The sequence below is a fragment of the Lissotriton helveticus genome, chromosome 8, assembly GCF_964261635.1.
Source record: "Lissotriton helveticus chromosome 8, aLisHel1.1, whole genome shotgun sequence".
NCBI classification, from domain to species: domain Eukaryota; kingdom Metazoa; phylum Chordata; class Amphibia; order Caudata; family Salamandridae; genus Lissotriton; species Lissotriton helveticus.
Window position 1 is genome coordinate 103,409,500 of NC_136069.1, and position 1,092,460 is coordinate 104,501,959.

The 1,092,460-nt window shown below is 46.2% G+C and overlaps 3 protein-coding genes across 9 annotated transcripts; 1 reads left to right on the plus strand and 2 right to left on the minus strand.

Moving 5' to 3' along the window:
• Positions 1–14,356: 14,356 nt before the first annotated feature.
• Positions 14,357–69,320, minus strand: LOC144772406 (uncharacterized). The gene is made up of 5 exons (XM_078656692.1): positions 69,185–69,320; positions 57,901–58,709; positions 38,295–38,747; positions 17,061–17,504; positions 14,357–14,818 (listed from the first exon to the last, which is right to left on the minus strand). Exons 2-5 carry the CDS (start codon positions 58,699–58,701, stop codon positions 14,795–14,797), a joined length of 1,722 nt encoding a protein of 573 aa, XP_078512818.1. The 5' UTR covers positions 58,702–58,709; positions 69,185–69,320; the 3' UTR covers positions 14,357–14,794.
• Positions 69,321–69,364: 44 nt separating this feature from the next.
• Positions 69,365–684,947, plus strand: POU2F1 (POU class 2 homeobox 1). Of its 6 annotated transcripts, none has more exons than XM_078656693.1 (19): positions 69,365–69,486; positions 167,301–167,364; positions 188,132–188,163; positions 321,411–321,473; positions 330,557–330,657; positions 368,784–368,837; positions 394,595–394,714; positions 402,367–402,549; positions 431,066–431,192; positions 461,811–461,905; positions 462,324–462,350; positions 517,421–517,594; positions 542,506–542,647; positions 583,484–583,629; positions 601,351–601,530; positions 620,550–620,658; positions 640,384–640,735; positions 642,918–643,006; positions 684,382–684,947. In XM_078656693.1, exons 3-19 carry the CDS (start codon positions 188,142–188,144, stop codon positions 684,681–684,683), a joined length of 2,286 nt encoding a protein of 761 aa, XP_078512819.1. In that variant the 5' UTR covers positions 69,365–69,486; positions 167,301–167,364; positions 188,132–188,141; the 3' UTR covers positions 684,684–684,947. The 6 variants fall into 6 exon arrangements, with proteins under 6 accessions (XP_078512819.1, XP_078512820.1, XP_078512821.1 ...); XM_078656694.1 differs by having other exon boundaries at positions 167,301–167,360; XM_078656695.1 differs by lacking the exon at positions 462,324–462,350.
• Positions 684,948–856,166: 171,219 nt separating this feature from the next.
• CD247 (CD247 molecule) lies at positions 856,167–1,062,115 on the minus strand. 2 transcript variants are annotated; one of them, XM_078656700.1, is made up of 8 exons: positions 1,061,919–1,062,115; positions 939,240–939,343; positions 935,426–935,479; positions 929,231–929,311; positions 904,280–904,315; positions 899,388–899,444; positions 863,377–863,418; positions 856,167–857,957 (listed from the first exon to the last, which is right to left on the minus strand). In XM_078656700.1, the coding sequence occupies exons 1-8, from the start codon at positions 1,061,974–1,061,976 to the stop codon at positions 857,892–857,894; spliced, it is 498 nt and encodes a 165-aa protein (XP_078512826.1). In that variant the 5' UTR covers positions 1,061,977–1,062,115; the 3' UTR covers positions 856,167–857,891. The 2 variants fall into 2 exon arrangements, with proteins under 2 accessions (XP_078512826.1, XP_078512825.1); XM_078656699.1 differs by having other exon boundaries at positions 904,280–904,318; positions 1,061,919–1,062,100.
• Between the last annotated feature and the right edge of the window lie 30,345 nt (positions 1,062,116–1,092,460).

The window sequence follows — 1,092,460 nt, forward strand, 5'->3', positions numbered from 1 at the left end:
CATTTGGCCATTGGCATGTCCCCTTTTTTCTGTCTCCAGGGTCGGCACCCCCGCACCACTGCCTGGGAGGAACCTCTGGACAGCCAGTTACCAACGGTGCAGGCGTATCATGGTACCCTGTGCAGCCTATGGCAACAGGCCCGGTTCGAACTGGCCAAGGCGAAGGACTCCTACAAGACACATGCTGATGCTCACAGACAGAAGGAACCCGAGTATCGCATGGGTGATATGGCTTTCCATTCGGCACCTCAATGTACATGGTCCCAAGAAACTGCTGCCCCGTTGTGGGCCCTTTTGTCATCGAGAAGGTGGTTCACCCTGTTGAAATGCGGCTCACTCTTCCTCCGCATATGAAGATCCATCCGGTCTTCCACGTCTCCCTGTTGCATGCAGTACATCCTGACAGCTCAGTCTCGTCTCCTCCTTCCCCGGTGGTGGTGGAGGACCATGTTGAGTACGAGGTCAGGGCGATTCTGGGTTCCCGTCGTACTAGGGGGAAGCTCTACTACCTAGTGGACTGGAAGTGGTACGGTCCCGATGAGCGGTCCTGGGAACCCCTGTCCCATGTGCGCCATGCTCCTCATTTGGACCGTGCTTTCCATCTGAGTCATCCGCTTAGCCCTCGCCCTGCCTCTCCTTTCTGAGTCCGGCTGGTTAGGGGGTCTGTTTTTAAGGGGGGGTACTTTCGTGTTGCGGCGTTTTGCCATTTCGTTAGAGGCTGCTGGGCACATACGATAGACCGGGATACTCACTTCCGGCGGAAGTCGATTCCCGGTCCAGTCTTTCGCTGCACAGACTAGGAAAGCGCTTCCGGGGGAAAACGCTTAATACCGCGTTTTCCCGCAGGGTCTGTGCTTTGGATTCTTGCGAGTTCCCGAACGCCAGTCCCCGCCTGCTGTATCTTTGCAGCATCAGAGCGCAGGAGCGCTAAGACTTGGTTCCTTGTTTCGCCCGCATTCCAGCCGCGCCGGAGCGCTGCTGGTTCTCTCCACATTCCCTGGCTGGGAGTGCCGTTGCTTTTAACACCAACGCCGCGCAGGAGCGCTGTTGGTGTGATCCTCGTTTGCCGTACTGAAGGAGCGGCAGTTTCCTTATGGTAACTCGCGCTGCAGCGCAATTGACTATCCTTACCTTTGTTCCTCAAACCTATCACAGCGCAGGAGCGCTTTATCTGATTTACTTTGCCAGTGGGAATGCCACGTGTTGGATGCTCTTCACCAGGGGCGTATTAACGCGCAGAAGCGCTATATTTGGGTTTTGTACACGTGCAGGAGCACATTGCTTAGGGGTTGTTCTATGCGCAGGAGCGCAGTACCTTGTGTTTGTACATTACGCGCAGGAGCGCTTTTATTTGGTTTTCTTTCCTTTGGAGCATCAAACCATCCTTGGGTACGGCAGACTGCGCTACGCTGGTGAGTTTGTGAGTGAACGGGCTCTCTGTGTGTGCCTAGAGGTCTATCTGTCCTCTACCGCCTGTAGCGCCGCTAAGGGGCCCTTATCGGTGCACCTGCTGCTGTTGGCGCTTGCCTCCCCCTTCCCGCGTCCGTTCCTTACAATTTTCATCCCGGCAGATTAACGTGTCGGGGGTGAATACTGTCAGTATATACAGCCTAAATGTCAGATCTCTGGTCAAACATCAGGCGGAGATCTTTGATATTGTTACCAATGACTCCCCGGACGTGTTTTTCATGACCGAGACATGGCTACAAGATGCTGACACTGCGATTTTAAACCTTGCCTTCCCCCCTGACTATACCGTGGCCACTCTCAACCGCGGCTCGAGAGGTGGTGGTATTGCAATGGCTGTGAAACGTCGCTTTCCTTGCGAATGGAAAGAATTAAAACTTCCGGGCTGCGAATGTGCCCGCTTTAGAATCTCCTTTTCCCACTGCTACAGCCTCTCAGGTCTCCTAATATATCGGCCTCCGGGCTGCGACGCTGCCTTTAGGGCCGCTCTCCCGGACGTCATTAGCATAGAAGCTCTTGGCTGTGCGAATTTTAATGTGGTAGGTGACCTCAACCTGCACTTTGACTGCTCTTCCCAACCCTCCATTAAGAGTTGCCTAGCAGATCTAGAAGCCTTGCAGCTTCTACAGAGAGTGTTGTCCCCCACCCATTCTGGCGGGCACATATTGGACCCGTTCTTCACCTTCTTAGAGGACATTACTATATGCCCACCTGTCCAGCTGACATGGACAGACCATATGCTGGTGAAGGCAGTTATTCCCGTGGTAGATTCTCTTTTCGTGGCACAGATTAAAACCTCTCTTTCTCGCCAGTGGAGTAAATTAAAACTAGAAGACTTCTACCTTATCCTAGAAAAGACACCCCTACCTCCTCTCTCTGATGCTGGGTATGACTCATTCTGCAATTGGATTGGCACGGCCTTGGACTCTCTTATTCCCCTTGTACGTTCCAAGTGCCGGACCAAGGCCCATAGCCCGTGGTATGATGAGACCTTGTCGTCTCTCAAGAGAGAGTGTAGGCAAGCAGAAAGGCGATGGAGGAAAGCCTATGACCCCGCGCTCAAAACCTGCTACCTTACTCTATCCAAGGCATATCATAGAGCGGTCTGTCGAACACGTGCCGCATATTATGCGCAGGAGTTTCGGAACAGCCCTAACCCCTCTAAACTAATCTTCAAGGTCCTAAAGGACCTTACAACTAAGAGGGCTTCTGCGGCAGAAATTTGCACAGACTCTCACTGCGAGAGTCTGGCCCTGTTCTTTGTTCAAAAGGTGCAAGTAATCTATCGCACCTTTCCAACTATTCTGGACCGCTCGGACTCAATCGATTGTCCAAAGATCAATGATATGACCTTGGATATGCTGGCCCCTCTATCTGAGGAGGGTTTTGATTTATTGAGCCAAAAAATTAAATCTGGCTCCCCTGCAGACCCCCTCAAACCGGCCCTGTTTAAAAACATGCAGGCCACCTGTCGTTCACCCTTGTTGGCCCTTATTAACATGTCACTAGGCTCAGGGATTGTGCCCACCAAGTGGAAGCAAGCGGTAGTTACACCCATCCTAAAAAAGCCTACCCTAGATCCTATAAAACCTGAGAACTATCGACCCATCTCACTGCTGCCGTGGGCTGCTAAAGTCACCGAAGCCCACGTGAATGGGATCCTGGCCGACCATCTTGCAAAAGCTAGCATCTTGGATCCCACGCAAAATGGTTTTCGTGCAGGCCACAGCACGGAGACTGCCTTGTTATACATGGTTGAACATCTGCGCTCCGTGCTGGACACCGGACAAACAGCGGCACTCCTGTTGTTAGATCCGAGTGCCGCCTTTGATACGGTGTCCCACGAAATCCTGTTGCGGCGGTTAGAGGAAGCTGGGGTCAGGGGTTTGGCACTAGGATGGTTCCGCTCCTTCCTCTCCAATAGATCTTTTCAGGTTGCGATACCACCCGGTAAATCCACCGCTCACCCTGGGGGTCCCACAGGGATCATCTCTGAGCCCCACTCTTTTCAATCTTTATGTGAGACCGCTGGCTGCGGTAGTCAAACGCTGGGGCATGACTATGGTGTCCTATGCGGATGACACGCAGCTGGCGGTCACACTAAGTGGGGACTCAGCCATGGACGCCCTCAACTTCTGTGAGGGGCTTCGTGCGGTGGCCAATTGGATGAGTCAGAACTGTCTCCAATTGAACACAAAGAAGACAGAGGTGATGGTGGTTGGGAAGCAACCTGGATGGTGGAATGACAACTGGTGGCCCCCCGAGCTAGGAATGATCCCTTCTCCTGCTATGGAGTTAAAAAACCTCGGGGTCTGGCTGGACCCTACACTTAGCTTTACTTGCCAGACTAAGAGGGTGGCGGCCTCCTGCTTTGGCATCATCAGGGGTATCAGGCCGGTGCTTAAATTCTTCGATGCCCCCACTAGACAGCTTGTGGTCCAGGCCTCTGTACTATCCAGGATAGATTATGCCAGTGCTCTGCTAGCAGGCACGAACAAGGCTGAACTTCTGCGGCTACAACGAGTGCAGAATGCCGCCGCAAGAGCGATATTTGGGTTGCCCAAACGTTGCTCAGCGTCCAGAGCATTGCAAACACTCCATTGGTTGCCTGTTGCTCGGCGGATTGAGTTTAAGGTGCTCTGCCTGGCTTTTAAAATTTTGAAGGGCACGGCCCCACCTATTCTCATGAACCTTTTGACCCCATATGTCCCCGCTCGCTCTTTGAGATCGATGGGCCAGAATTTGGCTGTTGTTCCTCGCTTTTTGCTGAGCAGGATTGGAGGCCGCTCCTTCCGAGTAGTAGCCGCTAAGCTTTGGAACGCTCTCCCTAATGAAATCCGTGATCTGGAAGATTTATCACGGTTCAGACGTGTCATCAAAACTTTTCTTTTTAATAAAACTAACTGATTTCGCTGCATTCTGTGATGTTGTGTATACCTTTCTTGGCGCCAGGACGCCCCTTTGCTGGGGCAGCTGCGCGCGGTATAAAAAACCATTAACATAACATAACATAATGGAAGGGGGGAGGTGAGGTCTTTCCCTAATTTAGTCTACTTTGTCTTACAGCTGTCTGCCAGTTGGCGTCAAGACCCTACCTGAACTCCACACAGCCCAGGCCTTTTGCTCCTTTCTGGCTCTCTTCCCTATTCCCACCTCATCCTTACCGTGTTTTACATTCTGTGCGGGTCAGCTGGGTACAGGGGCAGTGGCTCCTGTCGTCTCCGCGGAATCGCTTCACAAGCAGAGGCAAGACTTTTGGGGCCCTGACAGGAACTGAGCATCTGCACACCATGCACGCTATCCAGATGAAACTACATATCCCAAAAGCTCTCCGGGACCAGACCACCGCCTGCGGCAGACAACCTATGGGCGGGACGCAGGAGCATGCTGCTCATTGACAAATAATAAACTCTGTCCTTTTGTTAGTGTGCTGTCATCACGGATGCTCGCCTCCCCTTCTGCAGACTGGTCTCTTTTCCACTAAGGGGCAGATCCTTTTATTGTGAAGTAGGAAAAGCATTTCCACTCATTCATCCCATGTGCCGTCCAGTAGGGGATTCCTTTCGCTTTGCTTTTTTTTTGTGTAAATTTGTGTATTGATTTTAAAATAGGGTGGATAATCAATGGTACAAGACTTTGAAAGCGAAAAAAAAACATTCAGATAGAACCCACCAACACCCTCCTGCCCACCACCCACCCAAACATTGGCAAGATTACAGTACACTTCGGACAATAAGACATCAGTTGATAATCTGCAATATTAGAGACTTTTCGCAGACAGAGGCCCTACAGGTCCACACAGTTGTTGGCAGTAAGTCCACGCCTTAGTCAAAAGCATTGTTTTTGCAGCTTGCTAATGGGAGGAGAAAGAGGTAAGGCCTACATGGAAACTACGCATATCACTCATATCAGGTCAGGGTAGGATCTCAGATACTCTGTCAAGGGGGCCCAAAAATCTTTGGGGCGAGAGGATTCCGGCAGCTCCTCCTCATATATTTTAAGATGATTTTCACAATACATCAGGTCACGGAGCTACTTTTTGATAGCGGGGGACGTTTTAGCTCCCCAGCATTGTGCCACTGCCCTTTTTGCAAATAAAGTGAAAATCGCTATAATTCGCCTGTTGTAGGGCTTAAGGCACTTAACATACCCCAGCAGGCATAGCTCAGGGGAGCAGCTCACAGGTTCTGACACAACATCAGCCAGAATGGCCACCACTGCCGTCCAGAATGCAAACACACTCCCACACATCCAGGCAACATGAAGGAAATCCACATCCGCTGAACCACATCTCAATCAATCAATCAATCAGGAGTTTGTTAAAGCGCGACTACTCACCCGTAAGGGTCTCAAGGCGCTAGGGGTGGGGGGGTGCAGGTTCCATTCCATCAAGGAGGGGGTCTGTCGAAGAGCCAGGTTTTGAGGTTTCTTGCGAAGATGGGAAGCGATGTTGTCTGTCTGAGGTGGAGCGGAAGGGCGTTCCATGCTTTGGCCGCGAGGAAGGAGAAGGAGCGGCCTCCCGATCTGGTCTTTCTGGTGCGGGGGACCACAGCGTAGGAAAGCTGGGCTGATCGTAGGGTCCTTTGGGGTGCGTGAAATTTGAGTCGGCTGTTCAGGTATGCTGGTCCGGTGCCGTGGAGGGCCTTGTGTGCGTGGGTGAGCATCTTAAAGGTGATTCTCGCCTCGACGGGGAGCCAGTGGAGTGTGCGCAGGTGCTGGGAGATGTGGCAGTGTTTTGGCAGGTTGAGGACCAGTCTTGCGGCAGCGTTCTGGATGTTCTGTAGCTTGCGGATGAGGTTTTTGTTTATTCCGGCGTAGAGTGCGTTGCCGTAGTCGAGTCTGCTGGTGACCAGGGCGTGAGTGACTGTCTTTCGGTGTTCGAGGGGGATCCATTTGAAGGTCTTACGAAGGAGGCGGAGGGTGTGGAAGCAGGAAGATGAGACAGAGTTGATCTGGCGGTCCATTTTGAGCTCGGAGTCCAGGATGATTCCCAGGTTGCGTGCGTGGTCTGTGGGGGTTGGCGGGTTTCTGAGGGCGGTGGGCCACCAGGTGTCACTCCAGGCGTCCGGGTTTGGGCCCATGATGAGTACTTCTGTTTTGTTGGTGTTTAGTTGTAGGCAGCTGTTTTTCATCCATTTGGCGACGGCTTCCATGCCTTCTCGAAAGTTGTGTCTGGCGGTGTTGGGCTCGTTGGATAGGGAGAGGATGAGCTGGGTGTCGTCTGCATATGACACGATGTTGAGTCCGTAGGTTCTGACGATGGGGGCAAGTGGAGCCATGTAGACGTTGAAGAGCGTCGGGCTGAGGGAGGAGCCCTGGGGGACTCCGCAGGTGATAGGTGTGGGGTCCGAGAGGAAAGGGGGGAGTCTGACCCGCTGTGTCCTGCTGGAGAGGAAGGAGCAGATCCAGTCGAGGGCCTTGTCCTGGATTCCTGCATCGTAGAGTCTGCGTATTAGGGTGCGGTGGGAGACTGTGTCGAACGCCGCTGATAGGTCGAGGAGGATGAGGGCTACTGTTTCTCCTTTGTCCAGTAAGGTGCGGATGTCGTCTGTTGCGGCGAGGAGGGCGGTTTCCGTACTGTGGTTTTTTCTGAAGCCGGATTGGGAGGAGTCGAGGATGTTGTGTTCTTCAATGAATGTGGCGAGTTGGCTGTTGATGGCTTTCTCGATGACTTTCGCTGGGAACGGGAGCAGGGAGATGGGTCTGTAGTTTTTGAGGTCGGTGGGGTCCGCTGAGGGTTTCTTTAGGAGGGGGTTGACCTCGGCGTGTTTCCAGTCGTCGGGGAATGAGGCGGTCGCCAGGGAGCGGTTGATGGTTTGGCGGAGCATGGGTGCGATGGTGTTGGCGGCTCTGTTGAAGATGTGGTGGGGGCAGGGGTCCGTGGGGGCCCCTGAGTGGATTGACTTCATTGTCTTCGGTGGTGAGGGCTGTCCAGTCATCAATCGCTGGTTTCCGGGTGTCGGGGGTGGTTGGTGAGGGTTCAGTGTGTTGGTTGTCTTCGTCGAAGTTGTCGTAGATGCTCTTGATTTTGTGGTGGAAAAAGATGCTGAGTTTGTCGCAGAGGTCTTGTGAGGGAGGGATGTCGGTAGACTCGCTGGTGGGTTGGGCGAACTCCTTGATGATGCTGAAGAGTTCCTTGCTGTTGTGTGCGTGGGTGGAGAATCTCACACAATTGGAAGTTTCTTTGAGACCATATCTATATAGCTGCAAGGGGGAATAATATACCTGATGCAAGAATTTAAAATGAATAATTCGAAGATTGCAGCTGGCCTTGAGTCGGCCAGTAAGCTGGCAGCACACAGTCCAGACCTCCGGTGCGATTGGGGCACCCAGCGCCGTCTGCCAACGCAAGCAAGAGGAGTGTACCTCTGGGTCTCGCTCGCGCAGAGAGGCATTATCAAGTCTTGTGATTAGTTTCTTTCGGCTTTCTCCCATCAGCAGCACCTGCAGGGCCCGTAGAGTAGTGGGCTCAGCAGGGTATCCCGGGTACGCTGCGCGGATAGCCTGACGCACCCGACCATACGTGAAGCCACGCTCAGAGCTGTTCTGCGCCTCTTGTAACGTTTTGAATCTACCCCCGTGTATAGATCACCCATCCCGTAGATGCCAGCCGCAGCCAATTCTCGCAGGGCGGGAGCCTCCCGGCCCCCAAGATGTCAGGGTGAGAAAGCAACGGCGGCAGCGGCGCATACATATAGGAGAGTTGCGCTTTCGCCGCGAGTATTTGCCAAACCCATGCCGTGGACTGCGTGGGGTAAATCTCGGTCCGTGAGCCGCACGAACCCCCCGCGAGCGTCACTGTTTGCAGTGGGACAGGGAGAACATAATCCACCTCTATTGCCACATGGGGCTGATAAGTCGGTGGGAAATGCCAATAATGGGCGAACTGCGCCTGGGCACACAGGTAGTAAAGGCGAAGATTAGGGGCCTCAAAACTTCCTCTTTCAAAAGGCTGCACCAGCAGGTCCCATCTGCACCATGGTTTCTTACCTCCCCATACAAACGACAGCAGCGCAGACTGAAGGGTACGGAACAGCGCTAGATTCAGTTTGATAGGGATGTTAATGAATAAATGTAATAATTTAGGCAGAAACATCATTTTTACCACAGCGATCCTGTCCGCCAGAGAGAGGGGCAAGTGTGTCCACCTTGCAGCCTGTTCAGTGATACGGATCACCGTGCAGCCATAGTTTTCCGAGATTACGATGTCAGGGTCCCTGTGCACCCACACCCCCAGATATTTCACAGGGTCAGTTGTCCACGTCAGTGGGAAATTCAGTTCCACTTCTTTGGTGCATACGGTTAGGGGAAATACCACAGACTTTGACCAGTTTATCGCCAGGCCAGAAAAGCGTTCAAATTATACATATTCCCTAAGTAGTGTGGATAGGTGGACCTCGGGCTCCCGAACATACAGCAGCATGTCATCTGCATAAAGAGATACTATTAAGGGCCCTCGTCGGAACCGCATGGCCGCATCTAATAATACGGCCACCACCTGAAAGTCGGCTTCAAAGTAATGTAGGGTGGAAAACAGGGTGCACAAATTGTGAGTGGTGGATCGCTCCATGACAAATCCAGACTGGTCCGGGAACTCTATGAGAGGAATCAGGAGTTGCATTCTGAGAGCGATCATTTTCTCTAGGATCTTCGCATCTATATTAATCATAGAGAGCGGCCGGTATGATCCGCACTGATTTGGTGGCTTGTCCGGTTTCAGGAGCGTGACCAATAGGGCCTCACGGAGTGAAGGGGGTAGTTTCCCACTCTCGCAAGCTTCCGCATATACTGCTAATAGACGTGGGGGAAGGCCTGCCACATATGCCTTATCAAATTCGCTAGACAGGCCGTCGGGCCAGCAGCTTTGCCGGTCGGGAGCAACATGATGGCTTCTCGTACATCATCATCTTCATCAAACGGCTGCATGAGATACGCCCGTTGTCCATCGGAAAGCCACCCAAGTGCCACATCGTCCAGATACTCTTGTATCTCCCCAGTCGGTGGTGTCGTTTTGGCAGCGTAAAGGCGAGTATAGAATTGCAGCATTACGTCACAGAGCTCAGCAGTCAAATGACGGGCCTCCCCAGCATCATCGAGAAGTTCAGTTATTTGTTCCTGGCGTCGTGGCTGTGCTATTCGGCAACGAGAGCAGTGCAATAACTCCTGGTCAACAGTCTCGTTATGGTCCGTTACCAGTTGCCGTTTTGTCGCCAACTTTTCAGTGGATGGGTCAGAGTCATATTCCCGTTCTAATTTTGATATGTCGGATGCCAATTTTTTAATCCGTCGGCGTATATCGTGCAGAACACACGACTGGGCCCAGATGCAAGCTACCCACACAGTAACTTTAAACGCTTCCCGGGGCGTTCCCACCCTGTCCGCTGTACCCTCGTTTTATCCAAAATAGTTTTTTTATGGCTTCTGCTATGCTCGGTTTAAAAACTGGGTCTTTGAGGCTGCAACCGCCACATAAATGGCGGCGGCCGATATGTAGGGATCTGTAGTGTCAGGAGCACCGCAGAGGGGTCCGATAGGGTTCGGGCCTCATGCGACACCGCTACTGTCCAAGTGCAAACCGACGCAGAGACTAGCCAGAAGTCTATGCGGTACGATGAGGCATGCACGGCGGAGGCGAACGTACTCTGGCGATCAGCAGGATACGCCATATGTCGTGCAAGTGACCAGCATCTAGGAGCCCCAGTAAAATATCCGCTGCACTTTTAGGTCAGGCCTTGCTGCTGCGTTTGGTCCATAGTGATGTCTAGGCATAAATTAACCCCCCCCCCCCATATAATAGACGCCGGTGTGAACAGTGATATCCAACGCCACACATCCGAATAGAACGAGGGGTCATCCACATTCGGACTGTACACATTCACAATTAACATGCTCTCTCCAGACAAGCGGCCATGCACTATTGCAACCCGACTATCATCATCCACTTCAGTCCTGATCACATTAAAGGGCACCCCCTTCTTCACTAGAGTTATTACCCCTCTGGAGTAGGTGGAAAGGGAGGAAGACACTTGCGCTCCCGCCCATTTAGTGCCCACTTTGCTGGCCGAATCAGCAGTAGGATGAGTTTCTTGTAGAAGGGCAACCAGCACTCCCATACGGTCAAGACATGCAAACACTGATCTAATCTATTTAGGCGTGTTGAGGCCCAGGGACCTTCCAGATAAGGAACTTGACCACACTATTCATCATGGAAGACCCGTCACATGTGTTCGCCCAACCAGATGTCAAACATGCGAAAATCATACATGAAATACCAACAATCATGGTGGCTGCCCGAAAGGGTACAATCTACATTTTGTCCATCCCACGACAACCCCGCCCCACCCTACCACCCACTTCAGCTACCCCAACAAGCAAAAGCCATCCCAAAGTCCATCCCTCCCCCAAAATTCAAACCCAATGCCGCATCCTGGCGCCCACCCAATCCCCAACAAAAACAGTAGATAATCGGGGTACACCCATATGCAGGGGGGGCACAGAGTATTACTAACCTCCCATACGGCAGCAGGTGGCCGTGTAGATCTATTGCGCGCCATTATACCAAAAGGAAAAATACAAATCAAAGAATCCTCCTGGATAAAATACAGTAGACCCCTGAATGGCAAAGGTAGGCAAGAGAACTGTAGTGTGCAAGACCCAATCGGAGTGCGGAACATGAACCCATAATAAGGGCCAGCCTCTTCCACTAGAAACACTCTATAACTCAAATAATTATAAGAAACATAAGAAGCATCAGTACTTGTAGGGCAACATCTTCAGTAACTAGTATAAGCACTGTTCGTGTTGGAAGCCGCCTGCATCGCAACCCCGACCAATGCAGCTCTGATAACTATACAGCACCATGAAAACAGTCCGAGTAGTCATAAAGGTGTGTAGTTGTAAGTCTGTTAGTGGGTCCCACCCTCACACCTCTTCATCAGGTACAGTGCTAGACTCGCGCCTCCTGCGCTTCAGTTGTTGGCGTGCTCCATTGCAGCTTTCGGGGATGAAAAAATCTTACCGTCTCCGTCTTTACCAATGCGCAGACGAGCCGGGTACAGCATAGCATAGGGGGGGATCTCCTCGGTCTCTAAGAATTTCTTCACCGAACTGATCTCCCGTCGTGCCGCCTGAACAGCTACTGTAAAATCAGGGAAAAAGGCCAACGTGTTACCTTGATGACTTATCGTGCCTTTCTCGTGAGCCAACCTCAATATGGTGTCCCGATCCCTGTAATTCAATACTCTAGCTATAATCGGGCGAGGTGGCACCCCCGGAACTGGCTTGGCAGCAAGGGATCGGTGAGCGCGCTCCACAATGAACATACTAGAGAGCTGATCCGTGCCAAAGATATTAGAGATATGGCGTTCTATTAAAGTTTCCATTTTTACCCACATTTGTGGACTCCGGCAGCCCCGTAATGCGAATATTATTGCGCCTAGAGCGCGCCTCCAAATCCTCATTCTTTGCCTGAATGAGGGATAACACTTTTTCCATATTTAGTGTCTTATATGCAACCGAGCTCAGGCCATCTTCCGTAGCCGACACCCTATGCTCCACCTCACCCATGCACGCATTGTGTATTTCAAATTGGGACGACATATGGTCAAGACGATGATTAACAGCTGCCATTGTGCCCTCAATTGACTGCAAGGTGCGCTGAATAGCCAGGAGTGTGGATTCCAGCGTGAGGGGGCCGGCAGCTGAAGCATCCACCTCAGAGTCCGATGCAGCCCGCAGCGTGGCCTTAGTGGGCTTGCGAGACTCAAAATTAAGACGCGATTGCGACTTATCAGTTCTCCCCATTGCACCCAACCAGATGCCCAGATAATAGCTCCCCAGCCGCGGTATGGAACACAAAAAATAACTAACAGCCCCCAGAAGCGTGCTGCACTGACCCAGGACCCACAACTGCCCTCTGATTCCTTGTGTAGTGCGCCAAAAAGATCTGACCAACACAGTAGTCCCTGGCAGTCACAGGTGCAGGCTGGGGGGGTGCCATCGAGGCCCTAGAGTCAGTTATGCTAGAGCACCCAGTATAGGACGCTTCGAGCAGACCAGAGCAGTCACAGCAATGTGCAGGAGTTAACATGAGGAAAAGACTGTGCCTACACTCCACAGCACAGCAGGTGTAATCAGTCATAGTATCATGTGAAATCACCACCACAATATCTTAGCAGTGTCCGATGCCTGGGATATTAATAGGCAGAACCCTTCATGCAGAACTCTATATGGAGCGCTATATCCCTCAGCGCTTATTGCAGAGAAGCTGGGCCCAGGGGACGTGCACTGAGAACTGGAAGATTCCCACCATACTCCAGGCGCTCTCCGGTTAAGTGTCCCCAGCGGCAGCTTCGAAATTCAGCAGGTGTCAATGATACAGGCATCAGCGGGTCAGCGGACGTCTTCCCCCGCTCCCGGCGCAGCCCAGAGACTGTCAGTTCTCCCACAGCCCGCTCCGCGCCAGCCACAGCTCACAGGCGGCTGCCCCAGTCCAGGCCCGAGCCCGCACCCCCAGCTTTAGGCCCGGGCGAGGCTGCAATTCCGCTCACCGCAGCCGAGGCCGACAGGCACTCGGGATCCCCAAGGCGGTGATCCGCTACCTCACCGCAGGGACCGCCGCAGCCTCCCAGGTCTCGCTCTCACTGCCTGGGCAGGCACCGCGGCCTGGTCCCCTGAAGCAAACAATAATCTGCAGTGCCACCACTGAGCACGAAGAGAACCCGCAGAGCAGACAGCAGGTCACTCAAAGTCACAAGTGGACATGCAGAGGCCTCGCAGTTTCAGAGGGGCCTACAGCGCCACAGCAGCCAGCATTTTCCCGCTCCACAGCACTAACGTGGTAAGCACTTGCTGACACTTCACCAGCCGTTTTTCTGGGCCGCAGTTTCTAACGCCAGAAGCAGCAGGGGGTTACAAACCCATACATGTGTCCAATGAGGTTAGATGAGCAGCATGGCAGCAGATAATTGGCGGATTGTAGCACGGCCAGGCAGAGCCTCACTCCAGTGCGGCCATCTTGCCGTGCGCCCTCTAGCGCCCCCTTAGCTTTGCTATTATTAAAGCTGCATATTGTTACCTCTCCAGAAGTTTACCTTTATATAGGAGGCAGATACTTTTGGACGTAACAGACTCCTCTTTGTCAAGTTCCATCTGCTCTCCATTAACACTGCATTGCAACAAGGGCAGTGGCAGGACCCCAATGCAAGTAGCAATAAAATGTGCACATAGCCACTGCTTTAGCAGTACAAACTACTATAATTGAGGTGCAAAGTGTCCCACAGACTCCTGGGCTTCAATACCAGAGGACTTGTTTGACTTCGGCTGTTTTTTATAGCACAAGGTATCCAAGCATACAGTGAGCACCAGTTACATTACATAAGGACAAATTCATTTTTAGGTCTCACCTTTAACCTCGGCTAGATAGCGCATGAGCGGTCTCTTTCAGACATTTTGTTTACACACAGTGGGCTTACAGCCCCACCCATAGCTTTATCACTGGTTTGCTACAGCGTCACTCTTATTTCTTTCGTTTTGGATGCTCAAGACATGCCTATCATGCTGATTTACTACATTGCTAAAAAAAACATTGACAAGTCAACAGCCCTCACATTGTCGAGAGCTAGTGCTTTTGACAATGCTTGCAACTATGGAGAAAAGAAAAAAAAATGTTCTGCCTTTAAAAACATCATTTTGAGACTCATTGGTTTCCTCTTAAAAAATGTATTTGAATGATCATTAAAAATACTTTTCACTGCAGGTAGTTAGAGCTCTTTTCCCCCACTATGAAATTGTTGGATCTCTTCAGGGCTCAGGGGTGGAGGGCCTCTCTCCTCCCCTGAATAATATATGTTTACAGTTTCTCCCTGTTCAAGTAAGGAAACAGCTGGCAAGAAGCACTCAGATTTATACAGAAGTCAGGGCATTAAATTAAAGGTATCCGTTGTCAAATCATTTCAGCACTGTTTTTATGCACAAGGTAAACAGATATTTGTGGTATATAGCTCAGGAGCAGACCATTCAAGACTTAAAACAAAACTGGGATGGTGATAACAAGAGACAAATAGAACACTAGAAAAAGTACAAGATTTTCCACTTCAAGCAAGAAGTTCATCATTTTGTATTCCTAGGTATCCAAATATTTATTGTACATCACAAATATTTACAATAAAGGTGTAGATTATACTCCGAGGTCCCATAGTGGATGTTTCAGTTACTGTAGACAATTAGCACAGAAGACATATTTCAAAGTGGCACTGCACAATCTTCTCGTTTCATCAAAACACGATTTCCAAAATGATCAAGAATCTTATTTCGCGTTAATGCTCTTTTAAACATCAACAATGATCTTCATCTGGAAAAGTAAAGTGAAAAATATTAAAAGCCAAACAGATATCATACAATCAAACAATTACACATATAATGACGGTGGAATCATAGGAAAACCTTACATCGACAATGAGTATCCTGTCCTGCTAGATGACAGGCATTTTTAGTGTTGCCACCAACACTAGCCCGATGCTACTTAACAGTAACATTCAATTAACACTTGATGGATTCTTTGGAAATACCATAACCTAAGGCCACACTGTACTGAATTTTCAATATCCACAACAGTGACAGACTTTTACACTAGTGTGATATGCAAGTCGGCACAGGGCTCGACATTCCGATAGTGCGTATGGTCGAATTAAGGAGACATGAAGAAAGAGTGTCTCTATATGAAGACAACAGCTGTAAAGGGCTTCTAAGATATCCCCTGGATGAGTTAATGGTGTTTGGGGAGAGAGGATTTGAGCCAGTGTAGGATTTATCAGAGCTAGAAGCTCAGCTGTGTAAAACACCTGAAAAATCAAACGGGATAGTCTAAAGATCTTATTCACAGAAAAAAATTAAATACACCAAGCAAGTTACAAGCATACGGTGCATCCCACTACACAATTTTTCAAAATGAATCACCTGCAGAATGCTTATAGAAACAGACAATCTCAAACCACATAAAATTGTTGTAGACAACACCTGTCTTGCCAGACTATAGCAACTTTCTGGTCCCAGTTTGATTTTTCAGATGTTTTACACAGCTGATCCTCTAGCTCTGATCATTCCTACACTGGCTCACATCCTCTCTTTCCAATCACCATTAACTCATCCAGCTGGATGACACCGAACAGAGTGGCCACCGTCACCCCGCCACAGAAAAGGTTGCTAAATTTGAAGAGGAGACCGTCAAATAGGGATTTCATCCAGAGGTACTGTACTATAAAGATGAGCAATTTCTTTTTTTAATAACTGTTTGGGAATGTTATGGCAGGCTTGAGGCGTTTCAGCTTTGACAGACAGTGAAGGCTAATTGAAAACTTTGACTACAGTTGAAGGAAAAACAATTTAATTGATGGGAAAGTCTGTGTTGGGTTCTACTATAAGCTTTTTGTTGGCGCGTAGATTATTATTACATGCCAAGCAGGTCCTTTGGAGCACGGATGGCACACAAGCATTCCAAGTGAAAGGTGGTCGGTTTTTCTAGGAATCTGGATGCAGAGAACCAGGTATTTTTCAGTACTATTGACCAGAGAGCACGAGTGGATTGTACACCAGGCATAAGCAGACTACTAAACAGTCCTAGGAGCAAATTAGAGTCTTTACAGATGCTGGACCAGAAATGATCCTTTATGTTAGCCTGGTTGGCTAAATCAACGTGCCCTTGCCTCCGTCTTCCGTCTCCCACGTGCTCCATCTCCGGCTCCCTCTCGCTCCCTTTACCCGCATGCCCTTTCTGTCCCGCACTCCCTATTCCTACCTCCCTCATGAGCTCCTCTCCCTTCAGCTTCCCTCCCTTGCTTCACCTTCTTCACTACCTCCTAAGCTATCTTGCTCTCAACCCTGCACTCCCCTTCCTTCCTCCCTCCTGCACGCTCTCCTCCTCTGGCGCTCTCTCCTGTTCGTCCTTTCTCACTCCCACCCTCCTTCTTGCACAACCGTGCTCTCCTTCTCTCTCTGTGCATCAGGAGTCAAGTCTCTTGAATACTGACAGCCTCATTACAAGTGCAGTGGTAACTTCAAAACGGGATACTGTTTGTATCAAATTTCAAATTGGTTACCTCATGAACTGCGTTCAGCCCCCTTTTTTGCATGCACAATTTCCCACAAGCAAAGCATGAGTTTGAGAGTTATACATAGGAAATGGAGCATAAATGGGAATACTGTGTGGTATACCCAACCACTCACATAATCACAACACTTTATTCCAATTTCTCGTAAACGAATCTGGTGGAAAATATGCAAACTTTTATTTCCACAGACCATTTGTGCAACCAATTCAACTTTCAAGCCGTAAAATGGAAATGAGTGTTGTTTCCAGCAAGTCGTTTGTGCTATTAGCCTTGCAATCTTCAGTGGAAAACTAGAGCAAGCGGGAACCATGTTGCAGCACCTCACCTCTCTCCTTATTAAGGGTAGGAATGCTGACATGATTGCATAACAATAGATAAAGCCTATCTATGCAACCAAATGCATTTACCACATATTACAACTAAATGGCTGTCCCACATAACCATAATAATTTTAATTCGCTACATGAAATTATTTGGCATACTTACGATTTCTGGACAGTCTTTAGGAGAAGTCAAACTTGGTTCAGTGCATGTTAAGTCCTGCGGATGAAGACTACTTAGGTTTACACATGAGGGCATTCTGACCGACTCAATGCAGTGCTGGTGATGATTGCTCTTCTCATGTTCCTCTATCCTTTGGTAAACATGTTTCCAGCTTCTCATCCCACTGATAAATGGACCGCTTTCTTTACTTGTACTAAATGCCAAGCAAAATGAGCAGAAAAGGGCTTTGCGGATGATAGAATAACTCAACCAATCTCGTCTTGTCCCATCTTTTCTCCAAAATGCTAACCGTTCATTAAATGGCAAGTTTTCGGAAGGCTGAATTGGATGATGCTGAAAGAACTGCGAGAGTTGATCCAAATTTGGACGTTCAAATAAAGTTTCAAGTTTAAGTGGATCGCCCACAAATTGACTATCTTTCAGATCCTATGATGGAAACAAGGAGAAATAACAAGTAAACATCATGCAAATTGGAAACACAAACAAGATGGTGATCACGTCACATATGGAGTGCTTTTACTGAGGAAATCAAGGTTATCGTGACCTAGTACTGTCCATATATCGGAGCACGCATAGGCCAAGTATATTTAAGAGAAGTATGTGGCAATATATTGTCAAAAACTAAATTAGAGGTATCGCAAGACAATAACTTGGTCATTTTTCAGTGGAAACAATTATTAGATATACTAATTGGCTCAAGGGGCTTTGGGGGAATTTCAATAGTGTTATCAAAAAATACAAATACAGGAGCTCCATTGTGATGTCTTGTTAAAAATAATGTTTTGCCTACAGGGCAATCAGGATTCCATCCAAATTCGTCCTGTCTGGATAATATGACGGCATTAAATGTGATCCTAAATAAATACGTTCCATGGGAGTTCGGGGAGGAGGGGGCAATCAGCTCGTGCCAAATTTATGATCAGGCCTTGTAGTGCAAACTAGTTGCCTGTTGAATACATGGAAAAGTAAACAGTCTACAGATCTAATGAGGTTTTTTTTTATGAAGACTAAAGTACCAATGGGCGATAAGGGCCCGTATCAACTAATACCCCCGAGAATAGATTTGTGCAGAGGTACACTGTGGCCCTGTATGGTTTTCCCAGTGCAGCATGATTTTTATTTGATTCCTATCTTAGTCAATAGGAACATTTTCCTCAACATTTGGTACTGTTATTATTTACACCCAGCTGTTGCACCAATGACATTGTATTGGATGGGAGAACAGGTGTACATCAGGAGAAGATCTTGAGCTGTTATCGAAATATGTCCAAGCATACTACCTTAATATTAATACCTCCAATAGCAATGCAATAGTATTTGCTAAGAGATACATGCAAGTCAAATTTAGTTGGAGGATTGGATCACTCTCTTAGTAAAGAGTAACAAGTTATGATTTATGTAGCGGTTGTCGCTTCACAAAGAATGTCAAGGACATTTCACATAAACCATCAAAAATAATAGAGCACTTTCATTACCTCCCCCAGTCTATGAAACTGAATACTCCTACTTTCCAGAGAGATTGATGCTTAACTATTTAAATAAAACTAAAGATAAAATATAGACGCTTTTACTTACAGTTTGAATCTACCTTTAGGCTCAAGCAGCGTAACTTGAGTTGGGGGTGTGTGGCACTTATTGTAGAGCACTATGTGCAATTCTCAGACGGTGTTAGACCGGACATCCTTAGTGTGGTATTCCCCCTAAACCTTTGCCTTCCCCTCTCCAGTTTGCTGAATTTGTTTTTGTTGGCTTTAGGACTCTACTGATGCTAACCAGTGCTAACGTGCTTGTGCTCTCTCCTTCAATCATGGTCATGTTGGACAACACCCAGCTGGCACATGTACTTTACTTGTAAGACTAGTAAATGGCGCTACCTGTACCCATGGTACGCAAATTAAATGCTTCTAGTGGGCCTGCAGCACTGATTGTGCCACCCACTAAAGTAGCACCTTAACACATATCTCAAGTCAGTCATAGCAGCCTGTGTGGCCAGTTTTAAACTGCCATTTCTAAATGGCTAAATAAACCTTTTGAAAGGCTTAAACCTTCCTTTTGAATACTTATAAGCCATCCTTAAGGCGGCCCTATAGACTCATGGGGCAGGGTGCATTGCATTTAAAATCGTAGGATCTATGTACTTCAGTTTAACATGTGCCGACTGAAAACAAGCAAACGTTGTTTTTCACTGTTGTATTTTTCATATCGACTAACACTGGAGGTACCTACCTTATTACATTTAATAAGTGCTAACTTTAGATTGGGAGCAGACAGAAATATGCAGGTTACTCTCAAATTACCTGCAATTTTAAATTCTCTTTAATAGCAAAGTAGCATTTTAAGTTACAATTTTGAAAATGCCTCTTTTAAAAATTTGCCATTTTCTTGTATCGACTGTGTCTTTGTGGCAGTGTCTTGGGTTACATATGGCTGAGTGGCTTTGCTGTTGAAATCCTTGTATTGCTTCGAGACACTGAGACAAAGGGGGCTTGGTTGTGAGCAAGATTGGCTATGCTGGCAGGATGGTTGGGTAGGGGCAGTACCCAGCGTCACTTACACTTAAAAGGGATTTGCCTACAGAACACACAAATAAACCAGACACCAGACCTGCCCTACTTTTTGCCATCCCAGATCTTTTGGAGCCCTGACCATGGAAAGGAAGGACTTACCTGAACCAGTGTTGGCGGTAGGGCAAGAAGCCCCCCAGCCCCCACGCAAAGGCTGGCATTAGGTATAAAAGATTACCTTTAGACTAACTAATCAGGTCACTCCTGGACCTGTAGAAGGTTCAGAAGAAGGAATGCCCTCCTGCCAAAGGACTTCCCGGCTACTTTAAGGACTGCTTTGCTATCCAAAGAAGCAAGATGGAACTGGCTGCCTTGAGCTCAGAGTGACTACAAGGGTCAGTTGGCTGACCTATGTGAGCTATAGGGACACAACAAGCTTTAGAGGCTTCCATGCTGCAACTGGACCTGCCTGAGCCCTGCTGCCGGCCTCTGCTGGAGTGAAGCCAGATCCTAAAGAGGTCCCATCAGTACCTGGACCCTTGGAATTTAGCAGTGATATCTCCTTGCAACCGTGAAAGGGGCCTTTTCGCACCGAAACTCTGCTGTGCACGGCGACCACCAACGTGAAGCTCCGAGATCAGCTCTTCACACCAGCAGCAACCACCCGAAACGACAGGCAATGTGATATCTGCACTTAGCATAAACAGCGACCGTCCACGACAATCAACCACTGTGAAGCTCCAGCGACGACTGAATCTTCGCATTACAGTGATGAATGTCCACATACTAGACTCCTCTATGTGTCAAAAGCCTCCTTCAATGCGAACAGAACTCTATGCACCAGACTTGGAAAGGTAACTTTTGAGCGGGACTAACCTAGTTCTTTTATCCGACCCACGCTCCAGCGGGGTTGGCCTGATCTTGTGACTTTCCCCTGGTCTAGCACGACCAGATGACAGCGTGTGTTGCATTCTGCCTTTTGGTGCTACTTGCACTAAAAACGTTAAAACTGAATATTTCTGGTTCTACTGATTAGATTTTTGTCGTTCTGCTAGCACATTTATGAAAATGTGCTCCTTTATTCTAAATTGGTTTGGGGTTTTTCTTGTGCTGTGTTCTCACTTGATTTTTTGTGTAAATCTGTTTATTAACATTTTGTAAATAGACTGTATACAGTGCAACAAATCAGCATTAATGCAACAGCATTAATTAATTGCATTAACGCTTTAGCCACTGTGTAATGCATGCCAGTTAAGTAGAAACAAATAAGCAGGAGAATATATTTGACAAGCATATATCATGGGTTCACTATTAGAATCAATATGCAAGGATAGAACAATGGGTAACGTAAAACATACATCATCTGGCAAGATCTTTGCTAAGAGCTATGGCATTCCATAGAAAACTGTACGTTGTGTTACACCAAGGAAAGCAAAAATCTAGCCTTAGCATGCCCGCAGAAACAACTTAAGTGACCGTAGCTGGAAGAGGTGGTCCGGATCTACGAGGACCTACAGTGCGGCATGTAAAGTAGACAATGAAATTGTATATTCAAGCCCAATGTTGACTGCAATTTGGGTGGAAGTGCCATTTCGTTATTCCTGAAAGCGAATGCAAGGGTATCATAAAACTGATGCAGAACAGGGGAGTGGGGTCCAACAAAAGGAGGAAAAATTAATCAAACAAAGGGAGGGAAAGTAACCACTAGTGATGTGTTGCCATGAAGCGCCCCGCCCAGTGACCCCAGCTTGTGCACCGCCAGTACATAATTATAAAGCAGGTAAGTGAAGTGTGCACAGGTAGGAGCTCGCTGATTGAGTAAGGGAGAAGTCTACTAAGGTGCACCCCCTTAACCAATAACCCAAATTCTTACAATGGCTGTTAGACGGACCGGGAGGGTCGGCCGAGGATAAGGGGAGAGGTCTCCGGGGAGAGCCGTCTCCAGTGAATCGTACAGACAAGTAACTTCCCCCCCACAGACGGACACCACACAAGGATAAAGTTCAACGATACTTTATAGGCAGTTCTTCAAGTACGGTAGAATGGTACAAGGAGGTCTGGACTCAGGGGTCCCCTCTATTCTGGTCTCTGTTTGGGAAAAGGGTAGCGGGACAGTCTTGGTACCAAAAAGATGGAAATAGCTCTCAATCCTCGAGCTCGGTGGTGTAGATGAACGGGCCGCGGCGGAGCCAGCAGGTCCCGAGATGGATGAAGGAAGACGACGGTCCGCGGCAGAGCCAGCAAGTCCCGATGAAGGTGGTGGTTACAAACGGTCCGCGGCCACGCCAGCAGGTCCCGACGACGATGAAGGATAGGGTGGTTCCCCAAAGCCGCGGCAGCGCCAGCAGGCAAGACGAGGGTGCACAAGACAGAGCTACGGCAGCGCCAGTAGTCCGTCAAGGATGAGTTCTTCTTTGCGTCTCTCGACTCCAAGATACAACTCCCGTCCTGCTCTGGAGCTGCCCCAGTTATAGGGCTGGTGTGCTTTGATGTCCGGACCCTCGCACTTGGAGGTCGGGAGGTCCGGGATGAGGGAGCCCAGACACCCAGCAGGGGGGTGGAGCCAGCGCCCGGGGAGGCGATGGGCGAGCGGCACTTGGCGGGGGAGAGCCATCGACACCTCTTGCTCCCATTGACTGACCAAGTAGCCCGCTCACCTCCTGGGTGGATGTTGGTGCCGGAATGTCTGAGGCCTGGCCAGGCCCAGGGTTGAGGTCGATCGGGGGCCAGGCGGCCTCGTGGTGGAGTGTCCAAGATGGCGCCCAGGATGGGCGCGCAGGCCGGTAGTGGGTCGGCCTACGCGGTCAACAGGTTCGAGTGTAGGGGTCCCTGCGGGGACGGTGGACGTGCAATGGTGGTGTGTGGTACTTGCGTGGCTGGGCTCGGGCCTGGTTGGACCGGGGGAGAGCGGCCCTTCATGTGGCCTGTCCAACATGCGTCCCCCCCAGCTGAAGGCGGGGAGAGTTACCCATCCTCTTGGGGACTCTTCTCGTCGAGGCGGAAGAACCGGGACAGGCCATCTGCGTTGGCGTGATCTGGCCCAGGCCGGTGTTCAACTGTGAAGTCCATCCCTTGTAGGGAGATGGACCAGCGTAGTAACTTCGGGTTTTCCCCCCGCATCTGCATCAGCCACTGCAGGGGTCGGTGGTCGGTCTGTACCCGAAAGTGTGTGCCAAAAAGGTAGGGCCGGAGCTTCTTGAGGGCCCATACCACCGCGAAGGCCTCCCTCTCTATGGTGCTCCAGCGTTGTTCCCGTGGTAGGAGCCGCCGGCTGATGAAGGCCACCGGTTGATCACGGCCTTCGGTGTTCACTTGAGACAGGACTGCCCCAATGCCATGGTCGGAGGCATCCGTCTGGACGATGAACTCCCGGCTGTAGTCGGGGGCCTGGAGCACAGGGGCGGAGCACATGGCGGCTTTCAATCGTTCAAATGCAGCTTGACACTCTGGGGTCCAGTTGACTTTCTGGGGCTGATTTTTTGACGTGAGTTCTGTGAGGGGCCTCACGATAGTACCATAGTCTTTCACGAACCTTCGGTAATAGCCCGTGAGGCCCAGGAAGGCTCGTACCTCGGTCTGGGTGATGGGGGGCTGCCAGGACTGGATGGCGGCGATTTTTAGCTGCAGAGGGGCCACCAGGCCGCTTCCCACCTGGTGCCCGAGGTAGGTTACAGACCCTTGCCCAATTTGACACTTGCTGGCCTTGATCGTGAGGCCAGCTCGCTGAAGGGCTTGCAGCACTGCTCGGAGGTGGTGGAGGTGCTCGGACCAATGGTTGCTGTATACAGCGATGTCGTCTAGGTAGGCGGCGCTGAATCCTTCGAGCCCCGCCAGGACCTGATTGACGAGCCGTTGGAATGTTGCTGGGGCATTCTTCATGCCGAAGGGCATGACTGTGAAATGGTAATGGCCATCGGGAGTGGAAAAGGCAGAACGTTCTTGTGCCCGGGGTGTGAGGCCGATTTGCCAGTAGCCCGCCGTCAGGTCGAAGATACTGAGGTAGCGGGCCGCTCCCATGCGGTCGATTAGTTCATCTGCCCGGGGGATGGGATGTGCGTCTGTCCTGGTGACCGCATTCAAGCCCCGGTAGTCGACGCAGAACCGGAGTTCTGGTGTGGTGCCGGGGGCAGCGGCTTTGGGGACCAGTACTACAGGGCTGGCCCAGGGGCTGTCTGAGGGCTCGATGACCCCGAGCGTGAGCATTTTGGCTACTTCTTCCTGGATGCAGGCCCGTACCCGATCTGGCACGCGGTAGGCCCGGTGGCGGATAGGGGGGCTGTCCCCCGTGTCCACATCGTGCGTACACCAGGAAGTGACACCTGGGGTGAGGGAGAACAGGCTGGCGAATTGTGACAGGAGAACTCGGCACTCCTGGCGTTGCTCTCGGGTGAGGGCCTCTGAGAGTCGGACCCCATCTACGGAGCCGTCTTTCTCCCGAGTCCGTAGGAGGTCAGGGAGGGGCTCGGAGTCCTCTTCAGCCCCATTGTCTGTGGCCATCAGGAGGCTGAGTTCTGTCCGTACAAAGTGCGGTTTCAGTCTGTTAGCGTGGAGGACCCGGAGGGGGTTCCGGGAAGATTCCAAGTCGATGAGATAGGTAGCCGGACCCTTGCGCTCGACCACTTTGAAGGGCCCTGTCCACTTGTCTTGTAGGGCGCAGGGTTCGGTGGGGGACATCACCCATACCTGTTGCCCAGGTTCAAATTCGATGGAGGAGGCATTCCGGTCATACCACCTTTTCATGTCCTCTTGACTGGCCTCTAGGTTGGCTTTTGCTAGTTCTCGGAATCGCCGGGTCTGGTTGCGGAGGGTTAGGAGGTAGCGGAAAACATCTGGTGGGTTCTTTAGAGGGGGCATCTCCCAGCCTTCCTTGACTAGGCTGAGCGGCCCCCGCACGGGGTGTCCATATAGTAGTTCAAATGGGCTGAAGCCCAGGGACTTCTGGGGAACCTCTCGATAGGCGAAGAGGAGGCACGGCAGCAGCACATCCCACTGGCGACGGAGGGGCTCTTCCAACCCCCCGATCATCCCTTTGAGCGTGCGGTTGAACCGCTCAACGAGTCCGTTTCCTTGAGGGTGATAGGGGGTCGTGAACCGGTAGGTAACCCCGCACTGTTGCCAGAGAGACTTCATATATTTCGAAATAAAGTTCGTGCCTCTGTCACTGACGACCTCCCGGGGGAAGCCCACCCGGGAGAAGATCCCCATCAGAGCCCGGCCGACTACCGGGGCTGTCACAGTCCGCAGGGGAACAGCCTCCGGGTAGCGGGTGGCGTGGTCCACTAGCACCAGGATGAATCGATGGCCTTGTTTTGTGCGCGGGTCCAGGGGCCCTACGATATCGATTCCGACCCTCTCGAACGGGGTGGTGACCACGGGAAAAGGTTGCAGGGGGGCTTTCAGTTTGCGGCCGCTCTTTCCACTGGCTTGGCACGTGGGGCAAGATCGGCAATGCTGGTGTACATTGTCCCTCATTTTGGGCCAGAAGAAGTGGGTCACCAGGCGGCTATAGGTTTTGTCTTGACCCAGGTGTCCTGCCAGGGGGACATCGTGGGCCAGGTTTAGCAGAAAGTCTCTAAAACGGAGGGGTACCACTAGTACTCGGCTGGCCCCCAACTCCGCGATTCTTTGCTCACTGTACAGCAGATCATTGTCCCAGTAGACCCAGTGAGTTCCGGAGGTATCCCCTGCGCTTTGGGCTACCGCTTGCTGGCGGAGTCCCTCGAGGGAGGGACAGGTCTTTTGTTCTTGGCGAAATTGTTCTTGCGTGGGCCCCCCCTCTTGAGGCCACTGGTCGGGGTTAGCGAGGTCTGGAGGTTGAGCTGGTTCGGGGGGGACGTCACGGTCGGTGGTTTCGGCGGGGGCGACCGGAGGCGGTGGCGCCGGCCATTCGGGTTCCTCTGGGCGGGGGTTGGCACGGGCGGTCATGGACCGGGTGGTGACGCACGCCCAGTCCGGGACGCCCAACATCCCCAGGTGCTCTTTTCGTTCGACTGCTGCCCATGGAGAGCTTTCCAGGTCATTACCCAGGAGGCAGTCTACGGGGGCATCATCTCGGACCGTCACCTTCAACATGCCGGAGACCCCTCCCCATTCGAAGGGGACGCAGGCCATCCGACACAGACTTTCTGAGTTATCGGCTGAACGTACAGGGCAGAGAATGTTTGGTAAGTATTGTTCGGGGGTCACCAGGTGACAGCGGACGGCTGTTACACTGGCCCCAGTGTCACGAAGGGCTTCAGCCCGGCGTCCATTGATGCCCACCCATTGGCTGTACTTCTGGGTATTAGCGGGTAGGGGGACCCGCGGGACCATGTCTCTCCCCCCTAGGCAGGCGAGAGCCATGGCGGCTGGCTCCCATTCTTGGTGTTCCTGTTCATATTCTTCTTGTTCCTCTGAGATCTGTTCCTCCCCCAGAGCAGCAGCGGCTACTTGGCGGGGTCTTGGGCTCTGGTACTGGGGGCAGTTTGGGTCGTTTGCATAGTGTCCGACTCGTTGGCATCGATGGCAGGTAACATTGGTTCGATATCCCGGTCGCGCTGGGGTGCTGCCCCGGTTGGCCGGGGGGGTGGTGCTGGTAGTGGGGGTGACCGGAGCGTTGCTTCTTCCGCGTCCTTGGCCTCCTCCTCCTCGGGGACGGTGCTGACCATTGTTGTTCCGGTTCTGTTCGTAGGACCCATTTCGACCCACTCTGGTGATCTCCCACCGGTCAGCTTCGGCTGCGAGCTGCCGGGGATCCGTTAACTTGCTGTCGAGGAGGTGCTGGCGAAGTTCAATGAAGCAATTGTTCGACAGATGCTCCCATACCATAAGATTGAACAGTTGTTCGTAGGTTGTGACCTTGCTTCCTTTGATCCAGCCCTCGAAGGCTCGGCTAAAGTAATTGACATAGTCCACCCAAGTTGTACCCGGGATGCGGGTGCAGTCTCGGAACCTCTGACGGTACATCTCGGGTGTGAGGCCATAGCGGGTGAGGAGTGCAGCTTTCATATGGTCATAGGAGGTCATCTGGTGGTCCGGGAGTTGCAGCAGGGCGTCGCGGCCCTCATTGAGGAATCTCCCCCACAGACCGGCCCCCCAATCGCTTCTATCGATCCGGTGTGCAGTCATAGCGATTTCATAGGCCTTAAACCATTGCTGGATGTCGTCCTCTCGGAAGTATTCTCGAACGACATCCTTGGGGATGTGTACCTTCTTCTCTGTTGCCCCTGGAGTGTGGGGTTGCTCGGACACCCCTGCTTCTTTATTCTGTTTGCGTAGGTCGATTTCAGCTAGTTTCCGCTCATGTTCATATGCCAGTTTCTTTTCCTCGAGCTCCCTTTGTCTCTGTTTCTCCTCTCTTTCTTCTCGGAGACGCAGGTGCTCTAAGTTGATTTTCTGTTCGGCCAACTTCAGTTCAACGTCCATTTTGAGCCGGGCCATTTCTAGCTCGTGTAGTCGGGTTCTCTCTCGTTCCTGGATCTCGTCTGGCGAGAGACCCGTTCTTTGCTCTTCAGGGGCCATGGGGGTTTGTGCTGCGATGTTTTGATCGGGGGTTCCGGCAGCCCCGGTTTCTGCCCAAGATTCTAGGGCCTGCTTAAAGTCATCTTTGGTATTTAGTCCGGTGGTAGCGATACCTAATTCGATACAGAACTGTTTAAGTTCACGATGGCTGTACTCGTCCAATTTCTCCATCTGGAATTTCTCCGTTGATCCGCTGTCTTTAGTTGACATCGTGATTCGCCGTGGGGTGAGCTACTCTCTGTACGGTTTATGCGGTGATTCGGATCGCGCCGCTGGCCACCAATGTTAGACGGACCGGGAGGGTCGGCCGAGGATAAGGGGAGAGGTCTCCGGGGAGAGCCGTCTCCAGTGAATCGTACAGACAAGTAACTTCCCCCCCACAGACGGACACCACACAAGGATAAAGTTCAACGATACTTTATAGGCAGTTCTTCAAGTACGGTAGAATGGTACAAGGAGGTCTGGACTCAGGGGTCCCCTCTATTCTGGTCTCTGTTTGGGAAAAGGGTAGCGGGACAGTCTTGGTACCAAAAAGATGGAAATAGCTCTCAATCCTCGAGCTCGGTGGTGTAGATGAACGGGCCGCGGCGGAGCCAGCAGGTCCCGAGATGGATGAAGGAAGACGACGGTCCGCGGCAGAGCCAGCAAGTCCCGATGAAGGTGGTGGTTACAAACGGTCCGCGGCCACGCCAGCAGGTCCCGACGACGATGAAGGATAGGGTGGTTCCCCAAAGCCGCGGCAGCGCCAGCAGGCAAGACGAGGGTGCACAAGACAGAGCTACGGCAGCGCCAGTAGTCAGTCAAGGATGAGTTCTTCTTTGCGTCTCTCGACTCCAAGATACAACTCCCGTCCTGCTCTGGAGCTGCCCCAGTTATAGGGCTGGTGTGCTTTGATGTCCGGACCCTCGCACTTGGAGGTCGGGAGGTCCGGGATGAGGGAGCCCAGACACCCAGCAGGGGGGTGGAGCCAGCGCCCGGGGAGGCGATGGGCGAGCGGCACTTGGCGGGGGAGAGCCATCGACACCTCTTGCTCCCATTGACTGACCAAGTAGCCCGCTCACCTCCTGGGTGGATGTTGGTGCCGGAATGTCTGAGGCCTGGCCAGGCCCAGGGTTGAGGTCGATCGGGGGCCAGGCGGCCTCGTGGTGGAGTGTCCAAGATGGCGCCCAGGATGGGCGCGCAGGCCGGTAGTGGGTCGGCCTACGCGGTCAACAGGTTCGAGTGTAGGGGTCCCTGCGGGGACGGTGGACGTGCAATGGTGGTGTGTGGTACTTGCGTGGCTGGGCTCGGGCCTGGTTGGACCGGGGGAGAGCGGCCCTTCATGTGGCCTGTCCAACAATGGCCTTATTATATTTTTAAGCTCTGGAAAATTCTACATGCGAGTAAGTTCAGTGGGAAGCCAGCTGTAATGTTACATATGAATTTGATTTAAAATAAAATGAAACTTGGGTGAAGTATTATTGTTTCTTAATTACAAAATTGTGATTTACATTCATGCTAGGAGTAGATACGCTATGTTCCGAAACAGCATAGTTACTTGTTAGTTACTATGTGAGTATCAAATGCTCCAGATCATATTGGGAAATCTACACCAACTAACACAATTCAATCATATTTGGTCTTATTAGGATATCATAATTTGCAGATTTTGGGCCTTCACTTGTTTGAGCTAACGCTAAGGAGTACCTAAGGAGCTGGCATGGACTCGCATAGACAATGTGTAAACTTGGTGTACAATATTTGGAGCATATATGCATGGTATTTCTATAGAGCGAACCAAGCCAAAAAGCAGTGGAGTGCTGTACAGGTTCAAAGACGAACAAAGTCAACAAGTGAGAGGAGATGCAACTGGTTTATGGGTGGATAGTGCATTGTGATTTAGTATTTAAAGAGTAGACTATTCATATTCTTCCTAAACTGGACACAGTTGTTTCGGTCCGTATGGATAAAGGAATGTTGTTCCAGAATAATTGATAGATGGAAAAGGCCCGCTGCTTTGGTATTCTTTCTTACAGTTCATAGTCTGCAGTCTGACAGTGTCCTACAGGACTAGAGCTTGTGAACTTGTCTGCGACGTAGGCAGGGATGCTGGTTGTGATGGTTTTGTAAATGATGTCTTGGTCTGAAAATAGTGCAGCCCGGCAAGGGGAGCCAATGGATTACCATCAGGATAGGGGTGATGTTATATTTCTTCAGGCCTGAATCAGACATCCTGTGACATGTAGGATGCCCTTTCACACAGTCAGTGAGGAGACTGGAAGGCCGTGGAGCAGGATATTACCACCATCCAGATGCAAGAGTACAAGGGTTTTAACAGCATTTCTGAGGTTAATTTCCGGTAGAAACTGTTTCACTTTCTTAAGAAGAGAAAGTTGGTATTAGGCCATCTTTGCTTTTTGGCACTGTGTTCCTTGAGGTGTTGTCTAAGGAAAAATCCAAGTGACTCAACATACAGTGAAAGTTGAGAATCAAAGATGTCATGGTTCATGTAACTGAGCCTGATTTACACGATTTCTAGTTTGTGGTTAGTGGCAAATAACAGGAATTGTGTCTTGGTTGAGTTTCAGGTAGGCACAGAGCCTCCAGGTCTGGGTTACCTTCAGGCAGTGTTTGAAGCGGTGGGTGTTTGAAGTAGAGGAGACCTTCAAGCAGAGTTGTGTATCATCAGAACATTGTTGAATCGTGATGCAATTTGTGTGCAGAGCACCAAAAGGCTCCATGTGCTGATTGTTTTCTCTATGCTACGTGTATCGAACAAGGTACTTAAGAATAACAGTAATTAAAAAGGCACTGGAAACACCTTCAGTCAAGATTTATTTTTTAGTCTTTTTCCCACCTACCATACTGACAGCTACATAGTTTCGATTTTTTTTTAAATGAACTAGAATGTACTAACGGTTGAATACTTCTGAAGATTTATTTTGTAAATATATTTTTAATGTGGTTGTACTTTTTAATATCTGTATTTTTTGTTGATGTTTTAGGGAGGTCATTAGCACAATTTGAGCATTTCTTCTTATTTCCACTTAACTGGTGATTGGAAGGCCCTTTACTATTAGTATCTTAGGGCCACAGTCTTGTTGCATCTGAACTAAGTAGCCAAGATATTCCCCTCTTTCCCCAAACACACATTTAACTGCTTACCCTCACTCTCCGGAGAGTGATTTGCTTTATACTTGGAGGAGGAGGACCTAAGCTTGGAGACACTGACCCACAGTGACATCATAGATAACACTCAATAACATAAATGGGCACTCATTCCTTTACTTTAGAAAGAGCAAAGGAATTTTATTAACAGGCAACCAAAAGGCCCTCACACCTTCTGTACAACCATGCGTTTCTACATAGTTCCCCTGTGCCAGCGCAAGAACTTGCTTTAACACTGAACCCTTTTGGGAATTATTAACCTATGGGGGATGCTTCCACCTAGCTCAGAAATGTTTGGAAGTGATCTGGTGTCATAGTTCAACCAAGGTTTTTGACTCGCAGGATAAAGTCAGGATACTAGTACTCCGAAGTAGCAGCCTGCTTTCTCTAAGGTAGCTCTTTAACAAAAGGGGACTTCCTAAAAGTAGTTCAACCCCATGCTTGCTTTAAAAAATGTCCATTCCAAAACATTTGACCCAAATAAGATATTGCCATTAATAAGGGTGAGGTTTCATGAAGATCCCAGTGTCTCCCACTTGCCCTGTGTCAAAAGGTTAAGCCTACCCATCGTTTCTTTATCCAGAGAGTAGGCAAGCGATCATTCTGATTCCTCTAATCTTTTCCGTGCCTTAGTTGTCAAGGGTGAAAGGTGTGGTTCTTTATTTTCTAATATGATCAAGGATGAGTTTTAATGCACAGTGAAAGATTTTTTAGGCAGAAGTTGAGGTCCCGAGAAAAGGCACTTTTTTAACCTGGATGTCTCAATCCTCAGAATGCTCCTGCTTCATATGTTTAGTCAGCTCTCAGAAATGAAAGAGGACAGATAAGGTACATTTTTCAGCTACATTAATCTACAGATAATGCTTCAAAAAGGTAATTTTAGCAATAGATGGTAGCCAGTAGAGTTCTCAGAGTAGGGGGGAGGAGGGATGGCGAGAGAAGGCTGTATCTTTTTGATACTATAATCATTTGGTCTACAGGGTGAAGACCGCTTTAAGCTAGGTTGGAGAAGATTAAAGAGCTAAGGCCGAGTGGCTTATATTGTATTTCCGGGGCGTGAACTGCTTTTTCCACCGGACATTAGAGAAAGTAGGGTTTATTTTTGTGGAGAAGGATGAAGAAATCCGCAGATTGTGCCGCCTTGAGTAGTCTACTCAACTCCTGGCAAGCAAAATTCAGCTCCTCTTGCAGACAAAGTGATCACTCTTCTGAGCTGTTAGGAGATACTGCAGACTTCCCAGACTTGGGAACAGTCTGGTGGAGATGGCAACCCACCAGAGGTTCCACAACTGGTCCAAAGGTCTTCTTTCCTTACACAGGTGGGTAAGCCTTCAGTGTCCATTTAATGATCTGCATCCAATGCAGGCATCGGGGTGGGGTACAAATAGTTTAATGGATAATAGTAGCCTTATCTTACTCTGGCAGCCAAGGCAGACTGTCATGGACAACTGTAGCACCTGCAACTTCCAAAATATCCCAAGACACAAGCCTGGAGAACGATGGTTTCCACTGTTGTGGGACTGTCTTATGACTGCTTCACCGGTGTCAGCACAAGAAAGGTTTTGGGGCATGTTCTGATGCAATGTGTAAGGGCCTTTATCTGGGGTGGTATTGTCTGAGGAGAGGGCTACAACACAGAAAAAAAGGGGATGGAGGGGAATTCTACTCTAGAGAAAATGGGAATGGGCTGGCTATCCCCAGTATCAATTTGGTACACCAGCTTCTATGGGGCAAAAGTGCACATGTAGTTTGGAAGTTCAAGATAGATATCACAAATTCAGCACAAAGGAGACCACCATCTTGTGGAGCGCTCTCTCTCTCTCTCTCCCCTCCTCTCAACCTACGCAACGGACCCCAGTAAATACAAACCAACACACGCCACAGGCATCTCTCATGCATGTTCTACATGATGAATGTAAGGACTCCATTTATGCAGCAGGAGAGCAATTGGCAGTATCTCCACTGGGTTGCAGGTTAACGCACATGGGATCCTGAATATAATTAATCTTCTGCCAATAGCGGATGCAGCACAGCCATGTAATAGAGGACAGTAACCACATTCACACAAAGTAGGTACTCTTTGGGGGTCAAGCGGACAGAAGAGTCTGCTCTGATTTTGGAACAAAAAAAGCATTTAAATGCAAATAGTTCAAGCTTTTATGGACTTTTGTATGGTAACGTAAAGCATTAAAAGTAAATAGCCTGGGAATTAATATATATTTGGTGGGGGTCAAAGAACGGTAGAATAATGTTAGCTTAGGCTAAAAAGTTAGGCGACGGTTGCACTGTCCCATCTGTGCTGCTGCCAGAGCAAGACAACCAAAATAAAGTATCTAGTTATCCAAGACACTTTTACAGCATTAAAATGTCAGGTGTGTGCCCCAGAAATGTCAACCTCAGCCAGCTGGATACATAAAATAATCCCAGTTGCATACAACTTGCCCAAACAAAAGCAGTATTTGTGGCTCACAACATGCGAGTGGAGCCAAGGTGCCTCCCTAAAGATGCTCACATATAATTGTCTGGCGACAACTGCGCTACCAAGCCACACCATAAAAAGTAAACAAAGGGGTCACTCCAGTCCTCGTGCATGATCACCAAGCTCACGAGGAAAAACATGCATGGCTATCCGGGAATGGGAGAGCAGCACAGTTGTCTAAAGTCACAGATAGGACCCAACGTTATGTGTTGGTAATGTTTTGTGAGGTTATTAATGTTGTTAACTGTCCTAGTTTTATAGACATGTGTGGGAGGCTGCAAATATGTTAAAAGGAACATGCTTTTATAGGCTGGTGGTTTAATGCTCCATTTTGTACTCATTTCTCTTCGACACACCTTCCTTTCTTTGGTCACCCTGGTAGCCATAGGATAGATCTTTTTGACACTCAAGTAGAATAACGGGCATCTGCCAATTTTTCAAGCCAACGTCATTTTTAGTTTGCATTCATTTATTTTTCTTTGGTGATGTGGCTAAGCATATTTAACAAAATAATTAACTGCTAAAAATTATAAATTAAAAGGGATTCATGACAAGAAAAAATTGACAAACATCTCAGATTTTTTTGTGCGTGAATAGGAACTTGTTATCATTGTGCAAATAGCTTTCAGGTCACTACTTAAGGATTCAGTCAAAGCACCTCATTCTAAAATCTGCATTTCAAATATTATTAATCAAAAGGAGGGTAAATAGACTAGCAGACTACATATTCATAGCTACAAGTGTAAGCGATCTTCTTTCACCACTCTTTTACCCCTCTATAGTGAAATTAGAGAGTAACAGTTTAGTGTTTTGTAAAAGAGATTACATTAAGACCTCGTGAGTGGGAGGTGTAGGGTATTTGGAGAACATGAAGAGAAGATTTTAGACCACCATGTAGATGGACTCCCACGGCACTTTGTTCCCAAACGATCACTTTATAGAGGATCTGAAAGACTAGAAGGTTACATCAAATAAGCAGATTTATTACTGTGTAACTAAGCTTGCTTTGGCAGTGACTGCACACTGACATGGGGAATAGGTCTGTGCCTAATGAGCTCCAAGTTAAAAAGCTGCATCATCGGCCTCTACCCAAACAAAATCAGTGAGTAGACGGGAACCAAAAATAGGCCTCAGACTAATTAAAAACCAATATTGTAAAGAACACCACTGGCCTGAATCACAGAGTCACCAAAGCAAAGCACTCTCCAAATTCTTTTGCGGTTATACTGTGTAGACTAAAAGGAATACAATGTGCTAAAGTTTAAAAAATCTTTAACTGAAAATATGTAATTTATTGTTACTGTGCCTGTGGCAGGTTGTAGCACTGGTACAGGCATGGGCCTGGTCTCACGGGCAGAAAGAACTGTGATCCAAAACATTTGAACTAAAGTTGGAATATGCTTCAGTGAGAAGCTGCTAGGATTATTAGCTGATGACATGAGCAGAGCACAGATCAGATGATATTTGAGTGGATGAATATCCAGTCTCATCCAAATACTGAAGACAAGGAATATGAATTCTTGCTCTTCTAATGCATTTGCTTTGTACAAGCCTAGAACTATTTTTAAACAAGCTGTGAACCGTATGTCACAACACCGGGAAGAGCCCTGCTCTCCATGGAAAACTAAATTAAAGTTTTTCTTATAGTATTTCGTATGAATATTGAAACAAAAATTCACAATATACAGGACTTAGAGCTGGATACACTAACGTTGTCAGGAAACTTCTTAATTAATAGACCAGGTGATGAAAATAATTAAAAACCTCCAATTTACTGACTGGATAAAAAATTGTAAATGTGACTTACGGCACAGCTAGAACATGGATGGAATCCTATTTGCCCTGATCTAATTTTGAGAAGCTGTTATTAGAGTGGAATTTTGATTACTTATTTTTTATTAGGGGGCGTGGCCAAGCGGTCGACCAAGATGGCCAAATGAAAAAGCCCGAGCATTGGGCCACTACACTGGAAGCACACTGCGGTGACCAGCAGCAATGTTATTGAGGTAGGAACCACCTGACGTACTGGCAAACGAGCGGGCCCCTCTGGGCTGCGGTTATCGTGGCCAGCAGGGCGTATCCTGGGGTTATGGCCTTCACCAACACGGACAGAGCGGCTGCCTGACCATGTAGCTGTGTACCCGACAGACAACGAACCTGGTGGAAAGAGAACACTGGAGTCAGGACCCCATGTCGAGAGCTCACGCTCTGTCGCAGGAAGACCATCGGATGGTGGCCTGGAGGGGCTATTAGCAGCTGCCGAGGTGGAGACTCGGGGCTGGCGAAGGGCTGCACCAGGAACAGGCGCATCCAGCAACAAGGCAATCCGGCCCAAGTTTTACCAGAGGACCCGTGGGGACAGGGTCCACGGGCGAGCCTGGGGGTCGGCAATCAGGATGAGCTGGGTCAGCCCGGGGCTGAGTGCGGCCCTGCCTCCCCCTACTTTCTTACTCCCCAACGACTGCACTCCTGGTCGGGGCCTGCTCGCGTAAGGCCGGGAGAGAGAGAGAGAGAGAGAGAGAGAGAGAGAGAGAGGCAGCCTGTGGTGCCCAGCTCGTGGGCCAGGGCGGACGACACGCTGGCAGACAGCAGGGCCTGCATTGTTTTTTGGATCCTACATTTTGTGGCTACTGGGGCCTGGTACATCTGTGGGAACAGTACTGTAGGGGCAATTATCAGTGAGGAGCTAGCGGCCTTACTCTGCCAGGTTGCTGGACCTACCCCCGCAACATAATCACCCCTGCTGGACCTACCCCCGCTACATAATCACCCCTGTATCAGTTGCTGCACGGTGGGCAGCGGCATCACCACGCAGGGGGCACAGCAGACCCATCTGTAACACTCGCCCCGCTGGAGGCGGACTGCTGACTGACCGGACTCCTGGTCTGCTGGTTCTGTGCCACCTCCCTGATCAGCGAGGGACCACTGCTGGTTAGCAACTGTACGTGCATTCTGAACCTGGGCCCTGCACTCAATACTTCTTGATTGTGGCGGGTGGGTCCTCCTCCAGCCATTGCTGATACCGAGCCGGGGGAGAGTGGAGCTTCCCGTAGAACACACACACAGAGACCTGAACTATCTGCTACCATGGTCTCACTAAAATACGGGATATGGTAGAGGGGCATGGGGGGGGCGGGTGATCAGCGGCCTTTGCTGCAGCACCAGCGGAAACAGTCGCCCTCATGTTGGAGCTTACGACGGGCTTCAAAGCCCTAGACAGCAGCTTTGATACATTAGACAAGCTTCGGGGCGCGCTGGGGATGTGCTTGGACCACCACGAAAAAAGACTGGACACTGTGGAGGGAAGGATCTCAGATCTGGAGGACAGGGCTGCCCAATTGACCAAAAAATATGCTGTATGGGAAAGCTTCTAAAGACAGTTGCAATGTAGAACGAGGATTTGGAGGCAAATAGCAGGCGCAACAACATCTGCATCCTGGGGATCCCAGAATTCACGAACAATGGCCGCCTTGATCAGTTCGTGGAGCAGCTCCTGGCCGACCTGTTTGGCAGACTCCTTCATAGCCACATTCGTGGTTGAGAGAGATCACCGCTCCCTTGGGCCATGCCCAATCCCTGGCTGTCTGCCAAGACCACTCATTGCCCGCCTGTTAAATTTCAGAGACTGAGACACTTCCTTGCGAAAGGCTAGAGAAAAAAAGACCACTCAACTGGCAAGGCTCATCCGTCTCTTTCTATCTGCATTTCACTGCGATGGTCCAGGAAGCCCACCGCAAGTTCACAGGTTTCAAGGCCACACTATGCAATCTGGGCCTTCACTATGGGATGGTGTACACGGCCCACCTGCAGGTCGTGGGCAAACTGTGGCTTTTTGAAACGCCAACTGCAGTTCAGGAATTTTGCTGCAAGTTTTCTGAATCCTAAGTGGCACAACGGAAAGACTCACCTCGAAGATCGCTATCTGAAGCAAATTCGGGTGCCAGTGTTGACCTTTTTTCCGCAGGCAATCATCTTTGATCTCAACCAGACTATAGCTGGGTCACGTACCTGCTTTGGATCTAGTTCTGTTGTTGCATATCTCATTATGATCCAGCTAACATTTAATGTCTTAGAATATGGCAAATTGCTAAATTTATCAGCAAATATATTCCAGCAGGAGGTGGGGGACTGGCAGTAATGCACAAACAGTAATGTGTGAAACACACTTGCAGGCTAGCAACGCCTCTACCTACGTTTCAGCAATTAATATCAATCATGACATTATTTAATATCCTATTTAGTCCTAGCGCAGCGCCCTGAGATTACAGAGTTCAAAACTGCGCATTTTATCCATTCAAGGATAAATAACAGGCCCAAATCTGCACACATTTACCACCATCTTAGGAAGGTTAATTGTACGTGGGGGCTACCAGGAGGCACTTTCTGCAAGTGGTGTGTTGGCAGGTTGAGGCCATGCAGTGTTAGAGAGCAGCCACACAGGGCACAGCAGCTGCATACAGACCCTGAAGCTTTACTGTAGAGCTCTGGCTTGGTATATCGGCCCATAATTATTAGGTTCAAAGTTTGCAAAAACACCCGATCCTTGCCCAGAACCACTGGAAAACTTATAATGGCCTAGAGCAGTAACCTCCCCATCCCTCCCCAGTGATAATGCTCAAAGACACTCGCAATAAGGGTTTAGTATATAAAAAGAATTCTAGCCACCCCCCCCTATCTACAATACTACTGCGAATTGGGAGCGTATGGGGATTTTAGGTGAAGTGGGTCAATCCTTTGTCCTGCTTTTTTCTTAACTGAATGCCAGCCAGCTGCGGCTCTGCATCCTTTCACCCCATTTTTGTGTGCCCTGCTTTGAGGGATTCCACAAAGATTAGCACTTATTGACATGAACTGTACCACTCTAGCTGCTCTGATCGTTTGATTATTGGATTGATTGCTACACAGCACAGTTTAAAATTAGACGCATCACGAAGGCCTCATTTACTTGCCCCCCTCCTGCACCGATCAGTCAAGCAATGAACTATGGCATTCTATTTGATACTTCCTTCAAGCACCAAATAGCTAAGGCGGAAGAGGAGGGAACACCCCAACATGAAATTGGTGGGGGAGAAGATGGTAGGCAGGTAGGCAGGTAGGCAGACAGACAGACAGACAGACAGACAGACAGACAGACAGACAGACAGACAGACAGACAGACAGACAGACAGACCCCCCCCCGCAGGCGCAAACACACAAAGTTCAAATGCAATCATACTTTTCTTTTCATGGTAGAAATATACACACGGCATACCACTGAATGTGGCAATTATTATGCACACCCGAACTTTGTTGTTAAATCCAAGAACATAGGAAAATTGCTGAAAACTTAGATGTAAGCCTACTTGTGAACTGGGTCCAATCCCTATTAAGGTAAAGCTGTTAATACTTCAGTTCTATAGTCTGGTCAGTGTCTGTTCGGCAAAAGAAACCTGGGGACAGTACATTGTGAAATTTTTAACGTCAGCACGACCCATTAATGTGTCTATAATTAAGTTAGATAGAAGGTATATTTAGTAAAACAAACTGGCCCAGGATCCAACTTATTAAGTATAATAAATTAGACGATTAACATAATTGCATACTTACAATGAGTAGAGAATCTTCTGGCTCAGCCTTGATTGCTTCAGTGCAAATTAAGCTCTGCTGAGGAAAGTGCGGACTGCTTTTGTCAACTACCGAGACCACCTTCTTGTGAAAGTCGGTGCAGCGAAGGTGATGTTTGCTGTTCTCGTGTTCCTCTATTCGCTGGTGAACATGTTTCCATCTTTTCATCCCATAGATGAACGGGCACTTTCTTCCAATTTTGCTGAATACCAAGCAAACCGAACAAAACATAGCTTTTTGGACTTGAGAATAACTTAACCAGCTGCGCCTACTCCCATCTTTTCGCCAAAAGGCTAATCTTCCATTAAATGGCAGGCCTGTGGAAGGCTGAATTGGATGATGCTGAAAAAACTGGCAGTGTTGATCAGCTCTTGGACGTTCGAAAAACTTTTCAAGGGTCTCTGGGTCATTCTTTACTTGGCTACCGTCCAGATCCTGTGTTAGAGGCATAGGGAGCAGAAAAGTAGGAGTGTTACAACAGGCAAATTGTAATGCAGACATAAATCCAATGTGAACACTTCAATGAGGTCATGGTGATGCCATATGTGTGTAATAAGAGAAAGGGACTAGGGGTGTTTAGGATCTAAGGACTTAACAATAAACACATTTTTGGATGCCTGGGTTTACATCATTGCTTACTTCTTTGTTAGGTTAATAAAAAATTCCTTTGGTGCCACTGGGATTGTGTGGTAAGGAAAATTCAAATTCTGCTGTTCTTTGTGAAAGTAAGATCTAATTAGGAGTCAAAATCTAGCTATAACATTTTAAGATGTACATGCATGAACATACAATATTTTTAACATATTTCTTTATAGAGTTTTTCTAATGCATATGCATTCCTCAAGCAAGAATACAAGAACTATTACATAAACTAACATGACTGTGTTCATGAGCTCCATCCCGTCCTGACAATATACCTTCATGTTGTAGACTTATCCATGGTTTTCCCCTCCCATTGGGAATTATGTGCATTAGAATTGATAATTCGTAAAAGCAAATACCATATGTATACCTTACAGTATCCATGGATTTTCTATTTTGTAGGGCCTAGGTGTTTTTCCATCCTATTTCTAACTCAGTATTTTGCTAACACTTCCAGTCTGTGGATGTTAACAAGTGATCTCCTTTTTCATTCCATCCTCTAAAACACAGTAAGAAGTGCTGCCCGCGTTTCCAGATCATCTATTACCTTACCTAGTCTCTTTGGGACACCCGAATGTGAATCTCCTCAGCTACTGCCCATTCCATCATGTCCTGTATCCGAAGTGCTATTAGTGGCCCTCGTTCCCAACCATCCAATTGCAATCCGTCATTTTGGTAACACCGGAGCTAAATGCCTGAATTTTAAGTGCATCTTCCCCCGTTTCGTCTTTTTGAGTATACCCAATACACAATGCAGCTGAGTGTGCTCTAGAAGAAGCTTTGTCACTCCTTGGAGTCGAAGCACCACCTGCAGCGGAAACAACTGTACTATAGGACAATTCCAAGCCCGATGTAGGAAGCCCGCATCCTCCTGTCCACGCGGTGCAACCAGGATGTCCGCTGATGAGCTTAATGGGGTGCGAGGTTAACATGATGGACATGGTTAAAATGTATTAATTTAAATCCAGTGTTGACAGACGTCCTCCTGACCAGATTGCATGTTGCACTCCAATCTGAGCCAGTGAGTTCTACTCCAAGATCAATGCTCCAGGCGTCTCTCACCGCCATATCCCTCCTAGGCTTGTCAGCCTTTAGGGTCCTATACAGTAGGGATATCAGGTGTCTACCTTCTCCTATACTGAGCATTGTCTTCAGCCTTTCATAACAGGGTTGTGAATTGGGGAACCCCATCCACAATGGCTGTTTTAGGTATTTTTTTATATTGCATATAAAGCCCCTCTCCCACCAAGAACATCTCTCTGGTCTCCTGAAACAATATGAAGTGTTCCGCGAGACATAGGTTGCCCAACAGTCTGCATCCTTCCATCTGCCATTGTATCATGGACATGCTACTTGTGATATCACGGAATGGCTTCAAGACCCACATCTCCAGCTCTCAGGAGAAGGGGGCCCTGTCGCATGACCCTTACAACCACCTGTTCCCACATGTGAGCGGTGTGTCACACCAAGTATAGGTATTCACCTCAGACTTGGGTACCATGTTGCTGTGTGTTGTAAGTGTGCAGCATAGTACTGTTATTCTATGTGTGGAAGTCCCAGTCCCTCATCCTCCGGATCCCATTTCAAAGTAACCCGAGCTGCTCTACTTCTCTGTCCTGCCCATATCAGCGCTATCAGTAAGTCTGAAAAGACTCTTGGGACAGTTTGCATAGGGAGCTTTGAACTAAAGACAAAGATATCTGGAGAAAAGAATAAATCATCTTTGTGAGTATTAACATAAAAAGGATAGCACTTTTTTAAAACAAAACATTGGAAGTATCAAACTTTCTGCCTTGGCAAGCCTGAAATGTTTTTTTCAGAGCATATGAAATAGTTATTAAAAGCAAAAAACAGTACAAATGCCACAGCCTACAGGCAGAATACATAAGCTTACACAAGAAAAGTTCTAAAACTATCCAGCTCAAAAATAAAAATATGAAATTCAAGCAAAGTCTGGCCCACCAACACTGGACTACAATTTAAGTGAATTTGCACACAGTAACAAGCAAAAGGTAGTCACCCACAAGAAGTAGTGGCAGAGGTATGCGGACCCATACCTCCATGACAGTAGGCAAAAGAAAAATGTGAATACCTGAACAGAACAATGGAAGAAGAGGACCAACACAAAGTCCCTGCATGTTTAGATACATGTATATATTTTTATAATTACACTTTTGGAAAACAGGCGGCTGGTCACACACACCAAAGCGGGCTCTAGCCAGATCTAAATAGAGCAGAGATTCAATCCAAAATGTTATTCAGAATGTAACCTTAAAGAGGAACATCATTTTAATATTTCGGTCTTTCCACAGTAAGGTTTTTGTAAACCACTTACAATGCTGCATGCAGCAGAAAACAAACAATCTTTTACACATCTCTAGTAAAGGAGAGAAAGAAGTTACCCCTCTTTTATGCTGTGCATCAAAGCTTAGTTAAAACTTGTCTACTGGAGATTAAAGTTCGGTTTATTCTTTGTTTATACAGCAGGGGTTGTAAAAATCTACATTTTTCAACAAAAGAACTAAATGTAACCCAGAACGGGTATGGGACATTTAATTATGCAAAGTTTCGCTATGGAACTTTTAATCACTAAGACCTCAGACATTCGAGAAATCAAATAATTTGAGATTCTTCTCAGTAGAGAATACCTTTGTTAAACAAATACTGCTATGTGAATATCACAAAGTAAATATGAACGGACAACAAACTTTAGGCATGTTTTTGCCAGGAATGATTAGTTCTTTTTTAACTGTACTGGATTTTAGGGTAGTACATAGGTATATCAATGTTTATGATCAAACAGCTTTCAAGGTATAACTATTCTGGATACATGAGGAAATATTTACATTTGTCAAATACTCCAATCAATTAAGGCTTCAAATTCAGTGCTACATTTGCAATTAAGTTTAGAAAGGGCTGTGGTCTTAATATTAACTGTAAATGGAGCCCAAACTGAATTAAACTATTCAATATTATCCTTACCTATCGCTGAAGTCTGTTCCACATTGCATACACATTTTAACATTCACCCCATTAGGTAGTGATGAAGGTCAACTCCAGCACCCTCCATACCTGAGCAAGGGCCATAGTCACAAAGTGAGCATCTATAGACCAATATGTAGATCCCATCCTGGTAAATGGACTGGGGGATCATTTGGTAGTTTAATCGTTTTAACTTAGACCACAATTTTCTTCTATCCCCAGCATGTTCCACGTCTGCCACACATGAATCTTTTTCAGATTGGGAAGAGAAGCACTTTTGCCAATCCATAAGGATCCACAGACCAACAAGGTATCAATCCCATCTAGGTTACATTTTAGATGCCTGCAAACAGCAGTAGTCAACCAGGTAATGGTGACTAGTTGGCTTCTGCAAACTATCAGGAGATGCACCACACTGCAAAGCAATGTTCTTAGTAACTTTTAATATGTTTTAGCTGCAAAGATTTTTTTTGTTAAAATCAGCAGAACTCCTGTTCTTACCTGATCAGCTCTTCAATAAACTGATCAGCAAGAAACACACATACTAACACAAGTAATATCAAGGGATAAGAGTGCAGAGTACCAGTTCAGTCCCTGTGCCTCTTAGTGACTCAATACAAGTGTTGCACTTACTCTTGAAGGTATTTTATTCTGGCCCTTATTTTTTCAACTAATCCATTGCTATACTGTACTTAGCTTTTCTGTGTGGCATTCAGTTATTGATTGAACTGCTCAAACTGCTAGTTTGAGGTTGCTGTCTGACATCTATTCAGTTACTCCCTTAGGGCAAGCATTTAAATCGTTGGAGGTCTGTCGGGATTTTGGGGTAAGTGCAAGGATCAGTGTATGAGACGAGATCCAAGCCGTGTGCCTGCACAATTCTAAAGTTATTGAAAATTGTGCTGCAGTACAAACTTAAATAACACTTTTCCGATAATATTTTCAATATCTTTAATTGGGAGCAGACTGGACTCCAGGAGAGAAACTGCATTGCATGGAGCATGTTGCATTCTTCATTCCTGCAGTTATGGTCTTGTGCTTCAACTTGGCTGTTGCATTCAATACAGTGATTGTTCTATGTTTACTAGGATTCTGGGGGCACAATTGTCACATGTTTCATCTATTATACATTTGCATCATTGTAGTAAATCAAATTTTGCTCCACAAGGTTTCAAGCGGACTCAAACTTTACCAAGCTTCTTTGTGTCCTAATCAAAAGCTGGATGATCCTCTGCCATCAGAGTCTTGAAAATGCACAGGTTTATCTTAAGATTTCCTCAACCAATAACGACTTACAGTTTAACCAAACTATGGAAATCTGGATGATTTCACATTATATGAACTCGATCCTTTAAGAAGGGGAGTTTCTCCATAGCCCAGCTTAATACTCAATGTTATTAGTTTAATCTTAATTTAGCTCTTTTATCGTTTAGAAAAATCAGAGCTAAATCCTTAAGTTTCAACTTTGATAAAGTACTTAATCTTCAAACAGAAATTACTGCGACAGTTAACAGTGCGTGCTTCAAATGGAGACTTCTTTGGTGATCAGTCAGTTTATCCAAGATCAAGACTGCAAGACTCTTGTTCCATTTTATGTGGTCTTGGATGGACTTTGGTAACTCTTTTTGACCGGACTTCTCCAAATGCATCTAGTCACCTGAATGCAATGTTCTATGCAACAGCATGCTTCGTCAAAAAGACAAAAAAACAAAATGTGATCAAAAAGGTGCGACCATACTATATACTTATTAACACTCCAATGGCTTCCCTTGGAAGCCCAACCACTCTCCAAAGTTTAACACACCATCATGCTAGGGAACTTCGATTAAGAAGCTTAAAGCATAAGGCGGACTCCGATCTGTACATAGTACGGAAACACTTCTCTTAGACTCTCCAGCTTTCAAAAAGTACTTTTCTGGCTCTTTGACGACAGTCTGGAATTCTCTCCACTCAAACCTTTGCACCATCGCCTCCCTATTAACTTTCAAGAAGGAGCTGAGACTTCTCTTCCAAAGGTATCTCCTGCCTGCCACCAGCTAAATTAATGTCTTAGACACTCGCTCAATCATGAATACCATATCCCCTTTTATTTTCCCCAAATTACGGACCTCAACTATTACCTTTCCCGATTTCTTCTTTGCTGACAATCTGGCCTCCCATCACAGTTTTCATTTGATTTATGCCTTATAAGTGGTTTCTGTTATTTGTATTCTTTCCCTTCTGCTGTTTAACCAATCGCTTTGCATATACTGTTTTCACCATGACTGTATTTGCCCTGTTCATTTTGTAACTTTTGTTCTTTCTCTTATGGATCACCTTAATGCCTTTCTGGCAAGTTTGTCATATGAAACTGCATAAATAAATAAAATAAAGAAATCAGCATGAACTGGCCCCATTTCTCCCACATTTGTAATCAGTAGGTGGACTTTTTTTTTAATAAAAGTAAATATTTGATAAAATGGCACAACCAGGCCTGTTCAGACAACCATGTTTCAGTCTTCTTCAAGCTTTGACATTTAAAAAAAAAAAAAAAAGCCTTCCATCAAAATAACTTCTAGGCTAGGTCTGCGGAGAGACCCCTTTTATGGTGAAAGCTGTGTTCTATTAAAAAAACACAAGTTTAACATAACATTCTCTTTCATCTACCTAACTCTTTTTGTATAAATATCAATAATCTTCAGAACTCATTCCATGTAGGTCCTCAGAACTACCCTAGACAGCCTCATTATCTGTGTGAGACCATGGCCTAGCCATGTGATATACAAATACTCTCCACTACCTGCCAGGCCCTCTGCTCACCTGCTTCCCACTGTTGGGGTTTCTTTAAATGGTTTATTCCAGAATTGATGAGGTTTTCACATTATCAAAGCAAACAGTTAGGTGGAAATGTACACTTGTTGTCCTCTCGACAACTTTTTTTAATACGCTCAATCAACATTTGTAAAATGCAGGACTGTAACCTCTGTGGGGTATCTGGCACTGGGGATGCCGTGTCTGTCGACCAGCCATGTCTTGAGTCTCTTCCTGAAGTGTGCTAGAAAGGGTGATGTTCGGAGGTGGACGGGCAGGTTGTTCCAGGTCAGCAATGTAGGAGAAGAAGCGGCCCCCGCTGCAACAGATACGCAGGCTGTGGGTGAAGGAGTGTGAGGAGGAATGCAGGTGTCTGGATGGCCGATGGAATTTCAGTCCATGGTCGATGTAGGCTGGTCCTGGATCACAGAGGGCTTTGTAGGCATGCGTGAGGACTTTGAGCTGGCATCTCTTCTGGATGGGGAGCCAGTTGAGGTTTCTGAGGTGAGGGGTGATGTGTGACTGTTTGGTGAGGGTCAGGATGAGTCTGGCTGCCGTGTTCTGCATGGTTTGGAGCCTTCGGAGGAGATGGGTGGAGATGTCGGCGTAGAGTGTGTTGCTGAAGTTGAGGCGGCATGTGACGAGTGCCAGGATGATGGTATTTCTGGTGTTGATAGGGATCCATTAGAAGAATCTGCAGAGCATGCGGAGAGTGTGGAAGCGACTGATTTCACTTCTCCTCAGGGTCAGCCTGCTTTCGAGGATGAGCCTTAGATTGTGTGAATGGTTGGTGAAGGAGTTGGTCCAAGTTCCTCTGGCCACCAGCTATGATCCCAGGCGGTGGTGTTGTTCCTGAAGATCAGTCTTGCTGAAGTTCAGTCTGAAGCAGTTGGCTCCCATCCAGTTGGCTATGTTGGTTATGGTGTTGGATAAGCTGGTTTTGGCGCTGGTGGGGTCCTCGGTGAGTGAGAGGATGAGTTGAGGGTCTGCGCAGAGATTATGTTGAGGCTGTGGTATCTGACTGCATCTGCGAGGGGGTCAAGTAGGCTTTGAATAAAGTCGGGCTGAGTGATGATCTTTGTGGTACGCCACAAATGATATGGGTGATTGGGTGCGGAGGTGAAAGGAGGTAGCTGGATACAATGGTATGTGTCCTGTAAGAAAGGAGGCGATCCTCTTGATGGCATCTTGCTCTATGCCCAGGTTCAGAGAATGTAGAATCCTCTCTCTGATGGGATATACATGTCAGTAAAGACCAACACTCACTTTATTATTTCAGAGCATATTTTTGACTGCCTTTAACATTAATCCTAACAGACTCACACACGTCTTTCAAAACTTGAGACCAATGTATTATTATACATGGAAGAAATATTACAAAACAGATTAAGGAATGTGCACAGTATCTACACCACAGTTTCTCTCAGTGAACAATCTTTATTTCCATGAATACAACTACAGTGGGCCAACTAGCTCAGTGGTAGGGCCTAAATCATTATCAGAAAATCAATGAACAAGATCATATTTGAACAAATCTGCAAATAAATTAGAACAAACAGACACCTACTGGAAGAAAAAAAAAATAGCAGTCAGAAAAAGTCTTAGTCATGTAATAAAATAAATACGGCCGAGAAATAATAAATCTGATCATCAAAACGATGACACACAGTGAGGAAACCATGTTAAGATTAAGAAAGATAGGAAACCAATAAAGGACTTTGAAAAGTTAACAAGAAAAATAATATTTTACAAAATAATTCTGATGCTTTTAACCCTATAGGTGAGGATGTCGGCCAATGGCTGACAACTGACACCAGGGAGGGCTGAAAAGGATCCCCTGGAGCAAGCATCCGAGTCTCCCTCATTTTTGAAAAGGGCGGGTGGGGGCAGAATTGCTTCTGTGTGGGATGGGTATGCTCAGACGTGAGTCCTATGCTCTCCACACCACAGGAGTCAAGTTATCCTGGCTGAAGACGGCTGATAGCCAGGAACCGCTCCTGTAAAGACATGGCTTGGCAGTTCGGGCTGGACTGTTCCCATGAGGCACAGGGTCAAGGCTGATTTGCATATGGCCATGTCTGAACTGGGGCGGTGTGGAATACAAAAAAACTTTGGATTTAGGCCCAGACCTCTGTACTGGGGTGAATGTATGACATTGTTCTGCATTCTGTCCATCAACTGTTGTTTTAGCCAAGACCCCTCCTCCTGCCCATCTGTGACGTCAGCGCACAGCGAGGCATGTGGATGTCAGTTTCCCCACCGGAGCGGACTAGAGGAGCAGGTAAGCTCCCTCCCCCACTCTGGTGGGGAAAACAGTCAGAAAGGCCTCCCCAGGTTTCAGGGAAACCTCATTTGAAAGGGGAAAGTATACCCTTTAAAACAAAGACTCATGTAACGGTTTCCTGGCTGTGGATGGCGATTGTGCCGCACTCCACAGCCAGGAAGCCCACTAGGCTTCCTGGGCGTTCAGTCCTCATGGCATCAGACAAGAAAAACATGGTCTTTCTTTTTTAAAAGATGTTTTTCCCCTTGAGGAATGTAGAAATGCTGTGTCCCTGGGTCATGATAAACCCCTAGGGGAACCACACAATTCACCAAAAAAGTAAAGCAATGTGGGAGGTGGGTAGACCTCCTTTGGGGAGGGGAAAGACAGATAGAAAGATACATTTTCAAATGTGTGTTCTCCCCTACGGGGCAGATTCTGACCCCCAGGGGAAAACAAAGTTTAAAAGAAAATATATATGCCACATGTCTACCATCTGCAGATTATGCAGTAGATGGTAGATTTGTGTGGCATATGCAGTAAATAGTAATGGATTTGGCAACATGTTTGCACGCAGTGGAAGGACCTGTTCAAAGGTTTATCAGTTGCTTATAAACTAATGAAGTCATACTATTAAAAAAATATGCATCTTTTGCTGCATAATGTGGCATTTCATTCTGCATTGTTTAGTCAACCCAGTTTCATAATTTGGTGCTTTTGTGCTGCATAATTCCATTGACCCAAGTGATAGAACTGCGAGTTTCACAAGGAGCACACCTGCGCAAAAAGTTGCAGGGGCTACTATGTAACTGTGAGCTTCTGGAGATCAAAGGTAGAGAAGTAGCTTTATAAAAGTACATTACTTTTATCCTGGCAAATGCCCAGCTGATCCACCAAAAATAAAGTTTTGTGTAAGCCATGATAACAGTATGCTGTGATATTGAGTATGTGCCAAGGTGAAGTAATACGGTGTCTTTTTTTTAATGTCTTTGGAGAACCTGTAGATTAACGAAAGAAGATACCCACCGACTGATTTGGAACAATACTTCTACCTTCTAAATAGGACAGTGTTTAGAAGGATGGTTTGGCCAGTAGAAGAGATGTCGTCTCAGTGAATGACTGCTGCCCAGCCCTTTGCTTGGGTAGAGGAGGAAACCTCCGAGGCAGGGTCAGAGACAGCAGATACTGAGACAGCAGCTGAGAGAGCGGAAAATGGAGCAGAATCGGGAAGTGATTTTTCAGTTAGAGTTCCATCCAACGACTCCTCTTCCCGCAATTCTGAGGGACATGATGGCAGCCTTGCTGTTCCTTCGCAAGCACAGACTGTGCAGTAGGGCGACCGTGCGGTGGCAAGAACAGAGTGAGTGCTCTCTTGGGAGCCCCCTATTTAGTTCAACCCCAAATTCTGCCCTTTACTGGTGTTGCTGGAAGTAAAGTTGATGCCACCAGTGTTTTGCCAATTGACTACCTCCTTTTCTTTTTGGATGTGGACTTCCTTTAAAAAAAACACATTTTAAACAATTTTTATTTGTAAAAACAAAGAACACAACCAAAACCTCATGTCAGCACTTTCTATCAAGCAGTTTACCACAACAGTATACCCAATAGCCTCTCTAGATTAACCCCTACATCCATACAAACTGTCCCTCACAGATAAAGGATAAGCACATTGGCCGCATGGCCTTCTGCGCTGGTCCGGCACAGTCCCAACTGGTCAGCACACCTCAACCTCGACAGTGGACTGCGGGAAGGGTTATCGGCATGTTTCAAGGCTCAGGGTAGCTGTTCTATGATATAGCCATACCATATACTCTTAAGTGCATTATAATCCTTGCGGTTAATGCTAACTTTGGTTTGGCTTTATCAAAACATGTTGTGTTTGGTGTCAAACATTTTGGAATACTACCCTCCCCAAGTTCTGCCAGCGGGGGTAGCATTCCACCCTTCTAGAGGGAAAAGACCTGCACAGACTGGTACACCCCGTTAAAGTTAAACAGAGCCCCTTCATCACAAAATGGATGCTGCTGCCACAGACACAAGTCTGCCCTCCTGCTGCTGGACGAAACTCTGGCAGGGGAGGCTTGGACAATAGGTTTCCTGTCCAGGGAGGTGCTAGCACCTCCCCAGACAGGCTTTAGAGTATTGGGGCAGGGTGGGTTGCATTCAGTGAATGCTTTTCAGACACTGCCTGGGGCACACAAGGTGCTCCATGCATTTCTCAGTTCAAACCGGTTGGTGGGGCACTCTGCCCCAGCTCTGGCGCGAAACTGGACAAAGGGGAAGAGGTGTAACCATCCCCGCCCCAGGTCCTCCCATAGGTAGGACCCTAGAGTTAGTCCAACCTCTAAACTTACTATAAGAATAGGAGCCCAGTCCCTAGGACTTTAGATTACCCTGGATGAAACTCTGCAACATATATCATGGACTTTCAACATTCCATATCGACTGGAAGACGGAAGAAATCTCCCTGGTGGTCAAGGAGTGACCACCCTGTCCAAACAGGCACCAAAAGCATCTTTGCTGGTCTGCATTTTTGAGGCTCCTGCCGGATCCCGAAGAATCTGCGACACAGGACACGGTGTTCCAGACATCTCTGAAGCTGACCCGAGATCTCAGCAAAGCTGAGACCCGTAGCAGACACAAGTCATGGGACCGGAACTCCTGGACATCCTGCATTTTTGCTACTGCACCTACTTCCCCGAGGTATCCCGAAGTTGTGCACTGGGATATTTGAAGCCCCTGCCCGAGCACCTTTTGCACTGAAGCTTAGAGGCCTACACTCCACGAGTGTTCTGCGGGCCCGCTTTGTGCATTTCAGCTCGAGGTGCCTTCACGATTCCTAGTCCGTTGGCTAGTGAGCCCGCACGAAGGCCAATCCTTGATTTCCTGAACTTTCCTAGTTGCTCCAAACGTGCTCTGACTCTCCTCCAAAGAAGGAGTCCCCCAGACCTTGCAAGTCTGAACCGAAGCCAATCTTGTCATCTTGTGTGGGTTGCTGTTGCCAAGGCTTGTGTTGGGTCCAATCCGGATTCTGACACTACAGCACTCAACATCCTTCGTGGGACAGCTCGAATCCAGCTCCTGGTCATCGTCGCCGCCTCCTGGCCCTCGTGGCTGAAGAGTCAAGCTTAACCTCTTTCACCTGAAATCACCAGACATAGGCTGGCATCTTCTCCTCACCATCCTGGTCACTGGCTAGTGACCCAGACTCTGTCCCCTCTGCTTTCAGGTTCTTCACATCTCCAATCCACCCTTGGATCTACCCGGACACTTTTCCTCTGGTCGCCTGCAGCAAAACGTATACTGTGCAACTTATCGAATGCTAATTAAGTTCCTTGTATTGTACTTTTACCTCTGACCTCATAAAGAGTCCAGAGGGGTTGTGTTTAGGTTAAATACATATATATTTGATATATAGCTTGTGTGGTGTGCTTTCATTTGATCATTTAAGAGATTATAACTGGTAAAACAGATTGCTTAACTCGCCTCCAAGTCTTAGCCTGACGGCTGCTCTCCACAGCCACCACTAGGATAGCTTTCTATAAGGTTGACTTTACAACCCACCATCAATAAGGGTCGTTTGGACTGGTGCAAGGTGCCCACTAGAATAGTGGACATCATATACCAGGCCAAATTCTCACACCTGTCAACATGTCCGGACATAAATGGGGATTCAGTCCTGTGGAGCATGAATGGGCTGGGCACATGCATGGAAGTGATATGTTGATGTGAGTGCACTGATCTGTTAGATTGGGCCCCTTGCCGGCGATATGAAAGTCTTGTGTGCGGTGCATGAATGCCGTGTGACTGGACCATAAAGCAACTGGTGCCTTGACTCTGCTTATGGTTCACCTTGAGTAGTCTTAGTTTCAATATTCAGATAATATAAGTATTTATGCTGTGAGGCTAGCATTTCTGGGAGGTGCTAAAACCAACCAGTATAGGTAGTGGATTAACTTAAAAAAACACTAGTACCACATTTATATCAGTGTCGCAATAGCAATAGAGCATCCTTCCTCTGAAGATCATGGTCTGGATGCCCGGCATATATGTGGACGGAGCATTGGTGTAACCATGAGGAAGAATACTTCATCTGTGGCATGGTTGCACTCCTCCCATGTCCTGGCTGAGTAAGAGTCATCTGCGGCTGACCTCTGTGTCCGCTCACCTAATTTAGATGTGCAGACATACAGGTCAGTTTTCATCGCCCATCACCACCTAGAAAACCATGGTGGTAAAGGGTAGTGATAACTGTCTAATGCCCCTCTCGCCGTGGGAGATAACTTCCATGGTCAGAGGGGCATTTGTTTTTCTCTACAAAGAAAACCCGCCTTAGATATTTTGTCTTAAAAAAAAAAGTCCATGTTTTTGACTAGACTGCCAGCTTGACGGTCATTTTGAAATTTGGCAGGGTGGACTGCTCTCAGAATGGCAGAGGTTAAGTCCTCCATCAAGCCGACGGAGACCTTAGTCAGCAAAAATGTAAATATGGCCTTTAATAAGAACTCCTTACCGTTGTTCCCCCTATGTGGGTAGCTATAGATTTTGGACATCAGCCAGGACCTAGCCACACCTGCACATTTTTGAAAACTAGACAACCAGCTGATTCCAGGAGTGCATGACTGGAGTCATTCTTACCAGGTAATTTTACCTAGAAGCCCTTGAAAACGTCAAACTTTGGTAAGAAGTACACATTAGAGGCGGCAGACCCGAGAGCAGAGGACGGCCCGGGACCAGGGTTCGATTCCCGACGCGGCAGGTTTCTGGACCAGGGTCAGCGGACTCGATAATTCTCTCGCCTCGGTGCCCACTCTGATCAGCGATCACACTCGGCAACTCTGGGCACTAGCTTGCCTCATCTTCACTAACGGCCCCACCAGACCGCCGGGGATGCCTGGTCTCACCCTGGAGATACCCATTAAGGGGCCATCTCTCAGGGAAGCCAGGAAGGGTTTCGCAGCGGTCGAAGCGCGGAGGTACCCCTTCGGGAGTGATTCCAGCGCTATATAAGCACATAATTAATTAATTAATTAATTCATCACATTTATGCGGCAGAAAGACATGGGATTTGAGGGGAGCCACAGGTTTCCTAACACCTTGAGTTCCAACATGTCTCCAAGAAGAACGATGCCCCACTTGTGTGGGTTGGCCAAAAGAAAAAGACCCAAAAGGCCCTAAATAGCTATGTTGAGAGATAAGCAATAGGGGTACGTGCTGAATTTAGGGTCATGCTGTGGTGCCAAGCATGCAAACCACTGACAGTTTTGAAAACTAGCCTTGTGTGGATCCAACAAGGTTTTCTTAACCACAGTGGTCTGCAAAGCTCAAACTGTGCCTGAAATCATAAATTTTTTTTCCATTACGGGGATTGAACCTTCCAAAATCCACAAGAATAGACTAAATTCCTATCACTCTGCATTACCCCACATGTGCCGATAAAAACTCTGCCCCACTTGTGTGGCTGGGCCTAGTGCCCGCAACAGGAACAGCTCGAACCAAGGTCAATAGGAACCCTCGTCAGGGAATTCCCATACACCCTGGTTAGATCCAATTCTGTCATGGGCAAAAGGCCTAGCCACACAAGTAAGGTACTATTTTTATTGGGAGACTTTAGGGGGGAAATGCCAGGTGGATGAAAGTTTGCAGCTCCCTGCAGATTCCAGAACTTTCTATCACAGAAATATGAGGAAAGTGTGTTTTTTGTCAAAATTTGAGGTTTGCAAGGTATTCAGAGTAAAAAAAAAAAACCTTGTGAGAGTCACACAAGTCACTCCACCTTGGATACCCCTAGGTGTCTAGTTTTATAAAATGTACAGGTTTGCTAGGTTTCCCTGGTTGTTAGTTAAGCTAGGGTCCAAAATCTACAGCTACCAACAGTGGCGGAAAGGGGGATCAGATCTGAGGGGGAGGGAGGTAATGTGAATCGTCCATGGTGCATTTTGGGCTGGTTCCTGTTGTGGGCACTAGGCCTACCCACAAAAGTGAAGTGCCATCAGGAGACATGGGCTAATGCTTGGTGGGAATGTGAGGGCAATGTGTTTTTCGTCAAACATTGAGGATTGCAAGGAATTTGAGGTTAAAAAACACAAAAACTTGTGAGAGGCACACAAGTCTCCTCACCCTAGATACCCCTAGGTGTCCAGTTTTCAAAATTGTAGAGGTTTGCTTGGTTTCCTTAGGTGCAGACTGAGCGATGGTCCAAAAACTAGAGCTACCCACATTGGAAACAAGAGTAACTTTTCAGTGGAAAGTGTGAGGAGTCATGCGTTTTGACCCATTTCCTGTCTAAGGCACCAACCCTACCCACACAAGTGAAGAACCATTTTTAATCGGAAGATTTATAGCAGCATAGAAAAGCAGAACATTTGTCATTACCAATTGGATTTCGCTGCACTTGTGGCTATCAAATGTAAGCCAGTGTAGAAGACATTTTGAAAAATACCCTCTAAATCATACAGTAGTACGGGTAACCACAAATTTATGGTTTAAATCTTTTATTGGATTTTAAAAACAGGAAAAATAAACAGACCACATTTCCCCATCAGATGCAGAGTTGTTGGCTATCACATTAAAACCCCATGACGTAAGGTGGCAAATATATTGACAATGTCGGGAATGTAGAGGTCTTGCAGCGGGGAAATCCAGACCGTAACCCCCCCCCCCCTCCCTGTCCACAAAGCAAAGGCATAAAGAAAGGAAAAATCACCACATTCCTAGCGGGAGTCCATAGGTCGAACATCAGCTCTTAGTCTTACGCCTGTGCGGCTGAGCCTTAGGTTCCTCAAGTGGTGTGTCTGCAAGGCGAAGCAAGCGTAAGTAGCGTGGGCAGCTCAATTCCCTAAACCCCCCCTTGAGCAGAGTCAAGAATGGTCACCAAAGTGCTGCGAATTACTCTCCCTCCCCTCCTTTGCAAGAGTTAACTTCTCCATCCCCAAAATCATCCATAATCTGTGGAGCCAGCCGGTGTGTGGGGGAGGTTGAGTGGTCCTCCAGTGCGCTACAATGTTCTGGACGGCGGCCCCCAGCGCAATCGCTATAAGCCTCCCTCTTCTGGACTTCAGAGGGTACATCAATGCATTGGGGAGTCCAAGCAAAATATAGGCGGGGAATCTGGGAAGTTGGGAGTCTAAATGGGAGTCCACTTCATCTATGATCGAGTTCCAGTAGGGTTGTAAGCGGTCACAGCTCCACAGTAAATGCTCTAGCGTGCCAAGTTCCCCGCAACCCCTCCAGCAGCGATCACTAATGCGGGGATCCCATCGGTGTAAGCGTTCCGGAGTGTGGTACCAGTAGGTGGCCACTTTGGTCAGGGTTTGTGTGAGACCAGTGTGATAGGCCGAGTGCCGGGCTCTATGGTATATGCCTTCCCATTCCTTGTGCGAGAGTTGTCTCCCCAGATCCCTCTCCCATCTGACCCTCCCTGCGTTGTATGTGTATATGTTGGCGAGGAGGAGGTGTTGGTACAGGTCGGTAATCAGTTTTTTATCTGAGGTACGCGTCAACAGCCACTTTTCATACGAGGTGAGGGAGCGATGTGCACCGGGTTTGATCGTCGGCTGTAGGGCCCAGTGACGGACCTGCAGGTAGGGCAGGCGGTCCGCTTCTGGTATACCATAGTCCTCCTTCACCTTCTGGAATGGAAGGATGCCGTTGAGATCGAACAGGTGTCCCATTTCTCTACAGGGCGAGCGTCTCCAGGCAGTAAACGCCTTGGGATCCAGACCCGGGGAGAAGTCAGGGTTATCGAAAAGTGGGGTCATCGGGGAGGGGAACAAGGTGAGGTCGTGTTTGACCGCCACTCTGTCCCACACGTCCATCACGGTGCTCGTGATCTGTGACGCATAGAGATTGGGGAGTCTATGACATCGCGGTAGGAACGGAACCCCCTGCAGGGGCCTGCTTGGTCTTGGAAGAGCCAATGCTTACCCGACTCCAGCTGGTACCACTCCACTAGGGTGCGGAGTTGTGTCGCTTGGTAGTATAGGGTGAGGTCAGGCACCCCCACTCCGCGTGAGCGGGGGCGGGCAATCTGTCAGGGAGAGCAGGATGTCGTCCGCATACAGACTGATCTTATGCACGTCACCGCCGAAGGGAATGCCTTTGATAAGGTTATGGTGCCTGATCCGCTGAGCCAACGGCTCCATATAGAGGGCAAGCAGGATTGGGGTGAGCGGGCACCCTTGCCTGGTGCCCCTGCCAATATGAAAGCGTGGGGAGGTATGCCCATTGACCCGGACCGTGGCGTTAGGTTGACGGTAGCAGTTCAGTATGCGGTTACGGAGCATCTCTCCCATCCCTGCTCGCCGCAGCACCAACTCCAGATATGGCCAGTGCACTCTATCGAATGCTTTTTCGTCATCGACAGTAAGCAACATGCAGTCCGGCCGCGTCCGTGACCCGGCCTCAATGAGGTGGAGGACTCGTTTTGTGTTATCGCTGGTCTGTCTTTGGGGGATGAAGCCTGCCTGGTCAGGTTCCACTAACTGCTGCATATAGGCGCCAGCCTAGTCGCGAGAATGCCCGTGTAGAGCTTAAGGTCGATGTTTAACAGGGAGATCGGCCTGTAGGAGCCACACTGGGTGGGGTCCCGGCCGGGCTTGGGTATAACAGATATCGCCGCCTCCAACAGGTCCGCGGAGATGGCCCCAGGTTGGTCGAATGTATTGCAGAGGTCTCGCAATAGTGGGGCCACCTGATGACAGAGGGTTTTATAAAAGGCCGCCGTGTAGCCGTCAGGGCCTGGCGATTTCCCCAGTTTGAGGCGAGATATCGCGGAGATCACCTCCTCCAGGCCAATGGGTCGATCAAGGAGCTCTGCTTGTGCTTCGTTCAAGGACGGTAGGGGCGCCCCTCTTAGGTAGGCTTGGCCCGCTTGCGTGCCGAGCGAGTCAGCCGCATATAAGCCGCCGTAGAAGTCCCCAAAGGCCGCGGCGATGGCGTCGTCGTCAGTAACAAGGTCCCCCGGACTAGATCGGACAGTTCAAATGCCCTGTCTTTGGCGTTGCTCTCGCAGCTTACTCGCCAGAAGTCTCTCGCAGCGATCCCCACCAGAGTAATACGCTTGTCGTAGGTGTAGTGCTGCGTATTCGGCTACATCCTGGTCCAGGGCTGCCAGCATCTTTCTCTCCTTACAGAGTTGGCGCCACGCTCGGGACGCCCCGGTGCGCTGGTGCATCTGCTCCAGTTCCGCCACACGCTGGGTGATTTCCGCCCGTTTCTGGGCGCGTTCTCTATTGTTAGCCGTGGCGATAGAGATGAATTCTCCCCGGAGGACCGCCTTGAGCGCGGCCCACTGGGTGGCCTTGGTGGTGTCCGAATTGGCATTATGGGTAAGAAATTGGGCGATGGCAGCTCCACTATAGCAGGGCGTCTCTTAGGCGCCAGTGTCGCTGCGGGCCAGGTGTGGATGGGAAGTGAAAGGAGGCCAGCACCGGAACCACAAATTTAAAGATGTACATATAACCACTGCACCTAAACTCCATATCTGGCGCCCACTTTATAAATACATAGGTTTCCTTGATACCCATTTTACACTTTACCTATTTTACTATATGAACTAGTCTATACTCAATGAAAAAACATTGTACGGTGCAGCTCAGTTAGCTCTGGGTACCATGGTTTCTTGGAGAACATATATACACACATAATATATATATATATATATATATATATATATACACACACACACACAACCACCCCCCCCCCCCCCCCCCCGCAACCAGAAGGGTCTAGCGGACGTAATGGTATACTGATTTTGTAAATTGGCCATCGTGACAAAGAGTTAGATGAAAAAGTGGTCACAAATGGCAGTTTTTTTCCTACTCATTTTCAATGTTTTTTTTTTATTTCCGCAGTCATTTTCCTTGGGGAAACCTTGAGGGATCTACATATATGACCCCTTGCTGAATTCGTAATATTGTCTACTTTCCAGAAATCTATAGCTTTCCTGGATCACCCCTGGGTTTCACACTGGTTTCCACCACAGACCCACACACTGGAAGTAGGTTGAGAGCACACAAAAAATATAGGACAAATGGGCTACCTCTTTGAAAAAGCCAAACTGAGGTACAAACTTAGTTTTCTTTATTCAGCTCTGCATGTTCTTGAAAACTGAGAAGGTGGCGACTATAGTACAACAAACCATTCATCAATGTCATTTGTAAGACAAAAAAAACGGACAATTTCACTGGTGCACTTTTTCCCTATGTTTCCTCAAAAAAGTCAATATGTTGTTTTATTGCCTATTTTCTCAGTCCCCTCCAGGGGAGTCGATAAACCCAGAGTTCCATTAGAATCCTCAAGGTGCTGGAAAAAAGGATGCAGCTTTTGATACCTTATGTGGAAAAAAGGTTTTGGAGATCTAAGCGCAAATTGCCCCAAACAGCCAGAAATTAGCTCCGAGCTGGAGGGGAGGAGAAAGGAGAGGCCCAGCAGCTAATGGTTTAAAGAAGCAGTATGATGGAGGTAGACACACTGATCTGGTTTTGACCTAATAAGAGATTGCCAACACAACATAGGATTATTAGAGATGTATAACGAAAATAGCAGGGAAACAAGCAGCACCACAATTTAAGCCATGTCTACACTTGATATTGCCATACGGCGAGTTTCTTTGGGGGTAAAGATTCTCAGTCCGTTAAATTTTTAGTCTAAGCACCTTTTTAAATGTTGGTTCAGGAGAACACTGAAGTTCATTTATGATATTAAAAAAACACCAACACAATCGTGTATTTGTTAATTTTCACCATCAGGCCAAAGGCATACGTGCCTAATATGGCACCTTGGAAGAAGACTGCATTTATAAAGTAGTACACCTAGATGAAAAGTCCATGATAAAGCAAAGACATACTGAAATTAAAATGGACTCCCTTAATTCACCACAGTTAAAATTGAATTACTAATCATACTTACGTCCTGTGGGGCCTCTTTTGGGGCAATCGTGTTCAACTCAGCAGAAGGTACTGTCTGCTGATTAAAAAAGACACTGTTTATGTTGATACGAGAGAATGCCATCGAATAAGTCTGTGTGCAGCGATGATGATGTTTGCTCTTCTCATGTTCTTCTATGCGCTGATAAACATGTTTCCAGTTTTTCATACCAGTAAGGAATGGGCCACTTTCTCCACTTCTGCTAAATGCCAAACAAACTGAGCAAAAAAGGGCTTTTCGGATTTTCGAATAACTCAACCAGTGTCGTCTAACCTCATCTTTTCTCCAAAACGCCAATCTTCCATCAAATGGCAAGTTTTGAGTAGGCTGGATTGGGTGATGTTGGAAAAACTGAGAAAGCAGGTGAGATTTTGGACGTTCAAAATAAGTGTCAACCCTTGGTGGATCATCGTCTTTCAGACTTTTATCCACATTCAAGTGCCTTGAGTCTGAACGGCTAAATTTCTTCAGCAAAACTGCAGATACAGCGGCGGCTTCCACTGCCTGAACAATTACCTGCCTTTCAGCCATTTCGTCTATGTCTACTTTCTGTAAGGCGTCATGTAAGGTTACAGAGTCAGTCTTTTCTGTTGTTTCTGTGACTTCACTCGAGCTCATAGATCCCTGGGATTGACAGAAACCAACATGCATTCGGGACCTTTTCGCTAGCATTGCAGTAAACATATCCAATATTTTTCTGTTTTCTTTTGCATCCTCTTCAGCTAGTTTTCTCTTCTTGTCCCGCAATTTTTCAGCACCTCCTTTCCACTTCTTTTGATCCATGATGTTGCCTATAAAAGAAAGGAACTATTAAATCGTGTGCTTGCTTGTTCCAATGTTATTCACCATCAATAAATATGTGTTCTGGCAAAAAGAGAAGCTGATAGTTTTGCGAAAAGATCTTAATGGCCACATCCCTTCAAATCTCACCAAAAAGAGAGGGGCCCTAACATCAATGGGACAGGGTACCAGTTAACAGTCAATTCAATAAAGTTCCCATTGGGATAAACATCAAAAGGTTCGCATAATACTCAATACTTGCCACACATACAAGCTATATGAAAAACCACTTACTCACCATAAATGGGCACCACAAAGATTGAGCAAAAGAATATTACTTTAATAATACATATATAAACAATTATAAAAATATATATATATATCTTTTGTGCTAAGAATCCAAATATTACAGATACGTTAAAACACATACACTGCATAATCAAGAATGATCCAATAAATCAAAAACAAACCACCTTTTCAAAAACAAAACAATAACTCAAGGGAGAACAATTAAAACATCAAATAGGCAATTAAAAATCTGATTCTGCTGTTGGTATCAACAGGGATCCATGACCGTATCATGTAAGGTCTCCCAGTGTAAAGCAGATTCTACATATTTATACGTCAACGCATTTCGATGGACATATTAGTTAAAACTACCTTCTTCAGGACTATACAAATGGTTTTATCTTCCCCAGATTTTCAAAAAACATCTAGCGGAAAGGATAATTACATAATATTAACATAAAACATGAATAATTCACAATACATGTATTAAAAGTACAATAAAAATTACATCATTAAAACCATATGTATTGCCCAAACACTGTGGTACTTATAAATTCACAATAGAACCAAACTTCTAATACATCAAAACCATACCATACATTCATCATTTTGCAATTCGGTGCCAATCAATCAGTGGTTTGTAAAGCGCGGCTACCCATCTAGGAGGGTTTCAGTCGAAGAGCCAGGTCTTGAGGATCTTCCTGAACTGTGTCAACTATGAAGATTGGCGGAGTTGGAGGGGCAGGGTGTTTCGGGTCTTGGCGGCGAGGTAAGAGAAGGATCTTCCTCTGGTACTACTTGTCTTGTGGATGCATGGGAGGGAGGCCAGGGCGAGTTGGGAAGAGCAGAGTGGCCTGGTGGGTGTTGGAAGGTGAGGAGGTGGTTCAGATACTTAGGACCTGATTCATGGCGAGCTTAGTAGGCATGTGTGTGTGTGTATCTCCAGGGTAATAAATCTCCTATTACTTCATTTCTTTAATGACAATTTATTTGTCACTATTAAAATGGAGACACGGAAAGTGCATTACATAATCCACGGCAGGGAAGGGAGAAACCGCAGTTAAACAATCCCTTTCTCACTGCCATTGACCTATATGAACCAATACATTAGGAGGTCTCATCCGATTACTACAACGCTAAGTCTGTAAGTTTATTTAAATCCTTCATTTTCAGTTCAGGACTGGCCCACAGGTCAGGAGCTCAGTATCTTATTTTGCTGAGGAGTTCTACTAACCGAACAATAACAGATAAAACATTTTTTATAAAAAACAACAAATCCTTATTTTGGCAGTCTGCCATAAAAGCACAGTTAAAATACATATCCAGATCAAATAAAATAATAAAATAAAAATACATCCAGTAAAATACAAAGCACATCAAAAACGACTGTTAAAATGTATTTCAAACTTGTTGTTACAGTGTAAATCACATCCATAAAATCAGTGCACTCTAACCTCCTCTAACAAAGAAAGTGTTAAATGCTTTGAGGGGGTATGACTTAAGGGGCGGGGGAGGGGGGTGGGGACAGTGTCTCATGAGTATCTGGGGAGATTGGCCACAGGAACTATTCTAATTAAAATCTTCCTACCTCAGAAGGAAGGAATCGGTCAGAGTGCCAAAAGTAGGTCGGGCCTGCAATTGACTCATTTTGCACTACTCATAATTTCCCTTTAAGATGGATTCATTAATTTAGGCAGATGCCTATGGATGCCCCACAGTTTCCCACACACCATCTTTCCCATGGTCTCTCTAACATACTTGATCCATTGTATACTTCCTCAACTAGAGATACCTAGGACTTCCTTCAACCCCTCATGATGAGAGTGGAGCGCAGGGGTGGCACAGATAAGTCTTCAGTTTAAGACTGGTCTCCATCTAATCCAGTCAGAGATAGGCCTGAGCCCCGTATCTAGCCTAAGGGGAAGCAGAGGGGTGCTGGTAGGTTGACCCGTCAACTGATGTAGGAATCACTTTCCCACAATTACCATTTTGGCCATGTCTTTATGACCCCAGAGCTCTGCGCCATAAAGGCCTGCTCCTAGGGCCTGCTGTTCGTATATTTGGATCACTGGTAAAACTGGGTGAAAGCGAGAACCTCTATTGCAGTCTAGGGAACCGCTGATGTGTTGCTCTAGTTTAAGCTTATACCTTTCAATGCGGCACCGCTAATCTAGCAGTTCTGTGAGTGTAAGCCCAAGGTGTTGGAAGGTGTGTATATGTTCCTAGGGGGCAGGGTTGGGAGGGGTGGGGGCCTTTAAGCTTGCGGTTAGATCTTGTGTAGGGACAAGTGTTTAGGACCATGTATTTGTTTTTCACCACATTGATTTCCCGGCCCCTCTGGCTGCAAAAGTTCTCAAAACAGTCTAGAATTGTTTGTAGCTCCATAGGCGATTTAGATAGTAGAAATATTTAAAAGGCAAACATTAAGGCAGGAGCCCTAATACTTGCCAAACATGGGGCATCACCATTGTATTAGTTCAAATAGGAGATCAGGTCGTTGACAGAGCGTATGGGCTAGAACACAGCCCAGTCTTACCCCTCTTTTTACATGGAATGGGTCCATCAGCTCGCCCAGTTGTCCACATAGAGACGACTGTCCACCAGAATCACTGTTTTCCAGAATATTAATTGAAGTTGAAAAAGCTGGTCCACTGTGCTGGTACATTCCTAGAAACCTCCATCCATCCATCCATTCCTATAACCTTACAAGAAATATTTTACTAAACAGCTTCTGAGAGCTGTCAATTAGTCTTATCAGCCTATAACTGGATGGCTGCAATGGGGGGCCTTTCTTATGGATTGGTATTATCTGAGCCCCTGCCCAAGTTGGTGCAATTAGTGCCCCCCCAACATGACGGAATTAAAAAATAATGCAAAATAGGGGTTCCAGACATCAATCTCACTTAGATACAGATCTACCGGGATCTTATCTAGCCCTGGAGCTTTGTTTGGGACAGCCTGTTTGTCTTACAGGAAGACAAGCACTGGCAAAACCAATAGGTCTTGGCTATGCAGGTGCTATTAGCTTTGCCAACTTGTTTTAGGCAAGTTGTACACCAGCGTGGCTTATGTTCTGTTTGTGGAGGATAGTGGTGTTGAGTATTGCTGTGGCATAGAGTGGAGTGGCAAAGAGTGTTGTACACTGGCGTAGAGTCATGGATTAGAGCAGAGTGTCATACGGTAGAGTGAAGTAGAATGTAGGCTCAGAGTGGAGTAGAGGGGCATAGCATGGACTGGAGTAAAGTGTCAGAGTGAAGTGTTGTAGAGTGGCTCAGATTGGCATGGAGAAGAGTGCTGTGTCAGATTGGAGGGGCACAGAGTGGAGTTAAGGGTCAAAGAGTGGCACAGGATAGAGTTGCGTAGCACAGAGAGGAGTAAAGTGTCAGAGTGGAATAAAATGTCAGAGTGTGGTGTCCTAGAGTGGAGTGCTGTAAAGTAAAGAGTTAGAGTGGAATGGCGAAGAATGGAGTAAAGTGGCATTGATTGGCACAGGGTGTTGTGAAGTGTCTTAAAATAGATTGTCGTACCGGATAGAGTGTCAGAGTGGAAAGGGGTGGAGTATTGTTGGGGTAGAGTCTTGTGTTGTAGGGTGGGGTGGAGAAAAGTGTCAGAGTGGAGTGGCGTAGAGGGGAGTAAAGCGGCACAGAGTGTCAAAGAGTGGAGTTCAGTAGAGTGAGTGGAGTGTCGTAGAGAAAAGTAGCATAAAGTGGAGTAGAGTGAATTGGCATAGAGTGACATAGAGTGTCAAGAGTGGAGTGACATAGTAGAGTGTCGTAGAGTTGAGTGGCGAAGAGTGTCATGGAGTGATGTAGAGTGGAGTAGCTCAGAGGGGAATAGAGGGCCATAGTGTGGCGTTGGGTGTTGTGGTGTAGGTATAGTGGAGATGCGTAGAGTGGAGCATGCATGGTGTGATAGCGCACTGGCATTACAGATAACATATTTTCAACTGAAATGGACATTACGTTTGCACTGGCATAATTTTTTTCTGATAAATCTATACAGTGCACAATGTATGGAAATGGCATCACCAAGTGTACTGATTTGTTTTGATCGTATTGAAATACTTGTTTCCAGCACACTTCAGAATAACAGGAAAGTGCTTAATTTGTCTTATTATAATTCTTATTTGTTCTGAAATATTTGCACAGTTTCTTTACAGACATCTACATTTTGTAATGTGCTAGAAAAAGTAAGATACTACAGCCTTTCGTCTCACATGGATACCCAGCAGGATTGCCACATAAATCCTCTCACTTTGAAGTCAGAGAAAGAAAAGTAAAGACCAAGCAACCTCGGAATACAGAGTCTGACATTTGACCTCAGTCTTTGACTGCACCACAGCAAACATGACAAGATATGAACAAAATTTAAAGGCGTATTTACAGAAAACAAGCACTTGTATAAGCTTTCAAGGAAGAACACAAGGAGCCCTGGTAAACAGGCTATGCTCTATGGAAATGGTTCTTAACCTGTGGTCCGGGGACTCCAGGGGCTCCACAAAGCCTATGCAAGGGGTCTGTGACTGCATAGAAAAATTAATAATAATAACAAATTAATAAAGTGTATATAAATAAAGATTTTCTGTAAATGTGAAAGAATTTGAAATTGGAGGCAAAAAATTAAGTTAGTATCCTTAAAATCGCCATCCTTCATTTCCATATTAGTAAAGCACAAACTAATCACCCCTAGGGGTCTCAAGGCGCTGAGAGCCGTCGGGGAGATTAAGTGAGCTATTGCCAGAGTCACAGAGTGCTGAGCTGATGCCGGTGATCGAACCATGAGCCCTGTGCTCCAGAGTTAGCCACTCTGGCCGCTACACCACACCTCTCCCTTCGCTATGTGAAAGGGGTGCCCTAAATATGCCCCATGTAACCTTGGTTACCCAATTACTGATAATCCAGTCTGCACTGGTCTTCCAAAATCTAATGGGTGTATGGGGGCTCTATGATCGATCCATTGTTATTACCCTTAGAGCTTGACTGTATGTTGCCAAACACAAATAATGGACACACACCTAAGTTATAGTCAATAGTGATTTTAATATAATTGTTAAAAGATTGATGGACAATTCAGACACAAAAATGTAATAAATTTGCAATTCCTATTCGCACATACAGCAATTAATCTTAAAAAGTTTGACTTTCTAAATTGACTTGAAGAGTTATATCTGATATTATAAATATGTGTGCCTGTGATGAATTCTGGTACAAGAGACTTACCATCCAGTCTCACTTCATTTAATATGCTATAGTTGGAGGGTGGGGTGGGGGATTTTTGAGGCAGGCAATTGCTATGGAAATACGCTGTTTTCGTCAGATAATGAAATGAAAAACAGATAGAGATTTTTAGTTGCTGATATCAGTTCAGACTACAAAATGGCAAGTATGAAAATACTTAACTACATAATCGAGTGTGAGCTCTTAAAAGGGAATAATTCCGAGCAGAGGCAACCTCTGAATTATACATCAATTTTAATGGGGTAAGATGTGAACATATTGTAGTATACGAAAAAGCAGAAAACTAAACTTTCAAAAAATAGAAGGGATGGCAACACAAGGATAAAATATGCAAGTTGACACAATACAAAAACTTCATAGGGTGTTTGTTTTGTAAAAGAATCTCATTATAAAATTTAGATTAATATTGGCACATGAAGATCAAATAATAAATAAAGAGGTGTTGTGATATGTAGGGGGCTACGGATGCCCTGCAATATGATTGGATATTTATGGTTAGTCTACAAAGATAATCTACATCTCCTACAAAAAAAACAGATAACCCATAGAGGATTGTTTACCAATGCTTTGGGTGTGTGATCTCTTACATACCTGCACTGCATCACTCTGCATACTTACATTTAGACCATGCAAAAGCATACCTCCCCTAAACGAACATGGTTTCAATTATAGATCATACCCTTGTTTCAATCCCCCTTTACTATCCGGTTTGCGACTATAGTATATGCCTTTGTGTGGAAAGCGATAATCTTCAGGTCATCAGGGTGAACGCATCACTGTGCTAACTTGAGACATTTCATACGTTGGCGGGAGAAACACGCTCAGAAAACCTGAAACGCCTGAAGTGGAGCCCTGGCCCCATTAACTCATTAGCAGAGGATGCAGTCTCACGTCTGCAGGACCTAGCTCAACAAGATCTCAATCCAATATTGCTATGGGAGAGACTTACTAATAATGTGACTAAAATCCACAGTGAGAGGAGCCTCAAAAAGTGAACTCGACTGGAGCATGGCAACTCGTTAAGTATGCCTGTTCACATTCGTAACATAAGAAAGGAAACCCGGTAGACCTTTCAGGCAATCACCTAGATCTTCTACAACAACTCGGCAATGAAAGACAGCAGCTAAAAAAAGAGATCTAGAGGCATAAACTTGCAGGCATAAACTTGCAAAACAAGAAACATTATGGGCTCAGTTACGATACGCCTCTAAAACTCATGATTTGAAAAGATTTTGGCAGATACTTAATAGGAACGAGAAAGGCCCTGCAGCTGCAAACAACGCTAATATCAGTGAGACAGAATGGGTACATTACCTAAAGTGACACTTCAAGAGCGGTTTGAACCCTTCAGTTAGTACATTTTGTCCTAATAAAACCTTTGTGGCACAGCAGGAAAATTACAGCAACCGAAGTAGAGAAGGTCATTAAAAAGTCCTGGACCGACTGTGGCCCCGGCCCAAATGGACTACCACAGGCATTATTCGAACATTTATCTTCACAATGTGCGGTCATCCTAGCGTCAAGGTTTAATTTCATTTTGGAAAACAACGTTATTCGTGATAGCTGGAGGGGCTCTATACTTCATCCCATTTTTAAAAAAAGCTTGGCATGTTCACCTAGCAATTATAGGTTAAAAGCATTGATGGATGTGGAGTTAAAATATTTTTCAACGTTTCTACTCCACTATCTGGAATCCTGGTCGCACGACAATGGAAGAATCCCTCTAAATCAAACTGGCTTCCAAAGGGGCCACGGTACTTCAACCAATCTTATGCCTCTGGGCCTAATCAGGAACAGAGTAAAAGCAACTAGGACACACCTTTACCTGTGCTTTGTAGATTTCAAAGCAGCTTTTGATGGTGTCCCCTTGAACAAATTATGGGTCAAGCTTCAGTGATGGGGTATCCCACTGAACATCCTACAAGCAATTGGGCTGGTATATTCGGACACTTGGGTCAAGATAAAAATTGGAGATGGCTCGTGTGTATCAAGGAAGATGCAAAAAACTCTAGGCATAAAACAGGGCTGTGTCCTAGGCCCCTTCCTCTTTAGCTTATTTTTGGCAGACCACTTCACTGAGCTAGATGAACAGAAGACTCATGCTCTGACTGTTGGGGGTAAAAGAAATGTCACATATCCTCTACGCTGACGACCTGGTGCTGTTCAGCAATACTCGAATAGGACTGCAAAGGCTGCTTAACATTCTTGGAGCTTACACCGAAAAGAATGGCCTGGAAATACATTTTTCATAAACAAGTGTGATGCTGTGCAATTGTCCTTCTAAGATTAATCAAAAATGTTATGTCTAAGGAAACAAAATTGACGAGGTCAGACTATGTTTACCTAGGAGTGAAAATGGACTCAAATGGCTCCTTTATTTCCCAAAAGGCGTTAAGGTCGAAAGCACAGGCCCTCAATTATGGCTTTTCGTCATTGGCTAGATCTAACCAAGGCCATGAGCTAAAGCCTATGGGATCAGTTATGAAAGCCAAACCTTGCTTACAAGATGGAGATTATGCTGGGCGAGGATGCGCTTTTGCTAGAAAAACTGATAAGAACCTATAAACAAATCTTTAAGCTCCCCAAGTCTGCCGCTCCTGCACAAATCCGGCTAGAATTCTTGCCTACAAAACAGACACTTGCTGGACATACAGCATTTGTAAAGCTTTGTCATAACCTGCGGGCAGCAGCTGAAAACACCCTGGCTGATCTAGACTGAAATTAACTGTTACTGTAAACCAGGGTCACAGGCTCTCAGGCTTACCTATGCCTAGTCTCTTTTCCAATATAATGCCCCCTTATTCAGAACACAAAAAACATTCTCCATTGCTCAGTCTCATTTCAACAATTGCATGCCGATCTCACCTAGTGCACTTTTCTATGGCTTGACCAGTTTACCTAAAAACACTGGTCCATTCGCTAGTTCTCTCTAGACTGGATTACTGCAATTCTCGTCTGACTGGCTTACCCAAATCTCACCTCTCCCCCCTCAAATCCGTCCTCCGCTCAGCAGCTCGCTTTATTTCAGGAGCCAAACGAAATACCACATTACTCCTATCCTGTCTTCTCTTCCATGGCTTCCCATCGAGGCAAGATCCATTTATAAAACTGCCTGCATCACCCATAAAGCCGTGCACACTTCCTCCCCTCGTTACCTGGCGAATAAACTGAAAATGTCAGGAGGTTCGAGACCTTCTCGGAATGCGGAAAAGTTTCTGCTTGAGCCCCCCTCCTTTAAAAAGGAAAGATCGAAGGCTCAATCGCTCTCGGGTAATGCGGTGAGAATCTGGAACTCGCTTCCGCCATTGCTCTGTGCCACCACCTCCATCCAGATTTTCAAACTTGACCTCAAATCTTTTCTCTTCCAAAGACACTTTCAGAACTAATACCCTCATTCTCAGACCCCTCCAGGAAGTTAGTTCATCATTGTAAAATTTGTCACATCTTCTTGTTCATTCTCCACCCTTGATTGATGGGTCTGATATGGTGTTAGAAGTTAGATATTAGTGGAGAAGTGTGGCTCAATTGTTATGTTATGTTATGTTACTTTATTTCTTTTATAGCGCACGGCGACTCCAGAGGAGCATCCCGGCGCTTTGGCAAAGAAAAACAGCATAGAAAGCAACCACACAACAGAAAAGAGCAGAAATAAAAAGACTATTTCCTAAAAAGCCATGTCTTCAAATCCTTTCTGAAAGTAAGAAGACAGGGGGCCGATCTCAGGGACAATGGTAATTCGTTCCATGCCTTGGGTGTCAGGTAGCGAAAAGATCGACCTCCCAATCGTGCACGGCGAATTGCAGGGACAGTAAGCAGCGACAGACCAGATGATCTGAGAGTCCTGCTTGGCACATACCGGGAAAGACGTTTCCCAATATATTTGGGGCCAATACCATGTAAGGCCTTAAAGGCCACAGTCAGGCATTTAAAAAGGATTCGCTTGGAGATAGGTAGCCAATGAAGGGTGTTCAATAAGGCAGTGGCACCAGCTCTCCTCGGGAGTCCAAAGATGGAACGGGCTGCCGAATTCTGGACAACTTGCAAACGGGTCATAAGATATTTCGGTAGACCCAAGAAAAGAGCGTTTGCGTAATCCAGTCGCGACCCGATCAGTGCCTGAACGACTGTTTTCCTGTGGTTGAGTGATAGTAGAGGAAGAAATTTCCTCAACATCCGTAAGATGCCGAAGCATTTCCCAACAGTGGACAGGATGTGAGGTCCAAAAGATAAATCACAATCTACTATCACTCCCAAATTCTTGGCCTTAACAGCGACTCAATGGTTAGAGCGGCAGACCCTGATGCAGAGGTCTAGTCCGGGACCAGCGTTCAATTCCTGCCTCGGCAGGTCTTGGGCTCAATTTACTCGGACCTGATAATTCTCGCCTCAGTGCCTATTCTAATTCATGGGTCCCACTCTGCAACTCTGGGCAATAGCTTGCTTAATCTCCACAACGGCCCCAAAAACGCTAGGATGCCTGGCTTCACCTTGGGGGTTCCCAGGAGTGGGCACTTCACAGGGAAAAAGCTAGGAAGGGTTCCACAGCGGTATGAGTACAAGCGCCGAGATGCCTCATGGGTGATTCGTGCGCTATACAAGTACTAATACATTTACATTTTTTTTTTTACATTTATTGCCTATATGGTTTTACTCTACCTCTCCTGTTTTTTTTTGTGACGTTCCATTCTGTACCATTTCTCTCATGTAATGTAACTGGTTCGATTGTTAAAGCGCTCTGACACCTTCGGGTAAAGTCCGCGCTATATAAAAATGCATTAAATAAATAAAATTAAAAATAAACCTAGACATGTGCCCATGACTTTCAGGGGTCCCTCAACTCTGCAGGACTCCTTATGTCATTTTTTAGGCCATCTTCGCCCTTTCAAGACAAACAGCCATTGCCCGTCAAACTCCCAGCCTCGCTCTCTGCCACGGCTAGCAGGAAGGAACGTATTCACTACCTTTCGCCGATCCCACGGCTGGGATCCCCGGATAACCGAGTCCTTAGGGCACCCCGAGTCCAGGCTGCTAAGAGCGCGTTCTGTTTTTCCGCCTTCTAAGATCCAGCCGGGACTTCGCGGCAACCGCCAGCCAATAAGAAGGCAGGGCTTGTGGCACCCGCGGACCACTCACGGAAAGGGGGCGGGGTAACGACCCGGCGCATGCGCGTGCCCCGGGGCGACGTGCTGGTCACGTGACGTGGCGCCGTCACTACGTCGTTTCCTGTGATGGGGACTATTCGCTAGTGCGGCGGCGGCGGCAGGTAATCATTACCGCGCTTTACATATTCATATTCATACCGCGCGCCGCGCAACTTAGCATAATGTATTAGTACTCGGGATTATTATAATCACGGGCGGGTGGCGGAGCCCAGGCAGGGCCTGAGCAGCGCAAGGCGGGGGGGTCGGAGCGGCGCCCGGGGGGGGGCATTATCTGCCGAGTCCACAAGACAGCAGAGGGGGGTGGAGGGGGGGCGCGGCTGCATATTCATAGCAGAGGCCGCAGAGGGGGGAGCCTGGCCCGGGGAGAGCAGGAGAGGGAGGGAGCCCGTGAAGGGAGCCCGGCCGGGGAGGGAGATGGTGCCCGATCTCGGAGGGAGGCAGAGAAGGGATCCCAGGGTGGCAGGCATCCCGGTCACGGAGGGGCGCTGCCCGGCCGAGGAGGGAGGGGACTTGTGTGGTGGAGAGAAGGGGAGGGAGTGCATTGGGGAAGGGTGCCCGGTGAGGGAGGGAGGGAGCTGCGGGGTGGGTCGGATGAGCCAGGCACTAGGCTGCACCAGAGCGGCTGCCGCCGAAGGTGGGGCCTGTTGCGGGGGCCCATCCATCAGCACCCAGTGAGGGTCAGCGATCCCCTTCTCTTGCTTTGTTCTGATAATGACTGTCTCTGGGCAAGGCTCTGGCCTGGTCACCAGCCCCTTCAACGCCCCACGCTCGAGACACCAGCGGACGGTCTGTTTCATGGTCGAATTGTTTTGCAAACCTGAGGGGAGCGCAGCCCTGCAATACACAATCTGGCTCCCAGGGTTTGTTTACGTTCGGCTCCCGCTGTAGTTCCATTTAACAGTCACCTTTTATACAGCAGGCGTCACATGCTTGAGGGCAGGTTATGACCTGCTGAATCGTAGACTACGTTTAGTTTGTATCTCTTAAACAAAACAACCCGACCAGATAGAGCTTTGATCGTTTCATAGTCCAGATCACTTCGCCCGGAAGTTTGTGCATATTAATAAGCCACCTGTATATCCAAAAGATCGTTTACCTATCTCTGACGTGGGTCAGACGTAAACTACATAAATCACGTTTTATCGTATGCAAAATAGTAATAAACAATATATTTGTGCATGTTCATCCAGATTTTCACAAACTATATTTAAAGTATCGTCTAAGCGGTTCACTGAATCACACAATTTACCCAGTGGCTTATATGGATGGTCATCATGTGTGTGATTTGGATACTGCTCCCATCTGTGTTTTAGGTGCACCACTGCGTCGTTTTGAAGTGGCGTGGGTGACTACACGTCAAACGTGCTTGTTCGTTTTAATTAGGAGTCCAGTTATAGTCCTTTTGGTGTTTCTTTTCCTTTCTATTAGAATTATTTTGGGTATGTATGTGTATATATATATAGAGAAAAAAATCTCAGACCCTGTCAGAAAAGAGCGAATATTAAACATTGTATTATTAACAAAATGTAATTGTTGGAGAGTGCTTTTGTTTTGGATTTGAAACCTCAGAAAATGAATAAAAAAGTTGATCCTTTGTAAATGATAGCTGGTCAGATTTAAAACTGGGCTTCCCTTTACTTGGATAAAGAAGTGGTGTTTTGAGTGTACTAGTGCCGTTCAGTTGTTAACAACTTCTCGTCGCATGCTTTCATTTTACGTTTTGGCCAAAAAGGGCCCTTCCCCTAACTTGTGTGAATATACAGAATTTTTGTTATTTTCGTTATTCCTCAATGTCCATGCGTTTCCTTCTTATTTGTACATTTTTTTATTTTAGTGTGGGGTGGAAATAACTCCCTTTTTAGGTCCTTGTTAGTTTTGTCAGTGATGCCCTTAAGTCTGTATTTTCTAAACTTTTTTTATGGAGCAGTTACTAAGTGGCAATAACTGAAAGCTTCTATTTTTCTGTATCATTGATAAAAATAAATGTTTCCCTTTTAGACTTTCTGTGCATTGTTGTTGAAGCGTGAGGTACATAAAGACGAAATACTCTGTAAAGCATGTCGGCGTGCTTTCGATGGGGGGGCTTGTTTTAAAGCAATAGAAATTGTGTGAATAAATTGTCATTCACATATGTATCCCTAAACTACTAGTTGTGTTTGTGCATATGCGAGCAATTACACACCTATATATAGGCCAGTCAGGTTTCGCCAACATCCTAACATTTCTTCGGTTGTGTTCTACATCTTATTTTTTGGGGTCTTTAGCCTCTTTGTTGTTGGTGATAGTATTGGAAAGTACCTTGTCTCACCCTGGGAGAAATTCAGTCATATTCTATGCTCATAATAGCTTAATTTATAGCACATCATAAACTGACACGGCTGTTTCCTGAGTGGTTGAGTAAGAGGTTGCTGTCATTTTGTGAGGCTTAACGGGGGTGCACCTCACACATTGCAGTGGACTTGCTGATGTGCTTAAGCATGTATGGAAGCAGAGAGGTGTAAGTTAAAGGGTTTTGTTTCTGTATTCTTAGCATCATTGGATAGGAAGATGTACTGATTCTTGTGCGAGATGAGAATATCCTGAGTTTGTAATCTGATCTGTGTGAGAAGTGAAAGATGCATAAGTTGCTCCAACCATTAAGCGGTCCATTGAGGGATGTCCTCTTGGAAGGGTGCAGCTTCCAAACTTGAACAAGAGTAAGTAATGAGTTCCCTTCTCTTTGGAACAGAAGTGGCTTAGTCAGAGCATTTGTCCATACATATGCTTCATAGTTATCCATTATTTCTTGATACACGCAGACTATAATCTGAACCTGTTTTATGTGTTTTTTTTGTAACACCGTAAACAGCACCGATTGTGAATGCCTGATAAAATAAAATTTCACCTGTTGCGATAGAAGTGCAAGTTGTATACAGTTGTAGAAGTGGGAAATAAATTACATGTTTTGTTTTTGTTAATCACATTTTGACCATGTATCTCCTGTGTAGTGAAGAATGTATGAACACTAATGCCTGTTACATTGGTACCTCATGTATTTTCCTTTTTCAAGAACCTCTTAGTGGGCTAGTCATTTTGATGCATTCAAGTTCTCAACTGCACAGGTTTTTTTTTCCTCTTATGATCATTTAACATCGTCCTTAATAAATGTGAGTTTAAGAACTGCACATGAACCATTCCTGGTTAAGTGTATTTTTGTGTGCTTGAGAAAAGCTTTTCTTTCTGTAACAGGACTCCCACATATTAAATGTCAACGTTTTTGATTTTCACTGGGGATTTAAAAAAATGAAATAGGAAAACTATTTTACATCAGAAACTGTTTCTTTGCTATTTACTACGACTATGGTGAATGCTACTTGTCTGTCGATTATCCGAGAATGTATGTTTGTGAAAATGCTTACTTTCTGTACAGTTAACACAAAAATACTAAACATCAGTTTATCCACCTTTTCTGGTTAGCTTTTTTCAAACTGGTTTTCCCTAAACACCCGTTTACCCAGCTTTTCTGGTTATCTTTTTTTCAAACCGGTTTTCCCACTCCATACATGGAAAGTTTGAAAAATCACAAAAAACAAGCTGTTCAAAGTTCTGAACAAACCTCATTTTAAACACTAGCAGCCACAATTTGTCCAATTTCAGAACTAACCAAATTGTTAAATAGTGTTCAAATAAACAGTTTATATTTATACAAAATAAACATTATTATAAACAATAACCACAGACCTGTTGTGCTTCATTTTTTATTAACTCTGATTGTTCCACACCCATTGCACAACCCATGCTGTCGTGATGATAGCTTACTCTGTCACCTTAGTGTTTATTTGGTTTTAATTTAATACTAATGTATTTTGAATTGTGATAAATTAGGTAGTTATTGCATTGGCTAGGCATAGGTTTTACTTGCTCACTGATTAAAATGTCTCTGTGCTTGCTAGTCTGCTGATGACAATTTAATAGTTTCAAAATAAGTTTCGTTTTCAAAGCTACTTTCATTATACCCACACAGACAGGTGTAATTTAAGTTGAATTCCACTGGTTTGTGAGGAACGACAAGGCAGTCGAAATTACGCGGATTCTATTTGGTACTTGGAGGATGTTTTCAAGCTATAATACTGCTCTTGCTAATATGACCATAAATCCTTTCTGTTCTTATTCAAGTAAGGGTTTAAGTGGGGGGGGGAAAGACTAATTTGGTGCTATATCTGTTAGGTACACGGGTCCTTGGGTGCGATTGGTTGGTGGACATGCACACATGTGATAGTTGATATGTTCTTTGAATTTATTTCACAGGGACTCCTTCTTTGACAAATTAACTTTGTCCTCATCTAGGTTGAAGTATTTGGAATTTTCTGTTTCTAGTAGAAGACTAATTTACAAAATTAATTTACTTTTGTGTTCACTGTAATCTACTTTACGGAACTCTACTATTGCCATCTTCTCACAAATCTGTTGTGACGTTTGTATAATATGAGTAGAGAGTTTAAGTAGTTTTAGGTCTCTGAGCTAGTCATTTTGATGGGCTTCTTCTTTTCTCTGCGCGTCTGTTTTTTTTTTTTACTAATCTTTTGCATGTCATAAGTAAATAGTTGAAAGACAGAATTTTAAAACTATTGAATCTACCTGAGAGCCAGATCTTTAGAGTATGGGGGCATTTCTCTTCAAAAGAATGAATGCTACCTCCGCCACAGTTTTACATGTTATTCAAACAGTGCAGAAATCATCATATAGAAACAAGTTTTGTACACTCGCCAGAATAACAAAAGTACCATGGACTCTTAGCAAGAACTCACGCCCTTGCCAGAGTTTATACAAAATCTGCCCACCAAACACGCCCCATTCCCAAAAGCAACTTTTACGTGCAGTGCAGTAACGCTAGGGCAGACAATGTATCATTCTGAAATGCATCTAATGCAATCAACCATAGAAACGTATATGGAGATGCCACTGGATCAAATGTAAACATGTTTTTTTTGTTAAAACGGTATCATGTACCCTATCCAGGTTATTGAGTTTGTTGGAAAAAATGCATTGAAATATAAAAGCCTCGTCCACCAGGATTAGTACCTCTATTTTATGCCAATTTATTATACTGCCTTCTTTTGGGATGCAATTAGAATTTTTTGCTAGATACACTATGAACTTTTCAAATAGCAACTTCACATAGGAGGCTTAGTACCCAGTACGACTGTGGGGGGTGGGGTGTGACTACATAGAACAAAGACTGTATTTTCCACATGGTTATAGCGGACTTAAAGGTGATTCAGAAAAGGGGGTGGTGATGAACAGAGTGCCTGAATTAAACAGACCACTCTTACCCAGTCCAAAGATCAGGGCTTGATCCATCACCGTTTTTTAGCTCACTGCACCATCCCAGCTCAGAACTTGGCTATATGCAAATTAGTCTGTTCCTGTCCCAGTGCATGATGGGAACAGGGCAAACCAAACTACCAAGCCAATTCTTGTACTGGGAAGGAAACAAGCTTCCGGGGACCGGTTTCTGCCATTTCAGGCGTCGTCGGCCCGGCTTGCTTGAATCCTGATGGTGCAATGAGCAAGGGACTCACATCTGAGTATACCCTTCCACGCTTATGGTGGACAAAATGATTCAGAAAAGGGGGTGGTGATGAACAGAGTGCCTGAATTAAGCAGACCACTCTTACCCAGTCCAAAGATCAGAGCTTGATCCATCACCGTTTTTTAGCTCACTGCACCACCCCAGCTCAGAACTTGGCTATATGCAAATTAGTCTGTTCCTGTCCCAGTGCATGATGGGAACAGGGCAAACCAAACTACCAAGCCAATTCTTGTACTGGGAAGGAAACAAGCTTCCGGGGACCGGTTTCTGCCATTTCAGGCGTCGTCGGCCCGGCTTGCTTGAATCCTGATGGTGCAATGAGCAAGGGACTCACATCTGAGTATACCCTTCCACGCTTATGGTGGACAAAATGATTCAGAAAAGGGGGTGGTGATGAACAGAGTGCCTGAATTAAGCAGACCACTCTTACCCAGTCCAAAGATCAGGGCTTGATCCATCACCGTTTTTTAGCTCACTGCACCATCCCAGCTCAGAACTTGGCTATATGCAAATTAGTCTGTTCCTGTCCCAGTGCATGATGGGAACAGGGCAAACCAAACTACCAAGCCAATTCTTGTACTGGGAAGGAAACAAGCTTCCGGGGACCGGTTTCTGCCATTTCAGGCGTCGTCGGCCCGGCTTGCTTGAATCCTGATGGTGCAATGAGCAAGGGACTCACATCTGAGTATACCCTTCCACGCTTATGGTGGACAAAATGATTCAGAAAAGGGGGTGGTGATGAACAGAGTGCCTGAATTAAGCAGACCACTCTTACCCAGTCCAAAGATCAGGGCTTGATCCATCACCGTTTTTTAGCTCACTGCACCATCCCAGCGCAGAACTTGGCTATATGCAAATTAGTCTGTTCCTGTCCCAGTGCATGATGGGAACAGGGCAAACCAAACTACCAAGCCAATTCTTGTACTGGGAAGGAAACAAGCTTCCGGGGACCGGTTTCTGCCATTTCAGGCGTCGTCGGCCCCGCTTGCTTGAATCCTGATGGTGCAATGAGCAAGGGACTCACATCTGAGTATACCCTTCCACGCTTAAAGGTGGCAGATTTTACAAAGTATTGACTATAATAATAGATAATGAATGATTAGACATAGATAATTAATGAATGTACAATAGAAGTATAAACAAATCTATACCTTTCCTTACATAATTGTGTTTGTGCAATATTATGAGGCCATGTGTTATATCAGTTAATTTTAATTCACTTGGGGCTATTTCTATCATCACGTAAACACAAGTAGGTGTTAAATTGTTCTTATTGTGACCAGTTTATGCAAGATTTTGCCAGTTTACAACTGGCTTCATTGGTGTATTAATCTGTCTTGCTGATTGCTTTACCTGCTGATGCATTTATATACTTGGCAATCATAGATTTAATAATGCTTAAGAACCATAATTTATTTATTGGATCTGGTTTTCCAATAAGCCGAATTTGTGCAAAGTGACAACTTCAGAGAGAACTACATTTATGGTATGATATTAATTACATTTTGTGGCCCCTTTTGAATTGTAGAACATGTAAATGCTGTGTCATGTCATGAACTATAAGTAGATGGTTGTTTGCTTTTCTCCAGAATGAAAATAAGCCTTTAAAGTCCAAACTATAACCAATAGTTATAATGGTGTCAAACTGATATTACCAAACGAGACACAATGAGGTCCTTTCATTAATTGATATAATAGTGTATTGCAGTTTTGGTTAAGTAGGAAGAGCATTTTAGTGTGAGGACTGAAGATTACACCCCCTGCTGGATCTCAGAAAATGGATGTGGGACAACTAGGAGACTGATCTTGTTCGGGGAGCTTTGATGAAGATATCTATGCAAGAGCATCTTCGTGAAGGAAGGTGCAGTGTGGTAAAACGTATTGGGACATAAGCATACTGCCTTAATTTGAACCAATTTAGAGACTGGGAGCCAATGCAACATGTGCTGTGCCTCTAAAATTCTATTAGATTCCCCTATATTGTAAATCTGCACAGCTCTGTTCTGTATCTGCTGTAGGGCAATAGCGGACGCAGGGGAGGCCAATATAGCATGTATTTGCATAGCCTAACCTGAAGATGGCCACGGCATTTACTACAGCAGTGTTAAGATGTTCCAGAATAAAAGGCAAGACTTCCTTTAACATCTTAATTTGAAAATCGCAGAGACATCCAAGTTCATCTGTTAGGATAGAGTAAGGTCCTTGGTGTTTGACTTGGTCCACATGAGTTGGAGCATGCCCTGTAGTCTATGCCCAAAAGGTGGGCATCCAAAAGGGAATGTGCCCTAGTACTGCAGTTTTAGGGGTATTGCGTTTCAGGAAGTTGATTTCCCATGCAGAACTGATGAAAAATATCATGTAGTGCTCATAGGTGACTTTATCAGGCTATAACATAAGTTGGGTGTCTTCTGCAAGGGATATCACCAAAACCTGATCATATTAGCAAGGGGGTGTAAATGAATATTAAATTGGATGAAAGTCAAGCGACCTCTGGACCTCTACATTCAATAGGAAATGGCTCTAACCTTAAAGGTGAAAGATTGGGTTTGTCTCCTGCCATAGAGAAATGAAGCATAATATTGTGAATCACTGCTGTGTATTCCCACCTCCTCAATGGGCTTGCCGTGAATGGGACGGTCTGCAGTCTCAAACTCAGAAGATCTATCCGGCATAATGAGGCGCAGTGTGCACAGCTATTAAAGCTGCTTCAGTCCCAAGAACAGATTTAAAGCCTCATGGATTGGAATCATATTATATAAAAGAAATCTTCAAGTATCTGGCCATCCAACGATCGAGAAAGCTCACCCCGAGTTTCTTAACCTCAGGACGAAAGGTAACGTGCTTGTAGCTGGTATCATTTAACGGATTCAGGCTAGGCTTTTTGACGAGGGGTTAACAGCAGCTCTTTTCCAACCAGTGGGTTCTACGCCTGATGTAAAGGATGAATTAATAATGGTTGTTAAAGGAAATTAATGGGAAAGAAGGGGGAAGTAGCTTTGTTTCCGGTGTGCTTGGGCTGAAATGCTTTGTCCCACCTGCACAGAGCTGAAGGTGAGATCCCTCTTCTACCCCTCTATCCGTCTTCTACTCCTCTATCCCTCTTCTACCCCTCTGCCCCTCTTCTACCCCGTCTTCACCTTTACTACCCCTTTTCTACGCTTCTACTACCCTTCTGTCCCCCTATCCTTCTACCCCCTTCTACGCTACTACCCCTCTTCTACCCACTGTAACTAGCAAAGACACTGCGCCAGCGCAGCATCACTCTGCACCAGCGCAGCGTCACTCTGCGCCAACGCAGCGTCACTCTGTGCCAATGCAGCAACACCAACGCAGCATCACTCAGCAACACCAACGCAGCATCACTCAGCAACACCAACGCAGCATCACTCAGCAACACCAACGCAGCATCACGCAACACAGTCACATCAGTATCACTCAGCATCGCCTTTGCAATAGTACACCACCACATCATTATCACTCAGCAAGACGTCAGTATCATTCCGCATCACCTCAGCATCGTCTCAGCACCACCTCAACATCACTCAACACCACCTCAGCCTGCTCTCGGAATCTGCCATCTGTTGATTCTCCCCTAGCCGCTGCTAGTGTTATAATACTGGTACTAGTTCACAACCTTCAACCGTTTATGCCCCCTCAAAAACAACATTGCAAGAACAAAAGAAAAATGTGCAAATTTTTTATTGTACATACATTTTTTAATATGGTCGTTCTGTTGGACATAATGCCTTCTTGGTCATATATAAGGTAACAAAATAGCTTATGGCACTTTTTTATTACAACTTTTCAGCATGCTGCACACCAGCCACACTTCTCTACAGCACAGCTTAAACACATTGGCAAAGTCAATAGCTCTGCCTAAACACTTATAAGACCCCAAAGGTGAGACCTATTGGCTGTGCCAATGCTTGTTTTCCCTTCCTTTAAACCAAAAGGGTCTGTTTTACAGACAGGGCTGCGATGCAGTGTTTGCTGTACACGCTAAATGAACCAGAGAATGTATACATTGTATTCATGTGTACACCAAATATACATCTACTTGTCGAAAATGTTTACTGCTTAGCATTCACAGACAATCGAGTGTACAGTAGAAACGTATGGCCTGACTGTCATAAAGCAACAAATAAGTGTAACCACAAAGCAATTGGAAAATAGCATTTTTGATTTCAGTGTTTATTTTTTATAAATCACGTATATGTATTCCTCCACATCGAAGTGTCCTTTTGGTTTGAAATGGTTTGTCTAAGCAGACCGTACAGTTGCGCCCACCCCGTGTGCCATGTGTTTTGTTTTTATGAGTTTTATACAGCGCAAACTGGACCCGAAGTTATCAGAGTGCTTTACACGGGCAGCAGTTGCGTTTCAGACGGACACATTCATTTCGTTAGGCACGGGGAGATTAAGTGATTTCCCCAGAATCACAGGATGAGATTAAATGATTTGCCAAGAATCACATGATTTTGAGCGTCCCTGCCAAGAGTCGAACCCGGTTCCCAGCTTCTGTGCGCCTGCTCTAGTCGCCAGGCTACATCCTCTCCCAGTTCATCAGAGGCAAACCGCCACAACTGATTTGGGGTTGCAAAGAAGAGCCCTGTAAGCAGTGTGTGGCGAAAACTTTACTGGGATGTTTCATGCTGGAGGAATAAAGTAATTGGTTAGACAATGGTGTTTTATTTCTTTTTAACTTTTAAGTGTGCAAAGATGCGCAAAGGCCAGTCTGATTTGATGTCTGCACAGACCCATGTCCCTTTCTTTAAATGGCAGGCCTTCAGTTTTAGGTACTCACTGCCTACCTACCCTGCACTGCAGTCAAGGAGTGTCTCCTTGCGGGCTGCAGTCATTGGGAGCTTGCTGTAGCCACGGGTCCCGGCAGTGGTTATGGAACATTTATCAGAATAGGGGTGCTGAGTAGTCTCGTTACCTAACTAAAATCATAAAGGGTTTGTGGCAGTCTCTTTGAAAATGCAACAAGAGCTTCCAGTGTCACTGCGGGCCCCGCCCCCCTCCAGGCGCCCTCGGAGAGCCCAGACAAGGAGCCCGCGGCCTGTCTTATCTAGACCTTGTTGGTGGCCCCTGACGCGAAGGGCCTCGCGAGGCCTGAGTGGTCTCCTGGTTCCGAGTCCCTTCCGGGCCTGGTTGCTGTGCATCGAGCCCCCTCTGCCTTCCTTCGTATCCGGGGCCTTCTGGGCTCCGGCGGCGGGCCGGGCCTCGTTGCCCCCTCTGCGGAGGGCCACCTGGGCACTACGCGGACTCCGGTCCCAGCCCTATCGTAGCAGCTCCTACAGGCGGAGGAGGGCCTCTGCAGGCTGCACTGTCAGCCGCCTCATCGGAGAAAGTAAAGTCCACATTTGTAAAGCGCACAATCACCCGTAAGGGTCTCTAGGCGCTGGGAAGCGAGCTATTGCCCAGAGTCACATGGTGCTGGGCTAACCTGCCGCCGGAGCCGGGGATCGAACCGTGATTCCAGCGTCAGTCGCCCTGGCCGCGGCGCCACCTCCGCCGGGCCCTAGCATAGAGTTCCCCAACTCCCACATCTGAGAGGCCCCTTCCGGGCCCTAGCCCCCTCACCCCCGTGCCAGAGAGGCCTCTGCCGGGCCCTATCCTCGAGCCCCCACAACCCCTGTGTCTGAGAGGCCTCTGCCGGTCTCTAGCCTTGAGCCCCCAACCCCCGTGTCTGAGAGGCCCCTTCCGGGCTCTAGCCCCCTTGCCCCCGCGAGGCCCCTTCTGGGCCCGAGCCCCCACAACCCCTGCGTCTGAGAGGCCTCCGCCGAGCCCTAGCCCCCCAACCCCCGCGTCTGAGAGGCCCCTTCCGGGCCCTAGCCTCGAGCCTCCCAATCCCCTAGCCTCGAGCCTCCCAATCCCCGCGTCTGAGACCCCTTCCGGGCCTAGCCTCGAGCCCCCCAACGCCTGCGTCTGAGAAGCCCCTTCCGGGCCCTAGCCTCGAGGCCCCTGTATAATACAGATCAGCATTATATGTAAATATAACAGCCCCCCAACCCCCGCGTCTGAGAGGCCTCCACTGGGCCCTAGCCTCGAGCCCCCTCACCCCCGCTCCTGAGAGGCCCCTTCCGGGCCCTAGCCTGGAGCCCCCCAACCCCGGCGCCTGAGAGGCCCCTTCCGGGCCCTAGCCTCGACCCCCTCACCCCCACGTCTGAGAGGCTTCCGCCGGGCCCTAGCCCCCAACTCCCGCGTCTGAGAGGCCCCTTCCGGGCCCGAGCCCCCCAACCCCTGCGTCTGAGAGGCCTCCGCCGGGCTCTAGCCCCCAACCCCCGCGCCTGAGAGTCCCCTTCCGGGCCTTAGCCTCGAGCCCCCCCCCAACCCCCGTGTCTGAGAGGCCTCCGCCGGGCCCTGGCCTTGTGAGCCCAGTCAGCCCGCTCCGGGCCCTGGCCTTGTGAGCCGCTCGTCGTGAGGCCTCTCCGGGCCGCGCCTCCGAGTCCTAGCCGCACTGAGCCCTGCAGAGCTCGGCTCTCATTAGAATAATGGCCGGCTCGGGGAGGTTTCGAGTATTGAAATGGCGCCGCCCGCCCTCCTCTCATGTTTACTAATTCGGGATTTAATCATAGCCAGTCAGCGCCGCAGAGGAGCCGTCGGAGGCAGGCGGCGCTGTGTTTATGTTCGTGTCCTCCCATGTGCTGCTGCCGCCGAGTAGGGAGCGGCCGTGGGCCGACGGCGAGCAGGCCGCTCGCACCCGAACGGAGGTCTGAGCTCCAGCATACCCGGGGCATTCTTGCGGCGTGAGATCATGGGCAGCGAGCAGCCACGGCTCGGGGTATCGGGGCTTCTGTCATACAACCACTGCCTGCAGCTTCATCATAGCCTCCCCTGGGAAACGGGCATATACACTTAAAAACATTCGCACTGCGTCCATCTACTGTTCTTCCAAGCAGAGAAGGCATGGCAGTTTGTTCCATCGTTTTAAGAAACTGGCCGATATTTACTTCTTCCTTTGGTATTAGGTGTTTAAATACATTTTTTTCTAATCAGTGGAAGACGTTAATCTTTAGTTAAGGTCGCGAAGGTTGTTTTCTTATGACAGGCACCATTTGAATTCAGAGTGTCCATATGTTAAAGAAAATAGGATCACTATTCGCTTGTATTAACTTATAATAGGTGATCGGAAGCCACCCATTTGGACTGTTGTGTACGGCTGCGGAGAGGTTATGTATTCCATCCCATTCATTTGCGTCAGCCACTTATGCATGGGAGGCAGCACACACTGGGTGTAATAGCTGAAGCTAGCAAAGACATTGGAGCAAATACATAAGTAGTTGCTGTTTGTCAGGCAGGAAGCATAGTGGAGGTTAGAGAAATAAACTGCACCCTCTTTGCCAGGAAAGTTGGATGGTGCCCACCTAAAAGGGACTACCTAATCTCCGGTAATAGGGATATGGCAACTCACCCCAGAATTCGATTCGTGCAGTTGTGAGCCACTAACCTTTTCAAACACACGGCGTCTCGCTTTTTTGCGTAGCCAAATATGAGTGCACTCCCGGGTCTTTAATAAAGCGTTAATTTATTGACAGGTAGCCAGCACTGACAGACGCATTTCGGCACTGTCACCTTCCTCACTGTCAAAAAAAGAAGGCTTTATTAAAGACCCAGAAGTGCACTCATATTTGGCTACGAAATAGCGAGACGCCGTGTGTTTTCATATAATATATCCAGAAATTTGTTTCCCAATGGAACTTCCTTCCACCACCGATATTTAATGATCCTCAACTTCACAAAGTACCGGTTGAAGACTCAGACACATGGAATTTAATATCTATATGTTAAATTCCATGTGTTGGAGACCATTAAATATCGGTGGTGGAAGGAAGTTCCATTGGGAACAATTCTTCTGGTTAGTCCTTGCTCAAATTTTTTATTCACTGAAGGAACGATTTATTTTGGAAGTCATCAATGGACATTTTGTGCAGTAAAATTGTAATAACTTTTGTTGTACCAGAGCGCTTAACTTTGTGTTGTGATGCACCAAGCTGACTATTGTAAAATTCGGCAACCAGGTGATGGATGGAGTGCTTAAAGTTAAAGTAAACTCAATCACTGGTAATATGTTCAGGGCCACATTCCTGTTTTGTACACTACAATTTGTTGCCCTAAGAGGGATGGGTATGCCCAGACGTGGGTCCTTGTGCCACTAGAACCAAGTTATACCTGGCAGATAAACCCTAATAAGTGTGAAACGGTCCTGGGTTGCTTGTGTTGCGGGTCAAGGAGGACATGGCAGTTTGGGCTACACTATCCCCATTGGAGCAGGATCAGACTGGTTTGCGGACGACTGGGTACAAACTGAGGTTGCATGGTGTGCAAAATAACAATGGATTGTCGCAAAGCAGTTCCAACCTTTCACATTGGCTACCCTATCAAATCCAGCCCATGATGCAAGGTATACAAAATGGAGCCAGAGGAGACGTGGTGAACAGGACATATTCATCCCTGTCTGGTCATGTTTCTATGTGTGAAGATCTCTGGATGGGTGGGTGATAGTTCCTCAACTAAAAAGAGACTTACAGGTAAGTAGAGCACAACAGGCATGTAATATATAATATTTAATATATCAATGAAGACATTTACCATACCAGCTTCTGATAGCGATTTGGCCTTGATGAACCCTAAACAATAGCAGGGAACTGGTGTGGTCCAGGACAGGATAAACTGCAACCATAGCAAATGCAGAGCATTTTTAATTATAGTACCAGCTTGAATGTATTGCCACTTCAGTGTTGTTTAAAATAGTATCAGTAGTTCTTGATGATTGAGAGTGCTCTTACTAGCTGAAAACGCAGTCAAAGGAGAGATATTATGGCAGCGGCCAGATCAGCTTCCAACTCTGAGTGGGAACTACATGCATAGAGTTTAAGCGGAAACTGGGGCAGGGGGCAAAGTTCGACATCTTACCCGGTTGGTGGGGAAGTCTTCTTTAAAAAAGGGTTGTTTTAAAATGTTTTTTGAAAGGTGTAGGATTAGGTTGATTCACAACATAAGAGTAGAGGTAATTTTAGAGCTGATCTCCTATGACCGATTAATTTCCCCCTTTTAGACGTTCTGTTAAGTCTGGCCCAGACAAGTAGGTTTGAATTGTTGGTTCTCCGATTGCAGCAAGGAGTATAGATCAGAAGTACCAATTCAAATATTTTGGTAAATCTATCTACGGCATTCAATATCTTACAGAAAATGTTGAACTTTATTCTCTGCTACGAGCAGCCAATGCAGTACTTGGAAGGCCAAAATTATGTAGGAGGATTTATTAAAGTTGAAACAGTTTGGCAGTTTTATTTTGGAGTCTCTGGAGTTTCAGTATCTCTTTCGTTGGAGTAGCGACATGCACACATTACAGTAATCCAATCTGGATAGCACCTGTGTTCTACTCAGTTGATTGCGACGGGGCAACTGTTTCGGCATCTTACAGTAAAATATATGTTTTTGGTTACTGCCATGATAAAATGTTGAAGTAGAGGTCTCGCGTAATCCATAATCTGTCAATTGTTGCTGCTTTTTGGAGAGTTTGTGGATCTCCCAGTTCCTTTGGCCAGATGGAGGGGGGCATGTCAGAGTTACCTTGATTCTAAGGCTTTCTGTGGCTTTTGAACCAACTAGGCTTTAGTATCTAATCTCCACCCACTGAACTTGTTTTAGGCAGATATCAATGTTTTCCCAGAGGCCATTTTCTCTCCTGACACATATATGCAGCTGGATATCATCAGTGTGCATTTGCAGCTGACGATGGTACAGTGCCAGCTGTGTTATGCATATGTCAAATAAAAGGGTGATAAAAAAATAGACAACTATTGTGTCCGATGTGAGATTGGTGTCCTAGTTGACGACTAACTAATTGTGATTTGTTGGCTCACATTTAACCAAGGGAAAGGACATGGTTGGAGAGCTTGTCTAGTGATTCCTACCCATTTCTCCAGTTTATCCAATAAAGGTCTTACATCCACTTTGTAAGACGTAGCAGAAAGGGCTAAGGATTACAATTTCAGATTGTATGGTATCCAAAGTTGCGGTCTCTATCTCTCTCCTGTATCTGAAATGAGACATTGGGCACTGTCATTTGTGGGCATACTGTTGACAATTTGCTAAAGTGCTGTCTCTGCTGTTTCTGTTCCAGGAGTGTGATGTAATTTACAGATGTACTTTACGGAAATCAAATGCCCCTCCCCTCGGTCTTTTAGAGAAGTACATGCAATTAAAAATACCCAAAACTTGTTATGACTGCAACATTTATGGGAGGTAGCAACGATCTTGCAAGTTGATAGAGCATAATTTGAGACAACACTAAGTATTGCTTACCACCTGTCTGGGGAGTAGGGATGGGAGCTTCTACTCTAGTTGTGTCAAGGCAAGTGGAAAATCAAAGGAGACCGGAGCACAAAAAGAATCAAACAGGAACTCTCCAAAGAAGGGAACCAACAGTGAAACGGACTTAAGCATATGGAGAAGGACCTGGGAGGGGGTACAAAAATGCAGATGAGGGACAACACCCATTTTTAGGTCGAGCCTAGCGGCAGTGCGCATGAGCTGCTCGCTCTGCGAGGCATGCAGTATTCCAGTATCCTGTGGCAGCCTCACCTTCTCTCTGCCCATGTTTTTGATTGACTGATGTCATTGTCCTGGGTAAATGCTGGCTTCCAATTGATAATGAGGGTTGTTACCGCCCTGTTGCCTTTTTGTTACCTCCCACGAGGACTGGTTCTTTTACTTGTGGCGTTACACGGTCTCCTTCATAAGTCGGTAGGCACTATTTTTTTTACATTTTCAGCGCGGTCCGCTTTCACTTTAGCGGCTGCGCTTGTTTATTTCATTGATATGCCTCGCGGGCTGAAAGGAGCGTTTCTGCTCTCTAATCTAATAAGCATTTGCAAAGCAATAGGTCTCGCATTTACGTGAGTTTGAGCTATTGACATTGCAAATAACAATACCTTTTATTTTTGTTTTCGTTTTTTAAAATCTAAATAAGACATTGGTATTTACAATATCAATAGCTTAAACTTACGTAAATGCGAGACCTATTGCATTGCAAATGCTTGTTTTAAATGAACCATCTAGAAATAATCATGCACTTTTGTGCTCCTGCTACAGTTAGATTTGAAACCCCAACTGACCTGCGGCCCTGTCTAGGAATGGGACCACAGCCAAACAGGTGACTTAGAAGTTGTGTGCTGGATTATTTTCCAGCTGATCTCCTCAACCACCATGTTGCCCTTGGATACCATAGATGCCAGAAGACTCTGCTGGACTCGATCTGCAATCCCTATATCTTCTAAATAATGACATTGTGTGATCCGAGTTGCTGGCTAACCTGAGTGATGCTGCCATGGTTGGTCTTGCATTTACCAAAAAAGCAAGTTGATCAATGCTTTTGCTGCATGGAAAGGAGTGAATGGGCAAATGTTTCTTAATATCACAATGCAGTACCGTTTGTGATTCCAACAGATGTGTAGCACAACAAAATGTAAACTAATAGTCACAATTTAATGTGATTGAAAGAATAAAGCCTTTTTTACATGTAACATGGTTTTATGGAGAACATGGCAAGGCAAATTTTACAACAAGAATGTAGTTAGTGTTCAATATACAACACATAGACATTACATGCGTATTGAAACAACATACAGTGGAGACTAAACACGTCCCTGATGTAGTACAAATAATGTCAAAATATAGCCACAAGGAGCAATTTGTCCAAACACAGCCAGCCCGTGTATGATTTAAGACTTCCTCAGGGCTTCTGATTGAAAACATCAAGAGATTACTGGGATGTAATCCAGTCATCCCTAAGTTATATTGAATAGAAGTTGAATAAAGTCATAAATACTTTCTGGGATATCAATCACCCTGATGACAGATGCGTAATCAAACAGTGGTCCACAACGGCATATGAATAGAGTGCAATCAATAAGAAAAATATATGGTCACCCCCGCTAATCAATCAATCATAGCATTTGTATAGCGCACTACTCACCCGGAGGGTCTCAAGGCGCTTGGGGAGGGGGGGTCCGCTACTGCTCGAACAGCCAGGTCTTGAGCTGCTTCCTGAAGGCGAGGTGGTCTTGGGTCAGGTGGAGGTGGGTCGGGAGGGAGTTCCAAGTCTTGGCGGCCAGGTGGGAGAAGGATCTTCCTCCTGTTGTGGCTCTTCGGATGCGGGGGACGGCGGCGAGGGCGTGGCTGGTCGATCGAAGGTGGCGTGTGGGAGCGTAGAAGTTGAGGCGGCTGTTGAGGTAACTCGGGCCTTGGTTGTGCAGGGCTTTGTGTGCGTGGGTGAGGAGGCGGAAGGTGATTCTCTTGTTGACCGGGAGCCAGTGCAGGTCTCTCAGGTGTCTGGAGATGTGGCTTCGTCTGGGGATGTCGAGGATGAGTCTTGCTGAGGCGTTCTGGATTCGCTGGAGTCTCTTCTGGAGCTTGGCGGTGGTTCCGGCGTAGAGGGCGTTGCCGTAGTCCAAACGGCTGGTGACGAGGGCCTGGGTGACCGTCTTCCTGGTCTCGGTGGGGATCCACCGGAAGATCTTACGTAGCATGCGCAGGATGTTGAAACAAAACGAGGAGACGGTGGAGTTCTGGACTTTTTGGTTCCGTCCAGAGGTGTCAGGGACAACACCCGAAGACCCCGGAGTTCAACCTGTCTCGGTGCACAAACAAACAGAAACACGGGCTTCTCGATGGTGGCGTCAAAGACCAAAGGTTTATTACTGCAGGGACACAGAAGTCACAGAAACTACACATGGGCAGTATCTAGGAGCCTGTTCAATTTGTACAAAGAGGGTTGCTCCTTATATACTAAATATTGGGCTTCAGGCAAATTCTTTACATGTTACCACAGTTCTAAACATTCGTGTCTTAAACAATAAATATTTGGCGTTTGCACAGGAATCGTCAACAGTATCTGATGTCAAAACATTACGAATGAGGGGTTCCCACTAGTCCATCATAATCCCATGTCAATTCTTCATTCAAGACCCGGACCGCCTCATCGTAAATTTCGTTACCTCCCCCTAATAAAGGCCCAGAAGGAAAGGAGCAGAGCCAGGTGCAGAAGATAGAAAGACAGGATAAGAAATGTTTGTGGGTCGTAAATGGGCACGGTTACCAGCTTCGGCCGCCTAATCATGATCAGGCCAACGAACACAAGAACCAGTATAGCAGGACTGGCCTCAGGCTGGGGAGGCAGCTCTTGCCGAGTCATGCTGCCACAGCGTTGCTGGCCTAAGGTGCACGTGTCACTAGCAAGGTGAATCGCCGGTTAAAGCCTACGTGTCCTTAAATAAGAAGAAGTCATTGCGTGTCCATTGACTATGTGAGGGCAAGGAATACAAAATGGCTTCCGTGTTCTAAGATGGATGCCATGGGTAAATCACAAATGTGTTGGTAACAGGAGTGCTCTTGCTCGTAGCATAGCGAAAACACCAGGATATACTAAATGGATCATTTGCGGTTCACTGATACCAAAATTAAGTATTTACGACAATGATTACAAACACGAGTAAAATCGTCCCGGAACCTCAGACCCTCCTTTTGCCCTTACATAGGCAATTACTCAGTCTATATCAGAGTCTAATTCTATGCTCATTAGGTCAGCAACATGTTGTTGCGTCATCATCCTGTCTCGTGCCTTTTCTCCTAATGTAGGTGGTTTTCTGAAACAGGTTGCAGCACAGAGACTACACAAAGCGGGACCACATTGGATAATAAGGCAGCACGAGAACAGAAATATAAGGATGACACCAATGACCATCAGAACCTTCCATCCCCACGCTGATACCAGAGTCCAAAACCACTCCATGAAGGACCAGTTTCCCTTATCTACGTGTATAGAGTCGGAAATCTTATGTAGCTTAGAGATTGCTTCATAGACTGTTGGAGCATTATTTGGAATAAAGACACAGCAGCTCGATTGGATCATTCTGCATACCCCACCTCGATCTGCAAGTATTACGTCTAGAACCATACGGTTCTGCAACGTCATGAGACGATCCGCCTGAAGCTCAGCTGTTAAGTTACTAAGGGCACCAGCAGTTTCTGTAATAGTAGATTCAACTACCCGTGTTAGTTGACGTAGACTTCTACTGTTGGCCATAGGCCCCCAAAACGGAAGGAAACCTTTGAAGAAGTCTCCAGCTTCTTGACCAGCGGTATCTTCCTTGCTGAAGACACCTCTTGCTACTCTGGTTTTGTGATAATCTGAAGAAGCAGTGTATGTCGGGGGTAACAATCGAGCAATATAACATGAACCTGAAAAGTCAGCAGGCAGCCATGTATATGCTCTGTCCTGACAGATGAAGTAGGTACCCCTAGCAGTCAGAAAGGCAGGGGAGGAGTTAGACGGAAATACGTAAGTCTCAACGCACTCACTCCTCCCTAGCTGAGCTCTCGCATTTCTCCCATTTCCTTGCAAACAGACCTGACCTCGGTGAGGCACGACCCAAACTGAAGTGGAGCTTTTACGCTTGCTTTCTCCCAAACTAAGGCGATACTCTGTAGAGTTCCAACTCAAATACACCCGTAATTCATCTCTAGGGTAAGATGGAGTATTATTGACGTCTTTAATCATATCAATAATTCCCTGGACTAAAGCTTTGTTGGCTGAGTTGTATTTAGTGGACCGTGGTGGACGTGGAGGATAGGTCTCAAGGGCATATGAAAAAATGGTCTGAAAGGCCTGAAATGATCCATTGCAGCTAAAAGGCAAGACTAGATAGGGAATGCCTTTATCCATAGTGTGAGGTATCAAGCCACACACCCAGCAGTCTGTAGTATTGACTACCAGTTGGTGTTGATGCAAGAGCTGTACAAATGTATTGTTAATAAATTCTGAGCGTCGAGCTTGTTCGTGTTCAGGGAATGAGTGAAAAGAATGCATAGAAGAAACAGTTGAAGTAGTAGGATCAAGGGGAGGTACTGTAGTTACTGGCATAAAAATCAAATGTACACCAAAGACGATTCCACCCACCAACGTTATCAAAACAATTAAAAATGTAACTGCACATTGCATTAGAAAGCATTTGCTGTGAAGTATTCTGTACAGTCTATTTCTGCGAACATAAATTACATTTTCTCGTTGCAGCTCAGGAAGCTCCATCTTCTACGACCGTTCGCGACCACTGATGATGTGTACGTAGATGAAAATGCCTCTATCAGCCCTGGGAGTTCCCAGAACTAACAGAAAGATCGACCTTGTGTCTGACCCCCGCAGATTCAACTAGGTACACAGCCACGACCCTACGGCTACCCAGACGGCAAGGCAATTTTAAAACAAAAAGAAACAATACAAAGTATTAGCAAACTTCCTGGCTGGAGGCAATGTATAGCAAATTCAAATTTGAAAAATAGGCAGTTTCCTGCTTTATTTGTCCATATTGCGAGAACGTAAGTTGTATCTCAGTTTTGCAGGAGCTGTCTGATCTGGAAACAATGTATTTTCAGCTGACGTTGCAATGTTCACGTTCGCAGATGGCAAATGTTCTTTTGGTGCAGATGGCAAATGTTCGTTGGGTGTGGATGACAAATGTTCAGGGTTCAAAAGAGCAGTTTCAGGAGGAGAGTCAGAATTTGGTGAATCCGTGATTAGTTCTGCATCGCTGAAAGGTATGAACCTGGGGATTTGTTCCGTTTCAGAGGTACCGATTCCTTTCTTTACCCAGTTGTCGTAAGGAAGTGGCAGAGGCACACGTTTAGCATGTGTCGTATGGATCCAGTTCTTTCTTCCGGCCACACGAATAGCAGTTCTCGTTGCTAGCAGGACTTGGAAAGGGCCAATAAATCTGGGCTGAAGATTTTTTGTTCTTGCAAAATTTTTGATGACCACCTGATCACCCGGTTTCAGCTGATGGCCTGGACTCTCCGGTGGCTTTGGCAATGCATCGAAAACCTGTTGGTGAATAAGACTCAATTTAGCAGTCAAGTCGAAAAGGTAATCAATTAACATTGGGTATTCCAGCTGCTTAAATTCTTTCGGTCTAGGTACCCCCCAAACATTTGCAGGGCGGCCAAAAACTATTTCATAAGGACTAAGCCCTACTCTAGAATGTACGGTTGCTCTTGTTGATGGCAAAGCCAAAGGCAATGCGTCTGGCCAGGACAAACCCGTGGATGCTTGTATCTTAGCAAGTTTCAGTTTAAGGGTGCCATTGTAACCCTCGACTAAACCCGCGGACTGGGGATGATTCGCACTATGAAACTTCTGTCTAATCCCTAGGCCGGCACACACACTCTGCATAACTTTCCCTACGAACTCACTTCCGTTGTCTGACCATACAATCCGTGGCATTCCGTATCTGGGGAAGTATTCTTTAAGAAGAATTTTGGCAGTGGATAAGGCAGTATTGTCCTTCAGTGGGTATGCTTCGATCCATCTGGAGAAAGCACAAACTACCACTAGGACGTATTTCTGATTATTGCAACGATCCATGTGAATGAAGTCTAGCTGGATCACTTCAAAGGGGCAGGAAGGAGGAGCGAAGTGACCTGCAGGTGTGGGGATTCCCTTGCCAGGATTATGCATCAAGCATACCATACAATTTCTCACCACTCTCTCTGCACACTTACTAATCCCATCATTCTTCCAGACCGGAGCCAACATCTTACAAATCCCTTTTGAACTGATGTGCGCTGTTCCATGTGCCATCGTTACTACTGCAAGCACATACGCATCAGGCAACATCCAACGCTGTTGTTCCGACAAGTCAATCCAACACCCACTCGAGTCCAATTTACCCGTGCTCTCTCTCCATGCAAGTTTTTCCTCCTCAGTCGCCTCTTTCTGAATTTCTTTCACGCTTTCCACTGTGTCCTCACACATTCCAGACTCAGAAATCCATCTTGCAGACGTTGCAACATACATTCTACTCATCATATTTCTAGCTGTCTGTTTTGCAGTCTCATCAGCAAAAGCATTCCCACGACCAACATCATCCGTGATTGCTTTATGAGCACTGCATTTCACAATCGCAACTTCAGTCGGTAAGGTTAGAGATTCCAACAAGTCATTAACTAGCTGACCATGTTGAATCTTAGTCCCATGGGACGTAATGAAACCTCTCTCTTTCCACAAGCGGCCAAAACTATGGGCCACGCCGAACGCGTACTGACTATCTGTGAACACATTCACTCTCTTTCCCTTAGCTAAAACGCACGCTCTTGTTAGCGCGATCAATTCTGCAGCCTGGGCAGAATTCTGACTCACTCTTGCAGTCTCCACAATCGTACTCAAGGTCGTTACTGCATAAGCAGCAGTCACATCACCATTCTCCAATTTGAAGCAAGACCCATCAACATACAACGTGCCATCTGGATCTGACAACGGAGTATTTTTTAGATCAATTCGTCCTTTTGTTTCTTCCTCAGTTTTGAAACAACAGTCGTGTGGTTCGGAATCACTCGACTCTTGGCTAGTCGGCAACAATGTTGCTGGATTCAATACATTGCATCTCTTGATCTGAATATGACTAGCTAACAGTGTCAGTTCATAACCTGATAATCTAGCACTGGTAAGGTGTTGCGTCTTGGTTCGGTTCATGAGTGTATCCACAGCATGAGGAACCATAACTACTAGCATGTTATTCATTACTAAACCAGCAGATTGTCGAATGGAAGCTGCAGCTGCGGCTGTAGCTCTCAAGCAACTAGGCAACGCTCTAGCTACTGGATCTAATGTTGATGAAAAATACGCACAAGGGCGTTGTTTATCACCAAATTTCTGCGTCAACACACTCAATGCACAACCTTCTCTCTCGTGGACATAGAGCGAGAATGGCTTACTGTAGTCGGGTGTACCCAATACAGGTGCTGAACACAGTGCATTTCGTAACTCAGAAAAACTCTGCTGACATTCAGCAGACCATGGTACCGGACTCGGAACACCTTTCCCAGTCAAGGCTACCAATGGTTTTGCTAGAAGAGAAAAATTTGGGATCCATTGCCTACAATATGAGGTAATACCTAAAAAGGCACGTACTTCTCTCTGCGTGCTAGGAACATTCATCTGTGTAATTGCTTTTATTCTCTCTGGGGTCAACTTCCTTCCCTCCTTTGACAAGAGATGACCTAGGTAGGTCACTTCTTGGCAGCAGTATTGCATTTTTTGAAGGTGACACCTTGTGATTTAAATCTGACAAGTGATGCAATAAAGAAATCGTAGCTGTTTTGCAAGTTTCCTTGTCATCGGCAGCCACTAGAAGATCATCGACATACTGTACTAAAGCAGAACCACGAGGAAGTACGAAGGAATCTAACTGGCTTTTTAATGCTTGACTGTAAATGGATGGGCTTTCACAATAACCTTGTGGAGCGCGTTTAAATCTGAAACTTCGTCCTCCTAGAGAGAAACCGAAGATATCTCTGCTTTCCTCGGCTATCGGAATGCTGAAAAAGGCATTTTTCAAGTCGACAACTGAAAACCATACTGCTGTAGCAGGAATCAACGTTAACAATGCAGTAATGTCTGGAACCACAGGAAACTGTGGGATCACAATTTTATTAACCTCTCTAAGATCAATTACGAACCTATATACTGGAGGCTTTGTTGGGTCAGTTCGTTTCAAAATAGGCAGTACAGGACTATTACAGACATTTCCTCTAGTCTCTTCTACAACATCTTTCTTGATCAGGTCTTGTACTATCAGTAGGAGCGCACGCTCACCTTCACTAGAGATTCTGTATTGTGGAATTCGTGGAAGTTTGACATTTGCTTTCAAAGTTACTACATAGGGTGGAATTTCCAAGAGACCTACATCATTAGGGCCAGTCGCCCAAAGAGTATCAGGGAGTGAACGCAGCTCTGGTGGGAGCGCATCCATCGACAAGTACATCGGGGAGATTATTCTTTTACCCAACGTAAGCTGTACTCCTGCTGGAGAACAGTACAATGTCGCGTACAGGCGTTTTAACAAGTCTAAACCAAGCAGATTTTCGTTACAACCTGTCGTCAAAATCAGGGGTGCTTTCAATTGACGGGGTCCAACAGAAATAGACAAAGGACCAGAAACAGGGTTGTGAACAGGGGCGCCCGAAAAACCTACTGAAACGTTTGTTGAGCCAGACAAAGGTGCGCCAGGGAGTTTCGCATGTATGATAGAACTTTTTGCTGCACCAGTATCCAACAGAAACGGTTCGACTATACCTGATGTTGCTACCGCGACATAAGGCCCACTCTGATCTACTGGTACTGATACTACTCCCTCTCTTTGTCCATGGCTGTCCTAGTATTCACTTTGCTGAACTTCCTCACTAGTTTCATAATAGTCTTCCACATGATATTGTGGAGACCTATTCTGTTGGGCAGATTGTCCATTTCGCTGGTCGAAATAATTAGAGGGGCGATCACTTGTCTGTGGAGGCATAGCACCTCTTCCTCGACCTCTAGAATTTTGCATAGAACTACCACGACCTCTCTGAGCTGCCGCAGCATTATTTTGTGCCCGAACTGGACACTCATTTTTGTAATGACCTTCCACTTTGCAATAAGCACATTGATTCCATTGGTATTGTGGTCTTTGAAAATTATATTCCGTTCTTTGATATGACCCTTGCTGCATATTAGTCTGATTCGTGCGAGGCGGATAAGCTTGCTGTAAAAGTACTTTAGTTTTTAAATCTTTCGTCTTTTTATCTGATTTTTCCTTCTATTCTTTATCTCTATTTTCATAGTACTGAGCAGTCGCAAGTATTTGCGCAGTCGTAGAGACAGCCCACGCACTTTCAGAATTCTTCAATTTACCACTAAGTTCTGGCAACAGATTGTGCACAAATTTATCAACAAATAATCTCTGGCCTCCTTCTGTGCTCATATCCTGACCACTATGATCCACAAAAGTCTCTTCGAATCTTGTGAAAAAGTCGGAGACGCTTTCGTCTTTCTTTTGTTTGCATGCGGACAATTTGTCCCAGTTAACGCGCAATGCTGGCATCAAGGTTTTCATTAAGTCGATTATTCTACCAGGCAAATTAGCAATTAAAAGTTCAGGTTTGGAACCACCTATTTGTTGACCATCCGCTGCAATTATAGCTGCCCAGTCACCACCTAGGGCAACTGGATGATTCTCTTTACGAATTTTAGCCCAAATTGGTTGCGGTACTACATTACCAAATAGCAGATCTATGTCAGCGAGATTCAATACACAAGCGTCAACTGTTTGAGCCAACTCTTTGTAGTACCCTGCAGGATTTTTACGCGGATCTGGCAAGGCCTGTTTCACTGCTAATACTTCAGCTCGCTTCCATGGAATATGTATCCATACTCTCTGGAATTGGGCCGGAGCGGCTGCAATACCAAGGTTTACATTAGCTTGCACAGCTTCACGCCAAATTGGTGGAACCTCTCTCATTGGATATTGACGATTTTGTTTCGTACTACGTTTCCCTAACTCTCTTGGTGAACGAAGGGATGGGTCATTCCTATAACTTAAAATCAGTTCCATCGTTTCTTTTATATTTTGACCAACTATCATACCTGCAGCAAATTCTTTCTGAACATTAATTAATTCTCCTAGATTTGATTCAGGGTCATCCTCTTCCAATTCCTCACGTAGAAGGAAACACATTTCATCGAACACATATCGTTGTGTCGGTTCGTTCCATTGCATAAATGTATCTAATACATCTTGTACATTATATCTTCCAACTTTCGAAACCCATCTAAGAGCAGTGGAATCTAAGATTCCTCTTTCTTCAGTACTGGGAAGCTGACTACGTCTCTGCACAGAGTCAGAGGTAGGAGTCTTAATCAGAGTTTTATAGAAGGGAGATAGAATATTAGAGACAGAATCAGTGATTCTCCGACGAACAGAAAGCGGAGTCATAATATTAGCAGAGGCAGTGAATAGAGTAGCAGTTGGAACAGATAGATCAGGAACAGTAGGAGTAGCAGGCAAAATAGCTTGTGAAGTAGCAGGTGTGAGCGACACAGGCATAGGTAAAGAAGCCGGCAACCCTAGAAGAGGGGTTGTCGAAGGAACATTAATATTGACCACAGGAGGTACAGGAACTTGATTCAGGGGAGCGGGAACAGGGACACCAGGTTGTCCAGCAACCGGTAATTGAACATTCGGTATAGGTGGAGCCGTAGCACCCTGTGCATATGGTGGGGGTGATCGTAACAAGTAAGACAACAGGGGATCCTTTTCAGGGTCCTCTACTATCTTAGCCGTACTCGATGGCAAAGCAGGATAGCACTTGTCTATCGCTAAATTACGCTCTCTATCGGCCACCTCCATCGCTTTCTCAGACTCGTTGAGTTGCAGCTGCCTAGCAGACTGTTCTAAAGTCAACTCTTGCTCTTTCTGTTCTTTCTTCAACTTTTTAATTTCTCTCTGTTTAGATTCTTTTCGCCAATAACGAAAAGAATCAAACATTGCCGGCCGGGCTTTCTTCTTAAACAACCTTCTTTCTAGATTATCGAGAACCTCGGGTTCAAAACTACCATGTAGTGGCCAACTAAGGACACCATCTTTCTCTGTGTAGTGGATCCATATCTCGTTATAAGAGATAGGGCCCACACCAAATTTGCAATATAGATCATAAAGGGGAGTTCCAATCGGAGGAACCAAACACGAGTCCTCCAACTGGGAATCACTGTTGCAACTAAAACAAGACAACATACAATTTTTCCGACTTACCATTTTATAATCCGGAACACAAGACAAACCAAGACACAAACAGAAAAGATGCGCACTCGAACCAAGAACTTAGGCCTACCAGAACTGACAATTGTATCGATACCTGAACTGAACAGAATGATTATCGTAACCAGAATAACCAGTGATAACCTTACAGAACTGAACTGAACTGAGAACTAAAAGGATTATCCAAACAGGAGCAACCCTTACAAAATAACCAACTAGCAACCACTGAATACTTAACTGAGGCACTGAAGACGTCACCAAGGAGAAACCCGTCACGTCTCGCCGTACTAAGGACTGCACCTCGGGTCCAAGACAGGGCGACGGTCAAGGCAACGGACCACTGCAGCCGTCTGAACGGGAACCCTCGTGGAAGAGGACGTTGGGGCCACTTTTGCGATATGCCGGGATCGATGAAGTGGGGCGCCTCCCTCTGAAATCTTCACACGAAGCTCCTCGAACTCTTCAGGCTTTTGGACCGGTACCGAATGACGTCGCCCCACGTTGGGCGCCAATTGGAGTTCTGGACTTTTTGGTTCCGTCCAGAGGTGTCAGGGACAACACCCGAAGACCCCGGAGTTCAACCTGTCTCGGTGCACAAACAAACAGAAACACGGGCTTCTCGATGGTGGCGTCAAAGACCAAAGGTTTATTACTGCAGGGACACAGAAGTCACAGAAACTACACATGGGCAGTATCTAGGAGCCTGTTCAATTTGTACAAAGAGGGTTGCTCCTTATATACTAAATATTGGGCTTCAGGCAAATTCTTTACATGTTACCACAGTTCTAAACATTCGTGTCTTAAACAATAAATATTTCGCGTTTGCACAGGAATCGTCAACAGTATCTGATGTCAAAACATTACGAATGAGGGGTTCCCACTAGTCCATCATAATCCCATGTCAATTCTTCATTCAAGACCCGGACCGCCTCATCGTAAATTTCGTTACCTCCCCCTAATAAAGGCCCAGAAGGAAAGGAGCAGAGCCAGGTGCAGAAGATAGAAAGACAGGATAAGAAATGTTTGTGGGTCGTAAATGGGCACGGTTACCAGCTTCGGCCGCCTAATCATGATCAGGCCAACGAACACAAGAACCAGTATAGCAGGACTGGCCTCAGGCTGGGGAGGCAGCTCTTGCCGAGTCATGCTGCCACAGCGTTGCTGGCCTAAGGTGCACGTGTCACTAGCAAGGTGAATCGCCGGTTAAAGCCTACGTGTCCTTAAATAAGAAGAAGTCATTGCGTGTCCATTGACTATGTGAGGGCAAGGAATACAAAATGGCTTCCGTGTTCTAAGATGGATGCCATGGGTAAATCACAAATGTGTTGGTAACAGGAGTGCTCTTGCTCGTAGCATAGCGAAAACACCAGGATATACTAAATGGATCATTTGCGGTTCACTGATACCAAAATTAAGTATTTACGACAATGATTACAAACACGAGTAAAATCGTCCCGGAACCTCAACGGCGTTGACTTGTCTGGTCATGGAGAGGGAGGAGTCCAGGATGAAGCCCAGGTTGCGTGCGTGGTCTGTTGGTTTGGGTGCGGAGCCCAGGGCGGGTGGCCACCAGGAGTCGTCCCAGGCGGAGGGCGAGGAGCCCAGGATGAGAACTTCCGTCTTGTCTGAGTTCAGTTTCAGGCGGCTAGTCATCATCCATTCGGCTACGTGTTTCATCCCTTCGTGTAGGTCGGCTCTGGCGGGGTCGTTGGTCAGGGAGAGGATCAGCTGTGTGTCGTCGGCGTAGGAGATGATGTTGAGGTTGTGTTGGCGTGCGATGGCCGCAAGGGGGTTCATGTAGACATTGAAGAGGGTGGGGCTGAGCGAGGAGCCTTGAGGAACGCCGCAGATGAGTTCGGTGGCCTCTGACCTGAACGGGGGTAGGCGGACTCTCTGTGTTCTTCCAGCGAGGAAGGAGATGATCCATTCCAGTGCCTTCTCCTGGATTCCGACGTTCCTGAGGCGTTGCACTAGGGTGCGGTGGCAGACAGTGTCGAATGCCGCGGAGAGGTCTAGGAGGATGAGGGCCGCTGTTTCTCCGTTGTCAAGCAGGGCACGGATGTCATCGGTGGCAGCGATGAGGGCGGTCTCGGTGCTGTGGTTGGCCCTGAAGCCCGACTGTGAGGGGTCGAGGGATCCATTCGTCTCGAGGAAGGTGGCCAGCTGCTGGTTGACTGTCTTCTCGATGACTTTGGCTGGAAACGGGAGGAGCGACATGGGGCGGTAGTTCTTGAGTTCGGTGGGGTCTGCTGTTGGTTTCTTTAGTAGAGCGCTGAGTTCGGAGTAATGGGGGGCTATCTCCCCGAAGTCTGGATCCACGTTCAGCCACACAAGTAGATCAAAGAACAATGAACTATTGATTGCATTCCATACATATGTTGCTGTGGACCACTGTTTGACTACGCATCTCTTATCATGGGTGATTGATATCCCAGAAAGTAAGTATTACTTTATACAACTTTTAGGCCGTGTTCAATCTACTCTGTTGTTCCAATGACCATGTAATGTCTGTGTTGTATATTGAACAGTAACTACGTTCATTTTGCAAAATTTGCCATGCCATGTTCTCAAAACATTGTTACGATTAAAAAAGTTTTTCTACTTTCAATCACATCAAATTATGACAGTATTAGTTTACATTGTGTTGTGCTCCAAACATCTGTTGGAAACTTAATGGGGCACTGCCTTTGGCAAATGTACTTCAAGTGCACGACCTTGCAGCAGGAATGCTGTCCGTGGGAGTACACTATACGATCTGTATCTTACTGACCATTTGGGATGAGGAGGAGGGGGGGGGGGTCAAAGTGCTGGTTTTATTTTCCAACTGCTGTTGATTTTGTAATTGATATAGCGTTGATGGTGATGTAGGATTCCACGTGGTTAAAGGAACTAACCAGAACGCTAAGGTTTCTACCAGAGGAGGCAAAAGTCAGTGTTTTAAAAGGGAAGCGGATCGAGCTGGATACAGGTGAAGTGGAAAAGGGAAAATGCAGGCTCTCGATCTTGCATATCTAATTTTGGTTTCCATGTGTAAAGTTAATATAGTAAACCTCCAAGTAGAGGCTTGTGGGCGATATAAACCTAATAAACTATACACTTAAAGAACTTGGAAAACGTGGCTGAATCAGACGTGTGTACAAAATAAAATGGGTACGTTAAGCTACAGGGAAGCACTAAATGAAATCTTATCAAAGCATGAATACATTCTCAGTGCTGAGTACAGGTGCGGTTTCGACATCTTCTTTTTGTCTTTCCTTATCTACCTGAACCTTCAGTTCTTGGAAACAAAGTGAAGCTAACATAAATAAACAGTTCATAGACTTTTACCCTCCTCGGCCTAAGTGCAAAATCCTGGGTTTGTAAAGCTGCAAGGCTCATGGAGTCACAACGAAAACACAACATGATGAACACTTGCTCAACATTGCATTTATGCTCCTACAAACCCCCCTTTGAACAACATGTTATTTTAACTTTGTTATTGAATACGTTTTTTTGCAGTAGTGCAGCATGGAACATTACTTGGTGGGGCATGCACAATTTAGTACATGCCTGACAGTAAATAGAATGCATAATTACACATAATCAACTAATATAGCAATATCTATATCTATTACCTTTAATATGGTCCAACCCCAGACTCCAAATAGTGCCTAATTCCCAAACTCCTGAGCAGAGGTATCCATCTGATCGATTTCCCTTCTCCCTCTAGCTACACTGTTTTTTAGCAGATGTTTTCGAACGTTCCTTAAAACGGCATCTCATACTGGGAAACAAAAGGCCCAAATAAAAAGAATCATTAAGCGTTGAACTCAGACAACAAAGGTATCCTGTGTTTTTACAGAAGGAAGTTTTAGACTAGGTGTCTCTAACCAGTCGACCACGAGCTACCATAAGCTACCAAACACCTTCAGAGTAGCTCACAGCCTTGAGTTAATTTTTAACCCCTTGGCCGCGGCAGTAGGGGGCAGGGGGGGCCGCGCGGCGCCGCCATGCTCATGACTTAACCACTCCGTCACGAGCCGTGGTGGCGCTGTGCTTGTGAAGGATTGGTTCCGTCACGGTCCCACCCGCTCAATAGAACGCGCCGTGCAGGCACGGCGGCCGGGCCGTGGCGGAACCATTCCGTCACCAGCACAGCCCCACCGTGTCTCGTGACGGAATGGTTCCGTCACGAGCGCGCAAGGCGTTAAATAAGCACACAGTCCTCTTTTCCTTTTAAAGTACAGGGAAGGCTATGCTCATTTTACCTTATCAGACTGCAGATAGTAGGACCTGCTAATGAGCAGTGCTCAGTCCGATATATTACCCTGGCCTGAGCCACAGAAGGTAGCAGCTGAAGCTCTTAAATAAAAGTCCTAGGCAACTCTATATAAGAGCTGTGAACAAAATGATGACTATGAATACTTTTAAATGGAAGAAAATACAAATGGGAAGCTACCTCAATAATTCAAGTCAAGAGGTACCTAAATCTTCTTCAATTTCAAAGAGTTATATTTACAAACCACATGCCCCTTACTGCCAGTGGACAGTAGACACTGTTACATAAGTATAACAGAAGAACACAGCTATTTTTTAGGTCTCGCGTGGCCACATGCGCAGTCGAGCTCGCAAGATTTTATGTTTTCGAGTGTACTTCACTAGCGAGGGTTAAGCCCCGCCCCTCTTCTCCATTGGCTGGCCTCCTAAACGGTGGCCAGCCATTGAAGAAGAGGTCACCATGACGTATTTCTTTCTTTTTAAGCCCCGTCCTTTTCAGACTGGGTTCCTTGCCTTACGTTTGTGGTAAAAGCTTTCTTATCTTCTTTATGGGTCCAGATGGCCCCATAAAGAAGATAAGAAACCTTTGAAGTCAGCAGGAAGTCCGGGAGCCCAGACTGAAAAGGATGGGGCTAAAAGAGAAATGTGTACGTCGTCCGATGGTATATTTCCTTCTGTGTTGAATGTAACCAGGCTCCTCTTCTCAACCACATCTGCAAATCTGCAGAGGCTCTCCCAGAATTTTAAAACCCCAGCTCCGTGCAAGGAGGTTTACGGTAACGCTGGTGATGTCAGCTCGGGGCGCAGTGATTCGCCTTCACAGCTGTACTTAGCATGCTACTGGTAAATTATAGGCAATAACCAAGTCAAACACTGTAATTCTTGGTGCAGATAAATTGCTTATGGAGATGATGAAGAGGTCAACGTTTCGGTCTTGGTTGCAGATGTCTAAAAGACCATCATCAGGACAGAAATGTTTTTGCAATGAGTGCCCCTCTGTGATATGGCGAAAGATACTCGAATGGATGAGTCACTGAAGATGGATCGCAATAACGCTCTGGTCTGTGGCATACAGTTGCCCAGGTGCAATGTTGGAATCTGTGACCGGCAAAATTGTCAGGTCAGAGGAAGGTGTGATCTATGATTCGGCAAGCGCTTGTACGGGGCAGCGTGTTCCGTGTAAGAGCTCGATAACAACGTATCCGCTGCGGACCGATGTTATCGAGCTCTTACACAGAGGGGCACTCATTGCAGAAACATTTCTGTCCTGATGATGATCTTTTCAGGAGCTGATGAACTGTTATGAACTGACTTGTTGATTTGTGCATACTTCTGTCCATAACACTTTTTGCTGTTACTTGATTTGTTTATTATATCCCCGCATATATAGTTATTTGTTGATTGATTCAATACAATATTTTCCAGATAAAATTACTTTTCCGTGTGCTTTTTCCCTTATTTCTCACTTATCATTGATTGTTTTCATCAAAGAAAAGCTTCGTTGTTATCCTATGGATATATTAGTTAGATTTCTGCTAACTAACTCACAAATCGATCACAAGTCAATAGACAAACTAAATCCCTTGTAGCCACCCTTTAACTCAATTGCTCACTGCCCAAGCCTACAAGGGTATATTGGGTTACCCATTTCCTTTCACGTTTCAGGCTGTGGGTGGAGGCTCGTCCAGAGGGCACCAGAGCAGGCTCACCTGGTGTGTTGAATAATGCACAGGGCATGCACAGCGCACAGGCCCCAGCCGCCCTGGCGTTCCCTTCAGCGGATTTGCATGTATGCGGGAGGGAGGATCCGGCCTTCGCAACGCACACTTCATACCCCTATATTCGTCTAAGAGAACACACTTGTCGCCGTATTGTAATTTCAGTCGGTGTGGCTTGTCCCGAAATTATTACACGTGATGCTCAAGTTTATTGGGGGGGTGTATGTGTGTCTGTCTGTGTGTCCTGACCGGGCGCCTCCCCTGCTCCCGAGCCATGCGACCCTCCCACTTCCCTCACTCATCCAAATTGGAGCCCCAAACCCGCTCGCTGAAACCTCCGCTTCCCTCCCAACTCTCCACAAACAGCCTCCGCTAGCCGATGGAGCCCGGCAAAACCTCCATCAACACTGCATGGCGCGCAAACCGTACCCCATCCAATGGTGTGGAATTTTATAAAATATCTGCTAGTTAAAGGGTCACAATGCTTCAGAACTCTATGTCCTTATAAAAGAAATCCACTTGTACCTTTCATACAATCTACCGAGGTGACAAATTACCACTGCGCTCATATTGTATCAGAGCTCTGATAATACCTCTCGGATTACACTAGGGCTCATTGTATCAGGGGTTAGATGTTAGCTAGTTTTGCCATCTTTTCAGAAATCTACGTACAGAGGTTGGAAAGCAATATTTCCTTGGTTGGAACGCACTTTGAATCTGTAAATATCTACAAATGCATGTTTGATGGTATTTGATAGCTCCACAGTGTTCTCTTTCCACGCTGGAAAAGGTTGTACTCGCTGGAAACCCACAACCCACACCTGCAGTGTGAGAGAGAGCAGTGTGTGTGTGAGAAAGACAGCAGTGTGTGTGTGAGTGTGAGAGACAGCAGTGTGTGTGTGTGAGAAAGACAGAAGTGTGTGTGTGTGAGAAAGACAGCAGTGTGTGTGTGTGTGTGTGTGTGTGAGAAAGACAGCAGTGTGTGTGTGTGTGAGAAAGACAGCAGTGTGTGTGTGTGAGAAAGACAGCAGTGTGTGTGAGAAAGACAGCAGTGTGAGAGACAGCAGTGTGTGTGTGTGAGAGACAGCAGTGTGTGTGTGTGTGAGAAAGACACCAGTGTGTGTGTGTGTGTGAGAAAGACAGCAGTGTGTGTGTGTGTGTGTGTGTGAGAAAGACAGCAGTGTGTGTGTGTGAGAGACAGCAGTGTGTGTGTGTGAGACAGCAGTGTGTGTGTGTGAGAAAGACAGCAGTGTATGTGTTCTAGGGAGAGCATGGTGTGTGAGACAGCAGTGTGAGAGAGACAGCAGTGTGAGAGCGACAACCCCGTGGGTTCCCCTCATCCAGCGAACATGTCACCCTGCGGCTGCCGCCCTTCATTGTGAGTTCTCTTCCTCGCCCCATCTTCACTCCCGATGGCTACCTCAGACCCGCTTCGGCATCGCACTTCCCTCTAACAGTCTCCCGGTCTCTCTTCTCAAAGAGAGCCTTTCCCGGGCACAAGGCCACAGACTTCAGAAATCTGAAAACATCTCCCATGCAGCTGGTGGGAGCAGCTGCCTTCCTGCAGGTTTGAGGCAGTGGAAAGGTCTCTGCTCCCCCTTTACCGCCGGAGGAGGGTGCCCGAGAGTGCACGTGCTCCCTGGACAAGGAGGTCACAGCTAAGGGAGGCCCTGGCAGAGAAGGTCTGACAACCCCCACCCCAGCTCATGAACCACCCCTCCCAGTTCCCACCTGTTGGTCGAAAGAACAACATGCCATGGCGGAGGGGGGGTCTCAGACCCCCAACAGCTGAATAAGACGGTCACGGCCCAGGCAGGCTTTGACATTTAACCGCATGCGTGCGGCGGTTATTTTTACGCTGTGCGGCTTTTTTCTAAAAGCCGCGTTACATGACGAGCTGAGCTCGTCATGAGCATGCGAGCGGCGCAACTCATGACGAGCTCAGCTCGTCATAAGGTGGAAGAGGTTAACATCTAGGCCTCCTTTAGAATGGCATATATCCCAGAGAGTCCAGAAATGGATAACTGCACAATTACCCCCCCTCCCCACTCCCGTGTAGGATACCCGCACCTCTTCCTCTACCACCTCACACTTAGTGAAGTCAAACCCCAGCACTATAGCGTTTAATGTTAGAGGAATATGCATGCATCCTGTTGTATCTCGTCCTGCACCCCACACTTTTCTTGCACAGGCAGCGAAATGCAATGGAATAGGTCTCGCATTTCTGAGAGATTAAGCTATTGGCATTGTAAATGACAATGCCATTTATTTATCGGTTTTCAAAACCAACATATAAATAATACGTTTGACATTTACAATGCCAATAGTTCTAACTTTTGCAAAGGCGAGACCGTTGCATTGTAAATGCTTGTTTAAATGAGAAATTTAAAGTGCAGAAAAATGTTCCACATCTTTAAATTTTTTGCAGAATATTTTTCTACAATTTAAGTTTCTCCCATTTAATAAAAAGATTGCATGTTTGTATTATTCATGTAATGGTGCCACATATGGCGAAAGATATGTCCTGTGCTGCAAATACATATGATACCGGGTCAGTCACCCATACAAATATATGGCATTCATAGGCACTTATAGTCCTACATCCCCAAAGCCTGCACTCTCACTGACACACGTCAGCCCTTTCATAGTGTCTTTATTCATAGTATTTAGCTCAGACCATAGTCTCTGGCTCTGTGGACATTAGACTTAGTCAATGAAGCTGTGCGTTGGGATGTCTAGTAACAATGCGCAACATGTTTAGCTTTCTGTAATTCACAATGATTTTCACTGATAAGAAATTGCTCTCATTTCAGAAAATGTTGGAGAGCCCTGTGTTAGACAAACCCAACAATATGAGACATTTAATTCCTTGTGATAGCTGTTCATCATCTCTATGGCAACATTTTCATGGTACTCTTTGAAATGGTGGTCATGTAGATCTTCAGTAAGCCTGGTGTTTGAGCCCAGTAATTTCGGGAAAACATAGAAGTAGATGACAACGGTTGTTAGGGTAGTAATGATAATCAGGGCAAATGGTGTGCACAATTTCTTTACCATCATTGTTCCTTTCCATCCTAATTCCTCCCGAGCAGTTGGGCCCTTTTTTCAGAGGTCACCAGTACTTCGCAGCTCTGGAACCGATGGTAAACTATTGTTGGTTGGGCCATGGACATGTACTTGCAGTAAGTTGTGGGTGTAGGTTTTATAGATGGCCAGCATCCTTGATGGGCTTGGGGGGGGCACAGTTGTTTGGGCAATCTTTTGTGCTGCAGTCAGTGGCATGGTCTAAGGCAGGGGAACTCTTTTCACATTTGAGGCCTGAATCCTATTCTGATATCTTGCATATTTCACACCTGTGGGGGTTTCCAGCAGATCTTGTACGAGACCCTTTCAGCATGGTTGTAGGCTATTAGATCTCTTAAATTTGTTGATCATCAACCATTTGCCAGGTTGAATATTGTGGCCACTGCAGAGGCATTGGCAAGGCGTCTTGCACCTGTTTATTAATAGCAGAAATAAATTCTGTCCATTCACCACAATACTCTAGGAGCAGTGTGCCAGATATTTGTGGTGTTGGCAATGTTTTTCGCCCACCCCACCCAATAGGTGAGGATCCATCCAGTCACTATTTCATGTGAGCTGAGACGTGTTACAGTATCTGGGGTAGTTAGCATACTCCTAAGGAGAAGTGGCTCGGCACCCATCCAAGTCAATATGTATTCTGTCCATATTTCAGTTATATTGGACTTCAGGATGCCATTTCTCCTTTCAATAACAAACAGCAGCTTCGGGGTGATCTACACAATGAAACTTATGTTGAATCCCCATTGCCTTACAGAAAAATTCAATTACCCAATTGACAAAGTACCCCGTTGTCACTTGAAATAATCCAGGACAAACCAAAGCATGGAAATAATTCTGTCAGCAAGCATTTAGCTGCGGTCATAGAATTACATCCCTTAGTAGGATAGCCTTTGATCCAAATCTTTGTATACCAGCGTTTTCTCAAAACAGTTTCATGCTGTTTTACAATGTCATCTTTTCCCAAATGAGAACGGCTGTGCATCATCAATGTCATAGAATAGTTTGTCAGGTAGCATGAATCGATAACCATGTTGATCCTTCTAACAGCCATTCACGAGAGTACCCTATCGTTGGCATTTTTGTACGTCCTCTTAAGTTGCTTGTTTTTGCATATCTGCTATGCCTCTTTCACTGAAGTAAGTTGCACTTACTTTCTCTTCGATAAACATTTGTTGGGAAACATTGTTAATGACATGATATTCTATTCTCTGGCTATCTTGTCCGTAAAATAATTCCCTTTGACCATTTCATCTACTATATTTTCGTGTACATTACATTTGATGATACCTACTCCTTTTGGCAAGGATAAGAATGCAATAATTTAATAATCAGTGAACTATGTTATATTTTTATTCCTTGAAGTGAGAAAACCTCTCTGCCCAAAACCTGCTAATATTATGCCCAACTGCAAATGCATATTGATATATATATATATATCAATGCTCGAAGGTGTCCACCTTTGAGTAGCACGCGAACAGCAGCTTGGTTTATGTATAGGTGAGGACGGGGATCCACTCGTAGACGCCGCTCCGTACGGGATCTGCCCGACGCTTTTCGAATCTCCATTTGCTTCTCTTCAGGGGCTTTAACGGAAGCGGTGTGCGCAACCGCCGACCCACTTCCCCATTTTATATATAACACACCCACCGATGGGAGGCTCAAATGAGACTGTGCATTCTGGGAAGTGTGGTCCGGGAAGCACACAATCAAGTCCTGTATGGACTCCACAAGTGGGCCCGTCTTCGATTCCAAGTACGACTGCTGCTTCACTTTAGTGACCCCCAGGGTGCCGGGGTGGTGCATACTCCGCAGCTGGACGGCCGCGTATAAATCAATGCTCGAAGGTGTCCACCTTTGAGTAGCACGCGAACAGCAGCTTGGTTTATGTATAGGTGAGGACGGGGATCCACTCGTAGACGCCGCTCCGTACGGATATATATATATATTCAGTTCATCCGGCGCGCAGCTCACACGCTTTTGTTAATGCTATTAACTTGCTGCTTGTGCTGATAATTCTAAGAGCCTACAGGTTTCAGTGACATTGCATAAGGCGGTAGCAGTATTGGCTCCAGTAGTTTATAGCAAGAGCCCTCAACCCATTAGTCACCATCTCTTTCTTCCATTGGTGTCAACTGTAACTCTAATCTCCCTTTGGTCTGTTCTTCTGTCATCAGTACACAATCATGGGGCGTGTCAGTTTCATTCTAAGGAAGGGGCAATAGGGTCTCTGGATTGTGTGTTACATCAATGTATGATAATATGAGGACTGAACAAACGTAACACATCATTTTAGTCTGGTATTTGTCAAATATTGAGTTAGCAATTTTTTCCCAACAATATATCTACAGAGTGAAGTACATACAGATGTACTTTGTGTCCTGGAATCAGTATTTCTGCTTGTTTTAGGGAAACAGCTGTTGCACGTTTATGCAGGCATGCTGGTAAGGCTTGAGCAACCATGTCTAAGGTGGTGAAAAAAAAGAACAGGGTCTTTTTCTGTGGTTCTGTTGTGTAAGAACAGCAAGTGTGCACCCATCTTGTTCATGTACAAAACAATTAAATGTTTTAGTATAGTCAGGCACTCCAAGAAAAGGAGCAGAACAAAGTGCCTGTTCAATTTGCAGAAAAATATTCCAATGTTCAGTTAACCATGGTAAAAGATGTGGGGTATCTTTTTTAGTCTTGAGGTTTAGCAAGGGTTTGGCAAAAATGGAAAAGTTAAGGATTGATTATCTGCAATAACGTGCTAAATCCAGGAAGGCTCATACTTGTGTTGTAGGGGGTTGAATATTCAATATATCTTTCACTCTTTGAGAGTCCAGTCTCCTTTCCCCCTTCAACCAGAGGTTTCCTAAATAGGCAACCTAATTTTGAACAAATTGCAATTTAGTGAGAGATACGTTGTCGCCATGTGTACCAAGAAAATTTAATAGGGCAATGGTGTCAGAAGCGCAATCTGTTTCACTGGTGCTGGCCAATAATATTTCATCTAGTGGTTGGTGTCAACTGAAAGGTGTCTATTTGTGCTTATAGTGCCTGCGAATAAAAAACACAAACCTCCAAAACATCTTCCTTCAAAGGGTTATATATTTTATTTAATTAAATAATACAGGGAGGATCAAGCTACTGCATGGGGAGCCCTGTATTTCTCTTATCACTCTGTTCTTAAGTCCTGTATCACTTTTTCCATTCCCTCTTTTCTTTCTGGTGATACTTTATACTGTGGCACGCGTGGAAGAGGAATGTTTTGGACAACTGGTATTTGTACAGGGGCTATTGTCATATCGCCCACATTGTTCTTACCAGAGGCCCAAACATTGTTGTCTGCTTTGTCAAACACCCATTGAGCTACTGTAGTTTAGGGTTGGGTGAAGTAGACCTTAGTGGGAAAAGGAGTGTTTGGTACATTCAAGATATGTCACCTGTGGTGCATTTTATTGTGTGTAATCTTTGAAGTAAATCTATGCCCAACAAGTTACCCATTTGTCCGTCAATACAAAACATTGTTGATCATTTATTAGGCTAATGGTATATTTCAGTTCGATGGAGAAGGGATTGTGCACACGTTCACTAGAAATTCCCACAGATATATTATATTCTCCCCAGAGGTTTGCATTTGGGATTTTGTTTTGAGAAATGGAGGAATTAGTTGCCTCAGTGTCCAGGAGTTTGTTCCCCTTCTGTCCTTGTACCATTGCTTCGGCATATGGCCATCTTGAAGCCACTTGAATTTCCACCCGTTCCTCTCTCCCTCCGGGGCCACTCAGTTGGGCAACATCATAATCAGGCAAAGGTACAGTTACCATCTGAGATCCGTTAGCATGTCTGTCAAAGTTGTTTTGTTGGTGTCTCCGATAAGTGGTGTTATTAGCATAATATTTGGCACAGGGGCCAATATTTGACATATCATTATGTTGTTGGGTCCCTCTGTTAAATGAATTTCTGTATCACACTTGGGCATGTCCTTGTGACTTGGAGAGCCCTCTGGTAGTTTTCTGTAGTAACTAGTAAGCCAGATATTAGGGTCTTAACAATTGTGGCACCTAATATCTATTCGGGCATCCTGGGTTCTGTATGTTGGTGCAGAGTATCTCCTTGTTCCACACCCACCCTCATTGCCACCAGAATGTGGACCTGCCTCTCACTTGCTGAAGCAACACTTCACTCTTTAACTCCTTGTGTTTCTTATCCTTGTTCTGTTCTTTCTCTGCCTGTCACTCAGCGTAGTATTGGGCAATGGCTAATACGTTTGTTAGTGGCTTTTACTCCCTATGTTGGCTCATAGGTATGGATGGATAATCTTATATTTTCTTTGAGACCATTTACAAAACAACTGGAGAGGACTTGTTGGTCCCCTCATCAGCAGCATCTACTCTACTAAGGGCGGAGAACACATTTTATTTTCGGGAGAAGAATGCTGTTACATTTTCATCCTTTTCTTGTTTACATTTGTCCAATCTAGTCTCTTAAGAGACATTAACTTTTGCAGACTAAGCATTAATTTTCCTGGCAGGGCTGCTATTTCATCAGTTACTTGACCATCAGCTTTCCGGGCATCCCCTGTAGTATTAATTTTGCTCCAGTTGACATCTTCAAAAATTTTTTTCGTGCACTTCTACCATATATTACATGGGGAATGCAGGAAAACATTTGGTCGATGTCATTCAATGGTAGCGGGCTGCCGACCCTGTAAAACCTGATATCTTCAGGAAGTTCCAAGACTGCCTCTTGACAGAGGGGAGGGCACTGATTAATAGATCACTTCAGTCAGCAGTGCTTCCTAAATCCTGGAAACACGCCAAGGTTATTCCAATTCTGAAAAAGCCCACATTTGATGCATCGGCCCCTGAGAATTTCCAGCCCACCTCATTGCTCCCTTACCTGGCAAAGGTCATGGAATTCCATGTTAACCCCATCCTTACCAAGTATTTGGAGGAAAATGAGATTCTAGACAAGTCACAAAACGGGTTCCGGCCTAAACATAGCACAGAATCCGCTTTGTTGGCAGTCACAGAGCAGCTGAGGGCGGCACTGGATGAGGGCAGCACCACAGTGCTGGTGCTGCTTGATCTGAGCGGGGCCTTCGACACAGTCTCTCGTGAGATTCTGCTCCATCAACTCCGGGAGATCGGGGTCAGTGGAAAGGCCTGGGTCTGGTTTGCTTCTTTTCTATCAGAAAGTTCTTTCCAGATCCATGCCATACCAGTCCAATAACCATCCCCTCAGCTGCGGTGTCCCTCAGGGCTCTGCGCTGAGCCCCACACTCTTTAACGTGTACGTCCGCCCTCTGGCCCTCCGGGCCAAGGCCCTGGAGATCAATATGTTATCCTACGTGGACGACACGCAGTTGATATTCACCTTCTACAAAAACCCCGGCCAAGACCAACTGAGGTTCCAGGAGGATATCCTGGAAATCTCAGAATGGCTGGCGGAAAACTACCTCTAACTCAATTCCTCTAAAACGGAGGTGCTTCTGTTTGGGAGAGACTCCCATAAATGGGATTACCAATGGTGGCCCGCTGCGCTGAAAAAACTCCCTCTCCTTTGAACTGCACGCCAAAAAAGTGGCAGGCACTTGCTTTGGCCACTTACGTGGGCTGAAACCCAAGTTAGGATTCTTTGCTGCACCCATCCGCCAAGTGATCATTCAATCAGTAGTCTTGTCTCTACTTGATTACTGTAACGGACTTTTATTGGGTGCAAACAAAACGGTCACAAAGAGACTGCAATGGGCCCAGAATGCCGCCGCCCGCACTCTTTGCCCTCCATAAACACTGCCACACTTCCCATCTCCTGCGTCGCCTACACTGGCTCCCGATCGAACGGAGAATCCATTTTAAAACTCTCTGTATCATTCATAAGATTCTGTACAATCAGGGCCCCCAGATTCTGCAGGGGCTCTGTTCACTGTCTGTACCATCACGTGCTCTGCGTTCTGCAGATTTGCACCTGGCCTGCACTCCCAGGGTGCGCAGGAGCAGAGCAGGCGGGCGCTTATTCAGGTCCCTAGCCCCTGCCCTCTGGAACTCTATCCCTATCTCGGCCCGCCGCACCCAAAGTCACTTGGCTTTCAGAAAGCAGATTAAAACCTGGCTATTCTCCCCCATCTAGCCGGGGATGCCTGTGTTGGGCACTTCTGCCCCCTGGCGCCTACACCTTGGACATTTCTGGGCTGTCCCTCTTTTAGCCTTTCACCTTCCATCTCTGTCGCCATGTTCCGCTAGTGCTGGGACGCCCCGTTGCTGGGGTAGCCATGCGCTATATAAGCCTTTTTAACATAACATAACCTAACATGTACAATATCTTTTCTGTTTAGGCATACCATTCATCATTGTTTTCCCTCATATCAGGGTAGTCTTTGGAAAAGGCAGCAAGGTACTCTTTAGTCCAGGGTACGTACATAACAAGGATAATTGGCTCAAAAGCTGTTACCTCACGCTTAGGGTCCATCGTAGAGGCACATAATTATTGGTACTTATCAAACCATTGAAGAAATAGGGCAAACACAGTATTGCATTCAGTGTCCATCAGGCCAAATGTCTCAGATTCGCTATCCTGATGTGTGAAATTATTGGGCAGCATCAGGTCCTGCCGCTGACCCTGTTTCAACGTTATTGAATTATAACTAAAGCATGAAGGATGTATAACATTTGTGTATCTCACACAAGGGGTCGGAGGAAGCATACACTACTAAATTAGACCACAGGTCCAATACTACTTCCAATTATTATTAAGCTCACACAGAGTATAGAGTAGCAAGATGCAGGAGGAACGGAGGAAAAGAACTGGGAGAACAGGTGGGGGCACTACAAGTGTTTGGACGAGAACCCTCACTCACCCGAAGGTGACATGCTTCATCTTTGGGTCCCTCCACACACCAGGACTTCAAGGTACCCAGTGTGGGCTACTACTTTCCACAGGAAAAGAGCGGGAGTGTTTTGGTAGCATGTCTGTGGTAATTCCGAACCACAGGGGCAGAGTGCAACTGAAAAGGTGATTTAAAACTATCTCAATAAGGATAAAACAACTTTATTTCTGTGTCTTCATGGATAGGGGTTAAAAGCATAGTGATATGGATATATATGGATATTTACCCTGTATACGGTCAACATGTTTCTGCCATATGTGACTTAGATGTTCAAGGCATTCTTCAGGACCATAATGTAATGTCACTCTGCTGTATAAATGTGTACAAATTATAATAATAAAAATACCAAAAATATACTCAGGCCTACGTCTTGACCAACAGTGCACGGTGGCCACAAATTGATGAATCGGTCAGGTGGCTCTACAAAAATTTGTAAATAAGGACATATCAATCAAAGTACATTAAAATACTAGAGTGCACCAACACCTCATAATGTGTGTACATACTCTCAAACATATAGGGACCTTACCCAAGGGCAGTATATAAGGTCCAACTCTACCATCTACAGTCTCTCTTCACACATAGAACTCTCTATTGAGGTTTAACAACTTAAGGAAAACACAACATAAACACACATTTCTATAAGCTATAAACCTGTAATGAACAGATATGTATACACCTAATCCCACATGGTTCACTGAGTGTAAGTATATGTAAATACAGTAGTGGAGAGACGGAGTATAGGGAGCACTTTGCTTGTTATTCTCGTTATTCTTGTAGGGTGCCTATTATTCTCTCATACAACTCAGACTACATTGAAATCATAATTATATCTCCCTTGGGGTAATGGTCTTAGTTGGTCAATCAGAACCACTACTATTATTATAGTGGCTAAGCCACATACATGTCTCGTAGGACTCTGCCACCCTTAAACCGTAAGCTAAACTATATGTATCATCTCACCTCACATGTAAAATAGGTGTTCAGTGAGGGCTCTTGCAGGAATGATTAAACCGCAAATCAGGTGTCTGAGATAAGCGCCGCACCCATAAATAAACACTCCGGCTACCTGGGAAATATGATACATATTCACAACAGGAGTTCAGAATAAATCAACCAACCTGACATCACATTGATTTGTCATGTGAAAGAGGTAGTTAAAGGTAGTTACCCTCCTGCAACCAATGCATGAATAAAAAGCATCAGCAGATCAAATAAACTAAAGGGACATGTTTTTTTTTTTCACTTTATAAAGGGACATCATTTGTCAGCTGATATTAGTAGCCGTTTGTCTGAGGTAGTTAGCCTTCTGGAGCAAATGAGTAAGTACACACGCACCACCAGGTCAAATAAACCGGATATATAACCTCTACCATGTCTTGTATTATCGTTCTTATTTTTTAGCTTTTTCACAGGTATTCAAATTCCTATCCTCCTTATCCACATAGTGCATAGTCCATGTTTCATGCAGTTCTAAACAAATATTTTAATTTGATCTCACATTTCTGGTGTTATTGTAATCCTTAGCCCTTAAAGTGCACCCGTTGGCCAACGGCCGTCGTGGCCCCGCCCACTCAATGGAACACCTCCACCGCCGCGGAATTGCAGCTGCGGTTAAGGCGTTAATTTAATATTGGGAGCAAGTCCCCCTGTAGGCAGCAAATTGGGAGGGGGACGAAGTAAAGGAGTCATCTGCTCTTGGGTCTCCATGTTCTAATGCTGGCATGTCTGATCCAGAGTTTTCTGATGTGACCTGTTTGCCATAACTGATCAATGGCCATGTGATAGGGTGGCGAATATGGTCTATTAGGGAAAATGTGTTCAATTATAGGGTCCTCCGAAATGGAATGAGCAGAGCCATCTCTTCTGGTTTATAGATCACAAATGTCTTCTCCTTCATATAATGTTCCCCCATCTCTTCAGCAAATCCTTCAGCCCTTTTCTTTTTGTCATATTCCCTTGCTTTCTCTTTGTCTTCATTGCTTCCTTAATATGTTTTTGCCTGGTGTATTTTTCCCACCTATTCAACACCTCAAACTGCAACAGTCTCACTTTCCACTTCCTTTCTCAAACCTACATTCCCTTAGATAATTCAATTTATCGTAATCAAAAGTGCCATTCAATGGAAACTGTAATGAGGGATCCTTTTCAGTATATTCATGCCATGAATGCAAACACCGTCCAGTCTCCATGTTTAGTCCTAATCTTCCATGCTGTAGTTCCTTCTCCTGGACATGGCTGTACTTCATCTACATAATGTTTATCTACACCACATAATTTGCTACAACTACCCATTTCTCATTACTTCTATTAGATAATTATTTGAGTGCGATAATGGCGAATCTTCTTTGTCACAATGCATATGCTTCCCATCACACCACTAGCCACTAAAAATCACCAACATGTGGGACTTTCACATTACAAAGTGCAGCGCAGAAAGTAGCGGGAAGATGGTGGCGGTGTGAGAGACCGCTGAGCTGTGCGTCCCTGACCGGAGCTTACATGAAAGAAAATGCGAGGAAACTGATCTCAGAGATGCCATAACGCTGCTAAAACATCTGCCCTATTGTGTGCTCATGAAAAGGAAATTTTAAGATAAATGGCAATCATAGCGACTGTTGCAGAAGATGAGGATGTTCGGAGCATGGACCGGCTCGGAGCTTTTAATTAAGGAAGGACAAGTACGGGACCGGCTAGTAATCCTCACCTCTCTCTTCGGGATAGCCGTCTCTCACCTGCTTGGTGTGCTGAGGCAGAGAAGCTCGAGCGGAGGCTCTGGCAGGTCGGGAAGTGCTGTTGACTTTGGGGAGAGAGGCACGAACTGCTTGATCCCGCTGTGTGACGAGAGCAGTACCATGGCCCCTAAGAACTCGGCGGCCCTGGTCTGCAGCCGCTGCTAAGACCAGAGCAGCAAAGCAAGCACAGCGGGACCGCGAGCTTGCTCTGAAACGAGGTGAAATCAGCGCTGGAACAGAGACGAGAAGCCCCGTGCTCCGAGACCCGGAGGAAACCCTGAACCACAGGACGCCGAAACGAGGAGGAGGAAGAGGCACCGCTGCAAGGGAGAATGTCTGCCCCTCAGTGGTTGAGCTCCTCCGCCGAGCTCCAACAGCCTCAAAGTCTCTTCCGGGTGACGAGGGGAAGAGACAGCAGAGACCGCAACAAAAACAACCAAAACAGCTTAACCAACACGAGCAAGAAAAGCAAGCTAATAATGAGGTCCCGACCGAAGGGCAACTCACGAGTGGGACGGCTAGTAGCATCAAGACTCCAGCCAGCTGTAGGTGTAGAATGCCCCTCTTTGGCAGAGGAGAATGGCGAGCTAACAACTGGCAATATTGGCAATACTACTGGTAGCAACACCAATGGTGAGATCAACAGCCATGCAGATACATATTCTACCCTGGCAATACAACATAATGAAGGTATGATTCTATTACCATCCCCTGTACAGGTTATAGACACATTTATCTCGCCATCTATTGAAACTGGTAATGTTGCAAACACTCCCCTGTTGACTGGTGATGATAGCTCTAATAAGGTAGAACAGCCCCGGTCACTTATTAAGTCAGATACTATTCTCCAACTGATAAACAATGACAATGACAAGGGCGGGCCAGTCCTTCAGGGGCAGAATGGTTCCATCTCCATCTCTCCCAGCATAGTACATCTTGATAATCTGGAGTCTTCCGACACAATTACTGATCCGCCTGAGGCGGAAACAGGGGGGGGCTACTTGTGAGGTGGATAAGGATCCGAGTGACTTTTACTCATTCTCCGACGATGGAGAATGGTCAGAGGAGAATGGGGATGAGGATGGGGCGAGTGAGAGATCAGAAATCTCTACAGAGAGTGTGAGTGATGAAGCATCAAGGTACACTCCTAGTGATGCTCAGAAGACTGTTTGCAGAAAGAAAAAGGGACATCATGGAGCAGCAGAACTCACCTAGGATTACTCGCCCTCTACGCAGCTTGTGAATTCACTGAACCCAGCGACCATAGTAAATACTGGAGCTGTTGAGACTGCTAAGGACGTTGTTCGATCTCCTCACCCGTCTCATCCCCCTCAAGCTATACATCCAGAGCAACCTACAATCACGTTGGACTCTGTCATGACCACAGTTTTGCAAGCAATTGCGTCTCATCGAGAGGAGACGTCCCACGATGGTCGTAAAGCACAGGCAGCTATCCGCAAAGTACAGGGGGTGGTACGAAAACTGACTAGAACTGTCGGAACTTTTAACGACCGAATGACTGAGATCCAAACCCGAATAGTTTCCAATGAGGCCGAGGTTGCAGTGACACAAGAACGAGTTGAGTCCCATGAAGCAGAGCTGGCCGACGTCAGATGGAAGCTGGAGGACTGTGAAAATCGATTACGCAGAAACAACTTGCGCGTACTGGGTGTCCTGGAGGCAGTGGAGGGGGATGATATGCGCTCATACATGATCCAACTCTTGGGATACCCTGCCTGAATTAGCTCATTGGAACTGGGACTTGGAGGTTCAGCGGGTACACCGTGTCCCACTGACCTTGAAGCCTGCAGCAAAATCAGCGAGATATCCTCGTGCCATTCTGATCTACCTCGGTAACTTTCTTTTGAGGCAGCCTATATTTGAAAAGGCCAGACCAGAAGCCCGTCGCACTAGGGACTCCGTCTCCTATTTTGTCCGCCCGGACTTTTGTCATGTTACGGTGGAGAGGAGATGGCGCCTTCACCAAATGATAAAGCCTTTTCAGAAAAAGAAAGCACAGGCCTACCTCAATAACCCTGCTAAGCTTAAGATAATTTATGAGGGTCAAACGAGATTTTTTACCTCAGAAATTAAAGCTAAGGAATTTTTAGATAGTTTGAAATAGCTGGTAAATAGATCTGATGGGAATCAGATGAGAAGCGTCACTATTATTGGCCAGGTATTCATGAGGGGAGGTGGGACTTGTAGGAAGTAATGGGGAAATGGGGCAGGTGACAGGAGCTGAAAAATAAGGAATTCTGTGGTGTTGTGTATCTTCGTATTTTATTGCTAGATGTTAGAATGGGTTCCTTTTGCAAGCTTCCCCGCAGAAATCTGGGAAAAAAAAATAGAGAGGTTTCTTGATTTAAGTAAACTCCGGTCAGGTGGCACGATTCCATCACAATAGACTCTCATGGAGTCTATCAACCCTTTTTTTGGGTGCAAGGGGGGAGGGTTGGGTAGGGGGGGGACCCACCGACAGGGGGTGGACGGGGGGGAAAAAAAACAAAAAAAGAGTGAAATCAGATATATGAGGTGTGTAACAAGGAAAATAACAAATAAAGAGACAAGAAATTTTTGTAAGAAACATATCAATGTTAAAAATCAGTCTTTGGGATCAGTTGTTGAAGGTAAAAAAAGCAATAAAAGTAATTCGTGCAATGTTTTTTGGAGTTGGTTGGCTAAAATTGGAATAAAAACGCAATGGGGAAGTTAAGACTATGCTCATGGAATATCGCTGGGTTAAATGACAGAGGGAAAAGAGCCCGGTTGTTTGAATTGATCCGTCAGAATTCATATGATGTCTTCTGTCTCCAAGAGACCCACCTCCCTGTTGGGGAGAAGAATTTTTTTTAAATCCCTGGCTATAACCTACTCGCAGTGACAACCCAAACTTCCAAAATACGTGGGGTAGCAATTTTAGCAAAAACCTTTCTTGGACAGGCTAAACGAAGGTTAGTTGACCCGCTAGGTAGATGGGTTATAGTCGAATTAGAGATAGGCATTACAATCTGCTCCTTATATGGCTCAAATCAGGATGAACCGGATATCTTTAAACATTTAGAACTCGAACTAGCTTCCTGGGGTAGCGCACAAATTATATGCGGGGACTTTAATGTCTCACTAGGCTCAATGGGTGGCAACCATACACATCGGAACTATATAGGTCGTAAACCAAAAGTTTTCAGGGCAATAAAGCAACTTATGGAGAGTCATAATCTAATTGACATTTGGGACTTCAATCACCGAAATGACCCTGGCTATACCTATTACTCCTATCCCCATAATAAATATGTCCGGATTGACTATATAATGGCATCAAAAGAACACTCTGGAGGTATGGAGATAAGTAAGCCTCCGAAAATAATTTCAGACCATAACCCCCTCGTACTCACCTTTAATTTGCCAGCATGTGATAGGCCACATTCTCAATGGTCATTTGACAGAAAATTACTTGTCAACAGAGAGTACATAGAGTATATTACTTTGTGGACACAGGAATTTTTTGATCATAATCAATATAGTGCACCAAGATTAATTGTTTGGGATTGTTTTAAGGCTGCGCTGAGGGGGGAGACTATTGCTTTTGTAGCCAAGCGTAAAAAAAACAGGAAAAACTCAATAACCAACGCCTGAGCGAGCTGGCCAAATTAGAGGAACAACACGCCACCCAGATAACCCTAAGGGAGGATGGGGGAAGTAGTATGCGTAGGATGATTATCCTGAAAACGGAGATTAATAGTAGTCTTACCCAAAGAGCAGCAGAAATTTTCCAAACAAACCAAACTAAAATCTATGAGGATGGGGAGAGGGTAGGTAAACAGCTGGCACTTCGCACCCGGCAAAAATCCTCACGTAATTTGATAGACTCTATTGAGTTTGAAGGACAAAAATATACAACGCCGGTAGATATTCCAGGAGATCGAGCAAATTACTAATAACTACGGCCTATATTCAGGCTATTCCCTGAACAGAGATAAAACGATGGTTCTATGTACTGATAACATCTTGTACGAGAGCCCCTTATAAGGTCGATAAGGCCATCTACCTTGGAGTTTGTATTTCTCCCAAGGTTGAGACTATTAACCAACTTAATTATGAGCCCCTTGTTAGAAATATTAAAAAAGATCTCTCCAGGGTAAACAACCTCCACTTATCTATTATTGGGAGGGGAAACTTTATTAAAATGAATATCTTTCCAAAGATGATATACCTATTCCGTGCAATTCCATTGATAGTGGATGATAACATCATTAAAACAATAGATTCCTGCCTATCTAATTTCCTCTGGAGCTATGGGAAGATTAGGAGGTCTCTCTCATACCTGTCCCTTTCCTCTGATATGGGAGGACTAGCTATACCAAATATCACGCTATACCTATGGGCAACCCTCCTTCAACAAATGACACCTCTATTCATTATTCCTAAAATAGCGCCAGGACCAACACCAGTTTCAGGATATACCCTCAATTTACGAACTAGCAATTGGCAATAAAGCCAGAGGATTATTACTTAGGCAGGTAGAGCCATCTTATTTAAAAAAAACTAAATTTAAGATTATACATAGTGCATGGAACATTTGGAAAAGAGTTTCTAAATTTTTATTGATACCAAAATATACTAAATATACTCCTCTGAGTTCAATCCTACCACGTCAATGCAAGGATGAACTCTCTAGAAAATGGGAAAGTTTGGGAATCAATACAGTGGGGGACTTTCTTTTCTATGATCCTAATTTGGGATTTCAAAATATTCAATCAAATTTTGCTGTCTCTAGAAATGACTTTCTTAAATACATCCAAGTATATACTGCCCTTAATCAGAAATCCCCCAAAATTAAGTTGGATAATATTCCCTTGCTGGATATGATAGGGAAACGAAACACCAGGATAGGAACCATCTATGAACTGTTGACTCAGAATCAAAAAGACGACCTAGAGCGCACCGAGAGAGGCTGGTCTAGTAAATTAGGGAATCCCAACGTTGATATTGATTTGACTTTGTCACTCTCGTCTAAATTATTTTTAGCGTCTAACCTTAAGGCCCAACTTTATAAAACCATTTATAACCTATATTTTACACCAGCAAAATTATTTGCGTGGGGCAAAAGAACAAATGACAACTGCCCACGGTGTGGGCATGGTCCGGCAGACTTAATACACATGTTTGCAGAATGCCCCAAATTAGATCTATGCAAAAAAATGATTTCCGATTATTGGGAAGAGGTTTTTGGGCATAAAGTGAAAACATCAACTACACTTTATTTATTGGGTCATGATAGCACTCTCGGGCACAGTAAAGAAGAGGAATACTCTTTATTTTTGGGGTTGGCGGTATACCGGATCATCTTGGCAGCACGGTGGAAAGATGTTGATCCCCCAACCTTCCAATTGTGGTTAACCCGCTTTCTAGGAGTTTATAAGCAAGAGGTGGCAATTTATGAAACACGGGGGAAAAAGTCAAGAATACGAGGGGCTCAAATTTGGTCTCCAATTACTGCCTGGTATTATGATATAAGAAACATGTAACCCCCAGCTATGCTGTCTTTGTTTATGCTAATTATTTGTGGAAAAACCTCTTAATTTCTTGTTTTTTCTTTTCCCTCTATGCGTTAGTTAGCTTCTTATAAATTGTTAACTGCAATCTTGCTTTTTAAGTACATAAGTGTATGCTATGCTTACGTATTTTGTATTATCTGATTTTCGCTAAATAAAAAAAAAATAAAAAAACAAAGTGCAGCGCATAGTGCTGTTCCTATGGCCATATTTACCATTAGATGTCTCTCATAACATTCCATACTCCTTATCTGGTCTCGTCGACTGTGTTGCCTCCGTTTGTTGGATCCAGCCGATTCAACCTTGTGTTTGGGGTTTGTGGTAAATAAATAAATAATACCTCTATTTTTGACTAGACATACAATAACAGATAGCTCAATAAATAAGAGTCAAGATTCGAGGTAGCTGGAGTTTGCAGGTTTAATACAGCATAAAGGACAGGAACAGGACAACCTGCACGGGAATAGGATGGCAGCGCTGCACGGGGGCAGGATCGGGACAAAAGCAGCTAACAGCTAACTTTTAATAACAGTGCACAAGTATATATAGTTAAACAAAATACATGATGTTCAATACAATAGGCGTAGCAGTGGGCAGGGCCTGTAGCAGTCGCGAAAGATAAGGCAGAAAGTAGGTGTAACAAGAGGCGTGAACAGGGCGTATACATAGACATGTGATGTAAACGTAACGGAATATGTCATAAATGGGGCGGAAACATGGAGGGGGCTACCGAAGGAGCCGGGACCTCTAACCTAGTGGTGCGCGCAGGCTGGCAATGACGTGTTACTAGGGAGAAGCTGGGGGCTATGACTTCTGCGCTAGAAGGAGAGACTAAAGTCTGGAGAGTCAGAGCGACATGTACCTAAACACTATCTAGTATCTGATGTTTAGAGAACATGTTGATAGAATCCAAAAGTTATCAGGGCAAAGGCTAACAGACACTAAGACTGGTGCATGCATTATTCTACATGTAGTGCGTGTTGAGGAATATTAAATGACCATAAATACAGTATTTCTCTTACATGGAGACGTAAAGGCTAGACGATGACTGAAACTATTGATGTGATTCAGTAGCTTAGGAATGCAGAGAAGGAGAGCTGGACTGATAACTAGAATCATAACATACTCTTGGCAGACTGGCAGGCAGAGCCAGGCCGAGCCGGGCACTGTGAGGCAGGAAGTGAGTGAAGGGTCAGGGATACAGGTGGGGGCTGTATCGCTCCTCAGCGAGGGTTCAGGAGATAGGAGCTGAATCTGGTGTCCGGGCCCTTTTGAGGCCTAGAAACTGAGACTTTTCAATGAATTAACGTGCACACTGTAAAACGTGGCAACATAACTTTACATAGGCCTAGTACTCGTAGCTTTAACGAGAACTGAAAACTGGCATACTAGAGATGGACACAACTGTAATTGCGTCTTTAATCGATCATAGGGAATACATATGCATATTAATCATGCACATATAACATAAGATGGGGAACACGTAGGGACACAGAACATGGCAAAATTTACTTTTCCACATTCCCTCCTTGTCACTACGTTTCCATCAGGAAACATCAATATTCATGATACCATCTATCATTTCATACAGTATCATTTGCTCGTCTCGAATTGCCTTGGAACGGGACTTAGGACGGGACTTGGGACTAGGAATACAAGAGGTAGCACAAATGCCGCAAATCGCAGGGCCACATTGTATACAGAGGCAGCAACTGAATATGATCGCTACTGCAATACCTAGAAATGACAATACTTTCCATCCCCAGGCAGAAATTATACTCCAAAACCAACCGGACCATGTCCAGGTGCCTGGATTCTGGTGTAACTGATGGGCAATTTTATGAAGTCTGGTTATAGCTGAATAAACAGACGGCGCGTTATTAGGAATGAAAATGCAGCAACTAGATCCGATGACTCTACATGCTCCTCCTCTATCGGCCAGTATGACGTCAAGAACGAGACGATTTTGGAGCACGACAAATCTCATAGCAGATTGCTCTTCGGTTAAGTTACCTAGGGCAGAGGCAGTCTCATTCACTACTGCTTCAAGAGTTCTTGTTAACCTACGGATTAACTTACTATTCTGGATAGGTCCTATAAAAAAGAAGAATCCTTTATTGAAATCTGTATACTGTTCTAGAGCAGTTTCAGTTTGATCGACAATCGGGGACTCAATCTCCCTTCTATGTCTAATGTGTACTAGATGTGTGTTTCTATGATAATCAGATGGGGCTAGGAAAACTGGTGGCAGTAGGAAGGCAATGTAACAGGTTCCATCCCAATCGAGGGGCAGACGAACATATGCGGTCTGACCACAAACAAAATAAGAATGACGTGAAGCTTTGAAAATAGATTTCCCACTGTCACTATACTTAATAATAGTAGTACAATCACTATGTCCTACATGTGCGGAACCATTATTTCTGACACATAATTCGCCTTTGACTGGTAGTACTGAAATAGCAGGTAAGTCTGGAGTAGGATCAGACTGAACATTCAGAACCATGAAATTCGAAGAATAATTACCCAAATTATAAACTTCATTTTCTAGATCTAACCCTGTTCTGTGGGGAAGACCTTGCTTGTCTGGAAAACATGTACTGTTCAGAAGGGACATATCATTTGAAGATGACGTTAACGTGGACCAGGCTCCACACGAACCATTATGTGAAAACGGATAAGGAAACAGTGGCAGAACTCCCTTCGGTGTCTGGAAAGGGGGGAGTCGACCACACACCCAACAATTAGTGGCATTGCTGGTCTGGTGTGAATAATGTAACATACGGATAAAGGTATTGTTGCGCATAGCAAGACGATAGGATAGTTCGTGAGGAGGCAGATCACTAAACGTATGCTCTACTGTAGCATTAGAAAACTTATTTACATGAGAAATTGGAAAACATAAATGAAATGCATAACTTGTACAGGTAATCATTAAACTCAAAAACAATATAAAACTTAGAAAAATGATACATCGGATAGAGTTTTGACTAACTCTCTCACTATGGGGGTCTATCTCATACATGTCAGATACCTGTCTAACCGTTTCACCCAGGGGGACTTTAACAATTAAACTGGCTGACTTATTTTACTAGACCGGAGCTTACTTTTATACTCCTGCTGTGGAGTTTTCTCTAACAGGGAATCCTTTGAATCAAAGTCATTAGCGGGACAGTCCTTAAGAATAGTATCTTGGCAGTCTTTAAAATCTTGACAATCCTTGGAAATGTTCTTGGAAACAGTTTTTAGTCGGAGTCCGTGAAATTTCTTGACATGCGACAGGTGCACCCACCCCTTCCTGCCTTCCAACTTGACGGCAGTACGGGTGGTCAGAAGGACTAACTTCGGTTCCTTCCAGCGAGGCTCCAGCGGACTTGAACGATCGAAATTCCGGATTAAAACCAGGGTGCCGGGAAGGACCTCGTGTGGCTTGACTTCAGTATTGTCGGGAAATGCAGCGGCAACCTGTGAACGACAAGAGTGTAGGGCAGACATCAAGGAAGCTAGGTAATCTGTCAGCATATTACTGGAAACATCTGTAATACTTCGGGGTCTAGGTGTACCCCACATATTCGGGGGGCGGCCGAATACGACCTCATAAGGGGACAGACCTGATCTGGAGTGTGCGACCATGCGCATATAGAATAGAGCGACTGGCAGGGCTACTAGCCAGTCTACACCTTTCTCTTTGCATACTTTGGCAATACGGATTTTCAAGGTTTGATTATGTCTCTCTACAAGACCTGCTGCTTCAGGATGGCGTACACAATGGAACTTCCACTGGTACCCTAGTAAAAGGGAAACGTGCTTCATTAGTTCGGATGAGAATGGCTGGCCGTTATCAGAATACACGACCCTAGGGAGTCCATAGCGGGGGAAAAATTCACGAACCAACTGCTTGGCAGTGGTCGCGGCTGTGTAATCTGGGACTGGATATGCTTCTGTCCACCTGGACAAAGCGCATACAACTACAAGGACATACTTGAAACCTCGACATCGCTCCATCTGAATATAATCCATCTGGAGGACTTCAAAAGGGTGGTCAGGAGGCTGGAATCCCCCTTGTTCCACCGGGACACTTTTACCTGGATTGAACTGGCAACATATCATACAGGTACGGACTTTCTGCTTGGCTGCAGCTCGTAAATGCTTGTTAAACCAAATGTTCTGGATACTGTCTATCATGGCTTTTTCTCCTAGGTGTGCAGGACTATGTGCGGTATTAATAATGACTTGAACCATAGAGTCGGGGAGAAACCATGTGGCTTTTCCCTTCGTCACCCATCCCTGATCTGTCTGGACCCCTCCTTGTTCGGACCATTTCTTAATTTCTTCGGGAGTAGCATGTAACTGGATATCTATGACATCTTGAGTAGGGTCCTTGACTGTCATACAAGTAGTCTGTTCTAGAGTGGATGTCGGTGTCTTGTTAACGGGTATGTCTGGTGTCTGTGCTGTAAGCTTGGCTGTTCGATCCGCTAGATCATTACCTTGGGAAATAATGTCAGTAACTTTAGTATGTGCTTTGCACTTCATGATAGCGATAGATGTCGGTAAATGTATTGCATCTAACAGAGCTTGAATAAGGAAACCATGCTGAATCTTGGTTCCATGAGAAGTCATGAAACCTCTCTCTTGCCAGAGCACTCCAAAGTCGTGTACGACTCCGAATGCGTAGCGTGAATCTGTGTAGATATTAACTTTCAGGTTCTTGGCATGTATGCAGGCTTGTGTCAGAGCAACTAGCTCTGCTGCTTGAGCAGACAGGGTGTCAATACGGTGTGTTTCAATAACTTCAGTGTCAGTAGTCACTGCATACGTGGCTACTAGTTCTCCTGTACTTGTTCTCATACATGAACCATCCACATAAAGTGTCAGGTCGGGATCTGGTAATGGAATATCTGTCAGATCTTGTCTTGGCTTTGTCATAGTGTTAACAACTTCCACACAGTCATGTGTGGCAGGATTTGAAGTAACTGACGGTAACAGTGTAGCAGGATTTAGAATGTTGCAGCGTCTGATTTCTATGTGTGGCTGGAACAGTGTCAGTTCATAACCTGTCAAACGTGCAATAGTCAAGTGCTGAGTCTGTGTTCGGTTTAAAAGAACTTCCACGGAGTGTGGAACTTGTACTGTCAGGGAATGTCCTAATACTATAGAATCACTTTGTCTGATAGCTAGTGCTGTGGCTGCAACTGACTTGAGGCACGCAGGCAGCGCCTGGGCTACTGGATCTAATGTGCTAGAAAAATAAGCACAGGGCTTGTATTGTCCTGCTTGATCTTGTGTGAGAACAGATAACGCTGTACCATCACGTTCTGTGACAAAAAGTGTAAAAGGCTTACTGTAGTTCGGTGTAGCTAAAACAGGTGCTTGGCATAAAGCTTTCTTTAATTCATTAAAACTAAGTGTATGTTCAGATGTCCAAGGGAGGACAGTCGATACGGCTGCCTCCTGTGTCGTTAACTGTATCAGTGGCTTGGCTAGAAATGCATACTGAGGAATCCATTGTCTGCAATAAGAAGTGAGGCCGATAAAAGCACGTACCTCCTTCTGGGTCTTGGGCTGAGGAAGACTCGCTATTAACTGGATACGGTCGGGTGTCAACTGCCTACCCCACTTGGACAGTAAGTGGCCTAAGTAGATCACTTGCTGGACACAGAATTGAAGCTTTGAAGGGGACACCTTGTGCCCCATCTCGGCTAGGAAGTACAGAACTGTAAGTGATGCTCGCTCGCAAGCACGTTCAGAACGGGCTGTGATCAGTAGATCATCGACATACTGGAGCAGGGCAGTGTCAGTTGGCATGTGAATATTGTGTAGTTGTCTCTTAAGTGCTTGACTGTAAATACTAGGACTTTCTGTGAAACCTTGAGGAGCTCGTGTGAATTTATAGCTCCTTCCATTTAAACAAAAACCGAAAAGGTACTGACTGTCTGGATGAATTGGAACACTGAAAAATGCATTCTTGAGGTCGATTACGGTAAAGAATATTGCCTCAGGATCAATAGCTGTCAATAGAGATGAAATATCTGGGACAACTGGGTACTGGGGAATGATACATTTATTGAGTTCTCGAAGGTCAATCCCTAATCGATATACTGGGGGTGCATTTGGATCAGTACGTTTCATGACTGGAATGATAGGAGAATTACATACATTGGAGTCAGTTTCTACAACTACTCCTTGAGCAATGAGCTCGTCAATAATTTTGGATAAGGCTGCTACAGCCTCAGGTGGCAATCTGTACTGTCTGATTCGTGGTAACACTACACCTTGCTTGAGAGTCACACGATGGGGTGTGATTTGCATAAAACCAACATCAGTTGGACCTTGCGCCCATAGATGCTGCGGAACATTAGACAATCTTGGATCAAAATCTCGTAAAACATAGTGACCCTTGAAGTCACGTAAAAACAAACGTATTCCCTCTGGGGAACAACAAATAACTGCACCTAATTCTTTCAATGTCTTAATGCCTAACAAATTTTCTGGACATGACTTCGTAAGTAATAGATCAGTAGTTCGGGACAATGGACCAACTTCTAGAGTAACTGGTTTGGAAATCTCGTTAAGTATTGGCTTTCCTGAAAATCCAAGGGAAACATTTCTAGAGCCTGAGAGCGGAGCCCCTGGAACCTCGTCATGACTAATAGTAGTCCTACTTGCCCCTGTATCAATCAAAAACTTTCTGTCTTTCCCTAATACTTGACTGTGAACATAGGGACCCTCTTGATCTACAGGAATCTCGATGAGAGGCAAGCCTACCTCCCTCTCTAGGCTGTTTCATGAATACGCTTGATACTCTGGATACTCGGACTGTGCATACTGGTACATCTGCTGTGTAACATGCTGTGTTGCAGCGATAGGCTGCGGTGCTGTAACCGTCTGTTGTGCATTCTGTGGCTGAGAAGTCTGTGAAACTTGTTCTTGTCTAGGCGGACGTGGTCTTTCTTTAGTTTTACCAGTGGCTATATTGTGTTTCAGAACTGCACACTCGTTTATAAAATGACCTGGCTGTTTACAATAATTGCATGTCCCTTTAACGGGAGCTGCAGGATGACTGGCTTGATTCGGACCCCTCTTCTGACTGTCTTGTGGAACAGATTGTGCAACTAGTACTTTCATTTTCGTGTCTTTCATACGTCTTCTCTCGTGTTCTTGCTCTTCTCTGATTCTATTCTGGTGATACTGGAGCATCTGTAACATCTGGGACGGTGTACTAGCTTGCCATGTACTTTCGACTTTCAAAACTCGATTTTTAACTTGTGGACTTGAATTCTCGACTAGTTTAGTAACAAAAAGATGAGGGTATGACTCGCTACTCGTCTTTAAACCACTGTTTATTATAAAACATTTCTCAAATCTAGAATAAAAATCACTAGTGTCTTCGTCTTGTTTCTGTTTACAGGCTGAGATTGCATCCCAGTCTTCTTTTTTAGTGGCTAGTAATCTTGGCAAAACTTGTATTAACAGTTCAGGTAATTCTTTACATTTATCTCCTTGACCGGTACCTGGTACTCGTATCTTATCTTCAGCTTCTAGAGCTGTCCAATCGATCTTTTTCTCTCCCACCTCCCAATCCTTTTCCTTGAGTTTTTCGTATATGCCCGCAGGCAACAGGACTTTTAACATTTTAATTATATCTGGATACGTGTATTCTCCCATACGGAGCATGTCTTTTAATTCACGGTGGAACCCTGCTGGATCTTTGTCGTGACAGGGAATTAACTTCTTCATCTCTAAGAGTTCCATCTTTGTAATCGGGGTGTAAACAAATACTCGTTGCATCTCACCACCCGCTGTCCTAACTGGGTGTACTTCTCGTAACGGATGCTGTCTGTCTATGTAAAACGGTTTACTTTCTGGAGGTGAGACGTGAACAAAATGCGGGTTCAGAAACGTTCTATATTTGTGGCGCTGTTCTAGAATGATACTAATTAAGTCGGTACCTAGACCTCTCCATTTATACTGGAGTAACTCGTTCAGAACATCATGTAACGGACCTGGATCGGAATGCTGACCCTCATACAATGTAATGAGGTGTTGGATCATATACATACCCACCAGTCGCTGCTCGGCTGGGGGCAGTTTCAGAAACATTTGTGCCACTATCTCGTCTGGAAAAGTGGTAGAATCAGTAGTCCATCGAACTGCTGATCGGGCTAGTTCTTGTTCATGCATGGTACTTAATTCACTATAACCGATTCGTGATTTCAGAATGTGATCGGTAGCTTGAAATACTTGCTCTAGAGAACCTTGTTCTGGTGCTGGAAGAGGAAAAACTTTCTTGTGTTCTAGGCGTGAATGTCGGTCTGGAAATCTAGATTTACCTACATACGCTATTCTGGCGGTATTCTCGTCTTCCACCTCTTCAGTAGAAGAGTCATTTTCTTTCTCGCTTCCTAGAGCTTCTTTGCGTTGTTCGTGTAACCTTATTATTTCTTTACGTATTTTCTTGTACATACTCTCTATACTATTGAGTGTCTTGTGCTTACCCTCGGCTATATTATCACTCCACTTTGTCAGAATTTTCATTTCGGTCGGATCTTTAGTCGGGGAATCTTGTTCCCTAATTAAACAATTGATCAGAAACTTTAATAGCATGAACTGGATCTCAGATTTTCTGAGAGACATGACTTCACCGATACTTTCTGGATCGTCTCCAGTACGAATGAAACGATACATTCTGTCTAGATCTTCTTTCATATTCGGTAGGGTGACCAAATACTCGGACACCTGCCTTATACGTACGGAATATATAACCATACTATCCTCGCCTGGGACCGGATCATAACGGCATTCGGTAAGAGCTCGTCTGATATCTGCAACAGACTGATGTTTGGGCGTGTGCTGTAACGCACGTTCATGTAACTCGACTGACGTTACACGTTTGTGTGGCGGCGGGGTTCCCGGAGGACCTCCTCCAGCGGCCCCTAAACTGGAATCGTCGACTGATACTCTTCGTGCTGGCAGAGTGACCAGTGTAGCGGGTACTTGTAATGTAGGCTGGACCGGGGGTACCGTAACAGGTGCTGTAACAGGTGCTGTAACAGGTGCCCCGGTGACTGGAGGAGCAGGATTTACATTATTTACAAGAGCTGGCGGAACAGGATTTGCATATTCTGGGACTGTGTCGTCCAAATAGGACGAGAGAAAAATATCAGCTGCGGTCGGTTTGTGACGTAGCTTGGTCGGAACTAAAGGTGGCGGGAAATTACTGGATGCCTCCGGGGTTGCTTTTGGCAAGCCCTCGGCAAGAAGAGGATACATACCCTTAATAAGGGCATTCTTCTGTCTGTCTGACTGTTCGGTTTTAACTCGTTCACCTATTTCGATTAATTCCCTTTCTTGGGCTCTTTCTGAGGATTCTCTACTTAATTTTGACTTTCTGATTTCTTTTTCGGTTCTTTTATGAGATTCTTTGCGCCATAACTCGATGGCATCTTTCTGTGACTGTCTGGCTTTCTTTTTCCATAATGCTTCTTCTACTCGCATGATGCACTCGGCATCCCATGTACCCGATACGGGCCATCTATACTTTTCTTCTAACTGTTTGGTGTACTCCACCCACAAATCTAGATACAATATGGCACTTATGCCATGCTTTTGATACATAAAATGACCTGGACTGTCCCTAGGCGGGACAGGAACTGCTTCTTCTAACAGACCTTTTCTAGTTTTTAACTGACGCAACTTGGAAAACAATGGCATGACTGGGCTGGAGTCTAGACACAATACAATACACAATGAACACGATAATTACTGAAGAAACACCACTTTCATACCACGACATTGAAATACATGAATGACATTTAGGATAACAGTTCGGACAAAATACTACCTGGAATACTGAAAACAGAATACATGAATTTCTCGAGAACAGAACGGGCTAGAACAGAAACTAGATGCACTGCTAAAACAGTACGAAACTTACCGGTCTCATAAAGAGACACGTCAGGACCCGCATCCACCTAAGTGGACACTTCGTGTTGGATCTGTGTACCCAAACCCACGGACCAGAGACAATGCAATTGACCCTGTCTAGATACTACCCCAGCAACGGTACTCACCGGGCAGCAAGAACGGAAGGCCTCGGACTGGACTGGACTGCTACGACGACGGACGGACGAACTTCGGACTTCAGTTACGGGTGGGCCTCCGGATACCTCGGACCTTGGACTCTCGGCTTGGGCTCTGGTCGGGACTCGCCGCGTTCCTCCACCGCCTCGTCTGGATGCTGGACCGCAACCTCTGTCTCCTCCGTGGGCCTGAGGGATACTTGAAGCAGAAATATCTGCACGTGCACGGTATGGTTCCGTCACGGCTGCAGAGGATCAGGGGGCTTGCGTGGCTTCACCGGCGCGTGGGGAAAGGGCAAGTCCCTGTTCGGGCGCCATTATGTGGTAAATAAATAAATAATACCTCTATTTTTGACTAGACATACAATAACAGATAGCTCAATAAATAAGAGTCAAGATTCGAGGTAGCTGGAGTTTGCAGGTTTAATACAGCATAAAGGACAGGAACAGGACAACCTGCACGGGAATAGGATGGCAGCGCTGCACGGGGGCAGGATCGGGACAACAGCAGCTAACAGCTAACTTTTAATAACAGTGCACAAGTATATATAGTTAAACAAAATACATGATGTTCAATACAATAGGCGTAGCAGTGGGCAGGGCCTGTAGCAGTCGCGAAAGATAAGGCAGAAAGTAGGTGTAACAAGAGGCGTGAACAGGGCGTATACATAGACATGTGATGTAAACGTAACGGAATATGTCATAAATGGGGCGGAAACATGGAAGGGGCTACCGAAGGAGCCGGGACCTCTAACCTAGTGGTGCGCGCAGGCTGGCAATGACGTGTTACTAGGGAGAAGCTGGGGGCTATGACTTCTGCGCTAGAAGGAGAGACTAAAGTCTGGAGAGTCAGAGCGACATGTACCTAAACACTATCTAGTATCTGATGTTTAGAGAACATGTTGATAGAATCCAAAAGTTATCAGGGCAAAGGCTAACAGACACTAAGACTGGTGCATGCATTATTCTACATGTAGTGCGTGTTGAGGAATATTAAATGACCATAAATACAGTATTTCTCTTACATGGAGACGTAAAGGCTAGACGATGACTGAAACTATTGATGCGATTCAGTAGCTTAGGAATGCAGAGAGGAGAGCTGGACTGATAACTAGAATCATAACATACTCTTGGCAGACTGGCAGGCAGAGCCAGGCCGAGCCGGGCACTGTGAGGCAGGAAGTAAGTGAAGGGTCAGGGATACAGGTGGGGGCTGTATCGCTCCTCAGCGAGGGTTCAGGAGATAGGAGCTGAATCTGGTGTCCGGGCCCTTTTGAGGCCTAGAAACGGAGACTTTTCAATGAATTAACGTGCACACTGTAAAACGTGGCAACATAACTTTACATAGGCCTAGTACTCGTAGCTTTAACGAGAACTGAAAACTGGCATACTAGAGATGGACACAACTGTAATTGCGTCTTTAATCGATCATAGGGAATACATATGCATATTAATCATGCACATATAACATAAGATGGGGAACACGTAGGGACACAGAACATGGCAAAATTTACTTTTCCACAGGTTACCGGTGATCCCCACAGACTACTACCGCGGTAAACAAAATCCCCTCTGCAGGAACGTACTCCCAAGTCAGTCAGTTCAACAACCGGCCCCTTGACCGTGGCTCCTTCTGGTAAATCATGATTGACTTGGTGGATCCTGGATGAGCCCCAGTTTGTGAAGGCACAAATCAGGTACACTTGTCTGTTAATGAGAGGCCGTAATCAAACCGTCGTGGAGCCTGAGAGCCATTTGGCTTCTAAGTGTACTCTGCCAGGTGCAGCTATCGCAGTCCTATTATATTGTTTTAGCATTTTTTTTTATATAACTTCATTTTTATTTTCCTGTATCAATAAAAAACAAAACATAGAGAAATCATCAACACAAAAGATATGACCAATAATGTGAATGAAGTTACAGTAATGGACACTGAATACTGCTGAGGAATAATCAAGAAAAAATATACATTTACATCAACATTGGCAGTCCAATAAGTACACAAGGCAAGGCCTTCTAAAATTCCAATCTCAAATAGATGGTGGGAAAACATTTCTCACGGGCCAGGTGCAGATTCGGCATGGGATAGTGTAGGGGCTCCTCCTTCTGCAGCAAGATCTAGCTTATAGTATTTCAAACATGGGGACCAAATGTTTCGAAATTTACGCGGGCAGCCCCTCGCCTTATAAACCACTTTCTCTGCCTCCATGTTGCGATCCATATTGGACTTCTACTCCGTTAGTGTAGGAAGTTGCTGTGCACCCCAGTATTTGGCTATATTCCTTTTAGCCACCACTAGCCCAAGGTTGGCCAGTAGGATCCCCTATGGTGGCAGGTCAATATCTGTAGGAATCTCAAGGAGTAAGAATTTCACGTCCATCCCCATGTTTGCCCCGAGTATTTTGTTTAATACCTCCACTATTGTGTGCCAGTAGGGCTGGATGTGACTGCATTCCCAGAGCGTGTGAATGTACGCGCCATGCTCCGCCCGGCATCTGAGGCATGCAGGGGCTTCCACCCTCCCCATCCTGTGTAGCAGTACCCTATCATAATAGACCCTGTGAAGGATTTTGTATTGAATAAGGCGCAGTCTTAATTTGATTTCTGCCTCTCGTGGGTGCATGAGGGCAGCTTCCAAGTATATATCCTCGAGTGGCCCCGTGGTGAGTTCCCATTTTGCGCGAAGTGGGCCAAGGTTGTCCGGCATATTATTAATCTGCGTTTTATATGTCAGAAATATCGCCTGCTGTTTAATCGTTATTGACCTATAATGAGTCAGACGTGCCCGCAAAATAAAATTTGTAAGTAAAGCTAAACAAAAACACTGACTAGAATCTTATCAAAGCATGAATACATTCTCACAGTGCTGGGGTCAGGTGCTGTTTCGACATCCTACTCTTTGTCGTCCTTTCTTATGTACTTGATCCTTCAGTTTTTGGGAATAAAGGGGAAGCTAACCTATATAGTTCATGGATTTTTACCCTCCTTGGCCTAAGTGCCAAAGCCAGGCTTTGTACAGCTGCATGGCTCATGAAATCACGTCGAAAACACAGCATGATGAAGAGTTGCTCAAAATGACATTAATGCCCCTACAGTGGCTGCAAGGAAGACTTCTAACCAGAAACGTTAGTCTACCAGATCTTTAGCTCCGTCTTTCTAGGTTTATTTTGGCACTGTGAGTTGTTCATAGATACCACTGGAATATGTTTTCCTGTATCCCCAAGGCTTCACAGACATAGTGAACAATGTCTGTCCTACTCGTGAAACCTTGCTTGCAAGTGGATGGCAGAGATGCGGGCTGTACTAGCATGCTTGAACAATCACTCAGTACGTATCAGACAAGCCTGCCAAGACCAAAGATCTGTCACAAATTGTTGGTCAATGGAGGATGGTGGCCTACCGTGTAGGTCCCAAATAGTCAAATATTGTGAGCATTGACATTGAGAGGAAGTTGTGGCAACTATTCTGAGTTTACCCAGTAGTAAGGTGCCAGACACAGATGAAAGCCAGACGAGTTTTATGAGCATTAAGCATCCCTTTTTGCCCACATCTGTCTGTATTTGAAGAGGCAAGGGAGAAGTGTGTTCTCCCTTACAATACATGAAGTCCTGAACTGGCTATGCTTTCTTTCACTTTTGTGTAACGTCCGCTCTCCCTTAATATGTATACAAAAAATACTACCAAGATTGTGGCCAATTTGCTTCTCCTTCTTTTTTCAGATCTTGTATGGCTTGATTAATCTGGCTTCATCCCCGAAAGCTCTACATCTCTGTCTGAAGACCTAAAATCTCTTACACCAACTGGACCTGAAATTGTCAACTGTGGCTGCTATTAGATGGTTTGTGGTAATAGTAGGGAATTCAACAGTCAAATCCGGCCCACGTTGCCATAACTGGCCCACAAACTGCTAAAAAACAGTCCACACACTCATCTGAGATCAGCCCATCATGGCTGCTTGATTGCCTTATGGGCCAGTCCGATCTTGCGTATGACAATAAACAATGACCGGCCATAATATAGCATAACATACTGTATTATTCAATACCATATTATACAATGACAAGTCATTCCATTCCACACCAAATTATGCAATACTAGACAACGGGCCACACCATACTATACAGTGACAGGCCATACCAAACTGCATCATTCAATATAATGACACGTAATTCCATACCATACAATGCAATGACAGCCCATACCATACTGTACAGTGACAGACCCTACCATGCCATGACAGACCATACCATACCATACCATACTATACAGAAGTTATCGTACAAGCAGAATATTTCATCATATTACATATAATCCTTCTGTACTAAAGATGCTCAATATATCTAAGAAAGTCATTGACAAAGCTAAAAAGATCTTGTATAAGTGGGAGCTTTTGGCTTTGCCAACGCGTGTTCCTTTAAAAGCACCATATGTTTGGTGTCTGTGGCTTGCCTTCTTGCCCCCTATAAGTCGCCCTGGCTTTGTTTGAAAGATGTCCTTGTTTGGGACTTGTTGCTCAAAAGATCGAGTGTTCTGTAAGGAATGCAGTGTAGTTTTATAGGCCGAAGCTTACCAGATTCCGCGTTCTGTCTGGTCTACTAACGGCATCTTGGGACATTTGGAGAGCTTCTCTCGGAATGCATTCCGCCTATTGTTTACAATTGGCTTTGTGGTTTGTAACTCATATTTGCTTGCATTCTGTTTGCTGGCTTTATTTATTTTAGGCTGTCCAGCTTGAGTTTGTCCCTTCCAGTGCCCAAATCCTATTTACTGTATTCTTTATCAGCACTGAATTTTTGTAAATAGGCCTTTAAATCTTGTTCTTTATCTTGTTGCGTTTGCTGTGCATTCAAACACCATTGTCTAATGTCAGTTTCCGTCTTCTAAGGAGCTGGGTGTTAACTTTTCTTTCTCTGACTTCTAAGTGAGAGGATGTAGCTGAAAATCCTGCTGGTTACCCATGTGAGACAGAAAGGCTGTAGGATGTTCTATATTTTTTCTGACTACTCTGGTGTGCTGTACGATGTTATTTTGTCTAGCACAAAACAAAATGCAAATGTCTGTTAATGAACTTTGCAGATATTTCAGAATATGGAAAGCACAAATGAAGCACATTTTTTAGTTAATTCTATAGTGTGGTGGAAGCAAGTATTGTAATACGATCAGAACAAATAAATACACTGGGTGATTATGCCACACATTGTTTGTGCGTGGTATACTTTTATCAGTAAAACTGTAGGTCTGTTCAAATGTAATGGTCATTTCAGTTAGAGATGTTGTATATTATGGCAGTTGGGTACCACACCATGCATTATCCACTTTACCCCAACTCCACTGTACTCTACTCTGCACCACTCGACACTGCTTCACTGCACAATACTCTGCACCTCTCCACACTATGCCATTCCACATCACTGCACGCTACACTGAACCACTCCCCTCCACTTAACTCAATGCCTCAGTACTCTACATCTTTCTACTTTGTGCTAAATAAACCAAAGGCACAGCCACCACTGTATGAGTGTGCTGTGAAAAAATAATTTAAGCGATGGGGAGAGCGTGTCTGAAACCATTTAAGCAAATAGGCCTCGGAGGCTGTAATTAAAGCCTACCGAGTAACAACACATGTAACAGGGGGTATTCTCATGGGAGGTTACAAAATGAGACCAGGCGGTACTAAGGCTGAACTACTGAGCCTATTGACCAATGAAAAGCCGCAGTTTCTAAAGGACAATGGCATAAGCCAATGAAAAATATGGGCGAAGCTTCAAGTCTATATGTGAATACAGCATGCCTCGCAGAGCAGTGCATGCGCTGGCCAGGCTCGACCTAAAAACTGGAACACATTTTGTTTGTTCTTTTTTTAATACGGTTGTTCAGTTGTAAAAAATGTAGTCTTGGAAATATAAAAAATACCTGCCAACTCACACTGTGCCATCGTGTGTCACACTATTTCGGCTCGCTCCACAACGTCATCCAGTGAGGAGCCGAAATCACATGGTGGTCGGAAAAACGAGCTGAAAAGCACTTCAAATAGTGTATTCTCAGCTCGTTTTCAGAGGCGGTAAACAGCTGATGTCCATTAAGAGGTGCAAAAACACCCCAGGGCATCGGCAACAGTTTCAATGACCCTTTTGTTGTTTTTCTGGAAGAGGCGCGGAGGGGCGCTTGGTGAGGGACAAATTGCCTCTTAGGTAGCTCTCTGCAGAAGGACGTGCCCCCTACAAAGCTCTTCCCCCTCCTCACATGGGGGCATCAATGTGTAAGTTGGCAGGTATGATATAACAAAAATGCTTGTAACACTTTTTTTATTATAACTTTTCTACATGGAGCACAGCAGCCACAATCGTCTACAACATAGTTTAAAGACATTGGCAAATCCAATAGCACTGGCTAAACACTTGTAAGGTCCCAAAGGCGAGACCTTTTGGCTATGTCGAAGCTTGTTTTATCAGGGAGTTTTGCTGTAATATGAAATGCAATGTTAGCGGGCCAAATGTGGCAGTTCCTGTAGCATTGCATCTTTAAGGATGCCCTTCTTATTTCAGTAATCCTCCATGAAGAAAATATATTCTCTTTAGTGCAAGGTGCTTTCTCGTGTTCTACATAAATCAGTGTATTTAGGCGAGTGCTTGAAATGGGCTAACAGTTAGCTACTATTTTATCCATGAAATAATTTGAAATGCTGTCCATATCAAATTTGCATTCTTTATGCAACACGTTGAATTGTAAAACCTGGAGCATAACATTTTAATTTAATTTAATTGGGCTTGAAACTGCCTGTGCCCAGCCTGCGAAGAAAGTGAATGGAAAGAGGCTAATCCGTTTGAATAGATCTGCTGAAGGGGTGATCAGAATGACTCGATGGGACCTGTGCGCGAACAATTCTGCAGCACGTGCCTGGGTGTAAACGAGGGAACAGGGATCATTCAGAAATTTCCCATGGGGGGGTTTCCTAATAGTGCGCCAGCTTGAATACATCCGGACTTGTCTGTTATCCATTGACATAAGCGTTTGGGGGGTTTATACGTCTGTCATGTTTTTTTAAATGCCACTTATATTTTAAAATGTGTATATGCCCGTCGTGTGCTGTTTTCTGATCACTATAGGGAATGTTTTGGGATGCTTGATTTGTTGTTACTTGTTATCTCCCATCATCCTATATTGAGTTTATCAGCAGGTATGTTTTGGACTTGGCCTCGCACAATCACCCATGTTTTTGTCTTTTATTGGGCGCTATTGCAAGGCCTCGTGTCATGCAGTGTGACTTCCTTACAGACATAAGAGATACTCAGCCATGCTTGATTTTTATTTATTTTTTTTGTCTGTGATTTTTATGGGCTAGTCAACCTGTTGCTAATATGCAAAGCCGATATTATTAATTTGCTTTACAGACGATTCTGGTGCTTGGTTTGTACTTTATGAAACTTAAGTGAGGAATGAAATCTGTGTTACCAACTCGATTCTTGTGGGTTTGTAGGTTCTGTGGAACCAAAAATGTGCAGTGTGCCCCGCGGCTCATTGATGCTGTGCAGCGGTGTGTAGGTAATCTCATTCTGGGTTGGACCGGCAGCCATTGGGATTGTCTGCTATGAGGCTGCTCAAACCCAATTTGTTGGAGAACACCACACTTCCCTGAGGTAATTTCTGTAATTTTTTTTAATCCTAGCATGCCAGACAGTTTTTAGCTGTCTCCTTGCGAAATACCTCTTTTGTACCATACACAAATCTTACAGTGGGCTTAAACCCCCCTCTTCCCCAACATTGCTTTCTATTGGTTCCCTTAGTAGTTAGTCTCATTTGCTTGCGTCCTACTTTAATGGGCTGCCTTCCTCTTCTTGTGTTTGTCCCTCCCGAGCAGCCTCTTTACTATCCTTTTAATTGGATCACTTGTACTCTTAAATTTCTCACATTCAAGAAACTTTTCAATCAGTACTTATTTCGCATTAATTTTCAATGCATAAAAGTTCATACACGGCAGAAAGAATATCAAACAAATAAATTACAATAAAATCATGAGATATTCATTTTATAATAATTAAAAAGAATAAAAATTATTGCATTGGCCAAATTACATCATATTCGTCAAATCGCATGGATACTAAAGTAATTATACAAAGATAGCTATATTCCCCCTTTCAGCCTGCTATACATCTGATCATAAGGAGCCATGACCTTTTCAATTCTTCATCTTAGTGCTTGGCCTCTCATATCTTCGTGCAAACGTCTGCATCTCAATACTCACCACAAAACGGATGCAAGAGCATAGCATACATATGGGCCTTCTAGTTTTTGGATAAAAACTAGAGCCAATGATGATCACTAAAATTATACTTTCTTAAAAGAGGTACAATAAAACATTTTCTTTGAGGACCATAAAAGGAGCAGAAAATAAAAGATGTGAATTGGATTGTGCCACCCTCCCGTCACATGGGCAAGGAGGTAACCTCTTCATGGAATATACATTTATAGGAAAGCCAAGCATGAGTGGAATATAGTTTAAGCGAAATCTTGTCAGTATATATCTATGCTGAGAGTTCTGTAGAAATATCAAATAACCCTCAATTCCCATGTTCTTGAGGGGCAGCGTGTGGCAACTAGGTACCGTACTTTTATCTTTATTTTTCTCAAATCTGTATTCTGCAGCTTTAAAAAAAAAAAAAAAAAAATTAGCCTTCAAAAAGCATGCACACGACGATGGGGAATCAAACTTTGAAGACCTAATGCTAAAAAAGTGGTTTTCACATGACATAGCCACGATATCTTATAAACATGGTCCATTGTTAAACAGTCTCTAAGCACCTCTTAATTTAAAGGTTTGCTTTCTCTTTTCAAAACCGAGAGCCATAATAGTAATGGGACCAGTTTAATACGATCCTCGAGGTATGAAAGGCCTAGTTCGCTGTGGGAGATGTAATTAGTGCAGGTAAGTAGCAATCTTTTGCTAAATGCATCCTCCACCTGCTTCAGTAGTCCCACGTCCACCATGGCCCAGACCGCAGCACCATGTGTAGCTATAGCTTTTGCTTTGGCCAAATAGATATTCAGGATCTCAGGAATTGGCTTAGCGCCCAATTTGTTTTTGAAAATGTAAAAATGGCTGCAGTACTATTTTCCAGAAGGGTTGTTCTGTTTAAAACCATATTTTTCCATGATGATTTCATATCGAAAAGCACACACCCAAATACGGAAATGTGTATATCTCTTCCACCCTCCTTTTATTTATATGAAAGCATGGATTTATTTTGATGTTGTCCCTGCAATAATCACATAAGATTTTGTTTCGTTTACACGCAGATCCAGGGTGGCCATGAATCTGGGCTACTCCACTGAGCTTCTGCAGTGCTAAAGGCGTTCTGGCCAGGAGCACTGCATCATCTGCAGAGAGGAGAATCGTGAGTGGGGATGTCTTGACATATGGGGCGCCCTTGGCTGAATCTCTCAGTAACCCATCCAGCTTATTTGTATAGAGAGAGAACAAAATAAGAGAAGGGGGCACCCCTGCCTCACTCCTCTTTCAATATTGCAGGGTTTTGCCACTCCCCCTCTATGCCATAACGGACACACCAGTTGCACAAAGATATAGCTGCCTTATGAAGGTAATAATGGTAGGGTAAACTCCCATGCTCTCCATGATGGCCCATAGTCTGCTTTGAACCACACAGTCAAACGCAGCTGATAGATCGATAAAGGACACGCAGAGCTGACCCTATATTACCATCGTGTATTTGGAGATTATCATGGAGAGATTTAAACACTGATCAATTGTTCCCTTGCCCTTCCTCAAGCCGTACTGGGCCTCCGAAAGGACCTTTTTTTCCTTGCCCATTCCTCTTACCTGTTTAATAATTCTCTTCCCATCAGTTTTGCTGTACCATCAATTAGGGATATGGGCCTGTAAATGTTTTGCTTCCAATTGATCTCCGTTTTTGTATATCGGGACAATGATAGTGTTTCCATGATCTAAGCGGTCCTAGTTTTGCTACCACTTTAAATACATTTGTCAGTATCGGTCCCCACAGGTCTTTAGTCTCTAGGAAGATGTCTGTTGGGACCCCATCAGGACCAGGGGCCTTCAACAGACATGTCTGATCCAAGGCTTTCACTACTTCCCATAGTTCAAAGTCTAACAACAAATTGTGTCCTGCATTTTAGGGTTCTTAGTCTTTAACTTGTTTACATATTAAAGGATTTTCCCAAAATGTTTGACCTATCCTTCCTCCTCTATATGTTCATCTAGCGAGGGATCACCGTCTTCTTTTATAAACAAGGCGCTCACCACTTTCCAAAACTCACAGGTTTCTTTATTCTCTGTTGCCAACCTTAGATCATCCCAAGCTTTTTCTTTCAAAGTTCTTAGTCGTACTCGCCTCGCCTCTTTATGACTGGCGCTAAAGGTCTGAATTTGTTGAGCATCCCTGGGGACTTCGCGCAATGCTCTTCTGGGGTGAGAATAGGTTTTGGCACACATTGCGTCTAACCAGTTCACTATCAGAGTCTCTACTTCTGCATGGTCGCGTTAGTTGTTTTTTAATCTCTTTAGGACCTCTTTAAAGGCTTCCACCACTCCCTCCTTGCTGGCATTTGATCAATGCATGTCATGACCTCTCGATATTTATCTGCGATTACTGTTGTCAAGATAGCGTGTTTGTTCACCCTATCCCGTTTTAATGTATAACCAATTTTCTTTGTAAGTACCAGTTTTGGGGGTTTCAGTACATTCTTATTAGAGTTAAGCACCCATTTCATATTACAAGCGATATAAGCATGATCGCTAAATTCTGTCAAATGTATCTGCGGGCTAATAACTTTCTGTCAAGATTTCAGAACGAATTATAAAATGAATTGTAGATACCCGGCCAGCACTCTCAAATATTTTATCCATAACATCTGTCACTACGTTTATATTACTTATCCTCAGATTCCGAATAGTTAAAATTCTATTTAGTGCATTTCCACATGTACTATAAATAAAGTGAGCAATTGGGTCACCTTCACAATTCATAACCCCCCACACTGGTTCCCCCGAAATGGCGGCAGTTTCTAACATTAAAATCTCCCAAAAGGATAAAGATAAAACTCACTGGTTTGTTGTGTTGGGAACTAGCCTCATTAATCTCCAGCTGCATATCATCAACCACAGAATCAATTTTCCCCTCAAAATTAGAATAATAATTTATGATGAACAGATACCAATCCCCTCTCCCTTCACATATCAAAAAATGAAAATAGTGACTCATTTTAAAATGTTAAAACCTTGAAGCTAAGAGTATTTGCCAATAATGTTAAAATGCTTTCTCTTGCCCTTCCAGCTCTGGATGGCACTGCTGGGGTATGGTAAGCCCTCTACCCATCCAGGTAGGTTGGGGCTACCTCCCATGTTTCCTGAAGGCATATGTAGTATCATAATTGGTGATCAGCCAATCCAATTTATATTGTCTCTCGAGATTGAGGCCAGCTATATTCCATCGTATTAACTTAATATTTCCTTGCCCCACTATCTCCTTATGGTGCACCTCTTCCGGTGGCGAGCACTAAGCCCCAGTACTCCCCATCCCAAAATCCCCCTCAAAGGAGTCAATTGCAGCCATCCAAGCTTTCTAGTGGAGCGTACCTGTTGAGGGTGGGCAGATCTATAATTCCTTCAAGGGGATAATGATTAAGACTAGAATTGGGACTTAAACGCAAAATTATGTGGTTCACACCTCCTGCGATTCGAAAGATATCACAAGGTTTATTAAACAGAACAAAACTTAAAGGTAGGGCATATGAGAGCCCTCTGATTGTACATTGGGTAATTGAACCCAAAAGTTCCTTACTATCCCTTGGCTATCAAAATTTAGGACAAAACAGTCTCCATCAATGGTTTTTAAGGCTGGTCCTACCCAAGAAAATCTACTTGCCATCAGAATGTGACTGCGTGACAGCCCGCCCATTCCCGGAGTTTTTAATAACCAATGGCATGATTTGTCAATAAGCTGCTCGGTAGTTTCGAACTGTGCGCCTTCCTTAGCACTGCTACATTAACCAAAATTAGCGCACATGGACATGCTGCAGGCGAGAAGTATAGTGTCTGACCCATTACACACTTCCTCTTAGGATATTCTTACCTCTTCCCCTGTGGGCATTCTGTTTCTGCCCTCATCCATTGTGTGTAAATTTAGTGTTATTTGCAAAACCCTGGCTCGTGGTATCTGGTTTGAGGGTTGAACTGCCTTTGAACTGAAGAAACCTGGTTGCTGGGTGGCAGGCTGGTTCCCACCCTTATCAGGATGGTGTGGTTCTCTTTGGTGGGCTGGAAATTGCATGGATTTTTGCTCCGGGGTTTGCTGTTTTTCACCCGATTTGCTCCTATTGCACCCTCTCTTGTTGCCCTGGATAGGTCCAAATGCCCAATGGTAAGCACGAAATCACAGAATTTGCCGTGCTAGTAAGCAATACGCTTTAGTCACACATTTAAGGGTTAGATCTGGGTTACCAAGGTACTTTCCAACCTTACATATAAGTAATTCAAATTTAAAATGTTCATTCCCTGTGGATGTAGCTGTGGCTTTAGTTGTGGTGCGGTGATAGTTCAGTTATCGGGCCCGTTCTTGATTTCCTCACTTTAGCTCCCTGCTGGAGTATGGGGCCACTTTTTTGTTTTTTTGACTGGGGGTTCCTCTGGTGAAATTGCAACGTTTCCATTTTGCCCACCTTAAAGCAGTAGGCCCGGGGGATGATATTAGGTAATGTTCTCAAACAGCTTTCACCTGTAGCTTCACTCACTTTAGTGTCTCCCAAGGAGAACCTACGCTCTGTACGTTCAAGTTTTTTAGATAGAACGTTCGCCTCCCTTACCAGAAATTGAGTCCAAGATTGTAATCCTTTCTCCTCCTGCCTCTGCTTCAGTTTCCCTTTTCCAGTTGTTGGATGACCACTATCCACGTTCCTGGCTGTTAAAGGGGTGGCCCAGCCCACCCTCTTCCGGGCTCTGACGGGCGCAGACGGGCCCGCTCGTGGCCCAGTCTTCGCCTGGGCACGACCGCATGAGTCCTGTGCTGCGGGACACTTCTTGGTGATTTAAAGCGCTCCAATGCCTGGCGGTAACGTCATGGCCTCCCTACCGTAAGAGGAATGCTGGGGAATGAAGTCTTCTCCCCTGGGCAGCACAATACGGCACCAACAAGGGTTCTGCGCTGCGGGACACCTCTTAGTGATTTAAGGTGCTCCGGCTTCTGTAACGTGGGACCACTCTGCCGCGAGAGGAATTCTGGGGAATTAAGTCTCCTCCACTGGGCAGCAGAACACGGCAGCAACGAGGGTTCTGCTGTTATTTTCGTGCATTCCACGAGATTTCAGTTTTTCTAGATCTCTTGTGCCACTGTTTGGTGTTGATAGCCTGTACATATGAATCTGAAATCTGGCAACTTGCTAAATAGTGGCATCCCTCTTAATTATGAGCTTGATGGCCGTGCCACTCAACAGGGTGTGGCAATGGACGATTACTTATAACAAGCATTGGCATAGCCAATAGTTCTCGCTTTTGGAACCTTATATGTGTTATATGTGCCATGCAACAGTTGATGTTGTTGCACCAAGGATATTGTGATGCATTACTAAATACTTATAAGGTCCCAAAAGCGAGACCTATTGACTATGCCAATGCTTGTTCTTTTTTACACGTTTTATTCTGCAGTCCGATGGCGACCTGGCCCATGGTATGCCGAGAGCCAGCAGAGCTGTTGAGCTTGTTTGTAAGATAAGGGACGAAGCTGGTGGTGATGGGTTTATATAGGATGCAGCTAGCTTTGAAGATATGCGAGCAGGAAAGGGGCGCTTGGAGTTCAATCAGGGTGGGAGTAATGTGATCCTAATCACATTGAACAGCCACCCCTGAAAAAGGCCACAAAGGAAAATACTGGAAAGGCCAACTCAGCCACCCATCCTTCAGAGTTCGGCAAATGTAGTCCTATGTTATAGCGCCAAGGAGCAGCAGAACATCACTGTAATTTACAGTGCTTAGAAACTGCAGAACTGCATGGAATATGGAGTTATTATTAGAATAAAAGGCAATCAAGGTTTGTGAAAAGCTGAACTCTTCCCAAGTTTGTCTGCTCATTTATAATGAACAATACAGAAGAAACTGCGACACCAGTGAGGGGGGGCGGGAGGCGTTATTCCTCTCCTGAGTAGGACATATCACAGCAGGCTTCAGGGCCCAGTTCCAACCGGTCTGTTGCACAACTTAAAGCTGGCTATTGTGTCTGGGGTTTGCAGGGGGCAGGACGCATGCTGTACCCTTCACAGGCTACGGACCTCCAGTGAACCCTTCTGAACACAGCAGGAGACAAACTTACCCCCTCTGTGCTCTGTTACCGCAGGCTCCGCGCTCCCACAAATGCCAGCATTTCTACGCAGTCCTGTTCACTCTGGAAAGTGTTTTGTGCCACAAACTGTATTTTTAGACTGTTAATGACATTCTCAATCTGCACAGAATTTGGGTGTCGTTAGCACGTCCATTTCGATTAATTTCCAATTGGTTATCTATCCGTGTCAAGAGCAGGCATATGCAGTATGTTAATATTTACATCCACTAGAACCTTTATTTGAAAAAAAAATATTTTACATAGTGCTTCATTCCTCATATCTGTCGTTTCTTAGTGCTGTAAAGAACAGGCGCAGCTATCAGACCATTTATGCTGTTCTATTTACTGGCCTCGGAAGAATGTTAGGTTGAGAGGAGAGAGCCCGAATTCGAATTAGTAGCCTGCAGGAACCGCACCTGTTCTCAGGCAGCGTTCAACTCATTGAGCCACATTGGCGCTATAAACGCAATATATTTCACTACTGCTATCTGGAAATAATAATAATGCGGGCCGCGAGGGCAAGGTCGGATGGCGCTGGAACTGGGAGCAAGGAGGGCATAGGAGGGAAAGACGGGAGAAGCCGAAGGTGAGGCATAGAGGGGAGGAGTCAAGGTGCAGGAGAAAGGAGAGCACGAGTGTCACAGAGGAACTGTGGGAGGGGAACGAGGAGACAGATGGACAGAAGCGAAGAAGAGAAACAGGCGGGAGGAGTAAAGAAGGTAAAGGGCGGGTTGTGGGTGGGGCGAGGGAGGAGCGCAAAGAAGACGAACAGGGACAGAAAGGCACATGGAGGGGTGGAGCGAGGCGCTTGTGCGCGGAATCGCAAGCTGGTGGCAGGGGAAAAGCCTTTGGTTTGGTAGCACTTCGAAAGGCCACTGTCTAAATGTCTCGGCCAGTGCAGCGCATGTGCTGGATCAGGCGAGACCTAAAAACGTGTGTCTTCTGTGATAGTAATTTAAGAACGACCTTGTATTGTCTGTGTTTCTTCTTCCTGGATAGGTAGAAGAAATATTTGCACAGAAAACATACAGATTAGTTAGGATTGGTGATAAACTGGAACCAATATGCAAGAGTACGTTAGGGAAGTCATGTGGATAACATTTAGCTGTCTGCTAAGCTTTTGTGATAAAACCATCACAAAGCATACATGCATAGTTAAATGTACATCCTTTATGGGCCTTGGGTGAACCTTCAACAACCATAGATCGATTCCAGTGTCATTAACATTTGCTTCCGCCCTCTACTGCATCCAACATGGAGTGCAAGGAAGCCCACCTAAGCCATGTGCATTCTTGCTGAGTCAGTGTTTTGCCTAAACACATGTGCACAACTGCGTGAAACGTGATTCCCTTCACCGCCAGGGCTGCTGGTTGAGTCCTTTTATTTTACATTTTCTTACAGGTTTCCTTTAATTTACTTCTTTCTCCTTGTATTTATTTATTTTTGCCTCATTCTTCAGCATCTACTGCTGGGTGCACATCTCCCCCCCCCTCAAATGTCTTTATCGACATTTGGATATAAACAACGATTCAACAATATCCCCAGTGCTGGGGTTACGGACAGCCGGAAGAGGGGGAGGAGTTGAAGAGAGAAGCGGGAGGAGCACAGCACAAAGCAGTAAAGTTCACAACAGTTGTGTGCTCAGTTCTCGTCCACCTATGGCCTCCAGTATCACAACTGGGACAATGTTCTCCCCATGGTAAGAGCGTCCCTCTAGTCAGACCACTAATATCTGGGCGGGGAGTGCCATGATTCTAAGTGGTTGCATCGTAGGTGCCAGGGCACTGGAACTCCTCCACTGTTACCTACACTGGGCGTGCAATACTATTGTGAACTGCCTCGCCTTTCGAGTATACATTACAACGTTAAACAAGCGCTGAGGCGGGGGCATTCAAGGTTAGCTCGTGGTGCCTATAAGGCAGGGCATCGGGAGATCTGCTTTTTTCCATCATTGTAGCGACTCTGTTTCATAAATCATTGATTATTGCTGACATATGAGGGAGCTTTCTCCTATATATTTCACTGCGACCCATCATAGAGGTAGAGAAGCACATTGTATACTCATGGCACTACATTGCAGTGCTTCTTGATCAACCCTGCAGCATGACACCCGTCTTCACAGCTAGACTGCTAACCAGGGGGAAATAATGGCACTGAAGAGATCTGGTAGCCTGATGTGCCCCTGTATGCTGCACCACGATATTTCCCCCTTTGGCTGCAGTAAGTGTTTATGATGGTGGTACGTTTTTATAGTCCTGTTGTGGTGAATATGGTTGGGTACTTGTGTGTTCAGTGCCCCTTATACCATGTATTGGAGGCAATATTTGTATCTTCTACTAAACATTTTGGAATGAAAAAGTAATCTATAATCCACTGTTCATGATGGCTATATTTAATTAATACCTCTTATATTTGTGCATAGTTGCCATGTCTTAAAGAACTTGTAAGCAGCTGAAAGGCAGAAGGTTGACTTCTTCATTGGGGAAAAAAAGGCAAGAGCACTCGTAAAAGGTCCAATATTCGTGAGGCTGTTCTTAGAACTAAAGATAATGGCAAGACTCGAGAGTGGCAACTTAGGAGTGACAAAGGACGATATTTTCTATTTGAAGGCGAATTGATGCTTTGGATAAAGTTTGGTTTAAACAGCCAGAAACATTAAGTTAATTCTAACGCCCTCAAAATTCTCTTATGTGGTTAACCTTGTGCACTTTTGCATTTACGTGTGTGGTAAAGGTGTATTTTGAGTTGGCTAGTAGTCTGGTTCAATGTTTCTTGGCCATTACCAGTGCATCTATTTTATCTGTGAATAAAAATAATCCAAGAGGCGAGAGAGAAAGAGAGAGGAAATCTATCATTTAGAGTACATTCTCAAAAAGAAGCCTTGCTCTGTAAGAACGGAGGTGACATTATGTATGATCAAAAAAAATTAAAGGATTCCGTTTTGTGTTGTTAGTGAGTGTTATTCTATCATTCAATAGACAGACTCTACCTGCAGGGTCAAAATCCCTTCCTCTTACTGACCTTTATTGATCAAGGTCCTGAATAATGCCTTTTGACCCCCCGAATGGGCACACTCAGGTGGCTGAAACATGTTGCCATCCACTTCGTGTTAACAAACTACCCTGTTTTCAGTTAACATTGTGTGACCCCCAATAAAGTAACCACTGGGCCTACCATGGGGTAATTTTACTTCTCTTTTATTGATCCTGCTACTTCCCCTTCACGGCCAATAGTAGACATTGTGTCCAGTACCACAAGTCACCTTGATAGATGCCCTTTTTTGTTTTTCATAAGGTGTCTCATCACCTAATACTTCTTGACATATCAACATTACACTGGACTTTTTTTAACCATTTTTTTATTAGCATTTCATCTTAAGGACAATTGCCAAAATACATATACAGTACGTATCCTGGGCATTTGTTTGCCTGGGGGAAGATGGCACATTTGTGGTATGTGTCATCACTTCCTGAGCAGTTACAAAAGTGTTGCAATGACAGTGCGTCAGATTGATATATCAGTTATAAATAATACCTACTAAATATCACATATTGACATGAATAATCTCACCCATAAACAACCGAGCGCATGTCATTGGTCACTATCAAAGTAGACCCTACTGTATCTCGGACGTATTTTGTTGAGTCATGGCTCAACTGACTATTTTAACATAAACAGAATAATACAGAAACTTTGTCAGCCATTGGTGGTGGCAGTACAATACAGTATCTCTTCGACAGTTAGACGGACCTGTACATATAGTAGTATCAGCCCCCCATCCTTTTCCAGATAGCTGTGACCACCCCCCTAGTTTCGGAGGGGGTCGATTTCGTAAGAGCCTCTATTAAATATCCATTACCAGGCTACATAGGTCTGATATATCACATTTGATTAGGCATGGCATAATAGTGGAATCTTGACACTCAGTCATCTAGGATCTACCCCTGTTCTCCTGCATAATGTGTGTTTTAAAGATACCCCCTCTGGTGTCATTCATTCTAAAAAGTGTACACTGAAGGAGTGCAGAGCTACCCTTGGCTTTTTCTGCAGTCCCCAGTCGCTGTCAGTCTCTATACCTGACAGTAGTAGATGTTTGTCTTCCTTATGGACTTACTCCAGGTGTGAGATGCGCTACTTCTCTATCACGAAGCCTCTGACTTTGATCGATGGACTCAAGGCTGCACAGGGAGCCTTTTTGCAGCTTTGCAACTTAAGAAGACCGCACCAGAGAACCCAAAGGAGAAGATTCAGAGTTGCCCGTGTCACTTATGCAGTTGTTGAAAAGCCCTTTAGTAATTCTATCCTGATCAATGCTCCTATCTAAGAAGACCCTCTCCCATGATATCCTTTCCACAACATTTAAAACCTCATGCAACAACTACTGAAGGTTAGAAAAAACAGATGTTAAACACCAGAAAATTGAAGCACCTATTTAAAAAAAAAACTGATCAGCGTTTTTTTTCTTGCAACACAGCGCAAGTCAGCATTAAAAAGCACAAAATTGCATTCCACATGTTGAACTGTCTTGTGAAGAAAGGGATATATGGATGGTTGTAACGTAACATGGAATTTCACCCACATCCGGGTAAGGCCCAATTAGTCTACAAAATTGGTATTGGAGGTTCCCACTTTTATATGGAACCTTTAATGCATTGTTTCACTAGAAGGTTGAAAGTGTACTTTGTCTAAAACAATTTCTTAGCTTTGCGTTTATCCTGGGCCATTATGTTCTCTCTGTGAGATTGCGCTCACTTCTATTTATCAATAAAGTCTGTGTACACACCTTTTGTGTATATGCATATTTGTAAAAGAAACAATTGATGTACGGAATGCTGGACAATGCAAACATTCACCCCCAGTCACAAGGATCTGGGTTTAATCCATCATTCTTTTGCTCACCACACAACCACAGTTTGGACCCAGCCATATGCATATCAGTCTTGACCCTGTTCCGTGCTCAAGCCTACCAAGTAATTTGAATATTTACTATTACTCTTGCTAAAGCCATTGAACATCCCAATGTCTCTGAAACAGTGCGGATTGCTGAACTGCAGTGCAGATTTGTCATTATTAGTTTGTTGTGGAACATAGGTAAAACCTGTATGTACAGCCAGCCATGGGCTTGGATCACTTCTCTGTCTTGGTGGCTACCAGAATGTGCCATAATTTGATCTGTTTTCTTGAGTTTCAGCATAGTGGTTCTCTGACCATTCCCTAACAAATTAGATTCTCCCCTCAAGCCTCCTCGAAACTGCAAGTCTGTAAGCGGCAGTGTCAGCTGTGAAGGAGGCTCCTCGTGGGTTATGTGAGAAATCATGGGGTTGGGTCTTGACGGAGGTGATCATGATGTCCTAAAACCCACCTGGGCGTGCATGGATTAAGTGTGATATGTTAACCCCCTGTTCTTCCGTTCAACACACCATCTCCTGGTGGGTATCCAGAAGCAGGTGTACAGCTTTAAGCCTGGACCTCCATTAGGGAGGACTCTCCAGTAGGTATACCCTTACTGCTCTTGAAAGTGCTTTGGATCGTTGTTTTGATCTACTTTTTTGAAGTATAGTGCCAGGAAGGTAGTTCTGGGAGGGAAATGCTTGCCCCTGGCAGCTACAGGTGGGTGGTTTGCAGGCGACAAGACGGAATCAGGTCAAGGCTGCTTGGCATTGCATCCTTCTGAGTTTAGTAAATGGGATTACCATTAAATTAGGTAATCGTAATACAGGTTATTTAGAAGCCATAAAACTGCAAAAGTATGGGATAAAGTGCTATATTAGATAAACGTTATTAGCAGCATTGTGTACTGTGATTATCTGGGCCAATCAGAATGCTTCATGTACTGTTAACTGCTATCGTTTATTAGGTCTCGCCTGTCGATGCGCATCGAGCAAGCGAGACTATAGGGGCTCATCGACTCTTTATCTAACTTGCAAGGAATCGTGGCGATTCCTTGCAGTGCCCGTGACTTTTAAGCTCAATGCGCATGTGCATTGAGCTTAAAAGCGCGTGCACAGCCGCCCGCATTCCTCCGACACCTTTGAAGTGAAGCTTAGCTTCACTTCAAAGGCCCGGCTTCTTCACACCCACATGCCGCTCTGCCCCGCTCCGCCCCCTCCCCTGAGTCATCCTGCCTGCCCAGACTTCTCCTCCCCCCTACTTACATCCCGCTTTCACTTGTTTTTTTGACTCGACGTTCCCCCCGCCCCCTCCCGCCACGCAATGCCGAGAGCTTGTTGACAATGAAAACAGTTTTAGTGATAGTCCCGTGGCATTGTCGTGTGTAATCTGACACTGAACTTTACCGGACCAGAAAGTATGCTTGTCTTTCATTGCAGCTTTGCTTTTTCTGACTGCCTCGGCAAGCTCCCATCCTATCGTGGCTCCTATCTTTCTAACATGATTTGGCCATGCCAATCTGCCTCATTTGTTTGTAATAGGAAGGAGGGGTTTGGTGTATATACTGTGATATATAACGAAGGCATTTCTATTCCCGGCCGTACTTTTTTTTCTACTCCCCCCTAATTATTCACGGCCGCGTTGCCCAGAGCTGCCACTTCTCTTTTTTTGTGCACACCTTTTTTCTTTTTTTTTTTCTTCTTTTTGCTTGCATTTTTTATCACCTCTCTCTTTCCACTCACCATCTACCTCCCTCCGCGATCTTTCTCGCTCTCTCCCTCCCTGTCTCACCCCCTCTCTTCTTCTCCACCGAGTCCTCCCCTGCCCCCACCTGCCCTCCCCACTGCCTCTTTTCACGCCGCTCTCTCTTCTCTTTCTCCCCTCCGTTATGTCACAGGTTGTTACCCGCGGAGTGAGACCGGCCGGGTGAGACCCGGTTGAATCAGCGTCTCTCGCCTGTCAGCCTCTCACCCCATCCCTCCCACCCCTCCGGTCCCTTCCCAGCTTCTCCCCGTCTCTCCCTTTCATCGTCCCCGCAGCATCTTCCCCATGGACCCCACACTTCCGGTCCGATTCCGCTCCACATCTACCTTTCCTCCCCTTCCTGCCCCCCTATTCCCTTTCAGTATTTCTCTTTTCATCCCCTCTCTTGCGTTCCCTCGTGCCGCCCTTCCACCCCCTCTCTCTCTCCCCACCTCTCCAATTATGCTTCTGCCACTGTTCTCCCTTCCTGTCTCGTCTTCTCTCCCTTCGCTTCTTCCCAGTCTTTCCCACCCTCTTTCCCTCCAGCTCCCATTTTACCATTATCTTTCTTCCTATCTTCCCCTCTCGCTCTCTTTCACTGCCCTTCCACTCTCTCTCATTTTCCTCTCTTACCATCTCTCTCTTCTCCGTTCCCGTGGACTCTTTATTTTTCCCCCCTCTTTATTCACTTTCCTTTTCCCATCCACCCCTGCTCTCTGCCACTCCTCTCTCCCATGCCACCAGCCTTGTGGAGTGCTGGTACGCTCCCATTCAATGTAATATTACACCTCTACTGAGAAATTAAGGTACTCTCCCTCATGAGTTCTAGAGTCGCAGGCACTGAGTACCGGACAGTACCTGTCCACTCATGTCACTATGCTCAACCGGAAGCTATATGGAAATGCACGTGCGTGTGTTCTTTCACATATGAAGAAGAGCTTTGGTGACTGTAGCGCCTCGCCTTCTTCTCGGTATCAACTTTAAAATGGGTGCAATATTGTGATTTCGCCTCTCTCTCTCTCCCCACCTCTCCACTGACGCTGCTTCTGCCACTGTTCTCCCTCCCTGTCTCGTCTTCTCTCCCTTCGCTTCTTCCCAGTCTTTCCCGCCCTCTTTCCCTCCAGCTCCAATTTTACCATTATCTTTCTTCCTATCTTCCCCTCTCGCTCTCTTTCACTGCCCTTCCACTCTCTCTCATTTTCCTCTCTTACCATCTCTCTCTTCTCTGTTCCCGTGCACTCTTTATTTTTCCCCCTCTTTATTCACTTTCCTTTTCCCATCCACCCCTGCATTCTGCCACTCCTCTCTCCCATGCCACCAGCCATGTTGAGTGCTGGTAAGCTTCCATTCAAAGTATTATTACACCTCTACTGAGAAATTAAGGTACTCTCCCTTATGAGTTCTAGAGTCGCAGGCACTGAGTACCGGACAGTACCTGTCCACTCATGTCACTATGCTCAACCGGAAGCTATATGGAAATGCACGTGCGTGTGTTCTTTCACATATGAAGCAGAGCTTTGGTGACTGTAGCGCCTCGCCTTCTTCTCGGTATCAACTTTAAAATGGGTGCAATATTGTGATTTCGTTATTTTGTGTTTAATGGCTGAAACAGAAATGTCGAAAACGTCAATGGATTAATGTGTACTACAGCGCACTTCGCCAACATAGTGGCATATATATTTTTTCGGTTTACACATTGTCATGTCCGTTGACAAGAATTTGACCGAAATTACAAAAACATACAGAGGGATTTGCATGCAGACCGCTTTCAAATTAACTCTTTCAACAGAGTGTTTATGATTTTCTACACATTTTTTTTAGCGTGAACTTGACCCGAATGCACTGGAGCAGTGTACAGGAGCACCAGTTACATTACACAAGGGCACACATTCATGTGTTTTTTTTGTTAAGTATCGAGACTTTAAGTGATTTGCCCAGAATCACAGGATGTTGAGCTGCGGAGAATCGAGCCTATCTCACCACTTCTAAAATCAGCACCGCTGGCCGTAAGCCCACATTTTCTGGCCATTTTCTACAAACTTTTTTTTGGGCCAGTGCACTATATCGAAATATTCCATTTCAGCAGACTTTGCACTTATCCTCCCATAGTAATCAAAAACGTAAATAAGTGTGATTAAAAACTCACTTCTACACTTTATATCAATGGTTTCCAGCCACCATAAATGATTGTCAATAAATGGCCGACATTGAGAATACAAAGATATTGTGTCTGGTGAACAAAGGGACTTTTTTGCCCCGTTTTTTCTAGGTGCCCTCACTCTATCTATCTATCTATCTATCTATCTATCTATCTATCTATCTATCTATCTATCTATCTATCTCCCTCACTCTATCTCTCTATCGCCCTCACTCTATCTATCTATCGCCCTCACTCGCCCTCACTCACCCTCACTCACCCTCACTCACCCTCACTCACCCTCACTCACCCTCACTCACCCTCACTCACCCTCACTCACCCTCACTCACCCTCACTCACCCTCACTCACCCTCACTCACCCTCACTCACCCTCACTCACCCTCACTCACCCTCACTCACCCTCACTCACCCTCACTCACCCTCACTCACCCTCACTCTCACTCTCACTCACTCTCACTCTCACTCTCACTCTCACTCTCACTCTCACTCACTCTCACTCACTCTCACTCACCCTCAACCCCTCACCCTCACTCACCCTCAACCCCTCACTCACCCACCCTCAACCCCTCACTCACCCTCAACCCCTCACCCTCACACAGTGCAATAGGTCTCGGAGCATTTGAGTTAGAGCTTTTAGAAATGTTTATGGCTTTTTTTTTTTTAATTCTTTAGCATTGGCTACAGGAAACAAAAATGCTAAAGATTTACAAAAAAACCCATAAACAATTCTAAAAGCACTAACTCTAATGCTGCGAGACCTATTGCATTTCCAATGCTTGTTCAGTTAGGCTGTGCTGTGATATGTTAGTTATCCTTGCATATCATGCTTCCACCACAGGCTTGGCCATGTGTTCTTTCATGGCTGGTTGCATGCTGGAGCATTGAAGCCTACTCTGAATGGCTGGAGGCCAGAAGCTGCAAGGCCTGTTCATCCCGTTGGGAGCTAAGCCTGCATGAGTGTGTGGTTGAACGGTAGTTTATACTCTGCTGGGAGCCAGGCTTTGTTCAGCCAGCCCTGGGAGCACATTCCACTGCCCAGTCTTTCTGGGGCCAGCCTTTGTGTGCAGCTTCCATTGCATGAGCAGACTCGCTCGGGCTTGCTCTGTGCTAGCTTCCTACTCGTTGAGTGTTAACAAGAAGCAATCTTTAAAAAAAATCAAAACGGCACAGTTGGTACTGCTTCAAACTGGGACTTCGTCGCTCCTTGCTAAAAGTGTTCTGCGCCGCTGTGAAAGGTATAGAGGGATTAATTAATGTGCTCTGCGCATTTTCGAGTGTACTTCAGGAGTCCATCCAACGTGATTTGTGTTTTCAGGGTTTTTTCTGGTGTTTGAGAGCGCTAAGGTGTGACCTTTACAGCCACTTCATGGCGCTAAGCTGCCGCTGAAGAGGTACGGGTTGTGAATTCGTGACACAGTTTTATAGTATTCACCCTCCAGGGTGAGGACATTGATCCCAGTGTGTGCACGCTTTGTCGGTCCTAATAAGTAGAAGTATTTAGGGACATAAGCTGCCGGCTTGTAGCGCTATTGAGAAATAAGGCGCTTTGTAGCGGTGTGAAGCCCCTCCGGGCATGTGCTGCTCCATGTGTCTTTTTTTGTTCCAGCCCGGTCAGATCGCTGCGGCTCTCCATGAGGGGCGAGAGGGGTGACCGCTCTGCCCACCGGCAATCACTGCCCTGCTCAGTCATCGCACTGCCCTGAAAGCACACGCTCCGCAGGCAGGTGTGTGAAGCGAACTTTCTAACAAGGTTGCCCTGAATTACACATTTCTTTCATTGGCTAGTTATTGGTGGGAAATTCACTAGTCTTTTGAATGTTCCACAGTGTTGGCTCCTATGAACTTCTCTAACGTGCAACACTAGCCAGTGACAATATTTTAAAACGTATCGGACGTTATCCTTGATGGTATCCGCAGGAGAGCTCAGTCAGACACTGCTACTTCGTGATGGGGAGGGCAGCGTAGGATCAACTAATCATGCAACGAGTAGTGTTATAGAGCAACAAAAAAAACGCTGACAGACATGGAATCCTGTAAGATCAGGATGGTCCCCCGCCCCATCTTAAATGCCCTCGTTCACTTTTTCCATCGTCCTCCCTTCCTCCCACCAGTGGTCCCTGGGCAGTACGAGGTACTACACAAAGCGACCACACACAGACTGGTTACACTCGGAGATTAGTATAAAAAGTGTTGCCTACAGATGGGATGCCTAAAATATAACTGCCAGATGCTTAAGTAAAACGCCCAAGCGCACACAACTTGCAAACACATACGCTTTGTGCAAACGGCTCGGGATGAAATCCTTCGCAAACCACATTTGGGCTTTTTGACTTAAAGTTCCTGCACACAGCGCCACAGACTGCCCCTTGTGTGCCCAGAGGAGGCCCAATGGCGTCGATAGAGGGTTAACAGAAGCGAGAAGGGTCAGCGCACTTCCAAGTTAAAAGGACACAAGTACAAGAAGGCCCAGGAGCAAGACGTCTGTCCACGGATCTGTCTAAAGAGAGCTGGAAGTTGAACGGCAGATTACGACTACACATGAAGGCGAACAATGAGGAGACATACAGCATAGATGAGAGAAGCCAGCAGTGTACAGCAACCACAGAACTAATCAAGAGCGAGAAGGACTTAAGAGCTGGAAATCTTCAAGTGTGTGCGCTATGCAGAAATGTGAGAGCAACTACAGAGGAACATAACAAACGCCTGATCATTTCAGTGATATCTACCGTAAGAATCGAGGCCCAATTACTGTGGCAAATAGTAGGCCATCAGCTCTCACAGCCCTCTTAACATCTAAATGCAGCAATGCACAAAACAAAATGAACGGGCCAGCTCACGGACTAAAAGGTAGAACTAAATGCTGGCATGGATGCAGAACAACATGAATGAGTGCATCCACTGGAACAGCTCTACCAGGCACACTCCACGGACCTACAAGACTAAATCAGGTGTACAAAGTAGTTCCAGGACGGCTGAATACTATTCAGATTTACAGGATATCCGCAGAATACTTTTTTTAAATTTACATTTACTAGATGGTGGTTGATCTTGGACTAGCAAATTAAATAAAAGGTGCACAACATCAGTTTTTTTTTTTATAGAAACAAGCATTCTATTAGCAAATTGCAGCTGTCGGGACCATCGGAATAAGTTAAAAACTGGGGGCTGGAGGAACGGGAAGGGTAGAGTTGAGCTTGTGAAGTCCGCTGGGAGGAAGCAATGGAGGTGAAGTAGTTGTAAAAAGACAAAAAAGCCAAGCAGGAGGAGGGGTGAAGGAAGCATCGGTCAAGCTGGATGGAAAGCAACTACCTTTCGGGGTGGGGGGGGGGGCGCAACAGGTAAAGGTGGAAGCAGCACATTGGGGGGGACCACTGGTGGGAGGACGATGGAAAAAGTGAGCGAGGGCATTGAAGATGGGGCGGGGGACCATCGTGATCTTACAGGATTCCATGTCTGTCAGCGTTTTTTTTGCTCTATAACACTACTCGTTGCAGGATTAGTTGATCCTACGCTGCCCTCCCCATCACGAAGTAGCAGTGGCTGACTCTGAGCTCTCCTGCGGATACCCGTCAAGGATAACGTCCGATACGTTTCTGCCATTGATGAGTACACCGTTCTGTTGTACAGAAGTGCTGTTTGTGCAGCAAGAAGCTCTAGCTACCACAGAGCACTGTAAAGGTCAAAGGCAATGATAGTCAACAAAGGATTGGAGGGGTAGCTGGCTTATGCAAGTATTGTATTGCAGCATTTATATAGTGTTTACCACTCCTATGTGGGGTGCTGAAGCACCTGCCTTCATAAGTATTACACTGTGGATTAGATTAGACTAAATTTATTGCACAGTTAATTAAAACTCACAATTTAAAATATATTGTTTGAAGAAAAAGTGGTTAATAACAGAGATAAAAGAATAATTGTCAATAGTTAAAATGTTTCAATGTAGGGTGTGTGCTTGGAAGGATATGGTCTATTTTGATCCTATGTGGGAAGTGTTTTCCTGTCTTGCGTGACGACCACTGAGGTGCGGTTATCATGTTATGGGATACAGCGCTTTGGGTGATGAAGTGAGAAAGACAGATGCTCGTTTTATGGTCTTCAGTACGCTGGTAGCTTAGAAAAGCTCTGCAGGTCCCTTTATGGTATTTAATATATACTCTGCTTAGCTGGTTACTGTACGGGGTTGTTCAGTATGAGATTTTGGGTATAGTTGTGGTCCTGAGCTGGCAAGAGTGGAGGGAGAGAGAGAAGTGGAGAGATCTGTTTTGATGGGTATTTTTTATCATCATCCCATATCTGACTGTCGTAGTGTGATGTAAAGAAGCAGTGAGATTGTATAGATATTTGGACCTACAATGGTGGACTATATTAAAGTCCTCTGAATTGTCCAGCAGAGTGTGACAGATCTCTCCATTTATTTCGTGCCTGTTCATATGGTGATGGCTGTTCTTTTAGGGCTGTACAATGCTGGTGAATGGACAACCCTCAGGAGATATGTTTTGAAGAGGTATGAATTATAACTTGTTGCTGACCGCTGCGAATTACGGTTTTAGTGTTACTGAGGGCTATAATTATTACATAATACATAGGATGCTGCAATCTCTGTATAAACACGGTGTCTAATTTCTTTGTACTAGATTGGATTTTGTAATCCCTGTATAAACGGCAGTGTCTAGTTTCTTTATAATCTGCGACTAGTGACGCACCAAGACACCTATTATAAAGAAAAGGTGTTTGAGCTCTTCTATTAGAAGATACAACATTTGAGATCTGATGTCATAGTGCGTACTGTACGAGCCAGCAGCCTGGGTGAAAGGCTAGCCCAGTCATGGAGTATAATTGAAGCATCTGTTTAAAGCAACATAAATGGAACGTTGCTTTTCTTTCTTCTGCTCTATTTTAATAGCAGAGAGAATGTTTGTTTTACACTTCTTAAATGGAGAAAAGCCAGAATATTTCTGCATGTTTCTGCACAATCCGCGCTTTTGCAGTTTTTTAAAAACGGACTTTTAATTAACTGTTTCTAATATACATTTGCAATAAATGTAATATAACGAAGTCCAGTAGTTCAAGGTAGATTAGGAAAGATGTTTATTAGGTAGTTGTCATGAAGAACCCCACCAGGAGCAGCTTTTCTGCTGCTCAGCCCACTGACTCTCTCAAACATCGAACATTCCACAGCATCACCCCACACCAACATTCCACCCCTGGTCACACTGCCTGAGCAGCAGGTATAACAATATCTAACATGTTTTTGATGTGTTTAATTTGGCACTGGAGGTTTTATTGTCATTCTTCATGTTGGCAAATATGCTTGCTCTAAAATATGAAAGCGCTATGCTTTGAGGTTTTATGTGGTTTGTTTGAAAGGTGATGGTGTGTCCATGTTATATGGGATAACGTGCTCCCTGGAGTACATGATGATAATATTGCAAATCATATGAGTTCCATAATATATAAAGGATCTCCTCAGTGACTTGCAATATCCACTAATGTACGGCAGGGGGTACTTTATCACTTAAATATGAACGAACATAAGAACCGTAGGTCTGCCCTTAGCTTGCCTGCTTATTGAAAGCAGTTGGCTGAAATGTGTGGGTTGTAAGCTGAGGATTGTGCCTGAGGGTGTGACTATTTTCTGGACTCTGCCGGGTAGTAGGTGTTGCAGTTACATATGAAATTGCCATATTTTCAACTTTCTTCGGAAGTGAATATGCTCCTGTGTGCTTCTAACGCTGGCTGGTAGTGAGTTCCAGAGCTTGGTGGCTTGTACTGAGAAAGCAGTGCCTCCTATGGATTTCTTATGAGTGGTACAAGCTGGGAGCACAGTGCTCTGTTTAGTTTGTATTGCTTGATTTTTACTTGTAGATATAAGCAGCGTTTTTCCTTGGGAGGCTCTTAGAAGTGAAGTGGATTGTTTATTCATACACCAGGGCCTTTATAAATGCAAGTTCTCTGTCTCACTCCTTTCTCTTCATAACATGCCAAGCTGCAGCAACAAACACACCGTACGAGCACAGCTCTGGTAATTATGTACAACTTGGAAGTACCCCTATATTTGCTACACCAGAGTACCACATTCTTCTGTCCAGGCACACCCATAGAGTAGTGTGTCTGTAAATGAGCCCGGAGCCTTGTTAGTGCATTAAAACGCTATATAAATGCACCATGCTTACTTTTTTAAAAGTTAATTATGTGTTCTTATTTGAACGAGAACAGTACGAGGATATGTTTATTTAATTAAACGAGGCTAGAACAGAGGGTTTTGCGAGCACAAGGTACGTGGGGGGATGAGGGCATGTGCGATGGTTGAAAGGGTCCGCCGAAGCACTCCGATTCAACAGGTAAATTGCTCTAGCTGCGAAGCGCTCATCTTTTAGGATTTTGCCGAATCTTTGAACATTGTGTTCACACACTAATACGATCAGATGATGCAGGAGGTCTTATGAACTATGAAACCTGATGCGCCAATAGCCGGTCGGGATTCATTCTAAGGCAGCAGTTGTCAGGGCAGGCCTGGGCCCGCGAGGGTCTTCCCGGCTCAGCCCAGGGCCGTGCAGTGGTGCTGGCCAGAGTGTGAGGTGCCCCGTCTATCCTGGGACCTCACTGCACTGCCCCCGGAAGCACGGCCGTGATCCAAGCGCACGCTTCCGCGCCCAGGCCTCGCCGAAAATTGCTGTGAAATTAAATCGCTGTTAGTTTAAATGTTTCCTTTGTGTCGGCCCCGTGTGCGGATGCGCCTCTGCCCGCAGCGACAGAGGAAGAAAAGCGTGATTTTTCCTTTTCTTTCAGAGGCACCCGTTTGAAGCCTTTCTTCTGCCTTTGTGTCGCCTTCCCTCCCCCTCCTCCCCACTCCTTCTCTCCGCCTGTCAAGTTCAAGAGCGACTCGGAAGCCGTGAATTAAGCCGAGCACAAGGGGGCGAAAGGTGACTCTGTCAGGGAACAAAGCGCCGTCCGTTAGCAGCCCGGGGCCTTTCTGCGCCGCGCGCTCCCCGCGTGCGCGCCCTCGTGGACTGCGTGCCCGTGCGTACGGTAAACACCGCGCGCCCTCGATACCGCTGCCCCCCTCCCTTGGCGGCAGCGCCCCTCAGCGGCCGGTCTGCGCCGCCCCAATGCTAAACTGCCGCTGCAAGATGCCAGCGGGCAGAAGCGGGAGCAGCTAGCTATTCGTTCTTGAATACACTGCTTTTATAAATGCTTCCTATGTGGGATCATCACATTTCCGATCAGTCAACGCAAATGGTTTGTTTTACATGGTATGGTAGATTCATATTCTCTCCCACCCCCAACAGCATGAGGCAGTGGGTCAGGCCAATTCAACCATTGGCTACCTTCACTGAGTGACGTCAGTCTATGCTCTGTCCTCTGTCACAAGGAGCACTCTGTCACAAGGAGCACATCCACACCCAAAGTAGTTCCTTTCAGTTCCTGAGACTGCCAAGCAAGTCTGGTCTTTGAAACCAAGAAATACACTTTTTTTTCATATATTTTTATATTGGTGACAGCCCAGCACCTCTCCCCCCTACAATACAAATTTTTACAAAATCATGACAAAACAAATCTTGACAAAGGCAAAAGACTGGAAGCTAGCTCCGGACCGCATGACTTTGTCAGTACTTGTAATAATGTATTTACATTATATCAACTAACTTTGCATTTTGAAAAGATTATTACGCTTAAACTATCGCATTACCCAAAACAGACAACATACATACACTTGCACACATTCATTCCAGCCCTCTTCATTCATTGGTCTGCTGTAAGGCCATTTGCATTTTGCTTATACCCATCACAGCATACTGTAGGGTCACCCGACTTTAGCAATTTATATATCTCAGTGTCAGTGACGGCATTCTACCTTTGTACAGTGTGCGCAACCAAAGAAAAATGGTAACTTTATGTTCAGGGGACTACTAGGCCAATGTTTGCTTTTTCTTTACTTTTTATTTTTTAATTTTTTAAGTGTGCCTCGTTTCCTACTTTTTAGAGGGTCCCTCCTTCTTTCTCTGCACTGATGCAAGAACACCTGGACTCCATATATATTCTGAAACAAAGCAGAGTTCTACAGGAACCTATCATTCATACAATGGTGCTTATTTCCATCTCAGGCAACATGTATAGTTAATAGAAGATTTGCAGAAAAGCTTACCAGATATTTGAAAAACATATCAAGGGTACCTCATGTTTTTAATTGCTGTTCTCTCCATACTTCCTGTTTCACTGTTTCTTCCCTCCGACGCTTAATTTGCTGCAACAGAACCAGATTTAATTTGCTGGACCTGAACCAGATTGTAGTTTTTATTTTTCCCTTTAAATGCCAATACTTCTCCGCACCAAGGCTTTGGCGCCCACGTTCTAATAATTACATGTTGAAAAGTTCCAAGCTATTAGAAAGTCAAGGTGTCCTTGCAGTTCCATTAAGAAGGTCTACAAAAGATATCCTTCCAAAATTGTATAACTTGTGGCAGCTCCATGGTGAACGCTTCAAATCTAAGAGTATTGGCTCTCAATGCAGCACATTGTTACCCCATACCCTTCAGAATGGTTTCAGGTGTCCAGAACCGTGTCTAAAGTGTTCATGGTGAATTGTGGCCAACTTGGGATCCAAGGACAGACGGCTCAGTGATGCCCCTAACTTCCATCACTTCGCCTCACTGTGGCCAGTCTTCAGCTCCTCTTTCCATTTCTGTTATTTTAAGCACAGGAGCCCCATTAAACAAGTGAGGGGATTTGTCATAACTGCTAATTAAGAACCTTGCACTCCTTTTAGCATATACGTGTGTGCATTTCGTGAACCCTTTTAAATCCATGCTGACTTTCTTCTTTCTTTGAATACAGAGTAGATTAGAGCAGCTCACACTGCTTTTCTGATTCTGGTACACTATAATTTTGTATTACTGTTTCCAAGTGAACAATTCCCTTAACATGGGTATATTGCAGGTTCAATATTCCTGCTTAAAGTTTTATTAATCTTTTACAGTGTTATTCAAATACATGGCACAAGCATGACCAGTCCTAATATTTGCAGCAGCAAACTCCCCGAAAGATGATTGTGGCACTCGAGGAGCTACGTTTAATACACAAAGCATGCAACAAATGCAGATGTGTATAATATGAGTGGACAAAACAAAATGGTGATATGTATTGTGACCTCCTACAATACTGCAATGGAAATGTCAACCTGTTAATTTGAAGGTGTGAAGAGGTGATACTAATGAGTGATTAATGTACATACATTTACAATATACGCATAGCAAAACGATTAGTGGAAGCTGCAACATGGTTTTGTGAAAGACATTTTCACAGCCAAAAACAGTTGGACAGAAAATAGATCTACAAAATGGGCTTGAAATAGAAATTACATTGTTTGAAAAATTGTACGAAAAGAGACTTAAAGGTTTCTGAGAGGCTTAAGGATGTTCAAGATGTTTACAACAATGGGGCACAAACGATTTGGAATGTGCCAAGCTCATGAACGGGATTGTTTATGTAGAAATTGAATATGAAAGTCTCAAAACTGATATCAAATGTTATGTTATGTTATTTTGGCTCTTTTATAGCGCACGGCTACTCCATGGAGTGTCCCAGCGCTTAGACAAAGACCCGAAGGACAGACAATCCAGGGCAGATGCAGAGCAGCACAGAAAATTACTGGGTAAAAAGCCATGTCTTCAGTTCCTTCCTGAAAACCAGTAGATTGCTGATTTTCCTAAGGGAGACGGGCAAGGAGTTCCAGCAACGTGGTGCCAAGTATCGAAAAGAGCGGCCTCCAATTCTAGCCCGTCTGATGGGAGGAACAGAAGCCATGGCCAAAGAAGCCGATCTCAGAGTTCTGGAGGGCCGATAAAAGGCAAGACACATTCTGATGTATCTAGCCCCTGCAAGATGAAGTGCCTTAAAGGCGAGAGTCAGCGCCTTAAAAGCAATCCGTCTCGTGACAGGGAGCCAGTGAAGCCTTTTAAGCAACTCCGATGCACTTGCTCTTCGATGAAGTCCGAAAATGGCCCTTGCAGCAGAGTTCTGCACTAGCTGAAGGCGCGCAAGAATACATTTTGGCAATCGCAGATAGAGCACATTCGCATAATCTAGGCGGGAGCCTATCAAAGCCTGTACTGTGGTCTTTCTGTGCTCCAGGGACAAGATTGGAAGGAATTTCCTTAGCATTTTTAAAATGCCAAAGCATTTCCCTGTGAGCTCGCGAATCTGAGGCCCAAAGGAAAGGCCATCATCAATCTGGAAGCCAAGATTCTTCGCCTTGGAAGAGGCATCTGCCGGAGGGTACATGTCAGGAGGCCACCAGGCCTTCCATCTCAGATCAGGAGAGCAGCCAAAGAAAAGCAATTCCGATTTATCGGAATTACATTTCGGACTGTGCTGTTTAAACCAGTCAAAGACCGCTCCCAGACAGTCCCTGATCCGCATACCATCAAAGTCGGAGCCCTTAGTGCAGGTGAAAAGGAGCTGGGTGTCATCAGCGTAGGATACGATCTGGGCACCAAACGACTCCGCCACTGCCGCCAGAGGGGCCATGTAGATATTAAAAAGGGTGGGGCTCAAGATAGAGCCCTGAGGCACCCCCACCTCCAAGGGCTGCATGTCGGCGGAGAAAGGTGGCGCCCAGACCGTTTGCCGGCGGCCGGCCAAGAATGACTCGAACCACTTCAACACCACTCCACGCAATCCGATCTCCCAGAGTCTTAAAAGGAGACCGTCATGGGGAACGGTGTCGAAGGCCGCCGACAAATCCAGCATAACTAATATGGCCTTTCCACCTAAATCCAGAACTTCCCGGATGGCATCAGTAACTTCAAGGAGAGCAGTCTCTGTACTCATGTTGGTGCGAAAACCCGACTGAGTACCGTGAAGGATGTCGTTACTCTCAATGTAGTCGGAGAGGGAGATGTGAACATGCTTCTCAACCACCTTTCCCAGAGCCGGGAGAAGGGAGATCGGCCTATAGTTAGCATGGATTAGATGGTCCAAATTGAAGATCAGTTACTTGGGAAAAGAAAACGAAGAGGTGATATTCAAAAAGGAAATGGAAATGAGCGAGAAGTATAAAAATGAATTGAAGCAAAGAAAACAAAAGCAATTTTCAAAGAGAAGAAAGGTACTATTTGGAAGGGACTGGGTTCACCTTTGTGTAATGATTTGATGCGTTAAAGAGGAACCATGCTTTGCAAAAGGCAATTATTGAGCTTACCTCTGAAGAAATTAGTGGATCAGATGTGAAACTAAGCACTTCTGAAGGCCAAGAAATGCGTAGCGTCTTTTTTTTGTTAAATTTGTTTTACACGAAATGCATATAATGTACATAGACAAACATACAAAGAATCAAGGCAAAAAACGAACCACGGGCAAACCAAAAGGAGAATGATGAGTCACTGTAAAGACATTATCAAAAGAAATTCTGGAATTAAACTTCAAAGAAAACGCATCAAATTTAGTGGTGAACCAGGCAGATTATAAACTAACAAAAGTAGAAATCGTAGTCCTAAATACATTTTTATTTTTCTGCCCTGAAAAAGAGTACCCAGACACGACACTGATGCACACAGATTTATTAGCTAATTTAAAACCAGCAAAGCTCCATGCGACTGGTTAAGAAATTGAGAAACCTGGTGTCAAGTGTCACATTGGAAACATATCAAACAATACAATTTACTAATTGAAAATATTAAAGTTTGAGGAAGTTTAATGAGTTGGAAAACAATGATGACATGATTGGATCAAATAAGCAATTATTGGACGAACGTGATGTCAGTACAATAGCACATGAACGTAGGAATTTTAAACAGGAATCAAAAGATAGTCCTATGTTTTTGCTATTAAACAAAATGGTCTTAATGAATCAGTCATTCAAGAGTTGTACTGAATTAAGAAAGTTAAAGGGACATGGAAATATCACAAATGCAGAGAGAATGGGTATGAGAACCCTACACGATTACAAGAAAATAATAGTGAACCCAGCTGAGAATGGAGGAAATGGTGTAATGATTGAAACAACTCAAATAAATGGCTGAAGCCAGACCGTACCTGGACAATATAGAAAAAAGAATCTGGATATGAACCCAACTGGAGAAATAAATCATTAGTATGATGACTTGTCCATACAATTGAACCAATTGTTGGATGAGTAGCAGTTTATGAAGACAGACCATCCTTTAACACTAACAATTTCTTTCTTAAATGCAGCACACATCTTCATAATCTAGAAGATAATCCATTAGTATCTAACTTTTTGGTCGAAATGACTTCACAATATGTTTATTACTATTTGGTGCCGATTGTTAAGAATCTAAGCTCCTATATAAGAGAAACAGAAGAACCCAATTATAATTTCTGTAGTGGTGCTCAGTACATCCATACAACAGGGAATTGCGTTATAAGCATGCAAATGTTAACCCAAACAGTGCATTATTGGGTAATTGGAACATTAAAGAGTGCTGTTCGAGATGATCGACATCTGTTTGAGTACAATGTTTCCTGGGTTTAAGCAAGAGGATACTTTGACGCAGGTTAATTACAAGGTTGCATCAGGTGAAACACTGATGATTAATAATCACCTTTTGTTGACTCTATGGTCTCTGATTAAGAAATGTCTGATTTTATAATCTAATTATTTGTGAGGGGGAAAAACGGTTGCTGCCTTTCGTAAAAAGCCAAGGTTACATTTCTAGCCCTTTTTGAATTCCTTCCTACCCATTGGGAATTTCTGGTAGATGCTACTAGTCCCAAAACCACCATACACTAATCAACGGCTATGTCGTTGGTAGTCCAGCATACGTGCCCCCTTAATTTTATGAATTAGTCTGCAGCCTTCGTTCTCTTCTCCAGGAGAATTGGACTATCAGTAATTCGGCCACAAGTAAGACCGTGCCTGGCGTGCATGCTGTATTATATTGTACTATATTTTATACCTTCAAATTAATAGCGCCTCAAACCTGTGACAGTGTGCAAAGTGCTTTCAGGATGGATAGCATTTTTTTTTTTTTTTTGCGCGATCAGTGGTGGGAGAAACATTTGCTGAAACACCATGTACGAAATCCACCTGAGATTAAATTTTGCATGCTGAGCGGATTTTCCTTCTGTTGGACACCATCTTAAACCATCCTTTTTGTCTAATAAACCTTTATCTACTTATTGGGGTTGGTTTGCCACACCAAGTTGTACATTAACACTAAATCAAATAGCAATTCACCACTACCGTTAAAACCCTCTTTCCTCGTAATGTTAACTGAACGCAATCCTGCGTTTTTTTTCTCTCTCTCTTTAGGACCTGGTTCCACATGTGTAGAAAGAATATTGCGGTATAACCAGCATAAGACTGCTCAAAGTAGGTAAGTGATCCCTAATAAATACTAGTGTTGTCTTTGTTACCCTTTTCCATGTCTGACAAATAAAGGCGTGCATGCGAAAATGTAGGGTTTGAATGCCGTTCAGAACTGTAGCGTGTGTTGAGAGAGGGAAGCAGCTTGCTGAGTTCTAAACACTATATCGGATGTTATGATAGAATCATCGTCTCAGCCTTTCCTAATCCCTAGGTTGATAAAATGAGTACCCTTAAGTCCATGTAGAGAAATACATAGGCGCGATACAGTAAGAGGAGAACTTTGTTCAAAAAAATAAATAGGCGCTCCCACTAGCCCACCCTGGGAATATTTCTTCAAGTACTCATCCCACACTCGTGCGTTCTCATGCAAGGAAGGTGGAGGAGTGTGGCACAATTGATGTCTGCAGCCATTTTGGGAGTCCAGCCTTAACTAATGGTGGCTTTTAGGTGAAGTTCACCAGTAACTTGTAAGGTGCCTTAAGCTTGAGAAACTAGCTGTGAGCGACAAAGGAGGGTGAGGTTGAGGCACGAGTAAAGATAGAGAAAGAAATGTAGTTTTTGCTTTAATGTGTGCGTTTCCTGTTTAGGTTCCACTGCGTTCTATACATATGGGAATTTGTATTATCTGAATTGATCCTTTCATTGACAACAGTAAAAAAAAAAAAAGAATTTGCAATGCAATAGGTCTCGCAATTGTTAAAGTTGGAGCTGTTGGCGTTGAAAATGACAATGTTTTTTACTTCAGTTTTTTTGTTTGCACTGGAGTAACTATATTTGTATAGCTCTATTGCCAATGGTATAACAAAGCAAAAGTAAAAAACATTGTAATATTCAGGGCCAACAGCTCTAACTTTAACACATTAGAGACCTATTCTGAGGTTGACACAATGGGGTCTGCTTGGTAGCAATGAACTCCTAAAATGCTAAATAAACAGTGTGTATTATGTGCTGTTACTGGATTGCGTTAATGCGTTTACACAATGAAGGCTTATGCTGTATTTCTACACAGTATGTAGAGATATTCTTATTTTAGAGAGACCCAGAGTCTTGAAAGCTAAAAAAAAACTCTTTAACATCTCTGATTATGTCTAAAGCAACGCTTAGAGTTACACTGCAGGGTGCTTTAGCTTTTCCTGATCGGTTGAAAGGTGTGCGTGTCAAGTTAAATGTTTGGGCCAGGTTCCTTTTTGACTGTAGTTAGAAGGCCACTTGCACATGATTGTCAGTTAAGTGAGGCATTATGCAGCAGGTTGTGGCGAAAAGGAAATTAGGCGCCCTCTGAACTGCACCTGCCTCAGGGGGAAGTACGCTGAATGTGGAGGCACTGCTACCTACGCCCAGGCTGTGGACACACTGTATGGGGACACAGTTCGCTGGTGATGCGACATACCACATTTCTTTCTCCAGCATAGCTACGGAAATCAGATTTCTTGTGCTGTCTACTCTAGTCTATCACTGGATGTTACAACAAGGTGTAGGCTGCAAGCAGCCCCCTATTACCTTTTGTGTGTTTGACTAAAAGTTTCCTCATTCCCCCTTACTGGCATCACTAAAGACTTGTGGTTGGATAGCCACCTTCTGTGCTTCACGTCTTCCCTCCCATTCTCCAAAATATTTCCCTTCACAAGCCCCTCAGCACCGATTCTGGTTGTAATATGCAAGGCTGCACGAGGGAGTCCCATTCCAGGCCTATTGAAGAGAGGGGAGGGGTGTCCGTGTGTCTGCCTCAGACTGGGGAGCTCTATTATGAAAGAATGCATGTGTGAGAGTGAGCTTGAAACACAAAGCAAGTGTATGTGAGAGTGAAAAAGGGAATGTGAGCGTTATAAGGAGTGGGGTGTGTGAGCGAGAGACAGCAATGCAGAACTCTGTCATCTGTGGAGATGTGTGTGAGACAGATCGTGCACAACTTTTGGGGATTCACTGGCTGTGTGCATGTGAGGGTAAGATCGCGTATGCAATAGTTTTTGTATATGAAAGCATGTGAAACTGTGAGTGAGGCAGAATACGAGAGCCGGTGTGAAAGAAAGTGTGTGTGTGTGTGTGTGTGGGAGGGGATGGTGGGACAGATTGTGAGTGTCAGAGGCAGTTTGAGTGTGTTAAACAAAAGTTAAAAATAGAGAATATATGTGAGAGGATGTGTGTGTGACCGCATGTCTGAGAGGGAGCGAGAGAAAGAGCGAATGCGTAACCATTTTCTTCCCGTTTGATTTTAATACACTTTTCTCTTGAAACGAGCTTGCGCGCTCTTCCCCCTGGCTTGCAAGATAAAAGCAAATGGTTAAAGCAGTGGAAAGCAATCCCGGGGCTCTGAGGCAGACCAGCATTAAAATGCACCTTCCATGAGATGATTTAAAGCATTATTTTCCATTAAGCCTCTTAGCAGCGGCAGGAAGATACAGAAACAAAGAAAAGCAAAAGCACTTTGTGCTGAAATGCCGCGACCCGTCAGCACGCGTGCATATTTTAACGAACATCCCACGGGATCTTACCTGCTCCCTCACCCGGAAATACTGGCCTCCCCCAGACTCTCTGCACAGCAGACTCGGCGTACAGCCGCACTCGGCGGACGGAAGAGGTATCAAGGGGCCTACGCGGCTGGGAAGCAGCTCCATGTCTCCGGCTCCGATCTCTACTTCAGCTGCGACACTTTGACAAGCTGAAAGAGACGCTGTGAGCCTGCCCATGTGCTGTCCGGGAGCAAGCTGAGAGACATGCCGTGAGCGTGCACATCGGCTGTCTAGGAACGTGCACATCTCCTGTCCCCCTTCCAAACTCAAGTCGACGACAATAGATCTCTCTAGCGAGCAGTTGCGCTGCTTCGCTAGGCGAGACTTAAAAAATATAGATCTATGTATCATCTCGTTTAATGTCAGCTATCTTCTGTCTCTTACTTAACTGCGACCCTAGATCGATCTCGGAAATAATTGTATTTAAAGATGCCTTTTTATTAATAAAAAATCTTTTTAAACTGCAGTTCTTATTTTTCATAATTATTACTGCATTTTCCACAGAGTTCTTTGCTTTTACTGTGTAGAGATATATCTATACTGAAACAGCCTTCTTCGTCCAACTCTTTTATTGCAATCAAGTTTGAAAATCCACAAATTTGTAGCTGGTGCCTGAATCAATGTGCAGTGGTATTGTCGGACAGTGTAGCCCTCATGTCTTTTTGCACCTTCCCTCACCCAAACAATATCTATTTTTGCATTAGAAATTACGTATAAGGGGATTGCCTGCATTTTTTTTCATTGAATGGATGAATCGATGTCAAAACATATTTATTTTATTTTGTGGAAGTTGACTGCTTTTGCCAAATCACCCAGATGTTACAATACACACACACTTTATTAATTTGTGTTTCCGGAAAGTGACCTTTGGTGAAGGTAGTGAGTTTGGTTAGGTATATGTGCCCCACCTACAGGTGTATTATCCCTCCAAACCAAGCTTTGCTCATGGATGAGAACCTGCTGTTACTCCAGTATTGGAACTTTCATAGATTCCCATAGCTTGTATCATTCCCCGTCATAGGAATGGGAGTCCCCGGTAAAAAAAAAATATCATAGTAGAAGGTACAAAAGAGAAAAAAAGGCTTATGCCTCATCTCATTTTGTAGCATATCCACCTCTTTTTGTAAAAGAGACCAAAAATACTGAACAACCAATCGGAGTAACCTCACCCCATAGAATATTCATGAGAGAGCCTCTGCTTTTCTCCCACACGTTGTGCAAGGGAGTCTCCACTGAGCTCTGCTCAGTTTTTTCTTCAACTTCTTGATTTCAACTTTACATTTTCAACTTTCAATCTTCAAGATGTCTGACAAGGAGAAGACCTTATTTAAGGCTTGTGTCACCTGCTCTAAAAAGAGGCTTTATGTAGAGGACAAACATAAAGACTGTAGTTATTGTTTGTACCTGGACCACAAGGCTACGGAATGTAAAATCTGCAGGACCTTTCTATAAAGCCCTTGAGAGACTGTGAGGGACGTCTGCTCACCTGGTAGCAGAAATTGAAGTCATCGAAAGAACCTATTTCAAGTGACAGTGATGCCTCCTCTTCAACATCTTCGAGGAGATCATTGAAAAGGGGTAGGTCTTCACTTTCAACTTCGTCTGACCCCCCTGCCAAGGCCTCACAAAAGACCTCTGATAGGTCTGACAGGCGTAGTCCCATCAAATCTCCTCATTGAGGTGTAAAGGAGAGGGAAGGACTGGTTTCTGAGGTGTCGTCTGCTAAAAAGATGAGTCATGGAGTTTCTGTCTCACCTCCACCCTCTGAGAAAAGCCAGCTTCTGTCCCACCTGAGGGAAAAGCTGAGAGGAAAAATTGTCAGTCGACAACATCATCAGTCCCGTCGATGATCGCATCAAAAATGCAACCGGCGTCGACTATGGGTTTCATCGTCTCCATTGACTTTGTCGCCGCCGCAGACTGAGGTACCTATTCATATGTCGTCGACGCTTACGATGACGACTTCAAAGTTGACGAGGATGACGACGATGGGGGTGTCTACGTCGACGGCTTCGGGCTGTATGGTGACGACGGTCTCGACGACGGTCCCGTCGAGGTTCGCCATTTCGTCGTCGTCGGTCCAGACTTCGTCGAGGGTGATCGTCGACAACCTCGTCGACGATACAAAAGGTGGCAATCTCGATAAGAAGACGTCCGATTACCCCGGACATGACTTCTCTGCGGAGAGTGACACCATTGCCTCCTGCACTTCTTTTGGAAGAGGATTTTCCAGAGGATGATGACGGTCTTTACGGGGATGCGGACAGACCATCCCAGTTGCATGTAAAGTATCAGGACTCAGACTCTGATGACTATTATATAGACCAACAGCAATATTTGACGCAGTGTAGGTCCTAAGATCAGTCGTAACAGGGCAAGGTTGCCCTGCCGTCTTCACTTATTGCTGACCTCCAATTCATGCTGTTAGATTACAGGAAGAGATTTCCAGGAAGAGAATCTTCCGGCTAAGAGGGCAAGTGGTTCCTCCTCCACCTCCGCTTCCCCAAGCTCCAATTCCAGAGACAACGGAACCACAACAGAATATGGTCACTGTTCAAGATGACTCATCGGATGATGACCAGGGTACAGTCTCAGTTCGCGATTGAGAATGGGATGAGTACATTATTTCGGATCCAGCTTCTCCATCTCCAGATCCGGCTGATTCTCCTCCATCAGATATCGTGGGTTTCCACAATTTAATGAAAAGAGCTTCCAAGCGTTTTGATTTGCCCATTCCATCGGTACAATCGGAATGTTTTTTTTTATGGCTTTAAAGAACTGTATAAGAAATCTGTTTGTTCTATTCCAATTATGGGCCATGTCTGGGATGAGGGGATCAAAGTCATGAAGTCTCCACAACTGTCATGCCTGTTCTTCCTTGGCTGAAATACAGAGCTCCAGAAGATAGCCCTGCTTGTTTGGTCAGCCAGCCGAAACCGGACTCTGTCATTTCACAGGCGGCCCAACGACAGTCAAAAAATCCGTCGGCGCCTCTTACTACACCACCGGATAAAGAGGTAGACAACTTGATAATGTCGGGAATAGGTTTTCTTCTATGTCTAGCCTCCTGGTCAGAGCTGCCAATGCCTTGGCGATTCTTGGACGATATGATCGCCAAACGTGGTACGACTTATCCCCGTATTTAGAACAGTTGCCTGAGGATTGGAAGGCTGATGCCAAAAAGATCTTGGAGGAGGGAGAACGTTCCTCCTCTGAAATTGATTGCGCAATGGACATTGCTACTACAGCTTTCCACTCTCTCGCTGAGGCGGCAGTCCTTAGACGGCAGGGCTGGTTTCAGGCCACCTGGTTTCATACTGAAGTCCAAAACAAGATCTGCTGTTTGATGGGGAGATGCTTTTTGGAAAGCACGTTGATGATGCGCTGCAGGATATAAAGAAGGACACAGAGACTGCTACGTCCCTTGGGAGTTTGCAATACCGCAAAGTTACTTTCCGTGGAGTGAGAGGACAAGGTTTTTTTCATACAGGGGAGGATACCAACTACAGCGCTATTCCTCCTATTCGCAGCCATCTCAGTCCTACAGGCCTCCATATTCACAGCGTCGAGGCCAATCGTCTGTCTCTCGACAATCCTCTAGAGGACGACCAGGGCGCCAGGGGAGAGATTCTTCTAAGCGCCAATAGCGGCTTCCCGGCTCTTTCTTCTGTTCCTTCGTCCCCTGTAACACCAGTGGGGGGCAGGATATCACAATGCTTCCACAACTGGCAACTCATAACATCAGACCGGTGGGTCCTCAATATCATCCTGTTAGGCCATACACTGGAGTTTCAACATCACCCACCCTCCTGAGCTCCTTGCGCCACAGAATGCAAACATCTACACCTTCTATGTCTAGAAGCCCACCAACTACTTCTCAAAGGAGCGATAGAGCCGGTGCTTCTATCTCAGAGAGGCAAGGGATTCTATTCCTGTTTCTTCCTCGTTCGCAAAACCGTGGAAAAATGACGCCCGATTTTAGACCTGAGAGAGCTCAACACCTATGTCATAAAACTCTCTTTTCAGGAGGTATCCCATCAGGACATTTTGCAGCTCCTCAATCCAGGAGATTACATGGCCACCCTGGATCTCGAGGATGCATACTTCCATGTTCCCATCCACCCGGCCCACAGGAAGTTTTTAAGCTTTACAGTAGCCAAGTCAATTCAAAGTCCTGCCGTTCGGACTCAGATCCGCGCCGCGGATATTCACAAAGGTTTTAGCCCCAGTCGCAGCGTTTCTCATAAAACAAACGCTAGAGGTTTTTCCCCTATCTGGACGACTGGTTGGTGAAAGCACTGCCTTCTCAGGCTGCATCAAGAGCAGTCGAAAGATGCATTCAACTCTTCAGTCATCTGGGACTACAACTCAACCAGGAAAATTCGGTCCTCTGTCCTTCCAGGTCGGCCAAGTTTCTAGGGGCTATTCTGGACACAACTTGTTGCAAAGCGTTTCCATCACAGGAAAGACAGCAAAAACTGATAACCTCAGCCCGTCGGTTAGAAGCAAGACGGTCTCGGTTTGTTCGCCTCTACTAGGATCTATCTCATCCTGCATTCCCTTAATTCTGCATTGCAGGCTACGAATGCGCCCACTCCAAGAGCAATTGGATTTGCAATGGCACCAAGCCGAAGGATCTTTCGATGACAAAATAGTGGTAACTCCACTTATGAAAGAGGCGGCCAGCTGGTGGTTGATCAGAGACCATATCTCTCAGGGTCTCACCTTCGCAGTCGCTCCAGCTCCTCTAATACTTACAACACACACCTCTCTAGAAGGCTGGGGATCAGTCTTACAAGACCTTCAAGTGAGCTGCCGCTGGCGGCCCGAGCAAGGCGTCCTCCACATCAACCTGCTGGAACTCAAAGCGATTCGTCTGGCTTTACAGGCTTTCCTTCCAAGAATCCGACGTTCCACCATCCTGGTCCGTACGGACAACACGACGGCCATGCATTATGTAAACAAGCAGGGTGGAACAAGGTCTCGACTGCTATCCAAAGTAGCCCAGGAGCTTTGGAAATGGATTATCCATCACCAGATCTCTTTCTCGGCAGAGCAGCTTCCGGGTGCCCTCAACACGACAGCGGATACGCTGAGTCGTCTCAAATCTGTGAGCCACGAGTGGGAACTGGACCAGCGCACTCTGGAAAGAGTTTTCAATCTCTGGGCCACTCCGTCCATAGACCTGTTTGCCACTCCAGAGAACAGGAAATGCTGGTTCTACGCAAGCAAGGAACACCATCAGGGATCATCGGGGAATGCGCTTTCGATTGCCTGGTCAGGCTTAGGTTACTCCTTTCCTCCAATTCCACTGATTCCAAGACTGCTCAGAAAGCTCAAAGCAGAACCCTGCCGGATGATTCTGGTGGCACCGGCGTGGCCACGCCAGTTTTGGTTTACAGAGCTTCTCCTGCTCTCCCTGGATCATCCAATTCACCTGCGTCCAATTCCTTCTCTATTGACGATGTCCCAGGGCCAAGTGGTACATCCGGATCCGAGCTCGCTTCAGTTGACAGCGTGACTCCTGAGCACAGAGAATTTCAACACTTACCTATCCCTCAAGAATGTAGAGAGGTGCTAGCTCAGGCCCGCGTATCAAGTACGAATAAGACCTGTCGCTTGAAATGGAAGCGTTTCTGCCTGTGGTGCCGGCAGGAGAACATTCATATTTACTCTTCTGCTATTCATCAAATCTGGTCATACATTTTAGCTTTGGCCAAATCAGGATTTGCTCAGTCTTCTATCAAAGTTCACCTGGCAGCTATCTCTAGATTCAGACAAACGTCTTCTGGCCCTTCCCTTTGGTCTGCAAGAATCGTGAAACACTTTTTAAAAGGCCTTTTTGGAGTTTTCCCACCAGTTAGACCTACACCACCTATGTGGCAGCTCAACTTGGTCCTTGCTCAACTCATAAGGCCTCCTTTTGAGACGATTCATAGGGCGGACCTTAAGTTCCTCTCATGGAAATTGGCCCTCCTTCTCGCTTTAACATCTGCCAGGAGGGTAGGTGAACTTCATCCTCTCACTATCAAGGATCCATTCTTGCAGTTTTAAAAGGACACTCTGATTCTGAGAACAAATCCTAAATTCATCCCTAAAGTCCCTTCGGACTTTCATTTGAATGAACCGGTCATCCTTAAATCCTTTTTTCCTCGACCTACAACTCCAGCGGAACGGTCTCTTCGTTCTTTGGATGTTCAAAGGTATTTACAATTTTATCTTCAACGCACCAAGGCATTCAGAAGATCTACTCAGCTCTTTGTCGCGTTCAGTGCTCCTCGCAAAGGTTTTCCCCTTTCGAAGCAAGAGGTTGCAAGATGGATTGCCAGCGCGATCCACTACTGTCACCAAGCAGCCGGTAAGCCCCTAGAAGGGTGGGTCTGGGCGCACTCTACAAGATCTGTTTCTTCTTTTGCGGCTCTTTTCGCTGGAGTGCCGATCAAGGACATTTGCAGGGCAGCTACATGGAGCAATGCCCATACTTTCACGAGGCATTACTGCCTGAACTCTTCCACACGGAGTGATGCGTCAGTGGGTCAGGCGGTCCTGAGGAATCTCTTGAAGTGAGCGGTGAGTTTTCCCTTCTAACTCTCCTTCCTGTTATTTGTTCGCACATTTTGTATCTGATGTTTACTGACTGATGTTTTGGTAACTTATATTTCTTATGATGATATAGACACAATGTTATACAATGTATTATGCAAAATGTGCGTTTGTTTTTCCTAACTGCTAGCTATTCTGATACAAGCTATGGTCATCTATGAAAGTTCCAATACTGGAGTAAGAAAACAAGTTGCTTACCTGTAACTTTGGTTCTCCAGTATTGGTAACTTTCATAGATTCCCATGCGCCCACCCTCCTCCGCTGGGAAAGCTCCGTCTTCAGCATATTCTGTGTTACTGTTGCACAACAGCTACGAAAATCTGAGGCGCTCTAAGGAAGGTACTTTGGGGTGAGGCTACCCTGATTGGTGGTTCAGTGTTTTTGGTCTCTTTTACAAAAAGAAGTGGATATGCTACAAAATGAGATGAGGCCTAAGCCTTTTTTCTCTTTTGTACCTACTGCTATGATATTTTTTATTTACCGGGGACTCCCATTCCGATGACGGGGAATGATACAAACTTTGGGAATCTATGAAAGTTACCAATACTGTAGAACCAAAGTTACAAGTAAGTAACTTGTTTTCTTAGCCTTCTTTGGGGGTATCAATGGTTAGGGACCTTTAAAAAAGCATCTAGTACGTTAATATAAAATAAAAAGGGGCCAAAATACAACGTTGTCTGACCCCCATTCCCCCGAATAACTGGAAACGGAGTCGTCTAATCCCCACCCTGTGTAAACCGAATTCTCATAGTAGTATCTTGATGTAACCTTCTCAATATTGTTAAAAGGGGGGAGAATCGACCCCTGCATGACCCATAATCTCCCATAGTTTATCGCTTTCCACTCAAAGCCTGAGGAGAGGTCTATAAAAGCCATATGCATGGCACATCTCCTGGCCTTGACATACATATTTAATATAAGGGACAGATTGAGTGCTTGTTCTGTGGTACTTAAGCGTGGTGGAAACTTGTATTGGACATCCGTGAAGACGACTCTCTTTTGCCCAGGTTTTCAGTTTCCTCAGTATCACTCTTCCCAAAGATCTTAGTGGTAGAATCGATGAGAGATATGGGCCGGTAATTTGATGGCGTGTTAGCTTCCCTCTTATAAATGGGGATTGTCACCGATTCCTTCCTCTAGTCAACCAGGCCTCTAATGACCAGAACTCTAAAGACATTTGTTATCAATGAGGTCTAGAGTATACTCAACAGGAACCCCACCTGGGCCAGAGGCTTTGCCTGAAGCTGAGCTGACAATGGATTTTCCAGCTTCTTCAACTGTAATTGAATTACTGAGATACACCAAATCCTCACATTTAAATTGGTCGCTACCTTTAGGGCTGCTACCTTGCCTTCCGCCTCTTGTTCTGTCCGCTGTTCTTTCCCCGCAGCCGGGCTTGGCTCCGCCCCCCCTGCACAGCGAACGACCGTCCGGGCTTTGCTCCGCCGGTCCACCTTCCACCTCCTGCCTACAAGCCCCAGGATCCCTTGGGGCACGCCGACGTGATCAGAGACCGCGCCAGGAGGCGCATAAAGACTCGTTGGGGGCCGAGTCCCCTGGTGCTTGCTGGACGCTACCTTTGGGGCTGCTACCTTGCCTTCCGCCTCTTGTTCTGTCCGCTGTTCTTTCCCCGTGGCCGGGCTTCGCTCCGCCCCCCCCCTGCACAGTGAACGGCCGACCGGGCTTTGCTCCGCCGGTCCACCTTCCACCTCCTGCCTACAAGCCCCAGGATCCCTTTGGGCACGCCGACGTGATCAGAGACCGTGCCAGGAGGCGCATAAAGACTCGTTGGGGACCGGGTCCCCCTGTGCTTGCTGGACGCTACCTTTGGGGCTGCTACCTTGCCTTCCGCCTCTTGTTCTGTCCGCTGTTCTTTCCCTGTGGCCGGGCTTGGCTCTGCCCCCCCTGCAGCACGAACGACTGGCCGGGCTTTGCTCCGCCGGTCCACCTTCCACCTCCTGCCTACAAACCCCAGGATCCCTTGGGGCACGCCGACGTGATCAGAGACCGCGCCAGGAGGCGCATAAAGACTCGGTAGATCCCGCGAGGATGCGCGCGGGACGCGCCGGGAGAAGCCCGGGACAAGGGCGGGACCGTTTGTGGCCGTTTGTGGCCGTTTGTGGCCGTTTGTGGCCGGGAGAGGTCGGGTCGGGCCACCCCTCTAAGCTATGTGAACTGGTGCGTCTATAGTCTGTCGTGCCTGCTATTTCTGCCAGGTTCTTTGTGACTTAGTATGAGTGTAAAAAGAGCTATTTAATATACATAACTATCGTCATACATAGGAAAGCGAGTTTTATCTTTTTAGTAATTTTTATTGAGCAATTATTAACAGAGCTGTATTTGCTAGCCCTTGTCTACACCACAGCACGTGCGCTAACAATATTAATTTCTGTATACGTAGTGGTTAAAAATGGGGAAAAATAGTCTTGTTACCTGTCCCCATCCCAAAGCAAAAACCAGTCCCAAACCCTCCACTACCCAGTCTGACAGCAATAGACCGTATGCTGCAGAAAACCATCGTGGTGGTGGCTAACGCCATTGAAAATACAGAACACTGCCTTTCGCTCCCTGCTGGTTCCCTTCCACCTTTGCCATCTAATAATCTATCGATGTTCACTATTAACTCTCAGGACTCGATATTGGCGCCATCTTTTGTCGCCCTCCCAAGGGCCCATCACACCTCAATAACCCAGGATACTGCCCCTACAATGGTTAACGTGTCACCTGAGTCCACACCCTTACCAATAAGACTATCCATGACTCCCACTCCTTTCCTACACGAGTCTTCTCCTGATTCCTCTCTCCAGGCAGAAGACCCTATTGGCATCGGATCCTGTGATACACCACTAAGCTCAATCTCGCTTTCTGCCTCGTCCCGAGTATGAATAATGACAACTCGCGGGTAACAACTAGAGGACAGAAGGCTAGGCGAAAGCTAAACCACATAAACAGTGAAAGTCTAACTGTAACAAAGGTTAAGGGGAACAGAGGTGGAAATAAGCAGAAAAAAGTTACTACTAAACATGTCACAAAAAGGAAAAATCCCAATAACAAAGTTCCTGACATTGCATCCGCATAAACCATTGACAGGGGCCCTTTTGTCTCAACCATAGAAAAGCCAGTTACTTTTCCACCTTTTCCCTTATCTAATGAGGGACTTCTCGATAAAATCGAAATTCTTATGAAATCCTTATTGGCTCCACTTCTGGAAAGGGTAAAGCGTATAGGCGAAAAAATAGATGGTCTGGAGCAAGTGATAAAAAACAGTCCTACTACCTCAGGGCAACAAACGGATAGTACACATGTAAAGGCTACGGATCCTCAGTCAAGCCCTAGAGCCCAAAAAAGTGGAACTAATAACACTACCCAGCCATGACCTGATTGTAGGCCCCTAGTTGTTCAAGCAACCAGGAGTACTGAAAGCACGGGTAGACCCTTACAGGGGGCTCTGAGGGTGGGTGAAGTTAAGGACCTGGAATTAGGGGAAGTTCCCCAGCGCAATGCTGTGGATTCTCCGGGACTGTCAAATAATAACACCCGTGCAGCCAAAGACTCTTCCCTGACTACTAAACCAAAGAGGTTATTTCCACACATTGACTTACCCCCACAATCAGCACCATACACTGTAGTCCTAGTTGGTGTCCCGGAGTTGCCCCAAGAAAAATCAGAATCCTACCCTGAGCTAAGAAATAAAGCAGCATACTGGCTAAACAAGAATAGGCCCCTCCCTTTTGATATACCAGGGGAAATACTTTTTGCTAGAAGGTTAAGCTGGCTGGGACATAGAAGAAAGGATTTCCCTGGAGACTGCATTGTCATCAACTTTAGGGACAAGCGGGTGGTCCAACATATATGTAATTGGCCTGCCCAGTTTGGTGGGAGTGAAATTTGCATTAGGGATCTGTTTTTTTTTATCCCCTATCCCCCCCTTTGCCGACAAACATCCTCTACAGGGGTTGAGCAAATGCGGAACCGATAGGAGGGACAAGAATTAGATACAACATACCAACGTTTAATTATTTTGATAAGCTCTCCGAACTAGAAATGGTGGACTGACTTCAGTCGGAGGGTCAGTTTTTTAATGCCAGGACCAGCATGTCCAGCCCCCGTGTACGTTTAGATAATTCGGATAAACTTGGTGCTGCACATAACGTAGATCTCGTTAATACCACCCAGATCAGCCCTTATAAGCAACTCACGGGAATGGATCCCGAACCTGTAATAAAGAAGGACGACCCATCCCTGAATATACTATTCTGGAATGTTGCTGGTCTCCGTGCAAAGGTTGTGAATGACATCTGGCTGGATTTCGTTCGCAACTTTAGCATTCTATGTCTACAGGAAACATGGGCACCATCCGAATTACACATTGAGGGTTACAAGACATATTTTTCTCCTGCACTACCTTCGAAATCTGGTAGAGCAAAAGGAGGACTTAACATATTTGTATCTAATATCCTTCAATTTACAAGCATAGTTCCCATTAGATTGGAGTCAAATTTCCAAATGCTAATTCTCCATCAGAATAACACCAATGCCCTAGTAATCGTGAGTTTTTATAATAACCTCCCTGTGGACGTTTTAATAAAAGTTGTAAAGGAAATATATTCCTGCGTCCAGGACGTATCCAATAAGGTACATAAAGAGCTGGCTATAATATGGGGTGGGGATTTTAACCAAACTCTTTGCACGCAGAGCACAAAATCATTACTGATGAAAATCGCGACCCGGCTACCCACTTTCCCCATACTTCAGTCGGGCTTTCCCTGAACGAAACAATGTGTGTCCTAGATCTTGCCCTTGTTAACGATTTGCTATACCCTCCTATACCCGTTACACCTACTTTCAATGGTAGAGGCAGGCCAAGTGCAATCGATTTCATTTTTATTTCTGTGACAGCGGGAAAAGAAATACTTAACTGTAAAACCCATGATATAACGATCAGCGACCACTACCCAAATAGTATCACCTTAAAAACTATTCAGAAACATGAGAGGTTTAACATCAAGTCGATCCTCGGCCAAAATAACTTAACATTAGACACATTTATTGGCTATTCATTAAGGTGGGAAAAAGTGGATCCGATGAGCATCACAGCAAGATTGATCTTTAACCTAAGACCAGCAATCGATAAATGTCTTGACCCAGCCACCACCAACAAGGGTATTTTGGCAAATGTTTCCAAATTGTTGGTAGCAATAAAGGAAATCCTATTCGTTAAAACAAAAACTGGCAAAGCTAGAAATAAGGGCTGGTTTTATAGCTCTTGCACCAAAGCCTATCAGAACCTAAAAGTAGCTTTGAATAAAAAGGACAGAAACACCGAGGAAATTGCAGCTCTCAGGAAGAACCATAACCAGGCCTTAAAATGTAGGAAGAACACCCTGAAAAAAGACCTCTGGGATCAGTTGCATAGATCATGTACTCTTAGGGACAGCGCCGCCTTCTGGGAGGTTGTGAAGTCCCCTTTTCTATCTGATACAGCGGCTAATCCCAGTATTAACGTTGCGATTGAAGAACAGCTCTGGGTTGACTGTTTGGAGCGGATATTCAGCCTTCCACCAACCGCAAGACAGTCAATTGCAATGGGGTCAAATTCAACACCTTTTCCGTTGTCTCTTTATATTTCCCATGAGGAGGTGGAGCTTGCCCTGATGGCCAGTAAAAATGGTAAAGCGCCAGGGCCCGACGGGGTTCCAGTCGATCTTTTTACATTTAATAAGGATCTATGGTCGCCAATTCTAACCAGGGTCCTTCAAGCGTCCTGTGCCTTGGGACTTAATCACTCGTGGTCTCAATCAATTCTTGTGCCCATCTTCAAAAAAGGGGACCGCCAATCACCATCTTGCTACCGGCCTATTTCCCTGTTGGATTCACTGGGGAAAGTTGGCTGGCCGCGTTATTTTAGAGCGCCTCCAAGAGTGGGCATTAGATAACAAAGTTCTATCCAATCTGCTATTTGGGTTTCATGAGGGCTTGGGTACAACAGAGCAAGCCCTTAATTTATCCCTAATAATAGGCAAATATGTAAATGCTAAATGAGGGGCACTGTATATGGCATCTGTTGATCTCTCAGCAGCCTTTGACTGCGTCAACCACAACAAGCTGTGGAGTACCTTAGCGGACATGGGAATAGAGAAGTCACTTATAACCTTCTTACGTGAACTCTACTCAAGCTCCACAGCTAGAGTCAGATACGGCCTGGGGGGGGGGGGAGCTCACAAAGTCGTTCAGAGTGGAACGCGGGGTAAGGCAGGGCTGCGTCCTGGCTCCTTTTCTATTCAATCTATATACTAACGGCCTGGAAAAAGCCATGATAGAAGGGTCCCAGGATCTGCCCAAGATAAACAATCGCCCTATACCGGTTTTACTCTATGCGGACGACGCTGTAATCCTAGCCCGTACCCCCATGGAACTACAGCGTGCTCTCGTGAAATATTACACCTTCATGGCCAACCTCGACCTGAGGATTAACTTTAAAAAAAACGTTTGTTATGTCCGCAGGTTCGAGGATTAACAATAAGAATACCAAGGCCATGTACATTGAAAATCAAAAATTAGAGAGCACAACCACGTATCCTTACTTAGGCATTGTATTTGACCATAAATGTTCTTGGAAGTATGCTGTTGAATCCAGAAAACTCACATTTTCGCGGACAACAGCTGCCTTAGCTAACTTTGCTAATACATTGGGTAGACGTCCAACGTTAGAACTTTTGGAAATCTACAGGGCAAAATGTTTATCCAGTGTGACGTACGGGGCTGGCGTTTGGGGATACGCCAAGGTCGAGGAGGTGCAAAGGGTAGAAAACATCTTCCTGAGATTTCTATTGGCCCTCCCGCAGGCACTTCGACCTATGCATGTCATCTGGAAGTGGGTCTGCCTTACATAACAGACTTGATCAGGAACCAACCCTTTCTCCTATGGCATCGCATTTGGTCGTCAAGTGAAACTACTCTGTGTTAGGGGTTCATAGAGGATTGTATTTCCCTAGATAAGGCCCAAAAGATTGCCTGGATCGCTTATGTTAAGAAATTCCTTGGCGACCTTGGCATGTCACAATATTATCATTCCCCTATTTTAATCACCGTAATACCGAGAAAACAGTTTAAAAAGATCTGCCTGGCTCACTTAGAATCTCTTAGACTGTCCAGCGAGGTTAACAAAGTTACAGTGCAACACTCGCTACAAATTCAAACAACTTTGGCGGTCCAGCCCTATCTAACTTACAACCTATCAGGTTACGATAGATTCTTGCTAACTATGTTCAGACTAAACATCTTTCACCACCTGGTCACTTTCCCAAAAATTACCACCTGGGAAAAATCGTTAAAATTGTGTCCTTGTGATGAAGTTTCCTCTCCAACAACGATCCACACAACATTGTTTTGGTTATTACCACTTTTAAAACTCTTTGGCCTGCGCAGGTGCCATCCGGCACTCCTTGCCCTCCAATTTTTAGATGCTGAATCTTTTGCCAAACAGATAGCAAAATTCCTGATGCTGGTTGTTAAACACAGGCAGAACCTGGATTAATTGACAATTAGCATGGGCTGTTTCTCTTCTATCTGGAGATTCTTTATAACTGATAAATGTAAGTCCTGGTTGTGTTTTCTACTAATAACGGTGTACGGAATTTTAACTTGTATTTAACTTGCTGTTTTTTAAGAACTATCTTATTTTTCTGTGTACGCACTTAGCACTTTATACATCTTATATTGCAGCTCTCTTGTTAGTAGTCATACCCTAAGAAAATTAATTGTTTGCTCTTCAAATGATGGAAGCTCAAGAGAACTGTATGCTGCTAATCTTGAATTTCTTATCTCTGTGATATTTTACCACGTTGACCATATCTTTTTAATCACTCTTTTTTATGTATTTGTTAATATATTGTGCTTTTATGGCTGTCTTTTTACAACCGAATAAAGCTCTTTTGAATTGAATTGAAATTGGTCAATGATCACTAAAAGGAGTGGCCAAAATCTCATATTTGCTTAAAAAAGGAATCCGTGTCAGAGACTAGAATGTGGTCAATAGCACTCCCCTCCCCCTTTCCCACGTAAGTTGGAGTGTAGTCATCAGAATCATCACAGATATCAGATGCAAAATGCAGGATATTAGTCAGAATCATCTTTCTCAAAGCTTCTCTGTAGGGGGAATAAGTGTGCCACCTCAACATCCTGTCCATCTATTATCCCACACACCCGACACCCACTAAAGGTACATTTAACAATATTAAAATCATCTGTGCATAGTATTGGAAAGACCATAGCCCTCATTATAAATTAGGCGTAGGATAAGACCCCAGCTCATCTACAATGTTCACCAGTTGAGATGTGCTAGGAGGAGATTGAGCTCTGAAGTAGAAGACAGCTTCAGGATCTGATAAGTGCTTGTGGTGAACTACAACAGATAGATTCTTAAGCCTAGTATAGACTAGGACTTCCAAGCCTCTCTTACCTCTGCCCGCATTAGTACTTTACCGCTGGAGAATAGAAAGCGCTTAACCCATCTAAAATCACATTGTTGAAAACCCAAGTTTTGTGTCAACTAATGACATCAAAGGGATTTATTAAAGACAACCATTCAGGATCACATATCTTTAGACGAAGACCCGCACATTCCAAGAAATAAAGGCTGCGGTGTCATTTAGTTTTATGTTGGCACTGTCCATTGCATTGAGACTTTGGGACAATCAGAGCTTCCATGCTAGGAATTTCGCAACATGGTTCCCAGACAGGGGGCTATAGATTGTGTCAGTAAGTCCAAGGACATCCTTCTGGACTTAGTTGCCAGCCAACAGTACCTCAGCACAAGTGAAAACAGGGACCAATGGATTTATCGATGTGGCCGTTTCTGAATTACTCTCATTTAGGTGATCTTGGAAATAATCAATAGTTTGCATCCAGATCAGAAAGTAGCTGAAATCTAGTAACTGTTGGAATTCTGCACATGTCCCGTCCTATAGCCGAGGGGTAGGTAAGGACCCCGACCCAGATCCCCAGATGTTAGCAGCACCCAGGTGATAAAAAAAATCAGCGAGATAATCGTAGCGGTATCAGGGATGTTATTCGTACGTTTCTTGACCAGTGGCAAGCTTCATTTTCCAAGGCTGGGAAATTAATTCTCTGGCACCAGTGGTACCCCACTATTACTGCCACATACGAGCAGCATGCTGACTGTAGATTGAGTCTGCTAAGAAAGTAGTGCACCAGTGGGCTATCTATTCACTATTGGGGTGTTCAATGGCCTTCTTAAACTGAGAGGGGTCAATCTATGGGTCCCTTGCTCTCCCAACTGAGATCTATCAGGTGGAACTATAATATTTGAGGCCCTCTCAGGCAGGACGGAGGTCGGTGCCATTTACCCTTTTAGAGTTCTGGTGTATAGGGCTTCACCCTGGGTTTCACCGCTATTCCGGGGTATGCTGGGAAGTCTTACTTAAAAAAAAAAAAAAGAATGAGTCTGCGGAACTAGATTCGTCCCCAACTGAGATTTTAAAACTGATCCTACATCCAGGATTGTTTTCTCGAATGCACTGAGTCTATCCAAGATGGGCGTTATGGCTGAAGTAAACATCAGTCTTATCTAATCCAAGAACCCACTCGCACTCGTTAAGGAATTTAAATCTTTGATGTTTGGGCCAGGCTACCCCCAATTTATTTTGGTACCCGTGCTCCCTGATGGTGAAGCATAATGAAAGATCAGAGACCACTGTGGAAGGACCTGCCTGAGCCCCTCTCCTCTTGAATCTAAACTTAAGAGGACCCCTGTAGGGTCAGTGTATTTTCCCCAACGGCCAAGGAAGCACTGCGAGTATCGCATGCAAGGTGTTGATTATCTCCCAGATCCAGTGATAACCATCTCTCAACTTGCTTGATGTCCTTCGAGACCACACAAACAGCCCGATTAAGAAAGACATCCAGAGTGGTATCCTTTTGTGACTGGGTGCGGTCAGGCTCTTTCTCCTTCCCAGCCTGTAATTTGTGTTTTACCATTTTGGGGCTGAAAATAACAGGGATAGGAAATCTGGCTTTCTTGTGGAATTATGGAGGATTGGAGTATCTCTGAGGCAAACCAAGGGAGCGGCAAACTCGCACTTTGTTAACCCTCTGATCTTGCGTTGGATCCTCCAGGCGCGGTGACCCGAATCCCTTACGGTGCTGTCACCTCACAGCAGATACAGCAGTGACTATGTCCAGCCTATGGGGCTTGTATGCTTCTCACCCAGTTTAAATCATCCAGGAAATGGAATAAATAAGCAGTGAGGGGAAAGAGAAAAACACCTTAATCATGCTCTGTTCGTGCCCTGTTACTGCGTCTCCCCTCCACATCTGTAATTGAAGGTTCACACAGTAGAACAGCACACAATATCAGATACTCAGCAGATGTCCACTTACCTCCTCCCCTTGGACTTGCCGCTGCCTCCACCCACACGTAGAAGTAGAGTGTAGATGATGATTTGTTTAAAAGCAATAGGCGATGACTGGAGCTCAGCTGTAAGAGTCTCAAGCCTGTAATATGTCTCCAGCCACTGGTCTCCAGAAGAACTTTGAAGACCTTTCGCAACACCACACCCTACCCCTCACCCTAATGTAGTAACCACTTCTCCTGGTCAATCGCACTGTTCACCCGCAAACAGATCAGACGTTCCAGCACCAGAATCTGCAGAAACTGCACGCTCCCAACCACCTCGCCATGCTGTACACCCGCCTCTGCTAGCAGACCGGGCGCAGTGACAGTGCGGCTGGTGCAGCAACACAGGACACTGGCTGACTTGTGGTACCTTAGGCGTACAAAACCGGGAAGCGGAGGTGTTTTTGTCAGAGCACTAATACTCTGGGGTTGCGCTGAATTGTTACTTCTTGGATTTTCAGCACAGTAACAGCTCAACAGACGAGAGGAACATTTCTGTGTATGAAGTTTTAAAGTTCCTGTTGTCTATTTTACACAATATCACAAACAAGCTCGCCAGTTTTGTTGATTCAGAAACTACTCCGTTTTTCATATTTGCTCTTTCCAAGAGCTGTTTTTTTAATAAAAGTACCACTTGCAGCCAAAGTTCGAACGTGCAAGGAGGTTGTATTTAATATCTTGCATAATTGGAAAGTCCCTGATTTTTTACTGGACGGCTAGTTAGGTTTTTCCACTTCTGAAGATCCTCCTTAATGTGTTTTGCTTGGTATGTAATCCCTGTATTGGGCTACGCATCGGCAACTGATTTTTTCTTTTTAGATTCTGTTGAAAACGTTGTTTTTAGATTTAATATTTCTTTTACTTTTGGATGTTTTGAGCCAGCTTTAGCTATTGTTTTTTTTTTTTAGGTTAAACAATTTTAATTGACCGTTAAACTGTACTCCATAAAGTTAATTTTCCGCCTGAATTGTTAATTGGAGCTGTGTTTAAAGTTTTCGAAATATCAGTAGAACTAAAGGTTTAATTATACCCTTAAAACAGAACAAAGAGCGAGTTTATAAACCTATTCATCTTGGCTTAGCCGCCATGATAAACGTGCAATATGTTTTTCGTTATTTCCTTTAGGTTTGTAGATAAATGTTGACCTACTTTGTTGTATTAAACTCTGCTGTAAATATTAAGTGTATTAGGACAATATTGTTTTGAACATAATAATTACATTGAATTTCTATTTCATCTTTTAGTAGAGCTGTCATGCCTGTGAGCCTGTGTGGTGGTAAGTGGATTTTCATTTCATATTTGTTTGTTTTGCCTGTCTTCTATTTTAGCAGTTTATTGTTAGTTGGGGAAAGCAACAGTTACGCTTTTTTGTGCCCAAATTCATTGGAGACACATTTAAAAAAAAAAAAAGTTTTTATTAAGTTTTACAAATATAAACAGGAGCCACAAAGATTGCCGTCCAATAGTACAATGCAAACAATCGTGCAACTGTTATGCCCAATTTACAGTGTTGTCTGACAGAGCTATGGAACCAATATCAGTTTTTATCATAGAAAACAAGGTCAATTTGTTAGGAACAAATAAAAGCAGTCTCTTTGGATGCTGCATCAGCCAACCTTCATTTAAAAGGGTTGTTGTCACAGTATTTCTTCAGAATTTAAAGTAATGAAATATGTACCAGATCTTCAACTTAAGGACCATTAAAGTAACAGATAGCAATGCAACACCACAAAATGACAAATTACCACATTATTCTTTCTGCTTTGTTTCTATTTAAATTTAAAATATTTTTATTGAAAATTTGTGAGCAAAACAAAGATTATAAGCCCATATAATTGAAGCCCATATAGTTCAAGACGCTAACAACTATAATTTCTTTTCAGGCTTCACTTTTTACTTATCTTTTGCTACTGGTTGACAATATTGATTCAGGTAGACTCTTACTTCACCGGCAAATTTGTTGTTAGTCCCTGTAGTATGGATGCATAGAATGTAGTTGGACCAAGTTCCTGGTGGATACATACAAAGTAAGCAAATACTCCATGTTCAAAATATGTTCTGTCCATTAAATGGACCTGAAACCTAACTTATGACGTAGCATTAGATGCAGAAGTGTGCAACTTTATTAGAAAATAGTGTCAAACTTGTTTAGCACACATACATCAGAAATAGCATATTTAAAAAAACAATTCTAGATATGTACCTATCTCAATCAGTATTGAGAAGCATTCTGTGTACAGTCTGTGCGATGTGCTGTTTTATCCATTGACTGTGGAGTATGAGATTCATAAAAGCAATCGATTTATTCTGTGGTTGTAGAGATGGACTACTCGTACATTTGACATTTCTGCATGTTATTTGTGCACTGATCACTTGAAGAGAATTTGGTTATTAAATCCATGATAACCTTCTATTTGAGTGCAGTATGCAGGAGTTTCTCCCACTATGATTCATAATGTTGCTGTGAACAATCTGATGAATGTGTGACCATGAAGTGAATGTGTGCGACTGTGGATTTGGTCACTGTATTGGGCTAAAAATCATGTTTGTGACCGAATTGTATAAAAGACTATTAGGTGCTGTGCTTTACTTTATAGCGTTTTCCAAGAACATCAATAAGAGGACATAACACTTGTGTAGTTGCTTACTTGAAGCCTGTGGCACCCTTTGAGGGAAGCATGGTGTGAAAAGAGTAAACACTGTACTATGCTTAAAATGATCAGAAAAATGAACCCCTACTTTTGTCTATCAAGGTTACATTAACCATTAATTGATGGATTCTTCTCCTTCCATGTGGTGCTCAGTTTTATGTTTGAAGCCTGGGTTAAAGAAAAAAAAAAGTTGGCAGGGTATGCTCAGACGTGAGTCCCTTGCTCACTTTGCCACTGGAGTCAAGCAAGCCCGGCTGAAGACAGCTGTAATGCCAGAAACCGGTCCTGGGAAGCTTGATTCCGGTCCAGGGAAGACATGGCTTGGCACTTCGGGCAGGACTGTTCCCATGAGGCACAGGGTCAGACTGATTTGCATATGGCCATGTCTGAACTGGGGTGGCGGAGTGAGCTAAAGAACGGTGATGGATTAAACCCAGATCAGTTGTCTGGGGGTGAGCGTTTGTATTGTCAACGCTCCGTCCATCACCACTTTTGGTTTTTCTTTGTTCGCCCTAAGTTGGCAGGGTATGCTCAGACGTGAGTCCCTTGCTCACTTTGCCACTGGAGTCAAGCAAGCCCGGCTGAAGACAGCTGTAATGCCAGAAACCGGTCCTGGGAAGCTTGATTCCGGTCCAGGGAAGACATGGCTTGGCACTTCGGGCAGGACTGTTCCCATGAGGCACAGGGTCAGACTGATTTGCATATGGCCATGTCTGAACTGGGGTGGCGGAGTGAGCTAAAGAACGGTGATGGATTAAACCCAGATCAGTTGACTGAGGGTGAGTGTTTGTATTGTCAACGCTCCGTCCATCACCACCTTTGGTTTTTCTTTGTTCGCCCTAAGTTGGCAGGATATGCTCAGACGTGAGTCCCTTGCTCACTTTGCCACTGGAGTCAAGCAAGCCCGGCTGAAGACAGCTGTAATGCCAGAAACCGGTCCTGGGAAGCTTGATTCCGGTCCAGGGAAGACATGGCTTGGCAGTTCGGGCTGGACTGTTCCCATGAGGCACAGGGGTCAGACTGATTTGCATATGGCCATGTCTGAACTGGGGTGGCGGAGTGAGCTAAAGAACGGTGATGGATTAAACCCAGATCAGTTGACTGGGGGGTGAGTGTTTGTGTTGTCAACGCTCCGTCCATCACCACCTTTGTTTTTTCTTTGAAGTCTGGGTTAAACCATGTTGGATAACCATTTCTTTTGAAAGTGGATTCATGGCTTTGAGTATTTTTTACTCACCTGTGCGCCTGATAGAACATAGTGCTCAAATTGTTTGGCAGATTTAGTCTGCCAGAGTCAAAGAATTCAATGCCTATCAGATGTCCCTTACATTTGTGAAGATTGAAAAGTGGGAATGTGATGCTCTTTGGGTTTGTGGGGGTAGTTTTCTTGTGCTAATTGGGTGTGAAGTTGATTCAGGAGATGGACAACAAGAGTTGTTTGCCCGAGAAGCTCAACCTATGGTGTACTCAATAGGCTCTTGGTGATGGAATGATATGACTGAGGCTTGAGAACCTGAGCACCTATCAAATGGACGTTAAAACCATTTTGGCCAATACTCAGAAAAAGTGTTAAAGTACGTTAGGAGATCTACCCCTCCATTTGAATAAGCTATTGCAGTTTTTTTAATTCATATACATTCATACATTTCTAGGTATGCACCTGGAAAAGCTATACCAGTTTCGGGTTCCCAATCATGGGAAATTCTTATAACTTTTTTAAACATTAACATTGTCAGTCTGAAATGCGTGCAGTGTAAAGTTTCACTCTGGAAATGCAAGTGTTGATGTGCATTTGTTCACCAACTTTGCCATATTTTGTTTCCCCGCCTGTGGAAGATGATTTACTGCGACCATTTTCAGGAGCAAAGCTTTGACCATTGCCATGATGGGAAATGGACAGAGCAGTTTAATACACACATACTGGCGTGTGTGTGAGCGGTCACAAACTCGCAAGGGAGACTATGCCTCGTTATACTCGCGTTCCATTCCTTACATTAAGCCTACACCTTCATATTAGTATGCAGTTGTGGCATACAATTACACAGGTGTAAAAGGATTCACATCTAGTGTATGTCCAATTATGTCATCATGCGTGGGAATGTTCCAGTTGGGTGATATCTTACTGAGACAAGCACACCCCAGCTCTGTCATGGCCCGCTATAAGCTTTGTCACTGATATGTCACCAAGACATCCTGCCCTTGAACGATGCACAACAATCATTTGCAATGCAATAGGCCTCGCCTTTTAAACACTTTGATCTATTGCTATTGTAAAGGACAATGCCTTGTATTATAGCAGGTATTTTAAACGCATAAATAAAAGGCATCGTCATTTACAAATCCAATAGCTCAAAATCTCGCAATTGCGCGACCTATTGCGTTGCAAATGCTTGCAATCCTTGCTACTTGCACGAGTGATGGTAAAGTTGAAATCTGACAAAGGTATGCCACCCAGGATGCAAGATCAGTTTGCAAACACATGGAATTATTTAAGCCATGCCTCTAATTGTGTTAACCATTCTCCTTCAGCAGGTTTACCATGCCCCTTTTAGAGGCCCCCAGTTTTTTCATCCCACTTAAAATCCTGGTTATACCTAAAATAATTCACTGCAAGTAATAGAACAGTGGCGAGATGCTGGTTGGGCTAGTCTCGATCTAATGAAAACTCACAGCGTAATTGCAAATATGTAGTGTTCTGTGCAAAAAAGCAAGATGGAAGAACACAGAATTAAACAGGGTCCTAAAGACAAAGATAGTCCGTTCAGAGTAACTCTGCGACCGTGATAAGGGTACGCCGCTCCCTTTCTCTGGTATGAATTGTACTGGCCATTACTGTACGGAGAGGAGCGTCTTATGCCCTAAGTAATCCTTGTCCGCTGCTCTTCAATGAGTTTTTAACACATTTACTGCATTGCAGAAAGCAAGCAAGCCCCTGATCTTCTAATACCACTTCCTGATCAACCTGGAACCAGAAAAGTTTCTTTTTCCCCCAACAACTACTACTAGAATACCTGGAGTGTCACGCGCCCAAAGCCACCATGTTAAGACTATTGACGGTAAAAAACCCGTTTAGGTAGAAGCCTTTATGTACCTACCCACATGTAAAACTTTCACTTTCTGCCCAACCATCACCAGGCTGCTTCGGCGACCTGTGCCTAATTAAAGTGAAAGCGCACATTGTGCTCTCCGTATATAAGTAGCACCCGCAATTGTCCCGAGAGTGGTTTATGTGTGTGTGTGTTAGGGGTGGGGGGCAGCCACTATTTAAGTGAAAGCGCACATTGCGCTCTCCGTATACAAGTAGCACCTGCCATTGTACCACGAGTGCTGTGTGGGTGCGCTTCAAATTCAAGCGCCGCCATTGTCCCACATTCATTGAAAAAATAAATAGTACTCAGACTAAATGAGGCGTCCTGCGTAACAACCGAAGTAAAAGGGCCAGTCGTTATAGGCGGTAACAAATGCAGGCAAGGAGGGACTAGCAAGTCTACTTATGAATGAATCGGAAGCAAGAATTCATGAAGGTCTATGACACAATCTAATGACAAATATGGGTGGAGAGTGGGAGGGGCTTCCAGTGCATACCCTAATACAGCATGCCTCGCAGAGCAAGCAGCGTATGCGCGCTTCCCTTAGACTTGACCTAAAAAGGGTATAAATGCTCAGTCTAGGTAAAGAAGCTACTGAACAGTGGTTGCATGACATAACTATTATTGCCACAAAGACCATAAATTCCATGCTGACCATGAATCAACAGTTTAACTCAAGTTCTTGGACTGCCAATAGAAAGATGGACAAGATCTTTCTGAAGTAGTCGACCTGGATCGTGTAAAGCATTTCTTCTCCGTTTCTTCCAGCTGTTAAAGATCTTCTGGTAATTCCAACCCATAAGTCCTAATACTCGAATACCCTGGCTGTGACCTGCACCGAATCGGGAAACAACCCAATTCAAGTTGTTTCAAAAGAAATATCACCCCGATACCAGACCTCGCCAGAATCCAGGAATTCTCAGACCTCTCAGAGATCATCTGTCCTTTGCAGAACCTTCTCCAAAGGCACACTCCACTCCTTGTGTGTGTGGGAGGGGGAGGGCAGCTTTCTCTACACTACCACCATTTGACCAAGGTAAAAAGCCATCTCTAAGTAGTGTATAATGCCTATGCTCTACATTTTCCATGGCTACCACAAAGGACTTCTGTGCCCAAGTGTGCACCCCAAGACTTGTGCAGGAGGTACAAAAGCACCTCTTTGTAAGATCAATTGAACCGATACAGATCCCCCGGAAAGCATGGAGGCATATTGTATGCGCTATTTCTTTACACTGTATTTCTTTCGAAAAAGTAAGGTGGTTACTGCCCCACCCTAGACCTTAGTTTCTCACCCAGCAGATGTGAAAAATCAAAACTTGGTTCAGATTCTGACAGCTGTCTAATGCAACAGTCTGTGGTCAGTGCAGGACTTTTCTCAGATTCATGCTGGGAAGGCAACACTAATCATACTAGAAAACATATTTTGGTCTTGGTACTGCCATCTTCATGGTACTCCATTACCTCCACTTGTCAGATCGCACCATTTCCTAACCAGCTGTATCATTTGTAAGCCATCACAATCCGCATCTGTGGTTATCTTGCAGACCAGCTCACCATCTCTTGTGGTTCTCGACCAGCCAGGACACAGTTTCAGTCTGTGGACCCTGGATCTGGAACAACCTCCTAATATCCTTCAGGACTGCCCTTTACTGCTCCAATTTAGGAAAGAGTTGAATATCCACCTCTTTACAGAACAGTACATAACAAAACATTACTGGCCGGATACCAGCTACCAGCTACCTTTTCTATCATCTGTTTACCGTATGCTTGTTGCTGTATGACTGACTGTATGCACCATGTACTGTGCTCTGCTACCTTTTGGCTAAGTTTGTGCTACAGAAATACCCCGTGGAACCATGTATTAAGCTGAAGCTCATACTCTTGGCTCTGAAAGCCACCCTACTAGTGGTGAGCCCTAGAGGTGTTATTTACAAGGTAAAATAAGTTGTGTTCTGTGTCCAGAAACAAAAGTATGTGGGAGTGGTCTTTGCAAAAATGTTCCTTTAAGTCTCCCACATTATGGGGCTCAATCAGACTGCTAAAGCAGGCCTCTCTGCTTGATATACAGGGATGAACTCTCCCAAGAACTCCTAGTTTCCTTCTTCAGGCCCGAGCCGTCCACATGTATGTTCCTTTTTAGGTCGAGCTCTGGAGACCTATTGTCGCCGAGTTAGCTCTGAAGGGAGACAGACTGGGGCACGCGCGGCGATTCGGACCGTGGATGCGCACGTACAGGCACGCACGCACATCTCTTGCTCCACATTCACACTCAGGGAAGTGCACGCACACGCAGTCACACAGTCACACAGACACACCTCCCCACCCCCACGACTAAGCCCCACTTACCGCATCAGCAGCCTCAGCCGCCACTCCTGACTTCTGCTGACACCACTCCTCTGGGCCGGCCATCCACTCCGTGGGCGCATAAGACGGAAACCCGCCCCACGACAGCCGTGAGCGTGCACATCCCGACACCGGAAGTTCGGGAGAGTGCACGCTCACAGCTCTTTTTTCCAGTAAGGTAGTGAAACTATTGAAATAATAAAAAGGCACATGTTAGCGTGGACTTTCCAGAGGGTGGAAGCTGGTTCCCCTCTGTGAAACAAAGCACTGATGGTATGTGCGGTAACCCAAGAAGGCAGAAACCCGAGAGCCGCCACCAGCCTACCGGGAGAGTTAAACGAAAGAGTTGTATTATTTATTGACGCAGCCCTTCGGATGGGGCTGCAGCAGCGGCCGGTGAGTCCCCTCTGATGTCTGTAGAATGTAGAGTTTGGACTCCGGGCCGGAGCGGCGTGTCCTGCGAAGGTCGCTGGGTGCAGGTAATGTGACAGGCGTCCTCGGTCCTGGACGCGGCAGCGCCGAGGGAAGGGCCCGGGCCTCCTCTCTGCCCCACCACACACCTTGTTACGCCTGTCAAAAGCAGGTCGAGGGCTCATGCGCAGCCGCGTGATGCGCGCCCGCAGTGGCTATCCGGAGCGGGGGCGCGCGGTGTGGCTGTCAGGGGGCGGGGGCGCGCAGAGGGAGGCTCCATCAGTGCGAGCAGGAGTGCGCCCGCAGCAGCTGTCACTATGGTGCTGGAGTCGGTGATCGCCGACCTCCTGAACCGGTACCTAGGAGATTACGTGCAGAACTTGGACCGGTCTGAGCTCAAGCTTGGGATCTGGGGGGGTAAGAAAGGGCAAGCGCCTAATCATTCTATTAGGTTGACCCCGCCACCGTGCGAGGGAGTTCCAGGCAGCTAGGACACAGGCAGTGTTTGAGGGTGACACGGGATAGGCTGGCATATATATGAACCAAGAAAAACTAAGATATCCTTAGACCTCCACGCACGTAAATAACATGAGCATGGGCTTTTACATACAGTTGCAGACTGACGGGGATGTACACACACACACACACACACACGTGCACAGAGGTTTCCCTTCACATGCTCGGTAACATGACCTTCCGGAAACTCGCAAACCACAATGACACAAACTTTTTCCATTCATTCACAACTATACGGTGGTCCACGCACACATGCCCAATAACCGCTATCTGCCACCCGAGTTTAGATATAAACTCCTATATGCAGGGCTACAAGGAGCGTCCAGTTTTTTTAGAGTATTCCCGTACATTCCCTCAGAATTAGGGACTTCAACTCCCATGCCATATCCCAACCTTCAACTCACACTCGTGTGTAGATATTTAGTTTACAGCGTGCAAATCTACCTAGTACGATGCACATATAGAAAATAGTACGATGAGAGACTGCGATAGGAGAAGGAAAGTCATCTTGGGTTTATTATTAAGCATATTGACTGGAGGAGGTTGACAGGGTACTTGGGAGAGGTGGTACACATGCACTAGGCACTGGCATGCAAGATAATAACCCACAAGTACCAAGAATTCCCGTTACTCGTCACCGTGGGTTCAGTTGAGGAATTACAACAGGGATATAAGTGTTTTTACTAGGACCCAGTCGTTTTTCTGCTTGTGCAATGGAAAGTTGAAGCGTTAAAAAAACTGCAACAGTAACAACTATAATTTTGTTTTAAGTGTTTCTGTGTGTATTTGGAACGTTTCCCAGTTGAACTTCAACAAATGTAACACGTAGGCCGCCACTTTTGCCTTGTCGTCTCTCTCTTTGTGCCTTATTTTCTCAGTCCACTGTCTGTCGTTGTTCATCGCACATCTTCAAGGGGAGTCCAAGTTACTTCCCCTATGTATCTCGTGTTTCCTCCTGTTTGTCTCGCGTGTAAGCGGACACCAATGTACATGGTTTCATTTATTTTCCTAACCTTTCGTTTAGCAAACAAATGTATTCTTGCGCTGGGCCGAAGTTCCGGATGACAGTTGTTTGCAAAAGGAAAGTCTGGCTGCAGAAACATGGTGTAGTACTGGTGACAATTACTCAACAACTCTACTGGTTTGCTTTCTCGCAAATTCTGAAGCCAAATATCTTTTAATAATGTAGAAATCCCGATGCACTCCTAAACCACCTTCTGGTAAACGTTTTTTTAAGATTGAAATTAAATGTGCTGTGTAGCATATTTATTGAACATTGGAACATTTATCAGCAGTAAAAACATTATCATTCCATACTTAAGGCACACGTGGGAATTCACTTTATACTAATATGGCTACAAACAAGCCTTAAGTAATCACAATGCCAGATAACTCATGTAAAGTAATGATTGAAAAACGCTGGGAAATAAATGGCAGTCGACAGTTCCGTGTAATGAAACTTAATTATGTCTGTTGCAATGAGCTAGCTGTTCGTAGCGGCTTGTCTGTAGTCAGCCTGCCCGAGGACACCGCCCATTGTCAATAATGCCATGTGGTAGATAGCTTTAGTTTACTATGAACCACGTGACTCTGTATAAGGTTTCGGTCTTTGCCGAATATTTCAGGCCACTCCTACATAAGTTAATGCTCCATGGCCCTGCGACATTTTTGAATGCATCGTGCGTTTATAGATTGTGGACATATAGTGTTGTCACGTAGATTACTAGTTGCCCAAAAGTCTACCAAATATGACTCATTTGGCACATCCATTTTTGCACTGTGGAGGTTGTAGTCTAGAGTTTTGTTTTAGAGCTGGTGACAAAGAATCATCTATAATACTCTGAGTTCTTCTAAGCAACCTTCTCATTGAATTCTTAGGAAATCTCTCCTCTGCTTAGCATTTATCAACTTCTCACAAAATATCGCTGAAATTGACATTACCAGAATCGTCAATAAAAGGTTCGTTTTCGAGCTCATATTTGTAGATTCTGTGGTGAAGCTCGATCATGAAAGGCAGGCCAGAGAGGGTTGGGATAAATAATCATGCTGAATATTTCTTTTTTCGCTCAGTAAATCTTCATGAATGTACATCAGTATTGTGAATGAGGTGCCCTTCCTAGGTCACTTGTGGCCAGATTCCGAGTGAATGCTTCCTTTTTAGGTCGAGCAGACGTACTCTCAATGCGTGAGCATTGAGAGAGTCTGCTTCAGACCTAATGTTGCCCGTTATTGGGAGAGTGGACACCAATCTGACACGAGCGTTTCCTTCGCGGTTTTCACCGCGGGAGCGCGCGTCTCACCCGCGCATGCGCAGAGTAACTCAGCATTTTTTTTAAATTTTTTTTTTTATTTCCCAGCCCCGAACCGAATCAGGTATCAGAGCGCTTCACATATAGGCAGCCCCCACCCCCCACCCCCCACCCCTCTGCATGCGCACACACAGGCGAGCGCATGCACACGCAGGCACACGGCAGACACTCGCTCACACACACCCCCCTCCCCCACAGTCACACACACGCACTCCAGACACATACACACGCGCGTGACCCCCATCCCCACCACTTACCGGGCTCTTTCGGCGTGTTCAGTGTCTCATCGCTCCACTTCTTCCTCGGCGGCGGCGGCTGTGGCGGCGGGCGGGACTTCCTGCTGGATTGCAGGCCCCGCCCCCGTCTCAGGCAAAAGTGCCTGACTTCCGTTTTTTTTAAACTGTGGCTCTCTATAACGGAAGGATAAACCCTGTGCCATATAGCATGCGCGTGAATGGACACTCACTGATCAACAGCACATGCGCTTTGATTGCAGAGAAACATGGGTAATATTGATCCCTGAGGGACAACGCAGCTAGATTTTTTAATGAGGGCGTCAAATGAGAAGGTTTTACGTTTTCGGCGATATACCGGTTTCCAGTCAACACAGAGCACACACTCGAGTACTCACTGTGTTGTCTGTGTTGATATCGGCATACCGCCGAGAATGTCAAACCTTTTAAACTATTTGAAGCCCTCGTCTAAAAAGGTCTCTTACATTTAGTGCCTTTAAGAGAATCGCCTGATTATCCATCAGTTGGCTCGAAGTATTCATTTTGTGCGTGTGTGAATATTCGTCAGAGCACACGCGCCTTCTAAGTATGTTTCGAGGGCGCCCAGTATTTCCATATTCTGCACGTCGGTGACGTCATGCTCTGGCGAGTGTAAAGGGAGAACCCCTTCGATGCACCGACTGGTGTCTGCTCATGTCACAGCTGTGGCACTTATCGGGCACGGCGTTCGTGTGGAACAGCTGGCGACCCAGATAAAGGCCCGGGGGAGACCCTTTCCACTCTCCTGCATCTGCAGAGATAACTCCCGCTTTCCATTGCGCTGGTGGAAGACTCGAGAAAACTGCGGGCCGCACGAACACGGTGGCACTAGGATTTGAGAGATTTGAGTACAACACTACACACTCTGATGTTTAGTGCCTGTTTGGGGTGAGGCACTTCAAGACGCGCAGTATACCTAATCTGAATGCATGCACTTGGCTTGGTGAATTTTATCCAGCACAGCCAAACTTTCCTTGTATGTTCTAAACGACTGCACTCTTGTCGACCACTTCTGGCTTATATAGCACTTGAGTTTGCAACACGTTTAATTTTCAGAAAGTTTAAACAAAAGGATATTTTGGATCTGAAAGACTACCTAACCTCGCGTCGAAAAACAGGTTGTTTTTTTAAGACAAGGCAGGACGGTGTGTGCACGAGTTGCAAGTGAGTCGCAGTGGAATCTTCTGAAATAGGCTTAAAAATGTACTTACAATTTAGCGTTCACTCCCGTCCAAAATTGCCTCCGCTTTTAAATAAATCAATGGAGAAAATACATTTCCCGATTTTTTTTAATCCCATTTTCATGTTCTAATCTAAAACGTTGCTTGTATGAAACCCATGAAGTCACTGTTTCGTGTCTGCTCTCAATTACTTGCTCACTAATAAATATACCCTTGGGCGCTCGCTGCATATATCTCCTACCGGCACCACCTAATAGCATCCCGGGGCGATATCTGGTTCTCTCGCTAAGCCGTTGCTGCTGCTCTTTTCACTTTACTAACAAAATACATCCGGCGCCACGCACGTCACTGCTGACAGCGTGATGAACTCAAAGAAACATTATTGCTAAGGAAACCCTTGCTCTTCTGCTCACATTGACCTGCTTGTCATCCACCCTTTTGCCACGTTGCCCTTTTCTCCTGATTCAGCATTTCCGTTCAACCACACACACACACCCCACACACACCCCCACCCACCCACACACACAACCCCCCACACACAGCCCCCCCACACACAACCCCCCCACACACAACCCCCCACACAAACAACCCCCCCACACACAACCCCCCACACAAACAACCCCTCACCCACACCCCACACCCCCCCACCCCACACACACCCCAACCACACCCTCACCACACCCCCCCACACACACAACCCACAACCACACACATAACCCCAAACACACACACTCCCATACAGATACAACCCCCCCACACACAACCCCCCCACACACACACACAAACAACTACACCAACACACAACTACACACACACAACCACACACACAAACACACACCCACACACACACAACCACACAACCACAAGCACACACACACAACCACACTCTACCACACACAACCACACTCAACCACACACAACACAAACACAACACACAACCACACACAACCCCAAACACAACCCCAAACATAACACACACAACCCCACACACAACCACACACACACAACCACACACACACAACCACAACACCACACACAACACACACAACCACAACCACACAACCACACACAACCATCTATCTATTTATCTATCGCACTCACTGTATCTATCACCCTCACTCTATCTATCTATCCTATCTATCTATTGCCCTCACTCTATCTATCGCCCTCACTCGATCTATCTATCTATTGCCCCCACTCTATCTATCTATCTATCGCCCTCACTCTATCGCCCTCACCCTATCTATCTATCGCCCTCACTCTATCTCTCTATCTATCTATCGCCCTCACTCTATCGATCTATTGCCCTCACTCTATCTATCTATCTATTGCCCTCACACTATATCTATCCATCTATCTATCCATCCATCTATCTATCCATCTATCTATCTCTTTAACCATCTATCCATCTATCTATCCATCTATCTATCCATCGCCCTCACTCTATCTATCGCCCCTTACTCTATCGCCCCTTACTCTATCGCCCCTCACTCTATCCCCCCTCACTCTATCTATCGCCCCTCACTCTATCTATCACCCCTCACTCTATCTATCACCCCTCACTCTATCCCCCCTCACTCTATCTATCGCCCCTCACTCTATCTATCACCCCTCACTCTATCTATCACCCCTCACTCTATCAATCTATCTATCTATCACCCTCACTCTATCTATCGCCCCTCACTCTATCACCACAGCACCACTCAGCACCACCACTGCACCACTCAGCACCACCACAGCACCACTCAGCACCACCACAGCACCACTCAGCACCACCACAGCACCACTCAACACCACCACAGCACCACTCAGCAGCACCACTCAGCAGCACCACAGCACCACTCAGCACCATCACAGCATCACTCAGCACCACCACAGCACCACTCAGCACCACCACAGCATCACTCAGCAGCACCACAGCACCACTCCGTACCACCACAGCATCACGGTTATAGGTGTCACATTTGCGAAAGTTAACTATTGGCATTGTAAATGACAAAGCTATTAATTTAGCTATTTTCAAAACCAACACAGACACTGTTTCGTGTCTGCTCTCAATTACTTGCTCACTAATAAATATACCCTTGGGCGCTCGCTGCATATATCTCCTACCGGCACCACCTAATAGCATCCCGGGGCGATATCTGGTTCTCTCGCTAAGCCGTTGCTGCTGCTCTTTTCACTTTACTAACAAAATACATCCGGCGCCACGCACGTCACTGCTGACAGCGTGATGAACTCAAAGAAACATTATTGCTAAGGAAACCCTTGCTCTTCTGCTCACATTGACCTGCTTGTCATCCACCCTTTTGCCACGTTGCCCTTTTCTCCTGATTCAGCATTTCCGTTCAACCACACACACACACCCCACACACACCCCCACCCACCCACACACACAACCCCCCACACACAGCCCCCCCACACACAACCCCCCCACACACAACCCCCCACACAAACAACCCCCCCACACACAACCCCCCACACAAACAACCCCTCACCCACACCCCACACCCCCCCACCCCACACACACCCCAACCACACCCTCACCACACCCCCCCCACACACACAACCCACAACCACACACATAACCCCAAACACACACACTCCCATACAGATACAACCCCCCCACACACAACCCCCCCACACACACACACAAACAACTACACCAACACACAACTACACACACACAACCACACACACAAACACACACCCACACACACACAACCACACAACCACAAGCACACACACACAACCACACTCTACCACACACAACCACACTCAACCACACACAACACAAACACAACACACAACCACACACAACCCCAAACACAACCCCAAACATAACACACACAACCCCACACACAACCACACACACACAACCACACACACACAACCACAACACCACACACAACACACACAACCACAACCACACAACCACACACAACCATCTATCTATTTATCTATCGCACTCACTGTATCTATCACCCTCACTCTATCTATCTATCCTATCTATCTATTGCCCTCACTCTATCTATCGCCCTCACTCGATCTATCTATCTATTGCCCCCACTCTATCTATCTATCTATCGCCCTCACTCTATCGCCCTCACCCTATCTATCTATCGCCCTCACTCTATCTCTCTATCTATCTATCGCCCTCACTCTATCGATCTATTGCCCTCACTCTATCTATCTATCTATTGCCCTCACACTATATCTATCCATCTATCTATCCATCCATCTATCTATCCATCTATCTCTTTAACCATCTATCCATCTATCTATCCATCTATCTATCCATCGCCCTCACTCTATCTATCGCCCCTTACTCTATCGCCCCTTACTCTATCGCCCCTCACTCTATCCCCCCTCACTCTATCTATCGCCCCTCACTCTATCTATCACCCCTCACTCTATCTATCACCCCTCACTCTATCCCCCCTCACTCTATCTATCGCCCCTCACTCTATCTATCACCCCTCACTCTATCTATCACCCCTCACTCTATCAATCTATCTATCTATCACCCTCACTCTATCTATCGCCCCTCACTCTATCACCACAGCACCACTCAGCACCACCACTGCACCACTCAGCACCACCACAGCACCACTCAGCACCACCACAGCACCACTCAGCACCACCACAGCACCACTCAGCACCACCACAGCACCACTCAGCAGCACCACAGCACCACTCAGCACCATCACAGCATCACTCAGCACCACCACAGCACCACTCAGCACCACCACAGCATCACTCAGCAGCACCACAGCACCACTCCGTACCACCACAGCATCACGGTTATAGGTGTCACATTTGCGAAAGTTAACTATTGGCATTGTAAATGACAAAGCTATTAATTTAGCTATTTTCAAAACCAACACATAAATAAAAAAATTGTCATTTACAAGACCAATAGCTCAACCTTTCCTAATGCGAGACCTATTGCATTGCAAATGCTTGTTTTTATAGGCTTTCTGTCCAAAGCTTAGCATAATGTCATAATCGAAAGACAATCTTTCTTTGTGTGATGCCGTCAAGCCATATACATTGAGGTGCATACCTCGAATAAGAGCCACACAGGTGTTCATTTACATGTTCTAGTAGTCAATTTATTTTCTACTGCATATTTCAATGGGTGCTTTTCTAATTAAAATGTTTTTTACTTTTCCGTAAACGTTGTTTCATTGCTGCCGCCACTCAAGCTACACTGCTATTAATATATGTGAACTGTATCACTGTACAAATCCCAAACGTAAAAAGATAACACAGGTCTGTGGTTGTTAAATTGCTTTGAGATTTGGCTCTGTTTGGTTTACAGTCACTCGTACAGTGAAGAATGTGTTTGGCATCATTTTGGAATCAGTGAGCTTAAAATTTGTTGGGACCAAGGTGAAAATTTGGAATTTACGTAAGTGTCGCTTCTGGGCAAAACCACCTGGAACTGGAATACAGAGAGGAGCAAGCACATAAATGCCTCTGGATGTTTCAGAACAGCATATAGTTTGCCACATAATGAAAATGATTTGGGACAGTAGGTGATAATACTTTGCTAATGTTTCCCAGAAATTAATTTTCAGAACTAAGGGGTCGATTAGGATGGCGGACGGACTTGCGTCCGTCCGCCACCCCTGAGTAGGAGGGACCGTCCGCATGGGCAGCGGCGGTCCCTCCATGGCAATTAGGATGTGACCGCCAGGGTGGCGGTCACATCCTGTATTTTTTACATTGGGGCGGGTGCAGCTTCAAGCTGCACCCGCCGCAATGTTAAAAATGCATGTGTTGCATTTACATGCACAAAGCGGCAGGCACCGCACGGTGCCTGCTGCTTTGTGTACGCAAATGCAGGGGGGTACCATAGGTACCCCCCATGTGCACCTCCCACCCCCCATTCACCCAGGGGGCCCGCAACGGGCCCCCAAAGTGTATGTCCGTATGTTTTTCCATGGCGGAAAAGCCGCCGTGGAAAAGCATATTTACACAAACATCATAATATGGCGGACGGTGTCTCATAGAAGCCGACCATAGAAGCCGACCGCGGCGGAAAAGCGGCGGACGGAATTCCAGACCCACCAGCCATCCTAATTTGGCGGTGGGTCTTTGGAGTCTCCGCCGCGGTTTTTCCGCATCCTCCAGGCCGGCGGACACTTCCGCCGGCCCGGAGGATGCGGAAAAACCGCCATCCTAATCGGCCCCTAAATCTAGTTGAGCCCTCGATTTAAGGGTTTTGATAAGTGTAGCAAACTGTTTGTTACATTTGTGTAGTTTCTCATACCCCTGATGAAGCCGCAAAGTGCTTTTGGACGAGGCTACTCCATTTATTATTGTTGTTTATTTGTGGAGCCTGAGTTTGTGGAGTGGTGTATGTGGTAAGAGTTTTGGTGTCAGAAAATTAATTTTGAAGGGCTGTTCCAAACGTGGAGAAGTGAACCACTCGCTGCCTTAATTATTGTAGCCACCGTTTGTTACAATCTTCATTTCTAGAAACCCAACTCGATTTCCAGAGTAGAACAGCACCATTTTTGCACTGTGAATACTGGAGTTTGATTAGAGAACCCTGTTGGTGTTTCACAAGTGTCTGAATAATAATCACATTTTACCCTTTATTATCATGTGTCTTTACTCAATCACTTAATTTTTACACGATAAATGATGCATTTATTATTTTTAGCAGTTACTGACACACCAACCAGCACTTAACAGTATAAATACTGAAGGGTTTTTATTACATTCGTAGTGGCATGGCCAGTTCCAATAAATTACTGTTTACTCTAGTAACTGTTTAGAAGGAACAACATTTTTATAAAAGGGAATTTTAACTGTACACGCAATCTTATTACATTTGATCTCCAACACATCAGGGACATAGGCGTTTGTTTCTATTCAAATCATGTTTAGGTTTTGCCTGCATCAGTCCATGCCCTCTCACTTGCAAGAGATATTTTGTTCAACAAGGGACTTGGTGCCCACCCATTGCCTACCATTCACAGGCTTCATTGTCACTAGCATTTGCTGCCTTCTAATTGGGCAGCTCGAGTCAGCTTCACTGTTGTTTTGGCTGGAGCAAGTACCGATTGCGCCATTAGGATTAAGATTTCTCTACCACTGGTGATGTGATTGAAGTACTTTTTTAGGTCTCGCCAAGGCAATGCGCAAGCAGCGAGGTTATAGTAAGGGGAAAAGAAAAGTCTACCAAAGACCTTTGGAGTGCGGTGTATGGCCAGTGCATGTGAGGCATTCAAGCGCGAATCTGGCATCTGGCGCATGCACGTTGCCAGCCACATCCCACACCATTTTTTGTCTGAGCCTCGGCATCAGACTTCAAAGGAAGACGCTCCCCCGCCACGCAATGCCGAGAGCTTGTTTTCTCACTTTCAGCACGGCGCACGGAAGACTTGCCTGCTTTGCCAAAGCTTGTCTCTGATTTTGTATCACTCTCCGTATTTGCACCTCTGTTCATCTTATTATAAATAGATGATTCTTCTCTCTGGCTAGGTGGTTATCGGCGGCGTCACCTCACGCCTTTGCGTGTTTCCCACTTCACCAAGTGTGTGTCTATTTGTTTTGTGCTTGTCTCTCTCTTCGTCTCCCCCTCCTCCACTGCAGGCTCAGCATAGGATAATGCGCCACACTGCTCTGCTGCGCTGTGCCGGTCTCAGCGGCCCCTCTCACCCCAACCCCCTTACAGCAGCCGCTCTAAAGCCATTGAAAGGCAAGACTTGCCTGCTTTGCCAAAGTTTGTTGAGTGTTATGTTGAGTTCTCTTGCGCTCCGTTTACAGATCTATATTTACCGCTTACATTCTTGATCATGCATTAAATGTTGAGATTCCCACATAAATTTCCCGAGCAGTTCATTTAACTAACACATATGGCAGTTCACACGCACACACACACAGGCATGCGCTTTCTATTCAGCAAGCTGTTACTCTGTGTCATTATTTCAGGTAGATCCTCCCAAACGTTTTCTCACTTTTCCACCGATTAGCCGGGCTTTTGTCAGAGGTACCTCTTTGTACTCACAGATCAAAGGGAAGGAAATGGACGCGCTTCACTCATTATTCCATTTCAGAATCCCTTTTTTAGGTCTCGCTCTCGAGACCTATTGTCGACGAGATTCCTCTCAAGGGAGACAGACCGGGGCACGCGCGGCGATTCTGGTTTGTGGACACGCACGTGAGACGTGCCTGCCACAAAGCGTGCACAGCTGGCTCGAGTCAACAGTGTGAACACGCGAAATTGCAGTGCAGCATGAAACCAAACAAGCCTTCGCGTTTAGAGCTTTGTGGCCTACCTGGTGCTGTGTTGTGTAACACGCCCCAGCCACACATCATGTGTCAGGCTGTGTGGACAGTTTAGTCACATTATATAATCACACCACCCAGACCACCACCAAACCCATCCTTCACTCTCCCTTACAGCTATGCACGTTTATATTGACAACAATAAACTATAACGCCCGTCTGACTGCCCCATCCTCACCCTTTAACTGGCTGGTACTGAAAAAAATGACTGTACATACAAATTAGACATTTTTAGATGATTGTATTTTTCTCTCCTTTTTAAGTTACTATGCATTTTATATACTCGTCGCTTAACCCGTGAGATATACAAATTCTTTCCTGTGTAAAGCACTTAAACATGCCTTGGGATGATGTCCACTGTATGCAAAACAATTGACTAAATACTGCTCTGTTATTCTGTGCATGACACCTGTCATACGTGTCGTGTGTCCCTATACACTTTAACACAATTACCGAATATTTACTCCAACCCCAGCAGCTTGATAATAGGCAGCCCTCCACCCCTGCCCCAGTCCCCCACCCCCAGCCATGGCCCTCCCCGGGCAGTGCTGCCCCTGCCCCAGGCGTGCACTCAACTGCGTAGGTCTGCGCCACGCCGTTGGCCCGGGGCGCAGCCGCACCTGCTCCTGCACACGGGCGTTCTTCAGCTGCTCGTGGTCCCGCTGGTCCAGCTGGTGGTCGGAGGGCAGCGCCAGGGAAGAGGTGTCCATGTTAGGCTGCAGAGCCGACATGAGGAAGGTGCCGCCGAGCTGCGCAGCACCCACCTACCGGAGCACGGTGAAGCCTGCAGGCGCCGCCACGGGGCTCGAGCCGCAGACCACGGCAATGCGCACGCCCACAATGCGTGCGGGTCTCTCCCACCCCTCCCCATTCAAGCAGCAAGCTGCCCATTGTATTTTTTTTTTTATGCGTTTTAATATAGCGCGGACTGTACCCGAAGGTGTCAGAGCGTTTTACAAAAGGAACAGAACTGATATAAGAGAACAATACAAGTTAACAAATTGCAAAAGTTACATTACATGAGGCAAAAGTGACAATCGTGAGTGAACAAAGTACAAGTGGTAGCAAACGGTGCATTACAGGAGGAAAAAGTGAGATGTGTGCAGGTTACAAAAGCGTACAAAGTAGAAGTAGAGGTATAATACTGCAATAAATGGAAGACACTCAAACACAAGGACAAACGTAACATAGGCAATGGTGGCACTTGTACAAGTATCGAGAGCAAACAAAAAGTAAGAGGTAGCAAACTGTGTGAGCCGGTACGAACAAAAAGGCACACCACTTCACCTGCATGGAAGGGTACACACAAATATGGCTTGTTGTGATACCTTCCAAGTAATGCAGACCAGTGCGCGAGCAGACTTTGGTCTGTGAACGCGCTTTCCACGAGCAGGTATGTGAACGTTCTTCACATGAACAGCTTTTGCGCGTTCATTCAATTTGAGTGCTCCTCTCCGGAAGACCTGCTGCGTTAATTATAGGTCCTTTCCGGGAGAGGTGCTATTATTTAGCAGCGTGGGGCGCCTGTCGGCATGCTGTTTTAATGACTTTATTTTTATTGGAATGCAGCCTGTATCTCTTGCTCTTTTTTAAGATAAATGGAATGCTCCGAAATTGTTCTTAAATCGTTCCTTTTCCTTTAAATGGCATCACAGAAGACCTTTCCGTTTCATCAACGCCAGGGTTTTTTTAAAAGGACAATGCTTTCTTTTTCACAGAAATGTCTTTGTTCTCACTGCATTAGGTGTCTACTACGTAAAGTCACATGGTGTTACCATATGCTTCCTAAAATGTAGCTCAAATTGCCTCCAACCAACTTCCTGTTCTGATGTGTGTTTTTTTCGCCCCTTGCTGCGCTCGTCCGCTTGGGAAACTTCCTCCCTGCACCAACAAATAAACAGGACTGGCAAGTAACTACCTCAAAGGGTGCACCCACATCGGAACTTTTTATTTAAACAAAAACTTTATTGAAAATATCTTCGATGGTCAAAACCATGGAAAGAAGGACTCATGCATACACTAGTTTATCGCAATAATAGACAAACATGAAGGTCCCTTGCAGTCTGCCAACTAGTGCTCAGCACACACCGTGGATGTGCTGTCAGAACTTCACCTACCGCCGACTGATTTGTCGTCATTTTTTTTTCCCCCTCTGGCTTGTTCCAGCACGTCAGCCATATAAGCCCCGCCTTCTTGCTTGCCGGCGTCTCTTTTGACTTACTCAGTCATCATCTCGATGCTTCTGGTGAGTCTATTTCCAACCTCGATTGCCCTTTTGATTTGTGCAGTTAATTTTTCCTGCTAAGCCTCCATAGTGCTTATGGTTTTGGCAATCTGCTACGTCCCCTGACCTCAAGGTATTTTGCCCAGCTGTTCTCGAGCTCCGCACTCCCACCTTAATTTGCCAGGGGTCACACCGCGAGATTACAAACACAACACTGCATTAGTACTTACATTCACACGGCCCATTGACTAAGTTTTGATTTTTTTAAACTGCTCTCTTCCCTGCTCTTTCTGCTATGCTTAATTGTGTCATGCGTACCAATTGGTATTGGTTTTGGCCTTGAAGGCTCATTATTCCTGTAACCCCACATGCATTCAGTGCTTTTCTCTTTTCACAACGCACAGACCCAATGTTGCATGGTCGTGGTACACGCCGTACTTACGTGGGCTTATGATGTTTTGTACCTCTTCACAAAATTAATGTCTCTTATTCACGGAAATCCACCTGTACACGGTTGTGCTTCACACAGTGTTTATACAGGATTCCTTTAAATGACCCTATTCACTAGCGTTTCCCTGGTATTTTATCACCTTCATGGGGTCTGACATTCAGGGCGCAGGGTTTTGATAACATTAATAATGCGTTTTCCAACCCAGTTACCGAAGCCTCCCCTTTGTTTTAAGGTTTCCGTCCATTCTGGTTATTTCTCCTCTCACTCACAAGGGCCTGTACGTTTGCTCAATCCTCCAAATAATACTCTGCACCCATCTGCTGTTTTCGTGTGCCTCTGTTGCCTGCTTGTGATCGGGTTTTCGTGCGCCTCTGTTGCCTGCTTGTGATCGGGTTTTCGTGTGCCACTGTTGCCTGCTTGTGATCGGGTTTTCGTGTGCCTCTGTTGCCTGCTTGTGATCGGGTTTCCGTGCGCCTCTGTTGCCTGCTTGTGATCGGGATTTCGTGTGCCTCTGTTGCCTGCTTGTGATCGGGTTTTCGTGCGTCTCTGTTGCCTGCTTGTGATCGGGTTTTCGTGCGCCTCTGTTGCCTGCTTGTGATCAGGTTTTAGTGCGCCACTGTTGCCTGCTTGTGATCGGGTGTTCGTATGCCTCTGTTGCCTGCTTGTGATCGGGTTTTCGTGTGCCTCTGTTGCCTGCTTGTGACCCGCTTTTCGTGTGCCTCTGTTGCCTGCTTGTGACCCGCTTTTCGTGTGCCTCTGTTGCCTGCTTGTGATCTGCTTTTCGTGTGCCTCTGTTGCCTGCTTGTGATCCGCTTTTCGTGTGCCTCCGTTGCCTGCTTGTGATCCGCTTTTCGTGTGCCTCCGTTGCCTGCTTGTGATCCGCTTTTGTGTGGCTCCAAATGCAATAGGTGTCGCATTTGCGAGAGATTAGGCTATTGGCATTGTAAATGACAATGCCATTTATTTATCTGTTTTCAAAGCCAACACATAAATAAAAATGTTGTCATTTACAATGCCAATAGCTCTAACTTTTGCAAAGGCGAGACCGTTGCATTGCAAATGCTTGTTCAACTTGAGTGATCATTTGGGTACTTGGATGGGCACGGGGTCCTTGGTCCCTATGGGTAGTCTGACCCCAGACATACCGCAAAGTTTACAATCATTATCTATGTGGTTCCGTGCACAGATCTTTGGGTGAAGGATAAATTTATGGTTTTCAAAACCTGCTTGTTTTCGTATTGAAATGGGAATAACCGGGCCCGAGAGATGGGTTTTATGCAGCCTTCCGTTTTTATTGCTCATTTGCTGTTCTCTAATTGACTTACCAGCACATTTTATATTTCAGTTACCCAGCAGTCGTGCACCATTAACTGTGTGCATGTCTCTCTTTGGTCACTTTGATATCACCAGCTGCATATTAGCAATTGAAAGAGGTTGCAAGTGAAGGAGAGGGCAGAAAGCTTTACTTAAGCAAATGAGATGCAAGGAAGAGTCAGGCAGATAAATCATGTGACTGCTGCCACAGGTGGGAAGGAGACGTTTCAACAGGCTCTTTAAACACATGATATACAAAAAAGTATATGAGGCATTTACTGTCAAATTTTGTGTTACAAGCTTTTTTTTCTTTTTTATAGCTACACATGCGTCAGGTAGAGGGCGCTCTGGTGATTTCTGGTACAATAAAAATTCCTTTAAAATCAGTGCTGTCGTTTCTAGATTTGCAGTGGAGGAGGGTGTGAAGTGTAAGGCTTTCACCCGGATTTCATACACTAGAACATGTAAGGCTGCATTGACAAACACATTGCCACTTGCCACTCGTCACCCCAGAATGTACCATTGGTGCAGTTGCCATCTCTTCGGGATCTTTTCTTCCAGGAACGAAGGATCACTTTGCTCTATCTGGTCCTTGGTTTAATATCTTTCTGTTCCACTGTGCTCTTTGTATACATTGCTATTACTTAGTTCTCTTTGTGTGCTTCTTAAACCTACTTCGACTGTTTTCCAATTTTTGAGTTGGTGTGCATGCCCCATTCTTCGCGCTTAGTGAGTCACCTGCCACACACAAACAGATTCAGAGTAATACCCGTCAGCCTTAAATTCGTCTGCCACTTTATTTATTCATACTCCAACTGCAATATGATTGTCATTTAGATGCTGCCATGGGTTGCAGTTTCAGCCTTTAAAGTTTCCTTAACTATTCCAAAATCTGGTACTCCTAATGGAGTGTACATTTTCGCTCCTTTAATGGCACTAATTTCTCACAAGAAGCATTAATGAACGGATGTGCAAGCTAAGATGCCCTCTGGATAATACTGAGGTCATTTCTTGACCACCAGAAATTGTACTTTTCGGACATTTTCTGTGTCCTGTACTTAATTCAGCGTCAAGGCATGTGTGGTGTTACACTCCTAAAATGTCTGCGAAAGAGTTGTGGGATATGAGATAGCTGGGTGTTCTGCTGACTTATTGAAAAGAAAGAGGTGTATGTCCACTCTTGCATCTCCATAATGTTCTCAGCCAAAAATGTGTTCTCAAAGGTACATCTGTCTCAATTGAGTGCTCTCAGGGCAATCTTTTGGAGTAATTTATATCCTCTGTTGGCCATGCTCCTTGGAGATGAGGGCTTTCTTGTGCCTGCTTGCATTAACTGTGAGGGGTAGGGGAGGAGGGAAGAAATAGGCAAAACTGCATGAATTCTTGGAATTGTCAGTTGAAGTTGGCCAGGAGAGAAGGTTACTGGCTCCTCGGTGGAACCTATTGTGGATTGAGACTATGACCGTTACAAAGTTGTAATGAAAGTTTCTCATGATACTTCGTGTAAGGACTCTATATTCCCTCTACCCCCCTTTGCTAGCATCTGTACTTGCAGACATTGGAGGATACCTAATGGGAAGTGCATGAGCTGCTCCTCCATTCGTTGTCCTATTCCATTACATAACGGGCTTGTGGTGAACTCATATTCGAGGTACTTCGTTTCCGTTACTGCCACTTTTTAAAACCTTCCGTTTTCATTTGTTCAAATTTCAAATGAATGGGCCATATGTAGGTAATCTCTATTTTCCGATTCTTAAATACAGAATTTTACCGATTCGGTATTTAAGAATCAGTAATTAGTATGTAGGTAAAAATGCGGTAAATTTTACCGAATCGGTAATATTCGTTATTTAAAAATCGGTATTTACCGATTCGGTAATTCCCATTCATTCCTATGGGCCTGAAGGTCCATAGGAATGAATGGGAAGACATTCACCATTACCGATTCGGTAAATACTGAATCCGGTAATAAGGGGAACATATTCAAGGGTGGCAGGGTGTCACATTGACACCCTGTTGCACCCCTGAATCGTGCATGTGTGCACATGTGGCACACACACATGCCCTAAGGGCATGTATGTCTGTCACATAGCACTTTTAAAAAAGCACAAAATTGCTTTTTTAAAGGTTTTCGATTTTTACCACCAACTTGTAGTTGGTGGCAAATAACTAATCCTTAAATCAAAAATGCATTCACTTGAGTGCTCCCTACATAGGATTTTAGAATTCTGTAATTTACTGATTCGGTATTTTAAGAAATCCTTAAATTACCGAATCCTTAAATTACTGAATCTGCCTACATATGACCCCTAGTACTTTAAAAGGATAAATGCAATAAGGGGCCACTGCCAGTGCTCTATTAATGATGGACTTGATTCCACTAATGTATTCCCCATAGGCAATACAAATATTCATTGTGGTAAAGACCGCTATAAAACCTAGGTGTCGAGCTGTTGCAGTGCACCTGGATATAAAGGGACAAATGCATTTTGTGACCCATAATATGGATGCACTGAGCCTTTTTCAGTTGTGCTACCAGAGTAGGAGTATTTTTTTCAAGTTAAATATTAAAGGTCCACCTGCACGTTTATTGTATTTTCTCTGCAGCCCATACCTCTGCAACATTTCCAGAGCTATATTTTTAGGGCAAGTGTCATTTTGCAGCGTGAATCTTTTCTGGATTCAAATGCTGTGCATTATTCCGCCATCTAGTGGTTGGGATCGTAATGGTCTCTAAAACTTTTTGTCCTTCTACTATTTTTGTTTGTTGGTGGGTGTCGACGTACCTCCATTTGGTGCACCTTGTAACGTCGTCGTGCTTCCTCCGGAAGCTCCCACCTTTGGTCGCCATCATGAGATTTTTTTTCTGCCGTTGGGTCTGGATGTGTGCAGTAGTATCTCCATCGATGGGAAGAGTCATTGAAGAATCAAAGAAGAAAGACCAAAATCTATGTCGAAGAGAAGGAGTTATCAAGTAAAGATACCAAGGGAAGTTCTGGGAGCAGAGCAAGGTATTTCACCAATTAACATGGAAAATGCGCATACAGGGCACCCCCTATACTCGGTGATGGAGAAGACCATTCCATTTCTGCAAGAACTGCCATCACAAGTTTGCAAAGAAGGACCAACACCCAATCTGTAATCTGCCTTCTGGTGGAGTATCGCAGTGAAGATGGTAACGCCTGTGTAGTTTTTTTACTGAAGAACCCGAGGGTAAGACGACAGAGTAGCCCACCATACTATGCAGGGCCAACATATAATGCCATCCCTGTGAGATTTGGGCCAGTATAGCGAAGAGGTGGAGAACGCCGCTGAAAGCCAGACGGGGATTTCAAGGCAGAGGTCCAAATCATAGATAAGGACCGAAAAGAAGTCCAAGAAGACATTAAAAACTGTGATAAGGGAATAGCATCCTTAAAGCCCGTAGCCGAAACCTGAAAAACAGAAGCTAAAATCCTCAGCGCAAGCAAATCCAAAGATAGAGACACCCGTAGATCCTTCAAAAAGGACACGGCACCGGTCCATACCCCCGAGAGATCCAAGACGTCCAAGGTTGGTTGAGGACAGGACGCCTTGGCGTCAAAGCAGGAGAGGTTGAAATTAGAAAGACACAGCTCTTCGAGGGTGATGTCGGGGAATGAGTCATCAGTGAAACAATCATGCGAAGAGCTCGACAGCCAACAGTGTGGGGCGGAGGTCAAGAAAAAGAGGAAAAGGTTCGAGGCTGGAATGGCTAATCGACGTCGACAGAGCAAAAAAGCTAAGACCTCAAGGAAATTGAGCCTCCTCTGATGCCAGAGCCTCAGGAAGAGCAGGCGGAGGAAACCTTTGAAGGAAAGGAACAAGTACAGCATAACTCTGAGGCTTCAGAGTACCAGGAATTTGACTGGCAGGAGCTTGAGGCAGGCTCACCAGAGGAAGGGGTAGATGCCTACCGTACAAGACAGTCATCACCTGATGGCATTGGCATATATAACCAAGTTATCAAAAAGCAGCTGACAAATATGGGGTGCGACTGGAAGAGGAAAAACCTCAATCCTGCTTCCTGTTATACATTTTTACCCACTCAGTCAATGAGCCAATTCTTGCAAATTCTCCCAAGTGTCTTGGACCATGGGAAATAAGTCTTCACAGAATGAGCTACATGTAAGGCAGTGGCACCCAGGGCAGAGAAGAAAAACAAATATTCCTCAAAAAATCCAAATTACATAAAAGGAACCATCCATCAGACTCCATAATAACCTCTACTGCCAGGAAGCGAGACAACATCCCAAGCACCTCAGGACCTCCTCCAGACAGGGAGAGCAAGAGGATGGACCCCATGGGACGGAAAGTAGAAAGGAGTGCAGCAATCCTGTGGAGAATAGCTAACTCCAACGCATTGCTAAATCGTCATGCCTATCAACACTAGGAGGAGCTAGGTGAACTGATGAAACACTTGCCAGAACAATATCAAAGAACGGCATCTCATTTCGTGTGTGATGGCAAAAAGATTGCTAACACATGCCTAAAATCAGGACTGGATGCAGCAGACACTTCAGGAACACACATAATGATTGTGCTCACAGAAAGAAGCTATCCCTGGCTAACAATATCATGATTCAAACCAGAGGCGCAAGCCAAACTGCTCATTGCATCCTTTAACGGAGAACAACTCTTTGGAAGCGCAGTTAATGACACCCTGAACCAACTAAAAAAAAGATAACAAAACTGCAAAATCAATTGAAGCCCTGTAGTTCAGAGGAAACATGCGAAGGGCCACAGTCCCATCAAGAAGACCAACAGGAAGGGGATCTTTTCAGTCAGCAACATCCCACCAAACATACCAACTGTCCTTTCAGGGAGGTAATGAATCAGGACAACAACAGCAAGGCCACAACTGGCCGTATCAGCAAGGCCTCCTCACAGAAGAGGACAAACACGGTCTGGGTTTGATTTCCCAAAGTACCAAGTGACTTCACACAAATCACAAAGAACACAAGGAAAATCCAAAACAAGGTAACTGCAACGGTGTGAACAAAATAATTCCTACACTTAACACCAGTAGGGGGCAGAGTTCAAATTTTTCTGAAAGAATAGGAAGAAATCATCACAGACAAGTGGGTGCTAAAACTAATGCAAGTCGGATATTGCATAGAATTAATAAATTACTCCAAGCGGGATACCAAAGAAAAAAGTACACTTATAGCAAGAGGCAACACTCCTACTCAAGGAGGTGGAAGAGTTGAAGTCAAAATGAGCATAGAGCTAGTTCCACACTGAGGAAAGAACGAGGGTGTCTACTCAACATACCTCTTAATTCCAAAGGTAGATGGGTCACTCATACCAATCATGGACCTCCGATTTCTAAACCAGTTCATAGAGACTAAAGTTCAAAATGACTACACTGCAAGAGGTAATACCACAAATCCAAGTGAGGGATTTTATGGGCACCAAATATCTAAAAGATGCCTACCTTCACTTACCAAAGCATGCAAGCTGCAAACGATTCCTCAGACTCATCGTGAACAAGGAACATTACCAGTTCAAAGTCTTGGCCTTTGGCATAAAATCCGTACCAAGAGTATTTACAAAAGGTCTAGCAACAGTGCAGCACTCTAAAGGAGACCGGGAATACGATCTACCTCTAGCTGCACAACTGACTGGGAAGAGCAAATAAATTCCAAAAATGCAAGCAGCACATGCAACAACAATTCCAACTAGGATTCTCCATTCACATGGAAAACTCCTCACCAGAACAAGAAAAGATCTTCCTGGGAGCAAAACTAGTTACTATAAAGAAGTAAGCCTTCCCAAGAGGCAGCACTATTCCAGAAGGGGCAGGCTCTGACAGTGAGGACGGCAGAGAAACTGATAGGAATGATGGCATCCTGCATCCCCATTAATACGGCATGCAAGGCTGCATATGAGACCACTTCAGGAATGGTTGCAGAATCAGTGGTCACAGTCAACAGGGAGTTTGGAAGAGCTAGTGGTTTTCACACAAAATAGAGAAGGAAATAGTGTGGTGAAACAAAACACATATATTACAAAGAAGGATATGTATATAGCCAACTCAGTGACCATATCCGACGACTCACAGAAAGGTTTGGTGGTGCACACAAGCAGCCTCAAGGTCAGGGGGTCTGGAAGGAACAAGATGCCGTACAACACATCAACTTCCTGGAACTAAAGCCTAGCCTTAAAAGCCTTTTAAAGAGAGCTCTGAGGGAAATCCATATTGATCCAGACAGACCACACAACCACCATGTTTTATATCAACAAACAAGGAGGGACACAGTCAGTACCACTGTCAAAACTAGCACAAGAAATATGAATCTGGGTCATCCAAAGAAAGATACACTTGGTAGCGGTCCACCTACCAGTGAAAGATAATACAGAGACAGACTGAGCAGACAAGCCTCCTGGTCTCACGAGTGGGAACGGAACCAATCTGTACTTGCAAAGGCCATCCACAAATGGGGGACCCCCAGAAAGAGATCTTTTTGCGGCTCCCCAGAACGCAAAATGCCAACACTTTGCCTCCAGACAACTGTGCCACCATTCACTTGGGAATGCACTGTTGATAAACTGGTCAGGGAGATTTGCATTCACTTATCCCCCGATACCACAACTCCACAAGGTGATCTGCAAATGCATGAACAGCAGCTTGACACTTATACTAATTGCACCACAATGGACAAGCCAGATGTGGTTCTCTGAACTCCTGAACCTGGCTCAGGGGAGGTTTTACAGCAAATCACCTAGAATGTATACTAACATATTCACCACTGAAGGTACACATGGCAGCAATAGTGGCATACACTAAAGGCCACATGGGAAGAAGTTTTTTTCACTTCACTAGTCATCAAGATGTTGTTGGAGAGAGCAAAGAGAATCACACCACCAAGGAAGGTTCCTGCTCCAGCATGAAATCTAAATATAGTGCTCACACATTTAATGAAAGCACCCTTTAAGCCATTACATAAGAGCTCCCTAGAAATGCTCATTCTAAAGATGGCGTTTCTAGTGTCCATTACTACTTTACGCAGAGCCAGTGAGTTGCAAGCACTTGTGTTACAGGAACCGTACTATAGGTACAGAAGGATAGTCATGAGAACAGACACACAGTTCTTGCTAAAAGTAATCTCACAGTTTCTCATCAGTCAAACTATTCAAATACCAAGCTTCTTTAAAAATCCAGGGACACATTCAGAAAGAACATTACACACAGGGAGAGGTGTGGCGCCGCGGCCAGGGCGACTGACGCTGGAATCTGGGGACCACGGTTCGATCCCCGGCTACGGCGGCAGGTTAGCCCAGCACCATGTGACTCTGGACAATAGCTTGCTTAATCTTCCCGACGGCCCCCAGCGCCTAGAGACCCTTACGGGTGATTGTGCGCTTTACAAATGTGGACTTTACTTTACTTTTACCCTAGACGCAAGGAGAGCAGTAATGTACTATATTGGGAGGACAAAGCATCATAGGAAGACAAAGCAACTCTTAGTGCCATTTGCGAAGTTTCCTGGAAGACCGTTCACAAAGAACTCTGCTGCACGATGGATTGCATAAACAGGCAGATGTGCCACTACAAAGCAGTCCTGGGGAACACTCTGCAAGGAAGAAAGGAGCCACTGTAGCTTTCCTAGCTAATACCCCGGTGCAAGACATCTGTATGGTAGCGTCCTGGTAATCAGAGCATACATTTACATAACAGTAGTGTGTGGACAGTCAGATGAACAAATGAGCACAGATAGGACAGAGGGTCTCACAACATTTATTTGCTAATCAAAGCTCATCTTCAACCCAGCCACCACTATAGTAAACATTGCTACAAAGTCAATGCACAGCATGTGAATCTAGAAAAGATTTGCGCTGCAAAACATATTGTTTCTTACCTGCTGGTGTAGTTTTGTAGGTTGAAGAATTTCTGGATTCACAATCAAACCCACCCTCCCAAGGAGAGATTTAGAGAGGGAGAGAGAAATAGAGAATATATATATATGTTCGAGGCATATGGGCTGCAGATGGTACATTTATGAATAGATCGCCATCTGGTGTTGGGCTCGGATGATTGCACTTGTTTTTCTTCTGGAGAAGTCTTTGTCGTCATCGATGACTCCTCCTCTAGGTGTCAGTGCGCATGGGCATCGGCTCCATCCTTAGATTGTTTTTTTCTGCCATCGGGTTCGGATGAGGATCGAAGCGCTCCGGATCGACTTCGATAAAGAAAGTTATATTCGGCGCGTAACCCTTTCCAATTCGACGGTATTGTTTTCGAACGCGACTACACTTCCATCTCGACGCGTTTCGAAGAACGACGACTACGAGAAGACCAGCTCGACGTAGTCCAGCCCGGAGTCCATGGAAAGGACTCCATTCAAAAAATGTCCAACGTGTGGTGCTAAGTTCCCACACAAGGACCTACACGAGGTGTGCAACCTCTGCTTGTCCCCTGAACACGAATCCAGGGACTGTGAGGCCTGTGCAGCATTTTCCACAAAATCGACGATTAGAAACCGTCGAGCCCGAAGACACGAGGTATCGAGAATGCAGTCACAAGCAATCCCGGAGCTGTTCGAGGACCAGCACCCAGAAGAGGAAGAAGAAGAGGGCGACGAGGCGGGGTCAGAAGCGGACGAGTCCGACATCGAGGAAATCGACGTCCAACAAACCGTGAATGACGACGTCCCTTTACCAAAGAACAGACCCCGCACGGTGTCGACTCCGCCCTCGAGCCCGGTCAGACAACCGAAAAAAGTTTCCGACGCCCCGCCTTCGGGCCCGGCAACGAAACCGAAACACTCGGTCTCCCATCATGGTGGTTCCGATAAACGACCCACCCCGACATCGACACCGAAGCTCCATATAAAGGAAAGCTCGAAGTCGAAACAGTCCATGTCGACACCTAAACACGCTTCGACGTCGAAAACAACCTCGATACCGAAGACACCCTCGACACCGAAGACATCGGATCCGAATAAAATCTCGGTGCCGAGAATACAAATGGACAGTCAAAAGAAAAACACCTTTTGGACCCGAAAACTGTGGTACCGACACAGGAATATAAAACCGATCCAAAACAAAAGACTCTGTTTATTGATCCACAAACTGGCAAGGTAGTCACAGAACTACCCAAAAAGTGGAAAAGTGAACAATCGGACGACAAAACTCCTCCTCCGAAGAGAACAATGGGGACAAATACAACTCCTCCCCCTTCTCCAAATCCTAGAGACACACCCTCTTCTCCTATTCCTCACAATAGGCCAATTATTCCTCCCACACGACCATCTACACCTACAACAGATGTAGAAAGTGACACAGGGGAGGGAGAACATCCTGGGGATGATGAAGACACAATCCCAGAGGAGGCAGACCCATGGGAACAGTACAATGTAGGGTCAGATAACGATAACGACCCTGAATTGTATCCGTCAAAACCTTCACCTCCTGATGATAATACTGGTTTTGCGCAACTCATTAATAGAGCAGCAAAATACCACAAGGTAGAACTACATGCAGAACCTCAAATAGAGGATTTCCTATTAGTAACTACCTGCTACACAAAGAACATCAGGAACACTACCAATGCTTAAGGGCCTTCTCAATCACACATCAGAGATATTCAAAGACCCGGTGAGGGCTAGGGTATTGAACCCAAGAATTGATAAGAAATATAGGGCAGCTCCAAAAGACCCAATATTCATCAAGGGACAAATTCCTCTAGACTCACTAGTGGTCACAAACGCTCGTAAGAGAGCAAACTCTTTATCTACAGGAGAAGCTCCACCTCCTGACAAAGAGTCTAAGCTAATAGATGCCTCTGGCAAGAGAGTAGCATCTCAAGCGGCAAACAGCTGGCGCATAGCTAATACACAAGCACTACTTGCAAGGTATGACAGAGCGCATTATGACGAGTTAGAAAAACTCATCACACATCTCCCTAAAGAACATCAAAAGAGGGCAGATCAACTCATACAGGAAGGGAAGTTAATTACGAACACTTCAATCAAGTGCGCCCTAGACGCAGCAGACACTGCAGCAAGATCCATAAACACAAGCATCATGTTAAGGAGACATGCATGGCTCAGGGTTTCAGGGTTCAAACAAGAGGTGCAAACTTCATTACTGAACCAACCTTTTGATGAGAAAACACTTTTCGGCACAGGAACAGATGAGGCCTTAGAAAAGATGAAAAAGGATACGGAAACGGCTAAATCAATGGGAGCATTGCAACAGCCGACCCAAAGAGGTTCCTTTCGTAGGTCCACCTATAGAGGAGGATCCAAAAATACAGGCACAAGCCAGCAACAAACCTCTTTTACACCGACATCACCCAGAGGTAATTCTAGAGGTAGTTACAGAGGTAACAACAGCAAGGGTAGAGGTCGCGGAAACAACAACAACCGCAACTCTCCAACCCCAAAGCAGTGACTTCATACAGCTCCCCCCAGACCATATTCAAACAGTATTGTTAGATTTCGAGTTAGTGAAGCCTTTACCTGCTGAAGTCCAAAGTTGTGGATTGAGCCTGTCTGTCTCCTAGGAGATTATGAACAGCAGCAAGCAGCTTCCAACTCCCTGGCCAGCAAACCTTGTCTGAGGTTGCTGGGACCTTATATGGTGCGCTGGTGGTTGGCACATGTGTTCACTGATTGGTGGTTGTATCTGGTGTATCCTCATTGGTTGGGTATTTGAGGGTTATGACTGGTTTCTCGGTCTGTGATTCAATCATTGCAGGGTTGGGACTAGGGCTAGGGTTCGGATTTCTATTGGGAAGTAGGGACTAGGGCTTCCTATGTTATTGGTTGTTGAGAGTAGGGTGGGACTAGGGCTAGGGTTAGAACTTCAATTGGAAGTAGCTATTTAGTGCTTCTGGTGTGATTGGTTGTTGGACCAGGTGTGGGACTAAGAGTAGGGTTAGGCTTGCTATTGGAAGTAGGGACTAGGGCTACCTGTACCATTGGCTGCTTGGACTTGGATTGGGACTAGTGGTAGGGCTAGGGCTTTTACTGGACGTAGAGATCAGGGTTTTTGAACTGATTGGGTGCTTGGACTAGGGTTAAGATTGGCTGCAAGGTCCTGGTCTCCTATTGGTTCTAGAAGTTAGGGCTAATGTTGTGATTGGATAATGTTAGGGCTTGGGTTCCCATTGGCTGAAGGGGTCACCTGATTACTAGGGCTACAAAAAAGGCCAGGCTTAGGGCGTCTCAGCCCGGGCGTCGAGGCTAAGGGTGGAGAGGACAAGGGTAGTTGCCTGTTTGGGCCTGTAAGGGTGGAGAGGACAAGGGTAGTTGCCTGTTTGGGCCTGTAAGGGTGGAGAGGACAAGGGTAGTTGCCTGTTTGGGCCTGTTCGAGACTGATCGGGACTAGGGACAGAAATGCTGCCCTTTTTCTCATAAAAAAAAAAACCTTCACTCTTTCATCCCTCCACTATCCTTTTTTCTATAAAAATTAACAGCCTAACATGTTCACTTCTCAAATTCCATGTTCCATATTCAACTATACTAATATACTGCCCAAATAACTGAATAACATGTTCGAGGCATATGGGCTGCAGATGGTACATTTATGAATAGATCGCCATCTGGTGTTGGGCTCGGATGATTGCACTTTGTTTTTCTTCTGGAGAAGTCTTTGTCGTCATAGATGACTCCTCCTCTCGGTGTTAGTGCGCATGGGCATCGGCTCCATCCTTAGATTGTTTTTTTCCGCCATCGGGTTCGGATGAGGATCGAAGCGCTCCGGACCGACTTCAACAAAGAAGGTTATAACCGGCGCGTATTCCTTTCCAAATCGACGGTATTGTTATCGAACGCGACTTCACTCCATACCGACGCGGTTCGAAGGACGACGACTACGAGAAACTCGACGTAGTCCAGCCTGGGGTCCATGGAAAGGACTCCATTCAAAAAATGTCCAACGTGTGGTGCTAAGTTCCCACACAAGGACCTACACGAGGTGTGCAACCTCTGCTTGTCCCCTGAACACGAATCCAGGGACTGTGAGGCCTGTGCAGCGTTCTCTTCAAAATCGACGATTAGAAACCGTCGAGCCCGAAGACACGAGGTATCGAGAATGCAGTCACAAGCAATCCCGGAGCTGTTTGAGGACCAGCACCCAGAAGAGGAGGAAGAAGAGGCCGACGAGGCGGGGTCTGAAGCGGACGAGTCCGACGTCGAGGAAATCGACGTCCAACAAACCGTGAGTGGCGACGTCCCTTTACCAAAGAACAGACCCCGCACGGTGTCGACCCCGCCTTCCAGCCCGGTCAGACAACCGAAAAAAGTTTCCAACGCCCCGCCTTCGAGCCCGGCAACGAAACAGAAACCGAAACACTCGGTCTCCCATCATAGTGGTTCCGGTTCCGATAAACGGACCACATCGACACCGAAGCTCCAAGTCAAGGAAAGCTCGAAGTCGAAGCAGTCCATGTCGACACCGAAGCACGTTTCGGCGTCGAAAACACCCTCGACACCGGGGACATCTTCGATACCGAAGAAATCGGATCCGAATAAAATCTCGGTACCGAAAATACAAATGGACATTCAAAAGAAAAAACACCTTCCGGACCCGAAAACTGTGGTACCGACACAGGAACACGGGACTGATCCTAAACAAAAGACTGTTTATTGACCCAAAGACTGGCAAGGTAGTCACAGAACTACCTAAAAAGAGGAAGAATGAACATTCGGACGACAAGACTCCTCCGAAGAAGAGAACAATGGGGACGAATACAACTCTTCCCTCTTCTCCCAAACCTAGACACACACCATCTTCTCCTCTTCCTCACAATAGGCCAAATATTCCTCCCACACGACCATCTACACCTACAACAGATGTAGAGAGTGACACAGGGGAGGGGGAACATCCTGGGGATGATGAAGACACAATCCCAGAGGAGGCAGACCCATGGGAAGAGTATAATGTAGGGTCAGATAATGATAACGACCCTGATTTGTATCCCTCAAAACCTTCACCTCCTGATGACAATACTGGTTTTGCACAACTCATTAACAGAGCAGCAACATATCATAAGGTAGAACTACATGCAGAACCTCAAATAGAGGACTTCTTATTAGAAACACTACCTACTGCACAAAGAACATCAGGAACACTACCAATGCTTAAGGGCCTTCTCAGTCATACATGAGAGATTTTCAAAGACCCAGTAAGGGCTAGGGTATTGAACCCAAGAATCGATAAAAAATATAGGGCAGCTCCAAAAGACCCAATATACATTAAAGGGCAAATTCCTCTAGACTCACTAGTGGTCACAAACGCTCGTAAGAGAGCAAACTCTTTATCTACAGGAGAAGCTCCACCTCCTGACAAAGAGTCTAAACTAATAGATGCCTCGGGCAAGAGTGGCATCTCAGGCGGCAAACAGCTGGCGCATAGCTAATACGCAAGCACTACTTGCAAGGTATGACAGAGCGCATTATGATGAGTTAGAAAAACTCATCACACATCTCCCTAAAGAACATCAAAAGAGGGCAGATCAACTCCTACAAGAAGGGAAGTTAATTACTAACACTTCAATAAAGTGCGCCCTAGACGCGGCAGACACTGCAGCAAGGTCTACAAACACAAGCATCATGTTAAGGAGACATGCATGGCTCAGAGTATCAGGGTTCAAACAAGAAGTACAAACATCGTTACTGAACCAACCTTTTGATGGGAAAACACTTTTCGGCACAGGGACAGATGAGGCCCTAGAAAAGATGAAGAAGGTAACCGAAACGGCTAAATCAATGGGAGCATTGCAACAGCCGACACAAAGAGGTTCCTTTCGTAGATCCACATATAGAGGAGGATCCAAAAATACAGGTGCAAGCCAGCAGCAAACCTCTTTTACACCTACATCACCCAGAGGTAATTCTAGAGGTGGCTACAGGGGTAACAACAACAAGGGTAGAGGTCGCGGAAACAACAACAACCGCAACTCTCCAACCCCAAAACAGTGACTTCATACAGCTCCCCCCAGACCATATAACACCGGTCGGGGGACGCCTATCACAGTTCCTACCTGTCTGGGAAAACATCACATCAGACAGGTGGGTGAGACAAATTATCCAACATGGTTATTGCCTAGAACTCACAGCTACCCCACCAAACATCCCCCCCAAACAGCGTCCAATGAAACAAGATCACCTGACACTGTTAAAACAAGAAGTACTATCCCTGCTAGAAAAGCATGCCATAGAGAAAGTTCCACAGCACCAACAAGGAACAGGAGTATACTCCCTATACTTCCTAATTCCCAAAAAGGACGGGTCTCTAAGGCCAATACTGGACCTAAGACCTCTCAACGCATACATAAATTCGGAACATTTCCACATGGTCACGCTCCAACAAGTACTGCCTTTACTGAAGAAAGGGGACTTTCTTTCTACACTGGATCTAAAAGACGCTTACTTTCATATCCCGATTCACAAAGCCCACAGGAAATACCTCAGGTTTGTGGTAGAAGGACAACATTATCAGTTCAAAGTCCTTCCGTTTGGTGTCACAACGGCACCAAGGGTGTTCACAAAATGCCTGGCAGTGGTGGCAGCTCACCTAAGAAGACAACAAATTCATGTCTTCCCATACTTGGACGACTGGCTAATAAAGGCCAGGTCACAAGAGGAATGTCTTCAAAACACACAAAAGACAATTCGGCTACTACACCAGCTAGGGTTCACGGTGAACTACACAAAGTCACACCTACAACCAAACAAGGTTCAACAATATCTGGGGGCTACTATAGACACAGAAAAAGCCAAAGCGTACCCCAACCCAGTCAGGATCCAAACAATGCTTACAGTCATTCAAAGATTTCAGCCACAACACTCACTACCAGCAAGAGTGTTCATGCAACTATTAGGGATGATGTCATCCTGCATACTGCTAATACCATATGCCAAACTACAAATGCGTCCGCTACAAGAATGCTTAGCGACACAGTGGAATCAGGCTCAAGGGCAGATTACAGATCTGGTGTTGGTAGACGACCGCACACACCGCTCTCTGAAGTGGTGGAACATAACAAACATTGCCAAGGGGCGGTCGTTCCTAGAACCAATTCCACAGGTGACAATAACAGCGGACGCATCGCTCACCGGATGGGGAGCACATATGGACAAATACACAGTACAAGGAAGGTGGAGTGTGCAGGAAAGAAGACTGCACATCAATCATCTAGAACTACTAGCAGTGTTTCTAGCATTGAAAGCCTTCCAAATACATCTTACCAACAAAGCAGTCCTGATCAGAACAGACAACATGACAGCAATGTATTATATTCAAAAACAGGGGGGGACGCACTCTCTCCCAACTATCCAGACTAGCACAGGAAATTTGGAGATGGGCCATTCCTCAAAACATCTATCTGTTAGCCGAACACCTACCAGGAGTCCAAAACCAGATAGCAGACATCTTAAGCAGACAGTCGGAACAAATACACGAATGGGAACTGCACCACCAAATACTGCAGCCATTCTTCCAAAGATGGGGACAACCAGAGATAGACCTCTTTGCCACTCATCAGAACGCAAAATGCCAAAGCTTCGCGTCCAGGTATCCACATCACCTGTCGCAGGGCAATGCGTTATGGATAAATTGGTCCAACAAATTTGCATACGCTTTTCCCCCTCTCCCACTAATCCCATTAGTGGTCAGGAAGCTGCAACAACATTCAATGACCATGATACTAGTAGCACCCACGTGGGCAAGACAGCCGTGGTTCACCACGCTCCTGCAACTCTCACAAGTGCCACATCAAAAGCTACGAATTCTACCCATGCACCTTACACAGAACCATGGAGAAATAATGCACCCAGACCCAACTCAATTGAACTTAGCGATCTGGCTCCTGAAATCCTAGAATTTGGGTACTTCGATCTACCCCCAAATTGCATGGAGATAATTAAACAAGCGAGACGTCCAACCACCAGAGCATGCTATGCAGCTAAGTGGAAGAGTTTTGCTATACACTGTACTAATAACAATATCAACCCTCTGGACGTATCAACAAGGGAGATTATTTGCTACTTATTACACTTACAGCAATGTAATCTAGCGTACACATCTATCAGAGTACATCTAGCAGCTATAGCAGCGTACCTACAAAACAGGCAACACATATCACTGTTCAGAGTACCAGCGATAAAAGCATTCATGGAAGGCCTTAAAAGAGTAATTCCACCAAGATTACCACCTTCCCCAGTCTGGAACCTCAACGTAGTACTCACCAGACTAATGGGGCCACCCTTCGAACCTATGCATAGGTGCGAAATACAATTCCTTACATGGAAGGTGGCTTTCCTTATAGCCATTACCTCACTCAGGAGAGTAAGTGAATTACAGGCATTGACAATACAAGAACCATTCCTACAGTTACACCAGAATAAAGTGGTTCTTAGAACAAACCCAAAGTTCTTGCCTAAAGTAATTTCAGCATTCCACATCAATCAGCCAGTGGAATTACCAGTCTTCTTTCCAAAGCCACAGACGGTGGCAGAAAGGGCTCTACATACACTAGATGTCAAAAGAGCCATTTTGTACTACATAGAAAGAACACAAAACTTCAGGAAAACTAAACAACTATTTGTAGCATTTTCCCCAACACATAAGGGCAATCCTATATCTAAAGCAGGCATCGCTAGATGGATTGTAAGATGTATACAAATATGTTACATTAAAGCAAAGAGAACATTAACTGTTCCTCCTAGAGCTCATTCTACACGAAAACTAGGAGCATCTATGGCATTCTTAGGGAACATTCCCCTAGATGACATATGTAGAGCAGCAACTTGGTCTACACCACATACCTTTACAAAGCACTACTGTGTTGATGTACAGGCTGCACAACAAGCCAGAGTGGGACAAGCTGTATTAAAAACTCTATTTCAAACAGTTGCGACAGACACTGGTGACCACAGCTAGGGAGGTAACTGCTTTACAATCTATTCATAAATGTACCATCTGCAGCCCATATGCCTCGAACGGAATATGCTACTTACCAGTATGCATCTGTTCTTGGCATAGAGGGCTGCAGAGTGGTACATGCCCTCCCTGCCTCCCCGGAAACCTGTGTCTGTCCCAACATTATCTTATTTAGATACTTACATGGGCATATCTTTATGTACTATACTACACTACTCCATCTAACCCTACTATGGCAAAACAATCTAAGGATGGAGCCGATGCCCATGCGCACTAACACCGAGAGGAGGAGTCATCTATGACGACAAAGACTTCTCCAGAAGAAAAACAAAGTGCAATCATCCGAGCCCAGCACCAGATGGCGATCTATTCATAAATGTACCACTCTGCAGCCCTCTATGCCAAGAACAGATGCATACTGGTAAGTAGCATATTCCATCTACTACTCAAATTACTTCATATTTATACTATACTAATTTTCAACACTAATCCTTTTATGGGTTCCGGAGTGGCGTGCTACTCGCCAAAAAGCGCTTCAACACCCATCAGGGGTAACAAGTGCTATATGAATGCAAATCTTTCTTCTCCTTTTATCCATCCGCTATCCTTCTCACTCCAAGTAACAGACTAATATACACCACTGAAATTACCTCATATTTCATCTATCCTTCTGCTATAATTCCTAATCCAAATAACTGACTAACCTATCCACCACTTAAAATGTACTTGCATGTTTCACTATACTAATTCAACACTAATCCTCTGTGGGTCCCGGAGTAGCGTGCTACCCGCCGAAAAAGCGCTTCGACGCCTCGTCAGGGGTAGTAAGCGCTATATAAATGCAATTACAATACAATACAATACAATATAACACCGGTCAGGGGACGCCTATCACAGTTCCTACCTGTCTGGGAAAACATCACATCAGACAGGTGGGTGAGACAAATTATCCAACATGGTTATTGCCTGGAACTCACATCTACCCCACCAAACATTCCCCCCAAACAGCGTCCAATGAAACAAGATGACTTAACACTGTTAAAACAAGAAGTACTATCTCTGCTACAAAAGCATGCCATAGAGAAGGTTCCAAAGCAACAACAAGGAACAGGAGTATACTCCCTATACTTCCTAATTCCCAAAAAGGATGGGTCTCTAAGGCCAATACTAGACCTAAGACCTCTCAACGCATACATAAATTCGGAACATTTCCACATGGTCACGCTCCAACAAGTACTTCCTTTACTGAAGAAAGGGGACTTTCTTTCTACACTGGATCTAAAAGACGCTTACTTTCATATCCCGATTCACAAAGCCCACAGGAAATATCTAAGGTTTGTGGTAGAAGGACAACATTATCAGTTCAAAGTCCTTCCGTTTGGTGTCACGACGGCACCAAGGGTGTTCACAAAATGCCTAGCAGTGGTCGCAGCCCACCTAAGAAGACAACAAATACATGTCTTCCCATACTTGGACGACTGGCTAATAAAGGCCAAGTCACAAGAAGAATGTCTTCAGAACACACAGAAGACAATTCACATGCTGCCCCAACTAGGGTTCACTGTGAACTACACAAAGTCACACCTGCAACCAAGCAAGGATCAACAATATTTAGGGGCTACTATAGACACAGAAAAAGCCAAAGTATACCCCAATCCAGTCAGGATCCAGACAATGCTTACAATCATTCAAAAATTCCAGCCACAACACTCACTAACAGCAAGAGTGTTCATGCAGCTATTAGGGATGATGTCATCCTGCATACTGCTAATACCACATGCCAAACTACAAATGCGTCCGCTACAAGAATGTTTAGCGACACAGTGGAATCAGGCTCAAGGACAGATTACAGATCTGGTGTTGGTAGACAACCGCACACACCACTCTCTGAAGTGGTGGAACACAACAAACATTGCCAAGGGGCGGTCGTTCCTAGAACCAATTCCACAGGTGACAATAACAGCGAACGCATCGCTCACGGGATGGGGAGCGCATATGGAGAAATATACAGTACAAGGAAGATGGAGTGTGCAGGAAAGAAGGCTGCACATCAATCATCTAGAACTACTAGCAGTGTTTCTAGCATTAAAAGCCTTTCAAATGCATGTTACCAACAAAGCAGTCCTGATCAGAACAGACAACATGACAGCAATGTATTATATTCAAAAACAGGGGGGGACGCGCACTCTCCAACTATCCAGACTAGCGCAGGAAATTTGGAGATGGGCCATTCCTCAAAACATCTATCTGTTAGCAGAACACCTACCAGGAGTTCAAAACCAGATAGCAGACATCTTAAGCAGACAGTCGGAACAAATACACGAATGGGAACTGCACCAACAAATACTGCAACCATTCTTCCAAAGATGGGGACAACCAGAGATAGACCTCTTTGCCACTCATCAGAACGCAAAATGCCAAAGCTTTGCGTCCAGGTACCCACACCACCTGTCGCAGGGCAATGCGTTATGGATAAATTGGTCCAACAAATTTGCATACGCTTTTCCCCCTCTCCCACTAATCCCATTAGTGGTCAGAAAGCTGCAACAACACTCAATGACCATGATACTAGTAGCACCCACGTGGGCACGACAACCGTGGTTCACCACGCTCTTGCAACTCTCACAAGTGCCACACCAAAAGCTAAGAATTCTACCCATGCACCATACACAGAACCATGGAGAAATAATGCACCCAGATCCCACACAACTGAACCTAGCGATCTGGCTCCTGAAATCCTAGAATTTGGGTACTTAGATCTACCCCCAAATTGCATGGAGATAATTAAGCAAGCGCGACGTCCCACCACCAGAGCATGCTACGCAGCTAAGTGGAAGAGGTTTGCTATATACTGTACCACTAATAATATCAACCCTCTGGACGTATCAACAAAGGAGATTATTTGCTACTTACTACACTTACAGCAATGTAATCTCGCGTATACATCTATCAGAGTACATCTAGCAGCTATAGCAGCGTACCTACAAAACAGGCAGCACATATCCCTGTTTAGAGTGCCAGCGATAAAAGCCTTCATGGAAGGCCTTAAAAGCGTCATCCCACCAAGATTACCACCTTCCCCGGTCTGGAACCTCAACGTAGTACTCACCAGACTAATGGGACCACCTTTCGAACCTATGCATAGGTGTGAAATACAATTCCTTACATGGAAGGTGGCCTTTCTTATAGCCATTACCTCACTCAGGAGAGTAAGTGAATTACAGGCACTGACAATACAAGAACCATTCCTACAATTACATCAGAATAAAGTGGTTCTTAGAACAAACCCAAAGTTCTTGCCTAAAGTAATTTCAGCATTTCACATCAATCAACCGGTGGAACTACCAGTCTTTTTCCCAAAGCCACAGACGGTAGCAGAAAGGGCCCTACATACACTAGATGTCAAAAGGGCCATTTTGTACTACATAGAAAGGACACAAAATTTCAGGAAAACTAAACAACTATTTGTAGCATTTTCCCCAACACATAAGGGCAATCCTATCTCTAAAGCAGGCATCGCTAGATGGATTGTAAGATGTATACAAATATGTTACATAAAAGCAAAGAGAACATTAACTGTTCCTCCTAGAGCTCATTCTACACGTAAGCTAGGAGCATCTATGGCATTCTTAGGAAACATTCCCCTAGATGACATATGTAGAGCAGCAACTTGGTCTACACCACATACCTTTACAAAGCACTACTGTGTTGATGTGCAGGCTACACAACAAGCCAGAGTGGGCCAAGCTGTATTAAAAACTCTATTTCAAACAGTTGCGACAGACACGGGTGACCACCGCTAGGGAGGTAACTGCTGTATAATCTATTCATAAATGTACCATCTGCAGCCCATATGCCTCGAACGGAATATGCTACTTACCAGTATGCATCTGTTCTTGGCATAGAGGGCTGCAGAGTGGTACATGCCCTCCCTGCCTCCCCGGAAACCTGTGTCTGTCCCAACATTATCTTATTTAGATACACTTACATGGGCATATCTTAATGTATTCTACTACACTACTCCATCTAACCCTACTATGGCAAAACAATCTAAGGATGGAGCCGATGCCCATGCGCACTGACACCTAGAGGAGGAGTCATCGATGACGACAAAGACTTCTCCAGAAGAAAAACAAGTGCAATCATCCGAGCCCAACACCAGATGGCGATCTATTCATAAATGTACCACTCTGCAGCCCTCTATGCCAAGAACAGATGCATACTGGTAAGTAGCATATTCCATATATTTTTCCAAACGAGGCATCAAATGCCTTCCCCAGTTGTCGGAGCTCATGGCCCTTCAGGGTGGTCTCACGAACATGGGCACGGGGCAGCCCATAAATTCAAACAAAACACAGGTGAGACCCAATACGGCTGCACAGGCTTTATTTCGGAATCACACAAGCGCCTGCTCCTGATGTCCAACGTTTCGGCGTCTTGCCTTGCTCACGGACAGGAAATGGCGCCCAGGTGCGCTAGAGTCTCTTATTCAAACGGCGCATCACGTGACTGTGGTAGTAAACTACTAGACCCACAATGCAGGTGCGAGTGGAACACAATGTTATGCAAAATACGGTTTTTGCGCACGTGCATGATGTTGCAATGGGGAATTCATAAACAGTCATGCAAATGCAAATCACCGCTGCTCTAATTCTAAATGTCTTAGACTCCCAAAGAGACCTTAGTAGCTGCAAGATCACGACAGGATGTAGCCCTGTCTCAAGCCTGTGCAGCCGTATTGGGTCTCACCTGTGTTTTGTTTTATATATATATATGTGTATATATGTGTATATATCTCGAACAAAGGTGGGAGCTTCCACAGAAAGCACGACTGTGTCACAAGGTGCGCCAAATGTAATGGAGGTACGTTGATGCCCACAATCAACAAAAATAGTAGAATGACAAAGTTTTACAGACAATTCAGGACCCACCTGCTAGATGGCGGAATAATGCACAGCATGTGAATACGGAAATTCTTCAAGCCGCAAAACGACACAAAGAGGCAAACTATACTTTATTGACCATCATAAGGGCCACCGGAATTATGCAATTCTGTGGTCACAGCGTTTTCTGCATTATTATAGATGTGTTGCATTTGCCACATAATTTGTCATCTTTATTTTTTAAAAATGTTTCTAGCTTAAACTGGTCAAAAGTTACAAAAAACATGGTAACGTTTTCCTCCGCTGTGGAAGGCCTTTCGCAAAAGTGCGTTTGTCATCGTACAGGAGCTTATTGGAAAATTTGGTTCTCAAATGGATACAAATCTGGGGAAATCTTTGCCCAGACAGTGTTGCAATGAGTAAAAAATGTCAAAATAAAGATTAAAAAGCTGTTTCAAAATGTGCCACATAACGACCCATTATTTATCTTTTCTTGGCGCATAATTTGTTCCTCCCATGCCACATAATTCGAGTGGGCCTGACTATCGCATGTTCTTCTGACCTTGGTTGTCTTTTTCCACTAACCCAGGAGCACATGACTTTGTGACAAGCCCAGTTTTGTGTGTCGGGGTGCATATGCCCTTTGAACGTTTTTGGTTTTTTACACTGCAATGCAAGCTTTTGAGCCATGTGCCTTCCAATCTGTTATCTATATAATCTACCTGGAGTCCGTACACAGTCCTGGCATAAGGAGTGCTGATCTAACACATTGTGTGCAAGTATGTTACACCCTTGGAGCTTTGTACGAGCTGCCCTGATAACTTGCTGCTGTTCTCTGCTTTTAAGTTTTGTTCAAACATTATAACTTTAGAATCAAATACCGTGTTTAAGGGAATGTTTGATCTTTTGACTGTTTCCTTCAACACAGACCTGTTGTGGTGACACAAGCATATTGTTCGAGGCATGTGGGCTGCTGAATTCATATCTATAGCATAGATCGCCGCCTAGTGTTGGGTCCGGATGATTGCACATTGTTGTCCTGGAAGAGTCTTCGAAGTATCACGAGATAGGTGGCTCCTCCTCTGGACTACAGTGCGCATGGGCATCGACTCCATCCCCAGATTGTTTTTTTCCGCCATTGGGCTTGGATGTACTTTCGTTCTCTCCAGTTCGGAATCGACAATACACTTTATCGAGGCCAAAAGGCCTTTTCTCGTATCGTCGGTATTGTTTGCGTTCGGTGCCCGGTTCTGTTCAGACTCGACTCCCGAGTTTGACATTCAGGGAGTCGCGTGACTCTTTGGTGCTCGAGGCCCAGTCGGCGCAGCAAGACCCTCGACAACGCGACATGGAACGGAGCCCGTTCAAGAAGTGTCCCGTGTGCGGATCGAAGTACCCACACATCGACGTCCACCCGGTGTGCAACAAGTGCCTGTCGCCGGACCACGATGAAGCCAACTGTATGGCTTGTTCACGGTTTCGTTCGAAGAAAACGATTCGGCTTCGGCGCGTGGCGCGCATGGAGGCCCGGCAGTCTGCCCCGGCACCAGTGGACATCTTCGACAGCGAAGAAGCAGACAAACGCGATGTTCAGCTGCAGATTTCACCTCCAGCGGAAGAAATCGACTACGACTATCAAGTGGATGTCGAAGGCCTAGACGTAGAAGTCCTCGACGAGGTAGGAGACGACGATGAGGCCTATGGGGCCATGGAAGATAGCTCAGAGGAAGAGCTATGCCCCGTTCGAACACTTACGAAGGCTCAGGTCGAGGGATCGCCAATCGGCCTTATCCAAGACCTTCAACCGACATCCACGGCCCCGCCTCCCGGCCCGGCTACGGACTCTTCGGCGGAGCCGCCATTACCAAAAACGAAACCGAAAGTGAAACCTTCGGTGTCCACCCTACCAAAAGTGGTTCAGGCGCCTTCGAAACCGAAACCATCTGCTCCACCGTCGACACCCTCGTCTTCCGAGGTGTCGGAACAAACCAGGCCGAAGAAACCTGTTGACCCGGCGAAGTCGGTGAAATGCGTCCAGCCAAAGCAGACCAAGGGCGTCGAGCAGAAGTCCAATAAGGGCGTCGAGCCACAGTCGAGCAAGGGCGTCGAGCCGAAGTCCAGAACGGCGTCGAGCCAAGGGCCACAAAAGGCATCGAGCCGAAGACCGGCAAGGGCTTCGAGCCGAAGACTGGGGCCCCAAAAGAAATACCGCAGGACGCCGACGCGATCAAGCCTCGGACCGAACAGCCCAAGTCATCGACGCTCGAGTCTTCACACGTTGGTGGACCAAGATCGTCTGTCGTGTTGACGAAGCCGTCCGCTTCCTTCACGAAGCAGGTCTCGGACTCCCTGAAGCGTATTAGGGACAAGGCTTCAACGGAAGACCCCAACGCACCTTCCGCACCGAAGCAGTCGGTCCCCACCTCCAAGTCATCGACTCCAATCCTCTTCACGTTGCCGCCAAAGGTGGCACCGAAGGCCTTCGCATCACGGGCGGCGCCCGAGGCGAACTTGCAAAGTGCTGCGGGGTCGAAGCCTACTCTCCCGGCTGGGGGCTTGAAGCATCGACCACCATTAATAGAGGAACAGTCGGAGCGTTTCATCGATGCCGACACAGGAAAGCTTACGCTTTACAAACGGAAAATTACTGCCACGACGCCTTTGGAGTCATACACCATTCCTCTAAAGCGCAAAAAGCCTGCTTCAGATTCACCGGTCTTGGTCGAACCACTGGCTCCTCAGACTGTTGCCACACCCTCGCCAACTTATTCGTATGCCGAGGATGCTGAGGATCAGGACGAGGAATACAACTTCCCGGCCCACACAGATCCTGCTGAACATCAGGATGCATGGGTGGACACTGGAGACCAGGGGGATCAGCAACCCGCCCTTGATCCTCAGATATACAATGTCAAGACCTCTCCCACTGAGGATTCTGCGGCATTCAATGCCTTGATTGAGAGGGCGGCAAAGAACCACGACGCTGAACTGCATGCTGACCCTGTGGAGGTGGACTTCCTCTTTGACACTTTTTCAACAGCTGAAAAGACTGTGAAAACCATCCCAATGCTAAAAGGGGTCCTCAAACATGCTGCGGACATCTTCAAAGAGCCCACACGGGCGAGGGTGGTCAACCCTAGAATTGAGAAAAAATACCGACCGGCACCTGGCGATCCCACCTACATCAAGGTACAGTTGCCATTGGACTCCCTGGTCGTTTCTAATGCCCGCAAAAGGGCGAATTCGCAGACCACTGGTGAAGCTCCTTCCCCGGACAAAGAGTCCAAAGTGCTGGAAGCATCGGGAAAGAGAGTAGCAGCTCAGGCGGCCAATATCTGGCGTATCTCTAACACGCAGGCACTCTTGGCTCGGTACGACAGGGCACACTCCGACACACTAGAGACCCTGTTGCAACATCTCCCAAACCAATATAAGGAGGCTGCGGAGATGCTTATCCAGGAAGGGAAGCTCATCTCCAACTCTTCAATGAAGTGTGCACTAGACGTTGCGGACACAGCAGCCAGGGCGATTAACACCAGTGTGATGTTAAGACGTCGGGCATCGCTCAGAATCTCCGGATTTAAGCCTGAGATCCAAACTACCATCCTCAACCAGCCAGTGAACCCTGACAGATTATTTGGTCCTGAGGTGGATACCACCTTGAAAAAATGAAAGGATACCGAGACTGCGAAGTCAATGGGGGCTCTCCAATCCCAACAGTTTCGGGGGAGCACTTTTCGTCGCTCAGGCAATAGGGGTGTTTCCAGAGGCCAAATGTCACAGCAAACACAATTCAATAAAAGTGGGGCGTAATCCTCTTACCCCAAACAAAGTAGAGGAGGTAATCGAGGCAACAACGCCAAGGGCAGAGGCAGGGGCAACAACAACTCCCGTTCCTCCGCCTCCAACAAACAGTGACTCCCTGTCACTGCCCCCGACCATTCCACACCTGTCGGGGGGAGACTCCAGCAGTTCCTGCCAGTCTGGAAATCCATCACCACAGACAGGTGGGTCAGGAAACTTGTCCAGTTTGGTTATTGTTTGGAGCTCACATCCACTCCACCCAACATACCGCCAAAACACCGTCCTATGTCCACAGAGCATTTGCACTTATTGCAGCAGGAGGTTCTTGTCATGCTGCAAAAGGGCGCTATAGAGCTCGTGCCAGTGGAGGAAGAAGGCACAGGAGTTTACTCCCTGTACTTCTTAATCCCGAAGAAAGACGGGCCCCTCAGGCCTATTCTCGACCTCCGGCCCCTAAACCAATACATTCTCTCAGAACACTTCCACATGCTAACGCTGCAGCAAGTTCTTCCGTTACTCACTCAGGGGGACTTCCTCGCAACCTTGGACACTCCATCCATCACACAAAAAATACCTCAGATTCACCATTCAAAATCGGCATTATCAATTCAAGGTCCTTCCTTTCGGAGTGACCACAGCCCCAAGAGTGTTCACCAAATGTCTGGCGACAGTGGCGGCGCACCTCAGGAGACAAAACGTACATGTCTACCCTTATCTGGACGACTGGCTGGTTCAGGCAAAGTCGGCCCAGCAGTGCGCCGCCGACATCTCCCACACCATTCACCTTCTTCACGGTCTGGGCTTCTCCCTAAACTATACAAAGTCGCACCTTCAGCCGGCACATGTGTGGCAATATCTAGGTGCAACAATCAATACTCTGGCAGCCACGGCTCAGCCAACTTCAGCGCGGATCAACAACATCCAGTCGCTAATCCAACAGTTCAGACCGCAACACTCGCTTCCTGCGAGAGTGTTCATGCAGTTGATAGGCATGATGGCCTCCTGCATTTTCATAGTCCCGCACGCGAGGTTACATATGCGTCCGCTCCAGGAATGCTTGGCGCATCAGTGGAATCAGGCTCAGGGGCAGTTGAAAGACCTAGTGTTGGTCACCGGTCGGGCATACCACTCTCTGCATTGGTGGAATCCACACAACCTTTGCAAGGGCCGACTGTTCCAAGAGCCTGTCCCACAGATCATCCTGACGGCGGACGCGTCTCTCCAGGGATGGGGAGCTCATGTACTCCACTACACGGTGCAGGGACTATGGACAATGCAGCAAAAGAAGATGCACATCAACTACCTAGAACTGATGGCAATCTTCATGGCACTGAAAGCATTCAAAGTACATCTGTGCAACAAGGTCGTGTTGATCCGGACAGACAACATGACGGCCATGTACTACATCCAGAAGCAGGGAGGTACACACTCTCCGCAGTTGTCTCATCTGGCTCAGAGCATGTGGAAGTGGGCCATTCAGAGGAACATCTTCCTCATGGCGGAACACCTCCCGGGCACAGACAATCAAATGGCGGACCTGCTCAGCAGGTACAGCCACCAAATGCACGTGTGGGAGATACATCTTTCGGTACTCCGCCCGTACTTCCAGCAGTGGGGTCATCCACAGATAGACCTGTTCGCCACAAGGTAAAACGTAAAATACCAAAGCTTTGCCGCCAGGTTCCCTCACCCACAGTCGCAAGGCAATGCGATATGGATGAACTGGTCAGGCAGATTTGCGTACGCTTTTCCCCCAGCACCTCTCATACCGCTGGTGGCAAGAAAGCTAAAGCAACACTCGATGACACTCATCCTAGTTGCTCCAACGTGGGCACGCCAACCATGGTACACCACGTTTCTAGAATTCTCCGTGGTACCTGCATCAAAGGCTTCACCTCACACCCAGCCTTTTGACGCAGAGCCATGGCGACATTCAGCATCCAGATCCGCAACAGCTCAACCTGGCGATCTGGCTCCTGAAGTCTTAGAGTTTGGCTACCTTAACTTGCCTCCTGAATGCATGGATATCATACGGGAGGCAAGGAAGCCGACTACCAGAGCATGCTATGCTGCGAAATGGAAGCGGTTTGTCATTTACTGTGCTAAACACAACATCAATCCGCTAGATGCGTCCACTCCCAACATCATCTGCTATTTGTTACATCTTTACAAATGCAATCTAGCATACGCTTTCATCAGGATACACTTATCCGCCATAGCGGCTTATCTCCAGAACAGGCAGCATCTCTCCGTTTTCAGAGTGCCTGCCATTAAAGCCTTCCTGGAAGGCCTAAAGCGGGTCATCCCTCTCAGGACCCCGCCAGCTCCTGTATGGAACCTCAATGTGGTCCTCACCAGGTTGATGGGCCCACCTTTTGAGCCTCTACATTCATGTGAGATTCAGTTCTTAACATGGAAAGTGGCGTTTCTCATTGCCATTACGTCTCTGCGACGTGTTAGTGAGCTACAGGCGCTCACTGTACAAGAGCCATTCATTCAAATTCACTCCAACAGGGTGGTGCTGCGCACTAACCCTAAATTTCTTCCTAAAGTGGTTTCGCAGTTCCATGTCAATCAGACCATTGAACTGCCCGCATTCTTTCAAAACCCTGAAACGGTAGCCGAAAGAATGCTCCACACTCTTGATGTCAAACGAGCTTTGATGTACTACATCGATAGGACCAAAGACTTTAGGAAAACACAACAACTCTTTGAACTCTTTGTTGCCTTCTCAGCCCAGCACAAAGGCAACCCCATTTCCAAAGCAGGTATAGCCAGGTGGATCGTTAAGTGCATTCAAATTTGCTATCACGAGGCTAAACACACTTTAACGGTCCCTCCAAGAGCCCACTCTTAATGATCTTATTCTTGAACTAGACTTGGACTGCCTTCTCATAACTGAAACATGGCTAACCAATAGTAGTAATCCAGATTTAGCCTCAGCCCTACCAGATGGCTATTCCATTTTTAGGCAGGATAGACTAAAGGGGAGAGGAGGAGGAGTAGCCATAGTGTTGAGAAACCATATAAAATGCCATACCTTCAACTTAGAGCCTCTGAAAGGAATAGAAGGGTTTGGTTTTTCTATTAAGTTAACAGACACCACCTCCTTTTCAGGAGGTTTAATTTACCGCCCTCCCGGCAGTGCAATTAAGTTCTTAGAATCCCTGGGCGATTCCTTAGGTCAACTCCTTCTCCGTTACCCCCATTTCACCCTACTCGGAGATTTCAATCTACAATTGGAATCTAAACTTGATGCTCAGACACTTAACTTCTATCAGACTTTGGAAATCTTTGATCTACAACAAAGGGTAACACAACCCACACACCAAGCAGGACATACCCTTGATGGGATATGTACTAACTTTCTCCTCCTAAACATCCAAATACCTGTCCCACAAATTTGGACAGATCACAGTCTGATTCCCTTTAATATCAGAGCAACCTGCCCCCAAAACTCCTTAAAATTTAACAAACATGCAGGAAATAATACTAATTGGACTAAGGTCGAAGACAGCTTTAGGTTCCAACTTATATCCCAGAATCAGATTCCTATTATGTCGGGTAATGTGGAACAAGACTCCAAATGCTTTCATAATTGGATGCAGATAGAGATCAAATAACGTGCCCCTCCCAAACACCCTCCAAAAAAGGAAAGAAGAGGAAAGAGAAATGCCCCTTGGTTCACACCTGAATTGGCCAAACTCCACCTTCTATGCAAAAAGGGTGAACGCAATTGGCGTAAAACGTATGACCCCGCAAATAGAACCCTTTATATCCAGCAGAGGAAAATATATCTTGGTGCTATTAAAATCGCCAAGAAAGAGTTTTATATTAACGCCATTAAGGAAGCAAAACAAAAACAAAAAACGTTATTCGCCATTGTCAAGACTTTTATACACCCTAAAGCATTGCAACCCGAAATTCCTCCCTCCATAGAACTCTGCAACCAAATTGCGGACTTCTTTGCGGAAAAGATTGACCTCATACAAAAGGATTTTCAAGCCTCTCAAGTCCATCAGTCTCCTGTCTCTCAAGTTCAGGAAGAAAACGTGATCAGTTGTCTAAAAACCTTTACACCAGTCTCGCTAGCCCTAACTCTGGAAGTGATTCTTGCATGTAAATCGGGTTCCCCTTCGGATTCTTGTCCCCCACGTATTCTTCATCAGCTGATCGAAGTGGTTAATCCCCTTATAAACGAGATTGTAAATACGTCACTTAGTACAGGCATAGTGCCAGGCCAGTGGAAACAAGCAAATGTAAAAGCCTTGATGAAAAAGCCCAATAAATCCCCCACAGAGCTTGCAAACCTACGCCCTATTTCACTCCTCCCAGTATTAGGTAAGATCACTGAACAGATGGTATATAAAGAGTTAAAAAGACATGTTGAAATCAATAATGTCCTCCATCCCCAGCAATCGGGCTTCCGATCTCACCACTCCACGGAAACAGCCCTGATTGAACTCTCCGATTCCATAAAAAATCTGCAGGATCAAGGAAAGAATGCCGTTCTAATTTTATTAGATCTCACCGCGGCATTCGATACCATCTCTCATTCTAAACTGATAGGTAGACTAAGAGATATTGGAATTTCGGATGTAGCATTGGCATGGATTGTCTCGTTTCTGACAGAAAGAACACAATCAATTGCATTGGGCCCCTTCCTTTCCAAAGGAAAAAAAGTGCTTTCGGGAGTCCCTCAGGGCTCTATTTTGAGCCCACTCTTGTTTAATATTTACATGGTTCCTCTTATCTCTCTTATTGAATCATACGGCATACTAGTAACATCGTATGCCGACGATACTCAGCTTATCGTCCCCCTTGACAAGAACTCCACCAATGCGGAACAAAACCTCAAGAATTGTCTTGAAGATGTTTTCCGCTGGATGGAAGAGAACCACCTTAAATGCAATGTAAATAAAACAGATTCTCCCTATGGGAAAGACCCACCATTTTTGTCCTACTAAATGGTGGCCAGATGACTCTCCTGCCCCCCCACAAACTGTGACGTCAGCACGAAATCTAGGTGTTTTATTTGACACTGAATTATCATTTGACCAACATACGAGGAACATGGCAGGAAGCTGCTTCAGTATAATAAAATCTTTAAAGAAGTTTTTCGACTTCCTGCCTACCGACTCGAGAAAGGCTGTCGTAGTTGCCTTAATCCTCGCTCGCCTAGATTACTGTAATGGCTTGATGGCAGGTATTAAAAAGATCACACTGAAAAAACTTCAAAGCGTGCAACACGCAGCCGCCAGACTTGTTCTTAAACTGCCAAGGTTATCCTCAGCGTCTGCCGCCTTAAAGACCCTTCACTGGCTGCCTCTGCATAAGAGGATACTATTTAAAATTCTGATTGTCGCCTTTCGAGCATTCATTGGTACAGGCCCAAAGTACCCGATTAGGCGCTTTCCCCACTACAACCCTTCCAGAACATTACGATCCGCAGGAGCCAACCTAATAAAATTGGCCAAATTTAACTACAAAACCAAGGGAGGGAAGACCGTAACCTTCCTGGCATCCAAAGCTTGGAATTCTATGCCTAAGAACCTTAGACTTCTAACTCAGGAAAACCAGTTCTGGAAACATCTGAAAACCTGGATTTTAAATCTTCCAGATGACTACGTAATGTCCACCATCTAAGACTGCTCTTGTAATTGTATGCACACTGCTTTATTAGCGCCAAGATGCTCCTTTCGGAGCGATAGTGCGCTCTACAAATAAACCATGCAAATACACTCCACCCGCAAGTTGGGGACCTCTATGGCTTTCCTTGGAAGATATTTGTAGAGCAGCCACATGGTCTACACCACACACATTTACTAAACATTACTGTGTAGATGTGCACTCCAAGCAGCAGGCAGCTGTAGGGCAGGCTGTTCTTAAAACTCTTTTTCAGACTTCTGCAGCTGGCACAGGTGGCCGCCGTTAATGGAGGGACTGCTATGTATTCTATGCTATAGATATGAATTCAGCAGCCCACATGCCTCGAACTGAATATGCTACTTACCAGTATGCATCTGTTCTTGGCATGTAGGGCTGCTGACATTCATATCGCCCGCCCTCCTCCCCGGCGCCTGTAGCGGCTGCAGACTTTTTAACAATTACTCTTAGCATGGCCATCGCTTACACTATTACACTCCATCTTTGCCACAATGGCTAAAAACAATCTGGGGATGGAGTCGATGCCCATGCGCACTGTAGTCCGGAGGAGGAGCCACCTATCTCTTGATACTTCGAAGACTCTTCCAGGACTACAATGTGCAATCATCCGGACCCAACACTAGGCGGCGATCTATGCTATAGATATGAATGTCAGCAGCCCTACATGCCAAGCACAGATGCATACTGGTAAGTAGCATATTCAATCAGCACCGTTAAGGACTGTTGATTGCTAGGACCACGGCCATCAAATAAATAGCAAAACCATCCACTTGGTTCTTGACAGTGCTTTACTTCACTGAAGTTCTCTATTTAGCAGTACTAGGAGGTCCCAACAGTATCATTGCGATTCATGCCCTTAGCATGCATACATCAAGGGTAGTTTTCAGGCTTCCGTATCTCATTTCTGAGCTATGTGTAAGGAGGCCAAACAGTAGGTATTTTTCCACTGGCGTAACACAGGACCCCGCAGTGTGAGAGAAAACCCCAAGCTCCAGGGTACGCCCTCAGCACAATACTCTGGCCGGAGAGCTTCTGATTGAGTCCAAATGGGGCCTTTCCACTTTTGCAGGGGGGCCCAATCAAGTTTCGTTATGCCAGTGTATTTCACCAAACCTTAGTTCTCTGATTTATACATGCCACTGAAATATTGGAGTAACATATCCTTGCCCGCCAACTACTGGCCCGAATTCACCTTGTAGGTTAAATTTAGAGCGAATTTCTTGATCCAGGACTCCAGGAACAGCTGCTTTACTCAAAATCTTCGGCCAGGAGAAAAGTTAGTCGCGGTCTGAGGACTATCTCAAAGTACAGTCGATCTGATTACCATTATATACATTTCTTGGAGCATCATAAAAAAAATCCAGAGTTCCTTTTTAGGTCTCGCCTGTCGATGCGCATGCGCATCGAGCAAGCGAGACTATGGGGGCTTATCCACTCTTTGTCCAACTTGCAAGGAATCGTGGCGATTCCTTGCCGTGCCCGTGACTTTTTAGCTCAATGCGCATGCGCATTGAGCTTAAAAGCGCGTGCACATGCCCCCAGCCGCCTGCCTTGCCTACTCTCCCGCCCCCTCACTTCTTGATTGCACGGCCGCTAGGCCGTGCCTCCCCTACTCTCCTCCTCCTACTCTCCTCCCCTCGCCGTCTGTTCCCGCACTCCTCCCACAGCCCCGCTCCGCCCCCTCCCCTGCCTGGTCGCGTCGCATTTCTCCTCCCCCCAGCCGCCTGCCTTGTTTATATTTGTATTTAGTCATTTGCATCCTCAGTTTCTTGAAGAGTAACAACTTGCTAGTATGTAAAAAAACAAAAAAACGCTGCATACAATATTACAAGCGAAAACATAAGTATTATTTTTGACCCAGGATCTGTGACTGCGTTATCTTGCTGACGGGACTGCAAAACATGCAGTCTCTTGCGTCACTTCTTAGCCTCCATATGTCCAGGTCTTCTTGAGGAATATCGTCCTATAAGCACACCAACTGCGAAACGTACTAAACATTAGGTTCGACAGTCCCACTTGTGAACAAGTGCTTCGAAAACCAGTCAAAGGAGCAGCTCGTCCCCACCAGTGCAAAGACTGGTAACCGGCGCAGGTCCACCCAAATGCACACAATATAGCCAGTCAGGGCTCCGAGTGCCACTGCCTTACCCACTACAAATTAACATGGAAGCCAAGCCGTTCCAAACGAACGCATACAAAAGCAGTATTTTCTTTCTGCCGCTCGCCAGTCAGACTGCAGGAGTACAGACCAGCCCCCTCCACCAAAGGCCACCCGAGAGGTATACATCTCATTAAGCGCCCGCAATCACTTTGGCGGCAACACTTTGATGACCTCAGTGAGCCTCTTGGTGTAAACATCCAGCCCTTCCATGAGCCCTCACAGAGTCCAGGTCTGCCCGCACATGCCTTTGAGATGTCTCTCAAGGACATACAACTGCCTACTGGGGTGAGCTAACCCTTTCAATGCCTCTTGGATAAACACCTTTACCTCATCCTGCAGGGGCTCCTCGAGACCCCCTGACATTTCCGCCACTCTTTTAAAGGCAGCTACACAGACTGTTTGGCTTCTGTGTCTGCCTGCTCACTTCCTCTCCTCTTTCCCACATTGCTTTCAACCCCAAATTAAACACAGCAAATTAAGCTTTCAACATCGCCATGCAGACCCAGCCCACAAACATGGTTTATTCTGATCTTTTTTTAATCACACACGTAGGCCCCCGCTCCGCCCCCTCCCCTGCCCGCCGTGTCGCATTTCTCCTCCCCCCTCCCCTTATCTGCCTTCCCTCCGTCTGTTCCCTCTCCCCGCTCCGCCCCCTCCCCTGCCCGCCGTGTCGCATTTCTCCTCCCCCCTCCCCTTATCTGCCTTCGCTCCGTCTGTTCCCTCTCCCCGCTCCGCCCCCTCCCCTGCCCACTCTCCCTTTCTATTCTCCTTTACCACTCCACTCTGGACTCCTTCATTTTGTGCTGTTTGACATATTTCTTCTCTCATCCAACTCTTCTGCGGGCTCCCCTCCTTCCCACTGTAGTTTGCAACAAATCCATCCTCCTTAAACCGTGTACACCATTTGCCTTTCACCCCTCCATTCCCTCTCCTGTCGCTCCCTTTAAATTCCCCCCTCCTTCCTTTTACTACCACTTTCCCTCTTTGTCACAAAAAAACCCTTTTATTCACTCGCTTTTCGTCTCTTTCTCCCCTCCTCTCCTCCTATTCTTTTCCCTTACCCTGTCTTTTCTCCCCCTTTTGTCTTTCGAATCCCACTCTCTCTCCCTCCCCTCACCCCCTCTCATTCCCCAACCCATTTCAGAGCTCAGTTCCGGAAGTGCCTCTTGGCAGCCGTGAGCTGCTGGGTAATTGCGCGTTTTGTAGCATTCCCAAAATGCATCTTTGACAGCTTGTCCAATGCTTCAATCTCTCCCCCAAACCTAGTGGGGCAAGTGCTTCGCTGCGCGCCGCAGCGGCGCTCCAGCGCGCCGGTAATGTTTCCAACCCACTGATATATCATAAGCGCCATGTGCTGTTTTGTGGCTGAATTTTTTTTTAAAAAGGGGAGCGGATATTAAACATCATACGGTATGTTAATGTCAAGTACGCCTGGATAAACATTGAAGACTTTGCTCTGACTCCAGCGTGTGGGCTACGAGATAATTAACCTTTTCCAACCATCCCTGTATTTTTTCTGGATGTCCACTTCTACAATGTTAACGGCGGTGCACTGTTCCGTTTGTTGATTCGACTCTGCTGAGATAACACAGCCCCCTCCCCTGCCCGCCGTGTCGCATTTCTCCTCCCCCTTCCCCTTCTCTCTCTTCTCTGACATGCAGTGTGCGGCCCTAACTGAAGTAGTGTAAACCCCGGCGCACAATAGCCAACACCCTCACTCACCCTCAACCCCTCACCCTCACTCACCCTCAACCCCTCACCCTCACTCACCCTCAACCCCTCACCCTCACCCTCACTCACCCTCAACCCCTCACCCTCAATCCCTCACCCTCACTCACCCTCACTCACCCTCACCCTCACTCACCCTCAACCCTTCACCCTCACCCTCACTCACCCACCCTCACCCACCCTCACCCACCCTCACTCACCCTCACTCACCCTCACTCACCCTCACTCACCCTCACTCACCCTCACCCTCACTCACCCTCAACCCCTCACCCTCAACCCCTCACCCTCACCCTCACTCACCCTCAACCCCTCACCCTCACTCACCCTCAACCCCTCACCCTCACTCACCCTCAACCCCTCACCCTCACTCACCCTCAACCCCTCACCCTCACTCACCCTCAACCCCTCACCCTCACTCACCCTCAACCCCTCACTCACCCTCAACCCCTCAGCCTCACCCTCACTCACCCTCAACCCCTCAGCCTCACTCTCACTCACCCTCACTCACCCTCAACCCCTCAGCCTCACCCTCACTCACCCTCTCACCCTCACCCTCACTCACCCTCAACCCCTCACCCTCACTCACCCTCACTCACCCTCACTCACCCTCAACCCCTCACCCTCCCTCACCCTCACCCACCCTCACCCCCTCACCCTCACCCCCTCACCCTCACCCTCACTCACCCTCAACCCCTCACCCTCACTCACCCTCAACACCTCACCCTCACTCACCCTCACTCACCCTCAACACCTCACCCTCACTCACCCTCACTCACCCTCAACACCTCACCCTCACTCACCCTCAACCCCTCACCCTCACCCTCACTCACCCTCAACACCTCACCCTCACTCACCCTCAACCCCTCACCCTCACTCACCCTCAACCCCTCACCCCCTCACCCTCACTCACCCTCACAACCCCTCACCCCCTCACCCTCACTCACTCACCCTCACTCACCCTCACTCACCCTCACTCACCCTCACTCACCCTCACTCACCCTCACTCACCCTCACTCACCCTCACTCACCCTCACTCACCCTCACTCACCCTCACTCACCCTCACTCACCCTCAACCCCTCAACCCCTCACTCACCCTCAACCCCTCACTCACCCTCACTCACCCTCACCCTCACTCACCCTCACTCAGCGCAACCACAGCATCTTCACTAAATATATTTAATAAACTTTAAGCTATTGGCAATATAAAATAAAATCCATTTTATTTACGTATTAATTATTAATTGTTTTTTAAAGCCATTGATTTTTTTTATATCAATACATATAAGTCACATATAAGTCCCGTTAATACAAAACATGTTGCTTTACAAATGCTAGAGGTGTCACATTTACAAAAATTATAACTATTGGCTTTGTAAAGAAGAAAGCTATTAATTTAGCTATTTAGAAAAAACAACACATAAATAAAAAACAAAAAAATAAATAACACCTATAGCTCAAACTTTCCTACTGCGAGACCTATTGCATTTCCAATGCTTGTTAGGAAAAGTAATGTGTGCCTAGTCATGGAGTCATAAATTACTCCCACCTGATAACAAATACAGTTGGGTCTCAACCTTGCGTGGACACAATGAGGGCCAGTGGTTAACGTGTTTGGCATGGGGAGCACGTGATCACTGCGTGTGCTGTGTTCTGATTGTTTGAGTGTTCCTAACTTCATCTGGCATCTAACTTTATGGTGGTTTGGGCCAATCTCACCGGCTCATTGTGGAGTCACTGTCTATCTGTGGGACTGATCTGGGGTTTTCCTGTTCTTGTGTTTGTTCTGTTGGCCACACCACCTGTGATCTGTCAATCAGTTGTCTCAGGCAAAGGTCGCAAGGCCTACCTGACCACATATTTCTGACTCTGGTTTGGAGAGGTCATATCAGGTGATTTGGACAACAGTGATGCGATCTTGTTTTTATATACACATATATTATTGCATACATCAACATCGACTTTTTCAATATTAATATTAGGTTAAAAGGTAATATCTTTAATTCTCCAGCAAATCATCCCTTCCTTCAGAGGTGATATTGGTAGATGAGAACTTAGTACCAGAATTGGTCACAAGATCTTACCTACTTTTCTAAACATTGTGAATCCCTCGAGACTGAATCCCCTTCCTGAAACTTATCATGAATGTGACGCTTGGTTAGGTTCTGTAATTAGTAATTGCAAGCTTTTTCGTGAGACCGACTCAATCATTTTTCTCTTTTTACCCACCGAAAGAGGTTTTCTCAAGGGCAGATAATGTAATTATGCCCACTATAGTTTTAAAACAAAAACCTGTAACATATACTTTTCTGTAAGAGACTTTTTAACGCAGATTCCTTACCATAGAATATTCCTTGGGCGTGAGATTGGATCAGCAAAATCTTGAGCAGTACCTCTGAGCACCAGTATTTGGTGTAGGTGGCACTGCGTGAATGTAGTCTACGTCGATGGGATGTGTGCAGAGTTTATAGAGGCACCGGTCCCATGTGCTGAAGTTCAGTTCCTTTGTTTTCGTGTTGACATTTGTGGATCCACAGAGCTACCTCACAAATTTTTTGACCACCTTTTTCTCGACTTCTGTTTTCATATTTATCAATGTATTGGAACAAGTTCCCTCCAAAACCTAAGGATTTTAAACCTTCCTGGAAATGTCAGATGTCTGACTGGTCCCCGTTGGATCCGTCTTTGGTGCTTGGGGTCAGGTCACCACTGTCTTGCTCCGTCTGTTTGTCGATGCACTCATAGGCGATTCAGAAGCGAGAATTGAACCTCCTCATGACAACAGAAGACCCAGCATCACTCCCAGTCTCTGGGTTGCTCCCAGGCTCTGGTACGTCTTAGTCCCACAGACTACCTCCGGTCCACTCCTAAAGCCTTTCCTGCAATCAGTCCTCCTCAAAGTCTGTCGTCGCTGGGTAAGTCCACAAGAAGAAGAAAAAAGTTAGTCAGTTGACTTTCCAGTCCCCCTCCAAGTACCCAGAAGGGATGTGAGGATGTCCTGTGCCTCCAGGCCCTGCTCCCCCACTCCACCTACAGCTGACCCCCTACTCTGCGCCTCCCAAAGTTGAACACTCTAGATCCTTTTCCAGATCCTGACTTCGGTCCTGAGCCCTATTCTGGTTCTTTAGCCCTTGCTGCAGATCTTGTTAAGTCAGGAAGTGCAGGCTCTTTTGGCCAAAGGAGCCATTGAAAGATTGTCAACGGCGGAAGGGATGCCATCCAGGCATCTCTAGGTTGGCAGCTCCATTATGGTACTTCTGAAATATGTCCTGTTTGGTATCAAACATCATGCTTTCTCACCCCTGACACAAGTCTCACGTCTTGGGTGATGTGGCATGCACCCAGGTAGTTACCTTAGAAGTTGTCCACCTGATTGCCCCAGCTTTTGTGCTCTGACTGGCCAGTCAGCGCTTCCTGCATTTGCTGCCTCCCACACAGGATTCTGACCTTCTTCCAGGCTGTGTGAACACTCCCAAGAGTTAGGAACAAAGACATGGGTAGAAAGGAGGTCACACCTCCCTCCTCCTAATAAGGTTAGTGAAGTGGCACACCAAGGCGTTGAACTTCAAAGACCGCACCACCTGTGATATGCATCAGGGCAGACTCCCAGTGGTGGAAACAGCTCTACCCCCTGCCCCAGGCACTTTCGCACCCGAGCTGGCAGGAAATTAGTTAATTAAGGAGGTGTACACCCCCAGAAGGCTAGCCACCCCGCTAGGGTAAGCAGCTTGGTCTGCACACTAAACTTAGTAGTCGTCCAGCAATTCTTGCTCTGGAGCTTTATTTTGTATTTAATTTGACTACAGCAGACCGTGATTTCGTAAACCAACTGTTCAGAGAAATGTAGTTAAGAAAGGCAGCCCGGCCATTGGTGAAACCCAGCTGGAGGATAGAAAGCCTCCTCCCAACGCCCTATTCTCGCTTTCACATGAGTTTCAGAAGCACGGTAACCATGCTAGCGGCAGACACCTCTTTCAGCAGTACACCGCTGCTTGAGTTTCGTTTATTTATCCAAAAGAGTTGGTGACTAAGCTCTGTGCGTTTTGCATAAATGGGTACTGTGTTGCTTTTTCCAAGAAGCCTCTCTTCAATAAATCTTGCCCCTTCCTTAGCACCGAGAAGGGGTTTTATGGGAAGGCTGAAGGCTTAGTAGAGCTGCCCCGCAGATTTCTCCTGCAGGACACAAGAAGACCGAGGCTGCTTGTGTGATGATCATGGCTGGCCTCCCTTCACCCCTTCTGCCAATTTTCTGATTTTCTCTTCGAGCCTCCAAATGCTCCTAGTCCAATCCTGAAGTTAATCAGTCGTTTTGGGGGTAGATCCTTCTCTTGTTTTATTCATAAACACGAATAATCATCCAATATGTTTACGAAGGCGGTATGTAGCCTACAGCCCTTAAGCACCCAACAAAAAATGTGGCTTAGTAAACTGCAGCTAAAGTTCCAGCCGTGTGATCTGCGGCTCCTTCACTGGTGCCAAGGCACCTGTTTTGGAAATGAGCGTCTCTGGAAGCTTCTCACCAGTGAGCGGGGTTGCCTGGCATCCATGGCAGAACTGTACAGAAGGTTTAATCTTCCAATGCATTGGATTCAAAGCACGCATTCCACATATACTCCCTTCCAAAGAGGCCGTTGCCTGGCACTGCAGTGCAGAAGAGATCTGTCCACTTTGGCAGCCATCCACCGAAGCGTCGGATGGGTACTCTGCTGTGCCAGGGCCCTGCTGGGGGCGGCTGGGTCTGAAGTTTCCTTCATTGAAGAAGCGCTCTGAGGGAAAAGTAATACAACGGCCGCCCTTCTCAGCGGGTTTATAATGCGCGCTATTTCACCTGAGCGGCCCATTCTCTTGCCACCCTTTTGTCCCAGTTCTCTTTGGGTCAGAAAGGCCAGTTCTGCTGGAAGGGGGAAAAAAGCGCCTTAATTCGTATGCAGGCACTCTGGAGATAATTTTCCGTTCCTGCACTTTTCTCCCTGGCTGCTGTGCTGCGTGGAATGTTTGCGCTAAGCAATTAATATGCAAATGAGCTGATAAATATTTATACCCGGATTTAAATTATGCAGGGTGCGCTTTCAGCGCGCTCTGCAAATGAATTGCTCATGGACTTCAAAGTGCTGCCTGCCTTGCTAACGAGGGCCGATTTGCATAAAGCCCTAATCAGCCGCATACTGATTAAGCTTCATTATGGAAACTGCCAGCTGCAATCTTTGTTTCTATTTTATGACAAAAAGGGGAACTTTTCACGCTTCAGTTGCCTTGACAATGTCAGCCTGAAGCTGCCGGGAGGCGAGGGCTCTGCTCGCAGCCGAAGTTTCCTCCTCTGGTGGCGGATTGCGATGGTGTAGTTGGAGGGGCCGCTTCACCCGCTCCCTCGGTTCCTGGACACTCGTGGACGCGAACGCCATGTGGGACTGCGGCGACTACCTTGCAGGTGCGGGGCTTCCGCCTTTTGAATATGGAAACAGGGGGTGGCCGTGGGAGGGGAGGCCGCGCCGTATGCAGAGCGGAAGACGGGGCTTTGAAGGGACTCCGCGTGCCTGCGCCCTCACCCTCACGGCCGCTCGGAGCGCGCCCTGCTCATCCCGGCGAAGGCGGGAAAACGCACTCTCCCAGAATCCGCCCCGTATGTGTGTTGTGGGCATCGCACTGACAGTCGCCTGCCTAGTGATGATAATGACCAATGCCAGCGTCGCCCACCGTCATGCGTTCTAGGTCGCCCTTTACTAGTGTTCAAGAGTTGGTATTTCAGGTCCCTTTGCCCGTATACGACCCCTTCCAACAAATTTGAGCTCTCCAGTGCATGCACCTTTAAAAAAGTGTCACCAGTTCCAATGCAGCGCACAGGTATTAAGTTGCTACCATATGTTTTGAACTCGGGGGAATCTGATCACTACACCGTAATTTCGATACAATACACCTTTCTTGCATAGTTAGGAAGAGCTGATTGACAGGTGTCTTCTGTTGCATTTTTTGTATATATTTGCATGTATATCAATCTGGGACCCTATTTTAGCAGACCTTAAAGTTCGTTTTTGGTGTTTTTCGTGCAAGTGATAATTTTGCCGTTTGGGCAGTCTGTCTCAGAACTGCTTTGTGCTCATATACTTCGTATGTTCGAACTGCCAGAAACTTGTTTTAGTTGTAGAGATGGCTAAACTTCTCATTACATATCCCTGAAATATGGATCTTTATAGCTTATCGTAGTTGGGAGGTGTATGCCTGTAATTGGCTTTTTGATGCTCTGTCAGGACAACTGGGAGTTCTTAATCTGATTTTGGAAGGGGGCTTTTGGACAGCTGTTCCTTGTCACAGAAGTGGTATAGGAACCACTTCTGCAGCACCTAGACAATTTCTTCATGTAGTGCGCTTTATAAAGTTGTGTCCGAATCAGCTCTGTAAACTACTTGACCCTGTGCATGGAACTGTGCGTCTTTTGCTTGTGCTCCATTGGCTGTCTGTGATGCACTGGACATTAAGATCAATTAATCAGCATATTTAACAGTTGGATGATAGCTTTTTAATAATTTCGTATGGCCCAGTTTAATTTCATCTTTGGTCATTGTCTCGCTTTTCATTGCGGTTCCATTTGTTTCCCTGCTGTCTCTTACCTCATGCTCCATACTCGGAAATGGCAAGTAACATTTTTGATGTGTTTTGCTAGAGAAGGAAACCTTCTAATGAAGACCGAAACCTGCAAGTGCTTCATTGAAGCAGACACGTGCGGCACATATAACCATATGCATATGCCATTTACTGTGTTAGTAAACCGAGCAGGGGGCCCTCAGGTGTCACGGTTTGAAACCCACAGGCATGCACTGCGAGCACCCTGTGAACTGGGACGCGATGCCTGTTGCAGGCAGAAGCTAAAACCTCAAATACCAAGCAGAGTGAAACCTCACCATGTAATGAACCAGAGTCTCGTTGAAGATTGAGACCCTCAACAGCTAGTTTCTATCAGTAGTATGTTGTCTCCAATGATGTGCTAGTAGCCGGTAGGTTCATCTTAGGTTCTTTCCTCCACTAGGAGGAAAAGTCTTTGGATGGGGAGATATGGTGTTATCCCAGAAAGGTGCAATTTATTAAAAACTGGGATGGGGTAAAGTTAAAAACAGTGTGATGTGGTGTGGATATTCTATGTCGAGGAGGACACAGATCAGAGTATGGGCTCATAGGCACACAAACTGAGCTGGATAATGACCTGCCTCCTCGCCGTGTCCTATTGGACTTAGGCATTCCCCTTCTGAGGGAATAGCATCAACGTCCCCAATTAAGCAAATTATAGCATTTACACAAAAGGTTCCAGTGGGTATTGTCACATTGTTGGGATCTGGCATACAGAGGTCCTGAGGAAATCAGACGACCTAACCAGGGGCAAGTAGGCTAAAACATGTCGACTATTTGATGTGAAGGACGTATTACTCGTCCCCATTGTAGTCTGTCTTGTTCTCGTGAGTGGTTTCTGCCTTTTTAATGTCCTGTTAGTGTTTAACGAACATGCCCATTGGAGCATGTGTGCAGGGCTGCTGTTACTTGGCACATAACTATTCTCTTTTCATTTTCCACTTGTGTGGGTATTAGATGTGTGCATGTTTACACCATATGTGGTTGTTCGGCAATGGTGTTTATAGCTGGAAAATACAACCAAGTAAATCAGGTATGCGTTATCACAGGGCATGTCAGAGCTTCTAAAGTACATTTGTCTTCTGCTGTAACTGCATAGCCATGTTGCTCCTGTGCGAAATTATTGAACTGTTCGTGTCTCACTTTGTTGCTTCTCATATCTTAAAATTTCTCCCATCTGGACACTTTCTGACTTTTTCCGCATTCACGGGTGAAGCGTTTCTGCCCGCCATTGTGGCTAACATGAATTCTCTTCAAAGGAGCCAGGCAGAGTCTTGATGTCATCAAGATCTGTCTGCCCCTCAACAGAGCCGGCTCCTCCATTAGGGCAGAGGAGCATTGTCCCACTGCCATTTTATGTTTGGTTCTCACACTGCGAGAAAGCAGAAGGGTATGCCTGGTACTTGTATGCTTCTGCTTAGGGACTTTTTTCTGTTCAACTGCCTCAATTTAACTGTCTTTATAGAAACGACCAGTTGAGGTCAGTATAATACCAGAATTGCTTTCTGCTTGTTCAACTGTTTCTATTTAACTGCCTTGACAGAAAACGATCAGAAAACGACCAGTAGAGGTCAGTAAAATATCAGAATTGCTTTCTGCTTGTTCAACCGCTTCTATTTAACTGCCTTGACAGAAAACGACCAGTAGAGGTCCGTAAAATACCAGAATTGCTTTCTGCTGACTGACTTTCTTTTTTTTAAAAATTTCTGGCAACTGCCTCTATTTAATTTTCTTGATAGAAAACGACAAGCAGAGGGAAGTAAAATACCAGAATCACTTTGGCATTTTCTAGATTCCAATCCATTGAAATTGTCTTCCACGAGCACCGTAGACGATATTTTTTTCAAATCTTGTATTTTTAGTGATATGACCACTGAAGACCCTGATTTTATATTAAAAACTGAGCTTTGGACTTTAACATTTCCAGCTGAAAGGCAATGTTTCTCTCCATGTGCTCCCATACCTGGTGTGTCACGCAGTTTGGTGCTTACTTTCCCTCCATGTTAAAGAACAGTAGATGTTTCAGCACCCAGGCTAATGTGCTACATAGCTAAATACATATAAGGTCCTAAAGGCGAGTCCAAATGCATTGCAAAATGCTTGTTTTTTTTTTGCATTCTTATATTGTGCCAACACCACCCGAATGTATTGGAGCACTTTACATTAGCACCAGTTCCTTTACACAAGGACACGTTCATTTATGTAGCCAAGAGAAGATGAAGTGATTTGTCCAGAAAAAAGTATGATAAGCCGACGCCGACTCTCGAAACTGATTTCCTAGCTCCATAGTTGGTAGCTTTGGCCCTTACTCCATATAGTCTCCCTAGCCTCTGCCTCAGTTCCACATTTTGGTGATAGTTGTTAATAATTTCGTATGGCCCAGTTTAATTTCATCTTTGGTCATAGTCTCGCTTTTCATTGCGGTTCCATTTTATTGCCTGCTTTTTTGCCAGATCATTTAATCTCCCCGTTGCAGCCCACATTTGCTGTTGGTTGCCTGTCCACCACCCGCCCGTTGCTGCTTGGCCCCCTGAACTCCGTTGTACAGATCCCCTCCTCCCCAACTTTGCTCTTCAAATTTTTTTGGGCGCAGTTTCATATAGTGCTAACACCACCCAGAGGTATTAGAGCATGTTACATTGGTTCCAGTTACTTTTTTAGTGTAGTGTTATATAGTGCCAGTACCACCCGAAGGTATTGGAGCTCTTTACATTAACTCCAGTTACTTTTCTTATTTTATTACCAAAACGCATACAATCCACACTTATATACACCAACACTACTCTAAAACAAAGAAGAAAAAAAAACTCAAGCAAAGGTGATATCTATTGGCTTTGCCAATGCATGTTTGTATTTGTTCCTTTGCTTTTTGCATTGCTTTTTTACCTTCTTTTTGAATGGCTGACTCGAATCCTTCCATTACTTTACTTCAACACGCAGGGAGAGAAGTTTAAAAATTCTGGTGGAGGAAACTCAATCTTAAAGTGGATGGGCTCTTGGAAGATTTCAATGACCGTATTCAATTTGACAGTAATTCAAAATGCAAAAGCATTGGTCTTACATAATTTTGGGGTGGTGTTGATATTTTGGCGTGACTTTACCCCTGTTTATTAACCCTGTACTTTATTAGCCCCTGTTCTTTTAGAGAATTGGACCTCTGACCCCTAATCTCTTTTAAATACCATTGGCATGATTTTGTTTTATCAGGAGTAGTTAAAGGGCCCACAGTCAGGGGTTTAAAGTTATCTTCAATTCCTTCTGTCCTGTTATTAATTGCCTCTGTAATACTTAAGATTTTGCAGCGTGAATCTTTCTGGATTCACTATGCTGTGCATTATTCCGCGGTCGAGTGGTTGGGTCCAGAATCGTAATCTTTTCTTTCTTTCTTTTTTTTTTCGTAGCCCAGTTGGGCGTCAACGTCCCACCTTTTGGTGTACTTCCTGTGATGTCGGCACGCTTCCTGCGGAAGCTCCCACCTTTGGGCGCCATCTTCAGATTATTTTTTCCGCCGTTGGGTCTAGATCGTCACCGAGCTTTTTGGAGAAAAGAAGGAGAAAAGACAAAACTTTCACAGAAAAGTTTAGAGAAGATACCGAAGAACAAGATCACCAAGCCGGGACGACGAAGAAGGAGGAGAACTTCGAGATCTCCGACGTCCAACGGAGAATGCGCACACAGGGGGCCCCCTGAGCGCAGGAATGGACAAAACACCCTTTAAATTCTGCTGTAACTGCCACCACAAATACGCGCAGAAGGACCAGCACCCGGTCTGCAACCTCTGCTTACCGGTCGACCACGAGAGCAAGGATTGCACCGCCTTCTCCGCCTTCACCCCGAAGACACCCCGGGTTAGAGAGAGACAAAGAAGAGCCAACTACAACATGCAAGGAAAAGGCCAACCTCTGTCGCTTCTGGACCTGGGCCTCTCCAGCGACGAAGAGGACAATATCGCCGAGGAAGCAGATGACTACACGGTCGTAGAGACCTATAAGAAGGCATCTAAAGAGGTAGGAGAGACGTCGCCCCCTAAACCCCGACAGACTCTCGAAAGCCCGAACAGGACTCTCAAAAAAAAGAGTCCAAGTCCTCGAAGGGAGCACTGGCGCCGAAAACTCCAACGGCCGCAGTTGCATCCAAGGACAAACAGCCCAGCAGATCCTTTGAGAAGGACTCCCAGGCGGTAAGACCGGCGAAAAGCCAAGGTCGTCGAAGCACGTCCCCGAAAAGGACCGCTCGACTTCGAAGGAGAAGGAACCGAAGGTCGCTTCGACGTAGACGACTAAGTTGAAGAGATCGGCCGAGCATGCCGCCAAGATGGGGAGAAAAAAGAGAAGGCTCAAGGCCGAAATGGAGAACATCCTGCAAAGGAAGAAAGAGTTTGACGAGAAAATGAAAAAGTTCACGATTCCGTCGAAGGCGCCGACGACGAACGTCGAGATAGAAGAGGAAGAGGAGTTTGACGCCGAAGGGTCGCCGAAAACTCCCGAGCCCCAGGAACACCTCGATGAAGAGGGCCTATACTATGAGGAAGACGGCGATGATGATCAGCAAACTACTTTCGGCTCTGCATCCTCTGACACAAGACCTCGAATGGCAGGACATCGACTCCGAAAATCCGGAAGAGCCCGTGGAGACTTATCCTTCGAGGCCTTCGCCACCAGATGACATTGGGGCCTATAACATGGTCATCAAGAACGCGGCACCGGCCTATGGAGTAAAATTGGAAGAGGAAAAGCCAAAGGCATGTTTCCTTTTGGAGACCCTGCTCCCCACTCAAACAAAGAGTCAGTTCCTCCCCATGCTTCAGAGTGTTGTGGACCAAGGGAGGGAGGCGTTCAAGGACCCGGCAACATGCAGGTCGGTAACACCGAGGACAGAGAAAAATACAAACATTTTTCTCAGGACCCTCCCTACATCCAGGGATCCGTCCCAGCGGACTCCATTATTGCGGCAACATGCAGAAAGAGGGCTAACATCCCAACAACATCAGGTCCACCACCAGACAAAGAAAGTAGGAGAATGGACCTGACTGGGAGAAAAATAGAGCAAAATGCAGCAGTACACTGGCGCATGACAAACTCAAATGCTCTACTGAACAACACCAGTACCAGCACTGGGACGAGATGGGCAACTGCTCAAGCACCTCCCAGAGGAATACCAGCAAAGGGCATCACATCTGGTGGAAGAGGGGAAAAACATAGCAAACGCTTGCCTGAAAACAGCCTTGGATGGGGCTAACACATCCAGCAGACTTATGATGATAGGAATCACAGAAAGAAGGCAGGCCTGGCTTAGGATCTCAGGCTTCAAGCCAGAAGTGCTAAACAACATTCTAAGCACCCCCTTCAATGGAGAGACACTCTTCGGGGCACGGGTGGATGAGAAACTCACCCAGCTCAAGAAAGAAAATGAAACGGCAAGGTCCATGGGGGCTTTACAATTCAGAGGGATGAGAAGGGGTACACCGGCACAGAGACCAAACGGAAGGGGAGGAAACCAGCCGGGAACGTCACACCAGACATTCCAGCAGACGCACCAGGGCGACAACCAATCCCAGCAGGGGCAATAACAGCAAACATGGCAATACCAGCCTCTGGGCCAGTCGGGGCCAGCAGCCCACCTCTAAGTGACTCTGTCACGCAAAGCATGCCCACCCACACGACCCCTCCGAGGGTGGAGCACAAAAACACCAACAAGGGGGAGTTACACGGACCAAACACTGACGAACATGTAACACCAGTAGCAGGCAGACTAAGACACTTATTCCAGGAGTGGAAGAAGATAACTACAGACAAATGGATTCTCAACAGACAAATGGATTCTCAACATCATACAGTTCGGGTACTGCATAGAGCTGGAAAAGAAACCACCAAGCAGGAAACCGAAAAGGAAGGCGCATTCAGGAAAATAACTAGCGCTACTCCTCAAGGAATCATAAGAGCTCCTCCGGGAGGAGGCCATCGAACCAGTTCGGTTCAGAGAAAAGAACAAGGGAGTGTACTCAAACTATTTCCTAGTTCCAAAAGTGGACGATACGCTAAGACCCATCCTGGGCCTAAGGTTCCTAAACAAATACATAAGGGCACAAAAATCCCTACAAGAGGTCATTCCTCAGATAAGGGACGGAGACTTCATGTCCACCATAGACCTCAAAGATGCCTACCTGCACATCCCAATGAACAAGCAGCACAAACATTAACTAAGATTTACTATCAACAAAGAACACTACCAGTTCAGAGCCCTAGCCTTCGGACTATAGTCTGCACCAAGGGTGTTCACCAAATGCCTCGCAGCCGTGTACCTGCGCAGACAAGGGATTCACGTATACCCTTACCTCGACGACTGGCTAATAAAAGCAAGTTCACACAGGACATGCAAGGAACACGCACAGCGGGTCACAGAGACCCTGACAGACCTAGGATTCTCCATACACTGGGGAAAATCCTCAATGGAACCAGAGCAAGTGAAATTCTTCCTAGGAGCACAGATTAACACCATACAGAGCAAGGTGTTCCCCAGCGACAAGAGAACACTGGCACTGCTGAAGGAGACACGCCGCTACCAGAAGGGGCGAGCTCTGACAGGACAGCGAGCAAACTCATGGAGATGATGGCGTCCTGCATACACCTGTTCTCCAATATACGGCTCCACATGAGACCATTCAGGAATTGCTGCAACAGCACTGGTCACAGGGACCCCTGGACCATGGGAGTGAACATTTTAAGAAGAGGTGGGACATGCACCGCCTTTGGCCAATTGCGTGCTTCCATTTCTTGAAAGCCACACACAAAGGCCAGTTGATATGACAACCACACAGAAAGCTTTCTGCGTGTCTGGAGTGATTACAAGAGGCTTTCTCCCAGAGCAGTGCATTCGCGCTGTGCTCTAGGTGAGACCTAAAAAGGTCTGTTTTTGACTCTAAAATGCTGCTGCTTATTCGCATAATGTGGATTGATTTAATAGTTTTTTTTAAGAAATACTATTTAGTTGAATATTGCTTAGCTAATATAGTTTAATTTATAGTTCTGATTTGAATATCAGAGAGTAAATAAAGTTAGTTAACACTGTCTTCACTTAGGCTTATTTAAACAAATTGTAGGTATTCTACATTATCTGCAAGCCTCTGTTAAACAATGGGAATTGTCCTCGCACCCCTGTTGCTTATGTTCCTCTTTCTTTCTGCAGTACTCCGCGGTCCTTCACATCCACCACCATTCCTGCTTTTATATAAAAAAAAAAGTATCCTCTACATGAAACTCCAGCACAATGTTTCATGTGGATGTCCTGATGGCTCTTCTTTCACACCCCTGCCTTCCTTCAGTCAGTTATGGCCAGCAGTTAGTATTTACTGCATTAATTTCCCTCACTATTTGAATAATTCTCTGTTCTAGAATAAAACAGTCACCAGTTCTCTAACTCGCAGGTTCTTAGATGTCTTGGGGAAATCTAGACTATTGACTCCTGTGGTTTAAGGTTTCCTGAAGACATTAAATTGCACATTGCTATCTATTCAGAGAAGGAAATTAGTTGGAATCTTCTTTTTATGAATACTTTCTATATAGCTATTGGGTCTTAATGTTGTGAAATGTATTTGGGAACTATGTTCTTTAGTTAATTGCGCATAAACAATTAAATTCTGTGTTACAGAGTAGTTAACAATTCAAGCTTCTTTAGAGATTTATAAGCATTTCATGTAGTTAAATAATGTTTTTACGATGTGAAGTCAAGTGTTGTTGTTCAGGACATCATGCTGGCGTGCATATGTGAGTGTGCAAGATACATCGGTTCTGATTTAATGAATGATTTCCTTTTTCAGGGGAAAAACACATGTTGCTGCGTTATGCAGGTTGTTACTTAGCTACTGTTGCTTCTCTCTTCCACTCTTGCTTCCAGTCACTGGTGTTATCAAAATTTCAATATTAGTCCGTGGTGCCTCACTCTTTCCCCTTCCCATACCCATGTCCCTGAGCTTTCTTTTTTCCATTTGACTTGCATCCCTGTGCCCGCCTCGTCCCTGCTTTTTGTGTGTCAGTATGTTTTATCTGCTCCTCCTCCTTGAGTCCCTGTACCGTTGCTTACTCTAACCACTTATGTTGCATTCTCTATCCTTTAGAAATTGAGCTTTCACAATTAGTTCAGCTTCTGTTCTTGGCTTGGTTCCAATCACGTCTTTTCTTGGTATCTACAAACTCCTCCTATAGATTCGAGATTTACCAAGACAGGTAAAGCTACAGATGCGCCTAGCACTTATAACATATTGTGCAACGTTGTAACCAAACCATGCAATGTTAGTGGTTATCTAGATGGGAGTCTCAGTGAATGCGGGTAGTACCTGGATGGCAAACATGGTTGCCTCAGTACAGAGGGTACTGACTCTTGTTGTGGTGGACTGGTCATGAAGAATATCGAGCCCCTCGTCTACGGAATTGATTACAGATTTCTCCTACCGCTTAACAATGTAATGTAATGTGTTAATGTAATGTGTTGGATTTGTAAAGCGCACAGCTGCCCGTAAGCGTCCCGGCGCTGGAGACCGCTGGGGAACCCGTCCTGGCTTTCCCTGTGAGATGGTCCCTTCTGGGTATCTCCAAGGTGAAACCAGGCATCCCTGGCGTCTGTGGGGGGCCGTTGTAGAGATGAGGCAAGCTTAATGCCCAGAGTTGCCGAGTGTGATCCCTGATTAGAGTAGGTGCCGAGGCGAGAATTGTTGAGTCCGCTGACCCTGGTCCACAACCCTGCCGCGTCGGGAATTGAACCCTGGTCCTGGGCTGTTCTCTGCTTCTGGGTCTGCCGCCTCTAACCAGTGAGCCACACCACTCCACGCTACGAACAATAGTATTCTCTTCCTATGCATTGTATTTACCTCTCATCACGAACTGGTTATGGTGCGCCATATTAATCTTACAGGATATTACAAAAAGGATGGTTACAGAACAGGCGGTAACATGATTAGCACATCGACCCTCGAATGAGCGCCCTTGAAGCAATAGTGTTGATTTTACTTTTTTGTGAAAACAAACTGAAAACAGCACTGACTGAATACTGTCACTTTGGTTAAATGGTCTATCCAGTGAAAAAAGAAGTCATTTCTTTTTGCCCACATCACTATCTATTGGTAAAAGTAGTAGGCATTCTGACATTTTTTGTTTGATTCCTGTTTGAATTTTACAACATATTGTGACATCATTCATCCGATGGACCTTTTAAATCGCGTGAAAAGATTTGAAGTAAAGAAATAGACTCTGATGTATTCTTCCAAAATATATTACCAGAGTATATGTGTGTGCTTTACAGAGTGAACTTCTTCCATAGCCACAGATTTATTGACGGGCATTAAATGAACGGTGAGAATCAATAATCCTTGGTGATTTACCTTGAGAACACACCTTGTTGCCCTCTCTATCTTCATACAACCTCCTGGGTATGTAGTGTTGGAACACTGATTTTACCCATTTGTCCATAGGTATGATACGATGAAGACCTCTAACCGAGAGATCTAATTAAGGTTTCTGCCACATCTAAGAAAGTCACATGAGTGAAAATATATTTCTGAGCTTTGCAGATGCTTATGAATATTCAGAAACGTGTTTGCATATGTTAACATTCAGTGCTGCTCTTTGAATATTCATTGAATATATTTATTTGCCTACAATTTGCATTTATTTAATTAGCTTAATCCCAGCCCTTATGCATTGTTTATTTAGTATTGTGCCACATTGCCATGAATTACTATTTAACATGATCGTAGCTATCTGGTGTTAAATTGGGTGGGAAATTCGCAGAATATATGGTTTTGTCAGTCCTTGCTTTAATGTGCATAATTATTTACCAGTGTTTCCTAAGGGTTAGTAGAATTACCAATTTGTGTTTGCGACGATTTTTATTTTCAATTTGTAAAGCAGTGTAGGTCCGGGAGCGAAAGCATCTCTGCACTCGAGAAATCTGTACATGTCTGCAAATCAAAATAATTATGATGTACAGTTTACATATTGCTGAATAGGCATAGTACCTCCAAATTTTCCTGAAAGAATTAAAATTGCTATGAATGTCTCGAACATTGTTGAGAGGTAGAAATGTTCTCGTCTCATTATGTTATGAGTATTTTCTTTTATTAAAATAGCCCAGACTGCAAAGCAGATTTAAATGAGTCTATCTATTGCCCTCCTTGTTATTAATCAACTCCTCCTGTCCTTACCATTTTGTAAGTTGACTCTTGCATCCATGTCTGACTGAAATGATAGATAAACACCTCAAGCTTGTGACCACAGGTCACATGACTGACAATTCCATCTTGGTCTCTATAACGTCAGCCAGGCATGTCAGTGAGCTTCAGTCCATAGTCCTTTTATCAAACCGGATATCTTGGCCCGTAAGGTGCAAAAAGAGCTGAGAACTAACCCAGCTTTCGTCCTTGGTCTGACTGTTTTACATTAACAAGGCGATTTCTCTACCTACATTTCTATTCACCTGCTTGTTTCCGCGGCTAATAATACGCTGCTTGAGCTTGAATTTGTGAGTGCCTTGCTTTTTACTGGGATAAGAACAGATTTATATGTCTTACAGATCAATTATTTTGGGTGCAATGCTGCTGGTATGCCTTAGCTAAGGTCTCTATTGCTAGGTGGATTATATGTCAACTCTTCCCCTGGTATACCATGTCCATTACAGACACCGCACCCTGCATTCAAACAGTCCAGTAGAGCTAAGGCATCCATGGTGTGAAATTCCACAGTCCTCTAATACTTAAGCTATATCACATACATTCTTTGTTATTACACTCTTGGGGCTATCTCCCATTCTGATGCACAGGTGGAAATGTTTAGTTGGAAGCTGTTTGAGTCGGAATTGCCTGATGTTGCATTCTCCGTAATGTGCTTGAGAAAGGAAAATAGATAAAATGTAAGTGACTCAATTCCTGCTAGTCCATTGTCTCTTTCCCTTCTGAGCACCTCCCTGCCACTCTGTCAGCCATTCGTCTAACATGCAAGGACTGATGACTTTTAAGATCGGGCCTGACAGTTTTTGCTGTTTTCTAGGGTTTTGTATTAAAGAACAATAATGTATTAATAAAAACCATGAATCCTTAAAGGGGTTGTAGTTAAGCTTCGTTAGAGTGTACTTCATGTTTCTGTTTAGCCCACAGCTTATAGAGCGAGGGAAATCGTTCAGCCTCTTTCAGCATTTTTGTTGACCGTGTCAGTCATCATTTAGCACAGCTGAAAAATGCTTGGAGTGCCAGTAAAGTTGATATACATTACATTGTCTTTTCACGTCTCACTCTTCATTGGGAGGGGGGGGAGAGAGGCAAAAGAGTCACACTCAACATCCCTCCAGGTGGTCGAGACACAGAAGTGTCTCGGGGATAGTAAAGGTTGAATCATTTCCTAAATGTATGTATTTAAAACAGCACTGTGAATCCCATTCCTCTGTATGATGCTCTCCCAAATGAGACTACAGCAGCCATAGTGCATCTCTACTCTCGTGTGACAATAGAACCAATCACCAGTTAATTGTAAGCTGTAATTGTACTTTACACAGTGCGTATAGGCATATTGGTACCCATGAAATCATATATAACCCCCCTCCCTCCACCCCCTTTATGAGGACCGGCTGCAATGAAGTGTGTATTTTCTATTCTATCTCCACACACACTTTGATAGTAGGGTAGGTTATAAAGTGGACCGAGGCAAATAAAACTGCACTTTCATTTTTTTTATACACACTCTCGAAATTACCTAAACATACTAATGGGTCCAGTCCTCCTAATGCACCGGTCCTCACAAAGATAGTGCTTGTTTCTTTCAGGGTATACCCAAGCTGTGAGCACCGATCTGATTCCCAGAGTGGATTATACATGTCCACACACACCAAAAACAGTTGTACATTCATGAAGGTGTTCTAGACACTGGGCCTTGGAAACTGCTACTTGAGGCGGGTTCAAGCCCCCTCTTTCAGTTGCACCACAAGGTGTGCAACACGCTGACATTGACCACAGCCATTACCATCTGCGTAAGGGCCCAACCAGGTTTGTCATCAGACCACATGAGTGCTACTTCTATGCCGGATACATGTTTCTGGCGGGTGAGATGCCACCACCTGCAGTTGCTCTTGGTTGTAGAAACGAAGCGGAGGTTCTTGTGACGCCACTGCCTGCATTGTGGCTCTGGTGTAAGATAAATTGCATTTGGATCTGTTGTCATTTCAGTTGGCTGCTAAAAAGCATCACAAAAGCATGTACCTTTGCATTTTGTTTTAAAAATAACGTTTTATTGAAGGTTTATTGAAAATACATACAAGGTTAGCACATAAACTCTCATTAGAGTATATTGAAGCCACTTCAGCTCGCAGATCAATTTCTCAAGATATCTCTTACAGAACCAGTAAACTCTGCCCTTGATTCTCAGTGTTGTGTGGCCTCAAAGGAGCATTTCTCACTGTTTGTGTACCATGGCCTAGGTGGTCATGGTTCAATATGTATCCGTCGGAATCCAGCCAAGTCCTTCCACATTTTTTTTAGTACTTTTGTGTACAACCCTGGGCCTGTTAAACTAGGCACGCTGGGCTCATACAGTAGTCCATACCTTTGTCCACATGTCCAGGAAAGGGGCCTCTGTATTCATTCAATCAATCCATCAGCATTTGCATACTGCAGCATTGTCAGCCCTAGGAATATCTAGGCGCTGTGGATGCGACGTCAGAATAAGGACCGAAACAAGCAGAAAGAGGCAAAATGAAGGTTAGAAATGAGCAAAAAGAGGCAAAATAAAGGTCAGAAGTGAGCAGAAAGAGGCAGAAAATTAGGTAAAACCCGAAAAGGAGGCAAAATAAAGGTCAGACGCAAACAAAGAGGCAAAAGAAAGGTCAGAAACGAGCAGGAAAAGGCTATATAACGGGCAGAATGAGCCAAAAGAAGCAACATAGAGGGCAGGGCAGAGAAGAGGCAGAAAAACGTGCAGAAAAGGAGCAGAGGAGGCACTAAGCCGAAGGCAGCAGATGTTAGGGGACTGAAAGCAATCTGGACAGGAGGACAGTCGCAGGGGGAGCTGGTACAAGGACATGCACAAGGTTCTTGCGATATTACATTTTGCATTTGGCATACCCAGTCAGAGCAGCACACTTTCATATTTGTTTCCTCCTGTTGCATCTGCAGTATGCAGTAAAATCTGTCTTAGCTCCATGGGGATCCTCCAAACTATCACCCCCCCAGATTCTCCAACACCCCCTCGCAAAAATATGACTGCGCCAAACAATTCCACAAAGTATGTAGTAAATCCTGTGATTTTATTGCATCGTAGGCAACTCCTAGAGCCAATCGGGCCCCATTCTGAGCAGCCGTGCTGTCTTGAGGTATGTGCGCTGTAATAATTTAATTCGTATGAGGCGGAACTGAGAAGCCACCACAGCCTCTCTAGAAGCGGCCACAGCCTCTGTAAAATCCTTGTCCTCCTGTGGTCCCAGGTTACTAGTCCACTCCTCCCTCAGTTTCCCCAGTGGTTCTGGCTGGTTGCGAAGCAATATCTGGTATAGAACAGATAGTTTGTGAGCTTTAATGTGTGTGAGTAATGTTTTCACCTCTGGAGGTGAGAATGCAGGGATTTCAGGCATTCAGGCAGGGTTTCGGCCGGCCCATTCCACCGAAACTGTCATCCTTCTGTCTTGGATAGTCTCCGGGACCATGCTGATAGAGATTCCCCTCAGGCACTGGTACTATTGGATTTATCTGCCGCTTTGGACACGGTCGACCATGCTATTCTGGCACAGCTGCTTGCTGGCTCACTTCAATTCTGGATGATCGGTCCCAGGCTGTCCGTCAAGGGCACTTCCTGGCTCCCCCACATAAAATTACCTGTGGAGTCCCATAGGGTTCGGCACTCTCCCCCCATTTGTTTAATATATACATTTCTCCTCTGATCCAATCCCTGAAAGGAATAAAGGTGACATTTCTCAACTATGCAGACGACCTACAACTGGTCTTCAAGATTGATGGCTCCCACAGCTCTGTCGCAGATTTTCAGGCTACTATGTCACATGTACAACAGTGGATGGACCATAACCACCTTAAATTAAACCCTGGCAAGACAGAGCTTGTTCTGAGCGGGGATAGTCATAAGTTCTGGGGCCCACACTACTGGCCACCAGAGCTAGGTCCCTCTCCCTCCCCTGTCGGCCAAAACATTGGGAGTCTCCCTCAACAATAATCTCTCATTGAAAACTCAGGTTGGCACGGTGATCTCTAAGTGCTTCTTCCAGCTGCGTAAGATTAGGAAGATACATCGCTTTTTCACTCAGGGTGCACTGATCCAGATTATAATTGCCACCGTCCTGTCACACCTGGATTATGCCAACTCTATGTATCTGGGAATGCCACTCTACCTGTTTAAATGGCTGCAGCTGGTCCAAAATTATGCTGCCGGATTGGTCTTCCGACAACCGAGATGGCAACCAGTTACGCCCCTGTTGAGGAAACTGCATGGCTCCCTATCTTCCAGCGATGTGACTTCAAAACGGGCTGCCTCATTTTTAAAGCCCTGCATTGCAACAGCCCTGCATTTATTAACAGCCTGATACTCCGGCACACTCCTTCACACAATCTTCGATCTGCCCACCTTTCACTCCTCACCACCCCAGTATTCAAGCGAGTACGTCAATGAGGCTGCAGATTTGCTGTCCTTGCTCCTTAACTGTGGAACTCCCTCCCATTGGAAATACGGTCCTGCACTGACCTCCTGCAATTTAGGAAGTCTCTTCAGACCCGGCTATTCCTGCAAGCTTACAATTAAGTAATTCTTTGATAGCATACTGAGCCTGACAGCGCCATGAAGCCACCTGGTGTACGTGCGCTTTATAAATTAACATTAACATTTCGGCATTCAGTAGTAAAAATGGTATAAGTGCATGCTGTAGCTTAATGTACAAAAATCAATTGGCTATGATGCATTTGATATCCTGCGGCTCCGTAAAGGACTTAATAGACTATATTTTGACCACAGAGCCCTCTAGTATCCCATTTTCGAACGCCACAGAGCATTGATACCTGTGGGAGTCTTTTCCCCTTCCAAATCAGGGTCTGTAGCAAAAAGTCTTTTTGCCCAACCAGCCACTTTCATAGCTTCCCTTCAGGTCTTTAGCACTATCCGAGTGGAAGTGGGTAAAGTCTGCCGCAAGTCACAACCAATTAGTATATCAGAGGGGTGATCTTGTTCCATTATTCATCTTTCCGCTGCATAGTCTGGATCTTCAAACCCCTCCAACCACCAATGTTTGAGCACCAATAAATGTTCCGCTTTGTAATATAACGTCAGATGTGAAGTGGCTATGCCACTTTCAAACGTAGCCCTACAACATTTTTCGAGGGTGATTTGGGGTACTCCTCCGTTCCATAAGAAGTCTCTTGAGAGTGCATTAATATTAATTTCTTTAAAGTGTTCTATGTCATGAGATGTTTTGGCCCTGCCAAGTCATGGAGCTTACAGTGCTATAAGTGAGAAAAAGAAGCATTAATGGAATCTGTGCTGAGATTAGATTGCAAAAAAGCCAAGATTTTAAGTTTTCTTGAAACTTAGCAGGGTGATCTGAGAATTTAAATAAAGTGAGGGGAGGCTGTTCCAAAGCTTAGCAGTACCACCAATGAAATTTCTGCCTCCTCAGTTGGCTAGTTTTAACCGGGGAATCATGAAGTTTTTAGCTGAAACAGAACAAAGCGTTCTGGCGGGGGTATACCATTGAATGCTCTTTCTGAAATAGTAGGACTTGAGCCATGTAGGGCCTTGTGGTTGAATAAGAGGGCTTTGAAAATAATTTTTGGGTGGGCTGCCAGTGACGTTTATGTAGGGCTTAAGAGACTGACTGGAACTTTGGAATCCCTAGTAGCATCTGAGCAGCTGCATTCTGCAGAGTCTGAAGCTTTCTTAGCAGTCGTCCGAGTGTTACAGCAATACATTTTTGACAGGACCAGTGTAACTAACGTTCACTGTTTTCTGAAGTTCATGGGAAAACAAACAGAAGAATTTTTTAAAGCTTGCTTTAAGATGATGTGGGTGAAAGCTGTGAGCTCATTCACCTGTACTCCGAATGTCAGTTTGCCATCAAATAAGACACCCTGGTTTCTGACCTTCATAACCGGGGTGGGAATTGTCCCCAGATTGTGGCCACCAAGTGGGGTAACAGAAGGAGGGGTCTTTACCTCTGTCTTACCCAAGTTTAATTTCAGGCAGTTTTGCTTCATCTGTCTCGCCGCTTCTTTAGTGCAGTCATGCAATCTATTAGACGTTTCATGAAAATTACTAGAAATTTTAACTAGGATTTGTGTGTCAAGGAGAAGTTGAAGGATCTGCTTAGGCTTTCCAGGGGTGTAACGTATATGTTAAAAAGCATCGGGTTTATGATGATCTCTGCAGGACACAACAAGGCAAGGAGAAAGGGGTGGAGATGAATTAATTAGAGGATACAGATCGTTCTCTGACTGGGAGAAATTAGCTGAGTGTGGCCAATGCAGTATCCTTTATTCCTATGCTGTTAAGGCGGTGTAGTAAGACCTTGTGGTTGACCATATCGAAAGCTGCCAATAAGTCGAAGTATTAGCGCTGCTTTCCCTCCCTGATCAATAACATAACATGTGTATTTGTAAAGCGCACGTTCACCACTACGGGTATCTTGGCACTGAATAACAGATGTTCATTGTTACACCCACTCAATGGTACTCAATACTAGCTCTAATTTCTTCTGTGACAACAATTTCCTGTTTCCGTACTATGCACGCTTCTAAAACCAAATTGGGTACAGTCTAGAAGAAAGTTATTCTCCCGCAAAAGAGCGAAGTTCGATGTTTATTGCTTCTTCTACCACTTTTGTTGGAAATGAGAGGCGAGATATTGGGCAAACGCTGTTGGTTTTGATGGGGTTACGTGTGATTTTTTTAAGAGGTAGATGCTGTTTTCCATCTCATTAAAGATCCTCATAAGTTGAGGCACTACAGTCTTCGAACGCATATCTAGTGATACTGGGGGACATGGATTGGATGGTGATCCAGATTTATCCAAGTCCAGTAGCCTGCTAGCCTGTTATGATGGTAGAGGGCAAACATTGGTTAGGGCCGAAAAAACTTCAGTAGACGTTCAACTGCCTTCTCATTTAACACAAACTCATTGTAGACTCGGCTGCTTTTTTGAAAATTCTGACACTTCATTACAGATGTATTGATTGCTGATCGACAAATTGGTATTATTGAGTTTGTTTGAAGAGTCAATTGTTTGGAAGAGAGTTCTAGCTGAATTTTTGGCGGATGTAATTTTGTCAGTAAAATATTACGATTTTTCTTCATGAATCCTATTTTTGTCGTTCAGAATATAGTGTTTGTATTTGTGTCTCTCGTAAGGATCACACTGTTCGTGCCATATGCGCTCTTGTTTGCGACAGTTGCTTTTTCTGTCTGAGTTTTTCTTAAAACCAGGGGGCTGACTATTTGTTTCTGTGGCAGTTAAACGATTTTTGGGTCCCCAATTGGTCCACTGCGGTGCGCAGCCAATTGGTGTAGTTGGTGGTGGCGTCATCTAAGTGCTCCAAGACATCCGGTAGTGTGTCGAAGAGGACCTGATTGAGCTGTGACGATTACAGCTTGTGCCAGGCTCGGGCTATTTCCGTGCAAGTTGTTTTTTGGTTTGTCGATACAGTTTAAGCAGTGAGCATTCTTAGGTAATAGCTGTGACCAGGTCTGGTCCAGATGTAAAGTCTGTCCATGTTTCTGTGACATATGCTAGGCCTATTCTATAAATGTCCAGAAAATCTGTGAATTCAACTTTTTAAATTAAGAACCTTGCATTGATCAGAGTGCTGCAAATGCTGTCATTTATAGAGTTTATTCCAGGACCACTGGTATTTGTCAGAAGGCGAGGTACCTTGTTAAGAATTAGCGAGTTCTTACAACCTTTACAAAAAGTGGTTTGTAAATCAGTAATGTTGGCAGGGTATAAGGATTTGCATTTATTGTTCCTACTTTGAGATTTGGAAGTCAACAGCTCCTCTCGTGCTTATACCTTCCGAAGAGTGGTGAGGGGGTGAGAGGGCCAGGGTTCCTGGCGCTATGCACGGTCCAGGTGCAGACTGGCTTGCCAGCGGCATAGTGTTATTTAAGCAGTGATCCCAATTAGTGAGAAGGAGGGTCACTGGTAATCTCCCCGTTAGAGCTCTGATCTCTAAAAATGGGGTCTCTGTGGTAGTACCAGGAAGGAAAAAATGACACTCTGAAACCTCCATTCCGAAGAATGCTGCATTTAGTATTCTAAAACCCTTCCCAATCCCCACCAGGTGGTTCTTTAGTTCCTTAACTTGAAATGCCCAGTTCCTAAACAGTTATTCAATGTATTGCACATTTGGCAATAATGCACAGTTTTTCACAAATTCAATTCAAGTTCTTTCAGGCATTAGCATTTTTAAACCTATTCAAAACTAAAACATTGTGGCAAGAATCGATGTAACATGTGAGTTAACAGCTGCCTCCGCTGAGGCCTAGCGTAAAAAACCCTACTCATTGGGAATTTTGAAGTTGAATATAAAAGTCTTGGGAGACGTCATTTTATAGATGGCGAAGCAGTTCAACAGGGACAATGGGAGGGAGGACCAAAACTTGAGATCCCTGGCCGATCCATCCAATTGAGTGTGGAGGTTAGCCTCCAGCGCCATGACCCTGTTTTCGGTTATATACACTCCCAGATATTTGAATTCGGTCAAGAGGACCTGTAATTCCGGGGCCCAGATCATGACCGCGGGGCATTGGGCAAATACTGCAGATAGAAGACTTGGCTTTATTCATGTGATGGCCCGAGTAGATCTAAAAAGTTTTTGGTATTTGTTGAGCACGAGGGCCGACTCAGCGTGTTTATCTAGGAACAACAGTACATCATCCGCATACAGGGAGATTCTGTCACCAACCTTTGGGGACCACTGAAAGCCAAGGAACAGCTCATCGACCCTCACCCCTGCCGTCAAAGGCTCGATCGCAAAGAAAAGAGCGGTCATACCTGTCGAATACTCCCCCCACCTCTCTCTCCCAATCTCAAATCACTAGGACACATTACAGACCCATACCCTTGCCTTGAGGTGAGTGTATGACAGTTTGATATAGCTAATGAATTTGGGCCCAAAGTTTAAGCATTGTAGTAGATTGAAGAGAGTCCCAATCCACTGAGTCAAACGCCTTTTGAAAATCCACAACCTGGGGTAAACTAAAACTTAGCTCTGTGGCATTGTTTACCCTTCTGATAGTATGTTGGGTGGTTCTTTTGGGCATAAACGCAGATGGATTGGGATGAACTAGTTTCCCCATCGCTTCCACCAGTCTGTTTTCTAACACTTGAATACAGACCAATATCGCTGCTAAATATAGAGGTTAAGGTGTGGGTTCATCTCCGTATTCCCCGCAGATCCAGCTTTGGGATCACAGCGGTATCGGCTGCTCTGAGGTACTTTTGCAACTCACCCTAGGGCCTCCAACATCTGCAGCAGGTGTGGACCCACATGGGGCATTATGAGCCCCCAGATTCCACTGGAAACCCATTTTGGCCTGGTGTTTAGCCTTATTGAAGCTGCGTGAGGGCTTCACCTCACTCCTCGAGGGTGCCGGCATCCTCCAGAAGGTCCCTGGGGTCAAGGCAGGTCACTGGGAGGTTTGTACCAAACTCTCAGGTCTGCATGCTTCAAGTGGTCGGACAATCCCCTTGCCAAAATTTGTATGGATTATACTCTGTCTCTCTCGCCTGGGAGAAGGAAGTAGTTGAGACGGGAGAATTACCTATGCAAGTTCGAAAAGGTGTAACAATGCTCCACCGGGCGGCGTGCACGCCACTCTGATGTTAGGGACATATTATTCAAAAAGGGTGGCTGGAATTGTCAGGTGTGCTTCGGCCGTTGCTGTGGTGGAGGAATGGTCCAACACAGGGTTGTTAACTCCATTAGATCTCCACCCAGGATCCATGGGGCCACCGTAAGCTCTAGGAGAATGTGGCTGTGTTATTACAAACTCCGACGTTAAGGGAGGAGGAGCATACACACATTACAGAGAAGGGAGACCCCTGCAGGATTTCGGTCACTGCCACATAGCAGTGGTTGCCCATTAAGTGTCTCTCCTGTATCAGTGGTATGTCTGGGTTTGGTTTATGTGCCGTCCTCAGTACTGCCCCTTGCTTAGTTTTGTTAAAAATATTATTAACGTTCTGTGCAAGAATAGTAAACTTCCCTATGAAATTGGGTTGTGGTGCATAACCATTTTCCAAGTGAGTGTCATAAATGTCAACAGTGTCGGTTAGCTATATTAGCACTTCACTTGTGGCAGCAAGTTAAGTGATAATGGATGTGCCAGAACTAAATCAGAACAAGAAAACCCCTTCCCCCAACACCCACCCCATACTTTGCCAACTAGAAGTACCTGTTGTGATGCAACTAGAGACAGTAGCCAACTGGGCTAGCCGGAGATTTAGATCTCTCCTGTTGAGCACCCCACCCCCAACATATCTCAGATTCTCTGCCTTCCACCTCCATAACGCTATCCACTGTATTCCGCAAATCTTGCCACAATTTAGTTTGCCTACTTTTAGTTCACCCATTTCATCTTCCAGTTTTTTTTTCTCTTGAATTGCTTGTAGGATAGAGACCTTTTGCAACCCCTCTGTCCTAACTTCTCCCCCTCCCACAGCACCAGCCTCATCCAGCGACGGCCATTGCTTAATGTATTTGTCTATTTGCTGGGCCGTGGAGGCAGAGGGTTTGTCTCGTGCCATAATAGTAATTTGATTTGTTGCATTTCACAGTCTGTCTTGAACGTTGAAGGTGTCGAGCATATCCGTCAATCTCCCTTATGGTGCTGTCCACTGTAAGGCCGTGGGGGGTGACTTGAGCAGATGAGTCCGCCACTCTGCACCCTTTTCACTTCAGCAGTTCAGGGGCCCATGTTCTCTCAGGGTCACAGCAAGGGGTGGCTGGGCTAGGAGGTGGAGCTGGAGCCTCACACTGATATGGGCACTCCTTTATGATGAGGGGCTAAGAATCGTACTCGTCGTCTCAAGACAGTAATAAAGTTTGTTTCTTCGGCACTTGACTCACAGGGCCCGGTTTACAGATGTCGCACAACTTATGTTGCAGACTGGGGGTGCTCCTCTGGGAATAACAAGGTGTAGTAGTCGTCTCGCAATAGAGGCATGCAGGGTGAGGGCCGGGGGAAGAGTGTCAAGATCACCTGCACAATAATAATGTCTTTGTGGGTAATGTGGTACGTGTTGTCCTTATTTGAGCCATGTATTTTGCTAAGAGCAGAAGTTGTCATGCGGTTTCTTTTGGATAAGCGTAATGGATTCTCCACCCTTCCCAATTAGCAGTGATGATACATTTAAACACAGGATTCCTGAGGAGGTCCTTTGTCGAGCCTTCTGGTTTTCTGTAATCTGCCCAGGGAGGTATGCCCCACCCGCAATGACCGCCTCTTACTCTAGATGGTTAAGGGAGTTCATCTATACCCCTCAATGTGCCAAGTCCTCCTCTTGCACCTGACCTGACCATAATTCCTAGAGGGTGAAGGGACAGTCTCTCTGGCCTTCTGGACTATTGCAGGAATCCACCACTTCCCAACTGTAATCCGTTCGGTGCTGACCTCGCTTGGATCTAGGGTGGCGTCAATAGACAGTGTGCTAATAAAAGCACGAATCACTAGGCAAAACTGGAGTGTTCTTTCTAGTTTGTGGCAGGTCTGCGATATCGGTTGGGCATTGCCTGGTCCTCTTTTCCACTGGGAAAGAGGGGGCTCCGCCCAACAGTGACTGCCTTGAGGTGCACACTGCTCAAGCGACTCCGGTCTCTGTCTGGGCCGATCTGGCTCCTCTCCTCGGAGCATGCCTCTGGAGAGAAAAATTAAGGTGTACTCATGTCCCCGCATCTCACGGTGAGAGCCTACTGTTGTGCTAAGCATGCTTGGTAATTTGTAAATTCCAAGGTACACATAGCCAGCAAAATGTGGTCTAAATTTGGTAGGCTTTCCAGCCGTTGGGCATCCTCTCAATGAATGTTTCTCTTTAAAGAAAAAATAAATCATGTTAGAATGTTGGATCTCAGTACCTTGCTACTAACTGAAAGGGATTGCAGTCCACTTAATAAAGGGAGATGATGATCTCCCTCAGTGCTTTGTTTCGAAAACCTGACCACACTAATGCTTTTTAAGTGATATTTTGCCATTAACATTGGTACAACTTGTAGTTTAAATAGCTTTATAGAATGTGTTCTCCTGTAAATGTTTGGACATTTTAGTGGCAAATGGGAAGCTTTTAGAGAACATTTATTTTTGGTGGGATTTCATCGTTAGCGTGTGTGTCAGTATGTATATGGCGCAAATGTAGCTGCTTAAAAAAAAGTTTGTTCATTTCAAAATATTACGTGCCACATTTTTAATTCACACATGTTTACCGTTTTAGGCACAGGCATTAATTTGCTATGTCACCCGATTTTCAGTCGAACACTGTAGCTGGAATATGAACACAGAGCCCCAAGTTCCAAAATCAGCGGCTTAGCAGCAGGACCACAGGCAGCTACTGTAGCAAGCACCACCAACCCAAGATTTGTTTCAAAGAGTACATAAGTTTACAAGTTTTAACAATACAAACCGTCAACTCAAGGTCAACAGGAAATCAGTAAACTGAGTATTGGAATTAGATCTGTAAAGATAACAAAAGGATGGTATTTCCTGTATATAGTTGGTTCATTTTTAAGGTTGAAGCATTACACAAATAGGCCAAGTACTTCTAAACTGCTAGTTGCCTGGGGGCAAAGCTTTTGATAACACTATCAAGGCACTGATTTTCATAAATCATGTGTTAGCATACTCAACTTTGTAAACAGCCAAAATCTTCCAAGAAAGTGCTCGTGTCAAACCTAGCTGCCCAGGTAGTGCCCTTTATTGAATTGTAATTACATCTGTATTAGTAACATTTAGCAAGTTTCCAAAGGACTTTGCAAGCACATATTGGAGATTTTCAGAATTCCCCTGCTAGTAAACGTTGAAGTTTTCTGTAATACTCAATTTCCATATGCTCCAAATAGAAACCGGAAAGGTAATTAATGACATAGTCTTATTGTCTCCCATGACTAGCTGACTATATTGGATGCTTCATTAGGAAGCTGCAACCTCTAAAAAAGGAATCACATGCTAACTCTTTACAGCCCTGAGATCTTGGAACGAATTAGGGGGGTTGTAACTCGCAGAGTTTCATAAAAACTCCACTAAATCCCACTGAGCTCCAGCAATAGGTGGAAAATATGTAGCTTGCACTGCAATTTAGCAACGGTAGCGTGAGCAGTGTTGAAAAATCAGCACTAACGTCCCCATGCGTTTGCGCAAAAACGCTCAACCATTTGAGCTGATTTTGCTGCCTACTAGAGCAACAGCCCTCTGACCTCGACCACCGGTATTAGACAATTGCACCAGGGTATTCCAAATCTCGCTAGTGTTTTCTGTAGCCTTGTGGGAGAAAAATTCCACCACACAGCGATTGCGGAATGTGGCAGAAACTCCGTGTTAGAGTAGCGCAAAGTGACCAAAATTCAGCGTGCAGAAGAAACATTCTGCCCACCCGTAGAAAAATTATGTTTCTGCTTCTACATGCTAAATGGGAACAGTTTCTAAAGAAGTCACTGGAAGGCAGTATACACTCTTCCTGAACAAATGTTTGTGCTGTGTAAAACGAACAAAATAAAACCGGTAAAAAAACATTGCAGAGAAAAAATTAAGGATGCAGAGAGCAACCTGTTGCTCATGAGAAACACCTTTTGGGGGTGGGGGATCTCTATCCTAGTCTGATTGTCAAGCAGACAAAAATAGCTTAATTACTTGGAACTCTTCGGACCAAACAGCTTTTCCAGTCCCTAAAAAGGAAGCCACAGGAACCACTTTGTTTCCATGGATGGGATAGCCTACATACACCAAGGATCCCCTTGGTTCTATGAGTTCTCTTGAATATCAGACAGGAAACTGAACATTGACCTGTGCATAATTACACAGAGTGGTACAGGTCCTGGAGGGAACTGCAAAAGATCTGCAGTGGTGGTTAGTGAACTGCGAATGGTTCAGCGGCAGACCCCTCTCCCTTCCCCAACCGGATCTGATGGTGGTAACAGATGGGTCACTCCTGGGATGGGGCAGCCATCTGGAAGACGTGGAGATCAGGCAAAATCCAGGCTCCACATCAACCTTCTGGAGCTCCGTGGTGATCCAAATGGCATTAAAAGCCTTTCTGTCCTTTGTCAAGGAAAGGCTAATGCAGGTGTTCAAGAAAACACCACCAACATGTGGGACTGCAACAAGCAGGGCCGAATAGGGCCGTGGACTGTTTGTCAATAGGCCCTGAGTCTCTGAAAATGGCTGTAACTTTCATGGCATATCCCTGGTGGTTCAACACCTGATGGGCTCTCTGAACGCCATGGCCGGCGAACTCAGCCAAAAATGCCTATCTATTTACAAATGGCATCTCCATCTGGAGGTGGTGCATAGTCTTTCAGCAGTGGCGTGAGTCTTGGTTAGATCTATTCACCGCTCTTAAATGTTTTTCATCTCGAGTGGAGCTCATGTCTCCTGTTCGCCTTTCGGCCAATACCACTCCTACCGAGAGTTCTCAAGAAGATCTGGAATGATTGTACCCTAGTCATCCTTAAAGCTAAATACTGGGCTCAGAGTTTAGTATCACGAGCAGTTGAACATGGCCAGCTGTCCTCTGATCAGGCTGCCCCTTCGGGAGCGTCTTCCTTCGCAGCAGCAGGGGAAGTTTCTTCACCTGAACCTGCCAGCACTTTGCCTTTTTGTGTGGAGTTTGACCTGTGGCTTTTGACCGCTTTCGACCTTTCGCCCAAAGTATGTAATGTTATCTTGGCAGCCAGGCTTCCCTTTACCAAGACTGTGTACACCTGCTGTTGGGGTAAATTTGTGGCATAGTGTGTGTGCAGAGACACAGGTTGACCCCCTTTCTGCTCCCCTCTCTGAGGTCCTTCTCTTTATCATTTCCCTTCCCCAGAAGGGCACTGTTTGGGCACCTTAAAGGGCTGCCTGTCTACTATCTCAACCTTTCTGCGGTTGCCACATCAGTCATTCCTCTTCAAATACACTGTTGTAAATAGGTTCCTGAAAGGTTTGGAACACGTTTCCACCTTCACCCTTCATCAAACCTCAGTGTGACAGTAATCTAGGCCGGACTTTTCTGATGTGTGCTCCCTTTGAGCTATTGCCCAACTGTCCTCCCAGGATCCTTACCATCAAGACTACCTTCTTAGTGGCAATAACATCTGTCTGGAGTGTCCGTGAGCTTCAAGCTTTGTCATCCAAGCATCCATCCCAGAACATTTACCCAGACAAGCTGGCTGAACGCATTGGAGCTTCCTTTGTGCTGAAAGTCACTACTCCCTTTCATTTAGGCCAATCCGGTAACCTGCTTACTTTTTACGCTCTGCCATATCCCTCTAAGGACACGATCAACTCTTCATGGGTGTGTTGGAACGAAGAAGAGAAAGGCAGCGCCGAAACAGACCATCTACCGACGGATCATGTTTTGCATTAAGATCTGCTACACCTTGGCCAATAAGCACCCTCCTGAGGGGTTTGCATGTTCATTCTACCAGAACTAAGGCTGCGACCACTGCTTTAGCACATGGACTTCTAGTACAGGCTATCTGCCAGGTAGCAACGTAGACTTCGCTACACACGTTCACAAAGCATTACTGCCTGGATTGTCGGGCCCGTCTGTACGAGCACTTTGTTTGTTCAGTCCTGCAGGACTTTCTAGTGTGAAACAGGTTTGCAGACCCACCTCTAGTAAAGTATTGTGTATCTAAGGTCTGGAATATGTGGCTAAAGTTCTCTATCAGATGAACAATGCAGTGCCCTACTTTTCAAGACTAGTAGGAAGTGTACTTAGTGACACCGCGCTCCTGGTGTGGAAAGTCGCAAAAAGAAACGACGTCTGTGTGCTGCAGCGGTGCCTATATAGACACTGCTCAAGTCATTGTCGGTGCGGATGACGCCACGCGCAGCTGAATGTCTCCACCTACTGGCACGCATTGGTGCTCTTCGTGAACGTTTTTCCTGATCCAGCCTTACGCCTGGTAATAATTCTAAAATAAGGAATCTGCGGCTAGATGGTCTCTACCAGATAATGTTTTGCCAAAGGAAAGTAACTTGTAATTTAAGTGTATTGGGCTTTTTTTTAAGCATCTTCCTTGTTACATTCAGTCTATTTCATTGTCTAGGTTAAGTAACAGGCATTGGAGCGATTGATGTTTGTGTATTAAGAAAAACATTTTAAGGCAGATGGTGTCAAAAGACCAAATCAGTCATAAGTGATGTGTAGATATATGTATTGATCTTACATCTGTGACCGAAAGATGAGGAGAGCATCTTAATAGTCTTCCATGGTGTTTTGTAATCTAGGCTTGAGAAGGCCTAAAGTAAGGGTTGGTGAGAGGTGAAGGGGATCCACTGTTAATTTGTGAGATGACCAGTGATTGACTCAGTGCAAGCAATCACATACATTGGTTGTTGACATTGTGTGTTGTGTCTAGTAGGCTTACTAAAATTCAGAGGTATTTGTTAACACTATTTATGCATCACTTTTTTATTTGTGTATGCATAGTATCTTTGCAGGTGAATTCCTGAGATCTGTTGACATGAAAATGAACAAACTAGTATTTCTTTGTTTAGCTATAGTCTGAGCCACTCGAACTACGCGGCAGGGTAGTACCAAATTGTGTATCTGTGACTAAGTTATCTGTCAAGAAAAGGTAAATTATGCTGCACTTTTTTATGGGATTCATTATTTTGTTATTTTTACACTTGGTAATACTGTCTGGGCAAAGACTTTCTCATTAGTGTCAGTTTAACAACTTGGGGGCAGATTATGATGTCGGTCAGAGTTGCCTCTGACAGACCTCCAGTTGGCGGTCGCGACCGTAGAATTACGATGCTACTGCACATGGTGCGGTTGCATATTCCCATTTCCCTATGGGAGCTTGTGCTGCGGTGGTAAACCTGCTGTAGCGCATGCTCCCACAGAGAAATGGAGATTGTGTTCAACCCTGCACCGCGTGGCAGGCACCTCACGGTGCCTGCCACACGGTGCACAATGGTAGGCCGCAAAGAGAAGGGGGCCCTGCTAGGGGCTCCCAAACTCGCTTTCTGACAGGATTTCCATGTCGGAAAGCCAGGCATGAAATGCTTGTGGGAAACCGAGCATTGTAATCCCAATGGCGGAAACGCTGTCCATTGGGATTACGGGCCGGTCTTCGACTGGCTGACTGGCTCCTTGAGCCCGTCTGAATCCAGCCGGAATGACCGGCCTATTTCAATCCCCACCACCTAATTACAATCTAGGCGGTCCGAATTGTAACCGACTATCGTGGTCGGAAAGCCTCCGATCTCAGGTTGTAGGCTTTCCAACTGAGATCGGTATATCAGTAAGCAAATGAAATATGACCAGTTAATCTTTGTGATGGGCCTTTCATTGCACACACACACTGCTGCATTTTAATAACATTTGATCCGTTTGAGCTAGAAACAATTTTTTTTTAATGTGCTGATTATGCAGCAGGTGTTGGATTAAGTGGCACATGCAGTAAATCGATAATTATGTGAAAAAAGCAGCGACCGCAGAATTACGTAATTCCAGTGGTCCTGGCTATAATTTTCCATACATATGACTTTGGCACAGTGTAGTGATGAAAGGAAATCCAGGTTGGTGCCAAATGGAGCAAAGTTGTAGGCTGATGAGTAGAGTCAACTATTTGCTCTCCATGTCCTATAGAAGGTATAATTAGTAAGAGACTATTTCCTACAGTGGAGTCCTTTCATACACCTTAACAAGCAAAAAAGAGTGCTCACTGTTCAAAGGGATTGCACAGATAAAAAGCAACTTCATATGATTTTAAAATAAAGCAAACGATGGTCTGCACATTCAAGCTTTGTGATTACTCGGAACACCAAGCATTTCATCTGGTTTCACCTTTATTTCTGTCATTTATTATTATTTTTATATATATTTAGATAATAAATGGCCATTTTCATGTGTAGAGGATAAGACTGAGTCTTTTGACCAAAATGCTTCATATTCAGTATTCCGTAGAAACATAACAGTGGCATTTCAATTAGCCAATATTAATTCTGAACTTTTGTTGACTTGGACACCTCCACAACTCAAACTTTTTCTAAAATGTTTTACCCCCAAACTGAGTTTTGATCTTGATTTTTCTCACTGTAGTAAACTATCATTGTACAAACCTTACACCGAATCATTGGAATACAAGCAAGAACAGCCATACTTGGGGTATTCCCTTACACATGGTGCTAGGAGAGCAATCGTAATGTTGCGTTTGGGTATTTTGCCAGTGTCAACTTTCACCTGTAGGTGGTCTCCAGGCAGATCACCGTCATGTTCCCTCTGTCATGGTGGAAACCAGACCATAGAGCACCTTTTATTCATATGCCCATCCGCAAATGTAGTTACTGCACGGTCAAGATATCTAGACCCTATATATCGCAATTGTAAAATAGTTACTGCAAAAGAACTGGTACTTGCATGTAAACACCCTCCCAACGAATTTGTTTGTTATAATTTTTATAAATTTTTAAAACCTTTTTTGTTACTATATTGACTTGTACAGAAAATTGCCGTTATATAAATTGTGGTCCTCAGTTGAGTACCAAATCAATAAAAAAAATTTGACTTTGACTTTTTGGATAAGGCAGTGTGTTTACAGAGAATTTCTCTGGAAGGATAAGTTCAAGATGCTTACTCTGGCTCAGGTCCTGGCTGCGAAAATCAGGCGCGACTGGGCCCAAGTCATTCTTGTGGCTCCGGCCTGTGCTCTTAAGAGTTTGGTATCCCGAGCTTCTCAGTATAAGCATCGATCCCCCGATCCGTCTGCCTCTTCGAGAGGATCTTCTGTCTCAGCAGCAGGGGACGGTCCTCCACACGAACCTGTCCAGCCTCCACCTCCATGCGTGGAGATTGAGCGGCGACAGTTGACACCTTTCGAAACTTTCTCCCGAAGTCTGATGTCATTCTGGCAGCCAGGCGTTCCTCCACCAAAATGGTGTACGCCTGTAGGTGGAACAGATTTGTGGCATGGTGCACAACAAAGGCTGTGGATCCCCTTTCTGACCCTCTTTCTGAGGTTCTTCTTTTCCTTCTCTCTTTTGGCCCAGCAGGGCTATGCTCTGGGCACTATCAAAGGTTATCTTTTGGCCATTTCTGCCCTTCTACGGCTTCCAGATCAGCCATCTTTTTTTAAGTCTCGATTGTTAACCGTTTTCTTAAAGGCATTACGCATACGTTTCCACTAGTACCCTTCATAATGCCTCAGTGGGGTTTGAATCTTGTCTTGTCTTTTCTGATGTGCGCTCCATTTGAGCCTCTTCATAACTGTCCCTTCCATCTTCTTACTCTTAAGACGGCTTTCCTGGTAGCTATCACCTCTGCCAGAAGAGTGAGTGAGCTCCAGGCTCTTTCTTTCAAACCTCCTTTCCTTTCTGTTCATCTGGACAAGGTGGTTCTAAGGACACGTCCTTCTTTCTTGCTAAAGGTTGTCACGCCCTTCCACATCGGGCAGACGATCACTTTACCCACCTTTTTTCCGCATCCTTCCAGGGAGGAAGAGAGGCTCCACCGTCTGGACCCAAAACGTGTGCTCGCTTTCTATCTGCAGCGTAGACAGCAGTTCCGGGTGGATGATCGCCTCTTTGTTGGCTACGTGGGCGCCAAAAAAGGTCGGTCGTGCACAAACGGTGAGTCGTTCTGTGCATCAAAGCATGTTACTCCGTGGCCAAGAAGGAGCCTCCTGTGGGGATGTCTGCCCATTCGACCAGGGCAACTGCAGCTACTACTGCCTTGGGATGCGGTGTCCCCTTGCAGGATATTTGTAAGGCAGCTACGTGGGCCTCATTGTACACATATACCAAGTACTACTGCCTTGACAGTCCGGAGAGACGGTTTCTTTGGCCGTTCTGTGCTCCGTGACTTTCTGGTGTAATCCTGTTCGCAGATCCACCACCGGGGTTGATATTGCTGGGGTATCTATTCTAAGGTAAGGAATCTATCACTAACGTGTCTCTTTCAGATTCACAAGTTACTACTTGTGTAACGATACATCTGTAAGAGACATTAGTTAGTGATAGATTCCTTACCGACCCACCCATCCTCCCTGTTCTGCGAACTGATTACTAGGGTTAAGGTCATCCCCTTTTAGGGCCATAGTTTTATGCATTATTTGTCAGTATCTTGCATGGCTCTGTGTTTCGGTGCAGAATAGTTGTGTACAGAACTGACATCAGCACACATGGGTGGCGCCTAAGTACTCACTGACGTCATCTCTGCGCCTGCGACGCCAGTGACTGACGTGGAGCCGCAGGACGCCACCTGCTGGTGCAGGGGTACTGCTAAGCAGAAAAACTTTTCGGATCCAGTCTGACGCCTGGGGATATTCTAAGGTAAGCAATCTATCACTAACTAATGTCTCTTACAGATATATTGTTACACAAGTAGTAACTTGTGCTTTAAAAGGCTATGCTGCATTACTCATTTTCTTGAGTTGTTAGCATATACACTTTGTTTTGATGAAGGTTCGATTTCAGACTGTGTTTTCATTTCACATTACCATTTTTTACCAATTCTAGACTAACATTTATTACAACAGTACATTCATTGACTTGGACTTTTGGTTTATTGGATCAATGAAATTGCTTTTTCGTGGCTTACACTTTTGGTTTATGGAAAAGTACAGTCCAAATTTGTAAATTGTGTGAAATGTTAATATGATAACCCTAGTTGTAGTAATTAATGTGTTTATTGAATACAGCGTTTCCTGCTACAGCAGGGCTCGAAAGTTCCGCTCGCATAGTCGAGCTAAATTTAACAAGGTCGCGCTGTTTTTAGGTCCTACTCGCCCTTTCTGGCGAGTAGGAAAACAAACCAACTTTTGTCCTCTGTCTGTGAAAACGGAGCAAATGTTACAAGATAACAAGATTTAAAGGCATTTTTAATGCTCACAAATTTAATGAGCGATAAAGATGCCTTTAAATCTTGATATCTTGTCATATTTGCTCTGCTTTCACAGACGGAGGTCAAGTAGGTTGCAGTTAGGTCGAGGACATTTTTTAAGGTTCTAGTCCTGCAGGACTAGTACCATTTTTTTGATTTTTCGAGCCCTGTACAGAGTTGCTCAGCTTGCAGTTTGAGCCTGACGAGCATGGGTAGTACTTTTGCCCCCAGTTAGCCAGCCCGTGGGTGCACATCTTGATACACCAAAGATTCCTTGCCCCAACAACCCTTTCCTGAGCAATATCAAACTCTGGAAGAAATGCATTGTGGATGTCTTAGTCTTGTGGGAAGCGAATGAGGGGAGAGGAATCAGTTTTGTGAAATCGCTTAAAACATAGAATTAATTTTTAAAATGCTCCAAATGTGAGCTGCAGAGAACTGGTATTCCTGGATCTCATCATTGCAGATCAGGGCAAACTAAAAACCACCACACACAAAAAGCCTACAGCTCCCAATTCCAGCACTGCTTTCACTCCCGGCACCGGTGGGAAAATCTTCCTTATGGCCAGTTTTTAAGAATGTAGCAAAACAACTCAGATATACAGGATTATACAGCACAGGCCGCAAGATTAGCCATTAAACTTAGGACAAGAAAATATCCTTACCATATTCAATGTAGCATCCGACAGAATAAGCAAAATCATGAACAAACACTGGCGATTTTCTAATAGTGACCCCTTCAACCTAACTAAACCCATGTTTTCGCACAGATGGGGTAAAAGTTTGAGGGACTCTTTAGTACACACATGCCCGCTAAAACAGACAGCCGGCACCAGATGACCACATGGGCAGTCCCTAAGGTGGTGGGTCACTATCACTGTGATGGGTGCAGCGTATGCCACATGACAAAGATTACAAAATCAATTAACCTGCACACAATACCAAATGGGAACTAAGGTACTTCACAAACTGAAATATCCATAGAGTAGTGTATATGATTACCTGCCCATGCCACCAATGCTACATAGAGATCACTACACGAACGGTGAAAACCAGGATTGATGAACACCACAGCAACTTACAACGTGGCTAAGCCACAACCAGAATGTCTGTTCATTTCATTGAAAAGAGACAGACAGTATGGGACTACCAGCTGGTGGTCCTTGAACATGGATATGACACAGCAAACTGTGAAAGGAGGCTCTTGGAGAAAAAGCAATGCCGGGTCTTGACACACGCAGCGTGTGTTTAAATGAAAATATAAACACGCTGTTCACAGCCTTTTATCACAATTTATTAGTCTGTACGTCATCAAATGAAGAGTTGCCGACAAGATAACAATATGCTTGTGTGGGATAATATGGAGGGAGCTTCTGCATACACCTTCCCCTCATTTACCCACATGTTTTTATGTCCACTTGTTTTGATTCACTTTTCTGTCACGTTGTCAGTGGATCTTTCTATAATCATGAAACAATCCTCAAGAAAAGAACTTCCTTTTTTCCATCATCCAATTTCCCTAATTCACCCTGAATTTCTTTTTAGCTGAAAATAGTTTTGCTTAGTTGTGTAGTTTATTTTCTGAGATCCCAAGGGTATACTTTTTATACAAGCAGAATAGGTGCCTGGTATACACACTGCACAACTGTCAACAACTTCATATAAGGAAGCCGGTCCTTTTAAAAATGTTTTTTTTATTTTTACCCCCGCCTCCTGACGTGCTAGGTAATGAGAAACAGCCCACTAAGCAGAATGGAACCAGGAAATGGTCCCATTAATCACCACCATCTTGGCTGGGTGCGCGGTCTAGTTGACTGGCACCCAGCATCCCCGAGTGAGTGAGCCACATGCGCTACACATGCTTCAGTCTAACACAAGGCAGATAAAAGCCTGATATACAGGGCCACACAGACAATATTCAGGCTCCGGTGACGCGCTCTTGTTACAAAACCAGACAAGACATTGATGCAGTAAGTACAGCATACCCAAAGCGATCCTTCAAAGCAGGATCATGTTCGTCTTGCATAATGATTGATTTACCTTCAGTTTTACACACAGTGTGGGACAAGAGTCTGGTCCTGCCATCGGAATACCTATGGAGCAATATTATTGCATTGTATATGTATGTAATGTCCTTTTTAGGTCTCGGCTGGTGTGGCAGCGCACATGCGCAGCTTGCTCGGCGAGATTTTATGTTTTGGAGGAGTTTCGGTAAAGGGCTTTAAGCCCCGCCCCTCTTTTCCAGTGGCTGGCGTCACCGTTTATGCTAAACGGTGGCCAGTCATTGGAAAAGAGCTTTTGATGACATAGACTTTTCTCTTTTTGAGACAGCCCACTTGGACGGGCTAGCCTGCTTTCCGTTCAAGTCGCTAAGGATTTCTTATCATTATGGGGCTATGTGTTTAAACACATGGCCCCATAAAGATAAGACTTGAACGGAAGGCGCAGTCCGCTTTCACTTTCGGGACGCACATGCCTTTTGCTCCGCTCTATGCTGGTCCCTTTTCTATTTCCATGCTGAGCTTCGGACAGTTAGGGAGTTAGTTCCGTTACTGGGGAAGATGGCAGCAGTGTGAGCTCCTGTCTCGGGGTTTTGACTACCAGTTTCTGGGCTCCATATCGAGCATGGTTAGAAGTCTGCTGCGTCTGAACTTCGATTCAGCTCTGTTCGATAGAAGAGGGAGACGCCAGTGAGATCGTGAAGCTGTCTGCACTGCTTGCCCAGCACAGTCCCTCAGGGACCCCCTACCGCAGGGCTGGAGTCTCACGAAGTCACCATCCTGCTCCCCGGGCCACTGATGTCCGTTAACCAGAGTTGGAACTCGTCCTGCACCGAAGAGGACCTGGAGACATAGTCCGGAACTCCAGTGGAATGTTGTGGGGTGCTCAGCAAGGTGAGGACACCTGATGGGCTCTCTGAACGCCATGGCCGGCGAACTCAGCCAAAAATGCCTATCTAATTACAAATGGCATCTCCATCTGGAGGTGGTGCATAGTCTTTCAGCAGTGGCGTGAGTCTTGGTTAGATCTATTCACCGCTCTTAAATGTTTTTCATCTCGAGTGGAGCTCATGTCTCCTGTTCGCCTTTCGGCCAATACCACTCCTACCGAGAGTTCTCAAGAAGATCTGGAATGATTGTGCCCTAGTCATCCTTAAAGCTAAATACTGGGCTCAGAGTTTAGTATCACGAGCAGTTGAACATGGCCAGCTGTCCTCTGATCAGGCTGCCCCTTCGGGAGCGTCTTCCTTCGCAGCAGCAGGGGAAGTTTCTTCACCTGAACCTGCCAGCACTTTGCCTTTTTGTGTGGAGTTTGACCTGTGGCTTTTGACCGCTTTCGACCTTTCGCCCAAAGTATGTAATGTTATCTTGGCAGCCAGGCTTCCCTTTACCAAGACTGTGTACACCTGCTGTTGGGGTAAATTTGTGGCATAGTGTGTGTGCAGAGACACAGGTTGACCCCCTTTCTGCTCCCCTCTCTGAGGTCCTTCTCTTTATCATTTCCCTTCCCCAGAAGGGCACTGTTTGGGCACCTTAAAGGGCTGCCTGTCTACTATCTCAACCTTTCTGCGGTGGCCACATCAGTCATTCCTCTTCAAATACACTGTTGTAAATAGATTCCTGAAAGGTTTGGAACACGTTTCCACCTTCACCCTTCATCAAACCTCAGTGTGACAGTAATCTAGGCCGGACTTTTCTGATGTGTGCTCCCTTTGAGTTATTGCCCAACTGTCCTCCCAGGATACTTACCATCAAGACTATCTTCTTAGTGGCAATAACATCTGTCTGGAGTGTCCGTGAGCTTCAAGCTTTGTCATCCAAGCATCCATCCCAGAACATTTACCCAGACAAGCTGGCTGAACGCATTGGAGCTTCCTTTGTGCTGAAAGTCACTACTCCCTTTCATTTAGGCCAATCCGGTAACCTGCTTACTTTTTACGCTCTGCCACATCCCTCTAAGGACACGATCAACTCTTCATGGGTGTGTTGGAACGAAGAAGAGAAAGGCAGCGCCGAAACAGACCATCTACCGACGGATCATGTTTTGCATTAAGATCTGCTACACCTTGGCCAATAAGCACCCTCCTGAGGGGTTTGCATGTTCATTCTACCAGAACTAAGGCTGCGACCACTGCTTTAGCACATGGACTTCTAGTACAGGCTATCTGCCAGGTAGCAACGTAGACTTCGCTACACACGTTCACAAAGCATTACTGCCTGGATTGTCGGGCCCGTCTGTACGGGCACTTTGTTCAGTCCTGCAGGACTTTCTAGTGTGAAACAGGTTTGCAGACCCACCTCTAGTAAAGTATTACTTGTGTATCTAAGGTCTGGAATATGTGGCTAAAGTTCTCTATCAGATGAACAATGCAGTGCCCTACTTTTCAAGACTAGTAGGAAGTGTACTTAGTGACACCGCGCTCCTGGTGTGGAAAGTCGCAAAAAGAAACGACGTCTGTGTGCTGCAGCGGTGCCTATATAGACACTGCGCAAGTCATTGTCGGTGCGGATGACGCCACGCGCATCTGAATGTCTCCACCTACTGGCACGCATTGGTGCTCCTCGTGAACGTTTTTCCTGATCCAGCCTTACGCCTGGTAATAATTCTAAAATAAGGAATCTGCGGCTAGATGGTCTCTACCAGATAATGTTTTGCCAAAGGAAAGTAACTTGTAATTTAAGTGTATTGGGCTTTTTTTTAAGCATCTTCCTTGTTCCATTTAGTCTATTTCATTGTCTAGGTTAAGTAACAGGCATTGGAGCGATTGATGTTTGTGTATTAAGAAAAACATTTTAAGGCAGATGGTGTCAAAAGACCAAATCAGTCATAAGTGATGTGTAGATATATGTATTGATCTTACATCTGTGACCGAAAGATGAGGAGAGCATCTTAATAGTCTTCCATGGTGTTTTGTAATCTAGGCTTGAGAAGCCCTAAAGTAAGGGTTGGTGAGAGGTGAAGGGGATCCACGGTTAATTTGTGAGATGACCAGTGATTGACTCAGTGCAAGCAATCACATACATTGGTTGTTGACATTGTGTGTTGTGTCTAGTAGGCTTACTAAAATTCAGAGGTATTGGTTAACACTATTTATGCATCACTTTTTTATTTGTGTATGCATAGTATCTTTGCAGGTGAATTCCTGAGATCTGTTGACATGAAAATGAACAAACTAGTATTTCTTTGTTTAGCTATAGTCTGAGCCACTCGAACTACGCGGCAGGGTAGCGCCAAATTGTGTATCTGTGACTAAGTTATCTGTCAAGAAAAGGTAAATTATGCTGCACTTTTTTATGGGATTCATTATTTTTTTATTTTTACACTTGGTAATACTGTCTGGGCAAAGACTTTCACATTAGTGTCAGTTTAACAACTTGGGGGCAGATTATGATGTCGGTCAGAGTTGCCTCTGACAGACCTCCAGTCGGCGGTCTCGACCGTAGAATTACGATGCTACTGCACATGGTGCGGTTGCATATTCCCATTTCCCTATGGGAGCTTGTGCTGCGGTGGTAAACCTGCTGTAGCGCATGCTCCCACAGAGAAATTGAGATTGTGTTCAACCCTGCACCGCGTGGCAGGCACCTCACGGTGCCTGCCACACGGTGCACAATGGTAGGCCGCAAAGAGAAGGGGGCCCTGCTAGGGGCTCCCAAACTCGCTTTCTGACAGGATTTCCATGTCGGAAAGCCAGGCATGAAATGCTTGTGGGAAACCGAGCATTGTAATCCCAATGGCGGAAACGCTGTCCATTGGGATTACGGGCCGGTCTTCGACTGGCTGACTGGCTCCTTGAGCCCGTCTGAATCCAGCCGGAATGACCGGCCTATTTCAATCCCCACCACCTAATTACAATCTAGGCGGTCCGAATTGTAACCGACTATCGTGGTCGGAAAGCCTCCGATCTCAGGTTGTAGGCTTTCCAACTGAGATCGGTATATCAGTAAGCAAATGAAATATGACCAGTTAACCTTTGTGATGGGCCTTTCATTGCACACACACACTGCTGCATTTTAATAACATTTGATCCGTTTGAGCTAGAAACATTTTTTTTTTTTTTTAATGTGCTGATTATGCAGCAGGTGTTGGATTAAGTGGCACATGCAGTAAATAGATAATTATGTGAAAAAAGCAGCGACCGCAGAATTACGTAATTCCAGTGGTCCTGGCTATAATTTTCCATACATATGACTTTGGCACAGTGTAGTGATGAAAGGAAATCCAGGTTGGTGCCAAATGGAGCAAAGTTGTAGGCTGATGAGTAGAGTCAACTATTTGCTCTCCATGTCCTATAGAAGGTATAATTAGTAAGAGACTATTTCCTACAGTGGAGTCCTTTCATACACCTTAACAAGCAAAAAAGAGTGCTCACTGTTCAAAGGGATTGCACAGAAAAAAAGCAACTTCATATGATTTTAAAATAAAGCAAACGATGGTCTGCACATTCAAGCTTTGTGATTACTCGGAACACCAAGCATTTCATCTGGTTTCACCTTTATTTCTGTCATTTATTATTATTTTTATATATATTTAGATATTAAATGGCCATTTTCATGTGTAGAGGATAAGGCAGTGTGTTTACAGAGAATTTCTCTGGAAGGATAAGTTCAAGATGCTTACTCTGGCTCAGGTCCTGGCTGTGAAAATCAGGCGCGACTGGGCCCAAGTCATTCTTGTGGCTCCGGCCTGGGCTCTTAAGAGTTTGGTATCCCGAGCTTCTCAGTATAAGCATCGATCCCCCGATCCATCTGCCTCTTCAAGAGGATCTTCTGTCTCAGCAGCAGGGGACGGTCCTCCACACGAACCTGTCCAGCCTCCACCTCCATGCGTGGAGATTGAGCGGCGACAGTTGACACCTTTCTAAACTTTCTCCCGAAGTCTGATGTCATTCTGGCAGCCAGGCGTTCCTCCACCAAAATGGTGTACGCCTGTAGGTGGAACAGATTTGTGGCATGGTGCACAACAAAGGCTGTGGATCCCCTTTCTGCCCCTCTTTCTGAGGTTCTTCTTTTCCTTCTCTCTTTTGGCCCAGCAGGGCTATGCTCTGGGCACTATCAAAGGTTATCTTTTGGCCATTTCTGCCCTTCTACGGCTTCCAGATCAGCCATCTCTTTTTAAGTCTCGATTGTTAACCGTTTTCTTTAAGGCATTACGCATACGTTTCCACTAGTACCCTTCATAATGCCTCAGTGGGGTTTGAATCTTGTCTTGTCTTTTCTGATGTGCGCTCCATTTGAGCCTCTTCATAACTGTCCCTTCCATCTTCTTACTCTTAAGACGGCTTTCCTGGTAGCTATCACCTCTGCCAGAAGAGTGAGTGAGCTCCAGGCTCTTTCTTTCAAACCTCCCTTCCTTTCTGTTCATCTGGACAAGGTGGTTCTAAGGACACGTCCTTCTTTCTTGCTAAAGGTTGTCACGCCCTTCCACATCGGGCAGACGATCGATCACTTTACCCACCTTTTTTCCGCATCCTTCCAGGGAGGAAGAGAGGCTCCACCGTCTGGACCCAAAACGTGTGCTCGCTTTCTATCTGCAGCGTAGACAGCAGTTCCGGGTGGATGATCGCCTCTTTGTTGGCTACGTGGGCGCCAAAAAAGGTCGGTCGTGCACAAACGGTGAGTCGTTCTGTGCATCAAAGCATGTTACTCCTTGGCCAAGAAGGAGCCTCCTGTGGGGATGTCTGCCCATTCGACCAGGGCAACTGCAGCTACTACTGCCTTGGGATGCGGTGTCCCCTTGCAGAATATTTGTAAGGCAGCTACGTGGGCCTCATTGTACACATATACCAAGTACTACTGCCTTGACAGTCCGGTCCGGAGAGACGGTTTCTTTGGCCGTTTTGTGCTCCGTGACTTTCTGGTGTAATCCTGTTCGCAGATCCACCACCGGGGTTGATATTGCTGGGGCATCTATTCTAAGGTAAGGAATCTATCACTAACGTGTCTCTTTCAGATTCACAAGTTACTACTTGTGTAACGATACATCTGTAAGAGACATTAGTTAGTGATAGATTCCTTACCGACCCACCCATCCTCCCTGTTCTGCGAACTGATTACTAGGGTTAAGGTCATCCCCTTTTAGGGCCCTAGTTTTATGCATTATTTGTCAGTATCTTGCATGGCTCTGTGTTTCGGCGCAGAATAGTTGTGTACAGAACTGACATCAGCACACATGGGTGGCGCCTAAGTACTCCCTGACGTCATCTCTGCGCCTGTGACGCCAGTGACTGACGTGGAGCCGCAGGACGCCACCTGCTGGTGCAGGGGTACTGCTAAGCAGAAAAACTTTTCGGATCCAGTCTGACGCCTGGGGATATTCTAAGGTAAGCAATCTATCACTAACTAATGTCTCTTACAGATATATTGTTACACAAGTAGTAACTTGTGCTTTAAAAGGCTATGCTGCATTACTCATTTTCTTGAGTTGTTAGCATATACACTTTGTTTTGATGAAGGTTCGATTTCAGACTGTGTTTTCATTTCACATTACCATTTTTTACCAATTCTAGACTAACATTTATTACAACAGTACATTCATTGACTTGGACTTTTGGTTTATTGGATCAATGAAATTGCTTTTTCGTGGCTTACACTTTTGGTTTATGGAAAAGTACAGTCCAAATTTGTAAATTGTGTGAAATGTTAATATGATAACCCTAGTTGTAGTAATTAATGTGTTTATTGAATACAGCGTTTCCTGCTACAGCAGGGCTCGAAAATTCCACTCGACCGCTCGCATAGTCGAGCTAAATTTAACAAGGTCGCGCTGTTTTTAGGTCCTACTCGCCCTTTCTGGCGAGTAGGAAAACAAACCAACTTTTGTCCTCTGTCTGTGAAAACGGAGCAAATGTTACAAGATAACAAGATTTAAAGGCATTTTTAATGCTCACAAATTTAATGAGCGATAAAGATGCCTTTAAATCTTGATATCTTGTCATATTTGCTCTGCTTTCACAGACGGAGGTCAAGTAGGTTGCAGTTAGGTCGAGGACATTTTTTAAGGTTCTAGTCCTGCAGGACTAGTACCATTTTTTTGATTTTTCGAGCCCTGTACAGAGTTGCGCAGCTTGCAGTTTGAGCCTGACGAGCATGGGTAGTACGTTTGCTCCCAGTTAGCCAGCCCGTGGGTGCACATCTTGATACACCAAAGATTCCTTGCCCCAACAACCCTTTCCTGAGCAATATCAAACTCTGGAAGAAATGCATTGTGGATGTCTTAGTCTTGTGGGAAGCGAATGAGGGGAGAGGAATCAGTTTTGTGAACTCGCTTAAAACATAGAATTAATTTTTAAAATGCTCCAAATGTGAGCTGCAGAGAACTGGTATTCCTGGATCTCATCATTGCAGATCAGGGCAAACTAAAAACCACCACACACAAAAAGCCTACAGCTCCCAATTCCAGCACTGCTTTCACTCCCGGCACCGGTGGGGAAAATCTTCCTTATGGCCAGTTTTTAAGAATGTAGCAAAACAACTCAGATATACAGGATTATACAGCACAGGCCGCAAGATTAGCCATTAAACTTAGGACAAGAAAATATCCTTACCATATTCAATGTAGCATCCGACAGAATAAGCAAAATCATGAACAAACACTGGCGATTGTCTAATAGTGACCCCTTCAACCTAACTAAACCCATGTTTTCGCACAGATGGGGTAAAAGTTTGAGGGACTCTTTAGTACACACATGCCCGGTAAAACAGACAGCCGGCACCAGATGCCCACATGGGCAGTCCCTAAGGTGGTGGGTCACTATCACTGTGATGGGTGCAGCGTATGCCACATGACAAAGATTACAAAATCAATTAACTTGCACACAATACCAAATGGGAACTAAGGTACTTCACAAACTGAAATATCCATAGAGTAGTGTATATGATTACCTGCCCATGCCACCAATGCTACATAGAGATCACTACACGAACGGTGAAAACCAGGATTGATGAACACCACAGCAACTTACAACGTGGCTAAGCCACAACCAGAATGTCTGTTCATTTCATTGAAAAGAGACAGACAGTATGGGACTACCAGCTGGTGGTCCTTGAACATGAATATGACACAGCAAACTGTGAAAGGAGGCTCTTGGAGAAAAAGCAATGCCGGGTCTTGACACACGCAGCGTGTGTTTAAATGAAAATATAAACACACGCTGTTCACAGCCTTTTATCACAATGTATTAGTCCGTACGTCATCAAATGAAGAGTTGCCGACAAGATAACAATATGCTTGTGTGGGATAATATGGAGGGAGCTTCTGCATACACCTTCCCCTCATTTACCCACATGTTTTTATGTCCACTTGTTTTGATTCACTTTTCTGTCACATTGTCAGTGGATCTTTCTATAATCATGAAACAATCCTCAAGAAAAGAACTTCCTTTTTTCCATCATCCAATTTCCCTAATTCACCCTGAATTTCTTTTTAGCTGAAAATAGTTTTGCTTAGTTGTGTAGTTTATTTTCTGAGATCCCAAGGGTATACTTTTTATACAAGCAGAATAGGTGCCTGGTATACACACTGCACAACTGTCAACATCTTCATATAAGGAAGCCGGTCCTTTTAAAAATGTTTTTTTATTTTTACCCCCGCCTCCTGACGTGCTAGGTAATGAGAAACAGCCCACTAAGCAGAATGGAACCAGGAAATGGTCCCATTAATCACCACCATCTTGGCTGGGTGCGCGGTCTAGTTGACTGGCACCCAGCATCCCCGAGTGAGTGAGCCACATGCGCTACACATGCTTCAGTCTAACACAAGGCAGATAAAAGCCTGATATACAGGGCCACACAGACAATATTCAGGCTCCGGTGACGCGCTCTTGTTACAAAACCAGACAAGACATTGATGCAGTAAGTACAGCATACCCAAAGCGATCCTTCAAAGCAGGATCATGTTCCTCTTGCATAATGATTGATTTACCTTCAGTTTTACACACAGTGTGGGACAAGAGTCTGGTCCTGCCATCGGAATACCTATGGAGCAATATTATTGCATTGTATATGTATGTAATGTCCTTTTTAGGTCTCGGCTGGTGTGGCAGCGCACATGCGCAGCTTGCTCGGCGAGATTTTATGTTTTGGAGGAGTTTCGGTAAAGGGCTTTAAGGCCCGGCCCCTCTTTTCCAGTGGCTGGCGTCACCGTTTATGCTAAACGGTGGCCAGTCATTGGAAAAGAGCTTTTGATGACATAGACTTTTCTCTTTTTGAGACAGCCCACTTGGACGGGCTAGCCTGCTTTCCGTTCAAGTCGCTAAGGATTTCTTATCATTATGGGGCTATGTGTTTAAACACATGGCCCCATAAAGATAAGACTTGAACGGAAGGCGCAGTCCGCTTTCACTTTCGGGACGCACATGCCTTTTGCTCCGCTCTATGCTGGTCCCTTTTCTATTTCCATGCTGAGCTTCGGACAGTTAGGGAGTTAGTTCCGTTACTGGGGAAGATGGCAGCAGTGTGAGCTCCTGTCTCGGGGTTTTGACTACCAGTTTCTGGGCTCCATATCGAGCATGGTTAGAAGTCTGCTGCGTCTGAAGTTCGATTCAGCTCTGTTCGATAGAAGAGGGAGACGCCAGTGAGATCGTGAAGCTGTCTGCACTGCTTGCCCAGCACAGTCCCTCAGGGACCACCTACCGCAGGGCTGGAGTCTCACGAAGTCACCATCCTGCTCCCCGGGCCACTGATGTCCGTTAACCAGAGTTGGAACTCGTCCTGCACCGAAGAGGACCTGGAGACATAGTCCGGAACTCCAGTGGAATGTTGTGGGGTGCTCAGCAAGGTGAGGACGGGGAAGGCGGGGCACCTGAAAAGAGAAGGCACACCTGAGTCAGCGGGTAGGCGGCAATGGGCGGTGCTTTTGTGCCAAGAAGCTGCTCCTTAAGATCTCCCAGAGAGGTTTCTAGATGTTTGAGTTTACTTAGATTTGTCCTGCCTCCATGTGCAGTTTATTAAGGGGGGCTATTAAGTGTTGTTCTCAGAGGTGATACCCACCCATCCTGAAGCTAGAGTCTGTGGCTCGGTCATTCCAGGGTGGGTGCGCCGTGTATCTGTTCACCCTTTGAATGCGAGACATAGAAGCCGGCAATATGCTTTCTGATATCACCAAAGAACTGCCCCATTTCTAGTATAGATTAATGCCTCCTTTTGCTGACACCTTGATGCTATTCTTAAGCTTCGCGTCTCTTCGGCCACACAGAGCCCTTGCTAGACCTGCAGCGGAGGTAGAAACGTATCTCCGCTATGGTACATCTTCCTCCAAATAGCTTGAGCGAATTTCCGATACACGTCATAGATACAGACCGGTCTTTGCCCCTGCCGTCCGTTGATGCAACTTTTCGGTGGTGATTTTGTTTATTTTTTAAGCTGATTATGTATTATTATATGCACACATGCCGTTAGAGTATGGTTTTAGCGTGTTATAATAATTAATAAAGCATTTCCTGGAATCACTGCTCTAAATGCGCAACCACTGATAATATGCATTTAAATTTGAAAGGGAGGACACCTGCATTTCTCAGTAGGGATTAAATACCTTTAATTGGAGAGTACCAGCACTTCGTATTAACAAACGGGACTTTGGGATAGTGTGTACCAGCATTTATATATTTCCATTTCAGTCCCTGCCTGGGACTAACGTGATATTCGTCATCTCCTGTGTTGCTTTTCCCTGCACATAGACTTTGACCGCCTGTCCATAGTAATAATATTTTTAAGAGCCTGTCTTTTGTGTGTTAATTGTCCTTTGCGTTCTTCACAGCAGCAGTCGTTGGGGCCTGGGAGAGAGGGATTGTGTGAAAAGTGCGTTTCTGAACGACGCTGGGCTTCTAAAGAGCAGTGTCTGGTTTGCACCAGGTTGCGGGCTAGTGTGTTCGGAGTGAGTTATGTGTTGGTTGGTGTCCTGGGCAGAAGTGTAACGCCACCCCAGTGGTTGTAGATTTTATGTCGTATTTCAGATGGAGATCTTTGGTCGTATATATGTGAATTTGGTCAGTCAATTAAACCTCCAAAAAAAAATAACTATCGACACCATGCACCACAATCCTTTAGTTTTAGAGAGACCGTTTGTTCATCCCCTTAATGACTGTCTCAGTGTTGGTCTTGCCTGTGTGTGTGTGTTGGGATATGTGTATATTTGTTTGGTTTATCCTACTGAATGTTCTTTGCCTGGTTGAGTGATGTGTCCGTTGTGTGGTTGATTATGTTGAATGCAATTGGTGTGGTGTTGATTGCATGACGGTACAGCTAGTTCTATGTGAGTGTGCTTGAGAGATTCCTACCTTGTGTTGTGCTTGAGCATGCTATAGATGTCTGTGGAGTTTTCTGTGTTTTTGGCAGCGTTGTAAATATTCAGAGCAACTGAAACTGATTCACTATGACATGGACCATAAGCTGACAATGCTCGTTAATATAACCTCCATTTCTGTTTTTTTTTTAATCCACTGTGCTTTATTCTCATTCGTTCAGGAGGCGGAGAGGGCACGTTAATCTAGAACAGCTTAAAGATGCAAAAAACATTCTTACAGGTTTTTTTCACAGTGTAAAGCTCTGCTGTGCAGTGATTAGTTATTGGTGCAATTTCCCTTTGGAGGCAAGTGTGAAGCGGGATTGATTACTAAATAAATGCCTTAGCACCAACTGTATTACTACTGCTTCTGTATCTAAACAAGTAGTGTTTTTTTACGAATATGCATTTGGCTGACCTTGACACTGCCATTCATATATCTTAAAGATACATTAGACATAAAGGACAATGTTGCTCCCTTTTTCTCAACTCAGATGCCCTCTTTATCTACCGCAGGAGATTTACTTGCTAAATCAAAGTATATCTGTACAGTTTGAACTACCCATCGGGCAATAGTATCCTTAGTCATTGCAGTACCCAATGCCTGTAGTGCATGCACTACAAAAAATTGCTTAAACTTCCTGATAGCCTTTGGCTCCTGTGCAGAGCATCATCTCTTTTTACATCCAACATATGTAATGCTTTATCTGCAGCATTTGTTAGCTTTTGAAACAAGCATTTAAAATGCAATAGGTCTCGCATTTCATTAAGTTAAAGCCATTTGCTTTGCTATACAATACCATTAGCAAAGCAAATGGCTTTACCTTAATCAAAGGCGAGCCCTGTTGCATTTTCAATGCTTGTTTGTATTGTGCTGTCTAGTATGTCTGTTTTACTTTGAGTGCCTGATTACATGGGTTTACTATTGAATATTATAACAGGGCCCACCAAAACACAGCATTGAGAATGTATTTTTTCCAGCTGCATGGGCAATAGCCACACTACAGTTTATTTTAATGCATGACGATCTGTCTGCTATAGTCTTCAGGAACGGATATTTCCCCGTTATGTGACATTCACCACACCAAGCTAATTTCTCTTTTGATATGTTTCAGACAAATACAGAACGTAACCCCATGTAGGTGTTATGGTTTATTTGCACGCAGAGTGTGTCAAGGCATACCACTTTGCGTTTTCATTGTTTTTGATCTAGGAGTGGTCTTGGGGAGAGTAGCTCCTCGATCCTGACAAAAGCCACAGGGAAGGATGGCTTGAAACATGTTGACTGATCAGTGAATGGGATCATTAAACCTGAGCATACTTCCTACCGTTCTTTCCCTTTTTAATCATACCGCCTGGAGGACGGAATAAAACACAGGTTTCTGATGGACCCTTCTGCCTGTGGATGCCTCACCTTTTGAATTACCCCTTGCGCAGCATTAAACGGAAACATTTTATCATAGCTCTCCCACATCGACGAGGACATCACAATGGAACGGCTCTGCTCGCGACTCCACGTGATGTCATCAGTGCCATAAGAAGACCTAATCGGTCGCGTAACAGATTTTCTGGACTCTTAATTTCTTTGTAGTTTACATTGTTACAGTCCTCTGTAATTGTAGCAATGCGATGGCTCAGAAGTCTGGGTTTAAACCTTGCAGGGAATGCAGGGTCATATGTCTATCACAGACCCCCATGATGATTGTCTTTGGTGCCTGTCGTCTGACCACGAACGTCGAAGGATGTTCTTCGTGTAGCCAGATGAATCCGAAGGCCCTCAAGGATATGGAAGCGAAACTCTTCATGGCCAGGGCAAAGAAGCAGAAGAGGGGCTGAAGAAAAACAAGATCGAAGTCAAAGTCACTGACTCCGCTCACCTCGAAGTCGTTGAGGAAACACAAGAAGAAACGGCATAATTGATCCAGATGTTGCTCTTCTAAGGACAAGTTTCCGAAGTCGGGGGCTTTATAGCGTCACAGGAAGGATGAAGTCTTGCCTTCCTCCAAACCTCAGGTGACTCCGGCTCATTCTCAGACTCCGAGGGGCTCTCCGGCGTCCAGGGAAGCGAAACCTTAGCCTCCGACCCCTCTACCCCTGACTCCGGTGTCCCTGACGCCTCAGCCAGACTCAGCCTGATGACCTCAGGCTGTTCCTGAGATGGTGGTTCCTGATCCATACCTACCTTTTCCGGCTCCAGGTACGGATCCTTCACATTTTTTAATGCAATGTCTGGCATGTGTGCCAGGGCGGCTAACCCTACAGGTGCACCTGTGGGACTGCTGTCATTCAACATTGGCTTACCACCTCATTATGCCCAGGCAATTTTCATGCAGATGCACTTAAATTAGCCTCTCCTGATGCTGAGGTTCTCAACGCGATACCTTCCCAGGAGGGTAGGATGGATTATTCTTCTGCGCGGTCAGGCTCCATTCTAGCACTGCCTCCAGCCGTCCCTGAAGGGCCTCCATTGATGCTGGCTCTGAAGTCTTTGGTGCCTCCGACGCAGATTCCCAAAATAAGGGCATGAAGGGAGGTGTAGAGCCTTCTGGAGGAGGAAGAATTCCATAAGCAGCAGGAAGAGGCTGACGAAGGGGAAATAGTGGACCCCATGCATGAGTTTGACGGGATTCAGTAAACTAGTGGGCTAGATACATCGCCAGAGTGGGAATTTTCGTCTCCTAAGAGTCTTCCTTCACAGGAGGTCTCCTCCTACCACTCAGTCATCAGGAAGGTGGCTGATCTTCTAGACTTGCAGTTGCTCACTGCTGAGATTAAATCAAACATCTTAACACAGGTTCTTCACTCTTTATCGGTGATGGAGCCTCTGCTCCCGTTTTAGGAGGCTTTGACGGAGCCCATTCTAGAAGTATGGCATAAGCATATGTCTGCCCCAACTGTGCCCAGGTCAGTGGCAAGGCGGTACAAAGCTGCACCTGAGGATCCAGATTTTTTATCTACATACCCATCTCCTGAGAGCTTAGTGGTTCAGGCGTTATGCTCTTGAAAGCAATCTTCTGACTCTTTCCCGTCCACTCCTGGAGAAAGGGATTTTAAAAAAGATGGAGCAGTCGTCGACAAAGGTGTTTTCATCAGCCTGTATGGCTTTAAAGTCGACAAATGCAACGTGCCTACTGTGTTGTTACATCTATGTGTTGATGGAATCGGCTAAAGAGGTGATCCCTAAACTCCCAGAGAATGTCCAGTGCCATTTTGCAGAGGTGCTGTCGGACACTCAAGCTGTGGCCCGACATGTTATTCAATTTGGGATTGACACAGCTGACTCTGTTTCTAGAGTGATGGGTTCTTCAGTGGCCCCTAAAAGACAAGCCTGGCTGAGGAAGCCTGGCTTCTCTTCGGATGTTCAGACCATCCTTTTGGATTTAGTTTTTGATGGCTCTATACTTTCGGATACAAGGTGACTCAGCCTACAGCGCTCCTGTTCGCAGTGGCTAGCGAGGTTGCTATCGGTTTTTAATCTAGGGAAGGCGTGTACGAAAGAAGTGGGCAGAGAACGAGAAGACTAGGCAAGTGTATTTGGCCCCCATCCACATGTGAAAACTAGGAAAGATCTGACAAGACTCCAGCAGTTCATTTAATGGTGAATGCTGCTTTTGCGGTCTTAACATCTAGTATCGTAACAAACTGCTACCTTTTAATTAATTACGGGTTTATTAACTGTTATACATTTTTACGGATATATTATGTAATCTAGATAATTGGCTCTTTCTGTGGAAATGATTTAATGGCGAACGCTGGTATTATGGTTTTAATATCTAGCACTAAGCAAACTGTTGCTGTTAAGATGCTGTTCTATTAACTTTTAAGGATATCCCATTATGTAATACTGTATGGTATTCATCGTTTCTCTTTCTCTGTGGAAACTACTCATGAATTGTCTATTTGTATATTTCACGACTGTGATGAAATAAAAAGAAATATCATGCTTTTCACTAGGAAATGTCTATTTTAGAATTTCAGTTTTCTTTTATTTTTTTAATTGTATACTGTGTATATGTTGTATACTGGTGAAATGTTGTCTGTTCACCCGTTCGCTTCGAAGGCACGGACAAAAAGGCTGGAACTGACTTCAGCACGCCGGCGAGGTCTTCTTATGACTCTGATGACGTTATGTGGAGTCGCGAGTCGAGCCATTCCATTGCGACATCCATGTTGAAGTGGGAGAGCTTTGAAAAAAAGTTTCTGTGGAATGCAGTGCAAGGGCTAATTCAAAAGGTGAGGTATACACCAGAAAAAGCATTACCGAAGGTAAGTAACTTGTACTTTCCTACCAGGCAGGTATTTTTAACTTTAAAAAAATCCCTCCAACTCCTATCCCCCATCACTTTGTGTTACACAGGACCACTGTATGGTATACATATAGGTAGCAGCATGTCTCGTTTTGCAGCGGAACAGGCAGGACCCAATGATGAAGCATTCCACCAAGGGGTAACCCTGGTGGGTGAGGGTTATATAACAAAAAACGTCTTGTGCTTTTTCCACAGAGGAGGATTAGCCCACAGATCTGAGTAGGGCTATTATTTTTAATGTAATAGACCGACTGTGGGGCATTTGTTGCAGAGTGGTGATCTATGGGTGGCAGACTGAGTTAGGCATGTATGTAATCGTAAGATTTGGTATCTGAAAATGTTATGCAATTCTGGGGAAATCATTGAAGTTTTTGAAATATCCTGCTTTTTTAGCAACATACAGAAAAAAACATTCTTCAGTAATATTTCAATATTGTCGAAGCAAAGAAAATCTACTTTTTAATTAAGAGAATATTCCTGCAGAAATAGACACATTTTGTTAAAGGCTAAATTGGAAAAGCAGATTAATTTTGCACAACCATGGCTTTTGTACATAGCCTTTTCCATCCTGCTTCGCCTGAGTCCTAGTGGTTATTTAGGATAACAGTATGAGGTGTAAAATTGTCACCCTGTAAATGCTAGGCAGATATCCACTGCAGAGATGCATGCTTTTTACAAAGCTTGCACAGAAAAAAGCAAATATTTCAGTCTCTGTGTAATGTTTCAGGAAATACAATTAATGCCTCTTTTTAGGGCCTGCCTAGGCAAAGCTTGCATTGTCTCTCTGAGCCCTGTTGCCTGGGAATAAATAAGGATGTCCTGGGGATAAGTTGTATTCTTCATTATTGCAGGGTGCAGTACCTTATATGGCTAATAGAGGTCCATAGGGACACCTAGTAACAGGCGAAGGTACTGCACACTTTCCTTGCTTCATGGATTTTCCTTTATTAGTTATGCTACTGCTAGAATATTTTGAGGATAAAAATTCTAACAAACCTTTTCATTTGCAACCCCAATAGCTCTTAATTTAACTAATGCAATACCTATTTCATTGCAAATGCGTGTTGAAAATTGTGGTACCTTTAATGAAAGCAACATAAATTAGGTATCAAGAGCACAAAGTAGTTTATAAAAACATGGAACCTTGCTGAATCCTTCTCCAGTTGGCTAATAAACTTAAAGTACAAGCAGTTTATCATCAAGACGTGATGGAATGTGTTTTGAAAGATGTTTTATCAGAGGTTTGGACTCCAAGCTATCAATGAATGCCCAAGTGGATAAACAAGCAAGATTAAGCTTCATTACTATAAAATTCCCATGCTTTGAAGGCCCTACCTTGGTTACTGATTGCCAGAAGATCCCCATTTAAGCTGCTTTGTATTACCCACAAAGTGAAACATGGAACAGGACCATTCTTCATAAGGAATAAAATCACCAAATACATTAAGCAAAGGAACCTCCACTCTAGAGTGGCACCTTGCGTGCCTCAAAATCCCACTTAAAGAAAAAAACATAGGTGCCACATTCTTCTCTGTTCAATCAGCTAAACTATGGAGCTCTTTACCCCCAGCCATACGTTTTCACAGATCACTATCTTTTCTTCAGAAGATAACTCAAGAGTTGTCTCTTCCCTACATATCCACTATACTCAAACATAAATATACAGCATATCCCTGTGTATATAAGCATTTACTTGAACTATATATGTGTACCTACATATGTACCTACATATGTATATTGGTTTGTATAAATATGTATAATTTTTATAAATATACAGATGTCCGTTCTGCTTAACAAATGTACATATTACTTATGGTTATATTATTCTAGGTTTAACATGTATATAGGCCACTACATAATTAAGTAGTTCTTTATCATAACTACCTACAATTGTTTCACTATTGAATTACTCATTTGATTTTTATAAAAAGAAATAAATTACCTTAAAGTACAGTAACACTTTAAAGCCTGAGTTTATTCAATGTAACTCAAATCTACATGTATCACCTTTCTTATACATGTATACCTTGCTTGTGGTTATGTATCTTTATATGTATTGCTTTACTTCTAATCCAGGATCTCCAATGCACTACCCTTCATTTCAAACTATTCCACACTCAGTATATCCTCTACCTCCATGCTGAAACATCCCAAACCCCATTCTACAACTATGATTCCCCCAAATGGCCCTTTCTAGACTCTTCTTTCTCTACCCATCCCTGCATCATCTCATACCTCTTTTACTATTCAGATCTCCAAAATAAGCCTTTCTAAACCCTTCCCTCTGACTCTCCCCCTCCTTCTGCCTCCCATTTACTCATCCCAACCCTCCTCCTACTGCTATGAGCTCCAAAAACAAACTTTGTAGACCCTTCCCTCTTCCATCCCTCCACTATCCTTTTCAATCCAAATAACACTCTCATGTCCACCGCTCAAAATAAGTTTATAGCTCCCTATACTAAATCACCACTAATAGTCTTTGAGTTCTGGAGTAGCGTGCTACTCACAGAAAAAGCAATTCGCCTTGTGAGTCGTAAAGAGCAGACTTTCGGTTGGATTGTCTTTTATATTCTGCCTTCCTCATGCTGCATGAAAGCTAAGTCCTTGGCACAAAGCCAGCATTCATGGCATTGGGGAGCAGAACACAAAATAGAGCATTTGTTCTGGTTATAAATTGTTTAGTAAGTAAAAAAAATGAAACATTTTTCTTTACGTTTAATACTTCCTTAAGCACTGTTACATCATTTGTAAGTACCTGCAACTCGTCCTCTATTATGTTTAAGCTGGATCACATCCAACAGGCTTTTGAGATTCTGTTCATGGTTCCCTGCAGGAAATTCTAAAAATAAGCCATGCCTCCTATAGCGATTTACAAATATTGAGTTAAATGTTCTCTTTCAGGATACCTTAAGATGTGTTCACTTTTCCTCCACTGTTTTTTTTAAATTTTACTTTTTATTTTGTAACTTTTTTAACAATGCTTTACAAGTAAGTGATGCAAATTCAGCAATTTAGCGCTTGCATCATAAAAGTGACGTATTGGTTTCTTTTTCCTTTCCTCCTCCCTTTGTTTCACAATCCCAAAACAGTTAAATCGATCCTAATGATCTCTGAAATTTTGCATACTTTCAGCATCTTTTGGCCACATTTTTCCCACCCTGTTTTTTTTCTGTAAAGTACAATAGGAAGGGATTCAATGACCATCAGAACTAGTGCTTGAACAGTTTGTTCTGTAATAGATTCATTTAAAGTGTTGGGAGGAGGGTGTGACATAACAGCTAGGTCTGCCGACCTTGAGGCTGGGGAACCAGGTTAGAGTCTGGCGGGAGGCTCAACCGTCCTGTGATTCTGGGCAAATCACTTCATCCCCATGGGGGGAAAAAACAAGCATTTACAATGCAATAGGTCTCACAATCGCGGGCCTTTGAGCCATTGGCACTGTAAATGGCAATGCCTTTTGTAAAAAAATTAAAAGGCATTGTCATTTACAAAGCCAACAGTCCAAAGTCCCGTAAATGCAATACCCATTGTTATTAAAGTGTAAACAAAAAGCGCTGTGTCCCTGAAACGGGCGCCACGCTCAGTACTAAAGTTAAAATAAAAAATAAACATCAAACTTAAAAAAAAAATGTAAACTGAGCGCGGCGCCCTAAAGCCGGCGCTGTGCTCAGCATGCAAATACAACAAAGCAGCCCCCCATTGTCCCCATTAGCGTCAATAAATAAAATAGTGCTCACCTACTAGATAAAGCAGACTGTGTAACAAGCTAAGTAGAAGGTCCACTCCTTATAGGCTGTAACAAATGGCAACAAGGAGCTTCCCAGGAGGGACTAACAAGTCTCATAATGAATCAGAAGCCAGCTTTTTCAAAAGACAATGACGCAAGCCAATTAAAAATTTGGGCAGAGAGTGGGCGGGGCACCCACGGTGCTGCCGCTGGACTCGACCTAAAAAAATGAATGTGTCAGTTTGTAATGCAACTGGTGCTCATGTAAAGTGCTCTGATGCCTTTGGGTTGAGTTTGTGCTGTATAAAACTGCACACATTTGTTAAGTAGCCCAAACATCTTTGGAGTCCTATTCATACTTTCCTGGCCTTCTATCTTGACTGGCCCTATGTACTATATTTTCTGATACCGTTAAATTGGCACAGCTCCTCTTTTTAAACACCTCTGCTTCAGTTTGAACCACAGATTAACAGTGTTTTCCTATTGCCACTAATAGATTTACTTTACAAAATGTTGTCTAATAGGATTTTGTGCACCCACCGGTTTTTCCAGCAGTTTCAAAATAGATAATATAAGATAAGGGCCAATTTTCAGGTTTAGGAGGCGGTATGATGGTATTCTTAGATGTGGCGGATTCCTCTTACAACAAGATTCCTTTTACATTTGGAGGAGACCATTGCCTTCCAGTTCTATCAGAAAACCATTGATCTTCTATCCAAACATTTGACTTGTAAATGCGTAGAGCAACTCTTAGATTAGGAATTTATTGATTAGACAGATTAGTAATTTATTGAGCTCGCAAATCACACTGGGGCATCTCGGCGCTAACTAGAGATTGGACTTCAGCTAACGGGAACCGGGCTGGAATAGTCATTAAAAAAGGAAGGCTTTTAGATGTTTCCTAAAAGTGCCATAATTCGGGATGGCTCGCAGGGCATGTGGGAGCTGGTTCCAGTACCTGGGAGCTAGATAGGAGAAAGCTCTCCCACCTGTCTGAGTAAGACGAATTCGGGGAACTTGTAATAGACCTGGTGTAGTGGTTCTAAGCCTCCTACTGGGGCAATATTTAATCAGTTTACGTTGTAGATAGCGAGGACCTTTATCGTTAAGGGCGTTATGGGTTAGGCAGCAGATTTTGAAAAAGGATCTTTTTTTTTTACATTAAGCCAATGCAATTCTCTAAGCAACGGAGTAGATGGAGAGCCAGCCAGACGGTTTAAGATCATTCTTCCGGCCGTATTCTGAACAATTTGCAATTTGGCCAGGAGAGTCTCCCCCACTTCTGCCAGCAGGGCGTTGCTATAATCCAAATAACTCGTTACCATTGCGTTAAATAAGGTCCTGCTATTATGTGAGGTGGGTATAGACTGTAGTATTTTCCGAAAAAGTCAGAGGCTATAAAAACATATACCGGTCGTAGTCGCAATATGATCTTTCATGAACAGGGAGTGGTCAATTTTTATTCCTAGGTCCTTCACGGATAGTTTAGGAGAGGGGGCGGTGCCCAATTGGTCAGGCCACCAATCATCTGACCAGATGTGTGGGGCTTTTCCCATTAACATGATCTCGGTCTTCCCTGGATTCAATTGAAGATAATTCACCGTCATCCAGTCTGAGATCAGCTTCATACCATTGGCGAAGCGTGTTTTTTCTAGCTCTGGACATTTCCCGATAGTGAACATGAGCTGAGTATCATCTGCGTACGAGATGATTTCTAAACCCAGCTGTTCCACAATCTGAGCCAGAGGGGCCATATATATATTGACGAGGGTAGGACTCAGACAGGAGCCCTGTGGGACCCCCTTCTCCAAGGGCAATTTTTTATTTTTTTATTTTAAAATTTTATGCAAGGAATAGTCATACTTCAAAATATACAGCAATAGGTTAGTGGCACAAAACAAATCAATACACCAAGAGAATGTTTACAGAATATAACACAAAAAACATCAAAAAGAGCAAAAAGAACAAAGCAGTCAGAAAAATATAGTAAATCATACAAACGAATACAAGTCAATCAAAGCTAAAATAAAAGATATACACACTAGCTCACGGGCTCCTCGATCCATTTTGCCTCCCAAGCCCATAATTTCGCACCCCTTACTCTCTTCCTATTCCTCTTAGTCTTATAAATTGCAGTTTCCACATTATACATTGCAAGAAGTCTTGCCCTCCAAGCAAAAAATGTCGGAGGGTCAGGGGAGATCCAGTCTTTCGTGATACAAGCACGCAAGATGGCCATATAAATGAACAAAAAAAGAGGTCAAGGATTTAATCTTGTTTGCACTTCAGTCAGATTTGACTCCTATCAGTACCATCTCCCCAGTGATACAAACTGGTGAACGCAGTATTCATTTAAAAAATCGTTGAATTAAGGATAACAGATCCGCCAGTTTGGAACACGAATAGAACATATGCACAGCATCTGCGGCAGGGGTACGCACTTATTGCACTTAGTCCCAGCTCCTGTACCCCATTTAGAGATTTTGCCCGTGGTATAATAAAGATCATAAATTGACATATAATGTTGTGCTCGCATCCTACCCGTCAACGAAACTTCATTTGCCAAGACAATAGACATATTTAACTCAATTCCTTATGTGTCTAGATTCCTTGCCCACTTATCTTGACAGGTAGTCTGGAAATAGCTTTATCAAATTAGAGTAGAAAAAACCAATGGACATCCCTTTCTCCATTGAGAAACTAAATTGCTGGGATTTTGAGTGGGATGGTTCTAAACAAGTAAAGCACCTTTAAAACATTTGACCTTCCATGTAATGACCGATGGAGACGGCTTATTCTCTCTAAGGTGGAGTTCACTTAGTCTAATACTGGATCCATGTTAATTTCCGGAATCTTGTCAATGGGTGAGCAAAGCTTAATTTCCAGAAAGGTGGCTTCCGAGACAGTGGGAATACCACTTGGAGGGTTACCCCCAACACATAAGATCTGGGTTTTGGTTAAGTTTAACTTATAGCCAGACATAAACCCGAACTGTAAAGCCAGACAGACCTTCAGTAGTTGACAGTGCAGAAGGGAGATCAGTAGTGACAATGACAATGTCATCTGAATATGCATGGGCTCTGTACTTATTATCACATACTTTGATTGGTTTAATATCACTAGACTGGTTTAATTTGGTTAAGAAAAAAATCTATATAGAGAGCAAATAATGAAGGTGAACTGGGGCACCCTTGCCGCGTTCCGCGGCTGATTGCAAAAGGTTCTGATTCTCTACCCGATAGCCGTATGCATGCTGTAGGTAGCTGATATGTAGACTTTATTGCCTGGATCATGCCGGGCCCAAGACCTTTCAGACGAAGGAATTCCCAGAGAAAAGAGCTTCCGCCCAGTCCATCAACGCTATCACCCGGCGGACGTGATCCGTTGTATCGCGGCCGCGGATAAACCCATGCTGGAATGGAGAAACTAGGGTAGAGATAATACTAGACAAACGGACAGCTAAAATTTTGGAATAGATTTTGCTATCAGCATTAATTAATGATATAGGTGTGTATGAAGATGGTGAGAGGAGGGGTTTGTCTTTTTTTAAGAATACTGTTATAATTGATTTCTGCCAGGACAATGGGGGTGAGCCACTTTGTGCACTCAGAAACGTCGTCAGCATTTGCGTTTTAGGACCGACAGGAAAGTTCTAAAGAATTCGAGTGGGATCCCATCGGGTCCCATCACCTTACCTGCAGCGAGCGATAAGATTGATGTCTCGAGCTCCTCATAAGATGTATCAGCCTCAAGCTCTTCTTTCTGTTCGAGGGTTAATTTAGAGAACTCCCTGTCTCCCAGGAATTCTGCGATATTCCCTTCCAATTCGGTGGTGTCTTCATTTAGGTACAGCTGTCTGTAGAATTGATTAAAAGTCTCCAAAACTTTCATGGGTTCTGTGTGGATTTGCCCATATTCATCCTGAATTGAGTCCACCTTCCTAGCCACCTACTTCGGCCGTAATCTTTTGGCAAGTAAACGACCCGAATTCTCTCCGACCTCCTAAAGATCAGAGCGGTGTACTGCAATTTGGTCTGCTAGCTTAGTGACATAGCTTTGATACACCCTCATTTTTTGAATAGCTAGATCTGTTGCTATTTGATCATAATCCTGAGTGGTGCGGACTGCCAGCATGAATTTAAGTTCGAAGACCCGTAATTTGTTCACCTCACCCTCCTGTAATGCCCTCATTTTCGGTTGTTTGTTAATAGAGTAGCTGAGGGACTCTCCCCGCAGCCCTTTTAAATGCATCCCATACCATACCAGTTGAGGCAGATCCGCAATTAAATTGAAAAAACTCCACTATCCATTTAGACATTTGCTCTTGATAGGCAGGGTCGACCAACAACTGGCGATCAAATGTCCAAGTTTTTTTAGCGGGTCTGTGTAATGTTGCAGTTTCTAATTCCAGAATAATTGGATTATGATCCGAAATTATTTTGAATTTCTATATTAGCATTAGTCAAATGTTCTATAGAGATAAAAAAGTAATCCAATCGCACATGTTTCTGATGGGGGCAGAATAAAAAGTGTAGCCAGGGTCGCCGCGTTTTTTCAGGCACCAAGCATCAAGTAGACCAAAATCATTAAGGAGACCCTTAATAGCTTTAAACACCTTACTCTTTTTGCCATTGTACTGAGTTTTACTGCGAATATCTTCATCTCCTCACATATGTATATTGAAATCCCCACGTAGAATGACGGGGGAGGGCCAAGAAGCCAACTCAATACTAATATCATCCAGCATATCGGGGTCATCCAAGTTAGAACCATATATAGAGCAGACAGTGACTAAAAGATCATCAATACTCAGTTCAATAATCCCCCAGCGACCAAATTGATCACACTTAGAACGTTTACATTCACCCCAGTCATATTTTTTAAAGATAGCAACCCCTCTAGTATTTGAGCCTTGCCGAGTACAGCACAAGAGTTCCATACTCAAATCTTTCAGTCAGACCCTGCTATTCCAAGCGATATGTGTTTCTTGAACACATAGTATTCTACCCTCATTGTTTTCAGGATCTGGGCCATAATTCCCCTTTTTTTTCTATTATTCAATCCACATACATTCCAAGAGCAGATGGAAAATGTACCCATTTCCTAACAAGATTTGTTTGATCATAGCTGATGGCACCCACATTTTCTGACTGCACATATTAATGTATACAGGACTAACTTCAACTAAAAACTCAAAAAGACAACATATTGCTATGATATATTTATTAAGCCATGACTTGCCCATTTTCATTTGCCACCACCCCACCACTGTGTTCCTTACGATCCTTGACCCAGAACCCCCCACCCCAACCCCCCACCCCACCACTACCCCCAACCCCCTCCCCTGAACCCACCCAACTGAGGCAAAGGAACTGAATAGTCCCATTTGGTGATGGAGAGAAAGGACTGAGCGCTCTCCCTGCCCCCTGTCTCCCCGAATAGGCACTAAACTCAAATATTGCAGAGAAAGCAATTAACTGCTATCTGTGAGAAAATGCACCCTTACATTTTCGCCAAAAATTCCTTTGCAACTATCTCCGAAGTAAAAAATAAGGTTTTTTCTTTATATATAACTTTGAGTTTCGATGGATTTAATAAAAAAGTTTGCGCTCCTTTAGCTTGCAATGGGGAAATGAGTTGGCGTAGGTACCACCTTAGCTATACCGTGGCCTGACAGTAATCAGGGCGCACGAAAAACTCACAACCCTTGGCTCTCCGCTTACGATAGGCCGTGTTAGATCATATAGGTGCTCACGAAGTAAGAAATTACTTAAGCAGATCATTATTGCCCTTGGTTTAACCTCTTCCCCTCTAGTGCCGCCTCGAACCTGAAATGGAAATCTATGTACTCTTTGGAGCTCAAGCTCCCATTTCCAATCATTCAGCTCAGGAAAGGCTTCAGTACAAAGTTCGATCACAAACCGACAAATGTCTATCCCTTCTGCCCCTTCTGGAACGCCAAGTATGCGCAAATTGGTTCTTCTCGACCTAAGGGCAATTTGGCCGAAGAATAGGGACCTAAAATGACCATTTGTGTTCTCTCCGACAGAAAATGTTGTAGCCATTTTAAGGCTGTTCCTTTGATACCGCAGTCAGATAGTCTCTCCGCTAGCTTAGTATGAGAGATAGTATCAAAAGCTGCGGAGAGATCTACAAGAATCAGTATTGCGGAACCGCCTGAATCAATGGTCTGTCTTAAAGAGTCAGTAACTGCTAGGACGGCAGTTTCTGTGCTGAAGCCTGGGCGAAAGCCCGACTGTGAGGGATCCATGATTTCGTTCTGTTCCAAATAAAGACTCAGTTGTTGGTTTATGATGTTTTCCAGCAGTTTCCTCAAGAGAGGTAAAAGGGAAATAGGCAGATAATTATTGAGGTTTGCGGGGTCTGCTGTGGGTTTCTTAAAAATGTCGCAGATTACTGGTGCGCAGCTCTTGGCTAGGAGAGCCATGATTTTTGGGGGGCATGGATCATTAGGGGACCCTGATTTTCCCAAGGCTAAGCCTTTTTGGACTTCCTCGATGGTGACTAGATTGAAGCTTTCCAAAGAGCAAGAGTCTTCCGCTTCTCCTCCAGTTCCGCCAAAGTATCAGAAACTGAAAGGGCTACCTGAGGGAAATTATCGTAAATGCTGTATATCTTATCCTGAAAAAACGTGGCTATGGAGTCACATAAGTCCTGAGATTCATTAGGGCACTGGCTACAGGCCTTGGGTGACGCAAAGTCTTTAACTATGCTGAACAGAGTCTTCGAGGAGTTGCTCGGCTGTTCAATTTGTTTAAGAATGAAGCTACGTTTCGCTGCTTTTAGATTCAGATGTTAGCTGGCCAGGAACTGTCTATATAGCAGTCTTTTTTGGGGGTCCATACTGGCACTCCAGGATCTTTCTAGTTGTCTGCGTTTTGATTTTTCAGTCTTTAAGACTTCTGTATATCAAGGGTTTAGGAGTCGCCTATGAACAGGACCACGTTTCTTTGGAATAATCTCATTAAAGGCGGATTCTAGCACAGTCTTAAAAATCTCCAATTTATTTGGAGCTTCCGTCTGATTGTTAACTGGTTCCCTGGTAAAGACCTCATCTAATGCTTCTATGGTGAGATTACGCCATGGCCTGCGCTGGGTCGGTTTATTTGTGACCTGTTTCCCAGTCTTCTTTACAGGAGTCTGGTATATAGAAAAAGTGATCAACGAATAACACATTTGTCAGAGGAATGTCTGGTATCGTATTGGCAAAGAGACCAGTGCTAATGATGTACATTGTATCTATTGTTGACTCAATAAGTCTCTTTGGTGTCAAAAAGAATTAAGAGCTCCTTTTTGGTCAGTGCATCCAATGGAAATAATATTTTCTTCTGAGTGGATATTTTGGAGGTGACATTAACTCCCCTCACTGTGACACTGCTGATTTAATTTCTGTTCATTAAACTGACCTAGTATGTCACAGAATCTTTGTTCAAAGGCATCAGCAGTAAGCTTCTGTTTCCATAGCTACCTTTTTACATCCATTGAGATTCCCTTAGCCCTCCTTTTCTGATCCATTAATTGAGGGGGGGGGTATATATGCGTTTTGATCAGAATTGTATGCTGATGAAGATCATGTTTTATGGGAGAAGCCATTGTTCCCATCTTACACAAAGCTTCAAGGATACAATTTGGAGAAGAGGATAGTGGAACAAGATGACAAAGATGTCGAATAATCATGAGTTGTCCTTCAGTAGAGAGCCTTCCTGTGCTTGGCTCCTAATATTCAGTAAAGTTAATTTCGAAGGTGGAAAAAAGTGTGTACTGCAAAAATACACTAAAAGTCATTGATAATACCAAGAAGAGTAATTAAAAACCGATCCAAACAGACTTGCCATGCTCCTGTCCACCTGGCACAATCACATTCGTGTCAACATCGCATGGCAACAGGGACGAGTGCACCAGCCCCCACTTCTTCTCTGAAGTAATTGTAGCAGATGTCCTTGATTGCATGTCTCAGGAACCACAGCCTCGCTCCTCTCCTCTGCTTCTCTTTGGCGAGCACTACCGTCCTCGAGCCCCCACACACATGGAACACTTCCGTGTCCTTTGGCTCCCGATGGGGAGCACCTGGAGGGTGAGAGACTCATGACTGAAATGTAGCAGGGTCAGAGCAGCTGAACACCGAATGGAAGAATGAAGCAAGAAGAGGACACATGTTTGCTGCAGCCTCTGTGACAGGCGTATGATAGCCATGTGGCGTGCTAAGCAGCAATGATTAGTTCACATTGCTGGACTACAGTATGAAGCAGAAATGCCCAGTAGATGCTAGAGCAACTGATGCATATATAAAGCATGCGTAAAGCAAGTCCTCCCATCGATTTATGGTGTAACCAGTCACACCTTCAAATACAGATTTGTGCTCTGGTTTCTATTAATATAAATTGTCTCCTAGTTCTAACCTTACTTGACCAACGGTAACACTGCTCTCCAGATTTTCCAATGATAGAAAAAAAATCATCTTAATGAGCCTCTTATTCATTCAGTTTTCCTGGCATAGAATGCCATAAACCGAATTGAATTGAATTTGAATTGAATTATTTGAAAAGCAATGAACAAATGCATGAATATTTTCCCAGTTTTTAACTATTGTTTTTCTAGTAAAACTGTTCTCCCCTCATGGAGGGGGAGCATATTAATCCCCCTTTTTAAGAAAGGAGCACGTAATATGCCTCAAAATTATCGTCAAATTGCTCTTCTGGATGCGATAGGCAAGGTTTTTACAAAATGTATTCTTAAATTAATGCATGAGTGGGTGTCTAGGGATGAAATTTTGCCCCTTGAGCAGACCGGATTCAGGCAGAGACATAGCACCTTAGACAATCTGACAGCATTGTAGGTTATAACAGAAAAATATGTTAGGATTCGTGGAGGGAAAGTTTATGGAGCCTTTATAGATTTCTCCACAGCATTTGATGAAGTAGACCGATCTTTGCTGTGGAGTAAATTATCAAATCTTGGCATGCCATCTACTCTCCTGGTGTTAACACGAGCCCTACATTCGGAAACCTGGTGCAGAGTATTGTTAGGTGGGGAAAGAGGTCTTTCTCAAGTAATTACAACAGCAAATGGGTTAAAACAAGGTTGCTTATTGGCCCCATTATTGTTTTCCCTTTACATAGCCGATCTTCCCCATGTTTTATCAGAAAGTGAAGGAATAGCTCCGATCTTGGATGGTGTCCCAATTGTTTGTTTAATGTATGCAGATGATATACTGATTCTAGACCTAACACCTAAAGGCTTAAATAACCGTCTGCACGCTCTCCATAATTACGCAGAAGCACACCACTTACAGATAAACATCTCAAAAAGCAAAGTAATGTGCATGACGGGTAGAAAAAAGCTGAAAGACGCAAATTTCCCATGGTCCGTAGGTGGACAAAGATTGGAAGTGGTACAATCATATGTCTTCCTCCGAAAAACTGTTATGGGTAACTTAAGTGAGAAGGCTCACATAGCCAACAATACGCGGAAAACAATTATTCAAGGTAAAAGTCTAGTCTCTCTATATAAGGCTACTGGCAGACGGCATTTTGCTATCCTGTTGGAAGTCTATCGGGCAAAAATTCCTGCATCATTACTATATGGCATGGAAATAGTAGATTTAAAAACTTGGGGTTTCTTAAACTCTACGGATGGCAAAATTCTGCGTAGTCTTACTATGGTTAATACTGCGTGCTCTACAGCCGCACTTAGAATGGAATTTGGCCTACGTAGTAGTTGGGTTGAAGGTTTAGCAGGAATAGTGCGCTGGGTTTTTAATATTGCACAGGGGGACCCAGGCACTTTAAGATATATCATAAAAACAGAGTTGCTTGGAAACCTTAAAAAATATTCAACAATTGTAAAAAATTTTAGAACTGCAGTTGATCTCCTTGAACTTGATGAATCAGTTTTATTTACTTTATCCACACATCAGTTAAAATCCATCCTGAAGTCAGCTTCTTGGGAACTAAGCTTCAGGTTTGACAGGGAATCACGTACTTTGAAAAAAGGTCCCCATCGCTCTATAGATTCTTGCCAAATGAGAATAGCCCAACCATATGTCACCTGGAATTTACACCATGGGGTACGGCGATTCTTTCTTTTATTGAGGCAAGATCTACTTCCGCTGAATTTTTTGATGTCCAGATGGTACAGCTCTTCAGCGTTATGTGATCTTTGTAATAAATCTAATCAGGATGTTAATCATGTCCTTTTTGTGTGTCCGGCTTTACTTGCGTTTAGGCGCAAGTGGCTGAGACCTATTTGTCTTCAAGTAGGTATTTCTTCTGCTATTTCCTTTCTTGATGCCATTCATAATCCCCCTGATGAAATGAAATGTTTTGCTATAACATTTTTAACTTCTTCAAAACTTTTTTAGTCTTATATTAGAAGATTGGAAATGTATATTGCTATTATGTATTGGATTAATGATTGTATGTAAATGTATTTAACTGTTTTCAACTTTTATGTGGCTCTCATTCGAGTTCCAAATCATAAAATAAATAAACTAAACTAAGCATGAATATTTTGCACAACCCTCAGGTAAGATATGGTCTTAATTCAAAACCTGTATCTGCTTCCACTTGGTGGTAGGATAGAGTAAGTCATCCAAAGGTGTTGTGTTTGCACCAATAAACAAAAATGAACAAAATTACCATCGACCAGCTCTTCACATCGCTTCACCAAAACCCTCCTGCCAGATCATCAGACCCAAACCAAGCAGCCACCAACCTCACTCAATGGATCACCCACAGCGCGGACGAATTAGCACCCTTGAAAAAACATCAAATCAAGCAAAATAGCAAAAAAGCCCCCTGGTTCAACGATGACCTTAAGAAATCCAAAAAGTTATGTCGCACCCTCAAGAAAGCCTGGAGAAAAAACCCTACCACTGACAACCTGACCACCTTCAAGAACGCCACCCGCAAACACCACCAACTGATCCGATCCACCAAGAAATCAGCATTCAAGGATCGACTCGACAACACGCCCACAACAGCAAGGAACTATTCAACATCGTCAAAGATTTTACCAACCCCACCGCCGGCACCAACGACATCACTCCCTCCCAAGACCTCTGCGACTCCCTAGCCTCATTCTTCCACAACAAAATCGCCGACATACATAACAGCTAGTTTTAACTTGGAAATAGCTCAATTCAAACATGTTTGTCCTGGTTTCATATACATGCTCACAAAAACATAACTCCAACAATAAAGAAATCAGCAGGAAGGTGGAACAACTTCCGTATGCTCATCTGTAATCCGGGAGCCTCTCCCCTAAACAGCTATAAAAAAGGTAGTGATTTGAATCTCCATGGTAGTATTTAGAGACATTGCAGTTGGTCAAGCAGCTTTTCATCATGCATATGGTCAATGAGCCTAATTGTTTTCAGACTCGCCTGCCAACAACGCTGGCACGGTGGTGTTTACGTAAAATAGCATTTCTTCCCATTCTTTGGCATAAATTCACTCTTTTTTGCTGCCTCCTAATTTGCTAGTGCCTGCCGTGCATCTGCGTGCAGCATAGACGAAGCACAGATTGACTCGCACTAATTAGTGTCCATCTGCAGTTTGTGCTCTGATTCGGGTACTATTTCTTCTTTCCCACCCCCTTCTCCGTGTTGCTTCTTCCCTCATGGTATGATTATATGTTGCTCCCTCACCCACTAGCCCCTCCCAGTCTAAAAGGCATTTATTTGCAAACAAACAAGTTCCCGCAGAAGCTGTGTACATACTATCAAGCCCCTGCATCAGATCAAAGGCCTCCGATGTTCACATAGATCCTAGGTGGAGATAATTTGTAAAAGATTGTTTCATAATTGCATTTATATAGCAAAATGATTTGAAGTGTGATCGGACAATTCTGTGATGACTCTGGCAACTTACGACGCCACTCCGCTCAATGCAACTCTGCTCAATGCCACTCTAATTCACTCAGTGCTACTCCACTCCTTTCAATGCTTCTCCGCACTACTCCGTGCCCCTTTATTCCACATCTCTCAATGATACTCCACATCTCTCAATGATACTCCACATCTCTCAATGATACTCCACATCTCTCAACGATACTCCACATCTCTCAATGATACTCCACGTTTCTCAAGGATGCTCACATTTCTCAGTGATACCCACATCTCTCAATGATAGTGCAACTCCACATCTCTCAGTGCAACTCCACATCTCTCAGTGCAACTCCACATCTCTCAGTGCAACTCCACATCTCTCAGTGCAACTCCACATCTCTCAGTGCAACTCCACATCTCTCAGTGCAACTCCACATCTCTCAGTGCAACTCCACATCTCTCAGTGCAACTCCACATCTCACAGTGCAACTCTACATCTCACAGTGCAACTCCACATCTCACAGTGCAACTCCACATCTCACAGTGCAACTCCACATCTCACAGTGCAGCTCCACATCTCACAGTGCAACTCCACATCTCACAGTGCAACTCCACATCTCTCAGTGCAACTCCACATCTCTCAGTGCAACTCCACATCTCTCAGTGCAACTCCACATCTCTCAGTGCAACTCCACATCTCTCAGTGCAACTCCACATCTCTCAGTGCAACTCCACATCTCTCAGTGCAACTCCACATCTCTCAGTGCAACTCCACATCTCTCAGTGCAACTCCACATCTCTCAGTGCAACTCCACATCTCTCAGTGCAACTCCACATCTCTCAGTGCAACTCCACATCTCTCAGTGCAACTCCACATCTCTCAGTGCAACTCCACATCTCTCAGTGCAACTCCACATCTCTCAGTGCAACTCCACATTTTGCAGTGCCACTCTGCCGCGCTCTATGCCACTCCGCGCCACTCTGCCCCACCTCTTTGCCACTCTGCCCCACCTCTTTGCCACTCTGCCCCACCTCTTTGCCACTCTGCCCCACCTCTTTGCCACTCTGCCCCACCTCTTTGCCACTCTGCCCCACCTCTTTGCCACTCTGCCCCACCTCTTTGCCACTCTGCCCCACCTCTTTGCCACTCTGCCCCACCTCTTTGCCACTCTGCCCCACCTCTTTGCCACTCTGCCCCACCTCTTTGCCCCTCTGCCCCACCTCTTTGCCCCTCTGCCCCACCCCTTTGCCCCTCTGCCCCACCCCTTTGCCCCTCTGCCCCACCCCTTTGCCCCTCTGCCCCACCCCTTTGCCCCTCTGCCCCACCCCTTTGCCCCTCTGCCCCACCCCTTTGCCCCTCTGCCCCACCCCTTTGCCCCTCTGCCCCACCCCTTTGCCCCTCTGCCCCACCCCTTTGCCCCTCTGCCCCACCTCTTTGCCCCTCTGCCCCACCTCTTTGCCCCTCTGCCCCACCTCTTTGCCCCTCTGCCCCACCTCTTTGCCCCTCTGCCCCACCTCTTTGCCCCTCTGCCCCACCTCTTTGCCCCTCTGCCCCACCTCTTTGCCCCTCTGCCCCACCTCTTTGCCCCTCTGCCCCACCTCTTTGCCCCTCTGCCCCACCTCTTTGCCCCTCTGCCCCACCTGTTTGCCGCTCTGCCCCACCTGTTTGCCGCTCTGCCCCACCTGTTTGCCGCTCTGCCCCACCTGTTTGCCGCTCTGCCCCACCTGTTTGCCGCTCTGCCCCACCTGTTTGCCGCTCTGCCCCACCTGTTTGCCGCTCTGCCCCACCTGTTTGCCGCTCTGCCCCACCTGTTTGCCGCTCTGCCCCACCTGTTTGCCGCTCTGCCCCACCTGTTTGCCGCTCTGCCCCACCTGTTTGCCGCTCTGCCCCACCTGTTTGCCGCTCTGCCCCACCTGTTTGCCGCTCTGCCCCACCTGTTTGCCGCTCTGCCCCACCTGTTTGCCGCTCTGCCCCACCTGTTTGCCGCTCTGCCCCACCTGTTTGCCCCTCTGCCCCACCTGTTTGCCCCTCTGCCCCACCTGTTTGCCCCTCTGCCCCACCTGTTTGCCCCTCTGCCCCACCTGTTTGCCCCTCTGCCCCACCTGTTTGCCCCTCTGCCCCACCTGTTTGCCCCTCTGCCCCACCTGTTTGCCCCTCTGCCCCACCTGTTTGCCCCTCTGCCCCACCTGTTTGCCCCTCTGCCCCACCTAGTCGCCCCTCTGCCCCACCTCGGCGCCCCTCTGCCCCTCCTCGGCGCCCCTCTGCCCCACCTCTACGCTACTCTATGCCACGCCACTCTGCCTCTTCACTCATACCAGAGCCAATAGATCTCACATAGGCGAGACCTATTGGCTTTGCCAATGTTTATTTCTTCTGTACACATTTTCATCTTGCGTTCTTCTTGCTATATTAGATGACACAAGAGACCTTATGATAAGTCTGGTTATTATTTCCAAATGCCAAAACACCCTACTTGTCTTCACGGTTTTATATTACTATTGCTATCTAGTTCCCAACTTTCTTCATTCCCTCAGCAGACCATCTAGCAGGCACTGGTTTTGATAGGAGTTAATAAACCAACTCTCTTTAAACCTAGTTTTTAAATGCAATGGGCCATGATCATAATGTGGTAACAGTATATTTCCATCTGTCTCAGAACTTACTTGCCTAGTCCTGTTGGGTTGTACTTTCCATCCGTGAACCTGAATTTAAAGTCTTCCCCACTGAAGTTGTACTAGCCACTAGTACAGCATAGTAGAAGCAACCGTTTTTGAGTCTTTTGTTTTGAAAAGCCATGATTAGAAGTATTTAAAATGTTTATTCTGAGACAATTTTACCCACTTCAGTGGATAACCTCCCTTGAATGGAGTTTAAACATGGCTCTTTCCACTTGGTCTTTGTTTCTCAAACCTGGGATTGTATCCAATCTGTCATACCTCCAATGTAACTTTAATGGCGGAATTCATGTAGTTAATTGAAGTATCTGGCATCGAGGTTCTAATATCTTGTAAATTCAACTTTGCAATACCTGTTAAATAAGAGTTATGTAGACATACTTTCTAATTTGTCTTTCAAACATTGTCTCTTTGGTTATCTGCCAGTTTTGTTTCTCAGACTCTACTGCTCCATGACTGGGTGTGTTTTTTTGTCCTGTACATGGGGAAATTAATCTTAACCATAGACTAGGCAGAAAAGGATATTTTCTGTTGATCGCTATGAGACTGTAGCATGTAGTTCTGGCTTGCAAGACAACTGGCCGCCTTGTTTTATGGGTCACAGAGGTCCTTCAGGGACTTAAATATAACCTCTTTGCTCTCGTCTTCCCAAACCATGACCCATGCCTAAACAGTTGTAGATTGCCAGCTAATCAGCCCATGAACAGGCTTCTTTACTCACTGTTGGTGGGCAGAAGTATCTGTTTGTTGTTTATTTTATGATGTCTGTCCTATGATTTCATACAGTTTCTTTTGTCCAAGCACTGTGACCTGTTGGTTCAGGTGATTCATAAACAATTGAAAGTAGTTACAAATAGTTAATTTGGATATTATGGTTTGAAATAGCTATGTATCAGTTATGGCTAACTCAAAAATTAGTAGGATGTTAAAGGTTTCTGTGAATTTTACATCGAGAATGACTGCAACTAGAGCGCATCAGTTTTTATGAAATCTAATAAAATGTTTTGTTTCATTTTTACATCTAGTTCACGTCTTAACCCATCACAGATGTTCAATATGTATTGTTTGATTGTATTTTTAATATAGTTTCCAGGTTCTAAAATTGTTTTCAGGGACCCTGTTTGTCTCCATTTAGGATGTAGGCATAAAGCATACCCTTGTCCTGATGAGACGTGCTAATTTGATCGACCATTGTCAAAACATTAATAATAGTGAGACTATATAGGAATTTCACATAGGAAAGCATTTTATGACCAATTGGAACTTTCTTACCTCTTAATGAGATGTAGTAATCAGAGCTCAGATACATTTGCTCGCTTTATTAATGTGGATTAACTTTTGTTTTACTTGTCAAGAGCACTGTGCTGCCTTAACTTTTCAGGAAATTTGGTCACTTGTCTCTTAAAAATGTTGATCAGATGTTAATAATTTTTTTTAATAATATTGGGTTCCTGCTTTTAACTTTTTTTCATTCTTTGATTCTGGTAGATATATAATCTAATCTGTATGATAGGAACCGTTGATCTTCATACCACGAACATATAATGTATGATGATTTATTTTTTGGACTGAATCCCTTGAAATCATTCTTATATTATTTCATGCATAACCCAGGATTTGTGGGAATAAACGTTAGCCCTGAGACTTTACTGCTAAAATTGTGGATCAGCACGCATTCTCACTCTCCCTCCATTTTTCTCTCTCAACACCCATTTTTCTGCTCACTTTCTTGCCACACATTTAATATTTTGTTCAGAAAAAAAGTTTTAAATCCCTTCCCCTTATTCTTATAATTTCAGACTCAAGAATGAACACTTCGGAAACAAATAAAACTTCAACAGAAAGTGGGGATGGAAACACAGGTACCAAAGTCCAGTTAAAAATATGTTCTTTATTTTTATTGAGGTTTTCAAAAACTAACCCTTTTAAGTGTGACCACTTATGAAAATTGAAACGTACGGCTGAGTTATGCTTTGCTATAAGAAGGGATGTGAAAAAAGGGGCATGTGCCATACCTTCGCAAACTGACACTAAGCATATGCATAACCTCAGCTGAATGCTTCATAGTGTGCAACTATGAAACACATTATGTACATGAATTAAGGATTGTTTATTCATAATTTTGTACCACCTTTCCGTTAGGTTTATAGCAGATCTGTGGGTTGGTACCCTCTCATCAAAGCCTAAAGATTCATTGCAATAGAATGAGCTAGAATTCAGAGATTAATCCATAAACTCATGGAAGACCCTTACGTAGGGTAAGCTTTTGGCTTTCTCATCCAAATATCTCCCTGAGCATTAACCCCCAAAACTAGATAAAAAGAGCCAGGAAGTAATTTGATGTCCGGTGGATAGTAGGATGCGAATCCCAGTGAGCACCAAGATGAGGTTGCTAGTAAAAAGTGGCACATTGCAAATGTAGGTTCTGTTGAGTAGTCTGGTCTTGGCGCAAGGAAGATTGCAGCGAGGGTGCCAGTTATGAGTAGAGCTAGGGTGTCATTGAGTGGAGTGAGGGTGGCACGGACAAGTGGAACAAGGAAATAATGGGCTTAGTGACAGTGCAGAGTGGTCAGTGTGGAGTGAAAGAATGGTTCTAGTAAGCAGTATATTTATAGTGCCATGTAGTCTGAATACTGCCTGACAATGATGCGACTGTGCAGTAGACATTAACAGTTCATGTGTTATCAACTACCACAGTTTCAGTACTGAACCACAATTTGTATCTAACCCATTGCACTGTTTGTTAAAATCTCATCAATCTTATACGTATCCTCCAAAACAGTTATAATTGAAATATTTATAGAAATGTATGTCGTTTCTAGAACTGCAAACAATGCAAAATGTGTGAAAAACGTAGAAATGTGCAGAGATTTAGGAAATCTGTTTCAGAAGAAGAATTTGCACCTCCGACTTGAACTGTCTCCTGTCATGGGACTCTGTTGTATTTCATGTTAATTTCATTTGAGTAAAAACTGTGGAAAGTAAGATTCTCCATTCCCCACGAGAGTACTATTTGCTTTATCTTCATGTTTTATCCACACACATTGGCTCGTGCCAGTAATATGCATTGAGAGCGGGCAGCAGTAGAGATTTCATAGATACGGGCTTTCTCATAAATGCTAACATTATGGATTTGCCTGATTTTTCTTTTTTTTACTTTTTTTGCCAACACATTTAATCCCAGGCAAGACTTCATAAAAGTATTTCTTTAACGTGCCAGAAATTGTTCATAACCCCTGTCCATAGCTGGAGACCAAATCCTTGACCTCCTGCTGGAAGTGTGATCGGTTTTAGAAGTGAGGAACAACCTAGTTTATTTCTCAGAACCTTAAAAAGTTGGTTCGGATGTACTTTGGTTAATGCTTGATGTAGCACATATATTTTAAGTGGGATGTTGACATCCATGTTTTTTGCTTTTTGTAGCCCAGATGATAGAGGTGTTTTGATGAGTCAGTTTAATTTCATGTAATTTAATCACATCTCTTAAGTCTGACAAATATTCTGGCTACTCTGTTTTACACAGCTAAGCTCACTCCAGAGACATTGAATGGTCTGCCCTGTTTCAAATCCCTGCACACAGAGCAGTGTTGCTCTAAAACCATCTGTCGTTTATTTTCAAAATAGGTTTGCATTTGCAAATAAGAGATCTCTGTTCTTTGCTTCAAGAGCTGCCAACATTTAGAAGAGTTGCATGCTTTTTGCTATCACTAGCCAAAACCTCGAGCTCCTCTACCCAGCTTTTTTGCTGATGTTATCTAAACAAGAAATACTAGTGAGGCACAATCCATTGCTGAGTAGAAGTACAAGAGACTTTATTCACTGAAATAGGTTTTGTTTTTTTCCCACCAAGAAACTCCCTACTTCTAAAATGTTAGAGCTGCAGTATGGGTAATCCTGCATACTCTTAATTCCGAAGCTCAAGTTGATCAGTCAACCATTTGTAGTTCTCTTGCTTTCTTACATGAACCTGATGCATAGTTCCAGCAGTTTTTACTTTTGCAACTTTTGTGGATGACAAATGAAAGCAAGATACTCTAGTGGCAAATGCTCCAGCACATTTTCCAGCGTTGATCTTGTCAGAATCTGAGCATTTTGTTAGTAACCTTATCTGAAAGAAACAGGTTAGTATTAGATACCTTACCTTAGAATATCCCCAGGCGTCAGACTGGATCCGGAAACTTTTGAGTAGCAGTACCCTTGCGAGTCGGTAGGCGTCGTTGGTGCTGGGATGACGTCGCCGGAGTACTTAGCCGCCGCCCTCGCGCGCTGACGTCAGTTCCTAGTTTTTCCGCGCCAGCATGCGCCGATCCGGAAAAAGTGGAACCCTTAGTCAATTTTTGACTAAACTTTTTCAATCATTTTTGATCTTTCTTCGAAGTCGAACTCCGACGGTGCCGGTAGGGATGCCCAGGTTCAAGCCCTGCGTCGACTGCAACCGACTGATGTCAGTTACCGACCCCCATCGCCGGTGTCTTCACTACCTGGGGCCCGACCACGATGACAAGTCGTGCCCCAACTGACAGGCCTTGACGTCGAAGGCTAGGCGGGAGCGGTCCCGCAAGCGCCTCGAGCTCCGGCAGTTAGCCCCGCGCCGTTCGAGGTCCAGGTCCGGAAGGAGGTCGAGGGACCGGTCGCGGGGCCGGAGTCATCACGGCTCGGAGGATGGTCACCCCTCTTCGAGCTCCAAGTCCTCCGGTAAGAGGCACAAGAAGTCGAAGAAGCGACATCGCTCTTCCGACTCCCCCCGACGCTTGCGCGACGCGGTCGGGGTTCGGGCGACACCGCCCACCCGCGGGAGATCAACGCCTTTCTCATGGCCATGAGGTCGCTCACTCCTCCGTCGGGTTCCGCGGCGCCTTCGGGCCAAGCGGCCCCGACTGGGAGCCCAAGCGGGCCGGGCGCTTTGGCCCCGGCGCCGTTGCTTGTTTCGGCCCTGGCGCCGTCAGCGGTCCCAGCGCCGCAGGCCCTGCTGGATCCGGGTCGTCGCCGGTCGACCTTACGACCTCGTCGGCCCCTAGGGTGTCTCCTCCGGCGCCGTCAACGGACGACGTCGTCCCGGTCCGCCCCTCGACCCAGTTCCGACGCCGCAGCGGTGTCGTTCGATACCGCATTCGGCGCCAATGCGAGATTTTTTCTTCTATGATCTGGCCCCATCATTTGACCCTGAGTACCAGGAGATGGGTGGTGAGGCGGATTGGGAGGGGTCTGAGGACCCTCTGGCACGTGAGTGCCAGTCTTAGCAGGACTGGGCAGGTGAGCTAGGGGATGCCAGTGGTTTGGACACTTCGCCAGACACTGGTTTTGTCTCCCCTCCTACCATGGCTGCGGAGGAGGGGGCTGCCTATAGTGTGGTGTTGACGTGGGCGGCCAAGGCCTTATCCCTTGAACTCCCCGTCGCGACCGTGAGGACTAACCTCCTCACTGAGGTCCTTAAACCGCAAGCAAGCTCTTCGGAGCCTCTGTTGCCGTTTAATGAGGCCTTGTCTGACGTTCTTGTGGTTACCTGGTCCAGGCCCGCTACAGATCCCCCTGTAGATACGAACGTGGCCCTACGCCACCGCCCGGCTCCGGGCGACCTTTGCTTCCTGTCCACCCACCCCACTTCCGAGAGCCTGGTCATACAGGCCTCCAACTCCCAGACCGCATTCCCGACGGCTCCCCCCGATCGGGAATCCAAGAGGTTCGAACAGTATGGCAAAAAGATGTTCTCCTCACTGAGTTTGGGGTTGCGGCCCGTTAACACCGCTGGCCTCTTGGGCCGTTATACCCACTCTCTGTGGGACACGGTCGCGGACGCGCTGCCACAATGTCTGGAGGAGGCCCGGACTAAACTCGCCCAAACCCTTGCGGAGGGTCGAGATGCGGCACGGTACTCCATCCGATGTAGGCTGGATACAACGGACTCGCTGGGTAGAGCGATGGCAACGACGGTGGTGATTCGTCGCCACGCCTGGCTGAGATCCGCCAACTTTTCGGCTGATGTCTAAAACACCCTTATGGACATGCCGTTTGATGGCCGTCGCCTCTTTGGCGACAAGGCAGACAGTGCGCTTCAACGCTTTAAGGAGTCCAGGGCTACGGCCAAGTCCTTGGGCCTGTCGGCCCGCGCCAGCAATCTGCTGCCTTTCGCCCCTTTCGTGGCCAAGGAAGGGGCGCCCCACACATCCTGCTAGCCACGGGCCGCAGACTAACATCCAGCGCGGTGGCGGAAGTGGTAACCGCCATCGCGGTGCCCGGGGACAACGGCGAGGCCAGTCCACATCTACCACTGCAGCATCCGCCTCAAAGCCCTCCTAGTCCGAGCTTTCAGGCCCACGTGATGCCAGTGGGGGGCAGGGTTCACCATCACCTCCTCCACTGGCACAACATCACATCGGACAGGTGGGTGCTGCAAATCGTCCGAAGGGGCTACTCCCTCCCTTCGAGGCGACCCCTCCAGCCATGCCATCGCAGTACCACCACGTGTCGGGGGAATCACTTGAATCTTCTGCGAGAGGACGTTGCGGCCCTCTTGGCCAAAGGGGCCATCGAGCGCGTTCCTGGGCCAGAAGTAGGGTGTGGTTGTTACTCCCACTACTTTCTGGTTACCAAGAAGGGCAAAGGGGGCCTACGCCCTATCTTGGACCTGCGGAACGCAACGGCTTCCTCCGGAAGGAGAGGTTCAAGATGCTGACACTGGCTCAGGTCTTAGCTGCCCTGGACCCGGGAGACTGGATGGTAGCGTTGGACTTGCAGGACGCTTATTTCCACATCCCCGTCCTGCCGGCCCACCGGCGCTACCTGCGGTTCACGGTAGTCCACGAGCACTTTGAGTTTACCGTGCTCCCCTTCAGCCTTACCAGCACCCCACGGGTGTTCACGAAAGTGATGGCGGTGGTCGCAGCTCATCTGCGCAGGTTATGGGTTTCATTCTTTTCCTACCTCAACAACTGGTTGTTGAAGGCGGGCTCGCCCCAGACAGTCGTCACCCACCTCCAGACTACGGCCGACCTCCTGCACCTGCTGGGGTTCTCCATCAATGTGCCGAAGTCGCACCTGTGTCCCTCTCAGAAGCTCCTCTTCATCGGAGCGGTTCTAGACTCTGTGCAGTTTCGGGTTTATCCTCCCGAACAGCGGGTTCGGGATATTCAGGCTCTGATTCCGATCTTTCAGCCGTTATCCCGAGTCTCGGTCAGGTTGACGCTGCGGCTTCTGGGGCTGATGGCCTCCTGCATCCTTCTGGTGCATCACGCCAGGTGGCGGATGCGGGCTCTGCAGTGGGACCTGAAGTTTCAGTGGGCCCAGCATCAGGGCAACCTTTCCGACCATGTCTTGATCTCGGAGGGCACTGCAAGACAGTTGCAGTGGTGGCTCACGGACCGCGATTGGGTCAGCGGCAGATCCCTCTCCCTACCCCAACCGGAGCACGTAGTTGTGACAGACGCGTCCCTCCAGGGCTGGGGAGGCCATATGGGAGAGGCGGAGATCAGAGGCCTCTGGTCTCTGGCGGAGTCCCAGCTCCATATCAACCTACGGGAGCTGCGGGCGATCCGGCTTGCACTGAAGGCATTCCTCCCCTCTGTCCGGGGGAGTGTAGTGCAGGTGTTCACGGACAACACCACCGTCATGTGGTACTGCAACAAACAGGGCGTGGTGGGGTCGTGGACCCTATGCCAGGAGGCTGTACACCTCTGGCAGTGGCTGGAACATCAGTTCGTGACCCTGGTGGTTCAACACCTGGCAGGTTTCCTCTACGCCAGGGCGGACGAACTCAGCCATCGGTGCATGATGGATCACGAATGGCATCTGAACTTTGACGTGGCGCAAGGCCTCTTTCTGCAGTGAGGAGAGCCTTGGTTAGATCTATTCGCCACAGAAGAGAACGCGCAATGTCATCAGTTCTGCGCATTGGAATTTCCAAGGCGGCACTCGCTCGGAGACGCTTTTCGTCGCGAGTGGAGTTGCGGTCTGTTGTATGCCTTTCCGCCTATACCACTTCTGCCCAAAGTGCTGAAGAAGATCAGGCGCAACCGGGCCCAAGTCATCCTTGTGGCTACGTACTGGGCACGGAGGTTCTGGTATCCCAAGTTACTCAGCATGTATGTCGATCCCCCGATTTGTCCGCCCCTTCAGGAGGACCTTCTGTTGCAGCAGCAGGGGACGGTCCGCCACCCGAACCTGTCCAGTCTCCACTTACATGGGTGGAGATTGAGCGGCGGCAGTTGAGGCCATTTGACTTGCCTCCTGAAGTCTGTAATGTCATTCTGGCAGCCAGGCGTCCCTCCACAAAATCGGTATACGCCTGTAGATGGAACAAATTTGTGGCATGGTGCGCAGCAATGGCTGTGGATCCCCTTTCTGCCACTCTTTCAGAGGTTCTCCTCTTTCTTCTTTCTCTTGCCCAGCAGGGCTCTGCTCTGGGCACTCTGAAGGGCTACCTCTCGGCCATTTCCGCCTTCTTAAGGCTACCTGATCAGTCATCTTTGTTCAAGTCCCCGGTTGTAAATAGGTTTTTGAAGTGCATCACTCATATGTTTCCTCCAGTTCCTTTCGTGATGCCTCAGTGGGACTTGAACCTTGTTATAACTTTTCTGATGTGCGCTCCCTTTGAGCCACTTCATAACTGTCCTCTTCGCCTCCTTACTTTGAAGACCGCTTTCCTGGTTGCCATCACCCCTGCCAGGAGAGTGAGTGAGCTCCAGGCCCTTTCTTCTAAGCCTCCTTTCCTTTCAGTCCATCAGGACAAAGTTGTGTTGCGGACGCAACCTTCTTTTCTGCCCAAGGTAGTCACAGCCTTCCACATCGGGCAGTCCATCACTTTGCCCACCTTCTTTCCACCTCCGCATCCCTCGAAAGAGGAAGAGAGGCTCCACCGTCTGGACCCAAAACGTGCGCTCTCATTCTATTTTAATCGCACACGCCAGTTCCGGGTGGATGACCAACTCTTTGTTGGTTACGTGGGCGCTAAGAAGGGACGGGCGGTGCACAAACAAACCATTTCTCGATGGGTGCATCAAGGCTTGTTACTCTTTGGCTTGAAAGGAGCCTCCTGTGGGGTTTCGTGCCCATTCCACACGGGCCACGCCGGCTACTACTGCTGTCATGTGGCTACGTGGGCCTCGCTGCACACGTTTGCAAGACACTACTGTCTGGACAGCGAAGTCCGGAGAGATGGCTTTTTCGGCCGTTCCGTTCTCCAGGACTTTCTGGTGTGATCATTGGTTCGCAGACCTACCACCGGCGTTGGTATTGCTGGGGTATCTATTCTGAGATAAGGAATCTAATACTAACCTGTTTCTTTCATATGCCCAAGTTACTTACCTTCGGTAACAATATATTTGTAAGAAATAGTAGTTAGTATTAGATTCCTTACCGACCCACCCATCCTCCCCGTTCTGCGAACCGATATCTAGGGTTAAGGTCATCCCCTTTCAGGGCCCTAGTTTCATGGCACCAGTGTTGGTTTTATCATGCCTCTGCGTTTCTGGCGCGGAAAAGTTGTGTATAAGAACTGACGTCAGGGCGGCGTCTAAATATTCCGGCGACGTCATTGCCGACGACGGACGCTCAGCTGCAGACGACGCCTACCTACGCGCAAGGGTACTGCTATGCAAAAGTTTCCGTATCCAGTCTGACGCCCGGGGATATTCTAAGGTAAGGAATCTAATACTAACTACTGTTTCTTACAGATATATCAGTACCGAAGGTAAGTAACTAGTGCTTTAGTAGCAGTACTGGTCTTTAGGTGTTTGAATTGTAAGGCTCTGTGAATTCACAGAGACTATATCAATACAGATTTCCAATGTCTCTATTTTTGCAGCTTGGATCTCTTCCAGATTCACAAGCTGTTCATTGATTTATTATTCTGCCAACTAGTGGCTGGGTCTGGAAGATTCTCCACTTTGTTTTTTTTATTCTTTATTATACAGTGTCTTTTGTCCAACCACTGTGACCTGTCCATTCAAGTGAGACAATCACTTGAAAATAAGTACACATTGTTCATTTGGATATATGGTTTGAAATCGCCATGTATCAATCATTGGGCTAGTGTGAACCCCCTGTGACATCGAAGGTAAGGTCGCAATGCTCCAGTTTGGTTTTGCCATTTTAGGTTGTTTTAATCCCACCTTTGTGTTTGGAAACAGCGCTGTGCGCACCGAGTCAACAATCGTCAAAAGCACAAAGGGAGACACTGAGGAACATGAATGACTGAACTATAATGATGAATGTATAGCCTGTGTTTAGCTGTAAACCTGCTTGTTTCTGTAGTATTCTTGCTCCAGAAGGGATGAAAAACCTTTAACTGAGGCTCATTTCAAAGTGTCAGCATAAAGTAGCACAGAAGGCTGACCCAATTCAGAAAGGATCTCAAGACCTGGTTCTTTGACTGGACTGCAATACCCCCCCCCCACCCCTCCCACGCGCTTAACAGGTAGTGATTGATTGAAGGCATATAACATGCCTGCCAAAGGTAAAAAAAAGCCCAACGATTGTAAAACGAGAGGTTTTATTGCCCAGAGGATTAAAAGTGAGGGATCAATGATGCTAGGCACATTATGGCATGTGGAAAACCGTTCTCACTGAAAGAACTAGGTCTATCAGACTACAAGTGGAGTATTCCTCTCTTTTGAAGTTCAGTGATGCTGAATTGGTAAATAACTAATGTGCAGTAACAGAGGTTGTTGTCATTAAACTTATTGGCACTGCCGTTGGTTGTTTCCTTTTATCAGGCTCGAGTACAGCATGTCATGTACATGTTACTTTTGCTATATATTTTGTATTGTCTATGAAAGAAGCACATAATATAATCATCATATAGGATAATATAGCATCATAGTCCTGTCTGTGAAGATGTCCGCCAACAGAAGTTATTTTTAGCCTGAAAGTCTTGATTTCTGACAAATGTCGGAAGATACCAACTCAAACCTTACCAAATTGTTTCTGATACGTAATGTTATTCATGTAGGCACACATTCGAATGGCTTGGATTTTCAGAAGCAACCTGTGCCTGTCGGGGGAGCAATCAGTACAGCACAAGCCCAGGCACTCCTTGGACATCTCCACCAGGTACGATAAGGCAGTCATATCACTCTGCAAAAATTTTATTTTTTCCTGTTTCTTTGAGGAAAATACTTGATTGTGTTTTCACCATGTTAATGTCCTTGTGGTGCTGTGGACTGAGTGATGTGGTCTGTTACTGTTCTACTTCGTCCGAGAAAGTTATGAGAGCAACACAATTTTAAAGGTTTGTTGAAAAGATTAGTCCGAGATATTGCAGTGGGCTCATATATTGTATTTCAGTCATCTGTGGTGAAGAGTGCCCTACAGCATGTGTCTGCAAAATTAATGGTTTTCAACAGTAAGGAATCGGATGATCTTTCAGAGTGACTAGAAATGTAAGCGGATTGCTTTCCTTACTGCTTCCATGCCACCTCTTGAAGTCCCTCCTGACACTAGCCCAGGTTCCGGGACCTGCTCAAGGGGCCCTCTGCTCTTGGATCTACATGAATGTTGACAGACAGTGCACATGACTGTTAAATGTGAGGACGCTTGATAGAAACAGCCTTGCTAAGGCCTTCCCGTGCAAATTTGCTTTCCACTGCCTCGTGGCATTATTGGATGTCATGTCTGGGGTAAATATTGATGATTGCTTTTAATTATTGCAATTGTTTATAGTGCATGGGAGAATGAATGCTAATAATGCATGGGGTCAATATTGCTAATACTGCGTTGGTATTACTATTGCTTGTACTGCCTGGGGGTACCAGTGCTAAACAGCTGGTGTTTTTTATTTCTTGTATTGCTCCTGTTACTGAGTCTGCTGGGGGTCTTTATTGCTTGTACATCCTGCGGTAATTGTTGCTTGGTGCCGTTTCTTCTACTGTCTTTGGTCTTTATTGCTTCCTCCTGGGATCTCTCGTAATACTGCTGCTTGGTTCTATAATTACTTATGCTGCCTGGGCTCTAAGAGCTGCTAGTGCATGAGCACTTTATAGACTCATTGCTGCTTAAACTGCTTGTAGTAGTAACATTCATAGTGCCTGTGCTGCCTCTCTGGCCTGGTGTTGTCATTACTTTCGATGACTGAGATTATTTGTTGTGTGCAGGTCAGTATTTTTGCTTACACTTGCCAGTGATTTCTTATGCTGGCGAGACTCATTATTGCTTCTGCAGTGAAATTGCTGTTTGAGCTGCCTGCCACCATGCTCACTTCCTCCTGAACTTTCTGGGCTCATGGTCTCTGGGCCCTTTGCTGTGTGAATTTCTAGGCGTTGTTGCTGCTTCAGCTTCCAGGGCCCTGTTGCTGCTTGAATTTCCTGTGCATCATTGACGTCTTTTCTGCCTGGTGGGTGGGGCGTTGGGGGAGGGGCATTTGTGCCTGATCGTGAACCTTTTAGGACACATCCATTTCACTTTTCATTGTGCTATCCCAATTATTGTTGGGAACACTTGGATGTACTGACAACGTGTGACTCCATCCTGGGTAACATTATTAGAACTAGCTCTTTAAGGTTAGAGTAGACGAGACATGTACCTGATCAGGGTTTTGGATATAGGTTGTGCAACCTACATATTCATATTGGAATCCGAATACAAGCAGCAATTTTTGCAGAGTTTTGAACTCTTTTTGATAGCGCTTTACAAAATTTGAGCAATCTGAATGTTGACCTTATATGTAGAACAATACCTGATCTTCGTTGTAGAAGGCGATCAATTTACGACATCAGAATGTAATCAGTGCACCAATGAAGCATACCCATCTTTTAGATGACCGATTTGCCTTTATTAATGAGAACTGACAAGCTCATACACTATAATTGTTGCTGAATGCTTCGGTCATGTCTATGTAATCCTTGGAGCTCTTGTGGCGTTGAGCAGACTGTGTGTACATAGTAGAATATCACTGGGGGAAAACTAGAACATATGTCTGGTTGTTACAATAGTTACAAACAACCTTTGGCAACATGCCAGCTGATTCGAAAGACCACTGTTTTATTTGTGGTAAAGCAGGATTAATAGTTGTTCAACACAAGAGGTCGGCTTGCTTGTTTTGTTAATTTTCGCTGGAAGGGATCCGAGCCCATCGATCAGCCAAACTGAGTAGTCCTGTGGTATTTGTAACTCTGCCCGTCCATACTGAGGTCTGAACTCCAGCACCAGTCCTTTTTAGACAGCTGTGTGACTTTCAGGGCTCCTTCAAAGCATTCTTAAGGCCTTTATTGCACCAGACCCTTGGTTGTGAGCAGACACGCAATCAAGGGCCCAATTGAAGTCTAAGAATAATCTTTGCCCAGACCTGCTCCTTTTTCTCCAGAAGTGTTAACCCCGGAAGGTTCAGAGGTAGTTGAAAGGTCCATTATACCTTTGTTTTAGATTCCTCTGACTGGAGACTCCCAGCTCCACCTTTTCTTTCTGCTAGATCTACAGAGAAAAAGACTGTGGGTTGACACTTCTGTGTGGAATAAGCAAAATGTCAAGGCTGTGCCTGAAAGGAGATCCCTCTTAATCCACCCTCACTGCAGAACCTAGGGGGAAATCCGCGTTGGGAAGACATTTATTGAGCCCTTGCTGGCAAAGTACTTGTCCGTGGTTGCCTCCGACTAGTTTTTGAGCTTCTCTGTCCTTCTCCCTGGCATAGCTTGGCAGGGTTGCTAGTGCGAACTAAAAATGTTGAAGCCACCTACCATTTATGTTATGCATTTCCTGGAAAGGACTGTGTGCCGAGTAGCACAGTGGATATGGAACCTGTTGTGAGGAGAGGGGTTTTGTGATACTCCCATGAATCATAACACATTTTTGAAACTGAAACAGATGGTGGCAATTTCCTCAACTCTGGCTGTGCTCCTCCAAGACCTTTGCCCCTACATCTCCACTGTGTTCCAGGGATCCTGGAGTGGGGACACCTCTGACACTTTAGCTATGATAATAAAATATTACTTTGCATTAAAAAACCAACTCGCAATTCACTGACACAAGCAAAGGTTAAAATAATGTTCTAGTTAGGCATGATAAAAAGATCTGTTTTTGTTGAAAGTAACGTTATAGTTGGGTGAATGTCAGTGACAATGTTAACAGTTTGAACTTTAAAAAAAACAACCACAAATTCACGTTAGCAGAGCTAAATATAACTTGCACATCTGCCATGCACTGCTTATTACCTCACATATTACATCACTCATGACCTGCTCAGTGACATTTATAACATCTCTGATGACCTCTCGAATGACCTCACCCAACCTTTTTTGTACACATTTCTCTATAAACTTGTATAGGATTAGAGTGATGAAGGTAAGCACAAAATCGCTCAGAATAATATGAAGCATCATTACTGCTGTCATACATGCATACAACCCTCATAGATAAAGCAAGCTTATGTTATGTGCAACATTGACCCTATGCCATATACTTCATGTGTAGCCAAGTTTATGTTGACTATGGACCTCAAATGAAAGGGTAACCAATCCTGCACACAGTGTTCAATATGTATACAACCATTCGGGGAAAACCAAGTTCCTCCAGATAATCGGGCCCTGTTGTATAAGTAATGCATATGGCCAATCTTTACCTATATCAAACCCCTGCCAGACACTGCACCTAGATTAAGAAATGAAGTGGTTATGAGTAGAAAAGTGGGTTCTGTTAACACGGTTTACTCTGTGTAGATAGTGTACTCTATACCACACTGTTTGCAGACAGTGAAACTCTTATGAGAAATACACCACAGAGTATTAAAAGGAATCTGCTAAGAACTGTGTACACTCTGTGCAAACCTAGTTATAAAAGACTATTCACTTAAAATTACCAAGGTCTGAAAGTGCTAAAGATCGTGCTACCTGCAGCCTTCATACTGTGGTGAAAACTTTACAGATAACCCATTTTTTGAAGCAAATCAAGCACATGTACGTAGGTTAGCACCTGGTGCACACAGACTTATATTATTTAGAAATTCTCATGTTGAGCTGCTTCTGTCTAATAACTAAAGGCTGCTTACAATACTTAATGTTGTATGTACAAACTTTGCCCTATTGCAGACTTTTTCTGCAGAGCCATAAAACTTGTTTGGAACTTGCTGAACACAAGTTGTCAGCTGTCACCGGCACACCAAATTAGTTTTCAATACAAAGAGTTATAACGTTTTCAATACCTTTACACACCTAAGATGCATTAGGTGCACATGCGTTTTGTAAATACACCAATTAGCTGTGCACAGGCAGTATAAAACTATGTAGAAAAGTAATATGATAGTTACCTATTTTGGAAAAGGGGGATGGTGATGGACAGAGTTTCTGAATGATGCAGAATACTCTTACCAAGTCAAGAGATCATGGTTTTAATCCATCACCGTTTTTTAGCTCACTGCACCATCCCAGCTCAGAACCTGGCTATATGCAAATTAGTCTGTTCCTGTCCCAGTGCATGATGGGAACAGGGCAAACCAAACTACCAAGCCAATTCTTATACTGGGAAGGAAACAAGCTTCCGGGGACCGGTTTCTGGCATCACAGCCTTCTTCGGCCCGGCTTGCTTGAATCCTGATGGTGCAATGAGCAAGGGACTCACGTCTGAGTATACCCTCCCACACATAGTGTGGATAAAACCGATTTTGGAAAAGGGGGATGGTGATGGACAGAGTTTCTGAATGATGCAGAATACTCTTACCAAGTCAAGAGATCATGGTTTTAATCCATCACCGTTTTTTAGCTCACTGCACCATCCCAGCTCAGAACCTGGCTATATGCAAATTAGTCTGTTCCTGTCCCAGTGCATGATGGGAACAGGGCAAACCAAACTACCAAGCCAATTCTTATACTGGGAAGGAAACAAGCTTCCGGGGACCGGTTTCTGGCATCACAGCCTTCTTCGGCCCGGCTTGCTTGAATCCTGATGGTGCAATGAGCAAGGGACTCACGTCTGAGTATACCCTCCCACACATAGTGTGGATAAAACCGATTTTGGAAAAGGGGGATGGTGATGGACAGAGTTTCTGAATGATGCAGAATACTCTTACCAAGTCAAGAGATCATGGTTTTAATCCATCACCGTTTTTTAGCTCACTGCACCATCCCAGCTCAGAACCTGGCTATATGCAAATTAGTCTGTTCCTGTCCCAGTGCATGATGGGAACAGGGCAAACCAAACTACCAAGCCAATTCTTATACTGGGAAGGAAACAAGCTTCCGGGGACCGGTTTCTGGCATCACAGCCTTCTTCGGCCCGGCTTGCTTGAATCCTGATGGTGCAATGAGCAAGGGACTCACGTCTGAGTATACCCTCCCACACATAGTGTGGATAAAACCGATTTTGGAAAAGGGGGATGGTGATGGACAGAGTTTCTGAATGATGCAGAATACTCTTACCAAGTCAAGAGATCATGGTTTTAATCCATCACCGTTTTTTAGCTCACTGCACCATCCCAGCTCAGAACCTGGCTATATGCAAATTAGTCTGTTCCTGTCCCAGTGCATGATGGGAACAGGGCAAACCAAACTACCAAGCCAATTCTTATACTGGGAAGGAAACAAGCTTCCGGGGACCGGTTTCTGGCATCACAGCCTTCTTCGGCCCGGCTTGCTTGAATCCTGATGGTGCAATGAGCAAGGGACTCACGTCTGAGTATACCCTCCCACACATAGTGTGGATAAAACCGATTTTGGAAAAGGGGGATGGTGATGGACAGAGTTTCTGAATGATGCAGAATACTCTTACCAAGTCAAGAGATCATGGTTTTAATCCATCACCGTTTTTTAGCTCACTGCACCATCCCAGCTCAGAACCTGGCTATATGCAAATTAGTCTGTTCCTGTCCCAGTGCATGATGGGAACAGGGCAAACCAAACTACCAAGCCAATTCTTATACTGGGAAGGAAACAAGCTTCCGGGGACCGGTTTCTGGCATCACAGCCTTCTTCGGCCCGGCTTGCTTGAATCCTGATGGTGCAATGAGCAAGGGACTCACGTCTGAGTATACCCTCCCACACATAGTGTGGATAAAACCGATTTTGGAAAAGGGGGATTCAAGCAAGCCGGGCCGAAGAAGGCTGTGATGCCAGAAACCGGTCCCCGGAAGCTTGTTTCCTTACCAGTATAAGAATTGGCTTGGTAGTTTGGTTTGCCCTGTTCCCATCATGCACTGGGACAGGAACAGACTAATTTGCATATAGCCAGGTTCTGAGCTGGGATGGTGCATTGAGCTAAAAAACGGTGATGGATTAAAACCATGATCTCTTGACTTGGTAAGAGTATTCTGCATCATTCAGAAACTCTGTCCATCACCACCCCCCTTTTCCAAAATCGGTTTATCCACACTATGTGTGGGAGGGTATGCTCAGACGTGAGTCCCTTGCTCATTGCACCATCAGGATTCAAGCAAGCCGGGCCGAAGAAGGCTGTGATGCCAGAAACCGGTCCCCGGAAGCTTGTTTCCTTACCAGTATAAGAATTGGCTTGGTAGTTTGGTTTGCCCTGTTCCCATCATGCACTGGGACAGGAACAGACTAATTTGCATATAGCCAGGTTCCGAGCTGGGATGGTGCATTGAGCTAAAAAACGGTGATGGATTAAAACCATGATCTCTTGACTTGGTAAGAGTATTCTGCATCATTCAGAAACTCTGTCCATCACCACCCCCCTTTTCCAAAATCGGTTTATCCACACTATGTGTGGGAGGGTATGCTCAGACGTGAGTCCCTTGCTCATTGCACCATCAGGATTCAAGCAAGCCGGGCCGAAGAAGGCTGTGATGCCAGAAACCGGTCCCCGGAAGCTTGTTTCCTTACCAGTATAAGAATTGGCTTGGTAGTTTGGTTTGCCCTGTTCCCATCATGCACTGGGACAGGAACAGACTAATTTGCATATAGCCAGGTTCTGAGCTGGGATGGTGCATTGAGCTAAAAAACGGTGATGGATTAAAACCATGATCTCTTGACTTGGTAAGAGTATTCTGCATCATTCAGAAACTCTGTCCATCACCACCCCCCTTTTCCAAAATCGGTTTATCCACACTATGTGTGGGAGGGTATGCTCAGACGTGAGTCCCTTGCTCATTGCACCATCAGGATTCAAGCAAGCCGGGCCGAAGAAGGCTGTGATGCCAGAAACCGGTCCCCGGAAGCTTGTTTCCTTACCAGTATAAGAATTGGCTTGGTAGTTTGGTTTGCCCTGTTCCCATCATGCACTGGGACAGGAACAGACTAATTTGCATATAGCCAGGTTCTGAGCTGGGATGGTGCATTGAGCTAAAAAACGGTGATGGATTAAAACCATGATCTCTTGACTTGGTAAGAGTATTCTGCATCATTCAGAAACTCTGTCCATCACCACCCCCCTTTTCCAAAATCGGTTTATCCACACTATGTGTGGGAGGGTATGCTCAGACGTGAGTCCCTTGCTCATTGCACCATCAGGATTCAAGCAAGCCGGGCCGAAGAAGGCTGTGATGCCAGAAACCGGTCCCCGGAAGCTTGTTTCCTTACCAGTATAAGAATTGGCTTGGTAGTTTGGTTTGCCCTGTTCCCATCATGCACTGGGACAGGAACAGACTAATTTGCATATAGCCAGGTTCTGAGCTGGGATGGTGCATTGAGCTAAAAAACGGTGATGGATTAAAACCATGATCTCTTGACTTGGTAAGAGTATTCTGCATCATTCAGAAACTCTGTCCATCACCACCCCCCTTTTCCAAAATATGATAGTTACCTGCCACTATGCAAACCATAAAAAACTAGTACACCCATTGGATGATGTTATTAGTGATGTAATTTGAGGTTTCATCAATGATGTCATAAATATGTCATGAGTTATGTTATACCTGTGGTCATAAGCAATGTTTAGTGGGTGTGCAAGTTTTAGTTAGCTGCGCTAACTATTTTTTAAACATAAACATCTTTTTGTTCACACCTAACTATAACATTACACGTTATATATGATTCCAACACAATCCTCACATAAACCACTACGGAATTAATCCAGATTTAATGAATACCCATGATAAAAACAGCAATGTCCATGCATTCAGCTTTACTCCTTGATCACAACCTGAGGTCAGGCTCTAGGTTAACTGATGACAGGGTTCCTGTGCCAATCCACCAGTGTGCATGGCTGAAAGCTGTGCGTGGCAGGGAATGGCAGAGGGTTGGTTGGGTGCTGGCCCTGGCCTCAAGCCTTGCACCCACTTCACATGGCCGAAGACAGAGGTTGACTGCTCATGGCAGGTTGGATTCAGGGCCTTGCCTAAGGCGGGTGCACTTGAATGGTTCAAAATTAAGTCCTAATAAAGTGAAACTTACTGGAAAAGCACAGTAAAAAACAGAGTTATGTTCTTGGTTCAAACACGACAAGCTATAGCTATTGCCTATAACGTTTGAACACATGGATGGATCTGCGCAATAATTGAATTGCAAATGGCAATTTTCGTGAACATCCGTCCAAGGGACAAAAAGTTAAGGTTAGGCAGGCGGTTTTTCAATTTTATCTTGCTTAGTAAATTTTGCTTGCACCTGTTGCAAAATGGTAGAACTGTCCTCTGAATGTGTATGTTTATTGGCTTGGTTTAAATCTGTTCAGTAATGTGAGATATAAGCGTTTAAAAAAGTTGCTGACTGGAAAGAGTTAACCATTTTGTATATCTTTTACGTTTAAAACTGCAATTCTGAAATCACAAATCTGCTCATTCACACATTCACATTTTAATCTTTTCTTAAATTGGATTGGCTGGCTGAGGAAGGGGATTTTTTTCCAGCCATCTTGAAATTCACATTAATTAAAAAAATGAAATTAAAAATGGTTTCCCTTTGGGGGAAAACACATTTTACAGGTGTGTGACTCCATGGACTGCAGCTGGGCACACCAGTGATGGATATTGAAAAATGCTCCAAAAAACCAAAGGTTTTGCAGTGATAAAATTGTGGTTTTGAAGGAAAATCACAAACTTACAGCTGACATTTTTTGAGCATTAATAAAGGCACCATTTTGCGCAGAAAATATATATCTTTTTTAATTGAAAAATAAATATGGGAAAAAGGTTTTTGATATATTTTTTTTTTTTTAAACTTGGGAAAACTTGCGTATAGCCAAAGGATATTTGTAACAGGGGATGGCTGCCTATATTGGCAACTAGTGGTGGGACGGAACTCTGTGGCGGGTTGGTTGCAGGTCTTGGCCAAAATGAGTCTGAGTTGATAAAGTGAATGTAAAACAAAAAACTAGAGATTCACTAAAAACAGTTAAAAATGAGTTATGATTCTGACTCCAATACGAACACGCTAAAATTCACCATTTACGGTTAACCATGCCCATCACAGCGTAATTTTTCCCGCTGTGCTAATGCACCACGTTGCCGATGGCACAGGAACAAAAGACAGACTATCTAGAGAAAAACATGGATATAGCCATGCTGTGTGTGTTGCTATCTCTAACTAGCAGGTGAGTTTGTGTGGTTTAGTATGTTTGAATCAAAACCATAACTCAGTTTTTATGTGTGGTTTTTCTGTGAATCTCTGATAACCTTAACTACACCTGTATTTTTATCTTTGGTTATTAAATCTGGGCACCAGACAAGGATGCCCCCTCTCCCCAGGCCTCTTCCTGCTGGCTCTAGAACCCCTTCTAGCCAGAATAAGAGACAACACAGGTATAACAGGCGTCAAGATCAGAGAGAAGACAGTCAAACTAGCGGCGTATGCAGATGACATCCTAATCACAACAGCAAACCCCTCTCCGTCAATAAAAGCGCTCATGGTCACAATAGGAGAGTACGCGGGAGCCTCAGGCTACAAACTCAACAAAGATAAATCGGAGTGCAAGCCAATGAATGTCCACACCACAAGAGAGGTCCTAGGCGATTCCGGACTGGCATGGCAGACTAAACCACTAAAATACCTAGGACTGCACTTTGGAAGGGACCTCACATCAACGCTCCAACACAACGAGGACCTCACACTGAAAAAAATAAAAGAAAGACTAGAACTATGGTCGCCAAAATACATAAGCTGGTGGGGAAGAATAGAAACCATCAAAATGATGATAACTCCAGCGATAAACTACACGCTAACAATGCTACCACTCCCAATGACAGAAGCCTTCCACAAAAAACTAGACCAACTCATAAACGTCTTCCTATGGAAAAACAAAAAACCCAGGATAAGCCTACAAAAACTAAGACTGTCAAAGGAACTTGGAGGCCTCAATCTGGCAAACTTCAAAACATACCAAACGGCATGCCTGGCGAGACAGGGTATTGCCTGGATAGACGAGACACAAACATACAAACCAGTCTGGCTAGAGGTTGAGAAAGACATCCTGGGAGGGCTCAAGCCAATGGCCCTTCTAACAGCAAACAGACACCCCCAAAAGACTAACACCATACTGAAACACACGAGGGAAGCGCTGATGAAAATAGACAGACGCATGGCGCAGAAGCTGAGAGGCACAGCATGGGAGTCTATCTGGTTCAACACAAAAGTAACTTATCACGGAGCAACAATGCACAACGACATATGGATCGAGAAAGGTATCAGCCTCCCCAACCAGACGGAAACCAAGCGAGGACCGCTGACGTTCCAGAACCTACAGCAGCTACACGACCTCCCGAACCAAGAGCTCTACAACTTCCTCAAGATCAAGACAGCCGTAACGAAAGTGAACTTACATAAAGGGGAACCAAGCATCATCAAGTACCTGCAAGTCCTCAACTCAGCAGGTCACCAAACTGCAAAGATCTACAAGCTCCTGAGCCCCTCCACACTGGCGCAGAACAAGAAAGTAACCAACACATGGGAAACGCTCCTGGGCAGGCAACTGAATGAAAGAGAACGGGCAAAAATGTGGAGCTCAGCGACAACAAACAAAGTCACCCCACAACTAGCGCAAACAAAGTTCTGGCTCCTCCACAGGGCCTACTGGACACCGTCCAAACTCCACAAGGTAGGCATCGCAGAATCGGGCAATTGCTGGAACTGCCAGAAAGAAGAAGGCACCCTCGAACACCTCATCTTCACATGTGCGAAAGTCAGGAAGTTCTGGACACAGATCAACACCTTCATAAACGACATGCTCAATGCTGACCTCACAATCAGTTTCGCAAGCCTGGCGACAGAACACCTAACCGCGAACTTAAAAAGTAGAGAAGAGAGAGAACTACTAGACCTGCTCCTCACAGCGGCCCTAAAAATAATCCTGACAAACTGGAAGAACACAGCCAAAGCAAACTTTAAAACATGGATTAATTGGGTCACCTTCCTGAGAGGAGCAGACAACATCACAGGCAACTTCTCGAAAGAACACAACGCCAAAGTACACATGTGGGGCCCACTCGACGAGCACCTGAGGAAGACCCAGTAAAGGACAACAACAAACCCCCCCCCTTCTTCTCCCTTTCTCTCCTTTCTCTTCTTTTCTTTCCCTCCTCGTAACTGGGGGAAAACAAACGAAAAGAGCGCACATCCACAAATGGACTGTAGATATAAAAAACCGCTAATGTACACTCCACCTATATGTATATTTTTTTGTATGTTTCTGTTATTCGTGCTGATGCCAATAAAAGCCTTTACAAATAAAAAAAAAATAATAATAAAATAAAAAAAAAAAAAAAAAATCTCAGCATATGTTTGGAAAAAACTAAAACTCACCTAAAAAACTATAGTTAAAGTGCATTCATCGTTCTGGAATAAAACTGAAAAGCCTCTGAAATTCACAAGTTATGATCAGGAGCACAATCTGTAACAACCATGCACACCATAACTTTCACACCAAATGCAGTGCTCAGGACCTTATCCACACTGAAATACTATTGTAAATATTGTAAATCATTTTGCAGGTTATATTACCCTTACGTCCTTGAGAAAGATGACTGTGGAGGTAGTAGCATTTATTGGTTTGATTGTGTTTCGTTACATTTCATTTTAAGTGTTATTGTTGTAAATAATTGGAGGCTATAAGCATTGCATTGCCCCCGGGAAGGCCTTACACAAACAGTCCATGGGCTACCAACTCTTTCAGCCTTGAGCTGCTAAGGTTTCCTTCAGGGGTATCTTGTGGCCAGGTCATGCACCCAAGCCTCCGTGCATGACCAACTCCTACTACACCAACCTTCAGCCGTACACTACAGAGGTTGTTTGTAGTCTTTCACCAGGCCTAGATTTCTTGGTGGATTTCAAAATGTAATTCACCGTCCCAGCAAGTGTCCTGATCTGGTACTACAAATGTAGGGTAAGCTTCACTGACCTTGCCAGATCTGCGGTTCTGGAACCAGGTCTGAGATTCCAGCTGTAGGTCCGTAATGTTCTGTGCCACTTTCCCTAGATTGACGCCCCCCACCTGGGATTCTTGGAAACATGGGGCCCTGGCTGGGAACAGTGTTACAGCCGTTGGTTCTGCGAACATGGATGGTGGTTCTGCGAACCTGGCCACTGGCCCTGCAAACCCCACAGTAAAATGGCTTAAAGAGGATGAAAAGCTCTGATGGCCCATAAGATAAAGTACAGGTTTTAATTTTTTAATTTGCAGAGTGCCATGAGCCTGCGTTTGCAAAACTGTTAATTAACTGTGCGATATCACAAAAATTTAACCACTTCGTGCTAAACCCTATTTGCGTAAAGAATCCAAAGTGGATGTTTTTGGAAAGTGAATGCTAATTTGTTGAACAGCTCCAAAATTCTAGAGAAAACAAAAAAATGCATTTTCAATAGAATCACTGACCTAGCTAGAACTATAGCTATCGCCGCCTGGGTGCTGAGTGGATAGGTGGTGTTCTTTATTGGCATAAATATTGCGAGCTCACAAGGGTTGCACAGCCTCCACACAAACCCTGCACCCAACCCTCCATGGGCTGGAGATGGTTGGGTGTCTCATGGATACTTACAGGCGGCTCATCCTAACATCAGACCAAATTTATTTGCAGAAAAGTAAGCATTTACAACCAGGTGCAAAGTAGTTTATTGACACAAAAGTAAATGGCTTTCACAGGAGCCTTGATCACAACATATTTCCATGTAGTCCTTGGTGTTACAGCCAATGTTAATCAATAAAAATAGAAGAAATATTTACAGCTCACATCTCAAAAATGTGTAATGAATTAGCAAAACAATGGGGACATCACATTTTCCTTCCTTACTTTGAGTACTTTTACAACCTAGTTTAAAATTAACCAAGTGGGCATAATTCAGGGCTTATGTCATCACATTTATAGGTTAATCATAATATGTTGCATATGAGGTGACTCCTCCTTTTAGTGATAGTGCGCATGGGCATCGACTACATTGTTAAATAGTTTTTTTCTGCCATCGGTTTCGGAGGTCTATTGCTGCGCTCCGGTTCGATACCATTCCTTCGGTTTCCCTCGGTGGGCAAGATAGTTACCATCGACGGTATTGTTTTCAATCGTGTCTCCCTTTCTATTGCATATCGTATTTACTTACTAAAACTCTACCCAAGTCGGGCCGACCCACAGTCAATGGAACAAACTCCCTTCAAATTCTGCCCCTGGTGTCACGCGAAATACCCGCCCCCCTACTCGCACGAAGCGTTTAACCTGTGTTTGTTCCCCGAACACAGAAAACAAGACTGCGACACTTGCCAGGCATTACACTCCAAGAAAACACTTCACAACCGCCTGGCTCGACGACTCGACATGCACCGAAACCACGCTTCCGATGCCCCGCCTTCTGGCTCGGCACTAAAACCTAGTAAAAAGCCTTCCGGCACCGAAAAGACTTTTGCTGAAGAAAGGCGACTTTCTGTCTACTCTAGATTTAAAAGATGCCTTTTTTATATTCCAATCCACCCCGCTCATCGCCGATTCCTCAGGTTTGTGGTAGCGGGTCGCACTTCCAGTTCAAAGTATTCCCATTCAGAGTCACCATGGCCCCCAGAGTACTCACAAAGTGTCTGCCGGTAGTAGCTGCTCACCTAAGACAAAGCATCCATGTCTTCGCATACTTGGACGGCTGGCTTATCAAAGCCAGCACATACCAGCAATGTCTTCAGCGCACTGTCAGAACGATTCAGTTACTACATCAACTATGATTCAAAATCAATGTGTGGATTTGGTGGTCTTTTGGGGGACCACCCAAAGGTGCAGGGTCACCCTATAGTCCACGGGTCCGAAATACAAACTGAGACCAACACTGGAGCACGGAGAGAAAGGATATTTATTACAATCTCATGAGAGAGAAAGCATCAACAACAGACACCCATAGCTTTCTGAGGAGGCAGTCTGCCAAGCACTTTGGTTCCAGGTCTTATATACCCTTCATCCCCACCCCCACGTGTACACTAAAGAAAGAACACCATGATTATGCAAAAGGGGATGTGTACAGTAAACGATGAACACCATAATTATAAAAAGGGAAAAGGGAGACGTGTACAGTAAAACAATGAACACCATAATTATAGGTCAATCTGATAAGTTAGCAGATGGTCACTGTTGGGCCCCTGCAGGGCATAGGTGAAAAGCATGTTTAAAGCATGTTTATACAACAGATAGAGGTCAATCTGATAAGTCCTCAGATGGTAGTTGTTGGGCCCCTGCAGGGCATAGTGCACAAGGTGAAGATGATCAGCATCTGGGAAACTCCCTGTCCGACTGGTTGAGCATGTGTTGGTCAGTTTGTGGTCAGGCCAGAGCACGAACAGGGTGTGTATGTCCTTGCAGGAATGAGGTAAGTCAAGAGTGAAGCCCCAGAGCGTTCATGATACAGAGAGGCGGTCAGTAATGAAGGGTGAAGCGCAAAATGGCAGAGCGAATGGTAAGATAACAGACATACTTTCCCACAGAGTGCAAAATGGCTGAGCGATTGTCAAGATAAAGAATACATTTTCCACAAATGTGACAAAATCACATCTTCAATCAACCAATACTCAGGAGCCACACTAGATACTCAAAAAGCTATGGCCTTCCCCAGCGCAGCCACAATTCGAAATATTAAGGCTTTAGTTCTCCAGTTTCAACCTATCATTGGATTTTAGCTCCGGTTTATATGCAACTGCTGGGAATGATGGCATCTTGCATCATAATCGTCCCCCAGGCCAGGCTGCACATGCTTTCACTTCAAGAATGTTTAGCCAGTCTGTGGAATCAGTCACAGGGTCTATTGACCGATCTAGTGTTGGTAAGCGGCCATACTCCTCGCTCTCTGCAGTAGTGGAACACACAAAATGTTCAAAAGGATGGCATTCATAGAACCGGTTCCACAGATAGTACTGACAACGGACGCGTCCCTCACTGGCTGGGGAGCTCATCTACAACAGCACACAGTGCAAGGCCTGTGAAGTCAACAGCAGAAGTTGCTCCACATGAGTCTTCTAAAGCTGCCTTCAATCTTTCTAGCCCTCTAGGTGTTTGGCTTACCTTGAGAGCAAAGCGGTCTTGGTTTGTACAAACATGACAGTTGTGTATTACATACAAAAACAGGCGGGGGCACTCTCTCAAACTGTCCCACTTAGCCCAAGATATCTGGAGGTGAGCCATTCACCACAAACTTTATCTCCTAGCGGAACACCTCCCAGGAGTGAACAACCATATTGCAGAGGCCGCAAATACACAAATGGGAACTCGACCCTCAGGTTCTCCTCTCATACTTTCAAAGTTAGGGAGTCCCTCACATGGAGCTGTTCGCCATATACCAAAACGCAAAATGCCGAAGTTTCGCCTCCAGTACCCACACACGCAATCCAAGGGCAATGCACTATGGATGAACTGGCCAGGGATATTTGCCTACGTTTTTCCACCTCTCCCACTCATTCCATTAGTGGTTCACAAGCTCAGGCAAACATCTCTCACACTAATCCTAGTTGCTCCCACGTCGGCACGTCAAGCTCGGTTCACTACCCTGTTGGTGCTATCTCTGGTTCTGTGTCAAAAGCTGCATTTAACCTCCAGTCTCCTCTCACAGAGCCATGGCGGAATCAGAGACCCAGATCCCACACAGCTGAAGCTTGTGATCTGGCTCCTGAAACCTTAAGATTTTGGTTATTTGAACCTTCCACCAGAATGTATGAGTATCATTAGGGAGGCTAGAAGACCTTCTACAAGGGCCTGCTACGCAGCTAAGTGGAAGCGATTTCTTGTTTTTTGTAGTAACCATCATATTAACCTTCTTGATGCTTCCATACAATACATTCTCTGCTATCTGTTACACTTGCAACAGTCAGCGTTGGCTTACACCTCCATCAGACTACACCTAGCGGAAAGAGCTGCATATCTACAAAATAGACGTTCTTTGTCGTTGTTTAAAGTACCAGTGATCAAAGCCTTCATGGAAGGACTAAAAAGAGTCATACCACTTAAACTTCCATCTGCTCCAGTGTGGATTCTTAACGTAGTCCTCACAAGATTAATGGGCCCACCTTTTGAGCCCATGCACAAATATGAACCACAGTTCCTCTCATGGAAAACCGCTTTCCTTATTGCAATCACTTCATTAAGGAGAGTGAGAGAATTACAGGCATTAACCATACAAGAACCATTTTTTCAACTACATAGAGACAAAGTGGTTCTTCGTACCAATCCTAAAATCATGTGTAACACTAAAGGTTCTGGGCATCAAACTAAACTTTCTAAGTCCTACTTCAAGTGCTATAAAAGACTAGCCTACCACAAGTATAAAGCATGGTAAGCCACTTTTCATCATGCACTGTAATTAACAGGGGCCTAGCACTCGCTCTTATAGCAGCCTACCTGGTAAAATAAACTCTCAAAATCAATTTCAAGAAGCACGGAGGCAACATTCCTCAAACCAAATTCTACATATTTATAAAACATCCAGAATACTGTGCAACACTGCCACCTACTGTTAAAATGTGTGGTGGAGTCCTGCATGCCAACAGTCTTTACGATGTACCCAATACGTGGCAAATGTACAGGCTGTTTCCCCTTTGGGAGGATACTACTATATAGTCTATGCACAGCATGTGATCTCCAGCTCACATGCCTCGAACGGATAAGGTTACTTACACAGTAAGCTGTAGATTCACATGCGCCCACCCACCTCCCTGGATACCTGTATTTGCTGTAGTTCTCCATTTACTTTACATACATATGCATAGACATCTCTGTTCTTTACTACTACTCCATTTTCACCCTCTGCGGCAAACCATTTAACAATGTAGTCGATGCCCATGCGCACTATTACCTACCTAATTGAGGAACATGGCGGCCGCTAGGTAAACTGCCACAGTCCTGCTCCCTCGGGTCCTTTAATGGATCTTCCCGCGGGAACCCTGAATTCCCAGCATCTAAGCTAGGCTACCCCCACCCTCCACTCGTACCTTAGGTGGTGTTATTTGCAGTGAGATTTTTTTCTAACCCTGACGGGCATACATCCCCAGATGCCTGGAGCGGTCCTCCGGGATCTGATGACGGGCAGTGGGAGGAGGCGGTGCGGAAGAAGCAGCGTCAGGATACCGCCCGCTTCCAGCTCTAGATCGCCGGAGGCAGGGCCAGCATTGGCGTTTTCTCAAGCTCCGGGACCAACACAGATCGGGCAGCAGAATCCGTCCCCCAGGTAGGGAGTCACGCTAGCCCGGTCGGTTGGGGCGAAGGTAAGAGGGGACACGCTTTATCCTCAAGCAGTTTTAACGGCAGCGTGCTTTTGCCCCACCATAAGAAGGTCTTTGTTATTAAAAAGCTACCTACAGGGAGAGGCACTTCTCAACTGTATGGAGACAAACAAAGGCACTGAAAGAGGGCACTTCTCCACCTAAAATTAACAGGCACACCCTGCGAGCAAGAGTGGCACACACCTCCCTCAACATTGATATCAACCAGCCTATCTTGCCCCCACAAGTCTCTCCTCCTATCTCTGAAGTCAGAGCATAAGTAAAGCAGCGTAAGCAGAGAGGGATACAACGGACTACGGAACCACTACTAAGGGGAAAGAGGCCGGTAAGGGAAGGGGTAGGGGTAAGAAGCCATTGCCTCTAAAGGTGAAACCTTACAAAGTTATGTCTTTATCAACCTCTACTGTCTGTGATCCCTTAAAGAGTGCTGGTCAGGATACCCCCTTGGTGGGTGTTCATAGTTCACTGAGCCCTCTAGACGTAGGCATGAGTAAACCTCCAGATCGAATAAGTGCAGCATCCGAAGGAACGCTTAGTGTCCCCAGAGCAACCCGAAGGGAACAAGACATCATGCCCTTCTGGAAGATCCAGTTGTGAGTCTTGATGGCAGTAAGCCTTTCTAATTCTAGATACTCCGGAAGCGCCGTATTATGTCTCTAAGGCCACAGCTGATTGTGTAACTACGGTCTCTACGACACGTTCGTCGGCAAATATAATACTTGCTTTGAAGGACGAGATGACAAGTAGGTTCACAGTGTCCGAGATGAACCAAGCCGAGATGGGCAGTAGATTGTCCGTTTCAGAAGCGAATCAGGCGGCCATTCAAGCTTCCTGCGAGGGGCTGGCTCAGAAATTGGAAGAAGTCACTATAAGAATAGATGCAATTGAGTTGGAGATCCCCAAACTCAAGGAAGCTATGCATACCACTTCAGCGGAATTGGCAAAGCTATCGGCCCAGAGCAAAGAATTTAGACGACCTCGAACGTTTGGAAAATCACTCCAGGAAGAATAACCCGAGGCTCCTAAATGTGCCTGAAGCCTTGGAGGAGTCGGACATGATGGGGTTCGTGATCTCCATTTTAAAAGGAACATTATTGTAGAACTCGCCCAGCATAGATCTCGCGCATGAGATACAAAGGGTGCACCGCGACCACTTTAAGAGGAATTTAACTAGGCAAAAACCTAGGAAGATCTTGGTTAACTTTTTGTCGTATTCAGTTAAGGAGCTAATTCTATTCTTTGCTCTCAAGGAAGGCATCATAACATTCACGGGTCTAAACCCCTTTTCCTTCTCTTTAAGATCTGATATTTCTCATGTCACTTCAACAAGACAGTGATAGCTGGGGAAGAGGCTCGAGGAGTTAAATAGCTTAGGGGCCAAGGTTTCCTGCCTTACTTCTCATAATGTGAATTAATCCCATGCACCAGTTCCACACAACTCAGGAGGTGGATGCCCTTATTGTTAAAATCAAAACTGAGTTGGAGGGCAGGGGTGATCGTTGAGGTAATGGGGAGTTCTTAGGCAAGTCACTAGATTCAACGATTAGTAACTGAGTATTTTTCACAATGCCTGAGGGAGTGGTGATCAAATAGCCTTAGGCTATTGGAAGGGAGGGTTCCTCATGGGGTAAGGGGTCACAGGGTGGGCGGGAGGTAAGGAGGGAGGGGTGCACTGGGGGGGAGCAGTGGGTAAAATAAAAATAAAAAATCTAATTTTAATTTTAGGGAATGTCCGTCTAGTTGGGATCATAGGTCTGCAAGCTGATGGCAGGAACTTCTATAAAGGATAGCAAGGTCAGCTTTATCTCCTGGAATGTAAATGGGTTAAGATGCCCTGTATGCAAAGGCTGATATTGAAATATTTAGAACTCTCCCCAGCTCAGATCTGTATCTTACAGGAAACACATTTAAGTTTGCAGAAAGCCGCTTAATCTTCTCTAGAGTCCCCTGGATGAAATGTTACTGCACCTCACAACAAACGATCAATAGTAGAGGTGTTGCAATTCTGATTAAGAAGGGGGCCTCCTGTTCTATTAAATCTGTGCAGACAGACCAGACAGGGAGGTGGATAGTAGCACAGTAGCACAGTTGGACGTTGGACGCTCAGAGTTAGTTTGTGCTTCATTCTACGGACCTAATGTTGATGATCCGATTTATATCTGCAAGCTACAATCTAAATTAACCGTGGCAACCCCCGATCATTGGGGGTGATTTTAAGGTCCTCCTGGATCCACTAAAAGACAGGTCTAATCAGAGTCATTACGTAGGGGCCCATCGAGTCCGTCGAGCAATGAAAAATCTGTTGCACGACCTAGACCTGGTAGACGTCTGGAGGGCAAAGAGAGGAGACCTTCAGGGGTTCACATTTCATAGTAACAAATATCGTCATTCATCCAGGATCGATTACATCCTAACTGATAGGTCTGCTCTGGTTGGTCTGACCGGGATCTCAGTTATACCAAGTCAACTTTCGGACCATGCTCCAGTGTGTTTTTCATACCTTAGGAAAAACTATATGCTACAATCTAGATGGATGCTGTTGGATCCTGAGATCATTCAGGCCATTCAGTTATTCTCCCTAGAATATTTTTCATTAAACATGGGCTCTATGACCATGGATTTCGTTTGGGACGGCTTTAAGGCTAACTTGAGGGGAAGGCTCCATGGCCTTATATGTTCTAAGAATAGGGCTGAGGCCCGGGTGCTACATATCGAGGGGAAAATACTGCAGTTAGAATGAGAGGAATCACCTCAGTCACGGGAGCCCAGGAAAGCTGGCACAAGTTCAAGGCGACCTGGAAAGTGCTAGGCAGGCGTGTAGAGGTAAATTAGACCAGAAGTGCAGGGCACAATGGCTAACTAATAGCATGCAAAACTTTGAGTATGGGTAGAAGGCCGGCGCTTTACTGGCCGGAAAGCAAGAGCTGGCCTCTCCAAAAACATCAATGAACTGATAATAAATAACTATGGAGATAAGTCAGGTAGTGTTGAGGACATGCAAGCCTGCCTGCTTTCCCTCTTTTCTGACCTTTATAAAGAGTATTTGATCCCTTCCCTTGGTCCTATACAAACTTGGCTGAGGGGTAAATCTTTGCCAACTCTCACAGATGATAGCCGTGACATCCTAGATGCCCCTATCACCCGTGAAGAGATTAAAGATTAAATAAAGAAATGTAAAAATAAAAAAGCAGCAGTAATGGACGCACTCCCGAACGAAGTCTATAAACTCCTAGCAGATGAATTGACTCTGGTACTGGGTACAGTGTGTAACTCGGTATATTGCCCAACAGGTCAGATCCCCAAGTCCTGGAAGGAGGCAACCATTGTATTAAGCTTAAAACAAAGAAAGGACCCATTAAAAGTGGACTCCTATCGCCCAACCCCCCTGCTGAATGCAGACTATAAGTTCTTTATGGGTATTTTGGCAGGGAGATTGGCCAAACTGGTCCCCAACCTGGTTAACATTGATCAGAGGGCTTCGTAACTGGGGGGTACATTCAGGAGAAGACTCAACTGGTGATGGGTAATATCGACTTGGCCGTGGAAAGATCTGATCCTCTGGCCGTAGTGGCCTTGGACACGGCCAATTCATTCGTTTGGGTCTGCTGGGTGTACCTCTCGGAAGTACTAGAGGTAAAGGACTTCGGCCCCATTTTTATTCAAACCCTGAGGAAATGTTATCAAGGAGCCTCTGCAAGGATCCTCCTGAATGGTATGCTGACTTATAGCTTTAACATCCAGAGGGGAACTAGACAGGGTTGCCCCTTTCCCCCCTCCTGTTTAACATCTACATAGAGCCATTAGCGCAAGCCATCAGATTAGATGATTCAATCCATCCTTTTAAGTCTCAACTCTATCGATGTAAGCTAGCCCTGTACGCCGACGGCTTAATGTTATACACTAGTAACCCAGGGGCGGTAATCCCACAGGTTGAAGCCCTTCTGGAACAATTTGGCTCCATCTCGGGCTATTTAGCTAATACTTCAAAAACAGAGGTGATGTGCTGGAACATCGATCAGTGGGAGGGCACAACTAGTAAAGAGCTAAAATATTTGGGCGTTTATATTGTTAAAGATCTGATCAATTTGAACAAAACTATCAAGGAAATAGACCGCCTCTTTGTTAGATTGTCACGGGAAGATTACTCCATCTATGTCAAGGTCAACCTGGTGAAGATGGTAATCCTCCCCAAGCTGACCTATTTGTTTAATGCAATCCCTTTGGTATTCCCCAGTAGAGTATTTGCAAGGTTCAGAGTAAGATCTGGAGCTACATTTGGGGAGACAAGGAAGTAAGGTTGTCTTTGAAGAAATTGAGGCGTAGGCTTATCAAAGGGGGTTTGGCTCTTCCACATATTGGCTGGTACGGGGTCGCATTCCAATTCAAAGGCGTACGGATGCTACTTTCAATACCAGAGGAGTTATCGTGGGGAAGGCTGTTGGGCGAAATGGCCATGACGGAGGGTGGTGGAGGCAGAGAAGGCTTTTTTTTATATACGTTTGGGGTTCCGAGGTATTTTAAATTGAAGGTCCTTAGTGCTGTCCTGGAAACTTGGTTCAAAGTGAGATGTAGATGGGAAATCGGATATTATTCAGACTTTGCACCTATATGGGATTCCCCCGGTACACCATTATGTCTTAAGGATAGTTTGGCTGTACCAATCAAGAGAGCAGGCATCATCATCTGGTCTGACTAGTTAGATGCAGAAGAGATCCATCCTTGGGAGTCATTAAGGGCCAAGATTGGTACAGGGGTTTCCAGGTTTAAGTATCTACAACTTGTTTCCTGGTTTGAAGCAGAAAAGGGGGATGTAAGAGGAGATTGGGAAACTGAGCATTCTCTTCAATCAGTTCATCCAAAAAATAAAGAAATTTCTATTTGGTATAATAAGTGTCTAGGAGCAGAAGACCTGGATTTTCCACCACAATCCTCAGTTTGGAATCAATCCCACCTTGAGCCCAATATAGCTGCCCTGTTTGAGCCCTCCCTAAAATTACTATACGAACTTATTAAACCAGTGAGCCTAAAGAACCACTTTTTTGTGATCAACAGACTCTATTACACACCGGCCAAGATAGCCAAGTTCGCCCCACTATCTATCTCAAAATGTCCTAGGTGCATGACTCAATGACATCCACATCTTTTTAGAGTGTTCCGAATTAATAACCTTTTGGAAGGGCGTGGGAGACATCCCCGGTGGCATCTTCAAAGTCAACATTGAGGTTAACCTGTCATTAGTGTTCTTTGGTGATGCTGGCTTGTTTAGTGTGAATTCAACACAGATTCGTAGTGGGTTGCTGCTATACTTGGTGCTACTCGCCCGGAGAGAGATCTGCATGAAGTGGAAAGACCCTCAGCCCCTGAAGAGTGAGGACTGGCTTAAAGCCACATTTGCTATGGCTCGTTTAGATCAGGACGGAGCTGGGGAAAGCTTGATAAACATCTGGCAGCCCCTTATGAGCTGGGGCCGAGACCTGAGATCAATATAACTGGTCCTATGATTACACCAAGCTCTCATCAAATGGGGCTTATCAGGTGGACCTAAGCAAATGCAGTAAGCAGTAGGGCACCCAGTTAGGAAATAACAGCTTTGTAAGATCTGCAGAAGCCTATTGGTGAGATGAGGACAAAGATAAAAAATAATATCACCTACCTAATGACTGGAAAGACTTTAAAGAAAAACAAAGTGCAAACATCCAGACTCCACACTAGATGGCGAGCTATGCACAGCATGTGAATCTACAGCTTTACAAGCCAAGAACAGATGCTTACTGGGGTAAGTAGCATTATCCTTTTCAGCTTTTGAAGCTCTTCTATAGAGTTGAATAGCCTATATGTAAGGAATACGTCATGATTGCCAGCTGTAGATTTGCCAAATATGTTAGTTTCCATCCTACCAATTTTCACTGCCACCTTAACTTCTAGATAAAGTACTTCCTGTTTTCTTACACAAGCAGTGAGTTTCAAGTTAAGACCATTCTGATTCAACAATTTCAGAGTCGATTTATAACCACTGTTACAGATTACAAACAGGCCATCAACATATCTGAGCCATAAGACTGTTTTATCAACCCATTCTTCATAATTAGGCAACCTGAGTACTGCTCCCTTCACCTGTTCAGAAAAAGATAATCTAAGCTGTGGGAGAAGATGCCTACAGCAGTTCCTCTCATGTCTGTACAATTGTTCTTGAAACATAAATACATTCTCATTGAGTCAAAAGTCAATCTTATGGCTCAACATTTCCACATAATGGTATACATTCTTGGTGTGTGCTTTGAAGAATGTTTGTACGTCTTGATCCCAACATGAATCTTTAATGCTGGGATATGGGCTACCTGCATCCCCTGGCCTCATTGTGAAACATTCCTCCTATCCCTTATAGTTTTCTTAATGAATTCTTACTGTCCCTAACGTAGGAAGGCAAGGCCTGAACTTAAGAAAAAAATATAGATTGATGTGTTCTCTTACTCGCTTTAATTTGCAGCTACAGCAGGTTGTTGTGGGCTTCATTGTGAGTTCTTTTAGACTTTCTTTAAAAGATTCAAAATAGGGGTACCCTAGTTATCTTGTTTAAGATACATATATTCCTCAAATTCTAAACGCCCCTAACTTTCCAGTCAATACATCAGGATTCTCTCACAGTTTTGGGACACATGTCTTTGGTTATTGGTTCACATCACCGTTCATCTAATTGTCTGTGGACCTTATTAATAGAGATTTCTTTAGACTTCACAACAACATTTCCTCCTTTACCAGATGGTGTGGTAATAAGAATCATAATTTTTAAGACTATTAAGAGCCTTCCCACATTTACGTAAAAGCCTTTTTAGGCCAAGATTGAAAAAAGGAGAAGCCTTTCCTGATCCATCGTAGGAATACATTTGCATTTCCATTTTCGTCCACTTGTTTAACCATATTTTGAAATTTTAATCCATTCATAATTTCTTCCGCTTTTTGTTCACGCTTCGAAACGCGTAGGATAAACTTTCCCAAATAAACTCACTTTCAAGCAAATGGGCCAAGGCGTGTTGTCTATATACGAAGGAGACGACTTGTTTTGTGAATTAATTGGGGTCGGCGAACCCCACTGCGGCCCGCCATTGCAAGCGGCTTGAGGTCCTTTTTTCGCAGAAACTTTGTTTGGATATATATATATAGATATATATATATATATCGTGAACAACGAAACGTGGTTTCCGAAACGCGTAGAGGGTTTGCCATTTAAATAAATATTTTGTGAAAGCAGTTGTGGTGCCGTGGACCGTTGTTTTGTGCATGGAAACAGGATTCCAACGGATTGAGTGGAATATTGGGCGTCGCTGACCCGCCACGGCCCGCCGTCGTAAGTGGCTCGAGTTGAAGCGAAAAAAAGCAGTGGAACACACACATATATATATATATATATATATATATATATATATATATATATATATATATATCTCAAATCCAATATCGCACTTGACGTGCACAAAGGAAACCGCACTCAGGGCAGCTGTGATTGCAAATGTCTAGTTTATTACAGCAAACAGACTTGTTTCGGCGGAAGTGCCTTTTTCGATGTTACCGGCACTCGTACAAAACACCATGTTTTATTAGCATTCACTATATCAGAATAAAGGAAGGACTTGCGTACCACTTCTAACGTGGGCGCCATTTTGTAACATCTTGTAATATATAAACAATTATGTAACAATTACTCATCTAAGAGTTGTTTCATGATTCATCATTATATTATATAATGTTTATGAATCCAACATTTCATTATAGATGAAAAACTTTGCTGATAGAGCCGTGGATCGGCTAGTATCCTTCCATATATCGTCCCAATCATACCCTAGATTAGAATAGACTGTGACTCGTCATAGACATCAAGAATGCGTGAACATATTGCTATATAATAATACGTGAATTCATCAAAGTGCATGTCAAAAAACAAAACATAATATTACGATATCAATTTTCGTTCATAAGTTTCTCAATTCATTGCTACTATATACAAATTGATTAGGTAAATGACACAAATCTCCTATACTGTACTTTTGCCACAATTTTCTTCAGCCTATGTGGACTGTCAGTTCCTCCCCACAATTTAAACCATACGGATGTTTGGTGTGTAAATCAATTATGTAACGCGATTCCAGTCTGCGCAGCTTCTTCAGTCTATCACCACCCCTGGGACTTTGAGCTACGTGGTCCAAACCAAAATATTGCAGTTGATTACGATCTCTATTATGGTTTTCTGCAAAATGGTGCACAACAGGGTATGCCTGATAATTTTTGTCAATGGCCCGCATATGTTCTAGCACCCGCATTTTTACTGGGTTAACGGTACTCCCGATGTAACGGAGACCGCACGGGCACAACAAACAATATACCACGAAGGGTGTTGAGCAGGTGATAAACTTCATTATCTTTTTGTTGTTAATTCCTGCATCCGGTATTTCATATGTTAACACCCTCCTACTGTTAGCGCAGGCCTTGCATTTACTGCATGGAAAAAAGCCCATCATCTGTTTGAGCCCGCTACGTTTTCCAGGCAGTTTATCAAGGTGACTTTTGACCAAGATGTCACGCAGAGATCTCGCTCTTTTAAAGGTAACCAATGGTTGAGGTGGAACATCCATACCAATCATTGTATCTGTAAGGAGGATGGGCCAGTTTTTACGTAGCATTTTCTGGAGATAACTTGCCTCAGCTGAGTAGGGAGTTACCAGCCGGAACTTACCCACCTCATCTGTGGCCCTCTTGCTGCCAGTGAGCAGCTGCTTTCTATCTATACCTCTCACTTTGTTTAGTGTAGTGTCAAGGGTAGCTGGATCATATCCCCTGACTCTAAACCTGGCAATGCTTGCAGCAGCAGCAGCTTTGTCAAATTCCTTTACCGTTGAACAGTTTCTTCTCAGCCTAAGCAATTCCCCATAGGGAATGCTTTGGATGAGTTTGGGTGGATGGCTGCTGCTGGCAAAGAGTATCGAGTTGCCCGCTGTTGCTTTACGGAACAAGGTGGTTTGTAAAGTCTTCTCCTCAACATAGATCCTCAGGTCCAGGTAGTCCACTGCCACTGGACTAACTGTGCCCGAGAATCTAAGATTGACTTGATTGTTGTTGAGGAGATCGATATATCGATTGGCTGACTCTGCATTTCCCTGCCAAATAATGAATAAATCGTCGATATATCGATACCATTTGATGACCCGTCCTGAATTGAACTCATCATGGTAGGTTCTGGGCACCCGCTCCTCCCACCAACCAACGAACAAGTTCGCATAGCTGGGGGCAAAGCAGGTGCCCATCGCCGTCCCAGTGAGTTGCCTGTAATGTTGATCTTCAAATAGAAAGATATTGCGTGTAAGGCAAAACTCGATATACTCAATGAGCATGGTGGTGTGTGCTGAGTACCTCAATTGGCGTCTTTCTAAAAAAGACATTACTGCTGTTATACCATCCTCGTGCCTTCTGCACGTATACAGACTGGCAATGTCTAAAACCATTAGTTGGTAGCTAGGGTCCCATTCAATGTTTTCTATTTTGTTCAGAAAGTCTTGGGTGTCCCTGATATAAGAGTCAAGTTGAAGTACCCATACAGATAAAAAGTGGTCAATGAACGTAGACAAATGTTCGGTTAATCCATTCATAGAAGAAACAATAGGCCTGCCAGGCGGATGTTTATCATCCTTATGTAGTTTGGGTATATGATAGAAAGTTGGTGTGACAGGATTCGAACTTCGTAAAAACAAATGTTCTTCCCGACCTAGCATGTTTTTGTTGTACCACTTGGCGATTAGATTGTCATATTCCAAGATGCTGGTCTGATACTCCTTGGCTGTAACCTTCAAGTTATGTTATGTTATGTTAATTGGCTCTTCTATAGCGCAACGGCTACTCACAATGGAGTGTCCCGGCGCTTTGGCGAAGAGGACCTTTAATGGAAAGGAAACATAACTGAAAATAAAAGACAACACGATTCCTAAATAAAAAGCCATGTTTTTAATGCCTTTCTAAAAGACAACAGACTAGGGGCCTGTCTAAGAGCAATTGGAAGTTCATTCCAAGCACGTGGGGCCAGGTAATGAAACGAACGCCCCCCTTGTCTGGCTCGTTTGATGGATGGAACGCGCATTGTAGACAAGGAGGCGGAGCGAAGAGCTCTGCTCGGTTGGTACAAAGCAAGGCGCTTTCTAATATACCTAGGGCCCAAATCATGGAGGGCCTTATAGGTAAGCGTCAGGCTTTTAAACAGCACCCTTTTGGCTATAGGAAGCCAATGCAATTCCTTCAGCAGATTGGAAGCACTAGCTCGTCTAGGTAGACCATAAATGGCCCGAGCAGCTGAGTTTTGCACGACCTGAAGTCTTCTTACAAGATACTTAGGAAGACCTAAATAAAGGACATTAACATAGTCCAGGCGCGACCCTACCAATGCCTGGACAATAACCCTTCGATGATTCACAGAAACCAAAGGGAGGAATTTCCTAAGCATCCGTAGGATACCAAAGCACTTCCCTGCAAGACAGGCTATTTGAGGTCCAAAAGTCAACTCGTTGTCAACAATAATACCAAGGTTTTTAGCCTTGGTACTGGCATTGGCAGGGGGAAAAAGATCCTGAGGCCACCAGTTCTTCCAGTTTGGTTCGGAGACACACCCGAAAAAGAGCAGCTCCGATTTATCGGAGTTGCATTTCAGGCCATGCCTCCTGAACCAATCAAAGACTGCCTCTAAGCAGCCTCTGATGCGGGTCCCATCAAACACCTCGTTCTTATTCTGAATGAACAAGAGCTGGGTGTCATCAGCATAAGACACGATCTGGGCGCCAAACAACTCCGCAACCTCTGCAAGGGGGGCCATAAAGATGTTAAAAAGCAGGGGGCTAAGAATAGACCCCTGAGGGACCCCCACTTCCAGGGCTGACATAGCTGCGGAGTGAGGTGGCGCCCAGATCGTTTGTCGACGGTTGGCTAGAAATGATTTAAGCCATTTCCACACCGTCCCCCTTAGACCACAATCCCAGAGTCGAATTAGGAGAGTGTCATGGGGAACGGTGTCGAACGCCGCCGACAAGTCTAACATAACCAACATGGCCTTTCCTCCTGAGTCTAAAACCTCCCTAATGGCAGTGGTGACTTCCAGTAATGTGGTCTCGGTGCTATAATTCGCACGAAACCCAGATTGAGTACTGTGCAATAAGTTGTTAATCTCGATAAAATCGGAGATGGATCGATGCACATGTCTTTCCGCCACCTTTGCCAAAGCAGGGAGTAGGGAAATAGGCCTATAGTTGGCATGTATGATGGGATCCAAAGTTGGTTTTTTTATTAAAGGAATAATACAGGCGCTCTTCCAGGCCTGTGGCACAATGCCGGCGGACAATGAGGAATTTAGAATGGAATTAATGGGACTATTTAGCACAGAGGCTATTTTGTTAAGACACGAGACCGGGCAAGGATCAAGGGGAGAGCCCGATTTCAAGCTTGTCAAATGATCCAGTGAAGCAGTAAGGCTTAGCTGCGGAAATTCCCAAAGAGTGGGAATAGCAAGAGAGATAGCATCAGGATCCACAGCCCGAGGCTGAATGGAATGAGTGGCAAGGTCGGCTTGAATAGTGGTTATTTTCTCAACAAAATAACGTGCAAGTTCATTCAGCCAAGATTCTGAATGACACTGCACATACGTGGCTAAGGATGGGGAAGTGAAGTCTCTAACAATTTTAAAAATTTCCTTACAGGAATTATCCGATTCATCTATCCGCCGTTCAAGAAAGGATTTTTTTTCACTCCAGATCATCCTATGATAGGATTTGGTCAGATCTTTAAATTTTTCTCTCTCACGAGGGTTATAGTCTTTCCTCCAAGTTCTTTCGGCTCTCTTGCAATTTTGACGTAATTCTCTAAGCTTAGATGAGAACCAAGGAGCAGAAGAACGTTTCATTCCAGGTTTGACAACTTTCTCAGGCACGAGATCCGCCAGTATGGCCGTGAGCCACTCCGTATAACGGGGTAGGTCAACTTCCACCTCACCGGACAAAGTGCAGGGTGAACGAGCCAAGACCTGGAGTAACGTGTCACTAGATAGCAGATGAAAAGGCTTAAACAAACGTTTGGCAGAACTAACGGGGTTCAATCTGGCAGAAGAGACACTTGAAAGACTAAAAGTGATTAAGGAATGGTCTGACCATAATACGGGTTGGGGGGCGAGTACATTAATCGAAACAGTGGAAAATACTTGGTCCAAAGTATGACCCTTATTGTGAGTAGGATCATGAATGAAAGGAGTAAGTCCTAATGTAGCCGTAACCTCCAGAAGTTTCATCGTGTCGGGGTTTACAGCCTCATCCATATGTATATTCAAATCACCCAAAAATAAACAATGTTTAGATTTGAGACATGGGACTGAAAGAGCAACCTGTAGCTCGTCCAGAAAAGAACCTAATGGACCAGGGGCACGATATACCAAAATGCCAGTACAAGCATAATGAGGAGACAAATGGAGAGTGAAACCCAGCGCCTCGGTGTTCTGGATGTTATCTACCGTAAAAGTGGTGCAGTGCAGCTTATTGTTAACAATAATTGCTACACCGCCCCCACGCCCAGATGTTCTATCTCTCCTAAAGATGGAATAATTAGGTGGGATGGCGTTGGCTAAGTCTGGGGCCGAGGTATCACTCAACCATGTCTCCGTGAGAAAAAGACAAGATATGTCGGAGTTATCAAGTAAATTCCATATATCTAAGGCATGACAGCCTAATGAACGTGTATTAAGGAGTAAACAAGTAATAGTAGTTTCCGAGGAAATATGTTTTGGTCTATTACATGAAGGGGCTCGCCAACCACAAACCTGACACCCTTTCCTTAAGGTTCGATGTCCCGGAAAAACCGAGTGGCAGCGCCCTAGCGGCGGACGGAGATCAGAAAGAGTCTCAGAAGAATAAAAATAGCACATTATAAGACTTTAAGAAACGTACAGTACCAGCTACTTAAAAAGAGCCTGCCAGCCGTCCTGCACCGTCCGCTGCCGGAACGCTGACGGGCGCAGACGGGCAGGACTCTGGCACGACTCAGGCGCAGGGAAGGCGCCACCTTGCGCGTCACCGCTGCGCGTTGAATAGGGTGGAGCTTTAAGTAGGCCGGCGGAAGTAGAGCAACCCAGGCGCCACGACCCGCACCAAGATGGCGGCGTCAGGCTTCGCAGGCTACACCAACATGGCGCTCCCTCACCACCCCAGAACCGGGCCCACCAAACGGCGGTGCAAAATAATGTTTTAAATGCAGGTGAGGGGCCAGAACAAGCGCTAAGGCAGATGGATAGTATTTGTAGTAAAATCACAAATTATACACACAAAAAATGAAACGTTATGTTACATTTAAAAAAATAAGCGCGTTAGCGCAAAATCGCGCAGCCCTTTATCACAGCGTCTACCTCCTACCCTTGCAGGCACCAATTTGCCAAGAAGGATCGTCCGAAGGTTCCGCCTTAAGTAGGCCGGCGGAAGTAGAGCAACCCAGGCGCCACGACCCGCACCAAGATGGCGGCGTCAGGCTTCGCAGGCTACACCAACATGGCGCTCCCTCACCACCCCAGAACCGGGCCCACCAAACGGCGGTGCAAAATAATGTTTTAAATGCAGGTGAGGGGCCAGAACAAGCGCTAAGGCAGATGGATAGTATTTGTAGTAAAATCACAAATTATACACACAAAAAATGAAACGTTATGTTACATTTAAAAAAATAAGCGCGTTAGCGCAAAATCGCGCAGCCCTTTATCACAGCGTCTACCTCCTACCCTTGCAGGCACCAATTTGCCAAGAAGGATCGTCCGAAGGTTCCGCCTTAAGTAGGCCGGCGGAAGTAGAGCAACCCAGGCGCCACGACCCGCACCACGATGGCGGCGTCAGGCTTCGCAGGCTACACCAACATGGCGCTCCCTCACCACCCCAGAACCGGGCCCACCAAACGGCGGTGCAAAATAATGTTTTAAATGCAGGTGAGGGGCCAGAACAAGCGCTAAGGCAGATGGATAGTATTTGTAGTAAAATCACAAATTATACACACAAAAAATGAAACGTTATGTTACATTTAAAAAAATAAGCGCGTTAGCGCAAAATCTGTGAGGATTAACAGTCTGTATTCAGTTGACGAAGTGCTTCCTCACAGTATGCTTCCCTTGTTTGTAATACTACATTACCCCCCTTATCTGAGGGTTTGATGATAATTTTGTGGTCTTGTAATAGTTGCTGTAATGCTTGTTTCTCCATTTGTGTTAGATTATCCGAGCGTAGATGATGTTTGGGTCTCCTTCTGAACTTAAGGAGGTCATTAATCATCGCATCTGAAAAAATGTCAATAGCATCAGGTGGCATCTGTGGATTGAACAGGGACTTGGGTTTAAACGGACTCTCTTCTCAGTCCTGTTCCACTCCTGTGTTTGCCGCTCTTATTGGAAAATCTTGAATGTCATGTTCTGGTTCACTACCAGTTTCAGATCTTAAGTCTTCCAGGCATTCTATTGCAGGCAGATCTTTCCCAGTAAGGGCGTCGGTAGCAGTCATCCGCGTAATGTTTCCCTTACGTTTTTTTTAAATGTGATCTGGTTTTGAAGTATTTATGGAGCTTAAGCTTCCGCACGAAACTGAATAGGTCAATGCGTGCTTGTGTGTACTCCAATTGGTTACTTGGGCAGAATGTGAGTCCCATTGTGAGTATCTTATGCTCTACTTCAGTAAGGGTCCTTTCCGTGAGATTGACTACTGTCAAATTCGACGTCATTATTGCCTGTTCATATTCTTCTTGCGATTCGTCCAGCTGCGTGTTCGGCCTCTTCCTCTGCCTGCCTCCCCCACCTCTGCGGGTTTTTCTGCTCTTCCTTCCGGAGGTTTGTTTTTGCCTCCCCGGAGCCACGACTGTCGTATAACCTTGAATTCGTCGTGAAAAGGAGTAGTTGTTGTGTTGCCTTCAGTTCTTGTACTTGACCCTTCATCTCCCGACTCATTCTCGGTGACTTCTGATTCAGAGGTTTCTACTCTGGTGGTCGTTTGTTTGGAGCGTTGATATACTTCCTTTCTGGGTCCATCAAACTTGCGAGCGAAGGTAAGGACTCTTCCCTGCAAATAGTCATTTTCGTCACGTGCAAATTTTTCTTGTTTTCGTGACTTGATCTTTTGTTCATATTTAGTTAGTCGCAATTTCATTTGGCCCATCATATCTTCTAGGGTTTTCTTGTCTAGATCTTCCTTAGACAAGTCTGCTTCCAGCTCCTTAATTTCCTGAAGGGCTTTGTCCCTATCACTCCACGCATACTTCACCAGTATGTCGAGTGTTCCTCTGCAGTATTGAGCATATATATATTCATCAACGCACTTTCACCAGTCGTTGCTCCACTCGTTACGGGTGCTTCCTCGGCGCGTGGCGAGACGCGCAGTTACACTCCCAACCCTGGTCTGTGATTCCAACACACCAATATACTCGAGTGCACGCAAAAAGCCATCCGTAGGGGTTTAAAGTAAATTTGATTTATTTATTTCGCGCTTCTGCAGCCAGTTTGACAAACGCGTTTCAGCGTTTCCGCCTTCGTCAGTGAATCAAATTTACTTTAAACCCCTTCGGAAGGCTTTTTGCGTGCACTCTAGTATATTAGTGTGTTGGAATCACAGACCAGAGTTGGGAATATATATATATATATATATATATATATATATATATATATATATACACATATATATATATATATATATACACATATATATATATATATATATATATATACACATATATATATTCATTCATTCATTCTGCAAAGGCCTAAACGCGGACTGTTTAAAATAGCGTGTCTGCATGTGTATATATATATATATATATATATATATATATATATATTTTACTCGTGTCCTAAGTTAGCTAACCCACGCCATGCTGTCTTTTATCAATGTCATTTCAAATATTGCAGTAATGTAATATGTGGGGAAATGAGCAGTGCATGGTGAAGTTAGTTACCTTAGGGCATGAGTTATAGTTCTTGAACTAAAACAGCTGAATTGCAAATATTCTTTTTTTTAAGTTTAACACGTTACTTTGTCATTGAAACTTTCACCTAACCATAACATAACTTTACTGTTTTTTTCCTGTGAATGTAATTTTTTTATAAACGTAATATATTTTATTACTATATGTAAAGCCAGCCCCATACAGCCTGGCCTGGAGCCAAGCCCTTCGTCCACCCCTTGCGGTCATTCAAACTCTTGCCACGCATGTCCATCTGCCATGTGCAGTGTGGAGTTGTCTGCATGCAGGGCTTCACCTGTAGCCAGGATCTGCATCCAACACATTGGCACAGCTACCCTCCCCAAGCCACTTACAGCCCGGGGACCTTATTCCCTAACACTTTTTTTTTTTTCATAAGTCACTTGAGGCCCTTGGGAACCTGTGCCCTGGGCTTTTGTTTAAATTAAGGGTGAAGGGGCAAACTGCCCCACTTTCCCAGTCAATAGTGACTCCAGGGACCCCATCATCTGAGGCTGCAATTAGCTTAAAGGGGATGCTGCTTGCATGCTCCCTCCACGAGCCTTAATATGGCCCGGAGACCATATCCCCCGGGGTCTAATTCCTTACTAAACTAGGTGGTGCCACACAGCCACTTCCCCATCCCCTTTGTTTCCCCTGGGACCTCATCCTTTGGGGCCTGTGTTTCTTTTAGGCGGTGCCCTGGTGCCGTCCCGGGAGACCCACCAAACCACAGGTTGGGGATTGCATGGGGATCCCCAGGGCCTCTACTGCAGGCACAATGCGGGAGCCGGCATTGTGCCCGCCCATTGTGAGCAGCTGTTTTTTGCTTGCTTCCGCCGGAGAGGAGCAATGTGCAAGGCATGTCCACAACCCCCTCCCCTCTCAGCCCTCGCTTAACGGATCACCCCAAAATGTTCCATGCACAAACTATGCAAAAATGAAAAATGGTTTTGGAAAGTTTTGCTGAGATTTGTCAAACAGCGCCAAAGTTATTAGGAAAACAAACTAGGCATTTCCTATGGAAATGCAGACCTGACTGTAACTCCACTAGCAACCGGCAGTGGGTATTGCTTTTACAGTGTGTGTGTGTGTGTGTGTTTGTGTGTGTGTTTATATATATATATATATATATATATATATATATATATATATATATATATGAGGTACGTGGTGCTCCCGCGTCGAAGTAATCAGCAACAGCAGTCACTGTCGAACAGAAAAACAGGAGCAGCGAGACCCAGACAAGGTGCAAATATTTTTATTTAGTGCTAGCCCAGCACCAGTCCGCCATGACGCGTTTCGGCTAAAGATAGCCTTGATCACATGACAAGCGTCAAGAGGGCTGATCACCTATTTAAAGTGCAAAGTACCATCACGTGCAATGGAAACAAAGAAAATACTGTAATAGTTTCCAATACGATTGAATTGTTGCATAACGACATGAATGTCCGAATTACACATGTATATCAAAAAACTTATTGCAAGTGATGAATGATATCTAATATACATGGTCATCATTCATCTAAAATACCAACTAGATAATTCTAGCATCTATTTACAAGAGTCTACATGGCAACGGCTATATCAAACTTTTAAAATGATATAAAAGCTAAAAGCCAATAAATAGTCATATATATGTCTAAAATATAACCATTAAAATCACCAAAACTCTGTACAAAACAAAATAGAAATTAAGGTTCCGTTTGTCATGAACTCCTAATTTTGTGCAATAGTGCCCAAGTGGGCTGGTAATCTTGCAAGCCTGTATTAGGTACTATACATGTGCAAAATACGCAATTTATTTAAAACACAGTGATGGTATATAGTGCTCCCACAGTTAGTGTTGAATTGATTGGTGAATTAAAATAAAGGTCATGGAGATGAACAGGGGAATATATACACACACACACACACACACACACAGATTTGTAGATATCCACTGGAAAAAAAGCAAAGGTTACATGGACGTTATAGTTAAGTTCAGATTTTACACACACAAAACCATAGAAATTCAGCAGTTCTAGTTATCTCAAGTAACTATAACTCGTACCATAAGGTACTATAACTTGGGCCTCCACCATGCACAATGTTCCCATCAGTAAACTCGCTGCAAACGTTGCAGTTATATTTTCAATTATGTCATAGAAGATGTCATGACTGACTGCTGTATGTGGGGTGCTTAGTAGTGCATGGCGAGGGCACTTTAATTGCATTACTCTAGAGGCTAGTGCTCATCCTCATGTGGCTCCTGATCTATTGAAAAAGCATATTTATGAGTGGCCTGCATCACGCAGACTTGCACCATGGCACCCCAAAAATATCTGGCACATAAACTTCATATAGTACTCCATTCCCGCAGCAGTGTGCAGAAACCACTTTTGGAATTCAAATAGGATCTTAAACACTACTGCTATAAATATGCCTCCTAGTATAATACCCACATCTAAGCGTTTGGAAAAGTCTATTACCCCCTTTTCCTTTTATCTACTCCGCATTTTCTTTTCCATCTTTCGCTGTGCAATCCTCTGTAAATGTAAATTGTACTCATACGTACTCTGAAAACTGGCTATCGTTTGAAGAATACTCCGTTTTACAAAATGTGTAACAGCCTGATGTTCTTGTAGAGCACTCTGATGTTCTTACTCTGAGGTGGGTGGGGGGGGGGGGGGGGGGGGGAAGTTGCTACAACCCTTATTTAGCTTGCAGTACATAGTTGAAAGGGCACCCTGCAACATGGCTAGGTAAAAAACATTGGCAATAACTCCAACGAATGCAAGACCGATTGAATTTCCAATGCTATAGGTCTCGCACTTGTTAAAGTTAGAGCTGTTGGTGTTGAAAATGACATGTTTTTTACTTTTGCCTTTTTATACCATTAGCACTATACAAATATAATAACTACACTACAAATAAAAAATAGTAAAACATTTTTTATTTTCAATGCCAACAGCTCTAACTTTAACTAACGCGAGACCTATTGCATTGCAAATGCTTGTTTCGGTTTTGTTACAATAGTCCTGCCAAATGCTTGTCCCCTCACTTCCTTTCTATCTGTCTTTGTGCTGCTGATGAAACTACAACTCATTTACGGGACTTCCTGTCATTGACAAACGTGACACTTTGGCCGAAGGTTTTTACTCTGTCGCAGTGTTCAAAGCTTTGGTTGAAGTCAGAATTTCTAGCTTACCATAACTTTTCCTGGACTTTCCGTGCACCATATTCTTATCTCTCACACTTGCCACACACCTGTAGAAGTGCATGTGGCCAACAAAATCCCCTTACGCTGCTATGTAATATTAGCCTAGTTTTCACCCTAAACCCTTGAACCAGCTTCATGTGCTTACCGCGCAAAAATGGGTATGCACCTGGCGCCACTCCTACTAAACTGCACTAAAGAAGCCACTATACCTTTGCGACACACTGTCTGCTAAATATCTGGCTCCAACAGCATTGCTTGCGCTCCACAAGATACCGCAGGATCCTGCACCTTCCAAGGCTGATTTGCACTCTTGCCATAGAGCTAGATTAAAAACAGCCTCTGTCAGCACTTGAAATTGGTTTATTTTACCTAAGCACACTAACACCACAAGGTCATCAGGAAATTCCACTGACCACCTGTTAGATGGAATTCCACGACATCGCTGAGCTGGGTCACTCAGCAGGCAAACCAGTCTTCAAGAGAAGAACTCAAAGTTCTCGATATTCCAGTTCTCAGTCATTTTCAGAAGACCATTCCTCTCTGTTGATGTCAATTTGCTATACGATTGGTAATGTTTAGGTGTACCGTGGTTCTTTAAAGGGCTGCATGTTGCTAATTCTGCCTTGGGGCTACTTTAGTATGTCAGTCGCCACATATTTTCAATACTAAAAATAATAAAATATATATATACAATGTCTTTCAATCAGTCCTCTGCAACCATTACTCTCTTCCATTGTAATTCACATATTGCTTCCGCCCTCCATGGCACGCAGCAAGGGAAAATAGATCAGCCCACTTCAGCCATAAGTTCTTCACTGTGAGCGACATTTTACTTGTGCACATCCACCTAAAAGTAGTCGCTTCACTTCCAAGGCTGGTGGGGTTCTCTCTGCTTTCACTTCTGGTTTCAGTTTTTGTTCTTTTCATGCAGTGTTGTGATGGGTCATTTTTACTCAACTTTTTTGCAAACACATGCATTCCACCTTTTGAATGCAGCATTTTACCTTTTTTTTTTTTTACTTTTGATGCGTATTTCATATTTTTACAATGAAATGCAATTGCAGGTTTTCCAAGGCCACAATTATTGGCTTTCTCAATGCTTCTATAATTTGAGAAGTCAAGCAGAAAGACTGGTTGGCTCCCTGAAAATCTCCTTCATTTCTATTGCCTGCTATTGTGTCTCTAGTAATGAGAACTACTGTTATGTAATCAATAAAGCACCACTTAAAATGTACTAATCCAATCGTAACAATTTATCTCAACTGCTGCAAGGCCACTTTGCTTTCATTCTGCTTCTGTCCCATCTCTTCTGCAGCACCAGAATAGTTTCACCCCATCTGGGCTGTGCCAAGCTTCCAGTGACTGATTTGGCAGCTGTCTAATCTTTCACTGCTCATTAGGTGTGCAACAAATCCTCACTCCCATTCTTTGCACTATGTTGTAGGTCCAGCTCGCTGGAACAAGTTTACAGGCGGCTGCTCAGTCCTTAAATGTACAGGTAAGGATTGTTTTCCCGCCCTCATCTTTCAGTCCACACCACACCATCCCATTCCATGTGGCCTGGTACCAGGCTGAAGCTTGCAGCTTTATCATGCGTACGTACCATTAGTCAACCGTAAGCGGCTACCTTTCATCATCCTGATGGCTATGAACAATCCGAAGACTTGCAGCAATGCAGGATTGTTTCTTCATTTAAACCATGCATGTTGATGCATCTGTTGCCAACCTTGGCACTGTATTCCAATAGGATTCTCTTGCTCACTTAAGGTAGTAACGTGTGAAGTCGTGATTTTGCAGGTTTTAAGACGTCTAAAAAGACACAAATGTTTTCCTTTTGAAGAATGGTCTGTAGCATTGCGACAGCAAAGCATTTTGATTTAATTAATGAAGACTCATTTTATTAAAGTTAATATCGGTAGGATTCAAAACTCAGTTTTTGTCCTTAGTCTAGAAATGGGTCGTAGGGAATGCACGCACAATGACACCCTATTCTCAGGTGGGTCATGGGGTCCAAATGAAAAGTGGCCAGTCTAATTTTGCATCCTTCTTTCATAATACACAACAAAGGACTTGTGCAAATGAAGCTTGGATTGTGTATTATGTTGTTATGTACCTGGAACAACAATAATGTTTACATTTGAAGGGTACTTGCATTTTAAATGTGTTTCCATGTGAGTATTATTGGAAGAAGGCCTCACTGTTAAAATACAGTATAGTTGACAACTGACTTGTAACCCGCGGACACTATTAGATGCTACTTAGTAGTGAGAAACACCTAAGTAGGCCCTAACTATTTTCTGAGGAACAGAAGAAAGCGGAATGACGTGAATATCACTGCTGTAAGTGGCATTTGCATTCTAGTTGCCTGCACAAATGAAGCAAGGCTTGGTGTAGTTTGAATGCAGTGTTGGGACACTAAGGCCAGATCTAAATACTCATAGTTGTGGAATCTCATTTAGGTCTATGGCCCTGTTCATGCAGCAGTAAGCACCATATGCCTCCTCCCAGAGTACTTAAAAATCTAGAATTGAGGTGCAGTCCTCAGTGACACAGACTTTTGAGGAAACTAATCTAGAATTGGGGGTGAAATTCTCTATTACGACAGGCAAGGGACTTTAAAGATTCTGTGTGAAAAGTTATGTTTGTAGAATAATTGTAGTGTTTCCCAAGCGGTGGATCTATATTTGGTGTGGGTCATGAAAATCCAAGTAATAAATAGATACCTCTAAATTCTGAATTCATCTTGTCACATTGGCTACGCTTCAAAGCCAGATGTCAAATGTCAGGCTATGTCTTCTGACAAATTGCTTATTTTTTAACATAGGGAATGTGACTTTGCAGTCAGAGAAAGTAGTACATTATGTGTCAATCGTGCTGGACTACAGGGAGTGTGAAAGGAAAAGCTGAAATGTCATTTTTTTGAAACACACAAAATCTAAATACCTGTAAATGTACTGTAAACATTTAGCAGTTGGGAAAGCAAAATGGAAGCTTATTTTTTCTAATTTGTGAAATGTGACGGAAACAATTTTTTTGATAGAATCTGAACAAATTAAGACACGATATACATATGATAAATGTTCGCTTAAACCAGATTGCCACAAATTTGAGTGCAATATAGTTTTATTAGTAGAACTATGTCTGTGGCAATTTCAGTGGAACATGTGTTGTCTGAAAATGGCAGTGTGCTACCATGCGATGCTATAGTTGACTTAAAAAATCGCCCGCCTCCTGTCAATTAAAGCTAGGTGCTTCGCGAAGGTTTCCCATCCTAAAGATTTCGTCATAGTCCTGGATTAGTGCATGGTCGTTTGTCTTGTGTGACATTGAGGGTGGAGAGGATTCATGTTTCTTGTTTTGCATTAGTCTGTATGTTTTTAACCAATGATATCTAACACACTGTCTCCATACCCTATATTATTTTATGTTAAGGTTGTTTAAGCACTAGTTGTCCTTATTTAATTTCTATTTATAAACTTACACGGGTGCTAAATGGCGAACACCAAGCACAAATTGTGACTTGCTTCGAGGAAATAGTTTTACACATTTTAACCAGTGAATCACCCACTACAATGTGTAAATAACAACACTTGATGTAGATGATGAAGAGGTTGAATCGTTTAGTCTGTGATGGAGCACAGTTGTGCATTCCACGAACCCTGTGAATCTCGTATGCCCTATACACAAGGCTTGTTGAGACGGAAAAAGGATTGGGAGACGCATTAGATTCATGACAAAGCTAGCTACAGTAACTTCCCATTCTAGGAGACATGGCTGAAAATTGCATTGGTTGCCATGGCAAATCCTCATCCCTGAGAGGGATGTTGGCAAACAGGCTGTATCTCCAGAGCAGAATGTTTACTGTCCCGCGCTGTAATTATCTTTGAATGACTGGCAGAACTAATAAGAACTTTATGTTAATTAGCCCGTGCTACAGTCCCCAGAACAGGTGGTGGCAAATATGCAAATCAATGCAGAATTTAAATGCTGCATAAGTAGTTCTAATTACCATAAAGGGCTTGCCTTCCATGCGTGCTTTTACCTCCACTCTGCAGTATTTTTTGTCATTGCATAGTTTGTCATTGCAATTTATTTAAGACCTGCTGAGTTAGTTTTTTAAAAATGTTCTGACATTATTAATTGGTATACATGAAGATTGTTAGACCAACAGGACGCTCAGTTTCATAAATTCGTCCTGCAGTTCCACAGATGGTGCAGGGTAGGCAAATAGATTTTTCAATTTGCCGTGCTCCTCTTCAGCCTCACCAGCACCCCTCAGGTGTTCACAAAAGTGATGGCAGTGGTTACCACCCATCTTTGAAGCTTAGTTATTCCATATTTCTCATCCCTCGGCAACTTACATTGGGCTCTGGAACAAATTTGTGTTTGGTATGGAGTCTGCATCACAGACTTCTTACTGGCCAAACAGGTGGGTGTTTTATTATTTGTTTGGTCTTTGACCCAGCAAGGTCTTGCAGTGGGCACTGTTAAAAGGTAATTTGTCGTTTTTTGCAGAATTTCTGCGTTTTGTGGACCTACCATCCTTGTTTAAATTGCCTGTTGTGATGCGATTTATGAAAGGATTAACACACATTCCCTCCCAAACAGTTTGTGGTGTTATAGTGGTATTTAATTTGGTCTAGACACTCATCATGTGCACCCTTTTCGAGCAAATGCACAGCAGCTCTTTGAGTCTGTTCAAACTGTCTTTTTCTTTGCGATAACATCTGCTCAGACTCTCTTTCTGCAGTCGCCCTATACTATCTTTTTCCTCAAATAAAATGGCTTTGTGTGCCTGGCCAACCTTCGTACTGTAAGTTGTGACTCTTGACCAGCTCTTTGTGGGATATCCTAGGCTAAAGAAAAGCCAGGCGAAACAGAAAAGGACTCCGTTGAGGTGGATAGTCTCTACATTAATATCTGCTATGCAGTGTCCAAAAGCAGCCTTCGTAGAGCCCATTCCGCTAAGGCTGCCACAACTGTGTTGGCACCTAGAGCACCTTTCTTGGACATCTGCCAGGCCACGATGTGGACGTCCGTGTACGCGTTCACAAAGCACTACTCCCTTGAGAAGCCAAGTCTGACAGGAAGGACATCTCGCTCCCTCAGCCACGCAACTTTGTTTCTGAGCCCACTCCGCAGACCCTCCACCTTAGGTAGCATTGCTTTGATTTCTATTCTAAAAGTGAGGAATCTGCGGTTAAAAGTATCCATAAGAATAACAAGTTAGTTACCTTCTGTAACACTCTTTCCCGCAGCTACACCTAGCTGTGCACAAGGAATCTGCGGTTAGAGGAGTATCCGCCATAAAGAGTGTTACCGAAGATGAGGAAGTTGTACTTCTCAGTGGTTTTGACTGATAGGATACAAGGGAAATAGATCTAAAGTTATAAGGGTCAGAAGAGTGCAAGGTGGTTTTATTTCAATTTATCTTTTTAAATAAAGGTTTTAGAACTGCTGTTTTTCCAGGCATGAGGAACTAGGCCGGTACTCAAAGAACAGTTTTTGATCTGGAGAAAGTGTTGAACTTTGTGGTACACCTGCAAGTTTCTGCTTAAAATTTGGAAGGGATAACATCTAATGGTGACCTGGAGGGTCGAGTGTGAGAGGTTATTTCAGTGTGATGTGGTCCTTCTGGAGGAAGGATGCCTTAGTTTTGTTAATTTTATGTGAAGGGACAAGGGAATCAATGGAAAATGCCTTATGAGGCACTTCAGTGCAAACCTTCTCCTAAGAATTTAGTTGCCTCGCATAATTTGGAGGCGACCAAGTTGCCATTTTGCATTATAATAGGATTTTGAAGCTGTTTCATGATAGAATAAAGTTATACAGGCAGATTATGTGCATTCTGCAACGTGGATGAAAAGTAAGCTTTCTTTGACACCTTTAGTTTAGAATAAAATTATTTTGCCTTAGAGGATTATAGAGGCTTGGACCCTGATGAATAGTCCCAATTCCAAATGCTTTCTAGCTGGCAAAAGCTCATGCATTCGTTTTACAAGTTCTGCAGAGAACTAGAGACTAGTCTTCCTTTTCAGCAGGATGGTTTTTTGGAAGGTGAGGGGGGGGGGGGCAATGTAGATGATGATTTGTTCCCACCTTGAAAGTACTTGATGTTAAACATACAGCATGGTTGATGGCAGGCAGGTTGTCTTAGTTATGACGGCCGCATCTCTTCGTGAGCTAATGAACCTCTGTAGGGTTGAACTGATAGACCCATGTGAGTGTCTCTGGACACTTAGCAAATCTCCCCACACTATGGCGCTGAAAAAGATGAACGTGCCAGAGATTGAAATCCCCTTCCTGCTGGAGGCACCTGTGAGTTTTTAGGATAATGAAAACTCAGCCTCACACCGCTGTTCATAAAAATGTAACTTAGCCCCTGAGCACCCTTCTGAAACAGGTTAAAAATAAAAGTTCAAGCCACAAAGAAACTAGTAAAAATTATATGGCCGAGCTTTGTGTCAGTAATCCTCAGTCTGCACATTTGATGTTCTTTTGTTTCAGTTGCTTTAATACTAGACCAGGAAGGTGCTCTACTCCGAGTTCCACCGAATAGAGCGAATGTCATTGTCTTAGATGACTGTAAGTACCTGTGTCACAGTATGTATTCTGGATGTCTGCAGAGGAAGAACTGAATTTAAAGTTCAAGGAAGTAGTGTGTGTAATATCCCTGCTTCATTCAGAGGCCAAGACCTGATCTGTTGCTACCTAAAAGGAGAACATTGACCTGCTGAAATTCTTAAGATTCCGACTTAAGGCAGGGGTGTCCTAAGCAGGTTGTAGGGGAAGATGTGTGCATGGTTGTTTCATTAGTATTGAGGAGGCCCATGAGTCATTGATTATTTGGGTTAACTGCTGATTGTGAACCAAGTCCTTATTTGGGAGGTGTGAGAGCCATGATTGGACTTGTTAAGTTAGTACTGCAAGTGTGGTCACCTACAAGAGAACCTAGGATTTATTCCTTGGTTCAACCCAACCCATCACCAAAGCATGCTGACCTGTTAGCTGGTGCTGGGGACCTTTACAACCATATGTGGCTAAAAGAATGTAATTGGTAACCAGGAAATGGTTGTGCTACCAGGTACATTCATACTCCCTTGAATTATTTGCTTCCACCTGTGTATGGGCAGCAAATGTGATCTCCACTCGTGAAGGGTTGACAGCATGAACAGGGTACCTTACTCCCTCACTTCTCAGCAAGAATGTTGTGTGGGTCTCAAGGGATGGTAGTCCAATACGAGCAGACGCTGCTTAGCTGTGCACTTGATAACTGTTGCTCAGGCAGAAGGCATAAGAGAGATGCTGCTGTAGTGTAGCTCCTACTAATCGGTAGGATCTGCGCATTGTTTGGTCAACATAAATCAGGGGTTCGGTGTCGAGACTGATTCCGGACACCCCCGCAGGATATGTTGGCTTATAGACCAGCTAGCTCACAGGGCCATCATAAGTCTCCCTAACCTACCAGGGAGCGAATTGTTTCTGGAAACTACTGAACATGACAACCCTGGCCCCTCAGGGATCGTGGAAACAGTACACAACTTTTTGCTCAATCACTTGTGCTTACTTATTCTCAGAGAAATATACAGAGAATACGCACTGGTACGTTTCCAATAATATATCTTGAATTCATGTCATTCTTGCATAACATGTGTGCTACAATGATTAGGAGACAGAAGCAGATAAACGTGATTACAAGCACCAAAAGCGTAAACAGTATGTAGAGTTCTATCATGGTGCTGAAACAATGTATATATGCAGGCATGAAAAAGAAGGCAGTAATCGGGCGTACTCCTATGATGCGAACCCTACTCTAAGTGTATCTAGTGTGTGGAGGTGTAAACCTAAGAATTTTTAAAAAGCTTACGGGTTATGAGCTTTGGATCAGATAAATGTTGATTGCAAGAGAAACAGGGTTAATTTCACTGAACAAAAGTTGTGCATGCCTGTGAGATGTGCTTGAGGTAAGGTGCCTGTGTTACCTACGCCCTCAGACCTGTTTACCAGGTATGCTGAGCTCTAATCAGTTTTTGATTATTCTACTCAGTGGAGCTATACTCACAGGTTGACAATAGGTGACCGCTAGGATCTGGTAATAGCTGGCAGCTTCTCCCATCCTGTTGGTGCTCACTTAAAAATAAAGCACCCACATTTAGCTGTCCAACAGCAGTGGTTACACCTACAGTTTTATCCAGTGGTTCAAGATTAATGAAAACCCCAATAAGTACAGGACGCTGATATTGGGTTGAAGATCGAATGCTGTTGAGATGGACCTGCACTCATGGCATTACTTATTTGTGTTGATCATAATGCTTCTGAATTTTTTCTGAGTTATTGCTGAGAAAGGTCATTTTCCAATGGGACTGCAAGAACTACAAATAACAATGTTAACACTCTTAACACCACCAAGAGAAAAGTGGTGCGGTGCTTGGTGGCCCAACTAAGAGGAATAGTAATAATAAGAAACACATGAAGCTGTGTCTTGCACCGAGGACAGTATTCAAATCGGTAAAGACCCCAAAAATGACATGAGACGGAAAAGGCCCATCAAAACTTTGGGACAGGATGCCTGAAATGAATATCTGATGGGGATATCTGCTGATAGTACATTTGTACCCTGGATAATCTCTTTAAAATATAATCAGGGAAGGTACACACCCACCACATTGCCTCACCACTTCATCGCCTACGAAACATCATCTTATATTACAGAGTACGTTCTGTAAAATAGATTGAGGTAGTTGCAAGGCAATAGGGCATTATGTAGTGACAGGGTTGTAGTAACAAACCACTCCAGACACTGAGATGCACATTGAAGAGACTATTGACATTTGTGGTGACTGGTAAAAACAAAAGGTGGGGTGGTTTTGCGTAAGTGTGGTCTTGGCGCCTCCTGAGTATGCGTAACATTTTATCCACTTTCTATACTGACACACTGAATTTGACTGGGACTGGGTATGAGACTGGTCACGTCATATGAGACTGGTCACATTGTAAGGTGACATGTTTTCAATGTAACAGTCACTGGGTGGTCACCATCACAATTTTAACGCTGTATATGAAACAGTAGTGGATTGGTTGATCCCATACGAAATTTTCTTTCTTGTAGCCCTGAAGAAGTTGTTTGGTACATTTCCCACGTCGAAACACGTGTTGGCTGGGCATTTTTCGCATGAAATAAAAGAACAGAACACCAACGACTTACTATTGTAAAAGCATTGATGAAAAATTGATCTCGCTGTGTATCTTTATTACATGATTATGACAAAGGCATGAAATTTACAATCTGACACTGTCAATGATATTAGCGTGTGCATAGGAAAAGTGTTACATTTGTGGTGACTTGTGGAGTGGTAGATTATTTTATGGTGGAAGTGTGAATATGTGTATTTTTTTGAGTTTTTATATTGCACTGACCACTTTGTTAGGGATGCGGGTGACTGAACAGTAAACGTTGACTTAAGAAGTGTACAAAGGAGCCACATAAACATGTGAAATAAACTCACCAGTGATCCTGCAATAACCTGGTCTTGATGGGTGCTGAATATTGACTGAATATAAGGGTCACCAATTTCTATTTTATTATTATGCTTCACTAATAAATCTGGCCCTAAATAACGTGCAGATGATGGGAGCTCTGGTTCTAGTTTTAAATTCCTATATTACTCCAGAGATCTTTCCTTGGTACCTTCCTTCAATTGTTCCTGCCATCCGTACAATGGATTTTGCCTCTGTGTCCGTTTTTTTCTCTTCATCAGATTGTCTAGTGTGAGAAAGTGCCATCTTTCTTGCAGGGTATGCCCCCACTTTTTGCTGAATTGCTGATGTGCTTTGACTGAGTGTGCCCTGGGCTCCTGCCAATCAGATGCCCAGTGCCTGTGTTCCTTCCCTAAAACTGTATTGAAGCTAAAACCCAATTGGCATCTCTGGCCACATGTCAGCCCTTGGTAAATGGTACCCTAGGTAACCAGGGCATTGTGACCAGAGATGACCCCTAAGGGCTGCAGCACTTATTGTGCCACCCTTAGGGGCCCTGCACCCTGACACCCACACACTGCCTTTGCAGACTGAGTGTCCTGGTGCAGAACTAAACAAAGAGTCGACATAGCACACATCCCTGTGTGCCATGCCCACAAACCCACTGCCCTGGCATACATCAGTCACCCCTCTAGCTGGGTGCCCTCATGCACCTGTGGTGTGGGCACAGGTGCATGAGCCCTGTGTCCCTATAGTACCCAGGGCCATTCCTGCGCACTGTAAGTGCAGTGCTGCCATTAAGAGTACATGGTGCTGGGAGGTTGTCATTACGAACTCCACAGCACTATAATGGCTACACTGAAGTCTGACAAGTTTGATATCAAACTCCTCAGCACATTAAACCCACACTGATGCCAGTGTGGGATTTAATGTAAAATGCACTACAGAGGGCATCTTAGAGATGCCCCCTGAAACCTAACCTACAATCCACGTCTTGTCTGAGAGGCTGCCTAGGCTGCCACACAACAAACATGTTGCTGGACCCCTGGGTGGAGCTCTCCTGGGCCTGCAACAGATTTCCCGACGCCAAAAGACACTCCTGCACCCGGCGCCCCCCCTGCCCCATGTGCCCAACTCCGGGGTGCCTACCTACCCTCCAAAATCCCAACTTACCCCTCGAAGTGTTGGTTGCTCTTGAAGATTCTCCGTCCCCGAGCCTGCAGCATGTGTTCCATTTTCAAGATCTCCATTGAATAACATTGAGCGCCCGACGGCTCAAAAGCACCCGGCCGCTTGAGTGCCCCTGGCAGCGCTACCTCTGCTCTATCCTACTTCCCCATTTGCCCTGAGCAAGTGACCAGAAGCCTAGCTGACCACAGCAGCGTGGCCTGCTAGCCAGCAGCCACCAAACGAAGGCCCCCTGCCTCTCATTGGATAACATTGGGCCTAACTACCTCTGCACCCGCTTCCCCTGTGCCGCTGAGGGTGTACCAACTGTACCTATCTGATCCTTGGAGACCCTTGAGTCTATGCCCAGAACCTAAACTCTGCCAGTCGAGTACTTTCCTAAAAGCCGATAACTCACTTTTCTTCCATAGGCTAACATTGACTGGTTTCACTTGGAAATTCTTCTAAGTGTCGATTTTTTGAACTTTAAAATATTCATCTAAAATCAGCCGAACTACGAATTCTGATTTACTCACCTGTTATCAGGAGAGACCTCTGTGCTGCATCTTTGAGCCCAGTACTGACCCTGAAAAGAAATTCTAACCATACTTAACAGTAACTTGAATTTCCTTCCATAGGATATCATTGGCTGCATTTTGCTGAAAAAGTTTAAAAGTGTCGATTTTTGAAACTTATAAATATTCTCTAAAAATCGTGCCAACGATAAAAACCTAATTACTTGCCTGTTTTAGATAGAGGCCCCAGTGCTGAACCTAGGAGTCCAGCATTGGATTACAAAAGTAATGTGTTAACTTTTAAAGTACAATAATATTCCTTAAAAATCACTACTGTAACCAAAACGCTTTTACTTTACTGGTTACAGCTCATGTCCCGGGACTGAATCTAGGATCCAGTCCTGTGGTTGGAAAAGTCATCTACAAAGTAACTAATTGCATTTAACAGAAAATTCCCATTGAGCTCAATGTTGCATTGTGTTTGAAATTGTATTGCCTATTGTAACAAACTGTAACTATTATATTCAAAGAGTCTATTGCCTATTTGAAAAGTATTTAACTAAAGTAATCTATTCTGAGAAAGTATATTTTGATACCTTGTTGGTTCTAAAATAAAACAACTATATCTTTTGATACAAAACAATCGGCCTAGAGTTCAGTTCTTGAGTATGTGAGACCATTTGCTGACTGGGTGTGTACAACAAATGCTTTACGCTGTCCTCTGATACTGCCGTATTGCTCGAACAAGCTACCACTTTAGAGAGTAAGGTTATATCTAACTTTAGCCTCTGCCAAACCTCTGGGGACTCTATACACACTGTACTTTACTTTGGTCCAGTATATATCGAGCCACTTTCCTACATCTAGTCATTCTCCTGTAACGTCTTTAATGAATCTCTTTTTTCTAACCCTCACTGCCTTGTGCCGAATAGCCAATTACTGCTTTCTTGTTGGTACCCTTAATCTGGAAATTTGGAGGCATGTACCATTTTACCAATCAAATAAATACACTTCTAGTAACTCCTTCGTCATGCTGTGAAGGCAAGGGGAGTTAACAGGTGGGTTTGAGGCCTACAATACATGACAGTGAAAAGGGGAATATGAACTTTGTACCTTCATTAAATGCAAACTTGAATTGAAAACTAAAAACATTTTTTATTATATTGCTTTTCAGCCTAACTTAACGAAAGCATTTTTGTAATACAGTAAAAAGTTGGAACATTAAAATTGCAATTCTGGGGGGCGTGGCTTGGACGGCAATGGGAACGGTTGTCTGAGTCCACTCGCTCCGCAACCCTGAGGCGAACTAAGGCCAAAACGACCAGCCAAACAAGTTTGTTCTGATCACAAGAACAAGTTTCATGCATGGGAAGTGTAAGCCCACAAGCTGATCAAGGAAGCGCAAGAAAAGGATCGGCGCTAACGGAGCGTTTTTGACCCTGAAGACCCCGCAACACGAACAGGCAAAATGGCGGCCAGAGAGTAAGACAGAGAACACCACCGCGAGCGCCGAGCAGCGACAAGAAGAGAGAGGAGCAGGAGTCCACTGCAGAGCGCACCCCTCAGCGAGCTCCCACAAAGACAAAACCTGCAAACACAAGCGCGAGTGTCAAGCGCGAGGTACGAGAGAAGCGGAGAGCGAGAGTGCGACCTGCAGCAGGGGAGCAGTGGGGGGCGGCGCACGACCAGAGAGCGGAGTACAGACCAGGTGGCTCTGGGGGCGACTCGTGGAGGAGGGAAAAAGCGGAACGAACAGCTGGCGGGGATCCACCGGAGCTTCAAGCAAAATCTGGCGAAAGCGAAAACAGCACCGCCTGGGAGCCGCCATTACCGGAAACAAGGCTGAGTAAACAACGAGAGCCGGAAGTGGTGAACGCCCAAGGGAGCGCAGAAGAGAATCTCCCTCCACCACCGCCTCTGTGCCTGTAGAAATAAAAAGCCCAAGCTAGGCGGTAGGGGGAGGCAAGAAGGTGCGGAGGAAAGCGGAAAGCGAAACCAACCCGTGCAAGGGGGCGCCACATCAAGGAAACGAGGAAGACCCCGCAACACGAACAGGCAAAATGGCGGCCAGAGAGTAAGACAGAGAAAACCACTGCGAACGTCGAGCAGCGACAAGAAGAGAGAGGAGCAGGAGACCACCGCAGAGTGCAAACCTACAAACACAAGCGTGAGTGTCAAGCGCGAGTGACGAGAGAAGCAGAGAGGGAGAGCGCGACCTGCAGCAGGAGAGCAGTGGGGGCAGGCGCACGACCGGACATCAAGGAAACGAGGGAACAACAAACAAATAACACGAGGGGAGGTAGAGCTATCGCTGAATGAACACGCCAAACGGGCACAAAGACCGTGCCACCCTCGCGCCCAGTCACTCGGCGCCAAGCAACACGACATCCGACCCCGAAGGTGAGCCAAAGCCAGGGTCAAGGGACAGAGCGAGGTAGGAGCGCTGCACAGGCACACCAAGCGAGCCAGGCTAGACTTTCATAGCCAGTCAGGAAAGCGACGAAAGGGGGAGATCGGGCAAGAGGAAGCACGAAGGGAAAGGGCCAAAGGCCAAGTCAAGCGAACGTTTGAACAGGCGCCAACAGGAGTATACCGCCCGACATACCAGCTACAGATTCTAGCAACAGACCCCGAGAGCAAGCAGTCAAGCAGCCAAGAGCCGCAGTAGCCTGCAGAGCCACGTGTAGGCAGACCAGAGTCAGCAAGGGCAGCCGGAACCGGCCGCGGACGAGACAAAGCACACGCTGGCAGGACCTAAGGCTAAGACACGAACAAGGCAGATAAGAGAACCGAGTAGGTACAGAACTTGCCACCAACCCCCAACGAACACCCCTACCTACGCTCAGAAAGAAGGACGCCTGGGTAGTGCCCTATCAAGGAGAGGGATCGGAGCAATGGCTAATAATGATGGGAAAACAGCAGGGGACCCAAAAAAAGCAAAGAAAGAAACGCCGGACTCTCCTTTGAAGGTAAAAGGCGAAACAGCAACGCTGGAGACAATCCTCAGGAAGATTAATGAAGGCAACGCAGTGGCCAAGGAAACCAAACTAAAGATAGACAACATGCAGCTCGAACTGGCAGCAATCAGGGCAGACCTGCACAGCACCAACATGAGAATGGAAGCAGCGGAAGGCCGCATCAGCTCTGTGGAGGACACCAATGCAGAGAATTCTAAAGTAATAGTGGAATGTCAAAAAGCAACAAAAGCCATAAAAAAACAACTTGCGGAGCAGGATGACAGGGCAAGAAGAGGAAATGTAAGAATCCTAGGAGTGCCAGAAGGAATGGAAGATAAGGCAGGCTCGTGCGCAATTATGCTTGAAGACATGTTCCCCAAACTAACAGGCATCAGCTTCGACAGGGATTTCGAGGTGCAGAAGGCGTACAGAGTGCCGGCAGGAAAGCCAACAACAGGGAAGGGTCCCAGACCGATAATATGCAGCCCACTGCGAACATCCCACACCGAGGCCATTTTTACATTCGCCAGAAAGAATCAAAACCTGTCATGGGAAGGCAGTAAGATAATTCTGACCCAAGACTATTCAAAACAAACGGTCGAAACAAGGAAAGGCTTCCTAGCTCTCAGAGAGACACTGCGCAAAAAAGACATCAGTTTCAGTTTTGCTGGCCCGGCCCGCTTCAGGATCACAGACAGAATGAAAACAATGACATTTGAGAACCCAGAAGACCTGAGGCGCTACATCCGAAAGCCACCGACGGAGGAGATGGATACAAAACCCCCAGGAGCAGCCAAAAGGAGTGCCTCACCAGATAATGCAGCCCTTTCGGAGTAAGACCACCAGAGACAAAAGGACGAAACTACCTCAAGACATGTTTACACGCTCGCAAGAATCTACCTCAACAGCGCAGAACCAAATGAGAACTTTACCATGCCATGGACAACGCACAAACTCTACCTCAGGGAGGATGCGGAGCAAAAGGAACTTTGTTGTCGCACTCCCACTCAGCAAGTAAGGAGGGGAGGGGGGAGGGGGGTTGGGGGGTACACGGGGTGCAGGGGGGGGCTGGGAGCACACACATGGGGTCACTTTTCTTTTCTATTTCTACTACCCTACTTTTCTCTCTTCTACACCTTCAACGAGGAGCAACAAGCACAGACACAAACAAAACAACACAAAAGCTAGCCAGGGACCAAGGAAAGGGAGCCACCGAGCCTCGCAGTGTCCAAGGCCACACAGATCGCCAAACACAAAATATCATAGGTGACACACAATGCGCAAGCTAACCTCTCTACTGATCTCAAGATAGTATCTTTAAACGTCAAAGGCCTCAATAGCCCAGTGAAGAGAAGGAAAGTGCTAGAGCACCTGAGGAAACTCAAAGCAGATATCTACGTACTGCAAGAAACTAGACTAGAATTGGAGGACATTCCACGCCTCAAGACTAGCTGGATAGGCGACTTATGGGGGTCAGCTGCACAGAACAAAAAGAACGGGGTGGTCACCTTCACAAGCAAGAAATCAAAACTAACACTAGTGATCTCGCAGGCAGACACAGAAAGGAGAATCTTAGTAACAAGCCTAGGCAGAGCAGGAGAAACGATACATGTGGCCAATCTATACGGCCCCAACACCGATGACAGAGGCTTCTGGGACAGGGTGGAAACACAGCTACACACCCTCCCGCTAGGAGAACTCCTGGTGGTGCTGGAGATATGAACCAGGTCCTAGACCCAGCCATTGACAAGCACCCACACAGACAAAGCCATAAGTCAAACAAGGGGAACATCCTGAAAACCCTATGCGCCAAACTCAACCTCAGGGACCCATGGCGTCTCCAAAACCCAGATGCTAGAGAGTACACTTTCTACTCAAACCCCCACAACTCCTACAGCAAGATAGACCACATCCTCATATCCGACACACACACCCACCTCATAGACCACACCGAAATTGGCCCTAGGAGCGTCTCAGAGCACTCACACATAAGCACCACCCTTTCGGGGAAACATAACGAGAAGCCGACCCGCAGATTGCGCTTTGACGACAGTCTGCTGGGTGTGACCTCAACCAGGGCAGAGATCGAAACAGCGATCAAAGAATACCTGAGGATCAATGACACCCCCGAGACAGAAAGAGACCTGCTATGGGATGCCTTAAAAGCAACCATCAGAGGGACAGTAATGAGCATAAAAGGGAGGCTAAACAAGGACAGGAACAAAAAAATTACCGAACTGGAAACAGAAATCAAAAGCCTAGAAAGGGGACACATTGCTAATATGGAAGATAAGAACACCCTCACAACCCTAACCAAACGCAAGTACGAACTAAACAGAATCCTAAGCGAAAGGGCGGGCACCTGGATTAACAAATACAAAGGCATCAACCTATGTACAGCTAACAAAGCGGGGAAAAACCTAGCATCATACCTCAAAGGGAGACAGAAGCAGCACTCAATAGGAGCAATCAAAGACAAGAACAATAAATCCCAAACTGCAAACAAAGAGATCCTGGAAGTGTTCAAAAACTTCTACGAGGAACTCTATACAAAAGACGACACCCTTCAGCGGGACGGGGGGGAAGAACTCCTAGCAAGCCTAGCCATACCAATGCTATCAGATAAAGAGAGAGACACCCTAGAAATGAATATAACAGAGGATGAGATAGGGAGAGCCACAGCGAGCCTCAAGGACAACAAAGCACCAGGACCGGACGGCTTCACGGACGGCTTCTACAAGCACTACCTACACATCCTAAGACCCACAATGAAAGAGGTCTACACGAAATGTGTCCAGCAAGGACGCATGACTCCGACTATGGCAGAAGCCAATATAATTATGATACCGAAAGAGGGCAAAGACACAACTGAGGCAAAGAATTTCAGACCAATATCACTTATCAATGTAGACTGTAAAATATACGCCAAAATTCTAGCCACCAGACTGAACGCCTTCCTACCCAAGCTCATACACTGCTCACAAGTAGGGTACCTAAGGAACAGAATGTCCCACGATAACACAAGACTGCTGTGCCATATAATAAATCACTCCTCCAAGAGCACCAACGCAGCGGTCATGATAGCCCTTGACGCTGAGAAGGCGTTCGACAGAGTATCCTGGCCCTTCCTGAACCAGTGCATGCTGAAATTCGGGTTCGGCCCGCAATACAGGAAGATGGTGATGGCACTCTACAATGCCCCCAAAGCACGGGTTGTACTAAACGGAGGGACCTCACAAATACTACACCTAGAAAGGGGGACCAGGCAAGGATGCCCACTATCGCCAGCCCTGTTCCTGTTAGCGATAGAACCCCTCCTGAACATGATCAGGACCAACACAGATATAAAGGGCATACCAGTAGAGGGGGAAACTTTCAAGCTAGCGGCATATGCAGACGATGTGCTAATAATCACAGAGGACCCAGAGAGATCAATAAAAGCACTGATGGAGACGATAGAGAAGTACGCCCAGGTCTCGGGATATAAACTAAACAGGGACAAATCGGAGTGCAAACCTCTGAACGTCCACACCACTAGGACGGTACTAGGCCAGTCCGGCTTAACCTGGCAACAGAAGCCCATTAAATACCTGGGACTCCTCTTCGAAAGGGACCTCAGAGCAACACTAGAACATAATGAACAAGCCGTACTACACAAAATAAAGGAGAGAGTTGAGAGCTGGTCTCTCAAATTTACCACGTGGTGGGGTAGAGTAGAGACGATTAAAATGATGCTCACACCAATGGTGAACTACATGCTGAATATGCTAGCATTGATAAATACAGAGGACTTCCACAAGAGACTAGACAAAATGCTGAACAGCTTTCTGTGGAGGGGGAAGAAGCCCCGAATAAGCCTAAACAAACTCAGACTGACAAAAGACCAGGGAGGCCTAAATGTAACGAACTTCAGAAGATTCCAGACAGCATGCATAGCAAGACAGGGACTATACTGGCTCACACCAAGCACGGAATACACCCCGGCGTGGTTAACACTAGAGAGGGAACTACTGAAAGGAATGAACCCCATCGCATTACTTACAGCCACCCGCCACCCAGCAATAAAAGGAAACGCCATTCTAAGCAGCACGAGGAAAGCGCTCCTGGGCATAGATAAGATAATGAGCACAAGCATTAAAAAAACACGGTTTGAATCCATATGGCACAACCCCACAATAAAATACAGAGACAAGACATTAAACATGCACACATGGTATAAACATGGCATCACGACGACTAGCGACCTACTCAAACAAGGCACAAATGCAACTTTCGACATACTCAAAGCCGAACACAATCTAGGAAACATAGAGCTATACAACTTCCTGAAGATTAAGGTAGCCATAAGGAAGGCAAACCTGAACGGACTAACACCCTCTCTCATACAATACGCCATCAACCTCAACAAACTAGGACACCAAGTTGCACACCTCTACAAAGCCCTAGGACCAAAAACCACAAAACTGAACGACAAGGTGAACACTTCTGGGGCACACTAGCGGGCAGAACACTGAGTGAAAAGGAAAGGGCGGAGCTATGGAGGTCTACATCCAGGAGGAAGGTTACCTCAACTTTAAACCAGACAAAGTTTTGGCTCATGCACAAAGCATACTGGGCCCCTACCCGCTTGTCAGCCATGGGAATCCGCGACAGTGACAGGTGCTGGAACTGCAACAAAGATAGGGGGGACCTGGAACACCTACTCTTTCAGTGCTCCAAAGTCAGAACGTTCTGGGACACAATAAAAACACTGATAAACGAGATCACGGGAGCCACCCTACAACTAGACTTCCACAGCCTGGCACTAGGGTTCACATCCCCCTCAATAGCAACGAAAGAGGACAGCGACCTTACAGATCTGCTGCTGACAGCAGCAGTCAAAACGGTCCTGTATAATTGGAAAGACACAGGGAAAGCCACACCTAAGACATGGCTCAACTGGGTCACCTTCCTAAGAGGGGCGGACAACATCACAGCGAAACACTCACCCAAAACACACAGACAGTCAAGCATGTGGGAGTCTCTAGATAAGTACCTCTCATCCCATAAACCGCCATAGGCAGCAAGGCCAACCTCCCACCAACAGCAGCCGGGCAGCGGACCTCCAAATAGACACACACCAGGGGAACACAGTACTGCCACTCCTCCTCGCCTTTCTCCTCTAACTATATCTTCCGCTTGTGGTCGGGGGCGGGACAGAGAAGGACAATCAGCGCAACCCCCCAGGAGGGGGGAACAGAGGGACAAACAGCGCTCGCACGATGAGAACTGGACTAACGTCATAGGACTGGAAGCAGAAATGAACAATTGGACAAACGCCCTCCCCCCCTCCCCCCCCCACGTGGGCGTCCTTTCTCTCTCCTCTCTTTCCTCCTCTTTTTCTCTCTTTTTCTCTCTTCCACCCATGTATATGTTATGCTCCATGTAAATATATATTTTATCTACAATAAAAAATTACAGAAATAAAAAAATAATAAATAAAATAAAATTGCAATTCCCTGCCATTTCACCTGGAGGCTGAAACTATGGCCCATTGTGCATGGGTCTAGTTGCAGTCGTATTCCTTACCCTGTAAATGCCAACACTCCAGTTGCCGCCCTGATGTGAAGCACTCTGGGCTCATGAGTGCTAGAGCAAATTTTCTGGCTCTTACGTCTCCACAGGGGGATCCCTGTTCTTAGAAAGTGCAATAAATGGTTTAAGTACCTCTGCCAGATATGGAAGAAGTGAGACTGTCTGGGAGACGATTTGGTTCTGAAGTGGAAATCAGTCAGATTTCTTTTGCATTCTGTTCTGTTCCTTCTATGAAAAATCAAAAAAGACACATGGGCTTGAATCTTTGTTGGCAAGCAGTTGCGCAGAACTAATATTAAATATGCTACTTTTATCAGGAATGGCATCTCTGACCTAGTACAAGGCGACATTCCTTCATCCAAATAGTCATAGCTGCCCGATACCAGATCTTAGACTTAGTTTGAGAATGTATATTGCTCAAGATTTACTAGGAAGATTTATAGACATTTGTATGTTTAGCAAAAGCCCTGGATCTATTCTCCTGGAGTCATGTTTATCTTAAAATACTGACAGTACTTGGCTAGGTCCACTGTCTGGCTTAGCATTGTGCCTGCATAAGATTTCTCTTTAATCCCTAATATGACTGACCGGTGTTTATTTTGTTTTCACCTGCCATGTTGGGACTTTTCTCAGATTACACTGTATTTGAAGTCGGACACATTGACAATAACATTATGTCGCTCTCTTATCAGTCAGTCATTTGTAAAGTGCAGCACTGCCTCCCCTAGGGGTATCTAGGCGCTGAGGCTGCTGTGTCGGTCTAAAAGCCAGGTCTTGAATATCTTCCTGAAGTCTGCCAGTGTGGTGGCTTTCTGATGGTGTGGGGGCTCTCTGATGGTGTGGGGGGGCACAGGTTGTTTCAGGTTTTGGCGATGATGTAGGAGATGGAGCGGCCACCGTTGCGGCTGTGTCTGATGCAGGCGGTGTGAGCAAGGTGGTGTGGCGGAGCGCAGGTTCTTTGAGGGCTCATGGTATTTCAGTCAGTGATTGATGGAGGATGGTCATTGGTCATGCAGATCTTTGTATTCATGTGTGAGGATCTTGAACTGGCATCTCTTCTGGATGTGGAGCCAGTGGAGGTTTCTGAGGTGTGGAGTGATGTGGGTTCATTTGGGGAGGTCCAGGGTGTGTCTGGCTGCAGCGTTCTGTATGGCCTGGAGTCTTCTGCGGAGCTGGGTGGGGATTCCGGCATAGAGGGCATTGCCGTAGTCAAGGTGACTGGTGACGAGGTCCTGTGTGAAGGTTTTTCAGATATTGATTGGGATCCATCTAAAGATTCTGCAGAGCATGCGGAAGCCGGAGCACGTGACTTTGACGACTTGTAATTTCGTGGCCAGTTGGCTGTTGAGGATGACGACGCGGTTGCATGCATGTTAGGTCATGCAGGCGTGGGTCCGGGTTCTGCTGGCCACCAGCTGTGGTCCCAAACAGAGGTGTTCTTACCGAAGATAAGTACTTCTGTTTTGTCAGAGCTGAGTTTGAGGCAGTTGTCTCTCATCCAATTGGCAACGTTGGTCATAGCGTTGCAGAAGTTCGTTCTGGAATTGGAGGGTTCCTCAGTGGGTGAGAGGATTAACTGAGTGTCGTTTGCTTAGGAGATTATGTTGAGAGCATGTGCGTTGACATCTGCGAGAGGGGTCATGAGGATGTTGTACAGGTTGCGGCTGAGGGATGATCCTTGTGGCACGCAGCATATATCATCCTTGGGTGTGGCGGTGAAAGGGGGCAATGCTCTGTTTGTGACTTATAAGGAAGGAGGTGATCCACTTGAAGGCGTTTTGCTCTAAGCCGATGTTGTAGAGAGTGTCAATGAGGGTGTGGTGGGGGATGGTGTCAAGCACAGCAGAGATGTCGAGGAGGTTCAGTTCCACCGATTATCCATGGTGGGTTAGAGTTCTGATGTCATCTGTGGCCGCGATCAGCGCAGTCTTGGTGCTGGAGTTGCACAGAATCATGAGTGTGAGGCTTTGATGAGATTGTTGTCTTCCAGGTATTCGGTGATCTGTTGATTGAGTACTTTGGCTGGGTAGGGAAGCAGGGAGATCGGTCTGTAGTTTTTGAGGTCTCTGGGGTTGTCAGATGGTATCTTCAGGAGAGGTCTGACCTCTGCGTGTTTCCATCTTTCCGGGAAGGCCGCTGTGGAGATGGAGGTGTTGAGAATGCTGGTGAGCTCTGTGCTGATCGGATTGGTTCCGAGGTTGAAGAGATGTGATTGGGCAGTGTTCGGTTAACGCCCCGGAGTGGATGGACGGCATGATGGCTGTGGTGGTCTGAGTGGTGAATGGGGACAGGTGGTGATTATTCGGCTGGTGTCTGCTGGGAGGTTGAGGTTGTTGAGACTGGGAGAGGTGTGTAGAGGTTGAACGATTGTTGTAGATGGTGGCGATTTTGCTGTGAAAGTAGTCTAGGAGGGTGTTGCAGAGTTCTTGGGAGTGGTGGATGGTGTTCTCTGTGGCTGTTGGGTTGGAGAATTCCTTGACTATTTTGAAGAGCTCCTTCGTGTTGGCAGCGGTATCGATGTGGGCACTCCTGGCTGCACTCCTGGCTTCCTTGCGGCACAGGTGGTAGTTGCTGAGGGCTGCTTTATGAGCGGCTCTGTCAGCATGGTTCTTAGTGGTGCGCCATATCTTCTTGAGTCCATAGCGGGTGCATTTAGTGGTTTTCAACTCGTTTATATTGAGTTTTTGTTGGCTTTTGCTGGTTTTCACTGGCGACGCTGTTAACGCATTTTGTGATTCAGTCGGAGCAGTTTTGGATGGCCTTTTTGAGGTCGTCTGACGTTTCTGGTTGTGTGATACTGAGGACCTGTGCGGACTCTTGGTTGCTTTCCTTCAGCTTCATGGTACTGTGGCCACCCTGAATTACTTAACCAGAAAGCTGCCTATATCAGAGGTAAAAACAAGGAGGTTTTAAGGTGATGGGACAGAATAATTGATGAAAATGTACTAAACAATTAGATCCTTAAGAATAAGATGGCATTTTCGATATGCTTAGATGAGAGCCCCAATTCTGAAGCATTCATAAACTATTTTGTTGCATTATGTGGATCAATTAGGAAATTATTGGCTCTTTAGTGCCCCCTGTTAGATTAAAAACCCTTTATATGGATGGATGGATGGATAAGCACTGTTCAGAGTCCTAGAAATGTGATTATTGCACTCAAACAAATCCCCATGAATTCCGATCACTTGAGAGATTCTAGGTCTGAATATAAAGGGCGGACATGAATAGGTAGAACTTAATTAAAGACTGGGCCTATGAATCCCTCCTGGTAGGCAGCTTGAGTAAGGATAGTCCAGCATTTTAGGACATCAAAAATTGACTATTTTAAGGGCTCCCGGGCACCAGGGCTGGAATTGGTAATTGTTCCAGACGACTGGATTACCTATTTTTTAGAGGTTGAATATGGCCCCTCTGATTGTTGAGTTCTCCAGTCATAGAGAGGACATAATGGAACTGCCAGTCAGTATATGCATCGATTTTTAAGATGTAATGGTTGCTATTAGTAAATGCCCCAAAGGCAAGGCACCTGGGATAGATGGGGTTTCGGCAGACTTATTTAGGGAGAACTCTGCCTTATAGGCTCCTGTTTTGATTGTTTGAAGGCCGTTGCAAGCTTTGGTCCTCTTCCTTCATGGTCCCTTTTTCAAAAAGGGCAACGAAGTGACCCGATCTGGTTGATTGATTGACTCAACAGCTAAGATAATGAGTAGGCTCCTTTTTAGACCTTCTCAAAACATGAGCCCATGAAAATCTCATCCTCCCAGATCTGCAATGTGGGTTTAAATCGGGTCTTGGGGCAATCAAGCAATGGATACATTTCTGCCATTTAGTTAATAAATATGCAGTAGCCAAAGAGAGAATTGTATATTTGGCGTTTATGAACCTGAGTTCAGCCTTTGACCATGTCAACTGCTCCAAATTTGAGTACATCCTCTAATTTAGGGATTGAGGCCTGCATTGTTCATTTTCTCCGGCAGTTGCACAATGAGGCTAGTGTCAGCTTCTGCCTCAATGGGGAGGTCGCAAATTCTTTCTTGTTACCAAGAGTAGTCCATTAGGGTTGTGTGCACGCACGCCACTTTTTTTATTCAGCTTATCCAGCTGTGGGCTTGAGAAAGGTTTTACCAACTAAGTCATCGATGTTCGCATGTTGGTAATCTCCCGGTACCAGTCTTATGTAAACAGATAACGTGGTACTTTGAGCTAGGGCACCACCTGAGCTAATGAATCTTTTGGCCAAATTCTCCCTATTTATGGCAGACTTAAATTTAACGATCAGACAAAGACGCATATAATGGTCTTTGGGCCTAAAAAGCATACATCTAGGACTTATTTAGTGGATAGCTCTAAGATCAACCCTTTTCCTGCTGCCTCCCATTATTTGGGGATTTTATTCGATGATACCTTTAGTTGACGCCCATCGAAAAGTACAAGGGTCGCTGCCTTTGCGGGAAGTGCAACTTAGCTGCTAAGTTGGGCAACAAACCTATAAAAGAGTTCTCAGTGATTCATAAGGCAAAATGTCTCTCAATTGCTAGTAATGGTGCAGGGCTTTGGGGCACACAGGACCATACAGTTTTCTAGAAGGTTGAGAATGGCCTTCTAAAAAGTCTGTTGGTGGTCCCTCACAGCACGTCTATTTACAAATGTCACTCAGAGTTTTGGTCAGACTATATTTTGGATGAACGTAAGTTACAGACCCATCTATTATAGTTATCTCTCTGAACCAAAGAGCAACCTGCTTTTACCCTCCGGGTCCAAATTGACTGCTTTAGGCCTTGAAGAATCCTAGTTTGGCCTATATTGTGATGAAAATGCTAGAATTAGAGAGCTAATAGAGAACTAAAGCATAAGCTGCAATTCGAGAACTTTTTTTTTATGAACTATGTGCCACACACAAAGGGACAAAGTTGAGATGTTGAAAAGCACAGTGTCAAATCATGCAGTAATCACAGCAATCCGAGAAATACTGCTGTTTATTATATGGGTTCAGAATAGCTAACACAGGTATGTTTTTTTAACTAAGCTGATTCTACCAGTATTTCCCTGTGAATATCGCTTTTCACAGACTACCATGCATTTTCTCTTTTGTAAATTTTGTGTGTCTTACAGGCATCAGTTGGCTCCAATATTGAAGCACACCAGTTTCAGACTGTTCAGGCAGGCAGTGCTATTTATCCAATCTGATATCCCCTCCATGTTTGCTGGGCAGTAGTGAAGGTTATGGAGGCTTGGTATTCGAACTAGAAAACCATTTTAATAGACATATATTTTTTTTAGCTTGGTTTTTAGTGCTTCGTTATTTTTATACAATTTTATCTGTTCAGGAGCTCAATAATTGTGCTTGTTCCCAATAGTGAAGTGGACTGTCGCTGACCTAGTCTTTTACATTTTTTGATTTCCTATTCTCCATATAAGCTTTTTAACCTGTGCAGTATTTGTCGTGTGTTTATTATATGTCCTTTAAATAACATTATAAATGTTTTTGCGGTCCTTACTTTAATGGTTCTCTTTTAAAACTAATAAAGGTAATTGACTGACTGAGAGGTGTATGCACATTTAGAAGCCTATATTCACCTATCACAGTTACAAGTCCTCTTTCCAGTTTTAGCTGTCTGCTTCAAGTTCTGATGGCTCTTTGATATGAAAACATACTTAAGCAAAGCCCTCAGTTACCCGCCCTCAACATTTTTTCTTTGACTCCTAACCTTTTGAAGTGCTTTGATACCCTAGAGTTTGTGTTGGATATACAGCTTCCAAACCTAAATTATACTCCTGCACAGCTGAAGATGCACACCTTTTTTCTGACTACCCTAATTGCACTTCTTTGTAATTGTATAGTGTAATACTCTGAGCAAGTTATTTGTTTGTTCTGCAGTGTTTGTGTATCTTCTTTCTTAGACGCTTAATCGTCCCACTTTCTTCCTGGTATTTCATATCTTCATGGAATGGACGAATTGGCAAACCGTTCAACCTTAGAGTGATATTCATAAAAGTATATGACCATTTTGATGTTGCCTGTCTTTGTATTACAGTCAACTCGAACTCATCAAAATACCAGTTCCTCCCAACATATCAATCTTCAATGTCTTAAACTACTTGTTGTCTATGGCTAAGAATCCCAAAAATCCTCGCTTCCGAAGGTTTCAACCTTTCAGGAAACCTATAGACTGGGTAAACTTTTCCATTTAGGAGAGACCATATTTCTATCACAGTTTCCTGAGCTTCTGGACAGTTGAAACATTTGGATTTCCAAATATTCTTTACAATTTTTGGGATTCCTCCTTCAGTGAAGTGATTTATTGGATCTGCTCCTGTTAGTGTTGAAACAGGATCACTTTGAATGGGTTTCTATTTTCTTAATTTGGGAGTGGACTTTCAGGGGATGTACGATGTTACAACGCGATCAAAATGATCGTGGTACATCACAACGCATCTTTTACAACGCAAATCGTTACCACGACTTGCGCTGTAGGGTGCTGGACTTTGGAATAGTAAGATTTACTATTCCAACTCCAGCCTACATACAGTAGGGAAGGTGTTGGAATAGTAAATCTACTATTCCTTAGTCTAGAGCGCCCTCCAGCGCAAGTCGTGGTAACGACTTGCATTGTAAAAGACGCGTCGTAATGGCACCGCGGTGTTTTGACTGCGGTGTAAAGGTTGTAGACCCTTTCAAGCATTAATTTTCTTTCATATGAGCATCCCCACTCCCTGAGGTCTGAAAGCTTTTCTCTGATGCCTGAAAGCATGCAAATAGATAATACTTCCTATTACTGAATTACTCTGATGACTATACACTTCAGATATTAAATCAGTATTTGAATCTGCACTGATGTGCCAGACTTTCTGCCATCTGATAACCAGCTGCTGGTACTAGTCATTAAATCAACCACAGGTAAAGTGTTTCAAGTAAAGCTTACTGCAGAACTGATTGTGGGCATCTGTCTTCCTTCCAGCATGACCTCAGCATGGCGATCTGCATTAAGAGCTATTTAAAAATTGGTTTGGCTAGTTAACGCTATTTAGTAAGAGCTAAGACATTTTAATCTGTGCCCAATGTGTCTATCAAAAGAAACCACTGTAGGGTGTGGCACATATACCTTATCTATCCTTTATACACAAATCTGTTTTCTACAGTGTGTAATAAAATGGGGCTAAGTGATTTCAGAAAGATGTGTGACCCTTCACCGTGAAAGCTGTGAAGAACTGTGCAGTTCTTGCTTGATGTCTGTTTGTATCCCCGATTCCTGCTGTGAATGTTTTGACTTTTGCCTCTTTGCCTGATGGTGTGCTCCTTTCAATATTTACTTTGTTTTTGCTTTAGTTATATATGTTCAATGATTATTCTACAACATTGTCACACACTTCTTGTGAAGCCAAGAACTTTAAAACCTTTTATTTTCTGAAGTTTTTGGGTGGCTTTTCCTGTTTGTGATTTATTCTCTTTTAAATTTTACTGTCAGTGGCATTAAATCCCATTTTGTACTATTTTTAATCACTTAGATTTGATAATCCCATCCAATCATTTCAAACAAACGAACTCTGTATTTCTTTCTTAGTTTAAATTTAAAGAAGAACCTGGGAGCCCCCAGCAGCCAAGCCAGCCTTCCCATCAGCCTTCATTGCAGGCCGCCATACCCCAGCCACAGATCATGTTGGCTGGAGGACAGATCACTGGGGTAAGTTTCCCCTTGAACTAATTATAGTTACTTCACTTACAGCAGTCTTGCTGCGGACAATTAGTATATTAGTTATAGCTTCCACAACAAAATACTCTGAAGATGCCAGTGAGCGTTTCGGTTCTTACTGAACTGTAATTGCAGTGGTTGTTCACCATGAAAACGATTGGTTTCATCATTTGCTCTTTTTCACACTGATTTTACACTAAATTTGTACTTGAGGTACAGATTTTTTTCCAACCAGACTTATAAATACAGACATAAAAACATGTTGAGGGAATTATATAGCCGGAAAACCAAACATTTCTGAATGTAGTGACCCTTAAAGCAGAATGACTGTTCGGCCCTTAAAAGCCTTATGTACTGATAGTCAAAGCTTACAACTATCTGGAGACCCTCGTTCCAGGTTGGCCTATCTACTATGAAGATAGTTCTTTATTTTGCAGTAAGCCAGTATCAGTATTGCATAAGTGAAACATGATTGCACTATTTCAAGCAAGCTGGAGTTAAACTGCTGCCTTCTGAACTTTCAACAAACAATTCACGAAATCTGTGCCCAAATTCAATCATTGTTTGGACTCTCCTACACAATATAGGCAGAGGTAAATGTTAAGCTTCTTATGTTCTAATAGCAGAGGTCTGTTTTTAAAAAAAATGTAAAAATAATTTATGGCATGGTTCCATGAAGGAATGGTGCTTCAGCGATGGCTCACTCTCCGGTGCTGGCCTCCACACACAGGGCCATTTTCGAGTGTTTGTCTTACAGGCACACATGCATGTTGTGTGGAGATGGAGCTCTACAATAAGATTCCTGCTCATCTCCTCTGCCACCCACCTAATCCATCTGAAGAGCTGTAATTGGCCTCCTTCCTTTTCTGATGGGCCTGGTGATTTATCCAACAATCCTCCCTTAATGTCTCAGAGCAGAGAGTTGGAATAGCAGTGAGACTGTCAACTCGGACGAAAAGCTGATATTCCGTAATGGGGTACTGCATTGAAATGAAAGATGCTCTGTCAAGCGAGATTATTGCCCTAAAGTAGAATGCTTCTCGGGTGTTCTCTAGCATTGGTTCTTTAATAATTTTACATCCTATAGAAATTGTGTATTGTCGGACATAGAATCCTTAGTACATCAGTACTGCAGCAGCGAAGACAGATTTGCATAGCTGTGCAAAGCAAAACTCATTCTCTGACAGGCGGTTGGTTGGCTCACTGCTGTAGTTGTTGCTTGCCTTATGTTGAGTGCTAGATTCAGTGATTTCTTTTGTACCCATGTTCCTGTGAAAGCAGGAGCCCCAGTTGGAACATGCTTTTTAAGTATTCTTAATGTGTTTTTCAAGTATGAAAGAACAAAGTCCAGACTCTTCATAATGTGCATATTTTTTGGAGAACCCCTCAATATTTTATCTAAAACTTGTACCCAGGCCTTGTAGGAGAGGATTTACAAACAGTAAAAATTGGCACATAAGCAACTTTTTCTGTGAGAAGATAAAGTGGTCTCCTCAAGTGTGAATTCTCCAGTCCGTCACCCCCAACTAGTTGGCCAAGTTGACTGCAGTAAGGACAAGACCCGTAAAGTTCATTGTTGATCCCCCCCCCCCCCCACGCAGCTTGTCTGCCAAAACCAGCTTGATCTATGAACCCAACCATTTTGATTTCAGCCTGACCCACAAGCGGTTCACCCTCGCTGAAGTCAACATCCACCCCTGCCCAGATCATCAATTACAGTAATTCAGAAGCCATGACTTTGAGCAACCCTCAACCATGACTAAAGGGTCAATCAGACCCTCTATGTCAGTCATGCTCGCCACAATTACCCCTTGGCAACTGCTGCAACCAGTAATTGAAAGTATCTTAATTTTTATCACTGTCTTGTGCCAAATATTGTACTACCTTGTAATTCAGTAGCCTTTGCTGACAGCAACTTTGAGGATAATGTATTAGTGACGATGATGGGAGCAGGACAGCTTTTAGAGTTATTGAGGGCTGGCAAGGACATGACATTTATTTTCTCAGGCAGTAACAAAGTGGGAAACGTAACCCCTGTTTTAAGTGTTTCCCGTTCCAGGGTAACCTTGCTTAACAAAGCACAATGCCACCTGTTTGGCTTCTGACATTTTGTATTGTGAACCTATTCTAGATTAGCATTCTGTCAATGTTTCTACCATCTAGTGGTTGAGTCATGAAAACATGTTGAAAGAAGAAAAAAAATGTTTTGGGCATCGCTCATATTGGGAGTCAGTATGACTTATTTTGACGAATAATCCGCACTGCTGAAATATTTGACAACCTTCTTCAGATTTAATTTTCAGCTACTGTTTGGAAAGATGTGTATTGTTAGGCAATGACATTTTCTTTCTTTTGGTGTGTTTTCCTCTGCTATACTCTCCAATGGTCGACCACTCGGTCCATGCTTACTAAGATAGATCCTTAATAATCTCCTGAGGTGAAATCAGCAATAAAACACCTGAGATTGTAGTCTCCACTCTTTCTTTAGAATGCCAGTTCTGATAGAGATTTCTAACCTCAGATTCCTCTTATGGTGAATTTCTCCAGGCCCGAGACTGGATCTGGAAACGTTTGCTAGCAATTCCCTCGCACTTTGGCAGATGGCATAGTGCGGCTGTGCATCAGATTCGTCCTGCCCCGGATGTGAAGTTGGGGGCCCCATATATACGCCACCTCCATGTGCTGACATCGGTTCCGTTCTTTCCGTGCCTTCTCACACAGATCCAGAGAAGCTTGAATCCTGTCCTCTTGACAGATTTAGTTTTTCTCAAAACCTAGTGTGCAGACATGTATCCCTCTAAAACTACAGGGCCTAAACAGTGTTGCGACTTTCATTGACAGATGTCAGTAACCAACACCCATGAACTTTCTTTGGTGTCTAGAATCCAAACACAACTTGCCATGGTGCATCCAGGAAACTGAATGCAGCGTTGGATTTGCAGGACACCCACTTCCACATCGCTGTCCCAACCCCACAGACGATGCCCGCAGTTTCAGGGAGGCCAATAGCCCTTTCAGTTCTCGGTGCTTCCAAAGGTGATGGTGGTGATAGTACACCATCTGACCGTTTTCCAATTCTTTGATGACTGGTTACTGAAGGTAGGATTGCCGCAAATAGTCGTAAACCAACTCATATGACAACTGATATGTTGACAGGGTTAAGCTTTTCCATCAATGTGTCGAAATCACACCTTCTCCCATTTATTGGAACCACCCTTGAACCAGTGCTCTTTTGAGCTTTCCCTCCACCTCAACAAGCCAAGGATATTGATGCTATGTTCCCAATGTTCCAACCCTTGACCCAAGTCTCAGTGAGTGGCTTTGAGGCCTGTGGTCCTCTCTGCCTCCTGCATCCTACTCTTGAACCATGCAAGGTAGGACATGCCGTCTCTGCAGTGGGATCTGAAATCTCAGTGAGCTCAGCACCAAGGGAACACCTTGGATTCCATCCAGGTGTTAGAGTATGCAAACCTGCAGTGGTGTCTGCTTGGTGTCAGTTGGTCTGGCAGCAGGCCCGTCCCCCTACACCACCCAGAGCTAGCAGTAGTGATGGATGCATTATTGCTGGGTTGGTCAGTTCATCTGGGAGAGGTTGAGATGGTAATAATCTGGTCCCCCGACCATCACATTGTCTTGTTGGAGTTGCAAGTGATTTGCTTTGCATTAAAAGCATTCTTCCAGCTGTCATGGGGGTCCAGGTTCTCGCGTACAAAACCACCTTGTGATACTGCAACAAACAGGGTGGTGTGGGGTAGTGGCTTTGAGCTAGGAGGCGCTTTATCTCTGGAAATTGCAGAACGTTAAGGGCTTCTCTCTGAATTCCCAACATGTGGCAGGATCTTTAAATGCCATGGCAGACAAGCTCTGCAGATATTGCCTAGTGGATCACGGATGGCAGTTGCACCTGGAGGTGGCAATCAATGGTGATAACCCTGGCTTGATCTGTTTTCCTCCACATAGAACACATAGTGTCAAAACCTTTGCTCGATGGAGTTCTCAAGACAGCTGCCCCTCTGCCATGCCCTCTGTTGGAACCGAGTGTTGGGACTCCTGTATGCTTTCCCTTCCCTACCTCTCCTGCCCAGAATACTGACGAAAGACCAGGCCCAAGCCATCTTATTGGCCTGGACTGGGCAAGGAGAGTAGTATCCTCTTAAAGTCACCTGTTGTGATGCAGTTTTTGAAAGGGCTTGTCCATATATTCTTGCCAACACCTTTTATGATGATGCAGTAGGGCCTTAATTTGGTTCTCACCCACCTGAGTTGCACACCATTTGAACCAATGCATATTGGTTTTCTAAGCCTACTGACAATCAAAACAGTGTTTCACATGGTCATAGAGTTTGTACAGCAACTGTGCACCTTTTTATTTCCGGACAAACTAGTCCTTCGGACAAAAGCGACATTCCTACCTAAAGTAGTGACCATCACCTTGCTGGATTTCTATGCTCCTCTTCACCCCTCCAAGGAGGAGTAATGGCTCCCGACTTGACCCCAAGAGGGCCCTTACCATATGTAGGTCGAACTAGAGACCACTGATTGGATAACTAACTTTTTGTTGGTTTCTCTGGAGCAATAAAGGGCAAAGCAGTGCAAAAGAACGGTCTCCGTATGGATTGTTGTATGTATTCAGATCTGTCATGGGCGAGCCAAAAAGAGCCCCCAGAAGGTTTGCATTTGTGTTCGACCAGAGCAAAGTCTGCATCCACTCTGCTGGTAGGGTTTTCCAATCTTGGATCCCGCGCCAGGATACTCCGGTAGTAGTTGAGCACGTTATAAAACAGCATATAACATAACATCTGCCAGGCTGCCACGTAGGCCTCCCTCCACACATTAACGAAGCTCTACTGCCTAAACAGACCTCACCTATGCGCAGCACATGAATCCAGAAGAGATTAACGCTGGAAGGGGAAAATGTTACCTGCAAGAATGAATTTGCTGTTTGAAGCATTCTGGATTCACATGCAACTCTCCCATCTCCCCAGAGAAGAGGGGTGGCTTTCAGAAAAAAAGTGGGAAAGGAGTACACTAAGACAGCACAAATCACTAACAAGCATTGGAAATGCAATAGGTCTCGCAGCATTAGAGTTAGTGCTTTTAGAATTGTTTATGGGTTTTTTTTGTAAATCTTTAGCATTTTTGTTTCCTGTAGCCAATGCTAAAGAATTACAAAAAAAAAAAGCATGGTGGTGAGGGTGAGGGTGAGGGTTAGGGGGTGAGAGGGTGAGGGTGAGAGGGTGATAGAGTGTAAGCATTGCTACCTGTCTCTTTAAGCTGGTCTGTCATTCCCTGTAGCCTGAAAGTCATATGATGCATTTGTTGTCATGACAACAAGCCCTGCTTACTTAGCTATGCCGAGTAAAATCCATCGCAAGAAGCCAGCTTGTTAAACCTCACCATAGCAAATGGAAACGTTGAAAATGCGGTTTTAAAACAAATACTTCAAAATTCCATTTGTGAGGATATACGGGCTAGGTCATAAAAAAATAAAGACGCCACCATTTTGATTGCATAAATGCAAATGTGCTGTATTATACTACTGCAGGTACCACTGTGAGTGTCTGCTGATGTTGCAGACATCGATCAGTCTATTTTCTGATAACGTTTAGAGTACTACACAAGCACGCATCCTTTAACGCACATGGACACGTTTCTAGTCCACGAGCATCCACGCGGACCCCGAGAAGCGCCACTGCGTCTGGTTAAAAGGAAAAAAACGTAAGGATGGCATCTGTCTAAAAGAACTAATGTCTACAGTTCCACAAGGCCGGCTGTTCATTGCTGAAGCGCCCGCGAGGGAGCAGGCCAGCGCCAGCCCCGGCACGCGCGCGAGGACCTGTGAGGACATGTTCGCCATTGGCTGGGCTCGCACCTGAATGCCCTGTAGTACTACCGGTGTCAATGCCGTGCGCTCCCCGAGGGAGTGTCGGAGCTCTTCACGCATGGAAGGCGGACTACTCAAGCGCACGCATTATCTAATGCAGCGCGAATTATTAAATAATGCGTAGCCTTCCTCAAGGAGGTTTGTTATTTAAATGAAGCAATATATTAATATTCACTACATCGAAAGGAATAACATAACATTCAATACTTACACAGTAGCAACCAGACAACACATGCACAAAAGATACAAACACATTTCCAAACAGAACCAAGCAGTGGGCCGGAAAGTGAAGCGAGTCAAAACGGAGGGCATTGCTGTGGGGAGGGGGGAGGAGAAATGCGACGCGACATGGCAGGCAGGGGAGGGGGCGGAGCGGGGGTGTGGGAGGAGTGCGGGAACAGACGGTGAGGGGAGGAGAGTAGGAGGAAGAGAGTAGGGGAGGCACGGCGATCTACTGGGGAGGGGGGAGGAGAAATGCGACGCGACATGGCAGGCAGGGGAGGGGGCGGAGCGGGGGTGTGGGAGGAGTGCGGGAACAGACGGTGAGGGGAGGAGAGTAGGAGGAAGAGAGTAGGGGAGGCACGGCGATCTACTGGGGAGGGGGGAGGAGAAATGCGACGCGACATGGCAGGCAGGGGAGGGGGCGGAGCGGGGGTGTGGGAGGAGTGCGGGAACAGACGGTGAGGGGAGGAGAGTAGGAGGAAGAGAGTAGGGGAGGCACGGCCTAGCGGCCGTGCAATCAAGAAGTGAGGGGGCGGAGCTGGGGGAGGCTGTGAGAGAGAGAGTAGGCAAGGCAGGCGGCTGGGGGCATGTGCACGCGCTTTTAAGCTCAATGCGCATGCGCATTGAGCTTAAATTTCTCGTGCACTGCAAGGAATCGCCACGATTCCTTGCAAGTTGGTTTAAGAGTGGATAAGCCCCCATAGTCTCGCAAGCTCGATGCGCATGCGCATCGACAGGCGAGACCTAAAAAGGGCAAAAAGAATCTGAAGATGGCAACTACTGGCTCATCGTAGAGGGATGGCTCTACCTGCCTACTGGTCGATGCCCAGAAAGAGAAATCATGACATTTCCTTACTTAACTACTGGACGGCAGAAGAATGAACAGCATCTGAATTCAGAAACTTCTTTAAGCTGTAAAACTATTCTTATAAGTAACCTTTACTTTACCGAATCAGGCAACAATGGAAAGACTTTAAATACCGAAGAGTAATGGGAACTCCATTCATAGTAAGATGTTATAAATGCATTAACGGTTTAAAAGGATAACCTTCATTCAGAACACTAATTCAGGTTACGTACTACACAGATGTTTTAAATGTGTCATGTCTTGACTCAAGTGTGCCATTCAGGTCCCTTAATTGGTGTTGATTAAGAATTTTCAAAGTTTGAAATTTCACATTTTCGATCCAGAGTTTAAGTTGAAGCCGTTGTTCAGGGTAATTGACTGTAGATGTTGGCAGCCTTGTACGATGTAGAATTTGTCTGCTGAAATGTTCTACTCATTCTGCTGACTTTCCTATTTTCTGATTGAGGTTCTCAAGCAACATTACTCTATATTTTATGTGAAGGTCTGCTTTTTAGTCTAAAGGGTTTAGGACTTTTCAGAAGTCCTAAAGCTGTTCTAAGAAACTTCCACTTTACCCAGAATGTATTAATTTCCTTTCTCGTGCACAAATATGTAACTAATACAAGCGGCGGATGGTTAAAACCTTTATTGATATCTTATGGTATTTGTTTTGTTTTTGCTATGTTCTAGCTCACGTTAACACCTACCCAGCAACAAATCTTAATACAACAGGCACAGGCGCAGCTGCTGGCAGCCGCAGTGCAGCAACATTCTGCTAGTCAACAACATAGTGCTGCAGGTGCAACCATCTCCGCCACCGCCGCTACTCCGATGACACAGATACCCCTCTCGCAGCCGATCCAAATTGCACAGGTCTGTATGTTAACCAGTTGATGATTCCTACTGTACTTCTCTGCTTGAGATTTTGTTGTAATCGATTATTAAAGAAAACCTAAATCTAGCCATGCCACTATATGAAAATATGTGAAAGAGCCTATAGATTGTGCATGAAAACGCAGTAATGGGGAACTCTCATACTTATGTTGCGCATCTTCTGCAGCTTTTAGTTCTTAAGTTGCTTGATAACCGCTATTACATTGTATAGATGTTATTGAAACCATTTGTTTCTCCCAGGCCCACTGCAATTATTGATACCCAGATGGCTTATCGAATATCCAAGTTTTAAGTTGCTTTCTGAAGGAGAGGTGGTTCTGTACAAGGCGGAGGTGGGTGGGGAGGGAATTCCAGGTTTTGGCCGCTAAGTAGGAGAAGGCTCCCCCCCCCCCCCCCCCATGGTGGATCTATGGATGCGCGGAATTGCGGCGAGGGCTTGATTGGATGAACGTAGTTGGCGGGTGGGGGTGTAGAAGGACAGTCGCGTGTTGAGGCATTCGGGTCCTAGGTCGTAGAGGGCTTTGTGTGCGTGGGTGAGGAGACGGAACGTTATTCTCTTGTTGACGGGGAGCCAGTGGAGGTCTTTCAGGTGACCGGAAATGTGAGCTTGACGGGGGATGTCCAGTATGAGTCTGGCTGAGGTGTTTTGGATGCGTTGGAGTTTTTTCTGTAGTTTGGCTGTGGTTCCGGCGTAGAGGGTGTTTCCGTAGTCCAGTCGGCTTGTGACCAGTGCGTGGGTGACTGTCTTTCTTGTTTCGGTGGGGATCCAGCGGAAGATTTTTTTGAGCATGCGTAGGATGTTGAAGCATGAGGATGAGACGGTGTTGACTTGTTTGGTCATTGAGAGGGAGGAGTCCAGGATGAAGCCCAGGTTACGTGCGTGATCCGTAGGTATGGGTGCGGTTCCTAGGGCTGGTGGCCACCATGAGTCGTCCCAGGAGGAGGGGGATGATCCTAAGATGAGGACTTCTGTTTTGTCCGAGTTCAGTTTAAGGCGGCTGTTCTTCATCCACTCGGCTACTTCTTTCATCCCTTCGTGTAAGTTGGTTTTGGTGGTGTTAGGGTCTTTGGTGAGGGAGAGGATCAGCTGGGTGTCGTCTGCGTAGGAGATGATGTTGAGGTTGTGTTGGCGTGCGATGGATGCGAGGGGACTCATGTATACGTTGAAGAGGGTGGGACTGAGTGATGATCCTTGTGGTACGCCGCAGATGACTTCGATGGCCTCTGATCTAAAAGGGGGGAGGCGGACTCTCTGGGTTCTTCCGGCGAGGAACGAGATGATCCAGTCCAATGCTTTTCCTTGTATTCCGATGTTGCTGAGGCGTTGTATTAGGGTGCTATGACAGACTGTGTCGAAGGCTGCGGTGAGGTCAAGTAGGATGAGGGCAGCTGTTTCTCCGTTGTCCAGTACAGTTCGGATGTCGTCTGTTGCTGCGATGAGTGCGGTTTCGGTACTGTGTTTGGCTCGGAAGCCGGATTGTGAAGGGTCGAGGGATTTGTTGGTTTCGAGGAAGGCGGCGAGCTGACTGTTGACGGCTTTCTCAATCACTTTGGCAGGGAATGGGAGGAGCAATATGGGGCGGTAGTTCTTAAGTTCAGTGGGGTCTGCTGTGGGTTTCTTCAGAAGGGCACTGAGTTCGGCATGTTCCCAGCTTTCCGGGAAGGTAGCGGAGTTGAGGGAGCAGTTGATGACGTCTCGGAGATGGGGTGCGATGGAGTCTGCTTTGTTGAAAATGTGGTGGGGACATGGGTGGGTTGGCGATCCTGAGTGGATGGAGTTCATCAGGCAGATGGTGTCTTCAGTGGAGATTGGGTTCCAGGCGAGAAGGTTGTTAGAGGGGGGTGTTGGTTCGGAGGTGGGAGGAGTGGACTGGTCCCCGGGTTGGTTTTCAAAGCTGTTATGTATGTCGGCGATTTTGTTGTAGAAGAAAGAGGCTAGGGAGTCGCAGAGGTCTTGGGAGGGAGTGATGTCGTTGGTGTCGGAGGTGGGGTTGGTATATTCTTTGACAATGTTGAATAGTTCCTTGCTGTTGTGGGCGTTGTTGTCAAGTCGATCCATGAATGCTGATTTCTTTGTGGATCGGATCAGTTGGTGGTGTTTGCGGGTTGCGTTCTTGAAGGTGGTCAGGTTGTCAGTGGTTGGATTTTTTTCTCCAGGCTTTCTCGAGGGTGCGACATAGCTTCTTGGATTTCTTAAGGTCGTCGTTGAACCAGGGGGCTTTTTTGTTACCTTGCTTGATTTGATGGTTTTTCAAGGGTGCTAGTTCGTCTGCGCTGTGGGTGATCCATTGTGTGAGGTTGGTGGCTGCTTGGTTTGGGTCCGATGATTTGGCAGGAGCGTTTTGGTGAAGCGATGTGAAGAGCTGGTCGGTAGTAATTTTGTTCCAGTTTCTTCGGGGAATAGGTTGTGGGTCTTGGTCTTATTGTAGTTGAAGTGAACGCAGCTGTGGTCCGTCCAGTGGAGAGCTGTGGTGTGATTGAAGGAGATGTTCTTGCTGGAGGTGAAGATTGGGTCGAGCGTGTGTCCGGCATAGTGGGGGGGGGTATTGACAAGTTGTTCGAGTCCGAGGTTGGCCAGGTTGTCTAGAAGGGTGGTGGTGTTGGAGTCGTTTTTCTTTTCCAGGTGGTAGTTGAGGTCTCCCAGTAGAATATAGTCCTCGGAGGGTAGGGCGTGTGGGCTGATGAAGTCAGTGATGTCATCGTTGAAGTGTGTGCGGGGTCCTGGTGGTCTGTAGATGAGGGTGCCTCTGAGTGTGGTCTTGGGGTCGGTGTGGATCTGGAAGTGAAGGTGTTCGGCGGATGTGAGGTTGTCGTCGGAACTGGTCGTGATGCGGATGGTGTTTTTATGGACGATGGCGATGCCTCCTCCTGTTTGGTTGGTGCGGTCCTTCCGGATGATCTTGTAGCCGTCCGGGATGGCTATGGCGATGTCGGGTGCTGATGAGGCGTTCATCGATGTTTCTGTAAGAAAGGCGACATCCGGTGATGTAGTGCCGAGTAGGTTCCAGAGTTCAATGGCATGTCTGTGGACCGAGCAGGTGTTGAGCAGGATGCACTTTAGGTGGTTAGTGTCGGAGCTCTTATTGGAGTCTGTGGATTTGGTGTGGGTCCTGATGCAGTCGAACTTGCAGGAGTGGCAGGTGAAGGGTCCATGGGTGTGTCCTGGGGCAGCTTGGTAGCAGTTTGGAAGTCGGCCGGAGTTAAGTGCTGAGAGGGATGCGGCGTCGTACGTTATGCGGGTGGAGTGGGTTTTGCGGGGGTCTGGCGCTGGGCGCGGTCCAGGCGCGGACGGGCGTAGACGTGCTTACCTTTGGCGCGCCTTCGGCGCGCATGGGGCGCGTCCGCTGCGCGTGGACGCTGCGCGCGAATGCATCTGTCATAAGTGAGGAGTGGAGGGGGCGGAGCGAGGGAGGAGCAGCTGGGAGGCGGGAGCGGGGAGGCGGTGTCCAGGGAAAGCTTGTGGGAACGGGGGTGGGGCCGCGGGGGAGCAGCGGCAGGGTGCTAGGACCAAATGGCACGGTCCACAATCTCCTAAGTGTAGTGGGGGGGTCGGAGGCACAACCAGGCACAATACAAGGCAGAACAATTAAATAAAAACAAGATACGATGCCAATATCTATGCTAATACGATACCAGGCACAGCAAAATGGCCACAGGCGATCTCGGGGGCACAATCAGCAAGCAGGCAGCAGGGCTGAGGGCAATATCCGTCTCCAGGCGAGATCGGGGCACAATCAGGCGCAAAGGGTCACGGGAGCGAGTGGAGCGACCGTGGCTGACTGGGTCAGGACAGTCACAGCGCTTCCGCTCGTGGGACTAACTATTTGTTGTTAGTGGGAGGGAGGAGCAGCTGGGAGGCGGGAGCGGGGAGGCTGTGTCCAGGGAAAGCTTGAGGGAACGGGGGTGGGGCCGCGGGGGAGCAGCGGCAGGGTGCTAGGACCAAATGGCACGGTCCACAATCTCCTAAGTGTAGTGGGGTGGTCGGGGGCACAGCCAGGCACAATACAAGGCAGAACAATTAAATAAAAACAAGATATGATGCCAATATCTATGCTAATACGATACCAGGCACAGCAAAATGGCCACAGGCGATCTCGGGGGCACAATCAGCAAGCAGGCAGCAGGGCTGAGGGCAATATCCGTCTCCCGGCGAGATCGGGGCACAATCAGGCGCAAAGGGTCAAGGGAGCGAGTGGAGCGACCGTGGCTGACTGGGTCAGGAGGTAAGGTGTCTCTTCCTTTTGGTGATAGTACGCTTGGGCATTGACTCCATTAGATTTTCTTTCCGCTATCTAGTTCGGACGTACATTGCAGCGCTCCGGTTCCAAACAGTCCTACGGGTTCCTCATGATGCACAATCCACTGTTCCATTGTTATCATACGCGTTTCCCTCTCTCTGCGCATCCATTCGATTGGAAAATTCTCATCTTCGGTCGAAAACATCGTGGGCGGCCTTTAGGCCCAGCCACTTCGGTCCAGCCTTCTGCCGATGGGACGGACTGTGTTTCAGTTCTGTCCACAGTGCCGCTCCAAGTACCCTCACACCGATCGGCACCAAGTCTGCAACTTGTGCCTTTTACCAGAGCACAAGGGAGAAGTTTGCAAGACCTGTTGGTCGTTCCAATTGAAAAAAGACTCTTTGAGAACGTTGGGCTCGACGACTAGAAATGCAGCACCAAAGCATTCAACATACTCTGGATATCTTCGGAGAAGAATCTGAAGACAAAGCAACAGCTGTGGAAGAAGAGGAAGCCTTCTCGGTTGCAGAATCGGATTCTGACCTAGAAATCGGATTGCAGTCCGAAGACATTCCAGCGGGACAGGGTGTCGTGAGTACAAAAAACCCCGGTCCTCATCAATTATCTTCCACCAAACTTAAGGCTTCAGCACTACCTCTGCCTTCGGGCCATGGTCGGCACTGAGATGATGTTTCCAACGCCCTGCCCTCCTGCCTGCACCAAAACAAATGGTCAAGCCCCCTGGCTCGAGATAGTCGAGACAGATTGTCTTCCGATCCGAAACATGCCTCTCCGAAAGACAAGTCTGGTTCGGAGCCGAAATCTTCTTCTTTGAAGGACAAATCTAGTTCGGAACCGAAACCTTCGGCTCCAAAATTAAAAGATGATCTTCCAGACCCCCCTGAAACTGATCTTAGATGTTATGAAGGACAACTACTCTCAAAAGGAAAGTCAGTTCAGAAGACACTGGATATAAGATTCCTCTTAAAAAGGACATTGCTACAAGTCCTCTCCATCCTACTTTGCCATCCCCTCTACCACCTTCACCACACCTGCCAGGCTCAGATCCACTACACATAACACCACAGGAATCTCCTCATACACAGCCTGATTTAGGAGATGATGATGTCCCTTTGCCAACGGATCCATGGGACGATTATAATATTGATCCACCCATGGATAATGATCCAGATCATTACCCTGCAAAGCCATCACCTCCAGATGATGATGTCTCTTACCTAGAGAGGATTTCCAGTAGCATATCATGGAGTTACACTGCATAAAGAGGCTTTGGATGACGACTTCTTACTTTAGACACTAGGGTCTTCACATAGAACTAGTCAGAGTCTCCCTATGTTAAAAGGCATGATTAGACATGCATATGAGATTTTTAAGAACCCTGTTTGTGCCCGTATTTTAACACCCAGGGTTGATAAATACAACCCATCACCCTCTGATCCTGTTTTTATTAAAGGACAGCTCCCTGTAGACTCACTGGTAATTTATAATTATAAACTTATAAACTCAGAGCAAACTCAGACCTCTGGGGATGCACCTCCGCCAGATAAAGAGTCCAAATTAAGTGATGCATTCTGTAGGAGTGGCTGCTCAAGCCGCTAACCACTGGTGCATTGCCAACATGCAGGGCCTACTAGCTAGGTATGACGGCACACTGGGATAAGATGTAAGGTTTACTTCAATACCTCCCAGAAGAGTACAAGAAAAAGGCACAAGAGCTAGTCAAAGAAGGAAAACTTAAATCTAATTCTTTAATTAGATGTGTTCTTGATTCTGCTGACACTGCAGCGAGAGAAGTTAACACCAGCATTCTCTTATGTCAACATTCTTGGCTTAGGATGTCAGGGTTTAAACCAGAATTCCAGCAGTCTATTTTAAATACTCACTTTGACAAGCAACATTTTTTCGGACCTCAAGTGGATGAGACTTTAAAAAAGATGAAAAAAGACAGATGTGGCGAAATCCATAGAAGCGCGTCAGTCTCCTACAAGCAGGGGCTCCTTTTACCCCTCATTTTATAGGGGAGGGTCCAAAAATACATACACAGACCCAGACCCTTCCTCATATAAGTCTAACACGCAACCCTCTTCCTCTAGAGGAAGGTTCAGAGGAAACAATTTTAAGGGTAGAGGTAAGAGCACGCCAACGCCTAACCCCCCTATCCCCAATAAACAGTGACTTGCCTACACTTCCCCCTGATCATTTAACACCTGTTGGGGGAAGACTAAATCACTTTCCCCCATTTGGCAATCCATAACATCAAACAAATGGGTGTTCGACATTATCTGACATGGTTATTGCCTGAGCTCACCAGCAATCCTCCCAATATTCTACCTCGCACTTGCAAACTCTCGTCAGAGCCCCTACAGCTCCTCAAACAAGAGGTACAAGCTCTTCTAACAAACGGAGCCATAGAACCAGTTCCCCTTACAGTACCAAGTTTCAGGGGTGTACTATCAGTACTTTCTGATCCCAAAAAAGACAGCTCCTTAAGACCAATTTTGGTTCTAAGGACTTTAAATCTGTACATACTGTCAGAACATTTACACATGGTCACGCTTCAACAGGTGCTTCCGCTGCTACAACAAAGCGATTTTATGTCCATACTTGACTTAAAAGACGCATGCTTTCACATTCTGGTTCACCCAGCACATCACAAATATCTCAGATTTGTGATAGCAGGAAAACACTTTCAATTCAAAGTACTCCCGTTCTGAGTAACCACTGCCCCCAGAGTTTTCACAAAATGTCTAGCAGTAGTGGCAGCACATCTTCCCATATCTAGACGACTTGTTAATCAAAGCCAGCACACTCCAAACGTGGTAACAACACACTCTGACTACATTAGATGTTCTCCACCAATTAGGTTTCACGGTTATCGCACAGAAGTCTCATCTTCAGCCTTCACAAAGGCAGTCATAACTAGGGGCGACTCTAAACACCTGCACAGCTCTATCCTCTCCCAATGCAGCCAGAATTTGAAATATTAAAACTATGCTACTACAGTTTCAGACCCATCAATACTTTAGCAGTCTGGACTTTCATGCAACTGTTAGGAATGATGGCATCATGCGTTGCAATAGTGCCTCATGCAAGGTTACACACGCGTCCTCTACTAGAGTGGTTAGCACGTCAGTGGAATCACTCTCTGGGTCAATTAACAGACCTAGTGTTGGTAGACCGCTTCACCCATCGCTCTCTGCAGTGGTGGAACACAGAACTTATCTAAAGGCCAGCTCTTTATCGACCCAGTTCCACAGATCGTGCTAACAGCAGACTCCTCTCTCACAGGTTGGGGTGCCCATCTTCACAATTTGACAATTCAAGGTCTATGGAACAACAAGTACAAAACTCTACCCATCAACTATCTAGCTGTGTGTCTAGCCCTGAAAGCTTTTCATTCTTACCTCATTGGGAAAGTTGTCCTAGTCCGCACAGACAATATGACAGCCGCACAGACAATATGACAGCTAATGCAATAGGTTTTGCATTTTCTAAACTGTGACCTATTGGCATTGTAAATGACAATGCCTTTTACTTATGTGCACTTTGTACTTCTAGTCGTTGCTTGCAGGTTTTCAAAACACATAAATAAAAGGCATTGTCACTTACAATGCTATTTAGCTCAAAATCTCTCAAATGCGAGACCTATTGCATTGCAAATGCTTGTTTAAAATCCTGGTGTGCAAGTTACTAAAGTCGAGAGTGGTGGCTAAGTGCAAACAACTTCAATAATATTGGAACAATAGTTTCGAAACGTTATGAAAATCTGAATAAAGTTTTACTAGCAAACCCCTATTGAAACATACCAAATGCCATTAATGTGTTTCACAGCACCGGAAAAAAATATTCTATGATTTGAAAATAATAAAATTAGTCTTGGCTAAAACCAAGACAGATGGAAACAACTGTGCAAATAGCACCTTGGAGAAAGGTGCATTTAGGCCACAACACACACCTTGTTTGAATATGAGCATAAGATTAGCATTTTATGCTTTGATACAGCACAGGTCGGTAATTATGGTACACAGCGCCTGTTTCAGGGAGGTTCTCTGTAGGTGGAGGGGGGGAGCTGCATCCCAAGCTCTTATCCTGGGTGCAGCTGCTCACTTGCCCACTCTGAGCTCTGCCCATCTGGTCTAGGTGGTTTGTGCAGGGCAGCCCTGACACCGTGACTTGGCCCAGCGTCACCTCAGCAATAGAGGCCGAGCCCTCTGCCCCCCTACGACGTAGTCAGGCAGACACACATGCAACACTGCCACGGAGCACACATTATCCAACACAGCCGTCGAAACACACACATTACATACAACACAGCTGTCTTGACACCAGACAACAGCGACAAACACCCACCACAGACACACCAACTAGCTATCCAGAAGTATCTCCCCAGTGTACAGTCCAGCCTAATTTAAATGCTTTTGCATGGTTGAATAAATGTATGTATTCGAAAATTGATGTGTGTATTTGAGACGTAAAGGTGTGGGTTTTCAGAACTCATGAGCTGGTATTTGGAGACATATTACTACTAATAACTTGGTGCCGTGGGCATTGCATCTATAGCTGTTATGTATTTACCTTGTTAAGACGTTCTACATTGACCAAGCTTTTTTTACATTAATGCTGGAAACCGTACCTGATGCACTGAGGTGATCACTGCTAGTAATCTTCCATTTGTATACACTGGTAATACTCTAACTGAATTTTAGGGGTGGGGGTCTCACTCCTCCCTTTTTTTTCCAGAGGTGATAGTAATTAGTATTTTGAAAGAAGTTCACAATTCATCCTGGAACATACCGCCCAATTATCCTTTTAAATTTGGATTGCAAGCTTTTCATGAAAATCAAAGCAATTAGGGTTATATCTGCCACTGCGCCTTTGATCCACCCAGATTGGAACGGGTTTTTGGTGAATAGGTCAGTATCTACTAATATTAAGTATCTGATACAGGAGATTTATTGTTTTGCTTAGAATAAACGGCAAGCTGCTATTTTGATGTTCAATGCTGAAAATTTTGATTTGGTTTGCTGGTAGGCTCTTTTTTACATCCTGGGGGCATTTCCATTTCCTCCCTGGTTTTTATCGATGCTCAACAACTTCTATGCGGATTCTCTGTCAATAATAATCAACACTTTAGAGGCAGACAAAATAAGGAGTACTCGGGGGGACTAGACAGGTATCAGTTGTCCCCTATTGTGATTGCTCTCTTCATTGAACGAGTCGCCATAGCTATACATGGGGATGACCGTATTTGCCCTCCTTTCCCCATCACGTCTATACATTCGGCATAGTAGTTGACTGCTACACGCAGGTTTAAGGACAGCTTCTTTGCTCCAGCCGGTTTACTAACTAGGCCTGGGCAGAGCTGCCAACAACTCCGCGGAGTTCCGCGAGCGGGCAGAGTAAACATCCGTCATTATTTATGCAAGATAGCATCTTGAGCAAACAATAGCACAACCAGTTTTTTCATATTCCGGATAGCAGGATCGGGGCACTATATCTGGTTGAACCAACCCCTGAAGAGGTCAGCATTCAAACTGCCTTCCTGCAACAAAATCAAAGTGTCCATGCCCACGAGCTACGATGGATGACACGCGGTAACTCGAAACCTCTATGAAACGGCAGCTTGGCACCCGTGTGCTGTTTAAAAGGGAATTCGAGATGCTTTTCTAACTTGATTCTCCTGCTCCTGTTTTCTTTTCAGTACAACTGGCATTGCGGTTTTCAAGTGCTAACACTGTCTGGGCACTGCTCTGTTTGCCTGTCCCTGTCTGGTCATGCTGTAAATCTATGCCTGCTGTTGCATGCGAGGATGGGGCTCTACGGCTGGTAAACCCCTCCCAGGTTCTGACATCCACCGGCTGCCGCAGGAGGACGCCAGAAATTGTTTCGTCTTGAGGAAATAGATTCAAGGCGTGAAAAAAGTTGGTTGTACTGGGGCACAATGTAGCCTCACGCCAGGACCCTGAGAGGGACTCTAAAGGTGCAGGAGTGTGCAGGAAATGCATGATTTGAGTAGGTGTGTAGGAGAGTAGGATCTGCTTTTTAGGTTTCGGCTGGAGGGCGGAGCTCTTAGCTCCGCCTCCAGAGAAATCTCTTGATTTCCAGTAAGGAGAATGGAATACGCCCCCCTGTCCCATTGGCTAGCTCCATAAATGGAGGCTAGCCATTGGAACAGAGATCTGTCCGTCAAGGCCGGACCAGATTCGGGGGCGTTCCCGAGATTTTTTCCCAGGGCGGAGTTACGTTTTTTCCCGTTCCCTCCCCTTTCACTGATGCGCTGTCCATTCCCGCCCCCTCCGTGTGCCTTTCCGCCCCCCCTCGCTGTCCTGTGCACGTTTCCCGCCGTCCGTGTCCTCTCCCGCCCCCTACCGCCGTCCGTGTCCTCTCCCGCCCCCTCCCGCCGTCCGTGTCCTCTCCCGCCCCCTCCCGCCGTCCGTGTCCACTCCCGCCCCCTCCCGCCGTCCGTGTCCACTCCCGCCCCCTCCCGCCCCCTCCCGCCGTCCGTGTCCACTCCCGCCCCCTCCCGCCGTCCGTGTCCACTCCCGCCCCCTGTGTCCTCGTAGGTGCTTATTGTCTTTTGTTTCCTCCCTCAGAGCTCCGTCCAATTACTTGTATCTTTATGCTTCTGTGTCCACTCCCGCCCCCTGCCGCCGTCCGTGTCCACTCCCGCCCCCTCCCGCCCCCTCCCGCCGTCCGTGTCCACTCCCGCCCCCTCCCGCCGTCCGTGTCCACTCCCGCCCCCTCCCGCCCCCTGTGTCCTCGTAGGTGCTTGTTGTCTTTTGTTTCCTCCCTCAGAGCTCCGTCCAATTTATTACTTGTATCTTTATGCTTCTGTGTTTGTGTTGTTTTAGGGGACAATTTTTTTTTTTTATTTGTTCCTGCCTGTGTTTTGTCATTGCTTGTTCAACTTGTTGCTCGTGTTGTGTTTCTTGTTTCTCCTGTCCACACACCCTTCTTGCTTCCACATACACGCACCCTGCCCTGTCTTTTTATTGTTGTTTCCCTTGTCATTAGGCCTCCACCACTCGTCGTTGCTGTTCAACTTCCGACCACTATCTTGTCCGATGATAAATGATCACGCTGTGGCAGAGCTGAGCGGAGGAAGTTGGCATTTCTAACTGCCCCGCAATGCAATAGGGGGGTTAGGAAAATCTGGTTATGCTAATTGGTGAGTGTGTGTGCGCTTCATACGGCTTCAGTATGCCTCTTTCTGCTTATTTGGAGCATAGCCCAGGTACTGATGGTTCCGGTGATTACTCTTCTTCTGTCCCTCATCCCTCCCTGTCCTCGATGCTTGCCCATACCAGAGCCATCTTCTCCCCTCCTTGTTTGGCCGTTGCACCCGCAAAAAAATAAATGCTAGTCGTGATGCGACCGCCGCCTCTGTTTATTCGTTAATATGAAGGTGTATTAATTTGGAGAGAAAATTGTAGTCTTCGCTCCTAATAAGATCAGGCAGTAAGAAAAAATACTTTTTGACACTAACATCTTCTCTTGGCCTTCTCAGTGGGTCAAAATAAATGTTCTGGCCCCTTCTACTTTACTTGTAAAGCTGGGATACCACATTTAAACAAATCGCAGACACGCACACAAACTGCTCCCACAAACACACTCCAAAACGGGCACACACCCATCTGCTCACTCGGATAGACTGAAAGGAGCGCATGGAGAAAGGTTCAAACATGCTCACCCAACGAACACCAATCACAGATGCAAACAAAAACCGTGGCTCATACGAACTCACAAGCTAAGATTAACATACATATGTACTCTGGGCCACAAGCACATACTAGGCTAGACATGCAGACATGTATATTGACTAACACTCAAATGCACATAAACACAAAATTCATAGATACATAAAAAAAACACGCCTAACTGTATACACTAACAAAAGTGCTTGCTTACTCAGTCATAGAAACATACACACATGATGTTCACTCTATCAAACATAAACGTTAACAGACAAATATATATAAGCACTAACTGACCGACACACACAACAATAATGAGCTTCAGCTCATACATACAAGATGCAGACAACTGACTCATATTCACAGGCATAGACAGAAATAACCACACATGCCGTGCGCTGCCCATCCATCTCGGGAGACTTCTGTTTACATGCAACAGGCTGACGCTACACAGCAGAGCTTCCCTGAAGGAAGATGGGGAAAGACCTTACTTCCCAGATGCCAAGAACTCCTCCTATAATAGTAGTTTCGCCTCTTCGTCCTTGTTTTTTAAGAATGCCAATGAAGCTATTCAGCTGGTTTCTAACTGCTCCAGAACCACCAGAGATAATGCCCAAGATCACACAGTCTAGGCATGCATGGACGCCAGGATTAGACTTTCGAGTTCTTCTACTTGTTAAAGATAAAGTCATGCCAGTTCATGTTCAATGAAACATTTAGTAGATTTACGTTGCTAGATTGGGTGATTGGTCTTGATCACTTTCTAGCTTCTTTGAAAGGTCGCAGCATTTTACATGTGCTATACAACCAGTGGTTGTTTTATACATGGTATGTTTTTACCAATTTGAAAGAGCATTGTCTAAGTAAAAATATTTTTGTAATCTAGCTTCACAGACCATGTATTTGCCCTTTTTTCACAGTGTTTTCTGTTTTGCAGTGGAGTAAGAAACGAGCACTTTAGATTTACCCGAGTTATACATATTAAGCTATGAAGGATGAAACCCAAAGCCAGCACTGCCGAACTTTTCACTCACATGCCCAGTTAATGTTTGTACACTGTCATCATATGGTCCTGTGTTGCAGTTACAATCAGCTCGCTCTGCCTTGTCAGGCGACAACACTAATGGGAAAGTGAAACTACAGTCTGTTCCACACGTTTAGTGTTGTTAAAAACAATCTCAGCATCGTGTGGGTATGGTGGCGGGGGAGAGTTAGTTGTGAAGTTATGTTTCAAAGCTGGAGCGTACACTCTTTCTATGCAGTCCCCAAGTTCGGCCGTCTTAGCTCTAAAAAAATGTCTTCTGTGTCATGCAGATTTAATGTGATTTATAATGTATTTGTATGAATAGTCACTCTATGTTATATCCTTCGCATTGGGAGTGGGGAACAGATACGGCATCATGGAAAATTATAATCAAAGCAGGAGTCCCCTGCATAATGTTTTAATCATTAAACTGAGCAACCGTAGCTACTATTAAAGCGCATTTCAGATTAGGGTGACCAACTGGGTTGGGTGCAAATTCGGGAAGGTGAGCGTAAAAATTCAGGACAAAGGGTCGAAATTCAGGACAAAAATTCAGGACAGGAGGTCCAAATTCAGGACAAAAAGTAAGTTTTACAGACACATCAGAAGAGGTCACACAATAGTATATATAATAAGTAAATAGACAACCACTTAAGTACAAGTGAAAGGAAGTTTATATTAGGTTGAGACAATTGTGCACTTCATGTTTTTTTTCAGTATGTGCGCAGCTTTGAGCAAATGTGCAGGTCTTTTTGTGGTAACAAACCGCCCCCCCTCACTTTTCCAGCCTCCCAGGAAAACGCTCTATGCCCTGTCCGGCCAGTCCGGCCTTGCTACCACCCTCCAATGGTGACCCTCCTCTTCACATAGACCCTCTCTCGTGTATTTAATTTCTTTTATAGTGCTACTCATCCCAGGCAAGTAGGAAAGGGTGTCGGAGTGTGTTACATCACACACATATTATATAGAGACCATGACTCATAAATGTGAAAGTCAATCTATAGGAAATGTACGATAATGGGGGTTACAAGGTGTAATTATTCTCTCATCCATCATTCAGTCTTTCACCATTCATTCTGTCCTTCCATCTGTGTGTCCATCCATATCAATATTCAGCTATTTGCAAACCTATTGATCATCTCTCCTTCCATCCATCATTCCACTCATCCATCCCTCCATCCACCCTTTCACTCATCCATCCCTCCATTCATCCTTTCACCTTATCCATCCATCCACTCATCCATCCACTCGTCCATCGATTCATCCATCCAGCCATTTATCGTTTCACCCATCCAGCCATCCTTTCCCTTACTCATTCATCCGCCCAGTCACTCATCCTTCCACCCATTCACCCTTTCAGTTATCCATCCATCCCCCTTTCTCTCTCCATCCCCCTTTCATTTAGCCATCCATCCTTCCATCCACCCACTCATCCATTCATGAATCCATCTATTGACCCTATTACTCATCCATCCTTTCACTCATCCATCCATCCCTTCTCTCATCCATCCATCCTTTCTCTCCTTCACTCATCCATCCACCCTTTCATTCCTTCATCCATCAATCCTTTCTCTCATCCATCCACCTGTTAACTCCTTCATTCATTCATCCATCCATCCTTTATCTCATCCTTCCACCCTTTCTCCCTTTCACTCCTTCACTTATGTATCCACCCTCCTGTCCTTCCACCCTCCCTTTCACTCACACAGCCTTACATCCATCCTTTCACTCATCCATCCATCCACCCATTCCACTTACCAGTTCATCAATCCATCCATCAGTTCACTCTTTCAGTTATCCACCCATCCCCCTTTCATTTAGCCATCCACCCACTCATCCATTCATAAATCCATCTATTGACCCTATTACTCATCCATCCTTTCACTCATCCATCCATCCTTTTACCTCTCCATCTACCCTTCCACCCATACATTCATCTATTTACCTTCTCTCATCCATCCTTCCACTCACTCATCGTCCATCCTTTCTCTCATTATCCATCCACCCTTTCATTCATCCATTCACTCTTTCACTAATCTAGCCATCCCTTCACTTACCCACCTTTTCACATTAATTATGAGCTGAGCCTTTGTCTGCTTATTTGCCGACAGAAGAGGCCCATCAAGGACTTCACCCCTGCTGTAGTTTTTAAAGCAAGGGGTGGAGCAGGGGAGGGCTCACTATGCCCCTGTACATAGGCATTCCGTAAAAGTGGAAGTCATGAGTCATGCATAATGCACAGTGCTACTGTGACATGGTGTTGTTTCCAGAGCTTTAAGTGGGATGAAAAACTGGGGGTCTCTCCAAAGGGGGTGTTCGATGTAATTAAGGGCATGGCTTAAAACACCTAAGCTAAAAATCTGTGCTAAGCATAGTGTGCCGCCCAACTGGTAATTTGCTGCTTCTGTCATTGCATCCAGATATATAACACAAAAAAATGCCAATAGCTCTAACTTTAACAAAGGCGAAACCATTGCATTGTAAATGCTTGTTATAATTACCCCCACTTTTTGCTGATATTTCACTGTTTTCGACTTAGTCTGGCTGGGATCCTGCTATTCAGGACCCCAGCCTAGCTGCTTTCTCCTATAAACTGATTGCATGTACTTTAGGTACACTACAGATTGGATTCTGGGGTATTTATTTATTTATTTTATTTTCAAAGTTTTATATAGCGCGAACAAGATCTTCACAGATATAAGAGCGCTTTACATAGAGGGGTACATGAGGGAACATAGTCAAACAATAAATCAATAGATCACATAGTACAAATAGGTGGCTGCAAGCCATCACGTGAGTAATAAAACAACTCATACAAATAAGTAAATGAGTCAAGCATGCAAAACAGATCGGTGCAAGGTGTTGACTGAGTTCGAGATGATAGATCAAGTGTATTTAGCCATGAGGATAGCTTTTACTTCTTTTTTGAAGAGTGTAGTGGAAGAGATAAGCCTGGTTTCGGGAGGGAGTGAGTTCCAAATCCTAGGCGCCAATCCTGAGAAGGAGCGCTTGTAAGTTTTTTCCTTCCGGAATCTTCGAGGTTTCAGCAGAAGATTGTTTGTGCCTCTCGTGTTTCTAGTTCCCCCAGAGATTGTCAGTTTCTGAGCGAGGTAGCCGGGTGAGTTTAGGTGTACCGCCTTGTGTGTCATGCTTGCGATTTTCAGCTGTATTCTGGCTTCAAAAGGCAGCCAGTTCAGGGATTTCAAGTCAGGGGTAATGTGGGAGTGCTTTTTTGACCCAGTGATGAGTCTCGCTGCAGCATTCAGCGAAGCTCTTAGTGGTGCGGTAGTAGTTAGGGGGAGTCCGCAGAGGGCGGTGCTGCCGTATTCAATACGTGGGATGACTAGCGATTGTACTGCTGTTTGGAAGTCTTTGGCTGGGAGGTAGGGTTTAAGTTTCCTCAGAGTATTGATCTGGAAGTTCGCTCCCTTTGTTGCCTTGCTGATATGTTGCTGCATGTTGAGGTTGGTGTCAAGTGTTATGCCTAAAGATTTTGCTGAATCCACTATGGTCGGTTGGACATTGAGTGCTGTTAGGTGCTTAAGCCATGTTTGTGTGGTAGATATTTTCGTGGGAGGTGAGATCAGAAGGAACTCAGTCTTCATAGCGTTTAGTTTGAGGTGATTATCAGCCAGCCAAGATTGGGTGCTCCTGATCGTTGAGTTCAGACGTAAGATGTCTTTGGGGGATTGTAACTTGAGATATAGCTGAGTGTCATCGGCGTACATGTGAAAGTTTACGTTGGATACTTGTAGCAAGGAGGTGAGAGGTTCCATGACTAGGTTGAACAAAGTTGGGGATAGGGAGGATCCTTGGGGGACGCCTAGCGTTACAGGTATTGGCGAGGACATCAGGTTGTTGCTCTTGAATTTCTGCGACCTGTTGTGAAGAAAGGAAGTGAACCACTTGAGAACAGTTCCAGATAAACCCATTCTTGTATTTAGTAGTTCTAGTAGATTCTCATGTTTAACGGTGTCGAATGCTGAAGAGAGATCTAGAAGGATGAGGAGGCAGGTGTCGTTTTGGTCTAGCATTTGAAGTGCGTCGTCGATTATGTGAGTCATAGCAGTCTCTGTGCTGTGTCCTGCTCGGTAGCCTGACTGGTGGGCGTTGAGGAGATGGAATTGCTCAATGTGTTTAGTCAATTGTAGTTGTGCGCATTTTTCCAATAGTTTGGCGAGAGTAGGAATATTGGTGATGGGACGATAATTGTTAAGATCAGAGGGGTCGGCTGTAGGTTTCTTTAGTAGAGGTGTGACCTGTCCAATTTTGAGAGAGTCAGGTATGCTTCCTTGTTGGAGTGAGCTGTTGATAATTTTAGTCCAGAGAGAGAGAAGCAAAGGGGTAAAGTCTTTTACTGCGGAGGCAGGGAGGGGGTCCGTGAGGTGATTGGATGGTTTCAGGGTGTTGAGCAGTTTGCCAATTTCTTCTTCCGAGTATGTGCCGAAGGTTGACCATGTAGCATTGTTTTTTGGTTCAATGGGTGCTAGGCGTTGGGGTTTGGAGTAGAGGCTTGCGTCAATGAGGAGATCGCTTTTTATTTTGTCAGTTTTTTGGATGAAGAAAGCAGCGAAGTCTTCACAGGAGGGTGCCTCACACCTAGTGTTGAGCGGTTGGGGTTGTTCCTTGGATTGTGTTTTGATTAGCTCAAACAGTTTTCTCAGGCGGTTTTTTGCTTGGTCGAGTTGGAGGCTGAAGAAGTCTGATTTTGAGCGTTTTATTTTCCTGAAGTAGGCGTTTCTCTTTTTCTTCAGCTCTTTTAGGTGCATTGCAGAGGGGGCTGATCTCCAGGTACGCTCTGCCATTCGCATGTCTCGTCTATCCTCATTGAGACCCCCGTCGTACCATGGTTTGGAGATTTTAGTAGAGACTCTTTTCAGCTCCATAGGTGCAGCCTCATTAATTATAGATGTCATAGCGTTGAGATAGTGGTCAGTCAGAGTTTGGACGTCTGTAGCGCTTGTCGGTGGCAGTAGGAGGTTGCAACTGTTAGGGGGCAAAGAGCCTGGGTTGAGCTTTTTCGAGTCTCTTTTCCAGACTTTGGGCTTGGAGAGTTGAGCCGGGTTAACTTTGACTTTTTCATTGATAAAAAATGTGACAATATGATGATCTGACCAGTCACAGGGTTGGATGGACTATAGTTGGATAGAGTCCTCTTTGGAGATGATCAGGTCGAGGGTAGAACCTTTCTCGTGGGTTGGGCCGTTGCATATTTGGGTGAGGTTAAGGGCATCAAGGAAATTTTTAAGACTATTTACCACTGCGTCGTTGCGATCGTTCCAGTGGAGGTTGAAGTCACCAAGGTATATTTGGGTGAGTTGCCGTCCGGAATTGGTTGAGATCAACTCCATTATTTCTTGGGAAAAAGTGAAGTTGTCCCTGGGTGGGTGGTAAATGCTGTGAAGCGCGCATATCGGTTTGCCCTCACTCATAATGTCAAGGCAGATGTATTCCCAGGATGTTGGGGATGGTAGGGAGGTGGAGTTGACTTTCTGAACAGAGAGGTTGTTCCTGTAGATGCATGCGATTCCACAACCTATTTTGCCTGTTCTGTCGAGCCTGATAATGTGGTAGTCGGGAGGAACCAATATGTCCATTATAGGTGTCGAAGATTCAGTTAGCCAGGTTTCTGTCAAGATGATTAGGTCAAGGTCCCGCGATAAGAGGAGGTCAGCAATGGCGGCGGAATGTTTCTTGGCTGATCTGCAGTTGAGAAGAGTGCATTTGAGACGGGGTGTGTTGAGGGCGGTAGATGGTTCTAGAGAGAGAGGGACTTTTCTCAGGTTATTGGGGATGGAGAATCTGCTGTTTAGTGTGGGCGGCCTAAGGGGATTTGAGTGTATCGTGGGAATGTTGAGGTGTGGGGTGGTTGTGTTATTTTGGGGGGCTGGGTCATAGGAGCGGAGAAGGGTGAGTGTGTCGAGGTCAGAAGAAGAGTTGTGCGTGCGACGAGGGCGGTTGTAGCGATTACGACCTGGGATTGAGGTCAGATTGGGGGATAGCTGAGTGAGAGAGTTAGTCGGAAGGGTGGGGGACAAGTTGGGCGGGGCGGTGTAGTTGCGTGGGGCGTTGCAAGGGTGATGCGGGGGCCGAGGGCAGTTGCTGCGCCTATGAGCAGGGATTGACGCCCGGTGTGGGGCGTGTTGAGTGAGGGAGTCAGCCGGCGGAGTAGGGGACAGGTTGGGAGGGAATGTTGGGGTGGGTGAGGGGTGTATAGGGTGTGCAGAGAGTAGTTCTTTGATGGTGTGTATGTCTTCTTTTATCTGTGTGAGGCTGGCCATGATGTAGTCCATCGTGGGGGGGGGTGGTGGTGGCAGTCAGCGGTGATTGGCTGACAAGGGAATTCGTGTGCAGCTGGGGGGGAGGGCTGGTGTTCGAGCAGGTCTGCGTTGTGTTGGTGTGCGGGATGGAGTTAGGGAGGGGAAAGCTTTTGGGTGGGAGGGGTGTGGATGAGGTAGGGAGGACGTTGGTGGTGAGAGTGAGGGCGTTGGTGTTAGGCGGGGGGGTCAAGGTGTAGTCTGGGAGACTGATAGCCGTGGTGGGGGTGCAGGGAGGATAGTGGGGGCTGAGAGTGGGAGGGGAAGCGTCATTGGAGATGATCCTGTTGAGGGGTTAAATTCAGAGAGGAGGTATGTTCTGCGTAGTTGGTTAGAGGGTAATGGGGACTGAGAATGGGGGGGGATAAAGGGGGGGATTTGTCGGAGTGCGTGTTATTCTGGTACTGGACTAAGTTAGGTGTGTTAAGGGTGGGAGCTGTGCTGTTAGCCGTGCGCGGGGTGTTAATGCTCGCTGTAGGTGTGATAGGAGTGTTGAGGGTATGTGTGGAGGTCCGCGAGTTGGTAGCAGGGGCGGGGGTGTGAGTGGTGTATGAGGGGGAGCGATCTGTGTCTATGCTTGAGAGCTGATTTGGGATAGTGGGAATGTGGGTGGGGGATGGGAGGTCTGGGGTGGTAGGTGTGCCCCTGCTTGAGGAGTATGTAGCTGTGAGGTCATGGTTGGTGGGACTGGAGGAGATATGAGTGTTGGTCCGTGAATTGGAGAGGTGTTCTTTGAAGGTGTCGAACAAGTTGTCTAGCAGTTCCAGGTTCCTGTCTGTAGCTTGTGCTAGGACAATCCCGTTATTGTAAATAGTGATGGTGGCTCTGCCTGGAAAGACTAGGGATGGTGTGATGGAGAGAGTTAGGCTATGAGCTGATTTTCTGGTGGAGGAGACGGAGAGAAGGATGAGGAACGCCTTTCTCCATTGAGCTCTGCGTGTGGTGTGGAAGATGATACCCTTAAAAGGATGGGTACCCTTAAAAGTCACTAGTATATGATATACCTTGGGCATAGGTACCCCAGAGGCCTCCCAGGGGCTGCACTGCAGCATGTATTATTCCACCCCTGAGTTGCCACTCAAATTAATACCACACGTCTGCTACTGCAGCCTGTGTAAGGTGGTGCACACACCCCTTACTTAGATATAGGTTCTCTATATCTACCTTATCACTGCACATATAAACCTATCAGTCACCCCTATGGCAGGCCTTATCAATCCTGAAGGCAGGGTGCTGGGTTTTATGCGAGAGGGTGCCCATGCAGGAGCAGAGCCCCTCTTCAGCCTTCGGAATCTATTCTCCGGGGTTGTTCTGTGATGCAGTCATACCATATATACTCTTAAGTGCATTATAACCTCGCGGTAAATGCTAACTTTAAAACGGCTGCACAGAAACCTGTTGTGTTTGGTGTCAAACACCTTGGAATCATACCTTCACACCAGTAAGTAAGGTATGATTCCACCCTCCTAGAGGGAGAAATATGACAACACCGGCTTTCTCGACCCTGGCATCACAAGATGGCTGCTGTCAGCCACAGACACGAGTTTGCCCTCTTGCTGCTGGACGAAACTCCGGCAGGGGAAGGCTGGACAGTAGGTTTCCTGTCACAGGGAGGTGTGACCACCTCCCAGACAGGCTTTAGTGTATTGGGGCTGGATGGGTCACTCTGAGAGAGCTTTGATGTCTGTACAGGGGGCACATTTGGCGTCCCTCTGCACAGTCAAGATCAAACCGGTCACAGGAGCAATTTGTGCCTGTTCTGGCGCGAAACTTGACAAAGGACATGGGTGTAGCCACCCCTCTGTCCTGACCCTCCCATAGGTGGGTCCCCAGAGTTTCTCCCACCCCGTCCTTTGGTATAAAGTAGGAACCCCTGGCTACAGGACTTTATATTTATCTGGACGAAACTCTGCTACTACAGAAACCTACTTAGACTATCTAAACTGCGTTGGATGACTGAAGAGTCTCCCTAGGAGAAGGAGTTACTCCCCTGTTTAGCAGGCACCAAAGACACATCTGACCGGTTTGCAACTCTGAAGCTCCTGAGGATTCCGAAGACTTTTGCAACACAGGAGATGGGTTTCGAAATGTCCCAGAGGTCGACTAGTGTGCTCAGCAAACCTCAGACCCGTATCCCTCGTGGGGATCGTGCAACCCGAACCCCTGGGCACCGTGTCCACTTGCAGAAGCATCTGCTTTCCGGCGACCCCTGAAGCTGTGCTTTATACTTGTTGTAGTCCAGACCCCTAGCAGTGATTCCACTGAAGATTACCGGCCTACACTCCACAAGTGTATTGTGGGCTGGTATTTTGTGATTCCTCTCGAGGTGCCTTTGCGATCCCTGGTACTTTGACCTGTGGGTCCCTGTAAAGGCAACTTTAACTTTCAGTGGGCTTACCTGGTTGCTCCAGACGTGCCCTGACTCTCCCTCGCTTGGGAAGTCCCCAGGACCTTGCTGGTTCTCACCGAAGCATCTTTTCTCTGACTGCGTGGGTTGCAGTTGCCAAAGTTTGTTGGTGTTCTATCCGGACACTGACCCACCCAGCACTCTACATCATTCGTGGGACAGCTCGCCTACGGACTTTGGTCATCCTCGACGTCTCCTGGTCCCGATGGCTGCAGAGTCAAGCTTCGCCTCCTCTCAGCTGAAGCACCCGACATCGGTGGGCATTTGTCTACCGAGCCCCTGGTCACTGGCAAGTAACCCAGACTCTGTCCCCTCTGCTTTCAGGTTCTTCTCAGCTTCGATCCAGGCTTGGATCGCACTGGACACTTTCCCTCTTCACGGCAGCATCACTTTGCAGCATCTCGCCATTGAAAATGACGAAGATTCCCGACACCATTTGACACCTATGCACCCGGCTTCCCTGTGTTACACGGGTACTCCGGTGGTCACATCGGTGCTGGCTGTAGAACATTTTAAGTTTGAAAGGGTTTGCTCAAAGTCCTCTCCTAAGTGTCCTTAAACTTTAAATTTGCAAACGCGACTTTCCCATAGAGTTGTACGGAGCGCGCAACTGTGTTTCCTTGGGGTCCCAGCGATTCTACGTGCTCTAGGCACTGTGTCTAGTCAAGTCGTGGTTGTTATACCACTTTTAGTATATGGTTTGGTCTCCCCCTGGGGCCCACTGTGAATTGTGCTATTTACTGTTGTTCTAGTGATTTAATATTGTGTGCTTTTGTTCTCTAATTTCATAAAGAGGTTAGTAGAGAGTGTTTAGGAATAAATACATATATTTTATATATGTACCTTGTGTGGTTCTCCATTCATTTGGTCATTGAGGAGGTTATAGACTGGTAAAACAAGCTGCTTTACATTCCTTAGAGAGTTAGCCTGAAGGTTGCTCTCTAAAGCTACCACTAGGATAGATTCCTTTAAAGGTTGTCTTTAACCTAATCAACAATAAGGGTTGTTTGGAATGGTACAAGGTGCCCACTATAACTAGTGGTCAGCATATATCAGACTGCCTTCTCACAAGGGTTACATGTGGATTTTAAATGCTGCCTCCTAAGGCCCTGCAGGAAATGGCCAGGTGTGTGCCCTGAGGCCGGGGCCCTGCAGCAGTGATCTGCAGCAGGCTTGCTTAGAGTGTTGCGGTTCCCTGGTGTATCAAAGTGTACAGGGACACTGCAACTGTACACATTTTCTGTTCACTCACATGTGCTAAAACCACTTTGGGAGATGTAGTTCTGCCCCATCACTCCTGCATCACATGCACAACATTACATACGTGTCAAGCTGCTAGGCACTGAGAAAGGCAAAGCTGAATCTGCTTTCAAGACTAGTTGGATTACACTTGATTGTAGATCACACTTGCGTGTGCAATTGGACTAAACTGCTTACATGCTTGTCCTCTGAGGGGCATTAACATAGTGCTTCAGACTGGAAATCCTAACAGCGCTTTTCACGTCTAGCTGAATGTCACACCTGCCTTTCTTGAACTAACATGGAAAGAGCTGAGGGGGTGAGCTGGTACAGTGCACAATGTAGGTGCTGTAATTCGCTACACGCCTAAAAACCCTACACTGGCAGAATGTAAATCCCAGTGGAATACTGTCACAGGACTACTGATTGGAGAGTCTCCAGAGGCATCAAATGTGAGCTAGCAGACTGTCTCTCTTGAATAGTGGTTAACTGTGTAAATGTTCTTCACGAAAAGAAGCTTTAAACAACCTACACCGACAGTAGTGCGAGCCATGCTGCCACCTCAGGCAGGGAAGGCACGTTTCTACAATATTGTCTTATCTCGGTCCCTGGTTCCTTGTTTCGCTCAGTTCTTGCTGGTTGTAGTCTCGCAGTTTGTCCTTCTGAAGCTGTCCTCTCTTCAGGATTGTATCCCTTGGCTGGGATTTCTGCCTCTGTTCTTTTATTCGTTTCACTATAATCCGCTCGGAAGGAGGAGACAGGAAGATAGAAATGAAATCCATCGGATGTCACGGAGCAGCGCCATGACAATTGATTCAGAACAGGAATAAAGCCCCGGTAACGGATCCCTCTCAGACGCGGGGCACGCCCCGAGCTCCCGCTGGTGGCATCTCTCAGATCTGTGGCACACCCATGATTATCAGCAAGGACTACCAATCACATCTGTGGCAAACACCCACCAAGCAACAGCAGTGGGCGCCTCTCAGATCTTTGGTTCACTTGAGCCTATCAGCATGGAACACCTTCCACACACAAGTACCAGCTGGGACCGCCATTCACATCTACACCACCTTCATGACCGGCACATTCCCTGACAACTGTAAACACGCAGACGTCCGACCCCTGCTTAAGAAACCCTCAGCAGACCCCAACGGAACTCACAAACTACTCGCCCATCTCTCTTCCCCTTCACTGTAAAAGCAAAACTTGCGGAGAAGATCGTCAACGCACAGCTAATTAAGTTCAACAAAGGCAACTCCAACCTCGACCCCTCCCAATCCGGATTCCGCAGCAACCACAGCACCGAGACTGCCCTACTCTCCTTCAGAGACGACAAATGCACCCTCCTCGACCAAGGCCACACAGCCCTGATCCTGTCAGCAGCTTTCGACACAGTCTCCCACCGCACACTTTTTGCCAGACTACACAACACCGGCATACAAGGAACTGTCCTCGACTGGATCCGCTTGTTCCTCACAAGCAGAAGCCAACTAATCTGACTGCTACCCTTCCTCTCCGAACCCACAGAAATCAATTGCGGAGTACCCCAGGGATCATCTCTCAGCCCCACCCACTTCAACATCTACATGGCCCTCCTCGCAGCCATCGTCCGACAGCACGGCCTCAGTATGGTATCCTATGCCGACGACACCCAGCTCATTCTTTCCCTCAACAAGGACACCACCAGACTCAACTTCCAGGAAGGAAAGACATCCCATCCTGGAAGAGCAACGGCTGCCTGAAGCTCAACTTGAAGACAGAGGTCCTTGTCCCTAGGCCCTTCCCATCAGCATGGAACAACACCTGGTGGCCCACCGCACTCTGCAACCCTCCGAGTCCCACAGACCACACCAGAAACCTCGGCATCGTGCTAAACACCTCCCTCTCCATGAACAAGCAGGTCAACGCCGTCGCATCCAGATGTTTCAACACCCTTTGCATCCTTCAAATGGATTCAGGTAAAATATTTTTCATGAACTCCTGTCGGGAAACCCCAGTATCTTCCAGCATGGAGTAGACTAAAGAAATTATCAAAAGTTGGGACAGAAAGTGTATCATTTAAAGGAGAGAAGATGACTACTAGAGCTGCCAAGTAGTATGACTGCGCATGAGGCAGAGCACGGTTACCATGCTCTTTGTCTAATTGTAGATTGGGCCAACTCAGCCCAAGCTGGTGATTATTCTAAATAAGCTTACAGAATAATGAATGAACCTCTGGAAACCCTTTTCTAGAGATTTTATTTGGGACTTTGAAGAATTAAAAAAATAAAAGTGGCAAAATTGACATTTTAATGAAGGCCACTCTACTAATAATTGAAAGCAGTGAGTAGACCAATAATCTCAAACAAAAGTCACAGGTTTCAACTGAAAAAGTGTATACAATAATGATCTCGGATCCATCAGTTTGCTAACACAAAATCATATAGAGCAGGACACATAGCAATGGCATGAAGCCAATCCCTTTCTCCCTCTAAATGACAGCTGAAACAGCGCCCCAATCAGGTAAACTCTAACCTTATCTAGTGAATTGTGAATGTTGGACTTCTCTGCCCTGAAATAGACCACCAAGGGCCAGATGTAGGAGAGCAAATACCGGCCGGTAACGGCCGATTTCGGCCGTTACCGACCGGTATTTGGCATGTAGGGGGCTTGAGATTTACAGAATCTGTAAATTCACCGATTCTGTAAATGTACCAAATCGGTAAAATACAGAATCGGTAAATTTACAGATTCTGTAAATCCAGATGTAGGTGGCACCTCAAAGAGTGCCACAGGCCCTTAAGAGTCGGTATTTTACCACACAATCCTATTGTGTGGTAAAATACCGAATTCAGTTGTGCATGCACATCTGTGCATGCACACCTGTGCAATGTGACACACAGACATGCCCTTAGGGCATGTATGTGTGCCACATGTCACACAAGCCTGTACTTGGGGTGCTAGAGGGTGTCAAAGTGACACCCCCTGCACCCTTGCAGGATTCGGTATTTACCTATACAGAATCGGTATTTCCCATTGATTCCTATGGGCTTCAAAACCCATAGGTATCAATGGGAAATACCGATTCTGTATTTACAGAATCGGTAAATGTTACAGATTCGGTAATTCTGAATTTAAAATTACCTACATCTGCCACCTTCCTATTTACCTACTCTTAAATACCGAATCGGTAAAATTCGGTATTTAAGAGTAGGTAAATCGGAATTACCTATATCTAGCCCCAAATCATTAGTATATAACTTCAGTTTATGAACTAAACAATTAGCTCTAGCAGGAATAATTCAATGGAGTCAGAACAGAGGCAAACTTATTTGTTCCTCCGTGTTGCTTGTATAAACCTTTGTAATTAAATAGTAATTATTAAAATAAGCTATGTTTAGTTTCTGTCAGGGGCACTGCTATCATACAGCCAAGGCAGCGACTGACAAAGATAGTTCTCACAATATATTTACTTATTGGAGTTTCCTTCACAACTTTACAGCAAGAAAAATGATTATAATGTATGCAAATGTGTCAGATCTTTTATGCTGCTGAAAACACTTTAAATCCGTACAAATACAGAGGATCCTTATTTGTAAGTAGGTGACCAATATAACCACAATAACCGACAATGCACCGTTGGGATGGGAAAACAATTTATATATATATTGGCTCTAGGTAAGAACGCCTAAATATAATAGACCTACTAATATGGCATACAACAGAACTGCACGAAAACAATTTTGGCTGTAGTCTATGACACAATTAATATTCTATATATATTCTTCGTGCACGGCGTGGATCATGGGTAATGTGGATCGACTAATTTCTGCATTCTATTTTCTGGCCTCTTCAAAACAATGCGGAAAAAGAGTCACCCAAGCATCTAGCTGGTCTTGAAAATTAAAATAGTATAAACCTTAGCTAGTACTAGTCTGAAAAGCCAATGCAGAATATCTACTGTAGAGAGCAACAAAAGCTAGCTCTAAAGATGTGGCCTCTAGTGGCAGTTCAGTATGGAAGGGAAGGGTCCCGGGTCATACTCTCAAGTAAAGGCATCCCAGGAATGTAGGGGCAGTAATTATCATTCTACATCAGTATTCCATTGAAAAATAGTAAATAGGGTGGTCGGTGAACTCCGCTCCACCGGTGAAGTTCAGAGTTTTGCGAAATCCGTACTCTGCTTGGATTGCGAAGTTTGGAAAAAACTATTCTGCCAACTGCTGTGGAGCCGAGTACCGGCACCCGCCGCCCACCCCTATTTTAGAACCGATGAAACCACTCAGCGGTTTGATCTCCTACTGTGCAGATCTGTAGGTTACTCAGAGGCCGCTGTGCCAAACGTTGTATAAAAGCTCATGGGGTAATGTACCTTCTGCAGAGGTCTTACTGGCATTCTGCAAAGACCAGTCCTGGGACGAAAGCTCGATGGTTAATTTTCCCTGATGTGTGTGCACAATGCACATTTGCATGTCACAGGTTCACTTCACATACATTTCTAGTAAGACAGCTCAGCGAGTTCAATCCGCCTGGGATGGCGGTGGTGATGTCGGGGCGGAGGTGGAGTTGGTCCAGGTTTCCGTGAAGAAGGTGACATCTGGCAAGAGGGTGTCAAGGAGGTTCCAGATCTCTACTGTGTGTCTCTGCAGGGAGCACACATTGAGGAGGATGTACATCAGAGATTTTCGCGCGTAGGCGGTGGGGATGCGGATGGTGGTGAAGGTCTGGTGGCAGGAACTGGCCGTGGCTGGTGTTCGGCGTGGACAGCTGGCAGTTGTTGTTCCTTCCTGGGTTGAGTGTGAGGAGGACAGCGGTGGTCTGAGATCCAGGGTCTCTGGCGCTCTTCGTGGTCGGGTCGCAGACGGTTGCAGAAGGGCTTGTCTTTGGCGCGCCAGCCCAGCGGCCGCCATTAATTCGGGAAGGGGGGAGGGGAGGGAGGCACATCTGGGAGGTGGGAGCGGGAATCGGCAGTGGCCGCGGGGGTAGCAGCGCCGGGAAGGGAATGTGAAACGGGCAGAACATTTCTGAGTACAGGGCTGGAAAACGGGACTACAAGACAGAGAAGGCACAATAAAAGGCAACAATAACACTAAAAATACAGGAGAAAAAACGGGCACAAAACAATCCAGGCACAACAGGGTCCAGACAGTTTGCATTTACCAGCTCCCTGGATGTTACGTAGGCCGATCAATTGAATGATTCTTGTGCCTCTATCAACTGGACGGGGGCAAATCCTGATTTGTAAATAAATTGCAGGTGTACTAACCACTTAGGTACAGAGATGCAGAATTTTGTTTGATATTCTTATGTGCCTACTTGAACCAATGGAGTATTATCACCGTGTTGTGGGTCAGTGTGCACGTATGCATTCAAATTGAACTTTCTGTAAATAGCTCTGACAAATTTTCCTGGCAAAGAAGCTTAAATATTCCCCACCAGCATACAGGTTAGCGTCTGTTGATAAACTGTCCGTTATTAGTGTGTATTAGTATATTTTAGTTTAAAGTATGCTTTTTTTTTTTTTTTTGCAACCACATGTCTTTGCTTCAGATTAAAGACTTAATCCTTTTTTTTAGGATTTACAACAGCTGCAGCATCTTCAGCAACAGAATCTCAATTTACAGCAGTTTGTGTTGGTGCATCCTACCGCAAACCTGCAGCCAGCTCAATTCATCATCTCACAATCTCCGCAGGGGCAGCAGAGTAAGTTGGTTATGTGACAGTTACATCAATGTGTACGTAAATATTTGATTGACTTGCATCACATAAGAGGGAATTTCATACCTAGATTGCATACAAGAATTTCAAGTAAAGAACTAGGGAAGATTGAACTGTAGTGATAAGCCATGCTGTGAGGCTTTTGGTGCTATGCGCAATGTTACGTTGAGAACAGACATATTAGATTTAGTGGTTACACATATGTATTGAGATTCTTAGTTTATTGTAGTTAGTGTATTCATAGATTTGTGTATACCGATGTATAATTAGCCATGTACTGCTTATATTCGAACCTCTCAATTCACTATGAACACCATTCATATGGCTCTAATCCAGCCTACATATGAAGCAAGATCTATTCTGCCCATGGTTCAGTTAATATTAGAGCCAATAAAGATCACTTTCTTGAATCCTTTCTTAGTAGGACAATCTAAGATGTTTGGAGACCAAAATCAGACCAGAGTGTCACAACTCACATTCGTAAGTGAATACTCTTCTATACGGTTTCATTTCTATTAATTCTCTAGAAAGGGTGATTTGAAGACTAGACTTCTTGAAGAGGTGGTTTGTCGGACATCTGCTCTCATTATCCCTCATGAAAATATCCTTTTTAATTAACCAGTTATTTAAGTAACTACCAAAATAAGAGGGTAGGTGTTCTTGAAATATTCAAGGAGGAACACAATCAGCACTACTAACATTTCTACAACAAACTTCTATCATGGTCTCTGTATGATGTACCTCATATCCAAAGCACATTTGTTTGTGCAGGCTGGTCAGAAGATGCGGACCCTACCCTAAAATTGTATTCCTTAAATTGGCAATGAGTTATAAAGATGAAGGCTGAAGCAGAAGCTTTGAAATCTGGTGAATTGGTTAAGAAATAAAATTTACAAACACAGCACACTTGCATTCCATTCTGGAAGAGAGCGCTCTGGAGAAAATAAATTAATCTACAGCAACTTTTTGATATATTGGGATGGGATTGTCACCTGCATGAAGTATAGTTATGTTCCCCTGTCATGAGTGCCCAACTACAAATCGGGTGTCCTGATCTTTGAGTTTTGGCCTTAGCCTCACATGAATCTAGGGGTGCGCAGAGGCCTAGCTCCGTCTCTTGACATGAGTGAGGTCATGGACCTGTCCTGTGGCCTGGAGGATCCTGCAAATAAGCCTTCTTTATACTGACAAATACATTTTGAGAGCTTGGGTGGATGAGCCATGGCTTTGGTGTGATTAGTCATCAAACCGGTATGCGCAAAACATGTTAGGTTGGAGGATGTGCAGGCATCCCTCATGGATAGGCCCTTTAATGGCCCCAGGCTGTTTGGTGACAAGGCCGATTCAGCCCTAGAGAGATTTGAAGGTAATTCCAAAACAGTCTGATACTTGGGCTTGCTCTATCCGGCCTGCCACCTCCATCAGCAATACCGGAAGTTCAGTGTTTAGTCCCTGGGACTAATTTACTGCTAAAGGCAGCCATCTCTGCCCATACAGCAGACTGTTCAGCCCTTTCATGGTCTAAGTTCTGATTTTCCCTTTGGGAGTCACCATTGGCAGTGGTGCTGCAGAATATGATTTTACCTGTCTAGTTTGCATGTCAGCCCTCGAAAAATCATAAAAATGTTACTAGACTTGCAGGTCAAGTGACTTAAATAATCTACTTAACCTATTTGTATTGCTCCTGACCCATAGATTGGTTTCAAATGAGTGCTTGTGGGGAAATAATTTAATTCATTGAGCTGCCATTTTCTTTATTCTCACATATGAGAGCACCTTCAAATGTGAGAGTTCAGCATGTCTGCTGTACAAAAAACTGTTTTGTTTAATTTAATAGAGTAACATTTTTTCCATATATAACACAAATCTATCCACATATAGGATACACATGACCCCTGACTTGCCTCTTAGTTCATCAACAGAATTTTTATCATCAGAAATTGGGGGCAGGGATGTTTCTCAAATGTTTAAAAATTATCACTTTTAACAAATACATAACTAAATCATAAAGTGACAGCACACAGTCATTTGTAATCAGCAGATTGTACATTGAAATTACCACAAACCTTCCCATTGACATGTGGCTTTACTGATAAAACTATATAGTGTACAAACAATTATGTTTGGAAATAGTTTCTGCAAATATGTGTCATTTGTAAATCACCAAGTAAAGTGTTCTTGTTTGTTTTGCTATAATTTACTCTTTGTTACTTTGACTTATTAAGTACAAAAATAATTGCTTTTCTAATTCCTGATATATTTTAAAATATTTGTAATATACATTTACAGGCTAGTCATTTAAATGTTATATGTTTGAGAAAAATAACTGAACCTCTTCAGAAAGCTCACTTGACAAAAACCTCTAACTCTAGTAAGAGATACAAACAAACCTCATTTTCCATGCAGCAATTAGTTAAAAGACACACTGACATTTGACCTCTTTCCTTGAACAGACAGCAAATTTGTCAAGATACAAAACCAGATTTAACTGTATTTCTATTGCACGTTCACTTTCTGAATGAACACAACACCTGTTCCTTTCCAGCCTAAGTTTTCTCGCCAGATGGGAGTGGTAGGTGCCTACAATAGCTCGACCTGATAAAACTTTGCTCGCAATTGCGAGTGGGCGAGTAGATGTTTTCAGGCTTGCATGTAGTTATCTCAGAAAAGTGGGTGTTACAGGTTGGCAGTCATAGTTACTCTATTCCCTTTCGATTACCCTCTTCCCGCCCTTCCTTATACACTTACATTTTCACTCAGACTTCGGCAGAACATGCCTTCATCCTTGTCAAATTGGTTTTATCCTTTGACCAGCAGGCTCCTTACTTTATTTGCCAGACCTGCATTCCCATAGGTGGTTCTTACTGTTTGTGGGAGGAAAACAATCTTTCCAGTTCACAGTTGTGCCCTTTGCCCTCCCGTCAGCCTCCAGGGTGTTTGCAAAGGTAATAGTGGTAGTCATTGCTTCTTGGAGGTAAGTTAATTTAGTGGTGCCACTATGGTACCCTAACCCTTCACAAATGTCCTGTAGTACCCAATCAGGCCAAGGAAAGCTCTGACTTGGGTCTGAGTCTTAGGAGCTTCCAAGCCAGAATTGTGTGGATCTTGGGATGAAGAGGTTGTGCATGGCCTCCAACAACTTGGTGGCCCTAGTACACAGCAGAGCCTTACCATTCACCTTTACTTGCCTTGATAGTCAGGCCTGTTTGCTGCAAGGCCTGAAGGTGAACCAGTTGATCCTCCATGGTGCAACTAAATACAGCTATAGCATCAAGATAAGCTGCACTGAAACTTTCCAGACCTGAAAGTACTCAATTCACCAGTCTCTGGAAGGTGGCGGGTTCATTTTAATCCAGAGGGCATCACTTTAAATTGAAAGTCGTTTTCAGGTGTAGAAAAAGCAGACCTCTCCTTAGCTCATGGGGTGAGGGCTATCTGCGGATAGCTTGGTGTCAGGTCAAAGGTTCTTAGATATTTCGCTGCCTTTCACTATTGGTGAGCTCATCAGCTCTTTGAGTGGGATGTGTGTCTGTCTTAGTGGCTGCTTTGAGACCCCTGTAGCCCCCAAGGAAACTCATCTCCGGCTTCTCTCCTTTGAGATTTGGACTTGGACACCAGTACCATTGTGCTGAAGCATGGACTACTAGAGGGCTCGTCACCCCCAACACCAACATCTTGGCAACCTCAACCTTGATGCTAGCCTTCACCTGGTCAGACACCTTGTATATTTGTCTCTTGACAGGCAGCTTGTCACTGGCGCCCTGGTCCGGGGCTAGACCTCTGCATCAGGGTCTGCCACTCTAACCATTGAGCCACACTTCTCCAGTGCCGCACCTTTTAGCCCAGCACTGAACCGTAAAAGTAATTATAAGTGTACTAACTTGAATTTCCTCCCATAGGATAAACATTGCTTGGTTTTCACTGAAAAGTTTCTAAGTGTCAACTTTGAAAATACATTTACGGTCTTTAAAAATCCCAACTGTAACCAAAACGCTTTTACTTAACTGTTTACAGCTCATGTCCCGGGACTGAATCTAGGATCCAGTCCTGTGGTTAGAAAAGTAATTCATAAAGGAATCAATTGCATTTACCTAGAAAAAACTAATTGAGCTCAATGTTAAAATGTGTTTGAAATTGTGTTGCCTATTGCAACCACTGTAGCTATTGTACTACAAAGTCTATTGCCTATTTGCAAAGTAATTACCTAAAGTTACTCATTGAAAAAAGTATATTTTGATACCTTGTTGGTTCTAAAATAAAACAACTATATCTTTTGATATAAAACCATTGGCCTAGAGTTCAGTTCTTGAGTGTGTGAGACCCTTTGCTGACTGTACAATAAATGCTTAACACTGTCCTCTGACACTGCCTTACTGCTCGACCAAGCTACCACTTTAGAGAGTAAGGTTATATCTAACTTCAACCTCTTCCATACCTTTGGAGATTTGGGACTTTATACACACTGTACCTCACTTTGGTCCAGTATATATAGAGCCACTTTCTTACAAATTATTTTTATGCTTTCCTGTACCAGGCTTGCTTGGATCTAGAAATAAAACAGTATATTTTTTTTATACAAAACAATTTATTTATTAGAAAGTTTTATAGAGAGCGAACAAGACCCTTGCGGATATCAGAGCGCTTTACGGTAAGTACGGATCTGTACACATCAGTTCAATGCAAGTCAAAGCGCGTATACATACCAACTTGTAAAAACAAAGTTGTAAGGTACATCACAAAACTACCCCGGTGAGTTTGGTAAAGGGTAGATATAGTGTCTAGGATGCCTGGGTTGTCCCTTGACATAATAAGGGTTATTAGTAGGGTACGTTTGGTCTAAAAATTTCTTTAGAATCTGCTCAGGTGAATTTGGCCATGAGAATCGATTTTACTTCTTTTTTGAAGGATACAGTAGAGGAGTCAAGTCTGGTTTCTGGGGGTAAGGCATACCAGATTCTGGGCGCCATCACTGAAAAGGTTTAGTTATATGTTTTCTTCTTGTTGAATCTTTGCGGTTTCAGTAGTAGGTTTTCCGCACTTCTTGAGGATCTGATCCCACCAGAGATCGTCAGTTTCTGTGCCAGATAGCTGTGTGCCTTGTGATGCGTGGCTTTTGTGCGTCATACACGCTATTTTCAAATGAATTCTGGCTTCCAAAGATAGCCAATTCAAGGATTTTAGGTCAGGAGAGATGTGAGACCTTCTTTTAGAACCACTGATGAGTCTCGCTGCAGCATTGATTGAAGCTCTTAGAGGTGCCGTTGTAGCTTTGGGTAGGCCACAAAGAGAGAGACACTTCCGTAATCCACTCGGGGGATAACTAGAGCTTTAACTGCCTGCTTGAAGTCATTGTCTGGCAGGAAAGGTTTCAGCTTCCTCAGTGTGTTTATCTGGAAATGTGCTCCCTTTGTTGCATTGCTGATGTGTTTTTACATATTGAGGTTACTGTCAAGAGTTATTCCCAGTGATTTTGCTGAATCCATGACGGTTGGTTGACCGTTGAGTGCCGTAAGGTGTTTGATCTAGTCTTGCATTATGGGGACTTGGGCGGGTGTAGCGATTAGGAGGAATTCGGTTTTTAGGGCATTCAGTTTGAGATGGTTTTCTGCCAGCCATGTCTGGGTATTCCCAAGCGTTGTGTTGAGCAATTTGATGTCTTCTAGGGTGTGGATCTTAAGGTATAGTTGTGTGATATTGCACTTTCGACGCGTGTAGAATTTCGGTTAGTGGTTCCATGAAAAGATTGAACAATATCGGGGATAGTGAGGACCCTTGTGGGACTCCCCAAGTTACTGCAACGGGTTTGGACAGGGAGTTGTTGACCTTGAATTGTTGTGTCTGGTTTTGAAGGTATGAGGTAAACCAATTTAGCACTGACCCTAATAATCCCATTCTAGGTTTCAGAAGATCTATCAGGTTCTCATGTTTGACCGTAACAAAGGCAGAGGAGAGGTCTAGCAGGATGAGTAGGCAGGTTCCGTTCTGATCAAGGATTTGTAGAGCGTCGTCAATTATGTGTCATGGCTGATTTAGTGCTGTGACCTGCTCGGAAGTCTGATTGGTATTTGTTAAGAAGGTCAAAGTGATCAATATGCCTTGTCTGCTGGAGGTGTACACATTTTTCCAATAGTTTGGCCAAGGTCGGCCGTGGGTTTCCTTAGAATGGGTGATACCTGTCCTGCTTTGAGGATGTCCAGGATGCAACCTTGTTGTAGTGAGCTGTTTATGATCTTGTCCAGAGAGGTAGAAGCAGTGTAAGATTCGATCATTGAGGAGGTTCTTCTTGATGCTATCGGTCTTCTGAGTAAAGAAGGCAGCAAATTCTTCACAATTGGGTTGTGGGAAAGATCAGTTTTGCAGGCGTTGAGGAGCATCCTTAGATTGGGTTTTGATTAATTCAAAACGTTTTTATGGGACGATTTTTTGCTTGGTCTAGTTGGTAGCTTAAGAAGTCTGCTTTAGTGCGCTTGATCTTTCTGTAATATGTATTTCTCTTCTTCCTTAGAATCTTGAGGTGATTGGCAGATGGAACTGATCTCCAATGCGTTCAGAAGTTCTGAGAGATCATCTATCCTCGTTAAGTATTCCATTGTACCAAGGCTTAGAGTCTTTTGTGGAGACTCTCTTTAGTTGAAGAGGGGCTACCTCATTTAGTATCGAGTTCATGGAATTGAGGTTGTGATTGGTGAGGTCATGGACTTGAGAAGTATCTGCAGGGGGCAGAAGTAGGTTGTAGCTAGAAGACGGAAATATGTTAGGGTTGATTTTTTTTTCAGGTCTCTTTTCCATACTTTTGGTCTTGTAGATTGACCAGAGTTAGGTTTCACTGTTTCCTTGATAAAGAAAGTGATAATATAATGGTCTGACCAGTCGCAAGGTTGGATTGACCTAGCTGAATGGAACCTTTTTAAAGATTATATCCAGAATTGAACCTTTATCGTGTGTCGGAATGTTACAAATTTGGGTAAGGAATATTTAAGTAATAATTGGCCTAGAGTTCAGTTCTTGTGTGTGGATTCATTTGCTGACTGAGTGTGTACATCAAATGCTTCATACTGTCCGCTGATACTGCCCTACTGCTCGACCAAGCTACCACTTTGGAGAGTAAGGTTCTATCTAACTTTAGCCTCTGCCAAACCTCTGGAGAGACTCTGACTCTATACACACTGTACCTCACTTTGGTGCAGTATTTATAGAGACAGTTTCTTACAATAGGATGTTTGGTATCAAACATCTCGCATTGATAAAGCCACCCTGATTCCAGTATTGAATCACCAACACATGCGCACAAAGGGCATCTTAAAGGTGTCCCCTGAAAACCTACCAGCCTCTGGTGTGTTCGGTGACTGGTTTCGTCCAGCCGTGCACCTGAGACACTGTTGTGACCTCCTAGAGTGAGACCTTTTTTACTCTCGGGAGACCCAGAACAAAACCCAGTCTTTGAAGATGGTGTCACACCATCTCCCACAGGATGCCCTGCTGATTTGCCTTCCTAGACTGGTAAGCTCCAAACAGTTGCCGCCTTTGAAATGCAAATCTGGCTCCCCTCACAGGAACAGAAGCCAACTCCCTTTGTCCAGAGCCCCTTTGGCACCTGGACAGGTGGGAAAACTGGTCAGGTAGGTGTGCCACACCCAAGTGGGCTAATCTGAGGTGGACACAATTTTTCAAAAGTAGCCATCTTTGTAATGGCATACTTAGAAATTCTGGGACACAGCACAACAATTGGTCCTATATAGGGCGTAGTGACCTCAATGGTCCATTCAGTAGCCCATTGGCTACTACTCAACACTCTCCTAACGCCCTTAAATTCAGTGTTTTGGCGAGCCCTTGGCATTAGAATAGCAGTTCTGTTGTCCTGTACGATGAAAGACGTGAAGAGACGCATCCTTCAAGAACAGAAGATCCAGCAACTGACTTGGCGCCAACCCTGCTTTGCCTGCCTGCTGCCTTTGCCAGTTTCCCCAAAAGTAGACTGTCCTGGAACTGCTGAGTCTCAAAAGCCCAGGAGACCTGCCATCACTTCACAGAGCAACCAAGACCTCCCAAGAAGCAACAGACATGCTTCCCTGCATCCTGCAGGCATCCAAGGGCCCTTGGAAGGACTCATTACCACAGAATCCCCATGCCAGAAGACCCCACTGCACCCTTCGCTCCAAGCCCGAGTTGAAGTGGGCCAACGATGTCTGCGTGATCCTCCAGCCCTCCATAGACCGAGTCCAGTGTGGTGACACCTCTCGTGGACTCCCCGATATCACCTGCAGCCTGTGCACGCAGGCCCCCTCTACCTCAATTGCTCCTGGTAAGAAAAATCCAACGCCTAAGGACGCACCTGCACCCATTGCCCCTGGGCTGTGGAGAAGAGGACCAGCGGTATCCATACGTCCCTGAGCATCGTGAGGCATGAGCCCCCTTGTTGGTTCAGCCTGACTGGTCCCCCAGTAAATGCCTGTTGCCTCTTATTACCGCAACCATTCTCCATAGAATAACATTGGGGATCCAACGCTGTTTTGTACCTCTGCACTCTGCTGCCCTTGTGCCGCTGGTGGTGTGCTGCTGGTGCTGACTTGGACCTTGCCTACCACTCACATTTACTCCTGTAAGTCGTTCGACTATACATGAATGCCGCATTACTTTTCCTCCCATAGGATATTATTGCAGCCTCCAGAAAATAAACTGTCAAATTTTTTAACTCTAAAATATTTCTATTAAAAAGCATACTCACAGGAACAAATTGTTTCTGGTGCCAAAACATATAAAAAGATACTGGTTATTTTTATAAATTAGTGTGGCTCTCCTCCTTGATTTGTGTGCCTCTTCTGCTGACTATTGTGTGTATTTTCAGATGTCTTGCACTCCTCTTTGATAAACCTAAGACTGCTCGACCACATAAGCCACCAGCAGTGCATTGCCATAGCAAGCTCTTGTCCACTCATAAGGGAACCCCTGGATTCTTTACACAATATATTTCATTTTGATATATCATATAAAGCCAGCTTCTTAAAGTCCACTTAGGCAGATTGAGTGGTCTCAGGACTTCAACAACTATATGGTATTGCAAAACACAAGTTCAGGATCCCACCACTGCCACCGATGTGAGGATTAGGGGTGCATTTTATGGAGTATTTGCGTGACTTCACCATGTAATACACTTAGCAACCCCTTTAGAACCAGTAGGTTTTGTTTGCTAAACCTTCAGCTCAACTCTGGGTAGCTGGGGTTCTGAGCAAGAAGGCTTAAACACATCAACTAGTGTAAAGCATTAAACAGTACCCAAAATATTTGAAGAACAACGAGACACTTAAGAAATCTGAAATCAATTTATGAAAAGAGACTCCATCTTTATGTATTTTTAGACACCACAACTAAAAAATCCACTGGAGGGTTTCGAAGCAATAGAATTTACAAGGTATAGTAAATAAAAACATTTCACTCCACTGCAAACCAGCATTGGCAAATTCAACAAATTAGTCACTTTGAAACATTTTGGGCAAAAACTGTTAGTTGTATTGTTGTTGGTTAGATCTACTTAGGAAATGGTCCTGATGCTGAAAGTTGCTCAAAGATGCTGTGAATGTGATGTGGTTAACGGGGGTCATCCTGCGGCTACTCCTTGGTCCATTAATTGGGGGAGGCGGTCCTGGTCACAGGGTAGAAGTCCCTTGGTCCTGGTATTCCACCCGGTATTACGATCACAGCCAAATCCTTCCCTAGGTGGCAACTCATCTTGGGGGTGACCGAGCTGCACTCTGATGACTTTCCCAGGTCCAGCGGACTCTGGTGCACATTTGAGCGTTGGGTCCTTGTCTCTGGTACTGCACAGCAGCTGTTGGTGATGTGAACATTCTCTGCTTCTAACTAGCCCTGTGCTACAGGAGGTCAGCCAACAGACCCTTGGAGTCTCTTGCATCGGCATGCTCCAGAGGCGTCTACTTCATGACAAGACACAGTCTGTTTTTGGCCTTTTCGTCCAGTCCAGTCAAGATCCGAGTCCTGGGTGCTATTTTTATGCTCAGAAAGTGGTAGATGCAGTCCGTAGCCAGTGGACTATGTTCCCTCCCTTCCTATGACCACTACCTGGGGATGCACCATTCTACACACTGCCAACATGGCAGAGACCCTCTCCCTGCATACAGAGCTCCTTAGCCCAACCCAGAGATGTGGCTCCCAAGGGCATTACTCGCCTCTGAAAAAAGTTTGATAATTAGTTTCCCCTTCTCTGTCCGTAGTGCCTGCATTCCTACTTAAATAATGGAACAGCCCATCTTCCTAGTGTTACCCATTTGCCCTTCAAAGGCGACTTCTTTGAAGCTTGACTTTTGGGCCAACACCTGTGTGACTTCCTGCGGGAGGGAGGGAACACCTCTGTCTTGTGCAGGCTTCTATTGTCTCCTTTCCTGGGAGCCATTTGCACGTCTCACTAGAAGGGCAAAATGCTGTGTTTGGGACAGACTGCTTGTGCAACCATTGAGTGTACAGGAGATTAAATTCAACAAAGTGGCAACTTTGTAAAGTTGGATACTGCAATCCTCATTAGTTTCTGCTTGAGATTTCAGTAGGGCTTAATGTAACACATTGTTTGATAACTTCGAGTATTAACTCTGGTAGCACCGTTCAGGAGTTGGCACAGCTGAGGTGTAGGCATGTAACCTTGTACTCGCCAATGGGGTGACCAAGTCCTTCCACATTAAAATCAATGGTTTTGCCTTTTTACAGCCAGAATATGTCAAATATATGTTCTGCCCGTGAAATATGCTGCATCTTGCCGTAAGGCTGGTTAGGCCTCGCATAGGGGTGAATTGCAAATATTGGAGAGGAAGATTTGGCTCTGCCACTGCTTCAAATGGCAAACTCGGGTTAGCTGTTTAAAGCTGCTCTTTCAGTCTGCAGTTGGGAACAGGGAGACTTGTTTTACCTGTGTCATACTCAGGGTATTCTAGCCAATGCTGCAAACTGTGGGGTGACTCTAACTTACATAACCAGGGTCTTACAGATAAATTAGCCTATGTCAGTTGGGTATAGTCTGTAACGTACATGTTTTGAAGTCAGGGCACTGAGGTCTAATTAGCAGGCCTCCGTGCACTCTGAGCCAAAAAAAACAGCCGCATGAGTCCAAAAACGCGGGGGTGACCATACAAAAAGAGGTGTAGTCAAAAAATTACTAGGGGGACGCTCTCTGTGGATCTGCGCTGGCTGGCACGGAAACAGAAACAGACGTCAGCGCACAGGGGCGGCGTTTAAGTAGACACCGCTACAACAGATACGGAGTCGACTGATGCCACCTAGCGACGCGCAGGGTTACTGCTATCAAAAAAAATTCCGGATATAGTGTGAAGCCGGGGGGTAATTCTAAAGGTAAGGAATCTATAACTACATATGTCTCTTACACATACATTGTTACCGAAGGTAAGTAACTTGTTCATCATTGCCGTCCCCTATTATGATTGGAGTACCGCAAGGCTCAACTCTCTCCCCAACTCTATTTAACCTCTACGTGGAACCACTAACTGAAAGACTCTGTCACGCCAACATCTCTTTCCATATGTATGCAGATGACACACAGATTTACATTAAAATTTCGTCACTGGAGGAGATAAAGCCAATGACTGAAGCTCTAAAGTTGACCGTGCAACAGCTTAAACTTAACATGCAAAAAACTGAATTCTTACGAATATACCCTCCTAAAAGTTCAGCTGACAAAAGAATAGACCAAGTCAATCACTGTGCTGAACTGTACCTTGATCATAGTGGACCCAACCAAACCATTCGGAATCACACTGGACAAGAACCTGAACATGCCAACCTACATCAACTCACTGGCCAAAAGCATCTGGTTTCACCTGAGTTACCTTAGAAAGCTGAAACCATTCTTAGAAGCATCCAACCTCAAAATGGCAGTTCAGGCATTAGTCAACTCAAGGAACGAATCTGGAGAGCAAACTCACCGGGGCAACATCGCCTCAGCCGCCGTGAGGAAAACTGCTGCACCTGTCACTCGCAGACCGTGAGGGGAACAGCCCAACTACAACTCCCAGCGGTCCCTGCGCCCTTGCACACCTGAAGCCGCTATAGCGCCTGGAGGCGCATTAAAAGCTGCACTGCCCTCCCACAGCGCGGGAGAGCAATCTCACCATCGCCACAGCCGCCACTGTGAGGGAAACTACTGTACCTGTCACTTGCAGGCCCTGAGGGGAACGGCCCAACTACAACTCCCAGCGGTCCCTGTGCCCTTGCACACCTGAAGCTGCTATCACGCCTGGAGGTGCCATGAAATCTGCACGGCCCTCCAGCCGCGCGGGAAAGCAAACACACCGGGGCACCATCGCCACAGCCACCGTGAGGAAAACGACTGTACCTATCACTCGCAGGCCGTGAGGGGAATGGCTCAACTACAACTCCCAGCGGTCCCTCCGCCCTTGCTCACCTGAAGCCGCTATCGCGCCTGTAGGCGCCATAAAAACTGTACTGACCTCCCGCAGCGCGGGACGCATTACGGGCGTGCCCGGGCCATGGGCTTACCCATCATTGCCAGGAAGGGGCAGGGCAGGGCCACCCCCCTTTCTTCCGTGACCCAGTGGCAGTAGTGGAAAAAAGCCCATGGTGGGAAACAAAAGGTACTGTGACACTGTACAACCCCTTATGAGCCCATAAATCAAGAACAGCTTGAGTATCTGGACAAGTTGACTCTATTTTAAGACCCAAATTTCCCTACTATTACCCCTCCTAATTCCTCTCCCATCACCATAACCGGTCTGCTGCCTATGAACTAAGTTAAACCTGTTTATTTGTGTTTACCTATGTTGGCAGAACTAGCATACAAAAACACTGCTGGCAGTGTAGCTTGCCTTGGCCAATGGGGAAAAGAAAGATATTCGACAAGAGTGGGGTGGGGGGGCGAGGTTGGAGTAAGGCGGGTTGGCAGGGTAAAGAAGTCCAGGAAATCTAAAAAAAAAAACGGCAGGCAGTAATTGTGTAATGGATCCGATAGACACCATAATAAGTGAGTGTGAGGGCACCCTACAGTGCACGCCTATGACGCAAACAAGCAACAAAAAAAAAGAACCCTAGGCAGAGTAAAATAGCAAAACCGCCTATTCCAGATATGTTGCGCAAATCAAAAAACAAAAGACCGGCAACCAACAACGGGGATAGGGAACATGATACTGTGGGCGTACCCACTTTAAACACCGGGCCGACTGCGCCACTGCCAGACACAGAACATATAGACCCTATAATTACATGTACCAACAGATTCCAGCCCTTGTTAGACATAGATAATATAAACAATGGAGGAGGTGAAAGAACTGGGTTGGCACAATCCCCTCCGAGAATAGTAGCCAAAAGTCAAGATGTAGTGTCAGGATCTTGCATGGAATGACAGCATCTAATTCAAATAGTCACCTCACTACGATCTGAAGTAGGGTCATGATAGTGGAGTTATACTCAATGGTTAAATCGCTAGTATTAGATCCAGCCCGAGGAGAGAACAATAGCGTACAGGAAAGGGCTCATACGCTAGGTCCACTTGATGCCTTGACTGCCTCTTCTCAGATCGTTGTGACCATTTCTAACATTGATAGTAATACAGTTAATAATAGCACTGCTGGTAGGACGAACTTTCACCCGGACAAAATAAAGTCTACCATGGAAAAAACACTGCTACAGATGAGTAATCACTTGCCACAATTTGCAGCTAGCAATTAAAACAGCAGCAACGAGGGCACAGTCACTGTTTAGTAGAAAACCCCTTTCTCATTTGAACCAACCAGAGATAGGTAGCCTGGCAGGGCCCAGAGATAAGAATATAACCAACACACACAGCTCTCACAGAATATTTATGGTAAACTTACCAAAATACGACGCACGCAGAGGCACAGAGAATGGGAGTTCCTTAACCAATAAAGCAATTAATTGGATTAGGCATGTTCGAGGATGCCGCTCTATAATAAGGGAAGATATAGTAGCCACCTGAAGGTTAACATCCCCAAACCAGGACTACAACTGTATCGAACTTACCATGAAAAATGATGACCTAGTGAAAAATCTTTTTGCACTGGAGTTTCGCACTACCTCACTAGAGTACGCCTCAATTAAATTCAAACGTTCTCCTCCTAGCAGTAGAATTGATAATCAGTCCAGATATAGGTCACATAGCATGCAGGGGAGCTCCACCCTTGATAATGATTGACTAAGGAAACATTTACCCCTAAATCACCAAGAGTGCTCCACAGCTAGTCCAACTACCGGGGATAGTCTTTTTTTGCCTCACAGCTCTAAATGATGATCAGTCACAACCCCCTATGACTAATCCGGCCCTTTCTACCCAGACAGACCACTCGGTGGAAGTGGATAGCTACCCTCCCTTTATAGATATGGAGCAGATGTCTTCGTGTCCAGCCTTATCCAAGAACTCCATACTGCCGTGGAACATTGCAGGACTGGGCACGAAGATGGGCTCTCGAGTTGGACGCTTTTATAGAGGAATTTGACATCTGCCTCTTCCAAGAAACCTGGGCAGAGCATCCTCTTTTTTGTGTAGGGTATTTAAACTTTCATATCCTGGCAAGCACGGTTACAAAAGGGAGGCCATCAGGGGGTTTGACTATCTGGGTGCGACAAGAACTATAGTTAAACATGCAGGTTCTCCCAACCCAGAGTCATGACATCCAGGCAGTCAGAGTAACTTAAGTGTGACCTAGTGTCACATAGACATATATAATGTCTATGTGAGAGGGACTAGAGGGAAAAAGGCAGGAGTTTTGGCGGCTCTTGACTATCTCCTTGACTCACAACAGGTAGTTTCACACATTATAGTTGCGGGGGATTTTAACATGACCTTCGAGCCCCTAACTAAAGAGGAAGGTGACCTTACTGATGAAGTAGATAACAAGTGGGACATCCCAAAGCTGGAGCTAGACCCCATAAGGAAGTGGTCAGATGTTGTTATCCAAACAAATAATATTTGTAAGGAAAGGGGCTTGCGGGCCGCAAACGGTCGTACACATTCTGATAGTTTTGGGGCTAACACCTTTAGTAATGGCTATAGTGCTTGCAGAATAGACTATGTCCTGATTTTTGGATACATGGTATGCCCTTAGAGACATGGTAGTTAAAACGAGACTCGAGAGCGACCACAACCCCCTGTGTGTGACATTGGATTTGTGCGGACAAAAAATTAAATCCCAAAAAAGAAATGGGCAACTCCCCAAGTGACCTCACTCTATCAAATGATATGAGACGTCTTAAATGGGCAAAAATAGAAATGCCAAATTCGCTAGATAATATTAATAAGACTGGATAGCGCCATAAATACATTTGAAGCTAGTGTAGCAAACCCTGAGGCCCTAGCGCAAACAATAAATATACACAGCAAATTTTTCGCAAATCTACAAGCACACTTTTTTAAGCAGAATAAAAGTAAGATGGTCCCAAAACAGAAAGCTGGGCAGTGGTACAATAAAGAATGTCGAAAGGCACGTTTAGTTTTAGGGTTAGGCCTTAAAGCCGGCAACCCGATAGCAGTTCGCGCCGCTAGGTTTAACTATAGGCGTACCCAGCTGAAAGCAAAGAAAACATTGGATGACCAAAGGTGGCAGGAATTAAAGGAAGCCTGCTCCATGAAGAATTACAAATATTTTTGGGATGTATATAAATGGTACAGCGGAGGACAGGCTCAGCAGTCCCAACACCATGTTTCACAGAATGATTGGGTGAATCATTTTAAACCCCAATATGCTTCAAACCTGGCTGAACATGTGGGTGATATTGATAGAACTCCCTACCAGGATAGGGCCTTTAGTAGGGCCAAAGTAGAAACAGCACTGAGGTCAATAATGATTAGAAAGGCACCCGGGCCAGATGACATCCCTGGGGATGTCTTTCTACATGATCAGGACAGATGGTGCTGATGCATCTTTCTGCTGACCAATGCTATCGCTCAAGGAGCCCCAGTCCCGGACTCCTGGAAAGGAGCAGAAATCATACCTGTTTTTAAGAAGGAGGATAAGTCATGCCCAGGGAACTACAGGCCAATTAGTTTAATTGACTGTATGCAAAAGATAATGGGGAGACTGGTGCTCAACAAAGTACAGGAGTGGATTGATGAGTTTAAGGTCTTATCACCATTGCAAGCAGGGTTCCCCGCTTTTACTAGCACCATAGATCAGGTGTTCAGGTTTGTTTTGATTTACTGGAAGAGTGTGACCCTGGGCAAGGGTAGTTTATGTGCCGCTTTTGATGATCTTAAGTCGCCATTTGAACTCGTAGCCCGCACCAAACTATGGATAATCCTAAAACAACTAAGGATGCCACCTGATTTATTGTCCCTCATTATTAGACTACATGAAGACAACAGTGGCAAAGTCAGATGGGGCAGGCAGGGGGAAGTCATCGAATCATTCTCTGTCGAAAGAGGTGTGCGACAAGGGTGCTTCATGGCCTCGACTCTATTCTCACTTTATATTAATGGAATAGTGAACTACATGAGCTCCAATCCATCTGATGCCCCAGTATTAGCAGGAGAAAAAAATTCCCATACTGATGTTTGCGGACGTCACATTGATTATCTCCAAGACCCCAAATGGCCTCCAGAAGGCCCTAAAAACTTTGAGGAGTTTTGTTTTCAGCGGGGCTTGGAGGTCAATGTGTCGAAAACAATACTTTAACACACATAGGGCCTATAAAGGGGGCATCCAAATGAATAATAGGCCGCTAGATCACGTCAAAGAGTTCACCTATCTAGGGGTTAACATTCAGGACGACGTAAAATGGAATCACCAGATCGACCTGGCATCGCTTAAACACAGGCAATTGTCGGGGGTGCTTCACACGGAACATAATACATCACACACTAAGCCCATCAGCCTGGTACTTGAGATTTATGATATGAAAGTCATCAGCTCAGTCGTTTATGGATCGGAACTCTGGGTGTGCGCGAACCTATCCACGCTCACATCGTCAGAAAATAGGTTCCTGAGGAATATTACCAGAATACCACAAAGTACCCCAACGTGTCCATTACAACACGACCTTGGGAGAAAACCCATTGCAGCTATAGCTAAGCTTCGACCCCTACCGGGCTGGCAAAGACTCTGGACTACACCTGAACTCACAGGATATGCGGTAGGGTTCCAAGATGCAATAAGGGCTGACACTTCACACCACATAAAATGGTTATGGGTGGTTAGAGATCTGTTATCCAGTCTCTGTATGATTTCACTTTGGAATGACCCAATAAACTCCATCTTTCCCTCTAAGAAGATCCTGAAGGATAAATATTGGGTTTGGATCCAGCTAAATACACCTAGAAATAGCGAGCCATCTTCTTTTGCTTGCCTATTTCTAGGACATAAAGTTACACCGAGGCTGGAAACTTACTGGGATCTAATGACAAAACTGCTTGATCGGAAATTGTATTTCCAGTTCAGTGTAGGCACACTGCCAGTAGGAGCACTTACTGCTCGATGGCATAAACCCTGCGATGATGCGTGCCCGCTATGCAAGTCCAACATCGAGTCTATGGCTCTTTTTGTTTGTGCTGGCTATGCCGCTCCACGTCGAGTCTGGTTGTCACCAATTTGTAAGCTTTTGGGCAAAAGAAGGGCTAGTGATGCCGAAAGAATCTTACGGTCGAACACATCAGCAACAATCGTAATAGCCATGGCAATATATATAGGGTGGTCAGGGTCACTAAGGTCTAAAGCCCTACGTTTAGGCGAGGATAAGCAAGGAAGTGATTAATTTCACTAACATAGCTACTAGAGGAGATGTAGGACTAAAACAAGGGTAACAGATGTTAAAAATGGGAAGGAAGGATGTACATTTGAAAATGTTTTAAATTATGTTTTATTGTAACGAAATTGTAATGACATTTTTTAACAATCTTTTAAAAAGTGTACACATCCCATTTCCAGCTTTTATGATATGCTAACGCAGATGTTTTATATGTAGATGTTTTTATTTACTTTGTAAACGCTTTTATGACTTAACTCATCAAATAAAGCAATTGGAATTGGGGGTACAACTCTATTAGTACTGCCCAAGATCTCAACAGCTCCTCAAAAAAGCCGGTCTCAGCGCAGCAGCAAAACTCATAAGAGGTTCTAGAAAAATCAACCACATCTCCGAAACAGCAGAGTTTTAAGATGTTTTCTGAAGGAGGTTTCATTAGTTAGGGTTCTGACTTCAAATTGGAGGGCATTCAACATCCTTGGCACCAGATGGGCGAATGAACTGCCTCCCCACCTAGCTCTTTTGGCTCTGGTTGCCCTGAGGAGCTGTTGCTGGGAAGATCTTAAGTGTCTGGTCGGGGTGTACCTGGACATCAATTGTCTAAGCTTTAGTGGGCCTTTTTTTTATTAGGTCGAAGCACGACCTGCATTCAATGCGTAAGCATTGATTACAGTGTGCTTCGACAACTATTGCTACCCGTTTTTGGGAATGTGGACACGAGAGGGTGCACGAGCGCAGATTTGCTCAGTTTTGACCTCGTGAGCGCGCACGGCGCCGTGTCCCTCTCGTGCCTCATTCCCTTGCGCAAACACTCGACACTCACGCATGCGCACATACACACACTGCATACACACACGCACCTTCCCTTAAACAGACACACGCGCACACAGACAGACAGACGCACGCACAGACACACTCAAACAGACACACACGCGTACACCCCACCCCCACTCACCCCTCCTCTCCCTCAACACACTCACCTGTTCTGGCGGTGCTCGGCGGCGGTTCTGCCTCTCGGGCGGCGATAGCGCTTTGCGGGGCTCTCTCACCACATGAGAGCCCCGCCTTCCCCATGCGCCCGGCCGCTCTTCACCCGGTCCCCCATCTCGGGACCGGGACTGAATCCGGAGACTTCGTGGCTCTCTCTTGCTCTCTCCGCGATGGGGCGGGACTTCCGGTTGGGGCCGCGATGGGATTCGCCGGCTGCCCAACCGCTTCCGGGTCGTCGCAGGCAGCGCGGCGACTCGGCGGGGACTTGTTCACATATTTTTCTTTTTTGTGTCTTCTCCTCGTCGTTGGCCATACAGATGGACGCAAAGCTCAGAGAAAAGGTAAGAAGGCGCCATGATGTGAAACTTACGACTTTTTACTTCAAAGCTTGTGCTATTCAGACCAAGAGACAGAGAGTCACGTGCAGAGCTGAATGTGTCCATGTTTGCCTATCCTGGAAGTTCGTGTCTAATTTGAGCAGCTGCGCGGTACTGCTCTGGGTAACTAGAAGTGGTTTGATATTTTACTAGAGTTGGCAGTCATTCTACATGAACAGTGTATTGTCTTTCTTATCTATACCGTGAATAAACACCATACTTTCTACTGAACCTTAATTAATCAATTAATTAATTAATTTGCCACGCTCATGTAGGGTGCATTTGGTCCAGGGACCCCTTCAGGACAGCACATTTGGTGCATAATATCAATAACATCATATTGCTGGGAAATGGGTGTATTTGGAAGCAGTTTAAATGTGGGAACTGTAATGGGCAAAGGCAGAGGATATTGGGTTTTGTGCGAACAACCATGCCATTAGCCCCTTTTTACTTTTTACTGACTTCCCTGCTTGCTTTTCCGTCGGTGTACTTCACAGTCTGTGAGTCCACTGTATGTTCCATCTGTTTTCTTTGACTGTCCACTGCAGAACATTATGATTTGCTGAGCAGGGGGCACTTAAAATGTACCCCTATCTATTACAGAGTGAGGCAGCTGTCACTCAAACCCAGCTATGAGGAGATTACCAGATGGTGACAGCTCGATCAATAGTTTGAGAACACAGTCTGTTTTAAGGGTAAACCTGTGAGGAGAAGGCCTACTACCCCAGGTAAAATCCACTCAGATCCCTCAAGTGGAGTCCTTCATTCCGCCTGTGAGTCTGTGGTGGGCTTTATAGTGTAACACCCTTATGTGCCTTGTGTTTGGACGCGTGTGGTGTCATGGAGTGGGGGTGTGGGTATCCACTTCCACGGTGTATTGCATGCTGAAAAAAATGGTAGTTATTTGTAATATCAATACATCTAAGTCACGTAAATACAACATATGTTGCATTACAAATGCTATAGGTGTCACATTTGCGAAAGTTATAACTATAGGCATTGTAAATGACAAAGCTATTAATGTAGCTATTTTCAAAACCAACACATAAATAAAAAAATTGTCATTTACAAGACCAATAGCTCAAACTTTCCTAATGCGAGACCTATTGCATTGCAAATGCTTGTTGATGGCCCTATAGGCCATGCAGAGGGACTTAAACTTTATTCTTGTCTCGATAGGCAGCCGGTGTAACTATTTCAGTGAATCTTTAATAGATGCACGTTTGGGAATTTTTTGTAGAAGTCTGGCTGCTGTATTCTGCACCACCTGAAGTCTCTTCGTCACATACAAAGCGTTTCACTCTCAAACACCTTCGTATCTAGCTCTAAAAATTGTGATATCCGGAGGAGGCAGGTTCTCCCGGAGCGCTCTGGATATGGTGCTGAAACTGCCATTTTTCCGGAAGAAGAAAACTTATAACAGAGCTTTCGCAGGTGCTGCACCTAGAATCTGGAATTCACTACCAACACGCATTAGAAGATTCCTGACCACATCTAGATTCAAGAAGGAAGCTAAGATTTTTCTAATGGGCAAATTCCTTCCATAACTTCCTTCAGAGCAAACACCGAACAGTTACTTTGTGATTATCAACCTGTAACACAGCGGGGTCACCTCGATGTAATGACTATAAAGGAGTTGAAACCAGTAAAATGTTAAACACTACCTCTTCCTCTCCACAGAACGTTGAAACAGAGGTAGACACGCAATCCACACACTGGCCCTTTAATTCCGAATGGACTTCGGAGTGGGAGGAGTCTCTTCAGGACACGGAAACCTCATATGCCGGAATGGACGAATCAAGGGTGTGCTTGTTCACCCAGAGCGAGGAAGGAGACGAGGAGGAAGACGGAAGCAGAGCGGAACTAAGGAAGGACGTGTATCCCGAGGACGAGCGGAGAGACGAGAAAGAAGACGGAAGAGGAGCGGTGCAACGGAAGACCGGGTCCGAGGAAGGACAGCCAAAGGACCGAACGGAGGACGGCAAAGAAGGAACGCCAGGAGGCCAACGACACCACGAGCCGCCCAGCCATACACCCGGGGGAGGTGTATGGCTTAACCAGGTGCGTGACAAGCTACGGGGTTGGGTCACTCGTAAACCAATAGCGTCGGACTAAACCCGGGATCCCTTTCTCCCTGGTGGTTTTCCCCTACCCCGAGCACAATAACCCTCACCTCGGCAGTTAGAAACAGAGTGTATCACGTGTGTTTGGTCCCTCACTCCCCTCCCTGTGATCCACAACACAGAACGGATATTGATGCACCGTTTTCTTGCCTTTTGTTTTCCCGGTTCCGGCCACTGAAGAACACCACGGAAGTAGACGGAGACCTTCCTCGGCGGGCACCCGACCGAGGACGGAGAGCCGCCTCCACGGATTCAGGCATCAGGAAAGCAGCAAGGAGCCGTTCTCCCAGACTTGCACGAACCACTAGACAGAAAAGCTCAGATTCACTATATTCGAAAATAAAGCCTAGAACCACTAGAATCAGCGTTTTGCCTATTCTTCCCGCGACTGCTACAGTGGTGGAGAATGCGGGCCTAGGCACCATCTGCGGAGTCAAGATGGAGACAGTTGTAGATCAGTTAGTAAAGGGGCAAGGACGAATTGAGTGGGTGTTAGAACAACATCTAGTATCCGCACAAGCCGACAGAGAAATACTAAGGAAAGCCATTGAAGAGAAACAGCCCTGGGTGGACCCAGTATCGAGGGGTGGAACAACGGAAAGAACCCTAACCCATGGGGCGCCGACCGTGTCTCTACAAAAGTATAGACAGGGAGAAGATCCCGACGCATTTTTGTTAAATTTCGAGAGGGCAGCTAGGGCCTGTGGCTGGCCCGTCGCAAAATGGCCATTCTTTTTGGCACCTCTCTTAGGCGGAGAAGCCCAGGCTGCTTACCAAGTAGCAAATCCAAGAGGAGACAACACCTATGTCGAAATCAAGAAAATAATCCTAGATCATTTGGGGTTAGATCCCGAGGCATATCGCCTAAAATGCAGAAAAGAGAGAGGATCTGTAGGGGAAAATCCCAAAACTTTATTTGTGAGATTAAAAATGGTGGCAGACAAATGGCTAACACCTACCACCAGCACGAAAGAAGAAATACTCGACCGAATATACCTGGAACAATTTCTTGAGGCACTTCCCTATGCAACTCAAAAGTGGCTTCGCCAACATAACAACTTAACAACCACTGAAGCAGTGGAGATGGCCTCATCATTTACCCGGGCTCAACCTAGAAATTTTCCGTTTGAGTTGGAAAGAAAGGGAGCTGTACGAATGGAGAAACCGGTGGCACGAGGAAGAGATACCGCCCGTCCCCGTACATGGAGGAGTGAAAACACGGCAAATACAGGGCCACAATGTTTCGACTGTGGCCAATGGGGACACATTGCCCGGATGTGTCCCAAGAGAAAGAATGAGGAAGAACCAATGGAGGTCGGGTACCTCCCTAGAGCTGTACTGTTTTCCGCAGAGATGGGAGGCTCTTTTAGAGTAAGTGTGAAAGTTAATGGTCATGTATTGTCAGCTTTATTAGATTCGGGCTGCCGACAGTCGGTAATCCAAACTCCCTATGTCAGAACGGGACAATATATTTCACAGGGGTTAGTAAACATCAAATGTGTTCATGGGGACATCCGGCCATACCCTATTGCTGACATTGTAATTGAACAGACCGGGGAGCCCCCGCAAACTGTTAGAGTAGGAGTAATGTCCAACCTACCCGAAGACCTTATAATTGGGACGGATAACCCTAGTTTCCTGAATATGTTCAAAGATAAACTCAAAACAGTCTGCCACACAAGGGAGGAGGGTAACACCCTAATTGACCGTCCGCTTGGACCTAGCCTCCAAGTTAGGTGCTTGACTAGTAACGCGACGCCCCCCACTAAAGGTTCGGCGAAAGCAGCCGGTTATGACCTATACAGTGCATATGACTATGTGGTCCCTGCAAAAGGGAAGTCCCTTGTCAAAACTGACCTGCAAATTGCCGTCCCCCCCGGCTGCTATGGTAGAATTGCTCCACGATCAGGGCTAGCAGCTAAGCATTTTATTGACGTAGGGGCTGGGGTCATTGACGAGGATTATAGAGGGAACGTTATAATCCTCCTGTTTAATTTTGGTACAGAACCCTTCCAAATAAAGAAAGGTGATAGAGTGGCCCAATTGATTTGTGAGTGTATAGCTGAGACTAGGCTAGAAATACTCCACCAGCTGGAAGACACGGAAAGGGGCTCTAATGGTTTTGGCTCTTCCGGCATACGTCCACAGACAGTGACCTCGCTCTTAACACAGGACCCTTGGGTTATGGATAGAGGCTTTAAATTTGCGCAAATCAGTGATCCCACTCTGTTCAACGCGTGGGAACAGGCGCATCAGAGAGCTGAAGACTCAAAAATTTTTCCTGGGTTTATCATTGATGATGACCTATTGTACAGAATAGGTGGCGAGGGGCAGCCCGCCCAACTATTGGTGCCTGCCTCATTCAGGGAGCAGGTCCTTTTCTTTGCTCACAGCCATCTCGTCGCCGGTCACTCCGGCGCCGAGAAAACAACGCAGAATATCCTCAGGCAATTTTTTGGGCCCGGTATTTACAGGGATACCGAATCTTACTGCAGGTCCTGTGAGATTTGCCAGAAGATGAATATGGTTAGACCACAGGCAGTCCCTTTGCAACCGCTACCAGTCATTGGCAAACCTTTTGAGAGGGTCGGCATGGACCTCATCGGACCACTGCCTAAAACTAAAAAGGGGTTCCAACACATTTTGGTTGTGGTTGACTATGCCACGCGGTTCCCCGAGGCTTTTCCGTTGTCTGTGGCCAATTCCAGACAGGTCGGTGACAAAATGATTGAGTTATTTAGTAGGGTTGGTTTTCCGAAGGAGATTTTGACTGACCAGGGCACACCATTTGTGTCAAAATTGATGAAGGAAATTTGTGAGACGTTGAACGTCCACCAGATCCGTACCTCAGTTTACCATCCGCAGACGGACGGACTGGTGGAGCGCTACAACCGGACCCTGAAATCCACCCTTCGTAAAATGATGGAGGTTAGTGGAGAAGATTGGGATAGGATGTTACCGTTAGCACTATACGCCATTAGGGCTCAGAGACAGAGTAGTCTGGGTGTGTCGGCCTTCGAAATGCTTTATGGTCGGCAACCTCGCTCATTGCTGGAAATGACCAGGGATGCCTGGGTTCATGAACAGGCTGAGGAAACGAAGACTACTCTTGAGTACGCCAGGGACCTGAAAGCCAAATTGGGTAAACTAAGGGAGCTGGCGTTGGACCATCTTGAGCTTAATCAGCATAGACAGCAGACTAATTACGATAAAGGAAAAAAATGGAGACACCTTAACATAGGGGACTGGGCTTTGGTTCTCCTGCCGTCATCGTCCCATAAATTCAAGGCTGAGTGGATGGGTCCCTTTAAAGTGGTGGGGGTCATTGGGAGTACTAGTTATAGATTGCAGGTGACACCACGGAAGCAGCAATCCTATCATATAAATTTGCTGAAGAAGTGGTTGGGTCCTCCTCCTACGAACGTCAATGTGGCTACTACTCCAGGATTGGAGGGCTCTACTATTGACATGCTTGTTCATAATGACGAACTAAAGGCCCGACAACAGGTAGAGCTGAAGGGGACTTTGGAACTTTACGGGGATGTTTTTTCCAACAGACCTGGAAGGACCTCCCTGGCGGAACATTGTATTCACACACCACCCAACAAAAAGGTTAGGATTAAACCTTATAGAATCCCCGAAGCCAGAAGAAATGCGATTAAGGCTGAAGTTGACGAAATGCTACGATTGGGGGTGATTCGCCCATCAAAAAGCGATTGGTCGAGTCCCATTGTGATGGTCCCTAAACCTGATGGCAGTAGAAGGTTTTGCATGGATTTTAGGGCTCTTAATGAAATTTCACTCTTCGACGCATATCCCATCCCGAGAGTGGACGAGTTAATTGAGCGACTAGGACAGGCCAAATACATCTCTACCCTAGACTTAACGAAAGGGTTTTGGCAGGTGCCTCTGCGACCCGAAGACATCCCAAAAACGGCTTTCTCAACAGCGGAGGGTCATTTTGAATTCACGGTCCTTCCATTTGGACTTCATGGGGCGCCGGCTACATTTCAGCGCCTTATGAATAATGTTCTCGCGGGGTTGTCGGATTTTACATCGGCTTACCTGGATGACATTGTGATTTACAGTCCAGATTGGCAGTCTCACCTCCGACACCTGTCTGTGGTTTTGCAAGCACTAAGGAAAGCTGGCCTCACTGTCAACGCTAAGAAATGCAAACTAGCTTTTCATAAAGTTAAATACCTTGGTTATGTCTTGGGGCATGGCTTGATCGAACCACAAATTGAGAAGGTCAGGGCCATTGCGGACACTCCATTCCCATCCACAAGACGGGAATTGCGTTCCTTTTTGGGACTAGTGGGTTACTACAGACGATTTATACCACAGTTTGCGGACATTGCGGCCCCTCTCACTGACGCTCTGAAAAACGCTGGACGAGCGTCTTCACCGGTACGTCCCACCGTACCGATGCAGGAGGCATTTAGAGTTCTGAAGTCCGTGATTACTTCCACACCAGTTTTGGTTTCCCCTGATTTCACCCGCCCGTTCTCATTACACACTGATGCTTCGGACTACGGGATTGGAGCAGTGCTCTCCCAAACTGGTCGGGATGGCCTCGATCACCCAATTTTATATGTCAGCCGGAAGTTATTCCCTAGGGAATTAAAATACGCTACTGTCGAGAAAGAATGCCTGGCAATTAAATGGGCCATTGAAAAACTGGCATATTACCTGGAAGGCCGCCGTTTTGAACTGTTCACTGATCACGCTCCCTTGCTCTGGATGGCACGCAATAAGGCTAATAATGCGAGAGTTTTGAGGTGGTTCCTCTCACTGCAACCATACTCCTTTTCTATACATCACCGCAAAGGCTGTGAGAATGTTGGGGCGGACTTCCTATCCCGTCATCCACTCCCCGATCGTGAGTGTCCGGAGGGGGAGGTGTGTAACACAGCGGGGTCACCTCGACGTAATGACTATAAAGGAGTTGAAACCAGTAAAATGTTAAACACTACCTCTTCCTCTCCACAGAACGTTGAAACAGAGGTAGACACGCAATCCACACACTGGCCCTTTAATTCCGAATGGACTTCGGAGTGGGAGGAGTCTCTTCAGGACACGGAAACCTCATATGCCGGAATGGACGAATCAAGGGTGTGCTTGTTCACCCAGAGCGAGGAAGGAGACGAGGAGGAAGACGGAAGCAGAGCGGAACTAAGGAAGGACGTGTATCCCGAGGACGAGCGGAGAGACGAGAAAGAAGACGGAAGAGGAGCGGTGCAACGGAAGACCGGGTCCGAGGAAGGACAGCCAAAGGACCGAACGGAGGACGGCAAAGAAGGAACGCCAGGAGGCCAACGACACCACGAGCCGCCCAGCCATACACCCGGGGGAGGTGTATGGCTTAACCAGGTGCGTGACAAGCTACGGGGTTGGGTCACTCGTAAACCAATAGCGTCGGACTAAACCCGGGATCCCTTTCTCCCTGGTGGTTTTCCCCTACCCCGAGCACAATAGCCCTCACCTCGGCAGTTAGAAACAGAGTGTATCACGTGTGTTTGGTCCCTCACTCCCCTCCCTGTGATCCACAACACAGAACGGATATTGATGCACCGTTTTCTTGCCTTTTGTTTTCCCGGTTCCGGCCACTGAAGAACACCACGGAAGTAGACGGAGACCTTCCTCGGCGGGCACCCGACCGAGGACGGAGAGCCGCCTCCACGGATTCAGGCATCAGGAAAGCAGCAAGGAGCCGTTCTCCCAGACTTGCACGAACCACTAGACAGAAAAGCTCAGATTCACTATATTCGAAAATAAAGCCTAGAACCACTAGAATCAGCGTTTTGCCTATTCTTCCCGCGACTGCTACACAACCGTTCTTTACGGGCTCATAATCCGCTAGCCTCACAAGACTTCTCATTGGGAACTGTACAACCCTCTTTCAGAGAGTATTACCACTGAACTTACCAAGGCTGATGGTGTTGATTGCAGAAATTGTATTACAGTGTAATCCTTCAGGGGCAGGGTTTACTGTATACGCTTAAATACTTTTCTTGCTTTTGAATGTAATGCTTCACTAAGTGTTAGATATCATTGCTCGCTCGTGCCACTACTGAAATCACTATGTCTCTGTGTAACGCTCTGATAACCTAACGGGTCATGTTCGCGCTATATAAAACACTACATAAATACATAAATGTCCCATCCAGTCCCGATGATGTCTGACTCCGACACACAGCTGATCGCCGCCACCTAGTGGTGCACAGTGGTGGTACCGCTTCAAAATTTCCGGGTCATGTCTGATGTTTTGGGAATAATCTAAGGTAAGTAATCTGATGCTAGATAGTCTCTACCAGATACGGCCTTACCAAAGGTAAGTCACTTTTGAGTCTTGGTGGTGGTCCTGGACTACATAGGGCCTCCTTGGTTTAGTGGATACATGAGGAGTAGGATGCAGCACAGTAAGTGATTCGCACAAGCTTGGATACCACACACTGCATTGGCGGGCAGTCAATATCAGTATTGTCCTTCATACTCATGACTGGATTAGATCCGCTGAATTTTCTGCGATGTACTGGCATCACCTTTGATGTCCTTGGTTGTCTCGCCTCTTCGGTAACATTGCTACAGGGCACTCCTGGGGGCTGTTGACCCCTGCAAAGTAATTTCCTTACTAGGCCTGAAAGTTTAGGGCTTATTCCCAGGGGCTAGCGTATAGGCAGCAACAGCCTTCCTAGCCTGTGAAGCAGGGGGCACCGCTGTCCTTTAAGGACCTTGGACATGGAACCGGCAAACAGCATGCAGGGGAGCGAGGGTAACAGCCATTAATTACTCTGCCCCAGTCAACAAATCTCTTTAATTAGTCCTCAGTGGCTTATGCCCAATTGGTAGGGCCAGTATTCAACACTTTCTCCCAGTTTGATAAGTGCGACAGAGGGTCTTGCAAATTGTACAAAAGTGCTACGCCCTACCTTTTCTCTCCTTCACACCCAAAATTCCTCCTGCACTAGAACGAATATCAGAAGTGTGTATGTGCATGCTGCAGGAGGTACATCTGTTGCTCTCTAAAGGTGCCATAGAGAGTACCTTGCTCTAAGAAAGGTAGAGGTTGTTATTCCCGCTAGTTCATTGTCCCTGAAAAAAGGTGAGAACTTCAGGCCTATCTTGGATTTCCAGCGCCTAAACACCTTTATTGCAAAAGGGCAATCTAAAAATAGTCACATTGGCTGAGATCCTTTCTGCCTTGGAACCATGAGATCTCCTCCAGACCAGACTGTCTGATGTTTTGTGATTTGTTCCATCTCCCTCCTTGCAAGGCCTTCCTCTGGGCACAGCTACAGGTTATCTTTTGGCCTCCTCTGCCTCCTTTTGGTTGCCTGATCAGTCTTCCTTATTTAAGTCACCAATGTGATTCCTGAAAGGGCTACAACATGCCCCCCCCCTTACTTAATATGCACTCTCTTTGAACCATTCTGCAGCTTTCCTTTGCAGCTTCTCACCGTTAAATCTGTGTTCCTGGTTGCCCTCACCTCTGCACGGCATGTGAGTGAGCTTTAGGCTCTTTGTGTTTATCCACCTTACACTACCTTCTTCCCAGGCAAACTGGTTCTGCGAACTCCGGCATCGTTTCTGTCAAAAGTTGAAACAACTTTCCACTTTAGTTAAACCATCACTCTGCTGGTGATCTATGCTCCACCTCCTCTCTCTAAGGAAGGGGGAGACTCAATTTCTTGGACCCCAAAAGAGTGCTTAGTTTGTGGATCGATCTTACCAAAGACCACCGTGTGGAAGTCCTACTCTTTGTGGGGTATGCCAGAGCAAAGTAAGGGAAGGCTGTGCAGAAACGTATCATCCCCCACTGGATCGTGCTCTACAATAAGATCTGCTGTGCATTGGCAAAAACAAATCCTACGAAAGGCTTACGAGACCACTCCACCCAGACCATAGCTGCTTCCATGGGGTTGGCATGCAGGATCCCTCTCTTAGACATATGCGAGGTAGCTATATGGGTGCCCCTTCATATGTTAATGAAGCACTATGGTCTGGACAGTCCGGTTTACATGTTGCCCACTCAGTCCTGGAGGACTTTCTGGTTTGAGTCCATCCACAGATCCTCCTCCAAATAGATACTGCTTTGATAATAATTCAAAAGGTGAGGAGCCTTCGGCTAAAGTCTCTATCAGAAGAATACGTTATTTACCTTCAGTAACACTCTTTCTGGTAAAGACCCATCTAGCCACAGATTTCTCACCAATCCTTCCTGTTCTGTGACTCTACTTCTTCATAAGATCCAAATTCTAGGAGTCTGCACATTCATGTCCCAGTTTGCTTTGGGAGTATCACGCCTGGAGAAGTTGACAGTCTCGAAAGCCACTGACAGTGTGCCGGAGTGGCATCTTTATAGGCTGCTCACTTGATTTCTGGAGCAGGACTGGGCAAGTTCAGCACGGCGCCACCTTCCGGCGTGTAGAGGTGCTTTCGTGCAAAGGCAGTACTTAGGATAGAAAATAATTGCAAGTAAACTGCAGGAAATTCAGCCAGAAGGAAATGTTCCCATGCCAAACTAGATTTCTAAAAGGCAAGAATTTGCAACCTTCTAAAAGTTACAATTGTAACTCCTAAAATAAAAATTCATTCTGAGTATTGATTTTTATTTTTAATAATAAGTTCTATGTGGTAAAGACTTGCCTATTTTCTCCACACATAACACTTAACTCATGTTACTCTTTTTAAAGTGTAATTGGCATTTTAAGGTTTAACCCCGATGGAGAAGGGCCTAACTTGAAGCTAACTGACAATAGTTTTTAAGTTGGCAATAAAATTGTATAAGGATTTTACCATTTTAATGTGCTAGGTAGACCACTTTGATATATAGTTGCTTATCAGCTCATGTGGCTCTTTTGCCCAAGATTTGGGTGGCAATTTTTTTTACTGCAGGCTCCCAATTGGAATCTCACGTCCAAGCAGTTGGTATCATTGGTGCATGTTACAGCTGACTTGTGAAAAAAATTAAATATGCCAGTTGAATAGCGAACATGTTTTATGTACCGTGAAATGTCAAGGCCTGTTTGGAGGGCCAATACTGCCCAACAACCATAGTTAGCTATCCAAGTTTGGAAAAAAAAAACAGGGGAGCCAGGGCCAAGAGATTTCTTTTTTTTTTTTAATTTTTTTTTTTATTCCCTCAAATCAACTAAATGATGGGCATGTGACCCAATCTGGCAGAAATGAAGGTGTTTAATGCACAAATAAACCGACTTATGAAATGTTAAAACTGTGACTTATGAACCAGTATTGTGTGTTGCCCGACGATCTACAGCCTTCAGTTATAAAATATGTATTTCAATTGTTAATTATTGTCCTCAGCTGAAATATTTTGTCACCTTGTACATTTTTCAATAAATGTTCCTCGTTTTTCCTAGGCCTTCTGCAAGCGCAAAATTTCTTAACACAACTACCTCAGCAAAGCCAAGCCAACCTCCTGCAGTCTCAGCCAAGCATCACCCTTGCCTCACAGGTTAGACTTTTTTATGGATGTTCTTATCTTTGGGTGAGGGAGATTGAAGAGTTGGAAAAATTGCACAGTATGCAATGAATTAATAATTGGTGCTTGTACTAGCAGACATTTTAATAATAGCAGACTTCATTTATTTGTGCTCTAACTTTAACAATAATGTGTCGTTATCTCCAGACCGATTTAGAGACCTTTTGAATTCTTGAGGTTTGTACTGTGATGAAGGGTCAAGCAAGTGTGTTATGTGATGTTGTACTGTTTTAAATGATCAATGGTTAAGTGAATGGAGTATGACATCAAAACACTCACTTGAAATGTTTTTACAGTCAAGTTCACAATTATAATTGGGGATCCAGAGGGCATTGTTAAGTGGTTTGCTATTTTGTGAATCTTGTTTTTTTTTCTCCCCTTTTCTTTTTAGTTATATGGAAATTTGATTCTTCCCCAGGTTGGCATTGCTCCATTCACTATTTGGTTTGAGTTCTCTTTATTTATTGAAGATTGTATATATATATTCATCCAGTACATTGTTACTCTTATCATTTTAATTGGTTGTGTATGAATATTTGGCCGGTATTCTGCCCCAGGCTTTCCATGGTTGACCGCTTTGTTTGATGTTTTGGGAACAGAATAGTGTCTAACAACGTGTTGGTCATTGTGCCTATATTTTACACATCCAATACTTGTAGCTATACAGTCTTTCATTGTTCTCATCTAAGTATCATCGAGCCAAAGGAAGGAATTGCAATCATCACAGCATCTCGGACATCTTTTCCACTTAAAGAAATCACGGTACCTGCCTCTTTAGTGGGTTTATACTGAGAAATAAAGTAATTTTTGATGCTGTTCGGCTCATCTCCAGTTGTTCCACGTTTTCCTTGCCATTTACTCACTGCAACCATTTGACTTTTGGCGGGCGGTAAGAGCATTGTCAGGTTTTGCACTGATACTTGAATCTTACTGAGGCTGTTTTTTAAATATATATTACTGTGTAATGAAACACAGCCACCTGTATACTAAATATGAATAGAAGTTTGCTTGTATTATAAATCTGATAGCTGAATTTATCATAACTTCTTTGCTCCCCAATTTACGTCTGAAAAAGGGGGTAATGACAAGTCTCTCGATACAATTAACAGTGTCCATTGCCTTAAAACACAGCTCATTATTTCAGTCTCCTGGTAAAATACACTCTATCTCCTATAAAATTCCTATAACACCACAGTAATCCTCTTGTGTTTATCTAGCTTCTTTAAAGCTGCTCTTTGAGTACTTTTGCCTCAATTTAAAATTTGTGAGCTATCTATGTGAATTATCACCATCAACATATTCAGAGTAATTTGAAAAATACTGTCCTCCAGGACTTCTTTAGCTGTATAGCTTGTATTTTTATGGTGCTTCATACTACCTCTGCTTGCCTTTATTAACAATTTTGAGTGTTTAATTTACGAAACTCATTAAGAGGAGTTGGTTTTGCTGGGTATCAAGCTTAGGAATTAATTGTTGCAGAGATATCAACAGTGAGTTTAAACTGCGTAGTGACCCATGCAAAGTTGCTCTTGCCAGCATACATACATATACAAACCACATCGCATGATATCTAGGCCACCCTAAGGATATAATATATTTAGTTTTTACTTAGTGTTCATTAGATTATTTAACTTAATATAATTATACGTTCGAGGCATGTGGGCTGCTGAATTCATATGTTAGCATAGATCACCGCCTAGTGTTATGTCCGCACGTTTGCACCTTGTTGTCTTTGAAGAGTCTTCGAAGTATAACGAGATAGGTGACTCCTCCCCTGGACTACAGTGCGCATGGGCATCTTCTCCATCCTCAGATTGTTTTTCTCCGCCATTGGGTTCGGATGCACTTAGACAACTACAACTTCGGTGGAAAGTTTTCCAACTTTCCACCTCTAAAACTTTAAACTTTCGGCAGTATTGTTTCCGCTCGGTATCCCTCGACTCGACAAAACTTTCTTTTCTCTCCAGTCGTCGACGCGGGCCGTTGGGCCTTTTGGCCTTTTCGACGCCACGTGGACCTTCTGCTGATGGAAAGGACCCTGTTTAAAAAATGCCCAGAGTGTGGAGCCAAATTTTCACACAGCGACAAGCATAGGGTATGCAACAGGTGCCTATCTCCGGAGCACAACGAAGAAAAATTTCCAACTCGTGCTCTGTTCCGGACTAAAAAGACTATCCGGAACCGAAGAGCTTCTCGACTAGAAATGCAGCGACAGGCACCAGAACCGGAAAACATTTTCGACGACGAACATGAACTTCCAGAGGCAGAGGGCTCGGAAGATCTCGAAATAGTCACCGTAGAGGACCAGACGGACTCCGATGACCAGATCACACCGGGGCAAACCGTGAATACAAAAGCCCCTACCCCACCTCCACCTCCACATAAGGCTCCGGTCAAAGCATCGCACAAAAGCTCTGGCCGCGACCGAAACACAGCTTCTGAAGCCCCGCCTTCCGGCTCGGCTCTGAAGACCACACCCAAGCCTTCCGGTACCGCGGGACCGGACAAAGACACTCCACCCAAAAAGATTGTCGACCCCACTAGAGTCGTCGATCCGAAAAAGGCTGTCGAGCCAAAAAAGGCCTACGAGCTGAAAAAAGCCGTCGAACCGAAGAAGGTCGTCGAACCGAAGAAGGTCGTCGAACCGAAGAAGGTCGTCGAACCGAAGAAGGTCGCCAACCCAAAAAGGGTCGCCGAGCCGAAGAAGGAAGGCCGACGAGCCGAAGAAGGAAGGCCGACGAGCCGAAGAAGGCCGTCAAGCAAAAGAAAACTGTCGAGCCGAAAAAGGTAATCGAGCCAACCAAAGAAGGTCGTCGAACTGAAGAAGGTCGTCGAACCGAAGAAGGTCGTCGAACCGAAGAAGGTCGCCAACCCAAAAAGGGTCACCGAGCCGAAGAAGGAAGGCCGACGAGCCGAAGAAGGAAGGCCGACGAGCCGAAGAAGGAAGGCCGACGAGCCGAAGAAGGCCGTCAAGCAAAAGAAAACTGTCGAGCCGAAAAAGGTAATCGAGCCAAAACAGGTCGTCGACCGTAGAAAAGGCGTTGCACCGAAAAAAAGACGTTAAACCGAAAAAGCCCATCGACCCTAAAAAGGCTTCACATGATAAAAACGTCCAGCCTAAAGAGACACTCGACCCAAAGAAAGCTAAATCTTCGGCGCCACGGACAGAGGAGGAAGAACTTTCACCCAGATCCACAACAAAGACTGTATATAGACCCTGACACAGGACATATAGTCTACAATAAAAACAAAAGAAGACTGGACTCTGAAGCCCCTTCTCCTGTTCCTCCAAAGAAAAAGGACTTTGGCACATCCCCTTCAAGACCGTACACACCTCCTCCTTACACTCCCAACATGCCTTATGTTCCATATTCTCCTTCACTTGTAGATTATGATCAGGAAGAAGACATGGGGGATGATCCTCAGGATGATTTTATACCACCTGATGATCCAGGGAACCCAGATGACACATGGAGTGACCATAATGACCCCGACGACACTGATTACACTCAGCCCATACCCGATCCCACTACATACCCCACAAAGACGTCTCCTACGGACAACACTGTTGCTTTTAACCAATTAGTGGACAGGGCAGCTCAGTATCATGGTGTACACATGCACACTGACCCTATAGAGGAGGATTTCCTATTTAACACCTTCCCAACATCAGAGAAGAGTGTACGTATACTCCCTATGCTAAAAGGGGTACTAAAGCACGCACCAGACATCTTAAAAGACCCAGCCAGAGCGCGTGTCCTCAATCCAAGGATTCAAAAGAAATATAAACCGGCCCCTACAGACCCGTCTTATATCCAGTCTCAACTACCACTAGACTCCCTAGTTGTGTCTAACGCTAGGAAGAGAGCGAACTCACAAACAACAGGTGATGCTCCCCCTCCTGACAAGGAGTCAAAAATTCTAGAAGCATCAGGGAAGAGGGTGGCCTCTCAGGCAGGAAATACCTGGAGGATTGACAATACACAAGCTCTCATAGCACACTATGATGAACTGGAAGGATTACTACAACACCTACCAGAACCATATAAGGCAAAAGCTAATGACCTAATACAGGAAGGGAAATCCATTACTAACGCATCCATAAAATGCGCCCTTGATGTAGCTGATACAGCCGCTAGGTCTGTCAACACTAGTTTATTGCTACGCAGGCATGACCGGCTTTGCATTTTAGGTTTTAAAAATGAAGTGCAGGCCACAATACTCAATCAACCAATTAACCAGGATTTCTTATTTGGACCTGCGGTAGATACCATCTTAGAAAAGATGAAAAAAGACACTGACACCGCTAAGTCCTGGGTGCACTTCAATTTCAACAGTCTAGAACCCCCTTTTGTTGCTCCTCCTTTCGAGGCTCAGGCAGAGGCAACACATCACAAGCATCTTCATCCTGTAATACACAAGACACCTTTAATAAAGGCTCCTATAGAGGAAGTTATAGAGGAAACAATAACAAGGGCAGAGGACGTGGTAATAATAACACCCGAGCCTCCACCGCCACCAAACAGTGACTTTCTCACACTCCCTCCAGACCACTTAACTCCAGTCGGAGGAAGATTAACACAATTCCTACCAGTCTGGAATACCGTTACTACAGACAGGTGGGTGAGACAAATTATCCAGTATGGTTACTGCCTGGAACTCAAATCTACTCCACCCAACATGCCACCCAAACACCGTCCAATGTCCAAAGAACATATCACGCTGTTACAACAGGAGGTGAAATCCATGCTAGAAAAAGGTGCCATAGAGCCAGTCCCTTTACAACATCAAGGGACAGGGGTATACTCTCTATACTTCCTCATTCCCAAAAAAGACGGCTCCCTCAGACCAATATTGGACCTCAGACCTTTGAACCAATACATCCACTCAGATAATTTCCATATGATCACTCTACAACAGGTACTCCCACTACTACAGCAAGGCGACTTCCTCACAACATTAGACCTCAAGGATGCATACTTTCACATACCCATACATCCAGCTCACAGGAAATACCTCAGGTTCACAATAGAAGGTCAGCACTATCAATTCAAAGTCCTCCCCTTCGGGGTAACCACAGCACCGAGGGTGTTTACAAAATGCCTAGCAGTAGTGGCAGCACCCCTCAGAAGGCAACACGTCCATGTGTTCCCCTACCTCGACAATTGGCTCATAAACGCCAATTCGTACGTACAGTGTGCCAGCCATACCTCAGACGATCCAGCTACTGCACAATATAGGATTTTCAATAAATTACCCAAAATCACATCTGCAACCCTCCCACATACAGCAATATCTGGGAGCAACAATAAACACCTCCGTAGCAAAGGCATATCCAAATCCAGCCAGGATAGCCAACATACAATCTCTCATTCAAAAATTTCAGCCACAACACTCCCTGCCAGCTCGAGTGTTCATGCAGCTTATAGGCATGATGGCCTCCTGCATATTCATCGTCCCTCATACTCGGCTTCAAATGCTCCCCTTACAGGAATGCCTAGCACGCCAGTGGAACCAAGCTCAGGGACAACTAAAAGACCTAGTGTTGGTAGACAGTCGCACTTACCGCTCTCTGCAGTGGTGGAACCCACAAAACCTTTCCAAGGGGCGACTGTTCCAAGAGACGGTTCCACAGGTCGTACTAACAGCGGACGCATCACTGACAGGTTGGGGAGCCCATCTCCTTTAATATACAGTCCAAGGTCTCTGGACAGTCAAACAAAAGAATCTACATATAAACCACTTAGTTACTGGCAATATTCCTGGCAATGAGAGCTTTTCAGAAATACTTGCGCAACAAGACTGTGTTGATCCGGACGGACAACATGACAGTCATGTACTACATCCAGAAACAGGGGGGCACCCACTCTCTGCAACTATCTCACCTAGCACAGAGCGTATGGAAGTGGGTGATTCCTCAATACATTGATCTCCTGGTAGAACACCTCCCAGGGACAGACAACCAGATAGCAGACCTACTAAGCAGACACAGTCAGCAAATACACAAATGGGAGATTCATCCTCGAGTTCTCCAACCATTCTTCCAAAAGTGGGGACATCCAGACATAGATCTGTTTGCCACAAACGAAAACTCAAAATGCCCGTTCTTCGCCGCCAGGTACCCACACCCGTTGTCACAAGGCAATGCGATATGGATGAACTGGTCAGGCAGATTTGCGTACGCATTTCCACCAACCCCAATGATTCCATTAGTGGCACGCAAGCTAAGGCAACAGTCACTCACAATGATCCTGGTTGCTCCCACATGGGCAAGCCAGCCATGGTACACAACGCTCCTAGAACTCTCAGTAGTTCCTCACCAAAGACTGTCCCTCGCGCCACAACTGCTAACGCAGAACCATGGAGAAATCAGGCACCCAGATCCCAATCAGATGAACCTAGCGATCTGCCTCCTGAAATCTTAGAATTCGGATGTCTTAACTTGCCTCCAGATTGTATGAACATTATCAAAGAAGCAAGGCGTCCCACTACTAGAGCATGTTACGCAGCTAAATGGAAAAGATTTGTTATTTACTGTAATAATAATCAAATCAATCCATTGGATACCTCCATCCAAAATTTAATCTGTTACTTGCTACACCTTCAGAGATGAAACCTAGCATACTCATCCATAAGGCTACACCTCGCTGCCATAGCCGCATTTCTTCAAAACAGACAACACGGGTCCCTATTCAGAATCCCACCTATCAAAGCTTTTATGGAAGGACTTAAATGAATTATCCCTCCAAAGCATCCACCTTCTCCAGTCTGGAACGTAAACATCGTACTTACCAGACTCATGGGACCTCCCTTCGAACCACTTAATTCATGTGAACTACAGTTTTTAACATGGAAGGTGGCATTTTTAATTGCTATTACCTCCCTCAGGCGAGTGAGTGAGCTACAGGCACTAACCATTCAGGAACCATTCATGCAAATTCACCACAATAAAGTAGTGCTGCGTACAAACCCGAAATTTATGCCAAAAGTTATATCCACTTTCCACATCAATCAGTCCATAGAATTGCCAGTTTTCTTTCAAAACCCGCAATCTGTAGCTGAAAGAGCCCTACACACACTAGACGTTAGAAGAGCTCTCTTATATTTCGTTGACAGAACAAAATCATTCAGAAAGACAAAGCAACTATTTGTCGCTTTCTCACCACAGCATAAGGGCAATCCCACCTTCAAAGCAGGAATAGCCTGATGGATAGTTAAATGCATTCAAATATGCTATGAAAAAGCAAAGTGCACTTTAACAGTTCCCCCTAAAGCACACTCAACGCATAAAATGGGGGCATCCATGGCTTTCCTAGGAAATATTTCCTTAGAAGACATATGTAGGGCAGCTACATGGTCTACCATACACACTTTCACAAAACACTACTGTGTTGAAGTGCAAGCCAAACAACAGGCTGCTGTAGGCCAGGCTGTCCTTAAAACTCCATTTCAAACCACTGCAGCTGATACAGGTGACCACCGCTAGAGGAGAAACTGCTATACAGTCTATGCTAAGATATGAATTCAGCAGCCCACATGCCTCGAACGGAAAATGCTACTTACCAGTATGCATCTGTTCTTGGCATGTAGGGTTGCTGACATTCATATCGCCAACCCTCCTCCCCAGTGCCTGTCACAGCTGCATGGTTATCTTCTTTACATACATTTACATGGTCATCTCTTACTTTACTATACTCCATCTTTGCCACAATGGAGAAAAACAATCTGAGGATGGAGAAGATGCCCAAGCGCACTGTAGGCCAGGGGAGGAGTCACCTATCTCGTGATACTTCGAAGACTCTTCCAAGACAACAAGGTGCAAACACCCGGGCCCAACACTAGGCGGCGATCTATGCTAAGATAAGAATGTCAGCAGCCCTACATGCCAAGAACAGATGAATACTGGTAAGTAGCATTTTCCTTACAGATTTCATTTATGATTGTAGATACTCCTTCATTATTAACACCTGTCTGATTACATCCTATGCAAAGTCCAGAAATCTAGTGTTGGGTGCTGATATTGCAAATTTTTCTTTGAAGTAGAGGTTTCACTTTCTAGGTGACTCATTATCCCTCCCAGAAATGCACAGTGCAACAGGACGACAACTTCACTTCAGATTGATTTTACCGGCATTGGGCTTGGACATGCTTTTTCTGAGCTTCTGGACCATCGTCCTACAGGAGGCAAAGGACCGGATTGCATCCTGCAAGATACACAGGCACCATATGATTGTCGATGGCTTTGAAATCAACCTGAATGGAAGATGTTAAGTCCTTTTTGTAAATGAATGACGTGGGGGTTGGGTTATGCAGAACACGCAAAGCAGTTCCGCCCTAATTGTAACAGCAGTTCCCTGTAGTCAGGCCATCATAGAGTATATAACCTTTACCTAGCAAGGAATCAAAGTTTTTGTCTTGCCAGGCCTTTAAAAATAAGACAACCATCCATAGTAGGAGATAATGTCTGTGTGGGCGCTAAAAACCTAATTGCTGAAGCTCTCCTTGACCAAGTCCAGCATCAAAGGTACATACTCTAACAGAGTGAAATTAGGCCCGTCTAGTATTCTGGGAGGCTAGTGATGGCGAAATCCAAAATACATGTTCTCAGAGAACTCTGATTTCAGACGCAACAATCTCCCGAAACTGATAACAGCAGGACGAAATTTATGCTCAAGGCGGCCATATCTGAGGAACTTAGATCATTGCCTGTCCCAAAAAGACACAGGTCAACTGCCACAGCAACCAGTGCAGTCTTGCTCAACAGCACATTCACTGTACAGCGACTTATCAATTCTTAAACATTCCTGACCTGTGCAAAGATCCTGTCCTTATGGATAATGAAAATGATTATCGTATGGACTGCCATAAAGACCAGTCTTTGTAACCCTATCCAATAAAACCTTCCCTACTGAGTGACTTTACATCATATCTTATGCAGAAAACTAAAGAATGGCTGACCATTCTAAGTTCAAACCACTTGTGGCAGCACCAGAAGGTCCTTTGTAAATAAAGTGCCATGTACCATCAGATTCCCTGGTTGTTCATACATCTAGGAAAATGACCTTCGCCCAGAGCATTGGGGATACCCCACCTTCGGGCAAGGAAAGCTGGAATATTAATACAGCTGACAAAGCTGTAAACGCAACAACTTAATGGCCCATCACCATTTTACTGCTCTTCTTGTCTAGAGATATCAGGTACCACTGGGAAGACACAGAGCAGCTAGCCTACTGAAAAAGAGGCAAGGAGTTTGTGGACAGTCAACACTTTGTGTGCTCTAGAACGCAACAATGCAAATTCTACTGGAAACAAATACCAGCATCCTTCTCTGAAGGCATGCCTATTTCAGGATTTCAGCTTTCACCCTGATGTTATGTTATGAGTTATTTATAGAGTGCACGATCACCAGGTAGGTCTCTTGGCACTAGGTGATGTAAAATCGAGAACCCCTACAATTGATAAGCCTGTGTACACAACCACGTCTTCAGGAGTTGCCTAAATTTGGTATAGACAGATGCCTGCCTAATTTCCAAGGAAAGTGTATTCCAGGTACGTGGAGCAGCGATAGCGAACCTACGTACTCCAATCCTTAGTTTCTTGTAGGTGGGGGTGACCAAGTAGTAAAGGTGGCTTGATCTCAGTTCTCTCGTCGGACAATATTTTACAATTCGGGCTTTCACAAAGCCTGGGCGGCTTAAATGCAGCGCCTTGAACACTATGCAACATGCCTTAAATCTGCACCACCGGCAGCCAATGGAGGATCTTTAGTCACCTGCGTGATAGAACACCCTCGTGGTAGCTGAAATATCAGCCTAGCAGCCTGGTTTTGAATTAACTGAAGCTTGCGCAAGAGGGATTTTGGGAGGTCCAGATAGTTTGTGTAATCCACTCTGGACATAGCCAGTGCCAGGATAACTTGGATTGAGGTCTCTCTCGTCAGGAATTTCCTAACCTTTGTTTTTTCCCACGAAGTTGCAGGAACCATGCCAGGGTCACTGCACCGACATGTTTACATGATAGATCCACATCAATGACCGCCCCCAAACTTTTTACTGCCCTTTTCAGAGTGGAAGGGGAGCCCATCTCACTAGGCCACCACCCCGGATTCCAACAAACAGTTCTACTCTTAGTGAGGACTATCTCAGTTTTATCTGAGTTAAGTTTCAGTTGGTTATCGTTCCTCCATCCCCTGATGAATAGCATGGTGTTTTGGAAATGTTGTCTCGCTGCATTGCTGTTGTCGATCGGGAACAACAGTTGCATATCAGGGTAGTTGAAGATGTTTACTCCCATCATCTTCAGGGATCTGACCAAAGGTTGGATGTAGATGTTTAATAAGTGGTGGGGAAAGAGAAGACCCTTGGGGCACACCACAGCTCACCTTAACCTCTATAGAGGAATACGGAGAGAGTCGCACTGATTGGGATCAATCCTTCAGAAACAATGTCATCCAGTTCAATGCTGCGCCCCGTAACCCCGCGGCCCAGACACGGTCAATCAACAAAGAGTGGTCCACTGTGTCAAAAGCCGCTGACAGGTCAAGTAGCACTAGAGCTTGAGTGTTCCCCTTATCCACTTCTCTTTGCTATTCGTCCAAAACCGACGTAACCTACTGCTTCATTAGAGTGTGCTGGTCAAAACCCCTCCTGACATATGCTTCCAAGATCTTAGCTAAATACGGGAGAAGGGACACTGGGAGAATTTGCTACTGAGCCCGAGGCACCTCAGTTTCTTGGATCATCTGTGAATTTTTAGCAGAGCAAGGCCTTTAGGGAGGCTATATTGCGCATCATTGGTCCTCTTATGGCTCTGTCTAGCATGCCGATGGGCTTCCGGGATCTGCAGGCGCCTCCAGTGAAGTCAATGCTGCTAGATCCGTCCTAAGCGCTTTCTGTTCTCTATAACTCACTGTGTGTTCTACAGTGATTTTATTACCTACTTCCACTCCAGTATCACAATCTGTATTAGTAACTTTGAAGCAGACTCTGGCCACGATACCACTGGTTCCAGGGGACTCTTTAATGATACCGGGTCTGACTTCAAGCCAAATTAGTTTCGTCACATATTCATCCTGACACATCCCATTCCCACACAGTCAGATTCAGACAGAACACTGCCACTACTGTGGATACACTCTCATAACCTCACCAGCTTTTTTACTCCGACCAAAGCCAACCGCCACTAGGGGATGACAATGGAAATGATGTGGACAATGTTCCCCGACATGGTGTTGTGTATTTGTACAAGGTACAACTCATCCAGGAGGGTATCTTGGCGCTGAGATTCTGATAAAGACAAACCTATACTGTCTCCCCTCCAAAAGCCACCATCAATAGAATGTGCTTCCTTTGCTGTGGTGATAAGACGTGCAGCTGGGATCTTGGACCTACAGCTGCCTTCCCTGGAAGTTAAATCTATCTCTGGTGAACAGGCAGGTAGCCAGATACCCAGACCGGTACCAGGCAACCCAATTTTTTTTCTCTCAACATCCTACTCCAGAGATTCTGGTGGTACAGGCTTCTAAAAGTAAGGTTGAAACACAGGTCATTCCCAACTACCCCAAGAATGAAAGAGGATTTAGGAAACAAATGTTCTTGTCTGCCTGTCTAGCCCTTGTGGTTGGTCATTGCCAGTTGTCAATCGGGGCATTATGCACATGCCCACTGGGACATCAGCAAGAATTTGCAATTTGCCAGCAGTCCTTGAGGATTTCTGGGTGTCCCTGGCTTTAACCTTTCAGGATGGTGAGAATGTGACCAAATATGTAATTTGTTCTGACATGAATACCACTGATAGCTTGGAATGAGCGATCGGTGCTCTGCCGCCACACATGGATGAGGTTTGCACTACAGGCTTCTCTGGAGGTGTCCAAGCATCCCTTATGGATATGCCTTTTGATGGTTCTCGCCTATTTGTTGAGAAAGCTGATTCTGCGCAGAAACTATTGAAGGAGAGACGGCCCATGGTGCATTCTTTGGACCGTTTGACCACTGCCAGACTGTTTGCTCAATTATTTTGACTCTTTCAGGGCTACTTAAGATGTTTGACTGCCCATGCAACTGGCAATACATTCCTTTCAGGGTTGGGAATGTGGTTCAGGCAGGCAACGTGCAGGTCCTCTCAGTCCCCTCCCTTAGGGCATCAGCTTCCAGCCTGCTTTAATTTGCCCTTAGTAGCACACAGCCACCCTGTGGGAGGCCTGATCAGACATTTCCTCCAAGGGTTGCAAACTGTCATGTCCTTCAGATTGTTCAGTGGAGTTGTGCGCTTCCGACCCGCTGAATCTTCCGCCCACATCTGAGAGACTGTTAAGGCAATAGAAGTCTATTTTGTTGCCGGAGATCAAGCCCTATTTATCCAAAGGTGCAAGACAGAGGGCACAAGACATGGAAATCAGGACTGCTTGTTACTCCTGCTATTTCCTCTTACCGAAAATAGATGAAAATCTTTGTCCTATTTTAAATCTTTGCCCTATGAACACCTTCCTGCGAAAGAACAAATTCAGCAGTCTCACACTGGCTCAAGTTCTGTCTGCCTTTTATCTCGGTGAATGGATGGTAGTGTATGACCTAGTAGATGTGTACCCATCCTGCAGTCCAACAGAGATGTTACATGCAGTTCAGGGTAGACCTGGAGCATTTCAGTTTGAAGTGCTCCCCTCCTGCCTTAAAAGTGCCTGCAAGGGATGATGGTTGTCACCTCACATCTTCGGAGGTTGGGGATAGCAGTTTACGCCTTCCTCTAGGTCTGGCAGATGATAGTAGAGTTGCCATAGTCAGTCATAGACCACCTCCAGAGGACGACAAACCTCATGTCATTGCTGGGTTTTGCAATCGGCATGCCAAAATCATACCAGACTCCCTCTCAGAGGCTTCCTTTTACCATATCTGTCTTGGATACAGTTCAGTTCAGGTCCCTCCCTCCAACACAGCGATTCTAGGACATTTGGGCTCAAACCCCGCTGTTGCAGCCTTGGTCTGGGGCCCCGAGAGAGTGGTTCGGAGTCTTTTTGGCCTTCTGCATCCTGTTCTTTGAATATGAGAGATTGCATATGCATGGTCTGCTGGAGAATCTGAAACCTCAGTTGGCCCAGAAGTTTGAGGTAACTGTGACAGATCTGCGGTGGTGGCTACTCATCCGCAACTGGACCACCGGCATACCCCTCTCAGGACCCCACGCGGAGCCAGCAGTGGTGACAAATGTCCATTTCTCGCGTTGGGAAGTCATCTAGGACACATTGATATTGAAGGATTCTGTTTTTTGGCAGAAACTTGACTCCACATTAATCTATTAGAGTTGTAAGCTATTTGCCTTGAACTGAATTGCCTTCTGTCAATCAAGGGGAGGCTAGTACAGGTTCTCACAGATGCCACTGCTATGTGGTACTGCAACAAGCTGAGCAGCGTACTATGCACCTCTTGAGTTGGCCAAGGCGTCAAGGCATTTCCCTGATTGTGAATCTTATGATGCGCACCAAGGCGGACAAGTTCCTTGCTGGTCACAAAAGGTGATGACACCCCAAAGTGGTGCATGGTATCTTCCTGCAGTCGGGAGAAAACTGGGTAGATATTTTCATCACCAAACTTCTGAGCATGAGTACACGTCCTTGCATCAGGCTGCTTCTTCGGAAGGACCTCCCGTCTCAATACCAGGGCAGCTCCCATTTATTCGAATTTGCACAATCTATACCGATGTACCTGTGTAGAGATTGAATGGTGGCAACTGACTTCTTTTGATCTTTGCTTGATGTAGTAGATGTCAACCATGCTGATAGTCTCTCTTTATTTAATCCACATAGGCTATGCACTTGGACACATCTGTGGCCTGGTGCGGCAGTGTAAGACTGACCCCTTACAAGCAAAGCTATTGGAAGTCCTTTTGTTTGTTTAATCGTTGGCCTAGCAAGGCTTTTCAGTAGACAATATTAAAGGTTATGTATGTGTTAGCCATTGCGGCCTCTTTAAATTTGTCGTCCCAACCAGCATTAGGATCTGTTCAAATTAGATTTATTACTTGATTGACACACTTGTTGCCTCCCAAAGTTTATGATGCCAGGGTGGTATTTAGATTTGGTCTTTATGTTTCTCATGTGTATACCCTTCTCACTGCGTCTCCTGACTTTATAGACAGTCTTCCTCATTGTGATTGTCAGCTCAAAGCATAAGTACTCTTCAGGCACATTCGGTGCATCTGCCCTACACCACCTTTTTTTGAGACAGGTTGCTGCGGAGGACTCTGGCATTCTTGCTAATAGTTATTTCTCCCTTCCACTTTGAGCAATATATTACTCTACCAATTTTGTTTGTCCCCCCCCCCAAAAGAGTTGGAGAAGTTCCATTTGTTGGACCCCAAAAGGGCCTTTTGGATTTAGATTGATTGTACCAGGGACCATCGACTGTACGATCCAATTTTTGTGTATTGTTTTTTTTTTTTGTAAGGGTAAGGCTGTGCAGAAGAGGACCATGTCAAGGTGGTCAGTCCTCTGCATTAAAATAAGCTGCACACTGGCAAAGGAGATAGCCTCCAGAAGTTCTGACAGCCCATTCTTTCAGGGATAAGGCTACTACTACTACTGTGTTGGCATATGGAGTTTTGCAGCGTGAATCTTTCTGGATTCACTATGCTGTGCATATTCCGCAATCTGGCGGTTGGGTCCGGAATCGTAGTCTTTTTTTTTTTTTTTTTTTTTGTCGTAGCCCAGGTGGGCGTCGACGTCCCCCCATTTGGTGTACCTTCGGTGACGTCGGCGTGCTTCCGGCGGAAGCTACCACCCTTGGGCGCCATCTTAAGATTCTTTTTTCCGCCGTTGGGTCTGGGTCGTCGCGTGAAGCTCCAGAAGTTTTGGAGGAGGAAAGAAGAAAATACAGCAAATATTCACAGGTGAAGAACTGAGAACATCGACAGAAGAGGACCTTTAGAGAGGAGACGACGAAGAAAGGAGAGAACTTCGAAATCTTCGGCGTCCTTGAAGGAATGCGCACACAGGGGGCCCCCTGAGCGCAGGGATGTACAAGACGCCGTTTAAATTCTGCAAGAACTGCCACCACAAGTTCGCACAGAAGGACCAGCACCCAGTCTGCAACCTCTGCCTGCCAATCGACCACGAGAGCAGAGACTGCAACGCCTGCTCCGTCTTCAAGCCGAAGACACTCCGAATTCGAGAAGGACAGAGGACGGCTCACCACACGATGCAGGGCAAGGGCCAAGCCCCGACGCTTTATGAACTTGGCCTCTCCACCGACGATGAGGACAACATCGCCGAAGGACCAGATGACTTCACGGTTGCTGAGACCGATAAGAATATGCCTGATAAGGTAGGAGAGTCTACGACCCCGAAAACTCCCACAGGGCCTCGAAAACCTGAGGCAGACTCTCGAAAGTCAGAGCACAGAGCCTCGAAAGGAGCACCGGCGACCGAAGCTGCATCCTCCGAAAAAGAACCCAGCGGATCCTCCGAGAAGGACTCCCGGAGGCAGAAGACCAGCGAAAAGCAAAGGTCATCGAAGCAAGCCCCCGAAAAAGGGCCTTCGACTTCGACTTCGACGTCGAAAGAAAAAGAGCCGAAGAAAGCTTCGACGACGACGCCGAAAAGAGCAGCCGAAACGCTCGACGACGAACAGGCCGCAGAAATGCAGAGAAAGAAGAGGAGGCTCGAGGCCGAAATGGAGAACATCCTTCAGAGAAAGAAGGACTTCGACGAAAAAATGAAAAGTTACAAGATCCCCCCGAAGCCGGCACTGACCGTCGCTGAGGTACAGGAGCTCGAGGAGTTCGACGTCGAAGAGACGCCGAAAACCCCGGAACCTTCGGAAGAGGAGGAGGACCTCTACTACACAGAGGGGGATTACGGGGAACAGCAGTCAAGCTACGGTTCAGGTTCCTCGATGGCCCAAGACCAGGAATGGTAGGACATCGAGGCCGAAAACCCAGAGGAGGCGGTGGAAACATACCCCTCGAGGCCTTCGCCACCGGATGACATTGGGGCATACAATGAGGTGGTAAGAAAGGCGGCAACAGCTTATGGGATTAAGCTGGAAGAGGAGAAGCCAAAAGCAGACTTCCTGCTCGAGACATTGCTCCCCATACAGACAAGGAGCCAGTTCCTGCCCATGCTCAAGAGTATCACAGACCAGGGAAAGGAGGCCTTTAAGGACCCGGCTACATGCAGATCTGTAACGCCGAGAACCGAGAAGAAATACAAATTCTCCTCCGAAGACCCAGCTTACATCAAGGGATCCGTCACAGCAGATTCTATCATCGCTGCAACGGCCAGAAAAAGGGCAAACGTCCCAACAACGTCCGGACCACCACCTGACAAAGAAAGCAGGAGGATGGATCTAACTGGCAGGAAGATTGAGAGGAACGCTGCAACGCACTGGCGGATGGCAAATTCCAACGCCCTCCTGAATAGGCACCAATACCAGCACTGGGATGAGATGGGACAGTTGCTCAAGCACCTCCCGGAACAATACCGTGAGAGAGCAGCACACCTGGTGGAGGAAGGGAAGAGCATCGCCAACTCATGCCTGAAGACAGCCTTGGATGGGGCAGAAACATCCAGCAGACTGATGGCTATAGGCATCACAGAAAGAAGGCAAGCATGGCTCAGGATCTCAGGATTCAAGGCTGAAGTCCAGAACAACATCCTGAACACACCCTTCAGCGGTGAAACATTGTTCGGAGCCCCAGTTGATGATAAGCTCACCCAACTGAAGAAGGACAACGAGACGGCAAGGTCCATGGGAGCCCTGCAGTTCAGAGGGATGAGAAGGGGCACTCCTTCACGGAGGCCGAACGGCAGAGGTGGAAGCCAGCGAGGAGATTCTCACCAGAGTTTCCACCAGGGGCAACAGAGTGACAGCCAAGGCCACCAGGGCCAGCAGAGGCAAAACTGGAACTACCAAGGCAGAGGCCAGTCCTTTCGGTCGAGAGGAAATGGACGGGGCCAGAGAAGGAGAGGCGGTGAACAGCCCCCCTCTAAGTGACTTCACACGAGAGAAGGTGCTCCACCACCCACACCCTCCGGGGGAGGAGCACGGAAAAACAAAGAGGAGAGGGCTACACGGACAAGACACAAAGGAACATGCAACGCCAGTAGGAGGAAGATTGAGATTTTTTCTCCAAGAGTGGAGAAAAATAACAACAGACAAGTGGATACTCAATATTATGCAGTTCGGGTACTGCATAGAGTTGGAAAAAAGGCCACCAAACAGAAAACCAAAGAAAAGACGGCACTCGGGAATAGAGCTGCAACTACTGTAAGAGGAAGCCCAAGAACTCCTCCTCAAAGCGGCCATAGAAAGGGTCCCCTTCAAAGAACGGAACATGGGAGTGTACTCAAACTACTTCCTAGTGCCAAAGGTGGACGAAAGCCTAAGACCCATCCTGGACCTACGGTTCCTAAACAAATACGTCAAAACCCAAAAATTCAAAATGACGTCCCTACAAGAGGTCATTCCTCAGATAAAAGCAGGGGACTTCTTGTCCACCATAGACCTCGAGGATGCATACCTGCACATCCCCATGAACAGGCAGCACAAGCACATGCTAAGGTTCACTGTAAACAAGGATCACTACCAATTCACGACCCTAGCTTTCGGCCTAAAGTCCGCAACAAGGGTGTTCACCAAATGCCTCGCGGCAGTGGCCGCACACCTAAGGAGAAAGGGGATACACGTGTACCCCTACCTCGACGACTGGCTGGTGAAGGCAAACTGCTACAGGACATGCAAAGAGCATGCAGAACAGGTGACAAGAACGCTAGCAAACCTGGGTTTCTCCATACACTGGGGCAAAAGCTCGATGGAACCAGAGCAAGTGAAGATCTTCCTGGGAGCCCAGATCGACACCATACAATGCAGAGTCTTACCGAGCGAAAAGAGAACGCTCAGCCTACTGAGGGAGAAACGTCACTACCAGAAGGGGCGATCTCTGACAGTGAGGACTGTGAGCAAGATCTTGGGGATGATGGCATCATGCATTCACCTGGTCCCCAATGTACGCCTACAAATGAGACCACTCCAAGAGTGGCTGCAACAACAATGGTCACAAGCCACAGGAAGTTGGGAGGATCTAGTGGTTGTAACGCACAGGGTGCAGGAAGAGATAAGGTGGTGGACCAAGGAGAGAATAACAGAAGGGAAACCTCTAACACCACCGGACCCAACAGTGACCATCACCACAGACGCATCCCAGAAGGGGTGGGGCGCACACATGAACAGGCTCAGAGTGAGGGGTCTGTGGAGCCCTACAGATGCAGTCAGGCACATCAACTACCTGGAACTGAAAACTGTGTTGCTAGCCCTCAAGGCCTTTCAGAAACACCTACACAACCAAAAGGTGCTAATACAAACAGACAACACCACAACGATGTTTTACATAAACAAACAGGGGGGAACTCAATCGTTCCCGCTGTCAAACTTGGCACAGGAGATCTGGAAATGGGCCATACCACTAAAAATAGACCTGCTAGCCATACACCTGCCAGGGAAGGACAATGTAGAAGCGGATTGGCTCAGCAGGCAGACTTCAGCATCCCACGAGTGGGAACTCAACAGTCAGGAAACAGAGAGTCTATTCAGGAAGTGGGGCACCCCAACAATAGACCTATTTGCAACACACCAATACTTTGCATCCAGGCAACCAGAGGCACGGTCCCAGGGGAATGCCCTATGGATAAGCTGGTCAAAAACATTTGCCTACGCTTTTCCCCCGATACCACTGATCCCAGGGTTCTCAACAAATGCATGAAGAGCAACATGACGCTCATCCTTGTGGCACCACAATGGGCCAGACAGACGTGGTATTCTCATATAATGGAGATGGCGCAGGGGCCCCCCCACAAGTTCTCAAAAAGAAGAGACCTACTCTCCATGGAAAACGGAGGAATTCTACACCCAGAGCCAGAGAGCCTCAACCTCTCAGCCTGGCTCCTGAGGACTTAGAATTTGCACACCTAAAACTACCAGAGAGCACCCTGCGGGTGCTGCGAGAGGCAAGAAGGCCCAGCACACGCAAGTGCTATGGGGAAAAATGGAAAAGATTCACTCAATGGTGTTGCAAGAAACAGCTCCAAAGGAGACTGACCCAGGAGTCCACGGTGCTAAGGTGCCATTTCAGGGCTTTACAATATTTATTGCTGACCTGTGTGCATAGCGCTGCTGTTTAAGTCCTCGCATTTGCTTATTTGTATTTGCATTGCCCTCGCATAGCGTCCTGTTGTTGTTTTTGAGCCCACCATTTTGTTGTGCCTGCAGCCCGTCCCTCCCCCTTCGCTACCGCCTCCCAGCTCCCCCTCCCACGCTCCGCCCCCCTCCACTTCCCAACTTATGTCAGTAGGACCTACGCGCAGCGTTCACGCGCAGCGATCGCGCCCCAGTCGCGCCGAAGGTGCGCCAAAGGTGAGCCCGTCTACGCCCGTCCGCGCCTGGACCGCGCCCAGCGCCAGACCCTCTGGCCCCCGTACAACCCACCCCACCCGCATTACATACGCCGCCACCACCCTCTGAGCCCTAAACCCCGGCCGTCTCCCCAACTGCGTCCAAGCCGCTCCTGGACACATCCATGGACCCTTCTATTGCAACTCCTGCAAGTTCGACGGCACCAAGAACAACTCCTCATCCACGAACACACAACAGATATCTGACACCAACCACCTACAATGCATCCTGCTCAACCGCCGCTCGGTCCACAGGCACGCCATCGACCTCTGGAATCTACTAGATACCATCTCCCCGGACGTCGCCTTCCTAACAGAAACATGGATGAACAACTCATCATCCCCAGACATCACCATTGCCATCCCGGAAGGCTACAAGATCATCCGGAAGGACCGCACCGGCCAAACAGGAGGAGGCATCGCTATCGTCCATAAGAATTCCATCCGCATCTCAACCAGCACAGACGTCAACCTCGCTAGCGTCGAACACCTTCACTTCCAGATCCACACCGACCCCAAGACCACAATCAGAGGCACACTCCTCTACCGACCTCCAGGACCCCGTGCACAATTCAGTGACATCACTGACTTTATCACCCCACACGCCCTTCCCTCCGAGGAATACATTCTATTGGGAGACCTCAACTTTCACCTGGAAAAGAGCAACAACAGCAACGCCTCCACCCTTCTGGACAATCTCGCCAACCTCGGACTCAAACAACTTGTCACTACCCCCACCCACATTGCAGGTCACACACTCGACCCTATCTTCACCTCCAGCAAACATGTCTCCTTCAGTCACACCACAGCTCTCCACTGGACGGACCACAGCTGCGTTTACTTTATCTACAATAAGACCACAACCCACAACCATCCTCAACCTACTCTGCGAAGAAACTGGAACAAAATCACCATCGACCAGATCTCCTCAGCGCTTCTTCAAAACCCACCTTCTAACCCCGACCAAGCAGCCATTAACCTCACTCAATGGCTAACCAACAGCGCTGACAACCTAGCACCGCTGAAAAAACGTCAAATCAAACTAGGCAGCAAAAACACCTCCTGGTTCAACGATGATCTTAAGAAATCGAAGAAACTCTGTCGCTCCCTCGAGAAGGCCTGGAAAAAAGACCCAAACACCAGCACCAGGGACGCCTTCAAAAACGCCACCCGCATACACCACCAACTAATCCGGACTGCCAAGAAAGCCGCTTTCAAAGATCGACTAGATAACAACGCCCACAACAGCAAGGAATTATTCAACATCGTCAAAGAATTCACCAACCCATCAGCCAACTCCAACGACATCACCCCCTCTCAAGCCCTCTGCGACTCCCTAGCTTCATTCTTCCACAACAAAATCGCAGACATCCACAACAGCTTCGACAACCGACCCGGAGACCAACACACCCAACCTTCTGCAGGACCTTCACCCCCCTTGAACATCCTTAATGACTGGAACCCAATCTCCATTGAGGACACTATCCGCCTGATGAACTCCATCCACTCAGGATCCCCCACAGACCCATGCCCTCACCACATCTTCAACAAAGCAGACTCCATCATAGCACCACACCTCTGAGACGTCATCAACTGCTCCCTCAACTCCGCCACCTTCCCGGAAAGCTGGAAACACGCCGAACTCAGCGCCCTTCTGAAAAAACCCACAGCTGACCCCACCGAACTCAAAAACTACCGCCCCATCTCGCTCCTTCCATTCCCGGCCAAAGTCATCGAGAAAACTGTCAACAACCAGCTCGCCGCCTTCCTCGAAACCAACAAATCCCTCGACTCCTCACAGTCCGGCTTCCGAGCCAAACACAGCACTGAGACCGCCCTCATCGCAGCAACAGACGACATTCGAACTCTACTGGACAATGGAGACAGTCGCCCTCATCCTCCTCGACCTCTCCGCAGCCTTCGACACAGTCTGTCATAGCACCCTTTTACAGCGCCTCAGAAACATCGGAATCCAAGGAAAAGCACTGGAATGGATCACCTCGTTCCTCACCGGAAGAACCCAGAGAGTCCGCCTCCCACCATTCAAGTCTGAGGCCACTGAAGTCATCTGCGGCGTACCACAAGGATCTTCACTCAGCCCCACCCTCTTCAACGTATACATGAGCCCCCTCGCGGCCATCGCACGCCAACACAACCTCAACATCATCTCCTACGCTGATGACACTCAACTGATCCTATCACTCACCAGAGACCCTAACACTGCCAAAACCAACCTACATGAAGGAATGAAAGAAGTAGCCGAGTGGATGAAGCATAGCCGTCTGAAACTGAACTCAGACAAAACTGAAGTCCTTATCTTAGGTACCTCCCCCTCCGCCTGGGATGACTCTTGGTGGCCAGAGGCCCTTGGAAAAGCACCCATCCCGACGGACCACGCACGGAACCTTGGCGTCATCCTGGACTCCTCACTCTCTATGAACAGACAAGTCAACGCCGTTTCATCATCTTGCTTCAACATTCTTCGCATGCTCAAAAAAACATTTCGCTGGATCCCCACCGAAACTAGAAAAACGGTCACCCACGCACTGGTCACGAGCCGCCTGGACTACGGAAACACCCTATATGCCGGTACCACCGCAAAACTCCAGAAAAAACTCCAACGCATCCAAAACGCTTCAGCCAGACTCATACTAGACATCCCGCGTAAAGACCACATCTCTGGTCACCTGAAAAACCTCCACTGGCTCCCCGTCAATAAGAGGATTACTTTCCGCCTCCTAACCCACGCACACAAAGCACTTTACGAACTTGGACCCGAATGCCTCAACGCACGACTTTCTTTCTACACCCCCTCCCGCCAGCTACGATCCTCCAACCAAGCCCTTGCTTCTGTACCTCGCATCAACAAAACCACCATGGGAGGTAGATCCTTCTCCTACCTGGCAGCTAAAACCTGGAACTCACTTCCCACTCACCTTCGCCTCACTCAGAACCACCTAGCATTCAGAAAGCAACTTAAAACTTGGATATTCGACAAGTAATTCCCCACCCTCCTTCAAGCGCCTTGAGACCCTCTGGGTATGTAGCGCGCTATACAAATCTCTTGACTTGACTTAACTTGCCTTGACTAAGGTACCTCACACACCTAATTAAGGCAAAGCTAAGCTCATCCTCACTGAGAGTGCACCTAGCAGCGATTGGGGCATACACAAGAGGAGAAACAGGGAGAAGCTTCTTCACATCTCAAGTCGTGAAAAGATTCCTGGAAGGGGCTAAAAGAATAGCGCCGCCAAAGAGAATGCCGCCACCGGCCTGGAACCTAAATGTGGTACTGACGGAGCTCATGAAAGCACCTTTCGAACCCATCCACAAAGCATCACTGCAAATGTTGACAATGAAGACGGCCTTCCTCGTGGCAATCACCTCACTACGAAGGGTGAGCGAACTACAGGCACTCACACTGCAGGAACCCTACATCCAGATACACAGTGACAGGGTCGTGATGAGAACTGACCCACACTTCATGCCAAAGGTGGTGTCAAGGTTCCACATGAATCAGAGTATTCAGATCCCTAGCTTCTTCCAAAACCCCACTACAAGCGCTGAGGTCGCTCCACACCCTAGACGCAAGAAGGGCTGTGATGCACTACATTGAAAGAACGAAGGAACACAGCGAAGGACACGAAGAACTGTTTCGTCTTCCTAACAGTTACATGGGCAAACCAGTTACTAAAAACACCATAGCGCGATGGATCGCACAGACAATACAATTCTGCCACAAACAAGCTGGCCAGGAGCTAACAGGAGGGGCACAAGCCCACTCCACCAGGAAGAAAGGAGCAACAATTGCTTTTCTGGCCAACACACCGATTCAGGACATATGCCTGGCGGCAACATGGGCTTCAGTGCACACTTTCACGAAGCACTACTGCGTGGATGTACAGATGAACAAGGAAGCACAAGTAGGACAAAAAGTGCTTCAACATATTTTTAACAACCAACGCTCATCTTCCACCCAACCGCCACAAAAAGTAACGAAAACCGCTACAAAATCTATGCACAGCATAGTGAATCCAGAAAGATTCACGCTGCAAAACGAATAGTTTCTTACCTGTCGGTGTAGTTTTGCAGCTTGAAGATCTTTCTGGATTCACTAGCGAACCCACCCGCCTCCGCCAGAAAGATGAGGCTGGAAAAGAGGGTGGAAAAACATGGAAAAGAAATCAAGTTGGAACAATTACAAGATACGTGGAAAGACTAACGTTGAAAAAACGATTAACAAACATAGCCATGGATTCACTACAAAGACAAAAAAGGAAAAGAGACAGAAAAAAGAATCCGAAGATGGTGCCCAAGGGTGGTAGCTTCCGCCGGAAGCACGCCGACGTCACCGAAGGTACACCAAATGGTGGGACGTCGACGCCCACCTGGGCTACGACAAAAAAAAAAAAGAGAAAAAAAACTACGATTCCGGACCCAACCACCAGATTGCGGAATATGCACAGCATAGTGAATCCAGAAAGATCTTCAAGCTGCAAAACTACACCGACAGGTAAGAAACTATTCGTTTCTATCCTTGACATCTATCAGCCTGCAGCATGGGTGTCAGTGCACATGTTCACGAAGCACCCACCTTGGGGACAAGCTCTCCTTCTTCCAACAACTCATGGACACAATTTCAACCAACTCAGGACGGCAAAACACCCACATTTTCCTTGGCGACTACAATCTCCATTGGAATGACAGCAGTGACACAGTGGTAAATAGCCTCAAAAGCTTCCTCAACGCCCTTGATCTCACCCAAATATGCAATAGCCCGACCCATGAGAAAGGTTCTATCCTCGACCTTATCATCTCCAAAGAGGACGCTATTCAACTTGAGTCAATCCAACCTTGCGACTGGTCAGATCATCACATTGTCTCCTTCCTTATCAATGAAAAAATTAAATTTAACCCAGTTCAACCCTCTAAGCCCAAAGTTTGGAAAAGAGACATGAAGAAACTCAACCCAAACTCCTTACCGCCTAACAGCTGCAATCTCCTACTTCCCCCTTCCGGCGCTACGGACGTTCAACTCCTGACTGACCACTATCTCAATGCTATGTCCACAATAATCAACGAGGCTGCACCCATGCAACTGAAAAGAGTTTCGTCCAAGATCTCCAACCCATGGTATGACGGGAGCCTCAATGATGATAGACGGGCCATGCGAATGGCAGAGCGCACCTGGAGGTCAGCCCCCTCTGCACTGCACCTAAAAACCCTGAAGAAACAGAGAAACGCCTACTTCAGGAAAATAAAACGCTCAAAAAGAGATTTCTTCAGCCTCCAGCTCGCCCAAGCAAAAAACCGCCCAAGAAAATTGTTTGAGCTAATCAGAACACAATCCAAAGAACAACCCCAGACACTCAGCACCTTGGGCGCTACACCTTCTTGTGAAGACTTCTCTGCTTTCTTTAACCAAAAAACCGACAACATAAGAAGCGATCTCCGCAATCCTTTACTCCAACCCCCAACACACAGCAGCATCTGAACCAAAGAACAATGCTACATGGTCTTCCTTTGGCACCTACTCCGAAGAAGAAATTGGCAGATTGCTCAGCACTCTGAAACCATCCAATCACCTCACTGACCCCCTTCCTGCTAACGTTGTAAAAGACTTTACCCCTTTTCTCCTCCCACTCTGGACTAAGATTATCAATAGCTCTCTTCAACAAGGATCCATCCCTAACGCCCTCAAAGTCGGACAAGTCACACCGCTACTGAAAAAACCAACAGCAGACCCCTCTGATCTAAACAATTACCGCCCTATTACAAATATTCCCACTCTCGCTAAACTGTTGGAAAAATGCGTACAGCTACAACTGACTAAACACATAGATAAGTTTGATCTCCTCAACGCTCATCAATCAGGCTTCCGAGCAGGGCATAGTACCGAAATTGCCATGACTCACATAGTTGACGACGCCCTCCAAATCCTAGACCAAAACAATACCTGCCTCCTCATCCTTCTTAATCTCTCCTCAGCATTCGACACAGTTAAACATGAGAACCTACTCGAACTATTAAACACAAGAATGGGCATATCTGGGACTGTTCTCAAGTGGTTCACCTCCTTTCTACACAACCGCTCACAAAGATTCAAAAGCAACAACCTGATGTCCTCTCCGGTACCTGTATCGCTAGGCGTCCCTCAAGGATCCTCCCTCTCCCCAACACTGTTCAACCTAGTTATGGAACCTCTCACTACTTTGCTACAAACATCCAATGTTCACTTTCACATGTATGTTGACGACACCCAACTTTATCTCAAAATACAGTCTCCCAAGGACATCATGCTTCTGAACACCACGATCAGAAACACCCAATCCTGGCTTGCCGAGAATCACCTCAAACTCAATGCGCTGAAGACTGAGTTCCTCCTGATCTCACCTCCCGGAAAAATCTCTACGACTCAAACATGGCTTAAGCACTTAACGGCTCTAAATGTACAACCTACCATAGTAGACTCAGCAAAATCTTTAGGCATAACACTTGACGCCAATCTCAACATGCTGCAGCACATCAGCAAGGCAACCAAAGGAGCGAACTTCCAAATCAATACCTTGAGAAAACTTAAACCCTTCCTTCCAGCCAAAGACTTCCAAACTGCAGTACAATCTATAGTCATCCCGCACATAGAATACGGTAGCACCGCCCTCTGCGGGCTCCCCCTAACTACAACGGCACCCCTAAGAGCGTCCCTTAACGCTGCACCGAGACTCATCACTGGCTCTAAAAAACACTCGCATATTTCCCCTGACTTTAAATCCCTGAACTGGCTACCTTTTGAAGCCAGAATACATCTGAAAATCGCCTGCTTGACGCACAAGGCTGTACACATGAACTCACCCGCCTACCTCACTCAAAAGCTGACAATTTCTGGTGGCTCTAGAACTACTAGAAGCACAAACAATCTTCTGCTGAAGCCTCGAAGATTTCGGAAGGAAAAAACCTATAAACGCTCCTTTTCAGGAATGGCACCCAGGATCTGGAACTCTCTCCCTAGTGAAACCAGGCTCATCTCCTCCAACAAACTTTTTAAGAAAGAAGTAAAAGCGATCCTCATGGCTAAATACACATGATCTATTATTCTGTATTTCTCATGAATCCGCTCTGTACTACCTGCCTGACCCCTTGGTCTATTTGTATTACTTGTATTATCGACTTATTTGATTGTATATGTTCCCTCTTTGTATATTTTTATATTGTTTGACGCACCTGTTTGACTTTGCACACTCTACCTACACCACCTCAACTATCCCTACTCTTGTACTACTGATGCACCTGTGTGACTATACACCCTGCACACACCTACCTCAACTATGCCTTTATGCTATCTCCAAAAGCATTTTAAGCACGCTTAAACAAGTATATGCTCCTTATTTTTGTACTTTTATACTATTGGCACAACTGCTTGACTATGCACCTTGTACCGACACTACCTCACCTGTGACCTACCTCTTGTATTTTGACCTACCTATGTAACTATGCACCTTGTGGTATATAAATAAATAATACCGGATCTATTTTTGGATGAATGAATGAATAACAGATAGCTCAATAAAATAAGAGTCAAGATTCGAGGTAGTAGGAGTTTCTGCAGGTTTATTACAGCATAAGGACAGGATCAGGACAACCTGCATAGAACAGAGGTGACAGGGCCCAGCAGGACAACTGGGGCCCAGCAGGGGAAAAGAGGCCCAGCAGCTGCTGGGGCTAGGTCTGGGATGAGCGCGCTAACATTCAATAACAAAACACAGGCATATATACATAGCGCGAACACATAGCATTACATTGCAGTAGGCGTAGCAGTGGGTGGAGCAGAAGGCGTGACGCGTAGCAGTCGCGAAAGATAACAGTAAAAATGGGTGTAACTGGGAGTATACATAGACATGTGATGCAAACGTAACAGAATATGTCATGAATGGGTGGAAACATAGGAGGGGGCTACCTAAGGAGCCGGGACCTCTAACCTAATGGTGCGCGAAAATTGGCAATGACGTGTTACTAGGAGAAGCTGGGGGCTACGAACTCTGTGCTAGGAGCAGAGACTAGAGTCTGGAGGGTCGGAGCGACATGTACCTAAACCCTATCTGGTATCTAATGTTTAGGGAACATGTTGATATAAACTAGAAGTCATGAGGGGAAAAGCTAACTTGATTCTAAGACTGGACCATGCATTATTCTACATGAAGTGCGTGATGAAGAATACTAAATGACCATTAAATACAGTATTTCTCTAACGTGGAGACGAGAAGGCTAGACAATGACGGAAACTATTGATGCAGTTCAGTAGCTTAGGAATGCAGAGAGGAGGACTGAACTGATAACTGGAACTATAACATACTTTTGGCAGACTCAGAGGCAGAGCCAAGCTGCACCGGGCACTGCGAGGCAGGAAGTAAGTGAAGGGTCGAGGATACAGGTGGGGGCTGTATCGCTCCTCAGCGAGGCTTTCAGGAGACAGGAGCTGAATCTGTGGTCCGGGCCCTTTTGAGGCCTGGAAACGGGGACTTTATAATGGAATAACGTGCACACTGGGAAACGTGGCAACATTATTTTACATAGGCCTGATATTCGTAGTATTCACGAGGACTGGAAAATAGCATACTAGAGGTGGACACAACTGGAATTGCGTCATTAATCGGACATGGGGAATAACATATGCATATTGGTCATGCACACATAACATATGATGGATGAGGCGTAGGGACACAGAACATGGCAAAATTTACTTTTCCACATTCCCTCCTTGTCACTACGTTTCCATCAGGAAACATCAATTTTCATGATACCATCTATCATTTCATACAGTACCATTTGTTCGTCTCGAATTATCTTGGAACGGGATTTGGAACGGGGCTTGGGACTAGGAATACAAGAGGTAGCACACATGCTGCAAATCGCAGGGCCACATTGTATACAGAGGCAGCAGCTGAATATGATCGTTACTGCAATACCTAAAAAGGACAGGACTTTCCATCCCCAGGCGGAAATTATATTCCAGAACCAACCGGACCATGTCCAGGTGCCTGGATCTTGATGTAACAGATGGGCAATTTTATGGAGTCTGGTTATAGCTGAATAAACGGACGGCGCGTTATTTGGAATGAAAATGCAGCAACTAGATCCGATGACTCTACAGGCCCTGCCCCTATCGGCCAGTATGACGTCAAGGACGAGACGATTTTGCAAAACGACAAATCTCATAGCAGATTGTTCTTCGGTTAGGTTACCTAGAGCAGAGGCAGTCTCATTTACTACAGCTTCAAGGGTTCTTGTTAACCTACGGATCAGTTTACTATTCTGGACAGGTCCTACAAAGAAGAAGAAACCTTTATTGAAATCTGTATACTGTTCTAGAGTAGTTTCAGTATAATCGACAATTGGGGACTCCCTTCTATGTCTAATGTGTACTAGATGTGTGTTTCTGTGATAATCAGATGGGGCTAGGAAAACAGGTGGCAGTAGGAAGGCAATGTAACAGGTTCCCTCCCAATCGAGGGGCAGACGGACATATGCGGTCTGACCACAAATAAAATAAGAATGACGTGAAGCTTTGAAAATAGATTTCCCACTGTCACTATACTTGATAACAGTAGTACATTCACTATGACCTATGTGTACAGAACCATAACTACGGACACATAATTCGCCTTTGACAGGTAGTACTGAAATAGCAGGTAAGTCTGGAGTAGTATCAGACTGAACATTCAGGACCATGAAATTCGACGAATAATTACCTAAATTATAAACTTCATTTTCTAGATCTAAACCTGTTCTGTGGGGAAGACCTTGCTTGTCTGGAAAACATGTACCGTTAAGAAAAGACATATCTGTTGAGGATGACGTTAACGTGGACCATGCTCCACACGAACCATTATGTGAGAATGGATAAGGAAACAGTGGCAGAACTCCCTTCGGTGTCTGGAAAGGGGGGAGTCGACCACACACCCAACAATTAGTGGCATTGCTGGTCTGGTGTGAATAATGTAACATACGGATAAATGTGTTGTTACGCATAGCGAGGCGGTATGAATATTCGTGAGGAGGCAGATCACTAAACGTGTGCTCTACTGTAGCATTAGTAGACATATTTACATGAGGAACTGGAAAACACAGGAAAAGTGCGTAGCTGGTGCAGGAAATCATTATGCTGAGAAACAATATGAAACTTAGAAAAACGATACATTGGAGTGAACTTCGACTGACTCTCTCACTACGGGGGTCTATTTTATACATGTCAGAAACAGTCTAACCGTTTCACCTAGGGGAGGACTTATACAATCAAACTGACTGACTTATTTGACTAGACCTTAATTTGAGCTTATACTCCTGTTGCGGAGTTTTCTCTAACAAGGGAGGGGTTGTAATAATGTCTTGTGCGGGACAGTCCTTTAAAACAATGTCTTGGCAATCTTTCGAATCCTGGAAATCCTTGGAAATGTTTTTGGAGACTGATTTCAATCCATTGAAAAGTTTTACATGAGAAAGGTGGACCCACCCCTTTCTGCCTTCCAACTTGACGGCAGTTCGGGTGGTCAAGAGGACCTGACGTGGCTCCTTCCAACGTGGTTCCAGCGGACTTGATCTGTCGAAATTTCTGATCATCACAAGGGAGCCTGGAACGATCTCGTGCGGTGCCACCTTGGTATTGTCTGGAAATGCGGCGGCAACCTGTGAACGACATGAGTTGAGGGCAGACATCAAGGAAGCTAGGTAATCTGTCAGCATATTACATGAAACATCGGTAATACTTCGGGGTCTAGGAGTACCCCACATGTTAGGGGGGCGGCCGAATACGACCTCGTACGGGGACAGACCTGATCTGGAATGTGCGACCATGCGCATATAAAATAAAGCGACTGGCAGAGCTATTAACCAGTCCACACCTTTGTCTTTACAGACTTTTGCAATGCGGATTTTCAGGGTTTGATTATGTCTCTCTACGAGACCGGCTGCTTCAGGATGGCGTACACAATGGAACTTCCACTGGTACCCTAACAAAAGGGAAACGTGTTTCATGAGTTCAGATGAAAATGGCTGACCGTTATCAGAATATACGACTCTAGGGAGTCCGTATCTAGGGAAAAATTCACGAACCAACTGCTTGGCAGTGGTCGCGGCTGTGTAATCTGGAACTGGATATGCTTCTGTCCACCTGGACAAAGCGCATACAACTACAAGGACATACTTGAAACCTCGACATCGCTCCATTTGAATATAATCCATCTGGAGGACCTCAAAAGGGTGGTCAGGGGGCTGGAAACCACCTTGTTCCACCGGGACACTTTTACCTGGATTAAACTGACAACATATCATACAGGTACGGACTTTCTGCTTGGCTGCAGCTCGTAAATGCTTGTTGAACCAAATGTTCTGGATACTGTCTAACATAGCTTTTTCTCCTAAATGTGCTGGACTATGTGCGGTATTGATAATGACTTGAACCATAGAGTCGGGGAGAAACCATGTGGCTCTACCCTTCGTTAACCATCCTTGATCTGTCTGGACCCCTCCTTGTTCAGACCACTTCTTGATTTCATCGGGAGTAGCATGTAACTGTATATCTATGACATCTTGTGTAGGGTCCTTAACTGTCATGCATGTAATCGGATCTGGAGTATGTGTCATGTTAACTGGAATGTCTGGAGTCTGTGCTGTAAGCTTGGCTGTGCGGTCTGCTAGATCATTACCCTGGGAAATAAGGTCAGTAACTTTCGTATGTGCTTTGCATTTCATGATAGCAATAGATGTCGGTAAATGTATGGCATCTAACAGGGCTTGAATAAGGAGACCATGCTGAATCTTGGTTCCATGAGAAGTCATGAAACCTCTCTCCTGCCAGAGCACTCCGAAGTCGTGTACAACTCCGAATGCATAACGTGAATCTGTGTAAACATTAACTTTCAGGTTCTTGGCATGTATACAGGCTTGTGTCAGAGCGACTAGCTCTGCTGCTTGAGCGGACAGGGTGTCAATACGGTGTGTTTCAATAACTTCAGTGTCAGTAGTCACTGCATACGCGGCGACTAGTTCTCCTGTACTAGTTCTCATACATGAACCATCCACATAAAGTGTCAAGTCGGGATCTGGTAACGGAATGTCTGTCAGATCTTGTCTTGGCTTCGTCGTAATATTAACTACTTCCACACAGTCATGTGGGTCTGGATTTGAATTAACTGATGGTAACAGTGTAGCAGGATTCAGAACGTTGCAGCGTCTGATTTCTATGTGTGGCTGGAACAGTGTTAATTCATAACCTGTTAAACGTGCAATTGTCAAGTGCTGTGTTTGTGTTCGGTTTAAAAGAACTTCTACGGAGTGTGGAACTTGTACTGTCAGGGAATGTCCTAAAACTATAGAATCACTTTGTCTGATAGCTAGTGCTGTGGCTGCAACTGACTTGAGGCACGCAGGCAACGCCTGGGCGACTGGATCTAATGTGCTAGAAAAATAAGCACAGGGCTTGTATTGTCCTGCTTGATCTTGCGTGAGAACAGATAATGCTGTACCTTCGCGTTCTGTAACAAAAAGTGTAAAAGGCTTACTGTAGTTCGGTGTAGCTAGAACTGGAGCTTGACATAGGGCTTTCTTTAACTCGTTGAAACTAAGTGTATGTTCAGATGTCCAAGGGAGGACAGTCGATACGGCTGCCTCCTGTGTCGTTAACTGTATCAGTGGCTTGGCTAGAAATGCATACTGGGGAATCCATTGTCTACAATAAGAAGTAAGGCCGATAAAGGCACGTACCTCCTTCTGGGTTCTGGGCTGGGGAAGACTCGCTATTAACTGGATACGGTCGGGTGTCAACTGCCTACCCCTCTTGGACAGCAAGTGTCCTAAGTATACCACTTGCTGGACACAGAATTGAAGCTTCGAAGGTGACACTTTGTGCCCCATCTCGGCTAGAAAATACAGAACTGTAAGTGATGCTCGCTCGCAAGCACGTTCAGAACGGGCAGTGATCAGTAGATCATCGACATACTGGAGCAGGGCAGTGTCAGTTGGCATGTGAATATTGTCTAGTTGTCTCTTGAGTGCTTGACTGTAAATACTAGGACTTTCTGTGAAACCTTGAGGAGCGCGTGTAAACATATAGCTCCTTCCATTTAAACAAAATCCGAAAAGAAACTGGCTGTCTGGATGAATAGGGACACTGAAAAATGCATTCTTGAGGTCTATGACAGTGAAAAACATGGCTTCGGAATCAATGGCTGTTAACAGGGAAGAGATATCTGGGACAACTGGGTACTGAGGAATAATACATTTATTAAGCTCTCGTAAATCAATCACTAATCGATATACTGGGGGTGCATTTGGATCAGTACGTTTCATGACTGGAATGATCGGAGAATTACATACATTGGAGTCAGTTTCTACAACTACTCCTTGAGCCATGAGCTCGTCAATAATTTTGGATAAGGCTGCTACAGCCTCAGGTGGCAATCTGTACTGTCTGATTCGTGGTAACACTACACCTGGCTTGAGAGTCACACGATGGGGTGTGATTTGCATGTAACCTACATCAGTTGGACCTTGCGCCCATAAATGCTGTGGAACATTAGACAATCTTGAATCAAAATCTCGTAATACATAGTGACCCTTAAAGTCACGTAGGAACAGACGTATTCCCTCTGGGGAACAGCAAATAACTACACCTAATTCTTTCAGTGTCTTAATACCTAATAGGTTTTCTGGACATGACTTAGTAAGTAACAGATCAGTAGTGCGGGACAATGGACCTACTTCTAGAGTGACTGGCTTTGATATCTCGTTAACTATTGGCTTTCCTGAAAATCCAAGGGAAACATTTCTTGAGCCTGAGAGCGGAGCCCCTGGAACTTCGGCATGACTAATTGTGGTCCTACTTGCCCCTGTATCGATCAAAAACTTTCTGTCTTTCCCTAATACTTGACTGTGAACATAGGGACCTTCTTGATCTACAGGTATCTCGATGAGAGGCAAGCCTACCTCCCTCTCTAGGCTGTTTCATGAATATGACTGATACTCTGGATACTCAGACTGTGCATACTGGTACATCTGTGATGTAACGTGCTGTGTTGCAGCAATAGGCTGCGGTACTGTAACTGTCTGTTGTGCATTCTGTGGCTGAGGAATCTGTGAAACTTGTTCTTGTCTAGGCGGACGTGGTCTTTCTTTAGTCTTACCAGTAGCTATGTTATGTTTCAGAACTGCACACTCGTTTATAAAATGACCTGGCTGTTTACAATAATTGCAGTTCCCTTTAACGGGAGCTGCAGGATGACTGGCTTGATTCGGACCCCTCTTCTGACTGTCTTGAGGAATAGATTGTGCAACTAGCACTTTCATTTTCGTGTCTTTCATACGTTTTCTTTCGTGTTCTTGCTCTTCTCTGATTCTATTCTGGTGGTACTGGAGCATCTGGAGCATCTGGGACGGAGTATTTGCTTGCCAGGTGCTTTCGACTTTCAAAACTCGATTTTTAATTTGTGGGCTTGAATTCTCGACTAATTTGGTAACGAAAAGATGAGGGTATGACTCACTACTTGTCTTGAGACCACTGTTGATACTAAAACATTTTTCGAATCTAGAATAAAAATCACTAATATCTTCATCTTGTTTCTGTTTACAGGCTGAGATTGCATCCCAGTCTTCTTTCCTCGTTGTCAATAATCTGGGTAAAACTTGAATCAGTAATTCTGGTAATTCTTTACATTTATCTCCAAGACCGGTACCTGGTACTCGTGCCTTGTCTTCAGCTTCTAGAGCTGCCCAATCGATCTTTTTCTCTCCCACCTCCCATTCTTTTTCCTTTAACTTTTCATACACCCCTGCGGGTAACAGGACCTTTAACATTTTAATGATATCGGGGTAAGTGTATTCTCCCATACGGAGCATGTCTTTTAATTCTCTATGGAACCCTGCTGGATCTTTGTCATGACAGGGAATTAATTTCTTCATTTCAAGAAGTTCCATCTTTGATATTGGAGTGTATACAAACACTCGTTGCATTACGCCACCCGCCCCTTGGACTGGGTGGACTTCTCGTAACGGATTCTGTCTGTCTATGTAGAATGGTTTACTTTCTGGGGGTGAGACATGAACAAAATGCGGGTTCAAGAATGTACTATATTTATGACGCTGTTCTAGAATGACACTAATTAAATCGGTACCTAGACCTCTCCATCTATACTGGAGTAACTCGTTCAGGATATCGTGCAACGGGCCTGGATCAGAATGTTGACCCTCATACAAAGTAATGAGGTGCTGGATCATATACATACCCACCAGTCGTTGCTCGGCTGGGGGCAGTTTCAGAAACATTTGTGCCACTATTTCGTCTGGAAAAGTGGTAGAATCAGTAATCCATCGGACTGCTGATCGGGCTAGTTCTTGTTCATGCATAGTACTTAATTCACTGTAACCGACTCGTGATTTCAGAATGTGATCGGTAGCTTGAAATACTTGTTCTAGAGAACCTTGTTCTGGTGCTAGATGAAAAATAGACTTGGGTTCTAGACGTAAATGGCGATCTGGAAATCTGGATTTTCCTACATACGCTATTCTGGCGGGATTCTCGTTCTCTTCCTCTTCAGGATCAGAGATACTTTCTTTCTCGCTTACTTGTGCTGCTTTACGCTGGTCGTGTAACCTTATTATTTCTTTACGAATTTTCTTGTACATACTCTCCATGGCACTGATGGTCTTGTGCTTACCCTCGGCTATATTATCACTCCACCTTGTCAGGATTCTCATTTCGGCGGGATCTTTAGACGGGTAATCTTGTTCTCTTATTAGACAATTGATCAGGAACTTTAATATCATGAGCTGAATCTCGGCTTTCCTTTGAGACATAATCTCGCCAATACTTTCTGGATCATCCCCTGTACGGATGAAACGATATATTCTGTCTAGATCTTCTTTCATATTCGGTAAGGTGACTAGATACTCGGTCACTCTCCTTACACGTAAGGAATATAAAACCATAGTATATTCGCCTGGGACTGGATCATAGACACATTCGTTAAGGGCTTGCCTGATTTCTGTGACAGACTTATTACTTTTAGGAGTACGCTGTGATGCTTGAGCATGTAATTCGAGTGCTGATAAACGCTTGTGTGGCGGCGGGGTTTGAGGAGTAGCTCCTCCTGCGGCTCCTAGACTGGAGTCGTCTACTGAGGCTCTACGTCCTGGCAGAGTGGGAAATGGAACTGTAGGCTGGACCGGGGGTACCGTAACAGGTACTCCGGTGTCTGGAGGAGCATGCATTACCTGGTTTACAGGGACTGGCGGAGCGCGAACAGGATTGGCATATCCGGGGACTGTGTCGTCCAGATAGGACGAAATAAAAATATCAGCTGCGGTCGGTTTGTGACGTAGTTTGGTCGGAATTAATGGTGGCGGGAAATTACTGGATGCCTCTGGGGTCGCTTTTGGCACTCCTTCGGCAAGAAGAGGATACATACCCTTAATAAGGGCATGCCTCTGTCTGTCTGACTGTTCGGCTTTGACTTGTTCACCTATCTCGATTAATTCTCTTTCTTGAGCTCGTTCTTGGGATTCTCTACTTAACTCTGACTTTCTGACTTCCTTTTCCGTTCTTCTATGCGCCTCTTTACGCCATAACTCGATGGCATCTTTCTGTGACTGTCTGGCTTTCTTTTTCCATAATGCTTCTTCTATTCGCATGATACATTCGGCATCCCATGTACCCGATACGGGCCATCTATACTTTTCTTCTAACTGTTTGGTATACTCTACCCATAAATCTAGATACACTATGGCGCTTATGCCATGTTTCTGATACATAAAGTGACCTGGACTGTCCCTAGGCGGGACAGGAACTGCTTCCTCTAATAAACCTTTTCTAGTTTTTAACTGACGTAACTTGGAAAATATAGGCATGACTGAACTGTAATCTGGACAAAATACAATACACAATAAAAAACACGAAATCACATCACATCGCACTCATACCACAACAGTAAATTACATGAAGAACATTATAAATAACAGTTCGAACAGAATATTACCTGAATACTGAGAACAGAAAGAGAACAGATTTTCTCGAGAACGGAACAGACTAGAATTACTGGATGCACTGCTGTAACAGTACGGAACATACCGGTCCCATAAAGGGACGCATCAAGACCCGTATCCACCTAGGTGAACACTTCGTTTGTGAGTCTGGGCACCACCAACCCACGGACCAGGAGTCAATTTAGATTGGTCCTGTCTAGATACTACCCCAGCAATGGTACTCACCGGGCAGCACGGAACGGAAGGCCTCGGACGGGACTGGACGACGGACGACGAACTTCGGACTTCAGTTACAGGTGGGCCTCCGGATACCTCGGACCTTGGACTCTCGGCTTGGGCTCTGGTCGGGACTCGCCGCGTTCCTCCACCGTCTCGTTTGGATGCTGGACCGCCTCCTCCGTCTCCTCCGTGGGCCTGAGGGATACTTGAAGCAGAAATATCTGCCAGTGCACGGTATGGTTCCGTCACGACTGCAGAGGGTCAGGGGGTCGGCGTGGCTTCACCGACGCGTGGGGAAAGGGCAAGTCCCTATTCGGGCGCCATTATGTGGTATATAAATAAATAATACCGGATCTATTTTTGGATGAATGAATGAATAACAGATAGCTCAATAAAATAAGAGTCAAGATTCGAGGTAGTAGGAGTTTCTGCAGGTTTATTACAGCATAAGGACAGGATCAGGACAACCTGCATAGAACAGAGGTGACAGGGCCCAGCAGGACAACTGGGGCCCAGCAGGGGAAAAGAGGCCCAGCAGCTGCTGGGGCTAGGTCTGGGATGAGCGCGCTAACATTCAATAACAAAACACAGGCATATATACATAGCGCGAACACATAGCATTACATTGCAGTAGGCGTAGCAGTGGGTGGAGCAGAAGGCGTGACGCGTAGCAGTCGCGAAAGATAACAGTAAAAATGGGTGTAACTGGGAGTATACATAGACATGTGATGCAAACGTAACAGAATATGTCATGAATGGGTGGAAACATAGGAGGGGGCTACCTAAGGAGCCGGGACCTCTAACCTAATGGTGCGCGAAAATTGGCAATGACGTGTTACTAGGAGAAGCTGGGGGCTACGAACTCTGTGCTAGGAGCAGAGACTAGAGTCTGGAGGGTCGGAGCGACATGTACCTAAACCCTATCTGGTATCTAATGTTTAGGGAACATGTTGATATAAACTAGAAGTCATGAGGGGAAAAGCTAACTTGATTCTAAGACTGGACCATGCATTATTCTACATGAAGTGCGTGATGAAGAATACTAAATGACCATTAAATACAGTATTTCTCTAACGTGGAGACGAGAAGGCTAGACAATGACGGAAACTATTGATGCAGTTCAGTAGCTTAGGAATGCAGAGAGGAGGACTGAACTGATAACTGGAACTATAACATACTTTTGGCAGACTCAGAGGCAGAGCCAAGCTGCACCGGGCACTGCGAGGCAGGAAGTAAGTGAAGGGTCGAGGATACAGGTGGGGGCTGTATCGCTCCTCAGCGAGGCTTTCAGGAGACAGGAGCTGAATCTGTGGTCCGGGCCCTTTTGAGGCCTGGAAACGGGGACTTTATAATGGAATAACGTGCACACTGGGAAACGTGGCAACATTATTTTACATAGGCCTGATATTCGTAGTATTCACGAGGACTGGAAAATAGCATACTAGAGGTGGACACAACTGGAATTGCGTCATTAATCGGACATGGGGAATAACATATGCATATTGGTCATGCACACATAACATATGATGGATGAGGCGTAGGGACACAGAACATGGCAAAATTTACTTTTCCACAACCTTGTACCTAACTACCTCAACTACTACTCTATCACCCCCTTGTACTTGTAAAGCGCTCTGATATCTGCAAAGATCTTGTTCGCGCTATATAAAACTTTCAAAATAAATTTATTTATTTATTTATTTATTCAAAGTTTTATATAGCGCGAACAAGATCCTTACAGATATCAGAGCGCTTCACAAAGACAGGGTTGGGGCAGTAGGAATGAAACGGAGATAATGGGAGCAGTATAATAGTCACTAACATGGTAGGATAATAATAACATACATAAAACGTATCAATATACAATCAGGTAAACAAGTAATATAAGACGGCACAAGTCATTGAACCCACTACAGAGGTGTTCAGGTACACCTTGGGTGTGTGGATGGCTTATACCAGTGTTTTAGTATAGAGAGAACACTGAGTGGGGGCATCGGGAAAGTGAATCAGTAGACCAACGTGTATCATATATTGGTCGGTAGTAAGAGTAGCGTAGTAGTGTCCCCATCAAGTAGAAGTATAGTGCCAAAGGACAAGGTGAACAGTGATACAAAGCAATGCAGAGTCTCTGATTCAGTACCTATAAGGTTCAGGAGATCTTGGCCAGTAGGATGGTTTGCACCTCTTTCTTGAAGAGTGCAGCGGAGGAGATAAGCCTGGTTTCAGGAGGTAGCGCATTCCAGATCCTGGGTGCCATTCCTGAGAAGGAGCGCTTGTATGTTTTCTCTTTCCGGAATCTACGAGGTTTCAGGAGTAGATTTTTTGTACTTCTATTGGATCTCGAACCTCCTGATATAGACAACTTTTGAGCGAGGTAGTTGGGTGCATTGTGGTGCACGGCCGCGTGTGTCATAACTGCAATTTTTAGCTGTATTCTGGCTTCAAAAGGTAGCCATTTTAGAGATTTTAAGTCTGGGGATATATGCGAATGTTTTCTTGAGCCAGTAATGAGTCTCGCGACAGCGTTCAGGGAGGCTCTTAAGGGTGCTGTTGTGGATAGCGGGAGTCCGCTGAGGGCCACAATTCCGTAGTCTATTCGAGGGATGACTAAAGCTTGTACAGCAGTTTTGAAGTCTTCGGCAGGGAGGAAGGGTTTAATTTTCCTCAGTGTGTTGATTTGGAAATTAGCTGCTTTTGTGGCTTTGCTAACGTGCTGCTGCATGTTGAGCTTGGCGTCGAGTGTGATGCCTAAGGATTTCGCCGAATCCACGATGGTAGGTTGGACATTGAGTGCTGTTAGGTTATTGAGCCAGGTTTGGGTGGTGGAAATTTTCGCCGGGGGTGAGATGAGTAGGAACTCAGTTTTCAGAGCATTTAGTTTGAGGTGATTATCAGCCAGCCAAGATTGAGTGTTAATAAGCGTGGAGTTCAGATGTTTGATATCTTCCAGGGATTGTAGCTTTAGGTAAAGTTGTGTGTCGTCGGCGTACATATGGAATTGGACATTGGAAGCTTGGAGCAAGGTGGCGAGCGGTTCCATGACGAGGTTGAACAGTGTGGGGGAGAGGGAGGATCCTTGTGGAACACCTAGATCTGCAGGCACAGGTGTAGATAGCACATTGTCGATCTTGAACTTCTGAGACCGGTTGTGAAGGAAGGACGAAAACCATTTGAGAACAGTTCCCGAAAGACCCATTCTAGTACTTAGCAGCTCCAGCAAGTTCTCATGTTTGACCGTGTCAAAAGCTGATGAGAGGTCAAGAAGGATGAGGAGACAGGACTCATTGCGATCAAGAATTTGGAGGGCGTCATCAATTATGTATGTCATAGCTGTTTCAGTGCTATGTTTCGCTCGGAAGCCTGATTGATGAGGGTTGAGGAGGTCAAATTGGTCAATGTGTTTTGTTAGTTGGAGTTGGACACATTTCTCCAGCAGTTTGGCCAGGGTGGGGATATTGGTGATGGGCCGGTAATTGTTTAGGTCAGACGGATCAGCTTTAGGTTTCTTGAGTATAGGCGTGACTTGCCCCACCTTGAGTGAGTCTGGAATGAGGCCTTGTTGCTGGGAGCTGTTGATGAGTTTGGTCCAGAGAGGGAGGAGCAAGGGGATGAAGTCTTTTACAGCATTAGCAGGTAGAGGGTCTGTGAGGTGATTAGAGGGCTTCAAGGTGCAGAGCAGTTTGTGTACTGCTTCTTCCGAGTAGGTATCGAAGTACAGCCAAGATGCCTTGTTTTTAGGTTGAGTGTTAGCCATTCTGGTGTGGTTGGGGAATCGGCTTACATCCATGATGAGGTCATTTCTTATGTTGTCAGTCTTTAGCTTAAAGAAAGCAGAGAAGGCTTCACAGTGTGGGGTGTCGCTTGTTGTGCTGTTTGATTGTAAGGGTTGTGTCTTTGTTTGGGTCTTTATTAGTTCGAACAGCTTTCTTGGACTGTTTTTTGCTTGGTCCAACTGGCGGCTAAAGAAGTCTGACTTTGTGCGCTTTATTTTCTTGAAGTAGGCATTTCTCTTGTTCTTAAGCCTTTTGAGGTGCAGTGCTGAAGGGTCCGATCTCCAGGTGCGCTCTGCCATTCGCATAGTACGCCTGTCGTCATTGAGTCTATCATCATACCAGGGGTTAGAAATTTTGGTGGAGACTCTTCAGTTTCAGTGGGGCGACTTCATTGACTATTGTATTCATAGAGTCAAGGTAGTGGTCGGTCAGTGATTGAACATCCGAGGCACCTGAAGGGGGAAGGAGGAGATTGCCGATGTGGGGAGGAAGGGTAGAGGGGTTAAGATTCTTCATGTCCCTTTTCCATCTTTTGGATTTGATTGGTTGAGCCGGGTTAGGTTTAACTTTCTCATTGATAAAGAAGGTGATAATGTGGTGATCTGACCAGTCGCAGGGTTGGATCGCCTCCAGTTGTGTAGAGTTCTCTTTGGCAATGATGAGATCGAGTATCGAGCCTTTGTCGTGTGTTGGTCTATCGCATATTTGGTTGAGGTCAAGCGCGTTAAGGAAAGTTTTGAGACTATTCACCACTGTGTCTTTCTGATCGTTCCAGTGGAGATTGAAGTCACCTAGGTAGACTTGGGTGGTCTGCCGACCGGCATTGGAAGTGATCATGTCCATGAGTTGTTGGGTGAATATGAGATTGTAACCAGGCGGGTGATAGATGAGATGTAGAGCACAGACTTGTTTGCCCTCGCTGGTGATGTCGAGGCAGAGGAGTTCACAGGAGGAAAGGGAGGGGGAGGTGACTTTAGTGACGGAGAGGTTGCTCCTAAAAATGCATGCAATTCCCCCGCCCGTCTTGCCAGGAGACCTGTCCAGCCTAATGATGTGATAATTGGGGGGGACTAGTATGTCCATAATCGGGGTAGAGGCTTCAGTTAGCCACGTTTCCGTAAGAATGGCTAGGTCCAGATCCATAGATGAGACGAGATCAGCGATGTCGGAGGAGTGTCTCTGGGCCGATCTGCAGTTGAGTAGGATGCATTTGAGTTTGGGAGAGAGAAGGGTGGTCAAGCTTTCTAGTGTGAGGGGAACTTTTCTGAGGTTGTTAGGGACGGAACCTCTGTTGTTGAGTGTTGGGAGCCTCAGAGGGTTTGTAAGAATTGTGGGTATGGGGATGTGTGTGTTGGATATGTGTTTTACCGGAGCTGGGCCATAAGAGCGTAGGAGAGAGCATAGGTCGCGGTCCGACAATGGGTTGAGGACACGACGGGGGCAGTGGGAGTTATTGCGAACGGGGATAGTCGGCCAGCGCGGGTGTCGTTGGGGGCGAGGGCATGTAGGGAGGGTGCGTCGTTTGTGGGGTAGAGGGATGGTGGGAGGTAGACTGGGCTGTGAGGAGAGAAGGTCTTTGATTGCGTGGACATCTTTTTTGATTTGTAGAATATCCTCTTTGACTTGTTGGAGGGTGGATAAAGTCAGGTCAGGAGGTGCGTTGGGGATGGGGTTGGTGGTGAGAGCCATTGGTGAATGGTTGAGTAGTGTGCTGGAAAGCGGGCAGGGTATCGAGGGGGGGATATACTAGCGTTGTTGGAAGGTTCTGCTGTGCTAATGAGTGGGATGGCATTCAAAGTGTGGGCGTGTTTGTGGGCAAGGGGTGTAGGTGAAGTAGGCGTTGGGTGGGAGGCATAGGTAGTGACGTCATTGGGAGACGGTGCCGGAGAGTAGAAGAGTGAGTGAAGGCTAAAGACTGTGGGGGAGACAGGAGGGTAGTGAGGGCTGAGAATAGGAGGTGGGGGAGAGGGGGATGCTAAGGTAAGGGAGGCGGTATGTTCTGTATCTTTAGTTGGGAGGGTGAGAGTGTCATGGGTGGGAGTGGGGAGGGAGAGGTGTCCGCCGTGAGGGGGATGGGATGGGGGGGTGGATAAACTCCGAACGGTGGTGTGTTCAGATGGTGGCGTGTTGTGGGTGGGAGTTATGTCAGGGGGGAGAGGGATGGAGGGGGTATGAGTGGGGATAAGAGTGGTCATGTAAGAGGGGCGGCTAGTATATGAGGCGGAGAGATTTGTGACTGTCCTTGGGGGGGGTGGGGCGTTAACAGCAGGTGGGCCATTTACCGGGGGGCTGGGGGTAGGGGTGTTGATGGTGGGGGCTGCGACGTCAGGGGTGATAGTGCTGGTGGAGTTCTGGGTGGGGGTCCGCAGCTTGGAAAGGTGCTCTTTGAACTTGGGGAACAGGTTGTCTAGTAGTTCCAGGTTCTTGTCAGTGGATTGAATTAGGACAATCCCGTTATTGTAGATGGTAATGGTAGTCCTGCCAGGGAAGAGGTGGGAAGGTGTGATAGAGAGAGTTAGGCCATGAGTTGTTTTCCTGGTGGTGGAGACGGTGAGTAGGGATAGGAACGCTTTTCTCCATTGGGCTCTGCGTGAGGTGTGGAAGATGATATCAGTATTCAGGGCTCCATTGCCCGGTGAGAAGTAGGTGTCGGCAAAGGGTGTTTCAGGGTGCGACCTCAGGAAGTTATGTTTAAAACGTTTAGTGGCTTTTTTGGTGAGTGTGGAAGGGTAGTTAATTCTAAAAGTGTGCTTGCCGTTAAGCTCCATTTTAGACAGGCTGTGATGTTGGGTGTAGGAGATAGGACGACAATAAAAACTGTCAGCCACTAGTTACAAGGCATGGAATGACACTAGTGGGTGACCAAAAGTATGAGAGGTAGAAGTCAGTGCAATCCAAGAACAAACAGTGTGTAGGTGCAGCTTACCTAATGTATCCTATATGCGAGGTAGCAGTCAGCTTACACCATGTACAAAATATGAGCGGTAGAACCGGTTAGGTGGAATCAAATTTACCCATCAGAATGTACGAGGTAACAGCAGTGTAGTCTAGGTGTAGAAAGTGGCTGGGTGCAGCTTACATGACTGAGCGAAGTGAATGAGGTAGTAATAATCAGTGCAACATCGTGAAGTAGCTTACATCGGAAGAACCAGCAAATAAATGAGGTAGCGAACAGTGAATGATAGGGATAAAGGTGAGGTAGGTGCAGCTTACCGCATATACAGTATAAAGATAGGGCTAAATTACTAATGAATTGCTGAATCCAATATATGTACAAACAAATTAATGCAGTAACAAATAAGACCCTCGAATATGAGGTAGCAATCAGTGCACTGTCGGTGAGTAAAAGCGAAGATGGGTGTATATTACATAAGATGTAGGATACCAATAGTAAGATAATACTGCAGTAAAAGGCCGATACTTAAGCACATCAAGAGCACCAGGTTATATAAAGTGTAAAATACAATAGTAATAAAATACTGCAATAAAAGGCAGACACATAAGAACACAAAGATTTAAATACAGAGCTATGTGGAGTCTTTGGTATCAATAGTAAATAGTAGTCAGAAGGACTAGTCCATGATGGCCGCCAAAGAGAGCAAGAGTAGTTTAAAAATGGCCACCAAGTAGGGAGGATGAAGTCATTAGTCCTCTTTTAGTTGTTACTGTTTTGATAGCAGGGCAGAGCAGTTTCACATTCAATTCCGGCTGGCTCAGGGTCCTGCATACCAAGGGGAGTCTTATCTCAGATTTGTTATTTAAAAAGGAGCTGCTGAGGGGCCTCGTGTGTTCAGGCGGGGATTGAATGTTCAGTTTATGGCCCCGGCCATTTTGAAGAAGAGAGGTTTTTTTACAGAATGAGTCAATAAGAAAATCGAGTGGAGCAAAATAAGTAGCTAATCCAGCAAAAAGTATTGGGGCACAGTAAATACCTTAATCAGCCTTCACTTTAGCATGCGAGCTGTAAACCCAGCCGCTGGGGCAAATACGACCTTTTTGCCAGCTTTTGCATATCCCGGTTGCAGTGGTGCCCAGATCGAGCCGAAGGGGCCGTCTCTGCTCCCGAGTATTGCATCTGTGCAGCATATCCCATGGGGAAACGTGAGCGCGCACAGGGTCGAGCAGTTCAGGGTAAACCATTCCCAGGGCAAATCTTCCTCCTTGCCTGGCTCGCCCCCAGAAGCTGGATGTTCGGTGTGTTCGGGGTGTGAGGAAGAGCGTGTCAGACCCCTCAGTCCTCTCCCCCACTCCTAGAACGATGGCGGCTGCAGGCGGAGGACGAGCTGCCCTTCACCGGCCGGGCGGGACGCGCCGATCACAGCCCGCGGAGATCAGCCAGGCGGAGGAGCCCAGACTCGCCCGCTCTCCGTCAGTCCGCCCCGACCCTCGCCTCTGGGGAGCCCAGACTCGCCCGCTCTCCGTCAGTCCGCCCCGACCCTCGCCACCTTCGGCTCCACGTCCATCGGGCGCTCACCTCCCCAGGTGTCGTCACAGTGAGGCGCAGGGGATAGACCAGCCAAGCAAGCAGAGCAAGCCGCCAGGCGCGGAGCCCAGCGGACGAGACAGGGTGTCCAGCTCCCAGCAGGACAATGGAGGTCCCAGCAGCAGTCACCGGCGGGCAGCATCCATCCACAGCGTCGCACTCCAGGCACCAGCGACGGTCCAGGTCCACTTCAGCGACGTCCCTCCGGCAATCACCGGCCTCCAGGCAGCAGGCATCCGCAAGTTGGTCGGGGAGCCCACAGTCCGCGGGGGAAGGCGGGAGTGTCTCTATCCCAGTCCTTAGTCAGATCGGGGATCCTCAGCAGGCAACGTCCAGCAGGTAAGGAAATCCAGTTACTTTATGACATCCTGTTACTTGTCAATCCAGTTACTTTATCGTATCTTCAGATGGTGCAGCTCAGAGCTAAAGAGGATAAAAAGCCAGAAAACTGGATCCCCAGCACAGGAGCTCTTACAGGGAGCTCCTATCCGGCGGCCATCTTGGGAAGTGAATTTTAAATAAATAAATAAACTACTTCCTTGCCAGCCAGGTCTGGCTTGAAGGGCATTTCTCTCCCTCAGTCCTGACAGATTTTTGGGTCTGAATCCTCTCCACAGACACTCCACCTAGGTGCTTTGGTATCTATTGCTTGGTAATAAATCTCTGTGGAAAGCAGTATCTATCAGATGACACTTACCTTTGCTCTTTTTGGTAGGCACTCTTATCTAGTCACATATACCGGACACCTCCCTGTACTGTGGAGTGGCCTCTTTATAACATTTAAGAAGGTCCAATGATATTATACAGCGCATTGGTACCGATAATTGTTCATTCTCAGTTTCTGAGGAGGTGGAACGGGGGGAAAACAAACTGATAGAAGCATGCTGTGATTGAATTTATATAAGGCCCTGCTCTGTCACTTTTGAGGCAGTATGGAGTGTGTGCGGAGCCAAACACCACCACCTACGGTCGCACTGGAGCTTTAATGGATATGACAGGAGAATTTGTTTTATGTACCTAAGCATTGTTTGGTCATTTACAGACTGCACATTTCCATTAAAATGGCCATTGCACACGTACAGTTTTACTGATAAAATTATATTGCCTTATTATTGTAGGTGTGGAAGTGTGGTTTCAGTGCATATTTATCATTTGTGCATCAGCAAGTAAAGTCCCTTGAGTTTTTGTCTTATTAAAATCTTAGTTTCCATCTCACTTCAGAATTACAAAAAAGCTTATTTTTTTCTTCCCTAATTGTTAAATGTGTACAGTTCATTTACTGTTAGTTACATTTTGTTGTTGTAGGAAAGTGCGTTTTTGTTGCAGTAAACTCCCCACTTTTTGCCAGACTACTGATGCACTTTTACTAGGTGTGCCCTGGGTCCCTGCCAATCAGGTTCCCAGGGCCTGTGTTCTTTCCCCAAAACTAACCCAATTGGCATCTCTGGCCACAGGTCAGTCCCCTGGTAAAGGATACCTCAGGTACCCAGGGCACTGTGATCAGGGACGGCCTCTAAGAGCTGCAGCACTTATTGTGACACCCTTAGTGGTCCTGTACCATTACAAACGCACACTGCCTTTGCAGGCTGTGTGTTTTGGTGTAAATCAAAGTGAAGAGTCGACATGGCACACATCTGTGTGCCCTGCCTACAACCCACTGCCCTGTCATAGGCCAGTCACCCCTCTAGCTGGGTGCCCTATACCAGTGGTGAGGGTACAGGTACATCTGTTATTCAGCGCCAAGATACCCAAGGGTGAACATGCGCTTTACAAACACATGTTATGAGCCCTGTATATCTGCAGTGTCTAAGTCCATTCTTAGGATATTTTAAGTGCAGTGCTTCCATTAAAAGTATAGGGTGCGGGGAGTTTGTCATTACGAACTCCAAAGCACCATAATGGCTACAATGAAGATGAAGAAGTTTGGTATCAAACTTCTCAGCACATTAAACCCACAATGATTCCAGTGTGGGATTTAATGAAAAATGCACACAGAGGGCATCTTAGAAATGCCCCCTGAAAACTAACCCACCACATGTGTCCAGGCTGAGTGGCTGTTTTCAGCTGCCACCACCAGACATGTTTCTGGACCCCTAGGTTGAGAGCCTGTTGCTCTCTGGGGCCTGAAACAATGCACACCCTGGGACGAGGTGCCTAGCCTCCTCCCCCAGGATGGGCAGGGTTCACGAAGGGGGAAGCTTCAAAGGCTGCTGCCTTTGTGAGCTTCCCCAGGCCAATTGCAGCTTTCAGCAATTGGTCCCCACTGGTTCTGACCACCACCTTGGGCGGTAGAACCGGTGGGAAAATCAAGTGAGGACGAGAGGTGTGCCCACCTCTGCCAACTCCACCCCTCAGGTAGGGGAGGCGAGGTGAAGCACAACTCTGTCCATACCATCTTGAAAATGGGAGGACTCAGCCAACCAGGGACAGGCTCATGCCCCCCTCCTGTAATAGGAGGTGTACCCACCCCAGGGAGGGGACCCATTGGTCCCTGCCCTTTACCTACCTGTAACGCCCCTAAATGTAGTATTCAGGGGCACCCCTGAACCTTGCTTCCTCAGATCCAGACAAAAAACACGAAGAAAAGAAGAAGACCGAACAGCCGTGCAGCAGCTAACAAGAGGAAGACGCCCACTGACTTGGCCACAGCCCTACCGGCCTGTCTCCCCCTCAAACCTGCTCCTGCTAAATCCCAGTGTGTACGGCAGCCAGCAACCTCAAAAACACCGGAAGACCTGCCTGCATTTACTTCCAAAGAATGATTCTCCCGTGAACACCAGATTTGTTCAACTGCAACATCTTGCAGCAGCCGCAAACCGCAAATCCGCCCCACTCTGCACCCGCCGTCCACGGCCCGAGCTCAAGCGGACAAACACCACGAAGAGGTCACCCCGGTGATTCTGAACCACCCTAGTGCTGTTGAGGGTGTAACAAGAGTGCATCACTGACCCTGGGGGACCCCTGAGTCTACTCATGCTTACCTAAAAACCGATAACCATATTTTCCTCCATAGGATAACATTGACACTTTTTCCTGAAAAAGTTTGTGTGGAGTTTTGAAACCTAAAGAAATTCAGTAAAATTGTACGATTTAACAAAAACGCTTTTACTCACCTGTTTACAGGAAATGTCACAGTGCTTTATCCAGGCATACAGCACTGAGTAAGAAAAGAAATCAAAAAGTAACTTGCGTGGCTTCGAGGGCGACGATGGTGGACGTGGCGTGTTAGAGCTCCCACCGGCCCGCTACAGATCCGTAATTTATCCTGGCCCCCGAATTCCTATCCCGACCCACACCAGCAGCGGAGGCAGAGACGGGCGAGGGGTACCCTCCGGTGAAGGTTCTGGAGCGCCCGGAGCATTGGTGATAGCGCCGGAGACACCCCGGGCCCTACCCACGGCGTGTGAAGCCGGGGCCTCAATTTTGGTGGTGTCCAGCCGGGAACTCCCGGTGTCGGCGGACAGTGGCAGCGGTGGGACCCGCGGCCTGGGGCTTGACTCTGCAGCGGGCCTGACTGAGGGAGAGTGGCCGTGCCCCACGACTGGGGAGTGAGTCCGGGCTGCCCAGATCCTGGAGGCGGACCGCAGCCGGCGTGTAGGCCCAGAGACCGGGGCCTCAATTTTGACGACGCCGGTGGAGAGGCGCGAGGGAGGCCTGGACCAAGCAGCAGCGGGACAGCCAGTGCTGCGGCCCCCCGGTGAGTGATCCCGCCTGCTCCTTGGCCCATAGACTGTCGCGCTTGCCTGCTTTCTGGCCGGTTGGAGCCCCCTGCCCCCGGATAGCCCTGGAGGTGCTGCCTGACGTCAGGCAGAGGCGGCGAAGTGGGCAATCGGCCCTTTGGGAGCTGCGACCCTGACTGGGCAGTGACCTGGCCTGGAGTGCCTTGTGTGTGCCCCCCCCCTGGAGGCAGACTGGTGGTTGGCTGGTCCGCGATCGTGTGCCTCCCTTGCCTGCCACTGGCAACGCAGCCTACCTAGCTGTGAGGACCGGTGCCTGCCCTGAGAACCGGGGTCACAGAAGGGAGCCCCACCATGACCAGAGGGGGGGGGGGGGGCGGGCCCGCCAAACAGGGCCCCATTGACAAGTTTACCGGACCGAGTGGGAGCCAGGGGGCATCCGGTGGCCAGGGTTTGGGCCCGGACAATGCGGCGCTCATGGCGGCGATCACCCAATCTAGGGACATGCTTGATGCCAAGATTGGGGCGGTTGGGGCAGACGTGACCTTATTGCGCCAAGATTTGCGCAACGCCGTTGAGCGAATTACTGAGACGGAATCCAGGATTTCGGTGGTGGAAGACGATGTTGGGACCCTGAAGCGGAAAATGGCGGCGATGGAAAACATTCAACGGGGCCTTGCGCTCCGTGTCGAGGATGCTGAAGGGCGGGCGCGCAGGAACAACCTACGCTTTGTGGGCTTTCCGGAGGGGTGTGAGAAGGGTAACATGGAACAGTTCCTAACCCAGTGGTTGGAGAGTTGGCTCCCTCCGGAGGCCCTGTCCCGCTGTTTCGTGATCGAACGCGCCCATAGGGCCCTGACGCAGAAACCGCCGGCGGGAGAGAGGCCCAGACCCGTGATTGCTAAACTCCTGAATTTTCACAACAAGGACACTATTTTGCGGGAAGCGAGGGCCAAGGAATCACTTCACTTCGAAAATCAGAAGATTATGATCTTCCCGGACTACACCAGACTTGTGCAACAACAGCGGCACTCTTTTATTGCCGCCTAGGAAACTCCGTGGCCTGAAGATTCAATACTCATTGCTCTACCCTGCCCGCCTTCGGGTGATCTTTCAGTCCCGAACTCATTTCTTTGACTCCCCGGAGGACGTTTTCAAATGGACTGATGAGACGGTGAGAGTCAGGCCACATGATCAACCTGGATCGAACCCGGGACGTTCGAGGGAGCCATCGCAAGACCGGGGGGGATCAGGCTGCCGGAGCCAGAAGGAATAGGAAGTCGAGATCTCGGAAACGATCCAACTCCCGCGGTGGATCTCCCTCTGCTGCACCTACTGACTCTGATCACTCTGGGAGAGGCCGCTGACAAGCTGTGGGGACTTGTGCCCTCAACCGTATATCATAAACTCCGGCTGGAGTGAAGCTGCTCCGCAGCGTTCCACTGTACCGAACATTGACTGCTGAGTATACTATTAAGGCTAGATTCTTGTTGTGCTGTGTGTGGGGTTATGGGGTGGGGTTCGGGGTGCTCTGGTTTAGGGGCTACCTGCCTCCTACGTAAGTGGGAGTTGTATAGGGGAAGGGGGGGGGGAGTTTCGATACTTCCCGGGGGTAGTTGGGATCCATTGGTATGGTTGGCCTTGGGCGCTCTGTTTTGGGCCCGAGGTTGCCCATGCCGCGACAGATACTTCTGAGTTCCATGAGGTATAGGGGTGGTGGGCAGGGGGTTGGGGTGGGGTGGTTGTGGGGGGGGGGTATGGGTTGGGGCACGTTGGGCAGAGGGACTGCCGCTGTTGTTTTTGGGGAGTTCGAGAGTCGACGGGGGGATTGCACGTGATTTTTGATACTTTGCTTCTGAAGGTGCTGTGTGCCTGGGTGTGGCGCCAGGGTCCTGCCACGATTGCTACCTTAGACGATGGCTGACACGTCGATTCAAGGACTCCCTAAGGAGTCCATGCGTGTGATAACTTGGAATGTCAGGGGGATGCTTGACAAAATCAAACGGGGGGCAATTCTGAGATGGGGGAAGAGGGAGGTGGCTGATGTATTACTGTTGCAGGAAACGCACATGCTGGGGACGAAGGTGCTTAGCCTGCAGAGGTTTGGTTACCAACAGGTCTATCATGCGGGGTTTTCCAGGGGAGTTGCTGTGTTGGTGCATCGCAGATTGGCCTATGTACATGAGAAACAATGGATAGACCCGCTGGGTCGATATGTTTTCGTCAAGGGGATGGTGGGTGCTGAACCTGTAGTTTTTGGGAGTGTCTATGCCCCTCCGCCTTTGCAGTGGTCCTTGTCCGAGAAATTGTTTGCGGTGTGTGCGGAGATCCCTGAGTCCTTGGCGGTGTTGGGGGTGATTGAATGAGGTGATGGACATGTGTGTGTATCGTCGGCGAGCGCAAGGGGCTTCGACTGCTGCTGCTCCTACCCGGTTGAATGCGATGGTGGAGGGAATGGGCTGGGTTGATGTGTGGCGGCATATGCATCCCAAGGCCCGTGAGTACACCTACGTGTCGGCTGTCCATGGTTCCTTTTCGCGCCTGGACTACTTTTTTGTGCCCCGCGCGTCCCTGGATAGGGTACGGGAGGCTGGGATCCTGCCTAGAGGGCTATCTGACCATTCTCCGGTGGCTGTCAGGATTGACCTGCTTACGAAACGTCAGCCGTTCCGGTGGAGGATGTCCTCATGGCACCTTCAGCGGGCCGGCTACGTCCAACACATGCGGAGTGCGATTGCACATTACTGGCAGGAGAATCTAGTGGACGATATAGATGCAGTGGTAGTCTGGGAGGCCATGAAGCCCACGATTAGGGGGATAGATATTGCATGGTGTGCGGCGGCCCGTCGGGAGCGTAGAGAGGCCATCACTGCGGCAGCTGCACGGGTGGACACTCTAGACGAACAATGCCGGGGTGGGGGTGATGATGTGGCGTTGCGGTTGCTCCTGCAGGCGCAACAGTCGTATGCGTCGGTGCTGATTGATGAGGCCAGGCAAGCATGGCTGGCCACGCGCAGTAGAGTCTATCAGTGGGGGGACAAGTCTTGTACCATGCTTCATAGGTTGTGCCAACATAATATCCAGCCGCACTCGCTTCCGGGTCTCACTAATGGGGATGGAGTGGCGATCATGGACCCGGAGGCACTGGCGGCGAACTTTGCCCACTATTATAAGGACCTATACGCCCCGCGGGACTGTCTATCGGCGGACGCGATAGATAAATTCATTGGAGACTTGCCACCGAAGGCGGTTTCTGACGCGACCAAGGCAGCGCTGGACCTTCCCCTGACGGCGGAAGAATTGGGAGAAGCGTTAGGACAGCTCAACACGGGGAAGGCACCGGGGCCAAGTGGCTTCCCGAGCGAATTCTATAAAAGATTCCAACTCCAATTGGGGCCCCATTACCTCCGTGCGCTGGAGGTGGCTCGGTCGCAGGGTAGACTGCCAGCTGATTGGCGACACGCCGAGGTTGTGGTCTTCCAAAAGCCCGGCAGGCCCCCGGACAGACAGGACTCATATCGCCCGATATCCTTGCTGAATATCGAGGCTAAACTGCTGGCTAAGGCCTTGGCGAACCGCCTTCTCCCGTATGTGACCGACTTGGTCCATCCGGACCAGGCTGGCTTCATGCCACATAGGGCGACGCGGCACAATATCAGGCGGGCGCAGGCGGCAATAGATGCTGTTGGTGACACGGGGGAGAGGGCAGCTCTCCTCCTAGCGGATATCGACAGAGCATTCGACTCAGTTAGCTGGACGTACCTGTTCGCTCTCCTGCCTCGCCTCAATCTGGGCCCGGTGTTTATTTCATACATCAAACTCCTGTACACGGACATCACAGCATCTGTCCGTATCTCCGGTGCGATATCTGAGAAGTTCTCCATCGGCAGGGGGACTCGCCAGGGGTGCCCGCTCTCCCCATATTTATTTGCGCTCGCTATGGAGCCCCTGGCCTCCTGGGTGCGTATTGACGCACAAATGCGGGGCTTTGAATGGGGCGGCGCCCCCACAGATAGAATTGCACTATATGCAGATGATGTCCTCTTCTTCCTTACGGACTTAAACAGATCGGGCCCTCGAGTCTTGGAGATTATGCGTGTCTTCGGTGAGGTGTCGGGCCTCTATCTCAACCCACGTAAATCCACATTGTGGGTGTTGGGTGGCGGGAGTGTGGCGGACTCCTGGGCGTCGGAGTTGCAGGTAGCTGTAGGGGGCTTGAAGTATCTGGGAGTGTTCCTCTCCGACTCCGCGGCTGTTGCTTGAGAACGTAATGTGGTCCCGGTATGGGAGAGGGTTCAGACGGATGTTAAGACGTGGTCCCGAATGCCCCTTACTATCTTTGGTCGATCTGCGATCTTCAAGATGGTCGCACTTCCGCGCCTCCTATACCAACTGCAGAATCACCCACACCCTATCGCTCCCCAGTGGTTTCGGCAAGTTAATTCGGTCCTGGTTCGCTTCCTGTGGGCGGGAGGTGCTGCCAGGGTGGCGCTGCGGACCTGCTACCTATCCACATATTGTGGTGGCTTGGCCACGTCCGATATCCTGTCTTATTATCAGGCCTCCCAACTGCTTGTACTTAATGAATGGTGGTATGGAGATTATCCCGAATCTATCAAACACTCGTCACGCACTGTTCCTCCTCCCTACTCCCCCTTAGAGAGGCCTGGGAGAAAGACATCGGACCCTTGGACGAGGATGATTGGAGGGAGGCGCTGGAGTCCCCGCGAGGGGCTGCTATCGCGATGCGACTCCGCCTCATCCAATTCAAATACCTACACAGGGCCTACTACACCCGGGAGCGATTGTGGAAGGCGGGACTGATTGGGTCCCCAGAGTGCCTGCGCTGTGGAACTGAAAGAGGTACGCTGTTGCATACTGTGTGGTCCTGTGTCGGCCTTACCAGATTTTGGAGTGGTGTCTGGAATTGTCTGTCTGAAGTACTGGGATGGGACCTGCCCCCGCACCCCTCGATTAGGGATTCTTCATGTCCTAGAGGGGGTAGGGGGGAATATCTACAAGCGCCACCTCTTACTGCTGGGACTGGTGGTGGCCAAGAGGGACCTGGCACGGGCATGGAAAGGAGTGCGAGCCCCCCCACTGTGTGCTTGGAAGGCTGGCTTAGACTACTTTATGGGGCTGGAGCACCCGGTGTTTGAGGCCAGGGGATGCCCCCATAAGCATTATAAGATCTGGAGAAGGTGGGCGGAGTATAGGGGACTGTCCCTAGACCCCCCGATGGTACAAGAGGATGACTGGCAGGAGGCGAGTGGCCCGCAGACCTAAGGTGGTACACAGTACCGGACACATTAAGACCAAGTGATGAAGGTTTACTATGATCACGTGAAACGGGTTAAGGAGGGATAAGGGGTGGGTAGTTGGGAAGTTGGGTGGTTGGGGATGGGGGTGGAGGGCAGGAAGGGGGTTTGCATTACTCGTATAATTATTTGAGATTTGTACATGCTAAAGAAACCTGTCTTGATATTTGGTGGCACTCTCCTGACTGTGGAGAGCCACATATCTGCCTCTCTCTGATCATTCAATAAAACTTTGTTGTGAAAAAGTAACTTACCTGCTATTTTACTGAAAATTCCATTCTAGTCTATGTACTGTATTTACAAGTGATTGCATTTCTCTGAAACAATACTGTGAGTCAAACCATAGTACATTTTCAATTAAACTGTTTTACATTCAGCATTTACTACTGAAAAGTATTTATGGCTTACCTGTGCCAGGCTTTCTTGGTTCTTGAAATAAAATAACTAAAATAATATTTTTATGCAAAAACAATTGGTCTGAAGTTCAGTCTTTGAGTGTGTGAATTCATTTGCTTATTGAGTGGTACAACAAATGATTAACACGGTCATCTGATACTGCCTTACTTCTCGACCACACTACCCCAAATAGAGAGTAAAGGTCTATCTAATTTTACCTCTGCCTACCTTTGGGGTTCCACTGGAATCTGCACACTAGACCTCACTTTGGTATAGTATATACAGAGCCAGCTTCCTTCAGTTGTGTTACATAAAATGACAGCCCTTCCTTTCACACTCTCCCTGTACTTCAGCAAAATTGTCACAGAATTCACTCCACTTTTCTTTATCTGAGTGGAAAGTGAGAGGAGTTTGTAAATACCAATCTTCATGTTAAAAAACATAGGCACCAGTTTTTTAGAAGGCATAGCCTGACATTTGACCTCGGTCTTTGAAGCGCAGCAAATGTGTTGAGATAAATGTAAAAGCATCTTTATTTATTGTTTCGATTTTCGCAACCCTCCATATATCTGCTTGCAGCTCTAAGGTGAGGAAATAGCAGTAGGTGGCTCAGTGGATTAATTCATCTACTTCAGTGATCTTTGTTAGACCTATTGGTCACAGGTTCGATTCCTTGCGGGTGCACTAAGTCTTTTATCAGTCTGTGTTCAATAAAATGAGTTCCAATACAGCTGGGTAGCAATACACATCAGGTATTTCAGCAGCAAGAAACCCGAACTTGGGGGCACATGCGCTTAAAAATGGTCATTATTTTATGCTATGTTATGCTATTGAGCAGTAAGAGAACAGATAATCCTGATTTGCTTCGTTGAAGGGATGCCTCCATTTCTGAGTGAGGGGTTTTCGGTTTGATTTTGTTTTCAGTTGAGACCTCTTGTATGTTTGCATCAACAAAAGTTTTGCTTTAATGATGGAATATGTTCACAACCGCTCACAAATGACCTTTTTTAAATGTCGTTAAAATTGTGTGTTGCTTAATATATAACGTTTTAATACAGACACTGTTATTTTAGATTGATTTTACCACCACGTCAGTCACTCTTTTCAGGGACCAGTATTTACTAACATGTTTTTCCTTTCTTATTTCAATGAACAGCCAGCAACCCCAACACGCACAATAGCAGCAACGCCTATTCAGCCACTTCCACAGAGCCAGTCAACACCAAAGCGAATCGACACTCCCAGTTTGGAAGAGCCTAGTGACTTGGAGGAACTTGAACAGTTTGCCAAGACTTTCAAACAAAGACGAATTAAATTGGGATTCACTCAGGTAACCTGGGAATATAAATGAAATGGTGAGGCGAACAGTCAAACCGCTTTTAGCTGCCTGTCTGTCATTATCATTTGTGGGCTATGCCAAATATTACAGTGGGCTTATTTCCAGGCCATTGTTTACAATAGGTAGCCTTTCTTATCACTCATATGCTTGCTTCTTATTGGATGGCTTTCCTTCCTCTTCATGTTTTTGTCTCTCCTCTGAGCATAGCTTCTGCATCAGCAAAAACATTGGCTATGTCAATAGTTCCAAAAGTTGTGGCCTATATACTTTGCCAGTGCTTGTTGCAACATGCTGCTATATCTAGTAAGGTATTATATCCGCTGTAGCATAATTTGTGGGTTTCATAACCTGATGAGGTTTTTTTTAACTCTTCTCCTAGAGAGGTGCAATGCTTCCCTTTGCAAGAAGTATGTACATTTTTTCATTGTTTGAGAATATAGGAACACAGATCAGTTAGAGTGCTTAACTAATCATTGTTAGAGGTTCATTCAGTTTTGATGAGATTGTACCTTGGATGAATTGAAAGTAACTAGTCATCATACTTCAAAATATTTGACATACTTATACTTTACTTGTCTTATTTTTTTTTACATGCTTTTGATATGTTTACTGCAGATTTCCCTGTCAGTACACCGAATCATGACGAAGCATTTGAAATGGCACACAATGATTTTTGAATAAGATGGGACATACAGTGGGCTTGATTTTGAAAGAGTTATGGTTTAGCAGCATGAATAAAGATTTCTCATGAAATGTAAATGAAAGCCCAGAAAGATTGATTTATCTAATTTTTGGGAGTAAGTGCAACATGTATAATACACTGGGATCATGATGGTAAGAGGCCAGAGAGTGCACAGTCAAATCTGGCCTACTCACCAGATTTGTTTACAAGTAGGACTTTGAGTGCTGTGTGCCACATCACTATGCCGATCCACCTAACATTACAAAGGAATGAAAGAATAGAAAACAAAGAATTAAAATAAGAGGGTAGTTCAGGTGTGCACATACTGGGGCACCTATGAAGGAAATCGTTTTGTGCTTGGACACAGATCAATTGCTCAGTGCCCTAGACTTGAGACATCGGTTTCTAAGTTCCTATCAACACATACTTCTCCTAAGAGCTTGATCATTCAACTATCATCCGCAAACCTAACCCCAATGCCTTCCTCACTGCCCCTCCTTACCTTGAGTCATATAATGAGTTCACACCATGATTTTTGCTTCAGACTAATTAGCCCTCACACTGCCACCTGCCTTCTTGGATGTTATGTCCAGGCCTTGTGGGTATCACTGAGGATATGTGTGCAAAGCCTTCTGAATCACACGAAGGAACCTTTCTCTGAAAAGGTGATTTATGGGTAAGATGCCTCAAAGCAAATCCTCATATTTTCTTGGATTTGCCGGACATTGCTATCTAGGTCAACCTTTGTCACGCCTGTATGTATTCCATAGACTTTTCAGAAAATGTCCAGTCTGCTTTAATGGACGTGACATTAGACGGGTGAGCAGCTATTTGATGAGAAAGCTGACTTTTCTCTCAAACAGTTCAAAAATATCCATGCCATTGCTTGCATGCTATGCCTAGCCTTCTCAACCAAGCAGTTCCAGCAACAGCATCATGCTTTTGAAGCTTTTCTAGGGGCCAACCTTCACCGCAGCCTCAACCTTTCCGCCTTGGTCCTTCCAAAGGAGTGGTGAACTTAAGATACTTCTTTAGCAGCACTCTTCTGCATATTCTGCCGGGTCTGCTGCATCAAATGCGCTTGAATTTGATCTCACTCTATTATCAGATTCCATTATTGGAAAGAATCTATCATTTTGTGACAAATTGACAGGCTATCACAAAGGACCGCTGGGAGATCAAGCTTGCCTGCAAAGCTCCCTTGTATATCTGTTCACACCACCATCGTCTGCAAGGAAGTGCTCCCAGTCATATAGCTCTATCTTGGATGCAAGAGTTTTCGCCCTGTTGCACAAGAGCCTATAAAAGTACTACCAGATGAGGAAAGAGTCATGGTTTTGCTCCCTTTATTACTTGCTGACCAGGAAGGAGAGGAACTCTGGTTGATTCTGAATCTGAGACTCTTGACACCTCTTTGTCAGGACAATTTCAAAATGATGTCGCTGTGTCAGTTCCTCCTGCCTCTGAATGCTTAGGCTAGGAGGGTGCCTCTGGGTCTCTAGAACACTTGCTTTCATCTCCCAATTCTGCCTGCTCACAGGCATTACTTCTGCTCTTTAGTGGTGTCTCAGCACTATCAATTCGCTGTTCTGCATTTCGGCCTTATGAGCGCTCCACAAGTATTCACTAAAGTGTTGGCTGTGGTGTCACCTTCTTTTAGGAGGTCAGGAGTCCATGTATTTCTCTCCTTGGGCGACTGGTTTGTGCTTGCGGTGGAGATTGCACTTCATGTCAATCCTTGACACAACCTGCATGGGAGCTTTTCCTCCACCTCAGATCTCTCAGGATACAATTCTGATGTTTTGTTGTGCAAATCCGATCTCAGTCCTCTGCTGGGTGTGATGGCCACTTAGTTCTGCATGCCTGGCGGTAGACGACATCCATTTAACATAATGCCTTTGTGACAGTGGCTGTAGCATCCGGGGAGTCTCTACGATCAAATGGAGATCTTTCGCTCTGTCTTCCCATATCTTCATTGGTGGATGTGTCCCTCCAACCACACAGAAGGTCATCCTTTAGTCCTCCACAGAAAGCGTTGCTTTGTGGCAGTAGGCTCTGCAATGGGGCATTTTTCTGGTAGATACTCATTTGTCAGGCATGCTGAAAGTGGATACTTTGAGCTGCCTATCGCTGAAGTGTCATGAATGAGCAGCTCCACCATGAAAGAACGAATATGAGCTTCTCCCTTTGGGGCATCCTTCCATGGACTGTTAGCTATGGCTCAGTTGGACAATGCTCTCTTTAAGGCCCCCTACACTGCAATGCAGATATTCTGGGATTAGAAATCTCCTTTAAATCATCTTGCATTATCCTCATGGTAGTCTATCGCCCCCCAAGGACCACCCCTAGCTTTAATGAACTCTTTCTAGAACTCATCTCTGACTTATGCTCCAGATATAAACGCTTGTTAGTAGTGGGGGATTTTAATTACCATTGGGATAAAACACAGAGAGAGGCAGCAGCAGGTCTATTTGAGACCGCCATGCTCGCAATGGACCTTCAGCAATTGGTCAATAGTTCTACCCATGAAAAAGGCCACGCTCTTGACCTTATCTGGTCCTCACAGCCAGAGGCGAAAATAAGATATCAGCCTCTGTGCTTGGTCCGACCATTCGCTGCTTAGATGTTGGGTCCCGAGTGACAGCCAATTAGTGCAGCCCCTACCTCTGTGGAGAAGGGTAAGAATTTGAAACATTTTTGAGACTGATCATCTAATAGATACCTTGCATTCAATTCTGCCCTCTAGTATGGAAATAGCCAACCGGGACCAAGAAAGCGAAGCCTTACTGTTTCACCTACGGTAGGCTATAGATATAGTGGCACCAGAGCGGAAAGAAAGAGTTAGAGATAAAGGAAAGGGGACCCCATGGTTCAATTAACCACTGAGGGGAAAGAAACAACTCCTTCGCAAAGCCGAGAGGTGGTGGCGACAAAGCTATGAGCCAGCAGAGCTAACTGCCTATAAAGCTCTTCTCTCCGCTTATAAGGTAGCCATTTTAGCTAGGAAAGCCGAATATTATGAGGGGACGATTGTTTGGGCAGAGAACAAACAAAAAGAGACTTTCGCTATTTTAAAGAAACTGAGTCAAAAAGCGGAGATGAAATCCGCAGAGGCATCTTTGGACAGTGACGCATTTCAGGACTTTTTCTTTCAGAAAGTTAAGGATATCACCTCGGAAATTGCTAGAACCCCCATTGACCTCATCTCCCTCCATCCGATTGCTCCCCTCCCCTAGCAGTCAGCTCTAATTTTCCTAAAATTGACACTACTACCTTAGTATCATTAGCAAATTATACTAAATCTGGATCCCAAGCAGACCCTGTCCGACGAGGATTTTTCAAATGGCCTTGCCTGGGCTGGAGAAGCAGGTCCTGGAATTATTAAATAATTCTTTAGACTTGGGCTTCCTGCCGATACATTTAAAAGAAGCCAGGGTCATCACCCTGTTGAAAAAGCCGGGTGCGGATACTCAGACTTTAAAGAACTACAGACCCATCTCTTAGCTCCCATTTCTAGCAAAGGTGCTGGAACAGCACGTATTAGAGATACTTTCAAAGTATCTGGGGGACTACTCCAAGCTAGACAGGCGGGCTTCAGAGCGCATCATAGCACTGAGTAAGTGATGGTGTCTGTTCTGGATGAGCTCAGAGTTATGGCTGACAATAAACAGCCGAGAGCACTGATTTTATTAGATCTGTCAGCGGCATTCGATACGGTCAGCCATAATATCTTGTTGAATCGTCTCACCAATCTGGGTATCTGTGGCCAAGTACATCAATGGCTAAAATCATTTCTGTCTGACCGCACTCGGAGAGTTCAGCTGGGTGAGCAGATATCGGACCTGGGCTTCCTAGCCTATGGGGTTCCCCAGGGTTCGACACTATCCCCACTCCTTTTTGTATCTATCTGCAACCCCTGGTAGAGACCCTGACTCATATGGACTGTCAGGTGTTTAATTATGCCGATGATACTCAATTTCTTATCCGGCTAAATAACTCCCACCAGGCCCAGGAGTCGGCCAAAAAGCTGCTCAGGCTCACAGTTAACTGGATGACAGCGAATTCACTAAAAATAAATCCAGATAAGACCGAAGTGCTTGTCATCCCAACAAGGAATAGCCCATGGTGTGATCTTTTCTGGCCTTCAGAACTAGGTGTAGCTCCAGTTCCAGTCCCGGTTGTAAAAAACCTAGGGCTGAAAATCGACTCTGAACTATCTGTCTTCCCAGGTCACAACTGTTGTGAGAACTTGTATTGGCTTGCTTAGGCAGCTGCGGAAGCTTGCTCCTCTTTTGTCATCATCTGCACTTCAGTCCATTGTTTCCGCCACTGTCATCTCCAGGCTGGATTATGGGAATGCCCTTTACATTGGCCTCCACCAGAAGCTTATTAGGAGGTTGCAGGTGGTGCAGAACAACGCTGCCAGGCTCATTTTTAGACTTCCTAGAAAGACCTGCGCTACTCCTCTGTTACACAGACTTCACTGGCTCCCCATTAAACAGAGAGCTCAGTTCAAGGGTCTCTGTATTGCTCATAAGGCAATCTACGGTCAGGCACCCAAGAATATAAAAGATCGCCTGGGGAAATATGTCCCTGGCCAGATTCTGCTATCATCTGAGGCCTGTAGCTTAGCCTCCCCCAGGTACACCTCTGAATCTTTAGGGGGTAGAGCGTTCTCTGTGTGTCTCCCGCAGATCTGGAATGATCTGCCGGAGTACTTGCCTAGGGAACCGGCTCTACTCACCTTTAGAAAGCTTTTAAATCTTTCCTGTTAGAGAGGTGCTAACCTCCGCATAATCTCTGTTAAAGTGTGAGGGCTCAACATAAGCGGAGCCTCATTGCAAGATGTGGGCGTCTGGGGGAGTATCAGGAGTAGAATTTGATATGCTGTTGAAATTCAGCATTATTCCCGCTTTTCCCCTCCCACCCAGAAAAGATCTGTGTTCACAAGGCATCCGTCGGCTCCTCCACCCTTTAAAGTTTTGGTCTACATCCAAGAAGATGAGTAATGCCAACCAGGAGTTTCGGTCTACCACCATAGCAGTTTAACCTGAGTTGCCAAAACTAAGTGGGTTTATTCAGGCTGCTGCATTACGTTTGTTTTTTTTACGTGATTCTGAATTCCTGTTGAAGGCTAACCTAACTAATGTACTGCACTTTACTTTGGCACTCTGTTGTTAAAGGGTACTTAACTTCCCTATTGTAGGAAGCTGGTGCTGTATATACTATACCAAAAGTGAGGTATAGTGTGCACAGAGTCCCGTGGACCCCCAAAGTTAGGCAGAGGTAAAGTTAGATAGCACCTTACGCTCTATTTGTGGTAATGTGGTCGAGCAGTATGGCTTTATCAGAGGACAGTGTTAAGCATTTGTTGTACTCCCTCAATCAGCAAATGATTTCACACACTCAAAGACTGAACTTCAGACCAATCGTTTTTGTATAAAAATATTCTTTTAGTTATTTTATTTCCTAGAACCAAGCAAGCCTCGCACAGGTAAGTGATAATTACTTTGCAGTAAATATACAGAGTTTGGATTGCAATTGTAAATATACTTTGATTTCATTACAGTAGTGTTACTGATAATGCAATGCTTTTCAGAATACACTACATATACTTTGTATAGAATTTTGAGTCAAATTATAGGTAAATTACTTTTGAGATTACTTTTCTTACACAGTGTGGTATACCTGGATACTACACTGGAACATTTCCTGTAAACAGGTAAGTAAAATCGTTTTTGTTAATACAATTTTAAAGAATTTCTTTAGGTTTTCAAGCTCAACACTAGGAACTTTTTCCAAGAAAAACAGTCAATATTATCCTATGGAGGAAAATTGTGTTATTGGTTTTAGGGTAAGTATTCAGTAGTGGGAGTTGAGGTTCTGGGTGGAGGACTCAGGGGTCCCCCAGGGTCAGGGATGCACTCATGTTACACCCTCAGCAGCACTAGGGCGGCCGGTTGCAGAGTGCTGATGCCCAATGTTATCCAATGGGGGGGTCCGGTTGGTGGCTGCTGACGAGCAGGCCGCTTGGTTGTGGGAGCAAAGCTCCTGGACATTAGCTCAGAGCAAATGGGGAAACAAAGTAGCACCAAAGGTGCACCCTCAGCGGCACTAGGGCGGCCGGGTGCAGAATACACTACATATACTTTGTATAGAATTTTGAGTCAAATTACAGGTAAATTACTTTTGAGATTACTTTTCTTACACAGTGTGGTATACCTGGATACTACACTGGAACATTTCCTGTAAACAGGTAAGTAAAATCGTTTTTGTTAATACAATTTTAAAGAATTTCTTTAGGTTTTCAAGCTCAACACTAGGAACTTTTTCCAAGAAAAACAGTCAATATTATCCTATGGAGGAAAATTGTGTTATTGGTTTTAGGGTAAGTATTCAGTAGTGGGAGTTGAGGTTCTGGGTGGAGGACTCAGGGGTCCCCCAGGGTCAGGGATGCACTCATGTTACACCCTCAGCAGCACTAGGGCGGCCGGTTGCAGAGTGCTGATGCCCAATGTTATCCAATGGGGGGGTCCGGTTGGTGGCTGCTGACGAGCAGGCCGCTTGGTTGTGGGAGCAAAGCTCCTGGACATTAGCTCAGAGCAAATGGGGAAACAAAGTAGCACCAAAGGTGCACCCTCAGCGGCACTAGGGCGGCCGGGTGCAGGGTGCTGTTTCGACGTCGGGCGTCCTGTTTGCGATGGAGAACCTCCGGTTTGCAAAGGCACTGCTTGCTCAGGGGGGGAAGGTCTTCTAGGTGTGACCACCACTTCGAGCGGTAAGTTGGGATGTTGGGGGTTGGTTAGGCACCGTCAGTTGGGCCACCCAGGGCCGGGGGGCGTTGGGTGCAGTGGTACCTTTAAGGGTCGGATCTTCTTACCAGCTCCTGGTCGCGGTTGGGGGGGACCTTCCGGATTTAGGATGCAGGTGTCCCAGGTCAGGGGTCGCCGGATCTCGGCTCAGGATTGCCACGGGGACCTCCTCGTGTTGTTTGCCTGCTCGGGCCGTGGACTGCGGGTACAGAGTGGTGCGGATTTGCGGTTTCCGGCCAGGGTCAGAGGTTGGTGATGAACAAATCTGGTGTTGACGGGAGACAGTCTTTGTAGTTAAAGGCAGACAGGTCCTCGGGGGTTTTCGAGGTTACTGGCTGCAGGACACACCGGTATTTCGCAGGAGCAGGTTCGAGGTGGAGACAGGCCGGTAGGGCTGAGGCCAAGTCAGTGGGCATCTTCCTCTTGTTAGTTTCGCCACGGCTGTTCGGTCCATCTTCTTTACTTCTTGCAGGTTCTTGTCTGAGGAAGCAAGGTTCAGGGGTGCTCCATAATCCTAGATTTAGGGGTGTTACAGGTAGGTAAAAGGTTGGGGCCAATGGGTCCCTTTACTGGGGTAGGTACGCCCCCCTATTATGCCACCCTCCAGTGGGAGGGAGGCATAAGCCTTTCCCTGGTTGGCTGGATCCTCCCATCTGCAAGATGGTGGGGACTGAGTTGTGCTACACCTCGCCTCCCCCACCTGAGGGGTGGAGTTGGCAGAGATGGGCACACCTTTCTTCCTCCCTTGTTTTTCCCGCTGGTTCTCCCGCCCAGAGTGAGGGGTCCGAACCAGTGGGGACCAGTTGCTGAAAGCAGCAAGTGGCCTGGGGAAGCTCACAAAGGCAGCAAACCTTTGAAACTTCCCCTTCGTGAACACTGCCCATTCTGGGAGAGGAGGCTAGGCACCTTGTCCCAGGCTGTGCATTGTTTCAGGCCCCAGAGAGCAGCAGGCTCTCGACCCAGAGGTCAAGAAACATGTCTGTGGTGGCAGCTGAAAGCAGCCACTCAGCCTGGACATTAGTGGTAGGTTAGTTTTCAGTGGGCAACTCTAAGATGCCCTCTGTGTTAATTTTTCATTAAGTCCCACACTGACATCAGTGTGGGTTTAATGTGCTGAGAAGTTTGATACCAAACTTATCAGTTTTCAGTGGAGCCATTATGGTGCTGTGGAGTTTGTAATGACAAACTTCCAGCACCTTATACTCTTAATGGCAGCACTGCACTTACAATGTTTAAGAATGGACTTAGACACTGTAGGGGTACAGGACTCATGCACCTGTACCCTCACCACTGGTATAGTGCACCCAGCTAGAGGGGTGACTGATCTATGCCGGGGCAGTGGGTTGTAGGCATGGCACACAGAGATGTGTGCCATGTCGACTCTTGTTGTGCACCAAAACATGCAGCATGCAGAGGCAGTGTGTGAGTTTGAAGGTACAGGACCTCTTGGGTGGCACAATAAGTGTTGCAGCCCTTAGAGACCTTCTCTGGTCACAGTACCCTGGGTACCTGTGATACCATTTACCAGGGCTGACCTGTGGGCAGAGATCCCAATTAGGGTTAGGCTTCAATGCAGTTTTAGGGAAAGAACATAGGCCTTGGGTACCTGGTTAGCAGGAGCCCAGGGCACAGTCAGTCAAAGCACTTCAGCAATTCAGCAAAAGGTTGGGGCAACCATGCAGAACCTATCTAGCAATGTGTGCCTTCCTGAACAACTTTTTTTATTCAGGGTGTCTATAGTGCCACAATTCTTAAAGTGGCTGCTGTATTGGTTTCTTACCACCCTCATTAATATTCCTCAATAGGATTTCAATTTAAGATGAACCTTTTTAATGGCATTCCCTTTCAAACTGATGCTCAGTTCTATTTGATTGCGGACTCTAAAGACCGTCCGTCATTTAAGGTTACTTCAACCCATAGTGTTGGTGCACTCGATGCCCTACCTCTCTGGCCACTATATACTGTTTTCTTCTCAGACTGACTGGTCCTGTGTAATTGTAATTCCCAGTGCTTGCTGGTGAATTTTGAAAGTGATGGGGAATAAATCACTGTCCACATTTGTCCCACAAATAAGTGCAGCAAACAATGCGGAGCAGCGAGTGCATGGCCCATAGGAAGGAGCTTCTGCTACTCTGATATTTTTAAAGGTAAAGCACATTGACATACAGGAGATTGCTTGATACGTTTGTAAATCAATTAGCCAAGTAGCTCTAGTTAGTACAAGCAATTTGAAAGGGCACCCTTGGACTATTCCAGTACAGCATACTTTGTTCCCTGGAGTGCTTGTGGTGTCTTTACACACTCGCCCAAATAAATAGCAGGAATCTGTGCAATTTCTTTAATACAAAAGATAAAAATCTATATCAGTTGTACATTTTCTGACAAAAGGGATGCAAGCTTTACTCAACCCACAGGTATAGCACGTGCAACAATAAGTCAAGTGTCTTCCACACACACAATCTGTAGGGGACGTCCGTAGCAGTTAAGATTCCCCCACACACAGAACTAAGTCCACACAAGCAGCAGCAGTGCAAGCTTCTCTTACATGCTATAGAAAGCTTTAGCTCATACAACAAGATTCCTAGGGACAGAAGCAAAGTATTCATCATAACTCTTTTTGCAAGCAGAAGCAAAAGGTCACTTATTAATCACAGAACAAATGCAGTACTTTAAGCATAAGTATATGCTTCCATCTTAACAGGCTGCGGTCCAACCAGATTATATGCAATCTTCACAGGGTTGACACAAAAGTGCTACAAGCTTCTGCCTCACACAAAGAACAGATGCTGCTGAGGAATCAATACAGCAATTTGGCCTAACCCACAATGAGCAAGTGCAGCATTGGCAGAGTAGAATAACTGATACATTTTTAGAGCAAATAGAAAATAATGGCAAGATATGCAGAGTTTGATAAATACAACTAATGATCTTTCAGCAACATAACCATACCTGGAAAGTGGCCACATGTGATGCTTGACCTCTTCAGATAGCTCTATTTTTTTGTCAGTTGCCTTCTGGCTGTAAATCATGAGTCCCTACCTATCCCATTATTATGAAAACTATATGTCCCAGTAACGTAATTTGTGTAGCTAGCTAAAAAGACAGGACGGGCTGAAAAGGACACATATGGCAGAGCAGTGTCTCAATTTCAGACCTAAAACGATTACAGCAGCACTCTGTAAGACACCGTTTTGCTTATCATTTGCTTGCCTTACACTCCATGTTTCTAGGGGGAAGAAAAGAGGACACAATTTTGCAAAGGAAAACTCTGTTCCACTAGTCCTCTACTCTCCATCCTACACATACCAAATAGGTTTCTGTGCAAACATTGAGGCTGATGTCATAAATTATTGTAGCATGCACAAACTTGAGCTTTACAGTTTAATCTTTTTTGTTCTGTGATCAATTACGAAGGATAAAGTAGCCCTCACTCACATTTAAATTAGAACTACAAACAGTAAGGCCTCAGTGTGATTCCTCCTACTTACAAGACGGAAAGAGAGCAATGACTGACCGCAGAGAACACCTGATGCAGGTCCCGACCAACTTCATCACTGACCTTTTGAAAATAGCTATGACAAACAAATTATTTGTATTCCAAGGAGACTATTTTCAAACCAAGGGAACTGCAATGGTAATAGGAATTGCACCTGATATAGCTATTCTTTTAATGGATCAAAACGAATGCACCCACACATACTATGATGATAATCCTTTAACTGCCAACATTACACTACTCAAGAGATGCCTATCAATCAATCAATCAAGTCATTTATAGAGCGCACTACTCACCCGTAGGGTCTCAAGGCGCTAGGTGGGGGGGGGGGGGTGCCGTTACTGCTCGAACAGCCAGGTCTTGAGCTTCTTCCTGAAGGAGAGGTGGTCTTGGGTCAGGCGCAGGTCGGTCGGGAGTGAGTTCCAGGTCTTGGCGGCCAGGTAGGAGAAGGACCTTCCTCCTGTTGTCGCTCTTCGGATGCGGGGGACGGCGGCGAGGGCGTGGCTGGTTGATCTGAGGTGGCGCTTGGGAGTGTAGAAGTTGATCCGGTTGTTGAGGTAGCTCGGGCCTTGGTCGTGTAGGGCTTTGTGCGCGTGGGTGAGGAGATGGAAGGTGATTCTTTTGTTGACGGGGAGCCAGTGCAGGTCTCTCAGATGTCCGGAGATGTGGCTGTTTCGTGGGATGTCGAGGATGAGTCTGGCTGAGGCGTTCTGGATCCGCTGGAGTCTCTTCTGGAGCTTGGCGGTGGTTCCGGCGTAGAGGGTGTTGCCGTAGTCCAGTCGGCTAGTGACGAGGGCCTGGGTGACAGTCTTCCTGGTCTCGGTGGGGATCCACCAGAAGATCTTCCGTAGCATGCGTAGGATGTTGAAGCATGACGAGGAGACGGCGTTGACTTGTCTGGTCATGGAGAGGGAGGAGTCCAGGATGAAGCCCAGGTTGCGTGCGTGGTCTGTCGGTTTGGGTGCGGTGCCCAGGGCGGGGGGCCACCAGGAGTCGTCCCAGGCGGAGGGCGAGGAGCCCAGGATGAGGACCTCCGTCTTGTCCGAGTTCAGTTTCAGGCGGCTGGTCGTCATCCATTCGGCTACATCTCTCATCCCTTCGTGCAGGTTGGCTCTGGCGGCGGCGGGGTCGTTGGTCAGGGAGAGGATCAGCTGGGTGTCGTCGGCGTAGGAGATTATGTTGAGGTTGTGTTGGCGTGCGATGGCCGCGAGGGGGCTCATGTAGATGTTGAAGAGGGTGGGGCTCAGCGAGGATCCTTGAGGGACGCCGCAGATGACTTCGGTGGCCTCTGACTTGTACGGTGGTAGGCGGACTCTCTGTGTTCTTCCGTTGAGGAAGGAGGTGATCCATTCCAGTGCCTTCTCCTGGATTCCGATGTTGCCGAGGCGCTGTACTAGGGTGCGGTGGCAGACAGTGTCGAAAGCTGCGGAGAGGTCCAAGAGGATGAGGGCCGCTGTTTCTCCGTTGTCCATCAGGGTTCGGATGTCATCGGTGGCAGCGATGAGGGCGGTCTCGGTGCTGTGGTTCGCTCGGAAGCCAGACTGTGAGGGGTCGAGGGATCCATTCGTCTCGAGGAAGGCGGCCAGCTGTTTGTTGACGGTCTTCTCGATGACTTTGGCCGGGAACGGGAGGAGCGAGATGGGACGGTAATTCTTGAGGTCGGTGGGGTCTGCTGTAGGTTTCTTGAGAAGAGCACTGAGCTCTGCGTGCTTCCAGCTCTCCGGGAAGGTGGCGGAGTCGAAGGAGGTGTTGATAATGTCCCGCAGGTGGGGTGCGATGACCGCGTCGGCCTTGTTGAAGATGTGGTGAGGGCAGGGGTCAGTCGGAGATCCGGAGTGGACGGAGTTCATTGTGCGGATGGTGTCTTCGGTGCTGATCGGAGTCCAGGTGCGGAGGGTGGTGGTGGGTGGCGTTGTTGCGGTTGTGGCGTGCGTTGGTTGGTTGCTGAAGCTGTTGTGTATGCCTAGATGTCCTGATGATCTGGACAGATAGCGGGACTGACGTTGATTTATTCAATGATTGGCTCAATAAAAGATCCGATGACATACAATTTACCTTATCACATAGCAGAGAGAAAATCAATTTCTAGACCTCCCTATCAGGGTAGAGGGTGAGAAAATGTATGCCACACTATTTCGCAACAAAACTGAGGAGAACACTGCAAGTTACACCAGTCACCATCCTTCATGTGTAACTGTCTTAAGTACCTAGCAAACGTCCAAAAATGTTCTCAGAATTGAATCTTTCAACCTATATTTGTTGTCTGTAAAGACCTCTTCCGCGCCGCAAAGGTGTTGTTAGGCTTAACCCAAATCTAAACTGAATGGACCTAGAGACCATCAAAGAGAAGAACAAATCAGTATAGATGGCGGTTCAGCCATATAATCATGGCAGCGTATAGGAAATTGAGGCGCTGCAGAGTATGGAACATTGGAAAGGGATGAACTAACCATATCTTCTGAAAATGTGGAATTTGTTGCTGAATTGTACGGACTTAGATGATCAACATGTCTACAGGGTTGGAAGACACTGCCACTCCCAGCTTAATTCTATCTTGATATAGCAATGGGACTTTTCTTTTGCATGGAAAACTATAAGGGAAAAAGTGACAAAATGTGATGTCAGTGGCTAAAAAGGGTGTTTACAGTCTCTATGTGGAGCTCACATGATCACACTAAAACACCTGAAGAAAATCCAACCTTTCATTCGCCCTGAAGATTTTAGGCGGTAGTGCAATCACTAGTCCTCTCAAAACTGGATTATGGTCATCACAGGAACTCCGAAAAACTCACCCCCTAAGTTCAGTTCTTAACATGGTTGCCTGGCTATTAACAGGTTGCAAACATTTTGAGCACTTCACAACAGCCAGCAATAGCCTCATTGAGCCTCATTTGGCTCCCAATCGAAGGAAGGTGGTTCTACAAGACTGCTTGCACCACACACAATACCCCAACTATATTGAGAACAAACTTTCAAAAGCTGGAAGAGCCAGATCTCTAAGGAGTCCAGCAACATGTCTGCTGTGTGGCAGCCTAGGCAACCTCTCAGACAAGACGTAGGGTAGGTTTCAGGGGGCATCTCTAAGATGCCCTCTGTAGTGCATTTTACATTAAATGTGCTGAGAAGTTTGATATCAAACTTGTCAGTCTTCAGTGTAGCCATTATGGTGCTGTGGAGTTCGTAATGACAACCTCCCAGCACCATATACTCTTCATGGCATCACTGCACTTACAGTGCCCAGGAATGGCCCTGGGTACTGTAGGGGCACAGGGCCCATGCACATGTGCCCACACCACTGGCACATGGCACCCAGCTAGAAGGGTGACTGATGTATGCCAGGGCAGTGGGTTTGTGGGCATGGCACACAGTGTGCAATGTCGACTCTTTGTTTAGTTATGTACCAGGACACTCAGCCTGCAAGGGTGTCTGTGTGTGTGTGTGTGTGTCTGTGTGTGTGTCTGTGTCTGTGTCTGTCTCAGGGTGCCGGGCCCCTAATGGTGGCACAATAAGTACTGCAGCCCTTAGAGTGTGGCTCACTGGTTAGAAGCAGCAGACCCTGAAGCAAAGGTCGGCCCGGGACCAGGGTTCAATTCCCGACGCGGCAGGGTCTTGGGTAAATGTCCGCGGACTCTATAATTCTCGCTTAGGTGCCTACGCTAACCATGGGTCCCACTCTGCAACTCTGGGCAATAGCTTGCTTAATCTCCACAACGGCCCCAGCAACGCCGGGGATGCCTGGCTTCACCTTGGGGTGCCCTCTCACAGGGAAAGCCAGGACGGGTTCCCCAGCGGTAAACTACGCCAGGACACCACGTAACGAGGTAACAGTGCGCTTTACAAGTATACATACATTACATACAATGCCCTGGTACCTAGGGTACCATTTACCAGGGGCTGACATGTGGCCAGAGATGCCAATTCGGTTTTAGTTTCAGTGCAGTTTTAGGGAAGGAACACAGGCCCCTGGGTACCTGGGCACAGCCAGTCAAAGCACATCAGCAATTCAGCAAAAGGTGGGGCCGTACCATGCAAGAAAGATGGCACTTTCTCACAGTGACCGAGCATTCGATTTTAAATATGCATTAAGATTTTTTATTCCTTGCCCAAAATAGATCCTCTGTCTGGTTTTTTTTGTGTGCCTTCTACAGGGTTGATGGCAGTTGTTCCGTGCTCAAAGGGGCATGTCCCAGTGACCTATCTGTGTTGGGCAGACATGTATTCTTTTTCCATACCTTAAAACAGCCACGAAAGAGGGGTGGCCCAGTCTCCTCCGGGCACAAACAGTCCCCACTCACAAACTGGTACTCTCATCCCAAACACCTTTAAGTATGAAGTGTTAAAGGGCAATAGCAGAAAATTGACAACAGATAGTTGCTATATTTTTTTGGCAAATTGTATTGTACTAAATGATGAGTTTTGGCTGAAAATTGGACACACATCTTACGTTGCACTGAGGGAACAAGGTAAACAAAGTTATTAACTATTTCTTTGATTAGAACCTCCATACTGACTCAAAAAAGAAACCGGACTTTTAGCCCAGATTTTGTTCCTTCTGGAATATGTTGACATTTTGCTGTCAAGATTAAGATTAATTAAGAATGGAATATTGTTCACCAGGCAGATCATCACAGAGAAATGCAGTTAATGAGCCCTTACATAAAGGAGCATTCTATCAGCTATAGGTCTACCGTAGTCTTGGATCAGGTACAGCCTTTGGCATCTGTTGTATTGTATACGGGAGTGGCTGTGTAAATAACTCATTATGATTAATGTGCACAGTGGAATTTAGAGAGAAATAGAAGTACTATTGCGAAAATCTTCGGCCATTATCAAATTTCTCCTTATTGGGCTAGATAAAGAAATTACCTTTCTATCTTCTGTTTGTAGATTTAAGATCTGTCTAATACACGGGGTGAAATTGTGGGAAATGTTTACCAGTGAGGATATAAGTGTTCACTTGGCTATGGTTCCTATAGTACTGCTTACTGATAAAGATTTTCTCCTTATTGGCAGGCTAGTTGAAAGAACAGACTATTTCAGGATGTCCCCTGACGTTAGGTTGGACCGCTACTCCTTTCCGCTTGTTTCTTGTTTGCATTAATTCCTCTCTGATTTAGCTTAATCAGGCCTGTCCTGGTACTTCTCTTTGTAGATTTTGCAGTCTTTCAAATGTTAACACAAATATATTAGCAAACTTTCCTCAGTCGGGTATGCTTTATAGAGAAGGTGCTTTATGCTGATGAGCTGAAGCAATTTGTTATCTGGATTAATCATTTTCCATCAAAAACAGAAACAAAATTGAAACCGCACATTAGACTAGAGAGCTAAGTGTCTTTTGCTCGATTGGTCAGGCCAGCTTATAAATCTTTTTAGTCTGTAGCGCAATCGACTAATACTTTTGGGATGTTTAAATCTACCTTTGATTGTCAATCCCTTGATTTTGCTAGTTAAAGATTGCAGGTAAGGTTGATAGCTGCTCTATTTAGAGGTGGTGAAATTTTGACTTGGTCTAAAACTGAACCGTTACTAATGGCTGAAACAAACAGTTTTGAGAAACATTGGCCCATGTACTAGTGCTATCTTCATCTTGGCTCCAACTCTGTTTCGGACTCTGTAGTATTGAAACAAATGTTACCTCTAGGCCATTTTATGGACAGATGAGCATGTAGTTTCCTTTTGTGCTTCTCTTAATTTCCTTTTTTTTTTTTTTAAAGATAGGCAGATACCCATCTAACCCACCAAGCGAGTTTTAGAAGTATTTGGCTGCTTGGTTTTTTTTTGTGGTTTTTTTTGCACGTCATATACCATAAGGTGGCATCCACTTTTCTGCTGCAAAGCTAATACACTGTAGTGATGTTGTATCAAGATAAACTATCTGTTCTTAGTGAATCCTCCAAATTTACATTCTGTATGTACTTGGAGTGGAGTGTTAAGTCACAATGCCCGATAGCCAAAGACAGCAGGCAGATCAAGATTACATATGCATAACTAGGTTGTGATAGCAAATGGAACATGTTTCTTTCAAATACGGAGCCATTTGGACTCTCTTTTTGACACAGTGCCGCCTTGGCTCCCAGCCTTTTTGATTTAACCAGGAGCCTCCTCACCCTGATCTGCATTTTCCATGGTTTGGTGTGCATTGCCTTGTTGGCTTCGAACCAGGCTTTGTTGAAGCGTGCCATGTGGACTTATTGCAGGGACTCTCTCAATTCCTTGCAGCACTGGTTAATGTAGGGGGCGTAGAAATGATAGATGTCACGTGTTTTTGCTAGTTTGAAGGTTGCAGAGGAGGCCAGATGGATCGATAGGTTTGCAGTGGACTCCTGTGCATCCATAATGTTTGTGGAGAGTTTTTGAGATGCCCTTTTCCCCACTGTAATTGCTTCAGCGTAAGTGAGTGATATCACTGGGCAGGTATCGCGAACAGGGATGTCTTGGACTTACACCTCCTGGAATCCCAGAGATGATTGGATTCTTTCTTTGTCACTGATTACGTGGTGCGCTCAGCTTGTTTTTCTTTAATTCCTCAACGAGGCTGCTTGAAAACTGGTAGTGTGCAGAATTTTTTCAATATGGATGTACGCTGACACAAGGCGAATGTGGCCTCAGGGTCACTCTGGAGATTAATTTGTTTAATGCTTCCAATTTAGCATCTATTCCTGAAATGTATGTTGCCATTGTATTTAGCAGATCAACCTGCAGCTCTAGCTTCAACCAGTGAAAGGTCATTGACACCATGGTTGCATGTATCCAAGAGTGAAACCAGCACTCGGGGTTGCTGATCATCCCACCCACGCTTGAGTTGGTGCATTGTTACGAGCTCCGGGGGCTTGCTGGTTTGTGGGTGGGTATTGTTTCCTTGGCAGGAAAGGGAGGGGGAGCATTGTGTTGTCCCGGAGGTTATGATTTTGGCTCTGTCACTTGCACTTCGCTGAGAGTTTGGAGACCCAGCTTGTTGGGCCTGTGTAGTTGGTGAGCTCAACAAGGGCTGGAGGGATGGTTGGGGCAGAGAATTCAATAGGCTCGTGCCTTTGGGAGAATAAATAGAAAATGTATGCTGTGAATAAAAGCTACCTTCCCTTCCTCCTTTGGTGGATGGCATTGCTGTTTGCTGACTCGCTGGCTAAGGTGTCTGCTTTTTAAAAAGTCTAAAATTGTGGGAGTTGGGAGGTTGCTCCTGGATTTGAATTTATGGCTGCTTTGGTGTGATTTGGCCTGGCTTAAGGTATTTGCCCTGGGCATATTTTGTCCTCCTCCTTGTTGTCCCTGGTGGAACAGATCTGAGTCTTCCAGATGTCATTATTGGCAGGGAGGGTCATGGGGATGGGCTCTCCTCCCAAAGATGTTAGGGAGGCTCTGGTCACACAAGCCGTACTGATAACTAGATCAGCCTCCTCTGCTCATCTCTGGAGCACCATACCCCCTCCAGGTAGGAGACCACAATGTCACCTTCCTGCTTCACCCAGCGGCCTGCCTTGCTTGCCTGCACCCCTTTTCAGGAGGTGGACACTGTGAGACAATCTTCGTGTATGCATGGCTATCTTGTTGCAGTATCTTTTTAATCTGGTGGTAGGGGAGTCCCGCCCTGGGCGCTGGATGATGCAGTGATTTATTTCAATTTGGTCCTACAAGTTGCTCAATGCTCCCCCAGGTCTCCACCACCCTTTGCTGCGCCGCCGCAACCTCCTCACCACCTTCTGCCCTGCCTCTGTTGTCCTCCTTGTCTGTCCCGGATTGTGTCTCCTTTATGCGCCTAAATGCACAGTACTTTCAACTTCGTCAGCAATGTTGGTATCTAGGTTCCCCAAAAATTCAAAAGGGTGGCAAAACAAAGCAGTCTGCTGCTGTTTTTTAGGCTGTTGCTTAGTACAGGTCCCCTTTTTTGTGCAACTTGCCACGTTTATGAAGAGCTCTGTGGTGGGCTGTGAACAGGGGCCCAGATTTTACTGGGCTCCATAATTGCAGTTGCGGCAGGATACAACAAGTCTCCTTTCTCATCCTGGAAGACGCAATCACAGCGGATTCCGTGAAGTCTTCTCCACACGGGCCTGCTCATGTCTCGCCGCCTGCTACTGTCCGACTCAGCCCGGCGGGCAGTGTAAGCCAGTGGGGGACCACTCAATTCTGCTTTTGGGCGTGGCAGCAACTGCAGCTTGGTGCTCTGCACGACACACTGAGCTCGAAAGATACTGGGTCTTGTGACACTGGCCAACAGTGTTCCTGCAGCCTTCAGCAGCTAAGTCATGGGGATGAAAAGACAATGAAAAAAGTTACCTCAAACAAGCTGAAGTTGTGTGCCCGTGATACAAAAAAGATGTTCAGAAGACTTACTTGTGGGCTTCAGTGCAGACACCTTTAATTTGAACTGCTTTGTTGAATCGTGAAATGTGGTTTATCAGTGCAGTGTCCTTGCTTTGTATTAGATTCCATAGATTTTAAAGCTTAAATTCTACATGTGCTGAATAGCCCATAGATTAGAATAAAAAGACATCTGTATAATTGTTTTTTATAAGTTTAAAAATAAACTGATGTTGCTAAAATCATTAGTACAACCTTTTTAAAGGAAATTAAGGGAAAAGTACCAGGACAGAGTTGCCACATAGTCTGCAGTTAAGCTTAAAAAGGACCCTGTGCCTTTAAGGGCCACAGGGATCTCTGGTGCCTCATCATGCCTTGTAGGTGGCTCTTTTCCTTGTTCTTTTTTTCTGTCCTGCTGGCAATCTTAGAGCATTGATCCAACCTTTTGTGGGTTTTTTTATGTCAAAAACTCCTCTGACTTCAAAAAATACTACTTTGTCTTTTGACCTGTAGAGTGTTTTTCTGTAATTTTGTGACCAGGGATGTAAGTTTTTCTTTGTAGTATTGCCATCAAAGTTGAAAAGTGTCCCATTTGTGGGAGAAAAGTCAAAAACAGATCCCAGTAATTTTTGCATACTTTACATTCCAAATTTTCGGATTCCAGAGACGTACAGGAACTTTTTCAGGCAAATCCCGATAGACAGGGAGATGATTTTCCTTTGTGAAGAGGAGGAGGAGAAATTCAGACAGCAAGGCTCACTTGTTGGAAGAACTGTGAGGTCGCAAGATCTAGGAGATAGTTAGGCCTCTACCAATGCTGTAAAACCACACTATCACGGCTCCTCCAAGAAGAGAGCCAAAAAGAGACACCATCATGATTTTTCCGACTGAGGACCTAGACTTCAAGACAAGGTTTTGCACCAACTTGTTAGCTGTCAAGAGCTGTGTCAACATAGAGGTAAAAAAGTTTGATGTTGAGAGGCAATCCATCAATGTCTAGGCACATGGAATCATCCTGCTCCTTAAAGATGTCCGAAGAATAGCTGTGGCACATGGCAAGCTAATTGCCAACAACTTCACACTTGAGTGTTTCATGGACTGCTTCTCATGCAAGCCATTATCTCCGGTGGTCATACTGGATTCACCTCTTCCAGCTGCTCGTACTTTACCACAGTAATCTTCGTAACCTCCTTCCTACCGCTACCTCCATAGTCTCCTCCACCACGGCCTCTGCCTCCTCCGCAGCACCCACTCATTCTGACAGATGTGACTCCACCTCTGTATCAGTACCTTCTAGAACTCGTCCTCCCAAAAGTTCACATTCGTTGCCAAGGAAATCCATGCCTCCTTTCCTTTGAGCCAGGTCTCATTGAGATAACTGTCAAGGGCGCATAATCTTTCATACTATTCAAGGCATACTTCTCCTTCCAGGTATTCTAGTAAGTGCAGACATCACTCTAGAGCACGCATAGTAACAACATGGTCTTAAGTGACATCAGAGTCTTGCTGATATTCACCCACATTTTCAGATTCCCCTTCTGTGAGAATAATCCTAGTTGAGGATATCACGTTCCAGGAGATTCTTGAGGCGAACAAACGGAATGTTCCTCAGCCGGCACCTACATCAATAACTTAAGTGATTATTGAAACTTATCACCAAAGATCTGCTTTGAGGCCTTCACTCCCGCTGGACTGGTCTTCTGGAACAGGTTCTGCAGTTGTTGTTTCACACCAACACCAGCACAAGCAGACTTCAAAAGAAACTTTGGTGACAAAACCCTCATTCTCTTCATATGGACCCTAATCTGGATTCATTTGTGGTGTCAGCAGCAAAGAAATCTCGAACCACTTCTCACCCCTCCACGTGTTCTAACAGACAAGGAGAGCTGAAAACTCTGTTCCGTAGGGAGGAAAATATGAGGCATGCTTGAAACGATTATTTGAACTAAAAGTGCCTTTCCTCTTTTTGGTCGATATGGCCTTTGTGGGACTTTCTCCAGCAGTTCACCTATGACTTACTAAGGGATCGTAGGAAGGATTTCTTGGAAATTTGAAATAAGGAACTTATGGTATTCAATTGCGTCATCAATGCAACTACAGACTCGTGTGTAATGGGTATTGTCATAGTCCGAATCTACAGCATTCATCTTCATTGAGATTAACCGGTCTCAAACCAGAGATGCAACAACGTATTCTAAACGTAGTTTTTTCATACACTACACTATTTGTCAGTCATGCTGACAATGATAAAATGGCCCAATGCAATCAGTAATGGTCACCTTAAAAAGTATAGATTTGTGAAACCGGAACCAGCAGGAAAAACACACATATGGACTTAACGATCATTGGTACTTCCTACAGAGGTTCCAAACCCTGGAGTGTCCTGAAGTCCAACAAATGCATTTTTACAGAGACACCATCCCAAAGAAGGTAAAGGGATCTACCAGTTAGCAACGGTAGTAAAAAATCCCCCTACAGGCACAAAGCAATGACTCACCACTTCCTCCTCTTCTGTTACCCACTCTAGTCATGGGAAGCATTTAGAATGTCCTGGAATAGTGGAGTTCAATCAAAAACGCTGATTGGGTGCCGAATATTGTTTGGAATGGCTACTCCCTATGATTCAACCATCTTCATCCAGCAGTGCCATCAAAGGTGGTGTGGTGCAACAACTAGGGATGCTTCAGGAAGAAGTAATCATTCTGCTGTGAAACAGACTGTATAGACAGTTCCCTCTCCCCAAAAGGTCTTGAAATATATTTCTGCTTCTTTCCGGTGAGAAAGGAATGGCCAAAGAAGTAATTGAGACCCATTCTAGACCTAAAACTGGCTAACAAATGGATATGGAATGAAAAGCTTAGGAGGCAAGGATTACATACATTTTACCCACAGCTACATCAGGGACATTGACTATGCTCCGTTGATCTTCAAGAATGCGTACTTTCACATGCCTATAGCCAATAAACATTGCAAGTTACAGAAATTTATGGTTGGCATCAACCATTATCAATACAGATCCTTCCATTCGGCTGGAAATCTTTGCCAGTAACATTTTTCAAGTGCAAGTCAGTTGCAGTACATCTCAGGAAAAAGATCCCAGTCTATCTGTATCTAGACAACTGGATGATCAAGGCGTCAAGTCAGCAAACTTGTCAACATTTCCAAACACCAGTCTCCGCTCTGACACTTAGGAATGTATGTCAGTCCTGAGAAATCAACATCATGTCCAGTCTCTGCACTATTGGGGGGTGGTTCTGGATACTTTAAAAGCAAATGTTTGTTGTTCGGAGGAGAGGCTGTTATCTATCCATTTGAATTGTTTCAATCTGCTGAAAGCAGGCTGTCCGAGGGCAAGGCAGGGACAGAGGAATGCCCTATGGATCAACTAGTCCGGCAAATTTCTAACGCCTTTCCTTCCATTCATCAGATTCCAGTGGTCCTCATCAATCTTCCCTTCTTGAGAGCCAGTATTATCCGAATTCCACCAGAATGGCCCTATCAGTGGTAGTTCAAGGACCTCTTCACCGGTCATAATAGCTAGACAGACCGGTTCTTCTCCACAAATCTGGCGGCCAAATTCTATATCCCAGTCTGCAGTGCTTGAATGTATTTGTTGGCTGTGCTCCTGAGCTCATTCAGTATGAATGCATGAATATTGAACAGTATTGTATGAACATTTTAATAGGAATTAAAAGGATACCTGCGAGCGCTTCCTACTCTTTCCAATGGAAGACATTCTGCATGTGGTGTTCTGGATAAGATATCGGTTTAATTTGGCTAATTTTCCCTCCATTAAAGTCCATCTCACTACTTTCACTCCCTACAGAAAATGTCCTTCACAAGTCCTTTTTTTTAAAAAATCACTGAGGATAAGGACATTGTGGAGGGCATTAAAGTAGTTTCCCCCGATAGAGACCTTCTCTATTGGATTTGGATATTGTTTAATCAAATATAGCAGGTCCCTCGATTTAACCTATTTATAAAGCTTCCTTACAACATCTTAATTGGAAGGCTGCTTTCTTTGTGGCTGTAACGCCTGCAGGCATGGTCAGAGAGTTACACGCTTGATGTTCTCATGAACCTTACACTCTGTTCCATAGCACTCGCCATGAGGAGACACACAACATTTTTGCCCTCGTGAATCAGACAATTACCTTTCCAGCATTTTTTCCCCTTTTCTCTGGCAGAAAAATCTCTACCCACCCTCAATGTTAGACGAGTACTCATACTATCTGGAAAGGCTAAAGATATTAGAAAATTCAGAAGCTGTTAGTAAATTTGTCCCTCTACACTCAGGCTTGCAACATCCGAATGAATGGTTTCTTGAGTTCTTTCATGCTGCCAGAAGGCAATTAAAGCTTTACCTGGCAATCCAAAATCCCATTTCACCAGAGGTAAAGTGGCCATGGCTGTGTTGCTCAGGAACATACATCCACATTGAGATTTGCAAGGCAGCTATCTGGACGTCTGTTTGCAAATTTAAGACCCTGTTGCCTTGACACAGATTCCAGGACTGCATTCCCAGGTGAGGTGAGCCTCCTTGAAGAATCTTTTAGTGTCTCCAATAGTTTCATAGTGTTTCCTCTTCTGCTGTGGTTCTTGAAATGGGCTTACTATTCTATTCAGTGCTTATGATTACCTATGGAGGCCCCATGAGGGAGGAAATGTTTCATAGATGTAACAATACTTTTTCTTCAGGGTAATCTCCATTGACATCATAAGGAACCCTCCCCGGCGGAAGGGTTAAATATGATTAACATTTTCTGTAGAAAATATTTTCATCGTAATAAAAAGAAATGAGGTAACTGCCACATACTGGCCATGATGGAATGCTGGAGATCCCTAAAGACACGTTATCTGTCTCCTGCCTAGCATTGGTGCAGTCTATCTGCGCACATTGTTCTGATTCATTACCTTTTTGTTTCCTTTAAAAATGTGTTTGAAAGGGATTTTACCTATGTCATTCAATTTTTCTGGTGGCATTCCAGTATTTTAAAAGCATTGTTTTCTATTTAAAAACAAAATAATGGAATTGGACAAAAAATATGTTAATAGAATGCAAATGTTTTTATTTTTTTATTTTTAATATTCTGACCATAACGACGTAAGAAGAAATACAAAAATTAACGTTTTGAAAGAAATGCTCTGATGTCTTGCCTGTGAGTGGGACTATTCACTGTTTAAGATTATCAGTGGAGATTAACTTGAAAAACCTCCTTATTCTGTATTTGTGTTTGTGACGGTCAGGGCAAGTTTGGAAACCCTTGGGCACGAGAGGTAACCTTCTAGAGACTCAATACCAAGCTATTTAAAAATGAAACCGTCAGCGCTCAAATTAAATGCTGCACTTGTATTTACATAAGCTTGATTATCACAAAACTTGACTTTTAAACTGTGAGCTTCACCTTAATCACACACAGTTAGCATTTTACTCTTCTTACATATTACATTTTTGCTTGACTTGCACATGTAATTCCAGCAAGGGGTTACCCAGAATAGCAAAGACATAATATTCATAACAATAGTATCTGACTTTACATTGATGAAAATGTTTAACTGTATCCTTTTTCTGCTTTATCTCACTCTCTCTTTCAAATTCTTTAATTTATCACAGGGCGATGTTGGGCTTGCGATGGGCAAACTGTATGGGAATGACTTTAGTCAAACCACCATCTCTCGCTTTGAAGCCTTGAACCTCAGCTTTAAGAACATGTGCAAGTTAAAGCCGCTTCTGGAAAAGTGGCTTAATGATGCAGGTGAGTGTGTTTTATCCAAATAAAGAACATGCACATGTATTAGCAGATTCTACATGGTTTCTTAGTCCTAACAGGTACGATTTCCTGCATATCACCTTCGATTTTCCGTTCATGTCTATTTATATTCATTTGTTAATTATTTGTTATCCATCTAAGGAGTTTGTAAATCACCTTTTACTGTTTTGAAGCTAAAGGTAGTTAGGGTAGGATTTGCGGCAACCAGACTCCTCATTAGTCACTTTAAGAGCAGAAGGGTGGTATTTCTTAGCTCTTTTCAACTTTGTGTGGTTTTGTTCCAGTGAGAGGAAATTGAAGGGGATTCTAAAGAGTATTGCCTTTGTTGTGGACTGCCTGGCCCCAACTTGTGGGAACAGCAAATTCTGTGAAGCAGGCTTAGGGTGTGTCTGTTCCGCTATTAGGGGAGAAACACTAGATTTACTGGTGCCAGGCCACTGAAGGTGTGTTCTTGCTGCCTGATTGGAACCGATTGTAGCCGCTCTTGGGGACTCCCTTTCTACAGTTTTGTGACCTAAGCATTGTAGGTCAGAGTTCAGTCACATTGTGCTGTTTTGGATCCTCTGGAGGATTTGCAAGTAGGTCATTTTGTATGTTGAACCAAAGCATTATCCATGCATTGGCTAAGGTCTTTCCATAAATGTTGTGGAAGGTGTGACTGTAAGATACAGTGCAAGTCTCCTAGTAAGTACAGTTCTGAATGCAGCATCGTTGGGATGTTGTTTAAAGGTGATGGCTGCATTAAAGATGCACCTTTCTTGTAAAAAGTCTGAAATGTGGGTCGAAGGAAGTTAGAAACAAAATTGGAGGGACAAATGATCCACAATGTTTTGGGTCAAGATTGTCTTCACAATTAATATCCATCCAGTTCAACAGAATCAAAACTTAGATTTTTATGTGGTAATTGTAATTTAATGCAAATTAGTTTGTCATATTCATATATCTTGTAGCCATCTATGAATTTGAAAACGTAAAGCAATGGTGGTTGGGACTAAAATGACTGTCACCTTATGAATTTGTAATGGATGAAAAGATTTGAAACCCTGTACGGCGACTACATCAGATCTTGGCAACTGTTGATGACAGTGTGGTTGTACTGCAAACAGGTTGAGCAGGATTAACACACTCCCCTGGCCTCTTGACCAGCTGTTCTTTTTTGATGTTGATAGTAGTTTCATTGCCTTTACGATATTGGATTCCAATACAGTATCTTTCCAGGAACAGCAAGTTCAAGAGCTCTAAGGAAGCAAAGTTTATCAGAAATGATGGCCAATTCTGGTCTACGCTTGATTTCTTTTGGGTTGGAGTTACCTTTGAAATGTTTGTACTTTTGTGGGTCTACTAACACAGTTAGCTTTGGCAAGACTGGTGATAATATGTACAAGTACCTGCAAGAAGAAAGCGGGCCCCTCACACCTAGGAACAGGGATCTACAAATCAGCAGAATGAAAAACTCCCCTGGAGCCACTATATCACCCAATGTGGTGCAATCCACCATTCAGTTCATCAACCCACAGGCAGTCAAAGCTTCCCACATCCATTTAGGGTTTGGCTATATTAACACATACCACCAAGAAAGAAATGTTCATAGGGCTTTAATTATTGAAAACTACATGAAAGTAGTCCAACTTTTTGTATCATATGTTTTCATGGTATATATTGAAAAAAATCTTTCATATATCAATTAAAAAGCAGTATCGCAATAAAAAAAAGCAGTAGAAAGACAGTCCCTGTTCCAGCCACCCCTTCCAGAAAGGCCAGCGCAGCAAACCACACTTAGGACAAACAATATAATGCAAGGAAAAAAAATCAAGGCAAGGAGCTCACACAAAAACAGTGGCTCCAAGGGGAGGTTTTCATTCTACTGACAATATGTTAATGTTAATGTTAATGTTAAGAGATATTTATTAAGCGCACTGTCACCATGAGTTTCCTGGCGCTACATAGGATCCTGAAGTTAAACAGAAGGAGTTTAGTGACAATGGGAGAAGAGCAGTATTTTTAAAGATTTCCTGAAAGAAAGAAAGGAACAAGAGGTCTTAAGTGAGAGTGGGAGAGAGTTCCACAGCTTAGGGGCCAGATGAGAGAAGCTGCGACCACCAGATCTGGTGAGTTTGACGCGGGGGACGACTAGGAGCTGGAGGTGGGTGGACCTCAGAGCGCGAGAGGGACAGTAAGGAGTGATCAGGGACTTCAGGAAAGCAGGAGAAGGACCGGTAAGAGCCTTGAAGACCAGGCAGTGGACCTTAAAAGCTGTTCTTTCACTGACTGGTAGCCAGTGAAGTTGATATAATAGAGGTCGGGCCGACTGCCATCTGGGGATTTTGAGTGCGAGTCTAGCAGCCTGGTTCTGAATGATCTGTAGCCTGGACAGCAAGGATTTAGGAAGGCCGTAATATATCGAGTTCGAGAAGTCCAGACGGGACATCACCAAGGCTATAATGACTTGTAGCAAGGCTTCGGGAGTCAGGAAGTGGGCGACCTTCCGTATCCTGTATAGCTGGAACATACAGGAGGAAGTTACTGCACTCACCTGGGCCTTGAGAGTGAGGCCAGAGTCAATAATGACCCCAAGGCTCTTTACACAGCCAGCAGGAGAAGGAGGTGTACCGAGCTCAGTGGGCCAGTACTGGGGGCCCCAATAGGGGGCGCTTCTCCCAGGAAGGAGAAGCTCAGTCTTGCCCGGGTTGAGCTTTAGTTGATTTTGGTACATCCAGTGCTGGATGTGTGTCATGACCGTCGGAAAGTTGGTGACAGCGTCAGGGGAGGTGAGCGGGAAAATAATTTGCAAGTCGTCCGCGTAATTAAACACGGTGATATCCCATCTGCCTAAGGAGTGAAGGAGGGGTAAAAGGTACAAATTAAAAAGGAGGGGGGATAAGGAAGAACCCTGAGGGACCCCGCAAGATGACGAGACACTAGTGGCGCTGAAAGGACCCAGCCTGACTGCCTGAGATCTCCCCTCTAAGAAAGATTTAACCCAGGACAAGGCAGGCCCACGGACTCCGGCGGACTCGACACGGTGGAGTAAGATGTTATGATCCACCGTGTCGAATGCCGCCGATAAGTCAAGTAGGACTAATGCCTGGGGTAATCCTCTGTCGGCGTTACTTCTAAGGTTGTCCAGCACGGCAAGAATCACAGCCTCTGTGGAATGGGCTGGTCTAAAGCCGGCCTGGTTATTAGCCAGGAAGTTGGACTCCTCGATGAATTGCGAGAGGCAAGTAGTGACATGTGCCTCCAAGATTTTAGACAGGAAGGGCAAGAGGGAGATGGGCCGATTGTTAGCGAGAACCGCTGGGTCCGCGCCAGGTTTCTTTAACAGGGGCACCAGTACGGCCTCCTTAAATGACCTGGGGACTATGCCAGAGTTGAGGGAAGAATTGAGTAAGGGAAGGATGCATTGTGGAAGGGTATGACAAATATCACGGAGCACAGAAGGAGGACAGCAGTCCTTCGGGGAGCCGGATTTCACACGGGTCGACAGCTTGGCGAGGGACTCCGGGTCAAGTGTAGGGAACCGGGAAAGGGTGGAGGAATTGATAGGGGGGGATGATACTGTGACTAAAGGGAGGGAATGGGGAATAGAATTTTTAATTGTGGTGATCTTATCGATAAAAAAGGAGTTTAAAGCGTTGCATGACTCTGCAGAGGGAGGCAAATTAGGGAGTGTCCTGGCGTCTGATGTTAATTCGCCGAGGACTTTAAAAATCTCTTTGGGTTTGTTGGGGGCTGTTAAAATTCTCTCAGAGATGAAAGCAGACTTGTTTGTGATGATGGCTTTTTTATAGGCTTTCCGTGCGAACACGTACGCCTCCCTGTCGGCGCTAAGATAATTGCGCCTCCATCTGCGTTCCAGTTGGCGTAGCTCAAGATGTTGTTGTTTCAGGGCAGAGTTGTACCATTTATGAGAGTTATTGAGGCGTGTTCGAGGGAAGCAGGACAAGGGTGCAAATAGGTCGCTAGCCGTCGTAAGCCAATGGGAGATGTTGGCATCAAGGGTGTTAACATCTGAGATGTCAGTAGTTGGAGGCTGGGTCTCAGCAAGGGAGGAAAGGAAGGCAGAGGAATCAAGGGGCTTCCATTTCCGGGCAGTACCTCCCTCCAGGGAAGGAGACCTAACCAGACCTTTTACGAGGATGGAAGACTCGAGCAATGAATGATCGGACCAGACACAAGGGGAGATAGTCGGACGAGAGAGCGACACCCCCTGTGTCCAGATGTGGTCTAGGATATGACCCCCGATATGAGTAAGGGGAGGTGACGTGCTGAGTCAAATTAAGGCTGAGAAGCGCCTCAAACAATTCGATGGCGTGGGGGCCCGCGTCAACATCATTGAACCAATAGTTAAAATCTCCGAACATAACAATGCGAGCTGAAGAAGTCATCAAGACAGAGAGCTGCTCGCAGAGAGCGGCGGGAAACAGGGGCATAGGGGTGGGGGGGCGGTATAGGACAATAAGGGTCAGGGCACCAGCTTCAGTTGCCAGGCTGATGACGAGATTCTCGGCGTCAGGAAGACATAGTGAGGAGGACGTGATAAAAGGCAGATCTTTGCGTATGATTGCCGCCACCCCACCGCCACGACGACCATTAGGCCGATTGGCGTTCAGTATGTAGTAGTTAGGGGGTAAAGCAGCCAGAATGTCGGGAAGAGAAAGATCAGACAACCAGGTCTCAGTGAGCAGCAGGATATCGGGATTCTCAGCTGTCAGCGAAAGGAAGATATCGGTGTGATGTTGTGGAAGAGATCGTGTATTAAGGTAAAGAATACGAATACAGGTCTCGGGCGGGATAGGAACAGACATGGATGCCCGGAGGAGTCTAGGAGAGGACAGGTCGGCCGAAATGCCAAGGGACACCAGACGATCCCAAGTTGTGGATAAAAGAGCACAGGGGGGACACTGGAGGCTTCTGAGCGATGCAGGGGAGTAGGTGATGGGAGGGGCAGCATCTCTGGGCCCTGGTCCCGGCCGGTCGCGGACAGGCGCGGACGGGCGCAGACGGGCTTGCCTTAGGCGCGCCCGCTGCGCCCGTCCGCTGCGCGTACGAGGGAAGCACATGATATATAGGGCCGTTCAGGGCGTGGCCAGATGAGAGTGGGCGTGGCTCAGGGGAGCGGCTCGCTGATGGCGGCGAGCGAGAGAGGCTGACCCTGCTGCAGGGTCTACCTCGGCTGCGCGGGGGAAACGAAGCAAGGAGAAGTCCCTGCGAGGGTGAGTAGGCTTGTGATTTAAAAAATGGTAGAACACAAAGTTAAACACACAAAAGCTTTAAAAACGTGAGGGCTTAGATTAGAACTCCCGCGGAAGGCAGGGGAGGATCCAGTGGGCGAGCTCGTAGTCAGCTCCTACCTTTAAGGACAAGCAGAATTCAGTACAAGTCATTAACTTTGCAGTTATTTATTTATTTACATTAGTTTATTTAGTTTCATAGTACTTTACCTAAAATTGTTGTTCTTGTTCACATAGAGCAAAAACTGTTAATTCCCATCCTCAAACACAACACTATGGTAGATAGAGGGTCTCATGGGAAAGATTTAAAGACCTACGCGGACAGAATCCCCAGCACAATTATATGTCGAACAAAAATGTCTGTGGGTCTATCGGCTCTCCAAAGAGAGATCAAGAGCACAACCAGTACAAGCAAATAGCACCTACTAAAACATGGATGAAGTCCTATTTAAAAGGACGGAATCCCATCACCCTCCGAGGTGGCATGCTTCATCATCTGGGATGCAGCTCCAAAAGATGGATTTACGCTATTTACAACGAAGTGTGGAAACTGTCCCAAATTGAAGCTGCTTCTATGTTAAGGGCTACTGATCAAGCCAATTTAGAAAAAGGGCTTGCAGTTGTGGATAATAGCATTAACAAACTTTCTTCCCGAATTTACACATTAGATAATATTGTCTCATCTGTCGTTGATACTGTGCAAGATGAAGTCTGTTTTGTACCATGGTCAGAATCAATTGTGTTCTATTATGAAGTTAGCATGGACTTTACAAACGTTGAAGGCTGCTCAAAAAGCACCCTCAGCGGCACTAGGACGGGCGGATGGAGAGTGCTGAGGTCAAATGTTAGCGTAGGAGGCTAGGGGGCCATCGGTTGGTGGCTGCTTACGAGCAGGCCACAATGTTTAGGGAGCAAAAGGGGATCCAAGTTTGCACACCAGGTGCACCCACAGCGGCACAGGGGCGGCCGGGTGTACAGTGCTAGATCGATGTCGAGAGCCATGTTGGTCTCAATGGGAAAGCTCTGGGCACAATAAAAATTGCAGACTCTGGCACAATGATCTTCTGGAGACGACCACGGGTTGGAGAGGTAAGTTGGGATGTAGGTGGACACCGTCAGTTGGGCCACCCAATGTCGTGGGGCGTTGGGTGCAGGGGTGTCTTTTGGCGCCAGGTTTTCCTTACTGGCTACGGTCAGGGGGATCCTCTAGATGGAAGCTGCAAGCATCTTCAGGAGGCAGGACATGAATCACCAGATCCCAGGTCAGGATCGCCGGGGAGACCTCCTCCTGGTGTTGGGCAACTCAAACTCTGGTCGTGGGCGTCGGATGCAGACTTGCGGATTTGGTGGGAGTCAGAGTCTGTTTCTTAAGCAATTCCAGAGCTTACGGGAGACAAAGTCTTTGTAGGGAAGGTAGAGCATTTCCTCTGGGGGGCTGTTAGCTGCATGACACGCCTGGATTCCACTGGAGGAGGTCAGGCCGGTATGGCTGGGGCCAAGGCTTTAAGTGTCCTCCTCTTCTTCCTTCAGCAGATGATGATACTTGCCGGAGCCAGAACAGAGTTTCTCAGCATTGCTGGACAAGAGACCGCAGGTGTCATACTAAGAAGAATCGGCCACTCTGTGTAGTTTGACATTGTCAATGGAGATGTACCCGTTTTCCTTACGTCCAGGAAGTGGAGGTAAAATGACTGTTCTTGTACCCTGCACACCAAGTACAGGAACTGGAGCATGATATGAGGGGCCGAATTCCTTCTGGTTCTCGACCTTCTCTCGGACCAGTTCACCAACTCGGGGTAGCCAGCCAACTACCGGAATCTGCAACGCAGCATCTGTTGTGGAAGGTAAATGTTCCTTTGCATCACTACCACTGGTCTTTTGTAGATTCTGGAAAACAGCACAATGTTCATCTACGTGAAAGGGAGCGGCATACGCCGCCTTGTCTAGACCCTTAAGATCTGGAAAAAACATTTTGATTCCAAAGAGCATTTCGTATGGGGTCCACCCACCCAGACACCTTCTAGGGAGATTATTAAGTGCACGCTGAAGCTATTGAGGTGGGCTAGCCCGTTCCGGCCTGTACCTAACCTAGTCTACCAAGGATTGCTTTAAGTCACGGTTCATCCGCTCCACAACACTATTGCCCTCAGGCCGGTATGGAGACGAAAATATGACTTGGACCCACAATGAACGCATGGCATCCTTGTACGCCTTAGAGGCGAACGCTGGACCCTGGTCCAAGTGGAAGGTACCACATGCAAAAATTCCCACAAAGACACGCAAATCCCTTACGACAGTTCGAGAATCAACACTCCTTTGGGGCCACACCCACACCAAGCGTGTGCAAGAATCAACTGTAACCAAGATGTACTTATACGTAGTATCAGAGGAGAAAGGGCCACAGTGATCTAAGTAAACACAGCCAAGTGGTTTATTAGATATATACAACTGTCTGGGGCGGGCGTGCAGCAGTTGAATGTTTAATCTGCTGGCAAATGTCACAATGAAGGACATAATCACGCGTTTGTTTGTACAATCTGCACCACCAGTAACGCTGTTGTACAAGAGATACAGTCGCAGAGACGCCGGCATGAGCAGAGGCCATATCCTCATGAGCGGCTGTTATCAGTGTGGACCTGCGGTCCGCGTTGGGAATAAATCCGTCACCAACGTCGTTAATACACACATAAGGAACTTTATCAGGACTTAAGTGATAAGAGTATTTTGAAGGGACACCTCTAGGGTAATTACTTCCCTTCTCTGTTGCGACAATAGCTGCCAAGATGTCATTATCAATCTTACTTTTGGAACGTGTAACTGCTGCAACTACATATGTCGCTACTGCGGCCTTCGCTGCCTCATCAGCAAGACTATTGCCAACAGCGTGAACTCCGACACGCTGGTGACTAAGAGTATGAATCAAACACGAGTGGCAGCCGTTCTTTACGCTCAGCCACTCAAACCCAGATCATTTTGTGTTTTATTGTACTACCTAATCACGATAGTCATTTTGAGTCCAAAAGAAAAAATTGTCATTGTGAGTCCAAAAGAAAAAATTGTCATTGTAAGACTGTACGTAGTAGTAGAAATCACTTACGATAAGAGTAGTCACACTAGGATCAGCGTTCTCCAATGCAAGCATTAGAGCACGAAGTTCTGACAATTGGGCGGTACAGCCCCCTAATGTCTGTGTATGCACGATATCGGACTTGAATTCTCCATTTACCGTAGTACCAACCACTATTGCGCAGGTCGAAGAATAACCTTGCTTTGAATCCGTCGTCAGTTGCGCCGAGCCGTCAGTGTAAATGAAACAACGGAAATCCTCCAGCGGGCACATGGTCAGAGGAGCCGGATGAATGAATTCATACTGCAAATACTCCTGAGTCCGCAAAGAGGAGTCGAAAATGAACGTGACATCCGGAGATGTCAAGGATGTAGCCCATGTTATCCACCTTGGGCGTAAAGCTTTTGAATTAGGTACACTGGCTTTTGTCACTGCCTCCAAGGCAGGATACAGAATAACAACCAAAATGCGTTTTCCCTGCGACAGTGCACTTTCCTTCAGAATCGCCATTTGCATCGCTGTCAACTTTTTCCACAGCGGAAAATCGCAGCTGAGCCAAAGTGTACAAGTGTGGCTTGTAAGCAATAGGGATTGTGTCACCCTCATTAAAAGTCAGGTAGGTGAAACCCACTGCCCCGGTACGATTCCTATCACCTGGTTGGTGTGCTTATCACGAGTCAATAAGAATTTTTATTCTAGAAGATCAGCCTGCAAAGATTGCAAGATGGCTGAATGAGCAGGCAGCCAGCACGATTTGGAGAAAGTAGGTTGTACCAAAGTGTAAAGAGGCTTGATACGCTGGGCATATTCGGGAATGTAAGTACGCCCGAAATTAAAAAAACCCAGTAAAGACTGTAGTTTCCTCAGTGTTGTAGGAGTGGGCAGCTGTGCACATTTCTCCAAGAAGTGAGGTGCTAAACCTCGACCTTCATTGTTGAGCTCATAGCCCAGGAACAACACTGTGTACTCTTCAATGTGAGATTTTGCAAAGTTGAATTTGTAACCGAAGTCCGCAAACTGACAAATTATGCGGTCAACGCGACACAGATGCGGCCATAATTCATCGCCTGTGAGATAAATGTCATCCACATACGAACATGCATCTGGGTCGAGACTCTCTAAAAGAGAGACTATGCGGGCGGTAAAGACGCCTGGACTGTTCTTATAGCCCATAGCCAATCTCCTGAACTGTCTCTGTTTGCTGCCGCAGGTAAAAGCTGTCCATTGACTACTAAGAGAGGACAGGTTATGGCCGAAAAAGCCATTGGATATGTCCAGTGTGGTTTTACACCTTTTACGCACGAGACTATCCACAGGGGCAGAACTGTGAGTATTTTGTACTGCGCAGGTCCGACAGTGAGAGTTTAAGTGCCGGTAATCCAATACCAAACGGTACGAGCCATCAGGCTTGGTCACAGTAAAAAGAGTTATTCATCGAAGACACACACGTTTCAATCACACCTTGATATTCCAATTGTTCAAGGATTTCTGCCACAGGAGCTTTCGCTTCACGCAGCATGGGGTATTGGGGTTGAGGCTGTTGCATAGACCGCAATGGTATCTCATGTTGGGGGGAAAATTTGTCTCATCCACAGTGAGTACGGAACAAAGCCGGTGCAACACCTTAGCCCACTCTTCTCCAAAATGCAGAGCCTGGTCCTTTGGCACTGTGTGAGCGAAACTAGGGAGGATTACCTCCTCCCCTTGTGGAGCAGCTAAAACAAAAGGTGGGGGCCAGTCGACCTCCGCCAACAAAATTTCAGATTCTCCCAAAATACCCCTTTTACAGAACGTTGTATGTCACCTTCAATTAAAAGGACTATTTCAAAAAGTCTTTCAGGGGGAGATACTCTAGTGTCAGCGGTCTCAACAACAACGAACGTGTCAGTTGCTGTCACCTTCAGAAGCGGACGCGTGTCTCCTGCACTATGGTAATTTCCGCTGCGCTGCCTAACAGCGTCAGCGCCCATGTCTGGTTCCGAAGCTGTGTTCTCACTATTCGTGGCATATCTCTCTGTTAAAGCTGCAACTTTCTTTTTCTGAAGCTGGGATCTTTGGTGAGTCGTCCTGCTTGCCTTTACCATCCGTCTTGCGGAGCTGCTCACGACTTTGTTGGGCACCCCGTCCTCTGCCGCCGTCTCCTCCACCAGTTTGGTGAGACCAATGTATCCTGCAAAGAGGGAGGAGAACCTTGATCAGGAACCTGAAAACGATCAGGTGACTTAATTGTAGCGCAGTCGCGCAAATCATATGTGCGCTCAGTAGACGCAGGTATTGGTGATGCAGGATGGGACCCTTGTTTCTGTTGCTGTTTCCCCTGTTTCTTATTCTTGTTCCAAATCTGCTTTGGAAAATTGGGGCATTCATCCTGGTCAGATTTCGTCACCTGAGTTTGCTTCTGCCCTGCTTTGGGAAAAGGCTCAACACCCAAACCAGCCCTCACTACAGTGGAACCCTGATTCTTTCCCCACAAACTCAACCTTCAAGACCGTTTAGTTACCTGCAAAACGATAACCCCATTTTTTTCTCCATAGGATTGCATTGACTGTTTTCCTCTGAAAAACCTCAAGTGTAAAGGGTGTTTTGTATGGAAACCTAAGAAACTGTGTTTTGAGAAAAACAGTTTTACTCCTATTTTATCCACAAAATGTCCGAGTGTGATATCTAGGCATATTACAGTGAGTAGAAAAAGTTATCTGAAAAGTAAGCTAAAAAAGTAATCAAAATTAATCCAAAAGTAATTTCAACACTAATTTCATTCTTGGAAAAACCTGTAACAAACGTCATTCTCTTCAAACTTTCTTATTGCTCAAACTTTCTGCAAAAGTACAATTCTACTTACCTGTACCAAGTCCTTCTTGGTTCTAAAAATAAATACTACAAAGAAATATTTTTGATATGTACAGTTGGTCTGAGTTCAGTCTTTGAGTGTGTGGCTTCATTTCTTGCCTGAGTGTGTACAATAAATGCTTCACACTGCCTTACTGCCTGCCCACACTACCACAACTACATAGTAGGTATGATATACTTTTACGTGTGTAAGCCTTTGGGGATCCACTGGACTCTGTGCACTCTATACCTTACTGTATATCAGAGCCAGCTTCCTATAATAGTCACAAAAGAAACTTATGTTAACACACAGGTGACGCATATTAAGGGGCAGCACATATCACTTCAGACGCGGATGATTTTGATGCAGAGCTGCTTGACGCCACTTACCTGCACACACAAGTACTGCTCAAGTTTTTTTGATCAAGTCTGACTCCTGGGGAATATTCTAAGTGGAGGAAACTGCAGTAAGATAGGCTCTACAAGAAAAGGCTTACTGAAAGTAAGTTACTGTTTCTGCAATAAGTCCACTGTATTAATGTGAGGTTTAATGTCACAGGTGGACTGCAATGCAGATTTGCCCCCACCAATAGTGCTGATTTAGAAAAATGGCATTAGACCTTTCTGGCTATAGCCAGCTGCAACCAGTCCATTTCAGAGATGGACTATGTACTGCTTTTAATGTGGGGAAAAATTATAATGTTTTGTTCTGCATGTTGCGGTCTCAAGAATGAAAGCTATCTATTTTTTTGGCTTGAGTAATAAGGATCCCCATCTCGTACTGTAGGAGGATAAATCTTAACTGCCCTCATAGAGGCCTTTTATAGGACAGGAGGAATGCAACAGGGCTTCATTGCGCCTATCTGGCCAGGACAAGAAGTTACCTGAAGGAATGGCGATTTTTAGGTCTGGCATTAGCTAAGACCTTTTGATTTTACTTACATTATAAGCATCATATACTTACTGGTGGCTTTCAGCCAGCCCTTTAACTTTTTTCATCCTCATACAACAGCATACAGATGGGGCAAAAGGTCCACAAGCGTGAGCGTAGGGCTAACATTGTTATGAGAGAAGAAATTCTGCTGTTTCACAAGGGACATATCTACAAAAAAGTTGTTCCTTTCAGGAACTACTATGGCATTGTGTGGATTTTGGGGCCCAAAAATGTTTTTTATTCATAGACAATTATTTTTTTAATTAAAGAGAGCCTTGCAGCTTTCCCCAACAATGAAGTTTGGAATACATTACAAAAACAAGCACTGACAAATCTAAAGAGATGGCACCCAACATCAAAAATATTAGCTTTGCAAATGTTTAAGATAAATAGTTACATTTAAAGTGCCCAGCTTACGTACCTGAGTGTTGTAAAAGAGACATGTTTAAGGTCAGCTCCTGGGAAGCTGAACTAGTTGAGACAGTTTAGCTGGGATCCACACTGGTCTGCCAGTGAAGGTTTCGGACACTGATGGTGTTCTTTGTGAGACTGAATAGGTCTGACTTCTTCAGAAGTCATATTTATGTAAGCACATGAGTTTCATTCTAAGTTGAGAAGTCTGCTGAAAACTCAGAGGTGTTGAGAGTAGAGACCGAAGTAACAATTACCCACTGTAGGAAGCTGGGTTTCTGTTGCAGTAACCTCCTGACTTTTTGTCAGATTTCTAATGCACTTTGACTTGATGTGCCCTGGGTCCTTGCCCATCAGGTTCTCTAAGCCTCTGTTCTTTCCCAAAACTGTGCCTTTGTACCCCCAATTGGCACCTCTCTGGCCACATGTATGTCCCTTTTAAAAGGTAAGGTACCAAGGGCACTGAGACCAGGAAAGGTCTCGAAAGGGCTCCAGCACATATTGTGCCACCCTTAGAGGTCCTGTTCCTTAACACACACCCGCTGCCATTGCAAGCTGCATGTTTTGGTGCAAAGAAAAGTGAATAGTCGACAGCCCACTGCAATATTTGAACCTTCTGAAATCATTTTTTTAAAAACACATCAGTGCTCAATTTTGCTCAATTTTACCTCGGAAATTAAACCAAACTATAACCTGGATTTACCAGAACATAATGGTGTTGAGTTACACAATCTGTTTGTACATGATTTTATTCATCATTGAATTTTTTTTTTAAAGAATATAATACATTTTATTCATTATTAATGAAACAACATTTCTTTCATGTGATGCATTTCGAGTCCGGATGGACTCTTCCTCAGGGGCCTAGGACTGAACACATATATAGAAAAATTGTAAATACTTCTTTCATTACACTCTACAAAAATCTCTTCCAAATCAATGCTCGCAACACTTTAGCGTTATTTGAAAAATCAGAAATCAATTGTATGACACATTAAAAAAAGAAGAAAACCATCACCTCACCAAAAGTGTGAAACGTGCCTTCATTGAAATATACTCACAATTCAAAGAATGAATGAAATCTGCCAAGAAACAAGAATGCACAAGAAAACGGAAAACAGATTACCAAACGACTTAGCATGGCTAATCTCAGAGTCACTATCTACACAAATAACTCCTCTTACCTCGCTCACATGGAGTCAACAAAACGTACGAAGACTCTGGAAACACAATCTTTTGCGGCAGGGTTGCTCACGCTATCACCTTAAAAGCAATAACACGAGCGCTCATATGTAGACCTACGAAAAGTGCATCACTCCCAGCTCCTACAGAAAAGGGCCACGAGAAAAATAATGAAAAAATAAAGAAAATATAGAAAACTCTGTGAAAATTATAAATAGAAAAGATGAGATAATGTGTCATTTGTACATACAATAGAAAAAACGTTCTGTCAAAACCATTGTCGATTGCAACAGCCTACATTTGCAGATTCATAGGGTGTTACAGAAAGCATGAATAATCGATTTTTTCATTGAGCCCTTTCGGCTCCTGTGTCCCGAGTCTTTTAATCCAAAATATTTCTCTTTGGAGGAGAGATCTGTTAAGATCTGCCCGTTCGTGCAATTTAATTTTTTCCAAGACGGAAAACGGTTATTGGACAAACATGCTACCTCTGGAAACACACTTAGTTAAAGACGTTAAAGATATTTAAGTAGTTCGTACAAACCAATAAAACAAAGGGTGTGCTTCTCCATACAAATTCAACACATTTGTGTGTGCCATGCCTGCAACCCACTGCCTATGGTATAGGTAAGACATCCCTCTAGCTGGGTGCACTATGTCACTGGTGAGGGTACAGTTGAATGAGCACTGTACCCCTACAGTGTCTAAGTCAATTATTAGACGTAGTAAGTGCAGTAAAGCCATAAAAGAGTACATGGTCTGGGAGTTTGTCAATACGAACTTCACAGAATCATAATGGCTTTACTGAATTCTGAAAAGTTTCATATCAAACTTCTCAGCATAATAAACCCACACTGATGCCAGTGTGTGATGTATTATACAATGCACCCTGAGGGCATCTTAGAGACCCCCTAAAAAACGACCAACCTCTGTTGGGTTCCCTGACTGGTAAACACCAGCTTGCCACCACAAGACATGTTTCTGGACCCCTGGAGTGGGAGCCTTTGCTCCCTGAGCCCAGAAACAAAGCCTTTCCTGGGCGGAGGTGTTCCTGGACCGAGCCTGCAGCTAAAACCCAATACCGACAATCCCCATTGAAAACAACGGGCACACAATGCCAAAACAGCACCCTGAACCCAGCCACCCCTGTGTCGCTGTGGGTGCACCTTGTATGCTATCTCGAATCCCCCTTTGCCCTGAGCTTAAGCCCAGGAGCTTTGCTCCTACAACCTTGTGGCCTGCTCGTGAGACCCCTTATCCCCCATCGGATAACATTGGGCCTCAGCTCTCTGCACCCAAGCTACGCTAGTGCTCGTGAGGGTGCTTTGAGAGTGCATTCTCGACCCTGGAGGAACCCTTGTTCTTACCCCGGAAAACCACTTAATTTCCTGCCATAGGATTGCATTGACTGCTTTTCTGTGAAAAATGTTTGTGTGGAGTTGGTTTTGTATGAAACCTTAAGAAGCTGCATATGTACAAAAACTGATTTACTTACCTTTTCTCTAGGAAATGTTCCTGTGTGATATCTAGGCATATCACACGGAGTATAAAAAGTAACGTAAATAGTAATCTGAATAGTAACATACAAAGTAATCCATAAAGTAACTGAGAAGTAATTCCAATTGTTTTATGAAAACGTGACTTTCCTGTAACCAATCCAATTGCATTCAACTGCATTCAAACTGTATTTAACTCCATTGTTCCTGCAAAGTATTATTACACTTAACTGTACCAGTTCTAGCGTGGTTCTAGAAAATAAAATACAACTAAATATTTGACTGAAATAAGACCAATTTGTTTGTATACAATGAGTGTGTGACATCATTTCTTGCCTGTGTGTGTGCAATAAATGCTTAACACTACCCTCTGATAAAGCCTTACTGCTCACCTACACTACCACAAATAGAGAGTAAGGTATTATCTACTTTTACCTCTGCCTCCCTTTGGGGTTCCACTGGACTCTGTTCACACTATACCTTACTTTAGTATAGTATATAGAGAGCCGGCTTCCTACAGCCACCCACCACTGTTAGGTTTTGCACTGTAACTACTGTCTCTAAGGGATCCTTCTGTGTTAGTCAGGAAACTAACCGGGCACACTCTGACTTTGATGACACGTGCTGCAGAATACCATTTGGATTCGTGCAGCAGGAGTGTGGACCTGCTTGGGTGACTGTTGTGGGAGAGGGCTAATAATTTAACATTGAAAGTGATTCTCAAAAGAGACGTAAGAGCTTGAGACGCCCCTCCCCACGTTGCCTTGATTGCTGAAGTTCAAGAAAGATTTTGTGGAAATGGAGTGTTTCAAGGCACTCTCCCATCACTGCACTCTGGTGTCCTCTCTTGGAAGCCCAAGAGGTCTATGTGTTGCCAGAAAGGAAAAACAATTCTATTGAAGGACTATCTGGGGCTGGACTGAGATATGAAGGTTGGAGCATGACTTACACTGACTGTGCGCTGTTGACCTAGGAACCCCCTCTGCAAAGTAAGAATTCTGTGCATTATCACAGAAGTAACTTATCTAACATTTAAGTGATACGGATGCAGAGAGACCAAAGACTACTGTGCAAGTAACTTCATCAACATCTGAAGCTGACATGTTCTGCTCTACTGACCTGTGTGGAAGCACAAGCAGCAGGATGAGCTGGTAACCTAACCTTGCTTTTGAAACAAAAAGAGGCATTCTTAGTCACCATAGGGTAGAGCACAGAGAAATCCATTGAGTTCTCAAAGCTTGTGCATTTTGTGAGGTTTCATTAAAAATTTGATAATTTCTGAATGACTTATCCAGTGTTTGCTGTGGTTGTCTTAATCTTAGATTCTTTTGCATTTTAATAAATTTGCTTGGGAATTCTACTGACTTCATGACTCAGGAAATATCTTGGCACTGATAGAAGCCTCTACTTGATTACTTTGAAGAAAAACTTGTCATTTTATGCCAGCTATTACCACAACAAGATTATAAATGCTAATCCATTAGTTGAGTAATTATTTATTTATTTTTTTAAACCCAGCATTTTTAAAGTTTTAAAGACAAGGTCTGTTTTTAAGAGTATGGCTTTACACCATTTATTTTAGACAGGTGTACTTCGTTCAGTGTGTTTGAATATTTAAGTGTTAACAAACTGATACCTGGTCCGGCTGAGGTCTGTAATCTCCCCCTCCTGTAGTACCTGCCCATTCTGATGGATACTTTTAACCATAGGTTTGAAAACGTCTGTGCCGTCAAATACAGATCCAAAGATCTGCTCCTCTTTTTTGTTCACATTGTGAAGTGATTTCTCTTTAAATATTTTTAAGTGTGCACAAGAATGTTATCCTCTAAGACTGAGGGTTTAAGTTTTGTAGGGACTGCTGCAAACAGATGTCTGTGACAGATCCCCACGCGGTGTGTCTCTAGTGTTTGGGTACGGCGCACAACTCCAAGGTCTGTGACAACTGCATGCAAATAAAACCCCATGGCCATTTGTGAATACGAGACAAAGCTTTATGTGGTGAGACTCCACTCCGGTCCCTCTCCAGCTCAAAGTCGAGAATGCGGACCATCTCCCGAAGTCATTCCCTCAGCAGCATTTTTGCTGGTGAAGTCTGTGGGCGAGTTAATGAAAAAATATAGGCCGTCCAAATGCGACTCTCCCCCTTCCGCCGCTCTCAGTTGAAGGCACAAGAGGGTCAACATGCCTCGAGCTCTCGCTCCCATTTGTATCCGCAGGGACTCCTAGTCAAGTTACAGCTAGCGGATCCACTCTTGGCACAGTCTGTTCCCCCTGAACCGACTTCGGGTTCTGCACCAGCGTCGTCGACTTCTGGTTTGAAGCCAAAGTCAGGTCTGCGCATGTAGGCACTGAAGCTGCCATTGTGGGACGAGAAGCTTCAACCCTTTGAGTTCTCTGACTCCGAGCCAAATTCATCTCAAGCAAAACTTCACCTAGTTCCTGATGTGGTGCAGTCAATTCTAAACACCTCAGACTCGGACACTATTCCTCTGGTGTGTTGTCACACAGACTACACACAAGTGTTTTGGCACGGACTCCAACAGAACATTACATCTGACAAGTGGTCCTTCAAATTGTCTAACGGGGCTATGCCCTGCAATTTCTTTTCAGCCTGCCATACCTGCCACCTACATCAGAGAAGCTCTCTGAGGACCTTATCTCTATTTTACATCAGGAGGTGCAAGTTGTTTTTAGCCACAGCAGCCATAAAGAAGGTACTGGCCTCTGGAGTAGTGACACATTTATTCCAACTGCTTCCCTGTGATAGAAGCCTTCATCCTTAGGTCTTTGCCCCCTCAATTCCCTCCTGCACAAGGACAAATTCAAGATGTTCACACGGCCTAGGTTCTCTCTGACCTGGATTCAAAGAGACCAGAGGGTGGAATTGACCTGCGGAATGCCTATTTTCATATCCTCATTCTGAAGGCGAACAGGCACTCCCAGAGGTTCAGGGTGGGCCAAATGTCCTGGGTTTCAGTGAGGATGGCTCTCAAGCTTCCTGGCCATGCACAATGGAATATATGGGCTCTGCAGTGGGCTCAGTGACCCAGCACCAATGGAACCTGTTTGATTCCATCAAGGTGTTGAAGGAGATTATGTAAAAGATCTAGAGAGGTGACTGCTCGACCTCAATTGGACATGCTGCAGACCCCCTATCCCTACCCCACCCAGACTTGATGGTGGTGACGGGCGCACCACTACTGGGTCAGGAAGTCCATCTGAGAGAGGTGATATTCAGAGGATTTTGGTCTCTGGCAGAGTCTCACCTCCACATAAATCTGTTGGAGCTGCAGCTGATTTGCTTGATGTTGATGGCCTTCCTGCTAACCATCAAGCGCAGACTGGTTCAGGTTCTCATGGACATGTGCCATGTGGTACTGCAGGAAGTATGGTGGGGAGGGATTCAGAGTCCTGTGCCAGGAGGCTCTGTGCCTCAGAGCTGGCTGAGCTTTTAGGCCATTTCCTTAGTGGCAGTCCAGTGGCGGGATCTTTAAATGCTAGGAGGAATGAGCTCAGCCACCGATGCTTAGTGGATCATAAATGCTGTTTACAAATGAATGTAGCACAGAACGTCCTCCAGCAAAGGGTAGAACCCCGACTTGATCTTTTCACCACTGCCGAGAACGCAGAGTTTTGCGAGATGAATATCCCAAAAAGGTTCTCCCTCCGAGACGTATTGTTCATGCAGTGGAGCATAGGACTTCACTACACCTCCCTGCTGCTGCTTGTCCTACCCGGAGTACTAAAGATGAGGAACGACGGGGCCTGAGACATCCTAGTGACTCAAGATTGGGCCAGACGAGTGTGGTTTCTGAAACGTCTGGGCCTGAGCATGTGCTGCATCGGGAGGATCTGTTGCAACAGCAGGGTAGGGTTTTGAACCCAAGCTTGCGCAATCTGCTCCTCCTTGTATGGAGATTGAGCTACGGAAGATAATCTCATTCAACCTAACTCCAGAAGTTATTGATGCGATCCTTGCAGCCAGGCCTCCAGCCACAAAATCTGTGTAAGCTGGGGTAAGTTTGAGGCTTGGTGCTTCGCCCACCAGATGGAGCAATTGCATGCCAAACTATTGAATGTATTGCTGTTTGTTTTGTCTTTGGCCCAGCAAGGACTTGCTTTAGCCTCTGTTAAAGGTTATTTGACAGCCCTTTTGGCCTTTTTACATTTGCCGGACCAACCATTCTTGTTCAAATCAACCTTTGTGATTCATTTTTTGAAAGATTTTCAGCATGTTTCTGTCAACATCCTTTGTGATGCCACAGTGGTACTTCAATTTAGTCCCCTTCCTTGTGTGTACCCCTTTCAAGCCAATGCTTAGGTATTTATTGTACCCCTTCACATTAAAATGTTTCATCTAGGTACAGGAATTGTGGCATGCGGTTTGAGTGAGCTACAGGCCTCCTTATACCACTTTTTTGTCCAGACAAACTGATATTAGTCTTGGAGTGTTCCTACAGAAGGTGGTGATTCCTTTTTACGCTAGACAAGCCTTCACTCTTCCGATCTTATTTGAACCACCTCACCCTCAAGGGAGAGAGAGAAACTCCACTTCTTAGACCCTAGAGAGCACTGAGCTTTTACATTGATTGTTCCAAGGAACATCTGGTGGATGATCAGTTCTTTGTAGGGCACTTTGGTGCAAAGAAGGGTAGGTCTGTGCAGAAACAAGCCATTGCCAGTTGATAGTTCTCAGTATTAAGATCTGCTACGCATTGCCTAGAAACCCCCAAAAGGCCTAAGTGTTCATTCCACCAGATCTAACGCTGCTTGCACGGGGTTGGAGCACGTAGTGCCTGTCCTAGATATGTCACGCTGCTATGTGGGCATTGGTGTCTATGTACACAATGCACTAAAAGCTTGATAGGCAGGCCCGTTGGGAATGGCATTTCGCCCATTTGGTACTGCAGGACTTTTTGCTGTGAGCCATTCGACAGCCCCACCACCTATTGAGGCATCACTTTAGTGTCTTATCACAAGGTAAGGAATGGGTAAAATAAGAAGTATCCATCAAAAGAAGTTACTTACCTTCAGTAACGCTCTGTTCGAGGCATGTGTGCTGTAGATACACATGCTGTGCAAAAGTCCGCCATCTAGTTTCGGCCATGAATGATTACAAGTTCTTTTTGTTCCAAGAAGTTTTATTCGAGTCACGAGGCTGTGTGAATCCTCTTGGGATTATGCGCATGGTCATCGACGCCATATTCAGATTGGTTTTTGCCACCGACTGGTTCGGATGTAGTATCTTGCTCTCCGATTCGAGTCTCCTTAAGTACGTGATATATATCTTCATGGTATTGTTTTGATCTGTATTGTATACATCTCATACTAGACTTTGTGGCAGGTTTTTGACTGGTCTCTTTGGACTACGGACCATTCCCAGCCTGGCAACACTTCTCCATTATGAACGAGATCGAGAATGACATGCTAATGGAACACAGTGTGTTCCGTTTCTGTCCTAAGTGACACTCCAAATATCCTCACACCGACCAACATCCAGTTTGCAACATTTGTCTCTCGCCCGAACATCGAGAGGACACCTGTGAGTCCTGTAAATCTTTTCGGTCTAGTAAAACTCTTCGAGATCGAAGGGCTAGATGACGAGATGCCGGCCAAGTAAATGGATGATGTCACCGACATCTTCAGTAAAAAAGAGGAGGAGGAAGAGGCTTCAGCGGCACAAAAAGAATCCATACAAGACTCCGAGTCTAAATCAGAAGAAGAGACTGCCACTCTTAAGCAAGCACAAAAGCAATGTACCAAGAGAACTTCTACCCCTGTAACGAAATACAAATCCTCAGCCGACACCGAGAACTGCTTACGAGCTGTCAATGCACACAAGCCATGGCGTGCATAGAAAACATGACTCAGAAGCCTCGTCCACGGGCTCGGCTTCGAAAGTTCGGCCTACAGCAGTGGCCTCTCTATCCCTTCCATCCAATACCAAAACATCTCACTTGTCGGTCTCGGCACCGAAAAAAATTAAAAAAATTCCTTTCGGAATCGAACCTTCCTCCATCAAAGACGAATCTTCCTCCACCGAAATGCTTTGTTTACGGTCTGAAATCTTCCCCCAGAGCCAATCCTCGAGCTGTTTCACAAAAAGCTTGATCCGAAACAGAAAACACTTCAAATTCAGCCTGTAACAAGAAAATTATGGTACAGCCACCAAAACAACAATCTCCTAAGAAGCAGTTGAGTTTTGAGGAGGCTTTGGTCATTCCTGTTCGACGCCTTAAAGAGGAAAACAAAGGAGGCTGCAACCAGTCCATTGCACATTCCCATTCCTACTTCACCTGTACCACAATGAACACCAGCACCACCTCCCTCACCACAATTGTCTGAGGTTGGTAATATGTCTCCTAAGTCACCAACAGATGAGGATCAAGACATCCAAGATGACACACAACCAGGGGATCCTTGGGAAGATTATAATACCGACCCTCATGTTGAAAGTGATCCTGATGGATACCCTAGCAGTCCATCACCACCTGATGATGCATCTGCTTATCAGGATCTCATAGCCAGAACAGCCACTTTTCATCATGATTCAACAGAGGAGGATTTCCTCTTTGAAATGTTATCTAACACATAGAGGAGCACAATACTTACCACTTCTAAAGGGTATGAGTATGCCACTTCATGCAGATTACATTTTTAAACAACCAGTCAAAGCAAGAATAATTACTCATCGCATTGATTAAAAAAAATATATATATATTAAAACCACCTTCAGACCCCATTTTTATTAGAGGTCGATTATCTCCTGACTCTTTAGTAGGATCCAATGCTAGGAAAAGGGCTAACTCCCAAACAACTGGAGAAGCACCACCACCAGAAAAGGAATCCAACCTTATCGGTGCCTCTGGTAAAAGAGTTGCGGCACAAATAGCTGATCTATGGCGTATAGCCAAGCATTACTAGCAAGATACGACAGGGCCCGCTGGGACAAAATAATCTTCCAGAGGAGCACAGAAAAAGAGGTTAAGAGATTCTTAATAAAGGCAAACTTATCACCAACAACTCTTATTAGATACAGCCCACAGTGCTGCTAGGAGTACAAATACTAGTCTTCTAATAAGACCTGCATGGTAATGGGAGTTGGGTTTCATACCTGAGGTACAACAGACTTTATTGAACTGCCCATTTGACAAGGAACATCTCTTTTGCCCCCCGTTGGACCCGGTTCTTGACAAAACGAAAAAGGAGACAGAAATAACAAAATCAATGGGAGCTTTACAAACAAATACTAATAGAGGTTCCTTTCGTTGGCCCAATTTCAACCAAGGGACAGCTTCCACAGATACCTCTGGTTCACAATATAAAACGCTGGAACAAACCTCAACAAACAAAACCTTCCACAGAAGTTCTTACAGAGGTGACAATTTTGAAGGAAGAGGCAGAGGGAACAATGCACGTTCCTCAAATATCAACAATAAACAATGACTCCTTTACCTTCCCCCACAACACCAAACACCCATTGGGGTTCGTCTTAAACAATTTCTCCAAAACTGAAATTTAATTACAACAGACTAATGGGTCTTAGACATTATCCAACTTGGTTATTGTCTGGAGCTTTTTATTCCCCAAAAAGATGGATCTCTCTGGTCCATTCTAGATCTCGGACCATTAAATCATTACATACTGTCAGAACATTTCCATATTGTCACTCTTCAAGAGATCATCCCTTTATCACAAACAAGAGACTTCATGGCAATCTTAGATCTAAAGGAAGCCTATTTTCTTATTCCAATTCATCCTGAACAATGACAAAATACCTCTGATTTCTATTTCAGGTAAATCATTATCAGTTTAAAGTTCTTCCCTTTAGAATGTTTACAGCACCAGGAGTATTCACAAACTGCTTAGCAGTCAACCTTACTATTCAGGGCTTATGGGATTCCAAACACACAAATCTCCGTATCAGTCACCTATAGCTGCAAGCTGTTCATCTAGCGATTAAAGCCTTCCTAATTCACCTACAGCACAACGTGTCCTTATTCGAACAGAGAATATGACAACAATGTATTTACAAAAACAGGGGAGACACTCTCTCTCTCCAATTATCTCACTTCGCTTAGAAAATATGGAAGTTTGCAATACATAACAACATTAATCTTTTAGCGGAACCTGTTCCAGGGACAAGCAATCAGATTGCGTACTTTCTGAACTGATCACAACAACGAGCCCACAAATGGGAAATTTACCAAATGTCTTCAACCATACTTTGCAAATGGGGATTTCCACAGATAGACCTCTTAACAAAAAAAGAAATGTGAAATGTCCACACTTCACAAGCAGAAATCACCACCACCAGTCCAAAAGCAATTCTCCATGGATGAACGTCGGGTATATTTTCACACACTTTTCCACCTCTCCCACTTCTTCCGTTTGTGGTCAGGAAACTCAGGCCAACATCGTTCACCATGGCACTAATAGCTCCCACATGGGCTCGACAACCACGCAGAACCATGGAACTTTAAGACATCCCAATGCCCAAAAAATTAATCTTGCAATTTGGCTCCTGAAATCTTAGAGTTTGGATACTCAAATTTGCCTCAAGATTGTTTGAACATTCTAAAAGAAGCTCGTAAACCAACTGCAAGGCAAAGTTATGCAGCAAAATGGAAATGTTTTGTTATATTCTGTCACAAACAAAACTTTAATCCTTTTCAAGCAAATGTACAAACAATTATTTTGTACCTATTGCATTTACAAACTGCTGGATTAGCATATACTTCTATAAGATGACATTTTGCAGCTATTGCATATCTCCAGAATAGACAACACATCAGTGTTTAAAATTACTGTTATAAACCCTTTCATGGAGGTACTTAAAAGAATCACTCCCCCTAGACTTCCACCTGCCCCAGCATGGAATTTAAGCATTGTCCTAAGAAGATTAATGAGTCCTCCTTTTGAAACATTACATTCTTGTCAGTTTTTAGGAAGCTGGCTCTGTATTTTCTATATGAAAGTAAGGTAGTATAGTGTGCACTGTCCAGTGGATCCCCAAAGGCTTGCAGAGGAAAAAAGTAGATAATACCTTTCTCTCTACTTGTGGTTGTGTGGGCGAGTAGTAAGGCTTTATCAGAGGGTAGTGTTAAGTCTTTATTGTACACACTCATGCAAGAAATGTCACACACTCAAAGACTGAACTCAGACCAATTGTTTGTATCAAAAATATTTCTTTGTTGTATTTTTATTTATGGATACAGGTAAATATGATTGCACTTTTCAAGACCGATTGTTAAAAAGCAAGCTAGATAAGTAATGACTTTTCTTACAGGTATGTAAAAAAATGTGCAAATACAGTTTTAATTACTTTAAATTACTTTTCAGGATTTCTTTTTCCACTCAGTGTGATATGTCTAGATATCCTGGATAAAAGATAATTAAGTCAGTTTTTCTCAAAATAAAATTTGTTAGGTTTTCATACAATTCTCAACTCCACACTTGGAACTCAATGCAGTTCTATGGGAGAACATCAGGTTATCGGTTTAAAGGTAAGTAATCGGTCCTGGGAGTTGGATTTCTGAAGTTAGAAACAGGGTTATCCCAGGGTCAAGGATGCTCTCAAAATCCACCCTTAGCAGCACTAGGGTGGCCGGGTGCAGAGTGCTGGGGCCCAATGTCATCCAACGGGGGATAGGGAGCCTCCGGTTGGTGGCTGCTCACGGAAACGCCACTTGGATGTCGGAGCAAAGCTCTTAGGGTCCAGCTCCGGAAAAAGGGCGATCCAAGATGGCACACAAGGTGCACCCATAGCGACACAGGGGCGATCGGATGCAGGGTGCTGGATGGACGTCTGGACCTCTTTTGGTTTTTATGGTGTAGGAAGCTGGCTCTGTATACATTATATCAAAGTGAGGTACAGAGTCCAGTGGGACCCAAAAGGTAGGCAGAGGTAAAGTCGATAGCACCTCACTCTGTATTTGTGGTAGTGTGGTCGAGCAGTAAGGCTTTATTAGAGGACAGTGCTAAGCATTTGTTGTACACACTCTGTCAGCAAATTAATTCAGACACTTAAAGTCTGAACTTCACACCAATTGTTTAAGTATAAAAAATATTCTTTGTTATTTTATTTCCTAGAACCAAGCAAGCCTGGCACTTGTAAGTGAGAAATACTTTGCAGTAAATATACGGTTGTAACACAGTTTGGATTGCAATTGTAAATGTACTTTAATTTGATTACAGTAATGTTACTGATAATGAAATGCTTTTCAGAATACAGTACATATACTTTGTATAGGATTTTTAGCAGAATATCATGTAAGTTACTTTTTCGATTACTTTTCTTACTCAGTGCAGTATACCTCGATACTGCACTGGGACATTTCCTGTAAACAGGTAAGTAAAAGCGTTTTGGTTATTTAGTTACAGTTTAAAAGGATTTCCCAGGTTTTCCAACTCCACACTTGAGAACTTTTCATAGAAAAACAGTACATGTCATCCTATTAAGGAATTGGTTCAAAGGTAAGTACTTTGTTGTGGGAGTTGGTATTCTAGGGTTAGACTCAGGGGTACCCCAGGGTCAAGGATGCCCTCTTGTTACACCCTCAGCGGCACTAGAGCGGCTGGGTGCAGAGTGCTGTGGTCCAATGTTAACCAATGGGGGATAATGGGCCTCCAGTTGGTGTCTGCTGATGAGCAGGCCACTGGGTTGTGGGAGCAAAGCTCCTGGACTTAAGCTCAGGGCAAATGGGGAAACAAAGTAGCAGCAAAGGTCCACCCTCAGCGGCACTGGTGTGGCCGGGTACAGATTGCTGTTTTGGCATTGGATTCCCTGTAGCTTTCAATAGGGAGTCTGATTTGCAAAAGCACTGCAGGCTCAGGAACGAAGGTCTTCTGGGTGCAACCACCACATGGAGAGGTAAGTTGGGATGTTGGGGGTTGGTTAGGCACCGTTGGTTGGGCCACCCAAGGCAATGGGGCGTTGGGGTGCAGGGGTTCCTTATAGGGTCTGATCTTCTTACAGCTCCTGGTCGCGGTTGGGGGGGATCTTCCAGTTTGAAGCTGCAGGCGTCGGCTGGAGGCTTAAGGCAGGTCAGGGGTCGCCGGATCTCTGGTCAGGATCGCTGGGGAGACCTCCTCTTGGTGTTGGGCCATTCGGGCCGTGGGTGTTGGGTGCAGAGTGTTGCAAACTCACAGATCCTTGCAGAGCTGGAGTCTGTTGTTTGAACAAATCCGGAGACAGTCTTTGGGATTGAAGACAGGCAGGACCTCCGGGTTTCTCGAGGTTGCTGGCTGAAGGACACACCGGCATTTCGCTGGAGCACGTTCGAGGTAGGGACAGCCCGGCAGTGCTGGGGCCAAGTCAGTGGGCTTCCTCCTCTTCTTAGCTTCGGCACGGCTGTTCGGTCCTTCTTCCTTTCTTCTTCTGGTTTCTTGTCTAAGGAAGCAAGGTTCAGGGTGCCCCAAAATATTAGATTTAGGGGCGTTTCAGGTAGGTAAAAGGTTGGTTGGTACCAATGGGTTCCTTCTCTAGGGTGGATACACCCCCCTATTATGGCACCCTCCAGTAGGAGGGGGGCATAAGCCTTTACCTGGTTGTCTGGGTCCCCCCATCTGCAAGATGGAGGGGACTGAGAGTTGCGCTTCACCTCGCCTCCCCCACCTGAGAAGGCAGCAGGCCTTGGAAGCTTCCCCTTCGTGGACCCTGCCCATCCTGGGGGAGGAGGAGGCTTTGCACCTCGTCCCAGGATGTGCATTGTTTTAGGCCCCCAAGAGCAGCAGGCTCTCGTCCCAGGTGTCCAGAAACCTATCTGGTGGTGGCAGCTAAACGCAGCCACTCTGCCTGGACACTAGTGGTAGGTCGATTTTCAAGGGGAATCTCTGAGATGCCCTTTGTGTGCATTTTTCATTAAATCCCACACTGGCATCGGTGTGGGTTTAATGTGGTGAGAAGTTTGATACCAAACTTCTCAGTTTTCAGTGTAGCCATTATGGGGCTGTGGAGTTGGTAATGACAAACTCCAGCACCTTATACTCTTAATGGCAGCACTGCACTTACAATGTCTGAGAATGGACTTGGCATATGCACCTGTGCCCTCACCACTGGTATAGGGCACCCAGCTAGAGGGGTGACTGATCTATGCCAGGGCAGTGGGGTGTAGGCATGGCACACAGGAATGTGTGCCATGTCAACTCTTCACTTTGTTCTGCACCAAGACATGCAGCCTGCATAGGCAGTGTGTGAGTGTAAAAGTATAGGACCTCTAAGGGTGGCACAACAGCCCTTAGAGTTCTTTCCTAGTCACAGTGCCCTAGGTAGCTGTGGTACCATTTACCAGGGGCTGACCTGTGGCCAGAGAGCCACCCAAGGCTGTGGGGTGCAGGGGTGTCTTTTGGCGTCTGGTTTTCCTTACCCCCTACAATCGCGGTGGAGGGGGGGGATCCTCCAGATAGAGACTGCAGGTGTCGTCGGGAGACTCAAGGTAGGTTGGGGAAAACCAGATCCCAGGTCAGGATCGCCAGGGAGACCACCTCTTGGTGTTGGGCTACTCCTAACTCAGGCTGTGGACGTCTGGTGTGAAGTGGTGCAAACTTGTGGATTTGGCCAGAGCTAGAGCCTGTTGGTAAGCAAGTCGGTGCTCACGGGAGACAGTTTTTTTAGGGAAGGCAGGGCAGGTTATCTGGGTTCTGGGGGGCTGCTGGCTGCAGTACACACCGGGATTCCCCTAGAGGAGGTAGAGTTCGGGACAGGCCTGTAGGGCTAGGGCCAAGTAAGTTGGTGTCTGTCTTGCTCAGCATTTCAGATAATACCGAATCTCCCACACGGTGGTTCAAACACGGCGAAGCAAAACGTAAAACACAACACCTAGGAAAGGGTTTTATTTTACAAAATTCAAAGACTCTCTTTTTAGAATAAGGCTTGGGGTTTTTATTTATGCAATGCTCTCAAACAGAAAAGTTTTCCCAGGTGCCGAAATGCACCACATTCAAAGATATATATAGAGATGTATATTTATATTTAAGCAATAGTTACACACTTGGTAAATGCAACAGTTACATGCATGAATAATACTAATGAATAAACAAGCAGCAAATAATATAAGATTCAAGTTAATATAGTGGCCGTCCTGCGATAGATAAGAAAGATATGTATACACTGAATTCTTCAAATGATTACTTTGGAAGTGCTCCCTGACTCATTTACACATCACAAAGAAAACACCTCAAATGACCAAATCACAATGGCACTAGTCAGAAACAAGTCACCTCACCCGATCGTTAACTCGACATCCATCCTTGCCAATTCAAGCTGGGGGGGGGGAAGGGGGCCCGTTCAAAGCTGGGTTTGGACTCTCGACCGGGACTCCGGTTCCATTTGTCTTACAACAGTACGTCTACGTTGTAAATGAGCTCCCAATCTTGGCTGTCAACAACCCTCCGCTTTATAGTATCACAACACACACTAGAAGGTTCGAGAGTCTTCCCCTCTGCGCCAAGGAAACTTACTGAAACTGGCCAGCTTCCGGGCAAGCTTTCCACGGCAGGAAGGAGCTCCCACGTTCCCTCCACATTCTCTCATGTTTCAACCTTTATTTTGACAAAGCTCTTGAAAGCCTTCCAGGGTACATTAAGCAATCTTTCACAAAAGGATCCTTGAACGTGATTAACCCAAACAACTTGCAAGCGTGTCTGTGCGCACAGAGAAGCTGAAGCAAGGCAGAGTCAGAATTTAGAATGACATGGGATCATGTCAAAGCCAATAGTAAGAAATTAATAATACTTGCCAATGTACAACACAATGCACATTTGTGCACCACTGCTCATAGCATCACATACTTCATCTTTCAATGTACAACACAGTGCACATCTGTGCACCACTGCTCACTACACTGCGAGACCAAAAAGTACATTCCACACCTCTCTCTCTCTCTCTCTCTCTCTCTCTCTCTCTCTCTCTCTCTCTCTCTCTCTCTCTCTCTCTCTCTCTCTCTCTCTCTCTCTCTCTCTCTCTCTCTCTCTCTCTCTCTCTCTCTCTCTCTCTCTCTCTCTCTCATGCTTTCAAATGCACATCCCACACGTTCTGTTCTTGGCAAGGCTGTTCTACTGTGTCAGCTCCCACTGAAAGACTGCAAGATTACAAGAAAGAAAACCTTTAGGAGATGCAAGGCATATGCAGGACGTCGTACATTCAGGCTAGGATAAAATAACACACCAAAGTCAATTAAAATGATGATGGTCAAAGGTCATCACAGAGTGTCGGACCACAAGAGTGCCTCAAGCACTTCAGTGTCGTCTTCTTCCTTCAGCACCGCTTCTTCGTTCCTTCTTCTTCTTCCTTGTCAGTGGAGGCAAGGTTCGGGGTTGTCCTTAAATACTAGATTATGGGGCGTTTCAGGTAAGTACAGGTTGGGACCAATCGGTCTCTTCCTTGGGGTGGGTACACCCCCTATTATGCCACCCACCAGTGCGAGGGGGGACTAATCCTCACTCTGGTTGGCTGGGTCACCCCATCTTCAAGATGGCAAGGAATGAGAGTTGTACTTAACCTCGCCTCCCCCACCTGAGGGGTGGGGTTGGCAAAGGTGGGCACACCTCTCCTCCTAGCTTGGTTTTCTCGTCGATTCTCCCGCCCAAAGTGGGGTTCAGAACTGGTGGGGATCAGTTGCTGGGAGCAACAAATGGTTTTGTCAGCTCACAAAGGCCTTTGAAGCTTCCCCTTCTTGGACTATGCCCATCCTGGAGGAGGAGGCTTGGCACCTTTGCCCAAATGTGCTTTGTTTCAGGACCCAAACAGCGGGAGGCTCTTGATCCAGGGGCCTAAAAACATGTCTGGGGCGGCAGCTGGTGAGCAGCCAGTCAGCCAAGGCATTAGAGTTAGGTCGTTTTTCAAGGGGCATTTGTAAGATGCCCTCTAAGTGCTTTTGGCATTAAATCCCACACTGGCATCAGTGTGGGGTTAATGTGCTGAGAAGTTTGATTCCAAACTTCCTATTTTTCAGTAAATCCATCATGGTGCTGTGGAGTTCGTAATGATAAACTCCCAGCACCATATACTCTTTATGGTTTTACTGCACTTGCAATGTCTAAGAATTGGCTTGGTACTTTGGTCTGCCCTGTTCCCATGATGCACTGGGCCAGGGACAGACTAATTTGCATGTAGCCAGGTTCTGAACTGGGATGGTGCAGTGAGCTAAAAAACGGTGATGGATCAAGCCCTGATCTTTTGACTGGGTAGGAGTGTTCTGCTTAATTCAGACACTCTGTCCATCACCACCCCCCTTCTTGAATCGTTTTGGCTACCACAAGTGTGGAAGGGTATGCTCAGATGTGAGTCCCTTGCTCACTGCACCATCAGGATTCAAGCAAGCCGGGCCGAAGACGGTTGTAATGCCAGAAACCGGTCCCCGGAAGCTTGTTTCCTTTCCAGTAAAGAATTGGCTTGGTAGCTTGGTCTGCCCTGTTCCCATGATGCACTGGGCCAGGGACAGACTAATTTGCATGTAGCCAGGTTCTGAACTGGGATGGTGCAGTGAGCTAAAAAACGGTGATGGATCAAGCCCTGATCTTTTGACTGGGTAGGAGTGTTCTGCTTAATTCAGATACTCTGTCCATCACCACCCCCCTTTTTGAATCGTTTTGACCACCACAAGTGTGGAAGGGTATGCTCAGACGTGAGTCCCTTGCTCACTGCACCATCAGGATTCAAGCAAGCCGGGCCGAAGACGGCTGTAATGCCAGACACCGGTCCCCGGAAGCTTGTTTCCTTTCCAGTAAAGAATTGGCTTGGTAGTTTGGTCTGCCCTGTTCCCATGATGCACTGGGCCAGGGACAGACTAATTTGCATGTAGCCAGGTTCTGAACTGGGATGGTGCAGTGAGCTAAAAAACGGTGATGGATCAAGCCCTGATCTTTTGACTGGGTAGGAGTGTTCTGCTTAATTCAGATACTCTGTCCATCACCACCCCCCTTTTTGAATCATTTTGGCCACCACAAGTGTGGAAGGGTATGCTCAGACGTGAGTCCCTTGCTCACTGCACCATCAGGATTCAAGCAAGCCGGGCTGAAGACGGCTGTAATGCCAGAAACCGGTCCCCGGAAGCTTGTTTCCTTTCCAGTAAAGAATTTGCTTGGTAGTTTGGTCTGCCCTGTTCCCATGATGCACTGGGCCAGGGACAGACTAATTTGCATGTAGCCAGGTTCTGAACTGGGATGGTGCAGTGAGCTAAAAAACGGTGATGGATCAAGCTCTGATCTTTTGACTGGGTAGGAGTGTTCTGCTTAATTCAGATACTCTGTCCATCACCACCCCCTTTTTTGAATCGTTTTGGCCACCACAAGTGTGGAAGGGTATGCTCAGACGTGAGTCCCTTGCTCACTGCACCATCAGGATTCAAGCAAGCCGGGCCGAAGACGGCTGTAATGCCAGAAACCGGTCCCCGGAAGCTTGTTACCTTTCCAGTAAAGAATTGGCTTGGTAGTTTGGTCTGCCGTGTTCCCATGATGCACTGGGCCAGGGACAGACTAATTTGCATGTAGCCAGGTTCTGAACTGGGATGGTGCAGTGAGCTAAAAAACGGTGATGGATCAAGCCCTGATCTTTTGACTGGGTAGGAGTGTTCTGCTTAATTCAGATACTCTGTCCATCACCACCCCCCTTTTTGAATCGTTTTTGCCACCACAAGTGTGGAAGGGTAAGCTCAGACGTGAGTCCCTTGCTCACTGCACCATCAGGATTCAAGCAAGCCGGGCCGAAGACGGCTGTAATGCCAGAAACCGGTCCCCGGAAGCTTGTTTCCTTTCCAGTAAAGAATTGGCTTGGTAGTTTGGTCTGCCCTGTTCCCATGATGCACTGAGCCAGGGACAGACTAATTTGCATGTAGCCAGGTTCTGAACTGGGATGGTGCAGTGAGCTAAAAAACGGTGATGGATCAAGCCCTGACCTTTTGACTGGGTAGGAGTGTTCTGCTTAATTCAGATACTCTGTCCATCACCACCCCCCTTTTTGAATCGTTTTGGCCACCACAAGTGTGGAAGGATATGCTCAGACGTGAGTCCCTTGCTCACTGCACCATCAGGATTCAAGCAAGCCGGGCCGAAGATGGCTGTAATGCCAGAAACCGGTCCCCGGAAGCTTGTTTCCTTTCCAGTAAAGAATTGGCTTGGTAGTTTGGTCTGCCCTGTTCCCATGATGCACTGGGCCAGGGACAGACTAATTTGCATGTAGCCAGGTTCTGAACTGGGATGGTGCAGTGAGCTAAAAAACGGTGATGGATCAAGCCCTGATCTTTTGACTGGGTAGGAGTGTTCTGCTTAATTCAGATACTCTATCCATCACCACCCCCCTTTTTGAATCGATAATAATGGACTTAGACACTGTAGGGGTACAGGGCTCATGCACCCGTACCCTCACCAGTGAGTTAGTGCACCCAGCTAAAGGGGTGGCTTACCTAGGCCATGGCAGGGAATTGTGGGCATGGCTCACATGGATGTGTGCCATGTTGACTCTTCACTTTGCTCTGCATCAAAATACACCACCTGCAATGGCAGTGTGTGTGTGTGTTGAGGTACAGGGCCTCTGAGGGTGGCACCATATATGCTGCAGTCCTTATTGGCCTTCCCTGGTCACAGTGCCCTTGGTACCATGATGCCTTTTACAAGGGACTTGCATGTGGCCAGAGTTGCCAAATGGGTTTTCAACAGTACAGTTTTAGGGAAAGAACATAGACCCTATGTACCTGGTTGGCAAGAGCCCAGGGCACACTTAGTCAAAGAGCATCAACATCAGGCAAAAACTGGGGTCAACCATGCAAAAGAAGAGGCACTTTCCTACAGGGGAAATGTGTGAACAACTCCCAGAAAAGGACACAATAGGGGCTTGCCGTTACCTCTTCCAGGCAGGAAGCCAGTGGTCGTAGCCCAAAAGGCAAACTTCAAAGAGGATGTCCCCTTTGATAAACAGATGGTGAGAACACATGGGAGGTGCTGCTCTATTGCCAGGGTAGACAGACTGGCAGCACGGACAGGGAACCTTTTTGTTCTTTTTCTGTGGGTGTGTAGCCCTCCCCAGTTGTAGGCTACTGAGCTCTAGAGATAGAGAGATTCTGCCATCTTGAGAGTGGGTAGAATAGGGAACTCTGAGATAGCCAGATGCCACACTTTGCAGGAAATTGGCATCAGGAGGGAGGCAACCTAGTAGCCCATTGGTTACTGACAACTGGAATCAGGAGGGAGGCAACCTAGTAGCCCAATGGTTACTGACAACTTCCTATGAGATCATTTTCTGGGCATAAAATGGGTACCCAGAGCTCGGATCTCGTTGGACTAGAGAAGAGGACCGAGGGACTGCCCTGCTGCATCAAGAACTCTGTGATGAGGCTGCACTAAGACTGCATCTGCTGAACGTGTTGGCAAATGAGAAGTGACTCGACCTGCTGTGTCCTGCTTGTGGAGAAGTCATTTACTGTGCCAAGCGGAAGCAAGAGACTCCAAGCGTCAATTGGCTGACCTGTTCATAGCAGAGGGCCACAAAAGCTGAAGAAGCCTGCTGGGGGGAGTTGTGAGCCCAGATCTTTGAATTCTCGCTGCCGTGGAGCACTAGAGACCAGGAACCTCTGCTCAAAAGTTGCATCGCAGTGCATCTTGAACATCCAGAAGACAAGTTTTGCAGCGTGAATCTTTCTGGATTCACTATGCTGTGCATATTCCGCAATCTGGTGGTTGGGTCCGGAATCGTAGTCTTTTTTTTTGTTTGTTTTTTTTGTCGTAGCCCAGGTGGGCGTCGACCTCCCACCATTTGGTGTCCTTTCGGTGACGTCGGCGTGCTTCCGGCGGAAGCTACCACCCTTGGGCGCCATCTTCAGATTCTTTTTTCCGCCGTTGGGTCTGGATCGTCGCGTGAAGCTCTATAAGTTTTGGAGGAGGAAAGAAGAAAATACAGCAGAAATTCACAGGTGAAGACCTAAGAACATCGACAGAAGAGGACCTTTAGTGAGGAGACGACAAAGAAAGGAGAGAACTTCGAAATCTTCGACCTCCTTGAAGGAATGCGCACACAGGGGGCCCCCTGAGCGCAGGGATGTACAAGACGCCGTTTAAATTCTGCAAGAACTGCCACCACAAGTTCGCACAGAAGGACGAGCACCCAGTCTGCAACCTCTGCCTGCCAATCGACCACGAAAGCAGAGACTGCAACGCCTGCTCCGTCTTCAAGCCGAAGACACTCCGAATTCGAGAAGGACAGAGGACGGCTCACCACACGATGCAGGGCAAGGGCCAAGCCCCGACGCTCTATGAACTTGGCCTCTCCACCGACGATGAGGACAACATCGCCGAAGGACCAGATGACTTCACGGTCGCTGAGACCGATAAGAGTACGCCTGAGAAGGTAGGAGAGTCTACGACCCCGAAAACTCCCACAGGGCCTCGAAAACCTGAGGCAGACTCTCGAAAGTCAGAGCACAGAGCCTCGAAAGGAGCACCGGCGCCGAGCAATTCGACGACCGAAGCTGCATCCTCCGAAAAAGAGGCCAGCGGATCCTCCGAGAAGGACTCCCGGAGGCAGAAGACCAGCGAAAAGCAAAGGTCATCGAAGCAAGCCCCCGAAAAAGGGCCTTCGACGTCGAAAGAAAAAGAGCCGAAGAAAGCTTCGACGACGACGCCGAAAAGGGCGGCCGAAACACTCGACGACGAACAAGCCGCAGAAATGCAGAGGAAAAAGAGAAGGCTCGAGGCCGAAATGCAGAACATCCTTCAGAGAAAGAGGGACTTTGACGAAAAAATGAAAAGTTACAAGATTCCCCCGAAGCCGGCACCGACCGTCGCTGAGGTACAGGAGACCGAAGAGTTCGACATCCAAGAGCCGCCGAAAACTCCGGAACCTTCGGAGCACGAAGAGGAGGAGGACCTCTACTACACAGAGGGGGATTACGGGGAACAGCAGTCAAGCTACGGCTCAGGTTCCTCGACGGCCCAAGACCAGGAATGGCAGGACATCGAGGCAGAAAACCCAGAGGAGGCGGTAGAAACATACCCCTCGAGGCCTTCGCCACCGGATGACATTGGGGCATACAATGAGGTGGTAAGAAAGGCGGCAACAGCTTATGGAATTAAGCTGGAAGAGGAGAAGCCAAAAGCAGACTTCCTGCTCGAGACACTGCTCCCCATACAGACAAGAAGCCAGTTCCTGCCCATGCTCAAGAGTATCACGGCCCAGGGAAAGGAGGCCTTCAAGGACCCGGCTACATGCAGATCTGTAACGCCGAGGACCGAGAAGAAGTACAAATTCTCCTCCGAAGACCCAGCTTACATCAAGGGTTCAGTCACAGCGGATTCTATCATCGCTGCAACGGCCAGGAAAAGGGCAAACGTCCCAACAACGTCCGGACCCCCACCTGACAAAGAAAGCAGGAGGATGGACCTAACGGGCAGGAAGATTGAGAGGAACGCTGCAACGCACTGGCGGATGGCGAATTCCAACGCCCTCCTGAATAGGCATCAATACCAGCACTGGGAGGAGATGGGACAGTTGCTCAAACACCTCCCGGAACAATACCGTGACAGAGGAGCACACCTGGTAGAGGAAGGGAAGAGCATCGCCAACTCATGCCTGAAGACAGCCTTGGACGGGGCAGAAACATCCAGCAGACTGATGGCTATAGGCATCACTGAAAGAAGGCAAGCATGGCTCAGGATCTCAGGATTCAAGGCTGAAGTCCAGAACAACATCCTGAACACACCCTTCAGCGGTGAAACATTGTTCGGAGCCCCAGTTGATGATAAGCTCACCCAACTGAAGAAGGACAACGAGACGGCAAGGTCCATGGGAGCCCTGCAGTTCAGAGGGATGAGAAGGGGCACTCCGTCGCGGAGGCCGAACGGCAGAGGTGGAAGCCAACGAGGAGGTTCTCACCAGAGTTTCCACCAGGGGCAACAGAGTGACAGCCAAGGCCACCAGGGGCAGCAGAGGCAAAACTGGAACTACCAAGGCAGGGGCCAGTCCTTTCGATCGAGAGGAAATGGACGGGGCCAGAGAAGAAGAGGCGGCGAACAGCCCCCCTCTAAGTGACTTCACACGAGAGAAGGTGCCCTACCACCCACACCCTCCGGGGGAGGAGCACGGGAAAACAAAGAGGAGAGGGCTACACGGACAAGACACAAAGGAACATGCAACTCCGGTAGGAGGAAGATTGAGATTTTTTCTCCAGGAGTGGAGAAAAATAACAACAGACAAGTGGATACTCAATATTATGCAGTTCGGGTACTGCATAGAGTTGGAAAAAAGGCCACCAAACAGAAAACCAAAGCAAAGACAGCACTCAGGAAGAGAGCTGCAACTACTGCAAGAGGAAGCCCAAGAACTCCTCCTCAAAGCGGCCATAGAACGGGTCCCCTTCAAAGAACGGAACATGGGAGTGTACTCAAACTACTTCCTGAACAAATACGTCAAAACTCAAAAATTCAAAATGACGTCCCTACAAGAGGTCATTCCTCAGATAAAAGCAGGGGACTTCTTGTCTACCATAGACCTCAAAGATGCATACCTGCACATCCCCATGAACAAGCAGCACAAGCACATGCTAAGGTTCACTGTAAACAAGGATCACTACCAATTCACGACCCTAGCTTTCGGCCTAAAGTCCGCACCAAGGGTGTTCACCAAATGCCTTGCGGCAGTGGCCGCACACCTAAGGAGAAAGGGATACACGTGTACCCCTACCTCGACGACTGGCTGGTGAAGGCAAACTGCTACAGGACATGCAAAGAGCATGCAGAACAGGTGACAGGAACGCTAGCAAACCTGGGTTTCTCCATACACTGGGGCAAAAGCTCGATGGAACCAGAGAAGGTGAAGATCTTCCTGGGAGCCCAGATTGACACCATACAATGCAGAGTCTTACCGAGCGAAAAGAGAACGCTCAGCCTACTGAGGGAGAAACGTCACTACCAGAAGGGGCGATCTCTGACAGTGAGGACTGTGAGCAAGATATTGGGGATGATGGCATCATGCATCCATCTGGTCCCCAATGCACGACTACAAATGAGACCACTCCAAGAGTGGCTGCAACAACAATGGTCACAAGCTACAGGAAGTGGGAGGATCTAGTGGTTGTAACGCACAGGGTGCAGGAAGAGATAAGGTGGTGGACCAAGGAGAGAATAACAGAAGGGAAACCTCTAACACCACCGGACCCAACAGTGACCATCACCACAGACGCATCCCAGAAGGGGTGGGGCGGACACATGAACAGGCTCAGAGTGAGGGGTCTGTGGAGCCCTACAGATGCAGTCAGGCACATCAACTACCTGGAACTGAAAACTGTGTTGCTAGCCCTCAAGGCCTTTCAGAAACACCTACACAACTGGAAGGTGCTAATACAAACAGACAACACCACAACGATGTTTTACATAAACAAACAGGGGGGAACGCAATCGTTCCCGCTGTCAAACTTGGCACAAGAGATCTGGAAATGGGCCATACCACTAAAAATAGACCTGCTAGCCATACACCTGCCAGGAAAGGACAATGTGGAGGCGGATTGGCTCAGCAGGCAGACTTCAGCATCCCACGAGTGGGAACTCAACAGTCAGGAAACAGAGAGTCTATTCAGGAAGTGGGGCACCCCAACAATAGACCTATTTGCAACACACCGGAATGCAAAATACCAATACTTTGCATCCAGGCAACCAGAGGCACGGTCTCAGGGGAATGCCCTATGGATAAGCTGGTCAAAAACATTTGCCTACGCTTTTCCCCCGATACCACTGATCCCCAGGGTACTCAACAAATGCATGAAGAGCAACATGACGCTCATCCTTGTGGCACCACAATGGGCCAGACAGACGTGGTATTCTCAGATAATGGAGATGGCGCAGGGGCCTCCCCACAAGTGCTCAAAAAGAAGAGACCTACTCTCCATGGAAAACGGAGGAATCCTACACCCAGAGCCAGAGAGCCTCAACCTCTCAGCCTGGCTCCTGAGGACTTAGAATTTGCACACCTGAAACTACCAGAGAGCACCCTGCGGGTGCTGCGAGAGGCAAGAAGGCCCAGCACACGCAAGTGCTATGGGGAAAAGTGGAAAAGATTCACTCAATGGTGTTGCAAGAAACAACTCCAAAGGAGACTGACCAAGGAGTCCACGGTGCTAAGGTACCTCACACACCTAATCAAGGCAAAGCTAAGCTCATCCTCGCTGAGAGTGCACCTAGCAGCGATTGTGGCATACACAAGAGGAGAAACAGGGAGAAGCTTCTTCACATCTCAAGTCGTGAAAAGATTCCTGGAAGGGGCTAAAAGAATAGCGCCGCCAAAGAGAATGCCGCCACCGGCCTGGAACTTAAACGTGGTACTGACGAAGCTCATGAAAGCACCCTTCGAACCCATCCACAAAGCATCACTGCAAATGTTAACAATGAAGACGGCCTTCCTGGTGGCGATCACCTCACTACGAAGGGTGAGCGAACTGCAGGCACTCACACTGCAGGAACCGTACATCCAGATACACAGTGACAGGGTCGTGATGAGAACTGACCCACACTTCATGCCAAAGGTGGTGTCAAGGTTCCACATGAATCAGAGTATTCAGATCCCTAGCTTCTTCCAAAACCCCACTACAAGCGCTGAAAGGTCGCTCCACACCCTAGACGCAAGAAGGGCTGTGATGCACTACATTGAAAGAACGAAGGATCACAGGAAGACGAAACAGTTCTTTGTGTCCTTCGCTAACAGTTACATGGGCAAACCAGTTACGAAAAACACCATAGCCCGATGGATCGCACAGACAATTCAGTTCTGCCACAAGCAAGCTGGCCAGGAGCTAACAGGAGGGGCACAAGCCCACTCCACCAGGAAGAAAGGAGCAACAATTGCCTTCCTGGCCAACACACCGATTCAGGATATATGCCTGGCGGCAACATGGGCTTCGGTACACACTTTCACGAAGCACTACTGCGTGGATGTACAGATGAACAAGGAAGCACAAGTGGGACAAAAAGTGCTTCAACATATTTTTAGCAACCAACGCTCATCTTCCACCCAACCGCCACAAAAGTAACGAAAACCGCTACAAAATCTATGCACAGCATAGTGAATCCAGAAAGATTCACGCTGCAAAACGAATAGTTTCTTACCTGTCGGTGTAGTTTTGCAGCTTGAAGATCTTTCTGGATTCACTAGCGAACCCACCCGCCTCCGCCAGAAAGATGAGGCTGGAAAAGAGGGTGGAAAAACATGGAAAAGAAAGCAAGTTGGAACAATTACAAAATACGTGGAAACACTAACGTTGAAAAAACGATTAACATACATAGCCATGGATTCACTACAAAGACAAACAAGGAAAAGAGACAGAAAAAAGAATCCGAAGATGGCGCCCAAGGTTGGTAGCTTCCGCCGGAAGCACGCCGACGTCACCGAAAGGACACCAAATGGTGGGACGTCGACGCCCACCTGGGCTACGACAAAAAAAAAAAAGAGAAAAAAGACTACGATTCCGGACCCAACCACCAGATTGCGGAATATGCACAGCATAGTGAATCCAGAAAGATCTTCAAGCTGCAAAACTACACCGACAGGTAAGAAACTATTCGTTATCACTCAAGGAAGGATTCCACTGTGGCCACGATACCAGGCAACTGGTAGCCCAGTCGGAACTGGACTTCAGTCTACGGTTCAAGAGTTCTTCGAGGGACATCGACCCCTAGCATCCTCAGCATCCTGTATCGCTTGCATCAGGACCACTTCCATAGGCAAGGGGATTAAACACCTAGAACTGAATAAAACTGCTTCTTTTCTTGAGGTAACTTTGTCTGGGTGCCTTGCTGATTCCCCCGACTAGCTCACAGCTGGGGTTGGTTGCCCAGAGTAACTCTGAGAAGCCGCATTGATACTTAACCAAGTTTTTCTTGAAAATGTTTGTCAAATCTGTTGAATTTGCCAATGCTTTTTTATGGTTAATTAAAGTTTAAATTTACTGTACCTTGTAAATTCTGTATCTCCAGAACCTTCCAGTAGATCTTTTTCTTTTTTTGTTACAAATTACATAAACACAATATATATTTGCAGATTGATGTTTGATTTCTTGAGTGTCTTGTGTGTTTCTTCTGCAATTGTTTTGGTGCTGTTTAAATGCTTTACACTTGTTCCTTTGTGTAAGCCAAACTGCTCAGAGCCACAGTAACCCAGGGTCGGGCTAAGGGGTTCATAAACTTAACTGGTCCTTATGGGTTTGGTAAGTGTATTACATGGTGAGGTGGCACCCTGTTTCCTCACTTACACTGTAATCACAGATTCCTCACTTCCCTCCTACCTCCCTGTTCTGTGGAATGATTTACTTTTTCATAAAAAAGTCCCAATTTAGTAATCTGCACACTGGTTGTTGCAATCTGCCATTTGTCTCAACATCTGAGGGCCCCAACAAGAGTATGAAAGAAACTAACTTCCGCACGTGGGTGGTACTTCTATGCAGCCCTGTTAGTCGCTACCAGAGAGGTACAATGTTGATTCGGAGCTCCACAGCGCCACTTTTCGGTGCACAGGAACACTGCTTTTTGAAATTTCACATCCAGTCTGGCATCTGGGGATATTCACAAGGTGAGGAATCTTTGTTTAGAGTATCCACCAGAAAGAGTGTTAATGACGCAAAGTAACTTGTTTGCCTGTTTCGTGTATGTTGTGCCTAGGAAAAGACCATTAAATAACACTCTGCTCTTCTTCAGAGAACCTCACATCTGATGCGGCTCTTTCAAGTCCAAGTTCCTTGAATTCGCCTGGATTGGGAATTGAGGGTTTGAACCGCAGGAGGAAAAAGCGCACCAGCATAGAGACCAACATACGAGTGGCCTTAGAGAAGAGTTTCCTGGAGGTTAGTATTGTGCAGTGAAATGCGCACCTCAAGAGTAATTTATTTTAAAAATGTGATCAAAAGCGGTGATCCTTATTTAAATATCATGATTGAGTATGTGCCACAACTTACTAATGCTAGCAAAACCTTGTGTACGTTTTAACATGCTTTATGTGTAATAGCATTGAAATGCTGTAGTTGTTAAACTTGTTCTTATGAAGCAGCACTTACCTGGGGGTCTGCGAAGCCTACTCTGGGTTCTGCAGCTGTTTTACAAAATTAAACTCTATTAAAATTACTAAAGTATATATCAACTAAGAAGCAAAATTCAAGATTTGAAATCTTTTTTTGTATTGGATTGTGAATTTAACAACACATTTTAATATGGGAGCATTTGTTTGGTGTATACTTTTATATTTTTGAGTATTCGTAGGTTCAAATCGTTGAAATTACTTAAAATGGGGTCTCCGTCTTCCAATAAGGACTCAGTGGGTCTCCCCCAATTACAAGAAAGATTCATTGTGGGTCCACAGAAGTCAAAAGATTAAGAAACGATGTTCTAATGGATACTACCTTCTGCAGGTTCTTTTCTTTAAGAAATAACCCCAAACACCTCACAGAATGACTCCAGGAGGGTGTGGGTATGGTCCCCAGATAACATGCACCCACCCAAAAGAGGGCAGTACCCATGATGTAATTCCTCTTTTTTCATGGTACAGGCACAGAGATCCATAGCTCACTATTACTTTTTTCCCCCATCCGATGTATTCACCGATTTGGAAGATGCGTAAATCCCTGGAGTTCAAGACAAGTGACTAAAAGCGGAAAATGTTGGTTTGTGGCTCAACTGCAGCTAAAGTACTTGAAAAGAATCATGCCTGAAGAAATCGGTTAAATAGACAGAAACTCCCTATGTCCTGTTGCGGAGCCTTTCAGAGCAGTCACAACAAAGCTTTTATCACAATTACTAGATATAGGATATGCACCATTTGAATACCTGTTGAAATCACAAGAAGACAAGAGATTGATTGTCTTCTTTGAAATGCAGCCATGATTCTGCTAGTAGGTACCTATGGCTAAAGTCATTGAAGGTGGTGAAACAGTTTTCCTTGGAAGAACCTGTTTCCCGCTGAACCTTTTCCTGTAGCTCTGCAATGTTACAGACCTTTACTAGAAGTGCTGGATGTTCAGGGTATTTTTTAAGTTTACCTGAGAATGAAACTAAAAAAGCCTCGACATTTACAAAAATAAAATGTATATTATCTGATCCAGTTCGGGACTGTGAAACAACTATCCTAAACTAACTACCTGCTTTGTTCAAACAGAGCATTTCCATTTACTCTGACATAAAAGAAAACAATTTTGACTGGATTGCACAAAACTCTGGGAGACACAGGCAAATTGCCCCAAAACTTTACGCCATCACTAGAATGGATTATGAGAATACCCTCTGCATTACAATTGCAAGGAAATGAGTGAAACTGAGTTGCTCCGAAGGAAATGTAAGAAATCTAGACGAGGGATTAAATATCCCAATTTAGACAATCCCAGCACTGCCTAAAAGTTGTGAATAAAATACATTTTAAATGGTATGGTCTCAAGCTGAAGTACCTATTCATTTATGCCCCAAGCTATTGCAAAATCAGGTTCGAATTCCTCAAAATCAATTAGACCGCTAAACTCTGCGCGAAATTGGCCAATTAAATTCCCCAGCCACTCTTACTGGGGTGACCTGTGTTTTGATAAGTATGACCAGAAGCTTTGCTACAGTGTACTCCAAGCTATACGGCTAGAGCCATTGCAAGCTTAATTTAGACATCCCTTGAAAACTCATATCATCTTTGATTTAACTAATTTCTTCTTGTTCAGATTCCTGTGCATCATCTTGAAACTGCTTGTTATAACAGCACTATGCAGAGACTCAGTCATGGTACATTTTGCCAGCATGTTACAAGGAGTCTTATTCCAACTGATGCTGCCTTTGAGTGCCTGGGTATTTATTCAATATGGGTTTGTTGCTTAAATATCCCCTACTGTGCATATGGTGTGAGGATGGATGCCTAATACATTCCTAATACATCATTTTATGCATTAGAGACTAGATTGTTTTCTTCTATGGTTAATAAGAACATTCAGGTTTTTTTTTTTTTTTAGATCTTTAGCAAGTATATCATTATCGACATGGGCTTACCTCTTTTTATTAGCGCTATGCAACACTTTACTGTTCAGCATTTTCACATTTTATTCTTATCTTCGGTCTGATCAATTCTTCCTGGTTATTCCACAACTTAGGCATTTAGTGAAGTCTCATCTGTAGGAAACTGTGAAGAACATTGTCTAGTTTCTTTGTTCTTGGTTCATCTGGGTTATTCACTCAGACGTTTTATTTCAACTTGTGGTGCTACCACTCATCTTCATGCCTTTTCTAGCATTTTAACAGCTCCTATGTATGCATCGGTGACCATTCAATATTACCTATTTGCCTTTCACCCTGGTTTGCCTAATGTGGGCATTATGAATGATCCTTTTTGTAATCTGTGTTTGATATCCTAATGTATCGACTTCTAGAAGTGTTTTTCACTGGGTTCTCTGCTTACCCGTCCTCTTTATCCTCCTACCAGTGGCAGATGTATACCCTGGGTCTTATTCTTTTCTCTGCAGACCTAATGAGTTCACAGCTGTTAATTGCATGCAAGTTTTCGCAATCCAAAAACCTTTCAAGTTTTCAGGCCGTATTAAAGATAAGCAGATGAATTCATTCACTGTGCATTAGCAAAATTAATATTCAAGTTCCAGTTAATGAATGCAAATGTACTTAATTTGTATGCATTTCAGAGATACGAAAGCCTGAGCCCGTTTTGCTTCCCTTTTTCTAACATAATTTGTTTTGGGAGTATTAACATGCATTTCAAATGTGTGAAGTGACACAGCACTTCTACCTGCCCTACCATTTTCCATATTTCTGTGTCTAGGCAACTGATCTCGGAAAGCACCTTAAGTCCTTTTTGTTTAGATTTTCACCTGTATTCCTTAGTAATATTTTTCTTGTCCTTCATAGGGAATTCGGGTCAATGGCAAGGTACACTCTTAGATGAGCGTTAAAGAACGCACCCTTTTTTCCCCTACTGCCTGAAAATGCGTCAACCAAATAAACATTTGACTATGTGGGTAGGTGAAAGAATAATCTGAATAATTATTGTGCAGAAGACTGATAATGTAACTTTTTACTACTACTTGGAAATTAAAAACTGTTTTTACCTTGCCCCTAGTTTCTTGCCATGTCCTTTGTATCATCGCTAAATACAGTGAACTAATTAGTGCTTGTTGTATAGTCTGACTTCCTTTATTTCAGTTTAGAAGGCTCATGGACGTTTGACATATTTCCTGTTACAGTCTGCATATACACGTTGCTGTCATTTTAATTTGATGGCTGTATGATCCTAGTGGCTTTTTAATTCTATGATTCAATTTCAAAACCTTATTTGATTTATAACTTTTATAATCCTAAAAGTACACAGTAAAATTAAATAAAATCTTTATCAACTGCATGGAAGTTACTGACATAGTGGTGTGACTTTGCACAATATACTTAAGAAGAAACCCCCTACCACAAAACATGCACCAGCTAGCTGTTAAAATGATAAAGCTTAAATACAACATCTAAAGTTTCTCTGGTTTTAAAAGTGGGATTAAAAACCGTTTTAGCTTACAATTCATAACATTTTCAAAAGAACGTAAAGTTTTGCAAAGTCTGTTTCGAGGCATCATCACAAGGACAAATGAGAAATCCTGTCACCTGCATAGTGACCATGCAAAAATCAAAACAAACTAAGAATGGTACCTATTGAAACATCAGAATGTGAGAGGTCCGGCTTACACCAGAATATATGTTAAGTCATCGAATTAGAAAATGGAATGTGTTTGTACTTTGCATATTGTCCATAGTTTGATGTTTGTCATCAAATGAACACTACACCATAAATATTGATTCAGGCACAGTTCAGTGATCTGTGCTAAAATCATTCAATGTGATGCCAACATTTCCTAGGAAAGATCATGCACATTTGATATATATATTTAGTTTTTTGTCCTCATATAACCTCAAAGGAATAAGCAACCTCTCAATCTTAACCATCCCCGTTGCTTATATCTTGGGGTCCGATCTCAGCTGATGTTCATGCGAGACCCAGCCCACGCTGTACGTCATGACCTGACCAAGAGCTGTAATCATTGGACACGATTATTCCAACTGCAACTTACTGTTCAGAGTCTAATAACCTCCATAATAGCCCAAGCGCGGTTCTTTTTCTAAAACAATTAAACTTTTGGTCCAAGTCTCTAAAGAATCACACAGAATTCCACCAGCCGCTCCATGTTGGAGGGGCGTCCTGGTGCCAATTCTTGCATATTTCCCTTCTTGCTAAAAGAATCCGGTAAAAAAAAAGTTTGCAATGTAACCAGGAAAGGCAATCCTTGCCCACAGAAGGCTGCACAATACCAAACAGGATTAACGAAAGGCTTACCTCAACTTCTTTGTCCAATGCATCTGACAGGGTCTTACCCACATTATCCCAAAACTCTTTCAGCACTGGACAGGTGTTAAACATGTGGATATCGTCCGCCTCCTGGTAACCGCATCTTGTACATCTGGCTTCTCCACCACCTCTTATTTTGGACAACTTGAATGGGGACCAATAGATCCTGTGGAGCGTACAAAAGTTGTTTCTCCTTAGTGTAGCAGATTTGATCAGTGTGTAAAGCATGTCTAGAGATACTTGCCATACATTTCTCAGCTCCTCGTCGGGCAAGCAATTTCACCAGACCAGATGAGGGTGGTTCAACTTTCTATCCGATGCAGTGAGTAAATTATTGTACCAAAGTGATACTTCCTTTTTCCTTGGATTTGAGTCTTGTAGGTCTTCCTCATTCAAGTTATCAGAGGAAGAGTGCCACTGCTGGTTCCTACACCACGTTAAGGTGTGATAATATTTAAATCTGATATTTAAATTTGGATAGCATGCCATTGGTCACATTTCTCCATGTATCCCAAGGCAAACAGCTATTTCCTTCCGCACTGTTCCCCCAACGTGTGACACCCGCTAATTTCAATGACTTTGCTAGGGCGTCTAACAGGCACTCCGCTGTTCCCAAGGAGTCCCACACGGGGGCCCATTCGCTGTAGTAGGGTATGCCTACACATGAACAGCAATCAAACTTTAGTTTAGCAGCTGCATAAAAGACCTTCAGACAAACGTATTTAAAGAATTTGGGGGCACCAAATTTATACATAACACCCTCAACTGAACTTCCTGCCAAACATAGCCTTAAATATGCGACCAACCAAAGTGTTGTCTTCCCTGAGGAGAAGCATCCTACAGTTCTTTAGTTGGAATGCCCAACAGTATGGTTGGAAATCAGGTAGACCCAAACCACTGTGTGAGGGCTTAAGTCTTAACTTTTTCCAAGATAGCCTGATCCCCTTGCCAGCCCATAAAAAATGCTGAGATTTTTCCCTGGATTTTAACTAGAAGACTCTTATCAAACACCAAGGGTATATTGTTGAACAGATAAGCAAATTTGGGCAGAGCACACATTTTAACCAAATGTCTCCACCCGTACTGAGTAAGAGGGAGCCATCTCTTTAACAGTATATTAACTTCCTTGGAGACTCTCATTAAATTTACTTTGGGCATCTCTTTTAAATTTTGTGTTACAATTACTCCTAAGTATCTTACCTCCTTTGTCAGCCTGACCCCCTGAGTTTCCATATTCCATGCCATAACTTCCGTCTTGCCACTGTTAACCTCATATACACACATTTTTCCAAATGACTGTACTTCAGTAAATAGTTCTGGGCGGGCTTGATTAGCATCAGACGTAAACATGATCAGGTTGTCAGCATATAAGGCTAGCTTCCTAGAGGAGCTGCCTGTGATAAAGGGAGGTATGTCCTTGTTTTGCCTTCGACTTTGGGCCAGGGGCTTGATATATAGGTCGAAAAGAATGAGGTAACTGGCACCCTTGTCTGGTGCCACGCCCTATTTGTACAGGGGATGTAAGGTTACCATTTACTACAATTTGAGCTTGGGGATCTCTGTAGATTTTTGTTAAGAGCCTCCCTAAAGGTCTCATCAAAGCCAAAAGCCTTCAATGTTAAACCAAGATAATGCCAATTAATCCGATCGAAGGCTTTTACGGCGTCTAGGGTAATTATCGATAGTGGGACACTGTGTCGTGGCCAGGTCTATTGAGCCAATTAAAGTGTGTACTGTGAGAAAGTGCCATCTTTCTTGCATTGGTATGCCCCCACTTTTTTGTGAACTGCTGATGTACTTTGACTGAGTGTGCCCTGGGTTCCTGTCAACCAGGTACCCAGGGCCTGTGTTCCATCCCTAAAACTGTGTTGAAACTAAAAACCCAATTGCATCTCTGGACACCTGTCAGCCCCGAGTAAATGGTACCCTAGGTACCCAGGGCATGGTGACCAGAGAAGATCCCTAAGGGCTGCAGCACCTATTGTGCCACCCTCAGGGGCCCAGTACCCTGGCACCCACACACTGCCTTTACAGGCTGAGTGCCTAAGTACAGAACTAAACAGAGTCGACATGGCACACATCCCTGTGTGCCATGCCCACAGAACCCACTGCCCTGGCATACTTCAGTCACCCCTCTAGCTCGGTGCCCTATGCCAGAGGTGTGGGCACAGGTGCAGGAGCCCTGTGCCCCTACAGTACCCAGGGCCATTCCTGGGCACTGTAAGTGCAGTGATGCCTTTAAGAGTATATGGTGCTGGGAGGTTGTCATTACGAACTCCACAGCACCATAATGGCTACACTGAAGACTGACAAGTTTGGTACCAAACTTCTCAGCACATTAAACCCGCACTGATGCCAGTGTGGGATTTAATGTAAAATGCACCAGAGGGAATCTTAGAGATGCCCCCTGAAACCCTAACCTACAATCCTCATCTGGGCTGAGTGGCTGCAGAGGCTGCCACACAGCAGACATGTTGCTCGACCCCTGGGTGGAGAGCCCCCCGCTCTCCTGGGCATGCAACAAACACACATCCTGGGTGAGGTGCTAGGTCTCCTCCCCCAGGATGGGCAGGGAGAAGCTTCGAAGGCATGCCGCCTCTGTGAGCTTCTCCAGACCATTTGCTGTACCCAGCAACTGGCCCCCACCAGTCCTGACCCCCACACTGGCGGGAAAACTACGTCAGGAAGGGGGTGTGCCAGCCTGTGCCAACCCCACCCCTCAGGTGGGGGAGACGAGGTGAAGCACGACCCCGGCCATCTTGTTGATGGGGAGCCCAGCCCAATCACAGCTGGGCTCCTGCCCCCCTACCACAGGAGAGGAGCAGGCTAGGGGGTGTACCCTACCTGTAACGTCCCTATATTCAGAATTTAGGGGCTCCCTGAACATTCCTTCCTTAGTTATTTATTTATTTATTTATTTATTCAGAGTTTTATATAGCGCGAACAAGATCTTTACAGATATCAGAGCGCTTCGCAGAAACTAGGGGTGAGGATAGCAGGAGGGTGTCGCAACATAATATTGGGTGCAATATAAAATTCAATAGCATGATCGGATAGCAGTCAAGTGCCGGTAAAATATCAATAAACAAACAGGTAAACGATAATATAAGACGATAATGAGTCTTTGATCCAACTACAATAGAAATCAGGAGAATTCAGGCTAAAGGGATGGCTTATGACAATATCTAAAGGTTACAGGGAGCAAGAGGTAGGGACAACGAATTTCATCCGGCTAACGTGAATAGTCTAATAATAGGTAGTGAGTGAGTAGCATAATAGGATCGACTAATCATCATAGAATAATGGCAAGCAAAGAGAATAAAAGGGTCGAAAACAGGAATAATATGATATAATTTGACATTAGACAATCAGGTAGCCAATGATACCAAAGCGGTGCGAAGTCTCTGATCAGCAGACACTAAAGTTCAGGTGAACTTAGCCATGAGGATGGCTTTCACCTCTTTCTTAAAGAAGGCCGTGGAGGAGATACGCCTGGTTTCGGGAGGGAGTGCGTTCCAGATCCTCGGTGCCATTCCTGAGAAGGAGCGTTTGTAAGTTTTTTCCTTCCGGAATCTGCGAGGTTTCAGGAGTAGATTTTTTGTACTTCTATTGGATCTCGAACCTCCTGATATAGTCATCTTTTGCGTGAGGTAGTTGGGTGTCTTGTGGTGTACGGCCGAGTGTGTCATAACAGCAATTTTCAGCTGTATTCTGGCTTCAAAGGGCAGCCATTTCAGGGATTTCAGGTCAGGGGATATATGAGAGAGTTTTCTTGAGCCAGTAATGAGTCTCGCGGCAGCGTTCAAGGAGGCTCTTAGGGGTGCAGTTGTTGCTAGAGGGAGACCACTGAGGGTCACAATTCCATAGTCTATGCGGGGGATGATGAGGGCTTGTACAGCATTTTGGAAGTCTTTGGCTGGGAGGAAGGGTTTAAGTTTCCTCAGTGTGTTGATTTGGAAATTAGCTCCTTTCGTTGCTTTGCTAATGTGCTGTTGCATGTTGAGCTTTGCGTCCAGTGTGATACCTAAGGATTTCGCGGAATCCACGATGGTGGGCCGGACATTGAGTGCTGTTAGGTGATTGAGCCAGATTTGGGTGGTGGTAATTTTCGCAGGGGGTGATATCAGAAGGAACTCCGTTTTCAGAGCATTTAGTTTGAGGTGATTGTCGGCCAACCACGCTTGGGTCTTTATAAGAGTGTAGTTCAGGAGTTTGATATCCTCCGGGGATTGTACCTTTAGGTAAAGTTGAGTGTCATCGGCATACATATGGAAGTATACATTGGATGCTTGGAGTAAAGTGGCAAGTGGTTCCATGATGAGGTTGAACAGTGTGGGTGAAAGGGAGGACACATTGTTGATCTTGAACTTCTGAGACCGGTTATGTAGGAAGGAAGTGAACCATTTGAGAACAGTCCCGGATAAACCCATTCTAGTGTTTAGCAGCTCCAGGAGGTTCTCATGTTTGACCGTGTCAAATGCTGATGAAAGGTCGAGAAGGATGAGGAGGCATGAATCATTGCGATCAAGAATTTGGAGGGTGTCATCAATTATGTGAGTCATGGCCGTTTCTGTGCCGTGTTTCGCTCGGAAGCCTGATTGGTGAGGGTTGAGGAGGTCAAACTTGTCAATGTGTTTTGTTAGTTGGAGTTGTACACATTTTTCCAGCAGTTTGGCCAAGGTGGGTATGTTTGTGATGGGGCGGTAATTGTTTAGGTCAGACGGGTCAGCTGTAGGTTTCTTGAGTATGGGCGTGACTTGCCCAACCTTGAGCGAGTCCGGGATGAGACCTTGTTGCAGGGAGCTGTTAATGATTTTGGTCCAGAGTGGGAGAAGCATGGTGGTGAAGTCTTTTACAGCATTAGCGGGTAGGGGGTCTGTAAGGTGATTAGAGGGTTTCAAGGTACCGAGCAGTCTGTGTATTGCTTCTTCAGAGTAGGTGTCGAAAGACGTCCATGATGCGCTATTTTTAGGCTGAGTGTTAGACATTCTGATGCGACACACGTTTTGGCTTACATCATTGAGGAGATCAGCTCTTATGTTGTCGGTCTTTAGCTTGAAGAAAGCAGAAAAGTCTTCACTGTGTGGGATGTCGATTGCTGTGTTTGATCGTAAGGGTTGCGGCTTTGATTGACTTTTGACTAGTTCGAACAATTTTCTTGGTCGGTTTTTCGCTTGGTCAAGCTGGAGGCTAAAGAAGTCAGATTTCGCACGCTTGATTTTCCTAAAGTAGGCATTTCTCTTGTTCTTAAGCGTTTTGCGATGTAGTGATGAGGGATCAGCTCTCCAAGTGCGCTCTGCCGATCGCATAGCACGCCTGTCTTCGTTGAGTCTGCCGTCATACCAAGGGTTCAAGCTCTTAGTGGAGACTCTCTTTAGTTGCAGTGGGGCGGCTTCGTTGATTATTGAGGTCATAGAGTCGAGGTAGAGGTCCGTCAGTGATTGAACATCAGCGACGCCAGCAGGGGGAAGGAAGAGCCTGTAGGTGTGGGGAGGTAAGGAATTGGGGTTCAGATTCTTCATGTCCCTTTTCCATATCTTGGATTTGGTGGGTTGAGCCGGGGAGGGTTTGACTTTTTCATTGATAAAGAAGGTGATGATGTGGTGATCTGACCAATCACAAGGTTGGATTGCCCCCAGTTGGGTAGAGTCCTCTTTGGCGATGATGAGATAGAGTATCGATCCTTTATCATGTGTTGGGCTGTTGCATATTTGGGTGAGGTCAAGCGCGTTAAGGAAAGTTTTGAGACTATTCACCACTGCGTCTTTCTGATCGTTCCAGTGGAGATTAAAGTCACCCAGGTAGATTTGAGTGATCTGCCGACCAGCGTTGGAGGTAATAGTGTCCATGAGTTGTTGAGAGAAGATGAGGTTGTCCCCGGGCGGGTGATAGATGAGATGAAGAGCACATACTGGTTTGCCCTCGCTGGAGATATCGAGGCAGAAGAGTTCACAGGAAGTTAGGGAGGGGGAGATGACTTTGGTGACGGAGAGATTGTTCCTGAAAATGCATGCGATTCCCCCGCCCATCTTGCCGGTCCTGTCGAGTCTGATGATGTGGTAATTGGGGGGAACTAGTATGTCCATAATAGGCGTGGAGGCTTCAGTTAGCCATGTTTCAGTTAAAATGGTTAGGTCAAGATCCATTGATGTGACGAGATCTGCAATGTCGGAGGAGTGTCTCTGGGCCGATCTGCAGTTGAGTAGGATGCATTTGAGTCTGGGGGTGAGAGGGGAGGTCGAGTGTTCTAGAGATAGGGGGACTTTTCTGAGGTTGTTTGGGACAGAACTTCTGTTGCTTAGAGTTGGGTGCCTAAGGGGATTTGTGAGAATTGTGGGTATGGGGAGGTGTGTGGAGGTTATGGGTTTTACCGGACGTGGGCCAAAAGAGCGGAGGAGGGTGCATAAGTCGTGGTCCGACAGGGAGTTAAGGGCACGCCGGGGGCGGTGGGTGTTGTTGCGGGCGGGGATAGTGGGCCAGTGCGGAGAGAGTTGAGTGCGAGGGACTATGGGGGGGAGAATGCGTCGTCTGTTGGGTACAGTGGTGGTCGTAGTGGGTTGATGTTGTCTGGACGGTGTGTAAAGAAGTTCTTTGATGGTACGGAGCTCGTCTTTGAGTTGTAGGAGGGTGGATAAAATCAGGTCAAGAGGTGGATTGGGGTTAGTGTTTGTGATGTGGGCCATGGGCAAAACGTTGAGAGGGGAGTTAGGGGGCGAATTTGGGGCGTTGAGGTGGGGTATGCTAGCATTAGTGGAGGGCTCTGCGGTAGAGGTGGGTGGGGTGGCATTCGGTGGGTGCGAAAATTTGTGTGCGAGGGGTGTGGGTGATGTAGGGGGAGGGTGGGATGTAATGGTGGGGTCGTCGGTGGGAGGCGGCGCCGGTGAGTTGAGGGATGAGTGAAGGTCGAAGATAATAGGTGTGGTAAGAAGGAAGTGGGGGCTGAGTATGGGGGGGGAAAGGAGGGGGGATGTTGTGAGGGAGGAGGCAAGTTCTGGGGTGCTAGTTGGTGGTGTGGGGGAGTGAGGGGTGAGAGGGGGGGGTAGAGAGGGAAGATCTGCCGCGGGGGGGGGGGTTACCCTCCGGTCGGTGGTGCGTTCAGCGAGACTCGCGTGAGGTGGGGGGGAAGGGTGGGTAGGGGCATGTTGGATGTATGAGGGGGACTGATCTTCGTCTGTGGATGAGGGGTGTGGGGGGTAGCGTCAGGTGTGTGACTAACTATAACACTGGGGGGGTGGGAGAGGTGTATGTCATTGCGCTGTTGCATTGTGCAAGGCGGGGTATATTGATTATTGATGTTGGGGGGAGTTGTGCAGCTTGAAGTGTGCAGAGTGGAGGTCCGCCGTTTGGCGATGTGTTCTAAGAAAGTAGGGAATAGGTTGTCTAGTCGGTCAAGGTTCCTATCATTGGCTTGGAATAGAATGGTCCCATTGTTGTAGATGGTGATTGTGGCTCTGCTTGGAAAGACTAGGGATGGTGTGATAGAAAGAGTTAGGCCCTGAGCGGATTTATTGGTGGTGTGAATAGTGAGAATGGAGAGGAACGCTTTCCTCCATTGTGCTCTACGTGGAGTGTAGAAGATGATATCGTTGTTCGTGGCTCCATTGATCAGTGAAAAGTAGGTGTCCACACACGGTAATTCGGGGTGTGCCTTCAGGAAATTGTGTTTGTAGCGTTTGGCGTTTTTTTTGGTGAGCTCAGGTGGGTAAATGATTTTGTAGGTGTGCTCGCCCAAGCGTTCCATGGTGGAAGAGGCGTGGGTGGAAGAGGTGGGGAGCTTGTGGGGTTGCGGGGCATTAGGCCCTAAGTGGTAAAAGTGTGGGCAGTAGGTGAGGATGACTAGTCTAAGATGGCCCCCCCAGTGGTGAACTATTCAAAGATGGCCACCAAGGTAGCCTATAGGGAGCCAGAAGTAGTCCTTTCTCTATTGTTGATGTGCCTTAGAGAGATAGTTTCCCTTTCAGGGGCAGGTCGCGTTAGTCCATCCTCTGTGTTGTTAGGAGGGGAGGGGAGAGATTAGATTCCTGAACGGCGAGGAGGGAGACTTATCTCTGTTAAGGTGACCTGTGACCACGTTGGTATGCAGCTTCACGGTCAATTGGTGGGCAGTGGAGGCGATTTATGGCTCCGGTATATGGCCCCCGCCATCTTAGGTAAAGAAGAGTGAAACGAGTAACAGGATCGCCCTGCCTCGTGGATAGCTTGTGTGCAGATAGCTTTGTATCTTTCAGGGCAAATTGTGTAGCGCCGGCATGCTCAAGATGGAAATTAAATAGTGTGCTTGTAAATACCTTCAGGTCTGTCAGGCTGCGCTGAGGCTGTCCAAATCAGATTCACTAATCCCAATTGTACTGCGGCAAATCCACTATTCCAGTTGATTGAACATTAAAAGCAAGAAGAAAACTCCAATGATGAGTGATTGTTTGTCTTCTATTTCGAGCATTTCCAGGTGGGGGCAGGGCTAATAGCTCCTTTCTTCCTTGTGCCCTCACAGCGCGAGGCTTCCAGGGGCCGCCAAGCCGTGAGCTAGTCGACCCGCCGCCCTACTACTCCCTCAAACTCCGAGGCTCCAGGTTGCTCCGCTGCCACATAGCCCATCCCGCTCTCTGCTGCAAACAGCCCAGCGTGAGAGAGCGGCCAGATGCAGCTCCGACGCGAACCGCTTGGCCCCAGCCCTCCAACTCAGGGGACAATCCTCTGCGCTCTCTACAGCGCTCGCCGGCCACAGCGACAGGACTCTCGGGTGGTCGGAGGCTCCCAGCCGCTCCGCTCAGCCTCGCCTTACGGAGCCCACCGGCATCAGCAGGCCGGCAGGCAGCGCCTCACACTGTCTTCAGTGCTGCACGTCCGAGCTCGCAGACCCGTCAGACAGTCTCGAGGCGCCCGCCCCGCGAGCGGTGTGCTCGGGCAGAGGTAGGCAGCGTTTCTCCCCTGACCCTGGGCTGCACGTTAGCAGCTGCAGCCCCAGCCGGCAGTCTCCCGGCAGTCGGAACTCAAAGGCGGTCACGTCGTGCAGCTACGCCCGCATCCGCGGCAGGCTCTCACCCACTGTCCAGGGCTCCGCCACAGCTCCGGTGAAGATTGTAGGTGTCCAGTCGCCGGAGATTGCCAACAGTTCAGGTGCGTGAGAAATCCAGTTCCAATTCAAAATCCAGTTACTTGTTTTTCAAACCAGTTACTCGTCAAAAACCAGTTACTTGTTTTTTCACGATGGCGATGCGTGCTATCTGGGATAGTTCCATTACAGGGATCCCCAGCACTGGGAGCTCCGGTGTAGGGCTCCTACCAGGCGGCCATCTTGGTCCTTAGGTCCCGATAAGAAAGGAAGAAAGAAGATCAAGAAGAAGACCTGCCGTGCAGCTGCTAACAGGACGACAACAACTGACTTGGCCCCAGCCCTACCGGCTGTCGATCCTGGAACCTGCTCCTGCCTAATCCCGGCGACTCCTGCGGACAGCAACCTTGGGACACCCAGAGGGCCTGCCTGCCTTGACCCTCTTAAAGCCTGGGACTGGGACAGGTCTAAAAGAACCAGCATAGCTGATTCTTTTTTGTCCATGGCCTCCCTGATGTTGTCTACCACTTCAACTACCGCCGTAACGGTACTGTGTGCCGCTTGAAACCCTGATTGGGAGGAATCTAGACGCTTATGGCTTTCTAGATGACTTGTTAGTTGTTTAGTTACCAGGGCTTCGAGAGCTTTCCCAAAATAGGGCCGCAGTGAAATGGGGCGGTAGTTGCCTGGTTCGCTGGCATCTAGAGTGGGCTACTTTAGGAAGGGTCTGACTTGCGCTTTTTTCTTGGTACAGCAGCTTGTTCAAGAGACATATTAAAAATCTCTGTTAGCCTCGGTGTCAGCCGTGGGGCTATTTTCCTATAGATTGGGGGTGGTGGGGAGAGGATCAGCAGGAGAGCCAGATTTGATCTTAACAATAACTTCTGATACCTGTTTGCAAGTTACTGGTTTAAAATTGGTCAGCAGAGGTACCAGTGAATGGTTCTTCATAGCTGAATGCATAGGAATGTTGTTTTCTTGGGGAAAGGATCTATAGATGGCTTTTACTTTATCATCAAAAAAGAAAGATATTTTGTCGACCCAGTCCTGTGTAGGAACGACAGAGGGTTGGGTAGCTTCAAGGGTGGTGACCTCTTTCAGAATTTTATATACCTCCTTGCATTCTCAATCCTCTCTGTTAAATACTGCTTTTTAGCCTGTTTAATATTATTTAAGTATGAGCGGTGGCTTTCTTTGTATTTAGTTCGATCACTGGCAGATTGTGTTTTTCTCCAGAGACGTTCTGCCACCCTATTGGACAGTTTCTCAACTTTTAGTGCTGCGGTGATCCAAGGGGATGGTTTACTCTTGGTCTTAACTCTTGACATAGGCGCTACTTTATTCAGAGTGAATGTTATGGCATGTTCAAAAGCCTTAGTTGCTTCATCTATGTTGTCAGTGTCACGAAGGGCTGCAATATTAAAATGAGTAGAGAAAGAGGCAAGAGTAACCCTCCGCCAGGGTCTAATGACAGCCCCGTCCTTGTCACGACTCACCGTAGGATCATCCATAAGAAGACTATAATGTATTAAATAGTGGTCAGTCCAAAGAAGCTGTAGAGGCTGACCAACTACGAGCGTAGTCTAATTTGTAAACAAAAGGTCTAGGGTATGACCGACCTGATGGGTCGGACCTTCTACCAATTGTTCCATCCCAAATGTCTGCAGTGATGTTATAAATTGGTCAGTGTCTGGGTCCAGCAATAGGTCAACATGATAGTTGAAGTCTCCAATAAGGATAAAGTTGTTTGCGCCCAGAAGAAAAGGATGCAATAATTTCTATTAATCCATCTACGGAATTGGCTTTGTGTCCTGGAGGTCTATAGACTAAGGCTCCAGTCCATGTTTTGGATGACTTCATTATAAAGGACGGCATGAGAGGACGGCATTGGTAGAATGCTGAAAGGGTAGTACTTTTCAAGTAAAGTGGTGGCTAGGATGAACAGCTGCAGAGTGAGTTCATTTTAGTGATGCTATGGTTTGTTTTTTGCCTGAAGAGAAAATGCCTTCTGATACCCTAGTCAATATTTGTTGTTCTGTGCCGTTTAATATTTTGTTCTGTATTCCTATTTTGGAATACTCACCGGTAGCGGTCTTAAGAATTTGTTTGTTATGAAGTAAAATTATACAGTTGGGCAGTGAAGCTTGCCTTCCACTTGCTTGTTGTCTCTGTGCCTCGCATGTGATTTATTAGGGGAAACATCACTTACAACGAAACTTTTACAACGCACTACCATTACAACACAACAATTACAACGCAAACCATTACAACGCATTGCTCTGGGGGGCGCTATAGGATAGGGAATAGGTTAATTTACTATCCAATAACCTTCCCTAGTGTCCACGGGGACTGGAGTTGGAATAGTAAATTAAACTATTCACTATCCAGCACCCAGAAGCACTATGTGTTGTAATGTTATGCGATGTAAAAACCGCGTTGTAAAGACATGCGTGGTAAAAGCATGCGTTGTAATGTCATACATCCGATTTATCAGTGTTGTTTCCAGTAATCCATTCTTCACGTCAGCTCCAGTAGGCTTCTTTCGCTGATACTACAATGTAGCCTTATGGAAAACGACAGAAATCTAAATTATACTCGGATTTAAAGGAACTAATCTGAATCAGCTGGACTTTGTTCTTGAGGTAGGAGACCAACAGTTGCAGGAAATTATCCTTGAAGTCCGTTCAGAAGGTTTATGTGTTAAGCTTGCTTTGATGGTCTACTGTGTTTTAATCTGCAGGGAGACCAACTAGATGAAGAGGAATGAATTGCCTTTGTAGTGATTTGAACTGCGACAATTTAAGCGGTTGCTGCCTCAATACTGCACTGAATTCTGAATCCTGGATTAGTAATCCCAAGAAGAGTAGCTGTTGATCTTCTGATGTAACTATTTGGTGATGGGCTTCTCTGAGGTTTTTAGCTGGAATGGCTAGTGGGTGATTAAACTTTGAGTTGCGAAGTCTTTAACATCCAAGATCAGTTTCCTCGGGAGAGGTTGGTCTGTCTGGTCTTGAAAAGTAGATATGAGGGTAAGGGTTGCTGTGGTGAGAGCGTCTGGGTTTGGGTCTTGGTTGTGGGAAATGTTGATTGATGGTGAGGAGGGCAGTGTGAACTTTGTCAGTGATATGCTTCATTATCAACTGTTATATGATTTGAATATATGTCAAATGTATTCTAAACCTTTTACATTTCTTGGTGCTCTCTTCATAACAACCCCCACGCTACGAAGTTGACTACTTCATTTGTCTACATATGTTGACTTATTCTGAAAATAATGTGCCTTGAATATTCATTATTAGGGAATGAATTGACAATTGCAGGTGGTTATTTAAATTGATGTGTTTTTTTAATGATTCCCCATTGGAACCCTGTTTTTGCTGAAATGATCTATCCCTGTGCAACTTATTGAACATGATTACCCTGTGATCTGTATGCATGAATTAGGAAAACATTGAGCACAAATTAAAGCAGATATGTCCGTTTAGGAAGTGGCTTAAATGCAACCAGTAGTTTCTTATAACACTATTTGTCTGTCACTACATATTGTCTTACGAAATGTAGTAAGAATTGTGTATTTGTTTGTGCTCTGCAAACCTAACTTCAACCAACAGAGCACTGTACAGAATACGGGGCTATATTACAATTTGGGTAAGTCACGTGAGTTAGGAAGGCTAGTGGGGTGTGTGGGACGGGGAATGGACAATGAGTTGCAAAGAATACCAGGAACTGGAGACAGCTGGGGCAGATCTGTATGTGGGAAAATGGTCAGCTTATGTTGAAGAGTGATGCTTGAAGAGCAAGGTCTTCAAATTGTAGTGTGGATGTTGACTGTTGTATTTCTTCTGGGGTTGTAGAGCAGGAAAAGACTTGGAACCTGTTTTTTTGTTGCTGTTTTTTACCTACAATCTCTCTTCACACCATAACCAATATACATACAATTTATTTAGTGGACAACTATGTCCTTGTCTACAATATGTAATGATGCGTGGCCTTGTTAAAATTGTGTTGTCTAAAGTAGTCTTATTTGAATATGGTATAAAAGTACCTTTCTCTCAAAATTGTAATGTCCATTTGGCGTAGCATAAAATAATTGTTCATGTAATTTACTTACTGTTGCTGCCACTGGGAATTGCCTTGTGTGCTTCTTTTTATCAGAACCAAAAGCCTACCTCGGAGGAGATCACCATGATTGCGGACCAGCTTAACATGGAGAAGGAAGTGATTCGTGTTTGGTTCTGCAACCGGCGCCAGAAAGAGAAGCGGATTAACCCACCTAGCAGTGGTATAACCAGCAGCTCGCCCATTAAAGCAATTTTCTCCAGTCCAACCTCACTGGTAAGCATGAGGATCTTTGACTGCAATCTGTGTTTGCATAGACACTTTTTCTCAGCAATGTCCTAGGTTATTTGCTTATTAAATAAATTACTCCATGTACCATTTCTCACCTTAGCACTGCCATTGTTTGAAAATATCCAATCCTTCGTTTTTTGCATGCAAAGCATGTTGGGTATATCCCTTGCATAAGACTTAGAGGTTAAAACCGACATGGGTGCTCAGAGCGTTTATGGCGGACAGTTGGTTTTCCATGGGCTGTCCTTTGGACTTAGCACACTGAGTTTTTTTTCTTCTAATAATGCAAAAAAAATTGCTTTCTCATCAAAATATCAATATTTACCTATTGAGAGTAAGGTTGAATCATTTGAGGGACTGTGGAACACATTTATCCACTGGCTTCATGATAATGTGGACCCGTGTGCATGTTTTTATGATGACATAATAATGGCTTGCAGAGTCAGTTGGGTTGGCCCGTCCAAGAAAAGCATAGAAGGGTGATTGTGTTAATTTTAGATCTTCTTTGTGCATACTGAATCTCCCTTCTTTAGTCCTGGCAGATTTCAAACAGAACACACCCCAGCCTTTGAAGGGTCAAACATCTGACCCTGATACCTGCTCTCCTTTGAATAAGATGAGGTTCAGGGCTTCCTCCCGTCTCTTCTTTTGGGAGCTAGCCTTTCTGTCCTTACCCGCGCTTTTCCCTGAATAGGGTCATCACCACTTTTCTTTTGGTCACCTCCCAGGGACTTATTGGGGGCTCTGGTGCATACCCACTTATCAGCTGTCTTGCCTAGTTCCCTAGTGATAGACCACTTAGAGTCCACCAGATGTTGATGCAACTTCTCTGAGTGACAGTTTGTCAAAATGTGCTCTTTGACAATAAAATTGTAGAGCCCTTCATATTTGTCTACTTGGTTGCCTTTAATCTAGCCATCTAGTGCCTTAACTGAAGAGTCAACAAAGTCAACCCATGTCTATGAAGCTCCCTTCTGTGTTGTCCTAATTTTCTGGCTATAGTCTTCACGGGTTAACCCAAAGAGCTCTACAAGTGCTGCCTTCATGTATGGGTAGCATTCAGCTGTCTCATCCTCAAGTGTTAACAATCTATCTCTACCAATTACAGATACTAACGCCCATAGTAGTGTACCCCAGTGTTGTGTACCCACCTTCCTCATCCTGAGATGTCTCTCCTATGATGCCACATTCTTGTCCATGTCATCCGCCTAAACATAACGAGGAAGAATCCCTTTGGTAGCCTGACATACTGGGCCCCCTGTTAGACAGTAAAATTATTTCTGCTGCCACCATCTTTTCTGGGCTCAAGGCCCAGCCTGGTCCTCCTCTCTGCAGGAGCCACTCTTTTCTCAAGCTATTGCTCGCTCCTTCAGGTACAAGGCTGCCATATCCTTCTGGAGTGACCTCTAGCTGGCGATAGAGCCTGACCTGGAAAGCACCCTTTGCCTGGTGTAAGGGGGTGTATGCTGTATCCGCTCCTTCTGGTGCTGTTGGCATCCTCCTGCATATTATCATTTTTCCCACTAACTTGTGTTAATTCTTTCTCCTGCAGTAGAGGTACTCTGTGGGCCTCTTCCCACACTTCGGGGTCTTGATCAACCCATTTTTCCTGGCCTTAGCTTCCATGTTGATCTTCTTGTCACTCCAAAAGGCCCTCAGCTCATATCTCTTGAATGAGGACAGGTGAGCCACGATTACTTGCTGAAAAAGTGACTCCTGAAACTGTTAAAACTTCTTTGAAATGTTTTTCAAACTTTTTAGTAACTTTGCCACAACTTTCCCAAACTCTTCTCCGTGCTTTGAAAGGTTTTTACAATCCTGTGGAACAATCCTTTAGAAGTCGACAACCACTTAACAGCTTGAGAGGCGAAATCATTTCTTTTCTAGGTGTCCACTTGACGGGTTCTCAGTGATAGCATGTAGGAAGCTGGCTCTGTATATACCAGGGGTCTCCAACCTTTTCTGTAGCGAGAGCTACTTCTGATCAGTCAAATTCATCATGAGCTACTAAAGGCCAAGCAACTCGCGCAGTTCTGAGAGACCCCCCACGCCCACCTGTAAGGGAACTACAAAGTTTGCACTACTGTTGGCTGCGCAACCACTGAGTGCAGTTAGTGTATTGATGAGGGCAAGAGGGTTATTTTTTTACTGAGATGAATTTAATAGTATCCTGGCAAGCCAAGTGACTTCATATGGGTTGTAACACTTTCAGACAGTCCACTCCAGACTTTTATATTACATTTTGCATGGCGACATTTAGAGCCCAAAATTCCAATACTAAAAGCACATACACAAGGCCCACAATGCAACGTGGAAATGGAAGATGGACATATATTTTTATAAAGACACATTAACACCTTGCTCTTCCATCTGCTGATTCAAGATGCACAGACGCACAGTGAGCACTTCACTGCCTGCGGGAGAGCTCCTGACGGGCTGAGGGCATCCGCAGCAACACCGGAGCGGTCCTGAGGGAAGTGAGCCGCAGGAGGGCCCCAGGGACTGCACCGGTCTGTGGGGTCTCGCCGCGCTCGAAGCTACGAGCCCTGTGCTGCCTGTAGGAGGGCTCCTGGCTAAGGGGGTCGATCTACCGGAGCGGCCTGACAAGACTCACGGCAGCCCCGAGGGCGGAGAGGCCCCACGAAAGAAAGGCAGACTGTTGCGCTGGTTTCTGAGACGAGCGGGACATAGAGCAACATAGGATCAGAGACGCCGGCTCCACGGCAGAATAGGTGGCGGCTGCAGCGGCTGATCGGTGAATGCGGTAAATTTTACTCAGCATTATAACTACTCTTTGCTGCATATCTCAACAGGCGAAAGCTGGAAAAGGCGCCTAACTCATCAGGAAAAGGTGTTTACAGTGTTTACATTGCCCCATCCGTTTTGATGGGGAAAGGTATCTACTTTGCCCCATTCGTTTTTCGTTTGTTTTGCAAAACATCTCTGCTCAAAATGGCCGGGGCCATAAACTGCAATTAATCCCCTCTTGCACCACGCCGGAGTCCACGAGGCCCCTCAGCAGCACCACTTAAGATAACCAGACTGAAGATAACACTCCCCTGGAATGCAAGGTCCGAGCCAGCCGGAATAGAATCTGAAACTGCTTTCCCTGCTTTGAAAACAGCAACAACAGAAAGAGGACCAATGATACTATCCCCCTACTTGGCAGCTGCTTTGGCGGCCATCTTGGACTAGTCATTCCCATCATTGAACATATCCTTAGAACTGGCCACTCATACCAATCCCACCCATCACAGACTTTGCCTAGCGCTGCATCTAATTCTTCGTGGGACTAAATGGCTGCCTTTTATTGCAGTATTATAGATGGTATTTCACACATTTTATGTAACCTGCTCTCATATTTTACTGGTTGAGCACGAGTCTTGTGTCTATTGTAACCTAAGTCTGCACCTATACTGGTACCAGTATATCCTTAGCATTTATTCCAGCAGGTATTTAGTATTCTATCCCTATTTGCATAGCGTATATTTTTGTTAGTTGATCCCATCTCACTTCTATCCCTACTATGCACTGATTGATACCTCATATACCTCATTAAGTTGTTAATTACACCCACTCACTTTATACTACTGGATTACATTGATGCTACCCCTACATTTGGGTTATTTCTGGACACTCTTTAGCATCACGGTTAGTTCCATTTAACTGATTGCTACCTCATATGACCTGTACATTTTTGTATGCTGCACCTACTCACTGTTTACTCCTGGACGACACCGATCGCTACCTCATATATTGGATATTTGGCCACTCGCTAGTGCCCCATTTATGCTATGCAACCTACGGTTGACGTTTGTTCTTGCACTCGTGTATTACTTTTGTGCCTCCTCGGATTCAGTAATTCATAAGTAGCTCAGCCCTTTTCTATATTGTATATGTGGTAAGATACACCTATCTCACCCTCATCCCTATCACTCACCATTCAGTGTTCGCGACCTCTTTTATTTGTTGATTCTTCGATATAAGCTACCTCACGATGCTGCACTGATTATTACTACCTCATTCACTCGTTTAGTCATGTAAACTGCACCCAGCCACTTTCTACACTTGACTACGCTGCTGTTACCTAGGACATTCTGATGTGTAAATTTTGATTCTGCCTAATCGGTTCCACCTCTCATATTTTGTCCATGGTGTAAGCTGACTGCCACCCCGCATATAGGACACAACAGGAAGGCCACACCTGCACTGTCTTGTTTGTTTTTCGATTTACACTGACCTCTATCTTTTATACAGTTGGCCACTCACTAATGTCATTCCTCTGCCCTGTAACTAGCGGCTGACAGTTTTCTTATTGTCGTCCTATCTCCTACACCCAACATCACTTCACTCCAAAATGGAGCTCAACGGCAAGCACACTTTTAGAATTAACTACCCTTCCACACTCTCCAAAAAAGCCAATAAACGTTTTAAACATAACTTGTTGAGGCTGCACCCGGAAACACCCTTTGCTCCTCCCTCTTTGGACCAAAATCATCAACAGCTCCCTGCAACACGGCCTCATTCCAGACTCCCTTAAGGTGGGGCAAGTCACGCCTATTCTCAAGAAACCTACAGCTGATCCGTCCGACCTAAACAATTACCGGCCCATCACCAATATCCCCACCCTGGCCAAACTGCTGGAGAAATGTGTCCAACTCCAACTAACAAAACACATTGACCAATTTGACCTCCTCAACTCATCAATCAGGCTTCCGAGCGAAACATAGCACAGAAACAGCCATGACACACAATTGATGACGCCCTCCAAATTCTTGATCGCAATGAGTCCTGCCTCCTCATCCTTCTCGACCTCTCGTCAGCATTTGACACGGTCAAACACGAGAACTTGCTGGAGCTGCTAAGCACTAGAATGGGTCTATCGGGAACAGTTCTCAAATGGTTTTCGTCCTTCCTTCACAACCGGTCTCAGAAGTTCAAGATCGACAATGTGCTATCTTCACCTGTGCCTGCAGATCTAGGCGTTCCACAAGGATCCTCCCTCTCCCCTACATTGTTCAACCTTGTCATGGACCGGCTTACCACCTTGCTACAAGCTTCCAGTGTCCAGTTCCATATGTACGCCGACGACACACAACTGTACCTAAAGCTTCAATCCCCGGATGATATCAAACATCTGAACTCCACGCTTATTAACACTCAAGCCTGGCTAGCCCATAACCACCTCAAACTAAATGCTCTGAAAACTGAGTTCCTACTCATCTCACCCCCGGCGAAAACTTCCACCACCCAAACATGGCTCAACAACCTAACAGCACTCAATGTCCAACCCACCATCGTGGACTCAGCGAAATCCCTAGGCATCACACTGGACGCCAAGCTCAACATGCAGCAGCACGTCAGCAAAGCTACAAAAGCAGCTAATTTCCAAATCAACACACTGAGGAAAATTAAACCCTTCCTCCCTGCTGAAGACTTCCAAACTGCTGTACAAGCGTTAGTCATCCCTCGAATAGACTACAGAATTGTGGCCCTCAGCGGACTCCCGCTATCCACAACAGCACCCTTAAGAGCCTCCCTGAACGCTGCTGCGAGACTCATCACTGGCTCAAGAAAACATTCGCATATATCCCCAGACTTAAAGTCCCTAAAATGGCTGCCTTTTGAAGCCAGAATACAGCTAAAAATTGCAGTTATGACACACGCGGCCGTGCACCACAATGCACCCAACTACCTCGCCCAAAAGTTGTCTATATCAGGAGGTTCGAGAACCAATAGAAGCTCAAAAAATCTACTCCTGAAACCGCGTAGATTCCGGAAAGAGAACTTACAAGCGCTCCTTCTCAGGAATGGCACCCAGGATTTGGAATGCGCTCCCTCCTGAAACCAGGCGTATCTCCTCTACTGCACTCTTCAAGAAAGAGGTGAAAAACATCCTTCTGGCCAAGATCTCCGGAACGGTATAGGTGCTGATCAGAGACCCTGCATTGCCTTGTGTCAATGCACACCTTGCCCTTTGACACTATACCTCTACCTGATGGGGTCACTACTACGCTACTTGCTTACTACCGACCAATACATGATACACGCTGAGCCACAGATTCACTCTCCCGATGCCCCCACTCAATGCTCTCTCTATACTAAAACATTGGTATAAGCCTTCCACACACCCAAGGTGCACCTGAACACCTCTGTAGGGGGATCAATGGTCGTCTTATATTTGTCTAACTGATTGTATATTGATATGTTTTATATATGTTATTATTATCCTATTATGTTTGTTACTACTACGTTGCCCCAATTACCTCTGCTCATTCTACTGCCCCTACCCTGTCTTTGTGAAGCGCTCTGATATCTGTAAGGATCTTGTTCGCGCTATATAAAACTTTGAATAAAATAAAATAAATAAGATGTTTTATGTGTAATATGATAGTGGGGTAGAGTGCACCTTGGGGCCTCCTACCTCTGCTGCTTCCAGTAAGGGAGTAGGTAATGCATGGACCATTTCAAGACTCGCCGTTTATCTGCATGTTGGACCATCTGTAGTTTAACACTGACTTATTGGTCCCTGCATAGAAGCTGTTACAGTAGTCGAGTCGAAGTGATTAGGGCCACTGCGACTGCCTTTCTAGCCATGTAAGGGAGGAGATCAAAAGACGTTTTGATGGACTTTCAGTTTTAAGCATGTCCCTGCCACTGCTAGGGATTGCTGACGGAAATAGTACTGAGTCACATTTCACCCCAGGTTCTTAGCTACCTTCACTGTATATGGGGGTGGAGGGGCGGAATGTCTATAGCCACCGAAGGCTGTGGGAGAAAGTATTGGATTTCCCTAATGGCATAATTTCTGTTTTTTCTGAGTTACATTTAGGTGATTATCTTTCATCCATTGGAATACCGCTGTGAGACACTTGCAGATTTTCTTCGGCATGTATGGATTGTTCATCTAGTACCAGAATTAGCTGAGTATCGTCTGCATAGGAGATTATCTCAATGTTAAGACGTTACCAAGCTAATGAGAGGGGCCATGTATGCATTAAAGAGCACTGGTCTGAGAATGGAGCCCTGTGGTACCCCGAAAATCTGTTTTGGTTTTTTTGCTGATTGATACTGGCCGAGAGTGACACATGAGTGGGGCATACTATTGGAGGAGGAGATGCACGTGGTCTCTTTAAGCAGATGACTATAGGAAAGTTGGTTTCTGTCGCAGTAACCTCAGATCCCCCCCTTACTTTTTGCTAGATTTCAGATGCACTTTGACTTGATGTGCCTTAGGTCCCTGCCAATCAGGTTCGCAGGGCCTGTGTTCTTTACCAAAACTGTATGTCTGTACCCCCAATTGGCACCCCTTCTGCCACATGTAAATTGTACCATGGGTTCCAGGGGCATTGTGACATTGAAGGCCTCCAAGGGCTGCAGCACTTATGGTGCCACCCTTAGAGGCCATGTACCTTTACACACATTCACACACACACACACACACACACTGCCATTGCAGGCTGAATGTTTTGGTGCAGAGAAAGACTTGACATGGCACATTCCTGTGTGCCATGCCTGCAACCATACGGCCCGATTGGCCCTCCGATCCCAGCAATCCAGAGACCGAGTCCACTGTGGGTTGACCCCTCCAGCACTCCCAGACATTGCCTGCAGCCTCTGCACTGAGACCCCCCAAACCGCGAGTGGCCCTGCAAGGTGATATCTGAACTCAAAAGACACCCCAGTATCCAGCCGCCCTGCGCCCAGGAGAAGAGGACCTGAGTTGCACCTACGTTCCCAAGCCCTCCAACTTACCTGCCCAGCGGTTAGTTCCTCCCGGAAGACTTTCTGGACCAAGCCTGCAGCCAGCAGCCAAAATCCAAAACCACAACTTCCATTGAAAACAGTGCCCCTGACGCCAGATCAGCACTCTGCAACCGGCCAATCCTGTGCCGCTGTGGGTGCACCTTGTGTGCTAACTTGGATCCCCCTTTTGCCCTGAGCTTAACACTAGGAGCTTTGCTCCCTCAACCCTGTTGCTTGACCCAGAGCAGCCACCAACCAACGACCCCCTAACCCCATAGGCTAACATTGGGCCTCAGCATTCTGCACCAGGCCGCCCTAGTGCTGCTAAGGGTGCTTTTTGAGTGAATCCTTGACCCTGGGGAAACCCTTGTTTTAGCCCCAGAAACTCAACCCCAAAGACCGATTGCTTACCTGCAAACCGATAACCTAATTTAACACTTTAGGATTGCATTGACTGTTTTTCTCTTAAATTGAAGTGCAGATTTGAATTTGTAAGGTAACCTAAGCATCTGTGTTTTAATGAAAAACTGCTTTACCTATGTTTATCTACGAAATGTGTCAGTGTGATATCTAGACATATTGCACTGAGTAGAAAAAGTAGTAAAAAAAGTATTCTAAAAAGTAATCTCAAAGAAATTACAAATGCTTACTGTTTTGAAATATTTTACAAACCTGTCTGAAAAGTACAATTCCACTTACCTGTACCAAGTCCTGCTTGGTTCTAAAAATAAAATACAAATAAAATATTTTTAGTACAAACAATTGGTCTGAGTTCATTCTTCGAGTGTGTGACATAATTTCTCGCCTGAGTGTGTACAATAAATGCTTACCACTACCCTCTGCTAAAGCCTTACTACTCGCCCACACTACCACAAATAGTGATCTACTTTTACCTTTATAAGCCTTTGGGATCCACTGGACTGTGCACACTATACTTTACTATGGTATAGTATATACAGAGCCAGCTTCCTACTATGACATCCTGATCTATGTTCGCGATAATCAGGTGGCCATAACCGGGAAAACAGATACACTATCGAAGTTCCGGGATGCCTCAGGACTTGGGGTGAAATGGTCCAAGACCTGTATATTTCTCGTACATCCAGAATGCCCGCAGCAGCAATTTATAGTGGACACGCACCCAAGCCTCTGGGAGCCGCGTACATTAAGGTACTTGGAAATTAACATCTATCATAGTCCTCGATCTTGTTGGTGGCAATCTAACTAGACCCATTGCCTCCCTTCGTTCCCAATTGCTGTTCTGATGTACCCTTCTGCTCAAAGTACAGGGCAGGGTGTCACTATTGAAGCTGGTTTTGCCCCCCGTCCCCCTTCTGTTGTATTATTTTCATAACCTTCCGGTGAAACTACCTCGGAGCACCTTGTTTGCCATGTTAGGGAGTTTCCTTTGGAATAAGGGCAGGCGCCGAGCGACGTATAAGATGCAGCTACCAGTGGAGAAGGGGTGCTTTGGGGTTCCTAACTTCAAACACTATCTGATGGCACATTTGCAGTGGCCTGCCTGCTGGTTAGCAGGGCAACTTGTAGAAGAACTGGGTGCACCAGCAGGTGATCAAGCACAGCTCCTAGTGATAAAGACTCTTCTGCCATGGGGGGAGATTCCCCAGGGGACCAACAGCCTCTTGCGAGTGTCACACCTTAGAGGCCAGTGCTTCATGCCAAATAAGCCCCAGTACATGCTTGATTTCAACTGGATTCCTTCCAACACTTGAATGATGATTGGAAGGGGCGGCGTGGAGATGTGGGAGGAGACAGGTGTTTAGACTCTGGGCGTCTTGCTCCAGGATGGCGTGCTCATCCCCTTTGTACAACTGCACATTGATAATAATCTCCCGGTGGGCCACTTCCTGGCTCATGGTAGACTAGTTGCGGAACTCTGCTGCCTGTGTCGCATCACTGACACTGAATCCGAGCAACGCCTTTTGATGCACACTTTTTATTCCAAAGCTGAAAGCCGCTGCTAGATTACGTGGCTCATGCGAACAATAGCACACCCACATCACAGGATCCCTTTCTACCACTTCACAGGACATGGGAGAGGGACATAGGCTGGTAAATTGACACAGGAGGAGTGGGACAGGGCGCTTTACCCGTTCACCAGTTTCTCGCAATACCAAATTCCAATATATCCAACACAATGTATTACTCAGGGCTTATCTCACCCTGTCCAGACTCAACAGTATTTTAGGTTCTCCCTCCGGCTGCCCGTGGTGTCAGGCCCCAGATGCTGACATGGCACATCTGTTCTGGCTTTGTCCTGTGGCTATGGACATTTGGTGTGATGTAACAGCTTGAGATGGACTGTTTCCATGGGGCTCAGGGTCAAAACTGATTTGTATATAGCTGTGTCTGAACTGGGGTGGCGAAGTGAGCTAAAGAACTATGATGGATTCAACCCAGATCTGTGACTGCAGGTGAGAGTCTGAAAAGTTTCGGCGCTCCGTCCATCATCCCCTTGTGTTTGCCTGAGTTGGCAGTGTATGGCCAGACGTGGGTCCCTTGCTCACTTTGCCACTGGATTCAAGCTAGCCAGGCTGATGAAGGCTGTTAGCCCAAAACCGGTCCCAGGATGCCTGTTCCCGGTCCAGGGAAGACATGGCGTGGCAGTTCAGGCTGAACTGTTCCCATGAGGCACAGGTTCAAGTCCGATTTGCATATAGCTGCCTCTCAATTGGGGTGGCAAAGTGAGCTAAAGAATGATGATGGATTCAACTCGGAGCTGTGACTGAAGGAGAGGGTCTGAAAAGTTTAAGCACTCCGTCCATCATCTCCTTTTGCAAGCCGTCTCTTCCTGATGTTTAGCCATAGGAAAGTGGCGACTGCTGCAAATCTCTTCTTGGACTTCGCGATGTTTATTGTGCACAGATTAATCACCATGAATTGGAAAGCACCTGGGCTTGCCGGCCTTGGATCACTGTGCATGGTGACACTTAAATGGGGTAAGGCTGAGGAAGTGGCACTGCGTCTGGAGGAGGCACAAGGGTTGGGTAGGACAGCAATTGCAGCAGACTGGAAGGGCGTGTTAGATGAGTTACATGAGACCCAGGAATGCTCCCCTGCCTGTGAGTGAAGCATCTGGTTGGTTATGTACAGGATTGCATTGTCAGAGAGGTAGCCTGTCCTCTTCCAGAGATTGTTGCACTGGCGGTAGGACTCAGTGAGCATGGGGGCTTTGGGGGATCATGGAGGGGGGACAAGATGTAGTTCCCTTTTAGCACAGATCTTGGACTAAGGGAGTGGAATCCTGAGGCCCATGGTGGTTGTACTGTGGGAGGCTACTTCCTTCTAAGGCGGTCCTTCTAGGTACTGATGTAGCAGCACGGCTTGTTGTTTCTATATTTATTTCACTTGTCTATTTTCTTAATGAACCAATGACTCCCGCTAATCCTGATATTACCTGATAGATGCACAGTGCCTGTAGTGAGATTGAACTATAGTGATATGTATAAAATATAGGCATGATCCTGTATTGTGCTGTAATATAATTTTAAAAAATGATTCAGAAAATCCAACAACACTGAGAAGAATTAGCTATATCACTAATCGGGATGAAGAGTCAAGTCTGTGGAAGAGATTAATTCAGCGTGTTCTCTATACAAGTGAGCTTGAGCTCTTAGAGCTCACCATTTGCAGTGATGTTTACTTTAATGTGTTTACATAACACAGAGACTTCCTTTCAGATAGCTCACCCCATCCTGTGTCTTAATCTGGGAAATAAATTCAATAGCTATGAAGAGAAATGGACATAGCTTGAAGATTTGACTGCATTCTGAGTGTCACAGGATTTATTGTAATTAATTCTTCTATTTAAGACATCTACAAATCTTTGATGGAAACATTCAGATCATTAGCGATATATTTGTGTGTCAAAGAATGTTTAATGCTTCCACCAAAGAAATGAAGGAGCCCCTACGTTACCAGCCCAACCTTTTGTGGGGGCCTTTCACACCTTATAATGTAGGTGTTCCTTCACCAAGGTAAAACTCTAGCTACTCTGTTCATCCAATACTATGGACCCACACAATTGTGTGAGAACATTTACAGAATGGCCTCCCACACCTTACAGGTGTCAGGCTTAATCATCGGCCGTCCCACCTTTGCCACAGAACCCTCTAATGGCAAACAAGCCCAAATTAGGGCTGTAGTTCAAGCATAGCAGGAAACTAAGAAGAAAAGGGAAGGGGGTCCAATAAAAATCCCTACTTGTTCACTTTTTAAACTTGTATCCCTTGGTGGAGGAGGGATGGTTAAAAAGCAAAAGGAGTAGGGCAATGATTGCCCTGTTATGGCGCTAATTGTCCGATTATAAACAAGCCTGTCTGTTTGATCCATAAGGTTGACATGTTTCAGCCCCGAACAGGCCCCATCAGGGGTCCCGGGCTTTCTGCAGGACCGAATTGAACCGTATATATCCATACAGTGCTTCCCTATTACATGCATACTAATATCTGATAGAGACTACTAGCCGCAGATTCCTTAACGTAGAATTATCCCCAGGCATGAGACTGGATCCGGAATGCTTTTTGCCACAGCATCCCTGCGTGCCGGCATCACACGACTCCGCCCTGGCGTTGTACGTGACGTCAGCGAGGTCACATAAGTCCCACCCCGGCACGCCTTCCTTAGTTTTTTCCTTTTTCGCGTGCAACGTGGATCTGGGTCGTGCTCCTGGCCTGTTTCGGGCCTTTCCCCTTTCCTTTCGCTTGTTGCGTGTGTGTGGGAACAGTGTGCGAATGCCTTCGGGCTTTAAGACATGCTTGTCTTGTGCGCACCAGATGTCGGCGACGGATCCTCGCCCCATCTGCATGTGGTGTTTGGGAGAACACCACGACTCCACTGATTTGTGAGGCGTGCCAGCAGATGAAACCGAAGTCCAGGCAGGAGCACTGGATGAAACTTCTTTCGGCCCGCATGTCCAGATCGGCGGTGTCACCACGCCCGTCCCCTGCGGAGGCTTTCAGGATTCGCCGCATCCTGTCGGTAAGTGTCGCAGTTTGTCCTCGAGGGATGGTTCCCGGCCTGTTGGGGGCGCGGGCTCTCCGCGGGTGGTGTGGCCCAGCCGTTCCCCTATCCGCTGTTTCCCGGTGTGGGGGCGTCTAGAGCCCAGATGGAGACATGTGGCGGCCTTGCAAGCATCGCTGTCTTCCCCTCCTGGGACATCTGCGGATCCCATGCCGTGTGCAGGGCTCTCCGTGGCGTCGACGGTGGCTCCGGCGCCGACTGGCTCGGATCCAAGTTCGGAGGATGTAGTGCCGTTGGAGTGCGGCCCTTCGGAGGTCCCTCCTTCGGACCACGGCGCCTCTGCGTAGCCGCAAACTCCTGTGGTGTCGAGGGAGATCGCCGGGGCTCGAGACGCATGCCCTCGGGACAGGCGGTGGCCTCGTCCGAGGCCGAAGTGACGCCGCTTAAGCGCCGGAGGCTGCTGGCCCTGGCGGCGCCACAGGGTCTGGCGGAGGGCCCTCCTCGTCCCGGGCCGAGGCTGGCGGGGGAACCCTTGGCCCTCCCTAGGTCCCTCTTGCACCTCCACACAGGCGGCTGCCTCGTCGGAGGTTGGGTCGACGACTTTCCTGCGCCGTTCTTTCGCTGCCCCGGCTCCAGCCCAGCCCCGGTCTCCTGGGCCGTGCGCTGTGGCAGTGGTCGTTCCGGCTTCTCCCCTGGCGCCGAACGACGATGTCCTGCCTCAGGTCGTTGACTCATCTTCGGACGCCTCGCAGGAGACGGGCCGCCACGTCGTGGCTTTTTTCCCCCGATGTCGTCTAAGGACGGCTCCTCACCGTCACTGCGGCCACGGTCTTCGCCGGAGGTGCCGCAGGTCCCCCACTCCTCGGTCCCTCTTCCTCCTTTTCGAACCTATACCTTTCTTCCTCTGGTTGGCTTGGGGGACGTCCGCCTTAGCTTGCAGCCGCCACCTAGGAGCTGCTTTCTCCACCGCAGGGCTCTACGGAGGTGGGTGCTGCCTTTGCTCGCGCTGTTTCCACGGCTATGGAAATCTTGCGCATGGGTGATCCAGCTGCCCATTTCCACGTGGATCATCTTCTGGAGGTCCTCCATCAGGGTTCGGGTGGTAGGGAGCTGCTGCTTCACTTCGAGGGTTCGCTCCATTCTTCTCTTCTGGGGGCTTGGGGCCGCTCCGCCACGGGGGACCCGGTGCACAAACACCTTCTGCACCGCCACCATCCGGCGCCGCGTGATCCTGTGTCTTTCCATCCACCCTACTACCAGGGGACCTCTTTTGCAGAATGCCTTCCCCTCTCTGCCACTGCTGTTGTCTCCACTGTCGCAGGAGGCCCGCTGGCTTGACTCCTGGGGGCGTAATGTGTTCGCCTTCACCAGTGCAGCTCTGCGGGCTCTTAACACTCTGTGTGTTTTGGCTAGGGCTACTTCCTGCTTGTGGGACTCGGCGGAGTCCCTTATGTCTGCCGCTTCTCAGGAGGGTTCCTATGTTGATCTGCGGCACCATGTGTTGGGTGGCCAGGAGCTGGCAGGGTTTATTCTTCGCTCCGCTCTGGACATCTCGGAGGTGCTTGGTCGTGCCATGGCTTCTTCGGTCGCACTTCGTCGACATGCCTGGCTTCGGGACAGTGTATTCCCAGAGAACGTTCGAGAACGGCTGGTGGACCTTCCATTCGATGGCGCTCTTTTGTTCCACACTCCTGCGGACTCGGCCATTCAGAGGTTCTTGGCGGGGCTTCCGCCTCCTCCTCCTCCTCCCCCTCAGTGACCTGTGAGTTGATCTGGTTTTCGGGAGGTGTTCTTCCGTTGGGGCGGGTTGCCCCAGTTGTGTGATCTGTGTGATTACTGTGCATTCGAGTCCTTTGGACTATGGTGCTGTTGGCCGGCCCCTTTTTGAATGTTTTTTTGTTTGTTTTTTGGCTTTTGCTAAGCTGTGTTGGCCCTGAGACTAGCCTTCTGTTCTTCTTATTGGCTGATTTCCAAGCCGCCTGCAGGTTCTCCGCAGGTCTTTCTGTTGTCCTCTGCTGCGGAATGTTTTTTCCTAAGAGGGTGCCCATGTTTTGGAACGTGACATGCACTATGTGGGGTAATGGTAGCTATTATATAGCTCTGTCATGTGCTGGGGAGGTGTGGTCGCCTTCGGGTCTCTGCTCTCCGTGCCGTTACGGTATGTTGCAGGTGCGATCTTCTTGCTGATCGTTTTGGATTGGCTTGAGTCGCGCCCCGGTCTGTCTTTCCCCGGGGTCGCTGTGTTATTGGTCTGGCCGGCTATCTGCGGCCTTGCGTCATGGCTCTGCTTAGTTCCACTTCTTTTTGAACCGTGTGTGTGGACTCCTCACTTGGGGACGTGTCCGGGCCCTTCTTGGCCTCCCTGGTCTCTGTCTTCGGCTGGCGTCTGGCTTGCCCTGAGTGCACCGTTCTGTGATGTTGTCTGCGTCTGGCCATGCATACCGGTGCCGACTACTGTTTTTATGCACCATTGTGCCTTCTGGCACTTTAGCGGGACAGTCCTCCTTGCCTTGTTTGCTTCTTCCAGTGGACCCTGCCTTCAGTTCTGCCTCTCCTCCCTAGGGGTTGAGCTGGTTCTTGAGTTCCTTGTCCCTCTTCGGGCACAGTCTGTCCCTGCGGGATGTTGGGCGGTTCTCCCTGGGTGACCTGGGATACCCTTTCTGCTTCCGCCTGCCTTATTGTTGGAGGCGCCGTTCTGTCTGGCCTGTTGCCTTCTGGCTGTTTTAGGCTTGGCTGCCCTCTTCACTGGACGTGTTCCCGGTGGGGGGGCTTGCCTTTGCTCTACTTCTTTTCCTTGGAGTCTCTAGGTTGCTCTTCTTCCTAGGTGCTCCTCTTCCTTGTTTGGGCCTTAAGGCTTCTGGGGAAGGTTTATGATACCTTGAATGGGTGTGGGGCGTTCTGGCCTCCTTTCGGCTTGCCCTCGTTTCTCCTGCTGATGGACGGCGAGCTGCCTCTCTTCTCGTCTTGCCGCATCCACTCTGGGGTTGGTGGTCTTCTAGATGCAGGGATTCTCGTTGCCTGGGGGGACAGGGCTCTTTTACCTGTCCGTTGGCATCGTCCGCTGTGGGATCCTCTATTATGTCCAGGCTGGTGGGGTCCTCTCGCAGACCCTCCTTCCCCTTGGGTATGGCTAAGGTATCTATTCTACGTTAAGGGATCTGCAGCTAGTGGTCTCTATCAGATGTACGTGTTACTTACCTTCGGTAACGATGTATCTGGTAGAGGCGATTCTAGCCGCAGATTCCTTCACGGCCCGCCCTTCCTCCCCATTCTGCGAGGACCTTTGGCTTGGTCTTCTGCATTCACCTCCCTGTGGTTGGCTATGTCTTCAGTGAGTGCATTCTGTAGCTCTTTCTGACAGGATGTTTGTCCTATTTATTTGTTCCGTTCCTCCCCTTTTGGCACATTGGAGGATGGGTTTATAGGTACTTCTGTGCCCTTGTGCTCTAGTTGCCCCAGGTTGGGGCTTACCTTCCCCCCCCCCTCTTCCCCTTTCATTACTGGGGGTTCTGCCCCTTTGCTATCTTCTAGGTTGGGGTCTTTTGGCCGGGCCTCTGCCTCTGTTCCTTATGGGGGTTGTCACATTCTGTGATGGGGCTGTCTTGGAGTCTTGTCGTGCCTTATTTGTCTCGGACTGGTTCCCCTTCATTGTTATTGGTTGGGGTTGTAGTCCTGCTGCATGTCATCATGCCATTTCTTCATGTATTCTTTGTCTCCAGGGGGGGCTATCTCCGTACTGGCAGGGTTGCTGTTCAGGGCTGGGCTCTGTTCTTTCTTCTTTCCCTGCCTTTGGGTGCCGCAGTGTCTAGCACTGCTCCTTATGGTGTTGTTCCTCACCATTCCTTTTTCCAATTTTTCTGCTCTTTCGCACACTGTTCCTATACTCTCACAGTTTTGCCTGATGGCTCCGCGTTGTGGCTCGGAAAAGTTCTCAGAAGAAAACTGACATAGGCGCGCCGGGGTGGGACTTATGTGACCTCGCTGACGTCACGTACGCGGACAAAACCAGGGCGGAGTCGCGTGATGCCGTCCCCCGGCGCGCAGGGATGCTGTGGCAAAAGAAATTCCGGATCCAGTCTCACGCCTGGGGATAATTCTACGTTAAAGAATCTGTGGCTAGGATCGTCTCTACCAGTTGCATACTTAGCGAAGGTAAGTAACTCGTACTACATGCATACAGTACCCAGTTGACTCTCTGGAAAGCCCGGGACTCCTCATGGGGTGGTTTGGGTCTGTAGCATGTCGACCTGATAGATTAAACAGACCTGATTGCTTATAATCAGACAATTAGCACCATAACCAGGCTATCATTGTCCTACTCCTCTAGCTTTTTAACCATCCCTCCTCCACCAAGGCATAAAAGTTTAAAATTGAACCAGTAGGTGGTAGGGATTTTTTAGTGGACCCGCTTCCATTTTCTTCTTTTCTCCTTAGTTTCCTGCTGATGCTTGAACTACAGCCCAAATATGAGCTTGTTTCCCATTAGAGGATTCTCTGGCAAACGTGGAATGGCAGATGATGGAGCCTGACACCTGGATGGTGTGTGAGGCCATCCTATAAAAAATGTTCGCACAATTGTGTGGGTCCATAGTAATGGATGAGCAGAGTAGCTAGAGTTTTTCCTCGGTGGCCTTGTCCCCACAGACCTGGGAAATTTCCGACCTATTTCGTTGCTTCCTGGATTTAATAAAATTACTGAAAAATATTTTAATTTAATATTTTCATCTCACCTGAAGACCCATAATCTTCTCCATCCGACTCAAACCGGTTTCCCCCCACAACAGGGAAAGGAGACGGCCCTTCTTTCTGTGGTGGAGAGTCCAGAAGGATAGTTGATGCTGGTGGCACCGCGGTGGTCCTCCTCCTGGACCTCAGTTCCGCCTTTGATACCGTAAATCATCAGATTCTGATCCATAGGCTCTGTAATGCAGGTATCACTGAAATTGCCCTGGCTTGGCTAAAGTCTTTTCTGAACAACAGATCCTTACAAGTTTTTGACTTGGAAGTCACGTCCAAACGGACACCCCTCCCTAGTGGAGTGCAAGTCCCACTTTGTTTAATGTTTATGCCCGCACTCTTGCGGAGGCAGTTTTACCCTCAGGAGTTCACATAGTCACCTATGCGGATGATCTGCAACTGGTGATCGGGCTCAATAAAGCGGAAAGCTCCCCTCCCTGCCTTCGCCTATGCATGGAAGAAATTGCAAGATGGATGACCGACTCCTTCCTAAAATTGAATGGGGGAGAGAGTGAAATTATGATCCTGGGTAACCACTCTCCCCATGATTTGACTGAAATCTGGCCTTTGTCCATGGGTCCATCCCCCACTCCTAAGACTCAGTTAAACTCACATTTAAATCTCAGGCCCGGAAGACATCCGCTTTATGTTACGGGATCCTCAAAATGATCCGGGAAGTTCTTCCTCTCCTCCCTTTCCAGGCTAGAAAAATAATGGTCCAAGCGCTGGTGTTATCCAGACTGGATTATGCTAACGCCCTTTACTTGGGTTCCCCTGTTGCTACTCTCTCCAAATTACAGACGACTCCGAACTGGGCAGCAAAACTTCTTTTGGGCATTCCTAACCATCACTCTGCTAAACCTGCCCTCAAATCACTCCATTGGCTGCCAGTTCAGGAGAGAGTTAAGTTCAAAGCCTTGTGTATCGCTCATAAATCTATGTTTAAAACCGGGCCCTCCATTCTTCAGGGTATCATCCAACCTTATGAGCCCAATAGATACCTTCGCTCCAAAACTAAGAACTTGGCCATCATCCCTAGAATTAGGAAGGCAAGAAGCGGAGGACGATCCTTCTCATTTAAAGCTGCCAGACTCTGTAACTCCCTCCCTCTCCACCTTCGTACAGAATCCAATCACCTTTCCTTTCGTAGATCTTTGAAAACCTTCCTCTTTCCGAACTGAGTAACACCTCCCCGTTGTCACTGTAAGCGCTGGGATGCCTCCGGGTAGCCATGCGCTATATACATGCTTTTACAGTTACAATATAAGGTGTGAAAGGCCCCCACAAAGGGTTGGGCTAGTCACGTAGGGGCTCGTTCGTTTCTTTGGTGCAAGCTGTATTGGTAGGGAGAGAATTAAAGATGGCCCCTGGCCTTTAGGCAAACCCTCTCCCCCTACCTCGGACCCAGTAGTGGTTGTGTCAATGTGTTATAAAAGAATGTTTAATGAAAGTCCATATCCACTGTGTGAACATGCTGAATATGCTTGTGTCCTATAACTGAGTTGTTCAATATTCTATATCCTTGAATTTCCCTGTAGGTGGCCACCACACCAAGCCTTGTGACGAGTAGTGCGGCTACCACACTGACTGTAAACCCAGTGCTCCCGTTAACAAGTGCTGCTGCTATAACTAGTTTCTCTGTCCCAGGTAAGATCTACTAACTTTATTCACATAGTAACTTAAGCAACTTTTCACCCTATGGTCCTTCTAATTCCTGAAAAAATATATTTCATTTAGTAATTTTTTTTGCTTGTATAGAATGTTCAACATAGACACATACTAAAAAAAGATTTGTAACAAGTTTAACAGCGATGATCCCGGTAAGGCTGCTGTCTCGCCACCTAGCGCTTTTCTTTTAGCCCACATTTCCCGACATTGAGGAACTCTTATCGACCTCCTCTGCTCACTCTGCCTGACGGCGCACTGTAGTGACATTAGGTTGAGAGTCACGAACCAGTCGCGCTCGCATTAGTTCTCTGCTTTTAAAAAAATATATTGGTGACGTTTTTAGAACTTTTACCTGTCAAAAATTGTACTGTGGGCCATCTTTCTGATCCTTGCTGGCTTCCCCGCCCAGGTCCACCGCGGCTGTGTGTAGTTTGTGTGGAGGGCGTCACAGGTAGCAGCAGGACCAATCGCTAGGCACTTCTGGACCGAGCGAGGGCCGATCTAGGCTCCCTCGCCCTCCACTATAACAGTCATATGTGCCGGCGACCGCACAGCAGGCGTGCCAAAGGCAAGCCCGTCTGCGCCTGTCCCCGGCCAGGGACAGGGGCCGGAACCCCTGCCCAAGTCACCACAACCTCTAGGACCATCAGATATACGACAGACTAACTACTCGCTCTCCCCGGTAACTTGGACAAGGCCCACACGCAATTATCAAGAGCCCATCCAGGCCTAACTTATGGTCCTTTCTCCTGCTTGTCCTGTAAATGGTGCAGTTTGAAGCAAACCCAGATAAACAGGCAGACTGTATCTGACCTACATAATTTGTCATGTTTGTACCTCAATGCAAGATCAATACCGAAACATTCCCTTGATATCTGGGATGTCATTAACGAAAAGAATCCTGATCTTGTCTTCGTCACGGAAATGTGGTTGGATGGAAACAATGCCCCAGACATTGCAAACGCCCTACCAGCCACATATTACATCATCAAACAAGATAGGCAGGGCCGGAAGGGAGGGGGCGTTGCGATAATATTCAGAGACCACCTGACATGCCAACAGGTGCAAGTGGTACAACACGGAGAACATGAAATCCTTCTGTTTCAAATACTTGACGCTGGCATTATTGTACAAGCCGGAGCAGTAATCTATAATCTCCCAGGCTGCCAAGCTGAGCTTGGATGATGCAAACAAAGTGGTCCCAGATACAAAGATAAATAAGCTAAAATTCAATAATGTCTCAACTAAATACAAAGAAGGTATCACAACATTGTTTTTTAATCACAACGTGTACAATTATTCAATAAAAACGCTGTTCATAAGATACATCAATATTTGATCATAAATGGTGCCCCTAACGGAAGGGAGAGGGAGGGGTGGTGATGTGGGAAGTGTGGGAAAACTAAACAAGTGACAGAACAATGGTCGATATGACCTCAATGTAAAATTACTGACAATAAATTAACAAAGGCTAATTCGTAAATTAATATAACAAACTCATGCCTAAAAAACAAGTCCACAAATGATATATGGGGAAGAAGGCTGAAAGTAGAGAAAGTGTCGACATTTCGACCCAATTTGGTGCAGGCGTTAGATAGGGCCTTGCTAGAGGGTCTTCATCAGGACAGGGATGCAGGAGGGGCAATGGATATTAATGAATGTAGTACAGGGCAGTGATTTTCAAGGATGAAGAGATATACGGGTCTAGATAGGTAATTTTGCAGAGTGAACAGCAACCTGGTATGATGTCCACAGTTCAATATATCTCGATAATGATGCGTGGTAGCTAAGGAATCCGCCGCGTAGGTCAGGATCCTGCAGTGGGTTACTGAGCCGCTGGCCCAGGCGGATGTAGAATTAGTGTCTTTAGACAACAAACGGTCGCATAAATTACTTCGGTCCGATTTCTGAAAACAGGGCGTTACGGGACTTTGACGGGGGTCTGGTGAGCTTGATCCGAGTTTGTCAAAACTGTGTTGTAAGTGGAGCCGCCGTTCCAAGGTTCCTAAATCGGAGTTCCGATCACGCAACCACGCATCATTATCGAGATATATTGAACTGTGGACATCATACCAGGTTGCTGTTCACTCTGCAAAATTACCTATCTAGACCAGCTTTAAGTGATTTCACGCCCTTCACAGAGGCAGAGGTCTTAAAAACAATGGGTGAAATAAAGTCAGGATCTCCCCTTGACCTGTGTCCCCACTTCATTTTCACCCAGATTGCACCGACCCTCTGCCCAGACATCACCCAACTTCTTAATCACTCCCTCATGACTGCCACCTTCCCCGATACATGGAAACCGGCAATAGTAACTCCTTTGCTAAAAAAAAGCAGGCTCAGACAGCCTTAATCCGGAAAACTACCGCCCAATTTCACAACTGCCATACCTCTCCAAGGTCGTGGAGAAAATGGTAAACAGACAACTTTCAAATTACCTAGAAACAAATGATGTACTGGACCCATCACAAACTGGCTTCAGGGCCAACAATAGTACAGAGGCTACGCTGCTGCATAATATCAGAGCATATTCGGACCAGAGAGGAGCCGTAGCTCTGACACTTTTAGACCTGTCGGCAGCGTTCTACACGGTCTCCCAAAACAAGCTTCTGGAAGTCCTTTATGAAAAAGGAATTCACTCAAAAGCCCTGAAATGGTTCAGCTCATTCCTCAGTAACCGAACACAAATAGTCCAACTAGGTCAGTTCCAATCCAGACCAAAAGCCATCAGCTGTGGTGTCCCGCAGGGAGCATCGCTGAGCCCCACCTTATTTAATGCCTATATATCATCTTTGTGGTACAAAAGGGGGTGGTGATGAACGGAGCATCTGAACCAAACAAACACTCACACCCAGTCAACAGATCTGGGTTTAATCCATCACCGTTCTTTAGCCCACTCTGCCACCCCAGTTCAGACATGGCCATATGCAAATCAGTCTGACCCTGTGCCTCATGGGAACAGTCCAGCCCGAACTGCCAAGCCATTCCTTCCCTGGACCGGAAACAAGCTTCCGACGACCGGTTTCTGGCATTTCAGCCGTCTTCAGCCCGGCTTGCTTGAATCCAGTGGCAAAGTGAGCAAGGGACTCACGTCTGAGCATACCCTGCCAACTTATGGCGAACAAAGTGGTACAAAAGGGGGTGGTGATGAACGGAGCATCTGAACCAATCAAACACTCACACCCAGTCAACAGATCTGGGTGTAATCCATCACCGTTCTTTAGCCCACTCTGCCACCCCAGTTCAGACATGGCCATATGCTAATCAGTCTGATCTTGTGCCTCATGGGAATAGTCAAGCCCGAACTGCCAAGCCATGCCTTCCCTGGACCGGAAACAAGCTTCCGAGGACCGGTTTCTGGCATTTCAGCCGTCTTCAGCCCGGCTTGCTTGAATCCAGTGGCAAAAATTGGCCAAAATCTGCAGGAAGTGGGGTTTCGCAATCTGCTCCTATGCGGACGACACACAGTTGATGGTAGCCCTGGGGGAAAGACCAGACGTTTCAAAAATAAAACTCCACAACTGCCTCTCGGAGATGGCACAGTGGATGCTCAAGCACTGCTTGAAGCTAAACGCAGGGAAATCGGGGATTTTGCTCTTCAGAGGGGCTAAACGAATTTGGGGTGCCACCTGGTGGCCACAAACACTCGGAGCTGCTCCTGTCCCTAAACAATGTGTAAGAAACCTGGGCATTCTGATCGATGATGCTCTCTCCATGAAAGACCACGTGCGGGCCCTCTGTGGTAAAGGTTTCGCAACACTGAAACTGCTATCCAGACTCTTCCCCTGGGTTCCGTTGGACTGCAGAAGAACAGCCACACAGGCCCTGCTCATAAGTCGGCTCGACTACGGAAATGCCCTATTCGTGGGCATGAATGAGCACCTTTTCACGCGTCTGCATGTACTTCAAAATGCTGCAGCCAAACTGGTCTGCAATAAAAACAGACTAAGCTCGGTATCAATGTGCATGAAAAGTCTCCATTGGCTACCCATCCGTCAAAGAGCAGTATTTAAACTGCTCTGTCATGCACACAGAGCACTGTATTTAAGCGGCCCAAAGATCCTCCAGGAGAAAATTGAGTTTTACGTTCCCACAAGGAGCCTCCGCTCTTTACAACAAGCATTAGCCAGAACCAAACATATTAGGAAAGTGAGGACTGGAGGTCGCTCCTTCTCATATCTGGCAGCCTGGAAATGGAACGAGCTCCCCTTGGACCTACGGCTCACTCCCAGCTACCTGATTTTCTGGAAAAAACTAAAAACCCACCTATTCCCTAAATATTAAAAAATAATTGGCATCCCCTTTCATCAGGCTGGCCTTGTACTTCCGCTTCCAGTGCCTTGATATCCCTTGGGATGAGTGTCGCGCTTTATAAATAAATAAAAAATAAACAAAATCAGATCTTATATTTATAATTGTAGTCTCGTTCAATTCTGACTCCTGTTTTCTTCATATATCCTGGTTTGATAATTCCTCTTTCCAGTTAGTCGACCTCACTATGTGGGAAATTAATATACATATTGTAGATAGGCTTTCTTTGGCCTATTCTCAGTAACTCCTCTTCTAAGGAGAAACAGTCTCATCTAAAAGTAAGAATGAAAGTGACCTGACCTGGAAGACAGTGGATGGTATGAACATTCTTCCTGTCTCTTTTAAGGTGAGTAAAGATAAATACCATCCTGGCCGCAATTGTCTTTCTAGCTAGAGACTAGGCAGTGCTTTTCTGAGGAACCCTTTACTGAAAAAGAATTGATATTGATAATATTTGCTCCAAAGTCAAACTCTTTAAAAATAAAATTAAGAAAGGTGTACAGTTTGGGTCCATCTTTCTAAAAGGGCACTTAGAGCTAGATCCTTAAAAGAGGATGAGAGTCTCAAGAAGACTGTTCAGTAAACAATACCGTACTCTTTCCTTTTAGTTGTTGCAAACCGTTGAATGCATTAAACTGCAAGGTATGATATCCTACTAAAAATGTTTTACGACCTCTAAACTTTTTTCAGGAGTCATTTGGCAGCTAAGATTTTCTGGGCTCATACTCTGTCAACTAAAGCTTTTTATCAATGGTGTCCAGGGGATTAGCCTTACTGTATTGACAAAACTGATCACCGAGTACACCTCTGCAGAAGTTCTGGCAGGGTTGTGAATTCCAAGACTTATTCGGTGAGGTGGTGTCACTTTAGAGACTGAACACTCAACAGTAAGTGTAGGAGAAGTAATACATTACTGTTTCAATTAGTAGTTTCATTTTTAGAAAAGAAAGTACTTTAATTCTCACACATTAAAGAAAAAGGATCACTGTAACCAATTTAGCTGAGGGTGGTTAATCAAGCACTAATGGAAGCACTACCCTCCATGTGTTTTAGGACACCTAGTTTTACCTGGTGCAGTAGTTAAGACTTTTCCTTCTGCAAGCAGAGCTTTATGGAAGGGGAACATTGCCTGGTGCTCCAGTTATTCTTAGCCTCTACTCGACTACACTAACTAGAGGGTCCTGCCTCATCCTTATATGCAAGTGTGAGAAAGGGCCCTCTTTCTGGATGGTCGCCCCCACTTTTTGCTGAACTGCTGATGTACTTTGACTGCGTGTGCCCTGGGCTCCTTCTAACCAGGTACCCAGGGCCTATGTTCTTTTCCAAAAACTGCTTTGAGGACCAGACCCAATTGGTGCGCACTGGCCACTGGTCAGTCCCTGGTAAATGGTACCACAGGTACCCAGGGCACTGTGATCAGGGACGGCCTCTAAGGGCTGCAGCACTTATTGCAGAATCAGCCGTTTGCAAACGCAAAACAATGCATTTCTGATGTGCAAACCCTATTTTGCCATTCGGTAACCTGTTACCGAATCGCAAAAGGGATTTGCGATTCGCTATTAGGAAGGGGCGTGTTTAGGGCATCCCTTACCACAACCTAATTGCATCGGTATGCATAAATGTTTAGCGATCAAAATGCGGTCGCAAAACATTTGCATTTTACCACCTACTTCAAGTAGGTGGTAACCAATTCGCAAATTGGAAAGGGACCCCTTCCCCTTTATGAATTTCTGTAAATGCATTTTCTAAGAGCAGGCAGTGATCCCACGGACCACTGCCTGCTCTTAGAAAATGAACGGAAAAGTTTTCATTTTCTCTTTCGTAAAGCATCCTGTTTATCTTTAAGGAAAACGGGCAGCTTTACAAAAAAAAAGATTGCTTTATTTAAAAGCAATCACGGATAGCAGGCCACCATCCCCGTGATGTTTGCGATTCCTAGTGGGTCACAAAATGCGACCTACCTCATTAATATTCATGAGGTAGGTCATTTGCGATCCCATAGGAATCGCAGAAAGTGATAAACAAACTTTCTTGCATTCCATTTTGCGATTTTCTAATTGCGAATCCCAAGAATTTGCCATTAGGAAATCTCAAAATAGATTGTTGATGCTTCTGGCCCCAAGTCAATTCTTAGACATTGTAAGTGAAGTAAAGCCATAAAGAGTATATGGTGCTGGGAGTTTGTCATTACTAACTCCACAGACCCATAATGGCTTTACTGAAAAATGGGAAGTTTGGTATAAAACTTCATAGCACAATAAACCCAAACTGATGCCAGTGTGTGATTTAAGGAAAAATGCACTCACAGCGCATCTTAGAGATTCCCCCTGAAAAACGACCAGCCTCTGGTGTGTTCCCTGACTGGTACACAACGCCTGCCTCCATGAGACATGTTTCTGGACCCCTGGGGTGGGAGCCTTCGGTCCCTGAGCCCAGAAATAAAGCCTTTTCTGGGCGGAGATGTTCACAACTCCCCCAGGCCGGGAAGAGCCATCTGTGGCAGGGAAGCATCAAATGCCTTGCAGCCTCAGGTGGGGGTGGCGAGGTGAAGCCCACTCTTCAGTGCCCGCCATCTTGCAGATCCCCAATCAGGATTAGGGATTGTGCTTGCTCCCACACGTGGAGTGAGCACACCAAGGGTGTAGTCACCCTAAGGTCAGTAGCCCATTGGCTACAGACCTCGAGATCCCTAAAACGCCCCCTAAGGACAGTATGTAGAGGGCAGCCCTGAACGAAGAAGGACAAAAGAAGACACCCAGCAGAGGAGACTGCAGAGAAAAACTGACTTGGCCCCAGCCCTACCGGCCCGTCTGCAGTTTCCAGAGATCCTGTGCCAGAAGTCGTCCCGTCGTGCAGTCAGCCACCTCTAGAAGGACCTGCTGCCTTCAACAAAGGCCGGATCTCCTGTGAACAGCAGCTCTGTTCAAAAGAAACCCCCAAGAAAGACTCGGAGCCTGCTGAGGACAAAGAAACCCGACGCCTGGAACCACCATTGTACCATTGCCTACGGCCTGAATTCGAGTGGCTCACTTGTCCCAGCGAGGTCTTCCAGTGCTTCCGAGTCCGCCATGGGTTGACCCCTCCAGGACTCCCCGACGTCACCTGCAGCCTCTGCACGGAGAGCCCGCCAACCGCGAGTGGACCGGTGAGGTGAAATCTGACCTCAAAAGACACCCCTGCGCCCTGGAGACAAGAACCTGAGGTGAACCTACATCCGAGCCCTCCAACGTCCCTGTCCAGCTGTTGGTTCCTCCCAGAAATATTCCTGGACCGAGCCTGCAGCTAAAAACCAAAACCGGAAATCCCCTTTGAAACCAACAGTGCACCCAATGCCAAAACAGCATCCTGCACCCAGCCACCCCTGCACCGCTGCGGGTGCAATTTGTGTGCTAAACAGGATCCCCCTTTGCCCTGAGCCGAACACCTGGAGCGTTGCTCCCACAACCTGGTGGCCTGCTCATGAGCAGCCACCAACCGGAGTCTTCGTATCCCCCATTGGATAACCTTTGGCCTCAGCACTCTGTACCCGGCCATCCTAGTGCCACTGATGGTGCATCCTTGAACCTGGGGGAACCCTTGTTCTAACCCCTGAAACTCCACCCCAAAGTATTTACCTGGCAACCGTTAACTTCATTTCTCTCCATAAGAACCCATTGACTGTTTTTCTCAGAAAAATGTTCAAATTGTGGAGTTGATTTGTATGGAAACCTTAAAATTTACAACTGTGCAAAACTGATTTTACTTACCTTTTCTCTAGGAAATGTCCCGGTGTGTTTTCTAGGCATGTCACACTGAGTAGAAAAAGTAACTTAAAATGTAATTTGTACAGTAATTTCAATACCTTGACTTACCTGTATTTCAAACAACTGCATTTGAACTTGCATTCACTTGTAAACACTGCATAATATTTTGGAAAGCATTTATTTCACTTACCTGTGCCAGGCTTGGCTTGGTTCTAGAAATAAAATAACTTAATATTTTTATACAGCCACAATTGATCTGAGTTCAGTCTTTGAGTGTGTGACATAATTTGCCGATTTAGTGGGTACACTAAATGCTTACACTACCCTCTGATACAGCCTTACTGCTCGCCCACACACAGAGAGTAAGGTGCTATCTATCCACTTTTACCTCAGCCTCCCTTTGGGTTCCACTGGACTCTTTGAGCACCATTCCTCATTTCGGTAAAGTGTATAAAGAGCCAGCTTCCTTCACTTGTGTTTTACTAGTTGGCAGTATTTTGAAGGACTGAAGGAAGACTTTGTCTGACGCAACCAAGGTAACTGAGGCACACTCACTTTGGTGATTTTGGCAATAGCGATGAATCTTTTAATACGTCTTTGGGATCCTGGCGTGTAAACATTTTTGATTTATTTGAAGATCTGGAGTGCAAGTATGAAAGGGACTGTACACTGAGACATCTTGAGCATGACATTGAAGATGCAGAACAAGTTGGGAATCCGTAGGTTATGCTACTGTAAACAGTGGAACGTTTTGGTAATGGTTTTTAGGATCTCTCCTTTGTTGTACACAGTAGAGCGGACGTGCCCATGAAAAGGTGTATGCTGCCTGTTGATTAGCCCCTGTGCCTTCAATCTGATAGAGACTACTAGCCGCAGATTCCATCACGTAAAATTATCCCCAGGCGTGAGACTGGATCCGGAAACTTTTTTGCCACAGCATCACTGCGCGCCGGGGGCGGGTCAACGTCACGTGACTCCGCCCAGGCGTCGTCCGCATAAGTGTCGTCAACGAGATCACATAAGACCCGCCCTGGCGCGCCCACGTCAGTTTTTTTCTTTTCCGTGTGCAACGCGGATTCGATCCTTGCTACCGGCCTGTTAAGGAGCCCCTTTTTCTTCCATTTCTTTTGGTTGAACAGTGTGCGAATGCCTTCGGGCTTCAAAACTTGCACAGTTTGTGGGCGTCCTATGTCGGCAACGGACCCTCACCTCATTTGTATGTGGTGTTTGGGGGAGGATCACGGCACCACTTATTGTGCGGCGTGCCAACAGTTGAAGCCGAAGTCGTGGCGGGAGCGCCGGATGAAACTTCTCTTGGCGCGTCTCTCCAGGTCGACGTCCACCCCTCGGTCTGCTTCCGCGGATGGCTTCAGATACGGCCGTGGTCGTCGTCCTCGCCCTTCTCTGATGTCACGTGAGCGTCGCTCCCCGGAAGGTAAGTGTTGCAGTTTGTCCCCGGGGACTGGTTCCCGGCCTACCATGTGCGTGGACTCTCCGCGGGTGATGCAGCCCCGGGTGTCGTCCTATCCACCGTTTCCGGTGTTGGGGGGTCGAGAGTCCAAATGGCATCTCCTCCTCCTTCCCCTACTGGGGCGTCTGCGGATCCCTCGCCCTGCGCAGGGCCCTCCGTGACTCTGCCGGTGGCTCCGGTCCCGGCGCCGACTAGTTCAGATCCAGGCTTGGAGGATTTGGTGCTGTTGGGTTTCAGCTCCTCTAGGGCACCTCCTTCAGGCCACAGCATCTCTGCCTCGCCGCAAACTCCCGTGGGAGTCCCTGTGGTGTCGTGGGAGGTCGCCGGGGCTCGGGTCGCGTCCCCGAGCCCCTCTCGGTCCTTTGACAAGATGGTCCTGTCTAAGGCTGAGGTGACGCCGCTACGGCGCCGGCAGCAGCTGGACCGTGCGGAGCCACTGGGGTCGGTGGACCCTTCTCGTCCCGCTCCGAGTCGAGGTCTGGTGAGGACCCCCCGTCCGTCTCCGGGCCCCTCTTGTCCCTCCCCATAGGCGGCTGCCTCGTCGAAGGGCGAGTTGGAGGTTGGTTCGTCCCTGGCCCCGCCTCATGGGTTGCCGAGCGATCTTCGCCTCATTCTGGGCCGCGGCTGCCGGAGGGCTTTGTGCCACTCCCCAGGCCCATCTCGTTCCCCCACGCAGGTGGCTGCCTCGGCGGGGGTCGGGTCGGCGTTATTCCGGCACCGCCCCTGGGCCGTTGCGGCTCCACTCCGGTCTCCAGTGCGGGGTGACTTGGAGGAACCTTGTCTGGTGACGCCAGAGGGTGCTGACGTCCTGCCTCATATATTATATATCGGAAACAACGGTTCCAGTGGAGAAGATAATTGTATGATTAATAATCACTACACCATGAGTTAATTAATAACACTAAAAGGGTTTTAAAGGGGTGTCCGAACGAGAAAAACAACTCTACACAGTAAATTTCAACCATCGTTGATGTTATATTTCTTTTTCAATAAGCAATAAATATTTATATACATCTAGTGTTCCACATAACAAGTGCAGAAGTGCCCAAAGTGTAAAGTACGAACCAAAAAAGTACAGTGATTTATACAAAGCAGTAAGTGAAATAAACAGGGTTTCTACAAGGAATATGATACAAGGAAAAGAAAACGACCATCAAGTAAGTAATAATGACAGTAATACATGTCACAATGACTATCTAAAATCATAGGCACTGTTTGTAGGGTTCGTTTTCTAGGGGCGTCATGCCTCAGGCAGCGGACTCTACTGCTCCGTGCAGGGGTCGTACCGCGGATTCATCTTCGGATGCTCCTTCTCTGGAGGCAGGCTGTATATTGGTGTCGTCCTCCCCGGAGACTGGTCGCCGTGTGGTGCCTTTTTCACCGGCGTCGAAGGGCAGCTCCCAATCCTTCCTGAGGCAGAGGTGTTCGTCGGAAGAGCGGCAGGTCCCTCATTCTTCGGATACTTCTGACTTCCAGGTCTGGCCCTTGCCCGTTCCGCTTGGCCTCGGGGATGGCCGCCTTAGTTTGCCGCCGTCGCCCACGGAGGAGCAGATTTCTCCATGCGGGGCCCTACGGAGGCAGGTACAGCCTTCGCTCACGCGGTGTCCACGGCTGTGGGCATCCTGCGCATGGGTGACCCAGTGGCTCACTTTCTGGCGGACCATCTATTGGAGGTCCTCCACCAGGGCTCTGGTGGGAGGGAAATCTTACGTTCGAGGCCTGTGGGCAGCTGAATTCATATCGATAGCATAAATCGCCGCCTAGTGTTGGGTTCGGATGATTACACATTGTTGTCCTGGAAGAGTCTTCGAAGTATCACGAGATAGGTGGCTCCTCCCCTGGACTACAGTGCGCATGAGCATCGACTCCATCCCCAGATTGTTTTTTTCCGACATTGGGTTCGGATGCATATTTGATCACTCAAGTTCGGAATCAATAGAAACTTTCTTTTTGGCCCAAAGGACTTTCCTATATCGTCGGTATTGTCTTCCGATCGTTGCCCAGTTCTGTTCCAGCTCAGTTCCCGAGTCGAACATCCAGAGGAGTCGCGTGACTCTTCAGTGCTCGAGGCCCGGTTGACGCAACAGGCCTTATTCAACGAACCATCATGGAACGGAGCCCGTTCAAGAGGTGCCCCGTGTGCAACTCGAAGTATCGAGAGCTTGGAATACCCTGCCTCTGCAACTGAGAACAGCCCCTACCATCATGGCTTTCAGGAAAGGCCTAAAAACCTACCTCTTCAACACCAATGCCTAATAGCTGTCCCTCTTTTGCATTTACTGTGATCTGTCCCCTTCTTTTCTCTTCGCGCCAGGATACTATACTATTTAGTAGCAGAGCGCGTTATAAAAGCCTCTATAATAATAATAATAATAATAATATCCCCACATCGACGTCCACCCGGTGTGCAACAAGTGCCTGTCCCCAGATCAGGATGAAGCCAACTGTATGGCTTGTTCTCGTTTCCGCTCCAAGAAGACGATTCGACTTCGGCGCGTTGCGCGCCAGGAGGCCCAGCAGACGGCACCTGACCCGGTGAACATTTTCGATACCGAGGGAGAAGAGGCAGACGAGCAGGAAGATCAAGAGCCGATTTCCAATCCAGCGGCAGAGATCGACTCAAACTACGACACAGACGTAGAAATGATCGATACAGAAGAAATCGTCGACGAGGTAGGAGACGACGATGGGGCCTATGGGGCCACGGAAGATAGCTCAAGCGAGGAGCTATGCCCCATTCAAACAATATCTACGGCTCAGGTCGAGGGATCGCCACATGGCCTTACCCACGATCTTGCATCAAGTTCCACAGTCTCGCCTCCGGGCCCGGCTACGGACACTTCGAGAGAGCCACCATTGGTCAAACCGAAACCAAAAGAGAAAGCTTCGGTGTCTACAAAACCGAAAGTGCTAGAGGCGCCGTCGAAACCGAAAGCGCGTGTCGCCTTGGTCGGCTCCACGTCTTCAGACCTGTCGGTGCAGACAAAGCCAAAAAAGGTTGTCGAACCGGTGAAGTCGCTCACGGGCGTCGAGCCGAAGACTGGGACACCGAAAGCACTTGTCAAGGTCGTCGACCCGAAGACTTCGGCGCCGAGGGCCGTCGACACAGACAAAGGACTCGGAGCTACAAAAGTTGTCGATCCTGCGCGTCGGCCGGACAAGGCCAAAAGTACTACAACCCTCCAGTCCGCACCTGGTGGTGGCTCGAAGGCACCTGTCGAGTCGAAGCAGCCGTCCGCCTCCTTCACGAAGCAGGTGTCTGAATCACTGAAACGCATTAAGGACAAAGCTTCCGCTGTCGATCCGAAGGATACTTCCGCGCCGAAGCCTGCCACCAAACCGCAAAAGTCGACAGCGCCTATTCAGTTTACGCTGCCGCCGAAAGTGGCGCCGAAGGCGTTCGCGCCAAAGAAGGTTGTCGAAGCGTCCATGAAGGTGTCCACGGGGCCGAAGCCTACCCCTGCAGTTGTGGGCACAAAGCATCGACAACCCCTGCTGGAGGAGCAGTCGGAACAATTCATCGACGCCGACACCGGTAAACTTTCGATTTACAAGCGAAAGATCACACCAGCACAGCATATGGAGTCCTACACAATTCCTTTAAAGAAAAAGAAGGATTCCACAGATTCACCCGTTCTTGTTGAACTAATATCTCCACGTGGACAGGACACTGCTCCAATCTCGCTCACTTACTCAGATGTGGAGGCTGGGAAAAGTGACTATGATGAGTACAACTACCCTGCCGACACTGATCCTGAAGATCAACATGACACATGGGCAGATGCTGCGGACCCAGGGGATCCACAAACTGCCCCAGAGACTCAAGTGTATAATGTCAAAACATCACCTACTGAGGACTCAGCGGCATTTAATGTGCTTATTGAGAGGGCAGCCAAAAATCATGACGTCCAGCTCCATGCTGACCCTATTGAGGTTGATTTTCTGTTTGACACCTTTTCCACCTCTGAGAAGACTGTAAAGACTCTGCCTATGCTAAAGGGTGTCTTAAAACATGCTGCATATATTTTTAAGGAACCCACAAGAGCCAGGGTTATAAACCCCAGAATTAAAAAAAAGTACAAGCCGGCGCCTGGGGACCCTACCTACATCAAGGGCTAGTTGCCGTTGGACTCTTTAGTAGTTTCCAATGCCCGGAAGAGGGCAAAGTCACAAACTACTGGTGATGCTCCTCCCCCTGACAAGGAATCTAAGGTGCTAGAAGCATCAGGGAAAAGGGTGGCCGCTCAAGCAGCCAATATCTGGCGCATTTCAAACACTCAGGCACTCTTGGCCAGATATAACAGGGCACATTACGATACACTTGAGACCCTGTTACAACACTTGTCAGATGAATATAAAGAGGCAGCAGAGATGCTCATACAAGAAGGGAAACTCATCTCAAATGCTTCTATTAAGTGTGCACTGGACGCAGCAGACACCGCGACCAGGGCCATTAACACCAGTGTGATGTTGCGACGTCAAGCCTGGCTCAGGATCTCCGGGTTCAAGCCGGAGATACAAACCACCATCCTAAATCAGCCTGTAAACCCTGATCACTTATTTGGACCTGAGGTGGACACCACCCTAGAATAAATCAAAAAAAGACACCGAGACTGTAAAGTCTATGGGGGCTCGCCAGTCCCAGCAGTTCAGGGGTAGTTCTTTTAGTCGCTCAAGCAATAGAGGTGTTTCCAGAGGCCAGCTGTCCCAACAAACACAGTACACTAAGAGTGGCGCACAAACCTCATACAACAAACAAAGTAGAGGTGGCTATCGCGGAAACAGCGCCAAAGGCAGAGGTCGTGGAAACAACAGCTCCCGATCCTCTGCCGCCAACAAACAGTGACTCCTTGTCACTGCCCCCAGACCATACAACACCGGTCGGAGGAGACTCCAACAGTTCCTGCCAGTCTGGAAATCCATCACCACAGACAGGTGGGTCAAAAAGCTTATCCAGTACGGTTATTGTCTGGAGATAACATCCACTCCACCCAACATACCCCCAAGACACCGTCCTATGTCCACAGAGCATTTGCACTCATTGCAGCAAGAGGTGCTCGTCATGCTGCAAAAAGGGGCAATCGAGCTCGTACCAGTGGAACAAAGAGGCACAGGAGTGTACTACCTGTACTTCTTGATCCCAAAGAAAGACGGGTCCCTCAGACCCATACTGGACCTCAGACCCCTAAACCAGTACATTCTATCAGAACACTTTCATATGCTCACACTGCAGCAGGTTCTTCCGTTGCTCAATCAGGGGGATTTCCTCGCAACATTGGATCTAAAGGATGCATATTTTCACATTCCACTACATCCGTCACACAGAAAATACCTCAGATTCACCATTCAGAATCAGCATTACCAATCCAAAGTCCTCCCTTTCGGAGTGACCACAGCGCCCAGGGTGTTCACAAAGTGCCTGGCGACAGTGGCTGCGCACCTTTGGAGACAAAACGTGCACGTCTACCCTTATTTGGACTACTGGCTTGTCCAAGCAAAGTCGGCCCAGCAGTGCGCTGCCAACATGTCCCACACCATTCACCTTCTTCACGATCTGGGATTCTCACTGAATTATCCAAAGTCACACCTTCAGCCCGCCCATGTGCGGCAGCATCTAGGCGCGACAATAAACACTCTGGCGGCCACGCGCAGCCAAATTCAGTGAGGATCAACAGCATTCAATTGCTTATACAGAAATTCAGACCGCAACACTCGCTTCCAGCACGAGTGTTCATGCAGTTGATAGGCATGATGGCCTCCTGCATCTTCATAGTCCCGCACGCGAGACTACATATGCGTCCGCTTCAAGAGTGCTTAGCACGTCAGTGGAATCAGGCTCACGGACAGTTAAAAGACCTAGTGTTGGTGACCGGTCGTGCATACAACTCTCTGCATTGGTGGAATCCACACAACCTTTGCAAGGGCCGACCGTTCCAAGAGCCTGTGCCACAGATCATCCTAACAACGGACTCATCTCTCCAGGGTTGGGGAACTCATGTACTCCACTACACAGTGCAGGGACTATGGACAACGCAGCAAACGAAGATGCACATCAACCACCTAGAGCTGATGGCAATCTTCATGGCAATGAAGGCATTCAAGATACATCTGTGCAATAAGGTCGTGTTGATCCGGACGGACAACATGACGGCCATGTACTACATTCAGAAGCAGGGAGCTACACACTCTCCACAGTTGTCTCATCTGGCTCAGAGCATGTGGAAGTGGGCCATTCAAAGGAACATCTTCCTCATGGCGGAACACCTCCCAGGCAAGGACAATCAGATGGCGGATCTGCTCAGCAGGTACAGCCACCAAATGCACGAGTGGGAGCTACATCCATCAGTACTCCGCCCGTACTTCCAGCAGTGGGGTCATCCAGAGATAGACCTGTTCGCCACAAGGGAAAACGCCAAAAGCCAAAGCTTTGCCGCCAGGTTCCCGCACCCACAGTCGCAGGGCAATGCGATATGGATGAACTGGTCAGGCAAATTTGCGTACGCTTTTCCCCCAGCACCTGTAATACCGCTGGTGGCACGAAAGCTAAAGCAACACTCGATGACGCTCATCCTGGTTGCTCCAACGTGGGCACGGCAACCATGGTACACCACGTTTCTAGAACTTTCCGTGGTACCGCATCAAAGGCTGCACCTCACACCCAGACTCTTGACGCAGAGCCATGGCGACATTCAGCACCCAGATCCGCAACAGCTCAACCTGGCGATCTGGCTCCTGAGGTCTTAGAGTTTGGCCACCTCAACTTGCCTCCAGACTGCATGGATATCATACGGGAGGCAAGAAAGCCCACCACCAGAGCATGCTATGCAGCAAAATGGAAGCGGTTTGTCATTTATTGCGTAGACCACGACATAGACCCGCTTGACGCGTCCACGCACAACATCATTTGTTATCTGTTACATCTTTACAAATGCAATCTAGCATATGCTTCCATTCGAATACATTTATCTGCCAAAGCGGCTTATCTCCAAAACAGACAGCATCTCTCCCTTTTCAGAGTGCCTGCCATTAAAGCCTTTCTAGAGGGACTCAAACAAGTCATTCCTCCCAGGACCCCCCTGCTCCTGAATGGAATCTTAATGTGGTCCTCACCCGACTGATGGGTCCACCTTTTGAGCCTCTACATTCATGCGAGATTCAGTTCTTAACATGGAAAGTGGCTTTCCTGATAGCCATTACGTCACTGCGACGTGTTAGTGAGCTCCAGGCACTAACTGTACAAGAGCCATTCATACAAATTCACTCCAACCGGGTGGTGCTGCGCACTAACCCTAAATTTCTTCCGAAGGTGGTTTCACAGTTCCATATCAATCAGACTATTGAACTGCCTGTGTACTTCCAAAATCCTGAGACAGTGGCAGAAAGAATGCTCCACACTCTTGACGTCAAAAGAGCTTTGATGTATTACATTGATAGGACCAAAGATTTTAGGAAGACGAAACAACTCTTTGTTGCCTTTTCCGCACAACACAAAGGCAACCCCATTTCCAAAGCAGGTATAGCCAGGTGGATCGTTAAGTGTATTCAAATTTGCTATCAAAAAGCTAAGCGCACTTTAACAATCCCCCGAGAGCCCACTCCACCCGCAAGTTGGGGGCCTCCATGGCTTTCCTTGGAAATATCCCTTTAGAAGACATTTGTAGAGCAGCCACATGGTCTACCCCACACACATTTACAAAACACTACTGTGTAGATGTGCACTCCAAGCAGCTGTAGGGCAGGCTGTTCTAAAAACACTTTTTCAAACTGCTGCAGCTGGCACAGGCGGCCGCCGCTAATGGAGGGACTGCTATATATTCTATGCTATAGATATGAATTCAGCAGCCCACATGCCTCGAACTGAATATGCTACTTACCAGTATGCATCTGTTCTTGGCATGTAGGGCTGCTGACATTCATATCCTCCCCGGCGCCTGTAGCGGCTGCAGCACTTACACTTACTCTTAGCATGGTCATCGCTCACACTGTTACACTCCATCTTCATCACAATGGCTAAAAACAATCTGGGGATGGAGTCGATGCCCATGCGCACTGTAGTCAGGGGAGGAGCCACCTATCTCGTGATACTTCGAAGACTCTTCCAGGACAACAGGATGGCCGGCAGCTTGCGGCGTTTATTCTCCGCTCCGCTCTGGACATCTGAGGTGCTGGGCCGGCCATGGCTTCCTCAGTCGCTCTCCGTCGCCATGCTTGGCTTCGGGACGGAGTATTCCCTGAGAATATTCGGGAGGGACTCATCGACCTTCCGTTTGATGGCAGCCTGTTGTTCCATGCCCCGGCCGACTCTGCCATCCAAAGGCTCTTGGCAGGGCTCCGTACTCCTCCTCCTTATCCTCCTCCTCCGTCCCCCCCTCCCCCTCAGTGACTCCTGAGTTGGGTTGATTCTGGGCCTTCTTAGGCCGGTTGTTCTGAATGTGGAGTGTATTTTCTGGCCATTGCGTCCTTCCTTGGGACTTTGACATGATTATTCTAGCTTCAGATTTCTTCATGGCCCGCCCTTCCTCCCCTTTCTGCAAGGACCCCTGGGTTGGTCTTCGGTACTCGCCTCCCGGTGGGGGGCTGTGGCTCCGTCTGGAGGCGGTTCATTCCTCCTTTGGAGGATGGGGTTCCGGTGCGCCGGTGCCCTGCTGCTCTGGCTCCTTCAGGTTTGGGGGGGGGGGGATTGCTTTCTGTCCCTGTCCTCCATCCTCTCCTTCCATTGCTATCCCCTGATTAAGGGTCATCTGCACTTGTCCCTAGTGGGTGGTTGCCCTCTATGTTGGGGTGGCTTGGAAGTTTGTTGTCCCGGTCTGTCTTGGGACTGGTCCCATTCCTTGCTCAGGGTGGGGGTGGTAGGTTTACTACCTGTGCCATGACTTTTACGCATGTTCTTTGCCTCTGGGGCATAGGGATGGGAGGCTGTCTATGTGCTGGCAGGGTGACAGCGCAGGGTTCTGCTTGTTCTTCTTTCTTCTTTCCCTGCCTTTGGGTTCTGCGGTGTTGACACTACTCTGGGTGGTGTTAGCCACAGTTTCTTTCCAATTTTTCCGCTCTTCGCACACTGTTCTCATGCTTCCACAGTTATTTATCTGGTGGTTCCGCGTTGTGGTGCGGAAAAGTTCTCAGAAGAAAACTGACGTGGGCGCGCCTTGGCGGGTCTTATGTGACCTCGCTGACGTCACGTACGCGGACAACGCCTGGGCGGAGTCGTGTGATGTCGCCCCGCCCCCGGCGCGGCAGGGATGCTGTGGCAAAAAAGTTTCCGGATCCAGTCCCACGCCTGGGTATAATTCTACGTGAAGGAATCTTCGGCTAGAATCGTCTCTACCAAATACATTGTTACCGAAGGTAAGTAACTCGTACTTTAAGCTAGGATGCGCAGAAAGGTGGAGGAAAGTGTGAATGCAAGTATGCATGTTCTAGAAACACAGTGGTGGGATATCTCACATACAACTGTATTGACCCAAGAAGATAGCTCATGCATGTGCCTGAGAGGGATGAACCACATAAGAGGATAGAGAGTTAAATACTTGTAGTATAGAAAATGATCACACAAGCCTATCAATAGGATTAAGAGTGCCAGTACTGACTTAGAATATGTAAGCGAGGAGCCTAAACATCAATATCAGGACATGACTCTAGCGAAGGCTGTGTATGAGCTCTGACATGTTGCTAGGATGCTTGAGATAGTGCACCGAACCGAGACTAGGAGAAAGGAACGTACAGATCCTGGAAATACATGGGTAAGGAGCATTTTGATGCTGCATGGGAGCATGCCCATCAGGGCATTGGCATATGGCAAGGGGGGGGCAGCGAAGCAACAAGACCAATTGAGTACTAAATCGGGAGCCATCGCTAAACAGGTGCTGAATAAATAATTTAATTTCTAGAAGCGCACTGCCTTATGTCTTTCATCTATCTGCTCTCTTCCTCTGGAGGTAGAATAGAGGCAGATCCAGTTATCTCTAAAGTACTTTTAGCATTACAAGACAACTAGCTGACTGATAACACCACCAATCTTTTTCACAGGCTATGTCTTAGTTTGTTCATTCATCATCATGTGCTGGTATTTCTTTGTATGCTCTGTATAGGCTTAATGTTTCAATGGAAGGGGTCTCTTACAATTTCAAATCAGCCACCTTATGCGTTAATTCATATAGCTAACTGAACTGCTTTTTATAGGCACCACAGGTACAGCCTCCAGCAACACTGCAACTGTGATTTCCACAGCCCCTTCGGTTTGCTCAGTCCTGACATCGCCATCACTCACTCCGTCTCCTTCTGCATCCGCCTCCACCACAGAGGCATCCAGTGCTACAGAGACCAGCACAACACACACCACCTCTGCCCCGTTGACGTCTCATCTTGGTTCTAGTCAAGTAGTGGTGACGGCATCCGGACTGCATGCAGCAACTGCCAACGCACTGCAGGGAGTGGCAGCCACACAGCTGCCTGCAAACACAAGTCTTGCTGCCATGGCTGCCGCAGCAGGACTTAGCCCTGGCCTCCTAGCACCTTCACATTTTGCAGCTGGGTGAGAACCTTTATCTTAGCACTTTCTCTCATCACTCTTTCTTTGCATGACTGCAGTCTCTCATGATGTCTTTATTTTTAGTATTAACACTTACCTGCACAAAAGATGGGCAGAGCATGTTTCTAAACCTAGAAATTGAAAGGGAATTAAGATAATATGGGTATAGGCAGGAGAAAAATAATGCTTGTATCTTTCCTGGACAGTGTGAACGTTGTTCACTCTGAGGGGTGAAGCACGAGAGAGGTATATTTACCCAATGGAAGGCCTGACTGCCATTATATTCTAAATACTGGCACAGAAGGGAATGTGAGGATCTGATAACATAGCATTGTGGTCTAACCAGGGTTTACTTCTATTTTCAAAGGCAACAGAGTACCCCTGACTTGGATAGTGCTTCATGGTCTATGGCTGCAGATTTTAACAGCTTGCCAAACATAAAAAGGTTGCCTTTATTAGGTAGGCATGGGAGGAAGTAGATACCCAATAAATGGGAACCAGTGGCCCCTTTCTATAGTTTCTTCAAGCTGTTTATAAGTTAGTTTGTGGGTCTGTCGTACTCTCAAAGGATGCTTTGCTGTAATCTATTGGTGCAAAGGCAGCAATTGTACATGAAAGAAAATTCCTTTCTAAATATTTAGGGAAAATATTAGACATCTGATAACATTTCAAAGCACAGTGCTTGGTGTGGCATCCACAGCACTGTAGAATATAGTGAAATACAAAGAAAGATACTTCCTTACCCTGTAAATATACATATCACTAATCTGTTTCTCCCTCTCTCTTTATATATATATATATATCATCATACCTTTCAATCCATTATGCTGTAGTCAATCTGATCCATGTGATCAAGCCTCCTTGGAGGCGAAACGCGTCATGGCGGCAGCGCTGGCATTAATTGACTAAACCACGCTTTGCACCAGCAACCTTTGGGTCGACTCTTCGTCATTTGGCAACTTGGCAGTACGATTCTGTGGCGTATGACGAACTGCATGGATATATATATATATATATATATATATATATATATATATATATATCAACATACCTTTCAATCCATTATGCTGTAGTCAATCTGATCCAGAGGTTTGTATGAGATGATAGTATATTTACCAGTAGTGCCAGCATGTAATTTGATTTGCTCAGTGATGGACCAGGCATAAAAAATGTTTGTTGAAGGTGCTAGTATTGATTCAAACCATACCATTTATTCTCCTTTGATTAAGCTGCCCGTTAGCACTGGCATGTAAAAACTGACATATTCTCCTAAATCTTGTAAGAGGAAGGAGAATATGTATGTGTGTGTGTGTGGATGTGTGTGTGTGTGTATATGTGTGTGTGTGTATGTGTATATGTGTGTGTGTGTGTATATGTATGTATATATGTGTGTGTGTGTGTGTATATATATATATATATATATATATATATATATATATATATATATATATATATATATATATAGAGAGAGAGAGAGAGAGACACGTCTGCTTTCATCTATTCATCTGGTAAATGTTCAAAAGGCTGACAGCAGTATTTTAATTAATGTCAGTGTTTAAGGCATAATTATACATTATGCCTTGAATCGCTGACATTAATTCAAATGCCTTGGTGCAAAATCAGTTGCCATGGGTATTCCATTCTTATCGACAATATGACAATTGTCAGTTATGATAAAAAGTGGCTGGGATTTCTGCTTTTTGCAATTTTATCAGATTCTCAATTTAATAGACATTTTTCAAAATGTTTCACTTAGTCACACATTTTGTTTTTTCTTACATGCATGATTCTTTCTTTTGACTTGAAATGAGAAAATCAAAATGTGTTGGGCTGGATATCTGAAGATTATTTTCTGTTCTAGGGAAACATAATCTGTTTAAATTTGGGTAATGTCATAGGCTGATTTAACCAATTAAGTAATAATGCCTTTCAACCAATGAAGGGCTTGATGTATTTCAATGCATACATATGTACGGTATAATCAAAATAAGTTAAAATGGCTGCCAAAATGAGACTTGCATGATATGCTAGCTTCGTAATCCTAAATTCATTTGTGGTCTGTTTCACTTCCTTTGCCTTCTCTTGCCCGCTGAAGGTATCCCCTCTATACTTTTTTCTTATTGCTACTCTTACTGATGACAGTGTACTAATAGTCACTTTTCTTTTCATTTTCCCCTTATCACAGAGGTGCCTTATTCAGTCTTAATCCAGGGACACTAGGAGGCGCTCTCAGCCCTGCTCTGATGAACAATAGTACACTGGCCACTATTCAAGGTCAGTTACTGCTGCTGAGTGCATCGCTTTTTCTTCCTTTAATCGTTTTCTATCTATTATCTACTGTTAGTAAATTAATATAGCCTATGGAAAGCTTTGTAGAATTTTACAGGTCTGTTGTAATTAAGGACAAGTAATGTCTGGTCTTTTCTCATCATAAGAACAGGCAAAGAAACCACAGTAGATTTGTGATAGTATGGTGCAAGGAAAAGGAGTTTATCAGTAAACGAGCAGTATTGTGCGAGTCGTTGTCCAGTTGACCCTGTGAAAAAGCACAAAGAATTAGATTAGAAAAGTTTACACTGTGAAGCAGCAAAGCATTAACCTGAATCATGATAATGGTCTTCAACTTCGAACTGAGATGCCTGTCCAATGTCAGTGTCACACTCATGGTAAGTTTCAGAGAGTGCATATTCCTCACCTTCCAGATGTGACCCCAAAATGGTAGTCGTTATGCCTTCAAATTCATAGGTCATTACAAGATTGATAGTTGATGCCAACAAGGCCCTCTGGTGGCTGAGCATTCATTTCAATGCTAATATAAATGTTACCTTACTAACCTTGCAATAATTTCTGGATAACCACTTGCTATGTAATGTGTCCTGTGATGATTAATTGTATATACATTTATCCTATGTTGATAACTTGAACACATGGCATTGACCCATCACTGGTGAATGATCTTCAGGCACTTCTGCAGTTAAGCTTTGCACCACAGATGCACACGACATGGAGTCTTTTTTAGAGTTTGACAGAGCAGGAGGAAGACTGCAAAGCCCTAGTGGTCACTCAGAAGTCTTTGTCTTACCCAGCAGTCTGCACACTACAGGACCACATGATCCTAGTGGCATCCGCCCGGTCTGTTTTTTCCCTGACCAGGTTTCATCATAAGAGGTAAGGCGAGTAGTGAAAATATAGAACGGCCCAATACTCAAGGAGAAAACACAGTGAGGCCATTTGTGTTTTTTGTCAATCTTTTTTTTATTGAGATTATTCAAAGTATATCACTACATAGAACATTACGACCCACTTCCTGTATCTCAGTACAGTAAATCTATATGATCCGTTGCCTCTGTTTCAAGAAAAAAAGTGAATCACAAGGAGGCTTATCTAAGGAAAAAGCCCCAGGTTGTTACTTCAGCGTAAGAGTGGTAAATTATAACATTTTTCCTAACTCCCGTCCCTCCTTCCCAACCCATCCCCAACTTTAAGGGTCGACTGTACTACTATTGGCGTGCTCCTTTATGTAGGAATCCGTAATCTAACTGCTAGGTGAGTAGAGATGTTCCCCTGTGGGATCACCTTTGTGTTAGAGATCTACCCTCCCTTGCCTTCCGCTTTTTTAAAATTGGAAGAGGTGAAGCGCCCGGACGTGCGTCGGGCAAACAAACAAGGAGAGCCCTGGTGATAAGTACTCCACTAGTGGGCCCCATGTATATTCAAAGTTCTCAAAAGTGTCCATTATTACGCTTGCCATAGTGATGGCTTGCCACAAATATAATATATAGGGATATAGATGGTGCCTCTTTTTAGGTCGAGCCTTAGCGCAACGTCTACATGGCTCCGCTCGCCCCCATTATCAGAACATACAGACTCAACATTGTGTCATACGCAGACGACTCCCAACACCGCCAGACACAACTTTCAAGAAGGCATGGAAGCTGTCGCCAAATGGATGAAAAGCAGCTGCCTACAACTCAACACCGACAAAACAGAAGTACTCATCTTGGGCCCAAACACCGACGCCTGGAACAACACCTGGTGGCCCCCCGCCCTCCGATGCCCACCCACCCCCATGGACCACGCACGCAACCTTGGAATCCTGAACGCCAAGCTCAAAGTGGACTGCCAGATCAACGCCGTCGGATCCTCCTGCTTCCACACCCTCTGCCTCCTACGTAAGACCTTCAAATGGATCCCCCTCAAGCTCAGAAAGACCGTCACTCACGCCCTCGTCACCAGCAGACTCGACTACGGCAATGCACTCTACACTGGAATAAACAAAAACCTCACCCGCAAGCTACAAAACATCCAGAACGCCGCCGCAAGACTGGTCCTCAACCTGCCAAGACACTGACACATCTACGAGCACCTACATGCACTCCACTGGCTCCCCATCATGGCTAGAATCACCTTCAAGATTCTCACCCACGCACACAAGGCACTCCACGACAACAGACCAGCATACCTAAACAGCCAACTCAAATTCCACGCATCCCAAAGAAGCCTACGACCAGCCCAGCTCTCCTACGCCGTGGTCCCCCGCTCCAGAAAGACCAGGTCGGGAGGCCGCTCCTTCTCCTTCCTCGCGACCAGAGCCTGGAACACCCTTCTGCTCCACCTCAGAAAGAAAACTTCGCTCCCCATCTTTGCGAGAAACCTCAAGACCTGGCTCTTCGACAGACCCCCCTCCTTGATGGACTGGAACCTGAACCCCCCAGCGCCTTGAGACCCTCACGGGTGAGTAGTCACGCTATAACAAACTCTGGATTGATTGATGACCTGGCTGACCTCTTCTGTATCTACTGGTTTCCCCAGTGCCTCATTTTGTGTCGCTAACACTCTCAGGAGTTCTACCACCCCCAGGTATTGGGTTTGCTCCATTCCCTCAAAGCTGTCTGCCTTGGGCCTTTTCTAAATGTGAGGTCACCCTGTTTCCTCTTGGTTCTATGTCTCCTATATATTCCTGTTCTCTTTGGTGTCTAAGTTGTTTGGCAAGGTGTGTGCCTACTTTGTTTCCCCTCTTGTATACCGTGCATTTTAATTGTAAAAGGGCAAGTTCAGCCCTACTAATATGTATGTCATTTAACTTTCCCCGTAGTGCTGTCACCTTTCGTTGTAGGCTGATGATAGAGCCCTTCTTGTGGGCTCTGCTTAGCCTCCATAAGTTCTGTTTCTAGGGTCAGTCTCTCCTGTGTCCTTTGTTTATTATAGACCGCTTGGAGAGCTATATGCACTTGCCTCGAGACGCTGCCTTGAAGGAGTCCTAGTTAGTAGTCGGGGAAGTATCTCTGGGATCGTTCAGAATGAAATAGTCCTTAATAGCTGGGGAAAACAAGCTTTTATATTTTGGTGGCGCAGACCCACAATTAAAGTCAATGTGACCGGTGCGTGATCAGACATAGTAATCGGGTGTTAGGAAGTGGCCTGTAAGCAGGGGCTAGGTTCCTACAAAGATGTGGTCAATTCTGGAATATGTCTGATGTGAGTGAGAAAAAAAGGTCTAGAACCTAGATGTGGGACAAAGCGTGCACCAGGCATCTAGCTAGCCCATTGACGTAAACTCCCTATTCAGACTTTTGGTGAAGGTGCTTAAGGTTGCCCTCTGGGGTTGTGTCCTGTCTTGGCAGGGATCCCATGTGAGATTACAATCTCCCATCAGGAAGGTGGCTTGATTAGGGTTAGGTGGATAGACCAAGGCGAATATCCTCGGTCGGAGATGTAACCAACCCTTAACCATTACTATCCTTCCCTCTTGGTTTTGCTACCCTAAGTCTTAAGTTTAAGGGAGCTGTGAAAAAATAGGGCCACGCCATTATGTTTAGTTGGCGCTGACGATCTATATACGATAGGCCCTGTGTCGCAGCCTGAGTTCCTTCAATCTTTTTATATTTGTTTCTTGTAGAGCTGCCACATCATATCTCTGGTCTAGGAGGTATTTCCATAATTTGTCATATGGAGGGTGAGTTAATTCCCTTGGTGTTCCATATGAGTGTGGGAAGAGCCATCATTACCTAGAGTGTGAAGTTATAGAGTATTGTGTAAGCTGTTTATATTGTCTTTGGATGAAGCACCGCTCTCCCTTCTCCTTGCCCACATTGTCATCCCATTGATCTTCTCTTCTATGTATGCCTCGACTGTATATGATAGTACTTGTACACCCTCCCTTAAGATGGTAAACACCCCCGAGTTAGAAATATACGGGTCAACGGGACCATGCAACTTATTAATTGCATTATTAACTAATTTGTGTACTAGACTTGTTGTAGATGTATTGGTCCAAGACCGCATGTGACGAGCCCAATTTATACCAAGTCAGTCATTGGCTAAGTGCTACTATTGGGAGTCTCCAAGTGCCCATCTCCTCCCTTTCCCGTTAGGGGGTCGCTAGTCCCATATTGGACCGTCTAGTCCAAGCCTAGACGTCAGGTGTCTCAATGACCCCCATCCGGACCCTATCTTCTTCTAGATCATACTGGACTAGTCTGGTTTGTGAGGGATATCTTCTCTGATACTGTTCATCTATTTCCTGGAATGGCCCCACCCTCATTGTATTCCTCCGGTATTCTGATTTACTTCCTTTTGTTTTGCTTTTGAAGTATCTGTGTCTGCCATCGTCCTTCTTCGCCATCTTCCTTTGCTTTGTCCCCTGCAGTGGGTGGGGTCCTCATCACAGAGTTTTTCATGGCACGGCAGACCCAAGACCTCCGCCACTTCCTTGTATGTGGTGACGTGAACGTGTTTGTTTTGTAGATGGAAGGAACTCCGAAAGGATAGGTCCAGCGGTACCTTATATTATTGTGCCATAGTTTTTTTGTTATTGGTCTGAACTGTTGTCTGCGTGCCAATGTCGCTGGGGCATCATCCTGGAATAGGTAGCACATAATATAACCCGGATTTTTAAAGCGCAAACTAATCATGCCTAAGGGTCTCAAGGCGCTGGGGGCCGTCTGGGCAATAACTCGCTTAATCCTCCTGAGTCATATGGTGCTGGGCTGAGCTGCTGCCGGGGATCGACCCGTGAGCCCTGTTCTGGAGTTAAGCGCCTTTGCCGTTGCAACACAACTCTCCCACGTAAAACTCTGTAAGGAAATTTGGTCCCTTTGTCTCGCTGTCTGTATCACTGCCTCTTTTCATCTTAACAGAATGTAGCTTGGCTAGAACATCTCTTGGTAGTCTATTTCCTCCAGGCGGGTACGGGCCCACCCTGTGGTCCCTGTCGATTTTAATCTTCATGCCCCCCGGACCCAGCACTTCTTAGAACAGGCCCCCCCACAAATGCCTCTAGGTCAGGTCCTTCCGCTCCTGCCTCAAGGTTGCGTATTCATATGTTATCCCTACTCTCAAGGGCTTCACATTTCAAGACATTGTCTTGTAGTTGTTCACGGAGTGTTTACGTCGTTTATTCCATCTAAACCGCTCTGTGTTCCAGCTCCTGCATTTTGGCCTCGATGTCCAGCATGTGTGTTACTACTGAGTCAACGTCTTGCTGCAGCAATGTTAGTTTGCCCAGAGTGGAGGGCCTCCAGGGTGCCCTCCAAGTCTACCTTGAGCGCTTGTCATTCCGCGTCTATGCATAACATAGTCATAGCTAAATTAGAACCAGGAAGTAAAATAGCTAGAAGTTAATAGGAAAAAAGATTCCACTTTCATGACTCGTCCAGGTCATTATATATAGTCCAAACTACAGCCAATCAGGTGACAGCACCCTCCAAAATGTTCTCCCCCAAAGCTCAGATTTTCTACCGCACGTCGTGTGAAGGGAGTCTCCCTGAGCTCTGCTCAGTACTTCTCAGGTTTCTTCAGAATTGTCTTCATTCATGATATCTTCTTCTAAGAAATCTCTCTTTAGACCTTGTGAGTCTTGTGGGAAGCTCCGGCTGTTTTCTTAAGACCCCCACAAGAAATGCATTTATTGCTTGTATCCAGACGACCAGGTGAGAGACTGCAAGATCTGTAGAACTTTCCCTCAAAAAACTCTGAGGGACAGAGAGGGACGTCTGCTTCTAAGGCTACAGAAGATTAAGGATCAGGATAACCCTTTATCTGAGGTTGGAAGTGTTTCCTCTGTCAGAACTGCTACCTCTAGGAAGAGGACTAGCGACACGGAATTTACTTCTCCTGGGGCTAAGGTTTTGAAAAAACAGCACACCTTTAAGAGTGCTGAGTTCCCTTCCACTTCCAAAAAGGCTCCTCCACCTAGTAAGGGTAAGGCTTTGCCCTCTACACCCCCGAGAAAGACCGTAAAATCTCAGGCTTCTAAACCTGTTTCTGACAGAGATTTACCTCAAAACGGGGTCCCTCGTCGACGAGCTCGACGACGATATCTTCGTTGACGAAGCCTGCCGTCGCCGCGACGACTATGTCTACTGCTACCTTCTCATCTCCGAAGCCTCAGAGGATACTGTTGGCTTCTTCGCCGTTGACGCTGGTGTCTGTCTCAGTGAGACCAACCACGTCAGTCACTGCCTTCTCGTCGACTAAGAGATTGAAGTCTACCATCTACGTCCTTCCGTCGACGAAGAGTAAGAAGACTTCGTTGACGACTGCCTCGTCGACGGCGAGTGGACAGTCGACGAGTCCCTCGTCGACGATTGCCTCGTTGACGGTTCCATCGTTGACGGTTCCATCGTTGACGGTTCCATCGTTGACGGTTCCATCGATGACGGTTCCTTTGTCTACGCCCGCCTCGTCGACGACTACCTCGTCGACGGCTGCTTCGTCGACGCTATCTTCCTGCACTGATCTTCAAGTTTGTTCATCGTCTAAAGCCACAGCATCCTCAAGGACATCTGCGGTGCTGTCTACGCCATTGCCACCGTCAACGACGGCGCCTTCCTTGTTTCATAGGCGTGGATCTTCTTTGGAGGTTCTCTCTCCAGTTCTCACATCCCCCAGTAGAGTTCCTCTTGAGTTGCCTGAGCAGTTACTGGATTATGGGGAAGATAAGGATGAATCTGAAGAGGATGACAGATTTCGTACTGCCAGGCGCCCTTCAGAACGCTTCATTAAATACCAAGACGTAGATCAAGAAGAGGAGTACTATCCTGACACTGTTCCTCCAGCTCCAGAGCCAAACCCGACAGCACAATTGCCTTTATCACTTCTAAACAATCTGCAGTACATGCTCGATGACTATTATCGCTGATTTCCTCCATCTGAATCGGCTTCTGCTGTACCACCGACACCAGTACCTCAATCTTCCTCAATGATGAGGTCCCCCAGACCAGTTTCTCCGGTACCTTCTATGTCACAACATCAGGAAGCTCTCACCACGGATGATGACCGGGAGAGGGAGAATTGGATGATAGGTCACTCCGTACTTCGACTCCGGTCCCTGTTGACTCACCTCCAGTGGACATCGGATGTTTTCATGTTCTGATGGAAAGAGCAGCCCAACGTTTCCTTCTCCCCATGGAAACAAGGAAAGATGATTGTTTCTTTTACGATTTTAAAGACCAGCCAAGGAAGCAAGTGAGAACTATCCCAAATATTGACTTTATTTGGCAGGAAGGACTGAAAGTCATGCAGACTCCTGCCTCCATTCTGGCGGTCCTACCTCTCCTTGAAAAGAAATACAAGGCACCGGATAACTCACCAGCTTTTCTAATAGGTCAGCCTAAGCCGGATTCAGTTATTGCCCAAGAAGTGCAGCGCACGGAATCCCTCCTTTCCATTGTCCGCTCTCCTAGATCGGGATGGGAGAAGTTGAGACGCAATTGGAAAGAAGGTTTCGACCATAGCGGCCACTGCTGTCCGTGCAGCAAACTCACTGGCCAGCTTAGGGTGTTATGATTGGCAGACGTGGTCCGATATCTCCCCCCTACATCGACATGTTACCTGAGCCCTCCAATGCAGAAGCGCTCAAGATCCTCCAAGCGTGAGAACTAATCTCCGCTGAGATTGATTCTGCTGTGGGTGTTGCGTCTACAGGCTTTAGGCAACTGGCGGGTGCAGCTGTCTTGAGGCGACAGGGCTGGTTGAAATCCACATCTTTTCGTCAGGAAGTTCATACAAAAATAATCTACATGACTTTTGACAGCGAATCTCTTTTTGGTCAGCATGTCGATGAAGCCCTACAAGCCATTAAAAAAAGATACTGAGACAGCAAGATCTCTCGGTACTCTTCAGTTTCGGAAGCCACCTTTTCGTGGTGCTAGAGGCTGTGGATCCTTCTCCTGACGAGGAGGCTATAATCTGTCAAGGCAATACCAGTCCTATCAGGGTAACCAACGTTACTCCTCACACCGACAACAATGCTTCAGGCAGCAGCAAGCCACGTCTTATGCACAAAACAGAAATAAGTCATCTTACCACGGTCGGGATACGTCCAAGAAGCAGTGACAACTGCCACCTGCTCTACTGCTCAATCCTGCAAAAGTTGGAGGAAGGATCTCTCGTTTTTACTCAACCCGGCATGCTATAACGGCAGACAAATGGGTCTTGCACATTGTAGCCAGAGGCCACGTTCTGGAGTTTACCAAACTTCCTCCAAATTCTCCTCCCAAAGGCCCGCCTCCAACTCATCTCACAGCTTTTCTCTCAAATAAATTTGATGATAAAGAACGGAGCGATCGAAGTGGTTCCAAAATTACAAAGAGGCACCGGTTTCTATTCCAGATTTATTCTAATAAAAATGAAGTCGGGAGAATGGCGCCCTATCTTGGATCTTCGTTCCCTAAACAAATCTCAAAAAACAATCCTTCCGAATGTTGACTTCACAAGAAGTCCTTCAACTCCTCTCTGCGGGGATTACATGACCACCCTCGACCTCCAAGGCGCTTACTTTCGTGGGAAACATCCTTTACAACACGGTGTTTACACCGCGCGACCTTTATGACGCAGCCATTACAATGCAAGTCATTACTACGACTTGCGCTGGATGGCGCTCATGCTTAAGGAATAGTTTGATTTTCTATTCCAACACCTTCCCTACTGTTACGTGGGCTGGAGTTGGAATAGAAAATTAAATTAATTCTCAATCCAGCGCCCTCCAACGCAAGTCGTTGTAACGACTTGCGTTGTGAAAACCGCGTTGTAAAGTACCGCGATCAAAATGATCGCGTTGTACTGACGTACATCCTACTTTCATGTGCCGATTTTACCCAGACACAGAAAGTTCTTGAGATTCAGAGTGGCTGGCAGGGACTTCCAGTTCAAAGTCCTTCCTTTTGGACTACGTTCCACGCTCCGTGTCTTCACCAAAGTTATGGCACCAGTGGCTGCACAGCTTAGATTACAAGGAATCCAAATTTTCCCTTATTTAGACGATTGCCTTATCAAGGCGAATTCCTTTGCAGTCGCAAAAAATCCATACTCAGAAATGTCTGTCACTCTTCCAGTCTCTGGGTCTCGCCATCAATCTGGACAAGTCTCAACTCGTCCCGTCACAAACTAGAACATTCTTAGGAGCAACCATAGACACTCAACGGGCACAAGCCTTTGTCTCAAATGAAAGACAGCAAAAGCTGTGCAAGTTGGCTCGACTACTACGATCAAAAAAGTGCGTTTCTGTCCGACAGTTCAAGTCGCTTCTAGGGATGCTCTCATCCTGCATTCCCTTGGTCCCCAACTGTCGTCTCAAAATGAGACCCCTGCAAGAGGAGCTCAACAACCAATGGCTGCAGGTCTCGGGGACCTTCGACGATCTCATCCGCATCACTCCTCAGATGAGGAAGGAGTTTCTCTGGTGGACTTGCAGGAGGAACGTGGCAGCAGGCCTCTCATTCCTAATGGGAGCTCCGAATTTCGTCATCACCACGGACGCCTCCATCGAAGGGTGGGGAGGGCAGCTTCAAGGGCTAACAGTCAATGGCAAATGGGATGCTCAACAAAAGACTTGGCATATCAACCTTTTAGAGTTGCTAGCGTTCTTCCTGGCCCTAAAATCGTTTCGCACCATCATTCTAGGAGCATCGGTGTTGATCCAGACAGACAACACAACAAGTATGCACTACTTAAACAAACTGGGAGGGACGAGATCTTCTCTGCTGTCCAAGCAAGCCCAGCAAATTTGGGATTTGGCGATTCGTCACCATATAACTGTCAGCAGTCCATGTCCCAGGAGTATCCAACATCCTAGCGGACTCCCTCAAGAGGTCGACAGTATCCAATCACGGGTAGGAGCTCCATCAACCAACGTTAGATCGTATATTCCGGAAATGGGGTCGCCCGATCTGGACTTGTTCGCAGCAAATGCCCATTCTATGCAAGCTGGCTTCCCCAACAGGACTCGTGCGGGAATGCGTTTTTGATTAATTGGTCGCAGATCTATGCCTACGCTTTTCCACCGATATCGCTGGTTCCCAGGGTTCTCTGGAAAATAAGAAAGGAGCCTCTTAATAGCTCCCAGGTGGTCTCGCCAGTTCTGGTTTACCGAACTCCTCCTATGCGAATGCGATCCTATTCAGATTCAGTTGCAACCAATACCGAATCTCCTATCCATCCACAAAGGGCAGATCTGCCATCCGGATCCGGCATCTCTGCGTTTAGCAGCCTGGCACCTGAACACCTTGAGTTTGCCCACTTAGACATTCTTTCGGAGTGTAGGGAGGTCTTGGCTAATGCTAGAGCGCCCTCCACAATAAAGACCTACATGCTCAAATGGAAGCGTTTTTGCCTCTAGTGTCAAGCTGCCAACATTCATCCGATACGTGCAAAACCGGAACAACTGTTGCCTTTCTTTTTACATTTGGCAAAGTCAGGCCTTTCAACAACCTGATCTTTCAGGTTGTTGGCTCCCACCTTCTGGAACTCTTTCCCCAACCACATCTGCAGCACCCCTGATCACCTTACCTTTAGAAGGCTGGTGAAGACCTGGCTCTTCACCTAATGTTAATCTCTCCTCTGTTCTGTCATCTCACTCGGTGTTCATCTTAGCGCTGGGACGCCCCATTGCTGCGGCAGCCATGCGCTCTACAAATACCTTAACATAACATAAGTGCCTCCGGTGGCAGCTGCTTCTGATGGTCTAATGCCAGTAATACCTGCAGAATGTTAGGCATAGTGCAACGCATTGGAATAAAGCCATCTGGTCAGGATGGACTAGAAAAGAGGGTCTTTATCCTCCTTTGGAAACAATACAATAGCCGCCTCTTTCAGCAAGGGTGGAAGCTTACTACGTTGCTGAGGATCATTGAAAGCGCCTCAAGCCTTGGGATGAGGTTCGAAGCTAATGCTGCATAAAATTTCTATTGGTAAACCATCATGGGTAGGTAACTTACCCATTGGCATTTCCTTAATTGTCCCCACAGCTCCTGTTCTGTAATATCTGCACTGTGTTGATATGCCATTGCCGGCTCAAGGGAACCCGGAGAAGCATCCAGAATATCCACTTCAATGCTTGCCGCCCCGAGGGGTACAGATATCACTAGTGTTTCCGGAACACCTCCTTGATCTCCTCCTGTGTAAATACATCTCGCCCGAGGAATTGCGCATTTGAAGAACAGTGTGCCCACCCACCCCCGACTTCTGCAAAAGGCATGCAAGCATCCGGCCTCATTTATCACGCTGGCCCTGGTCACGTATGCCTTATAATCAAAATGGTGAAGGCGCTCAACCAATTCAGTAGCTTCTCCCGCGGGCGCTCCCTTCTATCTATAGTCCCTTCCGGCCAAGAGGAAAGAGCATGTAACACTGCCGCTGGATTTCCGAAAGTAGCTGGGTGCGTACCCCCATTCTACTTGAAATGCCCCCGGGTCACCAACTTCATTGTCTACCACTCCACCCCCACTGACGAGGCGAGCCAGCATTATCATGCCAGCACTGAGAGATGTGATCCCCAATGAAACCCAGAAAGCCTGGTCATCCAGTAATGTCAGATAGAAGTGCGAGGTAGGCACGCTAGGTCTACTTGACAACCATTGGAACATGCCCAGCACAGGTGCATGATCAGAGTTCTATTTTCTCTAAATACTCTACCTTCGCCACCCTGCAAAAGCGTGTCCTGTACGCGTAAAGCCTGTTGAGCCGAACTTCCAAATCATGTGGGCCAGAGCAGTCGAAGTATGCACAAATGCATATCGCCACATCCTCATATGTTCCATCACCAGCAAGGAAACAAAAACATAACCTAACACAATACAATACAATACTCCAAGAAATCCCTGAGCACCCCTCAAGGACTGCCACATGCAACCATACTATCCAAGCAGCACACTACAAAGGCCCCGATTATAAGCCAACTAAGGGCCGAAAGGCCAACTAGATCTATAACAGAAGACTATACGTGGGGAATGAGCCACCAGCAAAAGGTGAAGGACCAACACAAGAAATATAACCGGTCTACAAGACTTTTTCCACAAGTCCCTCCTGCCCCTCCACTTCTCCAGACCACCAAGACAGGAATTAAGAATTCAAACATAAGCAAGCAGTCATATAACTAATCTGCCTTCATAACAGGGTACAGGAACAACACTAAACACCCATGGAGTGTCCAGGCAGGCACCTCAAACCAAATAGTCTACGGACCCCGGAGTAACCTCTGGCAAAGTGTTTTCAAGAACATTGATAGAATCCTCAAAGTCCAAAGCGGAGACAGCAGATTCAGCCATCCACAACTGCTCCAATGCTGCTTGTGTCTTAGTAGGGCAAGTCTTCCCCCTATGTCGTGAATTTTGGTGCCTGGGACGCAAATAAATAAATCAATCAAGGAATTGTCAAGCGCACTACTCACCTGTGAGGGTCTCAAGGCACTAGGATGGAGGGGTAAGCAGCTCCGTTCAGTTGAAGAGCCAGGTCTTGAGGGTCTTCCTGAAGATGTACAGAGAGGGGGGATCCGGAGCTGGTTCCTGGTCTTGGCTGCGATGTAGGAGAAGGCTTCCCACCCGTTCGGACTCTCCGGATGCGCAGGGTTTTGGCGAGGTCGGCGGATCAGATCTTGGGTACTTGGAAGGATATTATCTTTTTTTGTATTGGGGTCCGGTGTTGTTGAGGCATTTGTAGGCGTGGATGAGTATCTTGAAGGTTACCTTCTTCTTGATGGGGAGCCAGTGGAGGTCTGGCAGGTGTTGGGTGATGTGTTCATGTCGAGGGATGCAGAGGACGATTCTGGCTGCAGTGTTCTGTATGGTCTGGAGTTTGCGGAGTAGAGAGTTGTTGATTCCGGCGTAGAGGGGGTTTTTGTAGTCCAGTCAGCTGGTTATGAGTGCGTGGGTGATGAGCTTTCTTGATTTGGGGGGGATCCATATGAAGGTCTTGCAAAAGATGCAGAGGGTGTTGAAGCAGGTGGAGGCGACCACGTTGATCTGTCGGGTCATGGAGAGGGAGGAGTCCAGTACAATGCAGAGGTTCAGGGTGTGATCCATGGGGGTGGGGGGCTTCTGAGGGCGGTGGGCCACCAGGTGTTGTCCCATGCGGTGGGAGAAGATCCGAGGATGAGGACCTCTGTCTTCTCCGAGTTGAGCTTCAGGCAGTTGCTGCTCATCCAGGATGCGACGTCCTTCATTCCTTTCTGCAGTGAGTCTGGTGTTGACGGGATCCTTGGTGAGGGAGAGGATGAGCTGGGTGTCATTGGCGTAGGAAACTATGTTGAGTCTGTGCTGTCTGACGATGGTGGCATGGGGGGGCCATGTAGATGTTGAAGAGCGTTTGGCTGAGTGGTGATCCTTGGGGTACCCGGCAGTTGATCTCTGTGGGTTCGGAGAGGAAGGGTGGCAGTCTGATTCTTTGGGTTCTGCTGGTGAGGAAGGAGCAGAGCCATTTGAGGGCAGTTCCCTGTATGCCGGCGTCATGGAGTCATGCACTCGTGTGCGGTGGGAGACAGTGTCGACGGCTGCGGAGAGGTCGAGTAGGATCACGGCCACGGTGTGGCCTTGGTCAAGGAGAGTGTGGATGTCATCTGTGGCAGCAAGTAGAGCAGTCTTGGTGCTGGGGTTGCTGCAGAATCCAGATTGAGAGGGGTCAAGGATGGAATTCTCTTAGATGAATTTGGTTAGTTGGGCGTTGACAGTCTTCTCGGTGATTTTGGCAGCGAAGAGGAGGAGGGAGATGGGTCGGTAGTTCTTGAGTTCCGAAGGGCCTGCAGAGGGCTTCTTGAGCAGGGGCGTGACTTCTGTACGTTTCCAGTCGTCTGAGAAGGTGCCGGTTTCGAAGGTGGTTTGATGGTGCGTCGTAGCTCCAGTGCGATGGTGGCTCTATGGATGATGTGTGGAGGGCAGCGGTCCGTGGGTGCTCCTGAGTGAATGTCTTTTATGGTCGATTTGGTGTCTTCGGTGGTGACTGGGGTCCAGGCGCGATGGTGGGTTGGCTGGTGTTGTTGAAAGGGGGGGGGGGGGGGGGGGGGTTGGTGAATTTCTTGGATGATGCTGAAGAGTTCCTTCGAGTTGCTGGAGTTGACTGTGATATTGCACTGGATGAAGATTTGTTTGGTTGATCTGATGAGTTGCTTTTATTCTGTCATGGCGTTCCTGTATGTGGTGCGGTCTTCTGAAGTTTTGCTGTTTTGCCAATTCTTCTCGAGACGTCTGCAGGTGCGTTTCTTGGAGATTGGCGGTGAACCAGGTGGCCTTTCTGGGGCGCTGTCTGTCAGGGTTGTGTTGGGACGGGGTACAAGTTTGTTGTGCAGTTGGAGATCCATCTGTGTAGTTCTTTGACTGTGAGAATGGCGTCGGTCGAGGTGGAGGGCGCATCGCATTTGAGGGTGGAGTTGAGGTGCTCCGCAGAGCATTTTGGCTGAAGCAGCTCAATACATACCATGCCCTTGTCAAATAGTTCAATCCAGCCCCATGCCGCAGATAAAGTAGTGAAGAAATGCACCTTGTCCGCAGACTGGACTTGCAGTCGGGCCAGGAAAAGCAGGCCCATGACCTGCAGCTTGACCTGCAGCTTGAACCTGTAGTGTAAAATCAGGATAGAGAGATACATTAGCATTGTCCGCCGCAAAGGAGTTGTGTGCACAGGCCTTCTGCCAGAGAGGATCCCGATCCCAGAAGTGCAAGAGGTGGGCTTCTACTGAACGCAACGGGGCCCCAGAGTGAGGCCCCCATAGCGGCACTTTGTGTGCACGCTCCAATGCATAGAATCTGGAGAGGCCATCTGGAGCAACGACCACCTGAAGCCAGGCCTCCAAGTAAGCCAACAGTGTGTTCCCCTCCGCATGCTCTGGTAGCCCCACAATACGAACACTATTCTGCCGCCCCTCCTAATCATCCAAGGGCATAGCCAGGCATTGAGTCTGCACCTCCAGAGCTGTGAAGCGATGGTCTGCTCACTTAACAGCTGGCATCAGTGTCTGTATCGTCTTCTCTAGGGCAGTGACCCTCTCTGAGACCTTCCTCGAAACCTCAGGAATAAGGCCCAGCTCCACTCAGGGAGTCATTTTTGCCTTCTAACCGTTCCCCAGAAGCATTGATGGTGACTAAAAGTTTGTGGAACATGTACGCTAAATCTTCCCAGCCAGTGTCCTGCTTTCTTGCACGCTAGGAGGTGCTCTTGGCAGCATCATTCTTAGTGTGTTGAGTGCGCCTCTTGCTGACATGAGGTGGGGGGAGGCAGAATCGGGCTGCCAGAAATCTTCGCTACTCCCCCCCAGTGGTCCAAGGGGAGGTGTGCCAACAAGGGACGAAAGCCACTGGACAAGGTGCAGAGGAGCCTGGAATGTAAGGCCACTAGTCCAGGAATAGGGTGGGGAGTAGTGTGTCCTGCGATAGCCTCTCCCCCAAGTCCAACCAGGTCCTACAACAGGGAGAGAAGGCCTTCAGGCCATGGAAAAATCACAGAAGTCAATGTAGCAGGTTCCTTCCCCCTCGAGTAAATGTCAGCTTTTGAGTCCCAACATCCACTCCCAACTCACCTACGTGTCCAGAGGAGGAAAATCAACAAAAGGACATTGTTTAGGGGCCCAGAGGTATTAGTCTACATTATGCCCTGCATGGGACAACCACCAGTCCTCCTCAGATGATATCACGGGGGCCCTTGGACTGGCGGACCCCCGCTGAGCAAGATGAATGAAGGGGCACCAGCCTCATGAGGGCTGCGGGCAAATGTGAATGCAGCCACCGCGGACAAAGCATGGCTGCCTTGTTGAATTCCACTTCAATGCTGGGTCGCAGTGGCCCACAGGCACGCAGACCCCCACTATAAGAAATTCAAAAGAGGGCACCAGCCCCACTAAGCTCACCACTGCGGCCAGAATCTAGTGCTTCTGGCGCACTCCAAGTAAGGCCGCCAATTTGAAATCAGCCAGAGCTGTAGGGTTGTAGCCCCCAAAGCAGTGTCTTGCACTCCCGATTAAGTGCAGGCTCTCCCCTGAGGTCCCCGACACCTCATGAAATCGCCCCCATTGGAGCAGTAAGTAAACGGCTGCTTGTCATGGCTGGGGAATCGCGGGCAGTGAGGAGCTCCACCTTCCGTGTCCTCAAAGCATGGCAGCGGGCTCCACACTCTTAAGTAGCCTACTAATATATAAGTCGGAGCTGGAATCCCTGACGTCAAGGTTGGGATATTAGAAATGTCTGCTCAATCCCACATGAATAATAACTCAAATATCCATTTTAAATGTATTTTAAAACTTTACCAATTTTTCTTTAAACATCCGCTTATGAACAGCATTTCTCTGGACCCTGCCCTAGCGCCCTTGCTGCGGGCCCCGCCCATAGTTTCTTTATCGGTGCCAGTTCAGGCTCCTTCCCTGTTGGCGCCCTTTCCAGCCTCTGATACAGATCCTTTATCTGCAAGAACTTGCTCAGTGTAGAGGGATACCATTGCAAATGCACTGTTTGAGAAATCTCCACTGTTGCTCTGTTTTGTGATCAGTATTTCCAGAGAGCATAGAGGCCATTTTCAAGTTTGGACTCTCTTTAACACCTTCAGCATAGTCCACATGAAATGTTTTGGAACCAAATAAGACCAACAGAATAACTGTTTTGTAGATAAATTAGACTACTGGACATTATTAAATTTAAGGTGCTCAGGTAAACTGTATATATTGCTCTTGGTACATCTAATAAAATTAGAGTGGTGACTACCCTAGTTCCTTTGTAGCACCAAGGGTGTAACTGTTGAACCTTATATTGGGCATGCACTTGAACTGCGCCAGTATACAACCAGCCACTGTTCTGTATGCTACCATGAAGGAGATTGCCTCTTTCGCTGTTGTGTTGCAAAGAGCAGCAGAGGTTCTAGATTTAAAGCTAACCACTATGAAAGACTAATATCTTCACAGAAGTACTTCAACCCGGTTAGGCTCCCACTGAGCCACTAATTCCATTTAATCTAGCCATTTATGATTACTCTATTGGGCACTTGGTCAAAAATGTGTTCAGGCCGCCAGTTAAAAGGCAGTTTGCACGTTGCCATTGCCCTGCACCAGGCGACTCAGCTAGCAACACCCGACTCTGGAGAGTCTGGTGGTATAGACGTCCACCAGCAAAATTATTCTCAGTGCCTTCCCTACTATGCTGCCTGAGCGTGAATCAAAACACATAGACATTTGGGAAGTTTGTTTTTTCATACACCAATCTGGCCCTCAAATCTGTGAATGCCAGCTGTCTTCTGGGTTTGTCTTCTTGTGCCCTTTGCGATTCGGAGGCACAACGTTTGCTGGCTTTTCGAGCCTATTTCAGAAAAAAAAATTATTCGCTCTAGATTGGACAAGACTAACTGCTTAGGGCAAGCAATCGGACATTAGTTTGGCCCTTGTGTGTCCCTTGAGTGATGATAGTGGTCACACCACACCTTCAGGATCAGGAGCTTGTTGGTAGAGCGGCCCTTTATACAAAAACCTTGGAGGATGGTTTCCTCCTATAAACTCTCTCCTCTACTCACCACTCTACTCAATGCCTCCTCATGCTTAAGTGCATATTACAGAAAAAACAAGGGTGGCTGGGCCCAAATGGGAGGGAGGGTAGGCAGGGCCACACTAATATGAAGAAGAAACAGTTGCCTATGCCTCCGGGCTAATTTAAAGTACACAATGATTTAGGTACAGGTAAACCACAGTTTATTAGTTTACCCAAAAACAGTTTATGTTTTCAATTTTTGCTTAATTTACAAAAAAGGATATTCGAAAAGACAGAAATAAGGCCACTATCAACCTCATGTCTTAGCCATATACAATTTCAGACAAACAGTTTATGCATATATACAGTGAGAGAACATGTATTGAACATTATACCAACAAGCAGACTTATTACCAACATGTATTGGACATTAAAACAACAAAAATACTTTTACCATAAGGAAAAAAATCACCATAAATACATTTACAAAGCATGGACAACTAGACCTTACACATTTGAAAATGATTTAACCAACCATTATTAATGGGAAGAAAAAAAGGGTATTTACAAGGAAAAACGTGTTTTCAAAACTAATTCAACTATCATGACCTGAACAAGAAACAATCAATTAAATGTCAGGAGCAGTGCCCATTTCAGCATTACTAATAACGTGAAAAAAAGAAGGGGGGGTGTTTGCCGACGCGTTTCGAATCCTGATTTAGGACTTGCAGGATTCTCGTCAGGGCAGTGTGAATCTAGTCCATGGGAACTGTTTGAAAAGAAGAAAACAGGATGTTTACTAATAAGTGGGTCCTCAAGCCACTACTCTCTGACCAGTGCGAGTTACGGAATAATGTGTACCTTGTATAAATCCTGCCCACAGTTACTCCTGTATTGCATGGGAATGTCGTCTAGGCTGTGAGGTTTACGCTGCAACAGAGTAAAGAATAAGTCAAATCCAGCGCGGAGGAGGGGGTGGCCCTATTCACGCATCGTGATAGGAATGGTATTGGTTACCTGCGTTCTACATGGAATCTTTGCCAGCCTGTGCGGTGTGTCAAAACACTCGAAATTCTGTTCATTTAGTTTCTGAAATTGAGTGGACAAAGCGTGATTTAGTGAACTGCTCAAAACGGGGACACACTTGTGCCCTACTATTGGTCATTCCAACAAGTGGTTAACTTACTTGGAAACCGGTCCGCGGTGACCGCAGAAGGGGGGTTTGACTCCTAACCCAAGTGTTGCCGCCTGTGCGGTATCTTTAGACGCTTGTGATTCAGCTCATCAGATTTCCTGAAACAATTAGACAAAGCGCAATTGCATGAACTTCTAATTCGGTTACACTCCAGTGCACCGCTAGTGGTTAATCCCACAAAACAACTTCACTTACTTGGACACCGATCCGTGGTGACCACAAAAGGGGTTCTGGCTCTGAGGCCGAATTTTCGCACAGTAAGATGTTGAATTAATCTGTGGAAAAGCGGAACAGATTAGCGCGTTAGTGCGCTGTCATGTAAACTTTCAGTCTGCACTGCTGGCAGTTTCAAATACCGGCGGATTCCAATCTTACCGCAAGTTTTTCAATTGCCTCCGCACACTCTGCTCTGCTTACTCAAGACCGACAGCCACAGGGATGTGAATGACCCTGGCAGTCGCCGGTTTGGGTCATGTGATTCTTGACCGGCCAGTCAGAATTGCAAACAGGTTACACTGCTTTCTGGGACCTGTAGTTTCAAAAACAAGGAGTTTGTTTTTTATGCATTCTGGGGCATGGAGTTGTTTAAGCCCTGTTTATTTCACTCAGGCTATTTAGACCTTTGTTGACGCTATCAAACTTAAGGATTAAGTATGCCTCCTTGCGCAACAGCATTGCGTCTACATCTTGACAGTGCTTGGGGTCAATCCATGCCAATGTGGTCCACTTGAAGTCATTCTCAGAATGGCCATTACTGATGAAATGTTCGACCATGGGGGCGGTCAAGACTTTTTTCTTAAGACGGGATCGGTGCTGGGTGATCCGAACATTGATAGGCTGGTTTGTTTTGCCTATATATACTCTGTTGCAGGGGCAAACCACCGCATAGACGACATTACGAGTTTTGCAATTCGTGAAGCATTCATGCTTCCATCTAATACCATTATTCGTGAATGAGTTTTTGAAACTACAGGTCCCAGAAAGCAGTGTAACCTGTTTGCAATTCTGACTGGCCGGTCAAGAATCACATGACCCAAACCGGCGACTGCCAGGGTCATTCACATCCCTGTGGCTGTCGGTCTTGAGTAAGCAGAGCAGAGTGTGCGGAGGCAATTGAAAAACTTGCGGTAATATTGGAATCCGCCGGTATTTGAAACTGCCAGCAGTGCAGACTGAAAGTTTACATGACAGCGCACTAACGCGCTAATCTGTTCCGCTTTTCCACAGATTAATTCAACATCTTACTGTGCGAAAATTCGGCCTCAGAGCCAGAACCCCTTTTGTGGTCACCACGGATCGGTGTCCAAGTAAGTGAAGTTGTTTTGTGGGATTAACCACTAGCGGTGCACTGGAGTGTAACCGAATTAGAAGTTCATGCAATTGCGCTTTGTCTAATTGTGTCAGGAAATCTGATGAGCTGAATCACAAGCGTCTAAAGATACCGCACAGGCGGCAACACTTGGGTTAGGAGTCAAACCCCCCTTCTGCGGTCACCGCGGACCGGTTTCCAAGTAAGTTAACCACTTGTTGGAATGACCAATAGTAGGGCACAAGTGTGTCCCCGTTTTGAGCAGTTCACTAAATCACGCTTTGTCCACTCAATTTCAGAAACTAAATGAACAGAATTTCGAGTGTTTTGACACACCGCACAGGCTGGCAAAGATTCCATGTAGAACGCAGGTAACCAATACCATTCCTATCACGATGCGTGAATAGGGCCACCCCCTCCTCCGCGCTGGATTTGACTTATTCTTTACTCTGTTGCAGCGTAAACCTCACAGCCGAGACGACATTCCCATGCAATACAGGAGTAACTGTGGGCAGGATTTATACAAGGTACACATTATTCCGTAACTCGCACTGGTCAGAGAGTAGTGGCTTGAGGACCCACTTATTAGTAAACATCCTGTTTTCTTCTTTTCAAACAGTTCCCATGGACTAGATTCACACTGCCCTGACGAGAATCCTGCAAGTCCTAAATCAGGATTCGAAACGCGTCGGCAAACACCCCCCCTTCTTTTTTTCACGTTATTAGTAATGCTGAAATGGGCACTGCTCCTGACATTTAATTGATTGTTTCTTGTTCAGGTCATGATAGTTGAATTAGTTTTGAAAACACGTTTTTCCTTGTAAATACCCTTTTTTTCTTCCCATTAATAATGGTTGGTTAAATCATTTTCAAATGTGTACGGTCTAGTTGTCCATGCTTTGTAAATGTATTTATGGTGATTTTTTTCCTTATGGTAAAAGTATTTTTGTTGTTTTAATGTCCAATACATGTTGGTAATAAGTCTGCTTGTTGGTATAATGTTCAATACATGTTCTCTCACTGTATATATGCATAAACTGTTTGTCTGAAATTGTATATGGCTAAGACATGAGGTTGATAGTGGCCTTATTTCTGTCTTTTCGAATATCCTTTTTTGTAAATTAAGCAAAAATTGAAAACATAAACTGTTTTTGGGTAAACTAATAAACTGTGGTTTACCTGTACCTAAATCATTGTGTACTTTAAATTAGCCCGGAGGCATAGGCAACTGTTTCTTCTTCATATAAGTGCATATTACGCCACATTCTTGACGTTTTTAAGGACTCTGTCCAAATCAGTGTCAAACACCCAGGGTTTATTAAAAAATATATATAAATAATTATTTCCCTACTGGCCCTATTTATTTCACAGCGAAATCCCACTGGACTCCCTAGTAATCACTACTGCTTGTAAAAGGGCCAACTCCTAACCCAGCGAGGGTGCTCCCAGCTCCGGTACAAGAGAACTAGCACATAGTGCCACAGGCAAAAGGGTAGCAGCGCAGTTTGCCAACCAGTTGGCTATTGATTGCCAATTCAGACTGCCGTCTCTCGCAGTGTGGCTGTGCCCACTGGGACAAAATAGAGGAGCTCCTCCAAGAGGAGCACAAGAAGAGAGTGGACATGAGATGGTATCTGAGGGACAGCAGATATCCAACACTACCATTCGCTGCGTCCTAGATGCTGCTGCCAGGGGAGTTCGTTCTAGCGTTTTTGCGCAGACATGCCTGGCTTCGTATCTCTAGTTTCAGACCAGACTTTCAACAGCACTTGCTGAAAATGCCCTTTGATGGTCAGCACCTCTTTGGCCCACAAGTAGACCAAATGTTGGGGATAAAATAGAAAAGAATACAGGCACAGCTAAAGCGATGGAGGTACTTCGGACATGTGCTCCTTGTGGCTCCTTTCGCTGCACATCCTATTGTGTAGATTGAAAGACTGTGAGAAAGTGGCTCTATATATACTGGACCAGAATAAGGTACAGTGTGTATAGAGTCCACAAACCCCAGAGGTATAACAGAGGTTAAAGCCAGGTGTGACCTTACTCTCTAAAGTGGTAGCTTGGTCGAGCAGTAAGGCAGTACCAGAGGACAGTGTAAAGCATTTGTTGTACACACTCAGTCAGCAAAAGGTTTCACACACTCAAGGACTGAACTCTAGGCCAATTGTTTTTATATCAAAAGATATAGTTGTTTTATTTTTAGAACCAACAGGTATAAAAATGTACTTTTCTCGATATGAGTACTCTCATATAATTACTTTGCAAAGAGGCAATAAACTTTGTAAACACAATAGGTACAATAGTTGCAGTAGGCTACACAATTCTAAACACAATTTAACATTGAGCTCAATGGGTTTCCTACATTAATGCAGCTAGTTACTTTATCGATTTCTTTTGTAGTCCCAGGACTGGATCCTAGTTTCAGCCTTGGGGTCTAAGCTGGAAACAGTTTCGTAAAAACGATTTGGCTATTGCTATGATTTTTAAGAAATATAAAGCTATTTCAAAAGTTCACACTTAAAAACGTTTCTATGAAAATCTGGCAATGTTATCCAAGGGGAGGAAAATCAAGTTGCAGTTAAAGTACGTTACTTTTGTAATCCAGGACTGGGCTCCTAGGGCCAGCACTGGGGTCTCTACTTAAAACGGGTAAGCAATTACGTTTCAGTAGTAGGTATGATTTTTAAGGAATATTTGTAATTTTCAAAAGTAGACAGAAGAAATTTCACAGAAAAACAGTCAAGGTTTCCTATGGACGAAATTTAGATTACTAGTAACCACGGTTGTGATTACTTTTGCGGTTCAGTACTGGGCTAAAAGATACAGCACTGGCTTCCCTCCTGATTACTGGTGAGTACTTCGGATTTCGATATTCGGCTGATTTTAGATGAATATTTTAACATTTCAAAACTTCACACTTAAAAGAAAGTTCACAGAAAAACAGTCAATGGTTTCCTATGGCAGAAATTTAGATTACTAGCAAACACGCTTGTGATTACTTTCACGGTTCAGTACTGGGCTACAAGGTACAGTACTGGCTTCTCTCCTGATCAGAGTGAGTGTTTCGAAATTTGTTATTCGGCTGATTTTAGATGAATATTTTAAAGTTTCAAAACTTAACACAGAAGATTTTTCGAGTCAAACCAGTCAATGTTATCCTATGGCAGGAAAGTGCGTCATCGGTTTTCAGGTGAGTACTCGACTGGTGAAGTTAAGGTTCTGGGCATAGACTCTGGGGTCCCCCAGGGTCAGGTGGGTACAGTTAGTACACCCTCAGCTGCATAGGGGCGGCCGGGTGCAGAGGTAGTTAGCCCCAATGTTATCCAGTGAGAGGCAGGGGGCCTTCGGTTGGTGGCTGCTGGCTAGCAGGCCACGCGGCTGTAGGAGCTGGGCTCCTGGTCACTTGCTCAGGGCAAATGGGGAAGTAGAATAGGGTACAGGTTGCACTGCCAGGGGCACTCGAGCGGCTGGGTGCAGGGTGCTTTTTGGGCGCTCAATGTTATTCAATGAGGATCTTGAAAAGGTAACAAAGGCTGCAGGCTCGGGGATGGTGGATCTCCAGGAGCGACCAAGACTTCGAGGGGTAAGTTTGGATCTTGGAGGATAGGCAGGCACCCAGGAGTTGGGCCGTGGGGCGCCGGGTGAAGGGGTGTCTTTTGAGGTCGGGAAATCTTACCCCCTGCTGGTCGCGGTCAGAGGGGTCCTTTGTTTTGAGGCTGCAGGCGTCGTCGGGGTCGTCAAGGAGGGTCCTTGGGCACTGGATTCCGAGTCAGAATCACCGGGGGGACGTCCTCAGGGTCTTGGTTCACTCCAGCACAGGCCAGGCTTGGCGGGTGCAGAGTGTGCAGGGTTCGCGGTTCCAGGCTGGTGCCAGGGCTTGTTACGTGCTTTGAGCAGTACCACAGCTCGTGGGAGACCCAGGTAATCAGAGTCACTAGGCAGTCAGGTCCTCCGGGGTTTTTGAGGTTGCTGACCACTGGAGACGCCGAGGTTTAGCAGGAGCAGGTTCGAGGGTCAACAGGCCGGTAGGGCTGGGGCTAAATCAGTTGGTGTCTTCCTCTTTTTAGCAGCCGCACGGCAGGTCTTCTTGTTTCTTGTTCTTTCTTGTTTTGGTATCTGGATCTAAAGAAGGAAGGTTCGGGCAAAAAGTGGGGGGTACTGCAACTGAAACTCACTTTCTCACAAAGACCCCCCTCCCTGAAGCCTCCACGTCCTAACAGGATACAAAGGGAGAGAATAATCTCTCCGGGGTACTTAGAGTCCTATGGGGACAACAATTTCAAAGGTTGAGGGAAAGGTGGCTCCCCCAAAGGAGCGGCACCAGCCACCAAATACTGCCCTCCCCCCGCCAAACACACACACACACACCCCACCACCAGTCGGGGGCTTCAAGGCTTTTTAACCCAATGGCAGTCCATCACCTCAGACCAGTGGGTATTGGACATTGTCCAACATGGTTATTACCTATATCTCACTTCCACGCCTTCAACCATTCCACCTCGCAGACACAGACTCTTTCCAGAACATCTGCAACTTCTCAAAGAAGAGGTCCAAGCACTCATTATCCAAGGGGCCCAATAATTTGTCCCCTACCATCAGCAGAGTCCGGGAGTCTACTCCCTGTACTTCTTAATACCCTTAAAAAGACTGGCCCCTCCGACCTATTCTGGACCTCTGACCACTTACGGAATGCATCCCCTCAGAACACTTCCATATGGTTACGCTCCAGGATGTTGTACCGCTTCTCCAGCAGGGTGACTTGATGACCGGCGTCGACCAGATGGACTCTTATAATTTCACGTACCAATACATCCGACACTTCGCAGATATCTCAGGTTTGTGGGTAGCAAAAGTACTACCAATTCAAAGTACTGCCCTTCGGGGTTACTACTGCACCTGGATTGTTCACCAAGGGCCTTGCGGGGGTGGCCGCACACCTGCGCAGAGCGTCCATGCCTTCCCTCATCTGGATGACTAGCTGATCAAGAGTGCCACCTGCCAGCAATGTCGCAAGCACACACAAATGATAGACCTGCTTCACAGGTTAGGGTTTATCATTAACATCCGAAAATCCTACATTTAACCCCTCCAGATCCAACCCTTCTTGGGGGCCATTCCGGACATTGAGGTAGACATTACCTATTTACACCTTGCTTGGATTCAATCTTTTCAAGCACTGCTCCCTCTTTTCCGGCCACATCACCAAGTCGCAGTCAGAACAGTCATGTGCCTCCTAGGCATGATGGCCTCTTGCATTGTCATAGTACTCCATGCCAGGTGACATGTGTGTCTGTTACAAGAATTTTTTTATTTATTTATTTTGAGAGTTTTTTACAGCGCGAACCAGACCCTTGCGGGTATCAGAGCGCTTTACAGGGTAAGAGTCTTAGTTACATAGAAAGGTAAATAGCATAAGGTTCACAGATAGACAATGCTAGAATAATCATTCTATTGTTGATACAAGGTATATGATACATAATAAAAATGTTCAATGAGTTTCAAGCAAAATATAGATACAATATCTAGGATATCTGGCTGGGCAGTGGACATTGTAAAGTTCCGAGTAGAGGATACGTCCCTGCTCAAGTGAGTTTAGCCATGAGAAGCGCCTTCACTTCTTTTTTGAAAGATGCAGCAGAGGGATTAAGTCTGGTTTCTGGGGGTAGAGCATTCCAAATTCTGGGCGCCATCCCTGAAAAGGTTTGGTGATATGTTTTCTTCTTGTTGAATCTTTGCGGTTTCAGTCGAAGGTTGATAGAACTTCTGACACCACAAGAGGGCACCAGTTTTTGTGCCCGATAGCTGTGTGTATTGTGATGAATGGCTTTATGAGTCATACAAGCTATTCTCAGATGAATTCTGGCTTCAAAGGGTAACCAATTAAGGGTTTTTAGGTCAGGGATATATATGGGAGCTTCTTTTGGAGCCAGTGATAAGTCTCGCTGTTGTGTTGATTGAGGCTCTTAGAGCGGCAGTTGCAGCTCTGGGCAGGCCACAGAGGGCAACACTTCAGTAATCCACTCTTGGGATGACTAGAGCTTATACTGCCAGCTTGAAGTCCTTTCCGGCAGGAAATGTTTCAGTTTTCTCAAAGTATTTATCTGAAAGTTTGCTCCCTTTGTTGCGTTGCTGATGTGTTTTTGCAAATTGAGGTTTCTGTCCAGTGATATTCCCAACGATTTTGCTGAATCAACGATGAGAGGTTGACAGTTGAGTGTGGTAAGGTGTTTGATCCAGTCTTGCATTATGGGTACTTTGCCGGGGGAAGCGATGAGGAGGAATTCGGTTTTGGGGGCATTCAGTTTTTTATGATTTTCTGCCAGCCATGTTTGAGTTTTCCCGAGAGTAGTGTTGAGCGATTTGATGTCTTCTCGGGTATCGATCTTGAGGTATAGTTGTGTGTCGTCAGCATACATGTGATATTGCACGTTAGACAAGTAGAGAATTTCAGTGAGGAGTTCCATGAAAAGATTAAACCGTGTCGAAGATAATGCAGATCCTTGTGGGACTCCTAAAGTGACTGGGACCGGTTTGGACAGGGAGTGGTTGACCTTGAATCATTGTGATCTGTTTTGGAGGAACAAAGTAAACCAACTTAGAACTGATCTGGCTAAACCCATTCTGTGTTTCAGAAGGTCAATCAGGTTATCGTGTTTGACAGTATCAAAGGCCGAGGACAGGTCTAGCAGGATGAGTAGGCCGGCTCCGTTTTGATCTAGGATTTGTAGGGCATCGTCGTTACATGGGTCATGGCCGATTCAGTGCTGTGACCGGCACGGAAACCTGATTGGTATTTGTTGAGTATGTTAAACTGTCCAATATGTTTTAGCAGCTGGAGGCGAACACATTTTTCTAGGATACCTAATGAAACAATGATCTCAAGCTGGAGGGTCATTGGGATGAACTAGTGTTGATCAGCCACCACACTTGTTGCTCTCTGCAGTGGTGGAACACCAACAACCTGTTGCAGGAGCGGCCTTTTCCCAAACCTGTTTCGCAGAGGACCATCACAACCAATGCCTCCCTTAAGGGATGGGGCGGCCCATCTACAGGATCGGGCTGTGCATGGTCGATTGGAGCACACTCAACAGGGTCTCCAGATCAACTACTTGGAACTTCTATCCATTCATCTAGCATTGAGGGCTTTCCTGCCTCACCTGATAGGCAGGGTTGTTCTTGTCCACACAGACTATATGACTGCTATGTGTTACATTCAGAAACTGGGTGCAACACGCTCTCCACAACTCTCACAGTTATCCCAGAGCATTTGGAGAGGGGCTCTCCATCACAAATAAATTTGCTGTCTGAGTACCTTCCAAGAATGGACAAAGTCTTTACTTACCTCCATAGCTGGATGCGGCAACATGTCCATGAGTGGTAACTGCACTGGCAGGTCATCCTCTGCTACTTTCCAGAAATAGCCCTGTTTGTTACCACAAAAAGCATCAAATACCCAAACTTCGCCTCCAAATTCCCACACCTACAGTCCATGGGCAATGCACTATAGATGAACTGATTAGGGATATTTGCATATGCTTTTCCGCCTCTCCCTCTTCTGTTTTTGGTATTGAGGCTTCGCCAGACTTCCCTCACGCTCATCCTGGTGGCTTCACATGGACTTGTCAGCCACGGTTCACAACTCTGCTCAAACTGCCTCTGGTTCTGCGCAAGAGGCTCCCCAACACGCCGGGCCTTCTACCACAGAACCATGGAGAAATCAGCCATCCAGACCCTGCATCGCTCAACCTTGCGATCTGGCTCCTGAGGTCATCGAATTCAGTTCCCTCAACCTTCCTCCAGAATGCATTAGTGAGAATGAGCCCCGGGTGAGCCCACCCGGGGCTGCTATGCAGAGAAGTGGAAAGATTGTGTGCTACTGTCACTGAAAGCACATTGATCCTTTTGAAGCCACAGTCCAGGACATTCTTACCTACTACATCTGCAGGTTTCTGGTCTAGCCTTCACCTCCATCCTTCTATATTTGGCCGCTATGGCTGCCTACCTTCATTATAACCAATAAATCTCTCTTCAGGATTCTAGTCATTAAAGTTTTCATGGAGGGTCTGAAAAGGTATATTCCTCCTCGGGTTCCACTGGTCCCGGCATGGATTCTCAACATTGTACTTAGAAGACTCCTGGGCCCTCTATTTTGAGCCCCTCCTTTCCTGCCTCTTGGAGTTCCTTTCTAGTAAACTGTGGAAGAACCCTTCTCCCCAATCCATAGAGATAGGGTTGTCCTTCGTACCAATCCCAAATTTCTCCCTTAGGTGGTCTCTCCTTTTCACCTCAATCATTGTATTGAACTTCCTGTGTATTTACCACCACCTGATTCTTTCGCTGGACGGGCTGTCCATACTTTGAATGTAAAGCTAGCCCTCATTTACTACATTGACGGAACTAAATCCTTTAGAAAGACACAGCAACTTTGTTGCTTTCTCCAATCCATGCCACGGGAAGGTTCTATTCAAGTCCGACATTGCTAAATGATCAACAAATGCATCCTGGCATGCTATGCCCACTCCACTTGGAAAGATAGGAGCCTATAAAAGTCCAGTAGCTGATATTTGCAAAACAGATGCTTGGTCCACACCACACATTTTCGCGAAGCATTATTTCATGACTGTACTAGCACACCAACAAGGTAATGTATCTTTGTGCACTCTTTTAATCTACTGCAACACCCACAGGCTAGTCACCGCTTTTTTTTATAAGGACTGTTTTACAGACTATGCACAGTATGTGTATCTACAACCACACATGCCTCAAATGGAAAATGTTACTTACCATGTGAGCATCTGTTTGTTGCATGTAGTGCTGTAGATTCACCTGCTAACATCCTCCTCCCTGGACGCTAGTGGCTGTTGCAATCTCCTTTGCTATCTTCTTTTGCATGCACATCTCTCTATTCTTCACTTCACATTTGATGCAACACTCGCAGTGGGGTAAAACTTAGATTAACAGTAGAACTGATGATATGCATTACCAGCAAGAGGAGTCACCACTGCCTTGTGACTCAAAAGACTTCTTCGAAGAAAAACAATTTGCACACAGGCGGGCCCAACACTAGATGTCAGGAGTACGCATAGCATTTGAATCTACAGCTCTACTATTACACAAACAGATTCTTACATGGTAACCATTTCCTACTCACTGCAGTCACTTCTGTGTCATATCATGGAGCCGATTAATTCTACCCACGGATTCCCACGAGTCCAAACACTATTGGCACACCTCGTGCAGGTCTGTCGTCTGCATCTATTTCCTACAGTCGTGGCACAGTTTGAACCCTGTATTCTTCGATGGTGACATCGTTCCCAAGCACACTGGAAGTGATTTTGGAAGAAATTTGTCAACCGACTAACAAGAGCAGAGTTCCAGATCCAGGTACAAAGCGTAAAAAGTCAAGCAAGAAACTTATGGTGTCCTTATATCCTTCTCTGACCCGCCACTTGCAGGGTTGAACTACATCAACATATAGTTGGTGGGATATTATATAGCTGCAAATGGGAGTACTGCTATAAAAACTTCAGATCCAGTCGGATGCCTAAGGAATATTTGAATGGTGAGGAATCTGCAGTCAGATGGAATATCCACCTCGAGAGCATTACCAAAGGTAAGTAACTTGTTCTTCAGATCAACAGCTCGATTCTCCATTCTTTCCTGACAAGCTGGTCTGTCACACTTCACCTGTGTTTTTCTTTGCCTTGTCATAAAGAGGAAGAGAGGCTACTTCGTTTGGCCCTACCTTGTGCACTTACCTTATAAAATAAGACTAAGTAGTACTGTGTTGTTGATCGCATGTTTGATAGGTTTGCTGATGCAAAATAGAAAAAGATGGTCCAAAAAGGGACCTAATCTAAATGGATTGTCCTTTGCATTAAACTGTGCCATAAAGGATGCTCCTGATGTTCTCAGAGGTAATTTCACATGGGTGAAGGCCATGACTAGAGCTTTGGCTGAGGGCATTCTGATTTTGGGCATTTGCTAAGGTGACACGTGGGCATCTGTCCATACTTTCACAGGCACTACTGCATCCATTCACAAGCCAATGGAGGGCACCTTTTTGCCTGCTCAGCACTGCTGAATTTCCTGGTGTGAAGTCTAGTCCTCAGACTCGCCTTCTTGGAGGGGATATTGCTTTTTTGTGGATTCATACGGTGAAGAATCTTTGGTTAAAAGAATCCATCAGAAGAATAAGTTACTAATGATCCTTCTAGTGGATAGTTTAATTGCAGGTTCCTCACCATCCAGCTGCCTCCCCGTTCTGCAGCGGGCCCAGGTTAGTTTCAAAGACTATAAAATGAAATTTAATCGGTCAGCTATGCTCCACATCCGTCTCAGAGGGTGTGAAAAATAATTACTTAACAGATGGTCATGTGCAGAGTTGGTACCTATATGCAGCTACATGTTGTCCTGTCCAGAGGCGGGGCAGAGTCGCCACAGACGCTGATGGCCTCCTATCGGCATGCTGGAGCTATTGTGGAACTTTTACAATCCAGTTTGATACCTGAAGGGACAAGAATCTGTGGTTGAATCCACTAGAAAGAACCTAACTGAAGGCAAGTCATTTACTCATCTAGAATGAGATTGTTTGAACAGTATAAATAGTGAACATTGCCAGCACATGTGTTGCAGTTTCAGTACTGCTTCCAGAGATGAAATATTATGATGTAGTCCTAGGCAAATATAGGCATTATTTCTAAGGAAAAGTATGTATGTTTAGCTCTAGGATTATAGTCTGTAGGGAGGTAAGTGGGTAGGTCTTCCTTTCAGGCAGCCTTTAGCTGACTGTTGTCAAAATACCTTGTGTGGACTATACCAAAAACCTACAGTGGGTTTGGAGCTAGCCCACTGCTCGTCATTTGTTGGCTTTCTTGTCACTTGCTTTTGTTTGCTTCTTATTTGATGCATTTCCCTTCCCTTCTTGTGTTTGTCCCTCTTCTGGAGCTTTCTTTCTTACTGCCCCTTTGATTGGACTACTTGTATCTAGGAAATTACTCATTTCTTTTAGCATTGAGTCATGAGTTTTCAAGCTTTCTACATTTTGCTGTTTGGGCTCTCTCAAATCCTGCCCCGTACACTTTGTATTGCTTCTCCCTCCCCATTCCAGCTCATGTCTTGCTTTTCTGGCCCATCTTTGTCCTGCTCAAGTTGTTCGCTTTTTACCTTTGTTTGTTTCTCTTACGTTTTTATTATTTGTCTTTGCTTTTCATTCCTTATCTTGTGTTTGTTCCTCCACTGGAGCCTTCTTCTTTATCACACATTTTCTTTTTCTTTTAGCAATGATAGCATATGTTTCACGCTTTCTACCTTGTGCTGTTTCCACTCTCTCAAATTCTGCCTCCTGCACTTAATATTGCCCCCCCCCCCCCCCCCCCCAATCAAGCTCATTTACTTCTTTTCTGGTCCGTCTCTGTCCCGCTCAAGTTGCTTGCTTTTTTCCTTTGTTTGTTTCTCTTACTGTTTAGTATTTATTTATTTTATTTGCTTTTTCTTCAAAAGCAAAATTTGAAGATGACTAAATGTGCATCGATAACAAAACTGTAACATTATTTAGCTGCAAGAGACTGGTACATTCGAGTTAAAAAACGGTGGGTCTTGAAGACCAATGTAGCTGAAGAGATTTCTGCTTATAATGAAAGAAACAGATGAAAAATAATGAAAAATGAAGCCGTAAAGTAAGTTCTATGCTGAAAAAAACGATTTGGAGACCATTATTCCAAACTCACTGGAGAAAAGGATAAACAAGATCGAAGTTTTTATGTCTAGTAACTGCATCACTTTAACACCTAAGCATCAAATAAAATAAAAAATAAATAATGCTTGTGTTCACTGCATTCGTGGATGGTGCTCAGAAACTGAGGTTGAGTCTATATTGCAGTACATATCCCGTCCATTGAGGCCTATAAACTCTTGTAGGAAAATGCACAAACGTCCCTTTTCAATGTTTCAGAGCACCAAAAAGGATCTTCCTTATAGTTAGTCTTGTTGTCACCCTACCTTCTTAGCCGGAACTACATTTATTTGCTTCCTTTGCTGATGCTTATCCTAGTTGACCAACATGAGTTTCTTAGCAAGACTGCTTAACCTCTTCATTCCTATGAGGTCCTACGAGGATGTGAGTTGGATGCTCTGCTGAAATACAAGTTGACTGCATCCATCATTCGTCGCAGAATGGTCGCCCATTAGAGAAGGAGCCAAAACCTTATGTGGGAAAATATTGTGCAGGTTCTACACCGTTAATTAGATCCACTGACGGAACAGTGAAGGAACCATTTTAGAAGTCCTGGTTCGCCTTCATTCCCTAGATGGAAATTGATCTAAATTCAGGAATCCTAAGCTATTGTTAAAGTAATTAGCTGCGTTTGTACACAGCATGGTGGATACTGGAGCTACCAGCAGCTGAAAGGTGCAGTGTTAAAGGCCTACTGTTCAAAGCTCCTTATATGGCTCCACTTGCCTTACTTTCTTTCATTTTGTTTTTTGAAAATAAGTCAGTCAAAATGATATGTTCGAGGCATGTAGGCTGCTGAATTCATATCTTGATAGATCGCCGCCTAGTGTTGGGTCCGGATGATTGCACATTGTTGTCCTGGAAGAGTCTTCGAAGTGTCAGGAGATAGATGGCTCCTCCCTCGGACTACAGTGCGCATGGGCATCCTCTCCATCCTCAGATTGTTTTTTTCCGCCATTGGGTTCGGATGTACTTTTCTTTACTCAAGTTCGGAAACTTTTCTACAAGGCCAAAAGGCCTTCGGGGTCGTCGGTATTGTTTTCGATCGGTGCCGAGTTCTTGTTCCAGTTCTTTTCGAGCAGGACGTCGAAGAGAGCCGTGTGGCCTTTTCGACACCAGAGGCCCGATCGTCGATGGAATGGAGCCCGTTCAAACGATGCCCCTTTTGTAATTCTAAATAATCGCACATCGATGTACACCCGGTGTGCAACAAGTGCTTATCACCCGACCACAATGAAGACAACTGTCTAGCTTGTGCTCGATTCCGGTCAAAGAAGACGCTTCGGCTCCGACGTGCAGTGAGACAAATGATGACGAAGCCAGCGCCCAACCCGGTGAATATCTTCGATAAAGACAACGATGAGGTCGTCGAGACTGAGGATCCAGACCAGCCGTCTGATCCAGGTTCGGAGTACGAATCCAACTATTATGAAGACGACGATGAACACTTATTCACAGCCTCATGGTGTTCCTCAGGGCTCCATCCTTAGTCCCCTACTCTTCAATCTTTATGTTTCCCCGTTGGCCCACATAGCTGATGATGTCGGCCTTACGCTATTCACATATGCCGACGACTCCCAGGTTGTCTTCTTGCTCACGAATAGTGGCGAGGCCTCCTCCTCCCGCCTTCAGTTTGGTCTTGGAGAAATAGCAAAATGGATGAATTGTAATCTCCTCAAGCTGAATGGCGAGAAGACGGAGGTCCTTGTCCTAGGACAGAAGCCCAACCTGTGGACTTCCAGACATTGGCCTGCAAATCTGGGTCCCCTCCCGGTACCGGTGGAGCACGTACGGAATTTGGGCGTCGTTATGGACAAAGGCCTAACAATGCAATGCCAAGCTAGCAAAGTGTCTGCTATATGTTTCACTATTATACGGTGGCTCCGCAAAATTTTGTGGATGCTGCCTGTTGACACAAGAAGGACGGTGGTGGGCGCTTTGGTCACCTCCAGGTTGGACTACGGCAACGTGCTCTACCTGGGGGCGGCCAAGACCGTCACCCGTCGCCTGCAACTAGTCCAAAACGCCGCAGCGCGCCTTCTTAGCGGCTGCCGCAAAACTGACCATATATCCAGTCGCCTCCGGGAGTTACACTGGCTAAGGGTCGAGAACCGAGTGAAGTTCAAGGCCCTTACTTACATGCATAGGATTAGGCACAAGGTGGCTCCGAGTTATCTACAGACCCTAGTGAAACCTTACTTTCCTTCCCGCCCCCTTCGTTCCTCTTCCCAATGTCTCTTTTCTGTTCCCAGGGTCAAGCTCTCCAGAATGGGAGGTCGCTCCTTTTCCTATTTGGGGTCCAAGATGTGGAATTCTCTTCCTCTGGCCATTCGGTCCGAGGACAGCATCATATGTTTCCGTAAAGCCGCCAAGACCTGGCTTTTTGATTTATAATTATCTGGTTAACCATCCTTTTAGCAGCAGTATCTTAGCGCCGGGAGACCTTCACGGGTAGCTGTCGCGCTCTATAAGATTAAATAATAAATAAATAAATAATAACACGTCGATGAGGAAAACGTCGACGAGGTAAGGGACGACGCGTCCCCCATTGGAGCAGTCGATGACGACTCGAGCGATGAACCAGGCCCAGCAGTGGGTACTGGGCCCGAAAAAGACACCGAAAATCTTCCAAAGGCTCAGGTCGAGGCATCGCCAAAAGGCCTTAGCCAAGATCATGACAAACATTCTATAGCCCCGCGTCTCGGCCCGGATAAGAATATATCACACGAGCCATTGGTCGCACTACTGAAAGCGAAACCGAAAGCCACCGAGTCAAAAACGAAACCGAAACTGCTGAAAACAGTCTTCGGATCGAAGAGTTCGAACACTTCGGAGCCGACGAACAAAAAAAGTGTCGAAGACCCTGCGGGGTCGAACATAAAGGGTGTCGAGCCAAAGATTGGTGCGCTAAAGTCCATCACTAAAGCCAAGCACGTCGAACCGACGAGGTCAACATCGACGGACAGCGACACAAACAAGGGACTACAGGCTCGGAAGATTCTCGATCCGAAGCACCGAGTCGACAGACCACCGCCCGTCAAAGCCCTCGAGCCAAAACACAAAGGCGCCTCCAAGGAGCAAGTCGAATCGAGGCAAAAGAGCGCACCTCCGACGCCACAAGCACCGAAGTCGACGCAAGGCCAAAGGCACGACGACAGGGCAAAGTCGGTATGTCCTATATCGACGCCGGCACCGAAAAGGGTCAGTCTGTCTAAAGACGCTATACCACCGATAAAATTCGGGCTGCCCCCAACTGCACGCCCTAAGGCGATCGATCCGAAAACGGGGGTCGGAACACCCAAGACGGTGTCCCTTGGAAAAAGGAGTCATCCTAAGGAAGAGGACGTTCTGTACCAGGAGCCCTCCTATGACAATCAGTCGAAGCTACTTATCGACTCCGAAACCGGCAGACTTACTGTTCATCAAAGAAAGATCAGGTCGGAATATCCGCTGGAATAATTTAAAATTCCACTCAAGAAGAAAAGGGATTCTTCTACATCGCCTGTCCTTTTCGAGGCTGTACAATACCATGGCCAGGACACTTCTGCATACTCACCCACACGCTCTAATGAGGATATGGGGTATGACTATGATGAACAATATTCTTACCCTGCGGACAATGATCAGGATGACCAGGCTCAAGCCTGGACAGACCCTAATGACCAGGGGGAGTCACAAACTATTCCTGATACTCCTTCTTATCCTGTCAAAACTTCGCCAACAGAAGATACAGCAGCGTTTAACGCATTAATAGAAAGTGCAGCTCAAAATCACGATGTGGACATGCATGCTGACCCATTTGAAGAGGACTTCTTGTTTGACACTTTCTCCACTTCAGAGAAATCAGTTAAAACATTGCCAATGTTAAAGGGTGTCCTTAAACATGCAGGAGACATTTTCAAGGAAACCACAAGAGCAAGGGTTGTTAACCCCAGAATTGAAAGAAAATACAGACTGGCACCTGTGGACCCTACATACATTAAGGGACAGCTGCCGTTGGACTCTGTGGTGGTATCCAATGCTCGTAAACGTGCCAACTCACAAACTACTGGTGATGCTCCTCCTCCAGACAAGGAGTCTAAAGTATTAGAGGCTTCTGGGAAAAGAGTAGCTGCTCAAGCAGCTAATATCTGGAGGATTTCCAACACACAGGCCCTATTAGCCAGATACGATAGGGCGCATTATGACACACTAGAGCAACTGCTACAACATTTGCCTGATGCCTATAAGGAGGGAGCAGAAACACTAATACAGGAGGGGAAACTGATATCCAACGCATCCATTAAATGTGCGCTGGACGCAGCAGACACCGCAGCTAGGGCCATCAACACAAGTGTCATGCTCAGAAGGCATGCTTGGTTGCGCATCTCTGGGTTCAAACCTGAGATTCAAACCACTTTATTAAATCAGCCTGTGAACCCTGATTTTTTTATTTGCTCCTGATGTGGACTAAATTTTAGAGAAGATTAAAAAAGACACAGAGACAGCCAAATCTATGGGTGCCTTGCAGTCGCAACAATTCAGAGGAGGCTCCTTTCGTCGCTCCAATAACAGAGGAGCTACAAGAGGGCAGGCTTCCCAGTAGACTCAATACAATAAAGGGAGCACGCAAACCACCTATAATAAAACAAGCAGAGGTGGATACCGTGGCAACAGCAGTAAAGGCAGAGGACGAGGGAATAACAACATCCGATCCTCTGCAAATAATAAACAGTGACGCCTCGTCACTGCCCCCAGACCATGTAACACCGGTCGGGGGCAGGTTACAACAGTTCTGGGAAAGCATTACCACAGACAGGTGGGTGAGACAACTTATTCAGTACGGCTATTGTCTAGAGCTAACCTCCACTCCACCCAACATACCCCCAAGGCACCGTCCTATGTCCGCAGAGCACATACACTTATTGCAGCAAGAAGTCATCAGCATGATGCAAAAAGGGGCCATAGAACTCGTCCCTATAGAGCAACAAGGTACAGGGGTGTACTTGCTGTACTTCTTAATCCCCAAAAAGGACGGGTCTCTCAGGCCGATACTGGACCTCAGACCCCTAAACCAATATATCTTGTCAGAACACTTTCACATTACAGCAAGTTCTACCATTGCTCAGTCAGGGAGATTTCCTCGCAACACTAGACCTGAAAGATGCATATTTCCATATACCAATACATCCAGCGCACAGGAAGTATCTCAGGTTTACCATCCAAAATCAGCACTACCAGTTCAAGCTACTGCCTTTCGGGGTGACAACAGCCCCCAGGGTGTTTACCAAGTGCCTAGCGACAGTGGCGGCGCACCTGCGGAGAAACCATATTCGCGTCTACCCCTATCTGGACGACTGGCTCATCCAAGCAAAGTCAGCCCAGCAATGTGCCAGCCACATGTCCCGCACTATTCACCTCCTACACTGCCTCGGTTTCTCATTAAACTACCCAAAGTCTCAGCTTCAGCCCGCCCATGTACAACAGTACCTGGGAGCAACGATAGACACTCTGGCAGCAAAGGCGCAGCCAAACTCAGAAAGAATCAACAGCATTCTATTACTGATTCAAAAATTCAGACCCCAACACTCGCTCACAGCACGGGTGTTCATGCAGTTGATAGGCATGATGGCCTCCTGCATCTTCATAGTCCCTCACGCGAGACTACACATGCGTCCCCTTCAGGAGTGCCTAGCACGGCAGTGGAACCAGGCTCAAGGACAATTAACAGACCTAGTGTTGGTGACCGGTCGCGCATACAGCTCTCTGCATTGGTGGAACCCACAAAACCTTTGCAGGGGACGACCGTTCCAAGAGCCTGTACCACAAATAGTGCTGACGACGGACGCATCTCTCCTGGGATGGGGAGCGCATGTCCTCCATTACACAGTGCAGGGACTATGGACGACACAGCAGAAAAGGATGCACATCAACCTGCTGGAACTGATTGCAATCTTTATGGCAATGAAGGTGTTCAAGGTACATTTGTGCAACAAAGTCGTGTTAATCCGGACGGACAACATGACTGCCATGTACTACATACAGAAGCAGAGGGGGGACACACTCTCCACAGTTGTCCCATCTAGCGCAAAGCATGTGGAAGTGGGCCATTCAGAGAAACATCTTCCTCATGGCGGAACACCTCCCAGGCAAGGACAACCAGATGGCGGATCTGCTCAGCAGACCCAGCCACCGAATGCACGAGTGGGAGATACATAATCGGTGCTGCAACCGTACTTCCAGCGGTGGGGTTACCCAAAAATAGACCTGTTCGCCACAAGGGAAAACGCAAAATGCCAAAGCTTCGCCGCCAGGTTGCCACATCCGCAGTCTCAGGGCAATGCGATATGGATGAACTGGTCAGGCAAGTTTGCGTACGCTTTTCCCCCAGCCCCGCTCATACCACTAGTGGCACGCAAACTGCGACAACACTCAATGACACTCATCCTGGTTGCTCCAACGTGGGTGCGGCAACCATGGTACACCACGTTCCTAGAACTTTCTGTGGTTCCTCATCAAAGGCTGCAATTAACACCCAGTCTTTTAACGCAGAGCCATGGCGACATTCAGCACCCAGATCCGCAACACTTGAACCTTGCGATCTGGCTCCTGAGGTCATAGAGTTTGGTTACCTGAACTTGCCTCCTGACTGTATGAATATTATCAAGGAGGCAAGAAGACCTACAACCAGTGCATGCTATGCGGCGAAGTGGAAACGATTTGTCATCTATTGTAACAATGACATAAATCTGCATCTACTCAAAACATTATATGTTACCTGTTACATTTACACAGATGCAATCTAGCTTACAGTTCCATACGTATACATTTAGCTGCGGTGGCAGCTTATCTTCAGAACAGGCAGCACCTTTGACTCTTCAGGGTACCTGCTATTAAAGCTTTCCTGGAGGGACTCAAACGAATCATTCCTCCAAGACACCCACCTTCACCTGTCTGGAACCTAAACGTGGTTCTAACCAGACTAATGGGACCTCCTTTTGAACCTCTACACTCGTGTGAGATACAATTCCTAACGTGGAAAGTGGCTTTTCTAGTGGCGATTACATCACTTCGAAGAGTTAGTGAGCTGCAGGCCCTAACTATTCAGGAGCCATTCATACAAATTCATGCAAATAGGGTAGTACTGCGAACAAACCCTAAATTTATGCCAAAGGTGGTATCCCAGTTTCACATAAATCAAGCTATAGAACTGCCAGTATTCTAACCAAATCCAGAATCAGTGGCAGAAAGGGCTCTACATACCCTAGATGTTAAAAGAGCTCTCCTGTACTATATAGACAGAACAAAACTTTTCAGAAAGACTAAGCAACTGTTTGTTGCCTTTTCACCACAGCACAAAGGCAACCCCATTTCCAAATCAGGTATAGCCAGATGGATTGTTAAGTGCTTACAAATTTGTTATCAAAGAGCTAAACGCACATCAACAGTTCCCCCAAGAGCGCATTCAACACGCAAGTTAGGGGCATCCATGGCTTTCCTAGGAAACATTCCTCTAGAAGACATATGTAAGGCAGCCACATGGACTACCATACATACATTTACCAAACACTACTGTGTAGATGTACACCAAACAGCAGGCAGCTGTAGGGTAGGCTGTACTCAAGACTCTTTTTCAAACTGCTGCAGCTGGCACGGGCAACCGCCGCTAGGGGGGAGACTGCTATACATTCTATGCACAAGATATGAATTCAGCAGCCCACATGCCTCGAACGGAATATGCTACTTACCAGTATGCATCTGTTCTTGGCATGTAGGGCTGCTGAGATTCATATCGCCCTCCCTCCTCCCCGGTGCCTGTCGCATCTGTAGCACTCAGACTTAATTTCTAGCATGGACATCACTTACTGTATCATACTCCATCCCTGCCACAATGGCGAAAAACAATCTGAGGATGGAGAGGATGCCCATGCGCACTGTAGTCCGGGGGAGGAGCCACCTATCTCGTGATACTTCAAAGACTCTTCCAGGACAACAATGTGCAATCATCCGGACCCAACACTAGGCGGCGATCTATGCACAAGATATGAATATCAGCAGCCCTACATGCCAAGAACAGATGCATACAGGTAAGTAGCATATTCCTAACACCTACTTGCATATATTTGCTGAATAAAGGACACAATACGAAATCCTGGTAATATTGCCTACAGATATGTGTTTAAAAACCTAAAAAGTGTTGTTGATTCAAAGTGTGTTTCCAGATCTTGCATGTGTGAGACTATGTAGTGTCATTTGTTCGCTGGCTGATTTTCCTTCTACTGTGATAGACCTTTTTCCCTGCTGTTTTACCCTGCCTAAGTTCTAAAGGTTATTGCTTCAAAGACTTGTTACATTATAACAGATATTGTTCCCACCCCCGAGTGTTGCTAAACTGTACACTCCAAGCACGAATTAAACCAAGTAGTTGGACTTTATAAGTGCAAGTAATTTGGCTCTATATCTAGTTTTCTTTCTTAAGTTTGAGTCCTTAGTTTTCTTACAGAAACATTACTTATTTGTTTCACACACCAGTATTTTGCCTCTACAATGTCACAATACTTTTGTAAGACTATTACCATGTTGATTCCAAGAATCACTAATTTCATGACCTCCATTGTTGTCATTATTATGCCCACTGAATATTGACTGTGCACAAAGCTTAGGCTTTGCCATGGTACAGAGGGGATTTTTAGGTCTCGCCTACGCAGCACGCATGCGTTGCATAGAAGGGGACCTTTTGCAATCGATCAGCATTTTCGCTAAAAGCGTGCACGTTTTGCATTGCTTTCTATTGCAGCTTGTGCACGTTTGGCATTTCCCTTGCGGGAGCGAGCATCAGCGCCATCTGTTTGTAATTATCTTGAAAACAGATGGTGAACCTGCTCGCTCCCACAAGGCAAACGCTGTGTGTGTCTGGTCCACGCGACGCGTCCTGCGGGTACTTGAGACTTTTTTTTTTCTTTCTTTTCAAATTTAACTTTATTGTTCCCCGCTTATGGCTCAGCCTCTCCAGCCCTTTCTCCTCACTGCGGAGCATTCCTGACTACTGCCTATTGGCCGATTTCTGCTGTCTCCTTTTTCCATCGGCTGCCTGTGTTGCCTCTTGGTACTACATGCAGGTCAGGCAAGTTGTGTTGCTTCCTCCAGCCTCATTGGGAGTCTTTGCCTGCTTCCTCCAGGTAATTGGCTGGTTTTCTCTTCTTCACGTGGCCCAGGCAATCGGAACTTTGCTCCTCGTACCCAGGCAGTGTCGTTTGGCTACTGGGTTGTCCTACGCTGACTCGCACAGCATATTTTCAGCTGATTTCTCTTTGTTTTCGCCAGCTATGTTCTGTTGGTTTGTGCAACTTTTCCTCACGCTGACTAGCACAACCCTACCTAGTGTCTGCATGCTTCAAGCTTTGCGTTGCTTTTGTTTACGCTGTGCAAGTTCTACTACGTGCACTCTTGTGGAGGTGGAGTGGAGGGGATGTGCATTGGGACCAGACGCACACATCAGCCACAATGCTCTACAACATAGCCATAAGTTCTGGCTAAACACACAAGGTCCCAAAAGCGAGATCTATTGGCTATGCCAATGCTTGTTATATATACTTCATGAATTAAAAAACAAGTTACTGATTTTTGTTTTGTGACATTTTAGTTTCTGTTTTAGTCTAAGATAATTCTCTGCGACGTTGGTAGCTACTAAATTATGTACCCCTTTTGCCTCCTTTTTAGCCCTTGCATCCAGTGGATCTCTTCCAATATCAATTGATGCATCTGGGAATCTGGTTTTTTCTAACGCTGGAGGGACTTCCAACATCGTGACTGGTCCACTGTTCTTGAGCCCCCAGAACCTTTCTCTGCTCACCAGCAACCCTGTCAGCCTGGTCTCTGCAGCAACCGCAGGGGTCACTGGAACAGTCACCAGCCTACATGCCACCTCCGCCTCAGCAGAGTCCATCCAGAACTCGCTCTTTACTATGGCCTCTCTCAGCGGGGCTACTTCAACCACCACTACTGCCTCCAAGGCGCAGTGAGAGGACTATCCAGCCCGTTTCAGTCCGCGATGTAATCAGCTGCCAGCTGGTTAATAACTGAAAATGTGATTCTCTGACTCTCACCCTGTTGGAAGGGTCAAGGAAGAGAGAGAAAGAGGAAAGGAAGACTAAAACTAACACAAAGACCGGAACGATGGATGAACAATTGCCTAATTTTATAACAAACATTCTCCTTTCAGGATCTCTTCACTGACGGGAGAACTTTCTAACCAAAAATGTAAAAAAGGAAAAAATACCAAAAAATGCCCCAAAAGCAGAAGGACTACTTTTCATTTCCAGCATTCATAACGACAAGTTAAGGTTGGTAACCTAAATAGGAAAGAGACTTCGGGTTGGTCTAGAAATCTTTAATTTGTTGCTGTTTTTGTTTTAACGATCATTGTATAGGTCTGTTGTGCAGGCCTCTGTCATGCAAGGTGTTTATAATCAGATCTGTAGTATTGGGGTTCCTTTCATAACTGGTACAATTGAGGCAGGCCTGTGTCACTGGTGTATCTTTTTTTACAGACATCTGCATGTAAATATAATGAGTTGGATGCATATCTTTTTTTATTCCAGATTGATTTGGTGGGCTTCCACCTGATGGAATTAAGTGGGTTTTCCTTTTCGTCCCCTGCTGAGGTCTTTGTTTATTACTGTGTATTCCTCCGCTTCTCAGCTTTCTCTTTAATTTTAGAGGAATGGAGTGATTTGCGTTTAATCCCTTCATGGAAGCAGCTGAAGGGCGAGTGTGCCAAATACCTGAGTCATACCCATTTCACCCTCTCAGTGAGTGTTTAAAGACAGTGGCCTAGTCATTGAACAGTGTTAGCAAGATTCATATTTTCAGTGATAATACCAAGCAAGAATCTTGTGATTTATAATGCAAATGCGTCATTTGATTCAAAGGAAGGTATTTAAAGTTCTCCAATAAGCATTTGTTGCTTAGTTGGCATGTACTATAATTTACAATATGTCCCATATTTTCTTGGTTGGATACCTTAACTAAGGTTGATCTGTGTAACAACTAGTCAGTACGAAGGATTATCCACTGTCTGCTGCTTATTATTCATTAACTACTGAGCAGAGTTGCATGGTGTTTCTGATCTGGTGGCACTCTCCAACCTACATTTTGCTTTAGGCATAAGGTTGCAGTTCAGGTTCTCATGACTGGTCATTATAAGATATGGATCAAAGAAAAGATGAGCAGATTTCAAAGGGTGTGTCTGAGGAAGAATGCAGGTCCTAACTGTGACACAAAGTATTTCCCAAAGTGTATATAAACCAAAAGGTTCCAAAAGAGTTGGTATTGGAGCTGCAGTGCAGCATGGCACTGAAGATTCCATACGTTGGGGTTTATTTCTGTTCCTCAAGCGGTAGATGGTTTGAAAGTAAGAGAGGGCTCTGATTTGTAGGTGTGAGTGGCTCCTCACACACAAGCACTGTCTCTGGGGTTTCAGGTGTGTTGAAGAGCAGGTGTGTATATTGTTTTAACTTTTGGATGTGGGGTAGAATCATATTCTGGCAGGGCTCTCTCTGATCTGCCCACCCTCTGTGTATGCTCAGGTACTTTGCACACGACCCCAAGGCGATTTGTCTCTGCCTTCAGTTGGTGTTACTTGTAACTGTGAAGAATGGCAGTGGGCGCTTTTAATCCACCATTCCCATAAGCTGCTTCCAGTCGCTAATGGCACAGGGAGCAGACAAAGGTGTATTAAAATAGCAAGTAAATCCTTTCATGTCGTTGATACCCTTCTGTAGTATATGAACCAAAAATGTGGAGTGGGAAAGAATCCACATAGTTCACTGTGATGCAGTTCTGGAGAAAAAAAACCCTTGTCAGAGAAGGGCAGGGTGACTGCCAATCGGCCATGATCTCCTCGCTCAGCTGACTGACTGTTCAGTCCTGTAAACGTCCAAGAAGGATCCCTGAATGGACCCAAGAGTCTCTGTCGCTCGTGTGCTCTCCCCTTTCCCACAGAGAGGGGTAGAACTGCTGCAGTGATGCGAGATACCGTTCAGATGGATCCAAACTGCACTGATTTGGACCGGCTTGGTGGCAGAACACTTCCCCTTCTCGTATTTTTCTTATTTAACTGTGTGCGCTTCTCCTTATGTCCCCTGATGATTATTGTAATCTAGTGAACTGCAAGCAGGAAACTAACATGTCATTCAGCCTTGTGTGTATTTGTTATTTTGTATTTTTTAAACTAAGCTTGAACCAAAGTCAATTTCTAGCAAGCTGCTGTACTAATGGACTAGTTTGTACAAGTGCAGTTCAGACGCAGTGATGAGATAGATGCTACTGACAATTCTTTTCATTTGACTATATTTTGTTGATATTTTTTGAAGTTGCTGCTTGTTTTAATCTGTTTTTTTTGTATCGTTTTGGTAACTTGTATTAATTGTCCTTATGGACGGACTCTAACTTGATATATATTTTTTGTCCTTATGGAAACGAGAATCTGTTTTGTAAATATGTAGGAGGCTGTATTGGTGCATGTTTATTTCAGCTGTCCTCCTGTGTCCTCTCATGTGCCGTGGTTACAGATGCTCAAGAGCAGCTGATGCCTGTACTACTTTAGTCTTGCTTCGGAACGGTTGAGGGCTTTGAGATTAGTGATGGATTATATACTGTAGAAATACATGGCACACCTCCTCTTCCTATCCCTATTTGCCTCCCTGTAACTGCTCTAGCACTGTGGAAGGCACCGAGGCTCTACTCACTTCGAAGCAGACTCTTTTCAAAACGAAGGGAGGAAAATGGTTCATGTTTGCCTTTGCATTGATCTAGAGATCATTGCGATATATGCACCTATTAAGAAGGGACAGGGCCTAGGAAGTATTGGTTCATGTGTCAAATATGGGTCAACGTAATCATGCCCCCCTCACGATCCACACATAAAGAATTATTTGATGCAGCAATCCATTCCATTGGCCTCTTCTATTCTGTCGCTCGAGTATAGGCCTGTGAGCCTAAAGCGCCATATCATTCTACTTTGTTGAAAAGGAGATACCTTGTTTTCTCCAAGGGTGGATATTTAGTATTGTAGTGGACGGGAGCGAGTGCCAGCATGTTTTTCTGGAACACTAATTTAGTTACAATATTTATTTATTGAAATATCTTTATTACTGCTGAGCTTTTTTGTACACCCATCAGCACTAGCTTGATCGACATTTTTCTTTTCACATCCTTCAGTTACATTTCATTCTTTCCTTTGGACTGCTTCTGTGATAAAAATACAGTCCCGTATGTACCTTGGACTGGTGTTGCTGTGGATACCTCTAGACATACACAGACAGCACAGGGGCTTTGTGTGTTCCCCCCCAAAAAACCTTTCTGTATGTTTGTTAAACGCCTGCAATGTGTTCCAAAGTCTCAGCTACACTAAGCAGAGTAGCCAATTACCGGACAACCTTAGCCTCATATACAGGTTGTGGTATAATTAAACAAAGCTAAAATTAAGAGATGTTCTGCCTTTGAGATGGCTAAATATAAGTTGGTCACTTAGCCGTCCTGCTGAAACATAGATGAAAAAGCGCAGGTTGTGTAAATGCTTGTCGCTCAACAGATTACCAGGTAATTCTATATTGGAACTGCAGCTAATTTATTAGAAATTTTAGTTTGATGGATTATGGACCAGCAGGTGCCACTAGTCATCTGGAGCATGTATGTTCTGTGTGCTGGTTTCCTTTGCTCAAAAGAGAATCTTGTCCTTCTGGCTAACTTTCCCGCCATCCTCTGCTGTTTAGCTCTGAAGTATCCTGGTCACTGATAGTGGCTTTCTGATTGGCTAGAGACCACTATTGCCTGCACTGTATGGCATATTAGCTAATTTTCTACCTAAATGCCCTGGGTATTCAATCATGCAGTAGTCCTGGATTCTTTTTCTTTGGACGGCTGAATTGCAGTTGTGAGAAAATGTGAAGTTTGCAGCCTTTTTATTGCCATGGGGTTCCCTATTTTTTCATCCTCTCCTTCAGCTGAGCAAGACATTCAAAAATTAAACCCGTTTGCATATGTTGTACTCCTCACATCTGCTTGAGGCGTTGTTCTTGGACGTCTTTTCACCATCGTAATGTTAATCTGTCTTTCAGTAATCTCTGCTGCTGTGATTTTTCAGCCCGAAATGTGGTCCTGCACTCTGTTAGCTGTTTTTAGACCCAATGTTTGCTTGATATTGTTTCTACAAGAAACCAAAAAGAGAGGGGTCCCTCTAACCAAAGGGACAGAGCTCCATATCAAACTGTAAAGTGACATGTTTCCTTTTGGGATTATGAATTACCAACACTCATTCCATGCATTTACTCATTTATCCAAATCTCAAACACATGATCCCTCGCCTTATTAACATGCCACACTTCTCACTGACTCAATCTAATGATTAATAAAATGATTGATTTAATATAACACCGTACATATGTAATCTAATTCATCTACAATAAAGCATCTGGTAAACGTTTATATAAATACATAAGGACATTGTTAGTGCATTAGAGAATTTTTCCTCAATCTAAAAATCATAATACATTTATGACAGACAAACAAGAGCGAGCAAAAGGTAAAAACCTTTGTCTTCAAAAATGTGCTAATCAATACTAATAATCAATACAGGCACATGAAGAAACAATTCACGTCTAATATGCCTGTTTGTGCCACAGATTTTAGCACTTTATATGTGTCTCTGTGGTTTGGACCCAATACTGACCACCACCTTCAAGACAACAGATTCTCTCGCATGTCAATGTTAATCATAAATACCCAATAGGCACCTAGCTTGGGCCTCGTTTAATCTTTTCCTTATTCATCCAGACCCCCTGTACTTATTATTAAATGGCTTGGACGTTGACACCAGCTGGTGTTCACATTTCCTGGCAGGTTAGTGACTTGTTGTACAAGGGAGCTTTCGTTAAGGATTAAAAATATGTACATAATTTTTTAATATCTCGGCTTCCTTGCCAGTACCAACCCTATTATGGAGCTGCTGGTTGCCTAATCAGGCCTCCCAATGCTTCATAACGAGGGTACCGTGTTTCCACGTCTACCCCTGCCTTCTTGTTTGAAACAATCGCCCCAGCCGTTTAATAGGTACAGCGGGTCTGGATGAATAAGGAAAATATTAAACAAGGACCAAGCTGGGTGCCTATTGGGTTTTTATAATTAACACTGACACCTGAGAAATAATCTGTTGTCTTGAAGAAGTTGGTCAGTATAGGGTGCTAACCACCGAAACGCATCAACCCATATAAATTGCTAAAATCGGTGGAATATACAGGCATATTAGATGTGAATTGTTTTTTCATGTGCCTGTATTGATTATTTGCATTGATTAGCAAATTTTTCAAGACGGGTCTCTGTCATATATTTGTTGTTATGGTTTTTAGATTGAGGGAAAATTCTCTAATGCACTAACAATGTCCTTATGTATTTATAGATGAACTTTTTTTTAACAGATGTTTTATTGTATATGTGATGAATTATATGTACGATGTTATTTTGAATCATGTGATTAATTATATGTACGATGTTATTTTGAATCATTTTATTAAACAAAAGATTGAGTCAGTAGAAGATGTGGCACGTTAGGCGAGGTAGCATGTGTATGAGATTTGGATAAATGAGTAAACGTATGGAATGAGCGTTGGAGGTAATTCGTCACCCCAAACGCAAAAACTTGTCACTTTACAGTTTGATATTATTTCTACGCCAGGGCTGAATTTCTGTGTGTTTAAGGGAGCTGATCCGAATCTGAAACAAGACACAGTCCGAACTGTTCCACTATTTCAATGTTATTTTCCATTGCTTTACAACCCTGCTGGGAACCATATCATTTCAACTCTGTGTATAGTAAAAGAAAGGCCCTTGTCTTCAAGGAAACCGTTTCATGAAGGTTTTGACAGAATATCTATATGAGCCTTATTCCATCGGTGACTATTCCCTCAACTCTGGTCTCGCGTCCTAATACCAAGTACAGCATTAATGAATGTAGTGCTGTCCGCTCCAAGGTTCTTCCTTTGAGTAGCTTTATCACAGTCTTACAGGCCCTTCTAATTCTCTGGTAAGAGGCAGAGCTCTTGACATTGTTCTACCAATGCTTTCTACTAAAATCCCTTGAGCTGCCTTCTTGGAGAGTTCATGGTCCCCCCCCCCCCACCCCCTTTTATCCCAGGCTGCGCCAATACCCGTTTAGCTGATTTCTTTTTCATCTTTTGGCCATCAATCATAGGGGTGGTTTTAGCTTTGTTTCTTCACACTCTGTGACCAGGACTCCACTTTACTGTACCTCCCTCATCCTCTGTAGTCGTCTCGCCAGTAGACGATTTAGTGGCTGAAGACAGAAAACATCTGCAACATACAATACCTTCCAATTAGAAATATCAGGACTTATCTTCTGATGGTGGGTGACCATGTTGCCTTGCCTTGATCTGTTTTATAGACTGTTTTGCCCATTGATTCCAAACTAACTTTCGTATTTTTCTGATATTTATGGGTTGTAGCTCCTCCGGCATATTCAGCCACTATTGGTCCTATTGTTGACTCTGTTTTTAAAGATGGGAACCTTATTTTTTTTTGGAGCCATTTGGTACCAAAATGGAAGTCAGTACATTTTCAAACTAAACCTTATTGTGCTGCTGCCAACATAAATCTCAACGGAGCTGTGATCTACAGAGGGGCTAATAATTTCCTTCTGAGTCTTGTGCCTGAAAGGGTGCTGTGTCAAATATATGGACTTGGATGCCATACAGTAACCGTTTTCTTTTGTCTTTATACACTAACCGAGGAAGAATTATTCTTCCTACTTTTAAGCAGTATTGTAATTTACTGCAAGACATTTGTCTTATCTGCAATGGTCCTGGCTCGACAAAATCTAACTTATACAGGCATCTATGTAGTTTGCTAAATTTTAAAGCCTTGACACCCAAAGTTCTCAGACAGCCTCTGCATACAACTTACACTTCCAATTGTTATTTTTGTATGGCAAGGCTCCCCCCTCCCCCCCCCCCCCCCCCCCCCCCCACACACACACACAATAGATAGGCAACATTTTCACAAAAGGTGCTTCATGTGGGGAGAATTTACTTTTTAAAATGAACCGGTCTAGTGACTTTTTCAGTAAATCTTCTTTCTATATCTAGTTTTTTTACAAACAGACTCCATTACCCTGCTGGTGCTGTTTCCACACTTTAGCCTGGCCAGGATAGTCGGACAGGCTGTACTTGTATGCCTTGAGGTATCTACAGAAGAAGTCCAAATGTATGAGTTTCTGACATACACATGCTCAATTTCCTCTTCTCACTTTATTTCACATCATTGCATGTCATCACCCGAGAGGTGTGGGGACATGTTTGTGCATAGTGTGCATCTGTCCATGTCGTTACATACCTCAGCATAATTTACCTTTGTTTAGGTGAGCTTGAAAGAGACACCTGGATCAACGACCTTTATAAATAGTAAAGATAATTCTAGCTTCAGAGTTTAATTTAACTAATGTTTATTGTGATCTCTCACCGTGATTAAGTTGTAAGTTTTATTTGTATTTTACATTGTAGGTCTGGGAGGACAATTTGATTATGCTTAAAAGGAATATATGCTTTTTTTGTTTTTAGTTTATACATATCTTGCCAAAGCAAATATTTGACGACCCTGAGAGTTGTTTCTGAATAGATCACTATGCAGCACTTTGTAACAGGAGTGCTCTATGAAGAGTGTACTTTTATCATACAAATTCTACACCACCCTACTCTTTTTCCACATGCCTGCCTCTCCTTGCTAGAATTCAGAAGATTAGTATAGGGAAGGTTTCTCTTGTAAGGGTAGTTGGGAAATTGGCGATGGCTGAATTATTGGCAAACGTAAAGAGGTTAAGTCCCTTTGGTCCAAAGGCAATACTCGCAGATATACCAACTGTAGTACCTCTTTTCAAGGTAGCTTTCTTTGAATATATGCATTTTCATTGCTTATATCTAGACCAAAAAAAAGTGAAAAACAAACAAAAAGGTTCTAGGCCATACTAAAATCTCTAAAACTGAAGAAACAACTTTTTGTGCATCACTGTATTATTTCTGTACCACTTCCCCCTTTTTTCTGGGTCCCCAACACATTTCTCCCAACGTTGAAAGTAATGCTATTAGCCATTCTAAGGGCAAGATTCTAGGCCCTTCTTACTCTCAGAAAAGGCAGTTTGTTTTCTTTCCTAATCGAAAGCAGTTGGGCCTTGGCTGTCATACAACCTTTCGATCCACTTTTCATTCTATTTCGAACGCTTTTTATTTGTTGATCTTTTCTTTTTTTCCACGTACGGCTGCCACAATTTGATCAGTTATATGAACCGTAAATAGCACCGTGATTCCCAAACAAGCAATGCTGTGCTCCCCACTTATAACGGTGCATGGGCATTGTTCTATCCTGGTAGGATTCTGAAATTTTGATAGCACTCCTACTGTTACCCACTTCGAGAAGAGCAGCATTGTGTGCAGAATGCTTCTTCAGGCTATAGAAAGCGGTCTTCAGCACTTCAGGTCTGAATGTAATGTGCATTGTCTCTGAGATGGACATAAAGAGATACTTTTGAATGTATTGAACACAGCACATTGCGATGGTTGTGAGATATACTTTCACATAAAGACACTGAAGTGCTGCTCGCACTTTGGATATTGTGATATATGTACTGTTCTTTTACCGTCAGATGGCTGGTTTAGTTTCCAGGCTATTTTCAGCTGTGCTCATCAGCAACAGGGTGACTGTGGAAACTATTTAAATTAGCAGTTTCTACTAGAGGGTTTTATGTTTTTTAAGTCACCGTCCTTTTCTGACTGAATTCTATTTTCATTTCTTTCCTGTGGTCAGTGCATGCCTGGCACCCATCTCTTGCATACATTTCTCCTAGTGTCGTTCGGGCAGTTCCTATCTGAGCATCTGGCTCCTTTCTGTTATGGATTTGTTGCCTTTCTAACTCTGCTGATATTTCTCTCCTCATCTCTGCATATGTTACTGTTTTCATCCTCAGGGATTCCAGGTCAACTTTTCACATGTTATTACGGCATGGGCCATTGAAAAAAGTTTTTTTTTTTGTGGGCTGACAACCTAGCTAATGGGGCCGTCTGTGCAAGATGTCAAGGTTGTCAGTGTTATTGGGGGAGCTATTCGCTGAGATGTGGCCCGACCACTTAATCCCAGGGTTGTTAACAAGATTACTGTCATTATATCCTATCTGCTTTTCACATTTTCTTCTTCATATGTTGTAGTGGCCCTCGTGAGAATAGATTATTTTCCCATTATCACTTTCCATTGCAGTGGTGCCCATTGGTACAATAGTGGTAGTCTTCTATTTGGTACACATTTTTGTGCTGTTTCGGTTCATTGCTTGTATTTTGGCTGGCCCTTTTGTTATACATTTGGCACACTCCATTATTCTATTGCTAGAATTGAGTAACTTTATCCTTCCTTTTTGGATTGTGTTCATAGTGGTTGAACATGTCGTTATTTTTCATCCTGTTTTCCTTCCTCTATCGCTTTACTTTTACCAATCTTGAAAGTCTCAGGCTTCATGCAGAACCTTGATTCCTGTGATTCCTTTCTGTTGGGATTCTTACTGCGTTCGCACTCTAGGCATGTCAGGAAGTTTTTTTTTGCTCTTTATCCCAAACTCTGTTATAAAGGCACACCAGGTGTGAGTTCCAAACTGGGCTGTGTAGCAAACTTCATGGTCTGTCTTCAAAATCAGTCCTAGTCTGTTCAAGAAGAGGTATTCACCAGTGAATGTAGGTGCTTTTCATTCCTCCTTGAATTAGGTTACCAAAGAGTCACAATTCTCTCTCATCCTTAATCATTTTGTTTTGGGCTCTCCTGCTCAAGCTTCGCTAGATATGTATTGTGGCTTGTATTGAGAAGATGAAGTCTCTTAACCAGAGAGGCTGACCGTTGTTCAGCAGCTTAACTCAGGAGTCAGTCCAGCGGAGGAGGTGCTACCATGTATGAGAGGCTCATCTAGGGTGGAAAAGAGGTTCTGTTTAAAATAATAGTCTCAAGATTTTTTGAATAATTTATGTCCACTGTTCTGAGCTTAGTCTTTATTGTTGGTTCTAAAATGAAATGGTCTTTTCTCAAAGAGTGACCCTGATATTTTTCACAAATGGGTGGAAGGCGAGGCTTACTTTTATTTCTCTGTAGAGTAAGAATGTTGTTCGGATTCCAGGGTCCCAACAGTGGAGCTAATAGAACAGCAGGAGGAAAGGAAATGGACATATGCAAATTGAGTGAAATCAAACCCAACTAGTAGGCCAATTTAAATACATTTTCACACTTTAATTCTGAACTTAAACAATGGTCATGTCACCAATTGGTGGGGCAGAGAAGACTCCTGGGTGGCATCGAGCAGCTCATTTTACGTTCTGCTGCTGTCCTACTTAAAGCTGCCTTAAAGACTAGCGTTAGATCCAATGCATAGTCCTCACCTCAGTTTAATGTTAAGGAGCTCTTTATTAATTTTCTGCAAGATATGTTGATTCAACTTTACTTTCAGCCCAGTCGAGAGTGACACGTGCCGTTTGCAGGAAATGAATACCAAAATGCGCAACTTGCTTTTAAAGCACTTTGGACACGTGAAAACTTATTTATAAAGCACTTTGCCATGATAAATAAAATGCCAAAATATTAACGTATCCACAAAAATGTGGAATTTTACAGATCCCTGTTGGTTTAGAGCGACCCAATGAAGCATTTATACTGTCAAGGTACTTTGAGGGTGTGTCTCGTGCTGCACACTAGCTCTATAAATGTCCTTCAAAGTAAATGAGTACTGCGTCAGAGAAATCCATCCAGCCACATAGTTATGTCAATGCAAATCACCTGTGACTCCCACAGGTTATCTTCAATGAAACGACTGTGATCTTTCTCATTGATCTGTAAAAGACCATGACCAACTGGGGGGGGGGGAAGAAATCCAATAGGTGTGCAAGGTTCTGCTGTTGAATATAAGAACCTTGACTAAAACAGTTTTACTGGTTTGAGGTATTTTTCTGACTTTTTTCAAACAAAAGAAGTTATCTGAGACACTTAACATTGAGTCATGGCACTGAAAGCCATAGCCAATTATAGAGCCTCCTATAGTAACCCTAGTCTCCCCTATCATTGTCAATACCCTCATTGTACTGCAGCAGTAACCAAATAAAGTAATGTAAGAGAACAAAGAGTGTTCAATCCCTCTAGAATTCCAGTGCAGAACTGTAATTTTGACCCATTTAGCAGAAGTTTTAACGAAAAGCTTTATTTAGAGGATTTTGTGTGCAAATAGCCTGTAAGTGGCGTTCGTTCTTACATTATGAATGTTTTTGTAGTCCAATAGTGTCATTTGACATTTAAGTGTTTAATGGAAGTGGCTTCTCAGACATTAGGGCACTTGTAGCAAACAGTCCTATAACCCTGCGGTGCGTTAGTAGAGGGAATAGATTTGCAACCTGTTGGACCAGTTTCGAGTTCATCCAGTTGTGACATTGCAAGGGGCCAGTCGAAGTAGATAAAAGAGCTTTGGTTTTCCCTTGTGCATGAATTACTCAGCCTCACTTGTCAATCTACAGACCTATGCATGATGGTTTGCCCGAATTTCTGCATGATCAAATTACTGGGTGAAACTAGTTGCAGGTCTTCGTGGGTTTTTATAGGTTTTTTGCGAAACATTTTTGTGCTGGAAGATGAAATGTCTCATTCCCTCATCTTTTATACTCACCCTAGATCTTCCTTCGCACAAGGCAGGCACTTCCTCGTGGCAGACATTACCCTTTACATTTTGCTTCACAGTCCAAATGGAGGTATGTAGAAGGTGGCTTTAATCCCTTGAACAGCACTGGTACAGAATACTGTACATGTATCCAGTGCTGTTCCTGTTAACGACAACTGTACTTCAGTGAATTCCAATCTAATGAACGTGATAGTGTAATGCTGACTTTCATGCCCATGACTAACATGGTGGATTCAGCAGTCATTAAATCTATCAGTGAATGTGAACCTGCTCCCCACTATCCCAGTGTCCTTCTTTAAAGTCCATTTTCTTTCCTTCTCTGGTAGTGAAAGTTAGGGTGAATGTGTTGGATTATGTCCACCACAGGTACAGGAGCTGTTGTATACCTCATTTCTAACTCGTGACTGAGTTTTTTGCTTTACTTTCTCAAAACCCCACAGAGTTGCCATCACTGCCCTTTCTTGAAGTGATTTTGACTCATGACCCATAGCAACACGTGACCTGGTGATTAATGGGATAGAGGTGCTGTGCGCTTCTTTTAAGCTTCTGAATGTTGCTGCTTGAAAAATTGCATTGCTAAGGGTGAATTCTAATCTTTCTTGGCTCCCAGGGGTCCCACAAATATGTTAATGAATTAAAGGATTCCTGCCAAGTCTGTATTTAGCCCGGCAAGTCATTGAGCCTATGTCTTGATTTGATTGGGACTATTCCATTCACATCCTGGGGCAAGACAAACGCATTAAAAAACTCCTAATATTGCTGCAATGCCAAGCCAAAAAGTTTAAACCATATATTACATTTTATTTGACAATCTTATGTCCTACCTGGGCTAACTTTTAACAATGTGCTTGGACCTTCCACCATTTTCTTTGAATGTAAATGTTCAGTGTAAACCCAAGTATTTAAGCCACGTCACGGTGCTGTTATGCGCCAGGGTCGCTTTCTTTGTCTTGTTTTGTTTTTTAAAAATATTCAGCCAAAACCAAAGATTTCTTAATGATTGTATGAACTCATAAACAAACAAACAAACCAAAAAGCAAAAATAACAAACAAAACTACAAAAAAACAAGATTGTCTTCAGTGCCAAACTGAACTGTGTAATCTAAGAGGACTTTGTCAAGCGGTTGAGGAGTGTTGTTGAGGGTGGCAGCATGGAGGTTGGTTCTTTTTCCTTCTAAAGTAAGTTTATGAGGGGTAAAACATCTGTCTTCGAGCATAGCTGCAAGTAACTCCATTCATGAAAATGTGTGCAGGTAGATTACAGCCATTGAGGCTCAAATTCCCATTCCAGCTCGAAAGATAAATTAATCTTGGACTTATTTGTTCTGCAATGGGTATTTAAGATACATCTAGTTTCCTCACAAACGCCAAGCGTCCTGTAGATATGGTGCTACAGTCGCTGCCAATCTGAAGCAATAACAGTTGATGCACCAAACCACACCCTGCGAGGTATCGAATAAACTGGTCAAATGTAGCCGTTTGAGGGCTTTAGATTTGTCCCACTAAGAACTTCACATGTCAGCTTGGCCCTGAAGACAATGGTGCACTATTGGCTGCTCTGATGGGTGCTTTAATTGTTTGTCGTCTGAGTGATGTTGAAATACATGCTGAGATGCACTTCTGAACTTTTTACTTTGATTTATTTCTTTAGCTGCAGCATTGCTGGCTGTCCTGTTGCTAGAAAAACCAATCTGTAGAAGACTATAGCGGTTTCTTTGTTTACGTCATTCACAGCACCACGTGCAACTATGCATTGTATTTCGCAACCTTTTGTGCAAGGCTATGTGGATGACTATGACTTTATAACTTTTAGGGGATTACAAACGAAGGAACTTTTTAAGCAGATGTTTTTAATCTCAGTTTGGGGGTGTATGGTTCTAGGGTCGTACAAGCTCTATCCCAAAGCAAAATCCAAATGTTAATAATAAATGCCTGAGGCAAATACCAAAGATACTTTCTCTCCTGCAGAACCTTAGACTTATGTGTAAAGTACTATTACCCAGCACTTGCATTAGTCTAACCTCAGTAATTCCAAAGCTTAGATGTATATTTTGGTATATTTCTGGGATATAAAAAAGTTGTTGAATTTCTTGTTTGTTTTGGTGTTATGCTCTTAAAGTCACAGCATGGAGATAAACTGACCTGTCTTACTCTCTTAGTAGTTTGAAATAGTATTTTTGTATGTTTTGGGTGTGTCTGTGTGTGTAATAACATAACAGTTTTCACTGCCTAGATGTTCATAAGAAAAAAGTTCTAAAAATGTATATAATATTCAGCAATGAGAACTTCCACAAGTCTGTCGATTCTGATGTGCATTTACACTGTTTGTTGTTCTCACCTGAGATCATATAGCTTTAAAAGACAGTGTCCATATTTCCTCCCCCTGAAACTGTTTTTCTACCACTTTGTTGTAGTCAGAGAATTTGTTATAATACTGCTCAGAAAAAACATCTCCTTAAAGCTTTCTGGGTACGGGTTTTAACTTGATATACACTCGTAATGTGAATAATGGTTTTTAAACTCTACTTGCCATAGAGACAAAAACAAGAATGTAATTTAAAACAAATTATGGTCTAAGAAGCAACTTAATTGTATGCAACAGCCTCGAGCAGTAATAAGCCTGCAGGTAGTCACAATTGGAGCTGTACTCTTCTCCAGCTTGTATCATCTGTGTTTTTTTGCAGCGCTAACTGGGCTAGCACTACACAACTTAGTTTAGACTGCTGGTATATTCCGTGATCCAGCCTACGCGGACACACTTGCAAATCTTGTAGGTCGTTCGTAGTTGCCCAGTCTGAAGGGAGGGATATGGATGCTGTCTCTTTAAATGGCCTACTCATGATTTTGGTTTCTCCAGTGGCCGCCTTCTGGCGTCTGTAGACTTTGAAAGGTTGTGTAGACTAATAAATCAGGATGAATTGGTAGAATTTTGTAGCCGCATTCGTCTGCTGTAAATTTTTATATATATATGACTGTAACTGTACAGTTCATTTCTGTTGTAAACATCATTAAACCATTTTCCAAGTGTTTTAACTTTTGAAAGTGGTCTCTTTTTTTTGTGCTGCAAGTTCTTCAGTTGAAACCAGCATGCAGGCACTTTTAAGAACTGGTGAGACAGTGAATAATGTATTTGCTGAAATGTCGGTTGTCTGAGCGTGTACTGATCTCCATATGTCTCAAAGGACTCTTTTGTATACCATCGATTATGCCGTATCGAATGTTTTAATTCTTTCACAAAAACATTACAAAATCTGCAGGCATAACTGAATTATATTTGTGTTCCAGCAGTGTGCCGCAAAAGAAGTTTATTAAGTGACAATACCTCGAAATCTAGTAGTTTTTAGTGATTAGCCTGCTTCCATAAGCGAACAATCTGGAGGTTTCCAAGTTTGCTGCCAAACCCCGGGAAACTGCAGTTGTAATTATAAATGATCTTAGTTTATATTGTGCTTTGCTGCTGAATGAAAACAGGTAATAGCAATAAAGAGCATTTACTATTATCTCTTACATATTGAGGTATTTTGACTTTGTAACAGAACTTCAGCTTCAGGCACACAGTACAGAAGGTAAGAATATTTAAATCTGCCACATTAAAACAAATGATTCTACGCAATGAAGATTGTGCATATAGTAGGGGTAACCGTTTAATTTATTTTTTAAACAGGGCAATTCAACAAATTACTCTGGTTTTTCGCTACCTCTAACCCTCTCACAATGTCCAGCTAGTTGATACGAAACAGAGAAAGGACCTATTCAGACTTCCAGGTATAATTCTCTACAAATAAATATGAAGTCAAACAACTGATACAAGCATACTGCAAGTGCTACAGAAACATATAAAATGGAAAATATATGCAGCCTGTGCTAAACTTGTGCGTAGCCACAAGATCAGTCATCCAAAAACCTTGTAGGAAGCTGGCTCTTTGTGATATATCAACTCAGTATACCGTGTGAAGAGTCCAGTGAGTCCTGTATGAATCCTAGAGTGCCTTGTAAGGGGGTAGTGTGGTTGAACAGCCTTAGGCTTAACACAGACGAGTGCAAGACATTTGTAAAATATATACAATGGTTAAAAATGACAACACAACTCAAGAAGTAGATCCACACTAGTTTATAAGAATAGCAAGTAAATATATGTTTAGGCATCAGAGAAAAATTGTTCAGGTAAGTACGTTTTTCATTTTAAAAAGTGGAAACTTTGTACAAGTTTTGAGTTCTGCAATGTTCTTCTATGGAAGGAAGAACAAGTTCTGCAAACAGGTACAATACATCAGCTTACAGTACCAATCTCCAAGAGTGAAGGTGAGTGATGGGCAAGGTCCAAGGCAGCACCAATAGTACACTAGCAGCTGCACGGGAGAGGCAGGCTGCAATTCAGCATCGGGAGCCAAATGCGTTTCAGTGGAGATTGGTTACTGTAAACAGAGGCTGCAGGCTCTGGCAAGGAAGCCAGTCACCCCGAACCAGCAAGTTTACTCAGGCCTTGCGGTGCTTTGGGACAGGAGGTTTGAAGGGGAAACCTTTTGTCCTCTTCTCTAAGGCCCAGGGGTGACCAATGCAGGGGTGCCCTTAGGTGTGAGGTTTTCGTTCTGGGAGCAGTCGCGGTTTAGTAAGCATCATCGGGGAGTCCAGGAGGGGTGAAACCCCTATGGACTCGAACTCTGAAGGGCTGGAAAACCTTGTTGGCACCAGTAGCCCACTGCAACTCAGGCCAGAGGGGTATGGTGCAGAGGATGCTTCAAGTGTCGAGTTTGGCAGTTTCGGAGGCCTAAGAGTCTTTACTTTTGGAGAGTCTTTGGAACAGGCCCGCTGTTCACTGGAGGTCTTGGTTCCTAGGTCGAAGTACTGGCAGGTCTCCCGGCTTGAAGACGCAGCATCTGCAGGACATGTCAAATTTTGGTGCAATTGGCAAAGGCAGCTGGCAGGGTTGGCGCCAAGTCAGTTTGTGGATTCTCTGTTCTTGCAGGGGTGCGACTCTTCTCGTCCGTCTTCTTCAGGTCATCGGGATCTGCTTCTCTGGTGCTTGGGACTCGTTAAGGGGTGTTAAGGTAGAGTAGTAGCCAATGGGCTACTGACCCTTGGGGTCGACCACTTCTGTGGAAAGTGGGCATGACCCTGTCCCAGAATTCCTATGTAAGCCATTACAAAGATGGCTGCGTCTGAAAAATCGTGTTCACCTCCGTTCTAGCCCACCTTAGGGGTGGTACTAGCCTGGGCGTGGCATGCCTACCGGACTGGCTAATTTTCCCAGCAGTCCAGGTGCCAAGGGGGTCCTTGACAAAGGGGGAGGCTTTCTCTCCTGTGAGTGGAGCCACATTCGCATTCCAAGGGGGGCAGCTCTTTGCAGCTTGCCGCCTAAGTAAGTCTAGTCAGTAGGTCATCGTGTGGGAGAGATTAGTACACCCTCTTCCTGGACAGGCTTTTGTTCTGGGCCTCATGAGACCAAAATGCTGTCACCCTAGGAGGTCGGAACAGCATCTTGGACTGGCAGGCTTGCAGAGACCAGTCCGCAGCCACACCAGAGGTTGGTAGGTTTTCAGGGGGCACCACTAAAGTGCCCCCTGGTGCATGTATTGATAAATCCAGCACTGGAATCAGTGTAGGTTTACCAATAAAGGATGTTTGATACCATACATCCCTGTCTTCAATGAAGCCATCATGTAGCTGGGGAGCTATTTTTCACCAGTACCCAGCACATGTCTTAAAATGTCTTCCTTGGCCACTTGCACTGGCAGTAATGAAACTCACCCGCACTGTGGCATATCTTCTCATGCAGGTATGCCCTCACATGTAATTCTATGCACCTTGCCTTAGGGCTGTCAGCCCTCGTGTAGGGGTGAGTTATTGGTAGTACATGCTGTAGTAGGCATGGCGCACAGGAATGTGTGACATGTTGTGTTTTTACTTTTGTTTGCACCAAGACGCACAGTCTGCAATGGCAGTCATGCATGTGCTTGGTGAGAGGTCCCTTAGGGTGGCACACTTCTTGCTGCAGTCCTTGGAGAACCCTCTTTTTGTACCCCATGCCCTAGGTACTAGGGTACCATTTTCTAGGAACTTACAGTGGTGGCTAAAGGTTTTACCAGTTGGGGAAATGATTGTACAGTTTTAGGGAAAGAGCTCTGACACTGGGTACCTGGTCAGCAGGGACCCAGTGCACTTTTAGTCAGTCACATCTACCAGGCAAAAAGTGGGGTGACCATGCCAAAAAGGGGCACTTTCCTACAAACCTCAAAAGTCAAGTGCTACCTGTTCAAACGAAGTACTGCTACTAATCAGTAAATGGCCAGCATACCTCAACGACCGACTCAGCTTCTGCAGCCTCCGCTCTTCCAACCTCGCCCTCGCCACAGTTCCACGCATCCGGAAAACCACCGCCGGCCGCAGATCCTTCTCCTACCTCGCTGCCAAGACCTCCCTACCGGCCTACGACAGACCCAGGACCTGCTGGCCTTCAGAAGACTTCTCAAGACCTGGCTTTTCGATCAGTAGCAGCCCCCTCCTCCTCTCCCCGCCCCCCAGCGCCTTGAGACCCTTGCGGGTATGTAGCGTGCTTTACAAATGAAATGATTGATTGATTGATGGTCATTTAATCCAGTGCAAGAAATGTCTAATAAAAATACTTGGAAGACTCCAGACTGGGCATAACATGATGAATCTGCAATTTCTGATTGATACTTCTAACTGCAGATTCCCGCCCAAGTGGCAAATGCTTCAACGTGCTGCTAGGTAGCGCTGTGTGGTTTAGAGTAGAGCGGTATGTAAGCATCAGCCCTATGCACTGAACTCAGTTTCTATCCTTCTGTGCGTTCTGATGCATATCTAGAGCTCTGCTCTCAAATTATTGAGCCTCCAACAACTCCATAAAAATACAGATCTAGTGTGCCTAGGAAGGTTGTTTCCACCCCCCACTGCCCCAACTCCCCTAAAAGGTACAGATTTTAAACTATGCTGTAATTATAGAAAACAAATGTTGGTCACAGACCCGCAAGAGATGTCTTGGTGGTTGGACTCTGGACACAACTCAGTTGTGCAATAACTGTACCCTCATGCACCCTGAAGGCGATCCAGGACCAAGAAGCCACCCTGCACCACATTTTTCCCCGAGGTAAATTGCTCTTGCGAACTTGGCTAGTTTTCATGCCTAAAGTTGTGACTCCTTTCCACATTGGAAAGTCTATCACCCTTCCTGCTTTCTTTGCCTCCTCACCCCCAAAAGAGGAGATGCTCCATCCGTTGAACACCAAAAGGACTTTCAGCTTTTACATTGATCATTCCAGGGAACACTGTATGGACAATTAGTATTTTGTGGGCTTCTTCAGAGCAAAGAAAGGGAAGGCTGTGCTGGAGAGGACCGTGTTGTGGTGGATTGCCTTTTGCATCAAGACCTGCTAATGACTGGCCAAGAAGTCAGACTCGGACATGGTCTGGTAGCCCATTTCACCGGGGCAACAACTGCTATCCCAGCTTGCAGAGTGCCTGGAAGGAAACGGACGTCAGTGCGCCTTGAGGGACTTATATGACCTTGCTGATGTCACGTACGTGGATAACATCAGGGCGGGGTCGTGTGGCGTCGTCCCCCGGCTCGCAGAGGTGCTGCTGCAAAAAATTCCGGGTCCAGTCTGACACCTGGGGATATTCTAAGTTAAGGAGTCTGCGGCTAGACAACGTCTCTACCAGATACATCGTTATCGAAGGTAAGTAACTTGTACATCTGGCAGGCTGTGACGTGGGGGTCAGTGAACTCATTCACAAAGTACTGCTGATTTGACAATCTGAAAGAAACAGGTTAGTGTTAGATTCCTTACCTTAAAATATACCCAGGCGTCCGACTGGATCCGGAAAGTTTTGCGTAGCAGTACCCCTGCGCGTCGATAGGCGTCGTCTGCGGCTCCGCGTCCGTCGTTGGCGCCAGGATGACGTCGTCGGAGTACTTAGACTCCACCCTCGCGCGCTGACGTCAGTTCTTCTTTTTTCCGCGCCGGCAAGCACAGATCCGGAAAAGGCAGTACTTCTTAGTCACTTTTTTACCAACTTTTTCGATCCTTTTTGGGTCTTTTTTCGAGTCGATAGACTCTCTGTGCCGGTAGGGATGCCCGGGTTCAAGCCCTGTGCTGACTGTAACCGCCTGATGTCGGTTACCGACCCCCACCGTCGGTGCCTGTATTGCCTTGGGGCCGACCACGACGACAAGTCGTGCCCCGACTGCCGGGCCTTGATGTCGAAGGCTAGGCGGGAGCGGTCCCATAAGCGCCTCGAGCTCTGGCAGTCACTGTCCTGGTCGAGGAGGAGGTCGAAGGACTGGTCGTGGGGCCACAGTCATCGCAGCTCAGCGAGTCAACACCATTTGTCGGGCACCAAGTCCTCAGGTAAGAGGCACAAGAAGTGGAAAAGACGTCATCGCTCTTCCGACTCCCCCCGACGCTCACACGATGTGGCCGGGGATTCGGGCGACACCGATCACGTGGCTCCGCCGAGCTGCAGGCGCCGCTGCCAGCTCCTTACCCGCCGGTCCCTGGGCTGAACGCGACGCTGGAGGAGATCGATGCCTTCCTCATGACCATGGTGCTTCGGCCCCGGCGCCATCGGGTGCTTCGGCCCCAGCGCCGTCGACGACTTCGTCCCTGACGCCGCAGGGCCCCACTAGATCCGGGTCGCCGCTGGTCGACCTTAGGACCCCTCCGCCGGCGCCGACCCTCAGGGTGTCGCCCCAACCTCGTCCTCGGACCGGATCTGGTGTCGGACCGGCGTCGAATGAGAGAAGAGCAATTCTTCTATGATCCGGCCCCATCCTTTGCACCTGACTATTAGGAGATGGAAGGCAAGGAGGATTGGGAGGGGTCTGAGAACCCTCTGGCACGGGAGTGCCAGTCGTATCAGGACTGGGCAGTGGGTCTAGGGGAGGCCAGTGGTTTGGACACTACACCTGACACTGGCTTTGTCTCCCCTCCTACCGTGGCTACGGAGGAAGGGGGCTGCTTACAGCGTGGTGCTGACGAGGGCGGCCAAGGTCTTGGCTCTTGAGCTCCCCGTTGCGGCCGTGAGGACTAACCTCCTCACCAAAGTCCTTAAACCGCAGGCGAGCTCTTCGGAGCCTCTACTGCCGTTTAATGAGGCCCTTACTGACGTTCTGTTGGGCACTTGGTCCAGGCCCGCTACAGGTCCTCCTGTTGATCAGAACGTGGCCAGTCGCCACCGCCCGGCCCCGGGCGACCCTAGTTTCCTGTCCACCCACCCCACCCCCGAGAGCCTGGTTATCCAGGCCTCTAACTCCCAGACCGCATTCTCGACTGCTCCACCTTATCGGAAATCCAAAAGATATGAGCAGTTCGGTAAGAAGCTGTTCTCCTCACTTAGTTTGGGGTTGCGGTCGGTCAACATGGCTTGCCTTTTGCGCTGTTATACCCACTCTCTGTGGGACACGGTTGCGGACGTGCTGCCAGATTGCCCGGAGGAGGCCCTGATCAAACTCGCACAAGCCCTTGCGGAAGGACGAGATGCAGCACGGTACTCTATCCGATGTGGGCTGGATACCACGAACTCGCTGGGAAGGGCGATTTCCACAACGATGGCAGTTCGCCGCCACGCCTGGCTGAGGTCCGCCAACTTTTTGTCTGATGTCCATGGACATGCCGTTTGATGGCCGTCGCCTCTTTGGCGACAAGGCAGACAGTGCGCTTGAGCGTTTCACGGAATCCAGGGCTACGGACAAGTCCATGGGCCTGTCGGGCCAGCGCCAGCAAACTTCTGCCTTTCGCTCCTTTCGTTGCCAGGGAAGGGGCGCCCCCTCACGTCCTGCCAACCATGGGCCGCAGACTAACATCCAGCGCAGCGGTGGACGTGGTAACCGCCGCGGCGGTGCCAGGGGACAGCGGCGAGGCCAGTCCACATCCACCCCCGCAGCATCTACCTCAAAGCCTTCCTAGTCCAAGCTTTCAGGCCCATTTGACGCCAGTGGGGGGCAGGGTTCGCCATCACCTCCTCCACTGGCGCACCATCACATCGGACAGGTGGGTGCAGCAAATCGTCCGAAGGGGCTACTCCCTCCCCTTCGAAGCCACCACTCCAGCCATGCCACCGCAGTACCACCGCGTGTCGGGGATCACTTGCGACTTCTGCAAGAGGAAGTTACGGACCTCTTGGCCAAGGGGGCCATCGTGCGCGTTTCTGGGCCAGAAGTAGGGTTTGGTTGTTACTCGCACTACTTTCTGGTTCCCAAGAAGGGCAAAGGGGGACTACGCCCTATCTTGGACCTGCGGAACGTCAACGGCTTCCTCCGGAAGGAGAGGTTCAAGATGCAGACTTTGGCTCTGGTCTTAGCTGCCCTAGACCCAGAAGACTGGATGGTAGCGTTGGACTTGCAGGAAGCATATTTTCACATCTCCGTCCTGCCGGCCCACCGGCGTTACCTGCGGTTCACGGTAGGCCGCGAGCACTTTCAATTTACCGTGCTCCCCTTCGGCCCTACCAGCGCCCCTCGGGTGTTCACGAAAGTGATGGCGGTGTTCGCAGCTCATCTGCGCGGATTAGGGGTGTCAGTCTTGCCCTATCTCAACAACTGGTTGTTGAAGGCGGGCTCGCCCCAGACAGTAGTCAGCCACCTCCAGACTACGGCCGACCTCCTGCACCTGCTGGGGTTCTCCATCAATGTGCCGAAGTCACACCTGTGTCCCTCTCAGAAGCTCCTCTTCATTGGAGCGGTTCTGGGTTTGGCGCAGTTTCGAGTTTATCCTCCCGAATCTTTCAGCCTTTATCCCGAGTCTCGGTCAGGTTGACGCTGCGGCTTCTGGGGCTGATGGCCTCCTGCATACTTCTGGTGCATCATGCCAGATAGCGGATGCGGGCTCTGCAGTGGGACCTGAAGTTTCAGTGGGCCCAGCATCAGGGCAACCTGTCCGACCACGTCCTGATCTCGGAGGGCACTGCGAGACAGTTGCAGTGATGGCTCACGGACCGCGATTGGGTCAGCAGCAGATCCCTCTCCCTACCCCAACCGGAGCACGTAGTAGTGACTGATGCGTCCCTCCTGGGCTGGGGGGGGCACATGGGAGAGGCGGAGATTAGAGGCCTCAGATCTCCGGCGGAGTCCCGGCTCCATATCAACCTTCTGGAGCTGCGGGCGATCCGACTTGCACTGAAGGCATTCCTTCCCTCTGTCCGGGGAAGTGTAGTGCAGGTGTTCACGGACAACAACACCGCCATGTGGTACTGCAACAAACAGGGCGGGGTGGGGTCGTGGACCCTTTGCCAGGAGGCTCTGCGCCTCTGGCAGTGGCTGGAACACCAGGGCGTCACTCTGGTGGTTCAACACCTGGCAGGTTCCCTGAACGCCAGGGCGGACGAACCCAGCCACCGTGATGGATCACAGTTGGCGTCTGAACTCGGACGTGGCGCAAGGTCTCTTTCAGCAGTGGGGAGAGCCTTGGTTAGATCTATTCGCCACCGAAGAGAACGCGCAATGTCAGCAGTTCTGCACGTTGGAATTTCCAAGGTAGCACTCGCTCGGCGACGCTTTTCGTCGCGAGTGGAGCTGCGGTCTATTTTCCGCCTTTCCGCCTATACAACTTCTGCCCAGAGTGCTGAAGAAGATCAGGCGCGACCGGGCCCAAGTCATACTTGTGGCTCCGGACTGGGAACGAACATACTGGTATCCCGAGCTACTCAGCATTTCAGACGATCCCCGATTCGTCTGCCTCTTCAGGAGGACATTCTGTTGCAGCAGCATGGGACGGTCCTCCACCTGAATCTGTCCAGTCTCCACCTCCATGCTTGGATATTGAGCAGCGACAGTTGAGGCCATTTGACTTGCCTCCTGAAGTCTGTGATGTGATTCTGGCAGCCAGGCGTCCCTCCACAAAATCGGTATACACATGCAGGTGGAACAAATTTGTGGCATGGTGCACAGCAAAGGCTGAGGATCCCCTTTCTGCCCCCCTTTCAGAGGTTCTCCTCTTTCTTCTTTCTGTTGCCCAGCAGGGCTCTGCTCTGGGCACTATCAAAGGCTGCCATTTCGGCCTTCTTGAGGCTTCCTGATCAGCCTTCTCTATCTTCTCAACCTCCTTTCCTCTCTGTTCATCCAGACAAAGTTGTCTTTAGAACGCGTCCCTCTTTCCTGCCCAAAGTAGTCACAGCCTTCCACATCGGGCAGTCCATCTCCTTGCCCACCTTCTTTCTGCCTCCGCATCCCTCGAAAGAGAAAGAGAGGCTCCACCGCCTGGACCCAAAACGTGCGCTCTCATTCTATCTGGACCGCACACGCCAGTTCCGGGTGGACGACCAGCTCTTTGTTGGTTACGTGGGGGCTAAGAAGGGATGGGCGGTGCACAAACAAACCATTTCTCGATGGGTCGTTTTGTGCATCAAGGCTTGTTATTCACTGGCTAAAAAGAGCCTCCTGTGGGGCTGCATGCCCATTCCACTCGGGCCACGGCGGCTACTACTGCCCTGGGTTGGGGAGTCCCCTTGCAGGACATCTTTCAGGCAGCTACATGGGCCTCGCTGCACACGTTTGCTAGACACTACTGCCTGGACAGCCAAGTCCGGAGAGATGGCTTTTTCGGCCGTTCTGTTCTCCAGGACTTTCTGGTGTGATCATTGGTTCGCAGACCCACCACCGTGGTTGGTATTGCTGGGGTATCTATTCTAAGGTAAGGAATCTAACACTAACCTGTTTCTTTCAGATGCACAAGTTACTTACCTTCGGTAACGATATATCTGTAAGAAACAGTAGTTAGTGTTAGATTTCTTACCGCCCCACCCGTCCTCCCCGTTCTGCGAACCGATATCTACGGTTACGGTACATCCCTTTGAGGGCCCTAGTTTTATGGCACCAGTGTCGGTTTTTATCATGGCTCTGCGTTACTGGCGCGGAAAAGCTGTGTATAAGAACTGACTTTATGTATTTTATGTTTTTATGACATTTGTCGAATAAAGCTTACTTAAAATGACAAGAACTGACGTCAGCGCGCGAGGGCGGCGTCTAAGTACACCGGCGACGTCAGCCGCAGACGACGCCTACCGACACGCAGGGGTACTGCTACACAAAACTTTCCGGATCCAGTATGACGCCTGGGGATATTCTAAGGTAAGGAATCTAACACTAACTATTGTTTCTTATAGATCTATCGTTACCGAAGGTAAGTAACTTGTGCGCTAGGTCCGACGGGAAGGGCATATCAGCTGCTCAGTCCTACAAGATGTTTTGGTCAGATCCCACTCTACAGAGTCTGCACCTTGGGAAGGTACTCCTTTGAAATCTTTTCAAAGGTGAGGAAACTGCATTAGAAGTTTCCATCAGAAGAACATGTTACTTACCTTCGGTAATGTTCAGTTCGAGGCATATGGGCTGCAGATCACACACTAGTGTATTGATCCGGATGAATACACTTTGTTGTTGTCTTGGAAGAGTCTTTGTGTGGTAGATGACTCCTCCTGTGGAGCATAGTGCGCTTGGGCATCGACTCCATATTCAGATTGGTTTTTTTTCCGCCATCCGGCTCAGATGTGCTTATCGTTCGGACCCGTTACCGATCTCCTTTCGACTTCCATTCCTCCATCATACCGTCTGTATCGTCTTCGATCGCCATTTCCTTGTTACTCGCGTCGAAAAACTCTGCTCTTCTCGATTCCAGAGTTTGTCGGGGCCATTGGGCCCAACTCATGGCTCATGGAAATAACACCCTTCAAGAAGTGCCCTCCGTGTGGACACAAATTTCCCCACACTGATCTACTTGAGGTGTGCAATCTGTGCTTGTCCCCAGAGCACAAGAGCTGAGATTGCCAGGCCTGCACTTAGTTCCGGTCCAAAAAAACTTTCCGAGACCATCGAGCTCGAAGAGTCATGGCGCAGTCCTCTTCTTCAACACCAGATCTCATCACAGACTAAGCTCCAATCGATCTAGAGTCCGAAGCAGAGGATTCAGCTTCTGGAGCCGTAGGACATTCAGACGATGATGATCTTCTTCTAGCTGGTCAACAGGTCGTGAGTACAAGCGTCGACCCTGTTCACAACCCCATACCGGGCCATGCTTCGGTTCCACCTCAACATTCGGGTCCAGGTGCACACCGTCCAAAAACTTCTGACGCCCCGCCTTCTGGCTCGGCAACGAAGAATACCAAAAAGCCTCTAGGCGACTCTGTCTCGAGAAACAAAAAGTCCTTAAACCGAAACTAACTCCGGCACCGAAGCAACCCTCAGTACCAAAACCAGTCGAGCCGAAGGCAAACTCAGCACCGAAAAATATCAAACAGAAGCCAACTCCGGTACCGAAAAAAGTCGACCCAAAGTCCACTTCGGCACCGAAACACACTTCGGCACCTAAAGTTGTCGACCCGAAACGTGCTTCGGAACCAAAAATTCCGGATCCGAAAATATCCAATCCGAACAAGACACAACACCAAGAAAGATTCTGACCACAAGTCTTGGGAACCGAAACCAAGATCTGCTCCAAAGACTGTAATAGGCACTGCTAAACCTTCTAAACAACAAGACAAGTCGGTGCCGAAGAAGGATACTTCCTCAAAAGAGCTTTTCCGGCAAGATCCAAAACAAAAACCTCTTCTTATTCATCCAAAGACTGGACATATCATTACAGTGCCTGAAAAAAGGAAGCTGGACTCTCCTAAAACACCTCCAGTTCCTCTCAAGAAACATGCTCAAACTTCTACTGGATCAGGAGAAGAAAACTTCCTTATGGACACACTATTACCATCACATAAATCCACAACCACATTACCAATGCTTACGGGAGTGGTAAAACCCGCACCAGAGGTATTCAAAGACCCCGTCCGAGCCAGGGCAATTAATCCCAGATTAGAGAAAAAGTATAAAGCAGCTCCAACTGACCCAGCATACATCAAAGGCCAGTTGCCATTAGATTCATTGGAAGTCTCAAATGCCAGGAAAGGGCTAATTCACAGACAACAGGGGGATGCTCCACCTCCTGATAAGGAGCCAAACTTTTAGATGCTTCAGGCAAACTCACCCTCTCGCAATCAGCCAATGTTTGGAGAATTGCTAACACTCAAGCTCTATTAGCAAGATATGACCGAGCTCACTACGATGAGCTTGAAACCCTTATGCAACATTTGCCAGACAAGTATAAGACCAGGGCTTCTGACTTAATACAAGAAGGTAAGGTCATTACTAATACCTCAATACTGTGTTCTAAGGATACTGCAGACACAGCCTCAAGAGCAGTAAATACAGGCTTACTGTTGCGTAGGCATGTCTGGTTGCGCATCTATGGTTTCAAACCACAGGTACAGACCAGCATCCTTATTCAACCTTTTGACCAGCAACATCTTTTTGGTACTACAGTTGATAATGCACTGGAGAAAATGAAAAAAGATACGGACACAGCAAAATCCATGGTAGATTTACAAACTCAAATTCCCAGAGCGTCCTTTCGTCGCTCCTCTTACAGGGGCTTCTCCAAAAAATTTCAAACAGACAACACCACCTCTTCTTACAAGGCACCCACCTATCCTCGCCCAATAGAGGTTATTACAGAGGAGGATATAGAGGAAACAACACTAAAGGTAGAGGCAGAGGTGGTAACAACCGCAATGACTCCACTCCCAAGCAGTGACTTCCCTTCCCTCCCCCCAGACCATTCCACTCCTGTCGGGGGGAGATTACAACAGTTCCTACCGGTCTGGAACTGCATCACCACAGACAGGTGGGTGAGACAAATAATTCAGTCCGGTTATTGCCTGGAGCTCACTTCCACTCCGCCAACAATACCACCCAGACAGCGCCCCATGTCACAGGAGCATCTCACACTCCTAAAACAAGAAGTTGACTCTCTACTGCAAAATAATGCAATAGAACTAGTTCCAGTACACCATAAAAACACAGGAGATTACTCCCTAAATTTTCTTATCCCCAAAAAGGACGGTTCCCTCACACCTATACTAGACCTGAGACCCCTAAATCTTTACATACAATGCGAGCACTTCCATATGGTCACATTACAGCAGGTCCTTCCTCTGTTAAAACAAGGCGACTTCCTTGCCACCCTAGATCTCAAGGATGCCTACTTCCACATTCCCATCCACCAAGCTCACAGAAAGTACCTTCGGTTCGTACTGGACGGTCAACATTATCAGTTCAAGGTACTTCCTTTCGGTGTAACTACAGCACCTCGAGTTTTTACAAAGTGTCTCACAGTAGTAGCAGCACACTTGAGAAGGGACAACATCCATGTCTTCCCGTACCTCGACGACTGGCTAATAAAAGCCCAGTCATACCACCAATGCATGCAGCACACGCATCGAACAATCCACCTGCTACACAAGCCAGATTTTACAATAAATCAAACAAAGTCACATCTCCAACCATCCCTGTCTCAACAGTATCTCGGTGCCACAATAGATACCTCCAAAGCACTTGCATCCCCAAATCCTGCAAGGATACACAGTATGCAAGCTCTAATACAAAATTGTCAACCGCAACACTGACTACCAGCTCGAGTGTTCATGCAATTAATTGGGATGATGGCATCTTGCATCTTCATAGTGCCACACGCAAGACTCCAAATGTGCCCTCTGCAAGAGTGCTTAGCAAGCCAGTGGAACCAAGCTCAACAACACTTAACAGATCTGGTGGTGGTGGACGACTGGACACATCGCTCTCTGCAGTGGTGGACCACCAAGAACCTTTCCAAGGGCCGGCCATTCATCGAGCCAGTTCCACAGGTTGGGGAGCTCATTTAGCACGCATCCCTTACAAGTTGGGGAGCTCATTTAGCAGAGCACACAGTACAGGGCACATGGACACCACAACAAAAACTACTCCACATAAACCATCTGGAGATGTGAGGCATTTTTCTAGCTCTTAAGTCATTCCAACATTTCCTGTCAGGCAAGGCTGTATTAGTCCGCACCGACCATATGACAGCCATGTACTACATCCGAAAACAGGGAGGAAGACACTCCTTACAGCTGGCGCAGAGCATATGGAGGTGGGAGATTACTCAAAAAATCTTTCTCTTAGCAGAACATTTACCGGGAGCTCACAATCAAGTGGCGGATCTGTCAAAGATAACAGAAACACGAGTGGGAACTTCATCCTCAAGTTCTTCAACCTTTCTTTCACAAATGTGGCCATCCAGACAGATCTGTTCGCCACACACCTCAACTCCGATTGCCCAAGCTTCGCCACCAGATATCCACACCCATTGTCCAAAGGCAATGCGATATAGATGAGTTGGTCAAGCAGATTTGCGTATGCTTTTCCGTCTCTCCCACTGATTCTATTAGTAGTGCGCAAGCTACAGCAACACTCCCTCACATTAATTCTCATTGCACCAACGTGGGCAAGACAACCGTGGTACACCATGCTACTGGAGCTCTCAGTGGTACCACATCAAAAATTAAAACACTCTCCACACCTACTAACACAGAACCATGGAGAGATCATGCATCCCGACCCCATGCAGCTCAACCTAGCGATTTGGCTCCTGAGGTCTTAGAATTTGGATATCTCAATCTTCCGCCTGATTGCATGAATGTTATAAAAGAAGCTAGGCGTCCCACCACTAGAGCATGCTATGCAGCCAAGTGGAAAAGGTTTGTTGTGTATTGCACAAATAACATTAACCCACTAGATGTTTCCATACAAAACATCATGTCACCTGCTCCATCTACCAAGATGTAGTTTAGCATACTCCTCAATCAGGTTACATCTCGCTGCTATAGCAGCTTACCTTCAAAACAGACAACATCTGTCATTATTCAGAGTACCTGCCATCAAAGCATTCATGGAAGGACTCAAAAGCATAATTCCTCCCAGGGTACCACCCTCCCCTGTATGGAATCTAAACATTGTTCTCACTAGACTTATGGGTCCTCCATTTGAACCTTTGCATAAGTGTGAATTACAGTTCCTTTCATGGAAAGTTGCCTTTTTAATTGCTATCACCTCACTCAGAAGAGTAAGTGAGATCCAGGCATTAACAATTCAAGAACCATTCTTACAACTACATCACAACAAAGTGGTTCTAAAGACAAATTCCTTCCAAAAGTCATTCCACTGTTCCATCTTAATCAGTATATTAAGTTGCCAGTATTCTTCTCTCAACCCCAGACGGTTGCTGAAAGAGCTCTCCATACATTAGATGTCAAAAGAGCTCTCCTCTAATATATTGATAGGACAAAGCCATTTCGTAAAACAAAACAGTTGTTTGTGTCCTTTTCTCCTCCACATAAAGGTAATCCCATTTCAAAAACTGGGATTGCAATGTGGATTGACAAATGCATTCAAATGTGTTACCAAAAAGCATAATGCACTCTATCCATTCCCCATAGGGCTCATTCCACCCGTAAACTAGGGGCATCTATGGCATTTTTAGGAAATATTCCCTTAGATGATATCTGCAAAGCAGCTACATGGTCTACACCGCACACATTCACAAAGCACTACTGTGTAGATGTGCAAGCAAAACAACAAGCTAGTGTTGGCCAGGCTGTACTCAAAACACTATTTCAATCTACTGCAACAGATACTGGTGATTGCCGCTAAGGGAGAGAACTGCTATGCAATCAATGCACTAGTATGTGATCTACAGCCCATATGCTTCGAATGGAAAATGCTACTTACCAGTATGCATCTATTCTTTGCATGTAGGGCTGCAGAGTCACACACGCCCACCCGCCTCCCCGGCTACCTATATATGTTCCAGTAATATATTAATTAGATACATTATACATGGACATCTTTTTCTGTTCTCATACAACTCCATCATTTTCCCAATGGTGAAAAACAATCTGAAGATGAGTTGATGCCCTTGCGCACTATGCTCCACAGGAGGAGTCATCTTCCACACAAAGACTCTTCCAAGACAACAACAAAGTGTAATCATCCGGGCCCACCACCAGATGGCGATCTATGCACTAGTGTGTGACTCTGCAGCCCTACATGCCAAGAACAGATGCATACTGCATTCCTTCTGCTTTATACTCTATCAGACCACAAATTCCTCACTGCCCTTCCGTCTCCCCGTTCTGTGAAGTGGCCTTTTTTTTAACATCTAAACAGGTTCCAAGTTAGGTATTTGCGCCCTGATAGCAACAATTCTTCATGCTCCATATATGAGGGTGCAGAGTGTGATAAGCAAGAAATTGGTGTCAATATGCAAGGGTAGCACTTATGTGTGACTTCATGCCGTCATTTCCGTTGCTGTATGGAACAGCACCACCTAGAGCACTGATATGAACAGCTGCTTCCGGATCCAGTTCAGCTCCTGGGAATATTCTAAAGGGGAGGAATCTGCAGTTAGAGTATCCACCAGAAAAAGCGTATCCAATGGTAAGTCACTTGTACTATGTGATCCCACTGCAACAAAATGTATGTTCGCTCTGCTCATTTGCTTTTTTTTTTTGTTTGTTTTTTGTTTATTGAAGTTTTGTACAGAATTAGTAATCCAGGCAGGACAACGAAAGGCAGACATTGACATGATCCCAGTAATATCGATCACATTCACCATGGCCATAATCCCACATCACAGTAATAGAAAATAAGAGAAAGTATCAATCCATCAGCACATCTGACACACTTGTGATCCCGCCCATGGAGCTCTGCATAATCCCACATCAGACATCGCACTACCTATCGAAATAAGACACGTGTAAGAATGAAATGATAAATGCCAGAAGTAAGGGTCTGTTTACGTGATAGGGTCTCGAATGTCGTGGACGGTCGCAATCGAGGGGGGCGCGCCAGCACGGTCAGGGAACGTCGGGGTGGGCCTCCTGTTCATATTTAAGGAGTTTTGGGGTCTATTGCGGGGTGGCAGTAAGTCGCTATAATTTTCTGTTTGAGTACAGCAGTACAACATGTCTCTAGACCATTACACTAATGTAGGCGTCGGTCCGCGAAGCCAGCAGAGCGCCTTGCACCTCTTCGCCACGAGAAATGCCAAGTCCACAAGCAGTCTATGTACCTTAGGGAGTGGTTTGGAGTAGCCAAGCAGATCTAGGAGCGGATCTGGAGTCAACGCCATATCTGTAACACGATTAATCTCATTTAAGACCTCCACCCCTCCCCCCCAGAAGTGAGCAACCCCCGGACAGACCCAAGCCAAGTGGAAGAAATCAGCAACCATCTCGCCGCATCTTTCGCACTGGGATCCCTTGCGCAGACCATATCGATATAAGCGTTCCGGCGTGTAATAAACCCTATTAAGGAATTTGAAGAGAACTAACCGATGGCGTCCATTTAGCGAGATACTCTTAGTGCTCAAGCAGCTGTAAAGCCATTTGTCATCTGTCAGTTCCACATGTAGGTCTCGCTGCAATGCGAGTCGCGGTTTGGTGTATTCGCTGTCTCTATTAGACAGCGCCGTATGATATAGTCTGGATACTAATTTGGCGGGTGACTTTGCAATAATAACTACTGTCAAAGCCGGGACCTCCGGGGGCTCTGCCATATCATCCCTGAGAAGGTCTCTTAGAGCGTGTCTAACTCTGTGGAATTGCGCAAGGAGCGGCTGTATGTCTTCATCTGCGACGTCCTCCCAGGAACGGGCAATGCCGTCTATAAAGAGATCACCTATAGTGTGTAGGTTCAGCGTCTGCAATGCAAGTAGAACTCCCTTGTCCGTGCATGGGGCAAGCCAGTGACACCAGTCCAGACGGGCCATTGGAGCATACAATATATTACCGGCTTGCGCATCCAGTAGGCAATGCCAGGCATGTGTGACTGATTTCAGAAAATCCAATATGCCAGTGCGTCTGTTATGTGGCGGGGGCAGCAGGGCCGGAAGGGGCTTGGGGTCTGCAACTCCGGTCTCGAGCCGTATGTGGGGAATGTCAGGGGGTCCATGCATCCAATGATATGCATGAGAGCATTGAGCAGCCCTGTAGTATAGTTCCAAGTCAGGAGCACAACCCCCCCATCTTGTACGGTAGCGTCAATATCTTCCAGGCAATGCGTGGCTGTTTGCCCGCCCAAGCTAGACGGACCATTAGTGAGTGCAGACGCTGAAATTTTTTGGGACAGGACCATGGGGACGTTTGTAAAGAGGAACAGGAAACGGTGTTAGACAATAATTTTCATTAACGAAACCCGACCCAGCAATGAAAGCGGGAGGCCGATCCACCTATCTACATCATCTTCCAGCTTGGAGATGGCAACTCCGTACTGCTCCCTAAGGACAACCTTGGAGTCGGTATGTAGCCGTATGCCTAAATATCGCACTGCCTCGGTGGTCCACAGCAGGGGATATTCTGGTTCAAACCGCACTGTGGATGGAGTGAGGGGTAACATGATGGATTTGTTCCAGTTGACATTGACACCAGAAAGGGAGCCAAAGAGTACTACCTTGCGCAAAACCAGAGCAAGGTTGACCTCCGGTTCGCGGACATATAGAAGTGTGTCATCCGCATATGTGGACACAATTAAGCGTTAGTTTGGGAATCTGATACCTCTCTGTCCATGGTATACCCGTAGGGTGCATGCCAAAGGCTCTTCCGTTAGGGCATACAGTATTGGAGACGGGGCAGCCCTGTCTCGTGCCTCTGCAGACCAGTATAGGATCAGTAACCAACGAACCAATCCTGATGCGTGCTGTTGGGGAAGAATAAAACGTCACAAGAAGCTGCAAGAAAACTACCCCCACTCCCATCCGACCAAGGACCTGTCTCATGAAAGGCCATTCGACAGAGTCGAAGGCCTTTTCCATGTCTAAAAAGACCGCAACTGCAGGAAGCTCCATTCGAGTATGTTGCAGAGCCGTGAAAACCGTGCGTAGATTATAGGTTAAGTTCTGACAAGGCAGAAAGCCAGCCTGCTCCGGAGCCACCAGAGTGGTGACAAGCGGGCTGAGATGATTGGCTAGTAGCTTCGTGAAGATTTTTGCGTCCACGTTGATGAGACAAAGGCCTATACGAAGCGCATTCCTCCGGAGGCTTCCCGACTTGAGTATGGCAACAAGGATTGCTTCCTGCATAGTCGGCGGCATTGCACCGGAAAAGCAGATATCCTCAAACAATGTGCGTAAGTGCGGAATCAGTAGATCCTGAAATGCCTTATAGAAGGCAACGGTGAGGCCGTCACTACCCGGCGTGCTTCCCGCCCTCATGTCCGAGAGGGCCCAAACTACTTCCTCTCGCTCGATAGGACTCATCAAGAATTTATGGTGCACGTCAGATAGCCTCAATGTGGGTCAGATAGTCTACAGCCGCAGGAGGAGTAGAGGTCTGAATAATACCTACGGAACTGCTCCGCCACCTGAGCCTCAGTGAGCGGAGGGTTTCCCGGTGGCAGCTTAATGTCTGGGATTGTAGTCCTGTCTCTACGTTGTTTAAGGATCTGTGCAAGTACCGCCCCTGGCCGCTCGCCGTAACTGAGTGCAGTGGCATATTTCCAAGGTGTTTTATTTCCGCATCTGCCTCCTCATGATATTCCCGGAGTGTCTGCGTCAGCTTCAGAGTAATATCCAGGCTTTGGTCTGTCACGCGAGAGGATTTGAGATCCTTCAATTTGCGCTCTAGAACCGCCAGCCTGCTGCGTATCGACTTAAGAACTAACGCATGTTTAGAAATAGTCACCCCCCACTGATGTAAACTTTAAAGGCCTCCCAAACCGTTTGGAAAGAGTCCACGAAGCCTATATTGGTCTCGAAAAATGTCTCAATGGACATGGCAAGTTCCTCTTTAACACCGTATCGAGGAAGGAATATGGCGGGAAGCGCCATAGGAACGGAGGGATTTGTTTCTTAGGGGAAACAAGTGTCGGCAATAGTGGCAAATGGTCAGAGTAGGTGCGGGGAAGGATCGTGCATGTATGGATATGTGGAAGTAGATGCCGTGAAGCAAACCAAACCAGTAGTCTATTCTCGTGTGAATATTATATTGTGCCGAGTAGTGCGTATACCCACCCTGGTGTGTCTGTCTGTGACGCCATACATCGCACATGTCTAGCCTCATCAGTGACGACTCCACCACTCTGGCGGAGGTCGAGGGTCGTCTGTCTGGGCCATCAGACCTGTCTAGTGCCGCGTGCCTGGTAAAATTAAAATCCCTGCCCACAAAAGATGGCCCTGGACGTGAGTTGTCAGGCTTGTGTAAAAATCCGGGTGATCATAGTTCGGACCGTAAACGTTGAGAAGGGAAAGTTCCAATCCCTTCCCACAGCACCTGGAGAGGACAAATCTACCCTCTCTGTCCGTTACCAAGGGGGTGAGCTGTATCTGCGTCTTCAGATTAACCCACGTCAGGACCCCTCTAGCGTGAGAGGTGAAGCCGGGAGCATGGACATTTCCCATCAGCCCTTGAGTGCGTAAAATAGGACTATCTGAGTGTAAGTGCGTCTCCTGTAAGAGAGCTGTGTCGATGTTGTGTCTGTAAAGATAGCTTAGGAGTTTGCGGACCTTGCGGTGGTCATTTAGGCCACGCACGTTCCAAGTAAGCAGGACCAGTGTGTCATGTGCAATATCAGCGTGTCTGACATAGAAGTGAATGTAACTCCGAGATGGGAAGAATATTCTCGTCAGGACCATGTCGCGCCCAGTCTGCACATCTTAATTTAACATAACAAGGAATACGCTAAAAAACATTTCCAACTTGCGCCCACGCCCTACTCGTATCTGATCAGACTCAGAACGACCAGTACTTCGAAACTGCAATCCCACAGTCATGTAGTACAGAGGTGCAATCAGCAAGAGTGAGCGCTGTATCATTCCGCAATTCAATTTCCCCCCCAACCCCCTCCCACGCCTGCCCAACCCCAACTTGGCCGCAGTACAGTTCCTCCCACCCAAACAGAAAACCCACCCAATCCCCCAAACAACAGAACACATCCCAGGTGTGATTCACTCAGGGGAAGATGTAGCTCGGACCGCAAGAAGGGCGTATAACCTTTAAGGTCTCAGCTCCCCACCCCGCCAATTACAGATTCAGCTGTGAGATAGTAAAGTAAATCATAGCACAGCAGTTCCCCAGGAGACAAGAAGACATCATGGGCCACATTCCTAAACCGTTCTGGTAAAGCTTGTAGCAGCCGACCATGCCCTTCTAGACTTCCAGCTGAGATAAAAGCAAGGCAATATGTAAAGGGCTCCTCAATGTACTTGTCTCCCCATAACAAGGCAATCTCCCACCCCCACACTTGCAAGTAAGGCGATCACAAATTCCAGGGAGCGCCATAGAAGGACCCAGTCATAAATGAACAATTAGTTGCAACCCCAACACAGTGCCATCAAGTGACATAGCCCCAACCCCCTAGCCTCAGCAAACTATACTCAATAAGCCGAGTCTCCATGACGGAGTCAATCCTGTTCATCCAAGGGGCCTCCCGCTGCTTCATCCAGGAGCTGTCGTTCCGCGGGGGGTCGCTTCTCCTTCATCCAGACCTTCAGCACTTTTTGTAGGGCCTTTCTGTCTGTGAAAATATGCGAGTGCCCCTGCCAGTTGACTCTTAATTTTGCTAGATATAACATGGCGTTGTCTGCCCTGATTTCTCTGAGTTGTCATTTCATGGGAGCAAACAAGTGTTGCGCCTCCTAGACCTTAACTGTAAAGTCCGGGAACAGTGAGATCGTTTACCCCTCAAATCTCAAAGATTCTTTCTCGCGGGCCAATTTAAGGGCAACATCTCGGTCGTTGTAGTTTAGCAGTTTCGCTATGATCGGCCTGGGGGAGACCATGCGCAGGTCTCTGGCCAATAGAGCGGTGCACTCTCTCCACCACGAACATATTTGAAAAAGAGGAGTCGCCCAGTAATGTCTTTAGAAGCTTTTCAATGAAGGGTTCCATGTTTCCCGTAGATGTGGATTCCAGCAGGCCCGTGATGCGCAGATTGCAGCGCCCCGAACGGGCCTCCAGGTCCTCCGTCTTATCCTGCAAGACCTGGAGCACTCTGCCAAGCTGTTTATGTTCAGTGTCAATGACAGTTTGTGCCTCCTCCGCCTCAGTCTGTCGACACTCCGACATGTCAAGCCTTTCCACGTGTTTGTCTAATCTTTCATAATGGCTAATAGTGGTACCAGTTCCTTAAAGTGGGAAGGTTGCAGCCTATTGTGGTTGCAAGATAGGGTAAGGGGTCTCCAAAAGAAAGGTATGAATGTGAGTGAATGAGGAGAGATAATCCTGTGTCTGTTGTGCCCTCACACACCCTTGCGGGTGTAAAGCATCATCATTGGGCACTGCTCCTCGTGGGGGTGGCACTGCAGTCCCTCACGGGCCTTCAAACTCACGGGCCCTCAAAGAGGGCTCTTTGATGGAGATCTTTTTAGGAGTTGCCGCAGTTGTGCATGTGGGTGTGTGGGCCAGGTGAAGGTTATGAGTGAAAATGGGAATAAAATAACCCGTTGGTACCCCAGTATATTTATTAAAGGGTCTTCGGGGTTAGGTTAAAATCTAAACGGGGATGGAGATGCTCTTTATGCTGGTGGAGTGGGAAAAAAACAAATAAATCCTCACTTCTCTCTTCCCGTGTTACTGTGTAGTGCGGTGTGTCTAAAAGTGAGTGGTCGACATGTTTCGCGCTATTAGATGGTCCCTAATGGATCCCAGAGCGCTTCTTCAGGACTGTGATTGTGAGTGTTAAAAAATGGGAGGAGTAGGGAAAAGACACCCTATAATCCTACCATACCTTCTATAAGGATGTGAGAAGTCTTAAAGAGCAACGTCTTAGTCGTCTCCTCGAGTTCAAAACCCTTCCTAATGTAGAAAAGGACTCCTTCAGCTGGAAAAGCCGGCTAGCAAGGAAGGAGTTTCCACCCGCCAACCAATGCTGGGGACCTAACAGCCTGCCCAGTCCGCCGGTGTCTAATCTTTCAGCCATGCGGTCCATTCTATACGTTAGGGCATCTATATTGGTGCCTAAGGAGGATATACCGCCCTGGAGATTCTTCTTCATTGCCAACAATAGGCCGCGAATGTCTTGTGGTTGGTCGTCTGCAACTCGCTCCTGGTCTCCAACGTCCTCCCCGACAGCGGTTTCACCAGACTTGGAACGTTTAGGATCAAAGGACAGCTTGGTTTGTGTTCTGTCCACTCTCCCCATACTGGCTCCGCTTGAGTCACCATTTGCGTAAACTTCTAGCCAAGTGTCAGGGTCTCAGCACGGCGCTAAGCTCAGTCCAGCTACACCAATCACCGGGAGAGCCTGCCCGGTCATCCGATCCAGCCAGTAGCATCTGCAGCCACAGAGGAATGGTACTATCACCCTGCAAGGCAACCTCAAATAGCACAAGAAAGGCAACGTCCCCTGCCCCTCTCAAATGTATTCTCACCCAATAGGACCCTTGCACTGGTGCCCGCACTGTCCCAATGGACCCACACAAGGGGGCCTCAGATGGCCCACCAGCCCTCCGTCAGTGCTCTAGAGTGGCTAGCCCGTCCCATGGATGACCACTGCCTCGTCCTCCGGCAGGAAATGAGTCGCAGCCACCGGGCGCACTGATCACTCCACACCCGGCCGACCCGTGGCCGATTCGCTTCAGTCTGTAAAAAACAGCAAGGGGGGGGCACAAGGCAGCAGTCTCCTCACCAATCGTGCGCATAGCTTCATTTGCTGCTCTGAATCCCTCTTAGATCGCTCTGCCATTGCTAGCTGTATGCCATTGCATTCTGATATATTGTGACACATGCTTATGTTGGATGCTATATTATTGATTGTATGATCCAGCCGCTGTATCGTCCTCTTGTACTGTTCTATATGGTTTTTTTTATGTAAAAACACTAATAAACAGAGTTTTAAAAAAAAAAGAAATTGTGCGCATAGCTGGCAGGACAATGCATTCCAGAGAACGGGACTCGGGGTGGCAAGCAGTTCTCAACAGAGGGCCTACAGGGACCAGCCGGTCCAGTCAGTAATGCACTGTGGCCGTAGTCAGCCGGACCTTTGCTTTTAAATGATGAAAAACGCATCTCTGATAATTGGACCGTGTTTAGTGGAACTACACTATTTTTCAATAACACTAAAGTAGGACTTCAATGATATTGTTAACTGATTGAAAAGTAATGCAAGTGTAGTTTTAGGATGGAGATTTTCCACATCAAAAGTTTGATGTGTTAAATGAAATCATTCAACTCGGGTGACATACTTTTCCCGCAAATTACTGTTGAATAATCTTTTGGTCCAAATCTAGTTAGTCACATCTGCTTTCACAGTTTACGGTTGTACTTTTGACAGAACTCCCCGAGCTTCCCAATCTGTTTATTTGCATCCTTGTGCACAAATAATTATTGTTGTACATGAAACATGCATTCTTAAGTTCCGGAGCTCTATGCAATCAACTGCACTTCCATGCAATGCGAGGAAACAACTAGTCAAGATTGGGGCTTCCCTCGAACACAAATACGCTGCCTGCGATTGTGAGGAGGCATCTTACAACACCCAACTAATGTGTGGCTCAGCTAAGATTCCCTACCGGATGGTGTTCTCTTTAACCATGCGGACCTTTACTTAACCTTTATAATTCTGTGTTAGACATCCACTGGCACACTAGGGGTATAACTATAGGCTCAGTGGCAAAAAAGTCGGCCCACCACAAGCTACAGTTATTGATATTGTTTTCCAGAGTACACCAAAAACAGCGTATCTGTTGTACTGAGTTCCAGCTGTGTCCCACTACCCCATTTCAAATCTTTTTTCCTCATCTACCAGCTGGTAGTACGCCATCAACACCAGCAATCCTCCATTGCTCCCATTGAAAGCAGAAGACAACCAGTCCATGGTGCAAAATAAATTGGGATACTTCTGCTAATAATCCCACTAAAAAAACACAACCTATACCCAATCCTAGAGGTGCCTTTTTTGAATTTAGAGTATAGTGCCTGGTGTCTGGGGGATGAAGATTTAAATGCAACCTCCATACTAATGTCGACCAAATCAATATTGTACTTAGTTCGCAACTATACAAAATCTGAACTGCTGTGCACACCTTCATTTAAAGCACAGCTTTGGCAGATAGGCCATACATTCGCAGGGATTAGTATCCTGTGGTCCTACTTGAGGGAGTGAATCCCTAGGTTTAGGCCATGATCAGATTGACTGCTGCCACAGACTAGCCCTTGCTGTGGTGGAAAATGTAATATCAAGGTACAAGTCTTCCCGGAATCCTGCCAACGTCAAATTACAGCTCTGTATTTTGCAATAGTGTAGCACAGCATCGTTTAGTAAAATGCAGCAACGTGCATGTAAAAAAATACAATTGTGACAATGACTTTCGCATTATTTGAGCTGGCATCACCTCTTGCAGACAACTAATCACAGATTGTCATACCACTTTAATGAACTGTTAAACATCAAACTGGGGAGCATACATGCTTCCACCCTTAACAGGGGTGAAAAAACTTGATACAATCAACTTTTTTATACAGTTGTACATCCTGTCATTTCTCTGTGCTGGCTACGAATACCCATTATAATAGTACTTAATATTCGTAGCAGGTGTGGCTCTAGATATACATGCTCTGCATATTCCTGCCGTCTAGTGTTTGGCTTGAACGTTTGAAACTTGTTTGTTCGAGGCATATGAGCTGCAGATTGTACACTTTGCATAGATCGTCATCTGGTGTTGGGTTCGGATGTTTGCATGTTGTTTTTGTCTTCGAAGAAGTCTTGTAGTCACGAGGTTGGTGACTCCTCCAGTGCGCATGGGCTTCAGCTCCATCGTTAGATTGATTGTTTTTTTCCCCATCGGGTTTGGATGTGACTTGCTGCACTCCAGATCGGCATCGTTATCGAACCCTCTTCGACGCGCAATCACACTTAACCGACGGTATTGTCTCGATCGCGTGCCTTCGACGCGCACTCTCAACAACTTTCGATTAAACTTCGACGCCTGCGAACCTCGACGCGGGCTGTTGGGCCTACCCGCGCCAATAGAGACGGACGTCGATGGAACGGACTCAAATTAAGAAATGTCCACAGTGTGGTCCTAAGTTTCCACACTCGGACCTCCATCCGGTTTGCAATCTGTGCCTCTCTCTGGAACATCGAGAGGAAGATTGTGAAGCTTGCCTCTCATTCAAGTCCAAAAAGACTATCCGAGATCGTCTAGCTCGACACAGCGACATGCAGCGAGGCACAGGTTCCATTCCGGACATCTTCCATCCAGGTCCTCATAACCTTTCGTGTTCCGATAACCTTCCGGAGCCAGAACAAGAAGAGATTCTGGACTTTGAAGTAGACGTCTCCGACGCCGAAGATGACATCACCCTGATTCAAAGGGACTCGAGTACTGAAACCCCAGCTCCGACCAAGCCCATACCAATGGCTCCGGTAATACCTTCGCCTTCGGGCTCAGGTTCACACCGTACCAAAACTTCGGACGCCCCGCCCCTGTGCCCTGCACCGAAGGACAAAAAAAAGCCATCCGGCTCGAGCCAACCACCCAGTACCGAAAAAACACCTTCGGCACTGAAAGCTCAGTCGTCAGAGTTGCCACGCCCTTATCTACCAGCACCGGGAAAACATTCTGCACCAAAATCTGCAAAAGATCCCTTGGCACCGAAGCAGGCCGATTAAACATCGGCAAAGAAGCGGCTGGATAAAGCTGTGGCACCTTAAACAACCAGATAAGCCACCAGCACCGAAACAGCCGGATAAACCCTCGGCCCTGAAGCACACATACAAAACTTCGGCACCGAAACACACAGGAAAGACTTTGGCACTGAAAACTTCAGAGCCAAAACCATCAAAGGACAAAGCACCGAAATCTTCGGAATCAGGGAAGGATGCTGTATCGGACAGTCCCAAACATCCAAAAACTGTTTCCAAAGAGAAATCTTCGACGCCAAGCAAACCTATTGATCCCGAAGAGCTTTTCTTTCCGGATCCAAAACAGACTACTATCTTTATTCGCCCAAAGACTGGTCACATAGTCACCAAGCCACCTACAAAGAGAACATTTGCCACAAGCTCCAGTTCCTCCAAAGAAGATTCATATAGCTACTAACGCTTCACCACCACCTTCATTTCCACCACCAGTTAGCCTTTATTTAAGAATTTCCCCACCACACTCTGCACAGAGTATAGTGACAGTTCACATGGGGATGGGCAACTAGATGAAGATGTAATGCCATTAGATCCTGTTGATTCACCACAAGAACCAGACCCATGGCGTGATTATAATACTGATACTGATCTAACCAATGATTTTTACACTTCAAAACCATCCCCACCAGATGACAATGTGGGTTTTGCACAGCTAATCAATAGGGTGGCTATATACCACAATATCAAACTTCATTCAGACCCTGTAGAAGAAGATTTTTTATTGGAGACTTTTGCCCATCCACAAAAATCTACTCATCTCTTACCCATGTCACAAGGCCTTCTTTCATGTATTGCGACTTATATAGCGCACGTATCACCCGAAGGTATCAAGGCGCTTGCTTAGGGAACCCATCCTGGTATTCCCCTGTGAGATACCCCGGCAGGGTATCCACAAGGTGAAAGCCAGGCATCCCGCCGCGAGGGGCCGTAGTGGAGATTAAGCAAGCTATTGCCCAGAGTTGCAGAGTGTGACCCCGTGAGTCGAGTAGGCACCGGAGCGAGAATTGTCGAGTCCATGGAATTTTTGAGCCCGAGACCCGCCGAGGCGGGGAATCGAACCCTGGTCCACGGCTGATCTCAGCTTCCAGGTCTGCCGCCTCTAACCACTGAGCCACGCTTCTCCACTCTCTTGAGGTATTCAAAGACCCAGTTAGAGCTAGGGTTCTTAACCCTAGAGTAGACAAAATATACAAAGCAGCTCCCACTGACCCTATATACATCAAGGGCCAACTTCCCTTAGATTAACTAGTGGTTGCCAATGCACGCAAAAGAGCAAACTCCCAAGGGTCAGGTGACACCACCTCCTGACAAAGAATCTCAATAATTAGACGCGTCAGGTAAACGTATGGCATCTCAAGCTGCAAATTCATGGAAAATAGCAAACACACAAGCCCTTCTAGCAAGATACGATAGAGCCCACTATGATGAGCTAGAAATGCTCATTCAACATCTACATCAAGAGTATAAGGACGAAGCCAATGGCCTTATACAAGAAGGGAAACTCCTAACCAACACTTCCATCAAATGTGCGCTTGACACAGCAGACACCGCGTCACGTGCAATAAGTACCAGTGTTTTGCTACGCAGGCATGTCTGGCTCAGGGTATCTGGGTTTAAACAAGAGGTGCAAAATACCATTCTACATCAACCATTGGATCAAGAGCACCTCTTTGGCCCTGCAGTCGACACATCTTTAGAATTTTGTTTTAAAAAGACACGGAGACTGCAAAGTCTATGGGAGCCTTACAGTCATCATCTACCAGAGGCTCCTTTCGTTTCTTCTTTTATAGAGCAGGTTCCAAAACAAATACATCAGAACAACTGCCCTCATCCTATAAAAGTCCCAACCAGGGCTCCTTTCTGGGGGATACAATAGAGGAGGCTACAGAGGTAACAAAAGTAAGGGTAGAGGCAGAGGAAATAACACCCGCAACTCCCCTAATAACAAACCCTGACTTCCCTATGCTCCCCCCCCACCCCCCAATCATCCCACTCCTGTCGGGGGACGCCTCTCACAGTTCCTACCTGTCTGGAATGCCATCACAACAGACAAGTGGGTAAAACAGATTATCCAGTATGGTTATTGCCTGGAACACACTTCTACATCCCCCAACATTCCTCCAAGACAGCGTCCAATGTCATTAGAACACCTGACACTCCTCAAAAAGGAAGTCTTAGCAATGTTACGAAAAGATGCAATAGAGCTAGTTCCTCTGCTTCATCAGGGCACAGGAGTCAATTCCCTTTATTTTCTAATCCCAAAAAAAGACGGCTCTCTCAGGCCAATACTGGACCTCAGACCGCTCAACTTTTACATTCAATCAGACCACTTCCACATGGTCACTTTACAACAAGTGCTTCCACTACTAAAGCAAGGCGACTTTCTCTCCACTCTGGATTTAGAGGACGCCTACTTCCACATTCCCATACATCCCGCTCACAGGAAATATCTCAGGTTTGTGGTAGATGGTCAACACTACCAGTTCAAAGTGCTACGATTCGGAGTCACTACAGCACCCAGAGTTTTCACCAAATGCCTTGCGGTGGTTGCAGCCTATCTCAGAAGACAACAAATTCATGTCTTCCCTTACCTAGACGATTGGCTCATAAAAGCAAACTCCCCCAAAAACTGTGGACAATACAGTTGCTTCACAGTCTGGGATTCACAATAAATCTAAGCAAATCCCATCTCCAACCGTCCACAATGCAACAATATCTAGGGGCTACAGTGAATACTTCCTCAGCCCTAGCATATCCCAATCCTGTCAGGATAAATGCTATGCAAATCCTAGTTCAAAGATTTCAACCACAGCACTCACTACCAGCGAGAGTGTTCATGCCACTTATAGGGATGATGGCCTCTTGCATTTTTCTCGTCCCTCATGCAAGATTGCAAATGTACCCATTGCAAGAGTGTCTAGCACGTCAGTGGAACCAGGCTCAAGGTCAACTAACAGATCTGGTGTTAGTGGATAACCGCACTCATTGCTATCTCCAGTGGTGGACCACAAAAAATCTTTCCAAAGGGCGGTTGTTCCTCGAGCCAGTCTCACAGATAGTGCTAACAGACTCATCCCTCACCGGCTGGAGAGCACATCTCCAAAACCATACCGTCCAAGGTTTATGGACCTCTCAACAAAAACAATTCCGCATCAACTATCTGGAATTATTGGCAATCTCTCTAGCGTTGAAGTCTTTTCAACCACAACTGCTAGGCAAAGCTGTCCTAATACGTACAGACAACATGACAGCAATGTATTACATACAAAAACGGGGGGAACACACTCTCTCCTGTTATCCCGTCTAGCACAGAGCATCTGGAGATGGGCCATTCCGCGGAAGATATACATCCTAGCAGAACACCTACCAGGAGTACACAATCAAATAGCGGACCTGCTCACCCGTCAAACACAACAGATCCATAAATGGGAACTTCATCCTCAAGTTCTTCTTCCATTCTTTTACATGTGGGGACATCCAGACATAGATCTGTTCGCCACACACCAAAAGGCAAAATGCCCAAACTTCGCATCCAGGTATCCACACCCATCGTCCAAAGGCAATGCGCTATGGATGAATTCGTCAGGCAAATTTGCTTACGCTTTTCCGCCTCTCCCACTCAATTCATTGCTAATTTGGAAACTCCAACAGCATTCCCTCACAGTGATCCTAGTTGCTCCAACATGGGCAAGGCAACCCTGGTTCACAACTCTACTGGAACTATCAGTAGTGCCACATCAAAAACCACACCTCTCACCCAAGCTTCTCACTCAGAACCATGGAGAGATAAGACACCCAGATCCCAATCAGCTCAACCTTGCGATCTAGCTCCTGAAATGCTAGAGTTTGGCTACCTTAATCTTCTGCCAGACTATATGAACGTTATCAAAGAAGCTAGACGTCCTACAACAAGGGCATGGAATGCAGCAAAATGAAAAAGGTTTGTCATTTTTTGCTCACACAACAAAATTAACTCACTAGATGCTTCCATTCAAAACATCATCTGTTAGCTTTTACATCTACAACAATGTACCCTAGCGTATACATCTATACGATTACATCTAGCTGCCATAGCGGCCTACCTGCAAAACAGACATTTGTCTTTGTTTAGGGTTCCCACGATCAAATCTTTTATGGAAGGACTTAAAAGGATGATTCCATCAAGAGCTCCACCCTCTCCAAAGTGGAATCTCAATATAGTCCTTACCAGACTTATGAGTCCTCCTTTTGAACCTTTACACAAATGTAAACTACAGTACCTTATTTGGAAAGTAGCATTTTTAGTCGCCATCACATCTTTCAGAAGAGTGAGCGAAATCCAGGCATTAACCATACCAGAACCATTTTTACAAATCCATCATAACAAAGTGGTTCTTAGAACAAACCCCACATTTTTACCCAAAGTAGTATCTGCCTTCCATCTGAACCAGTCTGTTGAACTACCAGTATTCTTCCCTCAACCAGACTCAGTGGCAGAAAGAGCTCTACACACCCTAGATGTTAAAAGAGCATTACTTTAGTACATTAAACGAACGAAATCCCTTAGGAAAACCAAACAACTTTTCATAGCTGTCTCCCCACCTCATAAAGGCAACCCTATATCCAAATCAGGAATTGCAAGGTGGATTGTAAAATGCATACAAATATGTTACCTTAAAGCCAAACACACGTTAACTATTCCCCTTAGAGCATATTCTACCCGTAAACTAGGGGCATATATGGCATTCTTAAGGAACATCCCCCTAGATGACCTATGTAAAACAGCAACTTGGGCCATGCCACACACCTTCACAAAACACTATTGTGTAGATGTGCAAGCAAAACAACAAGCTAGTGTGGGCCAGGCTGTATTAAAAACACTTTTTCAAACTACTGCAACAGATACAGGTAGCCACCGCTAAGGAGAATACTGCTATATAGTCTATGCAAAGTGTACAATCTGCAGCTCATATGCCTCGAACGGAAAATGCTACTTACCAGTATGCATCTGTTTTGGCATGTAGAGCTGCAGAGTTGTACACGCCCACCCTCCTCTCCGGATACCTCTATCTGATCCAGTATTATCTTAATTGGATACATCACGCAAGGGCATCTTTCTATTCCTCACTACTCCATCTAACCCTACTGGCAAAACAATCTAACGATGGCGCTGAAGCCCATGAGGACTGTTGACCGAAGGAGGAGTCACCAACCTCGTGACTACAAGACTTCTTCGAAGACAAAAACAACATGCAAACATCCGAGCCAAACACCAGATGGCGACCTATGCATAGTGTACAACTCTGCAGCTCTACATGCTAAGAACAGATGCATATTGGTAAGAAGCATTTTCCTTCTTTGAAAGTCTTTCGAGTCACAAGATCCTTCAAGGACTTTTGTATGTAATGTGCATGATCCTTGGCTCCATCTTCAGATTGTTTTGCGTTGAAGCTTACTCTCTATTTACCTTGTCGAGGCCTACTGATTCAGAGAATCTCATATCGCCATTGAAGATTCGGGGCCAGGATAAGAACATCACAGGCGAGGCTCGAGTCAACCTACTTGTTGATCACTCTGCACCTTCCACCTGAATTGGAGTATGCTTCGGGGGTGATGGAGCAGACCAAATTCAGAATGTGCCTGTAGTGCAATGCCAAATATCTGCACAATGACCCACACCAAGTGTGTAATTTGTGCCCCTCCCCCAAACACAACAAAGAGGACTGCTATGTGTCAACAGTTTAAGTGTAAAAATACTTTACAATACCATCCAGATCCATGCCTTGCCTACAGCATGGAAACCACCTCCGGATTCGAGGTATTGAAGGGGGAGATTATCGGCACGGATGAAGAGTACAGATAATCAAAGCGAAATGGCAGGTAGTCTGCACTTCATCGACTCGGGAGACTCCGACACTGGAGACAGTGATGAGGAAGGCCAACCATCCATCTCCTTCCACGTTGAGCCAGGCATCGAACCTGGAGAAGTCTGGCTGAAGACACAAACTATACTCAGGGCTGTGAGTACACAAGCCCCTCAAACCCCTAAACACAAGGCACAGCTGGATGACTTACTAGAGCCATGCCCTTGATCGTTTCAGCATAGCAGACCAGTTCACACAGGTCTTGGTGCTCTTCAACCAAGTGGTTCCAGTTAAAACTGAGACAGAACTTCGAAGCTGAGAAAGGGCGAGGCAGTCCTCAATCCTCCCAGCCATGAAACCAAGCAAGGTGTCAAGCTTTCAAAGTCGGGGTTTTCCGATCTCCTTGTTTCGCCAGCACACAAGCCATCTGAAAGCAACAATTAGTTATAGATTCCTTAGCTTAGAATTACCCCCAGGCGACAGACTGGGTCCAGAAAGTTTTTCCTCAGCAGTACCCCTATGTGTCGAAAGGTGGTGTCGGTCGGCTCCAGGTTCATCATTGGCATTGTGGTCGTCGGGATGACGTCGCGGTTGCTACTTAAACACCGCCCTCGCCCGCTGACGTCAGTTCTTTCTTTTTCCACGCCTGCCAGCGCAGACCCGGAGAGAGCAGTCACTTTTTGCATTACAAAACTCCGAAAACTGCGGCTGACCCTTAATTCAGCACCTCAATCCCCGTTCAATAAATATAAATGTCCTGTGCACAACACTTCCAAAGTCCGCCGCAGTTGGGCTCCACTGGAATCCAGACAATAGATTTTGAAAGAATGGAAGGTGCACCAGGAAAAGAGTCCAAACGCTAATAAGGAAGTCCTTTACGTTTCTTTTATTACTTATAGTAACCTGCGTTACACTTTGTAGGCATACCTGCCATCGACATTTCCAAGACTTTACTGAACGTTTGGGCTGAAATCGATCTACTGGAACCTTGACTGTGGGGCCTCCAGATGGAATTGCCTGGGATATTTATTTTTGTAATATACTGTGGAAGGATACTCCAGTCACTTTTTGACTGACTTTTTGGTGACTTTTGTCGACACCGTTTTTGAGTCTTGGACTCCTGGTGCACGTCAGGGATGCCAGATTTCAAGGCTTGCTGCTCCTGCAGCCGGCTTATGTCGGTGATGGATCCGCACACCTTGTGCCTGTTTTGGCTGGAGCACGACCCCCGATCCCAAGTCGTGTTCAACTGCCGGACCATGAATCCGAAAGCCTGTGCGGGAGCAGTACCGAAAGCTTCTCGAGCCCGGCATTCTGCTCTGCGCCATTCGAGGTCCCGGTCACGTGGGAGGTTGAGGGACCAATCGCTGAGCCACCACCACCAGTCTTCAAAGTCTTCGCACTCCTCAGGTAAGTCGAAGCACAAGAAGAAGTCGAAGAAGCATCGTCCCACTTAAACTTCTCCCCGTCGGTTGGCCGACGCAATAAGGGATGCGGGTGGTGGTCCTCCCGCTTCTCTGTATGCGGAGTCTGAAATGTCGACTCAGAGTTTCCCCTCCCTTCCTGGGACCTGGTGCGACCCCTGCCCAGCTTCCTACCTTTTACGAAGCGAAGCATGCCGTCTTTGGCCAGCCCGACTCTGCCAGCATGTCTTTGGACCCCGTGGACTCAGCTGAGGGCCCAGGGCCTTCGATGTCAGTGGCTCCGACACCCCAGGGTCCCCTTGGATCCAGGCCTGGATCAGGATCGGTGCCGGTCGACCTAATCACATTTCCCTCAGTGCCGATTCCACCGGCACCACATCCGCAGCAGACGCCGGTAGTGTCCCCAGCCGGAGTCGGCCATGGCCTCTGCCTTGACCTGGACACTGAGCCGGACCGGCGTCGACCGGAGCTGGACCGGTGCCGATGGGTACCTTTGGGCCCTTGTTCTACCCTGGTGCGCCAATCAGGCCAGATTGGCAACAAGAGGAGGGTGAGGAGGACTCGGAGGGGTCTGGAGACTGTCTAACTGACCAGTTGGAGTATGACCCAGACTGGAGAGAGGAACTGGGGGAAGCCAGTGGTCTAGATACTGCCCCAGACCTTGTCATGTTGTCCCTTCCTACCCTGGCTACGGAGGAGGGAGCTTCTTACGCAGTGGTGATATGTAAGGCGGCCGATGCTCTAAACATCGAGCTACCTACTGTGGCAATCAGGACTAACCTCCTCACAGAGGTGCTTCAGCCGTGCAGCAAGCTCTTCGGAGCCCCTGCTGCTGTTCAATGAAGCCCTAACTGACATCCTTTTGGGCACCTGGTCCAGGCCCAACACAGGGGCTCCTGTGGATAGGATGATTGCCCGACACCATCTCCCGGCTCCGGCGACCCCCCTTTCCTCTTTCAACACCCCACCCCTGAGAGCTGGTGGTCCAAGCCTCCACATCCAAAGGCGCATTCACTAACGCACTACCTGATAGGGAATCTAAAAAGCTGTACCATCTTGGAAAGAAGATGTTTTCTTCCTCCAGCTTGGGACTGCAATCGGTAAACACTGCATGTCTGTTGGGCCGTTATAACCACTCTGTGTGGGATAAGGTGGCGCAGGTGCTGCCCCAGGGCCTGGAGATGGCCCTGGCCGTACTCTTCAGTGCAGTTGCCGAGGGGAGAGACGCAGCAAAGTTTACCATATGTTGTGGACTGGACACCACAGACTCGCTAGGTAGGATGATTACCACGTCAGTAGCCCTTCGACGCTACACCTGGCTGAGATTGATTGGCTTTTCTGGGGATGTCCAAGCTACCCTTTTGGACTTGCCCTTTGATGGTCCCCGCCTGTTTGGCGACAAGGTGGACAGGGCACTAGAGCGCTATCTTATTCACTTATGGTGTTTCCTGCATATGTTTGAGACAGAGTGGACTTTTCATGTCTGCCCTTCTCCTTGGAACTAACGATTACCACGGAAGTAGTTTACTTTGTTTGAAAAGCATCGTAAACAATTGGCGTTATAAAGCACAGGTTATGTGTCTATTGCTTGAATTTTATTACTCATTGTTAATAAAAGAAGGTAGATTTTAGCTTGTACTTTTGTAGGTGTTTGGCGTGTTATTACACTGTTTGATATAGTATCAAAAGACAACTTACTAGGAGGTTTTGTATGTACACTCAGCCACTAGGAAATTAACGATTGGGCACAATTAAGGTGTGTATTAGCGGTTGCTAGTGATTATATTGTATTGTAATTTATGAATTTTGTTGTTTCTGATTATGTATATTGCAATATTCTAGCCCTGAAGAAGTCTATGGTTAACTTCACGAAGACGAAACACGTGTTGGCGGCTAGTGTGTTTTATGAAGAAAAACAGCATTAATAAAAAGATATGAAGATCTGAAAGAGACACGTTAGTAATAGATTCCTTACCTTAGAATATCCCCAGGCGTCAGACTGGATCCGGAATTTTTTTCCGTAGCACCCATGCGCGTCGGTCGGCGTCGTGGCACCGTGATGACGTCGTCGGAGTACTTAGACACCGCCTCCGCGTGCTGACGGCAGTTCTTTTTTCCGCGCCAGCTAGTGCAGATCTGGAAAAAGTTGTACCCTAGTCACTTTATGACTAACCTTTTGAGACCCTTTTTGATCCATTTTCGAAGTCTATTCGACTCCGACGTTGCCGGTAGGGATGCCCGGGTTCAAGCCCTGCGCCGACTGCAACCGAATGATGTCAGTTACCAACCCCCATCGCCGGTGCCTGCACTGTTTAGGCCTGGACCACGACGACAAGTCCTGCTCTGACTGCCGGGCCCTGACGTCTAAGGCTAGACGGGAGTGGTCCCGTAAGCGACTCGAGATTCGGCGGTCCACCCCGCGCCGCTCGAGGTCCCGGTCCGAAAGGAGGTCGAGGGACCGGTCGCGAGGCCGGAGCACCCACAGTTCCGGGAGTCATCTTTGGTCTTCGGGCTCGAAGTCCTTAGGTAAGAGGCACAAGAAGTCGAAGAGGCATCATCGCTCTTCTGACTCCCTCCGACGCTCGCATGACGCGGCCGGGGGTTCGGGCAACACCGCCCATGCGTCTCCGCTGGAGCCGCAGGTGTCGCGGCCTGCTCCACACCCACCGGTCCCTGGGCAGAACACGACGCCAGGGGAGATTGAAGCCTTCCTCATGGCCATGAGATCAGGGCCCCTCTGGGTCCGGGTCCGGATTCGGGTGGCCCCCGGTCGACCTCACGACATCAGCCCCACAGGTGTCGCCCCCGGCGCCGTCCCAGGACGATGTCATCCCTGGTCCTGCCCTCGATTCGGGTCCGGCGCTGGAGCGGCGCCGCTATCCACGCAGTTTGGAGATTTCTATTTCTATGACCCGGTCCCATCTTTTGAGCCTGAGTACCAGGCGGTGGGTGATGAGGAGGATTGGGAGGGGTCTTCTGGGGACAGGACAGGAGAGCTTGGGGAGGCCAGTGGTCTGGACACTTCGCCCGACACTGGTTTGGTCTCCCCTCCTAGCGTGGCTACGGAGGAGGGGGCTGCTTAAAGCGTGGTGCTGATGAGGGCGGCCAAGGCCCTGGTCCTTGAGCTCCCCGTCGCGGCCGTGAGAACTAACCTCCTCACTGAGGTCCTTAAACCGCAGTCAGGCTCGGCCGAGCCTCTGCTGCCGTTTATTGAGGCCTTGTCAGACGTTCTTTTGGGCACTTGGTCCAGGCCCGCCACAGGGCAGCCTTTGGATAGGAACATGGCCAGACGCCACCGCTCAGCTCCGGGCGACCCTTGCTTTCAGTCTACCCACCCCACCCCTGAGAGCCTGGTTATCCAGGCCTCCAATTCCCAGACCGCATTCCCGTCGGCTCCCCCCGACCGGGAATCCAAGAGGTACGAGACTTGCGGGAAAAAGGTATTCTCCTCCCTGAGTTTGGGATTGCGGTCAGTCAATACCGCATGCCTCTTGGGCCGCTACACCCACTCTATGTGGGACACGGTCGCGGCCGTGCTGCCAGAATGCCCGATGGAGGTACGGGCTAAACTCGGCCAGGCCCTTCTGGAAGGCCGAGATGCGCACGGTATTCCATCCGGTGTGGGCTGGACACCACCGACTCTCTGGGCAGAGCGATGGCAACGACGGTGGCGATTCGTCGTCACTCCTGGTTGAGGTCTGCCAATTTCTCGGCCGATGTCCAAAACACACTTATGGACATGCTGTTCGATGGCCATCGCCTCTTTGGCGACAAGGCAGACCATGCGCTTGAGCGCTTTAAGGACTCCAGGGCTACGGCCAAGTCTTTGGGCCTCTCGGCCCGTGCCAGCAAACGGCTCCCTTTCGCCCCTTTCGTGGCCAAGGAACTGGCGCCCCCACACGTTCTGCCAGCCATGTGCTGCAGACTACCATCCAGCGTGGTGGCGGACGTGGAAACTGCTGTGGCGGCGGTCGGGGACAACGGCGAGGCCAGTCCACACCTGCCCCTGCAGCATCCGCCTCAAAACCTTCCTAGTCCGTGCTTTCAGAACCATGTGACGCCAGTGGGGGGCAGGGTTCGCCATCACCACCTTCAGTGGCGCACTGTGACATCGGACAGGTGGGTGCTGCAAATCGTCCGAAGGGGCTACTCCCTCCCCTTCGAGGTGACCCTTCCAGCCATGCCACTGCAGTACCACCGCGTGTCGGGGGATCACTTGCAACTTCTGCAAGAGGAAGTTACGTCCCTCTTGGCCAAGGGGGCCATCGAGCGCGTTCCTGGGCCACAAGTAGGGTGTGGTTGTTACTCCCACTACTTTCTGGTACCCAAGAAGCGCAAAGGGGGCCTACGCCCTATCTAAGACCTATGGAACGTCAACGGCTTCCTCCGGAAGGAGAAGTTCAAGATGCTGACATTGGCTCAGGTCTTAGCTGCCCTAGAACCTGGAGACTGGATGGTAGCGTTGGACTTGCAGGAAGCTTATTTTCACATCCCCGTCCTGCCGGCCCACCGGCGTTACCTGCGGTTCACGGTAGGTCACGAGCACTTTTCAGTTTACCGTGCTCCCCTTCGGCCTTACCAGCGCCCCACGGGTGTTAACGAAAGTGATGGCGGTGGTCGCAGCTCTTCTGCGCAGGTTAGGGATTTCAGTCTTCCCCTACCTCGACGACTGGTTGTTGAAGGCGGGCTCGCCCCAGACAGTCGTCAGCCACCTCCAGACTACGGCCGACCTCCTGCACCTGCTGGGGTTCCCCATCAATGTGCCGAAATCACACCTGTGTCCCTCTCAGAAGCTCCTCTTCATCGGAGCAGTTCTAGACTCGGCGCAGTTTTGGGTTTATCCTCCCGAGCAGCGGGTTCGGGATATTCAGGCTCTGATTCCGATCTTTCAGCCTTTATCCCGAGTCTTGGTCAGGTTGACGCTGCGGCTTCTGGGGCTGATGGCCTCCTGCATCCTTCTGGTGCATCACGCCAGGTGGCGGATGCGGGCTCTGCAGTGGGACCTGAAGTGTCAGTGGGCCCAGCCTCAGGGCAACTTGTCCGACCATGTCTTGATCTCGGAGGGCACTGCAAGACAGTTTCAGTGGTGGCTCACTGACCGCGATTGGGTCAGCGGCAGATCCCTCTCTCTACCCCAACCGGAGCACGTAGTTGTGACGGACGCGACCCTCCAGGGCTGTGGAGGCCACATGGGAGAGGCGGAGATCAGAGGCCTCTGGTCTCCGGCGGAGTCCCAGCTCCACACAACCTTTTGGAGCTGTGGGCGATCCGGCATGCACTGAAGGCATTCCTCCTCTCTGTCCGGGGGAGTGTAGTGCAGGTGTTCACGGACAACATCACCGCCATCTGGTACTGCAACAAACAAGGCGGGGTGAGGTCATGGACCCTATGCCAGGAGGCTCTGAGCCTCTGGCAGTGGCTGGAACATCAGGAACGCCAGGGCGGATGAACTCAGCCGTCGGTACATGATGGATCACGAATGGCGTCTGAACTCGGATGTGGCGCAAGGCCTCTTTCAGCAGTGGGGAGAGCCTTGGTTAGGTCTATTCACCACAGAAGAGAACGCGCAATGTCATCAGTTCTGCGTGTTGGAATTTCCAAGGCGGCACTCGCTCGGCGACGCTTTTCGTCGCGAGTGGAGTTGCGGTCTTTTGTACGCCTTTCCGCCTATACCACTTCTGCCCAGAGTGCTGAAGAAGATCAGGCGCGACCGGGCCCAGGTTATCCTTGTGGCTCCGGATTGGGCACGAAGGTATTGGTATCCAGAGCTACTCAGCATGTCTGTCGATCCCCCGATTCGTCTGCCTCTTCAGGAGGACCTTCTGTCGCAGCAGGAGGGGACGGTCCTCCACCTGAATCTGTCCAGTCTCCACCTACAAGCTTGGAGATTGAGCGGCGACAGTTGAGGCCATTTGACTTGCCTCCTGGAGTCTGTAATGTCATTCTGGCACCCAGGCGTCCCTCCACAAAGTCGGTATACGCCTGCAGGTGGAACAGATTTGTGGCATGGTGCACAGCAAAGGCTGTGGATCCTCTCTCTGCACCCCTTTCTGAGGTTCTCCTCTTCCTTCTTTCTCTTGCCCAGCAGGGCTCTGCTCTGGGCACTATCAAGGGCTACCTTTCTGCCCTTTCCGCCTTCTTAAAGCTGCCTGATCAGCCATCTTTGTTCAAGTCCCCCATTGTAAATAGGTTTTTGAAGGGCATCACACACATGTTCCCTCATGTTCCATTCGTGATGCCTCAGTGGGACTTGAACCTTGTACTTACCTTTGTGATGTGTGCTCCCTTCGAGCCACTTCATAACTGTCCTCTCTGTCGTCTTACTCTAAAGACTGCTTTCCTGGTTGCCATCACCTCTGCCAGGAGAGTGAGTGAGCTCCAGGCTCTTTCTTCCAAACTTCCTTTCCTTTCTGTCCATCCGGACAAGATTGTGTTGCGGACGAGACCCTCTTTCCTGCCCAAGGTAGTCACAGCCTTCCACATCGGGCAGTCCATCACCTTGCCCACCTTCTTCCCGCCTCCGCATCCCTCTAAAGAGGAAGAGCGGCTCCATCGTCTGGACCCAAAACGAGCGCGGTCATTCTATCTAGACCGCACACGCCAGTTCCGGGGTGGATGAGCAACTCTTTGTTGGTTACGTGGGCGCTAAGATGGGACGGGCGGTGCACAAGCGGACCATCTCTCGGTGGATCATCTTGTGCATCCAGGTGTGTTACTCCTTGGCTAAGAAGGAACCCCCTGTTGGGCTGAGGGCTCATTCCACTCGGGCCACGGCGACTACGACTGCCATAGGCCGAGGAGTGCCCTTGCAGGACATTTGTCAGGCAGCTACGTGGGCCTCGCTGCACACGTTTGCGAGACACTACTGCCTGGAACTCAAGTCTGGAGGAATGGCTTCTTTGGCCGTTCCATCCTCCAGGACTATCTGGTGTGATTATTGGTTCGCAGACCCACCACCGGGGTTGGTATAGCTGGTGTATCTATTCTAAGGTAAGGAATCTATCACTAACGTGTCTTTCAGATGCACAAGTTACTACTTGTGTAACAATATATCTGTAAGAGACATTAGTTAGTGATAGATTCCTTACCGACACACCCATCCTCCCTCTAGGGTTAAGGTCATCCCCTTTCAGGGCCCTAGTTTCATGGCAGCAGTGTTGGTTCTATCATGGCTCTGCGTATCTGGCGCGGAAAAGCTGTGTATAAGAACTGACTTCAGCACGCGGAGGCGGCGTCTAAGTACTCCGACGTCATCACGGCGCCACGATGCCGATGACTGACGCGGAGCCGCGGACGCGCCTACCGACGAATGGGTACTGCTACGCAAAAAAATTCCGGATCCAGTCTGACGCCTGGGGATATTCTAAGGTAAGGAATCTATCGCTAACTAATGTCTCTTACAGATATATCGTTACACAAGTAGTAACTTGTACATCACTCATCTTTTGGAATTTGTTTACTTGTATTGATGTACTTTTGTCTAGCTCAGGATATATTTTGTTTATCTTCTATAAACCTTTCCGCCTTTAACACTTCTGCTCAGAGTGCCAAAGAAGATCAGGCGCAACCGGGCCAAAGTCTTTCTTGTGGCACTGGATTGGGCGCAAAGAGTCTGGCATCCCGAGCTATTACACATGGCCATCGATCCTCCGATCCGACTGCCTCTTCGGGAGGATCTTCTGTCGCAGCAGAAGGGGACGGTCCTCTACCCGAACCTGTCCAGCCTCCCCCCTCCTCGCGTGGAGATTAAGCGGCGACAGTTGACAGCTTTCGATCTTCCTCCCGAAGTCTGTGATGATGTCTTGGCAGCCAGGCGTCCCTCCACTAAGACGGTATAAGCCTGCAGATGGAACAAATTTATGGCATGGTGGACAGAAACGGCTGTGGATCCCCTTTCCTCCCCTCTTTCTGAGGTTCTCTTTCTTTGGACCAGCAGGGCTCTGCTCTGGACACACTAAATGGCTACCTCTCGGCCATTTCAGCCTTTCTTAGGCTTCCTAATCATTCTTCTCTTTTCAAGTCCCCTGTTGTAAATCGCTTCCTTAAGGGCATTACTCCTCTTTTTCCTCCTGTTCCCTTCGTAATACCCCAGTAGGACTTGAACTTGGTTCTTACGTATCTTATGTGCGGTCCCTTTGAGCCGCTACATAACTGTCCTCTCAGGCTTCTGACTTTAAAAACTACCTTTCTGGTGGCCATCACCTCTGTGTGTAGGGTGAGTGAGCTCCAAGCTCTTTCTTGTAAACCTCCTTTTCTGGCTGTTCATCCAGACATGGTTGTCCTTCGAACTCGTCCTTTCTTCCCAAAGTGGTTACTTCTTTCCACATTGGACAGACCATTACTTTGCCCACCTTCTTTCTGCCTCCGCATTCTTCCAAAGAAGAAGAGAGGCTCTACAGTCTGTATCCAAAACATGCGCTTTTATTTTATTTGGATCGCACAAACCAATTCCGGGTAAATGACCAGCTCTTTCTTGGCTACGTGGGTGCCAATAAAGGTCGGGTCGTGCACAAACGGATCATTTCTAGATGGGTCGTTCTGTGCATCAAAGCTTGCTATTTGTTGGCAAATAAGGAGCCTCCAGTGGGGTTACCCGCCCATTCCACCAGGGCAACAGCAGCTACCACTGCTTTGGGACATGGAGTCCCCCTTACTGACATCTGTCAGGTAGCTACGTGGGCATCGCTGCACACGTTCACAAAACACTACTGCCTGGACTGCCAAGTCCAGAGAGACGGCTTCTTTGGCCATTCTGTTCTACAGGGCTTTCTGGTGTGAACTTGGTATGCAGACCCACCTCCGGGATTGGTATTGCTGGGGTATCGATTCTAAGGAAAAGAATCTATAACTAATTGTCTCTTTCAGATGAACAAGTTGCTTACCTTTGGCAACAATATATCTGTAAGAGACATAGATTAGTTATAGATTCCTTACTGCCCCACCCATCCTCCCCGTTCTGCGAACTGATTTCTAGGGTTAAGGACTTCCTTTCCGGGCCTTAGTTTTGTGCACCAGTGGTCCGTGTCTTGCATTCCTCTGTGCTTCTGGCGTGGAAAGTTGTGTACAGAACTGACGTCAGTGCGCGAGGGCGGCGTCGAAGTAGCTGCCACGACGTCATCCCAGTGACCACAACGACAAACGCAGAGCCGACAAACGCCACCTTTCGACGCGCATGGGTACTGTTGACCAAAAACTTTCCGGATCCAGTCTGATGCCTGGGGGTAATTTTAAGGTAAGGAATCTATAACTAATCTATGTCTCTTACAGATATATCGTTACCGAAGGTAAGTAACTTGTTCGTCGATGGCAAAACTGTGTCGAAGGACTGGAGCTGAAAACAAAATCAAAGACTCCCTACAAGGACCCCACAGCTCCAACAACAAAGTCTGTGCCAAAACACTGTTCTTGATTACAGCATGTTCTCAATAAGGGTCAATGGACTATTGATCCAAAGACTTGGAAACTCGCCACTCCAATAATGAGATGGCTGGAGTTGGAAGAGCCTTTAGTGTTGCCACCAAAGAAGACAATGGTCAACAAAGGCATCAGTCCACTGAGGCACCAGTCCACAACCTCCCCAATGCTCTCATTACCATTGCATTCTCCTGCTCATTCCACCAAATACAGCGAGTGTAGATCCTTATTCACCAGTTGAAGATTTTAGGGGAGCCATTTATCCACATAGCCCTGAAAACCCCTGGAAAGATTATGATCCAGATTTAGTCGGTCCCTATTAAACCATCCCCACAGTTTGACACAACCTACCACAGTGTCATTTAAAGAGCAGCAGCATACCACAAAGTGAATATACACGTAACCCCTGATTAGGCAAACGTATTAGAGACTTGATCTAAAACAGAGAGAATCTTGCAACAGTTACCAATGATAGTCTACTTTGAAACAGTCTACAGACACTTTCCAAGGGCCAGTCAGGACCAGAGTACTTACTCCTAGAGTAGAGAGAAAGTATAAGCCAATGCCTTCAGACCCACTATATATTAGAGGGTACCATTCCCCTGATTTTTTAGTGGTAATAACCAGGTTGAATCACAAGAGATGTAACACCCACCTATAAAGTAAGAAAAGTGATGCTGCAGGGAAGAGGGTGGCAGTGGTCAACACAAATCATTGGTGAATTGCCAGCTCTGGAATGCTCTCCAAATGTAACAGGGAATAGTGGTGTGAGATGGAAGATCTCCTACAGCATCTTCCAGATCAATATAAGAAGAGATGGGACGACTTGATTAATGAGGAAAAGCTCATCCAATGCAACTATTAGGTGCATGCAGCAGACACCGCTGCTAGAGGTATGCACTCTGCAGTTATTTTATGGAGGCATGCGTGGCTGCGCATTTCGTGTTTTAAACCAGAAAGTCTACAACACTTGTGTAATGTTCATTTTGATGGGGAACATCTGTTTGGCACACAAATGGATGAATTATTGGAGAAATGAAAATGTACAGAAACAGCTAAACCAATTGGTGCACTACAAACTGCCACACCGCATCAGTCCTTCTGTAAACAAATGGGCAGAGGTTGCAATAAACCTTCTACCTCCACCCATGGACAGACCTATCAATGAGAACATGTTTACTATCAACAGGGAATTAGAGGATATAGCAGATGCTCATATAGAGGCAATGGAGCCAGAGAAAAAGGTGAGGTACATCATTCAAGGGAACCTCCACCTCTGAACATTGACTTTCCTCGCGGGGCTTATACCACTCAACACCGGTCAGAGACAACTTCGGGGGTTCCAGGCGCATTGGACATACATCACCTCTGACCAATGGGTGCTTTCTATAATAAGGCACGGTTATTGTCTAGAACTCACATGAACCCTACCAACATACCTCCACACAGATACAGCCTCAGTCCTCAACATTTATACCTTTTGAAATAAGAGGTAAAGTCGCTTCTGGCAAAAGGGGTTATTGAGTCTGTTCCTGCGGTTCACGGTAGGCCGGGAGCATTGTCAGTTTGTCCTGCTCCCCTTCGGCCTCTCCAGTGCCCCTCGGGTGTTCACGAAAGTGATGGCGGTGGTCGCAGCTCATCTGCGCAGGTCAGGGGTGTCAGTCTTCCCCTACCTCGCCGACTGGTTGTTGAAGGCGGGCTCATCCCAGGCAGTTGTCACCCACCTCCAGACTACGGCCGACTTCCTGCATTTGCTGGGGTTCTCCGTCAACGTGCCGAAGTCGCACCAGAGTCCTTCCTAGAAGGTCCCCTTCATCGTAGCGGTTCTGGATTCAATGTGGTTTAGAGTTTATCCTCCCGAACAGTGAGTCCGGGACATTCAGGCTATGATTCCGATCTTTCAGCCTCTATCCCGGGTTTCGGTCAGGATGACCCTTCGGCTCCTGGGCCTGATGGCCTCCTGCATCCTACTAGTACTACATGCCAGGTGGCATATGCGGGCTCTGCAGTGGGACCTGAAGTTCCAGTGGACACAGCACCAGGGCAACCTGTCCAATAATGTCCAGATCTCGAAGTGAACTGCACGACAATTGCAGTGGTGGCTCACGAATCGCGATTGGGTCAATGACAGATCCCTCTCCCTTCCCCAACCGGAGCACACAGTGGTGACAGACGCGTCCCTCCTGGGATGGGGTGGCCACTTGAGAGAGGTGGAGATCAGAGGTCTCTGGTCTCCGGCTGAGTCCAGGATCCATATCAACCTTTTGGAGCTTCGGGTGATCCGACTTGCACTGAAGGCATTCCTTCCCCCTGTACGGGGAAGTGTGGTGCAAGTGTTCACGGACAACACCACCACCATGTGGTATTGCAGCAAACAGGGCGGGATGGGGTCCTAGGCCCTATGTCAAGAGGCTCTGCACCTCTGGACATGGCTGGAACATCAAGGTATCACGTTGGTGGTTCAACACCTGGCATGTTCTCTGAACGCCAGGTTGGACAAACTCAGCCACCGGTGCTTGATGGATCACGAATGGCGTCTGAACTCGGACGTGGCGCAAGGTCTCTTTCAGCAGTGGGGAGAGCCTTGGTTAGATCTATTCGCCACCGAACAGAACGCGCAATGTAATCAGTTCTGCGCGTTGGAATTTCCAAATGCAAAAACAACAGTTGATGGACAGAATGCAGAACAATGTCATACATCATCCACATTTGTCATCCACATTTGTAAAGCGCAAACAATCACCCATAAGGGTCTCTAGGCGCTGGGAGCCGTCGGGAAGATTAAGCAAGCTATTGCCCAGAGTCACATGGTGCTGGGCTAACCTCCCGCCGGAGCTGGGGGTCGAACCATGATCCCCAGATTCCAGCGTCAGTTGCCCTGGCCGCGGCGCCACACCTTCACCCCAGTACAGAGATCTGGGCCTAAATCCATCGATTTTTTGCACTCCACACCACCCTAGTTGAGACATGGCCATATGCAAATCAGCCTTGACCCTGTGCCTCATGGGAACAGTCCAGCCCGAACTGCCAAGCCATGTCTTCCCTGGACCGGAATCAAGCATCCTAGGACCGGTTTCTGGCTATCAGCCAGGATAGCTTGACTCCAATGGTGTGGAGAGCACGGGACTCACGTCTGAGCATACCCGTCCCACTCGGGGTGACAAATGAAAAAACAACAGTTGATGGACAGAATGCAGAACAATGTCATACATTTACCCCAGTACAGAGATCTGGGCCTAAATCCATTGTTTTTTTGCACTCCACACCACCCCAGTTCAGACATGGCCATATGCAAATCAGCCTTGACCCTGTGCCTCATGGGAACAGTCCAGCCTGAACTGCCAAGCCATGTCTTCCCTGGACCGAAATCAAGCATCCCAGGACCGGTTTCTGGCTATCAGCCGTCCTCATCCAGGATAGCTTGACGCCAATGGTGTGGAGAGCACGGGACTCTCGTCTGAGCATACCCGTCCCACAGATGACTGCTTTCGATCTCCCTGTGTCATTCTGGCAGCCAGGCGTCCCTCCACTACAACGGTATACGCTTGCAGGTGGAACAAGTTTGTAGCATGGTGCACAGCAAAGTCTGTGGATCCCCTTTCTGCCCCTCTTTCTGAAGTCCTTCTGTTCCTTCTTTCTTTGCTCTGCTCTGGGCACTGTCAAGGGTTATCTTTCTGCCATCTCCGCCTTCCTGCGGCTTCCTGATCAGCCTTTTCTTTTTAAGTCCCCGGTTGTTAACCGTTTCCTGAAAGGCATTACGCACAAGTTTACTCCTTTGCCATTCATAATGCCTCAATGAGACTTGAACCTTGTCTTGACGTTTCTGATGTGTTCTCCTTTCGAGCCCCTTCAGAACTGTCCTTTGCATCTTCTCACCTTAAAGACTGCTTTCCTGATTGCTATCACCTCTGCCAGAAGAGTGAGTGAGCTCTATGCTCTTTCTTCTGAACCTCCTTTCCTTTCTGTTCATCCGGACAAGGTGGTTCTGAGGACCCATCCTTCTTTCTTGCCAAAGGTTGTCACGCCCTTCCACATCGTGCAGACCATCACTTTGCCCACCTTCTTTCCACCTCCTTATCCTTCTAGAGAGGAAGAGAGGCTCCACCGTCTGGACCCAAAACATGCGCTCGCCTTCTACCTGAGCCGCACACAACAGATCCAGGTGGATGACCAGCTCTTTGTTGGCTACGTGGGCGCCAAAAAAGGTTGGGCCGTGCACAAATGGACCATCTCTCGGTGGGTCGTTCTCTGCATTAAGGCCTGTTACTCGTTGGCTAGGGAAACTGCGGCCACTACTGCCTTGGGACGCGGCGTTCCCTTGCAGGACATTTGTCAGGCAGCCACGTGGGCCTCGCTGCACACGTTAATCAAGCATTACTGCCTTGACAGTCCGGTCCGGAGAGATGGCTTTGACCGTTCTGTTCTCCGTGACTTTCTGGTGTCATTTTGTTCACAGACCCACCACCGGGGTTGGTATTGCTGGGGTATCTATTCTAAGGTAAGGAATCTATCACTAACGTGTCTCTTTCAGATGCACAAGTTACTACTTGTGTAACAATATATCTGTAAGTGACATTAGTTAGTGATAGATTCCTTACCGCCCCACCCATCCTCCCCGTTCTGCGAACTGATTACTAGGGTTGACATCCCTTTCAGGGCCCTAGTTTCATGGCACCTGTGATCAGTTTCTTGCAAGGCTTTGCGTTCCTGGCGCGGAAAGTCGTGTACAGAACTGACGTCAGCGCGCATGTGTGGCGCCTAAGTGGTCTCTGTGAAGTCATCTCGGCGCTGCCAACGCGTAGCCGCAGGACGCCACCTACTGACGCGCAGGGGTACTGCTAGCAAAACTTTCCGGCTCCAGTCTGACACCTGGGGATATTCTAAGGTAAGGAATCTATCACTAACATGTGTCTTTTAGATATTTTGTTACACAAGTAGTAACTTGTGCATTAGGCCCCTCAGAAGTCTCCTTGGAGGTCTCGTTCCCGTTCTCGGCCGAAAGGAAGATCTCAGCACCACACTGGGTGCTCCAAATCTTCCTCCTCCCATTTGAAGAGGTCGGGTAAGAAGCACCACAAAAAACAAAAGAAGCTGAAGCGTGCTTTGACTTCACACCGTCAGTCACCCGACACGACAGTCTCAGCGTTCGCTGTCTCGTTCCGTGGAGCGTGTGCCTGGGTCGGCTCTGCGTTTCCCCCCTTTCCGGTAGCAACCCCTGCCCGATTGAAGGAATTTTATGATGCCATGTACTCCATATTTGGGTTGCCTAACCCTGCTACCGTGCCTTTGGGCTCTGCAGAAGGAGTTCCATCGGGTTCCGCACCATCGGCTCCAGCCCTGACTCCTCATGGATCTGGACTGATGCCGGACTTTCCTCCTACACGACCTTCCTTGGCGCTGCATCCGATGCAGACTTCGGATGTCGCCGGCGCCTACTGGTCGCGTCTGCCCATTCTTATCCCTGACAAGATGGTGTTGGCCGGGCGTCCACTGATGCGAAGGCAGGCGCCAGCAGAGCCTTTGGTCTGTCGCATCCTTAGCCTTATTTGGAGGGGCTAGGATTGGAGGAAGATTGGGAGGGGATGCAGGATCTCTTAGAAGTCCCGCCTTATTCTGAAGAAATGGAGTGGTATGAGGAAATGGGTGATGCCAGTGGCTTGAATACCTCTCCAGAGCCTGGCATGCTATCTCCCTCTAACCTGGCTGGGGAAGAGGGAGCTTCCTTTGCTATGGTGGTACGTAGGGCTGCGAAGGTCTTGGACCTGCAGCTTCCTACTGTGGCGGTGAAGACCAATGTATTGATTGAGGTCCTGCAGCCTGCCGTCTCCACCTCGGAAACCTTGCTGCCATTTAATGAAGCACCCCCACATAAGGAATCCAAAAGGCTGGTCAGGCCACACACTTCCCTCTCCCCCCTCCTCTAAATTCACCTAGTCCGGTCCTCCCCAGATTATGGGCATCCAGTTGGTGGCAGGACACACCATCACCCCCACCGCTGGCGGGACATCACCTCAGACAGGTGGGTTCTTCAGATAGTAAGAAGGGACTACTTCCTCCCATTCAAGACTACCCCTCCCTCCGTGCCTCCTACATGATCTGCTGATGGAGGATCCCATTGCTTCAAGACTCTTGTGACTCTCTTGGCCAAGGGGGGCATAGCAAGGGTTCTGGTGCCAGATGTAGGCTGTGTCACTACTTTCTGGTCCCTAAAAGGGCAGAGGCCTTCGTCCTATCCTCGACCTCAGAACCCTCAACTATTTCCTCACAAAAGAGAAGTTTAAGATGCTCACACTTGCTCAGGTTCCGTCTGCCCTTGACTGCTCGTAGCGTTGAACTTGCAGGACACTTATTTCCATATTCCCGTTCCGCCTGCCCATTGCCGCTACCTGTGGTTTACAGTGAGTCACAAGCACTTTCAGTTACCAGTGCCCCTCAGTGTTCACCAAGGTGATGGCAGTGGTTGCAGCTAATCTTTGGAGATCAGGGGTTCCAATCTTCCCCTATCTGGACGACTGGCTGTTGAAGGCGGGCTCACACCAGGCAGTCGTCTCCCACTTCCAGAATGTGGCGAAACTCCTGCATTCGCTGGGGTTCACTATCAATGTGCCGAAGTCACACCTGACTCCTTCACAGATGCTCCTTTTCATCAGGGCTGTTCTGGACACGGTGCAGTGTTGGGCTTATCCTCCTGAGCGGGCCATTCCAGGATATCATTACAGCCTCTATTCTGGATTTCAGTGAGGCAGCTGGGCCTCATGGCCTCATGGCATCCTGCATCCTGTTAGTGAATCATGTCAGAAGGCACATGCCGTGGGACCTGATGTTCCAATGGGCTCAGCCTCGGGGCAATCTCACCGACCTGGTCCAGATCTCGGAGGGAGCTATGTAAGTTCTGCAGTGGTGGCTGACAAACCGCGAATGGATCACAGGAAGACCCCTCTCCCTTCCCCACCCAGATCTCACAGTGGTCCATATGCATCACTCCTGAGATTGGGGGGCCATATGGGGAAGGTGGAGATCAGAGGTCTCTGGTCTCCGGCAGAAGCAGGCTCCATGTCAACCTGTTGGAGCTTTGTACGATCCGATTGGCACTGAAAGCCTTCCTACCATTTCTCAAGGGAAGGCTCGTTCAGGTGTTCACGGACAACACCACTGCTATGTTGTACTATAACAAACAAGGCGGGGTGGGGTTGTGGACCCTGTGTCAGGAGGCCATGTGACTCTGGACTTGGCTGGAACAGGGCAAATCCCTGGTGGTGCAACACCGGGCCGGTTCCCTGAAAGCCAGAGCGTACAAACTCATCCGTCGGTGCCTAGCGGATAACTAATGGCGTCTCCATCTGGGGGTGGTGCAAAGCCTTTCAGCAGTGGGGAGAGCCTTAGTTAGATCTTTTCGCCTCTGAAGAGAATGTGCAATGTCTGCAGTTTTACACATTTGAGTTTCCAAAGGGTTTCTCGCTCTGCAAAACTTTTCGTCTCAAGTGATGCTCAGACCTCCTATACGCCTTTCCGCCCATACCACTCCTATCCAGAATGCTCAAGAAGATCAGGAGCGCCCGGGCCCAAGCCATTCTTGTGGCTCCAGACTGGGCACAGATTGTTTGGGTTCCCGAGCTTCTACAGATGAGCATCAATCCTCCGATCAGCTGCCCCTTCGGGAGGATCTTCTGTCGCAGCAGCAGGGGAGGGTTCTCCAAAGAAACCTTTCAACCCTCCGCCTCCTTGCATGGAGATTGAGCAGCGACAGTTAATAACATTTAACATTCATCCCTAATAATGCGAAATTATTCTGACAGCGAGACCTCCCTCCACTAAGTCGATTTATGCCTGCTGATGGCACACATTTCGTAAATATTGCACAGAACGGTCTATTTGCCCACTGTCTGACATCCTCTTTTTCATCCTAACTCTTGCCCAGCAGGGCTATGCTCTGGGCACTGTAAAGGGTTATCTTTTAGCCCATTCTGCCTTTCTCTGGTTGCTAGACTAAGCGTCACTATTAAAGTCTCCTATTGTGAATAGATTTCTGAAGGGGCTTACAAATGTTTCTCCCCTAACCTTTTATCATGCCCCAGTGGGACCATAACTTGATCCTCACTTATCAAATGGGTGCACCTTTCGAGCCACTGCACAATTGTCCCCCTCTGGCTGCTTACCAGCTTGACTGCCTTTTTAGTGGCAATGACTTCTGCCTGGAGGGTGAGCGAGAAGCAAGCACTTACTCATCAGCCTCCTTTCCTGACCGTCTTCCCAGACAAGGTAGTGCTCCGCAGTAGGGCTTCTTTTTTGCCTAAAGTGGGGAAAGCTTTCCACCCAAGGCAATCTGTAACCTTGCCCACTTTCTATGCTCCTCCACATCCTGAGGAAGAACATCTGTACCATCTGGACCCAAAAAGAGAGTTATCGCTCTACCTTAGCCGCACTAAAGAGTTCCAGGTGAATGATCAACACTTTGTCGGGTATGTTGGAGCAAAGAAGGGACATGCTGTGCAGGAGAGGACCATCCCCCAATTGGTCATCCTCTGTATAAATATATGTTACACTCTAGCAAAGAAACCGGCTCTTGAAGGCCTCAGAGCTCATTCTTCAAGTGCTAAGGCAGCCCCCACGGTTCTTCAGCGTGGTGTTCCGGTTCTCGACATCTGCCAGGCGGCTAAGTGAGCATCCCTGCACACATTTGCCAAGCATTATTCCCTGGACCATGAGGTTTGTAGGGAAGGCCTCATTGGCCGTACAGTCCTACAGAACTTGTTGGTTTAAACTCTTCTGTAGTCCCTCCTCCGGGGATGTTATTGCCTGGGTATCTGTACACAGACGAGGAATCTTCGACTAGATTTCTGTCAGATGGACAAGTTACTTACCTTTGGTAACGCCTTAACTGGTAGAGACATAGTATATGTCTGCAGGAGATGTAGAATGAGGTGGAACAGCCATTAGGAGGCTGTGTAGAAACCTCTTCTGCACAAAAAGCAAAGAAAAATAGACCTCCAAAAGGGGGACTGTCAATCTGTGTTATTAGATAAAAGCTTCACTTATGCTAGTCTTTCAACTAACGCATCCTTCATTCAAAGCATTATAATAAATATTTGGAATTTTAGAAGCACTATGAGCCCAGTTAAAATTTTAAATATATATTTACCCCAGTGCAGCACAAAAAATGAAAGTACATAAAATTGGTACAAAATCTCCCTATGGACCTGGAAATTTCACATGGTGACCTCCCGCGTATTGTCGCAGGCGATTTTAACTTGTGTGGCTACTCATCTGAGAAGAAGTGGTAATCTAAAAAGAACAACTATGCATTGGGGAATCCCAATCCAAATCTCCAAATTTGGTTCAGTCAATAAACCAGACCATGAACTAATGCAAGCATTGGAGGCCCTTGGACTCTGGGCACTAAATTGTCGCATTCAAGGAGACATTCCAATGACGTGACAAAATCTTGTAAAACGGAATCTGTCTTGGATTATACACTTGTATTTCTTAAGTTATTCCATTAGATCTTGTCTTACAATACCACTGCAAGGTGTGAGAGCGACCATTGCTCACAGTCCATCAGGATTACAAATTACAATGTGAAGTGTCTGGTTTATAAACCAATTGGCTTTCAAGATCCCGGCACCAACTATCAGTCAGTCAATAAAAACTTTATTTGGGTTGTTACAACCATAAAAGTATACTCTTTACATATTATAAACCTTTATCAAACACACATAACATAAAATATTATTAAAAACCAAAGCAGCTCCTAATCCTTGCATAAAAATAACCCAGCTCCTTTGAGTGTCGATCAGAATTCTTCTTAAAAATATTAATATCACAGTGGTTTCAATCATATAAACACCATCCTTCTAAAATACATTACATTACTATTAGTCTTTAAAATCACTCATATTTTACTCAGTATCTGATGCACCTGTTACTCTATGCCCTGGAGAAACACCCTAATTTTACTCATAAATTTCCCCACAGCGCAGACAGCATCTAACTCTTTCAATTCCACTAGAAGATTAACACCTTGCATCCTATTCATGATTCTATATATTTTTTTAATATCTGGCATAAAATCTCTTTCCGTATATCTATAATCGACCTACAGTCCAATAAAATATGTAAAATATCGCAGTGGGTACCTAACATACAAGTACATTTACCATCGCTATTTATCATGCGGTTTTTGACCCTATTATTTCTGTAACAGGGGTTTATTCCCATTCTCACTTTTAGTACCTCACGTCTTCGGTGGTAATTAGGTAACCTATCTAAATAGGGATACTGTTGAACTTCTGATTCCCACACCTGTATCATGTGGGCCACCGATGTTTTCCGTAAGAGGTATTTTCGATCGCCTGTTCGGGAAATGTCGGCTCCTTGAGACTTTAGATCTTTTTTGCCTATTATTGCATGACCTAGCTGCGGGCATAACTTTAGTCCCAGCCTTCCATACTCTTTCTTCAAAGAGGCTCTTGTTTCTTTTGCCCATGACAGTTCACTAATGGCAATTTTACCTCTACACCACTGGGAGATCTTTTGTAACTCCCCTGCCCCTAGGCGCTGCCAAAAGCGTATCAGGGCCATGCTAGCGGTTACTACCCAAGAGGTGAGTCTCAGCTCAATTCTTGCCGCCTGTACCACTGATGCCTTTGGTAGCGAGAACAAGCTTTTCAGTATATTGCCCTCTTCTTTATCCCAACATGTTTTCCCACTTAAAAGAAGTACCTCTGCCCCATATAAAAATTGTGCAGGAATCATTGCTAAGTAGGCCTTTATTAACGGCCCATCTGACATTTCACCATAAACGCTGTTGAATCTTTTTAGACCCTTCACGGTAACCAGTGCCTTCATTTTTAAAGCCTCTAGTTGGGTGGACCATTTCAAATTACTCATAAACCATATTCCCAGGTATATATATTCTGTCACCCTCTCTAAAAGAGCTGTGCCAACTGGAAAAATATTCTGATGGAATAAACTCTCAGCAACCCACTATGAGGTCTGGTTTACCAGTTAATTGGGATACTCAAGACCCAGTTATGGCATGGTGCAAGTCAAGACGAATTCAAAGTTACTCTTAAAACAAATAGTCAACCTACAATCCTAACAACAACAAAGGGCACTGGATAAGGAAATGAAATCCATCAATTTCCATCCTGATCCCCAGGCACAAATAAAACTTCAACAACTATGAAACTCTTAAAAAAAGCAGTCTGCGAAGCGAAAAGGGCTCAAACTGATCATGATTGGATTGTCATAGTGCAAGCCTGTGAAAATAATTCAAAATCCACTATAAGTCGTTTAGACAGACCTCCTACGGGGTCAGTAGGCAATAATGTAACAGAAGAAGCATGGAAGTCTCATATAAGCTCCCTATGTGACCTACAAGACACGCACGGACCCAACATTACTAATAGTCTTTTTATATACATCACAGGCAAAGCCTGTACAAGAAATCAACAAAGCTGAAACAGAACTGAGGCTCTGAAATTACATCCCCACCCAGCCCATGAATAAATCATATACATTGCTTTCTGTTGGCCTCCTGCCTACCCCCCGAACCACCGCTCATTAAGCACAATCTGGGGCAGCATTTAGTCCTTGCAGGTGGACAGCATGTTGTCTGCATATGGGGCCCTAAAGTCTTTTGGTCTGGATGCCAGAGGTAGCGCTTCAGCGTATGATTCCAGTTGTGCCTTGCAATATGCTAGGTCGTGTAGCCAGCCAATATGTCGTGGTACTCTCCTCCCTCCCCAAAATGGATATCCTACATTTAGCCATTAGCAGTGACACTGCTACCAATATGTGTATTGCCGGTGGGAGCGATTTAATGAGGCCTTGCAGACAGGTTGAGGGGTTGCAGTCCTTTTTGTTTTCCTACCATTTTGGACAGGGTCTGATTGCCCTGCTTCCAGTATCGAAACACCAGCCCACAGGCCCATGCCAGGTGCAGAAAGTCCACCTCGGCAACCCCACATCACACTCATGCTGACTCCGTACGCAGCCCATATTTTTGAAGCTGGAGGAGGGGTGTAGTAGGCCTGTTGCAAGTATTTGAAGTGTAGTATTTTGAGGTTGCAGTTGGGTGTAAGCCTATCAAGTAAGATACAGCCGAACCCCCAGTCTGCCTACGTCATTGGGGCATCTATGATTGCACCCCACCTCGCTTTATCCTTGTCCATGGGACCCCCCCCTCACACTGTCAAGTTTGGTGATGATGTTTTTCTGATCAGTATATGAGACCAGGGTCTGTAGTGAGGTCTGCGTAGGCGGTTCTTGGGGAAAGCATGGGTATATCGCCTCAACTGCCGAGCGTAGCCTGTAGTACGCAAAGCTCTGCAACGGGGTGCATTGCTACCCCTCCCTACAAATTCTGTGAGTGTTGGAAAGGTACCTGCAGGGAAAGCGTCCCCCATGGTTTTCACCCCGTCCTCCTGCAAAGTAATTAGTGCCTCTGCCTCCCCAGTGACTGACAGGGATGGGTGGTATGTTAGTGGTAACAATGCAGCGTATAGTGGCATTTTGTTTGCTCTACTTCTGAGTTTTTGCCATGCTCTAATTGTGGTATGCACCGGGCTGAAGGATTTATGATTGTTGAATGACCACACATGCGGCACCATCACGCTAAGGGCGGTTGGGTGAGACTCCTCATATTCTACAGTGGTGTGTGGTATGTATCTTTGGGTGTGGTACCAGTAATGAGCGAAAAGGGCCTGAGCGCACAGGTAGTATGTATAGAAATCCGATGCAGCGAACCCTCCTTGAAGATAAGGACTTGTGAGCATCTGCTTTCCTATTCTAGACTGTTTGCCAGCCCATGCAAGAATCGTCAAGTAGGATTGCAGTGTTTTGAAAAAGTCCTGTGTTAATGGGATGGGGATGTTGGTAAAAATGTTTAAAACTTTGGCGGCATGACCATCTTTATAATTGCTAGCCTGTCTGCTAGTTAGTGGGGCAGTTGAATCCAGCGGTTTATCTGGTGTCAGTTTTGTTACGCCTGTGCCAAAGTTCTGGTGTATAACTACTTCTGGGTCGCGATGCACCCAAATCCCCAGGTATTTTAGAGGTTCTGTGCACCATTCGAGTGGATACTCTGACGCGTGTGGAGTCGTAGCAGGGGTCAGCTGTAAGACAACCGATTTGGTCCAATTTATACTTAACCCAGAGAGCCATTCGTATTTGACATAGTCCTGCACTGCTGGGTCCAGGTTTACTCGAGGTTCCCTCATGTACACTACCATGTCATCGGCATACAGCAATATGGCCAGAGGGTGTTGACAAAAGTGCAGAGCCATAGATGAGTGTTTCTGACTGATAATGTAAGCCAGGGGCTCCAATGCCAAAGCAAATAAGATAGGGGAAAGCGGGAAGCCCTGCCTCATACCTCTGTGTATTTGCATGGGGTTGGAGGTCACTCCATTTATGTTGAACGCATACAGCCGGGTTTGTATACAGCTGCCTAATCCAGCGCAGAAATGCTAATGGCATCCCCATACGGGCCAGTACAGTGAACATGTACGACTAGTGTATAGAATTGTATGCCTTAGCGTCATACAGGAAAGCAGCCGCAGCTGGCAGCGCAGGGTTCAGCTGGTGTAGAAGGTCAAAGAGGGTGCAAAGAGTATGTGCAATGGATCTAGTGGGGATAAATCCCGCCTGGTCTGGCAGTACCGGTGACGGCAGCAATGGTTGGAGACGGGACGCAATTATTTTTGCTAGTATTTTTACATCAGTGTTGATTAATGACAACGGTCAGTAAGAGTCGACGAAAGTCCTCGTCCTCTGATCCACCCCCTCAGCATGGGACACCTGGTGGCCCTCCACCCTTGGCAATCCTTCTGCACCCACAGACCACGCACGTAACCTCGGCATCATACTCGACTCCTACCTCACCATGCACCAACAGATCAACGTCATATCCTCCACATGGTTCAACACCCTCCGCATGACCTTCGAATGGATCCCACCCAATCCAGAAGGATCGTCACACATGCACTCATAACTAGCAGACTGGACTATGGAAATGCCCACTACCCCAGAATAAACAAATCTCTACTCCTCAAACTCCAGACTACCCAGAACCTGGCAGCTAGACTTGTCCTCGGCATCCCACAACACCACCACATCACCCAACACCGACAAGATCTCCACTGGCTTCCTGTCGAAAAGTGACCTTCCTGCTTCTCACTCGCGCCTACAAATACCTCCACAACATCGGACCCCAATACCTCAATGAAAAAATCTCTTTCTACACACCCAACAGAAGCCTCCGATCTGCCCTATCCGCAGAGCCAGAGCAGGGGTGACCCTTCTACATCGCAGCCAAGATCTGGAGTGAACTCCGCATCAGACAAACCCCCACACTGCAATCTTTCAGGAAGAGCCTCAAGACCTGGCTCTTCGTTTGAGACGAAGCTGCGCGAAAACCCCGCCTCAAATGGCTTTAGACCCTCGCGAGTGAGTAGTGCGATTTACAAATCCCTGATTGGCCACATATTGTGTACCATCGAGATAAACGTTCCTACTCTGTTCTTTGGATGATGGGTCCGCCATATATCTATGAGTTCTAAATCCGCCAGACCCTCCCGGTGTGCCCATCTCACCTGTTTGATATGCCAGGCCAGATGATCTATACGTTGTCTCTTCAGTTAGCCACAATGAGCATTTACAGCTTATTACTGTCTTGGTATACTTGTGCAGGTACTGGTTAACACCATAGGACCCCTAGTACCAAATCAAACCTCAGGAGGCATTGTGGTTTCAAGTTTTAATTGTTTAAAGTCTCAGCCGTTATTCTCCGGTGTCAGCTGCGGCTGCCTCACCATTTGGGGATGCATGTTGGGGACACTCCACACCCTTGATGAAATCCATAGCTGTGTTGGGGGAGACAAGTATAGTGTGACGCCCACCTTGTTCTGTTTTCAAATAAGCTGGGTTCAACATAGGCTGCATAGCGTATTTTAGGCCCAAGGCCTGCAGTTTTTTCTTCGCTGGGGCGAACTCTCTTCTCAGCGCCTGCACTGCCACTGTAAAATCAGGGTAGAAGGACACTTCATTTCCCTGATTGTGCATGGCTCCTTTTTCACAATAGCGGTGCAGCACTGCATCGCAGTGCCTGTAGTTCAAAAGTTTTGCAATAATTGCTTTTGGGGGGAGGGGAGGGCGGCGAGCCGGCAGAGATCTATGAGCTCGCTCCACTATTAGTACCGCTGACAGCTCTTCACCTACATTGTCTTTCAGCGTTCCCTCCACATATTTTTCTCGGCGGCCTGTATTTGTGGATTCCGGGATACCCATTATCCGTAGATTATTACGCTGTGAACGCGTCTCCAAATTCTTGTTCTTTGCTTGGATAATGACTAGAATTTTTTCCATGTTCAGTTGTTTACGGGTGAGCTCTTAAATGTCATCTTCAGCTGTCCATGGATGCGTTCAAGACCTCAATTTTGCCATCTATTGACTGCATGCTCTGCTGCATAGCCAACAAAGTAGCCTTCAGGTCTTCTCAGCCTGCGGAGGGGCTCCTGCTCAGAATCGGAGTGAGTCTGTTGTGGTTTTTTTAGGCACCTTTTTCAACTCCGAGGTGAGGCAGGACTACGGTCTGTCTGTTTTCCCCATGGGGTGCACTTGTTCAACACCGCCCACGCCGTTAGTAGGATGTCTTTGCACCTCTCTCAATCAATCAATCAATCAACCATTTGTATAGCGCACTACTCACCCGGGAGGGTCTCAAGGCGCTTGGGAGAGGGGGTGTGCTACTGCTCGAATAGCCAGGTCTTGAGTTGTTTCCTGATGGCGAGATGGTCCTGGGTCAGCCGAAGGTGGGTGGGGAGGGAGTTCCACTTCTTGGCAGCCAGGTAAGAGAAGGATCTTCCGGCGGTTGTTCTTCGGATGCGTGGTACGGCTGCGAGGGCGAGGCTGGTGGACCGTAGCTGGCGGGTGGGCGTGTAGAAGGTCAGGCGGTCGTTGAGGTACTTGGGGCCCAGGTCGTGGAGAGACTTGTGTGCGTGGGTGAGGAGCCAGAACGTGATCCTCTTGTCGACGGGGAGCCAGTGCAGGTTCCTCAGGTGGCTGGAGATGTGGCTGCGTCGGGGGACATCTAGGATGAGTCGGGCGGAGGCGTTCTGGATGCGCTGGAGTCTTTTCTGTAGCTTGGCTGTGGTTCCGGCATAGAGGGCGTTTCCGTAGTCCAGTCGGCTGGTGACGAGTGCATGGGTGACAGTCTTCCTGGTCTCGGTCGGGATCCAGCGGAAGATTTTGCGAACCATACGCAGGGTGTTGAAACACGATGAGGAGACGGCGTTGACTTGTCTGGTCATCGAGAGGGAGGGGTCCAGGATGAAGCCCAGGTTGCGTGTGTGGTCGGTTGGCTTGGGTGCGGTGCCCAGGGCTGGGGGCCACCAGGAGTCGTCCCAGGCGGAGGGCGAAGATCCCAGGATGAGGACTTCCGTCTTGTCCGAGTTCAGTTTCAGGCGGCTGTCCTTCATCCACTCGGCGACGTCTTTCATCCCTTCGTGTAGGCAGGTTCTGGCGGTGTCGGGGTCTCTGGTGAGGGAGAGGATCAGCTGTGTGTCGTCGGCGTAAGAGATGATGTTGAGGTTGTGCTGGCGTGCGATGGCTGCAAGCAGTCTCATGTAGACGTTGAAGAGAGTGGGGCTGAGTGAAGATCCTTGCGGGACGCCGCAGATGACTTCGGTGGCCTCGGAGCGAAACGGGGGGAGGCGGACTCTTTGTGTTCTTCCGGCGAGGAACGAGATGATTCACTCCAGTGCCTTCTCTTGGATACCGATGCTGCTGAGGCGCTGGACTAGGGTGCGGTGGCAGACCGTGTCGAACGCCGCGGAGAGGTCCAGGAGGATGAGGGCCACTGTTTCCCCTTTGTCGAGCAGGGTCCGGATGTCGTCGGTGGCTGCGATGAGGGCGGTCTCGGTGCTGTGGTTGGCTCTGAATCCGGATTGCGAGGGGTCGAGAGATCCGTTTGTCTCGAGGAAGGCGGTCAGCTGTCTTTTGACGGTCTTCTCGATGACTTTAGCAGGAAAAGGGAGGAGCGAGATGGGGCGGAAGTTCTTGAGGTCGGTGGGGTCCGCTGTAGGTTTCTTCAGGAGGGCGCTGATCTCGGCGTGCTTCCAGCTCTCCAGGAAGGTGGCGGTGTTGAATGAGGTGTTGATGATGTTCCGGAGTTGGGGTGCGATGGGGGAGTCGGCCTTGTTGAAGACGTGGTGTGGGCAGGGGTCGGTCGGTGATCCGGAGTGGATGGTGTTCATCGTGCGGGCTGTGTCTTCGGTGGTCACCGTGGTCCAGGTGCGGAGGGTGGCGGTGGGGGGCGTTGGTTCGACGGTTGGGTGCGTGGGTGGTGCGCCGAAGCTGTTGTGGATGTCGGCGATCTCACGGTGGAAGAACGAGGCGAGGGAGTTGCAGAGGTCTTGTGACGGAGTGATGTCGTTGGTGCCGGTGCTGGGGTTGGAGAACTCCTTGACGATGGTGAAGAGCTCTTTGCTGTCGTGGGCGTTGTTGTCCAGTCGTTCCTTCAGTGATTTCTTCTTGGTGGTGCGGATGAGCTGGTGGTGCTTGCGGGTAGCGTGTTTGAGGGCGGTCATAAAGTCGGTGGTCCGGTCAAGGAGCCAGGCTTTCTCGAGGGTGCGGCATGTCTTCTTGGAGTCCTTGAGTTCGTCGGTGAACCAGGATGCCTTCTTGCTTCTGGGTCTGCTGGGAGGGTTCTTTAGTGGCGCGAGGTCGTCGGCGCAGGCGGTCAGCCACTGTGTGAAGTTGCGGGCTGCTTCGTTGGGGTCCGTTGTGTTGGCGGGTGGGCGCTGGCTGAGGGAGGTGGTGAGCTGGTCCGCGGTGATCTTGCTCCAATTCCTGTGAGGAACCTGTTGCGGGTGGTGGTGGGTTGTGGTTTTTCTGAAGCTGAAGTGGACGCAGCTGTGGTCGTTCCAGTGAAGTACGGTGGAGTAGCTGAAGGTGATGTGCTTGCTAGATGAGAAGACGGGATCAAGCGTGTGGTCGGCGTAGTGGGTGGGGGTGTTGACCAGTTGCTTGAGTCCGAGGTTGGCGAGGTTGTCCAGCAGGGTGACGGTGTTGCGGTCCTTGTTGTTCTCCAGGTGGAAGTTGAGGTCCCCAAGGAGGATGTAGTTGGCGGAGGGGAGGGCGTGTGGGCTGATGAAGTCCGCGATGTCTTCGCTGAATCGGGTGCGTGGTCCCGGGGGTCTGTAGACGAGGGTGCCTCTGAGGGTCGTCTTAGGGTCGGTGTGAATCTGGAAGTGGAGATGTTCGGCTGTGGCGAAGGAGTCGTTGGCGTCGGTAATGATGCGGATGGTGTTCCGGTGGATGATGGCGATGCCTCCTCCGGTCTGGTTGATGCGGTCCTTTCTGATGATCTTGTACCCGTCCGGGATGGCGATGGCGATGTCGGGTGCAGAGGAGGCATTCATCCAGGTCTCCGTGAGGAAGGTGACTTCCGGTGAAGTAGCGTCGAGGAGGTTCCAGAGTTCCACGGCGTGTCTGTGGACGGAGCGGGTGTTGAGCAGGATGCACTTGAGGTGGTTGCTGCTGGTGTTGGTCTTGGCGGGTGCGGTTCGGAGGCAGGTGAACTTGCAGGTGCAGCAGGTGAAGGGTCCGTGGGTGCGTCTCGGGGTGGCTCGGCAGCAGGCGTGGGTTCGGCCGGCATTGAGTGCGTTGAGAGTGGCGGCGTCGTAGGTCAGTCGGGTCGTCTTGCATCGGCGGGCGTGAGGGCCAGGGGTCCGGGCGATTGGCGCGGGCCAGGCGCAGACGGGCTTACCTTTGGCGCACCTTCGGCGCTCATTCGGTGCTCCCGCTGCGCGCGTCCGCTGCGCGGTCGCTCTGGGGGCGTCATAAGAAGGGAGCCGGGAGGGAGGGTCCGCTGGGAGGTGGGAGCGTGGGATCCTATCGGCTGGCGGGGGGGGGGGGCGGGGCCGCAGGCAGCGGCGGGAAAACGAGTGCGGGCTAGCTGTCAGTGAATGACTCACCGTTGTTTTCAACTCTGGTCCGCTGTATGGAGTCAGGTTAGGGGGGCAAGCCCTACACGGGTACTCTTGGTCCACCGGCACTCGGGGTCTCAAGGCAAGACTGACGATTTCCCCTCGTAGATGGTCAACACCACACCTCAGTCTCCAGTTCTGCGTGTTGGTGCTGGGAGGCGTAGCATCTGCAATGCCCGCTGTAAGGCCCTGGACCCCGCGCTTGCTGGGGAGGAGTACAGCGTTTCCTCGTATTGTCCCAGGACCGCAGCCCAGAGTCCAGGTGCCCGCCGTCGGTGTCCTCCTGAGCGGAGACCTCTCCAAAAGCGGCAAACTCAGCAACACCCTTTCTCCAGCTAGCATGTTCGGGGATTGATGGGGTTCGCACCGCACGGCCAGCCCTGGTGCCCCAGTGCCACCAAGCAGGATACAGTCACTATGGCCCATGGGATGCCCCTGGGCAACGCTAGAAGTTGGGGATAGGAACCGGCGTTTGGGGAACCAACCACAGCCCAGGCCGTCAGCACCACCGCAGCCCGACCGAACAGGTCCAGTTTCTCCAGACAGCTTCACTGCGGGCCTCTGTCGCTATCTTGAGCGGCCTCGTCATTTTCTTGCTGCTGTTCTTTTTTTTCACGTATACAGTTGCCCCATGGACCAGCTTCACACGGGGGTGCCGAGGTATGCCTGCAGAGTTACCCCTCCCATCTCACAGCTGAGGATGCCGCATTTATGCCCGGATACTTGACGGATTAGTGTCCCGACTGCCAGAGCTGCACTAGAGTGCGGCCATCTCGTCGTGGGCTCGCTAGCGCCCCTCCCGCCCTCCCCCGTCCCCCCCATTACTAATGGTCAATGTGATATACCTTTAACTTCTGCTCAAGTCAAAATTATAAAATGGCATCCCTCGGGCTATATTTAAAGAACAGGAGTTCTGGAGCAGTCGCTTTCATACCTTGTTTAAGTTTTGTCTAGCAGCAGGAGAAATCCCGGAATCATGGCATGGCTCCATGTTCCAGCCAAAATATAAGAAAGGCTCCTAATCTTCTCCAGATAGCTATCACATGATCGCTCTAATGAACACAGATTCCAAAACATTTACAGCCTTGATACTGGCTAAACTGTAAGTATGGTGTGAAAGTAAAAACCTAATCCCATTCAACCTAACAGGTGTTAGACCAAAATCTAGCTCTACTGACAACCTGGTAGTGTTTACTATGATTGCGGACAAAGGCACGTCTATAAAACAACTTTTATATCCATGCTTTGTTGATTTTTCCTAAGCTTTCGATCACGTTACCCGAATTCTGCTATCGAAAAAGTTGCTTGATTGGAATATTCCCACAAACCTATTACATGCAATCCAGCTTTTATATTCCAATAACTAGGCTCAGGTCAAACTTGGTCAAAATAATGGCTTGACAGTCCAACTCCCAATAAAGAGAGGCTTGAAGCAAGGCTGTGTCTTGGCCGCTAATTCTTTTTAACCTCTTTCTGGCAGATCGAAGTATAGACCTAGACACAGCCAACACTTACTCTCCAAGCCTGGCTTCTCAAAGTGACCTCACGAAAATATGCCAGTAACTTAGTCCTGATGAATCTGTCTGGGATTGAGCTTCAAAGGTTACTTAACCACTTTAACCTTTACTGCACCAAACACAAAATGGCTATTAACCTCACAAAAACTCAGGCCGTCGTCTTTGGAAGACAAATAAACAAGAAGGGGAGTTGGTCTTTCGGTGGGCAGTCAATTCTTCAAGGCTTGTCATATAAATATCTTGGCGTTTGGCTACAAGATCAGCTATTACATCAACTCCATCGAAACCCACTGAAACCAAGAATTGCTTCCCTGATCTCAACTTTTCAATTAATACATTAAAAATTACAAAGTCCAACCTTCCTGCAATTAAAGCAATTAAAAGGCAAGTTTATTCTAACACTTTGCTATGATCCAGAAGCCATCCCAGGAAAGTTTGGGGATTTTCTTAACTCTGCACAAAATAAGGTTGTCCGTCTTCTGTTCCATTTTCTCCAAAATGTGTCGCCTTTTCAGAATTGACTTGATTTAGCTTGAATAATCAAGAACTAACACAAAACAGTTATTTGCTTAAATATGTCACTTCTAAGGTCTTCTGGCGAAGCCACTTTACTCCCTCTGTTGTGCAAAGAATTTCAAATTGGTACTCAATCAAATTCAAATAACTGTGTCTGGGCCTTCGACGCAGCACTGAAATACCTGAAAGCAAAAGAGTTGGGGAATCTGTCATTTCCTCACAGCTCCTTTAAGACTGACTCCCTGTCCATACAAACGCAAAAAACAAGAAGCTGTAAGATTTTCATTTCTGGCTCCACAATTTTGGAACTCTTTCTCCTGAATTGCGACTGTCTACTTCTTACACCCAGTTTAGAAAGTCTCTTAAAACTTGGTTATTTGTCCAGGCCTGTATTTGAAAGTTTATGTATTGTCACGGTAACTGATTGACTCTGCCTAGCGCCAAGAAACCGCTGGCGAACGTGCGCTTTATAAATTATTTTAACATAACATAATTAATGAACACACTAGAAAGTATAAGGCATAGACAAAGAGGAGTTCAGCAAAAGAAGTCATGCATTGACAATCATCGATTCTTATAAGCAACCTCGTCCACAGACCTATTCAACATTCCCTAGATCTTTCGATAAAAAGAAGCTACTTCATCTGCGATTTGGTTTATGTCAAACATTGGAATACATCCCTAAATGGCAACCGAAAGCAGACATTACAAAGTGTAGACTGCCATTTACACGAAGAGAGCCCCTCTCACATTTTATCATCTGTCCCATGCACCTAAATGAACCGAAGATAATATTGAAAAGAATCGTCAATCTGCATGGCATTAGAACATGTCGGTATGCCTTACTTTTTTGTATGAAAGGTGAAACCCAGAAAGTGCGCCCTCATAGAACTTTCTCAAAGCGGATCAGATATTGTCATCAAAGGTTGATGATCGCCACGTAGTTTGTCAACCATTCAACCTGATTTTATGTTTGCATTTTTATGTAGTGTGAATTTCAAGGACCCCCTGTATAGTAGAAATACAATTCCTAGGACAGGGCAAATATGCAATCGAAAATAAAGTTCCTAGACAATAAGCAGTCTATCACAATGGAACAAGTAAAATACAAGAAAATAGTTCAGTGTAACTACCATATATAATAAATTGTTTTTAATTATAAAAAACAGATCTAACATTCATCGTGAAACGATTATTTGTTTAAAAAGACATCAATTTGATGACATTACATGAACAGTGTTTTAATTTTCTCCATATACAATTGACATAAAAAATACAACACAGTTTAAAATCAAGGGTGGCAGAAATTTCATCTTTTAGATGTACCTTGGGAATTGAATGGCTCAATGTTACTTTTTTTTCATTTTAAGAAATTTTTATTTTGTTTTAAGAACATACAAGATAAGTATAACAAGTCACAAATATCAATCAAATAAGGTAATAAAGATGATATAAAATGACTATAAAGAATAAAACATTTAGGAATGAGAGGGGTGGAAGGGAGAACGGAAATTAGAAAAGAAAGCTAGAAAGGAAAGAGAGAAGTAGGAAGAGAAGAGAAGGGAAAGGTAGAAAGAAAGAGAAGAGAGGAGGGTACAAGAATTAGACGGAGGAAAGAGAAGATAAATAGGTAGATAGGGGAAGCCAGAGAAGATCAGATTTGATTTTCAAGGGTATAGAAGAGGAGGCAATGGCAATTCGATGTTCATCACATATGAAATTCCACCAAGTGTGAACAGATAGTGTGGAGTTATCTTTCCAACAAGACAGAATAACTATGAAAGCAAGAGCAATAAACAAGTCAAGTAATTTTGCACTGGATGGAAGAATATCAAGGCCATCGTAGTCAGAACCTAAAAATACAGTAGTAAACGATAATGGAACAGAAAAATGGAACATGCGCATGCAAATATTCCAAACGAGATTCCAAAAACGAAAAACTGAGGGGCAATCAAACAGTTGATGTTTGAGTGTACCAGTGTGCAAAACACAGGACCAACAAAGATCATTGGAGGATGGAGAAAACTTAGCAATACTCACAGGAGTAATAACTCTATGGTAAATAAAAAATAATGATTGTGTAATACGAGCAGCAACTGAAATCTTAAACAATTTAGTCCATAAACGGTCCCATACATCAACAGGTAGAGAAATAGATAAGTCAAGTTCCCATGCATTTTCAGTAATAGATTTAGGCCTAACCTGAGCATTTGACAATAATAATTTATAAACTAGGGCAGCTTTAGGTTGTTGCAGGGAAAATAAGGGATACAAAGGGGAGGGAGGAGATAAAGAAGGGAGAGTATCAAATGCAGGAAGGGTTAACAAGTGAGACGATAAAGCAGTAACAATAATATTGTATTCTTTGACGTAAGCTGCAGGAAGGTTAAACAAATCTTGCAGTTCCGAAAAAGGAGCAATGGAATTATTAGAGAAAAATTGGTGAACAAATACAACATTCTTTTCTTTCCAGTGCTTGTAGTAGAAAGATTTGCCCTTGTACTTAAGATGTCTATTATACCATACGCTAGATAACAAAAAACTTTGTAGAGAGGACAAGTCTTTGGCAAACGTATTATGTAATAATACTTGGGAGTATTTTAATATAGGATGCTTAGTCAGGAAGGAACAATTGGACATAAAAACTGTGTGTTGAAAAGGAAAATCCTTCAGTAATGAGCGCTCAAGTGTAATCCATTTAGGGACAGGAGTATTAGAGAAATCAAAAGCTAAGGAAAAGGATTGTTTAATAAGGAAGGCAGTGTGGTAAGTTTTAAAATCCGGGAATCGAACCCCACCTTCATTCTTAGGGCGTATCAATTTGAATAAAGCTATGCGGGGATGCTTATTGTTCCATAAAAACTTTGAGCAAATGGAATTCAACTTAATAAAATACGAGTTCGGAATTTTCATGGGGAGCGTGGAGACAGTGTACAGTACATGAGGCGTGATCATCATTTTGATGGTGTCTAATCTGCCCCACCATGATCAAAATAATGGGGACCATGTCTGAAGAAGAGACTCAATTTTCTTAGTGAGAGAGGCAAATGTGAGTTTAAGAGTATCGACAAGCGATGAGGAAAACCATATACCTAGATATTTGAGTTTGGAAGGACACCAAGCAAAATCAGTGGATGCAAACATGTAATGGAAACAGGAGGAGTTTAAGGGAAGGACCTCTGTTTTGGATAAATTAAGCTTATACCCAGAAACAGCGGAGTATAAACTAACTTCATTCAAAAATGGTGGGAGAGATGATTCTGGATTAGCCATATAGACCAAGATGTCATCCGCATAGGCAGAAATCTTCGTCTCGATGGCCGAGGATTTAAAACCCTCAATTAAAGGATTGGAGCGAATTCTTTCCAAAAAGGGCTCAAGGCAAAGAATAAACAGTAAGGGGGAGAGCGGACAACCTTGTCTTGTACCCCTGGATAAGGGAAAGAATTTGGAGAATTGATTATTTACAAAAATACTAGCCCGGGGAGCTGAATAAAGAAGTTTAACCAGGGAAATAAAAGAGGGTCCAAACCACTTCAAGGTACGGAACATGAATTGCCAATTAATACGATCGAAGGCTTTCTCCGCATCCAATGACAAAGCTGCGAGGGGGGAACCATAATGTTTACCATGAGAAATAACATTTGCAAACATGCGAGCATTATCTGAAGCAAGCCTACCCTTTACAAATCCTACCTGGTCAGTTTTAATCAATAGGGGGATGATGGATTCCAGTCGGGAAGCAAGGATTTTGGCAAAAAGTTTACAGTCATAGTTTATCAGGGAAATGGGACGGAAATTCTTACAAAAGGAGTGGTCCTTGTCAGAATTTTTTCAGGGAATTGATAGCTTTAAGGATCTCCTGAGAGGAGATGTCCACCTCCAGTTGAGCAAATTCATCAGGGAGCGAAGGAGGAGGAGGGAGGTTACCAAAAAAAGAGGATAAGTCAAGTTCAGTAGGGTGAGTGTCATCCGTGTACAGGGATTGGTAATAATTATGGAAAACATCAGCAATGTCTGCATCAGATGAGACAAGTTTGTTAGATGACTCATTAAGGATGGGACCAACAGATTTGCGTTCAGACTTGATTTTAAGATAATTCGCTAACATTTTGCCAGCCTTGTTCTGACCCCCATGAAATTTAGATTTAATTTTCAACAGGGTATTGCAGGCCTCAACAGTTGCAATTTTATTCAAGTCGGATTTAGCTTTAATCAGGTTAAGAAGAGCATTAGGGTCTTTAGAGGAAAAGTAAGGGTGTTCTAAATGTTTGATTGTGGTAAGTTGAGCAGTGTATTTAAGTCTATTGGTTTTCCTTTTCTTAGAAACATAAGAAATCGTAAAGGCCCGTAGTGCTGCTTTAAAAGCATCCCAATTGTTAGAAGTAGAGGTATCAGTCGGGACATTAAAAGTAAAAAACTCAGCTATAAACTTTTTAACCTCTTCAACAAAAACAGCATCAGACAAAAGGAAAGCATTAAATTTCCAGCGGCTAAAGGTAGAGGAGGTGAGGGCAAGATCAAGTGTGACATAAACGGGAGCATGATCTGAGATAAAAATAGAGCCAATGTCAGACTTCTGAAGTGTAGGGAGAAGGGATTTACTGACAAGAACATAGTCAATCCTAGATCTGGTATGGTGGACATTAGAATAGAAGGTGTATTCAAGAGAATCAGGATTACAAGTTTTCCAGGCATCAAAAAGAGGTCTGGAAGTCATAGCCGATTGGAAACATTTATGCGTCTTATCAGGGTGAAATTTGCTCGTAGAGAGTCTGTCAGAGAAGGGGTCCAACCATTGGTTAAAATCAACAGCTATGACAATGTTAGGGCAATCAATGGAGGAAAGGAGAATTTTGATGGAGTTCCAAAATTGGGGATCAGGGCGAACCGGGCCATATACATTCAATAAGACCAAAGTTTTGTTTTGGATAACAACGGTAGCCATAATCCATCTACCTTCATCATCTGATTTTGTGGAGAGAATTTGGACATTTAAACCTTTATGAAATAAAATGGCGACACCACCTTTTTTTTCAATGGCAGGGGAAAAGACCACTTGTCCCACCCATTGCCTTTTCAGTTTAGAAGACTCAACATCAGAACAGTGAGTTTCTTGAAGAAATACAACTTGAGAATTTAGCTTGGATAAATGGGACAATACCTTTTGACGCTTAACGGGGTGACCCAAACCACGAACATTCCACGTTACAAAGTTACACATGATGAGAGGATCGGGAAAGGGAAGACATCTGGAACCACCACACTGCAGGAGGACAACTACAATGGGAGATAATGTAAATAACAAGACTACAAATGAAACAAATGCCCATTAAATGGAAACCAACATGAAAAAACAAACGTGAGCATAACAAAGACAGCATGCCAACAAATACAGAAAAAGAAATCGAACAGAAACACAGAAAAAAAACTTGCGCCAAGATATAAAAGGAAGAGTTGAAAAAAAGAGAATAGAACCAGATAAAACTAAGAATGAAGAGGAGAAGAAAGGAAGGGAAGAAAGGAAGAGAACAAAGAGACAGATCAAGGCAAGAAAGCCAGATCTGAGAGGAGAAGAAAGACCAAGACATCGAGGACGAGGATACGCCGAAGGGAACACAAACCCCCACGGAGCAACAGGCGAGCAAGAGGGCAGAAAAAGAAGACGAAAAACATAACCTCATGGAGAAAATGAAAACAGAAACAAAACATCAAGAAGCGAACACAATCGCACGAGGCGCATCAAGTGACAGCAAGACTAGCATGGATAAAACAGGATCAATCATTTGTGTCCATAGTAGGAGAAGATACATTTTGAAGATATTCACGTAGCTTCTGAGGATCATCGAAGGAACGGGTACGGCCATTATGAGTGATTTTACACAAACAAGGATGGAGTATGCCGTATTGGATGTGCATGTCCCGCATATGAGAACGAAGGTTCAAGAATTCCTTGCGACGAGCATTCGTTGCACTGGACAGATCTTGAGAAATATAGATATTATGGCCTGACCATGTGAGGCGGCGTTTAAGTCTCGCAGCTTTAAGAGCAGACATTAGCTCAGTAAATTCAAGGAAAAGAAGAATGATCCCACAAGGTTTGGATGGATTGGAGGTGGGACGGCCAAGTCGGTTAGCTCTTTGGATATTAAGAGGGTATGACGCAGGTTGGAGCTCAAGAAGGTCCTGAAGAAACTTGCGAATAAAAGATATCATGTCCTGCCCCTCAAGATTCTCCGGAATTCCATAAACGCGTAGGTTATTCCTCCTGTTACGATTTTCAAGGTCCTCTGCGTGTATCTTCAGCTGTTGGATTTCCTTTTCCAAAAGGGGGATCTTGGTTGATAAGTCTTGAATGTTGCTGACGCGCTGTTCTAAGTCCGTAACCTTTTCCTCCATGACGACCCATCTGTCTTCAATTTGTTTGAGTTTTGCATTGGTAGCAGACATGAAGGGTTGAAGCCCACGAACCTCCTCTAAGATGGAGTCCAACACAGGGTTTGCAGAGGTACTAATCGGAGAAGGAGGGTCGTTTTTGAGACGTTTCGGTTTCGTACCTGTGTGAGAGGATTTTAGGTGACCTGCATCATGAGCCATGGTGATGGTATAGGTGCAAACCAGGGATATAAGAAGAATCCAGGTACCAAGTATAGCAAAATGCGACCCTGTGGGCAAGTAGCGAGGAGCCAACAAAGAGGAGAATTGACTGAAAGCCACTGTGTAGTAGAAGGAACGCACAGGCAGTTCAAACAGGGCAAATAGTGTCTAGCGCAAGACTTGACCAAGCTCCCCACAATAGAATATGGAGGATATTTAATACAAGCGTAATGGAAAAAGAAAGAGTCCAAAATTTGAAACCATTTATCAGGTAAAACACAGCAGAAAAAACACGGAGGAATATCCAAAATGCTGCAGAAGACAACAGTAGGACTCCCAAGACACTTCCACAGATCTAAAATGGCCGTCCCACCTGAGGGGAAGAAGCAGGCTGAGCAAGAAAGTCACATGGCAGTGAAAATATTCCCAGCGCAGGAAAGTAAAAGTCCATTCATGGCATACCTGAGCCTTGAAGCGCTATAAAATGTAGCTGGAGGCAGTCTCCACATGGGGCTCCGTGAAGCGTAGTAGTTGTGAGGAACGCGAGCGCGGCAGCACAAAATGGCGGCCGCTCGCGTCCCGATGGAGAGATGACAAGTAGAAGCCGGAGCACCCTCGGAGCCGCCTCAGCACGTTTCAAAACATCAGGAAAGGAAGCGGACCATGTTCCGCTACATCAGGGCGGCGAATTCTGGCAGCAAAGTTGGGAATGAGGAGGTTAGTACGGAGTCCGAGCCCAGTGCTCGCCGGAGCTCACACGGGAGCCGCCATTCCGTGACGGCGCGCAAGCCACGCCCCCCCTCAATGTTACTTTTAACAAATGTTTTAACAATATTGCGGCAGGAAAAGGTATCCTTAGGCGATTTTGCACAAACATGATTGCACTTTAGCATATGAGTCTTAACCCAAAATCCTCATGCACTTTAAGTGACTTTGCACTATCAGGTCTGCACTTTAACCTGGAAAAGGCAGCAAAAGGATGAGCACTGCGTCACTTAAAACAAATAGATAATTTTGCTGACTTTAAGTGATTCTGCATGAACACTTCTGCCCTTTATCCAGGAAAAAAGTAGTAAAAAGATGGTCACAGCGTCACTTCAAACAAATTGATAATGCTGCTAACTGGAGGTAATTTAAATGGACACACTAGTACTATAACATGGAAACAAAGCGGAAATGTATGGGCTCCGCTTCACTATAAACATGCCCAAAACTCTGTAGATTTTATCTGGCATGCTGCGAATTGATGAGGAGTACCAGGCAAAGCAAATGTGAGCTTGAAGATTTTGGTTGGCATTTAATGCTACTGTATTTCGATAGAAATTCTGTTATCATTTTTGAGGGGCCATTAGTACATCAATATACACTTTTTAATTGTAAAGAAATACGGACAGGTTGGCGTTCACTCTGCTATTTGCATTTATATACAATTTGTAGCCTCTGTAGTTTGAACAGAAACTTGTTAAAATTATACATTTTAATGTCAGTAAGAAGTCTGTTCTCAGTACCCTGTGATTGTGATTTTTAACATTCTTCTGATCATGTTGTGTAACTTATTAAGGTTTTTATTAACTAAAATAAATTTACTTTGACTCTGGTAGAGACATGATCTAGCCGCAGATTCCTTACCGACCCCCCCGCCTCCCGCCCTCCCGCCCCGCACTGCAGATCACTTATTCATATCAGGGCTTTCCCCTTCAGTGCTGTAGTTGTTTCATGGCTATGCTCTCAGGCGTGGATATTTGTGAAAAGTACTGACGTCAGTGTGCCGAGGTGGCAACCATATAGACGACGCAGGCGTCACAATGACGCCGACGACAACACGCGGAGTGGACCAGCGCCATCTACTGGCGTGCAGGGGTACTGCTCAAGAAAAATATTCTGGATGCAGTCTGATGCCTGGGCAGTTCACAGGTAAGGAATCTGCTAGATCATGTCTCTACCGGATAAGGCATTACCGAAGGTAAGTAACTTGTCCTTCTAGTGGTAATTATCTCATTGAGAAAGGTTAAGTGAAATATTAGCACTCACCCAGCAAGATCCTTTCTTCCAAATACATCAAGACAGGATATTTCTAAGAACCAACTCAAACTTTTTGCCTAAAGTAATCATGTTATCTTTTCACTTTAATTAAATCATTGACTACCAGTTTTCTTTCCCAAAGCAGGCTCAGAAATGACATTTTGTAGAGGGTGGGCGAGACTGGATCTCTGGCACTGAAGACGCATCAGCAGTGTCTACTCATTTGCACTTTTACTCATTGTACTGAAATAGACCTGCCCATATTGACAGCCTGCTTCTATATCCACTTCCACCTACAGCTGTCACCTCTAATACAGGAATCCTGCTGCATTGCAGAGTTTCCTCCTTTGGTTGTGCTTCAAGCAGAGTCGAGTCAAACAACCAATGACTTCATTTGAGTGTAGAAATAAGCTAGTGTGCTTGTAACAACTGTAAGTTGTATTAAATGTCCCAGCCAAACAAAAGGCGACATCCTGAGCCCCAATGATAATTTGGAGGCTTCTTTGGGGCCACTCCTATTCTCAGGCTGGCCTCTAGATTCCTCCTTTGACACCCTCCACCTCAGGGTAATGGATTAGTGATACCTCACTCTTTGAAGATCAAGAGAAAGTGTTGGGGTTGTGGGGAGATGGTGCCCGTGGTCCTTGCTCATGTTGGAGCACATGCACACTTGCATTGCCACGGTCGCGCACACAACCTGTGTGCTTTGTTTCTGACTTACTTAAATGCAATGCACGCCGAGTCACCCCCTGCACCTGTTCATTTTCAATTTCTCCCTGATCCCATATGTGTGACCTTGGCCCTTGCTATCCTGCACATACTCAATGTATTTAATTATAGTGCACATTAGTCGGCACTACTCAAGACCTGGCTGTTCGATCAGTAGAGGCCCCCCCTCCCCTCACGGGTATGTAGCGCGCTCTACAAATGGTTGATTGATTGATCAACAATCAATGCCACCACTGCCTCTGACCTCTACTTCGTCAGTAGCTCATCCTCCGGAACCGCAACCAATAGAAAGCCAAGAAGACGTTGTCAATGTACAGGATGCTGATGATTATGATGATTCATCTGATGATGACCGTGATACACAGGATGTCCCAAATCCGAATAGGGAATGGGCCGATTTTATTATCCCAGATCCAGCTTCTCCATCTCCGGATCCTGTTGATTCCCCTCCAGCAGGTTTCCATAATCTTATGCAGAGAGCATACTCAATTTATTTAATTATAGTGCACATTAGTCTACACTATCCTTAAATGAAATCCTGCATGTTGCACTTACTTGCTAACTTTGTTGACCCAACCTGTTAACTCAGAAAAGCGCCAGCGCATGCATACAGCATTTTTGGATGCCAGTAGTTTCATGTGTTAGCATATTAAAGCCCGATCTACTGGTTGTACCAATGCTTGTATCTGTGGAGCTGCCTCTTGTTGTTCATATGTTCTTGTATTCTTTCATCTGGCTGTCTCCACAGCTCTTCACCCTCATCGCTTTCAGTGTTCATGCTTTTTACCCAGTCGATATCTGATCTCAGATGTGTCAAATACTGTATCGGCAACCAGCTCTTGAGGGATGGCCAAATGGCTCCTCTCTTAATGGACCAATCCAACATACAGTGCCTGAACTAGAGATATTGAAATGTGGTTTCTTTTGTGTTGAATATTACCCCGACTACATAAGAATTATATTATACTATTTTTAATGGCTCACCTCTGTGCTTCCATCTGCCTTCCTTTTGAATGAATGGTTTCTAAAGCGCCCGGCGCTTGCGGTAAGCTCATGAGAAGGGGATTGGGAGGCTGGGACGGCCTTAGGCATGTGCAAGCTGTGCACCTGCACAGGGCCACCAAACCCCAGGGGCCACCACTCCAATATATATCCTTAATATAATAATCCTCTGAAGATGGATACATATTTGCATGGCGGCCCCTGGCAGGGATTTGGCGGCCTCCGGCTCTGTTCCAATTCCATACACCCTGACCACCTCCCCCCCCCCCCTCTTCACTGGCATCCGCGCTCCGCCCCGCCCAGAACCCCTCTTCCGGGGCCCCCAACCTAAGCTCCCTGCCCAGGGCCGCCATGAGTCTAGAGCCGCCCCAGGGAGGGGCAGCAGTTACTTGCCTGAAGAGCCAGGTCTTTCATGCTCTCCGGAATTCTCAACAGGCGCAGATGGAATGGGAGGTAATTCCAGCGTATGAAGGCCTGCACCACAAAGGATCTGCCACCCAGTCGTGCTTTCCGGGACAGAGGGACTTTCATGTGTTGTAAGAGGGTTGTTGGATCTCAGGGCTCGAGTTGGTTGGTATATCTGCAGCCTTTTTTGAAGGTATCTTGGTCCCAAGTCTCAGGTGGCCTTAAATACAAGGGCCAAGGCTTTAAATTCAATTCTCCCTATTACCGAAAGCCAATGGAGATGCTTCAAGTGTGGAGAGATATGGTGGCACCTGGATAGCCTCTTAATTAGTCTTGCTGCAGAATTTTGCACAACGTGGAGGCTGCGCAAAAGATATGCTGGTAGCCCCAGGTATAGGTTGTTTGAATAGTCCAGTTGTGACATGACCAATGCATGCACTACAGTCTTCCGATGTACCTCCAGTAGGAAGCGGAGGAATTTCCAAATAGTCTTCATTTTCAAGAAACAAATGGATGAAATGTGACATATCTGGGAAGAGAAGGACAGAACTTTGTCTAGCCTAATTCCCAGACTCCTGGCCGATTCTGAAGGGGGTGGGGTGGATTCAGTTCCGACGGCCACCACAAACTGGGAGGGGGCAGAGATGCTTGGCTAAAAAACAGAACTTCCGTTTTATCCGCGTTTAATTTCAGGCAGTTTTTATGCATCCATGCTGAAATGTCTTTTAGGCAGGACTTGAAGTTGTGGAACGCCTCCTCTGAGTGTTCTTTAAAAGAGAAAACTAATTGTGTATAACCCTGGGCAAAGCACTGCGCTCGCGATGTTTGCGCTACTTTGAACTACGTGAACTGCACGTAGCACAGTGCAAACACGCGTAGTGTAGTGCAGCGGTCATTTTTTGCTTGCTCACGGTCCTCCACGTCAAGTTGGCGACCGCAAGCAAGCAAAATGACATCCCGGCAAGACTTTTTCCTTGTTCGCGATCAGCAACATCAAGTTGCCGATCGCAAGCGTGGAAAATAAACCTCCCGGCGAGATTCTCAACGCGGGGAGGTCAGGTTTCTCATTGCGAGTGGTCGCGTGTGCTCGCGACCGTTCGCGATGAGAAACTACCAGTCCGCGTTAAGAACGCTGCAGCTCGAGTAAAAATCTACTCGAGCGGCAGAAAACTACAGCTCGCACTGTGCAAGATGTCGTTTTCAATGATTGCACAGTGCCTGATGCTTGTTCGCACTGTGCAACTTTGCGAACTACTCCCAGGGTTAATTGTGTGTCGTTTGCGTAAGACACCACTGTAGGAAGCTGGCTCTGTATATACTATACCAAAATGAGGTATAGTGTGCACAGAGTCCAATGGAACCCCAAAGGTAGGCAGAGGTAAAAATAGATGGCCCCTTACTCTCTATTTGTGGTAGTGTGGGTGATCAGTAAGGCTTTAACAGAGGGTAGTGTTAAGCATTTGTTGTACACACACAATCAGCAAATGATGTCAGACACTCAGACTGAACTCAGACCAATTTGTTTGTATCAAAAATATTATTTAGTTATTTTATTTCTAGAACCAAGCCAGGCCTGGTACAGGTAAGTGAAATGCTTTGCAAAATCTTATGCAATGTTTTACAACTGAATGCAGGTTCAAATGCAGTTGCTTGAAATACAGGTAGGTCAAAATGCCGAAATTCCTTTAGTTACTTTACAGATTACTTTGTATGTTCCTTTTCTGATTACTTTTTAAGTTACTTTTTCTACTCTGTGTGATATGCCTAGATATCATACTGGGACATTTCCTAGAGAAAAAGTAAGTTAATCAGTTTTTGTACAATTGCAGTTTTTTGGGTTTTCATACAAATCAACTCCACACTTGGAACAACAGTCAATGTGTTCCTATGGCGAGAAAGGAAGTTATCGTTTAACAGGTAAGTACTTTGTTGTGGGAGTTGGTATTCTGGGGTTAGAACCAGGGTCAAAAACGCACTTTCAAAACACCCTCAGCGGAATTAGGTTGACATTAGAAGAGTGCTGAGGCCCAATGTTATCCAATGGGGGATAGTGGGCCTCTGGTTGGTGGCTGCTCACGAGCAGGATACAAGGTTGTGGGAGCAAAGCTCCTGGTGTTAGGCTCAGGGTAAAGGGGGATCCGAGTTAGCACCAAAAGTACACCCGCAGGGGTGGCTGGGTGCTGTTTTGGGGTTGGGATGTCCTGTTTTCAATGGGAGTTGCTGGTTTTGGATTTTGGCTTGATCCAGGAAGACTTCCAGGAGGAACCAGCAGCTGCGTAGGTAAGTTGGAGGGCTCGGGGACATAGGTGCACCTCGGGTTCTCTTCTCCAGGGAGCATGGCGGCAGGATGCAGGGGTGTCTTGAGGTCAGATTTCACCTTACCTGGTAACTCACGGTTGGGGGGTCTTCGTGCAGAAGCTGCAGGCGATGTTGGAGAGTTCTGAAGGGGTCAACCCATGGTGGACTTGGACTCTGGAGCGCTGGGGGACCTTGCTGGGACTCATGGGACACTTAGACTTGGCCATAGGCGTCTGGTGCAGTGGTGGTTCCAGGCGTCTGTTTTCTTTGTCCTCAGCAGACTCGGAGTCTTTCTTGGCTGTTTCATTTTGAACAGAGCTGCTGTTCATAGGAGATCGGATCTTTGTGGACGCAGGACAAGGATACTTTTGGCGCAGGATCTCTGGAAACTGCAGACTGGCCAATAGGGTGGGGCCAAGTCAGTTTTCTATGCAGACTCCTCTGCTGGGCATCTTCTTTCGTCCTTCTTAGTATGTTGCGGGAATCTGTCTTCTTGGTTTAGGGCTGCCCCCTGAATCCTGTATTCAGGGGGTGCTTTAGGGGTCTCGAGGTCAGTAGCCAAAGGGCTACTGACCTTGTGTGACTACACCCTTGGTGTGCTCACCCCACGTGGGAGAGTGGGCACAATACCTAATCCTGATTGCTGAGTGCCTGCCATCTGCAAGATGGCTGGCATTGAGGAGTGGGCTTCCCCTCGCCTCTCCCACCTGAGGGGTGGGGTTGGCAGAGGTGGGCACACCTTCTGGACTGGCTAGTTTACCGTGCCTGTGTTCCCCTCCGAAAAGGAGGGGTGACAGGAAAGAGGCCTGCTCCTGATAGGACAGGCAGTGGGTCGCATTATAAAGGCGGCAAGACCTTTGAAGCTCCCTTGCCACAGATGGCTCTTCCTGGCCTGGGGGAGGTGTGAACACCTCTGCCCAGGAAAGGCTTTGTTTCTGGGCTCAATGAGTGAATGCTCCTACCCCATGGGTCCAGAAACATGTCTCGTGGTAGCAGGCTGATGTGTACCAGTCAGGGAACCCACCAGAGGCTGGTCATTTTTCAGGGGACATCTCTAACATGCCCTGGGAATGCATTTTTCATTAAATCCCTTACTGGCATCAGTGTAGGTTTAATGTGCTGGTAAGTTTGATACCAAACTTCCAAGTTTTCAGTAAAGCCATTATGGTGCTGTGGAGTTCATAATGACAAACTCCCAGCACCATATACTCTTATGGCATTACTGTACTTAGTGTCTAAGAATTAGTCGAGACACTGTAGGAGTACAGAGCTCATGCGCCTGTACCCTCACCACTCGTATAATGCACCCAGCTGGAGGGGTGGCTGACCTATGCCAGGGCAGTGGGTTGTAGGCATGGCACACAGAGGTGTGTGCCATGTCCACTCTTCTCTTTGTTCTTCACTATAACATGCAGCCTGCAAAGCGTGTGTGTGTTTAAAGCTACTGGTCGTCTAAGGATGGCAGAACAAGTGATGTAACCCTTAGAGGCCTTCCCTGGCCACAGTGCCTTTGGTACCTTTTACAAGGGATTGACATGTGGCCAGAGAGGTGCCAATTGGGGGGGTACAAGGGCCCCGTTTTGGGAAAGAACACAGGACCTGGGAACCAGGGCACATCAAGTCAAAGTGCATCAGTAGTCTGGCAAAAAGTGAGGGGGTTACTGCAACAGAAATCCAGCTTCCTACACACACTCACTCCCCAGGATTCAATTTGAGTTGCCAGTGGGGCGAGGTAGATGTTAAAGAATAGCGGGCTGAGTGCTGAGCCCTGCGGTACACAACACCTCAGAGGTTTCTGTGATGAGAAAAATGGAACGAAGGGAATCCTGTTGGGAGTGTTTTTCCAAAAAAGAACATAGCTCGGATGATACTGTACCACACACACCAGCCTGAAAAAGTCTATTAAGCAAGATGGAATGTGAGACCATATCGAATGCTGCTAAGTCCAGCAGCACCAACATAGCTGAGGAGCCTTGGTCCAATGATTCTCTTAAAGTTTGAGACTTCTAATAACGCTGTCTTGGTGCTAAGGCCTCCAAAACCCTACTGTGACGGATGGAGGAGTCCATTGGATTCTATGCAAGTTGCCAGTTGTTTATGCTCACACTTCTCCAGAATTTTTGTGGGGGCAGGTAGCAACAAAATAGGCCTGAGGTTACTAAGAACCTCAGGATCCACTGCTGGTTTCTTAACAGGTGGGAGTAGGAAGGCATGTTTCCAAATCTCTGGGAGATGCCCATCTTCTGAGCGGTGTTCCAGATCTGATTGAGTATCGAATTTACCCAGTGATCTAGCACACTAAAGAAGCGGGCAGGGCAAGATTCTCCTGGGGAGCCTGATTTACATCTCTGTAGTTCAGCAAGTGTTTCCTCAAGAGGCAATGGGGCAACCTCTGACAGCAAGACGTGAGAGCTGGAGGGCGGTGATGGGGAGAGGAGTTTCTCATCTTGAGGAAATGTAGACTAGATGTCGAGAATCTTGTTTTCAAAAAAAGTCAGACAGCTTAGAGCTTGTCTGGGAAGGAGGAAAGAAGCTATCCAAGGCAGTGGGGTCAGTAAAAGATTTAGCGATCTTAAACATTTCTTTAGTGGAGTTATCTGCATTCTCTGTGCGGTTAGCAAAGTTCCAATGTTGTGTTATATTATTAGGGACTTGTAAAGCGCACGGCTACTCAGTTGAGTGTCCCTGCGCTAAACATTCTGGGTGGGGCTAATGGTGAGCATTAAGATAGGTGATTTCGCACTATTGCTGGAATAGCCAGGCTTTCAATTGCTCCCTAAAAGGAAGAAGATCCTGCATCTGTCTGAGTGCGAGAGGAACACTATTCCAAAGTTGCGCTGCTTGTACCTAGAAGGAGCGACCACTCATTCGTGCATGGAAAATTTAGGGATACAAACTGGCTGAAGTGCGGCAGACCTCAGAGCCTGACACGTGTAATAGAATTGGACTCTCTTCCTAAGGTACGGGGCTCCCATCCCATGGAGAGATTTTAAAGGTCAGAACCATGGCTTTAAATATAATCCTCTTACGGATCGGTAGCCAGTGCATCACTTTCAAGTGAGTAGATATCCGTGTTCTGGGCCAGAGCGTAAGAATTGCCCTGGCTGCTGCATTCTAGACTACCTGTAGACGTGTCAGCATATATTCAGGGATTCCTAAGTAAAGGACGTAGTCCAGCCTGGATAGAACTAGCACCTGGACCACAGTTTTTCTGTTCTACCGACAGAAGGGGCAAGAACTGCTTAAGCATTTTAAGCACTCCAAAACATGAGCCCACTACGGCTTGTACTTGAGAGTTCATAGATAAATTATCCTCCATCCTGACTCCTACATTTTTGACAATCTTGACCGAGGCGATGGGGGGAGACATGTCCTGTGGCCACCAGTTCCCACACACATTGTCTAATGGGAGACCGAAAAGGATAATCTCCAATTTATCTGGATTACACTTAAATTGGTGAAGTTGGAACCAGGAGAACACCTCCGAGAGGCAGGCATTTATCGCTTCCCCTCTGAAGTCTGACTTACCACAAGTGAAGAGCAGTTGAGTATCATCCGCATATGATAAGATTTTCGCTCCATGGGCTTTGCCAAGGGGGTCACTTAAAGGTTAGAGTGCGGGACTAAGGATTGAGCCTTGCGTGGGCCCCACCTTTAGGGAGGGGATGGGTGCTCCGAAAGGAGGAGACCAGACAGTTTGTTGGCGATTTTCCAGAAACTAGGCAAACCATCGGAGTACCGTGCCCCCGCAGCCACATTCTTGAAGTCTCAGAAGGAGCTGATCATGGGGCAAGGCATCGAAGGCCGCTGATAAGTCCAAAAGTATCAGCACGGCCTTCCCTCCCTGGTCTAAGGTCTCCTTGATGGCCTCCGAGACTTCTAGAAGCGTTGTTTCTGTACTAAAATTTGACCTGAAACCGGACTGACTCTATTGGTATACTTGATTGGTTCCGGCATATGAGGTGATGACACCATTAATTACTCAGACAAATTCGGTTCCCACTGTTCTCACGGAATTTACTATTGTACATCCACAACACATTCATAAACTAATTCTGTCAATTAAATCTGGTTCCCCACTGGACCCCTGTCACCCCTCCATACTTAATACTATTCCAGACATCATTACTTTACCCCTGACACACATTTGTAACACTATGTTTTCAACAGGTTCCTACCCCACTATTTGGAAAAATACTGTAATCAGGCCACTTCTCAAAAAACCGTCACTTGATCCTTCATTGCCATCCAGTTACCGTCCTATTGCATCCCTACCCTTCCCAGCCAAGATCTTTGAATCCGTCATGAATAAACAACTGTCTGACTACATTCAAAATAATGACCTCTTAGATGACACCCAGTTCGGTTTCCGACAAGGTCACGGGACAGAAACTGCCTTGATCAAGGCGGCAGATGAAATAAGGACCACGATGGATAATGGCGGACAGGCTGTCCTGATTTTGCTGGATCTATCGGCGGCTTTCGACACGGTCGATCATGCTACTCTGATCGGCCGTGTCGAGGCCATCGGGATCAAACATACGGCCAGAGACCTTATCTCATCTTTCCTGGCCGACCGCAAACAGGCAGTTAAGCTAGGTACCTTCACGTCTCCTACTTTCAGCCTTCCTTGTGGAGTCCCTCAGGGTTCCTCGCTAAGTCCGACCCTTTTTAATATCTACGTTTCGGACTTAGCGAGGGTAATCAAATCTTACAACATCAACCTAACAACATACGCCGATGACACCCAGTTGGTACTATCTATACACAGAAATGGACTCGAGGTTGCAGCAAATTTTAAGGACGGCATGAGGGCCATTAGCAGTTGGATGGCATCCAACTGCCTAAAACTCAATTCAACTAAGACAGAGGTCATGCTCTTTGGAAGCATTCAGCCTTTGTGGTCCCCCTTATGGTGGCCGGAGGAAATGGGAACTCCACCGCAACCTGTCTGCAAAGTCAGAAACTTGGGAGTAATATTTGATGATAAACTCCTTTTCCATCATCACGTGAACGCGGTAGTATCATCATCATTTAACATCTTAAGGAAAATAAAAAAACTGCTCCCATATCTACCCATGACTGCTGGAAAAACACTTATATCTACATTGGTGTTTTCACGCACTGACTATTGCAACGCCCTTTTCCTCAACGCACAAAAAAAGATCATCTCTAAACTACAAATGGTACAAAATGCCTCTGCCAGAGTTCTTCTGGGCATCCCAAAATCTAGCTCTGTATCGTGTTACCTGGACCAACTGCACTGGCTTCCAGTCAGAAGTCGTACGAAGTTTAAAGCCCTCTGTATTGTCTATAAGGCAATACACAATATGGGACCTAAATTCCTTACAAGTTCTTTTAAGCCTCTGGCTGCTTCCAGAACGCTTCGTTCCAACACGGCCCATCTGCTTCAGATACCCAGAACAAGGAGAGTTAAATGGGGAGACAGATGTTTCACCATAGCAGCTGCTAAGCTATGGAACTCCCTTCCTTTGAATATAAAATCTAGCCCATCTCTTATCACTTTCAGAAAACAGCTAAAGACATGGCTGTTCTCTCAACGCTACGATTAATCACTATCTTTCTAATTGCTATCGAGATTCCTGATTGTTGGCGGCAGCCCTTAGCCCTCAGCGCCGAGACACCCATGGGTATTTGTAGCGCTTTAAAAATTGCATAAATAAATAAATAAATAAACATAATTTTCCAAAACCTTCAAGAGTAAAAAGGGAGCAGAGATATTGGCCTATAATTGGTGGCTTACTCCGGAACTGCTCTTGGTTTCTTCAGAAGGGGGAGTATTTTGGCATTTTTCCACCTGTCCGGAACAAGCCTGAGCTCCAAAGAGGTATTAAGAATCCGATTTAGCGCAGGGTTAATTACCTCTGCTAGTGACACCAGCTTCTTGGCTGGGCAGGGGTCAGACGGAGAGCCCGATTTAAGGGCCTTCATAATTTCCAGTGAGTTGTCCAAAGATATTGGGGGAAACTGCGTAAGTAGCAGACCCCTTGGCTGCGTAGGTGGGGTGAAAAACTCTCGATTTTCACCCTCCGTTCTCGGCAGCACAGAGAAGGTATCTTGGGTAGATTTAATTTTCTGATGGAAATAGGAGGCTAGATGGCTCGTCCATGCATCAGTCGGAGTAAATGGCCTTGCCACCGCGCTTGGAGATAGAAACTCCTAAACTGTTTTAAAATTTTCTTTCCTATGGTTAGCGGACTGTGCTATTTTAGAAGAGAGGAAAAGTTTGAGACCTTTCTCCCCTCAGCGTGGACATGAACTCCAAATTTGATTAGTTTGGGGTTAATGGAATTGGAGAGGATTTTGGACCTAGCTTCATTCCTAATTTGGCCCATTCTGCCAAAAAAAACTTTGTTACTAGTGAATTGTAAGTCACCTCTGTCCTGTCTCTCCTAGATGCCCATGCTGTCCACCTCCATTGATCTGCTTGCATTGGTATAATTTATAAAACACTTTCTATATTTCTTTCTTGTGCCATTCAGTTAGAAAGAATAAATGTGATGCTTACGCCATTACATTCATAACCTCTGATACCCAATACCTTCGGGTCAAGTTTAAGCTAAATAAAACTCTATTAAAAAAAAAAAACTCAAGCCCTGCCTCCAGGTATTCAACGTGCTCTATTTTTTTGGCTGCCCTTGTGGCTTTTCCTTCTCATATGAAATCACTGGTGACTTTTGTAAATTATTTGCCATGTTTAGCTTCCCTACATTTGGATCTTTTGAAAGAGATGATCAGGAGTATTACCATCTTGACTTGGCTTATCCTCCTAACTACAAGCAATATAAAGTTTGGCACTTCCGCAATTTGTTCAGCGATTTGAAGTAGAGTTTTGTTTGCTTCGCCAGCTTTTAATGATTAGGTAATTAAGCTCCTCTGTCATCTAAAGGAGCATTTATGGCAGCTTTAGGTTAAGAACATCCAACTTAAATAGGTGTGCCTTAAACTCCGAAACCCTCCTATAGCATTCTGCTAAGACCATAACAACCAGTTGTACGTACCTTATCTGTAAAAGCAACAGCACATCATTTGTATACGTGGTCGTTTAATATCCTTCCTTTCCAATGCGTACGCCCCCCTATATGTCTGTCTTTATGCGGATAAGTGTTCGAGTAGCTCCAGTGTCAGACAGAACAAGAGCGATTAAAAGGCATAGTCTTTGTTTTGGTCCTTTAAATATCCACTTTTTTGAGATAACTGACTTCTGACTTTCATCTTGTTCATGGTTAATTGGTTGCTCACCATTATCCACACTCCCATGCCCATTTGACATCATATACCCTCTTGTTAGTCCCAGGTGACACAGTCAAATACTATTTTAGCATACAATGTAAAATCTACTGCCCTTTTACCAGAGCATCTGATGTTTATTTCATAGGTTTTTTGTATTGCTCCCATCTGTTTTCCCCTAATAAAAATGTATACACGTTTTAATCACTTTATTGTTTTTAACAGTATAATCAAATATTACACAGTATCATTTGCAGTTACAAAAAGGAAAATAAAAATACATGATAGTATTAGGCGTCATGTTCAATGGTTGCTTTTTGTTCTTGAAAAATTTAGGATTATATCACCCCAGTACATCATCTCTACAGTTGGCAGTGAAGGTCAGTTCCAGTTCACCGACCATAGCTTTGTTCAGTGGTGTAGGCTTGTAACACTAGGTGCAAGATAATCTTTTGCAACTGATGTATATCTAGAATTCCCCTATCTGAAAGAGACTGTTACTTATCGATTCCTTACCTTAGAATTACACCGAGGCGTCAGACTGGACCCAGAATTATTTTTCTTAGCTGTACCCTTGCGTGTCGGTAGGTGGCGTCGGTCGACTCTGCAGTCAGCGTCGTGGTCGACGGGATGACGTCACATAGACCCGCCCCTCCGTGCTGACGTCAAATCTTTCTTTTTCCACACCAGCCTAGCGCAGATCAGGCGAGAGCTACCCCTCAGTCACTTTTTGACTTACCTTTTTTCAATGTTTTGTCAACTTCTTTTCGAATCCATTGACTCCTTGCGTGCAAGGGCTGTACCAACGCAAGACCGGGATCAAGCCTTGCAACTCCTGTCACGAGCTGATGTCTGTGACGGATTTGCACCTTGTGTGTCTATGGAGTCTGGTGCGTGACCACGACCAAAAGTCATGCTCTGACTTCCGGGCCAAGAGTCAAAAGTCTTTGTGGGAGCTGTCCCGAAATCTATTGGAGGCCTGGAGGTCGGCTCTGTGTCACTCCCAGTGTTGTTCAAGAGGAAGGTCTCGAGACTGCTCGTGGAGCCCACACACCTCATCGCACTTCAAGTCTTCGGGTAAGTGCAAGAAGAAGAAGGTATTTTTCCCATTGGTCAGCCGACGCAACGCGGGACTCGGAGCATCGTCGCTCTAAGGCTCCATCTCCGGTGCCTACTTCAGGGACTCTGTGCCTCCCTCTGTTTCCGAGAGCTGGCGTGTCCCCTGCTCAACTTTATAAGTTCTACGAGTCCCTTCACCTCGTCTTTGGGCAGCCCAACTCTGCCAGCGTGCCTTTGGGTCCTGCGGAGCCGATAGGGGGCCCTGGGACTTCGATGCTGGCTGCTCCGGCCCCGGAGGGCCCCTGTGTATCCAAGCCTGGATCCGTATCGACGCCGGTGGATCTTACTTGACCTTCCCCGATGCCGTTCCTGGTGACGACACCACAGGCGCCAGTCGTGGCACTGGCCAGTGCCGTCCCCACCCTCATCCCCGAGATGGACCTGGAGCCAGACCGACATCGGTACCGACGCCGGAGAGTACCTTTGTTCCCCCTGTTTATCCCTACCATGTGGATCTATCACAGATTCCAGATACTGATCAACTGTTAACATAATTACAGACTGGAGCAACTGGTAGTAGGTCCTACCCATCAGGCCGGCCATACACTTATTGTTCACAGATTCAACTAAATTTACGATTGAGCCACCTCTACCGTTACTGTGGTCAGACCATTATTTATTAACATTCAGGTGTTTTATAGATGCCCCTATAGTTAGCCACAATAAGATCTGTGCTTTTTTTTAGTCCCTGGCGAAAAGTTACCCCCTCATCATTTTCTACGCATTTTAACACGGAAGCTTTGCCCCATATTGACAATGTAGATCAAGCCACCATGGCTTTTGAAGAGGATATAAAATCTGCTTGGACATAGTAGCACCTATGTCAAGGGTCAAGACTAAGAGTAAAACATTTCCATGGTTCACATCAGCATTAAAAGCTGAGAAACTCTCTAATAGAACGGCTTTGGAGGAAAACTAAAACTAGTACAAATCGAACCAAATATAAAGAAATCCATCACTCCTATTTAAATAATATCAAGCAGGTTAAAAAGACATATCTAACAGAGAGGATAAACACAGCCGCCAACTACAGCAAAGAGTTATATAAAATTTTGAATGAGTTTACAACTCCCCAAGTTAGTCAGCATTCTGCTCCTCCCACACAAGATTGGGTTGATAGGATATTTTCCTTTTTTTCCCTCAGAAAAACGCCAATAAGACAGAAATATACCTAGATGGGAAGAACCAAGCACCGCTGTTTTTGTTGGTGGAATTTAAATCTGTGACCCGTGAACAGGTATTAGAATTTACAGCCAATATTAAATCTGGCTCTCCTGCGGACCCTCTTCTTACTCGCATATTTATGCAACAAACAGCTGACATGATAACGAAACTAACAGAGATTTTTAATATGTCTCCGGATCAAGCAATGGTGCCGGGAAGCTGGAAGGCAGCTCAAGTTAGATCCATTCTGAACATTACTAGATGCCAGCGAACCAGGCAACTACCGTCCCATCTCGCTACTGCCTTGTTTCGGGAAGGTGCTCGAAGCCGTGGTAAGTAAACAACTTACTAGTCACTTGGAAAGCCATGGACTTGTTGACTCTTCACAATCTGGGTACCGATCAGCTCATAGCACCAAAACGGCAGTAGTGGAGATGGTAGATAACATCAGGCTGGGGTTTGGATAAAAGAGAATCCTCTATGCTGGTTCTCTTGGACCCGTCACCATCTTCAATGACATTCTAATACAACGGCTCTGGGAGATGGGAGCCAGAGGGAAAGCCCTAGACTATCTAAAGGACTGTTCCACCACTGTGCATCTGGGTTCTTTGGCCGCATGTAGTAGACCAGTAAGTATTGGAGTCCCCCAGGGGTCTATCCTGAGCCCTATGCTCTTCAATCTTTATGTAACACCGTTGGCCAGGATAATCAGATCGTATGGATTTGAAGCAGTATCATATGCTGATGACACCCAGCTGCTGATCACATTTGGTCCGGACCCTGTACACAACATGATCCTGTTTAAAAACTGTATGACCCACATGAACAGCTGGATGGGCCAAAATAAACTGCAGCTAAATTGCAGTAAAACCGAGATCATTCTGTTCGGCAGGGCCGAGGAATTTTGGTCTAGCAGCTGGTGGCCCTAGGTGCTGGGTCCATGTCCGTCTCCAAAACAAACAGTCTGCAATTTGGGAATAACGATTGACAATAAGCTTTCCATGAAAAACCATGTCAATCGTGTTTTGGGCACGTGTTATGGCATCATGCGGAAGCTATATAAAATCTTTAAATGGCTACCAACTAAAATCAGGAAGCCAATGGTCCAGGGCTTGTTTCCCCTCGTGCTCCCCGTTACATTGCTGTTTTCGCTTACCCATTGTAAAGACCAGGGGGGGTGGCCCAGCCCGGCCTCTTCCATCCTCGGACGGCCTCAGACGGCACGCCCTTTGCCCGGGCTTAGCCCGGCGCGTCCCGGGGGGTGGGAGGCGTTCCGCTGTTTAAATACGCCTCCGGGCGCAGGCGGTGACGTCCCGGGTGCACCTCTGGTCCCCGGGGCACCTGGGATCTGTAGTGTCTGGCCGGGAAAACTGCGCTGTTGTAAAGTCTGGCCATTGCCCTCACGGCGTTTGACAGATAGGCTGTGCTGGAAAAGCCGTTGCCCTCACGCCGGGAGTATCGCTGGCTGCAGGCTTGCTCAAATGACCCCCCACAGAGCGCTTGGCGCTCCGCTGTTTAAATGCGCCTCCGGGTGCAGGCGGTGACTTCACGGGTGCGCCACTGGTCCCCGGGGCACCTGGGATCTGTAGTGTCTGGCCGGGAAATCTGCGCTGCTGTAAAGTCTGGCCGTTGCCCTCACGGCATTTGACAGGTAGGCTGTGCTGGAAAAGCCGTTGCCCTCACGGCGGGAGTATCGCTGGCTGCAGGCTTGCTCAAATGACCCCCCAGTCGGAGTAAATGGCCTTGCAACCGTGCTTGGAGATAAAAACTCCTAAACTGTTTTAAAATTTTCCTTCCTATGGTTAGCGGACTGTGCTATTTTAGAGGAGAGAAAAAGTTTGAGACCTTTCTTCCCTCAGTGTGGACATGAACTCCGAATTTGATTCTTTTGGGGTTAATGGAATTGGAGAGGATTTTGGACCTAGCTTCATTCCTAATTTGGCCCATAAAAGCCAAAAAATACTTTGTTACTATTGAATTGTAAGTCACCTCTGTCCTGTCTCTCCTAGATGCCCATGCTGTCAACCTCCATTGATCTGCTTGCATTGGTATAATTTATAAAACACTTTCTATATTTCTTTCTTGTGCCATTCAGTTAGAAAGAATAAATGTGATGCTTAATACGCCATTACATTCATAACCTCTGATACCCAATACCTTCGGGTCAAGTTTACGCGATATAAATCTCTGTTAAAAAAAAAAAACTCAAGCGCTGCATCCAGGTATTCAACGTGCTCTATTTTTTGGCTGCCCTTGTGGCTTTTCCTTCTCATATGAAATCACTGGTGACTTTTGTAAATTATTTGCCATGTTTAGCTTCCCTGCATTTTGATCTTTTGAAAGAGATGATCAGGAGTATTACTATCTTGACTTGGCCAATCCTTCTAACTACAAGCAATATATAGTTTGGCACTTCCGCAATTTGTTCAGCGATTTGAAGTAGAGGAGTTTTGTTTGCTTTGCCAGCATTTAATGATTAGGTAATTAAGCTCCTCTGTCATCTAAAGGAGCATTTCTGTTTTAAGGTTTTGCTTTTGCCTAGTCATCTGGCAGCTTTAGGTTAAGAACATCCAATTTTTATAGGTGTGCCTTAAACTCTGAAACCCTCCTATAGCATTCTGATAAGACCATAACAACCAGTTGTACGTACCTTTTATCTGTAAAAGCAACAGCACATCATTGGTATACGGGGTCGTTTTATATCCTTCCTTTTCAATGCGTTCGCTCCCCTATATGTCTGTCTTTATGCAGATAAGTGTTCGAATGGCTCCAGTGTCAGACAGAACAAGAGTGATTAAAAGGCATAGTCTTTGTGTTGGTGCTTTAAATATCCACTTTTTTAGATAACTGGCTCACCATTACCCACACTCTCATGCCCATTTGACATCATATACCCTCTTGTTAGTCCCAGGTGACAGTCGAGAGCTACCCCTCAGTCCCTTTTGACTAACCTTTTTTCAATGTTTTGTCAACTTCTTTTCGAGTCCATTGACTCCTTGTGTGCAAGAGATGTACCAACGCCAGACCAGGTTCAAGCCTTGTAACTCCTGTCACAAGCGGATGTCTGTGACGGATTTGCAACTTGTGTGTCTATGGTGTCTGGAGCGTGAGCGTGACCCAAAGTCATGCTCTGACTTCCGGGCCAAGAGTCCAGAGTCTTTGTGGGAGCTGTCCTGAAAACTATTGGATGTCGGCTCCGTGTCTCTCCAAGTCTTGTTCGAGAGGAACTGCTCGCAGAGCCCCACACCTCATCGCACTCCAAGTCTTTGGGGAAGTCCAAGGAGAAGAAGAAGAAGGTCTTCTCCCCATCGGTCAGCCGACGCAACACGGGACCCAGGTCATCGTTGCTCTAAGGCTCCATCTCCGGTGCCTACTTCAGGTGCCTACTTCAGGGACGACTCCGTGCCTCCCCCTGTTTCCGAGAGCCGGCGTGTCCCCTTCTCAACTTTGTAAGTTCTATGAGTTCCTCCACCACATCTTTGGGCAGCCCAGCATGCCTTTGGTTCCTGCAGAGCCGGTAGGGGGCCCTGGGACTTCGATGCTGGCTGCTCCGGCCCCGGAGGGCCCCTGTGTATCCAAGCCTGGATCCGTATCGACGCCGGTGGATCTTACTTGACCTTCCCCGATGCCGTTCCTGGTGACGACGCCACAGGCGCCAGTCGTAGCACTGGCCAGTGCCGTCCCCACCCTCATCCCCGAGATGGACCTGGAGCCAGACTGACATCGGTACCGACGCCGGAGAGTACCTTTGTTCCCCCTGTTTATCCCTACCATGTGGATCTATCACAGATCCCAGATACTGATCAACTGTTAACATAATTACAGACTGGAGCAACTGGTAGTAGGTCCTACCCATCAGGCCAGCCATACACTTATTGTTCACAGATTCAACTAAATTTACGATTGAGCCACCTCTACCGTTACTGTGGTCAGACCATTATTTATTAACATTCAGTTGTTTTATAGATGCCCCTATAGTTAGCCACAATAAGATCTGTGCTTTTTTTAGTCCCTGGCGAAAAGTTACCCCCTCATCCTTTTCTACGTATTTTAACACGGAAGCTTTGCCCCATATTGACAATGTAGATCAAGCCACCATGGCTTTTGAAGAGGATATAAAATCTGCTTGGACATAGTAGCACCTATGTCAAGGGTCAAGACTAAGAGTAAAACATTTCCATGGTTCACATCAGCATTAAAAGCTGAGAAACTCTCTAATAGAACGGCTTTGGAGGAAAACTAAAACTAGTACAAATCGAACCAAATATAAAGAAATCCATCACTCCTATTTAAATAATATCAAGCAGGTTAAAAAGACATATCTAACAGAGAGGATAAACACAGCCGCCAACTACAGCAAAGAGTTATATAAAATTTTGAATGAGTTTACAACTCCCCAAGTTAGTCAGCATTCTGCTCCTCCCACACAAGATTGGGTTGATAGGATATTTTCCTTTTTTTCCCTCAGAAAAACGCCAATAAGACAGAAATATACCTAGATGGGAAGAACCAAGCACCGCTGTTTTTGTTGGTGGAATTTAAATCTGTGACCCGTGAACAGGTATTAGAATTTACAGCCAATATTAAATCTGGCTCTCCTGCGGACCCTCTTCTTACTCGCATATTTATGCAACAAACAGCTGACATGATAACGAAACTAACAGAGATTTTTAATATGTCTCCGGATCAAGCAATGGTGCCGGGAAGCTGGAAGGCAGCTCAAGTTAGATCCATTCTGAACATTACTAGATGCCAGCGAACCAGGCAACTACCGTCCCATCTCGCTACTGCCTTGTTTCGGGAAGGTGCTCGAAGCCGTGGTAAGTAAACAACTTACTAGTCACTTGGAAAGCCATGGACTTGTTGACTCTTCACAATCTGGGTACCGATCAGCTCATAGCACCAAAACGGCAGTAGTGGAGATGGTAGATAACATCAGGCTGGGGTTTGGATAAAAGAGAATCCTCTATGCTGGTTCTCTTGGACCGGTCACCATCTTCAATGACATTCTAATACAACGGCTCTGGGAGATGGGAGCCAGAGGGAAAGCCCTAGACTATCTAAAGGACTGTTCCACCACTGTGCATCTGGGTTCTTTGGCCGCATGTAGTAGACCAGTAAGTATTGGAGTGCCCCAGGGGTCTATCCTGAGCCCTATGCTCTTCAATCTTTATGTAACACCGTTGGCCAGGATAATCAGATCGTATGGATTTGAAGCAGTATCATATGCTGATGACACCCAGCTGCTGATCACATTTGGTCCGGACCCTGTACACAACATGATCCTGTTTAAAAACTGTATGACCCACATGAACAGCTGGATGGGCCAAAATAAACTGCAGCTAAATTGCAGTAAAACCGAGATCATTCTGTTCGGCAGGGCCTGAGGAATTTTGGTCTAGCAGCTGGTGGCCCTAGGTGCTGGGTCCATGACCGTCTCCAAAACAAACAGTCTGCAATTTGGGAATAACGATTGACAATAAGCTTTCCATGAAAAACCATGTCAATCGTGTTTTGGGCACGTGTTATGGAATCATGCGGAAGCTATATAAAATCTTTAAATGGCTACCAACTAAAATCAGGAAGCCAATGGTCCAGGGCTTGATTGTGGGCTGCATGGATTATGGAAATGCATTGCTGGCTTCACTAAATGAGGATATTTTTTCCAAGTTGCAGATTTTGCAGAATACTGCGGACAGACTGATCTTAAACCTACCTGCTAGGTCCCCCTCATGCCCCAGCCTAAGGCTCCTCCCCTGGCTTCCAGTCAGGAAAAGAGGTCACTTTCAAATCTTATGCCTAACTCATAGAAGTATCTATGGTACTGGTCCCAGCTACCTAAAAAAACAACTTAAGATATAAGCCTCAAAGAACTTGAAGGTCCTGTTCAAAATTTCTCCTTACACCATTACGAGTTCGCACTACACGGAACGGGGTCGATCTTTTTTTCTTTTCTTGCCCTTCACCTCTGGAACACGCTGCCGCTCCATCTGTCGTCTATTTCAGACAACCTGCGTTTCCGCAAGGAATTGAAAATGGGGCTGTTTTAAGTAGAACTACATTATGATCTAGTTTTTGGACTCTCCGCAAGCGTCATGAGACCTCCCTGTGATATGTGCCCTGTACAAGATTCTTTGACTTGACTGGTGTTCCCTACTACTGAGAAGGTGGTGATGAGGATGGGGAGGGGTCGCTAGACCCTTTAGTAGACTAGCTGGAAAAACCATACTGGAGAGAGGACCTGGGAGACGCCAGTGGTCTGGACACTTCTTCATATCTTGGCATGCTTTCTCCCCATACCATGGCTACGGAGGAGGGAGTGTCCTACGCTGTGATGGTGCGAAGGGCAGCCGAGGTCTTGGGCCTTGAGCTCCCTTCAGTGGCAGTCAGGACTAACCTCCTGACAGAGGTGCTTCAGCCTGTGGCACCTTCCTCTGAAACCCTTTTGCCCTTAAATGAAGCCCTCATTGACGTCTTCCTGGACACCTGGTCCAAACCCAGCATAGGGGCTCCTGTGGAAATGACGATTGCTCGCCGCCATCGCCCGGGCGACCCTGTTTCCCTCACCCAACACCCTTCCCCCAAGAGCTTGGTGGTCCAAACGTCTACTTCAGAGGGCGCATTCCCTTCTGCTACCACCAACTCACTGGGCAGAACGGTTGCCATGTCAGTAGCCCTTAGGCGCTATGCCTGGTTGAGGACATCTGGCTTTTCGGGGGATGTCCAGTCAACCTTGCTTTGATGGCCTTTGTCTTTTTGGCGACAAAGCAGACTTGGCGCTCGAGCGCTTTAAAGATTCCCAGGCCACGGCCAGATCTTTGGGCTTTGCTGCGCCTTCCCTACCACTCCTGTCTGCTTTCCTCCACTTTCGTGGCTATGAAAGGGGCGCCCAACCATGTCTGACCCATCCCTGCCACCATTTCACACAGGCTGCCCAGCCTCTGCGTGGCTGCAGATGTGAGACCCAGCAACTTTGTGGGTCAGGGAGCTAGCTGGTGTGCCAGTCCACCCTTTACCTCCTGCCGCAGCCTCTAAACCCTCCTACTCTGACATTTCAGGACCATCAACAGCCAGTGGACAGTAGAATTCGCCATCACCTCCCCCACTGGCAATCCATCATGTCGGACAGGTGGATTTTGCAAATAGTCCGAAGGGGCTACTCCCTCCCCTTGAGACTCCTCCTCCCTCCATGCCACCATCTTTCAATCGCATGTCTGAGAACCATGTTGTGGTTGTGGTTGCTATTCCTGCTACTTTCTGGCACCCAAAAAGAACAAAGGCCTGCTTCATATTCTAGACCTCCGTGCCATCAAACGCTTCCTCTGGAAGGAGAATTTCAGAATGCTCTTGCTGGCTCAGGTCCTGTCTGCCCTCGACCATGGAGACTGGATGGTGGCACTGGACTTGCTGGACGCCTATTTCCATATTCCCGTCCTGACAGCCCACAGACGCTACCTGCGGTTCACGGTTGCCCACAAGCATTTTTTAGTTCACCGTGCTCCCCTTTGGCTTTACCAGTGCCCTTCGGGTGTTCATGTAAGTGATGCCGGTGATCGCAGCTCATCTGTGCAGATCAGGGGTTCCAGTCTTCCCCCATATCTCGACGACTGGATGTTGAAAGTGGGCTCGCCCCATGCTGTCGTCTCCAACCTCCAGACTACGGCAGGCCAGCTGCACTCGCTGGGGTTCACTATCAACTTGCCAGTCACACCTACCTCTCAGCTGTTCCCCTTCATCAGAGCTGTTCTCGACACAGTTCAGTTTCGGGCCTATCCTCCCGAGCAGCAAGTCTGGGATATTCGGGCTATGATAGCGATGTTTCAGTCTCTATCCCGGATTTCGGTATGTATGACCCTTAGGCTGCTGGGACTCATGGCCGCCTGCATCCTGCTGGTAGACAATGCCAGATGTAGATTCCTTACCGCCCTCCCATCCTCACCGCTCTGCGAACTGACATTTAGGGATAGGTACTCCCTTATAGGGCCCTAGTTGTGGCGCACCAGTGGGCAGTGACTTTCATGGCTCTGCACTTCTGGCATGGAAAGTCGTGTCAGAACTGATGTCAGTGCACAGGGGCTGCCTTTATGTAGGCACTGCAACGTCATCCTGGCGACCACGATACCAACGACTAACTCTGAGCCGACTGACGCCACCTACGGACACGCACAGTTACTGCTAAGAAAAATTCTCCGGATCCAGTCTGACGCCTAGAGATAATTCTAAGGTAGGGAATCTATAACTAACATATGTCTCTTACAGATGCATCATTATCGAAGGTAAGTAACTTATTATTCTGGTCTACGTCCTCTTCGCTAATGTTTTATGCATTCACTTCTAAAACAGAGCATATTGTCTGCAATTAGGCCTGTTAATTTTTCCAAAGTTTTAACATCCTAGACCTATGGCCATCAAATCCTAGTTGGTTGCGAGAATTCTTGTTTTTAAAACTGGTGAAGTTATCCGGCTTGCAAGAAGAAAGTGTTAATTTCCCCATTGGGAGTTTACAGCAGGTAAATGCTGTCTTCCACCAGAGCTCCTGAAAGAGACCTAGTGTGTTCAAAAGGAAAATCTGCAGTTAGCTTTTATAGTGCCAATCAGTGACGTTCAATATGGCTGTACCTGGGGTCAGGTCACCAAGCATGAGTCATTGTACCCCAAGATTGACAACGTCTGCAGCACAGATAGGACCCTCTGAACATAGCTTTAAGTCTCACCAATCTAAGGTACCAACAGGTTAGAAGTGCTGTATTTTGTTTATACCTGTGTATTTTGATACCATGGACACACATAGGCTAGTTCAGACTTCCTTGGTTATTTCTCACTTCATTTCTTCCTCCATCATAACACATAACTGTGTTTTACAATAGTAGAGCCAGCATATATCACTGTATATTACAGTGAAATGCCCTTTCTGAGAGATCCTTCAACCTACAGATTCCTCCCCTTTTAAATATTCCCCGGGCGTCATGCTGGGTCTTGAAAGTTTTCGAGCAGTACACCTGTGCGCCAGTAGGTGGTGTTGTGTGGCTCTGTGCCAACATTGTTTCGCTCCATAAGTGATGGTCATATAAGCGCCACTTGAACATGTTGACGTCAGTTCCTCTCTTTCCGAGCCACCAGACACAGATCTGAGGCTGCCCCGTGTCTCTTCACAACACCTTTGTCTCAAAATTCTTTTATGACTCCAGTGTGACAGGGAAAATGCCACCTCCCAAGACTACTGAGTTTAAACATTTTAGACCTATCACAAGAAAATGTCCGTGATAAACCCCCTTGAGGTTTTCCTGTGGCACCTAGAGTCTGAACATGAATCCAAACTGCAGTGACTCCCCCTTGATGAATCCCAAAGCCATACAGGACTATGGGGCGAAGCTCTACATCGCCAAGCAACAGAAGGCTTCACACAGTGACCGGTCAAATCCTGCTCCCAAAGTGGTTCCCCGTGACTGGTTGTTGTTGCAGTCGAAGACTCTGAGTAAGCGGGACCAGGCCCCTTCCTGCCACTCTAGAGCTCCAGAGAGGGCACAAGGATGTGAACATGCCTTCTGGTGTCGCTCCGGAGGCCAATCCCCTTTGAAGTCAATTCTTACATTTGTTCTGAGCCAACCCAAAATTTGGGCGCATCAGTGAGGCCACAGAAAATCAGAGAATTCCAGGAAACCATGTGGAAGCTTTTTGGCACATTATCAGCTCCTTTAGTCACACCTCAAGGCACTAAGGAACCGCGAGTGCCTCCAACTTGGGACTCCGTTAGTGGGTGTGCCAACTGGACATTCTGGTCCCACTACAGGTTCTGCATCAGCTTTGCTGAAGACTTTAGCACGGGAAACCTCACCTGGCCCGGACACGGAAAGGATTGACCGATTGATAGCTCTTTCTCGATTCTGTGGGTGGTGGTGCATGGCCGTTCTTAGTTGGTGGAGCGATTTGTCTGGTTAATTCTGATAACGAACGAGACTCCTCCATGCTAACTAGTTACGCGACCCCCAGCAAATACAAGAACTGCAATAGATGGATGTATTTAAAAAGCTAACTACAGATAGTAAAAATAGCGCAAGGAGTACAGATTGTGAAAAATATCAATTTATAAAAATATACAAGAAAGAACCTTTGGAGCATACCCCGCATATCTCAGAATATTAACGACAGACATCTTTGGAGTCGTGATAAGCAGGAAGAAAACTTAAAAAACATCACGAAAGTTGGCACCAGGTCTACTTCGAAATATACCCAGGGGATCTGGGACATTTCCTGCATGAAAAATACTTCAGGAAAATAGAACATAGTATTCACTGGTAAAAGAGAAATCCTGAGGAAGGCATTTGCCGAAACGCGTTGGTGATTGTTCTGCACATCATTACCAGTGTTTTTTGTTGGTCTTTGTTTTGTTCTTTATGTCTACAAAATGTTACTATGTACTGTATTATTAAAAAACTTATAAAATGTGAGAAAACTGAGAAACAATCTGAATTGAAACATATAGATCGAGTTCATAATTGCACTTGTTGAACGATCAGATGTAACAAAGTGATTCTCATATGTATATGCCAAAAAAAGTGATTATATATATAAGATTTATTTTTGATATGGAAAAAGAAGACCGAGATTAATAAAAATAAAAATATATTTTTTAACATTTTGGTTGATAAGGTGTTTATATCTAGAGTTAACGCATGGATTGATTTGTGAATCATGCACTGAGCCCAGTGCTTTTGTCTGCTTTTCTAACTAGACTTCAGTAGTGGCACCATGACCTATGCCAGATCCTGGAGCATCGATGCTGACACTGGACGACGAAGCACAACTTATTGCCCTTTCCGACGGGGAGTCAGTGCCACTTCAACTCTGAGGCCATTTGCTGATCCCCTTGGGCCTCAGTGTTTGTGCATTCCACCAGATTCCAATTCTTTGCCCCTGCCTTAAGGAAGGGCCCAAACCCATCATAGTGTACTTGAAACAGACTCTAGCAACAATGCATATAAGGATGCTGATGAATTTGCCCAACCATAGGCTGATGACAATTACTATGAGGGCCTTCAGGATTGCTGTGATCTTGACACTTCACCAGACACTAGGCTAGTTTTGTCTTTGGGCCCTGCCACTGAAGAAAGTACCTCCTTTATCATGATTGTGTGAAGGGCAGTCAAAGTTCTCTACCTTTAGTTACCCACTATGATGGGAAAGACTAATGTCCTCACTGCTTCAGCTTGGGCAAACAAATACAGAGTTACTGGTGCCATTCAGTGAGGCCCTCGCAGACACCCTTCTCAGGGCATATTCAAAATCCAGTTCTGGACCTTTGGCGAATAGGCAGATAGCACAGCACCAGCGTCCAGCCCCCGGGGAACTCAGAATTCTTGACTCTGCACTCCATGTCAGAGAGCCTAGACTTGCAGGTCTGAGCAAGGTCAGCTCTAGTGGGTTACCTACCACAGCACTGTACAAGGAATCAAAGCACATCAAATCCTTTAGGAAGCCCTTGTTTTTATCAACCAGTTTGGCAATACATTCTGTTAAAGTGAGCTACCTTTTAGGTGTTATTACTTGAGCCCTTTGACTCCAACGCAGAAGTCTTACGTGGATGTCCCTGACGACTTGTGTCATGTTATTTTGCAGGTTATTCAGGATTGGTAGTGACACAGGATAATTTACCTCAGATAGCCCAAGCAGGACAATTGGCACCAGTGTGGCTCTCAGGAGGCACTTCTGGATGAGGACCATGGGCTTCTCCAGCGATTTCCAGTCCATGTTAATGGACATGCCTTTTGATAGCTCTCACCTCGTTGCTGTGAAGGCAGACTTGGCCCTTGAGGGCTTTAAGCATGGTAGGACTGCAGCGAGCTCCTTGGGCCTGTACGCCCGCCATGCCAGCCATACAAACAGTTTTGCCCCTTGACTGTAGTATGTGGAAAGAGGTGGGACACCAACATGAAAAGTTAAGTCTTCTAATGTTCCCCAATAACTTGTTCAGGTGGGTGGGCCCAGGACTCTTCCCAAAACAAGGGTGGGTACCAGGGTAAAAACTGGGATCCCAAAAAGGCTTGGTGCCATTTCTGTAAACAGAATGAACACTGAATTAGGCACTCTACCTTCCCCAAATGGGTTCACCCCTAGTACTGCATCTACAGGGGTTGCTAGTCTCAGATCAGATCCATGGTGTGCCCTGACCAAGTCAGACAGCACACTGAAGGTATTTTAGTCTCCGAGGGTGTTGTGGATATGCTGTCTGGCCCAGTAACCTGGAGAAGTACAGACAGATGCCACTCATTAATGAGATTGAAGTAGAAGCACTGAGAGATACAGGTGCAAGTGTCACCATTGTGATTGAGAAAACAGTGTCCTCAAAACAGTACTTATCTGGAGAGGTCTATCCAGTTATCAACTTCAGCCCCCATTTTAAAAAACAGTCCAGATGAGGGTCCTCCTTTACATTCAAGGCAGCCAGCATGTGGAATCCGATGCCGGGGCATCTGAGATCTATCACAAATATGTTTTTATTTATTTATACAGGATTTGTAATGCGCATGGCTGCCTCAGCGATGAGTCGTCCCAGCGCAACCAGGAACCGAGAAGGAGCAGAGAGACTCACAAGCGACCAACATCAGATGGCAGGAAACAGCTATGTTTTTAAAAACTTCCGAAACGTCAAAAGATTAGGGATGACTCGGATGCGTGCTGGGAGGGAGTTCCAGAGTTTGGCCGCCAAGAGGCCAAACGATCGACCCCCCGCCCTCGCTTTTTTTACTCGGGGGACGCAAACCAGACCGTGATTGGCAGATCGCAGAGCACCCCTGGGCATATAGGGCTTCAATAGACCCATAGCCCAATAGGGGCTTGGTGCTTCAAAATTTTGTATGCGATGCACAGCACCTTGAACTGAATTCGCTCTTCAATGGGCAGCCAGTGCAGCTTAAAGAGCACATGAGCCACCGACTGGACCGACAAAGGAAACAAAATTTACGAAAGAGTTGAACATCTATTTAATCAATCTTGAGAGACTGCGGGACTCCTGTTGTACCTTACTTCTTGCCATACCAGTTGAATGTCTACTAGGGAATGATCTGGAGACCTTAGCATGGGCTGAGGTAGAGATGAGAATCCATGCAGCCATGCTGGCAATACCCGAAGTGGATTTGTGTAAAAACAAGAGCACTGAACTAAGCCCAGGATGAAAGAGGTTTTGGACTCCAGAATAATGTCTCAAGAAACCTCCAAGAGAAAAGGCAGGAAGGTTGGGAAACCAATTTCTAAACAGACACAAGTCCAGGTCTCCTCTTCCCATGGAGAAGTTCTGTCAGTCCTTGAGGGAACTGAACCTCAGGAACTTGGCCTTACACAGCCCAGCTCCTAGGTCCAGGAAGACCCTCTAGGTAAGATCTATGCCGGGGACTAAAAACCTGTTGCAGTCTTGAAAGTCTGAGACACTAAGCTGCTGCACAGGAAGATGTAGATACGTGTCAAGTCAGTGACCAGGCAGTGGAAGTCACCTTGGGCAGTGTTTATGCCCCAACCATGACAAACTCTCATTTCTCCAGGCCGTATCCGTGCCGCTGTCCTCTAGCGACAGACGATTTGCTTCCAGGCGGCTATTTTAACTGTGTGGCACATGTCAGGTTGGACAGGTCCACACCCCAACTGTGCGGGACGTTAGTGGAAATTACATCAAGGGGTTTCTGTGATTGGTCTGCCCATTGGGAACTTGTGGATGTTTAGAGGGTGCACCATGCAGCTACACTTGACTACTCTTATTATTCCCACTGCTACGGTTTACACACGTGCCTCTACATGTGTCTGTGTTCACCCACAGTGTGCACCAATGTAACCCACTCCAAGTATTTAGGATGTACGCTGTTGGACCACAACCCTCTGCTGATCACTCTTTGCCTAACTGCTGAGCCTCCAGAGATCACGGTTTGGAGCCTCTGTCCGTCCCTCCTCAAGGATGTTTGTTTTAGGGACACTCTCTAAAATGCAATGTCTGAATACTTTCAGTTCAACCAGGGTACGGCCAGGAATCTCCTCGTCGAATGGGATGCCTTCAAAGTGGTGATGAGGGGCCAGTGCATGGGGCAGATGGTGGGGGACGAAGAGAGAATTGAACAGGGAATTTCTGGTCCTAGAGCAGCGCCTACACGACCTTGGTAATAGACTGGGCACAGACAAGTTTGCACGGGTAGAATACCTGTAGGTGAGGTATGAGTACTCTGATGTTTTGGAGCGACTTTGATGCATTGACATATGGGAATACCGGTAGCGGGTGCATGAGGAGGGGGGACGCTCAGGCAGGGTTATGGTCCACAATCCTACAGATTATCAGTAAGGAGTGAATACCGTTATACACCCCTAACCCCAATAACATGGCTTTTCTGGATTACTAAGACACCCTATATGGCCATCCGGAAAATATGAACAAACAGTATGGACGTACCCACTAGATGAGAAAAATGTTTTAGGACTCACTGTAGTAGTAAACAGTGCTGAAGAACCATTAGGCTGTGTTAAAAGACCCCTCAGACACCAACCTGGTTGGTGTCATGCTTCATCATTGGGGTCCCAACCGGGTGGCCGAATGCCGCCCGGTTGTGCTACGGGTTGTGCTGGGAATCCTTGCCAAATATGTTTATTTGTGGCGTCCCAGGATATGTTAAAATCCAAGAGCGAAACTAGTGGAGTTGTTTTGACTCATTGTTGTCTGTGGTAGGTCTACATGTTTCAGCCCCAAAAAGAAATTGGAAAGGGCTTTCGCCTGGACCATGTGAAAAATGTGAGGGAGTGGCAAAATATGGCCACGTGAGTATTAAAATCTCAACACACGCGCTAAGGTGTGTTGGAAAAAAGAGAGGGGAGTCGATACTTACGACCCCACTTGTGGAAACCAGTAAGGGAAGAGACAAGACAAAACACATAAAAGAATAAAGAAGCAATATAAAATGCAATCTTTTGCGTGATCATGCGCCTGTCTATATCTATATAGTGGGCACAGCAGTGAATCCTTATAGTCTGATATCTGGGTGGAAAAAGTGCTTATATTATGCAATGGCATCTGGCACATAATTCAACTATATCAAGTGACAAAATAGCATGTTGGTCTGCTATGACGTGATGATATCGATAGCGAGCACTGTGGGGAACATGTGGCATGCTGAGGATATCATCGTCTGGGGCAATTATCGCCCAGAAAATATCTCATTGATGCGGACAGAAGGGTTCCTCACATCCATATCGCTGTGCAAACTAGATCCTGCACTGCGCAAGGAGCTTGGGGGAGGGTGGACCAGTGACAGCACTTGAAATTCCACAGGCTATCAGCGAGATGGCCAAGGGGAAAACGCCGGGCCCAACTGATTTCTGGCTGAATATTACTCTGCGTTCGCCTCACTCCTGATCCCCAAGCTTGAGACAGTGTTTGGAGTGACTGCAACGGGGTTTCTTGCCGTCATCCTCCAGAGAAGCCACGGTGGTCCTCCTCTCTCAGGCCTTCCATCGGGTTACTGCCCGTTATCTATTCTAAACACAGACTTCAAAATTCTTAGTGAAATTCTGGTGACGAGACTCCTTCCCCGTATGAAGGACCAAAATGGCTTCATTCCCACTAGGTCCACCTCTGGGAACCTGTGTAGATTGTTCCATATCCTTCACCATCAAGATACCACCCGATACCCCGACGCCTTGATTTTATCCATTGATTTGGACAAAGCATTTGACCCTCTAAAGGGGGATTTTCTGCACGTGGTTATGAAAAGCACTTGACTGGGAGCGGGTTGGCCCCGTTGGGGGCACCTGTTATACACCAACCCGACGGCGAGGGTTAGAAGGGGGTGGTCTCGGCATCAAATGGCGTTCATCGAGGTACAAGACAGGGGGCCCGCTGTCACCCATGTTGTCTGCCTTGGCTATTGAGCCCTTGGTGGTACTTTTCAAGCTCTGCGGGGGCAAAGCCTCGAAGTTCTGGCGCTCCCTGAAGCTCTCTGTGATGGCTCGTATCTCCTCCAAGATTATGCTTCCCCGATTACTATATTATTTTGTGACCCTCCCATTTCTGTTGCCCCATTCCTGGTTCAACAACTTAGACTCCTTGCTTCAAGAACTGGTCTGAAACGGTGGGTGGCATGGAGTCTCTCTGGCAATCTTGCGGAAGGCCCTGGAGATGGGTGGATTGGGCACCCGGACTTTGAGTTGTATTATTTGTCTGCCCATCTCCAGCTGTTTGGCATGCTGGATAGAATGCAGGGTCCTACACTTGGTAGGAACTGTTGGACTAGCTGCCAACCAGGGATTATTGTTGGCAAAACTACTTAATCTGAAAGTGATTACACCCACCCCATGGATACTGTTGAAGGTGGCGCTTTAGTGCTGGAGGAGATGTGTGGGGTGTACACTCTGGACGCCTATTTATGCCCCAGCCCTGCCCTTGGTGGGCCTGCCACACGGAGACCCCATTCTCTGTTTACGATCTCTCATTTAACAGAATGTATGATGGTGAGGCTGGCAACAATGTGTGACTGTTTCCAACTGGAGGAAGTTTTTCCACTTTAATACCTTATGGAGGTCTCCCTGTCGGTTCCTGCCCTACCACACCATGGTTCCAGTATATAGATAACTGTGGCCTGGGAGCATGGGTGAACCGGGCACCCATGTGGTTTTTCAGGCACTGGTGACTCGGCTCTGCGCGACACCTTGTAAAATGGCTCTACAGAGCTCAACTGGAGATGGTTACTAGGACACTATCTGGACCACGGGGCAAGTGGACACTGTTGCTGGGAAGGGACTTGACAGATGTTGAATGAAGTTGCGTGGTCAAGAGCCCTGGGCTTGTATCTAGAAATACTAGTTTTAAATACATCCAGTTCAATTGCCTACATATGACATACTTGACTCCCCAACCGAATTCAGGAGCCCTGAGTTTGCCCGCGGTGTGGGACACTGGATGTTGGATTTGCTCATATGACGTGGGACTACCCAGGGCTGCAGGTTTTCTGGGAGGCTGTTATTGCAGCACATAATGGGGTTCTGGAGCACTCTCTCCCATGTACGGCAGAGGTCTGCCGCCATGGCCTCTTCCCTGGGCCTAAAAAGTGTAAGGCATGCATTAGATTTATAGATCGCGCAGTGATCCTAACATAAAGGCGTATAGCCCTGAAGTGGATGTCCAATACGGGCCCCACAGTTGCTGCCTGGTAGAGTGATGTAGATATATGGTCCAGGGCGGAGGAGAGGGCACTGAGGAGAAAGGACACCTGAAGCCTTCGGCCCGCCCCATGGAGGAGCTCTGGACGGAGTTGCTCTGAGCCTGGGGTACATGATGAACTACTATGATGGATGAATAGATAATAGGCATACAGGGGGTGGCCATGGTGACAACATCATCTCTTTAAGTAGCCTATATGGAGCGGTACATGGAACACCTTGATTGGTGTGCCTAGCGCTTTCCCCACCTGCTACATTCCTCTCCCTGGCATGACACTTTCTCTTTTTTTTAGTCCTCCTGTTGTACCTCTTTGTCGTCGGACCCTCCGTTCCCACAAGGTGATATTGTTGCAGTTTTATTTTATTTCTTATTTCATTGAAACTGATTACATGTTTTACTATATTGAGATGGGCATTATTTCGAATATTTCCGCAGCCATGACTCCCGGAGAACCAGGATGTTATAAACAGTTGAGCATGCAGATGTGGGTAGCTGCAAGACTTCGAAGTGCGGCAGATACTCATATGGCACAACTCACTTGGAGCGCATTGGCATCAGTGGAGTGGATATTAACAGGCCGTACGTACCTCACTGCTGAATCTTAATTGTAAGATGCCTACCATTGCTCATTGATGCCAATGCTTTATGTATGACGTACTGCTACCTTTGTGAACCTGTACTTACTGCACGCTCAAAAACGTGTTCCTGCTACAATTTGTGTTATTGAATTAACTTTCTTAAATGCCAATAAAACATGTTTGGAAAAAAAAGCCAGCGGCAAGGCAGGTAGCAAACCAAAGACCCACTTAATTCCACTTCCAGTGGTTGGGGTTCCCTTTTAATGGGTAGGGGTTGCCTTTGTTGGTTCACTTGACACTCAAACAGCTTCAGGCAACAGGTTTATTCTGGTGCCAGTGATCATGCCTCTAGGAATCCTGAGGCTCGTCCAGTTAGGACTGTCGCTGCTCCTGCGGTTGCCTGGGCCCTCTTAAGTATTTTTTACCAGAGTGGGTTTCCCTAAGGAGGTGGTTTCAGACCGAGGTAGTAACTGTATGTCTGCTTACCTGAAAGTAATTTGGACTGAGTGTGGGGTGACTTAAAGTTCAACGCCCCGTATCACCCGCAAATGGCCATGTCGAAACATTTAACAAGACCATGAAAGGTATGATTATGGAACTATATTCAACAACAAAGGCCTCCCCCACCTAACACCAGTTCACGTTGGACTGATGGCAGAGTTAGACGACCAATTATACTACTGCCCTAGATACGTTTCTTAACACTAATCTAAAGGGTCATGGTGTGTTTGCATAAAAAGTTACACCCAGGTCTGGTCCCACTCTCAATTGTGAAAATAAAGTGAACAAAGAGAGACTACCTCACGGTAGCAACACCCGAGGGGGTTCCTGGCAGACAATTGCCAGTTTACCCACTTCTCATCATTGGTCACTCTCTCTTTGTTGTGAGTAAAGAACAAAGGAAAACACACCAATAGTGATTCCCCAACTAATATTGGTGTGGTGCAAAAATGAAAAACCTATCTGTCCACTCATCTAAATTAGAAGTGAGAAAGTGAGTGTGTGCACCTAGAACCCCTGTGATAGCCAAAGACAAACGGCCACCACTACTAAAATGTGGAGCAACTTGCTAGCTTAATGACTTTATTCTGGTGCCGCAAGAAGTCCCAATTAAAAATGGTTCCTTGTATACCATATATATTTACTCAATGCAGACATGTTTCATTGCTATAAACTTCAGCAACTTCGTCAGGGCAAGATTGAGGTTCTGATTTCAGTCTTTACTTTTCTTGGTTCACACGACCTGTAGTGATGTTTAAAAAAACACAGCGGAAATGGAATGTTAGTCCCCGACACAGGACTGCATGTATATAGAATAGTGAAGACGACAACATGAAACATATAAAAGACACACAGAGTAAACTGTATCCATTGTTACCTGATGGCTGCCAGTTACTGCATACCTGCAACCATCACAGGCATTAAACAGCGTGTCGTAAGATCACGTGTTTGCTGGTTGCGCAATTAAAATCTGGCCCCCTGCAGAGCAAAACACACAAGTACAGTGAGGACACCCGGTCGTCATATCTATGCACTCACATTGTACTCTGCGCCTAGCGCCCCGCCTGGGAAGGCTAACTGACTCTCCCACCGTCTGAAATGACTTGGCTTGCCTCTCAGACAGAAGCTGCTCGTAGTGCTGCTGCTCGTCATGCACCCTTTTAAATCAAAACATTAATACAGGTATCCCCACTCAAATGTGCTCGAAGGCTTTATGCTCTTAAATCGTAATCATGCTCACGCGGCTCGCCCACACCATGTTCCGTGGCCCCCCTCAGCTCAAAAGCTACAGAGTGCGCTCGGTCATGAATGCTACTCCCGTTTGTTCCTACCGCTGCCTTTGGTTAAACACCATTATGGGTGCTGAGAAACGTGATGACGCGTAGCGTTTCGCGTCATCCGGTGGCGAGCGGCCATATTGGAACAGGTTCTGTAGTGTTAATAAAGTTTGTTATAGAACAACGTATCGGGGGGGGAGCCTGACTGAAACTCTTTATACCAAAAGGAAAAAGCATTTTGCGAATGGAAGGATAATTATAGGCAGAGGGGCAGGCACAGCGTGATGTAATAAATATATAACCTGGCTGTGATTTAAAAAATGTGAAATGTTGTCACTCTTTTAGAAAGCCATTACAAACTGTATCAGGAACGGGGACAACAGCAATTTGTTCTTACCACTATTGTCAGAGATCACAATGGTGTGGTCCCGAGAAGGATATCATGTAGGGCACTACTCCTTAAGGCAACCATACACCCAAAATGCTGCAGACTAAACCTACTGGACAAAGTCGGTCTGCGAAGGCAGGACCAACCGGTATCAATCGTGTACACAATTACCACGGGGATGGTGTACTGGTAACGTAAAGGTAAACACAAGAATGGCCTGTGTGGAATGAATGTGGCATGAAAGATGGAGACTATCCTTTCACTGCTAGGTAGTCTGGGTTCATGTTAATAATCATCTAGTCATTATCTCAGTCAACGTCTACTCACTTTGTTCCATTCAATGCTATCATTGAGCCCCTCACGATCCGCTTTCTCAGAGAATATCCATTTAGCTACCTTCCGGGCTAGGATTGCTTCGATATTGTGTGTCTCGCCGACCACTTTCTCCAGGACTGTCCATTTTAGATCCTAGTGGGGTTGCCCCTGCTCTATGAAATGTTGCACAAGGCGGGTGGTAAGTTTTTTAGCCTTAATTGTGCTGATATGCTCCTGGATGCGAATTTTCACTTTGCGTGAAGTGAGCCCGATGTAATACAGCCCACAGCTACACATCAACCTGTAAATTACATGAGATGTGTTACAATTACTGCAGCGATTAAGATACCACGTTCTTCCATCATGCAATGCAACACTTTTAGTGGCACTGGTTAGATCGCACACAGAGCAACATCCACACGGGTAGTGTCCGGTGGGGAGCGTGCATGGTTGGGACTTGGCGGGGATACGGGTGTGAAGCAATTTGTCTCTCAAATTAGGTGCTCTTTTAAAAGCAAACCGGGGCGTTGGCATTTTCCCAGATGCTGTGTCCAAGATAGACCAATGTTTTCTGATGATCTGTCGCATCTTGGTTGATAAAGGATTGAGTTGGTCACTATAGGGAGACAGGCCTGTCGTCCCCTTACATTTCTCTCAAGGAAAGCCTCCCGTGGAGTATTAAGATCCCGTTTGCGGGCCTGTTTGATAACTTTAATTGGATAATCTCTTTCTCTTAGTCTCGTGACCAACCCCTCAGACTGTTCTAAAAATGAGTCGGTAGTAGAGCAATTACGCCTGTATCGCAGAAACTGCCCCACTGAGAGGTTGTCCCTCAGTGCCCTCGGGTGGAAAGAGCGATAGTGGAGGAGGGAATTTCTATCAGTATTCTTATGGTACACATTGGTTGCCAATTTCGAATCCATCACAGATATGTTCACATCAAGGTACACAGCTGAGGTGTTACTGATGGTCCATGTAAACCGCAAGCTGTCATCAGCCTGGTTAAGCCACTGTAAAAATGACACAAGGCGCGGTCCTCTGTACCTGTCCAGATATAGAGGACATCGTCTATATATCTCTTCCATAGTGAGATATTACTCAGATATGGATTAGTGGGGTGGTTGACCACATTCTCCTCAAACTGGCCCACATAAGTGCAGGCCAGACTGGGGGCGAATGTGGCCCCCATAGATGTCCCGGACGTTTGTAAGTACAGTTGGCCTCTATACTCAAAACAATTCCTTGTGAGTGCCAACTCAATGCACTGCATCACAAAGTATTGTGGTGCATCATAGAACCATTCCAAGGCTCCCAGGGCGCGCACTGCTGCCATCAGCTTCGCGTCCTGGGGGATACTAGTATACAATGATTCGATGTCGATGGTGACTAGTAGTTGATGTTTGGGCTCATAATCAATGTCTTTGATGATATTCAATATATCAGTGGTGTCCTGCACATACGAATTTTGGGTAATCCCTGCCTCCCTCAGAAAAAAATCTGCGAACTGCGACAGGGGTTCTAGGATGGATTGGATACCCGAAACAATCGGGCGTCCATGAGGCGGATGCTGTGGCTTGTGAATCTTCGGCAAGATGTAAAATGAAGGTACCCGTGGTTTGGTGTTTATAATGAAATCTGCTTCCTTAGAAGTTATCCATTTCTTTGCCACAGCATCCGCCACCATAGTTTTTATAATGTCCAGGAGTTCGGGGGTGGGGTCTCGCATAAGAGGATGGTAGTTGGTGTGGACCTCCAACAGTCTCAAGACATCGTCCTCATAGTCGCTAGTGTTAAGCACGACAACGGCTCCGCCTTTGTCGGCTTGTTTTATGGTAATGGCAGAATTGTCTTGTAAAGATTTCACCGCTAGCCAGTCTGCCTTGCTCATATTATGTGTGGAATGTTGATTACTGGAGTGTTCCAGATTCTGAATCTCACGTAATACTCGTTGTTCGAACACTGCCACTTCAGGTCCCACAGAGGTCAAAGGGGGGCAAACGTTCGATGGAAGGCGGAGATTGGTGTCAAAAGTCGATAGGGGAGTCCTGTCTTTTTCTACAAAGAATTTTTGTAATTTAATCTTCCTCATTATTTCTGCCAGTTCAATTCTGCACAAAAAAGAGTCATGTTTGGGGGTAGGAACAAAACCGAGATAAGTTGACTACAATATCATTCTTATGAGTAGATTGCGAGGAGTTCCCATTTCCCAATTCTGGAAGGTTCGGCCTCTGCTCCGTGTGATGCGGGGAGAATATGTCTGCCATGTTGTTTGGGCCCTGCCCTTGCCTCGTCCCTGCTGGTCCTGACCCCCTCCCCCTCGTTGAGGTTGACCTAAAAAAGCCCTGAGAAGCACCCCCAAATCCTCATCCGATCTATTTTCAGGTGCAAAATTGACCCTGCTCTGATTGGGTATTGTGGGGCGGTCAAGACCCTCCTCGTCTTCACTACTGGTGTTATCAAACCGCCAATTATTGGAGGAGGAGCTTCGCGGTCATCCAAGATGGTCGCGTGAGCACAGAGCTCCCGGGACCCTCGCCGCCCTTCGCAACTATCCTGAATTATATCCTGATTTCGAAGATGGGCTTTTGAAGACGCGCTTTGGCGGATCTCAAAACTTCTTCGAGAATTTCATTTGGACGTCGGGAACCACTGCTACATCGACTTCAATTTTTGAGGACTGCCCCAGGACGTGGCCGGGGGCTCTCTTAGCCAGAAAGCCGTGGAGTAGTTGAATAACATCGGCCGAAGGGGTTTTCCCCCGTACGGCCTCATCTCAACTTCCGGTTTCGTTTTCCTACTCCGGGCCTCGTTCGATTGGAGACCGGCTCAGATCTACCCTTGCTCCGGCTTGGCTTCGCCCCTCCGCAACGTGTTTCATTTGTGAGCATTTTGCCTTCAACTTATCTGGCACTTATTCCACTGTGGCTCACTTTTGCTGACTTTTGGCCTCGCTATAAACGGCCATTTTCACCAGGTCTCGCGGGCCCCTTCGGGGCACCCTTTTCAATATTGCCACCAGACCTGACCCAGAGAAGCGCAAGACTAAGACGCCTCTCCGAGGGGGACAGATTCAAACCAATGTTATGGATCGTTACACCCATCCTATGGGATCCCCCTGTGGTACCGGCCGTACTCCTGAAGATCCGGGAGCTGAATCTGCCGCTTCTCCTGAATTCTCCCTACAGGATGTTATGAGTGCCATCACCAGCATGAAGGCTTCGATGGGTCAGCAATACGAGGCCCTTGCCTCGAAGATCGACACGGTGGCCGTCGACGTCACTTTGATTAGAGCGGACCTGGCGAAAACTAATGAGAGTGTCAAGTCCTTGGATTTGAAGACCTCCAGCCTAACTACCGACGTCTCTGACATACAGACTGAAGTCGGCAACCTACGTTCCTCGAACGACTTGAAGGCACACCGGCTTCAGGATTTTGAAAATAGGGCACGGCGTAATAATGTACGCATTATTGGAGTCCCTGAGAACCATGAACATTCTTCGATCGATCTCCTGGTGGAAGATCTTGTTTTGAATCATCTCGCCCCCTCTGGGCTCAGCAAATTCTTCGGCGTTGAGCGAGCCCATCGAGTTCCGGGTGGAAAACCGAAACTGGGTGCCCCACCGAGACCTATCATTGCAAAACTTTTTCACTTTCGTGATAGAGATGCTATCCTGCAGGCCTCTCGGGTGGGCGGCCCGGTGTAGTTTGGGCATACGTCCGTTCACTTCTACCCGGATTTTACTCAGTTGGTTCAAAGGCAGAGAATGGGTTTTCAGGGTGTGAAACGGCGACTACGTGACTCGGGTCTTAAGTATGCCATGCTGTTTCCAACTAGACTTCGGATCGAATATGAGGATCGGACATTTTTCTTTGATCGCCCGGAGAGTGTCAGTGACTGGCTTGACTCTTTGCCTAAAAAGGATGATCGATCCGAGCACCCTGGCGGTGCCGAGGGTGTTTTGCCGGAGCAGGAGTGACACTGTGGTTCCCGATGTCTGAACTTTTCATTCGTATTTCAGCTGAGTTTCATATTTGGGTCTTCCTATGTCCTGTCCTTTATTGGTCCGGGGTGGCGGGGGGGTAAATTGGGACTCTTTCCTCCTCCTAGGTTTCTTTGTTTAGATTAGTTTAATGACTGGGTGACAGGCACACTGCAAGTTGGAGTGGCTATTGAGTCTCATGCAGGGGTGCAGGGTGGGGGGTGTTGTAACGGGTTCAAGTTGGGAGGTGGTGGGGGGTGTTTGTTCGTTTGTTCTTTTTTTCAAGGCATCGTATTGTATTCCTTATTGCTTCGATGGATGTGTTCTTTGTGGGGTGTGCTCTGCAGTCTCTTCGGGAATGGGGGGTAGTGAGTTGGGACTGCTGTCTTGGAATGTCAACGGGTTGGGGGACAGGATAAAACAAGGGGTTGTGCTGCAGTTTTTGAGACGTCATTCTCCTGATTTTGTCCTTCTGCAAGAGACACACTTAATTGGTAACGCTTGTCAAGCCATGAATAGACGAGGCTATTGCTTGGTTGCTCATTCCGGATTTACTTCTAGCTCTAGGTGGGTGGGTATTCTGGTTCGGTCTTCCCTCCCCTTTGAGATTGATGACGTAATACTTGATGATAGGGGGCGCTACGCCGCGCTCACTGGTAGATGGGAGGGGAAGACGCTCTCCATACTTACGATCTATGTCCCCCCTGGCCTGCAGACTCCCACCTTTGCTGATATTGAACGGGTTGTTCTAGGGCTTCCTGAAGGTCTTTTAATCCTGGGTGGGGACTTTAACTCTGTCGTCTCTGGTTCCTCGGATCGCTACCCTCCCAGAGATTTGGCTAGATCTCAGTTATGGATGAGTGGGTTTTTGGAAACTTTCGGGCTGGTGGATAGTTGGAGGTTGATGCATCCTGTGCAGTTACAATATACCTTCCATTCAGGAGCCCACGGGAGCCTCTCCAGGCTTGATTATCTCCTGATGCCAGCGGCTCAATCCTCCTCTTTCAGGGAAATCCGACACCTTCCCAGGGGCATTTCAGATCATTCCCCCTTGTGGCTCTGTGTGGAAGATGGGGTGTGCAGTGAGGGCAGGGTTGCTCCCATCAACCCCTGGTATCTCCGGAAACCTAAGATCCGCTCGGAGCTGATAAAATCTATACTGGTACGTATTGAAGCTGATATAACTGTCATTGAGAGTGACCTCAAGGCGGGTGTCACCCGTGCTAAACTCCACTCCCTCAGCTTAAAACAATCTGATTAAAAAGCCCTGGTGACCAATGCTGCTAAAGTAATGGACAGAGAGCAACAGGGTAGGCTCTATGATGTGGGTGACAAGGCTGGTAAATTGCTTGCGTGGCTTGATAAGAAGGAAAGAGCGAATCGTGTAGTTCCTGTGATTGAAAGGTCGGATGGAGTGTGTGTGACTGACCCGGCTGGGATCATTGACTGTTTTGTGGATCATTTCCGTACTGTGTATTCTTCAGTTTGCGATAGGGGCGAGGAGGATTCCCAGTTGTTATTGCGGGACATTGCATTGCCCTGTCTCTCTGATGTTGATAGGGATTTTATGGACGCACCGCTAACGACAGATGAAATAGCGATTGCCATCCGCTCCCTTCGCTCTGGTAAGGCTATGGGCCCCAATGGCTTGCCTATTGAATTGTACAAACTGCGGCCTGACAAAATGGCGCCCTATCTGAGAGATATGGTCCTTGAGACGCTGAAATCTGGTTCCCTCCCCGCGGATCAGCGGCTGGCCTCTATCGTGGTAATACACAAGGAGGGTAAGCCGCGCGACCGTTTTGCCTCTTATAGGCCCATCTCCCTTTTAAACGCCGAACCCAAAATTTTAGCCAAATTGTTAGCTAACCGCTTGGTTAAGGTGATCTGTGATTTGATCCATCCGGATCAATCCGGTTTTATCCCGCATCGCAATACTGCCCTTAATCTTCAGCGGCTTCATGGAGTTCTCGCGAGAGCCGGGACCCTCTCTGAGCCGGCCATTTTGGCTTCCTTGGATGCCACTATGGCCTTTGATACTATCGAATGGCCTTATCTCAGGGCGGCTCTCGCCAAATATGGTTTTGGCCCTATATTCATTGCATGGCGGAAACTTCTTTATGAGAAGCCTCTGGCTCAGGTGGTGGTTAATGGGAAGGTATCTGGCATTTTTACTCTTGGACGGGGCACTCGGCAGGGCTGCCCGTTGTCTCCCTTGCTTTTTGCCCTTGCGCTCGAACCGCTGGCCGCGTGGCTCCGCTGGGAGCCCTCGATAAAGGGCATTAGGTGGACTCCTGACTTCGAGGATCGTATTTCGCTTTATGCGGATGACATCCTTTTGTACCTCACATCCCCCCAGAAATCCCTGAATGTGCTTTTTGACGTTTTAACTTTATTTGGGAAGAACTCAGGTCTTGTTATTAATTGGATGAGATCCTGTGTCTATGTGTTAGCAGGAGGGCTTCCCGCGCTGCCTCGCAGATTCCCGATCCATGTCACCGAGTCAGGGTTCAAGTATTTGGGGATCTATATCTCCCTGGATCCTGTGGTTCGCTACGAGCGCAACTTGCTTCCCCCGCTCCAGCGACTTAAACTTGATGTCTCACGCTGGCGTCAGTTACCATTGTCGCCGCTCGGGCGTGCTGCTCTTTTTAAGATGATGTCGCTGCCGAGATTTTTGTACGCACTCCAAAACTCCTTTGACCCTAGTCCCTCCGGGTTTTTTCAGGAGGTGGAGAGCCTACACCGTCGTTTGTTTTGGGACGGACGCGCGCGTATTGCTCTCCCCAAGCTTACGCTCCCTTGGTACGATGGGGGCATCGCTCTCCCAGACATCAAGCGTTACTATTGGGCCTCTCAATTGAGTGTGATTAACCATGCAACCTATGCACCGGGTCCTTCACCTGCTTTCGAGATGGATAAACACCTTTTACCGGGCGGGACTTATAGTAGGGCGCTTTACTCCAAAGGGATTCGCAGGACGTTAACTGTGCCCACTAAGATTGCTGTGCGAGTTTGGCAAGATGCGAATGCGGCTTTGGGGTGGAGTGATAGATTGACTCGTGCGGCTCCGTTGTATGACTCTGAACGATTGGGTTGCTTATGGAGAACGAAAGGTTTTGAGAAATGGGACATGATTGGTATCAGCAGAGTGGGTGACCTCTGGACCAAGGGAAATGTTAAAACCTTCGAGGCGCTGAGGACGGAATATGAGCTCGGAGACAAGGAATTTTTCAGATATGTGCAGGTGCGCCATGCCCTGCTATCGGTTTTCGCTGCTAGCACTGACGTCCCCGAGTCCTCTCCAATCGAGGACCGTATATTGGACGGTTAGGTCCCTGACAGCACGATTTCATTGATTTATAAAAAATTGATAAATAATCGGACTGATCTACTTGTGCGTCTCAGAGCGGTATGGACTGAGGATGGATTGGAATTAGATGACGAAGACTGGCAATCCGCGTTGTCGTCGCCCAAGGAGGTTGCTATTCCTGCCCGTCTTCGCTTTGTCCAACTGAAGATCCTTCACCGTATATATGTTACTGGTCCGAGTCTGGTGCGAATGGGCTATTCTCTGGATGGGTTGTGTAAACGTGGTTGCGGCATGCCTGGAACCTTCATTCACATTCTTTGGGAGTGTTCGGCGGTGGGGGGTTTTGGGCCCGAGTGCATGCGGTGATGGAAAGAGTTACCGGAGTGTTGTTGTTACCTGAAGCTAGGCGCTGCCTGCTGAACCTGTGGGAGCCGAATGATTACACTGTTGCTCAGATCCGTTGGGCGATCCTTGGTAACATGATAGCTAAGAGAGACATCGCACAGTTGTGGGGTTCCCAGAGGTCGCCCACGGTATTGGCATGGAAGGAGGGCATGGATTGGTGCATGTTTAGGGAGAAAACGGTGTATCTGGCTAGGGGTAAACCTAGGAAATGGAACAGGGTCTGGTCTCAGTGGAATGTCTATCATGGGAATATATGTACTCCCCCGCAGGACTTACTACCTGATGTTCCCTTGTCCCCCTAAATGACGTTCCATGTACTGTTTAATGCTATGAGTGCTGCACTGTTTCCCCACTGCCCCCCCCCCTCTCGACAGAATATAAGTGTATGATTTTTCCTGAATATTTGGAGTGACACTCTATGCGGACACAAGATCGCCAGTACTGTATCTAATGCCTTGATTTTTGTTGTTGTATTTTATTTATCAATAACATTTAAAAAAACAAAAAACTAAAAAAAAACTAAAAAAACGCCAATTATTAGGAGTCCGCCTGTTCCCTCGTTGGCCCCCTCTTTGAAAATTCTGCCCCTTCTCTGGAAATTCTGGGCTCGTGGCTGTGCTACCGGGACATCATAATACTCATCTTCTGTGTAGGGGAACGCCCAGGTATGTGTATAACGCTCTAGGTTTCTTTTGAGCCCCTTGATCTTCTGATTGACCATATAGGTCGTATACTCCAGGAGATCCCCCTGTATACGTGCTAGTTGTTCTTTAGCATCTGTTAATACAGTATTATTCTTTAATGCAACGTCTAGCTTGAGAATCTCCCTCAATAATTCTTCACTCAGCCTCTTGGCCGTGTTTATAATCAAGATAAACCAATCTCTGGTGCATTTATTTGCTATGAAACTCCAATCCACCCTGTTACCATGCCTGCTTTTGGACTTCAGAAAAGAGTGGGCTGTAGTTCCTTTGAGCTTCTGTTTGGAAATCCTATTAGGGGCCCTCTGAGTCTGGTGAGAAAAAGCTGGGAGAAGCCTCTCAAAGACCACTCCACTCCATTCCTCTATGGCTCCATGAGGAGAGGAGTCTTGATTATTTGTCCCCCAATGACTTGACTTCAGGGAAGATTTTTTGCTTGGCTGCTAAAGAAAACCAGACCTAGGACAAAGGCTGCACCTTGCACATCACATGGATCGTAGTTTGAGACTCTTACCTCTGTGATTCGACCTCAAATGCAGCATCCACTCCACGGTAAGGAAAGGCTTTTAGAGGGCCATGCCACAAGCACAGAACCACCCACAAAAAGGCCTTGCCATTCCTCACTACATCCAAGTCCTCCACCTCAAAAGTCAAGCTCAAGGAAGCTTTGCGATGTCTGACCCGAACCTCAATGCTGCGACACTCTGGCTGGACCTCAAGAGGTCTTCTCGGCCTTCCTCAGAACAGAGTTCTATCCCTAATTGGAGTTCTAGACCAGCATAGGTGTCAAGTAACACAACCGCTGAGGAATAAATATAGACCCAGTCATAAGCCATATACTTGCTAAACCGCCTTTGGCACTGTCAACATCCCCTGACCACTTACGTTTCAGGAGGTCATTTCCGAAGAGGTAAGGGCATATCCAGTTCCTAAGAGAATTAAACCCTGGTCGCCCCCCCCCTCACCCCACTGCTGCTACTACAGCCCCCTGTACAATATTTCACCAGTGTACTCTGTAAACTCATCAAACCAGGACCATATATTTCTGCCTGATCTATTTAAAGAGCTCATCCCCTCGAATAACAGGGATATCTTATGAGATGATTATCATGTTGACCCACATGATGGCCCGTCTTTATAGCCCTATTTGGTAAAGCCATCACTCTTGGATGATACTATGTACCACATGGTCATCCAAATGGCCTGTGACCACCATTGTGCTGATAGAAACTCTTTCTAAGATAGAAAGGTCAGTCCAGTTCTTAACCATGCTGATAAGCATGACATGTTAAAATGAGAACTTTAAGGACCCATTGAAGTTCAGGGTATTATTCCTAGAGTTGAAAAGAACAAAAAAAGCTGCACTGGAGGACCCCACGTGCACTAGAGAACAGTTTCACCAGATTCTTTGGTTATGCGCACATCACAAGGGACAGGCGAGACTCCCCCTCATGCAAAGGAGGTGCCTAATCAGTATACGCCAGCATGAAATGACGTTTAGTGAACTTGTGGGGTTACTATCAAGGTATTTATTTTTATTGATAAAGTTTTTTATAGCGTGAACAAGATCCCAAAGGATATCAGATGACAGATACAACTGGAATGAGACGGAAGAGCTTCTCAAGCATCTCCCAGACATTTACTGAAAGCTTGAAAAAAGTGCAGGAAGGCAAGATCATTTCCAGCACCAGTATGTAACAGACCCCTCGGATACTACCTCTAGAGAATTAAGTACTTTAATTTTTCTGAGTTGGCATGCTTGGCTGAGGGGTCGGTATTCAAGCCACAAGTACAGCCAGCATCTAACCTGTTCAAAGGAGAACACTTTTTTGGACCACAGGTGGACTCCATTCTTGAAAAGATAATGAATTTGGAAAAAGTCGAAGCAATGGGGGCCCTGCAAACCTAGCTGGCAGTGGTTTCAAAAACAGCCATGCCATAACAGGAGCAAAGTCATTATACACCTTCCAACAGCCCCCTTACCAGTCACAGCACATTTTTTAAGGTCAGCCATATTCTAAGGGAGGCCTCCGGTGGCTACATCTGTGCCAAGGCCAGAAGCACCTCAAAACAATGTCCTTACATGGATTCCCCCAACCAACAATCCGTGTCTGGGGAAGAATTAGGTTACAGCTCTTGGAGTGAGAGAAAATAACTTGAGACAAATGGGTGCTATCTATCGTCGCCCATGGTTACTGCCTGGAGTTTCTTCCCTCACCCCACAGCCTCCACATCAGCCAGGATCCTCAAAGGCTGTTTGAAAGGAGGCGCAAGCATTGTTTCTAAAGGAAGCAATCAAGCCTGCCCCAACACTCCACAGGGACAGGGAGTTTACTCACTATACTCCAAATTCCCAAAAATGATGGAGCACCAAAGCTGACGCACACCCTGCAGCTGCTCAACCGGTACATCATTTCGTAGCACTTCAAAATTAGAATTCTACAAGACATCATTTTGCAGCTCTCCGGTCTCAGAGATGCCTAGTTCCGCATTACCATCCACCCGGCACACCTCCAGTGTCTCAGGTGTATTGCAAGTGGTTAATTTTACCAGTTCACAGAAACTGACAAAGCAGTAGGGACTTTGCAAACCCAGCCTACAGTGCCCAGGATTAGAAGACCACAGCCGCAAATGTCTGGATGACTGATTGGTAAAGAGCAGAAGCTTCCAGCCATTCAACAAGCAGGTTACCTCCTCTACAGATTAGAGTTTGCAGGGAATGCTAAAAAGTCACATCTCAACTGTTCTTGGTCGCGATTCTAAATGCCCTCTATCATATAACTATTAGGAATGATGGTGGCTTGTATAGTCAAACCTCTTCAAGACCTAACCCATCTTCACTCCCCTGAACCTTCGCAATGAACAGATGAAGCAGGACAAACTTTCACTTTGGTAAATAAGCTCTGTGCCAAGCCCCTGCTCTAGATGATCAAGGCTGTTCTTAGGCATTTTCTTTGTTTTGTCATTAAAGAAAAGGGATTGGCCCTTGGTGTGCTGACCCAACTGCATGGCATTCAATGGCTTATTATACTACTGCAATTGATCCAGTGGCAGCTGGGATTCCTTCATGCTTGCAAGCTGGGGTTGTAGCAGCAACACTTGTCCAGTTATCAGTCACTCTTGTGCTTCTGTCTCCTGTCCCTGCTCCACACACCATAGTTTCACTGCTGCTAAAAACAAAAACCCAGCTCTCCAAACACCTACTGTGACTGCAGGTTGTATCACCCTCTCTTGATGTCTGTCCTGAACCACGCTTCCCTTTTACCTTGTCCCTAGGGGGGGTGAATTCCACGGTTGCCCTTACTGTTACTGTCAATCTTTGCATGCCCGCATAGATCTTAGAAACCGTCCTTTAACCCGTTAAGTGCTGCGCACGTTCAGCGGATGTCGCGTGCACTACCTCGGTAGTGCTGTGCACGTCCACTGAACGTCGCAGCCCCGCCCGCGCAATAGAACGTTCCGCACCAGCGTGGAACGTTCACCGCAGGGGAGGGGTTAAGCAATCCTGAACTAGTGTATTACATTGATGGCTCATGCTTAGGAATAACAGTGGCTCATTCATCCAGCTGTCAACATGAGACCAGAGAGTCCCGCATTCCGCAAGGTTGATTTCATCCAATTAGCCGAGTTGGTTGCCCTTACCTGATCTTGCATTCTGGCAGGAAAGAAGACTCAATATATTTGACTGATTCTCACTAAGTATTTGTGGTAGTGTATGAGGGAAACAGCCATTACTACGCCAATATTACAACGCAATGACTTTTCAATGCAACTTTTAGATCGCAATCTCAATTACAACGTATTCTACTACTACTCATGCCATTACAACGCAAATGCAATTACAACGCATGCCATTACAATGCAATTTTGGGTACTTTTATTTTTATTTTTTATTAATACTGTATAAAGCATAATTTTTTTTAATTAATAATATGCATGTATTAATACTAATACTCTGGTATTATTTAATACTTTTTTTTACATTTTATTTGTTTAAATATTAAATTATTTAAAATGTTAATTTTGAATTTAATAAAAATATCAATGTATTTTTAAAATTAATTCTCAGGTATTAATACTAATACTCGGTAATTTTAATTCAATATTTTTTTTAAATCACTTTTATAATTAATTAAAAATATGTTTTTAAATATTAATAATGAATTTAATAATTAAAGAAAAATACTATTAAAAAATAATAATCATTGATGAATTCTTATAATGTGGTATTTTATTGAAATTCTACACAATTGTAGAAACAATGGGATTTCTGACCTCTAGTAGAGGGCAAGTCGAGAATGGTCTCTATGTGGCATCCCTGTTAGATGTTATTACCAGTTAAATTGCTGCTGTTTAATGTTCAGACCACCAAAAGTGCCCACGATGACGATACAAGTAGGAATGCTCAGGCTGATGTTACAGACCTTGAAGCCGCCCATTCACCCCCTCCGGCCACAAAGATGCTCTTCCCCGTTCACACCGCGAATCTACAATGGTGACCGTAAAGGACATTACTATGTTAAAAGATTTGGAGCAAGAATAGAGCAAGCACAATGCAGCTGGGCAGGATTTAAATAATATGCAAACCATTTATGGCGCTCTTAAGAAAGCTGTTAGGTAGGGATTAGTCAGGCTCCTTTACCTTGCTCATATGCATCATGAAGTGGCACACATGATCAAAAATGGATTGATCCGATGGTGGCTCAATAATTTTGGACCACCTGTACCATTTACCAGGCTCCTAAAACGGCCAAAGTCACCTAAATAACGGGAAACAACAATTACAACGCAACTTTTACAACGGACTACTTTTACAACGCTACTATTACAACGCAGGATCTTTTACAACGACTGCCTTTACAACGCATGGCATTACATAGCAGATGCTATTACAACCCATGCCATTACAACGTAAGTATAGGTAAGTATCTTTTTTTAATCATTTATTTAATTTGGGTTTAGGGGTATTGTAAGGGTTCAGGGCTAGGTTTAGGATATGGGGTACAGGGGTATTTTTAGGTTTCAGGGCGAGGTATGGGTTTTGGGGTAGAGGGGTATTTTTAGATTTCAGGGCTAGGTATGGGTTTTGGGGTACAGGGGTACTTTTAGGTTTCAGTGCTAGGTATGGGTTTTGGGGTAGAGGGGTATTTTTAGGTTTCAGGGCTAGGTATGGGTTTTGGGGTAGAGGGGTATTTTTAGGTTTCAGGGCTAGGTATGGGTTTTGGGGTACAGGGGTATTTTTAGGTTTCAGGGCTAGGTTTGGGTTTTGGGGTACAGGGGTATTTTTAGGTTTCAGGGCTAGGTTTGGGTTTTGGGGTACAGGGGTATTTTTAGGTTTCAGGGCTAGCTTTGGGTTTTGGGGTACAGGGGTATTTTTAGGTTTCAGGGCTAGGTTTGGGTTTTGGGGTACAGGGGTATTTTTAGGTTTCAGGGCTAGGTTTTGGGGTACAGGGGTATTTTTAGGTTTCAGAGCTAGGTATGGGTTTGGGGTACAGGGGTATTTTTAGGTTTCAGGGCTAGGTATGGGTTTTGGGGTACAGGGGTATTTTTAGGTTTCAGGGCTAGGTTTGGGTTTTGGGGTACAGGGGTATTTTTAGGTTTCAGGGCTAGGTTTGGGTTTTGGGGTACAGGGGTATTTTTAGGTTTTAGGGCTAGGTATGGGGTTTGGGGTACAGGGGTATTTTTAGGTTTCAGGGCTAGGTTTGGGTTTTGGGGTACAGGGGTATTTTTAGGTTTCAGGGCTAGGTATGGGTTTTGGGGTACAGGGGTATTTTTAGGTTTCAGGGCTAGGTTTGGGTTTTGGGGTACAGGGGTATTTTTAGGTTTCAGGGCTAGGTTTGGGTTTTGGGGTACAGGGGTATTTTTAGGTTTCAGGGCTAGGTTTGGGTTTTGGGGTACAGGGGTATTTTTAGGTTTCAGGGCTAGGTTTGGGTTTTGGGGTACAGGGGTATTTTTAGGTTTCAGGGCTAGGTATGGGTTTTGGGGTACAGGGGTATTTTTAGGTTTCAGGGCTAGGTATGGGTTTTGGGGTACAGGGGTATTTTTAGGTTTCAGGGCTAGGTTTGGGTTTTGGGGTACAGGGGTATTTTTAGGTTTCAGGGCTAGGTTTGGGTTTTGGGGTACAGGGGTATTTTTAGGTTTCAGGGCTAGGTATGGGTTTTGGGGTACAGGGGTATTTTTAGGTTTCAGGGCTAGGCATGGGTTTTGGGGTACAGGGGTATTTTTAGGTTTCAGGGCTAGGTTTGGGGTACAGGGGTATTTTTAGGTTTCAGGGCTAGGTATGGGTTTTGGGGTACAGGGGTATTTTTAGGTTTCAGGGCTAGGTATGGGTTTTGGGGTACAGGGGTATTTTTAAGTTTCAGGGCTAGGTTTGGGTTTTGGGGTACAGGGATATTGTTAGGTTTCAGGGCTAGGTTTGGGTTTTGGGGTACAGGGGGTATTTTTAGGTTTCAGGGTTAGGTTTGGGTTTTGGGGTATAGGGATATGTTTAGGTTTCAGGGCTAGGTTTGGGTTTTGGGGTACAGGGATATTTTTATGTTTCAGGGCTAGGTTTGGGTTTTGGGGTACAGGGATATTTTTGTGTTTCAGGACTAGGTGTGGGTTTTGGGGTACAGGGTTATTTTTAGGTTTCAGGGCTAGGTTTGGGTTTTGGGGTACAGGGGTATTTTTAGGTTTCAGGGCTAGGTTTGGGTTTTGGGGTACAGGGGTATTTTTAGGTTTCAGGGCTAGGTATGGGTTTTGGGGTACAGGGGTATTAGGTTTCAGGGCTAGGTTTGGGTTTTGGGGTACAGGGGTATTTTTAGGTTTCAGGGCTAGGTTTGGGTTTTGGGGTACAGGGGTATTTTTAGGTTTCAGGGCTAGGTTTGGGTTTTGGGGTACAGGGGTATTTTTAGGTTTCAGGGCTAGGTTTGGGTTTTGGGGTACAGGGGTATTTTAAGGGTTAAGAGCTAGGTTTGGGTTTTGGGGTACGGGGTATTTTAAGGGTTCATTTTAAAAAAAATAACTTAAAAAAAATTACTTAAATAAATAAAATTAAATAAATAAATTAAATTATTATTACTTACTATATATTTAAAAATTATATACATACCTATACTTACGTTGTAATTGCATGCGTTGTAATAGCATCTGCTATGTAATGACATGCGTAGTAAAGGTAGTCGTTGTAAATGATCCTGTGTTGTAAAATTCGCGTTGTAATGGTATGCGATGTAAAAGTTCCCGTTGTAACGTCATACATCCCTAAATAACACAAGCAGCCCATCACAAACCAAAGATGGCCTTTATCATTGTACAGATGGATTTTCTACAGACGCCTCAATGTTGTAATTATAACTATGTACCTTGTAATACACAAGTCTTACAGGTGGGTAGCCTCTTGCCCATTTTCTAGAGCAGACGACAAAGACACTGTTGAGTGACTTTATTCCACTGTTTGGCACCATCCTTAGTATCAACAGTGATGGGGAAAACCATGATCATAACTAGGTCTTGAGAAAGCTATGCATAGCCCTCTGGACTTGGCGAAAGTTTCACAACTCTTACCACCTGCAATCCACAGGGGCAGAAGAGAGGCAGAATAGAGTTCTCAAAATCATAATAGCTCAGGTTTATATGGCCAGATGTCTTGCACCTAGCCTTAATGAGTATACTATCAATTAAGAACAGAAAACTAGACTACGCCCTCCTGAGATCCTTACAGGCACGCCAATGAGACTTTCAACCTCTCCAACAGTGTGTCAGTCGTCGGAATCAACAATAGCAAGCCCTAAGCACTTACCGCCTAACCCAGTGGTTTTTAACCCGTGGTTCAAGAAGTTTACAAAATTAAATAAGGTTAATAAATTCAAATGAATGAAGTGTTGTAAAAGTTCTGAAGAAAATTGAACATTTGAAGACTTTTGACTTTGGATTAAACAAAATATTTTAATATTTGATCATTTGTTTGATGTACTATTTTATCTATATGTGTATTGCTATGAGGTTCAAATAATTGTAATTTCTTAGGCGGGAGTCTCCGGCTTCCAATAATGACAGTATGGGTCCCCGGATTCCAGTAATGATTCAGTAGGGGTCATTAAGAACTTCTATTCTAACCTCCTTCACGTGTGCCTCATAGAAGTGATGCTATACCTTTACTCTCTTTGCCAAACTCTGAACTGTGACAGATGCCTAGCAAGAGACCAGGGGAAAGAAAAAAATAGGAGAATCTGTTCATTTGAGAGACTGTCAAGGTTCATTGCCTATCAATCTTTCAATGCAATGCACTGGGTACAAATTGCACACCTGCGTTTGATGCTGCGCAACGAGATGAGCTGCAAAATAGGACAATATTTTAGAGTGATTCATAATTAGTTAGCTCTCTACCAATTGGCCACTCTTGTTTACCTTTACATCTCTATATCAGCTTGTCAATATATCTGAAAGAAATACTTAAGTGATAGATTCCTTACCTTAGAATTACCCCCAGGCGGCAGACTGGATCTGGAAAGTTTTCGTCAGCAGTCCCCTGCGTGTCGGAAGGTGGCGTTGTGCGGCTCCGCGTCCGTCGTTAGCATCGTGGTCACCGAGATGATGCCACTGCAGCTACTTAGATGCTGCCCTCGCACGCTGGTGTCAGTTCTTTCTTTTTCCGCTCCAGCAAGCGCAGATCTGGAGAGAGCGGTACCCCCAGTCACTTTCTGACTGAGTTTTTTCGAGGCTTTTTATCTCTCTTTTTCGAGTCGATCGACTTCTGGTGTAGTAGGGATGCCCGGCTTCAAGTACTGCGGGGACTGTCATCGCATGATATTGGTGACGGACCCGCATAGCATTTGTCTTTACTGCTTAGGGCGCGACTACGACCCCAAGTTGTGCCCCGACTGCCGGGCCAAGGCACCAAAGACTTTGCGGGAGCAGTCCCGAAAGTTGCTTGAAGTCCGGCAGTCGGCTCCGCGGCGCTCAATGTACCGGTCCTGTGGGAGGTCGAGGGACCGGTCGCGGAGCCATCGCCTTCCTTGATCGGGATCGAAGTCTTCGCACTCGGGGTCAGGTAAGGCAAAGCATTCCAAGAAGTCGAAGAGGCGCTGTCGCTCTCCGACTTCCCCTCGCCGGTTGCGCAACGCGGCTGAGGGTGCGGGTGGTGCCTTCCCTGTGGCTCCGGTGGAGCCTACGCAGTTGCTGCCGGCCTACCCGCCCTTCCCGGGTCCATCAGCGACTCCAGCCCATCTGCAGACATTTCTGTCAGCCATGGCTCACCTTTTGGGCTGTCGGGCCCCGCGGGCCCGACTGGGGATCCTAGCTATTTACTGCCGGCGGCTCCGGCCCAGGCATTACTGTCGTCTCCTGCCCCGGCGTCAGGACTCCCGTGGATCCAGACTTAGATCCCATTCAACGCCGGTTGTCTTTGCGACACCTCCACCGTCGTTGACCCCACGGCACCACCTCCGACGTTGCCCGTCCCTCCGGACATAGTCGGCTCCGGTTTCAGCCCCTTGGACATGGCGCCGTTCGACGCCGGTGGGGGATTTCTATCCCTTTGTCCAGCCTCCTTATTTTAGGCCTGTTTATCAGCCTTTGGAGGAAGGGGAGAACTGGGAGGGGTCTAAGGACCATCTCACTGCTCAATGTGAGTTTGACCTGGACTGGGCAGAGGAATTGGGGGATGCCAGTGGTCTTGATACCTCTCCTGACCTTGGCATGCTGTCTCCTCCTACCGTGGCTACGGAGGAGGGTGCGAGTTATGCAGTGGTGTTGTTTAGGGCGGCCGAGGCCCTCCACCTCGAGCTCCTTACGGTGGCCGTCAGGACTAACCTCCTGACAGAAGTGCTTTATCCGCCGGCTACCTCTGCGGAGCCACTGCTGCCTTTTAATGATGCACTTTCAGATGTTCTTTTGGGCACCTGGTCCAGGCCAACACAGGGGCTCCTGTTGATAGGAACGTCCCCCGACGCCATAGCCCGGCCCAGAGCGACCCCATTTTCCTTTCCCAACACCCCACCCCTGAGCACTTGGTTGTCCAAGCCTCTGCGTCCCTGTGCTCATTCCCTACCGCACCACTGCACAGGGAATCCATGAAACTGGAGCAATTCGGTAAGAAGATTTTGTCTTCCACCAGTTCAGCGATGCGGGCTGTGAACACCGCATGCCTCTTGGGCCGTTATTCCCACTCTGTGTGGGATACAGTGGCATGCGTGCTGCCTCAATGTCCGGAACGGCCCGGACAGTGCTCCCAAGTTATTGCTGAATGGAGGGATCCTGCCAAGTTCACTATTCGTTGTGGCCTTGTCACCACCGACTCGCTGGGCAGGGTGATTTCCATGAAAGTGTCTCTCCGTCGCCACGCCTGGCTGAGGACAACTTGTTTCTCTGGGGATGTCCAGAACACTCTGATGGACATGCCCTTTGATTGGCATTCACCTTTTTGGCAACAAAGCAGATAGTGTGTTGGAGCGCTTTAAGGACTTGTGGGCTACAAGCCTGGTTCTTTCCTCCACTCGCCCTCCTCTGCCTTCTGCTTTTCGCTCCTTTCATGGCCACTGTAGGGGCACCCCGACACGTTCGCTTCAGAGCCAAAGGCCTGTGCAGCAACATTCTCAGCGCGGCCGTGGATGTGGGACCCGCCGAGCTGGGTCAGGGGGCCAGCGGGCGGGTCAGTCCACCTCCAACCCGGCCACCACTGCCTCAAAACCTTCCTAGTCCGTTTTTTCAGGCCCATCAACCGCCAGTGGGCGGCAGGATTCGCCATCACCTCCCCCACTGGTGCACCATCACTTCGGACAGGTGGGTTTTACAAATAGTCCGAAGGGCTACTCCCTCCCCTTCAAAACTACCCCTCCAGTAATGCCACCCCAGTACCACCACATGTCGGGGGATCACTTGCCACTTCTCCGACAGGAAGCTGCAGCCCTCTTGGCCAAAGGGGCCATCGAGCGCGTTCCAGAAGTACGATGTGGTTGTTATTCCCACTGCTTTCTGGTGCCCAAGAAGGACAAGGGGCTGCGCTCGATCAGGGAAGTCAATAGCTTCCTCCGGAAGGAGAAGTTCACGATGTTAACTCTGGCTCAGGTCTTGTCTGCCCTCGACCCTGTAGACTGGATGGTAGCATTGGACCTGCAGGAAGCATATTTCCACATTCCGGTCCTGCTGGTCCACCAGCGTTACCTGCGGTTTACAGTAGGCCACGAGCACTTTCAGTTCACTGTGCTCCCCTTTGGCCTTACCAGCGCCCCTCGGGTGTTCACAAAGGTGATGGCGGTGGTCGCAGCTCATCTGCAGAGATCAAGGGTTCCAGTCTACTCCTATCTCGACGACTGGCTGTTGAAGGTGAGCTCACTCCTCGCAGATATTTCCCAACTCCAGACTATGGCCAACCTCCTGCATTTGATGGGGTTCTCCATCAATGTGCCGAAGTTGCACCTGATTCCCTCTCAGAAGCTCCTCTTCATTGGAGCGGTTCTAGCTACGAAACTCTTTCGGGTCTATCCTCTCGAACGGTGAGTCCAGGATATTCAGACTCTGATTCTAATCTTTCGGCCTCTGTCCTGGGTTTTGGTCAGGTTGACCCTGAGGCTGCTGGGCCTCATGGCCTCCTGCATCCTGCTGGTCGATCATGCCAGATGGCATATGCGGGCTCTGCAGTGGAACCTGAAGTTCCAGAGGGCGTAGCAGCAGGGGAACCTGTCTGATTATGTCCAGATCTCAGAGGGCACTGCACAACAGTTGCAGTGGTGGCTCACGAACCGGCATTGGGTCAATGGCAGATCCCTCTCCCTTTCCCACCCGGAGCTCACAGTGGTGATGGATGCCTCCCTTCTGGGATGGGGCGGCCACATGGGCGAGGCGGAGATCAGAGGGCCCTGGCCACGGCGGAGTCCAGGCTCCATATCAATCTTCTGGAGCTCCGAGCGATCGGACTTGCACTGAAGGCATTCCTTCCCTCTGTCAAGGGGAGAGTAGTGCAGGTGTTCAGACAACACCACCGCCATGTGGTACTGCACCAAACAGGGCGGGTGGGGTCATGGACCCTATTTCAGGAGGCTCTGTGCCTCTGGACATGGCTGGAACATCAGGGCATTTCCCTGGTGGTTCAATGCCTGGCAGGTTCACTGAACGCCAGGTCAGACAAACTCAGCCGCAGGTGCACGATGGATCACCAATGGCGTCTTAACTCGGAGGTGGTGCAAGGTCTCTTTCAGCAGTGGGGAGAGCCTTGGTTAGATTTATTCGCCACCGAAGAGAACGCGCAATGTCAGCAGTTCTGCACGTTGGGATTTCCAAGGCGGCAGTCTCTAGGCGATGCTTTTGGTCGCGAGTGGAGTTGCGTTCTGTTGTACTCCTTTCCACCTATACCATTTCTGCCCAGAGTGCTGAAGAAAATCAGGCGCGACCGGACCCATGTCATTCTTGTGGCTCTGGACTAGGCTCTAAGAATTTGGAATCCCGAACTATTCAGTATGACTATCGATCCCCCAATCCGACTGCCTCTTCAGGAGGATCTTCTGTCACAGCAGAAGTGGACAGTCCTCCACCCGAACCTGTCCAGTATCCACCTCTTTGCGTGGAGATTGAGCGGCAGCAGTTGATTCCTTTCGACTTGCCTCCTGAAGTTTGTGATGTCATTCTGGCAGCTAGGCGTCCCTCCACTAAGTTGGTATACACCTGCAGGTGGAACAAGTTTATGGCATGGTGCACAGCAAAGGCTGTGGATCCCCTTTCTGAGGTCCTACTGTTCTTCCTTTCTGCTATTTAGGCCTTTCTCATGCTTCCTGATCAGCCCTCTGTTTTAATCCCCTGTTGTTAATCGATTCCTCAAAGGCATTACTCATATGTTCCCTCCTATTCCCTTCGGAGTGCCACAGTGGGACTTGAACTTGGTTCTCACATATTTAATGTGCGCTCCCTTTGAGCCTCTTCACAACTGTCCTCTTCATCTGTTAACTCTGAAGACTGCTTTCCTGGTTGCCATCACCTCTGCTAGGAGGGTGAGTGAGCTCCAGGATCTTTCTTGCAAAACTCCTTTTCTGTCTTCCCATCCGGACAAGGTTGTGCTCAGGACATGTCCATCCTTTCTGCCAAAGGTTGTCACTACCTTTCACATCGGGCAGACCATCACTTTGCCAACCTTCTTTCCGCCTACGCACCCTTCCAGAGAGGAAGAGAGGCTGGACCCAAAATGTGCGCTCTCATTTTACCTGAATCGCACACAACAGTTTCATGTGGATGACCAGCTCTTTGTTGGCTATGTAGGCACCAAGAAATGTCGGGCCGTACACAAGCGGACTATCTCTCGATAAGTTGTCTTGTGTATTAAGGCCTGTTATTCTCTGGCAAAAAACAGCCTCCGGTGGGCTGCTTGCCCATTCCACCAGGGCGACAGCTGCCACTACGCCATTGGGACGTGGTGTTCCCTTACAAGACATCTGTCAGGCAGCGTGGCCTCGCTGCACACTTTTACTAAGCACTATTGCCTGGACAGCCAAGTCTGGAGAGATGGCTTCTTTGGCCGTTCTGTTTTCAAGGACTTTCTGGTGTGATCTTGGTTCGCAGACCCACCACCGGGGTTGGTATTGATGGGGTATCTATTCTAAGGTAAGGAATCTATCACTAACGTGTTTCTTTCAGATGAACAAGTTACTTACCTTTGGTAACAATATATCTGTAAGAAACATTAGTTAGTGATAGATTCCTTACCACCCCCATCCATCCTCCCTGTTCTGCATACTGATTTCTAGGGTTAAGGTCATCCCTTTCAGGGACCTAGTTTTAAATGCATCAGTGGTCAGAATCTTGCATGGCTCTGCGTTCCTGGTGCGGTAAGTCGTGTACAGAACTGAAATCTGCGCGCGAGGGCGGTGTCTAAGTAGCTGCCGCGACATCATCCCGGCGACCACGACGCCAACGACAGACGCGGAGCCACACGACGCCACCTTCCGACTCGCTGGGGTACTGCGGACGAAAACTTTCCGCATCCAGTTTGACGACTGGGGGTAATTTTAAGGTATAGAATGTATCACTTACTAATGTTTCTTACAGATATATTGTTACCGAAGGTAAGTAATTTGTTCTTTAGGATCCTCAGAAGAGATTTTCATCTGTTTTCTATGTCAAGCTTTCTCACAACATAACTGTGGTACTGAATAATAACATTCTTATTTTACATTAAACAGCTATATGTCTCGCAATCAGTCAAAAACATTATTTTGGCCATTGCGGCCATAAAAGTATCACATGCGTACAATAACATTTTCAGCTATTGACACTCCTGATGTACGAAAAATGTGTGAGATTAGAGGAAGCAGGAATACACAGAGACAGATTGCTGATTAAACTCTGAATAAAGTATTTTGCAGTGTTCTCTTAAACGAGCCTCTTGATGCCCCAGTGAAAGCGCTTGGACTTGAATAGTCCTCTCAGAAGAGCTTTTTGCCAGTTAAACACATGTAGCAGAGGCTGAAATCCTTTGCTTTAAGGTTCCACACTAACATGCGTTTTCTTCTGTGTTTTTTCCTGTGCATGAAGAATCTCCATGGAGGCAAGTAAGCAAGACTGGTTTTCTCCAAGCATGAGTCAGGAAGGCAAAGCTCTGCTATGAAGATCAGCAGGTGAGTTCAGTTAGCAAGCGGTCCTTCCTGGATGATTGTGCTGCAGAACAAGCATGTGCCTCAGGGTGGGCACGTTTAAAAGGAAAGCCGCTCTCGCAATGGCTGCCTGCCTCATGTGATCTCTGACACTTGCAGAAATGGAATACTGGATGCCAGGACGCAGGGCTGAGAAGTCTCTAACTTAGACCATTAATTCGCTTTAAAGAATAATATTGGATGACTCTCAGGTGTTCCTTGGGCACACTGCAGAGGGCTACTGTCTAGGAACACTGCTGGGCTGGGACAACAGTGATATTTCTGCTACGGGTTCAAGCCCAGGACTAGAAGCAGGGCACTTCTGTTTAGTCACTGAGGCACTTCTGTTTAGTCACTGAGGCACTTCTGTTTTGTCACTGAGGCACTTCTGTTTAGTCACTGAGGCACTTCTGTTTAGTGACTGAGGCACTTCTGTTTAGTCACTGAGGCACTTCTGTTTAGTCACTGAGGCACTTCTGTTTAGTCACTGAGGCACTTCTGTTTAGTCACTGAGGTACTTCTGTTTAGTCACTGAGGCATTTCTGTTTAGTCACTCAGGCACTTCTGTTTAGTCACTGAGGCACTTCTGTTTAGTCACTGAGGCACTTCTGTTTTGTCACTGAGGCACTTCTGTTTAGTCACTCAGGCACTTCTGTTTAGTCACTCAGGCACTTCTGTTTAGTCACTGAGGCACTTCTGTTTTGTCACTGAGGCACTTCTGTTTTGTCACTGAGGCACTTCTGTTTAGTCACTGAGGCACTTCTGTTTAGTGACTGAGGCACTTCTGTTTAGTCACTGAGGCACTTCTGTTTAGTCACTGAGGCACTTCTGTTTAGTGACTGAGGCACTTCTGTTTAGTCACTGAGGCACTTCTGTTTAGTCACTGAGGCACTTCTGTTTAGTCACTGAGGCACTTCTGTTTAGTCACTGAGGTACTTCTGTTTAGTCACTGAGGCATTTCTGTTTTGTCACTGAGGCACTTCTGTTTAGCCACTGGGGCACTTCTGTTTAGTCACTGAGGCACTTCTGTTTAGTCACTGGGGCACTTCTGTTTAGTCACTGAGGCGCTTCTGCTTAGTCACTGAGGCGCTTCTGCTTAGTCACCGAGGCACTTCTGTTTAGTCATTAAGGCACTTCTGTTTAGTCACTGAGGCACTTCTGTTTAGTCACTGAGGCACTTCTGTTTTGTCACTCAGGCACTTCTGTTTAGTCACTGAGGCACTTCTGTTCGGGGTTATGAGGTCGTGGTCCTCTCTGTTGACCACCATAGTGTTGATTTACTGTCAAGCTCTAATCAAATGTGTTAAAGGTTTCCATTCGCAGGTCTTGTCTATCCTACCGAAGGGGTCCATCGACCGGTGTCACCAACTACAGCTCGGCGACCACATATGTCTTAGCGTGCAGCAATGACAGGCTCTGCAACCCCGGTGTAAGGGCCAGCTCTGGCATTTCTCATCACAAACTTTACAGTGAACCGACAGGGTCGCCAAACCTGGAGCCCACCGCCACATCTTGAGGTGCCGCAGCCTGTACTGAACCCATCTGATTCAGGTACGTTCCCACTACTGCGCAGCTGCGCTCTTACATTACATTAGCTTTTTGGCTCAGACTCCGATCGCAGGCAACTATATGGAGATGACAATAGAGGGGCCGGGATTACCCTCTTAATCTGGTCTCTCGCATTAACATTCATACGATTAGCGCCATGAAACCTCTGGTGACCGTGCGCTTGATAAATTCTTATTAACATAACATAACGGGATAGAACGTGCCCCTCCTTTTGGTGCAGATGACTGCTGCATGAAATAACAAGAGGCCAGTGGACTGGACACCTCCCCCAACATTTTGAAAAGTTTTGAAGAAAGCTGAGCCATGGCACATTCTGTGGGCCTTTCAGCTCCAGTCCAGTTATCCGCCCACCAATTTCATCCTTTTAGGGGATCGACCGCTCCATCATTCTCAAACAGACTTCGCAGCCCTTCCGGTGTCAGGACTGCGGGTCCCACAAACAAAGGCCCTCCCAATCTTTTGCACCTCCGGAAACAACCGCAAAGCCTCTTTAGTGAGCCCTTGGCAGCACAGGGAGGCAGGATCAGCCACTTCTTGCAGGGGTGGCAAAACATCATATCCTATTAATGGGTCCAGCAGATTGTCCAAGGGAGCTAAGCCCTCCCTTTTCTTTTCAACCCACCACACACGCCACCTACAGTGGCTCACCTCACTGTCTTATGCCATGAAGTGTTGTCCTTTTGGACCAGAGGAGCCACAAAGAGGGCACTAGCCTCAGAACTTATGTTATGTTATGTTATATTTATTTTTATATAGCGCACGGCTACTCAAAAAGAGTGTCCCGGCGCTTTAAGTAAGGAGAACTACAGCACAATAACATAACACAGTAACAAAAAGGAGAAGAGAAGAACACAGAAAGAGCAAACAACTGGACGGCCTACTGGGTGAGAACTAAGTAAGTGGGAACTGTCTTTTATACCTGCCACTTCCTGGTGCTGAAGGACAAAGACCTCCACCCTATCCTTATTCTTCACCCATTAAATGCCTTCCTGAGCAAAGAAAAAGTCAAAATGCTTACCCTGGCCCAGGTCATATCTGCCCTCAATCTCGGAGACTGGATGGTAGCGTTGGACCTACATGATGCTTATTTTCACATCCCCGTCCAGCAGGGCCATAGGCACTGTTATGTCGTAGAAGGAATGAACACCAATCGCAGGTAAGTCTGTACAATATCCTGTCCACACCAGGATCCTTTTATTTAGTGCATAAACCCCGTCCCCAATAAATCAATTAGCAAACCCGCACAATATATACAACAGGTGGTCCACCGCTACCCCTTTGGGTTGCTGATAATGGCGGTGACCACAGCACAGGCACTACCTGCTTTTCAAGCGAGCCACAAGCACTTTCAGTTTGCTTTGCTTTGCTTTATTTTACCCTCACCAATGCCCCATGGCTGTTAACAAAGAGAGTAGCGGTGGTTTCTCCCCAAATGGCTGGGGTACCAGTCTTTCTCACATGGACGATTGGCTGCTGAAGGCAGGGTCACCACAGTCAGTAACAGACCACCTCAAGACAGCAGTGAACCTTTTGATGCTATTGAGCTTCTCAAGCTGCTGAAGTCACACATGACTCCTTCACAGAGGTTCCCCTCTGCTGCTCGACTACAATTGGACCAGTAGCAGAACCCTGCCCCTGCTACACCCAGAGTTGATGGTGACAAATGCATCACTGCTGGGTTGTAGGGCCATCTGGGAGAGGTGGAGGTCCAAAGATTCTGGTCTTTGGCGGAGACCCATCTCCACATCAACTTGCTTGAGTTGCAGGCAGTTCGCTAACTTTGAAGGTCTTGTTGGCCACCATTAAAGGGAGGCTGGGGCAGCTTCACAGACATCACTGCCATGTGGTATTGCAACAAACAGGGTAAGGTGGAGTTTAGAGTCCTGTAGTCTCTATGCCTCTGGAGCTAGTTAGCTCATTAGGGGATTTCCCTAGTGGTGCACCACATGGTGTGAGCTTTAAAGGCCAGGGCAGGCTAACTCGAGCAGCGACGCCTAGTGGATAACAGAGGTGGCACGGGGCATCTTCAAAGAGTGGAAAGATTGCTGGCTAGTTCTGTTCACTACCCCAGAAAATGTGCAATGTCAGCACTTGTGCATGCTACGTTTCTCCAGAAAGCTCTCTTGGAGACAAATTCTATATAGAGTGGCGTTTGGACCCCTGTATGCCTTCTCCCCAGTACCCCTCACACCAAGAGTTCTGAAGAAGATCAGAAAAAACCGGGCCCAAGTCTTGCTATAAGCCCCAGATTGGGCATAGAGTGCGTGGTACTTCTGAGCATGAGCATCTGCCTCCAATGAGGCTTCCACTGCATAAGGATCTCCTGTTACAGCATCCAAGCCTGCAGAATCTGCCCTCCAATAGTGGAGATTGAGTGACAGCTGTTGAGTTCTTTTGATCTCCCTTTGAGGTTATTGATGTCATCCTGGGAGCCAGACTCCATTCCACCAAATATGTATGTGCTGGGACAGGTTTATAGGGCATAGTGTGGTACAGGGCCGGACTGGGAACCCAAACAGCCCTGGCAATTTTGTCCCGGAAGAGTGTGGGCACAAGTGTCGGGCACTGCTGATGAACAAAACCTGCCCACAGCACTTCTGCTTTTGTTACTGGGGGCGATATTGCAGCATTTCTGCAAAACCTGCCCCCAGTAACAAAACCGTCCCCACCATTCCAGCTGCCCATGGAAACACACGATGCCTGCTACGGCCAGTCTGGCCCTGGTGTGGTACCTGGTAGTTAGACCTGTTGCAGGCAAAACTGTTGGGCGTGTTGTTGTTTGCTTTGTTTTTGCCCAGTAAGACCGTGCCCTGGGCACAGTTAAAGGTTACCGATTTACTTTTTCAGCCTTTTTACATTTGCCGTGCCACCCTTCCATTTTCAAATCACCAGTTGTGATGCGTTTTATAAACGGTTTGCAGCATATGTTTCCAACAACACCTTTTGTAATGCCACAATGGGACTTGAATTTATTCCTCACCTTTCTGATGTGTACTCCTTTCGGATCAGTGCACAGTTGTTCACTTCACCTGCTCATCTCCTAAAAATGCTCTTCCTGGTGGCAATAACATCTGCACACCGAGTGAGTGACTCCTTTCAGTGCAGCCTACTTTTGCATCATTTTTCCCAGGCAAACTATTGCTAAGGACTCGAGCCGAGTTCCTTCCTAAAGTGATGAGGCCTTTTGATGTCAGACAAGCCATCACTCCGCCGATCTCCTTTGATCCACCTCATCTGTCGAAAGAGGAAGGAGGACTCCATTGTCTGGAGCCAAAGAGAACTCTGCTCTTACATTGATCATGCCAAGGAACATCGGGCGGAAGATCAGCTCTTTGTTGGACTCTAGGTCGAAGAAGGGCAAGGCGGTGCAGAACTGGGCCAACTCTCAATGGATAGACCTCTGCATTAAGATCTGCTAGGCATTGGCTAAGAATAAGACTCCAGTAGGCCTGCATGCTCATTCCACCAGAACCAGAGATGCTTCTACTGCCATGGCATTACGGAGTGCCCTGTCCTTAATATATGTCTGAGAACATCAAAGATAGGTGAGATGCACACCAAAATGCTCCCAATTTAACCGTAAAACTTGACCTGTTTCTGAACTGTAAAGGCGTGCATGCCCAATTCGCGCTCCGTCACATTGCGCTTTTTGCAATATTTTGAAAAGACTTTATTCAGCACCAAATAGAATGCACAGTAGGTTACAACAAACCAGAACAATATATGCGTACCAGTGGACGATGTCATACATATCAAATGAAGAAGGGTAATGCAGGAGCGGGAAAGTTCAGGCCTGTTCGATCAGAAATACAAAGTGCCATTTTCCAATATAGGAGAATTATAAAGACAAAAAAATGAACAAAATGCAAGAAGAACAAAAAATACATAATATAGCAAAGGAAAGGAAATCAACAAGCATGCGAGAATCAAGGAGGCAAGTCGGGCAGCACAGTTACAGGTAAATAGTGAGAACGCCGTGGTGGTCTGGGACACAGCCCACTCATCCCGCTACAGGTCCGCTATCACAGGTCTCTCCCCATTAAGGAGCAAAACTCCACAGGTGACAAGCATTATGTATTGGAACACACCAGTTCTCATGCCCACACCCCACCCCCCCATCCAAGGCATACCGCAGTGCTGAGCCAAAAGTGGTGAGTGTGACATCTGATGGCAGCGGGCGAGCGGAGGGGCCGCTTACAGCCTAACCCTCCCCCTCCGGGACAATGGAATGAAGGGATTGGGACTGCGCCTTCTGGGTCAATTTTTCGACATAGCCTCGGTATGGCCCCCATATGTCCGTCGGACGGGAAGCTGAGGGGAGCATGGCCGAAAACTCCACACTGTTAACATTGCAGTGGGCCACACTCCTTAGCCATGCGGCAACCTTCGGAGCGCGACGCGCGCCCCAGAGCAGCGCAACCTCCCTCTTGGCCAGGAGGAAGCACAGGGATGCCAGTCTACGGAGAGGTTGTGGGAAGTTAGCTACATAGCCTAATAATGCAATTTCGGGGGTGGGATGTAGTGTCATGCCCAGTATTTCACCCAAGACCCGGTGGACCTCTAGCCAAGAGGCGTGTATCTTCGGGCATGTCCACGACAAGTGGGAAAAATCAGCATGAGGAGAGGCGCGCCTGGAGCAACTGTGTGGTCTGGTAGCGTCTATTCTATGGGCAAGCGCGGGGGTGTGATACATCCTCCGTAGAAACTTGAAATGGAGACGTTTGTGCCTACTATTCATGGACACCGTTTTGGTAACAGCGCAGCATGCCTCCCACTGGTCATCAGTAATCTGGTTGCCCAAGTCCCTCTCCCACGCAGCGCGCACCGCGGTGTCAAAGGAGGGAAGAGATGTCATGCATAGCTTGTATAATCGCGACACTACGTGAGCGCTTGTTTGAGTCTGTATGATGAACGTGAGTGCCGGGTCCTCGGGCGGTGACAATGGGAACGTAGGGAATTCAGCGCGCAGCATGGATCGGAGCCTGGCCAGGGTGAACGCATCCATAAACGAGCGGTCTTCGAAGCGGGGGTCCTCCGTCAATGAAAAGGCATGCCCCTCAGGGAACAGGTCGCCAATAGTGTGCAGTTGAAACTTGGACAGCGTGCGGTCAACTATCGCCTCTCCAGTGATGGGGAGCCAGTGAGGGTTGGGGAGGGGGAGCGAAGGAGAGTACAACTTGTCCATGCGGAGTAGTCTCCGTAACTTATCCCAGGCCCAGCTAGTAGTGGAAACCGGCTGTATGTCCTGTGGATCACGGGGAAGTCCCTTGGGAAGTATGGAACAAAGCGGCACCGGAAGCGCCGTATCGGCCTCAGGTCGCAAGAAGGGAATCCTGGCATCCGGGTGGAACCAGGAGTGCGCGTATGAGCATTGCGCAACCAGGTAGTAAAGGTGAAAATCCGGCACCCCGAATCCTCCTCGTTCATAAGGTAATGTCAACGTGCGCCAAGCCACTCGAGGGTTTTTGCCGCCCCATATCAGGCGCAGCAGGGCAGAGCGACGTTGTGTAAAGAAAACCTTAGTCAGAGGGATCGGAATATTGTTGAACAAGTATAAAAAGCGAGGGAGGACAACCATTTTGACAATGGCAATCCTTCCAGCCATGGACAGAGGAAGACGGAGCCAACGCTCCGTATTCTCCTCCAAAAAATCCAGGGCGCGCCCATAATTCAGTCTCACAATGGATACCGCATCCAGGTGGATGTGTATTCCAAGGTATTTGACGGAGTCGGTGCACCACTCCAAAGGGAAGGGACAATCCCATTACGCCGTGGAGGGTGTCAAGGGAAAAATGAGCGACTTGTGCCAATTAATCTTCAGGCCAGAGTGTGAGCCGAATCGTGCGATCTCGTGGATCAAGGGCTCCAAGTTTGTACTAGGGGTGCGGACATACAGGACCGTGTCGTCCGCATATAAAGAGACAAGCAGAGGACCCGTGCGGAATTGTAGACCTCTGTGGAGGTGCTTCTCCTGAAAATGACGGACTAAAGGGTCCATTGCCAGAATATATAGGAGTGGGGACAGTGGACAGCCCTGCCTGGTACCTCGGGAAAGCGCAAAGTTTTCAGTTATGGTGCCGTTCAAACGGATACGTGCCGTAGGCGCAGTGTATAGCAATTCTACCGTGGCCACATACATTGCAGGCATTCCCATTCTGCGCATGATGGATAAAAAAAAGGGCCATTCCAGTGTATCGAACGCTTTCTCAGCGTCTAGGAAGACCGCAGCAGCAGGGACGGAGGGGTAAATTTTATGTAGAACCGAGAACAGCGTGCGCAGGTTGAGGGAGGTGGACATGTGTGGGACAAAGCCGGATTGAGCCGGCGCGACCAGGGAATCTACAAGAAGCGCCAAGCGAATAGCCAGGACCTTCGCTAGGATTTTATAGTCAAGGTTAAGGAGGGACAGAGGGCGGTAAGAGCTACAGAGGGAGGGATCACGGCCCGACTTGGGAAGCAGAACTATGACTGCCTCATGGAGGGTGGGGGGGAGCACGCCCGTCTCCAATGCCTCCGCATAGACCTCCATCAGGTGTGGCACCAGTTCGTCTTTGTACTCCTTATAAAAATCGGCAGTAAACCCATCCAGGCCAGGCGCAGAGGAGCTCTTCATCGAGTCTATAGCCTCAATTATGTAGTCTGGGGTGATGGGATCCGCCAGAAAGTCTTGCATATGCTTCTCGAGGTAGACCATGGCTATTTCGTTAAGATAGGGCCCTGGGTCGCAGTTGGCATCATTTAGTGTCGAAGTGTAAAGACGGGTGTAGTAGGACAGAAAGGCATCGCAAACGTCGGGAGTGGAGTAGTGCCTAGTGCCCTGAGCGTCGTGGATGTCAGTTATGTATGCCGCTTGATGTGGCGGGCGGAGCATCTGCGCTAGCAACTTGCCCGGTCTTTCCCCGTCCCCATACTGCCGCGCTGTGTAGTGCTTACCCAGGAATCGGAGCTCCCTATCCGCAGCGTCCCTAAACTCCAGCAGGAGTTCTAGGCGCCTGGCCTCCCGGTCTGGGGAGGGATCTCCAAGTATCTCCCTATCCAGTGCAGAGAGGTCGGCCTCTATGCGGGTTAGAGTGGTACGAGTGTCACGAAGGGCCCCAACGTGTTTGGCGATACAGACCCCTCGGATGGTAGCCTTAAAACCCTCCCACAGTGTGGCCCAGGAGGCCACCGAGCCCGTGTTGGTTTCGAAATAGTCATCAATGGCTGTGCGGACTTCTTCTGTAAAAGTCGGGTCAAGCAAGGCCTTGCCGGGGAAACGCCACTGCCTCTCATACCCTCCCAGTCTCGGGACTGCCAGTGTCAGCACTACCGGGGAGTGATCGGACAGAGTGCGCGGGGGCGTGGAAAGAGCGCGCATCCAACCGGCCACTCCTGGAGAGAGTAGCCAGTAGTCTATTCTGGTGCTGGTGTTATGGTAGCCCGAGTGGCGTGTGTACGCAGGGGATTGCGGGTGCGCCCTGGCCTCTACATCGATGAGGGAAAAGTGGGAGCAGATGTCCGCCATCACTGAGCGGGAAAGCGGTTTGCAATCCGGGGAGAGGGAGGTGCTGTCCCTGCCGGGGGTCATCAAGAGGTTAAAGTCACCCCCCATCGCCAGTAAGTCAATGTCAGAGCGAAGCAGCAGAAGCTGTATGTGTTGGAAAAAAGCAGGGGAGTCAACATTAGGGCCGTAGACACACACCATGGCTATTTTATACCCATGCAGAATTCCAGAGACAAGCACATACCTACCCTCTTCGTCAGTCTTGCTATCAAGCAACACAAAGGGAACACGATTATGTACCAGAATCGCCACCCCTCTTGCGTATCTACTATAACATGAAAACACTCTATGCGCACCCCATCCCTTAGCCAGAGAATGAGTGTCCGAAGGCATCAAATGGGTTTCCTGCAGGAACAGCACATCCACCCTGTGGCGCATAGCATAGTTCAGAACCTGTCTGCGCTTCCGCGTGGTGTTCAGACCACGAACATTCCAAGTCATCATCGTTAGCATGGAGGGGCCAGCCCTAAGACCTATCCCGGCCATAGCATCATAACATGAACAATCAAAGAAAGCTGCGTATCCGGCAAGCCCGGCCAGTGAGTCTCGCAATAAGATGCAACCAAAAAAACCCACAAAAACAACACACAACCCATCCCCCACCCGCCACCCAGCCTCCCGACATCCCCAGAGAGGCAGTCCCCTATCAAAGGGAAAAACATAGCAAAAGTTGACATGTATGAAAACCACAATTGCAGCAAGTATATATTCGAAGAAAAAAAACATCAAACCTTGAAAGAAGGTTAACAAGCAGGCGTACACCATGGGGGGTAGCAACGCCTCGCCACGCGGGCTATCCGGCAAAGCGAACACTATAGCAATGGTCGTGCAACAAACCAGAAAGGAAGAACCATTAATTCCATATCAGATAGCATACAAAGAGGAGAAGAGTCAGGCGAATCAGCCCCTGTCCGCATCGGCAAAAAGGTCGGCGCTGGACTGCGTGTCAGTGCGTGGCGGAGAATGCACGCCAGAGCCAGAGGGGGACGAGGAGCTTCGCCGCTTGTAGCCGGCACAAAAGTCCTGCGCCTCAGCCGGGGAGTCAAAAATGCGGAATCTGCCGTCTGCCTCCACCTTCAATCTCGCTGGATAGAGCATGGCGTACTTTAGGCCAAGGTTACGGAGAGCAGACTTGACGCTAGTGTACTTGCGACGTGCCTCCTGCACCATGAGCGTGTGATCCGGGAAAAAAGACAACTTGCTGCCCTGCCACTGCAGGTCTCCCGCCTCACGTGCAGCGCGGAGTGCGGCGTCACGATCGCGAAAGTTCATGATGCGAGCTATTATGGGCCTGGGTGGAAGACCTGTGCGGGGCCTGGGCCCCAGGGATCTGTGGGCTCGCTCAACGACAAAGCCAGCAGTGAAGGTGTCCTTTCCAAAGAGCTCTATGAGTAGGTGTTCCACAAAAGTGTCAAACCGGCCAGTAGCAGTCGTCTCCGCAACGCCCAAGATGCGAATATTATTGCGCCGGCTACGCGCTTCCAAGTCCTCATTTTTGATGGCCACGTTTTTAAGGATGGTTTCGACCCTCTCCAGCCGCTTCAGAGACTTCGCAGCCCCATCCTCAATGTCCGAAATTCTGGACTCCGCCAAATCAAGCCTACGGTCATGTGCCTGTACTGCAGTGTTCATGTCTGAAAGTCGCTGGTCCAGTGCGTCAAAGTGATTGTCCAGTGCCTTGAAGCCAGCGCGCATCTCCCCCATCATGGCGGCCATCATCGCTGTCGCGTCCCCCGCCTCTGCTGTGCCAGCGGCCCCAGAGGCCTGTCCCGGCGGAGGGTCTGTGTCGGGAAGAGGGGTCTTGTCAAAAGTGAGCTTCCGTTGGTTTGGGTCTTTCTTCACCATCTTCAAGACCGAGAGGGAGATGCGGTGGTAGCAGAAATCGACTGCAGTGCCAACACACAGGGCAGGCGGTAACAGGAGGGTGGCAGGTTCGAGCCTCGGTGAGCCCCAGAGGAGAGTGTAATGGTTGAGAGCGGCAAGTGAGGGCTACAGAGGGTCTGTCCTCAAAGATGGCGCCGTGGAGCCTGGCAGCAGTCAACAGCAGCGTGCAGGGAGCAGGAGGATTGCAGCGAAAGTCAGGAATCAGCGGCGTCGCATGTCAAACTCAGCGGCCTGCAGGGCAGGGAGCGACCCTCTCCTGAAGTGAGGTCAGGAGGAAGGGGGGGGAACAGCCGTTCCGCCAGGCGCGAGTGGGGCAGGATCGCCAAAAGCTACCGGCGGGCGCCGCCGGTAATCACGGCCGCCTTGAGCCCCGAGTCCCACCGCCCCCAGTCAAGCGCTCCCGCCGGCCGCCCAAAGAACCCCCGCACCAGGCCACCAATCGAGGCCCCGGTCACAGCGCGCTCACAGGCCCAGGGCTCCGGAGCGCGACAGGAAGCAGGCGCCCCAACCGGGGAGAGGGCACGGAGGTAGGGGAGCTCGGCAGGAGGCCCCGCGGGTGCAGCAGAGATCACGAGGCCCGGCGGGCGAGACCCGAGCCGCGCCCTCCCAGAGTACCGGCCCCGAGGGGAAGATGGCGCCGAGGTCCGGAGGCTTCGTTTCCCCTTCGCCCCACTCACCGCCGAGGTCGCTCCCGACGAGGGTGTAAGGCTCCAAAGGTACCAGGCGGCATCAGGAGGCTCCGCAGGTAAGTTGCAGCAGGATAGGTGGGCGGATCATGCCGTGTTCTTCTCCGCCGGGAGCCCGCCTGGAGGAGCTTCACCAAAGAGCGGCCATTCCGCTCTCCGCCGTGGCCACCCACTTTTTGCAATATAACTGAAACACTAAGGGAACTCAATTTTGGTTCTCCTTCGAGCAGCACAGCCAAAATTGCTTGAATGAATCCAGTCAATCAAATCCTTTTTTTTATAATCTTCAACTTATTCATTTGTTTTCACTTTACTCTTCATCCCTTTAGTTGAATTACTTCAATTCATTTTAGCCATTCGAATCCGATGTGAAGGTGTTTTATGCAAACACAGGAGACAAGAGGGTTTCCGCATGTCACGTGTTTTATGTAAAAATCACCCAATGCATTTCAGGATTAACCCTTCTTGGGGGTATCGTGACATGCTATCTGTATCCATTATTTCACAACCCAGGTTCTGGACGTGCCGACTCGTTCTTCACAAGCACCAAATCTTTGTGTCACGTCAATGTTTCTACATAGCCGCAGCTCACATATCTACCTTTGAATAAAACACCTTCACATCGGATTCGAATGGATAAAATTAATTGAAGTAATTCAACTAAAGGGATGAAGAGTAAAGTGAAAAAAAATGAATAAGTTGAAGATTATAAAAAAAAGGATTTGATTGATTGGATTAATTCAAGCAATTATGGCTGTGCTGCTCGAAGGAGAACCAAAATTGAGTTCCCTTAGTGTTTCAGTCTTAATATATGTCTGGCAGCTACGTGGGCATCAGTGCATAAGTTCACCAAACACTCTTGCCTCAACAGTCCGATCTTTCGAGTTGGGCACTCGGTCCTGCACGCCTTTTAAGTTTGTGCCATACAACTACCTACTACCTTGGGAGGCGGTGCTTTGAAATCTACTCACAAGGTGAGCAATCTGTGGTTAAAAGGATCCATCATGAGAACAATTAACTTACCTTTGGTAATGCTCTTTCTGGTGGCTTCTCTTATCTAACCCCAGCTTTCTCATCACCCTTTCACCTCCCCATTCTGTGGTATAAGCTCTTTTGCATAAAAAGATCCAAACCCAGGCATCTGCACACCGTTTTGTTCAATCTACTGATGGGCTCTGCATCTGAGGGAGCGGAAGAGTTAATGAAAGAAATGGATGTCTTCGCGCATGGGTGGTTCTTATATGCTGCTCTGTTCATCTGATAAAGACTTCTAGTTGTACACTCCTTACCTTTGAATATCTCCAGGTGTCAGACTGGATCTGGAAGGTTTTAGAGCAGTACCTCTGCACGCTGGTAGGTTACGTCATTCGGTTTGGCTTCATCTGTGTCAGGAGTGGTGTGTACTGTACTATATAGGAGCCAGTTCTAAGCGCTGACATGGGTTCTTTTCTCTCTTGGTGTGAGGATGTCACCAAAAACGTTCTGGTTTCAAACCATGTGGGGCCTGTCACAGCAAATGTCGTTGACAGGTCCTCACTTGGTGTGTTTGTGGTACCACTACACGACTTAAAGGTGTTTTATTAAATACCTGTGTCTACCGCAAGAAAGGGGCGGACTAGCTGCGCTAAACATCCGATTCTATCAGGTTGCATGTCTCTTTGGTCAGACGGCGACACTACTGGATATTTTCACAGATGTGACGAATGGTATTTCCGGAAATAAATACCCGCCCTCTATTTATGAATTAATATTGGGAAAGGAAGCATTTGGGATTCTGTTACGGAAAACAGAACTAAGATACTACAATAAGAAGCGGTAATAGGTGTTGGACAGTGCTTGGAGGGTATGGAAGGAGATCCAGAAAATTTTAGGAATTCCCAAGTTTAATTATTACACTCCTCTGTGGAAATCAAATCAATTCCCAAACCTAGATAGGGATGGGTGTTGGGAAACATGGAAAGTTCAATGGATTAGAAGTATCGGACACATTTGGGAGGGAGCAGCTCCAATGACTTTTTTAGATACCCAGCGGAGATATGGAATATCACCAAACCAAGGCTTGAAGTATTTACAAGTTACTCAAACTTTAGTCAGTATTAGGCCCCGGATCACGCCTGGCGGGAAAATCGATATGTTAGAATATATTCTTGCAGGTGGTACCAGGATTGGTACAATATATGCATGTTTGATACCAAAGCTACAGGATGATATGGAGAAAGTTGAGAGTTATTGGGCATTGAAACTAGGTGACCCTGATATAGATATGGATAGAGCGTTATTAATGGCAGGCAATCTCTTCTGCTCTTCAAATCTCAAGGCTCAACACTACATGACATTTTATAATTTATATTACACCCCGGCAAAATTGTTTGAGTGGGGGAAAAAGATGATAATAAATGTCCCAGATGCTCCCAAGGTCCAGCGGACCTGATACACATCTTCTGCCAATGTACGGCACTCGGAATCATAGGTACAGAGATTGAAAGATACTGGGAGGGGCTGCTAGGAACTAAAGTAAACCTATCCCCTACCCTGGTGATCCTCGGCATAGACTCCAGTTTGAGATTGAAAATGGATGAGGAAGCTTTTGTATTTATATGTGTGGCGGTTTTTAAAATAATACTGGCTGCGGGCTGGAAAGATACTTCTGCCCCTTCATTTCAGATGTGGCTGTCAAGATTACTTGGAATCCATAATATGGAAGCAGCATTGTATTCTCGAAGGGGTAGGAGAATGCGGGAGTTAGGATTGAAGATTTGGGCCCCACTTAAAAATTGGAGAGAAGGCAATGTGTTAAGTTCTCATGTAAACTCCCATGTATAATACTCTTCTTTTTAGCAATACTTTTCATGCTGTATTCCGCCGATTTGTTCTAATAGATTAATGTACTTCAAGGTATTTTTGCTGAAGCTGCTATGGTTTAAAATCAATTGTACTGTATTTTAATCAAATGTAAGTTCTGGAGACTATTTTTGTAATGTTTGAATTTTTATGCACCAGATATATCAATAAATATATTTAATAAAAAATAAAAAAAAGGTGTTTGAGGACTGCTGCGCCATGCATCCGAAGGTGCTGAGGGAGTGATCCCGCAAGCTCCTCGCCACCTGACGTCCTTCGACTCCACAATGCCAGAGGTCCATTCCACGTGGGAGGTCCTGGGACCATTCGCGGAGCCCCTCCCGGTGTTCCTTATTACACTGTCATTTGAGAAGTCCCACAAAAAGTCGAATTCCACACCCTCTTAGACTTTACAAACGTTCGTCAAAGTCATCTGATGAGATGGGGGAGCATTTGCACTCCAGGTTCTGCGAATCAGTTCTGAACCCGGGTCTGAACTGGGCTTCCCTGATTTTGCCGGAGCACCCCTCGCCCAGCTAAATTAATTTTATGAGGTCATGTGCCTCATTTTTGGCTGGCCCATTCCATCTGGAGCGCCTTCAGGTCTCATGGGTATCCCCCCCCACCCCTGAACACGCTAGCGGGTTCATATTTGGCATCATCAGGCCCCAAATATCCCTAGCTGGATCCGGAGCAGTCAGCAAGACCCTCCACCACACCCACTCCAGTGGTTTAATGCCATCCATTGAGCCCCACATCTGCTGGTTGATAGAGATAACATAGCCCCATCTCCCCTGAATACAGGGCTGCTCTCACCCCTTGATAGAGTGGCTTGTACAATGGCCATTGTAAAGAGCCCCAGTTATGCATGGAGGCGGTTAGCGCTCACGTGGGGCTTGCAGACCTTGTATTCACTGCAGCTTCCTCTGCTGAATAATCTCTGGATCCCTCAGCGTGGAACAAGAAGCGATTCAACAACTACTGAAGACAGGATGGACCAAAATAAATGACATCTATTGTGGTGGAATTTGCAAGACAGTAGAGCAGCTGAAAGCAGAGGCACCCAAGTTTAGGCTCTTGGACATATTTCAGAGACCATCATACATTACAGAGGCCATTAGGGGACTTCCACTCCCAGCTTTTACTTACAAAATGAAGATCAGCAGCAACTTATAACAATCCATAATGAAGCAGGCAATGCACTATGATAACAGAGTGAGAAGGACATGTGCAACTGCCTGGGGTTAGATATCGCAGACAAATCGTGAACATATTGTTTGAAAACTAAAGCGATATCCCTTGACAGCAAACGCAGGCTACTACACTGAATGCCCTCATTGTTGACAACGTTTTTACTATACACCGGTCGGAGTGCACGACTTTGGGTTTCAAATGGATGCTATGTGCACTCGGTGCTCCTACCAAAAGGCGGATATCTTCCATTTGGCCTTGGACTGTCCAACAATGAGGGCATCCAAGGATCAAGTCTTTATAGAGATCTGCGGCCTGACCCGAATTGATCTTTTTCCTTCTCCACGGATTACCTTTTTGGGTGACATTCACAGCCTCTAGACTTATGCGATTCGGCGGCTATGGCTTTCCCGCATAATTATGCATTAGCCACATAAACCATCATCTGCTGCATAATCTGCAGATTTTAACCCCAAAAAAGTTTTGTCCCTAGCTCAAATGGATTATAAGTAGCTAAAAGCATATCGCCATACGTTCATGCCCAGTGGAAGGTCCTTCGCAAAGGTTAACTGGTCATCTTTTAGTTTTTTTAATGTGGTTGTTAAACTGGTTCTAATGCGGAGAAATCCTTTCCCGGGAATTATTACTATGTGTTAAAATGACTAAATAAGGAAGTAATACTATCAAAATAAGTGACGCAATATGCCACCTACTTAGCTTTTTCTTGCCACATATTTTAGTCAAATTTGTCGCATATCTTGGTGCTGTCCTGCTTCATAATTCCAGTGACCCTGGTTATGGCCATGAGATTCCACTTACGAAAAGATGCTTTATAGCACTTGCACTATTGCTAGCTAAAAGAAGAGTAGCAACACATTGGGGTAGAGGTCCGGGTCCAACGACGGACTCCTGGGTGAAGGACTCAATATTTTGCACTGAAGCAGCAGATAACTGTTCGTTACTCCTGTTACATCAGTCCAGACCAAGGGACATTTGGAAGCCTGCGAGACAATATCTTACCACAAAAGAGCAGGGAAATCCTCTCTATGAATAACGACAAAGACCCGTACAGTACTGGAGATTATTGGTACTTTCCCATAGGCGGGAAGCTTACAAGGAATACTACTTTAGTATTGTGGGATGGCTAATTACTAAATGCAGACTTGTCAGGCTGGATTGCAGAGGGATGACTGCAGTTTGGGGCTGCATGTCATTGGCAAAGTAAATACAATGGGTGTCAGAATTGTAAACCTGTATGGAATTCCTGTGTTACTAGGGTCTGGAGGAAACTGATGGTCCCTTTGTACCTCAGGGAATACAATTCCCCCTTTCCTGGTCCATTCTTTCTGAAGAGGAGTTACCCCAAACAGGTTACGTTGGTGATAAGTGAGAGACTCTCGCTCTTATATGCCTTTGTTTTGGGTTCACCTGACAGAGAGATCTCAGTTGACCCATGCACCCACCCACCCTTCCTGCTGACATGATGAGACTATACGCAAAACGACCAGGAAAGACCTCAGAGCTCCAGAGGTGTGGTTGTTGACTGCCACCCCCCTTTTGCCAGGTTTTGGACCAGAAACCTGGGAAAGTCTGTATAATGTAGTAATAACTAAGTGCAGCCATGTACTGGGAAGGAACCAAATGACTGCTGGAGAGGGGTGCTAGAGATGCCCCTGCACGAAATGGAAGGTTGCATAGAAGAGGTGACTGTGAGGAGCTACATAAGAAACCCAGAGATCACCTTTTTGTGGTCCATGGAGGCATCAGCAGGTCCTTTCAGTTGTACCCGGAGCGGACTTCCTCACTCCTTAAGAAGTTGAAGTACCTGTGATGATGAGAAACTTTGAGCAACACTATAGCAGCCAGCATTAACAACCAGACATTGATGAAGGATCTAGACTACTTGGCACTTAGACATTTTATGATGGCAGTTGGCCGTGCATCAAGATGACTTGTGTCAATACTTCAGGAATAATCTGGTGCTCCAGCTGAATCCTTTAGGAAATGTAAATGTCAAGGTATTTGTAGAGCGCACTGCCACCAAGCGGTTTCTTGAAGCTATTACTCATACCGCTGTGGAACCCTTCCTGGCTTTCCCTCTGAAGTGTCCACTCCTGGGCACCCCCAGGGTGAAGCCAGGCATCCTAGCGTTGTGGGGGCCGTTGTGGAGATTAAGCAAGCTATTGCCCAGAGTTGCAGCGTGGGGCCCATGATTAGAATAGGCACCGAGGCGAGAATTGTCAGGTCTGAGGAAATTGAGCCCAAGACCCGCCGAGGCGGGAATTGAACCCTGGTCCCGAGCCAGAACTCTGCATCAGGGTCTGCCGCTCTAACCATTGAGCCACACTCCTCCACACTTAGGAGCAATGCAGGGTCCCAATGTCCTCCTCTTAACCACAGTGGAGCGGATTGAAAGCACTGGGCTCAGTCAGAAGGGGAGGGGATGTCATCCAGGCTGTCATTCTACCTCGTGTGTCCTGGTGTACTTTGGCTTCATCATGGACTGACGGTCCTATTACCAGGCGGTAAGGAGCAAGAACACTCTACGTAGGAATCCCAGCCAAACACCTACCACGACTACAACGTATCCAAAACGCCTCCGCCCAACTGATCGACAACGTCCCCCGCCGCAGCCACATTACCCCCCACCTGAGAGACCTACACTGACTCCCCGGCAACAAGAGGATCACCTTCAAGCTCCTCACCCACGCACACAAAGCACTTCACAACGCCGGACCAGCCTACCTGAACAGCAGACCCAGCTTCCACACCCCACCCGCCAGCTCCGCTCCGCCAGCCTTGCCCTCGCCGCTGTCCCCCGAATCCTACGTACGACCTCCGGCGGCAGATCCTGCTCCTACCTTGCCGCCAAGACCTGGAATACCCTCCCCACCCACATACGGCAGACCCAGGACCTACCTGCCTTCAGAAGACTCCTCAAGACCTGGCTCTTCGAACAGTAGCAGCAACCTCCCCCCCCCACCCCCCCCACCCTCAGCGCCGTGAGACCTTCATGGGTAAGTAGCACGCTTTACAAGTACTCTGATTGACTGATTGAAGAACATAATAACTGAGTAAGGGTGGACAATAAAGAGATCCCAGATCCCCCTCTCTCTCAGCCTGGAGTGTGTAACTTCTGACTCTTCTCTGCTGTGCTAGTAGGACTTGTTAGATGATCACAAGAAAGGATGGTTAAAACGTTTGTTGCAATGTACTTACTATATCTGCAAGAAAAGCCACATTGTAGTAAATCACAATTCTCTTAACTGCCTAGGAAGCCCTTTGTTTCTTCTACCTGTATGCGTTTCTGACAGCGCTCATGCAGTGTTTTTAATTCTCATGCATTGATTTACTTTGTCCAATGCATTACTTTCCCATTCCTCATTCTGGGTCCATTGTCCTGGTTGAGCTCTAGTGTAAGGGAGCAGAAGACGTGCTGCGCATTGGGAATTCAAAAGGTAAGTCCTGATTAATGCTTTTTTCGCCTGCAGAATCCCTGAAGTCTAGTGATGTTTGTTTTTTCTTGTTACCAGTCCAAACATGAGGTGAAAAGGAGCCTTGCAAACGTGGGAGAAGATTCCTGCCGGTGCAAGAGGTCACTTGAATTCTGTTTACAGAAGGGGACCAGGTTCCAAGGATGAGCAGTACCACAGGCGTTGCCAGTCCAAACTCTGGAGGACTAGAGCTGCGGAGAACAAGAAGGCCAAGCAGGGCTCTTCTCTGTATCACCACTCCTCTGCAGGAGAGAAGTTACGCAGACAACATTCTAAAGGGTCAACTTCTCAGGTGTTGTCCGACTCGAAACCCATCCTGAAGCTTGTCCCGGTGAACCTGAGTATCCTGGGCTGTTGTCAGTTTTGTATTGTTTATTTTTATGAAGTGTTGTAGACAATGAAGTCATGGGTTTAGACTAGTCTATTTCTTAAGGATTTGGATTAGCATTACACTCTTTCTGGTGTTAATATTCGCGATAGTCAATTTGCGGGTACACATCCATACATTGTGTCTCCATTCGAAACAACATTTTGACTGGTCAGGAAAGATGTTCGGCTCATTCGGGATGATTAGGCCATATGGGGAAATGTGTTTTTCTAAATACTCCATTGTTGCTCCTTGCAGACCTTTTTTAATTTAGTTTTGATTTGACATAGGAAATGTTTGCCATTCATCAATGGGACTCAGTATTTGTGAGATGTTGTAAGGGCCAAGTATCAATGGAGCTTCTAATAATTCTGGCATGATGAAAATATAAGATAGACTACGGTCAATTGGCATCTTGTTTTTTTAAATGGCACTTTATGGCTGTACTAAAAGTAAGGGCGTATATACTGAAGATATTTTCTACAAATATTTGTATATATCTTAGAACTGTATCAATCAAGCCCCTTTACCTACATTGGTGCTGAGTAGATCAAACAATCTCTTCTTTAACACCTTGCGTGCTCATGACGAGCTGAGCTAGTCATGACCGCCGCGGCGCTCACACGCGGGGATAATTCCCCTGCAGTTTTGAGCGTTCTACATAAACGGGCGTGGTCATGACGAGCTCAGCTCGTCACGAGCACATCCCCACAGTGCAGCGGGGGAATTACCCCTGTGGCAAAGGGGTTAAAAACCACCCGTGAATGAGCTGCTGCTCGGAAAAGAGGAAACTGTCTTTACCATGCAGGGCCTTTACCATCTAGTCTTTACTACGCAGGTAAATGTATCAATATATTTTTAAATAACACATTTTTAATGTTATTTGTTACAATTAATAAAGGGTTACGTTGCGGTAGAAGTAATGGGAGGTAAGGGGGAATTTAGAAGTGGATAGTGGTAAAGGAGTGGTAAAGATAGTTTTGGGGTTTAAGGTTGGCTAGAGGTAAAGGGAGGTAAGAGTATTTTTAGGGTTATGTGGTCGGTAGAGGTAAATGGAGTTGAGGGTAATTTTGGGGTTTAGGGTTGGATAAAGGAACTGTGAGGTAAATGTATTTTTAGGGTCAGAGGTTGGGTGGAGTTAAAGGCAGATAAAAGTAGAGAAACAGGCCCTGCTGGAAGGATTGCCTCCCCCAAAAATAAAAATATATATTGAGGAGTAAAGGGGGTTTATATCTACACAATATATGTCTATGTGTGCATGCATACAAATACACACAAACACAGATATCTATATAGGTAGATAGGTAATATAGCAGAAATGTTTGGTGAAGGCCCACAATGTTGTGCAATGCGCAGTAAAGGTCAACATGTTTTATTACATGCGTAGTAAAGGCATGCGTGCTAAAGGCATGTGTGATAACATCATACAACTGCTCTGCTGTGATAGCCAATCTAGAGGTGGGGAGAGAAGAATGAATCCAGAAGGGAACACACGGTGTACTCCACCCCCTCCTACAAACTCCACTTAAAACTAAACTATTACGTGTCGTTCTCCAGCCTCTACAGCGATGACTTGTGGTATTCCTCAGATCCATCACAGCCCAACTTTTATTCTGAGCCACAAAGTTCACTGTCGGAGTTCAGGAGTCTCCATATCCCAGTATAGGGACTACAACCAAATCTGCTTCAAAACCTTCTCCCTGATAATAGTCTCAGTCTATGCACATGTATCTACAAAATTGAAAGATATTGTCACTTTTTTTTAGTGTTTTTAATGTGATATAGATACAATATAGTATCCACATGTAATGTATTGTATGAATTCCCTAATGGGAACTTTTATTAATAATTAAAAAATGTGAATATTTGTATAAGTGTCTGATAGTTCTTCACATTTTACATATTGTGCTATACCTTGATATTGTTTATTTCGTTGAAAATTTGTAATTTGAGATTGCCTAGGAGTGATACTTTTCAAGCTGTTTATCCCTGTCCTAGGAATCGTGTTATTCATGGTTCAGGGGGTCCTTGTTTTTCTTACATGTATCTACAAACTCCAGACCTCAAAACTCAAGTGCTGAGGGATCCTTCTTCCTGAGGATTATCTAATTTGTGAATATCCCAGGTGTCAGGCTGTTTCCGGAAAGTTCCAAAGCAGTAGCTTCCCAGTGCTGCCAGGTGGCGCTGTGCTCCGCTAGACTCTATTAAAGTGATGGAACCATACATCATAATATGAAGCTTCCCTTCAATGCTTTTGAATTGGGAAGTGTGGGTTTCCTAACTGCTTGGCAAAGTTCAGTGCGTGTACTCTGTCTCTCAAGGAGTCGCCTCTACTTGTCCTATTTTTATTATTCCATTGAAATATATACTTGGAAGACGGGTTTCCGCAGTCACCATGGATAGCTCCATTTAAGCTTGAAGCCTACCAGAAAGCACATCTTTCTCGTCACGACAGTCTTCTTGGGGACAATTTTAAAAGCTTCCTTGGAATACATTTGGCCCATTGCTTACCATTGGCTTTGTGGTTTGTAACTCACATTTGCTTGCTTTTTATTTGCTGGCTTTATTTGTTTTAGGCTGTCCAGCATGTCTTTACCTCTCCTGTGGAACATAGCCTTTTCTACCCCCTCTGACTTTTTCCTTGTATTTTTCCTTGAGTGCTCACTTTCTTAGTACTTTTTTTCTTTCCTGTGTTATGAGCCCCAATGCACCTGGGACTCAGAACACATGAGGCACTCCAGGAAGGTGTATGCATTTTCAGTCTTCTCCCTTGGATGCTTGTTAAGTAAACAGTCAGGGCCCGATGTTGGAGCACTAATACCGGTCGGAAACGGCCGATTTCGGCCGTTTCCGACCGGTATTAGGGTTTTCTAATGTAGGAGCATGCTTTACAGGATCGGTATTTTACCGAATCTGTATTTACAGATTCGGTAAAATTACCGAATCGGTAAATACAGACTCGGTAAAAATACCGATTCTGTAAAAGCACATGTAGGTAGCACATCTTTGAGTGCCTCAGGCCTTTCAGATTCGGTATTTTACCACCCAATCCAATTGGGTGGTAAAATACCGAATCCAGGTGTGCATGCACACCTGTGCATGCACACCTATGCCATGTGACAGACAGACATGCCCTTAGGGCATGTCTGTGTGCCACATGGCACACATGCCTGTATTTGGGGTGCTAGAGGGTGTCAAAGTGACACCCCCTGCACCCTTGCAGGAATCAGTAATTACCGAATCGGTAAATACCGATTCGGTATTCACCATTGATTCCTATGGGCTTCAAGGCCCATAGGAATCAATGGGGGATACCGATTCTGTATTTACAGAATCGGTAAATACCGAATCTTACAGATTCGGTATTTACCGATTCTGAAATACCTACATGTGCCCCCTTCTATTTTACCACTTCTTAAATACCGAATCGGTAAAATTAGGTATTTTAGAAGTGGTAAAATAGAATTACCTACATCTAGCCCCAAATGTGCTGTATTTCTTTGAAAAGGTTTCCTGCCTCCTATCTTAAAGCTTAACTGAGTCTACTTCACTCTGCCTGTGCATCCATTTTGCATGCCTGTCAGAAACAATGTTGTGTCTACGAGCTTGTTTATTTTGCTCAGTGCTCTTTACTAATAGCATAACTTAAACAATCCTCTTCCTCAATTTCGCACCCATGCCTTAAGCACTAGAAGTAGAGGAGTGGGGGGGATTACGGAGGTGGGGGCGGAAACTACCCCCAAAACAACCAAGCTGGAGTACAGAATTGAAAAAACAATAAAAGGCATTTAACATTTTTTTTAATCTTTTCATGTATACTCTGCATTCAAAGTCAGGCTCTGTCTTCCAGAGAGGTTAGTGCTTACTTTTCTTTCTCTGACTGCAAAGTGAGAGCATTTATATAGAAATCTTGCTTGGCATGGGAATGTAAAAAGGCTGTAGGATGTTTTTTTTCTAGCACACAAAATGTAAATGCTTGTAAAAGAATAGTACACGCATTTTAGAATTAGGAATGCACAAATGAAGCACGTTTGTTTGTAATTCTGCTGTGTGGTGCAAAGAAATGTTTTAATGGGGTCAAAACAAATAAATACACTAGGTGATGTCTATTTTCACACAAGATCGTTTGTGCGCTGTACATTTTTGTCAGTAAAACTGTAAGTCTATGCGAATATAATGGTAATTTCAATTTAAAAGTGTTTGCTGTAATGTCAGAGAGTTACCACATCATACATACTCCACTTTACGCAGCTTCATTCTATGCCACTCCACTCTGACACTCTACCCCACTCTACTCGACTCAATGCCATTCTACGCCCCTCCAGCCTAACACTCCACTCCACTGTATGCCACTTCCCGTAACACCCTACTCTACACCACTCCACTCTATAACACACTGATCCACTGTACGCGACTCTGCACCTCTCTGCCACTCCTCCACTCTATGCCACTCCAATCCTCTTGACTCTGCACCACTCCACTCCACTTTACGCCACTCCATGGCACAACTCTATACAATACTACTCCACTCTACAGCGCTACTCCACTCTAAGATAGTCCATCCTACTCCACTCCATGCTACTCCACTCTACGACATTCTACGTCCCACCAGTCTGACACTCCACTCCACTGTATGCCACTTCCCGTAACACCCTACTCTACACCACTCCACTCTATAGCACTCTGCTCCACGGTACGCGACCCCACTCTGACACTCTACGCCACTCTGACACTACTCCACTCTATGCCACTCCAATCCATTTGACTCTGCACCACTACACTTTACGCCACTCCATGGCACAACTCTCTACAACACTACTCCACTTTAAGACAGTCCATTCTACAACACTCCGTGCTACTCCACTCTATGCCACTCCACGACCCTCTACTCCTCTCTAAAACTACCTGACACTCCATGACACACTACTCCACAATGTTATACTCCAGTCCATAGCACTCTACGCCACTCCACTCTGTGACACTCTACTCCACTCTATGCCGTTTCACTCTATGCCATGTCACTCCACAACACACCACTCTACAACACACTACTCCTCTGTACAGCACTGCACTCCACCGTATGCCACTCCAGTCTACGCCACTCTACTCAACAACACTGTACTCCATGCCAATCCCCTCTATGACTGTCTACACCACGGTATGCCACTCCCCGACACACTACTCCAATACATTCTACTGTAGCCCACTCCACTGCACTCTAGGACACTACTCCACTCACTCTAGAGCACTACTCTACCACCCTCTCCGACACTGTACTATGACACTCTACACCACTCTTTGCCATTTCACTCTACACCACTCTACTCCACTGTGCGCTACTCCACTACAACACTACTCGACAACACTCAACTACACTCCGCACTGAATCCACTCCACCCTACAACTCTACTCCACCTAAAAAATATTCTACTTCACTCTTTGCCACTCTACTCCACTCTTCACCACTCTACTCCACTCTTCACCACTCTACTCTGTGCCTCTCCATGACACTCTACCCCATGTCAATCTACAGGATTCTGCTTTACTTCACTTTACACAACTCTACTACTTAACTGTACACCTCTCCACTCCACTACACCCCACTCTACGACTCTCTACCCTACGACTGTCTACTTCACTGTACAACATTCCACCCTACAACAATCTACTATACAACACTCTATTCCACTATACGCTACTTCATTTACAACACTCTACTCCACCACACTGTACTTCATTATATACAACTGCCCTCTTCAATTGTCTACTCCACTGTATTCCACGACACTGTTCTTCAAGCTACTCCACTTCACAGCACTCCACAACAATCTACTTTACACTGCTCTATGCCCCTCCAACCTATTATACTTTACACCACTCCACAACACTCCACTTTACACTGCTCTATGCACATCCAACCTATTACACTTTACACCATTCCAGTCTACTCCACTCTACAACATTACTCCACTCTATGCCACTCCACAACTCCTCTCTATGCCAATCCACAACTCCTCTCTATGCCAATCCACAACTCCCCTCTGCATTACTCCACTCTAAGTAACTCCACTTCGATGAACTCCACTCTACCCCACTTCTGAAATACTGTACACAATTCCAATCTATGTCACTCCAATCCATGCCACTCCACTCGACGACACTCCATTCTACTGAACTCTACAATACTCCACTCTACAAAATTCTACTCCACGTCGATCAACATCATTCATCTCTACTCCACTTTATGCCCCTCTACGCCACTTTGCTATACACTGCTCCACTTTACTACACTTTATGCCGCTCCACTCTGTTCTACTCCACTCTACGACACTCTGTTCTACTCCACTCTACGACACTCTGTTCTACTCCACTCTACGACACTCTATTACACTTTACGGCATCCCACTCTACGATTCACTATGCCAATCTACTCCACTTAATGCTAATCCACAACACACAATTTCACTCCACGCCACACAATTTCACTCCACGCCACTCTCAATCTGCGCCACTAACTTTTATCCATGCTGAACAGCAGCCAAATTGGAGCACACCATTGCAAAAAACATTTTGTCAAAGCCAATAGCTTTTGCGTAGGCAAGGCCTTTTGGCAACGCTTGTTGTTTTAGAGTTGTACACAATAAAATGTTTCTGATTACCTGCAGTGTTTGCTTGGTAACATCAAAAATCACATTTTTGGGAGGGAACAGAACTGGTCAAATGTTGACAAAACCCTGGACATTTAGAAACATGTTATGGTTCTGAGGAAACCAACTGAGGGGTGAAACTCCGAAAAGACTATCAAGGCACTCTGCAAAGGGTGTCTCTGGACTGACCTGATTAAATGCCCTGCAATCTTCCAAGCTGGTGGCAAGGTGTCTACAAGCAGGTCTGCACTGCAATGAGTGTCTGGTAGTGAATACCTTGTCTACTGGCTTCTGCCAGTAGAACAAGCGCCTGCTCACCTGTATGAACGTGTTTATTTCGTGCATGTATATCCAAAGCGTTATATGAAGAATGCAAACTAAGCAGTGAAAGAAAGGAAGACCGCAGAACCTACGGGTGCAGATCCTGGATAACACACACGCCAAGTCTGGTGCCTGGGAACACAAAATAATGCACAGGAGATAGACACCTATTAATTTATTATTTCTGAAAGTAAGTAAGTAATAACGTGTCCCATTCAAGGACGTGTTGTAACTGCACATTAAAAATACTGAACACAAAGCACAATATCATTCAAAAGAAAAAAATCATTAAAACCAGTTCTGAACTCTAGATGAAAGAGAAACAGGAGTTCTAAATAAGACCCCTGAACTGCTGAGGACGTGGGACGCTCACGGGATCCAACCGATGGCTTTTGGGATGTCAGCTCTCGCACAGGATTGTAGACCTCTGGGAAGGCAGGTGGAGTCAGCCTTGAGAAACCAAGGTACTCCTCTCTTCCAGTTGTAACAAGTACCAGGGGGGAACCAGTCTTAGGGAGCACCGCGGGGACCACAGAAATGGCCACTTGGTGCACGAGCTCAAACTTGAACACGACTTTGAGAGCTTAGTGCATGCAAAGTTTACATAGGATTTTGATTTTTTTAGTGGTATTCGGTTTCCTGCATAACGGAAGCAGGGGCAGGCGTAATGGCACAAAATGGAAGAAAACCCCCCAAAAATGGAAGGAAAACCAAACAAATGGAAGGAAAACCACTCCAGGGCTGGTTTATGTTAAAGTGATGTAAAAAACCATGGGCATAGGTTATGGATCCCCTTTGGTTTCGCTTTGTTCACCCTAAGTTGGCAGGGTATGCCCAGACGTGGGTCCCTTGCTCACTTTGCCACTGGATTCAAGCTAGCCTGGCTAATTAGCCAGAAACCGGTCCCAGGATGCTTGTTTCTGGTCCAGGGAAGACATGGTTTGGCAGTTCGGGCTGGACTGTTCCCATGAGGCACAGGGTAAGACTGATTTGCATATAGCCATATCTGAACTGGGGTGGCGGAGTGAGCTAAAGAATGATGATGGATTCAACCCAGATCAGTTGACTGGAGGTGAGTGCTTGCAATGTTCAACACTCCGTCCATAATCCTCTTTGGTTTTGCTTCATAAGTTATGGTCGCCATATACAGCTTCTGTACTGGTTGCTAGAAAACAAATATTTAAGGTCTGGATAAATGTTAATCAGCAGGTGCTAATACGTTAAAATGCAGAGCAAGTCTGTGTAGGGAATGGGCAGATGGTCACTGGGTGCACACTGGGGTGGACACATTTTGCATGAGAGCATAAAGGGTTGGAAGAATGCTGCACGTGTGCGAGCTGGACAAGTACTTTACAGGGCCATGTTAGGTTGGACCTTTTCTCCCAGGGCTATTTGTGGGGGTTACAGATGCTCAGCGGGCATTTCATCAAGTCAAAACATCTCAGGATGAGCTGTTGCTACGAAATTCTGAACAATGCTGCTGCACAGAGAAGAAAATAAAGGCAGTAGTTGATTCAGAACAGAGACCCTTCGCTAAAAAGGTGGAAATTACACTTAGTTTTAAGAGTAAGCACTTACAGTAACGAGTAATAACTAGGATCGTGTGTGATATGTATTTACAGAAATTTGGAATTTACCAAAACAAAAGACTAACAATGAATCTTTTGCTAAACTATCTCCAGCAGGAAAGGTCTGTTCATAGCACAAAGATGTTGCAATAATGTTCACTAAATTAGAATTAGGTGGTCCTAGAAAAGAGAAGTGTGAGCTTGTACACAAGGGCAAACACAGGATTCACTCTTCATTCTTGCAGATGTTCGTCTTGATGGTAATCTCCTTCCTTGGTCTCTCCCCGGCACCTTCAGTGCAGCGATAGCATTTACTGTTAACGAGGAGGCAGAGGCTGCATCTGGAGGGCATCGTAGGTGTCCTTCGTGGCTGCGCTGAGTCCCTGCGGAGACAGAGAGATTGCTGAAGCGATTGGAACTGCACTGTAGAGACATATGGAAATTCAACCACCCTGTGCTTACTTCTCTTTGAATTTGTTCTACTGAAGTAGGACTCCTCAGAGGTAAGTAAAGTTTTTCTTAGTTATACTCTTTATGATTGCATAAAAGCAAGTAGGCACAAATTATTGTATTGCTCCCAACATTCCATTCGGCCGAGTTTTCAGTGGGTCTTTACGGCAGGTGTATCAGGTCTTTCTCAAATCTTTACCTCCAGTATCTTACCAGGTCAACACAATTTTGCTTAGAACTAAACCCATTGCAAATATTTGTAAAACATTATTTTTCCATTCAGAGACCTGTAATCCATAGGGCGAACATAAAACATCTGTCAGAAAATTGACTATCATACGACTAAGGCCTATGCGAAATCGGTCAGATCCACCTTTAAGTCAAGAACAGTCCAAACCAACTCAACCCATACTCAGCTGAAAGAAAGTACCTATGCTCTGTGAAAGACCCCCCCTTTTAAGGATCCAATCTATCAATATCCATTAGGAGATCGATATAGACATAGGGTATCAGTTTGAGTAAGCCCAATTCTACAAACACAACTTTATCCATTTACACTTCATAATAGTAGGAGAAAGAAAGCACAGTGGCTGAACATTTTCTTGGAATTAAGGTACTTAAACGGAGTGGTAAAAGATGCAAGCTACCATTAACCGTTTACATTGCTCCCATCACTTCAATCTTTTTAAAGAAAGGACTTTGCATTTAAAATATGCTTAATGTATTTATAAATCAATGAACATCCTCAATTTGTCTTTGTTTGAGTCTCTCCTTTTTAAAAAATCCTTGTCAGAGTTGTATACAAATGACATCTGTCCAAATGCAAATACAATTAAAATTGACTAGCTCTAGAGCCAATTTTAAATTAGAACACATCTGGGACCATGTTAAATTAGAGCAAATAAGTAGGAAATGTTAAAGCAAAATACATCTAGAATCAGTTTGAATTAAGGTAGATATGGTGACCAGGTTATAGAGGCGATATACGGAAGTCTTCTTAAACGAGAGTAAATATAAAGGTCGTGTTAATTTAGATTTATCCCCTTCATAGAATTCTGAGCTTGTGTCAGTGAGTCGGAATGCAGGCAATAAAACACTATTGTTTACGTGGATTCTAGGTGCCTGAGATCAACACGGCCACCTGGGAAGTCCTCACACTGAACCGTCCAGCATGGCGCAGCCTCATTCGCAAAGTCTTCCAAAACTACGAGGAGAGGCGTACTTTTGAGGCTCAAAGAAAGCGTGAGCTGCATGAGTCCAGAGCTACCCACACCTCACCAACAATGTCTGCGCGACATGCGACAGGACGTTCCATGCCCGTATCAAACTACCCAGTCATCTTTGGATGCACAGAGCCCGGTCAACCAATCAATGAGATTTTGAAGTCATCATTGACAACGATGGACGCACCGCATCAGGTGCAGTGAGATTGTTGAGATGGAAATGTTCCCTGGATTGTTTGCAGGCATGTTATCCTGCACCGGTTTGCCATTTCTTGAATATAGATCAGGTGCCCTGACTTTTATTTTGGCTCTGGCATCACACTAATCTAAGCATGTGCACAGAGGCCTATACCGGTCCCTCACTACGTGAGGTCTTGAATCTGACTTGTGGCCTGGAGGGTTGCACCAAGCGTGCCCTCTTCGTGGGCAGTGAACTACAATCCTCATCCTGCACATAAAGCGGTACTGGCAGTATACTTTATTTTTTTAAATAGGAAACCAGTGGTGTGACCAGACATTTTTTTACCTGTGTCACTGGAGTTGGAGGCCTACTGGCCCACCTGTGTAAAGTTATGCTATTATATATATTAGCCAACATCTTTGTGCTGATATCCTGTGTGTGCCAGGTATGTGTACATGTGTAACACATGCATGGGTATACATTGTGTGTATGAGTGAGCCTGAGTATTGAAGTCCAATGGATCAATTTTGGATGCTCCTGCCCTGGCATAGCACGAGATGGAGGGTGAGGACTTTGCTCCCAGACCGTGTCAGTGTATCGCCTGCATTCCTGTAGCTGGAGGGAGGAGATTCAGACACTGAAGTGAGGAGGATGGAGACACAGCTACCTTTGGAAACTGCACACCGCGTTTTGTTATCAAGGAGCTGCCGATTCGTCTCCCTGGTCACTTGTTTACTGGGGTAGGGTGGGATTGCAGACTGTTGTGGGTGGTGAAGACATTTTCTAGATTTGGCCTCCACTTTGGTGTGTCCCTGATTCGGTTGGGGTGATGGCAGCCAGGGGCATACCTCTTTTGAGGGTGCTTCAGCTTGGAGGTAGTCTCAGTGCTACCTGCTGTGAGATACATTACTCTACACAAAGACTGTGCCGGGAGAGCCGCTTGAGGAAGGCATTTCAAAGAAGAACCGCTTTGAGAACTTGCATCCACATCCTCTGACTAGAAGTTATGTATGACCCAAACCTCCCTACTTCATTTCACATCCTTTTTGGCTAAGGACTGGGGGGCAGATTTACAATAACTGGCGCATCCCTGCCTATCAGCAGCAGGGATGCGCCAGTTATTGTGCGCCGCGGCTCCGCCACCATGGATGCGCCGCATTTACATTGCGGCGCACCATGGGGCAAAAACGGACAGATGCGTGACGCATCTGCTGCCGTAAAGGTGGCGCATTGCTGGAGTTGCGTTTCAAGCATGATGCAGCTCCAGCAATGCTCTGGGGGCCTTATCTAATTAATGCTGCGTCAAGCCTTATGCCTGCTTCAGGCAGGCGCAGGGTTTTGACGCAGCAGGCCCTAAAAGTGACTCCGTGAAATCTTGTAGATTTCACTCAGCCACTTTTAGGAGGCGTTCCTGCGCCGGAACCCCCCCCTGCGCAGGAACGCCTACTTCTGGCGCAGGGCTTTACAACGTGACGCATCTCCCAGATGCGTCACGTTGTAAATACCCAGCAGAATGGCGCGTCTTTTGCGCCGCCGCTGCGTCACAAAAGTGACGCAACAGCGGTGTAAAAGTGGAGCAAGGGGCTTGTAAATCTGCCCCTGGGATGTCTGCAGAGTACTTAAAGGACTGCCGTATAACCAGGGCTGGTGTCTGTCATCCAGTCTGTCAGCAATGAAGGGACGTCATCTGAAGCCTGCACTTTCTTCTGGAGGTACAGAGCTTCTGCACTGAAGCTCCTAGAAGCCTCCCCGTCTACTGAGAGAAGGAGGGATTCTGTCTGGCCTGACAGGGGGACAGACTGTCCTGGAGAAGAGCAGCCCCGGAGGCAAGTGAGAGGCAACTACACAAGAGCCAACTAGGGGGCCCTGTGTGTCCTTTCGCCCCCCTGGTATCTCATGCCATTCCTGGTCACAATGACAACACTTCGCTCATTGACAGCCCAGTCGGTAATACAACTACTTGATTGCCGTAGACCTGGACAAGGGCTGCAACTGTGTCTGCCGTGGTCCCATACATGGGCTTCACCTACCTTCGGTTCGATCGGTCCCACAACAACTGAATACTGCCAGCCAAAATGGTGCTGCACCTGCCATGGGCCTAGGTGCATCTGCGTTACTACAATATCTGAAGACTGGCCTGCACCTACACTGGTTGCAGCAAGGGTGAGCGGGTGCAAGGGCGGATGCAGCCCACACCGAGTCCCCAACGCACCCCAGCAGACCTTTTAACTTGCTGCAGCCCGTGCAAGATACATGGGATCACCGCTACTAATACCACGCCATCCCATCCATCCTCATAAGACTAAAAAGAGTGAGCCAACATTTGACTGTGGGCAGAATCCTGCTCCTGAGCTTGATTCATGGTAACTCCTGACTTTTATAAGTGGGACCCAGTGTTGAGGAGGGGCACCTAAGACAGGGTAGCAGAGGGAACTGGGTGGGTGTAGTGCCTGGAGACAATCGCATTTAGAGTAGCTGACCTCTATGAACATTCGAATTGTGTAGTATGTAGTGCAACGGTGTGATTAATGCACAATTTTTTTCTCGAGAAGATGAGCACTGGGAGCTGGACATTGATATTTTGTCTGTTGGTGGGTTGTTGACCTTGAACACCCCTCCCCCTGCCTGGGACTGCTCGCCCTCAATACCGTGAGTGTGAAGTGTAGAAGGGGTTGTAGTTTTCCTAGTTTAGAGAGCCATAGTAGGGCAAGCTTCGGAACACCAGTGCCAAATGACGTCAGTCCCTATGGTTGAGGACAAGTAGCCCATGTCTACCCCGTGACCACCCTCCCCAAACTGGTTCTGGCAAGTAATGAAGGTTTAGCTGCAAAAGCAGAGAAGTTGGTCTGTTTAGGGGTTGATGGCAGAAAAGGCTCACTCTTTCCCAAGATGGTCCTCGCCAGATTTATACCACACCAAGGCTAATGACTGATCCCCATTTCTTCTGAAAGAAGCCCTGGGCATGACCTGCAATGCCAAACACATGAGTATGCCAACATTAAGAGTCTGCTCAGCAGGGGTCTGGATGAAAAGTGCTTTACTTCTGAATTCCAGAGATTCCCAGTCCAGCACACCCTATAAAATGACCGAAATGAGATACCTAATACGTTAAAGAGCTAACAAATGAAAAAAGGAATTGATGTCGCACCGGAGTCAACCTGCTAGGAAGAGGTGTGCGCCAAGCAAGAGGCGGTCAGCTGTCCAGTCGTCAACCAAGAGTAGTTAGGACCCTAATAAAAGCAAGGACAATGTTGTTGTGAGTCGCTATATGGGTAGTAAAACACAGCCATAATTTGAGCCCAGTTGGTCTCACCCTACCGCAGGGGATCCAGGTGCAACTGCACCTGCGACACAACCCATGGCTATGTCCCTGCAACTGCATTAGGGGTTTGTTTACAATACTGACAGAGGTTGAACAGAAGACTTCTCCTTGTCAGATGAGTGATCAATTAGAAGACCGTTCAGGGGGTCTTCACCGCTAGAGCATTGAGTAGCCTGGACCCTTCTGCGTTAAATATCATACACAATAAACTTTAACAAATAGGTGTGTGCTTGGAATTCATCAGGTGTGATAATTATCGCCTCTTAGAAACTTTGCCTGCAAAAAGAGGCATAAGATGAAGATTTTGGGTCTGTCTATACCAAAATTATCATGTCCCAGTATTTTCCAGACGTTTTCTCATAGTAAATATTGGAATGTTTGACTTGCTGAAATGTATCTGGGGGAATACAGGTTTGATCAACTACACACAAAACATAATGAATGACCTCTGGGCACATAATGCAATTACAATACAATACATATCTGAATTATACAGGGTACTTGTAAGGACAGCCTGTGGTGCTGAAGGTCAGGCATGCTTATACATTAACACACTTTTAAACTGAGCAAGAGTAAGGTGGCAGGACGTCCCCCCGCCCAAAAGGCCAAAGGTAACTGAGCCTTACCTGGTAAATGCCGTCATTTCCTTTTCCTCTCCTCCTCTGTTTCTGAAAAAGAAGGAGGGTAAAGGTGGTTATTTAGGGCTCGGGTCAGTATAGGCACATTTGGTCTCAACAAGGATTGTAGCCAGCGGGGCGGCCACAGGCGCCAGCGCAAGCACCAGCCCTGCGGTAGAAGCTGTGCTAATTACAGTAGTTTGGGCTCTGATGGATTACCCCATATTGCTTTGAAAATGCATGCAATTAAGGTTAAAAGTTCAAAGAACTGTTTTGGCCCTGATTACGGAAAGTAAGTCAGTGTCTAACATGTTATTCCACTCCTGGAATCTAAAGTAACTACCATTTTTTCTAATGTTTTTTTTCATGACAAATATTTGTCAGACCTAAAAGCTGAATAAAAGTCTCGCTTTCTGTAAACTCACAAATGTATTTTCTCAGTTATCTCAGAAACTAACTGGCATGCTGAGGGAAACATGTATTTCCAATAGGAGCAGCAGCCTTTCTGTTGATTCATCACTGTTCTAGCTTTACCACCGAGGTCTAATAAACAACTAGACTGCTAACTGCTACCATTCTTACGTCAAAGTAACCCTGACCTGAACACCATGTTGCTAGTATAGGAGCTATTGAATTTGATGCATTTTCTCTGAAGCTGGATACAGGACATGAGCATAAATTCCTACCCTAAACAACGATTGATCATCATCTGCAGAATGGTTAATTACTATGCGCTGCATAATCCTGTCAGATATGGATACATCCTACACAAGAAAGATCACAAGACCACCAAAACAGATATGGATACATCCTACACAAGAGAGATCCCAAGACCGCCAAAACAGATATGGATACATCCTACACAAGAGAGATCACAAGACCGCCAAAACAGATATGGATACATCCTACACAAGAGAGATCACAAGACCGCCAAAACAGATATGGATACATCCTACACAAGAGAGATCACAAGACCGCCAAAACAGATATGGATACATCCTACACAAGAGAGATCACAAGACCGCCAAAACAGATATGGATACATCCTACACAAGAGAGATCACAAGACCGCCAAAACAGATATGGATACATCCTAAACAAGAAAGATCACAAGACCGCCAAAACAGATATGGATACATCCTACACAAGAAAGATCACAAGATCGCCAAAACAGATATGGATACATCCTAAACAAGAAAGATCACAAGGACACCAAAACTGCCATCTACAAACATCTAAGAATTATGCCATATAGCTCTGATATAGGTGTTTACCTCAACAGGACAATAACGTATGTAAGGATAAACCCACCAGTTAGCTACGAAGGCATGTCAGGTGGTACATTTCTACAATGAATGGACCGCGTGATTTTGTTGTAACAAATACGAAAGGTACACATCGGAACCATATGTATAATATTACTGTGATACCTGTTGTACTCCAAAATGAACCTAATCTTGTTTTTGTTGTAACTGATACGAAATGGTACGCACAGAAACATATGTATATTATTACTGCTATACATGTTGTATTTTAAACGACTAACGGCATATAACTGTGAAGCACTCTGATACCCATGGGTCATGTATGCACTATACAAAACTATAAATAAATAAAATAATAGCAGATTTCATTGTATTGCTAAATGCTAATACAGATTAGAAGCTGTTTAAAAAAAATGAAGCAAAGTATGGGTTTTTTATTTATTGCCTATAATTGATTTAAAGGACTAAAAAAAGGTTTGAGAGAACCCCCTGCCCATCCCCCCGCTAGGCAAATCCTTGCTTTTCTACATTTTGTTTGTCTTATTATCCCTCTTTTCTGTCGCTTAATTCCTTTTAAAATCTAAAAATAGGAAGCTTTTGGTACACAATTTTGTTTTCATTGTAAAAGACATGCTTGCTCAAGAAGTTCCTCAAACCAGAGCTGAAACCCTTCTACATTAGACCACTCTTCAAAAAAAGAAAAAAAAAACTCGACTCATTAAACTACAGGCCTATATTTAATTGATCATTTTAGGAAAAATATTTGAAAGGGCAGTGTTTACTCAACTTTCAAAATTTACAGAAGAAAATGACCTAATGTTACACCAACAGTCCAGCTTTAGACCAGGTAGAGCCACAAAGTCAACCATCATATCCATTTGAGGTGACCTCATGCTCATAATGAACAAGAATGGAGTTCACAACCAATTGCTTCTGGATTTATCAAATGCATTTGACGCTGTCCACCACCACACTCCACTAACAAAGCTTAATCATCTCGGGATATGTGAAAATTCTCTAAAATAGATTGCCATGTTTATAAAGGACAAGGGAACCAAATTTGATTGGTCAGGGACCTTGGGTAGTTATGAGTTTTAAACACAGTGGTCCCTAAACAAGGACAATGAACTTTAAAGAATAGATATAGGGCCAGAATCAGGGCTATATTTAAAGCTGTGCTTAAAACTCCTAAAATAGATTGCTTCATACCTCAGAAACAAACTGCAGTTTACCTTCCACCTCTCACATTAGCTTCTCATAGACAACTCTGTGGCATCCCTCAAAGACCCATCATATCCCCTCTGTTATTCAACAGCTTCCTAACACCCTTATCAAAGCTGACTAAATCAGTCAACCTCATGTGTTACAACTATGCAGATGACCAATAAATCAGTCTAAAAATGGATGGCCCAGAAGACCTCTAGTCGTAATGGCTGCCTTCTTGCTATAAACACATGGATGGTGAGTAACCACCTAAAGCTCAACACCACAAAAACAGAAAGCATTTCCTGTGGACAGTGGCAAAAGTACAAACATGCGACCATACAGGCTAAGGAACTAGAGGCCTCTCCAACAACGAGAAATCAGAATCCATGGGGTAAGCATGGACTAAGACCTATCCTTGATACTACATATCAGCAGCATCCCAGAGTGCTTTATACAGAATGAAAATACTGCGTTCCATCTTCCCATACCTTTGTTACCAACAAAGCCCATTCTTACTGTTATAATCTCTGACCTTGACTATACCATCAGCCTATACCTCGGCACATCCAGGTTCATCACATGCAAAATACACCTGACCTGAAATGCTGCTACAAGAATCCTCCATCTTCACCCCAAGGATCACATTACTCCAGTCCTGCAATCACTCCACTGGATACCTATAGCTAGAAGGGCAATGTTCAAGGAGCTCTGCATTGTCCATAGAGCTTCCTAAGGAAAAGGACCGCTTGATGTATACGTTAAATTTAAGAAATACAAACCAAATGGAACACTGCGCATTAGACTTGCACCACAAATGATCATACCACCTTACCAAAAGAAATGCTTTCTCAGAACAAGCCGCCCAGCTCTAGAACTTGCTACCAGCCAATATGTGAAGCATCCAGTAACATATACACTTAAGAAGACTATTGGAAACACAATCATTTCCAGGATAACTACATCATATCACAATCCTGGGCTTGAAACCTGAAAGATAATCACACATTCACATTCAGTCTACATGTAATAACACACAGATCCAATAAACCATCCAGCACATTATTTTCTATATACAGGGAAGCTACAAAGGGTTGACCTGTGGTTAGTCTGGGTATTCTATAGAAATGTCAATTTATGTATAGCCCTTCTGCTCCATATTAATACCAATACCATAGCGCTTAGCAGTTGGCAGCCAACTATAGTATAATCATTGTACACTCACATAAGACATATCTGCTACGGGTCTTGTCCATCACCCAGTACTGTACTATCCATCGCCAACGGAACGGGCATGGAATAACTTAAAAGATTTGTCACATACTGCTGGCCAACCGGAGGGCTCTAATGTGCTCCACCTCTGCCGGTCCTAGCTGCACACTATGACCAGCTCGTTTCATCTCACAGTGAGATTCAGACATGGGATGATAGTTACAAAGCTCATCCCACAGGTATCACCGTCTCTCGCTCCAACTGTACGTGCTCAGGGGAAAACATCTGGAACAAAATATCAGGGTGGGCCACCATGTGCAGTAACCAGCTAAGTAGACTATGGTCATTAAAACATGCTGTAAAGGGCCCAGCAGAGCTGCTCAAAACTGCCAGCTTACTGAAAGCCATAAATTGTGGGCCTGTCCTTACAGCTCTTCTTCCACCACACTGCTAAGTACTCTGTCCCAAAACACAACAATAACCCCTTGGTGGTCATCATGCACAACATAGAAATATTTCCCACATAGACCAAAAAAACAAAGACAACACCCATTGAACCACACACCCTACACAGTCTAGCTTGATGCCCATGGAAGCAAGTGCTTCAGTGCCCCACACAGGGCTTGTATCTGCTATATAAATGTTGCAACACAATACTATATATAGGAGTAAACTTCTAAATGAGCAGGAAGCAGGCAGATCATGTGTTTAAAATGATAGTTTTGTGCTTTAATAGGTAATAAGGCCCTCTAAAATTTAAATAATTGCTAACCCTCTCGTCAAACATCATTATTGCATCATGCAAATTAACAATTTACTGCATGACTGGATTGCAGATAAAGTAGATATAACATTGAAAAGTTAAAGTCCAATGCTTATACAAAACTAAATCAGGAAGAAGATTCTGCAGATCCTGTGGTCTTGTTTACCCATAGTTACATTACGAAAGGCAGGGCTTTAAGTGGGACACAAAAAGCCTGGGGGGGGTTCTCTAATATGGGCGTGACCTACGTAATTAACTGCATGGTTTAAACATGTAAACAACATTTCTGAGATTCCCATAGTGTGCCACCTGTCCCATATGTTGGTTCCTCTAAGCTTTCTATTAATTGCATCCAATATATACACAAACTGACATACAACTAAAACCAGCCAGGCTGTTTGGCTTAGTCCAATGTTTGTTAGCTGTTTATGATAAATGAGTAACAACATTATTTGAATAATACTGAAAATGTTTCAATTCTAAAATTGTGTCTTAAACACTACTGAGGCCTGTGGAAGGGGTGGTGTTCTTCAGAGTATGTTATACACCAAGGGCAGAGTGAGAGGAAATGTCCCTATGTACAGCCTCAAAGCCTTAAACCATAAACACCATATGGTACGTAGGTCCCACATGGTAAGGTCATTACTTTTGGGTCGTATTAGTATATCTGGGTATCCTTAGACATTGGGAAGGAATACCAACTTTGTTGCATGCTTCATTATGGGTCAAGAGGCGTCACATGGGTGGTATATGGATGTTCTCATGCAACCGCCCATGCTTTTTAGCGGAAAACCTTATCTACAAATAATAGTAGACTGAGTTTTGCTTTAAAAACTAATGCCACTTGAAAGCAGGCGTTAAAAGGAGAAATGTTTTCATTTCTCCTTTCTTTTCCGACTGCATTTGTGCTGCACTGGGGAACCCTTCCAGCGCAAACCTATGCTAGACTAACGCACACCCTTACACAATGGAGCAAAGGTGTGTGTGGTAAACGTAAACGTGGTTACTTATATAGCGCACGTATCACCCCCGCAAAGGGGTCTCACGGTGCTTGCTTAGGGAACCCGTCCTGGTATTCCCCTGTGAGATAACCCCGGCAGGGTATCCACAAGGTGAAAGCCAGGCATCCCGCTGCGAGGGGCCGTAGTGGAGATTAAGCAAGCTATTGCCCAGAGTCGCAGAGTGTGAACCCGTGAGTCGAGTAGGCACCGGGGCGAGAATTATCGAGTCCGTGGAATTTTTAGCCCAAGACCCACCGAGGCGGGGAATTGAACCCTGGTCCAGGACCGATCTCAGCTTCCAGGTCTGCTGCCTCTAACCCCTGAGCCACACTTCTCCACTCATCAACGAAATTCTGCTTGGTGCTAGGTAGAGTGGTGGAGAGTGCAATATGTCTGTAGACATGGTGCTCTCCTGCTCTCTCCTTGTCACGCAACGCAGCTTCTTTGGGTGCCGCGCTGCATTGCCTGGTATCATTGTAACTCTGGCCCCTCAAGAGTCTCAACCAATTGCGGGAGCGCAAGATAATATTTGTTCTGAATAAAAACGAGGATCCTGTTGCTACAAATACCTTCGGATTCCCAGGAGGAACCTCCAGAGTAACAGGCCACCTTTTTACAGAGAAACAATTGGAATCCAAAGCTCCTATGAACCTTTTAATGACTGCATGCATATGGCCTTGACTAGCAGTTATTCCAATTTGAGAAGGAGTTCTTTCTTATATATTCATGAACCTTTGATTTAGCAGCACATTTGCCCCAAGTATTGCATGCTTGTACGTACATAAATTCGAAGGGAAACAGATAGATCAATGAGATCTCTTTCTGTTGTAACTGGAAATGCTATATAGATGACATCCTTATTATATGGAAGGGCAAGGAAGAAGGAGCATAGTCGGTTACAACTTGGCTCAAGGCCTGTAATAAACGTTTTTTTACTTTACAGTGAACATGAGATGTAGAGAAATATCCTTCTTAGGTCTTCTGATCTCGACACATTAAAACATTTTGAAATGCAAAGTGTTCTACAAACCAACAGATAGGAACAACCTCCTGCAATATATACGTTTCCAAAATTGTATTTTGGGATACTTGTTGACAAATAGTCATAAACAAACGTTGGGTACTCCTTTAGATTTGTCAACCAAGCTAGAAAGATGGGCATTTAACAACTCCCAAAAGTACACTGTTAACTCAATAACACTGTGCCCAGCCAGCACTCCTTTTAGAGCGTATTCTTCTTAGTAACTCTGTACTTCTTTGTATTTTCGTGAAATGAAAACCACAAGTCTTTATATGTGTTTTTTATCAAGTTCATTGATTAGCATTCCATGCGTAATCCTTAATTGTTGATTCACAATTATAACATTCAATTTTTTTTAAAAACAAAAGTCCAATCTTTGTTCGTCAAATTGTATTTCAATCATACATGTTGACTGTATCAAATATTGTGTGTCCCATCCCTATGCATTTCGGGACTGAGCCCTTCATCAGGGGAGGTGAATTCAATCTGCAATTAAAAAGAAGGGTGTTGGAATGTATATCAGGTCTATCTCTGCGACCACAACCTGGCACAAAAACAGTGTGGGTGACACAATGTGAGGCCACATAAAAGCCACACAATATCACATACATTTAACAACCCCACCACTCGCTTTTACAAAGATATGGCAAAAAAAGAGGATGACCTTGTTGCATCACAACGTATGGAGTTTGCTCTACTGACCTGAAAACAATTGTAACAAAACACTGGAAGAGTTCCACTACACTACACTACAGGAACACTACAATTTGAGAAACCTATGTTCTCATTTAAACGAGGAATATTATTCCGAGGCATGATTATAAACATAAGATCAAACCCCAGGCAACAAGAAACACAAACTAGACCACTACGGTCCCACGGGTTGTGAGACACTCCCCCAGTGGGAATTGTAAAGTGTGTCATTTTACTGAAAGAACCACCTAAACTGACCTTGTTCCCTTGAGATTACAATGCATACCAAATGCAATTTAGACAATGTACTCTATATCATTGTATGCCCTTGCAATTTAAAGTACTTGGCTATGATGACCAGGAAAGTGAGGTTAAGAATAAACGAACACAGGAGCACAATTAATAGCAGGAAAACAAACGCGAAATTTACGAAACATTATTTTGACATATAACTTACGGAGAATTACCTTAAATTACTGAAAAGATAAGAACATGTGGTCCGAACACATCTCCCAGAGTGTTGTATTACAAACAACAATAGATGTATTGTTTGAAACCTCAAAACAAGTCGCACAGATGACACAGTGTGGACTCAATTAACCCACACAATGGATAGGAGAAGACACTAGACGGTTGTATGGGTCCTAACAGGGTCATGAAACCCAGTGACTAATCTGACCAACTAAAACAATTACTAAACGCTTATGTTCCTAACACCACATAGCATAAACACATATACATTAATTGGGACAATATTCAACCATTAATCTTTGATGACAAAGACATCACTCAACAGGTTAACTTGTACAATAGTTGAGTTGGAGTAATAGGTACTAGAATGAGTACTTCATACTTATATATCTAATTCCGCCCTCCCCTTTACACTGTTTTATTCTGATTTCTCAATAAAGAATTGTGAAACAAAAATAGAATGGGGAAACCATGCAAGATGATATTTAACCGCTCAAAACTCCATTGCATCTTGCAAGAGAAAAACATCAACGCCATATTGAAATTCAAGTTTTGGACGAATAATATTGAGCAGCCAATAAGTTATCCCGCTCTTAGGACTACAAGCCCTAAGACAGCTCTGGCTTAACTAAATGCAGAGTAGATGGCCTATCAGAACTACAAACCCCACGATCACTTTCATCCAATCCAATGACTGGTACAATCGCATCATATTTCATAACTTATGCATGCAGTTTAAAGCTGACTCAGCATAGGTCAAAGATATCAGCACAATAGCATTGATATAAAATAATGGGAACACCACTCTTCGAACTCCCAAAAGGTGAACCCTAGAGGAGTAGATATAGGTAAACTTACAACTATCACTTCTATGCACAATAGGGGATCTGATTTTTAGCTAGGGGCACATAGAGACCAATAGATTGCAAGCAAAGGTATTTCTACTATATATCTGTGCACGCCACACTGATGGGCCAATAACGTGCACACAAGAGTGTTGATTGCAACAACAACAAGGAGATGGAGGGAATGCTTGAATCAATCTCAACCAATGGCAATCGCTTGGGCCGCATCCAATTACATCATCTTTTTTGCCCACCATACCACCTCAGTTTGGACCAGCAATATGCAAATCAGCCTTGACTCTGCTCCTCTTGGGAACAGTCCAGCCCGAATTGCCAAGCCAGGTCCTCCCTGATCAAGAATACAAGCAACTAAGGACCTGTTTCACCCTTATAACTTGGGTGGGACAGGTATTCCTCGGAGACTTGACTCTGTCTTTTGAGCAAAAATCCCTAGCAAAATACTTGAGGATGCTTTGCTTGACGTGTTGAGTTTCGATCTCTCATGTAGGGTGGCGGTTCGAGCGAGGTCTTCATCAGGACAGCCATACATACATACATTTTTATCCCAGTTTCATGCACTATGCCACAGCATTTAGATCTTTAAATGGTAGTATTCAACAGGTGAGACATTCCAGAAGCTCACTTCTGCACACATATAGCCTCCTACTGCTTGTCGTGTGCTTTCACATCCTGTACTAGGATAAGAATCATTCCTTTTCTGTGTGACATCCACTTTGGATTTTCCCTGGCACTGTGTGAGGGGTGAGCGGGACACCAGAAACAGTATGATGTGGTGCTAGTGCACTAAATTAGTGAAAGAACAGTGATTTCTTTTGTGGTGCATCTGTGTGCAGACAATGACGTCATGAGGGTCTATAGCTCATCCTCCAACTGGAAGGGGTTTCCCCCATGCATTTTAATGCTACAATGGCTCTCTGAGGACTGCAAAAACACCTAGTACCCCATGGTAACTGATATAAAAAGAGTGAGAAAGAACCTTGTTAGTGGTATTACTAAAGCAAAGTCTCGCAATATGTTGGTTAAACAGGACTGATGATTGCACAAGATCTGCGGTACGAGTCTATCTCTTAGATTCATAATACCAAGTCCTGTATTCCGTAACTGATTAAATATATTTAAGTGCCATTATACCCACACCAAGGCAAACTCCTGAACCCAGGATGTTCTGCTGTGATGAAGACAGGTGGCTAATTGGGTCTTGGGATCCATCCAATATTTGGACAATCATGTTCTTACTGTCTTCCTAATAGTAGCCAAGGTATATCGTCATTCAGCCCATGTGTGTCTGTTCTAAGTCTATATATCCATCGTTGTTCATATTTCAAAGGGCTGGTACCACATTTCTTTAAAGGATTCTAATCTTTCTATAATGTACCATTCTAAGTTATCTTTAGTGTGTTGTTTTTTAACATAATGCCTTGTTATCTAGTGATATCTTTTTGCATCTTATTGTGCTCCTGTGTTCATTGATTCGTATTCTTATTTTTCTAGTTGTCATACTTACGTATAGTAGTCTGCATGTGCATTTTAGCACATAAACGACATTGCAAGAATTGCAATTAGCAAGGTTCTTCGGTTCCCGCGTTGTCTGGATCCCAAATCCAATGATTTACATTTCTTGGTGAACCGGCACACCCTGCAATTGCCACACAGTTGATGGCCCTATGGGGCTGGTAGGGTTCAGCAGAGTAAAACTGGACCGGTGTCTGTTTCTTTGGGTGTCTATGGATCTGGTTGTCTTGTAAATTCTGACCCCTTTGAAAAGAGAACATCAGTCTTTCTATTTTAAGTGTACCCAAAGTCAGAATATGCCAATGTTTTCTTGATCAGTTTCTTCAGTTTATTTGAACTGGGGCAGTATGTTCTAACCCAAATAGGTCTTGTCAAAGGTGGCTTCTCATTTGTCGTCAACAGCGCCTCCCTTTTGTTGTAATTTGTATTGTATTGCAATTGCATTTATGTAGCGCTTACTACCCCTGACGAGGCGTCAAATCGCTTTTTCAGCAAGTAGCACACTACCCTGGGACCCACAGAGGATTAGTATTGAATTAGTATAGTGAAACATGCAAGTACATTTTAAGTGGTAGATAGGTTAGTCAGTTATTTTGGATTGGAATGATAGCAGAAGGATAGAGGAGGAAAAAAGGTTTGTATTTATATGACGCCCATGATGGGGTGTTGAAGCACGCTACTACGGAAGCCCATAAAGGATTAGTGGTGAATTAGTATGGTGAAATATGGAAGTAATCTGTTATTACTAGCCCTCTTCTTTGCTGTCCTGATAATCTTTTCTGGGTAATATTTGTTTCTGAGTTCATCGCTCAATATTTCACGTCTCAGTCTCAAACGTTGCACAATAGGTAGTCCCTCCCTCAAGGAGCGAGGGTGGAAACTCTTCTAGCGGAAAACAACTCTCCTTTTGGGGTCCCTCCTCCTGGGTAGATCTTCAGGTCTAAAAGGATATCTCTGATTGACTTATGCTCATTGTGAACTTCAGAAATGGTTCAAGTTATTGACCCATAAGTTACAAAATGTTGCCTCCTCCCATGAACCTCTCCAGATTACTAAAATGTCATCTATGTATGTATGCCTTGAGCGTAGCCCAGTATGGAGTCCAAACTTGTGCATTGTCCATTCTGGTCCAACCATAGGCAGAACAATACAAAGACCATTGTCTAATGGACTTCAGTCTAGACCACTGCCTAACTGCTAGCCCAGTCACCTTTCCGTGCCATCTCAGCTAAACCCAGGTTATATCCGAGCCCAAGCCTAGAGGAGAGACACAGACCAGCCCTGCCCGGAACTCAGACCTGTCATGCGCAATGCGGGCCCCACGACCAGCCCAGACTCCAGACTGAGCTCATAGCCAGCGCTCCAAGCCCACTCACCCAGCCAGTCCCTAAACCTGAGCCAATTCAGACCCTAGACCGCACTGGTTGGTCCTAGGCAAAAAACCAACTTTAGGGTACTGTGTCTCACTTTCCATATTTATAAAAACTCGGGGATACCTATAAACCAGCTACATGATGGTATTAAGTGCTACATAAATACCTAGGGGCAGATTTACTACTTCTGGCGCATCTCTGCTAATCAGCAGAGGTGTGCCAGAAGAGTTGCGATGCATCTGCCCACCCATGCGCCACCACTGATGCGCCGCATTGAACTATCATGAAAGATCCCTTCCATTCCTGGATGTCGAAATATCAGTCAGAGATGATGTGCTGTCATGTTCATTATATCAGAAAAAAACGGACAAGAATAATGCACTGCATTATAAGAGCTACCACCCGCGGAGTTTAAGGGATAACCTCCCTTATGGACAGTACCTCCGGGTAAGACGGAATTGTTCAACTATCCAGCAGTTTGAGTTGCATGGACAAGGACTGACCTCCAAGCTACAAGAAAGAGGTTACCCTCATAAACTTTTGAAGCACTCTATGAAGAGAGCGAGATGGACACCCAGGGAACATCTTCTTGAGAAGAGACCAAGACTAGCGACTGAGAGGATGGTATGTGTATCCACCTTTGGCCCTCACACCAACCAACTCCAAAATATCATCAAAAAAAGCTGGCATTTGGTGCAGGAAATTCTTCCAGACATAGGTGCCCCCCTTTTTGCTCTTAAAAAGAACAGGAGTATTGGTGAAATGATTACATCTACCAGACCACCTCCAAAAAGGGACTCTCAAAGTACGATTTTTGGAACCAATCCAGTCAAAGGGCACCGCAAATGCGGGACATGTTCCGTCTGCGATCTCACAATAGAAGGCTCATTGTTCACGGATGGTAACAAGTTTTGGCGTCACAATGAACACACGAACTGTAAGACCAAGTACACTGTGTATGCCATACAATGTCCGTGCAAGAAGCTGTACATCGGCAAAACCACGCAGGAGGTCCGCCAAAGAATTATTCAACATCGGTCAAGGATCAACAACAAAAATATGACAGCACCTCTGGTCTCTCATTTCCTGCAACAAAAACACTCCTGCCATGACATAAGATGGACTGTTCTAGCCGTTATCAGGGGTGGCATTGGTGACCCTGATCATCGCCTTTCCCAGAAAGAGGCGTACCTAATATTGAAATTCGATACATCCAACTCTGGTCTGAATGAAATGTCCGAAACTGCCAGTTTGTGAATTCCTCTCGATCTATGCTGTTGAGCTTGGCTGTGCTGCATTTTTTTCATTTATTTTTTTCATTAATTTTTTCTTTCTTTACCTCATCAATTTTTAAACCTGTGTCTGTTTTTGTATATTGAGTCTTCTACACGATTATATAACTGGGTATGGGATTATAGAGTTGTCTCTACAGCTTGTGAATTTGTGCCATTTCCATGCTAAAAATTTGGGTTGTAAATATGCTTACGATGTGTTCTCGTATATACATGCAGCATTGCAATTGTTGAGAATGTGAGACTACACAATCAGATGGTATTTCTTTATATGCGATTTGTTGTGTCAATTACGAGTAATTTTGACCTTTATGAAAAATGCTGGAGGTTCCCAGACCGCGACTTCTGTGTGTTCGAGTTTCGCTGCGAGCGCGGTACATTCAAACTACATCGCCCAGCATTCCATAGGGGCCCCCGCTGGCCACTCCCACCAGCCTCATGACCCGGTTGTTTTAAATACTTCTATAAGGCGCCGCGCCTTATCCACAGACTGAACTTCGCTTGGAAAGGACTGATTGACTCCTTCCACACGAGTAAGTGTTTCGCGCAAATTGTTAGTATTCTCCTGTGCTGTCAGCTTTTCCGGCCATTAAACCATGAGACTAATACGTAAACGTTCCCATTCCTCTTGTAGCGGGCTCCGGTGAAATCGACACCGCCTGCCGGCTTGAATTGGGTTCTGTGCCAAGGCGCCCTTATTATCGTCACTTTGGATTTCAGGTAGGAAAGTTTTTCCTTGCTCCTTGCCTGTGACTGGTTGGCTTGACTCGGTCTTCACAATCGGCAGTCGTACTGGCCTTGGAATTTTTCATTTTTCCTTTGTGGTCACTCACTCAGCCAATTTCACCTGTGCTGCAAAATGAGAGCTGATCATCAACCCTGAGTGTGCACCGCGTGGCGGGCATCACGTTTTCAGTCCACCACTGTGTGAATTACAGGTATGATTCACATTCTCTAAGGCTTCACGCTACTCTATTGTTGCGCTAATATCCCATACACAACGGGTTATTGACCGTGCTGAGTATTTCTTTGTATGTTTTTTCAGAATTGACTGCTTTTTGAGATTTACCCACACTACTGCAACGTTTGTGGTCTTGTGCAGGTAATTATTTCCCACCTTTTTTTGGAGCCAGAGTAGACCTTCACAGTACTATGATATACATATCTGACACCTACTCCGTATGTTTTTACAGATTTACCGTCCCCAGTCCCTGTCCTGAAGAGAACCTACAACATCTAGGTTCGAAACGCGTCGACACTCCCACCCTGTGGCAATTTCAAAGGGTGCCGCTAGGATATAACTAACTTCACTATTCTGGACCCTAGCAGTGCAACCCTCTATAAATACTTGACCACAGGCTTTGGTAGACAGGCAGGCACCCATTTCCATCTCAATCCCGCCTGTCCCTTGGTTTCATAGTTCTAAGGACTGGTTCTCCTCTCTGTTTCATGCATTTATTATTGCACTGCATATAACTGCAATTTAATTGAATCACTTCATGTTTTATTGTCTTGGTGTGTTATTATTTGCCTCGTTTGACTCGATTGTTGTAAGTACTGTACATTTGTAAAATTGTATTTTTGTAGATACTGTGTACATGAACCCACTGTTATGATGGTCATTTAGTTTGTGCTTTTTTTTGAAACTTTAAGAATCTTAGTAAAAAAAAAAAAAAAAAAAAAAAAAAATGTGTTTGGAATACAAATCCAGTGGTCACGTGGTACATATGGACTGCGTGTCTGTAGAATTTCTTTGTTAATTTTCCCTGTCCAGCCAACCTTTTCTGTTTTCCCTGTTGTTGAGATCCGGGCTGGGTAGATGTAGGATCCAAAACCTTCATTGTTTCACTGCATTGTAAATGCGGCGCACGGATGGGCAGATGCGTGTCGCATCCGCCGTCGGAAAAACAGCGCATTGCTGGAGTTGTGTCGCAAGCGCAACACAGCTCCAGCAAGGTTCGGGGGTGCCCTATCCCTAACATGCTGCGTCAATCCTTGCGCCTGCTTCAAGCAGGCGCAGGGTTTTGACGAAGCATGGTCTTAAAAGTGACTGAGTGAAATCTTGTTGATTTCACTCAGCCACTTTTAGGAGACGTTCCTACGCTGGAACGCCCCCCCTGCCCTGGACGCCTACATGTGGCGCACGGCCTACATGTGGCGCAGGGCTTTACGTTGTAAATACCCTGCCGCATGGTGCTGGTTTTGCGCCACCACTGCGTCACAAAAGTGACGCAACGGCGGCGTAAAAGAGGCGCAATGGGCTTGTAAATCTGCCCCCTAGACTCTTCCAGTGTCCTAAACGTCATCATTTTCATTGCTGTAAGTGCCAAGTAACAGGTCAATTCTTTAATGATATATCATCCCATGCTGATCAGGAAATAGACTTTTTGCCCCAACATTGGTGGTCATAACTTTAGGTATGCATATTTGAGATGGATGTGCTGTACTTCACTGCCCGAAGTATTGTTTTTCCACCAACATTAGTTGGTGATTGTTTCATATTTTTTCAAAAAGTATTTATTTGTATGGACAAAGATTAACCATTCGGTTCTCTCCATCACAGCTGCCTTAGAAGAGGGCTATGGAGCTTCTGTTCCTCCTTGAGAAGTTCACATGTTGTGCAGGGGTTCACGCAGGGCTCTTCCCTCCCCGCCCCCCCTGCAGCACAGGGGGGGCCCAACCGTTCAGGGTGGGGCAAGCCTGGCTCCAGGGTCCCTTATTCAGCCCAAATATCACACCCCAAACATCATTTTACTACTTTGATCTCCAAAATAGCATTTCCTAGACTCTTCCCTCCTCTAGCCCTTCTTTGACTCATCCCAAAACTCATCTGACTAGTTTGACCTCCCAAATAACACTATCCTGGCTCGGCCCTCCTCGATCCCTTCTTTTTTTTTTTTTTTTAGTTTAGAAAGCTTTATTGAATGAGATAAACAAAGTAAAACATCATTACAGATAAACGGCAATGAAAAGAAGAATAAAAGTATAAAGATATAACAATATGCAACGCAAACCCCACAAGCGGGACAAGTACCATGTACCAAGGAGCAAAGCTTTTAAGGGTATTTTGTTTAGTGGGAAGAGAGAAGAAGGAGAGGGAAGGGGAGGAAGAAAAAAAAAGGGCATCCTAAAATACAAATTCAATACTAGAAATTACATTAATAACATCTAAGTCCTCGATCCCTTCTTTATCCCATTCAATCGAACTAACAGACTCACATGTCCACCTGTCAGATTAACAATGTGTTTCCCTCTACTAATCCACCACTAATCCTTCGGGTTCCGGAGTAACGTGCTACTCGCCGAAAAGCGCTTCAACGTCTCATCAGGGGTAGTAAGCGTTACAGAAATACAATTGTAGTATCTGTGAGATATAGGAGACGCAGGGGCCCCTCATCACACTCTGCAGGGGGCGGGGCATCATTTTGCCTTGCGCCACTGATGTCATATACAACTTTAGAGGGTGCACAGCCCTGGATGTATACAATGTGAAGGATATGTTTGCTTATAACTACGGGTACTAGTTGTTGTCTGGGTTTTGTGGTCTGTCACTAATAGTGCTACAAGTATTAATGGTGCCACTGACCAATGTGTCTTGCTGGATTTTCAAGACAGTCCTTCGCTGACGATGAATACAGTTCCATTTGAACAGAAGCAGCAGGTCTACGCTATCTCCATCCGCGACGTCCGTTCCTGCTCCTTGCAAGTGCAAATAAATGATGCATGTGCCCACAGGTTGGTCAATGCCCCTCTTCTGGCCTCCTGGACTGTACAGTTGGAGTCCTACATCAGGGGCGGCTCTAGGCTCATGGGCAGGGAGCGAAGGTAGGGGGCCCCAGAAAAGGGGGTCTGGGCGTGGCTGAGCGTGGAGGCCAGTGAAGGGGGGGGGGAGGGTCAGGGTGTTTGGAAGTGGAACAGAGCCGGAGGCCACCAAATCCCTGCCAGGGGCTGCCACGCAAATATGTATCCATCCTCAGCGGATTATTATATTAAGGATATATATTGGCGTGGCGCCCCTGTGGTTTGGTGACCCTGTGCAGGTGCACAGCTTGCACATGCCTAAGGCCGCCCCTGCCTACATCTTGGCCTGGGATGGGGAGCCTTTCACCTGGCAAGGTCTGGGCTCTCGACCTCAGCTAACTGATTGTGTACTAACCAAGGGGAGGTAGTTAAGGACACAGTTGAGGGGACTGGCAGAACTCATATAGCAGAAGAAGCGCGAGTGTGCTGCAGATGCTAGTGAATATTCAGATACAAATTTGAATATATTTAACTAAATTAGAAATTCATTGCCATTCTAGTGAATATTCATTGAATGGTATTTACATATGATTTGCTTAGCATTTGCATGCTTTTCTAGTTCCTAACCATGCTCTGCATTAATTGTTTATTAGGTTCCTTCTTTTATTCATGATTGCATATTTATTTAAAATGTTTCGATGGTTATTATCTTTTCTGCGGATTTGGGCTGTGTTTTGCAGCTGGAAGCGATCAGTGCAAGGTGCAGTCAGACGTTAAAGGGATGTATCCGCTTTTTACCGGATTGGGTGCTGGATTTCGCACATCTGGAGACCTGAGCTCCTAAGCCCCAGGGCACCAAGATATTTTGGAAGAGGGCTCAGGGAGAGATCCAGCAGGCCTCCGAGTGTGAGGTGGAGTTTTACTTTTTAAGGGTTCCCACTTAGGATATAGTCGCAAGATGCGCGCTGGTACCTTTATATGGGTCAACATCTGTCTCGTGGCCCAGGAGATAAAGGGGAAATCACCACCACTCTTGATGAATCTGGAAGCTGAGGGCATTGATGGCCGAAAAGACACATGCGTGTGTGGGCGCTGGTGGTTTCCAAACCACCAAAGGGCGCGCGTCGAAGGTGATGTCATTGTGCGTCCTGGACCAAGAAAATTCAAGGCTCGTGGGATGTCTGTCCCAGTCTCAGGGGCTTGTCCTCATAGGCTCAGCCATCAATGAGATATAGAGACTTGGTGATTTAATACTGGAGGTCAGCTGTGGGGACCCCCTGAACACCCTGAGTAGCCCCCCCCCCTCTCTCTAGGATTCTTGGAAGTGCGGCGGGGGCTTGCTCATACTGCAGGGTGTCGGAGGGGGCAGGGCCTGTGATCACTCCAAGTAACTGACTTATATCCACCACTGAAATTACTTCATATTTCACCATATTAATTCACCACTAATCCTTTGTAGGCTTCCTGAATAGTGTGCGTCAACAAGCCCTATATAAATACAAACCTTTGTCCTCCTCTATCCTTCTGCTATCATTCCAAATCCAAATATCCTCCTCTATCCTTCTGCTATCATTCCAAATCCAAATATCCACCACTTAAAATTTACTTTCATGTTTCACTATACTAATTCAACTCTAATCGTCTATGGGTCCCGGAGTAGCGTGCTACTCGCCGAAAAAGCGCTTCGATGCCTCATCAGGGGTAGTAAGCACTATATAAATGCAATTACAATACAATACAATACAATACTGGTCTACTTTTGACCCTTCAGGGGGGAATGCCTTTAAGGCAGCCAGTGTGATGGCTCCTTTATGGATCACAATGAAGACTGTCATTATCTCGGCTGCTAATATGTGGAATAATGAAACCGGTATGAAGAAACCCATGATGATGAACATAAGTTGGAAATCAAGAATTAATATATCCTGTAATAATGAAGAAAGCCCCTTAAACCTTGGAAACAACCTTGAGTTCGCTATTAATAATTTTAGCCTTGTAGGGTCAGGGTTGACCTTGGGGACAGTCGTGGGCTGAGGTTATGTTTACGTTTAGGGTGAAACACAGGGCTGTGCTTAAAGTTATTTTTAACGTTAGAGTTATTTTTAGAATAAGGGCAGGGCACAAGTCTGAAAAAAAGAAGTGGGAGGACGCTGACATCACGACAGGAAGTGACGTCACGAAAGGTGGCTTGAACCATCAGACTCATTGCCTCCCCTCACTCACCCCTTAGATGTGATTGCATCAGAGAAGCCAGCGGGTGAGCAGCGTGCTGAACGTGCTCCGATCTCGCCCCAGAGAGGCCAAAGACTGAATGTGTGGCTCCATTTGCTTAAGTTATCGAGCTCCCAGTAAAATAAGTGGGGGGGGACGCCGTCCACCCGCGTGGTACCCCGACTCGAGCCCTGGATAAGGGCTTTGGTTGATATCATTAGGACTGTGTTTAGGGCTAGGGGTTGGAAGGTGGTGACCGGTGGGCTTAGACTATCCCCAACGACGGAAATGGAATTATGAATTGCCCAGGGAGGAGTTGCTGAAGATTGTGCCTCTCCCCCTCTTTTGAAGTGTGTCTGTCTGTCCTTGGTGGTTTCATCTCTAGGATTGGCAGCTGAGGCGCCCTTCAAAGAGCAGTGAACAGCCTTGCTTGACTGTACTTGTATTTATTTAATGCAGAGTCTTCAACTGGCAGATTATATCATCTGACACAACACATCAACCCAGTGAAGGCACAACAGAACGTGAGAACGGTGTCACTTCTCTGTCCCCTCCAGAGATACTGGCAGTGGAGCTTAACTTGTTGTATTATGATCATTGTTAATTGGAAAGCACATGAATTCCTAAAAACCTATCACTAATTAACAGTTATATGACACTCACAGCATGTGATGGATTTCATGTAAAGTAAAGTCCACATTTGTAAAGCGCACAATCACCCGTTAGGGTCTCTAGGCGCTGGGGGCCGTCGGGAAGATTAAGCGAGCTATTGCCCAGAGTCACATGGTGCTGGGCTGACCTGCCGCCGGAGCCGGGGATCGAACCGTGGTCCCCAGATTCCAGCGTCAGTCGCCCTGGCCGCGGCGCCACACCTCTTCCATGTTAACCTTCTCGTCAGCGAGCACTGCCTGTCACCTGAGATTACAAACTCTGCTGACGCCAAACCCTTTTATTCATTAGATGCCAGCTTGGAGCCGTAGCACTACCTTTATGGATCCCTTTTAAATACACCTTTTGTTTTCCCCGCCCTGATTAAATTCATATTAGCACAAGGTATTGAACCTAGGGGCCTATTAGCAACAACTTGCGATAATTATCGCAAACCTCGCTTAGCGTGAATTTTTTTATCGCCCATTTGCCATTTGCTGAACAAAAGGCTGACTGGCAGCCCTCAACATTTCCAACAGGCTGGGAACGCACACAACCTTTACACGCGCATTCAAAACTCTTTCCAGGAGGTTGGTACACGTGTGCCTGTCTAGAGCACAGGTACTTAGAATGAGACCCCTGTGCGCCTGTCTACAAAACAGATAGTTAGACTGAGGTCCCTGTGTGCTGGTCTAGAGCATAGATACTAAGACTGAGGCCCCTGTGCGCCTGGCTAGAGCCTAGATGCTCTGATTGAGGCCCTGTGTGCCTGTCTAGAGCACAGATACTTAGACCGAAGCCCTGTGTGCCTGTCTAGAATGTAGATACTTAGAATGAGACCCCTGTGGGCTGGTCTAGAGCATAGATACTTAGACTGAGGTAGGCCCCTGTGTGCCTTTCTGGTGTATAGATACTCAAAGTGAGGCCCCTGTGCGCCTGTCTAGAGCATAGATACTAAGACTGAGGCCCCTGTGAGCCTGGCTTGAGCCTAGATGCTCTGATTGAGACCCTTGTGTGCCTGGCTAGAGTATAGATATTTAGACTGAGGCAGGCCCTAGGTGCTTATCTAGAGCATAGATGGTTTGACTGAGGCCCCTGTGTGCCTTTCTTGTGTATAGATACTTAGACTGAGGCCCCTGAGTGCTGGTCTAGAGCACAGATACTGAGGCGGGCCCTTGTGTGCCTGTCTAGAGCATAGATATTTAGACTGAGGCCCGGCATGTCTGTCGAGACCATAGATACTTAGGCGGAGGTCCCTGTGTGCCTATCTAGAGCATAGATGCTTTGACTGAGGCCCCTGTGTGCATTTCTTATGTATAGATACTTAGACTGAGGCCCCTGTGTGCCTGTCTAGAGTATAGATACTAAGACTGAGGCCCCTGTATGCCTGGCTAGAATATTGATATTTAGAGGGAGGCAAGCCCCTGTTTGCCTAGCTAAAGCATAGATGCTTAGACTGAGGCCCCTGTGTGCTTGTCTAGAGTATAGCTGCTTAGACGGAGGCCCTTGTGTGCTTATGTAGAGCATAGCTGCTTAGACTACGGCCCCTGTATGCTTATCTAGAGCATAGATGCTTAGACTGAGCCCCCTGTGTGTCTGTCCAGAGCATAGATGCTTAGACTGAGGCCCCTGTGCGCCTGCCTAGAGCATAGATGCTTAGACTGAGGCCCCTGTGCGCCTGCCTAGAGCATAGATGCTTAGACTGAGGCCCCTGTGCGCCTGTCTAGAGCATGGATGCTTAGACTGAGGTCTATGTGTGTTTGTCTAGAGCATACCTGCTTAGACTAAGGCACCTGTGTGCCTCTCTGGTGGATAGATGCGTAGACTGAGGCCCCTGTGTGCTTGTCTAGAGTATAGCTGCTTAGACGGAGGCCCTTGTGTGCTTATGTAGAGCATAGCTGCTTAGACTACGGCCCCTGTATGCTTATCTAGAGCATAGATGCTTAGACTGAGCCCCCTGTGTGTCTGTCCAGAGCATAGATGCTTAGACTGAGGCCCCTGTGCGCCTGCCTAGAGCATAGATGCTTAGACTGAGGCCCCTGTGCGCCTGTCTAGAGCATGGATGCTTAGACTGAGGTCTATGTGTGTTTGTCTAGAGCATACCTGCTTAGACTAAGGCACCTGTGTGCCTCTCTGGTGGATAGATGCGTAGACTGAGGCCCCTGTGTGCCTGTCTGGTGCATAGATGCTTAGACTGAGGCCTATGTGTGTTTATCTAGAGCATACCTGCTTAGATTAAGGCACGTGTGTGCCTCTCTGGTGCATAGATGTGTAGACTGAGGCCCCAGTGTGCCTGTCTGGCGCATAGATGCTTAGATTGTGGCCAGGTTATTCAAAATAACAATGACCTATCAGGTTACTGCAATTTCCAATGTGTAGAAAAACAAATAATCAGTGCGAACAGGTCTCAGAATGACAGCAGCAGGTGCTGACATGGAAAATCACCTATGTGAGAATGGTGTCACTCATCCACCTATACATTTCTCTCAGTAAGTCAAGCACCTGTTTCAGACATCTGTCTATAACCTACATCTCACTCAGGCCTTCACCGTTCGCGTTCTGTGAGGGCTGAAAGCATGTACAGCTCTGCCATGCTGGATCTGTGCTGAGGGAATGTAGGTTTGCATTGTTTGCCTTCTGTAAAGGACAGAAGCTTGCTTTGCTGGTCAGCTGGCCGGTTCTGTGAGGGCCTAAAGCTTGCACTGCAGTTGCCTGATTTGTTCCTGCTTGTGCTGATGCTGCCCTAGCTATACCTCTCCCCTGAAGGAGAGATGCTTGCACTATTTTTTATCAAAGGTATCACTCCTCTGTGAAGAGGGCTGTTTCCAATGCTGTTTCCCCTTCTCTAAGAAATACAAAGGATAATTTGAATGCCCTTGCATAACATGCCCAGGCCAGTCAGAAGATGTTATGGAACCCTTGGCAAAACTAGAGGCAGGGCCCTGATCCAGAAACCATGGTTTGGAATTAAAGTGTCCCAGCTTGGCCACACTGTGGGGCCCTGGGCAATTACTTTTCCTCTCTCTCCTTCCTTTTTAGTGTTTCAGATTAGAGAGCAACTTGAAGTAATTTAGCTCAGGATGTGCACTGCACAAAAACCTCTCTTGTATATGGTTTAATATACCATACTCTAGCTCCATATAAGAAAATAAAAGGCTCATATTGGAGGAAACAGTACTACTGACTTGTCTTTTAACCCCTCCCATGCGCATGACGAGCTGAGCTCGTCATAATGGCCGCATAGCTCGCACGCGGGGCTAATTTCCCCGCTGTGCTGAGCGTTCTAAAGAAACGGGTGTGGCCGTGACGAGCTGAGCTCGTCATGAGCACACGGCCACCGTGGCTCATGACAAGCTGAGCTCGTCATGAGCCCCGGGGCGCTGTGTGTGCACCCCCGCCCCCCAGCACAGCGGGGGAATTAGCCCCGCAGGCGAGGGGTTATGGCGTTAAAAATATTGCCACAGAAAGGGTGTGCTTCACCTATTTTATTAAAGGCCACTCAGAGCACTGGTACAACCTGAGGTGATATCGTGAAACAATCAAAAATACCCCATTTAATTATTTATATGTAACAGGGCATCCCTCCTCTCCACTGTAAATAAAGTGGCAGCCATTGATACTTGAGAAGAGCAGGAGATCCAAGCTGAGCAAAGAGCTGTTCCCTCAAGCCTCCTCCGCACTGCATTTGTAGACGGGAGGCAACACAGATGGGGCCGTACAGGATTATGCGATCCAGCGGTTACCGCCTCACTACACTGCACTATTGGTGCTTAAAGAGAGGCAGGAGATGCTTTGGGTTTGGGTGTACAGTTTGCAGTCTCAAGGCCCATACACTCCCGCTGCCCACACCCAGTCCGTTGCGAGTGTGGCGTAGCGGCAAGGGCGTGGTCTGTTTCATTAGCGCAGGCGGTAATTGCAGTGACTTTCCCTGGGAACCATGCTGCACACTGCTACCTCATCAAGAAATCTGGGGCCGTATCTTGAGTAATTTAAATGTAAACTGTACATACGTGTCCTCTACCCTTAATGTGATTCCTTGCCTATTGTTCACTGCTACGATCCCCTGTAAAGCGCTCTGATACCCTAACGGGTCAAGTTCGCGCTCTATAAAAGAATGAAAACAAAACAAACAAACAATAACCTTGACAATAGCCTGTTGCAAGACCTGCCCCAGACCCGCGCAACCTTCTGGGGCTGGTGAATATGCCCTCTGAAGTAGAGATTGTTTCTCAGTATTTCATGTGAGATCCCTATCTTTCTGGGGAAGATCCCCGAACCCAAAGGGGCAGTGTTCAAGCACCGAAACATGTTAATAAAAAAGTAGGGGGGGGCGCTAGAGGGCGCACTAGCTAATGGCCGCACTTCAGTGAGGCTCTGGCTGCCTGGCCAGCGACATCCTAAATATATCCTTTTCTCCTGCGAGTGGCCGCCCAGGATTTACAGCGCTGGTGGACCTGCTTACTCCACGGGTCCTGTCCAATTTTGAAAGAAATACGAGGTCGGATGCCGGAGATACGCGGCTGTTTGCTTTGACTGGGGAGAGCCGCTGGAGAGAGCTGCCGAGGCACCTGGACGCCGGACCACGCGAGGCCGCGGCTTCCCACGAGGTGGCTAGGCCCCGGAGCTGCGGGGCTCGAATCGATTGAGGTGCGACCTGCTGGAGGCCTATCGGGGGGCGACGGAGGTGAGTCTCTCCCCCTCTGGGGCCACTGCGGAGTGCTAGGATACTGTGCGCTCCGCTGGTGGGCCGCCGAGGTAACGAGGGACCGGCGCGCCGCCCGACTGGGCCTGCCGAGGGGGTCGGACATCTACCCGGCACTGCACCGCGTGGCCCCTGCAGCTGCCCCGGAATCCTGCTGTGATCTGCCGGCATCTGGGAGGGGAGGCCTGTGGAGCGATTGGGGCCTCCCAGAGGACATAGGCATTGGCCGGCCTGTGTCTCCTGCAACCCGCGGTTGGCGCGCTGACCCTCCTCCCGCGCCTAGCGGCCTACCATCACCCCCCGCTGCCATCCCCTGGGCTCTGAACTGTGTAGCTTGATACGGCGCCTCACCATCTTGCCCGCGGCTGACTCACCGGAGCGGGGGCTCTGCGGAGTGTGGACTCAACTCGTTCACTTTTGGCTTGCATCCTCGAGGAGGCAATACCGCCTCAGACGAGACCGCTGCGCGGAGGGCCATCGGGACGCGCAGGCTCCGCCGGGGCCAGTGGACACAGACACTTGCGCCGCTCGCCAGACCTGGTGGGCGCTCACAGCAGAGGCGCGATGGGCAAGAATGACAATAAGCAGCCCAAGCTCTCTTTCGAACCTCCGACCGCCAAAAAACCACTGCGCAGCGTGGCGGGGGCTAGTGGTGCCCCGGGACCGTCAGGCGCTGACCCCCCCTCTACTCCCTTGGCCCCGGAGCTGAGACTGATGATGGAGGAAATGCGGCAGGGCTTCGCCACGATAGTGGATAAGGTGGACCGCTTATCATCCAGAATGGATGGCATTGCGCAGAAAATAGAGGTCCACGGGGAGCGCTTGACGGAAGCGGAACGGCGCATCTCAACATCGGAGGACACGGCCACGGCCCACGACGCGCGCCTAACTAGAATGGACAATATCCTGAGGGTGATAGCGGCGAAGAACGAGGAGTTGGAGGCGAGGAGCAGGCGCAATAACATTCGCGTCACGGGGGTTCCGGAGTCCACCAACACTGGGCGCATGGAGGACTACGTAGAGCGCATCCTCATCACGGCAGTGGGCAAGGAGGCCTTCTCCAGTCAATTTATTGTCGAGCGGGCGCATCGCTCCCTGGGTCCGGTTCCCAAACCAGGGGCGCAGCCGAGGCCCATCATCGCCCGGCTGCTTAACTACCGTGACCGTGACGCAGCACTACGCGCAGCCCGTACGAACCGGAACCTGACATGCGACGGTGTGCAGTTCTCCTTGTACCCGGACTTTACGCCCATGGTGCAGGACCAACGGAGGAAATTCTTGGACGTGAAAAAGAAGCTGAGGGACATGCAAGTGGACTACGCGCTCCTGTACCCGGCGCGTCTCAGGGTGACCCATCAGGGCAAACAACATTTTTTTACGAATCCGCAGCAGGCTGAGGACTATGTTCGGAAGCTTCGCAATGCCAGGAGGGACAGGCGGAACGAGGGAGAGGATGAGGCAGACGTGCTCCCTGCTGAGCACGAGGAATCTTGAATGCGCCATCGCGACCATTTGCTTATTGACTCCATATGATGGAACGTCGGATGGACTTGGACTCTTGTTGCCTGTTGCCGTCGGGGAGACCCGGCCCTACCTGCAGAGACGTTGATGACTGATTTGCTGCATTGTGGCCTACTGCTGGGCACCATCTGCTTTCGTATACTCTGCCCCTATGCTGGAGTTGATCTTGGTCAGGGCGACCCGATGGTGGAGCAGGTCCTGGAATATGCAGCGGGTGCACCTTGGACAGTCCTCCTGAACTCATTGGTAACTTTTCTTACATGGAGGGTGGTGATGAGAGTCGCTGACTGGTTGTCTGGGTTTAGCCTGCAGGAATAATACAGGCCAGGCACCACCCCGCCTTCTCTATCTTCTTCGTATGGCACATGCGGGTCGAGAGGAGAGTGGTGGGGTGTTCGGGTGCATTCCTCTAGTGTCACTAGGAGGGGATTCCCCACATGGTTTTTCTACTGTTCTTGCCTGTTGGGCTCGGGGTGGGGGGGAGGGCTATGGTACTGGCAAGGTTGGGTTGCTTCAGTGGGTGGGGGGTGGAGCGGGTGAACGGGGGTTTGAAGGTTGTGCATGGAGGGAGGGGAGGGGTTTGGCTGCTGGGTTGCTAGTTGTTGAAAGTGAAGTTGTTGTTGCGGTTGGCGCTCATGACATGTGTGCAGGTACTGGAGTTTGTGTGTATGACAGCATGACTGGTTGTATGGAGAGAATGTTCTGGACAGCGGGCAGATCGGCACTTGGTACATTCAGACTGAGGGCTGGATCGTTGACCAAGGGCTTCTTTCAGGGATGCGGAGATAACAGTGGGTGATAATGTTTTGACTACTGTCTCAATAATGTCCTGGAATGTCCGTGGCCTTAATAACCCCCGTAAATGCAGGAATGTGATTGCATATTTGGATAGGCACCATGTACAGATAGCGATGCTCCAAGAAACCCACCTTAGCCCAAATAGTGTCCCCACGTTTGCGAGTAGATGGGCGAGTGTGAGAGAGTTTTCTTCCTATTCCACGTACTCTAGAGGGACTGTTATTTTAATCAATAAACAACTCCCGTTTCAAAAGTTGGGGGTGCGGGCGGATAAGGAAGGGAGGTACGTCATCCTTTGGGGGCGGTTGGGCACCGATGTGATAATGCTTGTGAATTGTTACGCGCCTAATGTTGACACTCCTGGTTTCTTTTTGTCGCTGTGGGGTCATGTGTTGGAAACTGAAGTCACGCACATTGTCTGGGGGGGGGACTTCAATTTGTCGTTATGCCCAAGGGTGGATAGATCGGACGGTAGTGCACAATACAACACGAACGCCAGGGATGCCCTCCAGGGTATAATAACAGAGGCTGGATTCATAGATAGCTGGAGGCACACGCATCCGACGAGTAGGGAGGGTACCCATTTCACAGCGCATACACGCTCATGGGCACGGATCGACTACTGCTTTATCTCGAGAGGCCTTGCTGGGGGGGTTGTTCGGGTGAACCATCTGCCTCGCACCTACTCGGACCATTGTCCTGTACTGTCTGTCTTGGAGATGCCGGGGTATGCTAGGGTGAGACCGCCATGGCGGTTCCCTCCTTCAGCCTTGCTGGACCCTGTCTTTCGACATGAACTGGGCGAGGAGATCGAAGCCTTCTTCCCTAGGAACAAAGGATCAGTCGACAAGGTCGAAACAATCTGGGAAGCCTTTAAGGTGACAGTGAGGGGGTTCACGATCTCTAAGAGCTGCGGGATACTGCGGGACATAGTGCGCACATTAACTAAACTTGAGTCGGAGCTTAAGGCGCTGGAGGCTGAGATGGTCAGCAATCCCTCCCCTGACCTGGCGGGGGCATTCAGGACAAAATTATCGGCATATGAGGAAGAAGCAGCCAGGGAATTGAAATTCCGGGGCAAATACTGGACGGCTAGGCGCTATTGTGAGGGAGACCGGCCGGGTAAGGTGCTGGCGGCGCTCACGAGGCACCAGCGCTTCGCTACCCATATCCTGGAAATCTCCGACGGGGAGGGCAGGACTCACCAGGATTCTAATGGAATTCGAAATACCTTCCTACAACATTATAAGCGGCTGTACTCCACTCAGCAGGTGGGCGATGTGGAGTTCGGTACTTTCCTGGACGACATCGCACTTTGCTGGCTCAGCGACAGCAACAGGGCGTTCTTGGGATGCCCGTTCGAACTGGACGAGATCAGGGAGGCAATTATGTCCCTTAGCAATGGCAAAGCGGCGGGGTTGGACGGTCTACCGGCCGAATTCTATAAGTGCTACATCGACATCATGGCACCTGTCCTGAAAGAGGTCTTTGAGGACTCGCTTGAGGTCGGGATACTGCCGGGCTCCATGAGGGAGGTAGCGATCACGTCGCTTTTGAAACCGGGGAAGGATCCGAAGGACACTGATGCCTATCGACCCCTGTCGCTGCTCAACTGCGACGCGAAGATCCTCGCAAAAGTGCTAGCGACTAGGCTGTCCCTACTTATGACTACTCTGGTGTTGCCGGATCAATCTGGCTTTGTCCCGGGGAGAGCTACTTCCCATAACTTGCGTACGCTGTTCTCCCTGATACCCACCATCTCGCCCGACCTGCCGATCGCTGCCGTGTTTCTGGACGCCACCAAGGCGTTTGATTCGGTGGAGTGGGGTTATCTGCTGGCAATTCTGGACCGAATGGGCTTCCCTTGAATCTTTATAGCCTGGGTGAAATTGCTCTACACCTTACCGGTTGCTAGGGTCGTCATCAATGGAGTGCTTTCGGCACAGATGCCGATCACGAGAGGGACTAGGCAGGGATGCCCCCTGTCACCCCTGCTGTTTGCCCTGGCAATAGAGCCGCTGGCTTGTAGAATACGTCAGTTGCACAAGGCTAGTGCCTTTAACTGTCAGCAGCGTCAGATTAGTATTTCTCTCTATGCAGATGACGTCACTCTGTATGTGCGTCACCCACAAGATCACCTTAACCCGCTCCTGAGGGAATTCGTGGCGTTCGGCGGCATCTCCGGGGTACACATTAACTGGAAGAAGTCGCAATTCTTCCCCCTCACGGCATCGGTTGCCCGGTTTCCGTTGGATTACCCCCTGGAATGGTGCAGTTCTGACTTAAGATACTTGGGCATAGAAGTGACGCTCAATAAAGACGACACAATCCGATCCAATTACGGGGTGGCTGTCTCGCAATTGGCTGATAACGTAACCCGCTGGCGGGCCCTGCCACTCTCGATGGCAGGGAGAGCCTCCCTGATCAAGATGGTCGTCCTCCCACGGTTCTTATACCTATTCCAAAACATTCCATACTTCCCGGGGGCCTATTTTTTCAAACGGCTTAGATCTGAGCTGCTTCGCCTTTTCTGGGGTGGTAAGCAACCACGCCTTAGCTGGAAGGTCTTGACGCAGCCATATGATAGGGGAGGATTCGATGTGCCTGACATGGAAATGTACTACCTTAGTGCTCAGGCTCAGCATTCTTATCACTGGGTTAACCCCGCTCCCTTTATGCCACAGGTCGCTGCTGAGGCCTGGATCGTACACCCGATCCCGCTTAAGGGCATGCTGATGGGACTGATTGGGGATGTTGAAACGCCTGCCACCACAGTTACCTGTACTGTCGATGCTTGGCGGAGAGTAACTAAACTGCTGAACGCTCCCATGCTTTATTCCCCGGCGATGCCCCTTGCATACCACCCAAAACTTTCCCTCCTAACGGAAAACGGATTTCGGTCCATGTGCAATCGCGTACACCTTCGCACGTGGGGTGACTTATTCCATGATGGAATGTTCCGTACCAAGGAACAGATATTCCGGACTACACCCCCGACGCCCATGGAAGTGTTCTACTATATTAGACTCCGGCAGGGTATGCGAGACATTCTCCCCACCTTCCCGGAGGAACCGGGGACGGTATTGCCATTGCATGTCATGCTCGTGTCGGATGGCAAGCACTTGGTGTCCAAACTGTATGCCGCCTTGCGTGAGCAGCGCCCAGCGGTTATGCCGAAAGCTCGGACTAACTGGGACGCTGACCTACCAACTGCACTCACAGACGAGCAGTGGGATTATTGCTGCTCGATCACGGCTAGAGTCTCCTCCAGCTGTCGTCTGAAAATTATTCATTATAAGTTTGTGCAACGATACTATTATACCCCAGTCAGGAAACTGCGGTTTCACCTCGCGGAGGATGATAGGTGCGCTAGATGCCGGGCGGATGGCGCGGATTTCCTCCATCTGGCCTGGGAATGTGGAGCCATACAATTGTACTGGGAGCAGGTACATAATGCGCTCCAAATAATGATTGCTGGCCCCCTACCCCTGGAGCCGGTAGTGATGTTGCTAGGGTACACCAAAAATTTGCCCAAGTCAGTTCGCAAATTTGTCGACCTTGCGCTGCTCCTTGCTAAGCGGAGAATAGCTTGCAGATGGGGAAGGGGGAGAGCACCAAAATTTAAGGACTGGCTTGACGACCTCACGTACTGCCAGGACCAACATGGCGTTTATGCAGAACTGTTGCCTGCCAGGTGTGCGCCTCGTGACTTTTGGTCCCCCCTGCAGGTGTACTGGCTATCTCAGGCGACACATAGCGACTCCTCTGGAGATGACGAACCGGTTCCGGGCCCGTGAGCGCATAGGTGCTTTACATTGCATTCAACATGCTACTTTACACGTGACGGGAGGTACTTCACACCGCCTGACTTTAGGTGAGAGGACATGACTGGGGAACACCCATCATAATCTTGCTGTTGAAGACACTGGGAAATTCGGAGGACCATGTGATATTGCTTCAGGGAGGGGCCTCTCTCCTCACTCCTTCACCACTTGGGATGGGGATGACGGACAGACACACTGGGTATTACGCTTACACGACGCTCCAGATGATTCCTGGGAAGGGAGGCACTACGCACTGCTTCACACTATACTGCACCCTGATCATCCATACATTTGACCTTAGTTGCGCTCCTCAGCGAAGACGCATACGCCTGGCGTACGTATGATACACTGATACACATGATAATGCGGCCAGCTACCTGGTCGGTGCGTAGACAATTTCGGGTTGGTGGACTCTGGCGATGCCAGCCCTACATGCCTGCCTTCCTGTCTGAACTGGGAGGGGAGGATGCTGCTTTCCTTATCACGCCCCGGTCTTTAGAGGGGGGGAGGGATCCTAGAATGTTGGCCTCCCGCTGCTGTACATGGAATTATATACCTGTGTTTTATTGTCATTTGGGAAGTTGATACCTCTCTACTGTATGTACCACGGTTATTGTTGTACTGGATTGCAGATGCTGTCACTGTCATGACTTTGTACTGAAAGCAACTAATAAAAAGGTTTAATAAAGAAAAAAAAAAAAAAAAAAAAAGTAGGGGCCGTTGCTCAGCCCTGATGTTTTTCATGTGGTAGGGAGACTTCAGTAAAAAAAAAACAGTTTTAGCTCACCTTCATAAAATTTAACCCCTGCCCCGCGGGGCTAATTCCCCCACTGTGCTGGGGGGAAGGGGTCGCGTGCAGCACTGCGGTGCGCATGACGAGCTCAGCTTGTCATGCAGCGCCGTGGCGCTGTGCTCATGACGAACTGAGCTCGTCACGACCACGCCCGTTCCAATGGAACGCCCAGCACAGCAGGGGAATTATCCCCGCATGGGCGCGCCGCAAAAGTCATGACGAGCTGAGCTCGTCATGAGCACGGAGTGGGTTAATATAGGTTTCACAGTTTAACAAAGGGAGTACATAAATGTCGACATTGGTGACATAGTCCAGGAAGGAGATGATTGTCTAGGCTGTGGATTTCTTGTAGGTCTGGCAGGTCCCAGAGGATGTTTTTCAGTCTAAGCAGTATGCTAAAACAACACCCAAACAATTTTTTGTGCTGAATGTTTACGTTCAGATCACGGTCAAGCCAGATACCAAATTCCTTTACGGTTGTCTTTGGAGAAGGAAAGGTCCCAGCTCGTTTGGCCACCATGCTGGAAACCCAAAATGACGGCTGGTTCCTGACCACCAGCACTTGGGGCTTCCTTATTTAAACGCTTAAATGCAAGAATATGGGGGAATCCTAGATCAAAGTTCTTTATGGCAAATTTAGGACAGGGATTAACACATGCTGGATGATTTTTTCATCCTAATCCATCCACCGAGGAATCAAACATGGTTTCCCCCTCTGCCTCATGGGTTTTTCCTGGCAATCGAGCTGTTCACAGAGTACCTCAGAATTGACAACACGGATGGCGGGATGGCGGATTACTGCTAAAGGATAGAATGTATATAATATCACTTTACGCAGATGATATGTTGAAGTTCTTGAATAATCATGAGGAAGGGCTACTACCTAGGATTGGATTTTGGGAGAAATTTGGCAGACTGTCAGGCCTCAGCACCAATTAGTCTAGAACCTGGGCGTACTCTGCAGACCAACCCATGCGGGAGGGGCCTGGCAACGTTGACCGCCTGAGGTAGCACTTGGAAACAAAGCACATTTTGATGCCTGGGAGTGAAGTTATATCACAAAACTGAGCATCTCATGGCTGGTAATTTGAGTGTAGCTTTGAGGAGCGTGAAAGGACAGTATGGACTTTTTGGAGTATTTAAGACTATTAGCAATTAAGATGGTTGCACTCTTGACATTTTCTCATTACTTTGCAAACCTCCCCATATGGGTATGAGCAAGCTGGACTAGACGCCTGAAAATGTTACTCCACTACGTCATATATGCTCATCAGAGGGGCCATGAGCACTTTGGAGCTGCCACTCACCAAGTGTGGGCTGAGTTTTACTCATTTTTGCATTGTATTGCTTGATGGCGCAGAATCAGTGGCTGGCCAGGGGGTTATTTGGTGGACTAACCCATCAACTGAGTCAAATGAGGATAGCAGTATCTAAAGGTGAAGTGTTTGTATGAACTCTAAACCCTAAGAGAAAGTTGACTGCACTCAATGTCATGATCTTTATAGCCTCCAGGTGTTGAGAGAGATGTGCACGCAATACACAGTTGTATGTGCCTACCATTCCATTGGAGGGTTACCAAGATGGCATATGCTATTATACGGCTGCCACACTGATACACTGGAGAGAGTCTGAATTATTGACAATTGGTGCCCTATGTCACGATGGGCACCTAACCCCCCTTGGCAGACTAACAGAGAAGTTTGACCTTGTCCACTCTCAGTTCCTGAACTATGGAACTTTTCCATACAACATTAAGGTGGATGGGGAGCCAATGCTAAGGAACCAGACCGGACAACGTTTTTCAATCAATGGGCCCGATTCACAGAATTAATTCAAGACAAAATCCTAAACATACTACCATTTTGGTATTCACAGAAGGCACTTACTCATTTTTGTATTCACAGAAAGCACTTGCTCAAGTAAGTGCCTTCTGTGAATACCAAAATGAGTAACCTACTCATTTTGAGTAACTTTCTCATTTTGATATTCACAGAAGGAACTTTCTCATTGATGAGTAAGTGCCTTCTGTGAATACAAAAATGAGTAACTTTCTCATTTGGAGTAACTTACTCATTTTAGTATTCACAGAAGGCACTTACTTATTGATGAGTAAGTGCCTTCTGTGAATACCAAAATGAGTAAGTGCCTTCTGTGAATGCCAAAATGGTAGTAAGTTTAGGATTTTGTCTTAAGTTAGTTCTGTGAATAGGGCCCATAGTTCATTGCAGGCAACAGTCACACACTAATAACTTGATTCTATATATATCTTACTCGAAATGACTGAACCTAGACGTTTAAAGACTGAAGCAAAATGGGAAATCAATCTGGCAAGTCATTCACTGATCAAGAATGGGCAATGGTCTTAACTCCCCCCCCCCCCACACACACACACTCACAGGGCCTTTAGAAGCGTCACGCTTAAATATAATCACTACACTGACTTGCATATGACTTGTACGATGCCCTGGAGGCTCAGTCTAATTCGGGGGATGTAGGACATTGGCTGTCCTAGATATACTCCCAGTAACACTGGTTTTTACCACATGGTCTGGAACTGCCAAGAGGTGCATTTTATTTTGGAGAGAAGTAACTGAGGCCGTCTGAGGAACGGAGGGATTGTATGTACCGGAGGCATGCCTCTTGAGCTTATATTTGAAGACAACAACTCAAAATGCTGGGAAAGGACTTCCAGGTCTGGTACAGGTTTTAGCCAAAAGGTGCAGAGCAGTGCACTGGATTTAGGTGCCCCCTCCGCCAATTGGTAGATGGCGCCATGTTGTCATGAAGTGGGTGAAATCTGAAAGACTAGTATTGGATGCAGAAGAGAAAAGACACATCTGTAGCAAACCACTAGCCCATTTATGGGACCAAATCCTTTCAAACTTTAATGCCACTGCTCAAGCAGAATAAGATGGACCCCAACTGGGAACTGTATGCTCACAAGTTTTTTGTCTCGCCCATCCCTCCTTTGGTAAGGCACTTTGGAGCGGAGCCCAGATACTGCGGTAGAATTTATAAATGCTAATGAATCGTAAGAAGTTGTCTCCCGTAGTAAGTTGGTTTATAGTTACATTAATTGCACAAATAATCAACAATTTGCACACCTTCCCTCATAACAGAGAATATGACTCCCATTTGAGGAGACTGCTATTAGATGCAACTAACTGTTTGCCTATGTAATGGACTTTGGCAACTACTGCCTGTTGAACCATGAATAGGTGGTAATACTGGTGAGTATATCACTAGGGAAGAAAATGAAAAGAAACAAGTTTGCAATGATTACAGTTCATTGGCCAGAGGACTGGGCTTCAATATTTCAAAATTCAGTACTTGAAGGTCCTAAAATACTACACTTCACATGGTTGCAAACTGCATTTCCAGGGCATGAGAAGTGCACTTTGAAGTCTTGAGAACTACATTCAAGATGTGGCAGTACAGCAAATCAATATCCAGAAGGATAATATTTCAAGACCTCAATAACTATGCCTCAAGGACCTGAAGAAGTGCAGTGTAAGATGCTAAAGAACTCTGGGGCCTATTAGCAAGAAATAGCGATATTTATCGCTAAATGCGCTTAGCGACTTTTTTATCGTTGCCTATCGCTGGATATTTTAGCGGAGAAAACATGCTATTAGCAACGTTTTTCTCCATTGTGCTAAAATATCCAGCGATAGCGGCGAAATCCGAGAATATCTCTGGAAATCCAGCGATATTCTCGCATTAACGCCAATGGGCGCTTAATCTGATAATCCACCCCCCATTGACTATACAGGTAAGTCAACTTTTTAGCAGGCGTTAGATTATAGCGATAATCGCGCTTAGCGCGATTTGTTTTTATCGCTACGCCTGCCTTGCTAATAGGCGATAGCTGTGTTAGCGACTGTTTTCAGTTGCTAACAGTTTGGGTATGCCTACTTTGCATGTCATTAGCGATAAACATCGCTGACATGCAAAGCGGGCCCCAAACCTGTAGCTATTGCCTAAAAACTGTCGCTAACTGCTGTTAGCGACAGCTTGCTAATAGGGCAATAAGAATATCGCCGCTTTAGCTGGAAAAAGTCCAGCTAAAGCGGCGATATTGCCCTTACTAATATGCCCCTCTATTTCAGGACCTAAAGGAGCGCACATCAGGATTCTAAGTAATGCGCTTCAAGTCCTGAAGAACTGCAGTTCAAGCTCCTGAGGATTACACGTCAGTAGTGCCTGTGAGTCCATACTTCACCATCTAAAGGACTGAACTTCTGTGTCCTGAGTACTGCACTTTAGGCTCCTCAGGACTGATATTCAAAGCCTCAAAAAGAGCATTGAAAGTCTTGAAGACTGCAATTCAGGACTGAATTTTAAGACCCTGGCTATTGCAGCTGAAAGAGTGTTTTAAACTTGAATCTTAAAAATCTAGAACATTGCTTTCCAAGGTCCCATGAACTAACCCTAAAATCTTTGAAGGCGGACATTCAGTAACGACCTTGAGGAAAAAATATTTAGGGCCCGATGCACAGAATGAATTTAAGACTCAATCCTAAACTTACTACTATTTTGGTATTCACAGAATGCACTTACTACTTTTGGCATTCACAGAATGAACTTACTACTTTTGGTATTCACAGAAGTTAGGATTTTGTCTTAAGACAAACTTAAGACAAAATCCTAACTTAAGTCTGTGTTAAGTCTGTCTTAAGTTTGTTTTAAGACAAATTTAAGACAAAATCCTAACTTCTGCGAATACCAAAAGTAGTAAGTTCATTCTGTGAATGCCAAAAGTAGTAAGTGCATTCTGTGAATACCAAAATAGTGGTAAGTTTAGGATTGAGTCTTAAGTTCATTCTGTGAATCGGGCCCGTTTTACCTACTGACCAATATTACACTTTTGAAGACACCCAAATAAACGAATTTAAATTAAATTTAAGATAAAAGCAAATTTTATGCGAGGGCTAATGTTGGAAATTGATTTGAACAAAAATCAAAAGTGGAGCAGGTACAAGGATATGCATTTTTATGTGGATATTCTATGGGTTATTAACTGTCTGGATTATGCCAATTTCAATATTTTACAATCTGACATAGTATTGAATTTAACGTTGGAACATATTGTTCTGGAGAAATGAGTTACCTCTCCTTTGATTCCGATTTCACTGTAAGCTGCGCCCATCTTGTCCTTCTGCAGAGCCTAGCGTGGAAAACACAGAGAAGTTAGTGTTAGTTACACTCCTGGTTATTACTAGCAGCCCACGTCATCTGGGAAGAGCTGCATGCATTGACACCGATTTTGAGATTCATGCCTACTCCTATAAAATAAACTGGAGTCTGAAAAGTAATGAACCCGTCTCACATGAAAACACTTGTAGTAAACTTAGAAGCGTGGCTAGGTTACACTTTGCACAAAACCAATAATCAAGTAACAATAAGGCCAAATATCTTCAAGGTTACTCAAGGGAACAAAATGGAAATGGCCACCCACGTACCAAAAACCCTCTGTGACCAGAAAGTACACAGTCGATAAAGAGTAAACAAAATATTGCTCCAGAGCAAAGGACAGATTAACAATCAAAATGGAATCATAGCAGACTATCAGTCCAATAAGGTTTCCAGATTCAAGGTATTCTCAAAAAGTATTCTTTATTTTCTTGTTTCCTTTATTCTTATCACAATTGTAGTGTATTACACATGACTTCTTAGTGGTGAGTTGGCATAGATGACATCACCAAATGTAGCCAATAGCCGACATGTGTTTCGTCTCGGGGAAAATCACCCGACGACTTCCTCAGGGCAAGCACAAATCTCTGTAGAGAAGTTCACCACATTCCAGGTAAAACCTGTATGTGGTCCCTTATAACATGGGTCTAGAAAATATATTTCATATATGATATGTGTTCTTCAGTGTTCAGGCGTATTTTATTAAAAACAATCTCGGTCGGACTCATAATCTGGTCCGGAAGTATATAAGTAGAATAAATTCATATGAGGGAGAGGACTCCTGCCATCATCGTTAGCTCGAAAGTCAGCTGACTTTCGAACTAACGATGATGGCAACGAAACATGTGTCGGCTATTGGCTACATTTGGTGATGTCATCTATACGAACTCACCACTAAGAAGTAATGTGTAATACACTACAATTGTGATAAGAATGAAGGAAACAAGAAAATAAAGAAGAATACTTTTTGAGAATACCTTGAATCTGGTAACCTTATTGGACTGATAGTATGATATGATTCCATTTTGAATGTTTAGCTGTCCTTTGCTCTGGAGCAATATTTTGTTTAATGAATACACTTGTAGTATGGAGTTATTCTAGCCCAAAAGTAAGGGTCCTGAAAGGACCATCGGTGTAGGATGTCACAATATGTCTCAGAATCCAAACTGCCAAACAATGATACTTTTTAGGATGCCTGTTGTTGGTGACTGTTGGCAAGGCAGAACTGGGCAGTAAAATCTGACCCTTTTGCTTGACATTGGATTTCTCACATTAATGGGCAGATTTACAAGCCCCTTGTGCCCCTTTTACGCCGCCGTTGCGTCCCTTTTGTGATGCAGCGGCAGCGCAAAAGATGCACCATGGTGCGGGGTACTTACAACGTGACGCATCTGGGAGATGCATCACGTTGTAAAGCCCTGTGCCAGAAGGAGGCGTTCCTGCTCAAGGGGAGGCGTTCCGGCGCAGGAACGCCTCCTAAAAGTGGAAGAGTGAAATCTACAAGATTTCACTCAGTCACTTTTGAGCCCATGCTGCGTCAAAACCCTGCGCCTGCTTGAAGCAGGCGTAAGGATTGACCCAGCATTGTAACAATAGAGCCCCACAGAGCATTGCTGGAGCTGCGTCGCGCTTGCAACGCAACTCCAGCAATGCGCCGCCTTTACGGCACAGATGCGTCACGCATCTGTGCCTTTTTTTGCCCCATGGTGCGCCGCATTGTAAATGCGGCGCATCCATGCTAGCGGAGGCGTGGCGCACAATAAGTGGCGCATCCCTGCTGATATGCAGGGATGCTCCAGTTATTGTAAATCTGCCCCTAAGTGCCTTCTTTAAACTGGTTCTGCTAGCAGCGTTACATGCGTTGGTTCTGTATTCCAGAGATGACCCTCAGCCAGGCGGAGTGTTCTTTCTCCCAGGCTTCTAATGAATTTAATTTGAATGCAAACATTCAGTGCACACATTTATTGAATTAATAGATACATATGGCACGAACACATCAAAAAAGTATACTGTATTCGTAACCATGTATTGCATGTAATGTACATACCACTATCTTATTAAACCAATGAGTTAATATGTGTATTCACAAAATAATGTATTATATATATAAATGAGTACGGGTTTTGGCTATATTGCATGAATATGTGCTTTATCACGTAGTTGAAATATAACCTAATTCTTTCTGATTTATAAAGTATTTACAATTAATGTATTCAATTTAATTTGTATGTATTTATAATTCTTTACTATTATTGGCAAGCAATAAACATAACATAGGCATTATATAGTAATGTATTGAATTTAATTAAAATCAAATTACATTTGAATATTATTAAAGATATTGAGACATCTATTGTACTTCTAGAAATGTAATATGCGTAATTTCCACAAAACAGAGGTTTCACCTTCAGCTTAGAGCTTCCTTGCCTTCTCACGTCATATTTAATGCTGTTCAGGATAAGCAGATAGATGGTGAAAAGTAATTCTGGCTGAGTCCTATCACCCCACCCAAGACATACCAAGTCACAAATATGTCGTCACTGTGCCACTGGAATCAAGCTATCCTGGCTGAAGAGGGGTGAAACCCCAAAACCGGTCCTCGGAAGCTTGTTTCCGGTCCAGGGAGGACCTGGCTTGGCAGTTCGGGCTGGACTGTTGCCATGAGGCACAGGGTCAAGACTGATTTGCATATGGCCAGGTCTAAACTGGGGTGGCATGATGGGCAAAAGAATTATGGATTTAACCCAGATCTCTTGACCAGGGGTGAATGTTTTGATTTGTTGTGCATGCCGTCCATCAATTGTGTCTTTTACAAATATGTTGTCAGCAAAAGTGATGGGGGCAGTAGGTAGTGTAACTACATGCAGCGAAAAAGGGGGTTCAATAGGACAACCCTAGAAGATACATGGACAAAATTTTGCTGATCAGACTCTTTGGAATGCTTCAAATGGTTAAGACTATCAAAGTTTGAAAATTAGTCAAGGGTACCACTTATGCCGGAATTTCACTTAACTCATCCAAGTTGAACCATTACATTATCCTATCTATTTGTTCATCATTGTTGCCTATAGAACAGAGCTAATAAGGCAGGAATAATATTCCTGTAATTCATCAGAAATAAAAAATATTTTTTCAGAAAATTAAAACTCTGTGCTCCAGGATAGCGGCCACAACAGAGCATAAAGATATTGGTCGGAAAGGCCTCACCCACTCTTTTGTTGCACGCTTCATCATCGGCAGTCAAACCCACCATGTTAAGATGATACTAACATGATGTTCTCAACCTCATTGTGGAAAGAGATCCGAATATTAATGTTCTGGTTATATGTGGGGTCCGGTTAATCCTAAAACAACCTAAGTGTAAATCCAAGGGTTTCCTTTATTTTAGGGTACACTTGGTTGGATTAAAACCTAAGGATGCTAACGGGAGCTTATTTTGCCAACATGTTTTAGCCTCATTGGATCCCTCATAAGAAGGGATAGGGCCTTTGTCCGAGTAGTCTAAGTACCCCCATCGTCAGTCACTCACGCACCTCTGAAATTTATGTTCATAAGAGTAAGTCTTACCTGTCAGTCTAGGTACCTGCCTGTGCTCTTCATTACTGGTGGCGGCCTGCTGTAGATCTTCAGTAGGAACATGTACCTTGATGAATGTGTGACTACAGGAGAGGTTCCTCCCGGCGCGCCTTTGTTATGACACACAAATAATTTAGGGTGGAGACAGTGGGCTGACAGGTAAGACTTGCATACACATGAGAGGTGCCTGAGAGACTGATGATAAGGGTAGCTGGACTGCCCTGACGAGGCCCTGGACCCTCTTATGAGGGATCCAACCAAGGTCAAAACATGTTGGGAATAATGCATTGAAGTGATGCTCGAGACACTCTAAAATAAAGGAAACCCTTGGTTTTACACTTAGGTTGCTTTAGGATTAACTGGACCCCAGGTATGACCTGAACATTATTATTCTGACCTACCTCACCAATGAGGTGGATACCTCTAAGTTAGTATCATCTTAACATGGTGGGTCTGACGGGCGATAAGGAAGCATGCCACAAAAGGGGGTTTTGTGTTAAATGTAGAGGATGTATGGCTCCTTCTTGGTGTGACTCACATCATTATTACCTCACTTTAGTTGTGCTTGAATGTTAATTTCTGCAGCTGTACATAATTCTTACTTTCTGTACCTGTGCATAAGCATGCTTTCTATACCCATCCATAATGTATTTATGTATGTCAGTGGTACTTTTTCTGTATGTGCATCAATGCCCCTACACCAATTTGTCAAAGCCCCTACGTTCACCTCTCCTTCAAAGCTATCTTGTGAACCAGAATGTTAATGCTACCCTAGGACAATGCTACTTCTGTGCACTGGATATATCCGTCTCTGGACCTATTTATGAGTCAGTATCATCCGCTGCACATTACATCTCACGTCTATAATAATAATAATCTACATTTGTAAAGTGCACCACCACCCGTAAGGGTCTCTAGGCACTGGGGGCCGTCGGGAAGATTAAGCAAGCTATTGCCCAGTCACATGGTGCTGTGCTAACCTGCCGCCGGAGCCGGGGCTCGAACCATGATCCCCAGATTCCGGAGTCAGTCACCCTAGCCACAGCGCCACACCTCTTCCTATACCTACTGGTTAAGACAACCATATTTGTGAATGTGTAATATGACCTTATGCACATATAAATTAATAGATGTACCCCCATCTTGTTAGTGCTGGTGCCCAATTACTGCCAGTTTTAAGCAGGATTTTATCCTCATGGCCTCGAGTTACTAATATCATTTGTCTCCACTTACCGAATACACCGCGTCCTGTGGGTTCTTTCGTCTCTGCTGCTGAGAACAAGAAGAGAAAAACAATGTGACTGTTCTCTTCCATGGTCGCCCTCAGCCTGTAGCTACCTGCTTTAAGGTAGTAGCCACAGTGATTTTTTCCCTCCCACCATCATACCATCCTGGCACTTGAACCCACCGGCCAGCAGCTGTGCCTACTAACCTCTCTCACTCATCTACTCCTGGTCCATGCGCTTATCACACCGCTCTAAGGCTACTTTTCAGAATTGAAGCCTAGTTCTTCTCCTTGCCTCTCTACACCACCCCCTTGCTATAGAACGCTGACCACTATCCTCAAGCGCAGGTCTACCACTCACCTCCTGGTCCCTCCTAAACTCCCATTTGAAGGTTCAACACCCAAGCGCAGGTCTATGTTGAAAGTTAGGCTGAAACCGTCAACATTATCGGCGCCCTCTTGCTCTTCTCGAACCCTTTCGTGCACGTAAACAGCCGCCATTTTGAACACCATGGCTTCCCTGCCCTTTTCTGATAACCAGCGTGTCTCTCCCTCTCCTAGCCTCGCAGGCAGCCCCCACATGCCGACAACCCCCTGCTTGCACCTGCCTTGAGTCATAAACCCCTCTTCGGCGCTGCTCTGCCCCAGGCCCTCATCCTGTTCCCAGCGCGACACCTCCCTTCTTCCCTTTCATGATCCCCGGCCCTTAGATGCAAACCCCCTTTTCCCCGTGTGCCCGTTTGTCTTCCCCGTTCCCAGGCCGACACCCAGCTCTGCCGATACTATCCCTTGCCCCTCCCCGTGCAATAGAAAGCTTCCCTCATCAAAGGACCCCCGAGTTGATCAAAGCCCCCACCCCATGAGATCCGATCGAACCCCGCATTCCATGAATTGGCGGAATATCCAGCTGCGCGATAGTCATCACCTGCTGTGACCAGGGTGGGGACTTCTACTGTAGATATGTGTGGGAACGGGCCCGAAGGGGGATTCCGAGGATGTCTTTTTCGTACATCAAAGTATTAACAAGAATGTGTTTCATGCAATAAAGTGATTAACTTGTGTATAAGAGGCCAGGCCTCAGAGATGCGAGCAGAGCACCTCAGAACGATACCTGCTGTCCAACTGACGTGTTTCTCCTCCGGAGAAAATAAAACCTTGTTTCCTGCCTTCCAGTCTCCAGCGCCTGCCTCTTCATTTGTTAAATATCTTGTGGGTTCAAGAGGCGACACCGCCGGGCAATACTTAAGAACCTTATATTCTGGTTGGTAGCGTTCAACCCGTTTACAATTGGCGTCCCAAGCGTGGGGCCCATCAGCGACTCGTGGATCCAGTGGGAGAGGTCCTGACGACAGAGTGAACGACTGCAACGATCGGGAGCGCGCCTGTCCGATAGACCCTCGTCTGACAGCCGATCATCCGAACTTCACTGGTTCCGAACAGACCTCTCTCTCGAGTGATCTACGGTCCTGACTGGGAACCATCAGGAGTGCCGCGAGGATAACGGAGAAGAGAGGACGATCGGGCGCTGGATTCGGAAGACAAGAAACTGTCCATGCGGTCCGGGTAAGGTCGTGTAAACACGACAAGTTGCGAAATAATTGCTTGACTGTTTAGGAAATACTAGTATTGCTCTTTTTATTTATTTGGAGATTCGCTGTCCGCAAACGGAGAAACAACAGGCTCTCTCTTTGCAAACAGTGGAGGATAGGTAAGGCAGCCGTCGTGCCTATTTTTTTTTCTCCCCCACTGAATAATTACTTGAAACTGAACTGTTGTTCGCAAAACTATTGTTTCCTGGAGATTCTCTGTCTGCAAACAGGGAAGAGACCTCCCTTTTTGCAGATAGTGAAAGGGGTAGGTAACGCAGATCTTTGCGGACCTACTCATTCTCCCCATTGTTATTTATTGGTCTTTTTGTTATTTGATTCATGAGGTATTCACTGCCTGCAAACAACGTAGAATAGAAATATTCTGTCCAGTCTTTGCACACAGTGATAAGATAGGCAGTGCTGACTTTTTGTCCCTCGTTACGAGCCGTCATGTCTGTCTTCTCCCCACTGATTAGTAGCCTGTTTAGCCCGGACCGCCTATTAGAGATGGACCATCCAGCCCCACTGGAAGGCACCCCTAATAAGGACATGTTCACGAAGCATGGATTGATCTCTATAGCCTATAGCAAACTATGGCATAAATACACGAAAAAGGATCGAGAAAGCCAGTGGCCACTGATAGGATCCTTCGATGATGATAAAATAAAAGCGCTAGAAACAGCCCTTGGTAAAAGCAAGACAACACCCACTATGCTTGATAGTTTCGGCATGTGGCGCAAAGAAACTGAACAACGTAAAAAGAAAACTGAGAGTAGGTTGGGAAAAGAGCTGCGAAAAGCAGCCCACCTAGCCGCCCAGAAACTGGAAAAAGAGATAAAAGAAAGAGAGAAAGCTAAACAGAAACTAGAAATGGAAACATCGAGCCAGTGTCCGGTTAGAACTTCCTCCACGCTCTACCCTGATTTACCCTCGAAACAACGAGCCAACGAGGATCTGCTGTTAGGTCCTCCTATCATCTACATGCCCCCTCCATATGCCCCTTCCCAACCCCTAGCGCAGCACGCACCACCCCCAGGTGCAAACGAAAGTACCGCCACAGCTTCGGCCCCCATTGCCTCTGTGCCTGCCGAACCCTTTGTGTTAAATACTGCATCAACGACAACGTTAGGCGACCCTGAGACTCGAGGGGCTGGCCCTGCAAGAACAAACAGACTAAGCAAAGATGAGCGAGCAGGGATCGACCGGATAGCAAAAGCACTGATAGGAAGGAAGGAAGGTGAGGAGCACATCACGGATGTGTTTAACTCATATACTGGGAGTCACAGACGACATTTTACCGTACGACTGTGTTACCATATCTTGAATGCATACGAGGACCGATATCGAGACAAAGGTCCCGAGAACCTAACGGCTCTGTACCGGAAGGTCGATATCGGGGAAGAGGGCGAGTGTGATGTGTCGGACCTCCTTACGCGTACGCTTGAGGTTTTCCGCCACCTCACTGAACGAGAATCGGGGACTAAACCCGCGACACCCGTAGCAACCGAACCTCAAACTGAACAACCTAACACTATGATGCCAATACGAGAGGCTGCCCCTTACTGGGTACCACCCCGAGGTTCAGGGACTAACGATGATGCAAACCACCAGGATGCAAAAGGAAGGGTAGTGTACAACTGGGTCTACCAGCCCTGGGACCGGCAAGAGATTCTGACATTCCGGAAATCTCTGCCCGACCTACGTAAAAACCCCACTGCCTTTTATACTGAATTGGGTACAGCCCTGGGTTCAACGATTATGACCCTGGCTGACATCGACTTGTTCTTTGGGTTATGTCTACCAGCTGATGTATGGAAGCAAATCCGGAAAGTCGACCACCTTGAGCTGTTTGGACATACCTGGTCACAACTCGATGATCTGGATAAACAACGGGGACCAGGACAAAAACCTTTGAAATCCATTCTAGACCTTCCGGATAGAATCGTAGAGAAATTAAAAACCCTGATTCCAGAAAAGAAAGTGGACTGGTCGATAGTAACAGCCTGTCGCCAGAAACCCCAGGAGGATGTATCGGAATACTTCTCCCGGTTTGAAACGGTGTTCTCTGATTACAGCGGCCAGGACATGACCACTGCAACCGGACACCATCTGTTTGTCCAGAATTATGTTAAGGGTCTGTCATCAGAGATCTCCCAGAAACTACAGGCCAGCGAGAGTAGTTGGGCAGCCTCCAAACCTACAGCTATTCTCCAAATGGCCCAATATTATGAACATCAGAAAAATGAAAACGATAGGGCAACAGAGAAAAAGAAAAAGGACCTGAAAGAGAGGGTGATGATTGCCAAACTGCAAGGGGTGACTATAGGACGAGACCAATATCGGGGAAATTACCAGACGAACGTCCCTAAGACTGCATTTCCCCAGGACCGCACTCTGACTTCCTACAGTGGACGCACAGACCTTAGAGAGAACCAGTGTGCTTTCTGCAAAGGAACTGGCCATTGGAAATCCCAGTGCCCAGTTCTTTTGGAAATAATCAAAAACAGAGACCCCAGGGACATAGCAAATGGACTGAGAAATAAGGGACAACAGCGAGGGCCCCCACATGACACGACTAACGACAGATCAGGCAGACCAAATACGTTTGATCGACCCAGGCAGAACCAATATCAGCAATCCGACTATGAGGACGCCCACGACTTCGCATAGGACAGCCAAGGGCAAGGGAGGGATCCAGTCGAGCTCTATGTTGACCAGCAGGGCCCTTACGTCACTGCTAAGGTCCTGGGTACCAAGTCTCCATTTCTGGTAGACACTGGCGCAACCCGTAGCGCGTTATCTAAACGACTGATTCCAAGGGCACCCTTGTCTGACTCACTCATAACATCGACAGGTTTCGACGGAACGCCCTCAACTAACCCTTTGTCTGCCCCGATTCTCTTTGACGTAGAAAACAACACCACTGACACCACGTTTTTGCTCTCCTCCAATAGCCCTGACGCCATTATGGGACTTGACTTACTAAAACACTTCCGAGCGACGATCAGATGTTCTCAAGATGGAGTTCGAGTGTTTCTTTACGACAACCCCGTTCTGCTTAGACATTGCTCTCCCCAACACATGTTTTCCATCACCGACACTGACGCATCCCTGCTTGACACTCTGCCTCCGTATCTGTGGGCCAAAACGGATTCGGACGTAGGACGTATGTTGATTGACCCAGTGCACATTACTGTCCGACCAGACGCAACACTCCCAAAACTTCCACAATATCGGATATCGCCCGAGGGCGAGAAGGCATTGGTAAAGATTATCCAGTCACTGATAGACGCAGGAGTGGTAGAGGAAGTGGTTAGCAACATTTGCAACAGCCCTATCTTGCCCATCATCAAGAAACAGGGAGAGGGAGATGAGAGAGCATACCGTTTTATCATCGACCTCCGAGAGATCAACAAAGTGGTGGTACCCCAGTACCCTGTGGTCTCAGACATCACCACCATCCTGACTTTGATTCCTCCTACTGCCACCACCTTCACTGTCATCGACCTCAAAAATGCATTCTTTTCCATCCCCATCCACCCAGACAGCCGATATATCTTCGGCTTTACCCTAAAAGCCCGCTCATATAGGTTTTGCCGAGCACCCCAGGGCTACACAGAAAGCCCTAGCATCTACAGCCAGGCCCTAAAACGACAACTGGATCAAGTCCAGTTACCCGATGGAGTGGTGTTGGTACAATATGTCGATGACATCCTTTTGGCAGCTGACACTACCCCATTAGCGGTTACCGCCACCATTCAACTCCTACACTTCCTTGCGGAAAGTGGTCACAAGGTCTCCAAGAAGAAGTTGCAATTCTGCCAACCCCAAGTCACTTACCTAGGCCACCTTTTGTCCAAAGAAGGAAGGAAACTCACTCCCGACCGGATCCGAACCATTCTTGAAACTCCTGTCCCTAAGACCCAGAAACAGGTTCGCTCCCTACTGGGCCTCACCTCCTTCTGTCGACAGTGGTTACCAAACTTTAGCCTCATTGTGAAACCGCTGCTTTCTCTGCTAAGTAAAGACATCCCCTTCCCTCTCCCTTGGACCCCTGAGTGTCAGACCTCCTTCACTGAACTACGAGATGCCCTTTGTTCGGCCCCTGTCCTGGGTACCCCAGATTACAGAAAGCCCTTCTCCCTTTACACTCACGAAAGGGAGGGGTGCGCTTTGTCCGTCCTGACCCAGGCCACTGGCCCGAGACAACGACCGTGCGCTTACTTCTCTGCCACTCTTGACCCTGTAGCCAGGGCCTTACCTGCCTGCCTTCGAGCCGTGGCTGCTGCTGCAATCTCTATCCGACAGAGTGAGGGGATCGTACTCTCGAATTCCCTCACGGTATTGGTACCCCACGCAGTCGACACCCTCCTGAACCAAACCAAGACGCAACACCTGACGAGCGCACGACTGACCGGATACGAACTGACTTTGCTTGCACCCCATATCACCCTGAAAAGATGCACCACACTGAACCCGGCAACTCTGTTACCCTTACCAGAGAACGATCCCAATGTTCACCCTATACATGACTGCGTGACTCTCACAGACGAACAGACTAGAAGTAGGGTTGACCTCAGAGACACGGCTTTCCCTGACCCCGACGGGGAGCTGTGGGTGGACGGTTCTTGCATCAAACTCCCCGATGGCACCACTTCCGCTGCCTATGCAGTCACCACGGCTCGAGCTGTAATCGAGACAGCCCGCATCACGCAACGATCTGCTCAGGCAGCGGAACTAATTGCCCTAACACGAGCTTGCATCCTAGCAGCAGGAATCACAGCTAACATCTACACCGACAGCCAGTATGCCTTCGGGGTGGTTCACCATTTCGGACTCCTTTGGAGGGAGAGGGGATTCTTGACCTCACACGGCACACCCATTCTACACGGGGATCTAGTCTCCGCCTTGATCGAAGCTGTCCTTCTCCCCAAAAAGCTTGCGGTCATCAAATGCCAGGCACACAAAAGGGTGACGGACATTATTGGACAGGGAAACGCGCTAGCCGACATCACTGCCCGAACGACAGCTGAAAATAGGACGACCACGCGTATGTACGTGACCAGGTCACAAGCAGAAAACTGGACTGACGCTAAGGACACTATCAGAGACATTCAAACGGCTAGCACACAACACGAACTGACTGAATGGACACGGGTGGGAGTGAAAGATGACGAAGGCTGCTGGCGGACAAAAGCCACAAACAAGTGGTTGCTACCTGACTCATACCTGATTCCCATACTGACCATGGCACACTCCCCTGCCCACATAGGGTCAGCCCCCATGATCGAACTTGTCTCCAGAGTTTGGCACAATGATAAAATCCCAGATTCCGCCAAACGCCTGGTCCAACAATGCTTAATATGCCTGCAACACAACCCCGGGAAAGGAACTGTAGTACCCCGGGGGGGGATTTGGGGTCCCAAACCACCCATTTGAAGTCCTGCAGATGGACTACATCCAGCTAGACAGGTGCCAGGGCCTAAAATATGTACTTGTTGTGGTGTGCGCATTTAGCAAGTGGGTGGAAGCATATCCAACCCGTGACAACACCGCTATGGCCACTGCAAAGGTACTGTTAAAGGAATTTTTTCCCCGTTACGGCCTCTGTCGTATCTTATGGAGTGATAATGGCCCCCACTTCGTAGCCGAAGTTATCCAGCTCATCTTAAAGGGATTGGGCATAAAACAAAAATGTCATGCAGTCTTCCACCCCCAATCTGCCGGACTTGTTGAGCGACACAATGCCACAGTAAAGCTTAAACTGGCCAAGATAGTGGCTACCACGGGTCTGAAATGGCCAGACGCCCTCCCACTGGCATTACTATCGATGCGCTCTACCCCCACCCGACATCACTTAACTCCTTATGAAGTTGTCTTCGGTCGACCCATGAGTGTCTGGTCTGCCCCAAAACCTACCTCCATTCATGACGTCCCGGACGTCCTAATGTCTGATTACCTGTATAAATTGACTGAAACTCTGTCTGTCATTCATCAGCAGGTGCAGCAGGCCATCCCCGATGCTTCCAGGGGTCCGGGCCACACCATCCAGCCTGGGGATTTCGTGCTGATCCGAAATTTTCAGCGATCGAAGAGTTTGGAACCCCGGTGGACGGGCCCCTGGCAAGTGTTAATCACCACCCGGACGGCTCTTCGTGTGGAGGGGAAACGGCACTGGCTGCATGCACACCACTGCAAGAAGGTCTCTCCGACCCTAGCCACGACGGAAAACATCGACAACCAGGAAGAGCTCCTGAACAAGGACCGACCGTCACTGGCCTGCTATCCGGATACTGAAGCGCTTGAACTTTCAAAATTCTCTGATCCCACTGTGCCATCTAGAGAAGGGTATTTCCTGCGTCGAAAGGAGGGAGCTTCAGCTAAGTAGGCCACGGACCGAGTTAAAATCTCAGAACGGTGACCTAGACACAACCAAGGGTCACCGGGAGAGAACTAAACAAAGTCTGTGGTTCTGCCCGCTACCGAGCACCTCGAAGATGATGGAAGCGCCAGATAAGAAGATGATGGAAGCAACAGGAAATACCCGCTACAGAAACCCAAGAACAGACAAACTTCACAGCTCAAAGACAATTGTACTCTTCATCACAATCCTCTTGTGCTTTCTCCTCATGACCACGCTCTGGATTATGGAGGAACATGCACCTGCTCACGAAGCATTCCTAACCACTGCTCAGCCTACCACCATGAAGGAACATTATCTGATTTCGCTCTCTCCTCAACTAAGAGAAAGGCGAAAGGAGTTTTGGAATAACTCTTTCGTGCAGCTACTTCACCAACACAATCTTGCCACCAATGCCACCAACTGCTGGATCTGTGGGTTGCTACCCCACGCCACTGGATACTCGATACCATTCATCCCTTCACCTTTCTCTGTTCACGGCTCCTGCCTTGCTTGGCTGATCCTCCTGCAAGAAAGCTATAAGGACAATGCCACCTCCAGCAGAACCGCAGCGCATTTTTCTCACGGGGTCGGGCGGAACAAAACAAAGACACACTTCTGCCCGCTGACCCCCCACGACTCAATCCACGTGGACATCCCTGAAAAGGAACGAATCGAAATGCAGGTGTTTAACAATCCAACCAGACCCACCTTCTCTTATCTGCGGAAACGAACGGCTGCCACTCTGACTGTAGCCCTGTCGGTCATCAACGTCACAGGCCACATGTGTGTAGAAGGACTTGGGACACAGCTGGTGGGCCACAGCGCCTGCCGCTTCACCAGAACTTTGGATTCCACGGATCCACCATCCTTTGTGTCATCCCCAAACATGTACTTCGTCTGCGGCACAAAGGCCTACACCTGGCTCCCCAGAGGCTGGGGGGGCACTTGTTTCATCTCCTTCGTCCTTCCCCCGACTTATGTGGCCCCAGCGGATCACCATAGACAAAAACGAGCCAAAGACATTGAGCAAGCCGACTCAACAGGAGCGCAGTTCCTCGATGCTATGAAAGGACTCGTCCCCCTCTGGGGCCCGATGGCGAACAGCCGCGCCATCCGACATCTAACTCAGGCAGTTGAAACAACCATGAACATCACAGCTGGTATCTTTGCTAACAACACTGCCGAGCTCCAAGCGGTCCGTCTGGTGGCTCTTCAGAACCGCCTGGTCCTAGATGTGGTTCTGGCGGACCGTGGAGGAGCATGCCGCATTATTGGGTCCAGCTGTTGTACATACATACCGGACAACTCACCCTCAGTGTACAAAGCCATCGAACACCTTCACAGACTCTCTTCGGAAGTCCACCAAGAACAAGAAGAATGGTCGCTTGGTGGTTGGTTCTGGGACACCGTTAAGAACTGGGGCTGGAGACTGCTCACCATTATCCTGATTCCTGTAGTTGTAATATGTGGTCTATGCTTAGGAATTCAATGTCTGCCACCTCTGTGTTCTTTATGTGCAAGTTGTATTTTCCCCAAAACTACGGACTTTGGAAGCGAACGCGTGAGGGCATTGTATGATACCGAGGTTAGGAATTTGATGAAAATTGACATTGAGTAAGCAAGTTGGCTAGATATGTTGAAAAGGGAGGACTGTTGAAAGTTAGGCTGAAACCGTCAACATTATCGGCGCCCTCTTGCTCTTCTCGAACCCTTTCGTGCACGTAAACAGCCGCCATTTTGAACACCATGGCTTCCCTGCCCTTTTCTGATAACCAGCGTGTCTCTCCCTCTCCTAGCCTCGCAGGCAGCCCCCACATGCCGACAACCCCCTGCTTGCACCTGCCTTGAGTCATAAACCCCTCTTCGGCGCTGCTCTGCCCCAGGCCCTCATCCTGTTCCCAGCGCGACACCTCCCTTCTTCCCTTTCATGATCCCCGGCCCTTAGATGCAAACCCCCTTTTCCCCGTGTGCCCGTTTGTCTTCCCCGTTCCCAGGCCGACACCCAGCTCTGCCGATACTATCCCTTGCCCCTCCCCGTGCAATAGAAAGCTTCCCTCATCAAAGGACCCCCGAGTTGATCAAAGCCCCCACCCCATGAGATCCGATCGAACCCCGCATTCCATGAATTGGCGGAATATCCAGCTGCGCGATAGTCATCACCTGCTGTGACCAGGGTGGGGACTTCTACTGTAGATATGTGTGGGAACGGGCCCGAAGGGGGATTCCGAGGATGTCTTTTTCGTACATCAAAGTATTAACAAGAATGTGTTTCATGCAATAAAGTGATTAACTTGTGTATAAGAGGCCAGGCCTCAGAGATGCGAGCAGAGCACCTCAGAACGATACCTGCTGTCCAACTGACGTGTTTCTCCTCCGGAGAAAATAAAACCTTGTTTCCAGCCTTCCAGTCTCCAGCGCCTGCCTCTTCATTTGTTAAATATCTTGTGGGTTCAAGAGGCGACACCGCCGGGCAATACTTAAGAACCTTATATTCTGGTTGGTAGCGTTCAACCCGTTTACATCTATCCCTCACCTCCTGGTCCCTCCTAAACTCCCATTTGCAGGTTCAACCCTCAAGCGCAGGTCTATCCCTCACATCCTGGTCCCTCCTAAACTCCCATTGGAAGGTTCAACACCCAAGCGCAGGTCTATCCCTCACCTCCTGGTCCCTCCTAAACTCCCATTTGCAGGTTCAACCCTCAAACACAGGTCTGTCACTCACCTCCTGGTCCCTCCTAAACTCCCATTTGCAGGTTCAACCCTCAAGCGCAGGTCTATCCCTCACATCCTGGTCCCTCCTAAACTCCCATTGGAAGGTTCAACACCCAAGCGCAGGTCTATCCCTCACCTCCTGGTCCCTCCTAAACTCCCATTTGCAGGTTCAACCCTCAAACACAGGTCTGTCACTCACCTCCTGGTCCCTCCTAAACTCCCATTTGCAGGTTCAACCCTCAAGCGCAGGTCTACCGCTCACCTCCTGGTCCCTCCTAAACTCCCATTTGCAGGTTCAACCCTCAAACACAGGTCTGTCACTCACCTCCTGGTCCCTCCTAAACTCCCATTTGCAGGTTCAACCCTCAAGCGCAGGTCTATCCCTCACATCCTGGTCCCTCCTAAACTCCCATTGGAAGGTTCAACACCCAAGCGCAGGTCTATCCCTCACCTCCTGGTCCCTCCTAAACTCCCATTTGCAGGTTCAACCCTCAAACACAGGTCTGTCACTCACCTCCTGGTCCCTCCTAAACTCCCATTTGCAGGTTCAACCCTCAAGCGCAGGTCTACCGCTCACCTCCTGGTCCCTCCTAAACTCCCATTTGCAAGTTCAACCCTGAGTAGCTTCCCTGCTAACCTTACTCTGTCAAACGTTTACTCCCTCCTTCCCACCCTTACGTGCTCTTTGTCTGCTTGTTGACTTGGCCCTATTCAGTGGAGCCCTCATCTTCATCTCAATGACTCTTGCCTACTGTGTAGCTTCACCCCCAAAGTTCCCCTCCCAAAACGCAAGATTATAACTCCCACAAGGTGCCCTTTGCACATGCATTTACCATCACTTCCAGAAATTACATAGGAACGGGCAAACCAGAGCAACCGGAAACTGCTGTGCATGCCATCTTTCAATGCTCTGATGTCTGCTCATTCTTCTAGGCACCTAACTTACAGCCTGATTCATGTAGCTAAAAGCGCTCGCAAAAGGGCCAGATTCTGAGAATCTGGCCCTTTGCGAGTGCGATTTTTGCATTTGGTATTCATCATCCCAAATGCAAAAATCGCTATTTAAGAATTCGCATATTTGCGAGGAATTGCATTTAAGGAATCTCTAATAGAGATTCCTCAAATGCTATTCATGACACAATAAAAAATTGCGATTTTGCACTTCTGGGCCGCTATTTACCGAGAGGTCAGACCTCTCGGTAAATAGCAAAAACTCAGAAAAATGCTTTTAAAAGCATTTTTCTAAGTTGCATGTTGCACACACACATGTCCTTTGGACATGTGTGTGCGCAACACCTGTTCAAATGTGCATTTTAGGGGTGCTACAGGGTGTCCTTTGGACACCCCTGGCACCCTTAAAATCGCTATCTGATTTGCGAGTAGCAAATTGCTACTCGCAAATGAGGGATACTCCCCATTCATTCCTATGGGCCTTTTGGCCCATAGGAATGAATGGGGAGTTATTCCTTTTTTTGCGAGTAGCAAATTTCTACTCGCAAATAGAGAACATGTAGGAATCGCTATTTATTTAGCAATTCCTACATGAATGCCGTTTTGCGTGTCCTCAATAGCGAGTCGCTATGATTCGCTATTAGGGCCACGCAAAACGGCCCGTACATGAATCAGGCTGATAGTCCTCTCCTTCTGCCTCCTGTACACACTCTGGACCTCATTGCAGCCACCGAGTGGATCCAGTGAGTTTCTCCGGTACTAGCTTTGTGCTAAAGATGGGTACAGACAGAAGGCATCACTGCAGTCACTGAGGTTCCTGCCTCCTTCTCACTGACTCACTGTCTTCTGATAACATGTATAGAGTCTGTGGGTTTCATAGCAATCGATATTCAGAGCTAGGATATCTATATCATATTTACAGCGCCTTTGTTGAGAGTCCAGACAGGATTTTGATGTCACTGCAGTCAATCAGTGCCTGTCTTCTTGTGGCAGGTGGGCACAGTATAGACTATGGGCTGGATTAAGAGTTTGGCAGTCCATCTGACCGCTGAACCCAAAGTGGAGGTGCGTTGGCAGTCGTGGAACGCCGCACCAATGGTCCAACCGCCGCAATACTAGTACGGCGGTCAAACCGTGAGTGAACCTCCGCAGCTGCGAAGGATCCACGGTCCTTGGCGCTGGTGTAGCAGTCTTTACACAACTATATGCTTGCCAGTGCCACTGTGGCACGACCAAGCATATTACAAGTTTCCTCACTGCGACCCTAATCACAGTGGTGAGATTGCATTTGTTAGGGTGGCTGTGAGGAAATTAAGGGGGCCCTACAGGGCCTCTTAGTGCCTTATAGCCCATGGGATGCATGCAGGAGGGCACATGGTATGCCTCCCTGTGTGCCGTGCCGCTCTGCTCCCGCACCGCCAAACTCGTGATCAGGCCCTTTGAGTTTCATTGCAACCAATAAACGGAACCAGTTACCCACCGTATCTCATTCTTACTGACTTTGCTGCAGATGTGTACAGATTGCAAGCTTCATAGGAGTCCATATGCAGATCTTTGATGGCTATGTCCCCCCGGTTATTTATCCTCAGATTTCATGAGTTACACGAAAGGAGAGCTATTTAGGCTGAATCCTGGAAAGGGAACATGTGGATGCCCTCCGATTCCCCTAAAGACAGCAGACAATGGCATGAAAAGCATATGCCCCAGCTGCCGGCTATACCTCCCCCATGTTCTTGACTTCCCAGCTACTGGTACTGGTGTTAGTCCAGTTAAAAAGACAAGTGTAGCTGATGCATGTCCTTTAAAATGTGTCTTATTAAATGCCTGATCATTAATTAAATACAGCACAGAATGTGCGCTATTATTGGATGAATATGAGATCAAGTTGGCTTTCATTACTGAGTTGCGGGCAGATAGTGATTCTGGACCAGATTTAGTGAAGGTAACTCCCCCAGGTTTTCATTGCTATACACTGGATAGACCACACAAATTGGGGGGGGCTGGCAGTATCTACCATGATTCGGTGGAAGCTACTTTCCATATTGCTTCAATACTTCCAGTGAGGCTTTAACTTTCAGTATTCATACGGCACATTATAGAACCTTCAAAGGTATACTGCTTTACCGTCCACCTGGCCCCAAAAGTGGATTTCTGGATATGCTAGGCACCCTGCTTGAGGAAGGTCTATGCCTAGACTACTACACGGGGCTGGGAGATTTTAATTTCCATCTGGAGGTCCCCTTGGATCCAGATACTTCTCGACTGGAGCAAATTATGGGGGCTGGAGATCGTAAGCAGCTGGTGAAGGTCCCGACTCATGAAAAAGGACACACCCTGGATGGGATCTATTCCAATAACCAAGACCTAGTTTGCACTACACTTCTCCCTCTTCTGTGGTCTGATCACTGTGCTATTCAATTTGAATTGAAGAGTTTCAGGGGCCATTTTGCCAGTATAAAGCCAACCCAGGAGATTGTAGCTAGGGCCTGGGGAAGTGTGGACATTATGAAATTAGGAGAAACCTTGAGGCGCTCAATGCAACTTCTCCCCCTAGGAGTGGAAGAGGCCACATCAGCCTACACACAATGGCTAGATGCAAACTGCAACTATTTAGCCCCCATAAAAAGTGGACCCCCAAATGGACTCAACCCTCAGCGCCCTGGTACTCTGAGGAACTTAGAGCTAAAAAACTGGCCTGTAAGTAATTGGAACGTGCTTGGTGGAGAAGGTATGCAAGAGCTGACAAGGAAACATATAGACACAGCATTACCATCTATAAACAGCTACTATTAGAAGCCAAAAGAAAGTTTTTCACAATGCAAATAGCATTAGCCAAAACTAACTCGAAAGAACTTTTTAAAACAATTTAAAAACTTGCCACCCCTATTGTACCCAAGAGCCAGAGCAACCCTGAACTCTGTGATAAACTGGCCGACTTTTTTAAACAAAAAGTAAAAATAATTTTCTCCTTGTTCACCCAAGCTGACAAAAGGGCACAAGTGCGGCCGTACATGGACGGGCTTGGCAGTCCCTGCCCTCTACCGGTTTTAGAACAATTTACGCCCCTGGAGATATCAGAAATGATCAAACTTCTGAAATCTATTCGCTCTGGAGCCCCCACTGATCCCTGCCCAGCATTGGTTATCAAACAAATTCCAGAAGTTATCGGAACAGCACTTGCACCCCTGCTGAATGCTATATTTAGCTTGGGCATATTTCCCAAAAAGTGAAGGAAGGCCTATGTTCTTCCTTTGTTGAAGAAACAGATCTTGGACCCAAAAGACCCCAACAACTATAGGCCAATTTCACGGCTTCCATTCCCTGCTAAAATTCTGGAAAAAGCCATGAATACCTAACTCAATGCGTTTCTTCAATCTAATAACTCCCTTGACCCATCCCAATATGGGTTTAGAGCAGACCATAGCACCGAGTTGGCTCTAATAAAATCCATGGAGGAAATTAGAGAGGCCTTGGACAAGGGAGGCAATGCCATACTGATCCTGTTGGATCTGTCCGCGGCCTTCGACGCGGTCCATCACGAAGTGTTGATGGACTGGCTGTCTGACGTAGGAATAGAAGGACGAGCATGGAAACTCCTGAAATAATTTCTATCCAATAGATTGCAAACGGTGGACTTGGACGGTAATATGTCAAAGCCATTTTCCCTCCCATGTGGGGTGCCACAAGGCTCGTCACTCAGTCCAACGCTTTTCAATATCTATGTGGCACCCCTGGCAGGAGTCATTAGATCCTTTGGCTTCCAACTCACCTCCTATGCTGATGACACTCAAATAGTGTTGTCATTGACTGAGGGGGCGGAAAATGAAACAGGGGCATGTTTCCACGATTGTATGGGTGCCATCTCTGGCTGGATGTCCTCCAACTGTCTAAAACTAAACTTTAGCAAGACCGAGGTCATAAAGTTTGGAAACAATCCACTTGTGTGGACACCCGAATGGTGACCAGAAGACCTTGGACCCTGCCCCTCGCCCACTAGGAAAGCAAAAATCCTTGAGGTATTGGTGGACAATAAACTCACCATGGGTGACCCAATAAGTGTGGTGATTTCGGCCTACTTTTTCTCACTAAGAATCACTAAAAAAAAATCACGTTTTTTCTCACTGAAAACAGCCTTAAGACAGTGGTAATGGCCCTTATAATGTCATGCCTTAACTACTGTAGAGGCTTATATCTTAATGCACAAAAAACAACATATTAATCGGCTTGAACTTGCTCAAAATGCATCGGCCAGACTGCTGTCAGGGACTCCGAAATATGTCTCTGTACAGGAGGAACTTAGACAACTTCATTGGCTCCCGGTCAAACAAAGAGTACGCTTCAAGGCACTTTGTACCGTCTTCAAGGCCATTAACGGAGTAGGACCAGATTTCCCGAGGCGTAAATTTCAATGGTACGTCCCTGGAAGAATGTTACGCTCAACAGGAGCTAAACAAGTTCTAGTCCCCTCAGTCAAAAAAGTCAACTGGGGAGGCAGGAGCTTCATCACCTGTGCTTCTAGGTCATGGAATGATCTCCCTTTCATCTCAGGAATGCCCCAGATCCAGGGCTCGAGTCGGGTACCACGCGGGTGGACGGCGTCCCCCCACTTATTTTACCGAGGGGACGCCGTCCCCCCTGCCAAATAGCTGGACTTCACTCTTTGACCTCTGTGGGACGAGGAGCTCGGCACCTTTCGTGACGTCACTTCCTGTCGTGACGTCACTTCCGGTGAAAGCGTCCCCCCACTTCTTTTTTTTACGACTTGTGCCTTGCCCAGATCTCCTTTCCTTTAGAAAAGAGCTGAAAACACTGCTCTTTTCCCAGTAGCACACATCTTTATGTTTTCTAGCAGGCAGTGCTTAGCGCCAGGACACCCCAGGGTAACCGTGCGCTCTACAAAGTGTGATTAACATAACATAACATAAATATGTCCTCATTCCTGACCTTCTGTTGAGACTCTCCACAGACTGAATTTCATAGCAGTAAATAAGCTTAACTTGTGAATCCTATATCATCCAGGATGACTCTGTGCTGAGGCTATATACAGGTTATCAGTTTCATAGCAGTTAATATACAGGGATGAATCCCCATCACATCCTTACTGAATACATGCAGAACTGGAATGCCTAGGTCATCCTTACTGACTGTGCTGCGGATATACAGAGGTTGGGGGTTACATAGTAGTACATTTCCAGAGTTGTGATGTCTGTCATCCTTACTGACTCTGTGATGAGAATGTATAGAGGCTGTGGGTTTCATAGCAGTCAGTGTGCATAGTTATGTCATTCTTACTGACTGTGCTGAGCACAACAGTAAATTTCCAGAGCTGGAGTGTCTATCTCCACTGCTGACAATGTGATGGGAATGTATAGAGGCTGTGGGTTTCATAGCAGTCGGTATGCAGAGCTATGTCATATTTAGTGACTTTGCTGTGGTGGTATAGAGGTCGGGGGGTTAATATCAGTCAATTTACAGAGCTGGAGTGTCTATCATCCTTACTGACTCTGTAATGAGAATGTATAGAGACTGTGGATTTCATCGCAGCCGGTATGCAGAGCTGTGTCGTCCTCACCGACTCTGTAATGAGAATGTATAGAGGCTGCAGGTTTCATAGCAGTTAGTATGCAGAGCTGTGTCATCCTTACAGACTGTACTGAGGAGGTATAGAGGTCAGGGGTTTCCATAGCAGTCGGTACTCAGAGCTGTGTCATCCTTACTGACTGTGCTGAGGAGGTATAGAGGCTGCAGGTTTCATAGCAGTCAGTAAGCAGAGCTGTGTCATCCTCACTGACTGTGCTGAGGAGGTATAGAGGCTGAAGGTTTCACAGCATTCAGTAGGCAGAGCTGTGTCATCCTCACTGACTGCTGAGTAGGCATAGAGGTCAGGGGTTTCATAGCAGTCAGTATGCAGAGCTGTGTCATCCTTACTGACTGTGCTGAGCAGGTATAGAGGCTGCAGGTTTCACAGCAGTCCGTAGGCAGAGCTGTGTCATCCTCACTGACTGCTGAGGAGGTATAGAGGTCAGGGGTTTCATAGCAGTCAATATGCAGATCTGGGTCATCCTTACTGACTGTGCTGAGGAGGTATAGAGGCTGCAGGTTTCATAGCAGTCAGTACGCAGAGCTGTGTCATCTTTACAGACTGTGCTAAGGAGGTATAGAGGACAGGGGTTTCATAGCAGTCAGTACGCAGAACAGTGTCATCCTTACTGACGGAGCTGAGGAGGTATAGAGGCTACAGGTTTCACAGCAGTCAGTACGCAGAGCTGTGTCATTATCACTGACTGATGAGGAGGTATAGAGGTCAGGGGTTTCATAGCAGTCAGTACGAAGAGCTGTATCATCCTTACTGACTGTGCTGAAGAGGTATAGAGGCTGCAGGTTTCATCAGTCAGTACGCAGAGTTGTGTCATTCTTACTGACTGTACTGGGGAGGTATGGGGGTTAGAGGTTTCATAGCAGTCAGTATGCAGAGCTGTGTCATACTCACTGACTGTGCTGAGGAGGTATAGAGGCTGCAGGTTTCACAGCAGTCAGTACGCAGAGCTGTGTCATCCTCACTGACTGCTGAGGAGGAACAGAGGTCAGGGGCTTCATAGCAGTCAGTACGAAGAGCTGTGTCATCCCTACTGACTGTGCTGAAGAGGTATAGAGGCTGCAGGTTTCATCAGTCAGTACACATAACAGTGCCATCCTTACTGACTGTGCTGAGGAGGCATAAAGGCTGCAGGTTTCACAGCAGTCAGTACACAGAGCTGTGTTATCCTCATTGACTGCTGAGGAGGTATAGAGGTCAGGGGTTTCATAGCAGTCAGTATGCAGAGCTGTGTCATCCTTACTGACTGCGCTGAGGAGGTATAGGGGCTGCAGGTTTCATAGCAGTCAGTATGCAGAGCTGAGTCATCCTTACTGACTGTGCTGAGGAGGTATAGAGGCTGCAGGTTTCATAGCAGTCAGTACGCAGAGCTGTGTCATCCTTACTGACTGTGCTAAAGAGGTATAGAGGACCAGGGTTTCATAGCAGTCAGTACTCGGAGCTGTGTCTTCCTTACTGACTGCGCTGAGGAGGTATAGAGGCTGCAGATTTCACAGCAGTCAGTACGCAGAGCTGTGTCATCCTCACTGACTGCTGGGGAGGTATAGAGGTCAGGGGTTTCATAGCAGTCAGTATGAAGAGTTGTGTCATCCTTACTGACTGTGTTGAAGAGGTATAGAAGTCCAGGGTTTCATAGCAGTCAGTACTCAGAACTGTGTCATCCTCACTGACTGTTGAGGAGGCATAGAGGCTGCAGGTTTCACAGCAGTCAGTACCCAGAGCTGTGTCACCCTCACTGACTGCTGGGGAGGTATAGACTTCAGGGGGTTCATCACAGTCAGTACACAGAGCTGTGTCATCCTTACTGACTGTGCTGGGGAGGTATGGGTGTCAGAGGTTTCATAGCAGTCAGTACGCAGAGCTGTGTCACCCTCACTGACTGCTGGAGAGATATAGACTTCAGGGGGTTCATCGCAGTCAGTGCTGAGGTATGTATCATCCTCAGTGACTGCTATGAAACCCCGGACCTCTACACCTCCCCAGCACAGTCAGTAAGGATGACACAGCTCGGCGTACTGACTGCTATGATGAAAACCCTGACCTCTATACCTCCTCAGCAGTCAGTATGCAGAGCTCGGATGCTTACTGACTCTGCTCTGGATCTGCACAGACTGTGGGTTTTGTGCCTTCGGATTGCTGACTGTGCCGAGGTTCTGCGCGTCTTGTGTCTCACTGAAGTGTTGAAGTCGAGCTTAGGGGGGGTAATCTTCCTTATTGACACTGTGTACTGTGCACATACTGAGTATGTCATAAAGCAGCAACACTGCCAAGTTCACCTCCCCAGGCCCCATCCCCATCACAGTGGGATTCATTATTAACCTGCATAACTATTGTTTTTCCTATGCTTGTTCCATGCTACCATCCGTGCACGTTCCTAGGTAGGTATCACTTCACTTAAGAACTTTCCCTATACTAATCCACCCCTAATCATTTTGAGTTCCGAAGTAGCGTGCTACTTGCCGCATAGCGCTTCGACGCGTCGTCAGGGGTAGTAAGCGCCCTACAAATACAATGACAGTACATCTTGCAGTGAGCTACTACGAACGGTTAGTTAGCGCCATTCACTAGTCCCTCTGAGGCCTACCCCATCACGTGCCTCTCATTGATCTAGGCTTGTTGGTAGCATAAAGGCCAAAGCAGGAGGATGTGGTGGTATTCCGGTAAAGAATACAGGGAAGACAAGGTTGTGGCAGGAGAGGGGGCCTGCTGAATTGTGATTGGCTGTAAACTCTTGCACCTGTTCACTTTCAGTTTGTAACAAGGCCCCTTCCTGTCTGCTGTGTGGAAGAGCGCCCCTACAGGCTCTGGTAAGGTGCAGATGCTATAAATGGTAGTTCTACTTCCGGGAGTCTGAGGTTATGAGCTTTGGCGTTGGCTTGGGTGGGTATGACAGGATCAGCCTATTCCTTATCTGGAAAACGCATGCATAGTCTTGGTAATGGATGGCGCCTTTCCCACTAATATACAACTTTATTTTGTCTGTAGCATGGGCCACGCCCCCTCAGACTCCACCCCCAGACCCGTCTGTTGTTTCTTCATCTAGACAAGAATTCAGAAAAAAAACATCTAAAGCGAGAACTGCCTTTCAGGAGAAAACATGCTGATAAGGCATTTAGGAAAGATTGAACACCAAACATTGGCAAAGCTAATTGGTCTCGCCTCACCTGCATACAAATTAGTCATTTGGAAATGGCGATGAAAGTAGTGTGAATAAAGTTGGAAATAAAGGCTAAACGGAAACTTATTTTGCATCTCCAGTAAATTCAGCAGAGCACATATTAAATGTGATGCCATCATGCCGTGCGATGCAATAAACCGCAGCCTACAGTTTATTTTTAACTTTTTGCTTTATCTAACGCCGTGTCCAGTCTTGCTTGCTGCCCCCCCCTCCCTTTACAGTAGGCTGTGGTTGCTATGTCATGTTGTCACCCCCTACTGTTTTCCAATGTTCTATTAAATTGAGGGTAAAGCTACTAAAATGAACATAAATGCAAAATAAGTTCCATTTGGCACCTGCGACCCATTATATTCAGTCTTTTCTTTGCTTTTGACCCTATCTCTGATTCAGTGTCAACGACGTATCCACAAAATGAGAGGACGCACGACAATAAAATGACATGAAAACTGCTGCCTACAGGACACGGAAACTTAGAACCCGGAGGAAATAATAGATGTTTTCATAAATCGATTCCATTGTTGCGTTACTTTTCCGTTCCCTAATTGTGTTACCACAACTTCAGCGAGAACAGCTGCCGCACATGTGTCCAATAACCTATCAAGAAAGTGCTAATTAAGTCATAAATTACTTCTTGAGTGTTTCCGTGCCTACTTGAAAAACACGAACAGAAAAAGAGAGAACAGACAAGCAAAGAACAAAACACCGCCAGCCGCCCTGAGAACAAAATCCGAGCAGGGGCACAGCAGGCAGGGCCGGACAGGCCTTCTCTTCCACCGGGCATTTACCCAGTGGGCTGGGACTCTTGGAGGCCGATTTTTAAAGCCCAAGGCAGCTTCTGGTGCCTCTGGTACCACTTTCTATCACCTCCAGGTTAATTGCAGCAGACATGGGGAGACTTCAATAGAGAGATAAAGAGACTGAGGGAAGGGGAAAGTAGAGAGATAGTGATCAGCAATGGAGAAGGAGTGAGGAAGAGAGAAAGAATGAATAGAAAGAGAGAGAGCGGGTGAGAAGACGAAGGGAGCAGAGATGTTATGAACATTTTTGCCAGCTTTGCTGTGGTTTTCCCAATCCTTGAGTAAAATAAGCATCCGCAAAGAAATAGGTCTCGCCTATGCAAGGACAAGGGCAATTGATCCTGGTACGGGCAAGCAGTGACACGGGGCACGGTTGGATTGGGATTGCAGTTAGGCCCGGGCAATCTAAAAAAAAAGTGGCCCACATTTGCGGATCGTGCCCTTTGTGAAAAATAATTTTTTTAGTTTCATTGGACACATTTTTGGAGAAATGTTTGATTGTATAGGCTTTAAAATGCTTAGGTAATCAGTAAGATTGGTGAAAACGAAAAGCACTGCACTGTGGCTGGTTGGGCGAGGTGAAATAAAATGTCCCAAGGGCCAGGGTTGCCACCTGGCTGATTTTTTTACCAACATGACCTGTATTTTAATAAACTGGCCGGTGTGAAAATGAGGAAAATCATCGAAAGTCTGTATTTTTTCCTCTGATCAGTATGTATTTTCAACAGTCAACGTAAGGTGAAAGCACTTTCAAATGCGTTCTAAAGCTGCTTTGCTCATCCGTGACTAATAGCTAAACCAAACATCGACAGAAAGGCCATGCTGAAAAATATGGCCTTTTTTATATAAAAAGTGTTCTCTAGTTATCATGCTCTGGCCCTTGCAGAATCTGATAGCATGAATACATTCCCTTTTTTAATAATTGCTTTTGTATAGTTTTACCTAGGGTGAACTCGGCGCTAGGGCATTTGAGCGATTTACATGACCACCAGTAACACTGCAAAAGATCAAATTCATTTTTGCTTCAGGCGTTGGGAGATTGAGTGATTTGCCCAGAATCACAGGATCTTGAGCCGACGCCGGGAATGGAACCTGGTTTCCCACTTCCAAAGTCAGCAGACTTGGCAGTAACACCACCTCCACTCTAGTTTAATAAGAGCTTAATAAAGGTGGCCTCACAGCGAGGCCTATGCAGATGCACACACACCCTCCAGGAAGGCGTCTCCTACTTCACTCCCTTCCCAGCCCTCCATAACGTCAGGGCCATGGACTTGCAGTGAAGGGGTCAAGAAAAAGGACAGAGCTGCTGCTGCCCCAGTGGGGGCTGAGGTGTAGATGGCCCATAGCCAGAAAAGCCCCCCCCCCCCAAGCGAAGTCCCTGCATACTCCCACCATCCCCCACCCAATCGATCTATCAATCAGGGATTTTTGAAGCACGCTACTCACCCGTAAGGGTCTCAAGGCGCTGAATATGATGGCCTGGCACGGGTCAGGGGCAAGACACTGCTTCTGGGCCAAGCCGGCCACACAGGGGGTGAGGTGAGACTGTCCCAACAAATGGAGCAACTCCTGGCCCAAAAGTAAGGCCGATGTCAGACTTACCACCCTCCCTCGCCCACCACAGCTTGAAGTGCGATGGCCGGGCAGGAATGAAGCAGAGGCCATTTAAAAACCTTTGCTGTCACACATGTCACCCTTAGGTACTGGCCCAATGCCGACTGCCCACCTTCCAATCCGAACCTGGAGCGGAGGATGGCGGCAGCAACACAGAGAAGGGGTGGGCGGGTGGGGACTCAGCAACATCGACTGAACTACACTCCAATAACACAATGGAGAGACCAGAAAACGACACATCCACAAAAACCAGCTGCACCAAAACATTTAGGGTCTTATTTACAAGCCCCTTGCGCCGCCGTTACTTCACTTTTTCAAATCTTAAAAGGGACTCACCAGTGGGGCAAGGATCTTGTAAATAAGCCTCCAAAATGACCACGAAAAAAGTGCACATTTCTCTTTGATACCAAGCAAGAGATGCAGCACTAGTTTAAGAGATCCCTCTACTGGAGTCAGACGAGTAAATAAGAGACGGACATGCAGCGATGCCATGCACTGAGCCTTGTGACCTCCAGAATGTCGGCCATGTCAAAAAGGATCTTGTAGTGTTTTGCCGGGCATCCTCTAGCTTCGTAAAGAGGTTTTTCCTTCGTCGTGCACCAATCCACCCCTTTGTGCCACTTCATTATGCTAGGTGGGGTGGGGCTTTTCCAGTTGACAGCTATATCCCTTTTGGCCGCCATCATTGCTGTACTCAGGAAGAGTTGGTCAGCTCTAGACCTGTCTAGTCCGTCTGTGACTCCCAGGAGTGTGTTCAGGGGATTGTGTGGGACTTCCCATCCCAGGGGTAAACATCGTTTACCACAAAGTTTTTACAACGCGGTACCTTTAGCACGCATCCCTTACAACGCAAGTCGTTACCACGACTTGCGCTGGAGGGCGCTAAAGGATTAAAAATAGTACATTTACTATCCCAACACCTTCCCTAGGGTCCACGGGGACTGGTGTTAGAATAGTAAATTATACTATTCGAAATCCGCGCCCCCAACGCAAGTCGTGGTAACGACTTGCGTTGTAAGGGATGCGTGGTAAAGGGATGCGTTGTGGCGGTACGCGTTGTACCGTCATACATCCCATCCCAGGACTTTAGTATTATGATAGGCTGGGGCAGGTCCACACCATGTGGTAGAAGTCTGCCTGGTCTCGATTGCAGCGAGCACAGGCCGAATTCTATCTCAGGCCAGCGCTATGGAGACGTCTGGGGGTCAGGTAGGCAGTATGAACGTAGAACAGTTGGACCAGGCAGAGCCTGGCTGAGGTGGTGATGGTTTTGGGTGCCATTAAGGCGTCCCTCCAATCCTCTTCCTCGAAGGTGGCCACCCAGGTCTCCCATTGACTTTCTGAGTTGGCTCAGGTTGGTTAGAGTGTTGTTAGTTAGAGAACGGTATATACGTGACACTCCTCCCCTCCCCAAGTTTCGCATCATGGTCAGTGCTTCTGGGGGGCTGTACTCTGGTAATGTCGTGCCGTTTGATATGTGTGTGCAGAGGGCGTGGCGCAGTTGCAGATATTTATAGAATTGCGATGGGTGGAGGGAATAGCGAGTTTGCAGGTCTTGGAAGGTGCGCATATGATCGCCAGTCCACACATCACCTGGGAGATACACATTAGGTCCCAGGTCCGGAACCCCTCTAATGCACTCACCTCTCGCAGCCAGGCCCCTCGCCAGAGCGTTGTGCCTTGGGTTAGCTTATTAGTCCATTGGGTATGGCGCAGGGAGGCGTGCCAGGCCAGGGATATTTGTGTGTTATTGGTTTATATCCTCTGCTCTCTGAACATTGTAAAGTGTACCCTCCCTTTTCTTGGTACTTCCCTATATTATTGTTGCTCTGCTCTTTGTAAAATTGTACAGCACTATAAAAAACTATCAAAATAAAAAAATGCTTTTTTTTTTCTTTCTCTTTCCCCCTCCCTGTCTCTCTCTTTCCTGTGCTCTCTCCTCCACTCAATTGCATCACTGTCTACTTTTATCTTTCCAATATTCATCCTTTCACTTTTTTCTGTCTCTGCGCTAAAGTGCGTATTTGGATCTCCTATCAAAGCAGCAGGGTTCGCCACTGGGCCTGGTGGGCAGGAAGGAGACATTTAGTGTCGCGACACCACCGTCCGCTCTCCATACCTGCTTCCGTCCTCCCTTCTCTGCATCTCCGGCATTCTTGTTCAAGACGTCATACTCCTCTCTTTGGCCAACTGCTAGTTTCTGAAAGAAGAAGGCAGGTATATGGATGTTTAAGCTCATGAGGTCTGCAGTGGCACACAGAATAACCAAGGTTTCAAAGAGCTACAAAGGCGAAAGCGTCACAACCAACACACTTAACACCAACCACACAGAAGATTAGGATAATGTGAGGAGAACAGGCTACATGAGGAATAGATAAGTGCATTGCCTGACAACAGCCATTATAAAATGTAATCATATTTCAGGAATAGGCACTTTCCAGTGACTGCAGGCCCGATTCACAGAACTAACTTAAGACAAAATCCTAAACTTACTACTTTTGGTATTCACAGAAGTTAGGATTTTGTCTTAAGTTTGTCTTAAAACAAACTTAAGACAAAATCCTAACTTCTGTGAATACCAAAAATAGTAAGTTTAGGATTTGGTCTTAAGTTAGTTCTGTGAATCGGGCCCTGCATGTTTACAAGTATCCAGTGTGCATTTGAACACTCCCAAATTATGCGGCATTTCAGTGCTGAATCATATTAGAAGCAGCCCTCTCTAGGCATGGGTGCTCAGTTACAATTCGGAAGAATCTTCTAAATTGAATTTGAGGAATTCTAATTTGTGCCACCAAAGTCACCTGAATTTTCAGCACCAAATGGAATAAGATGGATACTTACCTGTAAATCACTATTCCGGATATTGCCCATCCATAGGTGCAAAAACCTCCATTACACTTGGGGTCTAGTAAACAGTGGCAGCTGGCATCTACGGGGAGGAGGTGGACAGGCACGCGCGCGAGCGAGCAAGCACAAATAAAAATAAATAAATGATATAAAATGAGACATCGAGACGCACGGACGTCTTCCTCCTCTTTCTTCATCTACAGCCCGGCCACCAGGAAACTCCCTTGACCAAACCTGGTATTATACCATGAGAGCAGCGTCCTGATTGGAGAGAGCGGCCTCACTCGGCACTCCGCAGCGCTCTGGAGGCCTGCAATTGCGGGTTAGAGATGTTTAAAGTGTGCATGTGTGGTTGGCCAAAAAGACATGCGCATAGGTAGCCCACCCTCCTCCCTGTCACTCAGCAGTGGCCCCAACCCCGTCCTGACGCTTTGTACGGGACGGGGATGAAAACTAAAATGGCGATGAATTACCATTTTATTTTTCATCTCTGGGGATTTGGGAGTAATTAAAGTGGGGCGACACTCCTCCACTCGAACGGAGGAGCTGCCCTGCATGTAAATGCAAAAGACCGACCCCTATGTCTCCACCCCCAGACATAATTATGATGCAGGTAATATGGTTGTCCAATGGTCTCACCTGCTTCTCTATAATTTGTCATTTTTATCTTTCCTGTTGCGACCATCGCCCTCTCTCGCCTTCGTGTTACCCTGTTTAGTTTGCATCCTCTTTTTTCCCCTTTGCTCTAGGTATAGTGGGGCCTATGTATGAACTGTTTTGCGTTGCACCTGCACCACGCAACGTGGTGCAAGAGCGACGCGAACCTTACATGTGGTCTATGAAGCCACGCACAGGCTACTTTGAGTGACCCCAAGAAGCTCCATAGATCTGGAGTAAGGCAACGCAACGCAAATCACTATGTTGACTCACTATGTTCTAGGAAGGCATTCCACGGGCGTCCCATGGTTTTTGATGCATTCCCAGGTTTACAAAAACTAGTAGAGTTGGGAAAGTGCCAAAAAGATACGCCTTCTCAGGTGAGAAGAAATACGATTATTTCTCCTTGTTACTTCCTCTTTCCATGTGTGTTGCATTTTGCAGCACAAATAGAAAGAGGAATATGTCTCAGGGGATTGTTTTCACACAGGAAGGTGTCCCTTCCTGCTCACGAATAATCCTGCATGCAATGTAGGCACCCTTGCACCATGGTGCAAGGGTTCCTGCATTAGTGCTACGCTGCTAAAGGGTCACAAGCGTAGGGGATAAGGCAGGGATTTAAGGCAATATGGCATATTCTTTATATCTGTTAAAATTTGGATATGATTTTTCAATTATCAGAAAAGTAATAAAAGTCTCTGAACTTAAAAAAAGCAGTAAAAATTGATCTAAGGGGCATCCAGCAGAGGACATTACCATACTTCCCATAGTTCTGTTCTATGGCTGGAGGAGGGAGAGCGGTCAGGACATCCAGTTTTGCTGCGGGTGGGGACCCTTGATGCTAGTTTGACTACAGGGCCTACCCAACCCGCCCCTGATAAGTATAATTTATTTAGAGCTGGGGTAAATCCTGTCTCAGCAAGTACATTTTTCTTGTTTACATGCTGAAGCTGATCTTTAGCGCATTACGCATCTAAATGTATGATTTGCAGGGATGCATCACTGAGGAACCGTTTTCCTCTATTATCGCCCTGAAGAATGCCCAGGATCATTACAGGCCGATAGAGTAGGGCAGAAACATATTGGCACATTTCGATTAGGGTCATAGGGCCACAACATCCTGTTTGCCCCTTTCCTTAGTTTCAGTCATTCACACTCACCCTGCGAATAAAGAGATACCTTGGGGTGAACAAGGGATTGTTATTATATGTAAACCCCCCCAAAATATAAAGACTTCTCTAAAGAGCTCCCTGGAACACGGTTGAGTCTACCCTGACCTTTAAGAGTCAGGGTGAACCCGATGATGAAGCATGCCACTACTAGAGTGGGTGAGGGTTATATATACAAAAGAGGCTTTCTCCTCTTCACGGGCCAGATTCACAGAACTAACTTAAGACAAAATCCTAAACTTACTACTTTTGGTATTCACAGAAGTTAGGATTTTGTCTTAAGACAGACTTAAGACAGACTTAAGACAGACTTAAGTTAGGATTCTGTCTTAAGTCTGTCTTAAGTCTGTTTTAAGACAAACTTAAGACAAACTTAAGACAAAATCCTAACTTCTGTGAATACCAAAAGTAGTAAGTTTAGGATTTTCTCTTAAGTTAGTTCTGTGAATCGGGCCCCACATCTCTAAGTGCGGTAGAGTATAGATTTGTCTCTCTCCTCAATTATTGTTATTTATAAAGGAGGATGCTCTTTGAGTTAAGATTATTTCATTGGGAGTATGTATCCCATATCCTTTCAGTTGTGTAAGGGTCTTTCACCCCTCTTGGGGTTCTTGAGTCCCCCAGGGCCCGTGTGATTTTTAGGGGAAGGGGCAAAAATGACCCTCTCCCCAAGCTGATTTTTACCCTTAGGACCCCATCCTCTGGGACCATTTATTTAAATAAAGGGTAGAGGGGCTGTCTGTCCCCCTCCCCTAACCCATCCACACGGCCACTCTTTTACATGAAGGGACACATGTGCCCCCCTCTCAGGTGGATTTCACCCCTAGAGCCCAGCATGATTTTTAGGAGGAAGGGACACGCGTACCGGGGGACCCCATCCCTCTGTGTGCCGGTATGATTATTAGGGGAAGGGGTGCCGAGGCCAATTTTGGCCCTGGGGACGCCATCCCTCATAGCCCTTCACTGTGAAAGGTGGGTGCCCTGGTGCCCACCCAGGGTACCCACCACAGTCTTGTTAGAGTCTCGGGGGGAGGGGAGCCCCAAGGCCCCAGCCGGCTCCCAACATGCAGCATTAGCCAGCATTGCTCCCACCCTAGGAAGCAGCTCCTAATGCTGCTCCCTCCCGGTGGGAGCAATATTTAGCAACTTTTTCCCTGCCCACTTCATTGCAGGCAGGGAAACAGATCAAAAGTCCGCTCCCAGTGGACAGAGCATTTTCAAAGCTCCTGCCCGCTGAGCGTGTACTTGCGTTTGCTCCTGCTTGGCAGAAAATTCAAACATGCTCCTGCCAACCGGGAACAAACACAGGTTTCACTGCCTGGCAAATAGCTATATCCATGGGGTGGGCTCCCCGGGACATAGCTTGCGAGCAAACCCCTGGGGTGGTCTTCCTTGGGCCTTATGAGGCTCAGGGAGGGGGGCTGTGTGGACCCCCTCCCTATTTTGTAACATTTCGGTTCCGGGTGTGAGCTCCCTGGGGCCTTTTGAGGCTTGGGAGGGGACCAGGTGGCCCCCCTACCCATAGAAACTAATTTCAGCACTCCGGAAGCTTGGGGAAGGGGGCTGCACGGCCCTCCTCCCCACATAATCTAAAGCACTCTCTCTCGCTCTCTCTCCAAGAAATTCTGGGTAGTTTCTGGGTTTAGGTGGAGACCTGCTCCTATTTATGGAACTAATCTACATCACCAGTGACACTCTTAAGCTGCTCACCTCAAATGTCTCTTTTTATAGCAGAGTTTTTAACCTAGGACCAGCGCAGCGCTATCCGCGCTGTGCTAGACAAGCAGTAAAGCCTTTTATCATATTTACCACAAACTCTTTAAGCACAGGATTGGCTAGTGCTATCCATGCTGAGCTGAAAACAGACAACATTATTTAATCATTCGAGGCACAGTAGTACAGTTTTAGGATGTATTATCCATTCCTGCATTCAAAAATAATCTTGCCAGTTACGCAGGCACCTTTGAACCATGGTGCAAGGGTGCCTGCATTGGCGCTAGGCAGTATAAAGTGCACCAGCGCAGAGAGAGAGACATATCTTAGCGGACATTGCACTTTTCCTCTCTCCATCTCTCTCATTCATGCAACGCAGCAACTTGCCTTGCTGAACTGCGTTGCGTGAATTTTTAATAAATCTACCTCCTGGTGTCTCCCCTGGTGTTTCTGCCCGCAAAACATCAGCATTGGGCATAAATATAAAGAAAGGGCCTGGAAACTCTGGGTCGTGCGGGTTATTCTCCCTTTATGTCATCCCAACTCTGATTTGCATGGTGGGGGGGGGGGGTAATTCTAGCCCCAGGGGTCCTGTGGCCCTGTAGTGGGCAGCTCAGAATCAGTACTTAAGTTTCCCTATTCCCCTGCTTGCTGCAACACCTCAGACAGTACTTTGCCTACAGGTCTTTCTTTGCACCCATACTATGAGAACACTTGATATATTGATATTTAGATGTGGCCCCACAAAATTCAAATGGGGGGGGGGCAGGAGCAGGGGGACGGGACGAGGGAAATTATTATCATTTTTAGAAAACGTACCTGTTCCGTCGCCGCCTCAGTGCTCCTTTTTTCTCCAGCACAGGGTCCCCACCCAATCCCGGCACTGCTCTCAATATCATGAGAGCAGTTACAGGATTGGTCTGAGCGGCTTGGTTTGCCGCTCAGACAGTGCCTGGGAATCTGTGCTGTTTCTCCAACTTGACTGTGCGACACAGCTGGTTTGGAGAAACCTAAGTGCGCATGACAGTCTGGCCGGCCTAAGTCAGCCGACCAAACCACCATAAGCACTTACAGCGTGCACTACTCCTCCCCTGCCGGCTGTGACGAAAGCCAAGTCCCGCCCCGCCCAGACTTGGCTGGCTCTAGGGGGAAACGAGAAAAATGAAGTGATAATAAAACCAATTTATTATCATTTTATTTTTCCCAGCTCCCTCAGCTGGCTCTCAGCGATGCGCCTCCCCTGTATTTAGACACATGTCTAGAAGGGTGCTGATGCCGCCTACCGGCTCTGATTAAGAGCACCCGGGAGTCCCTTTCCCAGAGTAGTACCCCAGTGGATAGATCACTCCGGCTCATCAAGCCCCCCAGTGTCTCCTGGTTTGGAATTACTGGTCCTGCAAACTCCAGACCTGATCAATCTGGCCCCCACTTTAGAGCGGAACTGCAGGGGCTGCAGGTAGCTGCAGCGACTGGCCCTGCCCCCTGCAACCCCAGCATGGGGCAGCAGCGAATGCTCACCCTTCCACCTACAGTAGCATCCCTCACCCCACACAACCTGCAGAAAAAGCTTCCTGAAAGCCCCTCATTAGTGATAAAGTGACCCCAACCAATGTTTGCACATATGCATTCCTCAACCTGCCACACTCACTATATCTTGCAACAAGGAAACATCAACACTCTAGTGTTTTACCATATTAAAAGCCTAACTGAATGGCTTTGTTAGTAGGAGAAGAGGCTGTCAGAATACAGCGCCCCCTGTCGACAGAACATATTCTCCATCCTAATCTCTCTGCCCTGTACCAATGCACCCCTCTTGAATGGCATACTCTCCCAGCAGCACTCAGACCTGGTGGCTCATTTCAACACGTCTCTACAGAAGAAGCAATACAATAATTTACAGAGGCAAACAGAGTTAAAGAGTTACTTACATTATAGATATCGTCAGTTTCTGGAGCACCTGGAGCATCCTTAGTTTTTGTAAACTGAAAAGAAACAAGATGAAAGTGTTAAAGAAGCTCTCCCCACTTTAACTGACTGACTGTAGAGTCAGAGTAGAGGAGGGAGGGAGTTGTGGGACTTCATTCCACTAATCAGATGATTCCAGTGCTTAATTTGTAACATATTAAATGCCAGGAGGCCACTGCAGCTTGCACCACCCATCGCCCTTGTCATCGCTGCCAAAACAACTACTAGCCATCGCTCTTGCATGTTAATGCGACAGTTCAGATTATTCCAGGTCCCCGAAGCTAAAGGAATGGCTGGGGGGGCAGGTATTAGCAATTTTAATGTATATCGCATTCCTCAACAACCCTTGTTCTGCTCATCTCTAAATTAGATGAGCAGCGCCACCATGCGGTAGACTGTATGGTTTTGACAATTAAGTGCCGGTGCTAAGCACCGGAAAGCACCAGCTCAAATTAAGCACTGGTTGATTCCTTTGTTTTTACCACCAAAGCTGTCTTCCGAGGGTCGTCATTTTACCACCATCATAGCAGAAAAGACATAAGATACTTTTTACCGTAGGATAACATCATGGGACATGGCTGCACACAGTCATTGAAGGTCATTGAAGCAAGTAACTTACACGGAGTTGGTAGAGAATACTTGCTTTATTCTCAATATATGCGCCAACGACAAGCCATGTCTTGGTTCTCTGAGATCCTGACCGCATCTGGCAAACAGTCACTATCAGAACCTTGAGATGATCAGAACATTCCACTGTGCCAACATTCTAGCTTACCTACCGCAGTCATGGATTTTTTTTAAAATACACAGGGCCAAACTTATAAAAGAGTTGTGTTGCCTTTGTGCTACACAACAGGACGCAAGAGTGACGCAACTCTTAAGTTAGATTTATCAGGACAAGCATGTCCACCTTGCATGGAAGTTGGAACTGAGTGATTTGATTAATCTAGAGTTATGCAATGAAGCGCAAATTGTTGCGTTATGTTACTCTGCCCAAGGAGGTGTTACATGGGTGGGGTGTGGGTGTTCCCGCAAATCCACCCATGGACTTTGACGCATTCCTAGATTTACCATTAGTGATGGACCTGGGGATGCGTCAAATAGAGAAAAAGGAAATTGCCTGAGGGGATTGTTTTTGTGCCGGAAGGTCCCTTCCTGCACAAAAACAATCCTGCTTACAACGCAGGCACCCATGCATCATGGTGACAGCGTGCCTGCATTGTGCCCCAGAACAGGGAAAAGACAGGAATGTGCCATATAATGTTAAATGCAGCCAATTCCTGCCCTTTCCCCATCACACAGAGCAGCGCAGTGAGGCGACTTGCTGCGCTGTACTGAGTGATTTGTTGATAAATAAGCCCCACAATCTTGCATGCTCCAAATTGCAGCAGCCCATAAAAGTGGCAAAAACTAAAACACAGCCTTCATTGAAAAGATCCGAAGTTTCATTGGTTAATTTATGAGGGACGTACAGTGTCCATGGAGGTTGCAAATTGTACTATCAGGGTAGTTATTGCTGCACTGTAGTTACTCCTAATTAATACTCCTGTGTCTTCCCCAAAGCCATTTCTCTGCCATCCTGATTCATGGTGCTTGCTCCTCCGCTCCACCCATCAGCGTCTTCTTACCCACCCGTGTACCCCTGCACTGTGAGGTCACCGTTGAGCCATAGACACATCTATAGTTTCTACTTCTTATCCCTGTGAGACCTGCATGAAGCACCAGAGGAATTCTTAGGTTCTATGTGGTCATTATGCATAGTCAAACTCCTAGCTGGCACTCCCGCCTCAATTTTTTTGTCTCTAACTAGCCCATTGTGACCCTGCTGGCTGGTACTCCTGCCTCAATGTATAGACTCTAACTAGCCCCTTGTGACCCTGCTGGCTGGCACTCCCTGTTCAATGGTCAAGTCTCTAGCTAGCCCATTGTGACCCTGCTGGCTGGCACTCCTGCCTCAATGTATAGACTCTAACTAGCCCCTTGTTACCCTGCTGGCTGGCACTCCTGCCTCAATGTATAGACTCTAACTAGCCCCTTGTTACCCTGCTGGCTGGCACTGCCTCCTCAGCTAGCCCCTAGTCACCCTGCTGGCTGGCACTGCCTCCTCAGCTAGCCCCTAGTCACCCTGCTGGCTGGCACTCCCTCCTCAGTTTTCCAGTCTCCAGCTAGCCCCTAGTCACCATGCTGATTCTCGCTCTTCCATTTTCTTTTCTCTAGCTAGCTCCTAGTCTCCCTACATTCTCTCCCTCTTCCATTTGCTAGTCTCTAGCTAGCCCCTAGTCACCCTGCTGGCTGGTCCTCCCTTTTCCATTTCCTAGATTCTAGCTAGCCCCTAGTCACTCTGCTGGCTGACTCTCCCTCCTGAGTTTTCTCTTCTCTAGCTAGCTCCTAGTCACCCCGCTAGCTGGCTCTCCCTCTTCAGTTTTCTAGTCAAATCGCTGTGTTGCCTTACTCTGCGCCAGGGAGGTGTTCCATGTGCAGTGCATGGGTGTTTGAACGCAAGTCCCATGGTTTTTGACACATTCCCTGATTTACCAGATCTGTTAAACCTGGGAGTACGCCAAACAAAATACCCTCTCTGAGAGCGGCGTCTGTGGTGTTCTGTATCTAACCTGTGGTGCTGCGTGTTGGTATCCTGGTGATGATGCTGGGAACTTAGAATGTGGGCGGCTATCAGGGGCGGTCGATTCGAGGAGTTGGTGGCAGTTGGACTGGACACTGGATGTGGATGCTTCTCGGATGTTGGATGACTACAATAAAGCCTCATTTTAACAAACAAGGAACCTTGTCTCTTCACTAACAAAGGAATTTTGTTACAGCGTCCTCCACCAATGTGTGCTGCATTCTGCAGCACACGTAGAAAGAAGAATTTGCCTCTCAGGATTGTCTTTGTACTGGAAGGTGGCCCTTCCTGCATGAACAGAATCCTGCATGCAACACAGGCACCCGTGCACAATGGTGCAAGGGTGCCTATGTTGGTGCTAGGCAGCCAAAGCGGCACCAGCGCAGAGGAAAAGGCAGGAATGTGCCATTTTGCCATAAATATGGAGCATTGCTGCCTTTTCCCTGTCATGCAGGGCAGCACAGCAGGGTGACTTGCTGCGCTGCACTGCATGACCTTTTCATGAATCTGCCCCCAGGTACATGCCATTGCGTCTCTGTCGGTTCGAGTTCAAAGCCACAGCTGCAAAATCTCAATGTAAATTGAGGCTTATTTACAAGCCTCTTGCATCGCTGGTACGTCACATTGCATGACCCACCGGCAGCGCACCCTGCTGCCCGATATTTGCAAGGACATGTAAAGCCACCCTGCGTGGCTTTATGTATGCTTGTAAATATCGTCTGTTCTCATACAACACTTTGCGTGTAAGAGGCGTGACATAGGTGTTACTGTGGGTGTTCCCACGCAACACCCATGTATTCAGATGCATTTCCAGATTTACGAGAAGTCATAAACGTGATAATGCGCCAGAATGTTACTCCACCCCAGGGGTGGCATAGCAAGGTGCACCGAGGAGAAATGTTTACATTTCTCCTCGTTTTTTCCTCTTTCAATGCATGCTGCATTCTACAGCACACATGGAAAGAGGGAATCATCTCAATTGATTCTTTTTGTGCAGGAAGATGTCCCTAAGTCTCTTTCATTATAACTATGGCCCATTATTACTCCATTTTCGTGGAGCAAAGTGCATCAGTAATTAGACTCACCAGTGTTCTGAGGGCCTGTATCTGCCCTAAGGCTTCATAAGCTGCAAATAGCACAGCGTTCGGACTCACCTTTTCTCTGATGAAGAGCGCAGTGATGATGATGGCGTACAGGAAGAGGATGCCATCCAGCATGTAGCAAAGCTTCGGGTCTGTCAGACCAAGGACCTGCGCATCTGTGGAATAAACATCAGACGGGTGAATTGTTACAGTGCGCCCCTGGTGGTTGGTGCAAGTAGTGACCGCATCAATCATTACGGCCTTCATCCTGCACTGCTTGGACAAGGACCTCAACCCTTGCCAGGCTCACAAGGATCCTGTAATTACGACAGAAAGCCCAAATCTGTGTGGGTGGTAATGAAAAGCTACAGCCTTGAATGATATATGTATTTAATAATTTGTATAGTGCAAACCTAACTCATGGACATCATTTATGGGTCTCAGAGGGTCACAACTGCACCCCTGGCTTAACTCTTGTGACCCCTGGCTTCAGAGGTGCAAAATCAAGAACATATACACATGGCCAGCTTGGTATTTAGAGCTTCAGGGCTCCACTATCCTTGGTTTCTACACAATTTGTTATATTACACATATAGGGGCATATTATCAAGAGAAGTTTCACCCCTTTTCTGGCACATATCGCCGGAAAATCGGCGATTTTCCCATCGCACTATCAACAAGGACTCGCTAACATGCGTTAGCGCTTGTTTCCTTGCGATAGCAGGCAGTTTTTTTAACGCTTTGCATGTCAGCGATATTTATCGCTAATGATATGCAAAGTAGGCGTTCCTCACTAAAACAACATGGAAACAGTCGCAAACACAACTTCCCTCTTTTACCAATGCGGTCCCGGACCCGCGAAGCGATAATAAAAGTCGCGCTAATTGCGATTATCACTGGTATTTAACACCTGATTAAAACCTGACTTAGCCTGACAATCCACTGCCCATTGACAAGATGGCTGAGTCCACACCTGCTTATTAGCAAGCTTTATATTAGCGCTGTCTAAATATCACTGGATTTCTCACGCTATTGCTGGTTTTTACCGCTATTGCTGGATTTTACATCGCCTCTGAGCAAAGCGTTGCTAATACGCCGCTAACACGGCGATGTAATCCGGCGATAGTAAAAGACGAGCTAAGCGCGCTTTGCGATCATTATCGCATTCTGTTGATAATATGCCCCATAGTCTATTATTCACCATGAGTATAATAAAAAATGGAGCACTAGAGCTGGGCAGCTACGGTAGGCAAAACATGGTTTCAAATGTATTTTGTGTGCATGAGTGTGGGTGAAAGTGTCTGTGTGAGTGTGAGTGAATGACACAAGTGGTTAGTGAGATTGAGTGAGTGAGCATTGTGCAACCATGGAAAATGCTGGCACCCTTCTACTGGGGGAAATTCATGGCATGGGTCACACATAGGAAATGCATCACACTGGCACATGGGACATATTTATTGGCATAAGAGACATCAACGTGGCATACAGGAGGGGCAACCATGACAACATGCTGACCCTGACACACTAAAAGTACTTTCTGGAATAAGGATTGCCCATGGCATATGGAATGCCTTAGTGGCACAAATCTGATACTGGTGTATTGTATGTGATTGTAATTTTGAGCATGAGGGGCACCCGTGGCATGGGGGGGGGCATCTTTTATAAAATGCTGGATCTGACTCAAAGGAGGTAATGGTGACATATGGGCACACTCATAAAACATTTTGGGGAAAAATTGAGCCTGCCCCTTTGGAACACCAGATTTCATCATCTTGGCCCTAAATATGGCTACCCTTTCAAAATCTAAGACTTTGTTCACAAATTTATGTGAAAATTGTGCTTTCAAATGCACTATTAGACGCCATTTTCTCAAAAAAGTCTTGATGAAGAACCCTGTGAATTCACCTGAAAGAGGTCGAGCTCGTTTATTTTGCACACACACAACAATTCAGAGCAAGTATTACCCCCCACTTTCAGAGCTCACCAGCCAACACTGTGAAAACAGAAGGCAAACAGTGTCTTGAGCCCTCTTTACATTCTGCTTATTCTGCTGGGACCAGAGCACTGTTCATTTAGTTTTGTAAAATAAATACATTTAGCAATGCAATGTACACATTTCTGATTACATAAAAACATTAACTTAAAAAGAAACACATTTTAAACAAGTTATGCCTTGTTTTATTATTATGAACACCTGAAAAATGATGATATATACAACACCTCTATGCCTAGTACTATGTGCCTTGCAAATGGTCATAAATCAAAATGTATTATCATTGAGAAATCATGTAAGCCAATTAGATAGTTCACATTCAATATATGTTCTATATAACCTAATACATGTGAACACAGCTACTATTTTTTCAGATCTCTTTTTTTGCCTCGTACTATCATTTATCAATAGATTTCTTATTGGGGTACACACCGGGGCAATCATTAAAATCATGATAGTTTGTGGTATAAATAATTTAGGTTTCCATTGTCGTCCTGTGTTTTGTCGCACTATGTGCACTTCAGACAAACAAATAGTTTTTTCATGCAATAGAAAGACAAATGAGTAAGCTTCTCCCTAAATGAACATTTGTATGTGTTCTAAGTTATTCCAACCGTTTAGTTATTATGGAACTGCAGCAGTGTCCATTGCAGTGATGTCATCAGGGTTTAGGTTGTGTGCTTAATGCAGCAGACATAGAAGTTGCAAAACATCATTTTTTTTATTGGTTATGTACAGGAAGGGTCACCTTCCTGCACATAAACAATTAATGGCAATGTGCTGTTTCTTTGTGTGCTTCACAACGCATTTCGTTTCGCCTGTTTAAGACCAGGTTTTCCCTGGTCTTAATTTTGGTGCTGCCTCCTATTTACATCACCCTTGTAAATAGGGGGCAGCGTCAAAATCAATGGGTGTTGTGGTGGAACACCCGTTGCCCTCCCGTTTCAACCAAAGTACAGCGTGAAAGGGTTCCTTATTTACAAGGCAGCGTTAAGCCAGGTTAAAAGTGACATTGTGGTGGCAATAGGGGCTTGTAAATATGCCCAATGACATTTTCCACTGTTGACGCCATGCCTCAGAAAGAAGGGGGAAGAAACAGGAGGGACAACACACATGATGACCATCAGAAGAAATAATTTTCCAGCCTCTAGAGAAGCACTCAGCTGCAGAAGGTAGAGGTAAAGAGGTCTCTGTTTCTCCGCCAGATGCTAGATAATGACAGGTTAGTGATAAAAAACGACGACACTCAAACCGGATGATGCATTCATCACCTACCACACTTTGCCACTTGTTCACTGCAATAGCAGCCCAACACCAGTCCCATGGACTGCACCCTTCTACATATTGGCACCAGCGGTTTTTAACCTACCTGAATAGCACTTGTTAACATGCATGCATTTTCTACGCATGCCATTACAACGCAAGTCGTTCTAATGACTTGCTGTAGGGGGGGCGCCTGAGGTTGGAATAGTATAATTTACTACTCCAACTCCAGTGTGTGCAACAGTAGAGAAAGTGCTGCATTGAAAATCCAACACCTTCTGCCCCCTACAGCGAGTTGTTGTAACGACTTGTGTTGTAATGGCATGCGATGTAACAACGCGTCGTTGTAACGACTTGCGTTGTAATGGCATGCGATATAAATGATGTTTCCCACCCACCCATTATCATATTGATCCTGGCAACTTCAGCTGATACCCGTCAGCGTTGTGAGGTAGAAACTCCAACCACTACAGCACTAAACACCAAACCGAGGGCAAAGCACCGGGTCAAGGCACGGTACCACCTAATTTAAAGAGCAACTCATCCCCAACTACCACCTGATGTGTAAATTCCAATACTGAAGACTTCACACCCCCACCGGAGGCTTCGTCTTTGCTCTCTACAGACCTAAGATACTCCATATGACCACAATCTGAACATCACTCCCAGCTTCTGCCCATGCTAGGCAACTACCACCTGCTGCTGGTCTATGCCTACAACATGACACCCAATAACTTCAACCTCTCAATACCCGCCTGGCTGCTACTGCCAATGCCAATCACAGCTAAAACCAACAAGTTAACCCCTTCCCTGTGGGGCATATTCCCCCGCTGTGCTGGGGGGAGGGAGGGCGAGCACAGCGCCCCAGTGTTCATGACGAACTCAGCTCGTCATGAGCCACGGTGGTCGAGTGCTGACTACACCCGTTTGTGTAGAACGCTCGCACAGCAGGGGAATTAGCCCAGCGTGCGAGCGTTCCAACAGTCATGACGAGCTCAGCTCGTCATGAGCACACGAGCAGCATGGCTCATGACAAGCTGAGCTCGTCATGAGCATCGAACGTGTTAAAGATATTCTTCAATCCTGTTGACAGCAAGGCAGAAGTTCAAAATGTAACTGCTCCTAAACTCAGCTGCACCATGCAGAGGTAACAAAGAGAACCCCAAATGCTTCAGCAGATGCTGTGGTAACCAGCTGACAGGCCTGACATACTGGCCCCTTGGAACCCACAGGTCACCTGTTAGCGCCACTAGATGTCGATGAAGCCACTCCCACACTATTACACTACCCGCATGGATAGAACAGGGAGATGAATTTCAAGAGTAGAAGCCAGCAGATGACTGCAGCCATGAAGACCACCAAAACCAGACAGGTAGCCAGACTTCAATAAAGCTTGGATGCAGAGACTCGTGCAGAAACAGGATCTCATGTAAAGATACCGTATCGTTGAAGGTAAAATCAATGACTGTGTCAGAAAACTGCATGTGATGCCACCTGCAGGTGATTCAGTGTCCAAGAACAGCAGAATCACAATGTCACACAACTCAAAATCAAAGAAATAAACATGGTAATGGGATGTCCTTGCTGGAGGACCACCATCACTCCCGTCAAACAACCCGCGTTATGAAAGAATGGGTAGAATGTGTGGTTTCCATCTTCCTAAAGGAGCAAGTCTGGGAAACTGGAATGGATGAAACAGATCAATGCGTGAGACGCATGCACTACATGCAACTAAGTGGTGGTAAAAATGCCTTAGATTAAGGCAAAGAGCCAAAGAAGCTGATGGGTGGTTTGGGGGCGGGGGAGGAGGGTTCACTGTACAACCAACTTCAGCACTCTGCAACACACCTGGCAGCATTGCTTCAGTGTGTTATTATTGTAGCATCAAAGGGTCTCTGCATGGTATCACCTGTGGTATGGCTCATAGTGTTGTGCAGAGCAGGACACCTTGTGGTTATGCCTCTGCTGGTGGAAATCCTGGCAATGAGATTTTTGGTATGTTACAGAACAATCTGATGTCTCCATGGAGATAGGAGGGAAGGTATGTTGTAATATAGTTATAGGCTGCATGATGTAACTCTGACGTCAGATGGATATGAGCCCGAGATGGATCTGTTCTTCTCATGTGCTTGAGCCATATCCTTGAGTCGGCCCCTGCCCTGTGTCTGACACATCCGAGAACGATGGGCTTCTGGAGAGGAAGGTGCTTTTGGTTAGTCTAGTTATTTACAACAAGGGGTGGTGATGGACAGAGTCTCTGAATTAAGCAGAGTACTCTCACCCAGTCAAGAGATCAGGGCTAGATCCAACACCGTTTTTTAGCTCATTGCACCATCCCAGTTTCAGAACCTGGCTGTATGCAAATTAGTCTGTCCCTGGCCCAGTGCATCATGGGAACAGGGCAGACCAGACTACAAAAGCCAATTCTTACACTGGGAAGGAAACAAGCTTCCGGGGACCGGTTTCTGGCATTACAGCCGTCTTCGGCCCGGCTTGCTTGAATCCTGATGGTGCAATGAGCAAGGGACTCACATCTGAGCATACCCTTCCACGCTTAGGTTGGACAAAATTATTTACAACAAGGGGTGGTGATTGGTTAGTCTAGTGTCAGAACTTGCCATGCAAGACTCCGTGGGTGTCGCGTGATACGACAAACTGCAATGGTGCCATCCATGTTCCGCTCGCATGCTCCATCTTGACCTCTTCTGGTTCAGCATGAGGACTGTGCTGCAGAATTGTTGGTTCATCTACTGACCAGAAGAAGCATTTACAGGTTTGTTCCCCTTGCATCGTGTCTCAATCAATCAATCAGGCATTTATAAAGTGTGGCAAATCACTTGTGAGGGTCTCAAGGAGGTGGATGGAGGGTCTCAGGCAGGATTGAGGTCTTCCTACTGAGTGTTCCCATATTCTTCTGCATAGCCTGGTCCATGTGCACTCTGTTCCTCTGAGATTCAGTCCTTCAATTTCAGACATTTCTCCATCTTCCTAAACAAGGACGCCATGCACTTCATCCGAGAGGCCAAGATCTAGATTCCTGCACGGACCACATGTGCCACCCGCACCACCCAGCAGCAGAGGAGGCAACACCATAAGATGACATGGACACATGCCTGTCACAGAAATGGACTTTGAATTTGGGGGTTTGGGAAGGTATTAGCTGCAGGTGTGGATGAACCAGGTGTCCTGCAGGTGGGCAGAACGGCCAAAGCAGGCGATGTGGATGAGGGCTGCACCACAGCGCTAAGCCCCATGTACAGGACAGAGACATCATCTGAGTAACCCCTCTGTAGAGCTACAGAGGCCTATTCATGGCCGGGTTTGCACCATGTTTGCACCACAGCAATGTGTTACTTCAGCCAGGCAAACCATAAGTGAGATTTACAAAGCCACCCAGGGACACCTTGCGTGGCCCTGAGTGACTCCATAAATCTGGAGTAAAGCAACGCAGCACAAATCACCGCGTTGCCTTACTCTGCCCCGGGAAGGCGCTCTATGGGCGTTGCGTGGGTGTTCCCATGCAGCTCCCATGGATTTTGACGCATTCGCAGATTTACTAGACCTGGTAAACCCTGTGAATTTTGCAAGTTGTGACGTACAATTGCATTAGTGTTTACATATGTCTCCATTTGTTTAGATTTCAGGCCCCTGAAGAAGGGTCACTTATGGCTCGAAATGCATTGGGCATCTAATGGAATCCGGATTTAACGTTTAAGATTGAAAATGTCATTTTTGTATGAATCACAATGTGTAGAACAATTTATAATGTTCTGGAAAATGAATAATGTAACAATGTAAATTACATGTTTGTTAATGGAATGTTTTCTAAAATGAAGTTCTTTGGATTTAAAAAAGTGATAAGAAAATAAGTTTTTTGTGTTTGAAAATAAATTGGAAAAGTTTTTCCCAGCAACAGTGCACAGTGGTCGAGTGTGATTTCACTCGAGGTAAGAAAGAACCTGGGAATGCGCCAAAAAGATAACGAGGAGAAATATCTTCATTTCTCCTAGTTACTTTCTCTTTCTATGTGTGCTGCAGCAGATATAGAAAGAGGAATATGCGTCTTAGGCTTGTTTTTGTGCAGGAAGGTGCCCTGTTCCTATGCAACAGAGGCCCCCTTGTGCATGGGTGCTTGCGTTGGCGCTACGATGCTAAAAGAGTGCCAGCACTGGCGAAAGAATGAAATGCGCTGCATTGACTTAAATACAGCGCAACCCTGCCCCTTCCCTGTCACACAGTGCAATGCAGCAAGGTGACTTGCTGTGCTGAGCTGCACTGCGTGACAAGTTCATAAATATACCCCACAGTGTTTACAGGACTGGTTGTACTGGTGGCTGATGAGACAGCACACAACATGGACACAGGCACAGGAAGTGAGGCCAGACAGAGAGACCAAGGGAGGACTGTGGGTTGAGGCTAAACGCAAATGTTTCAAAGAGACCATATTCTGTGTGCAACGGTGTGGTGGTGACGACTCCTGCAAGATCAACATATGGAGGCATAGAACTGAGTACCTCGCAAGTGGGCGGATTTGGCTGAGTCTCTGCATGCCATAGAGCAGGAAATCAACAGAACATGCAAGGCGGAGAAGGAAATTACACCAGTTGGAGAGGACAGATGCGAGTGATGTGTGCAGTGTTGTTTCCAATATGCATGTCTAAGGAATTGCATCATGCATCGGTAGCATGATGCGGCAAGGCCACGTGTGTCCAGTACATTTGTCTAGGTCATCACCCTCTGGACAGGCACAAGTTCTGTACCAGTAGTGGGCAGTCTGGTGCTAGGGTGCCTGCGTTGCATGCAGGATTGTCAGTGGACCATGCAGAGGTGGTTGGTGGTCGTTTGGGATTGGTTTTCACCACCTGCAGGCAAGACTTACTTAGGCTCCTGACCTGACAATTTGCTACTCCTGCTGCTTAATTTGCAAAAGAAATAAATAAAATAGTGCTGTTGCCCAATTTGTTCTTGAGATGTCACCTCACAGTTCTGTCACTTCCTTCACTGCCATGAACCACTGGCACCCCTCAAAGCTGAGTTGCAAGCAAGTCTACATTCCTCACAAGGGTGCAGCTTGGTCATTGAGATTGGGGGGGGGGGTGAGCTTCAGATTTTCCAACAATCATGATAGCATTTAATAATAAGGTGCATGAGAGGGGCTTAAGGGGAAATGGAATGGGAGAGGGATACAGATTGGTTGGGTTAGTATGTAAGAAAAACACAAGATTTTGCAAAAACATCCACCATTTTTTAAGAATTTCAAAACAGGGAGAGTGTGTGTGTGCATTTTTGCCTGAGTATATGTAAAAATCTCTGGTGGGAAGCACTTGTACCGAACTATTTGTCAGAAAATTTATTTATTAGGGGGGGTGTAACACCACAAACAGCCCCCCTTATGCTTCGCCCCTGCTTCCTCAAATGAAACTAAGGGGTCTCCCCGAAAATATTTTGGAAAAAGTGGGGTAAAATAGGGGTAGCAGAAGACTGGCACAATTAGACAGAAGTAAGTGGGCCACTCATATCCCATGACAGCTTTTCCACTGCACCTGTTGCGCTATTGATAACCAGGCCCTTTGCTCTGTGTGCTTGGGAACCTGACACTGCATTCTCCAGTGCCACAGCTGTTTGAGGAAAGCCTGCATTATCCTTAAAAAAGACACGTTGGCAAAGCCGAAAGGCATGGGGCCTCATTTATGAGGCCGTGTGTGAGTTTTGCGCTTCCGATGCGTCACTTTTTGTGACGCATCGGCAGCGTAAAACATGCCTCCTGATGCGCACTATTTACAAAGTGACTTTGTAAACCCCTGCGCCACATTATACCTGCGTCAGGTATAATGTATGCAGAGGGGGCGTTCCCCCGCAAAAAGCCTCGTAATAGTGACGCAGTGAAATCTATGAGATTTCACTGCGTCACTTTTAGGATGCTGTTGCGTCAAAATGTTGCGCCTGCCTCACAGCAGGCGTAAGACTGACGCACGCCCTTTCACATGGGGCTTTCCCCATGTGAAAGGATGCATTGCTGGAGTTGCGTCACTTTTGTGACACACTCCAGCATTGCGTCACTTTTGCGCCTACAGATACGTCAGAAATACTGACGCATCTGTAACTCCTTGCGACATGATGCGTCATATTATAAATATGACGCATCAATCATGTCGCAGGGAGAGCGCAGTGAAAAGTGACGCATCGCTGTTTTCACGCAGCGATGCGTCACTTTTCATAAATGAGTCCCATGGCTTTTATGTGCCAAAGGATTTAAACATGGGCATTTACAATTGCTGTTCATGTACATTGCATGCACAAATGCTGTTTATCGCATTACAGTCTGCCCTGTTGGGTTTGCTAATGCCGGGAAAAAAACTAACAAAAAGGATTGCTTTCCTTAAAGAAGGCATAAAGGAAATAAAGAAGTGATGCAACAAAGAGTGTAACGGTTGAGTGCACTTTACAGATGTAGAATAGTTCCTCATTTCTTCATTAGAAGCACTTTTTGTAAGGTCAAACGAAGCACCACACAGCCAATAGCTTGAGGGGAGACAGCAATGCTCCTGTTGGTGAAACCAAATCCGATTTAATCTATTTTTAAAGAATTGCTAACAAAACATCTAACAGACAATTGTGCCACGAAGCCAATCCTATAAAATAAAAATAGATGTAATGAATTCCTTGGCATTATCCAAAGACAGACTTGTCTGACTTCTTTGCCAATAGACAGCTCTTTATTTTCCCTCAGATTGACTACACATGTTTCACATGTATACTGCTTTATTAAGGCTCATAATGCAATTGCAGAACACAGAAAATATGTAGTTATTGAGCTCTTTTTAAATTGTATTTTTCAATCCCCATCGGAGGTTCTCCATAAAGTTGCTGCCAACCTGAATGCCCGACATATCATGGGGATTTAAAAAAGAGAATTTAAACAGAAATGTCAACATCATATTTTCATATCTTGAAATTTGCATTATGAGCCTTGATTATGTGGAATACCCTCAAAACGTATTGGATGGCCAATTTGGAAAACAAAGGGCATTCTATTGGGAAGCTAAAGAATTGCCTGTTATTTGAGGAGTTTGTTTTTTGGGTATGACAATAACAGTTGGAAACATATTCTACATGTATCACTTCCTGCATCAAGGATGCAGGGCGCCACCCCCCCCCCTAGGGGCGTGGCGCCGTTAGTGGCAGCCAAAGGGCCGCCCATTTAGGGAAGCACTTCCGGGTCACTCGACCTGGAAGTGCCAAGCAAGGGACGGGCGGAAGTACGTTTGAAATGACCCGGATCGAGTCATAGGGCGCGAGGCTTAAAAGCCTGCGGCCATTTTAGTGACCCCCTCTTTGTCTGCTGACCGCCCAGGAGTCGGACGTCGCAGAAGGAAGTCAACCACCCACCCACCCCTAAAATAAGGCTTCAAGCAGGGGCGTTAGCGGGGTCCTGGACAAGAATATCACGGGAACTTCTTTGGGCAGTGCCCGTTTATACCTCAGAACAGGTTTTAAAGCATCATGGGCTCCGGGCTGGCGGGAGAGTTGGGGCTGACCTGCTGGTGGCCCTGGCTTCTCTAGCCCTACCCTAGAAGCCGCTGGTTGCCACAAGTGGTGGCAGATTATTTACCTGCGGCTCTGTTGACCAGAAGGGGGTTAATTTAAGGAGAGCAGGCTAACTTGGTTGTGGCCTGCTGGCGCAACCCGAGGGTCAACCAAAAGCCCATTGGAGAACGGGCGGTAAAAAGATAAAAATATGTATATAAGTGTGAGCATCTTAATACTGTGATGTGGAATAATTTTGAAGTGAAATAAAGAAATGGAGGTCAATGAAGTAATTGACCAGTTAACTTGACTTAATAAATATGCACACTGCAGAAAATCAAACAAGGCTCAGGTGTTTAATTGGAGAGGGGGCTTTAAAGGGTCGGGGAGAGTGTGCACTTTGTATGCCAATTATAACATTTGAGCACAGCATAGGAGGACACAGCTGTGGAGTAACTGGTGTTATAAGACTCTTGTGCCAGGCTGGTACTCCAAGACACAGAATACTGCAATACGATGCCGCAGCATGTTCACGACGAGGGGTTCATAACAGGCACAGGCACCAGAGATGCGGCATTTCACTGATCTGGCATTACCTTCCCAATACAAGTGCCGCAGGTAAGAAAAGATTTCACCAAATTTTGTGCAGGAAAAAGTGTAAAATTGTGCACTACTTTTAATCCTGATTCAGATGCAAATTAAGATTACTGGGGCATTCATAACAAGGTCATGTAGATTGAGTTTACACACAGCAGAGAAGAGAGGTTTAAATACAGCACCCCAACGAAAACCAGGTCTGCTAAATGAAATGATGCTGGTAAACATGTAATCGCTTATCCAGTCACTCCTTTATCATGGTAGTCCATGGGTTTGAAAACTTCCATCAATAGGGAAGAGTGGCAGACAGTTACAATAGAAATGGGCTAGGCAGCAAATTAGTATGGAAAACCGAGTCAGTGCACGTGAATCATGCAACAAGCGCCAAATAAATATAGGATAAAGACTCTCCAAAATAAAAAATAAAAATTATTTAACAGACTTCTCCAGGAGTTGTGCCATATTCACAAGGCAGCGTTAAGCCACGTAATGTGACTTAACGCTGCCTTTTAAATAAGGCCCTCGTTCACACTATACTTAGCGGGAAAGGGGCGGGCAATGGGTGTTGTGGTGGGCCTTCCACCGCAACACCCACTGATTTTGACGCTGCCCCGTATTTACAAGGGCAGCGTAAATAGGAGGCAAGGCCAAAATTAAGACCAGGTGACCCTTCCTGCAAATACACAATCCGTTACGTTTTGCAACTTCTATGCGTGCTGCATGAAGCAGCACACATAGAAGTTACAAAACACCATTTAAAGATTGTTCATGTGCAGGAAGAGCCACCTTCCTGCACATAAACATTCTTCCCCTCAAACCATACACCCTTGTACAATGGTTCAAGAGTGCCTGTGTAGGCGCTAGGCAGCTAAATTTAGCACCAGTGCGGAGGGGAACGCAGGGCTGCACCATATTGTTGTAAATATGGTGCAGCCCTGTGTTTTAGAAGTGGTGGAGTGCGGCGTTAAGCCAGGAAGCCTAACACTGCACTCCGTCACTTCTTAGTAAATAGGCCCCATCGTTTTTCAACTGAATTTACAAACATTCATCCCCTCGACTGCTCTACAAATGATGCCCTTGATAAACCAAGAAGCAAGCCAGTTGCTATGTGCACCTATATGGGCCTAGGTTCTTCTTACAGCTAGAGCAACATTATAGTCTAATAAACCAGATACAAAAGAGGTTTTTGTAGAGTGCGCCTCCTGAACTGATGTGGTCCACGGTGCTCTCAAATATGACGATGAAGCTAAAAGAGGGGCAGTGAAATAAAGTAATTGCCTAGCATCAAGCAACTTGCTGATGTGGGAAGGCACAATGCATCCATGGTTTCATGTAGGGCAATTCAGCCACTAGATGGGTATCTCCTTGTCACATCAAGGGTTAATACTGTTGTTTAAATGTAGACGTCACATTATAGCCCGGCTCGTTTCTGGCTCAAGGGCCCAAGAGGGCCTCGGGCTGACCCAGAACCATGCCCCTGGCTTGACACCTCAGTGGCTCACCCACCTGTGAGTTACCAAATATATTGTCAACAATCACATGTCTACCCTTTGCCCCAACTGCTCAGCACTCTTCGGTGCTTGCACAGAGAAATCAGAGGGGTTGAGCACCTAGTGGTGTCAGAATTTGAAAAATATCTCATACATCAAGTTATCCAACCCCCCACCCCCTCCCAATCACCCCCTCCACCGACCCCAAATTAAGAAGGAATCTACTGCTGCAAAATGAAAGACTGGAGAGAGAGCAATTAGGCACCAATGGTTATTAAAGATGGAAGGGCACAGGTGTAGCAGGTTTACTGCTTAGCAAAAACCTATGAAGCAATGACTAAGGGTCTCATATCTTGAGCTAAAAACCACAGACAAGAACCAAGAGACATTAAAGTAGATGTTGGGTGTGGCTAGGAGCAGTAAATATAAAACAGTAAGTCTGACATGTCTTATAACCGTAGTTAAAAAAAGTGGTCTTGAAAACTTTCCGGCGAATGAGTGGTCAGAATTGCAAGGTGAGTATAAAGTATTCTCAGCAAGACAGACAAGCACCCCCTAAAAGGGGTCTTCTTTGAAAAGGAGTATCAACAATCCCAGCAGTGAGTAGGTGTAACTGAGAATGAGGTGCTAAGAGTGAGTTGACTGGACATTGGTACTGATATTCACCCATCTGTGGGTCTGTGAGGGTAAACCATGTCGAAAGTGAAGCTGGGTCTCCCGCAGACAACTCGCGAGCTTCTATCTCACAAACGGCTCGCTGTGGTTACAACGCAGTTCCTAACTCTGTCGTTGAGCGTTCAACAGCTGTGTTTCACAGAGCCTGAGGTTTCCTGTTTAGTTTTTACCTACACAGGGGCTTATCTCCCCTTGATCTACTCTGACACACAAACTAGAAGTGCCCACCGCTGACGCGAAGAAAGATCGCGAGCAGAGCATTGGAAGGACCTTCTGAAAGCAGTCTAACCACGAAGAGCTCTTCCGATGTCTGGGTCTTGCGGTGTTAGCGCTATGTTTCTCAAGCTGGCCCTGTTCAAGCCAATCAACCAGCCCTGCTGGTGAGACTTTCCTCTGTTACACTACTCTTGTGCTGCTGTTGACCTCAAATGTAGAACACTTGTCAGTTGCATCACTACTAGACATATCATGTCACCTTCTTATGACCATCGCGAGCCGTATGTAAGCTCCATGTCACCTTCATGTACTAAACACATCCTCATCTTATCCGCTCCCCAAAGTGCAGCCTTTTCTTAATATATGCATCTCACCTGCCTTAATATTACACTTCTACCTTCTACATGTGTTCATTCAATGCCTACCATAAATGTCCACATTCTTTAAATGTCCTATGATCATGCAGATGCAAACCACAAATGTATAAAGCTCTCATTTGCTCCAAGTTTATATGTATTTTCTTATACCTCTTCCACCTGCAGATATTGTGTAAGTTCTTGTCATTTTATCCTGTTTTGCTAACTGGCCTTTTAGTCTTCCGGACTTGGCAGGCTATAACAAAAACTCTCAAATAAAAAAAATATTTCGAAAGTATCCACATTGACAACAGATCATAAACTTCATGCATTTATTGTGACCGTGCCAGTTTTTGTGATCCACTGGTAGCTCAGTATGAACATTTGCCATCTATATATTTTCTGGGAATACCTATGTAATAATTGATGTATGTTTCGCTCACATGTCCTCGACAGTTGGGGGCGGGGGGGTGTTATACTATTTGTTTTTCTCTGCAAAAATTGAATAAAGTGATATTAAAAATATTAATTTTTTTTCAGTGCATTTTTGCAGTGACATAGTACCTGGGGACTGACCTGTGTCTATTCACCGACTTCAGGCCAGTATTGGGCTCGTCCAGCAACTGAGTTATCAAAACATGTTTGAGTTGCTGGGGGATTGCACCCGATTTGGGGAAGTTGCCGGTGACCTTTGAGATGACAGACTGGCACTTTAGCATTTTAGATTTTGGCATGGGGACATGGAGTTTCATTATGTGGATAATCCTGGTTATTGCAGCTTCCTATTAAAGCTCCTTCGAGCTGGGGGAACTCATGGGTAGTGATGATGGAGAGAGGTATCTTGTTGAGGGGGGTCTGGCTGAGGAATGTTGGTACAATTCGTCGGCTGGCTACATTGCTTTTATCTTTGAAAGAGACCTGGGGTAATTGCATGGATGTTGGAGATGGATGTCCTTGCATGAATTTATGGTTTCAATCTTTTTATTGAAGTTTTTATCATATACAAAAATAAACATGCACTTGCATGAATTAAGTGTGACGCCTACAAGTTCAAAGTAGACCTTTAACCCCTTGCACGCTCGTGACGGAACCATTCCGTCACGAGCCACGGTGGGGCTGTGCTGGTGACGGAATGGTTCCATCATGGCCCGGCCGCTGCACCTGCGCGGAGCTGATTTCGCGCTTCCGCGGCACGTTTTATTGAGCGGGCGGGGCCGTGACGGAACCATTTAGTCACATGCACAGCGCCACCGCGGCTCGTGACGGAGTGGTTCCGTCACGAGCATGGTGGTGCCGCGTGGCCACTCCTCCCCCCTAGCGCCATGGCGGAATTACCGCCGCGGCCAAGGGGTTAAGGATTCTTAGTCTTAATGCAATCTTGAAGGATGTTTTTTTTCAGTCGATGGAGGGTATGCTTGCACCCGTGGTCACGGATCGGGCAGGCAGTGGGATCCATGACAAGATTACATTTTTAACTGGTATCTTTCCAAGGGTCTTCCTTCGTGTTAAGGTTTGGGCATTCTTTGGTGAACGCTTGTGCCAAACGGCCTTTGCATTTAGTTGGGGATCTCAGAGAGAGGGGCGTGAGCAGCAAGTCAGGTGTGAACACTTTGCTCTTTTCCACGTCTGAACACTAGAATGTGTCCAGCAGGACACTATGGGGTATATTATCAAGAACAGAGTGAATATTATCGCCGCTTTAGAGGCAGGAAACTGCCCCTAAAGTGACGATAATGGGCTTGATAATATGCCCTAGAGAATTCCAATAGAAGCCCATGTTCACACAAGAACATGGGCTTCTATGGGAATTCACAAGGGCATATTATCAAGCCCATTATCGCCGGTTTAGCGCCAGTTTCCTGCTGCTAAAGCGGTGATAATATTAACTCCCTTTCTTGATAATATGCCTCCTATGTTACTCCAAAAGTTTATTATGAAGAGAGGAGTTGGCCTAGCGGCTAGGGCGTTCGACCTCGAATCCGGGGAACTGGATTTGATTCTCAGCAATGACGCTGAACATCCTGCGATTCTGAGCAAATCACCTAATATCCCTGTGCCTAACAAAAAAAATGAATGCGTCCTCATGCAATGCAACTGGTGCTATGTAAAGCGCTCTGTTACCCAATTCGGGTCAAGTTCGCGCTAAATAAAACTCTGTAAAATAAAATAAAATAGATTGAAGCTTCAATGTCTGTGGAGGACAGATTCACGTGTGGTCACTAACTCTATGTGCTTGGAGAAGGGCTCAGGACCTGATATTGGACAGGTTCCTCACACGGGGAGCAGCTTTCTTGCTGGTTAGCCTTGGTGCTGAATCCTCAGGACGGTGGAGTTGACATGGACAGGGTCAGATAGAAGAGAGGCAGGTAATCTTACATGAAAGGGGTTTTGGCTTCTGAGAAGATGAGAGGAAGGCTGTTCTGCTACTGTGCCCAGATCTATAGGTCAACCAGGAGAAGGGCTGCGTTGGACAAAATCCCAAAACTCAAGACACTCTATTATGCTTTAAATCAATGTGTTTTTGTAAATAATCACTGTATGCTACACTGGAACCTGTGCTGTCTGTCACACTAAAACTATCATGAAATTCAAAAGTCAAGTAGCTACTTGAACCCAGTGTGAATAGTCACCAAATTATATATATAAAGTTTATACTGTTTTTCTCAACATAGTACAAGCTATTATATGTCGATTATCTTCGTTTCTTTCTTAACATTTAACAAACACTGCCTCTGTTGATACTCACAAACAAGTCTTTAGCAAATTGTTAACAGATTACAGGATTAGTTGCAGTAAAAGTATAGATCAAAATTAAAAAACAACAATGTTGAATCTGGCATTGTCGGACCGTTGGGGATAAGTCACGACATATTCTACTAAGAGATATAATGTACACGATCCTAAGGACGCTGTCGTGCACGGACTCCGTGGAGTACGCGGTAGAATGATTCAAGAGGTTTACCTGACAGATCAACATTCTAAATAGAGCCGGACTGGCATGTGATTCGTAATCATCCCCTGAGGAAGGGACTTAGGGCCATATGTATGAACACATTTTCCCATAGACACAAAATGGGTAAAACCCTTTGCTACATCTGGCCCTAGGTCCCGAAATGCATTGGGCGTGAAGAACAAAACATTGTTGCTTTTTAATTTTGTGGAGGGTGGAAATAAAATGTAAATGAGACTTAAACAGACCAATGGATGAAAAGAGCAGACCAAAAGCCCCTCGGTGTACATCATATGTACCTATAAACTAAAGCTGTCTCTAGAGCACACCTAAACGTGGGTACCGTAAAGACCCGAATTTATTGTTTTACCTGTCCGTTTAAACATGATTGTCGTTAATTTCCCCCGTATAGTCCAAGCGCCCCGAGTGTGCCATTGGCAGGATGCAGCACTAGATGAAAGGACAATGCTCTCCATATAAATAAGTGACTGGAGGGAACTTTTTATATCCATATTTTTCCAGTCCTAACAGTGGTGTCTCCTCCGCTAAGCCGGAGGAGCGTTGCCCCACTGCATTTTGAGTGGTGGATAAAGAAAAAATAAAATAATAATAACTCTATGTATAACATTTTATTTTTCCGGTTTACGGGGCGGGGCTTGGCTGTGTCACAGCCAGCAAAGGGAATAGTGGTGGGAGCTTTAGTGCGCATGACTGTTTGGCCAGCCGTCTTGGGTAGCCAAACAGTCATGTGCACTTTGCATGTTCTCCACGGTATACAACCGTTACCACGCATCTTTTACCACGAAGTACTGTTACAACGAAACCATTACAACGCAAGGGTATTTACAACGCATGTATTTACAATGCATTACACTACAACGCAGCTACTATTACAACGCATACCATTACAACGTAAGTATAGGTAAGTTTATCTTTTTTTAAAAACATTTATTAGGGGTATTGGGTTTGGGTTTTGGGGTACAGGGGTATTTTTAGGTTTCAGGGTTGGGTTTGGGTTTTGGGGTACAGGGGTATTTTTAGGTTTCAGGGTTGGGTTTGGGTTTTGGGGTACAGGGGTATTTTTAGGTTTCAGGGCTGGGTTTGGGTTTTGGGGTACAGGGTTATTTTTAGGTTTCAGGGCTGGGTTTGGGTTTTGGGGTACAGGGGTATTTTTAGGTTTCAGGGTTGGGTTTGGGTTTTGGGGTACAGGGGTATTTTTAGGTTTCATGGTTGGGTTTGGGTTACAGGGGTATTTTTAGGTTTCAGGGATGGGTTTGGGTTTTGGGGTACAGGGGTATTTTTAGGTTTCAGGGCTGGGTTTGGGTTTTGGGGTACAGGGGTATTTTTAGGTTTCAGGGCTGGGTTTGGGTTTTGGGGTACAGGGGTATTTTTAGGTTTCAGGGTTGGGTTTGGGTTTTGGGGTACAGGGGTATTTTTAGGTTTCAGGGCTGGGTTTGGGTTTTGGGGTACAGGGGTATTTTTAGGTTTCAGGGCTGGGTTTGGGTTTTGGGGTACAGGGGTATTTTTAGGTTTCAGGGTTGGGTTTGGGTTTTGGGGTACAGGGGTATTTTTAGGTTTTAGGGATGGGATATATTTACAAATAAATAAATAAAAATTAATATAATTAATTAAAATATTTAATATTAAAATGATAATTTATTAATTAAAAAAATATTACTAATAATTACATTATTTTAACATATTATATACTTACCTATACTTACGTTGTAATGGTATGCGTTGTAATAGTACCTGAGTTGTAGTGTATTGCGTTGTAAAGGTATTCGTGGTAAAGAGTCCTGCGTTGTAAAAATTGCGTGGTAATGGTCTGCGTGCTAAAAGTATGCGTGCTAACATCATATATCCGTTCTCCACCAGCTGTAATACACAGCCTGGTGAGGAACATGCACAAGCTCCCACTGTCTGTCTGAGCACCGAACCGCGGTGCTCAGACCAATCACAACGCTGCATTGCAGCATTGTGATTGGCTAGGGCAGCCAGTTTGTGCTTCTTGCTTCAAGCAGGAACAGAAGAGTACGATGTAAGGCGGTGGGTCGGCGGGACGACAGCAAGGTAAGTCTTTTTTAAAATTTCTTTTTCTATCCCTCCCCCGACCCACCCGCGCTTCTCGTTGGCAGTCGCCATTGAGTCCTAAATCAAGTCAGGGGATTCGCCTCTTTTCGGAGTGTTGCTTCCCAGGAACCACGCCCACCCTTTCTATGTGCACCGGATGCTGAAGGAGCCGGGCCTGTTGTTGGAATAGGACAGGGAGGTCCAGGGCACAATACAGGTAGAATCAAAGGGCATGGCATGCCAGGTGATGAGAAGGGAGGAGACTCGGGACAAGAACCCCGGCCAGATAAATCTTACCTCATGTTATTTCTGACTGCAGCTGAGATTGTCTAGCGATACAAAAGGGGATGTTGGACGGAGCGTTTGAGCAAATCAAACACTCACCCCCAGTCAACTGATCTGGGTTTAATCCACCACCATTCTTTAGCCCACTCAGCCACCCCATTTCAGACATGGCTATATGCAAATCAGTCTGACCCTGTGCCTCATGGGAACAGTACAGCCCGAACTGCCAAGCCATGTCTTCCATGGACCGGAAACAAGCATCCTGGGACCGGTTTCGGATTCATAATCCTCATCAGCCAGGCTATCTTGAATCCAGTGGCCAAGTAAGCAAGGGACTCAAGTCTGAGCATACCCTGCCACACTTAGGGCGAAAAAGCGATACAAAAGGGGATGATGGACGGAGCGTTTGAGATTGTCTAGAGCAGTTCTTCCCAAATTTTTTAGAATCACGACCCAATTTTCACAGCAGCAAACTTTCGGGGCTCACCTAGCTTTGATGACCATGAGACGGGTGATGTTTTAATGTAACTAAAGTATTGTGTAGTAGCGCACTGTTATTTATAGACAGCACATTTTCTATTGGAAAGGCCAATAAATTTGCAGAGACATGCAGGTTTACTGATAAAACTATGCAGCTCTCAAATAATAATGGGCCATATGTAGGTAGCCCATTTGCGATAGAAAATGCTGAAATTCACAGAATTTCAGCATTTGCGATCGCAATTAGGGAAGTGTGCTATGTAGCACACAAAAATCACATGCAAAATAAGGAATCGCAAAATTTGCGATTCCTTATTTTGCAATTGAATTTAAGGAATCGCAAATTGCGATTCCTTAAATGCAATGTAGGAAGCACCCAAGTTGTGTGAATTGTGGCTTAAGGAATCGCAAAATACCACCAACTTCAGGTTGGTGGTAAATTGCGATTTCTTTGAAAAATTCACTTTTTGGCATTTTTCAAAGTGCCGTGTGGGTCACATACATGCCCTTAGGGCATATATGTGGGCAACATGTGCACACATGTTAATTTCAGGGGTGCAACAGGGTGTCCTATTGGCACCCTTGCAACCCTGAAATTGCAATCTCAATTTGCGATTCTCTAATTGAGAATCGCAAATTGAGAATGTCTTCCAATTCATTCCTATGGGCCTTCTATCCCGTAGGAATGAATGAGAAGGTATTCCTTAATTGTGAATCTCTATTTGCGATTCGCAAATAAGGAATAATTGGGATTCGCAAAAAAAATTTGCTAATTCTACCTACATTTCATTTTGCGATTCTCTAATTGCGATTCTCAATTAGAGAAAAGAAAATTACCTACATATGCCCCAATGTGTGGAAATTGGGTTTCAGTGAATATTTATCATTTGTACATCACCAAGTGTTTTGATCCTAATACAATTTTTGTTTCCTTCACACTTCAGAATGACAAAATATTGTGCTTCGTTTTAGCTTTCCTAACTGCTGAATGTGTGTAGTTCATTTACAGGTAATTACAGGTTTTGTTGTGTGTTACAAAAAATGACACCCTACGCCTTTTCCTTTCGCATAATTCACTCCACTTTTCTTTCTCTGACAGCAAAATGAGAGGAGTTTGTAAACACCAATCCGCATGTTAAAAATAAGCAGCACTTTATTAGAAGAGATAGCCTGACATTTGACCTCTGTCTTTGAAGAGAAGCGTATGTGATAAGATATGTACAGAATTTAAAGGCATCTAATAGTTATTGCTTGGACTCGCAACCCACCAAATATTGGCTGGCGAACCACCAGTGGGTCACGACTCACATTTTGGGAAACACTGAGAGGCTTCAAGTACAGCTATTATCACAAGGAACAATGTACATAGTATTTAATTATACAATCTATCTTGCATAGCAACTTTCGCCAACACCTCACGGCTTGACGGTTTTTATGAACCACACACACTCTTACACGTGCCCTCTACGTGAACATAAGCTATCGATTGTACCATTTGGTTTACTGACCAGTTTGTTGTGGGAGAGTCTGAAGTAAAGGTAGGCACTGCAACTTGGATGCGGGGTACCACTTCCAGCCTCTTGCCATGAGGCATCATGGATTTTCCATACATATACCAGGAATAAGGTGCTGTGCATTAACTCCTTCCATGCTCATGACGAGCTCAGCTCGTCATGAGGCACGAGTGCGCTGTGCTCATGACGAGCTGAGCTCATCATGATCGTTGGAACGTTCGCACGCGGGGATAATTTCCCCGCTGTGCTGAACGTTCGAAAACGGGTGTGGTCATGACGAGCGGAGCACAGCGCCGCCATGCAGCGTGACGAGCTGATCTCGTCACAAGCACGGCGGCGCCACGCACGGCCCCCCTCCCCCTGCGCAGCAGGTGAAAACGCCCTGCAGCAAAGGCGTTAAAGTGGGAACCTTTGGTTAGGTCCCTTTTCTGGCAACTTATGCAGTTCCTTCACAACTACTTTCAAGTGTTAACAGTGCTTAGTGTGTCAATAAAAAAAATAGTGCAGTTGCCAAAAATGTGTTCTGGAGCAATCGCCAGCACTGTTGAATGTGGGGGTTGCCAGGGTTGCTTGTTCTACCTCATGCCTATTTCTTCCACCACCCCACACTTCCTATCTCCTTATCTCACTTTTCCATATTCTTTTTCATCCTTATTGTCCCTCTTTGGCACTATTGTTCTTTCACTTCCTCCTCCTTTCTCCCTAGACCTATTCCCAAAGATGAGTATAGGTGTCCTCCACCATGGACATCTATTCACCAAAATGCCAGAGGTAGTGGACATGACATCATGCACCCTTTGACTTTAACGGTAATAAACATCATACAAATTCTGGCCCTGAATTTTGCCAGGAAGTGATGTTACATGATCTTAACCGTGATAACATCACAACAATTGACATCCCTGAAGTTCCATAGTAACTGCATGCACAATATAACAACACAACACAGACAAGTGTCTGTTTTACATACCACCTTCATTATGGTGGTAACATGATATGCATGAGGAATGTTACATTTTCATTTGCAGTACATGAAAGATTCTGTGTTCATCTGAAGAAGATATAGTGCCACAAAACACAAACAGGACTGGGAACCTAATTTACACTGTCATGATTTACATTTCAACTTGTGTTTATTGGATTGAGAAGTGTTTTGATGAGTCATAGGAAGAGAAAACAAGAGATTGGAAAACCAGTAGTAGTTATTTCCACATGTATTAATTGATTAAGAACATATATTAAATATGAACTATGTTATGTTATCTATGTCATTGGCTTACATTATTCCTTATTGTTAACACATTTTGATATATGATTATTTGCACAGAGGTCTAGGCTTTATTCAAACACATTTTTTCATGTGGTATATAAATAAATAATACCGGATCTATTTTTGACTGGATATAGTAATAACAGATAGCTCAATAAATAAGAGTCAAGATTCGAGGTAGTAGGAGTTTGCAGGTTTAATACAGCATAAGGACAGGAACAGGACAACCTGCACGGACACAAATCTGGGATGGCTAGCTAGCACAACTTTAATAACAGTGCACAAGCATATATACTAAAACAGTTTCATTACAGTACATACGATAGGCGGAGCAGTGGGTGGGGTCAGTAACAGTCGAGAAAGATAAGGGTGAAAGTAGGTGTAACAGGAGGCGTATACATAGACATGTGATGTAAACGTAACAGAATATGTCATAAATGGGGCGGAAACATGGAGGGGGCTACCTGAGGAGCCGGGACCTCTAACCTAGTGGTGCGCGTGAACTGACAATGACGTGTTACTAGGAGAAGCTGGGGGCTATGACTTCTGCGCTAGGAGCAGAGACTGAAGTCTGGAGAGTCAGGGCGACGTGTACCTAAACACTATCTAGTATCTGATGTTTAGAGAACATGTTGATAGAATCCAAAAGCTATCGGGGTAAAGGCTAACAGACTCTAAGACTGGTGCATGCATTATTCTACATGTAGTGCGTGTTGAAGAATATTAAATGACCATAAATACAGTATTTCTCTTACATGGAGACGTAAAGGCTAGACCATGACGGAAACTATTGATGCGATTCAGTAGCTAAGGAATGCAGAGAAGGAGGGCTGGACTGATAACTAGAATCATAACATACTTTTGGCAGACTAGCAGGCAGAGCCAGGCTGGGCCGGGCACTGTGAGGCAGGAAGTAAGTGAAGGGTCAGGAATACAGGTGGGGGCTGTATCGCTCCTCAGCGAGGGCTCAGGAGACAGGAGCTGAATCTGGTGTCCGGGCCCTTTTGAGGCCTAGAAACGTGGACTTTTCAATGAAATAACGTGCACACTGAGAAACGTGGCAACGTAACTTTACATAGGCCTGATACTCGTAGCTTTCACGAGAACTGGAAACTGGCATACTAGAGATGGACACAACTGTAATTGCGTCTTTAATCAAACATGGGGAATACATATGCATATTAATCATGCACACATAGCATAGGATGGGGAACACGTAGGGACACAGAACATGGCAAAATTTACTTTTCCACATTCCCTCCTTGTCACTACGTTTCCATCAGGAAACATCAATATTCATGATACCATCTATTATTTCATACAGTATCATTTGCTCGTCTCAAATTTTCTTGGAACTGGATTTAGGACGGGACTTGGGACTAGGAATACAAGAGGTAGCACAAATGCCGCAAATCGCAGGGCCACATTGTATACAGAGGCAGCAACTGAATGTGATCGCTACTGCAATACCTAGAAAGGACAACACTTTCCATCCCCAGGCGGAAATTATATTCCAGAACCAACCGGACCATGTCCAGGTGCCTGGATTTTGGTGTAACAGATGGGCAATTTTATGGAGTCTGGTTATAGCTGAATAAACAGACGGCGCGTTATTAGGAATGAAAATGCAGCAACTAGATCCGATGACTCTACATGCCCCGCCCCTATCGGCCAGTATGACGTCAAGGACGAGACGATTCTGGAGCACGACAATTCTCATAAAAGATTGCTCTTCGGTTAAGTTACTTAGAGCAGAGGTAGTCTCAATCACTACTGCTTCAAGTGTTCTGGTTAATCTACGTATCAGCTTACTATTCACGACAGTACCTAAGTAGGGAAAGACACCTTTATTGATATCTATGTATTGCTCTAGAGCAGTTTCAGTATAATCAACAATCGGGAGATCTCTCTTGTGTCTAGTATGTACTAGGTGGGAGTTCCTATGATAGTCAGGTGGGGCTAGAAAAACTGGTGGCAGTAGGAATGCAATGTAACAGGTTCCCTCCCAATCGAGGGGCAGACGAACATATCCGGTCTGACCACAAACAAAATAGGAATGACGTGAAGCTTTGAAAATAGATTTCCCACTGTCACTATACTTGACAATAGTAGTACAATCACTATGTCCTACATGTACGGAACCATTATTTCTGACACATAATTCGCCTTTGACTGGTAGTACTGACATAGCAGGTAAGTCTGGAGTAGAATCAGACTGAACATTCAGGACCATGAAATTCGAAGAATAATTACCCAAATTATAAACTTCATTTTCTAGATCTAACCCTGTTCTGTGGGGAAGACCTTGCTTGTCTGGAAAACATGTACTGTTCAGAAAGGACATATCAGTTGAGGATGACGTTAACGTGGACCATGCTCCACATGAACCGTTATGTGAAAATGGATAAGGAAAGAGTGGCAGAACTCCCTTCGGTGTCCGGAAAGGGGGGAGTCGACCACACACCCAAAAATTAGTGGCATTGCTGGTCTGGTGTGAATAATGTAACATGCGGATAAAGGAATTATTTCGCATAGCAAGACGATAAGATAGTTCATGAGGAGGCAGATCACTAAACGTATGCTCTACTGTAGTATTAGAAGACTTATTTACATGAGAAACTGGAAAACATAAATGCAATGCATAACTCGTGCAGGTAATCATAAGGCTGAGATATAGCAGAAAACATAAAATAATAATGCAACTTTTAGAGTTCTCACTAACTCTCTCTCTATGGGGGTCTATTTTATACATGTCAGAAACCGGTCTAACTGTTTCACCTAGGGGAGGACTTAGACAATCAAACTGGCTGACTTATTTTACTAGACCTTAATTTCAACTTATACTCCTGCTGCGGAGTTTTCTCTAACAGGGAGGGTTTTGAATCAATGTCTTTTGCGGGACAGTCCTTGAGAATAGTATTTTGGCAGTCTTTAAAATCCTCGGAAATGTTCTTGGAAACAGTCTTTAGTCCATAAAACTTCTTTACATGCGACAAATGCACCCAGCCCTTCCTGCCTTCCAGTTTGACGGCAGTACGGGTGGCCAGGAGGACTTGCTTGGGCTCCTTCCAGCGGGGCTCCAGCGGACTTGAACGATCAAAGTTCCTTACGAGAACCAGACTTCCAGGAACGATTTCATGCGGTGCCACCTCGGTATTGTCTGGAAATGCGGCGGCAACCTGTGAACGACAAGAGTGTAGGGCAGACATCAAGGAAGCTAGGTAATCTGTCAGCATATTACTTGAAACATCTGTAATACTTCGGGGTCTAGGTGTACCCCACATATTAGGGGGGCGGCCAAATACGACCTCGTACGGGGACAGACCTGATCTGGAATGTGCGACCATGCGCATATAAAACAGAGCGACTGGCAGAGCAACTAACCAGTCTACACCTTTTTCTTAACAGATTTTAGCAATGCGTATTTTCAGGGTCTGGTTATGTCTCTCTACTAGACCGGCTGCTTCAGGATGGCGTACACAATGGAACTTCCACTGGTATCCTAATAACAGGGAAACGTGTTTCATCAGTTCAGATGAGAATGGCTGGCCGTTATCAGAATATACGACCCTAGGGAGTCCATAGCGGGGGAAGAATTCACGAACCAACTGCTTGGCAGTGGTCGCTGCTGTGTAATCTGGGACTGGATATGCTTCTGTCCACCTGGACAAAGCGCATACAACTACAAGGACATACTTGAAACCTCGACATCGCTCCATCTGAATATAATCCATCTGGAGGACTTCAAAAGGGTGGTCAGGGGGCTGGAAACCACCTTGTTCCACCGGGACACTTTTACCTGGATTAAACTGGCAACATATCATACAGGTACGGACTTTCTGCTTGGCTGCAGCTCGTAAATGCTTGTTGAACCAAATGTTCTGGATACTGTCTAACATGGCTTTTTCTCCTAAGTGTGCTGGACTATGTGCGGTATTGATAATGACTTGAACCATAGAGTCGGGGAGAAACCATGTGGCTTTTCCCTTCGTTACCCATCCCTGATCTGTCTGGACCCCTCCTTGTTCGGACCATTTCTTGATTTCATCGGGAGTAGCATGTGACTGGATGTCTATGACATCTTGAGTAGGGTCCTTAACTGTCATACAAGTAGTCTGTTCTGGAGTATGTGTCTGTGTCGGATTAACTGGTATGTCTGGTGTCTGAGCTGTAAGCTTGGCTGTTCGATCTGCTAGATCATTACCTTGAGAAATAATGTCAGTAACTTTCGTATGTGCTTTGCACTTCATGATAGCAATAGATGTCGGTAAATGGATTGCATCTAACAGAGCTTGAATAAGGAGACCATGCTGAATCTTGGTTCCATGAGAAGTCATGAAACCTCTCTCCTGCCAGACCACTCCGAAGTCGTGTACAACTCCGAATGCGTAGCGTGAATCTGTGTAAACATTAACTTTCAGGTTCTTGGCGTGTGTGCAGGCTTGTGTCAGAGCAACTAGCTCTGCTGCTTGAGCAGACAGGGTGTCAATACGGTGTGTTTCAATAACTTCAGTGTCAGTAGTCACTGCATACGCGGCTACTAGTTCTCCTGTACTTGTTCTCATACATGAACCATCCACATAAAGTGTCAGGTCAGGGTCTGGTAATGGAATATCTGTCAGATCTTGTCTTGGCTTAGTCATAGTGTTAACTACTTCCACACAATCATGTGTGGCAGGATTTGAATTAACTGACGGTAACAGTGTAGCAGGATTTAGAACGTTGCAGCGTCTGATTTCTATGTGTGGCTGGAACAGTGTCAGTTCATAACCTGTCAAACGTGCAATTGTCAAGTGCTGAGTCTGTGTTCGGTTTAAAAGAACTTCCACGGAGTGTGGAACTTGTACTGTCAAGGAGTGTCCTAATACTATGGAATCACTTTGTCTGATAGCTAGTGCTGTGGCTGCAACTGATTTGAGGCACGCAGGCAAAGCCTGGGCTACTGGATCTAGTGTGCTCGAAAAATAAGCACAGGGCTTGTATTGTCCTGCTTGATCTTGTGTGAGAACAGATAATGCTGTACCATCACGTTCTGTAACAAAAAGTGTAAAAGGCTTACTGTAGTTCGGTGTAGCTAGAACAGGAGCTTGGCATAAAGCTTTCTTTAACTCATTGAAACTAAGTGTATGTTCAGATGTCCAAGGGAGAACAGTCGATACGGCTGCCTCCTGTGTCGTTAACTGTATCAGTGGTTTGGCTAGAAATGCATACTGAGGAATCCATTGTCTGCAATAAGAAGTGAGGCCGATAAAAGCACGTACCTCCTTCTGGGTCTTGGGCTGAGGAAGTCTTGCTATTAACTGGATACGGTCTGGTGTTAACTGCCTACCCCACTTGGACAGTAAGTGGCCTAAGTAGATCACTTGCTGGACACAGAATTGAAGCATTGAAGGGGACACCTTGTGCCCCATCTCGGCAAGGAAATACAGAACTGTAAGTGACGCTCGCTCGCAAGCACGTTCAGAACGGGCTGTGATCAGTAGATCATCGACATACTGGAGCAGGGCAGTGTCAGCTGGCATGTGAATGTTGTCTAGTTGTCTCTTAAGTGCTTGACTATAAATACTAGGACTTTCTGTGAAACCTTGAGGAGCTCGTGTGAATTTATAGCTCCTTCCATTTAAACAAAAACCGAAAAGAAACTGGCTGTCTGGATGAATGGGGACACTGAAAAACGCGTTCTTGAGGTCTATGACTGTGAAAAATGAGGCTTCGGAATCAATGGCTGTCAATAGGGAAGAAATATCTGGAACAACTGGATACTGGGGAATAATACATTTATTGAGTTCTCGAAGGTCAATCACTAATCGATATACTGGGGGTGCATTTGGATCTGTACGTTTCATGACTGGAATGATCGGAGAATTACATACATTGGAGTCAGTTTCTACAACTACTCCTTGAGCCATGAGCTCGTCAATAATTTTGGATAAGGCTGCTACAGCCTCAGGTGGCAATCTGTACTGTCTGATTCGTGGCAGGACTATACCTTGCTTGAGAGTCACACGATGGGGTGTGATTTGCATGAAGCCAACATCAGTTGGACCTTGCGCCCATAGATGCTGCGGAACATTAGACAATCTTGGATCAAAATCTCGTAATACATAGTGACCCTTGAAGTCACGTAAAAACAAACGTATTCCCTCGGGGGAACAGCAAATAACTGCACCTAATTCTTTCAGTGTCTTAATGCCTAACAAATTTTCTGGACATGACTTCGTAAGTAATAGATCAGTAGTGCGGGACAATGGACCTACTTCTAGAGTAACTGGCTCAGATATCTCGTTTACAATTGGCTTTCCTGAAAATCCAAGGGAAACATTTCTAGAGCCTGAGAGCGGAGCCCCTGGAACCTCGTCGTGACTTATGGTAGTCCTACTTGCCCCTGTATCAATCAGAAACTTTCTGTCTTTCCCTAGTACTTGACTATGAATATAGGGACCTTCTTGATCTACAGGAATCTCGATGAGAGGCAAGCCTACCTCCCTCTCTAGGCTGTTTCATGAGTACTGTTGATACTCTGGATACTCAGACTGGGCATACTGGTACATCTGCTGTGTAACATGCTGAGTTGCAGCGATAGGCTGCGGTGCTGGAACTGTCTGTTGTGCGTTCTGCGATGGCTGAGAAGTCTGTGAAACTTGTTCTTGTCTAGGCGGACGTGGTCTTTCTTTAGTCTTACCAGTAGCTATATTATGTTTCAGAACTGCACACTCGTTTATAAAATGACCTGGCTGTTTACAATAATTGCATGTCCCTTTAACGGGAGCTGCAGGATGACTGGCTTGATTCGTACCCTTCTTCTGACTGTCTTGAGGAATAGATTGTGCAACTAGTACTTTCATTTTCGTGTCTTTCATACGTCTTCTCTCGTGTTCTTGCTCTTCTCTGATTCTATTCTGGTGATACTGGAGCATCTGTAACATCTGGGACGGGGTACTAGCTTGCCATGTACTTTCAACCTTCAAAACTCGATTCTTAACTTGTGGACTTGAATTCTCGACTAATTTAGTAACAAAAAGATGAGGGTATGACTCGCTACTCGTCTTCAATCCACTGTTTATAATGAAACATTTTTCAAATCTAGAATAAAAATCACTAGTGTCTTCGTCTTGTTTCTGTTTACAGGCTGAGATTGCATCCCAGTCTTCCTTTGTAGTGGCTAACAATCTAGGTAAAACTTGTATTAACAGTTCTGGTAATTCTTTACATTTGTCTCCAAGACCGGTACCTGGTACTCGTATCTTATCTTCAGCTTCTAGAACTGCCCAATCGATCTTTTTCTCTCCCACCTCCCATTCTTTTTCCTTGAGTTTTTCGTATACCCCTGCGGGCAACAGGACTTTTAACATTTTAATAATATCTGGATACGTGTATTCTCCCATACGGAGCATGTCTTTTAATTCTCGGTGGAACCCTGCTGGATCTTTGTCATGACAAGGAATTAATTTCTTCATCTTTAAGAGTTCCATCTTTGTAATCGGGGTGTAAACAAATACTCGTTGCATTTCACCATCTGCTGTCCTGACTGGGTGTACTTCTCGTAGCGGATGCTGTCTATCTATGTAAAACGGTTTACATTCTGGAGGTGAGACATGAACAAAATGCGGGTTCAAAAACGTACTATATTTGTGGCGCTGTTCTAGAATGACACTAATTAAATCGGTACCTAAACCTTTCCACCTATACTGGAGTAACTCGTTCAGGACATCATGTAACGGACCTGGATCAGAATGTTGACCCTCATATAATGTAATGAGGTGAGGGATCATATACATACCCACCAGTCGTTGCTCGGCTGGGGGCAGTTTCAGAAACAGTTGTGCCACTATTTCGTCTGGAAAAGTGGTAGAATCAGTAGCCCATCGGACTGCTGATCGGACTAGTTCTTGTTCATGCATGGTACTTAACTCACTATAACCGATTCGTGATTTCAGAATGTGATCGGTAGCTTGAAATACTTGTTCTAGAGAACCTTGTTCCGGTGCTGGATGATGAAAGATTTTCTTGTGTTCCAGGCGTGAATGTCGGTCGGAAAGTCTAGTTCTACCTACATACGCTATTCTGGCGGTATTCTTGTCCTCTACCTCTTCAGTAAAAGAGTCATTCTCTTTCTCGCTTACTTGTGCTGTTTTACGTTGTTCGTGTAACCTTATTATTTCTTTACGAATTTTCTTGTACATACTCTCTATACTACTGATGGTTCTGTGCTTACCCTCGGCTATATTATCACTCCACCCTGTCAGGGTTCTCATTTCGGCCGGATCTTTGGTCGGATAATCTTGTTCCCTTATTAAACAATTAATCAGAAACTTTAATATCATGAGCTGGATCTCAGCTTTCCTTTGAGACATGGCTTCGCCAATACTTTCTGGATCATCCCCTGTACGGATGAAACGATATATTCTGTCTAGATCTTCTTTCATGTCAGGTAGGGTGTCCAAATACCCGGTCACCCGTCTTACACGTATGGAATATATAACCGTACTATCATCGCCTGTGACTGGATCATAGCGGCATTCAGTAAGAGCTCGTCGGATTTCTGCAACGGACTTATATTTGGGCGTACGCTGTAACGCACGTTCATGTAACTCGACTAACGTTACACGTTGGTGTGGCGGCGGGGTACCAGGAGGACCTCCTCCTGCGGCCCCTATACTGGAATCGTCGACTGATATTCTTCGTGCTGGCAGAGTGACTGATGTGGCGGGAAGTTGTACTATGGGCTGGACCGGGGGTACCGTAGCAGGTACTGCAAAAGGTGCCCCGGTGTCTGGAGGAGCAGGGATTACATGATTTACAGGAACTGGCGGAACAGGATTTGCATATTCTGGGACTGCGTCGTCCAAATAGGATGAGATGAAAATATCAGCTGCGGTCGGTTTGTGACGTAGCTTGGTCGGAACTAATGGTGGCGGAAAATTACTGGATGCCTCCGGGGTTGCTTTTGGCAAGCCCTCGGCAAGAAGAGGATACATACCCTTAATGAGGGCATTCCTCTGTCTGTCTGACTGTTCGGTTTTAACTCGTTCACCTATCTCGATTAGTTCCCTTTCTTGGGCTCGTTCTAAGGATTCTCTACTTAATTCTGACTTTCTGATTTCTTTTTCGGTTCTTTTATGAGATTCTTTGCGCCATAGCTCGATGGCATCTTTCTGTGACTGTCTGGCTTTCTTTTTCCATAATGCTTCTTCTACTCGCATGATGCACTCGGCATCCCACGTACCTGATACGGGCCATCTATACTTTTCTTCTAACTCTTTGGTGTACTCCACCCATAAATCTAGATATAATATGGCACTTATGCCATGCTTTTGATACATAAAATGACCTGGACTGTCCCTAGGCGGGACAGGAACTGCTTCTTCTAACAGACCTTTTCTAGTTTTTAACTGACGTAGTTTGGAAAACAGAGGCATGACTGAACTGTAATCTAGACACAATACAATACACAATAAAACACGATAATTACACCACTTTCATACCACGACATTGAAATACATGAATGACATTTGATATAACAGTCTTGACAAAATACTACCTGGAATACTGAAAACAGAATACATGAATCTCTCGAGAACAGAACGGACTAGAACAGAAACTAGATGCACTGCTAAAACAGTACGAACTTACCGGTCTCATGAAGAGACACGTCAGGACCCGCATCCACCTAAGTGGACACTTCGTGTTGGATCTGTGTACCACCAAACCCACGGACCAGAGTCAATTAGATTGACCCTGTCTAGATACTACCCCAGCAACGGTACTCACCGGGCAGCAAGAACGGAAGGCCTCGGACTGGACTGGACTGCTTCGACGCCGGACGGACGAACTTCGGACTTCTGTTACGGGTGGGCCTCCGGATACCTCGGACCTTGGACTCTCGGCTTGTTCTCTGGTCGGGACTCGCCGCGTTCCTCCACCGCTTCGTCTGGATGCTGGACCGCAACCTCCGTCTCCTCCGTGGGCCTGAGGGATACTTGAAGCAGAAATATCTGCACGTGCACGGTATGGTTCCGTCACGGCTGCAGAGGATCATGGGGCTTGCGTGGCTTCACCGGCGCGTGGGGAAAGGGCAAGTCCCTATTCGGGCGCCATTATGTGGTATATAAATAAATAATACCGGATCTATTTTTGACTGGATATAGTAATAACAGATAGCTCAATAAATAAGAGTCAAGATTCGAGGTAGTAGGAGTTTGCAGGTTTAATACAGCATAAGGACAGGAACAGGACAACCTGCACGGACAAAAATCTGGGATGGCTAGCTAGCACAACTTTAATAACAGTGCACAAGCATATATACTAAAACAGTTTCATTACAGTACATACGATAGGCGGAGCAGTGGGTGGGGTCAGTAACAGTCGCGAAAGATAAGGGTGAAAGTAGGTGTAACAGGAGGCGTATACATAGACATGTGATGTAAACGTAACAGAATATGTCATAAATGGGGCGGAAACATGGAGGGGGCTACCTGAGGAGCCGGGACCTCTAACCTAGTGGTGCGCGTGAACTGACAATGACGTGTTACTAGGAGAAGCTGGGGGCTATGACTTCTGCGCTAGGAGCAGAGACTGAAGTCTGGAGAGTCAGGGCGACGTGTACCTAAACACTATCTAGTATCTGATGTTTAGAGAACATGTTGATAGAATCCAAAAGCTATCGGGGTAAAGGCTAACAGACTCTAAGACTGGTGCATGCATTATTCTACATGTAGTGCGTGTTGAAGAATATTAAATGACCATAAATACAGTATTTCTCTTACATGGAGACGTAAAGGCTAGACCATGACGGAAACTATTGATGCGATTCAGTAGCTAAGGAATGCAGAGAAGGAGGGCTGGACTGATAACTAGAATCATAACATACTTTTGGCAGACTAGCAGGCAGAGCCAGGCTGGGCCGGGCACTGTGAGGCAGGAAGTAAGTGAAGGGTCAGGAATACAGGTGGGGGCTGTATCGCTCCTCAGCGAGGGCTCAGGAGACAGGAGCTGAATCTGGTGTCCGGGCCCTTTTGAGGCCTAGAAACGGGGACTTTTCAATGAAATAACGTGCACACTGAGAAACGTGGCAACGTAACTTTACATAGGCCTGATACTCGTAGCTTTCACGAGAACTGGAAACTGGCATACTAGAGATGGACACAACTGTAATTGCGTCTTTAATCAAACATGGGGAATACATATGCATATTAATCATGCACACATAGCATAGGATGGGGAACACGTAGGGACACAGAACATGGCAAAATTTACTTTTCCACATATTCATAGTAATGAAACGTGTTTGAAAATGTGTTTTTTCCGTTTCTTTTTTATTTAATCAGAATGGTGTGCATAGCCCTGCTGAATGCAGTTTATTTGACAAAACCTAGGTCTATGTGGAAGCTGCAGAAAGTAGACAGTACTCATTAAAGTACAATTTACCCTTGTTCTTGCAGTGGCGGTTGGCAATCTTGGAAAGTAGTGGGGGAGTAATACCTGCCCTGAATTGTAGTGAGTGAGAGGAGCGAATAATCCTGACCTCTTATAGAAAGAACATTTTGGGAAACATTGAGGTCAAATAGTGCCTTTAAAGCACAATTTCACATAAATTTGCTGAAAAGCCATAGGCTCTGAAAGAACACTCATTAAATATTCAAGCCCCTTCATGGTGAGCTGTGGGCGCACACATATGTCAACATTTACCTCCATCATGCCAGGGCCATCATTTTGCCATAAATGGGTTCTTAACCTTTTGACTTCTGGGGATCCCCCACTTATTCATTAGTTGAACCCAGGGATCCCCACTGAATCATTATTGGAATCCGGGGACCTCCTACTGAGTCATTACTGGGAGCTGGGGACCCAGGCCTAAGCATTGTCGATAATTTGAACAACAACAAAAATGCAGAAAAAAGCATCCATTAAACAAATGCACAAATGATGACACATTTTACTTAATTTGCAAACACATATAAATAAATAAATGAACATTTAATTATAATAGAAAGGTTGGAGCGTTTCTAAATTCACTTGAGTCCACTCATCGTCCATACTGCATTCTGTTAGATGCACCTGTACTGCTCCCATGAATCAACCTCAGGGTACTAATTTTTATTTTTAGCCTCCAATTTCAAATTCCTTCACAGTTACAGTTCATTTTAAAATGTTCAATTGTACATTTGGCTTCTTTATTTCTATACACTTTATTAATCTGTTAATATTATTCAGTCACTGACCCCCCCTGAGGAGCCTTTGAGAACCCCCAGGGGTCCCGGACCATAGGTTGGGAATCTCTGCTCTAGGCCAAATATATCTACAATGTGCTAGTGTTGTAATGTTGCCTTTACTGCCATCCATATATCATGAGTGACCCTTATGCCAGAAATTATCTCTAGTCTATCAGGGTCAGTATTCTGTCATGGTTACCCACTTTCATATGCTATTGTTGTTCTCCATTATGCCAAGAATTGCCCCTAATGGGACAGTGCCAGCATTTAACCATGGGTGACTCTATATGCCAAGAATGTTCTCCAGTATGCCAATAACAACATTTTTCCATTAGTACCCATTGTCAAGAATTACCTCCAGTATGCCAGTACCAGCATTTTATCATAGGAGCTCATTATGCTCAGAATTGCCTCCAGTATGCCAGTACCAGCATTTTATCATAGGAGCTCATTATGCTCAGAATTGCCTCCAGTATGCCAGTACCAGCATTTTACCATGGCTGCCTCTATAATCCAATAACGATCTTTGGTATGCTATGGCCAATAGCAGACTCACAAGCTTAACACCATATTCTCAGTCACGTTTACTGACATACACTCCCTCACACTCACTCTTACTCTCACAGTCTAATTATCACTTTTTCACACTCACTCACTCTGACTTGCTCATAGTTTCTCACTAACTCATCGTAACTTGCTCTCGTCCTTACTCTTACTTACTTATTCTTCCTGAGGCTCTTGTATTCTCAATGACTGGAACTCACTTATTCATTCACACTCACACTCACATTCCCTCTACTCTCACTCACTCATACTTTCTTTCTCACACTCACTTGTATTCACTCTTACTCTCACACATTCTTACTTATGCTCACTCACTCTGACTCATTCTCACTCAGTTACACTAACACTCATGTTCACTCACACCCTCTCACACTTTCTAACACTCCTTCACACTCACATTCAATCGTATTAATTCTCACTCACTCACTTGGAGTCACTTTCACTCACTCATTCTCACTCACTCTGACTCTTTCATGCATGCTTGATGGAGCCTTGATTTCCAGGAGAGTGAGCGGTCCCCATGTTCTTGATACTGATTTTGCTATTTCTGAGGCTATGGGTGTCAGAGACAGTGTTGGGGTTTGCACATGTGCCCCCTGATGACCACTTAATGATGTCCATGCATACTTCCACTAAACACCAGCTCAAATTAAGCACTGCGTGTTGATATTGTTTTCTTCTATTTAACAGTCTTGCTGCAGTAACAGTCTATCAGCATAATCCACCCCCTATGTAAAGCATAGGTAAGTCAGGATTTTAGCAGACGTTAGTTTTTGGCAAAAACCGCCGTTTTCACCAAAATCTAATGTGTGCTAAAATCCAGTTGGCTGCCTTGTAAATATCGCGATGTGCACATCAGCGATATTTTACAAGGTAGTCCATCTCACTAGAGATGCAAAGGGAGGCGTGGTGAAAAAGGGTGCTAACATGCGATTATGCATGTTAGCACCCTCTAGTAAATAGGGCTATAGTTTTATCTCCGCTTTTTTGGCTTTTTAAGCCAAAAAAGCTGAGATAAAGCCCTTGTTAATATGTCCCTTAATTTCCCCGACGGCCCCCATCGCCTTGAGCCTTGAAGTGGTGATATTGTATTGTAATTGCATTTATATAGCGCTTACTACTCCTGACGAGGCATCGAAGCGCTTTTTCGGCAAGTAGCACGGGACCCATAGAGGATTAGTGTTGAATTAGTATAGTGAAACATGCAAGTACATTTTAAGTGGTGGATAGGTTAGTCAGTTATTTGGATTTGGAATGATAGCAGAAGGTTAGAGGAGGATAAAGATTTGTATTTATATAGCGCTTGTTGCTGCACGCTATTCAGGAAGCCTGTTTGCGCTTTAGAAATATGGATTATTGTTATTACTATTTGCTAGGAACAGGTACCTATTTTCTCTTGAATGTGCAGTGCTTAGCTAAAATGTTGACTTTTCAGTGGCTTCTCTTCTGTTTGAAAATGTCTGTATCCATGGCTTTGAAAATGTAGTAATCACCATTGAAATGCAGCAGATGAAGTGAAGTTTCGAAAGGCTTCACTCCTCGGGGAAATAAGCATAGAATAATTGTGTAGCACCTCGGCTCAGCTAAAAACAAAAGCATCTCCTACTGTGATGAAAAAGAAATCTAAACAAGTTGGTTTTAATTAGCCAGAATGAAAAAAAAAAAAGTTGCAGCCTGCCTCCAGAGCTCTGACAGAGGACCCGCTGAGCGACACTTCACAGAGATCTGAGACATACAATGCAAGCAACCCTCAGTGGAGGTCTGCAGTTTAAGAAAGACCAAAAAGAAAAAAACACCAGAGAAATCCTATCGGGCTGAATGAATTTAATAAAGATGACTGAAATGGAAATGTTTCTTTCACAGAGGAAATAACAGAGAAACAGCGTTAGACTGACAAATAAATACATGTAATTTATTGATGAATTACTAGTGAATTAAACGGAAATATTTCAAAACTATAAATGAAGGTTTAGATTGCATTAAAGGCAAAGTAAACACTATTTAAACATCCACATTATAAAAATCAAATTTCAAGCTACCATATTGTTGCTTTTTTATTTAATAAACTGTGATCTAATTAAATGCCATTGTCTTTTTTTGCCTCATTTTAAAAATGCAATATGGACGCAAACACTTTAAGAAAGTATTATTCTTGTAAGAGGCTATTTCTAAATTAATAATTTAGAAGTGTTGTTGTTGTTTTTTTTTATTGTTTTCTATAGCATGAACCTGACCCTGCAAAGGGTATCAGAGCGCTTTACAGACGTATTTCAACATTAGAACCTTATAGATTACAAATCAATAAATCTTTACATCATTAAAACTTCAGGAAGCGTAAAACATATATAGCAGTCAACAGTTGCATTAATATCAGAGAGCTTAAAACACACCACTACAGGTAAAACATATATACAAGCCCATGTGTGGTTAGTGAAAGGCTAGCGGACACATGAAAACAGACATGAAACGTTTGTAGCCATCGGTTCTGTTGTATGGTCTTATGAGAGAAATTTCCTCATATAAAAAGATTTTGCTTTTTTTTTTTTTTAATGCTGCGAAGGATGGGATTCTTCTAATGCTCGGGGGGAGAGCGTTCCAAATTCTCGGTCATAAGTTCTTTTCTTCCAAAAACGAGCTGGTTTCAGAAGAAGATCAGCTTTGCTCCTGGAGAATCGGTGTCCCCCTGATACAGTACCCATCCCTGATCTCACAATGACCAAAGGACAGATTTTCAACCCTGTCGCACAACGCAGCACCGCTCCCAAAGTTGCTGCGCTGCGTGGCGTGTTATGTTATGTGAATTTGTAGAGCGCTGCTGGTCACTCGTGAAGGTATCCAGGTGCTGAATAGGGCAGGCCTGAGAGGGGAGGGGTTTCGTCTGGAAGAGCCATGCCTTGAGGTTCCTTTTGGAAGTCCATGAGGGCAGGGGGGGTTCTGCGGTGTTTAGGGGATGTTGTTCCAGGGAGCGAGGAGATAACCACCATTTCTGCAGAGACTTGCCACTCTCTGCCCCTCTCCCCAGCGCGGGAACACAATCAGGCTGCCGAGCACCATGCACACACCTTTACACCATAGTGCAAAGGTGTCTGCGTGAATGTAGTATAGTTTAGTATGGGAAGGGTACCCTTCCAGTACAAAATACTATTCCAAGACAAACTGTAAAGCTTTCTCTACGTTGTACGTGTGCTGCACCAAAGGAGAATTAAAAGCATTTTCCCTTTTAATGCTTGCTTCAAACTGGAGTTATTTTTGGGTGCAAAACCCTGTCTACTATTGTTAGTAGATAGTGTTTTGTGTCAAAAAGCATGGGTGGTTTCATGAAACTGCCCATGTACCACCCATGTAACACACTTCTGACGCAGAGTAACTCAAAGCAGCCCATTGTGTTGTTTTGCATGACTTTAACCCCTTTACCGCGGCCTCGATTTCGCAGCAGTGCGGCACGTCCGCATTTTGGGAGGGGCCGCGTCGGCCGTTGGCCGACGGCAGCACTAGCAAGATAGTGCTCCCGTCGGCCAACGGCCGACAGAGGCACACAACGGGTTAAGGCAACTTTCCAGCGCAAAACAAGTTTTAGGCTGGAAAGTAAATCCAACAATAAACATTTAGCACATGTTTGCATCACTTTTATGATGCAAACCCAGGTCAAACGGTTAGTAAATCTCTCCCCAAGAGTTTAAGAAACCAGGAAGGGACACAAACACTTTGGGCCCGATTCACAGAATGAATTTAAGACTCAATCCTAAACTTACTACTATTTTGGTATTCACAGAATGCACTTACTACTTTTGCCATTCACAGAATGAACTTCCTACTTTTGGTATTCACAGAAGTTAGGATTTTGTCTTAAGTTTGTCTTAAGACAAACTTAAGACAGACTTAAGACAGACTTAATACAACATCCTAACTTAAGTCTGTCTTAAGACAAACTTAAGACAAAATCCTAACTTCTGTGAATATCAAAAGTAGTAAGTGCATTCTGTGAATACCAAAATAGTAGTAAGTTTAGGATTGAGTCTTAAGTTCATTCTGTGAATCGGGCCCTTTGCCCTTAGAACAAAAAAATCCTTTTTATGAACTGTTTGAGGGGCGCTTATTGCCACAGCCCATTCACTCTGCAGTAGGTTTGAGACCCATGTTATGCTAAATATGTAACATTTGCGAAGATTAAAGACACTGCCAACTTTGAGATAAATCTCACCGTGTTTGAGGAGGTGGGGGCTTAAAGGGGGCGTGGTCTGGATCGGGCAGGGCCTTGAGCCCATTACTTTTACCCCAAGCGCTAACCACCATCCTACAAAAAAGCTTCTGAGGCTGCGGCTAATGTCCAGGGGAATCTGCAACACCCCCCAATGGACATCAGCTGTGCACAGGTCCCAAAAACTAGCGGGGAGCTCACACTGCACAGGGGTTTCCAGCCCATGTTATCTGCCACTGTGTGAAATCGGCTCCTCAACGGGAGACGCAAAGTTGATATCGGGTGACACGTGGTGGCACCGTGTGTGTTGGCAGGTCTGGTGAAATCAGCTAATATCCAAGCAAAAGAACAGGGAGCCCTGCTGAAGTAAGAATGGATGCTTAAAGATTGCCCCACCTTTTGTGGGGGGGAGGAGTTTAATGTAGCACAAACTCGACCCGAAGGTATTGGCGCGCTTTACATGAGCACCAGTTACATTACGCAAGGACCTTTCCATTTTTGGTAGGCACGAGGAGATTAAGGGGCATATCATCAAGGGTCAATTTGCCGCTTTTGTGGCTTTAAAAGCCAAAAAAGTGGCGATAATTTCATCTCCCTATTTACAATGCGGCGCTAACATGCATTAACGCATGTTAGCAGCCGTTTTTGTAACGCACCTCATTCCACCGATGAACATCGCTAATGAGATGCAAAGTAGGCGTGCCCTCAAAGTTACAACATGTAAGAGAGCGCTAACATAACAGCTCTGTATTAACAAGATTTGCAAGGCGATATTGAAACTCCCGCTAACCGCGGGTATCGCCGGATCCGTGCATCTCCTCAAAACCTGATTTAAGCATGTAGTGTATGGGAGGTGAATTGGCAGGTTAAATCCACACTTCCATATTTACAAGCTCATCATTAGCGCTCACGAGTTATCGCTATTTTTCCCGCGATATTGGCTCTTTTTGCCGCTATCGCTGGATTTCTTATCGCCTTTGGGAAGCGCGTTGGTAATACCGCGCTAACTCGGCGAAGAAATCCAGCGATAGCAGACTATAGGAAAAACAGCGATACGCGCGCTTTGCGATCATTATCGCAATTTGTTGCTGATATGCCCCTAAGTGATTTGGCCAGAATCACAGGATACTGAGTCGACGCGAAGACTTGATCCTTGTTCCCCCTACTCCAAAGTCAGCAGCTCTGGCCGTTACCACAACTTTCGATTTGGTGTTAGACGCTATGACAAAATGTCAGCATAGCAAGGTCACTCGCTCCAATTAGAGAGTCAAATATTACTGCATATGGTCAAGTATTTTTACATCTATTTTTATTTTATGAGGGTAGCTCTCAGAAAAAGATTCCAACTGATTAAAAGGGGAATTCTAAATTATTTCTAATTCTTTTTATTTAAAAAAAAAAGTGTGCCCGGTAGACACCTTGCATTATATGTATTATATCTCAGACAGTGAGACCAACTTCGAATACACAAAATATTCAAATTCCTACTTTTGAAATACTTAGTAAAAACAATTTTCAGTCTTCCTTCATTTTCAGAGATGCCTACTTTAACGTGACAGCGTTAAATTCTCATCAGAAATAACTCCTATTTGTGATAACTAAATATACAATTTGACTGGTGGTGTACAAAAATTATAATTTTGCCTGTAGATATGTGTAAAAGCAATAAATTGCAATTTAATGAAAAACGTTTTTCTAAAGGTCTTTCCTTAAAAAATTATTTCTGTAAGAGAATTATTTCATATAATAACGTTTTAATTCTGCAAAATCCACTTTTTGCAGTAATTTTGACTTGCTTTTAATACAGTGTGCAGCTTAGAAAGTTGGCAGCATTTCAAAAAACTTCTCATACTCGGTTGAAGCAAGTCTTAGTAATTCTGAAACTTCCCAATATTTCTTTTAAGCTCTATATTGGCATCTCAAAGCAAGATTTCTTCCTGGACAAATTGGTTCTAAATGTTTATCCAAACCAAGCAAAATCTTCGCCCTTGTAAACCAGTATGTAGGTGTCATCTCGCAATTTAGTGTCAGAAGCTTCATTCATTGGGGAAACAAGAAAGTCCTATCCACAGGGCCTCTCATGGCCATCCCTCCCTTCGTCACATTGTGGCCCTGAAGCAAAAGAAATAACCCACATTCATGATAGTCAGTGTATGTTTTGATTAGTGGTGTGAAAAATTATCATTTTGCCTGCAACGATGTGTAAAGTTGAGAAAATTCGATTTCATGAAAAACATTTCTGGGTAGAGGTTTTTATGGGGAAAAAAAGTAAGAGAGAACTTTCACCAAATAGTATGGGACATTTTACGAGCCCCTTTGTGTCGCTCTTGCACAACGTGGTGCAAGAGCAAAGCAAATGAAAAATGAGGGGGCATATTAGCAAGGACCTCGTTAAAATTATCGCTGTATTAGCGGCAGAAAACTGCCGCTAAAACAGCGATAATGGGCTTGCTAATATGCGTTATGGAATTCCAATAGAAGCCCAGGTTAGATGTCCTGCAAATCTAACCTGGGCTTCTATTGGAATTCTATAACACATATTAGCAAGCCCATTATCCCCGTTTTAGTGGGGAACATCCTTTACAACGCAACTTTTACCCCGCACTACCATTACAACGCAACCATTACAACGCAAGTCATTACAACGACTTGCGCTGGAGGGCGCTGTAGGATAGGGAATAGCTTAATTTTCTATCCAAAACCTTCCCTACTATCCACGGGGACTGGAGTAGGAATAGAAAATTAAACTATTCCACTATCCAGCGCCCCCCAACGCAAGTCGTTGTAACGACTTGCGTTGTAAAAACTGCGTTGTAATGGCATGCGTGGTAAAAGCATGCGTTGTGATGTCATACAACCGTTTTAGTGGCAGTTTCCTGCCGCTAAAACGGTGATAATTTTAACGAGGTTCTTGCTAACATGCCCCGAGATTTGTGAAGCCACCACAAGGCCACCTTGCATGGCCCGGCGTGGCTTCCTAAATTTCGAGTGATGTAACGCAGCGCAAATCGCTGCGTTGCTTTACTCTGAGCCAGGGAGGCGTTTCCATGGCTGTTGTATGGATGTTCCCACACAACATCCACGGATTTTGACACATCCCCCGATTTACAAGAACTTGTAAACCTGAGGATGAGCCAAAAACATATGCCTCCCTCGACGAGGCGGAACGAGGAGAAATATGGGGCATATTTACCAGAAGTGTGGTGCATTGCCCTGCGTCTCAGGGAAAGGGAAGGAGTGCACTGTATTTATCCAATAGGGTCCATTCCCGTCCTCTCCCCTTGAGCTGACGCCGTTTTGGCAGCCTAGCGCCAAGGCAGGCACCCTTGGTGCCTGTGTTGCATGCAGGATTGTTTTTGTGCAGGAGGGGGCACCTTCCTGCACGAAAACAATCCATAGAGGCGTTGTACTCTTTCTATGTGTGCTGCAGAATGCACCACACATAGAAAGAGGAACAAGCATTGGAAATGCAATAGGTCTCGCAGCATTAGAGTTAGTGCTTTTAGAATTGTTTATGGGTTTTTTTTGTAAATCTTTAGCATTTTTGTTTCCTGTAGGCAATGCTAAAGAATTACAAAGAAAAAAAGCCATAAACAAATGTAAAAGCTCTAACTCAAATGCTCCGAGACCTATTGCACTGTGTGAGGGTGAGGGGTTGAGGGTGAGTGAGGGTGAGGGTGAGTGAGAGTGAGAGTGAGGGTGGGTGAGGGTGGGTGAGGGTGAGTGAGGGTGAGTGAGTGAGGGTGAGTGAGGGGTTGAGGGTGAGTGAGAGTGAGGGTGAGTGAGGGTGAGTGAGAGTGAGGGTGAGTGAGGGTGAGTGAGGGTGAGGGTGAGTGAGGGTGAGTGTGAGTTAGGGTGAGGGGTTGAGGGTGGGTGAGGGTGAGGGGTTGAGGGTGAGTGAGGGTGAGTGAGGGTGAGGGGTTGAGGGTGAGTGAGAGTGAGGGTGAGTGAGGGTGGGTGAGGGTGAGTGAGGGTGAGGGGTTGAGGTTGAGGTGTTGAGGGTGAGTGAGGGTGAGGGCGAGTGAGGTGTTGAGGGTGAGTGAGGGTGAGGGTGAGTGGTTGAGGGTGAGGGTAGGTGAGGGGTTGAGGGTGAGTGAGGGTGAGGGTGAGTGAGTGTGATGCTGAGGGGTTGAGGGTGAGTGAGGGTGAGGGTGAGTGAGGGTTTGAGGGTGAAGGGTTGAGGGTAAGTGAGGGTGAGGGTGAGTGAGGGTGAGTGAGGGTGAGGGGTTGAGGGTGAACCATTAATAAAAGGAAGACGTTGCAATGGCCGACCAGACATCCATGGGCTCCTGCAGGCAGTGTCGAGTCTGTCCTCTGTTTTATAGAAGGCGACTATCGCCCACAGCTAGGAGGCGCTGCTGTCCCCTTAATACAAGTCTAGCAGTGGTAAAACTTCGTCTTCAAGGGGTTGCTATTCAGGAAAGAGGGGTAGAGTTAATTAGTCATACACCAATGCTAGGTATCTGCTACAATGCAGCAATGAGGTTGTCCTGGGCACCTGCAACACACACTCTCAAAAGTAGAGGCAAAAACGGTACCCCAAAATGGATGAAAGCCTTAAAAAAGAAAAAACAAGTAAAACGGCGAATAAAAGGAAAAAATACCACTAAAAGAAAAAAAATATTAGTCTTAAACTAGAAAAGGATTTCTCCAAAATAATGAACGAAAATATTTACATACGAAGGGAGTAACTGCAAATTATTACTCGATATTTCTGCGATATGGGCCAAAATAACGAGATACCAGGAAAAATTCGAGATTTGATTCTACAAACTAACTCTGCTTAATTCCCACACGCCCGCTCTGAAGTGCAGACGTGATTACAAAGCGATACAGGTGTAACAGTATAAGGAAAACGAGAGATCAGGGAATAAAGCTAAAACAGTAAATACATACGCGGAACTGAGCTCATTTTGTATTTTTTCACGAACAAGGATGTAATATCTCAAACAAAAAAAACCTTTGTGTTTACTCGACCTCACCAATAATTAAGAAAAGTGATGAAATGGTTGTGAACTCCATCACTGCATAGCACATTTGGTCAGAGCGAGCTCCCGCCCTTACATAGCTATAGGTGCTCAGGAGTGCCCTTGGTCTGACGCGTGAGTAACTTGTGTGACATGTGTTGTGTTGACGCGCCCAGGCAGTGGGGGCGAGGCGCAATAAATTCCAACCCCTAGGGGAAGGGAATTCCTAGCAAGCCTTTATTACATGGCCGGTCGCGCGCAGTGTCTCGAGGGCCCGAAATTCCACAAAGCACAAACGTTGCGACATCGAAAGAGGACTGGGACTGCTTCCAGCTACCTGTGTGGAATCGACTTCTGGGACAGACTCGTGTATGCTCTACTCATTCGGGAATATACTACTGGCCTTCAACTGCTGCTTGAGTCAAGATTTTGAGGTGAAATCCCGTGCCAGAGCGCTTTGAGGCGAAATCCTGCGCCAGAGCGCTTTGAGGTGAAATCCCGCGCCAGAGCGCTTTGAGGTGAAATCCCGCGCCAGAGCGCTTTGAGGTGAAATCCCGCGCCAGAGCGCTTTGAGGTGAAATCCCGTGCCAGAGCGCTTTGAGGTGAAATCCCGTGCCAGAGCGCTTTGAGGTGAAATCCCGCGCTAGAGCGCTTTGAGGTGCTCTGACGTGTTACTGGTAAACACAGGCGGATGTTTGGGTTCGGGTACCGTTCGGACTATATTATTATACGCTACTGAACTTAGAAGGCGATGTATAGCTCCAATTGCCCTTTCAGCTGCGAGGAAACCCCTCCACTCGATAGAACAGTCACCAAGTCAACAGGCATTGGAAAACCAATAGGCTTCACCGGTCAATGGCTTTACCTGAAGTTTTGGCATTGCTAAAGTCTTCCGCTGATGTTGTTCCTCCTTTGTCAAAAAAAGAAAAGAAAAACAAACAAGCTCTCGGCATTGCGTGGCGGGAGGGGGCGGGGGGAACGTCGAGGGCAGGCAGGATGACTCAGGGGAGGGGGCGGAGCGGGGCAGAGCGGCATGTGGGTGTGAAGAAGCCGGGCCTTTGAAGTGAAGCTAAGCTTCACTTCAAAGGTGTCGGAGGAATGCGGGCGGCTGTGCACGCGCTTTTAAGCTCAATGCACATGCGCATTGAGCTTAAAAGTCACGGGCACTGCAAGGAATCGCCACGATTCCTTGCAAGTTAGATAAAGAGTCGATGAGCCCCTATAGTCTCGCTTGCTCGATGCGCATGCGCATCGACAGGCGAGACCTAAAAAACTAGGAGAAATCAAGAGATTTCTCGTCGTTATGTCTCACCTGGGGAGGCATTTTTTGACACATTTCCTGGTTTACCAGGCTTGGTAAATCTGGGAATGTGTCATAAATCATGGGATTTGCGGCGGTACACTCACTGCAACGCCCATGGAATGCCTCTCTTACACATTGAAATGCAACGCAGCGTTTGCGCTCCATTGCATTACTCCATATTTATGAAGCCTTTCAAAGCCATGCAAAGTGGCTTCGCGCGGCTCCATGAATGTGGCTTGGGGCTTTGCGTCATGCATGTACCACATTGCGTGGTGCAAGCATTGCGCAAGGCCCTCGTAAATATGCGTATTTCTCTTCGTGTTTGTCCTCTTTCTATGTATCTATACATCCTTTCACATGGGGCAAGCCCCATGTGAAAGGGCCTGCGTCAGTCTTACGCCTGCTGTGAGGCAGGCGCAAGATTTTGACGCAACGGTATCCTAGAAGTGGCGCAGTGAAATCTCATAGATTTCACTGCGTCACTTCTACGACCCTTTCTTGCGTCAATACGCCCCCCTTGCATACATTATACCTGGCGCAAGTATAATGTGACGCAGGGGTTTACAAAGTGACGCATCTACCTAGATGCGTCACTTTGTAAATATGACGCAACAAGGCGCATTTTTTACGCCACTGGTGCGTCACAAAAAGTGACGCACCGGCGGCGTAAAAGTGACGCAAGGGCTCATAAATGAGGCCCCTACTCTTTCCCTCCGATCAGCGCAGCAAGGCGTTGCGTCAGTTTTTTGTAAATATGCCCCTTAGAGGTACAAGCTTTATTCCTGCATAATCGACCTTTTGCATTAATTTTTCCTTGCTCATCTATACATTGCGCAGCTGGTAAGCCTTCGGGGCTGAGCAGGTCCACCCCGTGGAGGAAGGATGAAGAGATAAGGGGCACAGGGTACCACAGGGTGGCACCTGTGACAGCTCTTGTGAAACTGGAGGCCTGAAGGAAGAGGTTCTCAGAAGGCCTCGTGCTTTCACGGGTGTGAGGTTTCCGTTCTGAATCAGACAAGTGAGGGGCCTTCTGAGAGAAGCTGCGACAAGGGGTGACTCACTGACCGGCACAGCGGACGAGGGCGGCTCACCGAGGACCGCAGATAGCTCAGTGGGCTAACGCATGAGCTGCAGAGAGCTTTCTGCAACCTGGAACTTCTTGGCGTGTGTTGGCCCAGCTCAGCAGCGCGGGGATCCTTCTTGGCAGTGAACTTTGCCCTTTACAAGTGGCCATAACAGGGGCGTGGATGCTGATGCACCAGGATCGGATTGTGGCCAAAAATTAGTATTTCTGGAGCTGTCGGTGTGTTTCGGTGCTTCTGTTGCACACACCGGGCTAGGGAGCTCAGGTGACAGGAGGCAGGTGGGAGGCGGGGAGGGGGCGCCTCGAGGCTGTGCACAACAGTAAGAAGGAGGGGGGGGGGGCATGTCGGGGGCCGGTGCCATGCTCCTCGAAGAGACGTGGGTTTGTAATGTGAACTACGGGAGTGAGGGCATCTACCTAGACAAATAATGCGGCCAATTTACAACGTGACGCATCTAGGGAGATCCGTCACGTTGAAAAGCCCTGTGTCACATTATACCTGCGTCAGGTATGATGTATGCAGTGTGGGCGTTCCCACACAAAAAAAGCTATGTTGAACTGACGCAGTGAAATTTACAACACTTCTCTGCGTCACTCTATACCTTCATTGCATCAAAATCCCTACGCCTGCTCAGACCAGGCGTAAGGAATGACGCAGGGCTTTTTGAATGGGACTCAGAGAAGTGTTGTAAATTTCAGGGACTTTAGCCATGAGCACTGCTTTGTAAATACAGCGCATCCATGATGGAGCAAGGACATTTGGCGCTGACGCGTCTATGCAGATGCGTCATTTACTTGTAAATCTGCCCCCCTCCCCAAATATCATTATAATACCCAGAGCAGGAGTTCTGCGCCTGGAGTCATCTGAGAAAAGGTAGTAGAGCACGTGATGCAAATATCTTGGGGTTGAGGAGGGACACCAGAGCCGCACGGCATAGGGAGCGAGAAAAATGCATTAAAATGCAACAAAAACAACTGAAAGTTAACTTAAAACATCAAAGGAAACAGCAAAAAATACAGTGTTTCATATCGATTAATATGAAGAAAATCCATGCCTCTCATAAAAGTATTTTATGGAAGATTTGAATAATAGGATCCGAATTCTTTAAAAAAATAGAAAAATGAAACAGTACCTCTAGTTTCGCGAAAAAACAGGGCTTCTGCGCTTATCGGTTTCTGGAGACTTTTACTATGACAGACAATGTTATGTTATGTTATGTTATATTTATGCTTCTATAGCGCACAGCCACTCCATTTGGAGCATCCCGGCGCTTTATCGAAGGTACCCACCAAATGAGGGAGAAACATAACACTGAAGGGACATGCAACACACGCATAAACGTAGCCTTCACGCAATAGGCCATATGTTATTCATTTTGGCCACTTCCGCCATATTTTGTGTGGTTATGCGCACAGGAGTGTTATAAATTTCAATTAGGAGCTGTCAGGGGCCCGCGGTAATGGAATCCAGATGTTCTGGGCGCGTTCACCAGTCTGCAGTGAGTGGCGCGCGTTCGTGCTTGTTCTGTGTTCTCCTTCTACCAAAGACATTACTCGCGTTTCCTCTTTTCATGCAGATCTGGTTTTCTGTACTGACTACAGCTGTGTTTATATAGACGGTGGCTTCAGTTGTGCAGCAGGTGCAGTGGCATCAGTGTGGCGTAGTTACCATTCGTGGAGCAGGTGCAGTGTTATCAGTGTTACTTAGCTATGATTGCGCAGCAGGTGTAGTACCACCAGTGTGGCGTAGCTACCATTGTGCAGTAGGTGCAGTGGCACCAGTGTGGCATAGCTACACTTGTGCAGCAGGTGCAGTGGCACCAGTGTGGCATAGCTACACTTGTGCAGCAGGTGCAGTTGCGCCAGTGTGGAATAGCTACCCTTGTGCAGGAGGTGCAGTGGCACCACTGTGGCATAGCTACCATTGTGCAGCAGGTGCAGTGGCACCAGTGTGCTGTAAGTATCTTTGGTGAGCAGGTGCAGTGGCACCAGTGTGGCATAGCTACACTTGTGCAGCAGGTGCAGTTGCACCAGTGTAGCATAGCTACCCTTGTGCAGGAGGTGCAGTGGCACCACTGTGGCATAGCTACCATTGTGCAGCAGGTGCAGTGGCACCAGTGTGGTGTAAGTATCTTTGGTGGAGCAGGTGCAGTGTTACCAGTGTGGCGTAGGCGTAGCTACCATTGGTGGAGCAGGTGCTGTGGTACCAGTTTAGTGCAGCAGGTGCAGTGGTACCAGTGTGTGGTAGCTACTATTGGTGGAGCAGGTGCAGTGTTAGTGTTGCTTAGCTACTATTGTGCATGCATAGCTAAACTTGTGCAGCAGGTGCAGTTGCACTAGTGTGGCATAGCTACCCTTGTGCAGGAGGTGCAGTGGCACCACTGTGGCATAGCTACCATTGTGCAGCAGGTGCAGTGCCACCAGTGTGGTGTAAGTATCTTTGGTGGAGCAGGTGCAGTGTTACCATTGTGGCGTAGGCGTAGCTACCATTGGTGGAGCAGGTGCTGTGGTACCAGTTTAGTGCAGCAGGTGCAGTGGTACCAGTGTGTGGTAGCTACCATTGGTTGAGCAGGTGCAGTGGTAGTGTTGCTTAGCTTTGATTGTGCAGCAGGTGCAGTGGCACCAGTGTGTGGTAGCTGCCGTTGTGTAGCAGGTGCAGTGTTATCAGTGTTACTTAGCTATGATTGTGCAGCAGGTGCAGCTGCACCAGTGTGGCATAGATACACTTGTGTAGCAGGTGCAGTTGCACCAGTGTGGCATAGCTACCCTTGTGCAGGAGGTGCAGTGGCACCACTGTGGCATAGCTACCATTGTGCAGCAGATGCAGTGGCACCAGTGTGGTGTAAGTATATTTGGTGGAGCATGTGCAGTGGTACCAGTGTGGCGTAGGCGTAGCTACCATTGGTGGAGCAGGTGCTGTGGTACCAGTTTAGTGCAGCAGGTGCAGTGGTACCAGTGTGTGGTAGCTACCATAGGTGGAGCAGTTGCAGTGGTAGTGTTGCTTAGCTATTATTGTGCAGCAGGTGCAGTGGCACCAGTGTGTGGTAGATGGCGTTGTGTAGCAGGTGCAGTGTTATCAGTGTTACTTAGCTATGATTGTGCAGCAGGTGCAGTGGCACCAGTGTGGCATAGCTATCATTGGTGCAGCATGTGCAGTGGTACCGGTGTGGTGTAAGTATATTTGGTGGAGCAGGTGCAGTGGTACCAGTGTGGCGTAGGCGTAGCTACCATTGGTGGAGCAGGTGCTGTGGTACCAGTTTAGTGTAGCAGGGGCAGTGGTACCAGTGTGTGGTAGCTACTATAGGTGGAGCAGTTGCAGTGGTAGTGTTGCTTAGCTATGATTGTGCAGCAGGTGCAGTGGCACCAGTGTGTGGTAGATGGCGTTGTGTAGCAGGTGTAGTGTTATCAGTGTTACTTAGCTATGATTGTGCAGCAGGTGCAGTGGCACCAGTGTGGCGTAGCTATCATTGGTGCAGCATGTGCAGTGGTACCGGTGAGTGGTAGCTACCATTGGTGGAGCAGGTGCAGTGGTAGTGTTGCTTAGCTATTATTGTGCAGCAGGTGCAGTGGCACCAGTGTGTGGCGTAGTTACCATTCGTGGAGCAGGTGAGGTGTTATCAGTGTTACTTAGCTATGATTGCGCAGCAGGTGTAGTACCACCAGTGTGGCGTAGCTACCATTGTGCAGCAGGTGCAGTGGCACCAGTGTGGCATAGCTACAATTGTGCAGCAGGTGCTGTTGCACCAGTGTGGCATAGCTACCCTTGTGTAGGAGGTGCAGTGGCACCACTGTGGCATAGCTACCATTGTGCAGCAGGTGCAGTGGCACCAGTGTGGTGTAAGTATCTTTGGTGGAGCAGGTGGAGTGGTACCAGCACTGGCACCAGTGTGGTATAGCTATCATTACTGGAGCAGGTGCAGTGGCACCAGTGTAGCGTAGCTACCATTGTGCAGCAGGTGCAGTGGCACTAGTGTGGTATAGTTATCATTAGTGGAGCAGGTGCAGTGGCACCAGTGTGGTATAGCTATCATTAGTGCAGCAGGTGCAGTGGCACCAGTGTGGCGTAGCAGGTGCCACACACCCACCAGCCGTCAGTGCACCCTTCCACCAGGGCACACACACCACCAGCTGGCAGTGCAGTCTTTTACCAAGCACACACACCACCAGCCATCAGTGCACAATTTCTACAGGCAGTCACACACACCACCAGCCATCAGTGCACGCATCAATTGTTAACGCATCCACAATTAACTATTGTAGCAATCTCAGTATGGTACACTTTACTTTTAAACATATTCATGTAAAGCACAGCATGCCACCATTGCTACAATTCCAATCTAACCCACAGAATTCCACTACACACCACATGCACACACTCCATAACACATGGCGAAAAGACATTGCCATTTACAATGCCATTAGCTCAAACTCAAATAAATCCGAGCCCGATTGCATTGCCAATGCTTGTTAAAGAGTGTGATGGTTAGTAGCTGTGTTTGTACTGTCATTGGTAGCACTGGCAGGGGCAATGGGTGGTGCAAGCTGCAGAGCCCCGGCACTTAATTTTTCTCAAATCAAGCAATGTTTAGGATACCCAATTGTAGTGGTCATTCTCAACATGAGCATTGGAGCACTGTAAAGAGTCACAGTGACAAGTATGGCACTTATAGAATGAAAGCTGCTGTCCTTTAAACAGAGCACCAATGGCCGAGATTCTTTAGCAAGGTGTGGCAACAGCAAGGGTCAAACAGCGGGTGTCCAAAGGGAACAAACATCAGGAAACAAAGCAAACCGATGGATTTCCTCAAAGTGAAAGTTGCCACCAATGCACCACTGAAAAGGTACCCATTGCCAGCACCTGTATATGAAGGTTCTGTGTCGCGTTGCGCGGAGCAGAACTCCCGTCTATGGCTCCACTCTGCGCAGTCATGAGAGGATCATTATTTGCACCTTCGGATAATAAAGTTTGTTATTCTGCTTTAAGTGTGGCCAAAGAAGGGTTAAACCATAGACATAAACCAGAATTCTTCATCCTGAAGAAGGCAGATGCTGTGCCACTGCTCTGGCTGACACTACTAGGAACCAATTTAAGTACAACTCAACTCAATGCTTTATTACAGTTGATAAAATTACTGTGATGCAGAAAACAAAGAACAACAAAGGAAAACACACATTAAAAAACACAATACATAAAAGTGGGATTGAAAGCAGTATCTAAAACAGGTTAATTACTGCAAAAATGAAATCACAATAATAAAAATATGAATAAGAAAGGTCAATTACAGAATCTTCACAACTTTTGCTGCAGTATTATTGCTATGTCCTCCCCAAAAACACAGGAGATACTCTGTATATTTTATATACAGATTCCAGATAAATAGGGGCATATTAACAAGGGCTTGCTCTTCACTTTTTTGGCTTAAAAAGCCAAAAAAGCGGAGATAAAACTATCACCCTATTTACAAGAGGGTGCTAACATGTATAATCGCATGTTAGCACCCTTTTTCCAGACGCCTCCCTTTGCATCTCTAATGAGATGCAAAGTGGGCGTCACTAGGCGTACACCGGACGGACTACCTTGTAAAATATCGCTGATCTTCACATCGCGATATTTACAAGGCAGCCCACAGGATTTTTAGCGCACGTCAGATTTTGGTGAAAACTGCGGTTTTCGCCAAAAACTAACGTCTGCTAAAATCCTGACTTACCTATGCTAAACATAGGGGGTGGATTATGCTGATACGACCACAGGGTCGTATCAGCAAGGTTATCGCCATTTTGCAGGAAACATCTCTGGAAAACCAGCGCTGTTCCCTGCAAAACTGTGATTTCCCCGCTATCTCTGGAATTTTTATAGCCCTGGAGAAACGCGTTGTTAATAACGTGCTACCAGCGCGATAAATTCCAGAGATAGATGGCTATAAATAACGAAGCGCTAAGCACGCTTTGCGTTATTTAGCCCCGTCTGTTGTTAATATGCCCCGAAGTTTTCAAACCTACTAGAGCCGAACATATGCATTACAAAATGGGTAAAGTTTACTTGCCCAAATTGCAAATCTGCAACTAAAACCAATGAACCACGTAATTTTCAATTTTCGAAAAAGTACTTCAGCATTCTTTAACCTAAATTGCAGTACCTTTTGTCTCATTTTAGGATTAAAAAATTCCCAGAGATATTTGCCCACTTTAGATCAACACGCTTCCCAATACTCCTTAAAATAAGTTTTCCTAATCACATCAACATATAATATGTGCTTTAATGTTGGGAAGTTGCACTCCACGACCAGTTTTTCGACTGTGCTCCCTAAATACATTTTCTAGGCACATCGTGAGGATTGTATTGTGGAGTTTATCGCTTTCATCTCTTCTCTAGAATGAAATCTCAAATCTGAAAGAAGGGATCATTGCACAAGACCTTGACTTCTCGTTGTTGGGAAGTTTATTCTTTGCATCCAAAGTTGCATCATTAATTACTTTAAATATGCTGCAAGTTCTTCTCGCATGACTCTCCGTCAACCGCGGTGCAGGGAGACACAACTGAGTTAATTCTACTTGAAATACTCGGCCAGATATACAAGAAAACCACATTAACTGTACAGATCCCATCTCCACTGCTAAGTCATTTACATTTCAATGACCCTATCTGGGCTTCCCAGATCAAAATAGATTTAGATATAATTCTTAAATAGTATTTTCTCTAACCATTTTGATTTTCGAACCCATTACAGATCACAAAAACGTGCAGATTCCCCTTCTAAACACCACATATTTTGTTTTATTTATGTTCATAGTAAAACAATTCAGTTAATAGTATTTGGAAAGTTTAGTTAATAGCATTCAAAGGCCAATGGGAGTTTGTCCGTTTGTGCTAAATCGTCAGAATAAACCATATGAGCCAAGGCCTTGGCCCTATTTTAGGGGGGAGAACCAGTGACTGTTTTCAAACAAGCATTGGTAAAGTCTTTTCAATGGTGTTACTAATCTTTTGGCTTTGCCAATGCTTTTTGATAATGATTGCTGCTAATGTGGAATAGCATTGGAAAAAAGCACGATAATGAATATGCACATATGCATGCATACGCATGAGGACATGACAGCAACTTTGTTTTCTTCTTTCCAAGATCACAGACGGCCATCCTCAAGTGGTAAATTAAACAAAATATAAAAAGTGAGCCAACACTAATTCTATTTAGGAAGAAGTGGCATGGCAGCAAACTGCAGCTGCTGGGCCCTCCACAAAAAAAAAGTGATGTTTAAAAAAACAAAACAATGAAGACGCAAAAACAATTACGTGGAGAGGGAGGGACAAACACAAGAAGAGGAAGGAAGGCCACTGAATCAAATGAGAGCAAATTAGATTGGCAAGAGAGCCGCCCAATAGGAAGCATTGAGCTGACCCTAAGCCCACTCTCGGTATGAGTATTGTCAGTCATAGGTCTTCGACAACAAACGGCTAAAAGTTGTCTGTAGGCGAGACCTAACAATCAGTCGACTTCTTTGTAATGCAAATGTGCTGTAGGCAGCCCATCACAAGTTGTGCCATGTGCAGAACTGTCAGTCACAATGGAGTGGAGTTTGCCTGTCCTTTGCTTGTCAAATAATTGTAAATAGAAACATTTTTTATGTATTTTCTGTGCACTTCACCGAATGCTTCCTTATAACCAGATAGATCTATGTACCCCGATCTAATTTGGGCATGGGTGTCCCCGTAGCTGGTCTGCACTTTTGACTGGTGTTCCCGTTTCAGAGAAACACAGTGCCAAAGTTAGTAAAATTCCTTTCTTTCCTCTTGTATTCTGCTGCATTTTGTGTGTGTCTATAGGCTTATATGTTTGCATTTTTATATGTTTTTATGAATGTATTGCTATTAATATAGCGCACACCTATGATCATCGAGGCGGTGGCAGATGATTGAAGATTGTGTACATCAAGTGTAAGTTGAGAGTGTAATGGAGTCTTTTCAGTGTTGTGCCAGTAGGGGGTGGTAAACCTGAGGCCAAGTATGGGTGGGCTCCTGGAGTCAGACCCACTCCATTGCCTCAGTGTCCAATCAAGAGTCTGGCATTCTCAAAAGCCCTGCAAACCCGTCTGCAGGAAAAAAGCATCCCTGTGCCGGAGGCAGAAGCGACTCTGTGAGTTTACTCTGTTATCTTTCTAATCCCCAAAGTCTGGGCTGGTTTCAGGATAGTGATAGACTTAAAACACCTGAATTGTTGGGTAACCCCAACCGGCTTTCAAAATGGAACCTCCACTTAGAATAATCCCTTTAATCTTTTAGGAGATTACATGGTCACCAAAGATATCCAGTGCTCCTACTTTCATATACCGATTGTGAAAAAACATCAAAGTTGTGTCAGATTTTGTGTCAAGAACAAACACTTCCAGTTTCAATTTCTGCCTTTTTACCTCAAGACTGGCCCTCGAGTAAGATGGTGGCACCATTGGTGGCCTTGATTAATCTGCAGGAAAGGGCATTCTATCCATGCCTGGACGATTGGCTCCTTCATGCTCCATCAATACAAAATATCGGAAGATCAGAAGAAGGTTCAATGCTCTTTGTCGCATTATGGTTCAGTGCTCTTTGTCTCATTACGGCTCAATACTCTTTGTCTCATTATGGTTCAATGCTTTTTGTCTCATTATGGTTCAATGCTCAATACTCTTTGTCTCATTATGGTTCAATGCTCTTTGTCTCATTATGATTCAATGCTTTTTGTCTCATTATGGTTCAATGATCTTTGTCTCATTACGGTTCAATGCTTTTTGTCTCATTATGGTTCAATGCTCTTTGTCTCATTATGGTTCAACACTCTTTGTCTCATTATGGTTCAACGCTCTTTGTCTCATTGTGGTTCAACACTCTTTGTCTCATTATGGTTCAACACTCTTTGTCTCATTATGGTTCAATGCTCTTTGTCTCATTATGGTTCAACACTCTTTCTCTCATTATGGTTCAACAATCTTTGTCTCTGTGGGCGTGGGAGTAGGGACGACCGTGACAACAGGTGTGGGATTCAAAGAAGGCTTTATTTTTAGGGTTCTTTTAGGTTTAGACATAAACATCTTTCTGTGTCTTAAGGTGAGTCTCTCTCGGGCAAAGGTGCTTTGGTCCGTGGCGATGGTCTTCTTCTGTCTCTCACTGATGTCGGGGGAGGGGGGGGGGTTCTTTACACCGGATACCGCCGACTCCGTGCCATGGAAGAGACCAACAAAAGAGGGATGCCGTTAGATCACAGTCCTCTATAAGAGGTGCACCAGGGGGACCGGTGGGAAGTGAGGGTGAACCCAGTGACACGTGTTTACTCTATACACAGTGCTCCGTGAACAACAGGGTATGAAAGGAGGTACGGAGGGGTGGGAAAAGGAAGTTGAATGGTAGGGTAATGACAGAGGTAAGGAACAAACAGGGACATGTACACTGCTACTCTCGAGCACTCCGTCTCCCCACCCAGGCCACCCAACGCCGCCGTACCTGTGACAGCCACACTCCTCCCTCGGGAGTGTGGCACGGCGGTTCACGGGGTCGTTGGCCTCCTGGCTCTCCTCTGGTCTCGGGTCCTCCGTCCTCTCCCCGGTGTTCCTTCGGGTAGACTCTAGCTTCTTCTCCTTCTCCGCTTCGTTCGCTCCTCTCCGTTCCGCTTCCCGCCGCCTTCTCCTCCGGGGTGATTACACACGCCGTGTACAACACTTCCTGGCTTTTACCCAATCCGGTTCCTCTGACGTCCTTCGGGGCTGGGTCTTCTTTCTCTGATGCAAACGCCCATTTAAAGGAGCCGCTCTCCTCCCCCTCGTCGTTCGGTCCGCTCTGCTCGTCCTCCCACTCATGGGTCTGTGGATAGGGCGGAGATTTACAGTCAGCAGGGCAAGGGCTCCACCATTCCCTCGGGGTACTTGTCCCCACTCCGTTACATTCCACCCCCCCTGGTTTCTCCCGATCGGGGAGAACGGGCATCCTGGAAAGGAAATCGACATTCCCGTTGTCCAAACCCTTTCGGTGTATGACCGTGAAGGCAAATGGTTGCAAGAAAAGAAACCAACGCAGGATTCTGGCGTTTTGGGAACGGTTTCTTTGCATCCACTGAAGGGCTGCGTGGTCAGAATAAAGGATAAAGGCCTTACCCTCCAGGTAGTACCTCAGTTTGTCTATCGCCCATCGAATGGCGAGGCACTCTTTCTCCACCGTAGGATATTTCTGTTCCCTAGGATGGAGTTTCCTGCTGACATAGAGTACGGGATGTTCGGCACCGTCCTCTCCTTCCTGGGACAACACTGCCCCTATGCCTGAGTCGGAAGCATCAGTTGCCAGGGAAAAGGGTTTATCAAAGTTCGGAGGTATGAGGACGGGACTCGTAGTAAGAGCACTCTTCAGGGTCTGGAAGGCTTTATGGGCCTCCTCGGAGGGAGGGTTCGGAAGGGTATTCCTGACATTTTTCTGTAGGAGATCGGTTAGGGGATGGAAAGATCTGCAAAGTTCTTGATAAAACGTCTATAATACCCTATGAGGCCCAGAAATGCTCTCAGTTCCTTTTTTTTAGACGGAAAGGGAGTATGGGTTATGGCCCTGACCTTCTCCTCTTGAGGGGCTATAACTCCTTCTCCTAGCATGAACCCCAGGTACTTTACTTTAGGGAACGCTGCTCTTGACTTCTTAGCGTTTACGTGTAGACCGGCTGCCTGTAGGGCGGTTAGTACTCTGGCTATGTGCCTCAGGTGTTCACCCCAAGAGTTGCTAAAGATGACAATATCATCCAGATACACTGAGCTGTATTGGGTGTGAGGAGCCAGGACCGTGTTCATCAACCGTTGGAAAGTAGCAGGGGCCCCATGTAGCCCGAAAGGGAGAACAGTAAACTCAAAGAGCCCATCTTCTGTAGCAAAGGCGGTCTTGTGTCTGTCCCCCTCCTTTAGTGGTACCTGCCAATACCCTTTGGTCAGGTCGAGTATGGTGATGAATCGTGCCTCCCCTATCCGTTCTATTAGTTCATCCACCCTGGGTATCGGAAAGGCGTCAAATGATGACACAGCATTCAGGGCTCGGAAGTCCATGCAAAAACGGGTAGACCCGTCGGGTTTCGGAACCATGACTATAGGGGATGCCCAGTTACTCCTTGAAGGCCTTATGACTCCCAGCCTTAGCATTTCCTGTACCTCTTTCCTCACGTCGGCCCTTTTCGCTGCCGGAATGCGATAGGCCCTCTGCTTCACTACCTGTCCTTCTTTTGTGTGTATCTGGTGTTCCGCCAAATGCGTACACCCTGGGGTGTCTGAAAAAATTGGTGAGAAAGGGTGTAACGTCTCGGACAACTCCTTTCTTTCTGTCTCGGTCAGCTCTGTGTTCACCGGTAGGTGCGCCAAGGTTGACCCTGTGCTACCGGATGGTAGGGCAAGATTGGCCGGGCGAGGGGGCTGTCCTATCCATTTCTTTAGGAGATTGACGTGGAAGGTTTGTCTCCTCGTAGGTGACATTTGCAACCGGTATGTCGTATGCCCAATAGTCTCTACCACCTTATAGGGCCCCTTCCACTCGCTCCGGAACTTTTGTGTGGATGTTGGTAGGAGCACCAGGGCCCAATCTCCTATCACCAGGGCTCTCCTTTTCTTTCCTTTATCATAATACCGTTTCTGAGCGACTTGGGATTTTTCAAGGTTCGAGTACGCCAAATCCCTCAGTTTCCCCAGTCTGGATCTCAACTGCTGAGTGTATTCCAGCAAGGTTCTCTGTTCGGCGGCCTCCTCCCTCTCCCAGGCTTCCCTGGTTATCTCCAAGAGACCGTGGTTGGCGGCCGTACAGGAGTTCGAACGGTGAAAACCCCAAACTGCTTTGTACCTGGGCTCTCACCACATAGAGGGCTAGAGGTAACATCCTATCCCAGTCCTTGTTTTCGGTGGTTAAGAGCTTCTTGAGGGTTGTTTTCAACGTCCGGTTGTACCTCTCTACGAGGCCATCCGTTTGGGGATGGTAGGCGGACGTCCGGATGTGGTGGAGGTCCAGCATCTTACATACCTCTCCCATCATCCGGGACACAAAGGGAGTCCCTTGATCCGTTAGGATCTCTCGTGGAAACCCCACTCTGGAGAACAGCTCCACCAGTCTGTCCGCTACATTTTTTGTAGTCGGGGCGCTGAGGGCGAATGCCTCCGGGAACCTGGTGTTGTAATCTACCACCACGAGGGCGTAGGTGTGTCCTCTTGAGGTGCGGGGTAAGGGACCAATCAAGTCCATCCCTACCCTCTCCCATGGGTTGCCGATTATGGGTAGGGGTTGCAATGGCACCTCTGGTGGTCGGGTTAGGTTCTTCTTTTGGCACACCTCGCATTGTTTACAATAGGTCTCTGCCTCCTTGTAAATGCCTGGCCAATAAAAAAGCCGCAATATATTCTGTGTCGTTTTCTCGGCCCCACTATGCCCAGCAGTACGGTGGGTGTGGGCGTAGAAAAGGATCTGCTCCCTGAAGTCCTTGGGTACTACGAGTTGGGTTGGTTCTCCTGCTTTGCTTTCACGGTATAGGAGGTCATTGTCTATGCTGAATCTGGGGTACCCATGGGCAGGAGTGGTCTGAGAGATGTGGGCCGCCTCCCAAGCATTCAAGAGGGAGGGATCGTTGGCCTGTGCGAACTTGAAACCCCTGTCTAACACCCAGGGTTCTATGGACAGGTAATCCCCTACAGGGAGACCCTTCAATTCCCTTTTAAACATTGCCAAAAAATCTGGGTTATCTACTCCTATGATTACTTCCTCAGGCAAGGACCTGACCACTCCCACCTAACGGAACAAGGTTCTCTACCTATTGGGTGCAGTGTTATGCGGGCCATGGGGTGTGGTTTAACGTCGCCGTGAACGCACCTAATGAGAACAGTACCCTCTTGGCCTACCTGGTTGGGGTGTAATAGACGTTCCTGGACGACTGACTGCCGGCATCCAGAATCAAGTAAGGCTTTCACCAGTTTCTTGTTTACACGTACCCTCACATAGAACGATGGACCCATTTCGGCGGTGTACATCACGGCTTTGGGAATGTAGCCGACCTCCATGGGCTCTTCGGGGGATCTTCGTTGGGGGCACATCCTGGCTATATGACCCCACTCCCCACATTCGAAGCACTGGGGTCCCTTCAATATGGGCGCTTCCGGTTTATAGGGGCGAGGCTTGATTGGTTCTGGGGCAGGTTTCTTTTTCTCGAGTTTGGATGGAGTAGGCGTAGCTTTACTCCCTTTTTCGGTATCCCAAGGAAAAGTACGTGGTGCTGCCCTGGTATAGTTGGCTGCCATTTCTATGGCTTGGGCTGCCATCAGTCCCGGGTGCTGCCTCAGCCATCTCTGGGTCCCATAGGGCAGGACCTCCATAAACTGTTCGAGGATGATACTGGACATAACTTCCTCCTTGCTTCTACTGTCGGGTCGGAGCCATTTCTCAGCGGCCATCTTTACGCCTATATACATTGTTTTGGGATTCTCCCCTGCTATACCCTTCTCCCTTCTGAAGCGGAGTCTATAAGCTTCTGCGTCCATCCCTAGGTGGTCCAGGATTACCGCTTTTATGTCGGCATATGAGGACGTACCAGAGTGGTTTGCCACCTGGTAAGCGGTCTGGGCTTCTCCGGTCAATAATGGGGCCAGGAAGAAGGGCCATTTCTCTTCAGGCCATCCACATGCCCTGGCCGCACGTTCAAAGTTCACAAGGAACGCGTCAGGGTCTTCTCCTACTACGTATTTCTGTAACGCCACTCCCGATGGGTGTGGTCCGACCGGTCTTTGGTCCAATGGGGAGGAAGTGCTTGGGGCTTGAGCAACCCTTTGTATGGTGTCCAATTGCTGTGACATAGAGGTTCGGAACAAGTCCCGGTCTGCATCAGCGGTACTGATCTGTTGGCTTATCGCCCATTCCAGCTTTTGTTGACCGTCAATTAAGGTCTGTATCACCTGCTCCATTGCCATGGTCGCTTCAGATGGGGTTGATCCCACTTCTGACACCAGTGTGGGCGTGGGAGTAGGGACGACCGTGACAACAGGTGTGGGATTCAAAGAAGGCTTTATTTTTAGGGTTCTTTTAGGTTTAGACATAAACGTCTTTCTGTGTCTTAAGGTGAGTCTCTCTCGGGCAAAGGTGCTTTGGTCCGTGGCGATGGTCTTCTTCTGTCTCTCACTGATGTCGGGGGGGGGGGTCTTTACACCGGATACCGCCGACTCCGTGCCATGGAAGAGACCAACAAAAGAGGGATGCCGTTAGATCACAGTCCTCTATAAGAGGTGCACCAGGGGGACCGGGGGGAAGTGAGGGTGAACCCAGTGACACGTGTTTACTCTATACACAGTGCTCCGTGAACAACAGGGTATGAAAGGAGGTACGGAGGGGTGGGAAAAGGAAGTGGAATGGTAGGGTAATGACAGAGGTAAGGAACAAACAGGGACATGTACACTGCTACTCTCGAGCACTCCGTCTCCCCACCCAGGCCGCCCAACGCCGCCGTACCTGTGACAGCCACACTCCTCCCTCGGGAGTGTGGCACGGAGGTTCACGGGGTCGTTGGCCTCCTGGCTCTCCTCTGGTCTCGGGTCCTCCGTCCTCTCCGCGGTGTTCCTTCGGGTAGACTCTAGCTTCTTCTCCTTCTCCGCTTCGTTCGCTCCTCTCCGTTCCGCTTCCCGCCGCCTTCTCCTCCGGGGTGATTACACACGCCGTGTACAACACTTCCTGGCTTTTACCCAATCCGGTTCCTCTGACGTCCTTCGGGGCTGGGTCTTCTTTCTCTGATGCAAACGCCCATTTAAAGGAGCCGCTCTCCTCTCCCTCGTCGTTCGGTCCGCTCTGCTCGTCCTCCCACTCATGGGTCTGTGGATAGGGCGGAGATTTACAGTCAGCAGGGCAAGGGCTCCACCATTCCCTCGGGGTACTTGTCCCCACTCCGTTACATTCTCATTATGGTTCAATGCTCTTTGTCTCATTATGGTTCAATGCTCTTTGTCTCATTATGGTTCAATGCTCTTTGTCGCATTATGGTTCAGTGCTCTTTGTCTCATTACGGCTCAATACTCTTTGCCTCATTATGGTTCAATGCTTTTTGTCTCATTATGGTTCAATGCTCAATACTCTTTGTCTCATTATGGTTCAATGCTCTTTGTCTCATTATGATTCAATGCTTTTTGTCTCATTATGGTTCAATGCTCTTTGTCTAATTACGGTTCAATGCTTTTTGTCTCATTATGGTTCAATGCTCTTTGTCTCATTATGGTTCAACACTCTTTGTCTCATTATGGTTCAATGCTCTTTGTCTCATTATGGCTCAACACTCTTTGTCTCATTATGGTTCAACACCCTTTGTCTCATTATGGTTCAACACTCTTTGTCTCATTATGGTTCAATGCTCTTTGTCTCATTATGGTTCAACACTCTTTCCCTCATTATGGTTCAACAATCTTTGTCTCATTATGGTTAAATGCTCTTTGTCTCATTATGGTTCAATGCTCTTAGTCTCATTATGGTTCAACACTCTTTGTCTCATTATGGTTCAATGCTCTTTGTCTCATTATGGTTCAATGCTCTTTGTCTCATTATGGTTCAACACTCTTTGTCTCATTATGGTTTAATGCTCTTTGTCTCATTATGGTTCAATACTCTTTGTCTCATTATGGTTCAATGCTTTTTGTCTCATTATGGTTCTCTCCTCAAATGAGGGAAAGTAAATTGACCCCATCTCAGAGCAGAATTTTCTAAGGGGCATGTTGTAGGACAGAATTGCTCATGGTTTTTGATCCAGAAGAGAAGAGAGAGCAATGGGGATATGACAATTGATGACCTCTAGTGGAAATGGAGCTGTTTCCAGCAAGGACATTTCTGAAACTGCAAGCTCACATGGTTTCCCGCGTTTTTATTGATCCGCGGGAGCATCTGCATCTTTCTACATTGATAAACCATTCACACGAGCATTGGAAACCAGCATCTCAAAACTTTAATACCATAATTTGAACCAAACAAGAAGTAAAGAATTTCCTAGCATGGTGGATGAGTCCTGTATCTTTAGCAAAAGGTTTTTCTCTATTGTCGGGTGGTATGACAACCGTCGCTACTGATGCCAGCTCCACTGGTAGGGGAGCCACCTTAGAAAGCCAGTCAATCAAAGCTTGTTGGCCCCGCGTGGAAATCAAGACATAATCAAACTGGAGAGAACTGATGACAGTGTACAGGGCTATTTGTTTTTCCTCCCACACATTCAGGGGCATCATATAGTAGTGAGAATGGACAACATGGTGTCGTGTCCTACATCAGTCATCAAGGAGGGACTCAGTCTGCATCACTGAACTGAGTGATGTCACGATTGGGGATTTGGTTAGAAACTCGAATTTGCAGTTCAGGGCTTCAAATGAGACTGCTGAACAAAAAATAGAGTCATGATACATGTGTGTGCCTTCGCCTATGTCGAATTTCGTTGCTCGTGCTGCAACGCCAAATGCAATGCAGCACGCGCAACAAAATTTGTTTTATTTATTTTTTACGTTACTTACCTGTAATCGTCCGTTTCCCATATTTTACAGCTCCCCACCCTACCCCAGCCCCACGTCACCGCCCAGCGGAACCCCCTACACGGGCCGTCGCTGCCTGTGTCTAAATGAGCGAAAACCGTCACAGCAGTGGCACAGCCAGTGTGTCATGGGCCCCAGTGCAAAGAAGGATGTGGGCCCTAAGGCCGCTCTTTGAACTGTGAAATACAGCAGTAATCATGGTTCAGTGGGCCCCTCAGGCCTCTGGGCGCCGGTGTCACTGCACCCGCTTCACCAGTGGAAGCTACACCCCTGCACCACAGAGGTCTGTGTAGGCTTGTCCAAAGACAGGGGGACACAGCAGAAGTAGGGTTAATGAAGCTGCCTGCTCAGGCGCCTGTGGTTGGCCTACATACTTCTCGGTGTAACAGAAAGGCCCTCGCTGGCAGCTTCCTGTGGTCCCCCGTTCCACCCCCCCCACCACCATACATGCGACGACACGCACTCTTCAACAAAGAGCACCAGCCCCCACACACGGTTGGACACGCAGAGCCTCCCACACTCTCAAAACCCTACTATTTACATACATGCACCACAGGCAAGCCCCCCCCCCCCCTTACAAACACAAACTGATCCCTCATAGCCCCCCAACTTCAGGGAAATCACACAACCGTTCACCCACCAACCCCACTGCCTTGTTAGGTAATATTTCACACCCCGCCTTCATTACCCCTTACACCCCGCTAGTCCTTTTGTCCTGCACCCTTACTGACACACAGGATTGAAAGAGACAACCTGCTTAGTACTTTTCTTAGTATTTTTATATTTATGATTTTAATTATGAACAAATATATATATCTTTTTTTTACAATTTTCCCAATTAGCATGCTTGTTTCTGTTGATTTTCTAAATCTTTATATAATCATACAAATCAGCCTGTAGCCAATCAATTGTTACCTGCCCAATACTGTAGTAAAGTACAAGAGGAATACATTATTCTCAGTACTTAATTTGAGTCGGTATTTGAAGGCGAGGCCCACCTGCACTCAGACACTTATTTTTCCTTATCAGACCTGGGCCCAGATTCATATCTGGGCAGACGTCCCGTGGGATCACCATAGGGACAGAGTAAATGACTCCGTCCCCATGGTGGATAGGCCGCCCACGTAATTTACAAATGGCCGGCAAGCAGGCCGACATTTTAAAGGCGTGGAACGCCGCCAAGGCGGTTCCTGTCAATGCATTTTACTGTTTGTTACAGGGCTGCGTCGGAAGGTACTCTCTGCTGTGGCCAAACTTATGGTCTGACCACGATTACATTTGGTGGGTGGACCACTATATTGGCAAGGAGGAAACGTTGTCGCTGTTGCAATGGAGTTCCCTCTCCGCCAATATATAAATTAGGCCCTCTGACCAAGAGCAAGAGAGTGAAAAGCACAAAAGGGAGAAAGAAGAGGAAGAAAAAGAAAAAGACAGAAAAGAACCTGCAAGAGTGGGAACCTGCAAGACGTGCCTGGTTGTGGATTAAAGAAGCGTGAGGTGGAATCAAGGCTACGCAGCCCTGAGATTGACACCCTTGATAGTTGATAGTGCCAACCAACAGCTGTGGTGTAAAACTTTGGGCCCAGTGCTTATTCTTTTACAACGTAAGCACTGAGTATTCTGTACATGCAGTCGGATATATTAATGTTACCGCTCTTAATCCAGTAAAAATAACATTCCTGGGGGCGTGGCTAGCAGCCAACATGGCAGCAGCATAGAGTGAGAGCTCCTGCAGGCACTGTGGCCTAATCAATAATCCAGCGCATTCATCCGCAACATTGCTCACCTGAAGCGGCAGCCCTCGGGTCCGGGTTTGAAGCGACACCTCCCGATCCGCTTTTGAGGCACAGCGGAGACTGGACACAGCCTGAATCACCACTGGCGCACATAGGCCTGTGCCCCGGCGGGAAGCAGCGGTCTGCCGTGATTTTCCGGCCCAGGCGGAAGTGAGACTGGGCCGGCCTACTTGTGGAGGGACTCCCCGGTGCCCAACCTACAACACGATCCCACCCGCTGGGGGCACCGGCGCACGGAGACAGCCTTGTGCGGCGCCGCCCAGGAGTGCGATTGCCAGGAACGCCTGCTGGCATTTGATTACTGCAGCTGGGAAGAGGCGGCGATTGCGGAGGCAAGCAGAAGACGGAGGGACCAGCTGCACGCTGCGGATCAGTGAGGCACCCTGGGTAGACAGCGACCTGCTCGGGGCAGCGGCGATTAGCAGAGCGCGGCCGCTACGGGTAAGAAAGACTTCCTTCACCCCCTGGGGAGATACGGCTGCACGCACTTAGACCCGGCCAGTGACGGTAGCAGCAGGTGCCCCCGGGGGCCCGGCAAACACAACGTGGACCTGGGGGACAACACCAGAGGGGCTGGCAGCGCTCATCCTGTGGGACTGTAAAAGGCGGTCAGGCCATATTGGGGGTACAGAGGTGGGGTCACTAAGTGGCGGAAACCCTGGTGGGATCCCGAACGACCCGGTGACGCTAGCACAGCGCAAGCCTCGTCAGTAGTGCCACAAACACCCAGCAGGCGGTGCAACATCCACCCTGTTCTGGCCCGGTGACCCCAGCAACAAGATCCATAGGACACTCCATACTCGAGGCACTCTCGGAGGCGGACGGCGGTGGGGCAGGCTGTGCACTAAGCGTGGCGATATAGTGACTGGCGTTCACTATGATCACAGTGGCGACTCGCGAGTTGGAAAAGTCCCGAGAAATACCTGGTACCGGTGCATAGCGAGACTGTTCAGGGGCAGATAACACAGCACCAGGCGGTTTAGTGGAAAATTCCCAACAGATACTTGACATCGCGGAACATCCTCCTACCCACTGTTCCCCGACCCGCACGCAACGGACAAAAAAAGAAAAACGAGCCACGACGCAGGGAGGGACGGAACCGGTCTACGCAGGCTTGAAACATGGCGGGCAAGGGCACCAGGAGTGGCTCAACACAGGCCAGGTTGGACAAGTTTGCATACAGCCAACACACACCATCACAGAACGGAGGGCGAAACTCCACGGATGCTTCCCAAGACAAGGATGTAACCAAGAAAGTAACATTGGAAGACATTATGAGAACCCTCTCGGAAGTCAAATCTACAGTGGGCTCCATCTCCTCTGAGGTCACGCTGCTACGAGCAGATTTCCAAAAAATGACTGAAAGAGTATCCCAGGTGGAGGTGGTCACGAAATCCCTTGTGGAAGACACATCGGAACTCCAAGTGGCCATGGAACGTATGGAGAAAGTCACCAGACTTCTACAGGATAAGCTGGACGACCAAGAGGGGCGTTCACGAAGAAATAATGTACGCATCCTCGGACTTCCGGAAACAGAGGGGAAGGGAGCAATGGACCTCTACATTGAACATCTTATAAAATCCAAACTACAATCGAAAGGACTGTCCCACTTCTTTTCAGTGGAAAGAGCGCACAGGGTCCCGGGCGTAACACCTAAACCGGGAGCCACACCGCGGCCGGTGCTAGCTAGACTCTTCAATTTTAGAGATAGAGATGCAATCCTTCAAGCAGCGAGAGTCTCTCCACCTGTTAAGATTCAAAACGCAACTCTGGCATTCTTCCCGGACTACACGGCAGAGGTGGCCAGACGCCGCAAGTCATTCACGGAGGTGAAAAAGGCGCTGCGGGACAGGGAATTGCCATATGCAATGCTGTTTCCTGCCAAGTTGCGGATTGTTGCCAATGGGAAAACATGGTTTTTCGATAAACCGGAAGCGGCGCAAGACTGGCTTGATGGGTGGAGACAGGTGGGGCAACAACACCATCCGCGCAGAGATCGACATAACCAGCGTCCCGGCAAACAACTAAGCAACCAAGCCAGCCAATCGACATGTCGAGGTGGCACGGAAGAAACTGAGTCTGACACTGCACAAGATCTACTCGATTCTGGACAACCAGCTCCGGTCTGAGGATTGAATATATATGTGAGGCACTGAGTGTGGCGCGATGAACCTTGGACCTGATGCAGCTGAGTAGGGTGGGCACAATTAGTGCCTGTAAGGAACTCACCAACCCCACGAGCAAGTAAGATAGTTTGGGAAGGACTAAAGCACTCTGCAATGTTGGGGACACGGGCGGGGGTTTGTCCGTGGAGCAGGGGAGCAGGGAGGGGGGATGGGGTTAAAGTTATGTTGTTCGCGTTTCTGTTTCTAGTCATCATTCAATCCACACGCTACACTACCACCCCAGATATTGGCAAACTCCTACGCACCATCTTGACACGCAACGTCGGCATTGACCCTGACGACACAGCACAAGTAACACTATCCCACCGATTCCATGGCCAGAACACTTACTGCTACACCCGACGAGACTAACCCTAAGACTATGGAGGTGCCCCCACTGCGCCTGTTAACCTGGAACGTCAGAGGCCTAGGGGACAAAATCAAAAGGGGATTGGTCCTGCAAGCTCTTAAGTGACAGAGCCCAGATTTAGTGCTACTCCAAGAAACACACCTAGCAGGGACAACATGTAAAGCGCTTGACAGGCGCGGCTATGTAATGGCGATACATGCAGACTTTACTACCGGTTCCAGGGGGACCGGGATTCTAATGAAAAAGACGTCACCCTTTATCATTACACACCGCACGGCGGACGATCAGGGCCGCTTTGCAGCTATACATGGCCAATGGGAGGGTAGGCCACTAAATGTAGTCTCCGTGTACATACCCCCGGCACTTCACCCCATCACATTGCCTGCCCAGGGCAAATTCCTTCTAGACCTCCCTGAAGGGGACACGATAATAGGGGGGGACCTAAATGCTATAATGGACCCCACGATGGATACCTTTCCCACCAGAGACCGCTTAAGAGGGAATGCCCCACTACCTGACTTTTTAGAATCCTTGGGCATCACGGATGTATGGAGGCACCTACACCCGGCGGCACAACAATACACCTTTTACTCCGCAGTTCATAACAGCCTCTCACGCATAGACTACTTCTTGTTCTTGGGGGCTGGGCTGGAATCTGTGGACAAAATAGATATCCTACCCAGGGGTATTTCTGACCACTCACCCATCACTTTATCTCTCACCACCAGAGACAGAAAATGCGCTAGGGTCTACCCACTATACCCACAGTACTTAAAAGATCCCAAGATCCGTAAGAAGCTCAGACTGGCAACCACGCACTACTTCGAAGAAAACGCTGGTACAGTGTCCTCTCCATCAGTCCTGTGGGAAGCATACAAAACGGTACTCAGAGGCGCCGCAATAGCAGCAATAACGGGTCACAAACGGGATTCCCGACAAGAACTCACGGAGATAGAACTGACACTCAACGACGCAAACACTGCTCACATGGCGAATCCCACCGTGGACACAGCACATACATTACAATTAAGGCAGCAACAATACCAGGCCCATCTTAAAGCGACAGTTCAGGGATACATCGCAAACACTGCACACAGAATTTATGACGTGGGCGACAAAGCAGGGAGAATGCTGGCATGGCTGGATAGGAGAAAGGAGGGGGCGAGGGGTATTCAGGGGCTCCACACCAATGACGGCCAGGTACTAACACACCCGGAGAAAATTGTGCACGCCTTAGCGAGTCACTTCCGCGATATATACACGCCAGACCACGCCGTCACGGCACGGACGGCATCGGTCTCGCTAGCTGCAATCGACATTCCCAGTATATCGCACGAAGATATGCAAAACCTAGAGGCAGACCCGACGGAGGAAGAAATTCAGTTGTCGATTCAGGCATTGCAATCAGGCAAAGCGCTGGGTCCTAATGGACTACCCGTGGAATGGTACAAAGCGATGGCCTCGGAGCTCAGTAGACCCCTACTGGACATGTATATGGAGAGCCGAGAAAGGGCGGAGTTACCGCTTGATCAACGCACGGCCACGATTATAGCCATACCAAAGCCGGGAAAACCCCCAACTGACTGTGCCTCCTATCGTCTGATATCCCTGCTTAATGTGGAAGCCAAGGCACTAGCCAAACTGCTGGCAAACCGACTGGTGCCACACCTGCACACCCTGATCCACCCTGACCAGTTGGGCTTTATGCCCCACAGGAGTACAGCGTTGAATCTCCGGAGGGTTCACGGAGTACTGGCTCGTTCGCACCTCCTCTCGGAGAAGGCAGTAATACTCTCCCTCGACGCCAAAATGGCCTTTGACCTAGTCGAATGGGAATATCTCTTTGTAGTGCTGGCACGTATGGGCTTTGGACCGAAATACATAGCATGGATACGACTACTTTACACGAAACCGGTTGCACGGGTGGTGGCCAACGGCCACATCTCGCTGACATTCCCATTGGGCAGGGGGACTAGGCAAGGATGCCCCTTGTCACCCTTACTCTTTGCGCTGGTACTCGAACCCTTGGCAATCCTGCTTCGGACAACGCCCTTATTCAGAGGGATTCGATGGGAGGAAGGTTGGGAGGATAAAATATCACTGTATGCAGACGACATGCTCGTTTATATGGTCGACCCAGATGTCGGAATTCCAGCCCTACTGGAACTCTGCAATACGCACGGGCAGTCGTCAGGCTATACCCTGAACTGGTCAAAATCGGTGATATTCACACTGAAGGGTCCAGCGCCGAGGCTACAGGCGGACTGCCCTCTGGCGACAGCGACGGCCTCCTTTAAATAGCTGGGCATTGTCGTCACGCAGGACGAAGCAGCCTTCTTTAATAGTAACTTGAAACCACCGATGGAACGCCTACGTGCAGACGTTAAGCACTGGGCAACTCTACCCCTGACCCTCCTCGGGAGGGCAGCCTTATATAAAATGATGGCTCTCCCCAGGTTCCTCTATGTATTGGAAAACACCCCACATCTCGTCCCACCACGCTATTTCAAACAGATTGCGGCGTTGGTCTCCAATCTACTATGGACGAATGGCCCGACACGTATTGCATATGACAAACTGGTAAAAAGTTGGTACGAAGGGGGGATTGCGTTGCCCAACGTTCAACTATATTACTGGGCAGCTCAGCTTAAAATAATCAACCAATGGATACACGCCCCGAGAGACGACCCAGCATATCGGGCTGACTGGTCGCAACTGGGATCAGACGGTATGCTCTCAGTGCTATATAATAAACCGCAGCTTGCTCCTCTGATCGGCCCAACGCGACACACAGCGGCCCTGTGGCACATAGCGCAAGCACGACTGGGCTGGAAAGGGAAAATCACTAAAATGACACCTCTATGGGATACTAAATCGCTAGGGACCCTTAGATTGTATAAAGGGTTTGCGCAATGGGATCAAATAGGCATTTCCACGGTAGGGGACCTTTGGGACAAAGACACGGTAATAACGTTTCCACAACTTCAGCAGCAGTATGGCCTTCACTCTACTGACACATACAGATACGTACAAATCAGACACGCCCTACTCAGGGCGATTCCAGCGGGCACTGACATACCGGAATCCTCACCACTGGAGGATAGACTACTGACAGAATTTATGCAACATAGAGCGACCTCCCTCACATACAAAAAACTGATCAACAACTTAGAGGACCCCACACTGAAACTCAAGGAAAAATGGGAAGGATAGGTAGGAGGGATGGATGAATCAGAATGGAATGAGGCATTAGCCTCCCCGAGAGAGGTGGGAATTTCGGCAAAGTTCAGGTTGGTGCAGCTCAAAATTTTACACCGAATCTACTATACTAGAACACTGCTACACAAAATACATAGAGCGCCGCATCCCTTCTGCTTGCGGGGCTGCGGGAAGGAGGGTACATTGTTTCATACATTGTGGGACTGCCCGCATATACAGGAATTCTGGAGGCAAATAATGCGTACAATCTCCCAAACACTTAAGATCTCAATTTTGCCTGAACCACGCAAATGCATCCTGAACATTTGGGATCCCAACGACCTAGGCAGACACGGACTAATTTGGGCTACATTGGCTATGACAGTGGCTAAACGGGATATCGCGCAGAAATGGGGGGCCCCGGAGCTACCCACTGTGAACAGATGGGCTAAAAATATGGATATACTGATGGTTACGGAGAGGGCGGTGTATGTCCTTCGAGCTTCCCCCCGTAAGTGGAACAAGGTATGGGCAGCATGGAATGTATACAGGGGAGAGATATGTGAACCTTTGCAGGAGGGAGACGATCTGGACTCCGAGGGGGAAGAGGAATGATGGATGGGAATGGGAATGAATGCCTGAACGGACCACGGGTAATGTCGCTTTGACACAATGTAATTGGGCGATGCCGGGTGGACGTGGAGACTTGCTGATGGAGAGAGGGGGGGGGCAACGCACTTGATAATGATGACTTATGTTTGGGGGGGGGGAGTTTTCTTAGGTTTAACAACAAGGGGGCTCACGTTAAGCAGCGTACAACGAGAGACACTTGGATAAACTCCGATGACTAATATTCAGGCATGTGAAAATGACTAGGTTAGAATTGATATGGGTAGGTAAGATCACTGATGGCCGTTGTCTGAAATATAATGTATAATGCAGAGATTTCAATTTGTCAAAGAGGAAATATGATTGAATGTAACAGATTAATGCTTGATATGCCTACCTGTTAATAAAGATTTAAAAAAAATAAAAAAAAATAAAAAATAACATTCCTACTAGATTGTAAAATATTTTGTGTTTATATGAACAGAATATGAATTTATTTTTATTGGAGTTTTACAAAGAGCGAACTAGACGCAAAGTGTATCCTAGTGCTTTACATAGGAAGCGTTACACTATATAAGCACGTTAGTTTTGTTGCACAACATTTTGCTAAGGAGAAGTTAGAGTTTACAAGTTACAAATAGGCACAACTCTTTTTTACGTGTCATTTTGCGCAAATGTACATGTCATCTCTTCTGATTTTCTCAGCTTCTACTTGGCTGACAAGTGTAAAAGACCACCACAGTGTGGATGAAGTGAACTGCACAGCCCAAAATCTGTAGAATACCTGCGTTGAGACATATAGGACCTTATTCATAAAGGTAAACTTATATTTTTGTGTACGTTTACAAATTTATTTTGGGAAATTTACAAACTAGTAGTTTAATTTTACTCATAGTGATTTTACGACTGCAGACACTCTGCAGTAGGGCGGAGAACTACTCAGACAAAAAATAGGACTGTATTTTTATGTGTAGAGTGTGACCACAAATGCGTAGTCCTCGCAGTCGTAAAATGACTATGAGTTCATTTAAATTTGTACGTTATAAATAGCAAAAAATAGTAAATTTACACAAAAGTGTACGTTTACCTTCTGAATCAGTCCCTTGGACTACCCTTCTCTAGGCAGGCTCTCGCCGGGCAGTTGCCGCCATGAAGTTGTATTCTTGACCTCTGTATTTTATTTAATGAAAAGTTAACTATTAAATACGGTACCTGTGTGGAGGAGACAGGGATTGAAAAAGAGGTGGGGTTACAAGGGACATAAGGATTTCTCCATTTTTAGAAGCCGAAATACAAAAGTTAAATGTGTAAATAAATACAAACTGGCAATAGTGTATAGTTTTGTCACCTGGTGCATACTCCTCATGCATAGAATATACAAATTTGAGTACTCAAGGCACTATGGGACTGTTGTAGATTCCCTTGATTACTTTTGGGTTCTTTTGAGAATATAGCGAACGTTGAAATTTGTTCCAAATCATTCTGCGCACAACGCCAACCGTGGAAGCCAGTGGTAAATGAACCGGCCCATGGGCTCTCTTAGAACAGCTTTTTGCACTTCGCGTCGCGTTCTATCAGATTTCCTGAAGTCTTTGTGGTCCTTACTCTTATCAGGAGCAGGCTCAGATAGGACTGAGGTTATGATAGGAAATAAGATAATTTACCACAAATTGTGCGCTTTTGTAACGGTTCTAAAGCAAACCGTGGAAAAAAGGCAGTTACAAATCTTGTAGAGCGGCTTTGCTGCAAGGTCTCATGTGGAAAACCTTTTTTGCTATTTCTCGTCTATTTTATAGTACTTTTTAAATAGGGTGCTCAAAACCATTTGATCCATAATGACCCAAAAAAATGTGTGCACCTAAACCACCTCGAATAAACCATAAAGTAATCTTAGCGTCAAACTGTTACCATAGCTCCAAAGCGCTAGTGTTGCCCACCCGTCGGATACCAGCAGGTGAGTGAAGTCCTCTGTCGGAGAGAGTGGCGAGGGGGAGCCCCTAGCAGAGATCTGTCTGTAACCTGGAGCTCATAGCCACGAATCCTAGAAGTGTACTTCAAGTTTGCACCCCAGCAGATAGTTCAATTCGTGATAAATTCTGCATAATTTAGTTACAAACTGAGTTTCGGTTAGAAACATCTTCCCAAGTTCAGTTTTTTTGCATTGTTTGTGACCGAAAGACCGGCCTTTATGCAAGCCCCCAGTTAAAGCAAGAAGGATAGCTGACCGGGCTAATGCATTTGCTGCGGAGAACTTTGTCATGGGTCAGAATTTTCACGAAGCAAACTCACTTTTTCCTTCTCAGGTCGATAAAAGAGGCAATATTAAATTAGGGCACAGTAACAACAACATAGTATAGTAAAAGCGATGTTATGTAGGGAGCAGCGTGTGTAAACTAGGGGCGATGTTATTGCCTATCAGTAATTGAGTAACTGCTTAATCATTTATTTTGTATTGTCCATCCGATAGAAACTATAATCAACGTGCTGCACAACTGAAATTAGAAAATATAACACCGTCTTTATAAAAATGCACACCATTGGCATACACCGCAGTGTCTAGGCAAGGCACTACTACTACGCCTGGCTGGGTTGTAGAAATGACATTTTAGCACCTGGTGTAGGGTGGGCACATCTTATAGTGAGCTCTTTGAAGAGGAGGAATTTGACTTTTTAGTGTATCTGCCGTGCCAAGGTTTGAATGGGCAGCCAGAATTATCCTTTGCGCAAAGCGACTATTGAGAATGCCCGGGGAAGGTGTAGGGGAGAAGGGAGCAAATCCCTTTACATCCACAGCTGGTACCAACAGCTGGCTTCCTCTTGCTGAAATGCTTGATTTATATGAAGAATTTAACTGCACAACCCATGACACATTCCTGGAGGTCCCTATGCAAAATTCATGGCCTGGTTTCAAAGAGGGAATTGATGGAATTGCATTTTCCACTTTCTTTTATGTTCTTCCCTTGATGGCATCTGATTCTATCGCCGAACCACTCAGTTCAGGATTTCTGTTAACAATATGTTCATTTTAAGTGATCATTTCAAATGCATGAATTATTTCTATGTACCCCTACCTTTCCTATTTAATTCAGTTATTCACTCACTTCGGGTAAGTTTCCTTAACTTTTTGTAAGTTGTCTCATAACAAGTTCATGTAGCAAATCAATTTTTGTATTGTGTTTTGAGGAGCAAATTCCTATTTATTGACATTCATTAAGAACCTCATTTAACACCAGTTTGAAAAAAGTGAACCTCGACAAACTAGAAGGAGGCTGCTTGATGTATTTTATTTATTTTTAGTATTCAAATTAGCCAAAGGGCCATACCCAGCAAATTGACTGTGAAAATATTTATAAAGGAGGAGGCCAGCTGGGAAGCTTCCACAAGAAGGGTAGTGTTCTACATATGCAGCAGTCTACCAGTAGTAGTAGACATCACTTCGGCCTGCTCCACATTACTAAGAAGTGCTCCCAAGTGCCCGAACCGTGCCAGGCCGTCAGGGTAGCCACTGGCAAGGGAAGCTTCTTGTGCACATGCACTTTCTTTTCATCCACAGGTAAAACATCTCTCCAGCTGGAGAAAGGAGTTACTCCAACCTTTGGCTGGAGTCCATCGCTGACCAGTTCCAGGGTGGGAAGGGGTGGGATCAAAGTTTGAGAAGAATGCCCACAAGCATTCCCAAACTTCCAAGGCAAACTACACGTTGGAATGTCTACGTCCCACCACTTGAGTGGAATTTACTACTGCAGATGCGGAGAAATCTGTGGGTGTATATGCATACATGCCTACCAGATATCCCTTTGAGGATTCCTAGAAGGTGTAAAAAAAATATTGTAAATTTGGTGGTAAACCGTTATGGATTACCAAATGTATCTTTGTGAATCAGGCACAATTTATTTAAATACAAAATATAAAGCCAGCTTTTTACATATGCAGTCTTGTCAAAGTTTCTAATTTAATATATCATGTGATAAATGGTCACAGTAATTCATTCAAAGTATGGGTAATTATTAAATTCTCAGGTATTCAGCAAAGTCATTACGCTTCTTTTCACTCTGCCTCATTTTCAAATGCTGCCTTAAATAGATGAACTCCGAATTAAATAGGTTCAATGTATTATTTCTCTTTCAATTGCTTGTTATTTTCTCCAGAAAGAGTAACATCCATTACTATTAATAATAGACACACTGACCGTTTTGAATGAAGTACATTAACTAAATTTGCATTGACAGCGTGTGATTGCTGAATATTTTGATTAGTCATGTGGCAGTTAATTTTATTAAATTGTAAGAATTTTATATTTGGTTTACTTGCCTCTGATATACTTCATAAGAGGCACAGAAAAGGGTTATTTCACACTCAATTAGTGTTAGGTATTACACAAAACAATCTGTTTGAATGAGCAAATTAAAATGATCATGATCACCCACATGCGATGTATCAATTAGTGTCTACACTAGAGAATAGTGTTAAAAGACAGCTAATTTGCGTATTGAATACATTTTCATTGTTTTCGAACATCATGATTTAATTTAAAATTATATGGAAAACTCAAAAGACTCTATAAGAGCCCTGAAAACAATAAAACTCTTTTGAGTAATCCAGTCCACTACATAATTTACATCTTTATAAAGTTAGACTATCAAACACCACAACATTTAAGAGGGAAGCTAAGATCTTTCTCATGAGCAAGTTCCTTTCATAGACAAACAGATCATCATCTAAGCCTGACCTAGAGACGCCTACCCTACAACATACGGGAAATAAATACGAAACAGCCAACTCTATGTCGATACGAGTGGTCGACGCGATACTACCTCTGGGTTATGAAAAACATAAAGAACTATGAAAATATTCATTAAAAACTTTTATATACAGGAGAATATAACTAACTACCTATCCTACCTCAGATCACTGTATATTCTTTGTTAAACTAATAATGTACTCTACCTATTTTACATCTTTGTTTTCTTCCGTTCATCTATCATGGGAGGAAGCACACCTATCAATCTTCTCTACTGTAATATCATATATTCTTGTCATGTGAAGCGCTCTGATACCCAAGGGTCTTGTTCACGCTATAGAAAACTTTTTAATAAATAAGTGATGTTGCTGGTGAAAACGTTTTTAGAAATATTTAACTTTATGTGTTTAGAAGAGCTGAGCTATTTTAACATTTAAGAAAAGGGCTATTCCAAGAAGAAATCTAAATCTTTCTGTCAGGGAACGTTTTGAACCACATTAACACATGCAGAAAACAATGACATGATGTAGTAAATGCCGGCAAAGCCCTCTCTGCATCTCACCTCATACTTAGCAATGATGCGATATTGTATGTATTTTAAAAACGGGTAAACAACAGTTCTCATTTAATGCAAAAATGAAAGATACGTCTTAGAATAACTTGTATTCATCATTTAGAACAGATTTACATTAAAGTTTCGATTTAATGAAATGTACATTGAACTGATTTGTCATTACTTAGCTCACTTATATGATGCTGTGAAAACACCATACATAAATCATCGCTGAATTTGTCAAACACAGTCGGAAACTGCTTTTGCTTCTTAGATGGAGATTATTTTGTATTACTTGTTTATGTGCATGTTTCATTTTCTGAAACATCTTGCATAGTGAAATAATATTTTCAGATTATATATATCTACCAAGTATTTGTGTGCGTGCGATGACAGTGTAACAAAAAGTAATATATATATTTTTCTTTGTGTGAAAGGTTAGGAAAAAATGTAAACCTATTTGATATTAACATAAAGAACCTAGGGAGAGATTTTCCTGCGAGGCTGCACTGCGTTGCGTGAAAGGGAGAGAGCAGGAGGCAGCCATATCTGCAGAGATATAGCTCTCTCCTCCCCGCTCTTATTCCAGCTGCTGTGCGCCAGGCACACACCTTAGCGCCGTAGTGCTATGGTGTGTGCATGAGTCTGGCATAGGTTTTGTACATGAAGGCATCCTTCCTGTACAAACTACTATGCCTAGACCCAGTGCAAACTTTTTCCCACTTTCTATGAGTGCTGCACAGTGCAGCACACATGCAAACTCAGAAAAGCATAGAGAAATGAAAGCATTTGTCCTGTTAGTGCCTCCTTTGAAGGGGCGCTCATTTTTGGCGCAAAACCATGTCTACAAATCTTTGTAAAGATGGCTTTGCGTCAAAAGGCATGGGTGGTTGCATGGGAACGCCCATGTACCCCCCATGTAATGCCCTCTCTGTGCTAAGTAACGCAAAGCAGTACTTTGCACTGCTTTGTGCTACTTTGAGGGTGCTCTCCAGCACAAAACCAGTTTTGTGCTGAAAAGTAAATAGCAAATAACCCTATTTGCGCTGGTTAGTGTCACTTTTGCCTTGCACTAAACTGTTTTCTTTTTTTATTTAAAAAAAGAAAATATAGAAGCGGTATTTTCTTGTTGAAAATAAAAAAAAGTGCTCCCCTTTCCATGGGACTCCCCTCCCATGATGAGGTGAGTGTTTAGCAATTTTCACTGCCTCTTACCACTTGGGTTTCCTGGTGGTGACGGGCAGACAAAACTGACCTCTAATTCTGGCCATCTAAATTCAATGGGTGGAATTTGTGGTCTGCCTCCGGCGGCCCTTACTCTGCAGGGCCAGCAGAAGGGTTTAATCATGGAAGAGACAGAGTAGTCTCTGACGTGGTTAAACCTAAGATCCGCTCGCTTCTAAATTTGGCAGACTGACCCTTATCTTAGCTGTATATAGACTCCAGTGAGACAGAGTGCACACCCCTCTATGATATAAATTAGGCCCAAAGTCAGCAATCAAAGAACTGTGTTGAATTCATAGTTCATGTGCAGGTGAGTCTCTGAAGCTAAGAGGAAGAACCACTGAAAAATAAAATCCTGTTTTCAAATACCAGATATCCAATGAAAGCTATTGTTAGACTAGTGCAGGTTATCTTAGGAAATCCTGCTTGAAATAATAGAATTAAGAACTGACTACAACATTTCGAAGCATTCAACATTTTAAGCAAATAAATGTACTTTTTGTAAATGATAGTAGATTTTGTATTATTTTTTATTGTGTCTGTAAATTCCACTTTGAAACCCATTTAATGATGGAAGACACAATTGGGAAAGGGTGCTCCCCTCTCATGTTTCCTCAATGTCTGTGCAAACATTAGAGAAAATATCTGGCACTAATGTATGCTAAAATCCTATCACTCAATGAGTTAATGTAAAATAGACAAGGAGGCGGAGAACTAACTATTATTAATTCATATCTGTAAGCCTGTGTTTATTGTATTTATTAAAGTTGTGAATGCATTTGTTGATATCGTCTATCACTTTATTTCTGTGTGCAGTAGTTTATGAAAAACAATTCTTATACGAGTCTGTGTTAATTTACATTTGTTCAAGTCTGTCAGATAAAAATATAAGACTCACAGAAAAGAATGGAATTATGCACAATTGATAACATTATGAGAACTTTTCGTCAGAGCTTCCAACCTCAGTTTTTAAATGGTGAAAATTACAATGTTAATATTACCAGTTTAAATCGTTCATTAGCACTGGTACAATAACAAATCCAACTATTTTTTACAAGATTCCTTCTCCTGCCTTGCATGTCACTCTAGATGTTAGTAATAAGTAATAAGAACGTAACAAGGGCTGAACTCTCTGAACCATCTTTTTTGTTTACAATTCAAGAAAAATTCCACATACCACTAATTTAAAGAAATCATTAACAACCTTTTTACTGACTGTAACAGTCCCAATTCCTAAAAAGGTTTGTGTTTCAGTTCAGTTCAGTTCAAAGACTTTATTGCGGTTAGATATAACCATAAAAGCACATGCATTTAAAAAGAACAGTTTTCAAACATTCTTCCATTTTGTTTTTTTTAAGACTTACATATATTTAAAAGTATCCAATTGATTTAAAATACATCAACAATGCGAATTATCAGAATAGGAAGGCGAAATTTAAAAACTATAAAATTTTAAATTATGTCTAGATATGATTAAAAGAATAATAAAATTACATTTAATGCACATGTTCGTTCGCTAAGTCTCCATGATTTAATTAATACAGATAAAGTGCAGAGTTTAACTAATTACGTTCCTACGTATTAACCACATTGAGAAAAGAAACTTTGCTACTGCAACTACTATCACTGTACTTTGTGTTTCATCTTTCGTATGGAAACATCTAAAATTATTTGAAGATTTTATGAAGTGTAGTCCGTAGTACAAAAAATTTTGCCCCAAATATATAAATCTATAATGCCACGTGGTAATTATGATTTCATATTCAATATATGCTCAACATTTATATTTAGATAGTTATATCTATCTATATTGATGGTAGTGGTATTTCTTAAATCCTATAACTTCTCAGACTGCAAACTATTACACAATTATCAAACTGGTTCTGTGCAATGTTTTCATCTTAAAACGTATTTGACAACTATTTTTACACCGTACTTAGTACTACCTCTAACATATGAAAAGTGTGACAAAATCTATTTACAACGTACGTTCCTTATTGAGCAAATACCCTAAATATATGTAAAAATACCGTCTTCAGGTTTCACAGATTGCAAAATATTCACAGAATGAACCCCAGCTTTTTCGAATGAATAGTGTTTCTATCTTGAAATAGGATATATTATGAACACAAACAAAATGTACTTTGTGTGTGTTGTAAGTAATGAGTAGAGCGCAAGATGAATGGAAAAACAATTCCCCAAATGAGGTGGGATGAAGGGGCAATCTGACAAAAGTAGCTTTGTTTGTTAGTAATATCAAAATATATGATGACACAGACCAAGCCAGATTCAATAAAAAAAAATGTGTAATATTATGTGTTAGGAACTATGTGCACATCTGTGGGGAGTGGGCTCCAAGCTAAGGATTTTAGTTTATTTCAAGAAGTGAGGATTTGTTGTTCTATGTTATGTGGAGTGCAACATTGCATATGGCTTGCACAAACTATGTTAGTCTTTAGGAATAGTATTCATAAAATGGTGCTCCTGTGTTTTCTTGCAAGAGAACATATTTAATAATTGCCAAATAGCATGTTAAACAGAATATTTTGAATATGTGTACATTTCATTGTAAAGAAAATATGTTCTACATTTTCTAAATCATTCAACTGTATTTAATATGATAATCTATGAATGTTGAATGAAAAAATACCTGCCATATACTTTGATGCACAATCTGCTTTTAAAAGCATATCTTGCCATATGATTGCTGTATGATTCACTCAGCCATGCTATATAATGTGGTCCTGCATTGCCACACAATTACACAGATCACCGTAGAAGATCAATCAATCAATCAATAAATCAATAAATCAATCAATCAATCAATCAGGATTTAAAAGGCGCAGAAATTCACCTGTGAGGGTCACAAGTGCTGGAATAGCTAACTGCCTCATGGTGATTTGGTCATTCAGTCCAAATGAGAGTAAAAGAAGAAGAAAGTAGTGAAAACAAGGGAAAAGCAAGTAGAAGGCACTCAAAAATCTGGGGAAACGCAGGAGAAAGCAGTGAAAAACGAGAGAAAAGCAAGGAGAAGACACTCAAAAAACAGGGGAAAAAGTGAGGAGAAAGCAGTAAAAATGAGGGAAAAGGAGAAGAAGGCGCTAAAAAACTGAGTAAAAAGCAAGTAGAAAGCAGTGAGTACGAGGGAAAAGCAAGGAGAAAGCTCTCAAAAAATGGGAGCGAAAGCAGTGAAAACCAAGGGAAAAGCAAGGAGAGGGCACTCAAAAAATGAGAGAAAAGCAGGAGAAAGCAGTGAAAAACAAGAGAAAAGCAAGGAGAAGGCACTAAAAAAAGGGGAGAAAAGCAAGTAGAAAGCAGTATAAATTAGGGAAAAAGAGGAGAGGGCACTAAAAAACAGGAAAAAGCAAGGAGAAAGCAGTGAATACGAGGTAAAAGCAAACAGAAGGCTCTCAAAAAACGGGGGGTAAAGCAGAAGAAAGCAGTGAAAAATAAGGGAAAAGCAAGGAAAAGGCACTCAAAAAGTGGGGGAAAAAGTAAGGAGAAAGTAGTGAAAATGAGGGAAAAGCAAGAAGAAGGGCCGCAAAATATGGGGGGAAAAGCAAGGAAAAGACAGGAGCAGAAGCGATGTAGCATCATGGAGGCCCAGCTCTACCCGTCCCCATCAAAGGCAGCAATAGCTCCTCGGTACAATGTTGCCGGTAGCAGACGGTATAAAATATAAATGCGGAGGCATATCTATCATACTTTCACACAGCGTAATGCAGCAAGCCACCTTGCTGCGCTGTGTGAAAGGGCAGGAATGTGCCGTATATAACCTTATACAAATCATTCCTGTCCTTTACTTGCACTGGCACACTTACGGCAGCCTAGCGCCAACGCAGGCACCCTTGCATCACAGTACAAGGGGGCCTGCATTACAAGGAGAACTGTTTTTCTGCTGGACGAGATATCTTCCTGCACAAAACCAACCTCTCAAAGGCATTTTCCTCTTTCTATGTGAGCGACAGATTGCAGCACACAAAGAAAGAGGAAATAACAAGGAGAAAGAAAAGATTTTTCTCAACTTTACGCCATCCTCTGCGAGGTGTCGCTATTTCATGCAATCCCAGGTGTACAAACCTTTGTAAATCTGGCATTGCTGGTGGATGCATAGGAAAGCCCATGTTCAACCCATGGAAAGCCTTCCAGAATAACCTGTAATGCAAGGCAGCACAAGATGCTGAATTGCGTTACATTGTTTTTTTTTTTACAATGCCTCACAAGGTGGTACATATCGCCCCTTGCATGGCTTTATAAGCATCTACTAGCATTTAGAATCTTTTTCCTGCAAAGATAAGAGGAATTGTTTTTAGCCCAAAGTCTTCAATGCCCAACTATGGGCCTCATTTTTGAGGCTGTGCGTCACTTTTACGCCGCCGGTGCGTCACTTTTTGTGACGCACCAGTGGCATAAAAAATGCACCTTGTTGCGCCACATTTACAGTGACGCATCTAGGTAGATGCGTCACTTTGTAAACCCCTGCGCCACATTATACCTGCGCCCGGTATAATGTATGCAACGGGGGGCGTATTGACGCAAGAAAGGGTCGTAGAAGTGACACAGGGAAATCTATAAGATTTCACTGCGCCATTTCTTGGCCGCTAATGCGTCAAAATCTTACGCCTGCATCATGGCAGGCGTAAGACTGACGCAGGCACTAACAACATGGGGCTTGCCCATGTGAAAGTACACATTGCTGGAGTTGCGTCACTTTTGTGACACACTCCAACAATGCGTCACTTTTGCGCCTACAGATACGTCAGAAATACTGACGTATCTGTAACTCCTTGTGACATGGTGCGTCATACTGTAAATATGACGCATCAATCATGACGCAAGGAGTGCGCACTGAGAAGTGACGCATCGCTGCTTTCACACAGCGATGCGTCATTTCTCATAAATGAGGCCCTATGTCTGTAGTGTGTTTAGGATTATGCTATGGTCTGTGGTGCCGAATTCTGGGAAGAGAGGTCAAGAAGGGCCAGGAGATAGACTGCCTTTGTCTAAGATGTTTAGGGCATCAATTACAACAAACAAAGTAGCAGATTCGGGGATGCGTCCTGGTAGATACCAGATTGGAGCTCTCCTAGCAGGTCCTTGTCTTAGACATCATCTTCCAACTCAGCTGCTGCGCTGTTTTCCAGATGTTTAACTAGAAAAGGAAAGCCTGTTATGGACCTGTAGTTAGAAGCTACGGGGTCACTGCAGGCTTTTTGGGTAGACATTTTACATTGATATTTCTATGGAGTCAGGCGCACATTGATGGATAAGGGAGGCTTTTATTATATAGATGAGGGAGGTGTGTGCAATGTGGATACCGTAAGCTTTTATTATGTGGGCAAGGGAGTCTTAATATGTGGATAAGGGAGAGTTTTATGACGTGGATAAGGGGGCTTGTACAATGTGCATAAGGGAGCAAGGGGGCTTGTACAATGTGCATAAGTGAGCTTGCATTATGTAGATAAGGGAGGTGTGTACAATGTGGATATGGTAGGCTTTTAGTATGTGGATAAGAGAGTCTTTTATTATGTGGATAACACAGGCTTTTATGATGTGGATAAGGGAGTTTTATATCATGTGGATAAAGGAGTCTTTTATGATGTGGATAAGGGAGTTTTATATCATGTGGATAAAGGAGTCTTTTATGATGTGGATAAGGGAGGCTTTTATGATGTGGATAAGGGAGTCTTTTATTAAGTAGATAAGGCAGACTTATGATGTGGATAAGGGAGTTTTATATCATGTGGATAAAGGAGTCTTTTATGATGTGGATAAGGGAGTCTTTTATGATGTGGATAAGGGAGTCTTTTATTAAGTAGATATACAGACTTTTATGATGTGGATAAGGGAGTTTTAGATCATGTGGATAAGGGAGGCTTTTATGATGTTGATAAGGGAGTTTTATATCATAGGGATAAGTAAGTCTTTTATGATGTGGATACGGGAGTCTTTTATGATGTGGATAAGGGAGTTGTTTATGATGTGGATAAGGGAGTCTTTTATTAAGTAGATAAGGCAGACTTTTATGATGTGGATAAGGGAGGTTCATATCATGTGGATAAGGGAGGCTTTTATGATGTGGATAAGGGAGTTTTATATCATGTGGATAAGGGAGGCTTTTATGATGTGGATAAGGGCGTCTTTTATTAAGTAGATAAGGCAGACTTTTATGATGTGGATAAGGGAGTTTTATATCGTGATTAAGGGAGGCTTTTATGATGTGGATAAGGGAGTCTTTTATGATGTGGAAAAGAAAGGCTTGTACAATGTGGATAAGGGAGTTTTTTACAATGAGTATATGGGAGGCTTTTATGATTTGATAAGGGCTGCTTCTACGATGGGGGTCGGAGAGGCTTTTTTACTAGGTGGATAAGCGAGACTATGATGTTGATGAAGGAGACTTGTACAATGTGGATTAGGGAAGCTTTTATGATGTGAATAAAGGAACCTTTTGGTATGTGGATAAAGAAGGCTTTTATGAAGTAGATACAGGAAGCTTTTATGCTCTGGATAAGGGAGTCTTTTACAATGAGATAATAGAGGCTTTCATGATATGAATAAGGGAAGCTTTTATAATGGGATAATAGAGGTTTTTATGATATGGATAAAGGAAGTGTTTCTGATGCTGAGCCAGGACTCTTCCAGAAAAGAGTTAATAACTTTATCTAATGAAGCAAACTCTGAATTTGTTAACCAGTATTACAATCAATCGTCTTGTCTTTTCTTTTCATTTAATGTTAGGGATTTTTGTTATAATTCTGAACTGTAGACAGTCACTATCAAGTCTTAGTTTAGATATTTTTTCTGTCAGAAAAACTAGCTATCTTTTTACAGCCCTAGACGAAACAGAAGGTGTCACAGAGCAGTGAGACATGGCATTTCCTATTCATTTATTTATATAAGAGTTAATATATTCTGTTGCTTCTGGTGGTTGCATAATGGAACCAGAGAATGCTGCATTGAAATGTTTTATGCATGGCACAGTGGGGTAAGGGCAACCTGCTTTCTGTTTGTGTCTGCAGAGATGTGGTTTGCATAGGCTCAATGCATGTATGGGGGATATTGTTTGATGTGCGGCGTGGCCTTTCCCAGTCACCCCTGCAGATCACAGCTGAAACTAGCATGTCCTGGTACTAAAATGCGACCAAAGCCATGGATGTTAAATGCTTAAATGAGAAGGCCAAGGATAGTTTGTGCAGGCATGTTTAGATTTTTGAAGCAATAAAAATGTTTTATATAGAGCTTAATATTGTGCGACTACCATTACAAAATATTATAAATAACAAGCAATAATAGTACTCAAATTACCGTCCTCAGAAGGATGTTACGCTGAGTCGCCTTGCCGCGATTTGAAGTCTTGTCCTGCAGATCATCTTCTTTCTGACTCAAACTGACCAACCCGCCACACAACCTTTCAGGTCACCCTGAGTGGTTACCAGTGCTTCTTGTTATGTACACAGACAGAGTATGAGTTTGCTCTCCAGTTTCATACACTGAATGCCAGTCTTCTTCCTGGCACACACAGCCAGTCACTCGGTGCAGAGAGAGTAAGAGAGCGTGGGTACTTCCTGTGTACATCCTGTTTACCATTGTTAAAAGCACACAGTATGACCCCCTGCTTTTCAGCATAAGCATTTCATTGTCATTGTTCTAAGGCTGAGACACCCCCCAACAGGAAACATGTGAAACCCACCAAGGATCTGTCAGCAGAAGTCACTTTAGCTTGGTAACAGCCCTGCTCTCCCAGGTGATTTTGTAAGCAAATGTCTCCCTCTCCCCCAATCATCTCCACTGTAACGTTAGAGTGACACCCTTCTCTTGCAGAGTACAGTACGACTGCTTTCTGGAAGGGATGTCATTCTAGTGGTTAGTGGTTACCAGTTTCACTGTATGTGCTTTAGAAGGGATGAGTCGTCTCAGCATTCATTCTGGTCTAATCTTTAGTTTTAAGTGTTGTTGCTGCTATTTTGTAGTTATGTTGCCGCTACACAATAGAATGAGGCCAACATCCAAGCTATTGGTTGTATGTCACAATATTGCGCCCATTAATTTCACTCTACCAAAATATTAAATCCACTTTATCGACTACTACTGTATCATCAATATATAAAGGAAAGCATAGATGTACTATTCTTAGCTCCACAGCTCCACAATGTAGTAGTAGTCAATTGTATGGGCTCAGAGTTTTTGTATGTTCATATTACAGTCTCTATAAAGTGACCTGCCCCCATCGTAGGTGGGGTGGAAGTTTAAAGCGCCACAAAAGGGATCAGAGAGGTAATCTCTGAAATTTTTATAGATTAAGGGTCCCTCCTTACAGTGGCAATGACTGACCAGGTTCCCCCATTAGCTGAAAGGGCTATACATGGAATAGAGTAAGTGGTTTAACTGATGGTGACGGTAAACAGCTCTCACAACGAAACCGTCACCCCACATGCAATTACAACGCAGTCGTTACAACGACCGCGTTGTTTCAACTTGTTACCCCGCAAGTCGAAACAATGACTTGCGGAGGGGGAAGAAGGTGTGGAGGTAAAATCCAACACCTTCCCTACTGTCAGCACAGACTGGAGTTAGAATAGTAAATTATACTGTTCCAACATCCAGCGCCCCCGTCCGCAAGTCGTTGTTCCGACTTGCTGGGTAATGGTATGCGTGAAAAGGGCGCATATGCCTAACAATATACCTGAGTGGGGCTGATTACCAATGTTCTAGATAGATCTTAGATAGAGGGCCCTGGTAATGTAACCCAAATCATAGTTAAATGTGCCCTGCATTTCTTCTCAAAGAAGGGGCACCTTCCTACACAAAAACAATCTCTTGAGGCATTTCCTCTATCTACATGTGCTGCAGAATGCAGCACCCATAGAAAGAGACAAATGAGGAGAAATAAAGGTATTTCTCCTCCTTACGCCCCCCCAGGGAAGACGTAATATTTTGGCGCATTCCCTGGTCTACCACTAAAAGTAAATCTAGTAGTGCGTCAAAATCCATGGGTGTTGAATGGGAACACACAAGCAACGCCTTCCTCGAGCAATTTGCACTGCGTTGCATTTCTCTGGATTTATCAAGCCACTCAAGGTCATGCAAAGTGGCCTTGCATGGATTGATACATCATATTTTAGAGTTACCTCCCACATGCACCAGGTTGCATGGTGCAAAAGCAACGCAACGCTTTCATAAATATGGCCTTTAGTGTATTACATACAGATGAGTATTCCAGTTACCACAGTATACAGGACGGGCAGAGGTCAGCCTGGAATTCTGCCTATCAACACAAGATCTAGTCTGCAAAGCCCAATTCCACAGATACTACTATCAGATAGTCCATGCGAAGCAGAGGACACTAAAAAGAGCACTACAGGAGATATGTGAAGGACCAGAGAATGAATGGGCCAGATATTTACACACTGCAAGTACCGAACTAGAACTGATTCTGGTCATCATAAGATCAAAGAGTCTTACTTATCCAGCTCTAAAAGACATACTTAAAAACACGTCACGGCAATATCAAGAGAATCCGACTCTGAAACGCTGCAACCACTCAAATAGTTTAGACCAATTATGTCATCCTATGAATTACCACGCTCGCAACAGTACCTGAAAGAAGCACTTAGGGCCATATTATCAAGAAAGGGCGATACATTATTGCTGCTTTTATCGGCAGGAAACTGCTAATAAAGCGGCGATAATGGGCTTGATAACATGCCCTTGTGAATTCCCATGGAAGCCCAGGTTAACACCAGAACCTGGGCTTCTATGGGAATTCACAAGGCCATATTATCAAGCCCATCATCGCCGCTTTATCTGCAGTTTTCTGCTGTGGAACACACTACTTGGCCAGTTACTATGTGGGATATTTCTTTGGCACCAGGCGTGTTTTACCCTATGACTGGTAGGGAGCTTGTTCTCATATTTGTGTTTACTCGCCCCCTATTTTAGAGCGGTGCTTCACTCATTTCCTGAGCCGAAGCCAGGTGGGGTGAGGTCTCTACCTCTTACGAGTCTGGTAAGATGTATACTTTCCCCTACTTGGAATATAACTGAAAATCCAATAAAGAGGCAATAATACACTATGTTAGTGAATGTTTGGTGTATACTTGCTTGATACACAATGTTATGGTTCATGTTTAGTGACTTTCATTCTCTGTATATACGCAGTGAGGATTCACCGACACTCCCACCTAATATCACTTTCCTGTGCTTCTAGTGACACACACGACTTGCGAGGCAAGACACGATGTGGACGCCTAAAAAACTCAGGTGATCTCTGTGCTTGTCTCCTTATGATTTATTTATTAATCACACGAATCACATTCTATTTTGTTCATTAATGTTTGTCTACACGTTCTTGCAGTAGCAACAGTCATACAGGTCCTGAAGAAAGCAAGGACAAATGTGTCCATAAGAATTGCTGAAACATGTTGACCTCGCATTACATCTGGGCAGTTATCTACAAAACTGTCACTGACTATTTTTAATGTTGGAGGAGTGAGTGGCACCAGAATGAAACTTTTCAGTACTCCCTCATCCAATTTTAACACACTTTTCTTTTTACACAATTTTTTTGCACTGCGACATCAGTCACTCTGTTCCACCTATATTCTCGAAACAGAGTAGCAAGACCATATTGAGACCTGTCTGAGCAGGTGAGGGCTTTTACCACCTTTGTCCTCATCTGTGAAGGACAGGGGCTCTTTCATATTGGTCATAAAGGAATCCCAAATGATGAAGGGCGGTTCCGTGTGGTGACTGATGAGTATCCTCACCTTACTGATTTGGGGGTTTGAGGTTAGATATTAGATTTTTGATTTAGATGCACAGAGTAGGTATAGTGGTGGTTTGGGTGTCCTGTTCACTTTAGCGTATATATTTCTGTGTTGAAGACCCTTTGATACATGTGTGTAGAAAAGTATTAGAAGGGAACGTGTCAAAGCTTGGTCTTAAAAATTCCCTTGGGCCCTAAAGTGATCGTTGTGTTATTTCTTGTTCCAAAGTACTCCTAGGTGTAAAATGATGGTAATGTGTCAGTGAGAGACAAAACTCTACCATAATATGCGTGTCATCCACAAAAAGATGATTGACCATGAATGCCAATAAGGTCACCCCGTGAGTGGCAAGCAACTTCCTTCTCTTCGAGTGATTAATGCATGAAACGTCAATAAAGTTAGTTTCGGATCCTACGACTGTTCTTCAAAACTGTGAAAACTGCTAACATAGTTGTTCCACTGCCCACATGCTGCTCCTTCATCTGATTGGCTGGTGCACCCACGTAATTTACTTAATGACATCAATATAGACCCAAGTAGCTATGATAACCAACGGCTCGTATGACCCGGTGGCTTCCGCCACTGGCAAAACAACACATTTCTGTAGGATCATGAGTTATGTTAATTTTGTTTTTTTATCAGTTACCATCTTTGTTGGATAAGGTATAAAACTTCTCATTAGAGATGTGATAAGAGGTACATTTAAATGCTAATGTAAGTCCTGGAGGTCACGTGAGTTGCATGCACTCTCTTTTACAGGTCTATAATATGCATGCAAACAATATAGATGGGCCCAGGTTTTCATAAAAGTCACAGTTCAAGGCAGCAAGTTGCTTTGCTGCGTTCCGTGAACACCAGAGAGCAGAACAGCACTATGGCTACTACAATATGGCGCTGATCTGCTCTGTCCCTGAGCTGGTACACTTTTGGCTGTCATGTGCCAACGAAGACACCCTTGCGCCATAGTGTAATGGTGTCTGTGTTGTTTGAAGCCCTAATTGGGATAGGTATGCCCAGATGTGGGTCCCTTGCTTTCTGTACCACTGGATTCAAGCTAGCCTGGCTGATGAGGGGTGAAACCCCAAAACATATCCTAGGACGCTTGATTCTGGTCCAGAGAGGACCTGGCTTTGCAATTCGGGCTGGACTGTTCCCATGAGGCACAGGATCAAGATTGATTTGCATATGGGAAACCTATTGGCGCCGGGAAACCTATTGCGGGTAGCTGTGCGCCTCATAAGTTTAAATAAATAAATAAATAAATAAATATGGATGGGTCTGCACTGGGGTGGCATTCTGAACAAAAGAACAATGGATTTAACCCAGATCTCTTGACTGGGGGTGAATGTTTGATTCATTCAGCATTCCATCCATCATTTGTTTGTGTAGCATGTAGTTGTAAAGTAGGCAAACTAGTAACAACCTGAACAGAGGGCAATAACGCTTAATTACTGCTAAGGATTTTAGTTTTTAACTGCCTTTTACACACATATGAACAGGCAGAAATACAGTCATTATTTTAACAACAGAAAATTCTGAAATTAAATCTTCTTTGGGGTGTCTGTTTTTGCTTTCAGGCACGATTGCCAGGCCAGTGGTTGTGCACCCTGGCACGAGCAGGGGGATAACTATGGAGAGTATTTCATAGTGAACCTAAAATAGAAGCAGACGTGCACCCCCCCTAGCACTAGAGTGCTACTGTATTCTGGCACACCTATTATTTTGTTATATGTAACTAAAAAAAAAAGAACTATGAGACGATTTTTAGCAGTTAAATGCGGAATTATTCTAATTACAGGTTTGTTTTATCACTAACATCACTAACTATAACAAATAAGATTGATAAGTACTGATAGGAATACAAACAATAAATAGTGATAAAGACAGAGGGAAATGACAAACATAATTAAAGCAGAGTCTTAATTATTGCTCAATTAAAGACGAATCCCTTTACATTAAGCTGAAGGAAAAGGAAGGCTGAACCCACAACTGTTACTCAGTTGCCCTGATGTCATCTGCGGGAAGGAGTTCAGCTTATTTACTTAAACAACCTCAGCTCTATTGCAGAAGGATAAGTGTTGGTGCCCAAAAGCTCTGCTCAGAAGCCCGTGGATGGCACCAGGGTTAACTTCAGGGGGGGTTGGGGTTCTACACTCCCCTGTAGTAAAAAGGTATTCTGTAGTAAATAGTTGGGTATGAGTGCTTTCAGTCGGGAATGAAGTGTTTTTCGAATTCCGCCTGGGATTTTCACATGCTCACGTTGACAAAAAGCACGCACACACACACACACACACACACACACACACACGCACACACACACACATGCGCACACATGCTCTCGTGCCTCTGTTTTGAAGGCCTTAAAACACAACTTTTTTCAAACTAATCAACAATCCTCCTATTACCTCTGCCCCTTAACCCTCATGCCCTGCTTCTCCTATAATGTGTTTTAACGAGATAACTCAGCATGATTGTTGAGAAATCTAAAGCTCGAACCGCCTCCAATCATATTGATCAACCTACGTCCCAGGGCCGGCACAGGCTCACTGAATACCAAGGCTGTGTGGTCTAAATCCATATCAGGACTCTTTAATCCACTACCAGACACCCCCCCCCCTTTATCTCACTCCTGCAGGTTCCTGCCTTCTTCCTTTGTGACAGGTCTTCTGTCTTTCTCTTTCTCCTTCTATCCACTTTGTGCGTTTTTCTCTCTCTTGTTCTCAGGAACTGTATATTGCAGAAAAATAGGTGTTAGTCTCCAAAAAAGTGTGCAACTGGGCCCCACCGGCTCAAATTAGGCACAGCGCAGCGGCCAGGGTGCCTGACTCCGGACCACAGGGTTCACGGTTCGATCCCCAGCTCCGGCGGCAGGTTAGCCCAGCACCATGTGACTCTGGGCAATAGCTTGCTTAATCTTCCCGAGGGCCCCCAGCGCTGGGACACCTCCGTTAGAGGTAACTGTACGCTTTACAAATGCTGGCATTTTACATTTACATTTACTGCAGTCATGGACATGAGTTCACCATAGTGCCAGAGGAAGTGGAAATGACATCATGCACCCTTCCACCCAATGATATCACAAGCTTCACTCTGTATTCCACCTATAACCTCTTCAACCGACTCCCATCAGCTGCTGGAGGGGGGAAGGGCATGGAATGGAAACTGCAAACAGTAAACATGTCTTCTGAGACCAGAGCAGTACTTAATTTATAAAAATAAATACAAGTGCCGGGCTCTCGTGAGGAGGCCAGTGCAGCTTGCACCAAACACTGTCATGCTGCCAATAACATTAACAACACAACTACTAACCATTAAACTCCTACAGGTGTGACAATTCCGACTATTTCAGGCCTTCAAAGCTATAAGAATTGGCTTGGGTGGCAAGTAATAGTCATTTTTCATGTATATTGAATTAATAATTACCTGTTGTTGTTGTCATCTCAAATTAGCTAGACAGTGCCACCTTGTGGCAGATTGTCACAAGCACCGGTGTTGACAATTAAGTGCCGGTGCCGAGCACTGAAAACCACAGGCTCAAATTAAGCACTGGACCAGAAGCAGCAAGAGCAGTGCCAGAGAGGTACCATGGACCAAGCACGGGTAGCAGAGGCTAACCCTTGTACCCTTAACTCACATCCACTAGTGAGGTGTAGGGACCCCTGCGAATCACTACGTTTCAAAGGATTCAATGGATAAACAATGGCGGAAATGAGGCGAACGGATCCTTGCTTGTTGCTAGGCTTTATTTTGGCACCAACAGATCATATTTCCTGGCAAGGCAGCCAATCACCTCTTCCGGAAAAGCCATCCACACTCTGGTTCTTAGAAGTCACATCTTTCACGCCTCTGAGTGGGTTTTTGTTTACATTGAGCCTGGTCCCTACAGACGGAAACTCCATACCAAGCGCCTGCATAGTGCTGAGGCGGCACGCGTAGCAGGCGTAGCAGGACGCCTCCACAGCGGCCGATTACTGAGCACAAGACACTGACTACTTGGTTTTCAGTTTAGAAGTGTTTCCCCTGTTCAGTGTCAGCAGTTTTTAGAAGAAAAATATGGGTCACAACCTTTATCAAATTCTTAGTCACCATCTGCTCACCAAAAACAAGTAAGTGTTCCATTACAGGGGTCCACCGGCGACGTCATAACTTTGTTCAGTCATTCCGGCAGGATGACTCAGTGAATGGCTGCCTCTATAGGAGGGGATCTCCAGCTCATTTTGAATAACCCCAAGACTGACTCTGGCTTGCATGCTTCCGAGGTCAATACAATTAGTACCACTAAAGAGTATAATAGTGACACTTCTTATTTACAGCATCTGGGGTCACATACACTGAAAGATCAATTGCAAAAACTGATTGCAAATTGTGCACTGGATTTTTGCGACCTGTCTATAATTTTGTGGACCTATTAGTTCATAGGTCGACCTGCAAATTGTTCAGTAGCAGGGAGTCACAGAAATAACTGCCTTATGAATATTAATTAGGTTGGTAGGCTGCTATTTGCAACCCATTGTGATGAACTACCAGACATAGTGATGGGGGGAGGGGGAAAAGGGGAGGAAGGGGGGTGACCACCATCCCTGCGTTTATTCCCAAATGAAAAACTTAAAAACAAAAAAATTAAAAGCAGCCTGCCTGTCTTAAAGAAACTTGTGTTACTTTTTAAAATATATACGTTTCATGTTTGGAAACGCATTGGAGGAGGACCGCCCCCCGCGGTTGTCGGACATGATTCCCAAAGGGGAAGCTGTCTAATAGGGACGACTCCCCCTTTGCAAATCAGTTACCACCTTCTTTGAGGAGTCAACAAGTTCACAGTTACGGTCAAAAAACACTGATACATACATACCACATTGAAATTAGAAGGGAACACCCCTTTGATGTCTCTTCCTAATTGCGGTTCTTAATAGGTTTCATAGACACCAGAAAGCCCTTTTGGGGTTGCAAACCCTGGGCCTCATTTATGCGGCCATGCGTCACTTTTACGCCGCCGGTGCGTCACTTTTTGTGACGCACCAGCAGCGTAAAAAATGTGCCTTATTGCACCATATTTACAAAGTGACGGATCTAGGTAGATGCGTCACTTTGTAAACCCCTGCGCTACATTATACCTACGCCAGGTATAATGTATGCAGGGGGGCGTATTGACGCAAGTAAGGGTCGTAGAAGTGACGCAGTGAAATCTATAAGATTTCACTGCGCCACTTCTAGGACACAAATGCGTCAATTTCTTACGTCTGCCTCACAGCAGGCGTAAGACTGATGCAGGCCCTTTCACATGGGGCTTGCCCTATGTGAAAGGACACATTGCTGGAGTTGTGTCACTTTTGTGACACACTCCAGCAATGCGTCACTTTTGCGCCATGCAGATACGCCAGAAATACTGATGTATCTGTAACTCCTTGCGATATGATGCGTCATACTGTAAATATGACGCATCATTGGTGTCGCAAGAGGGCACAGTGAAAAGTGATGCAGTCACATGGTTTTCAATCACAAAAAGGCTTTGTACATCAGGCCAAAAGTAACGGCAAAACAATACACCCGCTAACCTAAGAATGGTGATATACGATGGGAGTGGAGAAGAGAGTGCCGTCAGGGCGTGACCATAGAGGGGACGGCGTTTGGAGCAATAGCAGTGTCTTGGTAGCTGAGTAACCACACCTCAGTGGCATAACAAAGGCCCGCCCTCCGCAGCACGCGGAACAAGCTCCGGGGGGACCCACTCAGCACAGTATCCTGGCCCGAGAGCTCCTGAGTGAGTTCGAAGGGGGACTCCTCCATGTACTTTGCAGGGGGCCCACTCAAGTTTCATTATGCTACGGCCATTACTACCCTCCACAACAAAATCACCTGCCACGTCCTGGGAAGGGGGCAAAAGACAGAATGGACTTCCACAGTGCAGATTCTCTACAAACGCAATGGAAACCAAAATATGTGTAAGGGTTTCCAGTGCATTGCAGTATTTACCATGTGAATAAATAATGCCTTTGCAGTGGGAAGCCGTGTGAAGCGTGCAATAACTATGACATATACAGCTGCACCATATGAGCGGGCAAGTCTTAAAAAGAGCATAATATCAAATTATTATTCTAAAGTGATGTGTTATTTACATGTTGTAAAGCCTGTATGGGTGTTTCACAAAGATGACATAGAACATTTTTATGGCAGACGTTTAAAACCATGGAGTGTTGGTAGAAGTTTAAGTGGCCAGAAGGTTGTTCTTATCTTTAATTTTGTTCAAGCAGAAATTGTAATTAAATTTGAGGATTTCTTTTTAATCTTGTGCGACTAATTTTTTTTTAACTTGGTCATACTGGAATGGACAGCAATAATCTTGTTATTTCATATTATTAATTTCATATCAGACCGGGGAACAAACCTGAACTGAAAGCAAGATCTTACTGTGCATTTAATATCTCTTTTAAGGTCGTGATTTAGCTGAGAACTTTTGATTTTGAAAAAGATAACAAAAAATGAGTTCTTACACCTACGTACAAGGGGTTTCATCCATTAGCCTGTGTGGTATCATTCACTTTGAGCTTCCGACTACCACTGGCGGCCATCTTTGAATTTGTTTTTGCAAAATTTTATGACAAAAACCATTCAGAGATTGCTTCATGTGCATGCACGTGCATTCATATTCAAATGTATGTATAAGGATGCATGTGTGGCTATCGTGGAATAGTTTTTGTAAAACATTAGTACAAAAACTTGCCAAGATTGCCGCCAGTGCATGGCCATGTGTATGTTGGTATTTGCACACACAAGTGGCCATCTTTGAACCGTCCATCTTGGAATCAATGATATGGGTATGCCATAAATATACTTTCTTGAAAAGGCCACTTCGGCGTCTGCACCACAAAAACTGGTAAAAAAAAAACCTTTCTGGTGCCATTGAGGAGCATTGACTCAAACCAGATGTTTTGTTGCAGGCTACAAACTGTTACATCTGTAGAAGGCGCCTGTGTAGTTAATGAGGAGCTATTACGTATTTTTACTCAAATTATTGGTCAAATATTATGGATCATACAATAAAGCATATAGAACTATTTCTTTCTCGGTCATCTTGACCTTGCAAAAGGGCTACAAACTGGTTCAAATGGTATTTGTGCTCGTTTTAACCCATGCTGCCTGAGGACTCTCCTCTGTGTGTGGGTACTCACCACTATTATGTAACTAATTTTGTTTGCCAATGTAAAACCCACTACAAGTTTTATTTGTGCCTGTAAAACAGGCACAAACAATCTTTTTGCCAATATTTTTTGCGAATACTGTTTGCTTGAAAGGTAGCTGTAAATCGGCTGCAAATAAATAAAATTGTAGCCCTGTTAACACCTGTGAGTAAATAATCACACTAGATTTACTTACCGATAAGAGATATTTCTCATAAAAGGTCAATTGATTTATCAACTCTTGAGCAACAATTGTGCAGCAGACCTCACTATTTGTAATATTGATCTCAAACGGCTCTTTTAAGTGCCAAAACATCATGAACACGGTTAGTGTACAGCTGTGCTGAGGTACCTGTAGTTTATGCCACGATGTGGATATTACTCCTAAATTTCCCGGGCATGAAACTTTCAACATGTTACCTTCGCAGTTTGTTTCAACATGTGTCAGAAAAATATACGACTGACATACGTGCAGGCCCTGCGATCCATACAAATATATGCTGAGAGTTAGAACAAATGTGAGGAATCATAATTATCAGTATTTTCTTGTTTTGCCTTGAGTTTCAAATTCGTTTTTGAAGGAGTACTCTTGTGGTATTGGGGGTACAGAGCTAAAAATGCACTATAATCCTATAATCATATGAATAGTCCCACTTTTTTAGTGTTGTTACATGATTTATCTCAGGGTGGGTTTCAATTTTCTATATTTGCTGATATTCTATGTGCAGATGACAATTTACTAAGGGATGTGCTATGTGACCCAGTGCTTAATTTGTAAACTAATAAGTTCTGGGGCCCCAGATTTTGCACCAAAGCCTATAGGTGACACTAGAGAAAGTCGAAGTATCGAATTCAAAGGTTGTGTGGCCTTAATTCCACCTCACACCACTTTCATTGATGACTAGACATTCCCTGCCTCTGTATCTCACTTTTGCAGGTTTTTATCCCCACTTTATCCCTTTGTCACTCCTTTTCCGAATTTCTCTTCATCCCTATTGAACTGAATTAAAGCCTGTTTTGTGACTACAAAAATAAAAACTAAGTAGTGTACGCGGAAAAATTTGAAACGTTGCCTGCAAAACATTTACTCAACAGTATAGACTGCATAAATAAAGTCTTCAAAATGTAGACTGTAAAAAAAAATATACAAAATAAAAATGCAGTTTACAAAAATAAAATTAATAAAGTAAAAAATAAGATTGACTGGTAAAATAAGGAACTCAAAAATGGTGACTGGAGAAATAAATGCCATACAAAATATCTACCTATACACATGTCATCCTCTTTAACAATCCAGGGCCTCATCTACAAGAAAATGACGCAGCGTGGCATCGCAAGCCATTTTGCTGCACCGGGTTGCATCATTTTCAAAGCATAGCGATGGGTCATATTAACAACAATACAAAGCACCCCTGTGCTTTCCCCTGCGCAGGCACCCAAACATCAATGCGCTGTGGGTATTATTGTTTTTGTGCAGGAAGGGATACCTTCCTGCGCAAAAACAATTATTAAAGGCATTTCCCACTTATTATGCGTGCTGCAAAATGCAGCACACATAGAAAGAGTAAAATATGAGGAAAATTAAAGTATTTCTCCTTAATGCTCCTCCTTACGCCTCTCCTTGGTAGGCTTAGGATTCTGATGCATTCCCAGTTTTACAAAATTCTGCAAATCTAGGAATGTGTCACGTTTCATAGGTGTTGAATGTTGCATGGGAACACCCACAGCAACACCCATGGAATGTTCCTTTCACACAGAGTAATGCATGAAAGTGGCCTATATTTACAAGGCCATGAAAAGTCAAATAGGGTGATTTAATGTGGCCTTGTAAATATGGGCAAGCCCATTGCGCCGACGGTGCGTCAAAAAAAGTGACGTGCCGGCAGCGCAACTGGCTCGTAAATAAGTCCCCTAGTTACTCCATGTACAGTGGTAGAAATCAATGTGCATTGTGTACGCAGGTTCACAGTGAAATATTTGTCCCATGTCTGCTTCCCATGCGTCAGTCACACAGCAAGCCCTGGCGGGGGAGGTTCAGAGTATATTTTCCACATGGATAATATGCATTTGTATCTGGCTCCTAGTAAATAAAGCCTTAAAGGGGTTCAAACTCACAAGAGACAGAATACATAGACCTGCTGGTTTGGCTTTTGATTAGATGGTTCCCTTAGTGACAGGCGGTTATCAGACAGGAGCCAGGGTTTGGGTAGGTGCTCTGGGCCTTGCTTTGCCGTAGGCATCATGGAGCGAGATGTTTCGCATACTGGTAATGTGGGGGTATATTAACAAAGGCAATATCGCTGCTTTAGCGGGACTTTTTACCGCTAAAGCGGCGATATTTTTATCGCCCTATTGCAAGCTGTCGCTAACAGCAGTCAGCGACAGCTTTAAGGCGATATCTACAGGTTTGGGGCCTGCTTTGCATGTCAGCAATATTTATCGCTAATGACATGCAAAGTGGGCGTACCCAAACTATTAGCGACTGAAAACAGTCGCTAACACAGCTATCGCCTATTAGCAAGGCAGGTGAAGCGATAAAAAAAATCACGCTAAGCACGATTATCGCTATAAACTAACGCCTGCTAAAATGTTGACTTGCCTGTATAGTCAATGGGGGGTGGATTATCAGATTAAGCGCCCATTGGCGTTAATGCGAGAATATCACTGGATTTCCAGCGATATTCTCGCATTTCGCCGCTATGGCTGGATATTTTAGCACAATGGAGAAAAACTTTGCTAATAGCATATTGTCTCTGCTAAAATATCCAGCGATAGCCAGCAATAAAAGAAAAGTCGCTAACCACGTTTAGCGATAAATATCGCTATTTCTTGCTAATAGGCCCCGTCATCTCTGTCCCCTAGAGAGAAATAGTTTGTGTTAAGCAAATACAATGAAGAAATCAGCAGCACTCAAACCTATATGCACTTCCTTCTTAATATTAAAAGGTGTGCCTCTTTTATTTTGCACTAGCCAGGAATGTTTGTTAAACTGGCTCTTTTTTCCCATCTTTACTTTATTCATGCATTTTGCGTCTAACAAAGGCAGAATGTAGTACACAAGGCAGAGTCATCAACTGTATCTACAGTGGCATTTCTTAATATAACACTACTAGTCTGCCACAATATTGAGGATATATCAGGCATGCTCATCATTGTCATCCCTTTGAGTCCCATGCTCAATGTCCAGTTTCCCCATCCATCTGCCTAACATTTCAGACCAGTCAAGCAGGTCCTTCTCAGCCACGTTTTCATCATTGCGGATCACTCTCATACGCATTGCTTCCCCCGTGGACCACTCTTGAACATCCTTCTCCCATGCTTTCCACCCAGGGGCTGTGGGCGCGTCCAGCAGATTGTAATATGGCGTTTTGCCAACACCAATCCCAGAGAGGCGAATTTACGCCTCAATCCTGGCTCCAGGGGGTGGGGGAACAGGTTCAACAAACAATGTTGGATGCTTTGTTCTAGACCAAGCCTGACCATGCGTCGAAGCCTATCAACTACACCATGCCAATACACAGGTAGAGTGGCACAGTTCCACATCATATGAATCACGTCCTGCTCCCCGCACCTGGGGCACACCGTAGACGGATCTGGGAATATTCCGTGCCGGCGGAGTCGAGCCAGGTATCATCGATGCACAGTGGGAAAATGTACTAACTTGAACATGGAATTGCTAGAGATGGACTGGACCTGGCTACAGGTTGATTCCACTCCGTGTCCCTGAGAGCTGCATCTAAATCAGTATTCCCTCCGCTTCGAGACCCAAAGGGCCATTTAGTGCAATCTTTTTTCAGTGCACTACAAAGGTTCGATACTGCATGGGTGGAATGTCCCAGTTGTAGTCCAGCATTTGTGCGATAGGGAAGTCTTGTCCATATTTCCCTAGCAGTATTTGCTTTTTTAGCATATTGTAGAAAATGTCCTTGCTCTACCCCAAACTAGACTGTGCATCTTAGAATATCAGGGAAGTCTCTCTAGGGTAGAGATCACCCAGTGTGTACATTTGAGATAGTCTGGATTTGCACCGGTACAATTCTACCCCTCATCAGTGTGATGTGTATTGGTTCCGCTTCCCAACAGCTCCTCAGCAATTTCTGTTTGAAAAGGCTCCCTTGAACCATTGAGCTGGCGACCTAGTGGAGATGCACCTGTGCGCCTGTGAGAGGTACTGAAACCTCAAAGAATTGTGGCAGCCTGCTCAGCAACCTCAGATTAAATTGTTTTTTATCTCTACTGATGATGGGTGATATCCAGAAACACATGTCTAGAGATTTACAGCACTAACCTGCACCAACTTTGGTGGAACACTCCAGTAAATATTAAAGTACGCATGTACCATGAACTGCATTTACCATAATGCTAAGGGGCGAACTGTGCTGGGAGGTGAAGCAGTGTGCTCCCACCGCTTTCAGCTCCTCAGCAAATGCCGTTTGCAGTTGTCATTCATATCGCATCACTCCGCAGTGCCCTGCAGTTGTGGTGCTAAGTAGTACAACTCTAGTTCTGGAAGTCCCAGACCTCCATCCTCAGGGTCAAGCTTGAGTACGTCTATTTTTATTTTTGCTCTTTTTCCCTCCTAAACCAGTGTGGTCAGTAGTGTGCTCAATATCTTAAATGTATTTCTGGGAACTGTACATAATGCAATCTGAAAATGATAAAGAAATCTAAGCAGAAAAATCATCTTCCCGACAGCTATGCCATCAGCGAAGGAAAGTGAAAGTGTAGTCCAAAAACTAATAGAACTACTCAGGTCCTGCATTACCCTACCCATATTCAGATCATATTTTTGCCATTGTGAATGTGTGACTTGTACCCCCAGATAACGGAAGTGGTCCATCGTCCACTGATGGTCAATTTGTGGTAGGCTTTGGGTGTGGTCTTAGCCATCGAACGCAACGGAAACACCACCCCTTTGTCTCTAGTCACTCGCAGTGCTGCGCTAATTCCAAAGATCTCCATTACGACAAACAGTACTGGCAAAGAGTTCTGAGTGTCCTTGACATATATTAAAGTATCGTCTGCATATAGTGAAACTATATGGACAAATCTCTGAGTCATATCCTAAAGGACTACAGAACCATGTGCAGTTATTGCCAAGGGCTCCATTATGAGTGCAAAAAGGAGGGGAGACAAAGGGCATCCCTGACGGTTGCCCCTTTTGATAGGCCAAGTAGGTGATGTTACTCAGGCTCACCCAGGCTGTGGGCGTAGTATATGAGACGCACCCAACCCATAAACTCGGGTCCAAATCTCATCCGCTGCAATACTCCGAACATCTGACCATCAACAATTGGCCATGTCAAAGGCTTTCTCTATATCGAGCGCCACTATTGCTTCTTCCATAAAAGTGGCTTCTTAGCTCTAAGTTGGATGTAATTTGTGTTCATACTGTATGCTTTCTGTAAACACCCCTTTCAAATAATAAACCTCTCTGCAGAGCAGTATGCAATTTAAATGTTAACTCAGCAAGTGTCTCTCTTGGTGTCTCTCTTGAGGTACTTTATAGTCCAATACATCAGACCTTAAGTCAGATGCAAAATTATTTTTTGTTCTTTGAGATAATGACTGGTCTCTAGAAATTACTATGTTTTGTGACATCTGAACATGAAGTGACAGCAGCAGTAAAACAAGATAATTTCCCTGCAAAGAATGGATTAAAATGACTTATTTTACATGTAGCATTCCACTGGTACTCCATGCACTGACCGTGTAAGAATAAAGGGCTGAGTTGGCCCTGTCACGATTAAAACGATTAAAACGTATGACCTGCAGGTCACAATCAGATGTCAGCAGTGAGAGGTTAACTCCTTGAGTATTGTTACTGGTTTCCTTCTTTCCACCCTGCTTGGAATATATTCATAAACTAATCTTGCGTCCTAAATACCTGAATACTGCAATCAACAGGTAGAGGTGACCAGTGATCCTATACAATGCACTCAACATACAGTTCGTAGTTCATCGTAAACCCTCTGAGATGGCAACAATGTTTTTTCATTGAATTCTGCGCTTTACATTTGATTAATTATGTGGAAAATGTGGAAAAAACATAATAATGCAGACTGTGCAGTGCACTCACAACCCAAACTATGGTATATAAATGTTTTAGTAGATAGGAATGGTGTTAAAATAAACTCTGAGGGTCACATTCACTAGAGTATCACGCAACGCAGCAATGGAACTTGTTGCGCTGCATTGTATAAAATGGAGAGAGCATACATGGGCCATATTTACTAAAATATGACACACTTCTGGCCTCCTCCTTGCACTGGCACACTGTGTGCTGCTAAGTGACAAAACAGGAACACTTCCACCATGGTGCAAGGGCGCCTGCAATATAGGCAGGATTGTTTTAGTACAGGAAGGGATATCTTGTGGCACAAAAACAAGTCTAAGAGACAATTTCCTCTTTCTATGTTCTACTTCAGGAATAGAAAGAGGAAGTAATGAGGAGAAAATCAAATGTTTCTCCTCGTTTCTCCATACTTGGAAGGCGCACCATTCTGGCGCAATCCCTGATCTGAAATTGTGTCAGATTCCATGAGCGGATGCCCGGGAACGCCCATGCTCCACCTATGGAACGCCTACCACTAAGTAGTGTAACTCAACGCAGTGTCATTACATTTCTTACCAAAGTCACACACTGTGGCAAAAATTGCACCTTGGGTGGGTTTATAAATATCACTTAAGAACTTGCATTGTTTTGCGTCAACGTTGGGGCTGCCGAATGCTTGGGCCGCCGAATGCTGGGGCTGCCAAATGATGGGTCTGCCGACAGCTGAGGCTGCCGAATGCTGGGGCTGCCGAATGCTGGCGCTGCCGAATGCTGGGGCTGCCGAATGCTGAGGCTGCCGAATGCTGGGGTTGCTTAATGCTGAAGCTGCCGAATGCTTGGGCCGCCCAATGCTGGGGCTGCTGAATGCTGGGGCTGCTGAATGCTGGGGCTGCCAAATGATGGGTCTGCCGACAGCTGAGGCTGCCGAATGCTGGGGCTGCCGAATGCTGAGGCTGCCGAATGCTGGGGCTGCCGAATGCTGGGGCTGCCGAATGCTTGGGCCGCCGAATGCTGGGGCTGCCAAATGATGGGTCTGCCGACAGCTGAGGCTGCCGAATGCTGGGGCTGCCGAATGCTGGGGCTGCCGAATGCTGAGGCTGCCGAATGCTGGGGTTGCTTAATGCTGAAGCTGCCGAATGCTTGGGCCGCCGAATGCTGGGGCTGCTGAATGCTGGGGCTGCTGAATGCTGGGGCTGCCAAATGATGGGTCTGCCGACAGCTGAGGCTGCCGAATGCTGGGGCTGCCGAATGCTGAGGCTGCCGAATGCTGGGGCTGCCGAATGCTGGGGCTGCCGAATGCTGGGGCAGTCGAATGCTGGGGATGCCGAATGGTGGGGCTGGGGATGCCGAATACTATGGTTTCCTAGCCTTGAGTCTGCCTCTTGACTCCTTCATCGACCCTACACTTCTTCTCACTTTATCTTACCCTTGCAGGTTGTTTTTTATTCTTACTTTTTCCCTATTTTCCTCTTGTTCTGGGTCGAAGTCAGATGATAAAAAATAATTCTCGGGCCTCAAGTTAGCATAGTTAAGTTCCAAATGACGCCTCTGTAAATACTTGAATCAGTCCCCACACTTAACATCTCCAACTGCTGTCTAACTAGTGACCGAGAGCATTGTAAGTATATGCATTGCGGTTTATGGGCACCTGCAAAGCACAAACTTGTGAAAACTGAAGTATTCTTGCTGTGACCTGGAACCACTGCTTCTAAAGGATGGAATAATAACTTCTAAAGCAGACAAAGAAAGTTAATCACGCAAAGTGAGGGCTCTGTAAGCATTTTTTGTTATAAAAGTATTAAACTATATCGAAGCATATTTTTACTGGAGGTGTATCCTTCCAGTACAAAACCTATGCTAGACATCAAGCACAAACCCTTGCAAGGGTGTGCACATTGGTGCAAGGAAGACAAAAGGGCCCCAGTGCAGAGGGAACAAGAAATAACACATATCTTAGTAGATTTGGCGCTACCTTTTCCCATACGCAGCGCAACAAGTTTGGTGCCTGCGCTGCATATTGTCGCTTTTTAGTGCCCTTTTACGACCATCTATCTATCCCTGCCACATTTTCTAACTGTGGCCGCATCTCACAGGCAGGATACTATTGGAGCTCACCTGAAGGTGCATCTCGGATCTGTACGTGGGTCACCAGTTTTGTAATTTTACTTTCTTTGTGCTCTTTCCTATGGATATATCCTGATATTTTAAAGTTTAACATATCTGGCAGTTAATTATAACTAAAGCTTCTGGTTTTCTGTTCTTACTGATTTTAGCAGATAAATACAGACACAAAACAATGTGTTTTCCCTGTCTGTTTTTATTTTTAAAAGCGGAAAAATACTGAAAATGGTGCTTCTTGTGAGAAACTCTCCATGCTGTCTTTCATGAATTCCAGGCAACAGCTGAGATGGCAGACAGCATGGGGGGTTAAAATACAGAATCAGATTTCCCTAAATACAGGCATATGTGAACATATATTTGTAGTATGATGCTAATTTGTACCTGTGAGTGTAGTCTTTTGTTATACATGGCTGTTTAGTTTGCTAAAACATGAAAGTATCCATTATGAGTGCACGTCGAAGAGTTATATAAACACAGAAATACACCATTTTAAGCTACATTTATTCTTGAAACACAAAATAAATATGGATAAAAACCAATAAGATGGCCCAAAAATAGATAAATAAATATGGATAAATACAGACGGAAATGTAAAAAAATAAATACCATAAAACCGGGAGCCCTAATTGTAAGGCTGATAACATCACGGCTGTGCGTCGTTGATTGATTCAAGAGACAATAAGGTACGGATGCAAGAATGAATGGGTGAAGGGATAAATTGCCCTGAGTGGATGAGACCTTTTCATATGATGGGATAATCAGGGTGGGAGGTTCAGCATAAAAGCCGGCTGCAGATCTTGAAGTTAGAATATCCCACAAAAGGGGGGCGGGGGGGGGGGGGGGGGCGAGGGAATGCAAGAGAGGTAGGAGCTCGACTTTATTCGAAACATAATTAAGGCTCCCTGTTTTCCGTTTTTACTGATTTTTCTAGCTAAATAAAGGTAGGAAACTATTTATTTTATTTTCTGTATTTATTTTTATATGTGAATAAAAACAGAAACTGGGTTGCTTTTTGAGAGAATCTAAATACTCTCATCCATGCCATGCATGGATTGATAGGTAAGGGGGTTAAAAAAGAAAGACATTTTCGTAAAGAGATTTTAACAGCAGTAGATATGCACAAGGTTGATACTGAAATTTGCATATATTTTCATATAAGTGCATTGATTTATCTTCTGCGGGGTTCATATCAGTGAAACCTGGCAGGCATTCAAGCACGAGTGCATATTTATCGAATAAAGAAATGTGGAAATATACCAGTTTCAGCTTTATTTTTTCAGAAAACCCAAAATAAATATAGATAAATGCAGATAAAATTAGCAAAAAATACATATGGATATATACAGATGGAAATATCAAAAAAATAAGTATCATAAAACCGGGAGCAAAAAAATTACGCATACCATAAATCCATCATCAGCCTCAGAAAGTAAACTAGTTTCTTTCATTTCAAAACCCAGTATCATCAACTATGATGTGTCCACAGGACCAGGCTCTCTCGTTAGTGCTCTTCCACAGCTACAGCGCCCCGCTGACCTGCATCGACGAAGCTCGAAACTCCATCTTTCACAAGTATGTCAATAGCGCACCGAGCTCTACGTCAGCCTACAGGAGGGATCTGAGAACCATCACCAGGTGCAGGTCTCCCAGAAGCCTGCTCAACAACGGATGCACCAAACTGGCTCTAGCCCTAAAATACAAAGACTGATATTCTGCTAATGGGACCAGATGACCCAACACCCCTTCCCTTTGCCTGGTTGACCACAAAGGAATCCCCTCCCATGAATTTGGATAAGGTTTCCTACGATGGGGTATTGTTCAATGGCAACAAGAAATTTGCCAGCTACAAGGACTTCTCTCACACTTTAATGGTAATGTCCTGCTTGGATTATTTTAGGGCCATTTATTCGACTCTCCAAACAAACATAGGGCCATATTATCAAGCAAGGGCGATACATTATCGCCGCTTTTATCGGCAGGAAACTGCTGCTAACGCAGCGATAATGGGCTTGATAATATGCCCTTGTGAATTCCCATAGAAGCCCAGGTTAACACCAGAACCTGGCCTTCTATGGGAATTCACAATGGCATATTATCAAGCCCATTATCGCCGCTTTAGCAGCAGTTTCCTGCCTATAAAAGCGGTGATAATGTATCGCCCTTGCTTGATAATATTGCCCATAATCTCCAGAGTTGTGATGGTCCTTCGCTCATCAGCTCATATCTGGCCTTCACCACTCTATGCCAACACCAAGGTCCTCCTACTGTCCTCCCCTAAAATAATTATCAAACCCCTTCAGTGCTGTTTCGTGGTCCTTGTTCGGTAACTCTTGCGGATACCGCACTCAGCCCCTGCAGCCTTCCAGACTGGTGCATCCTAGTCTGGCGCCTTCACCGCTGAATCCACCCACTCAGATGTGCACGCTTTTGAGGACGGGGCCTACATGATCCAGGGCTCGCCCCGCTGGAGCTCCTGCTTGCAACACCCAGACCTAGAGAAGATACGTCCCCCATTCAGGAACACCCTTCCCTGAACTCCCGCCAATTCTGAGGGCGTTCCTTCCCACCCTGAAAATGGGGTTACGTCTGCGATTGACAGGAGTAAACTGTGTCTGTTTTCATTATTTTAAATTACCCTCAGGAGGTTGGTGGACACAAACAAGGCATTTTATGAGGTTCCATTACCTCAGAACGTCCACAAAGCGCCTTGTACACTTAAAATGCAACGCTATTTAGTGCCATCAACCTTCTGCTTACCTCCACTTATCCCAGTGTTCCCAGCAGGCCGCTACCAAGACTTAAAATGCTGGCTTCACTATGTGCCTACATTCAGAATTCAGTGACAGTCAGAAACAGGGAGATGGTTTAGACAGGGACAGCTGTTTTATTTGTTGGCTACAGGTGCTAAGATTGGGGCAAGTGTTAATAGCAGGAGTGCAAGCATGTGCCAGTCATTAAAAGCTGTTACTTGCCACTTTTTCTAGAAAACCACAATGGCTTTCTGACAAAGCCCATTAATTATAGGCAGGGCCACTCGAATTATGCAATTCTGCGGCTGTAGCAATTTTTGCATAAATATGAATTTGCTGCATGTGTCACATAATCTATCATCTGCCGCATAATCTGCAGATATTAGCAAAAACAATTGTTTCTAGCTCAAACAGTTCAAACGTTACTAAAAATGCAGCGACAAGTGTTGCACTGGCAGGCCCTTTGCAAAACTAGACTGGTCACCTCTCTGATGCTTATCGCTATATGTGGGTGTTAAACTGGTACTAATAAGGTGCAACCAATGCCCAGACAGTGTTACCAAGTTTAAAAATGACTAAATAATGAAGTAATACTGTTACAAAATATGCCGCATTATTCAATATAATTTTTGTCTTTTTTTTCCGCATAATTTACTTAAACCTGCCATATAATTTGATCCTCTCTTCCTACATAATTCCAGTGGCCCTAATTATAGGATGTCAACGAACAGGGATAAATGCCCTTAGTATAGGGCATTAACAGCATGTTATTCTTCAGATGACAGCAATAACGCTAGATTATTGATTGATCCATAAGCACATGGTTTTGGTAACCCCAGGACTCTTTCTCCTCTACCCATTGCTGCTGTGGACATTGTCACTTAAAATGTGTTGTGTTTCCAGGACACAGATTCCAGAACATTCCTAACCCAGCCATTGCTGACTGCATTCTGGGAAATCTTATTATCTGTTCCACTCTCAACATTGCAGTGAACACCTTCAATGTTCTTGCACAATACGAAGAGCCCTTCAGTGTGCTTTAGTGCTAAACCAGTGCAAAGTGTACTGCTGGGAAAGCAATCTTTTGCCTACACTGAATATAATACAAGGCAAAAAAATACACACCCGTGCAACATTCGGACAACTGAGTCAATCAGGATTTATAAAGCACGGCTAATCACCCAATAGGGTATCCAGGCGCTTGTGGACACTCATGATTGCGTAACCCTCCCCAGACCCTAATCCAACACATAAGCATGTCTCACAAAATCCAACACCGATCCATAGTTCCATAGTAGTAAATGCTCATTTTCACTCTTGTACCCATGAAACACTAAATTAAAATTAACAAGATGTCCACTCGGACTGGTCAATCCCAAACTGCGCATTACACGACGCCGCTCGATGTTACTGTCGTCCACGTCAAACGACACAAAAAGAGAACGCAATTGAAAAAAAAACAAATAGAAAAATGTAATAAGGATTACAGCCAACATTAATTAAAATATGTTTGCACAGTTAAGATACTAATATCAAGCTTCAAATATTGATATTAAACAAAAAAAATAATTAACGAAAAATGACACCTCAGGCCTTTCCCTCACCGTGGCCATGTCCCATCTAGCTAAATATAACAGACCGAAAGATGCGTTAGCCAAAATAAGTAAATCCTTAAAAACTCCACTGAAACTTGCACGCTACAACCCTTGTTAAGTCTGCCTTCTGAGCCGGGCTTCGTAGCCCTGCCTTCCCAAAGCATCTTTTTCACCGTTGGCTATGAGGACTCTCTTCATTTAAAGCTTTGCCTTTTTTGGGGACATATTCTATGGTGGGCGTCCCCAGTATGCCCCATTCATACTAGATGAGCTATCTGTCCCTTCATTACCAGGGCCCATAAAACACTATCTCAATTAAATAAAAAATAAAATAAAAGCACCAACGACTTAGAAACAAGCAACTCAAAATAAAACAAGCATAACAGAAATATTTTGATGAAAACAACTGCAGAACACTGAGAAAAATAATCACTAAAACAATAAACATCTGCACAAAGCAATCACAAAGAACATACACACCAATACTAAATTTAAAAGACAACATTTAAAAAGTCGCTGCACACACTACCATAAGTAATGTATTGCGTACAAATCACCAATACAACTTAAAAGTCAAAATATTCTAACATTCTAGTATAAATGTATGTAATGAAGAAGTGTAAGCCATTGCATGCTATTAAAAAGTACCATAAAATGCTGCATAACCTTTAAAAAACAAAAACATATATGCATATAACAATCTTTGAATTTGGCTAGCTTGCAAATGTATGTTCTACGTTTAAACAGATCAGTTCAATCAAATCAATATCAATTCAATCAATTCAAATTAGTTGAAAGACTAAGGGACATATTATCAACACCGTGCAATAATTATCGCAAATCGCGCATAGCGCGTATTTTCCTATCGCCGTCTATTGCTGGATTACATCGCCGTGTCAGCGGCATATTAGCAACGCTTTGCTCAGAGGTGATGTAAAATCCAGGATAGCAGTGAAAACTAGCAATAGCGTGAGAAATCCAGCGATAATTTTACTGCGCTATTGAAAAGATTGCTAATAGGCAAGTATGGACTTAACCTAACAAACCACCTCCCATTGACAAGATGGTTGAGTTAAGTTGTTATTAGGTGTTACATTCCAGCAATACCCGCGGTTAGCGTGACTTTTTTATCACTTTGCGGGTCCGGGGCCGCATTGATAATAGAGGGAAGTTGTGTTTGCGACTGTTTCCACGTAGTTTAGGTGAGGAATGCCTACTTTGCATGTCATTAGCGATAAATATCGTCGACATACAAAGCGACATAAAAACGACTGCTATGTCAAGAAAACGAGCGCTAAAGCATGTTAGCGAGTCCTTGTAAATAGGTCGATAAAAAAATTGCCACGACATCGCAGAAAAGCGCAGCTAAACTGGCGAACATTTGCTTGATAATATGCCCCTGAGTTCCCGTCAATAATTGTTCCGCTGGCAAATATTTATTGAAAGAAGTAAGTTGAACACTGGTCTATATTATTTGATTTTTGTTAGTTAAAAAAAACACAAGCTGGTGTGCATGTTAAACATATTCACATAAAAATGACAGAGGAATTTACAATAATATGGTATTAAATATTAATAAAGTGATGAATTATGATCAAATTAATATCTGGAGCACCATCTCAAGGTTAGTGTCAGAAGAATACTAGATAGGGAAGTTTGTATCCAGTTAGACTAACAACCCTGCATATCGCTAACTAACTATAGTTTCTAGCCTCTAACTAATGATCTTTAACCCTAAAGTGACTGCAAACTTCGTATTTAGCACATAGTTATGTGCATTGAGTATATTAAACAGGGAAAATAGAAAAAAAGTACCCATCATGAATGCATATGTAATGTCACCCACTATGTATGATTAGCTAATAGTTATTTACATTTTTTCATATTCTAAAACAATATTGAACATATATACTTTAGTGAGTAAAGGTTTATTTACACAGAGGTCCATATAAAAAAATGCAAAAGAACGCATGTAGAAAGAACTAATTATAAACACCTTCGAACGTTAGAATTAAGTCCTGAATCTCCATACACATCAGTGGAAAATACAACATGTAATGAGTAATTTACAACCTATTTTATGTGTAAGTGATAAAATCAGGATCCCTTTTTATGAAACAAGCACAAGGAAATGGGGCATGAACATATAGTAACTCATTATGTTTCAGGATTACAATTAGCATTTTAATTGTTTTAATTGTTATGAAGTACTGAAATTTTATTATTTCAAAGGTAGTCAGAACATTTCATGTGCCAATGCAGAAGTCTTATAAACTACATATGTATTTTAAAGTTGAGCAGTGGAATAATTTACATAATGATTAACACCTTTGCCAAAAAATATAAACTAAGTGAAATCAAACATCCGTGCTTTAGGGCACGGAGTGTAGAGTTGTAGTGTCAGCATCAAATGTGTTCTCATATCTTTGCTGCATGTCATTTAACCAGAGTCCATAATAATAATTACAACTAGATTTATAAAGCGCATAGTTACGCCCAAAAGCCCCAGCGCAACAGACAGATAGCCCGAAAACCTATCACACCAACAGTCCTTCCTGCTTACAAAATACGAGACCGGCAGACATTCTACTGCCTTCTACCCAACATGACCCTGTTCCAGAGCGAATTGGTAGAGCCAGGTTTTTAGCCTCTTATGGAAGACTATTTCCGAGGGTTCTATCCTTAGCTGAAGAGGCAGAATATTCCAGACCTAGGTCTCTTAGGTTCTTAACCTTTTGCTTAGGGGCTGGAGCAGGGCCCATTACATCAGGCCGATGTCCAGGTGGAGGGAGGCTTACCAACATTGAGAACCTCGGTTTTGTTGGCAGTAAGCCTGAGGCAGCGGCTGGTCATCCAATCAGCCACCGCTGCCATACACAGCTTAAACTGGGCAGCTGCACCTCCTGCTCCCTAGGATAAGGTAACGATCAGTTGAGTATCATCGACATAGGACACAATGGTCACATTGTGTCGCTTGAAGATCTCCGCCAGGGGCGCATATACAGACTGAAGAGCATAGGGCTCAAAGATGAGCCCTAAGGTACCCCCGGTGGCAGAGGCAGCGGATCCGAGGGGATCCGAGGAGAATGGCCTTTGGGCGAATTGGGAAGAGCGGTCCTGGAGAAAGGTGGCCAACCACCTCAGAGCACAACCCAACATCACAGTCCGAAATCTGATCTAATAGGAGGCCATGAGACGCTGTGTCAAAGACTGTGCTCAAGTCCAGCATTATTAGTGCTGCCGTCTGCCCTTCATCGGCACAGTGCCGGAGTGGTCCATAAGCACCAATTAGGTACAAACATACTTGGTGAATATGCACTGAAATTTATCCAGGATTAATCTAGAACCAGTGTTTTTTCTATTCCTCTAGAGTAGAAACAGTAGTTGTTTACTGCATAAACAGTTTTTGGCATAGGATGAGGAAGCAGTCATTCACCTATAAACTTTTGATGCAACATACACAGAAGATTACAAACTAAAGAGGGAGACATTTATGACACATAGTTCTGTGGTTTATAATCATTATGGTGATATTTATCTGTAGAAATCAGTAAAAATTGAAAACTGGTTGACAGAAAACCATGTATTTTTCTGTCTGTATTTGTTTTTAAATACTAAGGGCCCGATTCACAGAACTAACTTGAGACAAAATCCTAAACTTACTACCATTTTGGTATTCACAGAAGGCACTTACTCATTTTTGTATTCACAGAATGCACTTACTCATTTCGGTATTCACAGAAGTTATGAGTCCTAACTTTAGGACTCTTAAATGCCTTCTGTGAATACCGAAAGTCTTAAAGTTAGGATTTTTCTCAATTTAGTAGTAGTAAAGTTAGGACTTCTAACTTTAGGACTCCTAAATGCCTTCTGTGAATACCGAAAGTCTTAAAATTAGGATTTTTCTCAATGTAGTAGTAGTAAAGTTAGGACTCCTAACTTTAGGACTCCTAAATGCCTTCTGTGAATACCGAAAGTCTTAAAATGTTTTTTTTCTCAGTTTAGTAGTAGTAAAGTTAGGACTCCTTACTTTTGCACTCCTAAATGCCTACTGTGAATACTGAAAGTCTTAAAATTAGGATTTTTCTCAATTTAGTAGTAGTAAAGTTAGGACTCCTAACTTTTGGACTCCTAAATGCCTTCTGTGAATACCGAAAGTCTTAAAATTGGGGTTTTTCTTAGTTTAGTAGTAGTAAAGTTAGGACTCCTTACTTTAGAACTCCTAAATGCCTGCTGTGAATACCGAAAGTCTTAAAATTAGGATTTATCTCAATTTATTAGTAGCAAAGTTAGGACTCCTAACTTTAGGACTCCTAAATGCCTTCTATGAACACCGAAAGTATTTAAATTAGGATTTTTCTCAGTTTAGTAGTAGTAAAGTTGAGAAAAATCCAAATTTTAAGACTTTTGGTATTCACAGAAGGCATTTAGGAGTCCAAAAGTTAGGAGTCCTAACTTTACTACTACTAAATTGAGAAAAATCCTAATTTTAAGACTTTCAGTATTCACAGCAGGCATTTAGGAGTTCTAAAGTAAGGAGTCCTAACTTTACTACTACTAAACTGAGAAAAAAAAACATTTTAAGACTTTCGGTATTCACAGAAGGCATTTAGGAGTCCAAAAGTTAGGAGTCCTAACTTTACTACTACTAAATTGAGAAAAGTCCTAATTTTAAGACTTTCGGTATTCACAGAAGGCATTTAGGAGTACTAAAGTTAGAAGTCCTAACTTCTGTGAATACCGAAATGAGTAAGTGCAATCTGTGAATACCAAAATGAGTAAGTGCCTTCTGTGAATACCAAAATGGTAGTAAGTTTAGGATTTTGTCTTAAGTTAGTTCTGTGAACCGGGCCCATATAAAACAAAACATCGTTTTTTGAGTGAATCTAAATGCTGTCATTATGACTACCAATGGCTATGTGGATTGACAGGAAAGGGAGCTAAAAAATAATGCGTTTTATTAAATGTTGAACAGCTGTAGGATTGTACAAGGTTGATACTAAAATGTGCATGTTTTCATAAAAGTGTAATGGTGTCCGCATTTTCATATCACTGAAACCTGCCTCGCATTCAAGTATGAGTGTATATTTAAGTTAAATAAATGTGAGTTTCAGCTCAATTTTTTCACAAAGCGCACAATAAATTTGGATTAACAAATATAAAAATTTGCCAAAAATGAATATAGATAATTACAGACGTAAATGTCAAAAAATAAACACTACAGCTCTTCGGAAGGTGACCCTTACGTATCTCTTAAATGATCAAAACAGGGAAGAACAAGACCATGCCAAATGCAATTTAAAGAGAGGATACTAGACATTGACCATTTATTCTTACATCATGTTTTATGTCAAAAAAGGGATTATAGCTTTTTGTCAGTGTAGGTGTTTGCTTTAAAGCAATTTTTGTTTGCATCTGAGCCTGCATTTTACAGTGTTCAGCTAGCAGTGGGTAGCTCATTATGTGGAAAATATAGGGTCTGCTTACATTTCATGGCAAGAATGCTGATTGTAAAATGGCTGATCCATAAAGATGGCCAGACTTAGACACTAAGCAACTGTTTCAAGGTGTGCATTCCCGTAAACTATGAAAATCATAGACATGAGCTCATTTCTGTGAACTATGGGGTTTGAAGCATTCCTGTAATTGCAATGTTTATAAGGTGATGCAGTTAGACACCTGATTGCAAGAGAGACAAAACAAAGAGAGAAAATATGTTAGCTACTTTTACTAGTGTTCGCTCTGGCAATGCAATAAACTCTTGGTACTTTTAAAGTTTGAACATTTATTTACTAAAGCTAATAAAGATCCGTTTAGGTCCAGTTCCTTTTGTTATAATTTCCTATTAGTGAAATGTATGTGTTTCAAACAAAGGTCACAAACTTTGGAACTCTAACACAATGGAGAGGTATTTCTAATACTAAATGGAGATACTCCTTGTTATATTACAAATACAGATGAGAACCCAGAAATTGCATTTGTATGTGTGGCAGGTGTTTATTCTGGGGCAACTGGTAGCAAGGTAAGCTGTCAGCCTTCTACCATATCCTTCATCCAAAAAGTCAATGTTGTGTTCTCTGATTTGTCATTCTTTATCCAAGCCTTTAACCAGGACAGGATAAGGGGTGGTGGCATAAGATTTCTATTGAAGTAATCTAAATGGGCTAAGAAAGCAGCCAGCGTTTTCATAGGTATGAAGATTTTAAAACTTGTGAGGGGCGACAGAGGGTTTCTTAATTAAAAAGAAGGTTCATTGGTGTTTAAGATAGCATAATCAGGTTTGAAAAAAGATGTTAGTGTCCAGTTGCCTGTTAGCACTGACAGCTGAAGAAAATGTGGCTTTTAAAAGTTGCAAAAATAGGTTTACTGAGTGCATGTTTCTTTTCTTCTTCTGTGTTTTCCTTTTCGTAAAATAATCAAAATAGGGTTTATTTCATGGTGCTGCTTCACGCATTGTAACAAACTGCAGGCTTTGTGGGAAGCCATGTCGGTGGTAGTTCCAATAATCAAGGGTGCTACTGTCAGCAGCCACAACCGGATTTCTATTTGTTTTAAATGGTGAAATGTAAATTCTCTTGTTTGTAGTGAAAAGGGGATCATTATTTATTAATAATTTTGGTGGTCCCTAGAGCAGCCTGTTTTAGGTAACGGTTCTGCAATGCTGATTAGTTTGTGTCATGTAACTTTATTAGTTCAGCCCTAGGACACCATCTCCTGTTATGTTGACAGTGTCATTTCCTTACGCTCTGAAACTATAAAATGTGCCCTTTTCTGGCATATGTGCCAGACCTTTTGGTTTGGTGCCATCAAAACAGACTCCATGACAGTCTGTTAATTGATTCAGAGCTTCACTTTATTCCTTACCGAGCAGTCTTCGTATCAGTCTGCCATCTGACTTTATATTTGTACTTGAGATTTTGAACTGATAGTCTCCATATTAGGCTCTTTGCTTATTTACCTCTTTGTCTTGACTTCCAAAAATGAGTACGTTTATGTTTGTTTATTACTGATCTTTATTATAATTATGGCTCATTCCCTTATGTTATGACCACTCACAATTGGTTTTATTCTTATGTATTATTGATGCTGATTTGAATCGGACTAACTCCCTTTTGCCTTCTGTAATGATTCTTACATTTTGAATAAACCTTCATAGTTTTTACTTTGAATATTGTCCTGTATTTTTTTCTTTAATAGCACTAAGGCCCTTGTCCTTTGGGACTCACACAGCCAGGATCCTCTGTATCGGCCCTTTAAATGTATTGGTGCAAAGAGCCAAATGGGGTAATGTTTGCATTGATATTTATACAGCCTAAACTTAGATGGGGAGCAATGGAGCCCCCAACATTTTTAGGGGTGTTAGAAGATGATACAACATTGTGTACATAAAGTGGGGGTTTACATTTTTGAATTACATTCTTACATTACATTTCCAACATCTACAATTGCATTGCCATCTTTGCATTTTTAGTCAAAGGAAGGGCCTTATTTAGGGACTGGTGGGTGTTCCCCTGATCTGGTCAGGAGTTCCACCACCCTGGGGAACTGTCCACCACATTTAAAGGTCTCAGGTGTCTGGCGGGGATCTGTCTGCTGTGAATGGAGACGCTGCCATGGCGGCCCCCTTCACAGCAGGGATGTTTGTCCAACTGGTGCCATGTCTACAGCATCCACTCAGCAAACTCTCAAAGGAGGAATATGCTCTTTCTGAACAAAAAGCAAATGACCTCAATAGCGTGGGGCCTGACTCCCAAAGGCATTTGTGCACCTGGATCCAGATTTACTAAGGGTTTGCACGGGCACTCACGTCACGTTAAGCTTCTCAAACAGCTGCAAAAATATTTTGCGCTGAAAGTTTACCCTTGAGCTCCACCAAATCCACTTTGCCTCAGCTTCCTGATAATGTATGCAATGTGTGGGTGGGGGGCAAGTGTGGGGGAGGCTAATGCATAAATTTACATTTAGGTACAAAGCCAGATGTTTTAAAATAAAATAATACTGCTTGCCCCTAACACTAAAGAAAAGCAAGGGATCATGCAATATATCACCATATATACCTACATATAGTATGTATGTTTTAACATAAAGCACACATCTTAGATACCTCACCCTTGATTAGTTGTCTAGATGTAGGGATTCATACAGGAGCGCGAACTTCCAGTCCAGTGCCTGTGCTAGACAGCGCAGACTCAGCCACAATGAGAGGCGCAACAGCCAGATTTAGAGCATCGGCCACCAATGGTGTAACCAGCAGGCAACTATTATCTGAATCTGGTGCTGCGCTGTCTTCCACCTTCTGTGCAATGCAGTGCTGCAATTTTTCGCACAGCACTCTCCTGCGTGAAGAATAGTAAATCAGGGTGCGGATTTGCAGTTCGGTGCAAAAATCACATTATTTCAAATTGCAACTTAATTGTAATGATTCACAGAATCTGAATTTGCACTGCTCAGTGGAATTACTTACACAGAAGATTCCACCCTGTGTGGTTATATTTTCTCTATATACAAATTTGTTGAATGGGGCAAGTTGTGAGAGTTGAGGTAGGTGACCCCTCGGGTATTCACAAACTTTGATAGGCCCATTCCAACTCTGGGAGCAGTTAGAGATGTTCTTCTGAGAAGGGCAGGGGTAAGTCTATCTTCAAAGTGAGAATGGAAGTGTTATTGAGATATGGCATTAGCTATGGTGTTGCACATTGTGTCTTGCCATTCTTGTAAAGCAGCACTACAGATTTCTGTGCAGTGTTGCATTGCATGATTCTCTGTAAATCTGGATCTATGAGCATAACCCACACATGTTGGCTTTGGAAAACATATGTAAGAGGAGCAGATGTGGCCGAATGGCCGGAGCTGCTGACTTTGGAGCTGGGGAACCAGGTCCGAGTCTTGATGTTGGCTCAACAGCCTGTGATTCGGGGCAAATCACTTAATCTCCCTGTGCCTACCATAAATGAATGTGTCCTTGTGTAATGTAACTGATGTGCATGTAAAGCGCTCCAATACCTAGCTTCAGGTTGAGTTTTCCCTATATAAATCCGCAAAAAAACAAAAGTTTGCATTGTTAGTAGAAGGACGGGTGACAACTCCAGGACATTATACCTTTTTGCAGTCTTCAAAAGAACTCGAAATCAGAATCCCATCCCGGTTGATACACAGCAACTACTCCAGGTCGTAAATAATACCCAAATATCACTGATGCATGCACCCATGCCTCCTGGTCCTCTGTACTCCCAAGGACGCCTTGGTTACGGTGAATCTTCAAGTGCTATGCAACATGCTTTTTGTCTGCATGGGAAACCCACAACCAGCCCTCCTTTAGTTCACATCTTTTCTTGCCACCAGGTAACAATATGTCCAGATGGACTCATGCAGATCACTCCAAGCCCAGAACACTCCTTTCTTTCCCTGTAGCCTTCTGTCTTTACACCGAACCCAGGGGCAGCCTTAGGCATGTGCAAGCTGTGCACCTGCACAGGGCCACCAAACCCCAGGGGCCGCCACGCCAATATATATCCTTAATATAATAATCCTCTGAGGATGGATACATATTTGCGTGGCGGCCCCTGGCAAGGATTTGGCGGCCTCCGGCTCTGTTCCACCTCCAAACACCCTGACCCCCCCCCCCCACACTCTTCACTGGCCTCCGCGCTCCGCCCTGACCCCCTCTTCTGGGTCCCCCTACCTGCGCTCCCTGCCCAGAGCCGCCATGAGCCTAGAGCCGGCCCTGCCGAACCCTTGAAGTTTCAATAAAATGATCAAGACCTCACCCCCACACCAGTGAACCCACAGCACAAGTCATTAGCTGCTGAGATACTGCGCCTAAAACACAGCCAGTATCAAGGGGAGTTAGGCCCAATGGACCAGGCTCTGGCTGGGCCGTTTATTAATGTGTAGCAGGGAAGTCAGCCAGGACCTGTGTTATTTTGACGTTTCTGAGTTAACGCTAGACCAAACTATTTCTTTTCATTTGATCTGGTACTTTATTTATACCTTCTTCTTTAACTTTTTTTAAAGACTTTGTCACATATTTGAAACAGAAAGAGACAAAAAAGTGAATATACAGAAAATACTTATGTACATGTGAAAAACATTAAACAACACAATTGTGTTCCGAGTACACAATATACATAAACAGTGATGTGAAAAAATCATTAGTGTGAGAGATGATCAAAAAAACATCCGAATATCTTATGAAAATCAAATGAAAAGAAATAGTTTGGTCTAGCGTTAACTCAGAAACGTCAAAATAACACAGGTCCTGGCAGACTTCCCTGCTACACATTAAAACACAGCCAGGGCATCATACAATCATAGATGTCCACGGTCAGTCTTAAAGGGACCATCAAGTGAATGGTGTCACAACATTTCTCAAAATCCAAGCAGACGTCATCAAATAAAGATACGTTCTAGAATACTTGTTGTTGTTGATTGTTAGTGATGAGGGACTGGGTAAACACAAGTTTATTGTCTTAACTGGAAGGCCCCTTTAAACTACATCTGAGCGGTGCTAGGCTCACGCGCCTCAACGGTGGCCGACACCAGATCGAAGATCAGCTCAACATAGTGCGACCTGGTGTCTAGTCGTCCATGCTCTCAACCTGTACCAAGGTCCTGGACTTTTAAACTGATCGCTGCCTCCCCTTCAAAGAATATGCAAAAAAAACAAAACAATGCGCATCCTGGTGCAGAGAAGTCTACCATGCGGGGACCTTCCTCTCAACCTACACTTTCTGCTCAGTGGTACAAGGATTCTTCCTTTCCCACATCAAGAGTGCCACATTTCTATTCACCAGCCCACCTGACTCCATCCTCAACTTCTGTAAGCCATCCTTCATGCAACTCAAGGGTGATCTACCCACACACGTACAACCACACCGCACCCACCCTCAGAAATTCACTGGGTTCTCCTTCCAACATGGATCAAGTTCAACTCAGCCTGCATCATCTAGAACAGTGGATCTTAACCTATGGTCTAAGGATCCCTGGGGAACCGGGAGGCATTCTCAGAGAATCTGTGACTGTCTTAAAAATTTAAATAATATTAAAATTAATAACTTAAAATTAATAAAGAATACGAATGCAGAAGCAAAATAGAAAATCTGAAAACTTTTTCTATATTTAATTGTAAATGAAACAACATGTTTAAATGTTTTAGCATTTGTTTTGGGGTATACTAGTTTTTATATTTTTGTGTACTGATTTGACTTTCAAATCAGACATTGCTTAGGCCATTGGCCCCTGGCTTCCTAAAATGATTCAGTTGGTGTCCCCGGATTCCAGTAATAATTCAGTGGGGGGTCCACAGAAGTCAAAAGGTTAAGAACCCCTGATTTTTCAGGCCATCTCACCAATAAACTGGACTGTGTAGCTCAAAAACAAACCCTCTCTCGAAGCACCCACATCACAAACCTTATGACGCTGGAGCCAAGAAGCCGAGGAAAGAGAAAACAAAAGACAAGACTTCTTCTACGAAGCCCCCACCTCTGAACCTCATCCTTCAGCTGAGCTTCAGCAAACATCTTAAGACCCCCCTTTGCATGCCCACTCCGTCAAAAAAGAAAAATAGCTTTGGTTGTTGTGACTATTTATTTCAAAAATGGACTGATGCTTATTTATATTTGAATTTATGTATGTTAAAATGTCCTTCACTCTTGTTTGTATATAGCACAGTAATCACTTATCACTACCAGTCACCAAACATTTCACTTTATATGTGATTCTATGTCATTTTTGTCCCGGACAGCCATTTTTCTATGTTGAATTATACATTTAAAAATATTCACAATAAGAAAAATCTTTCAAATCAAGAATTTTGATGTGTGTTCTTACTTATCATACATTCAGTGTTGATTTTGTGAAATACCCAAAACGTTTCTAGATTTACAGTATAACAAAGAGATTGCTATACACCTGACAGAACCACTGTTTATTTGTTTCACTCCGGCACCTCAGCATAACCCACTGAGCTTGCTTTACTCCTCCTGAGTTTATGTACATGTCCGCCTCTGCTTCTGCACCTGCTGGTCTCGGCATTTAGTTCTTGTCCTATGTAAACTCTACTTCTAGACTCTGGGGCTGGGAGCAAACTATTTAAATTCCCACGATTACATTAACATGAAACAGTACTGGCCTCCTCCGAGCCTGATTACGGCATGCGTACTTTACGCAGGCGTAAATCCCGCGTAAATGGCGTCACTATACGCAAGCGTAAAGTACGGATCTCGTAATTCATCGTTTTTATGTTTCAACCCTACGTGATAAACAACCCCGTCGGGTCAATTCACAAAAGCATTTATTAGCGCGTGACGTAATGCTGCAGGAGAGCTCTTTTACGTACTCTGGCGTGGCTTGGTAAAAAGAACTGCAACTTGGAACTCCCTCTTAGTAAAAGTCCACAGAGTTCCTTTTGTTTGCTCTAATTGTACAGGGATATTCCCGGGGTATTCCCATTTTAAAGGTGTTGGGGCCAGTACATAAAGTTATGTGAAAGTGCGTAAACGAGCACCACGAGTACTACTTTATACACCCCAAAACGCCTTTGTGAATGCCCCTAAGTGCACAAGACAGGAAGCAAGAAACCGTTTTTTCCCAAAAAGCGGGTGACGTACAAAGCACAGGTGGGACAAATGTGACGACTAACTGGGCCCTAAAGTCCTATTTGATATCACTTTAAGTTGGATCACAAGAGTCTGACCCCTGAATTCCAGACCAGGCATCCTCGGCTCAACTCTTCTGCACCTCATTAGTGCACGATCAACCCTTGTGCACCTCACTAGTGCACGATGCTCGCACTGCCCACATGTTCTGACATTCACCATTATATGTTTGCTCCCAAGGGCATAGCTGGGTCTCGCGGCTTGACCTCATTGTCACAGCTTAGAATCATGGAGGGCCTGCCTGGCCTTTCGTACTTCCAAGGTCGATCAAATGTGTACCATTGAGTAGTTACAAAAAAAATCAGCATCAAGGTCCCTCGAGAGGAACGTTTGCTTAAAAGATACACGTTTTTATCATTGATGTAATATTAATACAAAAGGTTACCAGGGCCTAGGGGAGAGAGGTGTCTACAGCACCCCAAATTCTGGTGGTCTTTCAGAACCTGCCAAGGGAGGGGGTCCATTTCCCTTGATTACCTCAGGCTCCACGGCGCCGTTACTGCATCATTGTGCCTTCCTATGTATTAACAGTGTCTCGGGGTGCTATGAAGCACTGGTAAGGTGAGTGTTGGCGCTATATAAACCACCTAAAAAAATATACACACAGAGGGCAATGTGTACGAACGCAATTTCCCATAGAGACAGAATGAGTAAAACAATTTGATACATCTGGCCCAGAATTCACAGTGACATGGCCGTTCCTAAGTGGATTTCGGTTCCACATATCCACTATTATTCAATAACAAACAGCAAGATGTATGTATTTCTTCTAAGAGGGCAAGGTGACTTGATTGAGTTTTAAGGGGCCTGGGCTGTGACTGGACTACTGGCACAGCCTGGCTTCAAGAGTCAACTAAGTGCAGACCCCGCGGCCTCAGGCCCGTGTGTGCTGAGCGCAGAGTGGGTCCGGCACCTAAAACAACCCCCAGAACAAGGGCTCGTGGTCCACCCCCCACCGGCTCCAGGACCCTTGAAATACTATACAATGCCCTGTCAAGGAGAGTGAGTTTGAGTGGGGCTGAAAAGGAGGCTTTTTTTTAGGTTGTGGAAGGTTTTCAGGTGGGTGGATGCATTTAAGTGCACGAAAGGCAATTTTAATATGTTGGGGGGCGAAGCTGGGTCCAAGGGGGGCGACTCCCTCAAAACAAGTGCAGGTTGATGGGCTTCACTGCAAACAAAAGAAAAGTCGTCAAGATGGCTGAGCTCGGTAAGCAGATTTCCTGGGTGCCTCGAGTGACATGCTTCTGGGAGGCTCGCGACTTGCTGCTGGCTACTTTCTTTACTTCGTTAAGTGAAACACCCCATGTTTGCTGAATATGTTCTCCAAGGGGTACATCACCCCCCACCCACAGCGCAGAGGTGAGTGGCAGTGATGGAAGCGCGCAGCGCGGCGCCTGCCTCCGCGCCCTGCCCTCGCTCTGTAGAAGAAACGCGCCCTGTACCTGCAGATGCAAAGGTCGCCTGCAGGAAGGCCGCCAGGGCGACCCTCTGGAGCTCCATCGCCGGCCCTGGTCGGGGTGCTGGGGCAGCGGCTCAGCCCGTCTCGATGCGCCGAGGAGAGTGGAGGCCGCGCCGGGCGCGCTGTCTCCTGTCAGCCTCCACAGGAAGTGGAAACCCCAGAGCATCTCTCCAGGCCTCTGCCGCCCTCACTCACCGAGGCCCCGCCAGGAAACGCTGCTGCTGCGGTAACCTCACTGCAATGACACTCCCCCGACCGCCGGACCTGCCAGGGATGCAAGGGTCCTCTCACCACCGACATTCATCCCAGCCCCCATGCCTGACACCTGCCCTGTACCTGTCAGACACCTGCCCTGTACCTGCCAGACACCTGCCCTGTACCTGGCAGACACCTGCCCTGTACCTGCCAGACACCTGCCCTGTACCTGCCAGACACCTGCCCTGTACCTGCCAGACACCTGCCCTGTACCTGCCAGACACCTGCCCTGTACCTGCCAGACACCTGCCCTGTACCTGCCAGACACCTGCCCTGTACCTGCCAGACACCTGCCCTGTACCTGCCAGACACCTGCCCTGTACCTGCCAGAAACCTGCCCTGTACCTGCCAGACACCTGCCCTGTACCTGCCAGACACCTGCCCTGTACCTGCCAGACACCTGCCCTGTACCTGCCAGACACCTGCCCTGTACCTGCCAGACACCTGCCCTGTACCTGCCAGAAACCTGCCCTGTACCTGCCAGACACCTGCCCTACCTGCCAGGGATGCAATGGTCCTCTCACCACCCTCACTCCTTCCATTCACATGCCAGACACCTGTACCTGCCCCTGCCAGGGATGATAGGGTTCCCTCACTGCACTGCCACTCCCCCTAGCCCCTACCAGACACCTGTTCTGCCCCTGCCAGGGATGCAAGGGTTCTTCTCTCACTGCACCGCCTCTCCCCTCCAGTCCTCTGTCAGACACCTGCCCTGTACCTGCACGGGATGGAAGGATTCTTCCGCTGCACCGACCACTCGTCTATAGTCCCCTGCCAGACACGTGTCCCTGCCAGGGGCGGGATAATTCTCTCAGTGCACTGACCCCTCATATCTAGCGCCCTGCCAGACACCTGTACCTGCACCTGCCAGACACCTGTACATGCCAGACATCTGCCCTGTACCTATCAGGGATGGCAGGATTATCTCACTGCACCGACCACTTGGTTCTAGCGCCCCGCCAGACACCTGTACTTGCACCTACCAGAGGAGAGAGGATTTTCGAGAAAGACCGAGAGAGTTGGAACTGTTGTTTAACCAGAGTTCACGTGTTCATACAGCTACTGCTGCATTCCATCAACTTTACTCCCCCAAAAGGATACGGCTTAGTGGTATCAAAAACTCCTTCCATGTGAAGAGGAAGGGGTACATCCCTCGTTGGCGGATTCTCTACTGGTGAAGAAACTCCTGCCCGGGCATGCGTCACTGCGACTAGCCCTGCAATGGAGCCAGCACCACTGCCTCAAAAACATGGGGGGCGGGTTCTCTCTAACCAGCTAACTCGAATGGAATTCTTGATATATTTTCTGACAAAAAAGGTAATTACATTATTTTAGGTGTACTGTTCTAATTGTGCATGCAAGGAGGATTGCAGGGCAGTTGGCATTAAACCCCTCCTCGTTGAAAGCAGGGGTTGAACTCCCTGCGTTGTGCGTTGGGCCCTGTGCCACGCCTAAGGTTAGGTTTCTGTCTTTTTTACATCCCCTATTTGCCCAAATGTGGGGGTGGCATGTAAGAGTGTTCCCTGCCTCACCCAAAGAAAAGGGGGTAAATATATTACCCACCATCCCCACTGGGTAATTTTTCTTTACCCTTTCCTAATCTTAGATGTGGGGTGCTTCGTGCCATTAGCCACTTTTCCCTTGGCCAAGAAGGGGGTGTAGACATTTTTATTCACCCCTCCTCTTGCCCGAGGGCGAGGCGTATTTGCCAATGCCGCCGTGCTTAAGTGCGGTGTGTGCTTCTATTTTGTTACCCCCCTCACGCCCTGGCAAAGGCCAAGCGAAGAGTGTAATACCTTTATTTTATTTTATTTATTGTACCCTTCTATCTGTGCATTTCGATCCAAGGAAAGCCCCCCCCCCCCCGACAAAGGGCAAGGGGGTATATAATGCCCTATGCCCTCCTGGAGTGTGTTTGTTTACTCTCCAACCTGCATAATGTTGATGGGTTGGTATTTGGTGGGATTACCCCCATACTTTGCCAAGGATGGGTGGTGTTCAAATTACCAATTGTTTTCTGAAAGATATATGATAGCGTTGGAGTGACGCAAAGCTGGGGGTCAGCAGAGGACTGACATTGAAGGAACGAAATAGCATACAAAATGTGGCTGGGTTAACCTTGCGCTAATCCAATTTTAACAGTAGGTTCCACAATAGATTGCTCAAAGGAACAACGGGAAATCGGCCACTTACGTCCCCCCAAAAAACTCCTCTGTGTAAACACAAAGGGTGCAGAATAAAGCAAGAACTGTCCCCGAGCACAATGCAGCAAATATCAATTCTTAAGAGGAAAGGTAATCAAATCAAATTCTTTTCATTTTGTAAGTTCATTGAGTCAGTTCCTTTTATTTTCTCTTCACAAACGTGAAATTTCCATCATATAGTCAGTCTTCATATAGAATTCATTGGAATCATACAGAATGTAGCCAGAAAGACAGAGCTGGCATGTGTTTCGTCACGGTAAACAATCACCCATTGACTTCTTCAGGGCATGAAAAAGCTCCTCATGAAGTCATACTCCACATTCCAGGTATGACCTATCTATGGTACGGTACCGTGTCAGACTAAATAGCGTCAATCACTTCAAGTAGTCATAATTTCGTCCGTCATAAATTGAATCAATATCTTCAAAAAGTCGTTGCGGTTCAAATAAAGAGGAAATATATCAATTTCTGGGAGAGTACACCCGTCATCATCAGCTGAGCCTCAAGATTAGTAGTCTTAAGAATTGATATTTGCTGCATTGTGCTCGGGGACAGTTAATGCTTTATTGAAGGAACTAAGGCTGATGGAAACATTAGGTAGGAAGGCCAGAGGTAGACCAATGGTACCCAAGACCTTACAGAGCCTAGAAACCAGAAAGAAATCAAGAAGGGAAACTGGTCAAAGAGAGAGAGGTGTGGTTGCAGAATCCATTGTAAGGAGCAAACAGGGAGGAGAAGGACTGAAGCAGTCATAATCCGTCCAGCTTGAAAGAAGTCCAAGGCACATCTCAATTTTTCGAAACGAAAAGGGGACAGCTAAACATGTACACCACTTACCTGATCCTGACAAATACAGCCAGTTTGGGCTATTACCCCGTAATGATAAAGCGATGACAATTGTATGTATAAACATTTTAATAAAATACTTTGAAATAAAAAAAATAATCTGAGAGCTTTTATGGAGCCGAAGAGAAGCGCTGACGTGAAGACTTGGTAGACCGTAGGCATGTGATGGACGATTCATCAATGCACCATGGACAAGACTTCCGGTGTAGGAACAGTGAACTTCGCAATGCAGGTTTGGTAGCACAATGCGAGGGCCTCACACATTGTAGATTTAGTGAGTGTATGTCTACTGAACCCCTAGCCCCAGGATCTCAGTGTAATGTTATTGTCCCCCCCTCCCCCTGGGATCAAGGAAGTGAGGGGTGGAGTCCAGGATACCCTAACTGGCAGGAAGAGGGGCAACCTATCTAGATCGCTAACCACAATACAATAATTATAACTCACCACTCTAACATGCACTGCTTATACCTTTTCAAATTACATCACGTTTACCATCTGAAATCATAGCATTTATAACAACACTTACAACCTCTCAAATCCCATCATTTTTGAGAACACAGTGAGTGGTAGAGTGGTGAGTTACTGGTAAGTGGTTAGCGAGCTGATTTGTATTTTTGTGTACTAAATTTGGTTCATATAGAAAGAAGGAATAAAGTTATAGTAATTTAAATGTGGTGCGTTCATTCGAAATTTAAGGTAGGACTTAAAAATTCCTAACGGTTGTGTCATTTAAGTTTGGTTTGTATAGAAAGAGTAAATAAAGTTTTCCTAATTATAACTACAGGCACCGAAATATAAAACTCATTGGATATAATGGAATGGAATTTATATTCCGGCGGACGGGACAGCCATCACCGTTGTGCTGGAGTAACCCATCTGCCAAGATCTAAATCTGGCCCTATGTTTTAACCTTTGGAGTTTATTCTCAATTTCAATGATTTTTTATTTATTTATATATAAAAATTTATTTTAAATCATAGAGTCCAGTGTTGTCAAGTGGATTGCTGTTATATGAAGGGTCGTACAATACAGTAGAGTTGAATGGTGTAGTATATTTTGGAGTAAAGTGTCAAACAGTGGAGAGGTGTTTCCTGGAGTACAGGAGCATGGAGTGCAGTGGCGTGGCATAGTGTAGAGTCAAGTAAAGTGTCAAACTGGAGTTGGATCTTGTAGAGTACAGTGATGTACTGCGTTGTAATGTGTTGAAAAGTCTCAGGGTACAGAGTTGTACAGTGTGTGTGTGAGTGAGTGTATGAATGCTTGTATGGGTGACTGAATGGCTGTGTTGAGAGGCTGCATGGGCGTGTGAGTGGGTGTGTGGGTAGCTGTATGGGTGAGTGTGTAGTTATGTGAGCGGTTGTATGGGTGACTGGTTATATGAGTAGCTGTAGGGGTGAGTGAATGGTTCTGCGAGTGTCTATACAAGTGAGAGGTTGTGGGTGTGTGAGTGCCACTATGGAGGAGTGAGTGGGTATGTGAGTACTCATAGGAGTCTGAATGGGTATGAGTGGTTGTGTGAGTGCCCATATGAGAGGTTGTAAGGGGTGAGTGGTTCTGTGGATGATGTCGTAAGTGATATCACTGCTAATGCCCTGAGTGATGTAATATTTGAGGTCGTAAGCAGAGCATTGGGGGACGTATGTTCGTTAGCTCAAGTAACTAGAACTGCTGAATTTCACTGGTTTTGTACAAGTAAAATCTTAGCCTAACTATAACGTCCCTGTAACCTTTGGATTTTTCATTGAATTTCTAAAGTTTTTTAAATTCTATTTCCCAACTATAATGTCCTCTGACCAGCTCTCAAGAATCCTGCTGTTTGGGACTTACTGGAGGTAAATGGAGGGCTTCTTGGCCCCCAAGGTCCCTCAGCATCCGATTGGACTTCATCCCCCAAACAGTAGTGTGCCAGGAGGCGTGTTTGCAGAGTGACAGAGAAAAGGGGCGGGCCTCTGATCTCCTCTCAGCAATCCCCGTGTCGGACTTACTGGAGGTAGCAGGAGGGATTGTTGGACCCCAAGGTCCCTCTGCAGCCAAGGGTACTTCATACCCCAATCAGTTGTGTGCCAGGAAGCGCGTTTAGAGTGGTGGTGAAAGGGGGCGGGCCTCTGGCAGCTTGCTAGTCTGCCCCCCCGTTTTATTTATTAGGGAAGGGGGGCTGCGTGGCCATCATTCTCTGGGCGGATATGGGTCCCGGGACCAAATCCCCCAGGGCCGGCCTTTTTTTTTTAATTTTACAAAAAAATGAAAGGGTGGGGAGTAGGGGATACACGAACGGCACATGCGCTCCCTCCTTTATTATTAAAATACCCTGGGCCTTGGCCTGACCGGAGGACGATTACTACAAAAACATGGGAGCCTGTGCTTTTTTTTTCTTTTAGGTGCCGCGCAAAAAAATAAAAAAAAGTTTCAGCCCTACAAGGTCCCTGTGGACCCCCCAAGTGGCCTAAGAGGTCAGATTATTTCTTCCCTGCCCCCTTTTCTTTTTTTGTAATAGTTTTTCTGGGACTTGGTTCAAGTCGAGTCCCAAGATGGCTGCCAACATTTCTTGGTTTAAAATATTGGCGCCAATCAGATCTCAGCACGAGATTAAGAGGGGGTGGCGCATCCTCCGCAACCCTACATAGACAATTGGAACTTTCTTTAAATAACTCTGCAACTACTCCACGCATTTACATCAAATCAGAAAAAGGTACTTCCCTTAACCAGCATTTACCTTTCCGCCAAATGTGGTGTAATTCCATACAGCAGTTCGGGCTGAACCAGTGTCTAAAGTTACTATTGGAATTAACATTGGAAACACACTTTTTTGAACCCCCCCACCCCCTTTCCTCGGTCCCCGTTTGACAGATCAACCCCAAACTTTCCATACGCAACAAGGATCACTGGGGCACTTAAACAAAATCACTGGGGAACTTTAAAAAGAAAATTGTGAAGTCGTCAAAAGATGCCTAAGATGCAGGCATGTCAAAAAAAGGTTTTCCTATGGTAACTACATCCTAACTAAAAGTACCTACTAGCAATATATATATATATATATATATATATATATATATATATGTATATACATATATATTCATATCATTGATGACAACACTGTGCATGGCATGGGCACGAGTTATAGTTACTTTAGCGCTCAAATTATAGTTACTACAGGGCACGAGGTATAGTTACTTGAGATAACCATAATTGGTGAAATTAAGTAGTATTTGCTTAAAACTGCGTTTTAACAGAAATTTTCACTTAACTATAACATCCCTTTAACCTTTGTTTTTTCAGTGAATATAGGGGTGGGTACTGTTGAAGTGTGGTAGGGGAAATTTTAGGGTTTAAGGGTGGGTAGTGGTAAAGGGTGGTAAGGACCATTTTAGGGTTTGGGGTGGGTAGTGGTGAAGAGTGGTAAGGATAATTTTAGGATTTATAAGTAGTTAGGGTATTTTTAGTGTTTAGGCTGGGGAGTGTTAAAGGGTTGCAAGGGTAATTTAGGATTTATGGGGTGGGTATTGGTAAAGTGTGGTAAGGGTAATTTTAGGGTTTGGGGCAGGTAGTCTTAAAAGGTGGCGAGGGTAATATTTGGGTTATAGGGTGGTAAGGGTTTTGTAGGTTTTAGGGTGGGTAGTGGTAAAGGGTGGTACGTGTATTTTTAGGGTTTAGGAGTGGGTAGCGGTAAAGGGTGGTATGGGTAATTTTAGGGTTTAGGGGTGGGAAGTGATAAAGGGTGGTATGGAAATGTTTGGATTTAGTAGCGGTAAGGGTAATTTTAGGGTTCAGTAGTGGGTAGCTGTAAAGGTGTTTAGGGGTATATATACAAAAAAAGGTGGGGGGGCTTGCCATGCTCCCCCAAAAATAATTGAAAATATGTATAAAAAAAATATAGAGAGGGGTTTCACTTACTTTATGATGCATGAGTGGTGAAGGCATCTGTGTGGTACAGTCATGAGTTGTGTTGACATACATCCTTGTTAAGCTAAAGGGAAAAAACAAGCTGCTAGAAGCCCCTTTCCTAAAGAGCCCAGCTGATCAGTTCCAACTGGACCTGCCCTGGATCCTGCAGGTGGCACCTGCTGGACTCAGCCTTCACGCTCAATTGTTGTTCCTAAGGTCCAGGGGCCCTTGTCTGTGTCAAAGTGTACTACTCCTACCATACAAATTACTTACCTTCGGTAACGATGTATCTGGTAGAGACGATTCTAGCCGCAGATTCCTTAACGTAGAATTACCCCCAGGCGTGAGACTGGATCCGGAAAACTTTTTGCCACAGCATCCCTGTGTGCCAAGGGGAGGGCACCACGTGACTCCGCCCTGACGTCATCCGCGTCCGTGACGTCAGCGAGGATACATAAGTCCCACCCCAGCGCGCCTATGTCAGTTTTCTTCGGAGTACTTTTCCGTGCCACAACGCTGAACCATCGCAAAAAAAACTGTGAGAATACTGGAATAGTGTGCGAAAAACTCCGCTAAACAGAAGGGAAAGAAACAGACGGTGAGGAACAGCACCATCCAGAATAGAGCCAGGTACTAAGGCACCAAGATCTGGAATGAAAGAACAGGACACCGCTACTGGAAAGCAATCCTGCAAACAAAGACAACAGCCTCCCCGGGGCAGGAGCATGTGAAAAACACACAGCAGACCAAGAAGTCTGCAGACACCGCCCGGAACAGAAAAAGGTACCAAGGTCAGAACGGAGAGCAATGACCATTCAACCTTAGACAATACCAGCAGGAAGAAAGTCTCCAGAAAGCCAAGGTCGAAACCAGCCAAGGCACCTAAACCCCAATGATTGCCAAAGACAGAAGTGCAAGCAACAAGGAAGAAGAAGCACGAGCGAACCCCACACTGGAGACCAGGGTGCAGGGGCGCAGAAGTGCCTATAAAAGTCAAGAATGGAGCAACAACAAGGCAAGCATCCCCCGAAGGAGGGAGTAAGAAATGGCACTCGCAAAAGACAACCACCGGGAGGCAGGCGAGTGCAGAAGACCAAGAGGGCCCTCGCAGAACGGGGAAGAAGGGCGGGTCATGAAGGAATCTGCAGCTAGAATCGTCTCTACCAGATACATCGTTACCAAAGGTAAGTAACTCGTACATCTGATAGAGACTACTAGCCGCAGATTCCTTAACGTAGAATAGATACCCTAGCCATACCCAAAGGGAAGGAGGGTCTACAAGAGGACCTCCCCAGCTCAGACGAACCCAAGAACCCGACCGGGGACAAATCGCCAGGACAGGGAAATAACCCAGTCCTCCTCAACAGGGGGTGAGCCACAGGGACGGGGGAAAGAGCCCAGTCCCCCCTCCCAAGCAGACTAGAACCTTAGTGTTGCGGAGAACACCGCCCCACAGGGGATGTGTCACAACAAGTGGCAGCCCCGCCCTCACCAAGCAGGAGAAGGAAGGGCAATACGAAAGGAGGCCATCAGCCAATGTACCGGGGAACTCCAACGGAAGCCCCAGGTACAGGCAATACAAGAGGAGAAGCAACGCAGGGGAGTGCTGAGGAAGAAGAGCAACCCACAGACTCCAAGGAGACAAAAAAAGAAGGCAAAGCCCTCCAACGGAAAACACCCAGTGAAGAGGGCAGCCGAGCCTATTGCAGTTGAAAGTCAACAGACCAGACAGAAAGGCGCCTCAGCAATAAAAGCAGGCGGGAAAAGAAGAACGTGATCTCACGAGATTCCCGCAGAACAATAAGCAGGGTCGCTGAGCCCACGTCAAGGCCCCTGGCCATAGAACAGAAGAGCAGGCGGGTGCTGCCAGCCGCTGGCAATCGCCACGAAGTAAACGCCCAAACCACGTCGGGCTCAGAGCAAGGGCAAGGCCAGAAGAATCCCGAACGACCCCTAAAAGGGGGCCGCTCCAGACAGAATCAAACCACGAAGAAGTGTGATCAGCAAGAATATAAGGAGACAAGTAGGACGGACCAGGCCGTCAATACAAGAAATTATGCCAAACGGCAGACAAAGAGCAAAAACCCCACAGCACCACGCCATAGATGGCCAGGCCAGGCCACGCTTGAGAAAGGACCAAGGGCCGCACCAGCGTAATACAACAACACCAGGAAAGGTGAGGAGCCCGCAAGGGGGTGTCCACACCCTCCCAGCATAAGACAGGGCTATACAATAGCTACCAGTACCCCACATAGGGTAGGACACGTCCCAAAGAAGCATGGGAACCACATCTTATGGAAGACAATCCCGCATCAGAGAACAAATTATAAACCTACGGCAGAAACCACAGAAGACTTAGTAATCAGCCAAAAGGTACCATCGTACCCAAAAAAGGGGGCTGAACCAGCAGCCAACAAAAGAGAGGGGCCAACCAAAGGACCCTGAGGGCACCGTAACCCTCACAGAAAGTGTAACAGCCACTTCCAAAAACCAAATACCAAGAACAAGTTAGATAACGCCTCCCACCAAGATCCGGGGGATCAGCAAATCAACTTACTGAGGAGGAGAAGGAGGAGGAGGAGGGGGACGGAGCCCCGCAAAAAGACGCTGAATGACGGAATCTGCATAAGTATTAAACAGCAGGATCCCGTCAAAAGGCAAGTCAACCAGACGCTCTATGATATTTTCTGGAAAAACAGCATCACGTAGCCAAGCATGGCGACGGAGAGCCACAGAAGCGGCCATAGCACGGCAGAGAGCATCGGCGACATCCAAGGCGGCACAAAGAATAAACACGGCCAACTCCCTACCATCCAACACATGGGTCCGCAGATCAGCACGGGCACCGTCATGATAGGCATGAGAAAGAAGGGACTCCAAAGAATCCCATAGGACAGAAGTAGCCCAGGTCAGTGCACACAAGGTATTAAGTGCCCTCAAGGCAGCACTGGAAGAGGCGAAGACATTACGTCCCCATGAATCTAACCACCGGGCCTCCCAGGACGGAGGGAACAACACCACAGGCAAACACGGAAAGGCATTTCGCAGTAGAGCGCCTTGAGTAGAAGGGTGGAAATAAAGACAGACCGGGTCGTGCGGAGCAGGAAGATATTGATGCAGGAGTGCCTGAGGCACCGGATCGCCCGTGGCAGGATGCCCCCAAGCCCCCATAAAAGAATTATGGAGTGGCGCTTCAAAAGGAAAGAACAACTACCGTCGACCAGAGCCCTGGTGGAGAATCTCCAAGAGGTTGTCTGTAGGAAATGGAGTGACAGGTTCACCCATCCTCCGAATACCAGCAGCCGTGGAAATAGCCCGAACAAAGGCAACACTGGCCTCAGTAGGGCGCTGCGGAGGTGAAAGCAATTCCTCCATGGGTGACGGTTGCAGACTGAGTCGCCATCCCCAAGTCCAGGGGGAAGCGGCCAGCCCCAGCATAGAGGAGGATCCACAGATGGATGAGGGACCAGAGGGGCCTCAGGGGAAAGTGGAGAGGGCGGTGGAGAAGCCAGCCGCGAGCCACGGAAAGAAGGGTTCGAGAACATTGGCCGTGGGGACGGCAAAGAGCCTTCCCTGGAAGATGCCAGTGAAAAGGCGACAACACAGTGCCCTGTCTCCAGGGACGAACACACCAACAGATGACAGACCTCAGGAGACGAAGGGACCTCAGGAGACGAATCCAGTAGCCGGCGCGGCTTCGTGGAGTCCGCCATTTGCGCCTGATCAGCGCCGACCGCCGCCGGAATGGGCCTCCGTGGCGCCGGGCTGACTCCAGCCCCCACGTGCTCTCCAAGAGAATGGGGCGAGGCTGACACCGTACCGGCAAAGGTGTGGCGCCGAAAAGGCGCCGGGTCGGCTTCGGATGGCTCAGTCGACCGCGCCAAGGACCAAGAGGGACTCAGAAAGGCACTCCAGGCCCCGGCCTCCACCCCTGACTCCACCAGAGCCGGGGAGGAAGGCTCCTGGTTCCGAAGCGGCGCCGGCTTGACCCCTGGTGAGGCAGCCGCCTGCTCAGAGCACTGAGAGGGGCTCGGGGGCAAGCCCGGAGTCACAGAGATCACCTACGACGCCACAGGGAGCCCCGTAGGGCTTTGCGACGAGGCAGGGACGCTAGGCACCGATGAGGGGAGCACCCAAGGGCCACACCCTGATGACGCCACTCTCCTACGACTTGGAGCTGAAATCGCCGGGTCCAGAGCTGCCGGCGACTCCATGGAAGTCCCCGCGCGGGGGAAGGTATCCGCGGATGTCTCAGGAGGTGGAGAAAGGGCCAAAGAAGCCTGCAGAGCCGTAGCATAGGCTGTCATTTGGGCTCTAGTCCCCTCCATGCACGGAAACAGCAGGTAGGGAGACGCACTTCCCGGGGGGAGACGGCACCTACCGCGGAAGGAGGACAGAGCCTCAGAGACACACTGAAGAACCTACCAGCTGGTGAGCTATGCCGAAAGGGCTGCGGCATAAGACTATTCCGCAGATGAAACTGGCGGCTCCTCGCCTTTCAGCTCTGCACGCCGGCCTCCACATCTGCAGTGATGTGTGCAGCGCCTATATTGGTGCCACTGCTGACCTGAGTTTTTAAACTATTTTCCCACGCCAGAAGAAAGGAGCCATAGTTAGGTACTGTCAAGAAGTGTGCCAGAGGGAGGTCCTCTTCAGATGGACTTGGCAGATTGCAGAGCAGGGAGGTTGGTAAAGAATCACCGGCTAGAGTCAAGGCATTACCAAAAGAAACTTGTTCAGCTCTACCATGAAAATAAAATCACAGCTGAAACCCAAGAACACAGCAATCCAATAATCAGTCCCATCATGCAGCTGGAATCAGTTCAAAGCGGAGTTAAAAGTGTATCCAACACTCTACTTCCTGGACCGAAGAGAAGCCATCTGTAGCTGATGAACTGGAATTCTCAAACAAGCATTTGCAATGCAATAGGTCTCGCATTAGGAAATTTTGAACTATTGGTATTGTAAATGACAAATATTTTATTTATGTGTTGGTTTTGAAAATAGCGAAAATAATAGCTTTGTCATTTACAATGCCAATAGTTTTAACTTTTGAAAACATGACACCTATAGCATTTGTAATGCAATATGTGTTGTATTTACATGACTTAGATGTATTAATATTACAAATAACAATGGCTTTTATTTTTTTGGATAATTAATACTTAATTAAAATGTATTGTAATTTATAATGGCAATAGCTTAAACTTTTGTAAATAACTTTTGGGAAGATTATGTTCAGTGTATTTTATTGTGATGAAAATCATCCAAGAACAGCAGTGAAATATTAACATCTTTTTGTGACATTTGTAATAAAGCTTGAAACATTGACAGAACATATTAGAACCAGTTGTTGTTAAATGGTTGCACAGAGTGATGCTGTGGCGTTCAGTGGTGCTGAGTGATGCTGTGGCCTTCAGTGGTGTTGAGTGATGCTGTGGCCTTCAGTGGTGCTAAGTGCTGAGTGATGCTGTGGCCTTCAGTGGTGCTGAGTGATGCTGTGGCCTTCAGTGATGCTGAGTGATGCTGTGGCAGCTAGTGGTGCTGAGTGATGCTGTGGCATTCAGTGCTGATGAGTGATGCTGTGGCATTCAGTGGTGCTGTGGCATTGAGGGATGTATGACATTACAACGCATGCTTTTATCACGCATGCTTTTACATCGCAACTTTTACAACGCATGCCTTTACAACGCATAGTGTTGAGGGGTGCTGGATAGTGAATAGTTTAATTTACTATTCCAACTCCAGTCCCCGTGGAAAGTAGGGAAGGTGTAGGATAGTAAATTAAATCTATTCCCTATCCTAGAGCGCCCCCCAGCGCAATGCGTTGTAATGGTTTGCGTTCTAAAAGTTGCGATGTAAAAGCACTGCGTGGTAAAAGTTGCGTTGTAAAGGATGTTTCCCGGCGTTGAGAGGTGCTGAGTGATGCTGTGGCGTTGAGTGATGCTGTGGCGTTGAGTGATGCTGTGATGTTGAGTGGTGCTGTGGCGTTGAGTGGTGCTGTGGCGTTGAGTGGTGCTGTGGCGTTGAGTGGTGCTGTGGCGTTGAGTGGTGCAGTGGCGTTGAGTGATGCTGTGGCGTTGAGGGATGCTGTGGCGTTGAGGGATGCTGTGTGCTGAGTGGTGCTGTGGCGTTGAGTGGTGTTGTGGCGTTGAGGGGTGCTGTGGCATTCAGTGGTGCTGAGTGATGCTGTGGGGCTGAATGATGCTGTTGCGTTGAGTGATGCTGTGGCGTACTTGAAGACTTGAAGACAAATAAAAAGCAGCCCCAAAAATAGAAGCAGTGGAAGGAGACAAGTACTTGTTCCATGCTCTAGAAGAGGGCCAGATACAAGAACAGGACATGACACCCGCATGCCATGACGAATGTAAAGAAAGCAAACCAGGGAGATACTGAAGCATACCAATAGTAAGCTCTGGGCAGGCTGTAAACCCACTGATTTAAAACAACATGTTTTGACGACACAGCGTATGCCCTGTCTAGCTAAGACCTAAAAATTCACCCTCTGCCACCAGACTACTCATGATGGAAAACCACTCTCTGCACAAACAGGCTGCCATGTAAGCAGGGGCTCCCCTGGTTGCAGAAGTTGACGATTTCACATGCTCACAAAGCAGTGCCCAGGTCGGCATTAACCTCCTTTATACATTTCCCACAGAATCGTTATTACAACGAACAACGCTCTATGTACTCTTCAGCGAGACTTAGATGACGGTTGTTTAAAATAAGAGTTCAGCAGTTTCGAACGCACAGAGCTCCGTGTCTGTAGGAGCTTTGTTAATGATTCACACCACTGTGTTTCACAGCTCTGCCAGCTTTGCCTATAGTTTAGAGCACCGACGACTGGGCTTTTGTACACAGAACATGGAACCAAGGTACATAGATCCAGGCACGATGCATTTAACTCAGCACAGTGTTGCACAGCTCCAACATTTTGCCAGTGTGTCACATTGCAACATACTAGTCCCTAGCAATTTGGATAGCGTACACATGCTCCTGCACTTTGTCTATAGTGCACAGCACAAGGTAAGACAAGTCTAGGTGCTATGCCTCTATCAGAGCACAGTGTTGCACGGCTCCAAGTCTCCGCAAGTGACCTATAGCATGAGATTACATAGTCCCAGGTATGGTATGGTATGGTACACAGCAAAAAGTCAAGTCACACAACTCCAGCATTGTGAAGCACACCGCACAAGACTAAACATCTGTCTGTGATAGGGAAGGAAACAAATATGCTTTCTCCTGGGCATGAGAGCCAAAGTCTTGGAGTAGTCTGGAGACAACTGCTCTAACTTAGTGCTGAAACGGGGCAATACAACAGCCACCAGCGGGGATCAGGGCTTAAAGAATGCTTCACTGTTTAAACAGGCTACAAACTGAGCTAACCACCATTAAAATAAACCGCACCAGAGTCAAGGTAACAACAATACCTTCGACTTGCTCGTTTCTCCATATTTTACACTACTGACGTCATCACCCCATCTCTACTGACTCCTGCACTTCAGACTCCATGTCGGCTCCTGCAGCATCCTCTTCTCGCAGCGTCTCCTCCTCCTGTCTGGCTCCAGTTCCCCTCCAGGCTCATGCAGCGCCCTCTTACTCCAGGCAACCTCCTAACACTTTCATCAACAGTTTCAGCGTACAACTACTACTGGGTATGAAAAGAGGTCCGAAACAATTCCAGCCCACACAACGATGCCGACAAACATTTCACCGTCAATTGTGTGGGCCACGCTTTACTTGGTCTTCTCTGTGTCATCATTTTGCCTCTTTACGCTAAATTACTCTGAAAAACAAGTCGGACTCTGCCTTTCGAGACGAGACACAGGAAGCCAGGCGGGACTGCCCGGGACTTCCTGCTTGAGGGCGGGGCCACCAGCACAGACAGGAAGCGTACGGGAGCCTACCCCGTGCTCCTGTGACGATGAGGGAGCCAGCGTGTTACACCAGCGGGGCTCCCGTGCTAAGGGAGAGCCCCGCCTGCTGCTGGGCCTGGACCGCTGCCACCAGGAGTATGGGGAGAGAAGCGGAGGGGGCTCGAGGCACATTGCCGGTGCCTGCCCCCGCCGCCAACCAAGCCCGTGCAGCCGCCACCACCGCGGGACGACAGGAGCCTGAGAGACCCGGTGAGTGGCGTGGGGGGGCTGTGTGTATGCGTGTGAGCCCGTGAGTGGGGTGGGGGGGTATGCGCGCATGGCTGTGTGTGTGCGCGAGAGCCCGTGAGTGGGGGGGGTGCGTGCGTGGCTGTGTGTGCGTGGCTGTGTGTGTGCGCGTGAGCCAGTGAGTGAGTGGGGGGGTGCGTGCGTGGCTGTGTGTGTGCGCGTGAGCCTGTGAGTGGGGGGGGGGTGCGTGCGTGTGTATGTGTATGTGTTACCCGCTTCCTGGCAATGTGGGACAGGAGATGTGCACGGCGTGTGGGTGAACGTGCGCGCTCACATGGGAGAATCCCCTGCGCGTGCGCATCCCCTCTCACATTCCCAGGAAGTGAGTAACAATAGATGCTTCGCTGGACGCAGTGCTTCGCACTGCTTACACCAGCTCGACCTAAAAAGGGGTCATCACACTGCCAGTTCCATAGATGCAAAAGTGTTTCCAAAGAACCAAAGGGACAGTCTAAAGTCGTTCAGTTTTGATACAAATTCATGAAAACTAACAATCCTCTTCCATAGGGTGTGGCGCAGCGGCCAGGGAGACTGACGCTGGACGATCACGGTTCGATCCCCGGTCTGCCCAGCACCATGTGACTGGGCAATAGCTTGCTTAATCTTCCCGACGGCCCCCAGCGCTGGGAAACCTACGGGTAGCTGTGCGCTTTACAAATACAGGATTATTTATTTATTATTTATTACTTGGACATTAGTGTCGGAAAAATGATTTTCTGGTGGTTGGATTACTTTTTATCTTGACACAAGTAGTTCCAGTTTGTTTGCTCTATGTATACATTTTCTTAGTCAACGTATTTTATAGCTATAGGAGCTATTGTTAGCCTAGCATATCAATCAATGAAAATATTGCACTTGCTCTGCTATGAGATTGTAAGGGTTGGTAAAAGGAAAGTAAAATGCCTAATAGATAATCTGTATTTGATTTTGTGCTAGATGATCACACTGCATTTTGACAAAAGCTTCACATTTATTTAGGAGGTGGCGCTGGCAAGTCACATTTTAGGGGCGCTAAATGCAGCATCTCACCGGAAGTCACCACTCTCATTGACACTGTCGTAGCAAACGACATGCGTCATGTCCGATGTTCTAAGGTTTTAACTAACCAGCAGAGCATTGACTCTGTATCTATTAAGTTAGCTCAAGCAACAAGCAATTTAGAGGTTTTATTTAAAGAGGATACATCAACCTTAAGGAATATAGAGGCTACCAGGATTCATGAGGCCTTTTTTGGCGATCTAAAAAGCCTCTTTGTTAGGCCTAGCACGCTTAATGGTCCTCGAGCTCCCCCACACCCTAGATGGTATTCAGGAGAATGTAGACAGGCCCGCATGGACCTGGGTAGAGAGATTAAAACTGGGCCGAGTTCTATAATTCGTCACGCCAGGGCCGCCTATAAAAATGCCGTCGTTAAAGCCAAACGTAACTGGGACGAGCAAAGGTGGAACCATTTAAAAGAGGCGGGACACCATAAAGATACGCGTAAGTTCTGGAATGTTTATAAGTGGGGTGTGGATTGCAACCCCGAGAAACCCCAGAATTGGGTCCCACGCGACAAATGGGTATCATATTTTGAGCCGCAATATGCGAAGGGTGACGTTTTAAACCTTATCCCTGAGATCCCGTTCTTGCCATTTTTGGCAGATCCATTCACATTGAAAGACGTGGAATGCGCCCTAGATCTAGTGATACCTGGTAGAGCGCCAGGTATCAATGGCATTCCCGCGGATCTATTCTTGCAGGAGGGGGCCTCCTGGGGTCCATATATACTCCTTTTGTCAAATATGATTGCAAAGGGTGCTCCCGTACCGAAATCATGGCTCGGGGCTGAAATTATTCCTGTCTTTAAAAAGGGGGACAAATCCTTGCCTGGAAATTATCGACCGATCAGCCTGATCGACACCTCACAAAAAATCTTTGGCAGGCTGATCCTGGATAAAATACTGCCATGGGAACGGGACCACAACATCTTGACCAATTTACAAGCAGGTTTTAGAACATCCATTAGTACGGTCGACCAGATATTGCATTTCACAATGCTGTACTGGAAGACTGTGATATTGGGCTGCGGCAGTCTATATATATATATATAGCCTTGGTAGATTTGAGAGCGGCTTTCGATCTGGTTCCCCGCTCAACTCTGTGGAACGTTCTTAAAGACATGGGTTTACCAGGGCCTTTACTCTCACTGGTCAAAAAACTCCATGACCTAAATTATGCTCAGATCAGATGGGGTAGCCCTGGCAATGTCACAACTCAGTTCCCTGCCGAATCTGGAGTTCGGCAGGGCTGTGTATTGGCCCCAACCTTAGTTTCCCTTTATAGTAATGATGTTGCCAGAATTTTTGTTAACTCCAATGCTGATGCCCCAATTCTTGCAGGAGCTAAAATTCCCATTTTAATGTTCGCAGACGATTGTCTCATAGTAGCAAAAACCCCAAGTGGGTTGCAAAAGGCGCTGAAGCTTTTTGATGAATTTTGCACCACAAGGGGTTTAGAAGTTAATGTACTTAAATCCAAGTTTATGACTTTTAACGCTCCAAAAACTTTTAGAGGCTCTGTAACTATGAATGACCGCCCCTTGGAGAGGGTCCATGCCTTTAGTTACCTAGGTGTGTGTATCCAGAATGATTTACGCTGGAAGCAGCAGATTGAGTTGGCCACTTTGAAACATCGACAGCTCACTGGCGCTTTGTGTCTGGAACACTCGAGGTCCCTCACTAAACCGATAGCCCCTGTACTAGCGGTTTATAAGGGTAAAGTGATCAGCTCCGCTTTATACAGAGTTGAAATGTGGGGGCATGAGAACCTTAGGGAATTGACGGTGTCTGAAAACTCTTTTCTAAGGAATCTAATTAAATTACGTCAGAGCACCCCCCTGACCCCTCTCTTTTATGACTTAGGGCGGTCTCCAATAGCTATCATTGCATCCCTCCGTCCAGTTCTTTACTGGAGGCGGATCTGGACCACACCAGAACTGGCCACCTACACTCGGGGATTGCTGGATATAATTACTAGTGGGAACACCCACAAAATTAAATGGCTGGTGCATATACGGGGCGTGTTATGTGAACTAGGCCTCAAAGAATTATGGGAGGATCCAGTCAACGCAAACTTTGCCCCAAAGAAGGCACTCAAGGACCTCTATTGGAAGTCCTTGGCCACTAAGCTCTTCAGAAAAACAGATCCCTGTTCTTTGACTAAACCCGTCGAAGACCATCTTCAAGGCCGTGAAGGATCTGGTAGCGAAGCGAACTTCCTCTGTAGTGGTGAGTTCTATCTCCCACTGTGAATCCCTGGCTGCTTATTTCCTGGGGAAAGTCCAAACAATCTATCGGGCATTCCCTAACACAGGGATCGACTTGGGAAGTTCTAATGCGACACCACACTCTACCACCCTGCTCTCCTTCCCCCCTCTTCCCTTAGATGGGTTTGACAAACTCGCTCTGCGAGTTAAATCTGGCTCTCCATCCGATCCAGTTAGGCCCGCTCTGTTTAGAGAGCAGGCCTTTATGGGGCGCACTGCGGTGTGTTCCCTTGTCAACCTATCTTTGGAGACAGGGGTGGTTCCAACTAAGTGGAAGCAGGCGGTGGTGTCTCCCATCCTCAAAAAGCCTTCCCTGGACCCTTCTAAGCCCGAGAACTATCGTCCCATCTCGCTGCTGCCTTGGCCGGCGAAGGTAACAGAGGCCCATGTCAACTCGGCCCTGTCTGAGTACCTCACACGAACCAATGCCCTCGACCCCACACAAAACGGCTTCCGCGCTGGCCACAGCACGGAAACCGCCCTTCTTGTGATGGTGGAACATCTCCGTGCGGTGTTGGATGCTGGACAGACGGCGGCCCTGATACTGTTAGACCTCAGCGCCGCCTTCGACACCGTCTCTCACAGCATCCTCCTGCATCGGCTCGAGGAGATAGGTGTCGGTGGACAGGCCCTGCAATGGTTCCGCTCCTACCTTGGCGATCGTTCCTTCTGTGTTTCCATCTCTCCCTTCAAGTCCAACTTCCAACCACTGGCCATGGGGGTCCCACAGGGATCCTCGCTGAGCCCCACGTTGTTTAATCTCTACGTGAGACCGCTAGCTGATGTCGCGAGGCAGTGGGGCCTAACCTTGGTCTCATATGCCGATGACACACAGCTGGCGGTTACTCTCAGCGGGGACGCGGAAGTGGATGCCCCCAGGTTTCAGGATGGATTGAAGGCGGTGGCTAGCTGGTTGACAGGGAACTGTCTCCAGCTGAATGCCACTAAAACAGAAGTTATGGTTGTCGGCAGGGGAGCGGAACTCTGGGGCGACCAATGGTGGCCATCTGAGCTGGGACCATCCCCGGCGCCGGTTTTGGAGCTGAAAAATCTGGGAGTGTGGATAGACTCGGGCCTGACTTTTGTAGGGCACACTAAAAGAACAGCGGCTTGTTGTTTCGGTCTGTTGAGAGGCTTAAGACCTGTTCTTAAGTACTTTGATGCCCCAACCAGACAGCTTGTAATCCAGGCTACTGTCATCTCTCGCCTGGATTACGCGAGTTCCCTTCTCGCCGGGACCAACCAGGCCGAACTTACTCGACTACAACGAGTACAAAATGCCGCAGCCAGGGCAATTGTCGGCCTCCCTAAATTCTGTTCGGTCGCGAATGTTCTTCGTTCCCTACACTGGCTCCCAATACGGAAGCGGATTCTTTTTAAGATACTCTGCCTTGCTTTTAAGATCTTGAGAGGCATGGGTCCTGAAATCCTGTCTGGCTCTCTTTCCCTTTATGTCCCTACTCGCGCTCTTCGCTCCCAGGGCCAGGCCCTGGCTGTAGTCCCCAGATACAGGCTCTGCCGCATGGGCGGCCGTTCCTTTGGTGTAAAGGCGGCATCAGCTTGGAACTCCCTCCCGGTGGAATTGCGCCTGTTAGAGGATCTTATGGCTTTTAGGAAAGCCTTGAAAACATTCCTGTTTTAGTTTTCTACCCCCAGTCTGTGCTATGTATTTAGAGTGGTCCTCTTTGGTTCTTTTAGCTGTGTTATGTTTCTTATGCTATCTCCTTGTCAATGCGCCAGGACGCTCCTTAGCTGGAGTAGCTGCGCGCACAATAAAAACCTATAACATAACATAACATAACATGTTTCTGGATATTAAAGAGGGCCCGTATCTGGAAGCATTCTGGGACACCATCATGAATCCCTTGGACCGCAAACTCTACTTCCAACTGAGAGTTGGGAGTTTTCCTGTAAGGGCTTTTACTAGCATATGGTCCACAGGAGACAAGGCTACGTGCCCAGGCTGCCCGGCGCTTTCTGAAACTATCGGACACCTGTTGTTCGAATGCCCAGCATACGTGGCCCCCCGCCGATTTTGGCTGCGCCCAATGTGCAGGCTACTTGGCACCAAAAGTGGATTGCTTGCCTTAAGAATTATTTGTACCTGCACTAACATGATGGTATATGTAGCCACGGCAAAATTCCTGGGGTGGGTATGGCCCATTAGAACCAAATTGCTTGCAAACTAACTTCGCTCAGGGATGCAAAATTGCTATATTTACTTTTTGTGTAATATGTACAGTTCTAAGAGTATTTTATCTGTTTTTACTTTTTTTTACCCAATTTCTTAACTGTATTTATTATCTTATACATAGACTTGTATGTACTGTATGCTTTTATGACAATTCGTCGAATAAAGCTTGTTTGAATCCTTGCAGCATCTCACCTTTTCAGTGCCTCCTGTTCGACGACTGAATTGTAAACATAACACATTCAGCTTTTCGTTTTTCTTTCAAGTGTTTTTTTCTCTCGATCCATTTGTATAAGCAATGTCACGCTTGTTCAAAGGAGTTCTGGATGTTTTGGAGCTTGGCGTTGTCCTCTTCTATACTGTCCTCTAGTGGTTCAAGTGTAAAATGCAGGAAATGGAACTGAAGAAGCCATTAAGTATTCTTCAAGCAGACCCCCCAGAATATAGCGGCATGGATTAGCAAATTTAGCGGCACAAATATGGAAATTTTGCGGCACAAATATGGAAATTTAGCGGCATTTTTGCGGCACCACATTTTACTCATAATCATTCATTTTCTGCTTTAAAACAATGGAAACTGTTTTAGTAGAGTCTTCCACCTTGAAATAGGCCCTGATGTGATGTCATTTCCTGTGATGTCCTTTCCACTACTCCTAGAATTTTAGTGAAATAACGCCCATGCTCTAGTTGGCCATGTTACCCCCTCACCCTCCATGTCCAATGTGCCTGTATTTAAAATATATCTTGATGCGTTGAGACAACCCATACTTTCATATATTAAAGCAACTTCTGAATGTGAAAGTAAACAACTAAAACATTGCACACTGTATAGAAAGAGAAACATACATCGAATTGAGAGTATGCATCAGGGATTATCTTTGTGCTGCAGATATTGGAGATGACTGTATTGGAGTAATCCAGAATGTTGATAGTCTACTAATTTTTTATTTATAGTGGAAGCAGACGCTCTCATAATTGATATCCATATAGCACCTAAAATCAGAAAAAGCCCAGAAGAAGAGGTCTGCTTCCCGCAAAATATGTGTTGGCTGATGTAAAGATGGCATATGATTTTTTTTTAACGTTTTTTTATTTCAGAACCCAAACACTCAGTGCTACATACAGTATGGGGACAGTGTGTACGGGTTCAGCGCACCCGTATCTCCGCTCAAATGCATCTTACACAGCCCTCTAGCCCACATCCCGGAGGTCGGGCGGCGTCATTGGTATTCATGGTGCCTCAGTACACAGTTTTACTGTTCTGATCATAAAGTGAATTGATCCACCATCTGCTTTTTAAGTTTACTTCCCCAACCCCTGTGTCGCTAAGCTGTCTCATCCGGTCTCATCTATAACAAACCAGTAAACTCCCCCCCCCCCCCCCCTCCCCTTCCCCCTAAGTGTCGTCGCCTCGCCTGGCGCTGATCAAACATGTCTATGTGGTGTTGGACAGAAGCTTCTTGCTGTTTATTAGATGTGTGTGTCTGGTGAGGGTATCGGCCCCGTGGTAATTCCAGTGCGGACCTCAGATTCCCCCGGTTCCTCCTCCACCTCCTCTTCCACTGACCTATCACGTAGTGCCTGCACCAACATCTCCCAAGCCAACGCCGCTTCCTGGGCTCGCGCATCTGATCCGCGGCGGGCCAGTTGGTATCTGATCGTGCTCTCTCCCGCTGCCCATTTTTGAAATTCGTTCAACCATCTTCGGTGTGTCGGTCCCGTTTTCGCTTTCCAACCCCTGGTCAACTCCCTCTTAGCCAGGAGTAGGCCCATATCTATGAATTTGCTAGATATTTTATTTTTGGGCGTATGTGGGAACCAGTGCAGCACACTGACCGCCTTATCGTACTGCAGGTCTCTATCCGTCACATCGTTGAGTGTGTTGCCTATCTCCCTCCAATAATCGTGTAGGTAAGGGCAGTCCCTCAGCATATGCATTAGGTCCGCACCTATCTTATTGCATCTGGGGCACGCCGCGTCCTCAACTCCAAAGTATTTTGCAATTTTGCTCGGGGTGAGGTAAGCCCTGTGTAGGACGTAGAAGTGAATTAGTTGGAAACGCGCGTTTCTAGTGCTCTTTCTAGCCCGTTGTACTAGTTGGTGACCACGTGGTGTCAGGGATCTCCATCTGCAAATCTGTTTCCCACTTGGTTTTCAGCGCTGCTAGAGGCTGTAGGGTCTCTCTCAGCAGTCTCGAGTAGAGGCACGTCACCGCCTTAAAAGTACCCGCTGACATCATGGCATATTGGCACACCAGTGATGTCGCTGGTTCCAACAGTCCCTCCCCCCAATGTGTTTGAATGGCTCTTACCACCGCCGCGTGCAGCAAGTAATCCCCCCTCGGGAGATCATATCGCTCTTGCAGAGTCTGGTATGGGGTTACGACACCGTCATCGTAGAGATCTCCTACCACCTGTAATCCTGCTTCCTCCCTTACCCGTAGTCCCGTCCAATCTCCGCCGTGTGGGAGTGCTGTCACCATGCCCAGTGGGAGTTCGGGCGCGTACGGGTGCCGGATTCCTGCTTGTTTTTGCGAGCGGTTCCAGCATAATCGGAACGTCCGTTCCTCTTGGGGCAGGTCTCTGAGCGCTAATTTTTGCTGCAGGGTAATGTAAGCCAGTACATGACGAGGGGTACCGCTGTCTCTCTCCTGTTCCGGTCTGCGGTAGACTCTCGCAATTTCCTGCGTAAAGGTCTGAAGTTGGGCAGCCAGATAATAGAGCTCGAAATCTGGGACTGCTAGGCCTCCCTCGTCTTTTGGGAGGGTCAACGTAGCCAATGCAATTCTGCGTCTGCCCTTTCCCCATAAAAAGGAAATAATCGTCGACCTCAGCTTCCGAAAGACCGCCCCAGGCACCCAAATGGGAAGAGTCCTGAAGTAGTATAGTAGTCTCGGCAGGGCTACCATTTTCAGAAGAGATATATGACCCGCCACCGACAGAGGTAGGGTAGCCCAAAAAGACATACTGCCCTGCAGAGCGCGGATACAGCGTCCTATATTACCGTCTAACATATTCTCAGTTTTGTGGTAAATATGCACCCCCAAATAGGTCAGGCAGCTAGGTTCCCACCTTAGTCCCGGACGAGTTGGGGGCCGCTCTTCTTCTTTCCGTAGGGGGAAGAGACAGGTCTTAGACCAATTAACTCTTAGGCCAGACAAGTCGCCAAAGCGCGCCAGTAGTCTCTCTGCACCGTCCACTGCTTCCTCCGCATCCTCCAAGAACAGGAGAATGTCGTTCGCATATAATGATATAAAGTGCTGGGTCCCTCCCAGTTCTAGCCCCCCATAATAGTCTCCTCTTCTGGCCATTACTGCCAGAGGTTCCACCGCTAGCGCGAACAACAAGGGAGAGAGTGCACATCCCTGTCTGGTACCCCGCCTCACCTCGTATTGGCGTGACACCAGAGTCCCGACCCTAACTCTTGCTCTCGCTGATGAGTACAACACTTTGGTCCAGTTTACGTACTCCTCGCCGAGGCCGAAACTCCGCATCACTCTAAAGAGGTACTCCCATTTCAAGCTATCAAAGGCCTTCTCAATGTCAACAGCCAATACGAGGGGGGCCCTCGCCTCTGAAGGTGGGTCGTCCATAAGTCTGAGTAGCCGTCGGATGTAGTGCGTCGTGTTACGGGTGGGTATGAACCCGGATTGGTCTCTATGGACTAGGTCTTGCATGTGTGTCAATAACCTGGAGGCCAACACTGTGCTCAGAATCTTATAATCTGTCGTTAACATGGACAATGGTCGATAAGACGCCGGGTCGGTGCTCTCCCTTCGTGGCTTCAGCGGGGGGATCATTATGGCTTCACACATGGATTGGGGGAGTCGGCCCCTGTCCTTGGCTTCATTGTACATTATTTGGAGCCGCGGGGCCAACTGTTCCAAGTATCGTCCGTAGAATTCGATGGGCAGTCCATCTATGCCTGGGTTTTTTTTGCGCGCCATCCGCTTTACCGCTCCTCTTATTTCTGTTAACTCTATCTGGCGACCTAGGGCTTCCGCCTGTTCCTGTTCTAGCCGAGGTAGCTGCAATTCACTTAAAAAACCATCAATCGCCTCCCCTCTGTTCTCTAATGCACTATGATATAATACCTCATAATATGATTTGAAGCTGTCTAAAATACCTGGTTGCGTGTTGTAGACGTGGCCCCCTTCCCCCGCTAAGGCCAATATCGGGTGGCTGTTCCTGGTGGGGTTCGCTAACCAAGCTAGGAGCGTTCCCATTTTATCTCCCTCAGCGTGTGCCCTCGTGAGGTACGTTCTATAATCAAAGCTGCGGAGGCATTCCACCTCCAATGCCACAGCCTCCCGCGCTCCACTGACCCTCTCCTGGAGCTCGGGCCGGTTAGGGCGCGCCAGTTCAGCCTCCCTCAGTGTAAGTTCAGCTTTCTCTAGGTCATCTAGCAGAGTCCTGCGTACCCCCGCATATTTCCCTATACAGTGCCCCCTCACTACAGTCTTGAAGGCGTCCCATTCCACTGCTCTGGTAGAAGCGGTACCCTCATTGTCTGCAAAGTATTGCGAGATTCTCTCCGCTAACGCCTCTCGGAAGGGAGGGTCATCTAGCGTGTCCGGCTGTAGCCGCCACGTCGGGATCCTCGATGTTTCGGTCATCCAGTCTAGTGTCAGGAGTAGAGGATTATGATCAGATATTGTGCGCGCCAGGTACTCAGTCCGGGCCACCGCAGGAAGCATTGACTGGGAGCTCAGGAAGGTGTCTAGGCGGACATGGAGGTCGTGCAGGCTGGAGTAGTACGAGTAATCTCGCTCCGCTGGATGTTGTGTACTCCAGGCGTCTACTAGGTCCCACTTTCCCTGCCATTCCGCTCTGCATCTCGCTAGCCTGTGTATCAGGGATGTGTGCAGTGGTGGATGCGACCTATCTAGTATTGTATCAGCTATAGAATTGAAGTCCCCCCCCATCAAGATGGGACCTGTGAGATAGCTGGCCAGCTCTCCGGAAAGCTTTGCAAAGTAAGTTGCCTGATCTACATTAGGCGCGTAGACACTACAGAGTACAATGTGCCGGCCTCTAAGTGTGCCCTCTACCGCCACAAATCTACCTTCAGGGTCTATTATATGCCTGGTCACTTGGAAAGGAGTACCTGCCCTAATCCAGATTAGCACTCCTCTAGCAAAGGCGGAGTATGTGGTGTTGTATAAGTGTCCTCTCCATCTACGCTGTAGCGCTAAACCCTCTTTCTTTGTCAGGTGGGTTTCCTTCATAAACGCTATATGTACCCCCCTTCGAACTAGGTAAGCATGAATCTTGTGTCTCCTTGTCATAGTATGCAGACCTCTCACATTCCAAGACACACATTTTATCGTTCCAGCATTAGCCATTGTCCCACAATGTTCGGTTCAGTCCTGTGGCGCACTCTTTCCCGGCATCAGGCATGACACTGTACCCGCCCCCCCTCAAAAACTTCCCATCCCCCCCCCCTCCCTTCTTCGTGCCTTGAGTTACCCCCAACCTCTCCAGGCCCCCCCCCCCAGAACAGGACCTAACTTCGCTAAAGTCACTCCCATCCAAACCGTATGCGAGCAAACGTGCTCTCAAAGCGTACTAAACCGCAGTCTGCACTGCAGAGGCCTTATGGGCCCTTAGGAGCGTGAGCTAGACTCAAGAACTTCACCCACAGTCCCCTTACCCTCCGCCCCACAATACGCAGTCCGACTCACAGTAATCCAGTCTAATGTTCGCTTGCTCCGAAGTCCAATGCGGCCACCCCAGCAGCCGCCGCTCCAGCTAGAGCCCCAAGTCTCGCCCTCAGCTCCCGATTATTTCCTCCGACGTCTGCGGCGTGACTTCCGGTCCCTTCGTACTACCCAGCTCTGACAGCTCCGTCTCTGAGCCCGTACCCTGCTCCTCCGAGACCGACGCTCTCCCCGATTGGGCAAGCGCCGAACCAGAGACGTCCATTACTGCCTGCAACGCCGCTCGTCGCTTGTCCTCCGTCTGGGATTCCGTTGGCTTCTTGGTCCGGTGTCAGCGCCCTCGGAGCCTCTGCGATTTCCTCACCGGCTGCCCCCGCCGTTCCTCCTCTGCTCTGAACCGTGCTCCATCCGTGCCCGCCTTATAGGTGTCCCACCAAGCCCATGCCTCCGCCGCAGTAGCGAAGAACTGTGATTTCTCGTCCACCACTATTCGGAGTCTGGCTGGGAAGAGTAATGAATACTGTATGCCTTCGGTTCGCAGTTCTTTTTTGATGGAAAGGAAAGAGACTCGCAACTTTTGGTTCTCGAACGTATAGTCCGGGAATAGCATGACTTTACTATTGTCCACCTGAAATGGGCCCGCTTCCCTGGCCCGTTGAAGCAGCCAGTCTCTGTCCTTGTAATGTAGCAGTTTGATGACCACAGGGCGAGGCGGTAGGCCCAGTTTTGGGGGCCTGGCCGGCACTCGGTGCGCCCGTTCCAGGGTGAAAAAGGGCCAAAGGCCCTCCGGGGCCACCACAGCCTTCAGCCAGTCGTTCAGGAAACCCACCATATCTGAGCCCTCTTTTTTCAACGGAAGGCCCACGAGGCGCACGTTGTTCCGCCGACTGCGGTTTTCGGCGTCCTCCGCCCGCCTCTCCAGGGTTTGTATGCGGTCCAACGCTTCCGTGAGCCGCCCTTCCATGGATTTGTGAGCTGGTACCATGTCCTTTAAGGTAATCTCCGCAGATTTGACTCTGTCCGCCAGCTTCACGTGGTCTGCCCGGAGGAGCCCCAACCCCGTGGACACTTGCACAATGTCCTGGTGTAGTGCATCTTTCGTGGCTGCAATGGCTTCTAGGATGCGGTCTTGCATCTGTTGTAGATCCGTTGAGGTGTGAGATACTTCCTCGGGCGTCTCCGCGGCGGGGTTCCCATCCCCCTTTGCACCCCTGGGTTTCCCCATCGTGGTGTAGGGTGGTTGGCCTGGAGTCTCAATGTGGCTCGTGGCTGTCGGGCACTCCCCGCTGTGGGAAACAGGTCGGTGAGAGGGAGGTAGGCTTTGGTCCGGTTCTTGACTTGGGGCGCTTTGCCTTTATAGCCCTATATGCGTTCCCGCTCCTCTTCGCCCACGAGGCCCGGTTTCGCCGTCAGCAGGTTTCCCCCCCAACAGTGCCGGATATCCACTCTCCTGTCTCCCCTGCCGTTCCAGTTCAAACAAGCCCCCCGGGCCGGCGTCAGTGGTAGGGCCCGTGAGAGGTGGCACGTTGTTCACCAAGAGGATATACCGCTCCTGGGGGTCTGCTGCTGTCGTGACTGAATCTCAGTTTAGAGGAAGAGACAGGTGTTGGTGTGGAGGGGGGGGCCCCGAGGCCTGTGCCGCTTGATGGAGTCACATGTAGAGCCGGGCCCTCAACGCTCAGCCCGTGTTCACAGTTAGTCGGTGGGTGAGTCCCGTTAAGTGCTGTAGCTCCCACCGGGCTCCGGACTCATTCCAAGTTGCCGCCTCTCCTTGAGCCCCGGCGTTCAGCAGTGTGCGCGGGAGGGAGGCAGGACCGCCCTTTCAGGGTCCTCCGGCCCCCGGGAGCAGCAGCGGTGATGCGGGGGCCACGGGCAGGTAGGCGTCAGGGCAAGATCTCGGGCCCGGGCTGGAGCGCCCGCAGTGCCTCGTCGGCTGCACAAGGCCCAGCCAGACTCACCGGAGCTCCGTCCGACAGAAGTGCCCTGACCCTTCGCAGGCCCAGAGCCGGGGAGCCGCGCAGGCGGGTGTCCCAGTAGGCGGCCCCACAGCCGGGGCAGGTTGTTGCCTCCTCGGTGGTCAGTGCCCCTGCTGTGCCGGTAGGGCGGGCCCCGTCAGGGGGTAGGGCGCTGCGCGCCGGCCTCCGCGGGAGATGCGTCGGGGGTGGCTGCTCCTCGGGGCCCGCTGTCCTCCTAGGCCCAGAAGCCGGGGAGTCCCGCAGATGCTTCCCGCCGGATAAGGGCCGCGGCGGGCTCACTCGGAGCAGGGGGCTAGTTCTGTGGACCCTGGGCCGGGGCGCACACTCACCGAGTCAAGCCTCCTCGGTCTGGGGAGGGTTCCGCCGCCGTCGCGCCGTCGCTGCTGTCTCGGGCTGCGGGCACAGTCGGACGGGATCTTTAGGACATCGGGGCGGCCGTCATCTTGTCCTCATCCGGGTCCTCGCCGCTCCGTCGGTTTACTTTGGTGCACGGCGGCCACCGGGGTAAAGCTCGCCGCAGAGCAGGCGCCGGGGTCTTCAGTAGGGGCTCCCCCCGATTTCCAGGGGGTATCCCCGCGTCTGGGACGGATAGATTACAGGATTAGCGGGCGGAGGTCAGGAGCCGCTTTAGGCAGCGACCATCTCCGTCGGCTGCTAGCCACGCCCCCAAAGATGGCATATGATGGCTGTAGATTATATATAAAGTTGACTTTTGAAATAATACTATCTCAATAATAAAACTAATCAGCTAATGTAGCAGAAGTAATGTTTGATTATTTAATGCAAAAGTGAATATTATTACTCCCTACTAAAAAAATTGTTTATTTTCGTAGCTAAGATGTTAATTGTATAAGCATTATAACCTGGATTTATAATGCTGATGTCGTCACCTGACCAACTTGTGTGACTCCAGACAAATCAATTGTGTCTTAGTTCCCGGTGCTCCCATCTCTACAAAAAGTGAGATCAAAACTGTATGCTCCTACAAACCCCAATAGCAAAAGATTTAGGAAAATGAGATAATTTGCTTCTAGGAGACCTGGTTGGCAGGTGATCCGATCCACCAAAGTGGGTTTATGCAGTTTACTAAAGGAGGACCTAAAATAGGTCCTGACGGATAAGAGATAAGAGGTGGCCAATAACAAAAACTGTTGTGTGCATATCAACAAATAGGGAACGTCTTTGGGAGGCATTCAGTGTTTGAAAAAATATTGCAACATCATGTATCTGCAGTTGGAAGTTAAGCTCCCAGCCAGGCACAAGTGCGAAAACAAAGGCTGTTATTAATCATGTTTGAGACAAATGCATCATAGCATGACATGCTTTCAAAAAAAGTCTTTGTCTGTATCTAGAAGCTCTGAATCCAAAAGTAATATTCAATAGCTACGCCAAGTCCAAATTTGCAATCACAGTTTCTTTCAGCAACACTGAAAGTGCAGGGGAAGGAAGAGAGTTAGCACGGAAAAATTGAAAAAAGAAAAAAAGTGCTTGAATCATGAATGGCCTAGTGAAGTGCTTTCCACACCCTTTAGAACAACGAACCAGTTTTTAAAAAGACAAACTTTCGCAACTCACCTAGCTTTAATGGACATGAGGTGGGGCGATTTTTTAATGTCATTATTTTTTTGAATACTTGTTTTACATTTATTATTGAATATCAATATTAAAAATCTGATTACTTATACGTACCTGGCCATTAATGACCCACTTATGGGTCATGATCCACAGTTTGAGAACACCAGCCTAGTGAGTCTTTGTGTACTTTGAGTTTCAACAGGCCACGCTGAGCCCTCAATGTTTCACTAGAGATTAGTGTAAATATAAAAGACGGGCTGGATACAGTGTGCAGAAAACAAACATAATTACAAAGGCTTATTCTCCGGTTTAGTGCATAAGGGTTATGTAGGATCACATTTTTATAGGGGACCAAACTTGCTTTGGCATGCAGTGGAATAACTCCGGACTGCTGCTCCTGAGTATAGGTGCCACCATTTCTGTTCATCTTGGGGTATTTCTGAGTGTGGATAATCTCTGCCGTGGCTG

Coding starts and splice junctions, on each gene's coding strand:
- LOC144772406 (XM_078656692.1), bottom strand. CDS start 58,701: ATGGATCAAAAGAAGTGGAAAGGAGGTGCTGAAAAATTGCGGGACAAG. Junction 17,505..38,294: donor CAGAAGATTCTCTACTCATT/GTAAGTATGCAA, acceptor TTTCCATCATAG/GATCTGAAAGATAGTCAATT. Junction 14,819..17,060: donor CTAAAGACTGTCCAGAAATC/GTAAGTATGCCA, acceptor TTACTTTTCCAG/ATGAAGATCATTGTTGATGT.
- POU2F1 (XM_078656693.1), top strand. CDS start 188,142: ATGCCTGTGAGCCTGTGTGGTG. Junction 330,658..368,783: donor TCCTTGGACATCTCCACCAG/GTACGATAAGGC, acceptor ACTATGTTGTAG/GTCCAGCTCGCTGGAACAAG. Junction 601,531..620,549: donor TCTCCAGTCCAACCTCACTG/GTAAGCATGAGG, acceptor ATTTCCCTGTAG/GTGGCCACCACACCAAGCCT.
- CD247 (XM_078656699.1), bottom strand. CDS start 1,061,976: ATGGAGCTCCAGAGGGTCGCCCTGGCGGCCTTCCTGCAGGCGACCTTT. Junction 939,344..1,061,918: donor GGCGACCTTTGCATCTGCAG/GTACAGGGCGCG, acceptor TTTATTCCACAG/ATGCGCAGGTCCTTGGTCTG. Junction 863,419..899,387: donor AAATCGGAATCAAAGGAGAG/GTAACTCATTTC, acceptor CTTCTTTTTCAG/AAACAGAGGAGGAGAGGAAA.